The 1,119,698-nt window shown below is 44.0% G+C and overlaps 15 protein-coding genes, 1 long non-coding RNA gene, 1 other non-coding gene and 1 pseudogene across 32 annotated transcripts; 5 read left to right on the top strand and 13 right to left on the bottom strand.

Annotated features, from left to right (window-relative positions):
- Window positions 1-23,888: 23,888 nt before the first annotated feature.
- On the bottom strand, window positions 23,889-27,698 carry rnf26 (ring finger protein 26). The gene has a single exon (XM_041873694.2). It carries the CDS (start codon window positions 27,098-27,100, stop codon window positions 25,751-25,753), a length of 1,350 nt encoding a protein of 449 aa, XP_041729628.1. The 5' UTR covers window positions 27,101-27,698; the 3' UTR covers window positions 23,889-25,750.
- Window positions 27,699-44,607: 16,909 nt separating this feature from the next.
- On the top strand, window positions 44,608-105,984 carry LOC121560795 (cell surface glycoprotein MUC18). Of its 3 annotated transcripts, none has more exons than XM_041873695.2 (17): window positions 44,608-45,023; window positions 93,330-93,457; window positions 93,890-94,121; window positions 94,270-94,340; window positions 94,588-94,675; window positions 95,216-95,395; window positions 95,762-95,889; window positions 96,134-96,269; window positions 96,712-96,827; window positions 100,056-100,197; window positions 100,313-100,443; window positions 100,837-100,975; window positions 101,213-101,248; window positions 102,385-102,474; window positions 103,482-103,608; window positions 104,056-104,161; window positions 104,401-105,984. In XM_041873695.2, exons 1-17 carry the CDS (start codon window positions 44,960-44,962, stop codon window positions 104,428-104,430), a joined length of 1,944 nt encoding a protein of 647 aa, XP_041729629.1. In that variant the 5' UTR covers window positions 44,608-44,959; the 3' UTR covers window positions 104,431-105,984. The 3 variants fall into 3 exon arrangements, with proteins under 3 accessions (XP_041729629.1, XP_041729630.1, XP_041729632.1); XM_041873696.2 differs by having other exon boundaries at window positions 44,610-45,023; window positions 104,396-105,984; XM_041873698.2 differs by lacking the exon at window positions 101,213-101,248 and having other exon boundaries at window positions 44,612-45,023.
- Window positions 105,985-114,753: 8,769 nt separating this feature from the next.
- On the bottom strand, window positions 114,754-158,859 carry LOC121560841 (E3 ubiquitin-protein ligase CBL-like). The gene is made up of 16 exons (XM_041873700.2): window positions 158,075-158,859; window positions 151,634-151,881; window positions 130,914-131,060; window positions 130,199-130,355; window positions 124,211-124,332; window positions 121,409-121,546; window positions 120,691-120,778; window positions 119,885-120,016; window positions 119,484-119,705; window positions 118,654-118,785; window positions 117,950-118,327; window positions 117,695-117,789; window positions 117,307-117,477; window positions 116,958-117,064; window positions 116,279-116,536; window positions 114,754-115,748 (listed from the first exon to the last, which is right to left on the bottom strand). Exons 1-16 carry the CDS (start codon window positions 158,216-158,218, stop codon window positions 115,432-115,434), a joined length of 2,856 nt encoding a protein of 951 aa, XP_041729634.2. The 5' UTR covers window positions 158,219-158,859; the 3' UTR covers window positions 114,754-115,431.
- Window positions 158,860-196,693: 37,834 nt separating this feature from the next.
- Window positions 196,694-203,038, top strand: ccdc153 (coiled-coil domain containing 153). The gene is made up of 6 exons (XM_041877006.2): window positions 196,694-196,883; window positions 197,046-197,114; window positions 197,602-197,721; window positions 200,315-200,407; window positions 200,550-200,680; window positions 202,644-203,038. Exons 1-6 carry the CDS (start codon window positions 196,784-196,786, stop codon window positions 202,770-202,772), a joined length of 642 nt encoding a protein of 213 aa, XP_041732940.2. The 5' UTR covers window positions 196,694-196,783; the 3' UTR covers window positions 202,773-203,038.
- An 18,407-nt stretch (window positions 203,039-221,445) lies between these two features.
- LOC121560857 (glutamate receptor ionotropic, kainate 4-like) lies at window positions 221,446-699,697 on the bottom strand. Its single transcript, XM_041873701.2, has 21 exons — window positions 698,905-699,697; window positions 559,718-559,880; window positions 466,714-466,847; window positions 382,266-382,430; window positions 372,443-372,540; window positions 338,999-339,164; window positions 333,093-333,271; window positions 326,372-326,425; window positions 297,919-298,080; window positions 295,270-295,422; window positions 294,578-294,682; window positions 255,428-255,535; window positions 244,294-244,497; window positions 240,035-240,148; window positions 229,989-230,098; window positions 228,685-228,858; window positions 226,230-226,395; window positions 225,499-225,724; window positions 224,791-224,919; window positions 224,392-224,510; window positions 221,446-223,077 (listed from the first exon to the last, which is right to left on the bottom strand). Exons 3-21 carry the CDS (start codon window positions 466,793-466,795, stop codon window positions 222,676-222,678), a joined length of 2,916 nt encoding a protein of 971 aa, XP_041729635.2. The 5' UTR covers window positions 466,796-466,847; window positions 559,718-559,880; window positions 698,905-699,697; the 3' UTR covers window positions 221,446-222,675.
- On the bottom strand, window positions 249,033-249,085 carry LOC121567236. The gene has a single exon (XR_006001086.2). It is a non-coding gene; the product is annotated as a U7 small nuclear RNA (small nuclear RNA).
- On the top strand, window positions 360,154-362,303 carry LOC123483021. The gene is made up of 3 exons (XR_006658036.1): window positions 360,154-360,937; window positions 361,551-361,778; window positions 361,987-362,303. It is a non-coding gene; the product is annotated as an uncharacterized LOC123483021 (long non-coding RNA).
- Window positions 699,698-733,366: 33,669 nt separating the features above from the next.
- On the bottom strand, window positions 733,367-821,824 carry LOC121560873 (rho guanine nucleotide exchange factor 12). 3 transcript variants are annotated; one of them, XM_041873702.2, is made up of 40 exons: window positions 820,083-821,824; window positions 780,274-780,294; window positions 779,419-779,513; window positions 775,080-775,136; window positions 772,095-772,193; window positions 770,972-771,021; window positions 769,518-769,575; window positions 768,570-768,772; window positions 768,258-768,335; window positions 767,365-767,484; window positions 766,866-766,982; window positions 766,372-766,509; window positions 765,963-766,061; window positions 765,559-765,669; window positions 765,278-765,376; window positions 760,116-760,158; window positions 759,654-759,759; window positions 759,190-759,327; window positions 758,953-758,985; window positions 757,871-757,985; window positions 757,652-757,760; window positions 757,110-757,328; window positions 754,428-754,572; window positions 750,266-750,420; window positions 746,856-747,002; window positions 744,404-744,489; window positions 743,585-743,710; window positions 743,072-743,186; window positions 742,197-742,297; window positions 741,739-741,816; window positions 741,373-741,448; window positions 740,885-741,052; window positions 739,506-739,593; window positions 739,212-739,289; window positions 738,993-739,087; window positions 738,452-738,676; window positions 737,951-738,199; window positions 737,286-737,512; window positions 735,791-735,866; window positions 733,367-735,641 (listed from the first exon to the last, which is right to left on the bottom strand). In XM_041873702.2, the coding sequence occupies exons 1-40, from the start codon at window positions 820,112-820,114 to the stop codon at window positions 735,631-735,633; spliced, it is 4,386 nt and encodes a 1,461-aa protein (XP_041729636.1). In that variant the 5' UTR covers window positions 820,115-821,824; the 3' UTR covers window positions 733,367-735,630. The 3 variants fall into 3 exon arrangements, with proteins under 3 accessions (XP_041729636.1, XP_041729637.1, XP_041729638.1); XM_041873703.2 differs by having other exon boundaries at window positions 779,419-779,510; XM_041873704.2 differs by lacking the exon at window positions 775,080-775,136.
- Window positions 821,825-823,696: 1,872 nt separating this feature from the next.
- On the bottom strand, window positions 823,697-839,330 carry LOC121560925 (TLC domain-containing protein 5). Of its 3 annotated transcripts, none has more exons than XM_041873709.2 (3): window positions 839,270-839,330; window positions 832,457-832,659; window positions 823,697-825,735 (listed from the first exon to the last, which is right to left on the bottom strand). In XM_041873709.2, exons 2-3 carry the CDS (start codon window positions 832,650-832,652, stop codon window positions 825,203-825,205), a joined length of 729 nt encoding a protein of 242 aa, XP_041729643.1. In that variant the 5' UTR covers window positions 832,653-832,659; window positions 839,270-839,330; the 3' UTR covers window positions 823,697-825,202. The 3 variants fall into 3 exon arrangements, with proteins under 3 accessions (XP_041729643.1, XP_041729642.1, XP_041729641.1); XM_041873708.2 differs by lacking the exon at window positions 839,270-839,330 and adding an exon at window positions 837,562-837,684; XM_041873707.1 differs by lacking the exon at window positions 839,270-839,330 and adding an exon at window positions 836,391-836,477.
- Window positions 836,606-839,332, bottom strand: LOC121560909 (TLC domain-containing protein 5). Of its 2 annotated transcripts, XM_041873705.2 has the most exons (4): window positions 839,305-839,332; window positions 838,994-839,201; window positions 837,317-837,519; window positions 836,606-837,138 (listed from the first exon to the last, which is right to left on the bottom strand). In XM_041873705.2, the coding sequence occupies exons 3-4, from the start codon at window positions 837,510-837,512 to the stop codon at window positions 836,606-836,608; spliced, it is 729 nt and encodes a 242-aa protein (XP_041729639.1). In that variant the 5' UTR covers window positions 837,513-837,519; window positions 838,994-839,201; window positions 839,305-839,332. The 2 variants fall into 2 exon arrangements, with proteins under 2 accessions (XP_041729639.1, XP_045068297.1); XM_045212362.1 differs by having other exon boundaries at window positions 838,994-839,326.
- A 3,680-nt stretch (window positions 839,333-843,012) lies between these two features.
- Window positions 843,013-875,399, bottom strand: LOC121560957 (out at first protein homolog). Its single transcript, XM_041873715.2, has 4 exons — window positions 874,637-875,399; window positions 846,286-846,420; window positions 845,634-845,814; window positions 843,013-843,967 (listed from the first exon to the last, which is right to left on the bottom strand). The coding sequence occupies exons 1-4, from the start codon at window positions 874,865-874,867 to the stop codon at window positions 843,690-843,692; spliced, it is 825 nt and encodes a 274-aa protein (XP_041729649.2). The 5' UTR covers window positions 874,868-875,399; the 3' UTR covers window positions 843,013-843,689.
- A 15,271-nt stretch (window positions 875,400-890,670) lies between these two features.
- LOC121560968 (high affinity cGMP-specific 3',5'-cyclic phosphodiesterase 9A) lies at window positions 890,671-907,101 on the bottom strand. 3 transcript variants are annotated; one of them, XM_041873728.2, is made up of 20 exons: window positions 906,956-907,101; window positions 906,269-906,485; window positions 899,252-899,322; window positions 898,814-898,891; window positions 898,571-898,614; window positions 898,288-898,342; window positions 898,093-898,163; window positions 897,866-897,953; window positions 897,610-897,694; window positions 897,403-897,477; window positions 897,044-897,130; window positions 896,803-896,907; window positions 896,548-896,630; window positions 896,047-896,203; window positions 895,762-895,875; window positions 895,043-895,147; window positions 894,633-894,761; window positions 894,287-894,382; window positions 893,957-894,040; window positions 892,967-893,052 (listed from the first exon to the last, which is right to left on the bottom strand). In XM_041873728.2, the coding sequence occupies exons 2-19, from the start codon at window positions 906,335-906,337 to the stop codon at window positions 893,990-893,992; spliced, it is 1,563 nt and encodes a 520-aa protein (XP_041729662.1). In that variant the 5' UTR covers window positions 906,338-906,485; window positions 906,956-907,101; the 3' UTR covers window positions 892,967-893,052; window positions 893,957-893,989. The 3 variants fall into 3 exon arrangements, with proteins under 3 accessions (XP_041729655.1, XP_041729662.1, XP_041729669.1); XM_041873735.2 differs by having other exon boundaries at window positions 893,957-894,034; XM_041873721.2 differs by lacking the exon at window positions 893,957-894,040 and having other exon boundaries at window positions 890,671-893,052.
- Window positions 907,102-914,564: 7,463 nt separating this feature from the next.
- On the bottom strand, window positions 914,565-921,931 carry LOC121560991 (hepatocyte cell adhesion molecule). Of its 2 annotated transcripts, none has more exons than XM_041873746.2 (8): window positions 921,855-921,931; window positions 921,363-921,537; window positions 919,418-919,765; window positions 918,616-918,897; window positions 917,499-917,592; window positions 916,968-917,047; window positions 916,483-916,562; window positions 914,565-916,372 (listed from the first exon to the last, which is right to left on the bottom strand). In XM_041873746.2, the coding sequence occupies exons 2-8, from the start codon at window positions 921,454-921,456 to the stop codon at window positions 916,037-916,039; spliced, it is 1,314 nt and encodes a 437-aa protein (XP_041729680.1). In that variant the 5' UTR covers window positions 921,457-921,537; window positions 921,855-921,931; the 3' UTR covers window positions 914,565-916,036. The 2 variants fall into 2 exon arrangements, with proteins under 2 accessions (XP_041729680.1, XP_045071145.1); XM_045215210.1 differs by having other exon boundaries at window positions 916,271-916,367.
- A 24,254-nt stretch (window positions 921,932-946,185) lies between these two features.
- Window positions 946,186-950,379, bottom strand: LOC121567064 (neurogranin). Its single transcript, XM_041877007.2, has 3 exons — window positions 950,188-950,379; window positions 948,450-948,663; window positions 946,186-946,803 (listed from the first exon to the last, which is right to left on the bottom strand). Exons 1-3 carry the CDS (start codon window positions 950,200-950,202, stop codon window positions 946,748-946,750), a joined length of 285 nt encoding a protein of 94 aa, XP_041732941.1. The 5' UTR covers window positions 950,203-950,379; the 3' UTR covers window positions 946,186-946,747.
- Window positions 950,380-963,439: 13,060 nt separating this feature from the next.
- Window positions 963,440-964,182, bottom strand: LOC121567066. Its single transcript, XM_041877008.1, has 2 exons — window positions 964,073-964,182; window positions 963,440-963,718 (listed from the first exon to the last, which is right to left on the bottom strand). Exons 1-2 carry the CDS (start codon window positions 964,145-964,147, stop codon window positions 963,560-963,562), a joined length of 234 nt encoding a protein of 77 aa, XP_041732942.1. The 5' UTR covers window positions 964,148-964,182; the 3' UTR covers window positions 963,440-963,559.
- Window positions 964,183-1,033,225: 69,043 nt separating this feature from the next.
- Window positions 1,033,226-1,062,314, top strand: si:ch211-286b4.4. Its single transcript, XM_041870787.2, has 34 exons — window positions 1,033,226-1,033,439; window positions 1,033,675-1,033,821; window positions 1,036,009-1,036,201; window positions 1,037,924-1,038,075; window positions 1,039,354-1,039,522; window positions 1,039,907-1,040,015; window positions 1,041,491-1,041,627; window positions 1,041,853-1,041,978; window positions 1,042,276-1,042,455; window positions 1,043,331-1,043,555; window positions 1,043,780-1,043,906; window positions 1,044,073-1,044,272; window positions 1,044,807-1,045,019; window positions 1,046,250-1,046,395; window positions 1,046,573-1,046,700; window positions 1,047,214-1,047,400; window positions 1,047,965-1,048,097; window positions 1,048,200-1,048,361; window positions 1,048,668-1,048,794; window positions 1,050,953-1,051,164; window positions 1,052,385-1,052,547; window positions 1,053,018-1,053,100; window positions 1,053,514-1,053,674; window positions 1,053,988-1,054,117; window positions 1,054,262-1,054,413; window positions 1,058,041-1,058,107; window positions 1,058,474-1,058,602; window positions 1,059,006-1,059,329; window positions 1,059,477-1,059,574; window positions 1,059,670-1,059,785; window positions 1,059,870-1,059,949; window positions 1,061,277-1,061,311; window positions 1,061,459-1,061,539; window positions 1,061,780-1,062,314. Exons 1-34 carry the CDS (start codon window positions 1,033,260-1,033,262, stop codon window positions 1,062,158-1,062,160), a joined length of 5,253 nt encoding a protein of 1,750 aa, XP_041726721.2. The 5' UTR covers window positions 1,033,226-1,033,259; the 3' UTR covers window positions 1,062,161-1,062,314.
- Window positions 1,062,315-1,069,511: 7,197 nt separating this feature from the next.
- scn3b (sodium channel, voltage-gated, type III, beta) lies at window positions 1,069,512-1,080,892 on the top strand. Of its 6 annotated transcripts, none has more exons than XM_041873757.1 (7): window positions 1,069,512-1,069,786; window positions 1,070,229-1,070,324; window positions 1,074,485-1,074,648; window positions 1,075,020-1,075,245; window positions 1,078,038-1,078,176; window positions 1,079,942-1,080,007; window positions 1,080,685-1,080,892. In XM_041873757.1, the coding sequence occupies exons 2-6, from the start codon at window positions 1,070,270-1,070,272 to the stop codon at window positions 1,080,003-1,080,005; spliced, it is 648 nt and encodes a 215-aa protein (XP_041729691.1). In that variant the 5' UTR covers window positions 1,069,512-1,069,786; window positions 1,070,229-1,070,269; the 3' UTR covers window positions 1,080,006-1,080,007; window positions 1,080,685-1,080,892. The 6 variants fall into 6 exon arrangements, 5 of the variants coding, with proteins under 5 accessions (XP_041729691.1, XP_041729689.1, XP_041729690.1 ...); XM_041873755.1 differs by having other exon boundaries at window positions 1,079,942-1,080,029; XM_041873756.1 differs by having other exon boundaries at window positions 1,069,512-1,069,794; window positions 1,079,942-1,080,029.
- A 23,937-nt stretch (window positions 1,080,893-1,104,829) lies between these two features.
- Window positions 1,104,830-1,105,581, bottom strand: LOC121556911 (annotated as a pseudogene).
- Window positions 1,105,582-1,119,698: the final 14,117 nt, after the last annotated feature.

The raw sequence follows: 1,119,698 nt of genomic DNA, 5'->3' as shown, positions 1-1,119,698 counted from the left end.
GTGCTTTGATTTCAGTAACTTCTTTGTTGTTGTAATATTGCAAATGGAGGTGGCTGTTTCACCATTGGAGATCTAAACTTTAAAGTACATTGACAGACTCTTACCTACAGGCAGACACTATTTACCTTGCGCTGCCAAAACCAGTGGAATGCTTCTCTGGCTGTTAAATATTCTCACTCTGAGACAAGGAACTCACATTATCCCCTTTGCCTCAAACTCTTGGGCAAAATGATGTTCCCAAAATACACTTGAATGGTTTTTGCCCGTTAGAGATGAGGGGACAGATTTAATCAATCTTCCTCTCACTATTCACGTCACTCTTTTCCATTAGTTCAGACCATATAAATCTCTCCGTCTCTCTCTCTCTGACAGCAAGACTGCCAAACAGTGATGAATGAGACAGTGATGTCATTCATTGACATAGCAAGCATGGGTGAGTGTCTAGAGGAGGGAAGTCAGAGAACAAGATGAGCAAAGGAACAGCCTTTGAAACTCTTTGCCTGAGGTTCATCCCTTTCTTAAGAAAATAAAAAATACAAAGATACTGTATTACAACACATTCAGATATTGTGTCTTAAAAACCTTTATGAACCTGAATCTATTGCTTGACTGAGGTTACTGATAGAGCCTGGTAAAAGTAACTTGCTCCTACGGTGAGAAGGAGAGCCACTTTGTCCACATGATGGCAGAGTTGTATTACCACAGCACAGCAGTCCCTCATTCAAAATGAATTTTGCCCATTCCTTGGTCATTGGAGGGAACATCTGTTACCAAGTTCCTCAAATAAAAAAATTCACAAGTAATTTGTGAGCCAATATATCTTGGTAGAATATGTAAGATAACAGTCTTTAGGGGTTGAAGTGCCCAGCTGGTTATAACAACAGTAGCTAAATGTTTCAATTAATAACAAAGACAAGAACTTATGGTCCACTTCCATTTCCCTCATCTGGCCCAGGTGGTAAGGTAAGATAAACTGAAGCAGAGGTTTACACACACTTCATTTTAGAACTAGGCCCTGGGCCAATTGTGAACGCCTGTCCCCAGCGTGAGTAAGATGACCACGTAGTACAGGTCATGTCCATTGGTGCTGCACTCAGAAACGGGAATGAGTAGGGAACTATTCAATGAGATTAAACTATTTCTATTTTCAAATACCTACCCTCACCAAAGACTTGGCCAATGTCATCAACACTGAACACTGGTCCGATGTGGTCCTACAATCATCAAAACATCTTTGATTATTCCACACACATCTAAATCTCTCTCGTAATGTGCTCATCTTTGATAATTATTTTTACAGAATTGACAGTATAGCACTTCTACTGGTATGTACTATTAAAGGAATAGTAGAACTCACGTCTGAGGCGTAAAATCAGCTTAAAACACGCTCTTCTTCCAGTCCTGGTCATTGAGGAGGAAGACTTCTAGAATGATAGCTGCCATGCTAGGTTCCAAGGGCACCGAGCCTTCAGGTAGGACATCCACTTCCTCTGTAGGGTCCTCTGGCCGCCCATGTCCTCATACACACCAACCAACCACATGGAGGTAGACATGCTTGGTGTCAGTTGAGCCAACACATTTATATTACATTCAAATGGCATATCAGATGATGACTTTAGAGCATATTATACAAGTTTACCTTGCAGACCTGTGCCACTCAAGAAACCCTGAGCTAGTTTGGCAGGTCAAACTCCATGGCCTCTACGCTATAGAACAGACTTCATTGTCATCCCCATTAAGGCTGTTAATGCTCTCGGGTTCTGAAATAAGACACAGTTCAGTTTTCTCAAGGAGATTGAAAACACAGAAATAATGCCACTTGGGTTTCATTATTGAAGGCATATTGAATAAAGAAAACGTTAAATTCAAAACTGCAATATTTTCTCTGTTGAGGTGTCTGTTAGCTATACATTGTTGACAATGCGCCTTTTAAAGGGAATGTTCCCGCGCTGGTGGTGATCATATTCACGGCAAATGCTGCATATGTCGGCTGAATAGAAAATGACCTCTATATATCAAGCACGCTATAACGCATGCTCGGATTGAATCCCGGCCTTAGACATGTATGGAGACACGGTCATAGTATTCTGTAGTAGTGAATTAATAGAGGCGGTAGGGCGTACTCTTAAAGGGACATGTTATAGTTGAATATGTTCAACTTCATATTCATCATTCCCAGCACCACCCCAACATCAACATAGTGAAAATGGCATGTTTCTATGTTTTGTGGGAAAAAAGACAGAGGAAGATGTGTTTCCAATGACATCATCTGTGATTTTAACCAATTATGAGTAGGCATTGCCTACTAATTGTCTACTAACTGGTTGATGATGTCATTGGAAACACTTATCTTCCTCTATCTTTTTTTCCACAAAACATAGAAACTCGCCATTTTCACATATGTTGATGTTGGGGTGGTGCTGGAGATTATGAATATTTGAATAATTGAAATTTCCCTTTAAGCCAGGACTGTCTGTATTCAGTCCTGATAGCTGGGGAGGAGTGATATTGGAACACCTGCTCAGTGCCCAGGAAGTTGAATGCTGTGGCTGAATAAAAGGTCCGTCCCTGATAGATGAGGAACAATAACAATCAGAACTAGAAATAATGAGTCTCTAAAGAATTTAAAGAAGTTTATCAGTAATGTATTTTAGACCACATTCGGTGTGCACTAGTCTAACACTCCGTCCTTGTGTGAAGGTACTGTAGACATCATAAAGTAACAGTACTCACCAACCATGACCGAGGTTGATCTCTGGAAGGAGTCAAAGGGAACTTTCCCTCGTCCCGCTTCCCTTCCAGGGTCAACTTTCCATTTGAGTAGGCATGTTGGAGAACACATCTATGTTTGGTTGTGATGTGGAGGTGTACATTATTGTACAGTTAGTTCAGTGTTAATATCCAGAGTATGACAACTGCTTGCAGTCACATGATAGTGTCAAACAAGAATAGAGATGTTCTGTCCTCACCAGGTTATATTTACCACATGTGATATTGTAGGCATGGGTCCCACAAACAAACATCCAAATTGTCCAGAGTCTTAAGGGTCTTGATATAGTTTTGGCATTCCAACTGGAATAGGATAAGGTTTGTATAATTATGTGGTTTGTTTCTAAAACATCTGTCAGTATATTGCTTCAGAGTTGTCTGTGAGGAGAGATGCAGCATCATATAATCCACTTGCTTCTGAGTCTTTTCCCTTGGTCTTGCATGCCCTTTTCTGCTGCTCAGAGTCCTGCCAGTAGACCTGCAACAACAGAGAGCTTCACATCAACACACAGTAGGAGCGCTCTGGAGAGCAGACAATACCGTATGTACTGGTAACTGCCAAAATAAAGGAAACACCAACATAAAGTGTCTTAATAGGGCGTTGGGGCCCCACGAGCCGCCAGAACAGCTTCAGTACGCCTTGGCATAGATTCTACAAGTGTCTGGAACTCTATTGGAGGGATGCGACACCATTCTTCCACAAGAAATTCCATAATTTTGTGTTTTGTTGATGGTGGTAGAAAACACTGTCTCAGGCACCGTTCCAGAATCTCCCATAAGTGTTCAATTGGGTTGAGATCTGATGACAAAGACAGCCATGGCATGTGGTTTACATTGTTTTCATGCTCATCAAACTATTCAGTGACCACTCGTGCCCTGTGGATGGGGGCATTGTCATCCTGCAGGAGACCACTCCCATCAGGATATAAATTATTCACCATGCAGTGTAGGTTGAAGGTGATCACTCAGAATGGCTGTGTATTTATTGCCATTTACCTTGCCCTCTAGTTGAGTGGACCTAAACCATGCCAGGAAAATGCACCCCACACCATAACAGAGCCACCAGAACCCTCATTTACTCAAGTGGTTATTTTCTTTTGGCAGTTACCTGTATGTATTGAGATACAAGAGCTTTATTAGACTAAGTTTCATACCCCAGCCTTTTTCGAGGGGATGTCCATTTGGTCTAGGGCAGGGGTGTCAAACGTCCGGCCCGCGGGCCGGATCAGGCCCGCAAACGGGTTTAATCCGGCCCGCGAGATGATTTTGTAAAGTATAAAAATGAGCTGCAATTTTTCAATAAAAGAAACTGCTGTTCCAATTGTGCCCACTGGATGGCGCAATAGCAATTGTGTTAAGCAAGCAAACTGTTTATACCGGGGCAGAGCAAATAGGTCAAGCAAGTGCAGCCAGTCCGGATGAGCTACTTTGTTTTGCCCGCGATATTTATTACGGCTTCTACTTTTAACATTATGTGCTTTGGCACCCTCATTGCCCTAATATGTCTCTGTCAAAAAAGAGAAAAGTGGACGCAGAGTGTTCCAAGAAAAATTGTCATCCTTCTATTTATTCACGGAATTGAATGGGAAAGCTGTATGTTGCAGTGCTGAAAGAATATAACCTTCGTCGCCACTATGTGAGTCTTCATGCCGACAAATATGACAACTTTCAAGGACAGCGGAGAAGAGCGAAGGTGAATGAACTGTTGGTGGGTCTGAAGAAACAGCAGTCTGTGTTTACTCACAGCCGAGACATCAGTGACGCTGCAGTGAAAGCTAGCTACCTCATTGCTAATGAAATCGCAGTGGCTTCAAAACCATTTCGTGAGGGTGAATTTGTAAAAACATGCATGATGAAGGCAGCAGAGATTGTGTGCCCTGAAAAGCACCAGGCTTTTGCAAATATCAGCCTGACAAGAAACACAGTTGCAGACAGGATTTCCGATCTTTCAGTGGATTTGGACAGCCAGTTCAAGCAAAAAGTAAAGTCATTTATTGCGTTTTCGGTTGCAAATGATGAAAGCACGGACATTACAGATGTTGCACAACTGGCCATTTTCATCCGCGGAGTTGATGACACATTGACCGTCACCGAGGAGTTCGTGGAGTTGGTGCCGATGACAGATACAACGACAGCAGCTGATATTTTCACTGCACTCGTCGGCGCGCTGGACAGGGTCGGAGTGGACTGGTCCCGCGCTGTCAGCCTGGCTACAGATGGTGCGCCCTCAATGATCGGGAAAAAAGCAGGCGTTGTGACAAAGTTCAGAGAGAAAGTGCAATCTGCAAATGGAGGACGTGATTTTTTTATTTTCACTGTATTTTGCACCAGGAGGCTTTGTGTTGCAAGTCATTAAAGATGGATAACGTCATGAAGGTGGTCATCCAAACTGTTAATTTCATCCGATCCAGAAGCCTGAATCACCATCAGTTTGACAGCCTTCTCAGAGAGAAAGACCACATCTATGGCCTGCCATACCACACTGAGGTAAGATGGTTAAGCCGAGGTGCTGTGCTGAGGCGTTTCTTTGATTTACGAGAAGAAATTGAACAGTTCATGGAAGAAAAGGGCAAACCAGTGTTAGAATTTCATTCCGCAGAATGGATGCAGGACCTTGCATTTATGGTGGATGTTACAGAGCACCTGAATAACTTGAACAAACAGCTGCAAGGGCGCAACAAAGTTGCCACGCAGTATTATGACAGCATACGTTCTTTCAAGTTGAAGCTGTCATTGTGGGAGACGCAACTCGCCGGTGGTGATGCAGCTCACTTCCCCTGTCTGAAAAATGTGTGCGCGACCCAACATGTGGCAGACATGAAGCGGTTCAAAGATAAAATAACGGGACTGTTAAGGGAGTTTGAGCAACGCTTTCAGATTTTTGGTGAACTGGAGAAAGACTTCAAAGTTTTTTGTTCGCCATTCACCGTGAATCCCTCTGATCTGCACGTCAGCATCCAACTTGAAATAATAGACTTGCAGTGTGACTCGGATTTGAAGGGCAAATTTGCCGCAGCTGGCTTGGACACATTTTATCAGAATCTCTTGCCAGGTTACCCCAACTTGACAGCCCTTGCTGCAAAACTGTTGTGCATGTTTGGAACCACATATATTTGTGAGCAAGTTCTCTGTAATGAGCATAAATAAAACAAAGCTGCGCTCAAGGCTCACGCACAAGCACTTGAATCACATCTTGAAGTTGGCTGCCACTCAGGATGTGACGCCTGATATTGATGCGCTGGTGAAAGCTAAAAGATGCCAGGTATCAGGAGTCAAATAAACTATGCAACCCCACTTAAAGTGCTGCATGAGACACCCTGATATAGTTCTGTGATCTGTGATATACTTCTGTGAATCACTGAGGCATTGTGTGTTTGTGTGTTGTTTGTCCTCAGAATTTCAAATAACTTGAGGTGTTTTATGATTAATAGTGATGTTGTGCTTTTGGACACACTGTCCTCAGGCTCCAGCTTTATGTTTATATGTTTTTATGTTGATGTGCTATTGTTTTTAATTGTTTTTATTTTATTTGTATATTTAACCTATTCTTGACTCTGTGGTTCTTGCACTTGTTTGGGGAACAGGATTTCATTATTTGTATCTACATTTCTGCCTGAGAAATGACACCCTGATATAGTTCTGTGATCTGTGAAACAGTTCTGTGAATCACTGAGGCATTGTGTGTTTGTGTGTTCTTTTTCTTTAGAATTTTCAAATAAACTTGAGGTGTTTTATGATTAATAGTGATGTTGTGCTTGTACTATTTTGGACACACTGTCCTCAGGCTCCAGTTTTATGTTTTATGTTGATAAAACAAAGAAAACAATCTGAAGTTGTTGTTTTTAAGTTATATATACCATGATTTTACCGGTCCGGCCCACTTGGGAATATATTTTCCTCCATGTGGCCCCTGAGCTAAAATGAGTTTGACACCCCTGCTCTTGGGTGTACACTGCCTCTCGAGCCCCAATGAACAGGAGACCCAGATCCTCTCTCAAAGTCATGGTAGAATATTTAAAAATACCCAACTCTCTGAAACTTAACATCTAAACAGAAAAACAATATTACAGAAAATAGCTTTGTATCATATTAGAGTAGGGGTATACTGTATATCAAGCAAAAGCACTAAACTGCCATGTAGGCCTAATCTAGTTGAGAGAAAAGATGCACTTCTCTACATACAATGATATAAACATTGAATGGAGACTGGTAAGAGATAATGCTTACCCCAAGATGAACCTCAGGGCAGTGGGAGAAGCTATGATGGCCCTCTTGTCTGCGGCTGTCAATGCTCAATACAACACAGTACACATCAAAGCAACTTGCAGGTTCCAAAATCAAAACACTTATCCAAGATAGTGTCACTCGTGGTCTCAAGAAATGGATCCAACGGTATCTCCAGTGTCTCTACACAGTGGACATTTGTGTTAGACTGCGGTTTATATAGGTTTGATGTCATAATGCGGATCATGACATGCTGTTTATGACATCAAACTGTACACTGTAGTGGATGATGCAATGGAAACAGTTAGAGCATCAAAAAACTGTACTGGGATCGCACGGTTTTCCTTTTGAATTGTCTCAACTAGATCATGCTCATACACACAAAACTGTGAAATGTGCTCCACTGGGCACAGACGTCAGTTCAACGTCTAGTTTTGATTTACATTTACTGTTGGTCACAGATACCTTTTTAAAAATGTAATGGGGTGGATCAGAAAACCAGTCAGTATCTGGTGTAACCACCATTTGCCTCACGCAGCATGACACATCTCCTTCGCATAGAGTTGATCAGGCTGTTAATTGTGGCCTGTGGAATGTTGTCTCACTCCTCTTCAATGGCTGTGCGAAGTTGCTGTATATTGGCGTAAACTGGAACACGCTGTTGTACACGTCGGTCCAGAGCATCCCAAACATGCTCAGTGGGTGACATGTCTGGTGAGTATGCAGGCCATGGAAGAACTGGGACATTTTCAGCTTCCAGGAATAGTATACAGATCCTTGAGACATGGGGCCGTGCATTATCATGCTGAAACATGAGGTGATGGCGGCGGATGAATGTCACGACAATGGACCTCTGCATTTAACACATTTACGAACGTCGTCATTTTTTTCCCCCCTTTCTCAACCTTTTCACGCCGGACGCTTTATCTGGACATGGTTCTACAGGACCTCCACCAGATGAAAAAGCTAAGTAGAAACATTAACACTATGCCATCTAATTGCAGTCGCTGTACTCATAATATACAGGAGAACTATCGCCTTATGGTGAGGATAGCCATGTTGCAAGCCCAGCTTCAGATGCAATCCTTAGGCAAGGGCAATTTAAGTGTAGGAAAGGATGAAACGGCATCTGTGCCACCAGTAAGTACAGATAGTAGTATAAATCACATCTCAAAATAGGGCTACTTAATGTTAGATCCCTCACTTCCAAAGTAGTCATAGTCAATTAACTAATCACTGATCATAATCTTGATGTGATTGGCCTGACTGAACCATGGTTCAAGACTGATTAATGTACTGTGTTAAATGAGGCCTCTCCTCCTGGTTACACTAGTGACCATATCTCCTGCGAACCCGCAAAGGTGGAGGTGTTGCTAACATTTACGACAGCAAATAAAATAAAAATTTTAAAAAGACTGCATTTTCGTCTTTTGAGCTTCTAGTCATGAAATCTATGCAGCCTACTCAATCACTTTTTATAGCTACTGTTTACAGGCCTCCTGGGTCGTATTCAGCATTCCTCACTGAGTTCCCTGAATTCCTATCGGACCTTGTAGTCATGGCAGCTATTTGGTGACTTCAATATTCACATGGAAAAGTCCACAGACTCACTCCAAAAGGCTTTCGGAGCCATCATCAACTCAGTGGGTTTTGTCGAACATGTCTCCGGACCTACTCATTGCCACAGTCATACCGTGGATCTAGTTTTGTCCCATGGAATAAATATTGTGGATCTAAATGTTTTTCCTCATAATCCTGGACTATCGGACCCATCTTATTATTTTTGCAATCGCAGCAAATAATCTGCTCAGACCCCAACCAAGGATCATCAAAAGCTGTGCTATAAATTCTCGGACAACCCAAAGATTCCTAAATGCCCTTCTAGACTCCCTCCACATACCCAAGGACGATGGAGTACAAAAATTGGTTAACCACCTAACTGAGGATCTAAATTTAACCTTGCGTAATACCCTAGATGCAGTCGCACCCCTAAAAACAAAAAACATTTGTCACAAGAAATGTGCTCCCTGGTACATAGAAAATACCAGAGCCCTGAAGCAAGCTTCCAGAAAATTGGAACGGAAATGGCGCTCCACCAAACTGGAAGTCTTCCGACTAGCTTGGAAAGACAATACCTTGCAATATCGAATATTTTTCCAACCTAATTGAGGAGAGTAAGAACAATCCCCCCCAAAATGTGATACTATATCGAATCTCCCATTCCTCTCAAAAAAAAAAAAAAAAAGCTGTTGTGCAGCAACTCACAGCCTTCATGAAGACAAATAATGTATATGAAACGCTTCAGTCTGGTTTTAGACTCCATCATTGCACTAAGACTGCACTCGTGAAGGTGGTAAATTACCTTTTAATGGCGTCAGACCAAGGCTCTGCATATGTCCTCGTGCTCCTAGACCTTAGTGCTGCTTTTTGACACCATCAATCATCACATTCTTTTGGAGAGATTGAAAACCCAAATTGGTCTACAAGGACAAGTTCTTGCCTGGTTTAGGTCTTATCTGTCAGAAATATATCAGTTAGTCTCTGTGGATGGTTTGTCCACTGACAAATCAATTGTAAGTTTCGGCGTTCCTCAAGGTTTAGTTGTAGGACCACTATTGTTTTCACTATATATTCTACCTCTGGTGATGTCATTCGGAAACACAATGTCAACATTTACTGCTATGCGGACGATACACAGCTGTACATTTCGATGAAACATGGTGAATCCTTTTTTTAAAAAGCTTAATATTGCAGATAGATTGTATCTTCTATCAATGTAATTGTCTGCATCACTTCCAATCCCCCATGTTTTTTATATATATACTCCCCTTTATTACTTTTCAACCCCGCCATCCTTTCCCTACTTGGAGTAAATTAGTGAACAACAATGCCCAGGCCTCTACTTCCGGCCTATACTTACTATCTACACCTTATGGACACAGTTAACTTTACAATAATTCTATTATATATATATATATATATTTTTTTTTTTTTTTGCTCCTGAACTTCTTCTACTCTCAACCTCTCCGATCATTTTCATGATGTCCATCCGGTTTGCTTCTATATGCCATATCTTTCTAACTGTGCTCTTTTCCAAAAGCTCCCAACATACAACCTAAATACTTATTATGGACACAGTATGCTTACATTATTAGCTATCTTTGTAATTATTTGTTGTTATTTGTTATTAGTCCCATCCTTCAACTCTATTCAATACCTCCCATCTATCTCTCAACACCATCCATATAGGACTTATATTTGCCATATATAAAGTGGGGAGAACAAGTATTTGATACACTGCCGATTTTGCAGGTTTTCCTACTTACAAAGCATGTAGAGGTCTGTAATCTTTATCATAGGTACACTTCAACTGTGAGAGACGGAATCTAAAACAAAAATCCAGAAAATCACATTGTATGATTTTTAAGTAATTAATTTGCATTTTATTGCATGACATAAGTATTTGATACATCAGAAAAGCAGAACTTAATATTTGGTACAGAAACCTTTGTTTGCAATTACAGAGATCATACGTTTCCTGTAGGTCTTGACCAGGTTTACACACACTGCAGCAGGGATTTTGGCCCACTCCTCCATACAGACCTTCTCCAGATCCTTCAGGTTTTGGGGCTGTCGCTGGGCAATACGGACTTTCAGCTCCCTCCAAAGATTTTCTATTGGGTTCAGGTCTGGAGACTGGCTAGGCCACTCCTGTCACGATCGTCGTATCGAGTAGACCAAGGCGCAGCGTGTTGAGCGAACCTACTTTATTTAATTAAAGTGCACACACGAATAACAAAACAACAAACGATACCGTGACGTCCTAAGTCTAAACACAACCAACTGGAACAAGATCCCACAAACACAAAAGGGAAAACAGACAGTTTAAATATGGCTCCCAATCAGAGACAACCAGCCACAGCTGACACTCGTTGCCTCTGATTGGGAGTCACTCAGGCCAACAAAGAAATAAACAAACTAGAACTCCCAACAAAGAAATACAACACATAGAATGAACACACCCTGGCTCAACATATAGAGTCCCAGAGCCAGGGTGTGACAGTACCCCCCCCTAAAGGCGCGGACTGTGACCGCGCCTCAACTAGAACAAAACAGGGGAGGGCTGGGTGGGCATTCCTCCTCGGCGGCGGTTCTGGCTCCGGGCTTGCCCACCACCCTCCAATAAACCCCCCATAGCGCCCCTGGTCCGGTCTGGCCCCACTGGCTGGAGCTGAACTGGACGTAGCAGGAGCGGTTAGCTTCAGCTCCGTTGTGGAGCAGTTGACCGGTACCTGATTAGGCACCGGTGACCCAGGCACGGGTTGTGCCGGACTGACGACGCGCACCCCTGGCTTGGTGCGTGAGGCAGGAAAGGACCGGACCGGGCTGACGATGCGCACCCCTGGCTTGGTGCGTGGAGCCGGAACGGGCCTCACCGGACTGACGATGCGCACCCCTGGCTTGGTGCGTGGAGCAGCAACGGGCCGGACTGGGCTGACGATGCGCACCCCTGGCTTGGTGCGTGGAGCCGGAACGGGCCTCACCGGACTGACGACTCGCACCCCTGGCTTGGTGCGTGGAGCAGCAACGGGCTTTACCAGGCTGACGACTCGCACCCCTGGCTTGGTGCGAGTAGCAGGAACGGGCTGGACCAGGCTGACGACTCGCACCGCTGGCTTGGTGCGAGTAGCAGGAACGGGCTGGACCAGGCTGACGACTCGCACCCCTGGCTTGGTGCGAGTGGCAGGAACAGGCCGGGCCGGGCTGGCGACGCGCACCGTAGGCTTGGTGCGAGTGGCAGGAACAGGCCGGGCCGGGCTGGCGACGCGCACCGTAGGCTTGGTGCGAGTGGCAGGAACAGGCCGGGCCGGGCTGGCGACACGCACCGTAGGCTTGGTGCGAGTGGCAGGAACAGGCCGGGCCGGGCTGGCGACGCGCACCGTAGGCTTGGTGCGAGTGGCAGGAACAGGCCGGGCCGGGCTGGCGACGCGCACCGTAGGCTTGGTGCGAGTGGCAGGAACAGGCCGGGCCGGGCTGGCGACGCACACCGTAGGCTTGGTGCGAGGGGCAGGAACAGGCCGGGCCGGGCTGGCGACGCACACCGTAGGCTTGGTGCGAGGGGCAGGAACAGGCCGGACCGGGCTGTGGAGACGGATAGGAGACCTGGAGTGAAGAGCGGCCACAACCCGTCCTGGCTGAATGCCTACCCTCACACACTCGGTGTGAGGCATCCGCACAGGACGCACAGGGCTGTGTACCCGTACTGGCATAACAGCACGTGACACTGGCGCAGGATATCCGGGACCGTGGAGAGGCATTGGAGACCACGAGCGTTGAGCCGGCACACTCCGTCCTGGCTGCATACCCACCTTCGCACGACACGTGCGGGGTGCTCGCACAGGACGTACCGGACTATGCCGGACCACTCGTGGCACAGTACGCCGCTCCGCATACCGCGGAACCTGCCCCGTCCCATGCTGCCATGCCTGAGTACGGGAAGTTGGTTCCGCTCTCCATCCAGGCTCCGCCAACCTGCCTTCTGGCCCCCCAAACCCGGTGGCCTCCTCTCCAAATCGCCCTGTGGCAGCCTCCTGCTGCCCAGTCGCCCATGCCGTGTGCCCCCCCTAAAACATTTTTTGGGTTGCCTCTCGTCCGTCCGACGACGACACTGTTGACGCCGTTGCTCCTCTCTCGCCAGGGCCTTAATCCTAGCCCATGACCCTTTGCCCCCGAGCATGTCCTCCCAGGACCACACTTTGCCCACCTGGGCCATCGCCAACCTCTCCATCTCCTTTCCCGGCGCTTCCTCCCATGTCCAGTCTGCCTGCTCCTGGACACGCTGCTTGGTCCTTGTATGGTGGGATCTTCTGTCACGATCGTCGTATCGAGTAGACCAAGGCGCAGCGTGTTGAGCGAACCTACTTTATTTAATTAAAGTGCACACACGAATAACAAAACAACAAACGATACCGTGACGTCCTAAGTCTAAACACAACCAACTGGAACAAGATCCCACAAACACAAAAGGGAAAACAGACAGTTTAAATATGGCTCCCAATCAGAGACAACCAGCCACAGCTGACACTCGTTGCCTCTGATTGGGAGTCACTCAGGCCAACAAAGAAATAAACAAACTAGAACTCCCAACAAAGAAATACAACACATAGAATGAACACACCCTGGCTCAACATATAGAGTCCCAGAGCCAGGGTGTGACAACTCCAGGACCTTGAGATGCTTCTTACGGAGCCACTCCTTAGTTGCCCTGGCTGTGTGTTTCGGGTCGTTGTCATGCTGGAAGACCCAGCCACGACCCATCTTCAATGCTCTTACTGAGGGAAGGAGGTTGTTGGCCAAGATCTCACGATACATGGCCCCATCCATCCTCCCCTCAATACGGTGCAGTCGTCCTGTCCCCTTTGCAGAAAAGCATCCCCAAAGAATGATGTTTCCACCTCCATGCTTCACGGTTGGGATGGTTTTCTTGGGGTTGTACTCATCCTTCTTCTTCCTCCAAACACGGCGAGTGGAGTTTAGACAAAAAAGCTCTATTTATGTCTAATCAGACCACATGACCTTCTCCCATTCCTCCTCTGGATCATCCAGATGGTCATTGGCAAACTTCAGACGGGCCTGGACATGCGCTGGCTTGAGCAGGGGGACCTTGCGTGCGCTGCAGGATTTTAATCCATGACGGCGTAGTGTGTTACTAATGGTTTTCTTTGAGACTGTGGTCCCAGCTCTCTTCAGGTCATTGACCAGGTCCTGCCGTGTAGTTCTGGGCTGATCCCTCACCTTCCTCATGATCATTGATGCCCCAAGAGGTGAGATCTTGCATGGAGCCCCAGACCGAGGATGATTGACCGTCATCTTGAAGTTCTTCCATTTTCTAATAATTGCGCCAACAGTTGTTGCCTTCTCACCAAGCTGTTTGCCTATTGTCCTGTAGCCCATCCCAGCCTTGTGCAGGTCTACAATTTTATCCCTGATGTCCTTACACAGCTCTCTGGTCTTGGTCATTGTGGAGAGGTTGGAGTCTGTTTGATTGAGTGTGTGGACAGGTGTCTTTTATACAGGTAACAAGTTCAAACAGGTGCAGTTAATACAGGTAATGAGTGGAGAACAGGAGGGCTTCTTAAAGACAAACTAACAGGTCTGTGAGAGCCGGAATTCTTACTTGTTGGTAGGTGATAAAATACTTATGTCATGCAATAAAATGCAAATTAATTACTTAAAAATCATACAATGTGATTTTCTGGATTTTTGTTTTAGATTCCGTCTCTCACAGTTGAAGTGTACCTACAGTGGGGGAAAAAAAGTATTTAGTCAGCCACCAATTGTGCAAGTTCTCCACTTAAAAAGATGAGAGAGGCCTGTAATTTTCATCATAGGTACACGTCAACTATGACAGACAAATTGAGAAGAAAAAAATCCAGAAAATCACATTGTAGGATTTTTAATGAATTTATTTACAAATTATGGTGGAAAATAAGTATTTGGTCACCTACAAACAAGCAAGATTTCTGGCTCTCACAGACCTGTAACTTCTTCTTTAAGAGGCTCCTCTGTCCTCCACTCGTTACCTGTATTAATGGCACCTGTTTGAACTTGTTATCAGTATAAAAGATACCTGTCCACAACCTCAAACAGTCACACTCCAAACTCCACTATGGCCAAGACCAAAGAGCCTTCAAAGGACACCAGAAACAAAATTGTAGACCTGCACCAGGCTGGGAAGACTGAATCTGCAATAGGTAAGCAGCTTGGTTTGAAGAAATCAACTGTGGGAGCAATTATTAGGAAATGGAAGACATACAAGACCACTGATAATCTCCCTCGATCTGGGGCTCCACGCAAGATCTCACCCCCGTGGGGTCAAAATGATCACAAGAACGGTGAGCAAAAATCCCAGAACCACACGGGGGGACCTAGTGAATGACCTGCAGAGAGCTGGGACCAAAGTAACAAAGCCTACCATCAGTAACACACAACGCCGCCAGGGACTCAAATCCTGCAGTGCGAGACGTGTCCCCCTGCTTAAGCCAGTACATGTCCAGGCCCGTCTGAAGTTTGCTAGAGTGCATTTGGATGATCCAGAAGAGGATTGGGAGAATGTCATATGGTCAGATGAAACCAAAATATAACTTTTTGGTAAAAACTCAACTCGTCGTGTTTGGAGGACAAAGAATGCTGAGTTGCATCCAAAGAACACCATACCTACTGTGAAGCATGGGGGTGGAAACATCATGCTTTGGGGCTGTTTTTCTGCAAAAGGACCAGGACGACGGATCCGTAAAGGAAAGAATGAATGGGGCCATGTATCGTGAGATTTTGAGTGAAAACCTCCTTCCATCAGCAAGGGCATTGAAGATGAAACGTGGCTGGGTCTTTCAGCATGACAATGATCCCAAACACACCGCCCGGGCAACGAAGGAGTGGCTTCGTAAGAAGCATGTCAAGGTCCTGGAGTGGCCTAGCCAGTCTCCAGATCTCAACCCCATAGAAAATCTTTGGAGGGAGTTGAAAGTCCTTGTTGCCCAGCGACAGCCCCAAAACATCACTGCTCTAGAGGAGATCTGCATGGAGGAATGGGCCAAAATACCAGCAACAGTGTGTGAAAACCTTGTGAAGACTTACAGAAAACGTTTGACCTGTGTCATTGCCAACAAAGGGTATATAACAAAGTATTGAGAAACTTTTGTTATTGACCAAATACTTATTTTCCACCATAATTTGCAAATAAATTCATTAAAAATCCTACAATGTGATTTTCTGGATTTTTTTTTCTTATTTTGTCTGTCATAGTTGACGTGTACCTATGATGAAAATTACAGGCCTCTCTCATCTTTTTAAGTGGGAGAACTTGCACAATTGGTGGCTGACTAAATACTTTTTTCCCCCACTGTAATTGATTCTTAAACATAACAGGTCCATTTTCTGAAATAACAATTAGTCCTCAAAAATCCCTGAGCCATTTCCTGGCTCTGTTTCACAATTCCCTGAGCCATTTCCTGGCTCTGTTTCAGGCCTCTTCTTGTCATGTTGTGATTAACTATTTAACCATTAGCTTGTCATGGTGATTCAACCATACATTGTTAGCTTATAATATAATAATAATAATATGCCATTTAGCAGACGCTTTTATCCAAAGCGACTTACAGTCATGCGTGCATACATTTTTTTTGTGTATGGGTGGTCCCGGGGATCGAACCCACTACCTTGGCGTTACAAGCGCCGTGCTCTACCAGCTGAGCTACAGAGGACCACCCATACAGAGGACCACCCAGCTTGTCATGATGTGATTAACTATGCTTACTATGCTTAACTGAAAAATCCTCATCAGAGGCAGGGATTTCTCCTATAGGGCTACATTTTTATGGAATGGTCTGTCTATCCATGTGAGAGACGCAGACTCAGTCTCGACCTTTAAGTCTTTACCGAAGACTCATCTCTTCAGTAGGTCCGGCACTGGAGCGACGAACCGCCCTTGCTGTCTCCCCTCTCTCTCCTGGGATTCTCTTCCTCTGACCATATTACGGGGGCTGAGTCCAGCCTGTGCCATTAAACCCCTACAACTTATCCAGAACGCTGCAGCCCGTCTGGTGTTCAACCTTCCCAAGTTCTCTCATGTCACCCCGCTCCTCCGCACACTCCACTGGCTTCCAGTTGAAGCTTGCATCTACTACAAAACCATGGTGCTTGCCTACGGAGCTGTGAGGGGAACGGCACCTCCTTACCTTCAGGCTCTGATCAGACCCTACACCCAAACGAGGGCACTATGTTCATCCACCTCTGGCCTACTAGCCCCCCTACCTCTACGGAAGCACAGTTCCCGCTTAGCCCAGTCAAAGCTATTCGCTGCTCTGGCACCCCAATGGTGGAACAAACTCCCCCACGACGCCAGGACAGCGGAGTCACTGACCACCTTCCGGAGACACTTGAAACCCTACCTCTTTAAGGAATACCTGGAATAGTATAACAGTAATCCTTCTACCCCCCCCACCTCCCCTACCCCCCCAATTTTATTTTATTTTAATTAAAGAAGAACAAAAAAAAGGGAGTTGTCCCACTGGCTATCCTAAGTTTAATGCACCAATTTGTAAGTCGCTCTGGATAAGAGTGTCTGCTAAATGACTTAAATGTAAATGAGTCCCTGGCTTACTAGTGCTCTTCCATGCCGTCCCTAGGAGGGGTGCGTCACTTGTGTGGGTTGAGTCACTGACGTGATTTTCCTCTCTGGTTTTGCACCCCCTCTGGCTTGTGCGATGGAAGAGATCTTCGTGGGCTATACTAAGCCTTGTCTCAGGGTAGTAAGTTGGTGGTCTGTTGATATCCCTCTAGTGGTGTGGGGGCTGTGCTTTGGCAAAGTGGGTGAGGTTATATCCTGCCTGGTTGGCCCTGTCCGGGGGTATTGTCGGACGGGGACATAGTATCCCACGACCCCCCCTGTCTCAGCCTCCAGTATCTATGCTGCAAAAGTCTATGTGCCGAGGGACTAGGGTCAGTCTGTTATATCTGGTGTAAATCTCCTGTCTTATCTGTTGTCCTGTGTGAATTTAAGTATGCTCCCTCTAATTCTCTCTCTCTCCCTCTCCTCCCGGAGGACCTGAGCCCTAGGACCATGCCTCAGGATGTCACGACTTCCGCTGAGGCTGCCTCCCCTCCTTGTTAGGGCAGGTTTCGGCGTTCAGCGTCACCGGCTTACTAGCTACTGCCGATCCATTTATCATCACTCCATTTGTCTTGTCTTCAATCACACACACCTGGTCCTTGTTTCCTCATTAGTCATTGTATAAGTGTTCCCTCTGCTTCCTTGTCTGTGTGGGTGATTGTTTATTGTGGAGGTTAGTTAAGCTCGGTGGAGTTCGTGTATTTTGTATCGACGGGAATATTTCCCAGGGGCCTTGTATTTTCCAGTGCGCCTGTTTTGTGCCCTGGAGTGTGTTTGACGCATTTCTGCGTAAACCTGTATTTTGCGGATTAAAGCCTGTTATTCTGTGATTTACCCTCCTGCGCCTGACTCCTTCAACACCACCTCATCACACAGGACTACCTGGCCTGATGAATCCTGGCTGTCCCCAGTCCAACTGGTCGTGTTGCTGCTCCAGTTTCAACTGTTCTGCCTGCGGCTATGGAACCCTGACCTGTTCACCGGATGTGCTACCTTGACCCAGACCTGCTGTTTTCCTCTCTTTCTCTCTCTGTCTCTGTGTGTCTCTGTCTCTGTCTCTGCCGTCTCGACCTCTGAATGCTCGGCTATGAAAAGCCAACTGACATTTCCTCCTGAGGTACTGACCTGTTGCACCCTCTACAACAGGGGTGTCAAACGTCCGGCCCGCGGGCCGGATCAGGCCCGCAAACGGGTTTAATCCGGCCCGCAAGATGATTTTGTAAAGTATAAAAATGAGCTGCAATTTTTCAATAAAAGAAACTGCTGTTCCAATTGTGTTAAGCAAGCAAACTGTTTATACCGGGGCAGAGCAAATAGGTCAAGCAAGTGCAGCCAGTCCGGATGAGCTACTTTGTTTTGCCCGCGATATTTATTACGGCTTCTACTTTTAACATTATGTGCTTTGGCACTCTCATTGCCCCAATATGTCTCTGTCAAAAAAGAGAAAAGTGGACGCAGAGTGCAGAGTGTTCCAAGAAAAATTATTCTATTTATTCACGGAATTGAATGGGAAAGCTGTATGTTTGGTGTGTTCACAGCATGTTGCAGTGCTGAAAGAATATAACCTTCGTCGCCACTATGTGAGTCTTCATGCCGACAAATATGACAACTTTCAAGGACAGCGGAGAAGAGAGACGGTGAATGAACTGTTGGTGGGTCTGAAGAAACAGCAGTCTGTGTTTACTCACAGCCGAGACATCAGTGACGCTGCAGTGAAAGCTAGCTACCTCATTGCTAATGAAATCGCAGTGGCTTCAAAACCATTTCGTGAGGGTGAATTTGTAAAAACATGCATGATGACGGCAGCAGAGATTGTGTGCCCTGAAAAGCACCAGGCTTTTGCAAATATCAGCCTGACAAGAAACACAGTTGCAGACAGGATTTCCGATCTTTCAGTGGATTTGGACAGCCAGTTGAAGCAAAAAGTAAAGTCATTTATTGCGTTTTCGGTTGCAATTGATGAAAGCACGGACATTACAGATGTTGCACAACTGGCCATTTTCATCCGCGGAGTTGATGACACATTGACCGTCACCGAGGAGTTCGTGGAGTTGGTGCCGATGACAGATACAACGACAGCAGCTGATATTTTCACTGCACTCGTCGGCGCGCTGGACAGGGTCGGAGTGGGCTGGTCCCGCGCTGTCAGCCTGGCTACAGATGGTGCGCCCTCAATTATCGGGGAAAAAAGCAGGCATTGTGACAAAGTTCAGAGAGAAAGTGCAATCTGCAAATGGAGGATGTGATTTTTGGACTTTTCACTGTATTTTGCACCAGGAGGCTTTGTGTTGCAAGTCATTAAAGATGGATAACGTCATGAATAAAACAAAGCTGCGCTCAAGGCTCACGCACAAGCACTTGAATCACATCCTGAAGTTGGCTGCCACTCAGGATGTGACGCCTGATATTGATGCGCTGGTGAAAGCTAAAAGATGCCAGGTATCAGGAGTCAAATAAACTATGCAACCCCACTTAAAGTGCTGCATGAGACACCCTGATATAGTTCTGTGATATACTTCTGTGAATCACTGAGGCATTGTGTGTTTGTGTGTTTGTCCTCAGAATTTCAAATAACTTGAGGTGTTTTATGATTAATAGTGATGTTGTGCTTTTGGGGACACTGTCCTCAGGCTCCAGCTTTATGTTTATATGTTTTTATGTTGATGTGTTATTGTTTTTAATTGATTTTATTTTATTTGTATATTTAACCTATTCTTGACTCTGTGGTTCTTGCACTTGTTTGGGGAACAGGATTTCATTATTTGTATCTACATTTCTGCCTGAGAAATGACACCCTGATATAGTTCTGTGATCTGTGAAACAGTTATGTGAATCACTGAGGCATTGTGTGTTTGTGTGTTCTTTTTCTTTAGAATTTTCAAATAAACTTCAGGTGTTTTATGATTAATAGTGATGTTGTGCTTGTACTATTTTGGACACACTGTCCTCAGGCTCCAGCTTTATGTTTTATGTTGATAGTATTAAAACAAAGAAAACAATCTGAAGTTGTTGTTTTTAAGTTATATATACCATGATTTTACCGGTCCGGCCCACTTGGGAATAGATTTTCCTCCATGTGGCCCCTGAGCTAAAATGAGTTTGACACCCCTGCTCTACAACCACTGTGATTATTATTTGACCCTGCTGGTCATCTATGAACGTTTGAACATCTTGAAGAACAATCTGGCCTGGATGGCCATGTACTCTTATAATCTCCACCCAGCACAGCCAGTTGAGGACTAGTCACCCCTCAGAGCCTGGTTCCTTTCTAGGTTTCTTCCTAGGGAGTTTTTCCTTGCCACAATGCTTCTACATGTGCATTACTTGCTGTTTGGGGTTTTAGGCTGGGTTTCTGTATAGGACTTTGTGACATCTGCTGATGTAAAAAGGGCTTTATAAATACATTTGATCTCGTCACGGTATCTCTGTGCATTCAGATTGCCATCAATAAAATGCAGTTGTGTTCCTTGTCCATAGCTTATGCCTGCCCATACTATAACCCCACCGCCACCATTGGGCACTCTGTTCACAACATTGACGTCAGCAAACCGCTCGCCCACACAACGCCATCTGCCCGATACAATTGAAACCGAGATTTATCCGTGAAGAGCACACTTGTACAGCGTACCAGTGGCCATTGAAGGTGAGCTTTTCCCCACTGAAGTCGGTTACAACGCCGAACTGCAATCAGGTCAAGACCCTGGTGAGGACGACGAGCACGTAGATGAGACCTGAGACGGTTTCTGACAGTTTGTGCAGAAATTATTTTGTTGTGCAAACCCACAGTTTCATCAGCTGTCCGGGTGGCTGGTCTCAGACAATCCCTCAGGGGAAGAAGCCGGATGTGGAGGTCATGGGCTTTTGTGATTACACATGGTCTGCGGTAGTGAGGCCGGTTGGATGTTCTGCCAAATTCTCTAAAATGATGTTGGAGGGGGCTTATGGTAGAGAAATGAACATTAAATTCTCTGGCAACAGCTCTGGTGGATATTCCCGCAGTCCGCATGCCAATTGCACTCTCCCTCAAAACTTGAGACATCTGTGGCATTGTGTAGTCTCCAGCACAAGGTGCACTTGTATAATGATCATGCTGTTTAATCATGTTCTTGATATGCCACACCGGTCAGGTGGATGGATTATCTTGGCAAATGAGAAATGCTCACTAATAGGGATGTAATCGAATGTGCGCATAACATTTTAGAAAAATACGCTTTTTGTGCGTATGGAAAATGTCTGGGATCTTTTATTTCAGCTCATGAAATATGGGACCAACACTTAACATTTTGAGTTTATACACGCCCGATGGGATATATTTAGAAGGGTCTTTGGGAATTAAGTCCCAGAAGTTATAAACCACAAAACTCTAGTGAATAACTAGTTCCTGGAGGAAGTGGTCCCCGATATCCAGTAGAGCCCCCTTTCCTGACCCCCTCCTACACCCATCACCCCCAGCTGCTGCTCTTCACTGGTTCCCTCTCCTCAGATGGGGAAGTCTGGTGCAGGGGAAGGCTACTTTCTCACATTCAGAGATACTATCACCAGGGTTAGCATAATGGCTACATTTATATGGAATCTTCAACATCTCCACCCTACTTGGTTTTCAAGACAATCTAGCAGTTTAGTGAACTTCAGTGGTGGATCAAAATATACATATTGGCAATGGTGGCATAGCAATGGTAGGAAATATGGGTTTTAACTAATCCAAGTTCAAAATGTATGTTGGAAACATTGCCCTATCAGTTCGGAATTTGACTCAAGACAATACCAATGTCTGGTGCATGTAATGTGAAACACTTATTTGGGGATCATTGGTCAAGCGGACCGGAATCAATTATACAGTGGGGAAAAAAAGTATTTAGTCAGCCACCAATTGTGCAAGTTCTCCCGCTTAAAAAGATGAGAGAGGCCTGTAATTTTCATCATAGGTACACGTCAACTATGACAGACAAATTGAGGGAAAAAAATCCAGAAAATCACATTGTAGGATTTTTAATGAATTTATTTGCAAATTATGGTGGAAAATAAGTATTTGGTCACCTACAAACAAGCAAGATTTCTGGCTCTCACAGACCTGTAACTTCTTCTTTAAGAGGCTCCTCTGTCCTCTACTCGTTATCTGTATTAATGGCATCTCTTTGAACTTGTTATCAGTATAAAAGACATCTGTCCACAACCTCAAACAGTCACACTCCAAACTCCACTATGGCCAAGACCAAAGAGCTGTCAAAGGACACCAGAAACAAAATTGTAGACCTGCACCAGGCTGGGAATACTGCATCTGCAATAGGTAAGCAGCTTGGTTTGAAGAAATCAACTGTGGGAGCAATTATTAGGAAATGGAAGACTTACAAGACCACTAATAATCTCCCTCGATCTGGGGCTCCACGCAAGATCTCACCCCGTGGGGTCAAAATGATCACAAGAACGGTGAGCAAAAATCCCAGAACCACACGGGGGGACCTAGTGAATGACCTGCAGAGAGCTGGGACCAAAGTAACAAAGCCTACCATCAGTAACACACTACGCCGCCAGGGACTCAAATCCTGCAGTGCGAGACGTGTCCCCCTGCTTAAGCCAGTACATGTCCAGGCCCATCTGAAGTTTGCTAGAGTGCATTTGGATGATCCAGAAGAGGATTGGGAGAATGTCATATGGTCAGATGAAACCAAAATAGAACTTTTTGGTAAAAACTCAACTCGTCGTGTTTGGAGGACAAAGAATGCTGAGTTGCATCCAAAGAACACCATACCTACTGTGAAGCATGGGGGGTGGAAACATCATGCTTTGGGGCTGTTTTTCTGCAAAGGGACCAGGGACGACTGATCCGTGTAAAGGAAAGAATGAATGGGGCCATGTATCGTGAGATTTTGAGTGAAAACCTCCTTCCATCAGCAAGGGCATTGAAGATGAAACGTGGCTGGGTCTTTCAGCATGACAATGATCCCAAACACACCGCCCGGGCAACGAAGGAGTGGCTTCGTAAGAAGCATTTCAAGGTCCTGGAGTGGCCTAGCCAGTCTCCAGATCTCAACCCCATAGAAAATCTTTGGAGGGAGTTGAAAGTCCGTGTTGCCCAGCGACAGCCCCACACATCACTGCTCTAGAGGAGATCTGCATGGAGGAATGGGCCAAAATGCCAGCAACAGTGTGTGAAAACCTTGTGAAGACTTACAGAAAACGTTTGACCTGTCTCATTGCCAACAAAGGGTATATAACAAAGTATTGAGAAACTTTTGTTATTGACCAAATACTTATTTTCCACCATAATTTTCAAATAAATTCATTAAAAATCCTACAATGTGATTTTCTGGATTTTTTTTCCTCATTTTGTCTGTCATAGTTGACGTGTACCTATGATGAAAATTACAGGCCTCTCTCATCTTTTTAAGTGGGAGAACTTGCACAATTGGTGGCTGACTAAATACTTTTTTCCCCCACTGTACATGAAACATTGGTTTATCAACAAGGAAATAATAGCCTTGATTATCTCAAAGATGCTGACACATCTAGTGCTGATATGATCTAGCATGATAAGGAAAGCATCCTGTGAAACAGAACTGGCTGTGGTGCTGTTCTCTTTCTGGTGGGCCTAGGTTTGTTCACACAAGCTGGTAAACCCAATCTGTAACAAAAACCCAGTCTATAGACTGCTCTGAACAGTGATGCGAAGTAAATAGTGAAAATAAATCAAATACATTTTTTTCACAACAGAAAAAGACAGAAAAACAGTACCAAAAGATTGTTCGTTTATTGTCTCACAGACATTTGTCATTATCATTCGTGAGTATGGCCATATTCATAAACCTTTATAAAACAAAATAAATGTGTACATTTAACAGACGCACTTATCCAGAGAGACTTACAGGCGCAATTAGGGTTAAGTGCCTTGCTCAAGGGCACAGACAGAGTAGTCAGCTTTGGGATTCAAACCAGCAAACTTTCAGTTACTGGCCCAACACTCTTAACTGCTTGGCTACCTGCTACCCCACTCACGGTTTATTGCAATGTCCATCACTTTGTGCCATGTCCCCCGGATACACAGGTCAGTCTTCCTAGACAAAATAAGCCATGTGAATGGCTACGTGTGGTCTGTGATAAGAGTCTACTGTATCTGTAGACAGGAATGTCACACAATGATTAAAGGGCTTTGGGGAAACCTGAGAGCAAAAGAGGTAAACTCAGAATATAACCTAGGATTTACTCTTTACATGGGGTGTTAAGGAAATGGTAGGCCTTTTGGAAAATGTTGGTTTGGCACTAGATAAAAGGGATAAAGGGCAAATTATTGAATGAGTGATTACAGCATCTGTTGAAATAACAGACAAATGTTAAGACTTCTGAATGGAACAAAGACAGTGGGAAATGATTATAGGCTACACAATATCAATGAGACTAAGACAATAGGACATCAGTGACACTGTGCTTCACGTTCTAGCTCCTCTGTCAAAATATTGAAGCCACTCCATCGTGTTCGACCCAAAAATATCTTACGGGCCGAGCCTATCCAACAACGCTTATTTATGAAACCTTGGCCCAAAAATAGGCATATCAAATATGACTCACCAGCCTTTTGCTTTTATTGTCACTTAACCGGCCTTTCGCCAACACTTGCAATCTAATTCAATAACCATTGCAGTTTGTGCTGTAAATCTCCAACATGGCATTTCACAGAGCTTTGATGAAAACTTATTTTGAGCAAAAAGACAAAATAGAAACAAGGAATTATGAAGCCATTACTGACTAATGGTGGTCATTTTGAACAACAAGTCAATGTTTGATCACAAGATAAAAACATTACAATAACTATAAAGGTGAATAAACCTTGTGTGGAGCATAAATTAGGTAGTGTTCATATGTAAGCATAGTGGAAAGAATTGGCTATAGTGCTCCAAGTGATGGAATAATCACTACAATAAAACAAAAGTTTATAATATGACACAAGAGAGATAGATCTGGTAAATAATTTCTCTGACACTGACATTTTCAGACAACCATAGCTTATGAAATTAACCCCCTTTCCCACAATACAAAACAATTTCACCCTTTTAATGGGTCTCTGGATGTGAACTGCTTGGAACAATATTTGCTATTGACAAATGGCATTTGAGAGGTTATCACCATTTAAACCTATGCATAAGCTACAAAATGTCTCCTGTGTTTTAAACTTCCAATGGAATGCTTTCAAACTGAACCTATACTGAATAAAGGAAATGAACTGCTACACAGCAAACATTCCTTATTAGGTTCACACACCACATACAGTTTGGAATGACATGAAGTGTTTAGCACATGAAGTGTTAATAATAATTAGTAATATGTTCAGTAATATGAATGTAGGCAAGCACTGTCATGGTTGTCTGAACAAAACCCAGGCATCATTGTAGACATCAGCCATGGGCGACAAGCAATTTCAGCACAGTGCACTGGACTTGGATAGCTGTGTGTCTGAGCTGCAATGTACTGTAATATAATAATAATACTGCAGGTGTAGATGTAGCCTATAGTCTCTGCACATCCTAAACCTGAGATTCAACATGTTAACAATGCAGCGCTCTGGGCAACACGCCCCTCCCCCGTTAGGTCCCCTCAGAGATACACATCCATGGTATTAAGGATCATATGGCGGCAGAGCGGACAGTTCTGCTGGTAGATGGGCTGGCGCAGCAGTATGTTGGTACAGTCCCGACACAGACACAGGTGGCGGCAGGGCAGCAGCACCACTGTCTTGGTGCTGTCCTGGCAGATGACGCACTTCTTCCTCTCCTCCTGCTCCTTGAGCAGAGTCAGTAGGCTGTCGGTCGGGGGACCCTTGGAGCTGGAGCCCCCCTCCCCCGAGGATAGTTTCTGTAAAGGCCTGTTTGTGCTGCTGGAGCTGGGGAACGCTAGGTCCCACAGGTCGTCTATTAGCTGGCGTTGCCGAGCGGCGTGTTCAGGGTGTGGTGCTGCGTCTCCTGCCCTACCGTCCGTAAGAGCCCCCTGCTCTCTGTTACTGGGCTCAGGTTGCCTGGCGTGGCCGTCACCCCTCACTCTGATGTTCCTGTAGACTGGTGTTATCGTTTGATGTAGGCGGCTGCCCTGCTGCTGAAGCCTCTGCCACACGCCCCTCTCCAGCATGTAGAGGCGATTGAGCGCTCTCTGTAGGAGATGCAGGGTGGGGACAGAGTTGACATAACCGACGGCGCGTCGGGCTCCAAGACGGGTCAGCTCAGGGTTCATGTAGATCGTGGCAGTGACAAAAATGGTCGCCGTGAGAATGAGGCCATAGATGTTCAGGAGGAAGACGCTGCCGAAGATGTGTCCGAGCGAGCCCAGGAACTCCAGGGCCAGCCTGATGGGAGTCCAGAGAACGACTGAGGTGCCGACCAGGCTGCTGTACAGGAAGGTGAAGAGTGTGAGGGTGAGCTCCACAGCCTTCTGCAGGGGGCAGGAGACTGCCTCCCACATGCTGACTACAACAGAGTAGACGTTCTGTGTCCCGATGAGCAGCAGGTTGACCACCGTGTTGACCAGGTAGAACACCAGGCTGACTGCAATGCCACAGCCCTCCCACACCTGCTGCAGCAAGCAGTGGCCACACAGCAGCCCACGGTGGAACAGATCCCTGACACGCAGGAGAACATGTGAGGACAAGTAGCCCACCATTTTGAAACTCTCCAGAACACCTCCCACGAGGTGCAGCCAGCGCCCTAACATGTTGACTGTGCCCTTGGCCAAAAGTGATACACTGTCCATCATGGCGACCATGCAGAACACAGTGAAGTTCCAGCACTTCACCATTGAGTGGGTCAGTAACATGGGTAGGTTATTCACAAAGGTGATACATGCCGTCAGGAGCCATATCACTGAATGGACTATTAAGAAATTTAGGTCCAGGAGGAAGGATATGAAATTGAAACATTTCCCAATGGTGCAAAAGACAAGGTTCACCAGACCCATGATAAAGGTCTTACTCGACTTGCTTCACTGTCTTGATAAAATCACTTTTTTTTTGTCTGGCCAGCAAAGGTTACATAGCTAGCTAGCTAGATAAAGTTAGCTACCTCGGATGCGTTGTCCTCTCGTTCGTTTCACTCAGCCAGTTAGTTAGCTAAACTAGTTAGCTATCTAGCATAACAATGCTAGCTCTACTAGCTAGCTAGCATAGCTACTTGCCAACCACGTTGGTCGGGCACATTCCACTTGCAATTTGAAATAAACAGCGGTGCAACCGCGTTTGATTTGGCTAAAGGGCGAACATATGCACGCACTGTAATCAGCGGATGTTTCCTTTCAAACTCGAGCTGGCTAGCTATAGTACCAGTAACTAGCTAGATCTTCAGTTAGTCGACTGGCTAGCATGAACTTTTCTAGCTAAATAAATTTCCGTTTTGCGCTCACAAAATATTCCATATCCGCATGACCCGTCATCAATAACGTATATCCTTCTTCAAAGTCCACCATAATCCAATGCAAGATAAAGGAAATTGACGACGAAAAGTGTGTTATTTACATATTTACATGGTGGCCGCCATAATGGTTTCGGTTTGGTCACATGATCTTCTCCTCCAATACGTCCACGAGCTTTTTGCGCCTGTCCGCATCATGAGCGTCAAAAGCAGTACGTACGTTGAATGCGACATTATCACAATTCATTTCCTGAATTGAAGTCAATGCAGCTGGAAAAAATATTTGATGAAACTACATTCAATACATTTCTTTTAATTTACAGTTTAATTTTCATCATTCATTAAATGAAAGTACATTTAGAGGGCTATGTCTTTGACTATGCAACTTTTCTGTAGCTTAGTGTTTTTTTGTTTTTTTTACAGGGCTTTAATCATACACTACAACCATCCTCGTTTCATGCTTGCTATAAGGGTGACTATTCCCTTCCCACTGTGTGTTAAGCTTCCCATTACCTCACCTGATATAGGATCAGTGGCGACCTGTCATTCAGTGAAGGTGGGGCATTAATACTTGTCACATATCAGTTTGCAAACAATGTACAAACTATAAATATATCATTGTGTTAATAAAGCCGCATACAAACATGGTCTCTTTTTTGTTTTCTTGAGTAAGGCAGCTCCAAAATGCAGGTGTTTCAGCCTAGCTCAGTGCTTTATGTGGTGGTGGGGCAAGCCAGTAGAAAATACGGAGCGCTGCGCCGTGATTGGCTCAGTGTTCTGTCACTCATGGGGACACTACGTCACCACCAAGTCTAAGGGTAGAGCTAGAAAATTCAAGCCCCTTGGGTGCTGCCATAGAGTTACATTAGAAGTGCCCATCCAAGAAGGCTCAAGGTCATTGGCCACAGATAAAATGACGTCAAATCACGTTAATGTACAGTAGCTTTGATTGGACTAATCATGTCAACATCATACGTTCAAAATCTTAGCTAGCAGTCATCATCATAAATCAAGTCGACAATCTACTGGCAAATCCTTTTAAATCATTGTCATATGAAGAGAAATAATGAAGAGAAATTACAGATAAAACGTATCGGTGCTCAACGGCCATTGGACGTAAACATTACACATCAAGTTGGAAATCGCAAATTCAACAATGAGTGGTTTGGAAGGAATCGGTGACAGTGGCTAACTGCAAGCATTGCAAAGCAATCACTAGCCTGCTATTCAGTGGAGTGGCTGTGTGGTCCCAGATCTGGGATTAGGGGGCTCTTTTCCAAGTTTAAAATGATAAACATTCAACATTGGCCATGCTGTCAATGAAGCATGATTTGTGCCGCGCACAAAACAACTGTTAACTCGGAACTGTGAAAACTTGACTTCAGTGAGTTCAAGACAACTGGGAAGTCGGGAATAAACGAGCTCCGACTAGGAAAATACGTTTTGAATGGTCATCCAACTCGGCATTGTAAATCCGGCCTCTTTCTCTTTCTTTGAAGACAAAATTTTCCCACGAAGGACCGCCACGCCACCTTCCTGTTCAAGTGAGCACAGCACAACAAGGTGAGTCCAAAAATGTATTGTATGCTGCTGCATAAATGATGCAATATGCCAGGGAGATATGTATACTGTAGCTAAGGAAGTAATACTAAGTGTATGTTGTGTAGTAAAATGTTAGTAGCCCTTGTGCCTCACCCTAATAATTAGGTATATTTAACCCTCTTAATTTCGCCTACTGTTCTGACTTTGTGGTGCACATGTAGCCTATAACCTGTTTTAGAGAAATGTAATCATCGAATATTGTAAGAACTTTCAGTGTCTGCTTATATGCCCCCTTTATTTATCCTACGGTTCTGACTTGTTGTACAAGGAGAACACTGTAAGAACGGCCCATGTTCTGAATTCTGTCGCTGTACATTTCAAAAGTGCTAAACAAATAGTTATATTGACTACGTCCGTCCTAGCTCACTCATTAATGTCTTAATCGAAATTAGGGATTGCCTCTTATCTGATTGTCGTCCCCTTATGCCATAGTTTGTACATCTCAATTGTCATTAGAAACCACATTTTGTTAAAGCAAGTCAGCCATATCAGCTATGTTTTTTTAAAAGGCAGTAAATGAGGCTGAATGAACTGATTCGCTGCCAGACAATAATTTGCTGATAGCCAGGTGTAGTAGTGGTAAGGTGTTGGGACTCTGCTGTTGGGACAGCTTTATCTAGGCCCTAACAGTTTGTGGCACCGTTTGCCACAATAGTGCAATTAATGTATTGTTTAGTGTTGTGTTGTGTAGTGTAGTGGCTTTGCTGGCATGCATCCCACTTTCTTTTTTATTTGCCCTACCAAGATTTACATGCTAAAATCGCCACTGTATAGGATGACAATAAAAGCTCTGTTTTTTTCAGAACAATAACTTCAACCAAGTGTCCTTCCTTGCCTGATGATCATCCTCTCCAGCTGAGGGTATGGAAGTGTGGAAGGAGAGCAGATGCCAAAAATGAACTGTGATATGATCATGGGAAACAGATTGAATCGTTGGAACCAATAAAGACACCATTTGTTTAAGCATTTATTGTCACAGTATGCAGGATGACTAGTTGCAGGAGTTCAGTTACTTGTTTAGCCTATTAAGAGTCCGGTGTGTTTCTTTTTAGTCTATGCCTTTTATGGTAACATTTTGTCTTGGTGCAGGACTCAGCTTCCCATGTTTGTTTTACTGCTGGACCAAAGCTTCATTTGCAGTACCATCCGTAACATTCAATTGTTACGTCTGTTGAGGGGCTGTGGGATATCAGGCTTATGAGGAACAATTCTACCGGTGCGCTGTTCTTTGCCTCATGTGTTTTTGGACGACTCATAATTTCACGTGCACCTATTAGGCTACCTGGCGAGACTTGGTTCTGGGTTGCCGAGATTACTATGCGACCACCAAACTATTTGAGATGACGATTAGGCCTACATGTCATGCAATTTTGCATGCCTTTGATAATGTTATCCGCAAATAACTAAGTAATAAACTTCCCATCATTGAGGTGAACAAAAAAAATCTAAATTGGGCCTTGGGAGTTTTATGATGGCCTCAGTATACTTACAAATTAATCTCTTTAATTATTGCTTAGACTTTACACAGTAGGTACACCCCTCCAGCAAGCTCACATCTGGGATTTATTCCACTAGGGATAAGTGTGACACTCAATCACAACCCCAAGGCACAGGGCTACTTACTTCAGCTCCAAAGGGGCATTCACAATGAGGAGGAGTGTATGGTTCTAGATTTTCATCTTAACCAAGAAAAATATGTTTTATTTTCGATACTTTTACAAAACCTAGTCAGAGGGTTATCAGTAGTATGGAGGTACAGTTGAAGTCGGAAGTTTACATACACTTAGGTTGGAGTCATTAAAACTCGTTTTTCAACCACTCCACAAATTTCTTGTTAACAAACTATAGTTTAGGCAAGTCGGTTAGGACATCTACTTTGTGCATGACACAAGTAATTTTTCCAACAATTGTTTACAGACAGATTATTTCACTTATAATTCACTGTATCACAATTCCAGTGGGTCAGAAGTTTACATACAGTAAGTTGACTGTGCCTTTAAACAGATGTCAAGCCTCTTTGCTTGACATCGTGGGAAAATCAAAAGAAATCAGCCAAGACCTCAGAAAAAAAATTGTAGACCTCCACAAGTCTGGTTCATCCTTGGGAGCAATTTCCAAACGTCTGAAGGTACCATGTTCATCTGTACAAACAATAGTACGCAAGTATAAACACCATGGGACCATGCAGCCGTCATACCACTCAGGAATGAGACGAGTTCTGTAGAGATGAACGTACGTTGGTGCGAAAAGTGCAAATCAATCCCAGAACAACAGCAAAGGACCTTGTGAAGATGCTGGAGGAAACAGGTACAAAAGTATCTATATCCACAGTAAAATGAGTCCTATATCGACATAACCTGAAAGGCCGCTCAGCAAGGAAGAAGCCACTGCTCCAAAACCGCCGTAAAAAAGCCAGACTACGGTTTGCAACTGCACATGGGGACAAAGATCATACTTTTTGGAGAAATGTCCTCTGGTCTGATGAAACAAAAATAGAACTGTTTGGCCATAATGACCACTGTTATGTTTGGAGGAAAAAGGTGGATGCTTGCAAGCCGAAGAACACCATCCCAACCATGAAGCACGGGGGTCGCAGCATCATGCTGTGGGGGTGCTTTGCTGCAGGAGTGATTGGTGCACTTCACAAAATAGATGGCATCATGAGGAAGGAAAATTATGTGGATATATTGAAGCAACATCTCAAGACATCAGTCAGGAAGTTAAAGCTTGGTCGCAAATGGGTCTTCCAAATGGACAATGACCCCAAGCATACTTCCAAAGTTGTGGCAAACTGGCTTAAGGACAACAAAGTAAAGGTATTGGAGTGGCCATCACAAAGCCCTGACCTCAATCCTATAGAAAATGTGTGGGCAGAACTGAAAAAGCGTGTGCGAGCAAGGAGGCCTACAAACCTGACTCAGTTACACCAGCTCTGTCAGGAGGAATGGGCCAAAATTCACCCAATTTATTGTGGGAAGCTTGTGGAAGGCTACCCAAAACGTTTGACCCAAGTTAAACAATTTAAAGGCAATGCTAGCAAATACTAATTGAGTGTATGTAAACTTCTGACCCACTGGGAATGTGATGAAAAGCTGAAATAAATCATTCTCTCTACTATTATTCTGACATTTCACATTCTTAAAATAAAGTGGTGATCCTAACTGACCTAAGACAGGGAATTTGTACTAGGATTAAATGTCAGGAATTGTGAAAAACAGAGTTTAAATGTATTTGGCTAAGGTGTATGTAAACTTCCGACGTCAACTGTACGTGTCCCTATATTCACCATACAATCAGCAAAAATACCCCCCCTCTACTACAAAGACAAACAGCCGATGACCGACAGGAGCATTTTTCCCCCAACATCGAACATTTGTCAGTGACGACAGTCCCACAATCTAGAACCTCATTCTCTAGGGCAGGGATGGCCAACTTTGATGGAGGTGGGGGCCACAAAAAAACACAACTCATCATGAGGGGCCGTAGTGGCTTGTGGGTCTGCGTACCCACATCCGGGCCAAACTGGAAACAGTCTCGTCAGAGGCCCTTGGGAAAATAAACAAACAATATTGAAATGCGTCCCAAATTGGAGAACAACAGAAGCCAGCAGTATGGGTCCCAGGGTAAAATAAACAAACCCCTTGACGCATTTCCTACAAGGCAAGGGGACCCGCCAAGGACTCATTTTCAACAATTGATTTTTTTTTTCTTTTTTTCTTTTTTTCTCACCCGCCAGGTCATTTCCATGCTATAGAGAATGTGACCGGCTGACCCGCTCTTGCATCCTTCTACATGATCGGCAGGCCTGATTGTAGTGTGGGCTGAAAAAAAGAGGGTCACCCCTTTTAACAAAGGAAGTGATCTGGTCATGGGTGGAGTCCCCTGGTCTGTGTTAAATGGCTGTTTAACAACTGGGTGTTGTGATGATCTTGTCAACTCTTTGTTTCTCCATGCAGGGAAAAGATAACTAGAATTAATGGTAATTTATTCATATTTTACTGTCCAATGTCTGCAATCAAATAAGCTTGAACTCTTTTCAATAACTCACTCATAAGAATTTAACTGTAACAAGGTGAGTAGGACGGAGTCAGGCGCAGGAGGTGGGAATCAAATAATAGGGTTTATTAGGCCAATACAGCAGTCCGCAGCAATGTGTAAACCAAATACAGTGCGACTTAAATGTGTACTGGGAAAACAAAACACACGGGTGAATATCCCGGCGATAAAAGTAACATAATGCTCAACACGAGCTATCGACACCTCCACATGGAACAATAACACACAAAGACATGGGGGAGCAGAGGGAATACTTATACAGGTACTGATGCGGGGATATGAACCAGGTGTGGGTAAAAACAAGACAAAACAAATGGAATGATGAAAAGAGGAGTGGCAGTGGCTAGAAGGCTGGTGACGACGAACGTCGAAACCTGCCAGAACAAGGAGATGAGGCAGCCGTGACATTAACATTGTCAACTAAGTAATATGTCGCTTTTATATTTGTCATGTGGCAAATCACTATAGTTTCATGACATAATGTGAAAGGAAAGGACCCCAAATACTTTATTTAACTTTCCTCTTTTTACCATCTCTGAGATGTGTGACAGGATTTTTTGTAATCTGTCCAGTCATTTCATTTAGGACTTTGTGGTTAGTTTTCGGGTAGCTGTCACGACTTCCTTCAAAGCTGCCTCTTCTCCTTGTTCGGGCAGGCTTCGGCGCTCGTCGACACCGCCCTTCTAGCCACTGCCACTCCTCATCTCATCATTCCATTTGTTTTGTCTTGTTTTTACACACACCTGGTTCATATCCCCGCATCAGTACCTGTATAAGTATTCCCTCTGCCCCCCATGTCTTTGTGTGTGATTGTTTATTGTGGAGGTGACAATAGCTTGGTGGAGCTTTATACATATTTGTTTCGCCAGGAAATTCACCTGTGTGCTTTGTTTTCTCCAGTGCGCCGTTATACCGCACTGTAGTGTTTTACGCATTGCTGCGTGCCACTGTGTTTGCAGAATAAACCATTTATTCTGTGATTTACCCTCCTGCGCCTGACTCCGTTCAAATCACCCGCTACAGTAGCTTTGCATTGCGACCATCTAATCCTCTGTTGACTTTAGCAGCCTGCCAGTGTAACTGGAGGAGAGTACTATTAATATTCACAGACTGGGAGAGAGTGTGACAGCGAGCAGAGGGTAATCAGCAGACCAGAAGCTTCTATGGGAAAACACAAACTCCAAACAGAAGAAATCACTGGCGAGCAGACAGGTCACAACCCAGGCTAAGACCCTGCATACCACAGCAGCCCACAGGGGTAAGAAAGAGCCATACATATGCAGAGGGAGAGCGAGAAAGAGAGAATTAGAGAAAGAGAGACACACAGAAAACTGACTGTTGAATGTAGAAGTCCACCAGGACAACATTCTTGGTCTGTGAATATTTTTGTTCCCAGGACCATGGGGATGGCTCTACTTGGTCGACATGGTCCTCACTTGTTAGCTCAATTTAATTTATAATGTTAGAAAGCCATGCTCAATGTTATGCTTCTTTTAAAGAGTTCAGAGATTTGCAAATTTTCTTGTAAATACCCCTTTGACATTCCAAAAATAGGCATCACAGATGTAATAAACTGAGTTAGAACTCAGTTAGAACTGGATGGACTTTGGATAAAGAACAACCTAAATCACACTCTCACTCTTCATGGCGTTGGGTAGGACTGGACATGCCTTGAAACCCTGTTTGTGGGATGTATAATGGTTAATAGCCTCTAATTACATATGATTACCATGGAGACAGGGATTTGCAAAAGCTTGTGTCTCTTATTAAAGTGTCCCTTTGTCACAATCCAAGTTATTGTGACGGAGTTTAGCAGGAACAAGACTCCAAATATCTCTCCCACTCTTCCCCCAAGCCCCTTAGCCCCCTGTGCACACTCCGTGCTCCCACCCCTGTGCGCACTGGACAATGGCCCTCTCTCATTTGAGCAGACAACCCCAAAACAACTTGCTCTTGGGTCTGGCCTGGAAAGAATGACATCTTTTCCTCTTTCCTTCCTCTAGGCTCTCCTTAGAGCATGAGCTATAGAGTCTCTTTCCACCACAGAGAGCGAGTGCGATAACAAACAGGAGTTCTGTCCAATCATCAATCACACTCATGCAGGGACCAGGGTGCACTGGGGGTATATGCTAAGGGTGCTAGGCTAGAGAATGCGTCAAAGGGGAAATGCCAGGGCAACCGGATTCAAGGACAAAATGTAAGTGTCTTTATTCCCAACAAACATAGATTAAGATTCTCATGGGTCTAAAGTTTAATGTAAAGGGACACAAAGACAACCATCAAGAAAACACTTCCAATACGTCACCTAAAATACTCAAAGTAAGTAAGATATGCAGATCTCAAGTTGTGAAGATCCTGATATTTGCCTGAATAAAAGCAGGGTGTTTGTTTGGAACACCCTAGGTGGGTTTTTCTGTGTCCCCTCACAACATTCCAGAATGTCCTGACTTTCTGTCCCTCTCTGTCAGCCAAGTTAAAAGTTTACTCTCTTGGGTCTTCTAGGGTCTTTGCAGTCCCTGGGAACTCTACGGGGGAGAGGCATCCAGGCACTTTTTTTGTGTTGTCTTTTCCTTACTCAGTCCCAGTCTATTTTATTTCCCAAACGAAATGCTCCCAATCTTCCCAAACCATCTGCCTAGGATGTATCCTGTTACAAGTAAAGAGCACTCATTCTTAAGATGAATCCTGATATGACTGTGTGAAAAAAAGATAACACCGGCAGCTTCTCTGTTTATACTGTACATCATTATCACATATATACAGCAAATCTACTGAGTATTTACTTGTATCATTTGCATATTTACATATATATTTTAAATTAATGGTCAAGGGAAGAGCTGATGACAGCTATAATGTCAGCGTAAACCCACTTACTATCAATAACTTCGGAGGAATATGGCTGACACAATCTAGCATAACAAAGTGGTAGTGACGGTAAGACTTCTATTGTTCCAAAACCCACAACATGGAAGTCATGATGAATGCAGTTAAGACCAATGTTGCTGCGATATAGTAAATGACTGCCATGTAATAAATTACTATGCTATGACATATCGTTTCAATATAAGCTTCTTGTCTTCCAGGTATTTCAGGAATGGTCTAATATACAGTAAACATATGTCACATGACCTAATAGTAAAACAATGAGTGATTGGCAGAAAAGGCTGGATTGTTTTTCAATTTCTTCTCCTCTACATGTCAACTATAAAACTCCATCCTTCCTTATGTGTGCATGCTCTGACACAATGATGAGAATTGTCCATCCACCCAATGATTGTGAAACCTAACCTACTATAACCTACATACCACTGCTAGACTAGTCTGTGCTGGGCTGAAAGAAATGTAGGAACAAATTCCCAAGCTAATCACATTATTGACAGCTGTGTCTTAGGTTGGCCTTTCACCTCACTACTATCAGACTGTCCATTGACCATACGGCTCTACCGTATTTAGATCAATGTCTTTGTCTCACAAGAATACTGCACATTGTATTCTATAATGTGAAAGCCAACGAGGCAAGGCATGGTCCACTGCTGCTTCACTCTGTAGTAGCAGAATAAATGCTCATATTCAGGGGTTGAAATTGAGCAAAAAAATCCCTCTGGTGATGCGCCAATGTAAAATCCTTGGAATCAGTTTTACAAAATACAAGTTCCGTTTTTTTTACAAGCTCAGTTTTACAAAATATTACAAATTATTTCACATCCCCCCCATTTCCACCCCTGCCTGTATTCATGGATGTTGTTGCAATACATTTAGGATACAAAAGGTATTTCCTTCACTTTTGTCATTATCTTCATAACAGAACAATCTAATATGATACATTCTGTTGACATTAGAATTGTTACTTTGCCTAAACTGAATGTGTGTTATATTTCACTGGCCTTGAATGGTTCGTCTGAACAATGAGATTGTTTTGGAAACAGGGGCCCCTTCATCTGCTAACCTATCACTACACAGTGTAAGGATTCTGCCAGGCCATACAGGAAGTGGAAACGTCAACAGCCTCTTTGTTTACGTCCCCTTTTCATCCAGAGGTGTTGTGATCTCCCTGTTTGACCTCTGGTAAACTTCTGAAGGTCATCCACACACCAGCCACCACTCGGTTGGCCCCTGTCTTACCTAAGGTCACACCACTATTATTCCTATAATAAAGTATACATTTTCACACACAAAAACTGAACCAAGATACTCTAGATAATCTACATCAAAGTTTCACCTGCAACATGAAGAAATATTGCCTTGAAGTCTTTTCAAATAATGTCAACCATATTTATGTATTGTGTGTGATGATTAGCATTGCTCAGAGACAGACCTGTATCCCTCCCTAGGAGTGCTCTATGAGTGAGTGGAGCGTTTACCGAACCAGACAAAATGGATTTGCTGTAAACACAGATGGAGAGAGGAGGAGGAGGAGGAGAAGGAGGAGGAGGAGGAGGAGGAGGAGGAGGAGGAGGAGGAGAAGGCAGTTGTGGTCCTTTATCTGCGTTTCAATTATTTTTCCATCAAAACAGAGCAACGTCGCCACAAACAGATCGTCTTCTGATATCGGGGGGGAAAGAAAAACAGAGCGCAATGAAGTCTACTGAGCATGAAAGGAGATGTCTGGTCTGTTGAATGGCCTTCATTATGGTTTTAGAAAGCTTGATCCCCCAGACGGTAACACACCTGCCCTGCACAGGACTACACAGGACTACACAGGACTACACAGGACTACACAGGACTCCACAGGACTACACAGGACTACACAGGACTCCACAGGACTACACAGGACTCCACAGGACTACACAGGACTACACAGGACTACACAGGACTACACAGGACTCCACAGGACTACACAGGACTACACAGGACTCCACAGGACTACACAGGACTACACAGGACTACACAGGACTACACAGGACTACACAGGACTACACAGGACTCCACAGGACTCCACAGGACTACACAGCAGATAAGGGGAAGCAACGATGAAGACTAAAAGCTTTTGTCTCAAAGGAAGCGTGAAAATCTCTTCCACCTTTAATCATGGTATTATTATTGATGCCCCCCGCATGTACCTCACCTCAAAGGCTTTTATGTTCACACTAGTCTGATCAGGGGTGTGCTTGGCAAAGTGCAGCTAGCTGAGAAAATAGCTCCACAGAGGCCTCTCCCATGGCCTCCATTAGGTCATCACAACAGAAATAAATAAAATACATATCTTAAAGAACACAGGCTTGAAATAGAGCCTATGTATGGCAGAGTAAGAAATATTCAAAACAAAGCCATAAACGTATCCAAACTAATGATAAAAGATTCAAATCGTAACAATGATAGTTCATCATAATATATCATATCCCAATTTAATTGTAATATACTCATTGTATAACTCTTTATAATGCAGTGGGGGAAAAAAGTATTTAGTCAGCCACCAATTGTGCAAGTTCTCCCACTTAAAAAGATGAGAGAGGCCTGTAATTTTCATCATAGGTGCACGTCAACTATGACAGACAAATTGAGATTTTTTTCCCCAGAAAATCACATTGTAGGATTTTCAATGAATTTATTTGCAAATTATGGTGGAAAATAAGTATTTGGTCACCTACAAACAAGCAAGATTTCTGGCTCTCACAGACCTGTAACTTCTTCTTTAAGAGGCTCCTCTGTCCTCCACTCGTTACCTGTATTAATGGCACCTGTTTGAACTTGTTATCAGTATAAAAGACACCTGTCTACAACCTCAAACAGTCACACTCCAAACTCCACTATGGCCAAGATCAAAGAGCTGTCAAAGGACACCAGAAACAAAATTGTAGACCTGCACCAGGCTGGGAAGACTGAATATGCAATAGATAAGCTGCTTGGTTTGAAGAAATCAACTGTGGGAGCAATTATTAGGAAATGGAAGACATACAAGACCACTGATAATCTCCCTCGATCTGGGGCTCCACGCAAGATCTCACCCCGTGGGGTCAAAATGATCACAAGAACGGTGAGCAAAAATCCCAGAACCACACAGGGGGACCTAGTGAATGACCTGCAGAGAGCTGGGACCAAAGTAACAAAGCCTACCATCAGTAACACACTACGCCGCCAGGGACTCAAATCCTGCAGTGCCAGACGTGTCCCCCTGCTTAAGTCAGTACATGTCCAGGCCCGTCTGAAGTTTGCTAGAGTGCATTTGGATGATCCAGAAGAGGATTGGGAGAATGTCATATGGTCAGATGAAACCAAAATAGAACTTTTTGGTAAAAACTCAACTCGTCGTGTTTGGAGGACAAAGAATGCTGAGTTGCATCCAAAGAACACCATACCTACTGTGAAGCATGGGGGTGGAAACATCATGCTTTGGGGCTGTTTTTCTGCAAAGGGACAAGGACGACTGATCCGTGTAAAGGAAAGAATGAATGGGGCCATATATCGTGAGATTTTGAGTGAAAACCTCCTTCCATCAGCAAGGGCATTGAAGATGAAACGTGGCTGGGTCTTTCAGCATGACAATGATCCCAAACACACGGCCCGGGCAACGAAGGAGTGGCTTCGTAAGAAGCATTTCAAGGTCCTGGAGTGGCCTAGCCAGTCTCCAGATCTCAGCCCCATAGAAAATCTTTGGAGGGAGTTGAAAGTCCATGTTGCCCAGCGACAGCCCCAAAACATCACTGCTCTAGAGGAGATCTGCATGGAGGAATGGGCCAAAATACCAGCAACAGTGTGTGAAAACCTTGTGAAGACTTACAGAAAACGTTTGACCTGTGTCATTGCCAACAAAGGGTATGTAACAAAGTATTGAGAAACTTTTGTTATTGACCAAATACTTATTTTCCACCATAATTTGCAAATAAATTCATTAAAAATCCTACAATGTGATTTTCTGGATTTTTTTTTCTCATTTTGTCTGTCATAGTTGACGTGTACCTATGATGAAAATTACAGGCCTCTCTCATCTTTTTAAGTGGGAGAACTTGCACAATTGGTGGCTGACTAAATACATTTTTTCCCCACTGTAAATAAAGAGTTTCATTCCAAAATCCTATACACTGAGTGTACAAAACCTTAGGAACACCTTCCTAATAGTTGCACCTGCTTTTGCCCTCAGAGCAGCCTCAATTCATCGGGGCATGGACTCTACAAGGTTTAGAAAGCGTTCTACAGTGATGCTGGCCCATGTGACCCCAATGCTTCCCACAGTTGTGTCAAGTTGGCTGGATGTTCTTTGGGTGGTGGACTATTCTTGATACACACGGGAAACTGTTGAGTGTGAAAAACCAGCAGCGTTGCAGTTCTTGACACATTGAAAACGGTGCACCTGGCACCTACTACCATACCCCGTTCAAAGGCACTAAAATACAATCCATGTCTCAATTGTCTCCAGGCTTTAAAATCCTTCTTTAACCTGTCTCCTCCCCTTCATCTACACTGATTGAAGTGGATTTAACATCAATATGGGATCATAGCTTTCACCTGAATTCAGCTATGTCGTGGAAAGGTGTTCCTAATGTTTTGTACACTCAGTGTATCTGCATTTTCAGAAATGTTGGTAAATTATGAAAGAGATTGGTGTGTTTTTCATGATCTAATCATGGCCTGGTTGTTCAGTGACAGACATGTATTTGTTTAAAATCTATCACTTGATGGTTTTATTTCAGAGAGACAAATAATCATGTTAATGTTTTTTTAACTAAATGCTATATATCTGCCTCACTCTCAGAGAAATAAATAGTACTGCTAGGTTTTACACAGTCAAATGTAACAGATAGACAGACAAAGAGCAATCTGATCAAACAAATCAAATCTTAGTTCATAACAATCCACTTCTGTTAAACTCAAAGTCCCACAAATGCAGAGGAGACAAATCGCAGCAGAAATGCCAATGTCTATTGCATTTCCCTACTGCTGCCAGCGCCTAATGGTCGGAAGGAACCTTTTATTACTCGACAGTAGTGACTTGTGTGTGCTCTCCCCCAGGTGTACAAACACACAGTGTCTGTGTACTCAAACACACTGTATACTGAGACTGTCCACCAGTCGACTCGGATACAGTCGGTCTCACACCACAGGAGGAGCTCCAATGCTGATGATATGAAAACTCCAGGCTCTAGTGCAGCGAGCACACTGTGCTTTTTGTACAGGAGCTAGCCTGTTTTTGGACTCCCTAAAAATACTTCTGTCTACCGGATGTTTGCTTTCAGCACAGAGTAGTAGTTCCTTCTTCTTGAGTTCTCAAGTTCTTTATCATGTGGCAAATGTATTGAGGCTTGGAGTTGAATCCATGATTTCCGAAGGCACAGATATAGCACAGTTTGAGTACAGAGGAATCAGCAGAGCAATCTAAGTTTTCTAATAGGCTTTGATTTATCAATTAGAACAGCTGTTGGTCAAGCAATTGAATGTTCAAGAATGTTCTGGAACTAACTGAAATGTAATTCAATGCCATGTATGCGTTACGTATCCAGCGAGAGAACAGGCCCATGTATCATTTCGACACAATTACATTTTAAGGGACCCCCAATCCGATCATACACTATACAGTGGGGAAAAAAAGTATTTAGTCAGCCACCAATTGTGCAAGTTCTCCCACTTAAAAAGATGAGAGAGGCCTGTAATTTTCATCATAGGTACACGTCAACTATGACAGACAAAATGAAGAAATTTTTTCCAGAAAATCACATTGTAGGATTTTTTATGAATTTATTTGCAAATTATGGTGGAAAATAAGTATTTGGTCAATAACAAAAGTTTCTCAATACTTTGTTATATACCCTTTGTTGGCAATGACACAGGTCAAACGTTTTCTGTAAGTCTTCACAAGGTTTTCACACACTGTTTCTGTTTTTTTGGCCCATTCCTCCATGCAGATCTCCTCTAGAGCAGTGATGTTTTGGGGCTGTCGCTGGGCAACACGGACTTTCAACTCCCTCCAAAGATTTTCTATGGGGTTGAGATCTGGAGACTGGCTAGGCCACTCCAGGACCTTGAAATGCTTCTTACGAAGCCACTCCTTCGTTGCCCGGGCGGTGTGTTTGGGATCATTGTCATGCTGAAAGACCCAGCCACGTTTCATCTTCAATGCCCTTGCTGATGGAAGGAGGTTTTCACTCAAAATCTCACGATACATGGCCCCATTCATTCTTTCCTTTACACGGATCAGTCGTCCTGGTCCCTTTGCAGAAAAACAGCCCCAAAGCATGATGTTTCCACCCCCATGCTTCACAGTAGGTATGGTGTTCTTGGGATGCAACTCAGCATTCTTTGTCCTCCAAACACAACGAGTTGAGTTTTTACCAAAAGGTTCTATTTTGGTTTCATCTGACCATATGACATTCTCCCAATCCTCTTCTGGATCATCCAAATGCACTCTAGCAAACTTCAGATGGGCCTGGACATGTCCTGGCTTAAGCAGGGGGACACGTCTGGCACTGCATGATTTGAGTCCCTGGCGGCGTAGTGTGTTACTGATGGTAGGCTTTGTTACTTTGGTCCCAGCTCTCTGCAGGTCATTCACTAGGTCCCCCCGTGTGGTTCTGGGATTTTTGCTCACCGTTCTTGTGATCATTTTGACCCCACGGGGTGAGATCTTGCGTGGAGCCCCAGATCGAGGGAGATTATCAGTGGTCTTGTATGTCTTCCATTTCCTAATAATTGCTCCCACAGTTGATTTCTTCAAACCAAGCTGCTTACCTATTGCAGATTCAGTCTTCCCAGCCTGGTGCAGGTCTACAATTTTGTTTCTGGTGTCCTTTGACAGCTCTTTGGTCTTGGCCATAGTGGAGTTTGGAGTGTGACTGTTTGAGGTTGTGGACAGGTGTCTTTTATACTGATAACAAGTTCAAACAGGTGCCATTAATACAGGTAACGAGTGGAGGACAGAGGAGCCTCTTAAAGAAGAAGTTACAGGTCTGTGAGAGCCAGAAATCTTGCTTGTTTGTAGGTGACCAAATACTTATTTTCCACCATAATTTGCAAATAAATTCATAAAAAATACTACAATGTGATTTTCTGGATTTTTTTTCCTCAATTTGTCTGTCATAGTTGACGTGTACATATGATGAAAATTACAGGCCTTTCTCATCTTTTTAAATGGGAGAACTTGCACAATTGGTGGCTGACTAAATACTTTTTTTCCCCACTGTATATACAAAAGGCTATTTCAGCCACACATGTTACTGACAAGTGTATAAAATCGAGCACACAGCCATGCAATCTCAATAGACAAACATTAGCAGTGGAATGGCCTTACTGAACAGCTAAGTGACAGTCAACGTAGCACCGTCATAGGATGCAACCTTTACAACAAGTCAGTTTGTCAAATTTCTGCCCTGCTAGAGCTGCCCTTGTCAACTGTAAGTGCTGTTATTGTGAATTGGAAATGTCTAGGAGCAACAACGGCTCAGTCGCAAAGTGGTACAAGCTCACAGAACGGGACCGCCGAGTACTGAAACGTGTAGTGCATAAAAATCGTCTGCCCTCGGCTGTAACACTCACTACCGAGTTCCAAACTGCCTCTGGAAGCAACATCAGCACAATAACTATTTGTCGTGAGCTTCATGAAATGGGTTTCCATGGCCGAGCCGCCGCACACAAGCCTAAGATCACCATGAGCAATGCCTATTGCCGGCTGGAGTGGTGTAAAGCTCGCCGCCATTGGACTCTGGAGCAGTGGAAACACGTCCACTGGAGTGATGAATCACGCTTCACCATCTGGCAGTCCGACGGACAAATCTGGGTTTGACGGATATCAGGAGAACGCTACCTGCCCGAATGCATAGTGCCAACTGTAAAGTTTGGTGGAGTAGGAATAATGGTCTGGGGCTGTTTTTCATGGTTGGGCTAGGCACCTTAGTTCCAGTGAAGGGAAATCTTAACGCTACAGCGTAAAATGACATTCTAGACGATTCTGTGGTTCCAACTTTGTGGCAACAGTTTGAGGAAGGCCCTTCCTTGTTTCAGCATGACAATGCCCCCATGCACAAAGCGAGGTCCATACAGAAATGATTTGTCGAGATCGGTGTGGAAGAACTTGACTGGCCACACACAGAGCCCTGACCTCAACCCTATCGAACACCTTTGGGATGAATTGGAACACCGACTGCGAGCCACGCCTAATCGCCCTACTTCAGTGTCCGACCTCACTAATGCTCTTGCGGCTGAATGGAAGCAAGTCCCCGCAGCAATGTTCCAACATCCAGAGGAAAGCCTTCCCAGAAGAGTGGCTGTTATAGCAGCAAAGGGGGGACCAACTCCATATTAATGGCCATGATTTTGGAATGAGATGTTCGACAAGCAGGTGTCCACATACTTTTGTTCATGTAGTGTATCTTTCACACATACATGTCAAATGTCTTTTCCCACCATTTAAATGTTATGTAAATCCGTGCTCACTGGTCAGTATTGTGGTCACCAAGGAGGTATTCATCAGGGACCTGAGATCTGATAGGACAGCCATGACTGCAGGGGCCCCTGGAGGCTCAGCCTGTGTACCATTGCTGCTCACAGCTACATGTTATATTCTATTCTATTCCATTCTAAACAATCGAGGAACCCTTGTTCCAAACCATGTTATCATTTAGACTACCTGTTCAGAAAGATTAGGCTACTTACTGTACTGAGCTCTCTCCCCTATAAGTTCCTCCTACCAAATGCACAGTCGCTCTCGACCAAATCTGCCCCCACATCTCTTGCTTCTCTCGCACCCTGAGTCTGTCTCGCAGTTTGCCAGGATCGGCCAGCGGTCACACTCACTCTCGGGACGACACTGGGCAGAAGCAACAACATGGCTTTACGAATGAAGGCTTCCATGTTCGTGGGACTTTTACTGCTTTCTCTGGCCTGGAAAGGTATGTGACCTAATACAGATCTAACCTCTTGAAAACACTGCATAGGACGCGGTTCGTTTTGTGACTACTGTACTGTACATTGGAAACATTGCGGGGTTGCTTGTCTACTGAAGGCTGGCTACTTGATGGAGCGCTAGTCTGCTCCGCTCCGAATAAGGCTGCATAGACCCAGAAAACTGTAAACATGTGATGTTGCTACCTTGTTCGGTCGTTTTTCTGGTCAATTGTTTAAGAAAGCTGAAAAGCAAATGGTAGCTTATTATCACAAATGACGAATATAGCTGCCTAGGATGTATAAAGTTCTGTTTTCTACTATCAGTTATAGGTAGAGGATACTGTAGGTAACCTAGTTACAATAATTCGAGTAATTTAAGTCTTTGAGAATTACATCAGAACACATGTGTATGTCTAATGTTATTTATTTGTCATCATATAAATAGTAGTAGTAAGTGGATAGAATAAGTGGATTGAATTAGTCACCCCTATACAGCAACTTATGTCTTGAAAGATGGTCATTAGATTGTGTCACTTAGCCTATGCATATGAACAAAAAGGTAAGCTCTTCTTTCATGTTGTATGCATGCCCTCACTATTACTGTATATGATTCATTATTCTGTTTTGACTGAATACCCAGAGACTGTAATTTTGGTATGTGTGACTCTTGTGGAATGCAATCTGTAACTGGCTATGAAAAAGATGAAAGCTGTCTCAAAGAGACCACTTTTCTAGTCTGTTCTGTAGCCTACTTCTCTTAGATCAAAACTATATTAGACTATTTATTCACATAACTGCAATTGTGAAAAGCATTCCACTGATGCGATTGTGTTTTTGACCATAATGAAATAGCTAAATGATTTATCATTTTATGGAGCCTACTCCAAGGTCTGTTGTGGAAATTCTACCCAATAAGGAGAGACTTTGTTATTTCTTCAAACAATTATACTTTATTTATCTATTCATTATTGCAATAATGGAGCTGGTCGGACATGCACTTCTAAGGTGTACGCCAGAGAGCTCAAATGACACTAGGAGTACAGAAACCTTATATAGGCATGTCATCTTATGCAAGAATGTACAAAACTCGTGATCTTGGCGTGTGTATGTGCTGGACAATGAGACAAAACTGGGGTACAGGGTGCAGACTAACTGTGAAAAAGGTTGTCTCATTCTGAGGACAATACAGTGCCTTGCAAAGTATTAATCCCCCTTGGCGTTTTTCCTATTTTGTTGCATTACAACCTATAATTTAAATTGATTTTTATTTGGATTTCATGTAATGGACATACACAAAATAGTCCAAATTGGTGAAGTGGAATGAAAAAAATTACTTGTTTAAAAAAAATCTACAAAATAAATAACGGAAAAGTGGTGCGTGCACATGTATTCAACCCCTTGGCTATGAAGCCCCTAAATAAGATCTGGTGCAACCAATTACCTTCAGAAGTCACATAATTAGTTAAATAAAGTCCACCTGTGTGCAATCTAAGTGTCACATGATCTGTCACATGATCTCAGTGTACAGTTGAAGTCGGAAGTTTACATACACCTTAGCCAAATACATTTAAACTCAGTTTTTCACAATTCCTGACATTTAATCCTAGTAAGAATTCCCTGTCTTAGGTCAGTTAGGATCACCACTTTATTTTAAGAATGTGAAATGTCAGAATAATAGTAGAGAGAATGATTTATTTCAGCTTTTATTTATTTCATTACATTTACATTTTAGTCATTTAGCAGACGCTCTTATCCAGAGCGACTTACAGTTAGTGAGTGCATACATTTTTATTTTTTTATACTGGAATCGAACCCACAACCCTGGCATTACAAATGCCATGCTCTACCAACTGAGCTACATCCCTGCCGGCCATTCCCTCCCCTACCCTGGACGACACTGGGCCAATTGTGCGCCGCCCCATGGGTCTCCCGGTCGCGGCCGGCTACGACAGAGCCTGGATTTGAACCAGGATCTCTAGTGGCACAGTTAGCACTGCAATGCAGTGCCTTAGACCACTGCGCCACTCGGGAGGACCATCACATTCCCAGTGGGTCAGAAGTTTACATACACTCAATTAGTATTTGGTAGCATTGCCTTTAAATTGTTTAACTTGGGTCAAACGTTTCGGGTAGCCTTCCACAAGCTTCCCACAATAAGTTGGGTGAATTTTGGCCCATTCCTTCTGACAGAGCTGGTGTAACTGAGTCAGGTTTGTAGGCCTCCTTGCTCGCACAAGCTTTTTCAGTTCTGCCCACACATTTTCTATAGGATTGAGGTCAGGGCTTTGTGATGGCCACTCCAATACCTTGACTTTGTTGTCCTTAAGCCATTTTGCCACAACTATAGACGTATGCTTGGGGTCATTGTCCATTTGGAAGACCCATTTACGACCAAGCTTTAACTTCCTGACTGATGTCTTGAGATGTTGCTTCAATATATCCACATCATTTTCCTTCCTCATGATGCCATCTATTTTGTGAAGTGCACCAGTCCCTCCTGCAGCAAAGCACCCCCACAGCATGATGCTGCCACCCCCGTGCTTCATGGTTGGGATGGTGTTCTTCGGCTTGCAAGATACCCCCTTTTTCCTCCAAACATAACAATGGTCATTATGGCCAAACAGTTCTATTTTTGTTTCATCAGACCAGAGGACATTTCTCCAAAAAGTACGATCTTTGTCCCCATGTGCAGATGCAAACCGTAGTATGGCTTTTTTATGGCGGTTTTGGAGCAGTGGCTTCTTCCTTGCTGAGCAGCCTTTCAGGTTATGTCGATATAGGACTCGTTTTACTGTGGATATAGATAATTTTGTACCTGTTTCCTCCAGCATCTTCACAAGGTCCTTTGCTGTTGTTCTGGGATTGATTTGCACTTCTCACACCATGATGTCAAGCAAAGACGCACTGAGTTTGAAGGTAGGCCTTGAAATACATCCACAGGTACACCTCCAATTGACTCAAATTGTGATAGGTGATTTGAAGGAGTCAGGCGCAGGAGGGTAAATCACAGAATACAGAGTTTATTCCGTAGTACAGAGTTACGCTGGATAGCGTCAAACAGTCCAGTGTGCAAACACGTTTGGTGTTCGCCAAAAGGCATGTGGGAGACTCCCCAAACATATGGAAGAAGGTACTCTGGTCAGATGAGACTAAAACTGAGCTTTTTGGCCATCAAGGAAAACGCTATGTCTGGTGCAAACCCAACACCTCTCATCACCCTGAGAACACCATCCCCACAGTGAAGCATGGTGGTGGCAGCATCATGCTGTGGGGATGTTTAGTCATGCACGCGCAAGTTTTCTGTTTTTTTGTCTTATTACTTGTTTGTATCACAATTTTTTTTATTTTGCATCTTCAAAGTGGTAGGCATGTTGTGTAAATCAAATTATACAACCCCCCCAAAAAATCAATTTAAATTCCAGGTTGTAAGGCAACAAAATAGGAAAAATGCCAAGGGGGGTGAATACTTTCGCAAGCCACTGTAGGTGATAAAACAACAGGAAATCTCTCCAGACATAGTTCCTCAAAAGTAGATTAATGGCCCCTTGACCCGAGCAAGCAAGCATCTTCCGCTGTCTGCCTAGATGATGTGGGGCTTAACACCACCCACCCCTCCCACACACACACACACCAAGTTTGAACCTTTTGCCCAGCAACAGGCCTTAGCCAGGACAACAGCTTTATCATTAGTGCTTAGGATTTAACACTTTGCTCTGGTTTCAGTAGATAGAGAAGGAACAGGTTCTTTCCCTTCTGACTAGCAGGAAACCAGAGGTCTCGCCTGTCAGCTCTTGGCTGTGCGCCCAGATATCATGTACACTACCAGTCAAAAGTTTGGACACGCTTACTCATTCAAAGGTTTTTCTTTATTTTTACAATTTTTTACATTGTAGAATAATAGTGAAGACATCAAAACTATGAAATAACACATATGGAATCATGTAGTAACCAGAAAAGTGTTAAACAAATTGGCATTCTCTCAACCAGCTTCACCTGGAATGCTTTTGTTGTGACAAGGTAGGGGGGTATACAGAAGATAGCCCTATTTAGTAAAAGACCAAGTCCATATTATGGCAACAACAGCTCAAATAAGCAAAGAGAAACGACAGTCCATCATTACTTTCAGTCAATACGGAACATTTCAAGAACTTTGAAAGTTTCTTCAAGTGCAATCGCAAAAACCATCAAGTGCTATGATGAAACTGGCTCTCATGAGCACCGCCACAGGAATGGAAGACCCAGAGTTACCTCTGCTGCAGAGGATTTCACAGAGTTTAAGTCACAGACACATCGCAACATCAACTGTTCAGAGGGGACTGTGAATCAGGCCTTCATGGTCGAATTGCTGCAAAGAAACTGCTACTAAAGGACACCAATAAGAAGAAGAGACTTGCTTGGGCAAAGAAACACGAGCAATGGACATTAGACCGGTGGAAATGTGTCCTTTTTGGAGATTTTTGGTTCCATCCGCCGTGTCTTTGTGAAACGCGGTGTGGGTGAATGGATGATCTCTGCATGTGTAGTTCCCACCGTAAAGCATGGACGAGGAGGTGTGATGGTGTGGGGGTGCTTTGCTGGTGACACTATCTGTGATTTATTTAGAATTTAAGGCACACTTAACCAGCATGGCGACCACAGCATTCTGCAGCGATACGCCATCCCATCTGGTTTGGGCTTAGTGGGACTATCATTTTGTTTTTCAACAGGACAATGTTCCAACACACCTCCAGGCTGTGTAAGGGCTATTTGACCAAGAAGGAGAGTGATGGAGTGCTGCATCAGATGACCTGGCCTCCACAATCCCCTGACCTCAGCCCAATTGAGATGGTTTGGGATGAGTTGGACGGCAGAGTGAAGGACAAGCAGCCAGCAAGTGGTCAGCAACTCCTTCAAGACTGTTGGAAAAGCAATCCAGGTGAAGCTTGTTGAGAGAATGCCAAGAGTGTGCAAAGCTGTCATCAAGGCAAAGGGTGGCTATTTGAAGAATCTCAAATATAAAATATATTTTATTTGTTTAACACTTTTTTTGGTTACTACTTGATTCCATATGTGTTATTCATTGTTTTGATGTCTTCACTATTATTCTACAATTCAGAAAAGAGTAAAAATAAAGAAAAACCCTTGAATGAGTAGGTGTGTCCAAACTTTTTACTGGTACTATACATACTTCCCTAAAACCAGGTTCCTATGCTACACATCCACAGAACGGTTAGAAACAGGCCCATAGCCATGCACGCACAATCCCATTTCATATGATCTAGTTATATCAATAAACTAAAAGTTAATGCCTAAGCAACTAGGCTTAAAGAAAGAGCTTCTAGTACACAATCATGATAAAGGTTTAACAGAAATTTCCATCACAGGTCTATGAATGTTTGTGCAGTAAGCCCATCAAAATAAAGCTATGCTTTTGTTAAATGCTTCGCAGATACTGGTTGTTACAAATGTTTTTTGGTCATTTGGTTGAATATGAATGCTCTACAACATTCGGAGAGTACGACCCTGCCTTACACAGGAAGCGGCACAGGTCCTAATCCAGGCACTTGTCATCTCCCGTCTGGATTACTGCAACTCGCTGTTGGCTGGGCTCCCTGCCTGTGCCATTAAACCCCTACAACTCATCCAGAATGCCGCAGCCCGTCTGGTGTTCAACCTTCCCAAGTTCTCTCATGTCACCCCGCTCCTCCGCACACTCCACTGGCTTCCAGTTGAAGCTCGTATCTGCTACAAGACCATGGTGCTTGCCTACGGAGCTGTGAGGGGAACGGCACCTCCGTACCTTCAGGCTCTGATCAGTCCCTACACCCAAACGAGGGCACTGCGTTCATCCACCTCTGGCCTGCTGGCTCCCCTACCTCTGCGGAAGCATAGTTCCCGCTCAGCCCAGTCAAAACTGTTCGCTGCTCTGGCACCCCAATGGTGGAACAAGCTCCCTCACGACGCCAGGACAGCGGAGTCACTCACCACCTTCCGGAGACATTTGAAACCCCACCTCTTTAAGGAATACCTGGGATAGGATAAAGTAATCCTTCTACCCCCCCCTTTGCTCCAACCCACCCCCACCCCCCCCCAAAAAAACAAAAAAACAATTGTAAAGTGGTTATCCCACTGGCTATAAGGTGAATGCACCTATTTGTAAGTCGCTCTGGATAAGAGCGTCTGCTAAATGACGTAAATGTAAATGTAATATGTTGTTGAGAGGGGAAAATCAGCTGCCTAGCTGCTTACCGTCAGGTCATGTCTTCCTACCAGGGTTAGTCTTGTTCAGTCATGTTACAGTAGTGAATAGCATATCACCAGACAACATTTGCATTTACATTTACGTCATTTATCAGACTCTCTTATCCAGAGCGACATACAAATCAAATCTAATCTAATCTAATTTTATTGGCCACATGCGCAGAATACAACAGGTGCAGACATTACAGTGAAATGCTTACTTACATCCCTTAACCAACAGTGCATTTATTTTTAATAAAAATAGTAAAATAAAACAACAACAAAAAAGTGTTGAGAAAAAAAGAGCAAAGTAAAATAAAATAACAGTAGGGAGGCTATATATACAGGGGGGTACCGGTGCAGAGTCAATGTGTGGGGGCACCGGCTAGTTGAGGTAGTTGAAGTAATATGTACATGTGGGTAGAGTTAAAGTGACTATGTATAAATAATTAACAGAGTAGCAGCAGCGTAAAAAGATGGGGTGGGGGGCAGTGCAAATAGTCTGGGTAGCCATGAGTAGCTGTTCAGGAGTCTTATGGCTTGGGGGTAGAAGCTGTTGAGAAGTCTTTTGGACCTAGACTTGGCACTCTGGTACCGCTTGCCGTGCGGTAGCAGAGAGAAGAGTCTATGACTATGGTGGCTGGAGTCTTTGACAATTTCGAGGGCCTTCCTCTGACACCGCCTGGTATAGAGGTCCTGGATGGCAGGAAGCTTGGCCCCAGTGATGTACTGGGCCGTACGCACTACCCTCTGTAGTGCCTTGCGGTCGGAGGCCAAGCAGTTGCCATACCAGGCGGTGATGCAACCAGTCAGGATGCTCTCGATGGTGCAGCTGTAGAATTTTTTGAGGATCTGAGGACCCATGCCAAATCTTTTCAGTCTCCTGAGGGGGAATAGGCTTTGACGTGCCCTCTTCACGACTGTCTTGTTTGGACCATGATAGTTCGTTGGTTATGTGAACACCAAGGAACTTGAAGCTCTCAACCTGTTCCACTACAGCCCCGTCGATGAGAATGGGTGCGTGCTCAGTCCTCTTTTTTTTCCTGTAGTCCACAATCATCTCCTTTGTCTTGGTCACGTTGAGGGAGAGGTTGTTATCCTGGCACCACACGGTGCTGTCTCATCGTTGTTGGTGATCAGGCCTACCACTGTTGTGTCGTCGGCAAACTTAATGATGGTGTTGGAGTCGTGCCTGGCCATGCAGTCATGGGTGAACAGGGAGTACAGGAGGGGACTGAGCACGCACCCCCGAGGGGCCCCTGTGTTGAGGATCAGTGTGGCAGATGTGTTGTTACCTACCCTTACCACCTGGGGGCGGCCCGTCAGGAAGTCCAGGATCCAGTTGCAGAGGGAGGTGTTTAGTCCCAGGATCCTTAGCTTAGTGATGAGCTTTGAGGGCACTATGGTGTTACATGGCCTCCCGAGTGGCGCAGTGGTCTAAGGCACTGCATCGCAGTGCTAGCTGTGCCACTAGAAATCCTGGTTCGAATCCAGGCTCTGTCGTAGCTGGCCGCGACCGGGAGACCCATGGGGTGGCGCACAGTTCTCCAGGGTAGGGGAGGGAATGGCCGGCGGGGATGTAGCTCAGTTGGTAGAGCATGGTGTTTACAACGCCATGGTTGTGGGTTCGATTCCCACGGGGGGTATGAAAAAAAATAATGTATGCACTCACTAACTGTAAGTCGCTCTGGATAAGAGCGTCTGCTAAATTATGTAAATGTGTTGAATGCTGAGCTGTAGTCAATGAATAGCATTCTCACGTAGGTGTTCCTCTTGTCCAGGTGGGAAAGGGCACTGTGGAGTGCAATAGAGATTGCATCATCTGTGGATCTGTTGGGGCGGTATGCAAATTGGAGTGGGTCTAGGGTTTCTGGGATAGTGGTGTTTATGTGAGCCATGACCAGCCTTTCAAAACACTTCATGGCTACAGACATCAGTGCTACGGATCGGTAGTCATTTAGGCAGGTTATCTTAGTGTCCTTGGGCACGGGGACTATGGTGGTCTGCTTGAAACATGTTGGTATTACAGACTCAGTCAGGGACATGTTGAAAATGTCAGTGAAGACACTTGCCAGTTGGTCAGCACATGCTCGGAGTACACGTCCTGGTAATCCGTCTGGCCCTGCGCCTTGTGAATGTTGACCTGCTTAAAAGTCTTATTCACATCGGCTACGGAGAGCGTGATCACATAGTCATCCAGAACAGCTGGTGCTCTCATGCATGCTTCAGTGTTGCTTGGCTCGAAGCGAGCATAGAAGTGGTTTAGCTCGTCTGGAAGTCTTGTGTCACTGGGCAGCTCGCGGCTGTGCTTCCCTTTGTAGTCTGTAATAGTTTTCAAGCCCTGCCACATCCGACTAGCGTCAGAGCCGGTGTAGTACGATTCAATCTTAGTCCTGTATTGACTCTTTGCCTGTTTGATGGTTCGTCGGAGGGCATAGCGGGATTTCTTATAAGCGTCCGGGTTAGAGTCCCGCTCCTTGAAAGCGGCAGCTCTACCCTTTAGCTCAGTGCGGATGTTTCCTGTAATCCATGGCTTCTGGTTGGTGTATGTACGTACGGTCTCTGTGGGGACGACATCATCGATGCACTTATTGATGAAGCCAGTGACTGACGTGGTGTACTCCTCAATGCTATCTGAAAAATCCCGGAACATGTTCCAGTCTATGCTAGCAAAACAGTCCTGTAGCTTAGCATCTGCGTCATCTGACCACTTTTTTATTAACCTAGTCACTGGTGCTTCCTGCTTTAGTTTTTGATTATAAGCAGGAATCAGGAGGATAGAGTTATGGTCAGATTTGCCAAATGGAGGGCGAGGGAGAGCTTTGTATGCGTCTCTGTGTGTGGAGTAAAGGTGGTCTATAGTTTTTTTTCCCCTGGTTGCACATTTAACATGCTGGTAGAAATTAGGTAGAACAGATTTAAGTTTCCCTGCATTAAAGTCCCCGGCCACTAGGAGCGCTGCCTCTGGATGAGCGTTTTCCTGTTGACTTATGGCCTTATACAGCTCATTCAGTGCAATCTTAATGCCAGCATTGGTTTGTGGTGGTAAATAGACAGCTATGAAAAATATAGATGAAAACTCTCTTGGTAAATAGTGTGGTCTACAGCTTATCATAAGATACTCTACCTCAGGCGAGCAAAACCTCGAGACTTCCTTAGTATTTGATTTTGTGCACCAGCTGTTGTTTACAAATATACACAGACCGCCACCCCTTGTCTTACCGGAGTCAGCCGTTCTATCCTGCCGATGTAGCGTATAGCCCGCTAGCTGTATGTTGTCCATGTCGTCGTTCAGCCACGACTCGGTGACACATAAGATACAGTTTTTAATGTCCCGTTGGTAGGATAACCGTAATCTTAGGTCATCCCATTTATTCTCAAATGATTGAAGATTGGCTAATAGGATTGATGGGAGAGGCAGTTTACTCGCTCGCCGTCGGATCCTTACAAGGCATCCCGACCTACGTCCACGATATCTCCGTCTCTTCCTCATGCGAATGACGGGGATTTGGGCCTTGTCGGGTGTGATTAGGATATCCTTCACGGCCGCCTCGTTGAAGAAAAAATCTTCGTCCAATACGAGGTGAGTAATCGCTGTCCTGATATCCAGAAGCTCTTTTTGGTTATAAGAGATGATGGCAGAAACATTATGTACAAAATAAATTACAAATAACGCGGAAAAACACACATAATAGTACAATTGGTTAGAGGGCTGTAAAACGGCAGCCATCTTCTCCGGCGCCATTATTAGAATGGCATACATTTTCATTTTCATACTGAGTCAAATATGATCACTGTGTGATGGGTGCAGTATGCCTGCTCTTACCAAATCTACACAGAACGATTCCTAGGGGAAAAGGTAAGGGGAAATGAAGGAAAAAATGTTTGCTTATGGATGGAAACAAGACACATGAGTGAATAGGTCCCTCTGCTAGGCTATACCTTACTGACATCTGAGATCATAACGTATATTTTTTAATGGACTATCTCAATCTGTGATACACAAGGAGCACCAGTGTCATTTTAAGGAATTATAGTTTACAAGTGTATTTTAGGGCGGGCTGCCTGGGTGGGGTGGGAGGATTGCGTGGTGGGGGGGGCGCATGTCGTAGGAAGGGTGCGGCGGCCTGGTGGTGCCTTTTACAGCTCGGTCATTTCAAAGCATTTTTTCATCATGTTTGTCTGTTTTTGTTTGTTTAGACAGATGGCTCCTGTCTTTCCCTTATAACCCTTCCTTTGCGTGTCTGACTTCCCTTCCCTCTTACTCCTTTACATCCCTGGTTGTCTTCTCTCCCCCCCGTTTGGACCCTCGCCTCGCTAACTCCCTCTCTTTATTGTACTTGTCTCCTGTTTGAACTCACGCTCGGCTATTGTTCCTCATCTCATTCTTTCCTTGACCTCCCTGCTTCTGGTGAGCTTACTTCTCAGCCATCTCAGGACCAATTGCGGTCTCTTCCCACCGCCCCTCTTATTCTACACTCCTTGTCCCTCAAGAAGGAGATGCTCGTTTTGGACTACTGTGGGAATGTAATAGCTATCATGTTGAACATACACTACCAGTCAAAAGTTTGGACACACCTACTAATTCAAGAGTAAAAAAAAAAAAATATGTTTTACATTGTAGAATAATAGTGAAGATGTCAAAACTATGAAATAACACACATGGAATCATGTAGTAACCAAAAAAGTTTTAAACAAATCAAAATATATTTTATATTTAAGATTCTTCAAATAGCCACCCTTTGCCTTGATGACAGCTTTGCACACTCTTGGCATTCTCTCAACCAGCTTCATGAGGTAGTCACCTGGAATGCATTTCAATTAACAGGTGTGCCTTCTTAAAAGTTAATTTGTGGAATTTCTTTCCTTAATGCGTTTGAGCCAATCAGTTGTGTTGTGACAAGGTAGGGGAGGTATACAGAAGATAGCCTTATTTGGTAAAAGACCAAGTCCATATTATGGCAACAACAGCTCGAATAAGCAAAGAATAAGCAAATCACTTTAAGAAATGAAGGTCAGTCAATACGGAACATTTCAAGAACTTTGAAAGTTTCTTCAAGCGCGGTCGCAAAAACCATCAAGCGCTATGATGAAACTGGCTCTCATGAGGACCGCCACAAGAATGGAAGACCCAGAGTTACCTCTGCTGCAGAGGATACGTTCATTAGAGTTACCAGCCTCAGAAATTGCAGCCCAAATAAATGCTTCACCGATTTCAAGTAACAGACACATGTCAACATCAACAGTTCAGAGGGGATTGTGTGAATCAGGCCTTCATGGTCCAATTTCTGCAAAGAAACCAATACTAAAGGACACCAATAATAAGAAGAGACCTGCTTGGGCTAAGAAACACGAGCAATGGACATTAGATCGGTGGAAATGTGTCCTTTGGTCTGGGGTCCAAATTTGAGATTTTTAGTTCAAACCGCCGTGTCTTTGTAAGACACAGAGTAGGTGAACGGATGATCTCCGCATGTGTGGTTCCCACCGTGAAGCATGGAGGAGGAGGTGTGATGGTGTGGGGGTGCTTTGCTGGTGACACTGTCACATGACTTATTTAGAATTTAAGGCACATTTAACCAGCATGGCTACCACAGCATTCTGCAGTGATACACCATCCCATCTGGTTTGCGCTTAGTGGGACTATCATTTGTTTTTCAACAGGACAATGACCCAACACACCTCCAGGCTGTTTAAGGGCTATTTTACCAAGAAGGAGAGTGATGGAGTGCTGCATCAGATGACCTGGCCTCCACAATCCCCTGACCTCAACCCAATTGAGATGGCTTGGGATGAGTCGGACGGCAGCGTGAAGGAAAAGCAACCAACAAGTGCTCAGCATATGTGGGAACTCCTTCAAGATTGTTGGAAAACCATTCCAGGTGAAGCTGGTTGAGAGAATGCCAAGAGTCTGCAAATCTATCATCAAGGCAAAGGGTGGCTATTTGAAGAATCTCAAATATAAAATATATTTTTATTTGTTTAACACTTTTTTGGTTACTGCATGATTCCATATATGTTATTTCATAGTTTTGATGTCTTCACTATTATTCTACAATGTAGAAAATAGTAAAAAGAAAAGAAAAACCCTTGAATGAGTAGGTGTGTCCAAACTTTTGACTGGTACTGTACATACAGTTGAAGTCGGAAGTTAACATACACTTAGGTTGGACTCATTAAAACTAGTTTTTCAACCACTCCACACATTTCTTGTTAACAAACTATAGTTTTGGCAAGTCGGATAGGACATCTACTTTGTGCATGACACAAGTCATTTTTCCAACAATTGTTTACAGACAGATTATTTAACTTATAATTCACTGTATCACAATTCAAGTGGGTTAGAAGTTTACACTAAGTTGACTGTGCCTTTAAACATCTTTGAAAATTCCATAAAATGATGTCATGGCTTTAGAAGTTTCTGATAGGCTAATTGACATCATTTGAGTCAATTGGAGGTGTACCTGTGGATGTATTTCAAGGCCTACCTTCAAACTCAGTGCCTCTTTGCTTGACATCATGGGAAAATCAAAAGAAAATCAGCCAAGACCTCAGAAAAAATGGTAGACCTCCACAAGTCTGGTTCATCCTTGGGAGTAATTTCCAAACGCCTGAAGGTACCACATTCATCTTTACAAACAATAGTACGAAAGTATAAACACCATGGGACCAAGCAGCCGTCATACCGCTCAGGAAGGAGACGCGTTCTGTCTCTTAGAGATGAACGTACTTTGGTGCGAAAAGTGCAAATCAATATATTGAAGCAACATCTCAAGACATCAGTCAGGAAGTTAAAGCTTGGTCATAAATAGTTCTTCCAAATGGACAATGACCCCAAGCATACTTCCAAAGTTATGGCAAAATGGCTTAAGGACAACAAAGTCAAGGTATTGGACTGGCCATCACAAAGCCCTGACCTCAATCCTATTGAACATTTGTGGGCAGAACTGAAAAAGCTTGTGCGAGCAAGGAGGCCTACAAACCCAACTCAGTTACACCAGCTCTGTCAGGAGGAATGGGCCAAAATTCACCCAACTTATTGTGGGAAGCTTGTGGAAGGCTACCCGAAACGTTTGACCCAAGTTAAACAATTGAAAGGCAATGCTACCAAATACTAATTGAGTGTATGTAAATTTCTGACCCACCGGGAATGTGATGAAAGAATAAAAGCTGAAATAAATCACTCTCTACAATTATTCTGACATTTGACATTCTTAAAATAAAGTGGTGATCCTAACTGACCTAAGACAGGGAATTCTTACTAGGATTTAATGTCAGGAATTGTGAAAAACTCAGTTTAAATGTATTTGGCTAAGGTTAATGTAAACTTCCCACTTCAACTGTATGGCAGGGGTTGATAGAGCAGGTTACATAATATGACCTTATAGGCTGTTGGTCATGTTCTTGATTTCATACAATGGATTTGGATTAACAACATTCAATCCAGTGCTTTCAAGATTAATTACAAACATTTAAACACAGATGATTTCTGATGTCCATATGTTGTCTGTCTGGTCTATTCTTTGATGGGCATCATTCACATTCACATTTGACAGCCATATGAAAAGTCAGATGCGTTCATTCTGAAAAGAACGGGTCTAGACTGGTCTTGCTGTGTTGGAATTAATATCAGCCTCAATTGATTACCATGCCAGATTGATCAAATGTTATTGCCCTCATCTGGTTGCTATCCAGTTCAAGTGTCGTATTGGACACAGATTTCAAAGCTATCTTTGTGCCTGAATGCCAGCATGCCAGCTTGTTATTGGCCACGAGGCCTCAGCAAATACTTTGACATTTATCTTCAAAAGAGCAACATCACTTTAATAACTTATCTAAATACATGAATGAAGCTGCTAACAGTAATACCTAAATAAACCTGGGAAATGTATTGAGGGCTCTTTTCTGTCTCAAATAAGCTTTTCACGATAGTGAAGGCATCAAAGGACTGATGGATGGTATCATCAGGGATTCCAATAACGACACTTTGATAATGATCTCCCTTTAACACCAGCCAAATACAGGGGCAAAGGGCATGCTCATCACAAAGACCTCCCATTAAAAGGCCATATTTTTCACCATGGCTGAGGGATGCTGGTGAGGGGCTGGGTGCCCCATTCCAGACAACTGCTGTTAAGAGGGGCTGCCAGTCAATGTACACAACAAAAGTCCTTGTGCCCAGCCTCACAACTTTGACATAATGAAATGCAGATCTGGGCAGAGAATTAACGGAGAGTTGTGCTTGAATCGGAAGTCCTTCAATTCAGGCCTCTGGCAAAGGGGATAGAGCGTGGAATGCCACTGTTTCACTTCCAAGCCCCACTTAAATTTTCACAGTGAGTTCTTATAATAAGAATAATATGCCATTTAGCAGATGCTTTTATCCAAAGCAGTAATGCATGCATACATTTTTACGTATGGGTGGTCCCGGGGATTGAACCCACTACCCTGGTGTAACAAATGTCATGCTCTACCAATCTTACATTGTAAAGCCTTGTTCATCTTAGCCTTCTGATAAGAGCAACCAGTAACAGCCAGTGGCACGCATTCTCTATCCCCATCCTGTTTATGTAACAATTAAGTGTTTAGGTAGAATCCTCCTACAGTCAAATGTATCCAGGAATTCAAAGTAGTAGCCTGGGACGTGATCCTGCATAGTTAACTATCTTTCTTCACACTCTGCTTGGAATCATTGTGAATGAAACCTCACCACAGACACATGCCTGATGTCTTTAATTACACAGTACTATCAGATATGGTGGTTGGGGAGCGTATACTGTATGTAGCTAGGTGCAATAATGAACATTTAGTGATAGATCAGTGGACTCCATCATACATTTTTCACAAAATCTCAATATTCCACATATTTATCGTTAACTCTTTTATAAATCATTAATGGATGTGTAATGACAACATATACTGTACATCATCAATCAAATGTGTGACATAACAAATGTAACAGCTCACGTTACATAATTTGGAAGACGTTAGATATTTGTCATATCATGTTTAAGTTATGCAGGTCTAACCCTATACAAATGCTTTATAATTTTACATTTGAAAAGCAAGCCATAACCAATGCTTTTGAGAACAGTGTGGTAGGTTTATATGTTTGATGAATAGCATCTGGCAAGCCACCCTGCTCAGTAATTTAGCTGTGGTTGTTTTTTTATACCGTAATGTCCTGTGCTGTACACAGATTAGGCCACACTGCCCCTTATCTTCAGAGTCCAGAAATAAACTTTAGCTCTCCAACCTGTGTTTACATATTCCCATTCAACACAAAGTCAAGAAACAGGCCACCACCGCTTTTTGATATTGTTCGTTGTTACTGTGCAACATCCATCAGAAATGCTTGTGTAATGTAAATTCACACAATGGTCATTCTTCACACAATGGTCATTCATCGGTTGTAGACCTGTGTGACAATGTTCAGATCTCTGTGCGAAATCTACAGGAAAAGTTATAAACTCAAAGGATGAGCCTTTCCGATGTATGCTTGAAGAGAAAGTTAGTATCAGACCCCAAGCAATGCCAAGCAAAGTTTCTTCATGCGCAGTCACAAAAACCAACAAGCGCTATGCTGAAACTGGCTCTCATGAGGACCGCCACAGGAAAGGAAGACACAGAGTTACCTCTGCTGCAGAGTATAAGTTCATTAGAGTTAACTGCACCTCAGATTGCAGCCCAAATAAATGCTTCACAGAGTTCATGTAACAGACACATCTCTACATCAACTGTTCAGAGGAGACTGCGTGAATCAGGCCATCATGGTCGAATTGCTGCAAAGAAACCACTACCAAAGGACACCAATAATAAGAAGAGACTTGCTTGGGCCAAGAAACACAAGCAATGGACATTAGTCTGGTGGAAATCTGTCCTTTGGTCTAATGAGTCCAAATTTGAGATTTTTGGTTCCAACCGCTGTGTCTTTGTGAGACGCAGAGTAGGTGAACGGATGATCTCTGCATGTGTGGTTCCCACTGTGAAGCATGGAGGAGGAGGTGTGATGGTGTGGGGTGCTTTGCTGGTGACACTGTCATTGACTTATTTAGAATTTAAGGCAAACTTAACCAGCATGGCTACCACAGCAATCTGCAGTGATACACCATCCCATCTGGTTTCCACTTAGGACAATGACCCAAAGCACACTCCAGGCTGTGTAAGGGCTATTTGACCAAGAAGGAGAGTGATGGAGTGCTGCATCAGATGACCTGGCCTCCACAACCACCCAACCTCAACCCAATTGAGATGGTTTGGGATGAGTTGGACCGCAGAGTGAAGGAAAAGCAGTCAACAAGTGCTCAACATATGTGGAAACTCCTTCAAGACTGTTGGAAAATTATTCCTCATGAAGCTGGTTGAGAGAATGCCAAGAGTGTGCAAATCTGTCATCAAGGCAAAGAAAGGGTGGCCACTTTGAAGAATCAAAAATATAAAATATATTTTGATTTGTTTAACACTTTTTTGGTTACTACATGATTCCATATGTGTTATTTCATAGTTTTGATGTCTTCACTATTATTCTACAATGTAGAAAATAGTAAAAAATTAAGAAAAACCCTTGAATGAGTAGGTGTGTCCAAACTTTTGACTGGTACTGTACATCAGCACACTTACTAAAATTAATAATTTCTAAGATTTAGCAGGATGGTCAGGAACAGAAACATGAATATAGGACACTTCATGTGATTTCTCTTTCAGCATTTAGCGTCTTGCACCATCTTGCATCCTACTTGTAATCTGACTCAAAAAGAGGACAGTGAGGCTGAGTTGTGATGATGTTGCTTGGTTACTAGGATGGTGCTCTGAAGTCTGAAGACACATCAAAGCTAACTGGGAAACTACCCAATTGATCAGATAGTCACGATGTTGTAAAAACATGTTGTCCTCAGCTCTAAACGGCTAGAGGCAGTTGTCAGGGGTCTGGTTTTGAGGGAAGTTATGGGTCATTAAGGAAACTTGGGGGCTTTTCCAAATCGCCCCTATGATTGGATTAGGTTAGAACAACAACCAGTCAGTTAGGGATCTGCTAGCATAATGTTAGTTTAATTGGACCCCAAAGGATTTCTCCTGCAACTGTATTTCTGCTGTATCTGGTTAGCTAGAAAGAAGCACATTTTCTTTACCTTGAGCAGCCTGTCAAAGCTATTGAACAAAGCCAGGCTTCCTGAATGAATTACCCTCTCTCAGTAGTCTGCAGCCCTACTGGTATAAGGATTCAGGAAAGTTCCACAAGCCAAGCTTAGTGATTGATTCTATTTAAAATTATATTTACAGTCTTCCAAACCATTCACTTTTTATTGTTGCTCTCTCTTACTCTCTCCATTATGTTGTTGATGACACCATCTGAAGTGTGAAACAAGTTAAAGAGTATAGCAACGGCTACCAGGGCATTCTCTGTAGTCAGGATGAAATGGCCTAATGGGTTTTAAGCTGTAGTGAATTACTTTCAATACTAGAGATGGCGAGTAGAGACAATGGACAGAAGCCAGGAAGGGAAATGTCCTGTGTAAAGTACAGATCAGAGGGTATGAATCTGCCCCCACAGACAGGCATTACCACAATCAATACACTGTATGCTGGATCAGAATGGGGAAATTAAAGGAGCAGGTGTTTGTTTGTGTGGAGGCTCCCTCCATGGAGAATAAGAGCACCTCCTCCCAGCTGCCCACTGCACTGAGGCTAGGAAACACTGTCACTACCGATAAATCTACGATAATCGAACATTTCAACATGGTAGCTTTCCACCTGGCTACCCCTACCCCGGCCACCAGCTCTGCACCCTCCGCTGCAACTTGCCGCGGTCATCCCCCTGCCGCGGTCATCCCCCTCTTCAAAGGGGGTGACACTCTAGATCCAAACTGTTACAGATCTATATCCATCCTGCCCTGCCTTTCGAAAGTATTTGAAAGCCAAGTTAACAAACAGATCACCGACTATTTCGAATCCCACCATACCTTCTCCGCCATGCCATCTGGTTTCCGAGTTGGTCATGGGTGCACCTCAACCACGCTCAAGGTCCTAAACGATATTATAACCGCGATCGATAAAAGACAGTACTGTGCAGCCATCTTCATCGACCTGGCCAAGGCTTTCGACTCCGTCAATCACCGCATTCTTATTGGCAGACTAAATAGCCTTGGTTTCTCAAATGACTGCCTCGCCTGGTTCACCAACTACTTCTCAGATAGAGTTCAATGTGTCAAATCGGAGGGCCTGTTGTCTGGACCTCTGGCAGTCTCAATTCTCGGGCCGACTCTATTCTCTGTGTATATCAATGATGTCGCTCTTGCTGCTGGTGACTCTCAGATCCACCGTTACGCAGACGACACCATTTTGTATACATCTGGCCCTTCATTGGACACTGTGTTAACAAACCTCCAAACGAGCTTCAATGCCATACAGCACTCCTTCTGTAGCCTCTAACTGCTCTTAATCGCTAGTAAAACTAAATGCATTCTCTTCAATCGAACGCTGCTTGCACCCGCCCGCCCGACTAGAATCACTACTCTCGGCGGGTCTGACTTAGAATATGTGGACAGCTACAAATACCTAGGTGTCTGGTTAGACCGTAAACTCTCCTTCCAGACTCACATTGAGCATCTCCAATCCAAAGTTAAATCTAGAATCAGCTTCCTATTTTAGCAACAAAGCCTCCTTCACTCATGCTGCCAAACATGCCCTCGTAAAACTGACTATCCTACCGATCCTTGACTTCAGCGATGTCATTTACAAAATAACCTCCAACACTCTACTCAGAAATTGGATGTAGTCTATCACAGTGCCATCCGTTTTGTCACCAAAGCCCCATATAATAATTATAATAGGTCATTTAGCAGACGCTCTTATCCAGAGCGACTTACAGGAGCAATTAGGGTTAAGTGCCTTGCTCAAGGGCACATCGACAGATTTTTCACCTAGTGGGCTCGGGGATTAGAACCAGTGACCTTTCGGTTACTGGCACAACCCTCTTAACCACTAAGCTACCTGCCGCCCATCTATATACTACCCACCATTGTGACCTGTACGCTCTCGTTGGCTGGCCCCCACTACATATTCGTCACCAAACCCACTGGCTCCAGGCCATCTATAAATCACTGCTAGGCAAATCCCAGTCTTATTTTAGCTCATTGGTCACCATAGCAACACCCACCCGTAGTCTGCGCTCCAGCAGGTATATCTCACTGGTCATCCCCAAAGCCAACACCTCCTTTGGCCGCCATTCCTTCCAGTTCTCTGCTGCCAATGACTGGAACGAACTGCAAAAATCGCTGAAGCTGGAGACTCTTATCTCCCTCACTAACTTTAAGCATCAGTTGTCAGAGCAGCTTACCGATCACTGCACCTGTACACAGCCCATCTGTAATTAGCCCACCCAACTACCTCATCCCCATATTGTTATTTATTTTGCTCATTTGCACCCCAGTATCTCTATTTGCACATCATCTTTTGCACATCTATCATTCCAGTGTTAATATGAAATTGTAACTATTTTGCACTATGGCCTATTTATTGCCTTACCTCCTTAACTTACTACATTCGCACACACTGTATATATATTTTCTGTTTGTATTTTTGACTTTATGTTTTGTTTACCCCATATGTAACTCTGTGTTGTTGTTTTTATCGCACTGCTTTGCTTTATCTTGGCCAGGTCACAGTTGTAAATGAGAACTTGTTCTCAACTGGCTTACCTGGTTAAATAAAGGTTAAATAAAAAAATAAAAAATAAAAATAAAGGCCCCTCTGTTGACGTCAGGGCAATGCTGATACGTTGTTACCACTGGCTATCTCGCTTAAGCTAATTGGTTGTACACAACCACTGCTCGATCAATTAAGCAATTAGGCTTGTTGAATGAAATCTCTGTCATCAACTAATGTTTTAAACAGCAATACAAATGTTTTGTATGATAAAGAAAGACAATTCTTGTGTATTTTTTGTATTATATCCAGGTGTAAAGGATCTGGTTCAGATATGGTTTTGATTTTGATTGGTTCAACGCTGCATTCAGTTATGCATTTACAGATTGGCTTGATGTGGTATTGTCATTACAGTCTTTCAATGTCTGCAGATGTGCAATGAGACAGCCCATATATAACACACCTGCCACATGTTGCATTAATATATGTTCTCCATTGGGGCTGTCGGACAGTCCATTGATCCATGAATGTTTAGTGTGTTTGAAATCACTTCAGATGTTGCTTTGAAATGCCACCACTATCTTGCCAACTCTACCCTTATACCTTAGCTATTTTGATTTCCTTTGAACTGATCTCTAGACAGATGCACACACAGCTGCATACACCTGGCGCCCAAACTGTCTGAGACGGATGTTCAGGTTACTGAAGTCTTCATTATCCAGTAGCCCGTCTGTCCGCATCCCCCTGGGGTCACTTCTCAAGCACTGCTGCTACTTGATTCCTCTAAAGTCCTCCAGCCTCTGGAGTTCCCCTTTATTGGCAACCCACTCCCACTCCTCCTTCTACCTCATGATCTCTTGTCGTTTGCTTCGATACAGACCAAGGGTTCTGTCATTGGAGCTGAATAAGTGTCAGACTGGTGTCATTGACATAATGATTGACTGCATTGGATGTAATTACATGCCTTGAAATGCCACCAGTCTCATCTAGCCCAGATGAGGCTGGTGGGAGGAGCTATATGAGGACGGGCTCTTTGTAATGGATGGACTGGAATTCATGGAATGGAGTCAAACATGTGGTTTCCACGTGTGTGATGTGTTTGATACCGTTCCATTAATTCCATAGCAACCATTACAATGAGCCCGTCCTCCTATAGCTCCTCCCACCAGCCTCCTCTGATGTAGCCTAACAATTTCACGGAAAATGCTAAATATATTACTACGAGAATTACTGCACTGCCCATACACGTTACAGACTTGGGCCTTCTTGGTTCTGTCTATTGATGCCTGTTGATGATGTGATCTTGCCATCACAACCACAGTCATGTAAAGCCCCCTTCATCAAACTCTCAGAACAAGAGATTACAGAGACATTTGATTCACTGTTTCGATCACTGTACGTTGTGTCGTCTTGGACGATTAAACTGCAGGAATAACAAATAGCTAGCCTGCTTTGTAAGAGAGGGGGGACATGTATTAGGTTACACATCCTTTAATTGGTTATTAGTAGCTTTTCACACAGAATACACATTTACCCTGAGAAATTGTCTGGGTGGTCCACATCACTTTTAAATTCATCATCAACGCTCTGATTGGCTGTTGCTGCTATGCTCTTGAACAGTGTAAACAAAGCCGCCTCCATTCAACCCCTCCCCAGCTTTACCAGAGCACTTTTCGCATTGCGTTTATCTCAATGGAGACTGCCCCCACTGAGGCCCCTTAGGGCTTCCCATGGAGGAGATAAGATGGACATTAAGGGACTAACCACCTCTTCACCTCTTGCTCTTCTTCTCCTGTCACTGAGGGACGTTGGCTAGTTGATCTCAATCATTCACTTTCCCTCAACAAAAAAGCAAACACTCAGTGACTTACTGCTGTGTCATCAGCACTTTAATATGATGCTTCCTACACTCTCTCTTTTCTCCTGAGCTCCTGAGAAAAAACCTAGTTCCTAGGAAATGTTGTTCCTTTTGGTGTCTGAGGTAGCTAGGTGTTTCTGTTGTGAGGTCAGAGAAAGTGTTATTGCAGTTGAGAAATTTTACTCCCCTGAATAGCTTGCGTGCTTGCTAAGCCAGTCTTGGGTCTGGGTTAAAGCAACAAACCAAACCAAGTCAAACTCTGTATGCCACGACTGGTCAGCCATAAACTGATGCTTTGTCCACTGAGGAAAAGTAATTTTGGTTTTTCTTTGACAAATAGAGAGCTCTCTTCATGGCCAAAAACATCAGCGGTCACTTAAAATATTGCTCTGCTCTGTAACAAGACGTAATATTGGTGAACTGAAGTTGGTCATTCTTAAACATAAGAATGAAATTGAACTTAATTTCTGTTCAATTTCTACAGTTGTGGCAGTAACTTGCATTGGGTATGCTCACAAAGTTGGTTTTGGATTGTTGTTGTCCTCTAGTAAACCTTGATTCTCAAAACTAACAATAACTGAGAATGTTTGACTATGCACAAAAAATTGTCACTTTTATGGGCCTTGTGAAAAACTACAGCCCATAGCTCAGTCTGAGAGTGACAAGGGAGAGACAGAGCTTTGAGTTGAAACTCAAAGGTAATCAGCATTCAACAACCCATTGGGGCCAGCCAGCAGTGTTAATCATATACCCCACACGAGGCAGCTGCCAGCTAGGCTATCCAAACAAACATCAGGAGGTACAACCGTTTATAGGGCCAAGGCCTGATTTCCACCCTGGAGGTGGAAGACAGCTCTACCAGAAATTATTCCTAGACTGGTGCCTTAATTTACTGACTGTCAAAGGATTTAAACACACTACACTAAACAAAATGAAAGCACTGCAATAACAGTAGGTCTCAATTTCATTGCTCTTTTAGGTTGACGGTTTTTATTGTCTCCACCTTACATAAATTGAGATGTTTGAAATCTAAATCAAGTGAAGTCTGATGTTGAATATGCCTCCTGTTCATAGAGAGCCCTGGGTCATGTTCCTGTGGGCACACCGTAGCAAAACACTTTGCAGTGGAAGACAGCGTTTTCTTCTGTTTACTGCTTACTGAACATAGCGCTCCTAGAGCACCCTGGCTCTCTGGCTCCGTGCCCGACTCCTGCTGCTACTGACTGTCATCAACCCCCTACAGTTTACCTTGCCACATGTTTACTAATGCAAATGATACATCGGATTCATGGGACACAGTAAATACCCACATGTACAGCATATAGGACTGTACTATACAGAGAGGTTACTCACAGAGTATGAAAATACATTATTTCACTCCCAGAGAAAGACCTCCTTTCTCCCAGATATTGTATCCTGAGTTTAACCTCTTCTTCTAATCTATAGGTTATTTATTTGAGTAAGTGCAAGGCCAACCAGTTGCCTGTTTCTGTCACTCTCCCTCAGATAAATGCCATGATATGGTTTACTTATGGTACCTGGGGCATAGGTATCTAGGGCATAGTGAAAATGTTTACATTTGTAGACTGGAATTTTGGCAATAATAGGTTGAAACCAACACCATTCACACACTAACTAGTGGGATGTACAGGATGTGTGGTACTGATGTAGGATATTTTGTTGCTGAGAATTTTCCTGCACAGCAGGAAATGCAACCTTGTAGTATATTCAAGGTTTAAAATGACTTCTACAGTTTGTAATTTCCATTTAAAATGTCAGACTTGATTTGCCCTAACAAAAAATGCATCAACCCCTACAAAAAAATGTCAATAATTATAATCCACATAATAATTCACATTTCCTGTTGCTGCAGGATTATTTTCCTGCTGTAGCAAACGGTCTCAAATTAAGATCTGTACATGGGTCAGCTATGGAGGAATGCGCTCAATTCCAGCACATTATAACTGAAACCACTTCTTTGTGAAGCGATGCTTGTCCCTTATAACACTAATAGTGCACAGTTTACAGTGTCTATATCAGTCATTCATGATTGACAGAAATTCAAGGCACACACAAAATTAATGAAAGTGAAAATGTCTTCATTTTGGCATATCCAAAGGGTAATTAAGCAATAAGGCCCGAGGGGGTGTGGTATATTTAAGCAATAAGGCACAAGGGGGTGTGGTATATGGCCAATATACCACGACTAAGGGCTGTTCTTATGCACATTTACATTATATTTACGTCATTTAGCAGACGCTCTTATCCAGAGTGACTTACAAATAGGTGCATTGACCTTATAGCCAGTGGGATAACCACTTTACAATGTTTTTTTTAATTTTTTTTAATTATTATTTATTTAAATTTTTTACTTTTTTTGTATTTTCTTTTTTGTATTTTCTTTTTTTCTTTTTTTCTTTTTTTTTAGGGTGGGTTGGAGTAAAGGGGGGGTAGAAGGATTACTTTATCCTATCCCAGGTATTCCTTAAAGAGGTGGGGTTTCAAATGTCTCCGGAAGGTGGTGAGTGACTCCGCTGTCCTGGCGTCGTGAGGGAGCTTGTTCCACCATTGGGGTGCAAGAGCAGCGAACAGTTTTGACTGGGCTGAGCGGGAACTATGCTTCCGCAGAGATAGGGGAGCCAGCAGGCCAGAGGTGGATGAACGCAGTGCCCTCGTTTGGGTGTAGGGACTGATCCGAGCCTGAAGGTACGGAGGTGCCGTTCCCCTCACAGCTCCGTAGGCAAGCACCATGGTCTTGTAGCAGATGCGAGCTTCAACTGGAAGCCAGTGGAGTGTGCGGAGGAGCGGGGTGACGTGAGAGAACTTGGGAAGGTTGAAAACCAGACGGGCTGCGGCATTCTGGATGAGATGTAGGGGTTTAATGGCACAGGCAGGGAGCCCAGCCAACAGCGAGTTGCAGTAATCCAGACGGGAGATGACAAGTGCCTGGATTAGGACCTGTGCCGCTTCCTGTGTAAGGCAGGGTCGTACTCTCCGAATGTTGTAGAGCATGAACCTACAGGATCGGGTCACCGCCTTGATGTTAGCGGAGAACGACAGGGTGTTGTCCAGGGTCATGCCAAGGCTCTTCGCACTCTGGGAGGAGGACACAACGGAGTTGTCAACCGTGATGGCGAGGTCATGGAACGGGCAGTCCTTCCCCGGGAGGAAGAGCAGCTCCGTCTTGCCGAGGTTCAGCTTGAGGTGGTGATCCGTCATCCATACTGATATGTCTGCCAGACATGCAGAGATGCGATTCGCCACCTGGTTATCAGAAGGGGGAAAGGAGAAGATTAGTTGTGTGTCGTCAGCGTAGCAATGATAGGAGAGGCCATGTGAGGATATGACAGAGCCAAGTGACTTGGTGTATAGCGAGAATAGGAGAGGGCCTAGAACTGAGCCCTGGGGGACACCAGTGGTGAGAGCACGTGGTGCGGAGACAGCTTCTCGCCACGCCACTTGGTAGGAGCGACCGGTCAGGTAGGACGCAATCCAAGAGTGAGCCGCGCCGGAGATGCCCAGCTCGGAGAGGGTGGAGAGGAGGATCTGATGGTTCACAGTATCAAAGGCAGCAGACAGGTCTAGAAGGACAAGAGCAGAGGAGAGAGAGTTAGCTTTAGCAGTGCGGAGAGCCTCTGTGTCACAGAGAATAGCAGTCTCAGTTGAATGACCAGTCTTGAAACCTGACTGGTTTGGATCAAGAAGGTCATTCTGAGAGAGATAGCAAGAGAGTTGGCTAAAGACGGCACGCTCAATAGTTTTGGAGAGAAAAGAAAGAAGGGATACTGGTCTGTAGTTGTTGACATCAGAGGGATCGAGTGTTGGTTTTTTGAGAAGGGGTGAAACTCTCGCTCTCTTGAAGACGGAAGGGACATAGCCAGCGGTCAAGGATGAGTTGATCAGCGAGGTGAGGTAAGGGAGAAGGTCACCGGAGATGGTCTGGAGAAGAGAGGAGGGGATAGGGTCAAGCGGGCAGGTTGTTGGGCGGCCTGCCGTCACAAGTCGCAAGATTTTATCTGGAGAGAGAGGGGAGAAAGAAGTCAAAGCATAGGGTAGGGCAGTGTGAGCAGGACCAGCAGTGTCATTTGACTTAACAAACGAGGATCGGATGTCGTCAACCTTCTTTTCAAAATGGTTGACGAAGTCATCCACAGAGAGGGAGGAGGGGGGGGGGGGGGAGGAGGATTCAGCAGGGAGGAGAATGTGGCAAAGAGCTTCCTAGGGTTAGAGGCGGATGCTTGGAATTTAGAGTGGTAGAAAGTGGCCTTAGCAGCAGAAACAGATGAAGAAAATGTAGAGAGGAGGGAGTGAAAAGATGCCAGGTCTGCAGGGAGTCTAGTTTTCTTCCATTTCCGCTCAGCTGCCCGGAGCTCTGTTCTGTGAGCTCGCAATGAGTCATCAAGCCACGGAGCTGGAGGGGAGGACCGAGCCGGCCGGGAGGATAGGGGACATAGAGAGTCAAAGGATGCAGAAATGCACGACGCAACGCGGAGTGCCTGGATACAGCCCTTAGCCGTGGTATATTGACAATATTCCACAAACCCCCGAGGTGCCTTATTGCTATTATAAAATGGTTACCAATGTAATTAGAGCATTAATAAATGTTTTGTCATACCCGTGGTATATGGTCTGATACCATAGCTTTCAGCCAATCAGCTGATTGGTTGACATTTCTTTTTACTGCACTAATTACATTGGTAACCATTTTATAATAGCAATAAGGCATCTCGGGGCTTTGTGGTATATGGCCAATATACACTATTTATTCAAAAGTATGTGGACACCCCTTCAAATTACTGGATTCAGCTATTTCAGCTCAACTGTAAGTACTGTTATTGTGAAGTGGAAACGTATAGGAGCAACAACGGCTCAGCCGCAAAGTGGTAGGCCACACAAGCTCACAGAATGGGACCGCCGAGTACTGAAGCGCATAGCGCGTACAAATCGTCTGTCCTCGGTTGCAACATTGACATACACTATCGAGTTCCAAACTGCTTCTGGAAGCAACGTCAGCACAAGAACTGTTCGTCGGGAGCTTCATGAAATGGGTTTCAATGGCCGAGCAGCCACACGCGATATATATATATGTATATTTTCTTAAATTCCATTTCTTACTAGTTTTGTGTGTATTAGGTATATGTTGTGAAATTGTTAGACATTACTTGTGAGATATTACTGCACTGTCGGAGCTAGAAGCACAAGCATTTCGCGAAACACCTGCTGTAACATTTGCTAAACACGTGTATGTGACAAATAACATTTGATTTGATTTGAAGCCTAAGATCACCATGCGCAATGCCGAGCGCCGCCATTGGAAATGCGTTCTCTGGAGTGATGAATCACGCTTCAACGTCTGGCAGTCCGACGGACGAATCTGGGTTTGGCGGATGCCAGGAGAACGCTACCTGCCTGAATACATAGTGCTAACTGTAAAGTTTGGTGGTGGAGGAATAATGGTCTGGGGCTGTTTTTCATGGTTCGGACTAGCCCCTTAGTTCCATTGAAGGGAAATCTTAACACTACAGCATACAATGACATTCTAGACGATTCTGTGCTTCCAACTTTGTGGCAACAGTTTGGGAAAGGCCCTTTCCTGTTTCAGCATGACAATGCCCCCGTGCACAAAGACAGGTCCATACAGAAATGATTTGTCGAGATCGGTGTGGAAGAACTTGATTGGCCTGCCCTAACCCCATTGAACACCTTTGGGATGAATTGGAATGCTGACTGTGAGCCAGGCCTAATCCCACAACATCAGTGCCCTACCTCACTAATGCTCTTGTGGCTGAATGGAAGCAAGTCCCCGCAGCAATGTTCCAACTTCTAGTGGAAAGCCTTCCCAGAAGAGTGGAGGCTGTTATAGCAGCAAAGGGGGGACCAACTCCATATTAATCCCCATGATTTAGGAATGAGATTTTGAAGCAGGTGTCCACATAATTTTGGTCTGGTACCACGGCTAAAGGCTGTATCCAGGCACGCCGCATTGCGTCATTGGCCATGTACCATAACCCCTCTGGCATCCAGGACTACCCTGTTTATAATTAACATTATTGCACACTAGCCTGTTATGGCTGCACCTTCATCAGACTGTCTATCTGTATCAGTCTATGATTCTATTTCACACAATTAGTGTTGACTCTCAGTTTGTTTTGCTGTCTGGCGTTTTCTCAAGAGGACAAGGCATGATACCATAGAAGGACATTATTTAATGTTTGTAGGCCTTTGGATACAATAACCAAACACATTTTTCTTGACAAAACCCAGTCGGCATGTTGCTTTAATACTCGATTCATCATCTGGTTGTGAAAGAGTATTGTTGTTTTCTCCAGATTTCTCATTTAGTAAGATGTTATACGTGCCAATTCTTGCTGTCTGCCTATTTTAGGAATAAAATGTGGGGAGACAAACGCTGAGAGCTAAATTAAATCAGGCTAGCTATTATTTCCTCTTTGCCTCTCTGGAGCAGTTGAGGTCATTTGTTTCAGTAATTGGCATATTTTTGTGGCTAAGCACCTCTCAATGTGTTCATGCGGTTATTAGATAATGTAGCTCTACTCATTACAGTAGTATCATGATAAAGGATTGGAGAGAGTCAGGGATGACAGCTGTGCTGTGTGAGTCTGTGTGAACCAATGGAGTGACATCGGTTTCAACTTTTCACCCCCTCAGCTGACAACACACAGACACACACACACACACACACAGGCAGGCAGAAAGGTACGCATGCACACACACTTTGATCTTGTAGACGACTAAATGAAATTAGTAAACATTCCATGCAACCGTCCAAACGTATGAACCTTTTTGATCATGGATAGAGATACATATTAAGTGCTAACATACCTAAGGTAGCTCTAACACCCTGCTTGTGCCATGAATGAAAGAGGCCTGTTCTGTTCTGTGTTCTTCACTGTCCGGTGTCCACTGTCACATGAATTGTGTTGTGTGGAAGCCACATCTAAAGCCCGGAGATCATTACTCGATTTGCAGGAATCTGAGTCCACTCAACGGCTTTGTGTTTGGTAAAATGGTCCTTCTGCAATGTCTCTGTCTAACCATTTAGCTCCTGGTGCCAGATCAAATAGAATAATGCTCTTACATAGAGTAGACGATGGGCGTTTATTTTTTAGACCATAATTGTCCTTTTATGTGTTTGTTTGAGTCTGGGACTTTTCAGGAATCACCGTACAAAGTGGTGTAGAAAATGTAGGCCACCCGCTGATAGGATAAGTGATATTGCTGAGTATCAACTGAGGGTATTGCAAACACAAACACAGCGGGATCATCCCAGCTAACAACAAACGTTCCCACAACTTTAGAGAACGTTCCCTTAAGAGTCTCTTTAGGTCATTAACTAACATTTTCATAGGAATGTTCCCGTGATGTGCAAGGAATGTTTCCAAGAGACCATTCTGTTAATGTCAAATATAACTTACCCAGAATGTGGTTACCATGTTCTCAGGACTTAAGATATGAATGTTCTAGACACATTTCATGGGAACGTTGCAAGAACATTCATGTGTCCGATTGTCAGTGGGTTAGGAGAATATTCTATCAACGTTCCACCAAACATACACAGAACATGGTTGCCATGTTCTCAGAATATAATATATTAATGTCCTAGACATGTTTCATGGGAACGTTGCAAGAACATTTGTGTCCAGTTTTCTGTGGGTTAGAAGAATATTCCATCAACGTCCCACCAAACATACACAGAACATGGTTGCCATGTTCTCAGAAAACAAGATATTAATGTCCTAGACACGTTTCATGGGAACGTTGCAAGAACATTTATGTGTCCAAAGAAAAATTCATTACACATCAGGTCTTGTTACTGAGCCAATCAAAGCCCTGATTGGTGAACCACCGATCCATTTATAGCTCTTTGTCTGTTGGCAAGGTTAGGGATACTCACCAGTGGAGGCTCCGCAGAGAAGGAAATTCAGTGAATTTCATGAAAATAAAAATAGTGCAACATTTAAAAAGTTATCCTTTTTAGATAAAACTATTGTAAATATATTCATGTCACCAGATAATTGAGTAAAACACACTGTTTTGCAATGAATGTCTACAGTAGCCTCAACAGCACTCTGTAGGGTAGCACCATGGTGTAGCCGGAGGACAGCTAGCTTCCGTCCTCCTCTGGGTACATTGACTTCAATACAAAACCTAGGAGGCTCGTGGTTCTCATCCCCTTCCAGAGACTTACACAGTAATTATGACAACTTCCGGAAGCCACTCCTCAGTAAAAGGCACATGACAGCCCACTTGGAGTTTGCCAAAAGGCACCTAAAGGACTCTCAGACCAGGAGAAACAAGATTCTCTGGTCTGATGAAACCAAGATTGAAATTTTTGGCCTGAATGCCAAGCGTCACGTCTGGAGGAAACCTGGCACCATCCCTACGGTGAAGCATGGTGGTGGCAGCATCATGCTGTGGGGATGTTTTTCAGCGGCCGGGACTGGGCGACTAGTCAGGATCGTAGGAAAGATGAACAGATCAAACTACAGAGAGATCCTTAATGAAAACCTGCTCCAGAGCGCTCAGGACCTCAGAATGGCGCGAAGGTTCACCTTCCAACAGGACAACAACCCTAAGCACACAGCCAAGACAATGCAGGAGTGGCTTCGGGACAAGTCTCTCCTTGAGTCGCCCAGCCAGAGCCTGGACTTTGAACCTGATCGAACATCTCTGGAGAGACCTGAAAATAGCTGTGCAGCGATGCTCCCCATCCAACCTGATAGAGCATGAGAGGATCTGCAAAGAAGAATGGGAGACACTCCCCAAATACAGGTGTGCCAAGCTTGTAGCGTCATATCCAAGAAGACTCAAGGCTGTAATCGCTGCCAAAGGTGCTTCAACAAAGTACTGAGTAAAGGGTCTGATTACATATGTAAATGTGATATTTCAGTGTTCTATTTTAATACATTTGCAAAGATTTCTAAAAACCTCTTTTTGCTTTGTCATTATGGGGTATTGTGTGTAGATTGATGAGGGGGAAAAATATTAACTCAATTTTAGAATAAGGCTGTAATGTAACAAAACAAGGGGTCTGAATACTTTCCGAATGCACTGTATTTAACACATGATTACATTGTGCATGTTCATTTATACAGTAATTATTATTATGTCCTCACCTGGGATCTTCCTGCTACGCCACCATGTCCGTGTCAGGTGGCAGTTAATCTGACTATTCTCATCATTGATTTTATTGACTTATTTCAGCAATTTAGGGGCTTCCTGAATAGTTGCCTAATGTTGGTGGGGCATATTAACCTGTTTTAATGTTACTCCTGAATCATTATGATCAATAAAATGTTTTTTGGCACAATTACTGGAAGTCTACGGAATCTACTAGCATGCTAGCAGTTATCATAGACTTCCAGTCGTTGCGTTAACGCTAGTTAGCAATTGTGCTAACGCTAGTTAGCAACTTCTTTCAGACTGCACGTAGAGACATACATTTTTTTATCCACGGGTTCATCTGGGGAATTAGATAAATGGCTTCATTGCCAAAATCCTGAAGTATCCCTTTAAAACTTGGAGATGGAATTGTTTGTGCATCTCAATGTGAGGGCAGAAAGTTATTTTAGACCATGTGAGTTTAGAATGCTGTTTTGGTTGTAGATCATATGCTCCAGTGAAGATTTTCTTTTCCAGGAAGAAGCTAAGATATACTATTTGTGTGGATTTTCATCATTGTGTGGAGAATAACTGGCATCATCATTGCTTAAATGTCAAATGTGAGAAAGTAAAGACTGTAAATATACACTTTTCTGATATTCTGAGAATATGGCAACCATGTTCTGAGTATGTTTCTATCAGAAGCAACACTACCACCTGGGCCATGTTTCAGAAACAACTTAGTAATGTTACAGATAGAAATGCAATGATGAGAGCTGATGTGATTCCTTATCAGAGACACATGTTTGATCTACATGTTGTATTTGCTGTGGATTTAAAAAATACGATACAGTTCTCTTTGAGATGCTCAGCTATCTAGAATTCTACAGAGTCCCATCTTTCAATGAGAAACACATTTAAATTAGATCAGATAAGTGTGTTGTAACTGTTGCCAAATAATGACATTAACATATATTGTTAAGAATGTGAGAGTAGGGTGACTCCCCTTGCGGGTCTCAAACCCAGGCCACCAGCACCAATGACGAACACCCTCACTACTGTCCCAAAAACGGATATCTCTAGGGCATGTACTTATTGGGCCAGTACCGCTAGGCCCTGTCCAGAAGAAACCCTATCCCCTCCTACCTACGCACAAATCTCTGCTCTGTTAAAAGTACACTCAAGAAAAAACTTTTATTGATCATAGTGATTCAGGAGTATCATTAAAACAGGTTAATATGCCCCGCCAACATTAGATACCTATACAGAAAGCCCCTCAATTGTTGAAATAAGTAAATCAAATCATTGATAGTCAAATTAGCTGATAACTGACACAGACATGGTGGCGTAGCAGGAAGATCTGAATGCCGTGAACCAAGAGGATGTGAGTTCAAGTCCCAGGTGAGAACATACTGAATAATAATTACTGTATACATTAACATGCACCATGTAGTCAAAGTGTGTCAAATATGTACGTTGAAAACACAATGTTAAAAGCAGTGTGTGTGAGTATCCCTAACCTTGCCAACAGACAAAAACAGCTGTGAAAGGATCAGTGGTTCACCAATCAGGGTCTTGATGGGCTTGACAACAGTAACAACGTGTGATGTGTAATGAAACAATTTTTTCTTTGGAACCAACAGGTGACGTCCTGACAAATGATACACAGAAATGTTACTGCCATTTTCCCATGAAACGTGTCTAGAACATTAATATTTTACATTATGAGAACATGGCAACCATGTTCTGTGTATGTTTGGTGGAACGTTGATGGAAAATTCTCCTAACCCTCATAAAACTGGACACATTAATGCAACATCCCATAAAACGCGTCTTGATCATTAATGTTGTATATTCTGAGAACATTGTAACCACGTTCTAGATAAGTTCTGCTTGACATTTAGGGAATGTTCTGCTAACTTTAACACCAAAACTTGCTAAAAAGTGTTCTCAGAAGGTTTGCTAACAGATAGAATGTTCTCCTAACTAACGGAAACCTGGACACTCAAAAATTAGGAGAACATTATGGGTAACATTACAAAAACGTTCTCTCTCCCTAGAATTGTTAGCTGGGATATGACTGATGCTCAGACTGAGCTGAAGCTAGGAGCCTAGGATTATTAGGAAACACCTTGGGATGTGTTCACAACGTCAAAAGCCCATTTGTACCTGCCGCTTACATGCATCCTGGTCTGTGCCCATGTTTTGATGACCATGTGTAGACACGACAAACCTTGATCAGATAGTAATTGGATCATCTCGGGTCACGAAAACCCCATGCTAATGCAAGGTGAAACCAGGGATAGAGATTCCCTCGATTCACTAAATGTACTTTATGCTGCACAAAAGACATACAGTACCAGTCAAAAGTTTGGACACATATGGAAACATGTAGTAACCAAAAAAGTGTTAAACAAATCAAAATATATGTTATATTTTAGATTGTTCAAAGTAGCCACCCTTTGCCTTGATGACAGCTTTGCACACTCTCTCTTCTCTCAACCAGCTTCATGAGGAATGCTTGAAGGAGTCTTGAAGGAGTTCCCACATATGCTTCTTGGTAAAATAGCCCTTAAACAGCCTGGAGGTGTGTTGGGTCATTGTCCTGTTGAAAAACAAATGATAGTCCCATTAAGCCCAAACCAGATGGGATGGTGTATCACTGCATAATGCTGTGGTAGCCATGCTGGTTAAGTGTGTCTTGAATTCTAAATAAATCACTGACAGTGTCACTAGCAAAGCACCCCCACACCATCACACCTCCTCCTCCATGCTTCACGGTGGGAACCACACATGTGGAGATCATCCGTTCACCTATTCTGCGTCTCACAAAGACATGACGGTAGGAAACAAAAATCTCAAATTTGGACTCATCAGACCAATGGACAGATTTCCACCGGTCTAATGTCCATTGCTCGTGTTTCTTGGCCCAAGCAAGTCTCTTCTTCTTATTGGTGACCTTTAGTAGTGGTTTCTTTGCAGCAATTCGACCATGAAGGCCTGATTCACGCAGTCTCCTCTGAACAGTTGATGTTGAGATTTGTCTGTTACTTGAACTCTGTGAAGCATTTATTTGGGCTGCAATTTTTGAGGCTGGTAACTCTAATGAACTTATCCTCTGCAGCAGAGGTAACTCTGGGTCTTCCTTTCCTGTGGCGGTCCTCATGAGAGACAGTTTCATCATAGCACTTGATGGTTTTTGCGACTGCACTTGAAGAAACGTTAAAAGTTCTTGAAATTTTCCGGATTGACTGACCTTCATGTCTTAAAGTAATGATGGACTATCATTTCTCTTTGCTTATTTGAGCTGTTCTTGCCATAATATGGACATTGTCTTTTACCAAATAGGGCTAACTTCTGTATACCTCCCCTACCTTGTCACAACACAACTGATTGGCTCAAACGCATTAAGAAGGAAATAAATTCCATAAATTAACTTTTAACATTTTACATTTACATTTTAGTCATTTAGCAGACGCTCTTATCCAGAGCGACTTACAGTTAGTAACAACGCACACCTGTTAATTGAAATGCATTCCAGGTGACTAGCTCATGAAGCTGGTTGAGAGAATGCCAAGAGTGTGCAAAGCTGTCATCGAGGCAAAGGGTGGCTACTTTGAATAATCTCAAATATAAAATATGTTTTGATTTGTTTTTTGGTTACTACATGATTCCATATGTGTTATTTCATAGTTTTGATGTCTTCACTATTATTCTACAATGTAGAAAATAGTAATAAAGAAAGAAAAACCCTGGAATGAGGAGGTGTGTCCAAACTTTTGACTGGTACTGTATGCTAATATAATTGCTTGAATAGCAGCATATGTCAGATGTCTTCCAATTTCCAACTCTATCAGCTGGAGAGGGCTGTGGGAGACTCTTGTGGCGGCCAGATTCTCAGATGGTGGAATGCATTAGAGAAGTAGCTTCTGACGCTCTGCTTATCTGACACACAGGCCATCACTCACACAGTACAGCACAACACAGCAGTTATGTGGACATGAGCACAGCTGGTTTATTGAAGCAGAAAAAAGGCATGTGCTTCTGATTTGCGAGGTGAAACAAACTACAGCATCTCAATGTGAAGGCAGAAAATGATAGAATGCTGTTTTGGTTCTAGATCATATGTTCCAGTGAAGATTTTCTTTTCCAGGAAGAAGCTAAGATAGACTATTTGTTTGGATTTTCATCATTGTGTGGAGAATCTGTTGAATCTTCTATGTGGAGAATATTGTAGATCAGTAATAGTATATCATGAACTTACTGTGTACTACAGAAAGCTAACATGACTCTTACTGAACTTTGGTATTTCATATCATGACTGCAGGGTGCATTGGTCATTTCTATAGCTATCTCTCGCGCTCTAGCTAGGCCTATGCGATAGTGGTTCTCAACCCCTTGACTTCTGCTCTGGGGTCAAACACACACTGCTCTCTGTTCCTGTGGTGAGCATTAATGACCTGAGAGAAAACACTCAACACCAGCCAGTCACCATAGAGGATGAGGAGGATAAGGAAGTACTACAACTCCCTATGTTCTCTCCTTGACTCCTGTAGACATCGTGGCCAATTGCTGTGGAGTGCTCGCCCCTGTCTCACTGTCAAGTAGCTAGACACTTCTGGACAGTGGTCCATGAACTGGGTTCGGTACTGTGAGTTTTCTGAGAGGGTGTGTGTGTGTGTGTGTGTGCACATGTGGTTGGGCCCTTCCATAATGGCCACCTTATCCCGGAGGCAGCCATGATGGACTGAGATGCCGAGCATTCCTCAGAGATTTCTCCCCCCTGCCTGCTTGCTTCTCTTCTCTCTTCTCTCTTCTTTTCTGTTCCCCCGCCAGATTCAGGGGCAGAGGGCCTCCGACCCCTCAGACCAGCCCTGGATTCCTGCCACGGTTCTCAATTCAACCCCAGTCTTGAATAGTGGTTGGAATCCTACTAAATAGTTATTTAAACACACAAGTCGTCATCCACTTATCTCTCATCCATCTACAGTACATCTGCTCATATGTGGCTCATCTGTGGTATTCAGAAACCCCAGTGTTTTATTAGCTTATAACTTTACTGAACAAAAATATAAACGCAACATGCAACAATTTAAACGATTTTACTGAGTTACAGTTCATATAAGGGAATCAGTCAATTGAAATAAATTCATTAGGCCCTAATCTATGGATTTCATGACTGGGCAGGGGTGCAGCCATGGGTGGGCCTGGGAGGGCATAGGCCCACCCACTGGGGAGCCAGGCCCAGCCAATCAGAATGAGTTTTTCCCCACATGGCAGGTCTCAGACGATCCCACAAGTGAAGAAGCCGGATGTGAAGGTCCTGGGCTGGCATGGTTACATGAGGCCGGTTGGACGTTCTGCCAAATTCTCTAAAACGACGTTGGTAGAGGCTTATGGTAGAGAAATTAACATTACATTCTCTGGCAGCAGCTCTGGTGGCCATTCCTGCAGTCAACAGGCCAATTGCACACTCCCTCAAAACTGTGGCATTGTGTTGTGTGACAAAACTGCACATTTTAGAGTGGCCTTTTATTGTCCCCAGCACAAGGTGCACCTGTGTAATGATCATGCTGTTTAATCAGCTTCTCGATATGCCACAACTGTCAGGTGGATAGATTATCTTGGCAAAGGGGAACTGCTCACTAATGTAAACAAGTTTGTGCACAAACTTTTAGAGAAATAAGCTTTTTGTGCGTATGGAACATTTCAGGGATATTTTATTTCAGATCATAAAACATGGGACCAACAATTTACATGTTGCGTTTATATTTTTGTTTGGTATATTTGATACAGCAGATGTGATTGAATGCCGTTATAGATGAACCACAGAGCCAGACTAGCCAGACTAGCCAGACAAGGAGAGAAGCTCCATTTCTGTAGTTGCTGGTGAACATGACACATTGAATTTGACAGTTAAACCAAGTTCCATATTTAGACATAATATTTTATAGAGGGCTACATTTGAGAAAACTCAGATGTACAATATTTACTGTTTTATATCAAACAATCGTATATGTTTTGATTTGCTCTCTGGGAGATAAGACCCATATGGTAGGCCTGCTAAACTGGCGCTGGCTGTGAGAGATGTAAAAGGCTGATGGGACAGCAGTGTCAAATATTGTCTTTGGCCTCAGCCACGTCCATTTGCATCTCGGATCTCAGATCAAAACACTGGAGTCCCTCTTGCAGAGCCTCAAAGAGCCCTTCTTGTAGCTGATGGCCTGTATAGGTATTGGAGAGTACTGGAGTGGCCCTCGGGAGCTCATTTGATTGGTTGAAATGGGGGAGTGTGGGAGATCGCTCAGCCCCTGTCAGAAGCAGTGTCTCATCCACTGCCATCAGTACACACTGCTGCTTAATAATGGATGTTGTTTTTGTAAACATCATCTGATCTAAGGCACATTAGGAGCCTTTTAACCCTAATGCGTAATGCTGGCTCCACCTGAGTGTTTGTGTGTTTGTGTGTATGTGCGCGTGTGTGTGTGTGTTTGTGCTGTTTCATGGAACAGACAGTAGAGCACTCTGCTATTGTCAGTGTCTGTTTACATTCCAGGCAATGTTCTTTTCTCTGGCCTTACTGTACTGTAGCCATTAGCCTACTGTAACTCTGTTCAGACAGTGTGCAAATGTACAAGATCCTATCACGATTAAATCCTATTACCTTTCATGAAGAAGCACATGAAATGATACACAGTGGACACTACATTATTTTCATCTATCTTTGCAGTAGCTCTTCATTATAGCTACTGTATGCTTTGGAGGATGTGACACCATTTAGCTAAGCTAAGATGCTTTCAAGCGTAAAATGTTAAATCCTTAAGAGTTTATTGACGAATCCATGCGTCAATCGACCGCATCCGCCTATGTCGGACCTCCCCATCTGCGGTGGAAGGTGGCAGATCTACAGCCGTGTTTGTCAGACCATGAGACCCCCACAAGTGTCACGGGACTCGTCTGAAGGTAACCCATACAAAAACTAATGGAAGTATGAAGGTAGTTTTGTGTCAACAAAAATAAAGCGTTAAGTATGTGTATCAAAAAAACTAAAATATTTCCTGAGCTTTCTTATATATTTTAGATATAGGACAGACACTTCAAAACCTTATTCATTATGATTAATATTTTGACCGTTTTTTTTGCAATTCATGAATGTGTTATTCAATGCGTTTCTATGGGCTTTAGTAGTAAAGGCCAAATTCGATATTTTATCAAATAATTTGTGTATATATTTTTTTATACCTAAAGGTGTCCTAAAATTCACAATCAAATAGCTAAATAATCCATGGTATGACCATCTTAAAACAATTCCATATGTTAGCTTTGTACCTTCTTTAGAATAACATTTAGATTGCTTCTATTTGCAGGACTAGCATACTAAGATAAAACCCTTGTTAAAGATGCTACATTTGTTTTTCGATGTCACCATACTGTACCAATTCATTGCTCTGCATGAAGTTGAAGTAAAACTATTTCGACCCATACTTTTTAATAGGGAACAGCTCCTTCGGTAAAATTGGCTCCAAACCAAAGGTGATTTTGTTTTATCTCCACATAAAGGCTTTTTTTCACGAATGTCTTTAAAACAGGGATCATCAACTAGATTCAGCCGCGGGCCGATTTCTTCTTGAGCGGATGGTCTGGGGGCCGGAACATAATTACAAATAATTTGTAGATTGCAAATTGAGAGCAAGAAGCCCAAACAGATATAATATTTGACTAAAACATAATAATTGAATACCTTGCTTACATTTGTATACAATCTATTATGCGTAGGAATACTTTGAAACGGGGGGGGGGTTGGGGAAACCTGCTTTAAAAGATTACTTATAGGGGCCTTCTGTATCCCAAAGGGTTAACAGTTGCTTCTCTGGCACACTCAACCCCTTGTATAGTACTGTGTACTACCTGGCATTGATTCATGCCACTTTCAGGGTACACCAAAAAAGGAGAGAGCCGCTCTCGAATACATCATCACGTTGGCTCGGCCTGCATGGGCCAATTGCTTCCAGAGGTGGCTATCTTTAGACCTGCCCCTGCCACTGAGAGTGAGACGGAGTGAGAGAGAGTCCCAGCATACATCCCATACTTCTGAAGGCATGTCATGGGGTTTGCTCTGTCGTCACAATCAATGCTGCAGGAAAATAATATTGTCCCTATGGGCCTTTCCCATCTGTGCTTCAGTGTTATTTTAGCCTTTTCCTGAGTACACAAATCCTTTTGGAGGCCACTTTTTCTCCGAAATGTGGGAAAGAGGATGGAAGGGGAAATTTGTACCACCATGGGACAAGGAAAAAGGCGGGAACCCACGGAGTTTGCAGTTAAATTGCAGCTATGAGATTGCGTCCATTTTGTAATGATTTCACTTGTATTTTTTTGTTGTGGTAGTCAGAGCTAGACATGGGAAGCTGACCGCATCCCACATAATGTCAGAAGTCAAGTACAGCACATACTTTTATGCAGAGGTTATCCAAACAGTGAGTGTTGGAGAGTGTGCGTGGAAGAGAGCAATAGGTTCCCAAGTTATCAAAGCAGGAGAACACAGTGAACTCTCTTTGGTGTTCATCTTTTGAGGCAATGAAAGACATAACCAATATTTAAAGAGCGATTAGGACAGTGAACCTGCTGAATCTGCAGTAGTAGTCTTCAGTCTCTTCACAGTGGTAGCCGGAGAATGTTCTAGACTGGGTCGTGTTCAGTAGGGTAAACCGTAGAAAAAACGGTGCAACAGAAAACCAAAAACCTGTAACATTATTGGACAGGTTCAGGTAGTACCTCCCTGTTTCACAACATTTTCTCCCCATGGAACATGTCATTCAAGACAACATCCAGATGGACCAATAGAAGAGTGTTGAGTTTTAAAAAATCCACCCCTGAGGCGATTTTTGGAACAGTGGTGCTGCTGAACGAGTAAGAAAGGATTGCTGTTGCGTGTGTGGTCCCATTTCTCCATCTTATGTTTACTCCCTCTCCTCTATCTTATAAATCACTGGACTGTAATGGTATGTTGACCCCCAGAGTAGGCATTAGATGACAGCCCAGGGGAAAGGATTTGGGTCATGGTGACCAAGCAGCCGTCGTTTGCATGTCAGTACTATCTCTCAGCATGTAAAGTATCACCTGAGTCACAGCTTCTTCCAGCGCTAGCTAACTCAGCACAGTGAAGTTGGAGTCAGCCTTCTAATGCTAGCTGGCTAACAGCTTACTCAGCACAGTGAAGTTGGATCCATAGCAGGTCTGGTGAGTTGGAGCTCAGCCATAACACTAGCATTGTCCCAAGGTTACGCCACTACCGTAGCTAGCACAGTGTCATTAAATGATGGCTGGATTTGGGACCCGTACACATTGTAATGAGGTCTCAAGAGATTTCAGAATTGGCCCAATGTTACTGTGAAGACATATAAAAATAGTTATGTGATGTCTTTGCCCCTCTGTGTCTCCCTGTTTTGTTTTAATTATTAAAGGTTTCTGCTGGTATTTATTCTGTAGCCAATGTGTATCAAGTTTATTGAGAAAGCATGTCTTATTCATGGTCCTTTATATTGAGTCCATTACGCCCAAGGCCAAGGGCTTTGCTTGTTCGCCACGCCTATTCAGACAGGGGCTACTGTATTGTTGAACACATCATTTAACACTTTTGTTGGAACTTGTTGGAATTTAATGCAAACTACAGACATTTACAGAACTACTGCCATTACAATAATTGTTCACGTGGTATTTCAGTTTTGATATGTCACAATGTACACTAACGTAATGTGAACGTGTATTTCGTGCACTGATGCTGATTTCTGTAGTTGTTTTTTACATTAAAAGTAGCATGTTATACGGTACTGCATATGTATCTAAGGGAGCCTTGTCGTCCCACCAGTGAAATATGGGTTGTTATTCTTCGCTACAATGCTAATGATATACAGTATGTGTTTTTAAGTTCTCACTGTTCTCTATAGCAGGGTTTCCCAAATTCGGTCCTGGGGCCCCCCCTGGGTGCACGTTTGGTTTTTTGCCTTAGCACTACACAACTGATTCAAATAATCAAAGCTTGATGATGAGTTGGTTATTTGAATCAGCTGTGTAGTGCTAGGACAAAAACCAAAATGTGCCCACAGGGGGGGGCCAGGAACGAGTTTGGGAAACCCTGGGCTATAGCTAGTAGTGATACATGTTTTTCAGGTAATAAGTGTTGTCACCCTGCTGTTGCTATTCAAAACCTAGCAGGAAGTTGTAGGAACCCCAACCCTAATAAAATGCTCTGGGGTGAAGTTTCCGCTAGGTACATATCAAGGATCAGCTACCCCTCCCCCAATCTTAACCTTACCCATTAGTGGGAAAAATCCCAAATTGACTCAAGGTCAGTGTCAAGGGGGCAACTTCACTCTCCCAAAAGAGGATATTGAAAGTTAATGAGCCAGGCAATAATTAGGGGACGGCCAGAGCCCTAGAGTCTGATACTTCATAGTGGGCCTCTTCTCATTCGCTCTGAAGTATGCACACCTGTGATCACTTTGCCATTCTCTTTGAAGGTCTAGGCCCAAAGCATATTTGATGATATTACTTTTAACATGTTCTGTGTATGCAGACGTGCTTGACTGCAAATTGTACGCCTGTGCAGCGTAACCTGTGAGGATCAGTGTTTTTGACAGATAAAAGGGCATTTGATGGTTCTGATGATAAAAGGGGAGCTCTTTCTTTGGTTACTGTTAGAACAGACAGAGGGTAAAGCAGCAGAACTAATTTGATTGATGAGCTCTTGACAAGGCCCTATATTTACATATTTGGGAATGCCTCAAAGAGAGACCTACCCTCTTAAGGATTTTAAGACCTCTAGTAAGGCAACCGGGGAACAAGAAGGTACAAGAAGGTACAAGAAGGCAGTTATGTGTTGGGTTGACACGGTCTTGAACTTTGTTGCCCTCTCAGTAGGTTACTCCACCGCTTGCCAAATATTTCTCCTGTCGGAGGTTTATCCACAAATGCCAACTCTCAATGCCAAGTCCAGTGCCAACTCTCTCCTGGTCTAGAGCCAGACAGGCCAGACAAACCCAGCCATGTTGTTCCTAGGTTCTCACAAACACTGACACGGCACTAAAGTAGGGGGTCTATTTATGAAGCTTAGGGGGTCAACGCATTGTACAGTGTCTACTGTATCGTGTAAGCAAACACATGATATGGTGTTGTTATTCTTAGAGGTGACAGAGATGTCATTGAACTGTCATTATGAACAATGAGTGGTGTATATGAGTATGGAAACATATGTCGTGCAGTGAACAGATTCTATAACAAACATGCATGGGGAAAATGATCAGGAAGCATGGAATAGCTGCTTTCTATCCTCCTGGTTCCTAAACTGTACTGTTCATCCTAGCTAATCATTTTAGATTTGTGAAATTTCAGTTTACAGAAGACCATGGTAGAGCCCACTATAAATAAAGAATGGATTTATTTTTAGGGGGGAGAATCCACAGCTGATATCAAAATATTATAAAGAATATTTAGATGTAGCCCTAGTCTTGTTTAGAATAGATTAATCTAGCCAGATTTTACAGTTTCACACTATTCAGAGACACACTCGCCTGACTGTGAGATCAAGAGTAGATGAAATACATTGTAGGCATTATATATGAACATTCCGTTATGTAAACAAACTTTGTGGTACTATATGCAGTTTATATGAAGAGTTTTCAAATACAAATTCTTCACTGCACAACTGCCTCGAGAGTAATACTCAATTACTTATTGAAACATAAACAGATGTAAAGTAATGGGAAGAATGACTCTCCAATGGATGTGCAGAAAGATTCCTTACCATTTATATACGTACTACAATGTGGTGTGTGTGTGTGTGTGTGTGTGTGTGTGTGTGTGTGTGTGTGTGTGTGTGTGTGTGTGTGTGTAGATGTGTGTCGATCTCAAATGCTGTTAGATCTGGTAGGTTGCCTTTAAAGTGTGTAATCTTCTTACTGGTGGAATCATGTCTTCAGGTCAAAGTTCACTGGCCCCCAGAGCATAAACTTCCTTGAGTCTAATGTTACACGGTTGATTGGTAAGGTGATGCTTTATTTAGGGGTGGAGGGTGGTTGTTGGGGGGGTCTCAGCACAGATGTGAATCCACCACCCCACCCTCCCCCTCGCAGGGATTTGTGCCACTCCATAGCCCCCCAAGTCAGATGACAGGGATGAGCAGTCTTGTCAAAGAACCAGACAGTGCTTTGATCTCCGGTCTCTCAGTTAGGAAATCACATGGACATCCTCCATAATGATTTCTTTAAAATCATCAGTAGCCTCAGTGGAGAGAATTAAATCCAAAGATGACTGCTGAGACTCTGATAGTATGTCATTAACAATGCAGGTCGTTGGCTAGTGTGGTTGAAACCCAGATATCCTGTGGAGGTCCAGTAGTTATGCTAGTTGAAAGGTGAGACCTTGAAGCGGATGAGGTGGGGAGATACAGTATATGAAGAGATAAGAGGTGGTGTGTGTGTTAGCGCCCCACACCTGCTTCCCTTCTCACCAGCAGCTGCTGGCTTGGCCTACAGCCAGGCTGGCTAGACAGACAGACAGAGGGAGGGAGGGAGGCAGGTAGGGCACAGTGTGCCAAGTGTCTTTCCATCCAAACACATTCCAGGCTTTGAAAAGCCAGTGCCTATCTCATCTACCTGTCTGTCTGTCTTCTGTTTTTCTGCGCTGCAGGGTAGGGAAAGAAAAAAAAGAACGCTTTATAGTATGTGAAATCTCGAAAATAGTACTCCGAATGCATCATCTAATGCGTGATTGCGTTGACTCCCGCCATTAGTTCATTTTGGTACTGCGCATCAATAATCAGCTGTTGTCAAACACGTGATTTGGAAAAGACGAGTGAATTCTACTAGATCAAACGCCGAAATTAGTATGCAGTTTGTATGTAGTATGTAGTACGCTAGTATGGGTATTCGGACATGACCAGTGAGTGCGCACGAGCGTGCGTGCGTGTGTGTTGTTTGTGCGTATGTGTGGGTGCTTACGTGTGTGTGTTTGTGTGTGTGTGCATAGAGCAGATGGTGGCTGATTGGGTTCAGCTGGGCCAGAGAGAGAGCGAGAGAGCAAGAAACATTGTTACGGTGTAAACATTAAATCCACTATGCATTATGTGGGTTGCATGCTATAACAACACAAAATAAAACAATTAATAAAAGTCCCATGATGGTAGTGACTGCCCATTACTGCTTATTACTTATTAACTGTCATTTATTCACATTACTTTACTTTAATAAAATATTTCAGTTGTGTATATTTGTTTTATTTGATAACTATTATTTCATTCTAAGTCATCATCTCATCTCTATAGAGCTGCTGCCTATGCTGTCTGACAAAATCACTCTTTCGTAGTTCTTCAAAGTAAATAAGGCATACTTTTATGACTGCTGAGTACCATCTATCAATCATTTAGATAATGTATTTTCAGGTAGAGATATCTCGCGAAGCAACCGCTGATCTCTGTATCACCTCACGATCGCGCATTTTTCTCTCTTCTGTAGCAGGTGTAAAATAAACACATACCGGACAAGTGATGCGCAATAGATTATGGTCATTGTAGTTAATTACCACGTTTTATGCACTAAACTATGTAGAATATTGGCCTGTTGGAAACCACAACTCCCTACTATATCGCACAGTTCAGGTTGGATCTGATTTATCTCTAGAGAAACTGTACGATGTGCGCATTGAGCTCACAGAAAAAACCCGAACCAAATGGAATTCAAATAATTGAACCTATGTCATCAATTAGTTGTTTAAAAACCGAAAATTAACCTACAATTCAGTTAATCGCTCAGCACAAGGTGTTTGCAGGCAGGAGTTATGTCTTCAAATACGTCAAGGTCAAAATGTTTGATATAATATGGCCTGAAAAAGAGGGCTCTGCCTTTACATGTCTTTGAAAGGAGTAACAATAATGAAGAGTTAACCTGAAAATGCTTGTTTGTGTTATCTGGTGTAAGTACGCCAAGCTTTGTTGGCAAGCCCACGGATCTCACATGATTGAGCATGGACAGCTGGAACACTTCTGGTCCTCACTTGAACTATCAACAGTGACTTCCTTGTTAGTGTGCTGTAATGACACACCTTTTAATCTCTTGTCTTCTGTCAGAGAGCATGTCAACACCTAGAAATAGTCAGAGTTGTTGTCAGCCCACTCCAGACATGTCTCAGACTCATTTGTGTTAATTAGACTCAATTCTGATGTTCAAGGTGGTTGATTCATAGGTATGCTGGCAACGGTCTCCAGCCACAGTCTGACTGCAGCTAACAATGCTGTGTTTGAAACCACGTTTTTACTTTGAAAACATTAATGAAACCTTTTTTAAGACATTCTTAATGTGTCCAGTCTAGTCTACTAGGTAAGCACATTTAAAAACCTGCACATTCTGGCCTCCCGACCATCATATATTTTATGGTACAGGCAGTGTCTTTGAGGTTTTTGTCAGTAACTGTAAATACAACTATGTGGAAAACTTTGGCTTAAACCATCAACAGATTGCATGACAACCATTTTCAAACGTCTTCGGTTGAGAATGAAAGCATCAATCTGCAATTAGACAAGGTTCTCATGACACAGGACAAAAGTGACACATGCAACACATGCTGCTACAAAACAAAGCTGGACATCCGTCTATGTAGAGAGGATAGCTTCAGAATCGGAGCATGATGACTGACTACCTGACCCCTCGTCACTCTGAGAGCCTGTTCAGAGTGAGTCAGCATTGGCCTGTTGTTACGTTGCTAATGCACAGGAAATGTTTTTTTGGGGATGCCTAATTGAATCACTGTAATAAGACAACATCCTTCTTCCTCCATTAGCCTCTGGTGGGCCCAGAGAAGTGTGTGTGTGTGTGTGTAATGTGGGTTTACTGTGGGTGCAGGATGGAGATATAATAACCTGGCTGTCACTGTGGTGTTGAGGTCAAAAGTGCTCAGTGAGTGTTAATGTGAACTGTCTCACCTATTAAAGTGAAAATGAAGACTCTCATACATACAGTGCATCCAATAAGGCACACGCACGCTGTCCACATTAACAAACCACACGTGATTGAGTTGCCACATTTCTTTCTTAACTCTTAACTCACAGCATGCTACTGAAACTGGCTAATTAACGCTGGATCTGGGCAGAAAAGTCTATAGGCACAGCAAGGGGTCATTGCCAACGTAGAGGCTATAGGAAGGAGTATGCTTTCATATTGTGTGTAAAGTGCATACAGTGAGGGAAAAAAGTATTTGATCCTCTGCTGATTTTGTTCGTTTGCCCGCTGACAAAGAAATGATCAGTCTATAATTTTAATGGTAGGTTTATTTGAACAGTGAGAGACAGAATAACAACAACAAAATCCAGAAAAATGCATGTCAAAAATGTTATAAATTGATTTGCATTTTAATGAGGGAAATAAGTATTTGACCCCCTCTCAATCAGAAAGATTTCTGGCTCCCAGGTGTCTTTTATACACGTAACAAGCTGAGATTAGGAGCACACTCTTAAAGGGAGTGCTCCTAATCTCAGTTTGTTACCTGTATAAAAGACACCTGTCCACAGAAGCAATCAATCAATCAGATTCCAAACTCTCCATCATGGCCAAGACCAAAGAGCTCTCCAAGGATGTCAGGGACAAGATTGTAGACCTACACAAGGCTGGAATGGGCTACAAGACCATCGCCAAGCAGCTTGGTGAGAAGGTGACAACAGTTGGTGCGATTATTCGCAAATGGAAGAAACACAAAATAACTGTCAATCTCCCTCAGCCTGGGGCTCCATGCAAGATCTCACCTCGTGGAGTAGCAATGATCATGAGAATGGTGAGGAATCAGCCCAGAACTACACGGGAGGATCTTGTCAATGATCTCAAGGCAGCTGGGACCATAGTCACCAAGAAAACAATTGGTAACACACTACGCCGTGAAGGACTGAAATCCTGCAGCGCCCGCAAGGTCCCCCTACTCAAGAAAGCACATATACAGGCCCGTCTGAAGTTTGCCAATGAACATCTGAATGATTCAGAGGAGAACTGGGTGAAAGTGTTGTGGTCAGATGAGACCAAAATCGAGCTCTCTGGCATCAACTCAACTCGCCGTGTTTGGAGGAGGAGGAATGCTGCCTATGACCCCAAGAACACCATCCCCACCGTCAAACATGGAGGTGGAAACATTATGCTTTGGGGGTGTTTTTCTGCTAAGGGGACAGGACAACTTCACCACATCAAAGGGACGATGGACGGGGCCATGTACCGTCAAATCTTGGGTGAGAACCTCCTTCCCTCAGCCAGGGCATTGAAAATGGGTCGTGGATGGGTATTCCAGCATGACAATGACCCTAAACACACAGCCAAGGCAACAAAGAAGTGGCTCAAGAACAAGCACATTAAGGTCCTGGAGTGGCCTAGCCAGTCTCCAGACCTTAATCCCATAGAAAATCTGTGGAGGGAGCTGAAGATTCGAGTTGCCTTGAAACCTTAATGACTTGGAGAAGATCTGCAAAGAGGAGTGGGACAAACTCCCTCCTGAGATGTGTGCAAACCTGGTGGCCAACTACAAGAAACATCTGACCTCTGTGATTGCCAACAAGGGTTTTGCCACCAAGTACTAAGTCATGTTTTGCAGAGGGGTCAAATACTTATTTCCCTCATTAAAATGCAAATCAATTTATAACATTTTTTACATGCGTTTTTCTGGATTTTGTTGTTATTATTCTGTCTCTCACTGTTCAAATAAACCTACCATTAAAATTATAGACTAATCATTTCTTTGTCAGTGGGCAAACGTACAAAATCAGCAGAGGATCAAATACTTTTTTCCCTCACTGTAATGGCCCTTCTGGCCTGTGTGTCCTCCTACGATGCCTCACGCTGTGACACGCTTGGAGGGAAAAACCTCTCATTCCTCTGTGAGAGAGCCGAACACTGGCTCACTATGCTGTCTGTAAATTGAGTCTTTCTTCCTTCCTAAACAGTGACACACTGGAATGCAGCACATTAATATGGACACGGGTGGGCTCTCAGAATTCCTGTCATAGCCTCTTTTTTCTTTGACAATTCTGAGCTTTTCAGCTCCCACCATGTCAGGCCAAGCAGTTGTGTGTGTGCGTGTGCATGCGTGTCTGTGTGTGTGTGTGTGCATGCATGCTTTAAAGCTGGAATCCTTAATGGTGAAACAGCCTCATCCATTTGTGATATTACAACAACAAAGAAGTTACTGCAAACAACCAACACTGTTTTTCCCCCTCTGACATCATTGATAGAAGACGGTGGTGGGGCGGCCATTGGCGCTGTTTCCCCCTACTGCGGATTCCATCTTTAATGTTGGTACAGAAATGATTACTAAAGTATAATCAAAGCTACAAACTTTCACGTCATTGTGAAAAGTGTCTTTAAACGTGACTGATTCTACACAGTCTGCCTGCAATGTAAATGATCTCATACATGTGCCTTGTCTCTCTGTGTCTCTACAGCAACCTGGGCCAAGGTGGAGGTGAACATGGAGGACAGAGTGGAGGTGTTCCTGAGGGACACGGCCCAGATCACCTGCATGTTCACGGTCTCAGACAGCCCCGACGACGTCATTATCCAGTGGTACATGGTGAGTAGTCCCACACACAAATGCATGCGCATGGACACACGCGCACACACACATGCACATGCACGCACACGCACACACACACACACACACACACACACACACACACACACACACACACACACACACACACACACACACACACTGTTAGTGCTTTAGCTAACTCTGTTAGCAGTTGGCTAAAGACCAACAGATCTGACAACCAGGCTAACACATCCCTTACATCTCAGATCCCTGTTTCACAAATGAACTCATGCTCTCTGGGCTGAGTCCTAACTTGAGATCCATTGTGCATTTATGCGTCAGCTAACATTGATGTAAATGGGAGATTTACATGGGCACAAAGATTTACTTTACGCCCATGGATCTCAGGGATTCGTCCCTCTGCCCTGTTTTCCAATTGACTTTGACAATGACCTTCGGCTTGGATCGTAGATCACAAAGACCAATGTCCGCTTGAGGATCTACTACGGAGACAGCACCATACAGGTAGTCGACCGGGGCGGGCAGTTCACAGACAAGATCAGTGTGATTGGGAATGGGAAGAGCAGCGAGGTGGTGCTGACCATCAGGGACGTGGCGCTGGAGGATGAGCTAGAGTTCATCTGCCAGGTCAACGGGCTGTCAGCGGGTAACGAGGAGGGACGCACCATGCTCAAGGTGTTCGGTAAGAGTGTGATGCACCCATTTCTAGGGCCAGTTTCCTGGACCCAGATTTAGCTTAGTCCTGGAATAAAAAGCATGTGGCATGCTTATAAAGCTGCAGTATTCTAGCTATTGCTCCCAATGTGGTGTCATCCATTGTTCCACTCTAGAGTCACCTGATCGTCCAATCATCGAGGGGGTGCACTCTGGGATCTCTGTCAGCAATAAGAACCCATCTAAGGTAAAAACAAACAAACAAACAACACATTGTTAGCGATAGCTACGGTCAGTGAGGACTTCAGGGGATAGCATAGGGATAAGGTAAGGGCTTGTAACTTTTGAGGGCTTGTAACGCTGACCTTTAGCGAAATGCAAAGTATGTCGGTTTTATTGTAAAAAACATTTAAAATGAAGCGTTTTATATAGAGTACATGGTTTTCAGGAGAAAAGGGTTTACACTGACCGTGTAACGTCATCTTTCTCCACAGATAGGGAGCTGTGAGGCTAAGAACGGCTACCCCAGGCCCAACATCACTTGGTACCGTGACCAGATCTCACTGCAGAACACGCCAGGCGGTGAGTAACACCAAGGTTTGGACCACAGTGTCCATGGACACATTAGTATCTACGCTATGTGAAACAGAGTTGATAATAACAGCTAGCAATTCCACATCTGCTTCATGCTCTTCCTGCTTTTTGTGTGGGCAAATTGACAATAACAAACACATTATAAACACATTTAGAATGTTGTAAACATGCCTCAGATCTCACAAGGAAGAACATATTTTATCTGCTATCAAAGACGAAAAGGAGATTGATGTCGGTCAAGAATTTGACAGTGACCTTGAAGAACAAAGATCAGTGATTAATATGACACGGATCATGCCTGTTGGAAAAATAGATGTCTGTTTCATGTGCCTGAGATGTGGATTTGAGCTGAAATATTAATTTTTAAAAACGGTATTTAAAAATAGAAAATGAAAGGAAGTGATAGTAAACTACCCCATGTATTCTCTCCCCAACCTGGCCACTGGGGATACATCAACATGTGCAAGCAGCTACACTTCTACAGTAACTCAAGTTCTCTGTTTTCCATATGTGCTGCTTGTCTCAAAGTGGTCAGTGTGGTGACCCTGGTCACTAAGGAGTCCAGTGGTCTGTACACTGTCCAGAGTGACCTTCACCTGAATGTGGTCAAGGAAGACAAGGATTCGTTCTTCTACTGCGAAGTCAGCTACCTTGTCCCTGGTGGAACCAAGATGACAGAGACCAACAAGATCAACATCACTGTCCACTGTGAGTCTACTGTGCACCCTCTTAATGTGTCCCCCTCATATGGAGACAGTAGAAAACTATACACATGCACAGTCACAGACTTACACAAGTACAGTGCCGTCTCAAATCTTGTTCAGTCTCAACGAGAAGTATGAATCATAAATACAAGCAACTATGCTACAGTGCAACGTTTTTATTTTCTGATTGTTTGTGCTGTCGCCACGTGTTTCTGTCAAGTTGTGAAGTCTCTCTTGTCCCGTACTGTACTTTATATGGCCACACTTGCCACTTTTCAGGTCATCTTTGTTAACACGAATTAGGTCTTACATCTCGCTGACTTGCCTGGATAAATAAAGGTTCAATTAAATAAATGTAAAATCTCTTCAGATCCAACCACTTCTCTTGATGTGTGGGTGGAGTCACCGAAGGGGCGTGTCAAAGAAGGGGACACAGTTGAGATTCATTGCCGTGCCGACGGGAATCCTCAACCACCCTTTACATTCATGCACAATATGGTAAGAAACCCATGCCTATCTCCTAGTCCCATGTAAAAATACAAAATAAAATGCTTTCTGTGTCTCCAACCATAAACAAAACTATATACATTTATGCATGTATTTACTGTAAGTGATTGGATGTGCCTATACCTGTGGATGTGGATTGTGTGTGTGTCACTGTGTGTATGTGTGTGTACGTGCATGTCTGTGTTCATACACATCACTGTTGATGTGTGGTATAAATGCCACTCCCTCTCTGTAGGAGGAGCTGAAATCTGAGCTGAACGTATTGGTCCTGAAAGACGTGACGCGGCTAAGCAACGGCAACATCACGTGTGGCGCACTGGACCTGGACACATATGAAGAAACCCTAGCACACACAGAGCTCTTTGTCGACTGTGAGTGAGACGTTCCTCTGGTACAACTGTCCTGTACTGCCCGGTAGACATTTCTGGGACTTATCCCCCCACCACCACTTATTAGTAATTATTTACATTTTACATTTTACATTTTAGTCATTTAGCAGACGCTCTTATCCAGAGTGACTTTACAGTTTTAGTGAGTGCATACATTTTTCATATTAGTAGCATCAGGAGTTGGACCCTCGTTATGATCTATTACAAGGGCCTAGAGTTATTCACTGACTCCTGGCCTAATTATTGCATTAGTAGTGAAATGTAGTGTAATGTAGTGCACTGGTTCTCAAACTGTGGGTCGCGACTGTGAAACTGAATGGGAACAATGTATACCATTGCCCCTTCGATCTGGTTACTAACATTGGCCTACTGTATATAGAGTAGTGTAGCAGTGTTCTTAACAGTGGATGTTGTGTGTCTATAGATCTCGACCCGGCTGTGTTGATTCCCAAAGACACCCATGTCATGGCCAAGGGAGAGGAGCTGATTGCCACCTGCAACGCCCTGTCCTCCCTGCCCACACACACTGAATGGTTCAAGGTAAATTACAGTAGGCCACTGAGCCAAACGCTATACTCCTACACAGTTATATTACATTATGTTACTGTATATTTCATTTTTAGAGGCAATCTAGCTATGCTGATATGTAGTATTTAGTATTTATTAGGATCCCCATACTCTTCCTGGGGTCCAAACAGGGTTAAATCAATTACCTCACAACAAAACACAACAACAGCCTACATCTTAAATAAAACAGTACATCATACAATATATATTATTACTCTCTTAATACAAATGTACAATATAAAATCCACAATACCTCAACATTACAATTTGTGTGTGTGTAGAGTGTGTTTTAGAGTGTGTGTGTATGTGTGTGTGTTTGTGTGTGTGTGTCTCTTCACATTCTGTGTTGTGCCATGAGGTGTTGTTTTATCCGTTTTTTTATCTGATTTTACTGCTCGCTTGAGTTACTTGATGTGGAAGACAGTTCCATGTAGTCATGGCTATATATAGTACTGCACGTTTCCCAGAGTCTGTTCTGGACTTGGAGACTGTGAAGAGACCCCTGGTGGCATGTCTTGTGGGGTATGTATGGGTGTCTGAGCTGTGTATTAGCTGCTTTCAACATGGCAATACCTCTCACAAAGACAAGGAGTGATGCAGTCAATTTGCCACTGTTCTTCTTTGTGGCACTTGACCATATAACTGGGCAGTAGTCCAGCTGTGATAAAACTAAGGCCTTAGGACTATTTTGTTGATTGTGATGTCAAGAAATCAAAGCAGCACTTTATCATAGACAGACCTCTCCCCATTTACCTACCGTTGCATCAATATGTTTTGACCATGTCAGTTTACAATCTAGGGTTACACCAAGCAGTTTAGTTTCCTCAACTTGCTCAATTGCCCCATTATTCATTACAAGATTTAGAATAGGTTTAGTGTTTAGCTAATGTTTGGTCCCAAATACAACTCTTTTAGTTTTTGTTATATTTAGGACTAGCTTATTACTTGCCACCCATTCCAGAACTGACTGCAGCTCTTTGTTCAGTGTTGCAGTGATTTCGCTTGCTGTGGTAGCTGATGTGTATAATGTTGAGTCATCAGCGTACATAGACACATAGGCTTTACTCTAATGACTGCCTCGCCTGGTTCACCAACTACTTCTCAGATAGAGTTCAATGTGTCAAATCGGAGGGCCTGTTGTCTGGACCTCTGGCCGTCTCTATGGGGGTGCCACAGGGTTCAATTCTCGGGCCGACTCTATTCTCTGTGTATATCAATGATGTCGCTCTTGCTGCTGGTGACGCTCGGATCCACCGCTATGCGGACGACACCATTTTGTATACATCTGGCCCTTCATTGGACACTGTGTTAACAAACCTCCAAACGAGCTTCAACGCCATACAACACTCCTTCCGTAGCCGTAGTAAAACTAAATGCATGCTCTTCAACCGAACGCTGCTTGCACCCGCCCACCCGACTAGAATCACTACTCTCGGCGGGTCTGACCTAGAGTATGTGGACAACTACAAATACCTAGGTGTCTGGTTAGACTGTAAACTCTCCTTCCAGACTCACATTAAGCATCTCCAATCAAAAGTTAGATCTAGAATCGGCTTCCTATTTCGCAACAAAGCCTCCTTCACTCATGCTGCCAAACATGCCCTCGTAAAACTGACTATCCTACCGATCCTTGACTTTGGCGATGTCATTTACAAAATAGCCTCCAACACTCTACTCAGCAAATTGGATGTAGTCTATCAGAGTGCCATCCGTTTTGTCACCAAAGCCCCATATACTACCTACCATTGTGACCTGTACGCTCTTGTTGGCTGGCCCTCACTACATACAGTGAGGGAAAAAAGTATTTGATCCCCTGCTGATTCTGTGAAATCTGTGGAGGGAGCTGAAGGTTCGAGTTGCCAAACATCAGCCTCGAAACCTTAATGACTTGGAGAAGATCTGCAAAGAGGAGTGGGACAAAATCCCTCCTGAGATGTGTGCAAACCTGGTGGCCAACTACAAGAAACGTCTGACCTCTGTGATTGCCAACAAGGGTTTTGCCACCAAGTACTAAGTCATGTTTTGCAGAGGGGCAAATACTTATTTCCCTCATTAAAATGCAAATCAATTTATAACATTTTTGACATGCGTTTTTCAGGATTTTGTTGTTGTTATTCTGTCTCTCACTGTTCAAATAAACCTACCATTAAAATTATAGACTGATCATGTCTTTGTCAGTGGGCAAACGTACAAAATCAGCATAGCAACACCCACCCGTAGTCTGCGCTCCAGCAGGTATATCTCACTGGTCATCCCCAAAGCCAACACCTCCTTTGGCCGCCATTCCTTCCAGTTCTCTGCTGCCAATGACTGGAACGAACTGCAAAAATCTCTGAAGCTGGAGACTCTTATCTCCCTCACTAACTTCAAGCGTCAGTTGTCAGAGCAGCTTACCGATCACTGCACCTGTACACAGCCATTCTGAAATTAGCCCACCCAACTACCTCATCCCCATATTGTTATTTATTTTGCTAATTTGCACCCCAGTATCTCTATTTGCACATCATCTTTTGCACATCTATCATTCCAGTGTTAATTACGAAATTGTAAATATTTTTGCACTATGGCCTATTTTTTTATTGCCTTACCTCCATAACTTACTACATTCGCACACACTGTATATATATTTTCTGTTGTATTTTTGACTTTATGTTTTGTTTACCCCATATGTAACTCTGTGTTGTTGTTTTTATCGCACTGCTTTGCTTTATCTTGGCCAGGTCACAGTTGTAAATGAGAACTTGTTCTCAACTGGCTTACCTGGTTAAATAAAGGTTAAATAAATAAAAATACTCGTACTAGTGGTAGGCATTAGTAAAAAAATGAATAAAGTAAGGTGCCAAGACAGCTACCTTGACATATACCAAACTCTACCTGGTTTACATTAGAGGCTTCCATTAAATAACTCCCACTGTGTTCTGTTAGATAGGTAAATCTCGATCCATGATATGGCAGAGGAAGGAAAGCCATAACATATATGTTTTTCAGCAGCAGACTATGATCAATAATGTCTAACTAAACAGCTCCCACAACCCCCTGATATCTGTCTCGAGTATTAGTCTTTCGAATCTCCCTGTGTCTTTCAAATCTCCTAAATGTTCTTTAAGAGGTGTGGCTGTGCTTGATTTCTATTGTGTGCGCGCGTGTGTGTGTGTGTGTGTGTGTGTGTGTGTGTGTGTGTGTGTGTGTGTGTGTGTCTAGAAAGGAGAAAAAGTTGCAGAGGGCCACACACTGACCCTGAAGGACGCTGTGTTTGACATGGCGGGGACGTATGTGTGTGTGGTGAAGGTGCCTTCACTGAAAGGACTGGAGACCAGTGGCTCTTTACATGTCCTCGTACAGGGTGAGCCCACACACACACACACACACACACACACACACACACACACACACACACACACACACAAACACACACATATACACACACACACAACTAACCCTCCCCCTCTCCCGTGCAGGACCCCCAGAGATCAAGGAGTCAGCAGACACAGTCCTGGAGGAGAGCACAGAGAAGTCCCTGAAGCTGAGCTGCCACGCTAGAGGATACCCAACCCCTGTTATCACCTGGAGCTCCTCTGACCAATCACAGGTAGACAGGTAGACAGACAGACAGACCAGCAGGAAAAGAGGGCTTCTCTGGGTCAGTTCATACAGACAATGCTTAGACTTCTTCTTTTGATCTATTTATGCACAGATCTGTTCCGATCCTGGCTACCTGGGTCATTTCCTGTAACAATGTTAATAGACAAAGCAACTCACGTTCAACATTCCTTTCTGAACCGACATATCTGCATTTGTCAATAATGTTTATTGTTTGTCCCAAATGACCACCTTTTCCCATTGTAGTGCACTACTTTTGACCAGGGCCCATAGGGCTCTGGGCAAAAGTAGTGCGCTTTATAGGGAATATGATGTCATTTGGGACACAGTCAATGTTTCGGTTTCTGGTCTTACCTGTGCTTTATTTCCCTGTTTGTGCTAGATCCTGAAGGTGTCCCACAGACAGACAGAGGATGAGGTTCTCAGTGTGGTGAGCGTCAAGGTGACCTCTGATATCACAGCCTACTGCAACGCCTCCAACAACCATGGCACAGACTCCATCTCCTTCAGCATCAAAGCCAGTAAGTTCTGTCTGTCCACTGTCTTATTTGTCATGTCTTGTATATTTTATGTCAACATGTCCGGTTTGACTGTTAAGAGAAAATTAACAGGCAGAATATACTAACGACCGACAGAAACTAAATGACAGAAAACTTGAACCTGAGCTTCAAATCATCTTTAGTAAAGCTGCTCCTAGTTTTCCTCAAACTGTCAGTGCGCTAACAGGAGAGTGTCACTCTCCCTTTGCCTGTTTTCAGTGGTCCAAACGACCTCGTCAGCTCCCAGTACTACAGGCAAGTGTACCACTCTTTTAGTAGATAACACTCACTGTCATCACTGCTATGGCATTGGTTGAGTTCCACATCGTCTTCACTGCAGTTGTGCTGCACATTCCTGAAGATCATTATATCACATCAATGGGATGTTTAACATTTGCCAAGCATTGTGAGATCTGATTACCTATGCAGCGTGACTGCAATAAAAACGACCATGGTATTGCAACAAGGAACTTCATTTATCAATCAAGCGCACACCCTGTGCTCAATCAGATTTTCCCAATTTTGTGGTTGAGCGGTTTATTGTCTAGTTTAGCTTTCTGTGTGAGTCAGGCAGATTTTTTTTTAAAGAAAATGAAAAATGTGACGGGTGCTTTTAGAAATTACCAAAATCTTAATTAAAATCTATAATGAAATGGTCTTTATGGGTGCATTAAGGTTTCTACTGATGAGGACGGTCATGGTTGAGAAATGTATTTTCCATGTGTTGATCCATCTTTATGTGCCGGCTTCCCGGACACAGATAGATTAAGCCTAGTCCTGAGCTGGACTAAAAATCTATTTCAATGGAGATTCTGGGCTGTCATTGAGCATGCTTTTTAGTCCAGGATTAGGCTAAATTTGGGTCCAGGAAACCAGCCATAGAACTCTTACTACGCTGTCATCCTATTTCGGACTATGTTCACTAAATGGCTGCATATCGCCCTATTGCATAAAGATAGCCTACAGCTGTCTTGTTTGCACACAGATCAGGAGCGAGGCTGAAACTGTAGCTGTGCGCTGATGGTTAAAGTGCACTCAACACAGTCTCCTGACTCCCATTGCCTCAGCGGACCGCTCACGTCATGCCAGGAAATCTTTGCCTTCATCCCTCTGAGGGAAAATCCTGTTTGCTGTTGTTTTATTTGCAGACAAAATTTGATTAAATGGCCAGTGCTGCCGCTCCTGGAAATGATAATGGTATTTTTTGGGGGGTGCAGACTGTAGAGCCTTTCCTGGTTCCTGTCTCCTGCCTATCTGTGTTTGTAACGAGGAGCTAAGTGATTAGGGCCATGCTAAGTAGACAAGGCGGTTGTTACACAATGGTTAACAGTGTTAGGTTGCCATAGAGCTGCTGTATTATCGTGATAACTGTGTCCGTGTGGTTTGTCTAGTAAAAACTCCATCAGCGCCAATAACAGTGGGAGCTCCAGTGCCGGTAACAACAGTAACCCCAGTAACTCCTCCGAAGAGAGTCAAGAAAGGTTTGTGACTTCCTGGTCCTGGGTCTTGATGTTGACACCCACCTAACACGCTTAGAAGGCTGCCCTGCCCACCCCTCGCTCCATCTAGTTCACACTGCCTAGACTGATCCCCCCCACCACCACCATCACCCTCCACAGCCTGCACACTCTCTCTTTCGCGCCACAGCACCCTCGTTCTCTATGCAGGGGAGGGCTTTGTACTCACTACTCAACACCTGTGACATATGGAATAATTAATAATTTAATAGGATCTCTCTGTTTGTGACTTTGTAATACTGTATGAAAATGTACCGTATTACACAACTTTATCTATGTGGAGAGATACTTATAAATGATCAAGTGGAAAATTATGAAATCTATAATTATTTTATTTTTGATCATCATACATTGTTAGTTACAATTGTATCATTTTAATATTTTCTCTGTATGATGCTTCATGAATCATCGAAAAACATAATTAGAAAAAACAAAGTTAAACCAGGCTGAAAAGTTTAATTTACATCTTGTGCATTTTGAGTACAAACCCCCTCCTGAGAGAATGGAGTGGTATCACCCATTCTCTCCCTTGATGGAAATGGATCCACCCATCTACATCTGCATCTATCTACAGGTCCATCCCCAAGTGCACCCATCCACCTCTTTACCTTCCCTTACTCTTTCTCTCTCCCTTTGTCATGCTGCCTCTTTCTGTAGTTCTGGTTGGTATTCTCTGACAGAGAAACCAAGCAGCCCAACTCTGGAAAGTGTTTCTTCTGACTGATCTTTAGTCCTCAATAAAGAACTTCTTCCATGATGAACAACCTGGTCAGAGACTGCACGCCTGTTCATCACCACCACCACCTGTGCATGCTGTCTCTGAATGATGCAAGCGACCCCCCACGCACGCATGCACACACACACACTGCACAAGCATCATCAGAAACTCCTTAAGAGGACAATGTTATCATAAAGCAATTACCGGACAGGAAATGACCCGTGGTTCCGCCTCTTCTTCTTTGTCCCACCAGAGGGCAGCGGTGTGATCATCGCTGTCATCATCATCTGTATTCTCCTGCTGGCTATCCTTGGCAGTGTGCTGTACTTCCTGCACATGAAGGGCAAGATCCCATGTGGGCGTTCGGGCAAGCAGGATCTGTAAGCGTTTTCCACATTTTTTTCTTTATTTCAGGTTTGCAAAATTCCAGAAGCATTCTCAAAATTCCCAGGTTTTCCAGGAATCCTCCAACCAGAATTGCTGGAAGAGCTGTGGATTTTGGGAAAGTTTTTGTAATTTTGCAACCTTATTTGGAATCAAATAATTTGTTGGATATGCCTCAGAGGTACCTCTAAAATAGCTCATTGCCATTGATGTGTTTTTTTCTTCCTGATTTTACCTGATGTGTCATTATCGTTGCTATCAGATACCCTTTTCACACTATCGTGCTGACCCGAACCGTACTGTGCTGACTGGGATAGTTTATTGTCCTTTTTAGTATCGCAACTATGGTGGAGTCATAAACAGGCCAGCTCGGGTTGTCTTGGCATAGTAGTGTGAAAAGGTAATACATTGGTCATGCCGGTGACTCTGAGCTGTCCCTCTAGTACCAAACCGAATAAGGGCAGCATCGTGGTGGAGATGAAGAGTGACAACACAGAGGAGGCCGTGCTTTTAGGTGTCAACGGAGACAAGAAGCCCCCTAGTGACCAGGTAACTATGGACACTGGCTATTTTTTTACCATCCTTATAAATTGTACAACTACTCATCAAAATGATAGTTAAAATTGTATCTTTTAGTATCTGAACTTTAGTGGTTAATACAATGCGATGTTGTGTTGAAGGTGTTGAATGTTCCTTACCAGCTGTCCTATGATACAATCCATTAGCACAGTTACACATTGTTTCGCTTCTGTGTGTGTGTGTGTGTGTGTTTGTCCTCTGGAGTAAAGGGTGATAAGTATATGGACGTGCAGAAGTGAGCGTGGCTGTGTGAGGGGGCGACTGCTGCAGCTGCTCCCAGTCCAGTTCACTCTCTCAGGGTGGGATGGATCCTTTGATGCCTTGTAGCCTACAACTCCCAGGACAACTCATATGATATATGCTGCAGTTCTCTAACCTGTTCCCAGATTCATAGTTCTTTAGCATGGCAGTGGCTATGTTATCTTAAGTCATGCTATTTCATACTTTGTCATGTTTTTCATATGCATAACAAACAACATGACAGAGAAGCTGGCCTAAGCACATACAGATCTGGGATCAGCCTAGCAATTTTCATGAATGTGGTTATTCTATGCACCCATAAAATCCAGTTAGAGCACAAAATAAGAAGGACTGTTTGTTATATATGTTCCTTAATCCAAATGACAACTCGGGCAACCAATCACTGAAGATCAGCCTGGCACTGCTCTTTATTTCTTTATTTAAAATAACCTGAGAAAAACCTTTTAAAAAGACATGGCTAGGAGTTTGTTTGTTTTGGGTTTGTTGCTTTTTGCTGGAGAGAAGCTCTGCAGCTTTCCTCTAGAGGTCCACCTGCTGTTGTTCTGCACGTGATTGGCTGCCTTTACTTCCTACTTTGCTAAAGTCTGTACACTGAAACCATGGGTGCATGTTGACAGGCTTACCTACCATGTCTACATGTATACAGCCTGCTTAATCTACCAATGTAAACCAACATCCAACCTTTAGAGCTATGTTCTGAAGGTGAACTCCAGTATCGGTTGTGAATCGTTGATATGTTATTATTATTTTTTTTAGTAGCTTTTACTTAACACTGAAACTAACCTTAGACTTGTTTTCCCTTTGTTTTGGGCTTTGTGAATGAACATGTAAGGCCTTGTCTCATCCTCTGTTATCTTATGCGAGATGGGCCCTGTTTGAATACATCCCTCCTTCTTTCCTTCATTGGAGTAATCACTGAGCTGACATGACTTGGAATAGGTGAAGGCCTATCCAATCAGGTCAAATCAGTGATAACTTCATGGAAGGAAGGATACGTGGTGAAATATCCATGGATAAGGGGTCCCCATTCCTATCAGTTCAGGATTGGGTTCTTTTGTACTACAAAAGCCAATAGCAGAGCTCCGATGAAGCCAAAGTGTCATTGGTTACTTTTTCTTCTTCCATAAACTGCTGTTTAGTTCTCGTACTGTTTGTAAATAAGAGGTTAGAATCACACGGATATGTTTCCAGTTTCTGTTCGTAAACGTCTGTCTGCCTTATACATTCAGCCTCTTATTCTACAGCTAGCGGTATAGCTTACTTTCTTTCACACTTGTTTTATCGTTATTTGTGAGAATGTCCAGTGCACTGATTTTGTTGTGTTTATGATTTTTTGTCATATTTTGTTGGTTTTGTCTGTGAATCTCTGGTTTAAGTTGGGTGAAGGGGTGTTTGCGTGTGTAATGCGAGTGAAATGTTAGCTAGTTTTTTATGAAGGTAAAATAGCTCTTTGACCTAGGGGAGAGTGGGGTGTAAGTTGAGCCACCCTTGTTTCTAGGAAACCATTCACAAAATGAATATTTTGACCAAATATTTAGGAAGAGGTCATCATTTCAAGTCTGTGAAGGAAGAAACCACATGGAAAAAGTGGTAAGCAAGTTTGGTCCAAAAAACAGATTTTCACCAAGTCAAATTAATTTGTTAGAGGTTTCATGATGCTTGGATCTAAACCAAAGTAGATAATTGTAAGATTGTTCTATACATCGGTTGGGGTCTCTATAAGCTTCAATATGAGGTCCTAAACATCCTTGTAGCTCTGTGGGCTAATATAGTCAAAATGTTTGCCTTGGGGTAAGTTGAGCCAATGGTCAATGGCAAGTTGAGCAAATTTAAGTGTTTTCTTCCCAGGCGTAATGCAAGGCATTATCGCTGGGATATGAGGTAACAACAGGGCCCATGTACAAAGTGTTTGTTAGGTTTTAAGCCGGTGTTAAAAGATGCTTAACATTATTTAAAATAAAAATAAATGATTGCGATTATGTTGATTTGTGTTTGGGAAATAAAGATTGACATGGTTTTTAAAAAGGTAGTGGTCATATTTCATTGAGTAAAGACATTTGTAGGTGGCTCAACTTACCCCATATGTAAGTTGTGCCAAGACACCACTTTCTTTGGACAAGCTGTGTTTTCAAAACTGTAAAATGTACATTAATTCTGATTATTTCCAGGGATACACAACATCCTGACATATATGTAGATATCTTTGTTAGAAAGAATACTATATTTCCCTTGATGGCGTGATACTGAAAGTAAAAAATGTTTCAATTTACCCCACTCTCCCCTATGGCAAATATAAACTATATGAAAGTCATCTGAACAGGGACTAAATGTTAAAACTCTGATGGTGTTTTACACAGAACCCCTCTGAAATGTTATGCTTATATGTGTATATATACAGTGGGGGAAAAAAGTATTTAGTCAGCCACCAATTGTGCAAGTTCTCCCACTTAAGATGAGAGAGGCCTGTAATTTCCATCATAGGTACACATCAACTATGACAGACAAAATGAGAAAAAAAATCCTGAAAATCACATTGTAGGATTTTTAATGAATTTATTTGCAAATTATGGTGGAAAATAAGTATTTGGTCAATAACAAAAGTTTCTCAATACTTTGTTATATACCCTTTGTTGGCAATGACACAGGTCAAACGTTTTCTGTAAGTCTTCACAAGGTTTTCACACACTGTTGCTGGTATTTTGGCCCATTCCTCCATGCAGATCTCCTCTAGAGCAGTGATGTTTTGGGGCTGTCACTCAAAATCTCACGATACATGGCCCCCACGGATCAGTCGTCCTGGTCCCTTTGTAGAAAAACAGCCCCAAAGCATGATGTTTCCACCCCCATGCTTCACAGTAGGTATGGTGTTCTTTGGATGCAACTCAGCATTCTTTGTCCTCCAAACACGACGAGTTGAGTTTTTACCAAAAAGTTCTATTTTGGTTTCATCTGACCATATGACATTCTCCCAATCCTCTTCTGGATCATCCAAATGCACTCTAGCAAACTTCAGACGGGCCTGGACATGTACTGGCTTAAGCAGGGGGACACGTCTGGCACTGCAGGATTTGAGTCCCTGGCGGCGTAGTGTGTTACTGATGGTAGGCTTTGTTACTTTGGTCCCAGCTCTCTGCAGGTCATTCACTAGGTCCCCCCGTGTGGTTCTGGGATTTTTGCTCACCGTTCTTGTGATCATTTTGACCCCACGGGTGAGATCTTGCGTGGAGCCCCAGATCGAGGGAGATTATCAGTGGTCTTGTATGTCTTCCATTTCCTAATAATTGCTACCACAGTTGATTTCTTCAAACCAAGCTGCTTACCTATTGCAGATTCAGTCTTCCCAGCCTGGTGCAGGTCTACAATTTTGTTTCTGGTGTCCTTTGACAGCTCTTTGGTCTTGGCCATAGTGGAGTTTGGAGAGTGACTGTTTGAGGTTGTGGACAGGTGTCTTTTATACTGATAACAAGTTCAAACAGGTGCCATTAATACAGGTACCGAGTGGAGGACAGAGGAGCCTCTTAAAGAAGAAGTTACAGGTCTGTGAGAGCCAGAAATCTTGCTTGTTTGTAGGTGACCAAATACTTATTTTCCACCATAATTTGCAAATAAATTCATTAAAAATCCTACAATGTGATTTTCTGGATTTTTTTCTCATTTTGTCTGTCATAGTTGACGTGTACCTATGATGAAAATTACAGGCCTCTCTCATCTTTTTAAGTGGGAGAACTTGCACAATTGGTGGCTGACTAAATACTTTTTTCCCCCACTGTATGTATATACACATACCTAGTGGTTTTCATTCTACAAACAAAATGGCAAGAATGTGTTTTATCTGTTGGTCAGACTACTAACATTTCTACAGGAGAGAATGGCTTGATAACGATACACTCCTTAGTTTGAGCTTTCTTAATCACAACAGGTAAGATTCCAAGAGCTCGCTCATGGCCATGTTAAAACACATACCCCAGAAGGTCCTCGTATTAATCATTCATGACACTACAGGTTAAAAGCTGGTTTGCTTAAGTGAGCGCCAGACTTAAGTCTGCATCAATCATTAGGGCCACCATGTTATTTTTTACTCATGGTCCTCCCAGTCATATGTTCACTGTGCAGTCAGAGGAAAAAAGTATGACAATCAATGATCAATCTTTGATAGTATGAAGTAAAATATATGTTTGGTTCTTTTTACTTACACCCTTCAATATCTCCCTTAAAGATATTTTTTGTTGATGTTTTTTAATGATTTGTAATGTATAGGACTTGCAAAAACAGATTAACTTCAGGACAGGTGAACGGATTCCTTTTGTTTGTAATTTATTTTGATTAAGTAAAACGCCAAATAAAAATGACTGTTCAATGAAAAACGTGTCTCTCTTTAAACCTGAAATTTTTTTACATCTTGACAACCTTCAACTTTCTGTTTTTGACAGGACTAGCTATCCATTGATTGAAAACTGTTTAGTATATACTCCAAATATAAACACCGGTGGAAGATAAGATCGTTTGGCTTGTGAAGACAGGAATGTATACTGTACTACAGTAGCTGAGGCCGTGTTTTGGTCACCTCCCATGTTTCCCACATTGCTTCCCAAAAGTACTAAAACATATTTAGATAAGTAAATGGGGATTTGGAAGTTTTATCCAATTTTTTATTGATGTCAAGATGAAGGGAACAGGAGTGAGTTTGTACTGGGCCTATATGCATAAAGAATCTTAGACCTTTCTTAAGAACACTAAAATGGTGCTAACAATTCTTACCAAGGAGTTTTAGTTAAGATTCAGATAAAGGCACAAACGACAAGTAAGACCAAGATCGCCCCCTAGTGATCACTGCAGGGATGATTGTTGTAGTTGGACAGCAAGGTGGACTGGCAGAGCATCCGCTTATCACTGGGAGATGAAATGGAGGACAAGTGCACCCCAATGTGGATAACGGAATCATGTTCAAGTTCACTGTAGAAACTAAAGTCCAAGGTTGCGTTCAGATTTTCCACCCTTCTCCCAAAGCATGCATGTGCAGTGCACACTCTCCATCAAGGACTTAAAAGCATTGAGTGTAAGCGTTTGAGGTAGTTTCCACCATTGTTAAATCCATGACTGCATGCTTCTGGACTCAGGAGAAGGGTGGAGAATCAGCCCAACTAGGGTTTTCTTGGTCTTTTGTGATTCAAGTGACAAGACATGATTGCATCACAGTGATTAATGTCTATGATAATGGATAGTGTAAATAAAGAAACAGGATAAATGATTATGGACAAAATAAATGCAGCAATGTATATTTTAAAGAAAATAAAAATGCTTCAAATTCCATAAAAGAAAAACATGATTTTATGAAGTTTTGAGAGAGGAGTAAAGCATTAAATTAACAAATAACAGTTTATAATGAAAAATGCATAACCAAAGACAATGGACTCTGAAAGGTCCCCATTATCAGACCATCCACATGCATTGACTTCCAGACAGATGGTCTAAACCAAAGTGGACGTGGTGGCACTGATTGCAGTTTAGACCTTGGTAGTGAGAAAAACTGAAGCAGTAAGGCAGCGAGAGAGAGGTGGACACTTGCCCAATCCCAAATCGACCCTATGCACTTACGGAGGTCTCAGGGAATTCCATAAATACAATATGCAGAAAATTCCTCCTAGCCTATCAGAGGGCGAGATGGAGCAATTACCATATTACTTCTAAAGGTGCATAGGGGGCAAGGGCTAAGGTTTGAATTGGGATTGGACAAGTGTCTTCCAAAAGCCCAAGCCAACAGGAAGCATGGGGCACAATCAGCAGCCAATAACATGTTATGTATGAAACATGGGTTTTAAAAACTAGATAGCTGAAGAAAATGTATTTTGCTGCGGCACAAGTGTGAACCAGAGTAGAGAGAGAGCTAAACACAGTCCTTGCGCAATGGATAAGTACCATTAAAAACAGAGACAGAGTCTTTTACAATTAATTTAATCAACAGTATAGCACTGTGCATCCTTCCAAAGTGATATGAGCATTAAAAACCATCAAAAAGTTAAAGAAACGCCTTGACTGTTGAAGAAAAACATGGCAATGAGGACAGACAGCTCCCTCTTCTGGTAAAAAGTTGAACAATTCCAACTGAGGAAAGGAGTTTGATGTGTAATGTGGTGACGTCATCCAATAGGCAGAGAGGGTATATAGGTACTGTAAGAAGCAATACTGGACTATCTTAGATTGTTAGACCAAAGGGCTGAAACCATGTTCTCTCTCGTCAGACAACGCCTTATTCTAGTCATCAGTAGGACATTACCGACACTTCTAAACATATGGCACTGCTCACAGAATTATTCACAAAAGTAAACAAAAACCTTTGGAGGAAAAACAACAATAGAATTCTGACATATACAGGAATGCTAAATAAATAAAAAAATATAGCAATTTCTGCATATTATTTTAAATCAGTAAGCATACACTTCATTTCTAAAGTGACAGTATCATCGCACAAATTGGTATAGTATGCAGAAAATCAATATACAATTACATTGCCTTCAGAAAGTTCACACCCCTTTACTGTTTCCACATTGTTGCCTGAAGTTAAAATTGATACAAAATATATATATACCCCATAATGTCAAAGTGGAAAATGTCTTTCAATTTTTTTAAACAAATTCAATCAAAATGAAAAGCTGAAATGTCGTGAGTCAATAAGTATTCAACCCTTTTGTTATGGCAAGCCTAAATAAGTTCAGGAGTAAAAATGTGCTTAACAAGTCACAAATTGCATGGATTCTGTGTGCAATAATAGTGTTTAACATTAATTTTGAATGACTACCTCATCGTTGTACCCCAGACATACAATTATCTGCAAGGTCCTTAAGTTGAGCAGTGAATTTCAAAGACAGATTCAACCACAAAGGCCAAGGTTTTCCAATGCCTCGCAAAGAAGGGCCCCTATTGGTAGATTAAATGAAACAAAAGCAGACATTGAATATCCCTTTGAGCATGGTGAAGTTATAAATTACACTTTGGATGGGGTATCAATACACTCAGTTATTACAAAGATACAGGTGTCCTTCCCTAACTCAGTTGCCGGAGAGGAAGGAAACCGCTCAGTGATTTCAACATGAGGCCAAGCCAATGGTGACTTTAAAACAGTTCCAGAGTTTAATGGCTGTGACAGGAGAAAACAACAATGTAGTTACCCCACAATACTAACTAATTAACAGAGTGAAAACAAGGAAGCCTGTATTCCAAAACATGCATCCTGTTTGCAACAAGGCACTAAAGTAATACCACAAAAGATGGGCAAAGCTATTCATTTTTTGTCCTAAATACAAAGTGTTATATTTGGGGCAAATCCAGTACAACACATTACTGAGTACAACTCTCCATATTTTCAAGCATAGTGATGGCTGCATCATGTTATGAGTATGCTTGTAATCGTTAAGGACTGGGGAGTTTTTCAGGATAAAAAATAAATGCACAGGCAAAATCCTAGAGGAAAACCTGGTTTCGTCTGTTTTACACCAGACACTAGGAGATGGATTCACTTTTCAGCAGGACAATTACCTAAAACATAATGTAAAATCTACAACTGGAGTTGCTTACCAAGACAGTGAATGTTCTGGAGTGGCCGAGTTACAGTTTTGACTTAAATCTGCTTGAAAATCTATGGCAAGACTTGAAAATGGCTGTCTAGCAATGATCAACAACCAACTTGACAGAGCTTGAAGAATAAAACATTAAATATGCAAATATTGTACAATACAGGAGTGCAAAGCTCTTAGAGACGTACACAGAAAGACTCACATCTGTAATCGCTGTCAAAGGTGATTCTAACATGTATTGACTCAGGGGTGTGAATACTTATGTAAATTTGATATTTCTGAATTTAATTTTTCAATACATTTGTAAACATTTTTAAACACGTTTTCACTTTGCCATTATGGGGTATTGTGTGTAGATGGGTGAGAAAAAAAAATGTAATCCATTTAGAATTCAGGCTGTAACAACAAAACATGGAATAAGTCAAGGGGTATGAATACTTTCTGAAGGCACTGTACATACATACATACATGTTCATACATAGACAAGAATCAGTACAGTAATCAAGATTAAAGGATAAGCGATTCCGTTCTGAAACGTCACAATCCCTATTGAACGTGGTGCATTCAAAAGTTACGTCACCGTTTCTCTCAAGGCAACTAGGAACAGAAGAAAAATTAACGAAGGACACCACAAACCTCTTCCAGTCTGGAGACCGTGAGATACAGTTGAGAAGCTAGCCTATACAATGATTGTACAGCCCATGGCGGCAATCCCATTAACAGAGCTTCTCCACCTTTAGGAGTGAAGCCAATGTACCTCAATAGTACCTGTGTCCTGGAGAGAAAAATCAGGGAATATGAGCCAGTGCAATTTTTACATTTTAACCAACAATGTAATAGAAGTCAGCATAAGATGATGTGCAAGTTATGATGACAATTAGTAATAGGCTACTTTTGTCAATAAAATACGTGTGGATATTCATCAGTATGGCCTCCCTAAAAATAGAAGTTTGTGGATTGCGTTCAAACTCTGAAGGCCCTATAACCACTGAATCTGAAAACACAGGAAAACTCAAAGTGAATGAAGACCTGTCATGTAGACATACAGGAACAAGATGCACCTCCTGTATTCAATGAGTGCATTGGTTAGTTTAACAACTCGTTGCCAACTCATTATTGAGTCAAGACTAATCAGAACAGTCCATGTGAAGTCACTTGTCTGGTTAGGGTACATATGGTATTCCTGAGTTACAGATAGGATTGCAAAATTCTAGAAATGTTCCCACAATTCCCAGGTTTTCCTGGAATCAGGAGGAAATAAGCAGGGAGTAAGTAATCCTAAAACTCGGGAATCCTCCAACCGGGATTTCAGGGAAACCTGGGAATTTTGGGAACGTTTCAGTAATTTTGTAACCCTAGTTACAGATGAAGTTGTTTGTCCTACTTCAACCACGGAGTGTTTAACAATCGAAAACAGAGATCAACATATCCACATTCCCATCTGGTCCACAAACCCTGATGTTGCGTTGACCCAAACACTGTAATATCGCTATAGGAAAAAGAAAGTCATACACTCTTTATAACCCCGTCACTGTGTGACCGAAAAGGTTTACGGAAATAAATACGAGTTATATAGAATGTGCAACTAACTTTCCCTTTTTGGGCTGCAACTCGTCAACATTTTGGGTGTGCGTCTCAACATGTTCTTGTTCACTAAGCTACTGGGCTTTTTGCAGCTGTGCAATTAAGTAAATCCTTAATGACAAAGCTCGCACAAATGTAATCTCCCCTTTAAAGTGAAGGCATCTACAATACAGACTTCTGAATGAGTTATGACAATCATCATTCACATTGTTTGTTTTGCTGATGCTACCACTTAGGTCAGTATGCTGACAGTGCCATTTACGATGTCATCATAATTCCTCTAAAGGTTATCCAGTTCAACACTATCCTAAATATGGGAAAACAACTGAAGTCAGCTTGAATTGCACAACCCAAGCTGCTTGCATTTTCAAGTATGCTACCTCACCAAATAAAGACTACAAATGAGATACTGTCACTTTAAAAAAAGAGAGGTTAAACAATATTCACAAATGTACATTTAAGGCTTAATTGTATAGCACTAACAATAGTAGCAGCAGTAAACCACTTCTGAATTAATAATAACAATAATGATCATAATAATAATATATTATTAAAGCAAATCGATGACATTTTTTTCCCACAATGCTGAACAGCTTCGGTGTACATCTTGGACGAATCTCTCCTCATGTCTGAGCAGTTTTCAATGTATCATAGAATCTTGGCCCGGGACTGGGCCTTTAACAGAATCCGTCAATCCTTTTTCTCTCACCATTAGATTTAAGTACACTTCGCCTCTCCCATTCAGACTATTGTTAGAGAGAAGTACGTTTAGAAAGAGCACTACATTTGAGGAAGAAGAACGAAAATGTCTGAGCAATATATTAATTCCACATTCATTTTGCACAGGAATAGAAGGGGATTGGGACATGGGCCAACCGGGACCTCCCAGATGGCCCTTGATTTATCAGATCTGACAGAATGGGAGTGAGAGAGTGCGAGATTGTCAACCGTGAGCTAGGTCAGCCATCACACTTCCCTCCCTACTATCCTAGTCAATGGCCCGACACACCTAACACACCACCCAGACAAAGACACACACCCTGTGGGTTAACCTTTCCCATAGCTGTAGATCACTTGCACACACACACCCTCAGCTGGAGACGACATTCCAGACATCTAACACTAACAACCCCCCCCCCCCCCCAACACACACATTAATTTCCCCCCTCAAAAGTACCGGAGCAATATCATTAAAGGCCATATTTGCCATGTTGCCAGATGTTCTGCTGTTAGACTAGGAAACGCCTGCTTCTGAATGCTAAACCAAGTCCGTCTCTCTCCTCAAAGTGAGGGCTGGGTACAATAGAAGGGTGCTCTCTCCCTCAGAGCGGTCTCAAATAACCACTCTCTTTGTCCTCTGCAATCGATCCTTAACATGAACATGAAAAAAAAACTCATTGGAAATATATATGTATACATTATACACATTTAATATATATTTTTGTTTTATATTAAATTCTTATATAGACAAACACGTTTTTTTTTGCGAGGTGTCGATTACATTTCGGTAGAAGCCTCGAGAGGACACAAATATGACTGAGAAAGACCGTCGAAGCTTCGGTTGCGCGATGAGCCATCATCATCATCATCATCACTTCACCCCATGGGATATGGAGCGTGGCCCTGCAGAACATTACAAAAGGCGTCCAGACATTCTTGAGAAAGCGCGTGGAGTGCAGGGCTCGAAGTCACACACAGTTAGCAGTGAGAGTTTTGAGAGGGCGCGGGACAGGAGACTGCAGGGGCTCCAGTTATCACTGAAGCGTTAGTACTGCAGGCGATGGCCTTTGGGCTGAGCTGCGCAGAGCTGGAGCAGAGGAGATACTATGTAAGAATGTGAGCCGTGGAGTGAATGGAGACAAACTCGCGCAGGATATTCTTGGCCATCTCCATATTGTTCTGTGCAATCATCAGGGCTTTCTGGATGTCTTGGTAGGTGTAGCCTTGGCTCATGAGATGCTCGATCTCGCTGGTGATCTTGGGGTTGGCTACTCCTCCACCGCCTTCTGACCCTCCTCCACCATATCCACCTCCTCCGGTGCCTAATCCAGGAGGTATGGGGCTGGGCCGGTGCTCTGAGTTGATGCGGCGGGGGAGGGGCTTGGGAGGCCGCTCTGGGGCGTCGCTGGACTCTGAGAAGGCTAGAAGAACAGGGAGGAGAATAGAACAGCATTCACACCACAAACCACAGAACAACAAGCAGCATCCACATTACAATCCAGTACTCCTGCCCAAATCTTGATTCGCAATCGTAAGTCTTGAAGACAGCATAAGGGTGCTCTTTGAGATAACATTTATAAATATAGGAATACAATACCAGGGACAATCTTGTTAAATACCCAGGGTTGTTCAACCGTTCGAGACTGGGCCGGAAAAACTCTGGGCTCTAGTAACAGCCTATATCTTACAACTGCAGATGAGAATTAGTTATTTATTTAACTCAAATCTGGTGCACCGTTTGTCGTACATGTTCTCTATCAAATAAACGACCTTGGGCCCAGTGTTCCCTGGTCAGATCAGGTCAGGAAAACCTCCCCGCCCTACAAATTAACTATAGGGTTCTGAAACACGTGCCTCTGAAGCCACATGCGGCTGTTTAACTACCCCCTTTTCAAACTTTTGACCCTACAAATTAACTATATCACCGGCTCTGAGTTGTTGGGGGCCTTACAGGCGGACGCTCCGGGCTCGCTGTCCATGAAGAGATGGCTTAAGGCGGCGGCCCCCAGCTCGGACAGGGTGTGTCGGGCCGGGGCCACGGGCAACACTGGTTTGGGGATGTCGTAGCCATTCTCCTCTTCTACCTCCTCAGGGGGCTCCCGGACTGGGCATGGGGGCTCCCGGACTGGGCAGGGGGGCTCCCGGACTGGGCAGGGGACCTCCCAGATGGGGCCATTGGTACTGGCCAGGGGGGGCAGCTCAGAGTAATCTGGGGAACGGAGGGATTGACAGTGGGGTCAGAAGGGTGAATTGAAACAATGGCATTTGAATCTCTCCGAATAGAATGGAATCGAATAGTGTGGGCTATAATAGAATACAGTGGGATAGAATAGAATAGAGTGGGATAGAATAGAGTGGGCTATAATAGAATACAGTGGGATAGAATAGAGTGGGCTATAATAGAATACAGTGGGATAGAATAGTGGGCTAGATGGTGGGCTAAAATGAGAATAGAGCTGGAGTGCTGAACTAGCAAAGATGGGGTATACTGCATGTGTGTTTATAATAAGCAGAAGCAGATAGGGTTGAGAACAGAGAGTTGGCCACAAAGTACTGGTCAAAAGCAGTGAACTACGTAGTGAACAGGGTGCCATTTGGCACGCAGACATAGTGTCGTGGTAGGGCAGTACCCGAGTCTCTGGCCAGGTGAGACAAGGAGGCTGTGAGGGCCTGGGCCTGGATGTTATACATGGCTTCATACATTTGAGGTCCTTCATCCAGGTCATTCAGCATGGGCCTACCAAACACAGGAAGGGGAGAGAGACTAATAGGACATGACCAGATTTTTAAAATGATTTTTCTACTTGTGTTTTTTACTATTGACATGCAATCAATTGTCAGAATAAGAAAATACATCATTGAAGATGTACATAGTACCCCTACAATATAATCAACATCATCAATTCACTTACAGTGACACTTTTCAATGAAGTGTTTCTCAATTAGAGGGTATTCTGCCTTATAGCAGAGGGTGCTTACCATGAGTTGAGAGAGGTAGGCTGGGGGGGTTTGGGGACTGGGGTCTCTGCCACCACAAGGGGGGCTGCCATGGGGGCCAGGACAGGCCGAGAGGTGGGGATCATGTAGTCGGACTCGTCGTCACTCTCATAAGCCTCCTCCCCAGCCACAGGCTTCAGACCTGGATGGGGTCTGACAACGCAGCGAGAGAGAGGGGGACAGTTAATATAACCAGGGCCAGGAGATTTTGGTACCTGATCAGGGAAAACGCTGGGTTCTGAGTATAGGCTATACCTAGGACAGAGTTTTTCTGGGTATAGTCACTTGGTCCGAAGAAACTCCTGGCCCTATACATCATAAAACACATTCACACAGCAGGGAGAGGAGTGTGTACTGTACTGTACTGTACCTTGTTGCCAGAGCATAGATGGCATTGGCCGAGACTGAAGGCTTCACTTTGGGGTTGTCGTACTCCTGACTGCCAGAAGCCGTGCCTCCAAAACTCTGGGGAGGAACATAGAAGACAGACAATACACACAAAGTCCTATTTCTGTAAATACCCATTTGTGATCCCCATACAATTGTATGCAGTCTTGGTATAGGTTAAATCCATGTCTGTGAAAGCACATTTCATCAACTGCTCTAATAGAAGCTAGTATTAGACCTTGGCTCCCGTCACCAGCTGATGGTCCAGACTGAGCGAGCTGTTGTTCCTCTGTCCGTCTGTGCATCTGTCTAGGGCTGAGGGTAGGGCCAGGGGGAGCGAGTGTCTGTTAGAGAGCTCCCGGACCCCCCGCGTGTCTCCCACACTGGGTGGCTGTCCGGGGGCCTTGGGCACTGGCCTGGGGTTCCAGTCGGCCAGGTTGCGGTTGGGCGGGGCCGGGGGCAGCTTGGGCTCCCCCAGGGGGGTGCAAGGTAGGGGCCGTCTGCCGAGCCATCCGTCAGGCCCGGCAGAGAGAGGTCTGTCTGTGGGAGGAGGGGGCGGCAGGTTCCTCAGGGCTGGAGGCAGGGGGAGAGGCTTGTCCTTGTGGTGGGAGGACGCCTATGGGAAAGGAGAGCACAATTACAGACCATGAGGACAATCAATTTAATCTGTTTTCAAAGGAGGAAGTAGCCTACTTCATAGGAGTATTTGTCAACTTATCACGGAAGCACATTAATTAACAGCAGTAATGCCAAAAATACTTTGGTTTTTAAACAAAGGTTTTTGGTTTCTGCTATACAAAACATGAATTATTATTTTTGTGTTTCTATTCAACCTCCACTGTCCTCCAACAGCGGCTAAATAGGCCCCTCTCTCACACATTTCAACTTATGACATTCCCATTTGTCTATTGCTGTTAGACTGTGAATGAGCAGAGAGCTTGCCTTGGATGCGGCCCCTGGGCTGGATGCTCCTGGGGGGTTGGTGGGTCGGTGCTGCAGGAGGTCAAGGCGGGGGGGCACGGGGGGCAGGGAGGACTGGGGTGCCAGGGACATGGGCGATGGGGGCCGCTCCACCTGCAACGCACCAACATCACCCCACAGCTCAGGAAGAGAGTTCTGGAAACGTTTCACTGCACACTTACTCTTCAATACCAGAGAAAACATTTCCCATCACATCAAAACTGTGTGTAGTCTCACTCTCAAAGTATTCATCTATTCAAGCTTACTCCACTGGCTGAGTTCTGACGCGTTACAAACAGACAGCTGAAAGATGTTGGCTCACAACAGGAGAAAAATGGTCCTGCACATCAAACACCTGGAAGAAGCCAAGCTAACCCTGACCTTAGAAGTCAAAGATGAAAGCTATGTGATCTTACACTCTGAAGGTGCGATAAAGAGAGAGGAAGAGTTCCTCAGAACAGTTCAGTTTACAGCAGGGGTGCACAACTATAGTCCACAAGGATTACAGTAGGCTATATGCCCACATTCAGTAGGCAAACCTTGAGAAAAAAACATTATTTGTGACTGAATCTATCTGAACGTTCCACAATGTTGTGCCTTGCTGAGCGTGGCCCAGGGATCGAGGAAGAGTAATGTAAAGTTGTCCCTAGACACTGATCTTGGGTCAGTTTTGCATTTTCCCCACTAATGTTAAGGTTAAGATTGGGGGAGGGGAAGCTGATCCTAGACCTGTACCTAGAGGAAACTTCACCCCGGAGCTATAGAGAAGAGGGCTCCATATCAGCTTTAGGCCCCATCTAGACGGCGTTCACCTTGGAACAGGCCAGCTTGCTCATCATGAGGTGGGGGTCTTCCAGCCGGTCGTCGTCGTCATCGTCGTAGCTGGGCGAGGGGGCGCCCTCCGCACCGAACAGGCCCCTGCAGCCCCCGTAGGAGCCCCCTATGGGGTCCTTGGGGTCAAAGGGGTCAACTACGATGGGCTCCGTGCCCTTGATCTCACAGCGGCAGAACGGGCAGCCCTGACCCTCCGACTCCTGAAGGAGAAGAAAATAAGAGAGAGAGAGAGAGAGAGAGAGAGAGAGAGAGAGATATTATGGAAATTCATGTCTATATGAGGATGCACATGCATGCACCCACATACACACTTCTGCCCACTGACCCACCCACACACCCGCCCTACCCAGCAGTGTGAGAGAGACTAGGTGTACAGTACCTGCCAGGCGGTGAGACAGAAGGTACACATGAGGTGACCGCAGGGCTCGATCTTCACGTCCTTGTCGTTCTCCGCACAGATCTTACACAGCTGGAAGGTGGAGCCCATCTCACAGTACAGCTCATATTGCTCCTGAGGACATACACACAGAGATACATACAGTCAGCCATGGGACTTCAGCAGACCTCCATGAGCGCAGGATAACACACAAATAGAGCACATTAAAGCACCCTTAGTTGAGTTTGGTTCTTACTGTATATGGCAAATAAAAGGAACCAGGGTCATGTTCAGTAGGGCACACCATAGCAAAACATTTTGAAACAGAAAATGAATGATAATTTCCTACTGGACAAGTTCAGATAGTACCCCGTTTCACTCAGTTTCAAAACTTTTTCTCTACTGAACAGGACCCAAAATTCAGGAAGTGCAGTGTGTGTGTGTGTGTGTGTGTGTGAGAGTGAGAGAGTGAGTGAGTGAGTGAGTGAGTGAGTGAGTGAGTGAGTGAGTGAGTGAGTGAGAGAGAGAGTGAGTGAGTGAGTGAGTGAGAGAGTGAGTGAGTGAGTGAGTGAGTGAGTGAGTGAGTGGTGGTGAGTGGTGAGTGGTGGTGAGTGAGTGAGTGAGTGGTGAGTGGTGAGTGAGTGGTAGTGAGTGAGTGAGTGAGTGGTGGTGAGTGGTGAGTGAGTGAGTGAGTGAGTGAGTGAGTGAGTGAGAGAGTGAGTGAGTGAGTGAGTGAGAGAGAGAGAGAGAGAGAGAGAGAGAGAGAGAGAGAGAGAGAGAGAGAGAGAGAGAGAGAGAGAGAGACCCACCTGTGTGACTTTGATATGGTCTTGTGGCGAGGGTTCACACAGTCCTGTGAGGTCTGGGTTCTGGGTGCGCCCGTCAGGGAACAGGTAGCTGGACAGAGGAGATGGAACTCTGGTCACTCACAAGGGTCAACCAACACACATAGGTTGTGTCTGAAATGACACCCTATTCCCCATATAAAGCGCACTACTACTGACTACAGCCACACAGGGCTGCCACATAGGATCAACAGCACGGCACTATATGGGGAATAGGGTGTAATTTGAGTCGCAGCCATACTGTATGTTTTTGACTCTGTCTTTCATGTAACCTTGAGACCTAAGTGATACTTTTCAGTGGCTTTATAGAACACATGTATCAGGCTCTTTGCAAAGCAAACCTTTCACGGACTAATTCAGCATTTGATTACAGGTTTGAAGACGCTTACCACAGCGTTTATAAAACAAAACAGAAGTTTGAACACTGGCATACTCTAGGACAGTTGTTCTCAACTCTGGTCTTCGAGTACCCCCAGCAGTAGACATTGTTGTTGAAACCCCAGACAAACACACCTCATTCACCTTGTCAAGAAGTTGATAAGTAGAATCAGGTGTGCCACATTGTTTTTAGAAATATCAACTCTTGGGTTGAGACTGGAGAGAGAGACACGGACAGACAGAAAGACAGACAGAGAGAGAGACTGAGAGAGACACACAGATAGAGAGAGGTTGGTGAACTCACAATCCTTCCCGGAAGCCGTCGATGAGGGCCTGGAAGAGGGGCTTGTTGTGGGGGATGGTCTGCAGGATGTTCCCATCTGCAGTGACGTAGCCGATGGCCCACTGGCCCAGCCGCGTGCAGCTCAACCTGAAGATGTAGCTGTGGAACACACACACACACACACACACACACACACACACCAAGGACTAATGACAACAGGGAAAACACCCTAAATAAAATGCCCAATCACAGTTCATCCCCACCCTAAGCAAACTCCTGGTGAGCTTCTCTGTCCTGAGTTCAATACTAAAGGATATATTTTCATTAACAAGCCTTTTATAAAGCAATTGTAGGCATTACAAGCTTTGTAAACAATATACTGTATGCTTATAAATTGTTTTGCTTATAGTGTGAGTGTTTGTGTGTATACACACCCCCATCAATCCACCGCTTACAATGCAGTATATATGCTTGCAATGCTTGTAAATCTTTATACATCACAGAATCCTCAAGTATTATTAGTATGAATATACACTATCCATAAATAGTTAAGTAATGCTTATTCATTAAAATCATTATAAAGCGTCACCAATTTTGTCATCTAGGCCTAAGAGGTGAATGAAGGCTAAATACTTGCTGCGTTGTGACACACACTTGCTCTCTGTTGGAGCAAGTATTGACATCAGCCCAGTCTCTACAATACACCTATTGATGCTTGGTACCATGCTGTTCCATGTGCCACAGGGGGCACGTGACACCGGGGTTGAGGGCGGACTGGCGCCTTCTGTGTCATTGTGTAAGTGTGCGTTAGACAGCCAAGCTGGTGGTGCTCGCCAGTGTGTGTAAGGTCCAGTTCGTTAGTGTGTGTAAGCTCATGACAGACAGACTGCGTAAGAATGCAGTGTGCTTAACAGTAGTCTAAGTAGCTGTATTGGAGTGTGAGAGTATGTCAAGTCAGTGACTAACATAATGTAAAAAAAAAAATATATATACATATATATATACACACACAGTGAGGGAAAAAAAGTATTTGATCCCCTGCTGATTTTGTACATTTGCCCACTGACAAAGACATGATCAGTCTATAATTTTAATGGTAGGTTTATTTGAACAGTGAGAGACAGAATAACAACAAAAAAATCCAGAAAAACGCATGTCAAAAATTGTATAAATTGATTTGCATTTTAATGAGGGAAATAAGTATTTGACCCCTCTGCAAAACATGACTTAGTACTTGGTGGCAAAACCCTTGTTGGCAATCACAGAGGTCAGACATTTCTTGTAGTTGGCCACCAGGTTTGCACACATCTCAGGAGGGATTTTGTCCCACTCCTCTTTGCAGATCTTCTCCAAGTCATTAAGGTTTTGAGGCTGACGTTTGGCAACTCGAACCTTCAGCTCCCTCCACAGATTTTCTATGGGATTAAGGTCTGGAGACTGGCTAGGCCACTCCAGGACCTTAATGTGCCTCTTCTTGAGCCACTCCTTTGTTGCCTTGACCGTGTGTTTTGGGTCATTTTCATGCTGGAATACCCATCCACGACCCATTTTCAGTGCCCTGGCTGAGGGAAGGAGGTTCTCACCCAAGATTTGACGGTACATGGCCCCGTCCATCGTCCCTTTGATGCGGTGAAGTTGTCCTGTCCCCTTAGCAGAAAAACACCCCTAAAGCATAATGTTTCCACCTCCATGTTTGACGGTGGGGATGGTGTTCTTGGGGTCATAGGCAGCATTCCTTCTCCTCCAAACACGGCGAGTTGAGTTGATGCCAAAGAGCTCGATTTTGGTCTCATCTGACCACAACACTTTCACCCAGTTCTCCTCTGAATCATTCAGATGTTCATTGGCAAACTTCAGACGGGCCTGTATATGTGCTTTCTTGAGCAGGGGGACCTTGTGGGCGCTGCAGGATTTCAGTCCTTCACGGCGTAGTGTGTTACCAATTGTTTTCTTGGTGACTATGCCTTGAGATCATTGACAAGATCCTCCCGTGTAGTTCTGGGCTGATTCCTCACCGTTTTCATGATCATTGCAACTCCACGAGGTGAGATCTTGCATGGAGCCCCAGGTCGAGGGAGATTGACAGTTCTTTTGTGTTTCTTCCATTTGCGAATAATCGCACCAACTGTTGTTGGTCTTGTAGCCCATTCCAGCCTTGTGTAGGTCTACAATCTTGTCCCTGACATCCTTGGAGAGCTCTTTGGTCTTGGCCATGGTGGAGAGTTTGGAATCTGATTGATTGATTGCTTCTGTGGACAGGTGTCTTTTATAAAGGTAACAAGCTGAGATTAGGAGCACTCCCTTTAAGAGTGTGCTCCTAATCTCAGCTCGTTACTTGTATAAAAGACACCTGGGAGCCAGAAATCTTTCTGATTTAGAGGGGGTCAAATACTTATTTCCCTCATTAAAATGCAAATAAATGTATAACATTTTTGACATGTGTTTTTATGGATTTTTTTGTTGTTATTCTGTCTTTCACTGTTCAAATAAACCTACCATTAAAATTATAGACTGATAATTTCTTTGTCAGTGGGCAAACGTACAAAATCAGCAGGGGATCAAATACTTTTTTTCCCCCTCACTGTATAGTCATGGTTATAATGAGATGGTAACTTCAATGAAAGTGTATAATAAACATCACCATCTCTCACTGTGTTAGTGCTTTGACAATAGCGGAGAAAGTGTATTTGGCTGAGGTGTGTGTGTGTGCTCCTGTCAGTGTGCATATGCTATGTGTGTTTGTGCGCGCGTGTGCTGATGTGTGCATGTCAGTGTTGCATATGTCTGTTGTGCATGTGTACATATGTAGTCTCGCTCACTGACCTGCCAGGTTTGTGGATGAACTTCTGCAGCCGGGCCTTGACCTCATCGTAGGTGAGGAAGGCCATGTAGCCAGGGTGAGTCACCGCCAGACTGTTCCAGTTCCTCAGCAGAGACGACCAAGGCTGTATACACACACACGGGCACACAGAGCAGAGGGTGAGTCACGTCGTCTCAGGAGTGGTACAACACGGTGGTACAACGTGGAGAGTAATGCAACAAATCGAATGAACCATGATTTCCAGCTCCCTTTACTTTCTCCAGGGATGCAACCCTATCTCCATATCAGAGCTGCCCCCAGGGAATGGTAACGTGGTAACGATAGTGAGAAGTTACTGTACGAAGAGTAAATCACCCTGTGATGCACTACGCCTGCCTGGACTCAAATTAGTGTTACTCTGTCAGAGTACACTGACACACCATGAGGAACTATTTTCAGCTGGCTGGTCTTGTGACAAGAGGAAAGAGGAAATAGAGTTAGTCCAGTGTTCTACTGCTAGCAATGGCAGCTAATGTGCTACAACAAACTCCTTTAAAATGTACTTAGCAATTAAAATCAAATCAAATTTTATTGGCCACATGCGCCGAATACAACAGGTGCAGACATTACAGTGAAATGCTTACTTACAGCCCTTAACCAACAGTGCATTTATTTTTAACAAAACAGTAAAAATAAAACAACAACAAAAAAAGTGTTGAAAAAAAAAAGAGCAGAAGTAAAATAAAATAACAGTAGGGAGGCTATATATACAGGGGGGTACCGGTGCAGAGTCAATGTGCGGGGGCACCGGCTAGTTGAGGTAGTTGAAGTAATATGTACATGTGGGCAGAGTTAAAGTGACTATGCATAAATAATTAACAGAGTAGCAGCAGCGTAAAAGGATGGGGTGGGGGGGCAGTGCAAATAGTCTGGGTAGCCATGATTAGCTATTCAGGAGTCTTATGGCTTGAGGGTAGAAGCTGTTGAGAAGTCTTTTGGACCTAGACTTGGCACTCCGGTACCGCTTGCCGTGCGGTAGCAGAGAGAACAGTCTATGACTAGGGTGGCTGGAGTCTTTGACAATTTTGAGGGCTTTCCTCTGACAAATTAGCTAGCATACGTAGTGGTACAAAGGGGGATCCACACCAGTGCGTTTGTGAGGTCTCTTGACACTTCAAAAACTGTGAAATAAATTGTGAAGTGAACTCATGCTGATGGTTTAGAGGCAAAATAAAAGCAGAACCACAATGACCAAAGACCTAGCCTTCTACAACACAGTTAACCAATGGGCTATGCATGTATGGTGACCCAACAGACCCCAAAATGGCGTCCTGTCACTTCCTCTTCTAAAGATGTATTTTCAGATATCATTTTTTAAATTTGTGGCTGTAACTGTGAAAGTAATTACATTTGGACACTTTTCTTAGCACAGTCTATGCCAAATGTACACAACCCTAGCACACAGTCCTTGAGTCAAGGCTAGGCTATATCAGACGGTTGTTTTAGCTTTTACTTCAGCTTCAGTCACAATATGACCAGAAAGAACGTTACCTCACACCTATTGTCATACGTGTTCCTCTTTACCTCAAGCACTACCAGGTGCTAAATGTCATGCATGCAGCATCACCGATATGAGCCATTGGCAAATCTACTACTGCACTGAACCTAACCATCAGATAGCATAGGAGCCATAGTCATAGATAAGACATCCCTGACAGACAAGTCATAATTATACATTTACTCCTACCAGTATCTTTATCATCAGTTTGGCTATCGTACAAAGGAAGCTAGCTAGTAGCAAATGGATATGTCACAAATGGCACCCTATTCCATATAGTGCACTACTTTTAACCAGACCACCCTGTCTTGTGTTACTAACTGGAAATGATGCTTCCATCCGATTGTGCCCTTGCAGTCGATATTTATTACAGCTGAGAGAAGCAGATTGATGTGCAGGGGCTTCAAAAGAACATGAATGCTCTCTGAAACGGCTATTTAGGGATCCCAAAACCCAAATAAAGAGTCTGTATAGCGTAGAGAGAGCAGAGCACCTAGGTTGCACTGCATCCATTCCACTCACTCTCACACAAGCCATGGAGCTAGCTAGGGCCTAATGAAATAAAGAAACCATCAAATCAGACTGAAGAACACTTCCTCTCAGGAAACAAATATTAGTCATCCCTTAGAAACAACTAAAGAAACAGATGACTAAAAGGGGGAACATTTATAAAAACCTTCACTTTCACGTTTTGAAATTGGCATGCAAGTGGCGTGGGTTATATTCATTAGGCACCAAACGGAAGAAAATGGACTGAAACAAGGAGCAACTACTTGGACTTGTCCAATAAGAAACACTAATTTCCGTTGTAAAACTTTTTACAATATTTTCCGGTGCGTGCCCTAATTAATACGACCTTGTGCTTTGTGCATCTTAGAGCTCTCTATAATGAGACAATTACTTAGGGGGACATTGGTTGTTGGTCTTTTGGCATTTAGGCTACTGCACACAGGCGTAGCAGCACTAAACATTATGTATGTGAAGAAGAGCAGTGGGTGGGGTGGGGGGGTGGTTTCCCGGACACAGATTAATCTCCATTGAAAGTAGTCCAAGATTAGACTTAATCTGTGTCCGGGAAACCGGCCCTAGAACTTGTTTCAATGCAACTAAATTAGAGATTTGTCACTTATGGATCAAAATGTCAAAAACGTCAATAAAGCAGACATATTTCCAATGAACTAGTCAGATTCCGAGGTCCTTTGTGACAGGACAGTTATGTTGTGGTACAGTTTGTGCCTCACAGCTGACCAGCAGGCCCAGTAAGCGCTCTCTGTACAGTGGCCCCTTAACGACTTGATAGAATTAGCCCCAAAACGCCACTCCTCTCCTAGGCACTTACCAATTTCATCCAGTCCCCTGACTCCCTGTAAAGCAGCGATTCTCAACTGGTGGGTCGCAACCCAGGTTTTGAATGGGTCATGAGTGTTTTGTTTTTTATACTCCAGTCTGAACTTAAATGACTAAAACCAGGTAGAAAGTGTGTAGAAATAATAATGAACCTTTATATTTAAATAATTTAACATCTGAATTACTTTACTTCAATCATAGTATTTTCAATATATCATTATTTATTTAGAGGATTTAGTTGATTTTGTAGTCTCAAACCAACATTTATGCAAAATTGAATTATTGACAATGAAAAAGGTTCCCTTGTCATATAATTGGCACATTTACTATCAATATAGAATAAAAACACAGTATTCCAGATTGCATTTTAGCAAAAATAAATAAAATCACGAAGCGAATATTGGATTGCGACTAAGACAACCTGGTTCAATATGGGTCCAGAAGCAAAAAACTGTTGACAACCACTGATGTAAAGTGCAAGAGTTCTTTAAGAGTTGGAGACTGCATTATGCCAACAACAAGGGGCAGCAAGATGCCTCTATTCAGCCTGGAGACACGCAAAGCAGCAACTCAACTCAAAACACTTGCCCCCTCTCTCTCTCTCAGCAGGCAGGCAGGCAGGCAGGGATGCAGGCAACTGCCACGCAATACCAAATAGCAGAGAAACACACATGGCCACAATAGTCTCGCTTTGCCAAACTCATTTATAGTTAGAAAGGATGGCTACGGTACAGTTGAAGTCGGAAGTTTACATACACCTTAGCCTAATACATTTAAACTCAGTTTTTCACACTTTTAATCCTAGTCAAAATTCCCTGTCTTAGGTCAGTTAGGATCACCACTATATTTTAAGAATGTGAAATGTCAGAATAATTGTAGAGAGAATTATTTATTTCAGCTTTTATTTCTTTCATCACATTCCCAGTGGGTCAGAAGTTTACATACACTCAATTAGTATTTGGTAGCATTGCCTTTAAATTGTTTAACTTGGGTCAAACGTTTTGGGTAGCCTTCCACAAGCTTCCCACAATAAGTTGGGTGAATTTTGGCCCATTCCTCCTGACAGAGCTGGTGTAACTGAGTCAGGTTTGTAGGCCTCCTTGCTCGCACACACTTTTTCAGTTCTGCCCACAAATGTTCTATAGGATTGAGGTCAGGGCTTTGTGATGGCCACTCCAATACCTTGACTTTGTTGTCCTTAAGCCATTTTGCCACAACTTTAGACGTATGCTTGGGGTCATTGTCCATTTGGAAGACCCATTTGCGACCAAGCTTTATCTTCCTGACTGATGTCTTGAGATGTTGCTTCAATATATCCACATAATTTTCCTTCCTCATGATGCCATCTATTTTGTGAAGTGCACCAGTCCCTCCTGCAGCAAAGCATCCCCACAACATGATGCTGCCCCCCCTGTGCTTCACGGTTGGGATGGTGTTCTTTGGCTTGCAAGGCACCCCATTTTTCCTCCAAACATAACAAAGGTCATTATGGCCGAAAAGTTATATTTTTGTTTCATCAGACCAGAGGACATTTCTCCAAAAAGTACGATCTTTGTGTTAGATTAATTTGTATTTTAAGAATAATGACTAAAGGATTTCACCCCAAATACAGTATACATGTGTGAACGGTGTTAAGAGTTATAATGTAGTGGCAACCCACTAACAGAGGGGGGCGGGACTAAACATTCCAGGGTGAAGGAGACTGCGGAAACTGTTTAAGAAAGCCTCCTAAAGGTGGGTGGAGCAAAGTGCCTTTGTGTGTCAAGGGGTATAAAACAGTAGTGTATGGGTTTTGGCGCCAGAGCTCTCCATGAATAAAAATACAGATCATTCTTGTTGGTTGTGGACCTTGAATCATTTATGATTAAAACCAGGGCCTTACAACCTCTGGTAATGATTCAAGCTTAGGTTGAATTAGAGATGGAAGTTCTCGTGACACTTTGTCACCATGTGCAGTTGCCAACCGTAGTCTGGCTTTTTTATGGCGGTTTTGGAGCAGGTGCTTCTTCCTTGCTGAGCAGCCTTTCAGGTTATGTTGATATAGGACTCGTTTTACTGTGGATATAGATACTTTTGTACTGGTTTCCTCCAGCATCTTCACAAGGTCCTTTGCTGTTGTTCTGGGATTGATTTGCACTTTTCGCACTAAAGTACGTTCATCTCTAGGAGACAGAAAGCGTCTCCTTCCTGAGCGGTATGACGGCTGCGTGGTCCCATGGTGTTTATACTTGCTTACTATTGTTTGTACAGATGAAAGTGGTACCTTCAGGCTTTTGGAAATTGCTCCCAAGGATGAACCAGACTTATGGAGGTCTACAGTTTTTTTTCTGAGGTCTTGGCTGATTTCTTTTGATTTTCCCATGATGTCAAGCAAAGAGGCACTGAGTTTGAAGGTAGGCCTTGAAATACATCCACAGGTACACCTCCAATTGACTCAAATTATGTCAATTAGCCTATCAGAAGCTTCTAAAGCCATGACATCATTTTCTGGAATTTTCCAAGCTGTTTAAAGGCACAGTCAACTTAGTGTATGTAAACTTCTGACCCACTGGAATTGTGATACAGTGAATTATAAGTGAAATAATCTGTCTGTAAACAATTGTTGGAAAATAACCGACCTTCCAAAACTATAGTTTGTTAACAAGAAATTTGTGGAGAGGTTGAAAAACAAGTTTTAATGACTCCAACCTAAGTGTAAGTAAACTTCCGATTTCAACTGTAAGAGGCTATTGGCTACAAAAATGGCCATTGTTTGGCCCATTCCCCCCGACTTTTAAACCGTAGATAGGAGTTAGTGTGTGATGGTACAATGGTGTGTGGTGGAACTATGGAGGACTATATCTGGGAGCTACAGTAGATACACAACACAGACACGTTCACAATAATGGCGTTATGTTAGACCCTTTTCTCAACTCATCTCTCAAGAGAAATGCTGTACATTGTCGCAGTGGTGTGTAGTACGAGGGGGGCTGTGTGTGTGTGTGTGTGTGTTTGACCATGCATTTGAGTGTGTTTGTATGTGCGTGCATCTATGCATGCAAGTGTGTGTGTGCATCCATGTGCATGTACATGTGTGTGTGCATGTGTGTGTGAGTGTAGGCCCGACCTGGAAGAGCCTGGTGAAGATGTCGAACTCGAAGACGGAGATGTAGTCATTGCAGGCGAGGTCGATGGTGGACTTGAGGGCCATGGCTTCCAGGCCCGAGCTGATGGGGTGGAACTCATGCAGGGCCTGCCGGAACACCTTCCAAGGCACTATAGTCCTGAAAACACATCATCAGGACAACATATTTACTATACTATACCCATTGAACAAGCAACGTTGATGCATTGTATTAAACCTTCCCTGATATTGCACTTACGATGTCCGATCCCTGAATATGGATGTTCCAAACATGTTATTCGCTACAGTGCAATAATAGTGTTTAGGGCAGGGGTCAACAATGACCTTAGGCCACGGGCCGATTTTGTTCTTTTTATGGAGACATTTTCGTCAGGCCATATGAAATCTTGTGGGCTTAATTTGGCCAGTTGCTTTTCCTGGTTCTGGGTGTTTTTGGTGACTGACAAAAATGTGACTAATAAAAAGAGTGGTTTAGGAAGATAGTAAAAAAAAGAAAGCTATTCAATTAACTACTTTCTATCTGCTTACCTAGGCTACCTCAAGTAGCTTGAAAGGTCAAAGCCATTTATTTCTTCCTGTTTCTATCATGTGGTGCATAAATATATCCAATCTTACCACTTAGATGTAAATACTTCCACTATGACTAGCTAGCTTGCAGTAAACGTCTACTTTTTGTAGAGAGCAAAGGTGGACTCACTTGTCCCCAAACGACCTTCTCCAGAACTCGGCAGCGTCAGCCTTGGTTATTCTGAAGTTATCCCCCTGGAACAGACCGTTGGGGAAGATGGCTTTGAGCTCGGCCAGCATGTGACTGAAGATCAGTGACAACTTGGTCAAGTTCCGTCTACAGAAGATGAACAGAGAGAGAGAGAGAGAGTATTATACAACTTCATGTTAGATGGTTCCTCACCCTGAAAGTAGTCTTATGGGCCAGAAGAAACTAATCCATGGTTCGGTTTTCTTTTAACAGCCACTACAAATTCCAGCTAACTTTAGCCACCTATAGCTAATATAACCTGGCTTTGTAATTTCCACACCACAACATATATAGAGGCCAGGGGCTGAGGTCCATGGTGGGACCAGACCCCCATCACGCTACACACGCTAGCCTGGGCCCTGGGTGTGCAGGCTGGGGTTTGAGGGGTATAAGGGAGGGGTGGTTGGAGGGAGGCGAGGCAATGACATGCCTGGTCAATTTTTCTGATTCCACCCGCCCCTGGGCACGAGCAGCGAGGTGGGGCAGGCGGGCGAGCGCAGTGGCGGCAGTGGGGAGAAAGTTGAAAAGAACGTGCGTGATTTATGGGATAGCACAGTGGGGGATTGTGCGAGGTTCTCGGGCCGGGAAAATGGACATGCACAAGAGAGTGCGAGAGTGTAGCGGCAGCGTCGTCGCAGCTGCCTCCAACCAGATTCTCCCTCACCTCTCTCTCGCTACTCTTCACAATGCCAGCACAGAGGAAGGGTGGGGAAGGGAGGGGGAGAGAGGGGGAGAGAGAGGAGAGGACAGAGACTTAAGATGAGCTCGAAAAGACAGAGTGAGGATAGAGACACCCTGCCAAATTGTGTGCTCTTGAGTGAGTGTGTGTGTGTGCGTGCCTGTGGGGGCATTTTTCACACTCAACCGTAAATGCGAGAAGAGAAATACTTTTTTTGTGAATGGCTTTCCAGCTAAGCCTTAAAGTGAGTGAGGCGAGGAATTCTATAGTAGCAGCCTGCTGCCCCGCTGGAAATCAGCCCTGCGCCGTTTCCCCTTGTCACCTTGACACAACCCTTGCAAAACTCAGCCTGTCTTACAATTCAATTCTCTAATCCCTCCTTTACACTTTCCAGTTTAATTTCAAATTCATCAACCAATGGGCTTCATTTATCTCAACGATTTACTTTCTGCTGGAAAAGTATGCCAATTATGAGTGCCCACATTTCTAGAAGGGGAAGTCCTGTGGGTGAGGTTGGCATTACTGCCCCTAGCTAACTGAGTGGGCAGTGATGGCAAACAGAAAGTGTCAATTGGAGTCACCTTCACATAAGCGCGTGCGCACGCACACACACATTGTTTCTGTGAGGGTAGTCTTGCGTTACCATACCGCCAAAATCACGTCGCTGTCACGCCTCCCTTAGAGATCTGGATCATTTTTTATTTCAAAAAATGGTTTGAATGGTCTGCTGAATCCCAGTGGCAAGATTTTGATTGGATGTTACATTTCAAGAACCCTCCCCCCAAATGCCCATTGGTGCTACATGTTATGTTCGTTTTCAGACCAGGAACGATACAGTTTGCGGAGTTGTTCCGTAAGCTAGTTTGCAACATCGTAGAAAATCGAAGAAAAATTGGAGGAAAAACGTAATTCTGTTTTGCCAGAAGTGTGCTCTATACACAACATCAACATATTTTGATGGGATTTTAAAATCGACGATTTCCCGGCCATCCTCACGCACTGTTGCACCTACGACACTAATCTAGTAAACACTATTGGAGTTCCGCCCAAGCAAGGCATTTGATTGGTTTGATATGTTGTGCGGCATCAATGATTTACACTGGGTGTCCACCTCATTTAGCTATTTTTCTGCCATGAATTTCCCCAGGCTTCCAGTTTTTGGGAAGACTGGTTCTCGACGAGACGTGAGGGCATTGCTCTGTAGGTGGCAAAGTGCCCTCGGTGAAGCACAGCCGTGCCCAGTCACGGGCCATGTGTGAGAGACTAGTGTGTGTGTCTCGTAACCATTAAGTGTCACATTCTATAAGACAGTGAGTTACACTGCCAATCCTGTGAGCGATGCTGTAGCTTTATGAGTTTACAATGTGCCTGCCTGCGTGTCTGTGATTCCTTTCCTCAAATCTCTGACTAGGGTAGGACGCTTGCTCTATATTTCTCTGTGCGACTGGGCATGGCTCCAATGCTACAAGGCTATGCCAAGAGAGAGAGGGGGCCCTAACCCTTTAATGTATCTCCTGTATGTTGATTGATACAGAGACCAGCCTAGTGGACAGTGGAGTCGACACACTGCTTAGTCAACACACTCCTATCCGATCAGAGGGCAAGGTGGTGCTATTAAAACATTGTTTAGGCTACATCTATGCATATAGGCTAGTCCTCTACTCTACTTGTCCTCTGTCTGTGTGCGCCATCTGCTTTAACTCAAAACCAGTGTTCACAGATACAACAGCACCGAACAAAAGTTAGAATGTTCAAAAAAACTACAACAACTCAAAAACACATCCATTTATTATTTATGCCCATTCATTTTCCTCTGAAAAACCCAAGGACATCGTTAGCCGGAGAGAGAGAGAAATAGAGAGTGTGTTCCTAAGTAAATGCAACCTCAGTGCGTGGGCAGCTGGGTGTTTTGCTAACCACAGCGTGGCGTTTCTTTTTCTACGTCCAAAATGGCACACTATTCCCTATATAGTGCACTATTTTTGACCAGCGCCCATGGGGTTCTGGTCAAAAGTAATGCACTATATAGGGAATAGGGTGCATTTGGGATGCAACCCTTTTCTTATTCTGCATGCGCAAGTTAACCCGCAGATACATATGCCCCCTCAATCCAGCGCTGCCTCGACAACAGAGCACAGAGCCTAGATCCTCACCGTTACCGCGGCGATGGGCCAAGCTCTCCCTGGATACGGCGCTCATAGCGATCACCTCCTCTAAGGCCCTTTGACCTACAGTTGGCTGCTCCCTTCCAGTGTCCTGTTTTCCGCGATAGAAGGCGAGAAAGTTAAAGCCGTGGACCACTTGAAGCCAATTACTGGACGGACGGACGGTCTGGGGGACTAAATGACAGTGGCTGGGGCACTACACACATTATCCCTACATGACATTCGGGGAGAGGGGGCTTGACATCTTGTAAGCCTGGTGGTAAGCCTACTCTCAATGCAATACAATGTAGCCGTCGGTCTGTGAACTAGGATCCTCTACACTCAGCGTGCAGCAGCAACACAAGCACACCACAATACCCATAGACACTTCTACAGAGGAAAGAAACACCGCTGCCACAAGATGGAAATACTGGGTTCCCCTTTCATCACAGTATAAATGTAACTCTCCGGAAGTTGTGTCGCACCGGATCTCCATCAGGAAACAGCAGACTAACGCACACACACACTTTGACTGACACATGCTGACGCACCAATGCAAAACATACCAGAGGTTCACCTTTTCTTTTTATGAACTGTTTAATTCCTCTGTCATCCACCCTGATAAAGACTCTGAGAGACACGAGTCGTCGCCTAACCCCTGAATTTCCCACTCGAAAAGTGCTATTACGTGCCAACAGTGTTAGAGAATGCAACCGATGCCTAATCTTCCTATTTCCTGTCTAAATAGCCTTTACCACACTTGCATAGCCTATTTGCTGTGTCCCCAGGCCAAATAGGAAACTGTTAATAGCCTAATGTTCCTCAAAATCTAGTGTGAGGACTAGATTATCTGTATTATTTTGAAACTGGCAGCAGTACGCCATAAATAAACATGATGGAGTGTTGCCTCTGTGTGTGTGCATATATATGTGTACATGCTTGTGCATACGTGCTTGTGTGTGCGTGCAGTGCGGTCGGGCTAGGGGTGATGTGCAGGCCAGTGTAACTGAAGCTGAAACGGCAACCCGGGAAGTGTCAACTGCATTTCCATTCACAGCAACGCTAACAGCTTGGCCTATATGTGGCATGATGGGTAAAGGCCAGACATTTGCATTTCACAGAGCCAAATGAAGTCCGACTCAGAGCACATAGGGGCCATGCCAGTTAATGGCCTCATGTGCAATAAAAAGTGTGTCCCCCAAATGGCACCCTATTCACTGCATAGCACACTTCTTTTGACCAGGGCCCATAGGGTTCTGGTCAAACGTAGTGACCTAAATAGTGAATAGGGTGCCATTTAAGGCGCACCCAAACATTCAGCGGCTCTCGTCGGCTTCAGTTCCATGGGGAACAATAAAGAATATGAAAGCTAGTCATAAACAGGGGTGTGAACGTTCAAACGAAATTGGGATCCTTAACGTTAAGAAAAATCCTTCACCAAAAAAAAAAATGTTTGTCCCCCCACCCACAAAATGTAAAATCAGAGTGCAGTTATCACAAAACATATTATTTTCTGTGTTTATAGCCCCCTAACTAGACGACAGGCTATAAAGGCCTGGGGAAAGTTGTGTAAATTAAATAAAACCAGAGAGGCGAACTTAAGGCTACTTTGGTGAATTTTTGAGGCATGCAAGACAAGACATTGCGAGATACAGATTACCAAGACATATGCGTCCGTTTCTTTCTGCCTGCCCCCTCGCGCTGGTTGGCCTGCTCTTTCTCTTATCTAATGATGCGCGTGTGTTCACTCTTCGGTCTGTTGGCTGTTGGATATCCTAGCCGCAAGACATTGTAAACCAAGAAATTGTGAGATACAGCATTCCATTGTGAGATACAGCTTTTGATTGCCGATAGATAGGCCTAGTGCACGGTTCTGACTGTCTGCCTGGTGGCCGACCTGCCTATACTGTGCCCCTCCCCTCGCTCTCCGTCCCTCGCTAGCTCGCTATGAAAGTTGCGAATGTTCTCGGAAGTACGGCAATTAATCAGTTTCCTCCGTTCCAAAAATACTGAAGGAGTCGATTCCTAGCGGAATGGAATCTTGACACTCAAATGAGAGTCGACACTACGTCATCGTCATTAACAGTTGGAAAATTGTCAGAGAAAGGAAAGCGACAGCAGCGAAGTCCTGTACGTAAGGTTGTCCCCGACTAAAAACAATCTTGGTCGACTTAGAGTAGTCTGTTCATTCGACCAATCGATTGTTCAACACTTTTAAACGTGTATTTTTCCCTATATATGTGTTTTAATAAAATCAACTATATGTAGGCTACTGAGCTTGTCTGATTGCTTTAAGCACACTGTGATTAAATAATGAAGAGACAAATGACTCGAGGGTGCCAGAGATCAAGATAGCCTAACCAGAAGAGAAAAAATAACTTCCTCCCGCTGCTGCTGGCCTTTGCAGATTGTGCTGTTACGCTCCTAATAGGCTACACCAGGGGTCGGCAACCTTTTCCATTTGGAGTGCCAACTTATCTTACCATTTCTACCGATCTGCGTGCCAGTTATGATTTTTATATGCAAATTTTATTTCATTTACAGTACCAGTCAAAAGTTTGGACACACCTACTCATTCAAGGGTTTTTCTTTATTTTTACTATTTTTTACATTGTAGAGTAATAGTGAAGACATCAAAACCATGAAATAACACATATGGAATCATGTAGTAACCAAAAAAGTGTTAAACAAATCAAAATATATTTTATATTTGAGATTCTTCAAATAGCCACCCTTTGCCTTGATGACAGCTTTGCACACTCTTGGCATTCTCTCAACCAGCTTCATGAGGTAGTCACCTGGAATGCATTTCAATTAACAGGTGTGCCTTCTTAAAAAGTGAATTTGTGGAATTTCTTTCCTTCTTAATGCGTTTGAGCCAATCAGTTGTGTTGTGACAAGGTAGATAGACCTAGTTGGTAAAAGACCAAGTCCATATTATGGCAAGAACAGCTCAAATAAGCAAAGAGAAACGACAGTCTATCATTACTTTAAGACATGAAGGTCAGTCAATAAGGAATATTTCAAGAACTTTAAGTTTCTTCAAGTGCAGTCACAAAAACCATCAAGCGCTATGATGAAACTGGCTCTCATGAGGAATGGAAGACCCAGAGTTACCTCTATTGCAGAGGATAAGTTCATTAGAGTTTCCAGCCTCAAAAATTGCAGCCCAAATAAATGCTTCACAGAGTTAAATTCAGACACATCTCAACATCAACTGTTCAGAGGGGACTGTGTGAATCAGGCCTTCATGAGTTTTTCCCCACAAAGGATTTATTACAGACAGGAATACGCCTCGACGATCCCTCAGGTGAGAAATTAACATTAAATTATTTGGCAACAGCTCTGGCGGACATTCCTGCAGTCAGCATGTCAATTGCATGCTCCCTCAAAACTTGGGCCATCTGTGGTATTGTGTTGTGTGACAAAACTGCACATTTTAGAGTGGCCTTTTATCGTCCCCAGCACAAGGTGCACCTGTGTAATGATCCTGCTGTTTAATCATCTTCTTGATATGCCACACCTGTCAGGTGGATGGATTATCTTGGCAAAGGAGAAATGCTCACTAACAGGGATGTAAACAAATTTGTTCAAAAAAGTTGAGAGAAATACGTCAATAACAAAAGTTTCTCAATACTTTGTTATATACCCTTTGTTGGCAATGACACAGGTCAAACGTTTTCTGTAAGTCTTCACAAGGTTTTCACACACTGTTGCTGGTATTTTGGCCCATTCCTCCATGCAGATCTCTTCTAGAGCAGTGATGTTTTGGGGCTGTCGCTGGGCAACACGGACTTTCAACTCCCTCCAAAGATTTTCTATGGGGTTGAGATCTGGAGACTGGCTAGGCCACTCCAGGACCTTGAAATGCTTCTTATGAAGCCACTCCTTCGTTGCCCGGGCGGTGTGTTTGGGATCATTGTCATGCTGAAAGACCCAGCCACGTTTCATCTTCAATGCCCTTGCTGATGGAAGGAGGTTTTCACTCAAAATCTCACGATACATGGCCCCATTCATTCTTTCCTTTACACGGATCAGTCGTCCTGGTCCCTTTGCAGAAAAACAGCCCCAAAGCATGATGTTTCCACCCCCATGCTTCACAGTAGGTATGGTGTTCTTTGGATGCAACTCAGCATTCTTTGTCCTCCAAACACGACGAGTTGAGTTTTTACCAAAAAGTTCTATTTTGGTTTCATCTGACCATATGACATTCTCCCAATCCTCTTCTGGATCATCCAAATGCACTCTAGCAAACTTCAGACGGGCCTGGACATGTACTGGCTTAAGCAGGGGGACACGTCTGGCACTGCAGGATTTGAGTCCCTGGCGGCGTAGTGTGTTACTGATGGTAGGCTTTGTTACTTTGGTCCCAGCTCTCTGCAGGTCATTCACTAGGTCCCCCCGTGTGGTTCTGGGATTTTTGCTCACCGTTCTTGTGATCATTTTGACCCCACGGGGTGAGATCTTGCGTGGAGCCCCAGATCGAGGGAGATTATCAGTGGTCTTGTATGTCTTCCATTTCCTAAAAATTGCTCCACAGTTGATTTCTTCAAACCAAGCTGCTTACCTATTGCAGATTCAGTCTTCCCAGCCTGGTGCAGGTCTACAATTTTGTTTCTGGTGTCCTTTGACAGCCTTTGGTCTTGGCCATAGTGGAGTTTGGAGTGTGACTGTTTGAGGTTGTGGACAGGTGTCTTTTATACTGATAACAAGTTCAAACAGGTGCCAATAATACAGGTAACGATGGAGGACAGAGGAGCCTCTTAAAGAAGAAGTTACAGGTCTGTGAGAGCCAGAAATCTTGCTTGTTTGTAGGTGACCAAATACTTATTTTCCACCATAATTTGCAAATAAATTCATTAAAAATCCTACAATGTGATTTTCTGGATTTTTTTCTCTCATTTTTGTCTGTCATAGTTGACGTGTACCTATGATGAAAATTACAGGCCTCTCTCATCTTTTTAAGTGGGAGAATTTGAACAATTGGTGGCTGACTAAATACTTATTTTCCCCACTGTAGCTGTAGGCTATTTGCGCAAGGGATAAGTAGTAATGAGGTAGGCCTATTTTATGACGTTTCCACCGGGTCAGAGCATGACTTTTCTTTCTCCCTTTCACGCTGAGTGGTTATCGAAAGAGAGCTGGAAAGATTTTTCAAATAGGCTACATTGAGGAACTATTCTCAATGGATGTAAAAACAGACTTTGTTTACTTGGCATTTGAGGTGAAGTAAAAATTACTTTGAAAAGTTCCACAGTGGTGGTCAGTTAAGACAATCAGAAATACTATCAGATCCCCAAATGGGCACATTTATAGGCTTACATTTGCACGCAGGCCAGGTAGGCTTACTTCTATGTATAATCAGGTGCGCGTCTTTACTCAACATTGACAGGAGCGCTACAAACAAACGATAATGAATAAATTGACAACTCCTAAATGGAGTGAAATAAACTAAAACTAGTTCCTCACAAGTGTAGCCTAGGTTGTGCGGTCCGCAAACAACATGTCCACTCCGACAATGAGAACAGTAAAAGACTAACAAAAATATATTTAATGCATTAACAGAAATCACCGTAACCAAACAAGCATTGTAGATTAGAAATTATGGGAATTAACGGTAAATGTACTACTGGTGATACTGGTGTGCTATCCCCGCGGCCTCTGCAATGGATTAGTCCATTGAGACAGGCGTCTCATGCGCCATAAAAAATATATACAGTGCCTTGCAAAAGTATTCATCCCCCTTGGCGTTTTGTTGCATTAAAACCTGTAATTTAAATTGATTTTTATTTGGATTTCATGTAATGGACATACACAAAATAGTCCAAATTGGTGAAGTGAAATGAAAAAGATAACTTGTTTAAAAAAATTCTCAAAAATAAATAACGGAAAAGTGGTGCGTGCATATGTATTCACCCCCTTTGCTATGAAGCCCCTAAATAAGATCTGGTGCAACCAATTACCTTCAGAAGTCACATAATTAGTATAATAAAGTCCACCTGTGTGCAATCTAAGTGTCACATGATCTCAGTATATATACACAAACACACACACACACACACACACACACCTGTTCTGAAAGGCCCCAGAGTCTGCAACACCACTAAGCAAGGGGAACCACTAAGCAAGGGGCACCACCAAGCAAGCGGCACCATGAAGACCAAGGAGATCTCCAAACAGGTCAGGGACAAAGTTGTGGAGAAGTACAGATCAGGGTTGGGTTATAAACAAATATCCGAAACTTTGAACATTCCACGGAGCACCATTAAATACATTATTAAGAAATGGAAAGAATATGGCACCACAACAAATCTGCCAAGAGAGGGCCGCCCACCAAAACTCACGGACCAGGCAAGGAGGGCATTAATCAGAGAGATAACCCTGAAGGAGCTGCAAAGCTCCACAGAGGAGATTGGAGTATCTGTCCATGGGACCACTTTAAGCCGTACACTCCACAGAGTTGGGCTTTACGGAAGAGTGGCCAGAAAAAAGCCATTGCTTAAAGAAAAAAATAAGCAAACACGTTTGGTGTTCCCCCAAAGGCATGTGGGAGACTCCCCAAACATATGGAAGAAGGTACTCTGGTCAGATGAGGCTAAAACCAACACCTCTCATCACCCTGAGAACACCATCCCCACAGTGAAGCATGGTGTTGGCAGCATCATGCTGTGGGGATGTTTTTCATCAGCAGGGACTGGGAAACTGGTCAGAATTGAAGGAATTATGGATGGCGCTAAATACAAATGGCTGTTTAAACATTAAAAATGTTTTCCATTCTTCACATCACTAGTCAGAAACCGTCTGTCTGATCTTACAGAACCCATCAATAAATAGCCAAACGTTTCAGACAGAACAGTATTGGAGTTATATAATAGTAACTGCTGGTGTATGAATGAAGTGTTAAAGAATATGTAGAATTCAGCAGCCTAAAACGCAGATAAGCAGACTCAATGAGTGACGCTACAGTAAAAAAAAATGAACACATCCTTTTGCATGATATTGTTTTCCGACAGTGCATTTCCCTATTGCTATAACTGATCCGTTCGCATAGACCTTTGCCACCAGATAAGGTGGGAGAGATAGTCAAAGCCAATAGCCTGCTCCTGAGAGAGAAACTATTGTCTAGTCAGGCACATTTATAGAAAATGGGAAGTCATACTTTCTTAGGCCAGAGCTTTGAGGGCCAAATTTAGCACAAGTGCCCTTTGCAAATGCAGGTATGTTGTGGTACTAATGCTGGAATGGATATGAACTTGGCATGATACCACAGAGTTCCGGCAGCACAGATAGGAGGCAGCGAAGCCATTTTTGACAGCAACTACATACTCTATGACAACCGTTTTGTCAACATTCGCGAAACTATCAAATTAAACCATTTGCAATCATTTCTTTGGCTTATTTAGAGAAGAGATTGAATACGTGAGAGTAAGGTGGTATTAGAAGAGATGGATACAGCAAAGGGGTTGTGTAAGCCACTGAGGCACTTTCAGGGGCGTGCAGACTAGCTTGAGACTGCCAGGTGCAATAAGATATGAGAGGCTCTCTCTTCCTCTGTCTGCAGCTAAAAAGGATGGCATAATAATAATAATAATATGCCATTTAGCAGACGCTTTTATCCAAAGCGACTTACAGTCATACGTGCATAAATTTTTTGTGTATGGGTGGTCCCGGGGATCGAACCCACTACCTTGGCGTTACAAGCGCCGTGCTCTACCAGCTGAGCTACAGAGGACCACATATAGAGACAGTGAGTTTCTGCAGTAGTGAGGAAGAAGGAGTACGAGGCCCAGGGCCAACCATGCAGATCCTTCTCCCAACGTCACTGAGGTACCACCATCTGCAATACCCTCAGCTGAAGCCAGCGGAGGCTGCAACAGGCAGCAGGAGGCTGTAAAGGGGATGCATGAATGTAGAGGGAATGTCCTTCCTTTTACGTTGATCTGAACACATTCAAATCCAACAAGGCCAGGATCATGGGCATGTGCCGGGGTGAAAGAAGGATGAGAGAGCCGGCCCTCTAAAAAGGAAAGCCGCACATTACCCCTTCCGCCCGGGACTACTCTCCTCTTGGGAGCGTCCCAAATGGCACCCCATTCCCTACATAGTGCACTACCTTTGACTAGAGCCCCATATGCCCTGGTCAAAAGTAGTGCACTATATAGGGAATAGGGTGCCATTTGGGAAGCAGCCCTCCTGTCCTTCCTCTCCCCTCAGGATATGTTAACTACCAGCAGTCATGATGGAGCGCTGGTCAGGGGCTTAGCCAAGGAAGCCAGCTCAAACAGCAAAGCTCAAGGATGTCAGAACAATATCTGGATATAGAGGAGGTAGGAAGTGCCCATTTCTGCACACATTGATCAACTCCATACTCAGCCTGGACTTTGCGGTTATAAACAGGCTAGCGTTTGCTGTGCTCCCTCTCCCTGTTGTGCACCCTCCCCCTCTCTCTCTGAGCAGGGTAGAAAATGGCACTAGCTGGCCTGTGAGAACCAGGAAAAGGAAAATTGCAGGCTACCAGGAAGAAACTGTGTGGCGCACACAGTGTGTGACTGTGTGTCACTGTTAATCATTAGGTCCCTTCTCACAGACAACACCTCGCCCCCTCACACAGCAGCGTTGCAGCTAGACTCTCATGTCAGGCCACCACCGCACAAAAAGCATGACTTAAATTAGCAAAAGGCTGGGCTTTCATCCTACTGTGGTTATGGTAATCAACCAGAAATACAGTAAAACGTTGAATGCAAAGATCACGCTCCTCAGAACTATGGGGGCTGTGTGTCTGTATGTCTGCGTACAAGACAAGCAAAAATGATTTGTACTGCTCAAGTCTAAAATATGGATGGTCAGACGCCAACATTAAAATAAAGAGAAGAGCAAATTTTGCGGGAGTAATATTGTGGAGAAATCCGCAGGGCTACTCAGCACCACATCCACCCACTCTATCGCTCTCTGTACTGCAATGGTCTGAGAAGAAACAACCATGTGTGACAACCACGTAGTCATCATATTCATAACTACCATCCATCATTTTTCACTAAATGGTGCTCAATCTTGATCAACAACGAGAGTAGTGGGAATAGCTAACATTTTGTCGATACAGGAAACCATTTTAGTCGAGTCTGAAGCTAACAGTGTTACAAAACTGTTTTTAACCATCTTCATCCTGTCCAGGAGGAAATAGTGGTACAGTGGGGAAAAAAAGTATTTAGTCAGCCACCAATTGTGCAAGTTCTCCCACTTAAAAAGATGAGAGGCCTGTAATTTTCATCATAGGTACACGTCAACTATGACAGACAAATTGAGATTTTTTTTCTCCAGAAAATCACATTGTAGGATTTTTTATGAATTTATTTGCAAATTATGGTGGAAAATAAGTATTTGGTCACCTACAAACAAGCAAGATTTCTGGCTCTCACAGACCTGTAACATCTTCTTTAAGAGGCTCCTCTGTCCTCCACTCGTTACCTGTATTAATGGCACCTGTTTGAACTTGTTATCAGTATAAAAGACACCTGTCCACAACCTCAAAAAGTCACACTCCAAACTCCACTATGGCCAAGACCAAAGAGCTGTCAAAGGACACCAGAAACAAAATTGTAGACCTGCACCAGGCTGGGAAGACTGCATCTGCAATAGGTAAGCAGCTTGGTTTGAAGAAATCAACTGTGGGAGCAATTATTAGGACATGGAAGACATACAAGACCACTGATAATCTCCCTCGATCTGGGGCTCCACGCAAGATCTCACCCCCGTGGGGTCAAATGATCACAAGAACGGTGAGCAAAAATCCCAGAACCACATGGGGGACCTAGTGAATGACCTGCAGAGAGCTGGGACCAAAGTAACAAAGCCTACCATCAGTAACACACTACGCCGCCAGGGACTCAAATCCTGCAGTGCCAGACGTGTCCCCCTGCTTAAGCCAGTACATGTCCAGGCCCGTCTGAAGTTTGCTAGAGTGCATTTGGATGATCCAGAAGAGGATTGGGAGAATGTCATATGGTCAGATGAAACCAAAATAGAACCTTTTGGTAAAAACTCAACTCATCGTGTTTGGAGGACAAAGAATGCTGAGTTGCATCCAAAGAACACCATACCTACTGTGAAGCATGGGGGTGGAAACATCATGCTTTGGGGCTGTTTTTCTGCAAAGGGACCAGGACGACTGATCCGTGTAAAGGAAAGAATGAATGGGGCCATGTATCGTGAGATTTTGAGTGAAAACCTCCTTCCATCAGCAAGGGCATTGAAGATGAAATGTGGCTGGGTCTTTCAGCATGACAATGATCCCAAACACACCGCCCGGGCAACGAAGGAGTGGCTTTGTAAGAAGCATTAAGGTCCTGGAGTGGCCTAGCCAGTCTCCAGATCTCAACCCCATAGAAAATCTTTGGAGGGAGTTGAAAGTCTGTGTTGCCCAGCGACAGCCCCAAAACATCATTGCTCTAGAGGAGATCTGCATGGAGGAATGGGCCAAAATACCAGCAACAGTGTGTGAAAACCTTGTGAAGACTTACAGAAAACGTTTGACCTGTGTCATTGCCAACAAAGGGTATATAACAAAGTATTGAGAAACTTTTGTTATTGACCAAATACTTATTTTCCACCATAATTTGCAAATAAATTCATTACAAATCCTACAATGTGATTTTCTGGAGAAAATAAATCTAATTTTGTCTGTCATAGTTGACGTGTACCTATGATGAAAATTACAGGCCTCTCTCATCTTTTTAAGTGGGAGAACTTGCACAATTGGTGGCTGACTAAATACTTTTTTCCCCCCACTGTATATACACTCCCCTTTATTACTTTTCAACCCCACCATCCTTTCCCTACTTGGGGTAAATTAGTGAACAACAATACCCAGGCCTCTACTTCCAGCCTATACTTACTATCTACACCTTATGGACACAGTCAATTTTACAAGAATTCTATTATATATATATATTTTTTTTTTTTGCTACTGAACTTCTTCTACTCTCAACCTCTCCGATCATTTTCATGATGTCCATCCGGTTTGCTTCTATATGCCATATCTTTCTAACTGTGCTCTTTCCCAAAAGCTCCCAACATACAACCTATATACTTATTATGGACACAGTATGCTTACATTATTAGTTATGTTGTTATTATTTGTTGTTATTTGTTATTAGTCCCATCCTTCAACTCCATTCAATACCTCCCATCTATCTCTTAACACCATCCATATAGGATTTCTATTTGCCATATACAGTGGGGAGAACAAGTATTTGATACACTGCTGATTTTGCAGGTTTTCCTACTTACAAAGCATGTAGAGGTCTGTAATTTTTATCATAGGTACACTTCAACTGTGAGAGACGGAATCTAAAACAAAACTACAGAAAATCACATTGTATGATTTTTAAGTAATTAATTTGCATTTTATTGCATGACAAGTATTTGATACATCAGAAAAGCAGAACTTAATATTTGGTACAGAAACCTTTGTTTGCAATTACAGAGATCATACGTTTCCTGTAGGTCTTGACCAGGTTTGCACACACTGCAGCAGGGATTTTGGTCCACTCCTCCATACAGACCTTCTCCAGATCCTTCAGGTTTCGGGGCTGTCGCTGGGCAATACGGACATTCAGCTCCCTCCAAAGATTTTCTATTGGGTTCAGGTCTGGAGACTGGCTAGGCCACTCCAGGACCTTGAGATGCTTCTTACGGAGCCACTCCTTAGTTGCCCTGGCTGTGTGTTTCGGGTCGTTGTCATGCTGGAAGACCCAACCACGACCCATCTTCAATGCTCTTACTGAGGGAAGGAGGTTGTGGGCCAAGATCTCGCGATACATGGCCCCATCCATCCTCCCCTCAATACGGTGCAGTCGTCCTGTCCCCTTTGCAGAAAAGCATCCCCAAAGAATGATGTTTCCACCTCCATGCTTCACGGTTGGGATGGTGTTCTTGGGGTTGTACTCATCCTTCTTCTTCCTCCAAACACGGCGAGTGGAGTTTTGACCAAAAAGCTCTATTTTTGTGTCATCAGACCACATGACCTTCTCCCATTCCTCCTCTGGATCATCCAGATGGTCATTGGCAAACTTCAGACGGGCCTGGACATGCGCTTGAGCAGAGGGACCTTGCGTGTGCTGCAGGATTTTAATCCATGACGGCGTAGTGCATTACTAATGGTTTTCTTTGAGACTGTGGTCCCAGCTCTCTTCAGGTCATTGACCAGGTCCTGCCGTGTAGTTCTGGGCTGATCCCTCACCTTCCTCATGATCATTGATGCCCCACGAGGTGAGATCTTGCATGGAGCCCCAGACCGAGGGTGATTGACCGTCATCTTGAACTTCTTAAATTTTCTAATAATTGCGCCAACAGTTGTTACATTCTCACCAAGCTGCTTGCCTATTGTCCTGTAGCCCATCCCAGCCTTGTGCAGGTCTACAATTTTATCCCTGATGTCCTTACACAGCTCTCTGGTCTTGGCCATTGTGGAGAGGTTGGAGTCTGTTTGATTGAGTGTGTGGACAGGTGTCTTTTATACAGGTAACGAGTTCAAACAGGTGCAGTTAATACAGGTAATGAGTGGAGAACAGGAGGGCTTCTTAAAGAAAAACTAACAGGTCTGTGAGAGCCGGAATTCTTACTGGTACGTAGGTGATCAAATACTTATGTCATGCATTAAAATGCAAATGTTTACTTACTTAAAAATCATATAATGTGATTTTCTGGATTTTTATTTTAGATTCCGTCTCTCACAGTTGAAGTGTACCTATAATAAAAATGACAGACCTCTACATGCTTTGTAAGTAGGAAAAGCTGCAAAATCGGCAGTGTATCAAATACTTGTTCTCCCCACTGTATATTTCAACCGTACTGTGATGTTTTACAAAAGTTCTGAACCTTTCTATTCTCATTGCTTCTACAGATGGTGAATTAATTATTTATTTTTTTGCTAAAAGTTTTATTATATTATTGATCGATTGACTATGACTTTTCAGATCACCCAGTAATGCTATCCGCAAGGTTAGCTCCAGGTAAATATTGCAATCCTTTAGCCATTCCTGGACCTGTGTCCAAAAACAAGCTACAAATGGACAGAACCAAAACAAATGATCTAATGATTCTGTCTCTTCACAGCAAAATCTGCAGAGCTGGGAAGATTGTATCCCCCATATAAATAACATTCTATTGGTAGCAAGAATTTTATATAATAATTTAAATTGAAAGATTCTAATTTTTGAATCCGGTGTCGTTTTGCGTGTCAGTTCATAAACACTATGCCATGGGATAGGTACGTCAAAAATCTCTTCCCAACTATTTTGCAATCTATATGGGACAGCTGTCAATCCTTTGGTCCTTAAATGAAACTAATATACTTTTTTATTTATCACAGTTTTCCTTAACCAATTATGTTCTTTAATGCAAGGCCGACAGACAAGTTCCTTACTTTCTCCTCCTTCCACTTTCCTCTTCCACTTTTGCGGTAAGGCTGCAATTATTTGGTTGTAATTTTGGGTAGAGCAGACATTTCCATATGTTTTTGTTAGCTGCATGTGCGACATAACTCCACCAGTCCTACCGATGATATCATTTACGAAGACTATACTTTTTTAAACATTCTGTCAAAAAATAAAGGTTTTTTGTCAATTAGTATATTTGAATTTAACCACAATATTTGTTGCATTATTTGTTCTGTCGTTTCTGGAGGATTAAATTGAAATTGCAACCAACTTTCTATGGCTTGTTTTAGAAATAGTGATATTTGGGAGATTATTTCCTTTTCAAATAACTGAAAATGAGTTGTTGTAATCTGAATAAAGGGAAAAAGGCCTTTCTTGAACATTGGGTGAGACAATCTTACTAATTTGCTTGAGAACCAGTTCGGATTTAAGTATAACTTTTGTATGACTGAAGCTTTTAGTGATAGGTCTAATGCTTTAATATTTAATAATTTCAGTCCTTCAAATTCATATTCATTATATAAATAGGCCCTTTTAATTTTGTCTGGCTTGCCGTTCCAAATAAAATTGAATATTTTTTTATCATATAATTTTAAAAACTGTTCGCTAGGCGTAGGCAAGACCATAAGCAAATAGGTAAACTGGGATAATACTAAAGAGTTAATCAGGGTAATTTTTCACAAATTGACAGGTATTTTCCATTCTGCTCCTTGCTCCTACATTTCTTTGTGTGCTCCTACATTTTTCAACTCAGGCACACACGTGCTCCTTGTAAAAAAGGTCACGTAGAGCTGGGAGGAGTGGCACTCAGCTAAAGCTATTTGCTGCTGGTAACACACTAACCATGCTACTGGGCAATAGCCTACTCATTTGAGCCCTTCTCTAGGTACAATAGGGCTCTTTGTCTCTGGTCCCTGTGTGGGGGAGCTTCATCGGTTTTACCAGCTCCGGCTCTAGAACCCACTCACTCTGTAATGAAGTGATGATGAAAATGTATTTCACAAAGAAGTGGTTAAGACAGTTCAAATGGGCCCATTACTTAATGCAAATTCAATTACATTTAAGTCATTTAGCAGACGCTCTTATCCAGAGCGATTTACAGTTAGTGAGTGCATAAATTTCTCTTCTTCATTGTTTCAAATTAGGGGGAAGAGAGAAGAGGAATGAATTTGTGAGCTGAGCCTCCCCCTCTCACTTAGTTTCAGCACAAGGAAACTCATTGTCCAAAAAAACAGAAGCCATGCAAAACTACAGGCAGACAGTCATCTCTACTCTGATTCATTGCATTAAGAAGGAAATTAACCACAGTTTTCATAAAGGTTTTTAAAAAGGGTCGTGTTTTGAGGAGATTGGAGATTGAATGAGCTCAGGGGTCTAACTTGTGTATCAGTTTATGGACAAAATATTTTGCCACATCCTGCCATTGATACTTGATACTTAACTCAAGCCATCATATTCATGCTCCACCTGCATGTAACTGATTGGGCTGGGAGAGGCTTGGAGTGTCCAGCAATAAGTTAGATACGGTGAGGGGAAAAAAGTATTTGATCCCCTGCTGATTTTGTACGTTTGCCCACTGACAAAGAAATGATCAGTCTATAATTGTAATGATAGGTTTATTTGAACAGTGAGAGACAGAATAACAACAACAAAATTCAGAAAAACGCATGTAAAAAATGTTATAAATTGAGTATTTGACCCCTCTGCAAAACATGACTTAGTACTTGGTGGCAAAACCCTTGTTGGCAATCACAGAGGTCAGACGTTTCTTGTAGTTGGCCACCAGGTTTGCACACATCTCAGGAGGGATTTTGTCCCACACCTCTTTGCAGATCTTCTCCAAGTCATTAAGGTTTCGAGGCTGACATTTGGCAACTCGAACCTTCAGCTCCCTCCACAGATTTTCTATGGGATTAAGGTCTGGAGACTGGCTAGGCCACTCCAGGACCTTAATGTGCTTCTTCTTAAGCTACTCCTTTGTTGCCTTGGCTGTGTGTTTTGGGTCATTGTCATGCTGGAATACCCATCCACGACCCATTTTCAATGCCCTGGCTGAGGGAAGGAGGTTCTCACCCAAGATTTGACGGTACATGGCCCCGCCCATCGTCCCTTTGATGCGGTGAAGTTGTCCTGTCCCCTTAGCAGAAAAACACCCCAAAAGCATAATGTTTCCACCTCCATGTTTGACGGTGGGGATGGTGTTCTTGGGGTCATAGGCAGCATTCCTACTCCTCCAAACATGGCAAGTTGAGTTGATGCCAAAGAGCTCCATTTTGGTCTCACCTGACCACAACACTTTCACCCAGTTCTCCTCTGAATCATTCAGATGTTCATTGGCAAACTTCAGACGGGCCTGTATATGTGCTTTCTTGAGCAGGGGGACCTTGCGGGCGCTGCAGGATTTCAGTCCTTCACGGCGTAGTGTGTTACCAATTGTTTTCTTGGTGACTATGGTCCCAGCTGCCTTGAGATCATTGACAAGATCCTCCCGTGTAGTTCTGGGCTGATTCCTCACCGTTCTCATGACCATTGCAACTCCACGAGGTGAGATCTTGCATGGAGCCCCAGGCCGAGGGAGATTGACAGTTATTTTGTGTTTCTTCCATTTGCGAATAATCGCACCAACTGTTGTCACCTTCTCACCAAGCTGCTTGGCGATGGTCTTGTAGCCCATTCCAGCCTTGTGTAAGTCTACAATCTTGTCCCTGACATCCTTGGAGAGCTCTTTGGTCTTGGCCATGGTGGAGAGTTTGGAATCGGATTGATTGATTGCTTCTGTGGACAGGTGTCTTTTATACAGGTAACAAGCTGAGATTAGGAGCATTCCCTTTAAGAGTGTGCTCCTAATCTCAGCTCGTTACCTGTATAAAAAGACACCTGGGAGCCAGAAAAATCTTTCTGCTTGAGAGGGGGTCAAATACTTATTACCCTCATTAAAATGCAAATCCATTTATAACATTTTTGACATGCGTTTTTCTGGATTTTTTTGTTGTTATTCTGTCTCTCACTGTTCAAATATACCTACCATTAAAATTATAGACTGATCATGTCTTTGTCAGTGGGCAAACGTACAAAATCAGCAGGGGATCAAATAGTTTTTCCCCCTCACTGTATGTGCAAATCAAGCTTAGTCTATTGTCATTTTTAACTGTATAACCTGGGGCCGTAGTTATCAAGCATCTCAGAGTAGGAATTATATGGGGTGCCGTTGGCAAAGTTGAAGGGACAGGCTATTACAGGCTATTTCCCACCAGATTTATGCAAAATCTTGCATTTCTGACGTGATTTATAAATGTGGTCAAAATTGTTGAACTTTGCTAATGGCAACGCATACAATTCCTCCTCCGAGTTGCTTGATTACTTTGGCCCCTGATCTACAAATCATGAAGGGAATGCATGGACAGCAAGGGCTGGAGCAAAATATGATCTCAGCCATCTAAAAAGATGTTAGACTACATTTGGTTTAACAGTTTAATCTAAAAAGGAGTCAGTTAAATTGATACAATTTAAGGACAAGTGGCAAACAATAATGCAGGCAGTAGGGATGGGGGTGTGAGCATGCTGGTCTCCGCAGATGAAATGTAGTCATTGTTTGTGTGCATCTGTAAGTTATTGTTCGTATGTATAAGTTTGTATATTGAGTGAATTTTGTTGTTGTTGATGTTATTAAAAAATAAGGTGTTAGACTACATTTTGCGTTTTTGCAATTTCTTTAGCTCCTTATAACCTTCAGGTCTGGGGGCTACTATCGACAAAGGCTGTGAACACAGAGACAGACAGTCACAGGCAAGTAGATCAGCGTCATCCTGACCACAACCGTTCAACTTGTGCAAACCACAGCACCCTTCTCTTTGGCTGTTACTCAGTACAAGCCTACATTGCTCCATTTTAAGAAGGTGCAGAAACGTACCCATTGATGAGATCTAACCTCTAACCCTACACCTGCATGCTATGACTGGGAGGGGTTCAACACAAAAATTACCCTCAACTTCAGACACAGTAGGAGAAACAAAATCGGAGCCTTTTCAGACTATTGTCTCAAACCGTACTGGCTCAGATAGTTCCTTCAATGACGGTTCCTGGACCTATGGTGGATGTGTAACCAAGGCCAGTACCGTACAGCTCGGCTTAACTCTGGGCTCATGAAAGGGTTCATATTCTGGTAGTGAATGAACTGAGTATCACCCAACACAGGTCAGGGTGCAGACCAACCTCACAGGAGCATTTCAGGAGGAGGATGAGGAGGTCCAATTCTCGCTCGTTGTACAAAAACAGAGGCACTTCTCTTGATGTCTCGTAAAAATCAGGAAATGGCAATTGTGAGATCAATCAAAGTACCTAGGTATTATAGGAAAAGTACCTATATTTCCACCTCAATCTCCAAAAACTTCATCCTCTCACCTGGGCTGCGAGTTCTCCTCGTACATGCGCTCCTTGCCCTCCTTGAACAGGCTGATGGTCTGCTTGGTCTTCTTGGTCAGGTTCTCCATGAAGACGCGGAAATACTCGTTGTCGCCGAGCGTCTCCATCTTGCCATCGTAGCGGGACAAGATGGTGCGGAGGTGCTGGTAGGTGTCTGGCAGCAGGTCCAAGATGTAAGGTGGGCTGTTCTTCAGGGCCAGCTTGGGGTTCTGGCACAGTCGCACCACCTGGATGGAGGGAGAGGAAAGGACACAGAGGGGAGATGAGTCAGCTTACTGAGACAAATGATAAGCCAGCAACAGCGGAGGAAGAGACTAAGTAGTATGCTAATACATACCAGGGTTGGGATCCATTCCTTTTTAATACAATTCAGGAAGTTAATAAAAATGCTAGGTCTTGAATTGAAAGTTGCACATTGTTTCCTTTGAAGATGTTTTCAATTCAGGAAGTAAATTGACCACAACCCTAACATTAACTGAACTAACTTCAAGAGTGTACAGTGTTTAGCCTAGCCTACATACACAAGCAGACCTCCTGCCCACAACATAAAACGGTCAGTGAAAAGGGACCATCGAAACTATCACTGAACACCATTTGACAAATACATGGGTATTATAATAGTGTGATGACGTGGATTATATTTATCATTCCACTTTTCGCCTAAATGTAAAATACTCTAGCTCTTTCTGACAAGTAATCATTTGTGCAGCAGTGTTGCCAGAGCATCAAGGCTGGTAAGGACTAGGTACTAAAGGGAAGTGAGAGAGATCTAGTAAAAGTGCATGCGAGAGCGAGTGAAAGATCAGTGCTGAGATCGTGACTCTAGGGGTTTGCTAAGTGAATCTATTTTAAGGCCTTCAACTCAGTGAAGAAAATGAAATACACTCATCTCAGGCTTACAGCTTCCTGTTGGTCTGGTAATAGACACACACATACCGCAGCCCACGCACACACACACACGCATGTGTTCACACACACAGACACGTCTGTTACATTACAGCCTTATTCTAAACGTTTTTTAACCCCCACCCCCCCCCCAATCTACACACAATACCCCATAATGACAAAGCAAAAACACGTTTTTAGAAATGTTTGCTAATTTATCTAAAATAAAAAACTGAAATATGACATTTACATTAGTATTCAGACCCTTTACTCAGTACTATGTTGAAGCACCTGTGGCAGCGATTACAGCCTCGAGTCTTCTTGGGTATGACGCTACAAGCTTGGCACACCTGTATTTGGAGAGTTTCTCCCATTCTTCTCTGCAGATCCTCTCAAGCTCTGTCAGGTTGGATGGGGAGCGTCGCTGCACAGCTATTTTCAGGTTTCTCCAGAGATGTTCGATCGGGTTCAAGTCTGGGCTTTGGCTGGGCCACTCACGGACATTCAGAGACTTGTCCTGAAGCCACTCCTGGTTTGTCTTGGCTGTGTGCTTAGGGTCGTTGTCCTGTTGGAAGGTGAACCTTGGCCCCAGTCTGAGGTCCTGAGAGCTCTGGAGCAGGTTTTCATCAAGGATCTCTCTGTACTTTGCTCTGTTCATCTTTCCCTCGATCCTGACTAGTCTCCCAGTCCATGCCGCTGAAAAACATCCCCCAACATGATGCTGCAACCACCATGCTTCACCGTAGGGATGGTATTGGCCAGGTGATGAGCGGTGCCTGGTTTCCTCCAGGCTTTGCATTCAGGCCAAAGACTTCAATCTTGGTTTCATCAAACCAGAGAATCTTGTTTCTTATGGTCTGAGAGTCCTTTAGGTGCCTTTTGGCAAACTCAAAGCAGGCGGTCACGTGCCTTTTACTGAGGAGTGGCTTCCGTCTGGCCACTATACCATAAAGGCCTGACTGGTGGAGTGCTGCAGAGATGGTTGTCCTGGAAAGTTCTCCCATCTCCACATAGAAACTCTGGAGCTCTGTGAGAGTGACCATCGGGTTCTTGGTCACCTCCCTTCTTTTAGGGTCTGAATACTTAGGTTTTTCAAATGTAAAAAAGTGTTTTCGCTTTGTCATTATGGGGTATTGTGTAGATTGAGGAGCATTTTTTATTTATTTAAACCATTTTAGAATAAGGCTGTAACGTAACAAAATGTGGGAAAAGTGAAGGGGTCTGAATACTTTCCAAATGCACTGTACAGCAGATGTTGATGCAAGGGGCTGACAGTATTTGTTTTTACAAGTATTTGACGGAGGCTGGCATCTTGGCTGTGTGTTGGTTTGCGTGTTGGTTTGCACTTCCCCATTGTCAATCCCCTCAAGCTACTAACACATCTGGTGGAAAATAATATAGCGAAGCATGGCATGGAGCTGAGACAACCATAAACACAATCATTGAACACCATAAACATGGGTAACGTTATCAGAGTGAAACAAGGAAGATGGGCCTATTTTGCCAAAATTAATAAATAAACTATCCTATCTACTTTTCATCACCTTCTTTGGGTACAGTATAAAAGCCCCATCTGAAAACAGTTGTCTACCTTAGACTTACTGGCTACATTAACGTTCAACTTGCATCGACAGTCACTCTCCTAGTGTAATATAAAGAGATGCAGGAGCAAACTGTCATGTAATAAAATGGAGAACTCCGATCCCGGGAGACCCATGAGGTGGCGCACAATTGGCCCAACATCGTCCGGGTTAGGGGAGGGTTTGGCCGGCTGGGATGTCCTTGTCACATCGCGCTCTAGCTGACTCCTTGTGGCGGCCGGGCGCATACATGGGTAAAAAGTACAAACAAACAAAATAATTTACAAAATAATAATAAAATAAATATAAAAATGGAGAACATGACTGTCGTCTCAATTCTGTATTTGAACCCATTACGTCTATTGAACTCAGTCATCATAAACACCACCCAAATTCACAATCTGATGTTGAATTGGCCAACCTTCAAATGAACCCACCATGTCTTGAGTAGCCTAGTCACAGAGCAACGCTGGTTGCATCTGCTTAGTGAGCTCCAGGCTGATCTTATCAGTGGAATAAGAGGGGCTCAAAGACAACACACAGAGAGAAGAGAGAGAGGAGAGAGAGCGAGAGGGGGTGAGAGAGAGATAGTGACAAACAGAGAGCGAGATAGACAGAAACAAAGAGAAACAGAACGATAGAGCGAGAAACAGAGAGAGAGAAACAGAACGATAGAGCGAGAGAGAAACAGAGAGAAAGAGAGAGAGAGAGAGAGAGAGAGAGAAACAGAGAGAGAAAGAGAAACAGAACGATAGAGCGAGAGAGAAACAGAGAGAGAAAGAGAGAGAGAGAGCGAGAGAGAGAGAAACAGAGAGAGAAAGAGTCCTGTTTGCTGATGATCTGGTGCTTCTGTCACCAACCAAGGAGGGCCTACAGCAGCACCTAGATCTTCTGCACAGATTCTGTCAGACCTGGGCCTTGACAGTAAATCTCAGTAAGACAAAAATAATGGTGTTCCAAAAAAGGTCCAGTTGCCAGGACCACAAATACAAAATTCCATCTAGACACCGTTACCCTAGAGCACACAAAAAAACTATACATACCTCGGCCTAAACATCAGCGCCACAGGAAACTTCCACAAAGCTGTGAATGATCTGAGAGACAAGGCAAGAAAGGGCCTTCTATGCCATCAAAAGGAAAAAAATTTGACATACCAATTAGGATCTGGCTAAAAATAATTGAATCAGTTATAGAACCCATTGCCCTTTATGGTTGTGAGGTCTGGGGTCTGCTCACCAACCAAGAATTCACAAAATGGGACAAACACCAAATTGAGACTCAGTGTACAACGAAAAACACCAAATAATGCATGCAGAGCAGAATTAGGCAGATACCCGCTAATTATCAAAATCCAGAAAAGAGCCGTTAAATTCTATAACCACTTAAAAGGAAGCGATTCCCAAACCTTCCATAACAAAGCCATCACCTACAAAGAGATTAACTTGGAGAAGAGTCCCCTAAGCAAGCTGGTCCTGGGGCTCTGTTCACAAACACAAACAGACCCCACGGACAACAAAAACAACACAATTAGACCCAACCAAATCATGAGAAAACAAAAAGAGAATTACTTGACACATTGCAAAGAATTAACACAAAAACAGAGCAAACTAGAATGCTATTTGGCTCTAAACAGAGTACACAGTGGCAGAATACCTGACCATTGTGACTGACCCAAACTTAAGGAAAGCTTTGACTATGTACAGACTCAGTGAGCATAGCCTTGCTATTGAGAAAGGCCGCCATAGGCAGACCTGGCTCTCAAGAGAAGACAAGCTATGTGCACACTGCCCACAAAATGAGGTGGAAACTGAGCTGCACTTCCTAACCTCCTGCCAAATGTATGACCATATTAGAGACACATATTTCCCTCAGATTACAGAGATCCACAAAGAATTCAAAAACAAACCCAATTTTGATCAACTCCCTTATCTACTGGGTGAAAAACCACAGTGTGCCATCACAGCAGCAAGATTTGTGACCTGTTGCCACAAGAAAAGGGCAACCTGTGAAGAACAAACACCATTGTAAATATAACCCATATTTAATGTTTATTTATTTTACCATTTGTACTTTAACTATTTGCACATTGTTACAACACTGTATATATACACACACATGACATTTTAAATGTCTTTATTCTTTTGGAACTTCTGAGTGTAATGTTTACTGTTAATATTTATTGTTTATGTCACTTTTGTTTACTATCTACTTCACTTGCTTTGGCAATGTTAACATATGTTTCCCATGCCAATAAAGCCCTTAAATTGAATTGAAATGTAATTGAGAGAGAGAGAGTTGAGTGTAGCCAGCTGAGATTGGGGGGCTGGCTGAGCAGCAGCACTGCTCATGTCAGTCAGAGGGGGTCACAGTAAACCCTAATGCGCTTCCAACTCAAGTATATGAGTCCTGTCAGAGAGCAGATAAGCCTGTAGCCAAGGAAGGGACGTCCTAGAGTTATCAGTAGGCTAAGCGTACACACACGCAGACACATCCAGTCGTGATGGCCTGGACTGAATGAAAAAACTATGAGAAGATTGCCTCTCAGCTGTGCTGCATTCCCCTCTGCTCTCTCGCTAAACTCAGGATTGTACACTGGGACTCTTCCATTTCAAAGGTCTTGTAGACACACACCTCTTCCTCAACTATGCCTCAGACAGACTATACTTTGTGCCATCGATTGGGAAGCACAGGTCACTTTCTGAAACAGAAAAGGAGAACTGACATTGCAGTGTCACTTCTGTTTTTCTGTTTGTTTTTAGTGACCTGTTCTTCATAATGAGTCAATGCAGATGTGCTTGTCTGGTGGAAAGAAATGCAAATTGGCCAAAAAGTGCTATTATGTCAAACTTCAGGGGCTTGGGATCTTACGGATAAGAGAACAGAGTGACAGCTGTGTAGACTACTCTGTAACTCTGTGGTCCTCTGTAGCTCAGCTGGTAGAGCACGGCGCTTGTAACGCCAAGGTAGTGGGTTCGATCCCCGGGACCACCCATACACAAAAATGTATGCACGCATGACTAAGTCGCTTTGGATAAAAGCATCTGCTAAATGGCATATTATTATTATTATTATTACTCCTAGAGAAACAAACACAAAAGGATGTCTTGTCCTCTGAATCACTGTGATAATTCAGTGTGAATCGCACAGGAAACGAGGGGTCAGCCAGCTACATTTTCCAAGAAGTGATGTTGTGAATTGCACCTTGTGAAGTAAATGTAGCTAATTCTTTATAATGATCACATGTATTCATTTCCATGCTGCACAATACTCTGGACTTCAGGGGCCACAGCTAAGTGTTGGAATCGAGCAGTTAGATTGTTGGCACAATGTTTAGACAATGATTGTGTTTAATATCTGGTCATACAATTGACAGATGAAAATCACATTTAGCTAGCTAAATCCCAAATTGTACAACCTTATTGCACACATTTGTCAATGGGATGGATCTTGTTCTGAACAGTAAAATATAGTTCGATGGGTATGATCAAAGCCCAAGCCTAGCACTGCTCACCTAGCTACTACTCAGCTAGTTAGCTACTAATTTTCAAGACCCTAATCTGGGATGATGATTGAGTCACCACCACACCATGCACGCGAGATTTTCTTGGTCAATGTTGCTAGCTAATGTTAATTGGCTAGGTAGCTGGCTAACGTAGCTAGCAATCCAGCCACCAGCATCAAGCTAACTAGCTACAACCATATAGCCAGTTCTAGTTAACTTCAACTAGCTACATCTTCTACAGATGAATACAATATATGATTAATGTTAGCTAGCTACCACCTTCTCTCCTAGTCAGTGTACCCCTAGCTAACTAGTTAGCTAATGTTATCTAGCTGTCTCGTTAGCTAGGGAGCTAGCCAGCAAATTAGCTAGTTATGCTAACTTCCTGGCCCACTGATCATCAACTGGGTTACGTTAGCTAGATAGATAGTTCTCTGACTGCTAGTCACCCACCTTGTCCATTAGTTTCCAGCATTTCTCCACCGTCTTTTTGTCCACGGCCCCAGGTTGGTGATGAGAATGGAGGTGGTGATGGGGCTGAAACGCGTCCTTCATCATCCCGATCAGTCCTCCGCCTTTCTTCAGATTTCCTGCCATATTAGGCTCCACTAGGGTCGGCCAGAGCGACAGTCAAGGCTGGGGGGACCGCCCTCCTTCCCCAGTCAGACTGAGCAAAAACCGGCACCCCACGGGGAAGACAGCGCCCAGGTCGGATTCGAGCGAGGGTCCGTTGGGGGGGGGGGGGTTCTATTTAAACAAGGCTCCCATTAAACCCCCCACCAGTGGTTGGCTCGAGCCTCGACGACAGTGGGGCAAACTGCAGCTGGGTGCTCAGCAAGGAATACAACGTAGGTTAGTATGCAAGCCAGTAGAGACCCGTCTAGTCGACTAAAAGAGGACAATGATATCGACTTGTCTATCCGTCTGGTCTCCGTGTAGATTGAACTGTATTCTCATTGACAACCCCTATGTTCCCTTTTCAACTGCTCGCTCTTTCCGTCTGCGTTCTTCTCAGTGACGGGAAGTTCAGGGGCAGGCTGGAGACAGTCAAAATAGCTTGATAATACGCTTACTGTTGAGGAAGAACTGATGGTGGCGCCAATAAACTAAAGGGACATTTACATGGATAACAAAAATCATTAACATGGGCGGAAGGGAGACGGGGTGCATATATACATTTAGAAAAATCAACACTGCCTTCAACTTCCCCCCACCCTCTATGTGCGCGGCCCTTGCCCTTCCTGTTCATCCCCTTCCGTTTGTAAAACCTCTCCCTGCCCTCGTCCCCCGCTTTGCACAAATGTTACCCCCAACACCTCCTACAACTACGCCCTCTTAATGCGCGATCTCGCGGTGAATATACATGCACGCGCGTCTGTTTTAACAGTATGTTCAAGAACTTCATCAATTATAGTCGGAAATTCCTTTCTACCAAAAACATTTGGCTGTGTAAATTCAGACGCATATTTTTTAGCATGTTTTTTTTGTTGAAAGTTCCTAACAACAACTGAAGTGATATTCACCTGTGCCCGCTCCTGTGGCATGAACCATTACATTATACTTAATGTTATAGCCTACATAGATGGGTACTACTTCATGATAAGTGTGCAATTGGCACTAAAACGCTTAAGGCTCTGTCTGTACCGTTGTCGTTTCATCAGCTCTCTCAGATGATAATTCAGATGTTATATAAAGGCAAAGGCTTCGGTTCCGAAGATAACTGCCCGTTCCGCCCCCTTGGAAGCCTCTTCCCCAGAGTTAATAACCGTATCACCTGCGCATGTGTGTCCTCCACATTATACACAATTTTTTTTGGTAAGCCTTCCTTCACATTTCTCAGGAGCGGAATTTTCGTTATAGAAGTGGGGGGGACATTATTATTATTATTATTTTTAAATCCAGTCGGATAAACACTCCAAACAACCTACATGTCTCCCCCCATCCCCAGTTGAAGTTGTGCCCCTGGGAATATTTACATTTTACATTTTAGTCATTTAGCAGACGCTCTTATCCAAAGTGCATACATTTTTTTATATGCATTTAGATCTTCTTGAGTTATGTAGTGTTGTTTCAAAGTAGCCTACCGTGTTGTTTCAAATTATGTACAGTGAGCACATTTTAGAGCAGATGGTCTTAAACTGTAGCATAGCCTATCTGTGTTTTATTTCAATATAGAGCCCCACAGTGGAGATGCCATAATACCCATAAAACCTAGTGGTCAAACAGGGAAATGGTACCATTCACTTTTCCCATAGGGGATTTTAGAAACACTTAAAGTAAAGGCTGTGTATCATGTAGGCTTACCTGGCGTGACGTTCTGATAACCATGTAAATGTCTCTCGACTACTTCTCAGAGAGTTTTGAGTTGCACCATATCTATTCATTATGGTCATCGAAATGCTAGCTATTAAAATCAGATCAAATAACAACATTAGAGGATTAGAAATCCAAGGCTTGAAAACAAAGGTTTCCATATATGCCGATGACTCAAGATTTAAAAGTCCGCAAGCTAGATCCCTGCAATGTCTTATTGAAGATAACTTTTCTGGACTCTGGACTAAAACCTAATTTAAATAAGTGTACAATATTGCGTATTGGATCTTTAAAAAATACAACTTTTACATTACCCTGGCGGTTGGGAGCTTGGGCCGGTGGCTGATAAGTCGCTGGTTCGGGTTCCCGTTTTTGACCTTGTGGGAGATCTGTCGACGTGCCCTTGAGCAGGGTGCTGACCCTGGTTGCTTCTGTGGGTTGCTCTGGATGGGAGTCTGTTAGGTGACTGAATGTAATGTAAATGGTAAGCGGCTTGTATGTTTTAATATTCAATAAAAATAAAATAAAAAATTAATGTCTCTCGGACAAGGTGACTTTTATCAATATACACTGCTCAAAAAAATAAAGGGAACACTAAAATAACACATCCTAGATCTGAATGAATGAAATAATCTTATTAAATACTTTTTTCTTTACATAGTTGAATGTGCTGACAACAAAATCACACAAAAATTATCAATGGAAATCAAATTTATCAACCCATGGAGGTCTGGATTTGGAAAACCACACTACAGGCTGATCCAACTTTGATGTAATGTCCTTAAAACAAGTCAAAATTAGGCTCAGTAGTGTGTGTGGCCTCCACGTGCCTGTATGACCTCCCTACAACGCCTGGGCATGCTCCTGATGAGGTGGCGGATGGTCTCCTGAGGGATCTCCTCCCAGACCTGGACTAAACTCCTGGCCAGTCTGTGGTGCAACGTGGCATTGGTGGATGGAGCGAGACATGATGTCCCAGATGTGCTCAATTGGATTCAGGTCTGGGGAACGGGCGGGCCAGTCCATAGCATCAATGCCTTCCTCTTGCAGGAACTGCTGACACACCCCAGCCACATGAGGTCTAGCATTGTCTTGCATTAGGAGGAACCCAGGGCCAACCGCACCAGCATATGGTCTCACAAGGGGTCTGAGGATCTCATCTCGGTACCTAATGGCAGTCAGGCTACCTCTGGCGAGCACATGGAGGGCTGTGCGGCCCCCCAAAGAAATGCCACCTCACACCATGACTGACCCACCGCCAAACCGGTCATGCTGGAGGATGTTGCAGGCAGCAGAACGTTCTCCACGGTGTCTCCAGACTCTGTCACGTCTGTCACGTGTGCTCAGTGTGAACCTGCTTTCATCTGTGAAGAGCACAGGGCGCCAGTGGCGAATTTGCCAATCTTGGTGTTCTCTGGCAAATGCCAAACGTCCTGCACGTTGTTGGGCTGTAAGCACAACCCCCCACCTGTGGACGTCGGGCCCTCATACCACCCTCATGGAGTCTGTTTCTGACCGTTTGAGCAGACACATGCACATTTGTGGCCTTCTGGAGGTCATTTTGCAGGGCTCTGGCAGTGCTCCTCCTGCTCCTCCTTGCACAAAGGCGGAGGTAGCGGTCCTGCTGCTGGGTTGTTGCCCTCCTACGGCCTCCTCCACGTCTCCTGATGTACTGGCCTGTCTCCTGGTAGCGCCTCCATGCTCTGGACACTACGCTGACAGACACAGCAAACCTTCTTGCCACAGCTCGCATTGATGTGCCATCCTGGATGAGCTGCACTACCTGAGCCACTTGTGTGGGTTGTAGACTCCGTCTCATGCTACCACTAGAGTGAAAGCACCGCCAGCATTCAAAAGTGACCAAAACATCAGCCAGGAAGCATAGGAACTGAGAAGTGGTCTGTGGTCACCACCTGCAGAACCACTCCTTTATTGGGGGTGTCTTGCTAATTGCCTATAATTTCCACCTGTTGTCTAACCCATTTGCATGTGACATTTATGTCAATCAGTGTTGCTTCCTAAGTGGAGAGTTTGATTTCACAGAAGTGTGATTGACTTGGAGTTACATTGTGTTGTTTAAGTGTTCCCTTTATTTTTTTGAGCAGTGTATTTGTCTCTATTTACTCTCAGATTGGAAAATCCTAATAAAAATAAAATGCAAATAATAACTGTCACAGCTCAGACACAGCTCAGACACCCATACATACCCCAAAGACATGCCACCAGGGGTCTCTTCACAGTCCCTAAGTCCAGAACAGAGGCTTGGAAATGCACAGTACTACATAGAGCCATGACCACATGGAACTCTCTTCCACATCAGAGAACTCAAACTAGTAGTAAAATCTGATTTAAAAAACAGATAAAACAACACCTCACAGCACAACACGGACTGTGAAGACACACACACACACTACACTGACCCACACATTATAATATTGCATTGTTGTAATATTGTACATTTTATATTGTACATTTGTAATAGTGGAGCAGTGTAAATGTGTATAGTGCACAATGTCTTGTGTGATGTATTGTTTTATTTATGATGTAGACTATTGTTTTGTTGTGATGTTTTGTTTTATTTCTGTTTGGGCCCGGTTGGCCTGGCAGCTGCTAATAGGGATCCTTTATTTGTTTATTGGCCCATCCTCTTCAGAGGACAAAAGTAACTTTGTTTTACATTTGAGTTTTTACAGCTTTTTTGTTACATATACATTTTATACACAATTTTACATACATTGTACTTTTTACACACAATTTACATGACAAAGATATCGTTATTTTATTTATATACACATTACATGTTGGATAGATAGTACTGAGACATCTCTGGTATAGATTATATATAGTGTTTTCAGTAATAACTATTACTGATCATGAGCTTTTTAATCCCACCCTTCAGCTACTCTCAGCCCATCCAACCTATCTCCGTAGACCACCCTCTTTTGATTTCCATGTGCCATATTTTTTTCAACTGTGCTGTGACGTCTTATATGAATTTTTAACCTTTTTAATCGCATAGTATCCACAGATTGTAAAATAAAGATGTATATTTTTCCTAAGAGTATTATTATATTGTTGATTGATTGACTATGGCTTTCCAAATCGCCCAACATTGGTATTTGTATTTATTTTAAATGAATGTTGTGATTTTTCAGCCATTCCTGAATCTGTGATCAGAAACTACATGGGGGCAATACCAAAATAAATGATTTAATGAGTTTGTCTCTTCACAGCAAAATCTGCAGAGCTGAGATTGTTGTATGCCCTATGTGTATATACAGTTGAAGTCGGAAGTTTACATACACCTTAGCCAAATACATTTAAACTCAGTTTATCACAATTCCTGACATTTAATCCTAGTAAAAATTCCCTGTTTTAGGTCAGTTAGGATCACCACTTTATTTTCAGAATGTGAAATGTCAGAATAATAGTAGAGAGAATGATTTATTTCAGCTTTTATTTCTTTCATCACATTCCCAGTGGGTCAGACGTTTACATACACTCATTTGGTATTTGGTAGCATTGCCTTTAAATTGTTTAACTTGGGTCAAACGTTTTGGGTAGCCTTCCACAAGCTTCCCACAATAAGTTGGGTGAATTTTCGGCCATTCCTCCAGACAGAGCTGGTGTAACTGAGTCAGGTTTGTAGGCCTCCTTGCTCGCACACGCTTTTTCAGTTCTGACCACACATTTTCTATAGGATTGAGGTCAGGGCTTTGTGATGGCCACTCCAATACCTTGACTTTGTTGTCCTTAAGCCATTTTGCCACAACTTTGGAAGTATGCTTGGGGTCATTGTCCATTTGGAAGACCCATTTGCGACCAAGCTTTAACTTCCTGACTGATGTCTTGAGATGTTGCTTCAATATATCCACATAATTGTCCTTCCTCATGATGCCATCTATTTTGTGCACCAGTACCTCCTGCAGCAAAGCACCCCCACAGCATGATGCTGCCACCCCCGTGCTTCACGGTTGGGATGGTGTTCTTTGGCTTGCAAGCCAACCCCCTTTTCCTCCAAACATAACGATGGTCATTATGGCCAAACAGTTCTATTTTTGTTTAATCAGACCAGAGGACATTTCTCCAAAAAGGACGATCTTTGTCCCCATGTGCAGTTGCAAACCGTAGTCTGGCTTTTTTATGGCGGTTCTGGGCACTTATATGCCATTTACATTAAAAATAGAGATTTGGTTAAAAAAAGTTAACTTTTGCTTTAACAAGTTAAATAGATTCATCATCCTGCAAGTAACCGAGTAAACAATACTCAATAGGAAATGTTTCCCATTGCTAACTGGATGGTAAATATACTGCAATTGTCTCTGAAGGGAGGCCCACTGTCTCAGACTTTGAAAACGCCTTCTATATGCAAAACAAATGTATAGCTGTGCCACTAGAGATCCTGGTTCGAATCCAGGCTCTGTCGTAGCCGGCCACGACCGGGAGACCCATGGGGCGGCGCACAATTGGTCCAGGGTAGGGGAGGGAATGGCCGGCAGGGATGTAGCTCAGTTGGTAGAGCATGGCGTTTGCAACGCCAGGGTTGTGGGTTAGATTCCCATGGGGGGCCAGTATGAAAAATAAAAAATAAAAAAATAATGTATGCACTCACTAACTGTAAGTCGCTCTGGATAATAGCGTCTGCTAAATGTAAAATATATATTTTTAAATGTGCCCAAGGCACAATGGTTGGTATAGTTTGTGTCATTCAATAATGTCAGAGATCCATGGGGCGGCGCACAATTGGCCCAGCGTCGTCCAGGGTAGGGGAGGGAATGGCCGGCAGGGGATGTTGGTAGAGCATGGCGTTTGCAACGCCAGGGTTGTGGGTTCGATTCCTACGGGGGGGGCCAGTATGAAAAAATAAAAAAATATAATGTATGCACTCACTAACTGTAAGTCGCTCTGGATAAGAGCGTCTGCTAAATGACTAAAATGTAAATGTCACCTAATTAATTTGCATTGTTGAGTGTGTGCCATACCTCTTCTCTGGAAAAGGTTCACCCAGTTCTTCAACCAAAAGGTATGTGTCAGCCCATTGAGTAAACTTAATATATTGTACTCAAAATGATATATGCAAAATTATGATGGGACAGTTGTCTTGATGTTCTCTGAAGGGAAGCCAACTGTCTCAGAATTTGAAAACATAGAAGTAGGGTGGACAAAATCCAACCTATAACTACAAACAGACAATAAGTCAAACCTCACTGTTTCAGCATGGACATTTGGTTAAGGGACTTCATGGACTTATTAACTATGGAGCGAGCGGCATTGGCCCTCCAAGATTATGACAATGAACTGGAGGGTCTATGGGACATATACTGTACCCCCCATCAGGCATCACTAAGGCCAGGTCACACAGGATGCCTGGCTTGCTTTGGCAGGGTTCGCTAGGTGTCCTGTGTGCCCCTTCTATTGTGTTGTTATAATGTTTTAATGTTTGTTGTTGTTGTCTTTGTAAATATAACTAGCACCCAAAAATAACCTGCTATATGCAAAAACTATTTTTTTTAATGTGCCAATGCACGTGGTTGGGATGTAAATCCTAGTTTGTGTCATTCAATGTCACCTAAACTATTTGCATGTTCACCAAGCTTCACCTGCATTCCTCGAAGTGGGGTATAGCGATAATGGTGAGTGTGAGAAAGGGAACTGGGTGGGCTTATTGTCTTTTAACGTTATCTTATCACGCATAATCATACATTGATGTCAATGGGAGACGTGGGTGAAAACTCAAGTCAAGTTTCACCCGTTACAATTTATTGATCAATTATTGTTATTGATCGTCCAAGCGGGAGTCCACACCCATGCTGACCTAGGAAGAGTTGCAAAGAAAAAGCCATATCTCAGACTGTCCAATAAAAAGAAAAGATTAAGATGGGCAAAAGAACACAGACACTGGACTTTTTCTTTGCAACTCTGCCTAGGTCAGCATCCCAGAGTCGCCTCTTCACTGTTGACATTGAGACTGGTGTTTTGCGGGTACTATTTAATGAAGCTGCCAGTTGAGAACCAGTGAGGCGTCTGTTTCTCAAACTAGACACTCTAATGTATTTGTCCTCTTGCTCAGTTGTGCACCGGGGCCTCCCACTCCTATTTCTATTCTGGTTAGAGCCAGTTTGCGCTGTTCTATGAAGGGAGTAGTACACAGCGTTGTACGAGATCTTCAGTTTCTTGACAATTTCTCGCATCAGAACAAGAATAGACTGACGAGTTTCAGAAGAAAGTTATTTGTTTCTGGCCATTTTGAGCCTGTAATCAGACCCAAAATTGCTGAGGCTCCAGATACTCTACTAGTCTCAAGAAGGCCAGTTTTCAGCTGTGCTAACATAATTGCAAAAGGGTTTTCTAATGATCAATTAGCCTTTTAAAATGATAAACTTGGATTACCAAACACAACGTGCCATTGGAACACAGGACTGATGGTTGCTGATAATGGGCCTCTGTACGCCTATGTAGATATTCCATTAAAAATCAGCCGTTTCCAGCTACAATAGCCATTTACAACATTAACAATGTCTACACTGTTTTTTTGATCAATTTGATGTTATTTTAATGGACAAAAAAATTGCTATTTTTTTCGAAAACAAGGATATTTCTAAGTGACCCCAAACTTTTGAACGGTAGTGTATATACAGTACCAGTCAAAGGTTTGGACACACCTACTCATTCAAGGGTGTTTCTTTATTTTTTACAATTTTCTACATTGAAGAATAATAGTGAAGACGTCAAAACTATGAAATAACACATATGGAATCATAACCTCCCGAGTGGCGCAGTGGTCTAAGGCACTGCATCGCAGTGCTAGCTGTGCCACTAGAGATCCTGGTTCGAATCCAGGCTCTGCTGTAGCCGGCCGCAACCGGGAGACCAATGGGGTGGCGCACAATTGGTCCAGGGTAGGGGAGGGAATGGCCAGCAGGGAGGTAGAAAAAATTATAAAAAATAGAATAATGTATGCACTAACTGTAAGTCGCTCTGGATAAGAGCGTCTGCTAAATAATGTAGTAACCAAAAAAAGTGTTAAAGAAATCAAAATATATTTGAGATTCTTCAAATAGCCACCCTTTTCCTTGATGACAGCTTTGCACACTCTTGGCATTCTCTCAACCAGCTTCACCTGGAATGCTTGTCCAACAGTCTTGAAGGAGTTCCCACATATGCTGAGCACTTGTTGGCTGCTTTTCCTTCACTCTGCCGTCCGACTCATCCCAAACTATCTCAATTGGGTTGAGGTCAGGGGATTGTGGAGGCCAGGTCATCTGACGCGGCACTCCATCACTCTCCTTCTTGGTAAAATAGCCCTTACACAGCCTGGAAGTGTGTTAGGTCATTGTCCTGTTGAAAAACAAATGATAGTCCCACTAAGCCCAAACCAGATGGGATGGCGTATCGCTGCAGAATGCTGTGGTAGCCATGCTGGTTAAGTGTTCCTTGAATTCTAAATAAATCACAGACAGTGTCACCAACAAAGCACCGCAACACCATAACACCTCCTCCTCCATGCTTTACGGTGGGAACTACACATGCGGAGATCATCCGTTCACCCACACCGCTTCTCACAAAGACACAGCGGTTGGAACCAAATATCTCAAATTTGGAATCTAGACCAAAGGACACATTTCCACCGGTCTAATGTCCATTGCTCGTGTTTCTTGGCCCAAGCAGGTCTGTTCTTCTTATTGGTGTCCTTGCAGCAATTCGACCATGAAGGCCTGATTCACACAGTCCCCTCTGAACAGTTGATGTTGAGATGTGTCTGTTACTTGAACTCTGTAAAGAATTTATTTGGGCTGCAATTTCTGAGGCTGGTAACTCTAATGAACTTATCCTCTGCAGCAGAGGTAACTCTGGGTCTTCCATTCCTGTGGCGGTCCTCATGAGAGCCAGTTTCATCATAGCGCTTGATGGTTTTTGCGACTGCACTTGAATAAACTTTCAAAGTTCTTGAAATGTTCCGTATTGACTGACCTTCATGTCTTAAAGTAATGATGGACTGTCATTTCTCTTTGCATATTTGAGCTGTTCTTGCCATAATGTGGACTTGGTCTTTTACCAAATAGCGCTATCTTCTGTATACCCCGCCTACCTTGTCACAACAAAACTGATTGGCTCAAACGCATTAAGAAGGAAAGAAATTCCACAAATTAACTTTTAAGAAGGCACACCTGTTAATTGAAATGCATTCCAGGTGACTACCTCATGAAGCTGGTTGAGAGAATGCCAAGCGTGTGCAACGCTGTCATCAAGGCAAAGGGTGGCTATTTGAAGAATCTCAAATATAAAATATATTTTGATTTGTTTAACACTTTTTTGGTTACTACATGATTCCACGTGTTATTTCATAGTTTTGATGTCTTCACTATTATTCTACAATGTACAAAAATAGTAAAAATAAAGAAGAACCCTTGAATGAGTAGGTGTGTCCAAACCTTTGACTGGTAGTGTATATAAAACAGTATGTGGACACCCCTTCAAATGAGTGGATTCGGCTATTTCAGCCACACCCACTGTTGACAGGTGTAATAATTCGAGCACACAGCCATGCAATCTCCATAGACAGACATTGGCAGTAGAATGGCCTTACTGAAGAGCTCAGTGACTTTCAACGTGGCACAGTCATAGGATGCCACCTTTCCAACAAGTCAGTTCGTCAAATTTCTGCCCTGCTAAAGCTGTCCTGGTCAACAAGCTCACAGAACGGGACAGTTGTTTGTCCTCAGTTGCAACACTCACTACCGAGTTCCAAACTGATTCCAAACTGCCTCTGGAAGCAACATCAGCACAAGAACTGTTCATCGGGAGCTTCATGAAATGGGTTTCCATGGCTGAGCAGCCGCACACTAGCCTAACGCCTTCATTACACCGACAGCATCATTGTGCAAAATGGTACGCAGCATCATCTGGATATGTGTGCAACAAAAGTTCAACATTCACCTTCTGCTACCATTTCTGTCAAGCCGTCTACGCATACAGTTTGACGCATACGTTCGATAAATCCAATGTATGCACCACATAGAACGCCCTGCAACTGCCTCTGCAACGCAATGCTGCAAGGGAAATGCAGCGTTCCATTGGAAATTAATGTACTTCTGGTGTACCAAAATGCTATGACGCTGTCGGTGTAATCGACGAGTAAGATCACCATGCGCAATGCCAAGCGTCGGCTGGAGTGGTGTAAAGCTCGCTGCCATTGGACTCTGGAGCAATGGAAACGCGTTCTCTGGAGTGATGAATCACGCTTCACCATCTGGCAGTCCGACGGACGAATATGGGTTTGGCGGATGCCAGGAGAACGCTACCTGCCCCAATGCATAGTGAAACTGTAGTTTGGTGGATGAGGAATAACTGTCTGGGGCTGTTTTTCATGGTTCGGGCTAGCCCCTTAGATCCCATGAAGGGAAATCTTAATGCTACAGCATACAATGACTTTCTGGACATTTCTGTGCTTCCAACTCTGTGGCAACAGTTTGGGGATGACCCTTTCCTGTTTCAGCATGACAATGCCCCCATGCACAAAGCGAGGTCCATACAGAAATTATTTGTCGAGATCGGTGTGGAAGAAGTTGACTGGCCTGCACAGAGCCCTGACCTCAACCCCATCGAACACCTTTGGGATGAATTGGAATGCCGACTGTGAGCCAGGCCTAATCGCACAACATCAGTGCCCGACCTCACTAATGGTCGTGGCTGAATGGAAGCAAGTCCCCGCAGCAATGTTCCAACATCTCGTAGAAAGCCTTCCCAGAAGAGTAGAGGCTGTTATAGCAGCAAAGGGGGGGACCAACACCATATTAATGGCCATGATTTTGGAATGAGATATTCGACGAGCAGGTGTCCACATACTTTTGATAATGTAGTGTACTTTGACACCTGTGGTTTGAGGATGTATCAAGGTCCTGAAGTATATCCACCATCATGTTAGCAAAAACATTTCCTATTGAGTATTGTTTACTCGGTTACTTGCAGGATAATGTATGCCTTGTCTCACAGTGTTGTCATGTGATGATGCCTCTCTTTACATAAAGGACTAAGTGAGCAGCCCTTTTGAGCAACCAGTTCATTCCTGGATGAAGCTCCAGCAACTTAATTCATTTCTGTATATCTAACTGGGAGATTTAAATATGGCCCATTGTTGATATGCCATTGGATCAGGGCTGCATTGAATGAGATTTAACTTTCTACCTTATATGGCCAGTTTTTGTAATGTTTTTAAAATTCTGATAGTGATTCGGTAATCTAATCTGATTTTTTCAAGATTAAAGGTAGTGACTAGGATAATTTTGTTCCCACTGGAAGGGTGGATTCAGAGGGATTTAGAAAGGTGAAAGGCACTACAACCAAGAAATGCCAATGTACTGTAACTAAGGTGGGGAGGTTTACATTTCTTTCTTACATCTGAAAACCAAAGGTTAATTATGTTAAATTGACTGCAGTATAGGTATGTGATCAGTTGTTATAAATGCATGCACTTATAAGTGATATGCAGGCTCTATTATTTTTAATCGTTAATTTAATTAATGTATACTGAAAAATATATAAAACGCAACATGCAACAATTTCAAATATTTTACTGAGTTCATATAAGTAAATCAATCAATTTAAATAAATTCGTTAGGCCCTAATCTATGGATTTCACATGACTGGGAATACAGATATGCATCTGTTGGTCACAGATACCTTAACAAAAGAGGTAGGGGGGTGGATCAGAAAACCAGTTAGTATCTGGTGTGACCACCATTTGCCTCACGCAGCGTGACACATCTCCTTCACATAGAGTTGATCAGGCTGTTGATTGTGGCCTGTGGAATGTTGTCCCACTCCTCTTCAACCGATGTGCGAAGTTGCTGGATGTTGGCGAGAACTGGAACACGCTGTCGTACACGTCGATCCAGGTCCTCCCAAACATGCTCAATGGGTGACATGTCTGGGACATTTTCAGCTTCCAGGAATTGTGTACAGTTCCTTGCGACATGGGACCGTGCATTATCATGCTGAAAGATGAGGTGATGGTGGCGGATGAATGGCACGACAATGGACCTCAGGACCTCGTCACGGTATCTCTGTGCATTGAAATTGCCAAAGATAAAATGCAATTGTGTTTGTTGTCTGTAGGTTATGCCTGCCCATACCATAACCCCACCGCCACCATGGGGCACTCTTTCCACACGACGCCATACACGTGGTCTGCGGTTGTGAGGCCGGTTTGACGTACTGTCAAATTCTCAAAAACGACGTTGGGGGCGGCTTATGGTAGAGAGATTAACATTAAATTATCTGGCAACAGCTCTGGAGGACATTCCTGCAGTCAGCATGCCTCCCTCAAAACTTGAGACATCTGTGGCATTGTGTTCTGTGACAAAACTGCACATTTTCGAGTGGCCTTTTATTGTCCCCAGCACAAGGTGCACCTGTGCAATGATCATGCTGTTTAATCAGCTTCTTGATATGCCACACCTGTCAGGTGGATGGATTATTTTGGCAATGGAGAAATGCTCACGAACAGGGATGAAAACAAATTTGTGCCCAAAATTTGAGCTGGATAATCATTTTGTGCGTATGGAACATTTCTGGGATATTTTATTTCAGCTCATGAAACATGGGTCTAACACTTTACATGTTGTGTTTATATTTTTGTTCAGTATAGTTTCGCATCTCTATTTCACTATGACAGTGTCGAAGTATTAACATAACCTGTCCAGTAGATGGCAAGGTGTAGGCCTATTCAAAGAACTGAAAATCCAGATACTTGATATTGTGGTATCTGGATCAGAATGATCCTATCCTATGCTTTTTTGAAAAACTGGCTCAAAATCGGTCAGATTGGATCCTGGATTGCAAAATAGTGGATTACAGAATCCGGATAATTCTTATCACGATTAAAAGTTGACAAAACAGCACAAAAACATAATTACAATGTTTTCATCAAATTTCTTATGATGTACTAAGAAATAATATTGTATAGGTCCACTGCATGGAATATTGTATAGGTACAGTACGGAAGATTGTATAGGTACAGTATGGAAGCCTTCACTGTCATTTGTGTTTAATGTATTAATTGTGTTTTTGTGTAAAAGAGATTCCTCAAACTGTCAATTTATCATTGTAACATTTCAGTTAAAGTTACTGTCCAGTGTTTCCAGATTTCTATGAAATATGACCTATAATTAATTACAATATGAGTAAAATAGTTTTCCTTCTCACAAATTGTAATTAAGTATGTTAAAAAGCAGCTTTTCTGTGTTTGAATGGTGTGCGCGTGCGTACCCCAACCACAGAATGGTGTGGGCGTATACTGGTCATTAAAAATATGAATGCGAGTGGACCGCTGATTGGCCAGCTCAGCCAATGAGACAACATGATGACATGTTCTATGAGCAAATAGCAAGCATTTTTAAAATGGTCTGCTTGAGATAGAAGTTTGAGTTGGGTTTTTTAAGTGTTTTTCGCTACAATTTATGCTTTGGCAACAAATATGAGTATAGAACATGTTAACAACATTCTTTACGTATGAGTTAAAGGCCCAGTGCAGTCAAAAACGTGATTTTTCTGTGTTTTATACACACTGAGTGTACAAACATTAGGAACACCTGCTCTTTCCATGACATAGACTGACCAGGTCAATCCAGGTGAAAGCTATTAGTGTTACTTGTTAAATCCACTTCAATCAATGTAGATGAAGAGGAGGAGATGGGTTAATGAAGGATTTTTAAGCCTTGAGACATGGATTGTGTATGTGTGCCATTCAGAGGGTGAATGGGCAAGACAAAATATTTAAGTGCCTTTGAACAGGGTATGGTAGTAGGTGCCAGGCGCACCGGTTTGAGTGTGCAACGCTGCTGGGTTTTTCATGCTCAACAGTTTCCCGTGTGCATCAAGAATGGTCCACCACCTAAAGGACATCCAGCCAACTTGACACGACTGTGGGAAGCATTGGAGTCAACATGGGCCAGCATCCCTGTGGAGTCCATGCTTTGACGAATTGAAACTGTTCTGAGGACAAAAGGGGATGCAACTCAATAGTAGGAAAGTGTTCCTAATGTTTTGTACACTCAGTGTATATTTCCACACTGAGGTTGGAATAATACTGAGAAATTGTGAAAATGATAATGGACATTTAGTATAAGAGCTGTTTGACAAGACCGCCTGAAATATCAGCCTATTGGTGGGAAGGAGTTTTGGCCTGCCCGGTGACACCACCAGGCGGTAAATTAGTTAATAGAACAATAAGAAACAGAGTTCCAAACCTCTCTGCCAATAACAGCTAGTTTTCAGGTTTCCTCTCCCCACTCAGACCACTCCCAGACAGTCCTAGCAAAAATCTTGCTTGAGAAATCGCTCTTTGCTAAGAAGCTATTTTTGCTTATTTTTTAGCATTTTAATTAAAAACAATCACATGAAGGTACTTAATTGTTACCCAGAAATTACTTGATATTGAGATAGAAACGGCTGCATTGGACCTTTAACAGAATATTAACTTTTAAAAGGGAGATTTTCACTGGACAGTTATTTTAATGGATATTTTTCCATCAACACAACCTTTACCTGTTTGTTTGAATGAAGAATGAGTGAAATGTCCCTTTCATTGTCAAACGGCTGTTTGCAAGCCTGCTCATTAGCTGATTGCTGGCACCTGTGGCCTCCTGCCTCAAGCTCTTCAGTTTGGTCGCATTCCACTGCTTAGACGTTGCATGCATCCAATGGTTGCGTGCGACATCGTCGACTGTGTCATCGACCGACAGATTGCTATTGGTGATTTCAAGACAACTGGGAACTCTGAAAAATCTAGGTCAAATCATGACGTCAGTGATCTTCAGGTCGGAAAGTCGGAGCTCTAGAAAGAAGTTAGAAGTCAGAGATTTCCAAGTTCCCAGTTGTTTTGAACGCGGCATATAACACATGGGTTACATTCCCCTGCTCAGACGTTGCATGCATCAACCAATGGTTGCGTGCCACGTCATCGACTGTGTCATCAACTGACAGATTGTTTTAACATATGATGTGGTTAGCTGATATGTAAAATACCTATCAAGGCATTGTAAGATCTGGCAACGTCTAAGCAGTGGAACGCGACCTTTGTTAAATTACTGCTGGTTACTGCTGGTCTGTCATTCATGTTTTTTTTTTATATTGTATATCTGGCAGAGTAACTCATGCCAATATCTTGGCTCATTACATCTTTAGTTGCATTCCCCTCACACAGGGAAGAGCAGGAATCCACTGAAGCTGTTGTGAAAGCCATTATCAATGAGCCTGTAGCCTTTTGGGAGCATCATGTAGACCGAGTTCCCCTGCTCCATCTTTAGAATTGCTCCACTGGTTAAATAATCCTGCCCTCCATGACTATTGCTCTGTTGCAATAACATTATGGGCCAGCGATTACGCATCAACCATGCGCCCACGTACAGAGATTTGCGGTTGTCCAAGCCAGTGAATCTGAAGTAGTAGACTCCTCTTACTGGTGCTGTGAAGGTATCTGCATCAGAGGAATTGCATGGAGTGATCAACAATGTCACTGGCGTTCTCCCATAGACAGCCTGTTAGTGACATTGGACTCAGTGCTTGTAGCTGGTCTCTTTGGAAATGATATGTACATACATGTAGAAAGGTGTGTAAATAGTACCTGTAACTGGGCTGTACGCGTTGTTGATGTTTGTGATGACTTTGGTGAAGACCATAGTGGTATCATCAGTGAAGGGTCCTACCTTCTCAAATGAATTCCTCAGATTGGGAGAGAATGCCACCTTTGGTCTGTCTGTGAACTGCACAGTTTTTTAACTACACTGTACAGTCGTGGTCAAAAGTTTTGAGAATGACACAAATATTAATTTTCACAAAGTCTGCTGCCTCAGTTTTTATGATGGCAATTTGCATATACTCCAGAATGTCATGAAGAGTGATCAGATGAATTGCAACTAATTGCAAAGTCCCCCTTAGCCCATGAAAATGAACTTAATCCCAAATAAACATTTCCACTGCATTTCAGCCCTGCCACAAAAGGACCAGCTGACATCATGTCAGTGATTCTCTCGTTAACACAGGTGAGAGTGTTGACGAGGACAAGGCTGGAGATCACTCTGTCATGCTGATTGAGTTAGAATAACAGACTGGAAGCTTTAAAAGGGTGGTGCTTGAAATCATTGTTCTTCCTCTGTTAACCATGGTTACCTGCAAGGAAACACGTGCCGTCATCATTGCTTTGCACAAAAAGAGCTTCACAGGCAAGGATATTGCTGCTAGTAAGATTGCACCTAAATCAACCATTTATCGGATCGTCAAGAACTTCAAGGAGAGAGGGTCAATTGTTGTGAAGAAGGCTTCAGGGCGCCCAAGAAAGTCCAGCAAGCGCCAGGACCGTCTCCTAAAGTTGATTCAGCTGCGGAATCGGGGCACCACCAGTGCAGAGCTTGCTCAGGAATGGCAGCAGGCAGGTGTGAGTGCATCTGCACACACAGTGAGGCAAATACTTTTGGAGCATGGCCTGGTGTCAAGAAGGGCAGCGAGGAAGCCACTTCTCTCCAGGAAAAACATCAGGGACAGACTGATATTCTGCAAAAGGTACAGGAATTGGACTGCTGAGGACTGTGGTAAAGTCATTTTCTCTGATGAATCCCCTTTCCGATTGTTTGGGGCATCCGGAAAAAAGCTTGTCCGGAGAAGTCAAGGTGAGCGCTACCATCAGTCCTGTGTCATGCCAACAGTAAAGCATCCTGAGACCATTCATGTGTGGGGTTGCTTCTCAGCCAAGGGTGTGGGCTCACTCACAATTTTGCCTAAGAACACAGCCATGAATAAAGAATGGTACCAACACATCCTCCGAGAGCAACTTCTCCCAACCATCCAAGAACAGTTTGGTGACGAACAATGCCTTTTCCAGCATGATGGAGCACTTTGCCATAAGGCAAAAGTGTTAACTAAGTGGCTTGGGGAACAAAACATTAACATTTTGGGTCTATGGCCAGGAAACTCCCCAGACCTTAATCCCATTGAAAACTTGTGGTCAATCCTCAAGAGGCGGGTGGACAAACAAAAACCCACAAATTCTGACAAACTCCAAGCATTGATTGTGCAAGAATGGGCTGCCATCAGTCAGGATTTGGCCCAGAAGTTAATTGACAGCATGCCAGGGCGGATTGCAGAGGTCTTGAAAAAGAAGGGTCAACACTGCAAATATTGACTCTTTGCATAAACTTAAAAGCCTTTGACACTTATGGAATGCTTGTAATTATACTTCAGTATACCATAGTAACATCTGACAAAAATATCTAAAAACACTGAAGCAGCAAACTTTCTGAAGACCATTACTTGTGTCATTCTCAAAACTTTTGACCACGACTGTACTTCAGTGTTACTGTAATGTGGTCTATGTCTGTCATGGTGTACCTGAGATTCCAACCAGCGCTCCCAACAACACAACATTCATATTGTTGACCTAAAGAGCCTAAGGCATTGATATGATACACTTTGAAAGATACATTCATAAAATGTTCCGACTTCTATAAGACTTTTATAAGAAGACTGGAAACAACACGTGTAACATACAGTATCATTAGATAATAGCTGAGGAGATTTTTTTATATTTTTGTATTTCACCTTTTTTAACCAGGTAAGCCAGTTGAGAACAAGTTCTCATTTACAACTGCGACCTGGCCAAGATAAAGCAAAGCAGTGCGATAAAAACAACAACACCGAGTTACATATGGGGTAAAACAAAACATAAAGTCAAAAATACAACAGAAAATATATATACAGTGTGTGCGAATGTAGTAAATTATGAAGGTAAGGCAATAAATAGGCCATAGTGCAAAATAGTTACCATTTCGTATTAACACTGGAATGATAGATGTGCAAAAGATGATGTGCAAATAGATACTGGGGTGCAAATTAGCAAAATAAATAACAATATTTGGATGAGGTAGTTGGGTGGGCTAATTTCAGAATGGCTGTGTACAGGTGCAGTGATCGGTAAGCTGCTCTGACAACTGACGCTTAAAGTTAGTGAGGGAGATAAGCGTCTCCAGCTTCAGAGATTTTTGCAGTTCGTTCCAGTCATTGGCAGCAGAGAACTGGAAGGAATGGCGGCCAAAGGAGGTGTTGGCTTTGGGGATGACCAGTGAGATATACCTGCTGGAGCGCAGACTACGGGTGGGTGTTGCTATGGTGACCAATGAGCTAAGATAAGACGGGGATTTGCCTAGCAGTGATTTATAGATGACCTGGAGCCAGTGGGTTTGGCGACGAATATGTAGTGAGGGCCAGCCAACAAGAGCGTACAGGTCACAATGGTGGGTAGAATATGGGGCTTTGGTGACAAAATGGATGGCACTGTGATAGACTACATCCAATTTGCTGAGTAGAGTGTTGGAGGCTATTTTGTAAATGACATCGCCGAAGTCAAGGATCGGTAGGATAGTCAGTTTAACGAGGGCATGTTTGGCAGCATGAGTGAAGGAGGCTTTGTTGCGAAGATAAATAGATAGTTGTCACCAACAACTTCTGGAAATGATAGATGCACAGTTTGTGAAAATGTTTCTGTTGCTGGTAGAATGAGTTGGCAATCAACACTGTCACCAAGGTGTCACAGTATAAAAGCCACTTACCTGCATTCTCTTTCTTCAGCTCCTCCACCTCTTTCTAGCTAGCTGTCACTTGGCCCCCATGGCGGCAATTACGGAGAGAACATTTTTGGAGCTCTTGATCTGATACAGACAACCAAATCATAAACAATTGTTTTTAGGGATAAATTAAATAAAATTAAATAATTAAATTAATATCTACACATTTCGCTGCATTCTTTTTCTTCAGCTCCTCTACCTCTTTCTGTGACTACCCACTGGGCAAAAAATGGTTGAATCAATGTTGTTTCCATGTCATTTCAACCCCAAAAAAATCAATGTGATGACGTTGAATCAACATGGAAAACTAATTGGATTTGTAAAAAGTCATCGTAAGGGCATTGTCTTTTTTTCACGCAACTTTTAACCTAAATCCAATGACATGGTGAAATGTTTTCTTTATTTCACGTTGAATTCACATTAGTTGCCAACTCAACCAAATGTAAATCAAAGCTAGACATTGAACTGAAGTCTGTGCCCAGTGGGTATGGCCCCCTGACAGTTCTGCTGCTTGGGCTGGAACTATGCAAACAAAACATATCACTGAACAAAACCAACTCTCAAATGAATTCATATCCAAATACTTACCTGCATTCTCTTTCTTCAGCTCTTCCACTTCATTCTCACTGGCTGCCACTTTGGCCCCAATGGCTGACAGTACTGCTGCTTGGGCTGGAATTAAGCAAACAAAACATGCATTCATTAATTCACCCCACCCCCCACTACATTGCAGAAAGGTAGGCCTCACTTGAAGCCTGACCTAGAGTTAATGTGCTTTTGAGTGACATCAGTAGAACGGTTGAGGTTAGAAAACAAATTCAGGAATGGGATCATTCAACAGACGCTCCAGATGAAAACAATAATTAATTCTGAAGAGGATATTGGTCACATTTATTTAGATCGACTTGAAATTTGAAATTGCCTGTGTCTGTCTGTCATTTTGTCTGTCTGCATCTGCTTGTCTATCTGTCTGTGTGTCTGCCTGTCTGTCTGCCTGTGTGTCTGTCTGTCTGTCTTTGTGTCTGTCTGTCTTTCACCAATTTACCCATTGCAGCTGTATCACCAACTTTTTTGCATTGAATGTCATTTTTGACTTATGCATAATTATGTAACAATATCCTGTCTGTGGAGGTGGGAGAGAGGAGGGAGAGAGAGGAGGGAGAGGGGAAGAAGAAGAGGGGGAGTGATGGAAAGAAGAAGGCAAAGAGAATGGGGTGGAGGAGGGAGAGAGAGAAGGGGAGAGTGAGGAGGGGGAGAGAGGGGAGAGAGAAAGGAAGAGGATGAAGGAGGGAGGTGGGAGAGAGAGTCAACAGACAGAGAGTGGAGGGAGAGGGACAGAGAGATGAGAGGAGGGGGAGGGAGGAGAGGGAGAGGGTGAAGGAGGGAGGGGGGAGAGAAAGGAGGAAGGGGAGAGAGAACGATAGGGAGGTAGGAGGGAGAAAGGGAGAGAGAAAAGAGAGAGGGGGAGGCAGAAAGGGAGAGAAGGAGGGAGAGAGAGGGGGAGAAGGGGGAGGGAGAGAGAAGAGGAGGGGGGATAAAGAGGAGGTAGAGAGAAAGAGACATGGGGCAAGAGAAGTGGAGTGAGGGAGGTAGAGAGAGAAGAGAGAGACGGGGCTAGGGTGGATAAGGGAACAGAGAGAGAGAGCGATGTCCCTATGCCTGTCTGTCTGTATGTCTGTCTGTCTGTAAGTCTCATCTTTTCATATTTTTCCATTGACTGGAATGTATTGACATAAGCTTCAATTGGTTGACGCTCATCTTTTCCCATTGGCACCGCAAAGATTGCTGGGAGCATGGCCAGTTGACATAAGTGTCAATCTTGTGACTCTCTTCTTTTCCCACTGACTGCCATGTGTTGACATAAGAATAAATTTTTTCACACTCATCTTTTCCCATTGAAGCACTGTATTGACGGGGGGCGCAAGTGAGCACCACATGGAGTAGACGCTTCTCTGACTACCTCCTCCTCACCCCTGCATAAATTTGATTTAAATTCTACTTTTGCCCGACCAAACTGCTACAATGAGCAACGTTATGGGGAAACTAATAAATCCAAAAACAACAGGGACGGCGTAGTCCCTACGGTCGTGTCTGAACCCACCACAGCACAAGACGAGGATGGCGATGCTTGCGTTAGCCTGGCCGTAATGGCTAGCATGGCTAACCCTGACGCGGATCCTTCACCGACTATCATATTAGCAGCTATCAAGAAAATGGAATAGGACATGAACGCTCGATTTAATCATCTGGACTCATCCTTTCAATCAGTGCAAACCTCCCTGGCTGACCACACAACCCACATTATTGACCTGGAAGGAAACGCAGGTGACCACGAGACATGCATCACCACCCTCGAGGGACAGTATGAAGAGCTACTAACAACAAACTTAAATCCGTTCTACCTCATTTCAGCATGTTAAATGTGCAACCAGAGGAAAAAAAACTCTAGACCACCTTTTCTCCAGACACAGAGACGCATACAAAGCTCTCCCTCGCCCTCCATTTGGCAAATCTGACCATAACTCTATCCTCGTGATTCCTGCTTATAAGCAAAAACTAAAGCAGGAAGCACCAGTGACTCTGTCAATAAAAAAGTGGTCAGATGACGCAGATGCTAAGCTACAGGACTGTTTTGCTAGTACAGACTGGAATATGTTCCGGGATTCTTCAGATAGCATTGAGGAGTACACCACATCAGTCACTGGCTTCATCAATAAGTGCATCGATGACGTCGTCCCCACAGTGACCGTACGTACATACCCCAACCAGAAGCCATGGATTACAGGCAACATCCGCACTGAGCTAAAGGGTAGAGCTTTCAAGGAGTGGGACTCTAACCCGGAAGCTTATAAGAAATCCCGCTCTGCCCGCCGACGAACCATCAAACAGGCAAAGAGTCAATACAGGACTAAGATTGAATCGTACTACACCGGCTCTGACGCTCGTCGGATGTGGCAGGGCTTGAAAACTATTACAGACTACAAAGGGAAGCACAGCCGCGAACTGCCCAGTGACACAAGCCTACCAGATGAGCTAAACCACTTCTATGCTCGCTTCGAGGAAAGCAACACTGAAGCATGCATGAGAGCACCAGCTGTTCCGGATGACTATGTGATTCTTCTACCCCCAAGCCATAAGACTCCTGAACAGCTAATCATGGCTACCCAGACTATTTGCACTGCCCCCCACCCCACCCAATCCCCTCTTTTACGCTGCTGCTACTCTGTTTACTATTTATGCATAGTCACTTTAACTCTACCCACATGTACATACAGTGGGGAAAAAAAGTATTTAGTCAGCCACCAATTGTGCAAGTTCTCCCACTTAAAAAGATGAGAGAGGCCTGTAATTTTCATCATAGGTACACGTCAACTATGACAGACAAATTGAGAGAAAAAAATTCAGAACATCACATTGTAGGATTTTTTATGAATTTATTTGCAAATTATGGTGGAAAATAAGTATTTGGTCACCTACAAACAAGCAAGATTTCTGGCTCTCACAGACCTGTAACTTCTTCTTTAAGAGGCTCCTCTGTCCTCCACTCGTTACCTGTATTAATGGCACCTGTTTGAACTTGTTATCAGTATAAAAGACACCTGTCCACAACCTCAAACAGTCACACTCCAAACTCCACTATGGCCAAGACCAAAGAGCTGTCAAAGGACACCAGAAACAAAATTGTAGACCTGCACCAGGCTGGGAAGACTGAATCTGCAATAGGTAAGCAGCTTGGTTTGAAGAAATCAACTGTGGGAGCAATTATTAGGAAATGGAAGACATACAAGACCACTGATAATCTCCCTCGATCTGGGGCTCCACGCAAGATCTCACCCCGTGGGGTCAAAATGATCACAAGAACGGTGAGCAAAAATCCCAGAACCACACAGGGGGACCTAGTGAATGACCTGCAGAGAGCTGGGACCAAAGTAACAAAGCCTACCATCAGTAACACACTACGCTGCCAGGGACTCAAATCCTGCAGTGCCAGACGTGTCCCCTGCTTAAGCCAGTACATGTCCAGGCCCGTCTGAAGTTTGCTAGAGTGCATTTGGATGATCCAGAAGAGGATTGGGAGAATGTCATATGGTCAGATGAAACCAAAATAGAACTTTTTGGTAAAACCTCAACTCGTCGTGTTTGGAGGACAAAGAATGCTGAGTTGCATCCAAAGAACACCATACCTACTGTGAAGCATGGGGGTGGAAACATCATGCTTTGGGGCTGTTTTTTCTGCAAAGGGACCAGGACGACTGATCCGTGTAAAGGAAAGAATGAATGGGGTCATGTATCGTGAGATTTTGAGTGGAAACCTCCTTCCATCAGCAAGGGCATTGAAGATGAAACGTGGCTGGGTCTTTCAGCATGACAATGATCCCAAACACACCGCCCGGGCAACGAAGGAGTGGCTTCGTAAGAAGCATTTCAAGGTCCTGGAGTGGCCTAGCCAGTCTCCAGATCTCAACCCCATAGAAAATCTTTGGAGGGAGTTGAAAGTCCGTGTTGCCCAGCGACAGCCCCAAAACATCACTGCTCTAGAGGAGATCTGCATGGAGGAATGGGCCAAAATACCAGCAACAATTTGTGAAAACCTTGTGAAGACTTACAGAAAACGTTTGACCTGTGTCATTGCCAACAAAGGGTATATAACAAAGTATTGAGAAACTTTTGTTATTGACCAAATACTTATTTTCCACCATAATTTGCAAATAAATTCATAAAAAATCCTACAATGTGATTTTCTGTAGTTTTTTTTCTTCATTTTGTCTGTCATAGTTGACGTGTACCTATGATGAAAATTACAGGCCTCTCTCATCTTTTTAAGTGGGAGAACTTGCACAATTGGTGGCTGACTAAATACTTTTTTTCCCCACTGTATGACCTCAATTACCTCGACTAGTCGGTGACCCCGCACATTGACTCTGTACCGGTACCCACCTGTATATAGCCTCCCTACTGTTGTTTTATTTTACTGCTGCTCTTTAGCTATTTGCTTTTATTTTCAATTTTTCTTTAATTAACACTTATTTATTTTACATTTTTATTTTAAAAAACTACATTTTTGGTTAAGGGTTTGTAAGTAAGCATTTCACTGTAATGTCTACACCTGCTGTATTCGGCGCATGTGGCAAATACATTTTTATTTGATTTGATTTTAAACACAGCTATGAAACTCAAGCTAATTGACCTCGAGGGACGTTCAAGGCGTTCAAATATCAAAATCACAGGCTTGGAAGAAAATATTTAGAAGGGCAGACCAGCACAGTTCGTGGCAGAACTCATACCAAAACTGTAAGGGATTGACAATTTCCACCATGCCCTAAAAGTGGAACAAGCGCACCGCATCAGTATGCTCTCTGCTACGCATGATTGCCAAAATCCACCATGACCCCGAGAAGGAAAAGATTCAGCGCCTGTCCCGCCAGCAATTCCCCCTGTCCTTCAACGAGGCTCGGATTAACATATACCCAGACTACACTGCTGAGGTAACCAAGCAGCGCCAGGCCTTCGATAGAGCTGTCACGCCCTGACATTGAGATCTCTAGTTGGGTTGGTCAGGGTGTGAAATCTAATTATATATTTCTATGTTGGCCGGGTGTGGTTCCCAATCAGAGGCAGCTGTCGGTCGTTGTCTCTGATTGGGGATCATACTTGGGCAGCCATGTTGCCTACCTTAGTTGTGGGATCTTGTTTCTGTTTGGCTTGTTTGATGTTTAGCCTCTTGAACTTCACGTTCTGTTGGATTTTGCTATTTTGTCTGTGTTTATTAAAATAAATGACTATGTACGCATACCATGCTGCACCCTGGTCCGATCCTTTACACAACGAACATGACAGAAGATCCCACCACCAACGGACCAAGCAGCGTGAACAGGAGGAGCAGACATCATGGACATGGGAGGAGATATTAGACGGAAAAGGATCATGGACGTGGGAAGAGATCCAGGCAGGTATGGATCGCAGCGAGGGAGAAAAAACGGCGACTCAAAAGGTCCCGATCACGAAGGAAACCCGAGAGGCAGCCCCCCCCAAAAAAATTGGGGGGCACACGTGGTGGTTGGCGACGCAGCAGGAGGCCCTGAAAGGGCTGACTGTGAAGGAGGAGAGAGCTATAGAGGGGGCCACTCTGAAGATGGAGGCCCTCCAAGCAGCTAAAGACCTGCAGCTCAGCACTCTGAGAGAGGAGGCCACCACCTTACAGGAGCTGTTAGTTAAGAGGGAGCAGGAGCCAGTGCCAGAGTAGTCCGCTCCACCGGTGCCTAGTCCAGCTCCGGTCAGCTGCTCCACTCCAGTGCCAGAGCAGTCCGCTCCACCGGTGCCTAGTCCAGCTCCGGTCAGCTGCTTCACTCCAGTGCCAGAGCAGTCCGCTCCACCGGTGCCTAGTCCAGCTCCGGTTATCTGCTCCCTACCAGAGCCGGGGCAGTCCGCTTCACCGGTGCCCAGTCCGGGTCCGGTCATCTACTTTTCCCCCATGCCGGAGCCATCCGCTCCACCGGGGTCCGAGCCGGAGCCAGACGTCAACCCCTCTCCAGGGTCGGGGTCTCCCACACCAGGGTCCAGACAGGACTTGGTGCATTGCGGGAGGACTGCTGGGCCGGGACCAGACGTCAGCCCCCCCCCCTCTCCAGGGTCGAGGGCTCCCACACCAGGGTCCAGACAGGGCTTGGTGCATTGTGGGAGGACTGAGAGGGGGAGCATCGTGCCGGGGTCCAGACCGGACCGGGCGTGCAAAGGGGAGGCAGGATGGGAAAGGAGTTTACTGCCTACGTCACGTCCGAAGCCGGAGCCGGAGCCGCCACCGCCACCGAGGCTTGATGCCCACCCGGACCCTCCCCTAATGAGTCAGGTTTTTGCGGCCGGAGTCTGTACCTTTGGGGGGGGGTACTGTCACGCCCTGACATTGAGATCTCTAGTTGGGTTGGTCAGGGTGTGAAATCTAATTATATATTTCTATGTTTGCAGGGTGTGGTTCCCAATCAGAGGCAGCTGTCGGTCATTGTCTCTGATTGGGGATCATACTTGGGCAGCCATGTTGCCTACCTTAGTTGTGGGATCTTGTTTCTGTTTGGCTTGTTTGATGTTTAGCCTCTTGAACTTCACGTTCTGTTGGATTTTGCTATTTTGTCGGTGTTTATTAAAATAAACGACTATGTACGCGTCCGATCCTTTACACAACGAACGTAACAAGAGCAAGGAAGAAACTCAGAGATGCGGGAATCAGACACGGCCTCCACGAAAATGTCTGATTTCCTCCATTCCCATTCCTGTCTCTGCAGTACTTTCCTTCCCTAACGGTAAAGCGGCTGGCCCTGACGGCTTTGGTATAGAGTTTTACAAAGCATATTCAGAAAAGGTTAAACCTCTTATGTTAAGGATGTTTAAACACTATTGAAACTCGCAGACTCCCGGAGTCTTCCTACTCAGCCAATATATCCCTAATATTAAAGAAAGATAAAGTTGAAACAGATCCATCTTCATATCGTCCTATTGCCCTCCTCGGATGCGACCTTAAGGTGTTTAATAAAATACTCGCAAACAGACTAAATAAATGCATTTCGACTATAATTAATCATGACCAAACTGATTTTATCCCAGGCAGATTCTAATTTTCCAGTGTTAGACGACTGATGAATATCATGTATCCCAAACATGACAAAGATTTTAAAGTTGCCATTCTTGCTCTTGACACTCAAAAAACATTTGACAAAGTGGAATGGAACTACATTCTGACTGTAATAAACTACATTCTGACAGTAATAAATGAGTTTGGTTTGGGCGAGAGTTTTGTCTCTTTAAATACTATATGCGTGCCCGATGGCTTCAGTTCTCACTAATTACAATAAATCACCTCCGTTTTCACTTCAACGTTCCTGCCACCAGGGGTGCCCCTTGAGTCTGTTGCTATTCGCCATTGCTATGGAACCCCTAGCTATTAGTATCAGAAGCCATCTTGTCATTGGGCAAGGTTGATCACCGCATTCCGCTCAATGTGGATGACATTTTATTCCTCTCGTGCCCCGAAGAGTCACTCCCACCGCTGTTGGAGCTCATCGAATCATTTGGAGAACTCTCTGGGTACACCATAAACTGGGAACCCAGAGTTTCTTAAACATATACATTTTTAAAAAACAGTAGACAAAATTAAATATTTAGGTGTTGTCATCCCCAAGGACCCTAAATTGATTTATAAATTGAACTATCTCGACATGATAGAGAAGTTGAAGCGCAACATTGAAATCTGGAGAGTGTTGCCTCTATCTATGATAGGCCATGTTAACGCTATTAAAATGGTTACACTCCCCAGATTCCTTTATCTCTTTCAGAATCTGCCTATATTTTTAACTAAAGCTTTTTTCAAATCCTTGGATTCTATCATCTTGCCTTTTGTGTGGGGATACAAAGTACACCGTATCTCTAAAAAACATAAAATCAAGCCCAAAGAATTAGGAGGCCTGAGCTTGCCAAATTTTCAGCATTATTATTGGGCAGCAAATGCTAGAGCACTTGTTTATTGGCAGGATGCATACCCTGGAATGGTAGATCCCTCCATCCCTTCATGGCTCGCTATTGAACAAGATATACACAACACCTCACTTACAGCACTTCTGTTTTCATAAACTAAATCCCCTACAGATATTACTGGCAATAACTTTATGCAAAAAATGCATAAAAAATTGGTATCAAATAAGGAAAACATTCCGTCTCCTGGAGACCTCTGCCTGTAGTCCTATTTGCCATAACTATGCTTCCCCCTCCTCACTAATTTACAATACTTTTTTATTCTGGAAGAGAAAGGGCATTACTACTATTGCAGACCTTTACATCAATAATACTTTTGCCACATTCGCACAGTTGAGGGAAGTGTACGATCTCCCCGCATCTAACTTCTTCCGATATCTTCCAATAAGAAATTAAGTTTGCTTAAATATACCACATTTTGAGGCAATTATAGTGGGGAAAAAAAGTATTTAGTCAGCCACCAATTGTGCAAGTTCTCCCACTTAAAAAGATGAGAGAGGCCTGTAATTTTCATCATAGGTACACGTCAACTATGACAGACAAATTGAGAATTTTTTTTCCAGAAAAGTCACATTGTAGGATTTTTTATGAATTTATTTGCAAATGATGGTGGAAAATAAGTATTTGGTCACCTACAAACAAGCAAGATTTCTGGCTCTCACAGACCTGTAACTTCTTCTTTAAGAGGCTCCTCTGTCCTCCACTCGTTACCTGTATTAATGGCACCTGTTTGAACTTGTTATCAGTATAAAAGACACCTGTGCACAACCTCAAACAGTCACACTCCAAACTGCACTATGGCCAAGACCAAAGAGCTGTCAAAGGACACCAGAAACAAAATTGTAGACCTGCACCAGGCTGGGAAGACTGAATCTGCAATAGGTAAGCAGCTTGGTTTGAAGAAATCAACTGTGGGAGCAATTATTAGGAAATGGAAGACATACAAGACCACTGATAATCTCCCTCGATCTGGGGCTCCACGCAAGATCTCACCCGTGGGGTCAAAATGATCACAAGAACGGTGAGCAAAAATCCCAGAACCACACGGGGGGGCCTAGTGAATGACCTGCAGAGAGCTGGGACCAAAGTAAAAAAAGCCTACCATCAGTAACACACTACGCCGCCAGGGACTCAAATCCTGCAGTGCCAGATGTGTCCCCCTGCTTAAGCCAGTACATGTCCAGGCCTGTCTGAAGTTTGCTAGAGTGCATTTGGATGATCCAGAAGAGGATTGGGAGAATGTCATATGGTCAGATGAAACCAAAATAGAACTTTTTGGTAAAAACTCAACTCGTCGTGTTTGGAGGACAAATAATGCTGAGTTGCATCCAAAGAACACCATACCTACTGTGAAGCATGGGGGTGGAAACATCATGCTTTGGGGCTGTTTTTCTGCAAAGGGACCAGGACGACTGATCCGTGTAAAGGAAAGAATGAATGGGGCCATGTATCGTGAGATTTTGAGTGAAAACCTCCTTCCATCAGCAAGGGCATTGAAGATGAAACATGGCTGGGTCTTTCAGCATGACAATGATCCCAAACACACCGCCCGGGCAATGAAGGAGTGGCTTCGTAAGAAGCATTTCAAGGTCCTGGAGTGGCCTAGCCAGTCTCCAGATCTCAACCCCATAGAAAATCTTTGGAGGGAGTTGAAAGTCCGTGTTGCCCAGCGACAGCCCCAAAACATCACTGCTCTAGAGGAGATATGCATGGAGGAATGGGCCAAAATACCAGCAACAGTATGTGAAAACCTTGTGAAGACTTACAGAAAACGTTTGACCTGTGTCATTGCCAACAAAGGGTATATAACAAAGTATTGAGAAACATTTGTTATTGACCAAATACTTATTTTCCACCATCATTTGCAAATAAATTCATAAAAAATCCTACAATGTGATTTTCTGGATTTTTTTTCCTCATTTTGTCTGTCATAGTTGACGTGTACCTATGATGAAAATTACAGGCCTCTCTCATCTTTTTAAGTGGGAGAACTTGCACAATTGGTGGCTGACTAAATACTTTTTTTCCCCACTGTACATCTGCCCGCGAACTGTATATTTTCATGAACCTCGCCCCTGACTCCAAGAGTTTGATCTCCAGACTTTACATCATATTACTCTGTATCCACACAACATTTGAAGGAGACCTGGGAGGAATACCTTGGTATGGAGATTACTGATGACAGTTGGGCTGATTGCCTTCAAGATATTCACTTGTGCTCGATAAACTCCAGACACCAACTTATTCAATACAAAGTGATTCACAGACTACACTATTCCTGTACCAAATTACACTCGTTCTACCCCTCGGTCTCGCCGATATGCCCTAAGTGCAAGTCTGCCGAGGGTACTCTGGGTCACCTCTTCTGGTCATGCCCCAAACTGCACACATTCTGGCAGGATATTTTTAAGTGTTACTCAGAAGTATACAGCTGTAACCTCATACCAGCCCGGACACTGCTGTTTTAGGCAGGTCACAGCACCTACTTTAACCCACTGGGAACAGAGGACTGTACAATATGGCATGGTTATTGCAAAAATAAACATTTTAAGCCTTTGGAATAGGGAGACTGTACCTGTTTTTAAAACCTGGTTAGCTGAAGTCACCAGTTTACTACATATAGAAATGATTCACCATGATATCTCTGGCAGATCTAATACATTCGTTAAGATATGGCAGCCATTTATAGCGTATCTTTCATGTGATGATGGGCAACACAACATACAACCTGCAACCCACCCTGATCCACAGTCATTATTTTTAATGCAGAACATAATCCTTATACTGTACAGTATGTCAAATATAAATGAAGCAAGGTGCCAATTCCCTAAGAGCAATGTTGTTGTCAAGCCTACTCCTGCTCCCTCCCTCCGGCGCTCAACGTTGCCGGTCTACTAACCACCGGTCCTGGTGTAACAGTGTTGCTTCCGTCCCTCTCCTCGCCCCTACCTGGGCTCGAACCAGGGACCCTCTGCACACCCTCGAAGCACCGTTACCCGTCGCTCCACAAAAGCCACGGCCCTTGCAGAGCAAGGAAACAACTACTTCAAGGTCACAGAGCGAGTGACGTCACCGATTGAAATGCTACTAGCGCGCACCGCTAACTAGCTAGCCATTTCACACCGGTTACATTCATCCCCCTTTTGACCTCCTCCTTTTCCGCAGCAACCAGGTTTCGGGTCAACAGCATCAATGTAACAGTGTTGCTTCCATCCCTCTCCTCGCCCCTACCTGGGCTCGAACCAGGGACCCGCACTGCTAACTAGCTAGCCAGTTAGCGCGCACCGCTAACTAGCTAGCCATTTCACACCAGTTACACTGGCAACCCACATTGCGCACACCTGGCAACCATCATTGCGCACACCTGCTCCCCAACGTTATGCACACCTTGACTTCATCACCACCCTGGTTACTCTCCCTTCATATAGCCTTCACCAACCTCAGTCATCAGGCAGTATTGGTTCTGTTTTCATGTCCAGACGGTTCTCTTGTTTGGTAACTCTCCATGTTCGTTATTATTAAACTCACCAGATGCACCTGCGTCCTGATTCCCTGCGTCTTCGTTACAGTTGTTCTGTTTTATCTTTCTGTTGAGTTTTTCTGTCTCTTGTTGTGACAGTCATCCTTTCCTATTAACTGCAATGCATTGACATAAGTGTCAATTGGTTGACACTCATCTTTTCCCATTGGCACCGCAAAGATTGCTGTGAGCATGGCCAGTTTACATAAAGGTCAATCGGTTGATGCCAAACTTTTTTCAAAAATGCGACAGGATGAGGTAATTTTTACATATAAGTCATTTAGCAGACGTTCTTATCCAGAGCGACTTACAAATTGATGCATTCAACTTTGGACAGCCAGGGGACAACCACCCCCTTTTTATTTTTTTATGGGGGTGGGGGAGGGGGGGTGGGGAGGGGGGGGTAGAATGATTACTGTTGTACTATTCCAGGTATTCCTTAAACAGGTAGGGTTTCAAGTGTCTCCGGAAGGTGGTCAGTGATTCCGCTGTCCTGGCGTCGTGGGGGAGCTTGTTCCACCATTGGGGTGCCAGAGCAGCGAATAGCTTTGACTGGGCTGAGCGGGAACTGTGCTTCCGTAGAGGTAGGGGGGCTAGCAGGCCAGAGGTGGATGAACGTAGTGCCCTCGTTTGGGTGTAGGGTCTGATCAGAGCCTGAAGGTAAGGAGGTGTCGTTCTCCTCACAGCTCCGTAGGCAAGCACCATGGTTTTGTAGTAAATGCGAGCTTCAACTGGAAGCCAGTGGAGTGTGCGGAGGAGCGGGGTGACATGAGAGAACTTGGGAAGGTTGAACACCAGACGGGCTGCAGCGTTCTGGATAAGTTGTAGGGGTTTAATGGCACAGGCAGGGAGCCCAGCCAACAGCGAGTTGCAGTAATCCAGACGGGAGATGACAAGTGCCTGGATTAGGACCTGTGCCACTTTCTGTGTAAGGTAGGGTCATACTCTGCGAATGTTGTAGAGCATGAACCTGCAGGATCGGGTCACCGCTTTGATGTTGGCGGAAAATGACAGGGTGTTGTCCAGGGTCACGCCAAGGTTCCTTGCACTCTGGGAGGAGGACACAATGGAGTTGTCAACCGTGATGGCGAGATCATGGAGATCTTCCCCGGGAGGAAGAGCAGCTCCGTCTTGCCAAGGTTCAGCTTGAGGTGGTGATCCGACATCCACACTGATATGTCCGCCAGACATGCAGAGATGCGATTTGCCACCTGGTTATCAGAAGGGGGAAAGGAGAATATTAATTGTGTGTCGTCTGCGTAGCAATGATAGGAGAGACCATGTGAGGATATGACAGAGGCAAGTGACTTGGTGTATAGAGAGAATAGGAGAGGGCCTAGAACTGAGCCCTGGGGGACACCAGTGGTGATAGCACGTGGTGCGGAGACAGATTCTCGCCACGCCACCTGGTAGGAGCGACCTGTCAGGTAGGACGCAATCCAAGAGTGAGCAGCACCGGAGATGCCCAACTCGGAGAGGGTGGAGAGGAGGATCTGATGGTTCACAGTATCAAAGGCAGCAGATAGGTCTAGAAGAATAAGAGCAGAGGAGAGAGAGTTAGCTTTAGCAGTGCGGAGAGCCTCCGTGACACAGAGAAGAGCAGTCTCAGTTGAATGACCAGTCTTGAAACCTGACTGGTTTGGATCAAGAAGGTCATTCTGAGAGAGATAGCAGGAGAGTTGGCTAGAGATGGCACGCTCAAGTTTTGGAGAGAAAAGAAAGAAGGGATACTGGTCTGTAGTTCTTGACATCGGAGGGATCGAGTGTAGGATCTCAAATCCAAAATCCAAAATGCTGGCGTAAAGACGAGTTAGCTGACAACATCACGAAAACAATGCTCACGCTTCAATGGGGCAGAAGGCTGTGTGTTGTTGTGATTCTGGATGGTCAGATTGCTAGCAACAATGACAAGATGCTTCCATGTGGGGAATCGTAGATAGGTCATTTAATCTTTTTCTTGATACTGTCACGATCGTCAGGGAGAGACCAATGCGCAGCGTGATGAACAAACATGACTTTAATTAGTTAAAGCGTCAAAATACAAAACAAAACACGACTCGTGACGTCCACGGTATCAATGACCGAACACGGAACAAAAACCCACAAACCCAAAGGGAAAAACATACAGTTTAAATATGGCTCCCAATCAGAGACAACCAGCCAACAGCTGACACTCGTTGCCTCTGATTGGGAGTCACTCAGGCAAACATAGAATTAAACACAACAGAATTACCAACATAGAAATACACACATAGAATGAACACACCCTGGCTCAACATAATGAGTCCCAGAGCCAGGGTGTGACAGTACCCCCCCTAAAGGCGCGGACTGCGACCGCGCCTCAACTAAACAAAACAGGGGAGGGCTGGGCGGGCATACCTCCTCGGCGGCGGTTCTGGCTCCGGCCTTGACCACCACCCTCCAATATACCCCCCATAGCGCCCCTGGTCCAGTCTGACCCCGCCGGCAGGAGCCGAACTGGACTTAGCAGGAGCGGTTAGCTTCAGCTCCATCGTGGAGCAGTTGACCGGTACCTTACCAGGCACCGGTGACCCAGGCACGGGTTGTGCTGGACTGACGACGCGCACCCCTGGCTTGGTGCGTGGAGGAGGAACGGGCCTTACCAGGCTGACGACGCGCACCCTGGCTTGGTGCGTGGAGGAGGGACGGGCCTTACCAGGCTGACGACTCGCACCCCTGGCTTGGTGCGTGGAGGAGGGACGGGCCTTACCAGGCTGACGACTCGCACCCCTGGCTTGGTGCGAGTGGCAGGAACAGGCCGGGCCGGGCTGGCGACGCGCACCGTAGACTTGGTGCGAGTGGCAGGAACAGGCCGGGCCGGGCTGGCGACGCGCACCGTATACTTGGTGCGAGTGGCAGGAACAGGCCGGGCCGGGCTGGCGACGCGCACCGTATACTTGGTGCGAGTGGCAGGAACAGGCCGGGCCGGGCTGGCGACGCGCACCGTATACTTGGTGCGAGTGGCAGGAACAGGCCGGGCCGGGCTGGCGACGCGCACCGTAGACTTGGTGCGTGGAGCAGGGACAGGCCGGACCGGGCTGGCGACGCACACCGTAGGCTTGGTGCGTGGAGCAGGGACAGGCCGGGCTGGGCTGTCGACGCACACCGTAGGCTTGGTGCGTGGAGCAGGGACTGGCCGGACTGGGCTGGCGACGCACACCGTAGGCTTGGTGCGTGGAGCAGGGACTGGCCGGACTGGGCTGGCGACGCACGCCGTAGGCTTGGTGCGTGGAGCAGGGACAGGCCGAACCGGGCTGTGGAGACGGATAGGAGCCCTGGAGTGAAGAGCGGCCACAAGCCGTCCTGGCTGAATGCCTACCCTCACACACTCTGTGTGAGGCATCCGCACAGGACGTACAGGGCGGTGTATCCGTAACCTGGTGGCCTCCAGAATCCGTCCCTCTTTTGCCTCCGTCAGCCCCGTCGTCCATGCCGTGTGCCCCCCCCTAAAAATTTTCTGGGGTTGCCTCTCGACCGCCCGACGACGACCCTGATCACGCCGTTGCTCCTCTCTACGGCGCGCCTCCACCGTCTCTTCTCCCGGCGCCTCCTCCCATGTCCAGCCCAAGAGCTGCCCCTGGACACGCTGCTTGGTCGTTGCATGGTGGGTTTTTCTGTCACGATCGTCACGATTGATGAACAAACATGACTTTAATTAGTTAAAGCGTCAAAATACAAAACAAAACACGACTCGTGACGTCCACGGTATCAATGACCGAACACGGAACAAAAACCCACAAACCCAAAGGGAAAAACATACAGTTTAAATATGGCTCCCAATCAGAGACAACCAGCCAACAGCTGACACTCGTAGCCTCTGATTGGGAGTCACTCAGGCAAACATAGAATTAAACACAACAGAATTACCAACATAGAAATACACACATAGAATGAACACACCCTGGCTCAACATAATGAGTCCCAGAGCCAGGGTGTGACAGATACCATGTCTTGTTTTGACTGTCTATGCTAATATGGCTAAAATTCACTAGCTATGTACCCAACAACTGTAACAATGTATTTGAGAGACAAGTGCACATTTGTTTTTAATAAACATTGGAGACTAAATATAGTTTACACATTGTCAACAATCTAATCCAACCCTGTCTGTCTTGCCCCATAGTTGCACACGTGTCGGTGTTGTTGCTAAACAACCAACCGGTCTATAGAGCCAAATTAAAAGTTTTAGCTTCACTGTCCAAATAAATATGGAGGAGAGTGTATTTAAAATTCACTTTTACCTTCATTCTCTCTCCTCAGCTCATCAACTTGTTCTTTCATGTGCCTCAGCTCCACTCTCTGTTCAACCACCATGTCTCGCAGCGCTCTCAGCTCATCCTAGATGTCAGAGTTGGTGGCAGTCTGGTCAATCGCCTGTGCGTGGGTCACCTACAGCTTTAGTCTTTGGGCTCCTGAGCTCAATTTCAATCCCCTCTCTCTCTCCCCATCCACTCTCTCCCTGAGCCCATGCCCCAAACAAACACAACAGCAACACCAGCAGAGCTACGGCACCCCTCATTCTAAAATGGCACCTCTTCAGAACTAATGTAAGCCTAGTCTAATCTGGGCACAGTCCCCACTTCTTATACAGACTGGTCTTGGTGAACCAATACTTGGGAACTGAATACTTGTCCACAGTAGTTTTTTGGGGAACATAGCCAAGGTGTTACGTAACACAGGTAATGATTACTTTATGACAAGTCCTCCAAATGTGGGCCGTGGGAGCATCTAAGCTGTTACTCAGTTCAAGGGCTCTCCTGTGCCGCAACACTGCGATGCAGTGCCTTAGACCGCTGCGCCACTCGGGAGGCCCCAGGAAACATTTTAAAGAGCATTAGTTTATTCCTTATTTTCCACAGGTTACCGCAGAAACAGTATAATTATATACAAAATATGGAATGTTGAATAAATGCATATCAATCATCTTACTGTAGCTGTTTCCAGAGAAACCTTTGAAATAGCTATACATTAAACGGGTTGCGTCTATATTGCAATTTATTGCTGCTTTTACAATTTCACGTATATGCCGAATATGCATATGTGAAATTGCATTGAATCAAATTAATCAGATCCATTGATTTCCCACCGTGGGCTAGAAGGGCCTCCAATCAGAATTATATCTCCTCCTCAGGCAGAAAGGCCTCCAGCTGGAGCTCTACAGCCAAAGTTGGAAGTCCTCCTTGGGTGGAAGGGCATCCAGCAGGAGCTACATCTTGTCCTTGGGTAGAAGGGCCTCCAGTCAGAGCTCTACAGAACCTTTCCTTAAGTGAAAGGTCCTCCAGGTGGAGCTCCACCTTGTCCTTGGGTGGAAAGGCATCCAGCCAGAGCTCCACCTTGTCCTTGGGTGGAAAGGCATCCAGCCAGAGCTCCACCTTGTCCTTGGGTGGAAAGGCATCCAGCCAGAGCTCCACCTCGTCCTTGGGTGGAAAGGCATCCAGCCAGAGCTCCACCTTGGGTAGAAGGGCCTCCAGTCCGATCTCTACAGCCAAAGCCCCATTTCCTCCTTGGGTGGAAGGGCCTCCAGCTAGAACTCCACCTTGTCCTTAGGTGGAAGGGGCCTCCAGCCGGAGCTCCATCTCGTTTTTGGGTCAAAGGGCCTCCAACTCAAGCTCTACAGACGGAGCTACACCTTCTACTTGAATGGAAGGGCCTCCAGCCAGGGATACATCTCGTCCTTGGGTGGAAAGGCCTCTAGCCCGAGCGTTACAGCCGGAGGTCCTCCTCATCCTTGGGTGGATGGGCCTCCAGCCAGAGCTCCACCTTGTCCTTGTGTGGAAGTGCCTCCAGCCGGAGCTCTACAGCCGGAGCTCCACCTCGTCTTTGGATAGAAGGGCCTCCAGCTAGAGGTCCTCATCCTTGGTTGGAAGTGCCTCCAGCAAGAACTCCAGCCGGAGCTCAACCTCCTCCTCAAGTGGAAGGGCCTCCAGTAAGAGCTCCACAATCATCATTTCTGTGTAGAATCTGTAAATGTACTGTAGATTTTGTTAATTGTTAGGCAATGAAAGGGTTTTACATTGTTAGGGACTCAAGGAGGGATGGAGGAGCTCTCTGCAACTGGTAGCTCAGTTGAGCTGTTTGGCTCACTGGTGGAAGAAGGTATACCAAGTTATAGGACATGGTTCGATAATGAAAAAAGCAGCAGGCCATCACTACTGAACCATATAGTGACTGAGTCCAATCTTGCTCCCCTTGGGATGTGGTCTGCCCTAATAGGCCAGTGGTCCTGCCATCCTGAATTACATAATCCTCTTTGTGCCTTGAGGCACATAAGGCATACACAAGAAAGCGCCACTGCTTCCATTTTGCTGCCTTCTTAGTTAGGGTTCCCCAAGTCAGACTACACTCCATCATTCTAATTGTTCTTCTGCATGTCAATTTTGGGAGGCCAGCCAGCCATTCTGACTACCTTAGTGGTAATAATGGTAGTATCCTCCGCTGTGCAGTCAATCATCTCTAAAATGAAGGCCACCACTTGCTCCCTTGACTCTATCCCTACATCCCTACTCAAAACCTGTTCATCTAGCCTGCTTATGTTTGTCCAGCCAGCGTCACTACCCTGATCAACAAGTCCCTGCTGACCGAAGAGGTACCATCGATCTTCAAAACAGCTGTAGTCACCCCCTTAATGAAGAAACCAAGTCTTGACCAGGCAATTGAATGCAAGTCTATTTATGAGTTGACATGTTATGCTTGACCTGCTCAGTTTTCCACCACAAAACACAAAAAATAGTAGAACCAGCTCATGATTGGACTATTAGATGTTTCTTTTGAAAAAATGTTTTGTAAATAAATACAACATGTATGCCCCTACACAGTTCTAATAAAATAAATCCTATAAAATAATTTTCTCTTACATTTCTCTGTACACTACACGAACTGAATTATCAGTTGACCAAATACATACTTCTCTGCTATTACATATTTGTTAATGAAGCTTATAAACAAATCAACCGAATAGAAAATATGGTAGGCTATTAACTTTACAAACTCCACCGTGAACGTTTTTGGAGCGTTCAACGTCCAAAGCATTCCTGAATAAGGATTCCGGAGTGTGTCTCGTTGTCACCACAGCAACAACGGGACGCCAAGCAATGCGCAATTGCCTGTAAACCGCCCGGATCTTTTTTCAGTCATATCCTAGTAGACTTTTTCCAAGTTGGCTTTGGCATATCGATGGTAGAGCAATTTTGCAGCAGAATAATGCCCCCAAAGAAGAATAAAGGGAAAAGTAATATCAATAAGTCAAAGACCAAAAAGATTAAAACAAATGAGGGTATGTTTTTTCGTCGTTCAGGGCTGCTTACTGTTACATTTTCGATTTAATATGTTTAATTTTCGTTATTTCATAAACCTTAGTTTGCCTGTTAGAAATAGAGCACACTTTTAACTGGGCTCTGCATATCTGAGGATTGTGTAATTCACTGTGTTCATGCAGGGGGAAATGAATTGGAGGAGAAGTACAGGCGAAGTGCATTGGATGTTACAGTTCTGAGGGACCATCTTGGTGAGAACACTACACTGCGTCCACTTCTCTAGAGCCCCTAAAATCCATCCATTAAAAGCAGAGCAGCTTCTCTAAAATGTAGGCTATTCTAGGGAAACCTTGGTATGTTTTTGCTCCAATCCTCAAATAAGTCAGTTAAATCAGCTCTACTCAAAATACATATATATTATTTTATCAATTCATGATAATCTGGAGATTAGAACAAATTAACTAGCCTGGGTGCCAGCCTGTTTCTGCTCTCTTGTCAACTTCTTATGAAATTGTGATGGCTTGACAATGACAGTGGAGAAGGCAAGAGCACAGACAGATCTTTTGACTAGGCTACCTATTGGGAGGTTAAAACACTAACTAAAATCTGTACATAGGGATCCCACAGCGCTTCTGATATTTACTGATTTCAGTATGAACAACTATGAATTGATTGAACAATAACTACTAAATGAATCTACACACTGATCAAATACATTCTCCATGTGTGACACGACAGCTCTGCGAGGGGATGTGGCACAGCAGGCCCAGTCCGTCAGTCATGACCTGAGATCTCGTATGCGGGACATGGAGCAGGAGCTCCACCATGAGAGACTGGACCGCAGAGACGTCAGTGCAGGTTGGTGGAAGGGAACAATCTCAAACACACACATTCACCTACGCGGATACGCACGCACACGCGCGCACACACACACACACACACACACACACACCAGGGAGTCCTTAAACAAGCATGTTTCAAAGGCCTACAATACCCATGCTGTCCATAAGTGCTCTATTATGATTCTATCCTTCTATCCTATTCGACAAGAACTGTTTGGGATCTTCAAACAGCTGCAAAGGAAGATTCTTTATTATGAACCTCTCGTCTTCTTTTGATATCATATTATCAAAGTTACTAAGGTTAAAGGGACTTTAGGGGTGTTTTTCAATATGCATACTACCGTGCTCCACACTCTCATGCTCCGAGTGCATTCTCCGACCAGAGTATGGAGAATGCATAAAACAATACATTTGAGAAGCACTCGCACTCCCCTTACTGTATTACCTCACGCTTCACCTCCCCATTCACTGAACCTTCTTCCAAGATGTACACAAAGCAAACGTTTTACTTCCTAATTATCAGCTAGATATGTGAATCGTAATAATCTAGCTAGTAATAATCTAACCTGTAATTTAAATGGATTTTTATTTGCATTTCATGTAATGGACATACACAAAATAGTCCAAATTAGTGAAGTGGAATTAAAAAAATTACTTGTTTCAAAAAATTCTAAAAAATAAATAACGGAAAAGTGGTGCGTGCATATGTATTCATCCCCTTTTCTGTGAAGCCCCTAAATAAGATCTGGTGCAACCAATTACCTTCAGAAGTCACATAATTAGTTAAATAAAGTCCACCTGTGTGCAATCTAAGTGTCACATGATCTGTCACATGATCTCAGTATATATACACACCTGTTCTGAAAGGCCCCAGAGTCTGCAACACCACTAAGCAAGGGGCACCACCAAGCAAGCGGCACCATGAAGACCAAGGAGCTCTCCAAACAGGTCAGGGACAAAGTTGTAGAGAAGTACAGATCAGGGTTGGGTTATAAACAACTATCAGAAACTTTGAACATCCCACGGAGCACCATTAAATCCATTATAAAAAAATTGAAAGAATATAGCACCACAACAAACCTGCCAAGAGAGGGCTTCCCACCTTAACTCACGGACCAGGCAAGGAGTGCATTATTCAGATAGGCAACAAAGAGACCAAAGATAACCCTGAAGGAGCTGCAAAGCTCCACAGCAGAGATTGGAGTATCTGTCCATAGGACCACTTTAAGCCGTACACTCCACAGAGCTAGGCTTTATGGAAGAGTGGCCAGAAAAAAGCCATTGCTTAAAGAAAGAAATAAGCAAACACGTTTGGTGTTTGCCAAAAGTAATGTGGGAGACTCCCCAAACATATGGAAGAAGGTACTCTGGTCAGATGAGACTAAAACTGAGCTTTTTGTCCATCAAGGAAAACGCTATGTCTGGCGCAAACCCAACACCTCCCATCCACGCTGTGGGGATGTTTTTCATCGGCAGGGACTGCAAAACTGGTCAGAATTGAAGGAATAATGGATGGCGCTAAATACAGGGAAATTCTTGAGGGAAACCTGTTTCAGTCTTCCAGAGATTTGAGACTGGGACGGAGGTTCACCTTCCAGCAGGACAATGACCCTAAACATACTGCTAAAGCAACACTCTAGTGGTTTAAGGGGAAATATTTAAATGTCTTGGAATGGCCTAGTCAAAGCCCAGACCTCAATCCAATTGAGAATCTGTGGTATGACTTAAAGATTGCTGTACACCAGCGGAACCCATCCAACTTGAAGGAGCTGGAGCAGTTTTGCTTTGAAGAATGGGCAAAATCCCAGTGGCTAGATGTGCCAAGCTTATAGAGACATACCCCAAGATACTTGCAGCTGTAATTGCTGCAAAAGGTGGCTCTACAAAGTATTGACTTTGGGGGGGTGAATAGTTATGCATGCTCAAGTTTTCTGTTTTTTTGTCTTATTTCTTGTTTGTTTCACAATAAAAAATATTTTGCATCTTCAAAGTGGTAGGCATGCTGTATAAATCAAATGATACAACCCCCCCAAAAATCCATTTTAATTCCAGGTTGTAAGGCAACAAAATAGGAAAAATGCCAAGGGGGGGATGAATACTTTCTCAAGTCACTGTAGCTAGCCAGTTAGCCCTATTGACTTGTTATGGGCTTGCGATCTACGGTACGTAGGCAGGTAAACATGCCAAAACTAACACAGCATGTATTTATTAAAGTATCAAGATAAAATATTGTAGTATTCAGTCAACATATGAGATGTGAATAGGCAACATTTCATTCCAAAGTCGGAGAGTATTTTCTCTCGCTTCAGCTCAAATAATGTCCGCCATTGATTTCAAGAAATGTTGCTTAATTTTTTATGTGGTTGCGTCATATTTCTTTGCATACTTTCTGTTGAAACTTGCATCGATATGTACAAACGTGCCCTCCGTGCTCCGTTTTCGCATACTTTGATTTGGACTCATACTCCGACCCTCCCGTGCTCCAATTTGCGAGCACGGTAGTATGCATTTTGAGAAACACCCTAGGTGTCTTGAAAAGCACTTAAAATAAAATGTAATTATTTATTATTATTAGGGTGCTCTTTAGGTAAAACTGTCATACCTTGCAGATCTCACCCGTCAGTATAAGACCATGCAAACAGACATGACAGTCAAAGTGAAAAAGCTGGGGGATGAGGCCATTTTGCTGCGAGAACAGCTTGGTAAGCTATTGCACACATGTAAGCTTCCTACAGTATATCCAGTTAATTCAAGCTGCAACAAGTGTTGTTTTAGTAAGAATCAGATACATTGTAAGTGATGACTGTTTGTGCGTAATGTGTGTGGGTGTCTGTCTGTGCTCAGCTCAGTGTCAGGAGGAGTTGAGGGCATTAAGGAAAGCGCATGAGCAGTTGCAGCAGGAGAAGGATGCCACAATAGCTGAATTACAAAACAAACTGGACAACATGGAGACCGACTATGAGAAGATTCTGCATGTGAGTGAACTGATTTCAGCTTATCAAAGAGGGCTTACGTTGTAACATCACAGGGAACGAGTATGAAAGGAATGCAAACACATTTGTCAGTTGCCTGAAGAAAATGAATGTCAGGCAATGATATTGATGCTGTGCATAACTTTTGCTACCACTGATTATATCTTCGATAACAATGTATGCTATATATGTGAAAACGTTTGAGAGAAAATAATATATGTACACTACCGGTCAAAAGTTTTAGAACACTTACTCATTCAAGGGTTTTTCTTTATTTTTTACTATTTTCTACATTGTAGAATAATAGTGAAGACATCAAAACTATGAAATAACACATATGGAATCATGTAGTAACCAAAAAAGTGTTAAACAAATCAACATATATTTTATATTTGAGATTCTTCAAATAGCCACCCTTTGCCTTGATGACAGCTTTGCACACTCTTGGCATTCTCTCAACCAGCTTCACCTGGAATGCTTTTCCAACAGTCTTGAAGGAGTTCCCACATATGCTGAGTTCCCACATATGTTGGCTGCTTTTCCTTCACTCTGCGATCCAACTCATCCCAAACCAACTACATTTGTTTGAGGTCGGGGGATTGTGGAGGCCAGGTCATCTGATGCAGCACTCCATCACTCTCCTTTTTGGTAAAATAGCCCTTACACAGCCTGGAGGTGTGTTGGGTCATTGTCCTATTGAAAAACAAATGATAGTCCCACCAAGCCCAAACAAGATGGGATGGCGTATCGCTGCAGAATGCTGTGGTAGCCATGCTGGTTAAGTGTGCCTTGAATTCTAAATAAATCACAGACAGTGTCACCAGCAAAGCACCCCCACACCATAACAACTCCTCCTCCATGCTTTACGGTGGGAAATACACATGCGGAGATTATCCGTTCACCCACACCGCGTCTCACAAAGACACAGCGGTTGGAACCAAAAGAGTCCAATTTGGACTCCAGACCAAAGGACACATTTCCACCAGTCTAATGTCCATTGCGCGTGTTTCTTGGCCCAAGCAAGTCTCTTCTTATTATTGGTGTCCTTTAGTAGTGGTTTCTTTGCAGCAATTCGACCATGAAGGCCTGATTCACACAGTCTTCTCTGAATAGTTGATGTTGAGATGTGTCTGTTACTTGAACTCTGTGAAGCATTTATTTGGGCTGCAATTTCTGAGGCTGGTAACTCTAATGAATTTATCCTCTGCAGCAGAGGAAACTCTGGGTCTTCCATTCCTGTGGTGGTCCTCATGAGAGCCAGTTTCATCATAGTGCTTGATGGTTTTTGCGACTGCACTTGAAGAAACTTTCAAAGTTCTTGAAATGTTAAATATTGATTGACCTTCATGTCTTAAAGTAATGATGGACTGTCGTTTCTCTTTGCTTATTTGAGCTGTTCTTGCCATAAAATGGACTTGGTCTTTTACCAAATAGGGCTATCTTCTGTATACCCCCCCCTACATTGTCAAAACACAACTGATTGGCTCAAATGCATTAAGAAGGAAATAAATTCCACAAATTAACTTTTAAGAAGGCACACCTGTTCATTGAAATGCATTCCAGGTGACTACCTCATGAAAATGGTTGAGAGAATGCCAAGAGTGTGCAAAGCTGTCATCAAGGCAAAGGGTGGCTATTTGAAGAATCTCAAATATAAAATATATTTTGATTTGTTGAAAATTTTTTGGGTTACTACATGATTCCATATGTGTTATTTCATAGTTTTGATGTCTTCACTATTATTCTACAATGTAAAAAATTGTAAAAATAAAGAAAAACCCTTGAATGAGTAGGTGTTCTAAAAGTTTTGACCGGTAGTGTATGTCTTGTTTTCTCTTCATGAGAATGATTCCCAGTGTGTTTCCCAAATGGCACTACTTGGCTCTGGTCAAAAGAAGGCAATATAATGCTATTTGGGACACACACCCTCTCTCTGATATAACAATTCTTGATTGACCCCTACCAGGACACTTTGGACAGTTTGACCTCCCACCTGGCTGATGCTCGACTGCGGTGGGAGGATGAGAGTACTGTTGTCCATCAGGAATACAAAGAGCTGCTCTCTGACTTTGGCTTGAACTCACTGGACATCTGAAAGGCTCTTATTATGTATCCAGGGCGCGTATGTGTCAAGCATCTCAGAGTTGGAGTGTTGATCTAGGATCAGTTTTCTATTTGAGATAATAACGAATAACATTACATGGACAGTGAGGACCTGATCCACATCAGCACTCCTACTCTGAGATGCTTGATACATATGGTAAAGTAAATAGATGGATTCCATGTGGATTTGTAGTCATACATACCGATAAGGAAAACCTCATTACAATAATGTAACAACCTGTGTATGAGAGTGTAATACCCAGTGTTTGGATTCATTTTGTTACTGTATCTTTCATGATGTATAATACTTCTTAAAATACATCTTAAATACATGCAGTTGTTTGATTTTCTTCCTATAGTTATTGTTGTATTGATGGTCATTCACAAAGATTACGTTTTTTATTCTTTGGGTGACACAAATTGTCATTTGAAACGATCCACAGTAACTTACATACTAACTCTCTAGCTAATGGCTATTTTTTGAGAGGGAAACAACTACTGTGCATTGATTGGCTTTTTTACTCTTACAACACATATTTATAGAAGTAAGGAAGTTAGTTAATGTATCGTACATTTCCACCATGGTGCATCTTCCAACTTTCCTGATAGTCATTCAGATATTTTATTGAGCACTACCTCTTCATGTCCACTAGATGTAGCCGGTCACTGCACAATTTAGCCTAGTTTTAGGCTCTTCCTGGTGAAAGATATGACTGCAGATTTGCTTCATAACTATTGCATTTGTGGCAATGCTGTTTAAAGCATTTACTTTTCAACCATGTTAAGACAAAACTAATTTCCAATTTTTCGAATCTCTGGTATGACTTGGAATCTAACCTCCAACATCAGGGCGGACACTAACCACAAGGCCATAGAGATGGTGTCAGTAGTTAGCCATACCCACTTAAAAGGTACTTGTAAAGGTTTGTGATGTTGTTTAGAATATAATAAGAATGCCATTACTTAAGCAGAGCTCTAGTGAAGATGATCCTAGTGTGAAGTAGGGATTTACTTACTGGCCATATGCTGAGTGGGCTAAAGGCCAAGTGGGACACAAGCAGGACAGCCAGAGGCCACAAAGGGAAATAAACAACAAGAAGCAAAAATACAGTAGATGCACATTACCTCTCTCGTACATTTCCATCACAGTTAAAAGGACACTGCGTATCATTGTCATTATGGGGTATTGTGTGTAGATTGATGAGGAAAAAATACTATTTAATCCATTTTAGAATAAGGCTGTAACGTAACAAAATGTGGAAAAAGTCAAGGGGTCTGAATACTTTCCGAAGGCACTGTATATATACAACAAAAATAAAACAATTAATCAAAAATAGGAAATGGGAAACCAAAAGGTACCAACAAATGATTAAAAGAGCCAAAAATCCATGGCCATTAAATATGATTTAGTGTAGCTAGATTAAACCTAATGTTCCCTGAGGGAGAAGGGATAAACATACTTAACTTCCAAGACTGTTAACTTGTGAGTCTTCTTCACAGACTAGTGCAGTTCTTTACTCTCATCTCTAATGTAATGAGTCATTTACTCTGGGATTAGGCTAATTTTGTGCTTACAACCAATGTAGTCTGAAATTCTGTCTGAGCTCCAACATTTGCTTCTTTAACCAGAAGTAGCACTTTCTCCACTGGAGCCTATAGGCGTCTCTGCTGCTTTATGCTTTTTTTCTTGTGCTTCCACGGCAGCTAATGATAAAACATACCCTAAATTCACTCCAATAAGAAGTATGAACCCAATTTAATTTGAGTAATGTGTATGTACACTCATTGCAATGAGTTTGTCGCTTTAGTGGTATAAAATCATACACAACTGAGACAATGTTTCTTGAGTGAATAGCAACTCCACAAGTAGACAGAAATCACCAGACTCTAGTCTTGGTCACATTCATGGGAAGGTTACATGAGCCCTATGACTTCACTGGTTCAAACAGTCAATTATCTGATTGTTGCAATACAGGATGTAATTCATGTCAATTAAGTGGCAGCCATATCTGCTGCAGACGCATAAAAATAACTGTTAGCGTCTGATGTAAACCTATGACGCAAACTTCAGCAAATAATACTGTGTGCTGATATTCCACTCCCATGATGATTTACTCCAATGGCTGTCAACAGTATGACATACAGGTTGCTGTCACTGTCTCACTATCTGAGATTACTAATCTGAGATTGTCTCCAGCTGATGAATCATAATACACCCCTGCTGTGATTGCCCATGAAAGCATCTCTGGGTTGTGTGTGTGTGTGTGCAAGCGTGCATATGTGTGTGTTTATGTGTGTGTGTACGTGTTTACACACGTGCATGTGCCCGTGTGTGTGTGTGTGTGTGTGTGTGTGTGTGTGTGTGTATGTCTCCCTGCTGAAATGTGCATATTTCTCCGGAGCAACATTTACGTGCAGGCTGATGTGTCTCACTGTCTCACACACAATCTGGCTGCTAGGCAATCAATGGTTCCCATTCGAGTGCCATCGATTATGGCAGGAATAAAGAGCAAGGGGACACAAGAAAGTAAATGAACCTCCATTTTATTTCTCTGAAAGATAAACAATGTCAAGATGTTTTGGTCAATATGTCCAACAACGTGTGTCTGGGAACAAAAGACAGCGATACAGACCCTGACAGCGTCTCACCTTGGTTAGAAACACTCATGAATACCACTCTTTATACACCACAATGGGTCATTGCATAGCATTGCCAGCAACTCAATAAACTCTTTACAATTTTTGTCGTATTTTGTGTCCCGCAAACCAGTTGCAAATGTTATTTGAATTTGCATTTGCACTTGCATCAATGAAATAAGAACCAAATCAGTGTCAATGACATCTGTTTTCATATATTATTTACCTTAAAAAAGCAGATGATCAGGAATGTACATAATAGGGATAAATTGCTATACAATAAGATATAACATGTACATTGGGGAGAACAAGTATTTGATACACTGCCGATTTTGCAGGTTTTCCTACTTACAAAGCATGTAGAGGTCTGTAATTTGTATCATAGGTACACTTCAACTGTGAGAGACGGAATCTAAAACAAAAAAACAGAAAATCACATTGTATGATTTTTAAGTAATTAATTTGCATTTTATTGCATGACATAAGTATTTGATCACCTACCAACCAGTAAGAATTCCAGCTCTCACAGACCTTTTAGTTTTTCTTTAAGAAGCCATCCTGTTCTCCACTCATTACCTGTATTAACTGCACCTGTTTGAACTCGTTACCTGTAAAAAAAGACACCTGTCCACACACTCAATCAAACAGACTCCAACCTCTCCACAATGGCCAAGACCAGAGAGCTGTGTAAGGACATCAGGGATAAAATTGTAGACCTGCACAAGGCTGGGATGGGCTACAGGACAATAGGCAAGCAGCTTGGTGAGAAGGCAACAACTGTTGGCGCAATTATTAGAAAATGGAAGAAGTTCAAGATGACGGTCAATCACCCTCGGTCTGGGGCTCCATGCAAGATCTCACCTCATGGGGCATCAATGATCATGAGGAAGGTGAGGGATCAGCCCAGAACTACACGGCAGGACCTGGTCAATGACCTGAAGAGAGCTGGGACCACAGTCTCAAAGAAAACCATTAGTAACACACTACACCGTCATGGATTAAAATCCTGCAGCGCACGCAAGGTCCCCCTGCTCAAGCCAGCGCATGTCCCGTCTGAAGTTTGCCAATGACCATCTGGATGATCCAGAGGAGGAATGGGAGAAGGTCATGTGGTCTGATGAGACAAAAATAGAGCTTTTTGGTCTAAACTCCATTCGCTGTGTTTGGAGGAAGAAGAAGGATGAGTACAACCCCAAGAACACCATCCCAACCGTGAAGCATGGAGGTGGAAACATCATTCTTTGGGGATGCTTTTCTGCAAAGGGGACAGGACGACTGCACCGTATTTAGGGGAGGATGGATGGGGCCATGTATCGTGAGATCTTGGCCAACAACCTCCTTCCCTCAGTAAGAGCATTGAAGATGGGTCATGGCTGGGTCTTCCAGCATGACAACGACCCGAAACACACAGCCAGGGCAACTAAGGAGTGGCTCTGTAAGAAGCATCTCAAGGTCCTGGAGTGGCCTAGCCAGTCTCCAGACCTGAACCCAATAGAAAATCTTTGGAGGGGAGCTGAAAGTCCGTATTGCCCAGCGAGACAGCCCCCGAAACCTGAAGGATCTGGAGAAGTTCTGTATGGAGGAGTGGGCCAAAATCCCTGCTGCGGTGTGTGCAAACCTGGTCAAGACCTACAGGAAACGTATGATCTCTGTAATTGCAAACAAAGGTTTCTGTACCAAATATTAAGTTCTGCTTTTCTGATGTATCAAATACTTATTAATTTATTTATTACTTATAAATTATTATAAATGTATTACTTAAAAATCATACAATGTGATTTTCTGGATTTCTGTTTTATATTCCGTATCTCACAGTTGAAGTGTACCTATGATAAAAATTACAGACCTCTACATGCTTTGTAAGTAGGAAAACCTGCAAAATCGGCAGTGTATCAAATACTTGTTCTCCCCACTGTATGTAGTTGGAGGATGAGACTTGATAGGCCTGATATTGTCTTCAATCAGATAATTGAAACTGAATGTTCTTATTTTGTGACAATCATTGGCCATATATTGTTGCTAAGATTGTGTAGCCTACTACGTTCTAAGCTTCGAACAGTCCTTTAGTTGGTTTCAAAATATATACTTACCGTACCCATACCTTGCCGTAATGCCCCTCCATTGCTACCCTGTCATCACACTCCATAGCCTCTCTTCCAATTCTCCCCTTCCCTATAACTACCAGACTGGGCATTTCACTGGTGCCTCCTATCTGACCTCGTCATTGATAAATACCCTGAAACCCAAGGCCGACCTGCTCATTAGGCAGCCACTTATGCCGGCAGATTGAAGAGGGCGGCATTTTCTGAGCTAAACTGACCAAGACGCACCTCCAACAACACATAAAACCTCAAATAATTCTGCCCCCAAATATTGACAATTTCTCTAAACCTGTCACGGTTCAGACAGACGACAAGAGGACCACAATTGCGTCACACCAGAAAGTTTATTTAAACTTAAGGGAAAAGGGGATGTAGGTGAGTGGAGGGCTCCAGGGGTTATCCCGTCCGATGTGCTGGGTCTGTGCCTCCCCCAGTGGCAGCGTGCGTCCGATGACGCCGGTGGTTGGTGGTCCAGAAGTCCTGGGGGAGGGAAACACAGACACAACGGGCGGAATGTAAAGGCAGCAGTACAGTTCAAGGGAAATCCAAAATACGTAGTAGCAAGGCAGAAGGCTGGTCAGAGTTACCGGGATTGAAGAGTAGTCAGGAGTCGTAATGGCAGAAGCAGGTCTGGATCTCCTGAGGCAGAAGAGTATCCAAAACCAGGCAGGTCCGGGGGTCACAAAACCAGGGTGAGCCAGAAGCGCGAGCAAACAGGTTCCGGGTGTGAGCTTTGCAGACGATCTGACACAGGAGAGCTGGAAAGACAGGGCTATAAATACTGGGAGAGGTTAGTGGGTAATGCAGCGCAGCTGGCAGAGTAATTAGAGCCGAGCAGAGCAGGGACAGGTGGAGCTAGTAGGCTGAGTGAGAGAGAGTGGTGAGCAGAGTGGAAACAACTTAAGGTGGTAACCCAGTGGAGTGAGAGGGCTCATGACAGAACCCCCAGGGACGGCCCCAGAAGTCCCAAGAGCAACACCACGCCGGGCGGGAGGAGGGGAGCCGGAGGAGGGCTAGAACTCCTCCGAACGGTCCGAGCGAACGTCTCATCCCCGGAGGAAGCCGGAGGGCCGTGGTCGGGAGATGGGACAGGGCCGAGACAGGATCAGGCACAGGACAGGAAGCCGGCGGGCAGGACGGTTAGGATCCCTCTGGGGCGGCCCCTCACATGGATTGCAGGTTGATCAGGATGCCGTTGGTGTGAAAGCGGTGATGAGAGTCCTATCCACAATCCGACTAGGGCACCCAGGTCCTTTCCTCAGGTCCATAGCCCTCCCAGTCAATGAGGTACTGGAGACCCCTACCCCCTCCGTCTGGACCGAAGCAGGCGGCGGAACGGTGTAAACCAGACCACCATCGACGAGCCGTGGAGGAGGAGGACAAGGCGCAGCAGGGACCAGCGGACTCCTGGGCACAGGCAGGGGGCTGCGCAATCCGGCTGGGGGCTGGCAGTGACATTGTGTTGGTTGCAGATGGGGGCAGGCTTGGACGAATTCCCAGGCATCCTTCCCTCAGAGAGGGCCACCAGAACCTCTGGGCGAGCAGGTTGTAAGTGCGGGTGGAGCCAGGGTGACAAGCTAGGCGGGAGTCATGTCCCCACTGAACGACCTGGGACCTCAGGTCTTCGGGGACAAAAAGGCGGTCAGCTGGGCAAGAGCTGGGACCTGGCTGGTTACGGAGAGCCTCCAGCACCTGTTCCTCAACAGCCCAGGTCAGAGCTGCAACGATGCAGGGACTTGGCAGAATCGACACAGGGTCCTTGGAGGGGTCAGGAGCGGAGTTAGTAGGTACTGGCCGAGGGGGTAGTGCGGCGGCAAGCAGGCAGGTTCGGTGGCAGTCCTCCCCCACTCCCTGATCACCCCGGTACAGTCGAGCTGAGGGTTGTGCCGGCGGAGCCATGGGTAACCCAGGATGAGGGGTTGGCCTGGAGAGGGGAGCAGGTGAAACTGGATAGTTTCTTGATGGTTTCCGGACAGACCCATCGAGACCGGGGCCGTGACATGAGTGACCGATCCGAGTAAGTGTCCGTCCAGTGCCCGGGCAGGAATAGGAGGTGTCAAACGGAGGTTCTCCAGTCCCAGTTGGCGTGCCAGCTTGATGTCCATTATGTTGGCTTCGGCGCCAGAATCCACCAGAGCAGCCAGGGTGTGAGTTGAGTCAGAGAGGCGGAGGTGAACTTGCAGCAGGGGTTTGCGGTCGGAGGACTGGATGGTCATTGAACTCAACCGGACTCCCCCTATGCCCGGTGAGCTTCGGCCCTTTAAAGGGCAGGTTACCACACGATGTCCGTACCTCCACAATAGAGACAGAGGTTTGAGGTGAAGCGTCGCTGGCGCTCTGCAGGAGTGAGAGAGGCTCGCCCAATCTCCATAGGCTCAGACTGATCAAGCTGACCTGGGTGAGTGGCAGTAGATGACAGGAGCCCAGTCGGATCTCTCCGAATGCCGGTAGTAGGTGGACCTTGGCGCCCCCTCTCACGGCCGGGTCTGTATCCCTCTGTCGATCCTGACAGTCAGTGCGATGGCTTCATCAAGAGTGGAAGGCAGTTCATGGGAGACCAACTCGTCCTTGATATGGTCAGCCAAACTATGGAAGAACGCGTCCACCAACGATGGTGTGTTCCAAGAACTTCTTTGCTAGCCAGGGTTCGGAAGTCGATGGAATGGTCTGCGACTGTAGTCTGCCTTGTCGAATACTGAACAGTTCACGAGACGCCTCTGCGGTTGGTGAATCCAGGTCAAACACCTTCAGCATCTCCTCAGCAAACAGGTCGAAGGTTGCACATGCGGGGGTTTGACGTTCGGAACTCTGCTGTTCCCCAGAGTCGAGCTCGGCCCGTCAGGTGAGTGATGGCATACCCAACTCTAGCCCCCTCCGTGGCGAAGGTCCTTGGCTGCAAGGAGAACTGAAGTCGAAGCTAGTCAGGAATGGCCGGACCTGGGTTGAATCGCCGTTGAACGCTCCGGGGTTTCCAATCTTGGGTTCCGGAGCAGCGGCTGCAATGCCGGGGCAGGTAACTCGGGGCAGGGCTGGGTGGGCAGACTGGCTGGGGTCAGGTTGGTGAGGAGTTGAATGATCATGGCGAGTTGTTGTTGCTGCTGCTGGGACTGCTGCTGGTGCTGCTGGAACTGCTGATGCTGTTGGTGGCCGACCACCTGAAGGAGAGGAGATGACGCCGCTCATGCGGCCTAGCTCTCTCTCAGTGTGTTCCCAGGCGTAGCATGGCGGGGTGGGTTGCTCAGGCTCTTCGGTTTCCATGTCGGGGAAGTGTCGCTGAGTCCATGATGGTCAGATCGTACTGTCACGGTTCAGACAGACGACAAGAGGACCACAATTGCGTCACACAGAAAGTTTATTTAAACTAAAGGGGAAAGGGATGTAGGGGAGTGAGTGAGGGCTCCAGGGGTTATCCCGTCCGATGTGCTGGGTCTGTGCCTCCCCCCAGTGGCAGCGATGCGTCCGATGACGCGTGGTTGGTGGTCCAGAAGTCCTGGGGGAGGAAACACAGACACAACGGGCGGAATGGAAACCAGGCAGCAGTACAGTTCAAGGGAAATCCAAAATACGTAGTAGCAAGGCAGAAGGCTGGTGAGTTACCGGGATTGAAGAGTAGTCAGGAGTCGTAATGGCAGAAGCAGGTCTGGATCTCCTGAGGCAGAAAGAGTATCCCAAAACCAGGCAGGTCCGGGGTCACAAAACCAGGGTGAGCCAGAAGCGCGAGCAAACAGGTTCCGGGTGTGAGCTTTGCAGACGATCTGACACAGGAGAGCTGAAAGACAGGGCTATAAATACTGGGAGAGGTTAGTGGGTAATGCAGCGCAGCTGGCAGAGTAATTAGAGCCGAGCAGAGCAGGGACAGGTGGAGCTAGTAGGCTGAGTAGAGAGAGAGTGGTGAGCAGAGTGGAAACAACTTAAGGTGGTAACCCAGTGGAGTGAGAGGGCTCATGACAAAACCAGTGGCATATGGGCTTTTTATGTGATCTCTGATGCCGCCCTGTGATAAGCAGTGCCCACTTTGTCAAAGGCAGGGGCCCAAAATATTTAGCTTGTCCATTCCCAGCGCACTTCTCCAGGGTGGTGTTGGAGAGACGCATCTCTGCCACGTTCCACCAATGTTCTGTCAAATAAATCATGTAACATAAATCATGTAGCAGATATACAGTGGGGGAAAAAGTATTTAGTCAGCCACTAATTGTGCAAGTTCTCCCACTTAAAAAGATGAGAGAGGCCTGTAATTTTCATCATAGGTACACGTCAACTATGACAGACAAATTGAGATTTTTTTTCTCCAGAAAATCACATTGTAGGATTTTTTATGAATTTATTTGCAAATGATGGTGGAAAATTAGTATTTGGTCACCTACAAACAAGCAAGATTTCTGGCTCTCACAGACCTGTAACTTCTTCTTTAAGAGGCTCCTCTGTCCTCCACTCGTTACCTGTATTAATGGCACCTGTTTGAACTTGTTATCAGTATAAAAGACACCTGTCCACAACCTCAAACAGTCACACTCCAAACTCCACTATGGCCAAGACCAAAGAGCTGTCAAAGGACACCAGAAACAAAATTGTAGACCTGCACCAGGCTGGGAAGACTGAATCTGCAATAGGTAAGCAGCTTGGTTTGAAGAAATCAACTGTGGGAGCAATTATTAGGAAATGGAAGACATACAAGACCACTGATAATCTCCCTCGATCTGGGGCTCCACGCAAGATCTCACCCCGTGGGGTCAAAATGATCACAAGAACAGTGAGCAAAAATCCCAGAACCACACGGGGGGACCTAGTGAATGACCTGCAGAGAGCTGGGACCAAAGTAACAAAGCCTACCATCAGTAACACACTACGCCGCCAGGGACTCAAATCCTGCAGTGCCAGACGTGTCCCCCTGCTTAAGCCAGTACATGTCCAGGCCCGTCTGAAGTTTGCTAGAATGCATTTGGATGATCCAATAGAGGATTGGGAGAATGTCATATGGTCAGATGAAACCAAAATAGAACTTTTTGGTAAAAACTCAACTCGTTATGTTTGGAGGACAAAGAATGCTGAGTTGCATCCAAAGAACACCATACCTACTGTGAAGCATGGGGGTGGAAACATCATGCTTTGGGGCTGTTTTTCTGCAAAGGGACCAGGACGACTGATCCGTGTAAAGGAAAGAATGAATGGGGCCATGTATCGTGAGATTTTGAGTGAAAACCTCCTTCCATCAGCAAGGGCATTGAAGATGAAACGTGGCTGGTTCTTTCAGCATGACAATGATCCCAAACACACCGCCCGGGCAACGAAGGAGTGGCTTCATAAGAAGCATTTCAAGGTCCTGGAGTGGCCTAGCCAGTCTCCAGATCTCAACCCCATAGAAAATCTTTGGAGGGAGTTGAAAGTCTGTGTTGCCCAGCGACAGCCCCAAAACATCACTGCTCTAGAGGAGATCTGCATGGAGGAATGGGCCAAAATACCAGCAACAGTGTGTGAAAACCTTGTGAAGACTTACAGAAAAATGTTTGACCTGTGTCATTGCCAACAAAGGGTATATAACAAAGTATTGAGAAACTTTTTGTTATTGACCAAATACTTATTTTCCACCATAATTTGCAAATAATTTCATAAAAAATCCTACAATGTGATTTTCTGGAAAAAAAATTCTCATTTTGTCTGTCATAGTTGACGTGTACCTATGATGAAAATTACAGGCCTCTCTCATCTTTTTAAGTGGGAGAACTTGCACAATTGGTGGCTGACTAAATACTTTTTTCCCCCACTGTATACTGAACAAAAATATAAATGTAGCATGTAAAAGATCTCAGAAATGTTCCATATCCACAAAAAGCTTATTTCTCTCAAATGTTGTGCACAATTTAGTTTACATACCTGTTAGTGAGCATTTCTCCTTTGCCAAGATAATCCATCCACCTGACAGGTGTGGCATATCAAGAAGCTGATTAAATAGCATGATCATTACACAGGTGCATCTTGTGCTGGGGACAATAAAAGGCCGAATAATTTCTGCACAAACTGTCAGAAACGATCTCAGGGAAGCTCATCTGCGTGCTCGTCGTTCTCACCAGGGTCTTGACCTGACTGCAGTTTGGCGTCGTAACCGACTTCAGTGGGGAAATGCTCACCTTCGATGGCCACTGGCACGCTGGAGAAGTGTGCTCTTCACGGACGAACCCCGGTTTCAACTGTACCGGGTAGATGGCAGTCGTATGGGTGAGCGGTTTGCTAATGTTAGCGTTGTGAACAGAGTACCCCATGGTGGCGGTGGGGTTATGGTATGGGCAGGCATAAGCTACGGACAATGAACACAATTGCATTTTATCGATGGCAAATTGAATGCACAGAGATACCGTGACGAGATCCTGAGGCCCATTGTCAGGCCATTCATCCGCCACCATCACCTCATGTTTCAGCATGATAATGTCACGACTGCCGAGGCTGCCTCCCCTCCTTGTTCGGGCAGGTTTCGGCGTTCGTCGTCACCGGCTTACTAGCCACTGCCGCTCCATATATCATCATTCCATTTGTCTTGTCTTGTCAATTACACACACCTGGTTCATATCCCCTCATTAGTCAGTGTATAAGTGTTATCTCTGCCCCTTTGTCCTTGTGGTTGATTGTTTTATGTGAAGATGAGTGTAGCTCGGTTGAGCTATTCGTACTTTGTATTGCCGGGGTTATTTCTCCCTGTGTGCCAGTATTGTGTTCCAGTGCGCCTTTATTACGCCCTGTGCTGTTGACGCTATCTAGCGTAACTGTGTACTACGGAATAAACTCTGTATTCTGTGATTTACCCTCCTGCGCCTGACTCCTTCAAATCACACTCTCACAGATAATGCATGGTCCCATGTGCCAAGGATCTGTACATAATTCCTGGAAGCTGAAAATGTCCCAGTTCTTTTTAGGTACCTGTAACCAACAGATGCATATCTGTATTCCCAGTCATGTGAAATCCATAGATTAGGGCCTAATTTATTTATTTCAATCGACTGATTTCCTTGTATGATCTGTAACTCAGTAAAGTCTTTGAAATTGTTGCATGTTGCATTTATAGTAGTATAAGGTAGAAAGAGTATGTGGCCTTTTCTGTAGCCTACAGGCTGGAGATAAAAATTATGACAATGTAATGAGACAGACACTCTTTACATCATGAAGGTTCCTCCGATCAAATAGCCTAACCTAAATGGCGCCCAATGAAATAAAAAATGTGCTGACATGTTAACAAGCAACATATCCTAAAAACAGGACAGGTCAAAGTAAAATGGAAAATATAGAATGGATAATCAGGCTACTCAGAACTGCTGTCCGGGAGTTTCACCCCGTGGGCTAAATTGTCATGATCAGCGGCTTCAAGTTTGAATCCGTAAATTTTTGACGGGCTGATCATAGTGAAAATGAAAATTCTTCTGCATTTCCTACTGTGTAAACACATAGCAGAGAGGCTCAGGATAACTCCTTATAAAGTTGGGAGGCTGATATTCAGAACTTAAATAGACAAATTGATTAGTCACAGGAATGTGGACTAATAAAGCGGTGGGCCTAACACATGGATGGGCATTCATAAAATGCCATTGCAGGCAGACGTCTTTTTCTGGTCCTATCTGGACCAGACTTATTTTTTTGGCGCAGTCCAGACCGGCCTTGATTTCCACATCCACGGACATTGGTTTTTGGTCCGGTCTGGACCAGCCTTGATTTGGCCCAAACATAGACGTCTATGTTTGGTTCAGATTTGGTGCGGTCCGGACCGACCTTGATTTCAACGTCCACGGACACTGATTTTTGGTCTCACTGATTTTTGGTCTGGTCCAAATCTGAACCAATCATAGACCTCTATGTTTTGTTCAGATTGGCCTTGATTTGGTCCAAACATAGATGCCTATAAATGATGTCTTTTCAACTTTAATTCAGAACCGAAAATGAACCTGATTTCAACGTACGGAAAAAACATATTTTCACCTTTCATTCAGAACCTAAATTGAACCAGTCTGGCCTAGGGCGGCAGAACGGTCAGCACTGGCCTTGCTGAAACCCTTATAATCATTCATACACATATTAAGCTTAAATAAACGAAATCCATCCAGATTCTATACAGTTCCCTAGATTAAGACTAAGAGCCAGACAATCTTCATTACAGGAAACAGTATTGAGTTTTTGGGCAAAACCCAGTATCATCCCCATCCTATCCAGAGAGAATTATATTGCCTCATTCAAATCAGAATGGGTTCCAACTTCCAAGGAGAGGCCAGGGGAGTCACACACAGACAGCAGGCCTTTAGTTTTCATCCATTTGATACATTTCTGCATCTCCGAGGCTGCTGGATGGTGATCTACTTTATTTAGGGTGTGCTAGCAGCAGAGATCGCAGGGGATTAGAAGTCTATCTCACGTGTTGGTAGGTTATGCAATGCCAACTTTAGTACAAATGGGGATCTGGGCCAGTCTTCATAAAGTGTATCAGAGTATGGGTGCTGATCTAGGATCAGATTTGCCTTTTAGATCATAATGAATAAGACTACATGGTGAGGGGGGCCCTGATCCTAGATCAGCACTCCTACTCTGAGACATCTTATGAATACAGGCCCTTATGAATACGCTAGACATGAAGATGTCTAGCGAGACATCTTCATGAAGAGAGAAGAGGAGAGGGAGAACTGGGGTTGGGTAACAGTATAAATAAGTTGTAGCCAGGTCTGAGGTGTCAGCTCTGCAGTCATGGATAGAGATAGAGATAGAAAAAACCCATTGAGGAAATGCAGACTGATTGAGTTGTGAATAGGGTTGCAAAGCTACCGGTAATTTGCCAAAGGTACCGGAATCTTCAATAATTTGGATAATTAACAGAAAATCTATGGCAATATATCGCAACTTTGGTAATTTATACTTGATAAATTATATATAGTATTATTTTTTATAGCTGTATTCATATTGTCCATGGGTTTCTAGTAGATAGACCATATGGTTCAAGAGAAAATAGCCTAATTAATGAAAAAAGAATCTAATCAACAATGGCATTATTTTCAATTACCTCTGCAACTCGTCCAACTATTTACTTTTTTCACAACTGCCACCAGTTTGACGCCAACAAATTGACAACAAATACATATTGACATATTTATTTTACTATGTGTGTAAAAAAATATAAAGGATATTTCATGCTGAAACCCTCATATTAAATAGTATTCAGTAAGTTGATGGTTTATATTTAGGATAATGTTTTACAGCTATATCATTCTGTGTTTTATTTTAAAATTCTTATTTAATTATTTCATATATTTTATATGTGATAAGGCCAGAGAGAGGGCCAGAGATAATTACAGACACCTGTGATAATCTGTAGTACCCAAAAGGGCCACTAGATGTTTTGTGATAGATTACATAAAATTCTTGAAAGATACCAACATTCTGGTAGTTTACTGGTAAACTTAGAAAGTTTCCAGTAATATTCCCTACCTTTGCAAGCCTAGTTGTTAACCTAATCTCATTAGCTTTAAGGAAGAGATCTATATTCACATGCCCCACACTATTTAGTGTAAGCTTGTACTTGAGAAGCTTGAGTAAGAAGCAGCGTGCCCCTTTTGTTGTAACATTTGCACTTGTAGAATCTTTACTTTGCCTTTTAGATCATAATTAACAAGATTATATCTTATCCTAGATTAGCACTACTATTCGCTTTGTGAATAGGGGCCCAGGTTTGACTTTGTCAGCCTTGGAAAATGCAATTAAGATGAAGATCTTAAGATCACTTTATTGGTCAATTGCACACAAGGTCCAACCGAAATTTGACTTCCGCTTTTAACCCAACCCCTCCGAAAGATACACATATATACATACAGTGGCTTGCGAAAGTGTTCACCCCCCTTGGCATTTTTCCTATTTTGTTGCCTTACAACCTGGAATTAAAATTGATTTTTGGGGGGGGGTTGTATCATTTGATTTACACAACATGCCTACTACTTTGAAGATGCAAAATATTTTCTATTGTGAAACAAACAAGAAATAAGACAAAAAAACAGAACTTGATCATGTATAACTATTCACCCCCTTCCCCCCCAAAGTCAATACTTTGTAGCAATTAGAGCTGCAAGTCTCTTGGGGTATGTCTATCAGCTTGGCACATCTAGCCACTGGGATTTTTGCCCATTCTTCAAGGCAAAACTGCTCCAGCTCCTTCAAGTTGGATGGGTTCCGCTGGTGTACAGCAATCTTTAAGTCATACCACAGATTCTCAGTTGGATTGAGGTCTGGGCTTTGACTAGGCCATTCCAAGACATTTAAATCGTTCCCCTTAAACCACTAGAGTGTTGCTTTAGCTGTATGCTTAGGGTCATTGTCCTGCTGGAAGGTGAACCTCCGTCCCAGTCTCTAATCTCTGGAAGACTGAAACAGGTTTCCCTCAAGAATTCCTTCAATTCTGACCAATTTCCCAGTCCCTGCTGATGAAAAACATCCCCACAGCATGATGCTGCCACCACCATGCTTCACTGTGGGGATGGTGTTCTCGGGGTGATGAGAGGTGTTGGGTTTGCGCCAGACATAGCATTTTCCTTGATGGTGCAAAAAGCGTAATTTTAGTCTCATCTGATCAGAGTACCTTCTTTCATATGTTTGGGGAGTCTCCCACATGCCTTTTGGCGAACACCAAACGTGTTTGCTTATTTTTTTCTTTAAGCAATGGCTTTTTTTCTGGCCACTCTTCCGTAAAGCCCAGTTCTGTGGAGTGTACGGCTTAAAGTGGTCCTATGGACAGATACACCAATCTCTGCTGTGGAGCTTTGCAGTTCCTTCAGGGTTATCTTTGGTCTCTTTGTTGCCTCTCTGATTAATGCCCTCCTTGCCTGGTCCGTGAGTTTTGGTGGGCGGCCCTCTCTTGGCAGGTTTGTTGTGGTGCTATATTCTTTTAAAAAATGTAATAATGGATTTAATGGTGCTCCGTGGGATGTTCAAAGTTTCTGATGTTTTTTTATAACCCAACCCTGATCTGTACTTCTCCACAACTTTGTCCCTGACCTGTTTGGAGAGCTCCTTGGTCTTCATGGTGCCACTTGCTTGGTGGTGCCCCTTGCTTAGTGGTGTTGCAGACTCAGGTGTATATATACTGAGATCATGTGACAGATCATGTGACACTTAGATTGCACACAGGTGGACTTTATTTAACTAATTATGTGACTTCTGAAGGTAATTGGTTGCACCAGATCTTAATTAGGGGCTTCATAGCAAAGGGGGTGAATACATATGCACACACCACTTTTCTGATGTTTATTTTTTCGAATTTTTTAAAACTAGTTATTTTTTTCATTCCACTTCACCAATTTGGACTATTTTGTGTATGTCTATTACATGAAATCCAAATAAAAATCCATTTAAATTACAGGTTGTAATGCAACAAAATAGGAAAAACGCCAAGGGGGATGAATACTTTTGCAAGGCACTGTATACAGGATTTGGAGCAGTGCGGGGGCTGCCACACTGGATGCCCGGGGAGCTGTTGTTGTGGGGGGTTAAGTGCCTTGCTCAAAGGCACAACGGCAGGCAATGGCATCTAGGATTTGATACCAGCAACCCTTCGGTTGCCAGCTCACTTCCCGCCAGATTTTTCCTGTCGGACCCGGGATTCGATCTGGCAACCCTCCGGCTGCTGGCTCGCCCCTCTAACCGCTAGGATACCTGCCTATATAACTGGGAATATTATTCACCATACGTGTAAACATTTTGCATGGCCTTACAATGTTGAATAAAGACAATAGGACTTACAGGAAACCCTCAGAACAGTGATTTATGTTTTAAGAAATGTATTTATAGTGGAATAAAAATGACAACATAAGAAAATAAAGCATATAAAATATAGCAGCCAAATCCTGCCATCCCACACAGGGTCTCCCAGTGAAAGTCTCAGAGTGCTACTTCTACGTGACGATGCCTCAGCATTCCAATTCAACTCCCTTTAGCCTTCAAGGTAATTGGCAATCTTATTCCAACTACACTTGATTTAACGTCTGTAAATGTTTTCAATGCATAAAAGTTGGGAGCACAGAATCCCACTATCCATTCCCTAAACTTGGGAGTTCATCCAGCTGACCCCACGTTGTCTCAGTGTGCATCCCAAATGGCACCCCATTCCCTATATAGCGCACACTACTTTTGACCAGAGCAGGGAATAGCAAAAGAGTACCATTTGGAATGCAACCTCTGTGACCTAGCAACTACATATCATCTCTTTATAATAAACCTGCTAATTGAATTTTTGAATGTATCATTACTCATCGTGCCTGTAGACTTGTGTGCAGTATGTGTGTGCTTGTATGTGGATGTGTGTGTGTTCACAAAAGTTCAATTTGATGTGGATACTGGTTAAGCTGAGGGCTTGTAGAAATCGAGAGCCCCTGGAACCTCCACTGGGAAACCCTGGTTGAGCATTCTGTATTTACACACCTATGACATTAATGTTCCATAAGAGGCTGACACTATACCCTCTGTATTAGATAAAAATGTGTGCTGTACAGCTTTTTCTTTACCCTCTCTCTCTGTATCTATAGGAGCTCGAAAACAAACACACTGTACAGCAAACACCTCTCAGAGAATAGTCACACAGCAAAACCAGGACGACTTCACTCACAGGGTAAAACCTCTTGTAGAGCATAAAACATAATTTATTGACATTGTATGGAAAAATGTCGGACTGGTCTCTAGAGGTAAAATGAACAGACATTTGAGAAGAAATCGAATCCTTTGAAAACAGATGATGATCCCAAGTCTATTTGTAAAATCAAACTAAGGAATAGTATGGCTGTGCATACCACAAGTAAAGGAATTATTAAGTTGCAACACCATATTTGGTTTAATTGAGGGACTTTTACTGGGGAATATGAACCTCATATTTGTTGAGTGTGGTGGCATTGGTTCCTGATTTTCTAGCATTGAAGCAAGAGAACGTTCTTAAAAAGTGGTATTCAAAGTTGTGGTCACTGCAGTGGGGTCGGTAAAATGTTTAATGTTTAGAGTCCTTTCAGATTTAAGGTCCAGGTTCTAGAGTAGATGTGACAAATACAAATGAAGCTGACATACCTGGATGGCTCCAATCGAATACTTCGTCAAGATGGCCTGGTTTCAGGCACTCTTAACATATGAGTGGCACACCCTTTGGGCATTGTCAAGGAGACGGATCCATCAAAGCCTAATGTTGAAAGACAGAACATAGTTGTTCACTGTCGCCCACTCATTTTAGTCAATTTAGTAGAAAAGCACAGCCAAAACAATGAACCCCAAGGACACCACCAGCAACGTATAAAAGGAAAATGAGTAACATTACATGCTACATCGATGAATTTGCGATATGGTGCATTGAATAAATCAGCGTAAATAAAAAAAATCTAAGGAAAATGAAAATGAGCGTTTCTTATTGGACAAGTTCAAGTCTTGTTTCAGTCCTTTTTGTTCCGTTTGGTGCCAAATTAATATGACCCAGATCTTGCACTGAGGGTCTCTGTTGATGGTTAGAGGGATAGCTCACCCCAAAATGGAGGTTTGTAAGCCTTGAGCAATCTGCAGGCCTATGTCCTAAATTAATGGGAATAATTGGCACCATATCATTTTTCGAAATGCATTTTGCAGAATTTTACAAAACAAATGGTGATCCAGGAATAAATGCCACATAAAAGACTTCAAACCCCTCAGACTTATGAAAACGTCAGACAATGTTTCATTTTGGGTGGAGTTTTTAATAATCAAAGTAAAATTCCTGTAAAAACATTTACTGGGAGCGTTCAGTTTTAATTTGTTCTGGAATGTGTTGAATTCTTCCCTAATGCCACCATCTCAGTATGACTACCTCTGCAGTGTGACTATCTGCATTGCCTGTGTGTATTGTGTGTGTGTATTGTGTCTGTGTGTGTGTGTGTGTGTGTGTGTGTGTGTGTGTGTGTGTGTGTGTGTGTGTGCGCATGCCTGTGTGCCTGCATGTGTGAGTGTGTGCGTTCCTGCGCGCGTGCATGAGTGTGTGTCTGGGTCATGTCGAGGCAATGGTGCAGTACGATGACAAAGAGAGCGAGTTGAATGGAGAGCACAAATTGGGAATAGTGAACCAATACCAATCTCTTACAGTATATGGGATTCATATGAGACTGTATCCCACAGTGGGCAATGGGAAGAAACTCAAAATGGTGGTATGATGTGGTACCTAGTGTTGGTTATGACTCGTGAACTAGGGGCAATATTAAGAGACAGGTACCACACATGAGCAAAGGGAATGAATGAGGACTATTCCTGATTATATTGGGGTTCTTTGTGTCTCTGGGCAAATCGTTTGAACGGGAAACTCATTCTCCCCTCCAATCATCAGCATCATACCTGCTGACATGCGTTGCTGTCTTTCAGAAATACGTTTAAAACATATTTTCGTATAGAATATAGTCACTATTATAAAACAAATCATTGTGTTTGTTTTTATGTTCAGTTCTCTTTGTCGGCGTCGTCTCAAGGCCGTGGTGCGTCCCCATCGCTCAAGATCATATTTTCTGGGGGCACTTTCAAAGAATGATGCTGAATTGGAAGTCTTTTTCTATGTGTTCTCTGTTTGTAGCTCTGAAAAGGCAATAATGTCCACGGTTCTCGAGAAAAGAAAACATCGTATCGTCTCAGAGAACAATAGAATAGTAACAATATGATCAATATCAAGACCACAACAAAAGGATAAATAATTTAAAAACAAATCAACAATTAGCACAATGAGTGACAGAAAATACTGCATAGTACAAATGCCCCATAACCTGTGTCCTTCACATCCTAGACAGGGCATATGGCCTTCGAGACAGACTGCCCATACAGAGAGGTCGTGTCCCCTCTCACGGACATTCTCTGGTAGTCGCTATTGACATGTCCAACAGGAGTTCCATCACTAAGCCCCGGGCATCATTCCAGAGCTCCACAACTCAAAGATCCCTTCCAGGGGGGACGTGCCCAAAATGTCCACAGCCAAAGCCAATGCCCCAGCCGCCGTCCTCCCAAATCAAAAGCACCAGGACCAAATTAGCTCCTGTCACAGTACCACATGCTCCCTGTTGCCCCCGTGGAGAGGTGCCTACTGGGTACAGTAGTACAGTGGGTGTGTGGTGGTCTAGGTAGGTAAAGGGGTTGTCTAGGTCAAAAGGGGGTTCATTGTTATTCGGGTTCGCTGCTGTTGGTAGTTTTCTCCCACTCTATGCTCTCCTCGCTGTGGGTGGGAGAGGCGCCGTGACTGGGGCCTCCCCCGGGACGCATGCCGCGCAGCCCCTGGAAGCGCCGGCACTCGGGGCAGATGCGGATGTGGCTGCAGCCCTGTGCCACTAAAGCCGCCTCCTGCGCCAGTCTGTGGGAGAGGGGCTCGGAGAGGGGCAGGCTGGCAGCAGCGCCACACAGCTTGCCATTGCTCAGGCTGACGGCGGCGGCCCGTGCCCGTCGCTCCTCCAGGGGCAGGGGGCGAGGACGGAGCATGGTCGTCCCCCGCCGACGCCTCAGCTGTAGGCTGTCCCGGCACAGGACGATCCCCTGGAGCTCCCGTAGCATCTCCTCACACACCGACAGCTGCAACACACACAGGGAGAGAGAGGGAAGAGAGAGAGACCGGGAGATCTCACTGACACACTGCAAGATCAGAGACTGATGGACAGACGGACTGACAGACAACAGCTTCACAAATAGGATAGAATAGGATGTACTGGACATTTAAATGTGACAATATCTAACAAAAGGAACTTAAGACGTAGATTGTTGAGAAAATACAACAACAACCTAGGGTCTTCAAAGAAAAACAGACAACTGTACAACATTCTATACGGTACTTGATGGTTAAGTATTGACATATTTCCTCTAAATTGTTTAACATTCTTATATATTATATGAAATGATTGTGAAATATTGGTTCCATTGTAAAATGAGCCATTCTCATCTCCATAACATAAGACTAATCCCTGCCCTGCATTGCCCATATTGCTCAAACTGCATTCAATGGGTGTTACTGTATCTGTGTGTGCTGGTGTCCCTGTCCTCCTCTCCCAATGAAATCACACAGTGTCAGTGTGGACTAGACTACGTCAGGGTGAGGAGAACAGAGAAAGACATGATAATCACACATCACAGTGAGCTGTAGTCAGACAGTATAACTTTCTAACTGTGTTGGCCAAGGCATCTCCCTTTGTGCAATGTAATAGAAGGGAACATGGGCTATGAGCCATGCCATTATAACTGACAAAAATCAAACAAGTCAATCCAAATACGCACTTAGATAGATAGACAGTTTGTATGCATACACACTAACTTGATTGTTTCCTAGTCCCCCCAAAAATAAGTCAGGTGGCATAGGCTTTTCTGTACACATGCTGGTTTATTTTGAAATATTTATCACAGTGTTGTATCGGGAACAAATCCAATTGAAAACACAATCATATTTCGTAAAGAAAAACATGACAGAAAAATACAGCAGAAACTGAAATTAAATCCATTTCAAACCACAAAACTACGTCTCATTCAAATGTTCATTCAAAGGGGGCGGATTTTAGGTTGTTCAAGAATAAAAGCACAGCATTTGAAGCCACATTCACTACCAGTGGAGACAGCTGAGGTCTCCTACATAAAGACCTGTAGATAGATAGTTAGATACTGTATGTGAGGTATTATCTTTGGCTTTGTGCTGTAAGGTCTCGGAGGCAAATAAAGGCATGGCGCTCACTCGGCAAGGGGCTGGCAGGGATAGGCAGCGGTGTGATCCCCCTGTATGAGGCAGCATAGTGGGGCTTGTGGGGCTTGCTGCTCCTGGAGTTGAGCTGGGTCTGGGAGAAGAGAGCATCAGGGAGGGGAGAGGGAGACAAAGCAGATGCAGGTAAAATAGCCCTCTCTCACCTCTGTTCCGGGCGTCTGCCGCAGAAACCACATAAACTCCAGCACCGCCATGAAGATGGCCACCAGGAGACCACACACCAGCACCACGAAGATACCGCCTATGTTTTCCATGCCTAGCCCTGAGAGGGAGGGAGAGAGGGAGAGAGACAGAGAGAGAGAAATAGAGAAAGAGAGAGTCACAAACGCACGTACAAATACAATGCACATATACTGTATACACACACATGCCCACGCCCCACCACCACAAACATACACACACACACACACACACCACAGTCGGCATCACAGTGACCCTGATACTACACCTGTCTAAATAGGGTGAGTAAGATGAGAGGGGAGGACAAGAGGGAAGGATGGATAGAGAGAGAGAGAGAATGACAGATGGAGGAGTAATGGCACCTTTGGCACGGTGATCCTCCTCCTTTGGACACTTGCCACCATCCCACCATTTCCTCTTCAAGATCTCTAGACGGTTGTCTTCTTGCAGCTTGAGGATGGCAAGGTCAAACTCATCCCGGTACAGTGACCCTGAGGAGGGAGGAGATGTACAGAGGGTCACAGCACTGCAAAGACCATCTTGTCAATGAGTGAGCATCTAGTTATATTCCTGTAAAGTTTCCTGTAGCATGTGTTTTTATGTATTATGATGAGTACAGTTTACAAGAAGTGCTAGTCTATATGTGTGTGCGTAAACGTAACCTTCCTATGACCTATGTATTTGTTGGTTTGACTTTGAACAATAAAATATAGATTTTTCAAGCAAACTCCATTCCATACCAAGAGTCGCTGAAAATAATTTCACTCATTCCAGTTTGCTCCACTGTTCATGGACTTTGGAAGTGATGCAGTGACAGCATTTCCTTTTCATAAACACTGCACTAAGGAGAGTGAGCAGAGAAAACCCATACATTTGCCAATAAAATGCCCGCTCCAGTTGGAGTCGTGTAAATTCTGTCTTTTCTCTTACCCACTGCAATGCCGATGTATCCAACAGGCCTATCTGGGTGAGGTTACAATTGGTACTCTCTCCTTCTCCTACCTACCCACCCCTCCTTCTCCTCCATCCCCTTCTCTCCTACCCATCTTCCCTCCACCCTCTACACTTACCCACTGGCATGCCGATGCCGTAGCCCTTGGTATCCAGCAGACCTCCTATCTGGGTGAGGTTACAGTTGCGCTGGCGGTAGTACTCATTCATGGTGCTCTCTAGTAGGTAGGCATAGTTGGAGTTGACCACGCGGGCGATGCCCTCCTCCGTGCTCTTCACAAACACACTGGGCTGCTTGGAGTGCATGAAGTTCCACATGCGTTGGTATGTCTGGTAGCGCGAGTTCTGTGATATAGGGGGACGTGACAAGAAGAGGGAGAAGCACGGTCAGATCTGGTCTGATCTGAGGGCATGCTTTGGGCTCTGGAGCACAAAAGAGGCCCCATAGGAATCTAAAGGAGAGAGAGGAGCTCCCTCTCTCTCTGACTGTCTCTCTTTCTGTCTTTGTCTCTGTCTTTCTCTCTTGGTCCCTCTCTCTGTCTTTCTATACCCCCCCCCCCTCTCTCTTTCTCTTTGACAGGTGAAAGCCTCCTTTGAGGCCTGCTACATAGATGGACAGGGAAAGTCAGCAGCTGACCCACACTGCCTATCTCTCCAGGTGCAGCACTGAGCTTTCCTTCAGGGGGAAGAGGATATTGACAATCAGACAGGAAACAGATAAGTCATGGAGGTGGAGGTGGAGAGGGGGACAGACAGTGAGGTGACAGGGTCTAAGATAAGATCAGTGACAGGTCATCTATTATAGTGGAAGGAGCCGTGTGGGTGGAATGTATGTGTGTGTGCCCTTCACCTGGAAGAAGGTCATGGTGGATCCCCCGTGCATGGTGCCGTACTCGATGGCCGTCTGGTCAGCCAGGTCGTCCACTGACTCGATGGGCACCTCCATCCTCTGGACGGTGAGGAAGGCAGCCAGGTTGGCCGTGTAGGACGAGATGATGATCAGGGTGAACGCCCACCTGGAGGAATAGCGGGAGCAGCAGTCAGACATACCGACAGGGACTACCTCAGAGGTACAGTATTATGTATAGACTCACACAGACTACCTCAGAGGTACAGTATCAGCTATAGACTCACACAGACTACCTCAGAGGTACAGTATCATGTATAGACTCACACAGACTACCTCAGAGGTACAGTATCATGTATAGACTCACACAGACTACCTCAGAGGTACAGTATCATGTATAGACTCACACAGACTACCTCAGAGGTACAGTTAAGGTACAGTAGAGGTTAATGGGTCACTGTCTCAGGCAAAACCAATGAGTTGTGGCGTTCCGCAGGGGAGCGTGCACGGGCCTCTATGGTTTTTACTGTATATAAACGATATGAAAGATGCTTGCTCTTGCAATCGTTCCTTTATGCGGATGACTCTACACTTCTGGTGTCTCACAAAAGTAAAACTATGTTGGAGAGCATACTTAGCACAAAGCTTACTAACATTAGCAAATGGCTTGGAGATAATAAGCTATCTCTGCACTTAGGTAAAACTGAGGCAATTATTTTTTTGTCCAGACCTAAATTGTGTAGGTCCTCTGAAATCAGAGTGGAGTTAGGGGGTGAGGTGCTGCCTACTGAAACCTATGTTAGCTACCTGGGATGCATCCTTGATGGAAGCTTGGGAGATGTGAGCATGGCCACTAAAGTGCTAGGGAAGGTTAATGCCAGGACTAAGTTTTTGGCTAGAAAGTCCAAGCTGCTTGATAAGGACTCCATGAGAGTGCTAGCCACTGCCCTCATTCAATGCCATTTTGACCACGCTAGTACTTCCTGGTTTGGGGGCTTATCAGGGTATTATTGAAGGTGAGTACACGTACTCACATAGGCAGGAGCTGCTTTCAGGAACTCAACTGGCTGCCTGTTGAGGCCAGGGTGTCCCAGATTAGACTGGGTTTGGTTTACAGGAGTATTTATGGTTCTGCGCCCAGATATCTAACTGATTACTTTCCCCATGTTAGGGACGCACACAATCACAGCACCAGATCAGGTGTTGCTAATGTGTGCATATACAGGTTCAGGAGTAATGCTGGGAAAGGTACTTTCTTGTATACTGGAGCCTCAGAGTGGAATGAGTTGCCTTTGCCCATAAAAATGGCAGCTTTAAAAATAAAGTTAAAAACTGTTTGATGTCTGCTGTGCCCATATGAATGTACCCTTCGATTTACCTGCAATGATGAGATAGATGTTCTTCTTCTTTGTTTTTATGTTTTAGTATCTCGCTGTCATACCGTGTTCAACCGTGTTCGATCTTGCCTAGTCATCTCGTTTCAAGAGGACCACAATGGAAATAAGTCCCAGACTTTATTGTGTGTTATCCTCGATGTTTTTACTCATGTGCATGTATGGCTTTTTCAAGTTTTATGTGTGCTTGTTTTTTTAAATGGTCGAATTAATAAACTAAACTATGTATCAGCTCTAGACTCACACAGACTACCTCAGTGTCTACCAGGTATAGACTCACACAGACTACCTCAGTGTCTACCAGGTATAGACTCAGACATACAGACTACCTCAGTGTCTACCAGGTATAGACTCAGACATACAGACTACCTCAGTGTCTACCAGGTATAGACTCAGACATACAGACTACCTCAGTGTCTACCAGGTATAGACTCAGACATACAGACTACCTCAGTGTCTACCAGGTATAGACTCAGACATACAGACTACCTCAGCGGTACAGTATCAGGTATAGTATCAGACTCTGCAATTTTCCATGACCACGTGACCTGAATTGGAAATATTCAGGGCCCAGATGGTAGGCTAATTGGAGCAGATATGATCATAGTGATATGATCATAGTGTCGTCTTAAGGGAAACATGGGAAAATGTTACTTTGATGTTCCTGAAGCTGCAGTAGAGAGGTCAAGGCCACAGGCAAAAGGTTAACCTCTAATTAGCAACCGCTGATAAACCCTTTTCACACTACTAAACTGAACCTGCTCTAGCCTGCCTGGTTATACATCCACCATAGAACCATGCTGGAAATGATATATCTGAGCGACATTACGGTTCAGGTCTGCAAGATAGTGTGGAAAGCTTCTAGACAGATACATGTGCCGTATGTGTACAAGTGTCTAAGTCAGGCAGTGTGATTTAGCAAGTACACTATTACCCTTTTCACACTACTGTGCCAAACCAAGCTGTGCCAAGCCAAGCTGTACTGGATGGGGTTACACATCCACCATAGTTGCTGGAACTGTGCTGGAAAGGACCATGCGAGAAAAAAACTAATTTGTACTCACCATACTCCACTGACGCAGCGTGTGGAGAGGGCGCGGGGGGCAATGGTGGACCCCTGCTGCATGAATCCCCCCACGGGGAACCAGAAGCTGTTGCCCAGTGAGTATTGGTTGATGAGGAGGTTACAGCGCCCCTTCAGGCAGGGGTGGGGATTGTACCACTCGTAGGGGGTGAGTCTAAAGAGGCACACAGACACACAGACACACAGACACACACGCCCGCACGCACACAGTGAGAGAAATTAGAGGGGAAAAACAACAATTTAAACAGTCAGCGAAGCACAAAGTCACCTTGAATCCCATGAGGTGGTGTAACGTGTTTTTCAGTCCACCTGGGTCAGCTGATGTACACTCCCATACACCTGCTGCTGTCTGCTGTGAGTGAAAGCAGTCTAATAAGCCACTAAATATGCTTTACGGAGCAGAACGTTGAGCTGCCATTACAGCTTCCGGTATATTACTGTGTTTGTAGGATGATGCAAGTTCTAGAAACCTATAATTCATTGAATGCATGCTTTGACTACTCAGGCAAATCTCCAAGGGGAAAGCGTAATACAGAGCGTAACACATTGTATTTAGCTTCCTTCAACATACAAACGAGTAAAGAATAATTGACTTCCAACAAATCAAATCACTTAAAACGTGATGTCAGCACACCTTTGGCAACCCCTCCTCTCAGAATGTCTCATTACAGCTGTTGTCGTTGTCACTAGTCAGTGGGAGGTTGTTTTCTTGTATTGTTGCTTTTTAAATGTACCTGATTTTTCTTTCAGGCACAGCCACATGACATCAACATTTAATCAAGATGGTTCCACTTCCATCAACTTTCAAAATCATCACCTTTCAAAATGAGAAAGGTGTCAACCCACCCCCTTTTTCCCCCACAGAAATAAAATAACTCCTCTGTAGCTCAATTGGTAGAGCATGGCGCTTGTACCACCAGGATAGTGGGTTCGATCCCCGGGACCACCCATACGTAAAAATGTATGCGCACATGACTGTAAGTCGCTTTGGATAAAAGAGTCTGCTAAATGGCATATTATTATTATTACACAATAAATACATACATTATTACATCAAGTGGTTGCTGCCTGCTACTAAATCATCTCTCCTTCCTCCTGAAGTGTGCACTCGTTCACTACTCTATAGGGAATTTCCTATCAAATCCATGAACAAGTGCACAATTCGGGAGAAAGGAGAGATTATTGGGACACAACACATGTATAATTGTACTTTATATGACATGTCAGTTCCTCCAAAGCACCAGTAGATGTCAATGTGGAGCTGAGAGGAGTTGGAGGACTTACCTGGCCACCAGAAAGAGCACACAGCTGACTGCCAGGTAGGCTAGCAGCATGAAGAGCCACACCCCAGGGGAGAAAGGGTCTAGGAAGGAGAAGTAGCCAGGTCTGCGCCCCTACAACACACACGCACACGCACACACACACACACACACACACACGCACACACACACACACACACACAGAGCGAGAGAGAGGTGGTTAGCTTCATTACATACACACAGATACACCCTAAGCCAATACATCTGTAACAGATTTATCCCTATGACCGAGCGTTCACCAAAACTACAATCCCCTTGATAATAAGCAATACAACAAGCATGCAATGCAAATGCTCCCTGCCCCCAAAATATATTGCATGTGCGGCGAGGGGAAAGGATTTAAAGGCATCTAAAAATTCTAAATGATGAATTAATCCATAATTAGGCCTGGTTGAGGCCGGATATTCATTAATGTGTCTGTAATCACTAAAGCATTATTGTAATTGAGCAACATAGGAGGGGAGCTGGAGATTTCTAATTACAGTAGAGAGAATTAGGACTGGCCTGTCTGAGGAGCCTGCAGGCTACCAGCTTGCCTTGTGAAAATGATCCATTTATGGTGCCAGCGTCCCTGTACTCTCTGATAGAGACTCTGTAATGGTACTCAAACTGGTCAGAGGCCATTCTAGTTTTAGAGAGAGTCTTGAAACGAGAAAGGGTAGTGTGTATATTTTTTTAGGATGTGACCACCGGGTTCAAACTCGGGTCTCCTGCATGCCACAATACAGTCTTAGGCCACTGAGTTAAAGGCATTCCAAACCACCTCAGCTACAAAGGCAGGACGTACAATTAAAAGGTAATGCCAATATCGGTATAATGCAGTGACAACTCCTGCAAGAGTATATATTTGAAAAGTAACTAGGTGAAGGTTGTGCTGACACGAGGTGTCTTGTGGTCATCCAATCTGGTGCCAAGTGAAGCGAGCGTTTTGTTTACAGCGCTACTCTATTTAATTCCCTGTTTAGTTGCCACTAACGGACCATTAAGGAAGAGCAGAGCTGTTGAGGAAACAGCACAACACTAGCAGATGGTGTAGTGAAAAGATCAGAGCGAGAGAAATGGAAAGAGAGGGATGGATGGAGGGAGATAGAGCCAGAGAGAGAGAGAGGAAGAGAAAGAGAGATGGGACATGCTGTTCACTAATCTTTACTGTGATGTGGTTGTTTAAGAGTTGGAGAGGACATTGGCCTGTGTGATATACAGCTCGACTTTCAAGAAGTAACAGCAGTACGTAGAACAAAAATGTAGGCACACCTGATGTAATGTACAGTGGGGGAAAAAAGTATTTAGTCAGCCACCAATTGTGCAAGTTCTCCCACTTAAAAAGATGAGAGAGGCCTGTAATTTTCATCATAGGTACACGTCAACTATGATTTTTTTTCTCCAGAAAATCACATTGTAGGATTTTTTATGAATTTATTTGCAAATTATGGTGGAAAATAAGTATTTGGTCAATAACAAAAGTTTCTCAATACTTTGTTATATACCCTTTGTTGGCAATGACACAGGTCAAACGTTTTCTGTAAGTCTTCACAAGGTTTTCACACACTGTTGCTGGTATTTTGGCCCATTCCTCCATGCAGATCTCCTCTAGAGCAGTGATGTTTTGGGGCTGTCGCTGGGCAACACAGACTTTCAACTCCCTCCAAAGATTTTCTATGGGGTTGAGATCTGGAGACTGGCTAGGCCACTCCAGGACCTTGAAATGCTTCTTACGAAGCCACTCCTTCGTTGCCCGGGCGGTGTGTTTGAGATCATTGTCATGCTGAAAGACCCAGCCACGTTTCATCTTCAATGCCCTTGCTGATGGAAGGAGGTTTTCACTCAAAATCTCACGATACATGGCCCCATTCATTCTTTCCTTTACACGGATCAGTCGTCCTGGTCCCTTTGCAGAAAAACAGCCCCAAAGCATGATGTTTCCACCCCCATGCTTCACAGTAGGTATGGTGTTCTTTGGATGCAACTCAGCATTCTTTGTCCTCCAAACACGACGAGTTGAGGTTTTACCAAAAAGTTCTATTTTGGTTTCATCTGACCATATGACATTCTCCCAATCCTCTTCTGGATCATCCAAATGCACTCTAGCAAACTTCAGACGGGCCTGGACATGTACTGGCTTAAGCAGGGGGGACACGTCTGGCACTGCAGGATTTGAGTCCCTGGCGGCGTAGTGTGTTACTGATGGTAGGCTTTGTTACTTTGGTCCCAGCTCTCTGCAGGTCATTCATTAGGTCCCCCCCGTGTGGTTCTGGGATTTTTGCTCACCGTTCTTGTGATCATTTTGACCCCACAGGGTGAGATCTTGCGTGGAGCCCCAGATCGAGGGAGATTATCAGTGGTCTTGTATGTCTTCCATTTCCTAATAATTGCTCCCACAGTTGATTTCTTCAAACCAAGCTGCTTACCTATTGCAGATTCAGTCTTCCCAGCCTGGTGCAGGTCTACAATTTTGTTTCTGGTGTCCTTTGACAGCTCTTTGGTCTTGGCCATAGTGGAGTTTGGAGTGGGACTGTTTGAGGTTGTGGACAGGTGTCTTTTATACTGATAACAAGTTCAAACAGGTGCCATTAATACAGGTAACGAGTGGAGGACAGAGGAGCCTCTTAAAGAAGAAGTTACAGGTCTGTGAGAGCCAGAAATCTTGCTTGTTTGTAGGTGACCAAATACTTATTTTCCACCATAATTTGCCAATAAATTCATTAAAAATCCTACAATGCGATTTTCTGGATTTTATTTTCTCAATTTGTCTGTCATAGTTGACGTGTACCTATGATGAAAATTACAGGCCTCTCTCATCTTTTTAAGTGGGAGAACTTGCACAATTGGTGGCTGACTAAATACTTTTTTTCCCCACTGTAAACAGTTGCCTAGGAGAATCAAAAATGAAAGTGCAGAGTGAAAGGGACTGACAAAGCGAAGGTCTGTGTGACCAAACTGTATTTTATCAGGTTAGACCTTGAAAGTCTTATAGTAGTATGTTTGTATTCTCTTTGCATTTCTATCAAGTATCACTCAGCCAACCATTCTATTTGCTTGTGTAAAGCCACTGAGCATTTTCTACTCTTGTCCTGTATTCAACAGTAGCTCATTCCCTGTGGCCCTCCAGGCATCTCAGCACAGCAGTGTTAAAATCCTTGAGCTAATGTGCGCTAATGTGATTAGCATGACTTTTGTAAGTAACAGCAAACTTTCCAGGACATTGACATGTCTTATATGGGCAGAAAGCTTAAATTCTTGTTAAAGTGCACTGTCCAATTTACAGTAGCTATTAAAGTGAAAAAATACCATGCTATTATTTGAGGAGAGTGCACAACAACAAAAAACTTATCACGGCAACTGGTTTGATACGTTCACCTCTGAAGGTAAATAATGTACTTACATTCAGTAATCTTGCTCTGATTTGTCATCCTAAGGGTCCCAGAGATAAAATGTAGCATAGTTTTGTTTGATAAAATCCATTTTTATATTCAAATGTAGGAACTGGGTTCTACAGTTTGAACCCCTGCTGTCTCTGGCTCAACACCCACCCCGCCCGGCCATCTAGATGTGTGAAAGTTAGTGTATAAGCTAATGATCCATCATGTATGACATTCCTGGGAGTGTGTAAACTTACATTTTGTATTACCATATCATTTTTGTATGTTCTCTATAGTTATGTACTTTAAAAAGTATCCATTGACCAATTCGGCATATTTGGGCAGACGACACAAAATAGTCCAGTATTGCAATGCTTCACTGGATCAATCTGAAACTTTGCACACACACTGCTGCCATCTAGTGGGCAAAATCTAAATTGCACTTAAACTGCAATATTATATTGCGGCCTTTCTCTTGCGTTTCAAAGATGATGGAACAAAAAAAACATTAGAAAACGCATGTTTTTTTGTTTGTATTATCTTTTACCAGATCTAATGTGTTATATTCTCCTACATTAATTTCACATTTCCACAAACGTCAAAGTGTTTCCTTTCAAATGGTATCAAGAATATGCATATCCTTGCTTCAGGTCCTAAGCTACAGGCAGTTAGATTTGGGTATGTCATTTTAGGGGAAAATGGGGAAAAAAGGATCCGATCCTTAAGAGGTTATGTATAAAATGGGAAATTACAAGGTTGTAAAATGTTGTTGACCTCTAAAACACCATTTAAGACTGATTAATTTACTAATATGTTGCTGTTTTACAATTTTAAGAATTCTTGAAAAATATGCTCTACCAGGCGATTGAGTTGCCCATTAAAGGAATGCTATTAAGCCAAAGCTAGTGATAATGGACAACAGAGAAATATTGTTCTGATATTTCTTTGTCTGTGCAAATACAAAAATCATTTCAAATCCATTATTTACTGTCTGCCTGCAAATAAACTGTAAATGCATTAATTTACATGCATTTTAATATTCATATTTTGACACACAAATGTATCATACTTTATTAATATTTGATATCAGTCCTCATTTAACTAGGCCTATCTTCCATTATAAGTAAATTAAGCAGATATACAGTGCCTTCAGAAGGTATTCAGACCCCTTGACTTTTTCTACATTTTGTTACTTTACAGCCTTATTCTAAAATGGATTAAATTGTTTCTTTTCCTCATAAATCTACACAAAATACCCCATAATGACAAAGCAAAAACAGGTTTTTAGAACATTTTGCTAATTTATTACAAATAAAACATTAAATAATTAAATTTACATAAGTATTCAGACCCTTTACTCAGTACTTGGTTGAAGCACCTTTGGCAGCGATTACAGCATCAATTCTTCTTGGGTATGACGCTACAAGCTTGGCACACCTGTATTTGGGGAGTTTCTCCCATTCTTCTCTACAGATCCTCTCAAGCTCTGTCAGGTTGGATGAGGAGCGTTAAAGCACAGCTATTTTCAGGTCTCTCCAGAGATGTTCGATCGGGTTCAAGTCCAGGCTCTGGCTGGGCCACTCAAGGACATTCAGAGACTTGTCCCGAAGCCACCCCTGCATTGTCTTGACTGTGTGCTTAGGATCGTTGTCCTGTTGGAGGGTGAACCTTCTCCCCAGTTTGAGGTCCTGAGGACACTGGAGCAGGTTTTCATCAAGGATCTCTCTGTACTTTGCTCCGTTCATCTTTCCCTCGATCCTGACTAGTCTCCCAGTCCCTGCTGCTGAAAAACATCCCCACAGCATGATGCTGCCACCACCATGCTTCACCGTAGGGATGGTGCCAGGTTTCCTTCAGACGTGACGCTTGGCATTCAGGCTAAAGAGTTCAATCTTGGTTTCATTAGACCAGAGAATCTTGTTTTTCATGGTCTGAGAGTCTTTAGGTGCCTTTTGGCAAACTCCAAGTGGGCTGTCATGTGCCTTTTACTGAGGAGTGGCTTCCGTCTGGCCACTCTACCATAAAGGCCAGATTGGTGGAGTGCTGCAGAGATGGTTGTCCTTCTGGAAGGTTCTCCCATCTCCACAGAGGAACTCTAGAGCTCTGTCAGAGTTACCATCGGGTTCTTGGTCACCTCCCTGACCAAGGCCCTTCTCCCCCGATTGCTCAGATTGGCCGGGCGGCCAGCTCTAGGAAGAGTCTTGGTGGTTTTAAACATCTTCCATTTAAGAATGATGGAGGCCACTGTGTTCTTGGGGACCTTAAATGCTGCAGAAATATTTTGGTATCCTTCCCCAGATCTGTGCCTCGACACAATCCTGTCTCGGAGCTGTACGGACAATTCCTTCGACCTCATGGCTTGGTTTTTGCTCTGCATGCACTGTCAACTGTGGGACCTTATATAGACAGGTGTTTGCCTTTGCAAACAATGTCCAATCAATTGAATTTACCACAGGTGGACTCCAATCAAGTTGTAGAAACATCTCAAGGTTGATCAATGGAAACAGGATGCACTTAAGCTCAATTTCGACTCTCATAGCAAAGGGTCTGAATACTTATGTATATAAGATATTTCTGTTTTTTATTTTTAATAAATGTGCAAACATTTCTAAACACCTGTTTGTGCTTTGTCATTCTGGGGTGATGTGTGTAGATTGCTGAGGATTTATATTCATTTAAATCAATTTTAGAATAAGGCTGTAACGTAACAAAATGTGGAAAAAGTCAAGGGATCTGAATACTTTCCGAAGGCACTGTAATTTAAATGAAAAAGTCTATGCAAATTCCAATACAAAATTAATTTACTCTAATTAGGCAACTCAAACGGCTGGTTGCGATGATTGCGATGCATTATTTATCAAAGTTTATGTCATGCAAACAAAACGTATCCATTAATGGCCTATATTGAGGCTAAATACACATATTTAGCAGAACAATACTTTTTTTGATATTTTTCTTTGGGGTGTGCCAGTTAAAGGGTTAAGTTGGTAACATGTAATTCTGTGTGTGTGTGTACTGGGCGATGGAGGGAGGGGAGGGAGGGATGGCAAGGTGTGATGGTACGTTTGTTTCTTCTCAAATAGGAGAGAGAGCCCCCTCAGGCTGTCAGGAAGACCTCTGAGGTGCCAGTCATCTGCACCTACTGTAGTCAAGGTGGGCATCACGACTGGCGAAGGCAGCTACGAGCACAACAGGTCTTTTTTTGGTAACATTTGATTTGAAGCCTGCAGGTATAATGGTTTGTTACTTGCAAGTATGCGCCTATGACTTATTATACAGTTTATAATATGTAATGACTCTATTTTTTAGGACTATTTAGACATTGCGGGAAAGCGGGAATTGAACCCTGGTCTCCCGGATCATGTGCCAAAAGTCAGGACTGTTACCACTCGACCACGGGCTCTGCACTGCACAACAGGTCTCTGACTGTACTCGACTGTATCCAGGCATGCATGGCGCTCTGACTGGATAGGGAGGTCTTTATTGGACATGGGCTTTATAGAGTGTAATCATCATCATCATCATCTCATCAAATGGAGAACCGGGGGAGAGGAAGAGAGGAGACGGGAGGCGCCGGTTGTGACAACTGCCTCATTGCCCGTGCTGATTTTACAAGCCAATCCAAACAATTGGAAATGAAGCGTTATACAAACTCCTCTCCCCGTAGGCTACTTTGTGTTAAGTGGCGGGATATAAGACCTTTAGCACAGAGTTTCTCAACCCAGAAGCGCAACATCGCGAGACTTCCGGGAACGCTTGCGAAGCAGACCAAGCAGACCAGGCCGGGGTTTGATGTTTGAGAAGTCAGTGAGAGAAGTGAAAACTTCTTCCTTAGTTGTTAATTTTCTCGAAATCTAAAGGCACAACCTAGATTCGAGCCAATGTCTGAAGTAGCTGAACTTGTTTTTAGTCCAACCTTGTGAAAGTGACAAATCAACACGTTTTCATTTTTGTCAAAAACAACTTCATATCAAAGGAGTGCCTTCGATTTGACGGCCTGCACATGCGCAGTTTGGAACGAAACGACTGTTAGACCGGATGACGTGTTTCTGCGCATGAGCTTAGCTAGCCAACGTCGCCATGACGTTGCCTAAAAGTGTGATCGGGGATTTCTATTGGAGAAGCAGTTTCTGCCTATCTTCATCCTGTACTGTCTTTGCCTTTAGTGAGTGGGGTCACGTTCAAGGATTTCACCAGCATATCCCTCCTCCCTCCCCTTATTGTCATTCCCCACGTATTCAACCTAGGTGGGAGGCATGACTGCTCTACAGAAACACACTGAGTGAAGGAGAGTAACCAGTTTTCTTTCAAACGCCAGCCACCTTGAGAGATGCGTCCCTATTTGTGGTCCGCCACTCGCCATTCGCATCCCTGCTATTATGGTCTCCATGACTACGGAGGTGGAGGAGTTCTGTTTATGTGGCGAGGGGTTGGGGGGGGGGCTGCTGATTAGCCGCAGTCCCAGATTCCATCAGTGCTCGCTCTCGTAGGATGTCTGGGACGGTTGGGAGGGAGAGGGGAAGCGGGGAAGGTTTGGCGAGGTTGGAGGGGGGCAGACACACTCAATCAGGATCGCAGTGCCACACTCCCACAGGGCAGCTCGTGAATGTGACACCGCTCCCCTCTCTACCAACCCCCTAATTAACTTGTGGGTCTAATTAGGTTTTTAATCTCTATACACACCCTCAATAGTCTCTCTTGCTCTCTCCATTCTCTCTCTCTGTCTCTCTCTGTCTCTTTCTGTCTTTACTACTACTACTAGGAGGGAGGGATTGGTGGAAAGATGTCCACAGAACATAGAAGTGGGGGGTGATGAGAAAGGGGGTTTGATGAAACAAGTGGACAGATTGGTGGAGTGGTCAAGAAGGATTTAGGGTAATCAAAAGAGGACCATCGCGCTCTCCCAAAACACTTTATAAAACAAACCAGTTAATCAAGATAAGCAAAAAGAGATTAAGAACGCACAGGTGCACACACACACACACAATTGGGGTGCACCATGGACAGAAATTAAACAGTAGTAGGCAGGGCCAGACTAACTCATTTGGGGCCCCAGGGCATCTACCTCTAAGGCCATACAGCAGGTAATTCAAAATCAACAGGCATCTCTATTTTATTCAGTTTTCCATTGTTATTGATCAGGCTGAGAATTTCAATTAAAGTCTGAAATAAGCAGCAGGCGCAATTGTAGAAATCACTGCGTCAGAGATCAATAGCTAGTGGATTAAACCTAAACAAGTGCAGTCACAGAAATTCTAATATTGAATGGTGGAGCTGGAGCCTTGTAGCTCTGTGTGAGACCTAAGAGATTGCCAAGGGGCGCTGGGAGGGAGGGAGTCCTGGGTAGAGAGATGAAGAGAGAAGAAGGAGACACCAGGGACAGGTACTGTGCAAAGACTCCAGACAGACAGACAGACAGACAGACAGACAGACAGACAGACAGACAGACAGACAGACAGACAGACAGACAGACAGACAGACAGACAGACAGACAGACAGACAGACAGACAGACAGACAGACAGACAGACAGAGAGAGAGATCAGTGCAGAGATATCAGTGCAGCAGACTCTCACACTTTGTAGTTAGTCTCTTCCGCCTTTCACTCCTGATCTTAAGCAGTGGAGGCTCCTCATCTCTCTCTGCCAGTTACCTTACGCTCCTCATCCCATCCCTCTATCCTTCCGCCTCCCTGTCTGTCTGTCTGTCTGTCTGTCTGTCTGTCTGTCTGTCTGTCTGTCTGTCTGTCTGTCTGTCTGTCTGTCTGTCTGTCTGTCTGTCTGTCTGTCTGTCTGTCTGTCTGTCTGTCTGTCTGTGCCGACATTGTTAGGGCAGTGGGAGTGTGTGTGTGTCAATCTTGCACTGCAGTGTGTGTGGGCTTCTCCTCTCCTCCCTCCCGCCACGTCAGCTCGCAGGAACACACAGATGAGCACGTTCCAACGCGTCAGCAGTAGCAGCAGCCTGCCGCAGAGGTGATACGGCAGCCCACTTACTGTGCACCTGCTGCTATCGATTCATTCAACCAACTGTTGGCCCAATGGAGCCTCTCTCCTGGCAGCTGCACCTATTAGCACCAGGAAAAGGGGAGGGACGCAGATGGGGGGACAGGGGAGACAGGGAGGACAGGGACGGCTGGAGTAAATGCCCTACTGGGACGCCATAATCATGTTTTTACACGCCGCCGCTCGGTCCAAAGCGGCTCCATCCGGCCGATGGCCAGCGGAGAGACCAGCGTGTCTCCTTGGATTTGGGAGAAGGCCTTTGATTAATGGTTGGCTGGTGTTAACATAGGGGTATTGGATTTCCACAACTGTTGCCTGGGTCTTGTTCTATACGCAGGGATCAGGGGTGTTATTGGTGCGAATTAGATCCCAGTCACAATCAGAGGAGAAGTGGGATTGGGAATGAAAGGTCGATTCACACCAGCATATCACAGAGCAGAGCACACCATCTGTTACTCTGGCGGAGGTAGAGAGAGGAGAGGGATGTAGTGAGAGGAGGAGAGGCGCTGAACGGGCTCCCAGACCGAGGCTGATGATTGGTCGCTAGGTCATTAGCATCGGTCCACTGACTGCCGTGGTGCGAGATGTTTGTAGGGGTCAGGGGTCAGCCAGGTTGTTTGTAGGGGTCGGAGAGGTCAGAGGTTAGTCTTACCAAGTGTACACGGTACATGATGCTGATTCCCAGGGTCATAAAAGGCTTGGAGAAATCGATGACCTTCTCCCTCTCTGCGGTTATGGTGAGCCCCGCTACAGCCAAATCCGCTTTCTGGAATAGACACACACACACACACACACACACACACACACACACCACACCAACCATTCAGATAAGCACAGATAGGTACATCTACAGTAGCAAAAGTTGGGTTGTGGTGGTGGAAAATGCATGGAAAGTTAAATGAAATAGTAAGTAGGCTACTAGTGTAATTCCACTCCTACTGTACTGCCATTGTTGTCTGTGATGCCTAGTCTGCCAGCAGTGTGTAGCATAATCCACCATTGGCTTTGTGTCCAAGACCTGACTCATGCAGGGCACCAGGGAGAACAGAGTGTAGAACAGAGGGGAGCGCTATGTCCCAAATGACACCCTATTCACTATGTAGTGCACTACATCTGAGCAGGACCCATAGGGCTTTGGTCAACATTTGTGCACTATATAGTGTGAGAGTTCAGTGACCAGCCGGAGGAAGACGGCACGACAGCACCCTCCTCAGGGGATAGGTACTCAGTGTAAAGCCAATTAGCACACAGCTGGGCCCACTAATTGCTTTGTGTCTTCCTCTATATAGGTGTGCCAGGAGAGGAGCTGGGAGAGATTTGGGAGTAGAGACAGGGACCTGTGAGGACGTCGTATTGTCCTACCTCAGAGAAAGCTTCTTCGTCTGGGGCCCCTTGTCTCTCTGTTAACCAAGGCAGACTATAGATAGAGAGAAGCGTTCCTCCTGTAACTGTATGTGTAGACGATCGTCTAAAGACAGGAGGAGCCATTTGTTGTTTTACTTTCCCTTTTTGGGCCACTGCCTTTTGGTCAACGGCTTAGTTTGTAAATTGTTTTGTTACGCTGTTGTTTCAGCGTTGGACGTTACCCTGTATTGGAATTATTTTGTCAGGCAAAAGAACCCGTTCAGTAACAATACAAAAGAAAAGGAACCACAACCACTGCCTCTGGTCTGTTCATTTCATGCCTCCCGCTTGTTTTAGGGAGCTTTGGACAAGCTGATCCGTTCACAATAGGGAATAGGGTGCCATTTGAGACACATATTAGAACAGAGTGCAATGTTTTTGCAAGCAGGCAAAGGGCAGATTGTTAGGACAAATCACTTGACACAGCAGCCAGTCAATCAGCCAGCCAGGCAGAGCCAGTCAGTAAGCAAGCCAGTCAGCCAGTGCTACTGGGCATGGTAGGGCTGTGGCGGTGGCTGGTCGATCCCACTAATCATCCGACGCTGCAAAGTACATCTGCCAGGGATTTTCATCTCCCCCGGGACCCTGTGAAACCCTACGCTGCTCTTTGTCCTTTGCATTCGGAAAATAAGAGGATTGTCAGAGCTCAACTCTAAATGAGAGGAGAGCCTGCCTGCCTACAGTGCTGGATCCGACCGTCAGCATTCATGACCCCATTGTTTTTTTCTTTTTTACCCATCAGCCCCTTTTCTGATTGTCGGTCCAAGTGAGTGTGCCCCCTGTTAACTTGGCTAGAAGGCTCTGTCCAAAAGAATCTGTGGAAATATTTTGCTCTGATAGCACACCCATCATCAGTTAGGGCGATGCCATCACGGTCACAGTGCACGTTGACACACTAAATAACTTAACTAGCAAACAAATTTGGACCAATCAAGAAGAACAACTTTGCTTGATTTACAGTATAGACAGTAGTGTAGTTGTAGGTAGAAATAAGCAGAAGGTTTAGTGTCAAGGCTAGCCCTGGGTCTTGTTATGTTGTAATGTACCCTGTCAAGTGGGTATCATACACCTTTCATTGTACAGTAGGTGGTCCTATGAGGGACTCTGGCTATCATATGCCTTTGCCTTGATCTGAGAGCAGCAGTTGAGAACACAGACAGAGAGAGAGCGGAGGTGTGCAGGGGAAGGCTTTTCACAGCTTCACTCTGTTTGAGTACACGCCCCTGGAGGAGTTGACCAGTCCTGTCCAGAATAACTTGAACAGCAAAAACAGAGCTCCGGGTGCTAACACAGTGGTGAAAAAGGTCTGGAAGGCTTTTTAGTGGTTGTTTGACAGTATTTTCACTGACAACAACTCTGAATGAACGAGCAAAACCAGGCATTTAGCCAACCCCCAGCCAGCCCAAAAGCAACAACAAAAAGTATCTAGGCAAAAAAAAATCAACAAAAGAAAGAATTCACTCCTCCTTTGAAAAATGAACACGGAACCGTAGCTGCTACTGAAATATTAATGCACCTATTGAATATTAATATTGATTACTGGACTCTAACAGCTATTCAAAGTGTGTGGGGGGAGAGAGAGAGATAGAGAAAACACACTGTATAAAGTCAGCTTTTAAATAATGCATCGTTGTATTCTTTCCCCATGCCACCACACTTGTTTCCAGTTTTGCTCTTTCATTAGATGGTGCCCCGGAAAAAAAAGAGATAGGAAAAAAAAATCAAAGCCGTCCCTACGGCTGCTGAATAATTCATTGAGTTAGAGGTTCCCCACTGTACGTGGCATTTCATCTCCCTGCTAGGGCTTTGTCTCCATCTCTATGGCTGCTTAAAGTAAAGCCCCCGTCCCCAGCTAGCAGACTGTAGCCTTGCATAGGAAGCTTGTGGAAAGCTGGGCCATACGTTCTCTTCTCTCAGCGTTCGCTCTACTTTTCTGTGTTAACCCTGTCAGCCGCTATAGGCTAGCTACAGTACAATCTCTCTCTTCTCCTCCCCTCCCAGCTCCTCTCCCCCTCCCTCTCAACTATAACCCAGTCATCCACTTACTCCCTCCTTTCCAGTCTGAGGGTCTCTCCAGAGAGTGGCAGGGACTCAGTGATCCCACACCTTCCTGCGCTGTCTCCCCTCGACCTTCACCCTCTCCGACGTTGCTTGGTACTCCGGCACTCCGTAGCAGTATCGTATGAGGCGCAATTAGACCGAGTGGAGACCGAGTACGCAATCCTTTCTTTATTTCCTTAAGGGCTTTGAATCTCCAGTTCCTGGTTAGCTGGGCCCATTTAAAGAAATGTCTGGGTTGTGTGTGTCTGCTAACGGGTGGCTGGGGCTAATTGAGATTCATTAGGACAGATGAGATGTTTCCGAGTGAGAAGGGTGAACAGAACACAGCCATGGCTGCGTCCCAAATGGCACCCTATTTGACCAGAGCACCTGGTCAAAAGTAGTGCACTATAAAGGGAATAAGGTGCCATTTGGGACGCAACCCAAGACTCTGTGTCATCTGAATCAGGCATTATCTGGACTAATTAACAGCCTTCCTCGTCCTCCTCATCATCCTCACATGTCTGTATGGTTACATCCCCTCACTGTAGGATGCTCTGAATGTGAAAACCTCAATCAATAGCTCTGGGCACTACTTTTCTAGATCACATCACTGGGGACATGTGTTACTACGAGACACTCAGCCTATCACGTATCAGATGGAATAATTTGACCCTGGAGTCCTCAGAGACACACTATGCCTGCACACATAACACCCACATTTAGGCCCCATACACACTAAAGTTATACAACTGATGTAACGCATTTGGCATAACGGTTGTAATACAACAGAGAGCTTTTCTACCAAAAATAATTACACAAGCATTGTGGTGACAGCACACATTTTTACATTTACGTCATTTAGCAGACGCTCTTATCCAGAGCGACTTAAAGGAGCAATTAGAGTTAAGTGCCTTGCTCAAGGGCACATCGACAGATTTTTCACCTAGTCGGCTCAGGGATTAGAACCAGCGACCTTTAGGTTACTGGCACAACGCTCTTAACCACTAAGCTACCTGCCGCACACAATGGTTGTGTACACATTTCTGTGACGACAAACTCTCCATTGTATCACGAACATAAAGTATCAGTTGTAGCACAACCATTGTGTCAAATCCGTTGTACATCAGTTGTACAACCTGTGCATACGGGTGCTGGATGTTTGTAGGATGTTAGGGATTTGTTAGGGGTGATTTGACAGTAATGGCTGTAAATAGTATTGATTACTATAAAGCACTTTGTGACATGTTTTTGTTAAAAAGGCTACATTAATAACATTTGATTGAAAGTTTGATGAATTGGTCTATAGTTTGAGTGGCATTATGCTGTGAAGTGGTAGAGGGGGGTAAATGGTAGGGAGATGGATGGCGATGGTAGGGCCCAGAGTTTTTCCTGGTCAAGTCAGTTGGTCGGGAAAAACTCCTGGCCCTATGAATAATGTTTACTATAGGAAGCTGTTGCTCTTACCCTGGAGATGAGCTCTCCCACCATGCCCGTCCAGGTACCGTTGGTCCCCGATACCCCGTAAACCCCGTCCCCCACCAGATTGATACGGTACTTGAACTTCAAGATGTCCGCCAGCTCCTTCAGCATGTCCACACAGAAGCCCTCATAGCGCTCATTCCCTTCCATCTCCTGGTGGTTCGGTCGCAGCATCACGTAAGGGTTCTCCTGCAGAGGGATACAGATGTAGCAGAGCACATGTAGAACCCCATGATAATGTGGCGACCTTAACCCAATACCTTGCAACCTCTGACCTATTTGCGTAACGTTTAAGGTGTTAGCTTGACAGTCACTGGACCCGAGTTTGAGTCCAGGTTGGGGCAGCCCCCCCGAATTCACAACAATAAACATAGCATAGTATAGCCTAACCTAGTGTAGCATAGCATAACATCATCTCAATCTTGACAACTTGATTTTAGCAAGTTGTCTGTCTGGACAGTGGACACTCTCTCACCAGAGGTCATTCGTTTTAAATAGGAGCCAATGAGCATATACAGTGGATATAGAAAGTCACCACCCCCATTCAAAATGTTCACCTTTTGTTGCCTTACAGCCTGAAATGAAAACACATAAAATTAAACTTTTTCCAGCTTTATTTACACACAGTAACCCACAATATCCAAGTGGGAGAAAAAAATAAAAAAAACTCTGAAAATTAATTAAAAGTAAAACAGTCAAATACCCTATTTGGATAAGTGAACCCCCTTAGAATTGCAATTGAAAACCTGCTGAGGTATAACCAACCACCTTCCAGATCACAAATCAAGCTAATTGGCTTCCATCTGTGATCAATTGTAGTGACTTTGATTAGTTCAGAATAAAAGCAGTTGTTCATAGAGGACTCCACTGCTTAGTAGTGCAATTCAATGCAAATAATCCACTATGGGCGGAAAGGTACTTTCAAAAGATCTACGAGATAAAGTTGTGGAAAGGCACAAGTCAGGGGATGGATATAAAAAGATTTCAAAGGTCTATCCCTCGGAGAACAGTTAAGACCATTATTAAGAAGTGGAAGGCGTATGGCACCACCCAGACCCTGCATAGATCAGGCCGTCCCTCCAAATGGGATGACCGGGCAAGGAGGGGACTGTTCAGAGAGGCTACCAAGAAGTCAATGCCGACTTTGAAGGAGCTTCAGGCCTTTATGGCAAAGACTGGTGAATGTGTGCATGTGACCACAATATCACAAGCGATCCACAAATCTGGCCTCTATGGGAGGGTGGCAAGAAAAAAACCACTCTCGTTTGAGCTTTGTCAAAAAGCTTTGCCAAAAAGCACATTGTCGATTCCGAGGCCAAGTGGCAAAAGGTGCTGTGGTCAGATGAGACCAAAATTGAACTTTTTGGCCTGAACGCAAAACGATATGTCTGGTGAAAACCCAATACATCTTTCCACCCAAAGAACACCATGCCTACAGTAAAGCACGTCGGTGGCAGCATCGTGTTGTGGGGGTGTTTCTCTTCAGCAGGAACTGGATCACTTGTCAGGATAGAAGGGAAAATGGACAGTGCAAAATACCGACAGATTCTTGAGGAGAACCTGCAGCCCTCTGCTAGGAAGTTGAAAATGGGAAGATGGTTCATGTCTCAACATGACAGTGACCCAAAGCACACCGCCAAAGCAACCGTACAGTGGCTGAATGTCCTTGAGTGGCCTGGTTAGAGCCCAGACCTAAATCCCATTGAGAATGAAGAGTGCAGTCCATGAGCGGTCACCATGCAATTTGACTGAGCTTGAACAAATCTGCAAGGAAGAATGGGCAAATATTGCACTGTCTAGGTGTGCAAAGTTAGAGACGTATTCAAAGAGACTCATGGCTGTAATTCAAGCAAAAGGTGGTTAAGTATTAACTCAGGGGGGTGTTCACTTATCCAAATAGGGTATTTGACTGTTTTAATTTGAAACAATTTTCAGAGTAAAAAAAAAGAAAATCCCACTTGGATATTGTGGGTTACTGTGTGTAAATAAACTGGAAAAAGTCACATTTTATGTGTTTTCATTTCAGGCTGTAAGGCAACAAAAGGTGAACATTTTGAAAGGGGGTGGTAACTTTCTAAAAAAAAGTATTTAGTGAGCCACCAATTGTGCAAGTTCTCCCACTTAAAAAGATGAGAGAGGCCTGTAATTTTCATCATAGGTACACGTCAACTATGACAGACAAAATGAGAAAAAAAAAATCCAGAAAATCACATTGTAGGATTTTTAATGAATGTATTTCCAAATTATGGTGGAAAATAAGTATTTGGTCATTAACAAAAGTTTCTCAATACTTTGTTATATACCCTTTGTTGGCAATGACACAGGTCAAACGTTTTCTGTAAGTCTTCACAAGGTTTTCACACACTGTTGCTGGTATTTTGGCCCATTCCTCCATGTAGATCTCCTCTAGAGCAGTGATGTCATGACTCCCGAGTGGCGCAGTGGTCTAAGGCACTGCATCGCAGTGCTAGCTGTGCCACTAGAGATCCTGGTTCAAATCCAGGCTCTGTCGTAGCCGGCGCGACCGGGAGATCCATGGGGCGGCGCGCAATTGGCCCAGGGTAGGGGAGGGAATGGCCGGCAGGGATGTAGCTCAGTTGATAGAGCATGGCGTTTGTAACGCCAGGGTTGTGGGTTCGATTCCCACAGGGGGTAGGAGTTTTTTTTTTTTTTTTATAAAAAAATTTAAAATAAAAAAATGTATGCATTCACTAACTGTAAGTCGCTCTGGATAAGAGCGTCTGCTAAATGACTAAAATGTAAATGTAAAAAATGTTTTGGGGCTGTCGCTGGGCAACACGGACTTTCAACTCCCTCCAAAGATTTTCTATGGGGTTGAGATCTGGAGACTGGCTAGGCCACTCCAGGACCTTGAAATGCTTCTTACGAAGCCACTCCTTCGTTGCCCGGGCGGTGTGTTTGGGATCATTGTCATGCTGAAAGACCCAGCCACGTTTCATCTTCAATGCCCTTGCTGATGGAAGGAGGTTTTCACTCAAAATCTCACGATACATGGCCCCATTCATTCTTTCCTTTACACGGATCAGTCGACCTGGTCCCTTTGCTGAAAAACAGCCCCAAATCATGATGTTTCCACCCCCATGCTTCACAGTAGGTATGGTGTTCTTTGGATGCAACTCAGCATTCTTTGTCCTCGAAACACGACAAGTTTTTACCAAAAAGTTCTATTTTGGTTTCATCTGACTATATGACATTCTCCCAATCCTCTTCTGGATCATCCAAATGCACTCTAGCAAACTTCAGATGGGCCTGGACATGTACTGGCTTAAGCAGGGCGACACGTCTGGCACTGCAGGATTTGAGTCCTTGGCGGCGTAGTGTGTTACTGATGGTAGGCTTTGTTACTTTGGTCCCAGCTCTCTGCAGGTCATTCACTAGGTCCCCCCGTGTGGTTCTGGGATTTTTGCTCACCGTTCTTGTGATCATTTTGACCCCACGGGGTGAGATCTTGCGTGGAGCCCCAGATCGAGGGAGATTATCAGTGGTCTTGTATGTCTTCCATTTCATAATAATTGCTCCCACAGTTGATTTCTTCAAACCAAGCTGCTTACCTATTGCAGATTCAGTCTTCCCAGCCTGGTGCAGGTCTACAATTTGGTTTCTGGTGTCCTTTGACAGCTCTTTGGTCTTGGCCATAGTGGAGTTTGGAGTGTGACTGTTTGAGGTTGTGGACAGGTGTCTTTTATACTGATAACAAGTTCAAACAGGTGCCATTAATACAGGTAACGAGTGGAGGACAGAGGAGCCTCTTAAAGAAGAAGTTACAGGTCTGTGAGAGCCAGAAATCTTGCTTGTTTGTAGGTGACCAAATACTTATTTTCCACCATAATCTGCAAATAAATTCATTAAAAATCCTACAATGCGATTTTCTGGATTTTATTTTCTTAATTTGTCTGTCATAGTTGACGTGTACCTATGATGAAAATTACAGGCCTCTCTCATATTTTTAAGTGGGAGAACTTGCACAATTGGTGGCTGACTAAATACTTTTTTCCCCCACTGTACATCAATTAATTTCACCACCGTACTTGGCGGGAGAACAAAAGCCTCTGTCTGGCACCTCCGCTGACTGTTTTACAACCCTGTCTTTGACTGACTCACTCTTTCTTATAGTTTGTTCCTAATTTACGATTAGTTTTTTCATAATGTTGAGCAAGCAGCTCAATGATTTAAATTTGGGGGGTTAAGAGAGATTTATCAACCAATCAGGGGTCCACATTTTACGCCAGACACCATAGCTAAAATACTAAATGCGCTTGCTTTTTTTGGAGAATACTTTAATAAAGCATGTATCAAATCTTGAATGCTGCAGCCCACATGGAAAAATACTATAGTGTATACTATTGTAGGAATACTATAGTATTCACTGTAATATTTCTGCGGACTTTACTGTAGTATTCACTGTAGTGTTTTTGCGGACTGAAGACTGAAGTCCACAAAAACACTACAGTGAATACTGTAATATTTACTGTAGTATACTGTAGTATTTACTGTTTACTTTAGTATAAATACTGTAGTAAAAAAGAGTAGTATATACTATAGTAATTACTGTAGTGTTTTTGCAGACTGTAGTATACTGTAGTATTTACTGTAGTGTTTTTGCGGACTGTAGTACAGTATACTGTATTATTTACTGTAGTGGTTTTGGGGACATTACCATAGTTTTTAGTAAAGTGTTTCTGTTTTATTATCTTTGACAAGTGGGGGGCTTTCTCCTTGAGGAAACCTACTGGAGAAATGCTAAAAGATCACATTTTCCATAACCTGTAGGTAGGTAGGACTGGGTTCTGAACAGAGAGTTCAGAGCATTTGCTATTTTCTATAACCTGTAAGGAACACAATATATGGTCTATATGTAGGTTTCTTACGGGTGGCACAAATTGGCATATGGGGGAGGGGAATGGGCAGGATATATGCAAATTAAATACTGCAATATTTACTATTGTTTTTTTTAAATGTGTTTTTGCAGACATTTCTGTAGTATTTACTACAGTGTTTTTTTAAATGGATAATATTGTAGTGTTTACTATAGTATTCTACAACATTCTATACTAAGTACTACACATGATCGAGGGATACTACAGTGTATAGTATTCTACAGTATCCTACAGTTTACTACAGAATTCTATAGTAAATACTGTAGTATTCTATAGTAAACTCTAGTATTTTTTTTATGTGGGAGCCTTCTAATGACATTGTTGGAGAGGACTTCATAAATTGAGCCGAACATTGTCACCTTCGCAACATGTCAGTTTTACAGAGTGAAGCCAGCCTTGTAACAGGCAGCCTTTTTAACCTGTTCCCTGTAACAGTGAGCTTTATACTTAAGTCGAGAGAGAGAAAAATCTCACTGTCTGATTTAGAGAAATATAGATGGAACACAAGGCAAACAGTGAAATTGCTCTGTCATACTTCTATTGGGGTGGCTTTTGTGTTGACTGGTGACCGGGAGATGGATTCGTCTCACAGTACGAAGCGGCGTCCCTCCATTATGACACAAAGTGGAAAACCGGAGACCTCAAAGAGGATGACACATCACACTGCCACCGACCATCCTGTCACCATGGCAACAACAGTTCTTCTACCTGTGGTACTACTGGATCGGTTTCCTTTACACTTGATTAGTCTTCTATGGCCTCTCCCCCCCCTCCACCTCGCTGGGGTTTTCAGTGCACACACTGCTTTGCGCTACACCGATAAGAGAATAGCAATAGAGAAACTAGAATAGGGTTTTCCTAGCCTTCTCTGCATCATATCAGAGGTCACTGAATCAGAGCACATTCTAAGTGTTGCTTTTAGTGGACATACTCATCAGTATCAGATGGAGGGAGAGACTGGCGGATGTTTTGAACGTATGCATGCAGGTGAGCCTTTCGGGCCCTGAGTCAGAGCCCAGTAACACTCTATAAATGCAAATCCTCTCCATTCATTAACTTATTAAACAGCCACGCATGTTCCCTTTCTGCCCCTGAGTTGACACCTCTGCTGTGGTTATGCGGCGCCATGCAGGAAGGCACAATATAAATGCTAATTATTTCATCGCTCGCAGCAGCGCTCAACCATTGCAGCCGGATGGACGCTTTCCCTTTCCCCTCCCAAACTAGGGCTTATTAAGGAGTAGCATTTCACGGGCCAGCATTTCACGGGCCAGTTGTACATTACACTGCGGGGGTTTCAAGGGAGAAAGCTTGGAAATGGATAAACAAACCTTCTGGATTCAATTAATAAGTCTCCACACCCCCGGCGACAGAGAGGAGTGGGCCGCTGCGCTTAATTAAATGCGGCCCATAATTTCTCGGCTAGCTCTCACTAGTTGATTGATGAGTGTGAAAGGGAGGCAAAGTAATTCTATATTTATCTCCCCAACAGCCCCCACTATTAGGAGACTCTATAGAGGTGGGGAAGAACATCCTCGGTTGGGGACCTGGTTAACTACCTCAGCTCATGTATTAATTGGAGATCCAGCAATTTTCAGACCCGCTCTCTGGATTGGCTGGTTCTGGAGGTCCCGCAGGTCTCCACTGAGCTGGGGTAAAATGCTTTTAGTTCTTATGCCACCAGCTCATGGAATAGCCTGAAGGCCCCCTTGAAGTTCAACTCGCTGGTCCCCATTGGACAGTTTAGATGGAGTTTAAGGGAAGTGATATGTGAGAGTTGTGTTTGTTTTGATTAATCTTGTTGTATTTATTGTATTGATATTGTTATTTTACATTATGTTGTATTCAATTGTATTGTGTATGTTCATGTTCACAGGGCTCCTTGTAAATGAGACCCTGGTCTCAATGATGACCCACCCTGTATAAATAAATAAATAAAAACCTGCAGAAAAATGTAATTAAGAGCTGGCTCTGACCCTTCAATCATGGGAGTAAAACCCAGACATTAATCAATAATGTGGGGGGGACTCTCTCTCTCTCTCTCTCTCTCTCTCTCTCTGTGTGGAATACATGACAGGGGATTTGGAATGTTGTCATGTCTAACTCCTAATGTTGCATAATTCACCACTGTTTGTGAATGCTTACCGATCTACCTACATACATCAATGTCAGAGGCATTCATTGAAATCACAGGGAAATTCTATCTACCTTTTGTAATATACCACAGACAATTCTATGAAATGGTGCATTTCAAGATATGAGGAAATGCAGCATTTCTGTATCTCTAAAAACATGCTCCCCTTTTTTCCATTGCCAGGAGTCTGGTTGGGTGCAGATAACTCCAGCTGAGTGATGCCAGTGTTCCATGCCCCCCCACACACACAAAACCTTACTCTACCCATGCCAGATGCATTTTGTCCAATAATGGTTACGGTTAGGATTGGGGAAGGGAAAGCTGATCATAGATCTGTCCCAGGGGGAAACATCACCCACGAGCTGAGCCTAGAAACCTAAACAAATCGACTACACACGACAGTCAGGAAATTCTCAATTTTTAAGGTGTACCAAGTCATACCTGGGTTCGAATAGTATTCACTATAGTTGAAACACTTTAGCTGCGCTTGATTGAGCTTCCTTGGCACAATGGAACCAATGGAATAGTCCCAAAAGTGCAAACATCACCCATCTGGCACTCCAGGCATGCTCAATCAAACGTGCAAAGTATTTGAAAGAAAACAAATACTGTTTGAACCCGGGTCTGGTTCAAGGAGCAGTCACAACCCCCTAGCCTCGCAATACCCCCCATCCTCCAGAAAATACAATTATGTGGTCTGGAGCCTATAGCGAACTGGCAGCTCAAATATACACTGAGTTTACAAAACAATAAGAACACCTGCTCTTTCCATGACATAGACTGACAAGGTGAATCCAGGTGAAAGCTATGATCCCTTATTGATGTCACTTGTTAAATCCACTTTAATCAGTGTAGATGAAGGGGAGGAGACAGGTTAAAGAAGGATCTTGAGACAATTGAGACATGGATTGTGTATGTGTGCTATTCAGAGGGTGAATGGGCAAGACCTAATATTTAAGTTCCTTTGAACGGGGTATGGTAGTAGGTGCCAGGTGCACCGGTTAGTGTGTCAAGAACTGCAAGGCTGCTGAATGACACTTCTCTCTCACAAGGTAATAATGTAAGTAAGACCCACAGTATATCTAAAAGCCACCGTCTTATAATCCGCTCTCAGGTATTGTTATTCTGTAACAAGGACATGTATTGGCGCTAACGCCCTGTATGCCTGAAATCTTTCAAATACTTTAGCTGTGCTTGATTGAGCTTGACTGCCACAATGGAACCAGTGAAATAGTCTCAAAAGTGAAAAGCCTGCCCATCTGGCACTCCAAGTAGACTCAAGCAAACGTTTAAAGATGGAATTCGCAGCAGGGGGAAACAATGTCCGCCCCACACCGTTGTTATTTCATTTCATTTATTGACGAAGCAGAGGTTGGGAGCTTCGAGCGTCATGGTAAAAAACATTGCAGTACATTCAGTTAACTGCCAAAATAAACCAACATACTAAGTGTCTTAATAGTGTCTGGAACTATTTTAGAGGAATGAAACAACATTCTTCCACATGAAATTCCATAATTTGGTGTTTTGTTGATGGTGGTGAAAAACGCTGTGTCAGGCGGCGCTCCAGAATCTCCTATAAGTGTTCAACAGGGTTGAGATCTGGTGACTGAGACGGCCATGGCATATGGTTTACATCGTTTTCATGCTCATTCAATCGTTCAGTGACCACTCATGCCCTGTGGATGGGGGCATTGTCATCCTATGGTGGCATAGCCATGGTAGCCATTTTTATACATGACCCTAAGCATGATGGGATGTTAATTGCTCAATTAACTCAGGAACCACACCTGTGTGGAAGCACCTGCTTTCAATGTACATTCTATCCCTCATTTACTCAAGTGATTCCATTATTTTGGTAGTTAACTGTATCCTGCTGTTTTATTGCGCTTGCAATGATGTCCGAGGGGGAAAATAACAGTGTTTGTTGTTTGCAGTAACTTCTTTGTTGTTGTAATATCGCAAATGGATGTGGCAGTTTCCCCATTAAGGGGTGGTCATTGACAGGTGGTCATCTTTGCTCACACTGACTGAGCAGAGAGGATGATGGGAATAATCAACCCTGACCCTCCTGAACAATCATAAACTAGGATTACACTACACTTCACTGACCATGTGACTGTGGTCTGAAGCCTGAAGGTGACATCGCTTCGGTGACACTCTCTCTCCTAAAGAGGCCTGAGCCAGCCAATCAAAAATGGCTTAAAAACAAATCAACTTAGAGCAAAGTCTCTATTATCTTCCCAGAGCAATCAGGAGTTCAGAAATACCACCTCTCCTAGTGGCGCAGCGGAAGAGCTATCGCAAGTATTTCTTTCACTAACATCCAAAGGATGGAAAAACTAAACATTGTTAACAAACAGAGAGATTACAACGTAATGTCTGGGGTCTGTGTAGGTGCAAAATCAATTTAAATGTATTTTTTTCCAGAGAGGTGGGGTCGGTGGGGGAGGTTGTTTTCTGTATTGCGTCGGCTCTCTGAGTCACAGAGGCCATGGTGACAGTGTGCGTAACTGTACTGGAACAGTCTGCAGGAGAGATGAATCCTCCTGGTGCCGCTCCGCACTGCAGCCGCTCAAGACTGCAGCGTCTAGCCCGCCCCCACCGGCAGAGATAAAGCGCGACAAAGCAATCACGCAGTGATGAGTGAGTTGTGATAGCGACAAAATTGCTCCTTGGTGGCTTTTGAAATTTGCCTGGACAACTCTATATATATAGCGAAATAAACAGGTAGCAGCCCCCTCTCTCTCTCTCTCAGCCACCGTTGTAACAGCTCCTCATTTGATAAAGAAGCCCCCGCGGTCGGTGAAACCAACGGAACCATTCCACCTCAATCCCAATAATTCTCAATGAGACCTTTTTCTTAAGTCGCGGGTTAACACAGACACACTTTATTCCACCTCTGCTCTTAACTGGTAAGCGTGACATTGCGAATAACATTGCGGACATTTGGGCTCTCCTTACAAGATACTTTGGGCTTATCTTTTGATTCATCAAGTAGTGGTAGAGGGAGGACGATGAGGATTTCTCTGGCTAACTTTCACGCATGCGCCCAATCAGCAGTAATGTAAGCGCTAGCAGGCCTGGGCTAGCCAGTAGTAGCATGGCTCTATTGAACCCCAGTGTAGCTAGAACACTGTTGCAGCCAATCAGAATATGTTGTATGAATGGCTATATTGAACCCCAGTGTTTTTCAGTCAAAAAAACTCCCACAGTCCTCAGCGGGCTGCAGAAAAGCAGTGTGACCTAGCTCAATGAAGAGAAAGGATCTCTCCGCAGGGTGTGCGAATGTGAGGAGAGGAGAAAAGCTCAATTTCCTCCTCAGACCGATACCCTCTTTCCTCCATGCCCTCGAAAATTGCTGCCAAATAACAGGCTGTCAACCACCACACGGATTACATCTTTAATTGCTAAGCGTATCGCCTTATAGATAGTATCTAAACAACTCGGCCCGCTAAGCACACCAGCAATACACCTTCCTGAGAGGATATATAGAGGATGAGACTGTATTTACATCAAGGAAGCCTTCAGAGTCAGGGCAGATCAACATTTACATTGTAGTCATTTAGCAGATGCTCTTATCCAGAGCGACTTACGGGAGCAATTAGGGTTAAGTGCCTTGCTCAAGGGCACATCGACTGATTTTTTTCTAGTCTACCTGCCGCCCTCAAGACAGAGATGTCAACTCTATGAATGACAGGCACTATACTTAAATAGGACAGGACAGCTTTAGGTGCCATGGTGAAATACCACCCCACTACACCTTATTGTCAACCACTCTCTATATCTAAACCAAGTGGGTGATCCAGCACATATCTGTCATTCGGAGTGTGCTGGTGTGACGGTGTGACAGGGTGACATGATTTACTACGGGCGAAATACTACGTCACTATACTTTAATATCTACCACTCTCTCCATCGTAAACCAAGTGGAGTGTACGCTTGCATGTCCTGTTCTGAGTGTGACGGTGTAACATGGAGAAATATTACCCCACTGCACTTTAATGTCTACCACTCTCTCCATTATGAACCAAGTGGAGTGTCCAGAACGTGTGTCATTGGGAGTGTGTTGCCGTGACGGTTCACTCACCAGAATAGTGGTGATGGTGAGGGTGGTGTTGAAGAGAGTGTCTGTCACGTTGATTGATTGAAGCTTCCTCTCCATGGACAGACCCTGCTCTGAATGCCACCGGCCAATCTGCCAGGGGGATATGGATACACACACATACATGCCAACACACACGCGGGTGTATGCGCGCACGCACACGCACACGCACACAGACACACACACACACACACACACACAGAGAGAGAAAACAACTGTTAGAGAGTTCATCGAAGAGTCCAACAGACAATCCTCTCTCTTCTGAGCTGAAACCAGTTAAAGAGGACACTCAGTCACCGTGCCCTTCACAAGGTCAGCCATAAGAGGGGGAGATAGCGAAAGAGAGAGGGAGAGAAAAGGGAGAGCGAGATAAAGGACAAAGACACATGTTGCTCCTTGAAGGAATACATTGGGGCACGTGTTCAATCAGGGACAACAGAATGCTTTCATTAGCTCAATTACACACAATTCTCTGAAGCGAGCCAATGTCCTCATTACCATTAGAGCTCGGCTGGCGCCCCTCCACCACTTCTCCTTGCACACCGCCAGCAGGGCCTTGTACGGTCATCCCATCCTGCCTGTCCCCACCCCAACACACATGTCGCCCAGTGGCGGTGCTACATCATGCCAAATGTTTCGTTTGGTATTGTAATTACAAAGCAGCATGGTTCGTTGGGCTCTCTGCTTAACGTCTTTTGTTGAGGTGTTGGTTAATTTATCATCCCCTACCAATCGATCCCTGGCCGGTGAGTGGCTGGCTGCATTAGAGTGGCTGTGTGTGTGTGTGTGTGTGTGTGTGTGTGTGTGTGTGTCAAGTTGTGCATGTGCATCAGTGGTCTAAATTGATTTTTTGACTATGTAGCTATTACATTTCACTGTCACTCAGTACAAAGCAATGAGAGGCCATTATCCTACCTATATTTGACTGACTGACACATAATAGCCTAGGCCTTTATATGTATGTCATGTAGAAAATCCTTGATACTGATTTATAGTATGTATCTTCAGTGACAGTAATTGTAGAAAAGCATTGACACTGACTGCTAAATGGCATATATGACTTACATAGTATATATTGCGTGCTCGAAATTGCTTCTTGAAAGCTGTGCGATAACAATGCCCTCCATATGCACTTAACCCATTCTTTCTAGAACACTGAACAAAAATACAAACGCAACATGTAAAGTCTTGGTCCCATGTTTCATGAGCTGAAATAAAAGATCCCAGAAATTTTCCAATTGCACAAAAAGCCTATGTCTCTCAAATGTTGTGAACAAATTTGTTTGCATCCCTGTTAGTGAGCATTTCTCCTTTGCCAAGACAATCCATCCACCTGACAGGTGTGGCATATCAAGAAGCTGATTAAACAGCCATGATCATTACACAGGTGCACCTTGTGCTGGGGACAATAAAAGGGCATTCTAAAATGCGTAGTTTTGTCACACAACACAATGCCACAGACGTCTCAAGTTTTGAGGGAGCGTGCAATTGGCATGCTGACTGCAGGAATGTCCACCAGAGCTGTTGACAGAGAATTGAATGCTCATTTCTCTACCATAAGTCGCTTCCAATGTCGTTTTAGAGAATTTGGCAGTACAACAGACCAGCGTGTATGGCGTCGTGTGGGTGGGCGGTTTGCTGATGTCAACGTTGAGAACAGCGTGCCCCATGGTGGCGGTGGGGTTATGGTATGGGCAGGCATAAGCTACGGACAACGAACACAATTGCATTTTATCTATGGCAATTTGAATGCACAGCGATACCGTGATGAGATCCTGAGGCCCATTGTCGTGCCATTCATCCGTCGCCATCACCTCATGTTTCAGTATGATAATTCACGGCCCTATGTCGCAAGGATCTGTACACAATTCCTGGTAGCTGAAAATGGCCTGCATACTCACCAGACATGTCACCAATTGAGCATGTTTGGGATGCTCTGAATCGACGTGTACGACAGTGTGTTACAGTCCCTGCCAATATCCAGCAACTTTGTACAGCCATTGAAGAGGAGTGGGACAACATTCCACAGGCCACAATCAACAGCCTGATGTGTTGTGCTGCATGAGGCAAATGCTGGTCACACCAGATACTGACTGGTATTCTGATCCATGCCCCTATCTTGTAAGGTATCTGTGACCAACAGATGCATATCTGTAGTCCCAGTCATGTGAAATCCATAGATTCGGGCCTAATGAATTCATTTCAATTGACTGTAACTCAGTAAAATCTTAGAAATTGTTGCGTGTTGTGTTTATATTTTTGTTCAGTATATATTATGAATAATCTAGAAGCAACTGGCATCTATTTGTGAAACACTGATTCATATCATACATAAACTGTGTAATCAAGTTGATTCATACAATACATGAAGATATTCAATGATTCATCTTTACACTTTTGGAGATTCACAATATTCTTGCTGATTTGCAGTTTTTTCAAGTCTTTGAGCTTCACTTGACTAAGAAAAATTTCCAAGGCTAAATTCCAGCCAATCCTTTCTACATGCTTAACATAATCAGAGACTCCATTTGAAAGTTTACAATTCTTCCCAGAGTGAACTCCTGATCCGGAATCAGATTTCTCCTCTGAGAATATGATGAAAAGATCTTACATTCCATTTCCTCTCTGCTGTACTCCTCCATGGTGCACGAGAACGAGAGAGATAGCATCTTGCACGCACAAATGGAATACAAAGAGGGGAGTAACAACGCTGCGCTAGCTGCCGATGACTTCCGGGAGTTCGGGCGGGGGATGGAGGGGAGGAGAATAACATTGCAGGGATCTTGCGGAGCATTGTTCAGAAATCAGCTTGTGCAATCAGTTGTCAAGTGCATCTCCCCTGTAGAGAGTCGTGGTGGAAGGCTGTGAAAGGCAAAAGCTCAGCAATGCACCACCAGGTACGGGCGGTCTGTGGTGGAGCAGAGGGGAGTGAGTAGAAGGGCAGACGGGTAAGGAAGGGTAACTGGGAGGCTCCACAGGCTGCCGGGACAGAAATAGTGTGTGTATGTGTGTGAGTGCGTGGATGTGTGGGAGGCTCAGAGGAGGAAGAGATCCCAGGCATCCGCCAACAGGGAGGAACTGCTCTGAGAGTGGCCCTCTGCTCAACTCAGCACACAACAGCTTGCACAAACACTGTAGAGATGAGACCTACCCATAAACACACACTTTAAACACACACAAGCCAGATCTGATCTGGCGTCGGAAGTTTACATACACCTTAGCCAAATACATTTAAACTCAGTTTTTCACAATTCCTGACATTTAATCCTAGTAAAAATTATCTGTTTTAGGTCAGTTACGATCACCACTGTCACGCCCTGGCTCTGGGGACTCTAGTATGTTGAGCCAGGGTGTGAGTTTTCATTTGTGTTTGTTCTAGTTGTTGTATATCTATGTTGGCCAGGGTGGCTCCCAATCAGAGACGGCTGTAGCTCGTTGTCTCTGATTGGGAGTCATACTTAGGTAGCCGTTAGGCATTCATTTAGTGTGGTTTCTTGTTCCGTGTTGGTTTGTGGATGTAACCAGGGACGTCACGTTTTCGTTTTGTTGTGTTGTTCGTGTGATACTTTATAATAATAAATATGTTCGCATTCCACGCTGCGCCTTGGTCCTCCTCTGTTCCCGACGATCGTGACGGAAGAAACCACCAAGACTGGACCAAGCAGCGTGTCCAGGAGCCATCGCCAGGGAGATCTCTAGCAGATCTCCTTCGCCTCCTCGACTGGGTCAAGCCGGGTGAGGAAGAGAAGGGCCGGACTTGGAAGCAGAAGGGCGAAAGTCTGGCGAGGGACATGGAGACCTGGTCCACGGGTAGGAGAGACGCCCAGAATTTTTTTAGGGGGGGGCTCACACCGTGGACGACGGGCAGCAGGGGGGCCGCGATGGAGCGGTTAGTAGAGGAGGCCGCCAGGTTACGGGGGCCACTGGTCACAAAAGGGGAGGAAAGTGTAGAGGCACGGCGAGAGGTACTGGGGTGTGTTACCAGTCCGGTCCGGCCCGTTCCTGATCCCCGCGTAGGGCCAGTGGTGTGTGTCCCCAGTACGGTCCGGCCTGTTCCTGTCCCTCGCACCGAGCCTGTGGTGTGCGTCGCCAGCCCGGTTCGGCCTGTTCCTGCTCCCCGCACCAAGCCAATGGTGCGCGTCGCCAGCCCGGCCCGGCCTGTTCCTGCTCCCCGCACCAAGCCAATGGTGCGTTTCGTCAGCCCAGCTCGGTCCGCTCCTGCTCCCCGCACCAAGTCAGTGGTGCGCTTCGTCAGCCCGGCTCGGCCCGCTCCTGCTCCCCGCACCAAGTCAGTGGTGCGTTTCGTCAGCCCAGCTCGGCCCGCTCCTGCTCCCCGCACCAAGTCAGTGGTGCGCTTCGTCAGCCCGGCTCGGCCCGTTCCTGCTCCCCGCACCAAGTCAGTGGTGCGCTTCGTCAGCCCGGCTCGGCCTGTACCTGCTCCCCGCACCAAGTCAGTGGTGCGCCCGTCAGCCTGGTCCGGCCCGCTCCTGCTCCCCGCACCAAGTCAGTGGTGCGCTCGTCAGCCCGGCTCGGCCCGTTCCTGCTCCCCGCACCAAGTCAGTGGTGCGCTTCGTCAGCCCGGTCCGGCCCGCTCCTGCTCCCCGCACCAAGTCAGGGGTGCGTTTCGTCAGCCTGGCTCGGCCCGTTCCTGCTCCCCACACCAAGCCAGTGGTGTGCGTCGTCAGTCCGGCACAGCCCGTGCCTGTTCCACTGGTGCCTGGTTCAGCACGGGTTAGCTGCTTCACGCCGGAGCTAGAGCAATCCGCTCCACCAGTGTGCAGTCCAGCTCCGGTCAGCAGGGCCAGACTGGACCAGGGGTACTTTGGGGGTTAGAGAGCGAGTGGGGATCATGCCCGAGCCGGATCCGCCGCCAAGGCGGAGAGCCCACCCGGTCCCTCCCCTGTGGTATTTGGTTGGCGCGGTCGGAGTCCGCGCCTTTAGGGGGGGGTACTGTCACGCCCTGGCTCTGGGGACTCTAATATGTTGAGCCAGGGTGTGAGTTTTCATTTGTGTTTGTTCTAGTTGTTGTATATCTATGTTGGCCAGGGTGGCTCCCAATCAGAGACGGCTGTAGCTCGTTGTCTCTGATTGGGAGTCATACTTAGGTAGCCGTTAGGCATTCATTCAGTGTGGTTTCTTGTTCCGTGTTGGTTTGTGTATGTAACCAGGGACGTCACGTTTTCGTTTTGTTGTGTTGTTCGTGTGATACTTTATAATAATAAATATGTTTGCATTCCACGCTGCGCCTTGGTCCTCCTCTGTTCCCGACGATCGTGACAACCACTTTATTTTAAGAATGTGAAATGTCAGAATAATAGTAGAGAGAATGATTTATTTCAGCTTTTATTTATTTCATCACATTCCCAGTGAGTCAGAAGTTTACATACACTCAATTAGTATTTGGTAGCATTGCCTTTAAATTGTTTAACTTGGGTCAAACGTTTCGGGTAGCCTTCCACAAGCTTCCCACAATAAGTTGGGTGAATTTTGGCCCATTCCTCCTGACAGAGCTGGTGTAACTGAGTAAGGTTTGTAGGCCTCCTTGCTCGCACACGCTTTTTCAGTTCTGCCCACAAATGTTCTATAGGATTGAGGTCAGGGCTTTGTGATGGCCACTCCAATACCTTGACTTTGTTGTCCTTAAGCCATTTTGCCACAACTTTGGAAGTATGCTTGGGGTCATTGGAAGACCCATTTGCGACCAAGCTTTAACTTCCTGATTGATGTCTTGAGATGTTGCTTCAGTATATCCACATAATTTTCCTTCCTCATGATGCCATCTATTTTGTGAAGTGCACCAGTCCCTCCTGCAGCAAAGCACCCCCACAGCATGATGTTGCCACCCCCGTGCTTCACGGTTGGGATAGTGTTCTTCGGCTTGCAAGCGACCCCCTTTTTCCTCCAAACATAACGATGGTCATTATGGCCAAACAGCTCTATTTTTGTTTCATCAGACCAGAGGACATTTCTCCAAAAAGTACGATCTTTGTCCCCATGTGCAGTTGCAAACTGGCTTGTTTATGGTGGTTTTGGAGCAGTGGCTTCTTCCTTGCTGAGCGGCCTTTCAGGTTATGTTGATATAGGACTCGTTTTACTGTGGATATAGATACTATTGTACCTGTTTCCTCCAGCATCTTCACAAGGTCCTTTGCTGTTGTTCTGGGATTGATTTGCACTTTTCGCACCAAAGTACGTTCATCTCTAGGAGACAGAACGCGTCTCCTTCCTGAGCGGTATGACGGCTGCGTGGTCCCATAGTGTTTATATTTGCGTACTATTGTTTGTACCTTCAGGCGTTTGGAAGGTCTACAATTAGCCTATCAGAAGCTTCTAAAGCCATGACATCATTTTCTGGAATTTTCCAAGCTGTTTAATTGCACAGTCAACTTAGTGTATGTAAACTTCTGACCCACTGGAATTGTGATACAGTGAAATAATCTGTCTGTAAACAATTGTTGGAAAAATTACTTGTGTCATGCACAAAGGAAATGTCCTTACTGACTTGCCAAAACTATAGTTTGTTAACAAGAAATGTGTGGAGTGGTTGAAAAACAAGTTTTAATGACTCTAACCTAAGTGTATGTAAACTTCAGACTTCAACTGTATACTGTACTGTATCTAGTGTGCCTATGTGACAGAAGTGTTTTGTGAACTACCTTATGCTTTTCTAATTAGATGCCTTGCCTGATACCTGAAGACTCATGTAAGCTCTCAGAGCTAATGCCTGGGCTTTAGCCCAGTGGGTTAACACAACCTGAAGTTATGGTTCTTTAGCTGTTCGGTCAAACTTTGACAATTTGATACATGTACATACAATTTATCTGCCAATCGAAACAGTTAAATGTCCTCACTCCTGTCTTACTTTAACAAAACATTTCAGTGGCAATAAAAACAGCCGTTTCAACAATCAAGAACATGACATGAGGACCGGCCATGGTAAATGGGAGTCATTTTCCTTGTAGCTCCTTTGTCACAAGGTGTTACAAGTGATCCTTTTGGCCTCGAGTGTTGCAAGAACATTTCCCCGAGGTGGAGAGAGACTGTCGATCATTACGTCGATCGATCTGGCAAAAGCACAATATGGTGGGCACTCAATCCCCGTTGTGCTTCTATACACCACACACTGAAGATCCAATGATGTGGAATCACAACCCTTTAAAAAAACCTACAATTAAAATACAGTGCTTCGGCAAAGCGTTCCAAATGGAGTTCTCTCAACCCTTTTTCCTATGTTCTGATATGTTGCACCTGTAGACAGTAGAATAGAGTCCTACTTCACAACTATACAACTTCTTCAAATGCTAATTGAGCTAACTGCCTCTCTACACCTGTATGTCTAATTCGGGTTGAGCTGTTTTCTCCACAGTGACTCCCCAGGAGAAGTGTGAGCTGAGAGAGAGAGCGAGAGCGAGAGGAGAGGAGGAGATTAGTGTCCTAGCCAGGAGTGGCAGTCATTTACTGAGGAACCAGAGCAGAGTGCAGAGAGAAAGGAAGAGAATAAATCAATGGAAAGGTGTGAGGAAGAGAGCAGGGAAGCGGAGTGGCGCGTGTGAGGGATTACCCCGGGCTCACTCTGGCACCTGAAATTACAGCGTATAGGCCCAAGATAAGGGCCATTGCTCAAGAGAAAGACACCGTTCCTAGATTTCCCTTTGAAAAACCCAGCATATCCATTAGGACATGGCAAGCAGGGCTGTGTTCTAACAAATGCGTATATCATGCTATGGTGCTACTGCTACGCTACCAGTATATTGTAGGGTAATGTAGACCCCAAGCCTTCACTCTGTAGCTAAAGGATTTGGGTTATGATGGTGGATAAGGACTGTGTGTGTGTGTGTGTGTGGGGGGGTGCGTGTGCACGCGTCAGATAGGTTGAGATGTGCACAATGTGGTTTTCCAGAGGAGCTGTGTGATGCTAGCTGTCTCACCTTCATTAAACAGGGTCATGTTCATTAGGCACGAAACAGAAAGAGAGGTTCTATGTGAACTTGTCCAGTAAGAAACGCTTGGTACGGTGTTCCCTATTGAACAGGTCCCAGGTGTGCCTATAGTACTGCATCTCTCCAGGAGCAGGATGATGGATCACTGCATAAATAAACGCTGCCTCAGGGCCTCCCGAGTGGCGCAGCGGTCTAAGGCACTGCATCGCAGTGCTTGAGGCGTCACTACAGACCCGGGTTCAATCCGCGACCGGGAGACCCATGAGGCGGTGCACAATTGGCCCAGTGTCATCCGGGTTAGGGGAGGGTTTTGCTGGCTGGGATGTCCTTGTTCCATCACGCTCTAGCGACTCCTGTGGCGGGGCCGGGCGCATGCACGCTGACGCGGTCGGCAGTTGTACGGTGTTTCCTCCGACACATTGGTGCGGCTGGATTCTGGGTTAAGCGAGCAGTGTGTCAAGAAGCAGTGCGGCTTGGCAGGGTCGTGTTTCGGAGGAAGCATGGCTCTCGACCTTCGCCTCTCCCGAATCCGTACGGGAGTTGCAGCGATGGGACAAGACTGTAAATACCAATTGGATATCACCAAAAAAAAGAATACTTTGAAAAAGACACGAACAAAGAAAAAGATACAGAAAAATAAGCTACCTCGCTAACACAGAGACGTGCACTTTGCTTCGCATAAGGAAGATGGCTCCATATTAAAATAGCGCAAGCCACACAACGACAATGTTATCTCAACAACCAATTGGGGAAATGTATGATATAGAGAATAAAGACGTTCTACGTGTGAGTGCAGCTGACTTGGCTTTGTTATATTTCCGCTCTAGTAATGACCACACCAGTCAAGGAAAGGCCAGCCCAAAAGGTCAGGCTCATTTATGTGCTTTCACGACGTGACCTTTCAATACAATCAACATTTCAATTTGTACAGCCTACCAGGCGAACAAAAACATTTGTTGTTAGTTCCACGATGAAAAGCCCGTTTTCCACATTCATTATTTGGCATTATCAGTGTGGTGGCCGTGGCGCCACCTTCTCTGTTGGTATCACGAGCACCAGTGTTGGTTTGAGAGAGGGAGCCGAGCTGCCGCCTGAGCACTTCAAAGCATACGTCTGAGCCGCAGGCCATTCCCCCTTCTACACACACACGCGGGCACATGCACACACACACAAACACACGGGCGTGCAGACACAAACACACAATGCCCACGCACGCGCACGCACACACACGATGCCCTCCCAACCACTGTCCCTTAAAAACCATGATTGTTCAGCAAATGTCTCTTTCTGTCTCTTTCTCTGGATTCGTTCTTGGGCCACACAGTAGCAGGGAATGAATAGGGACCAGGTCTTAGTTGGAGACAGAGGTTAAATAAAGTGCTACAGGATGCAGCAGACTGAGGGGATCAACATTGCTGATGGTCCCTGCCTCTCCTGGGAGCATGTTGTATGATCTTCTAGTGGAGGAAACACTAGTACCGGGCCACACACACACCTGTTACTGACATGTCTCTACTAGTGTGGCTCTGCTGCTAAGCCCTGGCTGCTAATAGGACTGCACAGTGTAGGGTGACAGACAGACAACAACAACACACCCCCACCCACACACATATATATACAAAGTCTCAGTCAGCCTTGAAATCCACTAAGGCTGGGGGATCTTACAAAACAGCTCATCCATTGTGCTTTTGATCTATTCCCCATCTCCAATCTGCCTGCAAACTGACAACAACAAAAGAGGAAAGAGCGTGACATCTCAGAGAGACTGAGCCAGAGAGGGAAAGAGGGAGAAATAGCCAGATATACACATAGGACACTGTGAGTGTGGTCCAAAACGTGCACTGTAATCTGCATTAAAACCATGTTCACTCAGAGACAGCTAGCAGAAAGCTTAATTACAGTTTGCAAAAAACACACAGGAAAATCACAAAGCTATAAAATCGGTTTGAATCTTTAATCTCTGAAATCATAATCAAAGGACGTGAATGAAAGCGTCTACAGAATCTATTTTCAAGAAACATATGCTGTTCTCAAAGCTAACACTGACCCCCAGGAAGCACTTTCAGCTCCATCACAATTACTCCAGGAAAGAGGAGCGAGAGAGAGAGAGGGATAGATAGAGAGACAGAGCAAGTGAGGATAGAAAGAAAGAGAGAGAGAGTGAGAGGGAGAGAGAGGGCTCTGCCCTCATGTCATGGGGGATAGATAGAGGAGAGGAAAGAAAGAGGAACTAGAGGATCAGGAGCAATCTCATTAGCTGGGCAAAGACCTTGTCAGGTGATGAAATTTAGCTGGGGGAAAGTGCCTTCTCTTTATTAGAGCTGGAAAGAAGTGAATGTGAGTGGGGTAAAGGATAACTTTCTGTAGTATGTGGTCGAACTGGGTGTGGAGACGGACTCCTCAGGGGCCAATGAGTGGCTGTGCCTGGGTACACATGCTCTCTGTCTCCTGCTAGGACTTACAGTATATGTCCAGTCTCACTCTGAGAAAAAGGTCTTTAGCTAATACTGTCTGGAGGCTAGTGCTTTTTGTTCCATTCTAAGAGCTGTCCTGCAGACTAGAGGTTGACACGGGAAAAGGACTCCCTTGTGGGTCCCGTGGGATTCCGGCAGGAATGGGAGTCAGGTTCTAGAGTCAAGTTCGGGATAGAACGGGACAGGATCGAAAGTCCACAGGAACGGGCAGTACAGGAATGGCTATAAATCAATGGATTTCACATGACTAGGCAGGGGTGCAGCCATGGGTGGGCCTGGGAGGGCATAGGCCCACCAACTTGGGAGCCAGGTTTTATTACAGACAGAAATACTCATCAGCTGTCCGGGTGGCTGGTCTCAGACGATCCTGGGCTGGCATGGTTACACGTGGTCTGCGGTTGTGAGGCCGGTTGGACATACTGCCAAATTCTCTAAAACGACGTTGGAGGCGGCTTATGGTAGAGAAATTAAACATTCAATTCTCTGGCAACAGCTCTGGTGGACATTTCTGCAGTCAGCATGCCAATTGCATGCTCCCTCAAAACTTGAGACATCTGTGGCATTGTGTTGTGTGACAAAACTGCACATTTTAGAGTGGCCTTTTATTGTCTACAGCACAAGGTGCACCTGTGTAATGATCATGCTGTTTAATCAGCTTCTTGATATGCCACACCTGTCAGGTGGATGGATTATCTTGGCAAAGAAGAAATGCTCACTAACAGGGAAGTAAACAAATGTGTGCATACACTTTGAGAGAAATAAGCTTTATGTGCGTATGCAACATTTCTGGGATCTTTTATTTCAGCTCATGAAACATGGGACCAACACTTTACATGTTGCGTTTATATTTTTGTTCAGTACATACACTACCATTCAAAAAAAAATTGTCCATTAAAATAACATTAAATTGATCAGATTTTTTACAGTGTAGACATTGTTCATGTTGTAAATGGCTATTGTAGCTGGAAACGGCTGATTTTTTATGGAATATCTACATAGGCGTACAGAGGCCCATTATCAGCAACCATCAGTCCTGTGTTTCAATGGCACATTGTGTTTGCTAATCCAAGTTTATAATTTTAAAAGGCTAATTGATCATTAGAAAACCCTTTTGCAATTATGTTAGCACAGCTGAAAACTGTTGTGCTGATTAAAGAAGCAATAAAACTGGCCTTCTTGAGACTAGTTGAGTATCTGGAGCATCAGCAATTGTGGGTTCGATTACAGGATCAAAATGGCCAGAAACAAATAACTTTATTCTGAAGAGGCGACTCCGGGATGCTGACCTAGGCAGAGTTGCAAAGAAAAAGTCCAGTGTCTGTGTTCTTTTGCCCATCTTAATCTTTTCTTTTTATTGGCCAGTCTGAGATATGGCTTTTTCTTTGCAACTCTGCCTAGGTCAGCATCCCGGAGTCGCCTCTTCACTGTTGACGTTGAGACTAGTGTTTTGCGGGTACTATTTAATGAAGCTACCAGTTGAGGACCTGTGAGGCGTCTGTTTCTCAAACTAGACACTCTAATGTATTTGTCCTCTTGCTCAGTTGTGCACCGGTGCCTCCCACTCCTCTTTCTATTCTGGTCAGAGCCAGTTTGCGCTGTTTTGTGAAGGGAGTAGTACACAGCGTTGTACGAGATCTTCAGTTTCTTGGCAATTTCTCGCATGGAATAGCCTTCATTTCTCAGAACAACAATAGACTGACAAGTTTGAGAAGAAAATTCTTTGTTTCTGGCCCTTTTGAGCCTGTAATCGAACCCACAATTGCTGATGCTCCAGATACTCAACTAGTCTCAAGAAGGCCAGTTGTATTGCTTCTTTAATCAGTACAACAGTTTTCAGCTGTGCTAACATAATTGCAAAAGGGTTTTCTAATGATCAATTAGCCTTTTAAAATGATAAACTTGGATTAGCAAACACAATGTGACATTGGAACACAGGACTGATGGTTGCTGATAATGGGCCTCTGTACGCCTATGTAGATATTCCATAAAAAATCAGCCATTTCCAGCTACAAAAGCCATTTACAACATTAACAATGTCTACACTGTATTTCTGATCAATTTGATGTTATTTTAATGGGCAAAAAAAATGCTTTTCTTTCGAAAACAAGGACATTACTAAGTGACCCCAAACCTTTGAACGGTAGTGTATACTGTATGTGTGGAGCATTTCATTAAAAAAGTGTGTAGGCCTAATGTAGTTTACTTAATAAAAATCTATACAAAATAAATGGTCATTTCCCCCGTCCCCCTTCCGTAGGCTCACTTTCTCGCCTCCCTCCATGTCACACCCTGGCTCTGGGACTCATTATGTTGAGCCAGGGTGTGTTCATTCTATGTGTTCTGTTTCTATGTTGGGTGTTCTTGGTTGTTTATTTCTATGTTTGACTGAGTGACTCCCAATCAGAGGCAACGAGTGTCAGCTGTGTGCTGGTTGTCTCTGATTGGGAGCCATATTTAACTGTCTGTGTTTCACTTTGTGTTTGTGGGTTTTTGTTCCGTGTTCGGTCATTGTCACTGAGGACTTCACGAGTCGTTTATTGTTTTGTTATTTCGTGTGTATGCTTTAATTAAATAAAGCAAGTATGTTCGCAACTAACGCTGCGCTTTGGTCCACTCCTTCATACGACGTTCGTGACACTCCAGTTGTAGCCACCAGTCACTACTTTACCTCAGATGCCTAACGAACGTCAGTCAATGATGAAGCCTTCAAGAGAGGAATTGCAACATCTCGTTGCAGCCAAGGACCCATCACTAACAGAGCCATTAAAAGGAAAGAGCGATGTTTTAGCTAAATTTGATAGAGTTGACTTTGACAACGAAGGAACCGAGTACACGGCTTGTAAAAAATGCTGCGGTTTAATCACATACCAACCGGAGAGCGGGACAAGCGGTCTGAAGTGGCATAGCTGCTCTACTACCAGCAACGTTACCAGTCAAGCCCAATTGTTCCTTCAAAATGCTCACGGAGACATACACAAGAACACATATCCTAGTTCATCCGACTCTGGGTAAGTAGAAGGGCGTGCCTTCATTGCCAAAATCTCGTAATGTGGTTGTTATCAGCTGTGTGTGCAGGCAACTGTCTCATGAGTGCTGAGCAGCAGGCAACGAAGCAGTTGCTATGCGTACTCACACACAGGGCGGTGGACAGGCAGACCAGCAGCTAACGGAGGAAGTTATTTATGATATCTGCACGTAAAAAATGAGCACGGAATGGGATGGGAGTCGGCGGGTTGCTGGTATCAAATCCTAGATGCCATTGCCTGCCATTGTGCCCTTGAGCAAGGCACTTAACCCCCCACAACAACAGCTCTTAGTGTGTGAGCCCCCCGCACCTCTCCAAACACCTGTTAATGTGTGTCTTTCGGAGGGGTTGGGTTAAAAGCAGAAGTCAAATTTCGGTTGGACCTTGTGTAATGCTACTCCATTCTCAATACTGTACAGGAGGCTAGTGCTACTTGTTCCATTCTCAATACTGTACAGGAGGCTAGAGTTACTTGTTCCATTCTCAATACTGTACAGGAGGCTAGTGCTACTTGTTCCATTCTCAATACTGTACAGGAGGCTAGTGCTACTTGTTCCATTCTTAATACTGTACAGGAGGCTAGAGTTACTTGTTCCATTCTCAATACTGTACAGGAGGCTAGTGCTACTTGTTCCATTCTCAATACTGTACAGGAGGCTAGTGCTACTTGTTCCATTCTTAATACTGTACAGGAGGCTAGAGTTACTTGTTCCATTCTCAATACTGTACAGGAGGCTAGTGCTACTTGTTCCATTCTCAATACTGTACAGGAGGCTAGTGCTACTTGTTCCATTCTCAATACTGTACAGGAGGCTAGTGCTACTTGTTCCATTCTCAATACTGTTCAGGAGGCTAGTGCTACTTGTTCCATTCTCAATACTATACAGGAGGCTAGTACTACTTGTTGAATTCTCAATACGGTTGCCTACTGTACTTGGTTCTCATACCAAGATAATTCTCAAGGGCACAGTATAAAATGACTATCCTTGGCTGCTATGCCAGTATCAATTAATGAAACCTAATACATAGCGACTGTGAAACCTTCATGTCATTCACCTCCACCTCTTCTCAAACTCAGGCTCTATCTGTGACTTTTTCAGCCCTGAACGCTGTGCAGGTGTGCACTTAGTGACTGGGGATAGCGGCAGCACACTAAAAAGGAACTGTACTTTCACATAAAGATATCACCCGGAGAGTACCTAATCGGGGGACTTGAATGGGAGCGGCTTAGCCCTCTGAGCACTATAGTGTCGAGCTAAGCTTCTGGTCCCTGACACTTTGTAAAGGTGTCAGCATCAACCCCAGCCACCACACTTACACATTAGGCCCAAGGTACGTCTGTCAGTCCTGCTCGAAGAGACGCTCATTTTCCAGTGGAGTCATGGGCGACTACGCCACATGGAGCCATCATGAGGCCGGAGCTTTTTAAAGTGTCAGACTGCCCTGCTGCTGTGCTGTCTGCCTGTGTGGAATGTTAAGCTCCCCTCTTCCATGTGCCACAGCAGCAGTCAGAGATAGAAATTTAATTGAGTGCCATTGCAAGCCACAGCTACAGCAGCTTATAGAGTTCTCAGACTCTCCAGTGATAAAGGAGAGCGGAGAATAAAGGTAGATTGGCGGAATAAACGGGGAACGCAAAATGGGGATATTTACTCTAGAAGTGCAGAAGCTCTGTAAATAACAGAACTCAAATCATTTGATGTAGATTAAAGTGGCCCACTGTGCAAAGTTCTTCTTCCCCGTGTTGACTCAGAGTGGGGGAGAGATAAAGACATGATGCCTTCCTCTTCTTTTCCATCTTCTCTTCTCCTCTGTTGGGTTTACTTCTGAATAACCTGGCTTGTGTGGATTACAAGTGCAAGCTGTGCCTTGAGATACATGCAGTCAACAAACTATATAGCAGCTAGCTAGAGTTGTTCCCCTTCAACCATTCTACTAGGCCTACAGGTACTGTTATCCTTTAACATACAGTTTGTCACGTAAGTTATACCCATAGAGATACTATTAAATTACTATAGCGGCTATTTCATATTCCCTTAAAGTTCTAGAATGGGGTGAAAATTGCAATATTTACGTCATAAGAAGGATTTGCCCTCGACCATGCCCAGAAATTGGGGAAAACAAACATTCTTTCCCATTGACCCCCATTGTAAAAGAGCAAATTACGTCGTCGATTTTTAGTTATACAGAAATGACAAAACATGCCGAAAAGCTGCTGTGTTGTCGAATGTATGTCACGAGTGTCAGTGTAATGCGGTGGATCAAAGTCAGGCGCAGGACACAGCACTCTATGAAACGTACTTTACTGAATAAGTAAAGAAATCAATACAAGATACCTCCACACAGGGAGGAACAAACCCGCTCACCAACGACACACAAAACGAAAAACAAACACGCACAAAACACATTGGGAGCCACCGGGTTAAATAGGGAAGGAATAATCACATAATGGGAAACAGGTGTGTAACAACCAGACAACAGGTAGAACATAGAAACATAGAACATAGATCGGCAGTAGCTAGTATTCCGGTGACGACGAACGCCGAAGCCTGCCCGAGCAAGGAGGAGGGGCAGCCTCGACAGAATCCGTGACAATGTAGTAACCAGGTCAAAAATCCCAACCTACGGTTCGGAATGATCCCACGTAGGGAAATAAAAGCCTGCGAGAAGAGCCCTGTGGCTTCAGGCTTTAGGCGTAGGAAAGTGGGAAATGTGGGGACCTGGTGTCCAAGTAGGCTACACGTAGCTAGTAGCTACACTATATACAAAACTATGTGGACACCCCTTCAAACTAGTGGATTCGGTTATTTCAGCCACAACCGTTGCTGTCAGGTGTATAAAATCAAGCACACTCCATAGACAAACATTGGCAGTAGAATGTCCTTACTGAAGAGCTGTGACTTTCAACGTGGCACCGTCATAGGATGCCACCTTTCCAACAAGTCAGTTCGTCAAATTTCTGCCCTGCTAGAGCTGCCCAGGTCAACTGTAAGTGCTGTTATTGTGAAGTGGAAATGTCTAACAATGGCTCAGCCGCGAAGTGGTAGGCCACACAAGCTCACAGAATGGGACCACGAGTGTTGAAGCACAAATCGTCTGTCCTCGGTTGCAACACTCACTACTGAGTTCCAAACTGCCTCTGGAAACAATGTCAGCACAATAACTGTTCACCGGGAGCTTCATGAAATGGGTTTCCATGGCCGAGCAGCCGCACACAAGCCTAAGATCACCATGCGCAATGCCAAGCGTCGGCTGGAGTTGTGTAAAGCTCACCGCCATTGGACTCTGGAGCAGTGGAAACGCGTTTTCTGAAGTGATGAATCACGTTTCACCATCTGACAGTCCGACGGACTAATCTGGGTTTGGAGGATGCCAGGAGAACGCTACCTGCCCCAATGCATAGTGCGAACTGTAAAGTTTGGTGGAGGAGGAATAATTGTCTGGGGCTGTTTTTCATGGTTCGGGCTAGGCCCCTTAGTTCCAGTGAAGGTAAATCTTAACGCTACAGCATACAATGACATTCTAGACGATTCTGTGCTTCCAACTTTATGGCAACAGTTTGGGGAAGGACCTTTCCTGTTTCAGCATGACAATGCCCCAGTGCACAAAGCGAGGTCCATACAGAAATGGTTTGTCGAAATCGGTGTGGAAGAACTTGACTGGCTTGCACAGAGCCCTGACCTCAACCCCATTGAACACCTTTGGGATGAATTGGAGCGCCGACTGCGAGCCTGGCCTAATCGCCCAACATCAGTGCCCGACCTCACTAATGCTCTTATGTCTGAACGGAAGCAAGTCCCCGCAGCAATGTTCCAACAGCTAGTGGAAAGCCTTCCCAGAAGAGTGAAGGCTGTTATAGCAGCAAAGGGGGGACCAACTCCATATTTGAAATGAGATGTTCGATGAGCAGGTGTCCACATACTCTTGGTCATGTAGTGTTAGTGTGGGGAAAACATTTCATCAAAGTCATTTAACTTGTTTAGTATAGTCTGTTTGTAACTCCACTCACTACTTGTAGCTGTATAGTCCGTTTGTTTGTGTTGTTGGTCTTGGCTAGCTTAACGTTCTGGTCGGTAGCTAGCTAGAACTCACGTGGCTGCTAGAACAGTCATTATGCTGTTTCTAAGTAGTATTATGCTTTATTATTATGATTTTCTAAGTAGTGGGAATGCTAGGGAGCAGAATATTTTAAAAAGTTATTGATAGATTAATTTGTATTTTGAAAATAATGACTAAAGGATTTCACCCCAAATACGGTATAAATGTGTGAACTGTGTTAGAGTTATAATGTAGTGTAAATCCACTAACAGAGGGGGTGAGTTAGAAACTGCTGAGACAAACATTCCAGGAGGAAGGAGACTTAGAAACTATTTAAACATTCTATACTGTGGAAATTTACAGACCGCCTAAAGGTGGGCGGAGCAAAGTTCCTTTGTGTGAAGTAATATATAAAAGCTGTATATGTGTTTTGCCGGCAGAGCTCTCCATGATTAAATAATAAGGATCATTCTTGCTGGTTGTGGACCTTGAATAATTCATGATTAAAACCAGAGCCTTACAACCTCTGGAAATTATTCAAGCTTGAGTTTAATTAGAGATAGAAATTCTCGTGACAAATCGTCCGTCGAGCCGGATCTAAAAATAAGTCTTTGTCGTTTCGGGGACACCGAAATCCGTGCACGGGCGGATGATAGCATCCGTATTAGAATAAGACCTGACCTTTGACGTTAAGGTTCATAAACAGGCCGGTGATGGAACTGAACGACAAAAACGTTGACGAGATCTGAAAAAAAATTACATCCAGCTACAAGAAGGAGGTCAGTAATTTTTATTCATGAGTTTTGGGGAAGAATGATCTGAACTTGTAATAACATAGACATACTGTTGTAATTCTTGTAAAGGGCGGAGAATGATTAACAAAATCCAGTAAGACTTGCCATCGCGTTTTTAGACATTTATCTAGAGAAAACCCAATGTGCCAGTATTCTAGATAGATATAAAATGCGAGTGGTATAGCAGTAAACTTAAGTAAAGGAAGGAAGTGGGTCCGCAATTGACTCAAGGTAATAGGCCAATACCAATATAAACTAGTTCATATTGAGATTGTACAAGATACAGTCTTTACAATATAAACAGGAAGGGAGATAATTATAATCGTGTGAGATAGATACATTAAACAAGTCAAGAGTCATAAACAACTGGATATTTGCTGTAACTCTGTCTGTTTCATGAAACTGGAGCTTTACGACCTCCGGGTTACCGATAGTGTTAACAAATAATCATATAAGGTTGTATACATGTGAGACCTAATGATCCATCGAAAGTCGCGATAATCAATTGTTTCAAGGAAGGGACTAAAATAGGTTGCGTGAGAAATGGTTGTCCCATCCATTTCATGAAACTGGGGTCTTAATACACTCTGGGTTACGGGTTGAATAATTTAAATGGTTAATTACAAAAGCTGATCATAACTTTTGCTCAAAAGTCGCACCTAATAATAGGTCCAAAGGAAAATAATTATTGAGTGAATTATTACTAGATTATAAGGAAAATGGGGGGATTTCTTCTTTTTCTACTATGGGAAGCAAATATTCAAAAGAGGTCCGAGAATTAACGGGGGATGAAAGATATATGGTGGGAAAAGATTAAAGGAATATTTATTATGGATCCATTTGGGGGAAGAAGTATGGGTTTATTGGGCATCTCGATGTAGATAAATTAGAGGCTATGATTCTAGTCAGAAAACTTTGAGAACGAGCAAGAAAAGAACAGAAGGGAGCGGAGTATTTGATGGCCACATTGGGAGAGATAGCCGAGAAGAGAGAGGGAGGCTACCAAGTGAGGAAGCAGTATAGGGAAGGAGATAAGAGAAAGTGCTTTAACTGTAACGAGGAAGGTCATTTTGCAAGACAGTGTGAGGCCCCGTGTAAATACTGTAACAAAACAGGCCATAACCATCGCGACTGCAGACATAAAGGAAAGGGCAGTGTCCGGGAAATTACAGTCTATTTTTTGGTTCTGCTGGTAAAAAGTTTGAAGAAGTGATTTGTGTCGATTAAGAATTGGTTAAAAACACCACGAAGGGATTATTTGATGTAGGTACCTATAAGTTTCTAACGTTATATATGTATTAACTTAACAAACGTAGACGTACGTCATGGGTGAGAAAGTACTTAATATGGGTTTTCTAAGGTTGTACCGTTGTTGGATCATGTGATAAGGTTTAATTAATAATCGGACCATAACTAATGTGATTATAGACGTAATGTATAACATAGTACAAAGCCAATATAGGGTTCCATTGAACTATTATGATTTATTTCTCATTTCAATGGCATAGAGTGAAATCTGTATTTATGGGTGTAATTCAACGGCTGGTATGGGTGGCTTGCCCGGATACTACTGAGTATTTGGTTTGGTGATGTTGAATGGAAGATTTGTAGCGTGTTTTGGGTCAAATAGAACGACTCACTTATTCAACAGGAATAGGGGCGGGGAGAGAGTTTTTGTGTTGCCGAATGAGGTGAGAGTTAAAAACTACTGAGAATAGAGAAGTATTATGGAAATACTATCGTAATAAATAAACTGAACAGAACATGACGGTACTACAGCAATTTAGGATGGTTAATGTTGTTACGTTATTTTTAAACCCTATGATAGAGGTAAATGCAGAACGCTGTTTGAGAGTGTGTTTTATTTTGGCTACTAGGGGGGAAGAAAATTGGAAGAAGTTCCATGTTTTGGTCTACGGATGTTAGCCATTGGGGTTGGCTGGAACGTGAGAGCGCTGTAAGGGATATTCTGTGGTTGCTGTGGAGAAGGAAGTCATAGGGGGTTGAATGTTATCGGTGTGAAATGGCTAACTAGTTAGCGGTGAGAGCTAGTGCAGTTTTCATTTGGTGACGTCACTTGCTCTATGAACTGGGAGTAGTTGCTTTGCAAGGATCGCAGATTTTGTGGAGTGACTGGTAATGGTGTTTCGATGGTAAATGTTGGCAATGTGTGTAGAGGGTCCCTGGTTCGAGCCCAGGTAGGGACAGTGGGTAAAGCTTTTACATTGAGGCTATGGACCTAGATCACTAAGTGGATTGGGAGAGGTGAAATGGTTAATTGAATTGGTTGAAGACGGTTAAGTAGGTTTATTGGGAGATGTGAAAGGTTGAATTGGATAACTTAAGTAGATGAGTATTCTAGAAAGGTCTATGAAAATATGTTATTAAGTAGTAATGGGTTGTGGTTACAAGTACTAATGACATGATTTCGTAAGAAGGAAGAGGATTAGGGCAGGTCCCCGCACCTCCCCCGTTGTGTAGGAAGGGGGGGGGGGGCATCTATTTTTAAATAGATGCCTGGGATAAAATATAATGTCTTACTTACACGGAGTATGTGATTGTATTGGCTAATGAATGAAATATGACATTTACAGGGGCGACAGGAACAATAGAAGGGGAAACAGATTTTCCTATGGTGTTGATCAAATAAACGATAATGGATCATTTGATATGGGATCATGGAGCAGATTTAGGGGTTCAATAATCATTGTGAGATTTAAAGAGGATATGATCTGAAGGGTAATCAATTAAACATAATCATTGTATACTCAAGGAATTTTGAGTGGTTTTCATCTTTTGAGAGATTTTATATAATATTTTTATGGATTAGTTATGAGGAATTAGATTGATACAAACGATTATTGATGAGTTAGGACTGGGGATATCTGTATCATGTTTTGTGTGTACTTACTATTTTTAGATTACTGATGGTAATTGAATGTTAACAAAATGTATAATTTCTCTTCCAGGAGAAAGAGATTTGCTTATCTCATTGGAATGTTGCCCAGGGATAGGGGGTGCAGTTTAGTGGAGTTAGGCAGTATTAGGTCGTAAAAGGGAGATACCAAATTAAGTAGGGCCTGGCAATTTTTGTTTGTTGTTTTTCAATTGGGTTTTTCAAATAAAAAACAACACACCTAGTATGATGTTTATAAAGGGTTGTTATTTTGATTTTAGGGGTTTTTCAACAGGTCAAAGGTGATAAGTCTTAAAGGAGCACACACAGTGAATTTTATGAAGTTTTTCTGTTTTTACTGAGTTTAGGGTATACATGATTTCTTATGAGAATAAATGTCATGAGGACTTAATGAACACTTGGGATAAGTAACATTTATGAAATATTTAGAATGATGGTAATGTTTAGTATACTATGGGAGGGAACATTTCGTTGAATGATTTCAATGACCTCTGAACTTTGTTTTGACTTTCTGGTGTGAATTGATCATCCACACTGGTAATTCTAAAGGCATGAGAGGAGGACTTTAAGATAGTTTATTTTACCGAGTTGAGGGTAATTTATAATACTGGGAAAAGTGTGAAGAAGTTTATAATTTGGTAATAATATATATGATTCGAACCATAATATAACAAAAGAGAGAGAGAGCTTTCCCTGAATGAGGGATACCTGTTGCTAATCAATTGTACTAATCTTGGATTCCTTTACGGGATAGAAGTAAGTTGAGGAATTATCAAATGTTGTCATTTTAATTTCATTTTTATTATGGTTTAATAAACAACAAGTTGGTATTTGAAACGAAATTAATGCAATGAGCTGCAGTAATCAGAGAAAGGCACAATCTAATGTGAAACAGCTATTACCTAGGTCATGGATTCAGTAATGAGACCAGGATGATAATAATAATAGAAATCTAGATAGAAGAATTTAAGATAAGGACTAGCTGTCCAGATGCCACCCGAGTGGCGCAGTGGTCTAAGGCACTGCATCGCAGTGCTAGCTGTGCCACTAGAGATCCTGGTTCGAGTCCAGGCTCTGTTGCAGCCGGCCGCAACCAGGAGACCCATGGGCGGCGCACAATTGGTCCAGCGTCGTCCAAGGTAGGGGAGGGTTTGGCGGGCAGGGATGTGGGTTCGTTTCCCGTATGCATTCACTAACTGTAAGTCGCTCTGGATAAGAGCGTCTGCTAAATGACTGAAATGTAATGTAAATGTATATAGACAAAAAAATGATGAGTTAAGGAATAAATGTCAAGATGAAATACAGAACGGCATTGAGTCGTTTGTCTCTCCTTTGCTATCTTCTTAATTGATTATAGCATGATGGGGGGGATTTAAGATTTAAGTATGGACCTGTCATGTCCAACCATCAGTCTTCAGGTCGAGCCCGGAGGAGCTGGGGTAGAACAGAGTTTAAACTAAACATGAGTGTTTTTACAAGATAAGGGACTGATTGATTGGATTACTATTGATTCTGAACTGAATGAAAGTCGAATTTAGCCGCCATAATAGACAAAGGAAGTGGGAGGAGCAATAAAGAAGCAAGGGGCAATCTCAAAAGAAAAAGAGATGGCATAAGGATAATTTACCAATATTACCTAAGTGATTGTTTAGGTAGGTGGTCATATTGACACATGGGCAGACCCATGTGTCAACAGGGGGGATGATGGTAGATGGTAGGATTAAAGATAACTAGACGAGAGAGAGGACAAAATACTTAAATCATTTTTTAAATTGTTTAATTTTGGAAGAAGAAATTGGGTACAATGTCTACCGATAGTATTAATGACGATCAGGACAACTCCAGATAAAGAAGGGTTATTGCCATTGGAGAAGGGATTTGGTAGACCATACAGAATGCCCGAGTTAGGAGGACCGGAGCAGGCAGAAATAGAAATTGAGAGCACCCTAGCAGAACACGTGAGAAGGTTATTTATTAACCACACCTGTATGTCAGAGGTTTTGTGCCCCACAGGTGAACTAAAGGAGAAGGTGACCCACTCTATCCAACCTGGTGACTGGTGTGGATGTCCAGTCCCTAAAAAAGAAAGTCTGGAAGCAGGCCTGTTGGGAAGGGCCCTATCAGGTTATATTTGTCATTAGAATAGCAGAAAGAGCAACCTGGGTCCATGTTACCCACTGCAAAAAGGTAAGAACACATACAAGCACCACTGAACACACATAGAGTTAGAGAGAAGAACTGGACCAATAGGGTCTGGGGATCACCTCTGTTAACGAAGATCTCCTACCCCGACCTATCATCACTGTAGTGTGTTCTCACGGTGTGAGTATGGGGTGGTACCAAGCAGAAAGACTGAGGGCAGGAGAGGGTTGGCGGTTTTTGGGAATATGGGTAACCTGAGCTGCATCATAGTCTAGGCAATGGTCCTGATATGTCAAGATCCACCACCACACCGCACCAATTAAGCCCTTACCATCGTTAAAAAGTAAAAGGGAAGAGAAGCGACCCGACATACTGACCATCAAGGACGAGTGGCCTACAAAATAGGAGTCAGAGAAAGGCAGACTATAGGATTCAAAATAAGGTTTAGGGAGGTAGCCAACGGGTGGGGTACATGTCAATAAGCAATTTGGGATTATAGAATCCCATAATATTCGTGTTCGAGCCTCACGGCGGATTGTTCCTAGACTCAAGTGTTTAAACACACTTGGGGACGGGGATATGAGACCGAGCGGGACTGAACATCCAGATGGGGGGGTAAAGAGAAACAAAGACATCCCCAATTATCAATTGGAGATAGTAGTAATGTGACTGACTGAAGTTCGGAAGCACAGGAGAGAATTCTGAACCTTACAGCCCCTGTAACCGATGTGTGGTGGGCGTGTGCCAGTCAAGGCAGTATAAGGCAGAGAATGCCAAAAGGGTGGCTAGGTACGTGCGCCCCGGTTCTACTGGTTCAGCTAGTTAAAATGAGTCACCAGGAACCAAGGAAAGGGTTAAACAGATGTAGGAGGAGTTTTGACAAGAAGGAGAATAGCCCTATTTAGATGAATGCGATTGGGATACCAAGGGGAGTACCGGATGAATACAAAGCCTGAAACAAGTAGGGGAAGGGTTTAGTACAACGTTCTTCTGGTGGGTGACAATAAACAAAAATGTGGATTGGATTAATTATATCTATTACGACCAACAATGATTTGTTGGCCAGACTAGGGATGCAGTAAAGGGGATCTCTGAACAATTATCCGCCACCTCCCTCATGACTTGGGAAAATAGGTTGGCTCTAGATCAGGCAAAAAGGGGCGGTGTCAATAGAATGGTGGGCCATTGTTGCACATTTATCCCTAACAACACCGCACTGGATGGGACAGTCACCAGAGCTCTTGCAGGATTGACTGCTCTAAGTGAAGAATGGGCTGAGAACTCAGGAGTTAATACATCTTTGAAAGGGTGATTTGATGAAATGTTTAGTAAATGGAAAACCATAGCAGCCACCATCTTGGGGGCAGCCAGCGTTTGTATGGGTATTCTTGTATTATGTGGTTGTTGTCTTGTTCCCTGTGTCCGAGGGTTGGTGAGTAAGGCGTTGGAGCATGCAGTGTCTCAACAAATGATGATATATGGACCGACTCCGGACTCTGACCAGTGGAATGTGAAATACGATCCTCCAGGCTTGGTGGATAACGAGGACTTTGACCCTGAAAGACCGCAATTGGATGAAACATTTATTGGTTCTGACGTATGAAGGTCATAGGGAAAATCTTAAAAAGAAGGCCTATAGTTGGAAGGAGTTCAATAGAACTAATCTCTGAGAGTAATCATGCTTGTAAATACATTTATCCTGAGTGTGAAAAATGTAGTCAAAGGGTGGATTGATAGATTAATTTGTATTTTGAAAATAATGACTAAAGGATTTCACCCCAAATACGGTATAAATGTGTGAACTGTGTTAGAGTTATAATGTAGTGTAAACCCACTAACAGAGGGGGTGAGTTAGAAACTGCTGAGACAAACATTCCAGGAGGAAGGAGACTTAGAAACTATTTAAACATTCTATACTGTGGAAATGTACAGACCGCCTAAAGGTGGGCGGAGCAAAGTTCCTTTGTGTGAAGTAATATATAAAAGCTGTATATGTGTTTTGGCGGCAGAGCTCTCCATGATTAAATAATACAGCTCATTCTTGCTGGTTGTGGACCTTGAATAATTCATGATTAAAACCAGAGCCTTACAACCTCTGGAAATTATTCAAGCTTGAGTTTAATTAGAGATAGAAATTCTCGTGACAGTTATCTTTAGACATGTTGTACTTTTCTTAAATGTAGTTTTGTAATTGACTAAAACAAGCACACAACACGAAAATTGCATTTGAAAAAGGTGATGTTTTTGCTTTGAGCCAGTGGGGTAACCTAGGTAACCACAGGTTGATTTCCCCACAGGTGGGTGGGGCCACGACGTAAATTCACTCTGGAGTGCCAGAGTACGTTCAGAGTACGCTCTGAGCATTTGTAAATTCAGAGCGTTGTCAGATTGTCCATTCGTAAATTCAGATAATTTTGCTCTCGGAGCGTTCAGAGCACACACTGGACGCTCTGGCTAAAGTTGGCTAGCTTGCTAGCTACTTCCAGACTCAAATGAGAGAACACCTCACTCTGGCAATTTTATTCGCCCTAGTAGAGCTGGCTAGGCTGTTTTCATGTGATCTAGAGCGTTGGTGACTGTAACTGTGCTGCCGGCAACAATTTCATTATGTTTTTTTGCCAACGTTTACTGACACCAGTCATATTCAATAGGTGTTGTGTGTTCGTAAATTCAACAGTTATTCTGCGCTCTGGCACACTCAGACGAGAGTGCTCTGAAATCGGAGTAGACAGCCAGAGTGAATTTACGAACACACCCTCTATCTAATACCGACTGGGACTATTGGTCAGGGAGAAATCCAAACCAATCTAATTGGAATTAATAGCAGTAGAGGCATAATCCAGATTTTACTTATGCAAGAAAATAAAAGTAAGGCATATGATATATCAGAAATGGTGTAATAGCATTATTGTCAACTTAAAATATTGAACAGATTTCCAAACTTAAAATAACTTGGAGCTGATTTGCTGGTGTTTTACAGTCTTATGTCCAACAATAGAAAATAATAAATAATAAAACTTGGGGGGTCAAATAAAATCACCCACGGGCCAAATTCGGCTGGTAGCCCGCCAGTTGGGGAACCCTGCTCTATAGCCTCCCCACCAAGCCCTAACACACTATAGCCTCCCCACCAAGCCCTAACACACTATAGCCTCCCCACCAAGCCCTAACACACTATAGCCTCCCCACCAAGCCCTAACACACTATAGCCTCCCCACCAAGCCCTAACACACTATAGCCTCCCCACCAAGCCCTAACACACTATAGCCTCCCCACCAAGCCCTAACACACTATAGCCTCCCCACCAAGCCCTAACACACCATAGCCTCCCCACCAAGCCCTAACACACTCTATAGCAGGGTTCCCCAACTAGCGGTCCAAGGGCCGAATTCGGTCCACGGGTGGTTTTACTTAGTATGTTTTCTGAGCAAGAAAATCATTTATTTTTATTTTATTTTTATTGTTGGACATAAAAATACTGTAAAAACACCTCCCAACTATGCTGCCCTATCATTGTGTCTTTTTCCCTTTCCTCAGGTGCTTAATTCCAAGGCCTTGATCAACAGCCTCCATTACCAAATTTAATTAGCAAATCGCCCTTCGCCAGGAAGGGGCCTCACGCTTCTCTTCTCCTCTCACTCTCAGCCAACCAACCAACCAACCCCCCTGCAGGAGACAGAGACACAATAACAAATAAACCCGAGCGCTACACTAACAGCTTGTCGCTGCCTGCAATTAGTCCAGCACCCGCTCTCACTCTAATTAATAGCTGGCTAGCTGCTGTCTGTCGATGAGCACAATAAAGAAAATGGAGATCCAACCGTGGAGAGCCGGCATGGAGGACGGGAGGCATGGAGGTGTGAGGGGCAGGGGGCAAGGGAGCGGCTGGACTGGGTCGACAGTGGTTGTGGTGGGGGTGAAGCCTGGCAGGCAGGTCTGTTCTTTGGCCCAGAGGTGTGCCCACTGCCCAGCCGGCTGTCAGACACATGCCAGCCTGGCAGAGAACTGGCATGAGGCGGGCAGAGGCAGACAGGATGCAGGCAGCCGTGGCCTTCAGTGGGGAGTAGATGCTGGTGTTAGGCCCTGACAAGCAAGGCCTGTGGCTCACTCACACCGTCTGAAGGGCACTTGCATTGGTCCACACGCAGGCAAATGCACGCACGTGCAGGCACACAAACACATGCACACATGCACACAAACACACGCACACATGCACACGCACACACAGGGCTCCGCTGTGGACCAATGCCAATTAGATAATTCAACAGGCACCTAGCTGCCAGCCGAACAAAGCACCCCATTAAAGTGATGTTATTGTTCTCATATTTCTACCTCCCAAACTACACTATGTTGTAATTTGTTAGAAATAAGGGTTTCGAAAAATCCTCGCTCTCTCCCTCTGTACTCATAGGAAAGGTTGTCTGAGTTACGTCTGCATTAACAGAGCAGGTTGAATTTTATTGCCCACTTATATAAATCTGGAAAAATAGTGTTAACAGCTTAATCATACTGAAGATCTGTGTAGGGCTCCACAGAGCTAAATCTTTTTTATACTGTACAGCTCAATACACACACACACACACACACAAACACACACACATAAATGGATCAAACAAAGGGTGCCCAGGATTACAGCCAATTCCCCCCAACATAAATGTTGGCTAAAACAATTGAATTCAGGAATTAATTCAACTGTTTTTAATCTTGTCTGTACTAGAGACTTTAAAACCTTTTTTGTTAGAACAGACTATATGGGATTGATTATAATTTGTTTGTAAATTATTATTGTATTTGTTGTGTTGTGCTGTTTGAAATGGTCAGAGAAAAGACTAATCACACATACTGTAATAAGCTTGTCACGATCGTTATGAGATGAAGCGGACCAAGGTGCAGCGTGATAAACGTACATATTTTATTGAAGTACACCACACGAACAAAACAACAAACGAAACGTGAAGTCCTAGGTTAACACAAACCTTTCGGAACAAGATCCCACAATGACTAGTGAAAACAGCCTGCCTAAGTATGGTTCCCAATCAGAGACAACGAGCTACAGCTGCCTCTGATTGGGAACCACCCTGGCCAACATAGATCTAACCGATCTAGAACGAAAACCATAGCAAACAAAACATAGAAAATCCACACCCTGGCTCAACCATTAAGAGTCCCCAGAGCCAGGGCGTGACAGTACCCCCCCCCCCAAAGGCGCGGACTGCGACCGCGCCAACCAAACACAAGAGGGTAGGGGCCGGGTGGGCATTCCGCCTCGGAGGAGGATCCGGCTCCGGGCGTGACCACCACACTCTCTCTACCCCCCCGTTGCGCCCCTGGTCTGGTCTGGCCCCGCTGGCCGGAGCTGGACTGAACACCGGTGGAGCGGATTGCTCTGGCACCGGTGGAACAGGCACGGACCGTGCCGGACTGACGACGCGCACCACTGGCTTGGTGCGGGGAGCAGGAACGGGCCGGACCGGGCTGGCGACGCAAACACCACTGGCTTGGTGCGGGGAGCAGGAACGGGCCGGACCGGGCTGACGACGTCCACCACTGGCTTGGTGCGGGGAGCAGGAACAGGCCGGACCGGGCTGACGACGCGCACCATTGGCTTGGTGCGGGGAGCAGGAACAGGCCGGACCGGGCTGGCGACGCAAACACCACTGGCTTGGTGCGGGGAGCAGGAACGGGCCGGACCGGGCTGACGACGCGCACCACTGGCTTGGTGCGGGGAGCAGGAACGGGCCGGACCGGGCTGACGACGCGCACCATTGGCTTGGTGCGGGGAGCAGGAATAGGCCGGACCGGGCTGGCGACGCGCACCACTGGCTGGTGCGGGGGAGCAGGAACGGGCCGGACCGGGCTGACGACGCGCACCACTGGCTTGGTGCGGGGAGCAGGATCGGGCCGGACCGGGCTGACGACGCGCACCACTGGCTTGGTGCGGGGAGCAGGAACGGGCCGGACCGGGCTGACGACGCGCACCATTGGCTTGGTGCGGGGAGCAGGAATAGGCCGGACCGGGCTGGCGACGCGCACCACTGGCTTGGTGCGGGGAGCAGGAACGGGCCGGACCGGGCTGACGACGCGCACCACTGGCTTGGTGCGGGGAGCAGGAACGGGCCGGACCGGGCTGACGACGCGCACCATTGGCTTGGTGCGGGGAGCAGGAACAGGCCGGACCGGGCTGGCGACGCGCACCACAGGCTTAGTGCGGGGAGCAGGAACGGGCCTGACCGTACTGGGAACACACACCACTGGCCTTGTGCGGGAATCAGGAACGGGCCGGATCTGACTGGTGACACACACCACTTGCTTGGTGCGAGGAGCGGGACTGGGTTTCCTCATAAACCTCCGCTCCCTCTGCTGCCTAACCAGTTCCTCTCGCCGTGCCTCCACACTCTCCTTCTCCCTCGTGACCAATAGCCCCCGTAACCTGGCGGCCTCCTCTGCTAACCGGCTGAACCGCTCTATCGCGGCCTCCTGCTGCCTCGTCGTCCACGGCGTGAGCCCCCCCCTAAAATTTTTTGGGGCTTGTCTCTCCCCCGTGAACATGGCCTCCATGCCTCTCGCCAGACTCTCTCTCCTCTCCTCCCAAGTCCATCCTCTTCACGCTGCTTGATCCAGTCGTGGTGGGATCTTCTGTCACGATCGTTATGAGATGAAGCGGACCAAGGCGCAGCGTGATAAACGTACATATTTTATTGAAGTACACCACACGAACAAAACAACAAACGAAACGTGAAGTCCTAGGTTAACACAAACCTTTCGGAACAAGATCCCACAATGACTAGTGAAAACAGGCTGCCTAAGTATGGTTCCTAATCAGAGACAACGAGCTACAGCTGCCTCTGATTGGGAACCACCCTGGCCAACATAGATCTAACCGATCTAGAACGAAAACCATAGCAAACAAAACATAGAAAATCCACACCCTGGCTCAACAATTAAGAGTCCCCAGAGCCAGGGCGTGACAAAGCTCGCAGAGCACGCTCCTCCTACCCTCCTTGATCTCCTTCATGTCATTATAATTAGTAGGCAAACATCCATTAAACATCCATTATTACATTTCAAGTCCCTAAAAATAGAAATCAACTTAGCAAGAGTCTATTGTCCTGCTAATAGCCCATCATGGGTGGATGGCTTCTTTTGTATTCCAATGTATTGAATGAATGTATAAATTACAGTCATTTACCATTCTCATTCTCGGAGTGGAAAAGTTGTTTGCAGAGTTCACAACCTGCTACACTTGTGAAAAACAAGTGTTTGAAAACACGTTTTCAAAATGCCTCCTGCTCACATTGTGAAGTGATGGGTGATGCGCTGATAGCCTGTTGCCTGCACTTTAATGGTGAATGGGAGACGCGCTTCAATTACCAGTTGAGAAATAAAAAGAGACACAATTCCACTAAATTATGCAAATTATTCTATAGACCGTTAAGCATGACGGTCAAATGTATTCACATCCAGAAATTAGAGCCAGAAATTGGATTATAATAAATTGACATATTTGTAGGGGTTGTTGCATTTGTCATTGTATCTGGATGGCCGGATACAAAGTAGTTTCGTTCACCAATTAGCTATTATAAGATTATTCTGGCTATTGTCCAATTTAATGGCTGATCAATGCGTGAACTGTGACCATGGTCCATCACTAATGTAAGCCGAGAACTGTAATCTAAAAATAAAAACACAGCATCTACAGTAGAAGAAATATATTATTGAATTAGATAAAAAATTAATAAACTGTTTCAAAATGCATATGTTTATTAGGCTACTGTGCAGTGTGACAAAAACCAACAGGACAATGAGATGTTTACTGTAGTCTACATATACTGTATGCCTTATTCCTTAGATAAGGGAGAGCAGGCCATGTCCAGACTTTCTCGGTGACCTCACATACTCATTAACTCTGTCTTTAATGCTTTTTCAGGTTGCATCACTCATGGACAGAAACTTCTGAGACACAGCATTCATGATGAACACTCGGAGGTTCAATGGTAAGCCAAATTTGCCTCTGGAGCCATCCCAGTTGGTATTCTGTGTCCACTCGTGGTATTTCTTGTCGGTTACACATCCTTGGAACAGCAGAACACATTACGGTCTGGACGGCCCTTGCTGTGCCTCGTGAGCAGTTCATCAAGTTCTGGTGTCAGATGAAGAATGGAAATGTCAGGGTGAACCGACGACCTGACGAACACGCCACGATTGTTGCCTCTGCCTGTCGGAGGTGGAGTTCCAGAGCTCACAGGTGTGCCTGGCATGGATTGTGACTCCCTCGCCTAATAATGGCCTAATAATGCTAGAAATAATGCTTAAATAAATATACTGCTGGTCTTTACTGTCTGCTGGACATTTTTACATTGTATTCCATTTCTAGCGAGACTATTCAAGCCATCGACTCACTTATGGATGAAGATGATGAGCGATCGGCAAAGGCCTTTTGGAATCTGCTGGCATCACGGCACAACATCAATATAGCTCTAATCACAGTCAGAAGACAGTTGAATAAACTTGACTGGACTTTACGCTAATATTGTAGTAGGCCACCTATTATATGTATATATTAATATATACTGTATATATATATATATAAAATTTTTACAGAACATTAACCATGTGTGTTCTCTTGTTTTGTACCGTTCTGTAGTTTCGACCCAATGATTCATCTGTCAAACAAAGAACTTTGTGTGCTGCAGGCCCATGCATGGATCGAAGCTGGCAAGACATTCAATGACGTCATCTTCACGGACAAATCAACCGTGTCAACTGTAACACAATATTTCACAAAATTCCTTTGAAATTGTACGTCTTAGCAAGGGCTTTCCTCAAAAACGACCATCGCTATCACTCTTCATCAGCTATAAAGGCTCTAACTTGGGGTAAAGGCAAATTACATCTAAACTGAAGATGCCTGTCAAGCTGCCATAGCTCCCCATGATAAACAGGTCCTGACAGAGCAGTAACTGATGTGTTTTTCTGAGAAGTGCACAGTTCAGATATGTGAAATGCCTTCCAGAGAAATTCACTTTGGGTCGTGATGTGGCTCTGGAGCCGTGCCTCTCATGTTGTCCCCCGAGCTCCCGAGCGTGTGGGACGATCAGAGCAGCCACAGGACTGCATGGAACATGGATGCCAATAGCTGTGGGGGTCTGTGGAATCCAGCCAGTTAAACAGAGAAAGTGAGGAAGAGAGAGAGGGGCAGTGTTCACTACGCATTCTCTTCCTGGTCTTCTTTCATACCAGGTTCCATCTCTCTCTCAGCTGTACATTCATATCATGGGCTGGAGAAACAGCGTGGGTGGAGCTACTGTATGTTTCCAAAACTGAACGGTCTGCAGCATTCTGTCAATGTATGATGTGGATACAGTATGTAAGTAAAGAGCTGCATGTGTGTGTGTGTGTGCAATGTGCATGCAGGTGTGTCTGTTTGTGTGTGTGTGTGTGTGTATGCGTGCATGTGCCTACATCAAATCAAATCAAATGTTATTTGTCACATGCTTCGTAAACAACAGGTGTAGACTAACTGTGAAATGCTTACTTACGGAGCTTTCCCAACAATGCAAAGAGAGAAAAAAGAAAAAATAGTCAATAGAAAAATCACAAGGAATGGATGCGTGTGTGTGTGTGCATGCATATGTGTGTGGGCCAGGCAGCCAGCTACCTCTGGCATCACCTTCCCAGTTCCTGCCAAGGCATTCACACCTCTGACTGGTGCCAGGCTGAAACAGACCCATCACAGCAGCATGTGGGAGGTGTTCTAGAACTAAACAAACAACCCCCCTCCCCAGTCCTCCATCCAGCATCTAACGCCTTGTCTCATCCAATGACCATTACTGGCGGGGAGCGATTATACATTCACTACATGGCCCACAGTATGTGGACAACCCTTCAAGTTAGTGGATTTGTCCATTTCAGCCACACCCGTTGCTGACAGGTGTATTAAATCGAGCACACAACCATGCAATCTTCATAGACAAACATTGCCAGTAGAATGGCCCATACTAAAGAGCTCAGTGACTTTCAACGTGGCACCGTCCTATGAATTTCTGCCCTGCTAGAGCTGCCCCAGTCAACTGTAAGTGCTGTTATTGTGAAGTGGAAACATCTAGGAGCAACAACGGCTCAGCCGCAAAGTCGTAGGCCACAGAAGCTCACAGAACGGGACTGGCAAGTGATGAAGCGCGCAGCGCATAAAAATCGGCTTGTCCTCGGTTGCAACACTCAGTACCGAGTTCCAAACTGCCTCTGGAAGCAACGTCAGCACAATAACTGTTTGTCAGGAGCTTCATGAAATGGGTTTCTATGGCCGAGCAGCCACACACAAGCCTAAGATCACCATGCGCAATGCCAAGCGTCGGCTGGAGTGGTGTAAAGATCGCCGCCATTGGACTCTGGAGCAGTGGAAACGTGTTCTCTGGAGTGATGAATCACGCTTCACCATCTGGCAGTCCGACGGTTGAATCTGGGATTGGCGGATGCCAGGAGAACGCTACTTGCCCCACTGCATAGTGCCAACTGTAACGTTTGGTGGAGGAGGAATAATGGTCTGTGTAAGGGTTGGTGTGAGGTGTGACCCAGGTGCGGTGCAGGATAGACAGTAGGCAAGGATGGTGAAAAAAGGATCTTTACTGGTGGTCCAAAAGCCAGGATACAAAACAACAGACTATACACGAAAACAAATGAGGAGCACATAGGTCTCCAAAAAACAGGCTGACAGCAAACAATACGAAATACCTACGAAATACTAACACAATGACACAGGGAGAACACTTCTCAAGTACCTGTAACTCCGTCACGTGATCCGACACTGATACACACTGCTTGATATTAAGGAACTAGCAGAGAAAACTGAGCAAGGGAACACAGTGAAGTGATAGACACAGTTGACACCAATAGGAAGATTAGTCCCGACTGTGAGTGAGGAGATGCATAAGGTTGTTGGAGGATGACACCTAGTGGGTCGCTCCGGATCTGCGACCCACTCCTATAACAGGTCTGGGGCTTTTTTTCATGGTTTGGGCTAGGCCCCTTAGGTCCAGAGAAGGTCAATCTTAACGCTACAGCATACAATGACATTCTAGACGATTCTGTGCTTCCAACTTTATGGCAACAGTTTGGGGAAGGCCCTTTCCTGTTTCAGCATGACAATGCCCCCGTGCACAAAGCGATGTCCATACAGAAATGGTTTGTCGAGATCGGTGTGGAAGAACTTGACTGGCCTCACAGAGCCTTGACCTCAACCCCATCGAGCACCTTTCGGATGAATTGGAACACCAACTGCGAGCCAGGCCTAATCACCCAACATTAGTGCCCAACCTCACTAACGTTGCTGAATGGAGGCAAGTCCCTGCAGTAATGTTACAACATTTAGTGGAAATCCTTCCCAGAAGAGTGGAGGCTGTTATAACAGCCCTTATTGTCTCTGCCTGGCCAGTTCCTGTCTCTTCATTGGGATTCTCTGCCTCTGACCCTATTACGGAGGCTGAGTCACTGGCTTACTGGTGCTTTCCATGCTGTCCCTAGGAGGGGTGCATCACTTGAGTGGGTTGAGTCACTGACGTGATCTTCCTGTCCGGTTTGTCGCCCCCTCAGGCTCATGCAGTGGAGGATATCTTCGTGGGCTATACTCAGCCTTGTCTCAGGGTAGAAGGTTGGTGGTCTGTTGATATCTCTTTCCTGCCTGGTTGGCCCTGTCCGGGGGTATCGTTGGATGGGGCCACAGTGTCTCCCGACCCCCCCCTGTCTCAGCCTCCAGTATCTATGCTGCAATAGTCTATGTGCCGGGGGGCTAGGGTCTGTCTGTTATATTGTGTGTTATTCTCCTGTCTTATCCGGGGTACTGTGTGGATTTAAGTATGCTCTCTCTAATTCTCTCTCTCCCTCTCTCCCTCCCATCCCGGAGGACCTGAGCCCTAAGACCTTGCCTCAGGACTACCTGGCCTGATGACTCCTTGCTGTCCCCAGTCCACCTGGTCGTGCTGCTGCTCCAGTTTCCACTCTTCTGCCTGCGGCTATGGAACCCTGACCTGTTCACCGGACATACTACCTTGTCCCAGACCTGCTGTTTTCAACTCTCTCTCTCTACCGCACCTGCTATTTCAACCTCTAAATGCCCGGCTATGAAAAGCCAAGTGATATTTACTCTTGATGTACTGACCTGTTGCAACCTCTACAACCACTGTGAATATTATTTGACCCTGCTGGTCATCTATGAACATTTGAACATCTTGGAGAAAAATCTGGCCATGTACTGTTAGAATCTCCACCCGGCACAGCCAGAAGGGGACTGGCCACCCCTCAGAGCCTGGATCCTCTCTAGATTTATTCCTAGGTTTCTGCCTTTCTAGGGAGTTTTTCCTAGCCACCATGCTTCTACATCTGCATTGCTTTCTGTTTGGGGTTTTAGGCTGGGTTTCTGTATAGCACTTTGTGACATCTGCTGATGTAAAAAGGGCTTCATAAATAACATTTGATTGACCAACTCCATATTAATGCCCATGATTTCTGGAATGAGATGTTCGACGAGCAGGTGTCCACATACTTTTGGCCATGTAGTGTACCTCTGATTGAAATCATCACATTAGACTAGTTATCATTATCTGTCTGAATGACTGGTGGGAGGCGGATTCCTATGTGGCTCAGTTGGTAGAGTATGGTGCTTGCAACATCAGTGTCGTGGGTTCGATTCCTGTTGGGGCCACATAGGAAGATGTATGCTGGCACTAAAGTAAGTTGCATTGGATAAACATGTCTGCTAAAAGGCATATTATTATACAGTATGTTATTATATTATTATTCCAGACGGTTTGGAATCCAGTACCTTGCATTTAGAAAGTTATTATGGCTGGATGGAGCTCTGTTTGCCTACGAAGACTCATGAACCAAGGTATTTGCTGCAGCAGGTATGAGGTGATTTATAAAATGTGTCAAATAATAATATATTCAAATAATAATGTATGTTACTGGTATATATATATATAGTCATAATTCTCTGAACCGCATGAACATTTCTGAGTGGCAGGTGATGGGAATTTTCAACATGTTCTGGGGATAACTATTACTGTATAGAGAAGCTTCAAGTGGAGACATAAGATATATCGAGAGACGTGACCTTTAAGAGATACAGTAAGACAGAGGTTTAAGTCAACATTCAATAAAGCCTACATCCTGTCAGCTACAATATATCTAGAATTCATGTCTAACATTCAGAGTAGTTCACCCTCTCGACTCCCGAGACAACCAGTAACCCACAAACACTGTTACGTGTGATGCAAAGAAAGTTGGAGTAGGAGTGTGACTAATGCTTTAGGACATTCTGTGGAGTAAAGTACCATAGGTGCCATGGTGAATAGACAGTAATAGGGGGAGAGACGTGATGCTGTTACAGTATAGCCTGGTCCCAGATCTGTTTATGTTGTATAACCAACTCCTATTGGATTACATATAGCCCTTTCCAATTGGCATAACACCAACCTTAGGAGTTGGCGATACAGCACAAACAGATCTGGGATCAGGCTAGTAATAGTGCTTTATTAATTTATGTGTAGTAAGGTGCCATAGGTGCAGTCAATGGAGAATTGATAATAGTGGAGTTGTGGGAGGGAGGAGGGGGGGAGCTACGGGGAGTGGGGGGGAGAGGTCATACAAGGACAGGTGCTCCGGGACATGCTACGAACTTGTAGAGACTAAAGTACTACCTGCTATAAGAGAGCTGTGTCTCAGCCCACTTCTCCCTCCGCCGCAAGGCCGGACAACACACAGAACACAAAGATACAATATCAATGCCGGCATTTATCTCAAAGAGAGCCGTCGCAGGGATAAAAGCAATCTTAATGTGCAGCCAACAAAATCTGGGGCCAAAATAAGAAGAAACCTCACCATTAAAGGAAAGGTTCACCCATTTTGAATGTTACATTGTTTTTGTGCATCTCTGAGTGATGTTCTATCAATTCCCTGGGTCATTTAATGTTTTAATGTGTTGAGTTATTGGTGTTCAAGCAGGCAGAAATCCGGCCGGTATGACATAGCACTGTGATAAAGTCGCTCTCATTACACTGGAAGTTAATAGGAACACGACTTTTAGATCACGAAAATGTCTATCATACATGCCAGATTTCAATACTTGCAGATGTCATAACTCAGTCTTCTCTCAAATGAGCCATTGATCATATTTTTCGATATTCCTACTTCGAAATTTTTTTTATTTAACGGAAGGCATATTTTTCCTATTTGTCTGCCTCTTTAGTCCAGGGTGCATTGCATGGTGCCGTTGCCACAGATATTCGACAAAGGAGATAGGAAGAAATCCAATGAATTAAGGAATGTATAACGCACCAAACAGCAGACTGTCGACCAATCGCGTTTACGTTGTCATGCTGCGTCACGCGGTTGCTAAGCTAATCATCACTCAATCCCTTCTCAAAGTCAGTGTATATGTCGAGAAAAGTGCCTATTGTCCTCAAAATAACGTAATGTCACGATTCCAAAGCTATATGATATTACAGATAGCAAGTAAATTATCTCACATCTCAGAAAAGGTTTGTAATGTTGTACTTCTTGTTGACGAAATTCATGCTAATGTTGGGTTTTTGAGCAAGCGCCCAATAGACTCCTTGAAGGAGAGCACTCCTTTTCCCAGAATCACCCAGAATGCATCGCATGGCCCATTGACGTAGCATGGGCAACGTTTGCCATTACCTCAAAAGTATATCTGCTGTTGCGAATGTCAGACTCCACTCTGTGAGGCACATTGATCTGCAGGTTGAACATGGTGAGATTGTAGACTACTAAATTGATAGTGCAGTTTGTTTAGGCGATTTTACAGCTAACAAGCTACTTTACATGCTGATATTGTCTTTGGTATTATTGTGTGTAGCTACGTTTGCTAGCTACCTAGCTATCTAGCCAGCCAACCCATAGAGAGAGCATTGCGTTGTGGATTTTGTAGTCGACTTGAGCTGCAACAGATTTCCACAATGATTTTCCATGTAGCTACCAACCTTTTTATAACGGCAAAATGCAACATTAGTTCACAAAAAATATTGCTCTAACATATTAGTGTTATTTAACACTATGAATTAAAGGAATGAGTGGTTTTGGGTAGATTTTTCCTTTAAGTAGCTACAGTGCAGCATGTTTAGTAGGCGATATCCATTGTAAGAGCACTGGAACGATTGTGAGATTTCCAGATTCAAGCAATGTGGCAAGGCCAAAAGATGTTTGACTTTGATCTTGCACAGTGCCAGGACAGAATCAGTCTTTACAGATGTCTAGCCAAATGTATACTGGAGCTAAGCAATGTAAGTCTCAACATGGAACCAACATCGAAGTCCTACTGTGAAATTAATTTATGCAGGTTTGTGAATTGAGGTGAAGTCCCGGAAGGCAACAATACAATATATTAACACATTTTCCTTATTAACTCTTCCAAACTCACCACCACTGCTGAAAACGCTATACTGATTTAGAGTAAGATACTCAGTAAAGGAGACCAAAAACAGTCATTGAAAAACATGATTAAAACCCTCCTTTCTTTCCCTTTTCCTTCAAATTCAGCCATCCCTCCTGCTCCAGTCCAAATGGCATTCTAAATATTTAATGGTGCACATGGAGGGGTTTTGGACACCTCAGCACTGAAAACCATGCGGGCCAAGGGGATATTTCTACGACCAAACATCAATTGAATACGTTATCATGGCTCCCCGCTGCACCGTAGAGCTCTATTACGTAAGGGAGTGCTTCACACAGCAGTGCTTGGGTAGTGGTCAAAAGAATAGCCCTGCGACCGGGTGAAACATTGTTACTTTACCTGCCTTAGGCCGTCTCTACTGTTCTGCATGATCCGCAGGGCGTAGTTGGACCGCTGGCCTTTGCTGTTGAATTCAATGTGGCCCGTTAGTCCTTCCAATTCTACCTATCCCAGAGAGAGAGAACAAGAGAGAAAAGCTCCCATGTTATTAAGGCGTTTCACTTGGTCTGCGACCGCTGAGTCAGTAATCTGGGTTGAAATAGTGTTAGTTTGCTTTCAAATCCTTCAACTGCGCTGGATTGAGCTTGCCTTGAGCGACAGAACCAATGGAGTAGTTCCAAAAGGGCAAACTACAAAGCCTGCCGATCTGGCACTGCAGGCAAGGCTCAATCCGATGCTCCCAAGTATTTGAAAGAAAACAAATACTGTTTGAACCCAGGTATGTCAGTAACGTCACAGGCATGTCTGGGTTCGGTCGGCTTTAGTTCCTTATTGACTAACTGAAATCATTCAATGGATGGAGTTTAGATTAAATTATCCAGATGGGAAGCGGGCTGACAATTAATAACCACTGCAAAAAGATACACACACCTAATGGCTTTTAGTATAACATTAACTAACCCACTTGGGAGCATACTGTATATCACAGTGTGCACTGCAGTCTATCTAGCTCCACAAAATATTAATCTAATCTTAATAATAACCAACAACAGAATGCCATTCCCCTCCAATCCAGAGTGGGGTGCCCTTACCATCCTCAGGTAGTTCATGAGGCTGGTGCCATGCTCCCAGATCTTGGAGGACTTGCAAGAGAGCTGCGTGGCGCCCACGTTCTGGCTACGGTTGAGCTCCTGGACCGCCGCCACCACCGCATGCACTGCGTCAAACAGCAGCGCCGACGAGAGCTGAGAGAGGGTGGGGGGAGATAGAGAGAGAAGAAGTAAAAGAAAGAAAGAAAGAAAGGAGAAGGAAGAAAAGGGGGATATGCTGTGACAAACACACACCGATCTTCCATCCTCCCTTACGCCTGGGGCCCGCTCTGGTCGGTCAGCGATGGGTTAAAACAAGCGATCCCCAGAATGCCATCCATGCAGCAGTCAGATATTCCATTAGATCGTTAGGATCCTCTGATGTGCTGACAGAGTGAAAAAAAAAAGCCCCACCACTTTCACCCCTACTGGAGCTGGCAAGCCCTGGCCGTTCCAATTACCACACATCCGTCGGAGTGGAGGCGGAAGTGCAGGAAGAGGGATTTGTCCTGTAGACTGTTTACATACAGGCCCCATCCGTGTATGTAATAACAATTAAAATGCATGATGGCATAGATTATACGCGGGAGAGAGGACTATTTCACTGTTATATGTCTGTGTAATAAACCAATAAGGCCCTGATCTGTTGTGTATATTGATATGTGACTATATCGATGACTGTGATGCACAGTAAACAGTGAGCACTATATGAGGCCCATAGCCGTTATAATATCCTCCTTGCATAAGCCAATGTTGAATTGGACCACGCTACAGGCAACAAAGTATAAACAACAGCTTGGAAAACAGTAGTTAGAGTGAGTGTGTACAGTGGTTCAGTGTCATTTGGATTCTAGGAGGGAAAGTCGATGACAGCAACTTCCTTATCATAAGTCACGATTATGCACCATTTGACCTTAAAGGGAGATGTCACTTCGATATCAAAGTTGGTCAGATGTTTTCAGACATCAAAAGTAGTCTAATATCAAAATGAATCCACATCTTACGCCATCGGTTGTCATGCATTGAGGCATATAGATGGATCTACAAAACAAATGGCCTGGAATGTGGACCTATCTCAATAATTAAACACATTTTTAGGTCTGAAAATATCTGACACTGATTTTGGAGTGAAATGTCTCTTTAACATTGAACAGCATGTCTACTTTGGTTGCAAGTCACTGTAATGCCCCCCACCCCTCTCAATTCCTCCTCACCTCGCTCTCTTCCGTCCCTCCACCTCTCTCATTCCCATGACACTGTACAGCTGAGAGAGATGGGGTCTTTAAAAATGGAACCTGATATGAAAGAGCTCCCTGGAACACTGCAGATGAATAGCAGGGAGAGAAGGGCTCTCTCTCTCTCTCTCTCTCTCTCTCTCTCTCTCTCTCTCTCTCTCTCTCTCTCTCTCTCTCTCTCTCTCTCTCTCTCTCTCTCTCTCTCTCTCTCTCTCTCTCTCTCTCTCTCTCTCTCTCTCTCTCTCTCTCTCTCTCTCTCTCTCTCTCATTTTATTAGGGGCTCAGAGCTGTTATCCCTCCACTGCTCTTAGTGCTCTATCTGATCTGACTACAAAACAACCTGTGATTAATTAAAGATAACTCCTAATTAAGAGGGAAAATAACAACTAGAGAAAAACAGCTGGTTTCTAAAACAGCAGCCATTGATTTTTCAAAATCTTTCTTGAGGGCTTAATTAAGAAACCAAACTTCAATAAACCCAATTAATGAATTACTCGTCACTCTCTGTTTGATGTGAGAAAACTTCTCGTTTACACAAGTATGATAAATTGTGTTAAAATTTTCCAAATACAGCATGGAACAATGTTATGTTAATGTTATGTACTGCACTACCAGTAACGTAACTAACGAATTAGATCTTTAAAAATGACTAATTAACGACTACACAGACAACAGTATGGGTGGTCCTCTGTAGCTCAGCTGGTAGAGCACAGCGCTTGTAACTCCAAGGTAGTGGGTTCGATCCCCGGGACCACCCATACACAAAAATGTATGCACGCATGACTGTAAGTTGCTTTGGATAAAAGCGTCTGCTAAATGGCATATTATTATTATTATTATTACAACTGTATTAAAGGCACAGAAAGACTTCAAGCCTTAACATTCTTAAACATCTAATGGCTTGTAATGAAGCGGAGTCTCGCAGACACACGTGTGGGGATAATGTATAATTTGGGAAAAGAGCTAGGGTGTATTCAGGAGGATGAAACTTTCAGAAGGTTGCAGATAGATATTTAACAAATGAAGCAGATCATTTCCCCAAATCTAAATTCTACTAATCAACTCATAATCAAATTGTGATGAATGGAATCAGGTTTTTAGTACTATTCCAAAAACTAAAATGTGCACCCCTTTGGGTTCCCAGGAACAGGATTAAGAAACACTGTGCTAGATAATAATATATTTTCTGCATAGATATCTGAACACTCTGTTTGGTTGCAGATAGAAATGTAACTAGCAGAGCTGAATTTCCAATTGTACATGCTAGAGTAGGATTGGGAATCATCAGGTCTATTTGTTACATTTCTATCTGCAACATTACAGAACCTTCAGATATAAATATATTATGGAGACCAGATATGATTGTCTAGCTGCTGTCATCATCTCTGTCCTACATAAATCTGAACCCTGGTCTCACCGGTGTGCCGGCGAAGGGGGCGTGGTCACAGTTTTCCTGCCAGGAACGGTTGAGGCTGAGGAGGAAATCCTGGAAGAAGGGATGTGTTCGGTTGAAGACAGAAAAGCCCAGAATGTTGACCAGCTCACTGGGCACGTCGTCCAATCGCAGCAGAGAGAATTCCTGCAGAGGGAGGAGTCAGAGGGTCAAAGGTATAATGGTATTAGGTATGTACAGTATATGACAAGGGCTTGGACATGTCCAACATAAATCACGTTTAGTTGCCTCGATATATGGAGATATGTGATTGAATGTAGCTCCCATGTAGCTCAGTTGGTAGAGCATGGCGCTTGCAACGCCAGGGTTGTGGGTTCGATTCCCACGGGGGGCCAGTATGAAAATGTATGCACTCACTAACTGTAAGTCACTCGGGATAAGAGCGTCTGCTAAATGACTAAAATGTAATGGAATATTTAAGTCAGGGAAAAGGGCACATGCTAATCTAATACGTTTAGCCCCAATTTCATTTATTTACTTGAAGTTTCATTATATTAAGTTCATTATTCCAGATGATTAAGATTCCTAACATATACACAACCCACGTAATTCCTTCAGAGTGTGTGTGTGTGTGTGGTGTGTGTATGTATGTGTGTGTGTGTGTGTGTGCATTAATGTGGGCATGTGTTCCTTTAGTACAGTGAGGGGAAAAAAGTATTTGATCCCCTGCTGATTTTGTACGTTTGCCCACTGACAAAGACATGATCAGTCTATAATTTTAATGGTAGGTTTATTTGAACAGTGAGAGACAGAATAACAACAACAAAAAAATGTTATAAATTGATTTGCATTTTAATGAGGGAAATAAGTATTTGATGGCAAAACCCTTGTTGGCAATCACAGAGGTCAGAGGTTTGCACACAACTCAGGAGGGATTTTGTCCCACTCCTCTTTGCAGATCTTCTCCAAGTCATTAAGGTTTCGAGCCTGACATTTGGCAACTCGAACCTTCAGCTCCCTCCACAGATTTTCTATGGGATTAAGGTCTGGAGACTGGCTAGGTCACTACAGGACCTTAATGTGCTTCTTCTTGAGCCACTCCTTTGTTGCCTTGGCCGTGTGTTTTGGGTCATTGTCATGCTGGAATACCCATCCACGACCCATTTTCAATGCCCTGGCTGAGGGAAGGAGGTTCTCACCCAAGATTTGACGGTACATGGCCCCGTCCATCATCCCTTTGATGCGGTGAAGTTGTCCTGTCCCCTTAGCAGAAAAACACCCCCATAGCACAATGTTTCCACCTACTTGTTTGACGGTGGGGATGATGTTCTTGGGGTCATAGGCAGCATTCCTCCTCCTCCAAACACGGCGAGTTGAGTTGATGCCAAAGAGCTCGATTTTGGTCTCATCTGACCACAACACTTTCACCCAGTTCTCCTCTGAATCATTCAGATGTTCATTGGCAAACTTCAGACGGGCCTGTATATGTGCTTTCTTGAGCAGGGGGACCTTGCGGGCGCTGCAGGATTTCAGTCCTTCACGGCGTAGTGTGTTACCAATTGTTTTCTTGGTGACTATGGTCCCAGCTGCCTTGAGATCATTGACAAGATCCTCCCGTGTAGTTCTGGGCTGATTCCTCACTGTTCTCATGATCATTGCAACTCCACGAGGTGAGATCTTGCATGGAGCCCCAGGCCAAGGGAGATTGACAGTTATTTTGTGTTTCTTCCATTTGCGAATAATCGCACCAACTGTTGTCACCTTCTCACCAAGCTGTTTGGCGATGGTCTTGTAGCCCATTCCAGCCTTGTGTAGGTCTACAATCTTGTCCCTGACATCCTTGGAGAGCTCTTTGGTCTTGGCCATGGTGGAGAGTTTGGAATCTGATTGAATGATTGCTTCTGTGGACAGGTGTCTTTTATACAGGTAACAAGCTGAGATTAGGAGCACTCCCTTTAAGAGTGTGCTCCTAATTTCAGCTCGTTACCTGTATAAAAGACACCTGGGAGCCAGAAATCTTTCTGAATGAGAGGGGTTCAAATACTTATTTCCCTCATTAAAATGCTAATGAATTTATACAAATGTTTGTTGTTATTCTCTCTCTCACTGTTCAAATAAACGTACCATATAAATGAAAGACTGATCATTTCTTTGTCAGTGGGCAAACGTACAAAATCAGCAGGGGATCAAATACTTTTTTCCCTCACTGTAGTTTAATGCATGTTCATACATGCGTGAGCATGTGCGTACAGCCTGGAACAAGCACATGGAAATGAAGATTGATGATGAAAAACAACTTCTACTCTGATGTCCCTAAGTTCAGTCTGGTGGCTCCCGAGCGTTGGGGAGGACGTCACCAGAAGGTTAATAGAGATATCAGCCTAGTCACCCTCAGGTGTCAGTGCCAGTGCTATAGTCTATAACAGTGACACCACCTGTCACCTCGCTGAGCCCGGGGACAGATATGATACATATAGAGGGGAAGGAGGTGGAAAAGCAGAGGAGGAGGAGGAACGGTGCCCAGGCTTCAGACAGTTTAGTCAGAGACAGACTACTTTACTGTGGAAGACAGGAGAGAGGATGGGGTTAGAGGGCAGGGGTGTGTGTGTGTGTGTCTGTGCTGAGTCTGTGTCTGTGTGCTTGCGCGTCCAATCCTCAATAATAGGGGTTGGGGCTGGTGAGTTGAGTGGGAAGAGAATCCCTCTGAGAACAAGAACCTCACAAGACACCAGCAGTAGCCTTTCAAATCCCAGGGATTAGATAAGGTAGCGTGTTAGCGGGTTCCTCTGCAGCACTGGATCAAAGCCCAATTAGATTCTGGTGCTTTTACAACAAACACTAGAAGAGTAGGAGAAAGTGAGCAGGCCACGGTGGAACAAAGTCTTTTTCATCAGAGCCCCTGAGGGAGAACAGAACAGGCGAAAGCCCCTGGTGAATTCCCTTAGCATCACTAGCTACAGACCGCAATGCAAACTGGCAGCCTTACGTCTTCCCTATCTAGACCAACAACACCATCCCGTTTAGTGATAACACAGCTCTTTTTGATTGACTCTCTCTTAGGCATATTGTCTCTGTATCTGATTTAAATTAGTGCCTTTCTGTCCATGCCTGGTGATGAAAAGCAATCTGAAAACAAAATGAAGTTTAAGGCGACTCGCTGCACATCAATCGAAGTTGAAGCACTAGCTTCCGATGTTTTGATGTTTTCGAGGAACACTCTTGGCAGATTGTTTTTGCACTTTCTGCCAGGTGCATTCAGGACATTGAGAACTTGAGATAAATAGATATTGAGGAGTGAAACACACAGCACTTGATGAAAGGAAAGCTGAGTTTTCGCCGTGCTTAATTCTTTATGAATGAGTATTAATATAAACATGCCGAAATATTAATTTATTCATTCATTAATTCATGAGAACATTTCCAACATGGATTGTGGTGTTGTTCACAGCCCTGAGTACAATTGGAACTACCCCCCTCATCTTAAAACATTTAATTACATTCAATATTTATAATCAGTATATTTAATTATGAATATAGCATAATATATGGGCGCTGACCCTTCTTATCCGGCAACTATAAAAAAAACTACATGAGTGGATACATTTTACACACACACACACACACACACACACACACACACTTCAATTCACTTCGCTTTACTTTAACAATTTACACTTGTGGGAATTGGACTATATGGATAGAGCTGAATTGAAATGTTTCTTACAGAAGAAATATGGAAAGCATATGCATAACCATGGTAGCAATTCAAAGGGAACAGTTAGGAGATTATGGGAAAATTATTAGACTAAAGGTGAGGACAACAGTTCACCTGAGACAACATTACACTGTTGATTTTAGGTGTGTATTACATTTATTGTTCTTTTGTTGATAATTAAATCTGAAAATACTCTGGATACATTCATTAACATGATAAGAATATTCTTGGAAAATGTGGGCTAGGTTCAACATAAGACAAAACAATGACAAGGGTTTGAGTGAGAGTTCTAACTGGTGTCTCCAAGTGGCCACACACCTCTCCAAAGTGTGCACAGTTCCTATGTCATTTCAATGCACCTTTATGACTCAAAGAAGTCAACTATAAGGTGTCTCTCCTAGCTGTTGCCGTTGAGGAACTAGAGCAAACACACTTGTAGTTTTATTTGGAACACAGGCCTGCCTTCCTGCCATCACACAATTACTGTTGTTGTTTAAAAATGGTCCATTATTAAAATGCAATCTGGGTCAGGTGGGCATCATTTGAATGTTTGTTCTACTGCCAACATGACTAGCTAAATGATAAAATATGATCTTACAGTGTTCGGCTTTCAAAAGGCAATTCAGAGAAGCAGATCATCATTTTGGTGCGTATAGAATGGAGTCATGAGTGCATTCAGATGCGTGGTACACTACAATTGTCTTCACAATACAACAAACATAGGCTAATTCTGTTCAGGACAACCTAGGGTATGACACCATGTGATCTTGTAACTGTACATCAAACATAGTGATCATAAATGTTGACGCCGTATTACATGAGTTATATGGTATGGAAATATGAAGTGCACATTTGGACTCACGGGTGTTTGGCTTGCTTGTATGACATCAAAGCGGTATTTATTATAATCCTCAACATGTCATATTTCAAAATACATCGAGTACTCTTAATTTACAACATTTCCCTCACTCAGACAATTAGCGGGAGGGATGGGGGGCAAATTCTTGTCTCCCGGGGTGCTCAAGTTCAGAAAGGCTCTCCGTCAAAACCCATACATAGCTGTGAAGCGGAGACCCTGAGCTCTGACGTCATGTATAGCATGTTACTGTACAGCCACTGCTGTTCCAATTTAGGCGCTTATCAGTGTCCAAATCTGCCATTTTCAACCCCGTATACGGTTACAAGTGTAAAGGGCTACAACATTGGAACAGTTGAGTTAAAGTCCCCACCACACCTTTATTGACTACCATCTGTGCGCTGGTGACAGTTTCATGGTCTTCCCATCACCTGTCCCCAGTGTACCCTGACAAGCCCAACGGGAGTGGCACCATAATTACTCTTTAAGTGCACTTTAATAGATCATTAGGAGAGGAGCCCGTGCAAATGAGATGGTCATTAAGTATGCCCCTCCTGGGTGCAGTCAAACACATGAAACACAAGGCCACCAAATATCCACCAGCGGCGTCTGGAGAAACCTAGCTAACAAAATTGATACTTACTTTATTTTTTAAAATAAGGTTATGCAACACTCAACTCCCCTGTGTGGAAAAGTAATTGCCCCCTTACACTCAATAACTGGTTGTGCCACCTTTAGCTGCAATGACTGCAACCAAATTACATTTACGTCATTTAGCAGACGCTCTTATCCAGAGCGACTTACAGGAGTAATTAGGATTAAGTGCCTTGCTTAAGGGCACATCGACAGATTTTTCACCTAGTCAGCTCGGGGATTAGAACCAGCGACCTTTCGGTTAATGGCACAACGCTCTTACCCACTAAGCTACCTGCCACCCCAGACCAAAACAATTGGAACTTAAACTGTTACAGTGAATGCATGGAAGGATGTGGGTTTGAGAGTGAAAAGAAACACAGATTTGTTAAAAAGAAATTATGAAAATAAAGAGTAAAGCGGAGTGGTTTGTAATATGGCAGATCATATGAAGAGGGTGGACTTGAAGGGAAAGGTTGAGAGAAGGGGGAAGTCCTTGAGCTGTCTGTGTGGGCTAGATCACCGGTCCATCATGCTGAGGATCATCTCAGGGGTGAGATCTCCGTTGGACGCAACCTCTGCTACAGGCAGCGCCACCCCTGCCTCTGCCTCCTCTGACTGCTCAACCACCACCTCTATGGCAGCCTGCTTAGCCTCTGGCTCATTCTTCACTATGATGTTCTCTATGGCACCTGTATTCTCATCCTCCACCTGGATGATGGCTGCTGCTGCAGCAGCCTTGCCCTTAGGGGTAGCCTTGCTAGCTTTGGCAGGTGAGGCGGGTTTGGGCGCATTCTTGGGGGGTCTACCGCGTTTCCTCTTCACGGGAGGCTCCACAGGGGCAGGGATAGGCTTGGTGGGTGGAGCCTGCTCCAACTCCATCTACTCCTCCTCCTCTTCTTCGTCCTCCAGCAGTGCCGCCTCAGCCTCCTCATCCTCTTCATCAATGTCATCCAGCTCAGGATCAGCATTGTCCTCACTGTCGTCGTCATCATCGTCCTTCCTTGAGCGCATCTTCCTCTTCCTCCCACCTCGTCCTCTCTTGGGTGGGGTTCCATTCTCTCCTTCACCAGGATCCCCGTTACAGTTCTCTGCATGTCTGGCCATGGTGTTCCTGCGGGTGAAGGTCTTGCCACACTTTGTGCACACAAAGGCAGTCGGCACAAAGTTGGGGTCATGGTAGCGCCGGAAGTGCATGTCGAGGAGCTGCTTCTGACGGAAGGTCTTCTCGCACTGGCTACAGGAGTAAGGCTTCTCTCCTGTGTGCGTGCGCCTGTGCATCAGCATGTGGCGCTCTTGTCTGCAGCAGTAGTCACACTGGTCACTCTTGAAGCGTTTCTCATTCTTGTGGGACTTCTGGTGCTGGATGAGATCAGTCTCTCACATCGCTGTGGAGGAATTTTGGCCCACTCTTGCATGCAGAACTGCTTTAACTCAGCGACATTTGTGGGTTTTCAAGCATGATCTACTCGATTCAAGTCCTGCCACAACATCTCAATTAAAATTAGGTCTGGACTTTGACTAGACCATTCCAAAACTTCACATTTGTTGCTTTTTAGCCATTTTCATGTAGAATTGATTGTGTGTTTTGGATCATTGTCTTGCTGCATGACCCAGCTGCACTTCAGCTTCAGCTCACAGACGGATGTCAATTAATGGTTCCTTCTATTCAGGCAAGTCGTCTAGGTCCTGAGGCAGCAAAGCATCACCAAACCATTACACTACCACCACCATGCTTGAACGTTGGTATGAGGTTCTTACTGTGGAATGCAATGTTTGGTTTTTGGCAGACATAATGGGACCCATCTCGTTCAAAACGTTGACTTAAGTTTTTCCAAAAAGCACCTGGAAGCACGTGGATGATCATCAAGACTCTTGGAAGAATGTTCTATGGACAAATGAGTCAAAAGTATAACTTTTTGGACGACATGGGTCCCATTATGCCTGCCGAAAACCAAACACTGCAATCCACAGTAAGAACCTTATACCAATGGTCAAGCATAGTGGTGGTAATGTGATGGTTTGGGGAGCGATCCATTTTCGTGTACCTAATAAAAGCTAAAGTGCATTCAGAAAGTATTCACACCCATTGACTTTTTCCACATTTTGTTGTGTTACAGCCTGAATATAAAATTGATTAAATTGAGATTTTGTGTTACTAGCCTACACACAACAGCCCATAATGTCAAAGTGGAATTATGTTTTTAGAAATACAAAGTAATTACAAATGAAAAGCTAAAATGTCTTGAGTATTTAACATGATTTTTGAATGGCTACCTCATCTTTGTACCCCATATATACAATTATCTGTAATGTCCCACAGTCGAGCAGTGAATTTCAAACAGATTCAACCACAAAGACCAGGAAGATTTTCCAATGCCTCGCAAAGAAGGGCACCTATTGATAGATGGGCCAAAATAAAAAAAGCAGACATTGAATATCCCTTTGAGCATGGTGAAGTTATTCATTACTCTTTGGATGGTGTATCAATACACCTAATCACGACAAAGATACCGGCGTCCTTCCTAACTCAGTTGCTGGAAAGGAAGGAAACCACTCAGGGATTTCACCATGAGGCCAATGGTGACTTTAAAACAGTTACAGAGTTTAATGGCTGTGATAGGAGAAAACTGAGGATGGATGAACAACATTGTAGATACTACACAATACTAACCTAAATGACAAGAGCATCCAAGCATACTCCAAGGTAGAATTAGCCTGTACCGAATAAAAAATATTCCAAAACATGCACCCTGTTTGCAATAAGACACTAAAGTAAAACTGCAAAAAATTAATTTTATGTCCTGAATACAAAGTGTTATGTTTGGGGCAAATCCAAAACAAATCACTGAGTACCACTCTTCATATTTTCAAGCATAGTGGTGGATGTGTCATGTTATGGGTATGCTTGTCATCAAACTGGGGAGTTTTTTTTTAGGATAAAAATAAATGGAATAGAACTAAGCACAGGCAAAATCCTATAGGAAAACCTGGTTCAGTCTGCTTTCCAACAGAAACTGGGAGACAAATTCACCTTTCAGCAGGACAATAACATAAACACAAGGCCAAATATACACTGGAGTAGCTTACCACGACAACATTGAATGTTCCTGAGTGGCCTAGTTACAGTTTTGACTTAAATCGGCTTTAAAGTCTATGGCAAGACTTGAAAATGACTGTCTAGCAATGATCAACAACCAACTTGACAGAGCTTGAAGAAAAAAAGTAAAACAATTGAATCCATTTTGAATTCAGGCTGTGGTCCTCTGTAGCTCAGCTGGTAGAGCACGGCGCTTGTAACGCCAAGGTAGTGGGTTCGATCCCCGGGACCACCCATACACAAAAAAAAAAATGTATGCACGCACGACTGTAAGTCGCTTTGGATAAAAGCGTCTGCTAAATGGCATATTATTATTATATATATTATATTATATATATATATATTATAACACAACAAAATGTGGAATAAGTCAAGGGGTATGAATACTTTCTGAAGGAACTGTACACACGTGTACATGCACGCACACACAACCCCCACCCACCCACCCTTCCTTACCTGACCCACAACCCCCTACGACCCCCTCACCCTCACACACACATTCCTGCACACATCCCTGCTTGCATAAAGAGCAGCAGAAAAGACAGAGATAAGTGTGAGAGGGGGGCCAGGTAGGCTGGCCCCGGTGGCCTCCAGCTGACAGCTTGGCGATGGGCCCCCTGACACAGCCTGTCACCTGGAGATCAATCAGAAACGAGGAGTTGGGCCAACCCGCTGTTCCCCTGCTGGCACCTCCTGGACCCTCTTAATAGCATATTCTGAAAAACACAGGCAGACTAACAGACACACACATGCGCGTCGCAGACAGGCAGGCACATGCACACAAACATAAAAAGACTCTCCCACATTCTGTTTGTTGTGGTGTATCCAAGGTGAGAGCTGAATAATGAGCTCCCCGGAGACCTGGCTGTTACCTTACTGTTGTGCACTGTCAGGGACCACACACACACACACACACACATTCAAACAGCTGCTGGGGGCCCAACCAACAGGGGCCACACAGCTAGACTCCTTCTCCTGCTATCTTTCAAAAACTATTTGTTTTGTAATGCTGAGCATACTTGCTAACAAACACATTATTTAGCAAATACATAGAATCTAACACAATTTTAATGCCTGTCAGGTAATCTTCCATTAGTAAGGACCCTTTGTGTAACATACTTGCTAAGCTATGTTTGCTAATAAGCAAACACACAAAATCCAACCATATTTTGAAGGGTATTCTCTAACCCAAGCATGACCCACGGAGTATGTATGTGATGTCGAAACCCTATGGAAACTCAGACTTGTCCCTGTTTCCATCGATCTCAAATAGGATGGAAGTGCCAAGATTATAGTGAGCTTGCATACTCTCTAAGTTCCAGGAGCATCCAAACATACTCGAAGATAGAATTAGACTACATTTCAGCATGCACATAGGATTGTGTTCTACAAACTGTATATCTTGAGAGGCGAATTGTATAACAGCAGCAATGTCAAGAAGCTAACATAAAAAAGCATGTTAGCATTAACAAGCCGTATAGCTCAATGTCAAGAAGCTAATGCAGAGTAACAAGCATGTTAACATTAGAAAGAAAAGCATGCTAGCATTAGCAAGCTGTACAGCTGCGAATGCCTACCATGAGCAAAGGTGGACATGCATTGTTTTCAAGGCCGCTTTAATAAACGTCAGAGACATTTGACTAAAGAGAAATTTACTCCAAGCGGTTAAATACACATCTTCTACAGGTACATGATAACTGACTGAAACCAATATTACCTCATCTTTTGCTTTCTGTGAGTTACGTTCAATGTGAAAGAAAAGTCACAGCTTATGTTAATTTTGAGAAATGTCGCTGAATGTTCGTGTTAAGTGTAATATTAAGTGGAGGAGAGCAGCAAAAGGGTCTTTTGTAGTAGCCTACTGAACAAGGGAGTTATAAGAGGGTTATGTTTGCAGAGTAGCTATTGTCCTTGAGTACCAAAACACTTGAAAAAGCCTTGTTGGTGTTGTAGCTGCATGTTATGCGATTTCAAGGCCCCATACACAAGAGAGAGCACTGAGGCATTCCATCAGGGATTCATGAAACGTGCATACTGTACAACAGAAAGGCACTGCATGGGAAGAAAGATAAGTGGCTTCAACCACTTAAAACTGCAAACGTTGCTGGTGATTGAAGCTACTGGAAGAAGTTTATGGTCAACAGATCTGGAGTTTGAGGATGGTGATGATGATGGTCCCTCATGGAACATCCTACGTAATACCAAGGGCTCCATTACCTACTGATTGAGTATCATATCTTTAAATTGGCATATTTATTTTACAATATCAATTAATGATATCCTTTTGTACGGTGGAAGAAGACAGTAATACCTTCTCAGCCCAGGCAGCTCTGTCTGTGTGCAATAATGAAATCCAATTCTAGTGGCACAGTGATTACACTAATAGCTGGAATGTTAACGCAGTGTTTTAGGCAATAAGTCATTTCATGCTCATATCAATTGCCATGTAAATTCAGTCGGAGGCTCCAAACCGTCCTGCTGCCTTAATTACAGAGACTGGGGAGTAAGGAGAATTACTAAATGTCAGCACAGCTCTCACGCTCATTATATAGAGAGGTAATACTGAAAGTTGATGAATTAATATTTAATTTCCTCTGTCTTAGTCAACAGTAAATATTGGTCCCAAATGACACCCTATTCCCTGTGTGCCCCATGGTCAAAAGTTGTGTACTATTAAGGGAATAGGGTGCCATTTGGGACGTAACCTATGAAAGTAATACAGTATCATATTCCTATGGGTTCATAAGAGATGATGGCAATAATGCATGCAATGCTTTTATTACTGTACATCTCAGCGCGGCATGGTGGAAGTGGAAGATGCATTACCTTTATTTGAAATTGTTTAATAGGGGCATTTATCAAAAACTAGTTCGCTTTTCTGCTGAATGTTAAAAATAAATGACCGCTTTCGGATCCATTATTCAGAGAATTATGGCTGAGCCTGCAACAATAATAGCCCATTTATAAGGTGGAAGAGACATGATCTCCTGAATAAACTAGTAGTGGACAAGGCCGCAAACTCCATGAATTTCGCAGAGTACAGCATATGCTGAGAATATGAACTGACATTTTTACACTATCTCCATTCTCTCTCTAATCCCAGTGGAACAAGGCAATAGAAACAGAAAACCCAATGATGTTACACCTGAAAAATACTATTAAAAAGGAACTATTCCACTTCAATTACAAATGAATGCTGCTCTCTGTATGAAGGGCTCCGAGGTAAGGAATCCTGAACACAGAGGCAATTTGCGGAGAGACAGAAAACACTGAAATATGGATGACAAATCTTGTACTTTTGCAGCAGTGGGTTCACGCCAAAGTTTGCCTGGGGTTGTCTCATCTCGTGGTATGTGAGAGATGAGCCTCACAGCCTGTGAGTTGGACTCAGACGAGACAAGACTGCAGGGTTTATCTCACACAGCCGATGGAAACTCTCATTTTGGTGAGCCCTGAGCGCTTGCTATCGATCTCTGGAGGCCAAGTGACTCCCCTGATACTCTGGACCGAGCCCCGTACCACTTTATCACCTACAGTATGGACAAGACAGGCTGATGAATATTGAGGAGAGAAGATTATTTCACCCTGGCCAAGGAAATGGCTGCTGCTGAAGCCAGGTATTCAACAGTTTCAGATGAAACTGATACAATATGGTGCAATACAACTTTATTTGTCCATTTGATCAAACGGAAATTAGTCTTCTGCTCTCATCCCATCCCTCCTCAGACAACACAAACACACACACCTTTTGATTTCAGATAGATCCAATACAGACAGAGACCTAAACAAGGTCACATTGCCAGTACCTTCATCTCTATTATCAGTTAAAGCCAATCCTTTATCGACCACATTGTTCGCCTTGGCAGAGGCGAGTGATAATTACAATACAATATGGTAATATGTCAAAATGAGAGCTCCATTATGCCAATTAATGTAAGCCAAGTAGCCAAGAGATTGGAGACGCTAGCATAAACATTGTTATGGTTCTGAAGTAAATGCTGAAGGTGCGAGAACACAAAAGCAAGCGCTTGGCATAAGACAAACAATTGAATAGAGAGACTCTATTTCATAGAGCATGAAATATGGGAAGAAAGGTCACGCAACAATGGCCGCCGCTGATTTAGAGGGAGTTTGATTTACAAAGCAAAAGAAAAGTAAGAAGTTAAAAGTTTCCAGATTTTCCACAGTTTTCAATACTGAATGTCACAATCAGCTCAATTGGATAAGTGAATACACACGCATGCAGGCACATGCACGCACGCGCACTCTCGGGGGACGGAGCTGATTAAACTAATTGCATTTTATGATTAGTTGATTATTGGAGTCAGCTGGAGCAAAAGTGTGACACCACCGAGGACTGGAGTTTCCCATCCTTGCTCTAGGGCATTTACAGGCCTTAAATATGGAGAATTACGGTCTCAACAGAACATAACTGTATGTTAAGGGCATAAAGTAAATGCCTCTGACAGGGGTAATGAGATGCTATAGCAGGCAATGCAATTGCCAAAACTGAGCCATGAAGACATTCGCACAGGGTGAGAGAAAGAGAGCTGCAAAGAGGGTGACACACAGTAATCTAACTAAAAGTGTTGATAGGGGACAGAATGCGGTCGGACCATCATATAATTGGCATATACATTACTCTTACTGAATTTCCACGTGGGCGAGGATATTGGAAATTTAATCAAAGCCTATTGGATGAAAATTTATTTTTAATTAGGACAAAGGAATTTATAACTGACTTTTTCCGACATAACATAGGTACAGCACATCCCCTTATTGTATGGGACACCTTTAAATGTGCCTTTAGAGGCCATGCAATTCAGTACTCATCTCGAAAACAAAAGCTATTTAGGTCAAAAGAGTTTATACTAACAAAGGAAATAGAAAGCCTAACAGAACAGATAGATGGCAATAAAAACTGTAACATAGAGGCTCAGAATAAATTAGAGGAAAAACAAAAAGAAATGAAAGAAACTTATTCAAGAAATATCAAGTGTAATATATTATAAAAATAAAGCAATGGATGGAATATGGGGAAAAATGCACACAATTCTTATTTAATCTTCAACATAGGAATGCTACCAAAAATAATTTAATGAAACTGGTTACAATTGACGGAGTCAAATGATATTTTGAAGGAGGAAACAAAGTACTTTAAGCATATGTTTTATTTTCAGTCACCTCCATCTCCTCTAACTGAAGCTAATTGTAGAGCTTTTTTTTCTATTGATAATGTAAAATTAACAGCCATACAGAAAGACTAATTTGAAGGTGAAATTACAGAGGAGGATCTTCTGGATGCAATTAAAGACTTTAAGTCCGGGAAAACTCCAGGGTTGGATGGCATACCAGTCGAGGTATACCAAACCTTTTTTGATATACTAAGAGGACCGTTATTAGCATGTTTTAACCACTCCTATGTAAATGGTAGATTATCTGACACTCAAGAAGAAGGTCTGATCTCATTATTACTGAAACAGGATACAAGTGGAAAATATAAAGATCCAGTCCATTAAAAAAATTGGAGGCCCCTTACACTTCAGTGTTGTGATGCAAAATGTATAGCGCATAGAATTAAAAAGGTATTGTCGGATATTATTCATTCTAATCAGACAGGTTTTTTACATGGAAGATACATTGGAGATAATATAAGGCTAGTATTGGAAACAATAGAACACTATGGAAAATCTGGGAAACCAGGCCTGCTATTCATAGCAGACTTCGAAAAGGCATTTGATAAAGTACGACTGGGGTTTATATATAAATGCCTGGAGCATTTCAATTTTGGAGAATCTCTTATAAAATGGGTGAAAATCATGTATAGTAACCCTAGGTGTAAAATAATGGCTATTTCTCAGAAAGTTTTAAACTGTCAAGAGGAGTGAAACAAGGTTCTCCACTATCGGCATATCTATTTATTGTGGCCATCGAGATGTTAGCTATTAAAATCAGATCCAATAAGAATATCAGAGGATTAGAAATCCAGGGCTTAAAAACAAAGGTATCATTGTACGCTGATGATTCATGTTTTCTTTTAAATCCACAACTAGAATCCCTCCACAGCCTCATAGAGGATCTAGATACATTTTCTAACCTCTCTGAATTACAACCAAATTATGACAAATGTACTATATTACGTATTGGATCACAATTTTTTTTTTTTTTTTACATTACCATGTAGTTGACCAATAAAATGGTCTGATGGTGATGTGGATATACTCGGAATACATATCCCAAAGGAAATAAATGATCTCACTTCAATAAATTTTAATAGAAAGTTAGCAAAAATAGATAAGATCTTGCTACCATGGAAAGGTAAATACCTGTCAATTTGTGGAAAAATCACCCTGATTAACTCTTTAGTATTATCCCAGTTTACCTATTTGCTTATTGTCTTGCCTACGCCTAGCGAACAGTTTTTTAAATTATATGAGAAAAAAATATTCCATTTTATTTGGAACGGCAAGCCAGACAAAATTAAACGGGCCTATTTAAATAATAAATATGAATTCGGAGGACAGAAATTAGTAAATATTAAAGCATTAGACCTATCACTAAAAGCTTCAGTCATACAAAAGTTATTGTCACGGTTTCGGCCGAGGCTGCTCCTCCTCCTGGTTCGGGCAGGCTTCGGCGGTCGTCGTCCTCGGAGTACTAGCTGCCACCGATCAATGTTTCATGTTCGTTTGGTTTGGTCTTAATGGTGTACACCTGTGTCTAGTTAGTCCTCGTTAGTGTTCTATTTAGTTCTCGTTGTGTGTGTCTGTGTTTGTGTGTGATTGCGCTTCTGTTTCGTGTTTGGAGCTACATTTTCCCTCCAGTGGTTTGGAGAGGGTTGTTTGCACATGTTTGTGCGTCATTTGTTTTGTCGCCTGTGTGCGTCGTGCATTTTGCCTTCGGGCTTATTGTGCTTCTGTTGTATATATATAATATACAGTGGGGGAAAAAAGTATTTAGTCAGCCACCAATTGTGCAAGTTCTCCCACTTAAAAAGATGAGAGAGGCCTGTAATTTTCATCATAGGTACACGTCAACTATGGCAGACAAATTGAGAAAAAAAATTCCAGAAAATTACATTGTAGGAATTTTAATGAATTTATTTGCAAATTATGGTGGAAAATAAGTATTTGGTCACCTACAAACAAGCAAGATTTCTGGCTCTCACAGACCTGTAACTTCTTCTTTAAGAGGCTCCTCTGTCCTCCACTCGTTACCTGTATTAATGGCACCTGTTTGAACTTGTTATCAGTATAAAAGACACCTGTCCACAACCTCAAACAGTCACACTCCAAACTCCACTATGGCCAAGACCAAAGAGCTGTCAAAGCACACCAGAAACAAAACTGTAGACCTACCAGGCTGGGAAGACTGAATCTGCAATAGGTAAGCAGCTTGGTTTGAAGAAATCAACTGTGGGAGCAATTATTAGGAAATGGAAGACATACAAGACCACTGACAATCTCCCTCGATCTGAGGCTCCACGCAAGATCTCACCCCGTGGGGTCAAAATGATCACAAGAACGGTGAGCAAAAATCCCAGAACCACACGGGGGGACCTAGTGAATGACCTGCAGAGAGCTGGGACCAAAGTAACAAAGCCTACCATCAGTAACACACTACGCCGCCAGGGACTCAAATCATGCAGTGCCAGACGTGTCCCCCTGCTTAAGCCAGTACATGTCCAGGCCCGTCTGAAGTTTGCTAGAGTGCATTTGGATGATCCAGAAGAGGATTGGGGAGAATGTCATATGGTCAGATGAAACCAAAATATAACTTTTTGGTAAAAACTCAACTCGTCGTGTTTGGAGGACAAAGAATGCTGAGTTGCATCCAAAGAACACCATACCTACTGTGAAGCATGGGGGTGGAAACATGCTTTGGGGCTGTTTTTTCTGCAAAGGGACCAGGACGACTGATCCGTGTAAAGGAAAGAATGAATGGGGCCATGTATTGTGAGATTTTAAGTGAAAATCTCCTTCCATCAGCAAGGGCATTGAAGATGAAACGTGGCTGGGTCTTTCAGCATGACAATGATCCCAAACACACCGCCCTGGCAACGAAGGAGTGGCTTCGTAAGAAGCATTTCAAGGTCCTGGAGTGGCCTAGCCAGTCTCCAGATCTCAACCCCATAGAAAATCTTTGGAGGGAGTTGAAAGTCCGTGTTGCCCAGCGACAGCCCCAAAACATCACTGCTCTAGAGGAGATCTGCATGGAGGAATGGGCCAAAATACCAGCAACAGTGTGTGAAAACCTTGTGAAGACTTACAGAAAACGTTTGACCTGTGTCATTGCCAACAAAGGGTATATAACAAAGTATTGAGAAACTTTTGTTATTGACCAAATACTTATTTTCCACCATAATTTGCAAATAAATTCATTAAAAAATCCTACAATGTGTTTTTCTGGATTTTTTTTCTCATTTTGTCTGTCATAGTTGACGTGTACCTATGATGAAAATTACAGGCCTCTCTCATCTTTTTAAGTGGGAGAACTTGCACAATTGGTGGCTGACTAAATACTTTTTTTCCCCACTGTATATTGCACTAAAGCCTTTGGACTGAGCCTCTGCGTCCTGCGCATGATTCCTACACCACACCCACCTTCAGCACGCCTTGACAGTTATACTTAAATCCGAACTGGTTCTCAAGCAAATTAGTAAGATTGTCTCACCCAATGTTCAAGAATGGCCATTTTACCTTAATTCAGATTACAACCACTCATTTTCAGTTATTTGAAAATGAAATAATCTCCCAAATATCACTATTTCTAAAACAAGCCATAGAAAGTTGGTTGCAATTTTAATTTAATCCTCCAGAAACGACAGAACAAATAATGCAACAAATATTGTGGTTAAATTCTAAATATACTAATTGACAAAAAACCTTTATTTTTTGACAAAATGTTTAAAAAAGGTATAATCTTCGTAAATGATATCATCGGTAGGACTGGTGGAGTTATGTCGCACATGCAGTTAACAAAAACATACGGAAATGTCTGCTCTACCCAAAATTACAACCAAATAACTGCAGCCTTACCGCAAAAACGGAAGAGGAAAGTGGAAGGGGGAGAAAGTAAGGAACTTGTCTGTCGGCCTTGCATTAAAGAACATAATTGGTTAAGGAAAACTGTGATAAATAAAAAAGTATATTAGTTTCATTTAAGGACCAAAGGATTGACAGCTGTCCCATATAGATTGCAAAATAGTTGGGAAGAGATTTTTGACGTACCGATCCCATGGCATAGTGTTTATGAACTGACACGCAAAACGACACCGGATTCAAAAATTAGAATCTTTCAATTTAAATTATTATATACAATTCTTGCTACCAATAGAATGTTATTTATATGGGGGATACAATCTTCCCAGCTCTGCAGATTTTGCTGTGAAGAGACAGAATCATTAGATCATTTGTTTTGGTTGTGTCCATTTGTAGCTTGTTTTTGGACACAGGTCCAGGAATGGCTAAAGGATTGCAATATTTACCTGGAGCTAACCTTGCAGATAGCATTACTGGGTGATCTGAAAAGTCATAATCAATCGATCAATAATATAATAATACTTTTAGCAAAAATGTTTATTTTTAATTCACAATCTGTAGAAAAAAATAAAATAGAAAGGTTCAGAACTTTTGTAAAACATCACAGTACAGTTGAAATATATATGGCAAATAGAAATCCTATATGGATGGTGTTAAGAGATAGATGGGAGGTGTTGAATGGAGTTGAAGGATAGGACTAATAACAACTAACAACAAATAATAACAAGATAACTAATAATGTAAGCACACTGTGTCCATAATAAGTATATAGGTTGTATGTTGGGAGCTTTTGGGAAAGAGCACAGTTAGAAAGATATGGCGTGTAGAGGCAGGCCGGATGGACATCATGAAAATGATCGGAGAGGTTGAGAGTAGAAGAAGTTCAGGAGAAAAAAACAAACAAAATATAATTATTGTAAAATTGACTGTGTCCATAAAATGTAGATAGTAAGTATAAGCTGGAAGTAGAGGCCTAAGCATTGTTGTTCACTAATTTACCCCAAGTAGGCAAAGGATGGCGGGGTTGAAAAGTAATAAAGGGGAGTATATATATAAAAAACATGGGGGATTGGAAGTGATGCAGACAATTACATTGATGGAAGTTACAATCTATCTGCAATATTAAGCTGATCCCATCGCTGGAATTTATCTGCACTGGCAAAAATGCAGAGTAATCTTCCCCCTCGAGTACAAGGAAGCAATGCTTAAGTGAACACATCAATGCAGCATTAGCGTAGGACAAAATAATGACATACTTTATATTCTGACGAGAGGCTCCTCCCTCTGTTGTCACTTTTCCATGTAGCCTTTTACCTTTTCTATTACTCAGTTGATTGATTCTCAAACTCTGTGTCTAAACACGGAAATATTAACTTTACATAAGCAGGAATTAATTAAATCCCAAATCATTTTGGGTGTCACAGTGGAATGACTTTTAAAGCATTTTGAATGGCGAGGTTTGGGAGTTGTAAATGGCGTGTAGTCATAGAGACAACAGAGACATGGGATGTTGTGTTTTTTTTTTGTAATCCACCGTTCAGTCAAGCTGGTGTCAGAGAATTGCTAAACGGGTGACATTTTCCTCTCACAAACACACTGTGCTGTGAGCAAACACAGTAACATTTCAAATAGACGGGATGAGCCAAATTAAAATATGCAGCGCAATTTATGTTGTAACTTCTCAGACAATTTCCGTGAAGAGGAAGTTCAGTTTCACCAGTTTTATTACATATTTTTATATAATGTCTGTCATATTGTAATGATCAGTACCACCTCTTATAACCGCTTGCTAACCACAGTACAGGTTTCAAAGACCACCAAGCTGATACACATGTGAGTGTATTTGTACAAACTATGTGAGTGTATGAGTTAGAGGGGAAGATAGGGAGTGTGTGTGTGTGCGTGCTTGCGTGAGAGAGAGAGAGAGAGAGAGAGTGGTGAGTGTGTGTGTGTGTGTCTGCATGTGCACGTGTGTGTGCACATTGTGTCACAGCACTATGTGACTGACTGATATATTTTGCCTTCTTACCGGCATTAACTAAGCAGGCTGCAAGGCCACCCTGCTATCTCCCTCCTCTGTGTGCGCGTGTGCACGTGTGCGCGTGTGCATGCGTGTGTGTGACAGCGAGAGACACCGGCAGCTCTTCCTCAAGCATAGATGCATGAAAATGACGGCTTTGACAAGAGAGATCATGGGTGTGTGGCGAGGAAACGAAACATGAAGAACAAAACAAACAGGAGGAAAATGGCCCCCGCTAGGCGACGGCCATAATATGTCAACCAAGCCATGTGCGCTGGGGCCTCAAAGTGACGCAATCTTCTGCTCGCCTAACCTTCAAATGACATTAGGCATCTTGCTGACGGACGACGAGGCGCTGTGCATAACCGGATGTGATTTATTCCATCCTGCCGAGTAGTTTGGATCGGACGGCAAAAAAATCACTCTGATGCACACGCATGCACAACACACACTACTCTGATGGAATCCGAAGGAGGAGGGGAGGGAAGAGGGGAGGGTTTTCCAAGTGAATATGGACGATTCTCTCTACGTATAGGTGACAAAGCTCTATCAGGTCTGCCATCGTATAGGCTATGAAGAAATCTGCAAAGGGAGCGCTGCTTAAAATGCTGTGACTCTCCTCCTATGCAGCTACTCAAAGCCACTTACTTGAAAAGCAACTGAATTCAAAATCAAAAATGTATTTTAATGTCTTTTCACTTTGGATGACAGTGCCGAGTTTACATTAAAGCTCAAACTGTTGTCAGCTAACGCTAAGTAGACAACGCCACTGTAATGCCTTGTAAACAGCAAACAGCAGAGATAGGTGCTCATCAACGCAGCCTGTTTGCAACTCCGTTCTTCACGACCTTGCCGGACTAATTCAGACTGCATCATTAACTGAAGTGATTGTTTCTTGATTATTCATTACTTGCCGGACGGCGAGGCCCCTATCCTTCGGAGGCAGGAAAGCTAAATTAATGTTGCGAGGGAACACATGGTCCGGCTCATAATAAGCTGGCTATCTGAGCTGATGTGTTAATGAAGGAATTCACAGTGAAAGAATTCATCGCTCTTCCCTGGGCGACATACATTTAAGCGCATTACCCGTAATGATTGCTCATTGATGATCATTCTCCCTCATCCATCTCCCTCGCCCCGGGGACAGTAATACCTCATTGACTGGCCTGTCATTAAGTGAAAAAATCTATACACTGACTGAATGTACAAAACATTAGGAACACCTGCTCTTTCCATGACATAGACTTACCAGGTGAATCCAGGTGAAACCTATGATCCGTTATTCATGTCACCTATTAAATCCACTTCAATCAGTGTAGATGAAGGGGGGGAGACAGGTTAAAGAAGGATTTTTAAGCCTTGAGACAATTGAGACATGGATTGTGCATGTGTGCCATTTAGAGGGTGAATGGTGCAGACAAAATATTTAAGTGCCTATGAACGGGGTATGGTAGTAGGTGCCAGGCACACCGGTTTGAGTGTGTCAAGAACTGCAATGCTGCTGTGTTTTTCACACTCAACAGTTTCCTGAGTGTTTCAAGAATGGTCCACCACCCAAAGGACATCCAGCCAACTTGACACAACTGTGGGAAGCATTGGAGTCAACATGGACCAGCATACCTGTGGAATGCTTTCGACACCTTGTAGTTCATGCCCCGATGAATTGAGACTGGTTTAAGGGCAAAAGGGGGTGCAAGTCAATAGGAAGGTGTACCTAATGTTTTGTACACACAGTGTACACATATACACCAAGAAGTTAGACTCGCCCCATGTAGCTCAGTTGGTAGAGCATGGCGCTTGCAACGCCAGGGTTGTGGGTTTGATTCCCACGGTGGGCCAGTATGAAAATGTATGCACTCACTAACTGTAAGTCGCTCTGGATAAGAGCGTCTGCTAAAATGACTAAAATGTAAACTGTATAAGAGAACAAGGGAGTGATGGTAAAATTGTTTTTGTGTGTGTGAGCATCATGTCTACTGACTGAACCGATTCCACTGGATTAACCTTCTCCATGGCTCCTTTCCTATAACCTTACCTAAGCCTCTCTCAATAAGTGACCCCATGGAGGAAAATGTGATGAGTCAATGTAGAAAACTCAGGTTGATGTTATTTGAGTGGACATGGATTCCTCTCCAACAGTTTCAGCTGCCCTTTTTCATTTCCACAATATTAGCTGCTACTCACTGCACTGCCACTCAATGACCCTGGGTTGCACACACACACACGCACACACGCACGCACACTCACTCACACATGCCCACACACACACACACGAAAAAAAGGCTGTTGATTAGTTCATTTGCAACATTTTGGGGATTGAGGTACTTGACTTGTATACAAACACACACATTGTACACAAACACACGCACACACAACCCCATCCACACACACACCCAAAGACACAGACAAATATGATGTTCAACAAGATGACGCTGCTCATTGGGTTTCTCTCAATGGGTTGTAAGTTATGTTGCATTGTCCTATGAGGAGCTAATCTGTAATTCTCTATAACATCATGGCTGTGACAGACAGAGACAGGAAGAACAAGAGGAATGGCTGCAATCTCCTTCAAGCGCACTCCTTAATCAATCAGCCTGCATCGCATCTCTGAATGACTGCACTCAGGAAACAAACACCCAAGGCAAACAAAGCAAAACAAACACCAAGATAAATATTATACCCTGATTCCCAGACAAGCGACACCAGAATCCTGTTTAGAAGTCATTTGCCGAGTGCCCCCATTTCTTTATGAGCCATATCTTGAGATGATTTGAGGAAACAAATTAGGCACGCAAATGGCGTGGCAGGTCGTTTGTCATAGTGTGTGTCAGAGGGCTAGCGCTCCGGCTACAGATGTATGGGGATGTCAGAGGAGGAGAGGAGCATGCTGGGTAAAGCAGGGGGAGCTTGGATGATACCTGATGGGAATAGAGCCCCACAGTGGAGGTGTCATAATACCCATAAAACCTAGCGGTCAAACAGGGAAATGGTTCCAATCGTTTTTCCACCATTCACTTTTCCCATAGGGGATTTTAGAAACACTTAAAAAAGGGTTGTGTTTTGTGTAGGCTTACCCTGGCGTGAAGTTTTGATAACCAAGTTAATCTCTCTCGGACAAGGTGACTTTTATCAATATATTCGGCTCTATTTACTCTCAGATTCGAAAATGCTTATTAGCATCAAAGTAGACATCATGAAAAACTACAAATCCCTGCAAGCTCCTGCACGTCATCTCTAGCTGACACCTTTGCTAACAGGTATTGTGTCAATTTAAAACTTGCACAAAACAGTTCACAGAATTGTCCATTTAAAGAAATGTTGCCAATATATTCATTACTACATTTAGCTAACGTAAGATAAAATATATATATATATAGTTAATCCAGAGATTCTTACCTTTGCCTCGATTCAACAGTCTCGTCCAGATCATCATGGCATTTGTCGTTCTTTATGATAGACACATTAGCAGCTAATTACAGGCAAATATATTGATAAAAGTCAACTTGTCCTAGAGAGATTTACACGGTTATCAGAACATCACTCCAGGGTAAGCTTATGGCTATTATGACTCATACTGTGGTACTCTATACACAGGCTCATGGGAGGGGGACTGATTTCAGTGTTACACGCCTACTGTGTTACATAGATAAATGTTCGGCATGATCCTTCTTAAGATTATGAATGCGAATGAGTAGGTGAATGAAAATGATCATTGCTAGAAGTATATACATGTGTTGGCTGTGTAACATCATGGATGGTTGATTCATGTTCTGCATGGTTGCTCGTAATATTAAAACCGAGGTGAATGAAAATTCCTTATAATTTTTTTATTGTACAATGTGATTCCCTGCCACCTCACATTGGCATTTCGATGCACAATGTCAACAAAAACACATTCTAATGGACAAATAAATGAGTCATCGTCCGAGGTCACATATTGCCAATAAACATGAGTACTGTACATGAAAATACATTACATTAAACCTAATCTGTATCTCTCTCCTGAAAACGAGCCGTATCTCTACGACTCAGCGTTGTGCTCGGAGACGAATCAGACAATACAAAAAGTCACTTCCCAGGTTAACCTTCAGCAACTGCCGCGAGGCTTAACGAGATGATCTCAGAGCAGATACAACCATCCCTTTATAGCTCCCATGGATGGCGTTTCATGCCGGGAAACCACATTGGGCAATTAGAGACAAGAACAGCTGTTCTCTGTTCACTTACCATTAAAACTAGTCAACTGAACTCCATTTAACTGTAACTCCACTTCTGTAAGGAGCTGATTCATATATGCATATGTATATACAGTGCTATGAAAAAGTATTTGCCCCCTTTCTAATTTTCTCTACTTTTGCATATTTGTGATATTGAATGTTATCAGATCTTCAACCAAAACTTAATATTAGATAAAGGGAACATAAGTGAATAAATAACACAACAATTACATATTTATTTCATAAACAAAGTTATGCAACACCCAATTCCACTGTGTGAAAAAGTAATTGCCCCCTTACATTCAATCAGTGGCGGCTCCTGAAAAAATTCTCAGGAGGGGCAATTTTTCTGATGATTTAGGTGACCTACACACATTTTAAAAAAGATATGTCCAGCAACAACATGAAGACAGGGGCAGCATATAAGTCAATACCAGAAGCATTTATTGACTGATCTGGGGAGATGGATTCCAGTTTCTGTGACAGATTATAAATAATCTCTGATGCCTTTGTTATATTAGCTTTTGGTTGAATGTACTGTCGTAGTAAATATATAATGTTATAGCTTGGTCTGACTAAAATCTTGTGCATATCCACCCTGTCCAAAGTCTCTACTTGGTCTCAGTTCTCCAGTAAACTTGTGATTATCAACAGTACACAACGGTAACAAACAATTGGGGGAACTCACGGGGCAGATAGTAAGGTCACAGTGACACAGAAAGCAGTTCAATGTCGGGGCTCGGGGGTACAGAGTCGCTCTCTTACCAGGATCGATTTTCCCTGTGACTGTCAGATCGAGGTCCGCTCCGACCAGGGTGAAGCCGGCCGGCTCCACTTCTCTGTCCGGGACTCTGTCATCCAGCCAAGTCTCCCAGCTGTATTGGATTCCGCTGCCAGCAACGTTTTCATTATTTAGTCCGTTCGTAGCGGGTATGTACACGATATATAATAATAATAAATAATATAATATGCCATTTAGCAGACGCTTTTATCCAAAGCGACTTACAGTCATGTGCGCATACATTTTTACGTATGGGTGGTCCCGGGGATCGAACACACTACCCTGGCGTTACAAGCGCCATGCTCTACCAATTGAGCTACAGAGGACCATCAGTCCAAAACCCACCACTCGAAATCCATGGTTGGCAGAATGTTTGTAAACTAAGTGTACAAATTAAAAACATAAAATAACGCCACTAAGTGTACAAATTAAAAACATAAAATAACGCCACACTGCAGGTCGCAAAGAGACGCTGCTAGCCGCTATTTGCTTAGTTACGTTCATGGTTACGTCACGTATGACGAAAGCGCGTAAGTGCAAGCCCACAGACACCCATAGAGAATGTATTGAAAGCTTTGAAATTTGAAAAAAATAGATTTTACATGACAGGCTATGAGAGACTTCTGGGCGATTTTCAACCTGACTGAAATCGCCCAAAAACGGGCGGGGCCATTTGAAGCACGACTTTAGCCTGATTTGACATTTAGTGGCAGTCAGATCAGATTACAACACTGATAACTACTGTTGCCGTGATATAATTGATTAGAAAAAAAATCCCTTCCTTTTCCCGTTTGGCAGTGCGTCGCCCATATCGCCCTATTGAACAGGCCGTCCCTGCATTCAATAACTGGTTGTGCCACCTTTAGCTGCAATGACTCCAACCAAATGCTTCCTGCAGTTGTTGATCAGTCTCTCACGACATGGTTCCAGTAATGCCTGGCGAAAACCAAACTCTGCATTCCACAGTAAGAACATCGTACCAAAGGCCAAGCATGGTGGTGGTGGTGTGATGGTTTGGGGATGCTTTGCTGCCTCAGGACCTGGACGACTTGCCTTAATAGAAGGAACCATGAATCCTGCTCTGTATCAGAGAGTTCTACAGGAGAATGTCAGACCATCCATCTGTGAGCTGAAGCTGAAGCGCAGCTGGGTCATGCAGCAAGACAATGATCCAAAACACACAATCAAGTCTACATGAAAATTGCTAAAAAGCAACAAATTGAAAGTTTTGGAATGGCCTAGTCAAAGTCCAGACCTAATCCCAATTGAGATGTTGTGGCAGGACTTGAAACGAGCAGTTCATGCTTGAAAACCCACACATCACTGACTTAAAGCAGTTCTGCATGGAAGAGTGGGCCAAAATTCCTCCACAGCGACGTGAGAGACTGATCAACAACTACAGGAAGCATTTGGTTGGAGTCATTGCAGCTAAAGGTGGCACAACCTGTTTTTGAGTGTAAGGGGGCAATTACTTTTTCACACAGGGGAATTGGGTGTTGCATAACTTTGTTTATGAAATAAATGAAATAAATATGTAATTGTTGTGTTATTTGTTCACTTATGTTCCCTTTATCCAATATTAGGTTTTGGTTGAAGATCTGATAACATTCAGTATCACAAATATGCAAAAGTAGAGAAAATTTGAAAGGGGGCAAATACTTTTTCATAGCACTGTATATATATGTATATAAATATATATATATATATATATATGTATATATATGTATATATATATATGTATATATATATATATATATATATATATATATATATATATATATATATATATATATATATATATATATATGTACACTACCAGTCAAAAGTTTGGGCACACCTACTCATTCAAGGGTTTTTCTTTATTTTTACTATTTTTTACATTGTAGAATAATAGTGAAGACATCAAAACTATGAAATAACACATATGGAATCATGTAGTAACCAAAAAAGTTAAACAAATAAAACATATTTTATATTTGAGATTCTTCAAATAGCCACCATTTAACAAGTAGGGCTATCTTCTGTATACACCCCCCTACCTTGTCACAACACAACTGATTGGCTCAAACGCATTAAGAAGGAAAGAAATTCCACAAATTAACTTTTAAGAAGGCACACCTGTTAATTGAAATGCATTCCAGGTGACTACCTCATGAAGCTGGTTGAGAGAATGCCAAGAGTGTGCAAAGCTGTCATCAAGGCAAAGGGTGGCTATTTGAAGAATCTCAAATATAAAATATATTTTGATTTGTTTAACACTTTTTTGGTTACTACATGATTCCATATGTGTTATTTCATAGATTTGATGTCTTCACTATTATTCTACAATGTAAAAAATAGTAAAAATAAAGAAAAACCCTTGAATCAGTAGATGTGTCCAAACTTTTGACTGGTAGTGTATATATCTATCAGATTACTCAGACACAGATTGCTCATTGTGCTATTTTCAGTACTTTATTACTTTTTAATTAGGAGTAAATGTTAACTATGTTTCAAGGCATTATGACAATTATAGTCTGATTGTTAGTGAGACAAAAACAGTGTGGATTACGGTCAAATTCAAGTAAAAATGTGGATGACTGCATTCCAGGATTTGATCATACCTACGATATAATGTTACTTTTTGAATACCTTGGACGAAAAATAAAAACTATTCGCAGCTTGTGTAATTTCCACACACGAATGTGTTGCATCCAAACAAGGCCCACTGTATCTGGATCTCTGGATTACCTACCACACAAACAATTTAAATACGTTTCAACTTCCCAGACAGATCAATGCAGGTGGAGGTGACAGTCAGGGATGCGAGAGAGAGAGAGACAGACAGACAGACAGACAAACAGACAGAGAGAGAGAGAGAGAGAGAGAGAGAGAGAGAGAGAGAGAGAGAGAGAGAGAGAGAGAGAGAGAGAGACAGACGGACAGAGAGAGAGAGAGAGAGAGAGAGAGAGAGAGAGAGAGACAGACAGACAGAGAGAAAGAGAGATAGATGATACTGTATAAAGAGAGATATAACACAGAGGATGTGAGGAGTGACTATCTCTCATCCTCTGGAGCTGCTGATCACAAAATTGTCCTATCACTACATCTGACAGCTAGCGACAAATGACAAATGTTTACTCCCCCAGCCGAAGCACAAATTGGGCTGTTGCACTATTGGGGACATGGGATTTAATTTCTTTCAGTGCCCCACAGCCATTCTGCCTGCCATCACAGGCACCGGCATTGACACCTATGTTACACACCAGGGTTGTGTTTATTAGGCACCAACCTGAAGATAACTGACTGAAAAAACTACCTGGACTTTTCTGTTTTGGGCCAGGCAACATTTATTTTAAAAGCACATATAAAAAAAAAGTACTTAAGCACTATTGTAATGTCAAAAACATAGTGCTCAAGAGAGTGGGGAATGATTTTTCATGAAGCATGGTAGGCATTGCTAAGGGGGGCATCTCCCCCCTCATCCATTCTCCCCACCCCCAACATGAACGAAATGGGTAATTACTCACTCTACCTGCCGACGAAAGACCCTCCATTACACTCTGTGTGTGAGCAGAATAAAGTGATCTGACTCCCTTCCCTGAATACTTGGAAGTATAGCGAACAGTATTCTTTACATGTTGAAAATAGGCATAATCAAAAGTTGCCATTCGTGGAGGAGGATCAGCCGAGCAGTGTGTGTGTGTGTGTGTGTGTGTGTGTGTGTCATTTCGAGGGAATATTGCGACGTTGGGGACGAGGCACGGGCAGGGGTGATTAACTGAACGTGGAAAGAGCATTACATAAATAATGAGTGGTCTCTTCTTCCTGTGGGGATGGTGCTGTATGATGCTTCGTTGAGCGATCGCTCTCTCTCTTTAGGAAATTAAGGGCGTGGGTCATCACTCTCCACGATGATCCCCCCTTTCTTGCCCCCCAGCACCCAGTGGCACAAAAAGACATGGGGATCCGAGCAACTGGGTGAGAGGAGGAGGAAAACATGGGCTCCAGCAGCCCATTAATGAGTCATCAATCAGGCCGATATGAATCATCTCTACAGGACCATTAGTGCAAAGTGTTACCAACATCATCAATTTCCATTAGCGAGTAGCAGCAGCAGGCACCATCTCCTTACCAGCGAGGTGAAGATGTAGGTGTAGTAGACGGAAAGCATGCCCAGCTCCGACGCCTGGAAGAAAGAGAGAGAGAGAGAGAGAGAGAGAGAGAGAGAGAGCGAGAGAGAGAGAGAAAGTGAGAGAGGTCAGAGATTCTCTGCAGTCTCCTGCTCGATTACACAGCGGGAGATCAAATCCATCACATCTTGATAACACCTGACATATTCTTATCTAATGACGGGCTCTCTTTGGAGCAATTAATAATACAATATTTTAGTATGCTGCTCAATACTTTAGGATTTGATTAAATCAGGCAGCAAGCACTGGTTGTGAAGGACAAGGTGAACTTTCTACAGTGGAGTTTATTTTAGAATATTTATTTTGGTATACTGTTCCACCCAATTCGTTGAATGTTTCAACCAATGTGAACTGTGGAATAAAGAGATAAGGAGAAAAATAGGTATATATATATTGAAAAGGAGGAAAACATTAGGACCCTCTTTTGCCCTCAGAACAGCCTCAATTCGTTGGGGCATGGACTCTACAAGGTGTCGAATGCTTCCCACAGTTGTGTCAAGTTGGCTGGATGTCCTTTGGGTGGTGGACCATTCTTGATACACACGGGAAACTGTTGAGCGTGAAAAACCCAGCAGCGTTGCAGTTCTTGACACAAACCGGTGCGCCTGGCACCTACTACCATACCCCGTTCAAAGGCACTTACATATTTTGTCTTGCCCATTCACCCTCTTAATGGCGCACATACACAATCCATGTCTCAATTGTCTCAAGGCTTAAAAATCCTTCTTTAACCTGTCTCCTCCCCTTCAACTACACTGATTGAAGTGGATTTAACAAGTGACATCAATAAGGGATCATAGCTTTTACCTGGAATCACCTGGTCAGTCTATGTTATGGAAAGAGCAGGTGTTCTTAATGTTTTCTATATACTCAGCGTTTATATATATATATATATAGAGAGAGAGAGAGAGAGAGAGAGAGAGAGAGAGAGAGAGAGAGAGAGAGAGAGAGAGAGAGAGAGAGAGAGAGAGAGAGAGAGAGAGAGAGAGAGAGAGAGAGAGAGAGAGAGAGAGAGAGATATGAGAGAAGTGAGAGAGGTCAGAGATTCTCTGCAGTCTCCTGCTCGATTACACAGCGGGAGATCAAATCCATCACATCTTGATAACACCTGACATATTCTTATCTAATGACGGGCTCTCTTTGGAGCAATTAATAATACAATATTTTAGTATGCTGCTCAATACTTTAGGATTTGATTAAATCAGACTCAGCAGCAAGCACTGGTTGTGAAGGACAAGATTAATTTTCTACAGTGGAGTTTCTTTTAGAATATTTATTTTGGTATACTGTTCCACCCAATTCGTTGAATGTTTCAACCAATGTGAACTGTGGAATAAAGGTGCAACGCAAAGCTTTTTACAAACGTGTTTTCCAATCAGCCTAGTCTGACTTGCATTTGAGATACATCAAAAAAGAAAAACATATTTCATAGAGTACAGTATATCAAGGGAAAACTGTTCAACAAGGCTTGACTTGTTGACTCCTGGATCTCACTTGATGGAAGTTACAGTAGGTCTCTGTTCAACCACCCACACACATTTCACCTCTCAGCCAGGTCACCCGTGATACAAGTCAATATTTGATGTCCATTCGTGTCTGAGGACGTTGGGATATGTGGATGGGGATGATGGATGTGCGTCTTGCACCTGCCTCTTATTCCAAAGGTTGCAAGTTCAAATCCAGCGATAGAAAGTTGTTTTGTTTTAAGCCTATCCCAAACCTTAGGAATTTGGAGTTAATGCCTAAATTTGGAGTTAATACCTAAACCATGGTGGTGGTTGCAGTCATTGCAGCTAAAGGTGGCACAACCAGTTATTGAGTGTATGGGGGCAATTACTTTTTCACAAAGGGGCATTGGGTGTTGCATAACTTTGTTTATGAAATAAGTATGTAATTGTTGTGTTATTTGTTCATTCAGGTTCCCTTTATCGAATATTCAATTTTGGTTGAAGATCTGATAACATTCAGTATAAGAAATATGCAAAAGTAGAGAAAATTAGAAATTGGGCAAATACTTTTTCACGACACTGTATATGTGCACACTTCCATGACACTGAGTCATTATCTTTTGATTGTATGGTAATTATTATTTTAATAGTTGCTAATAAGAGGAAACCAACCATATGAAACTTACTTAATAGTTTGTTAACATTTGTTGAACTGTTTTATAGTATCAGATTGTCAGGTCAATGTAAGTCATATTACAGCATTTAGTGGAGCAGGACAGGTGGACACTGCACTGTAAAATGCACTTTGTTCTAAGTCTTGATCTTGAAGTGTTGAGAATGAAGATAGCCAATAGGACAACAGATGGAAGAGTTTACAAGCTTTTTTACCAGCATTTTAATCACAGTTAATATGTCTTTAAACTTGTAGTACAGGTCAGGGACTTCACCAAGTTTACAAATATAAATAATGGAAAGAAAGTGTGTTTCCTTTGGCTGGCACAAAGCCAAACGTCCTCAGCTTTCTATTGTTCTAAGCCCCCTTTTTTTCTGTTTCCCAGGTTTTTGTTTTGGGGCAACCATGCTGAGCACAATATCTGAGCAAATCCAACCGCAGCTTTGTATAGTAGGACAACACAGGGGGCTGACCTATCCACATTGACTGGACCGCAGTGGAGAAGGTGGAAAGCGTCAAGTTCCTCAGCGTACACATCACTGACAAACTGAAATGGACCACCACAAAGACAGTGTGGTGAAGAAGGCGCAACAGCGCCTCAGGAGGCTGAAGAAATTTGGCTCCTAAGACCCTCAGAAACTTTTACAGATGCACAATTGAGAGCATGCTGTCGGGCTGTATCACCGCCTGGTACGGCAACTGCACCGCCCGCAACCGCAGGGCTTTCCAGAGGGTGGTACGGTCTGCCCAACACATCACCGGGGGCACACTGCCTGCCTTCCAGGACACCTACAGCACCCGATGTCACAGGAAGGCCAAAAAGATCATCAAGGACATCAACCACCCGAGCCACGGCCTGTTCACCCCACTATCATCCAGAAGGCTAGGTCAGTACAGGTGCATCAAAGCTGGGACCGAAATACTGAAAAACTGCTTCTATCTCAAAGCCATCAGACTGTTAAATAGCCATCACTAGCCAGCTACCACCCGGCTACTCAACACTGCACCTTAGAGGCTGCTGCCCTATATACATAGACATGGAATCACTGGCCACTTTAATAATGGAACACTAGTCACTTTAATAATGTTTATATACTGCTTTACTCATCTCATATGTATATACTGTATTCCACTCTACTGTATTTAGTCAATGCCACTCCGACATTGCTCGTCCTAATATCTATATATTTCTTAATTCCATTTTTTACATTTTAAATTTGTGTATTGTTGTGTATTGTTAGATACTACTGCACTGTTGGAGCTATGAACACAAGCATTTCGCTATACCCGCAATAACATCTGCTAAATATGTGTATGTGATTTGATTTGATTACATTCAGTGATGCTAAAGCTAAACCCTCAGACCACAAACTCCCCTGCTGCAGAACACACAGCAAATACACTGATTTATTCAACTATTGGAGTGTTAAATGTAACACTTTTACAGAGCATATATGAGTCCCACTGATCCAGTGTTAAATTAACACTTTTGAGAGTATTGAAAAATAATCCCACTGTCTTCTGTGTAAGAAGTAGACCTCTGGCTGACCAGCATTCCAAAGGAAGATGTAAACAACCAGAAACAAAGAGGATAGAATGTCCTGCATGAAGAGAGGGTCATTTGGTGTCCCTGCATAATCATAGACTCTTTTATACAAAGTCCTTACAGTTTAGCATGTAATTAAATCCTCAGTTGGGCACAAAATGTTGGCAAAAAGCATTAATTTGCTCGGTCAACATCCTCTCCTCATGAACGGGATGCGTGCCAACAAACTATCCACTGCACCACTACACGCCTCCACCAGACAGAGAGATGGAGAAATGGAGGAGTAGAAGACAGAGGAGTGATAGTAGAGGTATGAAGTGACTGTAGGACAGAGGAGTGATAGTAGAGGTATGAAGCGACTGTAGGACAGAGGAATGATAGTAGAGGTATGAAGTGACTGTAGGACAGAGGAGTGATAGTAGAGGTATGGAGCGACTGTAGGACAGAGGAATGATAGTAGAGGTATGGAGCGACTGTAGGACAGAGGAATGATAGTAGAGGTATGGAGCGACTGTAGGACAGAGGAGTGATAGTAGAGGTATGGAGCGACTGTAGGACAGAGGAGTGATAGTAGAGGTATGGAGCGACTGTAGGACAGAGGAATGATAGTAGAGGTATGGAGCGACTGTAGGACAGAGGAGTGATAGTAGAGGTATGAAGCGACTGTAGGACAGAGGAGTGATAGTAGAGGTATGAAGCGACTGTAGGACAGAGGAATGATAGTAGAGGTATGAAGCGACTGTAGGACAGAGGAATGATAGTAGAGGTATGGAGCGACTGTAGGACAGAGGAATGATAGTAGAGGTATGGAGCGACTGTAGGACAGAGGAATGATAGTAGAGGTATGGAGCGACTGTAGGACAGAGGAATGATAGTAGAGGTATGGAGCGACTGTAGGACAGAGGCGGAGACATAGAAAGAAATCCCACTGCCAGCTCCTGTGGGTTGTTACTCTCTGCCCCGAGTTGCCAATGGCGACAGGATGCCAGCAACGGCCATCAGTATCTCTGATTGAGGGAAAGATTGAAACTGAAGAGGAGAGGGGCAGAGAAATAAAAGAGTAAGAATTCACTGGATGAACACAGAAATATGACAAAATAAAAACTAATGAGGGAGGGAGGGAGTGTGTGAGGGAGAGATAAATACTTTAGAGGGAGAGAAAGAAAAAAATGCAGAGAAAAAAAGATGTAGAGAAATATTCATTGGGGCATGGATATTAGCTTTGCCTGATGACTCATCCTGAATTTAATTTAGCTGCTCTATCAATCACGCCATACATCAGTCTGAACCTGCTGTCCTAGAAGTCGTTTGAGCTGATGTCAAAATGATGTGATACATGATTTGTGTAGGCCGGCTCTGGCCCAACCCAACCCATCGGTTTCTGGGACCAATCAAAATGGTTTGAATGTGTTTGCATTCGAGAAGTCACCGGGGAGGAAGCAAATCCAGATTTATCATGGAGAAGAAACGTTAGTGGGCGTGGCATTTGGCCGGAGCGATGTGGATGGGAAGCCAGTCAAATTTTTGCTTGTCTCCTCAGAGGTTAATGTGAGGGATTGGCTTTACAGTGCCAGTCCTGATATGGCACTGGCATGCACTAGGGTTGAATGGCTGGAACCCGGTTATCGAGATTTACCGAGATTTACCGCCCAAAACCACTCCCTTTTCCCGGGATAAATAACTGCGAGAAACCGGTAAATTATAATAAATTATTTATATCAACAGCATGACGTGAAATGGAACTGTTAAATTATATGCAATGTCAAAATAATGCTTCTCTACAGCCTTCTCTCTGCTCTCTGCATGATCAATCATCAACGCTCATGGTGGGGACAGTCAGCCCATCTCAGTATGGAGTGCAGATCACAATGCATGTAGACTCATCTCATCATGGTACCTTTTTTTCTTGTGACAGGTAGGCCTACATTTTCTGCAGCATAGCCTATAGACCGAATGCACGTCCAATTTACACAATTTTGTTATTGTAAAGATTTTTTTTTATTGCAGCTGCAGAGTTTTGAAAAAGCCTATCACTCAAATTTCATTGCTTTAAATCGGAGCATGCGCAAGCAGTCTTCCTCTCTCTCTCTCATCAATTCCATTCAGATTGCATCCAAAATAGATAATCCTGCTCAAGATTGATATACATTACCAGTCAAAAGTTTGGACACACCTACTCATTCAAGGGTTTTTCTTTATTTTTACTATTTTCTACATTGTAGAATAATAGTGAAGACATCAAAACTATGAACTAACACATATGGAATCATGTAGTAACCAAAAAAGTGTTAAACAAATCAAAATATATTTTATATTTGAGATTCTTCAAATAGCCACCCTTTGCCTTGATGACAGCTTTGCACACTCCTGTAAATTGTCAAAAAGAGAAAATTAAAATGATTATAAACCTAGGTCACTTCTATTTCCTTTATACTCAAACAATATTAATGAGTGTTTGTGATGTTTTGGATTGTATTTATTATCAAGATCAACCATTTAAACCTATTAGGGATGCATGGCTGCTTCTTACAAAAATGAATCAAGTCAGATAAATGTAGTTAGTTTTAATATTTCAATATTTCCCATCTCTAGCATTGGTTTTCATTTCTCAATATTTCCCATCTCTGCTGCTACTCTAGTGGTTTAAGTGCTAAGCCCAAGGGCACAACCTCCTCTAGTTGCATTTGCACACCATTCTACTCTCCAAATATGGAGTTACAGATATTCCATGATTTATTCATGGGGGTAGGCCTATGTACAGGAGAACTAGGTGTAGGATGTTTAAAGTTAACATTCATTCAGTCCAACCCTCATTCACCAGTAAGTGATTCAGCCTGTAGCTTGTTCAATTATTTTCAATATCAACCTTGATCCTGAACTTTATCTTGGCATCGACATATAGATCTTTTAAAAGTTGTATCATCATCAGCTACTGCTGAGATGTCTAAGAACATTGGGAAAGAGCTCACTGTAAATCGTATGACAGACAGACTCACCCTTTCCAAAATTATGTGGGACATTGTTGCGTTAGCGTCCACAATGATGGTGGCAGTCTTGTCATCGCGAATCTCCTTGAGAAGGGGTGTGGGATCCTGGCTGTCATCCAGCATGCGAACCGATAGGGTCTCCTTGGAGATGAGGAACTGGCGTAGCAGTCTCTCCAGATTTAATAAGCCTGTTGGGACAGGGATGAAGACGGTGATATTATTATGAGCTGGTACACAATTAATCTCCTAAAGGTAATCTGTGATGAATTTCTGGGTATTAAAGTCACATTTCTGAGAACAACCACTGAAAATAAAAAAATACAAAGACGTCATTTTGTGTGAGAAACACCATATTCATAAAAATAACAGTGAATCGCTATTTTGGACCCGTCCCCGATGAGACGTGAAAATGTTATTTTTTCGATCGATAAACAAAAAGTCAATTTTTATGCGTTGTTTGTCAATAACACCGTCATTAAAATCCTTCCCACCTAAAATAATTTAACTGATGACCTGTAATTACAGCTAATTGTAAAGTAAATTTTTTATTTATTTAAACACCACCTCCAGCATTTACTTCCCAGAACCGCTTCAAAGACATTGGATATGGGTTAATTATAAGTGACGTAATGAATATGTTTCCAGTGGCACTTTACTGAACTTGTAATACAATTACAATACAACAGAGACTAAGCCTTAATTTTGATAGAATTCCTTTGTTTCTTTTATCCCTTTTAGGTTTCCAGTGGCACTTTACTGAAACTATATATTCATAGGTGTCAGGACATACAGTAGAATACAATACAACTTAGACCAGCATTGATCATAGTAGAATCCATTTACATAAAATCATTGTTTTATTTCTTTGGTTACATGCAGTAGCAGCAACAGCTGTTCCTAAGGCACTACGTGTTCTAACTCATCGAATCCTAATGCCTTTAACGGTTTGTCTCTCCTAGAAACACACGTCATCAGCAATGATGCCTGTCCGCTCCGAGACTGTCAGCTCCGTTACCTGTTGAGTTACTCAGCATATCAGTGATGATGCTTAAAAACCTGCTCAGTCTCCATTGCCTGCTTGCAATTTCACATTTAGTACATTACATTAGACAGCACACTGCGCTGCTCAGTGTTCTCAGCAGGAGTTGGTTCTCCTGTCATTCCCTGGCATTCAACCAGTGGGGAAGAAATCTCAGGAGAGATCCATTTGGTGTCTAGGCTGTGCATGATTCAAAGCAACAGAAATAAAAATGGAGTATATACGTGACGTCTTCATTTCACAATCTCTTTTGAGCCCTGACATTTGTTGCATCTATTCTGGCAGCTATGTCGCTTCCACGTTTCAGGCTTTTGAACCCATGCTAATGAAAAATAACATCATTATGCTAAAACAGGGAGGCACTGTTTCTCGGTTAGCCGTGGAAAAGGGGAGACCGTTGAATGATAGAGATGTGTGAAGCCTGTTTTCTTTGTGGAGGCTGTGCTGCTGCTGCCTGCAGTAGTTGGTGTGTGATGCTGCAATGTTGTAGGTGCCTCATTGGCATGGGCCACACATACTGTAGCACTGCCTGATGCTGCCTTTCAGGCAGACAGATAAAGGTAGGGCCTGCCACTCAGTCTGGGCAGCCAGTCATTTCCCCCTTTCACAGACCGTCACATTTCACTGGGCTCTCACAAAGCCCCCACTCTCATTTACCTTCCTGCACACAGTGCCTCTATGCAAATACACTGCTCAGCCAGGACCAATGACAGGTCCATGCCAGTGTCAACACAGCACCCAACTTGGCTGCACACTAGTCTGTTGGACTGGGCTGCTGGACTCTGTACTGTACAACCAAATGGGTGCAGTCTACAGAATTTCATGGCATTTCAAAGTAAAAGATGGATATACTTTTTAAACAGGCCCGAACCTGAATGACCATGATAAATCGGGTGATTGAATCGATTGACGGGCAGATGGAAGAGAGTTAAATTACTTCAATGTAGTTTTCCCTCCAGACCAGCAGCATTCATTAACTGGAGTGCTTGGGATAGGACAGTTCCTAATGTCTAGGCATTCGTAGAGTGTCAGTACATTAACTTACCCTAACCTGAATATAACCACACAGATCAAAAAGTCGATAGTCTATCACTCTCTCTTATATAAACAGTTCAGCGTGTCACTAGAACTCGTTACTGGGCAAGGGCAGGGCATTTGGGACGTTGTGGGTCTGAGTGATCCTTTCTCATCTTTCCCTGTTGAAAGGGAACTTTCTTCCATATTTCATCCTGGTAGATGAGCAGACAGCTGACCATGGCTCTCCTCTGCTTTGTTCTCATTAGGCACCAAGGCGAGAACCAACCCACCCTCCCCCCCAGCACCACACATCAAAATCCCATTACGCCGCGTATCGCATCAAACTTAATGTCTTCGGTCAGGGGAAAGGAAGGGGAAACGTAGAAGGAAATCCAGGGAGAGCCAATGGAGGAAGCTCCCTCTCATCCCTCTTGTTAGAGCCTTTGGTGGAGCCATATTTCCTCCACAGTTTCCTCCCTCACTGCTGTCTTTCAGTAGGGAGGCAGTGCACCAGAACTGACGGCACAGCAACTATTCATTCTGATGGGGAGAATTACGGTGGGCTGATGTCTGCTGTTACTGGAGCTGTAAATATATCATAATCCGTATTGAAACTTTCTCTAAATGTCATCACGTCGGGAGGATTTCTCAGTTTGATCCCCAGACAACAAACAACAACAAGTCATCGCCGGTACTGGCTAAATCACTTCATCACCCCAGTTAACCGGTCCGTCTACCCACAGAGTTTATTCATCCAGCTCTCTCCGGAGACAGAGAGACATTATTTTACTTGATCAACTTTAATTACAGATTACTCATGACATTTTCAGAGCAGAGAGTCTAATCGTTGAGCAAGCATATCCTATAATTGTTCCGCTCCAAGGAGACATAAACGTCTACCTTGACAGGTGGAGAAAGCCCAGAATTTTGGCGTGTGTGTGTGTGCCTTTAAAACATTTGGATGAGTCTAACTTCTCTCAATAAAAAACTTAGGGAGTTGGTTGCTAAGGTGCATGTCATCAGAGAAGTCATTTAAGGGGTTTTACATTCGAAGGGTACTATTTGCCTTACTTCCAGCTCATTCAATTAAGACGATAAAATGCTACGTTAGGTGATAGCGGATTCATAACATAAGATGTTGGGTTGACCAGGATGCCCCCCACCCCCCGTCCCCACTGGTCTTGTCTGAGCCAGTCCCCCAGAAGTAGAGTGTGGGTGATCTGTCCCCTCCCACCCCCCTGCTGCCCGCCAGCTGACCTCCCATGCACTAATCTCCCTGTTAACAAAGCGCTCCACTCTCCCACACAGTCCTCCTCCACCCCTGTGGCTAGGTTCTCTATGTCCTACTGTACTACTCCATGAGTGCGGTGATTGCACACACAACCACACGGCCATCGATAGCGGTAGGCAGGTTAGCCAGATGAATGGGTGTCCTTCTTTGCGCTAACTCCACACTCCTTCCACTCCTGCCCCTCTCTCTCTTTCTCTCTCACTCTCTAAGCCAGGAAGCCAGGGGCAGGCTGGGAAATATTTATGACTCGGCCACGGTCTGTTAGACTGTCACCGGCCGCTGTGATTAATGAGGCCAGTGCCGACCGTCGTGGAGCCTCTGCCTGCCAGCCAGCTAACGCTACCGCGGATACTGCTACTGCTGCAACAGCCCAAGCCGTCACTGGTATTTTACCGTAGTGCTGCGGAAGGGGTCACATGGCAGGGCAATCACTACAACCCGTGTCATTTCCAGACAACCTCTCCCTCCGCTCCCATGTGCAATTCCAGTAGTAAGGTTAGATTCCCCTCCCTCAGTGACTGGCATCCTCCTCGCTGTCAAGGAAGGGAAGGGCCATGCTCCCCCTCAGCAGCCTTATCGATTCCCTTTGGCCCACATTGCCACAGACAGGAGCTCGTACAGAGCCATATAAAAAGGAAACTGCCATTATAAAGTTTGAGGTTTTTCTCTCACACAGCTTGTTGATGGTGAGATTGCGGCCCTTTTATGGATATGTCGATATTTCACAGCATTTCATAACTCTTGCGAGGCACGGAACTGTCATGTGTCTGTGGGCTAATTACCAAAATTGTTTGATGAGCTCTCCGCTAAACGATAGCAACACGCATAAACACCCAAGTGGAAAATAACAACTAATTAGCTAGTTTTGACGCTGGCAGTCATTGTCAAGAATCAGTCCAGGCAGTTCTGAGTCACTATGGTCTTTTTGCTGTTGATGGGCTTTTTTTCCCCTCCCACTTTTCTTCCTTGTTATCTCTGTTTCTCGGGTAACACCTCAGTCGAACTGGCTTGTCCGGATATTAATGTCAACCATTATTTTCTGAAGTTGGTTGGGAGAGTTGTGTGAGGGGTGGGGGTGATGGTGGGGAGAGGGTGGGTTGGGGGGGTTTGTGCCAGCTGAGAGCACCTCAGTTCTAATCGAGAGCTAAAATCCAGCCTGCCACACTTCAAAGCCCTAAGCTGATTAAGGGGAAAGTTGGCCTGTAGCAGATGGGGTCAATGTGACTTTGTACGGGTACTTGTAATTACTGATTCCTGTACAGAGAAGAGTGGAAACAGACTGGGATTTAATCTTCCATTATTTCATACTTTGTTTTGCTTTTTCTTTGACGTCTTTGAGTCTGGCAGTTTGATCATGGATCCATACTGGGTATTTTCATGAATTTCTCTTTTTAAGGTCAGAAACGACATTATCATCTCAGGGAGGGAGGTGTTTGATGATAAGTGTATGCGACATCACACAAGAATGTCAATGGAATAAAAGAGGAAGATGCATTAATGGCCTATGTGAAAAGCAAAGTCATTTGCCAACGTTTTACTAGATGATGATGCATTGTGGGGAGGAAGAATTACGCAAGAGTAAATGCATTTGGGTTATACATAGGCTTCTGTGTGGGTGTATCAACTGCAGGGTGATTCTGCATCTTCAAAAGGGTGTGTTTGTGTCAGTGGGTTAGCTGTTAGAATGCACTGTATCCCAAAACCACAGTGTGTGTGTGTGTATGTGCGTGTGCGTGTGCATGTGCGTGTGCATGTGCGTGTGTGCGTGTGTGCGTGTGTGTGTGTGCATGGAATGGAATGTGTGTACAGTACCAGTCAAAAGTTTGGACACCTACTCATTCCAGGGTTTTTCTTTATTTTTTTAAACTATTTTCTACATTGTAGAATAATAATGAAGACATCAAAACTATGAAATAACACATATGGAATCATGTAGTAATGAAAAAAGTGGCAATGGACATTAGACAGGTAGAAATCTGTCCTTTGGTCTGATGAGTCCAACAGAGTCCCATCTAGTTTACGCTTAGTGGGACTATCATTTGTTTTTCAACAGGACAATGACCCAACACACCTCCAGGCTGTGTAAGGGCTATTTGACCAAGAAGGAGAGTGATGGAGTGCTGCAACAGATGACCTGGCCTCCACAATCACCCGACCTCAACCCAATGGAGATGGTTTGGGATGAGTTGGACCGCAGAGTGAAGGAAAATCAGCCAACAAGTGCTCAGCATATGTGGGAACTTCTTCAAGACTGTTGGAAAAGCATTCCAGGTGAAGCTGGTTGAGAGAATGCCAAGAGTGTGCAAAGCTGTCATCAAGGCAAAGGGTGGCTAATTTGAAGAATCTCTAATATAAAATATATTATGATTTGTTTAACACTTTTTTCGGTTACTAAATTATTCCATTTGTGTTATTTCATAGTTTTAATATCGTAACTATTATTCTACAATGTAGAAAATAGTAAAAATAAAGAAAAACCGTTCAATGAGTAGGTGTGTCCAAACTTTTGACTGGTACTGTATATGGTACAAATGGCAACAAAGAGGAAGTGGTGCGTGAACCACTCACAGTCGGCCTGGGCACAGATGAGGCAGGCTGTGGTGCTGTTGAAAAAGGTGAGCAGGCCAGCCACAGCCAGGCTGATGTCTGTGTTGGTGGGGCGCAGGTCCAGGGTGGTGAAGCGGGGGAACTGAACCTTCAGAATGTCCTCAGGGGCCACTTTCACATAGGGAACCTACAGAGAGAGAGAGAGAGAGAGAGAGAGAGAGAGAGAGAGAGAGAGAGAGAGAGAGAGAGAGAGAGAGAGAGAGAGAGAGAGAGAGAGAGAGGAGAGAGAGAGAGAGAGAGAGAGAGAGAGAGAGAGAGAGAGAGAGAGAGAGAGAGAGAGAGAGAGAGAGAGAGAGAAGAGAAAGAGAAAGAGAAAGAGAGAGAGAGAGAGAGAGAGAGAGAGAGAGAGAGAGAGAGAGAGAGAGAGAGAGAGAGAGAGAGAGAGAGAGAGAGAGAGAGAGAGAGAGAGAAAGAGAGAGAGAGAGAGAGAGAGAGAGAGACATACGGTTCAGGATGAATGAATTAAGTAACAAAGACATGTCTACAAAGAGAGTTTTTGATGCACCGTTAGCTCTTGTTGTATGTGAATATGGTGTCAACAAACAGCATGATTCTGACAAAACCAAAGCATTGCTAGAGGAGATGTTCGTAGCACTGCTCGTTGAGCAGTTCCAAGTGCAATACTTTGGCGAAGAAGCGTGCAGAGTACAAAAAATCAAATGTTCATTATATTCTCACCAGGCTAATTAGAACCATCTTATATCTGAAACTAATAAAAACTCATTTGAATAATTGAAGAACTCCCTCACAGATGCCTACTAAATTAACTATAACTCCTTGATTAAATGAAGAACAGTTTATACACTGAATATAGAAAACATTATGAACACCTTCCTAATATTGAGTTGCACCTCCCCTTTTGCCCTCAGAACAGCCTCAATTTATCGGGGCATGGACTCCACAAGGTGTTGAAAGCGGTCCACAGGGGTGCTGATCCATGTTCTTAATGTTTTGTACACTAAGTGTGGAGAAATCCGATTAGAGTAAAAAAGGGAGAAAAAAAATAGACCTCTTCACAAGGCAGTGATGTCAAAGGAATCATAGAGGGGCTAGATGAGTCCCAAGCGTTAAGTTAAAAACACAAGAATCTATAAGAGACCAAACATCTCCCATCACAAAAATGTCCTGAAATGTTCAGGGATGTTCAGCAATGATTGGGCGTCTGTTTTCACAGCTGGGGTTTGATGTGCTGAATAAATCGCAGCCGTTCGTTCAGTGCCTCTGCTGTGGATCCAGTCATAACAAGTCCTCAGTTTCTCTAAGAGGATAAACACAAATGTGCAGAGAGTCTATGAAGATGTCCAACCCCCCTCGCTGCAAACACAAGTGCATCTCCTCCCCCTCTATCTCTGTCTCCCCTCGCTCCTGTCTTCCAGAAGCGATTGAATCCATCTCTCTTTTCATTCGCTATCCACTGAGGTGTGGATGGATGCACCAGGCTGATGGGCAGCAGGCTGTGGGGCCTCTGGGAACGCAATACACTGGGTGGGCAGTGGCTAGCGGCCAGCACAGTGGGGCTTGAAGGGGAACCCGGAAGGATGCGGTTTGGGCCACGAGAGAAGCCTCTTCATCACAGCAGATTGCCTGCCTGCGCAGTTCCGCGTGCCCATACATCGCTCTCCCTACGCCCCTGTATCTCCAATTCATGTTCAATCCCTGCCCATCAGGGTGTAATGGAGTCCCCGGGAAGCGTGGATGGATGGAGCGCGCTCTTTTCCTGGCAGGCGGTGGCAAAAATGTGATTCTCTCCTCCTCCGGTGTCACGCCCTGGCCTACATAACTCTAGCTAGTTTGGTCAGGGTGTGAATAATCTATGTTTGTAATTCTATGTTTGGCCAGGTGTGGTTCCCAATCAGAGGCAGCTGTCGCTCGTTGTCTCTGATTGGGGATCATACTTAGGCAGCCAGTTTTCCTGCCTGTGTTGTGGGTTTTTGTTTGTGTTTCGGTTAGTGTGGCTTGTTAGTGTTAGCCTTCCGACGTCACGTTTCGTTGTTTTGTATGTTTATTCAGTTCAATAAACATGGATGCATTTCACGCTGCGCCTTGGTCCGTCCCGTTCATCAACGAGCGTGACAGAAAAACCCACCACCAATGGACCAAGCAGCGTGCCCAGGAGGAGCAGACAGTATGGACTTGGAGGGAAATAAGAGAGGATCTGGCCAAGCAGATGGAGGCCCTGAAAGGGATCAGGGTGGAGAAGGAGAGACAGCCCCAATATTTTTTTTTTGGGGGGGCTAAAAGGGTGGTCGGGGAGCGACAGAGAGGAGCCCCGACCACTGCACTCGTGGGGGCTCAAAGAGGAGTCCTCACTGGAGGAGGACAGGGCGCGGAGTGTAAAGGACGGAGACAGTCATAGACCTCCAGCGCCGGTTCCCAGTCCGGTACGCCCCGTACCTGCTCTCCGCACCAAGCCAGTGGTGCGTGTTCCCAGTCTGGCCCGGCCTGTTCCTGCTCCCCGCACCAAGCCAGTGGTGCGTGTTCCCAGTCTGGCCCGGCCTGTTCCTGCTCCTCGCACCAAGCCAGTGGTGCCCGTCGCCAGTCCGGCCCGGCCCGGCCTGTTCCTGCTCCTCGCACCAAGCCAGTGGTGCGCGTCGCCAGTCTGGCCCGGCCTGTTCCTGCTCCTCGCACCAAGCCAGTGGTGCGCGTCGCCAGTCCGGCCCGGTCTGTTCCTGCTCCTCGCACCAAGCCAGTGGTGCACGTCGCCAGTCCGGCCCGGCCTGTTCCTGCTCCTCGTACCAAGCCAGTGGTGCGCGTCGCCAGTCCGGCCCGGTCTGTTCCTGCTCCTTGCACCAAGCCAGTGGTGCACGTCGCCAGTCCGGCCCGGCCTGTTCCTGCTCCTCGTACAAGCCAGTGGTGCGCTGCCGCCAGTCCGGCCCGGCCTGTTCCTGCTCGTCGCACCAAGCCAGTGGGGCGCGTCGCCAGTCCGGCACGGCCCGTGCCCGTTCCACCGCTGCCTGGTTCGGCTCCGGTCAGCGGCTCCACGCTGGAGCCAGAGCAGTCCGCTCCACCGGTGCCTGATCCAGCTCCGGTCAGCGGCTCCACTCCGGAGCCGCCACCGAGGCTGGAAGCCCACCCGGACCCTCCCCTATTCAGTCAAGTTTGTGCGGCCGGAGTCCGCACCATTGGGGGTACTGTCACGCCCTGGCCTATATAACTCTAGCTAGTTTGGTCAGGGTGTGAATAATCTATGTTTGTATTTCTATGTTTGGCCGGGTGTGGTTCCCAATTAGAGGCAGCTGTCGCTCGTTGTCTCTGATTGGGGATCATACTTAGGCAGCCAGTTTTCCTGCCTGTGTTTTGGGTTTTTGTTTGTGTTCGGTTAGTGTGGCTTGTTAGTGTTAGCCTTCCGACGTCACGTTTCGTTGTTTTTGTATGTTTATTCAGTTCAATAAACATGGATGCATTTCACGCTGCGCCTTGGTCCATCCCATTCATCAACGAGTGTGACATCCGGAGCCGTGAAACACGAATAACGGCCGAGCCACACTGGTGAAATTCCACCCCTCCCCACTCCTCCATCCCCTCTGCCCTCCCAGGATCACTTCTCGCTCTCGCAGCACGGATTGCAGAGTGTTATTGTCGTGCCCCTTTTGTTTGGAGAGCCTTTCCGCTCTGGTAGCTTTGCTGTGAAGCAGTGGGGTTTGGACAGAAGAGAGGAGACATCCATTGGCCCTTTGGTGAATACTTGTTGTGATATGTTGACTCAATTAAGGAATTATTTGTCTACCAAAACATGAGAACACAGCAAAGAGGCCTGCTAAAGTGACATACGGCCTAGCCCAGTAGCTCTACAGTGATCGGTATGAATAAAACAATACATCTGAGTAGAAACTATAAATGCATCAGGAAGGAAAAGGTTCATCTATGGTTTCAGTGAGCTCATAGAAGAAGTTTAACTCAGAACGAATTAAATGTTCAAACAGTACATTGAGAGGTGCTCATCGTCAGGAACATCAATGCAGACGCCTGGGCACCTGAAATAGAAGTTCTATAAAAAACAATGGCGACAACTGCCACCGAGACAAAGTTGTCAAGGGTTCGTGTCTGGGAGCTCATTCGGGGGGGAAGTGAATCATGATCACCCTAGTTTGATGAGTCATTTTCCTCGATGTAACCTCCTCCTCCAGTTGGCTCTGTGAAAACCTTTTAATGTCCCTCCATCATTGCGGGACTACTTCTTAAAACAGATTTCAGTAAAACAGATACATAGATAGCACACTTACTGCAGTCTTACTGACAAAGGTTTCATACGCAAATTAATCACATTGACCCATATAGATATATGACCGTTATGGGAATAATAGGATATTTTGCAGGGAAATAGCCAGCCCGTCTACAAGTACCATCCTCTGACAGATCATTTACTGCAATGCAATCGCATGACACTTAAATCACACTACCTCTCTTAGAGCGTGGTCTATGCGACAGTCAGATACAATATTGTATGGCGAGGTGGAGACCGACGGGAGGGTTGCTAGTGTATTAGAGATGCAATTTCTGGTTGTGTGTGTTGAGTGTGTGCTACTGCCGTGTGACAGAGTGGTTTAATGAGAGAGATCTGCACAGGACAATGAAGTGAGGCAGCGAGTCAGAGAGCAGGGCTAACTAGTAAACCAGGCGCTACCCACAGGTGTGATGAGAACACACTGGAACACCTGCAGTATGCACCATGAATACCTATATAATGCTACCGTATCACAAACATGACCTTGCCCCTGACTGGTTGGTGTCGCATTCACAACAGTACGTTTCGAACGCGACTCCTTTATTACGGTGGGGTCATTGTGGCATTCTCATAGACCAGGATTGTTATTCTCAATGGTTACGACAGGTGTCATTATGCTGGGAGGAGACGGTAGTGGCCACAATCCTTTGGGCTGTTTGAATGGACAGGCATGCCCTTTGGTTTGTGCAATGCACCAGTCATTTTCCAATATCTTATGGAAGTGGTGCTTAGTGACCTCACCCGCAATCATCTACTCATCTATCAAATCAAATCAAATCTTGATGGCATTTATTGTCTTTTCAAAAGACTTAGTGGTAATGGCATAGTGATAGTGGTAATGATAGTGGTAATGGTATACAAGCCTTATGATGCATTGTTCAAGTAAAGTATAACCACAGCCCCCTAACTCCTGAACCAAGCTACAGTAAAACACAGAGAATACCAATGCAACAAGCAAATGCATTATTCTGTATATTGTTTAATGTCTATTATGATGTTCTGAGAAGACTCAAGATTATTGTTGGGCTTCATCTACTTTGTTTCCACCTAAAACAATGCTCTTATTCTACAAAAAGGACTGAGGAAAACTATATTTTTGGTTGAGGTGATCTCCAAGACACAGCTTGAGGTTTCCTGCAATCAAGCACAGAGCTCTGACTGTAACCTTGTGTCAAATGATAAAAAATATAAATGTCTAATTTAGTGGAAATTAGCACGGTTTCTCGAAGCGCTTGGTCTGAAGGTGAAACCTAATTTACCAGCCCTGCTTCCGCTGAGGAGTTGACAAGTGCCCAACTCAATCCTACATGTAGACTGTGAAACAACATCAGTGAGCCCTTGGAGTCCCCAGAGGGGGACATGCAAATCTGACGCCATATGGTAAGCCAAAATATAATGACATCTTACATCTGTTACCTTGCCCCTTATGTGCCAGCCGAACAAAACTCATGTTTAATAAAATATCAGACATCTTTTATGGGGGGCAACGTGTCAGCCATAACTGATGGTGTCCTTTGTTGGGAAAATAAAACATTAGCCATGTGTCACAGCCCAGCACTGGCCCATTCACAATTAACAAACAACAGAGCCACTGTGGAGTGCCTGGGCTTAACAGCAGTGCTGAGCACCAAGAGGAGCATGCAGGTTGGCCACAGCCCATCAGAGAACAGATGCACAGGAGAACACAGTCCATCAGTCAACCTCAGAGCTGGCAGAGGTGGCTGTGGTGGAGAGAAGGGGAAGGGACGGGATGGGGCAGTTGTGGGTGATCATGTCTGTCTGATCATATGTGGCACTGAGAGACACAGAGTAGGAGCTCAGCTGCTGTGGGTGGGAGGGGGTCGGAGACAGAGAGGAGAGGGAGAGAGAGAGGAGACAGCCTTTGTTTAAAAGGAGCAGGTCCCCTTGGCTTGGTTTGTCCAAGGCGGGTGGCTGATGAAGATGGAGCGGTCTAAGGTCTGAGCCGTCACTGCAGACCCCCTGGTTCGATTCCAGGCTGTATCACAACCGGCCATCATTGGGAGTCCCATAGGGCGGCGCACAATTGGCCCAGCATCGTCCGGTTTTGGCCGGTGTAGGCTGTCATTGTAAATAATAATTTGTTCTTAACTGACTTGCCTAGTTAAATAAAGGATTTGTTTTTTTTTTACTGCTTTTTATGCAAGTGGAACATTGACCACCAGATCCCAATCTCATTGATTAACCGGCCGGGAGAAAAAAGCTATAGTTCTTCTTCACTCTCGTCTCTGTGCCTTAAAAAATTGTCAAAGACTCCAGCCACCCAAGTCATAGACGGTTCTCTCTGCTACCGCACGGCAAGCGGTACCGGAGCACCAAGTCTGGAACCAAAAGGCTCCTTAACAGCTTCTACCCACAAGCCATAAGACTGCTGAACGGTTAATCAAATGGCTACCCGGACTATTTGTATTGACCCCCTTATTTTATTATGATTTATTCTTATTTTTTGCACTGACTCTCTTGCACATGCTTGATGCACACTCACTGGACTCTAACCACACACTCACACATACTACACTGACACTCCAACACACACACACTGACACACACACAACACACACATACATTCACCTTCCTTCACACATGCTGCTGCTACTCTCTGTTTATTATCTATGCATAGTTACTTTATCCCTATGTACATGTAAATATTACCTGAATGAACTCGACTAACCCGTACCCCTGCACATTGACTCTGTGCCGCTATTCCTTGTATATATCCTCGTTATTGTTATTTTATTGTGTTACTATTATTTACTTACTTTTTGAAAACTCTGCATTGTTGGTTAAGGGCTCGTAAGTAAGAATTTCACGGTAAGGTTTACACCTGTTGTATTCTTTGTAAGGAATTGAAAGCTTTTTGAGACCACTCTTGGACCTTAAGCTCTTGAAGTTCCTGAGGGAGGTATTAGGTGGTCCAGATGTTAGACAAGTGAGACATAGCATAGAGAGTTTGTGGGACAATTAATTATGTTCAGTGGTTCTGAGAACCTCATCTGTGATGGGTTTGTTTGAATCTTATCACCTCACACCTAAACAAAAGGGCCAGCGCAATGACACAGAGGACTAGAAAACAAAAGGAACAATGGAATATGGAATACGCTTTTGCATATCTATAATGACAACAAACGGCCAAATTGAATTTGCATCGCCCATTCATCGCTGGCCACCAGAGAGCGGCCGTGCTCGCATTCATCTCCCTGATCAAATAAAAGCAGCTTCCTGAAGACAGAGGGAGTGAATTTGGACATGCACAGATCTCCTGGCAACCCTCGACAAGACAGATCAATGGCACAGTGAAGAAGGGGGTCAGGAGGGGTGTGTGAAACAGCTGTGGATCTCTAATTGCAATCCAGCAGCATTAGCAGGCGCACCTGTGTTTTGTTTGCAAGCAGGCGGAACAGAGGCACCCTGCACCGAGTGACACCGAACTTAACATCCGCAACATCACCGTCGGCAGACCTAGCATTCCATCCACCAGACAGGAGAGGATGTCTCCCATATCTTAATGTGCCTTCCCCCTGCAAATAGCCTCTGGGTATAGAGGGCCAATTACTGTACATTGAAAAGTGTCAGTCGACACCGCTAGCCAAAACTTAAATAACCAGAACTAATTATTGTCTGCCCTCAGAAAGAGGGATCCAGTATTACAGGCTGACCAGACCGCGAGCGCTGCAAAATAAATGTACACATACATGTTATTCAATCATTGCATCAACGAGCGTCTGCATAGCCAGGCGCTAAAGTAGAACTTGGTTCTATTTGTGATGCTCGACGCGTTGCAAGTCCTGCCTCTCCCATCCCCTCATTGGTTTTGAGGAGCATATACCAACGTTGGTGATCGAAATATGAACGGAGGTCCACACTCCAGTCCAGTTGGTGGTGGTAATGCACCTTAAAGTTGGTTGCCAACCGCCATATAAAGTCCAAAGAAGAAGAAGAAGCCTGAAGGAGGAGAGAACTAGGAACTCACACGGTTTACCCTTTTATCTGTGGATTAATTGTCGGAGTAGAGGACCTTGTGCATTTCAGGTAAAATAACAACCCAATGTTTATATCCCAGGACAAATTAGCTAGCAACAGCAAGCTAGCTAGCTAAATTGACATACATGTTTCATGGTTTTCGACCTGTCCCAATGTTAATATAGTCGGTTCAGAGTTCGTTTTGATATTTCAACCTGCGTGTCCTGATCGCGTCTGGTGTGGGTGGACAAAATCAACATGCGCGCGATGGCGCGTGCGTGAGTGCGGGCTGGTCAGCATGTTATAAGGATCTCTCAAGCGTTCTCATTGGGGGATCGCCATGGGCTGACCTCTACCTCTTTCGGCAATCAGCCAGAGATGCTGATTGTGGTGAAGTGAAGGAGGGGATGTACGAATGAGAGGAGACTTGCTTTGACAGATTTCCGTGCATCTCAAAGCACTACCAGGAAAATGTTAGGTGAGAGGATATTTCCTGGAAAATGGTCTCGGGGCATGGAGGATAGGAAGGAACGTGAACATACTGCAGTATAAAAGCAATTCCACACCGTGACCATACACACTGATATGTCCTGCAGGGCCAGGACATATCAGACTGAGCCAGCCGACACACACTACTCATACACAGTGGGTTTAGTCAACATACAGGTCAATGTCAGAGAAATATCAGAGAAATATAGGGCAGAAATTGAATATAATATGTTAATGACTGCTTCCACAATAATCATGTACATTTGATGAGCATTAGACCATAAAAAATGTGTTCAACTTCCATTCATGGCTGTTCAACTGTGTCTTCATCTTGTATAATGGTCAGAGTTGATGCCTCAGGCTTGGCCGAGTGGAATAATCCTGAATTAACATGCATTATCTATGAGAACCTGGGAGGGTAAACTGACCCAGGGTGGTTTGACACACTCATTTAATTAAATGCAACATTTCAGATTCAACTTGGGCCTGACAGAAAGGATTGTAGATATATTTTATTTTTTGATTAACATTAGATTTTTTTTACACAAGCACCGTGGCAGCCTCACCACTAAATACATGTATTTGAATATCTGCACATGAATGACATTCAGAAAACAAGCAATTTTCACAATGTATTCTCACAAAGAGAGGGAGAGTGTGTGTGGATGCGAGGGACCTCCTGTTAGTGTGCCTCTCCAGGGCTCTGGCTTTTGTGAAGTCCTCCAGAGGAGTGCTCTGCATACAGTCCTCATGTCTGTCAGGTTCAAAGGGCAGCCGTAAGCCCTGCCCCACTGAACTACTATAATCGTACTCTTCTCTCTTGGCCAGCTGGGATATTTAACAAGCATTCCGCACTCCCGGACCAGAAAAGTCATTAATATTTATAACAAATATTGAACCTTATTTCTATCATGAAGGAATGCATTTGAGTATGTTGGTAAGTGGATGGCAAATGCCAAAATAGTATTTTTAACTGGGGATTATGGCTAAGAAGGTTTGCTGAGCCAAAGATGTATAATATATATTTTACATCATAGCTCTAACACATTGAAATTGGCTATCTCACAGGATCCAAGTAAATCTGACACTGTCACTTAAGTATACTGTCTAAAATATGATTCTAAGGCACATGTTACATCTCTGATTCAATAGTATTGAAATTATTCACATAATGACGTCTGGTGAAACATTTAAATCACTATTCAATCCAATGAATCAATGGTCCTCTCTGAAATAATTTAAACTAAAGACAAAATATCGTTATATCGTCACAAATCATTATATCGTCACAAATGACAGGGGCCTTCCCATGAAAAGGTGGTCATCCAATGCAGCCCACCCACATGCACAGATTGTTTTCCAAAGCCACATCCATAGCTTTCACAGCTGACTGAGGTTGAAAATAACAAATGTTTAGCTAGCTAGCTAATGTTACTGCTAATGTTACTGGCGTGAGAATCTATGCTAGAAATTATATGTTTATTTTATAGGTATTGTATTTCTATGTTTGGCCGGGTGTGATTCCCAATCAGAGACAGCTGTCGCTCGTTGTCTCTGATTGGGGATCATACTTAAGTAGCCTGTTTGCCTACCTTAGTTGTGGGATCTTGTTCCGTGTCTAGGCTTGTATGTGTATAGCCTGAGGACTTCATGTTACGTTGTTTCTTGTTTTGTTTATGTTTATTGAGTTGAATAAATATGTACGCTTTTCACGCTGCACCTTGGTCTGACCCGTCTCTCAACGAGAGTGACAGTTACCATATTCGCTAGCTAGCACAACATAGCTAGCTAGCTAGCTAGCTAGCTAGCTAGTTAAGGACGCTGCACTAACTCAGCAGCTAACACAGGCAGCTGTTTCATGGAAACTAATTTAATTGTAATGTCAATTATAAGTATTTAGTGTTGTGTGCATTGCGTCTGTGCACGCTAGCTACCATGCCATAGCCTACATTGCATATGAAGTGTGACTGGCTCATGACATTTAACCTTGGATGTACAGTCGTGGTCAAAAGTTTTGAGAATGACACAAATACTAATTTTCACAAAGTCTGCTGCCTCAGTTTTGATGATGGCAATTTGCATATACTCCAGAATGTCATGAAGAGTGATCAGATGAATTGCAATTAATTGCAAAGTCCCTCTTTGCCATGAAAATGAACTTAATCCCCAAAAAACATTTCCACTGCATTTCAGCCCTGCCACAAAAGGACCAGCTGCCATCATGTCAGTGATTCTCTCGTCAACACAGGAGAGAATGCTGACGAGAACACGGCTGGAGATCACTCTGTCATGCTGATTGAGTTAGAATAACAGACTGGAAGCTTTAAAAGGAGGGTGGTGCTTAAAATCATTGTTCTTCCTCTGTTAACCATGGTTACCTGCAAGGAAACACGTGCCGTCATCATTGCTTTGCACAAAAAGGGCTTCACAGGCAAGGATATTGCTGCTAGTAAGATTGCACCTACATCAACCATTTATTGGATCATCAAGAACTTCAAGGAGAGAGGTTCAATTGTTGTGAAGAAGGCATCAGGGCACCCAAGAAAGTCCAGCAAGCATCAGCACCGTCTCCTAATGTTGATTCAGCTGCGGGATCGGGGCACCACCAGTGCAGAGCTTGCTCAGGAATGGCAGCAGGCAGGTGTGAGTGCATCTGCACGCACAGTGAGGCGAAGACTTTTGGAGGATGGCCTGGTGTCAAGAAGGGCAGCAAAGAAGCCATTTCTCTCCAGGAAAAACATCAGGGACAGACTGATATTCTGCAAAAGGTACAGGGATTGGACTGCTGAGGACTGGGGTAAAGTCATTTTCTCTGATGAATCACCTTTCCGATTGTTTGGAGCATTCGGAAAACACCTTGTCCGGAGAAGACAAGGTGAGCGCTACCATCAGTCCTATGTCATGCCAACAGTAAAGCATCCTGAGACCATTCATGTGTGGGATTGCTTCTCAGCCAAGGGAGTGGGCTCACTCACAATTTTGCCTAAGAACACAGCCATGAATAAAGAATGGTACCAACACATCCTCCGAGAGCAACTTCTCCCAACCATCCAAGAACAGTTTGGTGACGACCAATGCCTTTTCCAGCATGATTGAGCAACTTGCCATAAGGCAAAAGTGATAACTAAGTGGCTCTGGGAACAAAACATCGAAATTTTGGGTCCATGGCCAGGAAACTCCCCAGACCTTAATCCCATTGAGAACTTGTGGTTGATCCTCAAGAGGCGGGTGGACAAACAAAAACCCACAAATTCTGACAAACTCCAACCATTGATTATGCAAGAATGGGCTGCCATCAGTCAGGATGTGGCCCAGAAGTTAATTGACAGCATGCCAGGGCGGATTGCAGAGGTCTTGAAAAAGAAGGGTCAACACTGCAAATATTGAGTCTTTGCATAAACTTATCTTAGTCTTTGCACCCCGCCCGGCCATCTAGATGTGTGAAAGTTAGTGTATAATCTAATGATCCATCATGTATGACATTCCTGGGAGTGTGTAAACGTAAATGTTGTTTTACCATATCATTTTTGTATGTTCTCTATTGTTATGTAATTGAAAATGTATCAATTGACCAATTCGGCACATTTGGGCAGACTAGTCCAATATTGCAACGCTTCACTGGGTCAATCTGAAACTTTGTAAAAACACTGCTGCCATCTAGTGGCCAAAATCTAAATTGCGTCTAAACTGCAATATTATATTTTGGCCTTTTACTAAATCTAATGTGTTATATTCTCCTATATTAATTTCACATTTACACAAACTTCAAAGTGTTTCCTTTCAAATGGTATCAAGAATATGCATATCCTTGCTTCAGGTCCTGAGCTACAGGCAGTTAGATTTGGGTATGTCATTTTGGCGAACATTGAGAAAAAGGGTCTGATCCTTTAGAGTTTAAGAAGGAATATCGACGTAATTTCTGATAAAGTAGGCTAAGAAGCAACATTTTATTTTCTATCAAAATTATAATTCTTGCGAGCTTAAGAATATGTCCCAAGATAAAATATAATTTGCCCTTATTAAACTTGCCAGATCATTTTCCATCAATGGATGTCGATTTAACTTGTTTGACTGCAATGATTAAGCAATAAGGCCTGAGGAGGTGTGGTAGGCTATATGGCCAATATACTATGGCTAAGGGCTGTTCTTAGGACACAGCCCTTAGCCGTGGTATTTTAGCAAATATACCACAAACCCCTGAGGTGCCTTATTGCTATTTTTTGTCATACCTATAGTATACGGTCTGACATACCACGGCTTACAACCAATCAGCATTCAGTATTATCATTGTAAATAAATCCTGTTTGCAAAACTATAGATAAATCCAACAGAGTTTGAGTGATGAAAGAAATACTTGGACAAACTTTATTTGACCCCCTAATTATTTATTTTTATATAATAAAACAAACACTTAGACAAACTTCAAAAAACGATTGTTAGGCTATTATCTGGCAATTATGCAGTTATTATGTGCCAGATATTAAGACTACAAACAGTTATAAATGGCTGATTTGCGAGATTGGCTTGTTATTTCAATAGGCATAGGCTACTGATTAAAATCTGTGTTTATAATTGCAATTCAACTTTCCCATGGTTTGCTGAGCTAGATTCAGATAGCCTATAGCCCCTGATAGGTCAACATCTGATTTCAGGGAAAAGTCCACAATGAAACTGACATTAAATGTGGAGAATGATACATTTGCGATAGAGCTGTGACCATGATCACAATTGATAACTTCCAAATTAATTAACTAAACATGGCCGTTAATAATTGCATAATAACACAAGGCTACAACAACACCAATAAACTGAAGTTATAGGCTATTTATTAAACCCGTTTACCAGCTCCAGGTAGACTACACAAGTGGCACAAATTGATTTGCAATGACTTCAGCGATATCGTCATTTCAACATATTTATTGTATCAAATGGTAGGATACCGTAGTCTACAATGGCATATAAATCAATAGCCACTTGATGGCCAACAGATGCAAATGTTTCATTCTCCACATTTAATGTCCGTTTCATTGTGGACTTTTTCCCATAACAGAGGCATGCGAGGGAGTTCCATAACTTCCATTTCAAATTTTCACTCGTCCAGCGCTTGAGACCCAAGAACTGAACATGCGTAAAAAAAAACCTTCGTTTGATATGGTTTTCCATAAGAAATTAGAATGCAGTTTATTTTAAACAATTTTTGAGCTGATTTTTCTAAAGCTCTCTAGTGCGCCTAAAGTTATTTTCCAGTGCTTTGTCTCTGTTATATCAGTTCTAGCGTGTAATAATGTCATGTCATAGTATCGTGGGGAACAGGTTAGAGTTACTAGATAAGTGGTTAGGAGACAAAGTCTGCATTCCATTATGTCAAAGGAGATTACTGATGTTTAGCATAGCATGAGTGATGTTTAGGATAGTGACTTGGGGTAAAGAGTGATGAACATCAAAGACAGGGAGTGCCCATGGAGACTTGCCAGATGTATGCCAGGAAGAGGTTAACAGAAGGGTATATAAGGTAGAGTGTTTTCTTTGTTCAAGTTAGTTCGTAACACCAAGGGGTCAAAGCTCTGGTCATTGTTGTAACGAACCCGGTACTGATCATTAAACATTTGCATTAACTGTCTACAAAGTGTCTAAGTATATCCTTGCATCTACAAGGAGCTACAGCTCAACTAACAGGTAAGCAGACTTTCATTTTTTGAATTATGTCAAAATCTGCTTATCTGTGGTAAAGCTGAACTGTATGTCACGATCGTTATAAGAAGCGGACCAAGGCGCAGCGTGATATGCGTACATTCCATTTAATTAACGTACTTAACACACACGAACAAAAACAACAAAACAAACGATACGTGAAGTCCTGGGTTGAACACAAACCTTCCGGAACAAGATCCCACAAAACAAAAGTGCCAAAAGGCTGCCTAAGTATGGTCCCCAATCAGAGACAACGAGAATCAGCTGCCTCTGATTGGGAACGACCCTGGCCAACATAGAAAACACGAACTAGAACAAAACATAGAAAATCACACATAGAAAATCCACACCCTGGCTCAACATATAAGAGTCCCCAGAGCCAGGGCGTGACAGTACCCCCCCCCCCCCAAAGGCGCGGACTGCGACCGCGCCAACCAAACTCAAGAGGGTAGGGGCCGGGTGGGCATTCCGCCTCGGAGGCGGATCCGGATCCGGGCGTGACCACCACTCTCTCTCTAACCCCCCGTAGCGCCCCTGGTCTGGTCCCGCTGGCCGGAGCTGGACATCGGTGGAGCGGATTGCTCTGGCTCTGGTGTGGAGCAGCTGACCGGTGCCGGACCAGGCACCGGTGGAACAGACACGGACCGTGCCGGACTGACGACGCGCACCACTGGCCTGGTGCGGGGAGCAGGAACGGGCCGGACCGGGCTGACGACGCGCACCACTGGCCTGGTGCGGGGAGCAGGAACAGGCCGGACCGGGCTGGCGACGCGCACCACTGGCTTGGTGCGGGGAGCAGGAACGGGCCGGACCGGGCTGACGACACGCACCACTGGCTTGGTGCGGGAGCAGGAATGGGCCGGACCGGCTGACGACGCGCACCACTGGCTTGGTGCGGGGAGCAGGAACAGGCCGGACCGGCTGGCGACGCCCACCACTGGCTTGGTGCGGGGAGCAGGAACAGGCCGGACCCGGGCTGCGTGACGCGCACCACTGGCTTGGTGCGGGGAGCAGGAACAGGCCGGACTGGACTGTGGAGACGGACTGGAGGTCTGGAGCGAAGAGCTGACATAACCCGTCCTGGCTGAATGCCTATTTCTACACACTCTGTGTGAGGCATCAGCACAGGACGTACAGGGCTGTGCACTCGTACTGGCACTACAGCACGTGGCACTGGCGCAGGATATCTGGGACCGAGGAGGGGTACTGGAGGCCACGAGCGTTGAGCCGGCACACTCCGTCCTGGCTGCATGCCCACCTTAGCACGACACGTGCGTGGTGCTAGCACAGGACGTACAGGACTGTGCCGGACCACTCGCGGCACAGTACGCAGCTCCGCATAACTCGGAACCTGCCTAGTCTCACGCTGCCTAGCCTGAGTATGGGGAGTTGGCTCTGCTCTACCTCTAGGCTCCGCCAACCTCCCTTCCAGCCCCCCAAACCTGGTGGCCTCCTAATCCGCCGATACGTCCTGTAGCTGCCTCCAGCATCCCCGTCGTCCATGCCGTGTGCCCCCCCAAAAAAATTGATTGGGGTTGCCTCTCGCCTGTCCGACGACGGCACGGTTGGCGCCGTTTCTCCTCTCCTGCCTGGGCATCCTCCCTCATTGCCCTCCGGTAGCGGACGGCCTCCTCCTCCGTGATCTTCCCCCAACCGAGGAGGACATCCACTAGAGTAACCTCCTGTTCCTTACCTGGCGTTTGTTCCTGAACACGCTGCTTGGTCCTGTTGTTGGTGGGATCTTCTGTCACGATCGTTATAAGAAGCGGACCAAGGCGCAGCGTGATATGCGTACATTCCTTTTAATTAACGTACTTAACACACACGAACAAAAACAACAAAACAAACGATACGTGAAGTCCTGGGTTGAACACAAACCTTCCGGAACAAGATCCCACAAAACAAAAGTGCCAAAAGGCTGCCTAAGTATGGTCCCCAATCAGAGACAACGAGAATCAGCTGCCTCTGATTGGGAACCACCCTGGCCAACATAGAAAACACGAACTAGAACAAAACATCGAAAATCACACATAGAAAATCCACACCCTGGCTCAACATATAAGAGTCCCCAGAGCCAGGGCGTGACACTGTAACGAACTTAAAAATTCAATATTTTAAAATGGGGACAATGAGTGGTGTTGAATTATGTAAAGGGTTGTAAGGAGGAATATTACATTGCAAAATGACATGATGCTATGATTCAAAACAAGGTGTGTTAACAGTAATTAGCATAAATTGGTAAAGAGAGACTCTGATGTGTTGTATCATCATGGGAGTAAGTTAGGTTATGAAGCTCTGATGTGTTGTATCATAATAGGAGTAAAATAGATGAAGCTCTGATGTGTTGTATCATCATGGAATAATTTATGAAATAAGTATTCTGATGTGTTGTATCATCATGGAATAATTCATGAAATAAGTATTCTGATGTGTTGTATCATCATGGAATAATTCATGAAATAGAGAGATGTGTTGTATCATTATGAAAAGCGATAAACGTCTTTGGTAGACGAACATAGAAAGATGCGAGGTTCGCGTCCTCAACATGACGAGATTATGGAGTGTACGACATTATAAAATAGAATCAAAGGTTACAGTCCTTAGTGCAGAGTTGTGAGATTCAAGGCCCCAACAGAGCAGGAATTATTTATTGTGATGTTTAATTCATAATGGTTAAAAAAGAAAAACATTATGAATTATGAGTGGGTTTAAGGCCCTTTTGAATTAATATTTTAATGAATTACTCAAAATGGCTAGGAGAGGGAGCCAATGACAAGTAAGATATTGAATCATAGCACCAAAAACAACAAATAGGAACTACATGTTAATACATTATCAGAAGTGGATATTTGATGCAAGTGTTTAATTACTAACATTGAATGTTACTAACATTGCATGAAATAATAATAGTGATAGGTAAGCATAGAGGTGATAATGAATATCCTCAGGAGAGTAGTTAAAAGGGGTAAATAGAGCTTGATGTTATTTTAGAGAGTAGTGGAAAGTCTGTGTTTTCTGGGACAGGAACGGCAGTGTCCTTGGAAATTACAGTCTGTTTTTTTTTGGTTCCGCTGAGAGAATGAAGGAGAGGCTGATTTGGGTTGAATGAGGATTGTTAAACTAACTAAAGGATTATTTGATGTGAGTATCTATATGTTTCTAACGTTCTATTTGGAGTTGTGACGATGTGGAAATAGTAATGACAAAATCATAATTAGAGTGTCATGTTTGTATTAAACTTGCTCACCCGAACGTAGACGTATGTAATGGGTGGGAAAGTAATTAATATGGGTTTTCTAAGTTTATACCATTGTTGGATCATGTGATAGTGGAATAAACTGACCATAAGTAATGTTGTTTTAGACGTAATGTATAACATAGTACAAAGCCAATATAGGGTTCAATTGAACTAATTATCATGGTAGAGCTAACGTAGTAAAGTGATGGAACTTCATTTTGTATCAGAGGGTAAGATGAGAAATCATCATCTTGTGGAATTTATTTATCATTTCAATGGCATGGAGTAACAATCTGCATTTATGAGTGTAAATTCCACTGCTGATGTGTTGATTGAATGGGTATGACGGAGTATTTGGTTTGGTGATGTTGAATGTATGATTTGAAGCGTGTGTGGGTTAAATAGCAGGACTCTTGTAGCTCGTTTGGTGGAGAATGGTGCTTGCAACGCCAGGGTTGTGTGTTCGATTCCCAAGGGGGGCTAGTATAACTATACAAAATTTAGGAGCTCACTAATTGTGGGTCGCTCGGGATAGGAGCGTCAGCTAAATGACTAAAATGTAAAAATGTTAACGGGTATGGAGAGAAGAGTGCGTGCTAGTAATTATTTTGGGCATTGAATATGGTTTTGCTAGATTAAACGAGTGAGTGGTGGAATATGTCTATAAATAAATTGGATCGTGATAAATGGATGATTTCAATATATGATGGTAAACTACAGCAAGTGTTTGGTGTTACTTGTAGCCTACTTAGAAAGGATAGTTGACTAGATCTCATTCATTCTGATAATGGCGGAGTGATGGTTTCATTGTGTGGCTATGATCTTAGTTGATTACAGGGAAATTGAATATAGTTTACGACGCATGGAGAAGTGAATGTCTTATATACTCCCGAGTGGCGCAGTGGTATGAGGCGTCGTCCAGGGTAGGGTAGGGAATGGCCGGCAGGGATGTAGCTCAGTTGGTAGAGCATGGCGTTTGCAACGCCAGGGTTGTGGGTTCGATTCCCACGGGGGGCCAGTATGAAAAATATAAAAAAATAATGTATGCACTCACTAACTGTAAGTCGCTCTGGATAAGAGCGTCTGCTAAATGACTAAAATGTAAATGGTCATAGATAAACTGAACCAAACATGACGTTACTACGGCAATTTAGGATGGTTAATGTTGTTAAGTTTGTTTTTAAACCCTATGATAGAGGTAAATGCAGAACGCTGTTTGAAAGTGTGTTTTATTAGGTCTGCTAGTAAAAATGTGAGAGCACTGTAAGGGACATTATGGGTTACGTTAGGTGTACAAGGATCAATGATTGCTGAGGAGAAGGAAGTCATTGGGGGTTGAATACTATCGGCGTGAAATGGCTAGCTAGTTAGCGGTGAGAGCTAGTGCGGTTTTCATTAGGTGACGTCACTTGCTCTATGAACTGGAAGTAGTTGCTTTGCAATGATCGCAGATTTTGTATGGTGTGTCGATGGTGAATGTTGTCAATGTGTAGAGGGTCCCTGGTTCAAACCCAGAGAGGGATAGAAAGCAAAACTTTTACATTGTGGATAGTGCCATAGATTAATAGGTGACTTGATAAACATTTTGTGAAAGGGATTGTTTTACCGACACATAGTAAATAGTATAACATAGTAATTAAAGTTGAATAGCTTTGAATTGGATGTTTTATTTGTTTTGACTATAACTTCACAGTAATTTGTCATCTGTTGAGGTACCGTTATAAGGAAAATTAGCGGTAGAGTATGATAGATATTGTAGAGGGTTTAAAAAGTAAGTAAGTTAATTGGGGGATGAGACTGGTTGACTTGATGTTGAATGGGATTGTTTAATAGAAGTAATTATTTATATTTAGGAGAATGAGAATATGTTATTAGGTAGTATTGCTTTGTGGAGACGATTTACTAATGAAGAACATGTCTAGATAGTTGAATAAGGAACGATATTTGATCATTGATCATTTTATTATGACATTATAAAGTTTGTTTAAACAGCGGTGAGTTATGACGACGGTTCATTACTTCTGATAATGATAATTAGTTTATAGTACGTTGAAAGATGGGAGATAGTTGTTGCTGTTGGCCTGATGGATTAAGTAGACATCTTCTTGTGGGTTTTGGATTATGAAACAATTGGTTTATATTTTAAAAACATCAATGCAACAGTTTACGATGATTAAATTATTAGAAAGGGGTTATAGGTTTATAGTAGAAGGTGTAGTTAACTTAATAAACGTGGTATTATCCAGTGTTTTGTAAGTGGGAGTTTTTTTCCAGGATTGATGGAAGTCTCCTATAGCATTATGATAAGGGGAGAGTAGGAGACAACGTAACGAACACATTTTAAATAGATGCCTGGGATAAAATATCAAGTCTTACACAAAGTAAGTGAGGGTATTGGCTAATGAATGAAATATGACATTTAAAGGGGTGACAGGAACAATGGCAAAGGACATGGATTTTCTTTTGTTGTTGATTATGTAAAAGATAATGGATTAGTTGATATGGGATCAAAAGGAGCAGATGTAGGGGTTCAATAATAATGGTGAGATTTAAAGAGGATATGATCTGAAGGGCAATCAATTCAACATAATCATTGTAAACTCAGAGGAATTTTGAGTGGTTTGAATTTTTGAAAGGTTTTATATAATCTTTTTATGGAGTAGTTATGAGGAGTTAGATTGATACAAATGATTATTGATGAGATAGGACTGTGGATATATGTAGCAGGTTTTGTGTGTAATTACTATCTTTGAATTGTTTATTATATGTTAACGACATGTATACTTTCTATTCCAGGATAAAGGGGATTTCTTTATCTCATTGGAATATTGCCCAGGGCTAGGGTGGACTAGTTAGTAAAATTAAGTAGTATTATTTTTAGGTTGTCATAGGGAGCTACCAAATTAAATAAGGCCTGGTCATGTTTATTTTTTTTCTTTATGAGTTTTTCAAATAAACACACAACACACCTAGTATGATGTTATAAAATGTTGTTATATTGATTTAAGGGGGTTTTCAACAGGTCAAAGGTGATACGTCTTAAAGGAGCACACACAGTGAATTTTCTGGAATTTTAATTTTTTGACTGAGTTTTGGGTATACATGATTTTTTATGAGAATAAATGTCATGAGGATTTAATGTACACTTGGGGTACATAACATTTATGAAAGGTTTTGAATGTTGGTAATGATTAGTATACTATTTGATGGAACAATTCATTGAATGATTTCAATGACCTCTGCAATCTGTCCTGGCTTTATAGTGTGACTTGATCACCCGCACTGTAAATCCTTGAGGCATGTTGAATTGGGGGGTTAGTTATGATAAGGATAATCGTGAAGAAGATTATAATTTGGTAATAATATATATGATTCGAACCATAAAATAACTAAAGAGAGAGGGAGCTATCCTGAATGAGGGATACCTGTTGATAGTTAAGTGTACTAATCTTGGATTACTTTACGGGATAGAAGTAAGTTGAGGTATTATCCAATGTTGTCATTTTAATTTCATTTTTATTAGGGTTTAATAAACAATGTTGGTGTTTTGTTTTTGAAAGCATGAATCACGTTGTGACTCGTGTTCAAAAAAGGGGGTAGTATGGATGGTATGAGGATTTATTGGTAAATTTGCATATTGTATTAAGAATATGAGCAAAAGTAAGTAATGTGTTATGGGTTAGATTAAATGTTTTAAGGGAAAATGTATTTGTGGTATAAGGCAGAATTTAGAGGAGGCCTTTCTATGACATGAGTGGACTGCAACAAGCTGAAAGATTGTGCACTTCCTAATCTAAAAGGCTTATCAGGAATGATAAGAAGAAAGGATGAGGTAGCATGCAGTGTCTCAACTAACAATGTTATGCAGACTTTCCAGGAGAATGACAGACCTACCAGGAGAATCTGGACATTTTTATGCAACTTGGAGACTATGTGGTGGTAAAGGATTAATGAAGTAATTGATGGACAACACCCAAGTGGGAAGGTTAGTAATAGGTGTTGATGGCTACCTTGATGGAGGGCCAAGTAAGAGAGAGAAATTCCTAGATCTGTATGTACCATTGTAGGACTTTTCTAACGCAGAGGAGGAAGATGGCACCGCTTCGGCGGAGCATTGTTTTGTTTTGTTTGTGTGTTTTTTGAAGCAGGGAATATTGGTATGCTGATAGAAGGACACAACAACAGAGAGATGGTGATAAATGGAGAAGGACTCTGCATGATCATAGAACTAGTGAAGGAAGAAGGTTCATGCATCATCACACAGTCTACACCAACGGAGGTATGGATAGAGGGGAGATTGAACAGGTATCAGGTCAACCAATGCAACAGATGGATACAAGGAAACTGATGATTAGAGATGAGGATATTGTTGATGACAATTAACAAGGGATTCGAGGACGATGTCTGAGGAATGATACTGATGAGATGTGGGTTATGGCTGATTACCTCAGTGGAGGAACAGAGCTATAGACCTCCAATAATTTCAAGATCTTCCAGATTTTCAGGAATCAACTGGCTGTCATTCCATTCGGTTATATGTATTTAAAGGGTTTATCTAATAGAAATTGGGAAGTATATTAGGAATTGGTATTAGGAATAATTGTTAAAGCATGATAATTTGTCCTATGGTGAATGTTTGTATGGATTTAGTGGTTTAGAAATGAAATCAATTAAACTTGTGTTTTTGTCTTCTAGTGAGGTAAATACAGATGGTATCTTAATGCATAGTAGGGATAATTTGGCCTAGCATGGTGTGAACCTAAATAAGTAAAAGTAACAAACTATGAACCGGCTGAAGATGAATATCAGAGGCGTTGAAGACGTTTTTGTAAAATACAATTTCTACATGCAACCAATCGAAGATATCAAAGGATTTTCTCATGTTTTTATAGGAGTGGGAAAGGAGTTCACCATTGAGTGAGAATGGAGAAAGATCTGTTCAAATGCAACATTGCTTTTGTTGGTATGATGGTTGACAAATGGAAATGACATTGAAGTTGTGGAGTTGGTGGTGAATCGAATGAGACATTGTAGTTGTGACATTGTAATGGGCAAGTCATTTTGAAATATGAAGCTGTCTGAAGAACATAATGAAGAGACGCCAGAAGATTTATGTGCTGGTAGGAATAAAGTTGCTTGTTGATAATAAAATTTGATTTATCTAAATTTGATAATTTGGGTAGTAGGTATATACACTGGTAAATTAATAGTATTAAGAATGCATTGAGATAATGAGCTGTATTTATTATCAGGATGAGGAAGGTCATAATTGAATTATGGATGTTTATAATGTATGATAATGGGGACATCTCCTTCTACTCCTTCAAGGACTTCCAGATACCCACAGACGTGTCCTTCTGAGGGTCTGACCACAGCAAACAGTCACACAGCCCTGGTTTAACAACTGTACCCTGCCAAGACTGACTGGGGTGGATCTGCAACTGGAACTAATGCCAAAGAAATGAACAAAACTGAATTGTCTGAGTGAATTGATGAACTGCAGTCCTCACACTGCTTGATGCTGTAGTATGCCTTCCTCCTGTGTTGCAGACTTCTTTTAGTGGCATATGGTAGCTTAGTGGTTAAGAGCGTTGTGCCAGTAACCGAAAAGTCGCTGGTTCTAATCCCCAAGCCGACTAGGTGAAAAATCTGTCGATGTGCCCTTGAGCAAGGCACTTAACCCTAATTGCTCCTGTAAGTCGCTCTGGATAAGAGAGTCTGCTAAATGACTAAAATGTAATGTAAATGTAAATAATATAAGTATACATTCTGAAAGTTGTAATGGAAGTTAAGGTGAGGATTGTGAATGAAATCATGAAGATGTTGATTAATTTGGTTAAAGTATTAACATATTAGTAATGATATAGATTTGGAGTATTGGGTGATATTGATATGGATGTTTAGAGTGGTAAATATTTATGTTGATAGGCAAGTACTTAATTGGTTATTATCATGGGGTTATGATATTTTCATATGATCTGAATTTGGTTGAATTCTTAAAGCAGGAATAGTTGAGGGATGTAATGATTTAACAGGGAGCGATAATAGAGTGTTATAATGTGTATATCATATTAGGAATAATAGGAGGACAAAGTCGGAGATGAACAATGTATATTTTAACAATCATGGGTTTTTAAGAATTGGGTCTGAGATGTTAATCATTAGAATGGGTAATTGATAATCACATAGCATTGGATGCTATTATATTAAGATGAGGATGATATGGTAATTTCAATGCTGTTGAAGTTTTTTTCAAAGTTTTTAGTAGTAAGTCAATAGGAATTTGGATGGCAAGCATTCTAGGTCCTCTAGTGGCCATAGTCATTATTGTAGCAATAGTTATGGGGTGTTTTCAAATATTTTGGGGATTGATTTTAAGATCTGTACAAACGATTACTAACATGCCAGTTATTACAGTTAGACATGTATCAGTAATCAATAATTCTTCTTCTTTGTCATCTTGTTCCAGTTTAGATTCCATTGATAATGTTGATTGGGGAATGGGGATGTTAAGGTGGAAATGTATAACATGGAATTTAAGGTTTACAGGATCGTAGAGGTGGACAGATGAATATCTCAGTGGATCAGATAGAGCCCCTTGTGACCAGGGAAAAACTTGGGGTTCCTCGGACGGCGCAGAAATGATGAAGACGGACGTTTTTGTTATTTTTATATTAATGTGTATAGATTATAATATTCATGTAACTTAATAATGGTTATGTATAATTGTTGTGTATTGTTAATGTCATGATGGTCACCTTGGTTGCATGGCTCAGGAAAAGGGGTCATTTTAAAAGGGGGGATGTCTATGTGGGATTGGTCCTTATATATGAAAAATAAGGTTTTGACTACATAGATTATTAGTATGAATATATAGTAGTTAATTATGTGTTTATCTTTTACTCTGACTGAGTTTATAGAGGTTTGAGAGGTTTGATATCGCATAAGATAGATGACTGAGAATGTATACCTTTGTTGATGAAATAAACGGAGAATCAAGTTGGATTCAGGTATGAAAGGTTGAAGGGATCAATTCTCAGTTATCTAGCATAATTTAGGATCTAGTCAGAGATATATGTACTACTGATTGGAGAATATTGTATTTTATATAAAGTTATATGTGCATTGTTGGGGTTAAGTCATGTCACTTGGATTGTAATGATGTCATGTCATAGTATCGTGGGGAACAGGTTAGAGTTACTAGATAAGTGGTTAGGAGACAAAGTCTGCATTCCATTATGTCAAAGGAGATTACTGATGTTTAGGATAGTGACTTGGGGTAAAGAGTGATGAACATCAAAGACAGGGAGTGCCCATGGAGACTTGCGAGATGTATGCCAGGAAGAGGTTAACAGAAGGTTATATAAGGTAGAGTGTTTTCTTTGTTCAAGTTAGTTCGTAACACCAAGGGGGCAAAGCTCTGGTGATTGTTGTAACGAACCCGGTACCGATCATTAAACATTTGCATTAACTGTCTACAAAGTGTCTAAGTATATCCTTGATTCTTTGATACCCGAGAAACTCATCATAACAGCGTAAGCGCGTTAATATGTTTTATAGAGAAAGGGTTGGAAATAGGTGTCTCCATAATGACAATCTAAACAGCCTACAGACAACTGGTAAAAAGTTGTCACGACGTGCGGATGTGCTGCTCTGTCTCCGTGACTCAGCTGCAGCGCTCTCTCAACCAGTGCGCTCAACACATAAACACCCCTCCAGCCCTCCCTACCATTCACTCACTCACTCACAGCCTGCTCACTGCCTGATAGACAGCAGCAGCAGGTCACAGTGAAATATATATAGAAAAAAAGAGATAGATGCCATTGCGGCCGCGGCGCAATTTAGAAGTAGCCCAAAAACCCACAACCCGCTACCAATACATTTTCACCAGCAACATCCTCTTCAAAGTTACACAATTTGCTCGAAAACCGAAAACATGGCAACCCTAGATGTACGGAGAAAATACCCTATTTTTTTCCTATTTGTTGTCACTCTGATTGGCTCTAAGTGAAGTTGTCGACCACTGACAAGCATTGCGAATCTAAAAGTAGAATCGTCAGGTTTGTCGCTACCAGTCAGCATGCAGCAGGTACCGCTTTTATTCTAGCAATAGAAGGAACGGCCTCCCACCGTGATAGGTACCTATTGGCAGTCTATGGGCAGTGAGACTTTCTGTGTTTCATGCTTAAAACAGAGACATTTCCTTAATTTTCGAAGCCACTTCAGAGCTCCTTACAGTTTATGGAAATTATACTGAACAAAAATATCAACCCTACATGTAACAATTTCAAAGATTTTACTGATATACAGTTCATATAAGGAAATCAGCCAATTGAAATAAATTCATTAGGCCCTAATCTATGGATTTCACATGACTGGGAATACAGATATGCATCTGTTGGACACAGATACCTTTAAAAAAGGTAGGGGCGTGGATCAGCAAACCAGTCAGTATCTGGTGTGACCACCATTTTCCTCATGCAGTGTGACACATCTCCTTCGCATAGAGTTGATCAGGCTGTTGATTGTGGCCTGTGGAATTTTGTCCCACTCCTCTTCAATGGCTGTGCGTAGTTGCTGGATATTGGTGGGAACTGGAACACGTTGTCGTACAAGTCGATCCAGAGCATCCCAAACATGCTCAATGGGTGACATGTCTGGTGAGTATGCAGGCCATGGAAGAACTGGGACATTTTCAGCTTCCAGGAATTGTGTACAGATCCTTACGACATGGGGCAGTGCATTATCATGCTGAAACATGAGGTGATGACGGTGGATGAATGGCACAACAATGGACCTCAGGATCTCGTCACGGTTTCTCTGTGCATTAAAATTGCCCTTGAAAAAATGTAATTGTGTTCATTGTCCGTAGCTTATGCCTGCCCATACCATAACCCCATCTGCCACCATGGGGCATTCTGTTCACAACGTTGACATCAGCAAACCGCTCGCCCACAAGACGCCATACACGTGGTCTGCAGTTGTGAGGCCGGTTGGACGTACTGCCAAATTCTCTAAAACGACGTAGGCGGCTTATGGTAGAGAAATTAACATTCAATTATCTGGCAACAGCTCTGGTGGACATTTCTGCAGTCAGCACGCCAATTGCACGCTCCCTCCAAATTTGAAACATCTGTGGCATTGTGTTGTGTGACAAAACTGCACATTTTAGAGTGGCCTTTTATTGTCCCCAGCACAAGGCACACCTGTTTAATGAACATGCTGTTTAATCAGCTTCTTGATATGCCACACCTGTCAGGTGGATGGATTATCTTGGCAAAGGAGAAATGCTCACTAACAGGGATGTTAACAAATTTGTGCCCAACATTTGAGAGAAATAAGCTTTTTGTGCGTATGGAAAATGTAGGGATCTTTTATTTCAGCTCATGAAACATGGGATCAACACTTTACATGTTGCGTTTATATTTTTGTTCAGTGTAGAAGACCATTACTTAAAAGATGTTCTGCAGCATTCAACAGCAAAACATAAAAAATTATTAAATGTAATGTAAAAATTGTAGATTTCTGCCTAAATAGACATTTTTAAAAGTAATTATTTATCATAAGATGGCCATAAACAATGCCTAGTAATGCTTAAACTGCCAGAAGATTCAAATTTCAACTTTCTGGTAAAAATAGTTATAAATTGCTGAGGTGTAGTCTCTTTTGAGGACACAAGATCAAGTACACAGTACAAACATGATAAAAACATGAAAATATAACAAATCATATTTTTCAACAGTGGTGGAATAGGGCATGAAATTATTGAAATGCTTTCTAAAAATGGTAACAATCAAATTATAAATGACTTTAATATTTCATCTTTCTTATAACTGTAAAATAAATATGATCATACTTATTGACAGTACAAAATTGGCACCATTGCATAACTGACGACAGAGCATTTCCTGCCCAGCATCCTCTGAGCGACACAGACACCATTCAAATGCTTGCTGACTCGTTACAACTTCAGCTTTACGCACAAAGTGATTTTGTCTTGCTGTGACCAAGAGAAAGTGGTCTAAATCCATCTATGAAGACCACAGCGTGATGAGATTGCTTTTGCTGCAATAACTAGGGTCTCCCATTTCATATGCTGTGAGGTTCACAGCCAGAGGAAATCAAACCTTTATCTGCATAGGCCAGAAAATGTAACACGTCGCTCCCTATGCAAATGAGGTGTCCGATTTCACAGTGCACAGCAATTGATGTTGCACCGTTCACAGAGCACTCTGTACACAAAAATGTTGGTCGGAACTGGTCCAGAACCACTTAAAGTCCCCTAAATAGGGAACTTAACATTTAAGAGGTGTTAAAATGATTATACTGTACATGGACTGTGAGCTAGCTATTCTCGGCATCTGTGCTACGCAATTGCTTCCTGTGAAGAGATAAAAACCTATCCACAGAACAGGTACTATTTTTATTAGTTACCATTTTCTAAATCCAGATGGGTTACAGTATGGCTCTGTACAGCATCACTTAGAGCCTCCCAAATGGATATGGAGCTCTCCGAATGATAAATTGAGTGTGGGTAATGGGTTGATCACATAGCAGGGGCTGTCATGAGCCATATTTTCATGTGTACCCTATTTACTCGGCCTCCTGTCAGCTTGCCAGCATCTGTGCACTCTCCCAATAAAGAATTATGAACACAGACACAATCACTGAGCACAGACAGGATGTAATTGACTTCCCAACATCTTCGCAACAATTGCCACACACACACACACACCCATACCCAACATCATATAACACTATATAGGCTACTGTATATGCATGGTTGATATTTATAGAAAGTAAAATATACAGTGCCTTCAGAAAGTATTCATACCCCTTGACTTATTCCACATGTTGTTGTGTTACAGCCTGAATTCAAAATGGATGAAATATATGTTTTTCTCTCACCCATCTACACACAATACCCCATAATCAACAAAGTGAAAACATACTTTTAGAAATGTTTGCAAATGTATTGAAAATGAAATACAAAAATATCGAATTTACATAAGTATTCACACCCCTGAGTCAATACTTTGCAGAAGTACCTTTGGCAGCGATTACAGCTGTGAGTCTTTCTGGGTAAATCTCTAAGAGCTTTCCACACTTGGATTGTGCAACATTTGCCCATTATTCTTTTCAAAATTCTTCAAGCTCTGTCGAATTGGTTGTTGATCGTTGGTAGACAACAATTTTCAGGTCTTGCCATAGATTTTCAAGTAGATTTATGTCAAAACTGTAACTCACCACTCAGGAACGTTCACTGTCTTCTTGGTAAGCAACTCCAGTGTAGATGTGGCCTTGTGTTTTAGGTTATTGTCCTGCTGAAAGGTGAATTCATCTCCCAGTGTGTCACGCCCTGGCTCTGGGGACTCTTGTATGTTGAGCCAGGGTGTGAGTTTCTATGTTGTGATCTAGTTTTGTATTTCTATGTTGGCCAGGGTGGCTCCCAATCGGAGACGGCTGTAGCTCGTTGTCTCTGATTGGGAGCCATACTTAGGTAGCCGTTTGGCATTGTTTTGATTGTGGGATCTTGTTCCGTATGGTTTGTGTTGTAACCAAGGACTTCACGTTTCGTATCGTTTGTTGCTTTGTTCGGGTGATTATTCTAATAAATAAAAGTATGTTCGCCTTCCACGCTGCGCCTTGGTCCTCTGTATCCGACGATCGTGACAGAAGATCCCACCAAAACTGGACCAAGCAGCGTGTCCAGGAGCCATCGCCAGAGGTAACTCTAGCAGATATCCACCTCGACTGGGTCAAGCAGCCAACGCCAGAGGTATCTCTAGCGGATATCCACCTCGACTGGGTCAAGCCGCGGGAGGAGGAGAGAGGCTGGACTTTGGAGCAGATGGGCAAGAGTCTGGCGAGAGCCATGGAGGCCTGGCCCACGGGGAGGAGAGACGCCCAGAAATTTTTTAGGGGGGGGCTCACGCCGTGGACGACGGGGCAGCAGGAGGCCGCCAGGTTACGGGAGTCACTGGTCACCAGGGGGAAGGTGGATGTAGAGGCACGGCGAGAGGTACTGGGGTGTGTTGCCAGTCCGGTCCGGCCCGTTCCTGATCCCCGCGTAGGGCCAGTGGTGTGTGTCCCCAGCCCGGTCCGGCATGTTCCTGTCCCCCGCACCGAGCCTGTGGTGCGCGTCGCCAGCCCGGTCCGGCCTGTTCCTGCTCCCCGCACCAAACCAGTGGTGCGCTTCGTCAGCCCGGTTCGGCCCGTCCCTGCTCCCCGCACCAAGCCAATGGTGCGCGTCATCAGCCCGGTCCGGCCCGTCCCTGCTCCCCGCACCAAGCCAATGGTGCGCGTCGTCAGCCCGGTCCGGCCTGTTCCTGCTTCCCGCACCAAGCCAATGGTGCGCGTCGTCAGCCCGGTCCGGCCTGTTCCTGCTCCCCGCACCAAGCCTGTGGTGCGCATCGTCAGCCCAGTCCGGCCTGCACCTGCTCCCCGCACCAAGCCTGTGGTGCGCGTCGTCAGCCCAGTCCGGCCCGCTCCTGCTCCCCGCACCAAGTCAGTGGTGCGCGTCGCCAGCCCGGCCCGGCCCGTTCCTGCTCCCCGCACCAAGCCAGTGGTGCGCTTCGGCAGCCCGGTCCGGCCCATTCCTGCTCCCCGCACCAAGCCAGTGGTGCGCTTCGTCAGCCCAGTTCGGCCCGTTCCTGCTCCCCGCACCAAGCCAGTGGTGCGCGTCGTCAGTCCGGCACAGCCCGTGCCTGTTCCACCGGTGCCTGGTCCGGCACCGGTCAGCTGCTCCACTCCGGAGCTAGAGCAATCCGCTCCACCAGTGTTCAGTCCAGCTCCGGCCAGCAGGGCCAGACCGGACCAGGGGTACGTTGGGGGGTTAGAGAGGGAGTGGGGATCATGCCCGGAGCCGGATCCGCCGCCGAGGCGGAGTGCCCACCCGGCCCCTCCCCTGTTGTGTTGTGTTGGCGCGGTCGGAGTCCGCGCCTTTGGGGGGGGGGTACTGTCACGCCCTGGCTCTGGGGACTCTTGTATGTTGAGCCAGGGTGTGAGTTTCTATGTTGTGATCTAGTTTTGTATTTCTATGTTGGCCAGGGTGGCTCCCAATCGGAGACGGCTGTAGCTCGTTGTCTCTGATTGGGAGCCATACTTAGGTAGCCGTTTGGCATTGTTTTGATTGTGGGATCTTGTTCCGTATGGTTTGTGTTGTAACCAAGGACTTCACGTTTCGTATCGTTTGTTGCTTTTTTCGGGTGATTATTCTAATAAATAAAAGTATGTTCGCCTTCCACGCTGCGCCTTGGTCCTCTGTATCCGACAATCGTGACACAGTGTCTGGTGGAAAGCAGCCTAAACCAGGTTTTTCTCTAGGACTTTGACTGTGCTTAGCTCCATTCCATTTCTTTTTTATCCTGAAAAACTTTATCCTGTACAGGGTTCCTTCTTTTCACTCTGTCAATTAGGTTAGTATTGTGGAGTAACTACAATGTTGTTGATCCATCCTCAGTTTTCTATCACAGCCATTAAATTAGTAACTGTTCTAAAGTCACCATTGGCCTCATGGTGAAATCCCTGAGCAGTTTCCTTCCTCTATGGCAACTGAGTTAGGAAGGACGCCTGTATCTTTGTAGTGACTGGGTGCAATGATACACTATCCAAAGTGTAATTAATAACTTCACCATGCTCAAAGGGATATTGAATGTCTGCTTTTATTTTTACCCATCTACCTATAGGTGCCCTTCTTTGTGAGGCATTGGAAAACCTCCCTGGTTTTTGTGGTTGAATCTGTGTTTGAAATTCACTGGGACTGAGGGACCTTACAGATAATTGTATGTGTGGGGTATAGAGATGAGGTACTCTTTCAAAAATCATGTTAAATACTATTGTTGCACCCAGAGTGAGTCCATGCAACTTATTATGTGACTTGTTAAGCAATTATTTAGGCTTTCCATAACAAAGGGATTGAATACTTATTGACTCAAGACATTTCAGCTTTTCATTTTTAATTAATACCAGCTCAACTGGTAGAGCACGGCGCTTGTAACCCCAGGGTAGTGGGTTTGATCCCCGGGACCACCCATACACAAAAAAAATTATGCACGCATGACTGTAAGTCGCTTTGGATAAAAGCGTCTGCTAAATGGCATATTATTATTATTATTATTATTATTATTATATTATATTATTAAAAACATAATTCCACTTTGACATTATGGGGTATGGTGTGTAGGCCAGCAAAAAAAAAATCTACATTTAATCCATGTAAATTAAGGCTGTAACACAACAAAATGTGGAAAAAGTCAAGGGATGTGAATACTTTCTGAAGGCACTGTATACGACACATTGATTGCTCATTGATCTATTTGTCAGTGTTGGATGCACATTATACTAGCACATATGCAATATTAATAATCTAATAATCACCATTTATAATAACTGTTAATCAACGTTAGTACTATGTGGCTACTGCATTAAAAACACACCTCCAGCAATTATATTGGAAAACAATATTCTCCATCACACTCCACTCTCCCCTCAAACAGGTTGTAATAAAGTGGCCAAAGCACTCTCCCTCCCTCAGTCCCATATACCTTTTCCATCAGCCAGGGCCAGGCCTGTTGTCCCCTACTGAGAAAGACTACCGATATGCCCAGTTTGCAAAAGGAGACCATTACTGAGATATCACTTTCAGGGTAATAACAGCGCAATGTGACCTTTTTCCATTGTCAGAGTACACATCGGCAGCTTTTAGAGCAACTTCTCTAAACACTATCCTGTTGGCCTTTTTTTTAAAGCCAGGATGTGGCATCATCATGCTTACATGTCATCATTGTTTTAGACCTACAGAACTCACACAGCCTTGCTCATGCTTGGCCTTTTAGATGGTATTTGCTTGAAACATGTTAATGAATTTGTCTTAATTATTTAGCATTAAAGTTAAGATTAAGAACATCTTATGAAGGGATACTACGGGATTTTGGCAATGTGACCCTTTAATTACCTCCCCAGAGTCCGATGAACTGGTGGATACCATTGTTATGTCTCTGTGTCCAGTATGAAGGAAGTTAGAGGTAGTTTTACAAGCCAATGCTAACTAGCATTAGCACAGTGACTGGAAGTCTATGGGTATCTGCTAGCATGCTCTGACTCTGGGGAAGTAGATAAAGGGCCTCATTGCCAAAATCCCAAAGTATCCCTTTAGGGCAGCGTTTCCCTAACTCGGTCCTCGGGACCCCAAGAGGTGCACGTTTTGGTTTTTGCCCTAACACTACACAGCTGATTCAAATGATCAGAGCTTGATGATTAGTTGATTATTTGAATCAGCTGTGTAGGGCAAAAAACATTTACAACTGCAGGGAGTACAAACACCGTAGCCTAGGATCATCAACAAATCACTGGAGCTTGAGCAAAACTATTTAACATTACGACTCAATGGACCCTGAACTGAAAACGTATAAATTATGATTTTCTATGTTGTTCAAGGAGAGGTTGTCCTTCACAAAACTAACAAACACACGGCAGGACCAAGTCAATTACAATTCGTCTGAGAAGTGATTAGATTAGATTAATGTTGTACGCTGTTGAGCCCCTGACTCTTGGCCCCTGTTTTTTTTTTTTTCACCTTTATTTAACCAGGTAAGCCAGTTGAGAACAAGTTCTCATTTACAATAGCTTAGAACGTTATGAAAAAAATTCTGTCTCCTGTGGCATTGACATGAGTCATTGACAAGGGTCAAGCAAGGTCTCAAAACCACAGTAATAATAAAACATATTGTTCCATAATATGACAGGCAAAATAAAGCCAGCCAAAATGCGAGCCAGCACTCACCTCTTTCTCTCCACAGATATTGCTGATGATGGAATTGGAAGCAGGGCTGGCGGAGGGACCCAGGACTGCCACCACTCCCTTAGACAGGATCTGGCACACTGTCAACACACAGAGACAAGCATCCAGTCAGATAATATTGGACAGGACATGGTCAAAATACCACATTCAGCCTATTAAATAGGAGTTGCATGTTGCTTAGTGTGTAGTTTTATCCTGCACTAACAGTCTGAGCAAGCGGTTCCCAGTTAATCTTTAATAAGTAGGAGGTTTTGGGGTTTGCTGCCTATTAACTTGATCATGTTCTATTGCGGTATTAACTTACAGCTGCTCTGTATATGATTTCACCTCACCGATAGTAGATCTACGGCTGTAGATTACAATATGACCGATTTAATGGGGGTGCAATGATAGAACATAATTAGCAACAGGTTGGAATGAGATCTGGCCATGTGGAAGTTTTTGCTAACCATTTAGAATCTCTTGTCAAGTATCCTTCTTTTTAAGATAACAATTGGGGATGAAAGTAGTACTTAAAAGTGTCATGTTGTTAGGCCTACTGCTGCTAGGTAGCTCTCTCTCTGCTCTCTCCCTCCCCTCTGTCTGTCCTTGATTGCAGGAGTGAAGTCTGGTGTGCGGGAGTCAGGGTTCCAGCTGCAGCTCATTCACCATAATCACCTCAGCCTTTAAGACCCGGTCAAACTTTCCACTCATCGTCAGATCATAGTCAAGACGACCATGTTAGTCTCGCTGCCGACTCAACCTGTTTATTTTTGCTCTTTGTGTTTTGGCCTGTTCTATTTACTTTTTCTCCTGTGCCACAGATATTTGGAACCTGACTCCTGCCTCCGCTTCACTCCTGCCACCACCATCCTGCTCTCCACTACCGGACCTCTCTTTTGGACTCACCACGGACACTAGGACATTACGGTACCACACCTGCCCTGACCTGGATCTGTTACCCTCCCTGTAACCTGGACTTGCTCTTCCCCTATTATTGGAAACCTGGACTATTGAACATTTTAAATAAACCTGTTAAACCTTCTCTGGCTTGGTGTACTTGTCTGCATTTGGGTTCTAATACTGGTAAATCATAACAGTATGATCTGACCATCATGAACCCAGCAGACAGTAGCTTGGATACCACCCCAGAGTGCACTCAAATTTGGACTGCCATAGCCAATCAGGGCATTTTACTTGGCCAACATGATACCCTGTTTAAGACGATTGCTGAGGACAGTCAGGTGCTGCTTAATCAGGTTCAATTACTCACCAATCAAGTGTCTGCCCTTACTACCCCTTCAGCCCAGATCAGAGAGCCTTTTGTTCCTGCTCCAGAGCGCTATGACGGGAACATGGGAACCTGTGGCGATTTTTTTGACTCAATGCTCGTTAGTGTTTGAACAACAGCCCCTCACCTACGCCTCAGAAAGAGCCCGTATTGCCTACCTTATCAACTCTACTAGCGGTTCCGCTCGTGCCTGGGGATCCGCGGTCTGGGAGAGTCAGTCGGACATTTGCAACGCTTACGTTGCCTTCACCACTGAGATGAGGAAGGTTTTTGACCACCCCGTGCGAGGCAAGGAGGCTGCGAAACGGTTGTTTTCTCTTCGGCAGGGGGCTCGCAGTGTGGCGGAGATGGCAGTGGAGTTTCGGACTTTAGCAGCAGTGAGTGGTTGGAATGACGAGGCATTACAAGGAGTGTTCATCAATGCTTTGTCTGAGACTTTAAAAGATGAATTGGTGTCATATGATGAATCGCCTACGCTGGATAATCTTATTTCACTCACCATCAGGTTGGATAATCGGATTCGGGAGCGCCGCCGGGAGAGGAGTGTTAGTTCCAAGCAACCTGTCTGTCATCAACAAACTCCTCCCCGCATCTTCCCTACGGAGAAAGCCGTGTCTTCCCGAGTCGACACGAGGAGCACTGAACCCGAAGCCATGGAGGTGGGTCGTGCACGGTTGTCCTCAGAGGAGCGTGCACGTCGCATTCAGGCTCGGGTCTGCCTGTATTGTGGAGAAGCTGGTCATTTCGTTCCTTCCTGCCCAGTTCGTCCGGGGAAAAGGGCCGGCTCATCATTAATGGGAGAAGTTTTGGTGAGCCGAGCAGCGGATTCTTCCTCTTCTCCCCGCATTCTGCTCCAGGCATCCCTCCAGTGGCAGTTCCAGAATCTCTCTGTTAGTGCGCTGATTGACTCTGGTGCAGACGAAAGCTTTTTGGATAGAGAGTGGGCTCAACAAATGGATTTGGAGACTGTTCCTATGGACTGTCCGCTGCAGGCTAAGGGTCTGAATGGACAATTGTTGACCCATATTACCCATCAGACTGTTCCTGTTTGTCTTAGAGTGTCGGGAAATCATCAGGAGAACATTCAATTCCATATTATCGACTGCCCACAGACCCCTCTGGTCCTTGGTATCCCCTGGCTCATAAGACACAATCCACACATTGATTGGGTGACAGGTAGAATTGTTTCATGGAGCACATTTTGTCATGTGAATTGTTTGTGTTCTGCTCTGACTCCTGCCAGTACTGTGCCTCGACCTCCACTGGAGTCCATGGATCTTTCTAATGTTCCTGACGTGTATCATGACCTGGCATCCGTTTTCTGCAAACACAGAGCTACTTCTCTTCCTCCTCACCGGCCTTACGACTGTGCCATTGACCTCCAGCCAGGAGCCCCGCTCCCCAGCAGTCGCCCTGGAGTTTCGCGGACCCTTGACTTTGTGCGACGGAAGTTCTGGTGGGCCACGATGGAGGCGGACACTCGAGCCTTCATTGCTGCTTGTACGGTATGTGCACGAAGTAAGAACTCCACCCAGGCCAGCGCTGGTCATCTACGACCTCTACCTATACCCAGCCGGCCCTGGTCGCATATCGCTATGGATTTTGTCACTGGACTTCCCCCCTCGTCTGGAAAGACTGTAATTCTTACGGTGATTGATCGTTTTTCTAAGTTCGCTCATTTTTTGGCCCTACCTAAACTGCCCACTGCCAGAGAGACGGCTGATATTTTGGTTGAACATGTGTTCCGCTCTCATGGTCTACCCACGGATATTGTCTCTGACAGGGGTCCCCAGTTTGTCTCCCAGGTGTGGAAAGCTTTCTGTAAAGCTTTGGGCATTACATCCAGCCTGTCCTCTGGATATCACCCCCAGACCAACGGGCAAGCCGAGAGAGCGAACCAGGAGATGGAGACCGCTCTTCGCTGTGTCACAGGGTCTAACCCTGGGTCATGGAGCTCCATGCTCCCCTGGGTGGAATATGCTCATAACACCTTGACTAACGCTTCCTCTGGTTTGTCTCCTTTTCTGTGTGCTCTGGGTTATCAACCTCCCCTGTTCCCTTCTCAAGAGAGGGAACTGGCGGTACCCTCGGTGCAGTCCCACATGCGCCGCTGCTTCAAGGTCTGGAGGAAGGCCAGGGTAGCTCTGTCCCGAGCTTCGGCGTACATGCAGAGGCAAGCCAACCGTCACCGGTCCCAGGCTCCCGGTTACTCTCCTGGTCAAGAGGTATGGCTGAAGTCACGGGACCTTCCATTGAAGGTGGAGTCTAAGAAGATGGCGCCTCGTTTTATAGGACCGTTCAAGATACTGTCTATTGTTAACCCCTGCGCGGTTAAGCTACAGCTTCCTGCCTCCCTACGGGTTCATTCCACCTTTCATGTTTCCCAGATTAAGCCTGTGTCGGTTAGCCCTCTGTGCCCGCCCTCTCGTCCCCCTCCTCCGCCCAGGATCGTGGGTGGGGGTCCGGTCTACACTGTCCGGCGACTTCTGGATGTTCGCCGCCGGGGGTCGTGGTTTCCAGTACCTGGTGGATTGGGAGGGTTATGGTCCTGAGGAACGTTCCTGGGTGCCCAGGAGCTTCATTGTGGATCCTGCTCTGGTCCGAGAGTTTCATAGGTTACATCCCGATAAACCCCGTCGGCCGCCAGGTGGCGTCCGTAGAGGGGGGGTACTGTTAGGCCTACTGCTGCTAGGTAGCTCTCTCTCTGCTCTCTCCCTCCCCTCTGTCTGTCCTTGATTGCAGGAGTGAAGTCTGGTGTGCGGGAGTCAGGGTTCCAGCTGCAGCTCATTCACCATAATCACCTCAGCCTTTAAGACCCGGTCAAACTTTCCACTCATCGTCAGATCATAGTCAAGACGACCATGTTAGTCTCGCTGCCGACTCAACCTGTTTATTTTTGCTCTTTGTGTTTTGGCCTGTTCTATTTACTTTTTCTCCTGTGCCACAGATATTTGGAACCTGACTCCTGCCTCCGCTTCACTCCTGCCACCACCATCCTGCTCTCCACTACCGGACCTCTCTTTTGGACTCACCACGGACACTAGGACATTACGGTACCACACCTGCCCTGACCTGGATCTGTTACCCTCCCTGTAACCTGGACTTGCTCTTCCCCTATTATTGGAAACCTGGACTATTGAACATTTTAAATAAACCTGTTAAACCTTCTCTGGCTTGGTGTACTTGTCTGCATTTGGGTTCTAATACTGGTAAATCATAACACATGTAGGAGTTACTCCCAACCAAAATGTGCCGTCATGCAGGGGAACAATGACCTGGTTAAAATAATAGCTGAGAACTACATGAAATCTAAACCTATCAGATATTTTATCAGTCTTCAAAAATCAGTTGTGATCTGTCTTTTTTAGGGAAGAAGAAGAAATACAACATTCCCCTGCACACAAGTTTGGGTTTTAATCTTACTTGCAGGGGAAACAAAAAGCAATTTCAGGTGGGGCTTGATCCCTGTCTTTCATTAATGTTGTATGGTAGTGAGGAGGAGGCTGCTGTCTTAAGATGTGGGTAGCTGCCCAAATGGCACCATATTCCCTGTGTAGTGCAATTCTTTAGACCAGGGCCCTGGTCAAAAGTAGTGCACCATGTAGGGAATAGGGTGCCATTTGGGACAGACCCGTGGAGGGCGACAGACTGGCTGGGGTGGGGGATGGGCCATTAACAAACACCAAATGAGGGTAAAGATTTATAAAGGAAGAGTAAAGGGGGACCATTTTTGAGCCAGTGGAGCAAGGCTTGGGATCCTCGCCGAACGAGATAGAAAATTACAGGAGCAGTGAATCAAATGATTAATAAATAATCTCTTTGTTATCCAATGGAGTCTCCTGTACACTCCCCTCCTTCTCCTCTCCCACCCATCTGCCCCTCTCTCCTCCATTTAAAGCACATTTGCGCCTGTCTGCATGGCTTCACCGAATTACAAAGTGACCGGATTAGCCTGACAGGCAAGGTGCCACTGGCCCCATGAGGCTTTTTACAGGGGTGTTTTTCTATTTTACACAGGGAACAGAATGGCCTTTTCTTATTTGTTCGAAATTTGTTTTGATCACTTTATGCATTTATTTTGGGATTCCACCCTGTAAACTTAATTTGCCTGATGACGAGCGATTGGATAAGGACAGCCATTTCATTCAAGTACATTTTCATCCACTTTCCCTCTCCTCGCCACCTCTCCTCGATTACCTTTTTCAAAAGGAGGCCAGAGAGGTCAGATAGGAGAGAGGACACAGTAGTTGAGCAAATATAATTGAGAAAAGGCCAATGTGTCCGTTTGGGATTCTTTTCTCGCTCCTCCTCGGTCTATGGCCAAAGCAATTTACATCCGTGACAAGTGACAACTTTCCCAATATGAATGTGGATCATTATAAAGGAATTCTGCACCACTTCTGTCTAATCTTGGTCAGGTCAGTGGGTTGTCTGGAGTCCATTCTGTTCGTTTACAATGGATTCCCTCAAATCAATACATTCTTATTGAAAGCTACAGCAGCTGCAAATGAGATACAGCCAACATATGCACGGGAGCTGGAGTTCAGTTCTGTGAACCCACACTCATATACACATTCATATGCACACATGAATGCACACACACACACATCAAAATCACACAGACCCACCACTCACATGCAGTACACACCCTTACAAAAAATAAAATAAAAATCACGTGAAAAGAATGTGTAAAAACACGTGTGAACAAATCACGTGAACATTTTCACATGTAAATGTTAGTAAATTTTCACGAGGAAAACACGTGTTTTTCAGACACGTGTCACGTTTCACACAAATGTTTCACATGTGCACAAATCAGATGGGAAAAATGACACATGGATATTTTTCACATGACTCAGACACGTGGTTTCCCAACATTTCACATGTACTTTTGTAACTGCTGGGATTAGAACCCCGGTATCCCACAGGAGAAGTCAACACCTTGGACCATTCGACCAAGAAGGCCAACAGTTATTTTGAAGACACAGGCGGGGCTACCTCATCACGTGACCATGAGCAAACATGCCCGACTCATGTCTGCTACACTTTCACATGTGCATTTTCACACTTTAATGTCAACTAGAGCTGTTTACAAAAATGTATCGAGTTTATCGCAGGATTTGCTGTGATTAATCACGATTAATCGCAAATTCATAATTTGCTCAAATTGAGCTGTAATTTATGTTGGATGTTTTCAGTGTATGTTGAACGCTTTCAGACAATGCACCCAAAAAAATTTCTGCACTGAAATTACAAAAAGTTAACTTGAGTTAACTGATTAACTCCAGGGATGTAGCTCAGTTGGTAGAGCATGGCGTTTGCAACGCCAGGGTTGTGGGTTCGATTCCCACGGGGGGCCAGTATGAATAAAAATAATGTATGCACTCACTAACTGTAAGTCGCTCTGGATAAGAGCGTCTGCTAAATGACTAAAAATGTTTAAAAAAATGATTGACACCGCTAAGTTAAACACGATAAATAAGGAGACATGGAGCACTAGCTTCTGTTCTTTTCACTGGGATCTTTCCAATGGTGTCACGCCCTGGCCTTGAGAGGCCGGTTGTTTTTAGTTGGTTTGGTCAGGGCGTGAGAATCTATACTGGAAATTCTATGTTTGTGATCTAGGTATTGTATTTCTATGTTTGGCCGGGTGTGATTCCCAATCAGAAACAGCTGTCGCTCGTTGTCTCTGATTGGGGATCATACTTAAGTAGCCCGTTTGCCTACCTTAGTTGTGGGATCTTGTTCCGTGTTAGGCTTGTATGTGTATAGCCTGAGGACTTCACGTTACGTTGTTTCTTGTTTTGTTTATGTTTGAGTGAAATAACACTCTGAATGGATGGCTCAGAAATAAGAAATCATTATTTTTAACGCACTTGAATTACTATACTCAGGTAGGCTAAGTTACCTTTTTACAGAATTACATAATATGCAATTCCATATGTGGAAAAATTGCTACTGCAACATGTTAAGTTAGATTTTCACATGTGAATGTTTCTTACATTTTAAACTGCAAATGAGATTTTCACGTGAATAGTTTTCACGTGAACTTGCAATTCCACATGTGAACGTGAGAATTTCACGAGAAGGTTTTTCACATGTGAAACGGCATATCCGATTTTCACATGTAAACGTTTTTAACATGTGAAACCGCAAATTTCACGTACAACTGCAATTCACATGGGAGGTGAAAACACGTTTTTCTCACATGTGAAAAGGTGGTGTTAACATGTGAACTCTAAATTTCACATAAATTTGACAAGCATTTTTTTGTAAGGGCAATCACACACACCTCTACAAAGCTTGATGGTCTTGGCTGACTTCCCATCCATCCTACATGTCCCTAAACAGAGCCCTAATAAAAGGCAGGAAGAGCTCTGGTGTTGTGTGAAGGCACGCACGCACGCACACACACACACACACACACACTGGATTGGGCAGGTAGTGCTGGCTGTGTGACATTTCCCCCTTACTGGTGTCACTGATCCATCCCTAATCCAATTGCTACCTGGGCACAGCCACTACAGCACTAAATTAGGAAGGGGTTTGCAGGCAGCCAACCAAGCAAGGAGAGGAATACGGTTGGTTTTATGTATGAGGAGGAGCTACCACGGCCATTAAGCTCTACTGATTCTGAGAATTGCAAGGGGCTACTGTCCTCAATTTGGAAGCCCCAGTTCAATAAGGTTACTGACTGAATGATGGTATGAATCTAATGGGCATACCCCTACAGTACAATGTGCTTTAACCCCCTAGAGCACCAGTGCGTCAATCTAAGTAACATAAAAAAAATCCCCATCAAAATCTAGCAGTTTAAGCTAGAGATATCAGTTTTGCACCCGCCTAGTTTTGCACCCGCCTATGTTGCACTTCCACATCTGCGGTGAACGGTGGCAGAGCTAGAGTGGTGTTTGTCAGACCCGAAAATCGGTCTCCTCATGAAAACGTCTGTAGCGTCCAAACGGAAAGGGGAGCATGATGGTGGTCTCCATCTCCAACCCCCACAAGTGTCAGGGGACTCTTCTGAAGTCGGTACTGTCGATGTGACAACTTCTGTTTGTAGCGTCCGAAGTGTTTGGGGAAATTCTCATGAACTTGATGCTGTTTTGCTCTCTGTTTTGCTCTACAACCCCCACAAGTGTCACAGGACTCGTCTGAATGTAAAAAAGTACAGTTAAATATTTTTTTAATGGAAGTATGAAGGTAGTTTTGTGCCTACCCAAAACAGGGGTTAAACACAGTACGTGAAAAAAAAAAAATACTACAAATACTGAGCTTTCTTATATCTCCTAGATAAAGGACAAATACTTCTAAACCTTTTTGGGTATCTCAGATTGTTCTGGCAATTCTCACATAGAAACTTCATTGTGATTGGTTAATGACCTATAATGTCAATTTCTATGTATAAAATGGGTCATATCATTAAAAGTACCAGAGAGCCCACTCTGGAATTTGATATGTTTGAAGAGTATATTGTTCCAAACAATGTGTCTAAAAATAAGCAAAATCAAAAAGGGTAGTTTTGAGATATTAATATATTTTATGTTGAATAAATGAATGTTAAAATGTGTATTAATCAATGTAGACCTACTCCATATGTTAAAGCACACTGTAAGGAGTATAATGACACCTGTAGTGGAACAGGGAAACAGTAGCCTGGGTACCAATCTGTTTAGCTAACATTCCACTCCTTGTACTCCATGTACCAAAGGGAAGAAAGAAAAACATTATCCACTCTGCCAGAAGGGCTCTTTGGCAACCCAGTGTCACCATGGCCCACATTAGCAACACACAGTACGTATACTTCATGTTAGCTAAACAGACTGGTACCCAGGCTAGGGTATTCTATTCTCCTTTTTTTTCCTCCATCTAATCAAAGTAGCTGGTATAAAAATACCAGCACTAAAATCAACTTGTTGAAATGTTAACACATTGTTAATATTTAATTTCACTGTATCCATCCACAAGGTCATGGCGATAGGCTATTGACATTGTTATTAGGATTGTAGTATATTAGAGTTGTATTATTTACTGTATATCTTCAGGCTAGTCATTCAAACAGCTAGGTGTAACCAAGGAAACAAAACAAGGTATTTTGGCTCCTGAAACATCCAAATATGACTGCTCATTTTGCTCTTCCACACAGCTATTTTCCAATCATTTGTTTGCCACTATTCTCGCTACAACAAATATTCCTAAAGATGATAGACTTATCTCGCTGTACTCAAGGGATTTCTGAAAGCGGGGGATAACAAGGGGAGACAGGCACAGAATTGAAATGATTGACGGACAGAAGGACGGACGGACAGACAGACACTGACAGCCAGACAGCCAGCCAGCCAGACAGCCAGCCAGACAGACAGACAGACAGACAGACAGACACCGCTAGACAGACACTGACAGCCTGACAGTCAGAGACAGACAGACAGATGTTCTAATGTGACACTCCGTGACACACTGGTCTTTCACTTTTTGAAAATGATGACAGAGTCGAAAGCCACCTCGTTCTCCCATCCTCGCCCGCCCACTACTTACTGGTCTCTCCCATCTCATATTCACTGTCTCTCAGCAGCTCAAAGATGTCCACCTCCAGCTTGCCCGTTGTGGAGCGGTTACTGGACCGGTTGATGCTGTCCTTCGCCAGGGTGATGGCCAATCGCTCTCCCCGGCTGCACTCCATTGGGTCGTCAAGTATGGCGGCTGCAGAAGAGAATGGAAAGAAAGAAAAACATTATCCAATCTGGCAGAAGGGCTCTTTGGCAACCCAGTGTCACGATGGCCCACATTGGCAAGACACAGTACATATACACTACCAGTCAAACGTTTGGACACACCTACTCATTCAAGGGTTTTTCTTAATATTTACTATTTTCTACATTGTAGAATAATAGTGAAGACATCAAAACTATGAAATAACACATATGGAATGATGTAGTAACCAAAAAAGTGTTCAACAAATAAAAATATATTTGAGATTTGAGATTCTTCAAATAGCCACCCTTTGCCTTGACAGCTTTGCACACTCTTGGTATTCTCCCCCCCCCCACCTTGTCACAACACGACTGATTGGCTCAAATACATTAGGAAGGAAAGAAACTCCACAAATTAACTTTTAACAAGGCACATCTGTTAATTGACATGCATTTCAGGTGACTACCTTATGAAGCTGGTTGAGAGAATGCCAAGAGCGTGCAAAGCTGTCATCAAGTCAAAGGGTGGCTATTTGAACAATCTCAAATATAAAATATATTTTGATTTGTTTAAAAAAAAATTGGTTACTACATGATTCCATATATATATATATAATATAATATGCCATTTAGCAGACGCTTTTATCCAAAGCGACTTACAGTCGTGCTTGCATAAATATTTGTGTATGGGTGGTCCCGGGGATCGAACCCACTACCTTGGCGTTACAAGCGCCGTGCTCTACCAGCTGAGCTACAGAGGACCACGGGTCAGCTGTATTTTTGATGTCTTCACTATTATTCTACAATGTAGAAAATAGTAAAAATAAATAAAAACCCTGGAATGAGTAGGTGTGTCCAAACTTTTGACTGGTAGGGGGCGGCAGGTAGCTTAGTGGTTAAGAGCATTGTGCCAGTAACCGAAAGGTCGCTGGTTCTAATCCCCGAGCCGACTAGGTGAAAAATCTGTCAATGTTCCCTTGAGCAAGGCACTTAACCCTAATTGCTCCTGTAAGTCGCTCTGGATAAGAGCGTCTGCTAAATGACCTATTATTATTACTCTACTTCATGATTTCCTCAAACAAACTGTGCTGCAAGTAATGCAGAACTACAGAGATCGCCCATATGGTTCATGGGGTTGTTATATCATTACCAAATGTGAATAATTATGGTTTTCTGTCGGTATAAACAAGTGACTACTATATGCTACAGTGTGTAAAAAAAAAAGCCAAACACAACCGCTTTACAAATCATGTGATTCCTAATCCGGAGCAGCAGCAAGATCCTATCTAAGTCTGGAACTAAATCAAATGCGTGAGTGATGAGGGAACACATTTTAATAGGGATGTTCTGTTCACTCGTGATTTATCGCAACCATGTCGGAATTAACATATTTGTTTTACACATGATGCACACGCTTCCATCATTTGAATACAGCGAGACTTCATGTGTCATATGTGGGGGTGAAATGAATATGAATGACTCAAACAACCAGTTGAGAGATCGGGCCTCGCTGTGTCCTAGCAAGCAAATGAGCAACTCAGTCGGCGATTCACAACACAGTTTTAGGATACATTGTGCATAGGTTGCAATCCTGAGTGTGTCCCAAGATAGCAGGTTCAGGTTCAATGTAATAGCTTTCTTTCCATAGGAATGTTGCCTGACGGTGAGATCAATCAATGCATGTACAGACGAGTGTATAACTGACCTCTGCAGTTCTCTATGCTCAGCGTCAACCTGTAGAGCAACATGATAGGTTCCACTAAAGAGCAGGTCATTTGCCTGACATTTATGTTGAAAGATAATTGCAAAAACATCAAGTCCAACATCACAGTACAGGTTCCATTTTAACAGCAATCACAGCTATTACTGCTTTCCCTGAGTTGTCCAGCGAGTGAGATTAATAGCACTGTACTTAAATACAGGATCAGATCTAGATGGAGGGCAATGACAGAGTAATAATTACTGTAGCATTAGAGCTTATAAACCACAGCTACGGTGGGATAGAACTGGCCTTTTCCCATGCAGATCACACAGATAAAACTTACCCAAGAATACCTTGGTTAACGAGACAACCATTTATCTAGAGCACCATTTATCTTGGTGGTGGTCATAGCAATTAGGGACATTAACAAAGCTCCAGATGAAGGTATAGCAAAAGGTTGCCTGAGGTTTATTTATCCATTTATTTTTCAATTTATCCATTATTTTACTCTTAATTAAACTTTTGGTAAATAAGGGGATGCAAAGAGGGACATACTGGATTAGTCAGTGTGTACAGATTGTGCCTTGCCTTGTCTCTGCTAGTGCAAACAGAATGTAGCCTACAGAATATAATTAACATGATGGGGGAAAGTTTTTATCCAATTAAAAGGTATATGGATTTGATTGCAGGAAAAATGTGGACAGTTTGTCTCACACAGAGCTTAATTTGTAGATACATTTGCAAATTAACACTTTCAAAAGTAATGAACATGTTCCTGTATACATTATTTTTACCTGTCAAAATTGCGATTTTAGAGTCTCTATGAAGGGAGTTTGAATATGCAATTAACAGCCTTGGTATTACTTTCCTTTTACTTACTTTACTTTATTAGCTCAACATGGCAGTCAAATATAGTCAACTGGAATACAAATCATTTGGGTTTGTAAGATGGACAGACAGTGCATTCGGAAAGTATTCAGACCCCTTCACTTTTTCCACATTTTGTTACGTTACAGGCGTATTCTAAATGGATTAAATTGTTCTCCCCCTCATCAATCTACACACTATACCCCATAATGACAAAGCAAAAACACATTTTTAGTAATTTTTGCAAATGTAAAAAAAACAAACAGGAAACATCACAATTACATAAGTATTAATTTACATTACATTTAAGTCATTTAGCAGACACTCTTATCCAGAGCAACTTACATCAGCAATTAGGGTTAAGTGCCTTGCTTAAGGGCACATCGACAGATTTTTCACTTTATCGGCTCGGGGATTAGAACCAGCAACCTTTCGGTTACTGGCACAACACTCTTACCCACTAAGCTACCTGCCGCCCTACGTATTCCGACCCTTTACTCAGTACTTTGTTGAAGCATCTTTGGCAGCGATTACAGCCTTGAGTCTTCTTGGGTATGACACTACAAGCTTGGCACACCTGTATTTGGGGAGTTTCTCCCTTTCTTCTCTGCAGATCCTCTCAAGCTCTGTAAGGTTGGATGGGGAGTGTCGCTGCACAGCTATTTTCAGGTTCTCTCCAGAGATGTTCGATCGGGTTCAAATCCAAGCTCTGGCTGGGCAACTTAATGACATTCAGAGACTTGTCCCGAAGCCACTCCTTGGCTGTGTGCTTAGGGTCGTTGTCCTGTTGGAAGGTGAACCCAGTCTGAGGTCCTGAGCGCTCTGGAGCAGGTTTTCATCAAGGTTACTTTGCTCCGCTCATATTTCCCTCGATCCTGACTAGTCTCCCAGTCCCTGCCACTGAAAAACATCCCCACAACATGATGCTGCCACCACCATGCTTCACCGTAGGGATGGTGCCAGGTTTCCTCCAGACGTCACGCTTGGCATTCAGGCCAAAGAGTTCAATCTTGGTTTCATCAGACCAGAGAATCTTGTTTCTCATGGTCTGAGAGTCCTTTAGGTGCCTTTCGGCAAACTCCAAGCGGGCTGTCATGTGCATTTTACTGAGGAGTGGCTTCCGTCTGGCCACTCTACCATAAAGGCCTGATTGGTGGAGTGCTGCAGAGATGGTTGTCCTTCTGGAAGGTTCTCCCATCTCCACAGAGGAACTCTGGAGCTCTGTCAGAGTGACCATCGGGTTCTTGGTCACCTCCATGACCAAGGCCCTACTCCCCCGATTGCTCCGTTTGGCCGGGCGGCCAGCTCTAGGAAGAGTCTTGGTTGTTCCAAACTTCTTCCATTTAAGAATGATGCAGACCACTGTGTTCGTGGAGACCTTCAATGCTGCAGAAATTTTTTGGTACCCTTCCCCAGATATTTGCCTCGACACAATCCTGTCTCGGAGCTCTACGGACAATTACTTCGACCTCATGGCTTGGTTTGAATATAGACAGGTGAGTGCCTTTCCAAATCATGTCCAATCAATTGAATTTCCCACAGTTGGACTCCAATCAAGTTGTAGAAACATCTCAAGGATGATCAATGGAAACAGGATGCACCTGAGCTCAATGTCAAGTCTCATAGCAAAGGGTCTGAATATTTATGTAAATGAGGTATTTATGTAATTGATTTTTAATAAATGTGCAAAAATTTCAACAATCCCGTTTTTGCTTTGTCATTATGGGGTATTTTGTGTAGATTGATGATTATTTGTATTTATTTAATCAATTTTAGAATAAGGATGTAATGTAACAAAATGTGGAAAAAGGGAAAGGGTCTGAATACTTTCCGAATGCACTGTACTATAGCCTATATTTATACACAAAACATACTGCATTAAGACATGACCGACAGACAGTGTATGTAAAATACATGTTTTAATGTTTAAAAAGTAGCCTACAATGAATGTCTCCCTGCCTGTCCACATAGCATGTCGATCTGCCTGTTTGTCTGCCTGTCCACCGTCAGTTACACAGCCCAAATTGGTATCACTCCCTCTCTTGCTGCCTCTGGCAAGTTTTGTTCTGTTTCTATAGTGAGAGCAGGAATGGCCAGAGCTGGGCAATTCTCCCATACTTCGCCCCCCCAAAGCAGCTCACAACAAAGCCAGGGAGATGCAGACATTGGACCGTCACAGAGTTCTGTAGAATGTGGTCGCTTGGAATATGGTAGGGATAATCAATCAATTAAACAATGCATAAGCACCAATGCATGCATACAACCAACAGACTGGTGTTCTCAATCCCTGTGACATTCTAGAAACTAGACCAATCAACAGGAAGGTATCTTATGAAGAGGTGACATTTGTGAGTGGGCGATATGTAATGGTTGAGTAATAGGAATTGTTGCGGAGATACAGTAATGCTGCATTCAGTCTGGAAGACATGGATTAGCCCTTGAACCTTTTAAACCAATCAATGGGCAGCCCAGAGGTGTGCCGAGGCATTGCAGTAAAGTACAAGCAGAGCCAATTCCTGTCTTTCTCTCTACATGTCTGTAATACGCTTTCCATTTTCAAAGCTCTTAGGTGTGCCGAAGCCATTACCTGATATGGAGAAGAGGAAGGAACTGCAATGGGGAGGAACTGGGCTTTGGTCACATGGTGATTTTGAATCAATGCTATAGTGCACTATTATTACGGCCACATTCAGTATAGGCAAACATTGTTGAACGTTGCGGATAGAAATGTCATTAATATAGCTGACGGGAATCCGTATATCATCAGTAAATGTCAGAGATTTGTTTGTTCTACATTATATACACTGAACAAAAATATAAACACATGTAAAGTGTTGGTCCCATGTTTCATGAGATGAAATAAACAATCCCAGAATTCCATACGCACAAAAAGCTTATTTCTTTCAAATTTTGTGCACAAATTTGTTTACATCCCTGTTAGTGAGCATTTCTCCTTAGCCAAGAGAATCCATCCACCTGACAGGTGTAGCATATTAAGAAGATGATTAAACAGCATGATCATTACACAGGTGGGTGCACCTTGTGCTGGGGACAATAAAAGGCCACTTTAAAATGTGCAGTTTTTTCAAACAACACAATGCCACAGATGTCTCAAGTTTTGAGGGAGCGTGCAATTGGCATACTGACTGCAGGAATGTCCACCAGAGGAGTATTTCTGTCTGTAATAATGCCATTTTGTGGGGAAAAACTCATTCTGATTGGCTGGGCCTGGCTCCCCAGTGGGTGGGCCTGGCTGCCAAGTGGGTGGGCCCCTGCCCAGTCATGTGAAATCCATAGATTAGGGCCTAACAAATGTATTTCAATTGACTGACTTCTTTATATGAACTGTAACTCAGTAAAATCTTTGTTGCATGTTGCGTTTATATTTTTGTTCAGTATATTTCTATCTGGACATTCCAAATCATTGTGCCCTGCTGAACAGTCCCATGCCTATGGATAGGGAAAGTGGCAGAATGGCCAGACCGGAGATTCTCCATTGAAGATACATTGCTACACATTCATAACCTAAGAACATTGCTTATACAGTAGTAATTGCATATACTCCATGCATACTGTAGTACCTACAGAAAGTGATTCACATACTTCAGATGGCCTCCCAAACAACTGTTGAGTATCTCATGGGAATATGACATGGGATGTGGGATGTGTGAGCATCTGTACTGCATCTCAGTGACTTGAGGACATTAGACGATTGCTTGCTTTCTCGCTGCAGTGAATTATTATCCCACTGCAACATGTATTCACATGGAATCTTTCATGTTTATCCTAAGAACATGGCAACATTGAAACGAGAGAGAACACAAAGAGAGAACACCGCTAATGCCAGTCGATCCAAAACTTAATAGCACAACATTAAATATGACTGCGCTCTGGTCTGCACTGCACCAAAAGGTTTTTAAAACCATCAAGTGGCAAAGCACCTCATCAGGTGCTCTAACGGTCCTCTGAGGTGTCCTAATTCATCGCTGCAGTCTCTTACCAGAACAGCTCACTGCGTAAACACACCAGGTGACATAACAAGCGAAGCAGAGCCTAGAAACATAAAAAAGACCATCTATGTAAGATGTGTGAAAGTACAGTACAGAAAAGGAGCGTTTCACACATATTGCTTGAACATTCGTCAGCCTCCTAAACGTGATTGTGTTTAAAGATCTCAGGTATTATTAATATTCCTCTCATCAGACTTCTCTCCACTCCGTTACAAAAAAGGACCTGAGGGATATTTTGGGAGATTATTTAAATTCATCTGGTCTTCGCTACCAAGCCGAGACAAAAGTGCTTTCAAGGTGATATTAGCCAGTAATGTTGAATGTTGTTCGCTGGCTCTCATCTGAAGGACCCACTCCTGACTATAATTATAGGGTTTATACACTGGCACTGATTCAGACACGCTCTGAACTGTACGTACTCTCTCCTCTGCAACATGGATATCTCCTTCCTCTGAATGACTGAGAGGTTAATTTCAAACCCCAGTCAGATTCCTTCCTAATTTATTCATTTTATTAATGCAAATTGTCTCACTTGTAAATCAAATGTAATATTTCAGCCTGTCAATGAGCTTGGTATTTTGACCATGGGAATACAAATCTCATTTTTACATTTTACATTTTAGTCATTTAGCAGACGCTCTTATCCAGAGCGACTTACAGTTAGTGAGTGCATAAATGTTTCATACTGCCCCCCCGTGGGAAACGAACCCACAACCCTGGCGTTGCAAGCGCCATGCTCTACCAACTGAGCTACAGGTTTGTACAGCTCATACTCACTGCACTGACTACTTCAGATACTAATTAGCGTAGACAGTGGATAGGGGATTTTTGATCAGTGATTTTACTGTTGGACGAGGGTTGGGGGGGCTTGAAGGAGTGGCAGCGAGCAGCATAGCCAATAGGCTGTTTGTTATGCATGTCTGATAGATGTTTTATTCACTTTAGTGACAAGACAAAGTGTACTAAACTCAATCTTAACACAATTAGAAGCCTTCAGCAGATTAGCTGGAGCTCTGTTGATTTGTATTTTACAACTGTGAGTTGTAAATGTACAGTACATGTACATGTACAGTGCCTTCAGAAAGTATTCACACCAGAGGACGCCACTCAGAGGAGGAAGGGGAGGACCAACCTCCTCAGTGAATGTCATAAAAATAACAATAGTGAAACATTAAAAAAGTTATCCTTTTTAGATAAAACTATACCAAATATATTCACGTCACTAAATAATTGATTAAAACACACTGTTTTGCAATAAAGATCTACAGTAGCCTCAGCAGCACTCTGTTGGGTAGCACCATGGTGTAGTCGGAGGACAGCTACAGTTGAAGTCGGAAGTTTACATACACCTTAGCCAAATACATTTAAAACTCAGTTTTTCACAATTCCTGACATTTAATCCTAGTAAACATTCCCTGTCCTTGTCCTTAAGCCATTTTGCCACAACTTTGGAAGTATGCTTGGGGTCATTGTCCATTTGGAAGACCCATTTGCGACCAAGCTTTAACTTCCTGACTGATGTCTTGAGATGTTGCTTCAATATATCCACATAATTTTCCTTCCTCATGATGCCATCTATTTTGTGAAGTGCACCAGTCCCTCCTGGAGCGAAGCACCCCCACAGCATGATGCTGCCACCCCCGTGCTTCATGGTTGGGATGGTGATCTTCGGCTTGCAATTACCCCCTTTTTCCTCCAAACATAATGATGGTCATTATGGCCAAACAGTTCTATTTTTGTTTCATCAGACCAGAGGACATTTCTCCAAAAAATATGATCTTTATCCCCATGTGCAGTTGCAAACCGTAGTCTGGCTTTTTTATGGCGGTTTTGGAGCAGTGGCTTCTTCCTTGCTGAGCGGTCTTTCAGGTTATGTCGATATAGGACTCGTTTTACTGTACCTGTTTCCTCCAGCATCTTCACAAGGTCCTTTGCTGTTGTTCTGGGATTGATTTGCACTTTTCGCACGTTCATCTCTAGGAGACAGAACACGTCTCCTTCCTGAGCGGTATGACGGCTGCGTGGTCCCATGGTGTTTATACTTGAGTACTATTGTTTGTACAGATGAACATGGTACCTTCAGGCGTTTGGAAATTGCTCCCAAGGATGAACCAGACTTGTGGAGGTCTACCATTTTTTTCTGAGGTCTAGGCTGATTTCTTTTCATTTTCCCATGATGTCAAGCAAAGAGGAACTGAGTTTGAAGGTAGGCCTTAAAATACATCCACAGGTACACCTCCAATTCTCAAATGATGTCAATTAGCCTATCAGAAGCTTCTAAAGCAATTACATAATTTTCTGGAATTTTCCAAGCTGTTTAAATGCACAGTCAACTTAGTGTATGTAAACTTCTGACCCACTGGAATTGTGATACAGTGAATTATAAGTGAAATAATCTGTCTGTAAACAATTGTTGGAAAAATTACTTGTGTCATGCACAACGTAGATGTCCTAACAGACTTGCCAAAACTATAGTTTGTTAACAAGAAATGTGTGAAGTGGTTGAAAAACGAGTTTTAATGACAACCTAAGTGTATGTAAACTTCCGACTTCAACTGTAGCTTCTGTCCTCCTCTGGGTACATTGACTTCAATACAAATCCTAGGAGGCCCATGGTTCTCACCCCCTTCCATAGACTTACACAGTAATTATGACAACTTCCGGAGAACATCTTCCAACCTATCAGAGCTCTTGCAGCATGAACTGACATGTCATCCACCCAATCAAAGGATCAGAGAATTAATCTAGTCCTGAAAACATAAGCTACAGCTAGCTAGCACTACAGTGCATAAAATGAGAGCGAAAGACAATGGTTGAACAGTTTTGAACAAATTAATTTCTTCCAAAATGAAGGAGAAGCAAGAGAGAGAGAAAGAGAGAGAGAGAGCTATATTTGGTTGTATTTTCTTAAACTTTCACTTAGCTAACGAATGCAGCTAGCTAGTTTAACCTACTCAAACACAAGGCTCAAACAGAGAGGGATGATATTTTAGCTAGCTGGCTATGGCTATCCAACACTAGAACTCTTCCAAGTAAAGGTAAGCATTTGGTTTTATTAATTTATTGCCACCGGTTGTACACTGTACTGCATAAGTGTAGCGAGTTTACTAACGTGTTAGTTCTAGTAGCTATGTTGCTATGTTGACTATGACGTGACAATGATGTAGGCTGTGTGTAGCGGTTATCGGTCATGATATGAAGGTTTGGCTTGGAAAGGTTTTTTCGCCTGGTCACAGACAGCTGACGTCACAGACAGCACTGAAGTCCACAAGCAAAGGGAAAAGGTGAGAGGAGGAGAGCGCATAGATTGTTGCGAGAAGGAATTATATATACAACGAGCAAAGTGATCATGCTGTTTTTATGTGGCTGCTATGAAAGTGAACTGTGTTTGTGTTTGATCAGGGGTGTATTCATTCCAACGATTCTGTTGAAAAACTTTTCTTAAATGGAAGCAAACAGAACGAAATGGGGAGAAACATACCTGAATTTGTCCAATAGAAAGTCTAATTTGCAACTCTTGGACTAATGATTACACCCTAGACCAGCTAGATGCAGGCAAGAGTGTTCAAGCCGGTACTGAATGTGTCATTGTCTGTCACCTTGATTACTCAAAATTCTCTCGATCTGTGCACCTACGTTGTAAACTTTCATTCATAGGCTAGGTTGTAGCAACCTCATGATGGGTACAGGGAAAATTTGAGTATCATGTAGTAGCCTATATCGATGTTACATTGAGCTGGGTGAATAGAATATGAATTACAGTCATCGAATATGCTGTAATAGAAATAAGGCCATGCTCATAAAAACAATATATCATCCTTCCTCATCTTAAATGGCACCGACCGCCACTGATTCACACCCCTTGACTTTTTCCACATTTTGTGTGTTACAGCCTGAATTTCTAATTGATTAAATTTCGATTATGTGTCACTGGCCTACACACAATATCCCGTCATGTCAAAGTCGATATCTGTTTACAAATGAATTACAAATAAAAAGCTGAAATGTCTTGAGTCAATTAGTATTCAACCCTATGTTATGGCAAGCCTAAATAAGTTTAGGAGTAAAAAGTCAAATAATAATTTGCATGTGTGCAATAATAGTGTTTAACATGATTTTTGAATAAGTAACTGATCTCTGTAACTCACACATACATTTATCTGTAAGGTCCCTCAGTCGAGCAGTGCATTTCAAAGAAAGATTCAACCACAAAGATCAGGGAGGTTTTCCAATGGTTCGCAAAGAAGGACGCCTATCATTAGATGGGTAAAAATGAAAAAAGCTGAATATCCCTTTGAGCATGGTGAAGTTATTAATTACACTTTGGATGGTGTACCAATACACCCAGTCACTACACCGATACAGGCATTCTTCCTACAGTTTTTTACAATCACTTTGGCACTAATTTCAGAACCTTGACATCATTTTTCAAAACTCTAGACACAAAACTCAAAACGGTCATCACTTGTAACACAGGCTGTCCAATGTTCAAAACATTGCATTGTGCATTCATATCTTTAAAGAAATCCTGCACTTGCACAATCATTGGTTCAAAAAACAAATGTATTGTGAAATACCAATGAAACGTTAATTTAGATCACCCACACACAAGCAACCGATAGTTTCACTGTGTCATTGTTCGTACAATCATTAAATATTGGAGTACAAAATAGGTGATACATGTTTCATTATGGTACTACATGTAAATACATCCCTGTAAAAGTACTGCAGTAGTAGAGAGAATACTACAGACACAGTGGTATCATTGAACAAAATCTGAAATATATTGATGAAAAACAATACAGTACTGTAAAACATCAAATGCAGTGTTCCTCAACTTGCTTGCTTGTACTGTAAAAAGCAAAACATAGGAGTGATTACTGTACTTCTACATTTTCATCAACTCTGTCTTGTGGATTTGGCCACAGGTTCTCATCTACATCACAATGGATGTTTTCATTAGCCAAACATCTTGGAAAAAACCTTCGGGCATGGCGAATCCAGGCCTGACACTGGTCTGCCGTGATGTCATTGCATGCGTCATCCATGGCCTGGAGAAGAGTGACTTGTTCATGAGGGCGCCTATCATAAACCTTCCATCTCCATGTGGAGAAAGATTCCTTAATCGGGTTAAGGAAAGTATGGGGGTAAATACAGGGTGGTAAATTGTGCATGGGCCTGAAACCATGCTTGCACAATATGAGCATGGTGGAAACTGACATTATCCCACACAATGACATAGGTCACGCCATCAGCTCTACAGACCTGATCGAGCTCATCAAGGAAGGTTACAAGGAGAGCTGCATTATATGATCCAATACGAGGTCTGCGTCCCACCACACCATCTTCTGATATAGCCGCACACATGGTAATGTTGGCCCCACGTTGTCCAGGTACTTGGATGGTTGCCCGCTGGCCAATGAAATTCCGACCTCTCCTCCTTGTCTTGGCCAGGTTAAAGCCTGCCTCATCCAAATATATGAATTTGTGATGGTTGTCATCAGCATCCAGCTCCATCACCCTCTAAAAATACATTTTGGAAAGAGATTTACTCATTACTGTACAATGTAGAATTACAGTTTTTTACAATCACTTTGGCACTAATTTCAGAACCTTGACGTCATTTTTCAAAACTCTAGACACAAAACTCAAAACGGTCATCACTTGTAACACAGGCTGTCCAATGTTCAAAACATTGCATTGTGCATTCATATCTTTAAAGAAATATTGCACTTGCACAATCATTGGTTCAAAAAACAAATTTATTGTGAAATACCAATGAAACGTTAATTTATATCACCCACACACAAGCAACCGATAGTTTCACTGTGTCATTGTTCGTACAATCATTAAATATTGTAGTACAAAATAGGTGATACATGTTTCATTATGGTACTACATGTAAATACATCCCTGTAAAAGTACTGCTGTAGTAGAGAGAATACTACAGACACAGTGGAATCATTGAACAAAATCTGAAATATGTTGATTAAAAACGATACAGTACTCTAAAACATCAAATGCAGTGTTCCTCAACTTGCTTGCTTGTACTGTAAAAAGCAAAACATAGGAGTGATTACTGTACTTCTACATTTTCATCAACTCTGTCTTGTGGATTTGGCCACAGGTTCTCATCTACATCACAATGGATGTTTTCATTAGCCAAACATCTTGGAAAAAACCTTCGGGCATGGCGAATCCAGGCCTGACACTGGTCTGCCGTGATGTCATTGCATGTGTCATCCATGGCCTGGAGAAAAGTGACTTGTTCATGGGGGCGCCTATCATAAACCTTCCATCTCCATGTGGAGAAAAATTCCTCAATCGGGTTAAGGAAAGGAGAGTATGGGGGTAAATACAGGGTGGTAAATTGTGCATGGGCCTGAACCATGCTTGCTTGGATTTCATTGGACACTCTTTGCTGTTGCTGCCGCTGTCTTGGTCCGTGGCCTTGTCCTCTACCACGTTCCCCCACACCTCTCAAACGAGGCCCACGACCACCTCTCAGAAGGGGTGCTTGTCCCCTGCCATTCCTTTGACCAACACGTCTTCCTCGTCTTCCTCCCACCACTGCTTGACCTCTATTTTGACCTGGATCACCTGCCGGCTCCATAAAAAATAAAAAAATAAAGTACGGTACGTATTGCTATATTGTTGCAAGTGGATCCCAATCAATTCTTTATACACTCGTTCCATAATGTGAACTCAATCATCAGTAACAAGTTGGCAGAATTGGACAAGCAATTAGAAGGGCCTGCATCCATACAGTGCAGTACTGTCAATACTGTAAATAGTCTGAAAAGGTGGTACATGGGACCATAGAAACGGTGTCTGATAAAGAATGATGATGAAATATTACATCCATAGATAATGTAGTCTAATATGTTCATGCTCCACGCTAATTGGTGACAATGAATCTCGTTATCTTGAAACTTTCATGATCTAAACATGGAATATTGTTTGTCTGTTTCCATACAACTATGCATTAAGAGTAATGCAACAGTTACTTATCATTTTGAGCAGTTGTATCAATTGATAGTTGGATAATTGTAATGAAATGAATAGACACTCATCTGAAATGTAATGTGTGAATTGCCTTTTGAAATAGTAGTACTTTGATGTTAAGTTGTGTCATATTGAACAGGTGATTTTTGTTAAATGAACAAATGATCTTAGTTTTATGTGTATTGTATCCAAGCAATTGAAAAAAGTGTTAAGAGTTTTGAAAAATGTGCATTTTGATAATTGGTTGTGAGTTTTGTGTCTAGAGTTTTGAAAAATGACGTCAATGTTCTGAAATTAGTGCCAAAGTGATTGTAAAAAACTGTAACTCAGTTGTCGAAGAGGAAGGAAACTGTTCATTTCACCTTGAGACCAATGGTTACTTTAAAACAGTTACAGAGTTTATTGGCTGTGATAGGAGAAAACTGAGGTTGGATCAACAACATTGTAGTTACTCCACAATACTAACCTAATTGACAGAGTGAAAAGAAGGAAGCCTGTACAGAATACAAATATTCCAAAACATGCATCCTGTTTGCAACAAGGCACTAAATCAATTAACTTCTTGTCCTGAATACAAAGTGTTATGTTTGGGGGAAATGCAATACAACACATTACTGAGTACCAATAATAATAATAATATGCCATTTAGCAGACGCTTTTATCCAAAGCGACTTACAGTCATGCGTGCATACATTTTTTTTTTTGTGTATGGGTGGTCCCGGGGATCAAACCCACTACCTTGGCGTTACAAGCGCCGTGCTCTACCAGCTGAGCTACAGAGGACCACTCTCCATATTTTCAAACATAGTAGTGGCTGCATCATGTTATGGGTATGCTTGTAATCGTTAAGGACTGGGGAGTTTTCAGGATAAAAAAGGAATGGAATGGAGCTAAGCACAGGCAAAACCCAAGAGAAAAACCTGGTATAGTCTGCTTTCCACCAGACACTGGGAGATTAATTCATCTTTCAGCAGGACAATATCCTAAAACACAAGGCCAAATCTACATTGAAGTTGCTTACCAAGAAGACAGTGAATGTTCCTGAGTGGCCGAGTTACAGTTTTGACTTAAATCTACTTGAAAATCTATGGCAAGACCATAATGGTTGTCTACCAACGATCAACAACCAATTTGACAGAGCTTGAAGAATTTTGAAAATAATAATGGGCAAATGTTGCACAATCCAAGTGTGGAAAGCTCTTAGAGATTTCTCAGAAAGACTCACAGCTGTAATCGCTGCCAAAGGTACTTCTACAAAGCATTGACTCAGGGTTGTGAATACTTATGTAAATTCAATATTTTTTTATTTCATTTTCAATACATTTGCAAAAATGTCTAAAAGCATGTTTTCACTTTGTCATTATGGGGTATTGTGTGTAGATGGGTGAAAAACAACAACAATTTAATCAATTTTTAATTCAGGCTGTAACAAAAATGTAGAATAAGTCAAGGAGTATGAATACTTTCTGAAGGCACTGTAATTTAAAGAGGTGTCTAGCATTATATTCATTATTATATTCATATTATAAAATGTGTTAATTCACATCATTATACACTACCGGTGAAAGGTTTTAGAACACTTACTCAGTCAAGTGTTTTTCTTTATTTTTACTGTTTTCTACTTTGTAAAATGATAGCGAAGACATCAAAACTATGAAATAACACATATGGAATCATGTAGTAACCAAAAAGTTGTTAAACAAATCAAAATATATTTTATATTTGAGATACTTCAAATAGCCACCCTTTGCCTTGATGACAGCTTTGCACACTCTTTGCATTCTCTCAACCAGCTTCACCTGGAATGCTTTTCCAACAGTCTTGAAGGAGTTCCCACATATGCTGAGCACTTGTTGGCTGCTTTTCCTTCACTCTGCGGTCCGACTCATCCCAAACCATCTCAATTTGTTTGAGGTCGTGATTGTGGAGGTCAGGTCATCTGATGCAGCACGCCATCACTCTCCTTCTTGGTCAAATAGCCCTTAGAAATAAAATCAATTCAAATTTTATTTGCCACATTCGCCGAATACAACAGGTGTAGACCGTGAAATACTTACTTACAGCCCTTAACCAACAATGGAGGCCAAGCAGTTGCCATACCAGGCGGTGATGCAACCAGTCAGGATGCTCTCGATGGTGCAGCTGTATAACTTTTTGAGGATCTGAGGACCCATGCCAAATCTTTTCAGTCTCATGAGGAGGAATAGGCTTTGTTGTGCCCTCTTCACGACTGTCTTGGTGTGTTTGGACCATGATAGTTTGTTGGTGATGTGGACACCAAGGGACTTAAAGCTCTCAACCTGTTCCACTACATCCCCGTCGATGAGAATGGGGGCGTGTTCAGTCCTCTTTTTTTTCCTGTAGTCCAAAATCATCTCCTTTGTCTTTTTCATGTTGAGGGAGAGGTTGTTATCCTGGCACCACACGGCCAGGTCTCTGACCTCCTCCCTATAGGCTGTCTCATCGTTGTCTGTGATCAGGCCTACCACTGTTGTGTCGTCGGCAAACTTAATGATGGTGTTGGAGTCGTGCCTGGCCATGCAGTCATGGGTGAACAGGGAGTACAGGAGGGGACTGAGCCCGCACCCCTGAGGGGCCCCCATGTTGAGGATCAGCATGGCAGATGTGTTGCACAGACTGGAGGTGTGTTGGGTCATTGTCCTGTTGAAAAACAAATGATAGTCCCACTAAGCCCAAACCAGATTGGATGGCGTATCGCTGCAGAATGCTGTGGTAGCCATGCAGGTTAAATGTGCCTTGAATTCTAAATAAATCACAGACAGTGTCACCAGCAAAGCATCCCCACACCATAACTCCTCCTCCTCCATGCTTTACGGTGGGAACATCCGTTCACCCACACTGCGTCTCATAAAGACACGCCGGTTGGAATCAAAATTCTCCAATTTGGACTCCAGACCAAAGGACACATTTCCACCAGTCTAAAGTCCATTGCTCGTGTTTCTTGGCCCAAGCAAGTCTCTTCTTCTTATTGGTGTCCTTTAGTAGTGGTTTCTTTGCAGCAATTCGACCATGAAGGCCTGATTCACGCAGTGTCCTCTGAACAGTTGATGTTGAGATGTGTCTGTTACTTGAACTCTGTGAAGCATTTATTTGGGCTGCAATCTGAGGTGCAGTTAACTCTAATGAACTTATCCTCTGCAGCAGAGGTAACTCTGGGTCTTCCTTTCCTGTGGCGGTCCTCATGAGAGCCAGTTTCATCATAGCGCTTGTTGGTTTTTGCGACTGCACTTGAAGAAACGTTCAAAGTTCTTGAAATGTTCCGTATTGACTGACCTTCATGTCTTAAGGTAATGATGGACTATTGTTCCCCTTTGCTTATTTGAGCTGTTCTTGCCGTAATATTACATTTACATTTTAGCAGACGCTCTTATCCAGAGCGACTTACAGGTGCATACATTTTTGTATTTTGTATTTTTTTTCATACTGGCCCCCCGTGGGAATCTAACCCACAACGGAGAGATGCTTTATCAACTGAGCTACATCCCTGCCGGCCATTCCCTCCCCTACCCTGGACGAATTGTGCGCCGCCCCATGGGTCTCCCGGTCACAGCCGGCTACGACAGAGCCTGGATTCGAACCAGGATCTCTAGTGGCACAGCTAGCACTGCGATGCAGTGCCTTAGACCACTGCACCACTCAGGAGGACTTGAGTTGGTCTTTTACCAAATAGGGCTATAAATAAAATCCACAAATGAACTTTTTCACCTGTTAATTGAAATGTATCCAGGTGACTACCTCATGAAGCTGGTTGAGAGAATGCCAAGAGTGTGCAAAGCTGTCATCAAGGCAAAGGGTGGATATTTGAAGAATCTCAAATATGTAATATATTTTGTTTAATATATTTGTTTAACACTTTTGGTTACTACATGATTTCATATGTGTTATTTCATAGTTTTGATGTCTTCACTATTATTCTACAATGTGGAAAATAGTAAAAATAAAGAAAAACCCTTGAGTGAGTAGGTGTTCTAAAACCTTTGACCGGTAGTGTATAGTACTTTACATCCTAACATTTCAACGTGGCAGACCAAAGAGATGTATCTCTCCGTGGTTTAGCCAAATGTTCATGAGAGCTTATATTTCCCACCATCTATTGAAGCACAACCTGTGGCTTCATTACAATGGCAACATAGTGAAACATTTGCGATAAGAACATACGGATTGGTTGGAAACACAAGGGGATTCAAAATAACTTTGTCAGCAGTATTGTCCTCATCATGTCATTGTTTAGAGAGAGAGAGAGGGCCTATACTTCTGAGAATATATCGTTTACTGCCTTAGTGGAGCCCCAACAGGAAATTAATGACACAGTTGAGTATGAGGGGAGTATGAAGGAATTGTTGCCATGGCCTTGTTCAATTCTAACATTATTCATCTCAGAAATGGGCAGAGATGAAAAATAACAAAATACAACCTCTGGGATGTAACAACCATTGAGCATCTGAGCATATGGTTGATTGTGGAGGAAAGGGGTTGAGTGTGTAAGAGTATGTGCGTGTGTGTGTGTGTGTGTGTGTGTATCCCACATCTGTTGCAAGGGGTTGTAAGGATGTTAGGGAGAATATAGGATGAACCACAATCATTGTTTGCTAAAATAATAATTGCTTGACAAAAATGTAATGTAATACAATGGCAATCCAGGTTATAGGTAACAATCCTTCAAATGAACTGCCGACATTATTACGCATATTAATTCATAATAATGGAAATTAAGATATGCAAGATATTTTAATAGATATATATATTTTTAATAGCTATATATATATTGAGGTGAGAGCATTGGAAATGCTTTTGGCGGTTGAACTGCTTCTTTTTTGTGGGTGGCACTGTGTGCTGTTTTCGAAGGACGGGTCCTGGCCATTCGGGGGGCCTAGGTATCCGGGGGGACGGGGGTGGTATGCCGATCACTGGGATGACAACCCAACTTGGGATGGGGCGGGGCTTTAGCGGGGGGAATAGGGGAGAACAATTGGAGGGTTACTTAGTAGCAATGCAAATATCATGGTACAGCTATATGGACACTCAATCACTTAAGGTATTTTTTATTGATACATTTATTACAAACAAATATTATGATAAATAGATTTGAAACTTCTATCTCATTATGGTAAGTGGTGAAATAAGTATAGCCAGTTATAATTGTAATGGCTTAGCAGATAATAACAAAAGAAGAACAATATTTACATGACTCAAAAAGAAGGAATATAATATCTATTGTTTACAGGAAACTCATTCAACAATTCTAGATGAAGTTGTGTGGACAAAGGAATGGGGGGGCAAATATACTTCTCCCACAGGCAAAGAAACTCAAAAGGGGTGATGATATTAATTAACAGTAATTTCGATCCGAATGTGCAAATTGTCCAAACAGATCCGCAAGGTAGATGGATGATTTTAAATATGTTATTGGACCATAAACAGATATGGCTCATTAACCTTTCCGGACCAAATAATGATGATCCACACTTCTTTGACAATATACATAATAAATTATCAACCCTGCAAGCAATACAATACTCTATTATTATGGTGGGAGATTATAATACTGTTTTAAATAGCTCAATGGACCGTAAAGGAAATCACACTACAAACTATCACACTCATGCTCTTAAGGAAATCATGAATGTAATGGATACATTAGAACTAGTAGATATATGGAGGCTTAAATATCCTGACCTAGTGAGATATACATGGCGGAGACTCAAACAAGCTAGTCGTCTTGAATTTATAACTGATTCTTTCCGACATAACATAGGTACAGCAAATCCCCTTATTGTATAGGACACATTTAAAATGTGCCTTTAAAGGCCATGCAATTCAGTACTCATCTCGAAAACAAAAGCAATTTAGGTCAAAAGAGTCCATACTAACAAAGGAAATGGAAGGTCTAACAGAACAGATAGATAACAATAAAAACTGTAACATAGAGGCTCAGAATAAATTAGAGGAAAAACAAAAAGAAATGGAGAAACTTATTCAAGAAAGATCAAGTGTAATATATTATAAAAAATAAGGCAAACTGGATGGAATATGGGGATAAATGCACCAAATTATTTTTTAATCTTCAACATAGAAATGCTACCAAATTTTTTTTACTGAAACTGGTTACAAATGACAGAGTCACCCATGATTCACCAAATTATATTTTGAAGGAGGAAGCAAAGTACTTTAAGCATATGTTTTCGTTTCAGTCGCCTCCATCTCCTCTAACTGAAGCTAATTGTAGAGATTTTTTTTCTATTGATAATGTAAAATTAACAGCCATACAGAAAGGCTCATGTGAAGGTCAAATTACAGAGGAGGAACTTCTGGATGCAATTAAAGACTTTAAATCCGGGAAAAATCCAGGGTTGGATGGCAATCCAGTCGAGGTATACCAAACCTTTTTTGATACACTCAGAGGACCGTTTTTAGCCTGTTTTAACCACTCCTACAGTGAGGGAAAAAAGTATTTGATCCTCTGCTGATTTTGTACGTTTGCCCACTGACAAAGAAATTATCAGTCTCTAATTTTAATGGTAGGTTTATTTGAACAGTGAGAGACAGAATAACAACAAAAAAATCCAGAAAAACTCATGTCAAAAATGTTATAAATTGATTTGCATTTTAATGAGGGAAATAAGTATTTGACCCCCTCTCAATCAGAAAGATTTCTGGCTCCCAGGTGTCTTTTATACAGGTAACGAGCTGAGATTAGGAGCACACTCTTAAAGGGAGTGCTCCTAATCTCAGTTTGTTACCTGTATAAAAGACACCTGTCCACAGAAGCAATCAATCAATCAGATTCCAAACTCTCCACCATGGCCAAGACCAAAGAGCTCTCCAAGGATGTCAGGGACAAGATTGTAGACCTACACAAGGCTGGAATGGGCTACAAGACAATCACCAAGCAGCTTGGTGAGAAGGTGACAACAGTTGGTGCGATTATTCGCAAATGGAAGAAACACAAAAGAACTGTAAATCTCCCTCGGCCTAGGGCTCCATGCAAGATCTCACCTCGTGGAGTTGCAATAATCATGAGAACGGTGAGGAATCAGCCCAGAACTACACGGGAGGATCTTGTCAATGATCTCAAGGCAGCTGGGACCATAGTCACCAAGAAAACAATTGGTAACACACTACGCCGTGAAGGACTGAAATCCTGCAGCGCCCGCAAGGTCCCCCTGCTCAAGAAAGCACATATACAGGCCCGTCTGAAGTTTGCCAATGAACATCTGAATGATTCAGAGGACAACTGGGTGAAAGTGTTGTGGTCAAATGAGACCAAAATAGAGCTCTTTGGCATCAACTCAACTCGCCGTGTTTGGAGGAGGAGGAATGCTGCCTATAACCCCAAGAACACCATCCCCACCGTCAAACATGGAGGTGGAAACATTACGCTTTGGGGGTGTTTTTCTGCTAAGGGGACAGGACAACTTCACCGCATCAAAGGGACGATGGACGGGGCCATGTACCGTCAAATCTTGGGTGAGAACCTCCTTCCCTCAGCCAGGGCATTGAAAATGGGTCGTGGATGGGTATTCCAGCATGGCAATGACCCAAAACACACAGCTAAGGCAACAAAGGAGTGGCTCAAGAAGAAGCACATTCAGGTCCTGGAGTGGCCTAGCCAGTCTCCAGACCTTAATCCCATAGAAAATCTGTGGAGGGAGCTGAAGGTTTTAGTTGTCAAACGTCAGCCTCGATACCTTGATGACTTGGAGAAGATCTGCAAAGAGGAGTGGAACAAAATCCCTCCTGAGATGTGTGCAAACCTGGTGGCCAACTACAAGAAACGTCTGACTTCTGTGATTGCCAACAAGGGTTTTGCCACCAAGTACTAAGTCATGTTTTGCAGAGGGGTCAAATATTTATTTCCCTCATTAAAATGCAAATGAATTTATAAATTTTTTGACATGCATTTTTCTGGATTTTTTAGTCGTTATTCTGTCTCTCACTGTTCAAATAAACCTACCATTAAAATTATAGACTGATCATGTCTTTGTCAGTGGGCAAAGCACAAAATCAGCAGGGGATCAAATACTATTTTCCCTCACTGTATGTAAATGGTAGATTATCAGACACTCAAGAAGAAGGTCTGATTTCATTATTACTGAAACAGGATACAAGTGGGAAATATAAAGATCCAGTCCGTAAAAAAAAAGGCCCCTTACACTTCAGTGTTGTGATGCAAAAATTCTAGCAAAATGTATAGCGCATATAATTAAAAAGGTATTGTCGGACATTATTAATTCTAATCAGACAGGTTTTTTACATGGACAATACATTGGAGACAGTATAAGGCAAGTACTGGAAACAATAGAACACTATGAAAACTCAGGGAAACCAGGCCTGCTATTCATAGCAGACTTTGAAAAGGCATTTGATAAAGTATGACTGGAGTTTATATATAAATGCCTGGAGCATTTCAATTTTGGAGAATCTCTTATAAAATGCGTATAGTATAGTATATGTATAGTAACCATAGGTGTAAAATAGTAAATAATGTATATTTCTCCAAAAGTTTTAAACTGTCAAGAGGAGTAAAACAAGGTTGTCCACTATCGGCATATCTATTTATTATGGCCATCCAAATGTTAGCTATTAAAATCAGATCCAATAATAATATCAAGGGATTAGAAATCCAGGTCTTAAAAACAAAGGTGTCATTGTACGCTGATGATTCATGTTTTCTTTTAAATCCACAATTTGAATCCCTCCACAGCCTCATAGAGGATCTAGATACATTTTCTAAACTCTCTGGATTACAACCAAATTATGATCAATGTACTATATTAAGTATTGGATCACTAAAAAATACAATTTTTACATTACCATGTAGTTTACCAATAAAATGGTCTGATGGTGATGTGGATATTCTCGGAATACATATCACAAATGAAATAAATAATCTCACTCGAATACATTTTTATAGAAAGTTAGCAAAAATAGATAATATCTTGCTACCATGGAAAGGTAAATACCGGTCTATTTTTGGAAAAATCACCCTGATTCTCTTTAGTATTATCCCAGTTTACCTATTTGCTTATGGTCTTGCCTACGCCTAGCGAATGTAAAAAATATATATATATTAGAAAAAAATATTCCATTTTATTTTAAACTGCAAGCCAGACAAAATTAAATGGGCCTATTTATATAATGAATACGAATTCGGAGGACAGAAATGATTAAATATTAAAGCATTAGACCTATCACTAAAAGCTTCAGTCATCCATAAGTTAACTTAAATCCGAACTGGTTCTCTAGCAAATTAGTAAGATTGTCTCACCCCATATTCAAGAATGGCCTTTTCCCCTTTATTCAGATTACAACCTCTCACTTTCAGTTATTCCCAAATATCACTATTTCTAAAACAAGCCATAGAAAGTTGGTTGCAATTTCAATGTAATCCTCCAGAAACGACAGAACAAATAATGCAACCAATATTGAGGTTAAACTAATTGATAAAAAAACATTAAAAAAAAAAAAAATGTTTAAAAAATGTTTAATCTTCGTAAATGATATCATAGGTAGGGCTGGATTAAAGAACATAATTGGTTAAAGAAAATTGTGATAAATAAAAAAGTATACCAGTTTCATTTAAGGACCAAAGGATTGACAGCCGTCCCATATAGATTGCAAAATAGTTGGGAAGAGATTTTTGACGTACCAATTCCATGGCATAGTGTTTATGAACTGATACGCGAAACGATGCCGGATTCAAAACTTAGAATTTTAAATTATTATACAAAATTCTTGCTACCAATAACATTTTATTTATATGGGGGATACAATCTTCCCAGCTCTGCAGATTTTGCCTGGAAGAGACAGAATTATTAGATCATTTGTTTTGGTACTGTCCATTTGTAGCTTGTTTTTGGTCACAGGTCCAGGAATGGCTAAAGGTTGAGGGTAGAGGAATTTCAGGAGTACAAACAAACAAAATAGAATTATTGTAAAATTGACTGTGTCCATAAAATGTATATAGTATGTATAAGCTGGAAGTAAAATAGAAAATAAAAATAAATGACCATATCTAAGTGCGCGCTATTCTTCCTGGGGGTGTACAGTGGCTTGCAAAAGCATTCACCCCCTTGGCATTTTTTGGGGGGTTGTATCATTTGATTTACACAACATGCCTACCACTTTGAAGATGCAAAATATTTTTTGGGGTGAAACAAACAAGTAATAAGACAAAAAAACAGAAAACTTGAGCGTGCATTACTATTCCCCCAGAACAATTGGGTATCTCTATAGCTTTAAGCCCTAAAATAAAGGTGAGTACTTAAAGATTAGGCAAAAAATGTATTCATATAAAATATTCATTTTTTTAAATATCTGTGTCCATATTGTCCATGAGTTTCTAGTAGATAGACCATATGGTTCAAGAGAAAATAGCCTAATTAATGAAAAAAGCATCTAATCAACAATGGCATTATTTTCAATTAACTCTGCAACTCTTCCAACTATTTTACTTTTTTAAACTTCAACCAGTTTAGCCCCAAAACATTTACAACAAAGACATATTGACATAGTAAAATAAATAAAAGTGTGTAGAAATATAAAGGTTATTTTATGATGAAACACACCGATGGTATTCACTAAGTTGATGGGTTATATTTAGGATAATGTTTTACAGCTTTGTCGTTCCATTTTTTATTTTAAAATCATCTTATTTTATTATGTTATATATTTTACATGTGATGAAAATTCCATGTAGATAAATAGGCAGAATCTACCACACACCCAAAACCAAATAGTGAAGGTGCTGGAGACAAAATGCAAAACTGGAGAAACTTCCAGTCAGAGGCAAATGTTTTTTAATAGAGACTAAGCTTTCAGTCAGTCGACCTTCATCAGAGCATATCTCTACAAACAATAGTGGGACAGATACAGTGGCTTGCGAAAGTATTCACCACCCTTGGCATTTTTCCTATTTTGTTGCCATACAACCTGGAATGAAAATTGATTTTTGGGGGGTTTGTATCATTTGATTTACACAACATGCCTACCACTTTGAAGATGAAAAATATGTTTTATTGTGAAACAAACAAGAAATAATACAAAAAACAGAAAACGTGAGCGTGCATAACTATTCACCCCCCAAAGTCAATACTTTGTAGAGCCACCTTTTGCAGCAATTACAGCTGCAAGTCTCTTGGGGTATGTCTCTATAAGCTTGGCACATCTAGCCACTGGGATTTTTGCCCATTCTTCAAGGCAAAACTGCTCCAGCTCCTTCAAGATGGATGGGTTCTGCTGGTGTACAGCAATCTTTAAGTAATACCACAGATTCTCAATTGGATTGAGGTCTGGGCTTTGACTAGGCCATTCCAAGACATTAAAATGTTCCCCTTAAACCACTCAAGTGTTGCTTTAGCAGTATGCTTAGGGTCATTGTCCTGCTGGGAGGTGAACCTCCGTCCCAGTCTCAAATCTCTGGCAGACTGAAACAGGTTTCCCTCAAGAATTTCCCTGTATTTAGCGCCATCCATCATTCCTTCAATTCTGACCAGTTTCCCAGTCCCTGCCGATGAAAAACATCCCCACAGCATGATGGATGGTGTTCTCGGGGTGATGAGAGGTGTTGGGTTTGCGCCAGACATAGTGTTTTCCTTGATGGCCAAAAATCTAAATGTTTGTCTCATCTGACCAGAGTACCTTCTTCCATATGTTTGGGGAGACTCCCACATGCCTTTTTTCTTTAAGCAATGGCATTTTTTCTGGCCACTCTTCCGTAAAGCCCAGCTCTGTGGAGTGTCTGGCTTAAAGTGGTCCTATGGACAGATACTCCAATCTCCACTGTGGAGCTTTGCAGCTCCTTCAGGGTTATCTTTGGTCTCTTTGTTGCCTCTCTGATTAATGCCCTCCTTGCCTGGTCCGTGAGTTTTGGTGGGCGGCCCTCTCTTGGCAGGTTTGTTGTGGTGCCATATTCTTTCCATTTTTTTATAATGGATTTAATGGTGCTCTGTGGGATGTTCAAAGTTGCTGATATTTTTTTATAACCCAACCCTGATCTGTACTTCTCCAAAACTTTGTCCCTGACCTGTTTGGAGAGCTTCTTGGTCTTCATGGTGCCGCTTGCTTGGTGGTGCCCCTTGCTTAGTGGTGTTGCAGACTCTGGGGCCTTTCAGAACAGGTGTATATATACTGAGATCATGTGACAGATCATGTGACACTTAGATTGCACACAGGTGGACTTTATTTAACTAATTATGTGACTTCTGAAGGTAATTGGTTGCATCAGATCTTATTTAGGGGCTTCATAGCAAAGGGGGTGAATACATATGCACGCAGTACTTTTCCGTTATTTAATTTTTAGAATTTTTTGAAACAAGTTATTTATTTCATTTCACTTCACCAATTTGGACTATTTTGTGTATGTCCATTACATGAAATCCAAATAAAAAACAATTTAAATAACAGGTTGTAATGCAACAAAATAGGAAAAACGGCAAGGGGAATGAATACTTTTGCAAGGCACTATATATGAACAGATTTGAATAAGATTTCATGTTACTAAAATGCTGTCATTTCCACTTTAAGGGAGGCATTCCTCTCACAAACACACAAATGTAATGCTATGAGTAAATGAACCGTAACGTTTTAAATAAATTGGAGAGCTAATAATGCAGCTCCCGATTGCATTGAGTGTACTCTATGTAGGCTAGCTATAATGTATGTCACGTATGATTCTGAACATACAGTTCATGTAAACTGTTACTTAACTATCTCAGTGAGTGTCGTCTACCGTATTATAATACTGTTGTCGAAAAATGAAAATCTCCATCGCCTTTTAAAGACTTGATAATTGGTTAGTATTGTTGTGTGATTCAGATTTACACCATATAGCAGGGTAATCTATTATTGATTCATCCATTCTGTTCATCAGAAAACATAACTTCTATCGAAAATAACAAATAACCTCAGTGACAGTTCTTGGAAATGTGCTGCCGGCTCATTAAAGAAAAGGTGCCTTTATTTTTGGCCTTCAGCGAACAACAGTACTGACTGTTCATAGCGATCCACTCCAGTGCATTGGACGAGCACCCAGAGACTTTATCGAAGAAACTAGGCAAGAAATCCTCAGAGCATGATGGAGGATAGTGGGGGATGGAATTAAATTGGATTCACTTTCACACCAGTGTAACCTGCTAGCGTACAGTAATGGTCTGTCCTAAGACTTGTTCTGACCAAGAGTTTGTTATTTTCCCACCACCACCATCATGGCACATCACAGTTACACATCACATTTCACTGACGACAGTGCTGTTTAAACCTTTAGTGGGATGTAGACTGACATGCAGTTGTCCTCTCGTCTAGAATATAAACTAGGATTGTTGCTCAAGGTATAGCAAGACTAGATAATAGTAGTCGTAGGCAACGTGGTTCTCATTCAACATTGATTCCCCAGAAGGATCAGGGTCTTGTTAGAACAGTAATTTTATTTCAAAGCGGCTGGGTCAAGTAGGGCCACCCAGGTAACAACAAAAGGTGACCTTTTTTTTTGAGGACACGCATGCACATACACACACAGTAATAATGTTGTATTGAAAAACACCCAGTTGGTAGACCATTAGATATTACCAGATAGTGTATCGGTAATTAGCCTAGCATGGAGAGTATCAGTCAAGCAGGACTACAGCCCAGTGGAGCTGGCTGATAATGACCCCGAGCTGAGCTCCCGCCTTCCGCCATGGACCCCTGGGATCAGCCTCTCCATTTAGTCAGACAGCAGGAACATGGCTAGCAAAGCCTGTAATTCAGCCCTCACCTTTCTGCCCCTCTCTCTCTCTCTGGTTCATCGAGGCGGTGTGCATTTGGGACACAGCCTTTGAATCGCTGCCATGCAACAGGATTGCATTTTGAAAAATTTATACGATTTGACTGTAGTCCACAGTTTGGCTTTGTTACTATTCTAAGTGTTGCTATAGCTACATAACTACATAGGTACCTGGATCCTGAATTAATTTCTGATTCATGTAATCCCCTTGTTTTAATTGTCAAAGCAGGTGCTGAGATAAAGTGTTAAGGGTGATGACACCGGTGGCATGCAAAAGTAATGTTATGCAATTATGCACACATCTCCTGTGGTTTGCATGGTGAATTATTCAGTCAGGTTGATAAAGATAAACATGTATGCACACATTACACAAACACACACACACACACACACACATACAGTAACGCTCACACCTACACCTAACTAAGGACTTCAGCCACCCGAGTAACAGTCTTTTCACTCTGCCACCATCTAGCAGACAGAGACGGTACAAGTGCATCAAAGCTGGGACCGAGAGACTGAAAAACAGCTTCTATCTCCAGGCCATCAGACTGTTGAACAGCCATCACTAGCCAGCTACCTGCCCGGTACTCACCCCTGCAACTTAACACTAATGTACAGTATATAGAGTCATTGAATGCGGCCACCTCCTATTCTGTTCATATACTGTTGTTTACTCACTGTGTATGTATATGCTGTATTCTCGACATACAGTACTAGTCAAAAGTTTGGGCACACCTACTCATTCAAGGGGTTTTATTTATTTTTTACTCTTTTCTACATGAAATAACACATATGGAATCATGTAGTAACCAAAAAAGTGTTAAACAAATCAAAATATATTTTATATTTGAGATTCTTCAAAGTAGCCACCCTTTGCCTTGATGACAGCTTTGCACACTCTTGGCATTCTCTCAACCAGCTTCATGAGGAATGCTTTTCCAACAGTCTTGAAGGAGTTCCCACATATGCTGAGCACTTGTTGGCTGCTTTTCTTTCACTCTGCGGTCCAACTCATCCCAAACCATCTCAATTGGGTTGAGGTCGGGTGATTGTGGAGGCCAGGTCATCTGATGCAGCACTCCATCACTCTCCTTCTTGGTCAAATATCCCTTACACAGCCTGGAGGTGTGTTTTGGGTCATTGTCCTGTTGAAAAATAAATGATAGTCCCACTAAGTGCAAACCAGATGGGATGGTGTATCGCTGCAGAATGCTGTGGTAGCCATGCTGGTTAAGTGTGCCTTGAATTCTAAATAAATCACAGACAGTGTCACCAGCAAAGCACCCCCACACCATCACACCTCCTCCTCCATGCTTCACGGTGGGAACCACACATGCGGAGATCATCTGTTCACCTACTCTGAGTCTCACAAAGACACGGCGGTTGGAACCAAAAATCTCAAATTTGGACTCATCAGACCAAAGGACAGATTTCCACCGGTCTAATGTCCATTGCTCGTGTTTCTTGGCCCAAGCAAGTCTCTTCTTATTATTGGTGTCATTTAGTAGTGGTTTCATTGCAGCAATTTGACCATGAAGGCCTGATTCACGCAGTCTCCTCTGAACAGTTGATGTTGAGATGTGTCTGTTACTTGAACTCTGTGAAGCATTTATTTGGGCTGCAATCTGAGGTGCAGCTAACTCTAATGAACTTATCCTCTGCAGCAGAGTTAACTCTGGGTCTTCCTTTCCTGTGGCGGTCCTCATGAGAGCCAGTTTCATCATAGCGCTTGATGGTTTTTGCGACTGAACTTGAAGAACTTTCAAAGTTCTTGAAATGTTCCGGATTGAGTGACCTTCAATTCTTAAAGTAATGATGGACTGTTGTTTCTCTTTGCTTACTTGAGCTGTTCTTGCCATAATATGGACTTAGGGCTATCTTCTGTATACCACCCCTACCTTGTCACAACAAAACTGATTGGCTCAAACACATTAAAATCCACAAATTAACTTTTAACAAGGCACACCTGTTAAAATGCTTGGGTTGGGGTGTAGGGTTTGAGCATAGCCTGAAGGTAGGGAGGGGCAGTTTATCTTACTGTTCCGTAGGTAAGCACCACGGTCTTGTAGTGGATGCGAACTTCGACTGGAAGCCAGTGGACTGGAGAGGACAAGTGCCTGGATTAGGACCTGCGCCGCTTCCTGTGTAAGGTAGGGTCGTACTCTACGGATGTTATAGAGCATGAACCTGCAGGAGTGGGTCACTGTTTTGATGTTTGCAGAGAACGACAGGGTGTTGTCCAGGGTCACGCCAAGGTTCTTTGCACTCTGGGAGGGCGACACTGTGGAGTTGTCAACCGTGATGGAGAGGTCTTTCAGCGGGCAGGCCTTCCCCGGGAGGAAGAGCAGTTCCGTCAGAGAAGCGTGTCGCCACCTGGGTGTCAGAATGGGGGAAGGAGAAAAGTAGTTGAGTGTCATCCGCATAGAAATTATAGGACAGACCATGTGAGGATACAATGGAGTGACTTGGTGTATAGAGAGAAGAGGAGAGGGCCTAGAACCAAGCCCTGGCGGACACCAGTAGTGTGGTGCAGACACAGATCCTCTCCACGTCACCTGGTAGGAGCAGCCTGCCAGGTAGGAAGCACTCCAAGAGTGTGCAGCGCCTGAGACTCCCAGCCCTGAGAGGGTGGAGAGGAGGATCTAATGTTTCACAGTGTTGAAGGCAGCGAGTAGACCTGTGGGAGGGGAACAGAGGAGAGAAAGTCAGCTTTGGCAGTGCGGAGAGCCTCTGTGACACAGAGAAGAGCAGTCTTGGTTGAGTGACCCATCTTGAAGCCTGACTGGTTAGGGTCAAGAAGATCGTTCTGAGAGAGATAACAAGAAAGTTAATCAGAGACAGGACGCTCAAGACCTCTCTAGTCACAGGATGTCATCTGGCGAGAGAGGGGAGAAAGAGGTCAAGGCGTAGGGTAGTTCTGTGTGAGTGGGACCAGTGGACTCAATAGGCTGAGTGAATGAGTTTTATTTATATTCTGGATACTTATATTCTGGATTCTGACACATACTGACTCTAATATACACTATATATACAAAAGTTTCCCTGCCGAAAAGGAAACCTCAAGAGGGGGCCCACAGGGGCAGCATAGTCTAACCCCCCGTCCACCATCATGGCCCCCCTGCCACCACCGCTCTCGCAACAGGTTCCCAGGCAACAGCCACATGATAGCCCTCACAGACCCCGGGAGCTGACGCGCACGTGGTAAGAAAAATAGCCTTTTCCCTAGATGGAGGAAATGAGTATGAAACCCGTGAGAGGTTGAGGCCAGGTACCCCGCACCTGGGGGAATGGTACAGGGAGGAGTGAGAGTTGGGGGACGATAGTTGAGGGCAGAACACAGTTAGGTTTCAGCCTTTGAACTCACTTAGCATCAGTCCGTCTCGATCAGAGAGTGATTGTCAAGGGCTGACCCCGGATTGGGCTAGGCCTCTGATCGTATCCTACCCTGAGTCACCTAGATACAAGGAAGAGTACATAGAGGAACCCAGATGGGGACTTTCACCCAAAGAAAGCAACGACTGGTATGGGGAGGACAGAAATGGGCCTATCCCCCCGCTGAGACAAGTTCGGAGGGCATGCGGGAAACCATATCAGCCGCATAACCCGAGAACTGCATCAGAAATGGTGGCCTTGAACCCGAAGTACGGTCCCATAAAAGCCAGAGATGGAGAATGTCATGTGCCGGATGTGGGGCAAATAATACGGCCAATCCCAAGGGAGTGGGAGGAAAGAGAAGACTGGCCGTTACTTGGAAAACCAGGCTATACGTACGGTTATAACATCCGAATATCCCATATGCCACCGTCCCCGAAGGTGCAAAGAGCCCCCAGGCTGACAGACCCCTTCAAGAACAGCTATCTGGAAATAGCCCATGACTACTTGCTGGAAAAAGTCAAGTCAAGTCCCAGGTGCTGGCGGAGCACAGGAGAGAGCTGGACAAGGAGGAGGAGGATGTCGACTCCGGGGCCGAGGAGCTGAGTGAAGAGGATGATGAAGAGGAAGAAGTGGTCCGAAGAGGCATAGTAGTTACGGATAATGAGCCAGACGGGACAAACACCCAGGGAAGGACAAAGTGTAGAAGATCTTATCACTGAGCTGGTCATGGAAGATGAAGATGACAAGGGAGCCATGACTGACCAGGCGCTTGGCCTTTTAAAGGGAGGCGCCACACTGGGTGAAGTATGGAGGCAGAACTCAGAGAGAATACCCCAGGCCCACCAGGTGAAATTCATAAGGAGATTGATGGAAATTCAGCCGGGAGGCATTGAGTTTGTTAGATTGTGTCCCCGGACCTCCACCCCACGAGACCTCGCTAAGGTAATAAAGGGCCACGACCTTATGACTCAGGCCCTCATCAGAAAACGTAGGAAAGGTGCTGTCCAAGCACCAACTGGAGGAGGTGACCAAGCCGGAAGAGAATTGGAGCGTCAGACTAGAGCTAATGATAAGGCGCCTAGAGATGTCCCGAATAGCTGGATCACGTCACCCAAAGAGAAGTCGGACTTGGGGGTAAAAGGTCACACCACGGAGGGCGAGACGGCTAAGGAACCAGGGGCGAGTCGGTCTGAGCCTAGATACGATCAGGGGTGTAAAGTACTTAAGTAAAAATATTTTAAATTACTACTTAAGTAGTTTTTGGGGGTATCTGTACTTGACTTTACTATTTATATTTTTTACAACTTTTACTTTTATTTCACTACATTCCTAAAGAAAATAATGTACTTTTTACTCCATACATTTTCCCTGACACTCTAAAGTACTCGTTACATTTTGAATGCTTAGCAGGACAGGAAAATAGTTCAATTCACACACTTAACAAGAGAACATCCCTGGTCATCCCTACTGCCTCTGATCTGGCGGACTCACTAAACACAAATGCATAATTTGTAAATGATGTCTGAGTGTTGGAGTGTGCCGCTGGCTATCTGTAGATAAAAAAACAAGACATTGTGTCGTTTGGTTTGCTTAGTGTAAGCAATTTGAAATGATTTATACTTTTACTTTTGATACTTAAGTATATTTTTGCAGTTACATTTACTTTTGATACTTAAGTATATTTAAAACCAAATACTTTTAGACTTTTACTCAAGTAGTATCTTACCGGGTGACTTTCACTTTTATTTGAGTCATGTTCTATTAAGGTATCTTTTACTCATGTATGACAATTGGGTATTTTTTCCACCACTGGATACGATCGGGACCAGAAGGGCAGAGGAGTCGCCTCCCCTTACGCTATGCCGTACATACCAAAGGAACAATGGATAAAGATGACCCCCCAAAAAAGAAGGACTCATCAGGAGAAAAACAGAGGCGGGGACTAGGAAAGAGGCCTGGGCCTCAAGCGGACAATGTTGGAGAATGAGGAGTGGGAAGGTGACTAGCTGATAACTTATCTGAATGGAGAGAAGTACAGTGAGGGAAAAAAGTATTTGATCCCCTGCTGATTTTGTATGTTTGCCCACTGACAAAGACATGATCAGTCTATAATTTTAATGGTAGGTTTATTTGAACAGTGAGAGACAGAATAACAACAAAAAAATCCAGAAAAACGCATGTCAAAAACGTTATAAATGTATTTGCATTTTAATGAGGGAAATAAGTATTTGACCCCTCTGCAAAACATGACTTAGTACTTGGTGGCAAAACCCTTGTTGGCAATCACAGAGGTCAGACGTTTCTTGTAGTTGGCCACCAGGTTTGCACACATCTCAGGAGGGATTTTGTCCCACTCCTCTTTGCAGATCTTCTCCAAGTCATTAAGGTTTCGAGCCTGACATTTGGCAACTTGAACCTTCAGCTCCCTCCACAGATTTTCTATGGGATTAAGGTCTGGAGACTGGCTAGGCCACTCCAGGACCTTAATGTGCTTCTTCTTGAGCCACTCCTTTGTTGCCTTGGCCGTGTGTTTTGGGTCATTGTGATGCTGGAATACCCATCCACGACCATTTTCAATGCCCTGGCTGAGGGAAGGAGGTTCTCACCCAAGATTTGACGGTACATGGCCCGTCCATCGTCCCTTTGATGCGGTGAAGTTGTCCTGTCCCCTTAGCAGAAAAACACCCCCAAAGCATAATGTTTCCACCTCCATGTTTGACGGTGGGGATGGTGTTCTTGGGGTCATAGGCAGCATTCCTCCTTCTCCAAACACGGCGAGTTGAGTTGATGCCAAAGAGCTCCATTTTGGTCTCATCTGACCACAACACTTTCACCTAGTTCTCCTCTGAATCATTCAGATGTTCATTGGCAAGCTTCAGACGGGGCTGTATATGTGCTTTCTTGAGCAGAGGGACCTTGCGGGCGCTGCAGGATTTCAGTCCTATGGTCCCAGCTGCCTTGAGATCATTGACAAGATCCTCCCGTGTAGTTCTGGGCTGATTCCTCAACGTTCTCATGATCCTTGCAACTCCACAAGGTGAGATCTTGCATGGAGCCCCAGTGTAACGATCCCTGCAGTCTGAGTCGGTTTCTGTCTGGGTACTAGTTTTTTCTGCTCGGGATCTCCAGTTTCCCGAGGGTTCTGGAACGCTCCCTGCCTGGTTGCCGGGCAACGTTGCTAGGCGGGAGCTCTCTTGATTTCCGCACCTGCATCCCATCAGCAATCTGCACACCTGGTCCTGATCATCACCCTTCTTAGGCTCTGTCCTAACATCCATTCCCTGCCGGATCGTTAGCCATGAACAGTATGTTTATCAGTGGATCAGCCTTAGAGCATGTAGCGTTAGTTTTGTTGTTTTGCACCTTGTTTGCTTGTTTTGTACTTACCTCCGTTTTGTTCCATCTGCAGTCACTCATCCGGAACCTTCACCCAACCTCTGCCTGATGGTCGGCGGCTGCCGAGCCATTACTGGACCTACCACTGCACCCTCAACAACCCATCCACGCCACCCGCTCTGTTCCCTGGATTATTCAGCCTCACTCGTGGATCTATTAAATAAACACTCACCTTTGTTTCAACCTACCTTGTCCTGGTCTGCTTCTGGGTTCTGGCTTAGTAAACCGTGACAGAACGATCCGGCCAGTAATGAACCCAGCGGACCTGGACTCTGTTCGCCATGCCATTACCCATCAGGAGAAGATGTTGGGCCATCATAGCACGGAGCTACAGGAGATCGCGTTGGCAGTTCGGAACCTTTCTACCGGTCTGACGGAGGTCCAGAACCAGCGCAAGTTTCCGGTGGAGGATCCACTACCGGTTTCACCCATCTCGCCTGCCGCTTCTGGAGCTGTGTCCTTCCATGAGCCCAAGGTTCCGACGCCGGATAAATATGAGGGGAGCTGGGAAGATGCCGTTCTTTCCTTATGCAGTGTGGGTTAGTGTTCGATCTACAGCCCTACTCTTATGCCACAGACAAGGCTAGGATAGCCTTTGTGATTGAGTTGCTGCGTGGTCGAGCGCTGGAGTGGGCTTCAGCCGTTTGGGAACGACAAGACCCCTGCATGGCTTCATACCAGGGGTTCACGGCCGAGATGAGGAAGCTCTTCGACCATTCCGTCCGAGGGAGGGACGCAGCTAGGCGCCTGTTTCGCTTCGCCAAGGAACTCGCAGCGTGGCCGACTTCGTGATCGAGTTCAAGACGTTGGCTGTGGAGAGTGGGTGGAATGAGGAGTCTCTGCAAGCGGCCTTTTACCAGGGTCTGTCGGAGCAGCTCAAGGATGAGTTGATCTCCTATCCGGAGCCTAGTGACCTGGACAGCTTGGTAGCCTTGTCTATTCGGGTGGATAATCGAGTCCGAGGAGCGAAGGAGGGAGAAGCAATGGGTTCCGTCCAATCGATCAGCTTCTCAGGTTCCAGTCGGGTCGGGATTGGACCAGAATACGTCGATCATCGTCCACCACACAGGATTAGTGGAGAGGTCCTGTCTCCCGATTCTGAACCAATGCAAGTAGGGCGGCACGGGTTAACCAAGGAGGAACGCCAACTCAGACGTAGGACTAACTGTTGCCTCTACTGTGGTGGTTCGGGACATTACCTCGCCACCTGTTCCCGGCGGTCGTCAAACTGCGCGGCTCGCTAAAGTTGGGAGGACTTTTAGCGAGCCAGTTTCGACCTCTCAATACCTCTGTCAGACCCCGTTTCCCGGCTACCCTTATGAACAGGAATCAGAGCTTAGCGATTAACGCTTTTATCGATTCAGGTGCCGATGGAAGCTTTCTTGATGCCGAGTTGGTGGAACAGCTGGGGCTTTCCAAGGAGCAATTGCCGGAAGCCATTGAAGCGACCACTCTGAACGGCAGTAGTCTGGCACGTATCACGATGAGGACTGAACCGGTTAAGATGCTGTTGTCGGGGAATCATTCGGAGATGATTTCATTCTTCATTCTGCCGTCTTCCCATGTTCCTCTGGTCCTTGGATACCCCTGGCTGAAGGAACACAATCCCACGTTCGATTGGGTGACGGGCAAGGTAACGAGTTGGAGCCTTGATTGTCATGCTAACTGTCTCAAGACTGCCTGTCCCCATTCGGTTCCCAGTCAGGTGATTGAGGCTAAACCCCCAGATTTGTCCCTGGTTCCCGAGACATATCACGATTTGGGGGAAGTGTTCAGTAAGCAGAAGGCTCTGTCACTCCCTCCCCACCGACCATATGATTGTGCCATCAACCTGTTCCCTGGAGCTGTCTACCCCAAGGGAAGGTTATACAGTATCTCCCGACCTGAACGTGAGGCTTTGGAGACCTACATCAAGGAGTCCCTAGCTGCTGGTCTCGTTCGTCCCTCGTCATCACCCCTGGGGGCAGGATTCTTCTTTGTGGGTAAGAAGGATGGCTCTCTTCGACCGTGTATTGATTATCGGGGGTTGAATGACATCACGGTCAAGAACAAGTATCCCCTGCCCTTGATGAGTTCTGCCTTCGACTCCTTACAGGGTGCTACGGTGTTCACCAAGCTAGACCTACGCAATGCGTATCACATGGTCCGGATCAGAGAGGGGGACGAGTGGTTGACGGGTTTCAATACACCCGATGGGTCACTTCGAGTATCAGGTGATGCCGTTTGGACTGACCAATGCTCCAGCGGTATTCCAGAGTATGGTGAACGACGTCCTGAGAGATATGATCGGTCTCTTTGTGTTTGTTTACCTGGATGACATTCTGATCTTCTCGAAGGAACCTTCCGACCACGTCCAGCATGTCCGGCAGGTTCTGCAGCGATTGTTGGAGAATCGCCTGTTCGTGAAGGCCGAGAAGTGCGAGTTTCACGCCCACACGACATCCTTTCTCGGGTACATCATCTCCAGGGGAGAGATTAGGATGGACCAGGAGAAGGTTAGAGCGGTTCTGGAATGGGCCCAGCCCGGTACGAGATTGCAGCTCCAGAGATTTTTGGGGTTTGCGAATTTCTACCGCAGATTCATCCGGGATTACAGCCGTGTGGCCGCTCCGTTAACGGCCTTGACTTCCAGTATCAGGACCTTCAAGTGGAATCCGGAGGCGGATCGAGCGTTTCTGGATTTGAAGAGGCGATTCACCAACGCACCGATTCTCTCTCAACCGGACACGGCCCGTCAGTTCGTCGTTGAAGTGGGACGCGTCTGATGTGGGAGTTGGCGCCATCCTGTCGCAGCGATGCTCCACGGACAGTAAACTCCATCCCTGCGCCTACTACTCTCGTCGCCTTTCGCCTGCGGAGAGGAATTACGATGTGGGTAACCGGGAGCTTCTCGCGGTGAAACTTGCCTTGGAGGAGTGGCGCCACTGGTTGGAGGGGGCGGAGCAACCGTTTATTGTCTGGACTGACCACAAGAATCTTGCTTACGTGCAATCGGCTAGACGCCTCAACTCCCCGCCAGGCCAGGTGGGCGTTGTTTTTCGGACGATTCAATTTTTTCCCTGACGTTCCGACCTGGATCTAAGAACGGCAAGGCGGACGCCTTGTCCCGGATGTTCTCCAAGACGGAAGAGAGTGGGTCCAAAACCGAGACAATTCTCCCCCGGAACTGCGTCGTGGGAGCAGTTATGTGGAAGATTGAGGAGGAGGTGATGGCGGCCCTTCGGACGCAGCCCGGTCCCGTAACGGTCCACCCGGTCGGTTGTTTGTGCCTGAGTCGGTTCGTCCTGCTGTCCTCAAATGGTCCCACGCCAGCAAGATGGCTTGTCACCCTGGCGTGGCTCGGACGATGGCGTTTCTTCGCAGACGTTTTTGGTGGCCTGCCATGGCCGAGGATACTCGGGGGTTTTGTTGCTGCCTGTCCAGTGTGTGCGCAGAATAAGAGTACCAATCGGCCCAGCTCTGGACTACTTCACCCCCTTCCTATTCCCGGCGACCATGGTCGCATCTGGCCCTGGACTTTGTCACTGGGTTGCCCGCTTCTGAGGGGGAACACGGTTGTTCTGACTATCGTGGACAGATTCAGCAAGTTCGCCCACTTTGTGCCTATTGCCAAGCTTCCCTCTGCCTCGGAGACGTCCGAGATCCTGGTTAGGGAGGTTTTCAGGGTCCACGGTTTGCCCAGTGATATCGTTTCCGACCGTGGCCCTCAGTTTACCTCTGCGGTCTGGAAGTCCTTCTGTTTGGCCATTGGAGCTACAGTCAGCCTCACATCTGGTTTTCACCCCCAATCTAATGGTCAGGCGGAGAGAGCCAACCAGAAGATGGAATCCACGCTACGCTGCCTTGTCTCCTCCAACCCCACCTCCTGGGTCTCTCAGTTGCCTTGGGTTGAGTATGCCCACAATACTCTCCCCTACATCTGCCACTGGGATGTCTCCCTTCCAGTGCCTGTATGGCTACCAACCTCCCTTGTTCCCTTCTCAGGAGAAGGAGCTCTCAGTGCCCTCTGTTCAGGCCCATATTCGTCGTTGCCACCGGACCTGGCATCGGGCCAGAAAGGCACTCCTTAGAGTTTCGGACCGGTATCAGCTCCAGGCGAATCGTCGCCGGATCCCCGCTCCCACCTATACCATCGGAGATAGGGTCTGGTTGGCCACACGGGATCTTCCTTTACGGACTGAGTCTAGGAAGTTGTCACCGAAGTTCATTGGTCCGTTTGTGGTGGAGAAGGTGATCAATCCGGTGGCAGTTCGACTCAAACTACCGAGGACGCTCAGAGTCCATCCCACCTTTCATGTCTCCTGCCTCAAGCCTGTTCTCCTCAGTCCTCTGTTGCCTCCTCCGCCTCCTCCTCCTCCTCCTCGGATGATCGGAGGTGGTCCTGCCTACACGGTGCGACGCATCATGGATTCCAGACGGCGGGGCCGGGGTTTCCAGTATCTCGTGGACTGGGAGGGGTATGGTCCTGAAGAGAGGAGTTGGATTCCGCGGCGACAGATCCTAGATGCTGACCTCATTCGTGACTTCTACCGCCTCCATCCTGGCGCTCCGGGGAGTCCGCCCGGTGGCGTTCGTCGGAGGGGGGTACTGTAACGATCCCTGCAGTCTGAGTCGGTTTCTGTCTGGGTACTAGTTTTTCTGCTCGGGATCTCCAGTTTCCCGAGGGTTCTGGAACGCTCCCTGCCTGGTTGCCGGGCAACGTTGCTAGGCGGGAGCTCTCTTGATTTCCGCACCTGCATCCCATCAGCAATCTGCACACCTGGTCCTGATCATCACCCTTCTTAGGCTCTGTCCTAACATCCATTCCCTGCCGGATCGTTAGCCATGAACAGTATGTTTATCAGTGGATCAGCCTTAGAGCATGTAGCGTTAGTTTTGTTGTTTTGCACCTTGTTTGCTTGTTTTGTACTTACCTCCGTTTTGTTCCATCTGCAGTCACTCATCCGGAACCTTCACCCAACCTCTGCCTGATGGTCGGCGGCTGCCGAGCCATTACTGGACCTACCACTGCACCCTCAACAACCCATCCACGCCACCCGCTCTGTTCCCTGGATTATTCAGCCTCACTCGTGGATCTATTAAATAAACACTCACCTTTGTTTCAACCTACCTTGTCCTGGTCTGCTTCTGGGTTCTGGCTTAGTAAACCGTGACACCCAGGCCGAGGGAGATTGACAGTTCTTTTGTGTTTCTTCCATTTGCGAATAATCGCACCAACTGTTGTCACCTTCTCACCAAGCTGCTTGGCGATGGTCTTGTAGCCCATTCCAGCCTTGTGTAGGTCTACAATCTTGTCCCTGACATCCTTGGAGAGCTCTTTGGTCTTGGCCATGGTGGAGAGTTTGGAATCTGATTGATTGATTGCTTCTGTGGACAGGTGTCTTTTATAGAGGTAACAATCTGAGATTAGGAGCATTCCCTTTAAGAGTGTGCTCCTAATCTCAGCTCGTTACCTGTATAAAAGACACCTGGGAGCCAGAAATCTTTCTGATTGAGAGGGGGTCAAATACTTATTTCCCTCATTAAAATGCAAATCAATTTATAACATTTCTGACATGCGTTTTTCTGGAGTTTTGTGTTGTTATTCTGTCTCTCACTGTTCAAATAAACCTACCATTAAAATTATAGACTGATAATTTCTTTGTCAGTGGGCAAACGTACAAAATCAGCAGGGGATCAAATACTTTTTTCCCTTACTGTATATTGTTGACACCAGTGCCGAAAGACGCCTGAAGCCCTTAGGCCAGCTGTACATACTCCTCGCGGACGGGACTAAGAAGTTAGTTCCTGTAGGCAAGGCGGATGGCATACTCTGGGTGTTGGGTGGCTACGCTCAAAAACAATTGTTGAAGGTTGGGGAGAGAATACTTTCAGAACGCACTGTATATAGACAATGTGTATATGGCCCATGACACAGAGGAAGAGTCGTAAAAATCCTGTCAGGTGCCAGGTTGAAGTTAAACCTCAACAAGTGTCAGTTTGCAAGAACGGTGGTAGACTATTTGGGGTTCAAAGTAGGCACACAGGTGGGCTTATCAGAACCCTATATGGAAAAGATAGGAAAATCTACGGCCCCGAAAAGTTTCAGAGATCTACAAAGGGTCTCCGCAACTACGTCCGGGATCACGTAAAAGGGTTTGCAAAAATGGCAAAATCATTGTACAACAAGCTGTCAGACAAGGCATTTGTGTGGACAGAGGCTGATGAGTTAAGGTTAAGGGAGATTATCGAACATATACATAGAAACAAGGCTCTCGAACCTAGGGTCCAAGACAAAGATCTGGAAGTATGGATCCATGTGGATGGAATGGGTTCAGAAACTAAATTAGTAAGCAAAGGAGAAGGGCTAATAGCACTCTGGTTTGGAGCCTAGGGTCGATGGAGCAGAAATAACCTTGCGGGCGCTGCAGGATTTCAGTCCTATGGTCCCAGCTGCCTTGAGATCATTGACAAGATCCTCCCGTGTAGTTCTGGGCTGATTCCTCACCGTTCTCATGATCCTTGCAACTCCACAAGGTGAGATCTTGCATGGAGCCCCAGGCCGAGGGAGATTGACAGTTCTTTTGTGTTTCTTCCATTTGCGAATAATCGCACCAACTGTTGTCACCTTCTCACCAAGCTGCTTGGCGATGGTCTTGTAGCCCATTCCAGCCTTGTGTAGGTCTACAATCTTGTCCCTGACATCCTTGGAGAGCTCTTTGGTCTTGGCCATGGTGGAGAGTTTGGAATCTGATTGATTGATTGCTTCTGTGGACAGGTGTCTTTTATACAGGTAACAATCTGAGATTAGGAGCATTCCCTTTAAGAGTGTGCTCCTAATCTCAGCTCGTTACCTGTATAAAAGACACCTGGGAGCCAGAAATCTTTCTGATTGAGAGGGGGTCAAATACTTATTTCCCTCATTAAAATGCAAATCAATTTATAACATTCCTGACATGCGTTTTTCTGGAGTTTTTTGTTGTTATTCTGTCTCTCACTGTTCAAATAAACCTACCATTAAAATTATAGACTGATAATTTCTTTGTCAGTGGGCAAACGTACAAAATCAGCAGGGGATCAAATACTTTTTTCCCTTACTGTATATTGTTGACACCAGTGCCGAAAGACGCCTGAAGCCCTTAGGCCAGCTGTACATACTCCTCGCGGACGGGACTAAGAAGTTAGTTCCTGTAGGCAAGGCGGATGGCATACTCTGGGTGTTGGGTGGCTACGCTCAAAAACAATTGTTGAAGGTTGGGGAGAGAATACTTTCAGAACGCACTGTATATAGACAATGTGTATATGGCCCATGACTCAGAGGAAGAGTCGTAAAAATCCTGTCAGGTGCCAGGTTGAAGTTAAACCTCAACAAGTGTCAGTTTGCAAGAACGGTGGTAGACTATTTGGGGTTCAAAGTAGGCACACAGGTGGGCTTATCAGAACCATATATGGAAAAGATAGGAAAATCTACGGCCCCGAAAAGTTTCAGAGATCTACAAAGGGTCTCCGCAACTACGTCCGGGATCACGTAAAAGGGTTTGCAAAAATGGCACAATCATTGTACAACAAGCTGTCAGACAAGGCGTTTGTGTGGACAGAGGCTGATGAGTTAAGGTTAAGGGAGATTATCGAACATATACATACAGTGGGGAGAACAAGTATTTGATACACTGCCGATTTTGCAGGCTTTCCTACTTACAAAGCATGTAGAGGTCTGTAATTTTTATCATAGGTACACTTCAACTGTGAGAGATGGAATCTAAAACAAAAATCCAGAAAATCACATTGTATGATTTTTAAGTAATTAATTTGCATTTTATTGCATGACATAAGTATTTGATCACCTACCAACCAGTAAGAATTCCGGCTCTCACAGACCTGTTAGTTTTTCTTTAAGAAGCCCTCCTGTTCTCCCCTCATTACCTGTATTAACTGCACCTGTTTGAACTCGTTACCTGTATAAAAGACACCTGTCCACACACTCAATCAAACAGACTCCAACCTCTCCACAATGGCCAAGACCAGTGAGCTGTGTAAGGACATCAGGGATAAAATTGTAGACCTGCACAAGGCTGGGATGGGCTACAGGACAATAGGCAAGCAGCTTGGTGAGAAGGCAACAACTGTTGGCGCAAATATTAGAAAATGAAAGAAGTTCAAGATGACGGTCAATCACCCTCAATCTGGGGCTCCATGCAAGATCTCACCTTGTGGGGCATCAATGATCATGAGGAAGGTGAGGGATCAGCCCAGAACTACACGGCAGGACCTGGTCAATGACCTGAAGAGAGCTGGGACCACAGTCTCAAAGAAAACCATTAGTAACACACTACGCCGTCATGGGTTAAAATCCTGCAGCGCACGCAAGGTCCCCCTGCTCAAGCCAGCGCATGTACAGGCCCGTCTGAAGTTTGCCAATGACCATCTGGATAATCCAGAGGAGGAATGGGAGAAGGTCATGTGGTCTGATGAGACAAAAATAGAGCTTTTTAGTCTAAACTCCACTCGCCGAGTTTGGAGAAAGAAGAAGGATGAGTACAACCCCAAGAACACCATCCCAATCGTGAAGCATGTAGGTGGAAACATCATTCTTTGGGGATGCTTTTCTGCAAAGGGGACAGGATGACTGCACCGTATTGAGGGGAGGATGGATGGGGCCATGTATCGTGAGATCTTGGCCAACAACCTCCTTCCCTCAGTAAGAGCATTGAAGATGGGTCGTGGCTGGGTCTTCCAGCATGACAACGACCCGAAACACACAGCCAGGGAAACTAAGGAGTGGCTCCGTAAGAAGCATCTCAAGGTCCTGGAGTGGCCTAGCCAGTCTCCAGACCTGAACCCAATAGAAAATCTTTGGAGGGAGCTGATAGTCCGTATTGCCCAGCGACAGCCCCGAAACCTGAAGGATCTGGAGAAGGTCTGTATGGAGGAGTGGGCCAAAATCCCTGCTGCAGTGTGTGCAAACCTGGTCAAGACCTACAGGAAACATATGATCTCTGTAATTGCAAACAAAGGTTTCTGTACCAAATATTAAGTTCTGCTTTTCTGATGTATCAAATACGTATGTCATGCAATAAAATGCAAATTAATTACTTAAAAATCATACAATGTGATTTTCTGGATTTTTGTTTTAGATTCCTTCTCTCACAGTTGAAGTGTACCTATGATAAACATTACAGACCTCTACATGCTTTGTAAGTAGGAAAACCTGCAAAATCGTCAGTGTATCAAATACTTGTTCTCCCCACTGTAGATACAAGGCTCTCGAACCTAGGGTCCAAGACAAAGATCTGGAAGTATGGATCCATGTGGATGGAATGGGTTCAGAAACTAAATTAGTAAACAAAGGAGAAGGGCTAATAGCACTCTGGTTTGGAGCCTAGGGTCGATGGAGCAGAAATATGTTCTGCCGGAGCAGGAATTGGCAGTACTGGCTCATTACTGGAAAGGGATAATAGAGCTGGCGGGAGGTATGCCGATCATAGTACAACCTCAGAGCAGGGTACATAGGGAGTTGAACAAAAAAACGGTGGAGGGCACCAGGGTCACAAACGTGCATTGGGGTCGATGGGAGAATATCCTGTTGGACCCAAAATTGCAGTTGGTGTATGGTGATGGCCCGAAGAAGCAGGCTAAAAAGGTGAAGGAGCCTGAGATAGAGTGGGAACTGTACACTGATGGCTCCCGTAAGGGACCCGATACAGGAGCCTACTGGGTTTATGTATTAAAACACCAGGGGAAAACAGTGGCGGAAGGCGAGGTATCACCGTTGGCTCAGCCCAGGCAGGCGAGGTAGGAGCAATACTGGAAGGCCTACTAGAGGCAGAAAAGCATAGGAGAAAGCGGTTACGCTTGATAACGGATAGTGATTACTGTGCGAGGGCACTAAAGGAGGATATGGGGATTAGGGAAGAAAATGGTTACGAGGGTGCTAAGGGTAAATAAGAGGCCCACAGGGGGTCATGGGAGAAAATAGCAGAACTCATTACAAAAATGGAAATTGAGGTCGCTCACCAAAAAAGTCACACTACCGAAGGGAAATATTGGGAGGGTGATAGAGAGGTTGACATGTTGGCCCAAATGAGAGGTGTAAATGTTGTTGGGGGACAGAGCTGGGAAAATGGGGACAAAGGAATAAATGTCCCGGATAACTGTATGGAACAGTTGGTTACCGGGGTGCACACGGCGATTGGGCATGCCGGTATAAAAATAACTTGGAAACGACTGGTAAAGCTGGGGTACAGGGTTACCCGCACTGTAGTGGCCCGGATTTTGAGGAAGTGTAATCTCTGCAATATGTACAACGCAGGGAGGGTAGTGAAAAGACAAGAGGGTCAGACCATTAAATTAAAGGTACCGTGGGGTTCAATAACAACACTATCAACAAGGCAGGTCCTACAGGCCTTAGTTCTGTCGCACCTGGACTACTGTTCAGTAGCGTGGTCAGGTGCCACAAAGAGGGACTTGGGAAAATTACAACTGGCTCAGAACAGGGCAGCACGGCTGGCCCTCAAATGTACACGTAGAGCTAACATGAATAATATGCATGTCAATCTCTCATGGCTCAAAGTAGAGGAGAGATTGACTTCATCACTACTGTTTTTGTAAGAAGTCTTGACAAGCTGAATGTACCAAGCTGTCTGTTGAAACTACTAGCACACAGCTTGGACACCCATTTATATCCCACAAGACATGCCACCAGAGGTCTCTTCACAATACCCGTCCAGAACAGACTATGGGACTCTACATTGAGCCATGACTACATAGAGCCATGACTACATGGAACTCGATTCCACATCAGGTAACTGATACAAGCAGTAGAATCAGATTTTAAAAATAAAAGGTAAAAGTACACCTTATGGAACAGCGGGGACTGTGAAGAGACACACACAAAGGTACAGACACAAGCATACGCACACAAGCACTAGCACACGCACTCTACACACGCGTACATTGTAATATTGTTGTATGGTGGTATTATACATTTTGTATTCTAGATATGTTGTGGTGTAATAATGTTATGTTTTATCTTTTGTTTTATATGTAATGTAAGTGCCTTAATGTGTTTGGACCCCAGGAAGAGTAGCTAATGGGGATCCCTAATAAATACAAATATGCATGGATATGGCAGGTCCATTGCCGGTGAAGGGCCGCAAAGGGGAACAATATCTATATGTATTGGTGGATTCCTGTTCTGGGTACATGGTGACACGGGCTATCCATAGAGCCACGGGGCTGGAGGCCCTAAAAACCCTGGAACAGGCATGCAGCAGACTTGATATCGCACGGGAGCTCAGAACTGACAATGGCAGCCATTTCCGGAAACAAGAACGTAGATGACTGTGGTCCTCTGTAGCTCAGCTGGTAGAGCACAGCGCTTGTAACGCCAGGGTAGTGGGTTCGATCCCCGGGACCACCCATACACAAAAAATGTATGCACGCATGACTGTAAGTCGCTTTGGATAAAAGCGTCTGCTAAATGGCATATTATTATTATATTATTATGACTGGTGTGAAGAACACGGGGTGCAAAGGGTATTTTCTCCCCCGTACACGCCGGCTGCGAATGGAGTGGTAGAACAGACCATAGGGCTGAAAAGATTGCGAAAAATTGCAATAATTGGAGTGAACAGCTGCTGAGAATGGGAGCAGTGCTCAATGACAGGGAGTGAGATAACAGAGGCATTCCGGCTAGGGAACTCAACTCTTTGCAGTTCCAGTCTCTCGAGACTGGAAGGAGGGGAAGTGTGGAAGATGATAGTTCTAAACCGGTGTGCTCTCTGTTTGTAGGCCAGGAGGTCTGAGTGAAGACTCAAGGACACGGGCCAGCAGAAGGACCAATTAGGAAACGTTATCAGCACCAGGATCAGGTGATAGAAGTCTTGGATGCAAATGCTGTGAGGTGTAAAATAAAATCTGGGATAGAGTGTGTAAACCAGCTGAAACCAGTTCCAAGACAGCAAAAATCACATTAAAACCTGAAAGGCCATATGGCAGTAAAAGCTGTAGCACTACCTCCCTGGGACGGGGTGGCCAATGTACAGGGAATCGTAGTGTTGAGACAAGTGTATACCCAAGCATGGATTGGTAAGGGATTGGGACTTCTTAATATGGCTAAGAATGGCTTGATATCCAAGGAAAAGGATGTTATCAAGTGGGGTCCTTTGAAGGATTGGGCATGTTCCGTTTGTCTGGGATATACCCTTCGCAAGGTATGGAAAGGACCCGGGAATGAGAGGCCTCCAGTCGTGCCTGGTGTGGAGCGCGATGTAGCCTATGGGTTAGATGGGGTCTCACGAGGTCCGGTAAAAGTGATGGATCATATATTCTGTCACACTGCCATCTTCACTCTCTCCCACGGCTTAGGGTATACACCGAGTGAGTAGGCCGGGGTGGCACCAAGGGGCCGGAGAGAGGTCCCCAGGATTGCTCCTGTCAGTGGGACGGGGCCCAACTGGGGCGGTGTGAGGAGTGCAGTGATCTAAAGAGGGAAGGCCTGCTAATCTCAGCCTGGGTGGCTGATGGTTACCAGGTTAGGAAATTTACTAGACCCCTTTTGAGCACTGGAAGGGGCTTGAGGGAGATTCAATGGGAGGTGTACCATAGCGGGCCAGGGGATGTCAGAGTGGAATGCTTGGACACCCGCGCCAAGGGAGGGGACAACTCAACACCCAATTGACTGACTGGATGGAGGCCATTGACGGCTGCTGGCCAGTGGTGAGGAATGTGTTTAAGTTAAATCAGGTCCCCTTGGGATGGGAAAGGCCTGAGACCCAGTTCAGGGTCTATCGCCCAGAGGGGGCCTGGGAGGCTTCCCGGGGTTAATCAGGATATGGCCAAAGGTTGGACGGGCCTTTTCAAGCTATATAATTGGAACCAGTTGATAAATGAAATTAAGACGGATTCCCGAATCCCATGGGAGGAAATGGGAATCCAGATACCTGATGAGGAGGGGAAAATAGTAGTAGGCTGCGCTCTGTCCTGACCAGATTGGATGGCTGGGGAAGTAAGGAAGCTCCAATAAGGTGTAAGGAAGCGATTCTGATGGCAGTTGCCGAGGAGACAATCAGGCAGGGTGTGCTGCATGTCCCTGGGGGTCAGGCGGACGAGCGCCTGATCCACTGGCAGGGAAGCAGGCTATGCAGCTGGGGGTGAAACAGTCTATGTGCCGCAAACGGGTCTCTACTCTCTTTCGACAGAAGTAAGAGTGGTAGGGCCAGGAGTTGGAACTGACCTGGTAAGAAAGGATGCCCCCGAGCCAGCACCTAGGAAGGGTAAGAATGGGGGCAAAGGAAAGAATAGGAAATGGAGCCTTCCCACCATCTGGGCCCGCAGGAAAGCCAAGCAGGAAGTGGTGTAAACGAGGGTACGAAATTAGTATGAGCATGTTGTTTGGGGCTCTGCTCATGGTGGCTCTCTACATCCTCGGGGCACCTGGCTGGGAACGCTCACATGTTAGGGTAGGAATAAGGCCAACTAGGTGGTTTAACGGAACGGCGTATAACCTAGTGTTTGAAACCTACATGCTATCAATGATATGTGGATGGGGGCAAGATCAGGGCCCCAGAGATGGTAGTCATTTATTCAGGCACTGGAATGTAAGCAAAAAGTGGAAATGGTTCAACGAAGCAATGGGTAGGGAGTTGAACAATATGGTTGACAACTGTAGGGGTTGGATAATTGGGTCACTGATGGCAACTTGAATTTGAAGACTGGCTTTCGAGTTTTGGACGTGAACTGGGACCGTAGGTATTTGTACCTGGCCACGGTGTCATAGTCTGAACTTGTGGACAGATCTATGCAGGTGAACTGGATTAGAGAAATGGGTGGACCACCTCGGCAGTATGCTGATTGGTGCATTAAGAACCCTAAGGGAGATCCAGACACACCACTCTAGGAAAGGGGGTGCGTGGAAATGGTGGGTCAGGGGAGGTGGAATACATTGTAAGCATATACCGGGATGGCCGGGTTCTGGGGAGAACTGAATTTGACATGCCACGGGTCAAGGGAGGCAAGCACCGCCGTAAGACCTGAAAGTGACCCGAGGCCACGGACCCATAGGCAGGTAAATAAAGATCTTTGGCTCTATAAATACTATGAACAGTGTACAACGAAGATACTGGACATGGACCCAGGCTTGCGTGTGGATGGGAAGCCATGTCCAGAAGGGGGGTGTTGGGTCCCCATCACTCTCACGAGTTATGACTCAGGTAGTGGTTCATGCATGAAATGGCCCCACCGCAGTATAACCGAGGTGGGGCTAGATAGGGGGATTCATGTAACATTGCCTTGGGTGTGGAAGAGGCCAGTTACACTATACATATTAGGAGTAAACGACCCCCTGGAGAAGTGGCAAAAAGGTACAGGTATAAATGTGGGTACAGCGCCAGCCCACCGCTGGAGATTTAGAAGGGGTGAATCAAACTCAATTCGCGGCACTGGATAAGTGTGTGAGTGAGGCGATGGCTGAGGCCCTAGATGGCAAGGACTACACCTTGGATGGAGACAGGAATCCTTGGGGAACTCCTAGATGCTCTATACCCCAGGTGGGAGCCTGGGAGGAGGGCTATTAGAGGTATAATTGCACAGGGCTACGAGGATCGGGACTGGGCTGGAAGGGCAACGCCCGTAGGTAATAGGGGTAACCTAGGCTAGCTCATTAATCTCAAGGGAGAGGCATGAGTCGGGCAAGACAACACACACACACACACACACACACACACACACACACACACACACAGAGGCACATAAATAGTTACACATGCCAGCCTTCTTTAAAAGTAATGTATCTTCTCCCTGCATCCTTCTCTGCAGACAGTCTACGGATTGCTTCCTTAGGTGGGTTTGACAGTGAGTGGATTTGAGGAGCTTTTAACTACGCTTCTCCCGCAAAAATAACAGCTACTGAAAGAATAGTGACAAAACATTTGTATATGTATCTTTAAGTGTGCAGTCATAGTGGGATGTTTTTTGTTAAAGGCATGGTTTCGGATGTAGTTCAGGTTTTATTTGACCCTCTCTGCCTCTCTGAGCAAAAAGACATGGTATATAATAATACTCCCATTCACATGTCTGTGCTGCTATGTGGATGCAGGCAAAAAGCTCACTATATCAAAGGATAGAGTGAGGGAGTAATAGTAATGGGTGGATATCTCCAGAGGGGGGAGAAAAATAATCCCCATTAGAATTTATTTATGTTAGAGCATGTGGCTTACAACAACGAGGGTTGTGGGTTTGATTCCTGCTGGGGCCACTCGTACGAAAATGTATGCATGCAGAACTGTAAGTTGCTTTGGATAAAAGCATCTGCTAAATGGCATATATACAGTATAAGGCTCTGTTGTGACAGGTGTTATGCGAAATGATTTAGAATATGCTAAATGACAACAGGCAAAAGGTCAGAGTTCAATCCAGAGGACATGAACCGCCACTTGGTGGACCTGCCATCACTACCCATCAGCCTTGGCAGCCCTCTGACCCTGCTCTACAGTGTTGACAGTCTATACCAACTATTCCCCCATCTCTGTGCCTTGGAATCTCTATTCCAAACGCTCTTGTGACTTCATTGAGGGAAGGGTGTGTGTGTGTGTGTGTGTGTGTGTGTGTGTGTGTGTGTGTGTGTGTGTGTGTGTGTGTGTGTGTGTGTGTGTGTGTGTGTGTGTGTGTGTGTGTGTGTGTGTGTGTGTGTGTGTGTGTGTGAGAGAGAGAGAGAGAGAGAGAGAGAGAGAGATATATGTCACAGGAAACAAATTCCTTCCCCTCCCTCCAAATGGCTGCCATTTAGAGGGAAACTGTCCCTCTCCAATTGACTCAAGATAAGAAGCTCCAGTGAGAGGCTGCATTGTCTTCTCAATGTGAAAACCAGAAGTTGAGAGAGAGAGAGCGCTCTGTATGGCCACTGGTGTGGCCATACAACAGCCATTAGATTAGGTTCTTCCGGCTAAGCATGTTGTGGCAATCCAGGAGCTAATGTTAGCTTGGGTTCTTCCTACTAAGGATGGTGTAGCGAAAGGCTAACGTTAAGGCTTGGGTCCTTCATATTAGTCTGCATCACTTTATTACTGCAGTGAAACACTGCTGATGACTAAGATCATAACCCTGATATATCCCAATCAATCAGTCTATGCAGGGGTGAAAGTATATTTAATTTCTTCCCGGTACGGGACCTCCTGTGTATCGGCAGCAGAGCGGCCCTGTATGTTCTGCTACCCTAGACGAGACAAATATATGCCACCCCCTCCTATCCCCGCTAAAGTAGAATAGTGTACAGCAGGGGTCCGCAATAGGTTTGGCCTTGGGCCAATTTTTTTCTCAGATAATACTCGGCAGAACAGAACATAATAGTAGCCCAATTCATAGGCCTATGCTACAGATTAAACACACTTTTTAACCCATCTGGTTAGCAGGCTATATAATCAGTTAAATGTCAATAACATATCCTAATATTTTCAATCTGATTACAGTGATAAAATCATGTTTCTATTAAATTTGTTTTTTTATACTTTGTGCGAAGATTGGGAAAAACAGCTTGCAATTAAGAGAAAATGTTGCTCTGAAAAAGGTGAGTAATGAAAATAGAAGTTTCAGGGAGGAATGGAGAGAGAAATAGGCATTCTTGCCATATTTCTCCAATGTCTTGTTTGCAACGAAACAGTTGCTGCTTGCAAATTAAATATTAGACATCCTTGTGAATCTAAGCATGGCACTTTCAAAAGTTACCTTTCCACCCAGACAGAGGCTCGAACGATACAGGAAAATGTAAGCTTTAACTGCTGGCTACTCCTCTATTGTTCAACCCAACAACAGAAGTGATTCCATAAAAGCTGCCTGGGTTTAAACATCTCTCTTTTCACAAAGTGAAAAGCTCAGTTAATAGGGACATTATATCAAAGTCAATTTTTTGCCTCCTCGAATATTGAAGTCCCACAGCTCAGCGTCAGAATGTCATAGAGACTAATCAATATGTCCCCATATGCATAAGAGTCACGTCTTTTGTGGGCATTTTAAAGCTTGTTTCTAGCATAAGGCATCACAGAGTTAAGTATTGTTATAGAACACTTTATATTTCCTAGATACTTTAAATATAAAGCTAATAATATGGATCCTTTTTTAACTTTCTTTTAAGAAAGGTTATGGCAAACCCTCACTCAATTTGACTATACGGAGTGCATGGTGACAGTATCTGAGGATATGGCTATACTGAAAATCTATGGATAGCATAATTGCGTCTGTCAAAAAGGTAGGCCTACCTCTTTTTTTTTTTTATAGGAAGAAATAGGCTCCAACAAAGCACTCTTGTTGTTAGTGAAGTCGAATTAAAATGAAGAGAATTGTTTAAATTAATTTGCTGTCCACCTCTGTTTGATTACGCCGCAGACGCTCCAAAGCTGAAAGGACTTTCTCCTGCACTCTCTCTCCTCATTAATAAGTTAATGATTTAAAAAGTGTGTGTTTCATGACATTGTAATACATTTGGTCTCCAGTCGATGGGCTTCAGAAAAACCTCATTGGGTATTCTACCGTAGGCTACATCATTTATGTTAAATTAATTTGGTGGAGCGCCGCAGCGCTGCATCTCTCCAACAGCTCCCTGGAGAGGGCCGCTGGGCATGGACAAGCTAAATATTTTACACCCCTGGCTTTGGCAGAGTGGGCACTGCTTATCATGGGGCGGCATCAGCGCTCACCTAGTATATAGCCCTAATGCCACTGGGTGAGAGAAGTTATCATTGTTTGTAGCTAAGATGGCACATTATTTATCTCGACACCTTAGCCACACAGCCATGAGAGAGTCACTGTACTGTTCTGTCTGGGTTGTCGAGAAAAATAACATCCCACTACAAAGTTAGATTCCATTAACTAACCCCTGGTTGGTTTGGTCTGATTCTTGTCCCTTCAATCACCCTGCTAGCTAGCAAGAAACAATGATAACTGTACATGGGGCTAGATGTTAAGTGGGTTCAGTATCATACAGATCCTCTACCGTATGCCCCCTCATTATGGCTCATTGGCTGAGGGTCTAATGAAAAGATCGTCAGGTCAGCTATCACCATCTGCTGCCAGCCCTGGCCCCATTGTCACACCATTGTCACGCCCTGACTCTGGGGACTCTTATTTGTTGAGTCAGGGTGTGACTTTCTATGTTGTGATGTTCTATGTTGTATTTTCTAGGTTTAGATCTAGTACGTCTAGATCTATGTTGGCCGGTGTGGTTCCCAATCAGAGGCAGCTGTCGCTCGTTGTCTCTGATTGGGACCCATACTTAGGCAGCCTATTGGCACTAGTGGGTTGTGGGATCTTGTTCCGTGTTAGGTATGTTGTTTGTGTACCTTGGACTTCACGTTTCTTGTTTTGTCGTTGTGTTTATATGTCAAATAAACATGTATGCATATCACGCTGCGCCTTGGTCTGACCCGTTCATGAACGAACGTGACAACCATATTCTTTATGCAATGCATAAATGACAATTATTCTCTGGATCAGATTATTTAATTTAGCCTTTCGGTTACTGGCCCAACGCTCTTAACCGCTAGGCTACCTGCGATCAGTGTCAATTGTCTCTCACCCCACTGATCAGCCTTGTGAACGAGTCTGGGCAACGTACCACGCCTGCCACACCAACCCATCTACTCTAATTTAGGCTGGTCTTTAATCCTGGCTTAGAAAACAGCTCCCTGCGGAGACGCTGGGCTGGCGAGGCTTCCTGATGCACAACCCCCTGCAGATGTGCCAGGCCCCTGCCAACCCCTTTTGCAGCTCGCCTCGGGCATTGCTGGCTGGCACGGCTGGCACACCTTGCACCACACACATCAGCATGCAAGGCATGGGGGCTCGCCTCGCCTCGCCACGGTGGAGAGGTGGACAAACTGCTTTTATTTTCATTTCCCACTGCCTAATGGCGAACTTACTCAACACCCCATCAGGCAGTAGGAAGAAGCTGGTAGTTAATGAGGTTTATGTATGTGTGTGCGTGTGTACCTGCACGTGTACGTGTGTGTACGAATGCGTTTGCGCGCGATCAGTGAATTTCTGCTCCTGATGGCCTTTCTGTGTCAAAGGGAGAGGAGGAAGCAGAACTTTCCAATTATGATGCAGACATAGGGCGTCAGTCAGGCATGAGCAAGGCAGAGATACGTTGCATTCCCACAATGACCGGAGCGGTACTGTACCTAATAATTCAGTCATGCTGTGTACTGAGCCACGCCTTAGGAAATGCCATACATTAGTTGACAGATTTCATGGTACAGGACCAGAATGGACACAATTGATAAGATAAGCACTCACAAACACACACATACACACACACAAGCACCTATTATCACCCGCACACACACACGAGCGTGAATACACGCGCCACCTGTCGACACCCAGTGGCTGCCAATCAGAGTGCACTGCACAATGTTAATAACACACCTGAGTGCACAGTGGAAAATAACCTCCCTGGTCCACATAGAGTTAATCAAATGCATCAGCACACAGGGTCCTCCCTGTCTGACGTGATGGTGGCGCCACAGACTCCATCATCTAGCTGACTGTTCAGGGTCAGAACTTTATTGTCCTCCCAGTGTTCTGCTATCTGTCGAGCAGATTACACTCAGCGAGGCCCAGGGAGAAAGCCCTGAATTACAGCGCTCAGTTCTCACTCACCTGTGTCCTCCTGTCCCTGTTCTATCCCTGTACCGCTATTCCTCCTCCTTGTTGTCAACGCACCACAGTCCGGCGTCAGGGGTATAACCAGCTGTCCTATTAAAGAGACAATTTGTGGTCAGGGTCAGCCACTTGAAGCTGCTTTGTCTCCCAACGCACAGCTAGTGGGTTTGTACCAATCCGCACATCTGCAGTCTGTGACACCAAACAACATGAATTCGCAGGTTGAGCCAATGGGGCTCTAACTGTACTTGTACATTGTTAACCCTGATATGCTGCCGAATCACAATGACTCCTCTCGAGGACCCACAGCTACAGTACAGCAGCCCACGCCATTTCCATTCCTAACCTGCTCATTTGCTGAGTGTGGAGAACAGGGGAGCAGCGGAGAACAGCCTCCTGGGCCCAGTCACATGGATCAGAGACACAGAGAATCCAGCTCCAATGTTGCTCCTCCAATGTTGCTCCTCCCGTCTGCAGACGGCAGGCCCTGGGAGGCGGGCCCCTGGCTGGGGCCCCGTGAAGGATGAGTCACAGGCAACTGCTGCAGCCGCGAAGCTCCCCGGGGCTTCATTAGGGCCCTGCAGAAGAAGAGGCTCCAAGTGATGGGCACTTAGCCGTCAGAGAGAAGGATCACATTCCTCTATTGTCTCTCTCTTTCTCTTTCTCTGTCTCTGCCTGTCTTTCATTCTCTCTCTCTCTCTCTCTCTCTCTCTCTCTCTCTCTCTCTCTCTCTCTCTCTCTCTCTCTCTCTCTCTCTCTCTCTTCTCTCTCTCTCTCTCTCTCTCTCTCTCTCTCTCTCTCTCTCTCTCTCTCTCTCTCTCTCTCTCTCTCTCTCTCTCTCTCTCTCTCTCTCTCTCTCTCTCTCTCTCTCTCTCTCTCTCTCTCTCTCTCTCTCTCTCTCTCTCTCTCTCTCTCTCGCCATCCACAGGCACTAGTCTGGTGGCAACCTCCCAAACATCAAACACACTGGGCAAGCATCTCTCTCTCTCTCCCGAGGGCCACTTTAACTTTTACAGCAGTGTTAACAGTGGCATAAATATTAGCACACACTTCAATCTGTGGCTCGTAAACTCAACTTAAAACTGACTGTATCATCTCTCACTGAGGAACAACAGATGTAAGATGCATATAGTCAGTCTACGCACTTACTTAGCATTCTACACATTGTCTCATGTGGACACCCCTTCAAATTAGTGGATTCGGCTATTTCAGCCACATCCGTTGCTGACAGGTGTATAAAATCGAGCACACAGCCATGCAATCTCTATAGACAAACATTGGCAGTAGAATGGCCTGTACTGAAGAGCTCAGTGACTTTCAACCTGGCACCATCACAGGATACCCTGTGTGGCTCAGTTGGTACAGCATGGCGCTTGCAATGCCAGCGTTGTGGGTTCGATTCCCACGGAGGACCAGTACAGAAATGTATGGACTCACTACTGTAAGTCGCTCTGGATAAGAGTGTCTGCTAAATGACAAAAATTTAAAATGATGCCACCTTTCCAACAAGTCAGTTTGTCAAATTTCTGTCTTGCTAGAGCTGCCCTGGTCAACTGTAAGTGCTGTTATTGTGAAGTGGAAATGTCTAGGAGCAACAATGGCTCAGCTGCAAAGTGGTAGTCTGTCCTTGGTTGCAACACTTACTACCGAGTTCCAAACTGCCTTTGGAAGCAACGTCAGCACAAGAACTGTTCGTTGGGAGCTTCATGAAATTGGTTTCCATGGCCGGGCCTAAGAATACCATGCGCTATGCCAAGCGTCGGCTGGAGAAGTGTAAAGCTCACTGCCATTGGACTCTGAAGCAATGGAAACTCGTTCTCTGGAGTGATGAATCACGCTTCACCATCTGGCAGTCTGACGAATCTGGGTTTGGCGGATGCAAGGAGAACGCTACCTGCCCAAATGCATAGTGCCAACTGTAAAGTTTGGTGGAGGAGGAATAATGGTCTGGGGCTGTTTTACATGGTTCGGGCTAGGCCCCTTAGTTCCAGTGAAGGGAAGTCTTAACGCTACAGCATACAATTACATTGTATACGATTCTGTGCTTCCAACTTTGTGGCAACAGTTTGGGGAAGGCCCTTTCCTGTTTCAACATGATAATGCCCCCGTTCACAAAGCGAGGTCCATACAGAAATGGTTTGTTGAGATAGGTGTGGAATAACTTGAATGGCCTGCACAGAGCCCTGACCTCAACCCCATCGAACACCTTTGGGATGAATTGGAATGCAGACTGGCCAGGCCTAATCGCCCAACAACAGTGCCCGACCTCACTAATGCTCCTGTGGCTGAATGGAAGCAAGTCCCGACAGCAATGTTCCATCATCTAGTGGAAAGCCTTCCCAGAAGATTGGAGGCTGTTATAGCAGCAAAGGGGGGACCAACTCCATATTAATGCCCATGATTTTGGAATGAGATGTTCGACGAGCAGGGGTCCACAAACATTTGGTCATGTAGTGTACGTGTACTGTAATTGGCACCCATTTACTGTACGTAATAAAAGTAGAGAAATTGTGGTATCAAATGACTTCCAGCATTAGTAAGAATAGTTTATATTTATATCGTAAATATTTGATATACCGTCACATAATAACACATGGGGTCAGCGACTATTTCGCTAAAAGACATGGCAAATATTTGTCATTTTTATTCACAACGAAGTGCCCAGGTTAAATATACAGTATGATATATTTGGTCTGTGAAAAGCAGAAGCCGTTGCTCATCAGTGGTCGAGGTGACAGAGGACCTTTGCTGTTGTCCCTCTACATGATGGATACTGCCTGAGGCGGCAACTTTGGTCAAGCGTGTCCCAGTTGCACTCTTGGAGGGGTGATACAAAGTTGATATTGCACAAGGGCAGCCTTCACTCTCTCCTTGTGCTCGTGAGTGGAGGTGACTAATGCGTGTGGATTACGGACCTAACCTGGGCTGAAATGAGCCTGAACCTCAGGCAGCCAGATTTTTGTGGATGAATGGCGAGAATGACTGGCACTCAATTTCCAGACTGTCACTTCAATGGTGTCACAAACCCATCTGCAAGCTCGGGTAGAACACTGTATCAGAGAAAATAACCGAGATTGCCTCTGGTTCCCTTTTGAATATTTTGAATGGTTAAAGCGCATCCTATGTTGTTCGCAAACATTTAGTTATCTTGACTAATATTCCCAATGACACGCGTGTCAATCTAGTTCAGGTAAGCCAAATATTTTCTTTGTGCATAAAGAAATGTCAAGTATGATTCTTCTGTCAGTGCATGTGTGCATTAACACCAGCAGTAAAATATATTGCACATACATTAATAATGTAATTTATATGCTAAACTTTTTAAACAAACAATTATAATTCTACACACACTGTATTTGCAGTTTCCATTAAAAGTGTTGCACAAAATGAATGTCAACCATTTTAAATTCAAGCATTTCCTTAAACTATTGATTGTGTCCCTTACTCTCTCTGCACCAGTGGACATCTATAGCAGTTCTTCACAATGAGTCTCTCAGCTTGACCTGGATCAGCTCATAGCACAAAATCACCACTCCTCTGCCCCACATGGACTTACATTGGTCTATAACAATTGACTGATATTTCCAATAGACCAATGTTATCTTTTCTCCTCCAGCAGACCCCTTTCTGGAAGGCTTTGGGTGAACTTGACCTCAGTGACATGATCACACCCATCACTACTCATAGACAGGCGGCAGAACAACCGCTTTCAGTACCTTGGATTAAACCTTCATGAAGCCTGGCACTACTCTATCTGAGACTGCACCCTATTTCCTCCAAGAGTGCACTACGTTGGACCAGGGCCAATGGGGGCATAGAGGGCTCTTGTCAAAAGGTGAGGTCTTTTCTTGAATAATGAAAGTACATTTACAGCAGGTTAAACCACCTGTCAAGAAGTGCAGGCACTCTGTCAGAGCATGACTGGGTCAAAATGAAAACCAGCCTGCAGAACGTTCCATTTTGACAAAAAGCTAAGCTATGCTTACAAGCGCGTCTGCATGTCCGTGAGGATGGCATTGAGCACAAAGGAGAAAATCAACATTACATGTCCTCAGAGGATATACCAATTCCCATTCCTATTGAGAGACAAAAATCCATTCTGTTTAGTATACGTTTTACAATGCACACGTATGGCTTTGTATTTCCCATTTGAGTATAAGTCGTTTTCCAGTGCCATAGTAATCCGTGGTTCCCTTTCCTCTTCCATCCGAGAGCCTGTTTGTCAGCCCCACCGCCAATGTCTATCTGCTTCCTCAGTTAGCCTGAATGACAGGTAATGACATCCACTGAGAGATTGCCTCTCCCTCAGGGCGGAATACCGTCCACCAGAGGATGGCTGCATCATTGCAGTGCCACGGAAAAGACAGACATCTCTCTCTCTTTCCCCCCTCTCCTTTCTATCTCTTCCACTCTGTCTTTCTTTCATTTTGCCTCAACATCTCCATCCCCTTGCTCTATCTAGCCTATTGCTTTGACCGCCCGTCCCCCTCCATGTCTCCCATCCCCTTCTCCTAGGCTGCGGAGAATAGAGTGGTTTTGTGAGAAAAAAATCATCAGTTGACCACGAGGGAACCTGCTTGACAGTGTCAGGATCAATCGAGCCGAGCGTCCTGTGATCTGATGAGAAGTTAGACCACAGGCTGTGTACCAGCTGCTACCATTTGCTTCCCAAAGAGGTCGAGTTTAAAAGCTACAGTGTCATCATCACCGCAGACTGCAGATCCACTATAGAACATTTACTTTTTTAGATTTATTTTTCCTTGCACTTTCAAGTCATTGTTGTAGTCTGTGAACTCTTACTGTACTCCTGTGCCAGTGTGGTTGTATGTATCGCACAGCTACAGCCCTGATTGTAATGCTCTAAGGGGACAAGTAAAGTGTATGGAATTTAATAAAATGTTCTACAACAACATATAGAAGACACACTTCTCTTAACCGACACTACATTAGTTATTCAAGAGAACCTCTACTCCACTTTATTCAGATATGTGGCTAGAAACTGCCCAATGTGAGAGTGATAGAATGATTATCTTTGCTTCCTGGATAGATGTAATCAACACCTATTTCCACACTATCCATAGCACTCCAGTAGGATACAGGCTTTTACAAATTGGCATTAGGATAATGAGTCAGTGATTGAATTTACAGGAACAAAGGTTATTGGGATCCCATTTGTTTCAATACAGCATGCGGAATATAAATGCTATTAGTTTTGAAACCCAACAGATGACTAGCGACTACATTATCTGTGGTAGGAGTTTAATTCCAAACAAGAGGACACCAACCAGCATGTCCCGAAACTTCGCAAGTACTTGAATTGAAAGTTGAAGGCGCAATCTGGGATTGGTAGATCAGTTTCTGGACTTCCAAAACAAACAACTTTCGCTATCTTTGGAGCTGTCTGTTTTAAATACACATAGGCTAAGGTTGAAGAAAAAAACCATATGAAAAGTAATATGTCCCACCATGATAGCCCGACACTCTTCAACCAGCCTGCATGTGAAAAGCCATGAGTAAAATGCTAGCAGAAGATAGTCAATCACTATGACTTCTTTGCAAGGTGACGCAACTGCCAAGTAGCTGGCCATGTGAATAGAAAGCCAGAGCCACCCTGTGACCACACTGTCAGTGTCGTCGCAAACGTCAGGTACCATGAATCAAACACCTCTCACATGGGCGGGACCATCGGGCAATTCTGGCAAATGCCAGATGGGCCGAACCACCTTTTTGTTGGTTGCGCTGGTCGAAATGGACAAAATAAAATCATTTTAAAAAGAGACACGGCCGGCGGCACATGGGCCTGTTAAGATTTTTTAAAAGATTTTTGCGGAATTTCTCTGTTGAAAGATACACACTGACACAGATTTAGCCTACTGCTGCCAGCTAATATTTTGGATGTATATCGTATGAAATAGTAGGCTAATTAACACTTAGGCCTAATTAGGGAAGGGGGGATTCGGGGAAACACATATGACAGGCATTAACTTGCAATAGCCTAAAAAGTTGTTAGATTGGCTGTTATAACACATACAGTAAGCCAATAGCCATCTATTAGACATTAAATGCAGTGCTACTGCTTTTTATTAAATACAAGTCATGATGTATTACAATGAAACACTGAATTAATGCATACTAATTGCTAAATAATCCTCTGTTAAAGGTCAATTCGGGGACTGTCTGTGTATTTTACTTGTTTTATCAATGTTTATTCGCTTCTGAATGTCTTTTTAGCCAGTGAGTGGGTCTTAGTTTATGAGTTGTAGTAACGAGTGACTTTGGTCTTATGTGTTACATTACATAGCCACTGCCACTGGAGGCTGGAAAGTCCCGCCTTTTTCACGCCTATTTAATTAACTGAAAGGAACGTCACTTCTTGGCTGAACGATACGCCTCAACGAAGAACAACGCTGGAAATCTATCTGCATCCACATAAACTAGTCCCGGCATCGTTCTATGACAAACAACAGAAGGTTTAATATTGAGTTTAATAGAAGAAAACAGAGCGAGAGGGAGAGACTGTCAGTTCCTTAATGTATTATACAGCCAAAACATTAAGGAATTGTCAGTCTCTCTCTGTCCTTCTCTCTCTCTGTTTTCTTCTATTGAATTACATGTAGCCTTTAGCTAAGTGGGCTTGGGGGAACACATGACAGGCACTAATTTGAAATATGTAGTTAGGCTGTTATAAGGTATTTATTCAGTGATTTTATTTTTTGTCTAATATATGTGTTTATTCATTCACAGCTAGGATGGGTAACACTTTATTTTAAGGGTCCATAATAAACCATTTATACATTCTGTGTTCACCATTTATTAATAATTACTCCGACATTAATAAACCACCATTTTTGCAGCCCTTAATCTAAAGTGAGTGCTATTTATACTTTATAAATATTTTATAAAATGGGTTGTTCGCATCCTAGATCAGGGACGGCCGGTTCAATAGGGCGATATGGGCGACGCACTGCCAAACGGGAAAAGGAAGGGATTTTTTTTCTAATCAATTATATCACGGCAACAGTAGTTATCAGTGTTGTAATCTATACGTCTGATCTGCCACAGTGCCACACTGCCACTAAATGTCGAATCAGGCTAAAGTCGTGCTTCAAATGGCTCCACCCCCTTTTGGGGCGATTTCAGTCAGATTGAAAATCGCCCAGAACTTCTGTCATAGACTCCCATGTAAAATCTATTTTTTTCAAATTTCAGAGCCTTCAATACAATCTCAATGGGTGTCTGTGGGCTTGCACTTACGCTTTCGTCATACGTTACGTAACCATGAACGTAACTGAGAAAAGAGTGGATTGTTTGAAAGAAGTTCCTTTTTGTCGGCGAACAAATGAAGATAAATTGGCAACGAAACAATTAGGACCTCCCAGACCAAATTTAATAATTCAACAGGTTTCTACTAAAGGCGGAAAGTCCTACACCCGAGGATTTTCCAAAAATTGGTACTGAACGAAAAAAAGACATTGCCACTCACTCAACTGGATGACGAGGGATACAGGCTAGCTGTCCGCCGCCACAACGATGAGGTTAGTGTTGATAATCACAAGTTTACTGGATGTGGATATGGTGTAATAAAGGCAGTTTATTCAGAGGTAAATATATCTGGAATCGCGTTCACGGACCCGTTCGTCAAACTCTTAGGGAGCTATAAATTAAGCCCCATTACTTACCATATCAGATAAGAGAAATTGCTGCAGCTACATATATTTTACATCCTGGCCCTACATAGTTCACTATTTGCATCACTTACCAAAATATTACATGTGGTCATATATGCTTGGAAAGTGGAGATGCCATAGAACGTCAAAAAAGTTAACATTGCTGGAGACACATTGCCGTTTTGGAGAAGACATCGCGTTTGCTAGCGAAGAGATTTGTTGTGGCAAATGAACTTGGGCTGGGAATTGCCAGGAACCTCACGATAAGATATATGCATCAGCATTGCGAGTCTCATGATTCTATACGTATTGCGATTCGATACTGTGATTTTATTGCGCACCATATGTCTGTTGCAGAGGGATCAGAAAGCCATGAGAACGAGTTTTGATCAGTCATGGAAATAAAAGTGCTGAAAACAAATTGGCTCCCAATGTGAAAAGATTGAGAACAAGCTATGAAGGAACAATAATGGTGTTTTGGTGCAGGTACAGCCAACTAGCGCTAAAATATTGCGATATTGTCAATACAGTATATCGTAAAGTATCACTATGTAACTCGATTTCTTTCACCCCAATCCCTCAAATTAACGGTAAATAACTGAATTGTTTGCCCCACATTTAGCTAAGATGATTAGCTAGCCAGCTAAAATGTTTTAGTTAGTTAGCAGTCGCATCTACAATAGTTTACTGTCAATAACATGTCTCCAAAAATGACGTGGTGTCTCCAATTGTGTTGACATTTTACAATTGCAATGCGCATCCATGAGTATCCACTTTCTGTAGCTCAGCTGGTAGAGCATGGTGCTTGTAACGCCAAGGTAGTGGGTTCGATCCCCGGGACCACCCATACACAAAAATGTATGCACGCATGACTGTAAGTCGCTTTGGATAAAAGCGTCTGCTAAATGGCATATTATTATTATTATTATTATTATTATTATTATTATTATTATCTGAAGAGAGCCCCGAAACATTGTGTGCAGACATTTTATGCAATAAATGAAGTAGGTTCAATCTAGTAGTTCTGATCTTCTGATTGGTCCTGATGAGTTGGGCGAGGTCCCCTGCAGGCTACTGTCACTGTTGCATTGGCTCTGAGTCGGGTTCTCTGTCTTCAAATGTTCAGCCTAAGAGAGGGGATTTTTGTGTGTGTGTGTGTGTGTGTGTGTTTAACAGTGATGATGTGTGTGTGTGTGTGTGTGTTTAACAGTGATGATGTGTGTGTGTGTGTGTTTGTGTGTGTGTGTGTCCTCAGAGCAAGAACTCGTGAGTTGGAAGAACTGAGAGGCCTATGGCGTGGGTGTTGTCCTTGGCCACCTGCTGACAAGGCTGACAAGATAGGACCCTTTTGTCCATTGTTATTGGATAGGAACAGAACTTATAACCAGCTCCTGACCTAAATAGATCTTAGCACAACATTTTACTCAACATATCATATTCCATATTCACTATAACAAATATATTTACTACGACATTAGCAAGAACCGCCACATCCTCAGCCGGCTAATCCAGTGTGTGAAGTTTTGTGAGTGTTTGAGTTAGCTTTGCGAGGCAAAGATGAAACTGAGGGCTCCACCAACCCTGGTATGCCAACACTTTTGAGATCAGTCAATAAATGCTTCTGGTATTGACTTATATGCTGCCCCTGTCTTCATGTTGTTGCTGGACATATCTTTTTTTAAATGTGTGTAGGTCACCTAAATCATCAGAAAAATTGCCCCTCCTGAGAATTTTTTCAGGAGCCGCCACTGTCCTAGATGCTGATTGGTTGATAGCAGGGTGTTATATCACCACAATCCCCGCATTACACGGGTAATGCCTGTTAACAGTTCCATTAGAGTTATCAATGCGCATCCATTGTCCCACAGCCCAGCCTCCACTGTCCCACAGCACAGTCAGTCAATTTAAGTGGGGAAAAAGACAATATCTCCCCAGGTTACTAGCCTAGCATTTGGTACAGTGGGGGTTAATATAAGCCTCGCTGTGTGCCTATCTGACCTGTACAACATGTTGCAGTTTTTTATTTTGCGATCTCCACCGCGCTATGCATATGAACGTGACGAGACTGACAGCTTCTCTGAGCCAGGCAAATTCATTTATCAGGATCATTATAATGGATAATTCCAAAGAAATGACAATGTAGAAACAAAGGTAAAACAAACTAAAATGCACATAGTTTGCTGTCATTTCAGCTGTTAGATGTGATTGTGTGTTAGCTTGTATTTAATTGGCTAGCTAGCTGGCAAAGGAGAACGTTAGCCTAGCTATCCTCCATAACTATATTATTGACTTGACAAGCAGCAGTATTTTGACTGTTTATACATTATTTATCAAATCATTATTTGCTGAAGTTCTTCTTGCCTATTTATAAATTATTTATTTATATTTCTCTCATTCTCATTGAACCTCTGATATCTAGCCATCTAGCTACATGCCAATGATTTGTTTAGCATAGCAACGTGGAATGAATACAATTAATAACTGGGTCAAAATATCCCAAAACGAATGAACGATCAGCCTGTTTGGTTAACAACTTCAGAAACTCACAACTAACAACTGGCTTTTGTCCGGACTATATTGTCTGGTGGAAGTATGAAATAAAACAAATTTACTCATTCAAATAAAGTTTTTAATGAAAACATGTCGTTAATCCATTTTTAAGGATTATAAAAGCAATAAGGCCCTCGACCCGGGGATTATCGGCTTTCCCTCAGGCCTAAGAACAGCCCTTAGTCGGGAGTTATCACACAATAATCCCCGGGTTCTCATGCCTTATTGTTTAATTATTTATGTCTGAGTGACCAGTGAAATTTCTCTCAAAAAGATGGGCATGCCATTGGTAGACATTCCAAACAACGCAGGATGTTTAAGGATATACACGCAGTATACAAAACATTAAGAACACCTGCTCTTTCCATGACCTAGACTGACCAGGTGAATCCAGGTGAAAGCTATGATTCCTTATTGATGTCACTTGTTAAATCCACTTCAAAACAGTGTAGATGAAGGGGAGGAGACAGGTTAAATAATGATTTTTAAGCCTTGAGACAATTGAGACATGGATTGTGTATGTGTGCCAGTCAGAGGGTGAATGGGCAAGAAAAAATATTTAAGTACCTTTGAACGGGGTATGGTAGTAGGTGCCAGGTGCACCGGTTTGCATCAAGAACTGCAATGCTGCTGGGTTTTTCATGCTCAACAGTTTTCCATGTGTATCAAGAATGGTCCACCACCCAAAGGACATCCAGCCAACTTGACACAACAGTGGGAAGCATTGGAGTCAACATGTGCCAGAATTCCTGTGGAATTGAGGCTATTTTGAGGGCAAAAGGGTGCAGCTCAATATTAGGAAGGTGTTCCTAATGTTTAGTATACTCAGTGTATACAGTGGATTCGGAAAGTATTCAGACCCTTTGACTTTTTCCACATTTTGTTACGTTACATCCTTATTCTAAAATGGATTAAATTGTTTTTTTTTCCCCTGATCACAAAGCAATGACATAATACCCCATAATGACAAAGCAAAAACAGTTTATAAAATAAAAAAAACGGAAATATGACATTTACATAAGTATTCAGACCCTTTACTCAGTACTTTGTTGAAGCACGTTTGGCAGCAATTACAGCCTTGAGTCATTTACATTTTAGTCATTTAGCAGACGCTCTTATCCAGAGCGACTTACAGTTAGTGCATACATTATTTTATCGAACCCACAACCCTGGCGTTGCAAACGCCATGCTCTACCAACTGAGCTACATCCCCTGCCGGCCAAATCCCTCCCCTACCCTGGACGACGCTGGGCCAATTGTGCGCGCCGCCCCATGGGTCTCCCGGTCGCGGCCGGCTACGACAGAGCCTGGATTCGAACCAGGATCTCTAGTGGCACAGTTTAGCACTGCGATGCAGTGCCTTAGACCACTGCGCCACTCGGGAGTATTGGGTATGGGTATGACGCTACAAGCTTGGCACACCTGTATTTGGGAGTTTCTCCCATTTTTCTCTGCAGATCCTCTCAAGCTCTGTCAGGTTGGATGGGGAGCGTCGCTGCACAGCTATTTTCAGTTCTCTCCAGAGATGTTCAATTGGGTTCAAGTCCGAGCTCTGGCTGGGCAACTTAATGACATTCAGAGAATTGTCCTAAAGCCACTCCTGCGTTGTCTTGGCTGTGTGCTTAGGGTCGTTGTCCTGTTGGATGGTGAACCTTCGCCCCAGTCTGAGGTCTTGAGCGCTCTGGAGCAGGTTTTCATCAAGGATCTTTGCTCCGTTCATCTTTCGCTCGATCCTGACTAGTCTCCCAGTCCCTGCCACTGAAAAACATCCCCACAGCATGATGCTGCCACCACCATGCTTCACCGTAGGGATGCTATTGACCAGGTGATGAGCGGTGCCTGGTTACCTCCAGATGTGACGCTTGGCATTCAGGCCAAAGAGTTCAATCTTGGTTTCATCAGACCAGAGAATCTTGTTTCTCATGGTCTGAGAGTCCTTAGGTGCCTTTTGGCAAACTCTGTCATGTGCCTTTTATTAAGAAGTGGCTTCCGTCTGGCCACTCCACCATAAAAGCCTGATTGGTGGAGAGCTGCAGAGATGGTTATCCTTCTGGAAAGTTCTCCCATCTCCACAGAGGAACTCTGAAGCTCTGTCAGAGTGACCATCGGATTCTTGGTCACCTCCCTGACCAACGCCCTTCTCCCCCGATTGCTCAGTTTGGCCGGGCGGCCAGCTCTAGGAAGAGTCTTGGTGGTTCCAAACTTCTTCCATTGTGTTCTTGGGGACCTCAATGCTGCATAAATATTTTGGTAGCCTTCCCCAGATCTGTGCCTCGACACAATCCTGTCTCGGAGCTCTACGGATAATTCCTTCGACCTCATTGCTTGGTTTTTGCTCTGAAATGCACTGTCAACTGTGGGACCTTATATAGACAGATATGTGCCTTTCCAAATCATGTCCAATCAATTGAATTTACCACAGGTGGACTCCAATCAAGTTGTAGAAACATCTGAAGGATGATCAATGGAAACAGCATGCACCTGAGCTCAATTTCAAGTCTCATAGTAAAGGGTCTGAATACTTATGTAAATAAGGTATTTCTGTTTCTTATTTATAATACATTTGCAAAAATTTCTAAAAACCTACTTTCGCTTCGTCATTATGGGGTATTGTGTGTAGGTTGATGATGATTTTTATTTATTTAATCAATATTAGAATAAGGCTGTAACGTAGCAAAATGTTAAAAAAGGGAAGGGGTCTGAATACTTTCCAAATGTGCATTGGAGGTAGGAAGAAAACAGAGAGCGAGAGAGAGACACTGAAAAGGTGTACTGCCAGTAATAGTAATTAACCCTTAGGATGCATGAAAGCTAGGCACTTATATTTGCAATATAAGCAGTTAGGATTTTATAAGATATTATGAGCCAATAGTAATCTATTAGGCATGTATTCAGTAATTTTCTTCTTAATCATTCACAACTAGGATGTTGCTGGGCCCAGCACAGTCAGTGTGGTCCCCTAGTCTTCTGATATCAGAGCTGTGGGAAAGGATGCTAGGCTTAGCAGAGACAGTTTAGAGGTGACTGCAGTGGCGGTAGGAAGAAAACAGAGAGACACAGATGTACGGCCAGTTCCTTAATATGTTGGCTGAATATGTAATAGCAATTAACACTTTGGAGTGACAGACAGACAGACAGACAGACAGACAGACAGACAGACAGACAGACAGACAGACAGACAGACACACAGCGTGACAGCAGAGAAGATGCAGAGACAGACTGCACAACAGGGAGGCAACAGAGGCACCGTTATAGTGGTGAGTTGTATCTCCGGTGGTGCTTTTACATGTTATATTTTTCTTAAACATGAGCTAGTTAAAACGAGCTGGTTAAAAAAGGAGGAGGACTATGTTTCACCGGTCACTGGTACAGTAAAAGTAGAAAAACGCTGTACTATAGAGTACTGCCTATGTTATGTGTCAGTAGCATTACTGCCTGTGTGTGTAAGTAGCGTGGGGGCACACACGGTGATGTGGGATGATGTGGCTAAAATGCTAGTAGGATTTTTGTCCCAGTCCGCCCCTGACCTCTCACTTTCCATGACAACTACACTACATGACCAAAAGTATGTGGACACCTGCTTGTCGAACATCTCATTCCAAAATCATGGGCATTAATATGGAGTTGGTCCCCCCTTTGCTGCTATAACAGCCTCCACTCTTCTGGGAAGGCTCTTCAGTCAAGTTCTTCCACATCGATCTCAACAAACAATTTTTGTATGGACCTCACTTTGTCCACGGGGGCATTGTCATGCTGAAACAGGAAAATGGCCTTCCCCAAACTGTTGCCACAAAGTTGGAAACACAGAATCGTCTACAATGTCTGCTCCAGAGTCCAATGGCGGTGAGCTTTACACCACTCCAGCCGACCCTTGGCATTGCACATGGTGATCTTAGGCTTGTGTGCGGCTGCTCGGCCATGGAAACCCATTTCATGAAGCTCCAGACGAACAGTTCTTGTGCTGACGTTGCTTCTAGAGGCAGTTTGGTACTCAGTGAGTGTTGCAACCGAGGACAGACGATTTTTACACGCTCCACTCGCAGTCTTGTTCTGTGAGCTTGTGTGGCCTACCACTTCGCAGCTGAGCCGTTGTTGCTCCTAGACGTTTCCACTTCACAATAACAGCACTTACAGATGACCGGGGCAGCTCTAGCAGGGCAGAAATTTGACGAACTGATTTGTTGGAAAGGTGGCATCCTATGACGGTGCCACGTTGAAAGTCACTGAGCTCTTCAGTCAGGCCATTCTACTGCCAATGTTTTTCTAAGGAGATTGCATGGCTGTGTGCTCAATTTTATACACCTGTCAGCAACGGGTGTGGCTGAAATAGCCGAATCCACTAATACGCCCACATACTTTTGTATATGTAGTTTATTATTAATCTTGGGGAGTAAACGTGTCAAAATAACACACTTTATTTTGCCTTAATCGGACCGCCGGATCATTTTTTACTTGAAGTGTATAGTGTGACACTATCTAAAGTATGTCCGACCTTTCTCCCCTTAACAACACGAGAATGGATGTTTCCAACACGCCACCAAGACATTCATATGGGGGACCAAAAAAAAAGATGCAACAGATATAGGAGACAGTTAGGTCATTCTGCATTGATGTTCTCCTTGGAGAAATACAATTCTGAGGGGCAGAGCAATGTGAATAGCTGTCAAGGGTGTGCGAGAGGACGGGGTGAAATGCGCCGTTCGTTTAGACACATCCGTAATGGAACGTGTTAATGACAAACGGTCCGCTTGGCTTATTTGTGAATGCCTGTTGTCATTTCCCTTTGTTCCACTTATCACCAGAGCTTTACCTCTTTTCCGAGAGCAGGTCCTCTGTCAGGTTTTCGCAGGGTTTGATTATATGGTTAATGGATATAATGTGAAACATATCCAACATGCCCTGACAATAACACGTCAACAAGCCTAACTGGTTTGTTAAAAGCCATATTTCATGACAGAGAAATATGTCTTCCTCTCTTTTATCCAGATGACTTTTATCCAGATGACTTTCTATCCCATCCACATTCAGACAAGGCTTTTATTTTCATGTTCAAGGATATGTCACAGTTCCGCCATTTATCAACTTCTTATAATTAAAAGTATGAAGTTTAAATACTCAAATACCACTATTATGGTTATTGTCATCGATTTTATGACTAAATAACTAAAGCACGAAAAAACAGCGACCTTAAGACAGTGTTTTTGGTCGGTACCCAAACACTGTAACCAAGGCCATGGACAATAGTCTAATAACAATTCAGAAGTTCATGTGGGATTCTGTGGTTGGACTGATTGACTGTGTCCTATTGGACAGGACCCAGTGAAAAAAGGACAAGAACCAATAGAGGTATAAACACTGGATATAAAGACAACAAGAACCACATGGAATGATGTCAAGAAAAAGTTTTAAGACCAGGTTTCGCTTAGCCTAGTTTAGATCTGTTTGTGCCGTCTTGCGAATTCCCATGGTCATTGCAGACAACCCAGACAGATCTGGGACTTGGCTACTGTACTGTAGAGTAGTGATGCTCAAATGTTGGCCCCAGACCAAAACCTCCCTACCACCATTTACTGTGACCCTTGTCATGAATCATACTGTACGTAGTGCATTATGATTTATTGATGAGTGAGGGTACAATTTATTGAGTACTTTATTGAATTCATTTGTTGAATGATACATGATATGTATCGATACAGGGATGTTAGCATGATACATATGTATCATTTCCATCTATGAATCGATATATTGATACCCACCTGTGGTGATACAGGCCTAATAACCAAGATCATTCATTTTTAACCAGATCAGAACCCTGAGGAGTATCGCCAGCGGTGCAACATCAGCACCAACATAATTGATCAAAGCAATAAACTGTTGTCTTCGTTCTCATGGCCAAGGGCTGGAGTTGCTACTACAGTATTCCTCTCCTTCCTCCTCCCTCGTTTCTTCACTCCTCTTCTATGGGTGAGTCTACCTGGCAGTCCTCCCTGCAGGCTGACGACAGTACATCCCATCCGCTCGAACGGGCACAAATTTCACAACAGGCTACCTGTGCATGTCTTGAAATGAGACCATGTAGGCTAACGTCGCCCGCCATGCTATAACACTCATGCATCTGCTTGGCCGCCAGCGCAAGCCGCTGCTGCTCAACACATTTGTCCACATTAAAGCAGGGAGCCGACAGTTCGGTATGGAGGTAGGCCACCTCCAGCGTTCGTCTTTATACCGGTTAGATCTAGCTAGTTCCCCACGGAGCGGCTACATGTGGTGTGACGCCGCGCCGCTGCAGTGTGCAGCACAGGCAAATTGATATGAGGCACTGATGAGTGAGTCGCTGTCTGTATGCCTCTATTAGGGGAATAAGCAGGATGAGGGTCATCTGTCATTCATACTGCACTGAGTCTGTCACTCATACAGGGCATTTACCAGGGGACAGATCTCTAATAAACACTGCAGGGAGGTGTGTGTGTGTACGTGCATGTGTATGTGTATGTGTGTGTGTGTGTGTGTGTGTGGATGCTCGTGTGTATGCACTGGTTGTTGTCAACAGGTGTGTGTGTGTTTGTGTGTGCATGCGCCTGTGTGTGGTAACTTGATGCATATATTTCTAGTTTGGCCACCCTCCTTCAGTAGATTGAAAAGAATCAAACAAATTATATTAATAAATACACATTTTGTGTAGTGTTTACTCATTGTGTTGCTGAATATTATTGCTGTAAGTGAACATTAGGGGAGGTGTGAGGTAACAAATACATTTTGTTCTTAACTGTGAGAATGATAAACAGTTCAGACATTATATGTGTGAAAAGAAACACTGAAATGGTGCTGCACTCGCTTTTTCAAAATCGAATACAATTGTATTTGTCACATGCGCCGAATACAACACCTTATCATGAAATGCTTACTTACAAGCCCTTAACCAACAACGAAGACATTTTAAAAAAGTAAGTAAGAAAATATTTACAAAAAAAATAAATACAACATTAAATAATCTAAAGAAAGAAAAAAGTAACACAATAAAATAACAATAACGAGGCTATATACAGGGGGTACTGGTACTGACTCAATGTGCGGGGGTACAGGTTAGTTGAGGTAATTTAGGTAATATGTACATGTACAGTTGAAGTTGGAAGTTTACATACAATTAGGTTGGAGTCATTAAAACGTGTTTTTCAACCACTCCACAAATTCCTTGTTAACAAACTATAGTTCGGTTAGGACATCTACTTTGTGCATGACACAAGTAATTTTTCCAACAATTGTTTACAGAGAGATTATTTCACTTATAATTAATTGTATCACAATTCCAGTGGGTCAGAAGTTTACATACACTAAGTTGACTGTGCCTTTAAACAGATTGGACAATTCCAGAAAATGATGTCATGGCTTTAGAAGCTTCTGATAGGCTAATTGACATCATTTGAGTCAATTGGAGGTGTACCTGTGGATGTATTTCAAGGCCTACCTTCAAACTCAGTGCCTCTTTGCTTGACATCATGGGAAAATCAAAAGAAATCAACCAAAATCTGGTCCATCTGTACAAACAAGTCTGGTCCATCTGTACAAATAATAGTACGCAAGTATAAACACCATGGGACCACGCAGCCGTCATACCGCTGAGGAAGGAGACGAGTTCTGTCTCCTAGAGATGAACGTACTTTGGGGATAAAAGTGCAAATCAATCCCAGAACAACAGCAAATGACCTTGTGAAGATGCTGGAGGAAACAGGTACAAAAGTATCTATATCCACAGTAAAACGAGTCCTATATCGACATAACCTGAAAGGCCGCTCAGCAAGGAAAAAGCCACTGCTTCAAAACCGCCATAAAAAAGACAGACTACGGTTTGCAACTGCACATGGGGACAAAGATCATACTTTTTGGGGAAATATCCTCTGGTCTGATGAAACAAAAATAGAACTGTTTGGCCATAATTACCATCGTTATGTTTGGAGGAAAAAGGGGTGTTTGCAAGCCGAAGAACACCATCCCAACTGTGAAGCACGGGGGTGGCGCATCATGCTGTGGGGGTGCTTTGCTGCAGGAGGGACTGGTGCACTTCACAAAATAGATTGCATCATGAGGAAGGAAAATTATGTGGATATATTGAAGCAACATCTCAAGATATCAGTCAGGAAGTTAAAGCTTGGTCACAAATGGGTCTTCCAAATGGACAATGACCCCAAGCATACTTCCAAAGTTGTGGCAAAATGGCTTAAAGACAACAAAGTCAAGGTATTGGAGTGGCCATCACAAAGCCCTGACCTCAATCCTATAGAAAATGTGTGGGCAGAACTGAAAAAGCGTGTGCGAGCAAGGAGGCCTACAAACCTGACTCAGTTACACCAGCTCTGTCAGGAGGAATTGGCCAAAATTCACCCAACTTATTGTGGGAAGCTTGTGGAAGGCTACCCGAAACGTTTGACCCAAGTTAAACAATTTAAAGGCAATGCTACCAAATACTAATTGAGTGTATGTAAACTTCTGACCCACTGGGAATGTGATGAAAGAAATAAAAGCTGAAATAAATCATTCTCTCTACTATTATTCTGACATTTCACATTCTTAAAATAAAGTGGTGATCCTAACTGACCTAAAACAGGGAATTTTTACTAGGATTAAATGTCTGGAATTGTGAAAAACTGAGTTTAAATGTATTTGGCTAAGGTGTACGTAAACTTCTGACTTCAACTGTAGGTAGGGGTAAAGTGTGCATAGATAATAAACAGCGAGTAGCAGCAGCGTAAAAAAGTGGGTCAATGCAAACTCGTCTCCCGAGTGACACAGTGGTCTAAGGCACTGCATCGCAGTGATAGCTGTGTCACTAGAGATCCTGGTTCGAATCCAGTCTCTGTCGTAGCCGGCCGCGACCGCGAGACCCATGGGGCGGCGCACAATTGGCCCAGCGTCGTCCAGGGTAGGCGAGGGAATGGCCGGCAGGGATGTAGCTCAGTTGGTAGAGCATGGCTTTTGCAACGCCAGGGTTGTGGGTTCGATTCCCACGGGGGGCCAGTATGAAAAATATATATATTAAAAATAAAGAATGTATGCACTCACTAACTGTAAGTCGCTCTGGATAAGAGCGTCTGCTAAATGACTAAAATGTAAATGTTCTGGTTGGGATATGTACGCACGGTCACTGTGGGGACGACGTCGTCGATGCACTTATTGATGAAGCCGGTGACTGATGGGGTATACTCCTCAATGCCATCAGATGAATCCCTGAACATATTCCAGTCTGTGCTAGCAAAACAGTCCTGTAGCTTAGAATCCACATCATCAGACAACTTCCGTATTGAGCGAGTCACTGGTACTTCCTGCTTGAGTTTTTGCTTGTAAGCAGGAATCAGGAGGATAGAATTATGGTCAGATTTGTCAAATGGAGTGCGAAGGAGTCTCTGTGTGTGGAGTAAAGGTGGTCTAGAGTTTTTTGTCCTCTGGTTGCACATGTGACATGCTGGTAGAAATTAGGTAAAACGGATGTACGTTTTCCTGCATTAAAGTCCCCGGCTACTGGGAGCGCCGCTTCTGGGTGATAGCCTTATAGCCTTATACAGCTCGTTGAGTGCGGTCTTGGTGCCTGCATTGGTTTGTGGTGGCAAATAGTCAGCTATGTAAAAAATAGATGAAAACTCTCTTGGTAAATAGTGTGGTCTACAGCTTATCATTAGGTACTCTACCTCAGGCGAGCAAAACCTTGAGACTTCCTTAATATTAGAGATTGCGCACCAGCTGTTGTTGACAAATAGACACAGAACACCACCCCTCGTCTTACCAGAGGTTGCTGTTCTGTCTTGCCGATGCACGGAAAACCCAGCCAACTGTATTCTATCCATGTCCTCGTTCAGCCACGACTCGGTGAAACATAAGATATTACAGTTTTTAATGTCCTGTTGGTAGGATAGTCTCGAACAGAGCTCATCCAGTTTATTCTCCAGTGATTGCACGTTCGCCAGTAGGATGGATGTAAAGGCGGATTATTCACTCGCCAACGAATTCACACCAAGCACCCAGATCTCAGTATATCCATCAGACGTGTTGCTGTGCGTTTTGTTGCTGTGCGTTTTTGCTGCCAACTTTACTTTATTTTGTTTTGTTTTGTTATTAATTACCGTTTATATTTTTAGTTTTTCCATCGCAACTTTTTTCCCTCATTCAACTTTTTCACTCCGGACGCTTTATCTGGACATGGTTCGTCAACATCTTCAACAGCCGAAGCTAAGTAGTAACATTAACATGATGTCTTCTAATTGCAGTCGCTGTACTCATAATATACAGGAGAACGATCGCCTTACGGCGAGAATAGCTGTGCTACAAGCCCAGCTTCAGACGCAATCGTTAGGCAAGGGTAATTTCAGTGTAGGAAAGGAAGAAACAGCGTCTGTGCCACCAGTAAGTACAGATAGTAACGTTAGTATAAATCCCCCCGCACAGTCCCCGCAGCCGGACAACTTTCTCATGTCTTCTGGAGGGAAATACTGTTGGAATGCTCAACCGGTGTCGCTCATTCAGCCGACAGAAACTTTCAACCGGTTTTCCCCATTATGTAGCGAGTCGGAGTCTGAGTCTGAGTCTTCTCTTGTCTCTACTCCTCCCGTTACGGGGTCTGAGACGCCGAAGGCTCCCACCATTAGCTCTGACAAATTGAAAACCCTAGTCATTGGCGACTCCATTACCCGCAGTATTAGACTTAAAACGAATCACCCAGCGATCATACACTGTTTACCAGGGGGCAGGGCTACCGACGTTAAGGCTAATCTAAAGATGGTGCTGGCTAAAGCTAAAACTGGCGAGTGTAGAGAGTATAGAGATATTGTTATCCACGTCGGCACCAACGATGTTAGGATGAAACAGTCAGAGGTCACCAAGTGCAACATAGCTTCAGCGTGTAAATCAGCTAGAAAGATGTGTCGGCATCGAGTAATTGTCTCTGGCCCCCTCCCAGTTAGGGGGAGTGACGAGCTCTACAGCAGAGTCTCAGCACTCAATCGCTGGTTGAAAACTGTTTTCTGCCCCTCCCAAAAGATAGAATTTGTAGATAATTGGCCCTCTTTCTGGGACTCACCCACAAACAGGACCAAGCCTGACCTGCTGAGGAGTGACGGACTCCATCCTAGCTGGAGGGGTGCTCTCATCTTATCTACCAACATAGATAGGGCTCTAACTCCTCTAGCCCCACAGTGAAATAGGGTGCAGGCCAGGCAGCAGGCTGTTAGCCAACCTGCCAGCTTAGTGGAGTCTGCCAATAGCACAGTCAGTGTAGTCAGCTCAGCCATACCCATTGAGACTGTGTCTGTGCCTCGACCTAGGTTGGGCAAAACTAAACATGGCGGTGTTCGCCTTAGCAATCTTATTAGGATAAAGACCTCCTCCATTCCTGCCATTATTGAAAGAGATCGTGATACCTCACATCTCAAAATAGGGTTACTTAATGTTAGATCCCTCACTTCAAAGGCAGTCATAGTCAATGAACTAATCACTGATCATAATCTTGATGTGATTGGCCTGACTGAAACATGGCTTAAGCCTGATGAATTTACTGTGTTAAATGAGGCCTCACCTCCTGGTTACACTAGTGACCATATTCCCCGTGCATCCCGCAAAGGCGGAGGTGTTGCTAACATTTACGATAGCAAATTTCAATTTACAAAAAAAAATGGCGTTTGCGTCTTTTGAGCTTCTAGTCATGAAATCTATGCAGCCTACTCAATCACTTTTTATAGCTACTGTTTACAGGCCTCCTGGGCCATATACAGCGTTCCTCTCTGAGTTTCCTGAATTCCTATCAGACCTTGTAGTCATAGCAGATCATATTCTAATTTTTGGTGATTTTAATATTCACATGGAGAAGTCCACAGACCCACTCCAAAAGTCTTTCGGAGCCATCATCGACTCAGTGGGTTTTGTCCAACATGTCTCTGGACCTACTCACTGCCACAGTCATACTCTGGACCTAGTTTTGTCCCATGGAATAAATGTTGTAGATCTTAATGTTTTTCCACAAAATCCTGGACTATCGGACCACCATTTTATTACGTTTGCAATCGCAACAAATAATCTGCTCAGACCCCAACCAAGGAGCATCAAAAGTCGTGCTATAAATTCTCAGACAACACAAAAATTCCTTGATGCCCTTCCAGACTCCTTCTGCCTACCCAAGGACGTCAGAGGACAAAAATTAGTTAACCACTTAACTGAGGAACTCAATTTAACCTTGCGCAATACCCTAGATGCAGTTGCACCCCTAAAAACGAAAAACATTTGTCATAAGAAACTAGCTCCCTGGTATACAGAAAATACCCGAGCTTTGAAGCAAGCTTCCAGGAAATTGGAACGGAAATGGCGCCACACCAAACTGGAAGTCTTCCGACTAGCTTGGAAAGACAGTACCGTGCAGTACCGAAGAGCCCTCACTGCTGCTCGATCATCCTACTTTTCCAACTTAATCGAGGAAAATAAGAACAATCCAAAATTTCTTTTTGATACTGTTGCAAAGCTAACTAAAAAGCAGCATTCCCCAAGAGAGGATGGCTTTCACTTCAGCAGTAATAAATTCATGAACTTCTTTGAGGAAAAGATCATGACCATTAGAAAGCAAATTACGGACTCCTCTTTGAATCTGCGTATTCCTCCAGGGCTTAGCTGTCCTGGATCTGCACAGCTCTGCGAGGGCCTGGGATCGGGAGAGACACTTAAGTGTTTTAGTACTATATCTCTTGACACAATGATGAAAATAATCATGGCCTCTAAACCTTCAAGCTGCATACTGGATCCTATTCCTACTAAACTGCTGAAGGAGCTGCTTCCTGTGCTTGGCCCTCCTATGTTGAACATAATAAACAGCTCTCTATCCACCGGATGTGTACCAAACTCACTAAAAGTGGCAGTGATAAAGCCTCTCTTGAAAAAGCCAAACCTTGACCCGGAAAATATAAAAAACTATCGGCCTATATCGAATCTTCCATTCCTCTCAAAAATTTTAGAAAAAGCTGTTGCGCAGCAACTCACTGCCTTTCTGAAGACAAACAATGTATACGAAATGCTTCAGTCTGGTTTTAGACCCCATCATAGCACTGAGACTGCACTTGTGAAGGTGGTAAATGACCTTTTAATGGCGTCAGACCGAGGCTCTGCATCTGTCCTCGTGCTACTAGACCTTAGTGCTGCCTTTGACACCATCGATCACCACATTCTTTTGGAGAGACTGGAAACCCAAATTGGTCTACACGGACAAGTTCTGGCCTGGTTTAGATCTTACCTGTCGGAAAGATATCAGTTTGTCTCTGTGAATGGTCTGTCCTCCGACAAATCAACTGTACATTTCGGTGTTCCTCAAGGTTCCGTTTTAGGACCACTATTGTTTTCACTATATATTTTACCTCTTGGGGATGTTATTCGAAAACATAATGTTAACTTTCACTGCTATGCGGATGACACACAGCTGTACATTTCAATGAAACATGGTGAAGCCCCAAAATTGCCCTCGCTAGAAGCCTGTGTTTCAGACATAAGGAAGTGGATGGCTGAAAACTTTCTACTTTTAAACTCGGACAAAACAGAGATGCTTGTTCTAGGTCCCAAGAAACAAAGAGATCTTCTGTTAAATCTGACAATTCATCTTGATGGTTGTAAAGTCGTCTCAAATAAAACTGTGAAGGACCTCGGCGTTACTCTTGACCCTGATCTCTCTTTTGACGAACATATCAAGACTGTTTCAAGGACAGCTTTTTTCCATCTACGTAACATTGCAAAAATCAGAAATTTTCTGTCCAAAAATGATGCAGAAAAATTAATCCATGCATTTGTTACTTCTAGGTTAGACTACTGCAATGCTCTACTTTCCGGCTACCGGATAAAGCACTAAATAAACTTCAGTTAGTGCTAAATACGGCTGCTAGAATCCTGACTAGAACCAAGAAATTTGATCATATTACTCCAGTGCTAGCTTCCCTACACTGGCTTCCTGTTAAGGCAAGGGCTGATTTCAAGGTTTTACTGTTAACCTATAAAGCGTTACATGGGCTTGCTCCTACCTATCTTTCCGAGTTGGTCCTGCCGTACATACCAATACGTACGCTACGGTCACAAGACGCAGGCCTCCTAATTGTCCCTAGAATTTCTAAGCAAACAGCGGGAGGCAGGGCTTTCTCCTATAGATCTCCATTTTTATGGAACAGTCTGCCTACCCATGTGAGAGACGCAGACTCGGTCTCAACCTTTAAGTCTTTACTGAAGACTTATCTCTTCAGTAGGTCATATGATTGAGTGTAGTCTGGCCCAGGAGTGTGAAGGTGAACGGAAAGGCTCTGGAGCAACGAACAGCCCTTGCTGTCTCTGCCAGGCCGGTTCCCCTCTCTCCACTGGGGTTCTCTGCCTCTAACCCTGTTACAGGGGCTGAGTCACTGGCTTGCTGGTGCTCTTTCATGCCGTCCCTAGGAGGGGGTGCGTCACTTGAGTGGGTTGAGTTACTGACGTGATCTTCCTGTCTGGGTTGGCGCCCCCCTTGGTTTGTGCTGTGGTGGAGACCTCTGTGGGCTATACTCGGCCTTGTCTCAGGATTGTAAGTTGGTGGTTGAGGATATCCCTCTAGTGGTGCGGGGGCTGTGCTTTGGCAGAGTGGGTGGGGTTATATCCTTCCTGTTTGGCCCTGTCCGGGGTTTCTTCGGATGGGGCCACAGTGTCTCCGGACCGCTCCTGTCTCAGCCTCCAGTATTTATGCTGCAGTAGTTTATGTGTGGGGGGGCTGGGGTTAGTTGGTTATACCTGGAGTACTTCTCCTGTCTTATCCAGTGTCCTGTGTGAATTTAAGTATGCTCTCTCTAATTCTCTCGTTCTCTCTTTCTCTCTGAGAACCTGAGCCCTAGGACCATACGTCAGGACTACCGGGCATGCTGACACCTTGCTGTCCCCAGTCCGCCTGGCCTTGCTGCTATTCCAGTTTCAACTGTTCTGCCTGCGGTTACGAAACCCCTACCTGTCCCAGACCTGCTGTTTTCAACTCTTAATGATCGGCTATGAAAAGCCAACTGAGAGACCTGAGCCCTAGGACCATACGTCGGGACTACCGGCCGTGGTGACTCCTTGCTGTCCCCAGTCCGCCTGGCCTTGCTGCTATTCCAGTTTCAACTGTTCTGCCTGCGGTTATGGAACCCCTACCTGTCCCAGACCTGCTGTTTTCAACTCTTAATGATCGGCTATGAAAAGCCAACTGAGATTTATTCCTGATTATTATTTGACCATGCTTGTCACTTAAGAACATTTTTGAACATCTTGGTATGGTTCTGTTATAATCTCCACCCGGCACAGCCAGAAGAGGACTGGCCACCCCTCATAGCCTGGTTCCTCTCTAGGTTTCTTCCTAGGTTTTGGCCTTTCTAGGGAGTTTTTCCTAGCCACCGTGCTTCTACACCTGCATTACTAGCTGTTTGGGGTTTTAGGCTGGGTTTCTGTACAGCACTTCGAGATATTAGCTGATGTACGAAGGGCTATATAAAATAAAATTGATTGATTGATTGATTGATCTGCGCCCCCTGTATCGGGGTCTCCTCTTCATGCTAATGACGGGGATTTGGGCCTGGTCTGGGAGGATCCGTAAATCTTTCGCCTCCGATTCGTTAGAGGAAGTCTTCATCCAGTCCGAGGTGAGTAATCGCTGTTCTGATGTCCAGAAGCACTTTTCGGTCATAAGAGATGGTGGCAAAAACATTATGTAAAAAAAAAGTTACAAACGCGAAAAAACGGAATAGCACAATTGGTTAGGAGCGCGTAAAACGGCAGCCATCCCCGCCGTCGCCATAACAGTTTCATCTGACTAATTATGAGCTTTTTCTGCGGAACTGAAAAAAACTCATTGGAAACACGGTCAATGAATGTAACACAGCAAAGATGAGGCGAATTCAAACAGTGAGCTTTTTTTATAATGCTGTTCTGGCATCACATAGCAACATTGTTCTAGCAATTTAAGATTGCATATTGTACATTTAAATTAGATATACTGTATGTAGGCAATACGAATTTCAGCTAGTGAAATCAAGGAGGTTGGATGACACCTGTTCTAACAGAATTACAGTATATTTGTGACAGTTATACCTTTCCAACTTTCATGACATCATTAGCTGGATCTCTGGATGGACTTTTCTCATCTATCCCCAAATAAAGAGCATCATCAACAAAGTGCATGGTTTCTGGTTCATTGGTTCTGTCATGAGCCTCCTAGGTAAATTAAATATCACACCAGTCATGTCATCTCAATCATCTGACCATACTATACATCCTTGTCTCCTCATTTCACCTGTGCTCCCCTCCCAAACTATTGGCTGGCAGTGGGGTATGATGCTAGCGTAGAGATGCTATTTAGGCCTGTTGTAATGTATTCATTCCGTATGAAGGCCAGACAGTGACATTCCGGCAGTCAGGCAGGACTCGAGGGGGCTAGCGTTGTTAAATATCACCTCCTGGAGCGCGGCGGTGGGCGGCAGGCAAAGACATCCGGGAGTGAAATAACAGCCCCGATGCTAATGCCGGCGCCGCGGTGTGCCACTGACAGGCTTCAACGGCGGCTATCAGAGAGGGCGGAAAACACAGGCCCGACCGCCTAATTAACTATCAACTAAAACAAGATGGGAATAAAAATTAGCCCCGCTTTGGAGGTGCCTTTGTAGAGAGATGTGAGGTGGCGGAGGGAGGGAAGGTGGGAGGGCAGGAGAAAACAGAGGAGGTGGTAAAATACAACATTCACTAATTATCCAACAGAATTCTGGGACCCAGCTAGCACATAACGTTCTAAGGGCCATATGTTTCTTCGAGCTTGGTGAGAATGTGGTTGTCATATGGTTAATTTGCATACAACCTTCCCACAACATTCTGGGAATGGTGCAGGATACCCAGCACATAACATTCTAACAGCCATATGTTTCTTAGGTGGGAATTTCAGTATTTCAGCATAACGTTCCCTACAGGTTTCCTCATGGTTCTATTTAAAGTCATGCTCTCAGAACGTTCAGAGAACGTTAAAAACAACATTCTGTGGGAATTTCAGCACTTCAGCATAACGTTTTCTGCAGGTTTCCTTATGGTTCTATTTAAAGTCATGTTCTCAGAACGTTCAGAGAACGTTAAAAACAACATTCTTCTGTGGGAATTTCAGTACTTCAGCATAACGTTTTCTGCAGGTTTCCTCATGGTTCTATTTAAATTCATGTTCTCAGAAAAACATTACTAACAAAAACAAGAAAACATTACTAACATTCAAAGAACGTTCTAAGAATGTTATTTAAAAACATTAACATGTATTTCTCAGCGTCAACAAAACTCTATCCTCTATCTTGTTAAGTGTGTTCAGGTATGTAGGCCACACCTTATCTTAATGAGTGCTTGTTTCCTTTGAAATGGGGTCTGTTTGAATAGACTAAAATGAACAGCTTTATATGAGTAAAAAAAACACTTGCCATGCTAGCGCCATCCTTGTGGTGCAGTGGACTAATTCCATAGGTTTGAATCTCACTGACGCCGCGCCACAATAAAAAAACATATGTGTTTGCATGATTAATGCCTAAACTAATTCATTTCCATGTGTCCAATCTGTGCCTGGAGTTCAAAACAGTTAACCCAAACTAAGCAAGCAAAGGTATTAAAAGATTCAGTGAAAGTTTTAAGAAAGCCTCCAAATAACCTATAATTTCCGTTCTCAGAACATTTAAAAAACGTTCTGTCTTACCGGTCAGGAAACATATGGCTTCTTCCCAGAAGCAATGGGAAATCAAACACTTCCAAGGAACCAAATGTGCTAGCTGGGGAGCTGTGTGTTTGTTGTTCCCTGTCGTGATCGCATGGAGATGGCTAAAGCAAACTGAGAAGTTTCGCTTCGAGCATATTCGGCGCTTTAATAATTGATCGGCAAGGCACATTCACAGTGCCAGACCTTTCTCTGATCCCTGCACGGCTTGCAACCCAATATACATGTTGTTTTTAAAGATATGCCACTCTAGAAATCCATATAGACTGCTATTATGCTGCTGTTAGTCTGTCTGTCTGTCTGTCCACCTTCTGCTGTCACAGTGATTGCTGGGAGGAATCAGCCCATGTTGAGGTGGCCTCTGCAGCTGCGAGAGAGAGATGTCCTGGTCACTGCTGCCCCAGACCCAGCCCTACGGCTGGCGGATAGCCGGCTACGGATTGGCTAATTAACGTAATGATAGGAGGACCCCTGTCCTCCATCTCTACCCACCATCTCCTCCCTCTCATCTCTGTGTGAAAATGAGTACGGGCCTGTAAACACCATACACTCAAATGTGTCTAAACAGGAACGCAAAGCACTCTGGTAACTGGTTTTCACAGCTAACACTAAATTACGGCAAAGTATAATATCATGACTCGGCTCAGGAAATGGTAGCAGAAAATTTGATTTTCTAGCCGTTTGGTTAAGGTACTCGCTTGCACATAAGAAAGTACTCTCTGTACCTTTCTGATGCATCAGAAATAACAGACAGGCAGAAACAGATAGAATATAACATTCAGAAAATAGCGGCTCTTCTTGTTACAGTACAGTCGTGGTCAAAAGTTTTGGTCTTCACAAAGTTCGCTGCTTCAGTGTTATGAGATATTTTTGTCAGATGTTACTATGGTATACTGAAATATAATAACAAGCATTCCATAAGCGTCAAAGGCTTTTATTGACAATTACAATCAGTTTATGCAAAGACTCAATATTTGCAGTGTTGACCCTTCTTTTTCAAGACCTCTGCAATCCGCCCTGGCATGCTGTCAATTAACTTCTGGGCCACATCCTGACTGATGGCAGCCCATTCTTGCATAATCAATGCTTGGAGTTTGTCAGAATTTGTGGGTTTTTGTTTGTCCACCCGCCTCTTGAGGATCGACCACAAGTTCTCAATGGGATTAAGGTCTGGGGAGTTTCCTGGCCATGGACCCAAAATGTCGATGTTTTGTTCCCCGAGCCACTTAGTTATCACTTTTGCCTTATGGCAAGGTGCTCCATCATGCTGAAAAAGGCATTGGTCATCACCAAACTGTTCTTGGATGGTTGGGAGAAGTTGCTCTCGGAGGATGTGTTGGTACCAGTCTTTATTCATGGCTGTGTTCTTAGGCAAAATTGTGAGTGAGCCCACTCCCTTGGCTGAGAAGCAACCCCACACATGAATGGTCTCAGGATGCTTTACTGTTGGCATGACACAGGACTGATGGTAGCGCTCACCTTGTCTTCTCCGGACAAGGTGTTTTCCGGATGCCCCAAACAATCGGAAAGTGGATTCATCAGAGAAAATTACTTTACCCCAGTCCACAGCAGTCCAATCCCTGTACCTTTTGCAGAATATCAGTCTGTCCCTGATGTTTTTCCTGGAGAGAAGTGGCTTCTTTAATGCCCTTCTTGACACCAGGCCATCCTCCAAAAGTCTTTGCCTCACTGTGCGTGCAGATGCACTCACACCTGCCTGCTGCCATTCCTGAGTAAGCTCTGCACTGGTGGTGCCCCGATCCCGCAGCTGAATCAACTTTAGGAGACGGTCCTGGCGCATGCTGGACATTCTTGGGCGCCCTGATGCCTTCTTCACAACAATTGAACCTCTCTCCTTGAAGTTCTTGATGATCCGATAAATGGTTGATTTAGGTGCAATCTTACTAGCAGCAATATCCTTGCCTGTGAAGCCCATTTTTTGCAAAGCAACGATGATGGCACGTGTTTCCTTGCAGGTAACCATGGTTAACAGAGGAATAACAATGATTTCAACCACCACCCTCCTTTTAAAGCTTCCAGTCTGTTATTCTAACTCAATCAGCATGACAGAGTGATCTGTCCTCGTCAACACTCTCACCTGTGTTAACGAGAGTATCACTGACATTATGGCAGCTGGTCCTTTTGTGGCAGGGCTGAAATGCAGTGGAAATGTTTTTTGGGGATTAAGTTCATTTTCATGGCAAAGAGGGACTTTGCAATTAATTGCAATTCATCTGATCACTCTTCATAACATTCTGGAGTATATGCAAATTGCCATCATCAAAACTGAGGCAGCAGACTTTGTGAAAATTAGTATTTGTGTCATTCTCAAAACTTTTGACCACGACTATACAATTGGAGTGATACCGACCTCTCGTCAAAGTGCTGCTGAGATGCACTGAAGAAGCAATCAGTTGTCAGAGCAAGTCAACACTCTCAACCAGGCCTAGAATTACACGTAGAGGAGCTCTTGTGATGGCGTCTTTTGAATAGGGAGTGAGGAGAGGTGGGGGAGAGGTGAGTTGTGCTCTCCAGCCTTGCTGGGTCCAGGGTCAGAGGTCAAACGACTTACCTATTCTGAAGGAGAGCGGCCCAGCGGCGGTACATCTCACCCACATGGCTAAGAGGAGCAGAGGCACCCAGGCTGCGAGCATCTTCTATGACTCCTCATGGGTCCTGCACCGGGGGTCCCCCTGTCACAGCCACCTGGAGAACACAACACACGGATGTAGGGATTATATAGAAGGCTGGATCACATACACATGCAGACAGGCACACACACCATAGAACAATTATAGAAATAGAATCTATGACGCGCACACACACGCTCACAGGCATGTGAACACATACACGCAGGCACGCAGACACATTCACACGCACGTACAGACACACACACATTCGGATGCACAAACACGCACACTCGCCAGCAAACACACACACACTGTACGATCATCTATCTTCACCTCAGCCTCAATAAATGATAGGCCATTGTCATTTATCTGGTATGCTACATTATTGCACTTCCCTGTTGCTTTTCAGATTCCAAAAAGCATGATTAGCTTTCACAAGAACTGAAAATGTTTTAGTGCAGCACAAATCCCACACACTACCACATCATCCCAATACCTGGTACTCAGCCCTCCATTTGGGGTTAATCTCTCATGCACACACCAGAATGAATTTGGATCAGATGTAGTTTGTTTTCACACGAGTGACAGCATGTGGAACAGGTGCTAAGCTGATCCAGGATCAGAATCTGTCTGTGATCATGTGCAAAAACCCATAAACGACTGCATGTGTTAATCTTTAACTCTTTAAACCATTCATCACTCATGATAGTGAGTTTTATCTCTGCAAGTCCATTAAAGCACATATCCTTAAATAAATGGCAGAGTTTCTCTCCTATAGCCTTGTGATGAATGGTAATCTGTGTCATCAGCCCTGCAGCATCTTCTCTCTTATTATTGGAGGCTTTTATCAAATAAATATAATTGTTTAGAATTAGAAAGTAACTCATTATATACTCTTTATATTCTCTATATCTATATCCTGAGTTCCTGACATTTCTATTACTTGTTCTAGGGCCCAGCCTTTTCCAGAATCATGTGACCTGATCAGGGAAAACTCTGGGCCCTAGTTATAGACTATGGCTTACTCATCTATGGAGGTTATATAGCTGGATCAAACAGGAAATGACACAAGCTGAACTGTGTCAGTCTCTGTAATGAGGAGTTGGTCAAGCAGGCAAATACTGTACATATTTTTTACCCAATTTTTCTAATGGGTGCAATTGTGAAAAATAGAGAGAGAGAGAGAGAGAGAGAGAGAGAGAGATAATGGTTTATTTCACAATTTCGGCATTACAAAGTATCAATAGCAGCTAATGCTGAATTATTTGACACAATATACATAAATACACTATGCACAAGAAAACCATCAACACAATAAAAACAATAGCTATTTCAGACATCAGTATATCCAATTGGCACAATCACTGGTTCACTGCAGCCCAAGGACTCAATTATTTACAAGCTGTGTGTTGACATTATGATTTGACCGAATATCACATCCTTCACCTACAATAATACGTCAGCATGTGTGGTTGAGTATGATAACAGGCAAAGATACCAACTAGCTGCTCACTTTATTAGCTGATTAACATAGAGAGTATACATTTTGAAACATCACACCTGCCAGCATATTTCTCAAGGTGGACTGTCAGGGACAGAGAGGGATAGGGCTGTCAACAAATCACCACCATATCCTGAGAAGTTTCCGGAAAAACTGTATGCAAATAACAGCTGTCACACAGGTCCCCCAGTGAGTAGGGAGGGGGGAGAGAGAAGCATCACACAATGAGCCAGTTTCAAGGCTAATTCAATTTATTTATATGGCCTTGTTGCATGTCCTTATCCCTAGGATGTGTCCCAAATGGCATCCTATTCTCTACTATGGGACACAACCCTAGACTCTTGTCCAATGTTCCCTGCTCTCTGTTAGCTTACGTACAGTCTAGAAAAATAATGTGTCAAACACCAGGAAGGATCAGTAAACTAGACACTGTTTAGCCCCAGAGTTCATTACAGGCCAGGCTCCCTCTGACATGCTCCATAATTCCTTGATCGCAGCAGGAAGATTACAATTAGAAAAACATACACAAAGCTGAATCAATTTGCCTAAATGCAATTATACCCAATCAACTTGGGCAGCTTGTCATTGGTCGTGCACAGTGGCCTGCCCGTCCGAATATCGAATGAGAGGAGAGGGGGCCTCGGCGAGTTGCCGTGGAGCAGTTGATGGAATGGCACAAGTCTCTCTAGTCTAGTGCACACTGTGGAAACGACACAAACCTGATATTTTCAAACAGATAACTTCTGCTGATGGTGAGATGAAATCATGTGTTTACATCCATATAGGTGCAAAACAGGAGCAACAAACCATATGGTGACAGTGTGACACGTGTCACTTATTGCTCTCAATATGACTACGTGAAAGAGGTACAATGTAACTCTCCTGAAGTCCCATTCTACAGCTGTGATAATTGGAACAGAAGGAAACAATGGCCAGATTACCAAGTGTCGACTGCTCCCACGAAAACCCAGACAAGCAATTAAAAGTGTTGTAGCCACATTATTAACAGGGGGGTGACATAAGATGTAATGTATTGTTGAAATGTTCCCTTTTGTTTTCTCCACTTACAGAAATGTCATTATTCTCCAGGAGAAAGGGATGAAAAGGAGTTGAAACTCAAAATGTGATCATCATAACAGATCTGCAATGCATAATTATTCACAGTGCAACATGAAACCGGCATCAGAACAAGCTGCTAGTGCTGACTTGACTACCCAAATGGTATAATGAGTTAACTGGTGCCTCACACACATCCACACGCACACACGCACGCCTCCATGCGTGGATTAATTGCAAAGTGGTGTGAGGGTTTAATTTAATAGGGCACAAGGCTCCGAACCAAATGAAGAGGTGATAGACAGTTATATGAAAGGCTGATCTCTCTCTGTGGCGGAAGACTGAAAAGTAACATTCTCAGCAGTCTGAAACGTTTGCTGCACGTTGCATCAACGCTACAATGGAATCTGTAAAGAGATCTGGCAGATGTGTCTGGGATGTGGCGACCGTAAAGCATGCTGAAATACTGCCTGTGTTTCATTCCTGGGAGATAAATATATCAGCTGGGGAGTCAACTCATATCAAGAGGATGCAGCTTGGAGAGGGTACGTGAACAGCTGTAAATACAGGAGCCATTGACCCTGTCTCACACAGATACTGATTGGGGTAATTGGCCTACTGACTGACTGGTTGGGAAGACGTAGCTCATGACTGAACGCATAACCTCATATAGTCTATAGACAAGACCTCCAAGATGATTGACTCCAAAACTAGTCATCTTCTCACATTCAATGAACACTTTATGTCAAAATTTAAGTGTTGAATGGTGAAACAAGGTATATATATTTTTTTAAGATCAGCTTTAATATTGCAGATAGATTATAGCTTCCATCAATGTAATTGTCTGCATCATTTCCAATCCACCATATATCAGTTTTTTGTAAATATACACTACCGGTCAAAAGTTTTAGAACACCTACTCATTCAAGGGTTTTTCTTTATTTTAACTATTTTCTACATTGTAGAATAATAGTGAACACATCAAAACTATGAAATAATACATATGGAATCATGTAGTAACCAAAAAAGTGTTAAACAAATCAAAATATATTTGAGATTTGAGATTTTTCAAATAGCCACCCTTTGCCTTGATGACAGCTTTATATACTCTTGGCAGTCTCTCAACCAGCTTCACCTGGAATGCTTTTCCAACAGTCTTGAAGGAGTTCCCACATATGCTGAGTACTTGTTGGCTGCTTTTCCTTCACTCTGCAGTCCGACTCATCCCAAACCATCTCAATTTGGTTGAGGTCGGGGGATTGTGGGGGCCAGGTCATCTGATGCAGCACTCCACCACTCTCCTTCTTGGTAAAATAGCCCTTACACCGCCTGGAGGTGTGTTGGGTCATTGTCCTGTTGAAAAACAAATGATAGTCCCACTAAGCCCAAACCAGATGGGATGGCGTATCACTGCAGAATGCTGTGGTAGCCATGCTGGTTAAGTGTGCCTTGAATTCTAAATAAACACAGTGTCACCAGCAAAGCACCCCCACACCATAACACCTCCTCCTCAATGCTTTACGGTGGGAAATACACATGCTGAGATCATCCGTTCACCAACACTGCTTCTCACAAAGACACGGCGGTTGGAACCAAACATTTCCAATTTGGACTCCAGACCAAAGGACAGATTTCCACCGGTCTAATGTCCATTGCTCGTGTTTCTTGGCCCAAGCAAGTCTCTTCTTCTTATTGGTGTCCTTTAGTAGTGGTTTGTTTGCAGCAATTTGACCATGAAGGCCTAATTCACACAGTCTCCTCTGAACAGTTGATGTTGAGATGTGTCTGTTTCTTGAACTCTGTGAAGCATTTATTTGGGCTGCCATTTCTGAGGCTGGTAACTCTAATGAACTTATCCTCTGCAGCAGAGGTAACTCTGGGTCTTCCATTCCTGTGGCGGTCCTCATGATAGACAGTTTCATCATAGCGCTTGATGGTTTTGCAACTGCACTTGAAGAAAAAGTTCTTGGAATTTTCCGGATTGACTGACCTTCATGTCTTACAGTAATGATGGACTGTTATTTCTCTATGCTTATTTGAGCTGTTCTTGCCATAATATGGAATTGGTATTTTACCAAATAGGGCTATATTGTGTATACCTCCCCTACCTTGTCACAACACAACTGTTTGGCTCAAACACATTCAGAAGGAAAGAAATTCCACAAATTAACTTTTAAGAAGGCACACCTGTTAATTGAAATGCATTCCAGGTGAATATCTCATGAAGCTGGTTGAGAGAATGCCAAGAGTGTGTAAAGCTGTCATCAAAGCAAAGGGTGTCTATTTGAAGAATCTCAAATATAAAATATATTTTGATTTGTTTAACACTTTTTTGGTTACTACATGATTCCATATGTGTTATTTCATAGTTTTGATGTCTTCACTATTATTCTACAATGTAAAAAAGAGTTTACAAAAATAAAGAAAACCCCTTGAATGAGTAGGTGTGTCCAAACTTTTGACTGGTACTGTAAATAACATTCTATTGGTTGCAAGAATTTTGTATAATAATTTAAATTGAAAAATTCTAAGTTTTGAATCCGGCATGTTTTTGCAGTTCATAAACCATGTGCCATGGAATTGGTACCACGAAAATCTCTTCCCAACTATTTTGCAATCTGCATGGCACAGCTGTTAATATTTGGGTCCTTAAATAAAACTGGTATATTTTTTTATTAATCACAATTTGCTTTAATGCAGGGCCGACAGACAAGTTCCTTACTTTTTCCCCCTTCCACTTGCCACTTCCAATTTTGAGGTAAAGCTGCAATTAGTTGGTTGTAATTTTGAGTACAGCAGACATTTCCATATATTTTTGTTAGCTGCATGTGTGACATAACTCCAACAGTCCTATTTATGATATCATTTACAAAAGTTATACCTTTAAAAAATATATATATTAAAAAGTAATATTTTTTATCAATTAGTATATTTCAGTTTAACTACAATATTTGTTGTATTATTTGTTCTGTCTTTTCTGGTGGATTAAACTGAAATTGCAACCAACATTCTTGGCTTTCAAAATAAATAAAGATATTTTGCAGATGATTTCGTTTTCAAATAACCGAAAGTGAGATGTTGTAATCTGAATAAAGGGAAAAAGGCCATTCTTGAACATGGGATGAGACATTCTTACTAATTTGTTAGAGAACCAGTTAGGATTTAAGTACAGTGCCTTGCAAAAGTATTCATCCCCCTTGGCGTTTTTCCTATTTTGTTGCATTACAACCTCTAAATTAAATGGATTTTTATTTGGATTTCATGTAATGGATATACACAAAATAGTCCAAATTGGTGAAGTGAAATGAAAAAAATAACTTGTTTCAAAAAAGTCTAAAAAATGAATAACGGAAAAGAGGTGCGTGCATATGTATTCACCCCCTTTGCTATGAAGCTTCTAAATAAGATCTGGCGCAACCAATTACCTTCAGAAGTCACTTATGTTAAATAACCTCCACCTGTGTGCAACCTAAGTGTCACATGATCTGTCACATGATCTCTGTATATATACACCAGTTCTGAAAGGCCCCAGAGTCTGCAACACCACAAAGCAAGGGGCACCACCAAGCAAGCGGCACCATGAAGACCAAGGAGCTCTCTAAACAGGTCAGGGACAAAGTTGTGGAGAAGTACAGATCAGGGTTGGGTTATAAAAAAAAATCAGAAACTTTGAACCATCCCACAGAGCACCATTAAATCCATTATTAAAAAATGGAAAGAATATGGCACCACAACAAACCTGCCAAGAGAGGGCCGCCCACCAAAACTCACGGACCAGGCAAGGAGGGCATTAATCAGAGAGGCAACAAAGAGACCAAAGATAACCCTGAAGGAGCTGCAAAGCTCCACAGCGGAGATTGGAGTATCTGTCCATAGGACCACTTTAAGCCATACACTCCACAGAGCTGGGCATTATGGAAGAGTGGCCAGAAAAACGCCATTGCTTAAAGAAAAAAATAAGCAAACACGTTTGGTGTTCGCCAAAAGGCATGTGGGAGACTCCCCAAACATATGGAAGAAGGTACTCTGGTCAGATGAGACTAAAATTGAGCTTTTTGGCCAGCAAGGAAAACGCTATGTCTGGCGCAAACCCAACACCTCTCATCACCCCGAGAACACCATCCCCACAGTGAAGCATGGTGGTGGCAGCATCATGCTGTGGGGATGTTTTTCATCGGCAGGGACTGGGAAACTGGTCAGAATTGAAGGAATGATGGATGGCGCTAAATACAGGGAAATTCTTGAGGGAAACCTATTTTAGTCTTCCAGAGATTTGAGACTGGGACGGAGGTTCACCTTCCAGCAGGACAATGACCCTAAGCATACTGCTAAAGCAACACTTGAGTGGTTTAAGGGGAAACATTTAAATGTCTTGGAATGGCCTAGTCAAAGCCCAGACCTCAATCCAATTGAGAATCTGTGGTATGACTTAAAGATTGCTGTACACCAGCGGAACCCATCCAACCTGAAGGAGCTGGAGCAGTTTTGCCTTGAAGAATGGGCAAAAATCCCAGTGGCTAGATGTGCCAAGCTTATAGAGACATACCCTCTAATTGCTGCAAAAGGTTGCTCTACAAAGTATTGACTTTGGGGGGGTGAATAGTTATGCACGCTCAAGTTTTCAGTTTTTTTGTTTCACAATAAAAAATATTTTGCATCTTCAAAGTGGTAGGCATGTTGTGTAAATCAAATTATACAAACCCCCCAAAAATCCAATTTAATTCCAGGTTGGAAGGCAACAAAATAGGAAAATGCCAAGGGAGGTGAATACTTTTGCAAGCCACTGTATAACTTTTGTATGACTGACGCCTTTAGTGTGAGGTCTAATGCTTTAATATTTAATAATTCCTCCCCTCCAAATTCATATTCATTATATAAATAGGCCCTTTTCATTTTGTCTGGCTTGCCATTCCAAATAAAATGGAATATCTTTTGCTCATATAATTTTTAAAAAACAGGTCGCTAGGTGTAGGCAAGACCATAAGCAAATAGGTAAACTGGGATATGACTAAAGAGTTAATCAAGGTGATTTTTCCACAAATAGACAGGTATTTTCCTTTCCATGCAAGATCTTATCTATTTTTGCTAACTTTGATTGAGATCATTTATTTATTTCATGATATGTATACCGAGTATGTCCACATCCCCGTCAGACCATTTTAGTGATAAACTACATGGTAATGTAAAAGTTGTATTTTTTAGTGATCCAATACGTAATATAGTACACTTATCATAATTTGGTATAGAAAAAGTATCTAGATCCTCTATGAGGCTGTGGAGGGATTAAAATTGTGGATTTAAAAGAAAACATGAATCATCAGCGTACAATGACACCTTTGTTTTTAAGCCCTGGATTTCTAACCCCCTAATATTATTGTTGGATCTGATTTTAACAGCTAACATTTCGATGGCAATAATAAATAGATATGCCAATAGTGGACAACCTTGTTTTTACTCCTCTTGACAGTTCAAACTTTCTAAGAAGTAGCCATTATTTACTATTTTACACATAGGGTTACAATACATAACTTTAACCCATTTTATAAGAGATTATCCTAAATTGAAATATTCCAGTCATTTATAGATAAACTCCAGTCGTACTTTATCAAAGGCCTTTTCAAAGTCAGCTATGAATACCAGGCCTGGTTTCCCAGATTTTCCATAGTGTTCTATTGTTTCCAGTACTTGTCTTATATTATCTCCAATGTATCATCCATGTAAAAAACCTGTATGATTAGGATGAATAATATCTGACAATACCTTTTTAGCCAGACAACCAGACAACCATCTAACTTACAGTGGGGAAAAAAAGTATTTAGTCAGCCACCAATTGTGCAAGTTCTCCCACTTAAAAAGATGAGAGAGGCCTGTAATTTTCATCATAGGTACACGTCAACTATGACAGACAAATTGAGAAAAAAAATCCAGACAATCACATTGTAGGATTTTTTATGAATTTATTTGCAAATTATGGTGGAAAATAAGTATTTGGTCACCTACAAACAAGCAAGATTTCTGGCTCTCACAGACCTGTAACTTCTTCTTTAAGAGGCTCCTCTGTCCTCCACTCGTTACCTGTATTAATGGCACCTGTTTGAACTTGTTATCAGTATAAAAGACACCTGTCCACAACCTCAAACAGTCACACTCCAAACTCCACTATGGCCAAGACCAAAGAGCTGTCAAAGGACACCAGAAACAAAATTGTAGACCTGCACCAGGCTGGGAAGACTGAATCTGCAATAGATAAGCAGCTTGGTTTTAAGAAATCAACTGTGGGAGCAATTATTAGGAAATGGAAGACATACAAGACCACTGATAATCTCCCTCGATCTGGGGCTCCACGCAAGATCTCACCCCGTGGGGTCAAAATGATCACAAGAACGGTGAGCAAAAATCCCAGAACCACACGGGGGGGCCTAGTGAATGACCTGCAGAGAGCTGGGACCAAAGTAACAAAGCCTACCATCAGTAACACACTATGCCGCCAGGGACTCAAATCCTGCAGTGCCAGACGTGTCCCCCTGTTTAAGCCAGTACATGTCCAGGCCCGTCTGAAGTTTGCTAGAGTGCATTTGGATGATCCAGAAGAGGATTGGGAGAATGTCATATGGTCAGATCAAACCAAAATATAACTTTTTGGTAAAAACTCAACTTGTTGTGTTTGGAGGACAAAGAATGCTGAGTTGCATCCAAAGAACACCATACCTACTGTGAAGCATGGGGGTGGAAACATTATGCTTTGGGGCTGTTTTTCTGCAAAGGGACCAGGACGACTGATCCGTGTAAAGGAAAGAATGAATGGGGCCATGTATCGTGAGATTTTGAGTGAAAACCTCCTTCCATCAGCAAGGGCATTGAAGATGAAACGTGGCTGGGTCTTTCAGCATGACAATGATCCCAAACACACCGCCCGGGCAACGAAGGAGTGGCTTCGTAAGAAGCATTTCAAGGTCCTGGAGTGGCCTAGCCAGTCTCCAGATCTCAACCCCATAGAAAATCTTTGGAGGGAGTTGAAAGTCCGTGTTGCCCAGTGACAGCCCCAAAACATCACTGCTCTAGAGGAGATCTGCATGGAGGAATGGGCCAAAATACCAGCAACAGTGTGTGAAAACCTTGTGAAGACTTACAGAAAACGTTTGACCTGTGTCATTTCCAACAAAGGGTATATAACAAAGTATTGAGAAACTTTTGTTATTGACCAAATACTTATTTTCCACCAACATTTGCAAATAAATTCATAAAAAATCCTACAATGTGATTTTCTGGATTTTTTTTCTCATTTTGTCTGTCATAGTTGACGTGTACCTATGATGAAAATCACAGGCCTCTCTCATCTTTTTAAGTGGGAGAATTTGCACAATTGGTGGCTGACTAAATACTTTTTTTCCCCACTGTATATAATTAACATAGTGTTCCTTACTCAGAACTCACTGTATCCTATCATCTAAGGCAGGAAAAAAGTATTTGATCCCCTGCTGATTTTGTACGTTTGCCCACTGACAAAGACATGATCAGTCTATAATTTTAATGGTAGGTTTATTTGAACAGTGAGAGACAGAATAACAACAACAAAATCCAGAAAAACGCATGTCAAAAATTTTATAAATTGATTTGCATTTTAATGAGGGAAACAAGTATTTGACCCCTCTGCAAAACATGATTTAGTACTTGGTGGCAAAACCCTTGTTGGCAATCACAGAGGTCAGACGTTTCTTGTAGTTGGCCACAACGTTTGCACACATCTCAGGAGGGATTTTGTCCCACTCCTCTTTGCAGATCTTCTCCAAGTCATTAAGGTTTTGAGGCTGACGTTTGGCAACTCGAACCTTCAGCTCCCTCCACAGATTTTCTATGGGATTAAGGTCTGGAGACTGGCTAGGCCACTCCAGGACCTTAATGTGCTTCTTCTTGAGCCACTCCTTTGTTGCCTTGGCCGTGTGTTTTGGGTCATTGTCATGCTGGAATACACATCCACAACCCATTTTCAATGCCCTGGCTGAGGGAAGGAGGTTCTCACCCAAGATTTGACGATACATGGCCCCGTCTATCGTCCCTTTGATGCAGTGAAGTGGTCCTGTCCCCTTAGCAGAAAAACACCCCCAAAGCATAATGTTTCCACCTCCATGTTTGACGGTGGGGATGGTGTTCTTGGGGTCATAGGCAGCATTCCTCCTCCTCCAAACACGGCGAGTTGAGTTGATGCCAAAGAGCTCCATTTTGGTCTCATCTGACCACAACACTTTCACCCAGTTCTCCTCTGAATCATTCAGCTGTTCATTGGCAAACTTCAGACGGCCTGTATATGTGCTTTCTTGAGCAGGGGGACCTTGCGGGCGCTGCAGGATTTCAGTCCTTCACGGCGTAGTGTGTTACCAATTGTTTTCTTGGTGACTATGGTCCCAACTGCCTTGAGATCATTGACAAGATCCTCCCGTGTAGTTCTGGACTGATTCCTCACCGTTCTCATGATCATTGCAACTCCACGAGGTGAGATCTAGCATGGAGCCCCAGGCCGAGAGAGATTGACAGTACTTTTGTGTTTCTTCCATTTGCGAATAATCGCACCAACTGTTGTCACCTTCTCACCAAGCTGCTTGGCGATGGTCTTGTAGCCCATTCCAGCCTTGTGTAGGTCTACAATCTTGTCCCTGACATCCTTGGAGAGCTCTTTTGTCTTGGCCATGGTGGAGAGTTTGGAATCTGATTGATTGATTGCTTTTGTGGACATGTGTCTTTTATACAGGTAACAAGCTGAGATTAGGAGCACTCCCTTTAAGAGTGTGCTCCTAATCTCAGCTCGTTACCTGTATAAAAGACACCTGGGAGCAAGAAATCTTTCTGATTGAGACCTGAACCCAATAGAAAATCTTTGGAGGGAGCTGAAAGTCCGTATTGCCCAGCGACAGCCCCGAAACCTGAAGGATCTGGAGAAGGTCTGTATGGAGGAGTGGGCCAAAATCCCTGCTGCAGTGTGTGCAAACCTGGTCAAGACCTACAGGAAACGTATGATCTCTGTAATTGCAAACAAAGGTTTCTGTACCAAATATTAAGTTCTGCTTTTCTGATGTATCAAATACTTATGTCATGCAATAAAATGCAAATTAATTACTTAAAAATCATACAATGTGATTTTCTGGATTTTTGTTTTAGATTCCGTTTCTCACAGTTGAAGTATACCTATGATAAAAATTACAGACCTCTACATGCTTTGTAAGTAGGAAAAGCTGCATTAAAAAACTACATTAACACACAGAAACAGCAAATCCTCCATATAATTCATCTCGTAGGCCTAATAGTACTGTAGAGCTCTTTTTACTTGCACACAATATAGCTGGGTCGCCCCAAATACTTATATACGTATATATATATATATATATATATATATATATATATATATATATATATATATATATATATATATATATATATATATATATATTTGCGAAAAAAATTAACATATGGGGGATTGGAAGTTATCCAGACAATTACATTGATGGAAGTTACAATCTATCTGCAATATTAAAGCTTATCTACCCCCTAAAAAAATTTATAATAATAATAATGAAATCAGACCTTCTTGTTGAGTGTCTGATAATCAACCATTTATATAGGACTGGTTAAAACATGCTAATAACGGTCCTCTGAGTATATAAAAAAAGGTTTGGCATACCTTCACTGGTATGCCTTCCAGCCCTGGAGTTTTACCGGACTTAAAGGCTTTAATTGCATCAATAAGTTCCTCCTTTGTAATTTGGCCTTCACATGAGTCTTCCTGTACAGCTGTTAATTTTACATTATTAATAGAAAAAAAATCCATACAATTAGCTTCGGTTAGTGGAGATGGAGGAGACTGAAACGAAAACATATGCTTAAAGTACAAGGTTTTTAACAAAGGTGATCAGGTTCCCGACGTATTAGTCATATTGTTGTGAGGTAAAGTAGCCTGACATCTGACAGGCAGAGCAGGAAGAAGCCTTGTACAAATGTTGAATATCAGAGCGTTTTGACGGTAATCATGTTTGTAACAGCTGTCAGGAGCTGTGTAGCTCAGTTGGTAGAGCGTGGCGCTTGCAACACCAGGGTTGTAGGTTCGATTCCCACAGGGGGCCAGTATGAAAATTTATGCACTCACTAACTGTAAGTCGCTCTGGATAAGAGCGTCTGCTAAATGACTAAAAATGTACAAGAGAAAGATAAAAACAAACCTAAATATCAAAGCTGTCAGTCATGGATGTGTCAGGATGTCAGAAGCGCCCTCTGAATCCACGCCAAGTGCTCATTACAACTGTCAGTTCAACCAAACATGTCAAGGAGATTGTGTTTATTTGCACGCCACTGTAAAATTGACATGAGTTCAGACTGTTGAACCAAAAAAAGAACTGGGGTGTTTGAGAGGATATGCATCTTCATTTGTAGTTTCTTACTATGCAGATGGGATGCATGGTGTTGAGTTGAATATTTGTAGTAGTTTGAGTCCAAACTAGAGACCATTGGTTCTCAACCTGGGATACTAGTACCCCTGGGGATACCTGGCCTATCCACAGGGAGTAGTTGGGAAGACTCATGAGAACATTGGCCTAATAATCAGTTGCACCTGAGAGTGTACTTTAGGCAGAGCAAAATGTGATTGGTGGTTTAGTAACCACAGAACACTGACAACCACTGCTTTATCCAAATGGACAAATATGGCCAGACAAATGAAATGACTACGCGTCAGCAGGGCCAGCTAACCATTGATCCATGAGTTGGTGTGCTGTTTAGGTCTGATAAGAGAGTGCCCACTACATATTGATCCAGCATGCCAGCAAGGGAAAGTCGTGGACTTTTAAAAGTTAGGTTGCACCGCGATATTGGCAAAACAATTGCTGCAATGCATGGTACAGGTAAAAAAAAATATATATATATATATTTAGTGGCTGCAATTGTACCACTCTATGCTTTTTTAATACATTACATTTGAAAAAGTGAGAAAACAATGAAAAAGAAATGGCAGAGAAAAGAGCAACAAGAAAGGACTGACTTGTCTTGACACAACAGAACAAGAATTCCAGATGTTGGCGGTACAGATAACATTACTATCATACTTCCATTCATCCCCTGACAACATTGACTGTTGAGAGGCTTTGGGGAATTGACTCCATACCAAACAGAATGTTCTGCCTCAGAGTGCCTTGAGTCCCCTCCTGAAATACAGCAGAAATCTTCAGTGCTACAACTGAGATCTCAACCGGCCTTTGGCAGGTTGCAAACAGATGCATTATTAAAACAGCATCACTATTCAGAGAGTCAGAGGGCTTTTGCTGCTCCATTTGAAAGCAGTAGCAGCAGCTCCCATAAAAGAGAATGGCTGGTGAATCAGGATGCTCATGTAAACTGAATCACCGTGCTGCTATAGCCGCTAGCACAGGCCCGGGCCTGGGTCACCCTTGGGTCTGTCTTTAATGCACGGAGAATCCGCGATCTCGGCTGATGTCTTTGCTCCCCAAATCAATCCGCTGTGGCCTGGTGTGGTCTAGTGCAGTGGTCCTCAAACCTCTCCTCCGGGACCCCCAGGTGTTCCATGTATTTAAACTATTCCAGAATTGTGAAATGTCTGGGGGTCCCAGAGGAGAGGTTTGATGACCACTGCACTAGACCACACCAGGCCACAGCGGATTTTTATTTATTTTTATTGATTTATTAGAATGAAAGGCTAACCAGGACTGGAGAAGGCCTGCTAACCAGGACTGGAGAAGGCCTGCTAACCAGGACTGGAGAAGGCTTGCTAACCACGACTGGAGAAGGCTTGCTAACCACGACTGGAGGAGGCCTGCTAACCAGGACTGGAGAAGGCCTGCATCCCAAATGGCACCCTATTCTCTACAGTACACTACTGCACTAACTATACATGTATTTCCATTAATAAAATGATCCTATTCATGGAATGATTTCCAGCTTTCCAGCATGATACAGCAGATTCTTCCAATGGCTACATATTTACAGTACAACACATTATTTGTGTTCATGATTGTCATTGAACAGTAGGGTAATATGGATAAATGCCATTATTTACAAAGTTATCATAGTACACATACATTTATTTGTAGGCCTACCATAGTACACATCACGGTATACTATGGTAAACTATAACACGTACTATAGTACACTATGGTAAAATTTCTAACAGGACAGTCTATTGCAATGTAGCACAACATTTATAGTAAGTGCTACTACAGTTTTTCTCAATCGCGTACAAGCATTTAATGGAACTATGTTGTCGATTTTCAAAACAGAGTCCACAAGACACATAACTCTGTTGCTTTTGGCAAAACAGTAAATGCCTTTTCAAAATGTTGTTGCCTTCTCAAAACATAAATAGATTCATCAAAACTTTTTTAAACTGTCAAATTTGCAAATACATTCATCAAAAAAACACGACTGCCTGCAAAAAGATTAACACAGCCATACTTATCTCTTGAGTCCAAGCAGACAAAACAGAAAGTTATTCTTTGTTTTAAAAATCCAGAGTAGATCAATAGAATGGAATTGTATTTGCAGGCACTAAATCATGATGATCAAAATTGGAAGTACAACTATCCAAAGGTGCAGAATTATGGGCAATGAATCTCCTTTTATGCATATCTCACCAAACAATTTCATACACATCAAATAGAATATTATAGCACATTATGTGCAGGATTCATACATTGTTATCATCACAATCCAATTCCATGTATTCAATACAAAGGTTGGTTTGCTCATAGTTTTGTAGACTTTCCATTGGCGCACAGAAACACAATTGACATTAGAAATAAGGAAAGGTGAATACAATGGAGGAACAGAACTGATATGAATGTATAGGCCTAAATCCACACCAAAGCAATGCTTTAAAATGGAAGGTCCCAATGTTGGAGATGATGACCACAGTTAGAAGTAACCTAACTTCTCTGCATGTCCCCAATATTGTAAAAATCATAACATTTAGACAGTATCCATTACCTAGATCTTTCCATATGTACATGGTATGACACTGATGGGATGATTTAGAATTTTGTGCAGTAGTATTTACTGATTGCCGGATACAGTGAACACAAGTGCACAAATTTCTCTTCTGATGAAAACAATGTGTTAATATTCTGTGAACAAAACACAACGGTGAATGTTGTATTCACTGATGACATTTGTATTTAATGTTTTGCAAAAGGTGGTCTAATATATGCAAGTCAGGTACTAAGGCAAGAAAATGATCAGAAGTTCTGCACGTTTCAACACAGATCCAAAAATTGCTTGTACATGACTGAAAAACTGTAATGACTGAAAGGTACTACAGTGTGTAGTGTATTCTACAGAATAATACAACATTCTGTAGTAAGTACTACATGATCAAGGGATACTACAGTGTGTAGTATAGTATTCTACACTATACTACAAAATTCTATAGTAAGCACTAGACCAGGGATCATCCACTAGATTCAGCTGCAGGCTGATTTTTTCTTCAGCGGATGGTCAGGGGGCTGGAACATCATTACAAATAATTTGTAGACTGCAAATTGACCTTAAGAAACCCAAACAGATACAACATTTTTCTCAAACATAATCATTTCAAACCTGGCTATACGATCACATTTATCTCTCTATTATGCGTGGGAATACTTTGGAACAGATTTCCAAAATTAAAATCACTGGGAGCTGATTTGCTGGTGCTTATACAGTCTTTTATGTCCATCAAAAATCAGTAAGTACTACACATGATCGAGGGATACTACATTGTGCAGTATAATATTCTACAGTACACTGTAGTTTACAACAGAATACTATTCCATAATTATAGTCTTGTCTGGAGCTTTATATTTCTGCAACCCTATTGTCAATGGCAATGAACAGAGGACAGATTGTAAATGTAAAGACTTTGCTAATGAGGTCTGGAATGAGGTTGGAATAGATGTAATGACGATAACTTCTGAGAGATTAACATTGTCAACAATTAAGTCTAATTGAGTGGTGTCAGATGAATATGATTGTGCCATATGCTTACATTACCTGTGTATGCTCCATTTTGTTATATTCTGAAACAGAACCAAAAAGACTCATGAAATGAACTACTATAGTATTACATGTTAGAATACCTGTAAATGCTACAGTACATTACCCATCAATTCGCCTTACACGTCAATACGTCTTGTGTGAGCAGCTTTCAGTCTGGATGGGTAATATGTGAGTTGACTAGGGGTGAATGAGAACAGGGGACGCATGGGAGGGTGGAGGGGGGACAGACCGTGGGTGGGTGTTGAGCAGTGCAGGGCCGCTCATCCTCTCCATTGCTTTGCCATTAACAGCCTTTCGGGGACTAGCAGGGAGTGACAGAGGCACCGGCGGGTAACAAATGGCTAATCGATAGCCATCTCCTGGGGGAGAGATTCATGGGCGACCCACCCCCCGCTCGCCCGGCATCCTCTCTCTCTATTCCTCCCTTCCACTCCCTCGCTCTTTCTCTCCTCCACGTAGGCAAAGCTCAGGCCCCTGCATCGAGCACAGGGCAAAGCCAAGATTTAAGGCTGGCAAGCCTCCAACAGGGCCTGTATTAACTTGGCTTTTTAACAGAAGGTGTCACATCGTGTAGACTATAGAAGACAGACAGAGTGAAGACTCAATGTTTCTTCCAACCTAGTATTTCTATACAAGGATATGTACATTTTTGGGGATGAAACTTATTTATTTATTTTTTTTTTTTATTTTTTTTTTTTTTTGTCATTTAGCAGACGCTCTTATCCAGAGCGACTTACAGTTAGTGAATACATATATATATATATTTTTTTCAAACTGGTCCCCCGTGGGAATCAAACCCACAACCCTGGCGTTGCAAACGCCATGCTCTATCAACTGAGCTACATCCCTGCCGGCCATTCCCTCCCCTACCCTGGACAACGCTAGGCCAATTGTGCACCGCCCATGAGTCTCCCGGTCGCGGCCGGCTGCGACAGAGCCTGGATTCGAACCAGGATCTCTAGTGGCACAGCTAGCACTGCGATGCAGTGCCTTAGACCACTGCGCCACTCAGGAGACTTACACACTTGACTGCATATACATATAACTCAATATAGACTACAAAAAAAATGAGGCAGAGCTAAATGAGAAAATGAGGTGATTGCATTTGATTCCAATTAGTGGAGGATTCACTAAATCAACAAATAGTCAAGTCCAGTGTGAAATTCATTGAATGTCCGCTGAACTGGAAATCAATGTAATGGGAAAAATGATTGTGAATGAACATATTGGCATGTGAAGCTAGATGCCAATAAGCACACACCTGGTTCGTGATATACTGTATACAGACAGACAGCATTATAGTAAAGACAATGGATTTATAACAGCATGACTTTCAAAGGCTAATCTCCATAACCACATGACTCTGATCATAGCAGCCACTGCTGCTTTATGCTATTAGTCCAATTAAATTGAGTAAATAAATGAGAGAATAATGACATTGATCCTAATTACTCCAATGGCTGCTTGCTGCTATTTCTGAGCAAAGTGTCTGTATAATTTGTCTACATTATAAGTTCAGAGATAAATTACCAATAAAGCAGCTTCTTTCCACTCATTAGAAAGTGTGGGTGCTAGGTTCCTGTCTTAGATAATAGGATACAGTGAGTTCTGAGTAAGGAACACTATGTTAATTATATACAGTGGGGGAGAAAAGTATTTGGTCAGCCACCAATTGTGCAAGTTCTCCCACTTAAAAAGATGAGAGAGGCCTGTAATTTTAATCATAGGTACACGTCAACTATGACAGACAAAATGTGAGAAAAAATTTCCAGAAAATCACATTGTAGGATTTTTAATGAACTTATTTGCAAATTATGGTGGAAAATAAGTATTTGGTCAATAACAAAAGTTTCTCAATACTTTGTTATATACCCTTTGTTGGCAATGACACAGGTCAAACGTTTTCTGTAAGTCTTCACCAGGTTTTCACACACTGTTGCTGGTATTTTGGCCCATTCCTCCATGCAGATCTCCTCTAGAGCAGTGATGTTTTGGGGCTGTCGCTGGGCAACACGGACTTTCAACTCCCTCCAAAGATTTTCTATGGGGTTGAGATCTGGAGACTGGCTAGGCCACTCCAGGACCTTGAAATGCTTCTTACGAAGCCACTCCTTCGTTGCCCGGGTGGTGTGTTTGGGATCATTGTCATGCTGAAAGACCCAGCCACGTTTCATCTGTCACGGTTTACTATGCCAGAACCCAGAAGCAGACAAGGACAAGGTACGTTGAGAGAAAGGTGAGTGTTTATTTATTGATTCCGAGTGAGGCTGAATAATCCAGGGAACAGAGCGGGTGGCGTGGATGGGTTGTTGGGGGTGCAGTGGTTGGTCCGGTACTGGCTCGGCAGCCGCCCGACCATCAGGCAGAGGTAGGGTGAAGGTTCCGGGTGAGAGACTGCAGACAGAACAAAACGGAGGTCAGTACACAACAAGTCGAAAAGGTGCAAAACAACAAAACTAACACTACTGGCTCAGAGACTGATACGCTGACAAACATACTGTTCATGGCTAACGATCCGGCAGGAACTGGATGTTGGGCCAGAGCCTAAGAAGGGTGATGATCAGGACCAGGTGTGCAGATTGCTGATGGGATGCAGGTGCGGAAAACCAGAGCGCTCCCCGGAGCGTTCCCGAACCCTCGGGAAACTGGAGAATACGAGCAGGAACACTAGTCACCAGACAGGACCCGACTCAGACAGCCGGGATCGTCACAGTACCCCCCTCCGACGAACGCCACCGGGCGGACTTCCCGGAGCGCCAGGATGGAGGCGGTAGAAGTCACTGATGAGGTCTGCGTCTAGGACCTGTCGCCGCGGAATCCAACTCCTCTCTTCAGGGCCATACCCCTCCCAGTCCACGAGATACTGGAAACCCCGGCCCCGCCGTCTGGAATCCATGATGCGACGCACCGTGTAGGCAGGACCACCTCCGATCATCCGAGGAGGAGGAGGAGGAGGCGGAGGAGGCAACAGAGGACTGAGGAAGACAGGCTTGAGGCAGGAGACATGAAAGGTGGGATGGACTCTGAGCGTCCTCGGTAGTTTGAGTCGAACTGCCACTGGATTGATCACCTTCTCCACCACAAACGGACCAATGAACTTCGGCAACAACTTCCTAGACTCAGTCCGTAACGGAAGATCCCGTGTGGCCAACCAAACCCTATCTCCGATGGTATAGGTGGGAGCGGGGAATCCGGCGACGATTCGCCTGGAGCTGATACCGGTCCGAAACTCTAAGGAGTGCCTTTCTGGCCCGATGCCAGGTCCGGTGGCAACGCCGAATATGGGCCTGCACAGAAGGCACTGAGAGCTCCTTCTCCTGAGAAGGAAACAGGGGAGGTTGATAGCCATACAGGCACTGGAAGGGAGACATCCCAGTGGCAGATGTAGGAAGAGTATTGTGGGCATACTCAACCCAAGGCAACTGAGAGGCCCAGGAGGTGGGGTTGGAAGAGACCAGACAGCGTAGCGTTGATTCCATCTTCTGGTTGGCTCTCTCCGCCTGACCATTGGATTGGGGGTGAAAACCAGATGTGAGACTGACCGTAGCTCCAATGGCCAAACAGAAGGACTTCCAGACAGCAGAGGTAAACTGAGGGCCACGGTCGGAAACGATATCACTGGGCAAACCGTGGACCCTGAAAACCTCCCCTAACCAGGATCTCGGACGTCTCCGAGGCAGAGGGAAGCTTGGCAATTGGCACAAAGTGGGCGAACTTGCTGAATCTGTCCACGATAGTCAGAACGACCGTGTTCCCCTCAGAAGCGGGCAACCCCGTGACGAAGTCCAGGGCCAGATGCGACCATGGTCGCCGGGGAATAGGAAGGGGGTGAAGTAGTCCAGAGCTGGGCCGATTGGTACTCTTATTCTGCGCACACACTGGACAGGCAGCAACAAAACCCTGAGTATCCTCGGCCATGGCAGGCCACCAAAAACGTCTGCGAAGAAACGCCATAGTCCGAGCCACGCCAGGGTGACAAGCCATCTTGCTGGCGTGGGACCATTTGAGGACAGCAGGACGAACCGACTCAGGCACAAACAACCGACCCGGGTGGACCGTTACCGGGACCGGGCTGAGTCCGAAGGGCGCCAGCACCTCCTCCTCAATCTTCCACATAACTGCTCCCACGACGCAGTTCCGGGGAGGATTGTCTCGGTCTTGGACCCACTCTCCTCCGTCTTGGAGAACATCCGGGACAAGGCGTCCGCCTTGCCGTTCTTAGATCCAGGTCGGAACGTCAGAGCAAACTTGAATCGTCCGAAAAACAACGCCCACCTGGCCTGACGGGAGTTGAGACGTTTAGCCGATTGCACGTAAGCAAGATTCTTGTGGTCCGTCCAGACAATAAACGGTTGCTCCGCCCCCCTCCAACCAGTGGCGCCACTCCTCCAAGGCAAGTTTCACCGCGAGAAGCTCCCGGTTACCCACATCGTAATTCCTCTCCGCAGGCGAAAGGCGACGAGAGTAGTAGGCGCAGGGATGGAGTTTACTGTCCGTGGAGCATCGCTGCGACAGGATGGCGCCAACTCCCACATCAGACGCGTCCACTTCAACGACGAACTGACGGGCCGTGTCCGGTTGAGAGAGAATCGGTGCGTTGGTGAATCGCCTCTTCAAATCCAGAAACGCCGATCCGCCTCCGGATTCCACTTGAAGGTCCTGATGCTGGAAGTCAAGGCAGTTAACGGAGCGGCCACACGGCTGTAATCCCAGATGAATCTGCGGTAGAAATTCGCAAACCCCAAAAATCTCTGGAGCTGCAATCTCGTACCGGGCTGGGCCCATTCCAGAACCGCTCTAACCTTCTCCTGGTCCATCCTAATCTCTCCCCTGGAGATGATGTACCCGAGAAAGGATGTCGTGTGGGCGTGAAACTCGCACTTCTCGGCCTTCACAAACAGGCGATTCTCCAACAATCGCTGCAGAACCTGCCGGACATGCTGGACGTGGTCGGAAGGTTCCTTCGAGAAGATCAGAATGTCATCCAGGTAAACAAACACAAAGAGACCGATCATATCTCTCAGGACGTCGTTCACCATACTCTGGAATACCGCTGGAGCATTGGTCAGTCCAAACGGCATCACCTGATACTCGAAGTGACCCATCGGTGTATTGAAACCCCGTCAACCACTCGTCCCCCTCTCTGATCCGGACCAGGTGATACGCATTGCGTAGGTCTAGCTTGGTGAACACCGTAGCACCCTGTAAGGAGTCGAAGGCAGAACTCATCAAGGGCAGGGGATACTTGTTCTTGACCGTGATGTCATTCAACCCCCGATAATCAATACACGGTCGAAGAGAGCCATCCTTCTTACCCACAAAGAAGAATCCTGCCCCCAGGGGTGATGACGAGGGACGAACGAGACCAGCAGCTAGGGACTCCTTGATGTAGGTCTCCAACGCCTCACGTTCAGATCGGGAGATACTGTATAACCTTCCCTTGGGGTAGACAGCTCCAGGGACCAGGTTGATGGCACAATCATATGGTCGGTGGGGAGGGAGTGACAGAGCCTTCTGCTTACTGAAAACTTCCCCCAAATCGTGATATGTCTCGGGAACCAGGGACAAATCTGGGGGTTTAGCCTCAATCACCTGACTGGGAACCGAATGGGGGCAGGCAGTCTTGAGACAGTTAGCATGACAATCAAGGCTCCAACTCGTTACCTTGCCCGTCACCCAATCGAACGTGGGATTGTGTTCCTTCAGCCAGGGGTATCCAAGGACCAGAGGAACATGGGAAGACGGCAGAATGAAGAATGAAATCATCTCAGAATGATTCCCCGACAACCGCATCTTAACCGGTTCAGTCCTCATCGTGATACGTGCCAGACTACTGCCGTTCAGAGTGGTAGCTTCAATGGCTTCCGGCAATTGCTCCTTGGAAAGCCCCAGCTGTTCCACCAACTCGGCATCTAGAAAGCTTCCATCGGCACCTGAATCGATAAAAGCGTTAATCGCTAAGCTCTGATTCCTGTTCATAAGGGTAGCCGGGAAACGGGGTCTGACAGAGGTATTGAGAGGTCGAAACTGGCTCGCTAAAAGTCCTCCCAACTTTAGCGAGCCGCGCAGTTTGACGACCCGACTGGATCCTGAGAAGCTGATCGGTTGGACGGAACCCATTGCTTCTCCCTCCTTCGCTCTCGGACTCGATTATCCACCCGAATAGACAAAGCTACCAAGCTGTCCAGGTCACTAGGCTCCGGATAGGAGATCAACTCATCCTTGAGCTGCTCCGACAGACCCTGGTAAAAGGCCGCTTGCAGAGACTCCTCGTTCCACCCACTCTCCACAGCCAACGTCTTGAACTCGATCACGAAGTCGGCCACGCTGCGAGTTCCTTGGCGAAGCGAAAACAGGCGCCTAGCTGCGTCCCTCCCTCGGACGGAATGGTCGAAGAGCTTCCTCATCTCGGCCGTGAACCCCTGGTATGAAGCCATGCAGGGATCCTGTCGTTCCCAAACGGCTGAAGCCCACTCCAGCGCTCGACCACGCAGCAACTCAATCACAAAGGCTATCCTAGCCTTGTCTGTGGCATAAGAGTAGGGCTGTAGATCGAACACTAGTCCACACTGCATAAGGAAGGAACGGCATCTTCCCAGCTCTCCCTCATACTTCTCCGGCGTCGGAACCTTGGGCTCACGGATGGACACAGCTTCAGAAGCGGCAGGCGAGATGGGTGAAACCGGTAGTGGATCCTCCACCGGACACTTGCGTTGGTTCTGGACCTCCGTCAGACCGGTAGAAAGGTTCCGAACTGACAACGCGATCTCCTGTAGTACCATGCTATGATGGCCCAACATCTTCTCCTGCTGGGTAATAGCATGGCGAACAGAGTCCAGGTCCGCTGGGTTCATTACTGGCCGGATCGTTCTGTCACGGTTTACTATGCCAGAACCCAGAAGCAGACAAGGACAAGGTACGTTGAGAGAAAGGTGAGTGTTTATTTATTGATTCCGAGTGAGGCTGAATAATCCAGGGAACAGAGCGGGTGGCGTGGATGGGTTGTTGGGGGTGCAGTGGTTGGTCCGGTACTGGCTCGGCAGCCGCCGACCATCAGGCAGAGGTAGGGTGAAGGTTCCGGGTGAGAGACTGCAGACAGAACAAAACGGAGGTCAGTACACAACAAGTCGAAAAGGTGCAAAACAACAAAACTAACACTACTGGCTCAGAGACTGATACGCTGACAAACATACTGTTCATGGCTAACGATCCGGCAGGAACTGGATGTTGGGCCAGAGCCTAAGAAGGGTGATGATCAGGACCAGGTGTGCAGATTGCTGATGGGATGCAGGTGCGGAAAACCAGAGCGCTCCCCGGAGCGTTCCCGAACCCTCGGGAAACTGGAGAATACGAGCAGGAACACTAGTCACCAGACAGGACCCGACTCAGACAGCCGGGATCGTCACATCATCTTCAATGCCCTTGCTGATGGAAGGAGGTTTTCACTCAATCTCACGATACATGGCCCAATTCATTCTTTCCTTTACACGGATCAGTCGTCCTGAAAAACAGCCCCAAAGCATGATGTTTCCACCCCCATGCTTCACAGTAGGTATGGTGTTCTTTGGATGCAACTCAGCATTCTTTGTCCTCCAAACACGACGAGTTGAGTTTTTACCAAAAAGTTATATTTTGGTTTCATCTGACCATATGACATTCTCCCAATCCTCTTCTGGATCATCCAAATGCACTCTAGCAAACTTCAGACGGGCCTGGACATGTACTGGCTTAAGCAGGGGGACACGTCTGGCACTGCAGGATTTGAGTCCCTGGCGGCGTAGTGTGTTACTGATGGTAGGCTTTGTTACTTTGGTCCCAGCTCTCTGCAGGCCATTCACTAGGTCCCCCCGTGTGGTTCTGGGATTTTTGCTCACCGTTCTTGTGATCATTTTGACCCCACGGGGTGAGATCTTACGTGGAGCCCCAGATCGAGGGAGATTATCAGTGGTCGTGTATGTCTTCCATTTCCTAATAATTGCTCCCACAGTTGATTTCTTCAAACCAAGCTGCTTACCTATTGCAGATTCAGTCTTCCCAGCCTGGTGCAGGTCTACAAATTTGTTTCTGGTGTCCTTTGACAGCTCTTTGGTCTTGGCCATAGTGGAGTTTGGAGTGTGACTGTTTGAGGTTGTGGACAGGTGTCTTTTATACTGATAACAAGTTCAAACAGGTGCCATTAATACAGGTAACGAGTGGAGGACAGAGGAGCCTCTTAAAGAAGAAGTTACAGGTCTGTGAGAGCCAGAAATCTTGCTTGTTTGTAGGTGACCAAATACTTATTTTCCACCATAATTTGCAAATAAATTCATTAAAAATCCTACAATGTGATTTTCTGGAGAAAAAAAATCTCAATTTGTAATAAGGCAACGCGAACGCTTTCACCATAATACATTTGTTTCAGACCTACAATTATCCCCTGAATGCAGTACTGTTTAGAACTCTCGGGGGAAAGCGAAGATGGTGTGACCTCAGAGGAGGCCTAAATATCACTGGAGTGGAGGAAATCAGAGTCATTTTCATGTGGCTGAGGAACAGAGAGAACAGAAAAAGAACAGCGAGAAAAAGAGGGAGGGCTGCTGCATCAAAGGGAGTTTTAACAGAACAATGCGCCTGTAATGTATACACAGGGAGTCAGGAAGCAGGTGAGTTTAATAATAATCATCATCATCATCATCATCATGACGAAAATACAAAACAGGAGAAGCGTACTAAACGTAACCAAAACCAATATTGCCTGATGATTGAGGCTACTGGGGGCTATATGAAGGGAGAGTAATCAGGGTGGTGATGAAGTCCATCCAGGTGTGCTTAACGATGGGGAGCAGGTGTGCGCCATGATGGTTGCCAGGTGTGCGCAATGATGGTTGCCAGGTGTGCGCAATGATGGTTGCCAGGTGTGCGCAATGTGGGTTGCCAGGACCGGTGGTTAGTAGACCGGCAAAGTCGAGCGCTGGAGGGAGGGAGCAGGAGTAGGCGGGACAGCTCCTCTAATATTAAGATCACATTCTTGGGCACACAAGGTCCAACCGAAATGTCTGTACACAACAATTATTTAAATGTTATAAAAAAATAAAATTCACATCTCAGATTTGTTTTATTTATTTGTTTTCTTTTCACAACTTTTCAACAACCTTTAGCTCTTATTGTATTCAATAGTGCCCAATGGCTCTGATGTAGAAAATGTAACTCTATAACCTAGCAGACAGAACTGGTTGGCACTGCTGTTTTTTGTGACGTTATGTTCAGGTCTTATACAGAGTGTAAAAATACATTTTTGCACGTTTACCTGGTTGTAATCTGGATGTCTGACATCTCTTCGACCAGAAAACCATTATACAACCAGAAAATGAAGTCATACTGATTGTCACGATCGTTGTAAGAGGCAGACTAAGGCGCAGCGTGATAGGCGTACATCTTTTAATGAGTACTTTACACCAACAACAAAACAACAAAACGATACGTGAAGTCTAAAGGTTCACCAACACAAACCTATACAGAACAAGATCCCACAATCAACTGTGCAAAACAGGCTGCCTAAGTATGGTTCCCAATCAGAGACAACGAGCAACAGCTGCCTCTGATCGGGAACCACCCTGGCCAACATAGATCTAAACGATCTAGACAGAAAACAAGGAACAACTAAACATAGGAACTAACACCCTGGCTCAACATTAAAGAGTCCCCAGAGCCAGGGCGTGACACTGATGTCCCATGACACATTTTGGGAGGATGTCTGATTCCATATTACTGTATAAACTGGGTGGTTCGAGCCCTAAATGCTGATTGGCTGAATACAGTAAAGAGCGGCTACAGTTGGTCGTTAATCAATCAACAACCGGGGACTAGAACAGTCTGTTTTCAGATGAAACTTTTGGCACAGTTACGGTCATTAGATAATACACTGTATGAGTCGATCTGCACAGAATAGCCTATTGCAGTTCCTGCACTTATCTGGCAGTCATCTCATCCATACAAAACAGGTCCTAAAATCACGTCTGGCTTTATGCCACTACCCTGCATTAGAGAGCTCTGGCTCTACTAGTATAGAACTTGTATTAGAATCACAGTACTCTCTCCTCGTCATCCTCATTTCACCTCTACCTTTACTACCAGCATTAGACAGAGCTCTGAAGCTCTGACTGTTGCCCTGTGCCCAGACCAGAGTGATGCTTCTCCTGAGACAAATCACAGCCGCCTCTGCCTTAACATTCAGTGGGGAAGAGATGATGCCCTTCATGCCTCATGCTTAAATGACTGGGAGGACTAGAACAGCCCTGAGGGATCCAATCTCTCCGCCATACAGCCAGGGCCACATCACAGCACCAAGGAAAACACAGGTAGACAGAGGGTTTCCAGGTGTAATGGAACTTACTTACATAATGTTTAGCGTGAGTTCTGTTCTGTGTTGGTTGTTAAGATGAGATGCTCTGTGATGCTTCTTTGCTTTCTAAGTATTTGTGGCTATGCTGTTAGTGAAGGCTTACCGTCATTATCATAGAGTACATAACCACTATCATTAAAGGGATACTTCAGAATTCTGGCATTGAGGCCCTTTATCTACTTCCTCAGAGACAGATGAACTTGTGGATACCATTTTTATGTCTCTTCGGCCAGTATGAAGGAAGTTAGAGGTAGTTTCGTGAGCCAATGCTGACTAGCGTTAGCACAATGACTGCAAGTCTATGGGTATCTGCTAGCATGCTAGTAGATACCCATGACCTCCAGTCATTGCGCTAATGCTTGTTAGCAATTGCGCTAGCACTAGTTAGCAACTTCCTTCAAACTGCACGCAGCGACATAAAATGGTATCCATCTGACTCTGAGGAAGTAGATAAAGGGCCTCATTGCCAAAATCTCGAAGTGTCCCTTTAATGCTAATTAAGACACATGAGAAGTGAGAACCTCCTCACACACACTCGCACATAAACAGAGAGGGAGCGCGAGAAGCAACCGAAAGAGGGTTTATAACAGCAGAGCCTGTCCAAAATCCAAAGGTCCATAGGAAAACAAATTTAAAACTGTTTCTAGGAATTGAATCCTAAAAGGGAAACCAAAAACAAGTCCTATGCATTTTTCATCACCTCTAACTCCTCAGTGAGATATTCGATTTAGCCATTAATCAGCTGAGGGCTGAGCGTGTGTGCATGTGTGTGTGTTTTCACGTGACTGTGTGTGTGTGTCAAGTTGAATCGCACCATGCTCCTGTCTCCAGTGCTAATGAGCAGCTAGTGATGTGTTTTAACTGCCATCTGAGTTCCTGCAACAACGTGGGCCAGATCAAATACACTACTGTTCTGTCATCCTCCATTTTTCACCTACATCTGTGGCGCTGGTGGTGGCTGGCTGGGGCTCCGCCGATCTGGTCTGTGAGCATCCATACACACAAAGCTGTCTCTTCTTCTCCCCCAGGCCCCTCAGCTGTCTCCGCACTATGGCTAATGAGGCACCAGCCTGACCGCCTTCTAATGCCACAATTATAGGCGTGCCCGGCGGCCCCGAGGCTGTTTGTTTGTGCTGAGCAAAGCCTAGGTCATAAAAGCAACTCCTCTTATACCCCGGTGCTCTCCCATGACGCACACATCCAAATTGCACTCATTAATATCAGGTGGCAGACAAGGCAGCTCCTAACCGTTTGTCGCTGAGAGGCAGTGTGTGTGTGTGTGTGTGTGTGTGTGTGTGTGTGTGTGTGTGTGTGTGTGTGTGTGTGTGTGTGTGTGTGCGCTGTGTGTGTGTGTGTGTGTGTGTGTGTGTGTGTGTGTGTGTGTGTCTTTCCCTCTCTTTGGAGGCTAAGCAGAGTATCTGTGGTGGGTTGTAGTTGTGAAAAGGATAAAGTACCATCATCAAGTAATGAAAAGAAAAGCATGAAATCCATTTAGTAAATCTAGCATGAAAGTAACGAAAGTAGCCCTTCATTAATGCAATTTGCTTGCTTAGAGGATCAAGGACGCTCACAGTTTTTGTTGTTCATAAATTCATTTAAAACTTAATCATACAAAAACAGGTTCAGCTTGGCACTTGAACCTGTAACTAATGATGGATGCAGCAATGCCGTGCTACAGCGATCAAAAGAACATGTCAGCAAAAAGGATCACACTGTTGATGCATTCAAAAGTATCCAACAACTTCCATGACAGAATTAAAAAGCAATTTTGGACTGACCAATGTAGACATGTTCAAATATATGCAACTTAAGTTTTATATCACAACATTTCAACAAAATATTTTGGACATCAGAGCAATGTTGAGGGAATCCTATTTGAGTCAGAAAAATATACTCATGTGATAGGTAAGACATACAAAACCTCTTAGAAAAAAATATAAACTATTGGATCCAAGACTTAAAAATAACTGCTATTAACACAAGATGTAGGGAATGTTGGAACATAACGGATGAAATTACGGTTAACGAAAATGTACGCTTAATCCAGTATAAACTAATGTATAGAATTTATTATACAAGAGACAAAATTCACATTCTACAGCACAACGGAAAAGTCATGTCTTAAGTGTAAAATATAACAACCACTTATGATTCATGCCTTCTGGGAGTGCTATAAAGTCCTAAAGTTATGGGCAGTGTTTGAAAGCTAGCTGTCAGAAGTTGTACAATGTAAGTTGACTTTAAATCCATCTATATGCATATTTCAAGGCATATGGGGGTGCGGTGAGATACCCAATGGGTTGGACAATATTATTTTTGTCACTTATAACTTAGATTATTGAAGAAACTATTACTTAAATACTGGAAGTCAAATGATACTCCAACGTTAAGAGAATAGAAGAATCAAATGCTTTATTATTTAAATATTTAAAAAATCTGGCTACAGACAGAAACAACATAACACAATTTGAAGTCATATGGGGCCTTACAAGTATTAGAAACAACATTGGGTGTGGATACGGTGGGGAATATGTGGGTCTGAGAAAGTGTGATGTCATTAATGTTTGTCGGAAATGTATGTAAATGTTAAGTTGTTTATTGTTAAAAAAATATTTACAAAATATTTAAAAATCCAACTTTTAGAGTTGTGTTTCATTGTGTCATGGATGTACTGTCTGCCAAAGTCTTCTATGTGAGTCTACTATGGTTTGGCTTAGTTAGCAGAAATGACACACTCATCTGCTTCCGAGTCTGAATGGACTCTTAATTGGCTCAATTAATCATTTTGGATGAGAGCTAGGGGCAACAATCAAAGACAGAGCCGGCCAACATGTCCTACCGCTGGCAGAACAGAACAAACGATGGCGGAGTACACCAATGAACAAACAGGAAATGCCATAGTACGCTTCTGAAGCCAAAACAGTTTAAACCGAGGGCAAAATGATTAAGTGGTCTGTATAGCGCCCCATGCACTACATACAGTACTTGCCTTCCATTCATAATTTGATTAGCAGTGCTTGTAAGAAAATCAGTGCTTGTATGACCGATAATCAGTGAAAATAAGTGGACTTAGAGGCCCATTAGCGAAATGATACAATTGTCAACTTTACCTTTTAAAAGCCTGAATTTATGAAATTACATGTTATTTATCCTTTGAGGGTCAGGGTGTGATCACTAGGAGTGTAACGGTACACATATTCGTAACGAACCGTTTGGTACGGGGACCTCGGTTCGGTCTGCAGTGTGAACACGAATGAATACATAAAATAATTTTTTGCCAATAAAACACTAGGCCTATAGGCTATGTGAGTAAATCTGAGCTGAAAAAAACATTTCAGGCTGTTTTGTTAAAACAACTAGAGCCTATGTGCATGTTGTAATCAAAATTATAATCTTAATTGGTGCATTTCACACTGTCCTTTTGTGAGACGCAGCAGGGACTAAAATAGTTATGTACGATGGCGAGTGGTGGAGTCTATAAACCAAAATTGGAGGATCCTCCATCATCGTTTAAATTTCCCATTTGGCAAAATGTTGGCTTACCAGTAGATTACAACAGCGATGGACAGAGAGTTGTGGATAAAACGTTAACAGTACGTCACCACGCTCAACGAGAATAGCCTATGGAGCTGCCAACACCTCAAATACACTGCTCAAAAAAATAAAAGGAACACTTAAACAACACAATGTAACTCCAAGTCAATCACACTTCTGTGAAATCAAACTGTCCACTTAGGAAGCAACACTGATTGACAATAAATTGCACATGCTGTTGTGCAAATGGAATAGACAACAGGTGGAAATTATAGGCAATTAGCAGGACACCCCCAATAAAGGAGTGGTTCTGCAGGTGATGACCACAGACCACTTCTCAGTTCCTATGCTTCCTGGCTGATGTTTTGGTCACTTTTGAATGCTGGCGGTGCTTTCACTCCAGTGGTAGCATGAGACGGAGTCTACAACCCACACAAGTGGCTCAGGTAGTGCAGCTCATCCAGGATGGCACATCAATGCGAGCTGTGGCAAGAAGATTTGCTGTGTCTGTCAGCGTAGTGTCCAGAGCATGGAGGCGCTACCAGGAGACAGGCCAGTACATCAGGAGACGTGGAGGAGGCCGTAGGAGGGCAACAACCCAGCAGCAGGACCGCTAAATCCGCCTTTGTGCAAGGAGGAGCAGGAGGAGCACTGCCAGAGCCCTGCAAAATGACCTCCAGCAGGCCACAAATGTGCATGTGTCTGCTCAAACGGTCAGAAACAGACTCCATGAGGGTGGTATGAGGGCCCGACGTCCACAGGTGGGGGTTGTGCTTACAGCCCAATACCGTGCAGGACGTTTGGCATTTGCCAGAGAACACCAAGATTGGCAAATTCGCCACTGGCGCCCTGTGCTCTTCACAGATGAAAGCAGGTTCACACTGAGCACATGTGACAGACGTGACAGAGTCTGGAGACGCCGTGGAGAACGTTCTGCTGCCTGCAACATCCTCCAGCATGACCGGTTTGGCGGTGGGTCAGTCATGGTGTGGGGTGGCATTTCTTTGGGGGGCCGCACAGCCCTCCATGTGCTCGCCAGAGGTAGCCTGACTGCCATTAGGTACCGAGATGAGATCCTCAGACCCCTTGTGAGACCATATGCTGGTGCGGTTGGCCCTGGGTTCCTACTAATGCAAGACAATGCTAGACCTCATGTGGCTGGAGTGTGTCAGCAATTCCTGCAAGAGGAAGGCATTGATGCTATGGACTGGCCCGCCCATTCCCCAGACCTGAATCCAATTGAGCACATCTGGGACATCATGTCTCGCTCCATTCACCAACGGCACGTTGCACCACAGACTGTCCAGGAGTTGGCGGATGCTTTAGTCCAGGTCTGGGAGGAGATCCCTCAGGAGACCATCCGCCACCTCATCAGGAGCATGCCCAGGCGTTGTAGGGAGGTCATACAGGCACGTGGAGGCCACACACACTACTGAGCCTCATTTTGACTTGTTTTAAGGACATTACATCAAAGTTGGATCAGCATGTAGTGTGGTTTTCCACTTTAATTTTGAGTGTGATTCCAAATCCAGACCTCCATGGGTTGATACATTTGATTTCCATTGATAATTTTTGTGTGATTTTGTTGTCAGCACATTCAACTATGTAAAGAAAAACGTATTTAATAAGATTATTTCATTCATTCAGATCTAGGATGTGTTCTTTTAGTGTTCCCTTAATTTTTTTGAGCAGTGTATGTTGACACATTTATGCCGACATCACCCCAGCAAACAGTTTTTTGGCACTGAAGGAGGCAGTGTCATGGTGCGTTCAAACTGGTACTAGTGGAAAACTATCCTCCTGAGCACACACTTCTCACACATGGTGACCTCTTACGTCACCTACTAAGGAAATGTTCGTAACCAAGTGAGAAGTGGGAATTTGAACGGCCCTCAAACTAGTAATTACTAGTGGAAAACGATCATCCTGAGCACACACTTCTACCACATGGTGACCGCTGATGTCACCTACTAAGGAAATGGCCTCTATAACAGCATTTCTGGCAGTTAAATGCAACAATAAACCATTTTTATAAAAAAGCAATCTATTAAATGTGGTTTACAAGCATGATATCTGTACTTTGTTTATAGATGACACAGCTTTTTGGCCATTATCCAATTAGCGTTTCTCAACGAGTTCAAATCACATGAATTCATCAAACTGGTATTTACGACTTAACAACTGGTAAATTCCCATGTCCCACATGGTTAAGAATGCAGGATCAGAGTGGAAACTTGAGAGGCCTAACGTAACAATCCGGAATATCAGCTGGCTTGCAATCACTTCAATCACTTCCACTTAGAAGTTCAGCCCCACCTCAACCAATTAGTACTTAGTTGTAATTAGTCATTAATGACTTTAAATGCTTGGAAAATGTTTGAAAAATATTTTTGTGTATAACACCTGCATCTCCAGTACTAACTTTACATGCCGACAGGGGGTTTCAATCTTGTCATCTGAATTGTCTTTATAGAAATATACTGTATATAAATCCTGTAGAATTTTCCCCTTTACTTTACTAGTTAACAAGCTTCACTTCCCTAAAACGTGCCTTCAGACTCTGATCATGAATAAATATGGTGAACCTGGATGTTGACAGTCAGAAAAATGCATAATTCCACAGGCCCTTATATGGGGACAGATGGGGTAAACAATTGTCACATGCAAGCTCCAAAGTCTTTAATCATCAGGGTAAACAACTAGGAAAGCAGAAAGACATTCATCTGAAAACAGCATAGGCTGGCTGGGTCTGGGATACAGGGTATGCGTTCCAAATAGTACCCTATTCCCTTTATAGAGTATGACTATGTTTGACAAGGGCCCATAGGGCTCTGGTCAAGAATAGTGCACTATATAGGGAATATGGTGCAAATTGTGATGCGTCCAGGGTGATGTTAAACAGAGGTTTGGGAGGAGAGTTTACATGCATTACAGTGGATGGCTGTTTTAATGGAGAAGGAATCAATTTGAAAAGAAGTGAGTGGCAAACAAAGCTGGGTCTTATCAAACCCTTTCATCAGACTTTTCCTCACGAACACTAACGCAAATGTTTACTGAAAACAATACATGTTGAATACGGACACGTGATTGGTATATCCGCTTCGATTAGAGACTGTTCCAACACCTGTATGGGACTAATGATGTATTACAGATACGTGGAGTCCTCAATAAGCATGGAGAGAGTGACATTGTGTTATGGTGAAAGCAATAGGAACTGTACCTGGTCCCACAGACGAAAGCTTTGATAAAGATTACAATCAAAAGAGTGTAGTCCATACTTGGGTGAAGGTTAATGCCTTCGTCTCTCTTCTTTGGGATATTTCTAGTAGCTGCCTGTTCCCCTTATGGAGTAATCCAAACCATGTCATCTCAATCGACCACTGCTATGATGTCACCTGGATTTGCTCAGCCATAGGGCAGGTGCTGACCGCCAATTGGATTAGAACAAGATCCAATACAACCTGCCACAGCCTGGATAGGTTAACACACTCCACCACCACACCTGGAAGGAGAAGAGGCCTCACACAGGACACCAATATGGAAGTATAGTCATTCATCACTGTGCCTCGTTGGAAAACAATCTTTGTTTTAACAGAAGCTAGAAGCCCAAGAACAAATGGTCTCCGTCTGAAAGGTGCTCCAGCCCTGCAGAGGTGCCAAAAACAACTCTAACTCTTCATTGTCAAACCAACCAACTTTGAATCTATTCAAAGTGTATGATCAAACACACATAAACATCACCTTCCCACATTAAATAATACTATAGAATACTGTAGTATACATACTGTAATATTACTATATTTATATACTATCATATTTACTGTAGTGTTTTTGCGGACATTACTGTGTATACTGTAGTATTTACTATAGTTAAAAAATATATATTATCTTTGACATAGAAGTGGTGTCTTTATCCTTGAGGAAACCTACTGGACAAATACTAAAAGAGCACCTTTTCCATAACCTGTAGTAGGTTGGATTGAAGTCTGAACAGATAGTACAGAGCTTCTGCTCTTTTCTATGACCTGTAGGGCACAGAATATGTGTCTATATTTGGCATGTAGGTTTCTCACTCATAGGTGGTACAAATTGGGATATGGGGGAGGAGAATGGGTGGGGTATATGCAAATTAAATACTGTAGTATTACTACAGTTAAAAAACGGTAGTGTTTTTGTGGACACTAGTGTAGTATTTACAACAGTGTTTTTGTGGATTATATTGTCAAATTTACTATAGGTATTCTATAGTATGTACTACACATGATCAAGGGATACTACAGTGTGTAGTGTATTCTACTGTGTACTACAAAATTATATATTAAACACTACATGATTGAGGGATCCTACAGTGTGTATTATAGTATACTACTAAATTATAAAGTAAGTACTACCCATGAGCAAGGGATACTACAGTGTGGAGTATAGTATTGTACAGTATACTACAGTGTACTGCAGAATTTGATAGAATTCTATAGTAAACTGTAGTATTTTTTCATGTGGGTTTAAAGCTCTCTCTTGGTCTCTGTGGTAATTTCGAGAATGTACGTGGTCCCGGGTGGTATACATAATGGCACATGTACTTATGCAGGTTGAAATAAATGCTTTTGGATATCAGCAAGGTTATCTATGTAGAAGACATACAGTATGAGACAGAGTCTGTCCATTTGTATGTAATACCTTCTCTTATTCATGTTTAATTAAGATTTTCTTGACTACGGCCTCAGTCCCCAGGTGAAACCAGAATAATATATTTAATGTACAGAAAAACAGGTGACGACACAATGGTCCACCCACACATACTGTACAAACATTTCTACGCAAACAGATTTACTTGAGGGCAAGCAATCTATGTTTTAACATGCAAAGCCAACTTGTCCTTGAGAAGGCAATCATCCTGCCGGAATACTCTAAGCAGAGAAGAAGACTGAATATGAACCCCATCCAAAAAAATGTAAGACTAACTTTTTTTCTCCAAAAGCAGCGCAAGCGTCCTGTCGGTAGTCAAATGTAATTTCACAGGTATTGTGATGCTTTTCTCAATGCAGGGTTCTCGGCACACTAATTACGCAGTAATGCTTCTATACAGGAAATGAGCATGGAGATTAAGCATGCTGGGTTTTGTGGGGGGTTTTCATGTTCTTTCTGTGGTAATCCAAATATGATTCCCAACCTGTCTGTAAAAAAGCCTTTACAAAGATGATGTGTTAATATGCTGTTCCTCTCTGTGGGTTACATTGTAAATGAGAATGTAAAACATTCCTATATTGTTTCCAGAGTGCGTTTGCACAAGTCCTCCGTGGAAGGATATTCTTTCCTGAGGCTTGCATAACAAGCCATATTTTCGACCCACTCCTGCAGTGTATGTGTTTTCCCATTGTACTGTCCTTCCCCACAGTTGTAATGGTGCTGCACTTATCCATGGTTCCTCAATTTAATAGCACGACTAGTCTGACAGGAAATGTCTTAAACAACTCATAAGAACATGGGCTATTTCGCTCTCTGGGTTGACTGGTGAAAGCAGCATGCTGTTGATCCACAGGCGCAGAACAGAGCATAACAAACTAATGAGAATCCTGGGAGAACAGAGACAATTAGATTCACTAACCCTATGTCAAGAGATGTACATTTTCCTTACCTTGTCAGCACCCATGAACAGGCACAAACGTTCACAGACACACACACATTCCAACGTGCAAGACACGTTAGCACACACGCACACACATGTTCACACACGCGCACACACATGCACACGCACACTGCAACATGTGCACGTACATAGACACGCATACATACACCAAGACGTGCACAAATTCACGCACACACGTGTTTCTCTCCAACAGTTAGTCCTAGAATGTTTTCTGATTAATGGAGTATGTCATTGAAAATGTCTACAGCCTTTACAACTGCAATAGATTGAGGCTACACAATTTGTGTATAGTACATTGGTAGCTCTGTGATGCCTGTGTTGCTTCTCTGAATTTGGGAGGGAGGGGTCTATAACTGCATTAGTTTATTGTCACGGCAATAGGCTTAAAATTCTTAATAACTGTTTGTGTTCCGCATATGCCGCAGTCAATAATGCCTGTCAAAGGCAAAAGACCTAAAGTGCTTCAAGGCCTCATCCAGTTCCGAGAATCAAACTGAGAAGAAGAAATTAATAGAACCAAAAGCTGTCCATCTTTTAATTCCTTTATGATAGGCTTTTGAATGACTTGCACTGCCGCATTGACCTTGTCTACCGAGGTCCATAGAGAAAAAAAGGACCTTGGACAAAAGTAGTGCACTATATGGTGAATAGGTCGCCATTTGGGACGCGGTCCTTGACTGATTGCTGGCTATTGTGGCCCTCCCTGCCCTCCTTGGACATTTATTTCCCCAATGGACATATACAGTGAGGGAAAAAAGTATTTGTACATTTGCCCAACGTGGAACAAGCTCCCTCACGACGCTAGGACAGCGGAGTCACTCACCACCTTCCGGAGACATTTGAAACCCCACCTCTTTAAGGAATACCTGGGATAGGATAAAGTAATCCTTCTACCCCCACCAAAATAATAATAATAATAATTGTAAAGTGGTTATCCCACTGGCTATAGGGTGAATGCACCAATTTGTAAGTCGCTCTGGATAAGAGCGTCTGCTAAATGACGTAAATGTAAATGTGAATAAATGATCAGTCTATAATTTTAATGGTAGGTTTATTTGAACAGTGAGAGACAGAATAACAACAAAAAAATCCAGAAAAACGCATGTCAAAAATGTTATAAATTGATTTGCATTTTAAGTCAACTCTCCTGCTATCTCTCTCAGAATTACCTTCTTGATCTAAACCAGTCAGGTTTCAAGACTGGTCATTCAACTGAGACTGCTCTTCTCTGTGTCACGGAGGCTCTCCGCACTGCTAAAGCTAACTCTCTCTCCTCTGCTCTTATCCTTCTAGACCTATCTGCTGCCTTTGATACTGTAAAACATCAGATCCTCCTCTCCACCCTCTCCGAGTTGGGCATCTCCGGCGCTGCTCACTCTTGGATTGCGTCCTACCTGACAGGTCGCTCCTACCAGGTGGCGTGGCGAGAATCTGTCTCTGCACCACGTGCTCGCACCACTGGTTTCCCCCAGGGCTCAGTTCTAGGCCCTCTCCTATTCTGTCTATACACCAAGTCACTTGGCTCTGTCATATCCTCACATGGTCTCTCCTATCATTGCTACGCAGATGACACACAATTAATTTTCTCCTTTCCCCCTTCTGATAACCAGGTGGCGAAACGCATCTCTGTATGTCTGGCAGACATATCAGTGTGGATGTCGGATCACCACCTCAAGCTGAACCTCAGCAAGACGGAGCTGCACTTCCTCCCGGGGAAGGACTGCCCGCTCCATGATCTCGCCATCACGGTTGACAACTCCATTGTGTCCTCCTCCCATAGTGCAAAGAACCTTGGCGTGACCCTGGACAACACCCTGTCGTTCTCCGCTAACATCAAAGCGGTGAACCGATCCTGCAGGTTCATGCGCTACAACATTCACAGAGTACGATCCTACCTTACACAGAAAGCGGCACAGGTCCTAATCCAGGCACTTGTCATCTCCCGTCTGGATTACTGCAACTCGCTATTGGCTGTGCCATTAAACCCCTACAACTTATCCAGAACGCTGCAGCCCGTCTGGTGTTCAACCTTCCCAAGTTCTCTCATGTCACCCCGCTCCTCCGCACACTCCACTGGCTTCCAGTTGAAGCTCACATCTACTACAAAACCATGGTGCCTGCCTACGGAGCTGTGAGGGGAACGGCACCTCCTTACCTTCAGGCTCTGATCAGACCCTACACCCAAACGAGGGCACTACGTTCATCCACCTCTGTCCTGCTATCCCCCCTAACTCTACGGAAGCACAGTTCCCGCTCAGCCCAGTCAAAGCTATTCGCTGCTCTGGCATTAATTTGCATTTTATTGCATGACATAAGTATTTGATCACCTACCAACCAGTAAGAATTCCGGCTCTCACAGACCTGTTAGTTTTTCTTTAAGAAGCCCTCCTGTTCTCCACTCATTACCTGTATTAACTGCACCTGTTTGAACTCGTTACCTGTATAAAAGACACCTGTCCACACACTCTATCAAACAGACTCCAACCTCTCCACAATGGCCAAGACCAGAGAGCTGTGTAAGGACATCCGGGATAAAATTGTAGACCTGCACAAGGCTGGGATGGGCTACAGGACAATAGGCAAGCAGCTTGGTGAGAAGGCAACAACTGTTGGCGCAATTATTAGAAAATGGAAGAAGTTCAAGATGACGGTCAATCACCCTCGGTCTGGGGCTCCATGCAAGATCTCACCTCGTGGGGCATCAATGATCATGAGGAAGGTGAGGGATCAGCCCAGAACTACACGGCAGGACCTGGTCAATGACCTGAAGAGAGCTGGGACCACAGTCTCAAAAGAAAACCATTAGTAACACATTACGCCGTCATGGATTAAAATCCTGCAGCGCACGCAAGGTCCCCCTGCTCAAGCCAGCGCATGTCCAGGCCCATCTGAAGTTTGCCAATGACCATCTGGATGATCCAGAGGAGGAATGGGAGAAGGTCATGTGGTCTGATGAGACAAAAATAGAGCTTTGTTTGGAGGAAGAAGAAGGATGAGCACAACCCCAAGAACACCATCCCAACCGTGAAGCATGGAGGTGGAAACATCATTCTTTGGGGATGCTTTTCTGCAAAGGGGACAGGACGACTGCACCGTATTGAGGGGAGGATGGATGGGGCCATGTATCGCAAGATCTTGGCCAACAACCTCCTTCCCTCAGTAAGAGCACTGAAGATGGGTCGTGGCTGGGTCTTCCAGCATGACAACGACCCGAAACACACAGCCAGGGCAACTAAGGAGTGGCTCCGTAAGAAGCATCTCAAGGTCCTGGAGTGGCCTAGCCTAGCCTGAACCCAATAGAACATCTTTGGAGGGAGCTGAAAGTCTGTATTGCCCAGCGACAGCCCCGAAACCAGAAGGATCTGGAGATGGTCTGTATGCAGGAGTGGGCCAAAATCCCTGCTGCAGTGTGTGCAAACCTGGTCAAGACCTACAGGAAACTTATGATCTCTGTAATTGCAAACAAAGGTTTCTGTACCAAATATTAAGTTCTGCTTTTCTGATGTCTCAAATACTTATGTCATGCAATAAAATGCAAATTAATTACTTTAAAATCATACAATGTGATTTTCTGGATTTTTGTTTTAGATTCCGTCTCTCACAGTTGAAGTGTATCTATGATAAAAATTACAGACCTCTACATGCTTTGTAAGTAGGAAAACCTGCAAAATCGGCAGTGTATCAAATACTTGTTCTCCCCACTGTATACACTGAACAAATATATAAACGCAACATGAAACAGTTACAGTTCATATAAGGAAATCAGTCAATTGAAATAAACTCTATGGATTTCACATGACTCGGAATACAGACATGAATCTGTTGGTCAAAGATATATTTTAAAAAAGAGTAGGGGCGTGGATCAGAAAACCAGTCAGTATCTGGTTTGACCACCATTTGCCTCATGTAGCGCGACACATCTCCTTCACATAGAGTTGATCAGGCTGTTGATTGTGGCCTGTGGAATGTTGTCCCACTCCTCTTCAATGGCTGTGCTAAGTAGCTGGATATTGGTGGGAACTGGAACATGCTGTCGTACATGTAGATCCAGAGCATCACAAACATGCTCAATGGGTGACAAGTCTGGTGAGTATGCAGGTCATGGAAGAACTGGGAAATGTTAAGCTTCCAGGAATTGTGTACAGTTTGTATAGAAATTCTTCGGTTGTGTAAACCCACAGTTTCATCAGCTGTCCAGGTGGCTGGTCTCAGACGATGACACAGGTGAAGAAGCCGGATGTGGAGGTCCTGGGCTGGCGTAGTTACACGTGGTCTGCGGTTGTGAGGCCGGTTGGACGTACTGCCAAATTCTCTGAAATGACATTTGAGGCGGCTTATGGTAGAGAAATGAACATTCAGCTCTGGTTGACATTCCTGCAGTCATTATGCCAATTGCACACTCCCAAAATTTGAGAGAATTAAGCTTTATGTGCGTATGGAACATTTCTGGGATCTTTTATTTAAGTTCATGAAACATGGGACCAACACTTTTTGCGTTTATATTTTTGGTCAGTGTACTTACATACATTTTTTCAACTGGTACTAGTAGTCTTGTGAGGTCTGTGGGCGTCCTAGAGAAAAACAACCAACACCTACGTGTTTGTGAGAGCCTCATCTTTCCATAATAGTTTGTAGGCCAAACCGTTCGGACGCTACAGACTAGTGAGAAGGCCGATTTTTGTGAGAAGACCGATTTTCAGGATGTCTCATGGTCTGACAAACACCACTCTAGCTCTGTCACCTTTCACCGCAGATGCAGAAGTGTGACATCGGCGGATGTGGTGGATTGAGATGCATCCAATTCAAAAAAGAGATCTCTAGCTTAAACTGACAGATTTCTATGGGCATTTTTGCATTATGCTAATTTGATTTCCACTGAGGCACGGATATCGGCTCTAGGGGGTTTAACCACCCAGAATGCAACTCAGCTTTCCTCCTCCTCAGATCCCTATAAATAGACGCCTATACAATATACACTTGTGTAGAGGATCCTGGCACCCGCTCCAGGAAATTGAATCTGTTTTGGGTAGGGAGGGGTCAACCTCCCAGAATACAATTCAGTTCTCTATGAGAACCAGTGATTAATTTGTAAATTGGAAGGTTCAGGAACTAAATGTGAGCGTGAGAGGGGAGTGACCTCGGGAGGTACCGGAACGCATTAGAAGAAAAAATAACACTTTATAATAAAGCATTTCATCACATTTGCGTAATAGCATAGAGCAGTAGAGTAGAAGCACTTACAGAAGTTGCACACATTGGGAACATTTTTAGTAGTCTAGGGTCCATGAAAAATGTGGCCTTTTATAAACGTATTTCATGCAATTCTACATAATTTCACATGACTGGAGACTTTGGCATAATCTTTTTTAATACCACACAAATTATTGAAATGACAGGCTACTTTGACACTGACAAACTGAGAATCTGAGATCAATAAAAACGACCTTGTCTTGAATCCATCAATAGCCTAGGCCTACGTGTGTGGAGACATGTTGTAGGTACAATATGAGGATGAAATTATAGTCCTAAAAATGCTTTCCAATTTCACTGACTCACCCAATGATGCGCAGCTCACTCGCCGGTGATGGCCGATGCGTTCGTGCCAAAAGCCCATCATCTACTTTGTAAAACAATATTTGGAAGTTTATCAAATATTTGGGTATCCTACAGTCGGGAACGCGTTGCAAATCTGTCAGTGAAAAGCATGCAGACAAAACAGGCCTTTCGCAATATATTTCAAATACAATCGCGGGTAGTAGGCTATTCTGAATTATTTAATTTATTTCTGAACAGACAGCAGTAATTCAATAACTTTGGCAAATGTATTTCAATTTATCAGAGGTGCTGCAGCTCCTCCAGAACCCTTTGCTCGGCTATGATTCTATAAGGAAATCAATTATGAAGTGCAACGCTGGAGGGATAAGAGTGGCAGGCTCATGTCTATCTGAGCAGAGAGAGGGAGAGAGATCATATAAAGTGAATCTCATTCTAGTTCTGTGAGAGATACAGGCACGCTTCTCACAATGCCACGCGTTGGTCTCAAACATAGGTTACAATGTTGCGCAAACCATAAGCCCGGGCCGGCCCAACCCGAATCAACCCAAATCAACATTTTACAGGGTGGTCCTCTGTAGCTCAATTGGTAGAGCATGGCGCTTGTAACGCCAGGGTAGTGGGTTCGATCCCCGGGACCACCCATACGTAAAAACGTATGCGAACATGACTGTAAGTCGCTTTGGATAAAAGCATCTGCTAAATGGCTTATTATTACATTTTAGTCATTTAGCAGATGCTCTTATCTACTTTTTTACATAACGTTATTTTTTTTTTGGGGGGGGGGGAGAATTAACGAAGAGGCAACTCGCATGAACTTTGATCGCAAAAAGTGGATAAAAAAATTCATGCCACAAATAGGTTCCAGAATGAAACAGTCCAAAACGGAGAGGTGCCAAATCCTGTTCTGGCAGGATCCGGCTCAAATTAAGCACTGAAATCCCAATACACGATACACTATTCTGCCTGAGATCCATATACACTGTTGTGGAGATGAAACATGGCACCCACCCACACCAGGTGGTGAGGAAGAACACATGATGGATTATAGAGCACCCTTCGTAACTCTTCCTGCGTCGTTTAAACTGGAGTTTACACCACTCTGTGTTCACCTGTTGTTTTTATGGCCGATGTACAAACATGGCGCTAAACCTTACCAGGCATCCTCAATCAAAATGTTCTGCTATAGAATGGAAATACAACTCCCTGTGGTCGTTTCGCTGCCAACTCTGGCACCGCCTGTTTTTGTTGCTTTGTATCACATTTACTGAAGGTTGCTGTTTTCCTCTGGAGAGGATGGGTCTGCTCCAATGGACGCTGCGGGTTTTGGACAGTCAACCACTTTTTTTATGGGCACAATGGATGCTACTATACTGTGCTAAATGTAGTAGTAGTTGCAGTAGTAGTTGTAAGTAGCTTTGTCCGAACCAGATAGGCTCCTGCCCAATGGGCCAATATCCTGTTTCTGTAGCATGAGGCAGCTTCATGTACATGTAGACCCCCTGGACGCTAGTCTGTCGCAGGAACTGTGCTAAATGTACTGGAGATTAATCACTAACTGTAAGTCGCTCTGGATAAGACCATCTGCTAAATGACTCAAATGTAAAATAGAATTGGTAAAGTAAAGTATTCTGTAGTTTAACACCTTGTAGCTGAAATCTGGCCAGGTTCTAGCTAAGTACTTTGCCTACGCTCATACCAGTTTTAAAGGTAAATTGATGTAACAGCCCAAAAATATGAAAGTCAAATTTGTAATGGACCTAGGAGCCTTTTTAGAATATGTTCTAACATGGGTTGCGCATGCATTCATGAAAAATAATACACTGCCTGAAAGTAAATAAGTGTAGCAACCCTCTGGTATAGCACTCTCTCTTTTCAGCCTTTGGTTTATTGAATTTTGGAGATCATCCTAATCTGTGGGAGTTCATGAATGAACGCATGTTAATTACACAAGGGTTCCCTGCTGCTCCTCTGAGGAGAGGCGGAGAGGCCATGTGTGTGCGGATGGGAGTGGGGGAGTCTGTGGTGTGTGTGTGCCTGCATACAAAGCGTGTGTGTGCATGCGTGCCTACATAAAAGTCTGTGTGTGTGTGCTTGCATACGTGTCTGTCTGTGTGTGAGCGCCTGAGTATCATCACTCCCACTCCTCTGAGCAGCCTCATTCCAAGGTAAAGGGAGGGTGAGACTACCAACTACCAGAATGCTGTGACCGTGTCTCACAGTCTGAGAGACAATGGCTCGCGAGCAGGTAATGAGGAGGGCAGAGGCCAGCAGAGATTAGAGTGTAATTTGTGGTTCTGTGTGTGAGGGAACGAGACGTGCAGGTAGATCAGAGAGTCGGGGAAAGCCAGGCCTGTCAAAGAGGTGTGGGGAGGTTTTTCATGGCAGGAGAAGGAGAGCTGGTTGTTCTAGAAAGGCTTAAGGGTCGTCTTCCAGCTCCGGACCTCTGTAACGAGGGCTGTCTTTGAATCCCCTCTGGCCTCTCCCCAGTGGGGCCCTCTCTTCCAGGCCTTTGAGGGGATGTGCAGGGATAACACAAGACAACCCTGCCATGTTCTTGACTGTGTTCATGATTGGACCACTTCTTTCCTTTGATTCTCTCTATGGATGAGTCTCAAATGACAACCTATTCCCTATATAGTGCACTACTTTTGACCAGGGCCCATAGGGCACTGGTCAAAAGTACTGCAGTATATAGGGAATAGGGTGCCATTTGGGATGCAACTTCATTTTGTGATTATGTGGATGTGCTCTAGGCACTGTTATTTCAGAATAAATAACTAAAAAATGGACACAATATCCATACAAGATTCTGTGAAGTGATGAGAAAAAGTGAGAAAGCGAGGCCCAAGGCAAATGTTTATGGATACAAGAGAAACTATCGCTGCAGCAAAACACAACACATACAGCCTAAAGGGGAAGAGTCATTAGCAGAGAGCTAGTCCACACCATATCGAGCAGCAGTGGGCTCTTTGTCAAAGAAAAAGTGACGATGAGGCAGTCATTTTACAATGAGAGCCACGTCTTCTTATCTTCTCCACTGCGAACAAGAATATTGAGTCCCAAATGACATTCCATATATAGTGCACTACTTTTGACCAAGAACTGAGATTTCCCCTAAGGGCCCTGGTCAAAAGTAGTGCACTACATTTGGGATGCAGCATTGTTACAGCCTGAGCTATTCCCAATGGAAATCCCACTGCTATTGATTTGGGGGTCCTGTGTGGCTCAGTTGGTAGAGCATTATGCTTGCACCGTCAAGGGTTGTGAGTTCTATTCCTATTGGGGCCACATATATGAAAAATGTATGCACACATAACTAAGTCGCTTTGGATAAAAGCTAAATATCATAATAATTAGTTCTATATCGTGGAGCTCCGCCCCATTGGGGAGCTCTGCTCCTATTAGTTTACCCACTGCCCTAAGGCAGCATCAGCCTGAGACAAAATTATGCACACACCTGCAGCCAATAGGAGTACAGGTGTCCCTATAAGAGGGGATGCCTCCCCTCAATCAGCCACCCTTTATCTTCAGCGACTGGACTAGACTGAAGAGCCAAGAAGAGACGAAGAGAAGAAGACTCAGGACGAGATAAGCCGTCGGATTTGCCAGTCATCGACGTCGTCCTAGAATGAGCACACCAGGAGATTTTCCACCCCCAAAAGCTCTTTTCAGAGCTCAATGCTGATGCTCCTCCATGACGGCTGTGGACTCACACGACTTATGTTTCGTGTGTTTGGGCTCACAGCAAGCAAGGAGGGCATCAGCAATCCCCCTAATTGCACCAGCTGTGCCCTCCTTTCTTTAAAGGAGAGGAAGCAGCGCTGGGCGTTTTTTAGGGGAGGATATTCCTCTAGAGGACGTGCTGTCGGTGCTAGCCTCTGCTTCAGAGGCATCATCAGATGGCGCAGATTCAGGAGAACACTGGGATTATGGGGAAGAGACGGATATTCCAATGGAACAATCCGACCCTCTGACCCACACATTCAAGCCCCCCTTTCCCTTGGCGTTCCCTGGGCGATGACGACACGGGCTCTGAGAGATCAGTAGCCCTGTCCTTCGCTGCAGCCTCTCTGTGTTCGTATTTTCCTGGACTCATTGAGAGGGCTGCTCGACGCTTGGAGATAGCGCTGCCCCCCATTCCCTCTGCACCGGAAGTGGATATGATGGAGGGCGGCCCCTATTCTCGGCCAAGGAGGGCGGCAGAGCCTTTGGTTCCAGCAATGCCCTCACTGGCAAAGTACGTCGAGGGCTCATGGGAGGCACCTCTGGCGGCGCGTTCGCCGGCCAAGTCGTACCTCCCATTCACCAGAGTGGAAGGAAGGCAGCAGGGCTTCGCTAAGGGAATCCCGAGGCTAGAGTGCGCCCTGGCTGCGTATCTCGTGCCGGGTTTGAGTCCCTGGCCCTCTTCTAAAAAAGCCACCTTGCCGATGCAAAAGGACCGCCTCACAGCGCAGCTGGTAGAGAAGTCCTTTACGTTGGGAGCCCAAGCTGTAGCAGCAGCAAATAATATTGCCCTCCTAGCGGCCGCTCTGTCCCGTTTAACCACGGGTAAGACCGAGCTGGACAGGGAGGAGGTGGAGGAGGCGTCCAGAATTTCTGCCGCTATTCTCCACCTAACTCAGGCTTCGGCTGTCTGTGCGGGGAGGTCCATGGCCACTTCGGTGGTCACGGAAAGACATCTGTGGTTGTCACTGACAACCATGAAGGAAGCAGACAGAGCATCGCTTTTGAACGCCCCCCTGTCTGACGACGGACTCTTCGGAGTCGCCGTCAAGGAGGCGACGGAGCGTTTCTCTAAACTTGACGAGGAGAGGAAGCAGCTGGCCAGACACCTGCCACTGGCAGGGAGGTTAGGCCCTGTGACCAAGAAGCCGTCCACCTCCACCGCCCAGATTAGACCAGGTTCTACTGCGAGGCGTCGTGCCCGGCGCCAGACGGCGGCTACAAGCAGCAGGACAGTGGGCCCCGCCCCCCCAGCAGCTACGGTGGGATGACGCAGCCGGCGAGGGAAGTCGTCAGAACGTCAACCTAGCTGCCTAAGGGCGGCCACAAGAGACGGCGCACATGACGGGACGCGGGGGAGAGGATATAAGATGGCGCAACGACAGTGTCGAATGTGCCCGCTATTCCCCCCCACCCTTCGGTTGAGGGGATGGGTGAGAATGTTGTTGTTGATGTTATATGCAATAAAGAGTTGGCTCCACCTGACTTTGTCAAAAAATAGCCCCTTTTCCATAATACATCCGAGAGCGTTCGCCCTACCTCACTCCCTCTCTCTCTCTCTCCTACCACTCTGAGTGCCGCTCAGCCACCAGGGGTGCGTTGCTGAGCGCACACATAGGGTAGGTATAAGAAAGGTATCAAGGCTCCGCCTTGTATTACCTCATAAAGAACTCACTTCACAGACTCCTAGGAGTGCTGTAGTGAGTGTTTCACATAGCAGGCTGCAGTCTCAGTCAGATAATGGCAGGATGACTACCCAAGGACGTCAGAGGACAAAAATCAGTTAACCACTTAACTGAGGAACTCAATTTAACCTTGCGCAATACCCTAGATGCAGTTGCACCCCTAAAAACGAAAAACATTTGTCATAAGAAACTAGCTCCCTGGTATACAGAAAATACCCGAGCTTTGAAGCAAGCTTCCAGGAAATTGGAACGGAAATGGCGCCACACCAAACTGGAAGTCTTCCGACTAGCTTGGAAAGACAGTACCGTGCAGTACCGAAGAGCCCTCACTGCTGCTCGATCATCCTACTTTTCCAAATTAATCGAGGAAAATAAGAACAATCCAAAATTTCTTTTTGATACTGTTGCAAAGCTAACTAAAAAGCAGCATTCCCCAAGAGAGGATGGTTTTCACTTCAGCAGTGATAAATTCATGAACTTCTTTGAGGAAAAGATCATGACCATTAGAAAGCAAATTACGGACTCCTCTTTGAATCTGCGTATTCCTCCAGGGCTTAGCTGTCCTGGATCTGCACAGCTCTGCGAGGGCCTGGGATCGGGAGAGACACTTAAGTGTTTTAGTACTATATCTCTTGACACAATGATGAAAATAATCATGGCCTCTAAACCTTCAAGCTGCATACTGGATCCTATTCCTACTAAACTGCTGAAGGAGCTGCTTCCTGTGCTTGGCCCTCCTATGTTGAACATAATAAACAGCTCTCTATCCACCGGATGTGTACCAAACTCACTAAAAGTGGCAGTGATAAAGCCTCTCTTGAAAAAGCCAAACCTTGACCCGGAAAATATAAAAAACTATCGGCCTATATCGAATCTTCCATTCCTCTCAAAAATTTTAGAAAAAGCTGTTGCGCAGCAACTCACTGCCTTTCTGAAGACAAACAATGTATACGAAATGCTTCAGTCTGGTTTTAGACCCCATCATAGCACTGAGACTGCACTTGTGAAGGTGGTAAATGACCTTTTAATGGCGTCAGACCGAGGCTCTGCATCTGTCCTCGTGCTACTAGACCTTAGTGCTGCCTTTGACACCATCGATCACCACATTCTTTTGGAGAGACTGGAAACCCAAATTGGTCTACACGGACAAGTTCTGGCCTGGTTTAGATCCTACCTGTCGGAAAGATATCAGTTTGTCTCTGTGAATGGTCTGTCCTCCGACAAATCAACTGTACATTTCGGTGTTCCCCAAGGTTCCGTTTTAGGACCACTATTGTTTTCACTATATATTTTACCTCTTGGGGATGTTATTCGAAAACATAATGTTAACTTTCACTGCTATGCGGATGACACACAGCTGTACATTTCAATGAAGCATGGTGAAGCCCCAAAATTGCCCTCGCTAGAAGCCTGTGTTTCAGACATAAGGAAGTGGATGGCTGAAAACTTTTTACTTTTAAACTCGGACAAAACAGAGATGCTTGTTCTAGGTCCCAAGAAACAAAGAGATCTTCTGTTAAATCTGACAATTCATCTTGATGGTTGTAAAGTCGTCTCAAATAAAACTGTGAAGGACCTAGGCGTTACTCTTGACCCTGATCTCTCTTTTGACGAACATATCAAGACTGTTTCAAGGACAGCTTTTTTCCATCTACGTAACATTGCAAAAATCAGAAATGTTCTGTCCAAAAATGATGCAGAAAAATTAATCCATGCATTTGTTACTTCTAGATTAGACTACTGCAATGCTCTATTTTCCAAGCTACCGGATAAAGCACTAAATAAACTTCAGTTAGTGCTAAATACGGCTGCTAGAATCCTGACTAGAACCAAGAAATTTGATCATATTACTCCAGTGCTAGCTTCCCTACACTGGCTTCCTGTTAAGGCAAGGGCTGATTTCAAGGTTTTACTGTTAACCTATAAAGCGTTACATGGGCTTGCTCCTACCTATCTTTCCGAGTTGGTCCTGCCGTACATACCAATACGTACGCTACGGTCACAAGACGCAGGCCTCCTAATTGTCCCTAGAATTTCTAAGCAAACAGCGGGAGGCAGGGCTTTCTCCTATAGATCTCCATTTTTATGGAACAGTCTGCCTACCCATGTGAGAGACGCAGACTCGGTCTCAACCTTTAAGTCTTTACTGAAGACTTATCTCTTCAGTAGGTCATATGATTGAGTGTAGTCTGGCCCAGGAGTGTGAAGGTGAACGGAAAGGCTGGAGCAACGAACAGCCCTTGCTGTCTCTGCCGGGCCGGTTCCCCCTCCACTGGGGTTCTCTGCCTCTAACCCTGTTGCAGGGGCTGAGTCACTGGCTTGCTGGTGCTCTTTCATGCCGTCCCTGGGAGGGGTGCGTCACTTGAGTGGGTTGAGTTACTGACGTGATCTTCCTGTCTGGGTTGGCGCCCCCCTTGGTTTGTGCTGTGGTGGAGACCTCTGTGGGCTATACTCGGCCTTGTCTCAGGATTGTAAGTTGGTGGTTGGGGATATCCCTCTAGTGGTGCGGGGGCTGTGCTTTGGCGGAGTGGGTGGGGTTATATCCTTCCTGTTTGGCCCTGTCCGGGGGTTTCTTCGGATGGGGCCACAGTGTCTCGGACCGCTCCTGTCTCAGCCTCCAGTATTTATGCTGCAGTAGTTTATGTGTCGGGGGCTGGGGTTAGTTGGTTATACCTGGAGTACTTCTCCTGTCTTATCCAGTGTCCTGTGTGAATTTAAGTATGCTCTCTCTAATTCTCTCGTTCTCTCTTTCTCTCTGAGAACCTGAGCCCTAGGACCATACGTCAGGACTACCGGGCATGATGACACCTTGCTGTCCCCAGTCCGCCTGGCCTTGCTGCTATTCCAGTTTCAACTGTTCTGCCTGCGGCTACGAAACCCCTACCTGTCCCAGACCTGCTGTTTTCAACTCTAAATGATCGGCTATGAAAAGCCAACTGAGAGACCTGAGCCCTAGGACCATACGTCGGGACTACCGGCCGTGGTGACTCCTTGCTGTCCCCAGTCCGCCTGGCCTTGCTGCTATTCCAGTTTAAACTGTTCTGCCTGCGGTTATGGAACCCCTACCTGTCCCAGACCTGCTGTTTTAAACTCTAATGATCGGCTATGAAAAGCCAACTGAGATTTATTCCTGATTATTATTTGACCATGCTTGTCACTTATGAACATTTTTGAACATCTTGGCATGGTTCTGTTATAATCTCCACCCGGCACAGCCAGAAGAGGACTGGCCACCCCTCATAGCCTGGTTCCTCTCTAGGTTTCTTCCTAGGTTTTGCCTTTCTAGGGAGTTTTTCCTAGCCACCGTGCTTCTACACCTGCATTACTAGCTGTTTGGGGTTTTAGGCTGGGTTTCTGTACAGCACTTCGAGATATTAGCTGATGTAAGAAGGGCTATATAAAATAAAATTGATTGATTGATTGATTGATGACGCAACCACTTTTCGGGGATGGCGCACTGTCTCAGGCTAAGGCCTCTGTCAGTACAGTTCAGACCCGTGCTGCGTTCACGGAGGGCCGGAATACTACGGTTACGGGTTTAACCAACGTATCGGCGCCCCCGTTTCTCTCAGAACGCGCTGATGCTCACCACGCTGAGTGTAGCTCAGCCCACCAGGGGTGCAGAGCTGAGCACACACAGGAGGTGAATGTTAAAAAGGTATCAAGCACCACCTTGTGTTACCTTATAGAGACCTCACATTACAGACTCCTAGGAGTACTGTAGTGAAGGGCTCTCATAGCGGACTGCAGTCACAGCCAGATACTGGAATGATGACGCAACCGCTTTCTGGGGATGGTGCTCTGTCGCAGGCTATAGCCTCGGTCAGTGCAGTTCAGACCCGCACTGCGTTCACGGAGGGCCGGAATACTACGGTTACGGGTTTAACCAACGTATTGGCACTCCCGTTTCTCTCAGAACGCGCTGATGTTTCCTCTCCCTTTCATGGGAGGCCCGCCTTGGGTTGTTCCACCACCTCAGTGTTGGGGAACAGCGGCGGCAAGGGCAATCGAGGAATACAGGTCCTTCCTACTGAATGAACCACAGCTTCGCGCTCACCCGCTTTCTCTGCATTGCTGGGAGTGGCGGCGAAGCTGTACCCTCTCACGCTGGCTAGACCAGACATTGCAGAAGGGTTATGCCATCCAATTCCATCGGACCCCGCCCCCATTCAGGGGAGTGGTGGAGACGGTGATGAAAATGCCCGAAAAAGTGGCCGCTCTGGTATCAGAGATTACGGAACTTTTGGCGAAGGAGGCGGTCACAGTAGTTCCACAGGAGCAAAGGAACAAAGGGCTATATTCGCCCTATTTCCTGGTGCCCAAAAAGACGGGGGGAATGAGGCCGATATTGGATTTACGCATTCTCAACGAGAGCGTAACCAAACGGCCCTTCCGAATGCTCACAACAAAACATCTACTGGAATGTGTCCAGAAAGGAGACTTTTGTACAAGCATAGACCTAAAGGACGCGTACTTTCATGTGCCGGTGCAGCCGCGTCACAGAAAGTTTCTGCGATTAGCCTTTCAAGGGGTGGCGTATGAATACACGAGGATGCCATTCGGGTACGCCCTGGCACCTCGCACATTTTCCAAGTGTGTAGAGGCGGCATTGGAACCGTTGCGTCGTCAGGGAATAAGGCTACTAGCCTACCTAGACGACCTACTGGTTCTCGCCCCGTCAGCAGAGCTGGCGTTCACTCACAAGACACAGACAGTGATTCATCTCACACGTCTGGGGTTCGCTGTGAATTGGAAAAAGAGCGCGCCCTGGCCCAGTCATCAGATTGTCTACCTGGGGATACAGCTAGACACTGTAATGATGAGGGCTCAAATTTCGGACCCTCGAAGGGTAGCCTTGTTGCTAGCCCTGAGAAAGTGTAGTCCGAATCACACGGTAACGGCGCTGTCAGTCATGTCACTCTTGGGTCTCATGTCGTCAGCCCACGTCGTGGTTCCGCTGGGACTCCTGCACATGCGCAGGATGCAGCGATGGTTCGCCCAACTAAGACTAGACCCAGTGCGTCAACGTCATCGGTTGGTGGTGGTTCCCCTCTCGCTCAGTGCAGATCTGAACTATTGGAGAGACCCGCGTGTTCTCACGCACAGAGTCCCAATAGGCAAAGTGTCCTCCTACATTCCAGTGTTTACAGATGCCTCTCTGACTGGATGGGGAGGGACATGTCAGACCCAAGCGATAGGAGGGGTGTGGCCTCTTTCGAGTCGCCACATCAACCTCTTGGAGTTGGAAACAGTTCGACTGATTCTGACCCACTTCACGTCTACCATTCAGGGTCGCGATGTGCTGGTCTGGTCAGACAACCGGACCACAGTAGCCTACATAAATCGACAGGGAGGAGTCAGGTCTCCTGCTCTCCATCGGGCGGCAGAGGAATTGTGGCTGTGGGCTCACGAGCACCTTCGCTCATTGAGAGCAGCACACATTCCGGGCTACTTGAACGTAGGAGCACAACTCATGTCTCGAGGGGGTCCCCGAGACGACGAGTGGCGTCTGCATCCGGACATTGTTCTCCAAATTTGGGAACAGTTCAGGAGAGCCGAGGTGGACTTATTCGCGTCACGCGTGAACGCGCATTGTCCCCTATGGTTCTCTCAGAGGGAACAGGACGAACCGCCACTAGGAAGGGACGCGTTCGCGCACCATCCGTGGCCGAGAGTTCTTCTGTATGCATTCCCTCCGCTGTCCTGCATTCTCCCACTGTTAGCCAGGGTGAGATCAGGCGGGCTGTCAATAATATTGGTAGCCCCTGATCGCTCAGGGGCTCCATGGTTTGCGGAGATGAGTCAGATGTTGATTGCGCCACCTTGGCCAATTCCACATCGACGGGACGCGTTGTCTCAGGCGGGAGGCTCGATAGGGCGATTGCCCTTAATCGGCCAACCACTGAAGGCTGTCCTGAGAGGGACAGGCTAGAGCGCCGTGGGTTATCTGATTCAGTAATCAGGACCATACAGGGTTAAACGTGCCAGTTCCACTTTCAGGGTGTATGCCAGTAAATGGAATGTTTTTTCACAATGGTGCGTCACAGAGAATGTAGACCCCATGAGCTGTCAGGTTGAGAGTGTTCTCTCTTTCCTGCAGTTTATATTTGATAAGCAGCGATCGCCCGCCACCATTAAGGTGTTTGCAGCGGCGATTTCAGCTTGTCACAAGGGGTTCGGCAGAGACACTGTCTTCAGCCACCCTCTAGTGAAACGTTTCTTATTAGGAACGCGGCGGCTTAGGCCAATGCCTAGAGCCACGCTTCCTCAGTGGGATTTGGCTTTGGTACTCGAAGTGCTATGTAAATCGCCATTGAATCAAATACCCCTCTAGATGCTGTCCATGAAGACGGCACTGTTGCTCGCTTTGACTACTGCTTGTAGCGTGTTAGTGATTTGTGTGCTCTTTCGACGAGACCCGACTGCCTTGCCATTAATGGCGATCTGAGCAGAGCGGTGTTACGTCCTAACCCGGCATTTGTGCCGAAGGTTATTAAGAGCTCATATAGATCACAGACCGTGGAGCTGTGGGCTTTTTCTCCCCCTCTGTCACACCCTGGCTCTGGGACTCTATATGTTGAGCCAGGGTGTGTTCATTCTATGTGTTCTGTTTCTATGTTGGGAGGTCTAGGTTGTGTATTTCTATGTTGGCCTGAGTGACTCCCAATCAGAGGCAACGAGTGTCAGCTGTTGGCTGGTTGTCTCTGATTGGGAGCCATATTTAAACTGTCTGTTTTCCCTTTGTGTTTGTGGGTTCTTGTTCCGTGTTCGGTCATTGTTACCGTGGACTTCACGAGTCGTTTCTTGTTTTGTGTATTGTATCAATTATCACTAAAGATAATAAAGTTCACCATGTTCGTTCAACACGCTGCGCATTGGTCTCTCCCTGACGATCGTGACACCCTCCTCATGGGGAGAGGAGTGAGGAAAGGCTCCATCGCCTGTGCCCAGTGCGCGCTTTGGCGTGTTACGTTGAGCGCACAGCAGCGATTAGGTCATCGCCTCAGCTGTTTGTGTGTCACAGTGCAGCTGCACTAGGTAGACCACTTTCAAAACAGCGTCTGTCTCATTGGCTTTGTGCTGGCACCCGCCCACCCGACTAGAATCACCACTCTCGACGGGTCTGACCTAGAGTATGTGGACAACTACAAATACCTAGGTGTCTGGTTAGACTGTAAACTCTCCTTCCAGACTCACATTAAGAATCTCCAATCCAAAGTTACATCTAGAATCGGCTTCCTATTTCGCAACAAAGCCTCCTTCACTCATGCTGCCAAACATGCCCTTGTAAAACTGACTATCCTACCGATCCTTGACTTCGGCGATGTCATTTACAAAATAGCCTCCAACTCTCTACTCAGCAAATTGGATGTAGTCTATCACAGTGCCATCCGTTTTGTCTCCAAAGCCCCATACACTACCCACCACTGAGTCCTGTACGCTCTTGTTGGCTGGTCCCACTACATGTTCGTCGTCAAACCCACTGGCTCCAGGCCATCTATAAATCACTGCTAGGCAAATCCCTGCCTTATCTTAGCTCATTGGTCACCATAGCAGCACCCACCCGTAGTCTGCGCTCCAGCAGGTATATCTCACTGGTCATTCCCAAAGCCAACACCTCCTTTGGCCGCCATTCCTTCCAGTTCTCTGCTGCCAATGACTGGAACAAATTGCAAAAATCTCTGAAGCTGGAGACTCTTATCTCCCTCACTAACTTTAAGCATCAGTTGTCAGAGCACCTTACCGATCACTGCACATGTACACAGCCCATCTGAAATTAGCCCACCCAACTACCTCATCCCCATATTGTTATTTATTTTGACACCTGTACTCCTATTGGCTGCAGGTGTGTGCATAATTTTGTCTCAGGCTGATGCTGCCTTAGGGCAGTGGGTAAACCAATAGGAGCAGAGCTCCCCTATGGGGCTCCGCTCCACTCATAGAACTGGAGTTACACTCCGGTAACTATCGATTTTCTTGGTAAAAGTAATGATTGTGCTATTTAATTTAATGTTGAACACATAACTTATTCGCTGGTTGTCAATGTCCCGCTTGACTGACCACTCACCCATCATTACCTCTTCGGACAAAATTAATTGTCAATCAGCAATAACCAATGATTTCTATACCTCACAAAGAATAAAGCCTGATGGAAAGGATAGTAATGTCATGAGGATGTGTTAACCCTTTAGCAGGAAAGCTAGTGTTGTTTAGTTCCACATTATTGGCTAGGGCTTGTGAATATATCATTTTTCCATTATGTGCATGAGTGAGTAGATGTGCACGCACGCACACACGCAGGGACAGACGAACAGACACACGCGCTCACAAACACACACAGACACACACACACACACGCAGGGACAGACGAACAGACACACGCGCTCACAAACACACACAGACACACACACACACACACCAAGACTTACTATAACATTTCACTGCTCGGCTGTGTGGAAATTCCTTGAATTAAATTTCATTTACTGCAACTCCAGTTTCATCAACCAATAAATGGCAGGCAAGCTGGAGCGCTGATACCTGTTTGGTTTGGCCAGGAGCCAGGGGTATATCAAAACATGGCAGTCAACACCCACCGGTTCCCCCTCCCAGCCTTGCCACCACCACGCTGATGTCATGTCACCCCCACCACCACCGCCAGGCAGCCTGAAGATGAGCCAACATCTGCACTATAATGACACAGAAAATAGTCCTCAGTCCAGCTACACATGCCAAGGAATTAGGGTGACCACTGGTCCCAACCAAACGTAGGCTACACAGTAGACATACTAATAACCTTTTTTTTTTATATATATGTCTTCTTTCATTTTCTATGTTTTATTGGATAGATGAGTGTGAAAGACAGATAGAAGATAGATAAAGACTTGTGCTATAGGCTGCGGCACTGACCACTAGAATACCCAGGGCACATATGATACCGTCATCTTAATATTTATATCTCTTAAGAGTTACAGTCTTTCACAGAGGTATTTAAACAAACTCTGAAAATGGGATGATGAATATGGGAATGGGATGAACCCCATATGTAACTCTGTGTTGTTTTTATTGCACTGCTTTGCTTTATCTTGGCCAGGTCGCAGTTGTAAATGAGAACCTGTTCTCAACTGGCTTACCTGGTTAAATAAAGGTGAAAAAAAAAAAAAAAAAAAAAAAAAAATGAGATAAGTAAAAAAGGTGGTCATTAAATTGTGATTTCCACCAGGACAAAGTGTTTCTCTTTCCTCGCCCTGATTTCATTGAACATTGCTCTGGTTCTTCGCCTGGTCAGCAGTAGGCTAGTAGCACAACCACTATTGTATAGGTTTTAAAAGATTGACCTGGTAGCTAATATCTCTGGAGTTTACAGTTCAACAAAAGGTTTATCACACTGCCGGTTAAAATAATAAGAGATAAACCAGAGAAAAGAGATTAGAAATGAAACCAATTCCACATTGACTCAGTTAAAACAGAATCCATAACAGTGTCTCATGCAGCCGTGTAACCGCATTGAGATGCATTCTTTATAGGGCTGGTTATCACACCTATTTTCTTACAGGACCGTGAATACCTTTCTACGTCCCAAATGGCACCCTATTCCCTTCATAGTGCACTACTTTTACCAGGGCCCATTAGGCTCTACCCAAAAGTAGTGTATTGACCCTACTGCCCTGGTCAAAAGTAGGGCAATTTATAGTAAATAGGGTGCCATTTGGGACGCATACCTCACCTCTCCAGCAGTTTCCACAGGAGACCTACGAAGCTGCAGCCTAGCAGTATGTCATTGATGTCAGCCAGTGTGATAGCCCCAGTTTAACAAGCATTGCTGTTTCTGCATAGCCCTGAGAAGAGGGGATAGGAAAGCCTGCGTGTTCCAAATTATTGATGGCATTTTAAACTGACTGACATCGCAGCTACGAACAAACATTGATCATCCCACATCACTTTTCATACATGCCTGTAAATATGTGAATTACATTTTGAACGCAGCTCGATTTCCCTTAATGAGCGCAGCCTACCCGAGATATACCCTCACAGTGGCAGAAAAAGGTTTTAGTACTTTTGCATCACTAGGATAAATTATTTTTTTCTATATCTTTACGATATGATAATACAGCTGCATCACTATATACAGTATTATCACATTTGCATTTACACAGAGTCTGCAAAACATTAGGAACTGCTTTTTCCATGACCTAGACTGACCAGGTGAATCCAGGTGAAAGCTATTAGGTGCACCAGTTTGAGTGTGTCAAGAACTGCAACGCTGCTGGGTTTTTCAAAAGCAACAGTTTCCCGTGTGTATCAAGAATGATCCACCACCCCAAAGGACATCCAGCCAACTTGACACAACTGTGGGAAGCATTGGAGTCAACATGGGCCAGCATCCCTGTGGAACGCTTTTGACACCTTGTAGAGTCCATGCCATGACGAATTGACGCTGTTCGGAGGGCAAGAGCTGTTTTGTGCACTCAGTGTATGTTCTCGTAGCAATCAAAGGTCCTCTTTTGTCCATTTCCTCAGCAGCCAAATGCATTTGTTGCTAGCAAATCTAGAAAAGCTGCTACAGTGGATTACATTCATTGAAGTCATTGGAAGGCAGACTATTTTGTAGAAGAATAAACAGCAAAAGGCAAAAGTAGTTGCTAGGCAACACCAAAAGCCAACTCATAGCCCTACATTGTCTGCTAAAATAAATGTTTGTGTTTAGAGCAAAATCATTTTAAAAAATGAAATGAGAATCGTGTTAAGCTGTCTGCATAAAATCAAGAGTATTTTTTTCATAACTCGTTCAAGCTTAGAAGCTTCTGTGTAAATCCATACAAAACAATAAGGGAGATTATCTACAGTTACTGTGATAATAGGCATGGGAATGTTCATATATAGCTGTGATGATATCCCAGTAATAATTCATAGTAGGAGAAAATGTGAAAAATATGGTGTCGATCTCATCAGACAAGTTTTATGCATGCTTGTTTAAAATGCACAATGCAATCTGTATGAGCATGCTATCTCTAGGGTTTTGTCTAGTATAGTTTAATAGGTTTAGTATGCTATATCACTTACAGCATTAACCGTCAGTGACTATTTCTGTGACACATATCAGGGGTTCCTGGCTCAGTGGGTTAGAGCAAGGTGCTGGCAACACCAGGGTTGTGGGTTTAATTCCTGCATGGGTCATGTCTTTTTGACCAAACCAGGAGTAGGCAACACTGTTCCTAAAGTGCAGCAGGTACTGAAGAATTTGGTCCTAACTGGGCATCAGACCAACTGAGCTAATGGTAGATGCTAAGCGGGTTCATTCGGATGTCCCTTACCTTAACCATTTAACATTTTAACTTCAATGGGATGATGTCAGAGTTGCACATCCCAAAGATTCCACTTAGACTTTTCCCTTAGCTAATTGATCAGTTCAGTGTTTTACTAAATTAAACACACCTGGTTTTCCAGGTTGGTTAAATCAAAAACATGAAGCGCCTGCAGTAATTCAGGACTAGGGTTACCTACCCCTGGACTACACAATACACATTACATCATAATAATTTGGGGGTTGCTTATATTTGTCCTGTTACACACTTGTGGATGTTTAATGGAAATGTGTTTCTTGCATATCCCAACTCCCCCTGAGACACGCAGTCTCTGGGGTCACAGCCAGGGTCACCATTGCCCAACGCCCCTGGAGCAATTGGAGTTAATTGCATTACAGGTGACTACCTCATAAAGCTGGTTGAGAGAATGCCAAGAGTGTGCAAAGCTGTCATTAAGGCAAAGGGTGGCTATTTGAAGAATCTCAAATATAAAATATACACTTTTTTGGTTACTACATGATTCCATATGTGTTATTTCATCGTTTTGATGTCTCACTATTATTATACAATCTAGAAAATAGTAAAAATAAAGAAAAACCCTTGAATGAGTAGGAGTTCTAAAACTTTTGACCAGTAGTGTAGGTCTAGTTCAAAAGTAGGGCACTAAACAGTATAGGGAATAAGATGCCATTTGGGACGGAGCCATACAGGCACAGAGCATTAAGTTACACAACTAAGCAGATTCATAACGACAAAAACCATAAACAGAGGAAACAAACAAGCAAATAAAATAAAGGACTAAGATTAGAGGAATGGGGAATGCACAGCGACATTGTTTGTACAGATGATGCAATAAGAACATCCCCATGAAATTCCCATGGGGGGGAGAATTGACACCTCGTCTTGCTGTCGTCTTGTGTCATCCATTTTTCTTAATTTCCTGGGAGATCAAAGATCCAATCAGAGATGACACACGGAGAGACACACGGCTGTCATGTTAGGAAAAGGAATCAAATCAAATCAAATTGTATTTGCCACATGCGCCGAATACAACAGGTGTAGACATTACAGTGAAATGCTTACTTACAAGCCCTTAACCAACAATGCAGTTTAAGAAAAAAAATATATATATATATATATATATATATATATATATATATATATATATATATATATATATATCTATATATATATATATATATCTATATATATATATATATATATATTTAACCCTCCCGTTGTCCTAGGGGTCAAAATGACCCGCCTCTGTGTTGAACCAACTTTATTTAATTTTTATATTTTTTGGATCATTTGCGAGAAGGAGGCAGTGATACTTTCTTTAAAGTCTCACTGACTCCTTCTCACAAATGATCCCAAAAATATAACAATTAAATAAAGTTGGTTCAACACAGTGGCGGGTCATTTTGACCCTAGGACAACGGGAGGGTTAAAGAGCAGCAGTAAAATAAAAGAACAGTAGGGAGGTTATATACAGGGGGTACCGGTACAGAGTCAATGTGTGGGGGCACCGGCTAGTAGAGGTAGTTGAGGTAATATGTACATGTGGGTAGAGTTATTAAAGTGACTATGCATAAATAATAAACAGAGTAGCAGCAGCGTACAAGTGGGGGTTGGGGTGGGGTGGGGGGGCAATGCAAATAGTCTGGGTAGCCATGATTAGCTATTCAGGAGTCTTATGGCTTTGGGGTAGAAGCTGTTAAGAAGCCTTTTGGACCTAGACATGACGCTCCGGTACCGCTTGCCGTGCGGTAGCAGAGAAGACCGCCAAAGACAGGATATGATGGCATGACACTAATATATGCACAATATCAAGACTTTTCAAACAGCCTCAATAAAAAGCTAGGCTTGACATCAGCAGGCACTGCAGAGGAAAAATAGCCTAACAACACACACAATGGGCAATACCCTACACACTACAAAATGCCTTAGCGTTATTGTATAGCATACTGTCCTGGAGGCATGTGTGGACTTTTCAAACTACTCAAATGCTGCACCAGCAATGAAGACAGAAAGGGGTTTATTGCAGGCAGGCCTCTGCTGCAGCAAGAGAGAAGGATATAGGGAAGGATATAAATCAATAGAAGCAGAGGGGGCCAGTGTGCACTGCTTCAGAGAATGCTTGAGCTGTCATATGGCCCCCTGCCCTGCCTTTGATCAGTCCCTTCCTAAGAGACTTCAGACAAACATCATCGCCCAGCATACAGAGACAGAACAGGCAAGCTGAGGCAGAGCTGTGCTGTCCGCCACCTACACTGAGCAGCTATACGCAAGCCTGCCTGCCTGCTAGCTTTACTCCCAGCTTCCTTATTGTTTGACACTGCACAATGCCAGTACTTCTCCCTCCCTTCCTCAATCCCTCCCTTCCTCCCTCCACGTATGACCGACACATCCAATGATCCCACATTGAATCATGTGAAGAAGCCCAGGGGTGGCTGAGTTAAGCAGTGAGAGGCTGTCTTTTAAATCCCACATAGCAGTGTTAAGATGATCAGCGTAGGGTTGGTAGAATGAAACCCCTCCAGAGATTGAGATGGTTAATCCGTTACACTGGAATCATGTGATGACGATGATGACGGCATCGCATCTCAATGTATCTTGTATGAATCTATTTAGTCACAATAGTAGTTCACAGACAGTCAGAGGACACTCAAACAAGTGATTAATCAGACTGGAATAAATAATGACGTTGTAATTTGATTTGCTGGCTGCAGATCTAGGGAGGAGCTATAGGCCTAGGGCGTCTTGGTTTACATGTAATTGAGCGCAGGGAGGAATATCAAACATTTAGAAATAGTGGGCAAAGGAAGGAATTTTGAATCCAGGCACGTATGTTGCTAATAAGCAATGCTGATGCTATAACACGACAGCCATTGATTAAATGTGAATGTCTGACAAGGAACCATGGGGATTAAAACAGTCATTCTAAACATTTACCAGCTACTACTAGCGTTCTTCACGTCTGGTCCTTGGGTGGGTGTAGTGTGTGCAGGCTTTTGTCCCAGCCTAACACAAAGCCCACCTGAGTCAGCTAATGATAATAGGTTGATTAGTTCATTGGTTATGGCGCTAGCCAGAACACACTACAGCCTTCCAAGACAAGGAGAGAAGGACACTGAACTAATGCTTATTCTGAAGAGGAGAGTGAAAAAGAGGAGAGGAGAAAGAAAGAGAGGAGAGGGTAAAGAAGAAGAGATCAAGTATAGAGAGAAGGAGCTGGAGCAGTAAGTGAAATGGAGCTTAATTTACCCATAATTCACTGTGCCTTATTAACATCCTTTACATATTAATTGAGAGTAAGTGGAGCCGCTGATTTAAATCGCACTGGTCTCCCACCAAAAGGCACCCATGTGCAAACCACTTCAATCACTTCCACTTTAACATTCTGATTGTTGGGAATGATGGGTTTTCTACTGCGTCTGAGTAAATGTTGGGATCCCTTCCCCACACCTTCCATGGAGGCATTCTCTTTGTCTTGCCGTAGACTAGGAGCTCCCAGGAGGGGACTACACAGAATTCCCTTCAGAAAAAGAGGTATAGCTTAACATGGCAATTCCCTGCCGACGGTTTCCCTGCCTCAGAATAGAAAAGGTTCTCTCATCACTGTTAGGGACTGAGTTGGACAATCTTATAGAGATTCTGACAGTGATACTTTCCCTGGGCGATATTTTCCCTTTACACAGGGTTGATGTGAATATCACATCCATTCAGTAGCACACATCCTGTATAGTAGGATATCAGAGCATATGTAACTTCTATGGCAAACAAAAACAGCAGATATGTCAGATAGCCCTGGCAATGTACTGTTATATGAACATAGAGCTGTGGTGTGATATAGGATCATGTGTGGCCATGCAGTACAACACTGGCAAACGGCATTCGACGGCAGACTCATACTTAGGGGACGTGGTTATTTTGCTGGATATCTTTGGCAACGTTCTCCATGTGTATTACATTTTGTCAGTTACTTTGACAAACTGAAAAGAAGCGTGCTGTTCTGCCAATGGAAGACACAGCCAAGTCAAGAGTCATGAAATGTGTAATATTGGCTGTTGAGCTCTTCAGAAGAGCCCACTGATAGCAGGCCCTGTGGTCTGAGGACTTCAATGTTTGGGAAATGATCAATTTAAAGTACGGTTTGAGAGGCAGAAAACTGAGACAGAGAGAGAGAGAGAGAGAGAGAGAGAGAGAGAGAGAGAGAGAGAGAGAGAGAGAGAGAGAGAGAGAGAGAGAGAGAGAGAGAGAGAGAGAGAGAGAGAGAGAGAGAGAGAGAGAGAGAGAGAGAGAGAGAGAGAGAGAGAGAGAGAGAGAGAGAGAGAGAGAGAGAGAGAGAGAGAAATACACATACCACACACACACACACAATCTCAGTAACTCAGAATTGAGTCAACGTGAAAATCAGTGGGCTGTTGGGGAAAAGGCGTCTGCTTCCCTTTGAATATTTTTTCATTCTATCCAAATGGAAAAAATTGCAGCTGTGGCACTTTCTGGGTTATATCAGGGTTTATCTTTTTTTTTCTTCATGGAATCAGCACATTCAAAAGATACTCATCCAATTTTGCCAAGGATGAGCACTTGATATAGCCTTCACATATCTTTAATAACAGTTCACTATGATAACACAGTGAATAAACATGAATAAATAATATGCTTTCATTTCAAAGAACCGTGTGGGGGCACACAATCTAACAGATTCTGATTATGAGGTCATCTGTAATTCATTCAGTTGGGAAAGAAAATGGACAGCCGCTTACCAAATGTTGTAATCTTATGGAAATATAGTCTAGAGAAACAGAGGGGGACACTGCCCTGAGATTATCACTATGTTGCACAGTTACAAGTGAGAGCTGGATGGATTTCAGATGGATTTCAGAAATATATCTGTAATGTAAACCAACTACTATTCACTGAAGTTGGTTGCTAATTTCAGCACAATATACACTCAGTGGACAGTTTTTTAGGTACACCCATCTAGTACTGGGTATGACCCCCCTTTGCCTCCAGAACAGCCTGAATTCTTCGGGGCATGGATTCGACAAGGTGTGGCGTTCAAACGTTGCTCAACTGGTATCAAGGGACCTAACGTGTGCCAAGAAAACATTCTCCACACCATCACCACCAGCCTGTACCGTTGACACCAGGTAGGATGGGGCCATGGACTCATGCTGCTGGCACCGACAATCATACCACGCTCAAAGTTGCTTAGGTCACTCGTTTTGCCCATTCTAACGTTAGTCGAACAGTAACTGAATGCCTCGACGCCTATCTGCCTGCTTTATATAGCAAGCCACGGCCACATTGTCTGTAGGAGCGAATTATTTTCTGAATGGGGTGGTGTACCTAATAAACTACCCACTGAGTGTATATCAGACAAATTGGAACAATTGGGACTTGTAAAAGCATAAACAAACCCTGTGTAGCTTTCTAGCCTTGCACAAACCTTGGCTTGCGTGAACCAGAAAGGCACATAGGAGCAGTAACCTATCTCCTGTTTCTGTAGCGTGAAGCAGCTTGATGTACAAGTACACTGCCTGGACAGGATGCTAGTCTATCGCAGGGCCTTACCCCCAATATATCTCCTTAATCGGAGTGCCAAGCAGAGACACATCGGGTCCCATTTTTGCAGTTTTTGGTATGACTCTGCCAGGGATCGAACTCCAGACACTCTAACCACAAGGCCACTGCCCTGGTCAGCTATCTAGCATACCAACATACTATTTCCCATATTGTTTCTGTCAAAACCAAAACACGTAAATGCATGGAGCAAAATAAGATTGGATGTAGGCCCTGTGTAGCTCAGTTGGTAGAGCATGGCGCTTGCAACGCCAGGGTTGTGGGTTCGTTTCCCACGGGGGGCCAGTATGAAAAAAAAAAGGAAAAAAAAGAAACAAACAAAAAAATATATGTACTCACTAACTGTATGTCGCTCTGGATAAGAGCGTCTGCTAAAATGTAAAATGTAGCCAACTATGAAGACATTCATATTTGAGCAAGTACAATGAGCAATAGAGGTTATACAAATCATCAACAAGGTGGAATTTTCACCCCTCTTCGTTTGATTGATTTTCACAGCAGACAGCTTGGCTGACAGCTTGTCAACATTTCAACGAATTGCATCACCCATGGAGCGAGCGCCAGTTTTGACTCCACAAGCAGAGATGGACACTCCATAATAATACAGGGAGATGGCTTGTTTAATGCTTATGATTTAGAAAGTGTTATACTGTACATACAGGCTTAAAGTTTTACCGCAAATCCCTTAGAAAGTCAGGAATAAGACTAGCCTTTTCTTAAGGAAATGCTAGCTATTAACCAAACATTTCATGGGCAGTCAACCAATTTGTGAAGCACATACAGGAGTTCAATACTAAGATGCATAATGCCAGACTGCTTGAGTACACAATACTGAATCTAGTAATCAAAATGTCAAACAGAAATGAATTAGGCAATTAACTAATCAGTTGAAAAAGGTACATCTAAATCGCCGTCAGCCTTTCGTAGAAACAGGTGAGAAGATAATACAAAAAATTGTCTAATGTTGGATCCACAGAAGAGAAAAGAGCGTGAACTGACCAATTCAACTAGGCAAACCCATTCACAGAAAACCATTTTTTTCAGTGCTTCAATGAACGTTCCAAATCATATTTTCTAAATTACTACAATGGCAGTGTATGGATCTACATCAGGCTACTACTACGTTTTCAGACAATTATAGCATAAGTGAACATTCTGCAATATAAATAAGTCTTAATTTGTGAGTGAATGTTTTGACTGCACATCATCTTTATTTGTGGATTTCATTCATTATTATTCATTTGCAGCTCTTCACTTCGAGTTGTCTGGGAGTATGAGAGACCTTTTGCTGCAGGCACATCAAATCATCTAAACATATTTAATGAATCTCAAACAAATTAAAATGAAATGCATGTCAATGCACAATAGTATTAACAATAATATTCCAATATTTAGTTCTACTCAGTGCATGAATCCCTTGAGGTCACTAATATCCAGGGTCTCCGATACTGGACGCACTTTAGGCGTTGGCTATAACGTGTATGGACTTCTTTTTAAAAGCATTTGGCAGCATAAAGTCTACGCATTAAATCATATAAAAAAAAAAAAGATGTATTTTCTCCATTACATCCCTTGATCTGTATCTGCTAAAGGAATTTGGCTATATATCCATGGCTAAATGAGCAGGCATAGCTAGCCATACACGCAGTGTAGTGTGAAGGCCACCATACGAAAGATGGGAAGAGTCCAGCGAACGAGAACAAAGTAATGTTGCCCAGAGAGTAAAAACCTGGTTGGCACCGACACACAGCCTGACGGTATACCAAACAGAACAAAGTAATCTTCCCTCCATGGGAGCTACACTTCAGTAATAGCCTCTGCTGTTGGTGTGTGGTATACAATAACATTCACAAATTAATCAGGAAATTAAATCACCTGGTTATATCATTATATTTTTGGCTCCTTTTTGCATTGATTGAATTTAGCATGTCGGTTGGAACCTTAGTTGCCATAGAAGCACCTTAGTTGCCATAGAAGCAGATACACTTCTTGTTGCTATAGTAAATATTCAGCTATGGTCAAACGGCTTTCCACAATACCCCCTTTTCTCAAAAACCAATCATCTATCATTTAAAAGTGTGTGAGCGAGCGTGTGCGCGAGAGTGTGTGTGTAACTGTGTGTGTGTGTGTGCACGTGAGTGTGTGCGTGTTGGGGTCCTACACCCCTCTACCACCCTCTACTCTCCAACATCTTATTTCTCCTCAGTAAAAAAAAAAACTAAGACGATATGTGTAAAGGTATCCATCCAGCATAATGCCTCGAATCACCTTCGTATGATTTCTGCAATGGTTCTGGACAGAGTAAAAATCCATCGATCCATGTCTTTAATGGTCTCTCCTCTCAGTATTCAATCCTTTTTCTGGGATTGCTCCAGAACATTTTTATGCTGCATACAGCATGGGTGCTGCGTTCAATTATGAATACCTGAACAGCCAAACATTTCCTGCTTCGTTGCAAAGGCCTGGGGTCTAAGCCTTGGAGACAGATTAATTGAAGCCTTGCAGTGAAAGATGTTATCTACATTCTCCATGTGTTTATTTAAGTCCATGTTCCTTTGACTTTAATTGTAATTCAACATTTTATGGCATTGCAAAAAACATTACTTGAGGATTGTGGGTGGGAAATGCATTTGTAAATTCCTTTATATGAAACCGTTGGTATTATTCAACCTTGTATGTGTCCATTAACTCAGTACATTTGATTTCTATAGAGAGTCAAGAATTTAGATTTTTAGCACTGGCGCAATTACCGTATAACTGTATAACCAACAGTTATGAATGAAGATAACTGTCATAACCGATTATATATTCTTATTTTTGTGGAAAGAACAGCTGACTGAGGACAGGACAGCTGGGCATTTGTGCGGTTGAGTCTGTTTCTGCGCTAACATGGACTCTTAAAAGAGTAGTTCACTATTTTACAACTTGATGTTAGTTGGTTCCTCACCCTGAAAGTAGTCTACGGGCCAGGAGAAGCTGTAATCCATGGTTCAGATCTCTTTAAAACAGCCACTGCAAACAGCTAACTTTAGCCACCACAAGCTAACAATCAATGGAAGTGATGGGGGAATGTGTTTGCTCAGCTAGCTAGCTAGCTAAGCAAATAATGTGTGTAATTTAGCTCGCTTCATCAGAGATTAGGCTTTTAGAAAGAGCTTGACATCGGCAAATCCTCGTCCTATTAAAGTTCTCAGTCAGACTACTGTCATCACCACTATAGATGGGAAGCAAATATAGCCATCTAGTTTTATCCCCTGAATGTTAACTTGATAACTAGTCATATTGACATGATCTGTTATTAGCTATCTAGCCAATTTGACGTGGTCCATCAATCAATGTAGCCTATCATGTCTGTCAGCAGCAATAGTGATTAAACACTCTTAAAAACAATGTTGAAAAGCGGATAATGTTAGCTAATTTCACTAGGTAGGCCTACGTTGGTTGAAGAAAAAAGTGCATTAGGCCTACTTACTACTATGTTTAGCCAACTGTACAAAGTTTCTACCGGTAGCTTGCAAAGTAAACAATATCAGCTAACAATACATCAGAAAATGTGCCCTTCTGCTGCTTGACAGGCAGAGCCCACAAAGGATGGGAAATTAACCTAAACCACTCACAGGAGGTTGGTGGCACCTTAATTGGGGAGGACAGACTCGTGGTAATGACTGGAGAGGAATCAGTGGAACGGTATCAAATACATGGTTTCCAGGTGTTTGATGCCATTCCATTTGCTCCATTCCAGACATTATTATGATCTGTTCTCCCCTCAGCAGCCTCCTGTGAAACCACGCATACTTGTCAGGTGTAGTTCACTTTTATTTTATATCACTCAAATAACAAATTAATCGTGGTCAATATTGAGACATATCGTGAGGCTACCCTCACGTATCTGAAATTACATGATCAATTGATGTTTACTAATCATGAAAAGCATGCAGTTACTTGCTGTATAACTCTGATAGAGCTAATGTGCACAATTGTTTTACATGGCATAATCAGACATTTTTAGTGCTATGCTCTTCAAGAGGTGATGATATTACAACCAAATAGTTAACATTTATTTAACAATCCCTTGAAAACGGCACGCAATGGTTTTAGCGGAGCTGGGAGTCTCCTTGCCCCCCAGCAGGCAAATTGAACGTTCTGCACCTTATTGTGACATTTTATTGATAACGACCTATTTGACTGGTAAACTCATGGGTACACTCACTATGGCTGCCTGGTATTGTGATGCAATCATTTCCATGGTAATGTAGAATGTTCATCAGCAATGGAATAAATTTTTTGAAATGTCAGTTCAGTTGAATCAACAAATCACAGCACATATTGATGGGTACACTTCCTGCTTTTACTTCCTGTTTTGCTCTTATGGGTAAGCCCGCAATGGCAGCCAGTCCACCCATTATGCCATCACTGACTTGAATGGGGACGGCCATTCTATTTCTATGGCAGCACATGCAATCAGAGCTGAGAAAATGTGTCTTCGAACGGTTATTACAGTGACTGCGCTCATTTGGCTGGCCAATAACCGTAATCCAAAATTGCATGACTGTCACTGCCCTATTGATTGTTACTTATTCAGACTCTGTATGCATTGTCTGAACTCAATTATTTCCTTCCGAGTACAGGGGTATTTCTGCTGCTTGTGTGTAGCTAAAGACTACCAAGAAATGCCTACCGAGTCATTTCTTATATTGTTCAGAGAAAAGAGTTGGTGCTAAAACAACTGCTATTGCTGATGCCGTTGACAGCAATTATAGAAAAGACATTTCACAAATGACATATAACCCCAATGTTTTGGCTTTGTCCTTCAGAGTGCACTTTATCTACAAAAAGTATGCAACAGAGTAGGACTTCAATGTCGTAAATGTGAAACTGAAGGAATTGGAAAAATGAAATGCTCAAAAATGACATTTTTAGCATTTAACGGCCGTGCAGTCTTGGAAAAAAGAATGATAGCGGAGGTATGTTTCCTTTTGTTTGAGAGGTTCCAAATCAATGCACACAATGCTTTTACAAGGGTAGCTATAAGAAGTAGAAAGCTTTTTCTGAACATCACATTTGATGCACATACAAAATATCAAAAGAAAACAAATCAAGCTTACATTCCCTTCAAATCGATTGGGTTAATACATTGGGTCTAATCTTGCTATGACATTAAGACTGGCACTGTACTATTAATATTCAAAAAGTAAAGGGTCTTCAACGACATTTCATGAATGTCCCTACTATAGTTTTTCAGTCATGTTAATTAGAAACGTATGCAAACAAAGTACTTGCCTTTGTGCAAAGTAAATGCATCTGTGCTAAAGTAATTATTTCTTAGACCGTTAAATCAGACCTTAAGACCTCCACAATAATTTGTGCATGACAGTGTATTCTCATATGCATAATTAATTATACCATTGTTACATTCCCCAGCAAGAAAACCAAATAATGTCACTCAAACAGAAGGGGGAACTAACAAAGAGTCATTGACAACAACCAAAACAGGTGGGGTTTTAGGAGGGGTTCTGAAAGACACTCATGGGCGTGTCCACTGAAAGTTGACTAGCAACAACAACTGGAACCTAAAAGACACCCACAAAATTTGCCCACTAAGAGGCAAACAAAAGAAAAACCCTAACAAAACATAAAGAGAGGTAGCAAAACAAAAAGTGGAGCAAACGAAAACAGGGAAGATCAGATAAAGGAATGTTTTTTTTAGATATCAAACTAGGGAGTGCCAACTGAAGGTGTTGACCCTCCACCTCTCTCAAGACCAACTGGAGCACTGGGCCAGCCACACTTAAATAGCACCTGGGCCAGCACAGGTAAAATGCCTTCCCACTAACAAGATGGCAAACCAGCACTGGTGGAACACATACTGACTAATGAGATGACACCAATCGGTGCGCCCTACATGCTAACGAGCTATACGTGCTAAAGTCCAACCAAAGAAAAACCAAAACCTGTAACACCATGGAAAAACATATTTTCCTCTGACATACTTTCCATATATAGGATCCTTATGTAAGCCTGGGATGCATTTACAGTATCCATAAAAAAAAGCAAAAACCGAGGATTATATAAACATTTCAACTTCTGCACATTCACAAACGATCACCGAAATTCATAAAGGTGGAAAACTACAGTAAATGTCAAGGCAGGCAAGCTAGAACTGAAAATCATAGACTTGCACCTTTGCACAGATATCAGAGCGTATTTGCATTCCCCTTTTTGCATTTCTTCCAAGCCAACCCACTTGGGAAAACAATTGAATCCTGATCTGAGAGAGAAACCAACGTGATGTGTGGGAAACCATGTTGAGCGCAGTTCGGGTGGCCAATTGAAGTGCTGCTTCAAACAGTGTGCTACCACATTATGTGGGAGTGTTTGCACATACTCCTCTGCATGTAAGCAATTTGTTTGCCCATTTTACATGCCTTTTATCTTAACAAAGAAAAGGGTGCAAGAGCGAAACAAGGCAGTGTTTTTAGTATATGCGATACAGTGCAACTCAAGAAAAGGTAGCTCCAACTGGTAAAGAATCCTTGGCCTGACTTAATCTGAAACAGAGACACTACTGCAGGCTACAATCAGCTGCATCACCAGTGATACTGTGAAGGATACGGTGCTGATACTGTGTAAGACACTGTGCCCAGGGCTGCAGTGTTTTCTCTATCTGAATATTAGCTCTAGCCATTAGCAGCTGTATATTAGCGTTGATCATTAAAAACCAGTGCCTGACTCCATCTCAGTCAACAGACTGCCATGGTATTTTGCCCAAGTCAACAGACTCCGCCATGACATTTGAAGTGGGAGTGCATTCGCACTCCCTCCTCTGCCCTTCTCCCTCTTCGCTATTAATAACAACCATGGGGTTAAATGATCTTGCATCATTGCGGCGATCTAATTAATTGTTGACCTTTTTAACTTTGTAGCTCATCTCTTTAATGACTAGCTGTGAAGGACCTGTTTGAGCCAGCCCCTAGAAAATCATGATTCATGTTCATATTTCAAAATACACAAGTCCTCTCCTCTGCACAGGGCAGTCCATATAGGGTAGGAGTATACATGGTCGCGGTTAATATTTTACTTGGAGCCTTTTGCCATACTATATGAAACATGTTACCATTAGCATCAACCGCTTGGGATAAGAGTTTAAAGGTGTGAAAATAATGTAATCACACTCAAATATGAAGAGCATATATTGTGAAACATACCCTAGTGTGGAATTGTCACTATTGTACATTCCAGATGTCATACATGTACTACATATGCACAGGATTGATTTCTGAATACATTCAAACTGGGCTTCTACTAGGCTAATAAGACCAAGGGGGTATTGGTAAATTGTTGTCATGGGTGATACGATATGTCACTCTTTATTTCGTTCAGCAGCTGGCGTGTTACAGTCAACAAGAGATCTAAATGACGTGTAAATTAGTAAATACCAAAGTAGAGCAATGTTGTGGCTAAATGCATCTAGATATTATGCTAAGTAGCCACATCTACTTCAACTGCCACACATGGCGCTTCTCTTCACTGTTTAGTACTTCAATGCATTCCCACAGAGATGGAGACTAAAATTAGAGTCATCTCAGATTAGGTGAAAACTCAAATGTCCCCCTGGCACAAACTACTATTTTGTACTCAGTTATCTTGTAGACCCCTCATATTCAAATCTGGACCTCGAAGTCAGTTTCCACTGCTTTTTTATTTATTTTTCCTCTCTTATCAGGGACTGATTTAGACCTGGGACACCAGGTGGATGCAATTAATTATCAGGTAGAAACCAGCAGTACTCCAGACCTCTATGGTAGGATTTGAATAACCCCTGTTGTAGACTATCAAAGTCTGATTGTAAAACCTCTGACTATTTATCGCCATCTGTTTATGACGTTTTTGTTCAAATGTATGTTGTTTTCCTGTTGACATTTTCTATCCAAATATTGTAAACTGACTAGATGACTACATAGATCAAAAGTGCTGTTCCCTGGTTTCTACAGTATGGCTGGGGCATATCTGAGGTAAGTTACACCAAGTATGAGCTAAGTGGACTGAGACCGTTTGACTGTCCATATGAGGTCTTTTATATGGTTAGTAAAAGTTGAAGCTCTAAAAACACTAAAAAGTTCTACATGAAATTGTGCATTATAGTAAGATGAACGGAAATAGCTATATACAAGTCATATAGACAAGTAAATGCACAACACCCAACAGAATTCTATGCGGATACTATAAAGTTAGTGCATTTCATATTTAAGAGGACTAGAAAGTGCTGAGCTGTTAAGATGCCGCTGGATTCTGGCTGCCAGACAAACCAACTCATAAAAAGTGGCACCTCTTTGTGATGTGATATCCTTTAGTTTCTGTGAGGCTGTTAGGGTGTGAACCTTTATGTCGTTGCCAAGGGGGGAAGTTTCTGGTCGGACAAATCCATAAAAAATGCAGCGCACTACCTTATAAAATAAGAAAGAGGCGACAACACTGTGACCATCTAACCGCATCATAAAGTCTGGGAGGGGGATCATAAATCATGTTACACTCATTCCATTGAACATCCCTGATATGGTGTGGGGGGGGGGGATATACACTGTAGTGTAAATACTTTCCTTCGTTGACCCAAAAATGATGCCATAATGGGTATTATGGGACGTGGCTGATCAGAACAACCTTGCGGAGTATAGGGACTGGAACATGTCACTTTGTTCTGATATTGGTTGAACAATTTGCCAGTCCCACCATGACAAATGCTCTTTGAAATGTTTCCAAAAACAACATTGTGTGAATGGAAATTGAAAGAATATTTCAAAAACACTGCCTGAAAGCCTTGATAGCCTGGCACGCATTCAAAAAGAGTTGAGAAATGAATTGGAAGTCGCACCATTCATCATGAAGATGGGGAGAGGTCACTCTCTCTCTCTGTGCATGCAAAGCCCTGCCTGGGGAACAAAGTGGCCTTCGCTAAATGCACTCGGGACCTGTAAAATAACTTTCCATTTGCCCTGGCACTGGCAGATGTCTGATAGCATCTAAAGTCAATACTCCCATTATGCATTTGTGTTGATCTTTTTTTTTATTTTCTTGACCTGCTGAATCTACTGTTACCCAAAATAACACTGAATCTACTGTTATCCCAAATGACTGTACTTAGCTACTGTTACACCAAATGAAACTGAAACTACTGTTACCTCAAACGACTGCAGGCTTAGTGAATGATGGTGTAACAGAAGTTGTGTACGGAATCATAGCCTCATGTCCCCTTACCGGACACCTAAAAAGTCAACTGTTGTCTTGGATCACTAACACTAAGTGTTCAATACCAGTTTATTTTACAATATCATGGTTAAATCAATAACAATTTATACAGAGGATTGTAATAACAAATAAACTACTACAGCTACTTACAAATACTATAGCTGTTTCCAACATATTTCCTATAAAGTGCCTTCAGAAAGTATTCACACCCCTTGACCTTTCCACATTTTGTTGTGTTAAAGCCTGCATTTCAAATGGATTACATTGAGATTGTGTCACTGGCCTACACACAATACCCCATAATGCCAAAGTGGAATGATGTTTTTAGTATTTTTTACAAATTAATTATAAATGAAAAGCTGAAATGTCTTGAGTCAAGTATTCAAACCTCTTTCTTATGGCAAGCCTAAATAAGTTCAGGAGTAACAATTTGCTTAACAAGTCACATAATAAATTGCATGGACTCACTCTTGTGTGCAATAATAGTGTTTAACATGATTTGTTAATGAGTACCTTATCTCTGTACCCCACACATACAATTATCTGTAAGGTCCCTCAGTTGAGCAGTGAATTTCAAACACAGATTCAACCACAAAGACCAGGGAAGTTTTCCAAAGCCTTGCAAAGAAGGGCACCTATTGGTAGATGGTTAAAAAAAAGAGGAAAATAAGCAGACATTGAATATCTATTTGAGCATGGTGAAGTTATTAATTACAATATGGATGGTGTATCAATACACCCAGTCACTACAAAGATACAGGCGTCCTTCCTAACTCAGTTGCCGGAGAGGAAGGAAACCACTCAGGAATTTCACCTTGAGGCCAATGATGACTTTAAAACAGTTACAGAGTTTAATGGCTGTGATAGGAGAAAACTGAGGATGGATCAACAACATTGTAATTACTCCACAATACTAACCTATATGACAGAGCGAAAAGAAGGAAGCCTGTACAGAATACAAACATTCCAAAACATGCATCCTGTATGCAATAAGGCACTAAAGTAAAACTGCTGGCTAAGAAATAAACTTTATGTCCTGAATACATAATGTGTACATAAAGAATAATGGGCAAATATTGTACAATCCAGGTGTGCAAAGCTATTAGAGACTTACACAAAAAAAACATATTTTCACTTTGTTATTATGGGGTGTTCTGTGTAGATAAAAAGTAATAATAATAATTGAATCCATTTTGAATTCAGGCTGCTCCAACAAAATGTGGAATAAGTTGAGGGGTATGAATACTTTCTGAAGGCACTGTAGATCAGGGGATACGATGGTCTTTGACGCTGTGGGTAAGCTGCATCGTTATCTCTGCCTCTCAGAGTATTATAGTGACACAGCTGTACTCTGACAGTAAAGGCTCTGTTTGTAGTGTGTCTGCTAGTTAGCTAGCTCCACATAGCCCAAGCATGACTCCTCCGTTGTTCTGTCATGTATCCCCCTCACCACACCCCCCACCCCCCATTTCCCTAAACTAATCAACAGCAGTAGAGTAAACAGACGCACTGCGGGCCCAAGCACGCCCCATCCACTGGCCCAGCCCCTGCTTCCCTTTCCCTCCTGCTTCACTTCCATCTCATGTAATGTTAGTTCTCTGCTGACTCCCCGCTCCCTCTGCTGCAGCCCCGGTCCCTCTCCCCCTATCACAACTCCCCCCAATCTTCTCCTCCTCTATCATCACCCCCAAAAAAAGCGGAGCAGAGCAGATCGACTCTCCAGCCCCCACTGTGATTAATGCAGGTGCCACTTTGTGCGGCACGGGTAATGTGGAGCTGCGATAGTTTCCCCCGCAGTAGACTCTTGCTCAGACACGACCAGACGGATAGGACAGGAGGGAGGGTGGGAGGGGGAGGGAAGGGGCCATTTTCTGGCAATGCCAGTTCCGCGAGACTTATGGCCGGGATAAATCTTGCAGGCCTGTATGGGAGACATGGGTGCAATAACAGGGGGGATGGCAGTTTGTTCACCCCCGGCTTGGACGGCCATCGCTCAGTGAGGTTTGGGAATGGGAATCAGTTTCCTTCCTCTCTGGTGTCATAGTGATCTCATCACAGAGGGCCATATCTTCCCTGAGCTAATGGCTAGGCTACTGTACACTCTCTGTCTGAAGGTCAAAAGCGAGTTAGAAACAGAGATGGTTATTTCCATCAACGGGGGATAAGTGATGACGGCTTTCTGGCAAAATAAATAAATGAAATTGTATTTCCTTCAATTTAAAGATATGCATCACAATTGTGACCCAAGCCGCCAATAAAAGTCTCAAACCGGATTCATTTCTGACTATAAATAGCCCAAGTTATTTAACGGAAGACTAAATAAATTGTAACCCTCTCAAACAAATGCTAATGTCAAAGACAACTAATTTTAAAGAGTGCAGGCCAAGTTTGAATATTCTAGTCACACATCCACAGCGGGGTAGAAATGATTAATGTACAAGACAACACCACAGCCTCTGCGCTACTGCCTAATACAATTGAGAAATATTTCTCAGAGTTCCGATAGCGAGTGATCTAAAAATCGCAACAACAAAAAAAGGATTGCAATGCTAAATGAATCAAAAAGATCCAAAGCGTTTCACTTTTGTTCTCGATTGAGATACTTCACGCTCAAGGACACGGCGGCCATGTTGTCTGGCAGGGCCCACATTTAAGACGATGGAGAGGTCCCTTTAGCGATGCATTACTTGGGCCCCCAGAGCGATTCCACACAAAACAATGTTAGATTTCCTATTTGCAGAGCCTGGTGCCAGTGCTCTGATCTGATCGTGGTGTCACCAAGCAGCCTATTAGATTGACTTATTCAATTTGAAGATGCAAGCAAAACCTCTACAGAAGTCATAGGGAAGTGATCACTCTTGGTACGGAGTGCGGCGAGGGACACACGGCAGCTGGCAAATTGGGCATCCTCAAAGAGCATGTACGTTTATTAGTTCACTCTGAACCCAAACTCTTTGTAATACCTTATTGCTGAAAAGTAAATGGTGAATGTACAATGTCGTTTTAGTAGCTAGTGTGCTGTTAACGTCGTTATTCTAAATGATCACAAAGGATGATACAGTTGAGGTCATAGGAAAGCTGCTGTATCATTGTGTCTTGATCTCTTATCAACTATCCAATGCAGGGTCCAATGCAGATAAGAACCATTTCAAGGTTTCTTACAATGTTGATTTATACCGATACGGAAAAAAGATTGGAGTTGATAAATTCACGCTTTTACAATCCAAACGAAGGGGGCTCAGCGCTACTCATTAGCTACTAAAAGATATGGTGGCTGTTGTAGGCTGAGCGTTGAGAGATGAAAGGCCTAATAGTGTGCTTAAATCGTGAAACAAAAACGATGAGCGCCAGAAAGTGCTTTATGGAAGGCAATACATCAAACCCTGAGCAGAGACTGCCCTCAGAGCAGCCTTTTTTGGAGGCCTGTTTCTGAAAACTAAGAGTGTGGGGCTGGAGATGCATGCTAAGTGGACCGACCGACCGACCGTCCAAGGCAGGGAGGCAGGGCAGTAACATCAGGGCCCCCAGTAAACTAATTCATGGTGCCTTATTCTGTGGCTGTGTGGAGGAGGAATACTACTTTCATCTCCAGACTTCATGGATGTCCGGTTTGAGATTTTACACCTGCTGTTGCTCACCTACCCAGATCCACCCCTCTCAGGATCAGGGCCAAGCCAGGAGGCGACCAACCCAGCTCAGTTTAATGCTTCTCACAGGCCACCGGTGAGTAATTACACTTTAAGGTGGGACACACAAAGAAAATGAGTCATTCCATGATCAGGCTTGCTGCTTCCAAACTCCCCTCGCTATGCTTGATATTAAGTTATCAGCACACTAAGTTAAGAAGAAATACTAAAACGTGCCGAGCACAATCTAAATTCCCAGAATTCCAGATAATAGGCTCCCTTAATCTGTTTTAAACAGGGTCTTAGGCAACAGAGATAAGAGACTGGTTGGTATCTGCCAGGTTAACAGGGTAATTGACGTGCGCCTACACTTTGGGTCAATAGGTTGAGATTTTAAGTTGTAGAGCCTCTGCATTGATTTTTTTGACACTAAAAGCGGGGGAAGCATGGAATGGTTTTTGTGAGAATGTCATGGGTCATTTGGGTTAAGAGGGAATGACTTGTCTCTGTCTAAGCAGCGAGGCCGGATGCTGATGCTTCTTCTCTGGGCCATGGAGATTGCCTTCATCAATCTAAGCCTTTTCTCTCTGAGGTAATCATCTACCACATTTCATTAAGCACATTTACCTGCGGTGTCAATCTGGACAACGTTCTCCATCTACCCTGATTTACAATTCTATATTACGTGGCCCCAATCACAAAGATTAGAAGGGTTTAGCAATTTTGACATATCAAAAACATTCCATTGGGGTTGAAGAACGCTTCCAAAAATGGTGAACTACCCATTGGTGGATTTATGTAAGGCGCTCATGCACATCTTGAGTTCTGGGCTCATTGTGTTTTCAATAGTGGGGGTTGTCTTGTCTGCAAGCACAGCAGATGACAATGGAGATGAGACCTCAAGGCTCTTGATTCTTTTTTTCATGGCTCAGCATCCATCATTCATCATGTACAGTACAGTATAGTCAATATGTGCTTGTTTTGGGAAGTGTCACGGTGTAAAATGGCTTCCCCCCAGAGGAGAGTACTATAGCCAAGGGGACAGCCAGGCAGATCTAGTAACGGTGACCTTTTTCACACCCCACTGCTGCCTTCCCATCACCGCCAGCTCCTCTCAAGCAGCCTGTGAAAACAGCCATTTGGAAAAGGCCTTGACATAGCACACAGGAATAGCAGATGGACAGAAACATGGGAATAGTCTAGATTTAGCTCCTATTAGAGCCCCCCAGAACAGTGTTTTAAAAAAAGGAGATGAGGGAGAAGGGGAAAAAACATGAAGAGAGTTGAATGTTCTTGCTATCTGATGCTGTTGAACTTGGAAGTAATACTCAGACCCCCTTTTATTCTGTGGCCCGTATCTCCATCCGACTCTGCATGAGAAGATAAATGAAGCGCCGCTTCGCATGTAACCCGGACATTTTAATTAGCTGCTCTTAAATTCAGCCTAACCCTGTTTCAACTTTGATCAGCCGGCAGTAGCAGTGATAAGGAGCTGTCACTCAGCGTCGGGCCCATGCACAGAGTTATTCAGAGCAAATTGTCTCATCTTCACCCATTCCACAGCTCCACAATGCACTGTCTGCCAGTGGGAGAAATGTTCATGCCTCGGTGCAGGCTTAAAAGGTACAATGGAGAAAGGACATTTAGTGAGCTGTGTAAAATGTCACAATGTAGACCTATACGAAACCTTGTTCTGTACATTTTAAGGCTCTGACTAGTGGCTAGGCTACAGCCCAGATAGCAGATGACTGTGGGCCAGATCTGGCCATAGTAATTTTGCTATTTGGGAACTGCTTGCTCACATAAATGTGAGATATGGGCACTAAACCCCCCTTGCCCTACTCTCCTTCACAACCTCCACAGCCCCCATCTCATCAGACTGCAATAATAGAAATACACAACGAGGTGGTTCGATCAATCAGGCAAGCAGACATTGGCAGGAGCAACAGTCTTTTTACTGATGGTCCCCCCTCCTCCATCCTAAATGGTGTTTACCAAGCTCTAGCAATACCACCCTTCACCACACTCCACTGGAGCCAGATGCTACTGTAGCCTGGGCCGGCCAGGCTAGGCCTCTTCCCTCCACTCCACTCTGACTAGATCATTAAGACTGGCATGGTCTCTCTCTCTCCCTCCATTTCTCTCTATCTTTGTATTTTTCCCAACCCCATCCCATCTCTTCTCTCTTTATGCATCTCGAGACGGTTCATTTAATCTCTCTCTCTCTCTCACACTCTCTAAGTAAACAAACACAAGTTGCTGGAAGACTCATTTACAGTCAGCAACAAGCAGATCTGCAGAGATGCAGCACATGGCACCGGCAACATTTTTTTAAACATGCGGTCGAGACATACAGTGGGGAAAAAAAGTATTTAGTCAGCCACCAATTGTGCAAGTTCTCCCACTTAAAAAGATGAGAGAGGCCTGTAATTTTCATCATAGGTACACGTCAACTATGACAGACAAATAGAGAAAAAAAAATCCAGAAAATCCCATTGTAGGATTTTTAATGAATTTATTTGCAAATTATGGTGGAAAATAAGTATTTGGTCACCTACAAACAAGCAAGATTTCTGGCTCTCACAGACCTGTAACTTCTTCTTTAAGAGGCTCCTCTGTCCTCCACTCGTTACCTGTATTAATGGCACCTGTTTGAACGTGTTATCAGTATAAAAGACACCTGTCCACAACCTCAAACAGTCACACTCCAAACTTCACAATGGCCAAGACCAAAGAGCTGTCAAAGGACACCAAAAACAAAATTGTAGACCTGCACCAGGCTGGGAAGACTGAATCTGCAATAGGTAAGCAGCTTGGTTTGAAGAAATCAACTGTGGGAGCAATTATTAGGAAATGGAAGACATACAAGACCACTGATAATCTCCCTCGATCTGGGGCTCCACGCAAGATCTCACCCCGTGGGGTCAAAATGATCACAAGAACGGTGAGCAAAAATCCCAGAACCACACGGGGGGACCTAGTGAATGACCTGCAGAGAGCTGGGATCAAAGTAACAAAGCCAACCATCAGTAACACACTACGCCGCCAGGGACTCAAATCCTGCAGTGCAAGACGTGTCCCCCCTGCTTAAGCCAGTACATGTCCAGGCCCGTCTGAAGTGCATTTGGATGATCCAGAAGAGGATTGGGAGAATGTCATATGGTCAGATGAAACCAAAATATAACTTTTTGGTAAAAACTCAACTCGTCATGTTTGGAGGACAAAGAATGCTGAGTTGCATCCAAAGAACACCATACCTACTGTGAAGCATGGTGTTGGAAACATCATGCTTTGGGGCTGTTTTTCTGCAAAGGGACCAGGACGACTGATCCGTGTAAAGGAAAGAATGAATGGGGCCATGTATCGTGAGATTTTGAGTGAAACCCTCCTTCCATCAGCAAGGGCATTGAAGATGAAACGTGGCTGGGTCTTTCAGCATGACAATGATCCCAAACACACCGCCCGGGCAACGAAGGAGTGGCTTCGTAAGAAGCATTTCAAGGTCCTGGAGTGGCCTAGCCAGTCTCCAGATCTCAACCCCATAGAAAATCTTTGGAGGGGAGTTGAAAGTCTGTGTTGCCCAGCGACAGCCCCAAAACATCACTGCTCTAGAGGAGATCTGCATGGAGGAATGGGCCAAAATACCAGCAACAGTGTGTGAAAACCTTGTGAAGACTTACAGAAAACGTTTGACCTGTGTCATTGCCAACAAAGGGTATATAACAAAGTATTGAGAAACTTTTGTTATTGACCAAATACTTATTTTCCACCATCATATGCCAATAAATTCATTAAAAATCCTACAATGTGATTTTCTGGATTTTTTTTCTCATTTTGTCTGTCATAGTTGACGTGTACCTATGATGAAAATTACAGGCCTCTCTCATCTTTTTAAGTGGGAGAACTTGCACAATTGGTGGCTGACTAAATACTTTTTTTCCCCACTGTATGTTGGATATGTTGGAGAGTAGGCAATAGTACATGTTTTGTATTTACAGCCTCATTGAAAGGAATTGCAGTGGAGGTTCATAAATATAAACATGGCAGAGAAAAGTTGTGGACTTGAGTCACATGACTTGGACTCGAGTCTGACTTGAGTCACAAATGTTATGACTTAAGACTTGACTTCGAGACTCGCGACTCAAACTTGAAATTATCTGGCCAGGTTTTGCCAGTCATTTTGTGGTACAGAGTCCGTGGATTACTCTCCACACAGCTATAGACAGTAGCCGCAGCATCCCCCTTGCAAAAAAAAGTGCAACAGATTGCCTAGTGAAACGCTCTGCCCTCTGATTGGACCAGCAAACTGTCAATCAACACAGGTCAGGTGCACTAGCGAACAGATTACTGATTTGCTGTACAGCTATAGGATTGTGTGCAGCGCCAACGCCAAATTGTAGGGAGAGAGGATTATCGTAAATAAATATGCAGCTCCAAAAATGGTTTGGTGATCAAGAATATTAATTGTTTACTTTGCATGCTCACCAGCAATTGGGCATCAAGCAACAATTACTAGCATAGGCCTACTGGTCTTTCGGTATGTCAAAATAGTTTGAAATTGATCATTTACTTATGAAGCTTGCATTTGGAATTTGTTGTTAAAATTAATTATTAGCCTACTGTGGCGAAGACGCACCATAGGCACGTCTCTCTACTTGTGCTCTCCAAACTCTAGATAGTGGAGAGTGCCGTGTTCTCTTGTTGAAATGTTTGCTGTTGCTTTCACACGTTTAAATGCAAATGCTGCAAATCTATATTCCATCTACTCCTACAATAATTGCTAGCGTTTCATCATTCCATCCCCGTACCGTTTAATGCAACACTTAGACATTTCTGTTTCATGTGTGATTCGATACATTTTCATTTACAATTTCTTACCCTCTGAGTGGGCGCGATGTTTATGGTGTACATGAACATTCGCAAGAATCATGAGGTAGAAGTTCTGTTTATTTAATTAAATGTATGGTTTCCTTTGTTCCTATTTCCCGGGTTATGTCGGAGTTCCGAGTGTCTGTTGCCGCATTCAAAACAACTGGGAACTCGGAAATCTCCGACATCAGTGCACTCAAGACAACTTGGAACTCGGATAAAACGAGCTCCGACTGGGAAAAGTATTTTGAACAGTCATCTAATTAGGAATTCCAAGTCGGAAACTCTGGCATCTTTCTAGAGCTCCGACTTTCTGACCTGAAGATCACTGATGTCATTATTTGACTTTTTATTTGACTTTTTTTTCTTCAGTTCCCAGTTGTCTTGAAAGCACCATATGTCCAATGTTTGTCCTTCTGGTTGTGTGTTACGCTTTGAACACACCGACTGTGTCTCGGGTTTTGGTACACCAGAAGTACATTCATTTCCAATGGAACGCTGCGTTTGCCTTGCAGCATTGCGTTGCAGTGCGTTCTGTGTGGTGCATATGTTGGATTTATCAAACGTATGCGTCAAACTGTATGTGTAAACGGGTTGACAGAAATGGTAGCAGAAGGTGAATGTTGAACTTTTGTTGCACACATATCTAGATGATGCTGCATACTATTTTGCGTAATGACGCAGTCGGTGTGTTCAAAGCTTAAGAGACGCGTGCATGCCTCAGTGCGCATAGAAATAGGCTACGTGGCCTACGCGCTACGTTTTGGAGTTGAATAAGAGAAAATGATTGTTCCATGTATGAACGGTGATGAAATATCAATAGGCTAATAATCATTTGGTCTGGTTAAGACAAATGTACCAATGTAACAATGGATGTGGAAATTGCCTTCTACATTGTAGAACCAGTTTATTGGCGGCAGATACATTTACATGTATCTGGCGCTGACAAAAATGGCGGCCTCGCGACTAGCTCTTAGGAAACTTTGCAGTATTTTGTTTTTTTATGTATTATTTTTTACATTATTAGCTCAGAAAGTGTTTTGCATCATTACATACAGCCGGGAAAAACTATTGGATATCAGAGCGGCGGTAACTCACCAGCATTACGACAAGGAATACGACTTTCCCGAAGCAGATCCTTTGTTTGCTCTCCCCAGGGCAACTGAACTGATTCCAGCGGCTGACCCAAAACATCGCCGGCGGAGGAGAGGCACTCAGAGGGGCCTGCTGGTCCGACATAGGAGGTGCGCACACCACCCACCGCTTCCAAGTATTCTACTCGCTAATGTTCAATCTTTGGTTAACAAAGTTGACGAACTACGGGCAAGGATCTCTTTCCAGAGAGACATGAAGGCCTGTAACATACTCTGTTTCATGGAAACATGGCTCTCTTGGGATATTCTGTCAGAATCGGTACAGCCAGATGGGTTCTCAGTACATCGCGCAGACAGGAATAAATATCTCTCCGGGAAGCAGAAGGGCGGAGGTGTGTGTTTCATGATTAACGACTCGTGGTGTAATTGTAGTAACATAGAGGAACTCGAGTCCTTCTGTTCACCCGACCTAGAATATCTCACAATCAAATGCCGACCATATTATCTCCTAAGAGAATTTTCTTCGGTTATAGTCACAGCCATGTATATCCCCCCTCAAACCGATACCACGACGGCCCTCAAAGAAATTCACTGGACCTTATGCAAACTGGAAACCACATATCCTGAGGCTGCATTTATTGTAGCCGGGGATTTTAACAAAGCAAATTTGAGGGCTAGGCTGCCGAAGTTCTATCAACATATCGCACTGCTAAAATCCTCGACCACTGCTATTCAAACTTCCGGGATAGTTATAAGGCTCTCCCCCACCCTCCTTTCGGCAAATCTGACCACGACTCCATTTTGCTTCTCCCTTCCTATAGGCAGAAACTCAAACAGGAAGTACCCGTGCTAAGGACTATTCAACGCTGGTCTGACCAATCGGAATCCACGCTTCAAGAGTGTTTTGATCACGCGGACTGGGATATGTTCCGGGTAGCTTCCGAAAATAATTTAGACATAGTCACTGTTTCAGTGTATGAGTTATTCAGGAAGTGTATAGGTGATGTTGTGCCCACTGTGACTATTACAACCTACCCTAACCAGAAACCGTGGATAGACGGCAGCATTTGCGCAAATCTGAAAGCGCGAACAACCGCATTCAACCATGGCAAGTGACTGGGAATATGGCAGAATACAAACAGTGTAGCTACTCACTCCGCAAGGCAATTCAACTGGCAAAACATCAGTATAGAGACAAAGTGGAGTCGCAATTCAACAGCTCAGACACAAGACATATGTGGCAGGGTCTACAGACAATCATGGACTACAAAAAGAAAACCAGCCACGTCGCCGACACCGATGTCTCACTTCCAGACAAGCTAAACACCTTCGCCCGCTTTGAGGATAACACAGTGCCACTGACGAGGCCCACTACCAAGGACTGTGGCCTCTCCTTCTCCATGGCCAACGTGATTAAGACATTTAAGCATCTTAACCCCCGCAAGGCTGCCCGCCCAGCCGCGTAAGCATGGACATATTCAATCTCTCCCTTTCCCAGTCTGCTGTTCCCACATGCTTCAAGAGGGCCACCATTGTTCCTGTACCCAAGAAAGCAAAGGTAACTGAACTAAATGACTATCGCCCTGTAGCACTCACCTCTGTCATCATGAAGTGCTTTGAGAGACTAGTCAAGGATCATATCACCTCTACCTTACTTGTCACCCTAGACCCACTTCAATTTGCTAACCGCCCCAATAGATCCACAGACGATGCAATTGCCATCACACTGCACACTGCCCTATCCCATATGGACAATAGGAATACCTATGTAAGAATGCTGTTCATTGACTATAGCTCAGCATTCCACACCATAGTACCCTCCAAGCTCATCATTAAGCTTGAGGCCCTTGGTTTGAACCCCGCCCTGTGCAACTGGGTCCTGGACTTCCTGACGGGCCGCCCCCAGGTGGTGAAGGTAGGAAACAACATCTCCACTTCGCTGATCCTCAACACTGGGGCCCCACAAGGGTGCGTGCTCAGCCCCCTCCTGTACTCCCTGTTCACCCATGACTGCATGGCCAAGCACGCCTCCAACTCAATCATGAAGTTTGCAGACGACACAACAGTAGTAGGCTTGATTACCAACAATGACGAGACCACCTACATGGAAGAGGTGAGGGCTCTGGGAGTGTGGTGCCAGGAAAATAACCTCTCACTCAACATTAACAAAACAAAGGAGATGAACGTGGACTTCAGGAAACAGCAGAGGGTGCACCCCCCTATCCACATCGACGGGACTGCAGTGGAGAAGGTGGAAAGCTTCAAGTTCCTTGGCGTACACATCACCGACAAACTGAAATGGTCCACCCACGCAGACAGTGTGGTGAAGAAGACGCAACAGAGCCTCTTCAACCTCAGGAGGCTGAAGAAATGTGGCTTTTCACCTAAAACCCTTACAAACTTTTACAGATGCACAATTGAGAGCATCCTGTGGGGCTGTGTCACCGCCTGGTACAGCAACTGCACCGCCCACAACCGCAGGGCTCTCCAGAGGGTGGTGCGGTCTGCTGAACGCATTACCGGGCGCAAACTACCCGCCCTCCAAGACACATACAGCATCCGATGTCACAGGAAGGCCAAAAAGATCATCAAGGACATCAACCACCCGAGCCACTGCCTGTTCACCCCGCTATCATCCAGAAGGCGAGGTCAGTACAGGTGCATCAAAGCTGGGACCGAGAGAATGAAAAACAGCTTCCATATGAAGGCCATCAGACTGTTAAATAGCCATCACTAGCATATTAGAGGCTGCTGCTGCCTATTGAAATCACTGGCCACTTTAAGAAATGGAACACTAGTCACTTTAATAATGTTTACATATCTTGCACTACTCATCTCATATGTATATACTGCATTCTATTCTATAATATTCTTCTGTATCTTAGTCCATGTCGCTCTGTCATTGCTTGTCCATATATGTATATATTCTTAAATCCCATTCCTTACTTTTTTGTGTGTATTGGGTATATGTTGTGAAATTGTTAGATATTACTGCACTGTCGGAGCTAGAAGCACAAGCATTTCGCTACACCCGCTATAACATCTGCTAAACACGTGTATGTGGCAAATAAAATTTGATTTGATTTGATTTGATTGCCAATTGGGTAATTGTATGGTCTTGTGAGGTGCCAAGTGCTTCTATGTACCTGTTTGAGCTCCTGTTAGACATATTCGATTTGGTTTCTCAAGGGGAGGCTGTGCAGTCTTGCCCTCTACTTGTGTCCATTTAGATAGAACAGGTTAAAAGCCTGATACAGAGGCTATTTATTTTGGTCTATTGCCCATGTATTTGGACAATCTAATTGTATTTTTTGTATGATATGCCGCTTTTACCAAGACCTGTAAATAAATCAACACTGAGCACGTCAACTTGCCTTGCCTTCTGCTGATTTCATGCCCTTATGACTGCTACAAGGTCCCATTTTTACAATTACATAATTAAAATGTGTTGTAGACAAAATAATGAAAAGGGCTGTCAATGAATAGGCACAGATTTGTAGTTGAACAAGTCATTGCATGTATAGATTTTTTTTTAACGTTACTTGAAAAAATGTGTGAATGGACAACTTGGACTTGACTCGAGACTCGACCTGTTCAACTGGGGACTCGACGTGAGACTTGTGACTTGAGACTTGCTTGTGACTCGAATAATAGTGACTTGGTCCCACCTCTGTAGAAGAGACATCTCTGCTGTGGTCATGTTTTATGGATTTCTGTTTCCAGTCATGCAGTGCTCCTCGATGAAGCTCTCGTACGATTTGTAATGCTAAAAACAGGTTCCACTACTCTAGGCTTTACAGAGCATAACACTCTCACTTTCAGCAACCAAGGAATATTTCATGGCCAGCTCCATAGGATGTCTTGTGCAATGAGAGACCTGTAACACTCATATGGGGAGAGAGCTTCTTCAAGGCTTCGATGTGTTCTATTATCTACCCTTTCCCGAATCAAACAGCCTGCAGCATGCCTACCTGTTTGACTGCTTTCAACAACTTCAAGCTATGTCATTCACATGGTTTGACTTCGTTTTTCACCTTTAGCTCCTAGTGAAGCAAAGGACCTCAATGGTGCACCTCCAGTTCTGGGGCGTTTTGTTTACTTCACATTGTATACAGTCGCGGTCAAACGTTTTGAGAATGACACAAGTATTGGTCTTCAGAAAGTTCGCTGCTTCAGTGTTATGATATATTTTTGTCAGATGTTACTATGGTATACTGAAGTATAATTACAAGCATTCCATAAGTGTCAAAGGCTTTTATTGACAATTACATTAAGTTTATGCAAAGAGTCAATATTTGCAGTGTTGACCCTTCTTTTTCAAGACCTCTGCAATCCGCCCTAGCATGCTGTCAATTAACTTCTGGGCCACATCCTGACTGATGGCAGCCCATTCTTGCATAATCAATGCTTGGAGTTTGTCAGAATTTGTGGGTTTTTGTTGGTCCACCCGCCTCTTGAGGATCGACCAGAAGTTCTCAATGGGATTAAGGTCTGGGGAGTTTCCTGGCCATGGACCCAAAATATCGATGTTTTGTTCCCCGAGCCACTTAGTTATCACTTTTGCCTTATGGCAAGTTGCTCAATCATGCTGGAAAAGGCATTGGTCGTCACCAAACTGTTCTTGGATGGTTGGGAGAAGTTGCTCTCGGAGGATGTGTTGGTACCATTCTTTATTCATGGCTGTGTTCTTAGGCAAAATTGTGAGTGAGCCCACTCCCTTGGCTGAGAAGCAACTCCACGCATGAATGGTCTCAGAGTGCTTTACTATTGGCATGACACAGGACTGATGGTAGTGCTCACCTTGTCTTCTCCGAACAAGGTGTTTTCCGGATGCCCCAAACAATCGGAAAGGGAACTCATAAGAGAAAATGACTTTACCCCAGTCCTCAGCAGTCCAATCCCTGTACCTTTTGCAGAATATCAGTCTGTCCCTGATGTTTTTCCTGGAGAGAAGTGGTTTCTTTGCTGCCCTTCTTGACACCAGGCCATCCTCCAAAACTATTCGCCTCACTGTGCGTGCAGATGCACTCACACCTGCCTGCTGCCATTCCTGAGCAAGCTCTGCACTGGTGGTGCCCCGATCCCGCAGCTGAATCAACTTTAGGAGACGGTCCTGGCGCTTGCTGGACTTCCTTGGGTGCCCTGATGCCTTCTTCACAACAATTGAACCTCTCTCCTTGAAGTTCTTGTTGATCCGATAAATGGTTGATTTAGGTGCAATCTTACTAGCAGCAATATCCTTGCCTGTGAAGCCCTTTTTGTGCAAAGCAATGATGACGGCACGTGTTTCCTTGCAGGTAACCATGGTTAACAGAGGAATAACAATGATTTCAAGCACCACCCTCCTTTTAAAGCTTCCAGTCTGTTATTCTAACTCAATCAGCATGACAGACTGATCGCCAGCCTTCTCCTCGTCAACACTCTCACCTGTGTTAACGAGAGAATCACTGACATTATGGCAGCTGGTCCTTTTGTGACAGGGCTGAAATGCAGTGGAAATGTTTTTGGGGGATTAAGTTCATTTTCATGGCAAAGAGGGACTTTGCAATTAATTGCAATTCATCTGATCACTCTTCATGACATTCTGGAGTATATGCAAATTGCCATCATCAAAACTGAGGCAGCAGACTTTGTGAAAATTAATATTTGACCACGACTGTACATGAGAGACAGCAACAGCACAACAGTAACACAGGTCATATCATTTAAGTGGTTTTCTAACGAGTTACTCAAGGTCAACATCCCTTGAGTTCGTAAACGTTCATGACTCGTACCTTTCAGTGTGTGCATGTACGGTCATTGCATTACAATCGCTTCCACTTCACCCTGTACTGTATATTTAATGTACAACACAGGCAGAACTTGGCTAGCTGGGAATCATATATCAAACTGCTACTCCTCTCCTAATTTAATTTTCCGCTAGACTTGTCACAGTGTGGGAGGACCTGTCTACTACATGGGGAAAAAAGGAACACTTTATATTCCACTGATGAAGCCAAATAACCAGGCATCTTCACAATTGGCCCCACAAATATTGAGACAACTATTTAAACAACACTGATCAAACATAAGTGAATCAAACTGAATTTCAATGGGCAATAGGACAAGCGCCGGGAAGGTCAACAGAAAACTATCAGCACAGCCCTGAATGGCACACAGATGCACAATCTGGATCAGAAGCCATGTTATGTGGCACAAGCCGAGCATCTGTCTGAAAATATGATTTTTGCCTGATAAGAAAATTGACAGTGACATTTAGGGAAATGGCATGCTGGGTGGAAGCGAATCCGTGACATACTCAGTCCCCTTGACCCTCTCTGCTGCGCCCATTCCCACTCGCTCTCTTGATGAAGTGAGAGAACTTGCACTCTCGGTGACCCAAAAAACTGTGAAAAAGGTGTATAGCAGCAGTAAAAGCTGCTGATTACACAGCCTTACTCACAAGTCAATGACCTTATTCATTAATCCAAGCCTCTACAGGGGCCCAACTGGGATGATGACCATGCAGCCATTCTGGGGGGACACCACACACACTCATGCACACACACACACAAGTCCACTGTTTCTCATTCAAATGGTATTCTGAGGTAAAAAGTGTATCTCTCTCAAAATGCACAGTGCTCCTTTTGGCCAGCCCAGACTTCCCCTCCAGTGATTCCTGGGTCCTTGATGCCCGTCTCACAAAGTAATCTGTTACATAGCAGCAGACAAAAATCATTGCAGCTTATCTCCAGCTCTCAGGTGCATGGATAAAGGCAGGAGACCCAAGCGGCAGACTGGACCTGATGAGTTCAGTGAACACACACTGCTGGAGAGATTCAACTCCACCAGGCTCTGTATGGTGCACGACTCACACAGGAACTGTTGGTGGATGGAGCACCACAATGCTGTTTGGTTATTGGAGCATCACTAAGAGCGGTTAAATGGTAAACAATATGAAGTATGGCCATTTTAATGAAGATGATAAACTAGCTTGAGTAAAAATAAATCCACTCTGGTGATTTAGGATCTGGTATAAAAGCAGAGGTTTATGTACACTGGAGGGATATTTTGCAGAATTTGCAGCAGAGTCATATAAGTACACCTCATGCAAGAATGCATATGCTATGAAATTGAAAAATATCTGGGCCAAAGTCAGCTAAGTCAAATTCGGTCCCCAGTGAATTTCACAGGGCCAGTACCTCAGAGTGATGCCATGCTTTCTGAGCAGACTGTGTATTCTTACATTTGTATTCAGACCATACCAATGCAGCCTGTGGGAGGACTGGGGATACTTAAAACATATGAAAAGCATGTAATGCAGCACATTCATTTGTATTGAAATGTAATCCACAAATACCGTAAACAGTTTGTTCCATAAAAAAGGTTGAAGATATCCTTATTTTCTCCAATGCAAGTGAGCATGTGTGTGTGTATGTGTATGTGTGTGTGTGCGTCTGTATGAGAAAAGTACATAAAAACACAAGATATACCAGTCAATGCATGCTGGGTGAAAAGTTCACAGGTGAGGAAGCCAGCTCTGAAAGACTTAACACCTTTCACTGTGATCGACTCTACATAACCATTGTTTGCCATCTGGACAATACAGAATCTACAGGTATGGGGAAATTCAGATGGCATAAAATCCTGATCTCCTGTTATACTCAGCTATGTACTATATGTGATTATGGACAAAGTCCCTTTCCCTAAATAATACTTCAGAGGCAATTTTGGAACTGTCTCTTAAGACTCAAAAGGGCTTTTCACACTACTGAGTCAAACCGAGCCAAGCTGTACTGAGCTGGTTACATTGACATTTTACACATTTAGCAGACGCTCTTATCCAGAGCAACTTACAGGAGCAATTAGAGTTAAGTGCCTTGCTCAAGGGCACGTTGCAGATTTTTCACCTTGACGCTCAGGGATTCAAATCAACGACCTTTCGGTTACTGGCAAAACCTTCAAACCCACAGCGGATGGAACCATGCTGAAAAGGAGAATGTGCAAATAAGATGTGCGAGGCAGCACAGTTTGGTTTTAAGTCGGCACAACAGTGTGAAAAGGATAATGGCTTGTTTTGGCACTATGATAAAACAACAAACACATGCAGGAAGACTCCGACAGAAACAAATAAAGTGGGAAAAGTCCAGAGGGAGAGTATCTCCAGTGCATACTGATGGTACAGTATATCTCACCCATGTTTAAACTCTGTAAAAAAACTGTGCTTCACTAAAAACAAATCATTTCCTTCCCTCCGGCACTTCAGAGGTGGTGCTACAGTATATTCGTCCTCCCATCCCTCCCATGCAGCTTGCTTGCAAGTCTCACGTGAACAAGAGAGCTCCTTCTTCCTAAAACATCTTCAAAGAGTTTCCTGTGACCCCTTGACTTTTTCCACATTTTGTTACGTTACAGCCTTATTCTAAAATGGATTCAATTGTTTTTTACCCCCTCATCAATCTACACACAATACCCCATAACGACGAAGCAAAAACTGGTTTTTAGACATCTGAAACAAATAAAAAACGGAAATATAACATTTACATAAGTATTCAGACCCTTTACTCAGTACTATGTTGAAGCACCTTTGGCAGCGACTACAGCCTTGAGTCTTCTTGGGTATGACGCTACAAGCTTGGCACACCTGTATTTGGGGAGTTTCTCCCATTCTTCTCTGCAGATCCTCTCAACCTCTGTCAGGTTGGATGGGGAGCGTTGCTGCACAGGTATTTTCAGGTCTCTCCAGAGATGTTAGATCGGGTTGAAGTCCGGGCTCTGGCTGGGCCACTCAAGGACATTCAGAGATTGTCTCGAAGCCTCTCCTGCGTTGTCTTGGCTGTGTGCTTAGGGTTGTTGTCCTCTTGGAAGGTGAACCTTCACCCCAGTCTGAGGTCCTGAGTGCTCTGGAGCAGGTTTTCATCAAGGAACTCTCTGTACTTTGCTCCGTTCATCTTTCCCTTCATCCTGACTAGTCTCTCTGTCCCTTCTGCTGAAAAACATCCCCACTGCATGATGCTGCCACCACCATGCTTCACCGTAGGGATGGTGCCAGGTTTCCTCCAGACGTGACGCTTGGCATTCAGGCCAAAGAGTTCAATCTTGGTTTCATCAGACCAGAGAATCTTGTTTGTCATGGTCTGAGAGTCCTTTAGGTGCCTTTTGGCAAACTCCAAGTGGGCTGTCATGTGCCTTTTACTGAGGAGTGGCTTCCGTCTGGCCACTCTACCATAAAGGCTTGATTGGTGGAGTGCTGCAAAGATGGTTGTCCTTCTGAAAGGTTCTTCCATCTCCACAGAGGAACTCTGGAGCTCTGTCAGAGTGACCATCGGGTTCTTGGTCACCTCCCTGACCAAGGCCCTTCTACCCCGATTGCTCAGTTTGGCTGTGTGGCCAGGTCTAGGAAGAATCTTGGTGGTTCCAAACTTCTTCCATTTAAGAATGATGGAGGCCACTGTGTTCTTGGGGACCTTCAATGCTGCAGACATTGTTTGGTACCCTTCCCCAGATCTGTGCCTCGGCACAATCCTGTCTTGGAGCTCTACGGACAATTCCTTCCACCTCATGGCTTGGTTTTTGCTCTGACATGCACTGTCAACTGTGAGATCTTATATAGAGAGGTGTGTGCCTTTCCAAATCATGTCCAATTAATTGAATTTACCACAGGTGGATTCCAATCAAGTTGTAGAAACATCTCAAGGATGATCAATGGAAACAGGATGCGCCTGAGCTCAATTTCGAGTCTCATAGCAAAGGGTCTGAATGCTTATGTAAATAATGTTTTTCTGTTTTTAACTTTTTTTAAACATGCAAAAAATTCTAAAAACCTGTTTTTGCTTTGTCATTATAGGGTATAGTGTGTAGATTGATGAGGGAAAATTGATTTAATCCATTTTAGAATAAGGCTGTAACGTAACAAGATGTGGAAAAAGTGAAGGGGTCTGACTTTCCGAATGCACTGTATTCAATGGGGAGTAATGGCCGGCCACAATGTAGCCCACTGTACTACACTAGACAAACAACAGTGGGACTTGACACTCCCTCTGTTGCTCCTCTACACTCCTCTACTCCCGGGCCAAGGCCTTATTGAGGAGAGCAGATGAGTAGCGGCTGATTACGAGACTTCACATACCTTTGATCTCCGGAGGCGTAAAGGCTCTAATCCATCTTGAAGTGGCACAGGAAGTAGACGGCGTTGAGTTGAGGTGCCCACTTAGCTCCTATGCGGCTCTCCGCATCACCAAACACCACCCTCACCACTCTGCAGGCTGCTGGGTCTCACTGCTGCTGACACGCTGCAAGACACAGAGGACAACCCAGGGATAAACAGTCTGGCTCTGACTAAACATCACTTTAGAAGCGGTAGTCCTCCATGTTACAATATCAACTGTATGTAATGTCCCCATAATGTAATGTCCTTATATTATACAATGGGTGGGTCTAATCCTAAGTGCAGCTAGTTTGCAGTCTTTGCAGCTTCAGTTTGAAGTGATTGGGTTAGCTGTGTTGTTGGCTAGCTCCTCTGAATAACAGTGTCCTGACGAGAGAGCACATTTGCTATGCCAGGCGAAATCGTGCCTCATTAGCTCATTGTTATGGATGTATCCAAATAAATGTCACTAGAAAACAGCTTATGCAAATGCACTACTGTTGTTATTCTGGCTGCACTGTTGACGTGACTGTAAGTTAGCCGTAGTTGGCTAGCTAGCAAGCAAGGGATAAGAACGTTGCCAGCCAGTATGGCAATGGAACATTTAGAACAAACGACTGGGTCGCGTCCATAGATACAGAACAAAAAGACTGAACGACAGGGTCGCGTCTCTGGCAACCGAACCGATAGAATGAACGACCAGCCGGCTTGGGTAGCAACCCTAGATTTGTGTCGGTACTATATCTTGTGGAAGGATGAAATACTATGAATAAATTAATCCAAATAAAGTTTTTAATGAAAATATGTCTATCATTATTTGAATATGTTGGTAACCCGTTGTATAAAAGTGATAATGTCCTCGAAGTCTATGTTTGGCAGATACAGTGGGGAAAAAAAGTATTTAGTCAGCCACCAATTGTGCAAGTTCTCCCACTTAAAAAGATGAGAGAGGCCTGTAATTTTCATCATAGGTACACGTCAACTATGACAGACAAAATTAGAAAAAAAATTCCAGAAAATCACATTGTAGGATTTTTAATGAATTTATTGGCATATGATGGTGGAAAATAAGTATTTGGTCAATAACAAAAGTTTCTCAATACTTTGTTATATACCCTTTGTTGGCAATGACACAGGTCAAACGTTTTCTGTAAGTCTTCACAAGGTTTTCACACACTGTTGCTGGTATTTTGGCCCATTCCTCCATGCAGATCTCCTCTAGAGCAGTGATGTTTTGGGGCTGTCGCTGGGCAACACAGACTTTCAACTCCCTCCAAATATATTCTATGGGGTTGAGATCTGGAGACTGGCTAGGCCACTCCAGGACCTTGAAATGCTTCTTACGAAGCCACTCCTTCGTTGCCCGGGCGGTGTGTTTGGGATCATTGTCATGCTGAAAGACCCAGCCATGTTTCATCTTCAATGCCCTTGCTGATGGAAGGAGGTTTTCACTCAAAATCTCACGATACATGGCCCCATTCATTCTTTCCTTTACACGGATCAGTCGTCCTGGTCCCTTTGCAGAAAAACAGCCCCAAAGCATGATGTTTCCAACCCCCATGCTTCACAGTAGGTATGGTGTTCTTTGGATGCAACTCAGCATTCTTTGTCCTCCAAACATGACGAGTTGAGTTTTTACCAAAAAGTTATATTTTGGTTTCATCTGACCATATGACATTCTCCCAATCCTCTTCTGGATCATCCAAATGCACTTCAGACGGGCCTGGACATGTACTGGCTTAAGCAGGGGGACACGTCTCGCACTGCAGGATTTGAGTCCCTGGCGGCGTAGTGTGTTACTGATGGTTGGCTTTGTTACTTTGGTCCCAGCTCTCAGCAGGTCATTCACTAGGTCCCCCCGTGTGGTTCTGGGATTTTTGCTCACCGTTCTTGTGATCATTTTGACCCCACGGGGGTGAGATCTTGCATGGAGCCCCAGATCGAGGGAGATTATCAGTGGTCTTGTATGTCTTCCATTTCCTAATAATTGCTCCCACAGTTGATTTCTTCAAACCAAGCTGCTTACCTATTGCATATTCAGTCTTCCCAGCCTGGTGCAGGTCTACAATTTTGTTTTTGGTGTCCTTTGACAGCTCTTTGGTCTTGGCCATTGTGAAGTTTGGAGTGTGACTGTTTGAGGTTGTGGACAGGTGTCTTTTATACTGATAACAAGTTCAAACAGGTGCCATTAATACAGGTAACGAGTGGAGGACAGAGGAGCCTCTTAAAGAAGAAGTTACAGGTCTGTGAGAGCCAGAAATCTTGCTTGTTTGTAGGTGACCAAATACTTATTTTCCACCATAATTTGCAAATAAATTCATTAAAAATCCTACAATGGGATTTTCTGGAATTTTTTTTCTCAATTTGTCTGTCATAGTTGACGTGTACCTATGATGAAAATTACAGGCCTCTCTCATCTTTTTAAGTGGGAGAACTTGCACAATTGGTGGCTGACTAAATACTTTTTTGCCCCACTGTATATTGTCACGGTTTGCCGGCCCTCGACTTGTCTCGGGCCTAACAACACCCGTGCCAATATATCCTCCAAACACCGGCTTCTCTGGCATTATCACTTAAATACAGTATTATCATGATATGTCCTAATAATACAGTATTAGACACTATTCAGAAAGTATTAAATACTGTGTATTTAGGATATTCCACTGTTTCATACTGGTCTAGAATAGGTTATTTAAAAAAGGAGCTAATGTACCATTCAAACTAAGACTAGGCCTATGCCAGACCCAATAAGCCATGAAGGATAAAGGACAACCTATTGCACTCTTAGTGCTGAGCGATTAGGGCTTTTTTTGGTTCCGTTTTCATTTAATAAAAAAAAAACATTAAATGCATTATGAAATATGGCCTTAATTATTTTTGAGCTTTTTAATTGAAATTCCAAAGCCTAATATTGAGAACAGTCAAATGCCAAAATATTGACAAAAATTCCATTGTCTCTAACAACACAGAATAAAGCAATTGAAGGTGCAATATTCAGAAATTGCTCCTCCATTTCCTGGTTACAAAAATTCAAACAGTTTGCCTAATTTTAGTTTATGTGACAAAACAAGCAATACTTAGAGTAGAGAAATATATTTTCAATAACCAAAAATATTGTATTCTCATCTGTTTGAAGCTGGTATACAAAACCGAAAGTAAAAGACACAGAAAATGAAATTTAAGAACAGGAAGCATAGAAATAGCACACGTAGAACATATCTACTGCTTCTTAGAGTTGCTTTCAATGAGAATGACAGATCTATAACTGATATTTTTATGTGAATTTGGTTGGGTCACCCATTACTACTTATCATTTATTAACCATCATTTGTTCACGTTACTTTCAGTTGTGTATATTACTTTTTTTTAAACAATTATGACTTTTATTTCATTTCTTAGTCATCATCTCATCTCTGCTCAGGCAGTAGCAGCCAGACAGCCAGACAACCAGACAACCATCTAACTTATCTATGTGCTCCCCAACGAGCAAAACTCCCCAAGACTAGCGAAAAGGGTATCCCGTGATTATTGGGTTGCCACAGCTGCCCATGGTGCAGAGCTTTCTGACAAAATCACTATTTTAGTAGTTCTTCAAAGTATATAATGTATACTTTCAAGACTTCTACAACCAACTATCGGGTAGTAGAGCTATACCTCCCAAACTGTCTCTATCCTTCTCATCGCTGTGTTGTGTACATTCCTCTCTTATTTAGTCTGTGTATTGTGCCAGGAAGAACAGGCGCAATGGATTCTGGTCATCGTAGTTAATTACCACGTTTTCTGTGCTGAACTAGATAGAATATTTGCCTATTGAAATCTACAACTCCCTACAACGTCCCACAGTCAGTTCTTGATTTGATGTCTCTTGTGCTTGATAGGATTTCTCTAGAGAAATGGCGTGTTGAGTTCACAAAAAAATGAACTAAATAGAATTCAAGTAATTGAACCGAAATCAGAAATGTTGGTTAATTGCTCAGCACTGGCCTCTGTGCATTTCCTGGATAACTTTGAAACTCATCAGCATTCTAAAGAAAACTATGCCACAATATTGCGAGATAATTTTACGGTAAATGAGAAAGTAAATATAATTTACAAGACGATCATTAATCGAATGTCATTGCATTTTAAATAGTGCCTCTTTCTCTGAGGAGAATTATTCAAATTCCTTAGAGAGTGACCTAATCACTTAGCACTGTGACAATTGTTTTTAATCACTTGTGGAACCTCGACACAGTAACACCTGTGACTTCTTCCTTCATGCATCCTTGATTACCTCTAGACTCCACTGAGAAATTACATTCCCTAGTTTACTGATTACCCTCTTTCATTAGAAACATCAAAGCATGATCAGAAGGAAAGCGTGCACAGTAGGCCTTCAGTAGGACTATAGGAAACATGTCAAATGGACGGATAGTATATAGTTTAAGCCAGGGCTCTCCATCCCTGTTCCTGGAGAGTTACATTTCCTGTAGGTTTTCCCTTCAACCCCATTTTAACTAACCAGATTAAGTTTATCAACCAGCTAATTATTAGAATCAGGTGATTAAGGTTGAAGCGAAAACTTACAGGATGGTAGCTCTCCAGGAACAGGGTTGTAGAGCCCTGGGCTAAGCCAATGAAACATAAAGGCCAAAAGAAAACATAAAACACTGCTACTTCAAAAGCCTTGGCATGTATCCAGATCCTAAATACAAATCAAAGAAGGCCTGCCATTTGACTGGTATCATTTAAGACAGAGCATCCTAACCAGAGGTATTTTCAATTCTCCTAGGGTTTTCTCTGGGTTGGATAGTGGAGAAAACCACCCGAAAGATTGCGGCTTTCAACTTTTTTTTGTTTGGGCTGAAAGTGGTCAAATTTGTCTTTAAGTAAATGCTAAAAGATTAAAGGTATCCATCTATCAAGAGACGATGTACAGTAGGCATGGAGGAGATAGATCAAATGAATATTTGAAACGCTTTAATACGGTTCGAGGGGATGTAAGTAATAATAGGGAGAAAAAATTAAGTGCTGACGGACCCAAAGTCTCAGTGGAAATGATATATTGGTGATAAAATATCCTTCCAGTCTTCATAGACTGTGAAACATTGAGAGAGCCCTTACAAAAATGAATTGGTTGTGGAAAACTTAATAGTGTGCCACAAAATGTTGGCAGAAGTTTGCAAATGTTTGTCACTAGTGGTGAATCTGCGGCAAACCTTCAGCAACAACCATATTTATTGCCACTAGTGGCAAACAGTTTACCAGAAGCCGTTTCTGGTGAATATATGAGTTCCAAGACCAGCAACCGTTGACGACCAATCAGGGGGATTAGAAAAACCTGATGGAAAATGGAAACCTAGCTAGCTGTCTAGCTAAACTACCTACCAAAGTTGTCCAGTGAGTGTCTAACTTATTACTTAAACTTCCTAATAAACGTTAAAATTGTGTTAGCTAATTGATGCCTAGTTAGCAATGTCATGTTTTATGGGATAGAGTGAAACACATTTTGTTGATACCAGTTTCAATCTGTCAGCACCACTGACTGGCTAGCTAACATTAGGTATCATATTTTTGCACAATTAATGTAATAGCTAGCTAGCTAACTAATGACTTGCCTAAACATGTATTTTTAGGTGAATACATTGCTGTCTTTTAATACCAATGCTACTGTCACTGTTCAGTAGCATGTTAGCTAGCACAACAGCAATAATATGAGCTGACTTGACATCAAAGCAAGACTTAACTTTTACAGATGGATACCCTTCCCCTACCAGTGCTGTTGGAAGAGGCTGTATTGGGAGGAGGATGCATCAACACCCTGGGTGATAAATGAGACAAGATTGATAATGTAGGTAATTGCTCATAAATGTAGCCCATACATTGTCTTTGTAAAAATGAGATCGTTCATTGCTTTAAACTAGTAGCTAGCGTATCTTGATCATGTGTTGTTCCTTCTCTCTTTCTAGAAACAATCAGTTACAAGGCAAAAATACAGATTGAGGCCTTCAATCAAACTGAGGACAGAGGTGTGCACCAGGTCAAAACTTCTTGCATGCATGGCTTTGAGATGTATTGTAAGTTCACAATAATTCATTTTGGAAAAATAATATGAATTGCCATATTTGGTATAACTCAAATTATGTAGCTTTTCTTCCACCCAAGCCTTCCTGAGTCAGGAAGAAGAGACAACTAGTAGACAACTGGCTCTTGATGATGAAATCCCCAGTCTAGATTGAATATCATAATTAGTTTAGTTTGAATCAATTGTGTTGAGGCTTAGCTGGAGAAAATCTTTGTATACTGTGGCGCTAGGAATAGTTGGCCACACATTTTAAAGGTAGATTTAGTAAGTCCCTGTAACGTAATACGCTGGGAGTCAGGAAGCAGGTGCAGAAGGTGAGTTTAATAATGAAACGATACAAATGAACAAACATGAGAGGCATACAGAACGTGAGAGAAAACAATACTACCTACTGAGGGCTAATAAAGGGGGAGTAATCACTGAGAAAATGATGACCAGGTGTGTGTAATGACGGGGAGCAGGTGTGCGTAATAATAGTTGCCAGGGCCGGTGGTTAGTAGACCGGCGACGTCGAGCGCCGGAGGGAGGGAGCAGGAGTAGGCGGGACAGTCCCAGTTTATGCTAGCTACATCATTTGTTTCTATAGCATTTATACAAGGCAGAAACATTGTTTCCTTGCTGAAAAATAAGTTGAATGCCAATATCAGTGAGAAGCATAGCAACATCAAGTCAACTTTGTAACAGGTGACCCTGTTTTCCCAAAGCCAAACCCACACATTAGCTGCTGAATCTACCTTTTAAGATGACAATCTAGAAAATGTTTTCAGTGATTGTTTTCAGTATCCTAATTTTGTATTTGTTTTCTGATAGTTTCAGTGCATGCATTCAACAAGCTTTGGACAAAGGACTTCCACAGGGCCGCCTTCTCCAAAGATCACTCAAAAAGGCAATAGTTCTGAACTGGGTTTGATTTAGTTTTTGTTTTAATTATTAAAATTAGGTTAATTATCTTTTAAACTTCCATTGGTTGAAAGCTATTGCTCAGTTATCACTTGGCTCATGTAAATTCTGTAGTTGCCCCTTTAAACATCCTAAGGTCAACATCCCCATAGTTTTTTTCATTTCTCTCATGTAAATGTTGTAGTTGCATAAAAATATTAAATAAACAATTTATTTGGGAAATATCCAGTCTTAGGTATTTTTCTCATTAGCATGCTGATGATTTGAAGTTGTATTGGATTTATTTGTATCTGTTAAGACATTGAATACATGTTGTTTAGCATATTTAATACATTTTTATATACACTACCTGTCAAAAGTTTGGACACACCTACTCATTCAAGTGTTTTTCTTTATTTTTTACATTGTAGAATAATAGTGAAGACATCAAAACTATGAAATAACACATATGGAATCATGTAGGGGGGGTATACAGAAGATAGCCCTATTTGGTAAAAGACAAAGTCTACATTATGGCAAGAACAGCTCAAATAAGCAAAGAGAAACGACTGTCCATCATTACTTTAAGACATGAAGGTCAGTCAATACGGAACATTTTAAGAACTTTGAAAGTTTATTCAAGTGCAGTCGCAAAAACCATCAAGCGCTATGATGAAACTGGCTCTCATGAGGACCGCCACAGGAATGGAAGACCCAGAGTTACCTCTGCTGCAGAGGATACATTCAGAAATTGCAGCCCAAATAAATGCTTCACACAGTTCAAGTCACAGACACATCTCAACATCAACTGTTCAGAGGGGACTGTGTGAATCAGGCCTTCATGGTCGAATTGCTGCAAAGAAACCACTACTAAAGGACACCAATAAGAAGAAGAGACTTGCTTGGGCCAAGAAACACGAGCAATGGACATTAGACCGGTGGAAATGTGTCCTTTAGTCTGGAGTCCAAATTGGAAATTTTTGGTTCCAACCGCCGTATCTTTGTGAGACGTGGTGTGGGTGAACGGATTATCTCCGCATGTGTAGTTCCCACCGTAAAGCATGGAGGAGGATTTGTTATGGTGTGGAGGTGCTTTGCTGGTGACACTGTCTGTGATTTATTTAGAATTCAAGGCACACTTAACCAGCATGGCTACCACAGCATTCTGCAGCGATACGCCATCCCATCTGGTTTGGGTTTAGTGGGACTATCATTTGTTTTTCAATAGGACAATGACCCAACACACCTCCAGGCTGTTTAAGGGCTATTTTACCAAGACGGAGTGATGGAGTGCTACATCAGATGACCTGGCCTCCACAATCCCCCGACCTCAACCCAATTGAGATGGTTTGGGATGAGTCTGACGGCAGAGTGAAGGAAAATCAGCCAACAAGTGCTCAGCATATGTGGGAACTCCTTCAAGACTGTTGGAAAAGCATTCCAGGTGAAGCTGGTTGAGAGAATGTCAAGAGTGTGCAAAGCTGTCATCAAGGCAAAGGGTGGATATTTGAAGAATCTCAAATATAAAATATATTTTGATTTGTTTAACAATTTTTTGGTTACTACATGATTCCATATGTGTTATTTCATAGTTTTGATGTCTTCACTATTATTCTACAATGTAGAAAATAGTTAAAATAAAGAAAAACCCTTGAATGAGTAGGTGTGTCCAAACTTTTGACTGGTACAGTACATGTTTATTTAGTTTTCTCTGTGAGAAGCAAGTTCATTTAAAGTTGTGTGATTTGGTTTATGTAGATACAACATTTCAATGCTGTTAACATACAGTAACCGAACAGTAGAATGTTCGCCACAAATTGTTTGCCAGAAGTTCAGACGTCGCAAATTTCCCATAACAGTTAGCCACAAAACTAATTTGCATGTGAAAATATGAGCTTGCTGTAAATTTGTGGCAAATTGGCCAAAGGCTTTGCCACAACTGTTTGCCAGAAGCCAGTTTTTTTAGTAAGGGAGCTACAGAGACAAAGTTTAACCTTGTGTTTTTGTTGGCCCAACAGATACAGACACCATTCAGCCTTGTATCACTCGGCCCGAAGGACCCCTTCAGTCCTTTATCTATAGCTCACTCACCCATACTGTTGAAAAGTGTACTGTACAGCATGCTTTGAGCTCCACCCTTAGTAAGCCAAGTTTAGTATTACTAAATCTACCATAGCAAAAAAAAGGGATTACACTTCGCCTGCCAGTGGCTCAAAGCATAGTGTGACGAAACATAAAGAAAGGGGACACAAAGGACTGTAGATGTACAGGCCAAAAGCGTCAGGACTGCCTGAGTGGAGTACATTAAAGAGGTTAAACTTCTCTGCATTGCAACTCTACGTGACAAAAGGGTGTGTGAGTACAACACAAATGATAGGCAAAGCAGTAATCTGACTGGGGTTGGCTTGGGGGTTTAATGGGACATTGCACTCCAAAATCTAAATTTGTCTGATGTTTCAAGACCTCCAAAGCAGTCTAATGTCAATATGAGTCCACATCCCATGTCATTGGATGTGTAGATCCATGGCTACATGCCTCAACCCCAAATGAATGGAAAATATAAGCACCGTAACATTATATGGGGTTTACGTCTTCCATTCATTTTACATTGTGGCATAAAGCTGGATATAAAAACAGACAGCCTGTGTCGTGAACACATCATGACATTAGACTACTTTTGAGGTCTGAAAACATCTGATTTTGGACTGTATTGTCCCTTTAAGTTGTCATCTCAGTTCAAAGAAAACATTCTCTAGCCAAGCCATAAACTTCTTTCATAGTGAGCAAATGGTTGAGCAAACTTTACATTTGAAAAAGTTAGTGATGTTTGATTAGATGCAAGCTCCGTTTGATTTGGTGTTAACATTTGGGGTGTTTGAAGAGATTCAATCAAACTTGTTTCCACACTTCTGCCAATACACCAAGACGTATGCATGTAATTATGTTGTTGGGGAAATTCAGCAATAACTGATAAGATAACATTTACTGCCGTTTTCATTGACAAACATCTGCTGTTGTATCATTCCCTGGGTATCTGCAGGGCATGTTTTAAACTATACACAACTGGTGCAGTGTAAATGTCAGCAGAGACAAAAATGTCCTCTCTCGCTCTCTGTAAGGTCAGAGAAAACATAATGACAAAGACTAGACTCCCAGTTTTCTCACGGACAAGTGGACACGCAGGGGAATTATGAAGAATTCCGTGACACAAACTGCCAACCTACTAGATGTTCTTTTCCCTTTATAAAGTTAACTTTTTAATTTCCAGGATGACTTGACAACAATAGATCAGAAACAAATGTATCCATATTAATAGCAACACAGCGATATCAGCGACACATAAATGAACCTCGTGTCACAACAGGCTGTGACAGCTAAACATTTTTGGACACGCAGGAGTTAACATGTTCAAAGCTAATAAGGAATGCCTACAGAGGTTGATGTAATTTTGGAGATATTTCTGATATTTTGCTTTGCCATAGTTGCCAACGGTAATGTTGGCCTCAAACCACTCTCATGAGCATTACAGGTCTACCTTCCTACCTCACTATTCCTAAAAGTGTGTGTGTACAGGGGGAATTAAAGGCTAATTAAATGTGTTTTTACTGAGTGCCGTTGCGGGGATGATGGATTTTCATCAGGCCTTCAGTCCTTAATAGCTTCGCATAAAACCAGAAGTCTTTTCAGCCGGAAGAGTAAATTGCTCCTATAAAAATAGCTTTGAATTTTTTCTTTCTTTTTCGTTCTTTCTCAATATGTACAAATATGTATGCTATCTTACTACAGTGCATTCAGAAAGTATTCAGACCCCTTGACTTTTTCCACATTTTGTTACGTTACAGCCTTATTCTAAAATTGATTAAATAGTTATATTCCCTCATCAATCTACACACAATACCCCATAATGACAAAGCAAAAACAGGTTTTTAGACATTTTTGCATTTTTTTAAACAAATAAAAAACGGAAATATCATATTTACATAAGTATTCAGACCCTTTACTCAGTACTTTATTGAAGCACCTTTGGAAGCAATTACTGCCTCTAGTCTTTTTGGGTATGATGCTACTAGCTTGGTACACCTGTATTTGGGGAGTTTCTCACATTCTTCTCTGCAGATCCTCTCAAGCTCTGTCAGGTTGGATGGGGAGCGTTGCTGCACAGCTATTTTCAGGTCTCTCCAGAGATGTTAGATCGGGTTCAAGTCCGGGCTCTGGCTGGGCCACTCGAGGACATTCAGAGACTTGTCCCGAAGCCACTCCTGCGTTGTCTTGGATGTGTGCTTAGGGTCGTTGTCTTGTTGGAAGGTGAACCTTCGCCCCAGTCTGAGGTCCTGAGCGCTCTGGAGCAGGTTTTCATCAAGGATCTCTCTATACTTTGCTCCGTTCATCTTTCCCTCGAACCTGACTAGTCTCCCAGTCACTGCCACTGAAAAACATCCCCACAGCATGATGCTGCCACCACCATGCTTCACCATAGGGATGGTGCCAGGTTTCCTCCAGACGTGACGCTTGGCATTCAAGCCAAAGAGTTCAATCTTGGTTTCATCAGACCAGAGAATCTTGTTTCTCATGGTCTGAGAGTCTTTAGGTGCCTTTTGGCAAACTCCAAGTGGGCTGTCATGTGCCTTTTACTGAGGAGTGGCTTCGGTCTGACCACTCTACCATAAAGGCCTGATTGGTGGAGTGCTGCAGAGATGGTTGTCCTTCTGGAAGGTTCTCCCATCTCCACAGAGGAACTCTGGAGCTCTGTCAGAGTGACCATCGGGTTCTTGGTCACCTCCCTGACCAAGGCCCTACTCCCCCGATTGCTCAGTTTGGCCGGGTGGCCAGCTCTAGGAAGAGTCTTGGTGGTTCCAAACTTCTTCCATTTAAGAGTGATGGAGGCCACTGTGTTCTTGGGGACCTTCAATGCTGCAGACATTTTTTGGTACCCTTCGCCAAATCTGTGCCTCGACACAATCCTGTCTCGGAGCTCTAAGGACAATTCCTTCAACCTCATGGCTTGGGTTTTGCTCTGACATGCACTGTCAACTGTGTGACCTTATATAGACAGGTGTGTGCCGTTCCAAATCATGTCCAATCAATTGAATTTACCACAGGTGGACTCCAATCAAGTTGTAGAAACATCTCAAGGATGATCAATTGAAACAGGATGAAACTGAGCTGAATTTCAAGTCTCATATGAAAGGGTCTGAATACTTATGTAAATAAGGTATTTAAGTTTTTTATTTTTTATAAATTTACCAAAAAATCTAAAAACCAGTTTTTGCTTTGTCATTATGGGGTATTGCTGAGGATTATTTTTTTTAAAAATCCATTTTAAAATAAGGCTGTAATGTAACAAAATGTGGAAAAACTCAAGGGGTCTGAATACTTTCCGCAGTGCCTTCAGAAAGTATTTATACACCTTGACTTATTCCACATTGGCCTCATGGTGAAATCCATGAGCGGTTTTCTTCCACTACGTTAACTAAATTAGGAAGGACGCCTGTATCTTTGTAGTACCTGGGTGTATTGATACACCATCCAAAATGTAATTAATAACTTCACCATGCTCAAAGGGATATTTAATGTCTGCTTTCTTTTTAGCCATCTACCAATAGGTGCCCTTCTTTGCGAGGCATTGGAAAACCTCCCTGGTCTTTGTGGTTGAATCTGTGTTTGAAATTCACTGCTCGAGATGAAGCAGTCATTCAAAAATAATGTTAAACCTTATTACTGCACACAGAGTGAGTCTATCCAACTTATTATGTGACTTGATAAGCAACCTTTTTACTCCTGAACTTATTTACGCTTGCCATAACAAATGGGTTGCATACTTATTGACTCAAAACATTTCAGCTTTTCATTTTTAAATAATTTTTTAAAAAATCTAAAAACATCATTACATTTTGACATTATGGGGTATTGTGTGTACGCCAATGATACAAAATCTCAATTTAATCAATTTTAAATGCAGGCTGTAACACAACAAAATGTGGGAAAAGTCAAGGGGTGTGAATACGTTCTTAAGGCAGTGTACGCAAATTGATATTTCTGAACAAAATCAATGGCACATGAAAAGGGTAGGGAAACTAGAAAGATTTTTTTTAAAGATTCGGTTTAGGCATTGTCATCAATCTCCATTGTTAATCCATACATTGGGACAAATAAGGCAGGCTGCGGTAGGTTGCGAGCCACTTTGAGACCGCTGATACCGCCAGTCAATCTGGTCTGGTGGCCGCACGCCACCTTGCCGCTGGACTCCATAGCTCTACTCCTCCAGTCATGAAGGACTACAGTTTCCTATCAGTGTGAGCCGTGACCCCAAAGAGGCCTATTCAATGCAGTACACAGGATATGAAAACAGGCTTTGAGTCCAACCAAGCTGCGGGGGACCGATAAAGTTATTAGCATTCAACTCATTCCCCCCAACCCCTGATACCTACTCCCCAAGTGGAAGTAGTGACTGTATGAGTTACCATCTCATAAAATAATGTACACCATAACCAAATACACAGGCATGGACACACAGACTCACACATAGACCCAGAATAAACAGACAAATAGACTCACACAGACACATACTAGGCTTGGGCGGTGTACCGTATAGCAGGGTATTTGGAAATAGCCACATGATGGTTTTTCCAATACCGTCAATACCGTTGAAACTATTTATTCCCAAAAATGTTTTACATTTAACATTTTTTAGCTACTTTTTAATTAAATACCTGCAGTCAACTTGTGCAAGATGAGATAAAGCAGATTGCATTCTTAATTTCACCTGTCACATTATGAAGCTTACCGGTAGTCAACAGTCAAATGTTGTTTGTTTACAAGCATACAACGGCGAGAGACCGGAGCCTTGTGAGTCACTCACTGTTGTGCAGCACCCGCCAGGTGATCTAGTTACAGTATGGAAGTCACTACTAAATGTTTGCCAGCTAGATATCTTATAACTATTAAGTTAACTGTCTACATTTACATTTACATTTACGTCATTTAGCAGACGCTCTTATCCAGAGCGACTTACAGTTAGCGCATACATTATTTTATCGAACCCACAACCCTGCCGTTGCAAATGCCATGCTCTACCAACTGAGCTACATCCCCTGCCGGCCATTCCCTCTAAAATGTGCTAAATGTCCTGCAGTGCTAAGTTAGTAGCTAGTTATCTAGCTAAGTGGTTAGCTTCTTACAAAATCAAGCTTCTCTTTGTGAAAGCAGAGAATCCCCTCCTGGATCAAGAGCCTTGCTGTCTAATATTTGTTTTGTGCGTGCAACAAACTGTGAGTAGCATTTTTGAGTTACTTGTATAACTTTATGAGCTGGGATTTCTGTCCTGCAAATAGTTTGTCAGAGACTGTATAATATTTTCGCAAGCTAGCATTCGCTATGGGTATTTACATGTACTTGTTAGCATTGCTAACCTTCAGATTACAGAGGCTCAGTGGGGTTTAAAAACAGGGCCCCTTGTGTTCAGTGCCGGTATTACCGAATATCCCAGGATAGCAGAATGTCGGTATGAAGGTATGACAATCTGAAAACCGACCAAGTCTAACCAGACCCAAACATAGAAACATAGTACACAGAGAAATACACTCACATAGACACAGACCCACACAGACCCAGAATACACAGACAAATAGACTCACACCGTGCACAAACAAAGATACGCGCATACAGAGCAAACTAAAATTGTGAGGAATTAATGCATGTCCCTAGCTTGGGAACAGCAGCACAGCAAGACTCACAGGGAGACTTATTTCTTCAACACCTGTGCTGATCAAAGTAACAGGGAGGAACCTGGGTTGGCAACTTCAATCCCCAAACCCCATAGCTAAGCATCCATTGGTTTAGAAGCCCATCACTTCTACAAATGGTGCTATTAGACAACACATGGTTAGGTGGGCTCGTTTTGTTATCACAGATTATTATTAACTCAGTGATCTGTCAACTCAGTGGGGGGATATCTGTCTCTGGTTGTTTGCCTTAGCATGTATGCATGGCGCTGTGAAATCAAAAACGGTACACTGATTGAAGTTTAATGTTTGTGTGCTTGCGTGTGTGATAGCGTATGTGTGCACGTGTTTCTGTGTGTATCTGAACCATTTGGATAGTAAATGAAAAATGGGGTCTCTGGGTTTATTGGATGAAGCTATAGCGATTGTTTGGGTTTTCAGGGCTTGTAGGCTCGATTCTGTTAAAAACCAATAAAGCACAAAAAACATTCAGAGAGAGAGATCAAGAGGGTATTGCGAGTGAGAGGACTTAGAAGAAGAGGCATACAATGTATTGGAGAGAAGGGAACATTGGTTACTGGGCTTTCTAAAATAAAAGGACAGTCATTTATCACAGTTTAGTGGTGGGGCAGGAAGTGATTGCAATGAAGTGCCTCAGAAAAGGAAGTGTTGCGATCTGAGGAGTGAGAGGGAGAGAAAGAGGGCCCATTGCCAGGGTCCGTTGCAGGACAGAACAGACTCATTTAGGTGTCTGCAGAGCTGAATGGCAGTAGTGCTTCCTCTAGCCGTGGCTGAGGGGACGTGCCTGGCGTGTTGAGGAGTCCCTTCCTGTGGCTTGGGTCCTTAAATCAGCAGAGCCTGGCCAGGTCCAGCCAGCAGCTGCCTCACTCGCTGCCTCTCTCCCTCACTCTCTCCTCTCTGCCTCTCTCTCATCCACTATTTCTCTCTCTCTTACTAGGCTCATTATATCTCTTTCCCTGCTGTCCCTCTATTGATCTAATTTTGTCTGCTCTCTTTCCACCCTCTCTCTCTCTCTCTTTCCCTCCTCTCTGTCTCTCTCTTTATCCAATGTCCTCTCTCTCTCTCGCTCTAGGAGAGAGGCACCAGCACCATGATCAGCCCCAGCCCCCAAAGAGAGACCCCAGCCAGATACACTGACCCTGACCCTGGCTAGAGGATCTACACTAAGTGTGTCCTTGTGCGAATCCCAAAGGTATCCTACTAAGGTATATTAGGTAAGCAACATGACTCCATGATTTTGAATCCTCTTAGGCCAGTTCGAGAACACCACCAGGTATTCGTGTACTGTGCTTGTTCATGTACATTTACAATGTAGGACCTGGTGAATAATTGTGGTTCCAGGGGACATGAATGCATAAACCGTTTGAACCATGATGTGAATCGTAACTCAAACAATGTCAGTGGGTTTGGCAAACCACACCATCGCTGGTGGTTGGTTCTCAGCAGTGGAAAACATTTACCATGGTAAAATACCAACTTTTAAGAATTGCTTCCAAAGTATACTTCTGTAGCAACATTTCCATCGGTTGCAGTTTGATAACCCACTGTCCAGCGGACAAATCCATATCTCCATATCAAGCAACATATTTCAACATCAAATCAAATTGTATTGGTCACGTACAATTATTTAGCAGATGTTATTGCAGGTGTAGCGAAATGCTTGTGTTCCTAGCTCCAACAGTGCAGTAGTATCTAATGAGTATACAAAGCAAAAATCTCTTCATCCCATGAAGGGTGGAATGGAATTCTGATGTGTGCTTTGATCAAAGAACCCATAAACTCTATCCAGTAAGCTAAAGTCCATCTAAAAAATGCAGAAAGACACAGTACTATCTCTGTCCAACTCCCCCACCAAAGATAATTCAGTATTCAAAGAGAGTAGATATACCGTAATTAAATGGGTGCGCAAATTGAATTCAGTTCCCCATTTGGGTCATAGTCGTCCAATGGTACTTCTGAAAGTGGAGGCAGAAAGTACACTAAACGCCCACCTGAGTAATGACAGCCATTAGCACTACATCTCACACATTTACCAGCTAAGTGTGGACAGGCAGAGATTAATGTATAAATCGTATCTATAACTGTACATTCCTCCTCTTTCACCAAATTTCTGTATACCATACCAAGATATACAAATATTGAATATCATGAAACGGCAGCCTTTTGATGTATATGAGATATTACAATTTGAAATTCACATAAAGTTCAAATGACATCGTTGGCGGTTCTAGTGTTTAAAAAAAGTCAACTCCAGAAAAAGATGGTCACAGAACAGGCCTTTGGAGTTAGTTTCTGAAGTTTCCTCAGGGTGGCAGGTAGCTTAGTGGTTAAGAGCATAGTGCCAGTAACCGAAAGGTCGCTGGTTCTAATCCCTGAGCCGACTAGGTGAAAAATCTGTCGATGTGCCCTTGAACAAGGCACTTAACCGTAATTGCTCCTGTAAGTCGCTCTGGATAAGAGCGTCTGCAAAATGTAAATGTGAGGTGGCAAAAGGTTAGATAGAGAAGAGAGCAATAATCTCACTAAACTCAGTTTAGTTCAACCTTTGCCAGACTGATATTTCCAGGCTGTACCTTTAGCAGCTAAACCTTTTGGAACAATCCCTGGGGCAACAAGTTATAGTCTGTCAGGACATGAACCTCTGATGCAGTTCTCTTGCAATATTATGTTTCTAGATAAATGTCGAAGAAGAGTTTACTTGACATTTTTTCCATATGGCTGTCAAATACATGGGATATTTCCATAAAAGAAAATGCATAACAAGAATTGGGACAATGAAACAAGATAACTCAGGGGAATGTCTCTTGAGGTTAATTGCTACAGAAGGATATATACTGTATACTAATAGACCTTGTAGGAAGTTGACAGTTTGAAACGCATAATTACAGGACTTTATGATGGATAGCTTGTCAAAACAACTCTAACGTGAATATAATTCAAAATGCTGTGAAGTAGTAGTTTATGCTGTGTGGAGGTTAGAAGCCAGATTCCTAAATTGTAGCTTAGCAGACTAATGTTCTCCAGCAAGGGAACCAATCCCGGGAGTGTCAAGAAGAGACATCATTAACAACTGCAGAGGACACCCACAATTACAGTCCTAAGATAAATATCACAAGCTAGGGGTCGCCAACTGTGCGCAGCCGCCAAAGAGCTATGTGGATATCAAGTAAGCCCCGACAATAAATAGTGCTTCGATTAACATTGGAGTTCATTTTTATTGTTATGGGGGAAGATATTTCATCTTCCCCTACTTCAGCTTGTGTCATAACCACTCTTTCATTAGAAGCTCTCTGCGTGCCATAAACTAATTTATACAGTTCCTGATCATTATGAGCCAAATGCACCAGGGGATTCATAAAGCATCAATGTGTCTACTGATTCCAGCCTGTCTCTGGTTTCTGTCACCCTTCCCGGAGCTCGATTTCAGGTTTTTACATTCAGATCCCAAACCTGCTGTTCACCTCCTGGCTAATAAAAGGTAGCCTGGCTAAAGGGTGACAGCGATTGAACCAGACGCTTGACCGTGAGACACCTGACATTGAGGAGAGCGTTTGAGGCCTCGGTTAGCCCCTGGCCAGTGCCACCGACTGAATTTGAAGTAATTCAAGAATGCATCAAAATATTGCCAATGATGTCGGCGGACTCATTACATTGCACTGTGAAGATTGAAGAGCGGAACAGGAGAGAATGAGGAATCAGTGACACACACACCATGTACATTGACATGTCCACAAGCTGGGCAGCAGCTTTGTGCTCCAAATTAAACATTTCCATTCCATCTCTGTCGTTACGGAAAAATCTACATGGGAGAAATTGAAATCTTATAGCCTCTTGAAAGTGCTTGTTTCCATGTTCAACATATTTCTGGTCAAAAATTGCTTTTTGATTAATGTTATAATAACCATCTTAATTACAATTCAATTCTACAGACTCTAGTGAGCTTATATCATAATCTTAAATTGGAATAAATGTTTGTTAATTAAAGTGTTCCCTCAATGCAATCCTAATTTATTTTGTTCTCGTGTCTAGTATCCCTTAGCCTGCCCTCCTGCGAATGCTTTCATTGAGCGTATCGGATGTCTCCTTGATTTGTGTAGATGAAGACGTGCGACCTATCTGTGATCTCCATCTGACCTTGAGCTCCCTTGCTCCCCTGCTCCCCCGGTGGAAGGAGAAACATTTCTACCTGCTACTAATGGAATAATTAGATTGTCTCAATTGCATATAGGCCTGACAGTAATTGATTTTCCTCCACTCAAATGAAGACTGGACTGATGGAATACAGACAATGCTCTGCAACACTAGGGCTGGCACAACTACAGTACAACCGTGTAACCGACGGTTATGGATGAAGACCATCATGAAAATAAAATAACAGTAATAACTGGTTATTTTAGCTGACTGAAGACGGGATGGCAGGGCATTCGTGCAGTTGAGTCCGTTTCTGTGGTAACATGGACTCTTAACAACGTGATTAAACTTGGTTGCTCCTTGCTGAAATGTAGAATGTTCATTCAAATGATGTTAACCTATGTGGCTCATGCAATGGAATGTATTTTTGGTAATATCAGTTGAATCAACAAATCACAGCACATATTGATGGGTACACTTCTTGCTTTTACTTCCTGCTTGTACTTCCTGCTTTGCTCCTATAGGTAGACTCGCAAAGGCCGCCAGTCCACCACCTATGAGTTTCCACTAGCTTCTTTAGCCACAAAGTCAGATTCCACACCCACAAAGTCAAAATTGGCTACAAAAATGGTTAATTAATTTAAAGGCCCAGTGCAGTAAAAAATGTAATATATATATATATACACTGCTCAAAAAAATTAAGGGAACACTTAAACAACACAATGTAACTCCAAGTCAATCACACTTCTGTGAAATCATACACAAAAAAAAATGTATGCACGCATGACTGTAAGTCGCTTTGGATAAAAGCGTCTGCTAAATGGCATATTATTATTATTATTATTAAATCAAACTGTCCACTTAGGAAGCAACACTGATTGACAATAAATTGCACATGCTGTTGTGCAAATGGAATACATTTACATTTACATTTTAGTCATTTAGCAGACGCTCTTATCCAGAGCGACTTACAGGAGCAATTAGGGTTAAGTGCCTTGCTCAAGGGCACATCGGCAGATTTTTCACCTAGTCGGCTCGGGGATTAGAACCAGCGACCTTTCGGTTACTGGCACAACGCTCTTAACCACTAAGCTACCTGCCGCCCGAATAGACAACAGGTGGAAATTATAGGCAATTAGCAAGACACCCCCAATAAAGGACTGGTTTTGCAGGTGGTGACCACAGACCACTTCTCAGTTCCTATGCTTCCTGGCTGATGTTTTGGTCACTTTTGAATGCTGGCGGTGCTTTCACTCTAGTGGTAGCATGAGACGGAGTCTACAACCCACACAAGTGGCTCAGGTAGTGCAGCTCATCCAGGATGGCACATCAATGCGAGCTGTGGCAAGAAGGTTTGCTGTGTCTGTCAGCGTAGTGTCCAGAGCATGGAGGCACTACCAGGAGACAGGCCAGTACATCAGGAGACGTGGAGGAGGCCGTAGGAGGGCAACAACCCAGCAGCAGGACTGCTACCTCCGCCTTTGTGCAAGGAGGAGCAGGAGGAGCACTGCCAGAGCCCTGTAAAAGACCTCCAGCAGGCCACAAATGTGCATGTGTCTGCTCAAACGGTCAGAAACAGACTCCATGAGGGTGGTATGAGGGCCCGACGTCCACAGGTGGGGGTTGTGCTTACAGCCCAACACCGTGCAGGACGTTTGGCATTTGCCAGAGAACACCAAGATTGGCAAATTTGCCACTGGCGCCCTGTGCTCTTCACAGATGAAAGCAGGTTCACACTGAGCACGTGACAGACGTGACAGAGTCTGGAGACGCCGTGGAGAACGTTCTGCTGCCTGCAACATCCTCCAGCATGACCGGTTTGGCGGTGGGTCAGTCATGGTGTGGGGTGGCATTTCTTTGGGGGGCCGCACAGCCCTCCATGTGCTCGCCAGAGGTAGCCTGACTGCCATTAGGTACCGAGATGAGATCCTCAGACCCCCTGTGAGACCATATGCTGATGCGGTTGGCCTTGGGTTCCTCCTAATGCAAGACAATGCTAGACCTCATGTGGCTGGAGTGTGTCAGCAGTTCCTGCAAGAGGAAGGCATTGATGCTATGGACTGGCCCGCCCGTTCCCCAGACCTGAATCCAATTGAGCACATCTGGGACATCTTGTCTCGCTCCATCCACCAACGCCACGTTGCACCACAGACTGTCCAGGAGTTGGCGGATGCTTTAGTCCAGGTCTGGGAGGAGATCCCTCAGGAGACCATCCGTCACCTCATCAGGAGCATGCCCAGGCGTTGTAGGGAGGTCATACAGGCACATGGAGGCCACACACACTACTGAGCCTCATTTTGACTTGTTTTAAGGACATTACATCAAAGTTGGATCAGCCTGTAGTTTGGTTTTCCACTTTAATTTTGAGGGTGACTCCAAATCCAGACCTCCATGGGTTGATACATTTGATTTCCATTGATAATTTTTGTGTGATTTTGTTGTCAGCACATTCAACTATGTAAAGAAAAAAGTATTTAATAAGATTATTTTATTCATTCAGATCTAGGATGTGTTATTTTAGTGTTCCCTTTATTTTTTTGAGCAGTGTATATACACATACATACACACTACCGTTCAAAAGTTTGGGGTCACTTAGAAAAGCATTTTTTTTTGTCCATTAAAATAATGATCAGAAATACAGTGTAGACATTGTTAATGTTGTAAATGGCTATTGTAGCTGGAAACGGCAGATTTTTAATGGAATATCTACATAGGCGTACAGAGGCCCATTATCAGCAACCATCAGTCCTGTGTTTCAAAGGCATGTTGTGTTTTCTAATCCAAGTTTATCACTTCAAAAGGCTAATTGATCATTAGATCAGCTGAAAACTGTTGTGCTGATTAAAGAAGCAATACAACTGGCCTTCTTGAGACTAGTTGAGTATCTGGAGCATCAGTAATTGTGGTTTTGATTACAGGCTCAAAATGGCCAGAAACAAATAACTTTCTTCTGAAACTCGTCAGTCTATTCTTGTTCTGAGAAATGAAGGCTATTCCAGGCGAGAAATTGCCAAGAAACTGAAGATCTCGTACAACGCTGTGTCCTACTCCATTCACAGAACAGCGCAAACTGTCTCTAACCAGAATAGAAAGAGGAGTGGGACGCCCCGGTGCACAACTGAGCAAGAGGACAAATACATTAGTGTTTAGTTTGTGAAACAGGCGCCTCACAGGTCCTCAACTGGCAGCTTCATGAAATAGTACCCGCAAAACACCAGTCTCAACGTCAACAGTGAAGAGGTGACTCTGGGATGCTGACCTTCTAGGCAGAGTTGCAAAGAAAAAGCCATATCTCAGACTGCCCATCTTAATCTTTTATTTTTATTGGCCAGTCTGAGATAGGGCTTTTTCTTGGGTTTCGGAGGTTTGTGGTGCGCCCAACAGGAGGTGACGTAATTCACTGCATGGCTCACCTCGCTTCCGGAGCTCGCTGATGGCATCGACTTCTCTCGAGCCCGGGCAATTCCATGCAAGGTGCCCCCCCATGCAAGGTGCCCCCGGGCACCACACTCAAAACACCTCCTTTGGTCTCTATCTACCTGGGGTCGTCGGCGGCGGGTCGGCTCTCCCCCAGCTGTCTCTCCTCGGGTCTGCGGCCCTTTGGCCCCGCTGACTGTCGGTTCGGGGTTTACGGCGGTGGGGGTGTCCTTCCATCCCCTCGGACGGGTCCCCGACTCGGCCCGGCTCCCCTTCAGCAGGGCCTCGGTGTTCTGATGCATCTCCACTGCTCCCAGGAGGTCCTCCATGGTCTGAGGCGCGTGTAGACTCGCTGCCCTCTTCATGTCGTGGGGTAGAGCCTGTAAGACGCGATCCATGACCACTTTGTCTATGATGGAGAGGGTGGATATGTCGGTTAGGAGCCCTGGTGATGCGCAGTAGGTCACTCATCTGGGCTCGGGGGAGGCGTCGGCCATGAACCTCCAGTTGTGGACCAGTTTGGCCCAATGGGCCAGGCTGTACCCGTATTGGCTGAGTATCTCCCGTTTGAGACCGTCGTAGTTAGCCGCCTGTTTGTCGTTAAGGTCCCAATACGCCTTTTGGGCGTTCCCAGACAGCAGACTTGCCCACTTCGGCCTTGGCCATCCTTCCCGTTGCACTGTCTGTTCAAATGTGCAGAGGTACGTTTCGATGTTGTCATCCTCCGTTAGCTTGATTAAAAACTGGTTTGGATGCGATTCAGTAGGCGCTCCTCCGTGTAGCTTCCTGATTTTCTTAACGAGGCTGACATTTTGTAGCCGCTGTTCCTCCAGCGTTTGTTCCTGAACCACCTGTTGTGCTTCTTGGGCCCGGACGAACTGAGCTGTCAACTCGTCCATGCTGATGCTGCGTAAATGTCAACCCTGATCTGACCACATTATCAGAATGTCCGCATTCTCCACCACTTGTGGCAGACCAGGGGGTTTGGTCAAGACATTTACACAGATCAGACATGGAAAGAATTGTGTTAGCTCGGTTTCAATGGTGTTTATTTAAATAATAAACAATGAGAAAAGAATAGGTCTCCTCCAGGAGACCGTCATCTGGGCTCTGGGGTCTTTCTGTATCCTGTGGGGAACAAAACCGAGCTCCCTCCGTTATCTCTGGTACTGAGCACAACTATACAGAGTAACCTCTCTTCCCCAGTCCCCACTCCCGTGTGCTGCCCTTCTGGCAGCTTTATGGGACTCGTCCAGCTGGTGAGCAATCAGCCCCTTGATTACTCAGCAACCACAATCAGCCCCAATTAGTCCTGGCCGGAGAGCCCGTCAAGACCTGGCACATCCAGCAGAGGGAGCCATCGCCGCATGATGTAGACTACGTCTGTCACCATACCTCAACGAGTCTCCCCCTGGTGGCTAACCTGCTGTACGCCACAGTATGTATATTTTTACTGCTCTAGGGATATAATTATTGTTTGGATTACCATATTTACTATTATGTATTGATTTATTTTTAACTCTTTATGCGATGCGCACTGCAGAGAACACCAGAATAATTATCACTGAATTACCACAGCAAATTATTGTAATGTTTGTTGGAAGGGTTGCCAATTGGCGATTTGACAAAAAAATATAAATAAATGTCATCAAAAGTATACGTTTGCCTGTCTACCTACTTGATCATATTGATTTACTTCCTCAAAGCTTCCCTGGCTGGCACAGACAAACCACAAGTATAAATATGAGTAAATACAATCACAGCAAAACTTACAGTATCTAAACATGTTTTTTGGGCGTGAAATAAGCTCTGCCTTGGTTTCTACTTGACATTTTAAAGAGTAAATTTCATTGTTATTTTTCATGAGTGGTAGCCCTATGTGTGGCATTTTGCTGACTTATTCGAAATGACATTTCTTGGAATCTCAACTTCTGTGACGAGTACTGAGGATAAGAAGAGGCAGGACGCAGACACAGGAATCAACAATGTAAAGGTTTACTTAAGACTGAGCAAGAGAACAACAAAGAGCGAGTAGACAAGACACTAACAATCACACACACAACACAACACTGAACAGTACAGGGCTACATAGGGGTGCTAATGAGATGAGGTGCAGGTGCGCTGGAGGTGATTAGGGTGCGTTGGGTTTCCATTCCGGTGTTGCCGGTGTCCTCGTGCCGATTTTACCAGGCGTCCCACTATGTCCATGCCGATTCCTTCAAAGGGCACCCCGGTGGCTCAGTAGACCGGCGAATCAGAGCGCCGGAGGGGAGCAACGGGAGGAGACATGACAGTACTCTTTTTCGAGAAAAGGCACAGGGATACATTTTCTCTGGCTTACCTTGCTGCTGGGAGAGGACCCCACCCACACCCTCCTCAGATGCGTCTACCTCCAGGATGAAAGGACGAGCTGGATCTGGGTGTTTTAGGAGGGGCGATGTGGTGAACCTCTCCTTCAGGCTCTTGAAGGCAGCGTCAGCCTCAGGGTTCCAGGCCAGCTTCTGAGGCCCCTCCTTAAGGAGAGAGGTGAGCGGGGCGGCTATTCAGCTGAAGGACCTGATGAAATGCCGGTGGAAATGAGCGAAGCCCAGGAAGCTCTGTAAGCCCTTGATGGTGGTGGGGACTGGCCATGACCTGTCAGCGTCCATCTTCGCTCTTTCCATGAACACCATGTAAGGACGGATCCTGTATCCCAGGAAAGAGATGGCCTGTTGGTGGAATTTGCATTTCTCCCCCTTCACCAACAGGCTGTGTTCCTGGAGGTGGAGTAGGACCGCTCTGACGTTCCTGACGTGCTCCTTGAACGTAGCCGAGTAGATCAGGATATCGTCGATGTACACCACCACCTGTCTACTCAGCATGTCTCGGAACACGTCATTGACGAAGGACTGGAACACTGAAGGTGCGTTGGCGAGGCCGTAGGGCATGACGCAGTATTCATAGTGGCCTGAAGTAGTGCTGAATGCCGTCTTCTACTCGTCTCCTTCCCAGATTCGGATCAGGTTGTTGGCACTCCTCAGGTCCAACTTGGTAAAGTACCGGGGTCCTCGCAGCTGCTCGATGGCCGACGGAACCAGAGGAAGGAAGGGGGTACCGGTACTTGGTGGTGACTGTGTTCAGCCCCCGGCAGTCAATGCACGGCCTCAGTCCTCCGTCTTTTTTGGCCACGAAGAAGAAGCTGTTGGAGGCAGGAGAAGTAGAGCGCCTGATGAACCCCTGTTTCAGGGTCTCCGCCACATACTTCTCCATGGCCTCAGTCTCCACCAAGGAAAGGGGGTAAATGCGACTCTTCGGGGGGTGTTGTCCCTCCAGCAGGTCAATGGCGCAGTCCCAGGGCCTGTGAGGAGGGAAACACTTAGCATTGGAGGCAGAGAAAACATCGGAGAGATCTGCATACTCATGTGGAATGTTGAGCTGGAGGGCGGACTCCAGACTCTCCACTGACGTGGGACAACAAACCACCGGCAGGCAGGTCCTCTGGCATGAGGGGGACCAGGCTGTGATCCTCTTGGTGATCCGATTGATGGTGGGGTTATGTAGTCTGAGCCAGGGCAATCCCAAGACGATCCGGTGAAGGGGTGACGTGACGATGTGGAAGGACAGCTCCTCGTGGTGCTCCGGTAGTGTGGGAATGGTGATGGTAATGGGGAGAGTGACGTGCAGACCAGCTCCCTATCTATAAGGTTCCCCGCTGATCCGGAATGTATCATTGCCGTGGAAAGTGAAGAGAAGGAAGAACCATTCACCGTTAGGGGAACTAAAAACAATGGTTTGGTGACAGGTGATGACGGAACAGTCATGGAGTGGCGACGGGAGTCATACCGCCTAGATAGGGAGCCGCCAGGAGATCTGTGGTCCGTTGTGGTGTAGGGGGTGCTGCCCACCTCCATGGGTGAGGACTCGGAGGCAGGGCGGCTTCCATAGCTCAGATGGGGTGAGCGTCGAGGCTCCGGGAGGAGTTGGGAACGCCGTCGGTCTCTCAACATGTCGTCAAGACGAATGGACGTGGCGATGAGGGTATCAAGGTCCATCTCGTCGTCCCTACATGGAGTTCCGTTGTGATGTCCTCCCGTTAGCCTCTCCTGAAGGCCGTGCGCAGAGCACGCTCATTCCAGCCGGAAGACGCCGCCACCGTGCGAAAGCTCAGGGCGTACTCGAACGCGGCCCCCTCTCCCTGTTGTAGCCGGAGGAGACACTCACCCCCATCCTTTCCCTTACCGTGGGATGATCGAACACCGCCCTGAACCGAGCGAGGAAGGTGGAGTAGGGAAGCACCACGGCCTCACCTCCTTCCCAGACTGCCGTGGCCCAATCCAGCGCCTTTCCCTTCAGTGAAATCACCAGCGGTATCCTGGCTTGGTCCGATGGAGATGCCCCATGCTGACGCGCTAGATACAGTGAAACCTGTAGCAGGAAGCCTCTACATTTCGTTGTTTTCCCGTCATAACGACGAGGGGTCCCTCAGACATTGGTGATAGCACGGGAGGTGGTGGACTGGGTGCACTAGCACGGGAGGTGGTTGACTGGAGGCACTCGCCACTCCCTGAGGTGGAACCGGAGCGATGGTCAGTTTATGCAGCGTTTGGAGCACTTCCTGCATGGCGGCGTTCAGCTGGGCAATCTGCTGCTGGTGCTGGTCGAGACGCTGGGAAACTCCAGGAGGATTACCTGCTGCATCCATCTTCGTGATTGGTGTGTGATTCTGTGACGAGTACTGAGGATACGAAGAGGCAGGACGCAGACGCAGGAATCAACAATGTAAAGGTTTACTTAACACTGAGCAAGAGAACAACAAAGAGCGAGTACATGACAAGACACTAACAATCACACACAACACAACACTGAACAGTCCAGGGCTATATAGGGGTGGTGATGAGATGATGAGGTGCAGGTGCGCTGGAGGTGATTAGGGTGTGTTGGGTTTCCATTCCGGTGTTGCCAAGGTGGTGCACTCAGACCGGTGGCTCAGTAGACCGGCGAATCAGAGCGCCGGAGGGGAGCAATGGGAGGAGACGTGACAACTTCTCAAAGTCCTTCAGATCATCTCCATCACTTACTGGGATGAATTGTCCAGAAACAAATAATTATTTACAGAATCTCCCATGTTTAATTCCCCTAATTTGCATAAACTTAAAGTTGATGGATACCAGTATTTAAATCACTTTATCACAACTGTCATTATCAAAATAAAGGATGACAATGAACAACAACTTTCGTCATGATTCGACATACAGTATGCTACTCAACACTCCAAACCCTTTCCCTTTTCCCCTGCATTTTCTCCCCTTACAAGGACAAGACTGTCCGAGACAGATGGTCTTGTCTGCATCAGAACATGCATGGAGAAGCCATCTTTCTGAGGAGGACTGTGGTTAGGGACTTGCGTTTTCAGTCTAAAACACTGAGGCAAAGTCAGTCCTGAGATGGAACTGCAGGGTCAAACTAGGAGCCTTAGTGTCAACCAAACTCTCCAGCTAATAAGTGAAATGAAAAATACAGATAAAAAATTAAGTATTTAGTTCATGATATAATCAGTAATACTATGTTGAGACACTATCGCCTGTATTAAAATTTCAAGACCACTTGGAACGACATAGTTAAAATGTGAGTGGTGGTAATAAGCAATAAAAAGTAACTACAGAATATAGGAAAAAGAGTCTTCTTCGGGACATTCTTAGTAAAGGTCATTTGTAGCTATAGCCTGACAGATCCTCCATTTAATCCTTGCTCGGTGTAATGTGTGTGCTTCTCTTAGCTTAATGGAATTTTAATGAAGAACAGTAACAGTCTTTTCAGAAACCTCTCAAAGTGAGACAAGATAATGAAGTAATGTCTGCTGTCTACGTCTGCCATCTCACTGGAGGAAACGGGCCTAGCGCTATCCTGGGGTGATGCATGTACAGTGCCTTCAGAAAGTATTCACAACCCTTAACTTTTTCCACATTTTGTTGTGTTACAGCCTGAATTTAAAATGGATTAAATTGATATTTTGTGTCACTGATCTACACACAATACCCCGTAATGTCAAAGTGGAATTATGTTTTTAGAAATGTATACAAATTAATAAAAAATGCAAAGCTGAAGTGTCTTGAGTCAATCAGTATTCAAACCATTTGTTATGGCAAGCCTAAATAAGTTCAGGAGTAACAGATTCAACCACAGATTCAGGGATTTCACCATGAGGCCAATGGTGATTTTAAAACAGTTTTAGAGTTTAATGGCTGTGATAGGAGAAAACTGAGGATGGATCAACAACAATGTAGTTACTCTACAATACTAACATAAATGACAGAGTGAAAAGAAGGAAGCCTGTACAGATTTTTTTATTTATTCCCAAACATGCATCCTGTTTGCAATAAGGCAGTAAAGTAGTACTGAAAAACATGTGGCAAATAAATTAACTTTTTGTCCTGAATACAAAGCGTTATGTTTGGGGCAAATCCAACACAGCACTGAGTACCACTCTTCATATCTCCAAGCATGGTGGTGCCTATATCACGTTATGGGTATGACTGTCATCGGCAAGGACTAGGGAATGTTTTAGGATAAAAAGAAATGCAATAGAGCTAAGCACAGGCAAAATCCTAGGGAATTTAGTTCTTTCCAGCAGACACTGGTAGACAAATTCACTGTTCAGCAGGACAATTACCTAAAACACAAGGCCAAATATACACTGGAGTTGCTTACCAAGACGACATTGAATGTTCCTGAGTGGCCTAGTTACAGGTTTGACTTAAATCTGCTTGAAAATCTATAGCAAGACTTGAAAATGGCTGTCTAGCAATGATTAACAACCAGCTTGACAGAGCTTGAAGAATTTTAAAAGAATAATGGGCAAATATTGAACAATCAGGGTTTGCAAAGGTCTTACAGACTTAGCCAGAAAGACTCACAGCTGTAATCACTGCCAAATGTGATTCTAACATGTATAGATTTATGGGGTTGAATACTTATCTAATCAAGATATTAGTGTTTGATTTTCCATATCATTACTATTATTATTTCTTTTTTGAATTCTTCTTCCACTTTCACAGTACATAGTATTTTGTGTAGATATTTGACAAAAAAATACAATTAAATTCATTTTAATCCCACTTTGTAACAACAAAATATGGAAAAAGCCAAGGGGTGTGAATACTTTCTGAAAGCACTGTATCTACAGTATAGGTTCAAAGTTCTTGAACACTGACTACTGAATAGGTCTACTGAGACTTCCTCCTCAGTCCAAAGCTACATATGATATGTATCTATATGAGGAGCAAAATCTCAGACCCCTTCTTCACTACCAGAGAAGCATATATATATATATATATATACACTCCCCTCAGTATTTATTTGGACAGTGAAACTAAAATGTGTAAATTTGGCTTTATACTATAGCATTTTGGATTTGAGATCCAAAGTTTTATAGACAGTGCAGAGTGTCAGCTTGTATTTTAGGGTATTTTCATACATATCTGTTTTACCATTTAGAAATGAAAGCACTTTATGTATCTAGTCCCCCCATTTGAAGAAGTTTCTTTTTTTCATAAGTATTTTCAGACAAATTCACTTACAGTGTATTAAAGTAGTCAAAAATTTAGTATTTGGTCCGATATTCTTATCACGCATCGACTACGAGCTTGTGACTCTTCAAACTTCTTGGATGCCACAGTACCCTCCCCTGTTATTGGTAATGATGAAAGGTTAGCATGTTTTGGGAGGGATGATCTTTGTTCCTCTGTAACTTTCTCATTCATCATTATTCATGATTATCCATGAACAAGGTAGCATCCACATTAATGTAGAAGTGATCTGAAACATCTTCTATTCTTCTTTACAATAAAAGTGACTCCAAAATGACACAATATATTATTCACCATTCAGTTCCTATTGGGCAAAACATAATCCGAAACATATCCAAAACAAACTGCAAATGCATCCACAAAGTTTGTATAGTCACAAGGTTGATGTAGTCATTACGTGCTCGGAATATGGGACCAAATACTACTAATATTTTATATCTACTAAATAAATACGGAGGGAGTGTAGATATTAAGTAGTTAGACTTGAGTGCTGTCATAATTACACGTAAAATTGGGGTAATTTGACATCCTTTACGGCGTGATTTGCATTATGTCTGAACATTAAAAGTGTTAATTTTAAAAAGGGGTCGATGATAAATCCTTAATAGGGACAAGGTGGTCACAGGGGTGCTCTCTCTCTCTACTCTGATGACCACCATGCCTTTGAAGATGTCATTCTAGCCCCTCCATTAATAATAGAAGTTGGACAACATCCAATCCTCTGTATGACCATCGGATTTAATTGAAGTGGATAAAGCTGCTCATATTTCAGGGCACAACGTCAGATTTAAATCACACAATGACTTTCTCAGTGTCATCTACAGATTAAAAGTTATAGCGTCTGTTCTATATCCCTACTTTTGATGATAATGATCACATACAGTATGTTTGGCAATATAGGCTAGTTTAAAAAAGTATTATTGATTAATAATTGATTATCAATTTCACAAAGAATAACCCATTTGTAGCCTATCTTTTTAATAATGAATCAAGTAGGAATCAATAATGATGAGGTCACTCTCCTTTCACTCACAATAGTCCAGTAACAAACATCTTAGAGACCTCTTTGTTTGTCCAGCTCTTGACACCAATTCATCCCATGCCAATCCATCTCTGGGAAATTCCCAAAATATGTCAATTAAGTCAGGAGAATGCTAATGAGCTAATGACCACGTAAGATATATAGCGCCGGAGACGGATGATGATGACGGTATAGAAACGGACATTAATGAAAAAGAGAGAGCGACAAGTTGATTAAGGGGTGGGTAAGTGAGTAGCCTGTGGCACAATCTGTCACTGAGATGTCACTGTACCGCCAAACAAACACCTCCACACACATGGCAGGCACGCACTCACGCCACACACTGAGTGTACCAAACATTAGGAACACCTGCTCTTTCCATGACATTGACTGACCAAGTGAATCCAGGTGAAAGCTATGAGCCCTTATTGATGTCACTTGTTAAATCCACTTCAACCAGTGTAGAGGAAGGGGAGGAGACAGGTTAAATAACGATTTTTAAGTCTCGAGACAATTGAGACATGGATTGTGTGTGAGTGCCCTTCAGAGGGTGAATGGGCAAGACAAAATATTGAAGTGCCTTTGAACAGGGTATGGTAGTGGTTTGAGTGTGTCGAGAATTGCAATAATGTGGGGTTTTTCATGCTCAACTGTTTCCCGTGTGTATCATGAATGGTCCACCACTCAAAGGACATCCAGCCAACTTGACACAACTGTGGGAAGCATTTGAGTCAACATGGGCCAGCATCCCTGTGGAACGCTTTCGACACCTTCTAGAGTCCATGCCCCGACGAATTGAGGCTGTTCTGAGGGCAAAAGGGGGTGCAACTCAATATTAGGAAGGTGTCCAGTACTGTACGTGCACAAGCATGCAGACACACACACCTGAGCTTGTAGTCAGACAGCTCAGCACACTCTCCACCTACAACTAGCTTATGCCACAAGTCGACCACACCCCACCGCCCCCAAACACAAAATAAAAGGGCATAAAATACCAACCTATTCACATTTTAAAGCCTGTTTTAGCAAAGAAACTCTATGGAGACCAATCGATGACATCCGAGTACAACAAAAACAAGAGACGCACAAACTGCTCAATGATTGAACGTTGATTTCCGATGCAGGTGAGCAGCAGCCGTTTAGGAGACAACATCAAAGCTCTGTCTTACATACCACGGCAGGTAGGTTGCATCTTTGAGACACTGTGTGTGTGTCAGAGTGAGTGGAGCATAGTGCTGCTCTATACATCAGTGTGACACTGGAGAAACAGGGAGGATGAGAATGTTCAACAGGAAGCACTAGACCAGAGCCATATATTCAGACGGCTCTGGTCTAGACTAGATAGTCAATATACGTTTCAAACATGGAGTAATATAATGATGGATGGTTGGAGGAAATGTAGTGTTTCTTTGATGCAATATGATGATACCAGCATAAACCATGATAGACAAGCAAACGTACATACCCCAACCAGAAGCCATGGATTACAGGCAACATCCGCACTGAGCTAAAGGGTAGAGCTGCCGCTTTCAAGGAGCGGGACTCTAACCCGGACGCTTATAAGAAATCCTGCTATGCCCTCCGACGAACCATCAAACAGGCAAAGAGTCAGTACAGGACTAAGATTGAATCGTACTACACCGGCTCTGACGCTAGTCAGATGTGGCAGGGCTTGAAAACTATTACAGACTACAAGGGAAGCACAGCCGCAAGCAGCCCAGTGACACAAGACTTCCAGAGGAGCTAAACCACTTCTATGCTCGCTTTGAGGAAAGCAACACTGAAGCATGCATGAGTGCACCAGCTGTTCCGGATGACTATGTGATCACACTCTCCGTAGCCAATGTGAGTAAGAATTTTAAGCAGGTCAACATTCACAAGGCCGCAGGGCCAGACGGATTACCAGGACGTGTACTCCGAGCATGTGCTGACCAACTGGCAAGTTTCTTCACTGACATTTTCAACATGTCCCTGACTGAATCTGTAATACCAACATGTTTCAAGCAGACCACCATAGTCCCCGTGCCAAGGACACTAAGATAACCTGCCTAAATGACTACCGACCCATAGCACTGACGTCTTTAGCCATGAAGTGCTTTGAAAGGGTGGTCATGGCTCACATCAACACCATTATCCCAGAAACCCTAGACCCACTCCAATTTGCATACCGCGCCAACAGATCCACAGATGATGCAATCTCTATTGCACTCCACACTGCCCTTTCCCACCTGGACAAGAGGAACACCTATGTGAGAATGCTATTCATTGACTACAGCTCAGCATTCAACACCATAGTGCCCTCAAAGCTCATCACTAAGCTAAGGATCCTGGGACTAAACACCTCCCTCTGCAACTGGATCCTGGACTTCCTGACGGGCCACCCCCAGGTGGTAAGGGTAGGTAACAACACATCTGCCACACTGATCCTCAACACGGGGGCCCCTCAGGGGTGCGTGCTTAGTCCCCTCCTGTACTCCCTGTTCACCCATGACTGCATGGCCAGGCACGATTCCAACACCATCATTAAGTTTGCCGATGACACAACAGTGGTAGGCCTGATCACCGACAACGATGAGACAGCCTATAGGAAGGAGGTCAGAGACCTGGCCGTGTTGTGCCAGGATAACAACCTCTCCCTCAACGTGACCAAGACAAAGGAGATGGTTGTGGACTACAGGAAAAAAAAGAAGACTGAGCACGCCCCCATTCTCATCGACGGGCTGTAGTGGAACAGGTTGAGAGCTTCAAGTTCCTTGGTGTCCACATCACCATCGAACTATCATGGTCCAAACACACCAAGATAGTCGTGAAGAGGGCACGACAAAGCCTATTCCCCCTCAGGAGACTGAAAAGATTTGGCATGGGTCCTCAGATCCTCAAAAGATTCTACAGCTGCACCTTCGAGAGCATCCTGACTGGTTGCATCACTGCCTGGTATGACAACTGCTCGGCCTCCGACCGCAAGGCACTACAGAGGGTAGTGCTTACGGCCCAGTACATCACTGGGGCCAAGCTTCCTGCCATCCAGGACCTCTATACCAGGCGGTGTCAGAGGAAGGCCCTCAAAATTGTCAAAGACTCCAGCCACCCTAGTCATAGACTGTTCTCTCTGCTACCCCCAAGCCATAATACTCCTGAACAGCTAATCATGGCTACCCGGACTATTTGCACTCCCCCCCCCACCCTCACCCCATCTTTTTATGCTGCTGCTACTCTGTTAATTATTTATGCATAGTCACTTTAACTCTACCCACATGTACATATTACCTCAACTACCTCAACCAGCCGGTGCCCCCGCACATTGACTCTGCACCGGTACCCCCCTGTATATATAGCCTCACTACTGTTATTTTATTTTACTTCTGCTCTTTTTTTCTCAACACTTTTTTGTTGTTGTTTTATTTAACTTTTTTATTAAAAAATAAATGCATTGTTGGTTAAGGGCTGTAAGTAAGCATTTCACTGTAATGTCTACACCTGTTGTATTCGGCGCATGTGGCCAATAAAATTTGATTTGATTTGATTTACTAATCTGCAAATCTTTTGTGGTGCCGCTGGACAGCGACAAATAGGTAAGTTAACATTGATTTATTGTAGTTTAAATTAGATACTTGTTTAGCTACATTACCTATCTACCTCAATTGTTATTTCATATAAGATACAGTGCCTTGCAAAAGTATTCATCCCCCTTGGCGTTTTTCCTATTTTGTTGCATTACAACCTATAATTTAAATGGATTTTTATTTGGATTTCATGTAATGGACATACAGAAAATAGTCCAAATTGGTGAAGTGAATTGAAAAAAATAACTTGTTTCAAAAAATTCGAAAAAATAAATAACGGAAAAGTGGTGCGTGCATATGTATTCACCCCCTTTGCTATGAAGCCCCTAAATAAGATCTGGTGAAACCAATTACCTTCAGAAGTCACATAAATAGTTAAATAAAGTCCACCTGTGTGCAATCTAAGTGTCACATGATCTGTCACATGATCTCAGTATATATACACCTGTTCTGAAAGGCCCCAGAGACTGCAACACCACTAAGCAAGGGGCACCACCAAGCAAGCGGCACCATGAAGACAAAGGAGCTCTCCAAACAGGTCAGGGACAAAGTTGTGGAGAAGTACAGATCAGGGATGGGTTATACAAAATATCAGAAACTTTGAACATCCCACGGAGCACCATTAAATCCATTATTAAAAAATTGAAAGAATATGGCACCACAACAAACCTGCCAAGAGAGGGCCGCCCACCAAAACTCACGGACCAGGCACGGAGGGCATTAATCAAAGAGGCAACAAAGAGACCAAAGATAACATTTTTTTTCTTCCTGAAGGAGCTGCAAAGCTCCACAGCGGAGATTGGAGTATCTGTCCATAGGACCACTTTAAGCCGTACACGCCACAGAGCTGGGCTTTACGGAAGAGTGGGCAGAAAAAAGCCATTGTTTTTTTTTCTCTCACCTTTATTTAAGCAGGTAAGCCAGTTGTGAACAAGTTCTCATTTACAACTGCGACCTGGCCAAGATAAAGCAAAGCAGTGCGATAAAAACAACAACAACACAGAGTTACATATGGAATAAACAAAACGTACAGTCAATAACACAATAGAAAATCTATATACAGTGTGTGCAAATGTAATAAGTTATGGAGGTAAGGCAATAAATAGGCCATAGGGCAAAATAATTACAATTTAGTATTAACACTGGAGTGATAGATGTGCAGAAGATAATGTGCAAATAGAGATACTGGGGTGCAAATTAGCAAAATAAATAACAATGTAAATAACAATATGGGGATGAGGTAGTTGGGTGGGCTAATTACAGATGGGCTGTGTACAGGTGCAGTGATCAGTAAGCTGCTCTGACAACTGATGCTTAAAGTTAGTGAGGGAGATAAGTGTCTCCAGCTTCAGAGATTTTTGCAGTTAGTTCCAGTCATTTGCAGCAGAGAACTGGAAGGAATGGCGGCCAAAGGAGGTGTTGGCTTTGGGGATGACCAGTGAGATATACCTGCTGGAACGCATACTACGGGTGGGTGTTGCTATGGTGACCAATGAGCTAAGATAAGGCGGGGATTTGCCTAAAAGTGATTTATAGATGACCTGGAGCCAGTGGGTTTGGCAACGAATATGAGGGCCAGCCAACTTGATGGAGCTGGAGCAGTTTTGCCTTGAAGAATGGGCAAAAATCCCAGTGGCTAGATGTGCCAAGCTTATAGAGACATACCCCAAGAGACTTGCAGCTGTAATTGCTGCAAAAGGTGGCTCTACAAAGTATTGACTTTGGGATGGGGGTGAATAGTTATGCATGCTGAATCTTTTTTTTAATTATTATTTCTTGTTTGTTTGGCAAAAAAAAAAAAATTTGCATCTTCAAAGTGGTAGGCATGTTGTGTAAATCAAATGATACAAACCCCCCAAAAATCCATTTTAATTCCAGGTTGTAAGGCAACAAAATAGGAAAAATGCTTTCGCAAGCCACTGTAATAAGTTACATGGACTCACTCTGTGTGAAATAATAGGGGTTGACATCATTTTTGAATGACTAACTCTTCCTCTGTCCCCCATACATTAAAGGTCCCTCAGTCAAGTATTGAATTTCACACAAATTCAACTACAAAGACTTGAGAGCTTTTCAAAAGCCTCATAAAGAAGGGCAGTGATTGGTAGATGGGTAACAATAACACATCAGACATTGAATATATCTTTAAGCATGGTCAAGTTAATAATTATGCTGTGGATGATGTATTAAATCACCCAGACACATCAAATATACAGTCGTCCTTCTGAACTGAGCAGCAGGACATGAATGACACTGCTCAGGGATGTCACCATGAGGCCATTGGTGATTTTAAACCAGCTACAGAGTTCAATGGCTGTGATGGGAGAAAACTGAAGATGGATCAACAATGTAGTGACTCCACAATAATGACATAAATGACAGAGTGAAAAGAAGAATACAAATATACTGAATACAAATATTCCAAAACATGCATATTGTATGCAACAAGGCACTAAAGTAATACTGCAACAACAACAAACAAAAAATAGTAAAGGAATACACCTTTTGGCCAAAATGCAAAGCCTTCTGTTTCGGGCAAATCCAACACAATACATCACTGAGTAACTGCCTCCTTATTTTCAAGCATGGTGGTAACTGCAAAAAAAAGCCACATCTACACTGGAGTTGCTTACCAAGAAGACAGCAAAATAATTTTAAGACAGAATCATGGGGAAAATATATGGCAAATAGAGACCACCCATACACAAAAATGTATGCACGCATGACTGTAAGTCGCTTTGGATAAAAGCGTCTGCTAAATGGCATATTATTATTATTATTATTATTATATCAAAACTGGATGGTCTTCAGAGATAGATGGGAGGGGTTGAGGGTAGCTGAAGGATGGGACTAAAAACAAACAAAAGATAACTATTGTAAAATATACTGTGTCCGTAAAATATTTATAGTATGTATAAGCTGGAAGTAGAAGCGTTGTTAAAAAAAAATTAAAAAATGGGCAAATATTGCACAATCCATGTGTGCAAAGCTCTTATAGACTTACCCAAGAAGACTCGTAGCTGTAATTGACGCCAAAGGTGTTTCTATCATGTATTGAAGCAGGGAGCTAAATACATATGCAATGAATATCATTTAGTTATTTAATTTGTATTAATCTTTACAAATATATATAATTTTTCTTCCACTTTGACAGAGTATTTTGTGTAGATTGTTGACGAAAATTGGCAATTAAATCAATTTTACTCCCACTTTGTAAGACAATACAATTTGAATAAATACTTTTGAATACTTTTGCAAGGCACTGTATTGAAGATGAGTCTAGCTCAGAAACCAGATACAGTGGGGGAAAAAATTATTTAGTCAGCCACCAATTGTGCAAGTTCTCCCACTTAAAAAGATGAGAGAGGCCTGTAATTTTCATCATAGGTACACGTCAACTATGACAGACAAAATGAGAAAAAAAATATCAAGAAAATCACATTGTAGGATTTTTAATGAATTTATTTGCAAATTATGGTGGAAAATAAGTATTTGGTCAATAACAAAAGTTTCTCAATACTTTGTTATATACCCTTTGCTGGCAATGACACAGGTCAAACGTTTTCTGTAAGTCTTCACAAGGTTTTCACACACTGTTGCTGGTATTTTGGCCCATTCCTCCATGCAGATCTCCTCTAGAGTAGTGATGTTTTGGGGCTGTCACTGGGCAACACAGACTTTCAACTCCCTCCAAAGGTTTTCTATGGGGTTGAGATCTGGAGACTGGCTAGGCCACTCCAGGACCTTGAAATGCTTCTTACGAAGCCACTCCTTCGTTGCCCGGGCGGTGTGTTTGGGATCATTGTCATGCTGAAAGACCCAGCCAGCCATTTGCAAATTATGGTGGAAAATAAGTATTTGGTCACCTACAAACAAGCAAGATTTCTGGCTCTCACAGACCTGTAACTTCTTCTTTAAGAGGCTCCTCTGTCCTCCACTCGTTACCTGTATTAATGGCACCTGTTTGAACTTGTTATCAGTATAAAAGACACCTGTCCACAACCTCAAACAGTCACACTCCAAACTCCACTATGGCCAAGACCAAAGAGCTGTCAAAGGACACCAGAAACAAAATTGTAGACCTGCACCAGGCTGGGAAGACTGAATCTGCAATAGGTAAGCAGCTTGGTTTGAAGAAATCAACTGTGGGAGCAATTATTAGGAAATGGAAGTATACAAGACCACTGATAATCTCCCTCGATCTGGGGCTCCACGCAAGATCTCACCCCGTGGGGTCAAAATGATCACAAGAACGGTGAGCAAAAATCCCAGAACCACACGGGGGGACCTAGTGAATGACCTGTAGAGAGCTGGGACGAAAGTAACAAAGCCTACCATCAGTAACACACTATGCCGCCAGGGACTCAAATCCTGCAGTGCCAGACGTGTCCCCCTGCTTAAGCCAGTACATGTCCAGGCCCGTCTGAAGTTTGCTAGAGTGCATTTGGATGATCCAGAAGAGGTTTGGGAGAATGTCATATGGTCAGATGAAACCAAAATAGAACTTTTTGGTAAAAACTCAACTCGTCGTGTTTGGAGGACAAAGAATGCTGAGTTGCATCCAAAGAACACCATACCTACTGTGAAGCATGGGGGTGGAAACATCATGCTTTGGGGCCTGTTTTTCTGCAAAGGGACCAGGACAACTGATCCGTGTAAAGGAAAGAATGAATGGGACCATGTATCATGAGATTTTGAGTGAAAACCTCCTTCCATCAGCAAGGGCATTGAAGATGAAACGTGGCTGGGTCTTTCAGCATGACAATGATCCCAAACACACCGCCCGGGCAACGAAGGAGTGGCTTCGTAAGAAGCATTTCAAGGTCCTGGAGTGGCCTAGCCAGTCTCCAGATCTCAACCCCATAGAAAATCTTTGGCGGGAGTTGAAAGTCCGTGTTGCCCAGTGACAGCCCCAAAACATCACTGCTCTAGAGGAGATCTGCATGGAGGAATGGGCCAAAATACCAGCAACAGTGTGTGAAAACCTTGTGAAGACTTACAGAAAACGTTTGACCTGTGTCATTGCCAACAAAGGGTATATAACAAAGTATTGAGAAACTTTTGTTATTGACCAAATACTTATTTTCCACCATAATTTGCAAATAAATTCATTAAAAATCCTACAATGTGATTTTCTTGATATTTTTTTTCTCATTTTGTCTGTCATAGTTGACGTGTACCTATGATGAAAATTACAGGCCTCTCTCATCTTTTTAAGTGGGAGAACTTGCACAATTGGTGGCTGACTAAATACTTTTTTTCTCCACTGTATCCCGAAAGAAAGAAATGATCTCACTACAATACATTTTAATAGAAAGTTAGACAAAATAGATAAGATCTTGCTACCATGGACAGGACAATACAAAATACAAAAATCATCCTGATTAACTCTTTAGTCATATCCCAGTTTACCTATTTACTTATGGCCCTGCCTACACCTAACAACTTTTTTTAATTACAGTGCATTCGGAAAGTATTCAGACCCCTTGAATTTTTCCACATTTTGTTAGGTTACAGACTTATTCTAAAATGGATTACATTGATGAGGGGGAAAACAATCTACACACAATACCACATAATGACAAAGCAAAAACAGGTTCTTAGAATTTTTGCATTTTTGCATTATTACATTAACATAAGTATTCAGACCCTTCACTCAGTACTTTGTTGAAGCACCTTTGGCAGCGATTATAGCCTCGAGTCTTCTTGGGTATGACGCTACAAGCTTGGCACACCAATATTTGGGGAGTTTCTCCTATTCTTCTCTGCAGATCCTCTCAAGCTCTGTCAGGGTGAATGGGGAGTGTCACAGCACAGCTATTTTCAGGTCTCTCCAGAGATGTTCGATCGGGTTCAAGTCCAGGGTCGTTGTCCTGGTGGAAGGTGAACCTTAGCCCCAGTCTGAGGTCCTGAGTGCTCTAGAGCAGGTTTTCATCAAGGATCTCTCTGTACTTTGCTCTGTTCATCTTTCCCTCGATCCTCCCAGCATGATATGGCCACCACCATGCTTCACCGTAGGGATGGTGCCAGGTTTCCTCCAGACGTGATGCTTGGCATTCAGGCCAAAGAGTTCAATCTTGGTTTCATAGACCAGATCATCTTGTTTCTCATGGTCAGAGTCTATAGGTAGCTTTTGGCAAACTCCAAGAGGGCTGTCATGTGCCTTTTACTGAGGAGTGGCTTCCGTCTGGCCACTCTACCATAAAGGCCTGATTGGTGGAGTGCTGCAGAGATGGTTGTCCTTCTGGAAAGTTCTCCCATCTCCACAGAGGCACTCTCGAGCTCTGTCAGAGTGACCATCGGGTTCTTGGTCACCTCCCTGACCAAGGCCCTTCTCCACCGATTGCTCAGTTTGGCCAGGCGGCCAGCTCTAGGAAGAGATTTGGTGGTTCCAAAATTCTTCTATTTAAGAATGATGGAGGTCACTGTGTTCTTGGGGACCTTCAATGCTGTAGACATTTTTGGGTACCCTTTCCCAGATCTGTGCCTCAATCCTGTCTCGGAGCTCTACGGACAATGCCTTCGACCACTGTTGTTCATTTTGTATATCAACAACATTGTGGATCATATTGAAACAGCGGATGTTCATTTATATGCAGATGGTACAGTTCTTTATTCAAGTGGTAGTAGATTATCTTTAGCTTTTGAAAATGCCCAAAGAGCATTTAACATCATACAACAGAATCTGTATGATTTGAAGTTGGTTCTGAATTCGGGTAAAACAAAATGCATGGTATTTTCAAAATGCCAGGCATGTTACTAAACATGTCATTGCTACATTTGATGGACATACTATAGAGCAAGTCAAAGTGTACAAATATTTGGGATTGTGGGTGGAAGACAAGCTGAGCTTCACTGTTCATGTGGAGAACTTGATAAGGAAGCTCAAGCTGAGAATAGGTTTTTATTACCGACATAAGGTTTGTTTTTCTCTGGAGGCTAGGAAGGACCAGGTATGATGTACAGTAACAGTCAAAAGTTTGGACACACCTACTAATTCAAGGGTTTTTCTTTATTTTTACTATTTTCTACATTGTAGAATAATAGTGACGCAATCAAAACTATGAAATAGTAGTAACTAAAAAAGTGTTAAACAAATCAAAATATATTTGCCTTGATGACAGCTTTGCACACTCTTGGCATTCTCTCAACCAGCTTCATGAGGTAGTCACCTGGAATGCATTTCAATTAACAGGTGTGCCTTCTTAAAAGTGAATTTGTGGAATTTCTTTCCTTCTTAATGTGTTTGAGCCAATAAGTTGTGTTGTGACAAGGTAGGGTTGGTATACAGAAGACAGCCCTATTTGGTAAAAGACCAAGTCCATATTATGGCAAGAACAGCTCAAATAAGCAAAGAGAAACGAAAGTCCATCATTACTTTAACACATGAAGGTCAGTCAATCCGGAACATTTCAGTCAGTGCAGTCGCAAAAACCATCAAGCGCTATGATGAAACTGGCTCTCATGAGTAGAGGATAAGTTCATTAGAGTTACCAGCCTCAGAAATTGCAGCCCAAATAAATGCTTCACAGAGTTCAGGTAACAGACACATCTCAACATCAACATTATTTAGAATTCAAGTTACACTTAACCAGCATGGCTACCACAGCATTCTGCAGCGATACGCCATCCCATCTGGTTTGCGCTTAGTGGAACTATCATTTGTTTTTCAACAGGACAATGACCCAACACACCTCCAGGCTGTGTAAGGGCTATTTGACCAAGAAGGAAAGTGATGGAGTGTTGCATCAGATGACATGGCCTCCACAATCACCTGACCTCAACCCACTTGAGATGGTTTGGGATGAGTTGGACCGCAGAGTGACGGAGTGAAAAGCATATGTGGGAACTTGTAAGGGTTGGTGTGAGGTGTGACCCAGGTGCGGTGCAGGATAGACAGTAGGCAGTAGGCAAGGATGGTGAAACAAGGATCTTTACTAATGGTCCAAAAGTCAGGATACAAAACAACAGACTATACACGAAAACAAATGAGGAGCACATAGGTCTCCAAAAAACAGGCTGAAAGCAAACAATACGAAATACTAACTCTGACTGGAAAAACACAATGACAGATGGAGAACACTTCTCGAGTACCTGTAACTCCTTCTCTTGATCCGACACTGATACGTACTGCTTGACATTAAGGAACTAGCAGAGAAAACTGAGCAAGGGAACACAGGGAAGTGAGGGCATAAATACACAGGTGAATCAGATAGCCACATGTGACACCAATAGGCAGATAATTAGTGCCGACTGTGAGTGAGGTGGTGTCTATGGTTGTCGGAGGATGACACCTAGTGGGTCGCTCCGGAACTGTGACCTACTCCTGTAACAGGAACTCCTTCAAGAGTGTTGGAAAAGCATTCCAGTCTCAACGTCAACAGTGAAGAGGCGACTCCGGGATACTGACCTTCTAGGCAGAGTTGCAAAGAAAAAGCCATATCTCAGACTGCCCATCTTAATATTTTCTTTTTATTGGCCAGTCTGAGATATGGCTTTTTCTTTGCAACTCTGCCTTGGTCAGCATCCTGGAGTCGCCTCTTCACTGTTGGCGTTGAGACTGGTGTTTTGCGGGTACTATTTAATGAAGCTGCCAGTTGAGGACCTGTGAGGTGTCTGTTTCTCAAACTAGACACTAATGTATTTGTCCTCTTGCTCAGTTGTGCACCGGGGCCTCCCACTCCTCTTTCTATTCTGGTTAGAGACCGTTTGCGCTATTCTGTGAATGGAGTAGTACACAGCGTTGTACGAGATCTTCAGTTTCTTGGCAATTTCTCGCATGGAATAGCCTTCATTTCTCAGAACAAGAATAGACTGACGAGTTTCAGAAGAAAGTTATTTGTTTCTGGCCATTTTGAGCCTGTAATTGAACCCACAATTGATGATGCTCCAGATACTCAACTAGTCTCAAGAAGGCCAGTTTTATTGCTTCTTTAAATCAGCACAACAGTTTTCAGCTGTGGTAATATAATTGCAAAAGGGTTTTCTAATGATCAATTAGCCTTTTAAATGATAAACCTGGATTAGCAAACACAACGTGCCATTGGAACACAGGACTGATGGTTGCTGATAATGGGCCTCTGTACGCCTATGTAGATATTCCATTAAAAATCCAGCTTTCCAGCTACAATAGCCATTTATAACATGAACAATGTCTACACTGTATTTCTGATCAATTTGATATTTTAAATGGACAAAAAAATATATATATATTTCGAAAGCAAGAACATTTCAAAGTGATCCCAAACTTTTGAACGGTAGTGTATATATTGTTTTATAATCTCTGCTGTCTTACATTTGATGAGGTTTAATCACTTCTGACACCATGTTATGAACTTAGTCAGATATGACTGTACTGCGCAGCAGAGCATGAGCAAATGGCTCAGCTTCAAAATGTTAGTGATCAATTTAGTGATATCCGAGCCCTACCTGTACCCCAGTTATTGATGAAGAAACAGGCCCTACCCCGGCCCTAACCCGATGTACAACGTCGGGGCCCGTCGGGCTCGAGTCGTGTAGCAGAGCTCTAGAAAGACACCAATCTTTTTAGAATGACCTGTAGAGGCTTCTAGTCAACTCTGGGGATCAGTTTAAGCAGCACTCGAATACAGTCTTTTAGTGACTCTCTTTACTTCTTGGCAGAACTAGGTGACTGTATAAGAAATACACATCCATTGAATGGTTCTGCTTCTTTAAATCAGATCTTTCACTTTATATTCTGGCTGACACTGCCAGGACTGTGTCTTTGATACTCGGAGCTAGTGACTCAACGGTGTTACAGAGATACGGGCCTCCTGCAGACTGCAGAGCGTTCAAGCAATTAAAAAATATATATAATGAAGAAACAAGTTAACACAATTCTAGCTCTGTATGGTCACCCAGTGTGAAATTAGACATCCTGAATATTCATATCATATCAAGAAATACAGTAAGCACCGCTGTCCACCCTACTCAGCACGATCAAGCACAGACAAAAGACACGCACGCACACACACACTATAAACTTGAATGTTCATATTTCTAAAGAAATAACCCAAAGCCCTGTGTCAATGTACAGTGTACTTCAAAGCCTAGACTCTTTAATTGATCATGAAATTGAAAGGAAGGATTGCTATCATTATCAGTTGTCGCATGTGGCATGCCGATAATTTATCTTGCGATAATTTGCCTCCCCAGCTTTCTCTACTGTACATCTTCATGTGATGATTCGGGCTGTGAATAGTGGATGGAGGAGCAATCTTGCTCATATATTATAGGACAATGCATACTATTCCATCAGGATACAGTGAAGAGTTGTTAGATTTATCCGTTATGAATATTGATCATACCAATGGACGGCAACCCTCCTTCTGAGCTTCTGAATCGAAGATTGTGTTATTTGTTTATTCCTGCGATACTAATTCCTCCTGTTGGGCGGTCCTGAAAATGAACATTGTAAGGATCGATTCTTGGTACACCACTCTTAAATCTTTTTTTCCGAACAATCCCTCAGCGCCTCTCACAAACATCACTTTGATTGATGAATCTGCATTTTTTCCCCAAACATCAATACTCTCTCTCCCTTATTGTCCTCCAAGGAATTCTGGACTGAATGTACCCCATTGTTAATGACTGAGACAGAGACCCCCATTGGTGTAACATAAGAAGTCTGCCTATGTGCTAGTTTTGGAGTGCATCTGCAGTAAGTACACGATACATGCGGAAGGAATCTGTATGGTACCAGTCTCACACATCGCCTGGGGATGAGGTTAGTTTACCCTGGCCTCCAGTGAGCTATCCATGGCAAACAAATTGGACACCCTTTCTCATGTAGCTTTTAGCAACTAGTGTGATTTGTTTTGTGACAAAGGGACCTGGTTGGTCATGTTTCTTGTTTATTTGTTTATTTGGATTCCCATTAACTTTTGCAGAAGCAGCAGCTACTCTTCCTGGGGTCCACACAAAACACAAAACACTGATACACTGATAGACAAGAACAGTCACACAAATTTTAAATACCACGATATACAAACGATACAACTATAAAATAAAATAAACAACACAACAACAAAAATAATGAGTGTGTTTGTGTGCGTGTCTCGAGACCACATATTGAGTGTCTCTGTCTTGTCTCGGTGTCGGATACATTTGTACTCGGTCTTGAATTGGTCTCCGACAGTGAGGACTGTAATTTCTTCCCGAGACCAGCGGAGTAAAAAACTCAGAATTATCAGCTTACACTCCTTTCTTGAAACATTAATACAGTATCTTAACAGCCTTTATATCTTCCATAGACATGTTTGCGCAATGGCGAACCTTCAGTGTGTGACAGGTTCATGATTCTGAAAGGACAGCAACCGTAATACCAGCGCACTCATGTAGGAGAGCTCACTTTTTGTAAAACACAAAGAGCCAGTGGTGTAGTGGAGGGTATACGCAGGTATAAGCAGTACACTGACTTTTTTTTCAGTGGCCATTGCGTATACTCACTTCTTAATCCCTACTGATGCGTATCAAAGTAGTGTAGTGGAGGTATACGCCTGATCAATTATCATGTAGTACAATAGAGAAATCATGCACAAAGTAGCCTACACAATCGCAAAGCACGTGAAATATATTCACGTGCGCCGCACACATTTCAACTTATGTTTCTACCAGTAAATGCTAACTAAGGCAACAATGGGTATGCAAACCAGGTATTGAAAAAGTTAATTCCGAAGTGTTGGTTAGTAGGCACCTTACAAAAAAAAGAGTGCAGTATAACTACAGTATGCTGCAAATACTGTGTCCAAAATAAATAATTTTTTTACTGCAGTAATTGTGCAGTGTAGCTGTAATTACATTTTACATTTTAGTCATTTAGCAGACGCTCTTATCCAGAGCGACTTACAGTTAGTGAGTGCATACATTTCCATACTGGCCCCCCGTGGGAAACGAACCCACAACCCTGGCGTTGCAAGCACCATGCTCTACCAACTGAGCTACACGGGGCCTAGTTAGAGTGCAGTATAACTACAGTATGCTGCGATCACTGCGTCCAAAATACCACAGTCGACTGTAGTTACTGCACTTTTACTGCAATTTCAATTACTGCAATCTTTTTTTGTAAGGGATTTGTGATGCACAATTGTCATGATGCACTGTTTGCATCAGGGGCGTAGACATGGATGGGCCTGGGTGGACAGAGGCCCACCCACTGGGGAGCCAGGCCCTGACAGGCCCACCCAATCAGATTGATGTGGTTTAAGCATTGTTGTGGACTTAGACCATCACATTTTTGTATTTTGTCTATAAAAAAAAGAAAGAGTGAAAATCAGAAAAATCTATAGGAAAACTCAGAAATAAACATAGGAAACATAGGATTTTTCACACAGGGTGCCTTTCCTTCATTGGGCAGGCCATTTGGGAACTTTTTGGCAAAATTTGAGTATATCCACTTCTCCAGGTACCACTGCATAGGGCCGATGGAAAAACAGCAGTCACATACAGCATGATGTTAAAGTACAGTGGGGAAAAAAAAGTATTTAGTCAGCCACCAATTGTGCATGTTCTCCCACTTAAAAAGATGAGAGAGGCCTGTAATTTTCATCATAGGTACACGTCAACTATGACAGACAAATTGAGATTTTTTTTCTCCAGAAAATCACATTGTAGGATTTTTAATGAATTTATTTGCAAATTATGGTGGAAAATAAGTATTTGGTCACCTACAAACAAGATTTCTGGCTCTCACAGACCTGTAACTTCTTCTTTAAGAGGCTCCTCTGTCCTCCACTCGTTACCTGTATTAATGGCACCTGTTTGAACTTGTTATCAGTATAAAAGACACCTGTCCACAACCTCAAACAGTCACACTCCAAACTCCACTATGGCCAAGACCAAAGAGCTGTCAAAGGACACCAGAAACAAAATTGTAGACCTGCACCAGGCTGGGAAGACTGAATCTGCAATAGGTAAGCAGCTTGGTTTGAAGAAATCAACTGTGGGAGCAATTATTAGGAAATGGAAGACATACAAGACCACTGATAATCTCCCTCGATCTGGGGCTCCACGCAAGATCTCACCTCGTGGGGTCAAAATGATCACAAGAACGGTTAGCAAAAATCCCAGAACCACACGGGGGGACCTAGTGAATGACCTGCAGAGAGCTGGGACCAAAGTAACAAAGCCTACCATCAGTAACACACTACGCCGCCAGGGACTCAAATCCTGCAGTGCCAGACGTGTCCCCCTGCTTAAGCCAGTACATGTCCAGGCCCGTCTGAAGTTTGCTAGAGTGCATTTGGATGATCCAGAAGAGGATTGGGAGAATGTCATATGGTCAGATGAAACCAAAATATAACATCATACCTACCATGAAGCATGGGGGTGGAAACATCATGCTTTGGGGCTGTTTTTCTGCAAAGGGACCAGGACGACTGATCCGTGTAAAGGAAAGAATGAATGGGGCCATGTATCGTGAGATTTTGAGTGAAAACCTCCTTCCATCAGCAAGGGCATTGAAGATGAAACGTGGCTGGGTCTTTCAGCATGACAATGATCCCAAACACACCGCCCGGGCAACGAAGGAGTGGCTTCGTAAGAAGCATTTCAAGGTTCTGGAGTGGCCTAGCCAGTCTCCAGATCTCAACCCCATAGAAAATCTTTGGAGGGAGTTGAAAGTCCGTGTTGCCCAGCGACAGCCCCAAAACATCACTGCTCTAGAGGAGATCTGCATGGAGGAAAGGGCCAAAATACCAGCAACAGTGTGTGAAAACCTTGTGAAGACTTACAGAAAACGTTTGACCTGTGTCATTGCCAACAAATGGTATATAACAAAGTATTGAGAAACTTTTGTTATTGACCAAATACTTATTTTCCACCATATTTTGCAAATAAATTCCTAAAAAATCCTACAATGTGATTTTCTGGAGAAACAAATTCTCATTTTGTCTGTCATAGTTGACGTGTACCTATGATGAAAATTACAGGCCTCTCTCATCTTTTTAAGTGGGAGAACTTGCACAATTGGTGGCTGACTGAATACTTTTTTTCCCCACTGTATAAGCAGTCCATAAACGTACTTCTCATTGCAGAAAACATTTCACGTTTAGCACACAAAGTAACCAGTGACCTAAAGTTTAAAGTAGAACTGACAGCGTTTCAACTATTTTGCAGATATGAAACAAACAGACAATCATATCAGTCAAAAATATTAAATTCCCAGTTTATGCTACAAAGCCAACTTTATAAGAGGTTCTATTTGCCTCAACTTTCCATGACGTACAGTGAGGGAAAAAAGTATCTGATCCCTTGCTGATTTTGTACGTTTGCCCACTGACAAAGAAATGATCAGTCTATAATTTTAATGGTAGGTTTATTTGAACAGTGAGAGACAGAATAACAAAACAAAAATCCAGAAAAACACATGTCAAAAATGTTATAAATGTATTTGCATTTTAATGAGGGAAATAAGTATTTGACCCCCTCTCAATCAGAAAGATTTCTGGCTCCCATGTGTCTTTTATACAGGTAACGAGCTGAGATTAGGAGCACACTCTTAAAGGGAGTGCTCCTAATCTCAGCTTGTTACTTGTATAAAAGACACCTGTCCACAGAAGCAATCAATCAATCAGATTCCAAACTCTCCACCATGGCCAAGACCAAAGAGCTCTCCGAGGATGTCAGGGACAAGATTGTAGACCTACACAAGGCTGGAATGGGCTACAAGACCATCGCCAAGCAGCTTGGTGACAAGGTGACAACAGTTGGTGTGATTATTCGCAAATGGAAGAAACACAAAATAACTGTCAATCTCCCTTGGCCTGGGGCTCCATGCAAGATCTCACCTCGTGGAGTTGCAATGATCATGAGAACGGTGAGGAATCAGCCCAGAACTACACGAGAGGATCTTGTCAATGATCTCAAGGCAGCTGGGATCATAGTCACCAAGAAAACAATTGGTAACACACCTCGCCGTGAAGGACTGAAATCCTGCAGCGCCCGCAAGGTCCCCCTGCTCAAGAAAGCACATATACAGTGGGGAGAACAGGTATTTGATATACTGCCGATTTTGCAGGTTTTCCTACTTACAAAGCATGTAGAGGTCTGTCATATTTAGCATAGGTACACTTGAACTGTGAGAGACGGAATCTAAAACAAAAATCCAGAAAATCACATTGTATGATTTTTAAGTAATTAATTTTGCATTTTATTGCATGACATAAGTATTTGATACATCAGAAAAGCAGAACTTAATATTTGGTACAGAAACCTTTGTTTGCAATTACAGAGAACATACGTTTCCTGTAGGTCTTGACCAGGTTTGCACACACTGCAGCAGGGATTTTGGCCCACTCCTCCATACAGACCTTCTCCAGATCCTTCAGGTTTCGGGGCTGTCGCTGGGCAATACGGACTTTCAGCTCCCTCCAAAGATTTTCTATTGGGTTCAGGTCTGGAGACTGGCTAGGCCACTCCAGGACCTTGAGATGCTTCTTACGGAGCCACACCTTAGTTGCCCTGGCTGTGTGTTTCAGGTCGTTGTCATGCTGGAAGACCCAGCCACGACCCATCTTCAATGCTCTTACTGAGGGAAGGAGGTTGTTGGCCAAGATCTCACGATACATGGCCCCATCCATCCTCCCCTCAAAACGGTGTAGTCGTCCTGTCCCCTTTGCAGAAAAGCATCCCCAAAGAATGATGTTTCCACCTCCATGCTTCACGGTTGGGATGGTGTTCTTGGGGTTGTACTCATCCTTCTTCTTCCTCCAAACACGGCGAGTGGAGTTTAGACCAAAAAGCTTTATTTTTGTCTCATCAGACCACATGACCTTCTCCCATTCCTCCTCTGGATCATCCAGATGGTCATTGGCAAACTTAAGACGGGCCTGGACATGCGCTGGCTTGAGCAGGGGGACTTTGCGTGCGCTGCAGGATTTTAATCCATGACGGCGTAGTGTGTTACTAATGGTTTTCTTTGAGACTGTGGTCCCAGCTCTCTTCAGGTCATTGACCAGGTCCTGCCGTGTAGTTCTGGGCTGATCCCTCACCTTCCTCATGATCATTGATGCCCCACGAGGTGAGATCTTGCATGGAGCCTCAGACCGAGGGTGATTGACCGTCATCTTGAACTTCTTCCATTTTCTAATAATTGCGGCAACAGTTGTTGCCTTCTCACCAAGCTGCTTGCCTATTGTCCTGTAGCCCATCCCAGCCTTGTGCAGGTCTACAATTTTATCCCTGATGTCCTTACACAGCTCTCTGGTCTTGGCCATTGTGGAGAGGTTGGAGTCTGTTTGATTGAGTGTGTGGACAGGTGTTTTTTATACAGGTAACGAGTTCAAACAGGTGCAGTTAATACAGGTAATGAGTGGAGAACAGGAGGGCTTCTTAAAGAAAAACTAACAGGTCTGTGAGAGCCGGAATTCTTACTGGTTGGTAAGTGATCAAATACTTATGTCATGCAATAAAATGCAAATGAATTACTTAAAAATCATACAATGTGATTCCGTCTCTCACAGTTGAAGTGTACCTATGATAAAAATTACAGACCTATAATAATAATAATAATATGCCATTTAGCAGACGCTTTTATCCAAAGCGACTTACAGTCATGCGTGCATACATTTTTTTTTTGTGTATGGGTGGTCCCGGGGATCGAACCCACTACCTTAGCGTTACAAGCGCCGTGCTCTACCAGCTGAGCTACAGAGGACCACAATGAGTCCTCTACATGCTTTGTAAGTAGGAAAACCTGCAAAATCGGCAGTGTATCAAATACTTGTTCTCCCCACTGTACATGCCCGTCTGAATTTTGCCAATGAACATCTGAATGATTCAGAGGAGAACTGGGTGAAAGTGTTGTGGTCAGATGAGACCAAAATGGAGCTCTTTGGCATCAACTCAACTCGCCGTGTTTGGAGGAGGAGGAATGCTGCCTATGACCCCAAGAACACCATCCTCACCGTCAAAACATGGAGGTGGAAACATTATGCTTTGGACGTGTTTTTCTGCTAAGGGGACAGGACAACTTCACCGCATCAAAGGGACGATGGACTGGGTCATGTACCGTCAAATCTTGGGTGAGAACCTCCTTCCCTCAGCCAGGGCATTGAAAATGGGTCGTGGATGGGTATTACAACATGACAATGACCCAAAACACAAAGCCAAGGCAACAAAGGAGTTGCTCAAGAAGAAGCACATTAAGGTCCTGGAGTGGCCTAGCCAGTCTCCAGACCTTAATCCCATAGAAAATCTGTGGAGGGGAGCTGAAGGTTCGAGTTGCCAAACATCAGCCTCGAAACCTTAATGACTTGGAGAAGATCTGCAAAGAGGAGTGGGACAAAATCCCTCCTGAGATGTGTGCAAACCTGGTGGCAAACTACTAGAAACGTCTGACCTCTGTGATTTCCAACAAGGGTTTTGCCACCAAGTACTAAGTCATGTTTTGCAGAGGGGTCAAATACTTATTTCCCTCATTAAAATGTAAATCAATTTATAACATTTTTGACATGCGTTCTTCTGGATTTTTTTGTTGTTATTCTGTCTCTCACTGTTCAAATAAACCTACCATTAAAACTATAGACTGATAATTTCTTTGTCAGTGGGCAAACGTACAAAATCAGCAGGGGATCAAATACTTTTTTCCCTCACTGTACCATAAGGCGTTGTTGGCAGAATAGATGGATGCAGTTCAATGCATGACTAACATAATTCACCAATACATTTCTTGGTAGTCAAAAATATTGCTATCAGGTTGTAAATCACAGCTGGCCTGGTACATTGTTTGCTGCCTCCATTCGGGATGCACTGTTTCAGTTTCAATGACTCAATATTCTGGACAAAAACGGAAGAATGTAATTAAGGCTGGGAATGTCAATACAATCAAACTAGCAAGGGCAATGATCACAAGTCAGTCACAACGTGGCTAATAGGCTAGCGTATCTATTTATGTAATTTTGACGGCCAACTACCTGAAAAAGTTTGAGAGGGTTTATCTAATGTTCCTTCGTTAGATTTGAGCTCATCTTGCTCTGACTAGGATTAGTTGTTGATCTTTTTATTGTTGATGTGCATAACTGAGGGAGAGAGAGCCTACCTTTTCATGTTTGTTTGATCAATAGGACTGTAAAGTTCCCAAATGTATTCCTGTGGTGTTTACATATTTGCAGAAATCCATTCAGGTGTATTTTGTGGCTTTTGGCGAATGCGTTCTAATGATCTAAAGTTGCGCTGTTGCAACTTCCTGTAAACACACAGTCCAGTTCAAAGTGAATGATGGCAGGCCCTTGTGGCAAATGGCTTGTTTGTATAAAGGCCTACTGTAGGTCTGATTGGCTATAGCGCACCAGTCTGTGTAGACTCTGTTCCTGGACAAGACAGATGTTTTTATTCAGTTTTATTTACAGCAGTGTCTATTAATTGTCCAAACGCACGGCCGCTTTCCTACTCTATATTGCTATAGAATTTTCACAAATGCCTTAGTATACGTAATTCCCAAACATTCTAAGAATTTATGAAAATTGTGAAAATGACCATATCTAAGTGGTCGCTTGTCAGAAAATGTTTAAAGAAGTGTTATATTCTTCCTGGAGGTGTATATTAACAGATTTTAATAAGATGTCATATTGCTAATTTGCTGTGAGTTCCACTTTAAATGCAACAATGTTTCACACACAAGTGATTTTCATGGAGATTGCTAACAACAGCAAGCCTGCTGCAATAAAAAACACAGTTACACTCACCAGATGATGATTATTTGAAACTTAATTTGTTGTTGAAAGTTATTCTTGAAAAGGGAGAACCTAACAAATTAGCAAAAACATCCTCTTTGATAACACCTGCTGCAGCTGCTGCAAACTAGCCGACAACAAAAGCAAGCTAGCTAGACCGTGGGAAACCTACTGCTCCCTATTGCGCAGGGACCTGTTGGCGTTCAAGAAGGCAGACGTTTTTGTAAAAACAGTCCCACTCATTAAGTCAAAATGGGATTGGTTGATTCCACTGTCACTCAATTTTTTTGCCCTAATACAGCTGAATGGCAGATGCCTTTATCTAACTTCTGATGTCCTAGCCAATGGCTAACTTAGCTAGCTAGATGTATCACCCCAGAGACAGCAAAGAAAAATCCAGATTGGATCTTTTTTTCTCTTCAGTGTTAACCCTTTCCCTATCAACAAAAACTGATGAGATGAAATCAGAACATCATTGAATTATTACATAATTATAATCATTATTGCTCCGGTCTTGGTCTTGAATCGGTCTCGCTTTAGGTGGTCTCGAACACAACACTGCCCATTACAGTCCCTGCCGTTCCATTATATCTTGTTGCTGCTTCCAAGCATGGCACACCACACCTAACATGCTCCTCCTCCACCTCCACTACTGCAGTGACAATGGTCTCCAACCAACCAACCAACCCATTGTCCAACACAATCGCTGAGTCTGCTGCTCTCTATTTTAGTTCACTGCTTCATTGATTAACGAATGTTATGTGCATCCATGCGTGAATGTGTGGCTGCTCCTGGACTCATCCCTGTTGCTCCTATCCTGGTTTACTTGAGGTGGCTCTGTGTCTGAAATGAGAGGCTGAGCCTTTTAGTGCTGTGGGCTTTTGCAGTTTCTATGGCTCTTCACCAATGACCAAAATTGGAGACCTCTGCTATAACACCAGCGACTGCTCTCCCCTGCTCCTCGTCTCCTCCTTCATATCAGTGGTATCTGCCTGCTTAGCTTTTTCAATGACCCCTCATTTCCATACCCAGGGCTTAACAGGTCAAACCTAGGGATCTCTGGAGAGACCCCTTAAAGTGTAGCATAGCGGTAGTGAGTGATTGTCAGGCCGTTCTAATTGGACAGCACAGTCGTGACACGCCAGGCTCAGGTTTGATTGACAGGGAGCAAGAGGAGATCACGGGTGGAGAAGCTGGAGCGCCCGGTGCCACTTTTTAATAATGTCGTAGAGCAGTGCCGATAAGAGATGTTCCGCGATTACGGTTTAAGGAGTACGTCCTTGCACTGGGCCATGAGATTACTCTTCCCCTCTGTCAGAGGGAATGACAACATCAGTATTCATTCCACAGCAGCAGGGGGGTTAGAGAGTGGAGAGTGGTGGGAGCCAGGAACTTACCATGTCATGGTATACATTTAACAGCTTTTTAACTAAGTCTAATGTGAACAAGGTCCCTCTGATGTGTGGCAATTTCATTATGGGTTTTAGCATCATACCGTAGTAGTAGCACAATGTGTTGCATTGGCTGGGAATACTTGAAATTCCTTTGAAATAATGTATCCGTCTTTTAATTTGTCACATTTGGTGGCAGTAGTGGGATCTAGTACTCCTAGCCGTAAGGGGTGGTGCGTGGACATTCTGCCAAGCAGTCAAGTCCTCACTGGGTAATGTCCGAGGCTGAGGTCATCAGAGGACCCTCGGGGATAAAAACGGTATTTCCCATATCTAGTTGAAATGTGAGCGGAAGTGGACCAGTCCTCAACCTACTTGAATAAACATTTTGACAGGAATCCCATCTCCTCGACCAGTCATGCTCTGTCATCACTCAGTAACTCAGTGGCACTTTGGCTGGCAATGTGCCGCACTGAGAGAGAGTGATTATCAACTCAGCTCAACAAACCCTGAACCCTAGATTATTGCTCGACAGTTGGCCTTGAGGACAAGGACAAGGACAAGTAAGATGTATTCCCGATTTGAGTTCCTTTTCACACCACCTCTAATGACATGTTTGCGACTAAAGTGGCGAGGAGAAATGCTTTTCAATTCTGGCATGTAGGGGTGTTTCTACATTCTCACCCTCCCGGGTCTGAATTGGTATGCTCCATAGACATCAGCTCCGTAATGAAGGCAAACACAGGGTGAGGTAGAGAATATGTCAGTGGATTGACTGTCTATAATTTCAGATGTGCTCATGGTAATCTCAGTGTGTGTGATACAGAATACGACTCTTTAGTCTTTGTAGCTAATGTTCCCCCAACATCGGACACCCCCTAGTGATCAGTAAACTGTGTTCAGTTTCTAGAAGACACAGGGATTCACACCCCTAGTCTACAGGGATTCACACCCCTAGTCTACAGGGATTCACACCCCTAGTCTACAGGGATTCACACCCCTAGTCTACAGGGATTCACACCCCTAGTCTACAGGGATTCACACCCCTAGTCTACAGGGATTCACAACCCTAGTCTTTGCCACGGCTCCACAAGCTCTACACACAAAAGGCTTGAATGAGAATCGTTCATTAGATCCCTTTTTTTTTTTTTTTTTTTTACATTTTCTAGTGTGTCATTTATGAATGCATGGATGGTTTTTCTTTAGAGCTTACAGTATTTCATTAAGAATAATGATGCATGAAAGGCAATACTTTACATACTTGTTAGCTCAGCAGCTAATGGTGTCTCTTATTTGCAGTCAGTGCTATACGTGGGACATATTTTAAATAGTACATCACACACTGTAAAACAGTGGTGAGACAATGGATTAGTTCTGTGAATTATACATTTGAAGTCTTGTTCCTCTGACAAGAAAACCTTGGAGGAACAAAATATCAACAGGTGTAAATCAGGAGAAAGCGCTTATGTGTTCCTGAAACACAGCTGAAGTACACTTTGAAATGTCAAAGCTTTTGTTTGATGTATTCTACAGGTGTGCCTTACCTTGATGAATCTGATTGATTTGCTCTGCCAACTTCGAATTAGGAATAATCTTTTTAATTTGAGTCAGAAATGTATTTGTGTTTTGTTTTGTACATGATCCATAATCACCCCTAACTTATTTTCCCCTTTTTCCTGTTATGCAATGAAGTATCTGAGCCACACACTCACTGGCATTTGTTCACAAGCCGAACAACAAGTTTTCCCCAGCGAAATGAAATATCCGATCAAAGAAAATCACACTAGGGAACAAACAAACAACCAGAACAACTCAAACAGAGATTAAGGAAAGCATAAAGAAGAAACTGAAATTCCCAACATCCCCCCCTCTCCTCTCTCCCCCACCTTTTGTTTTCTCTCCTCGTTCCCTACCTGTCCATCATATCAGCTCCTTAAAATGGAGTGCTGCCAGCCAGACACCGGTGGCATAATTGGCTGATTTAGCTCCTGTGCATGGATGAGAGATCGTTCATTTTCCCTGAGACAAGGCCCCAGTAGCACATCCCATCCCAGCCCCAAATCTATTTGGTTTGCCGTAATGGCCCTATCTGTGTGCATAGTTGGTTATTTACGGTTTGAGTTTGGGCTGAGAGAGGAGTCGTCGAGGCAGTGTGTGTGAGGGGGAACGGCAGGAGGACACACACACTACCGACACTACTGTTCTGTTCTGTACTCAGTCAGAACTCTCACCGGAGTCGAGGAACTGCAGCAGACCTTCTACTCACTCAGCTTCATGCCTCACCAAGTCCATTTTACCCAGGCTTCGTGTCACTCACTGGTGCTAGAAGTGTCCTCAAACCCCAGCAACGTGCCTATCTGCATGTTTTACTATCTATTGTCTTACACACTTGGACATTTTACTATCTGATGCCCTTTGAGAATGAGAGTCGAGAAGGGCACCATGATAAATCAAGATGGATTCATTCATGTCGAGGGGGGCACCGAGCGAGCCTACGAAGATTGCCAGTTTTTTGTCATCCTTGGCCGAACCCGCTTAGTTATTATTCTCATTATGTCAGATTTACTGTCTCCATTTTCCCTGGGTGGAGTGAGTCAGAGATGGACCTGCTGCCTGCCGGCCGGACAAGTGATGGTGGTGTGGGTGGCTCCATGGGTGGCTTTACTGTCAGCCGATTGTCTTCTGACAGGTGGCATCACTCCTACGCAGTGCTAGTCCCTCGACTAAGTGCAGAAGAAAGTCTGATGTAAAACGTAAGTCTGACGTAAGACAATGTTGTCATCCTGCACCCGCCCACTCCATCCTAACAAACCACGGACAGGTATCCGACCATGGACACCGCCACCACTGTCAGTCAGCTTCTCCAGGCCTACTGATCCATGGAAGCGTCCCAGTTCTCTACCCTTCTGCCCGAAGTATGCATTTCTCTTGCACACGTCCTCGCATGGATTTAACAATGGTGGAAAGTCTCTCTAGCTAATGCTTACACCAATCCAATGCTTTTAAATCCATGATGGGGAGTGTGCGAGTCCACACTTCGGAAGAAGGGCAGATAATTGTGACACAACCACTGTCTGTTGGGGGGCCCTCTGGTGTACGATCCTGGGCCTGGAGGAGAGCGAGAAGGATAGAGGAGAAAGGAGAAGAATACAGAGGACAGTAGGCCTGTCATGGTTTCCTTAGCTCTTCTAAGCTTCTCATTAGAATCTTATTAAGCTTAATGAGTTGAGTGAGAATCAAGTTTGGTGGCGCTAGCAATTACCCGCCTTACGTCAGCATCGGCTTAATCTGCTAAAGGGCGGAGATAGGGATCTGTGGGCCGCCTCGCTGTGTGATCTTGTGTCTCCTATTGATCAGAGAGGGAGGGAAACTGCAGAGGGCGATTACTCAGCCGTGCTGCTTAAGTCTGAGCCTGTCTGCTGCTCTCCCTGACCTGCTCTGGCCACAAGACAACCCACACTCCCTAAAAATACACAACTGACATGACGTTTCTATATTACCTACGAAAGAAATACTGCAAGTGTGCTAGGTTTTTCCTTACTCCGTATTCAGTATTACCAAGGAGTTCTCTTCTCAGACCATCGTTTATTAGTGTGCTTTTTCTTCACTATGTTTAATTAATCATTAGCACTTCTTTTATAAAATTAAATGATATGCAATCTAAATACAATCTCATTGCTATTATGTACTTCAGCTGCACAGAAGCAGCATCTATAAGCACCTGGAGGCAATAATGTCTGATTGTTGAGAGATTGCCCACCCTTTAGTATGCTATGATGGAACACTGAAAAGACCTAATGCATGCATCTGTTGTGCTCTTCTCCCAAATCATGTAACTCTCTGGCCAAGGAAGTAGTTTACCTTAAGCTGAGATCAATTTATAGTTGGTGCTCTTCTCCCAACAGTGTATCAGGCCAAGGAAGTCGTTTACCTCAACTGAACTGTGATCAGTTTATAGAAGACACAGGGATTCACAAACCAGGATCAATACAGTAATATTGATTAACGTTGAATAATTCTCAATCCATTGGAGCTGTCTGGTGAGAAAGAGCACTGTTACAGCAGCGCAGACATACTGAACTCAGCATCACCAAGACAACAGCTTGTTGTTTGATCCACGGTGGTTTTAGAGCTTGACGTGCCTCACGGTTCTGTGTTCCAACGAGACATTCCCCACCTCGACTTAAAAATTGTTTTTGTAGTGCCATGGTGTCTAGAGTGCTGGCATCTGTTTGCAGAGGAATGGATAAAAAAAAACTCTTAACTAAATTGTGCTTACCAGGTCCTTGGGGGAAGAAGCCATTTCTATTTTTCATTACTGCTTTCTTGTCACAGTACAGGGATTTTTTAGTAATGCCGTAATGAATAAAATTTTGGTTTGATTTCCCTTTAATTCTCCTCTGAGATGCAATAGCTTAGGTTGAAAGGCTGCTAAGGCGGCAGGCGTTTAAACACAGAGCTGGGGCTAATGAAGACAGAGTGCATGCTGGGGAAGGAGCGGTCCTCCCCTCTCCGCCTCAGATAGACCCCTCACACACACATACCTCATGCACACACATGTACACACACACACACAAACACACTTGTTTTTCTCTCCTCGTGGGGCCCTAAAATGTATTTCCATCCTATTTTCCCTAACACTTACCCTAACGTTAACCCTAACCTTAACCCCTAAACCTAAATCCAAACCTAACACTAATTGTAACCCTAAACCTAACCCCTACATTTAAAATAGCCTTTGTCCTCATGGGGACCTGGGAAATGGCCCCAACGAGAGATAATTTTTCTTGTTTTACTTTTGGGGATTTCAGGTCAAGACACACACACACACACACACACACACACACACACACACACACACACACACACACCTCACATATACAGTCAGGGTGATAGATATAGCCATAGATAGAGCCATGCTGCAGAGATGATCTGCATATGCAATCAGCCATACACACGTGCAGTACACATGCTATACTATGGAAGCGTCTGCGTTGTTTCCTCTATTGGAAAAAGTGATTAAACCCCCCCCCAAATAAAGAATCATGGGAGTCTTTGTACTACTTTGTATGTGTGACCTCAAACCAACCATCTCACTCTGTTGACCCACAGTTCAATGCCACATTCATTTGTTACTCCCAGTCTGACCAATTAGGGAGGAGGATGATGAGGTGCCAGTCTGCAGTAAGAATCCTGGTCATTATCTGGGTACAGTCAGTCTGAGAGTGTTGTGGGATCTAAGGAAACATAATAACCTGACAAGACCACAGGCTGACTCCTCTCATTTGAGCAGTGTCAACTCTTAAAGCACAATGACACAATCATTAAAGCCCAAATAGGATGATAGGATGTTTCAGTGTCCAAAGAGGAAAATATGGTTAGTCTTCCCCAAGCCTTCCAATGGTGTTTGATATAGGATTAAAAATAGGTCCAGTGTTTGACGGATTAGTCCAATGGTGCATGTTATGCCTTGTTACGAGAGATAGAGGCTCCATTCAAGTTGGATTGTTATTTTAATATTGCAGATAGATTGTAACGTCCATCAATGTAATTGTCTGCATCACTTCCAATCCCCCATGTTTTTTTTCTTCTCGCAAATATATATATATTGTGATGTCACGAGAGGCTGTGTCCTGGAGGGACGTTACATCCCCCTGAGGTGGCTGCAAACCCAGACAGCTATGGCTCCATCTGCTGGTATGGTCGGGAACTCCACCCCTCTATGGCCAATCTTCCCACGCAGCTGAAACAAATGAGGAGCTGATGAGCTGAAGGTTTGGGAAGGGAAGAGACACACTGAGGGAGTGTGTGGGGGGTGAAGAGACACAGTCTCCAACCTGGGCTCTCTGGAGGACAAGAGTGCTGCACGTCCACTTCCATGAGGAATCTAAGGATTTGGAGATACTTACCTTTGGGAAATACTCACCTTTGGATATATGCACCTGTGGAAATACGTGAGAGACATTTGGAAGGACTTTTTTGCTGGGTTGGCCACTAGCTGCAACGTGGACTACAGTAAGGCTGGGGAAAAGTTATCTGAGCGAGTGAGAGTTATGACTTTGGATGTGGAAGAGACATCCCTGAACTGTTAACCCTTAAAGAGCCACAAGAGAACAGAATTTTGTTATATTTTCGTTAATTTCCCAAGACCTATAATAAAATCCTTGTTTTGTTTGAACCTTGTCTCCTTGCACTACTTGAGCAATCCCGCTGAAAGCTGTGTAGCCTCTCGTGACGTCACAGATGGTGGAGAATACGGGCACGCTCAAGCGTTAATAGTGCATGTCAGAGGAGGATACCGAAGGTTTGATCACCCAGTTTTCCAAGTTGGCCGTAGGCTCCCCGCCGACTGAAATGGAGGACATATTGAAAGCCCTTGTTGCTGGCCAGCAAGCCCAGATGCAAGCAAACGTGGCTCTCTTGGAGGAGCAAAAGAAAGCCAACCTTCTGAAGGCAGAGGAATTGCAGTTGCAGAGACAGAGGGTGGTCCAAAATACCCGCCCAATAAAGGCAAGTGACTTTATATCTAAGATGGGAGCTACCGATGACATTGAGGCATACCTGCATGCATTTGAGGCCACGGCCACTAGGGAAGCCTGGCCCAAGCAACAGTGGGTTGGTCTGTTAGCCCCCCTTTCTAACCGGGGAATCGCTGAATGCTGTCCGGGACCTGGGCCCTGACCAGGTTACTGACTATGATGCCCTGAAGTCTGAGATCCTCAGCAGATATGGACTCACAAAGTTTGGTATGGCCCAGCGCTTTCACGGCTGGACCTTCCAACCAGACCAACCTCCTCGGGCGCAGATGCATGAACTTGTCCGAATCGCAAGGAAATGGCTGGATCCGCAGAGGAATACAGCAGCGGCGGTGGTGGAGGCCGTTGTGGTGGATCGTTACCTCACGCGCCCCTGCCTTATGAGGCAAAAACGGTTCATCAGTCAACAGGCCTTGACCACGGCTGATCTGACCGTGGAAGCTGTGGAAAAGTACCAGGCCACAGCGGAGATGCTGAATGCTTCCCGAAAAGACCCCAGGAGTGCGGCCCCACCACAAATGGGAAGAACCCGTCCAAAGGACCCAAGGTCTCGAACCCAGCCACGTCAGGACTTATCCCGGCTCCAGGGGGAGCCAGAAACCAGGCGGGTCCAAGAAGAGTACACCAGGAGGGGGGAAACTCGACAGTGTTACCGGTGTGGGGAGATGGGACATATCTCCTGGCAGTGTGGGAAACCAGCCGATGAACCTATGCCCACTGCGGAGTCCTCCAGCTCAGCACCCACACACCGTTTTGCCTCGCTCTTGGGAGTCGTAGATGGCGGCCCAGATCGACCCCCACCTGCCCGGTAACTGTGAATCACCATGATGTGGAGGCCTTACTGGATTCTGGTAGCCGGGCCACCCTGGTGCGTAAGGATTTGGTGGGCCCAATGTGTCTGACCCCGGGGAAAGTCCTCCCAGTTTCCTGTGTCCATGGGGACACCAGAGAATACCCCATTACTGAACTTACAATGACCAGCACACGGGGAACCATACACACGACGGCGGGGGTGGTTGATTCCCTCCCCGTCCCTGTCCTAATTGGACGAGACTGCCCAGCCTTTTACCCACTCTGGAGAGAGTCTCAGGAGAGGATAACCCGAGTACCTCGGAAACGGAGAGGCAAGACTCATCCTGGGAAGGCTCCGGTGCAATCCTCCGAGTTACTCACTCCCGCCCGGGCTCTGATAGGGATGGCAGGTGCCCAGACCGACACAGAGACGGAGCTACAGAATCTGGACAAAGAACTGTCTGGTCTGAAGGGGACCGCTGAGAGGTATCGTTTGTTAAAGCAACAGTTAGACATGAAGACAGAAGAGTTAGATATCCTCCAGGCTAAACTCCAACAGAGCTCCTTCCATAAGCAACAGGAGGAGCTGGAGAGGCTGCGCAGGACCATCGAGGAGTGTGAGGAGACCCTGCGCAGTAGTAAGGAGGTCCAGAAGAAGGCAGAGAGAGAGAAGGAACTGAAAGCTGCTCAACAGAAGCTAAACTCTGCTAAAACCAAGGCTGATGCGTTCAGTAAGAAACTCAAGGAGAGACAACAGGAGGCTGAGTCCCTGGTCCTAGAGGTGGAGGAGTTGAAGAGAGAGCAGGCTGGCAAGCACCACGGCAATGCGGACGCCCTCTCCCGGCGTGATGCCTTCTTCGCTGCCTTTACCCGACGAGGACGTCGGTCCCGAGGGAGGGGGATGTGTGATGTCACGAGAGGCTGTGTCCTGGAGGGACGTTACATCCCCCTGAGGTGGCTGCAAACCCAGACAGCTATGGCTCCATCTGCTGGTATGGTCGGGAACTCCACCCCTCTATGGCCAATCTTCCCACGCAGCTGAAACAAATGAGGAGCTGATGAGCTGAAGGTTTGGGAAGGGAAGAGACACACTGAGGGAGTGTGTGGGGGTGAAGAGACACAGTCTCCAACCTGGGCTCTCTGGAGGACAAGAGTGCTGCACGTCCACTTCCATGAGGAATCTAAGGATTTGGAGATACTTACCTTTGGGAAATACTCACCTTTGGATATATGCACCTGTGGAAATACGTGAGAGACATTTGGAAGGACTTTTTGCTGGGTTGGCCACTAGCTGCAACGTGGACTACAGTAAGGCTGGGGAAAAGTTATCTGAGCGAGTGAGAGTTATGACTTTGGATGTGGAAGAGACATCCCTGAACTGTTAACCCTTAAAGAGCCACAAGAGAACAGAATTTTGTTATATTTTCGTTAATTTCCCAAGACCTATAATAAAATCCTTGTTTTGTTTGAACCTTGTCTCCTTGCACTACTTGAGCAATCCCGCTGAAAGCTGTGTAGCCTCTCGTGACGTCACAATATATATATATATATACACACACATACACACATACATACATACATACATACATACATACATACATACATACATATATATACACATACATACATACATATCCTTTTTAAAAATATATTTCCCTTTATTACTTTCCAACCCCACCACCCCTTCCCTAATTGGAGTAAACTACTGAACAACAATGATTAGGCCTCTACTTCCAGCTTATACATACTATATACATTTTATGGACACAGTCAATTTTACAATAATTATATTTTGTTTGTTTTTACTCCTGAGTTGGATTGTTAGGCACAATGAAAGGGTATGGAAATAGTAGTTATAGAAGATGTATGCCTACGCTTTTAAATCACCTAGATCTACACTCAACGTCTATTTTTAAAACATGGCACTGATTTACTTTGTCACAAAGCGGAAGCTCTAAATATACAGTGTAGGAAAATACCAAAAGTCATTACATTTCAAATGTTAAGACAATTTATTTAGTTCACACAGTTATGTAATAATAGTAATTATGGTCTAGTTCTTCAGTATTCAATATATGCAGAAGTGATCCTATATATGTTAGATTCTCATTTAGATTTTTTTTTATTACTGAGTGAAATTGTGTATTTTGGCTGCTCTCTTCTCTCTAATGGCTTTCTGAAATGCAATTTACTAGTTAATTTGAAATGTTCTCAATTAGCTTTTCCTTATCATATCCTGATCTGCAATTGACTCAATAGTGTTGGATTGTTTAATTCCTCTCCCTGGAAATGACCAAGGTACTTTCACTCCAATTCACAAAGTGAGAATTAATGGACTGAATAATCATATGGGGAATAATCACAGGGAATTTTAACTAAGTGGCTTAAAGACAGACAGTGTGTCACAGGTAGGATGTTTTATGAGCATCAACATCATGGACATATTTTGTTCAGGTTGAGTGTTCCTGTGCATTTATGATTCACCTGGTCTGCTCTCTGTGGTAGAGATCGTAGCCTGGACCAAACCCTGGCAATGCACTTTGTGGGATAATAGTCTTGAAGTGGGCTTTGACCCTAACCCTAATCCTACATACTACACATTTTAAGTTGCACATCACGGACAGGTCAGGTGTTATTAATGGGCGTGGCCTCTAACAAGATGTCCACCTCATGTCTTTGTGAATTGAGAGTTGGATATAGAATCCAGTAAATATACAATGAACAATACGCAACATGTAAAGTGTTTGACCCATGTTTCATGAGCTGAAATAAAAGATCCCAGCAATTTTCCATACGCACAAAATGTTTATTTCTCTCAAATTTTGTGCACAAATTTGTTTACATCCCTGTTAGTGAGCATTTCTCCTTTGCCAAGATAATCCATCCACCTGACAGGTGTGGCATATCAAGAAGCTAATTAAATAGCATGATCATTACACAGGTGCACCTTGTGCTGGGGACAATAAAAGGCAGTTTTGTCACACAACACAATACCACAGATGTCTCAAGTTTTGAGGGACTGTGCAATTGGCATGCTGATTGCAGGAATGTCCACCAGAGCTGTTGCCAGATAATTGAATTAATTTCTTGTTGTTTTAGAGAATTTGGCAGTATGTCCAACCGGCCTCACAACCGCAGACCACGTGTAACCATGCCAGCCCAGGACCTCCACATCCTTCTTCACCTGCGGGATCGTCTGAGACCAGCCACCTGGACAGCTGATAAAACTGTGGGTTTGGACAACTGAACAATTTCACAAACTGTCAGAAACTGTCAGGGAATCTCATCTGCGTGCTTGTCGTCCTCACCAGGGTCTTGACCTGACTGCAGTTTGGCATCGTCACCGACTTCAGTGTGCAAATGCTCACCTTCGATGGCCACTGGTAAGCAGGAGAAGTGTGCTCTTCACAGATAAATCCAGGTTTCAATTGAACCGGGCAGATGGCAGACAGAGTGTATGGCGTTATGTGGGCGAGCGGTTTGCTGATGTCAACGTTGTGAACAGAGTGCCCCATGGTGGCGGTGAGGTTATGGTATGGGCAGGCATGAGCTACGGACAATGAACACAATTGCAATTTATCGATGGCAATATGAATGCACAGAGATACCATGACGAGATCATGAGGCCCAATTGTTGTGCCATTCATCCACCACCATCACCTCATGTTTCAGCATGATAATGCACGGCCCCATGTTGCAAGGAACTGTACATCATTCCTGGGAGCTGAAAATGTCTCAGTTCTTCCATGGCCTGCATACTCAACAGACCATTGAGCATGTTTGGGATGCTCTGGATCGATGTGTACGACAGCGTGTTCCAGTTCCCACCAATATCAAGCAACTTCGCACAGCCATTGAAAAGGAGTGGGAAAACATTCCACAGGCTACAATCAACAGCCTGATCAACTCTATGCGAAGGAGATGTGTCGCGCTGCATGAGGCAAATGGTGGTCACACCAGATACTGACTGGTTTTCTGATCCACACCCCTACCCATACCTTTTTTAAAGGTATATGTGACCAACAGACGCATATCTGTATTCCCAGTCATGTGAAGTCCATAGATTAGGGCCTAATTTATTTATTTCAATTGACTGATTTCTTCATATGAACTGTAACTCAGTAAAATCTTGTTGCATTTATAATTTTGTTCAGTGTATATTTGTTAAGTCGCAATCTGCGTGCTATCTTTGGAGTGTTGTGTTCGTGACCTTGTTTGGCAGTTTTTTGACTGAAGTTTTGGCAAGAGTTTTCTGCCCTATTTTGTGAGATTTTAATTGACCCTACCAGAAATGCCCCCAGTCCTCAAGTACTCTTTGGAATTCCTCAAGAGCTTCCACCAATCTGCTCCTACAGCAACAGCTCAGCTGTTAAAGATCTTAAGCAATAAAGGGATGCAACCAACAGTCATTCAACAGAAGAAGAGGGGGTAAGACCATCTTGCATAAGATCAAGACTGTTGTTGGCAGAATATTTGACCTCACTAGGCCTCAACCTTCATCTAGGAGTTCTGATGGCAAATCACAATCAAACCTAATCAAAGTAAAGTTACTTAACAACAGACCAGCCAACCGTGCTATGTTACCAACTTTCCTGATGTCGAACCCCAGATCCCTTGTAAATAAGATTGATTAGTTCCAGGCCATTTTGACAAACCATGTACAGTACCATGTAGGCCCAGTTCTTTCCAGACACCCTATGGCAGTTAAACCTGACCAAACTAGTCGAGTTCCATCCATCCTATTTCATGCTGCTTAGCCTAGCCAGATGAAGGTTCCGTGTTTCATGGAACTAACTCTAAGTGGTGTAATAAAAGTAGTGGGGCTGTTTTACTGCTACAGCCAGTGTTGTGGATGTTAATATACTTAGCTGAAGATAAATGCCCTGGCCCTATGAATAGGCCAGTGCTTTAAGTCTTTGTGCCCTCTTTTACTGTCTCCTTCCCAGCGGTATTTCTTAAAGCTACGCTTTAACCCTCCGACAGCTCAAAGCCAAAGAAAACTGGTGTGCCTTTAATTAAAAGTGAGTGTCTGTATACAAAGATAATTGGGAGTAATGCATTTGTACCACCCAGGGGTGAATGAATGGGGGCTGTTCTCTAGCGGTTGGCTCTGTTTTGTTGTCGCAGGCGGGCGCCTTGGACTAATATTTTTAAACTGAAGGTTAAATATCATACAGATCATGTTGGACATAAACGGGGTGAGGATCGTCGTATCAGATTGACCTCGAAATTCATCATCCGCTGCAGACGTGTGATTTGTGTTGTGGTTTTTGCACAGTACGTACTGTATGTGGGCGCGCAAGGTGACCTGCACTGTAGATCAACTGCTGAACAACTGCTTGGGGAGAAAGTCCTGTCTGCCTGACTGGGTATCATTTTTCTCCATTTTTGGCCTTTCACACGTTTGCATTTTACTGCACTGTTAGGAGCTAGCAACACAAGCATTTCACTGCACCCGCTATAACACCTGCTAAACTGTGTATGCGACCAACTTTGATTTGATTTACTAGTCACATGGACACTTGCCGTGTCATGGGAACACTGGCTATCTCTCTCACGTTTCCGGCATTCACATGTAGATCCCTTCCCACTCTATGTTTGCAAGTACAATGCTCCAGGGCCCTATTTGCTATTGGTGGATGTCTCCACCATCTGCCTGTGTGTCTCTCCGCCCCTGTAATAGCTAGCAGCCACTGATCAGCCTTATTTTATGTAGAAAAGTCCATAGGCGCTATCAGTTCCATATTCCAGGCTAGTTGAATGCATAACTACTTTGATAAGCAGCTAACACTGATACATAGCACTGCTGGGTAGAGAGAAATACTCCTACCACTTGTTATAATCATGGCTGAGGAGAAGAGACAGGCCGGCAGGAAAACATGGCCACTAGAACAGCCAGGCTCAATCAGCCCTGAGAGTTGGTAGCTAGAGCTCCACCTCCACTGTGAGACTGTTCCCCTGTTAACCTGTCTCCTGTCTCCTAGACACAGTGACATTTCCACTGCACAGGCCCGTGTCTGACCTTCTCCTGCTGGCCAGCCTCAGGACGAATCAGAACCCTTAGCCGCAGCTCACCACTCAACCCCGTCTACCTGATTCCTGTTCTAATTCATTAAAGGCAATAGCAGGTCCCCCGGCTATATTTCAGTCTGCTTTGTATCATTGACAGGCAAAATAATCCCTTTTAATGGTTGATTAAAAAAATAGATTGGCCCTATTGTGTTTAACCTTTGGAGAAAAGAAGGGGTTGAAAGCCTCAATTTGTTCTGAGGGGATAATACCATACAAGTTGTTTGAAAGAAATACATCATACAGTCATGACACATTATTTAAAAAACTAGCACATACCTCTGCAACAGCATCTGCAGACATTTCATTGGACGCCATAAACAACAAACAGCACACCATCAATCAAACGACAGAACATACTCGACATGTGTGTTATGCAAATGTGTTTGGTCCTTGCATGATTTTAATGAATGATGTGTCCTTCATCAGCTCACTGGAGCGAATCAGAGCTGGCGAGCGTGCCTATACCCTTCATAAACACCAGTGTGTGAGAAGAAGTGAATCATGCCATTACTGTGTAGGCGATCCACTGTAGGCGGTCCAAGATGCAGGCTCAGTCTTGCTTAATCCTGCCAATGGTTTTCAGGGAAAGAATTCCATACCCAGTCTATGGAGCCATGGGAATATCAATAGAGTAGCGGGGAAGAGAATTCCGGAATGATAACTGGTAACGACTCAAGTCTGAGTCATCGGTGTGATTTGGACAAGTAGCCAGGCCAGAGCCTTTTTCTCCCCCCCATCCTCACATACACGCACATATGCACTCATGTGCATACACACACACCTTCCCCTGCAGCATTTTGACTACCCAGCTAATGAGCGTTGTACCCTTCCAAGTGGACGAGCTCCTGGTTAGGCTGCAGAACGTAGAAGAAGCAGATGACCACTTCAGTCTGAAACCTCACTAAACTACATCTGATTAATCCACCAGTCTTCTCTCTCCCACTGAAGGTCACATCATGCTAATAGACGTGACGAGGACCTCACAAAGAAGAGCCAAGGAAATAACAACACTTTGAAAAGCTCAGGCAACGAGACATACTGTTGCGAGCTCAGAACATATGACAATTATTCTAATGATCCAGATCTAGTTCAATCTTGACGTGATTAGCTGATTGTATCTAACCTTTCCTGCAGTTTACACGTCGTCGTGCCAGATGGCTTCTTCAAGTTTGACCAAAAGTCATTTAGAAGCGATTAGGCATATTTGTGACTTGTTAATGGCATGGCCGCTTTTAGTTGCTGTGATATTTACATCATTATCTGGCTGGGTCTGACGATGACCTTTTGCAGTTGCCACATGCAATTTCACACATTTTGAGGCAATCTTTCTGGCTGTTAAATGAAATGCAACGTGTTACATTTGCTTAATAAAATTTTTTTTTTGTATTATAATATTCTGCTCGGGATTCGCCTCAGTAAAGTTTCTGTTTGGGTAGCTTTACAATGCAATCGTCCTCCACATGGCCATCTACTATTGTTCCTAAATTGCAGTACAATCTTGCTGGCTCTGTCAGTCTCACTGAAAGCTGTGTTATCTTCTCTCCCATCACACCACCCATCCAACCCTCTCTTGTTTACCCCTCTATGGCTTTGCAGTTGGGGACATGTGCTCGGCTTTGTGGTCATATTGATTGACAGCATAACCAGACAATTCCAGTGGGGGCTGAGTGACTGAGTGCGTGTGCACCCTCCTAGTCACTGTACTGTATAGACCTCAGTGAGAATAGCTAAGATAACATAGGCCTACGTGTTTCAGATGCTATCAGCGTTCCCTGTTTGAGTGACATTTCAGAGTGGCTTTGATTGGAATGCTTGATACTATATCAAAAGGCTCAAAATGACTGGGTGGGTTGTGATTCTATTAAGGTGAATGGGAACCTCTTTTGTTCTTAGCCCATGAAGGTATGCTTAGTGTGATGTTAGCCTGTGGTAAATGTAGATTGTAGACACTACTCTCTGTTCTTAAATCAGTGCTCTCTCTCTTTCTTCTCCTCTACTGTTCCTCCTCTGTCTCTACCCCCTAGTCTTTACCCCTTCCCTATTCTCTTTATCCCTCGTCACTCGTTCCCTGACTACACCACTCCTTCATCCATCCATCCCTCTGTCCCCGTATCTCGCAGCCTCTTAGCTGAGACTTGAATTTCAATCGGCTCACAGGCTACGTTCAGAATTCAGAGTCGATCCTCACATAAGTTCATAACAGTAATTAAATGTTATTTCACTGTTGCTCTTTTCTCTTTCTCTGTCATTTGACATTCTGGCACCTGGATTGAGGCTCTCAGTGCTGGTCTATGGCTTTATAACATGTTTTTTATTTTTATTGATGTCTGATGTAGCATGTACACCATAGCATGAATGTCCGAATATGTACACCTTAGACTCTATTTCCTAATATGTATACCATACTCCCTAATATGTATACCTTACTACCTAATATAATACACTGTATCCTAATTATTTATTTAAAGAACTTGAGCAGCGATCAGATCCACATGTAAACAGTACATATTATTGCTGGACGTGTAATCTCTCGTGGACAGATTCTCATGGACAGATGTAACGATGAGAATCTGTCAAGGCTCACATAGAATGATGTGATTACGAGCAGCAGTAATTCCTGGTTTTGGGTTTTCGTCATTGATTATTTAGACAAATAAGGATTGGGCGAAGGCGGTGCTTAAACTGGTGCAGTGATTTTCAAGCCTGTGTGCCGATGACAAACGATTCCCACTAGATTCCACAGCCACAAAATCCAAATTGGCTCTATCGTAAAAATTATTACAAACTAAAATGTGCTTTTTGGCCATGATAAACACGGGTGAAATTAGCAGAAGGGAGGGGTTTTGCACAAAGGCAATCACAATTGTTAACGGCATCCCCCCCAGAAGTAAAAGAGGAAAAGACAAACTTTCCCTCCTTGGATCAAAACAACTCCTTGAATCAAGGTGAAGAGATGACGTGTATTGTAGGGAGGGAGGGGGGCTTAGTCAGCAAAGACACCCCAGACACACTCTCCTATACTAAACGCATGCACACGCAATCACAGGAGGCTGCTGAGGGGAGGACAGTTCATAATAATGGCTGGAATGGAGTGAATGTAAATGTAAAATGTAAAATATGTTTGATGTGTTCGATACCATTCCATTTATTCCGTTCCAGCCATTACTATGAGCCGGTCCTCCCCAATTAAGGTGCCACCTGCCGCCTGTGACACCCATACATGGACACCCACACTCTAGAAAATGACCAATATGTTTTTTGGGGGGCTGATGCCGATACTGATTTTTTGCGGCAAGAGAGGCAAATAGCCAATATTTTATGCTGATATTGAATATCATTACATTTGAAAATGTTAATGTGATAATTTCCCAGAGACAGCCACTGGAAAAAGATATGCGCATTTATCTGTAGGTCTATGCCAGCAGTGCGCAACGATGCATAATTTATCATAATCATTACAGATAACAAATCCTAATTGCTAAATTGCCCCATATACTGTATATTCAGTCAATAAAAAAGCCATATAAGATGAATTAATGAAACCGTATAATCAACTGGTTATATTATATTGTGGAACACAATCTTCAAAAAGGCACTAACCTCAGCAGTGGTGCTTGCTTGTAGAAGCCTATGGCTGTGCAATGGCATAGCCTTCCGTTGTTAATTTAGCAGACAAGACGGTATTATTTCCGGAGCTCTTATCACTGTCAAGGAACACCTATTTTATAGTAAGAAATAAATAATGATGTAATATTACAGAATAAAATAGAACAGAATATTTTTCCAAATGAAAAAAGTTGTCAGTGTGAAGTGATGTGCATCTCACGTCTGGAACAGTTGTTCTCAAAGGGTGATCATTTGAAACGGGCTCAATTTGGCGAGTTGAAAGACCATTTTTAAAGGGTTACAAACCAAAATCTGTCTTTTCGATATACAGATGTTCGATTTAGTTTATTCTGTCTGTTCTTTTGAATTTTCCAAATGGATTAACAATTCCACATTGAACACTGCATGGGGTGATGAATTACAGCCATGACATCTGTTTGTTGAGTAGGCCTATGCTTAATGATTCTGATGAAAATATGATTTTTGTTTTTATCAAACTAATGTTTTAACGTATTTTCAGTGTGGAACCTGTCTATGTTTAGGGGGGTTGTAGCCTAGGCTAACCAATTGGCACTAGCAGTTCGCAAAGTAGCCTAAGGGGAAAAGTATTTTAAAACTGCAGCTCGTTGTTGGAACACATATTTTCCTACTTCAATCAACCAGTCCATTTTGAATTTGTGATAAAACTGTCGTCATTTGGCAAGGAATGTAGCTTGTGTATCCCATCAGTTAGATATGTTTTTATTGGCACTTATTTCTGTAGGCCTAATGGGAGCTTGTGTGCGCACTCAGCACATAGGTGTGTAGGGAGCAGTCGGAACGCAATTGAGTGAATTTAGGGAGAACTGTACTCGATTACTCATGCCCATCCCTATGCATAATATGAATTATTCAATATGAGTTTGTGCATGCATTGGGCTATTGAGCTTGTTCTGCTGATTTCTTTGGATTCTATGGGACTTATAATTAGCCTCCTGATGAACAACATTTGCATAGAAGTAGCCTAATATTTTATTTTATAATAGTGTGCGCTGCCTCTTTAAGATGAACGGCACCAGTCACTACTGACGTCATGCACAGCTCAGTTCGCTAGTGATGGGAAGTTCAGCTCTTTTTACTGATTCAGATCTTTTCGACTCGTTCAGTTAAAAGAACGAATATTTCAGCTCATTTCGTTCATTTGAGTCAGTAATGCCCAGAGCACGCAGGACCCCCTACCAGCGAACGATGAACTGAAAACTCGAAAGAGTCATGAATCTACAAGCTTATGGGTTCACCATATGAGCCTTAATGGAGCTGTCATTTGTGACTGAGACATGTAAAAGTGTGCTTTAAACAATGTACATTTGTACAGGTCTAGTTGTGGCCACAACTGGACTAGATTGTGAACGACATTGGCGGAATGCATTGCTTGACTGCCGTGAGGGTGATAAGCACAATATCGTTCGCAAACTACAGCCCGCCAAACGATTTGTTCTGGAGTTCGAGTTTGTTGAGCAGAGGCCGTGTATGTTTTGGTTCTATAAAGCTGTGTTCCTCATAACATTCAATAATGAATTTATTGAATTTATTATTGCACCGTGCGATCAATTATCACTTCTAAACATGTATTTTTCTTCTCTATGCTGTCTGCAGCATGATCTATTTTCTTGTAATGATATATGACAGACAGTTGTTGGTCGGAGCTCGTCTCTGGAGCCGCTGAGCCGGAGGAGCTTGCATCAATCTTGCGGCCAGCAGCAGGTCAAACAAATGACTAAAATGAACGAGACACTCAGAAAAACGAATCATAATTTAACCCAAGCTCTTTGGGTGACAGTCAGCTTTAAAATCAGCATATTTTGTATTATGGTTGGCATATTATCACAAATAAAGGTACAGGCTAGTGAATTGATGTTAGCTTCAGCTGTAAGATCACTAGCAAAGTTAGATTTCAGTAAATGTTCTGAATGTTGTTTATTAGCTATTACCAAGCTACCGGTATCTTGTTTTGTAATGTGTTGTAGCCTGTATGGATATTGTTTTGCAGAACAGTAAATTAGCTAACAGTTTCGACTTGTACATGCTGTGTCGCATTATTCAAGTGTGCTACCTAAATTATGTGCAGCATGAGTTGGTAGCTAGCAAAAAGATGCTGCCCCTCAGAGTTCCCTCAGGACAAGCTAGCTAGGAACAATGAGCTAGTGACGCCGGCTGTAGCTACCTCAGCAGTTTGACAAAAGGCATGGTGCACACGCGTTATAAAGGGGACGATTATCGATCGTTCTCTAACACACACACACATTAACACTGTCACACAATCTCGCACGCCCTTTCACACACAAACTGGTGTGTGACAGTGCAGTAATCCAATTCAATCAAATGACTGCCTTTGTCATGTCCTCTTCAGTTTTATTTTTTCTTATACACAATTCTCACCAAGGAGATTCTAATTGCTTGATCATGATTTGGCAAACAGAGAACTAGAGCACTATTCATAGCTCCAGGCATTGAGAAGACTGGAGTTATGCAGCCTTTTCGGTACTGATAATGTGATACATTTAATTAAAGGTCCAATGCAGCCATTTTTATCTCAATATCAAATCATTTCTGGGTAACAATTAAGTACCTTTCACTGTGATTGTTTTCAATAAAAATGGTAAAATGAAACAATAATAGCTTCTTAGCAAAGAGCAATTTCTCAAGGAAGAATTTTGCTAGGACTGTCTGGGAGTGGGGAGAGAAACTGAAAACTAGGTGTTATTGGCAGAGAGTTTTGGGACTCTCTTTCTTATTGGTCTATTAACTAATTTACCGCATGGTGATGTCACCAGGCAGGCCAAAATAATTGTTCACAATTTCACAGTATTATTCCAACCTCATATTGTGGAAATATACATAAAACACAGGAAAATCAAGTTTTTGACTGCACTGGGCCTTTAATAATTTCGAGGTAGTGAATTTGAGTTATAATACTGTATGTTTGCAGCACAGAGTCATCAACATTGTGATTATAATCATACTGTAGTCATTTCTATGGAAATTGTTCAGGGCTTTTTGTATTAATTTCTTCTCAGTCATGAAGCTCCTTCTCACTGTTTGTGTACTCCAGGGGTAGAGAGAAGCTACTGTTAAGCCCTTCGTAATGATAAAGCAATGATCCACAATACTATGGTATTTTTCTCATTGCTGGATCACTTGTGTATGCTGCTTTATTTTACCAATTTTAGTCTTAATAGTGTATTCGTCACAGACAGTATCTTCTGAATTTATACAGTAGACGTTGTACAGACTACTTTACAAATGTTGGGATGAAACACATCTCCAAACCATTAGCAGTGGGTAAGAAATCCCATTAAAATGTTGTTTCTCCTATTTTAGCCTTATTAATCTCTTTCACTTCCTCATGAATCTATTGTAAATCCTTTTTTTGAGCTCCTGCTGCTAATGTAAGCACAGTAACAGAAGGAAGAGCTCCTTTGATTTCTCCTATTTATCAGCCTTTTTCTTCTTCTTCTTCCAACTGAGGATCCAAATAGGGATTAATGTTCCTGGAAAGCTTGTGCCTTTATGTTCATATCAAAGGGGAGGCATTAGAATAATCATGAATGACGCACAGATTTTAGCGTGTGTGAGATGGGAGCAGTGCGAATTAGGTAAAGTGTGTGGTGTGAGAGCAAGGCGACTGTGATACTAGGATGGGCTCGGGTGGGAAAGCATATGGACCAACAGGTACGAAACCAGGTTTCCTGGGTGCCATGAGTTTGTGTTGGCCTGTTGAGCTAAGGCCCTAGATGCATTAGTTCAGGGAGCCAACCTAAGTTTTCCGGTCTCAGGCAAGGTTACTCGTGATACGAGGGTGGTTCTGAACCACCTCGGTTTATTCTAACAGCAGTACATGTATGTAAAAACTCTCCCATAATGTATATGAAAGCCTGCGTGTGTACATGAGTATATACGTGTTTGTGTGTGCAGTGTTTGTGGCGTAGGGATGGGGAGTTGTTTAAGAGGTGGACTCAAGGGGATATCTCACCTGCCTAGCTGCCAGTCATTCAGGGCCAGCCAGATGGCTGATGGTGCGGAACCAGTCTGTCTGTCTGTCCGGCCGTCTGGGCTGTACCGGCCCGTAGCCTGTAGCCTGTGTGTCGCCCCGGCCTGGCCTGGCTGCACTGTGCTGCTCTCTCCACTTCTCCAGCCCCAGACACACTCAGACGATGTGTCTGAGATACATTCTGAACTCAATCAGTGTTTTTCCACTATAGTCCCTTTCTTTCTCTCACCAAACAAAATGTCCCTCATAATGGCAGCACATTCCATTTTCACAATTCACATCAACCTCGGTCAGTAATAATCAGCCTATTCACCACAGACTGGGGCTAATGCGAACCGTTTCATTCAGCGTCTCTGATTTCTGCCTTCATTTACGAGTCTGTCTTAATGAATGTAAACGGGAAGCTGAAATCAAAGCACTCAGTCTAGTCTGACTGAGGGAGAAGAGAGTAGGCCAGTGCCAATATCAGTGGGTTGATTCTCCTCACACATGCCAGTTTGGGTTGCAGTTTGTTTGCCTGTTTATTAAAGTGTCATTGTGTACAATGCCAAAGGACTAACGAGAATCATTTGGCATAGTATTTGGCAGAAAGACAGTTTAGTATCTCTCTGGATTAAAAACACACAATCATATAACCACGCCGATTTCTTGGGGAGAGAGAGCGAGAGAAAAAAAGTAAATAGAATAATTAGTCCTTGTTTAATTTAATTAGGAGTTATCCATGGAAGTTAGGGGGACGAGCTTGACTGAGTAGGCCATTTAAAAACGGTATGGAGTATAAGCAGCGGGAATTAATTCCAAGTTGCATGAATGAGCTCGATGTAGGTTTGTCCTGGGAAGGAACTATAGAAGGAGTGTTACATCGTGACTCTGCCCTTCAGAGCATTTCAGAGTTGCTATGGGCTCTGGTCAAAAGTAGTGCACTAAATAGGGAATAGGTTTCTTTTGGGACGCAGGCTCAGAGTGATTCACAATGGCCCAGTAACAGTATACTCTTTATCTTAACCCACACCACCCACATGAGCTGCTGCTGTTCTTGCTGTTCTTGCTGTGCTGGACAGCTAAGTGATTGATGATGAATCATGTGATTCACTATTATTCACTGTGAAGCGCAATGCTCTCTTCTTTAGCTCCTACTGTACAGCTGCTTCTGTGTGAAAACAGTCGCGATCCTTTCATAATATAATAGTTAAGATAGTCATATGATATCATTATATGACTAATTGTCCCCCACAATGAAATTGACTGTGTTCGTTACACAGACAGCACTGGCCAGATTTGGACAAAACTTCAGTGAATGATGCGTCTTGCCATAGAGATCCGGCATTTACAAAATTACACTGATTGGCCCAAGGTGAAATGTGTTAGTCACACGCAATATCTCAATTGGCCCAAGGGGGGCGCTGCATCATCCGTGGGGGATGACATGTTTACTGTTGCCTTGTTATTATTAGAGTAAGGAATTATTATTAGAATAATTGGACAGTAAATACAGAGTTACTACTGTACATAGATATATAACTTAATGTAAAGTTTTACTGATTATTTTATTTCTAAAGTAATACAGTTTATAATGGATGGCCTGGTCGGTTGTCTTGGAAGTCTATCTCCTCTGTTCTAAGAGAGTGGCCCTTCAATAACAAAAGGACAAACAAACAAAATTGGGATAATTTTTTCCATTCCTCCTGAGTAGCCGGTGCAATAAATCCATGTCACATCAAAAAAGCATCAGATTTTTGTTGAGGAAAAAAACCCAATCCATTTGATTTTCCTGTGGCTGCTGCTTGGTGAGCGATGAGATGAGCTCCTCTTCTCTTTTGTTTGATCCAGCAGAGCACTTACCCAACCCATCCTTCCCCTCCCTCCCACCCTGCCTACCCCCTAACTCTCCACTCTGTGACTAATTTACACAGGGCCTCTTACGGCTATCATCGCATTTCCAAAGTTGGATCCACAAAGCCTGATTTTCAAGATAAACTTCACATATGAAAATACTGTACACAAACATGGTGGTATGTTTTCCCCCTGATAGCACTGTATTGATTTAGCTGAGAGAGATGAGGGAGAGGCAGAAAGAGAGAGAGGGGGGGGGAGAAAGAGGGAGAGAAAGAGAGGGAGCGAGAGAAAGAGGGAGGGAGAGAAAAATAAGAGAAATTGAGAGAGGCAGAGAGAAAGGGTAGATCAAGAGAGAGGGAGACACAGAGAGGGAGTAAGAGACAAAATTATCAGCAGCCAGTCTGAGATGTAGGTTTTAGCTTTGCCACTTTTAATCCCCTCCGTCATGTCTGCCAATCGCAAGCTGATGCTTGATGATGCTTGATGGGAGTGACAGAACACTCGGAGGGGAGCTGCTCACAATTTGATTAATCCCCCTGCTAAAGTCGGTAACGATTTATTTTGAAATTACAGAACTCTCTGGGAGAGCGTGGGGAGGGTTGATAATGGATCCTGAGTCGAGGGCAGCAGGCAGGCAGACTTACATATCCTGCTACCTGTGATACCTTGCTTTAGTGGAGGCAGAGGTGGCCTGTTATTATCAGCCATCTCCTTGCCCCATGACAGGATGTGAACTGAATCTGAGTGTGTGTGTGTGTATTTGGGTACATGTGTGCATGGTTGTGGTTGTGTCTGTGTGTGTGCACATGCATAAGTGTGTGTGTGTGTGTGTGTCTGTGTGTGTGTGTGTGTGTGGATGTGAAGGACCCTGATCAGGTCTGTTTGCATGCTTAGCTTGTGGTGTGTGATGTGTGTGTGTGTGTGTGTGTGTGTGTGTGTGTGTGTGTGTGTCACGGTTTCGGCCGAGGCTGCTCCTCCTCCTTGTTCGGGCAGGCTTCGGCGGTCGGCGTCTCCGGAGTACTAGCTGCCACCGTTCTATGTTTCGATGTTCGTTTGGTTTGGTCTGTTTGTACACCTGTTCCTTGTTAGTGTTGATTATGTGCTCTATAAGTTCTCTTAGGTTTTGTCATGTGTTGTGTGTAATTGTTTCGTGTCAGCTAGGCGTCAGTTTGTTCTCTCTCGTTCTGTTTTGTTTTGAGAGTGTCCGCACTGTGTGCGCAGTTTGGGTTACGCACTGTTTCCTGTGTGCGTAATTGTTTCGCTTGCCCTCCGGCTGGGTTTTTGCCGTGAGTCCTTTTGTATTGTTTGATCCTCACTAAAGACTGTTGAAGAGCCTCTGTTGTCCTGCGCTTGATTTCTGCACCACATCTACGCTCAGCCCTTGACAGAATTACACACCACCATGGAATCAGCAGGAGCCGCCTCATCTGTCGAGGCAATCGAGGAGCGCCTTCGCGGACAGGATCAAAAGATCAGCTGGATTGGGAACTCTCTCGAGGGGGTGGTGGAGACCCTCCATAGATGGGAGACCGGCGGGGCTCCCACGCATCCACCCATCGCACCATCGCCAACAGCCAGTCCGCCTGTTCAACTTCCGGAACCCAGTGGGATTCGGCTCTCGCTCCCGAGGGCGTATGATGGTACCGCTGCCGGGTGTCAGGGTTTCCTTCTACAAGTCGAACTTTACCTAGCCACAGTACACCCGGTGCCCTCGGGATACGAGAGCGTTTCCGCCCTCATCTCCTGTCTCACCGGCAAGGCGTTGGAATGGGCCAACGCCGAATGGAGGAGGATAGACGCCGCTACTATCACATATGCAGAATTCTCCAGCCGCTTCCGGACTGTGTTCGACCATCCACCTGAGGGGAAAGCGGCTGGGGAGCGTCTGTTCTACCTCCGGCAGGGGATGAGGAGTACCCAAGATTTTGCACTGGAGTTCCGGACTCTAGCGGCTGATGCAGGGTGGAATGAGCGGGCCCTCATAGACCACTTTCGCTGCAGCCTCAGGGAGGACGTCCGTAGAGAGTTGGCCTGCAGGGACACCACTCTCACCTTTGACCAACTGGTGGACATGGCAATTCGCCTAGACACCCTGCTGGCCACCCGCGGACGCCCTGGGGGGGGGTCGCCCATTCCACCCTCAAGCACCTCCGAGTCGAGTCCCATGGAGCTCGGGGGGGCTGGCGCTAGAGAACGGAGGAGAGGGAGTTCGAGGGGGGCCGTCCCCTGCACCAACTGTGGCCGTGGAGGACACACTGCGGCCAGGTGCTGGGGAGGGTCTCCTGAGGGACGAGACGGCAGGCCACGCGCTGGGGAGTCCTTCCTGGTGAGTAGGCGCCCCACTTACCCAGAGCTCTCTGTCGTGCACATAACCATACCTGTTTGTTTATTACAGGTTGCACCTCGTTCCCAGCATAAGGCGCTAGTAGATTCAGGCGCGGCTGGGAATTTTGTAGATCGTAAGTTTTGTAAAGAGTTAGGGATTCCTCTCCTTCCTGTTAAAGATCCCTTCCCTGTACATGCCCTAGATAGCCGTCCGTTGGGGTCGGGGTTGATTAGGGAGGTCACAGTGCCACTTAGGATGGAGACGCAGGGGGGTCATGAGGAGACGATTCAGCTATATCTGATTGACTCTCCTGCGTATCCGGTGGTGCTGGGGCTTCCCTGGTTGATTACTCATGATCCCACTATATCGTAGCGAGAGAGGGCTCTTAAGGGGTGGTCTGCCCAGTGTGGGGGGAGATGTCTGGGTGTTTCCGTGGGGGCGACCTCGGTGGAGAGTCCAAACCAAGTGCCCGCATTGCACATTCCCCCCGAGTATGAGGATCTGGCAGTCGTGTTTAGCAAGGCGAGGGCGGCGCGATTGCCACCTCATAGACAGCGGGATTGTGCGATAGATCTCCAGGCAGGAGCTGCGCTCCCGCGGAGCCATGTGTATCCGTTGTCGCAAGAGGAGAAGAGAGCTATGGAGACATACATAGCTGAGTCTCTGAGACAGGGATACATACGACCCTCCATTTCCCCCGCGTCCTCGAGCTTCTTTTTGTGAAGAAGAAAGATGGAGGTTTGCGCCCGTGTATTGATTACCGTGGTCTCAATCAGATTACTGTAAAATACAGTTATCCACTCCCTCTGATTGCGACTATGACGGAGTCATTACACGGGGCAAGGTTCTTCACAAAATTGGACCTCAGGAGCGCCTACAACTTGGTGCGCATTAGGGAGGGCGATGAATGGAAGACAGCATTTAGTACCACCTCGGGTCATTACGAGTATCTCGTCATGCCATACGGTTTAATGAATGCTCCGTCAGTCTTCCAATCCTTTGTAGATGATATTTTCCGGGACATGCAGGGACAGGGGGTGGTCGTGTATATAGACGATATTCTGGTGTACAGTTCTACCCGAGCCGAGCATGTAGCCCTGGTGCGCAGAGTATTGAGGAGACTGTTGGAGCACGACCTGTATGTCAAGGCAGAGAAATGTCTGTTTTTCCAGGAGTCGGTCTCCTTTTTGGGTTATCAGTTGTCTGCGTCAGGGGTGAAGATGGAGGTTGACCGTGTGTCAGCCGTGCGTAATTGGCAAACCCCAACCACAGTTAAAGAGGTGCAGCAGTTCTTGGGCTTTGCGAATTACTACCGGAGGTTTATCCGGGGTTTTGGACAGGTGTCAGCTCCCATCACGTCCCTTCTGAAGGGGGGTCCGGTGCGCTTGCGGTGGTCAGTTGAAGCGGACAGGGCTTTTGGGAGACTGAAGGACCTGTTTACTTCGGCGCCGGTGCTGGCGCACCCAGATCCCGCTTTACCATTCCAAGTGGAGGTGGACGCGTCAGAAGCCGGTATCGGAGCCGTTCTCTCGCAACGGTCCGGCACGCCACCTAAACTCCGCCCCTGTGCCTTTTACTCGAAAAAGCTCAGTCCGCCGAAGCGAAATTATGACGTAGGGGACAGGGAGTTGTTAGCCGTGGTACAGGCCCTAAAGGTGTGGAGGCATTGGCTTGAGGGGGCTCAACACCCTTTTCTCATTTTGACTGACCACCGTAATCTGGAATACATTCGGGCAGCTAGGAGACTAAATCCTCGCCAGGCGCGGTGGACTATGTTTCTAGCCAGGTTCGTGTTTAAGATCACTTACATCCCTGGGTCCCAGAACGGAAAGGCAGACGCCCTGTCTCGGCGGTATGACACAGAGGAGAGGTCCGTTGAGCCCACTCCCATACTACCGAAGTCTTGTCTGGTGGCACCGGTGGTGTGGGAGGTCGATACTGAAATCGAGCGGGCGTTACGTACCGACCCTAGCCCTCCACAGTGTCCTGTGGGCCGGACGTACGTTCCGCTCGAGGTTCGGGATCGACTCATTTATTGGGCTCACACGTCACCCTCCTCTGGACATCCAGGTATTGGCCGGACAGTGCACTGCCTTAGCACAAAGTACTGGTGGCCAACGTTAGCCAGGGATGTGAGGGTTTATGTCTCCTCCTGCTCGGTGTGTGCCCAGTGTAAGGCGCCCAGACACTTGCCCAGGGGAAAGTTACAACCCCTGCCCGTTCCACAACGACCCTGGTCTCACCTCTCGGTGGATTTTGTTACAGACCTTCCCCCCTCACAGGGGAATACCACCATCCTGGTCGTTGTGGATCGGTTCTCGAAGGCCTGTCGTCTCCTTCCCATGCCGGGTCTCCCTACTGCCCTACAGACCGCTGAGGCACTATTCACCCACGTCTTCCGGCATTACGGGGTACCCGAGGATATAGTGTCTGATCGAGGCCCCCAATTTACCTCCAGAGTCTGGAGAGCTTTTATGGAGCGCTTGGGGGTTTCGGTTAGCCTTACCTCGGGGTACCACCCGGAGAGCAATGGGCAGGTCGAACGTGTGAACCAGGATGTGGGTAGGTTTCTGAGGTCATATTGCCAGGGCCGGCCGGAGGAGTGGGCGAGGTATGTTCCCTGGGCCGAGATGGCACAGAACTCTTTCCGCCACTCCTCCACCAAACTAACTCCGTTCCAGTGTGTTTTAGGATACCAGCCGGTTCTGGCACCTTGGCATCAGAGCCAGATCGAGGCCCCTGTGGTGGATGAGTGGGTGCGGCGCTCGGAGGAGACGTGGAACGCTGCTCACGTCCATCTGCAGCGGGCCATCCGTCAACAGAAGACGAGCGCTGATCTCCACCGCAGTGAGGGACCGGTGTACGCACCGGAAGATCGGGTCTGGCTCTCGACCAGAAACCTGCCCCTCCGCCTGCCCTGCCGGAAGCTGGGTCGGCGGTTTGTGGGGCCTTTTAAAGTCCTGAGGAGGTTGAACGAGGTGTGTTACAGGTTACAATTGCCTATTGATTACAAGAATATTAACCCCTCGTTCCATGTGTCTCTCCTCAGGCCGGTGGTAGCTGGTCCACTCCAGGACTTTGAGATAGAGGAGACTCCTCCGCCCCCGCTGGACATCGAGGGGGCTCCGGCGTACACTGTTCGGTCCATCCTGGATTCGAGACGCCGGATGGGGGGGCTCCAATATCTCGTGGAGTGGGAGGGGTACGGCCCGGAGGAGCGGTGCTGGGTGAAGAGGGGGCATCTTAGACCCGTCTCTTCTGACCGAGTTCCATCGTGGTCATCCTACGCGCCCTGCTCCGCGTCCGCCTGGTCGTCCTCGAGGCCGGGGTCGGCGCACGGCTGGAGCCGCGCATCAAGGGGGGGGTACTGTCACGGTTTCGGCCGAGGCTGCTCCTCCTCCTTGTTCGGGCAGGCTTCGGCGGTTGTCGTCTCCAGAGTACTAGCTGCCACCGTTCTATGTTTCGATGTTCGTTTGGTTTGGTCTGTTTGTACACCTGTTCCTTGTTAGTGTTGATTATGTGCCCTATAAGTTCTCTTAGGTTTTGTCATGTGTTGTGTGTAATTGTTTCGTGTCAGCTAGGCGTCAGTTTGTTCTCTCTTGTTCTGTTTTGTTTTGAGAGAGTGTCCGCACTGTGTGCGCAGTTTGGGTTACACACTGTTTCCTGTGCGCGTAATTGTTTCGCTTGCCCTCCGGCTGGGTTTTTGCCGTGAGTCCTTTTGTATTGTTTGATCCTCACTAAAGACTGTTGAAGAGCCTCTGTTGTCCTGCGCTTGATTTCCGCACCACATCTACGCTCAGCCCTTGACAGTGTGTGTGTGTGAATGTGAAGGACCCTGATCAGGCCTGTTTGCAGGGGGGCGAAGAAGGCTAATGCATGTATTGACGTCTGTGAAAATATTACAGTGAACACTGCCAGAGGCAATGCTTAGCAGCTGCATATGACTCCTGCTGTGATGATGTCTGATCACAGGGTGTCTCGCTCTCAAATTGGATGGATCTTTCTGCAAAGAATGTTATTCATTCCCATATTTATCCACAGAAGAAGTTACAGCTGAAATTAAAATCTTTATCATGCAGTTAGCAAAATATATATTTGATGTGTTCGATGTTAGTCAGCCCTCTCTTTGACTAAACCACGATGGCGCCCTGGGGTGAGCAGTCTGTGGGGACTGTCGTTTGACTCGTTACATCCTTTAAATCACACAAAATCACACAAAATGATATTAATCATGACGAATGCACATGGAATGGCATCCTCAAGAATCATTAATTACATTATGTATCATCATCGTTAACATGTCTGGCTGTGTGTGAACATGAACGTGAGGTTAGGGATGGGTCCTCCTTAGTGTAAGTCAGTGAATCAATTCAAATGAGCCCTGCTTACATGATTCATTCTACCTCATTATTGCTAATTGAGCTAGTGTTCCTCCTCTCCTCCCAAAATTCTTAAGTAACAAGCAATTGGATCAGGAAGTCAGGCAACAGAAATATACCCATTATGTAATTGTTTATTCGATCGTACCAGTTGGAGGTTAATTTCACTCACATCGCCCAACAGTCCCCCCACTCACTTCACTTCCCTCCATTGAAAATGAATGGGGCTCCATTGTTTCATTGCCCCCATCGAGCTATACACGGAGCCCCATGTGGCAGTGACCAACTTAGTCAGATTAATCTGCAGGCTTTGGCTATATCCCAGAAAACAGAGAACCAGAACAGTGCCACTGTGCAACTCGGCTCCTGCTAGAGATGTCACTCCACAGGATTAAAGGGGGGATCTTTTATGTAGAGTGTGTCTGGTTCCACAGGAGCTGCCAGTCACCACTACAGTCCTAGATACATGACAGAACTTTTATTGGGAACAGCGTCTGTTTGTGAGTGGTTGAAATACATATAGGTGTTTGGTTAGGATCCCTGCGTGGGTCCCCCTAGCTAGCTAGCTAGTCGTTGTTTCACTTTTCTGTTAGTTCCTGGTGAATTTTCAGAGTGTAACTTTAATCAAGTTAGTTTAAAGCTGTGCATAGATTTACTTTGATCAAGCAATATCTCTTCCTCCAGATCCCACTATTTGAGCGATTAAATTGCTCTCCTATCAGTTTACAAGTGTGGGTGTTATTCGCCTAACCGGGATGTGGGCGGGTCTTCGAGTCTTCCTGAGCAGAACATTATCCGACACCAAGTTATGCTTGTTTGACGATTTTTAATAACTGTGATCGTAACATTTCTACTCCTGATTTTGAACATGCCCTAATTTTTCTTTCCAGCATATTGAGCCCATTATTGGCACAGTTACTGGTTTAATCTCAATTCAATTAAAAACAGAGCCTAAACCATTTCATTCCCATGTCACGCCCTGACCTGGAGAGACTGTTATTCTCTAGGTAGTTTGGTCAGGGTGTGAAACTCTATGTTTTGTATTTCTATGTTTGGCCGGGAGTGGTTCCCAATCAGAGGCAGCTGTCGCTCGTTGTCTCTGATTGGGGATCATACTTAGGCAGCCAGTTTTCCTGCCTGGGTTGTGGGATCTTGTTTGTGTTTCGGTGTGTTTGGCTTGTTTGTGTATAGCCTTCCGACGTCACGTTTCCGTTTGTTGTTTTGTCAGTGTTTATTGTTTTAATAAACATGTATGCATTCCACGCTGCGCCTTGGTCTAATCCGTCTCTCAACGATCGTGACATCCCAACCCCCACACTAAACCCCAAAGTGTATACTTGGAATGGTGTTGTATCATCATCACGTATACTTGGAATGGTGTTGTTCCATCATCACGTATACTTGGAATGGTGTTGTACCATCATCACGTATACTTGGAATGGTGTTGTACCATCATCACGTATACTTGGAATGGTGTTGTACCATCATCACGTATACTTGGAATGGTGTTGTACCATCATCACGTATACTTGGAATGGTGTTGTACCATCATCACGTATACTTGGAATGGTGTTGTACCATCATCACGTATACTTGGAATGGTGTTGTACCATCATCACGTATACTTGGAATGGTGTTGGAATGGTGTTGTACCATCATCACGTATACTTGGAATGGTGTTGGAATGGTGTTGTACCATCATCACGTATACTTGGAATGGTGTTGGAATGGTGTTGTACCATCATCACGTATACTTGGAATGGTGTTGTACCATCATCACGTATACTTGGAATGGTGTTGTACCATCATCACGTATACTTGGAATGGTGTTGTACTATCATCACGTATACTTGGAATGGTGTTGGAATGGTGTTGTACCATCATCACGTATACTTGGAATGGTGTTGGAATGGTGTTGTACCATCATCACGTATACTTGGAATGGTGTTGTACCATCATCACGTATACTTGGAATGGTGTTGTACCATCATCACGTATACTTGGAATGGTGTTGTACCATCATCACGTATACTTGGAATGGTGTTGGAATGGTGTTGTACCATCATCACGTATACTTGGAATGGTGTTGGAATGGTGTTGTACCATCATTTCGGTGTGTTTGGCTTGTTTGTGTATAGCCTTCCGACGTCACGTTTCCGTTTGTTGTTTTGTCAGTGTTTATTGTTTTAATAAACATGTATGCATTCCACGCTGCGCCTTGGTCTAATCCGTCTCTCAACGATCGTGACATCCCAACCCCCACACTAAACCCCAAAGTGTATACTTGGAATGGTGTTGTACCATCATCACGTATACTTGGAATGGTGTTGTTCCATCATCACGTATACTTGGAATGGTGTTGTACCATCATCACGTATACTTGGAATGGTGTTGTACCATCATCACGTATACTTGGAATGGTGTTGTACCATCATCACGTATACTTGGAATGGTGTTGTACCATCATCACGTATACTTGGAATGGGTTGGAATGGTGTTGTACCATCATCACGTATACTTGGAATGGTGTTGGAATGGTGTTGTACCATCATCACGTATACTTGGAATGGTGTTGTACCATCATCACGTATACTTGGAATGGTGTTGTACCATCATCACGTATACTTGGAATGGTGTTGTACCATCATCACGTATACTTGGAATGGTGTTGGAATGGTGTTGTACCATCATCACGTATACTTGGAATGGTGTTGGAATGGTGTTGTACCATCATCACGTATACTTGGAATGGTGTTGTACCATCATCACGTATACTTGGAATGGTGTTGTACCATCATCACGTATACTTGGAATGGTGTTGGAATGGTGTTGTACCATCATCACGTATACTTGGAATGGTGTTGGAATGGTGTTGTACCATCATCACGTATACTTGGAATGGTGTTGTACCTGGGGCAGGGACAGGGAGGGTGGGTAAAACGGCACCAATGTTAATAGGGATGCCAGCAATTAGTATTTTGACCAATCAGATCAGATATTTTGCCAATAATTGGGCAAAAGATCAGAATTGGGCTGCCTGTGTAAAAGCAGCCTAATTGTTTGTGAACAGAGGAAGATTGAAGAGGGGGCCATCTGCTCTGTTCATTAGGTAATCTCTGATAGTTACTCTGTCATGGGAATTACTGTGGTGTTCATTAAATTGCTGTTTTCCTCCTGACGATAGAGTACATTTTTTGGAAAATACCCAAGGACCATTTGGTTCGAGCCAATCTGTCACACTTGATGACGGAGTTGTTACATCTCGTTAGTCGTAGGACAACAGTAAATAATGACAGTCTTGGCAATGGGAGAAAGGAACACAGACTTTGATATTATAGCAGTCTACATATCATCAGAATGGAAACTATAGCATCCTATATTTGATAGTAAGTTTGACTTGCCATCATATTGAAGGTGAATTTGGGATCAAGCCTGCGCTTGGAAAGAGTATATGATGTCAAAACCCATGAGAAATCCATAACAAGTAAAAATTACAGTTTTCCCTTGGCTGGGCTGTGTCGAATAATACGGCCATGGCACTTAACGGTTGTCAACACAGAGGAGGGACAAGTGCAGTGAGAGGACTTTGAATGTCTTGCAGGGGAGGGATACATTCAGTGACTCCAGAACAGATACAGTGCCTAGAAGGAAAAAGGCAGTGGTTGGTTGGGGAGGGGGAGCAGGCAGAATGGACAAGCCAGTCAGCCAGGCATAAGGGAGGGCTGTCATCTCCTTTCTCTATTTCTCCCTCTCTCTTTCTCCGACGGCTAGTAGCAGGCATCTGTGGTGGCTAGCTGAGCAACAGGCGTGGGCACACACCTGACAGGCCAGCTCCTTCACCGTGACACCTGGGGGATTCAATTTATCAGGCGCCTAGACTGCAGCCAGGCCCAGATCCCGGACAGACACGCCCCTTTGGAGGTCAGTCTAACGCGTGTCAGATGCTTTTGTAGCCGGGGCGTGGGGTGGGGTTGGGGGCAGCAGGCAGCGGGCATCGTAAATCTCGCATTGGTGGGGGGGTGGAAGTTGGAGGTTGGAGGGTAAAGGTGTAGGGGGGTGGTGAGGTAAAGGAAAGAGGGGGAAGAGATACGATGTTGGAATTTTCACTTGTGAACAGACTGGACTATCGCCGTTCCACGTTAGGAAGTGATTTATCGGCACGGTTTTCTTTTTTTGGGAGGGAGGATGGGGTTGTCCGCTAGTGGGTCATCATTATTTATCTCTTTGCTGTGGCGGTTTCAGCACCTTCATGTGAATGGTTACTCCTTGTCTCTTTGGTCCTCCTCCTACCTCCTCCCACAGGGAGTAAGAGTTAGTACGTCTTCTCCCACCCCCACCCACTTCTGTTGGTCTCACACGTCTTTCCATATGCAGCAGCTCGGTGGGAATCTGAAGAGATCTACGCAGGGAGCAGGCCATCAGGGCCACTCATTTGGGGGACTAATCGCACCCATCGCCAAAAGGGAGAGGACACTTAATTTAATTACACAACAATGATTAATGATGCTGTCTAAAGAGCAGAGAGGGGGTATTTTCTCCTGTGATTACTCAGGCTATGAAGGAAGAAGAAGGAAGCCAGCTCCTTGTTTCAGATTATTACAGAAGGCCATGAACAAAGATGGCCTCATCTATCAGCTGGGGATTAAGAGAACTGTGTATTTCCTTTTTTCTAACTGTGCTTCTTCTCATCTCAATGAGCCGAGCTGAAATTTGCTCCTAAATACCAGTCAGTAGTAGGCTTATCTTATCTTTATTAACTCGGCTTATGGGAAATTCTTGTTTGTGTAGTAGGCCTATCCCTAGGAAACAGTACTGGACTGTACAAGCATAGGGGTTGGAATGAAAGGTTTGACATTAACATGCTGTAATCATGGAACAGCTAACGCCAGCCTGTAAGCTTGAATTCTGCAAGAATCAATATGAGCTCTGCTGGTCTTGACCGGTATAAAACTCCACCACCCCCTCCCTCCCTCGCCCATAGAGCAGATTTCAAATGGATCTGGCAGACAGAACAAAACGTAATCTGTCAGACGAGGATTCACATAGACAGAAATGTCACTGTGTTTTTTTTAACCTAATATTTTTAAACCTTGTGTTAAATCAAATGAAAAGAGTATCGGTGAGGAGCTGTGGCTAGTCCCCGAGTGGTGCTGATGCACAGGGACACTAGACCACCGCCGACTGCAGACTTGAAGACTATGGCACCACACACCTACAGACTGCTGTAGTGGTAAAAAGCTCAACTCCATCTGATTCTTCACAGGTCATTGGCGACTCCTGCATGGAGCGATTTCACGGATGGGGGGGAGGGGTAAATTATTTGTCCTCCTTTCTCACTTGTTGAAAGTGCTATCCGGCACGGTAATTATTTCCCAACGGCTAATGACTACTTTGTGAGAAGAAATAAAACAGCTGGAGTTCACTCTGGTTAATGTATGATACAGACAGCGTTGCCTTGGTAAAGGGTAGTGTTTAAAGGGTAGTCTATTAACCCTTCACACACACACAGTCCCAAGGGAGACGTAGCTAATGTCAGATGGCATTCACTCAAAGTGAAGGGAACAAAGGGAAATGGGTAGTAAAGATGTAGTACTGTATGTACAGATACCATGCTGTGTGCATCAGCCAGACTGCTTCCGACAGCGTGGGTTTGGCGTAGTTGATATGTTGTGGAGGGGAGCAAGGCTGAGGAAGGCTAGTCCTGGAGCATCAAAGCTGACGAGCGGTTTGTGTTTAGAAAAACTCCTGGTCAAGTGGCAGATTGATAATGCTTTCAATAAAAGTTTAAACCACAGTTAGAGAGAGTAGAGATCAAAACTGACGATCCGGTTGTGTTCAGAAGATATTTTCATTTTTCAATGAAACCCCAGGTAGAGAGGGAAAACAAGGTTTGGATGTATTTTTTTGTTGAAATCTCGCTAGTTGAATTCTCGCTAGTTGAAATCTCGCTGTGTGGATAAAGCAAAAGACAAACAAGATTAACAAAAAGAAGAGCCTAAACCCTTAAGTCTGTATACATTTGATTATGATCCAATTCTTATTGAAAAGCTCGGCACAAATAAGTTCAAGGAAAGAGAGTAGAATCCAAATATTGCAATGTTTGGGAATCAATCTTTCATGGAACGTGCATGAACTCAATGAAACAAACAGTATAGAAATAGCCCATAGATCTAATTATCAGACGTCAAAAGGGCACACTTGGTATTGAAATTGTGGGTCAGTGATCTTGCAGCGTGGTGGCCTGATGTGCCACCTTGGTAATGAGATGCACAATTACAAAGACTTTTGCCTTTGTCTTCGGCGACATAATGGCATGCTGCCAGTACCTACCTAATTATTTGTGAGGGGTAGGCATTATTCACTAGTGGGTTCACAGTGTCAATCACCGTAATAAGAGGAATATAGATGTGTGTGTGTGTGTGTCTCTTATTGATATGCTGCCTTCCCATGGGAGTGATCAGCCAAATGAGGATGATTTAATCAGATAAATAGTCTTGTGCTCAACGGTGTACGCTGGGTCAAGTACATTCAGCCTGTATACATTATACATTGATTTGTAGATTAAGATGTATGGCACAGTGCATTCATAAAGTATTCACACCCCTTGACTTCTTCCACATTTTGTTGCGTTACAGCCTGAATTTAAAATGTATTAAATTGAGATTTTGTGTCACTGGCATACACACAATCCCCCATAATGTCAAAGTGGAATTATGTTTTTCAAATGTTGTACATATTAATAAAAAATTAAAAGCTGAAATGTCTTGAGTCAAGAAGTATTCAACCCCTTTGTTATGGCAAGCCTAAATAAGTTCAGGAGTAAAAAAGTCACATAATAGGTGCATGGACTCACTCTGTGTGCAATAATAGTGTTTAACAGGATTTTAAACGACTACCTCACCTCTGTACCACACACGTACAGTTATCTGTAAAGTCCCTCAGTCGAGCAGTGAATTCAATTGATTCAACCACAAAAGACCAGGGAGGTTTTCCAATGCCTTGCAGAGAAGGGCACTTATTGGTAGATGGGTAAAAATACAAAAAGTAGACATTGAATATCCTTTTGAGCATGGTGAAGTTATTAATAACACTTTGGATGGTGCATCAATAAACCCAGTCACTAAAAAGATACAGCCGACCTTCCTAACTCATTTGCCGGAGAGGAAGGAAACTGCTCAGGGATTTCACCATGAGGCCAATGGTGACTTTAGAACAGTTAGTTCAATGGCTGTGATAGGAGATAACTGAGGATAGATCAACAACATTGTAGTTACTCCACAATACTAACCTAAATGACAGAGTGAAAAAAAGGAAGCCTGTACAGAATGAAAATGTTAAAAAAAATACATCTTGTTTGCAATAAGGCACTAAAGTAAAACTGCAAAAAATATGGCAAAGAAATTATGTTTGGGGCAAATCCAACACCTCACTGAGTACCACTCTTCATATTTTCAAGCATGGTGGTGGCTGCATTATGTTATGGGTATGCTTGTCATCGGCAAGGTAAGCACAGGCAAAATCCTAGAGGGAAACCTGGTTCAGTCTACTTTCCAACAGACACTGGGAGACAAATTCACCTTTCAGCAGGACAATAACCTAAAACACAAGACCAAATATATACTGGAGTTGCTTACCAAGACGACATTGAATGTTCCTGAGTGACCTAGTTACAGTTTTGACTTAAATCGGCTTGAAAAGCTTTGGCAGGACTTGAAAATGGCTGTCTAGCTGGCATATTAGCCTAGTCCACTAGCTAGCGTTAATGTCCTAATTGTCACTACCGTGTAATTACAATGTCAGTGAGACCTAGACAGAGGGGAAGTTCAACATGGATCGATTAAGTGTAATTTAGCCCCATCGTTAACAGCATCTCAAACAAGATGCGGCACTCCTCTCCTGCCCTTCTTCTCCTTTTCCTGTAGGGAGGCAAGACAGGGGGTTAGAAGCAGGGCTCCCCCTCCTTTTCCTCTTTTATCCTCGTAGACCGCTTCTCTCCTCTCCTCTCCTTCCCTCTCCTCTACCTCTTTTATCCTCCTCTCCTCCCCTCTCCTCTATTTATAATCTTGGGAATGGGGCAGCACAGAGCAGTGACTACAGTACTACAGAAGGCCAGTGTTGTCCTGTCTGGCTGACACAGATGGGGGCTTGGCCTTCATTACCTGGACGAGGGACCTTCTAGTGTTCGAAGAGCGATCAGACAGACCAGGCCATGTTTATTTACTCTAGGAGAAGAATAAAGCATCATCTCGCTAGAGCAGCCTATGACTCATAGTCCCCCGTTTAGATCCGGGCTGTGTGTTAACCACAGGAGCACCGCACACACAGACACATTTATGAGCCTAGGGAACGGCCCACACGGCCCACACTCCATTTCGTCATGCTCCATATTTTATTTTGGTAAAATCAATACGTGACTATGTCCTGCAGAGATTTAGAGGGTCAGTTGCTTAACACAGTACTCCACCCTGTGTTGAATCTCCTGGGAGAGACGTTTGATTAGTACCTGTTACTGGTGGATGCTGGCTCAGTAGCGTCTTACAGTTGTTTAACCTGGGGGCCTGATACACTTGTGGCACTAAACAGAAGGTTCAGATTTTTGACTCAAAATGTATGCCAAACAAAAAACATTGATTTCAAAGTTTAACCAACCATACAACTCTATGCACAAGGAATGCTTTTAACAATTTACACTGAACATTTTACAAAAACACATTTACTGGAAGAACTGTGCAGATGCAAGTTTATCATTTTAAAAGGCTAATTGATCATTACAAAAAAGCCATATCTCAGACTGCCCATCTTAATCTTTTATTTTCATTGGCCAGTCTGAGATATGGCTTTTTCTTTGCAAGTCTGCCTTGAAGGTCAGCATCCCGGAGTCGCCTCTTCACTGTTGATGTTGAGACTGGTGTTTTGCGGGTACTATTTAATGAAGCTGCCAGTTGAGGACCTGTGTGGCGCCTGTTTCTCAAACTAGACACTCTAATGTATTTGTCCTCTTGCTCAGTTGTGCACCGGGGCCTCCCACTCCTCTTTCTATTCTGGTTAGAGACAGTTTGCGCTGTTCTGTGAAGGGAGTAGTACACAGCGTTGTACGAGATCTTCAGTTTCTTGGCAATTTCTTGCATGGAATAGCCTTCATTTCTCAGAACAAGAATAGACTGACGAGTTTCAGAAGAAAGTTATTTGTTTCTGGCCATTTTGAGCTTGTAATCAAACCCACAATTGCTGATGCTCCAGATACTCAACTAGTCTCAAGAAGGCCAGTATTATTGCTTCTTTAATCAGCACAACAGTTTTCAGCTGTGCTAACATAATTGCAAAAGGGTTTTCTAATGATCAATTAGCCTTTTAAAATGATAAACTTGGATTAGCAAACACAACGTGCCATTGGAACACAAGACTGATGGTTGCTGATAATGGGCCTCTGTACGCCTATGTAGATATTCCATTAAAAATCAGCCGTTTCCAGCTACAATAGCCATTTACAACATTAACAATGTCTACACTGTATTTCCGATCAATTTGATGTTATTTTAATGGACAAAAAAATTACTTTTCTTTCGAAAACAAGGACATTTCTAAGTGACCCCAAACTTTTGAACGGTAATGTAAGTATTCAGACCCTTTACTCAGTACTTTGTTGAAGCACCTTTGGCAGCGATTTCAGCCTCAAATCTCTTCTTGGGTATGACACTACAAGCTTGGCACACCTGTATTTGGGGAGTTTCTCCCATTCTTCTCTAAAGATCCACTCAAGCTTTGTCAGGTTGGATGGGGAGCGTCGCTGCACAGCTATTTTCAGGTCTCTCTAGAGATGACTGGGCCACTCAAGGACATTCAGAGACTTGTCCCGAAGCCACTCCTGCGTTGTCTTGGCTGTGTGCTTAGGGTCGTTGTCCTGTTGGAAGGTGAACCTTCGCCCCAGTCTGATGTTGTGAGCGCTCTGGAGCAGGTTTTCATCAAGGATATCTCTGTACTTTGCGCCATTCATCTTTGCCTCCATCCTGACTAGTCTCACAGTCCCTGACGCTGAAAAACATCACCACAGCATGATGCTGCCACCACCATGCTTCACCGTAGGGATGGTGCCAGGTTACCTCCGGGCGTGACGCTTGGCATTCAGGCCAAAGAGTTAAATCTTGGTTTCAGCAGACCAGAGAATCTTGTTTCTCATGATCTGAGAGTCTTTAGGTGCCTTTTGGCAAACTCTAGGCGGGCTGTCATGTGCCTTTTACTGAGGAGTGGCTTCCGTCTGGCCACTCTACCATAAAGGCCTGATTGGTGGAGTGCTGCAGAGATGGTTGTCCTTCTGGAATGTTCTCCCATCTCCACAGAGGAACACTGGAGCTCTGTCAGAGTGACTATCGGGTTCTTGGTCACCTCCCTGACCAAGGCCCTTCTCCCCCGTTTGCTCAGTTTGGCCGGGCGCCCAGCTCTAGGAAGAGTCTTGATGGTTCCAAACTACTTCCATTTAAGAATGATGGAGGCCACTGTGTTCTTGGGGACCTTCAATGCTGCAGAAATGTTTTTTACCCTTCCCCAGATCTGTGCCTCGACACAATCCTTTCTCGAAGCTCTACCGACATTATTGCTCTAACATGCACTGTCAACTGTGGGACTTTATATAGACATGTGTGTGCCTTTCCAATCAATTTAATTTACCACAGGTGGACTCCAATCAAGTTGTAGAAACATCTCAAGGATGATCAATGGAAACAGGATTCACCTGAGCTCAATTTCGTGTCTCATAGCAAAGGGTCTGAATACTTCTGTAAATAAGGTATTTCTGTTTTAAAATTTGTAATACATTTGCACAAATTCTAAAAACGTGTTTTTGCTTTGTCATTATAGGGTATCGTGTGTAGAATGACGAGGATTTATTTATTTATTTAATCCATTTTAGAATAAGACTGTAACATAACAAAATGTGGAAAAAGTCAAGGGGTCTGAATACTTTCCAAATGCACTGTATTTATTTTTTATAATATAGTCTTTGAGAACTAACAATCACCTAAATAAAAGCTAGACAGTCAAAGATAATTGAAAAAAGTATGGATTTTTTGGGGGTAGACGTTTTCTAAGACCCGTCTGTATTAACAGAAATGAAAGCCTTTGCTTATTCTTAACTTTTAGAATGGAAAATAGTTGAAAAATGTACACTGAACAAAAATACAAATGCAACATGTATAGTGTTGGTCCCATGTTTCATGAGCTGAAATAAAAGATCCCAGAAATGTTTCAAACGCACATAAAGCTTATTTCTCATTTGTGCACAAATTTGTTTACATCCCTGTTAGTGAGCATTTATCCTTTGCCAAGATAATTCATCCGCCTGACAGTTGTGGCATATCAATAAGCTGATTAAATAGCATGATCATTACACAGGTGCACCTTGTGCTGGGAACAATAAAAGGCCACTCTAAAATGTGCAGTTTTGTCACAACACAATGCCACAGATGTCTCAAGTTTTGAGGGAGCGTGCAATTGGCAAGCTGACTGCAGGAATGTCCACCAGAGCTGTTGCCAGAGAGTTGAATGTTAATTTCTCTACCATAAGCCGCCTCCAACGTTGTTTTAGAGAATTTGGCAGTACATCCAACCGGCCTCACAACCCCAGACCACGTGTATGGTGTCATGTGGGCGAGCGGTTTGCTGATGTCAACGTTGTGAACAGAGTGCTCCATGGTGGCGGTGGGATTATGGTATGGGCAGGCATAAGCTACAGACAACGAACACAATTGCATTTTATCGATGTCAATTTGAATGCACAGAGATACCGTGCCGAGATCCTGAGGCCCATTGTTGTGCCATTCATCCGCCGACATCACCTCATGTTTCAGCATGATAATGAACGGCCCCATGTTGCAAGGATCTGTACACAATTCCTGGAAGCTGAAAATGTCCCAGTTCTTCCATGGCCTGCATATTCACCAGACATGTCACCCATTGAGCATGTTTGGGATAATAATAATAATAATATAATATGCCATTTAGCAGACGCTTTTATCCAAAGCGACTTACAGTCATGCGTGCATACAATTTTTTGTGTATGGGTGGTCCCGGGGATTGAACCCACTACCTTGGCGTTACAAGCGCCGTGCTCTACCAGTGTACGACAGCGTGTTGCAGTTCCCGCCAATATCCAGAAACTTCACACAGCCATTGAAGAAGAGTGGGACAACATTCCACAGGCCACAATCAACAGCCTGATCAACTATATGCGAAGAAGATGTGTCCACACCCCTACCTTTTTTTAAAGGTTTCTGTGACCAACAGATGAATATCTTTATTCACAGTCATGTGAAATCCATAGATTAGGGCCTAATGAATTCATTTCAATGGACTGATTTCCTTATATGAACTGTAACTCAGTAAAATCTTAGAAATTGTTGAATGTTGCATTTATATTTTTGTTCAGTGTATATATATATGCCTTAATAATAACAAAAATGTACTCTTCGCTTTCACATGTTGGTGCTCATTGGTCCTTTTACATGGAAATTACCTCTTCTCGTCAAATCTGTAAGAGATGGATTTAGATATGTCAATGTTAGAAATGTGATGTTTTATGTGGTTCTCAGTGATTTGGACAGGTTGTGTTTTGTTATATTAGAAGCTTATAGATTCATGTGTGTGTCTACATGCACTTCAAATCAAAATGTATTTGTCACATGTGCCGAATGCTAACATATGAGCCCTTTCACAACAATGCAGAGTTAAAAAGTAAGTAACACAATAAAATAACAACAGTGCATTTGGAAAGTATTCAGACCCCTTCCCTTTTCCCAGATTTTGTTACGTTACAGCCTTATTCTAAAATTTATAAAATAAAAAATAAAATCTCATCAATCTGCATACAATACCCCATAATGACAAAGCAAAAATAGATTTTTCCAAATGTTTGCAAATGTATTACAAATAAAAAACTGAAATACCTTATTTACATAAGTATTCATACCCTTTGCTATGAGACTCGAAATTGAGATGAGGTGCATCCTGTTTCCATTCATCCATTGATGATCCTTGAGATGTTTCTACAACTTGATTGTAGTCCACCTGTGGTAAATTCAATTGATTGGACATGATTTGGAAAGGCACACACCTGTCTATATAAGGTCCCACAGTTGACAGTGCATGTCAGAGCAAAAACCAAGCCATGTGGTCGAAGGAATTGTCCGTAGAGCTCCGAGACAGGATTGTGTCGAGGCACAGATCTGGGGAAGGGTAACAACACATTCCTACAGCATTGAAGGTCCCCAAGAACACAGTGGCCTCCATCATTGTTAAATGGAAAAAGTTTGGAACCACCAAGACTCTTCCTAGAGCTGACTGCCCGGTCAAACTGAGCAATCGGGGTAGAAGTGCCTTGGTCAGGGAGGTGACCACGAACCCGATGGTCACTCTGACAGAGCTCTAGAGTTATTCTGTGGAGATGGGAGAACCTTCCAGGACAACCATCTCTGCAGCAATCCATCAATCAGGCCTTTATGGTAGAGTGGCCAGACGGAAGCTACAGTGGGGAAAAAAAGTATTTAGTCAGACACCAAGTGTGCAAGTTCTCCTACTTAAAAAGATGAGAGAGGCCTGTAATTTTCATCATAGGTACACGTCAACTATGACAGACAAAATGAGGAAAAAAAATCCAGAAAATCACATTGTAGGATTTTTAATGAATTTATTTGCAAATTATGGTGGAAAATAAGTATTTGGTCAATAACAAAAGTTTCTCAATACTTTGTTATATACCCTTTGTTGGCAATGACACAGGTCAAACGTTTTCTGTAAGTCTTCACAATGTTTTCACACACTGTTGCTGGTATTTTGGCCCATTCCTCCATGCAGATCTCCTCTAGAGCAGTGATGTTTTGGGGCTGTCGCTGGGCAACACGGACTTTCAACTCCCTCCAAAGATTTTCTATGGGGTTGAGATCTGGAGACTGGCTAGGCCACTCCAGGACCTTGAAATGCTTCTTACGAAGCCACTCCTTCGTTGCCCGGGCGGTGTGTTTGGGATCATTGTCATGCTGAAAGACCCAGCCACGTTTCATCTTCAATGCCCTTGCTGATGGAAGGAGGTTTTCACTCAAAATCTCACGATACATGGCCCCATTCATTCTTTCCTTTACACGGATCAGTCGTCCTGGTCCCTTTGCAGAAAAACAGCCCCAAAGCATGATGTTTCCACCCCATGCTTCACAGTAGGTATGGTGTTCTTTGGATGCAACTCAGCATTCTTTGTCCTCCAAACACAACGAGTTGAGTTTTTACCAAAAAGTTACATTTTGGTTTCATCTGACCATATGACATTCTCCCAATCCTCTTCTGGATCATCCAAATGCACTCTAGCAAACTTCAGACGGCCCTGGACATGTACTGGTTTAAGCAGGGGGACACGTCTGTCACTGCAGGATTTGAGTCCCTGGCGGCGTAGTGTGTTACTGATGGTAGGCTTTGTTACTTTGGTCCCAGCTCTCTGCAGGTCATTCACTAGGTCCCCCCGTGTGGTTCTGGGATTTTTGCTCACCGTTCTTGTGATCATTTTGACCCCACGGGGTGAGATCTTGTGTGGAGCCCCAGATCGAGGGAGATTATCAGTGGTCTTGTATGTCTTCCATTTCCTAATAATTGCTCCCACAGTTGATTTCTTCAAACCAAGCTGCTTACCTACTGTAGATTCAGTCTTCCCAGCCTGGTGCAGGTCTACAATTTTGTTTCTGGTGTCCTTTGACAGCTCTTTGGTCTTGGCCATAGTGGAGTTTGGAGTGTGACTGTTTGAGGTTGTGGACAGGTGTCTTTTATACTGATAACAAGTTCAAACAGGTGCCATTAATACAGGTAACGAGTGGAGGACAGAGGAGCCTCTTAAAGAAGAAGTTACAGGTCTGTGAGAGCCAGAAATCTTGCTTGTTTGTAGGTGACCAAATACTTATTTTCCACCATAATTTGCAAATAAATTCATTAAAAATCCTACAATGTGATTTTCCGGATTTTTTTTTCTCAATTTGTCTGTCATAGTTGACGTGTACCTATGATGAAAATTACAGGCCTCTCTCATCTTTTTAAGTGGGAGAACTTGCACAATTGGTGGCTGACTAAATACTTTTTTTCCCCACTGTACTCCTCAGTAAAAGGCACCTTTGGGAGTTTGCCAAAAGGCACATAAAGACTCTCAGACCAAGAGAAACAAGATTCTCTGGTCTGATGAAACCAAGATTATACTCTTTGGCCTGAATGCCAAGCGTCACGTCTGGAGGAAACCTGGTACCATCCCTACGGTGAAGAATGGTGGTGGCAGCATCATAGCTGTGCAGTGACGCTCCCCATTCAACCTGACAGAGGTTGAGAGGATCTGCAGAGAAGAATGGGAGAAACTTTCCAAATACAGGTGTGCCAAGCTTGTAGTGTCATACCCAAGAAGACTCAAGGCTGTAATTGCTGACAAAGGTGCTTCCACAAAGTACTGAGTAAAGGGTCTGAATACTTATGTAAATGTAATATTTCCGTTTTCTATTTTTTATTAATTTTGAAAAGATTCTATAAACCTGTTTTGCTTTGTCATTATGTGGTATTATGTGTAGATTGATGAGGGGGGAAAAACTATTTAATCCATTTTAGAATAAGGCTGTAACGTAACAAAATGTGGAGAAAGTCAAGGGGTCTGAATACTTTCTGAATGCACTGAACAAGCAGTACCGGTACCGGGTCAATGTGCAGGGGTCCGAGGTAGTTGAGGTAATTGAGATACAGTATTCACCCCCCTTGGCATTTTTCCTATTTTGTTGCCTTACAACCTGGAATAAAAATTGATTTTTGGGGAGTTTGTATCATTTGATTTACACAACATGCCTACCACTTTGAAGATGGAAAATATTTTTTATTGTGAAACAAACAAGAAATAAGACAAAAAAACAGAAAACTTCAGCATGCATAATCATTCCTTCAATTCTGACCAGTTTCACAGTCACTGCCGATGAAAAACATCCACACAGCATGATGCTGCCACAACCATGCTTCACTGTGGGGATGGTGTTCTCGGGGTGATGAGAGGTGTTGGGTTTGCGCCAGACATTTTCCTTGATGGCCAAAAAGCTCAATTTTAGTCTTATCTGACCAGAGTACCTTCTTCCATATGTTTGGGGAGTCTCCCACATGCCTTTTGGCGAACACCAAACGTGTTTGCTAATTTATTTCTTTAGCAATGGCTTTTTTCTGGCCACTCTTCCGTAAAGCCCAGCTCTGTGGAGTGTACGGCTTAAAGTGGTCCTATGGACAGATACTCCAATCTCCGCTGTGGAGCTTTGCAGCTCCTCCAGGGTTATCTTGGTCTCTTTGTTGCCTCTCTGATTAATGCCCTCCTTGCCTGGTCCGTGAGTTTTGGTGGGCGGCCCTCTTTTGGCAGGTTTGTTGTGGTGCCATATTCTTTCAATTTTTTTATAATGGATATAATGGTGCTCCGTGGGATGTTCAAAGTTTCTGATATTTTTTTATAACCCAACCCTGATCTGTACTTCTCCACAACTTTGTCCCTGACCTGTTTGGAGAGCTTCTTGGTCTTCATGGTGCCGCTTGCTTGGTGGTGCCCCTTGCTTAGTGGTGTTGCAGACTCTGGGGCCTTCCAGAACAGGTGTATATATACTGAGATCATGTGACAGATCATGTGACACTTAGATTGCACTTTATTTAACTAATTATGTGACTTCTGAAGGTAATTGGTTGCACCAGATCTTATTTAGGGGCTTCATAGCAAAGGGGGTGAATACATATGCACGCACCACTTTCCGTTATTTATTTTTTAGAATTTTTTTAACAAGTTCTTTTTTTCATTTCACTTCACCAATGTGGACTATTCTGTGTATGTCCATTACATGAAATACAAATAAAAATCCATTTAAATTACAGGTTGTAATGCAACAAAATAGGAAAAACGCCAAAGGGGATTAATACTTTTGCAAGGCACTGTAGGTAGGGGTAAAAGTGACTTGCCAATCAGGATAGATACTAAACGGCAGCAGCGTGTGTGAAAGTGTGTCTATGTGTGATTGTGTGTGTGTGTGTGGCGTCAATATGCATGTGTGTGTATGTTTTGTGTGTGTGAGCGTATGTAGGGTGTGTGTTTGTGTGTGTGTGTGTTGGAGTGTCAGTGTAATATATGTGAGTGTGTGGGTAAAGTCCAGTGAGTGTGCATAGAGCCAGTGCAAGAGAGTCAGTGCAAAACAAAAAGATGGTCAATGCAAATAGTCCGGGTAGCCATTTGATTAACTGTTCAGCAGTCTTATGGCTTGGGGGTAGAGTTAATTAGCTTTTTGGTCCCAGACTTGGCGCTCCGGTACCACTTGCCGTGCGGTAGCAGAGAGAACTGTCTATGACTTCGGTGGCTGGATTCTTTGACATTTATAAGGGCCTTCCTCTGACACGTTTGTGTGCGCGTGTTAGTGCCTATGCATGTATGTGTTCATTTTGGAACATGTTTACTGGGGGATGCATTTCTTTCTTGTTTTGGATTTATGGATTATTTGCATATTGGTTTTGTATTGATATTGTATTACTGCACTGTAGCAGCTAGAAACACAATCATTTTGCTGCACCAGCTGTAACATCTGTTAATCTGTGTATGCGACCAATAAACTTTGATTTGATTTGTGTGTTTGTGTGCACACGTGTGCTTGCGTGCATGCGTATGTGCGTGCATGCATGCGTGTGTCCCTCTCCGGGTATGTTGGGCTGCTCTACAACCCCCCCAGCTGGCAGGGTGATTGGCAGGATGATAGGAACAAGTAATGGCATGTCCTAGTGTCATGGATGGTATGAGGTGATGCTTTGAGTCTATTACACAAACAAGGTGCACCGTGAAATCTGAAATGCACAGGCTTGATATCTGTCTGAGTGTCGTCTCTCAGTAATGCTGATCTGTCGAATGCATCACTGTGACACATTGAATTTGAATGGTTTAGATTTCCCACCGTTGGCACTGTTTGATGACTGGCTGGCTGACTAACGCGGCTATGCAAATGTGTTTATGTGGTGTAGCCTCATTGAGTGCCTCACACCGATTCACGCTGCACTCAAACTGCCTTTAACGGTGTACCTAGAAAGCATAGTCAGCCAAGTTATGCTTAAATGCGTCACCCACAGCACTCACCGCTAAACACCCATCTCTCAAATGCTAGCCCTCATGAACACACCACCAAGTACTGCTTCACTCATTATAGAGTATTAGCCAGCCATGTTTTTTCAAATAATTGTCCATTTCCCTTTCCCTTTCCCCCCCATAACCTCGTTGCATACTGCTTGTTGCCTCAAGAGAGTCGTGATTTGCCAGTTTGTTCACCTCTCCATTGATAAGCTGAGGGGAATCTATCAACTGGAATGGGCTTAGCAACAAACTATTGATAATGAAAGCCCTTGACGCAAATAAGGTGGATAATGAAGGGAAGTAAACAGCCTCACAAACATAATTTATCCCTACCGAGATTCTGCTTAGTCGTGTAATAAGGCAATTTCAGTACAAATTGAATCCTGCATTTGGCATGACATGGTCAGCCAGATAGAAGCCATTAAGATGCAGGTCGTGGTCCGTGTGGGAGTTGAAAAGGAGGCGAACGAACGTGCGGGCCAGCTATCATCGCTAGGTACTTCACTCTATGTGACGCCTTCTTTCCCATTAAAAGGAGAGGAGGTAGGTCACGTATTTACTGTGTACCTGACATTTGGACTTGGTGTATATCAAATTAATTCAAATGTATGTTTTTGTGAGATATTACAAATGCCTGTATTGCAGAATCTAGGTTTTTTGTATTTTTCGTTTTTATGAGCGTTTATGTCCGCTTGTTCTCATGTTGTCTTTTGGGTCTCGTCTCGTTCGCTCCTTCTGTGCTGTGTGCACCTTCCCATTTACACCAGAGATCGGTATACAATGACGAGATGCTCATGTCTCCGCCCTAACAATGGGAGTAGTTGTCCCAAAGGTGGGAAGGCAGGCGACAATCTTAGGTTCAAAATAAGCACATAGAAATGCATTGGGCTTGTTTTGGACAGAAACCTCTCGCTTCGCCTCTTTCTCCCAAGCCCCTCTTCCTATCTGACAAATGGTTTCAACTCGCTATTTGCATTTGAGGTTTGGTCCAACAGAATCGGTCATATGGACACCGAAACACATGGAGACATTATTTTACTGTAATAGAGGATAAGTTAACCTTTTGAATCATACTCTGTTTGTTTCAACTCCTCAAATTTCGAGCAGAGCAGACACTACTAAAACGGATGTACCAATGAACATTCATTCTAAAAAATTAATGCTCAGTTTGTCACGCGCGCATTACGGTACCACGTATCGCTAGCAGCATTTTAGTCAAATAAAGATTGTTATACTTGCTGTTTGGATGACTGTGTTTTATAAATGTGCAATAAGCACAAAACAATTATATAAGGAATTGGCAACTCGTTCTCATTCTGAGAAATAAGGTAGGGCACTTGATTTCAACATCTGAACAAAGTGGACAGGCTAGCATGCTGTTCAAACAGTTGTAGATGGACAGAAGGTTGTGTTCATAATGATTCAACTGTTTTGCCTTGCTAACTGAATTAAGAGCTTGTGAAATTATTCCTAGATCCAAGTTGGCTAAACTTGAAAGATAAATATTAGCTGGCTACTCACTAGCACGTGGGCTTGTGTTTGAGAGATTGTTTATGAGACCAGTGTTCATTTACTAGAATGCCTGCTACATTATTAGGGAATGAGCATGATGCATGGTTCTGGTTAAATTTGTAACAAAAAGGCAATTTTTAAAGACAGACCTGAAAGCCAGATCAGTGATTATGTCACGCCCTGGCTCTGGGGACTCTTATATGTTGAGCCAGGGTGTGTAGGGTCTATGTTTTGTGTTCTATGTTCAGTTTCTAGTTCATGTGTTTTCTAGGTTGGCCGGGGTGGTTCTCAATCAGAGGCAACGCGTCGCCAGCCCGGCCCGGCCCGTTCCTGCCCCTCGCACCAAGCCAATGGTGCGCGTCGCCAGCCCGGCCCGGCCTGTTCCTGCTCCCCGCACCAAGCCTATGGTGCGCGTCGCCAGCCCGGCCCGGCCTGTTCCTGCCCCTCGCACCAAGCCAATGGTGCGCGTCGCCAGCCCGGCCCGGCCTGTTCCTGCCCCTCGCACCAAGCCAATGGTGCGCGTCGCCAGCCCGGCCCGGCCTGTTCCTGCTCCCCGCACCAAGCCTGTGGTGCGCGTCGCCAGCCCGGCCCGGCCTGTTCCTGCCCATCGCACCAAGCCAATGGTGCGCGTCGTCAGCCCGGTCCGGCCTGTTCCTGCTCCCCGCACCAAGTCAGTGGTGCGCTTCGTCAGCCCGGTCCGGCCCATTCCTGCTCCCCGCACCAAGCCAATGGTGCGCGTCGTCAGCCCGGTCCGGCCTGTTCCTGCTCCCCGCACCAAGCCAGTGGTGCGCTCCGTCAGCCCGGTTTGGCCTCGTCCCTGCTCCCGCGCACCAAGCCAATGGTGCGGCGTCGTCAGCCCGGTCCGGCCCGTCCCTGCTCCCCGCACCAAGCCTGTGGTGCGCGTCGTCAGTCCGGCACAGCCCGTGCCTGTTTCACCGGTGCCTGGTCAGGTACCGGTCAGCTGCTCCACACCGGAGCCTAAGCAATCCGCTCCACCAATGTCCAGGCCAGCTCCAGCCAGCGGGACCAGACCAGGGGCGCTACGGGGGGGGGTTGTTAGAGGGTGGTGGTCACGCCCGGAGCCGGATCCGCCTCCGAGGCGGAATGCCCACCCGGCCCCTCCCCTGTTGGGTTTATGTTGGCGTGGTCGCAGTCCGCGCCTTTGGGGGGGGGGGGGTACTGTCACGCCCTGGCTCTGGGGACTCTTATATGTTGAGCCAGGGTGTGTAGGGTCTATGTTTTGTGTTCTATGTTCAGTTTCTAGTTCATGTGTTTTCTAGGTTGGCCGGGGTGGTTCTCAATCAGAGGCAACGAGAATCAGCTGTTGCTTGTTGTCTCTGATTGGGTACCATACTTAGGCAGCCTGTTGTGCACTTGTGTTTTGTGGGATCTTGTTCCGTGTAGGTTTGTGTTTTGTTAACCGAGGACTTCACGTATCGTTTGTTGTTTTGTTATTGTATCGTGTTGGAAAAGTACACTATTAAAGAAGATGTACGCATATCACGCTGCGCCTTGGTCCGCTCATTATGACGATCATGACAGATTATTGGAAAAAATACGATTTTTTTATAAAATCATTAGATTATTAGTGGGTCTTATGGTTGTAGAAGGCATATATTCAGCCTAGGTATAATTTCACAAGCTCTGGATTCATTAGATTATTGCTGACTGTTTAAATGCAGTGTATTTGACCTTTATTTTACAACAAAATCGAGATATGAGTTTTAGGGCATATCGCCCAGCCCTACCTGACATATTCCGTACTCTGACATTCTGTTCCCCCACAGTGCATAAAACGTATTTATCGTCCACAGAGGTAAAAAATCTCCTGTGAACTTTTAATAAACATTAAACGCCCACACCAGTAGAAATCCACTTTTTCAAGCTGAAAGACGATGGCCAGAGCTTACCCATGAATGAAGAAAAACCCTTGAATGAGTAGGTGTGTCCAAATTTTTGACTGGTAGTGTAGGTGCACAGGACAAGAGAACAATTTGAGTAATCAAGGTGACAGACAGTGACACATTCAATACCACCTTGTACACTCTGGCCTGCATCTAGCTGATCTAGGGTGTAATCATTAGTCCAACAGTTGCAAATGAGAGTTTCTATTGGACAAATTCAGGTATGTTTATCCCCATTTTGCTTGGTTTGCTTCCGTTTAAGAAACATTTTTCAACAGAATTGGCAGAATGAATAAACCCCTAATCACCCGCAAACAAAGTTCACTTTCATAGCAGCCACATACAAACAGCATGATCACTCATTGTATAATTCCTTCTCGCATCTACTCGCTCTCCTCCTCGCACCTTTTCCCTTCGCTTGTGGACTTCATTGCACAACACAACAGCCGTCTGTGACCAGGCGAAAAACCTTTCCAAGCCAAACCTTCATACCATAACTGCTAACCGCTACACACAGCCTACACCATTGTCACCATATTAGCTAACATCATAGTCAACATAGCTACTAGAACTAACGCATTAGTAAACCTGCTACAATAATGTAGTACAGTGTACAGCAAGCAGTTTAGCAGTTACACTGGTGGGCCCCAGTGGAAATAAATTAATAAAACCAAAAGCTTACCTTGACTTGGAAGAGTTCCAGTGTTGGATTGCCATAGCCAGCTAGCTAACATAGCATCCTTCTCTGTTTGAGCCGGGTGTTTGAGTAGGCTAAACTAGCTAACTGCATTCACTAGCTAAGTAAGTGAAAGTGAAAAAAATACAATGAAATATGGCTAGCTCTCTCTCTCTAACTCGCTTCTCCTTCATTTTTGAAGAAATTAATTTGTTCAAAACTGTTAAACTATCGTCTTTCTCTTTGAGTCAGCTGCTCACCACATTTTATGCACTACAGTTCTAGCTAACTGTAGGTTATGCTTTCAGTACTAGATTAATTATCTGATCCTTCGATTGGGTGGATGACATGTCAATTCATGCTGCAAGAGCTCTGATAGGTTGGAGGACATCCTCCGGAAGTTGTCATAATTACTGTATAAGTCTATGAAAGGGGGTGAGAACCATGAGCCTCCTAGGTTTTGTATTGAAGTCAATGTACCCAGACGAGGATGGAAACTAGCTGTTCTCCGGCTACACCATGGTGCTACCCCAGAGAGTGCTGTGGAGGCTACTGTAGACCTTCATTGCAAAACAGTGTGTTTGAATTAATTATTTGGTGAGGTGAATATATTTAGTACAGTTTTCTCTAAAAAGTTTTAATGTTTCACTATTTATTTATTTATGAAATTCACTGAGGATGGTCCTCCCCTTCCTCCTCTGAGGAGCCTCCACTGATAAGTAGCCTTCGTCATTCTTCGGAGATGGAACCTAACTGTGCATTTCCTCTCTAGGACAGGAAATTACATCTAAATAGTGGCAGCAACTTCCTCTGGGGGGGTCCTTTAAAAGTGAAGGAGGGCAAATGATCAATAGCGCAGTGTGAGATATTACATGTGGCAGTGCAATTTCCATCTCAGAACAGAGAGCACCTATCCAGTCCGGCATTTAATTTTCACTCATGATTGAAAACTATTTCTCTGTGTGCAGTAGGCAGGGCCATTGCTGTCAGATTAGTTTAGTGAAATTGGCACCTCTTCCCAGCAATCTGGTAAATACGGAACAGTTCATATGATCACACTATCGCTCGGCAGATGCAGAAAGACAAAGGATTTTGTCATTTAAGCTGAGACAACTTCTGACATGTCCCCCATCTTTTGCATGACGCTAGCTCCTAGATTTCCAATATGCTCAGCTATTGTAAAAAAGGCTGGTAGGAGAGAGCAACATGAGAACGACAAACTAAATCGACTAAGAAGCCCATCTGGTCAGGCTTGGCTAGAGGCTTCCACTGACTTATCCTCAGGCTGTCACGATCGTCAGGGTAAGGAGTAGACCAAGGCGCAGCGTTGCAGGCAAACATACTCATTTATTAAGCGAAACGTGATCAAAACAACAAAAGACGGAAACGTGACAGTACACGGTATAACACAACCAACTCGAAACAAGAACCCACAAAACACAAAGGAAAAACCGACAGTTTAAATATGGCTCCCAATCAGAGACAACCAGCAAACAGCTGACACTCGTTGCCTCTGATTGGGAGTCACTCGTTGCCTCTGATTGGGAGTCACAACATAACATTGTCCCCAGAGCCAGGGCGTGACAGTACCCCCCCCTAAAGGCGCGGACTCCGACCGCGCCAACTAAATACCACAGGGGAGGGACCGGGTGGGCACTCCGCCTAGGCGGCGGATCCGGCTCTGGACCTGATCCCCACTCCCTCTCCAACCCCCCAAAGTACCCCTGGTCCGGTCTGGCCCCGCTGGCCGGAACCGGACTGACGACACGCACCCCTGGCTTGGTGCGTGGAGCAGGAACGGACCGGACCGGGCTGACGATGCGCACCCCTGGCTTGGTGCGTGGAGTAGCAACTGGCCGAACCGGGCTGACGATACACACCCCTGGCTTGGTGCGTGGAGCAGGAATGGACCGGACCGGGCTGACGATGCGCACCCCTGGCTGGTGCGTGAGTAGCAACTGGCCGGACCGGGCTGACGATACGCACCCTGGCTTTGTGCGTGGAGCAGCAACGGGCCGGGCCGGGCTGACGATGCGCACCCCTAACTTGGTGCGTGGAGCCGGAACGGGCCTCACTGGACTGACGACTCGCACCCCTGGCTTGGTGCGTGGAGCCGGAACGGGCCTCACCGGACTGACGACTCGCACCCCTGGCTTGGTGCGTGGAGCAGCAACGGGCTTTTTCCAGGCTGACGACTCGCACTCCCTGGCTTGATGCGAGTAGCAGGAACGTTCTGGACCAGGCTGACGGTTCGCACCCTGGCTTGGTGCGAGTGGCAGGAACAGACCGGGCCGGGCTGGCGACGCGCACCGTAGGTTTGGTGCGAGTGGCAGGAACAGGCCGGGCCGGGCTGGCGACGCACACCGTAGGCTTGGTGCAAGTGGCAGGAACAGGCCGGGCCGGGCTGGCGACGCACACCGTAGGTTTGGTGCGAGTGGCAGGAACAGGCCGGGCCGGGCTGGCGACGCACACCGTAGGCTTGGTGCGAGTAGCAGGAACAGGCCGGGCCGGGCTGGCGACGCACCCCGTAGGCTTGGTGCGTGGAGCAGAGACAGGCCGGGCTGGGCTGGTGACGCACCCCGTAGGCTTGGTGCGTGGAGCAGGGACAGGCCGGGCTGGCTGGCGACGCACCCCGTAGGCTTGGTGCGTGGAGCAGGGACAGGCCGGGCTGGGCTGGCGACGCACCCCGTGAGGCTTGGTGCGTGGAGCAGGGACAGGCCGGGCTGGGCTGGCGACGCACCCCGTAGGCTTGGTGCGTGGAGCAGGGACAGGCCGGGCTGGGCTGGCGACGCACACCGTAGGCTTGGTGCGTGGAGCAGGGACAGGCCGGACCGGGCTGGCGACGCACACCATAGGCTTGGTGCGTGAAGCAGGAACAGGCCGGACCGGGCTGGCGACGCATACCGTAGGTTTGGTGCGAGGAGCAGGAACAGGCCGGACCGGGCTGGCGACGCGCACCGTACACTTGGTGCGAGGGGCTGGAACAGGCCGGACCGTACTGGGGACACACACCACTGGCTCTACCTCGGGATCTGGAACGGGCCGGACCGGACTGGTAACACACCCCAGTACCTCTCGCCGTGCCTCTACACCTTCCCTCCCTGCTTTGACCAGTGGCCCCCGTAACCTGGTGGCCTTCTGAATCCGCCCCTTTTCTGCCTCCGTCAGCCCCGTCGTCCATGCCGTGTGCCCCCCCCTAAATTTTTTTTGGGGTTGCCTCTCGACCGTCCAACGCTGACACTGCTTACGCCGTTGCTCCTCTCTCCGTCGCATCTCAATTGTCTCACTCCATGGCCGGCGATCCATCCCGGCCAGGATCTCCTCCCAGGTCCAGGACCCCTGCCCGTCCAAAATCTGTTCCCACGTCCAGGCTGCCGATTCCTGGACACGCTGCTTGGTCCTGGTATGGTGGGTTCTTCTGTCACGATCGTCAGGGTAAGGAGTAGACCAAGGCGCAGCGTTGCAGGCAAACATACTCATTTATTAAGCGAAACGTGATCAAAACAACAAAAGACGGAAACGTGACAGTACACGGTATAACACAACCAACTCGAAACAAGAACCCACAAAACACAAAGGAAAAACCGACAGTTTAAATATGGCTCCCAATCAGAGACAACCAGCAAACAGCTGACACTCGTTGCCTCTGATTGGGAGTCACTCAGGCCAACATAGAAATAAAGAACATAGAACTACACACCCTGGCTCAACATAACATTGTCCCCAGAGCCAGGGCGTGACACAGGCACCTTAAATTCACTTCAGACATGGGGAAAAGAGTTGAAAAATTGAGCTAGCCACACAAAATATGACACAACAGCATCTCATTATCCACTAAATACCAGTAGATTAATTACAATGACAGTGACAGATGGCTCGTTACTGGATCATTGATGCTGGAGCTCGGGTGAGAAAAAACACACAGGTAGACAATTGTTTCTGCTGTAACCACATAGTAGTAGTGCAGTTAGTATGAGGCAGTTCATATCCAATTTGGTGAGTGACTTCATGTTGTTAGTCATATAGCAGCTCCATCATTGTATGGAGGTGTTACCTATTGTCTGTTATTGGTAGCTTTGCTCCTCATTGGTCGTTTCTGTCGAATCTTCATTGTTTTCATTTTCACTAAACACCTATTTTCCCAGTTTTTTTCTTCTTCAGTTTTACTCTTGGTGTAAAATTACTTGGCACCATAAACATCTGTGTAAAGTTTCACCACTTCTCACAGCTAAGGCTGTAGAATATAAAAATATGTTCAGGAGTGAGGCAGGTATGCAAATGATTTTTATCACCCCAAAAACACATAGACCTACAAAGGTCAGTTCACTTCACTCCCCCATGACATTTTGACCACACAGTGGAGTATTAGTAGTTTCCACGTCAATTCACCGAGCTGCCATGCATTTTATGTTCTCCACTCCACAACTATGTTTATCTGTCACTGTGGCCTATCCCATAACACAAGGGATTCTTTATAGTATTTATCTGTCATTAAATCATTTTTGCTCTACAAAGCCGCATATTTTAGCCATCTTTTTTCACCATCTGCTGTTGTCAACTTGCCAATCATCTAGTATGATCATCAAAAGGAGTGAGGTGTTTGTTTGCGTGTTCATGCATGCGTGCCTGCGTGTGTGACTGCCTGTGTGTGTGTATTTGTATTCTTACCTCTATTAGTCTAACGGTTAGAGCTTTGGACCAATACCTGAAAGGTCACTGGTTCAAATACCTGGGCCGACAAGGGGAAAAAACTGTTGATGTGCCCTTGAACAAGGCACTTAACCATTATTTGCTCCAGGGGCACCATACTACTATGGCTGACCTGTAAAACATTTCACTGCACCTATGTGACAATAAAACACACATACACACATTATTTATATACAGCATATATATATATTGTGACGTCACGAGAGGCTACACAGCTTTCAGCGGGATTGCTCAAGTAGTGCAAGGAGACAAGGTTCAAACAAAACAAGGATTTTATTATAGGTCTTGGGAAATTAACGAAAATATAACCAAATTCTGTTCTCTTGTGGCTCTTTAAGGGTTAACAGTTCAGGGATGTCTCTTCCACATCCAAAATCATAATTCTCACTCGCTCAGATAACTTTTCCCCAGCCTTACTGTAGTCCACGTTGCAGCTAGTGGCCAACCCAGCAAAAAGTCCTTCCAAATGTCTCTCACGTATTTCCACAGGTGCATATATCCAAAGGTGAGTATTTCCCAAAGGTAAGTATCTCCAAATCCTTATATTCCTCATGGAAGTGGACGTGCAGCACTCTTGTCCTCCAGAGAGCCCAGGTTGGAGACTGTGTCTTCCCTTTCCAAACCTTCAGCTCATCAGCTCCTCATTTGTTTCAGCTGCGTGGGAAGATTGGCCATAGAGGGGTGGAGTTCCCGACCATACCAGCAGATGGAGCCATAGCTGTCTGGGTTTGCAGCCACCTCAGGGGGATGTAACGTCCCTCCAGGACACAGCCTCTCGTGACATCACAATATATATATATATATATATATATATATATATATATATATATATATATATACAGTGGGGGAAAAAAGTATTTAGTCAGCCACCAATTGTGGAAGTTCTCCCACTTAAAAAGATGAGAGAGGCCTGTAATTTTCATCATAGGTACACGTCAACTATGACAGACAAATTGATAATTTTTTTTCCTGAAAATCACATTGTAGGATTTTTAATGAATTTATTTGCAAATTATGGTGGAAAATAAGTATTTGGTCACCTACAAACAAGCAAGATTTCTGGCTCACACAGACCTGTAACTTCTTCTTTAAGAGGCTCCTCTGTCCTCCACTCGTTACCTGCATTAATGGCACCTGTTTGAACTTGTTATCAGTATAAAAGACACCTGTCCACAACCTCAAACAGTCACACTCCAAACTCCGCTATGGCCAAGACCAAAGAGCTGACAAAGGACACCAGAAACAAAATTGTAGACCTGCACCAGGCTGGGAAGACTGAATCTGCAATAGGTATGCAGCTTGGTTTGAAGAAATCAACTGTGGGAGCAATTATTAGGAAATGGAAGACATACAAGACCACTGATAATCTCCCTCGATCTGGGGCTCCATGCAAGATCTAACCAAAATGATCACAAGAACGGTGAGCAAAAATCCCAGAACCACACGGGGGGACCTAGTGAATGACCTGCAGAGAGCTGGGACCAAAGTAACAAAGCCTACCATCAGTAACACACTACGCCGCCAGGGACTCAAAACCTGCAGGGCCAGACGTGTCCCCCTGCTTAAGCCAGTACATGTCCAGGCCCATCTGAAGTTTGCTAGAGTGCATTTGGATGATCCAGAAGAGGATTGGGAGAATGTCATATGGTCATATGAAACCAAAATATAACTTTTTGGTAAAAACTCAACTCTTCGTGTTTGGAGGACAAAGAATGCTGAGTTGCATCCAAAGAACACCATACCTACTGTGAAGCATGGGGGTGGAAACATCATGCTTTGGGGCTGTTTTTCTGCAAAGGGACCAGGACGACTGATCTGTGTAAAGGAAAGAATGAATGGGGCCATGTATCGTGAGATTTTGAGTGAAAACCTCCTTCCATCAGCAAGGGCATTGAAGATGAAACGTGGCTGGGTCTTTCAGCATGACAATGATCCCAAACACACCGCCAGGGCAACGAAGGAGTGGCTTCGTAAGAAGCATTTCAGGGTCCTGGAGTGGCCTAGCCAGTCTCAGATCTCAACCCCATAGAAAATCTTTGGAGGGGAGTTGAAAGTCTGTGTTGCCCAGTGACAGCCCCAAAACATCACTGCTCTAGAGGAGATCTGCATGGAGGAATGGGCCAAAATACCAGCAACAGTGTGTGAAAACCTTGTGAAGATTTACAGAAAACGTTTGACCTGTGTCATTGCCAACAAAGGGTATATAACAAAGTATTGAGAAACTTTTGTTATTGACCAAATACTTATTTTCCACCATCATTTGCAAATAAATTCATTAAAAATCCTACAATGTGATTTTCTGGATATTTTTTTCTCATTTTGTCTGTCATAGTTGACGTGTACCTATGATGAAAATTACAGGCCTCTCTCATCTTTTTAAGTGGGAGAACTTGCACAATTGGTGGCTGACTAAATAATTTTTTCCCCCACTGTATGTATATATATATACACAGTGCTCTTCGGAAAGTATTCAGACCCATTTACTTTTTACACATTTTGTTACGTTACAGCCTTATTCTAAAATGGATTAAAGAACAAAAAATTGCCAGCAATCTACACACAATACCCCATAATAACAAAGCGAAAACAGGTTTTCAATTTTGTTGCAAATTTATTTAAACTAAATATAAAAATACCTTCTTTAAATAAGTATTCAGACCCTTTGCTATGAGACTCAAAATGAAGCTCGTGCATCCTGTTTCCATTTATCATACTTGAGATGTTTCTACAACTTGATTGGAGTCAACCTGTGGTAAATTCAATTGATTGGACATGATTTGGAAAGGTACACACTTGTCTACAGTGGGGGAAAAAAGTATTTAGTCAGCCACCAATTGTGCAAGTTCTCCCACTTAAAAATATGAGAGAGGCCTGTAATTTTCATCATAGGTCCAAGTCAACTATGACAGACAAATTGAGATTTTTTTTCTCCAGAAAATCACATTGTAGGATTTTTTATGAATTTATTTGCAAATTATGGTGGAAAATAAGTATTTGGTCACCTACAAACAAGCAAGATTTCTGGCTCTCACAGACCTGTAATTTCTTCTTTAAGAGGCTCCTCTGTCCTCCACTCGTTACCTCTTTTCCCCACTGTATATAAGGTCACACAGTTGACAGCGCATGTCAGAGCAAAAACCAAGCCATGAGGTCGAAGGAAATGTCCGTAGAGCTTCGAGACAGGATTGTGTCGAGGCACAGATCTGGGGAAGGGTACCAAATAATTTCTGCAGCATTGAAGGTCGCCAGGAACACAGTGGCCTCCATCATTCTTAAATAGAATAAGTTTGGAACCACCAAGACTCTTCCTAGAGCTGGCCGCCCAGCCAAACTGAGCAATCGGGGGAGAAGGGCCTTGGTCAGGGAGGTGACCAATAAACAGATGGCCACTCTGACAGAGCTCTAGAGTTCCTCTGTGGAGATGGGAGAACCTTCCAGAAGGACAACCATCTCTGCAGCACTCCACCAATCAGGTCTTTATGGTAGAATGGCCAGACGAAAGCCAATCCTCAGTAAAAGGCACATTACAGCCCACTTGGAGTTTTCCAAAAGGCACGTAAAGACTCTCAGACCATGAGAAACAAGAATATCTGGTCTGATGAAACCAAGATTGAACACTTTGGCCTGAATGCCAAGCGTCACGTCTGGAGGAAACCTGGCACCATCCTTACCGTGAAGAATGGTGGTGGCAGCATCAATCTGTGGGGATGTTTTTCAGCGGCAGGGACTGGGAGACTAGTCAGGATCGAGGCAAAGATGAACGGAGCATAGTACAGAGAGATCCTTGATGAAAATCTGCTCCAGAGCGCTCAGGACCTCAGACTGGGGCGAAGGTTCACCTTCCAACAGGACAACAACCCTAAGCACACAGCCAAGACAACGCAGGAGTGACTTCGGGACAAGTCTCTGAATGTCCTTGAGTGGCCCAGCAAGAGCCCGGACTTGAACCCGATCTAATATCTCTGGAGGGACCTGAAAATAGCTGTGCAGCATCGCTCCCCATCCATCCTGACAGAACTTGAGAGGATCTGCAGAGAAGAATGGGAAAAACTCCCCAAATACAGGTGTGCCAAGCTTATAACGTCATAACCAAGAAGACTCGAGGCTGTAATCACTGCCAAAGGTGCTTCAACAAAGTACTGAGTAAAGGGTCTGAATACTTATGTAAATGTAATATTTCAATTTTTTTATTTTTAATAAATTAGCACACATTTCTAAAAACCTGTTTTTGCTTTGTCATTATGGGGTATTGTGTGTGGATTGATGAGGGGAAAAAAACTATGTAATCAATTTTAGAATAAGGCTGTAACGTAACAAAATGTGGAAAAAGTCAAGGGGTCTGAATACTTTCCAAATGTACTGTGTATGTATTATATACAGTACCAGTCAAAAGTTTGGACACACCGACTCATTCAAGGGTTTTTCTTTATTTTGACTATTTTCTACATTGTAGAACAATAGTGAAGACATCAAAACTATGAAATAACACATATGGAATCATGTAGTAACCAAAAAAATGTTAAACAAATGTTTTATATTTTAGATTCTTCAAATTAGCCACACTTTGCCTTGATGACAGCTTTGCAGACTCTTGGCATTCTCTCAACCAGCTTCATGAGGTAGTCACCTGGAATGCTTTTCCAACAGTTCCCAAATATGTTGAGCACTTGTTGGCTGCTTTTCCTTCGCTCTGCGGTCCAACTCATCCCAAACCATCTCTATTGGGTTGAGGTCGGGTGATTGTGGAGGCCAGGTCATCTGATGCAGCACTCCAGCGCTCTCGTTCTTGGTCAAATAGCCCTTATACAGCCTGGAGGTGTGTGATGGGTCATTGTCCTGTTGAAAAACAAACAAAGACACAGCGGTTGAAACCAAAAATCTCAAATTTGGACTCCAGACCAAAGGACAGATTTCCACCGATCTAATGTCCATTGCTCGTGTTTCTTGGCCCAAGCAAGTCTCTTCTTATTATTGGTGTCCTTTAGTAGTGGTTTCTTTGCAGCAATTCAACCATGAAGGCTTGATTCACACAGTCTCCTCTGAACAGTTGATGTTGAGATGTGTCTGTTACTTGTATTCTGTGAAGCATTTATTTGGGCTGCAATCTGAGGTGCAGTTAATTGCCGTATTCTGAACATATCCTCTGCAGCAGAGGTAACTCTGGGTCTTCCTTTCCTGCGGCGGTCCTCATGAGAGCCAGTTTCATCATAGCGCTTGATGGTTTTTGCGACTGCACTTGAAGAAACTTTCAAAGTTCTTGACATTTTCCGGATTGACTGACCTTCATGTCTTAAAGTAATGATGGACTGTCGCCTCTCATGAGGACAGCCACATGAATGGAAGCCCCAGAGTTACCTCTGCTGCAGAGGATAAGTTCATTAGAGTTACCAGCCTCAGAAACCAGCCCAAATAAATGCTTCACAGAGTTCAAGTAACAGACACATCTCAACATCAACTGCTCAGAGGAGACTGTGAATCAGGCCTTCATGGTCGAATTGCTGCAAAGAACCCACTACTAAAGGACACCAATGAGAAAAAAAGACTTGCTTGGGCCAAGAAACATGAGCATGACCGGTGGAAATGTGTCCTTTGGTCTGGAGTCCAAATTTGAGATTTTTGGTTCCAACCGCCGTGTCTTTGTGAGACGCGGTGTGGGTGAACGGATGATCTCCGCATGTGTATTTCCCACCGTAAAGCATGGAGGAGGAGGTGTTATGGTGTGGGGGTGCTTTGCTGGTGACACTGTCTGTGATTTATTTAACACTTAACCAGTATGGCTACCACAGCATTCTGCAGCGATACGCCATCACATCTGGTTTGGGCTTAGTGGGACTATAATTTGTTTTTCAACAGGACAATGACCCAACACACCTCCAGGCTGTGTAAGGGCTATTTGACCAAGAAGGAGAGTGATGGAGTGCTGCATCAGATGACCTGGCCTCCACAATCCCCCGACCTCAACCCAATTGAGATGGTTTGGGATGAGTCGGACTGCAGAGTGAAGGAAAAGCAGCCAACAAGTGCTCAGCATATGTGGGAACTCCTTCAAGTCTGTTGGAAAAGTATTCCAGGTGAATCTGGTTGAGAGAATGCCAAGAGTGTGCAAAGCTGTCATCAAGGCAAAGGGTGGCTATTTGAATAATTTGTTTAACAGTTTCTTGGTTACTACATGATTCCATATGTGTTATTTCATAGTTTTGATGTCTTCACTATTAGAGAAAAACCCTTGAATGAGTAGGTGTGTCCAAACTTTTGACTGGTAGTGTATATGCAGTTAGTCTGTTTTGTTTTATAGAGTACATATTATTATGTTAAGTAGCCTACTGAAGATAACTCCAAACGTACATTATTGCAGTGCAAGAACAATGTTGTTTTAACTGGTTCTGGAAATTTGCTTATCAGAGTTGATTGAATAGCACCCTCTGTATTTATTTTATTCATTAGAAAAATTTGAATGGATAAACATGACCATTGGAATGACTTTGTTGTTTACTCTGAGAGGAACATAACAGTATGATATCCTAACTCCTTCACACTTCATTGGCGCCTGTGTTTGGTAAATTAAAAATAAATACAACAATGTGAAAGCAAAAACATATTAAGGATACTTGGAAGGCAGCAGCAATAAAACAAACCAGAGAATGGCTATTTGAAGGCATAGTTGTCTATAATGACTTTGCAATGCTGTGCCCACCTGCTTGGCTGTAATGTATTTGATGTCCTTTTTTTCTCCCCACACACCGTCTGCTTTGGGGTGGAAAGCAGAGCAAGTTAATGAAAGCATTTATTGACTTTGATCAATTCTAGCAGTTAAAGCCATAGTGCTTTAATTATTCCTCTCTGGAGGTGAGAATGGTTTGCATATGATATAATGTGCTCACAGACAATCCTCTCAGATTTGTAGATTCCGATTAATCTGCAGGATACCAACTTGCTCAGCATCAGTCTCGGCCTTCTGTTTGCCTGGCATGCCAGGCTTTTAGACTCTCCTATTAGTGTTGAACCAGACTAGTCTTATTAACTATACTGAACAAAAATATAAACACAGCATGCAACAATTTCAAAGATTTTACAGTCCTGTTGAAGGAAATCAGTCAATTGAAATAAATTCATTAGGCCCTAATCTATGGATTTCACATGACTGGGCAGGGGCGCAGCCATGGGTGGGTCTGGGAGGGCATAGGCCCACCAACTTGGGAGCCAGGTCCACCCACTGGGGAGCCAGGCCCAGCCAATCAGAATGACTTTTTCCACTCAGACAATTCCGCAGGTGAAGAAGCCGGATGTGGATGTTCTGGGCTGGCGTGGTTACACGCGGTCTGTGGTTGTGAGGCCGGTTGGTACTGCCAAATTCTCTAAAACTATGTTGGAGGAGGCTTATGGTAGAGAAATTAACATTACATTATCTGGCAACAGCTCTGTTGGCATTGTGTTATGTGACAAAACTGCACATTTGTCACAGACCGACTCGTTCTTATGTAGCAAAATTTGAAATTGTGTTTTTTACATTGGATAAAAGTAGAGACTCAGAACTAGAAAATAGTATATCATACACTACAGTTGATGAACAATGGGAAAGTAATTCTGCTTTGAAAGTAGAAAATTGCCCTTGAATGTTTTGGTAAACCTACTGGAGAGCTCTTCTTTGTCTACACCCATTCAGCATCATTCACACCCTTAGGCCCACCCATCTCTTTAAGGATTCACATGTGCGGCCATGTACTAAACAACCAGCGATTTCAAGACTAAAGACTGGTTTATACTATGTCTATTGACAGTTGTCACAGTGACATCATGAACATTCTATTGTCGTCCGACATCAAATTTGTCATTGTCGTTATCAAACAGTATAAACACAAAAACTACAGGCTGCATGACATCAACAGCCTGGTGGTCCAAAATAGCATAACTAGTGTATTTGAACATCAATAAACGCACCCATTTAAAAATGAATTTAGTATATGTCAATCTAGCAGACCAGGCAACTAAAAGCAACTTTCAAAACAATGTTTTGGTTCGTTTCTAGCTTGTTAGCTAGCTAGCTAATGTTAAGTTAGCTGGCTAGCCAGTTCAAATAATGACCATATCATATAGCTGAAAACGTCTTCACTTTCCCTCATTTGTCTTCATTTTTACAGGAAAATAAACTCACAACAAGATCATTATTTACAAGTTAACGGCGAGCCAATTACAGAAAATAGCTTACTGTTGTGAGAGTGACTAATTAAAAGCAAGGCATTCTACCAGAGAATTCTTGAACTTGGACACTGTCACGCTGCCCTAATGTTATATCCTAATTTGACTTTGGTGCAGGTCATGTTCTTCACATTGCCATCTTTGGTAAACACATACTATATCAAATAAAATCAAAGTTTATTTGTCAAATGCACAAGATACAGAAGGTATAGTGATATGGTCACTTAGCTAGCTAGCTAGCTAAACAATTAACCATAATCCCAACTCATAACGTTACTACCCTGTATGAATCTGCATGTAGCTAACCAAACATGTTCAATGTTAGCTAGCTAGCTAACATTAGGCAATAACTAGCAATGCAAATGGCTCTGAGATACAAATAATATTACTACACAGATCATACATGGAACATTAGCTAGCGAGCCAGCCAGCTAACGTTAGCTAGCTAGCTAACAGTATGCTTTAACTTCAAATGAAAATGACTTTCTGACAAATTAGAAACTTATAATATCTGAAAATGTACAGTACCAGTCAATAGTTTGGACACACCTACTCATTCCAGGGTTTTCTTAATTTTTACTATTTTCTACATTGTACAACAATAGTGATGACATCAAAACTATGAAATAGCACATATGGAATCATGTAGTAACCAAAAAAGTGTTAAACAAAAAACAGATTCTTCAAATAGCCACCCTTTGCCTTGATGACAGCTTTGCACACTCTTGGCATTCTCTCAACCAGCTTCACCTGGAATGCTTTTCCAACAGTCTTGAAGGACTTCCCACATATGCTGAGCACTTGTTGGCTGCTTTTCCTTCACTCTGCCGTCCGACTCATCCCAAATCATCTCAATTGGGTTGAGGTCGGGGTCACCAGGTCATCTGATGCAGCACTCCATCACTCTCCTTCTTGGTGAAATAGCCCATACACAGCCTGGAGGTGTGTTGGGTCATTGTCCTGTTGAAAAATAAATGATAGTCCCACTAAGCCCAAACCAGATGGGATGGAGTATCGCTGCAGAATGCTGTGGTAGCCATGCTGGTTAAGTGTGCCTTGAATTCTAAATAAATCACATACAGTGTCACCAGCAAAGCACCCCTACACCATAACACCTCCTCCTCCATGCTTTACGGTGGGAACTACACATGCGGAGATCATCCGTTCACCCACACCTCGTCTCACAAAGACACGGCAGTTGGAACCAAAAATCTCCAATTTGGACTCCAGACCAAAGGACAAATTTCCATTATGTCCATTGCTCGTGTTTCTTGGCCCAAGCAGGTCTCTTCTTATTATTGGTGTCCTTTAGTAGTGGTTTCTTTGCAGCAATTCGACCATGAAGGCCTGATTCACAAAGTCCCCTCTGAACAGTTGATGTTGAGATGTGTCTGTGACTTGAACTCTGAGAAGCATTTATTTGGGCTGCAATTTCTGAGGCTGGTAACTCTAATGAACTTATCCTCTGCAGCAGAGGTAACTCTGGGTCTTCCATTCCTGTGGCGGTCCTCATGAGAGCCAGTTTCATCATAGCACTTGATGGTTTTTGCGACTGCACTTGAAGAAACTTTCAAAGTTCTTGAAATGTTCCGTATTGACTGAGCTTCATGTCTTAAAGTAATAATGGACTGTCGTTTCTCTTTGCTTATTTGAGCTGTTCTTTCCATAATATGGACTTGGTCTTTTACCAAATAGGGCTATCTTCTGTATACCCCCCTTACCTTGTCACAACACAACTGATTGGCTCAAACGCATTAAGGAGGAAAGAAATTCCACAAATTAACTTTTAACAAGGCACACCTGTTAATTGAAATGCATTCCAGGTGACTACCTCATGAAGCTGGTTGAGAGAATGACAAGAGTGTGCAAAGCTGTCATCAAGGCAAAGGGTGGCTATTTGAAGAATCTCAAATATAAAATATATATATCCATTTTAATTCCAGGTTGTAAGGCAACAAAATAGGAAAAATGCCAAGGGGGGTGAATACTTTTGCAAGCCACTGTACATGGATGGACGCTTCTCACTCTCTGTCATGGATGCTATGGTTGCCTTTAGTTTGAAGGTGTAATCCGGAGACAGGTGTTTAATACAACAGCCTTCTGTGTTCTCTTTTCGACTCCCTCTGCATATTTGCAATCAAACGCCAGAATTTTCTCCATCTTCTTAGCTATCATACTCTAATTCCACCGGGCATTCCACTGATTTCAAAACTCGGTCCTCCAGAAAGTGGAGAGCAACACTTTTGCAGTTCTACCACAGATAGAACAATAAAAGAAATTGGGTTCTACTACGTGATATTATTTTTTTTTACTGCGTTAGAAAGGATTACCTACACATACTGACAAGCTCATGTTATAGACAAAAGCATGCTAGATGGCAGACCAATCCGAACTCATCTCTCGGCATGTCCAGCTCATCCATTATCTCAGCCAATCATGGCTAGCAGGAAGGTTCCTGTCTTTTTCCGTGGCTAAACCAACTAGGCCCGTAATTTAACAATTTTATTTGTATTTACAGATGGCATACAAGTTTGTGATTAAGGCACATGAAAGTTCACATGTTCCAGAAGGCATTAATGCCAAAAAACGCATTTTGAGTTTAAAAAAAGTTTACGTTCAAATGGCTCTCCTTTGAAGTAGTGACGTGTGACATATGCCTAGTTTCCTGAAACGGACCACATACACTAATTGATTAAAAAAACATTATTTGGGGGATTTTCTTTTTTACAAATGGTATAATCTTTGTAAATGTTTTCATACATAGGACTGGTGGAATTATGTCACACATGCAGTTAACAAAAATATATGGAAATGTCTGCTCTATCCAAAATTACAACCAACTGATTGCAGCCTTACCGCAAAAATGGAGGAGGCAAGTGGAAGGGGGAGAAAGTAAGGTGTTCCAGTTCCCGCCAATATCCAGGAACTTCGCACAGCCATTGAAAAGGAGTAGGGCAACATTCCACAGGCCACAATCAACAGCCTGATCAATTCTATGCGAAGGAGATGTGTCGCGCTGCACTAGGCAAATGGTGGTTACACCAGAGACTGACGTGTTTTCTGATCCACGCCCCTACCAAGTCATGTGAAATCTATAGATTAGGGCCTAATGAATATATTTCAATTGACTGATTTCCTTATATGAACTGTAACTCAGTCAAATCTTTGAAGTTGTTGCATGTTGCGTTTTATATTTTTGTTCAGTATAGATAACCCAATGCGTTGGGTAAAAATAAATAAACTCAATGCGTTGGGTTAAAATACCCAATGCGAGGTAGGTGGTATAATGACCCATGGTTGGGTTACTGGTTGGGTTATTTTTTACCCATTTATTTTTCGTGAGGTATATTCAATGCTAGTATTGTTTGGATGTCATTAATCAAGGCTATAGCATAATCTTACAATAAAAGCCTCATAAGAACCATGCTATCCCCTTTTTCCTTGTTCTCCATCTTGACTGCCAACCACTCTAAAGTAATTTCTATTCGAGTCGTGTGTGCTCTTTCACAACGTCCTTGCCTTGCTTGCATTTTTCTAGATCTCTGTTGAAAGGCAACAAGTCTTGCCTTTTGAAAGAGAGGAAATACTTCTGAGGAGGAAGAGATGACAGCACATCACATCACCTCTGAAAGAGTAAAAAACTTGCCGACCTTGGGAGAGATCCCAGTGTGCTAAAGTAAGAGTCTTGTCGAACCATATCCTCACAGTTTTCTTTGCTATATCCTCCCCCATGGGACTAAAAGCCACAGAAATTACAAGGTGTAGCCTCTGACTTATTGAAGGTGTGCCCATCTATCTCTGGCTAGTCTCTGGCTTAGGGGAGTGGGCGGTAATGGGGGTAGAATCAAAGCTTGTGTTACTATCGGGCCAGTCTGGCACAGCTGTAAATCACTGTAATGCTACGTGACTGCTGGCAGAGTTGTCTGAGGAGCAGATACCTCCAGCTTTGGCTAGCTGGAGGGTCCTAACAGTCCCTGACTGTTTCCACATACCTGCCCACCACCATCACAACTAGGTGGTGTTCAGTAGGCAGAAAAAGTTTTGAAATTAAGTGAAACGGGGAGGTGCTACCTGACCTTGTCTAATATTAAACACAAATTCTCGTTTTCCATTGCCACATTTTTTATCTACAGTTTGCCTACTGAACATGACCCAGGTTTAGTGCAGGCAGGCATGTCGTAAGGGCTGACTGTGTCGACGCAAGGGAGTGAAATAAAGGCAGTAGGAAAGTACACAGAGACACATGAAAGAATGCCAGTGTTAGTTCTCCTAACAACCTTGCCCTATTGATCAGAGATCTATACTGAACAAAAATATAAATGCAACATGTTTAGTGTTGGTCCCATGTTTTATGAGCTGAAATAAAAGATCCCAGAAATTATCCATACGCACAAAAATGTTATTTATCTCAAATTTTGTGCACAAATGTCTTTACATCCATGTTCGTGAGCATTTAATCTTTGCCAAGATAATTCATCCACCTGACAGGTGTGGCATATCAAGAAGCTGATTAAACAGCGTGATCATTACACAGGTGCACCTGGTGCTGGGGACAATAAAAGGCCACTCTATTTGAGTTTAACCATAATATTTGTTGTAATATTTGTTCTTTCTTTTCTGGTGGATTAAACTGAAATTGCAACCAGCTTTCTATGACTTGTTTTACAAATAGCAATATTTTGGAGAGGATTTCATTTTCAAATAACCGAAAGTGAGAGGTTGTAATCTGAATAAATGGGAAAAGGCCATTCTTCAACACAGGGTGAACCATTCTTACTAATCTGCTAGAGAACCAGTTCAGATTTAAGTTTTTGTCTAACTGAAGCCTTTAGTGAGAGGTCCAATGCTATAATATTTAATCAGTTCTGCCCTCCGAATTCATATTCATTATATAAATAGGCCCCTTTAATTTTGTTTGGCTTGCCATTCCAAATAAATCTTTTTTGCTCATATACAGTGCATTCATTTTGTGACGTTACAGCCTTATTCTAAAATTGATCAATCTACACACAATACCCCAATAGTGACAAGTTTTTAGAAAACTTTGCACATTTATATTGTTTTTTAAAGTATTCAGACCCTTTGCTATGAGACTCGAAATAGAGCTCAGGTGCATCCTGTTTCCATTGATCATCCTTGAGATGTTTCTACAACTAGATTGGAGTCCACCTGTGGTAAATTCAATTGATTGGACATGATTTGGAAAGGTACACACCTGTCTATAAAAGGTCCCACAGTTGACAGTGCATGTCAGAGCAAAGACCAAGCCATTTATTTTTTATTTTATATTTAACCTTTATTTATACAGGTTTTTCTCATTGAGATACAATCTATTTTTCAAGAGAGACCTGGTCCAACAGCAGCAGGGGGAACAAAGTTTCAGACAAAACAACTTACATACACTAACACAACATTGAACAAAAACTATAGACACACATACAGTACAACAATTACATATTACGTAAAGAAACACAAATTACTAAAAAACAGCTGTCCTAAAGATAATTACACTCTTCTATGATATTTACATCAACCAAGTGTTTAAACTCCACCAACGTGACTAGATCATCAAATGTTAAAATGTTCAGGAGAGAATTCAAGGATCACGGAGCTAAGTAACTAAAACTATTTCTACCATGACCTGTTCTAATTCTTGGTACTGTTAAAAGCAAATGAGAATGGGACAGTAATTGATATTTATTTACTGACCTGATTAAAAAAGAACAGAGATAAAGTGGCATTTTACCCAGTATGGCCTTATAAATCAGTGTCTACAGTGGGGAGAACAAGTATTTGATACACTGCCGATTTTGCAGGTTTTCCTACTTACAAAGCATGTAGAGGTCTGTAATTTTTATCATAGGTACACTTCAACTGTGAGAGACGGAATCTAAAACAAAAATCCAGAAAATCACATTGTATGATTTTTAAGTAATTAATTTGCATTTTATTGCATGACATAAGTATTTGATCACCTACCAACCAGTAAGAATTCCGGCTCTCACAGACCTGTTAGTTTTTCTTTAAGAAGCCCTCCTGTTCTCCACTCATTACCTGTATTAACTGCACCTGTTTGAACTCGTTACCTGTATAAAAGACACCTGTCCACACACTCAATCAAACAGACTCCAACCTCTCCACAATGGCCAAGACCAGAAAGCTGTGTAAGGACATCAGGGATAAAATTGTAGACCTGCACAAGGCTGGGATGGGCTACAGGACAATAGGCAAGCAGCTTGGTGAGAAGGCAACAACTGTTGGCGCAATTATTAGAAAATGGAAGAAGTTCAAGATGACGGTCAATCACCCTCGGTCTGGGGCTCCATGCAAAATCTCACCTCGTGGGGCATCAATGATCATGAGGAAGGTGATGGATCAGCCCAGAAATACACGGCAGGACCTGGTCAATGACCTGAAGAGAGCTGGGACCACAGTCTCAAAGAAAATCATTAGTAACACACTACGCCGTCGAGGATTAAAATCCTGCAGCGCACGCAAGGTCCCCCTGCTCAAGCCAGCGCATGTCCAGGCCCGTCTGAAGTTTGCCAATGACCATCTGGATGATCCAGAGGAGGAATGGGAGAAGGTCATGTGGTCTGATGAGACAAAAATAGAGCTTTTGGTCTAAACTCCACTCGCCGTGTTTGGAGGAAGAAGAAGGATGAGTACAACCCCAAGAACACCATCCCAACCGTGAAGCATGGAGGTGGAAACATCATTCTTTGGGGATGCTTTTCTGCAAAGGGGACAGGACGACTGCACCGTATTGAGGGGAGGATGGATGGGGCCATGTATCGCGAGATCTTGGCCAACAACCTCCTTCCCTCAGTAAGAGCATTGAAGATGGGTCGTGGCTGGGTCTTCCAGCATGACAACGACCCGAAACACACAGCCAGGGCAACTAAGGAGTGGCTCCGTAAGAAGCATCTCAAGGTCCTGGAGTGGCCTAGCCAGTCTCCAGACCTGAACCCAATAGAAAATCTTTGGAGGGAGCTGAAAGTCCGTATTGCCCAGCGACAGCCCCGAAACCTGAAGGATCTGGAGAAGGTCTGTATGGAAGAGTGGGCCAAAATCCCTGCTGCAGTGTGTGCAAACCTGGTCAAGACCTACAGGAAAAGTATGATCTCTGTAATTGCAAACAAAGGTTTCTGTACCAAATATTAAGTTCTGCTTTTCTGATGTATCAAATACTTATGTCATGCAATAAAATGCAAATGAATCACTTAAAAATCATACAATGTGATTTTCTGGATTTTTGTTTTAGATTCCGTCTCTCACAGTTGAAGTGTACCTATGATAAAAAATTACTGACCTCTACATGCTTTGTAAGTAGGAAAACCTGCAAAATCGGCAGTGTATCAAATACTTGTTCTCCCCACTGTAACATTGTTTAAGCCTACGCAAGGTCAATGACGACCAGCCAACGGCGCTGTAGAGATCACAATGATGTGTTAGACGTTTTTAATTTGTAATGAACCTGAGGGCAGCATGATACACTAGTTGAGTATCTGGAGCATCATCAATTGTGGGTTCAATTACAGGCTCAAAATGGCCAGAAACAAATAACTTTCTTCTGAAACTCGTCAGTCTATTCTTGTTCTGAGAAATGAAGGCTATTCCATGCGATAAATTGCCAAGAAACTGAAGATCTCGTACAACGCTGTGTACTACTTTCTTCACAGAACAGCGCAAACTGGCTCTAACCAGAATAGAAAGAGGAGTACCCGCAAAACACCAGTCTCAACGTCAACAGTGAAGAGGCGACTCCGGGATGCTGACCTTCAAGGCAGACTTGCAAAGAAAAAGCCATATCTCAGACTGGCCAATAAAAATAAAAGATTAAGATGGGCAGTCTGAGATATGGCTTTTTCTTTGCAACTCTGCCTAGAAGGTTAGCATCCCGGAGTCGCCTCTTCACTGTTGAAGTTGAGACTGGTGTTTTGCGGGTACTATTTAATGAAGCTGCCAGTTGAGGACCTGTGAGGTGTCTGTTTCTCAAACTAGACACTCTAATGTATTTGTCCTCTTGCTCAGATGTGCACCGGGGCCTCCCACTTCTCTTTCTATTCTGGTTAGAGACAGTTTGCGCTGTTCTGTGAAGGGAGTAGTACACAGCGTTGTACGAGATCTTCAGTTTCTTGGCAATTTCTTGCATGGAATAGCCTTCATTTCTCAGAACAAGAATAGACTGACGAGTTTCAGAAGAAAGTTATTTGTTTCTGGCCATTTTGAGCCTGTAATCGAACCCACAATTGCTTATGCTCCAGATACTCAACTAGTCTCAAGAAGGCCAGTTGTATTGCTTCTTTAATCAGCACAACAGTTTTCAGCTGTGCTAACATAGTTGCAAAATGGTCTTCTAATGATCAATTAGCCTTTTAAAATGATAAACTTGGATTAGCAACACAATGTGCCATTGGAACACAGGACTGATAGTTGCTGATAATCGGTCTCTGTACGCCTATGTAGATATTCCATAAAATATCAGCTGTTTCCAGCTACAATAGCCATTTACAACATGAATAATGTCTACACTGTATTTCTGATCTATTTTATTTTATTTTAATGGACAAAAAAATATATATATATTTCGAAAAAAAGGAAATGTCTAAGTGACCCCAAACTTTTGAACGGTAGTGTATATAATGTTACTTGAGTTTTGTCAGAGTTTAGAATGACCAAAAGTAGCTCAAAGCTAACTGCTCTATCATGTCTCTTAGTTCGGGGAGCAGAGCCAGAGATACTTTTGAGGAGATGGGGAAACTCCATTGGAATCGTATTAATGCCCATTGTGTACATTGCCCATGCTACGCCAATGGACCGTGCAGTGCATTCTGGGCAATTCTGGGACAAGGAGAGCTCTCCTTCAAGGAGTGAATGGGTGTCAATTGGGCGCTAGCTCAAAAACCCAACATTAGCATGAATTTCGTCAACAAGAAGTACAACATTGCAAATATTTTCCAAGATGTGAGATAATTAACTTGCTATCTGTAATATTGTATAGCTTTGGAATCGTGACATTACGTACACTACTTTTTCAGCCACACCCGTTGCTGACAGGTGTATAAAATCGAGCACACAGCCATGCAATCTCCATAGACAAACATTGGCAGTAGAATGGCCCTTACTGACGAGCTCAGTGACTTTCAACCTGGCACAGTCACAGGACGCCACCTTTCCAACAAGTCAGTTCATTGCATTTCTGCCCTGCTAGAGCTGCCCCGGTCAACTGTAAGTGCTGTTATTGTGAAGTGGAAACATCTAGGAGCAACAATGGCTCAGCTGCGAAGTGGTAGGCCACACAGAATGAGACTGCTGAGTGCTGAAGAGCGTAGCGCGTAAAGGTTGTCCGCCTCATTTGCAACACTCACTATCAAGATCAAAACTGTCTCTGGAAGCAACGTCAGCACAAGAACTGTTCGTCGGGAGCTTCATGAAATGGGTTTCTATGGCCGAAGAGCCGCACAAAAGCCTAAGATCACCATGCGCAATGCCAAGCGTCGGCTGGAGTGCTGTAAAGCTCACCACCATTGGACTCTGGAGCAGTGGAAACGTGTTCTCTGGAGTGATGAATCACACTTCACCATCTGGCAGTCTGACGGACAAATCTGGGTCTGGAGGATGCCAGGAGAACGCTACCTGCCCCAATGCATAATGCCAACTGTACAGATTGGTGGAGGAGGAATAATGGTCTGGGGCTGTTTTACATGGTTCGGGCTAGGCCCCTTAGTTCCAGTGAAGGGAAATCTTAACGCTGCAGCATACAATGACATTCTAGACGATTCTGTGCTTCCAACTTTGTGGCAACAGTTTGGGGAAGGCCCTTTCCTGTTTCAGCATGACAATGCCCCCGTGCACAAAACGAGTTCCATACAGAAATGGTTTGTCGAGATCGTTGTGGAAGAACTTGACTGGCTTGCACAGAGCCCTGACCTCAGCCCCATCGAACACCTTTGGATGAATTAGAACGCCAACTGTGAGCCAGGCCTAATCGCCCAAAATCAGTGCCTGAACTCACTAATGCTCGTGGCTGAATGGAAGCAATTCCCCGCAACAATGTTCCAACATTTAGTGGAAAGCCTTCCCAGAAGAGTGGAGGCTGTTATAGCAGCAAAGGGGGGGACCAACTCCATATATTAATGCCCATTATTTTGGAATGAGATGTTTGACGAACAGGTGTCCATATACCCTTGGTCATGTAGTGACCACAGCTGGTGAACAAAATCCAATACTAAGGAAGTCTCGAGGTTTTGCTCGCCTGAGGTAGAGTATCTCATTATAAGCTGTAGACCACACTATTTACCAAGAGACTTTTCATCTATATTTTTCGTAGCTGTCTATCTACCACCACAAACCGATGCTGGCATTAAGATTGCACTCAATGAGCTGTATAAGGCCATAAGTAAACAGGAAAACGCTCATCCAGAGGCAGCGCTCCTAGTGGCCGGGGACTTTAATGCAGGGAAACTTAAATCCGTTCTACCTCATTTCTACCAGAATGTTAAATGTGCAACCAGAGGAAAAAATACTCTAGACCACCTTTACAACACACACAGAGACGCATACAAAGCTCTCCCTCGCCCTCCATTTGGCAAATCTGACCATAACTCTATCCTCCTGATTCCTGCTTATAAGCTAAAACTAAAGCAGGAAGCACCAGTGACTCAGATGATGCAGATGCTAAGCTACAGGACTGTTTTGCTAGCGCAGACTGGAATATTTTCCGGGATTCTTCAGATAGCATTGAGGAGTACACCACATCAGTCACTGGTTTCATCAATAAGTGCATTGATGACGTCGTCCCCACAGTGACCGTACGTACATACCCCAACCAGAAGCCATGGATTACAGGCAACATCCGCACTGAGCTAAAGGGTAGAGCTGCCGCTTTCAAGGAGCGGGACTCTAACCCGGACGCTTATAAGAAATCCAGCTATGCCCTCCAACGAACCATCAAACAGGTAAAGAGTCAATACCGGACTAAGATTGAATTGTACTACACCGGCTCTGACGCTCGTCGGATGTGGCTGGGCTTCAAAACTACTACAGACTACAAAGGGAAGCACAGCCACGAGCTGCCCAGTGACACAAGCCTACCAAACGAGCTAAATCACTTCTATGCTCGCTTCGAGGCAAGCAACACTGAAGCATGCATGAGAGCACCAGCTGTTCCAGATGACTATGTGATCGCGCTCTCCGTAGCCGATGTGAGTAAGACTTTTCAGCAGGTCAACATTCACAAGGCCGCAGGGCCAGACGGATTACCAGGACGTGTACTCCGAGCATGTGCTGATCAACTGGCAAGTGTCTTCACTGACATTTTCAACATGTCCCTGACTGAGTCTGTAATACCAACATGTTTCAAGCAGACCACCATAGTCCCTGTGCCCAAGGACACTAAGATAACCTGCCTAAATGACTACAGACACGTAGCACTCACGTCTGTAGCCATGAAGTGCTTTGAAAGGCTGGTCATGGCTCACATCAACACCATTATCCCAGAAACCCTAGATCCACTCCAATTTGCATATCGCCCCAACAGATCCACAGATGATGCAATCTCTATTGCACTCCACACTGCCCTTTCCCACCTGGAAAAGAGGAACACCTACGTGAGAATGCTATTCATTGACTACAGCTCAGCGTTCAACACCATAGTGCCCTCAAAGCTCATCAATAAGCTAAGGATCCTGGGACTAAACACCTCCCTCTGCAACTGGATCCTGGACTTCCTGACGGGCCGACCCCAAGTGATAAGGGTAGGTAACAACACATCTGCCACGCTGATCCTCAACACGGGGGCCCCTCAGGCCAGGCACGACTCCAACACCATCATTAAGTTTGCTGACGACACAACAGTGGTAGGCCTGATCACCGACAATGATGAGACAGCCTATAGGGAGGAGGTCAGAGACCTGGCCGTGTGGTACCAGGATAACAACCTCTCCCTCAACGTGATCAAGACAAAGGAGATGATTGTGGACTACAGGGAAAAAAAGAGGACTGAGCACGCCCCCATTCTCATCGACGGGGCTGTAGCGGAACAGGTTGAGAGCTTCAAGTTCCTTGTTATCCACATCACCAACGAACTATCATGGTCCAAACACACCAAGACAGTCGTGAAGAGGGCACGACAAAGCCTATTCCCCCTCAGGAGACTGAAAAGATTTGGCATGGGTCCTCAGATCCTCAAAAAGTTCTACAGCTGCACCATTGAGAGCATCCTGACTGGTTGCATCACCGCCTGGTATGGCAACTGCTCGGCCTCCGACCGCAAGGCACTGCGGAGGGTAGTGCGTATGGCCCAGTACATCACCGGGGCCAAGCTTCCTGCCATCCAGGACCTCTATACCAGGCGGTGTCAGAGGAAGGCCCTCAAAATTGTCAAAGACTCCAGCCACCCTAGTACCGCATGGCAAGCGGTACCAGAGCACCAAGTCTAGGTCCAAAAGGCTTCTCAACAGCTTCTACACCCAAGCCATAAGACTCCTGAACAGCTAATCATGGCTACCCGGACTATTTGCACTGCACCCCCACCCCATCCCCCTCTTTTACGCTGCTGTTACTCTGTTTATTATTTATGCATAGTCACTTTAACTCTACTCACATGTACCTCAATTACCTCGACTAGCCGGTGCCCCCACACATTGACTCTGCACCGGTACCCCCCTGTATATAGCCTCCCTACTGTTATTTTACTGCTGCTCTTTAGTTATTTGCTTTTATTCTTTAAAAAAAAAAATATATATATATATATACACACACACAGTGGGGGAAAAAAAGTATTTAGTCAGCCACCAATTGTGCAAGTTCTCCCACTTAAAAAGATGAGAGAGGCCTGTAATTTTCATCATAGGTACACGTCAACTATGACAGATAAATTGAGGGGAAAAAATCCAGAAAATCACATTGTAGGATTTTTTATGAATTTATTTGCAAATTATGGTGGAAAATAAGTATTTGGTCACCTACAAACAAGCAAGATTTCTGGCTCTCACAGACCTGTAACTTCTTCTTTAAGAGGCTCCTCTGTCCTCCACTCGTTACCTGTATTAATGGCACCTGTTTGAACTTGTTATCAGTATAAAAGACACCTGTCCACAACCTCAAACAGTCACACTCCAAACTCCACTATGGCCAAGACCAAAGAGCTGTCAAAGGACACCAGAAACAAAATTGTAGACCTGCACCAGGCTGGGAAGACTGAATCTGCAATAGGTAAGCAGCTTGGTTTGAAGAAATCAACTGTGGGAGCAATTATTAGGAAATGGAAGACATACAAGACCACTGATAATCTCCCTCGATCTGGGGCTCCACGCAAGATCTCACCCCGTGGGGTCAAAATGATCACAAGAACGGTGAGCAAAAATCCCAGAACCACACGGGGGGACCTAGTGAATGACCTGCAGAGAGCTGGGACCAAAGTAACAAAGCCTACCATCAGTAACACACTACGCCGCCAGGGACTCAAATCCTGCAGTGCAAGACGTGTCCCCCTGCTTAAGCCAGTACATGTCCAGGCCCATCTGAAGTTTGCTAGAGTGCATTTGGATGATCCAGAAGAGGATTGGGAGAATGTCATATGGTCAGATGAAACCAAAATAGAACTTTTTGGTAAAAACTCAACTCGTCGTGTTTGGAGGACAAAGAATGCTGAGTTGCATCCAAAGAACACCATACCTACTGTGAAGCATGGGGGTGGAAACATCATGCTTTGGGGCTGTTTTTCTGCAAAGGGACCAGGACGACTGATCCGTGTAAAGGAAAGAATGAATGGGGCCATGTATCGTGAGATTTTGAGTGAACCTCCTTCCATCAGCAAGGGCATTGAAGATGAAACGTGGCTGGGTCTTTCAGCATGACAATGATCCCAAACACACCGCCCGGGCAACGAAGGAGTGGCTTCGTAAGAAGCATTTCAAGGTCCTGGAGTGGCCTAGCCAGTCTCCAGATCTCAACCCCATAGAAAATCTTTGGAGGGAGTTGAAAGTTCGTGTTGCCCAGCGACAGCCCCAAAACATCACTGCTCTAGAGGAGATCTGCATGGAGGAATGGGCCAAAATACCAGCAACAGTGTGTGAAAACCTTGTGAAGACTTACAGAAAACGTTTGACCTGTGTCATTGCCAACAAAGGGTATATAACAAAGTATTGAAAAACTTTTTGTTATTGACCAAATACTTATTTTCTACCATAATTTGCAAATAAATTCATTAAAAATCCTACAATGTGATTTTCTGGAGAAAAAAATTCTCAATTTGTCTGTCATAGTTGACGTGTACCTATTATGAAAATTACAGGCCTCTCTCATCTTTTTAAGTGGGAGAACATGCACAATTGGTGGCTGACTAAATACTTTTTTCCCCCACTGTATATGCATTGTTGGTTAAGGGCTTGTAAGTAAGCATTTCACTGTAATGTCTACACCTGTTGTATTCGGTGCATGTGGCAAATACATTTTGATTTGATTTGATTTAGTGTACTTTGGAGTAAAATAGGCACGTTTCTTGACTCATACCCTAACTTTGAGAAGGGATTGCGTGACGATTAGCTTAGCAACCACGTGACGCAGCATGACAACGTGAACGCAATTGGTCGACAGTCTGCTGGGTGGGGCGTTATACGTTCCTCCATTCCACCCAATGGGATTCCTATCTCCTCCTTTCTCTAATATATCTGTCAGAGCAGCCCAAGCAGAGCAATCAAGTGACAGACAGAGAGGAGCAGTTAATGGATTTACTAACGGAGGAGGTCGGGCCGGGCCTTAAATTTGGCAGAAGCACTCGGGCCTGGGTAGTGTAAGGACTGAACGTTGCGGGTGTGGGTAGAGCTCGGCCTTAAAAAAGTAAAACTGACCCTTTTGAGTGGATGGTAGATGTCATCTTTAAACTGCCCCATTAGTTCATGGCAACAAGTTACAAATCAGGGATTGTTCTGCCATTGAAATCCTTAGGCGGGCCGCCTAAGCGTTTTTTCAGGCCACTTAAGTCCAAACAGTGTAAAATAATAATACATAAATAAAAAATATATGTATATAATAATAATTTTCGGGATGGTAAAATGCTTTCAGTGTTGACTTAAACGACTAATACCAGATATAAACTATGTAGAAAAGATAATGGACCTATATATATTTTTATAATATAATCTTTGAGAACTAACTATCACCAAAATAAAAGCTAGACAGTCAGGAAGAATTGAAAACGCCAAAACTATGAATTTAACATTATTTATTTTACCAGATTTTGTAGAATTGCAGGAAATTGGATTCAAAATTCAAAAAATGTCTCTACACCACCCAGATGGGGGGCTCTAAAATACTCAAAAATTCAGCCACACTGACGGACCAACCGCACCCTTTTGCAGGGGGTTTTCTATATCAAAAAGGGACTTAGGTGGTGGGCGTGGCAGGGGGCGTGGCAGGGGGCCATGCCACACCCACCACCTAAGTCTCTTTTTGATCCAGAAAAAAACCTGCAAATCTATTGTCTTTCATATATTCACAAAGAAACCTACTGACACAAGGAAACCAACCATAGACACCTGCCTTGGACATTCTAGGACCAGGAGTTTTCCTTGAGCATGAAGAAAAAACTATCATCCCTAGTTAGTTAAAGGCTATAACATGGGCCCAGAGATTTTCCTGCTCAGGTCACATGGTAAGGGAAAACTCCTGTCCATGCAAAACATGTATTATGTAATATTATGTATTATGTACATATGTATGACTGTCTGACAGAGAAGTCCTCAGACCACTGTCATAATCGACTACAGTATTTCACAGTCAAAAACGAAATCCATACTAATTGAACACCTCTGAAATAAAATGTTAATTATAGATTATTAGGACTGTGTGCTGCGGAATATGATTGCTTATTAGTTTGTTATTGATTGGTTGCAGAGGAAATGAAAATACATCGCTGAATAGTATTGAAGTTGAGGCTATGGCAAACACAGACAATTTACCTATGTCAATGTACAACAGGGAAGTTAAGCATCCCCATGTCTTGTGCGAAAGCCCAAGATTCAGGAGAGCCCACTTCAGAGCCAATTTGCATCAGACGCCGTTGAAATGTGATGCACAGCTCAGTAGGGCTTGGTGAGCTTGCCACTGGCTATCCAGTTCAATGCTACAGGACACAGAATCAATACATTTACATTACATTTACGTCATTTAGCAGACGCTCTTATCCAGAGCGACCCACATGTGAATGCATTCAGATGTTAATTTCATTGATCATAGCTTTTAAGTGGAAACATTGTAAGACATACCTGTGTACGTTAGATACGAGCACAATGTGCGTACGAGTGTTGCAAATAGGAACACAGAAACAACAAGATGAGATCCAGCCATGGTAACATATTTGTTACTATAACATAACATATGTAGATATGTTATAACTAGGCTATATAACATGTTTAAGTTCATTGTTCCACAGGTGTGACTGAGACCCAAGTCACCCAGTCTATATTCTCCTCCTATCCATCACTGTCATCAGTGGCTGACATGGACTTTTATCGATCGTCTTAGAAAGCCAGTCATCCTAGCTGAATCATTTCATAGAGCACACTCACAGCTTTCAGATCATTGCAAGTTAATGAATTAATATTTTAAATGTGTTCAAAGCCTGAAGCGGCCAATCCCAATTGCTAATATTGGAATGAGCTTTGGAAACAAACAGTAATTATGCAGCAGTAGAAATATCTATTGCTACAAACTCAAACTCCCTTTTATGTCCTCCATAATAACATTTCTATCACATGTATAAAGGGCCCAGAGTTTTCCTGACAACATAACCTGACCAGGTAAACTATAGGGCCCGAAGTTTTTCACTGGTCAGGTCATGTGGTCTGGAAAAACTCTTGGCTCTACACTCGCCACAAGTTCGCAGAGTTTTCCTGACTGACAAAGTTTTAAAGCATATTTCCATTAGCTGAGTCATAAGCTTCTCAAACAGAATTTGTCCCCTGTGTAATGTTCGGATTGTCAAATGCCCTGAAAGTGGCCCTTGAAGTTAAATGTGGTGAATGATAGTCCTTGTCTCAATTCTGTAGAGATCACTCTCCATCAGATGGTGAACGGTGGATGCAGCAGGCCTGTTAACCTTCCCTACACTAGGGAGTTGTGCCTCGGTGTCCAATCCATCAATTGATCAAGCATTCAATGAGATCATGCATCTTACTTCACTTTTCTGTCAGCCGATGCAAATTGCAACAACACACAGGTGTTTGATCAGGCAGACATTCAGCAGAGGAAGAGGTGAAAACTTCATTTGGATTTTGGGGGTGTAGCTGTTTACCTAACATCGTTATACTCTGAGCAATATTAGGGAATATTTCGGAAAAAACAATTTCCTGTGTGCAGCACTTTGGTAATGAAAGCTTATGCAGATAATCCAAGGATCCCCCATTCAACCTTGGAGAGTCTCCGCTAGTGCACAAATGGTGGTCAGAGAGTTGGACCTGGGGCCATTAAGATGCAGTGTCAAACACATGAGGGACAGTGTTAGTGTACCCTTGAGGAAATTACTCCACCTGAAATTCAACAGCAAACAAACCGGCGGAATGAATATGCTAAATGTGACCTATGGGAGGAGTCAGCTATGCAAATAGATAAATAATCTCAGGATAAAAATGGCCATATTTAATGCATACAGGATGCATGCATTGTGTGTGTGCTTGCTTGCATGTGGTGCGTACCTGCATGTGTGTGTGTGTGTGTGTGTCTGTGCACCTGCATGTGGGCACACGTGCCTGTATGTGCACGCCCATGTGTGTTTTCAGCAGGCTGCCTGAGAGAGGGGAATGCGGATGGCTGGCTAAATGAACTCAGACAGATGCTGAGCACGATAGAGCTGGCCCATGCCCACTTAGAGGAAATGGGACTTTGTTAAGGACTAGTGACTGTCACTCTGTCACTAACTGTGCAGGGGAGAGTGGGTGATGATAATTAACCTTCAACACAACCTGGGAGGAATGTCACGGCACCCCGTGTGGGCCTCACGTCCAGTCTACTGCACACACGCACACACACACACACACGCACACACACACACACTACACACACTACACACACACATATCCTGACAGTTGTAGGTTATCCATCTCAGTTTAACACTAAGAAAATCCCATGTTTTCAGAACTCAGATGTGGCTTTGGCGTGTGACCTACCTACCAACAAAAGATGTATTTTCTTCCCTGGCTGAATGCAGGTCTTAAGCCATGAAATAGTGTAGTAAGAAACCAAAGCCCTAATATGTCTAAATGGTAAGCACTAGTTGCTCAACAATTAGTTTGATGAAATGTAGAGCAGTGTTTTCAAAATGGTGGCTGGTGGGTCAAGGCTAAATCCAGGATTGTGGTTATGGTTAGGAACATGATTGTATCTCTTTGAGGGGAAGTAAGAACTCTTGAATGGCTTTAGGTGCACAAATGTAGTCCACAAGGGGGTGCCAAATAGCCTTCTGAATCACCAACTAACACACCTGAGCATCCACCCACCACTACATGTGCATGCCCTCTCTTTCTCTCTCTCACACACACACACACCTGTCAGAGGCCAATCAAGCAATTCAAACATATTAATTTGATTGACAATATCCTTCAACATATTTGTCTCCCTTATTCTAAACCTTCAATCATCAGATAAATGGATGGAATACATTATTTAAATGTGCAAGGGAATGTCATATACTGTATGAGGCTCTCAGCAACTGCAAAACACAAAAGTGTAAACTAATCAATTAATTAATCAGTGAACACCAATCAAATCAATCAATTACTCTAGCTAATTAATATCTTATTCTAACTCAGATGGAGTTGACATTCATCAGAACCTTGTGAGCATATAGGCTGTCACAGGTGAGGCTTCCTAATCAGATTTATGCCATCTGTGGTCAGGGCTGCTTTTTTTGGTCACTGACAGTCACTCATTTAGCCCATGTCACCAAACATTTTTAGATTGGTAAATTAGTCTAGCCGGCTATCTAAACCTTGTAGTAATCATGGCCAAATTACTGACTGGGCCCAGGGGCCCTGACCTCCAGGGGCCCCCATTGATTTTGTTAGACACTCTCACTCAGATATCATGTTAACATGGCACAAGTCATGGCAAAATGTGTAGAATTGCAGGAGATTAGCTTTTAAACTGCAAAAATGTCTCTCCACCCCATGGCAAAATGTGTAAAATTGCAGAACATTTGCTGAAAAAATGCTAATTTTTCTCTCTGCCCTATGACAAAATGAGTAAAATGCATGAAGTTAGTTATAATAAAACTGCAACATTTTCTCTACGCCCCATGACAAAGGGTGTAGAATTGCAGGAAATTAATTTTTAAACCAAATTTTTTTGGCCATGCAAGGTGGGGCCCCCAACCAAATCTCGCTTAGGGCCCCCAAAAGGCTAGGGCAGTCCTGTCCATGGTCTATGGAAATCGGCCCTGAATGACACTTACTGTACATCCCAAAGAAAGACAGTTAGTCTTCCAACCAATTTTGTGGCTGGAATTTTCCTTAGATGTTTTTTGTCAATGATATAGCAGATGTATGATATGCCTTCAAGTCCCAAACATCAAATAGGCTTAGCCTATCTCAATTTGAAACCCCATCTAGCCTACATTACAAAAGCACAAATGCAACAATTTACTTTTCAGAGAGGATAGCTGTGTGAGGCAATTCCTATTGGAAGACATTTGATGAACTTAACTCATCATAATTGAGATAGAAAAAAATATATAGGATAGGAATGAATGAGGGGGGGCAGATAAATCAGGTTATTCAAATGACGCAACGCAAACCCCAATGGCACATTTGAGGGACCGATAAGGCATCTTGTATAGGCTATTGACATGACGATGATGTGGCCTTATATTCTCAAATAATCCTATTAACCCTAAACAATACATAATGAAAGTCAATAGCCTACCATTTCTCAAAATTATTATCTCAGAAGAGCAGTGCACAAGCAGTCATTGTAGACTTGAACACTTTCTTACCTGGCTCTTCAACGTCAATCGTCGTTTTTGCTGTTTTTAGCAGTGCTTCTCCTTCTATCTCTTTTGGTATAATTTCTCTTTATGGAACAGGTGTAGCCTCGTTTGGCTTTATCGGGAAGGAATAAACCGCAGCCGTTTGTGCAATGCAAACCCCAGTTTTCTATTGCAATACGCTTTCGCGGGTAGCCCTTAATATGGGGTAGCCTCTTGCACGCTGGTATAGTGAGAAATAACCTGCTATATGCGCGTATCGACAAGGCTACTCACTCAAGAACCATTTACAAATCGGTTCCTCTTTCCGTATATCCTTGCGGTACCAGTTCTTTGGGGCATTGATTCGTTCTCTTTTATCCGCATCCAAACAGTTGGAAATTATCCTCTACTTTTCTTTGAAGAAAATTAGTGGTCCAATTTCTCCAAACGCTGAACAATTGCCGTTTCCTTAGAGTACTTACTTGTCTTGAAATTGACAAGTATCTTGAATTTATTTCAGCCTATCTAATTCAGCTTAATCTCAAGAAAAAAAATAGGTCTCTCTCTCTTCCCCTTTCTCCTCTGCCGCGGACCGGCCGTAGTTGAAAATGCTTTAGCACAGCTTGAGCATCAGGGAGGGTACGGAACGCAATGCATCCAAATGTCAACGGTTAATTCAATCTCTCGAAATCTAGATCATGCATTTACCGAATAAGCAATCTCAAATGGGCATCAATGCTGGAGAAAGACGCAGCTGGTGCCTCTGTGAAGTGAAGTCCCCCTCACAGACTAGCTTTTGGTGCCTTACTACACTACATCCAATGTTAAAGGAACCAGCACTTGTTTCTGTGCAGCGAGTTTACAGGTGCATCACTATCCAGTCAATGGAGTGTAATCCCAATAGCACATTTGTTTTTTTGGAAGTTGTGAGAACGTACGTTTTTGGGTTCCCATTGGTTCTGGGAACGAAGGAAGCCATACGTTTCCTGACTGTTGAAACGTTCTGAGAACATAAGTGAAAATGTAGTCTGTTTAGGTTGCAGGGAGGTTCTGAAAACGTTTTCCTGGGAGATTACAGGCTATCTGAAAATAATTATACAACTTTCTGAAAACCACCCTATGCCTTGATGACAGCTTTGCACACTCTTGGCATTCTCTCAACCAGCTTCATGAGATAGTCACCTGGAATGCATTTCAATTAACAGGTGTGCCTTGTTAAAAGTTAATTTGTGGAATTTCTTTCCTTCTTAATGCGTTTGAGCCATTCAGTTGTGTTGTGACAAGGTAGGGTTGGTATACAGAAGATAGCCCTATCTGGTAAAAGACAAAGTCCATATTATGGCAAGACCAGCTCAAATAAGCAAAGAGAAATGACAGTCCATCATTACTTTAAGACAAGAAGGTCAGTCAATCCGGAAAATTTCAAGAACTTTGAAAGTTTCTTCAAGTGTTTCTTCAAGTTACCTCTGCTGCAGAGGATAAGTTCATTAGAGTTAACTGCACCTCAGATTGCAGCCCAAATAAATGCTTCACACAGCTCAAGTAACAGACACATCTCAACATCAACTGTTCAGAGGAGACTGTGTGAATCAGGCCTTCATGGTCGAATTGCTGCAAAGAAACCACTACTAAAGGACACCAATAATAAGAAGAGACTTGCTTGGGCCAAGAAACACGAGCAATGGACATTAGACCGGTGGAAATGTGTTCTTTGGTCTGGAGTCCAAATTTGAGATTTTTGGTTCAAACCTCCATGTCTTTGTGAGATATGGTGTGGGTGAACGGATGATCTCTGCATGTGTAGTTCCCACCGTAAAGCATGGAGGAGGAGGTGTTATGGTATGGGGGTGCTTTGCTGGTGACACTGTCTGTGATTTATTTAGAATTCAAGGCACACTTAACCAGCATGGCTACAACAGCATTCTGCAGAGATACACCGTCCCATCTGGTTTGCGCTTAGTGGGACTATCATTTGTTTTTCAACAGGACAATGACCCAACACACCTCCAGGCTGTGTAAGGGCTATTTTACCAAGAAGGAGAGTGATGGAGTGCTGCATCAGATAACCTGGCCTCCACAATCCCCCGACCTCAACCCAATTGAGATGGTTTGGGATGAGTCGGACGGCAGAGTGAAAGAAAAGCAGCCAACAAGTGCTCAGCATATGTGGGAAGTCCTTCAAGACTGTTGGAAAAGCATTCCAGGTGAAGCTGGTTGAGAGAATGCCAAGAGTCTGCAAAGCTGTCATCAAGGCAAAGGGTGGCTATTTGAAGAATCTCAAATTGATTTGTTTAACACTTTTTTGGTTACTACATGATTCCATATGTGTTATTTCATAGTTTTGATGTCTTCACTATTATTCTACAATGTAAAAAATAGTAAAAAATAAAGAAAACCCCTTGAATGAGTAGGTGTGTCCAAACTTTCGACTGGTAGTGTATATAAAAATTGTGCATATCTTAATTTATTCCCACAATTGACAAATAATATGCATAATAATATAAGCACTTCTACACAGGATTGTTACCCAAAACAACCGCAAGTAGTAGGAATTATACAGTAGGTCTATAAAACGGATCAGAACTTCTCCTTAGTGGGTGGGTCGCTCAGGTCGGTGTCTAGGATATAGGGTTGGCACCGTTCCATCATGACAAAAATAAAAACATGATTTTTAAAAACATGATTTTAATTTTAAAATGTATATCCCATATCTGCGCAAGGGTGAATACTCTCGCTCTGTCACAACTCTTGCTCGCAGACACACATGGGCTCTGGCATTTGCAACCATTTTCCTTACTCACTCACTTAACTCATCACACTTTTCCAATCACACAAAACACATCACCCATGGCACCCCATCTTCTTACACACCCGCACTCCCCTCTATTATACACCCGTACATACCCACATACTGTGCCTTTTATGTCCTCTGTGGTGTTTTTATTTCACCCTTGTTGATTCCAGCCTAATTTCGGGCTTTGGGTACTTTTGTGTTCCAGCTCCTTGTATTTGGGGATTATTATTATTTCATGAATTGTCCTATCTTTTATCTATTTATAAATACTATACATAAAAAATAGAATACGAATTATTTTACAACATTCCCTAATTTGAATAGTATGGTGTATTTATAGTTTCTTTATTAATTGTTGTATTTTATTATTTCAGTTTACTATATTTTATTACATTTTATTTAGAATAGCCACGGAGTGGTTTTGGTGTCTCGGAACAGTTGGTTATCAATGTTTAACTTGTCGACGACGAGAGCTATACGTCTCCCTTTTAGTCCATTGTCTTTGAAGAGTAGATAAAGTACTTTGTGTCGTTCTGCAATTTACTTTGGGAACTGATCATTCATTCCTATTTTCGTGCCAGCGAGTCTTTTTCCCAGGCTTTTAACCATTATTTTATCGTTAAAGGATGCGAATTTGGCAACGATTGGGCGCTCGTATCGCTGTCCTCTCTGTCCGAAATGATGTACGCGTTCGAGTATAATTTGGTCGACAGTGTCGCCTGTGATCTGTAACGCTTTAACCATTAATTATTTCACCACACTCACCTTCATCCTCTTTAATTCCAGTAAACACCAGATGTTCGCGCATTGATCTAGTCTGTATATCAAGTAGGGATGATTTTAACAACTTTTCTCTCTTTTATGTTCATTAAGGTCAGCTTCGATTACATTGACTGTACCCTTCAGCTTTTTTGTTGTTTTTTCTGTGTCGCGGCTTTCTCATCACTCATTTCAAAGCTCGCCTTCATCTCATATGTATACAGTGCCTTCGGAAAGTATTCAGACCCCTTCACTTTTTCCACATTTTGTTACGTTACAGCCTTATTCTAAAAGGTATTACATCGTTTTTTCCCCTCATCAATCTACACACAATACCCCATAATGACAAAGCAAAATAGGTTTTTAGAATTTGGGCAAATTTATTACAAATAAAAAATAGAAATATCACATTTACATAAGTATTCAGACCCTTTACTCAGTACTTTGTTGAAGCACCTTTGGCAGCGATTACAGCATCGAGTCTTCTTGGGTATGACACTACAAGCTTGGCACACCTGTATTTGGGGAGTTTCTCCCATTCTTCTCTGCAGATCTTCTCAAGCTCTGTAAGGTTGGATTGGGAGCGTTAAAGCACAGCTATTTTCAGGTCTCTCCAGAGATGTTAGATCGGGTTCAAGTCCGGGCTCTGGCTGGGCCACTCAAGGACATTCAGAGACTTGTCCCGAAGCCACTCCTGCCTTGTCTTGGCTGTGTGCTTAGGGTCGTTGTCCTGTTGGAAGGTGAACCTTCGCCCCAGTCTGAGGTCCTGAGCGCTCTGGAGCAGGTTTTCATCAAGGATCTCTCTGTACTTTGCTCCAGTCATCTTTGCCTCGATCCTGACTAGTCTCCCAGTCCCTGCCGCTAAAAAACATTCCCACAGCATGATGCTACCACCACCATGCTTCACTGTAGGGATGGTGCCAGGTTTCCTCCAGACGTGACACTTGGCATTCAGACCAGAGTTCAATCTTGGTTTCATCAGACCAGAGAATCTTGTTTCTCATGGTCTGAGAGTCTTATGGTGCCTTTTGGCAAACTCCAAGCGGGCTGTCATGTGCCTTTTACTGAGGAGTGGCTTCCGTCTGGCCACTCTACCATAAAGGCCAGATTGGTGGAGTGCTGCAGAGATGGTTGCCCTTCTGGAAGTTTCTCCCATCTCCACAGAGGAACTCTAGAGCTCTGTCAGAGTGACCATCGGGTTTTTGGTCACCTCCCTGACCAAGGCCCTTCTCCCCCGATTGCTCAGTTATGCCGGGTGGCCAGCTGTTCTTGGGGACCTTCAATGCTGCAGAAATGTTTTGGTACCCTTCCCCAGATCTGTGCCTCGATACAATCCTGTCTCAGAGCTCTACGGACAATTCCTTCGACCTCATGGCTTGGTTTTTGCTCTGACATGCACTGTCAACTGTGGGACCTTATATAGACAGGTGTGTGCCTTTCCAAATCATGTCCAATCAATTGAATTTACCACAGGTGGATTCCAATCAAGTTGTAGAAACATCTCCAGGATGATCAATGGAAACAAGATGCACCTGAGCTCAATTTCGAGTCTCATAGCAAAGGGTATGAATATCTATGTAAATAAGGTATTTCTGTTTTTTTATTATTTTCTATACATTTGCTAATGAAAAAAACAAAACTGTTTTCGCTTTGTGATTATGGGGTATTGTGTGTAGATTGCTGAGGATTTTTATTTATTTAATCCATTTTAGAATAAGGCTGTAACGTAACAAAATGTGGAAAAAGTCAAGGGGTCTGAATACTTTCCGAAGGCACTGTATCTTTACCGACTAACTCAAGCATGCCTAATTTATCAGATTCTAGCAGTTCTGTTTCCACACTTACCATACATGGTGGTGAAAATAGGTAATCCGTGTCAGTCAAAGAGTCACTTAGTTTACTTTCAGAGTTTGGTTCTCCATTCTTTCCATGTTTACTCTCCGCCATGTTTTTGTTTTCACTGCGTTGGTAGTGTTTGTCAATACATTTTTCTAGATTTACAAATTGTTTTGAGTTATCAATTTTGAATGTTGTTGCCCATGAGTGAACAGATCAGTGTAAAATTACTATTATTTGGTCAGTTTAAGTGACATTAATTTCTAAGCTTTTTCACAAGGCATTTTGCACCGCCATCTTCAGTCCGCCATCCAATTACACTTTTAATAACACTGCTAGCTTAAGTTAACTGTTTTGACTTCCAAGCACAGCTTAGGCATGCAAACCCATTTCTTTTTTATCGTGTCATGATGTCAGTGAGATTCAAAGCTATGATCTTCTGTTCTCTATCCATAGAATTAGTCCACTGCGCCACCAGGATAGAGCTAGCATACCATGTTTTTGTTTTTTACTCATAAAAGCTGTTCAATTTAGTCTATTCAAACAGACCCCATTTCAAAGGAAACAAGCACTCATTAAGATCAGGTGTGGCCAATTAGTGGGTGAGGCCAACACTCCTGAACACACTTAGATAGAGGATAGAGAGAGTTTTGTTGACCCTGAGAACGGAATGTACACTACCGTTCAACATTTTGGGGTCACTTAGAAATGTCCTTGTTTTCCATGAAAACATACATGAAATGAGTTTGAATAGGAAATATAGCAAAATGCATAGGAAATGTAGTCATTGACAAGGTTAGAAATAATGATTTTTAATATAAATAATAATTGTGTCCTTCAAACTTTGCTTTCGTCAAATAATCCTCCATTTGCAGCAATTACAGCCTTGCAGACCTTTGGCATTCTAGTTGACAATTTGTTGAGGTAATCTGAAGAGATTTCACCCCATGCTTCCTGAAGCAGCTCCCACAAATTGGATTGGCTTGATGGGCACTTCTTACGTACCATACGGTCAAGCTGCTCCCACAACAGTTCAATAGGGTTGAGATCCGGTGACTATGCTGGCCACTCCACTATAGACAGAATACCAGCTGACTGCTTCTTCCCTAAATAGTTCTTGCATAGTTTGGAGCTGTGCTTTGGGTCATTGTCCTGTTCTAGGAGGAAATTGGCTCCAATCAAGCACTGTCCACAGGGTATGACATGGCGTTGCAAAATGGAGTGATAGCCTTCCTTCTTCAAGATCCCTTTTACCCTGTAGAAATCTCCCACTTTACCACCACCAAAGCACCCCCAGACCATCACATTGCCTCCACCATGCTTGACAGATGGCATCAAGCACTCCTCCAGCATCTTTTCATTTGGTCTGCGTCTCACAAATGTTCTTCTTTGTGATCCGAACACCTCAAACTTTGAATCGTCTGTCCATAACACTTTTTTCTAATCTTCCTCTGTCCAGTATCTGTGTTCTTTTGCCCATCTTAATCTTTTATTTTTATTGGCCAGTCTGAGATATGGCTTTTTCTTTGCAACTCTGCCTAGAAGGTCAGCATCCCGGAGTCGCCTCTTCACTGTTGACGTTGAGACTGTGTTTTGCGAGTACTATTTAATGAAGCTGCAAGTTGAGGACCTGTGAAGCGTCTGTTTCTCAAACTAGACACTCTAATGTATTTGTCCTCCTGCTCAGTTGTGCACCGGGGCCTCCCACTCCTCTTTCTATTCTGGTTAGAGCCAGTTTGCACTGTTCTGTGAAGGGAATAGTACACAGCGTTGTACGAGATCTTCAGTTTCTTGCCAATTTCTCGCATGGAATAGCCTTCATTTCTCAGAACAAGAATAGACTTACGAGTTTCAGAAGAAAGTTATTTGTTTCTGGCCATTTTGATCCTATAATCGAACCAACAATTGCTGATGCTCCAGATACTCAACTAGTCTCAAGAAGGCCAGTTGTATTGCTTCTTTAATCAGCACAACAGTTTTCAGCTGTCCTAACATAATTGCAAAAGGGGTTTCTAATGATCAATTAGCCTTTTAAAATGATAAACTTAGCAAACACAACATGCCATTGGAACACAGGACATTAAAAAATCTGCCGTTTCCAGCTACAATAGCCATTTACAACATGAACAATGTCTACTGTATTTCTGATCAATTTGATGTTATTTTAATGGACAACAAAATTGCTTTTCTTTCGAAAACAAGGACATTTCTAAGTGACCCCAAACTTTTGAACGGTAGTGTATATGTTTTAAAATAACATTCTTAGAACGTTCTAATGTTTTCTTATGGTTTTTATGGAAAGTCTTCTTAATGTTCTGAGAACATGACTTTAAGTAAAACCATGAGGAAATTTGCAGAAAACGTTACGCTGAAGTACTGAAATTCCCACAGAAGTACATTGTTTCTTAACGTTCTTGGAACAATTTGAGAACATGACTTTGAATAGAACCATGAGGAAACCTGTAGGAAACATTATGCTGAAGTACTGAAATTCACATTGAAAAAAGTTGTTTCTTAACGTTCTCTGAACGTTCTGGGAACATGACTTTAAAAATAACCATAAGGGGGCCTCCCGAGTGGCACAGCGGTCTAAGGCACTAGAGGCGTCACTACAGACCCGGGTTCGATCCTGGGCTGTATCACAACCGGCCGTGATCGGGAGTCCCATAGGGCGGCACACAATTGGCCCAGCGTCGTCCGGGTTAGGTGAGGGTTTGGCCGGGGTGGGGGGCTTTACTTGGCTAATCGCACTCTAGCAACTCCTTGTGGTGGGCCGGGTGCCTGCAGGCTGACCTCGGTCATCAGGTGAACAGTGTTTCCTCTGACACATTTGTGTGGCTGGCATCCGGGTTAAGCGGGCGGGTGTTAAGAAGTGTGGTTTGGCGGGTCATGTTTCGGAGGACGCGTGACTTGACCTTCGCCTCCCGAGCCAGTTGGGGAGTTGCAGTGATGAGACAAGATTTTAAATGGGGAGAAAAAGGAGGTAAAATCCACAAAAAAATTACCATAACAGAATAACCATGAGGAAACCTGTAGGAAACGTTGGACTGAAATTCCCACCAAATGATGTTGTTTCTTAAGGTTTTTGGAACAACTTGAGAACATGACTTTAAAGGGGAATTTCACCCTTGGGGAATCTAGGCTTGTTTTCATCATGTCCGAGGCATTTCTAGGACAGTGAGATGTGTTTCACACATAATTGCCCAGGAGGAAGGCAGGTCTGGGCTTCGCGCGCTGAATGATACACCCTATGAAGGGGGGGGGGTTGAGATCTAAAAATAAATGTAGTCCTGCTTTGTGGCATATCGCAAACACTCTGTGTTATACTGATCGCACTATACATTTTTGTGTTTGTAGATATGGTTGTCCTTGTTCGATAGAGCCATCGGACATCTTTCAGCAATGTTCCTATCAGCAGATTAATTGCTAAATATACAAGAGAACACATTTTTTCCAGTCTCTGAAAGGAGGCGGCTAGTAACAACACAATCCTTTGGGCAAAACTGAAAGAACTGGCCAAGTGATTCCTCTCACCAACACGAATGTGCCACGTCTCGCGTTTGTAACTTGTAATTTTACTAGCTAGCTATGTAACATAATTGATGAGGGTTGACAGCGGTTATGATTATAAACGTGGATGCATTTCAATCTCACAAAATTATAGGCATGACGCAAGATAGGATTTCGAACGGATCTAAATAACAAATATTGTATATCCAGCAAGCTAGCTGGCTAAGTTTACTAGCAAACAGTGAGTAGAAACAATAATACAACAATTTACTGTTGTAAATCTCTAAAACTGAAGCTGGTTTTACTATACTGATAGACATGGTTGTCGGTAGATATTGTCTGCTTACCTACCTAGATACATTTGTACGGTCTGGTCACTGTGCAAAGGTTGAGGGTTATGCCATATTTATTTATAATAGGCTAGATATGGTTGGAAATGTAATCTCTTTTGCCTGTGCACATGTATGCATGTTCAATTAGTCTACCCTAATGTTAATGTTATGCTGGCACAGTTCAACTGTCGTTCAAACTGTACAATAGTGTATATTTGTTTCTTTTTTTGTCTTATTGTTGTAGTCTTGATTTTATACCTTTCAGTGTCCCGATGTTATCGCATTACTTCTGAGCTGTCGTCGAAATTGATTCCTCATCAGGGTAAATCTCTGGTAGCTAGAATGGTGAAAGATAACTCATTTTTGTGCTTGTTTGTAATTAGCACAGCCAGGCACAGAACACCAAACAGGCATGATGACAAACGTTAGTGAAAAACAAACATTGTCAAAAAAAATCTTGCCTACAGAAGTTCTGAGATTGCTGTGTGTTGTTCGTTCGAAGTACACAATGCCATCATCCAAGTTTGTGGGCACACCCCATCTACCTTAGTGGGCGGTATCTGCATTCACTACGAATGCCGGACTTTGTGGGTCACTATGAGCAGACAAATACACAGGAAGTCAAAACTTCCTGATTCTACCAGTGAAATGAAAATGTGCTAGTTCTAGATTGTGGTTTGGATAATTGTGATGTTTATGACAACAACAACAAAAAATCCCCTTTAAATATAACCATGAGGAAACCTTTAGGAAACGTCACGCTGAAGTACTGATATTCCCACAAAAGAACGTTGTTTCTTAACGTTCTCTGAACTATTTGAGAACATTCCCAATGTCAAACCAGTTGGAAAATGTTCTTAGTGTCACGGTTCAGACAGACGACAAGAGGACCACAATTGCGTCACACCAGAAAGTTTATTAAAACTTAAGGGAAAAGGGAAGTAGGGGAGTGAGTGAAGGCTCCAGGGGTTATCCCGTCCAATGTGCTGGGTCTGTGCCCCCCAGTGGCAGCGATGCGTCCGATGACGCCGGTGGTTGGTGGTCCAGAAGTCCTGGGGGGAGGAAACACAGACACAACGGGGCGGATGAAACAAGGCAGAAGTACAGTTCAAGGGAAATCCAAATACGTTGTAGCAAGGCAGAAGGCTGGTCAGAGTTACCGGGGTCGAAGAGTAGTCAGGAGTCGTGATGGCAGAGAGCAGGTCTGGTTTTCCTGGGGCAGAAGAGTATCCAAGAATCAGGCAGGTCCGGGGTCACAAAACAAGGGTGAGCCAGAAGCGCGAGCACACAGGTTCCGGGTGTGAGCTTTGCAGACGATCTGACAAAGGAGAGCTGAAAGACGGGACTTTAAATACTGGGAGAGGTTAGTGGGTAATGCAGCGCAGCTGGCAGAGTAATTCGAGCCGAGCAGAGCAGGAACAGGTGGAGCTCGTTAGGCTGAGTAGAGAGAGAGAGATGAGCAGAGTGGAAGATAGTGGAAACACATTAAGGTGGTAACCCGGTGGAGTGAGAGGGCTCATGACAGAACCCCCCAAGGGGACGGCCCCAGAAGTCCCAAGAGCAACACCACGCCGGGCGGGAGGAGGGGAGCCGGAGGAGGGCTAGAACTCCTCCGAACGGTCCCGAGCGAACGCCCTCATCCTCGGAGGAAGCCGGAGGGCCGTGGTCGGGGAGATGGGACAGGTCCCGAGACAGGATCAGGCACAGGACAGGAAGCCGAGCGGGCAGGACGGTTAGGGATCCCTCTGGGGCGGCCCCTACGGATTGCAGGTTGATCAGGATGCCGTTGGTGGAAGGCGGTGATGAGAGTCCTATCCACAATCCGACTAGCTGGCACCCAGGTCCTTTCCTCAGGTCCATAGCCCTCCCAGTCAATGAGGTACTGGAGACCCCTACCCCTCCGTCTGGACCGAAGCAGGCGGCGGACGGTGTAAACCAGACCACCATCGACGAGCCGTGGAGGAGGAGGACAAGGCGCAGCAGGGACCAGCGGACTCTCATGAATGGGCTTAATCTTAGACACATGGAAAGTGGGGTGCACCCTCATGGAATTAGGCAGTTGGAGCCGGACAGCAGTTGGGCTAATCACTCTTATGATAGGGAATGGGCCAATGAACCGAGGTGCCAACTTCTGCGACTCCACCCTGAGTGGCAGGTTCCTTGATGACAACCACACCCTTTGACCAACATGGTAGGTGGGAGCAGGGATTCTCCGACGGTTGGCCCCGGTAGTGTAGCTGGCAACGGATCTGAGAAGTGTGGCTCGGGCCTGTGACCAGGTGCGGCGACATCGACGGGCAAACGCAAGTGCAGATGGGCAAGTAACCTCCCCTTCCTGACTGGCAAATAGAGGAGGCTGGTATCCATAAACACATTGGAAAGGGGACATACCGATGGCAGAGCAGGTCAGAGAATTGTGTGCGTACTCCACCCATGTCAATTGCTGCGACCAGGAGTGGGGGTTGCGTGAAGTCATGCATCGCAGTGCCTTCTCGAGCTCCTGATTTGCCCGCTCTGACTGCCCATTGGATTGGGGATGGAATCCGGAAGTCAGACTGACTGTGGCTCCCAGCAGGTGACAGAACTCCTTCCAAAAGCGGAGGAGAATTGTGGACCACGGTCAGAAACTACATCCTTTGGCAGTCCGTGGATCCGGAAGACGTGTTCCAGGACCACCTGGGCGGTCTCCTTGGCGGTTGGGAGCTTGGGGAGGGGAATGAAGTGTGCCATCTTGCTGAATCGGTCAACTATGGTGAGAATGACGGTCTTGCCCCTTGAAGGGGGCAGCCCCGTGACAAAGTCAAGGGCGATGTGAGACCAGGGACGTCTGGGCACAGGCAGGGGCTGCAGCAACCCGGCTGGGGGGCTGGCAGGACGACTTGTGTTGGTTGCAGATGGGGCAGGCTTGGACGAATTCCCGTACATCCTTTCTCAGAGCGGGCCACCAGAACCTCTGGGCGAGCAGGTTGTAAGTGCGGGTGGAGCCCGGGTGACAAGCTAGGCGGGAGTCATGTCCCCACTGAACGACCTGGGACCTTAGGTTTTCGGGGACAAAAAGGCGGTCAGCAGGGCAAGTGCTGGGACCGGGCTGGTTACGGAGAGCTTCCAGCACCTGTTCCTCAACAGCCCAGGTCAGAGCTGCTACGATGCAGGGACTTGGCAGAATCGACACAGGATCCTTGGAGGGGTTGTCATCCTTCTGGAATTGACGGGAGAGGGCGTCTGGCTTGGTGTTGCGTGATCCAGGCCGGTATGACAGAGTGAAATTAAACCTGGTGAAGAACAGGGCCCAGCGGGACTGCCTGGGAGTTCAACCATTTGGCCGTGCGGATGTACTCCAAGTTCTTATGATCGGTCCAAACGAGAAATGGAATGGTGGACCCCTCCAGCCAGTGACGCCACTCCTCCAAGGCAAGCTTCACAGCCAGCAGCTCTCGGTTCCCTATGTCGTAATTGCACTCAGAGGGGGACAACCGACGTGAGAAAAAGGCACAGGGATGGAGCTTCCTATCCTCCGCAGCCCACTGAGAAATCACAGCACCAACTCCCACATCCGAGGCGTCCACCTCCACAATGAATTGCCGGTCCACGTCAGGCATCTGGAGGATGGGAGCGGAGGTGAACCTTACTTGAGGGTACTGAAGGCCTTGTCGGCTGCTGGGGTCCAGGTGAAGGGTTGCTTGGTGCTGGTTAGAGCAGTGAGAGGGGCAGCAACGGTACTGTAGTTCCGGATAAACTTTCTATAGAAGTTAGCAAACCCCAGAAACTGTTGCAGCTTCTTTCTGTTCTCCGGAACTGGCCATGACGTGACTGCTGATACTTTGGCAGGATCCATTTGGATACTTCCCTCTGCCACTATGTACCCCAGGAAGGCCACTGTCTTGACGTGAAACTCACATTTCTCTGCCTTGGCGTAGAGGAATTCTCCAGAAGACGATGAAGGACTTGCTGGACATGGCGGGTGTGTTCAGACAGGTTTCTGGAGTAGATTAAGATGTCATCCAGGTAAACGAAGACAAACTTGTTTAACATGTCCCGCAGTACATCATTCACTAGAGCCTGGAACACAGCAGGAGCATTGGTGAGGCCAAAAGGCATAACCAGATACTCGTAGTGGCCTGTTGGTGTATTGAATGCGGTCTTCCATTCATCTCCCTCCCGGATCCGCACTAGGTGGTAAGCGTTTCTGAGATCCAACTTGGTAAAAACAGTGGCTCCCTGGAGCAACTCAAAAGCAGAGGTGAGCAGAGGGAGAGGGTAACGGTTTTTCACTGTGATGTCGTTGAGTCCCCTGTAGTCGATGCAGGGGCGAAGAGATCCGTCCCTCTTCCCCCACAAAGAAGAAGCCAGCACCAGCCGGAGATGAAGATGAACGGATCAATCCTGTGGACAGAGAGTCATTGATGTAGTCCTCCATGGACCTTCTTTCAGGAGCAGACAACGAATAAAGACGGCCCCTTGGAGGGGCTGTTCCAGGGAGGAGGTCGATGGCACAGTCGTACGGTCGGTGAGGGGGCAGAGATGTGGCTCTTGCTTTGTTAAACACTTCTCTGAGACCATGGTAGCATTCTGGGACATGGGAGAGGTCAGGGGCGGAGTTAGTAGGTACTGGCCGAGGGGGTAGTGCGGCAGCAAGCAGGCAGGTTCGGTGGCAGTCCTCTCCCCACTCCCTGATCACCCCGGTCACCCAGTCGAGCTGAGGGTTGTGCCGGCGGAGCCATGGGTAACCCAGGATGAGGGGTTGGCCTGGAGAGGGGAGCAGGTGAAACTGGATAGTCTCTTGATGGTTTCGGACAGACCCATCAAGACCGGGGGCCGTGACATGAGTGACCGATCCGAGTAAGTGTCCGTCCAGTGCCCGGGCAGGAATAGGAGGTGTCAAACGGAGGTTCTCCAGTCCCAGTTGGCGTGCCAGCTTGATGTCCATTATGTTGGCTTCGGCGCCAGAATCCACCAGAGCAGCCAGGGTGTGAGTAGAGTCAGAGAGGCGGAGGTGAACTTGCAGCAAGGGTTTGCGGTCGGAGGACTGGATGGTCATTGAGCTCAACCGGACTCCCCCTATGCCCGGTGAGCTTCGGCTTTAAAGGGCAGGTTACCACACGATGTCCATCACCTCCACAATAGAGGCAGAGGTTTGAGGTGAAGCGGCGCTGGCGCTCTGCAGGAGTGAGAGAGGCTCGCCCAATCTCCATAGGCTCAGACTGATCAAGCTGACTTGGGTGAGTGGCAGTAGCTGACAGGAGCCCAGTCGGATCTCTCCGAATGCCGGTAGTTGGTGGACCTTGGCGCCCCCTCTCACGACGACGGGTCTGTATCCTTCTGTCGATCCGGACAGTCAGTGCGATGGCTTCATCAAGAGTGGAAGGCAGTTCATGGGAGACCAACTCGTCCTTGATATAGTCAGCCAAGCTATGGAAGAACGCGTCCACCAACGATGGTGTGTTCCAAGAACTTCGTCTTGCCAGGGTTCGGAAGTCGATGGAATGGTCTGCGACTGTACGTCTGCCTTGTCGAATACTGAACAGTTCACGAGACGCCTCTGCGGTTGGTGAATCCAGGTCAAACACCTTCAGCATCTCCTCAGCAAACAGGTCGAAGGTTGCACATGCGGGGGTTTGACGTTCGAACTCTGCTGTTCCCCAGAGTCGAGCTCGGCCCGTCAGGTGAGTGATGGCATACCCGACCCTAGCCCCCTCCGTGGCGAAGGTCCTTGGCTGCAAGGAGAACTGAAGTCGGCAGCTAGTCAGGAATGGCCGGACCTGGGTAGAATCGCCGTTGAACCGCTCGGGGTTTCCAATCTTGGGTTCCCGGGGCAGCGGCTGAAATGACCGGGGCAGGTAACTCGGAGGCAGGGCTGGTGGGCAGACTGGCTGGGGTAAGGTTGGTGAGGAGTTGGATGATCCTGGCGAGTTGTTGTTGCTGCTGCTGGGACTGCTGCTGGTGCTGCTGGAACTGCTGATGCTGTTGGTGGCCGACCTGAAGCAGAGAGGTGATGTCGCCGCTCATGCGACCTAGCTCTCTCTCAGTGTGTTCCAGGCGTAGCATGGCGGTGGGTTGCTCAGGTTCTTCGGTTTCCATGTCGGGGAAGTGTGCGCTGAGTCCATGATGGTCAGATCGTACTGTCACGGTTCAGACAGACGACAAGAGGACCACAATTGCGTCACACCAGAAAGTTTATTAAAACTTAAGGGAAAAGGGAAGTAGGGAGTGAGTGAAGGCTCCAGGGGTTATCCCGTCCAATGTGCTGGGTCTGTGCCCCCCAGTGGCAGCGATGCGTCCGATGACGCCGGTGGTTGGTGGTCCAGAAGTCCTGGGGGAGGAAACACAGACACAACGGGGCGGATGAAACAAGGCAGAAGTACAGTTCAAGGGAAATCCAAATACGTTGTAGCAAGGCAGAAGGCTGGTCAGAGTTACCGGGGTCGAAGAGTAGTCAGGAGTCGTGATGGCAGAGAGCAGGTCTGGTTTTCCTGGGGCAGAAGAGTATCCAAGAATCAGGCAGGTCCGGGGTCACAAAACAAGGGTGAGCCAGAGAGCGAGCACACAGGTTCGGGTGTGAGCTTTGCAGACGATCTGACAAAGGAGAGCTGAAAGACGGGACTTTAAATACTGGGAGAGGTTAGTGGGTAATGCAGCGCAGCTGGCAGAGTAATTCGAGCCGAGCAGAGCAGGAACAGGTGGAGCTCGTTAGGCTGAGTAGAGAGAGAGAGATGAGCAGAGTGGAAGATAGTGGAAACACATTAAGGTGGTAACCCGGTGGAGTGAGAGGGCTCATGACACTTAGAACATTACCAAAAATGTAATTAAATGTAACCATGTATGGGTATGGGTTACCTTCAGACGAGTACCATGACACTTGTGGGAGTCGTTTGGGCTACAAACTAATATGACCACACTTTGGAAAGGGGAGACTCTCACAAACACGAGTGTTCTCCGTTTTAGTCCAAAGATAATGTGTCAGCACCGTGGTGGAATAGTCAATGAATCAGCAGAAGTGCAGCTCTCCACTCTGAATGAGTGGAATGGGCTTAACAGATCTAACATCTAGAGAAGAGGTCATCAACTTCTCCATTTTACAGTATCAACTTAATCTGGAAATGAACAATTACCGACCAACACATTTGGTATTTGGTATTTTATTAGGATCCCCCAAAAAAGCAGCAGCTACTCTTCCACAAAACATGAAACATAACATATTACAGAACATAAATAGACAAGAACAGTTCAAGGACAGAACGGGGTACATTTTAAAATGGCGTACATAGCCTACATATCAATACATACACCAAAAATGTCTAGGTCAAATAGTTCAAATCTACATTGTTTACAAACAATGGAGTAAAACAAATGTATTTACTGATCGCAGATTGTCCCTTTAATCAATCGAGCAAGTGGCATTTGATTTGCATTGAGCTTTTTATTAACAAAGGCATACAGTTTTGCAAATAAATAATTGTTGACATCAGTGGAGGCTGGTGGGAGGAACTATAGGAGGATGGGCTCATTGTATTGGCTAGAATGGAATAAATGGAACGAAGTCAAACATTTGGTTTCTATATGTTTGATGTGTTTGATACCATTCCATTCAAGCCATAACAATGAGCCCATCCTCCTATAGCTCCTCCCACCAGCCGCCTCTGGTTGACATGTATCATCTCACCCTTCATGTTGGCTATAGTCCATGACTAGACCAATGGAGGCTGGTGACTATAGGCTCGGACCACACGGCTACAACAAACCGTGTTAAAAAAATTGTCAAAGACAAATTGCTTTAACCTACAACATTTAATAAAGACATTTATAGTAAAATATTATGGGGAATGAAATTGAGAGGGCTACTGGTGTTGGGAAAGGATCACAGCAGTGATTGAATGAGGGTATGAGTCATGAGTTGAGGTGTTCAGAGGATAGGCTTCAGTGCATGGATGGATGGTGTTGGAGAAGAGCTCAACTCTTCCACTGAGGGCAGGACAGAATTTGACTGGGAAGAAGAAGAAGAAAAAATAAGACAAAACAGTTAGACAAAAGAGCTAAGAATGAGTTAGTCCAAGCAAGGATTACTCACGGTGCTTAGATGCATTGGGGTAATGCATTGGGGTCATGCAGGGCCGATAGGTTGGCATGCTTTCTCTCTATTTGCAGCTTAATAGGCTACATTTGGTTATTATAATATGTATTATTTTTTATTTTTTATTTTATTAAAAAGCTGTTTAATATAATTTAGCAATGTAATTCATTACCCTATTCTTTAGAATTGCCTTCTATTAATTGCATGAATTTTTGATTCTAAAGTACAGTATGTCAATTTTTACTTTTGTAAATCACTTTCCCTAAAATAAATAAGCTCAGCGAGAAGAATGATGGGAGCTTCTTTTTGCTCAGGACAGCTCGCGTGTGCTGTGTGAACGTAGCTATTAACTTCTGTACTGCTTGAGTGCTCGAGAAGTTGTGACTCGCGGGAGTGTAGTGGTGCTTCAATGAAAGGCCAATCATGTTGCTCAAATACAAATAGCGTGACTTTTCTGTGTGTAGTCTTCAATTCTTTTCAATGGTAGACTGTGACTGAGCAGATAAATGTTGAACTGGAACGCAAAAGTGCGCTGAGAAGTTACTGGCATGGTCGGTGCTGATGCTTTGAACGTGGTATGGCGGCGCCACACCAGATTGAAAAGTACTGGGGCAAATGCTGTATTGCCACACGTTTTTTGGCGGCTCTGGTTGCTGTTCTACTATGGTATTTATCCAAACATGAGAGGACTACTTACACAGTGTTGGGAAGGGATCACAGCAGTGACTGAATGAGTGTATGCGGCATGAATTGAGGTGTTCAGAGGCGTGACTTCAGTGCAGGACAGGGGTTGAGTTTTTCAGAGGCTTCAGTGTAGGACAGGCTTATCATGGATGGATGGTATTGGAGAAGAGCTCAACTCTTCCACTGCTAATGACAAGACACTTCCCCATCCTCATCGATGGGGGCCGCAGTGGAGAGGCTCAAAAGCTTCAAGTTCCTCAGCATGCACATCACTGAGGACCTGAAATGGTCCCTTCACACCGACAGCGTGGTGAAGAAGGCGCAACAGGCTTGGCCCCTAAGACCTTCACGAACTTCTACAGATGCACCATTGAGAGCATTCTGTCGGGCTGTATCACCGCCTGGTACGGCAACTGCACCACCCGCAACCGCCGGGCTTTCCAGAGGGTCGTGCAGTCAGCCCAACACATCATCGGGGGCACACTGCCTGCCCTCCAGGACATCTACAGCACTCGGTGTCACAGGAATGCCAAGAAGATCATCAAGGCCCTCAGCCACCCGAGCCACGACCTGTTCGCTCCGCTACCATCTAGAATGCGGAGACAGTACAGGTGCAACAAAGCTGGTACCGAGAGACTATTAAACAGCTTCTATCTCAAGGCCATCAGACTGTTAAATAGTCATCACTAGCCGGCCTCCACCGAGTACCCTGCCCTGAACCTCAGACACTGTCACTAGCGAGCTACCGGCAGGTAGCCTAGCTGTTAAGAGCGTTGGCCCAGTAACCGAAAGGTTGCTGGTTTGGAGCCAATGGTGACTTTTAAACAGTCACAGAGTTTAATGGCTGTGATAGGAGAAACCAGAGGAGAAAACTGAGGATGGATCAACAACATTGTAGTTACTCCACAATACTAACCTAAATGACAGTGTATACTAAATATCTTCACAAATACTGTATTCTCAACATAGCTCATTCCATATTTCTACTACTGTACATTGCATTTTAGTTACACTGTTTATACACACCGCATATTTATTTATATACTGGATTCTTGACATAGCCCACTCTATCTACTGCTGAACATATCATTCTTAGTCAATCTTGAGCAAATTCATCCGACGTATATACATATCGATTGCATTTGGATTACTGTTACAGTGTTATTTCTTTATAAAAAATATTTGTGTAGGCCTACTTGTTTGACCTTTTACTCCACTGTTAGGAGCTAGTAACAAAAGCATTTCGCTTCACCCACTATAACACCTGCTAAACTGTGTACGTGACCAATAAACTTTGATTTGATAACTCAACAAAAAATAAAGTTCTAAAACCAAGAAAACAATATATAATCTACCTCCTCTGTCTCCCGTAGTTTAAATAAACTAATTTGAATTTAACAATATCCAACCATCTCAACTACTACTATTCACGATCTCTATCTATCCAACAATGTCACCAACTCACCAAGCTTCTAAATCACACACGCGTGGTATTAGGTTCATTCTCTGATCCCTTGATTGGATGGACAACATGTCAGTTCATACTGCAAAAGCTTTGATTGGTTGGAGGACATCCTCCAGAAGTCGTCGTCATCATTACTATGTAGGTCTATGGAAGGTATGAGGAGCGCGAGCCTCCTAGGTTTTGTATTGAAGTCAATGTAGCCAGAGGAGGACGGAAAATAGTTGTCATCTGGCTACACCATGGTGCTACCCTAGAGGATGCTGTTGAAACTATTGTAGATCTTCATTGCAAAACAGTGTGTTTTAATCAGGTATTTGGTGATGTTAATATATTTAGTATTGATTTATCTTAAAAGTATAACTTTTTTAATTTCATAATTTATTTTCTGAAATTCACTGAGTAAGATGGTCCTCCCGTTCCTCCTCTGAGGAGCCTCCTGTCACGTTCGTTCATCGACGGGTCAGACCAAGGCGCAGCGTGATATGCGTACATGTTTATTAAATATTAAACACAACGACAAAACAACAAACAAAACGAAGTCCAAGGCAACACAACATACCTTAACTGGAACAAGATCCCACAACCCACTAGTGCCAATAGGCTACCTAAGTATGGGCCCCAATCAGAGACAACGAGCGACAGCTGCTTCTGATTGGGAACCACACCGGCCAACATAGATCTAGACGATCTAGATCTAAACCTAGAAAATACAACATACCACACAGAAAATACACACCCTGACTCAACAAATACGAGTCCCCAGAGTCAGGGCGTGACAGTACCCCCCCAAAGGTGCGGACTCCGACCGCACCACATATACATAACAGGGTAGGGGCCGGGTGGGCATTCCGCCTCGGAGGCGGATCCGGCTCAGGGCATGACGACCTCTCACTCTTCGCCTCCCTGTTGCGCCCCTGGTCTGGTCTGGTCTAAACCTCGGCGCGTTGCTTCCCCTCTCCTTCCTCCCACTATATTCCAAGCCCTGTCTGGACCCTGGTGTGGGAGACCCCAAACCTGGAGAGGGGCTGACGTCTGGGTCTGGACTTGAGCCGCTGACCGGAGCTGGACCGGGCACCGGTGGAGCGGACTGCTCAGGCTCCGGACTGGAGCAGCTGACCGGAGCTGGGTCCGGCACCGGTGGAGCGGACTGCTCTGGCTCTGGAGTGGAGCCGCTGACCGGAGCTGGACTGAACCCCAGTGAAGCGGATTGCTCTGGCTCCGGAGTGGAGCAGCTGACCGGAGCTGAACTGGGCACCGGTGGAGCGGACTGCTCTGGCTCCAGAGTAGAGCAGCTGACCGGTGCCGGACCAGGCACGGGCCGTACCGGGCTGGCGACGCGCACCACTGGCTTGGTGCGAGGGGCAGGAACAGGCCGGGCCGGGCTGGCGACGCGCACCACTGGCTTGGTGCGAGGGGCAGGAACGGGCCGGGCCGTACTGGGAACACGCACCACTGGCTTAGTGCGGGGAGCAGGAACGGGCCGGACCGGACTGGCGACACGCACACCTATGATTCTACTTCTTTGAGGGTCAGGTGTGTATCACTCTAGTCAATATTAAGTGTCAGGTGTGTGTACCAATCCATTGTAAAGACAGGAAGCATGATTGGTGCGAGGAGCGGGACTGGGTTCCTTTATTAACCCCCCCTCCTTCTGCTGCCTAACCAGCTCCTCTCGCCGTGCCTCTACACCTTCCTTCTGCTCCCTCTGAACCAATGGCCCCCGTAATCTGGTGGCCTCCTCTCCTAACCAGCAGATCCGCCCTGTCGCGGCCTCCTGCTGCCTCGTCGTCCACACCGTGTGCCCCCCCAAATTTTTTGGGGGGGGATTGCCTCTCCACCCTGATCAGGGCCTCCCTCTTTCTTGCCAGATCCTCTCTCATCTCCTGCCAAGTCCATCCTCTCTGCTCCACTTTGGCACACTGCTTGGTCCAGGTCTGGTGGGATCTTCTGTCACGTTCGTTCATCGACGGGTCAGACCAAGGCGCAGCGTGATATGCGTACATGTTTATTAAATATTAAACACAACGACAAAACAACAAACAAAAAGAAACGTGAAGTCCAAGGCAGCACAACACAACATACCTTAACTGGAACAAGATCCCACAACCCACTAGTGCCAATAGGCTACCTAAGTATGGTCCCCAATCAGAGACAATGAGCGACAGCTGCCTCTGATTGGGAACCACACCGGCCAACATAGATCTAGACGATCTCAACAAATACGAGTCCCCAGAGTCAGGGCGTGACACCTCCACTGGACTAGACCTTGAGACAATTGCCTGTACTGCCATACAGTACACAGAGATTTAAAAAAACACACACCTTACAATGTAATAAATATTCAGATCAATAAACACAAACAAAATCAGTGACTATCATTTTCAAGTCCACTCAAGCTTTCCTTTTAAATCCTATAGGCTACTAGTAACAAGGAGCATGTTGTGTGACTTTTCACAGCTAAAGTTTTGGATATCTGTGATCTAATCCATGTTTTCTTGACATTTGCCTCCTGAGCCAATTTGCACTGCTGGAGATTAAAGAGAATGGAGTGAATGTCAGAGACACTGACCTTTTCCCCTCACACACACCAATCATGCTTCCTGTCTTTACAATGGATTGGTACACACACCTGACACTTAATATTGACTAGAGTGATACACACCTGACCCTCAAAGAAGTAGAATCATATGAAATATATCGGTATCGGTACACACACCTCAAAGATCTAGAATTATATTGAATTGATCGGTATCTGTACACACACCTGACCCTCAAAGATCTAAAATGATATTGAAAAGATTGGTAGGCACAACTGACCCTAAAAGAAGTAGAATTATATTTAATAGATTGGTACACACACCTGTAGAATTAGGCTGTTAAATAGAATGGTACACACACCTGACCTTCAAATAGGTCGAATTACATTGAAGAGCATCACATCCACTTTGAATAAGGTGAGATTCATGGCATTATTACTCCACTGAGATTAAGCGGATGGGACATTTCACATACAAGTGAATAGGATGAAGCTTGTGTATATATTTTTCATGGTGGTACTGCATCTGGGTATTTTCGATGCATTATTCTCAAACCAATAGCACCTTCATGGGCTGTATTCGTCTGCCATGCTCCAAGCATAAAAGTACTGACAAGCTGAAATAATACACAACAGGCATGTTTATTATATATGTATTACTTATTTAATGATGAAATCTATATACTGGTATTTACTTATGCAATTCATATAAATTATTGACATAAAATGAAATCAACATTCTCCCAGCCAGTTGGGAATTTAGAGGTGGTTTCCTGGACATAGATTAAGCCTAGTCCTGGACTTAAAAGCAAGCTCAATGGAGAATCGCCATTAAAAAATGCTTTTTAGTCCAGGACAAGGCTAAATTTGTGTCTGGGAAACCGGCCCCTAGTGTCTTACCTTATCATTCTTAATTCTGTTCAAATGAGCCTGCTGATGGCGTTACAGTTAATGGGGTATTTGGACCAAGACAATGAAACAAGAACAGTACTTTTAATATGGGGTCTTAACTTCACATACTGGCCTGAGGGACAAATAAACACACAATGAGGTTTGCTGAATATATTTGGACATCATAACATTATTTTTCCCTAATATCTTCCTCAGGACACATCACCAAACTGCAGCTCTTCCATAACACAAACTCTTAATGTCATACAGAATGAATGTGGGTTAGGGAAGTTCCATATACTATGAGCCAGGTAATTAAATTAAGCAATATACAGGCACTACGTTGAATACATTAATTAAAGGGGCAATCTGCGATTCAAACAACAACAAAGTGTTAAACCCAACCATTTTATTGGTAAACAGTTGAGGGATGGGGATGGAGAAATGTATGTAACCATTCTTAAATTCATAGACCGAGCTATGGACGCAAGGATGGACCATCCATGAGATCGAAGTTACCATGTTTTGAAGCTACTGGCTATAGTGATTGTTTACAAACAATGGAGTTAAACAAGCTTACATTCTGGGTTCTGATGGGGTAAGACAGTTGAAGTAAGCTCATGAGGCATTTACAAGTTATATTCTTCAAGAAGCTATATATATTGTTCATTCAAAAGTCCCAAAATTAATGTACCAATCACAGATTGCCCCTTTAGAACCAGGCTCTCCTTATGGAAGAGATAGGTTAGCTCGACATGAGATAGAAACCCAGTTACCAGTTTTGATTCAATAGGATCTGGAGCCAAATCCTCTCACAAGCAACAGTACATAGCCATACTACAGTATACTGTGCAGTAGAATTACAACTGGCCAGGTGTTACGTACGTTATAGATGTTGAGTAGAACTATGATTGCCCTTTGCCATATTGTGCCAGATCTCTTGGCAATGTAATTTAAAGAGAAGAGATGTCACAGACTCGTCACACTGTCTGAGTGTCTACCATCTCCTTTAAACATCTGCTACATCATATCTAACATTTTACAATCCGCTAAAGGAATATTTTTTAAATGTTGAAATGTGAATCAGGTTGAGAGAGAAAATCTCTGTGACCAGTCTCTCTCAGTCAAAGGAGTGAGATTTGAAACGGTGTGTTATCTATGGGAATTTACACATTGGAATTTAATACAGACAGGGTCTGAAGTCGAGAGAGAGAGAGAGAGAGAGACAAAGGCAGAGGTGTGTGGGTAGGGATGTCAATAGAAGAGTGCTGACGTGAAATTGCATGAAAAGACCATAGTCGGGAGGCGCCATCACCTCGAAAAGATGTGATGTGAACAAGAGAGCGTGAACCAACTTATAATAGATGACACATTAATGCTGAAGCCGGTGTGTCCACATTGACGAATTGATTGAAAGTGCTGGCAAAGGAAAGGTGCATTGGGGTAAAATTGACTAGCGCATATCAGAACATGTATTGTCAGCAATATGCCTCCTTTGCATTCAGAGCATATTCTATTGACAATTCAACTAACTGTGAAATGGACAAGCCTCCACGACATAGTGTACCCTTGTTAGTGGCAACACCTCTCTGAACTGCACAACACATGATTGCAGAATCTAAGACCATTCGATAAAGGTAAAATGGACATGGCTGGTGGCTAAAACAATGGCTTGCTTCCCTTCACACACTGTATTCATCTACATATCACTTACAACATAATGTTTGGGATGCACTGATCAATACAATTTCTGTGTATATAAAACATGATTTCAAAGCTGATTTCAAACACTTGATTATACCACCAGGGGATTCTGACTGAGCTGAACATACTGTACGCATCCGAGCGTAATCAATGTGTCAGTGCAGGCTCTAGCGCACACACGTAGCCCAATGACCACCATGACCCATGGAACCGCATAATAACTGGGCTCTCCATTCACACACCTGGAGCCTGCTTTATAAGTAACCGAGCAACCAACTAGACACCAGCCCTGTGAACCTCCTTAGCACAAAGTATCCCCTTGGGTGATGGTCTCGCCCCCTCTGCACCAATCAGAGAGCACACTGCCACCACACACAGGAAGAATGAGGCGCGGGGCTTCACCTGAAAACATATGTTGGGAGAGGGATTTACAACTCACAGTCACCCAGTGGTTCAATACCTCCCTTGCCTTCTCTCTGTATTCTGGAGCCTGGGCCTGGGTAGCAAGGTATAAGGATGGACCGGCTGGTAAATATTCATTAGGCATGAATCAGACTCGACTGCACAGGCACTGTGTGGTCTTCAGAGTCCCAATGCACTGCTGCTGTGGTGGTATTCCATTTGCAACAACTAACAGTATAGATTTCTGTCCTCCTACAGACAGACAGTTGGCTAATGGCTCTCCTCCAGCGTTGAGAGAGAGAGAGAATGTGTTTTGGAGCAGCAAACTGAGCGCTTCCCCATGTTATTATCGCAGCCCCGCAATCGAGATGCAAATGATATGTGACAATGCTTAAAACAATTACACCATTAAGTGGAGTAAGCCGTCTGGGTTTGAATTACCTTTACTGCATTGGGGATCTGCCTCCGCTCAAATTTTCCAACAAGAGAGGGTGGGAGGAGGAGGGGAGGGGATGGGAAATCAGTGTTATGCCAAGACGCCTTATGGAGCAATCTTATGTTATTTGTCAAACTCATCTGTGGAAACAAACCTGACGTGAGTGAGTGAGAAGTTCAAAGATTGGCTATGGGTTAGGATCTGTTGTAGCCCGCATTACTACCCATAAGCCAATGTGTCTATCCTTCACACTGTATGTAAAACAAGATCAAATGATTGTACCTGCATTCCCTCTTGAACCCTGAACAAAGAATAGTGAGCTCCATCATTAAAACACCACAGGGGAACCGGTTCTGTGACCCTCTTATTACTGACACAAACCTCTGATAAGGGAATTCAATCTCTCTCCCCTCCTCTTGTTTCTTCATTTCCACCATAAGTCCTTTGGAGGAGGTATCAATCACTCGGCCCTGACTTTATTAGGGGTTAACTGGAGTAAACAGGCACTTTCCCTCTCCCGGGATTGAATTCACGTTGAGAGTATTTGTAATCAGACCACCGCATCTTGGCTGCTGGCGGGCAGGCAGTGGAGGAGCTATCAGTGCGTATCCTTTCAAACAGGTGGTGATTTAAACCATTCCAGATCAGCAACTACCTAAATAAGATGTTTCAAAAAGAACCGGGATGGATCTCATGCTGGTGCTATGAAAAAATATATGGAAAGCATTTTCATGGGCAATATTTGTGACAAGTTCGACTGATACCGAAATACGCTTGGCAATTGCTCATACATGCAGTACTGGAGAGACTTAGAATGGGACTTAAAATGGCACAAAAGGCAATACAGATGGAGTGATAGGCTTCTACTACCAGTGGATGGATGTCCATAAGACAGAGTCCAACAACAACAATAAGCTAAAAGCAAGCATTTATCAACGCACACACAGATCACAGCACACACAGATCACAGCACACACAGATCACAGATCACAGCACACACAGATCACAGCAAACAATCTAACTAAAACGATACTAAAAGCTTCCCTACTCCCCTAGGCCCTATCTCAATGTACAACACATGAGAGGAAATCAGATGAATAGGCCTATATAATATGGATATGTGTGAGAATGGAACCCTCTCAGTCAATATTTATTAACCCCTAACAATACAAAAACCAGGGCATGGCATTGGTGAAAGTGTTAATGTGTCTACAAGTTGAAGTCGGAAGTTTACATACACTTAGGTTGGAGTCATTAAAACTCGTTTTTCAACCACTCCACAAATTTCTTGTTAACAAACTATAGTTTTGGCAAGTCGGTTAGGACATCTACTTTGTGCATGACACAAGTAATTTTTTCAACAATTGTTTACAGACAGATTATTTCACTTAATCACGATTCTAGTGTGTCAGAAGTGTACATACACTAAGTTGACTGTGCCTTTAAACAGCTTTGAAAATTCCAGAAAATGATGTCATGGCTTTAGAAGCTTCTGATAGGCTAATTGATATCATTTGAGTCAATTGGAGGTGTACCTGTGGATGTATTTCAAGGCCTGCCTTCAAACTCAGTGCCTGTTTGCTTGACATCATGGGAAAATCAAAAGAAATCAGCCAAGACCTCAGAAATAAAATGGTAGACCTCCACAAGTCTGGTTCATCCTTGGGAGCAATTTCCAAACGCCTGAAGGTACCACGTTCATCTGTACAAACAATAGTACGCAAGTATAAACACCATGGGACCACGCAGCCATCATACCGCTCAGGAAGGAGACACGTTCTGTCTCCTAGAGATGAACGTACTTTGGTGCGAAAAGTGCAAATCAATCCCAGAATAACAGCAAAGGACCTTGTGAAGATGCTGGAGGAAACAGGTACAAAAGTATCTATAGCCACAGTAAAACGAGTCCTATAATCGACATAACCTGAAAGGCCGCTCAGCAAGGAAGAAGCCACTGCTCCAAAACCGCCATAAAAAATCCAGACTACGGTTTGCAACTGCACATAGGGACAAAGATTGTACTTTTTGGAGAAATGTCCTCTGGTCTGATGAAACAAAAATAGAACTGTTTGGCCATAATGACCATCGTAATGTTTGGAGGAAAAAGGGGGTACTTGCAAGCAGAAGAACACCATCCCAACCGTGAAGCACGGAGGTGGCAGCATCATGCTGTGGGTGTGCTTTGCTGCAGGATGGACTGGTGCACTTCACAAAATAGATGGCATCATGAGGAAGGAAAATTATGTGGATATATTGAAGCAACATCTCAAGACATCAGTCAGGAAGTTAAAGCTTGGTCGAAAAATGGGTCTTCCAAATGGACAATGACCCCAAGCATACTTCCAAAGTTGTGGCAAAATGGCTTAAGGACAACAAAGTCAAGGTATTGGAGTGGCCATCACAAAGCCCTGACCTCAATCCTATAGAAAATGTGTGGGCAGAACTGAAAAAGCGTGTGCGAGCAAGGAGGCCTACAAACCTGACTCAGTTACACCAGCTCTGTCAGGAGGAATGGGCCAAAATTCACCCAACTTATTGTGGGAAGCTTGTGGAAGGCTACCCGAAACATTTGACCCAAGTTAAACAATTTAAAGGCAATGCTACCAAATACTAATTGAGTGTATGTAAACTTCTGACCCTCTGGGAATGTGATGAAATAAATAAAAGCTGAAATAAATCATTCTCTCTACTATTATTCTGACATTTCACATTCTTAAAATAAAGTGTTGATCCTAACTGACCTAAAACAGGGAATTTTTACTAGGATTAAATGTCAGGAATTGTGAAAAACTGAGTTTAAATGTATTTGGCTAAGGTGTATGTAAACTTCCGACTTCAACTGTACATATACATACACTGTAGGCCTTCCACATTCTCAGACAGGCCTTGCATTCTCACTCCCCGACAGGGACGGCCTGTTCAATAGGGCGATATGGGCGACGCACTGCCAAACGGGAAAAGGAAGGGATTTTTTTTCTAATCAATTATATCACGGCAACAGTAGTTATCAGTGTTGTAATCTATACGTCTGATCTGCCACAGTGCCACACTGCCACTAAATGTCGAATCAGGCTAAAGTCGTGCTTCAAATGGCTCCACCCCCTTTTGGGGCGATTTCAGTCAGATTGAAAATCGCCCAGAACTTCTGTCATAGACTCCCATGTAAAATCTATTTTTTTCAAATTTCAGAGCCTTCAATACAATCTCAATGGGTGTCTGTGGGCTTGCACTTACGCACTTTCGTCACATGAACGTAACTAAGAAAAGAGAGGGTAGCAGCGTCAATCAATTCACTACTACTATCAACATGGCTAGGCTTCAGTGCAACTCGATTGTGTCTTTGAAAGAATTTCCTTTTTGTCGGCGAACAAATGAAGATAAATTGGCAACGAAACAATTAGGACCTCCCAGACCAAATTTAATAATTCAACAGGTTTCTACTAAAGGGGGAAGTCCTACACCCGAGGATTTTCCAAAAAAATGGTACGAACGAAAAAAATAACATTGCCACTCAACTGGATGAGGGATACAGGCTAGCTGTCCGCCGCCACAACGATGAGGTTAGTGTTGATAATCACAAGTTTACTGGAGAACTGAGACCAAGTAGAGACTTTGGACAGGGTGGATATGGTTATATTGCGATATTGTCAATACAGTATATCGTAAAGTATCACTATGTAACTCGATTTCTTTCACCCCAATCCCTCAAATTAACGGTAAATAACTGAATTGTTTGCCCCACATTTAGCTAAGATGATTAGCTAGCCAGCTAAAATGTTTTATTTAGTTAGCAGTCGCATCTACAATAGTTTACTGTCAATAACATGTCTCCAAAAATGACGTGGTGTCTCCAATTGTGTTGACATTTTACAATTGCGATGCGCATCCATGAGTATCCACTTTCTGTAGCTCAGCTGGTAGAGCACGGCGCTTGTAACGCCAAGGTAGTGGGTTCGATCCCCGGGACCACCCATACACAAAAATGTATGCACGCATGACTGTAAGTCGCTTTGGATAAAAGCGTCTGCTAAATGGCATATTATTATTATTATTATTATTATTCCAGCCTTGTGTAGGTCTCCAATTTTGTCCCTGACATCCTTGGAGAGCTCTTTGGTCTTGGCCATGGTGGAGAGTTTGGAATCTGATTGATTGATTGCTTCTGTGGACAGGTGTCTTTTATACAGGTAACAAGCTGAGATTAGGAGCACTCCCTGAGATCAGTCAATAAATGATTCTGGTATTGACTTATATGCTGCCCCTGTCTTCATGTTGTTGCTGGACATATCTTTTTAAAAATGTGTGTAGGTCACCTAAATCATCAGAAAAATTGCCCCTCCTGAGAATTTTTTCAGGAGCCGCCACTGCTCCCCGATACAAGTGAGACGGTTTAGCTTTAGTGTGGGATTATCACAACCCTTGACCAGGATAATTTCCTCCTGAACCAAAATGGTTGAACTTTAGGTAAGTGGTGGTGGTAGTGCCTGAGGCACCTTTAACCTCCAACGTTAGCCCAGAGGATTATTTGCACCGCTGGATCGGCTGCCTTTTCTGGCTCCAGCAGGACACTGTCAGATGTGCTAAACCAGTCAGCAGGAGATCCTCTTGAATGTTCCAAATGACTAGTTAAATGTCTGACCTGCAGGGGGGTTGTGGAGAATGCGGACAAGCTAACAAAATAGAGATTTTTTGGCTTTGTTATTCTCCCAGCCTCTTTTTCTCTGGACGGATTCTTGACCAAGTCGACATTAGCATCTGACCGTTATTGATCACAGCTCGGTGGGAGCAGAGCAGAGTGAAACAAGGCGCTCCAGGTAGATTAAATAACCTGACCTGCGCCAGGTCTCCCCCAGTAATTCATGAGATTCTAGACCTGCATTAACGCTCCTTTATTTACAGCTAAGCCCTGGAACCTTTGAGGTGGGAGAGAGGGGACAGGCTTGCCCTCTTCTCTACATAGGGACACCAGGACACGTCCACCTGACTGGGCCACAGTCAAGTGTTTTCTTTCCCTCCTTCGGAGTGTGTTAGCTAAATACCAAGAGTGATAAACAGCCAATCAATCACAAACTCTAGCGGCACCACCATGGAGTCCTCCTGACCCCTGTCACATGACTGAGGAGCGAGGAGAAGTCAATTGAATGGGAGAATTTAATTAGACAGCCAAAGCACTGTTTAACTCAATGTGTAACAACGCAACAGAAATCGCTCACGGAGGAAGCTGACTCCACCAATATGCCCGGCTGCTTAATTATATCCCCAAACACACACGCAGGCACGATCGCACACATTATTGATTTGTTGTGCCATAGCTAAGAGTATCCAAGGCTGAGCTGGCTTGACGACACAGCCTCCTTCTTATAACCAAATACACATACACACGCATTCAGGCGCGCACCCACACCGGCATGTATGCACCTCAACACCTCCTTGTCCACTGTAATCACCAAAGTCAGGAAGCGTCATTGATTTCTATACTGCCTCAGTGGCGTGAGAAGCCACACTTGAAAAAGGGAGGGCCTGAAGGTTATGTCCTCCTAGACCTGCTTTAGTCTTCCTTACAAAGCAAATTGAACCTAGGGGCCTCATGGCATACATCCTACCCACAGCCCTGGAAGAGCTATCCGCCTGTACTGTTCATCACTATGTTGTGTGGTAACAAGACAAGGGCTCAATCTCAATTTGTGTTTCTGCGATTCCTCGCATCCTCCTCCACCTTATTGGAGGAGGAAGTCCAAGGTCCAATGTACTTTGAGAAGGAGATGAGGATGCGAGGAAATCAGAATTGAGCTAGAGCTAAGGGCTCATGCGGCGTTCAAAACAACTGGGAACTGGGAACTGAGAAAATCTCTGACTTCCGACTTCAGTGCATTCAAGACAACTGGGAACTCGGCGAAAAAAACATCCCTCCCACTCACCAGACAACGAGAACATTGATGTCATCTCCACCCCACAGGAAACGCATGGGGATTCGCCACCTGATATCCACTGGGCCACGCCCACTCAGGGGACTGAGAGGGAGGCAAAGCAAGAGCCCTATTTCTGCCCAAAATCTGTCCACGTTACGCAGATCCTAAATTATTATTAAGCAGGTGAGTTTTTGTATGGAGGGCAATGAGTGTCAAATTTAGTCAAGATAAACATTATTTATTTACTTTAAAAAAAATATATATATATATTTTATCTAATAGAAGTTTCGTAATGCTTAGGTTGTTACAAGTGTACTGATATAATTTTGATGCACATGATATCCCGGCAACATTGAGATAAAACTTCATATCAGCTGTCCCTGTTGAAATTCGAGACGGTCTATACATATTCATGAGGCTAGCACAGCATCTTACTCCCCATTATACAGGCGGTTGACGTCAACATCCCCTCATCGATTATTTAAAAAAAGTATTTAAATAACGAGATGTATCCACGAATCCAAAGAGAGGAACAGGTGGGAGCTTGACACCCACCGTTCCACTCTGTGGACAATGAATCCCATTGTTAGGGGAGATATAATGACGAGAAACCTCTGACTGAGCTGTCACGGCAACAGTGACAGACTGATCGATGTGTGATTACTCCAAGGTGCAGAATAAAGATTAATCAATCTTTGGGGCGTATTGATCCTCAGTGTGATCAATCTGACATTGGTTTCTTTGGGGTATTGAGCTACTCTTTTTTTTCCATTTAGCAGACGCGCTATCCAGAGTGACTTACAGGAGCAATTAGGGTTAAGTGCCTTGCTCAACATACAGTACCAGTCAACATTTTTGACACACCTACTCATTCAAGGGTATTTCTTTATTTTGACTATTTTCTATATTGTAGAATAATAGTGAAGACATCAAAACTATGAAATAACACATATGGAATCATGTAGTAACCAAAAAATGTTAATGCTATTTTAGATTATTTTAAGTAGCCACCCTTTGCCTTGATGACAGCTTTGTACACTCTTGGCATTCTCTTTTCCAACAGTCTTGAAGGAGTTCCCACATATGCTGAGCACTTGTTGGCTGCTTTTCCTTCACTCTGCGGTCCAACTCATCCCAAACCTTCTCAATTGGGTTGAGGTCGGGTGATAGTGGAGGCTATGTCATCTGCTGCAGCATTCCATCACTCTCCTTGGTCAAATAACCCTTACACAACCTGGAGGTGTGTTTTGGATCATTGTCCTGTTGGAAAAAGAAATGAAAGTCCCACTAAGCGCAAACCAGATGAGATGGCGTATCGCTGCAGAATGCTGTGGTAGCCATGCTGGTTAAATGTGCCTTGAATTCTAAATAAATCACAGACAGTGTCACCAGCAAAGCACCCCCACACCATCACACCTCCTCCATGCTTCACAGTGGGAACCACACATGCGGAGATCATCCGTTCACCTACTCTGCGTCTCACAAAGACATGGTGGTTGGATCCAAAAATCTCAAATTTGGACTCATCAGACTAAAGGACATATTTCCACTGGACTAATGTCCATTGCTCGTGTTTCTTGGCCCAAGCAAGTCTCTTCTTATTATTGGTGTCCTTTAGTAGTGGTTTCTTTGCAGCTATTCAACCATGAAGGCCTGATTCACACAGTCTCCTCTGAACAGTTGATGTTGAGATGTACAGTGGGGAAAAAAAAGTATTTAGTCAGCCACAAATTGTGCAAGTTCTCCCACTTAAAAAGATGAGAGGCCTGTAATTTTCATCATAGGTACATGTCAACTATGACAGACAAATTGAGGAAAAAAAATCCAGAAAATCACATTGTAGGATTTTTTATGAATTTATTTGCAAATTATGGTGGAAAATAAGTATTTGGTCACCTACAAACAAGCAAGATTTCTGTCTCTCACAGACCTGTAACTTCTTCTTTAAGAGGCTCCTCTGTCCTCCACTCGTTACCTGTATTAATGGCACCTGTTTGAACTTGTTATCAGTATAAAAGACACCTGTCCACAACCTCAAACAGTCACACTCCAAACTCCACTATAGCCAAGACCAAAGAGTTGTCAAAGGACACCATACCTACTGTGAAGCATGGGGGTGGAAACATCATGCTTTGGGGCTGTTTTTCTGCAAAGGGACCAGGACGACTGATCCGTGTAAAGGAAAGAATGAAAGGGGCCATGTATTGTGAGATTTTGAGTGAAAAGCTCCTTCCATCAGCAAGGGCATTGAATATGAAACGTGGCTGGGTCTTTCAGCATGACAATGATCCCAAACACACCGCCCGGGAAATGAAGGAGTGGCTTCGTAAGAAGCATTTCAAGGTCCTGGAGTGGCCTAGCCAGTCTCCAGATCTCAACCCCATAGAAAATCTTTGGAGGGAGTTGAAAGTCCGTGTTGCCCAGCGACAGCCCCAAAACATCACTGCTCTAGAGGAGATCTGCATGGAGGAATGGGCCAAAATACCAGCAACAGTGTGTGAAAACCTTGTGAAGACTTACGTTTGACCTGTGTCATTGCCAACAAAGGGTATATAACAAAGTATTGAGAAACTTTTGTTATTGACCAAATACTTATTTTCCACCATAATTTGCAAATAAATTCATTAAAAATCCTACAATGTGATTATCTGGATTTTTTTTCTCATTTTGTCTGTCATAGTTGACGTGTACCTATGATGAAAATTACAGGCCTCTCTCATCTTTTTAAGTGGGAGAACTTGCACAATTGGTGGCTGACTAAATACTTGTTTCCCCCACTGTATTTGGCTAAGGTGTATGTAAACTTCCGACTTCAACTGTATCTATAATATTCACACAGTTGCCGGAGTGAAAATTGAGCACGCGCACACAAGTCTCGTCAAATGAGTCATATCGTCAAACATACTTATCTTAGAATTAAGCCACACTTAAAGCACCACAATTGCCTGCATGTCACAAACAGACAACACTTCTAGGTGACATTGAGTAACAGAAAATTGCCTGATATCGTCAAGATGTGACTCGAGACACAAATCTCCTTGTAATACACCTTGCAGGAAACTTTTTCACACTCTGTTGTAAAATAACTGATGCAGAAAAGGTGGCGAATGGAAATGACAGACGATATAATTTTATATTTATGGCTAGAAGAAACAGTCACTCGTAGACATCAACACACCTTTACTCATAGATCAGTCATTGATCCTATTTCCATCTTATCTTATACATTTGGCACAAGGGATATATCTTATACATTGGCACAATAACTTAATATTATGCCAAGAGGCAGAATAAGAAAAACTATGGGCTTGTCGATATGTCAAACAGATGTGACAGCGCACACCTGTCTAGAACTTCAATTAGGTAATTGACAGATGCATGTGGAAAGTGTGACAATCAATTACCATCCCTCTCTCTTCTCGGTCTCCATTTCGGTGCAGAATGTCTTCAGGAGGAGAGGCAGAGGCAGGAGATGTGTCACTCAAAGGAGAAGTAATTAGAGGTTAACCCTTTGTAGAGGCTTCGGTCTTTCCTCTCCAGCAAGAGATGTAAAATCATCAAGTAATGTGCACACACTGTCAGGCAGTCTAGATCTAACTCAAAACCCTTGATAACTACATAAGTCAAACTCCAAAGCAGATTTAGTTCTTCAGACATTACATTGCTTTGCAGTAACAGGGTACAATAGCATTTTCTCTCAGGGATATCTAGCTATCAACCTTTCAGACAGTAGCTGAGCTTTCAGACAGATGCCTGAAGAAAATCTTTAATTTGATACTTTGAGCTGAATCATACAATGATAGACTAGATACAAATTTAGCAGCAAAAGAACACAGGTTTCAGGGTGGGTCCTCCTTCTGTCTATCTGGTAGATGGTAAAAGCCTGCCCCCTACTGGCGTATGTCAAGTGACTGCATCTTCATATAGGAGAACAAGGACAACCTGATAGCCTTTTTCTTGATTAATTAAGTAATGGTATTCCATGTAATAGTAAATAAAAAAAATAAAAAAAAAGAGGATTCGAAATCTGAGAAATATAAAACTACTGTTAATGGGTCAAACCAAATGTAGTTACCTAACAAAAGCTTAGCAACATGTTCCTACATGGTCAAACTCATAGGCTGCACTATTTTGTTCACTACCTACCTGATTGGTCAGTATTGAGCAAAACTGTAGTGAAAAGGGCTGTACATTTACTATGATGGTTACATTTCATGAGTAGGCTAACTCCATTGTCCTCCAATAGTTACCTCACTTTGGCGGAAAATTCTGCTGCTGAAAAAACTCCCACTGCCACAGGGCAGTACGTCCTGCAGTCCAAGTAACTTGGTGTTTCTTTCTGACCCATCTTGTCTCCTTGTTTATCAAATAGTTTTAGTGATTTATCTACAGGGTCAGAAGTAAGGGAAGGTGAGAACGTTTGAAGTCTATCCCCATTTCTGACCACAAAGCCATATTGGGAATAAAACTAAGCAAAGAGAACAGGACTAAAGGAATAAACCGTGTTTAGGTTAAGAAATGTGTCATGGCATTTTTTATTAAAGTTATGCGTAACCTTCCAACTTGATAGTTTATAAATGTGTGAACTTTGTGACATTATCAGATCACTGGCACATCAGCAGTAGCATGGACAGAACAGAGAGGGAAACCAGGAATTACTACCAACAGGAGTGGGAGGGATGAGTTTTAGCTAGGTGTAAAAATGCACTGAGGACCAGGACAGAGCCCCTGACTTTGCCATGCTGCTTAAACACCATCCTATGGGGGCTCCACACAAAGTGCAACTCTATGCCCACTATGCCCTCTCAGTCCAATCATATTCTTCCTGTGTTCATTAAGGATAGGATAGTGTGCGCACTAACGCAGGTGGAGCAGCCTAAAAGGAGGTCGAAATTGCCCAAAAAAGCATGCAAGCAACACGGGAAAACACAAAAAATAAAATAAATACATCTTGAGATAAAAAAAAACATAATACATAATCTTAAAATGTTCCTTTTTCTTCTCGCTTCTGTTTTTAATATATATCCTAAACACACAGCTTTGTACATTTTGGTATAGTTCTCTTTCTTGCAGGGATGACTAGGAGTAGAGAGAAATGGGAGGGGAGGCACTGGGCGACCCACAGCAATTGGAGTGGGGACACGCAGCAGTGGATTCGGGACAGTCCCTCTTCCCTGATTGCCTTGTGCTGACGGAGGGGGCGGGGGGAGAAATCCAGAGAAATCCCCCCTTCCTCCAACTGTCTCTCGCTCAAGCTCAGTCTCTCGGGGAGAACCACGGTGGGAGGAGGGGGGTACTCAGCAGTTGAGTGGACAAGCTAATAGAGGACATCCAGAACAACAAGACAGCAGGGAGGCAGAAATCAACTCTTCCATCTTCACTGCATGATGCAGAGGCCTGGGAAGGGAGGGGCTTGGAGTTCCGCGGCTATCTCTTATCTAGGAACAAGATAATAACAGAAAGGGCCAGGGCAGTCAGACCATAAACAATAACTCAGCTGTCACGCCTCACATGCTCATGGGTTTTCTAATAAATACTGAAACACTGAAAGAGAGAAAAGGAATCGGTAAGACTAGAGCCATATTACCTTTGTTATCTTCCACGTCTGTCGATGACCTGGCCGGCCTTAGGCGTAGTAGACTGTGATACTTGGCCTCTACCTCCTGAGAGAAAACAGACAAGCAGGGAACAGTCCGCAATCAGATTTCATACGCATTAACGTAAAATGTACAATCAACGTTACTAATTAACCTAATTAACAATTTCGCTACCCTGTGGGAATCTAATTAACATAATACAAACATCTCCACCAAAACCTGTATGTTTAAGCTAGAGATATCTGTTTCATGGGCTGCATCTCAATCCACCGCATCCGCCGATATCGCCCTTCTGCATCTGCAGAGCTAGAGGGGTGTTTGTTAGACCATGAGACATCCCGAAAATCGGTCTTCTCACAAAAATGTCTGTAGCGTCCGAACAGTTTGGTCTAAAAACTATTATGACCACTCTATTGAGAACAGGATGGCGTTCACCATTTTGATCTAGGATGCCCACAAGTCTCACAAGACTCGGCTGAAGGACCCCGGTACCAGTTTTAAAAAATGAATGGAAGTGTATATGGAGATAGTTTAGTGCCTAAAATAAGGGGATAAATACATGTAAAAAAAAACAAACATTTAAATAGTTTCCTGATCTTCCTTATATCTCTCAGATATAGGACGAACACTTCAGAACAAACTTCCTTTAGATGTTTTGTACTACCTGTTGTTCCATGTAGTGAATCTGTTATTCAATGAGTTTCTAACGGCCAATAGCAGGAACGCCAAATTCAATGTTTAATTTTTTTTGGGTTATACCTTAAGGGGTCTTAAAACTTAAAATCAAATAGCCAAATGATCCTTGGTATGACCATTTTAAAACAATTCCATGTTCGCATAGAATCCCCCCGGCTTAGACTCTAGAGGGTTAATCAACCAACCAACCAATCACGTAGTCAACCAACCAACCAACCAGTCACGTAGTCAACCAACCAGTCACGTAGGCAACCAACCAGTCACGTAGTCAGTCACCCACCCAATCAACCAACCAACCAACCAACCAACCAGCAGTCAGTCAGTCAACCAACCAGTCACGTAGGCAACCAACCAGTCACCTAGTCAGTCACCAACCCAGTCAACCAACCAACCAGCAGTCAGTCAGTCAGTCAGTCAGTCAGTCAGTCAGTCAGTCAGTCAGTCAGTCAGTCAGTCAGTCAGTCAGTCAGTCAGTCAGTCAACCAACCAGTCACCTAGTCAGTCAACCACCCAGTCAACCAACCAACCAACCAGTCAGTCAACCAACCAGTCAGTCAACCAACCAGTCAGTCAATCTGTCAACCAACCAACCTGTCAGTCAGTCAGTCAGTCAGTCAGTCAACCAACCAACCAGTCACCCACCCAAGTTAGTCAACCAACCAACCAACTATTCAATAAGCAAATCAACCAGTCAGTCAGTCAACCAATCAACCAGTCAGTCAACCAATCAACCAACCAGTCAGTCAGTGATTCACAAACCAGCCAACCCACCCACCAACGTGTGCATACCTTGAGGTGGTTGAGGTTGGTCTGCAGGTTGCGGAGGTGGGACAGGACCTGTCGGCTGAAGCTGCAGATGCTACCTGCCTGTGAGGCGGAGGAAAACCTCAGGCTGATCCCAGAGTCTCCTGCCCCGCAGCCCCGTGAGGCGCTCAGCTGCTTCCCCGTGGACTGGAGGTCGTCGTCCGTGCTGCTCTCCCCCAAGCCCCCGTAGCCCTCCAGGACCAGGTACCCTGCTGGGAGACGCAAAAACAGGTCCCAACTTATTAGGCACCAAAGGGATGAAAACGGATTGAAACAGCGAGGGACTATCTGAACTTGTCCATAGAAAGAAAATTCTCGTTTTTGTTTTTCGTCGCAAAATGTTTTGCTACGAGGTGCCCTAATGAACACGACCAAGCTGAGTCCCTGCTGTTCAGCACACCTACACACTGGAAGTTATATAGCACAGGGTTCTTTAATACTGGGAAACCTAAAGGTGACCGGGGTGCACATTTTTGTTCTTCTCCAGCACTAACACTCTCCTTATTCAACGCAAGGATTGGGAGATTGGTTGGTTGAATCAGGTGTGTTGGTGCTGAGCTAGAACAAAAATGTGCACCCCCATGGGTCCCCAAGACCAGGATAAAAAACACTGATATCTCTCTCTCACACACACACGACTGCAAGCTCACCATAATCCTCAGGGGACTCAAAGAAGCCCGTGTCCCCAGACACCAGGTCCTGAGCCGGGTCCTCGGGGTGGCTGGCCTGGGTGCACCTCCCTGAGCCGTTCTGCACCGCCACCCGGGCACGGCTGTCCACGGGGGTCCTCAGGGACGTGGTCCTGAGAAGACGGCCGCCCCCCGAGGAGGTGCGCCCAGCACGCTCACACTCCTCCTGCGACATCAGCTGGGTCACCAGGACCTGCTTCAGCGCCGACACTAGAGGAGACAGATACGGTTAGACCAATGGAGGAGTGTCCGTGTGTGATTTTAGATGAATTGATTCTCCACCACATAAAATCGATATATGTAATGTATGTTTAGGGCAGAGAGCTATCCCTGACCAACCGACCTGACAAGGTTCATATAACTCTAACTAGAGTTTTTCCTGGTCAGAAAAGTCTTGACTCCCTAAATATCACACTCCAGACTTGAGACCTTGGCGATTGAGGCAGATGTCCTTTCACTCACATGTCTTTAAGGCATCGTCAGCTCTAGAAGTACTGAAGCCCAGCCCTTCCGATTCGCTGAGCCCGTCTACGGCCATGCGGAAGGGGAGACTATTTGCACGATCCGGGTCCCCATAAAGCCCCTCTTCCCGACTGGGCTCCTCCTCGGCCTTGAGTCCTACAAAGAGGTTGGCATCTGGGAGAGGGGTCTGCATCACGCCACAAGGGGCAGCGCTGCACTCTTTATCTGGGGAGAGAACAAGGACACCTTGACCTGCATTCAGTCAATCTAGATGGATACTACTGGAGCATGTTACCAGTGGAGGCTGGTGGAGGGTGGAATGTAATAGCTGGAATGGAATATACGGAAAGGTATCAAAAACATCGACTCCATTTCATACATTCCATTCCAGCCATTGAAATAAGCCTGTCCTCGGTTTTAAAGTGATATCAGCCTCCACTGCACATTACGCAATGTCACTAACTGCTACTGAAGAAGTTCTCAAATACACTGATCACTATAGACGGGGGAACATGGAGCGATGGGGTGCTAGTTTAGATACCTATAGACTGGCTGCTTCCAGAGGAGATGCGGTCCGGGTCCTTACTGAGTCGGGCTACGCCTGCAGTGATGATCTCAACACCGTCTCTCTCTCCACTGACACGGTAGGAGAGAACACAGAGTCAGTATCAGGAGAAGCAAGGTCATCATAAAATACATTTGCTGATGAACAAAACCAAAAAGACACCAAATAAGTTTTATACTGAGAGGAAGCACGTACTCCGTTTGAGGTAAGTGGATGATGCTGTGCGGCTTCACTTTCATGGCGTCCGCTCTCTGGGTGATCTGCCGCTGCCACCTGGTGGAGGGAGGATGACAACACACAGACAAGACAGAGGTGAGTAGACTGTGGATAAAAGGTGTCCCTTACCTCAGACCTAGGACCAGATAACATCTGACCCTGTATCAGTGGTTAGGGGCAACTTCTACCTACTCCAGTGAATTAAGCTAAACTTAAAAAGGGATTTTCAAGTTGTGGCTATAATGACTAAACCACAGTGTCAGGAGGACTCACATTCTCTGCTCTGATACGGTCTGGGCCATCAGCTCGTAGATCTGGGCCCCGTTGTCCGACATTGAGAGAACAAAGAACGACTTGTTGTCTGTTGGGAGAGGGAATAGCAGGAAAACAGGGTCAGACTCCTGGTTGTGTCTCAAATACCACCATATTCCCCATTTAGTACACTACTTTTGACCACAGTCACATAGGGCTGCAACATAGGGCTCTGGTCAATAAATCACATTTTATTTGTCACATGCACCGAATACAACAGGTGTAGACCTTACAGTGAAATGCTTACTTACAAGCCCTTAACCAACAATGCAGTTTTAAGAAATAATACCCTAAATAAATATAATAAATAAAAGTAACAAATAATTAAAGAGCAGCAGTAAAAAAACAATAGTAAAATAACAATAGCAAGGCTATATACAGGGGGTACCGTCGATGTTATTGAGGTAATATGTACATATAGGTAGAGTTATTAAAGTGAATATGCATAGATAATAAACAGAGAGTAGCAGCAGCGGGGATGTTCAGGAGTCTTATGGCTTGGGGGTAGAAGCTATTAAGAAGCCTTTTGGACCTAGACTTGGCGCTCCGGTACTGCTTGCGGTGCGGTAGCAGAGAGAACAGTCTATGACTAGGGTGGCTGGAGTCTTTGGCCATTTTGAGGACCTTCCTCTGACACCGCCTGGTATAGAGGTCCTGGATGGCAGGAAGCTTGGCCCCAGTGATGTACTGGGCCGTACGCACTACCCTCTGTAGTGCCTTGCGGTCGGAGGCCAAGCAGTTGCCATACCAGGCAGTGATGCAACCAGTCAGGATGCTCTCAATGGTGCAGCTGTAGAACCTTTTGAGGATCTGGGGACCCATGCCAATAGGTTTTGTCGTGGAATAGGTTTTGTCGTGCCCTCTTCATGACTGTCTTGGTGTGTTTGGGCCATGATGGTGATGTGTACACCAAGGAACTTGAAGTTCTCAACCTGCTCCACTACAGCCCTGTCGATGAGAATGGGGGCGTGCTCAGTCCTCTTTTTTTACCTGTAGTCCACAATCATCTCTTTTGTCTTGATCTCGTTGAGGGAGAGGTTGTTATCCTGGCACCACACGGCCAGGTCTCTGACCTCCTCCCTATAGGCTGTCTCGTCGTTGTCGGTGATCAGGCCTACCACTGTTGTGTCATCGGCAAACTTAATGATGGTGTTGGAGTCGTGTTGGGGGATAGGGTGTCATTTGAGCTGGGAGTCATTGTGTTAACAATGTTGGATCTAACTCAAACAGATTTTAATAGAACACTAGAATGGACATTGCCATTCCAGGTAGCATGACTACAGGGCGGCCATCTTGGTCAGGGAAACTAATGGTATGACTGTATCTCTATGGTAACTTACCTGTGGCCACAGAGCGCACCAGCACCGCGTTGAGCTTGATGATGGGGCTGAAGATGTGCTTTGTGTCAGCGGTGCCCGACAGGTTTTTGCTGTGGCACTTGAGGATGAGGCGCTCGTCTTGCTTCTGCAGCAGTACCAAGATGTCCTCCAGGAGCAAGGTGTACAGCTCTGAGTCCAGAAGAAGAGGGATTTAACCACAGAATTACATAGAACACTTGGACATAGACATCGCAATTATATTAGTATTATATGTCATTAGGCAACAATCGTGTCTCTTTTATGATTTCTCCCATTACATCATATGGTTTGTCTTAGGGGCCATGAGTTTTTCCTGACCACATGACCTGACATGGAATTAGTTCGGGCTCGGTTTGCAGTTGTAGTCTACAACTAGGGCCAAGAGTTTTCCCTGGTTGGATCACATTGGTCAGGAAAATCCTCCTGGCCCTACTTATCCACATAAACGCCTTATAAAGGCGAAAGCGTACCAATAGTCTTGTCCTTGTTGACCTTCCATGACAGTGGTCCCTCGTGGACCATCTTCTTCTTGGTCAGGTCCAGGTTCTGAGTGTGGAGGGAGTTAAGGTCAGATTAGCTGCGTTTATTTGTTTAGTCAGATCCCTATTAGCTTTCACTTTGGAAACAGGTAATCTTCCACCCCAAAGAATGGAGCTGCATGACCTAGTCCAATTTCGAGCACTATCAGCTGACATTTAAACAAAAACTGCAGTGGCTCCACCGCAGAAACCAAAACAAACTAAAATGTTGCTTCAAGTCAATTGTGGGTAGACTGCAGACTAAAAGAGCAGCACTGTGATAAGTCTTTTTGAGAAACGCTTTATCGATCGCCTCACCTTGAGCTCTGAAATCATGGGGTTCTCCGTCTGCTTCAGAGACGAGAGGTCTAGCCTCCTCTGGTAGTCCTCCAGCCTCTGTGGAAAGAAAGAGAGAGAGAGAGAAAGAGGGAGAAAGAGAGAGAGAGGGAGAAAGAGGGAGAGAGAGAAAGAAAGAAAGAAAGAGGGAGAAAGAAAGAGGGAGAAAGAGAGAAAGAAAGCGAGAGAGGCACAGAAAAACTGCCGTAAGCTGCTGCTACAGACAGGATTACACTCTAACCAAGAGACACAAACCCCATATTCTCCCTGCAATCAATCACCTGCCATCATCACTGTTTGCTCTAAGAGGAACAGTGGGAGAAAAGAGAGGACAGATTTCCGAGTGGCTGAGAAGCCTTCTAGGCAGAGCAGGGGAGATGTGGGAGATGGGCTGTGCTTCCGTACCCGCCGTTCCCAGATGACGCTAAAATCACACCTACCTGTTTGTTTTCAGACTCCTTCACAGCTTGGTTGACGTGGTTGAGAATCTTCCTGCAGCAGTCACCCGCCTTCTTTACCTTTTCTTTCTCCACGGTGTCATCTGAAATGAAATTATGAGAGAGAGAGAGAAATGGGGATGTAGATTTTGTGGAGAAAAACTGAAGAAACTGCCTCTGTGGGGTACTGCCCAGCAAATTGATATTGTCCTGCACCGATTAGCAGCTGATCATCCTCGGAAATTAAGACCAAGTAGAGCACATTAACATTCCTTAATAGCTGGTTTTACTTTATTTTTAGTGCATTTTATTTCCGCGAGGGAGAACTAAACCAGAGCCTAGATTAAAAATGATGGGACCCAAATAATGCGAGAACATCTCCCAAAATGTGCATTACAGGCTTTGGAAAATGCCAAAATAATCATCTCAGTTTAACCGAGAGCACAGCTGTAATTTGTTCATGGCTGACGCGATGCCAGCTCGCCCGGGTCACTGAAAATACCCTACTTTAGACATGATGTGCATGTATCCATTACCATTGTATACACAGTGATGAGCCGGGCTGGCAGCTCCTCACACACAGGCGTGCATACACAGGCCCACACACACACACACAGAGAGAGAGAGGGTGGTCACTGGGGCACCACAGCAGGACACTGCTATCATTAACACTGCTGTAAGAGCGCTGCCCTGCATCACTGTGATGGCCTGGTCTGCTTCGAGCCCAGTGCCATCACCTCATTGTCACAGAGTCTAGTCACCTTTTTACATTATTGAACTAGCACGGTTCCAGCAACTATGGTGGGTGTGTAGCCAGCCCAGTACAGTACAGCTTGGCTTAGTAGAGTGAAAGAGGTATAAGAGTGTGTGTGGCCCACCTGTGTACTTGGCGATGTTCTCCAGTAGGAGAGGGTACTTGGTGAGCCTCTGCATCTCCACAGGAATGATGTCCTTCAGTTGGAGTCTTCGACACAGTCGGTTACTCTCAGCCTCCTGCAAACGCACAGTGGAGTTAGGAGCAACAAAACAGGGACGATGCATCCTTTTCGCTCATGTATATACTTCGCCCACTAGTGACTGTAGCTTTGACAGACCTACATCGTGAATGGTTACTTTCTACAACTTTTTTTAAATGTTTCATTTACTTAAAATGAATTTGAACTTAACTTAAAATGAACAAATCATTTTCAAATGCTATCATTGAACTACACGTACTTCCCTCAAACATCCCATTCCCTGTCATATACAATGTACTGTACAGTCTGCAGAAGTTGATTACACAGTCAAATACCGGACCTAAACCTCAAGTAACAGGGAGTGCCCAATAGCCCCATGTGTGTACTCCAGTCCTTACGCTCTCCTCCTCCTCTCTCCTCCATTCCTCCACTTACCTGCATGAAGGAGGTGAAGCGCGAGTCCTTCTTCTGCCTGCTCTTGATGAGCTCCAGAGCAAAGGGCTGGTTGCTGCAGAACGTGCCCACCGCCTGCTTGATCTTCTCCTCCTCGCCCCCGCTGAACTGGAAAACACAGGCAAGCCAGGCGAATTGGGGTCAGTCACCATGGCAACTCCCTGTCGCCAAGCCAACCCCCTGGTCCTTGCGTGTGTGTGTGGTGGCACAGTGTGCCAGATCGGGGGGGGGGCAATTCCCTCCGACTATCATTGTTGTTATGATTCTGTCATAGCTATATTGTGGTTATCATGGTTGTCTCCGCCGTGATAGCTGATGTGTGGTGAGCGTTCTGGCAAAAATGGTTGCCGTGCATCACCTGAGTGGGTGCTTCACATTGGCGGTGGATAAAGTGAGTTTCCGCATTCTATGTAAGCACTTGGAAAAGCGCTATATAAATCCAATGAATTGTTATTATACATGTATAGACAGAGGGGTTTGATAAAGCACGTATAGATCTGGGACCAGGTTAGTGGATGGGTTCCGCCAGTCCATCTGTGCCACACTATCATTTCACAATTTGACTTCCATTCCTCAAAACACAGCAACCATCTATACCCTCCAGCTCATTGCCAATTAAAAAGATAAGCAATCCCTTAAAAAAAAGTGGATGTTTATGCCGCAGTGAAAAGCAATTTCAGGCAACAGCACAGCTTTTGTGGATTGTGAGAATGAAAGAAAGACTTCTCTCCAACAACACAATTATTACATAAATCATATTCCGTTGGGGAAAAGGCTTCAAAAGAAAAAAGCTGTACTCACCCAGGACAGCAAGTCGTCTCCTATTTGGTCGATTACGGATGTCTCATTCCTTTTCCGAATTGTTGCCATTTGCTCAGATATCAAAACTGAAATTCAAAATGAAAGGGAATGTAAGAGGGTCATTCTGACATTGTGTGTGTGTGTGTGTGTGTGGGGAAGGGGGTGTGTACGTGTGCGTGTGTGTACATGCTTGTGGTTGTGCATGTACGTGCCTGTTCGTGTGTGTGTGTGTGGGGAAGGGGGTGTGTACGTGTGCGTGTGTGTACATGCTTGTGGTTGTGCATGTACGTGCCTGTGTGTGTGTGTGTGTGTGGGGAAGGGGGTGTGTACGTGTGCGTGTGTGTACATGCTTGTGGTTGTGCATGTACGTGCCTGTGTGTGTGTGTGTGTGTGGGGAAGGGGGTGTGTACGTGTGCGTGTGTGTACATGCTTGTGGTTGTGCATGTACGTGCCTGTTCGTGTGTGTGTGTGTGGGGAAGGGGGTGTGTACGTGTGCGTGTGTGTACATGCTTGTGGTTGTGCATGTACGTGCCTGTGTGTGTGTGTGTGTGTGGGGAAGGGGGTGTGTACGTGTGCGTGTGTGTACATGCTTGTGGTTGTGCATGTACGTGCCTGTTCGTGTGTGTGTGTGTGGGGAAGGGGTGTGTATACGTGTGCGTGTGTGTACATGCTTGTGGTTGTGCATGTACGTGCCTGTTCGTGTGTGTGTGTGTGGGGAAGGGGGTGTGTACGTGTGCGTGTGTGTACATGCTTGTGGTTGTGCATGTACGTGCCTGTTCGTGTGTGTGTGTGTGGTGAAGGGGGTGTATGCGTGTGCGTGTGTGTACATGCTTGTGGTTGTGCATGTACGTGCCTGTTCGTGTGTGTGTGTGTGGGGAAGGGGGTGTGTACGTGTGCGTGTGTGTACATGCTTGTGGTTGTGCATGTACGTGCCTGTTCGTGTGTGTGTGTGGGGAAGGGGGTGTGTACGTGTGCGTGTGTGTACATGCTTGTGGTTGTGCATGTACGTGCCTGTTCGTGTGTGTGTGTGTGGGGAAGGGGGTGTGTACGTGTGCGTGTGTGTACATGCTTGTGGTTGTGCATGTACGTGCCTGTTCGTGTGTGTGTGTGTGGGGAAGGGGGTGTGTACGTGTGCGTGTGTGTACATGCTTGTGGTTGTGCATGTACGTGCCTGTTCGTGTGTGTGTGTGTGGGGAAGGGGGTGTGTACGTGTGCGTGTGTGTACATGCTTGTGGTTGTGCATGTACGTGCCTGTTCGTGTGTGTGTGTGGGGAAGGGGGTGTATGCGTGTGCGTGTGTGTACATGCTTGTGGTTGTGCATGTACGTGCCTGTTCGTGTGTGTGTGTGTGGGGAAGGGGGTGTGTACATGCTTGTGGTTGTGCATGTACGTGCCTGTTCGTGTGTGTGTGTGTGGGGAAGGGGGGTGTGTACGTGTGCGTGTGTGTACATGCTTGTGGTTGTGCATGTACGTGCCTGTTCGTGTGTGTGTGTGTGGGGAAGGGGGTGTTGTGCGTGTGCGTGTGTGTACATGCTTGTGGTTGTGCATGTACGTGCCTGTTCGTGTGTGTGTGTGTGGGGAAGGGGTGTGTACGTGTGCGTGTGTACATGCTTGTGGTTGTGCATGTACGTGCCTGTTCGTGTGTGTGTGTGGGGAAGGGGGTGTGTACGTGTGCGTGTGTGTACATGCTTGTGGTTGTGCATGTACGTGCCTGTTCGTGTGTGTGTGTGTGGGGAAGGGGGTGTGTACGTGTGCGTGTGTGTACATGCTTGTGGTTGTGCATGTACGTGCCTGTTCGTGTGTGTGTGTGTGTGGGGAAGGGGGTGTGTACGTGTGCGTGTGTGTACATGCTTGTGGTTGTGCATGTACGTGCCTGTTCGTGTGTGTGTGTGTGGGGGAAGGGGGTGTGTACGTGTGCGTGTGTGTACATGCTTGTGGTTGTGCATGTACGTGCCTGTTCGTGTGTGTGTGTGTGGGGAAGGGGGTGTGTACGTGTGCGTGTGTGTACATGCTTGTGGTTGTGCATGTACGTGCCTGTTCGTGTGTGTGTGTGTGGGGAAGGGGGTGTGTACGTGTGCGTGTGTGTACATGCTTGTGGTTGTGCATGTACGTGCGTGTGTGTGTGGGGAAGGGGGTGTGTACGTGTGCGTGTGTGTACATGCTTGTGGTTGTGCATGTACGTGCCTGTTCGTGTGTGTGTGTGTGGGGAAGGGGGTGTGTACGTGTGCGTGTGTGTACATGCTTGTGGTTGTGCATGTACGTGCCTGTTCGTGTGTGTGTGTGGGGAAGGGGTGTGTACGTGTGCGTGTGTGTACATGCTTGTGGTTGTGCATGTACGTGTGTGTGTGTGTGGGGAAGGGGGTGTGTACGTGTGTGTGTGTGTACATGCTTGTGGTTGTGCATGTACGTGCCTGTTCGTGTGTGTGCGAGCTTATGTCCATGCGTGCACGTACCATGCAGTTGAACAATGTCCTCCAGGTTGGTGAAGATGGTCTGGACGTCGGCAGGAGGCAGTATGGCCTCTCTGGTGAGCTTCTGGTAGAAGATGTTGTCCAGCACCTTGAGCATCCGCAGGTGGGCCCTCTCAGTGTAGAACAGCTCTGTAGACACAGGCAGACAAGCTCTCATCACTATTGCAGACTGATAAATGACTACATTAGGCAACCATAAATAAGCGATAAAGAGTGATAATGAGAACGGTTATTTCAGCTTGTTCTTTGGGGGTTTTGGCACAGGTTCCTACTAGGAAAGATGCATTTGAAAAAAGTGATATACGAAAAAAGTTTGTTTGATTGAGTTTGCCGTGGTTACCACACTCTACACTGTTCATTGCACTCTTAACTCCTTACACTCGTACCCGTATACGGGTTAAAAAGAGCAGATTTGGACACTGATAAGTGGCTAAATTGGAACGCAGTGGCTGTACAGTAACATGCTCTTCAGGACTTCAGGGCTCAAGGTCTCTGCTTCACAGCGCAGTATTGGTTTTTACTGACAGCGGTTCTGCACTTGAACGCCGATCGCGACAAGAAGTTGCCGCCATCCCTCCCGCTAATTGGGAAACTTTAGCACATTTTTTGTTGTCAGAGTGAGGGAAATATTGGAAATAAAGAGGACTTGATGTATTTTGAAAGATGAGATGTTGAGGATTATAATAAATACCACTTTGATGTCATACAAGCAAGCCAAAACACACGTTAGTCCAAATGTGCACTTCATATTTCCATAATATAAAACTAATTTACCAACGTTTATGATCACTATGCTTGATGTAGTTACACGATGACATGGCGTTATACCCTGGGTTGTTCTGAACAGAATGAGCCTATGTTGTATTGTGAAGAAATTTGGACAGGGAAAACGCATCTGAATACACTCTATTCTATGCGCAACAAAATGACGATCCGCTTCTCTGAATTGCCTCGTGAAAGCCTAACACTGTAAGATCGTATGTTGTAACTTAGCTAGCCATGTTGGCAATAGAACATGCTTTCAAATGATGCCCACCTGACCAGATTGCGATTTCTAATGGACCGTTTTTGGAATGAGTAAACAACAGTCATTATGTTAAGGCGGGGATGCAGGGCTGTGTTCTAAAGAAAACAGCTACAAATCTGCTTACTCTAGTTCCTCAATGGCACAGCTAGGAGAGCTCAGAATAGCACCTTATAGTTGAAGACTATTCATTGAGTTGAAATGACATAGGACCTGTTCACACTTCGGAGAGGTGTGTGGCCACTTGGAGACACCAGTTAGACCTCTCACTTGTCATTTTTTTGTCTTATGTTGAACCTAGCCCAAATGTTTTCATGAATATTCTTATGTTACTGACTGTATCCAGATTATTTTCAGATTTAATTATCAACAAGATGCAGCGAAAAGTACAGTAAATGTCAAATTCACATAAAATCAACAGTGTAACGTTTGGATTCAGTCTTGTGTCAGATTATCTGTTTTGTCCTCACATTTTGTCTAATAATTTTTTCCATAATCTCCAAACTGTTCCCTTTTGATAGCTACCATGGTTATGCATTTCCATATTTCTTCTGTAAGAAACATTTCAATTAAGCCCTATCCATATACAGTGGGGGAAAAAAGAATTTAGTCAGCCATCAATTGTGCAAGTTCTCCCACTTAAAAAGATGATAGAGGCCTGTAATTTTCATCATAGGTACACGTCAACTATGACAGACAAAATGAGATTTTTTTTCTCCAGAAAATCACATTGTAGGATTTTTTATGAATTTATTTGCAAATTATGGTGGAAAATAAGTATTTGGTCAATAACAAAAGTTTCTCAATACTTTGTTATATACCCTTTGTTGGCAATGACACAGGTCAAACGTTTTCTGTAAGTCTTCACAAGGTTTTCACACACTGTTGCTGGTATATTGGCCCATTCCTCCATGCAGATCTCCTATAGAGCAGTGATGTTTTGGGGCTGTCGCTGGGCAACACGGACTTTCAACTCCCTCCAAAGATTTTCTATGGGGTTGAGATCTGGAGACTGGCTAGGCCACTCTTTCGTTGCCCGGGCGGTGTGTTTGGGATCATTGTCATGCTGAAAGACCCAGCCACGATTCATCTTCAATGCCCTTGCTGATGGAAGGAGGTTTTCACTCAAAATCTCACAATACATGGCCCCATTCATTCTTTCCTTTACACGGATCAGTCGTCCTGGTCCCTTTGCAGAAAAACAGCCCCAAAGCATGATGTTTCCACCCCCACGCTTCACAGTAGGTATGGTGTTCTTTGGATGCAACTCAGCATTCTTTGTCCTCCAAACACGACGAGTTGAGTTTTTACCAAAAAGTTATATTTTGGTTTCATCTGACCATATGACATTCTCCCAATCCTCTTCTGGATCATCCAAATGCACTCTAGCAAACTTCAGACGGGCCTGGACATGTACTGGCTTAAGCAGGGGGACACGTCTGGCACTGCAGGATTTGAGTCCCTGGCGGCGTAGTGTGTTACTGATGGTAGGCTTTGTTACTTTGGTCCCAGCTCTCTGCAGGTTATTCACTAGGTCCCCCCGTGTGGTTCTGGGATTTTTGCTCATCGTTCTTGTGATCATTTTGACCCCACGGGTGAGATCTTGCGTGGAGCCCCAGATCGAGGGAGATTATCAGTGGTCTTGTATGTCTTCCATTTCATAATAATGGCTCCCACAGTTGATTTCTTCAAACCAAGCTGCTTACCTATTGCAGATTCAGTCTTCCCAGCCTGGTGCAGGTCTACAATTTTGTTTCTGGTGTCCTTTGACAGCTCTTTGGTCTTGGCCATAGTGGAGTTTGGAGTGTGACTGTTTGAGGTTGTGGACAGGTGTCTTTTATACTGATAACAAGTTCAAACAGGTGCCATTAATACAGGTAGCAGTGGAGGACAGAGGAGCCTCTTAAAGAAGAAGTTACAGGTCTGTGAGAGCCAGAAATCTTGCTTGTTTGTAGGTGACCAAATACTTATTTCCACCATAATTTGCAAATAAATTCATAAAAAATCCTACAATGTGATTTTCTGGATTTTTTTCTCTCAATTTGTCTGTCATAGTTGACGTGTATCTAGGATGAAAATTACAGGCCTCTCTCATCTTTTTAAGTGGGAGAACTTGCACAATTGGTGGCTGACTAAATACTTTTTTCCCCCACTGTAGGCCAATTCCCACGAGTGTAAGGGGTTTACACAGTGATTATTCCTTTTGAACAATAAACGACCTACTAAAAGAGTGAACAGACATACAGCAGCTGGGTTTTTCCTAATCATGCAAAACCAATCACTAGGGTCCAGAGTTTTTCCTGGTTGGGTAACAGGCCCTATTTATTTATATTATGGTGACTGGGTTACAGTTCGAACAGGAAGCTACCGTTAATGACTTCCTGTCTCTTGATCTCGTGGGGCCTGAGTCCGGCCAGGACCTCTCGTCCCACTAGCTGCTGCCAGTTGAGGGGGTCGTGCTCAGAGTCCGTTCCTCCTTGGTCGTCTTCACTCTGCACCTCTGTAGAGCCAAGGCCATCCAACCTGGGAGATAGGCAGCAGCAGTTAGACGCTGGTTACAACCTTAAATACACTATCTGACTAAGATAAATGCAGTCACAAAATATAACAGAAGATGTTAAGAAATATCTAAAAACTCATACTGTTTCTAACCATAGCTAGCCTACAGCACTTCTGATAAAGGTAGTCCACAATTGGACCGAAGAGGTTTAAGACACTGACTAAAAACTCAAATAAACTATCTGACCATTGCCTTTATCAGAAATAGTAGCAGGCCAAGTCAAAAAATAGGACAGAAAATACTCACCTTCTGATAACCTTGGGTGTCACAATGTTAGACGCGGACACAAATGATCTGTTTGGCGTGTTAACACACTGGTGGTTTGTTGTAACCGGGTATTGGTGCTAAACCGTGTTATTGGAGCCTGGCATGCTAGTTGGCTATGGCGTCATAGGATTCGGTGCCCTGGACGGTTTTCACGGAAGAATACTGTACCAAGTTAGCTAGCTGAATAAACTAAGTTAGAGTATATTCCTAGAAAACATTGAACCGCTGTAGTTTACAACAATTATAATTTCTAAAGTGGATGTTGGGAGAGTTATATTTGAGTGTTTCAGTGAAACGTAATTGAGGGAGGCCCCGCTCTCTCGCTTTCCCAGATGTTTAGTTAATTTCATTCCGATCTCCTTTGCATTATTGTAGCCTTTTCTGTAGCCTGTCAACTATGTGTCTGTCTATCCCTGTTCTCTCCTCTCTGCACAGGCCATACAAACGCTTCACACCGCGTGGCTGCTGCCACTCTAATCTGGTGGTCCCTGCGCGCACGACCCACGTGGAGTTCCAGGTCTCCAGCAGCCTCTGAAACTGCCGTTCAGCGGCCAACAAGGCAGAGTTCATCTCAGCCTATGCTACCCTCCAGTCCCTCGACTTCTTGGCGCTGACGGAAACATGGATTACCACAGAAAACACTGCTACTCCTACTGCTCTTTCCTCGTCTGACCATGTGTTCTCGCATATCCCGAGAGCATCTGGTCAGCGCGGCGGTGGCACAGGAATCCTCATCTCTCCCAAGTGGACATTCTCTCTTTTCCCCCTGACCCATCTGTCTATCTCCTCATTTGAATTCCATGCTGTCACAGTCACTAGCCCATTCAAGCTTAACATCCTTGTCATTTATCGCCCTCCAGGTTCCCTTGGAGAGTTCATCAATGAGCTTGACGCCTTGATAAGTTCCTTTCCTGAGGATGGCTCACCCTTCCCAGTTCTGGGTGACATTAACCTCCCTTCGTCTGCTTTTGACTCATTTCTCTCTGCCTCCTTCTTTCCACTCCTTTCCTCTTTTGACCTCACCCTCTCACCGTCCCCCCCTACTCACAAGGCAGGCAATACACTTGACCTCGTCTTTACTAGATGCTGTTCTTCTACTAATCTCACTGCAACTCCCCTCCAAATCTCCGACCACTACTTTGTATCCTTTTCTCTCTCGCTCTCCTCCAACACTACTCACTCTGCCCCTACTCAGATGGAAATGTGCCATCGCAACCTTCGCTCTCTCTCTCCCGCTACTCTCTCCTCTTCCATCCTATCATCTCTTCCCTCTGCTAAATCCTTCTCCTTCCAATCTCCTGATTCTGCCTCCTCAACCCTCCTCTCCTCCCTTTCTGCATCTTTTGACTATGTCCCCTATCCTCCCGGCCGGCTCGGTCCTCCCCTCCTGCTCCGTGGCTTGACAACTCATTGCGAGCTCACAGAAGAGGGCTCTGGGCAGCCAAGCAGAAATGGAGGAAAACTATACTCCCTGCGGACCTGTCATCTTTTCACTCCCTCCTCTCTACATTCTCTTCCTCTGTTTCTGCTGCTAAAGCCACTTTCTACCACTCTAAATTTCAAGCCTCTGCCTCTAACCCTAGGAAGCTCTTTGCCACCTTCTCCTCCCTGCTGAATCCTCCTCCTCCTCCTCCCTCTCTGTGGATGACATCGTCAACCATTTTGAAAAGAAGGTTGACGACATCCGATCCTCATTTATTAAGTCAAATGACACCATTGGTCCTGCTCACACTGCCCTACCCTATGCTTTGACTTCTTTCTCCCCTCTCTCTCCAGATGAAATCTTGCGACTTGTGACGGCCGGCCGCCCAACAACCTGCCCGCTTGACCCTATCCCCTCCTCTCTTCTCCAGACCATTTCCGGAGACCTTCTCCCTTACCTCACCTCGCTCATCAACTCATCCTTGACCGCTGGCCATGTCCCTTCCGTCTTCAAGAGAGCGAGAGTTGTACCCCTCCTCAAAAAACCTACACTCGATCCCTCCGATGTCAACAACTACAGACCTGTATCCCTTCTTTCTTTTCTCTCCAAAACTCTTGAGCGTGCCGTCTCTAGCCAACTCTCCTGCTATCTCTCTCAGAATTACCTTCTTGATCCAAACCAGTCAGCTTTCAAGACTGGTCATTCAACTGAGACTGCTCTTCTCTGTGTCACGGAGGCTCTCCACACTGCTAAAGCTAACTCTCTCTCCTCTGCTCTTATCCTTCTAGACCTATCCGCTGCCTTTGATACTGTGAACCATCAGGTCCTCCTCTCCACCCTCTCCGAGTTGGGCATCTCCGGCGCTGCTCACTCTTGGATTGTGTCCTACCTGACAGGTCGCGTGGCAAGAATCTGTCTCCTCACCACTGGTGTCCCCCAGGGCTCAGTTCTAGGCCCTCTCCTATTCTCTCTATACACCAAGTCACTTGGCTCTGTCCTATCCTCACATGGTCTATCCTATCATTGCTACACAGATGACACACCATTTTCTCCTTTCCCCCTTCTGATAACCAGGTGGCGAATCGCATCTCTGCATGTCTGGCAGACATATCAGTGTGGATGTCGGATCACCACCTCAAGCTGAACCTCGGCAAGACGGAGTTGCTCTTCCTCCCGGGGAAGGACTGCCCACTCCATGATCTCGCCATCACGGTTGACAACTCCATTGTGTCCTCCTCCCAGAGTGCAAAGAACCTTGGCGTGACCTTGGACAACACCCTGTCGTTCTCCGCTAACATCAAAGCGGTGACCCGATCCTGCAGGTTCATGCTCTACAACATTTGCAGAGTACGACCCTACCTTACACAGAAAGCGGCACAGGTCCTAATCCAGGCACTTGTCATCTCCCGTCTGGATTACTGCAACTCGCTGTTGGCTGGGCTCCCTGCCTGTGCCATTAAACCCCTACAACTCATCCAGAACGCTGCAGCCCGTCTGGTGTTCAACCTTCCCAAGTTCTCTCATGTCACCCCGCTCCTCTGCACACTCCACTGGCTTCCAGTTGAGGCTCACATCTACTACAAAACCATGGTGCTTGCCTACAGAGCTGTGAGGGGAACGGCCCCTCATTACCTTCAGGCTCTGATCAGACCCTACACCCAAACGAGGGCACTACATTCATCCACCTCTGGCCTGCTAGCTCCCCTACCTCTACGGAAGCACAGTTCCCGCTCAGCCCAGTCAAAGCTATTCGCTGCTCTGGCACCCCAATGGTGGAACAAGCTCCCCCACGACAGCGGAGTCACTGACCACCTTCCGGAGACACTTGAAACCCTACCTCTTTAAGGAATACCTGGAATAGTATAAAGTAATCCTTCTTCCCCCACCCCCCATAAAAAAAAAAAGGTGGTTGTCCCACTGGCTATCATAAATTGAATGCACCAATTTGTAAGTCGCTCTGGATAAGAGAGTCTGCTAAATGATGTAAATGTAAATGTGTTCCTTCAAGGATTCTGTAACAAGAGGATACTACTAACTACGAAACCTGAATGACAAAGCTCCACATACTCGTCAAGATGTACTCTGCCTGCATGAAACAACTACTAAAACAACTGTGCACAATAGGGGTAAAGACAAAAAGGTCAAGGGCTGACTGGAATTGCATGTTATATACAGAGGGTAGATAAAACATGTCTAATGCCACCCTATTCCCTATTTAGTGCACTCCTTTTGACTGGGCCCATAGGCCCTATGCTTTCCCCTGTTTGGGATCCATCTTACCCGCTCTCCCGGTCCTCCTCCTGCAGCTGGTCCAGGCTGTAGGGGCTCAGGCTGTAGTCAAAGTGTGTGTTTGGAGTGTTCTGTAGACTGTCCAGGTCTCCAAGACCCTCGCTCAGTTTGGGGAAGGCAGAGTTAGAGGTCACAACTGAGGAGAGGAGAGAGACAGAGAAGAGATCAGTTACCCTGTACAACTACGACCGTTGCTCAAAATGCTATTGCGGGGAAAATACAGTTTTCAAAGCAAATTACTGTTCTAGTTACAGAGAGGAGTCATAATTTCCGGTGAATATATTATGTATTTCTCTTAATATAGAGTTCATGGCACCACTTTACAACCAGATCAGGCTGTAGTGTAGTAAAGTTTTGATGCGGTGCGGAGTGGAGCAGAGCGCGCCATTTGCAGTGATTAGGCCTACATCAAGTAGCCTAGGCCTAGCACTGGAATGTTTTTGTCAGACATTAGCCTACATTTACTGATTCCCACTTCCTCAGGTGGTGAATAATATACTGTAGCTTATAGGCCAATATGCACAAAGATGTCAGAAGATTCTCTGAAGAGCCAAAAATAAATCAGATAATTCTGGATCCTATTTTGACAGGTTGCACATCAAAATATAAATCATGCATTTCCTGGATATGTTAGATCAAATAGCTTACTTTTTCATAATCATATGCTACCATTTCAGATCTTTTACTTGGCACTGGAAAAAGAACTGCCACTAATGTAAAGTATCTGTCCATAAAAATAAAAAAACATTGTTGATTTGTTATTATCGAGCAAAATACCGTGATATTACTTTTTGTCCATATCCAGCACCTCCCCCCAATGTTTTTATTTATGTTTTAATCCGAGTTTATCGCTGATTTATCGTCATCACAAAAAATGGGTGAATTAATCGCGATTTTGGTACATACAGTGCATTCGGAAAGTATTCAGACCCCTTGACTTTTTCCACATTTTGTTACGTTACAGCTAAAATTGATTAAATCGTTTTTTTCCCCTCATCAATCTACACACAATACCCCATAATGACAAAGCAAAAACTGGTTTCTATAATCTTTTGCAAATGTATTAAAAATAAAAAGCTGAAATATCACATTTACATAAGTATTCAGACCCTTTACTCAGTACTTTGTTGAAGCACCTTTGGCTGCGATTACAGCCTCGAGTCTTCTTGGGTATGATGCTACAAGCTTGGCACACCTGTATTTGCAGAGTTTCTCCCATTCTTCTCTGCAGATCCTCTCAAGCTCTGTCAGGTTGGATGGGGAGCGTCGCTGCACAGCTATTTTCAGGTCTCTCCAGAGATGTTTGATCTGGTTCAAGTCCGGGCTCTGGCTGGCCACTTAAGGACATTCAGAGACTTGTCCTGAAGCCACTCCTGCGTTGTCTTGGCTGTGTGCTTAGGGTCGGTGTCCTGTTGGAAGGTAAACCTCAACCCCAGTCTGAGGTCCTGAGCGCTCTGGAGCAGGTTTTCATCAAGGATCTCTCTGTACTTTGCTCCGTTCATGACTAGTCTCCCAGTCCATGCCGCTGAAAAACATCCCCACAGTATGATGCTGCCACCACCATGCTTCACCGCAGGGATGGTGCCAGGTTTCCTCCAGACGTGATGCTTGGCATTCAGGCCAAAGAGTTCAATCTTGGTTTTATCAGACCAGAGAATCTTGTTTCTCACGGTCTGAGTCCTTTTGGCAAACTCCAAGTGGACTGTCATGTGCCTTTAATGAGGAGTGGCTCCCATCTGGCCCCTCTACCATAAAGGCCTGATTGGTAGAGTACTGCAGAGATGGTTGTTCTTCTGGAAGGTTCTCCCATCTCCACAGAGGAACTCTAGAGCTCTGTCAGAGTGACCATCGTGTTTTTGGTCACCTCCCTGACCAAGGATCTTCTCTACCGATTGCTCAGTTTGGCCGGGCGGCCAGCTCTAGGAAGAGTTTTGGTGGTTCCAAACTTCTTCCATTTAAGAATGATGGAGGCCACTGTGTTATTGGGGACCTTCAATGCTGCAGAAATGTGTTGGTACCCTTCCACAGATCTGTACCTCGACACAATCCTGTCTCTGAGCTCTATGGACAATTTCTTTGACCTCACGGCTTGGTTTTTGCTCTGACATGCACTGTCAACTGTGGGACCTTATATAGACAGTTGTGTGCCTTTCCAAATCATGTCCAATCAATTTAATTTACCACAGGTGTACTCCAAGTTGTAGAAACATCAAGGATGATCGATGGAAACAGGACGCACCTGAGCTCAATTTCGGGTCTGAATACTTATGTAAATAAGCTATTTCTGTTTTTTATTTTCAATACATTAAAAAAAAAATCTGTTTTCGCTTTGAATTATGGGGTATTGTGTGTAGATTGATAAGGGAAAAACATTATTTCATCCATTTTAGAATAAGTCTGTAACGTCACAAAATGTGGAAAAAGTCAATGCGTCTGAATACTTTCTGAATGTGCATTCGGGATTCAGGAATTTAGTTTAAGAGGAGAGCTCCGCAGACAAACACTATGGGGAGCATAATTGCTCTTCTGTTGTTTGCGCTTGATTTAGTATGTGGTCTAGAGACTAGGGTACTTGGTTTAGAATTGAGTATGTGGGGATTGTGCTAGCTAGAGAGTTTAGTAGTTGTGTACTAGCTAGAGTCTAGTACACTATGTGGTAGTCCAGGGTCGTACCAAACTCAGAGTCTCTGCTGCCTCCGTCAGAGACTTGGCTGTTGGTGGTGCTGTTGGGTGGCGAGGTGGCGTTGGTAGAGGAGGAATGTGTGAGATCTGAGCCCTCGCTGGACTGACTGGCCCTCAGGCGACCCGCCTCCAGGTGCTCCAGGGCCCCCAGGCAGGGCTGGGACAGCTGCTTCTGTGGCCGCGGCTTGTTGAGGTCCATGGCCTTGCCGACTGCTCACACAGACAGACAGGCACACAATCAGTCAGAGACACAGGTAGGCAGCACACATACAGACATATACAAAGACACACAAAGAGGTAGCAGGAGTCAATACTATAGGATCAATTTACTTTCCTGTCGGTCCTCCTTTTCTCCATAGTAACAAGATGATTTGTTTTGAATGTGGGTGATGATGACCATCTACCAATACAAAGTGCCTCTCCAGGGGTTCAGTAAATTGGGAGACCTATAGTATAGTAGTGTTGGTCACTGTTGGTTATCTTAAATGACAAAATGAAAGCCAGTTTGCTTTATAACACACAGACAGACTCACCGGACGTGGGGTCGACGCGGCTCGGCCGGCGTGGAGGCCCGAGGATGCTGGGAAACCTGGTTCGTTTCACCTTCTCCTCCCCTCCCTCCTTCTCGGTCTTGATGCTCTTCTGTTGATCACAGACATCACATCATCAGTCAGTAAGAGAGATATAGTTGAGGTGACAGTTAATAACCGAGCTGGGTTAGCGGAGGGTTCAGCGTAAGGGTAGGCTCGTACCTTGATCTTGGGGAGGAAGTTGATGCGGACCCATTTGGACTCAAGGCCGCGTGGTTCTTTGACTTTCACGCCAAGGTGCTTCATGTACGTGAGGATGACGTACTGCATAGTAGTGCTGCAACAACAGACCAACGAGGATTCAGGATTTAGAGACCAAAATTATATTGCCATACTCTCTGTTTTATATAAATGGAACAGATTGGGATTCATTTGAAGTGAACAACGAGTCTTTAGTGTGGCTTTGACCATATGCTGTGAAAACAAGTGACGGCGGCAAGATGTCGTGTCCATTCATTAATCATCTGGGATATGCCGGGACCATATGGCATTTGAAATAAGGTTGTTATACAACGTCGGAAATAGTCCCTTATGAATCTAGACAAACTAGAGAAATGTCATTTGTTATTAAAGAGGTTGGCCAATAGCTCATGTTGCTAGATTGCCCCCTGGCAAAGAGATACTCTACATATAGAACTTGACTTCTGTTGTAATGTCAACTGCTCAACCTCAAAATCATCTAATATGATGTTCTTGTCCTCTTTCATGGCAGTGAACTTAAACTAGGTGGTTTGTCTCCAGTGTGACATTGAGTAGAAATGACACAGATAGTTGTTAGAAAGGCCAAGAGTCTGTAAGGCCCCAAAGTGTCTTAAACCCCTCAAGGAGTGCAGTGCACTTTACCATATCCTTCCAAAAGCTCAACAGCCTGTGCTCCCAACTCAAGCTTTAGAGGATGGAGTGCTCTGTGGGGGCGTGCAGTAAAAAACAAAAAACACATTGAGCACTGAGTATGTTGTGTGTTCACAGCCACAAGTAGATATGGGTTGTGTTCAGTGTGACAGGGAGGTTCTACCTGAATTTGTCCATTAACAATGCTTTTTGTTTTGTTTTCTAGCTGCAAAATGTTTCGCTAAATTGTGCCCTACTGAACACGATCACGGTCTCCAGTCTGAGCCTGTGACCATAACATCTTATATTGACAATCCCCAAACATCACACTGATTAAAGTCAATGGATAGTGTGAAATGCGTAGGGCCCATATCGGTTCATTCCTATGGATAAACAAAAGAGAATCCCCTCACCATTTCTCCTCCTCTGTGGATTGAGTTGTCAACCTAAAATATGTCAAGACATTCCGTTAGAACAAATTATATTACACAGAAAACGTCAGAGTACAAAAAGAAGTCCAAACAATTAGACATTAGAAGTAGTAGATTTCCAATCAGTATATTATCAGCCTAATTTAAAATGTATCAGCAAGTGAAACTAATGTTAAAGAATCTACATCAAGAAACAAAGCTGTGAGTGTTGCTACTAACAGGACATCCTCTATCTTGGTGATGATGTTTTCAGCACAGGAGCGTTCTCTCTCCAGTGCTACCCGGTCTCTGACGCGCTCCGTGTCCAGCCGGGCCAGTTCCCCCTCTGCCAGGGTTAGGCCCATACTGCGCTTCTGCCTGCACACCCCACAAACCACAGTGTCAGATCCCACTTATAGTACGTTTATAATAACTTCTATCATACTTATAACTTCTATCATGCTTACATCAACTTATAGCATACTTATAACATGATTTTAATAACTTACAGCAGGCTTATGCCAACTTATAGTGTAAACTTATAAGCCCAGCATCGTATAAGACCAGCAATGAGTGTTTATAAAGACAAAAAGCTACACTATCTACAAGTAAGACTCACTTGCATCTATCTTTACATTTGACCAATACATAGGCACCAATGGGAAAGGCGGCCATTTTGGAAGAATGAGAGCAAGGTGACTGACCTGAAGTCCTCCAGGTTCCGCTGGATGTCAGGGAGCAGGGTGTCCTGCACCATCTGGACGTACTGTCTGTTCAGCTCCTCAGGGATCAGCTCCGTCCTCCGCCGGTCTGCACAGCCACCACACAACACATTAACACAGTTAGGTAGTGGGTTGGCACCAAATACAGCTTATCAAGGTGAGAATTCAAATGTGCACTTGTCATATAATCACTTTGTTTAATTTCTTAACACCTGATGTGGGATAGTAGTATTAGGAAGATGGGTTAAACAATCTACCACACACTTAGAGGCACATTGTGATAATGCTGATAGTACACGGTTGAAGTAAGGAAACTTGAGTCGGCTATATTTGGCATTCCATCAGATAACAACAGTCATTCCTCAAAATACCCAGAAATGAATTGGCATTGATTTGTCACCAAGAGAAACTAATGGAAATGAAAGCAAAGCCACAAATACTCACCAAGGTCAGAGGAGATGGACTCGGGAACAACTACTTTTAAATTCTGTATGAAAATAAAACACATTTAGACGGGCATTGACAAAGACAGACTTGTTTATATGTGGCTAACCGAAACGCCAGAGTAAATATACTTGACATTTAACAAAAAGAGTAAAACGCCAGGCACGTGCAGAACAATTCCTAAATGTGTGTTAGTAGTGTACACTACCGTTCAAAAGTTTGGGGTCACTTAGAAATGTCCTTGTTTTCGAAAGAAAAGCAATATTTTTCTCCTTTAAAATAACATCAAATTGATCAGAAATACAGTGTAGACATTGTTCATGTTGAAAATGGCTATCGTAGCTGGAAACGGCTGATTTTTTATGGAATATCTACATAGGCGTACAGAGGCCCATTATCAGCAACCATCAGTCCTGTGTTCCAATGGCACGTTGTGTTTGCTAATAGTACCCGCAAAACACCAGTCTCAACGTCAACAGTGAAGAGGCGACTCCGGGATACTGACCTTCTAGGCAGAGTTGCAAAGAAAAAGCCATATCTCAAACTGCCCATCTTAATCTTTTGTTTTTATTGGCCAGTCTGAGATATGGCTTTTTCTTTGCAACTCTGCCTAGAAGGTCAGCATCCTGGAGTCGCCTCTTCACTGTTAACGTTGAGACTGGTGTTTTGCGGGTACTATTTAATGAAGCTGCCAGTTGAGGACCTGTGAGGCGTCTGTTTCTCAAACTAGACATTCTAATGTATTTGTCCTCTTGCTCAGTTGTGCACTGGGGCCTCCCACTCCTCTTTCTATTCTGGTTAGAGTCAGTTTGCACTGTTCTGTGAAGGGAGTAGTACACAGCGTTGTACGAGATCTTCAGTTTCTTGGCAATTTCTTGCATGCAATAGCCTTCATTTCTCAGAACAAGAATAGACTGACGAGTTTCAGAAGAAAGTTCTTTGTTTCTGGCCATTTTGAGCCTGTAATCGAACCCACAATTGCTGATGCTCCAGATACTCAACTAGTCTCAAGAAGGCCAGTTTTATTACTTCTTTAGTAAGCACAACAGTTTTCAGCTGTGCTAACATAATTGCAAAATAGTTTTCTAATGATCAATTAGCCTTTTAAAATGATAAACTTGGATTAGCAAACACAACGTGCCATTGGAACACAGGACTGATGGTTGCTGATAATGGGCCTCTGTACGCCTATGTAGATATTCCATTACAAATCAGCCGTTTCCAGCTACAATAGCCATTTACAACATTAACAATGTCTACACTGTATTTCTGATCAATTTGATGTTATTTTAATGGACAATAAAATCACTTTTCTTTCAAAAACAAGGACATTTCTAAGTGACCCCAAACTATTGAACGGTAGTGTATGTGAAAACAAACTACAGAAGAAAATCTCTGGGTCCTTCAAGTAGTCTTGTTGGTCTTAGGCAGCATGATATATTGTATTGGGAGTCAACAGAACAGTGGATCAGAGAAATTACGGTTTAAGCTGAGGAGAAATGTATTACTGCAGAGAGAAGGGACTCCTGATAGAATAAACCAATAACACAAACACACCGCTGTATAGCAACACTAGTGTTGCATTTCATATCAACACTGTCAGGGGATGTACTGTCTGGAGAACAAGTATTTGATACAATGCCGATTTTGCCGGTTTTCCTACTTACAAAGCATGTAGAGGTCTGTAATTTTTATCATAGGTACACTTCAACTGTGAGAGACGGAATCTAAAACAAAAATCCAGAAAATCACATTGTATGATTTTTAAGTAATTAATTTGCATTTTATTGCATGACATAAGTATTTGATCACCTACCAACCAGTAAGAATTCCGGCTCTCACAGACCTGTTAGTTTTTCTTTAAGAAGCCCTCCTGTTCTCCACCCATTACCTGTATTAACTGCACCTGTTTGAACTCGTTACCTGTTTAAAAGACACCTGTCCACACACTCAATCAAACAGACTCCAACCTCTCCACAAGACCAGAGAGCTGTGTAAGGACATCAGGGATAGAATTGTAGACCTGCACAAGGCTGGGATGGGCTACAGGACAATAGGCAAGCAGCTTGGTGAGAAGGCAACAACTGTTGGCGCAATTATAAGAAAATGGAAGAAGTTCAAGATGACGGTCAATCATCCTCAGTCTGGGGCTCCATGCAAGATCTCACCTCGTGGGGCATCAATGATCATGAGGAAGGTGAGGGATCAGCCCAGAACTACACGGCAGGACCTGGTCAATGACCTGAAGAGTGCTGGGACCACAGTCTCAAAGAAAACCATTAGTAACACACTACGCCGTCATGGATTAAAATCCTGCAGCGCACGCAAGGTCCCCCTGCTCAAGCCAGCGCATGTCCAGGCCCGTCTGAAGTTTGCCAATGACCATCTGGATGATCCAGAGGAGGAATGGGGAGAAGGTCATGTGGTCTGATGAGACAAAAATAGAGCTTTTTTGGTCTAAACTCCACTCGGCTGTGTTTGGAGGAAGAAGAAGGATGAGTACAACCCCAAGAACACCATCCCAACCGTGAAGCATGGAGGTGGAAACATCATTCTTTGGGGATGCTTTTCTGCAAAGGGGACAGGATGACTGCACCGTATTGAGGGGAGGATGGATGGGGCCATGTATCGCGAGATCTTGGCCAACAACCTCCTTCCCTCAGTAAGAGCATTGAAGATGGGTCGTGGCTGGGTCTTCCAGCATGACAACGACCCGAAACACACAGCCAGGGCAACTAAGGAGTGGCTCCGTAAGAAGCATCTCAAGGTCCTGGAGTGGCCTAGCCAGTCTCCAGACCTGAACCCAATAGAAAATCTTTGGAGGGAGCTGAAAGTCCGTATTGCCCAGCGACAGCCCCGAAACCTGAAGGATCTGGAGAAGGTCTGTATGGAGGAGTGGGCCAAAATCCCTGCTGCAGTGTGTGCAAACCTGGTGAAGACCTACAGGAAACGTATGATCTCTGTAATTGCAAACAAAGGTTTCTGTACCAAATATTAAGTTCTGCTTTTCTGATGTATCAAATACTTATGTCATGCAATAAAATTCAAATTAATTACTTAAAAATCATACAATGTGATTTTCTGGATTTTTGTTTTAGATTCCGTCTCTCACAGTTGAAGTGTACCTATGATAAAAATTACAGACCTCTACATGCTTTGTAAGTAGAAAACCTGCAAAATCGGCAGTGTATCAAATACTTGTTCTCCCCACTGTAGGTGTTTTATCACAACTGATGTGGGGGAGACCATGACTTCTGCCACAGCTCTGTGGGGTGGAAAATAAGTATTTGGTCACCTACAAACAAGCAAGATTTCTGGCTCTCACAGACCTGTAACTTCTTCTTTAAGAGGCTCCTCTGTCCTCCACTCGTTACCTGTATTAATGGCACCTGTTTGAACTTATCAGTATAAAAGACACCTGTCCACAACCTCAAACAGTCACACTCCAAACTCCACTATGGCCAAGACCAAAGAGCTGTCAAAGGACACCAGAAACAAAATTGTAGACCTGCTGTTAAGATAATTTATTTCTATCTCTAATTCAACCTAAGCTTGAATCATTACCAGAGGTTGTAAGGCTCTGGTTTTAATCATAAATGATTCAAGGTCCACAACCAGCAAGAATGATCTGTATTTTTATTCATGGAGAGCTCTGGCGCCAAAACCCATACACTCCTGTTTTATACCCCTTGACACACAAAGGCACTTTGCTCCGCCCACCTTTAGGAGGCTTTCTTAAACAGTTTCCACCTTTCTCCTTCACCCTGGAATGTTTAGTCCCGCCCCCCCTCTGTTAGTGGGTTGATAATTCTAACACAGTTTACACATTTATACTGTATTTGGGGTGAAATCCTTTAGTCATTATTCTTAAAATACAAATTAATCTAACACCTGCACCAGGCTGGGAAGACTGAATCTGCAATAGGTAAGCAGCTTGGTTTGAAGAAATCAACTGTGGGAGCAATTATTAGGAAATGGAAGACATACAAGACCACTGATAATCTCCCTCGATCTGGGGCTCCACGCAAGATCTCACCCCGTGGGGTCAAAATGATCACAAGAATGGTGAGCAAAAATCCCAGAACCACACGGGGGGACCTAGTGAATGACCTGCAGAGAGCTGGGACCAAAGTAACAAAGCCTACCATCAGTAACACACTACGCCGCCAGGGACTCAAATCCTGCAGTGCAAGACGTGTCCCCCTGCTTATGTCCAGGCCCGTCTGAAGTTTGCTAGAGTGCATTTGGATGATCCAGAAGAGGATTGGGAGAATGTCATATGGTCAGATGAAACCAAAATAGAACTTTTTGGTAAAAACTCAACTCGTCGTGTTTGGAGGACAAAGAATGCTGAGTTGCATCCAAAGAACACCATACCTACTGTGAAGCATGGGGGTGGAAACATCATGCTTTGGGGCTGTTTTTCTGCAAAGGGACCAGGACGACTGATCCGTGTAAAGGAAAGAATGAATGGGGCCATGTATTGTGAGATTTTGAGTGAAAACCTCCTTCCATCAGCAAGGGCATTGAAGATGAAACGTGGCTGGGTCTTTCAGCATGACAATGATCCCAAACACACCGCCCGGGCAACGAAGGAGTGGCTTCGTAAGAAGCATTTCAAGGTCCTGGAGTGGCCTAGCCAGTCTCCAGATCTCAACCCCATAGAAAATCTTTGGAGGGAGTTGAAAGCCTGTGTTGCCCAGCGACAGCCCCAAAACATCACTGCTCTAGAGGAGATCTGCATGGAGGAATGGGCCAAAATACCAGCAACAGTGTGTGAAAACCTTGTGAAGATTACAGAAAACGTTTGACCTGTGTCATTGCCAACAAAGGGTACATAACAAAGTATTGAGAAACTTTTGTTATTGACCAAATACTTATTTTCCACCATAATTTGCAAATAAATTCATAACAAATCCTACAATGTGATTTTCTGGAAAAAAAAATCTCATTTTGTCTGTCATAGTTGACGTGTACCTATGATGAAAATTACAGGCCTCTCTCATATTTTTAAGTGGGAGAACTTGCACAATTGGTGGCTGACTAAATAATTTCCCCCCCCCACTGTATGGACAGGGGGTACATGATCTTAGATCAGCATTCCTACTCTGAGACTCTTAGTGAATCCGGGCCCAGATGTAGGCTAGTTTAACTCTACTCACAGCTCCCCGGTCGATGAAGAAGTTGTGGAAGTCCATGAACACCCGTCTGGTTTCTTTGGAGTTGGTCTGCTTGCACAGGTCAGCGTAGAGGTAGCAGAGCTGAAGAGAAACATTTCACATGAACAATGTGAGTTGACACAAACACATTGTACACCATCATGTCTTTGTGTCAGCACTAAACTGACATCCCATTATTTTTTTTTATAAACTTCTATTGTCTGTAACTGGTCACAACACAAACATGGTCAGGTGAGTGTGTGTGTGCGTGTAGGGACTCTTACCAGCGGTGCAGGGTCAAACTGTGAGACGACATGATGCAGGAATGCTGCCAGGTGGGCAGGTCTGGACTTGAGCAGCTCCATGCTCTGGAAACAGCTGCACTGGCCATTGACCTGAGATAAACACAGTGTGTGTGTCAGAGTGTGTGTGTGTGTGTGTGTCAGAGTGTGTGTGTGTTACGAGCTAGCTTGACCTTGTTAGAAAATCCTCTCAGTGAAGCTTGTCAGTCTGTCACCCTTTTAGGGGGAGAAAAAATTGGACAAAAAAACTCCAGCACCCTGGCATGCTCCTCAGTGTTTGTAAAGAATGTTAAAAACCAAACGTCTGGGTCAATAGGCCATAATCTGGGCCTTCAATCTTGCAAAATGCACAGTTTTCCCTTATTTTTGATGTATTTAGGGCCTACCTGTTCCTGATCAGAGTCAAAGTAGTCGTCCTCAGCTCCGATGATCTGGGAGACGAAGCGTGAGAAGGGGCTGCTAACAGTGGAGGGGGACAGGGAGTCCTGGAGGAGTGGGGGAAAGAGGAGGAACACAGCACTTAGATCTCTCACTCATTGAGCGTTGACTGCTCCTTTCACTGAGTAGCTTACAAACTCATCTACCATAAAAGGGGTGTTTAATGAAGGTGGCTCCACATCTGCAGGGCATGGGTCATGTTCATTAGACACCAAATGGAAGAAAATTGACTGAAACAGGGAGGGACTACCTGGACTTGTCCAATAAGAAATGCTCATTTTGGTTTTACGTTGCAAAACGTTTTGAAATGTTTTCAGTTGCATGCCCTAATGAATATGAGCCAGGTCTCGGTCTCACCAGGTCTGGAGTGTCTTCTGGGTCGGGGGAGTGGCAAGAGTTGAAGCGGTCTTGGGGCGTGCTCTTTGGGCTGTGGTAGGACAACAAGTCTCTTTGGTACAGGCTCTCCGGGGAGGCAGGTGCAAAACCGCGGAGATCCTGCAAATGGAGAACATTGGGTAAGCTATCAAACATTCCTCTAGCTAGACCTGGGCCGTGTTCATTAGGCACCAAATGGAAGAAACTGGACTGAAACAGGGAGGAATTACCACCTGGACCTGTCTAATAACAAACACTAATTTTCGTTTTCGGCTGCATGTCCTGTTGAACAGAACCCAGGTTTGGGACACAGAAGTGGGTTGCGGGTTTGGGTTGTGGTTGTGGTGTACTGTCTGCTAGGTGCGAGACTCCCCCGTGAGATTAAGTTCACAGTTGACTAATTGACTGTCCCTACTAATGCATTCACTCCACAGCTATACCCACACACACCAGCAGAAGTTGAAAGTAACACTTACAGGGGACATGGTACTGCTGCTCCACGAGAGGTCGTTGCTACTGTCCCCCCTGGAGGAAGGTGTGTGGTCCATGTCCACCATGCTGCCGTCATCTCCGTCGCCCAATTGCATGGCATCCTTAGAATGAAATCACACAGTAAGACACACGCAGAAAATATAACTATTCCCCATAATCTAAAGAGAAAACCAACAAGTATTTTGTCTGACTGTAAGCATTGAGCATACATCTATATTGTCATGGTTTCAACACACACAGTCTACAGAAATTGAGCAGAACATGCACAGACCAGCTACCTTGGTGAAATAAATATCATGGCTTAGGGCCAGGCTAAAACTCAGGCACAGAGTTGTTCCTGGTAAGGTTACATAGTCAGGGAAAACTCATCGGCCTGATCATGGCGCTCACAGAAAACCACAGATTCTCACACTAATATACAATATTAAAACTTAAGATACAGTATGATTTTTTTTATTCAGGGAGGGGGGTGAAGCGAGTTACCTGTGTTCCCCCAGTGGCCTTACTCAGCTGCCCCTGCAGCTGTGGAATGTGCTTCTTGGCTTCCTGGATGTCCTTCAGTAGTTTGGGCGTTGGATTCCTGCTGTACTCCTCCTTCATTGCCTGTTGTGAGAGAGAGAGAGAGAGGGAGGGAGGGCAGCAGAGACACTCAGTCAGACAGTCATTGGAATCCAAAGTAGCCAAGTCCATTAAAGTATTTTTGACTTTGAGCGGTATAGACTTGCACTTCTTTTCAAACGTTTTTTTTCTTCTCAACACACTTGCTGAGGCTATACTATGCTGGCCCTGTCGTGTTTACACACGTAGCAGCAGCAGTGCAGTATAGTGTGCTTAGTGGAGTGGGTAACGTGTCTCTGTGAAGCAATAGAGATAATTCTTGGAGGGGAGGTGGTGGGGTTGACTGGTTCGCTCTGAGTGGCTGCCTGCTAGTGTGACTGTTCTAGTCCAAAACCACAGGAAAAGCCATGTTCTTATCAACACAAGCCACACACTCCAGTGTTGTTTTGAACGTCTCAAAACCTATTAGAATACAATTCTAGGACAAAGACCATGACTTCCCATGCTTAAAAATGTCACCTCATCCAACGACAAAACATTACTTTTCTTGACAGTCGCTCAGTATTTGACCTCATATGTCCAGAGTGAGCAGTCTCTGAAAAACACTTCATAGACTAGGACCCATATTTATAAACCATCTCGAGTAGGAGTGCTGATCTAGGATCAGGTCTCCATGAATTCTTATTCATTATGATCTAAAAGGCTAAACTAAAATCAGCACTCGTACTCTGAGACGCTTCATTAATACGGGCCCAGAATTTTGCATATGTCCAAATACTAGCAGAGACAGTTTCTCTTGCACCAGATAGAACGCTAACCTGCAAATCTTGTTGCTCCTTGGACAACATCTTCTGCAGGATGTCCACCTTTTGGTTGTGTACGCTGTTGTTCTCTTCCTGTACAATGGGAAGGAGACACACAGGGCTTTTTCAGGACATGGAACCAAACACACAGTAGAAGAAATTAAGTGAAGAAGCAATGGAGGACAGAGTTTGAATGAACAGCCAAACGTTAACAATGTAAACAAACACTGAAGACAGACAGGCAAAAAGGGATGACATGGAGAAGATGGAGCACAAAGGAGGAATGCAGCTCAGAAGATGGTAAGAGGCGAGAGGAGGCGGTCATACCCATCTCAGTAGAGGAGAGGTGATGCGGTCATGGGGGCTGTATGGGCGCTCCCCCGTTGGCTGTCCCGGGGAGTTTGGAGAGGTGACAGAGGATGACCTTGTCTGGGCCCCCGGGAACCCCAACTTAGCCTCGCCCTCCGACAGGGGGATCTGGGGCAACCCAGGAGGTCGCCCCAACACTGTGAGGGCCACATAGGAGCCCGCTGAACAAATAAGATAGATACGGAGGTATGGTTACAAAAAGGTATATTCGGAATAATAGGCCTAATTTTGACTATTGCATGACTTTCTTAGCCTGGTCCCAGATCTGTTTGTTCTGTATTGCCAACTTTTATGGTTTTTGGCACAACATTTTTACATTACATTTTAGTCATTTAGCAGACGCTCTTATCCAGAGCGACTTACAGGAGCAATTAGGGTTAAGTGCCTTGCTCAAGGGCACATTTACGTCATTTAGCAGACGCTCTTATCCAGAGCGACTACAAATTGGTGCATTCACCCTATAGCCAGTGGGATAACCACTTTACAATTATACTTGTTTTTTTTTTGTTTTTTTGGTGGGGGGGGAGGGGTAGAAGGATTACTTTATCCTATCCCAGGTGTTCCTTAAAGAGGTGGGGTTTCAAATGTCTCCGGAAGGTGGTGAGTGACTCCGCTGTCCTGGCGTCGTGAGGGAGCTTGTTCCACCATTGGGGTGCCAGAGCAGCGAACAGTTTTGACTGGGCTGAGCGGGAACTATGCTTCCGCAGAGGAAGGGGAGCCAGCAGGCCAGAGGTGGATGAACGCAATGCCCTCGTTTGGGTGTAGGGACTGATCAGAGCCTGAAGGTACGGAGGTGCCGTTCCCAACGACCATATTAGCTGGAAATACAGCACAAACAGGAACCAGGCTACGACTTTCCGGTGTCAATTACAAACAATAAAACTAAAGTAATTCTACAATGCTTACATTTTATGAGCTGTACTACTTCCACGTGGTTTGAATGTGTTACTAGGGTCCCGTTCACCTGGAAGAAAAGAAAACAGTCATAATGTGAAAATCCATTCAACGCTGCCTGGAAATCAAATGAGTTAATTTCCTGTCCAGCCTAATGTCAATTCAGTAATTCATTAATCCACCCCTCTTCCCACACACCCCGGTGACTGACGCAATGTTTAGGTTTTGGTGTTTTTTGATGGGATCTAATCCAACCAGCAGGTGGCATTGTGGAGCTGGTGTTTTGGCTAGAAGCCTCGGTTCACAAAACAAGTTGTGACTGGAGAATATAAGGAGATGGCAACAAGGCACCTGGGACGTGATCAGTAGGCACGAAACGTATCCAATAAGAGCACCAATTTTCACTTCTCCATTTCAAAACATTTTCAGTTTGGTGCCAATTGAACAGGTCCCTGCAACTACTATGAAAGGGGTATATATACAGTTGCGACCAAAACTATTGGCACCCTTGTACTTTTCTTAAATAATTCCCTATTTCTTCTCAAATAACAATAACATCTTGTTATTGGTTTTTCAACATTGCAGAACCAATTAAAAAAAAATTTACTTAAAAAGGGCAACTCCACCAATTTTCTACCTAATTTTTATTCTCTCCAGCACAATATTACCACTGTCCACATATGTGGAAACGTCACATTTCTAAGTTGAGTAGAAAGAAATATACATTTTTAAAACAGTGATATTCAAATACAATGAGATTTGCAGTGACGTGAGGAGGAAAAACCCCTCCCTTGGGTTGGAAACTCGTTGCAGCTTTTGAAAATCACAGATTTTTTACTTTTAATCCTACCCTGTGATGTCATGAAATGAGCTGATTATCAAAGTGTTTTGGAGTGCAATGTTCAACCCTGTGTCCAACAAACGTGTCTCTGTTGAAGGTTGTGGGTCTTCCAGCAGGACAACAACCCCAAACACACATCAAAAGCACTCTGGAATGGTTCAAGAAGAAACACTGGACTATTCTGGAGTGGCCAGTGAAGAGTCCAGTTCTAAATCACATCTATACCAATGGCAAGAGCTGAAACAGCAGTTGGTGTAGGGTACCACTATAACATTGAAGAATTAGAGTAGTTTGCTACTGAAAAGTGGGCAAAATTGCCAGTAAAAAGGTGCAGCAAGCTCACTGATGGCTACAAGTTGTTTTGGCCAAAGGCTGTGCAACCAAGTACTAGCTCCGGGGTGCCAATAGTGTTGTCCATGCCATGTGTCTTTCTTTTCTCAAATTAAAATTACAAACTCAAAGTTAGCGAAAATAAAATTGGTTCTGCAATGTTGAAAATCCAACAACAAGGTGTGGAGACCAAAATGTTTCTTCAATTTGAACTTATTTGAGAAGAAATAGGAGTTATTTAAGAAAAGTGCATGGGTGCCAATATATTTGGCCGCAACTGTATAGATTAGTGTACCTTGATGATCCGGTCACCCGTCTGTACACCCGCACGCTCTGCAGCGCCATCTTGGAATCAGAGTGGACAAGAGTCAGGAAAACACATAACATCCCATTAGGAGAGAAAAAGAACAGTGTATAAGATTAACAACGTCCAATATACCCATTACAATACCACTGTTTGCACTATAAAAGTAATGTTGAAGTACATCATATATCGTAACATATCATACACCATAACTAGGGGCCTGAGTTTTTCCAGACCTGATCAGGAGAAACTCCGGGCCCCTAACCATAACAGTGGTTGTGTTGCTGAAGGGGCCCATTAGGCCGCTCCTCCCCAGACATAGGGCTTTAGGAGCCAGAGAGAGGGTTCATTATGGGATAGGATTCAGAGGAATATTATAGAGTCAGGAGACAACTGAGACATAGGTGGAACCAGTGCTGTCACAACATAAACACCATTGTGGCTTTATACACGTCAGTCTGGAGCTTAGGCAACCAGGCAGAAATTCCTCACCGTGTCACGCTACTGCTTTATATGTGTACTGTAATATCACCCTGTCGCAAAGAGTATACAGGTCTTTTATATCCGACATTTGTCCGAAATTTGACTGAAAGGAGTGATATACCATAAACTTGTATCAATAAAGTAAGTATATAAATGCATTACTGTATGTTAGCACCTTTGGGCTGTGTAAGGGATACTGAGAAGTAGTCTACACCACTTGTATCCACAGCATAGACAATAACTTAAACTGGGAGAAACATGACCAAGCACATCCATAAGAGTACACACAAATTGAGACCCCGAACTCTTCCCTTTTCTCTTCTCTCTCTTCACACTGCTCTACATTCAGACTAGTCCCTAATGTGTGCAGCTCTCTATGCATCAGCTCTAACTGCTGACAACACACATCAGCCTCTATAAAGGGCCTTGGATTCAGGGCCTGCTAGAATTCCCATCTCTCACACATGATATGGTAGTACACCAGAGCCTCAAACTAACTTCCTGGTTAGTTCCTGACTTTTTACGAGTATTTGGCTGATGGTCTGATGCTGAAGTTTGGCCCGGAGACTACTGAGAATGAAAAGTAGTGAAGGCAAAGACAACGGCTATTTCCATTGTGGGTCGACCTTACCTTCCTTGACGAGCTGCACAAACACTGGGTTGTCTCCGCTCACAGTCAGCCCAAAGCCATTCTCATCTTTCTGAATGATCACACATCGCTGGACAAGCCCTTCGCAGGACAGAGAGAGAACAATGATGTCACAAACAGGGCCTCAGATTCAGTTCAACGCAGGCCAGTGTCATGACTGTCCTGTGTGAGGATCCAATGGCTCAGATCAGCTTGCCAATGGTTGACAGTAACCAGGCCTCTCCCACCCACAGAAGAGGGGAGGAGGGAACTGATGTGGGTTTTTTTGACACCTCACACCATGTCATAGGAGAGGCCTCTCTCTCTTTACACTCCAGTATTGGCTAAAGGAATGTCCTTTGTACCCAGAGACTTTTGCCGCCCAAAAATCGACCGTCCAAAAAGTGAATACTGGAACAATATTTAAGAATGTGGGGAATGGTCAGTGGGGATCTAAAGAATATTGTTTATTATTTTGTGATGTCATTAAGAATGATATCAAGAAAATACTGTAACTTGGAAAGTATATCGCCTTCATCTGTCAAGTTTTTATCCAATACGTTGTGTATATAATATGAAAAATGATTAAAGTATCTTTGTTAATATAGGAATGTGATATTGTTTTTCATATAAAGCTGTGCACAGTAAGTAGCCACGCCTGAGGGAGCTCAGGGAGCGTGTTAGCATCACGGAACATCCTTTTAACCAGTGTATAAAAGATATGTTAAGAATTAACATATCAGACCAGAAAGACGCGAGGCGGTCGCTACACGTCTGAAAATGGTTGGAACGTTGAACCTCAACACAAGGTGAAGAAGACTAACTCCCAGACTAGACCTGAACATTGCCAGACTGCAGCTGTGCGTGTAAAGTGGCTCAAACTCTGACTAACCACACGAGGTGGGAAGAAGAAAGCTCCCCTCTCAGACAATCACTGGTACAGGTGAGTAACTGTTCTGAAGAAACACTCCACTACAGACCAAACAACTAAGAAGGACATTGTGACCTCTGGTGGACAATCAGAGTCTTACACCCACAGGAGACCCAACCAAACCCTTCCCAAGAAGGTTTGGTCCGACAGAGATAGACGACGAACAAAGACATCCACAAGTAAATACATTCATGATTTCTTACTCCAAACGGGCGGTGGTTGTTGTGCAAAGTAAATTATTACTGTGAGCGTAGTTTCCAAATGTACGATAAGTGTTTCTCTCTCTCTACCACTCCCTCTTTTGGTAACCAAGCAGTCATGTTGTTGTTAGTCCGCTAGGGACCTTTTTCTCATGTATTAAGTGTGTATGTTATTCTGTGTTATTATTTAGTTAGCTAGTAAATAAATAATTAAGCCAATTTGTGTAGTGCTGAATCATAAGTAAAGCTGGGGTTTTTGCAGATACAAGAAGGTTACGACCGTTCAGAATGATATGATAAGAGGTTATGAATTAATAGTTAGTTGATTCGATAAATCAGTCATCAGATTAATGAAAGTCACGACACCAGTTTGTAGGTGAACACAGACACCCAGTGGTGTCCTGTGAAGGAGAGGTAGCAGGCCTAAAGAACAACACTGTGAACCGAGGGTGAAGGTGAAGGATTCAAATTATGACTACTACTGCACTCATTGGTCACTATAAATGTTATGGTCAAATAAGTGCAAGAGTTATTGAAATCTGTAGGCTAATGTACACACACCAGTTAGCGGGTGGAGAGTTAGTAGAACAGTGTATGTAGAGTGTGTTGAGAGGTCAAGGCACTGCAATCAAAACCACACAAAAATAATTGAAACAGAAGGGCACGCACACGCAAGAACGGACACAAACACGTGCACGCTTGATGCACACACACACACACACACACCAAGACCTCTTGTACTGGGAGATAAGGGCAGACAGGTGTTTGGAGAGCAAAGAGTTAGTAATTGACTGGGCTGGACAGGGTCAGTGAGTGAAAACTAGTACTGTGCACTCCTTGAGCTCTTCCAACAGGCAGGATGTGGAACTGCTGAGTGCTGCCTGGGTCGTGTAGGGGAGAGCAATGCCCATGACATTCAGACACCACACCCAAACTGCTGATTCACTGTCATACATGATTTCATGAGATTTAAGTCTTAGTTAGTCCTACACCTTCCACTTTTGTGCCGTCCGTGAAGTCCGCTCAAACAAAAGTATACAATATTGAAGTCCGCTCCCATCCGCACGGACTCCCAAATCTCTGGAACCCTGTGCGGAAGGGAGTGGACGTTCGATTGAAGTGGAAGGTATAGGCTAAACTAGGCATTACTATGAGGGCTTCTACTGATGGTCAATGAACACATTCCTAGTCTATTCAGTGCTGTTTACAATTTTTTTAATTAAAATCTCCATTTGTTATTGAGGTCGTTTCAATAGATTCTGCACAGAGGAGATTGAATTTCATCCAAGGAGCGAGAGACATCGGTAAAATCTAATCTGGCAGATAATTGAACATGACCCAACTCTGGTAGGATAGTCTCTCCAGTCTAGAAGCTCACACTCATACTGTTTGGCCACGACGGACTAACTGCATGCATCTCTGCTGGCATATTATCATGCTATCTTTGTCCTGATATACATAAGACTTTCCTCCATAAAACAACAACATGACCTCCACAAACCTGAGCGCTTTACATCAAAACATCCTAGCTGGCCTTTAAAACTTGCTTTACTATTGTTGTGACAAAGGCATCGCATCCAATGCAGTGTGTGTATACACCCATATAGGGGGGCTGTGCTCGGAGTTGTTTGGGTGGGACGTTTGGTCGGGGGTGTAGCTTACACGGATGGGAGGGGGGGAGCAAAACAAAAGAGAGGCTGGGCCAGGCGAGATTTGAGCTCCAGGCTGGGGAAGGGTTGTGGGTCGGAAGGAGCATATGGGTTGAGCGAGTGAGTGATAGAGAGAGAGAAACAGCACCAGCAGTTACAGCCAGCAGGCAGCTAGCTAGCCTAGCGACACCAACCAAGAGCAGCTTACCACAGGACTCGGGCTTCCCCTCCGCTAGAAGAAAGTCACTCTTCTGCACCAGAACATCTGGCCCACCAGAATGCAGGCGGGCAGGGGGGAGGCAGAGCAACACAACATCCAACAGAACAACAACCAGCGCAAAAAGAGACAAATAAAAATAAATACAATTATGAGAAAACATGGGGACAGAGAAATCTAATAAAACATTAGTTAATAAACAATGGGATGGAATGACAGGAGTGTAGCTGTCTGAGTATGAATGAAGAAGGCATATTGTTTGACTACACCTATATAGTGCATTTGGAAAGTATTCAGACCCCTTGACCTTTTCCACATTTTATTACGTTACAGCCTTATTCTATAATGGATTAAATTGTTTTTTCCCTTCAACAATCTACACACAATACCCCATAATGACAAAGTGAAAACAGGTTTTTAGAAATGTTTGCAAATGTATTAAAAATAAAAAACAGAGCTTGAGAGGATCTGCAGAGAAGAATGGGAGAAACTCCCCAAATACAGGTGTGCTAAGCTTGTAGCGTCATACCCAAGAAGACTTGAAGCTGTAATCGCTGCCAAAGGTTATTCAACAAAGTACTCAGTAAAGGGTCTGAATACTTATGTAAATGTGATATTCCAGTTTTTATTTTTTTATACATTTACAAAGATTTAAGAACCTGTATTTGCTTTGTCATTATGGGGTATTGTGTGTAGATTGGTGAGGGAAAAAAGCAATTTAATCAATTTTAGAATAAGGCTGTAATGTAACAAAATGTGGAAAAAGTGAAGGGGTCTGAATACTTTATGAATGCACTGTACATCACCATGAAGAGAATTATATTCATATCCATAATTATGCATCACTGTACAGTACAGATCAGGGGCCGATTATGAAATTCTGTAACCGTAATTCCGTTACTGGATGTAAATCCACTTCACCTACTGTAGTTCAATAACCATAATAATGTTTGTTTTTTCAAATTCAAGGTGTCATGTCATGGCTGACACGCCATTCTTTCTGCAGACATCTTGAATCTTAATTGGAGCAGATATTGAACAAAACTTTTGGAAAACAAAAAAACGGAGGGAGTTTTTACCGTAATTCTTTTAACAAACTTGGCATCTGCACAGTTCTTCCAGTAAATGTGTTTTTGTGAAATGTTCTGTGTAAATTGTTCAAAGTAGTCCTTGTGCATAGAGTTGTATGGTTTGTTAAACTTTGAAATCAATGCTTTTTGTTTGGCATACATTTTAAAGAGTCAAAGCATAATTCCGTTACTCTGGAAATGCCCATCTAGACTCATTCCAACTTGTGATCAGAGACATACGGTGCCTTGCAAAAGTATTCATACCCCCATGGATTTCTTCACATTTTATTGTGTTACAAAGAGCTGAATACATATGCAATGACTATATTTTAGTTATTTAATTCCTTTGTTTGTTTGTTATTAAATACATTTTTATCCCACTTTTTAACAATAAAATGTGAAGAAATCCAAGGGGTACGAATACTTTTGCAAGACACTGTATAGAGCTTGCCAGGGTATCTTTATAGGCTACTTTTCGTAGTGCAAAATAATTGTAAAAAGTGCAAAACTCAATCTGGCAGCGTGATAAAAAAAAAAATATATATTCTACAATGTGTGTTACAAAGAGCCGACTATTTATGTATTGCTCAGTTTACTCAACTCTAGTTAAATAATCACCTCCTTATAGCACATTGAAGAAAAATGTTAAATGTACAGTATTGTTTTTTCACTTTGCAAAATTATTTTGCACTACGAAAAATATACAGTTGAAGTCAGAAGTTTACATACACTTACGTTGGAGTCATTAAAACTCGTTTTTCAACCACTCCACACATTTCTTTTTAACAAACTATAGTTTGTTAAAAGTCGGTTAGGACATCTACTTTGTGCATGACAACTAATTTCTCCAACAATTGTTTACAGACAGATTATTTCACTTATAATTCACTGTATCACAATTCCAGTGGGTCAGAAGTTTACATACACTAAGTTGACTATGCCTTTAAACAGCTTGTAAAATTCCAGAAAATGATGTCATGGCTTTAGAAGTTTCCGATAGGCTAATTTATATAATTTGAGTCAATTGGAGGTGTACCTGTGGATGTATTTCAAGGCCTACCTTCAAACTCAGTGCCCCTTTGCTTGACATCATAGAGAAAATCAAAAGAAATCAGCCAAGAAAAATAACTGTAGACCTCCACACGCCTGGTTCATCCTTGGGAGCAATTTCCAAACGCCTGAAGGTACCACGTTCATCTGTACAAACAATAGTACGCAAGTATAAACACCATGGGACCATGCAGCCGTCATACCGCTCAGGAAGGAGATGCGTTCTGTCTCCTAGAGATTAATGTACTTTGGTGTGAAAAGTGCAAATCAATCTACGGTTTGCAACTGCACATGGGGACAAAGATTGTACTTTTTGGAGAAATGTCCTCTGGTCTGATGAAACAAAAATAGAACTGTTTGACCATAATGACTATCGTTATGTTTGGAGGAAAAATGGGGTGGCTTGCAAGCCGAAGAACACCATCCCAACCGTGAAGCACGGGGGTGGCAGCATCATGCTGTGGGGGTGCTTTGCTGCAGGATAGATGGCACTTCACAAAATAGATGGCATCATGAGGAAGGAAGATTATGTGGATATATTGAAGCAACATCTCAAGACATCAGTCAGGAAGTTAAAGCTTGGTCGCAAATGGGTCTTCCAAATGGACAATGACCCCAAGCATACTTCCAGAGTTGTGGCACAATGGCTTAAGGACAACAAAGTCAAGGTATTGGAGTGGCCATCACAAAGTCCAGACCTCAATCCTATAGAACATTTGTGGGCAGAACTGAAAAAGCGTGTGCGAGCAAGGAGGCCTACAAACCTGACTCAGTTACACCAGCTCTGTCAGGAGGAATGGGCCAAAATTCACCCAACTTATTGTGGGAAGCTTGTGGAAGGCTACCCGAAATGTTTGACCCAAGTTAAACAATTTAAAGGCAATGCTACAAAATACTAATGGAGTGTATGTAAACTTCTGACCCACTGGGAATGTGATGAAAGAAATAAAAGCTGAAATAAATCACTCTCTCTACTATTGTTCTGACATTTCACATTCTCAAAATAAAGTGGTGATCCTAACTGACCTAAAACAGGGAATATTTACTAGGATTGAATGTCAGGAATTGTGAAAAACTGAGTTTAAATGTATTTGGCTAAGGTGTATGTAAACTTCCGACTTCAACTGTGAGGTCAGTCTGTGACAATAGAGTGTTAAAATTGTAGTATTCCATCCAAACCCAAGTCCAATCTAAAGTACACTCTGTTGTTATTGTTAACCATTAACATGCCAGTGAAAGATCATGTCTTGAGACGAGCACTGAGACAATTGACTTGAACCCCAAAAAACAGCAACTCCATTTAGAAATCATGATCATGTTAAAGAAAGATGATGGTGCTTGAAAACTATTTGGGGATATGATTGTTAGGAAATAGGAATCATGCAACACAAAAAGGCAAGCCAAAAGGTGAAATAGAGAGTAAGAAACGTGGACATGCAACAGGGGTAAAGAAAAGTCTATCTGAATGAAACCTCATCCAATCTCTCATCTTTCAACCGGAATAATTATTTGATAATATTACTCCACTAAAGATTGGAAGACATCGCTTGCTGCTTCTCTACGTAACTGTGCTTTAGGCTGACGGAATGAGACTAGAGTGTGGGCCTAAACACCAGAAGAAAGTGAACTGAAGTGATACAGACAATCACTCCGAGACTTGTCTTGCGTAACCTCATGCCGAACACGTCTTGTCCATGTTCGTTGTGTCACTCTGAGATGAGCTGGAGGGCATGAGGATTCTATCTTTAAATTTGATGAGAATAAAGAGAGCTAGTGACGAGTCATCATACCCAAACATAATCTGTGCCTTTTCTCTTATACGCCCATTTTTCAATAGTGTGAATGAACTAAAAAGTAGGCTGCTGTTTCTTCACTGGGCATTAAGGCCACCAAACAGCTTTGAGCGTGTTAAATTAATAATGCATTTATTTGTGTACAATAACACTGAAGAGGATGTGATTGTGCACAACAAAGATCTGCTATTAATCAAATAGAGCGAGACTCCGCAAGACCTAATAAAGACATGGTGGCCTTAAAGATTCAGAAATTCAGGTGCAGATCAGAGTGGGAAAAAACAGTGCATATACTTTGCACACAGTGAACATGAAGCATAGTGCATAGCATACACCATCGATTCACACCAGCCCATCACGCCAACTGCAAACCATTCATCTGTGCATGTGTATGTGTGCGTGTGTCAGAAAGTTTACCTGTAGGGTCAAACTCATGTGAAGCGGAGACTGCCGGTTTATCACTTTTGGGTTTCTTGTCAGGGGGGTGGTCTTTACTGAAAATGCTACTGCTTCTGAAAAGAGAGAGCTTTGTAAAAACAACGAAACATCGGAAAAACCTAAACCATAAGAGTTAACCTGATGAGAATTGAGGAGCACAGCCACTGTGCCATCGAAGAACACAAGCTGCTATTTGTGAGCAGCTACTAACCCTACAGCACTGACAACCGTCCATTTTCTATAGGAAACATAACATACAATTTAAATGTCGTGGAGTGCCACCAATAACTGCAATACTGATGAGAATATCTACAAGTCCAAAACAAAGAAACTAAATTGTTCACGCAATGGCCACCCCATCAACGACGAGGTGAAGAGGACATCTTATGAATCATGATAACAACTATATATTGACAGATGATCTGGACTGGAGTGGCAGTGCTGCTGAGTGGGTCTGTATGAGCTGGAGGAGCGAGTGAATGGGCCCTCGTCAGAGGAATGTCGTAAGGCCAGACCCCGGGCCCTGCTCTGCATACATGTGGCTGTGAAAGGCCTCTGTTTTCTCTCCGGACTAGGCAGAGATGGGCCGTGCTAGAAGAGGGACCCCTTTGTCCCCCTCCCCTGTCTGACGCTGAACTCTTGAGTGAGGAGGACCACTGTGTGTGTGTGTAGCAGGCAGGCTTCTCCTAAAGACCGCTTCATTTCCTTCATCTGGCCTGTGTGTTCTGTTGGTGGTTAGGCCTACAACATTACTTCTGTGTTGGGTAGAAACGTCAGAAACACGCATACAAAACAGCTGACCACTTGGTTGTATGAAATTAGGAGGTTTCTTACCTGTTTGCTTTATTGGGAAACCTGCAGGGCAAAAGAGGGGAGAGCGTCATAATCATCATCATAATCAGATACGAGCAGCATCACCGAGTGACGATAACATCAGCAGACAGCAGATTCAAACAAGAACATGTGAGCCTGTACAGTACACTGCCGGTACTTTGCAAGGGGTCTTGGGAGCAGGAAAAAAAAGAAGTCTACTGAAGCGTCTCCCGAGACTGATGCTCGTAAACATCATAATCCTGATGAAACTACACCAGCTTTCTTCAGCACAGACAGCAGTAGCTCAAAGATTAAAGGCTTTGCCAGTTCAAACTCGCCCTCCTTTTCAGATCTTATCCAATTGTAATTGTGTCCTTTACAGTTCAAAAACAGACCACTGTCATGATCATAAAACCTGAGTCATGCTCTGCTCAGTCTGTTGACTGGGATGCTGACTGGCTGGCTGCCTGTAGTGCCTTGCAGGGATTAGTGTCCATAAGTGGGGTAGGGGGTAAAGTAGGGTATTGATATATTGAAATAGGGAACTTTTCTAGAAAAGCATTGCTTGCTTGATTGGAAGGGCTAAGACCATTAATCACAATGACTGACCTTAGAAGAAAAAAATAAGCAGATTCTATGCTGTTCATTTCAGCTCCATCACATCAATAATGAGGCACGTTACAGCAGTTTGAGTCTTCTCATGGGGAACCAATTGACGGAGGAACTGTCATTGATATTTGCTGGCCAATGTATGGATTAGGCTAGTTCTTCAGAAGTTCATTTCCTGTGGCTGAGAAGTAATGACAGTGAACAAGCCGGTCAAACACATGCAGAAGGCCGAATAGGAGCTTCAGCAAGCCATTATATCTATTTAGGTTAGCATTGGTAACTATGTAATAATAATATGCCATTTAAGCAGACGCTTTTATCCAAAGCGACTTACAGTCATGCGTGCATACATTTTTGTGTATGGGTGGTCCCGGGGATCGAACCCACTACCTTGGCGTCACAAGCGCCGTGCTCTACCAGCTGAGCTACAGAGGACCAATGCGAACAATTTTTATGTTCCATTTTTATAACCCAAATGAATAAATAGGCTAGCCCATGAAGGATAAAAAAAATTAAACAGGCTAGAGAACAGATGCAGCCATATCATGTCATTTCCCCCCCTTTTATTTTCCTTAAACAAGGGCCCTGACCCAGACTTGGGGGAAAGCTAACCTCACCAGCCCCAGCACCAAGGCTGAAAACAGGGACAGATTCCCAGAAACAATGAGCACTCCTGGCAGAGCTCCCGTTTCCTGAGTTAGAAACGTCCAGGCTGCAGAGGTAGCAGGCATCACTGCGGCTCCGAGGAGAAAAGCAGCACCCGTCAGGATTTGGAAAATCTCACTCATTCCCTATTAACTTTTTAAGCTTGCTTCAGTTGTCAGCAAACAGTGCTGAGCCCACATTATCACAGGGTCCAGGAAGTGAAAGAGATAACTGGATCATAACGGCTAATCCTCCAAGTGAAGTAGGGCCCTATAAAATCTGTTGAATGTTTTGCCTGATTCCGTTTTTTTCTCCCCAAATTCTGTTTTCTCCGTTTTGTTTTTCCAGGTTTCCGTTTCCCAGTTTTTTCAGGTTTTCGCTCTCAAAAATAACAAGTTTTTAATAGAAAAACAATTAGCCAGCTAGACCAGGATCATTTAGTTACCAAGCTGACCACCACAAAGTCATTATTTATAAGCTATTATCATAAGGTTTTGGCTATAATGTTACATTCATTCTTGCAATCAACAGCCAGAAGGCTTAATATTTTATATGAATCATATCACAGATAAACAGACAACTAATGAGATCTAGCCATGTTTCCATCTATCTAGGGGATATGACTAGCTAGTAAAATATAGCTAGCCACTAAATTTTCCTTCACAGCACCCCTCTCTCTTTAGGCTGGTTAGCTAGGGACAAAATATAAATCACTGGCCAGTTCGTCTTTAGCTCTAATACCTAATGACAAATGCTTAAACCACATCAGGAGACACTTTTGAGGTCTGGGAAAAAATGTATTTAGCAGTGTTTTCGTAGTGCAAGTGATGGTAGAGTTTGCAAAACAAATACCCACTGGATTGATGCAAATAATCATGATATAATTCTGCCAGGTAAGCATAGGCTACCTTGTAGTTAACATTTAACCCTTTCCAGCCCGTCCATTAAAAAAAATCAGAAACATTACAATCATTAATCTTTTCATAAAACCCCTCTTTTGATAGGTTACAATGTCTATTAACCCATCAGTCTAAGCCCTGTCTTAGCCGAGGGAGGGGGGTTTCTACTAAGCTGCATGGAATTGTTTTAAGAAGGTCATACCAAGGATCATTTAGCTATTTGATTTAGAATTTTAAGACCGCTTTAAGTATAAAAAATAAAAATAAATAAAAATATTTGATAAAAAATTATTTTGGGCCTAACTCCTATTAGCCCATAAAAACGCATTGAATAACAGATTCATTACATGGAACAGAAAGTCTCCCCAAAAATATCAAAAGGAAGTTTGTTCTGAAGTGTCTCTCCTATATCTGAGAGATATAAGAAAGATCAGACATTTTTATTTATTATTATTTTATGTTTAATACGTATTTAACCCCATATTTTTGGCATTAAACAGTCTCCATATGAACTTCCATTCATTTTTTAAACTGGTACCGGGGGACCTTCAGACAAGTCTTGTGAGGCCTGTGGTCGTCCTAAAGCGAAACAAAACAATCTCACCTTTGCACAGAGGGGTCATATTAGTGTTTAGCCCAAACGGTCCGGAAGCTGGCAGATCGGCTGTACCTTCAGATGAGTCTTCTGACACTTGTGGATTTGTAGAGCAAAACGGAGAACACCATCGTGTTTGTGAGAGTCTCATCTTTCCATAATAGTTGGTAGGCCAAATCAGACACTACAGACAATTTTGTGAGAAGACCGATTTTCGGGTTGTCTCATGGTCTGACAAACACTGCTCTAGCTCACCTTTCTCCGCAGATGCGGAACTGTTACATACGTCAATGTGGTGCATTGAGACGCATCCAATGCAAAAAAAACAGATACTTACCTTAAACTGACAGATTTTTTATGGGGATTTTTGTATTATGCTAATTAGATTGTGAAATGAACTTTGGAAGCCTGGTGAGCTAACTAGCTATCAAGCCCAGCAGACTTGAAAGGTAGAATCAGCTTGAAAGTGAGTCGTCAATTGCTGAGGAAAAAAAATCTCCTCAGATAATGTAAGCTATCAAGCTATGGTCCTCTGTAGCTCAGCTGGTAGAGCACGGCGCTTGTAACGCCAAGGTAGTGGGTTCGATCCCCGGGACCACCCATACACAAAAAAATAATAATGATGCACGCATGACTGTAAGTCGCTTTGGATAAAAGTGTCTGCTAAATGGCATATTATATTACATAACCTAGAATGCTAGCTAGCTAGATGACCAACACAAGCTAACGGTAGCCAACTCCGTTCCGTACATATGTGGGCAACAGCGGCATTCAAACGAGGCTGCAATGAAAACTAATGGGACTGTAGCGACTGTGTTGGCATCAAAATCCGGGGTGTGAACTAAGTTTCGATTCAGCGTTGATTGACATGGTAACGGACCAAAAGTTTTGGAGAAAAGTTTAAAAAAACTGACCCCGCTGACGATGTACGTTAAAGTATGACATGTCACGAAGTTATTCAACTCATTCTGTGCTGTACAGCCTCTTTCCACCAGGTGTACCGCTTCTCTCGCAGATTAAAAACAAGAAATGATCAATGGTGAGTGTAAAGTTAATTACTCATGAGTTCATCAATAGTTAATTCAATCAATTGTTAATTTTTCGCGTAATCACCGCAAGCCATCATGACTCTTAAAAACTGTGACACCCACAGTTTAATTGTGAAGATAAATTTAGCGCCGCCCTAAAAACCCTATTATAATTCAACACAAACCTTCAAATAGGTACAGTGAGGGAAAAAAGTATTTGATCCCCTGCTGATTTCTTTGTATGACAAAGAAATTATCAGTCTATAATTTTAATGGTAGGTTTATTTGAACAGTGAGAGACAGAATAACAACAACAAAATCCAGAAAAACGCATGTCAGAAATGTTATAAATTGATTTGCATTTTAATGAGGGAAATAAGTATTTGACCCCCTCTCAATCAGAAAGATTTCTGGCTCCCAGGTGTCTTTTATACAGGTAACGAGCTGAGATTAGGAGCACACTCTTAAAGGGAGTGCTCCTAATCTCAGCTTGTTACCTGTATAAAAGACACCTGTCCACAGAAGCAATCAATCAATCAGATTCCAAACCCTCCACCATGGCCAAGACCAAAGAGTTCTCCAAGGATGTCAGGGACAAGATTGTAGACCTACACAAGGCTGGAATGGGCTACAAGACCATCGCCAAGCAGATTGGTGAGAAGGTGACAACAGTTGGTGCGATTATTCGCAAATGGAAGAAACACAAAATAACTGTCAATCTCCCTCGGCCTGGGGCTCCATGCAAGATCTCACCTCATGGAGTTGCAAGGATCATGAGAACGGTGAGGAATCAGCCCAGAACTACACGGGAGGATCTTGTCAATGATCTCAAGGCAGCTGGGACCATAGTCACCAAGAAAACAATTGGTAACACACTACGCCGTGAAGGACTGAAATCCTGCAGCGCCTGCAAGGTCCCCCTGCTCAAGAAAGCACATATACATGCCCGTCTGAAGTTTGCCAATGAACATCTGAATGATTCAGAGGAGAACTGGGTGAAAGTGTTGTGGTCAGATGAGACCAAAATCGAGCTCTTTGGCATCAACTCAACTCGCCGTGTTTGGAGGAGGAGGAATGCTGCCTATGACCCCAAGAACACCATCCCCACCATCAAACATGGAGGTGGAAACATTATGCTTTGGGGGTGTTTTTCTGCTAAGGGGACAGGACAACTTCACCGCATCAAAGGGACGATGGACGGGGCCATGTACCGTCAAATCTTGGGTGAGAACCTCCTTCCCTCAGCCAGGGCATTGAAAATGGGTCGTGGATGGGTATTCCAGCATGACAATGACCCAAAACACACGGCCAAGGCAACAAAGGAGTGGCTCAAGAAGAAGCACATTAAGGTCCTGGAGTGGCCTAGCCAGTCTCCAGACCTTAATCCCATAGAAAATCTGTGGAGGGGAGCTGAAGGTTCGAGTTGCCAAACGTCAGCCTCGAAACCTTAATGACTTGGAGAAGATCTGCAAAGAGGAGTGGGACAAAATCCCTCCTGAGATGTGTGCAAACCTGGTGGCCAACTACAAGAAACGTCTGACCTCTGTGATTGCCAACAAGGGTTTTGCCACAAAGTACTAAGTCATGTTTTGCAGAGGGGTCAAATACTTATTTCCCTCATTAAAATGCAAATCAATTCATAAAATTTGAATTTTTTTTGTTGTTATTCTGTCTCTCACTGTTCAAATAAACCTACCATTAAAATTATTGACTGATCATTTCTTTGTCAGTGGGCAACCGTACAAAATCAGCAGGGAATCAAATACTTTTTTCCCTCACTGTATGTAATGAGACATTATATAAACTCTATTTTATAGTGTTTTATTTACATTTTAGAGGTGATAAATTGGACAAATTGGGTGAAAAAAGCCGGTTCCCCACACAACATATCTCCCCCTTTCACTATGACGCAGTAGCTTTCGCTTCCCCACCCGCCATTTTTTAAACGACCCGGCGGAGCTCCATTGCTTTCTTCAATCATGCAGAGACAGGCAGCATGTAGGTCTCGTCATTGACTTTTCTGGAAAGGGGAGAAATTGTGCTTTACAATGGTATTCATATTACAGTTGACCTGGAAGGATTACGTTTTTGGGGCGCTAATATAAGGTCAAATGTACAGAACAGCGCGATGTACAAAAGTGAATTAGCTACCGTTATGTCAGACACCCAAAACGAAGCAAGATAGCCTACTTAAATTAGATCTTGTCTTTTTGATGTTAATGTTTTCTTTGATAACTGTACAAAATAAAATGCATTTGTCATTAGGTATTAGAGCTAAAAACGAACTGGCCAGTGATTTATATTTTGTCCCTAGCTAACCAGCCAAAAGAGAGAAAAGGGAGTGCTGTGAAGGAAAACTGAGTGGCAAGCTATATTTTACTAGCTAGTCATATCCCCTAGATAGATGGAAACATGGCTATATCTCATTAGTTGTCTGTTTATCTGTGATATGATTCATATAAAATATTAAGCCTTCTGGCTGTTGATTGCAAGAATGAATGTAACGTTATAGCCTAAACCTTATGATAATAGCTTATAAATAATTACTTTGTGGTCGTCAGCTTGGTAACTAAATGATCCTGGTCTAGCTGGTTTGTGTCTTTGCTCCTTACAGGCACACATTATCATATGATTTCAGTTATGGACTATCAGATATGCATTGATGATTCCTTTTTTATGTACTTAAATGTATTAACTTTTTGTCAATCTTAGGCTATTCTTTGGAGGGGTTGTCACTGATTTACATTAGAAATGTTCATTTTCATTGTTTGTCTTTATGTTTGAGTTTTAGAAATGGACAGAGGAAACCAGGTACCAGCAGATAATGCAGTTCCCGTCCTTGAGGAGGAGGACACTGACGGCAGATGAGCAGCGGGTCAATGCTGCGGAAGACCTGCAGGATGAGGAGGACCATGAAGGCCTTCTTAGAGGAAGATGGCCTTAAGGCGGAGCTACTCGGAGAAGACGAGAATGAAGAGAATGAGATCAAGGAGCCAGAGGAAGTTGAGAAGCCACCACCTGAGGCATCTCAGCCAAGTTCTTCCACTGGAAGGTAACTATAAAATGATGCGTTATTGTTATGCATCATCAGGCCTTTATAAATTGGATAAGTACTATGTTTGTTATAAATATATTATTGAGTATACTAACAATTATCTATTTTCTCTCGTCTTGTTTTTGTCTATATGTTCGTACTCCAAGTCACTGTAAGTGTAAACGCTCTGTCTTGCCCAATAGCATGTTTCAGTTCTATGATCATGTTGATACACAGGCACCGGAATCCATCCCGTTCAGGCCAGAATGTTCAGTTGGTTTAGATCAAGGCAGTCTGACCTTCATCGATACTGGGGTACAAAGTCTCTTCAGCGTTCTAGGGCTAGAGCATTCATGTCGCGTAATAGCTTCAAAGCTCTGTTGGCTACTTTATACATTGTGGATCCTGCCTCTGAGGTTAATGCAGATGGGCTTAGAAAACTGCAGTACTTACTGGACCACCTGAAAAAGATTTGTAAAAAGCTATATCAGCAAACCAAAATGTTGCCATAGATGAGCGCATGGTCAAATCAAAAGGGGCGATCAGGATTCAAGCAGTATTTGAAAGGGACGCCAACTAGGTGGGGATTTAAATGATGGGTCATTGCTTCTTCTGACACAGGCTACATTTTAAATGTCAATGTTTACACCGGCAGTTGGGATGGTCGTGTGGTTGACCTAGCCAGGAAAGTGGTTGAGGAATTAGTTGGGCCATATGCAAACCACAGATACAACGTTTGGTACGACAACTTTTATACATCACCCCCGCTCGTAAGTAGTCTGAGAGAACACGGTGTCAATGCATGTGGGACTTGTAGGGTCAACTGGAAACAGTTTCCTGACGCTTTTAAGGACTTTCAAAAGTGGGGGCATCAAACCGAGTGTGGGGATATGAGTTGGTGTAGGATAGGTGGCAATGTGTTGGCCATACAGTGGAGAGAGACACGTACTGTTACTTGCCTTTCCAATTTTCAAAATGCAAATGATTCCACTCAAGTAAAGAGGCTAGTCAGACAGGATGGTGTTTGGAATAGGAAAGCGGTCTGCCAGCCTGCTGTAATCCACGATTTAAATAGACAGATGGGTGGGGTTGACAAGTCTGATCAATTGATCAACTCCTACAATGTTTTGCAGAAGACCCAGAAGTGGTGGGAAACACTTTTTACACTGTGTTGACATTGCAGTTGTCAAACTGGTTACTGCCAGATTACATTCTGAGAGAACCTCGCTCGTCAGTTAGGAGGTATTGATGTTAATGACAGGTATTCATCTTTCGACAGACCTTTTGTCTGTGAAAACTGTAAGCTTATCTTTTCACACACAGCACATGCACAGTCTACAGGCCCCCTCTAGAAATTGTTGGCTGTGTTACAGGAAAGATAAAGGAGAACAGGACCTGGTTTGTTTGTGTGGCACTTGAATATGAGGGCAAACGGTGAGGACCTAAATTGTTTTAGATTGTGGCATTCCAGTGAGTGTGACTCATTGCGGAACAAGGCACTAGAGTAAAGGGACTCCAATGTACCTCAGATGTTCAGTAGTCATTTTACCTGTCTTGCATGTTTCCCCTTTCCTGCATGTCCCCTCTCCATTGCATATTTTCCCTTTCTTATCCAAGACATCCTTCATGCCAACCTCCCTTTATGTTTGATTCATGATTAACGGCCTTGGGGATGTAAAGGACGTGTAAATGTAATTAATGTAAAATAAATGTTGTGCTTTTGGAATGGTTCCCGTTCTGACTTTGTGTAAATAGACAATATGCTAGTTGAATGTAGAAATTGAAGTTGTAAAAACCAATTGTTGTTTTGCCTTATTTGTTTAGATATTTTGTAATTACAGTTACATTTAGATTAAATTAGCCCTGAAATGAATTCTGTATCATATTATGGTTATGATAGCGATATAAATTGGTCTTCATTTTCAGGTTTGAATGAGAAAATGTATTCCCCCTAATATTATTATTTTATCACTTGTTTGTCTTTCCTTATCATATGTAAAACGAAATGCTATTTTTATTCTTTGGGGGTGCAGATATGTTTCTAATATACTATCCAGATAAGATAAGTGTCCGATCACAGAACAATCCATAGAATTTTAGAAAAATATAACCGGTCACTAAATCGTCTAACTCATTCACAGTAAAAGGTATTTCTATTCTGATTTCAGATTATCAGCCTTACAAAATAAGGAAGACTCAATATTCTCTAAGTTTTTCTCTATCGTCATTAGAAAAATGGGTAAATGACAGTTGTTGGAGAAAAGCATTGATATTCGTATAAGATACACATTTTCACAGGTGTTATTTCTTGATGGATTACAATTTGATTGATGTGGTGCTATTGTATGTCAAATCATTTGAAAGAGCTGTTTCTCAGCTTTCAAAATATGTATCATGTTTTCATATAAGGTTTGACACTAGCAAAGTATTCTCATTTATGAACACAGAAGTCATGATCCAGTAAAAAATTGAACATTTGGGAAAGTTTTCCATCTACCAGAAGACTCTTCATTAGCATCATCGCTAACTGCTACACAAAGTGGTAGACGCGCGCACAACACATACGCAGACAGGGATAATTCTCGTTGCCTCAGAAAGTTGCAGGAAATACTAAACACTGATGCATTCTGTTCCTGTCTTATGATAACATGGGAAAATTAATTACTTTTCAAAACATTTAGTTAATTCCCTAAGTTCCACTTTTATTTACAGTGCATTCGGAAATTATTCAGATCCTTTCCCTTTTTCCACATTTTGTTACGTTACAGCCTTATTCTAAAATCGATTAAATTAAATGTTTTACTCACCAATCTACACACAATACCCCATAATGACAAAGCAAAAACAGGTTTTTAGAAATGTTGCTAATTTATTAAAAATAAAAAACTGAAATACCTTATTTACATAAGTACTCAGACCCTTTGCTATGAGATTCGAAATTGAGCTCAGGTGCATCCTGTTTCCATTGATCATCCTTGAGATGTTTCTACAACTTGATTGGAGTCCACCTGTGGTAAATTCAATTCATTGGACATGATTTGGAAAGGCACACACCTGTCTATATGAGGTCCCAAAGTTGACAGTGCTTGTCAGAGCACAAACCAAGCCATGAGGTCGAAGGAATTGTCTGTATAGCTCAGAGACAGGATTGTGTCGAGGCACAGATCTGGGGAAGGGTACCAAAACATTTCTCCAGCAGTGAAGGTCCCCAGGAGCACAGTGACCTCCATCATTCTTAAATGGAAGAAGTTTGGAACCACCAAGACTCTTCCTAGAGCTAGCCGCCCGGCCAAACTGAGCAATCAGGGGAGACCCGATGGTCACTCTGACAAAGCTCCAGAGTACCTCTGTGGAGATGGGAGAACCTTCCAGAAGGACAACCATCTCTGCAGCACTCCACCAATCAGGTCTTTATGGTAGAGTGGCCAGATGGAAGCCACTCCTCAGTAAAAGGCATATGACAGCCCGCTTGGAGTTTGCCAAAAGGCACCTAAAGGACTCTCAGACCTTGAGAAACAAGATCCTCTGGTCTGATGAAACCAAGATTGAACTCTTTGGCCTGAATGCCAAGCGTCACGTCTGGGGGAAACATGGCACCATCCCTACGGTGAAGCATGGTGGTGGCAGCATCATACTGTGAGGATGTTTTTCAGCGGCAGGGACTGGGAGACTAGTCAGGATCTAGGGAAAGACGAACGAAGGAAAGTACAGAGAGATTATTGATGAAGACCTGCTCCAGCGCGCTCAGGACCTCAGACTGGGGCGAAGGTTCACCTTCCAACAGGACAACAACCCTAAGCACACAGCCAAGACAACACATGAGTGGCTTCGGGACAAGTCTCTGAATGTCCTTGAGTGGCCCAGCAAGAGCCCGGACTTGAACCCAATCGAACATCTCTGGAGGGACCTGAAAATAGCTGTGCAGCATCGCTCCCCATCCATCCTGACAGAGCTTGAGAGGATCTGCAAAGAAGAATGGGAAAAACTCCCCAAATACAGGTGTGCAAAGCTTGTAACGTCATAACCAAGAAGACTCGAGGCTGTAATCACTGCCAAAGGTGCTTCAACAAAGTACTGAGTAAAGGGTCTGAATACTTATGTTAATTTTATTTCCGTTTTAAATTTTTCATGAATTTGCAAAAATGTCTAAAAACCTGTTTTTGCTTTGTCATTATGGGGTATTTTGTGTAGATTGATGAGGGGAAAACAACTACTTAATCAATTTTAGAATAAGGCCATAAGGTAACAAAATGTGGAAAAAGTGCACTGTATTTTTTATTTTACCCTTATTTTCCCAGATAGGTTGACTGAGAACACTCATTTACAGCAACGGCCTGGGGAATAGTTACAGGGGAGAGGGGGGGTGAATAAGACAATTGGAAGCTGGGGATGATTAGGTGGCCATGATGGTATGAGGGCCAGATTGTAGCCAGGACACCCCTACTCTTATGATAAGTGCCATGGGATCTTTAGTGACCACAGAGAGTTAGGACACCCGTTTAACGTCCCATCCGAAAGACGGCACCCTACACAGGGCAATGTCCCCAATCACTGCCCTGGGGCATTGGGATCTTCTTCTTTTTTTTTGACCAGAGGAAAGAGTGCCTCCTACTGGCCTTCCAACACCACTTCCAGCAGCATCTGGTCTCCCATCCAGGGACAGACCCTGCTTAGCTTCAGTGGCAAGCCAGTAGTGTGATGCAGGGTGGTACGTTGATGAATTCCTTTTTAATGTCTGGAAACGACTTAGGAATGACTTAGGTAAGCTGCAGCCGCCTTAGGCATGACTCAATATAATAATGAGGCTACCTCTTGACTCAGACCTATAAGCAAGTCCAGGCTGATTAAGTAAGCTAAATCGTTGGTAATATCTCATAAAAAGGGTGATGGGGTACAAATATGCAAGGGTAAATCCATTTGAATTCAAGCACCTTTTGACAGCATGCCTTTTGATTTAAAACAAAAAACTTTCCATACATGTATGGCCATGGAACAAGTGGTCAGAAAGTGACTTGAGGAAAAAAAAAATATCAGTTTTTACATAATTTACATTTAAGGTATAAAACAATTTTTTTTACTTTTTATTAAAACACATTTTTTCAATAAATTATTAAATAGTTTGACAATCCTGTTTGTTAACTTTTAAATGATATAAATCTCAACCTTTTAACTTTTCCAGTGATTTGGACATGATGTTCCATAGTATGGTGGGGTATGCAAAATAGGTGAACTTTGAGCACCTTTATCTCTTGATTGTTTTGGCATTCAAGTCCAAAAAGTTACTTTTTGAGCATTTCTACAATGGGAAAATATGTATGGAAGATTTTGTTCAAATCAAAAGGGGTGCCGTCAAAAAGAGATCGAATTCAAATTAATTTGAGCACTAAGCTGACGACTGATGGTGAAATAGTAGGCTAAACACCAACTAGTAAGCTAAAGTTCCAGTTCCTCGCCATTAATACTGAAGTGAGACCACATTTTGTATTGTGGTTTGTAACAGTGAATGTCGACCGTATGGGACATCTGTCTCACCAACTACCCATATTAAATCTATTTTCTAGCGACACTGAATCCCATTCAGCAAGGCAATGACGAGCTGAATGGCCCATTTATGAAATGTTTTCAGACTAATAAGTTCCAGAGACGGCTGCCTGCAACTCCCTCAAAACGCCATAGAGAAGAAATGGAAAAGTAAGCACAAACAACCTCATTGAGGTTAAACCCAGGGACTTATAATCATAGCTTGAAGATGTGTTGTTCTCTCCCTCAGTGAATCATAGGAGAAATGAAAAGAAAACGAAGTGCCAGTCGCTCTCAAAATGAAATGATTCATTATGGAAATCAGGTAGCCTATGTGCTGCCAATATCTGTGGACTTTCAAAACCAACATTCATCATCATTGAGCAAAAGCATTTGCTAGAAGACGTCCTGAATGCTATATAAAGATATTGGGCCGTATTTCAAGAAAGCAGGGCTCTACAGTGTGACCATTTTACTCACATATGCACCTAAATATTTAGCTGTGTGACCTGGGATTTGAAATGTAGGAGCACCAGTGCACCTATAAAAAAATTAAAACAATCACCCTGATGATTGTTGTTGCAATGATTACTTCACTGTACCGCAGCCCCTGGGTCCCATGGAGAATACACTGACGCAGATTCATGACCGTCATGCTTGCACCATTACTACAAAAAAACGCGTTGTTGGATAAAATATTTTTAATTGTGCTCCTACATTTCTTTGTGTGCTCCTACATTTTTCAACGTAGGCACACACGTGCTCTTTGTAAAAAAAGGGTCAGTGTAGAGCCCTGGAAAGGTTCAGAAAAAAATATTCCAAAGACAAATGTCTGTTGTGAACTCATGGTCCTTCTGCCTGAATGTCCCTGGATGTTTTTGCCAGGTTTCTCACTGCACTGTGAGGCCGGCGGGGCAGAGTCCTCACAAAACACCCAGCTATATGGCGCCCAGACTAGGACTCGCATTGGAAGAAGATGTGGAGAAGGGGGGAGTTAGCAGGAAGAGGCGAGGGCAAATTGGGAGGAACTAGAGGGAGTAGCAGAGGACGCGGTGGGGAATGGGAGGGGCAGTAAAGGTGGGGCCAGGCTTGAATACTCAATTGAGGTTTTGTGTTTTCTAGGAAAACTGTGGCAGAATGGACCAAGAGGGCCTGGATCAGAGACACCCCAAACAGAGGAGGACGCCGAAAAACAGAGCTCGTCTGTGAGGGACTTTCGACAAGAGAGGAGGGGCTGGAGGGATAGAAAACTGTGAACTGTGAGAGGAACTAGCAATGCTGTTACCCTGGTTCAGAGGAAAAGGAAAACTCCAGGTTTTCGCTTGTCCCTCGATGTAGCTACAGTCAGAGAGGAAGAGGCGAAGCAAGACGTTTTAATCCGCCCAAAAGCTATCCAGGAAGTGAGGAATTTTTGTATGGAGGGCAATGAAAGTGTGTCAAAATTTTGTGAACCAAAAATGTAATAGCTGATTTGCAACGTGAGGCTTATTTGATCGAATAGAAGTTTCGCAATGTTTAGGTTGTTATGAATGCACTGATATAAATAGACGCACGTGACATTTCGGCAACTTACCCAAAAACAATTTTATTTGGAGTTGTGCCTGATGTCATGGACATTGCCATTGAGGGCTTCCACCATTTTAAAGTAATCAAATGGGCGGGGATTACTATGAGTTTGGTGCAATCAGCCAATTGGCGCTGCCCATGCTGTCACATACGCTATAATTGTACATATACAAAGATTAGTCTTCTATCTATCTCGATGGCATGTTCACACGCGTATCTGCCCTCTCATTGGCTAGAATGGTCCCACATGGTCTTGCCTCCTCCCGACTCCCTTCCACCTTGGAAGATATGTATTTCCATTATTAGAGCGATCACTCAAATATCTTGTCAATATAATAGACAATCTTTGCTACAGTCTAACCAATAGATAATGACTTAGATTACAACTAGGTGTAGTAATGGAGTTAAGCTACAAACACAAACATCTCCAGTTTTGAACCTTTCAGCGTAACACACTGGGCACTAGAGGTGTAACGGTACACATATTCGTACCGAACCATTTGGTACAGGGACCTCGGTTCAGTCAGCACTGTGAATCCGAATGAATATATATATTTTTAAATCTAAAATAAAAACACTAGGCCTATAAGCTATGCCTACGCTGTGTTCTATGCCATTGATTCTTGAGTAAATCTGAGCTGGGGAAAAAACCCGTAGGCTATTCCGTTAAAACAACTAAAGCCTATACACACATTATAATCAACATTTTCCTCTTAACTGGCGCATTTCAAACTATCCTTTTGTGAGGCGCAGCAAGGAACTAGTTCTGTACGATGGCGAGTGGTGGGGTCAATAAACCAGAATTGGAGGATCCTCCCCCATTGTTTAAATCTTGAGTTTGGGAACATTGTGGCTTCACAGTAGATTACAACGGCACTGGACAGAGAGTTGTGGATAAAACAATAACAGTATGTCGCCATTGCTCAATGAGAATAGCCTATGCAGAGTCGCGCTTATTGTTGTTGTCGGCCAATCACAAGTCATCAAAGCGGCACTACAGTCATAGAGCCTCCGTGTGGCAAAGCAGGTTTGGACATTATCTAATCAATGGAAAATTGAATTAAAAAAGGTGCAATTTGCAGAAATCACTCTGCCATTTCCTGGTTGCAAAAATGTTAATGGTTTGCCTAATTTCAGTTTGTGTGACAAAACAAGAAAGGTATAGTGTATACAATCATTGTACAATCTAAACTGCTGTGAAATATATTTTCAATAACCAAAAATATTGTATTTTCAGCTGCTTGAAGCTGGTGTACAAAACTGAAAATAAAAGACGCAAAAACTAAATTTAAGAACGGGAAGCATAGAAATAGTGAACATAGAAAATATCTACCGCTTCCTAGACTTGCTTTGAATGAGAATGACATTGGTCTCCCAAAAAGTTACATATTGCAGCTTAAAAAAGTTAAATGAGGAGGATTTGCTACAACGACCAAGTGCCAACAGGTAGGCTGCTACTTAATAATCTGAATGGAGGTGTTGTTATTTGTAACTGTAGGACACGGAGAAAGCGCATGCAGCCTCAATTAGCCAAGCTATCTAGCTAACATGGCTAGCTTAGCTAACTAACTTCTCTTGGTTTGATGCAGTCAAGACAGGTACTACGTCATCATATCACGCAGAGCAAAAATATAAACGCAACATGCAACAATTTCAAAGATTTTACTGAGATACACCTCATATAGGGAAATCAGTCAATTGAAATAAATTCATTAGGCCCTAACCTATGGATTTCACATGACTGGGAATACAGATATGCATTTGTTGTTCACAGAAACCTTTTTTTTTTTAAAGGAGGGGCGTGGATCAGAAAACCAGTCAGTATCTGGTGTGACCAACATTTGCCTCATGCAGCGTGCCACATCTCCTTCGCATAGAGTTTATCAGGCTGTTGGTTGTGGCCTGTAGAATGTTGTTCCACTCCTCTTAATGGCTTTGTGAAGTTGCTGGATATTGGCGGGAATTGGACCACGCTGTCGTACACAGATCCAGAGCATCCCAAACAAGCTCAATGGGTGGCATGTCTAGTGAGTTTCCAGGCCATGGAAGAACTGGGACATTTTCCGCTTCCAGGAATTGTATACAGATCCTTGCGACATGGGGCCGTGCATTATCATGCTGAAACATGATGGCAGCGGATGAATGGCACGACAACGGGCCACAGGATCTCGCCATGGTATCTTTGAGCATTCAAATTGCCATCGATAAAATGCAATTGTGTTCGTTGTCCGTAGCTTATGCCTGCCCATACCATAACCCCACCGCCACCATGGGGCACGCTGTTCACAACGTTGACAGAAGCAAACCTCTCACCCACACGACTGCCATCTACCCGGTACAGTTGAAACTGGGATTAATCCGTGAAGAGCTCACTTCTCCAGCGTGCCAGTGGCCATCGAAGGTGAGGATTTGCCAACTGAAGTCGGTTACGACGCTGAACTGTAGTCAGGTCAAGACCCTGGTGAGGACGACGAGAACACAGATGCGCTATCGGTTTCAGACAGTTTGTGCAGAATTTATTTGGTTGTGCAAACCCCCAGTTTCATCAGCTGTCCGGGTGGTTGGGCTCAGGCTATCCTGCAGGTGAAAAAGCCGGATGTGGAGGTCCTGGGCTGGCATGGTAACACGTGGTCTGCGTTTGGACGTACTGCTAAATTCTCTAAAACGACGTTGGAGGCGGCTTATGGTAGAGAAATGAACATTCAATTCTCTGGCAACAGCTCTGGTGGACATTCCTGCAGTCAGCATGCCAATTGCACGCACCCTCAAAACTTGAGACATCTGTGGCATTGTTTTGTGTGACAAGACTGCACATTTTAGTGGCTTTTTATTGTCCCCAGCTCAAGGTGCACCTGTGTAATGATCATGTTGTTTAATCAGATTCTTGATATGCCACACCTCTCAGGTGGATGGATTATATTGGCAAAGGTGAAATGCTCACTAACAGGGATGTAAACAAATGTGCACAGAATTTGAGAGAATATTTATCTGCGTATGGAACATTTCTGGGATCTTTTATTTCAGCTCATGAAACATGGGACTAACACTTTACATGTTGCGTTTATATTCTTGTTCAGTATAGATGGAAAATAACCTAGCTATGACAAGCTAGAAGTTAGTCTACTAGAGCGAGTCGGCTTGGTATGGTTGGTTGCTGTCTCTACATCTCTCCCTTTCTCCTCCTTGCTCCCTGTGTCACTCACACACACTGCAAGGCCCTTCCTCCGCCTGCTACAGCGTTTCTCCCTCATGCTTTATCAGCTCTGGGCCCGGTTTCCCAAAGGCATCTTAAGGCTAAATTCATTGTTAGAAGAACCATAGGATGCTGCTTCCCTCACTCAGATTGGACCGGGTCTGGATCCGACCAGGTCTATACGAAACTGGTCTAGTTGTCCTCGGGTCCGTTAGGAACATGTCTCTATATGAAAAAAATGATTTATGCATATCGGGTCCGGGTAGGAAAGTCCCAGGTCCATTTCGGAACGGATCCGTGAAGACCTCTTCTTGAGAGGCCCAACATAACAATCCCTGTCACAACAGACAATTCCAGGAACATCGTAAATGCGGTCACGGAAGCTGGACTTGGGCGGTATACCGTATTTTATGATATACTGGTATTGATGCACGGATTGTTTTGGGTTTTTACTTTACCTTCTATAACGGTATTTGAATGTTTGGTTTGTTAAATGTGATACGCAGTGTGTAACATCCATCTTTATAGTTCGCTGCTTGAGTCATTTCTCTCCGCGCTTGCTCTCTCGCCATGCCGCTTTCCATACAGATCTAGCCCCGTCCCGTCACTCAAGGAGCGCATTTGTTGTTCCTCAACCACTAGACACTTGCGTATAGTCTGCATGGTCAATGCAGCAATGTTGATGACAACGATGCCGTTTTCACTTTGCTTCTTAATATAAATTCACTAGCGTTCTATAATTACACGATTAGTTTGTGTTTCTTACATCTGCAAACAGCTAGTTTGTCTTTTCTTAGCAAGTTGGGCCTAAATCTTGTTGCCACTAATAGTTAGTCGCTAATGCTAATTGCTAGCTAGATAATAAATGTACTCAGTCAGCGCAAACGTAATTAGCTACAGTGGGGAGAACAAGTATTTGATACACTGCCGATTTTGCAGGTTTTCCAACTTACAAAGCATGTAGAGGTCTGTAATTTTTATCATAGGTCCACTTCAACTGTGAGAGACGGAATCTAAAATCCAGAAAATCACATTGTATGCTTTTTAAGTAATTAATTTGCATTTTATTGCATGACATAAGTATTTGATACATCAGAAAAGCAGAACTTAATATTTGGTACAGAAACCTTTGTTTGCAATTACAGAGATCATACGTTTCCTGTAGGTCTTGCCCAGGTTTGCACACACTGCAGCAGGGATTTTGGCCCACTCCTCCATACAGACCTTCTCCAGATCCTTCAGGTTTCGGGGCTGTCGCTGGGCAATACGGACTTTCAGCTCCCTCCAAAGATTTTCTATTGGGATCAGGTCTGGAGACTGGCTAGGCCACTCCAAGACCTTGAGATGCTTCTTACGGAGCCACTCCTTAGTTGCCCTGGCTGTGTGTTTTGGGTCGTTGTCATGCTGGAACACCCAGCCATGACCCATCTTCAATGCTCTTACTGAAGGAAGGAGGTTGTTGGCCAAGATCTCGCGATACATGGCCCCATCCATCCTCCCCTCAATACGGTGCAGTCGTCCTGTCCCCTTTGCAGAAAAGCATCCTCAAAGAATGATGTTTCCACCTCCATGCTTCACGGTTGGGATGGTGTTCTTGGGGTTGTACTCATCCTTCTTCTTCCTCCAAACACGGCGAGTGGAGTTTAGACCAAAAAGCTCTATTTTTGTCTCATCAGACCACATGACCTTCTCCCATTCCTCCTCTGGATCATCCAGATGTACATTGGCAAACTTCAGACATGCCTGGACATGCGCTGGCTTGAGCAGGGGGACCTTGCGTGCGCTGCAGGATTTTAATCCATGATTCGTAGTGTGTTACTAATGGTTTTCTTTGAGACTGTGGTCCCAGCTCTCTTCAGGTCATTGACCAGGTCCTGCCGTGTAGTTCTGGGCTGATCCCTCACCTTCCTCATGATCATTGATGCCCCACGAGGTGAGATCTTGCATGGAGCCCCAGACCGAGGGTGATTGACCGTCATCTTTAACTTCTTCCATTTTCTAATAATTGCGCCAACAGTGGTTGCCTTCTCACCAAGCTGCTTGCCTATTGTCCTGTAGCCCATCCCAGCCTTGTGCAGGTCTACAATTTATCCCTGATGTCCTTACACAGCTCTCTGGTCTTGGCCATTGTGGAGAGGTTGGAGTCTGTTTGATAGAGTGTGTGGACAGGTGTCTTTTATACAGGTAACGAGTTCAAACAGGTGCAGTTAATACAGGTAATGAGTGGAGAACAGGAGGGCTTCTTAAAGAAAAATTAACAGAGAGCCGGAATTCTTACTGGTTGGTAGGTGATCAAATACTTATGTCATGCAATAAAATGCAAATTAATTACTTAAAAATCATACAATGTGATTTTCTGGATTTTTGTTTTAGATTCCGTCTCTCACAGTTGAAGTGTACCTATGATAATAATTACAGACATCTACATGCTTTGTAAGTAGGAAAACCTGCAAAATCGGCAGTGTATCAAATACTTGTTCTCCCCACTGTATACAGCCTGATAAGACCAGTGATGGTGTAGACCTAAAATCAGCATTTTGTTTGTGCAACAGTATCATCGAAATCAAAGACGAATACGTAAAACAAGAATATGTTAGCTACATGAAGTAGCTAAGAGAAAACAATAATTGTAGCCAAAGATTATAGGGTACGGTGTTTCCTCCGACACATTGGTGCGGCTGTATTCCAGGTTAAGCGGGCACTGTGTCAAGAAGCAGTGCGGCTCGGTTGGGTTGTGTTTCGGAGGACTCACGACTCTCGACCTTCGCCTCTCCCGTGTCCGTATGGGAGTTGCAGCTATGGGACAAGACTGTAACTACCAATTGGATACCACGAAATTGGGGAGAAAAAGAGGGTAAAATACCACCCCCAAAAAATTAAAAATAAACTGTTGGCATTTAATTTTTCCGCTGTACCGTAACCAAACAGAGACCCCAAAAGCGCAATACGTTCCGAACTGTGGGTTTGGTGAACCGTTACTACTGGGTACATGACTGAAACAACTAGGGCTTAGCAGCACAAAGGTTGCTGCAATACATACCTAGGACTACTTTACAGTCTCGCTGATCTGAGAGCTGTGAATGGATGATCTCAGGGCTGCTGGCCCAAGGGGCTGGGAGACAAGTGACTCATGTTTGCAGAGCCAATGTGGGGGAGAGAGAACAAATGCTGTTTACATCTTGTTGCAGACTACACACACCACCATCACACTCACTCACAACTATGACATCACCTCTCTTTCCACTGACTGAGGAGTAGTCCTCCAGCAAACACACACGGCTCATGTTTTTAAAAACTCTTGGAGGATTCAGGTTGATAATGCCATGTCTGACTGACCAGACAGGAGACAAGATTATATTCTATATGGTTATGGTTGATATACGTTACATACAATACTGTGCAAAGAAATGTTACCTTCATGTGAACATAATCACAATGCCAATAAGCCACGTGTAAAACTCATTCCACGGAGGGCCGAGTGTCTGCAGGTTTTTGATTGATGAATTAAGGTCACTAATTAGTAAAGAACTCCGCTTAACTAGTTGTCTAGGTCTTAATTGAAAGGAAAAAACAAAAACCTGCAGACATTAGGCCCTCCATGGAATGAGTTTGTCACCCCTGCAATAAGCCAATTAATCAATGTGACCTATGGGCATTTAGGCTAAAGCAATTGGTTGACTTGTGACGTCTGAGAGAGGAGTCAAAGTGCAACTTTCAAAGAGATATAGTGCCATATAATAGGCTACAACCTGTCCTGCATGGCTAAAAGATATGTGCTACAAGATCCAAGCGCTTCAGTGAATAGGTCAAGATACAAGCGAAAAGTGAAATTGCCAGTCAAGTGTCTTTGGAACATGTGACCCTTGTCTTCTGCATGCAAGATCCCATGTTGATTACCGAGGAGAGAGAGAGAGGGAAAAGAGAGCCAGTGGATTGACTACTAGGTTGAAGTGGCAGGGTCAAAGCTAAGGCACTGTCAGGCACAGCCCCTCCCCTTTCGTAACATCAAAGCATTGCCTTGGTGAGAAGAAAAGGGAGCTCCCACAGCCTGAGGGGGAAGGCACCCTTTCCGCCCCAAAAAACCCAATCAGGATTTCTGACAGGGCTTGGGGACAGACATTTCTTCACCCTAGACTGTCTGGAGCTATCCTTAAATATTGCATGGCAGGGTGCGAGAAACTGGCTTTACCTTTTGGGCCAGACAGAACCGTCTGAGGGCGAGGTCGAACCTGCAGTGAAAACAGGAAACTCCATATGGCACTAGTATCAGTCTGATCCAAAATACAAGGACTTGAGATCAGGGCCATAACACTTATGTTTTGCCCGAGGAGCCAGATCATAAAGCCAAGGGCCAGTGATAAGATCTTGGACCACCTTTCACCATCATAGTGCAACCGTGACTCTATGTCAGTCACAGAGCAGCGACACTGGGGGAATAGCGTTCGAGTGGCGCAGCGGTCTAAGGCACTGCATCTCAGTGCTAGAGGCGTCACTACAGACCCTGGTTCGATTCCAGGCTGTATCACAACCCGGCCGTTATTGGGAGTCCCATAGGGCGGCGCACAATTGGCCCAGCGTCGTCCGGGTTTTGCCGGGGTTGGCCGTCTTTGTAAATAAGAATTTGTTCTTAACTGACTTGCCTAGTTAAATAAAGGTTAAATAAATGAATAAAAATATAATAAGTAACGAAAGCAGCCCGTCATTGTAGGTTTTTAACTTTAACACTGGAAGCATATCCCGGAGGAAGTGCGAGCCACTAGGCTACATCAAATGTTTACCTTCATGAGCTGTGCGTCGATTTGGAGGAAATATAGGCTAGTTGAAGCGCATCCAGCGAGTCCAGTGTAACAGGTCTGTTATGCACCTGCATAGAGCTTTAAAGATGTTTGTAATTTAACAGTTTCTTCAAGGAAAATTTCACAGCTAGACACTTTGGGGTGTTTTTCCAGTCTCCCTACATAATTCTGATTGATGAGAGGTGTTTCAGACATAATTATGCACTATAGCTGTATTTTTGAATTTTCACGCCGGGAGAGTTCAACCAATGATGTCATCGGTTGATTGAGCCTGCAGTCTGATCTAAAAATTAATGGAGTCATTGTTATGTAGCAATTATTGTGGCCTTTGTGTTTCGCCGATCACACTAGCATCAAGTCGATATGGTTGTCCTTGTCTCAACAACCTATCTGCCAGGACATTGCAGGATATCTAGGTTGACACAAATGTTCTCTGCCTTTGTAAAGACTACAGCATGACGGGAGCCCTACCTCCTTATCCAACTGTGTTCCCACCCTTGAAGGCGTCCTCAAATTGCTATGAATTCTGGATATTGTGGTTTGCTTACAACCAGGAAATGTAGATGACCCATTTCTACTGGTGAGATGCAGAAACGCTTGTATTTGCATGTGGAAATTCTTGACTTTCATGGCACATTATATGTTAATAACATATTAATGTCCATATACAGTGAAAGAGTAGAGGTGAAATGTCCCTTTAAGTGTATTTTGCACATCTAGCCTAATGCACTTCCTCAACTGACACGCATGGGGGGGCTCACGACAGCATCTGTGCCGCCGGAGAATGTGGAATTGTTTTATTATGTTTTCTAATGTTCTGCTTTGGTGAGTTAATCTTTGAGGCTACAGGAATTCAAGGCTCCGGTTGGTCATTAAATCACAGTGCAGCCCCTGATAGTCTCCGCTCTGTTCCACACTACCCACACATGTTTTGAGGCTATATAGTGTTTGTTTACATTTACTTTGTTTATAAACATTGGAGTTAAAACAAGCTTGTATTTTGGGTTCTGATGGAGTACGACAGTTGAACTAAAGCTCATGAGGCATTTATAAGTTATATTCTTCAAGAATCAATGTGTACATATCATTCATTTATAAATAAATAAAATGAATGTAACAACTGCAGATTGCCCCTTTAACTTATCTAGGCCTAAAGCATGAAACACACACAGAATCTCACTTCCGATAGACACTTATCACAGTGGGAGGCCGTTTCTTCTCTTGCTAGAAAGAAAGCTGCGCGCCGACCCGGTATCGACGAACCTACCGATTCCGCAATACTCGTCTGTTGCCAACGACTTGACTTGAGCAAATCAAAGAGCACGAACCCCCAAGTGGGGGACTAAAAATTAAAAAGAAAGATATAATTTTCCCTGTACATCCACAGATGAGCCTGTCACACTTCATATGCAATGTAGGCTATGGGATGGTGGCTAAGCTAAGTGCACAGATGCAATGCACACAGCACTAAATACTTCCTCCAAGCTAGCTAACCACTGTAGCTAGTATTGACATAATTAAATCACAATGGATTAGCTAGTTTCCATGAAACAGTTGCCTGTATTAGCTGCCGATTTAGTGAAGTGTCCTTAGCTAGCTAGTTAGCTATGTTGTGCTAGCTAGCAAATATGCTAACTTTAGCTAGCTAGCTAAACATTTGGCTATGGGCTGGCACTGGCTGTATGGGATTATGGATAGTGCATTATATTGTTTCTTAGTCATCATGCTAGGTAGTCATCTAGCTGTGGCCATCTGGCTAGTATCAACAAGGGCTTTCTACAAAATAGCAACATTAGCTCAGATAGCTTGGAATCTAGACCATATATGCATTTCCAAACAACGCTACTGCCACCTTCTGGTTTGGAGTATTTTAACAATGATGAATGGCAGACGACTTCCAAGGTCTTTGCTGTATGAACACAAAAGAGATTGATTGCCAGCACTGTTCAGAGGTGGTCAGTACTGTCACCAGGCAAACATTTGACAAACCTATCGGTGTGTGAGCTTTAACTGGCAAGACTGCTTCCCTGGTTTTAGTTAGTTTTGCTGTCTTTTGAGCATCCAAGGTCAGGAAAAGAGTCTTCCACTGAAGTAAGAAAATAAATGTTATCTGTCCATGCAGCTCTCATTTAAAATGAAAGTTCCAAAAACCTTTAGGTAAAAACAGAGAGCTGACAGTCCTGAGTGGCAAAAACAACAATTACATGCAGAGTCATGAGGGAGTACAATGCCTTGAGTGGGACTACTTTTTCTTGGTCTCTGAAATCACAGCACAGACAAGTGAAAACTTGACACATTGGCAACGCTGCCTTCCTCCGTGTCCTTCTCTCCATTGTTGCGATCCTGTTTTTTGTGAAGTGAAAGTAATGTTGGGCCCTGCAGCACTTCTTTGCAAATAAGAGATTGCAATATGTCCACTAGCATCAGCATCACAAAGCGAGATGCGTGGTGGTGGACCCACACCCCTTAGCCTGGGCTCCTAGCCCACCCCTTTTCCACCACCAGCCCTGGGGCCTTGCCTGGATTTATCTGAATCTCCCAGTATCTCTCTCACTCCTCTCACTATGCTGGCCCAACCACTCCCAACTACCCACTGCTGAGAAAATACTGGGCTACATAATTACAGAAAATACTGGGAGCAGATGGTATACTATTTTCTCCACTCCTTACTTTCAATTGTTCCACAAACTTGTTGATGGATAAAGCTGTTGTTTTGTCAGTGCAGTAGGCTCTAGGCAGCAGCAGCATTTCTTTTTCCTGTGGCATAAATATTAGCTCCACTAACCTAACGCTAGGTAACAAAGTGATCTAACTAAAAGGATGGGCAACCAACCAGGGCTGGGATTTAAAAAAAAACTGGGCTCTGACTTGAAGAGAATGACTCACCAACGTCTGACAAAACATAATTCCATCAGGTGGCTTTTGAGTTACCAGGTATGTCTTTAGACTGTCAAAGAAAGGGCCGGAGCTAACAACACCTGCATATTGCATTCAATGTTCCGTCTAAACTGCACGCAGTCGTGCAGCTCCCCTCGGACTGCCATGCAGAAGAAATATCAGCCTGCACAGAGAAGCACTAGATTGAACTTCACTCAACCTTCTAGAGCTTTACATTTTAATTAACACTATCACCATTTCGCTCTACTGTGGGAATTGTGATTGAATCAACGCAATATTAGCCACTTCAAATGTAATATGCCATAACAAAACAAACTATGCAAGACCTAACTTTGCAAGAGATTATTTCTACCAGCATGTCATACATGCAACCAGAGGAGAGAAAAAAAAAACTCTAGACCACCTTTACTCCACACACAGAGCTCTCCCTCGCCCTCCATTTGGCAAAGCCGACCATAATTCTATCCTCCTGATTACAAGCAAAACCTAAATGCAGGAAGTACCAGTGACACGCTCAATACGGAAGTGTTCAGATGATCCGGATGCTACGCTACAGGACTGTTTTGCTAGCACAGACTGAAATATGTTCCAGGATTCATCCAATGGCATTGAGGAGTATACAACCTCAGTTACCAGCTTCATCAATAAGTGTATCGACAACGTCGTCCCCACAGTGACCGTGCGTACATATCCCAACCAGAAGCCATGGATTACAGGAAACATCCGCACCGAGCTTAAGGCTAGAGCTGCCGCTTTCAAGGAGCGGGACACTAATAAAGACACTTATAAGAAATCCCGCTCTGCCCTCAGACGAACCATCAAACATGCAAAGCATCAATACAGGACTAAGATTGAATCCTACTACACTGGCTCTGACGCTCGTAGGAGGTGGCAGGGCTTTCAAACTATTACAGACTACAAAGGGAAACCCAGCCGCGAGCTGCCCAGTGACGCGAGCCTACCAGATGGGCTAAATGCCTAAGAGCACCAGCTGTTCCAGAAAACTGTGTGATCACGCTCTCCGTAGCAGATGTGAGCAAGACCTTTAAACAGGTCAACATTCACAAGGCCGCGGGGCCAGAAGGACTACCGGGACGTGTACTCAGCGCATGGAAAACGTACTCACTGACATTTTCAACCTCTTCCTGACCGAGTCTGTAATAGCTACATGTTTCAAGCAGACCACCATAGTCCCTATGCCCAAGAAAGCGAAGGGAACCTGCCTAAATGACTACCGCCCCGTAGCACTCACGTCGGTAGCCATGAAATGCTTTGAAAGGCTGGTCATGGCTCACATCAACACCATCATTCCGAAAACCCTAGACCAACTCCAATTCGCATACTGCCCCAATAGATCCACAGATGACACAATCTCAATAACACTCCACACTGCATTTTCCCACCTGGACAAAGGGAACACCTATGTGAGAATGCTGTTCATTGACTACAGCTCAGCGTTCAACACCATAGTGCCCTGTTGTGCTGATTAAAGAAGCCTTCTTGAGACTAGTTGAGTATCTGGAGCATAAGCAATTGTCGGTTTGATTACAGGCTCAAAATGGCCAGAAACAAATAACTTTCTTCTGGAACTCGTCAGTCTATTCTTGTTCTGAGAAATGAAGGCTATTCCATGCGAGAAATTGCCAAGAAACTGAAGATCTCGTACAACGCTCTGTACTACTCCCTTCACAGAACAGCGCAAACTGTCTCTAACCGGAATAGAAAGAGGCGTGGGAGGCCCCGGTGCACATCTGAGCAAGAGGACAAATACAATAGAGTGTCTAGTTTGAGAAACAGACGCTTCACAGGTCCTCAACTGGCAGCTTCATTAAATAGTACCCGCAAAACACCAGTCTCAACGTCAACAGTGAAGAGGCGACTCCGGGATGCTGACCTTCTAGGCAGAGTTGCAAAGAAAAAGCCATATCTCAGACTGCCCATCTTAATCTTTAATTTTTATTGGCCAGTCTGAGATATGGCTTTTTCTTTGCAACTCTGCCTAGAAGGTCAGCATCCCGGAGTCGCCTCTTCACTGTTGACGTTGAGACTGGTGTTAATCAGCACAACAGTTTTCAGCTGTGCTAACATAATTGCAAAAGGGTTTTCTAATAATCAATTTTCCTTTTAAATTGATAAACTTGGATTTAAAAATCTGCCGTTTCGAGCTACAATACCATTTACAACATTAACAATGTCTACACTGTATTTCTGATCAATTTGATGTTATTTTAATGGACACATTTTTTTCTTTCAAAAACAAGGACATTTCTAAGTGACCCCAAACTTTTGAACGGTAGTGTATGTATATATTCTTAATTCATTCCTTACTTAGATTTGTGTGTATTGGGTATATGTTGTGAAACTGTTAGATATTACTTGTTAGATATTACTGCACTGTTGGAGCTAGAAGCTCAAGCATTTCGCTACACCCGCAATAACATCTGCTAAACACGTGTATGTGACCAATCAAATTTGATTTGATATAGCCTCATTATTGTTATGTTATTGTGTAACTTTTTTATTAAATGTTTTACTTTATTCAGTATATATTTTCTTAAAACTGCTTTGTTGGTTAAGGGCTTGTAAGTAAGCATTTCACGGAAAGGTCTACACCTGTTGTATTCGGCATATGTGACAAATAACATTTGTCACATGGAGTATGATTCTATTGCATTGACAGGCATGACTCAGGCCCGTACTCTACACAGACCTGTGCACCACTAACCATGCATAGCTGCAATAGGCCTACATGCAAATAGTCATTGCCATATATGGATCTGTGCCATTCACTTTGAACTGGACTGTATTTAGGCTACAATATGACCGGTCGCGAGTAGATGCGCTTGTTTTGAGATCAAAGCGAGTGCAGCATGTAGCCACGTGCACATTTGTTCATATTATTTGCTACTTAGTGAGTTAATAGCCCAGTTATAGATAATTTCTAGTCAACAATGGGGGAGTGGTTGCTTCCAACAAGAGCACAAAATGTGTCCATTTCTAGCCATCTTTGAAAAGCGAGTCAGCTAAATAGCTATTTTTCTGTCTTAAAAGGGGCAGTGTTGTATTTTGAGACGTCTTGAAAAAGCTAAGTAGCCAATAGGCAGAGCGTAGCATAATTTGTCTGATTCTCTGTAATAATGGTATGCGAATAATAATGCATTTTATTTTGTAAAGTGGTTTCTTGTATCAAACACAACATTTTCAGTCACCTCCTTCTCTGAAAGACAAGTGGATAAACAGGTTAATGTCCAGCCCTGCATGTTTTGTTTCAAAAGTCTCATGGAATGGAGGCCTATATTGAACACCACACATTGGCTGCTACTGTAGGCTGAATGATAGAACAGCTATTTCCATGTTAAAATGTTACGGGATGCATTTTCTCCATTGTTTTTGATGGTAGGCCACTCTGGTAGGACTACATCATTATGATCAAATAGCCAAAGTAGCCTACTTGACCACTGTTAAAACTGTAACTTAAAGCGGGTACAGCCTCAATGTTCACAGTAAACGCGAACCAGAAGTTGCACAGAATTTTCACAACGTTCCAAGTTTGCGCTCAGCACACATGAAATTTGCTCAGTGCTGAACATTTTTTGAGGGAACATTGATTGCATTTATAGGTTTGGCCCGCCTGGCCTGTCATTCTTCAACATTACAGTAATCTTTTGTAATGCACTTGTTCCCTCTAGAGCTGCTGGGCCTGGTGATAGGGACTGGGAGTTTGCAGTGGTAGGGGAGCTTGTGTGTGCCTGCCAAAGTGGCAGCAAGGTGTGAGGCAAGCCCTCCACAGCTCCTCATTTACACCCCAGTGAGAGACTGAATCGATCTACAATCAGCCTCCAAGGTAATTAAACCCACTGGAAATCAGGTGCCCAACCCAACATTAGGGAAGAGCAGTGAGAGAGCAGACTGGATTATTAGGATTTTTAATTAAACTCAAGTAACAGTAGATTCACTACGAGGTTTAGAGGCACCCTGAGAACCATGACAGAGGAAGAGGATTAGGAAGCAACGGAGTAAAAGAACGATGTAGGAGTTGAGAGTGAACGGGTGGGACCACTGGGACGGCCATGTTGCGTCACCGGCCATCGCCATAACAATCCATCAGGAGAATGAAAGGCCCCATGATGAGGCATCTTTAGTGAGACGGCACACACCAGACTGTCTGTCCAGTAATTCCATCTGACTCAGCACCTATTACAGGGCCAAACTCTGAGCACTAGGCCTAACTCTTGAAACTCAGAAACCCCTTAATAATCTATCATGTATTCATTGTTTTCAAAGGGAGAAATATACACATTCATGTTTTGTTGTCATCTTATAGGCTTACACGGTGTTCAAAAATAAACCTGGTGGAGCGAACCTTAGGCAGACCCCAACTCACAGGGTCTCTGATTGTGTCCTAGTCCTTCAACAGCCAGGTAGAACAACAGACCACTCCAGCCTCCATTCCACTGACAGACATGCATACCTATGGGAGAGGGCCGGGAGGGAGTGTGGTCCCACCAGGCCTTGAATTTCCCGGCCATGGCTGTCGATGCACCCTTCTGTGGATGTAATGGCCCCTAAAAAAAACCTATGCCCTGTGCCCTTAGTTTAAATATATAATACTTATTCTCCCGGCTACCAATAGCCGTGCTCCGAAGCGCTTCTCACTCACATAGGAATGTGCAGCTCTCCTTTAATGAACAAATCGATACGCATCTAGATACATGGGCTCTGATACGATACAGGAACGATGCGTTTTAGTTTGATACGATTCGGGGAACTAAATGATGTGATTCAATAAGATTTTTTGTTATTGCATGAACACATTCATTTTCCAATTTAAATGAAAATCTGCTGCTGATGGGAGCTCAGGAGCTGGGCCTCTGAGCTGGATCTGTCAGATTACTTCTCAAAGCTGAGTGGCTCTTTGTGTGTGTGTGTGTGTGTGTGTGAGGGATGGGCTATATATTGAATTATTTCAAATATATGTTTTTGCGCGATATTCCAAGTGCCTTTATCGTAAGAATCAAGGTTATTTCTTTCTTCCGTTTTTATGAGCGTTTATGTCCGCTTGTTTATGTATTTTTGGTCTCCTTCACTTCTTCTGTGCTGTGTGCACCTTCCCATTTATGCCAGAGATCTGTATATAATGACGAGATTCTCATGTCTCCACCCTAACAATGGGAGTCATTGTCCAAAAGGCAGGCGACAAGGTTAGGTCCAAAATAAGCCCATAGAAACCCACTGGGCTTATTTTGGACTGATTATGGCAAGTGGAACTTCTCGCTTCGCCCTTTTCCTCTCTGTTTACACACACCAAACCCCTCCCCCTACCAATAACAACAACAAAGATGAGAGATCACTTCTTCCTCTCTGACAACTCGCCATTTGCATTTGAGGTTAGGTCCAACAGAAATCGGTCATACGGACACCGAAACACATTACAGTAAAATAATGTCTCAGAGGAGAAGTGACCCTTTTTATGTCTAAACTCTTCAAATTGCACACAGAGCAGACACTTAAAACGGGAGTATCAATTAATATTGATTCGGGGAAATTCATGTTCAGTTTGTGCCCTCAGCTTGTGCCTTCGAGTATGTTGACAGAATACAGGCCTAGACGTTAATATTAATTATCCTACATTACATATGTCAAACATGACTGGCGTTTAGCCTATATACACTACATGACCAAAAGTATGAACGTCTCATTCCAAAATCATGTGTATTAATATGGAGTTGGTCCCCCCTTTGCTGCTATAACAGCCTCCACTCTTCTGGGAAGGCTTTCCACTAGATATTGGAAGATTACATCCATTCAGCCACAAGAGCATTAGTGAGGTCGGACACTGATGTTGGGTGATTAGGCCTGGCTCGCAGTCGGCGTTCCAATTCATCTCAAAGGTGTTCGATGGGGTTGAGGTCAGGGCTCTGTGCAGGCCAGTCAAGTTCTTCCACACCGCTCTCCACAAACCATTTCTGTATGGACCTCGCTTTGTGCACAGGGGCATTGTCATGCTGAAACAGGAAAAGGCCTTCTCCAAACTGTTGCCACAAAGTTGGAAGCACAGAATCGTCTAGAATGTCATTGTATGCTATAGCGTTAAGATGTCCCTTCACTGGAACTAAGGGGCCTCGCCCGAACTATGTAAAACAGCCCCAGACCATTATTCCTTCTCCACCAAAACTTTACAATTGGTACTATGCAGTCGTGCAGGTAGCGTTCTTCTGGCATCCGCCAAACCCAGATTTGTCCATCAGACTGCCAGATGGTGAAGCGTGATTCATCACTCCAGAGAACGCGTTTCCACTGCTCCAGAGTCCAACGGCGGCGAGCTTTACACCACTTCAGCTGATGCTTGGCATTGCGCATGGTGATCTTAGGCTTACGTGTGGCTGTTCGGCCTGTTCAGCTCCCGATGAACAGTTCTTGTGCTGACGTGGAAAATCGGTAGTGAGTGTTGCAACCGAGGACAGATGATATTTACCAGCTGCAGCACTCAGCGGTCCCATTCTGTGAGCTTGTGTGGCCTACCACTTCTCGGCTGAGCCGTTGTTGCTCCTAGACGTTTCCACTTCACAATAACAGCACTTACAGTTGACCAGGGCAACTCTAGCAGGGCAGAAATTTGACGAATTGACTTGTTGGAAAGTTGGCATCCTATGACGGTGCCACGTTGAATGGCCTTCAGTAAGGCCATTCTACTGCCAATGTTTGTCTATGGAGATTGCATGGCGGTGTGGTCGATTTTATACACCTGTCAGCAACAAGTGTGGCTGAAATAGCCAAATCCACTAATTTGAAGGGTTGTCCACATAATTTTGAACATGTAGTGTATATGTAATTAAAAGTCTCAAATTTGGCTAGATTTTCTGGGGCCTCCCTCATCATGTCAGCATCGGTGTGGACATGAGAGGCTGTAGCCAATATGCATAGGCTATCACCTACACTTTGACATACACTTATGTTTTTCTTAACAGAATACCTAGTGTTTTTCCATTTTCAAATCAATTTAAATTGTCTATTTTGGTTAATGGCTTTGGTGCCCTGGCAGATGGCCTTGGTGCCTTGGCAGACTGGGCACCACTTGAAGGCCAAATGGCTTTGCCCCTAAAATCACAAAATTCCAGGCCTGGGTCCCACTGACAGGCATTGTTTATCAGTGATGTCACCACTTCCCGGGAGGGCCTCAGGGGGGTGGGAAAAAACGTGGAGATCAGCAAAACTATATGACAAAGAGCTAACTGCACACACTGACAACACAGTCCCAAGCTGTGCAATGCATACAACTAAAGCCGGTAGGACACCACAGGTTTTCAGCCCGATCTACGGACTCCCGATCAGCCCCCGGAGCATTTTTCCAAATTGTAGGAAATCGGAGCCCACCTGGAGTAAAATGTAACGCAGCAGCCCGTAAAGTGTAAGCACATACCCGGTTTGCGGTTGATGGCTCCAACGGGCTCCCGGGGGCACTCTACAGGCACCCCGATAATTTTCAATCATGTTGAATATACTCTGCGTCAAATCGGCCATTATCGGCAAGTATGAGCAGTGCTCAGAGCAGATGCTAAGTATGTCCCACCATCAGCCAATCAGCTACTCAGAAATATAAAGGTTCTCTTCAACTACCTCACAAGTTCATCACAACAATAGGACCAAAGGTATGACATACCCTCACATACCCCCTCAATTTGAGGGCTGGTTTAAACTTAACACACCAAGCCCTTCACTGACACAGATATTTAAGAAGTGCATGGTGAATGAAGGAATTGGCCAACAACATCTATGGATAGTAGCCTATAATTTAGTCTGTCAAACAGGTAGGCCTACCTAGGGCTGTTGCAGTGACCGTATTACCTCCACACCGGCATTCATGACCGCAGTAAAATTCCACGTGACCGCTGAGTCACGGTAATCTCCTCTTATGCACTCAGGACATGCGTTGGTAGTACCCAACTCGCTAACAACTATCAGGTTGCTAATGGCCTGGTACGCAGAGCTCTATTATCCCTCTAACCACTGACAATGCAAATGTAATCGAAAATTACAAACACTTATCATCAAAACAGTATCATGCTTTTATGGCTCTATTTGTCATTAGCAGCTGGTGCGAGATGTCTAATATTAAAGAAGTCTTCAGGTATTGCTCGCCTGAGGTAGAGTATCTCATGATAAGCTGTAGACCACACTATCTACCAAGAGAGTTCTCATCTATATTATTCGTAGCTGTCTATTTACCACCACAAACCGATGGTGGCACTAAGACCACACTCAACGAGCTGTATAAGGCCATAAGCAAACAGGAAAACGCTCATCCAGAGGCGGCGCTCCTACTGGCCAGGGACTTCAATGCAGGCAAACTTAAATCCGTTTTACCTAATTTCTACCAGCATGTCACATGTGCAACCAGAGGAGCAAACTTAAATCCGTTTTACCTAATTTCTACCAGCATGTCACATGTGCAACCAGAGGAAAAAAACTCTAGACCACCTTTACTCCACAAACAGAGATGCAAACAAAGCTCTCCCTTCATTTGGCAGATCTGACCATAATTATATCCTCCTGATTCCTGCTTACAAGCAAAAACTAAACCAAGAAGTACCAGTGACTCGCTCAATACGGAAGTGGTCAGATGACGCGGATGCTACGCTACAGGACTGTTTTGCTAGCACAGACTGGAATATGTTCCGGGATTCATCCAATGACATTGAAGAGTACACCACCTCTGTCACCGGCTTCATCAATAAGTGCATCGACGACGTCATCCCCACAGTGACTGTGCGTACATATCTCAACCAGAAGCCATGGATTACAGGCAAAATCCACACCGAGCTAAAGGCTAGAGCTGCTGCTTTCAAGGAGCGGGACACTAATCCAGACGCTTATAAGAAATCTCACTATGCCCTCAGACGAACCATCAAACAGGCAAAGCATCAATACAGGACTAAGATTGAATCCTACTACACTGGCTCTGATGCTCGTCGGATGTGGCAGGGCCTGCAAACTATTACGGACTACAAAGGGAAACCCAGCACCAAGCTGCCCAGTGATGCGAGCCTACCAGACGAGCTAAATGCCTTTTATGCTCGCTTCGAGGCAAGCAACAATGAAGCATGCATGAGAGCACCAGCTGTTCTGGACGACTGTGTGATCACACTCTCCGTAGCCGATGTGAGCAAGACCTTTAAACAGGTCAACATTCACAACGCCGCGGGGCCAGACAGATTACCAGGATGTGTACTCAGAGCATGCGTGGACCAACTGGCAACTGTCTTCACTGACATTTTCAACCTCTCCCTAACCGAGTCTGTAATACCTACATGTTTCAAGCAGACCACCATAGCCCCTGTGCCCAAGAATGCGAAATGACTACCTCCCGTATCACCTCCCGTAGCCATGAAGTGCTTTGAAAGGCTGGTCAGGACTCACATCAACACCATGATCCCGGAAACCCTAGACCAACTCCAATTCACATACCAGTCCAACAGATCCACAGATTATGCAATCTCAATCACAATCCACACTGCCCTTTCCCACCTGGACAAAAGGAACACCTATGTGAGAATGCTGTTCATTGCCTACAGCTCAGCGTTCAACACCATAGTGCCCACAAAGCTCAACACTAAGCTAAGGACCCTGGGACTAAACACCTCCCTCTGCAACTGGATCCTAGACTTCCTGACGGGCCGCCCCCAGGTAGTTAGGGTAGGCAACAACAAATCTGCCACGCTGATCCTCAACACTGGGGCCCCTCAGGGGTGCGTGCTTAGTCCCCTCCTGTACTCCCTGTTCACCCACGACTGCGTGGCCAAACGACTCCAACACCATCATTAAGTTTGCTGATGACACAATAGTGGTGGGCCTGATCACCGACAAGACAGTCTATAGGGAGGAGGTCAGAGACCTGGCAGTGTGGTAAAGGACAACAACCTCTCCCTCAATGTGAGCAAGACAAAGGAGATGATCGTGGACTACAGGAAAAGGAGGGCCGAACACGCCCCCATTCACATCGACAGGGCTGTAGTGGAGTGGGTCGAGAGGTCCAAGTTCCTTGGTGTCCACATCACCAACAAACTATCATGGTCCAAACACACCAAGATAGGTGTGAAGAGGGCACGACAACACCTTTTCCCCCTCAGGAGACTGAAAAGATTTGGCATGGGTCCCCAGATCCTCAAAAAGTTATATAGCTGCACCATCGAGATCATCCTGACAGGTTGCATCACCGCCTGGGTATGGCAACTGCTCGGCATCCGACCGTAAGGCGTTACAGAGGGTAGTGCGTACGGCCCAGAACATCACTGGGGCCAAGCTTCCTGCCATCCAGGACCTATATACTAGGCGGTGTCAGAGGAAGGCCCAAAAAATGGTCAAAGACTCCAGTCACCCAAGTCATAGACTGTTCTCTCTGCTACGGAAAGCAGTACCGGAGCACCAAATCTAGGTCCAAAAGGCTCCTTAACAGCTTCTACCCCCAAGCCTTAAGACTGCTGAACAATTAATAAACTGGCCACCCGGACTATACTATACTGTCCTCTGGAGCAGTGGAAACGCGTTCTCTGGAGTGATGAATCACGCGTCACCATCTGGCAGTCCCACAGATGAATCTGGGTTTAGCAGATGCAAGGAGATCGCTGCATAGTGCCAACTGTAAAGTCTGGTGGAGGAGGAATAATGGTCTGGGGCGGTTTTCCATGGTTCGGGCTAGGCCCCTTAGTTCCAATGAAGGGAAATCTTAACGCTACAGCATACAATGACATTCTAGATGATTATGTGCTTCCAACTTTGTGGCAACAGTTTGGGGAAGGCCCTTTCCTGTTTCAGCATGACAATGCCCCTGTGCATAAAGCGAGGTCCAAACAGAAATGGTTTGTCGAGATCGGTGTGGAAGAACTTGACTGGCCTGCAAAGAGCCCTGACCTAAATCCCATCGAACACCTTTCGGATTAATTAGATAGCCGACTGCGAGCCAGGCCTAATCGCCCAACCTCACTAATGCTCGTGGCTGAATGGAAGTAAGTCCCCACAGCAATGTTCTAATATCTATTGGAAAGCCTTCACAAAAGAATGGAGGCTGTTATAGCAGCAACGGGGGGACCAACTCCATATTAATGGCCATGATTTTGGAATGAGATGTTCGACGAGCAGATGTCCACATTCTTTTGGTCATGTAGTGTATGTTTTGATTTCTAAGACATTCTAAAGCTTGTATCACTTACAACTGAAGTTGCCAAATAACTCTAAATCTAGCATATACAGTGGGGAAAAAAGTATTTAGTCAGCCACCAATTGTGCAAGTTCTCCCACTTAAAAAGATGAGAGAGGCCTGTAATTTTCATCATAGGTACATGTCAACTATGACAGACAAAATGAGAGAAAAAATCCAGAAAATCACATTGTAGGATTTTTTATTAATTTATTTGCAAATTATGGTGGAAAATAAGTATTTGGTCAATAACAAAAGTTTCTCAATACTTTGTTGTATACCGTTTGTTGGCAATGACACAGGTCAAACGTTTTCTGTAAGTCTTCACAAGGTTTTCACACACTGTTGCTGGTATTTTGGCCCATTCCTCCATGCAGATCTCCTCTAGAGCAGTGATGTTTTGGGGCTGTCGCTGGGCAACACAGACTTTCAACTCCCTCCAAAGATTTTCTATGGGGTTGAGATCTGGAGACTGGCTAGGCCACTCCAGGACCTTGAAATGCTTCTTACGAAGCCACTCCTTCGTTGCCCGGGCGGTGTGTTTGGGATCATTGTCATGCTGAAAGACCCAGCCACGTTTCAACTTCAATGCCCTTGCTGATGGAATCTCACGATACATGGCCCCATTCATTCTTTCCTTTACGCGGATCAGTCGTCCTGGTCCCTTTGCAGAAAAACAGCCCCAAAGCATGATGTTTCCACCCCCATGCTTCACAGTAGGTATGGTGTTCTTTGGATGCAACTCAGCATTCTTTGTCCTCCAAACACGACGAGTTGAGTTTTTACCAAAAAGTTATATTTTGGTTTCATCTGACCATAGGACATTCTCCCAATCCTCTTCTGGATCATCCAAATGCACTCTAGCAAACTTCAGACGGGCCTGGACATGTACTGACCCCGGGACCACCCAAACACAAAAATGTATGCACGCTTGACTGTAAGTCGCTTTGGTTAAAAGCGTCTGCTAAATGGCATATTATTATTATTACTGGCTTAAGCAGGGGGACACGTCTGGCACTGCAGGATTTGAGTCCCTGGCGGCGTAGTGTGTTACTGATGGTAGGCTTTGTTACTTTGGTCCCAGCTCTCTGCAGGTCATTCACTAGGTCCCCCCGTGTGGTTCTGGGATTTTTGCTCACCGTTCTTGTGATCATTTTGACCCCACGGGGTGAGATCTTGCGTGGAGCCCCAGATCGAGGGAGATTATCAGTGGTCTTGTATGTCTTCCATTTCCTAATAATTGCTCCCACAGTTGATTTCTTCAAACCAAGCTGCTTACCTATTGCAGATTCAGTCTTCCCAGCCTGGTGCAGGTCTACAATTTTGTTTCTGGTGTCCTTTGACAGCTCTTTGGTCTTGGCCATAGTGGAGTTTGGAGTGTGACTGTTTGAGGTTGTGGACAGGTGTCTTTTATACTGATAACAAGTTCAAACAGGTGCCATTAATACAGGTAACGAGTGGAGGACAGAGGAGCCTCTTAAAGAAGAAGTTACAGGTCTGTGAGAGCCAGAAATCTTGCTTGTTTGTAGGTGACCAAATACTTATTTTCCACCATAATTTGCAAATAAATTCATTAAAAATCCTACAATGTGATTTTCTGGAGAGAAAAAAATTCTCATTTTGTCTGTCATAGTTGACGTGTACCTATGATGAAAATTACAGGCCTCTCATCTTTTTAAGTGGGAGAACTTGCACAATTGGTGGCTGACTAAATACTTTTTTTCCCCACTGTAGGACCTGTTTCAAATGATCACTTTTACGCTCAACATAGCCACTTCATATGTGCACTCCCTCCGGAATGGGAAAAATATCCTTTCCATTTTATTCAGCTAAGTTCAATTATATTCTTCTTACTATAAAATAACATAAAATAATGGCAGGGGACTTATAAGCATATCTTGTGTGCTAAATGAACAAGCCTACAGCCTATGGGATGGCACATAGCCAGATAACATACAGTAAGCAAAGTAACTCATATTCTGTACTTCTGAAATACATTCTTCATATCATAATGTTTCTTTAGACCAGCCTAAAATAAATAATGGATTTATTTTGATGGTGTATATTAAATGTATTCATTATACTTTTTTTTAATGTAGATGTTCCAAAGGCATGCATCACCGGCTTATATTCGTGGAGGCCTGGAGATGCAAAATGTGTTTATGTTAATTAACGGTCAATTACTGTGACAATTACTCAATTGCATGACAATAACCGGCTGACAAAATGTAATGACCGCCACAGCCCTAGCTCTTATTTCTTAAATAACAAGAAATAGGTTTCAACACAAAGCCCTAGTTGTTAGTAAAGTCAAATTAAAATGAAGCCTACTTTCAGCACGCATGCGCTGTCCATCTCCGATGTATTGTGCCGCGGCTGCCGCTTCAATGTAATGCAAGTTAAGGAAGTTACTGGAATCTGACTTATTGTGAGGGCAACAACTCTGATAAATAGCTTCAAATCAATTATAGCAGCAGCAAGCTATCAACGTTTACCTCCGGTCCTCATCTTCGCGCTCTCCCTCTCAAACTGAACAGGACATCAGTAGTCCATGTGCACAGATGTTGCGTTCCTTGTATGTGCATTGTTATCAGTTGCTATGATGATTTCCTTACTAGGCCATGCGCAAACCTGCCCAGCAAATATAGCCTGATTCTGGCCCAATTGACCAATCGTACTGCCACGGAGGTGCGGCCAGGTGTGTGTACTATACCGATTACTAGGTCACTACCATTTGGCTTGACTGAATCGTTAAATGTTAGGTTCTCCGATGGTTAGAGCCTGTAGAACGCGAAATCGGGTAGTGTATCAGAGAGAGAGAATAGTGCTGTACCACAGCGGCACAGCCACTGATTGATAACGCCAACCATTAAAACAACAATTTAGTTGCATTACATTGTTATCATTATTTTTACTAGGCTATAGGCCTAGTTTGACCAAGTAGCATCCTATTAATTCAAAACACCCCTAAAGAATACTCATGTTGGAAATGTAATATCTCTATTTTGGATAAGATGAATGAAACAGCTTCCAGTACAGGCTAAAGGGTTAGCATACACGCTGAATTTCTGGTCTGTTAATTTCCTTGCAGGAAAGTGCAATTCAGGTGCAGAGGACACAATTGCACCATTCCTTCATTTGGCTGTCAGGCCTCTTCAGCTCTACACACACTATTGCCATGATTGTGGCTGATGCTCTCGGAACAGCTCAAATTCCATTTTCACTATTTGGTGGTGCAACAACAACCTGCTCCAGACCTTTTTGTAAATTAAATGGTTGTTGGTGCTAAAATCATGGTAAATGGTCAGAGGTCTGCCCCTACCAAAAAGGGCAATTTCAGTGGTGCGACAAATTGGAGAATTGAGTACAGTGCTTAGTTGAGAAAATATATGGGGGGTTACTGTACTACTTAAAAACAACACCGCAATGGAAAATAAATCCCCATATAGGCCTCCCTTTTGGTTTATCATTTTGAAATGGGGCAACGCTACTTGCCTGGGTTGTTGGAATACATATTGAGTAACATTCAGTACTAATACACATGACTTACATACAGCTTAGGCTATACCATATGGGAGATAGTAAAAGTATATAGCTGACTCCAGAAACTGTAACAATTGGCCATAACATAACATGAGAAGAATTGCCACTTGCATGCAGCCAGTGGAACATTCTCATAGTGGCCATAACAATCCTTGCAGGTGTTTACAAGACTTGAGATCAAACATATCATGTCGCCTATACTATCTGATAAAGCAAAGGGTGCATAAGTACAGGAGCCAAGAGGCATGCTGTCTTCAATGACATTGTGAAGTGGATTGTTTACGTAATGCCTGGAATAGGTCGTACTTACCTATCAGTGATACTGGACTGTGTGTCGCTCATTGGGCTTCCGTTTCTAGATTTGCTGTGATTTACATCCAATTATCATTTTCCAAAGTATGATAAGACAGACTCTTTGAGGAGTCCTTCCCTAACATCCGTCTACGTTGATGAGATGAATGAAAAAGGTGATGACATAAAAATCAACAACATTGAGAGCTGAATCTCCAAATAACAACGTTATGAAAACACCTTCATTGTCGGCGATAGACTCCCAGTGAAAAATAATGTCTGGGTATGTCCTAATACTGATTTCAAGACCTAAATGTAATAGTTTTGCAATCCTTTGCAATGAAATGGTACGTATTCAGTGAAGCCACTGATAATGCAATTTTCGCTGCTGTAGCAATTTCTTGAGATAAATTAGGACCTCTAATCAGCCCTCGTCTTACGTCGTGCAGCTCTCCACTTTTTCGCACAAGACACCAGGGTCAGGGATGATGTTCCTATTGACAATGATGTGTTCCCTTGGAAAATATCGATACAGGCTCCACTTTCACTCTTTCTGCATCTATCTTCATGTACGAATCCTTTGACGTCAATCAAAATGGTTCGCATCACACTTATTTTTCTAAATGTAAAACCCTATAGAAAATACAACCAGTTAACCTGGCCTGGTGTAATAACAGTCAGCGTATCTTTTTTTAAAGATGTTGAAAATCGAGTCAGTCCCATTTGCAGTTCCCAGCCTCCAGATTTGCCTTTATCCGTGGACGAACAGCCAGCCCCTCGTGACCATGAGAATTTCTAAAAACTGACAAGTCTGAGTTGAAACCCGTGTTGTGAATTAGCTAACTAGTTAGTAATTATTGCATAAAAATAACAACTAGGTAATATTCTTAGCTTGATTCGCTAGCTTTAGCAAATGCATTAGTTGTTTCCAGCTAGCTATTACACTATTTAGCTTGCTAGCCAATGTGCCCCTCTAAATTTGTTAGGAGCTTCAGTTCAGTTAGCTTGAAGCTAGCCAGACTCTAACATTAGCTAGCGGTTATTTAACTCCAGGGAGTGGAAAAGGGGACGCCTTGTCCCACAGTAGACTCGAAACGTGTCCAATAATATACGTTTTCCTTAAAAGTTACGAGTGATAGCTAGCTACGAAACAAAGTAAATAATTGAAATTCAGCCGACTGAATACATTAGCTAACTACTGTACCTTGCTGCTGAGTCTCGGCCAACCGTGGCTAGCTAGCTATCTACAGTACCAACAAAAACGGGATCTCTTTCAGTAGAAAACTTTGCTTCGTATGCTCCGACAATCCTGAATGTCATTCCCAAAAACGAAATCGCCAAAACAAGCTCCCCAACAAATATAAAACGTGTCCCGTCGAATATATATGAAGTCCTAACGAGCTAATGAACCGTTTCAAATGTTTATTGTAAATCTCCTTCGGGGTTGCAAACATCCACAAAACTTAACGGAGCGCAGTTTTCATTGACTCCATGTTTCCAGAATTCAGACAATTTGAGTTGTTTCTCTGCAGAATTCCCTTGGATGTCTATGCTATGCTAACAAGAATAGCTAGCTAGCAAACGAATTCTCTCATTTACAAAAAAAAAAATAATAATAACACTGAGCCGGTTATCACTTTAGAATAATGTGATTATTATCATGTGTTTCCAGATATGTTATTGAGGAGAAAATACACGACTTTCTACAATTTCCCAAAATATCAGGATAACTACGCCCTCGCCGTGGCCAACAGCTTACCATTTGCGTCTGTCTACTTCCGGCGGGAGAATACATTTTTTTTCCTTGCCAGGCTATCATAAATAATAATAATAGTAATACATTCGTCTTTTGCCTTTTTCATTATGGTGTCTGATTGGATGTCCTTGGCAGATGGGATAAAAGTGAAAACCTTGCCAGACTTTCATAAATAATAATAATAATTATTATTATCCATTCGTCTTTTTCCTTTTTCATTAGCGTCTGATTGGATGTCCTTGGCAGATGGGATTACAAATATATATTTTACTGTAGGCCAAATGTATTTTGAATATAGCTTCTGTGAAAACCTAAAATTATCATTGTTATTTATTGGCCTAATGATTATGACATTGGTATTCTACAACACCAACATATTCCTCTCATTGTATCTACTTATTTATTTGTGTTAGACCACTTCTAAAACTTGAAAACATCTGACACTCCAAAATCAAAGTTTGTCAGATGTTTTCAGGTCTCAGAAAGTGGTCTAATGTCAAGAGGAGTCCATGTTTCATGTTAACTGTTGTATGCCTCCAACCCAAATGAATGGAAACAAGGCACAGAATAAAATTAGATCCCTATACCGCACCCATTCATGTGGGATTCAAGTATACTGTATAACTGGATTTATACAGCAGATGGTTTAGGATATGGACTCATCAGGACTCACCTTTTGGGGTCTGACAACTTCTGACAAACTTTAATTTGTGGGTGAACTATCCCATTAAAATGACCAGTTAATAGAGTACAATAATTTCCTGCTGTGACAATCATAACTCATAAATCATAACACTTTACAGGGTTAAATGGTAATGGCATTTAACAGCAAAACGTGTTCAAATTTTTTTTGTTGAGGACTCTACTACAGTATAATGGAGGATTGTTGATTTACATATGCCACCATGTGGACAATTTGAATACTTCAAGCACAGAGCACTCTGATGGCTATAGCACAATACGCCTACCCTACAGTATGGACAAGGCTACACGCCTACCCTACAGTATGGACAAGGCTACACGCCTACCCTACAGTATGGACAAGGCTACACGCCTACCCTACAGTATGGACAAGGCTACACGCCTACCCTACAGTATGGACAAGGCTACACGCCTACCCTACAGTATGGACAAGGCTACACGCCTACCCTACAGTATGGACAAGGCTACACGCCTACCCTACAGTATGGACAAGGCTACACGCCTACCCTACAGTATGGACAAGGCTACACGCCTACCCTACAGTATGGACAAGGCTACACGCCTACCCTACAGTATGGACAAGGCTACACGCCTACCCTACAGTATGGACAAGGCTACACGCCTACCCTACAGTATGGACAAGGCTACACGCCTACCCTACAGTATGGACAAGGCTACACGCCTACCCTACAGTATGGACAAGGCTACACGCCTACCCTACAGTATGGACAAGGCTACACGCCTACCCTACAGTATGGACAAGGCTACACGCCTACCCTACAGTATGGACAAGGCTACACGCCTACCCTACAGTATGGACAAGGCTACACGCCTACCCTACAGTATGGACAAGGCTACACGCCTACCCTACAGTATGGACAAGGCTACACGCCTACCCTACAGTATGGACAAGGCTACACGCCTACCCTACAGTATGGACAAGGCTACTTCTCTGAATGCAACGTAGACTAGTATCTCTTACATTTTTTTGTAATAACAAATAAATACATGTAAAAGTTAATTTTAACAAATGCCAAAGTAGTAGTTCCCTGAGTAAAAAAAAAAACTGTTCAAATTGTTAAAAAACGTTGTTATACTATATAGGGATACTATACTGGGATGCAATCATTTTGGAATATTTTACTTGATATTACAGCACATATTTCTAAACCAGCTCTGTATTCAGGGTATTTATTGAACACACAACAAAAATAAACATTGCATTTGAACACGTATAAAGTCACGAAGGCACACTTGTATGATTCTACCTTGTCGCAGGGGTGGTGAATGTTGACATACCATTCCACATATCTAACTATTTAGGCACCAGATTTAAATATTTAATATAAAAGTAGTGAATTTCAAATATGAATGCATACAATAATGGGAAATGTGACCTTCTAGCGTCCTACTGGAAGATTTTCAGCAATACAGTGCACAAACATTTAGCACAAATCATTGTTTATCCATTGGTATTTTTAAACTAAGACACAGGGGTGGTGAATGTTGACATACAAATCCACATATCTAACTACTTAAGCACCAGATTAAAATATTTAATATAAAAGTAGTGAATTTCAAATATGAATGCATACAATATTGGGAAATATGACCTTCTAGCATCATACTGGAACATTTTAAGCAATACAGTGCACAAACATTTAGCACAAATCATTGTTTACCAATTGGTATTTTAAACTAATTTACAATGACTAATATACACCCAATCAAGCAATGGAATGCCACTAAACATATTATTACATATGTTACACAATTACTTTATTTCAAATTTGTTGTTGCTGTGAGCTTAAACGAAAAAGCCTTGTGCAAAGCATTATTGTAGCTAAATGGAAAGACAGTTATCATAAGAAACATGTAGCTTTTTACTGAGTTTTATGTTATATAAAAGCCAGTGTCATGTACTCCATATGAATATGCATACAATACACAATCTATAACACTGCAATCTCAGCCAGCGTTCACAAACATATTCCTAAAAACTAAATGGAATGGAACATGGGATATTCCATGGAATATTATGAAATGGCTTATAAGGAGTACCACTTTTCAAATTAGACAAATTAGACTCAAATTAGAAAAATTACACAACACATTGCAAAATATTTATAAAAGTAGAATTTCTGCAGGAAAACTACTGCATACAATAACAAAATACTGCAAAAGTAAGGAAACAGTCAGTTTTGGTTCAATTGTACTGCCTCAAAACAGGTGTGGCCTAACCTATGATGATTAGGGAATGTTATGTAATCTAGATGGAGGGAATCAATGGATGGATATCAAAAGTGTCTGTTTCCCAAAGGTTTGGAAAACATACTATTAGGTTACAGTTCATTGCATTATGTTTGTGAAATACATCTGTTCATCATATTGGCACTACATCCTTTGGTTTCAAAGACTAACTATGTCTCAATTGTTTTTGCTACAGTTGTACATTTTTCAAGACGCTTTTGCACATTCTCTTGCACTTGTTTTTAATAAAAAAGCAAACAAAAAATGTACAAGTGTTAGCTGAATACCAAAAAATATTCCCCAATAATCATACAGGCCCAAAGAATGGCTTGACTTTGACCCCATGCTTACAGTATGCACAACCATTTGTATACTGTTGGTCTATTAGTATAAACATTGGATGTTTTCATTCATCATGATAAGGAAGTCTTTCAGTCTGTTTTTCCATCTTGTTCTTTAACTGCTGCCAGTCTGTGTTGGTCTCTCCAGCGTCTGTATTTGGATTGACTCTTGCGGTAGGCGAAACGACCAATGTCCACCATGAACACCCAGGACAGCACATACATGGCAACTCCTTCACACTTTATAATGAACCTGGGCCATGGGGAGATGAGCTCGCAGTACAACATCCTTCCGCCAACCACTATGCGCATAAACACAAATAGCACTACAAACAGAACATCCACCGCCTCCCCTGTCAGGCTCTCATAGCGTCCCAACTGTCTCAGGAACCAGCGAGCTTGCAGAAGGGGGTTAGTGATCTCGCTGGCGAAGATTACGGCGCAGGACTCCATGCCTGATTCCCCCAAGCTCAGGGTCAGCAAGATACCCAGGATGCTCATGGTGTGGTGGACCAGCATCACCGGGCCCTCTGTGCGGAAGTAAACACACCAGCCCATGTCGAAGATGAAGTAACCCAGGCTAATGACCATAGCACTGATCTGAAGGGGGGTGTTCTTTGTGCCTAAAATCAAGATCACAACGTTATTGTAAACACTCTTCATAATTAGTAACATCGTCATACACACATCAAATTAACGGGTCACCAAACGACCTATGGGAACTCCTTCCCCTTCACGCGATGAGATGCTTAATATCAAAGGTGTTGACAGTCACACCACTCCCTTACTGTACCCATGTGACCTGTCAATATAAAAGGCGGTGTGACGTGACATACTGTCTATGACTTCACTTGAATTCCACAGAGGTGGAGGAACGACATGAAAGCTTGGCGATCCGTTACTCTACTCAGAGAACCAGGGCTAAATCCGTAATGTTCTCTTTCGTTTTCGTGAAGGGGTTGCTGTACCAAACAGGTGGTTCAGGCAACAGAATGGGATACCTCACCATTAAACCTTAGTCTAAATGAATCCCTGGGAAGTCCTTGTATCCACCACAGCAGGGCTTCCCAAACCTCTCCTCGGGTTTGGGGTGCAAAAGCTTGCCGTTCGCTTGTGACAGGAGGTCCGCTTGAAGAGGGAGTTCCCATGTTTGGAAGGTTGTCAGCTGTACAAGGTCTGAAAACCAGTGACTCTGTGGCCAATGTGGAGCCACAAGTAGAACTGACTCATTCTCAAGGCTGATCTTCCTCAAGAACTGAGGGAGCGAGGGAATTGGTGGAAACACATAGAGCAGCCCCCTCGGGCCATCAGCGTGATAGGGCGTTGGCCCTGAGTGGGCCTGCTGGACCCTTTATGGAGAACCACATAGGACAATAGGTTGAGTCTCGCAATGCGAACAGATTGGCCCCAGCAGGTGTATTGCTCTGAGGGATGTAATGTGTTTGTTTGCCCAAAGCAGTAGCTCCCTTGCTACCTTGTGTAGTGCCATTGACCTCAGTCCACCCTGGCAGTTGATGTACGCAACCACTGTCGTGTTGTCTGTCCGTATCGGTACATGTTGGGAGGAAGTGCTGGAGTGCAAGGTGGACGCCTTGAGCTCCGCTCCAGTACATTGATGTGAGCTGTTGTCCATGGCGCTGACTATACACCATGAACCCCTTACTGGTTCAAGACTGCTCCCCATCCCTGTAGGGATGTGTCTGTAATCAAATCTGGTTGTGAACTGCGCCTAGGAGAACTCCACTGGGAGTTTGAAGTGCTATTCACCACCATTGTATTTCTCTCTAGCAACTCATTGTTAGAAATGAAATGAAATTTGTCCATTCTAGGACATAGATTGTGTCTGTATTGGCCTCATGTGGAGCAAGCCCAACAGAACAATGTGGCCTAGGAGCCTCCGACTCTCTAGCACTGTCACCTATTTCCTCAGTTTGAATGTTGAAAGAGATTTTTTAAATGATACCACTCTTTCCGGCTAGTGTTTTGCTCCAGTGTACAGTGTCAAACCCAGGAAGTGCACACACTGAGTAGGGACCAGAGAACTCTTTTCCAAGTTCATTGTTAGTCCCAACTCGGAGAGGTGATGTGAGACAATGGATGTGTGTGCCAAGGCTTTGTGACCCTACACATACTAGCCAATCATCTAAGTAATTCAGGACCCTGACTCCTGCTTGGCGAAAGGGGTGTTGATGCTGCGCTTATGCAATTTGTGAAAGTTGGAGGGGCAAGCGAGAAACTTCCGCTAGAGAGTCGGTTCCATCAGAGTGGAACTTTCCCTTTGTCAGGGAGCTTGGACTGTGCTAACCATAGGTGGTGCTGTGCAACACGCAGTCTGGTCAAAGTTTCCCCAACCATCTGAGCATTGCCCTGAAGGCACTGGATGAGCAGATCTGTCACTCTAGACAGTTCTTTCATGGTCTTAGTATTGTAGTTTGCGGAGAGGCGTGCCTGCAGCTACTTCTGATAGAAGGCCAGTATCGCTGCTGAATTGCCATGCCTTGCAGCTGAAAAAAGGTGCTGTCATGTGTCCTGCGTAGGAAGCAATCAAATGCCCTGCATCGTTTGTAAGCCAGCTCTTGGTCTGAACTGTGACAGAGAGAAGCAGGCAGAACAAGTGAAGCAAATTATTTGTCCATACGGGGGAAATGGCCAAAACCATTCTTGTCTGCACCATGAACTATAGCTAAGCGAGTGCATTTGCTTGGCATGGCAGGGGTTCTTTGATTTGGCGTGTTTCATGTGCATTGGAGCTCACGCACAAAGTCTTTGAACAACAGGAGGCATGTCTCAGTCTTTGAAGAACTGAATTCATCAAACCTGAATGTGGACATCGTGGCAGAAGGGGCGTGCTCCACATTGAGGTTCCTGCTTGCCCTCTCAAAGATTTCAAAGGATATTTTCTGGTCGAGTGTCACTGCCAGTAGCAACAGTCATCAAAATTGTTAAAACGTTTTAAAAACAATTCTAATAAATGCAACAGTTGGACAATGGATGAAGATACTCCAAACTGTTTGAATCCATCAGGTATTGACTAAATTATAGCACATAAAACACGGACAAATAATGAATGGAGTTCAGGGATTTTGGTGGGAATTCAGGTATTCAATTTGTCAAATCTTTCTTATTTTTTCTTAGAATGCACTCATATATACATTTTCTAATGGTATCAGGTATTTATTTTATATTTTGTATTAAAATAAATAAAATTATATATACACAACTGGGTGTATTTGCATATATTAATACATTAAGATAAAGGGGTGGAACAGGGCTGCAACCACAACAATGTCCTCTGTCTAGGCCTACCTGCAATCACCTGTGCTGTCTACACTACCTCATTAATTACTGTTGTTGTCACGTTCTGTAGCATAATTCAACAAGTGTGTAAATAGCAGAATACACTCGGATAAAAAAAAACAACACGCTTGGCTCTAGGTTACACCTATCTATAATCTATACATACTTCACATTGTTTGCGAGATCAGACATCATATCACTCACTATAAGTGTTCATTTTCGGAAGTTGCTTTCATTTCAGTGCATCTAATTTGTAGTAAATTATCACTTTTTTCCATTCCACCAAAAATTAACACCAATCAAAATAAAGTTATCTTTCTTCTCTGTCTTGTGATGTAAGTGTCGAGATGATGTGTTAAATCCCAGATGAAGCTTTAGCATTCTTATAGATGCAACGGAAAGAGAATGTGTTCCATTGAGCCCATTTCAGTGTTTGACAGGTCATTACAAACATTTCCACGTTGTACCATTAACGGGAAACAACGACAGGCACAAGCAAGAGTATGAAAGAGTCACAGGAGTAAAATGAAAGCAATCAATCCAGTGAGATTTAAGTGACAAGTGGATTTTGCACCCCTCACACAAAGTAAATAGATGGCTGAAAAAGACAGATCCTCAGGTGGGCGGGGCATGAGCGTTGCTGCCGACAGGCTGGGACTGGACGATGCTAGAGCCATGGTGCATACCAATCATCATCATCATCATCATCATCAGAGTGATCATAGTCTGTGGCATAAGAGTTGGAAGCTCACTCATCTGATGACAGTCCGGAGGTTCCGCCCACAAAGCTCTCAAGTCGAGATTTCAATGCTCTCGGTTTGAATTTCTGACAGTGAGAACAACAGCTGCTACCCTGTGAGCCACATGAGCATGTTCAGCTCCCAAGCAAAGAATGCAAAGAGTCTGAGGCTGGGGGTTGTTTCTCACACTGTTGACACGGGTGGAATGACATCCTGAGTACAGCACTGAATCTGTGTGCAATGAACAGATTTTCACTCAATTGGATACACAAGAGAAGTGTGTTTCAAGAAAAAGTAACTATAATAAAAATAAATATGCTAAATAGCTTTGTGTCTCGATGTGCCTCAGTGTCTGCTTTGAGGCCTCGAGCTGGTGCCACGGTGTCAGCTTCGGATGCTTCGAGAGAATAGCTAGCAACACTAAGCATCAGCTCTGATCTGTAGAGCTTCGGGTTCGAGACTCCCGCCTAAATATGTAGCAAAGTCCGGGCTCGAGACTCCCACCTATGTAGATGAACTCAATACATTTTATGCACGCTTCGAACAAAAACAACACAGAGCACTGCACGAGGGCCCCCGCCATCCCAGACTACTGGGTGATCTCGCTCCCCGAGGCCGACGTGAATAAGGTTTTTAATCTGGTCAACATTCGCTCGCAGGCATCTCCACGGTCATTTTCAACCTCTCCTTGTCCCAGTCTGTAATCCCCATGTCTCAAGCTGACCACCATCATTCCTGTTCCCAAGAACTCTAAGGCTTCATGCCACAATGACTACCACCCTGTAGCACTAACATCTGTAGTCATGAAGTGCTTTGAAAGGCTGGTCATGGCACATATCATCCCAGACACCCTAGACCCACTTCAGTTTGCATACCGCCCCAACAGATCTACAGACAATACAATCTCAATTGTACTCCACACTGCCCTCTCCTACCTGGACAAGAGGAATACCTATTTGAGAATGCTGTTCATCGACTACAGCTCAGCATTCAACACCCATAGTGCCCTCCAAGCTCGGGACCCTGGGACTGAACACTTCCCTCTGCAACTGGATCCTGGACTTCCTGACGGGCTGACCCCAGGTGGTTAGAGTAGGCAACAAATCCTCCGCCACGCTGACTCTCAACACGGGGCCCCCCACAGGGGTGTGTGCTTAGCCCCCTCCTGTACTCCATGTTTATCCATGACTGTGTGGCCACGCACATCTCCAACTCAATCATCAAGTTTGCTGATGACACGGCGGTGGTAGGCCTGATCACCAACGGAGATGAGACAGCCTACAGGAAGGAGGTCAGAGAACTGGCAGTGTTTTGCCAGGAAAACAGCCTCCCCCTCAATGTCAGCAAGACCAAGGAGCTGATCATGGACTACAGGAAACGGGAGGGGGGGTAGGGGGGGGGTCAAAAGCTTCAAGTTCCTCAGTGTCCACATCACTGAGGACTTAACATGGTCCTACACACACCCTTAGAAGCCCTTAGGAGACTGAAACGATTTGGCATGGCCCCTCAGATCCTCAGGAACTTGTACAGCTGCTCCATTGAGAGCATCCTGACTGGTTGTATCACTCTCTGGTGTGGCAACTGCCCCGCCCGTGACTGGAAGGCCCTACAGAGGTAGTTGAGGATGGTCCAGGCGGTGTCTGAGAAAGGGCCGAAAAACTGCCAAAGATTTTAGCCACCCGAGACATAGACTGTTCTCCATGCTCCAGTCCAGCAGGTGGTACCGGTGCGTCAAGGCTCAGACCAACAGACTCCTAAACAGCTTCTATCCCCTGGCCATAATACTCTTGAATGGCTAACAACTACTGCTCTCCCTCTCCCACAGACTATCCACACTGATTCCATCTATGCCCATCCACAGGTCTCTACCAACTCAGACACAATCTACGCTGCTGTCAAAAGTATTATTGATTTGATTTATTACTCTATTACGCTGCTGTCCATTGATTATTGATTGCCATTACTATTAGTTTTTATCCTGTTACTGGTCACTGTTACTCCTGTGAATTCAGGTGAAAACTATAATCCCTTATTGATGTCACCTGTTAAATCCACTTCAATCAGTGTAAATGACAGGGAGGAGACAGGTTAAAGAAGGATTTTTAAGCCTTGAAACAATTGAGACATGGATTGTGTATGTGTGCCATTCACAGGGTGAATAGCCAAGACAAAGGATTTAAGTGCCTTTGAACGGGGTATGGTAGTAGGTGCCAGGCGGTTTGAGTGTGTTAAGAACAGCAGCCCTGCTGGGTTTTTCACGCTCAACAGTTTTTCGTGTGTATCAAGAATGGTCCACCACCCAAAGGACATCCAGCCAACTTAACACAACTGCGGGAAGCATTGGAGTCAACGTGGGCCAGCATCCCTGTGGAACGCTTTCGACACATTGTAGAGTCCATGTCCTGACGAATTGAGGGCAAAAGGAGATGCAACTCAATATTAGGAAGGTGTTCCTAATGTTTTGTACACTCAGTGTATATTACCATTAGCATATTACCATAAGTATTTATATAGTCCTGGAACAGCACCATCTAGTGGTCTCAACCAGGTAATATCAGGATGTTGGATGTGACATAAACCTAACAACTTAAAATGACATATTTCTGAGAATACATTACATAGGATGAAGAAACAATATTCTGAGCCGCAGCTCCATACTACTTGTCAGACATAGAGAACTGATATTGTATACTCGTTGGGTTGGGATTGGCGTGGAGGTCCCTGGGTGGCTTTTAACCATTTCTTTGGATTCCTAATGTCTTACTCATTGTTACAAAAAAAGTTTGGTCCAAATCGGATGTAAGGTACTATATTTATAGAATATTATATGAAGCCTACACATTAAAATGGCCAATTTGGGTAAAATCAATTAGCTTAATTTCTCACAGATCAAATTATATCTAAACAAGATAATGTTGCAAAAATGCTAATCTTGATTAATGATTTCAGAACAATATGAGATAGTGGGTGTCATGGGTGTCGAGGCGGCAGGTAGCTTAGTGGTTAAGAGCGTTGTGCCAGTAACCGAAAGGTCGCTGGTTCTAATCCCCGAGCTGACTAGGTGAAAAATCTGTCGATGTGCCCTTGAGCAAGGCACTTAACCCTAATTACTCCTGTAAGTTGCTCTGGATAAGAGCGTCTGCTAAAAAATGACTAAAAAAATATATAATAAATAATGGCTTGCTGAAATGACATGGAATGACCCCTATACCAACTTAACCACCTTTAGAGAAAGGTGGTATAGAAGCAGCACTCTACATGGAAACGATTACTCTGTTTCAGTGTAATTAGATGGCGAGCATCTTACCTGGATGTGTGAAGGGCCATGGACCTTCCACATAGCCTATGTATGCTGTTATGCAGACCGCCAGGATGCCATGGAGCAGTGTGACCAGCCTACAGTTCCACTCAGAGCCACGGCTTCCATTGGTGTTACACAGTAGTGTGTAGAGAGTGATCCAGCCTGTAAGGCAGAGGACCACGCCAACAGACAGTGATGTCATCCCTCAGCTAAATACACAAAAACAAAACAAAAAACACTTAAATGATCAACACACACACAAACACATATAGAAGTTCCAAAAGACTGCATGACGCACTTCACTTTCTACCATCACCAAAAATATCAGCAATGCTTAATATTTGTGCGAGCAAGTCAGATTAACCTACATTTTATGTTCAGTAAATGTTCTGTAAAATGCAGCATAATTGCAATGTGGAAAAACAGTGCCTTCAAAAGGTATTCACACCCCTCGACTTTTCCTCGACTTTTTCCACATTTTGTTCTGTTACAAAGTGGGATTAAAATGGATTTAATTGTAAACAAATAAATTGTCAATGATCTACACAAAATACTCTGTAATGTCAAAGTGGATGAAAAATTCTAACATTTGTAAAACATTTATGAAAAATAAAACACTAATATATCTTGATTATATAAGTATTCAACCCCCTGAGTCAATACATTTTACATTTACATTTTAGTCATTTAGCAGACGCTCTTATCCAGAGCGACTTACAGTTAGTGAGTGCATCCATTATAATTTTTTTATTTTAATTTTTTAGTAGAATTATTATTATTATTTTATTTTTTTATACTGGCCCCCCGTGGGAATCGAACCCACAACCCTGGCGTTGCAAACGCCATGCTCTACCAACTGAGCTACCTCCCTGCCAGCCATTCCCTCCCCTACCCTGGACGACACTGGGCCAATTGTGCGCCGCCCCATGGGTCTCCCGGTCGCGGCCGACTACGACAGAGCCTGGATTCGAACCAGGATCTCTAGTGGCACAGCTAGCACTGCGATGCAGTGCCTTAGACCACTGCGCCACACGGGAGATGCATGTTAGAATACATACATGTTAGAATCACCTTTGGCAGCGATTACAGCGGTCAGTCTTCTGGGTAAGTCTCTAAGAGCTTTCCACACCTGGATTGTGCAACATTTGCCCATTATTCTTTTCAGAATTCTTCAAGCTCTGTTGATCATTGCTAGACAACCATTTTCAGGTTTTACCATAGATTTAAAAATCATGTTAAAAACTATTATTGCACACAGAGTGAGTCCATGCAACTTACAGTTGAAGTCGGAAGTTTACATACACTTAGGTCATTAAAACTTGTTTTTCAACCACTCTACACATTTCTTGTTAACAAACTATAGTTTTGGCATGACACAAGTATTTTTTCCAACAATTGTTTACAGACAGATTATTTCACTTATAATTCACTGTATCACAATTCCAGTGGGTCAAAAGTTTACATACACTAAGTTGACTGTGCCTTTAAACAGCTTGGAAAATTCCAGAAAATGATGTCATGGCTTTAGAAGCTTCTGATAGGCTAATTGACATAATTTGAGTAAATTGGAGGTGTACCTGTGGATGTATTTCAAGGCCTACCTTCAAACTCAGTGCCTCTTTGCTTGACATCATTGGAAAATCAAAAGAAATCAGCCAAGACCTCAGAAAAATAATTGTAGACCTCCACAAGTCTGGTTCATCCTTGGGAGCAATTTCCAAACGCCTGAAGGTACCACGTTCATCTGTACAAACAATAGTACGCAAGTATAAACACCATTGGACCACGCAGCCGTCATACCGCTCAGGAAGGAGAGGCGTTCTGTCTCCTAGAGATGAACGTACTTTGGTGCGAAAAGTGCAAATCAATCCCAGAACAACAGCAAAGGACCTTGTGAAGATGCTGGAGGAAACAGGAACAAAAGTATCTATATCCACAGTAAAACGAGTCCTATATCGACATAACCTGAAAGGCCGCTCAGCAAGGAAAAAGCCACTGCTTCAAAACCGCCATAAAAAAGACAGACTACGGTTTGCAACTGCACATGGGGACAAAGATCATACTTTTTGGAGAAATGTCCTCTGGTCTGATGAAACAAAAATAGAACTGTTTGGCCATAATGACCATTGTTATGTTTGGAGGAAAAGGGGGGTGGCTTGCAAGCCGCAGAACACCATCCCAAACGTGAAGCATCATGAGGAAGGAAAATTATGTAGATATATTGAAGCAACATCTCAAGACATCAGTCAGGAAGTTAAAGCTTGAGTTTAAACTGAGTTTAAATGTATTTGGCTAAGGTGCATGTAAACTTCCGACTTCAACTGTATGTGACTTGTTATGCAAATGTTTACTTCTGAACTTATTCAGGCTTGCCATACCAAAGGGGTCAAATACTTACTGACTCAAGACCAGTGGTGTAAAGTACTTAAGTAAAAATAAAATACTACTTAAGTAGTTTTTTGGGGTATCTATACTTTACTATTTATATTTTTCGCAACTTTTACTTCACTACATTCCTATAGAAAATAATGTACTTTTTAGTCAATACATTTCCCTGACACCCAAAAGTACTCGCTACATTTTGAATGCTTAGCAGGACAGGAAAATGGTCCAATTCACACACTTGTCAAGAGTACATCCCTGGTCATCCCTACTGCCTCTGATCTGGCGGACTCACTAAACACAAATGCTTTGTTTGTAAATTATGTCTGAGTGTTGGAGTGTGCCCCTGGCTATCCCTAAATAAATAAATACAAATAAAATTGTGCCGTCTGGTTTGCTTAATATAAGCAATTTTGATACTTAAGTATATTTTTGCAATTACATTTACTTTTGATCCTTAACTATATTTAAAACCAAATACTTTTAGACTTTTGCTCAACTAGTATTTTACTGGGTGACTTTCACTTTTACTTTAGTCATTTTCAATGAAGGTATCTTTACTTTTACTCAAGTATGACAATTGGGTACTTTTTCCACCACTGCTCAAGGCATTTCAGCTTTTCATTTGTAATTAATCTGTCAAAATTTCAAACAACAATTCTACTTTGACATTATGGAGTATTGTGTGTAGGCCAGTGACCAAAAATCTAAATGTAATCAATTTTAAATTCAGGCTGTAACACAACACAATCACCACATACGCTGCTGCTACTGTCTATTATCTATCCTGTTGCCTAGTCACTTTACCCCTACCTACACTATCGGTCAAAAGTTTTAGAACACCTACTCATTCAAGGGTTTTTCTTTATTTTTACTACTTTCTACATTGTAGAATAATAGTGAAAACATCAAAACTATGAAATAACACATATGGAATCATGTAGTATCCAACAAAGTGTTAAACAAATCAAATATATTTTATATTTAAGATTGTTCAAATAGCCACCCTTTGCCTTGATGACAGCTTTGCACACTCTTGGCAGTTGCATGGACTCTGTGTGCAATAATTTGTTTAACACTTTTTTGGTTACTACATGATTCCATATGTGTTATTTCATAGTTTTGATGTCTTCACTATTATTCTACAATGTAGAAAATAGTAAAAATAAAGACAAATCCTTGAATGAGTAGGTGTTCTAAAACTTTTGACCGGTAGTGTATATGTACAGTGCATAGCTACCTCAATTACCTCGTACCCCTGCACATCGACTCCGTACTGGTACTCCCTGTATATAGCCATGTTATGTTCTGCTCCCTATATATAGCCATGTTATTTTTACTCATTTTTATTCACTGTGTATTATTTATTCCTTGTGTCAATATTTATATATATTTTTATTAAATGTTGTATCTTAACTCTGCATTGTTGGAAATGGACCAGTAAGCATTTCACTGTTAGTCTACACCTGTTGTCTACGAAGCATGTGACAAATTTAATTTGATTTGAACAAAATGTGGAAAAAGGATGTGAATACTTTCTGAAGGCACTGTACATTACCTTCAAATGAACCTGTGTTATAATCCAAAGTGACTGATGAACAGTGTATGTCTAAACTGAGCAGCTTGTTTTTTCTGAACTGAGCACAAACATGTACAAGTGTAAGCTGAATAACAAATAATTGCTTGACTTTGACCCCTTGCTTACACACAACCATTTGTTAGTTAATCATTTGTTAAAGGTATATTAGTATAAACTAAAGATCAGGAAGTCTTTCAGTCTGTCTTTCCATCATGTCTGTTAACTGTTGCCAATCTGTGTTGGTCATTCCAGCATCTGTATTTGGATTGACTCTTGCGGTAGGCAAAACGACCAATGTCCACCATGAACACCCAGGACAGCACATACATGGCAACTCCCCCACACTTTATAATGAACATGGGCCGTGGGGAGATGAGCTCGCAGTACAACATCCTTCCGCCAACCACTATGCGCATAAACACAAATAGCACTACAAACAGAACATCCACCGCCTCCCCTGTCAGGCTCTCATAGCGTCCCAACTGTCTCAGAAACCAGCGAGCTTGCAGCAGGGGGTTTGTGATCTCACTGCCAAAGAGCACGGCGCAGGACTCGATGCCTGATTCCCCCAAGCTCAGGGTCAGCAAGATACCCAGGATGCTCATGGTGTGGTGGGCCAGCATCACCGGGCCCTCGGTGCTGAAGTAAACACACCAGCCCATGTCGAAGATGAAGTAACCCAGGCTAATGACCATAGCACTGATCTGAAGGGGGGTGTTCTTTGTGCCTGGAAACAAGATCACAACGTTATTGTAAACACTATTCATAGTTAGTAACATACAAACACACATCAAAGTATACTGATCAAGAAACGACATTAAAAAAAACATGTTGCTCCTATACCAACTTTACAGAAAGGTGGTGTAGGAGCAGCACTACATGGGATTAGATATTAAGCATCTTACCTGGATGTGTGAAGGGCCAAGGTCCATCCACATAGCCTATGTATGCTGTTATACAGACTGCCAGGATTCCATGGAGCAGTGTGACCAGCCTACAGTTCCACTCAGAGCCATGGCTGCCATTGGTGTTACACAGTAGGGTGTAGAGAGTGATCCAGCCTGTTAGGCATAGGACCACGCCAACAGCCAGTGATGTCATCCCTCAGCTAAATACACAAAAATATAATTGCAATATGGACATACATTACCTTTCAATGAACCCTTGTTATAATCCAAAGTGACTGATAAACAGTGTATATCTAAACTGAGCAGCTGTAGTGCTCTGGCCAGTCTGAGTTGTGAGGATCTGGTGAGGGGGACGTCTCATGTCGTTGTATTGGGAAATGAGACCATGATAAACCCTCGTTGGTAAGGGGAAATTTCATGCTAGCTCACTTCAGGGAGTTTCAAAACTAGTCCAAAAGTAATTGTGTCTGGGGTTAGTGGGGCAGCACAGCCTGGTCTCAGACTAGATGTAACATAGTAAACTCAAATCCGAGACACTCAAATTAGTATGATACTGTATGTTACGTTTGGTATGGTTACATAAGACAGAAAGATATTTAAGGCAAAAACAAGAGAGGTTGGTAGGTATGGATGGATGGATGGATGGGTGGGCGTATAATGCAAATTTCTTGCAACCCAAAGGTTGCGTGTTCAAATCTCATCATGGACAACCTTAACCCTTTTAGCTAACCCTTCCCCTAACTCCTAACCTTAACCCTAACCCCTTGCCTAGCTAATGTTAGCGACCTAGCTAACGTTAGCCACAACAAATTGGAATTTGTAACATATATGTTTAGCAAATTCGTAACATTGTACGTTTAGCTAATTCGTAACCTACGTTTTTCAAATTCGTACCATATCATACGAAATGGATGGACATTCACAAATGAATACATAACATACGAAACGTAACATTTCATACTGAATGGAGTGTCTCGGTTTTACGTACTGAATAACACAAAATGCTCTGAGACCAGGTTGTGCTGCTGTGCAGACAGTAGCCATATCTGCCAGTAAACTGTCATAAAGCAAGCTAGAGTATCCATTTATTATTTATACATGCACCTTTATTATGTACATTATGTTCAGTTGTTTTGACATCAGTGCAGAAGGGGAGAGAGCAGCTAGTTTGCTAATATAGAGTACCACAGTATGAGTCATAATACCCATAAAACCTAGCTGTCAAACAGGGAAATGTCCGAGAGAGATTTACATGGTTATCAAAACGTCCCGCCAGGGTAAGCCTACACGAAACACAGACCTTATTTTAAGTGTTTCTAAAATCCCCTATGTGAAAAATTAATGGTGGAAAAACGATTGGAAACATTTCCCTGTTTGACCGCTAGGCTTTATGGGTATTATGGCACCTCAACTGTGGGGCTCTATAGCAAAGAGAGAAAATAACACTGCCAAGATGTCTTCAGACCGAGCCATTTATAAAAAAGCGAATATTTGAGCTAAAAACACATTAAAAGTGAATAAAAATGAATCCAGATGAGCTGTATAGACTATACAATATCAGTTTGCTAAGGCAGGCTTAGTGGACAGCAAGCGAGATAGAAGGAGAGCTTGGCTCCTCAAGCTATCAAATGTTGGCAAACAGAACAATGCAAAATAACTACTTTGTAACATCACCTTATTTCTGCACGGCTTGCACGTTCATATCGGTGACGTCTCGTCTTCAGTCCTTTTGTGGCCAGCATGGTCCCTCGGGTGACAGTCACATCTTTGCTTCTTTGTGTCCATGTTACTTGGCTCGTCAACAAAAAATTGCGTCTCGAGCATCTAATCTCAATATCCAACTCCCTCACCTTGCCGTGTCAGCAAATGGTGCTGCAGATAGCTGCCCAACCCAAAACGAAATTAGTGAGTTAGTTTCCAACACTCAATAGATACACAAAATATAATTACTGCTAGCCTGGTTCCGAATGTAGCAGTAGCTTTACCGTGGTCGGGTGGTGTCTAGTTGTTAACTCGTCATCTAGAATGGGGTTGTGGCGCCATCCGCTGGTCATATTTCGGTATTTTTCCATCAGTACATGGAGGTGAAAAGGTGAGATGCATGCATAAGCCTTGTGTATAAATGTTCTCTCTGGTACAGGTGAGGAACATGAAAGCTACATGAAAATGTATACTGTACCTGGAGCAAGATAGGTGTCAGTGAATTTTCCATCTTGTTCTGAAGTCTTAGAATCTGCTCAGATTTTTGCTTAATAAAACCACCCACAAAAGTGCAGTGCAAAAGAGGTGCCTTTATTGAATGTAAATTACTTCATTATCTGTGGTATTGCTCTTCGCAAACGTACACAACTCTTACATAGAAAAATATGTTTGAGATAGCAAAAATATCATTAAGTGTTAAGGCACATAGGTTACCATAGAATGGCCACAGTTTGAAGGGTTTTTACAAATAAAGGACATTTGGTTTGTCAGTTAGGAAGAGGACATCCACAAACAAAGTGAACAAAGACATCGCATTAGCATAATGTGACAGAATAATCAGGAGAATTAAACAAAACAATTAGGTACCAGTTTTCTACTGAATATGATTAAACATAGGCTAATCAATGTGTAAAATGACGTAATGAGGTATAGGAATCGGATAGCAGACTTTTTTCCTACAGATTGCTGATTATTTTAGCCCTACTTGAACAAAGTGTTCCGTGTGGAATGGAATCACATATCGAAGTGATAATCAGGAAGGCCTACATGTACATTTATAACAAATTGTGATGTTAATGAAATGGACTGACATAAGAAATGTAATAATGGTTGTAAAAGGGTTCCACTGACTATGGTTAGACATTTTTTTCAATAATGAAGTCTGAATGGAATGCATTAGCTACACATTGCATCAACAGGAGGTGAAAGTATTGCGTAGAAAGTTTTTCATCAGATCCATTGCATGATAAGTTAAAGTGGCAAGGCAGTTGAGTAAGCACTAGATCCAACACAGCCTGGCCAGAAATCAAATCAAATCTGATAAATTGCTAATTTAGCCCTTCCTTGGAGAATATTTCCTTTGTGAATCTTTACTTTGGTTTAGCTTCAAACTTGGAAAGAATAATGAAATATAAGCAAATCAACTTGGAGACCTTTGTCAAAATTATACATTATCTATGTAAAAGAAAAAATCATGGCCATCAGTGATTGAGCTGTGAATGATGATGTTCAAGTGAGTGGCATACTCTCTCAAACCCACTGTTTACAAATACTCAGAGGTGATAGCAGTGATCTTCCATTGTGAATTGGGATTCATGAAATTTGGTCCCAGGAAAATCACATTGACAGAAGAAATACAACATTGAGGCTACAGTAATAGAATAGATAGAAGTAACTTGCTCTTCAACAACATACTTTAAATTAGCATCAATATCTATACTGTTATCTAAATACAATGCCCACACATTTTCACAATATACTCCGAGGGTACAAAACATTAGGAACACCTGCTTTTTCCATGACAGACTGACCAGGTGAAACCAGGTGAAAGCTATTATCCCTTATCACTTGTTGAATCCACAATATTCAGTTTAGATGCAGGGGAGAAGACAGGTTAACGAAGGATTTTTAAGCATAGAGACAATTGAGACATGGATTGTGTATGTGTGCCATTCAGAGGGTGAGATTTAAGTGCCTTGAAAACGGGGTATGGTAGTAGGTGCCAAGCACACCGGTTTGAGTGTTCAAGAACTGCAACGCTGCTGGGTTTTTCACGCTCAACAGATTCTCGTGTGTATCAAGAATGGTCCACCACCCAAAGGACATCCAGCTAACTTCACACAACTGTGGGAAGCATTGGGGTCAACATGGGCCAGTATCCCTGTGGAACGCTTTTGACATCTTGTAGAGTCCATTGCCCAACGAATTGAGGCTGTTCTGAGGGCAAAAGAGGGCCCTAATGTTTTGTACACTGTGTACAGTTGAAGTCGGAAGTTTACATACACTTAGGTTGGAGTCATTAAAACTCGTTTTTCAACCACTCCACAAATTCCTTGTTAACAAACTATAGTTTTGGCAAGTCGGTTAGGACATCTATTTTGTGCATGACACAAGTAATGTTTCCAACAATTGTTTACAGACAGATTATTTCACTTATAATTCACTGTATCACAATTCCAGTGGGTCAGACGTTACATACACTAAGTTGACTGTGCCTTAAAACAGCTTGGAAAATTCCAGAAAATGATGTCATGGCTTTAGAAGCTTCTGATAGGCTAATTGACATCATTTGAGTCAATTGGAGGTGTACCTGTGGATGTATTTCAAGGCCTACCTTCAAAGTCAGTGTCTCTCTGCTTGACATCATTGGAAAATCAAAAGAAATAAGCCAAGACCTCAGAAAAAGAAATGTAGACCTCCACAAGTCTGGGTCATCCTTGGGAGCAATTTCCAAACGCCTGAAGGTACCACGTTCATCTGTACAAACAATAGTACGCAAGTATAAACACCATGGGACCACGTAGCCGTCATACCGCTCAAGAAGGAGACGCGTTCTTTCTCCTAGAGATGAACGTACATTGGTGCGAAAAGTGCAAATCAATCCCAGAACAACAGCAAAGGACCTTGTGAAGATGCTGGAGAAAACAGGTACAAAAGTATCTACATCCACAGCAAAACTAGTCCTATATCGACATAACCTTAAAGGCCGCTCAGTAAGGAAGAAGCCACTGTTCCAAAACCGCCATAAAAAAGCCACACTACGGTTTGCAACTGCACATGGGGACAAAGATCGTACTTTTTGGAGAAATGTCCTCTGGTCTGATGAAACAAAAATAGAACTGTTTGGCCATAATGACCATGGTTATGTTTGGAGGAAAAAGGGGGTTACTTGCAAGCCGAAGAACACCATCCCAACCGTGAAGCACGGGGGTGGCATCATCATGCTGTGGTGGTGCTATGCTGCAGGAGGGACTGGTGCACTTCACAAAATAGATGGCATCATGAGGAAGGAAAATTATGTGGATATATTGAAGCAACATCTCAAGACATCAGTCAGGAAGTTAAAGCTTGGTCGCAAATGGGTCTTCCAAATGGACAATGACCCCAAGCATACTTCCAAAGTTGTGGCAAAATGGCTTAAGGACAACAAAGTCAAGGTATTGGAGTGGCCATCACAAAGCCCTGACCTTAATCCTACAGAAAATGTGTAAGCAGAACTGAAAAAGCGTGTGCGAGCAAGGAGGCCTACAAACCTGACTCAGTTACACCAGCTCTGTCAGGAGGAATGGGCCAAAATTCACCCAACTTATTGTGGGAAGCTTGTGGAAGGCTACCCGAAACGTTTCACCCAAGTTAAACAATTTAAAGGCAATGCTACCCAATACTAAGTGAGTGTATGTAAACTTCTGACCCACTGGGAATGTGATGAAAGAAATAAAAGCTGAAATAAATAATTCTCTCTACTATTATTCTGACATTTCACTTTCTTAAAATAAAGTGGTGATCCTAACTGACCTAAAACAGGGAATTTGTACTAGGATTAAATGTCGGGAATTGTGAAAAACAGAGTTTAAATGTATTTGGCTAAGGTGTATGTAAACCTCCGACTTCAACTGTATATCTATCCCGTTTTGCTACAATTCTGCAATTCTACAGATGAGAATTGGAGGAAATTAAGCTTGTAATTGACACAAATCAAAGACAAAATGGGATGAAGTTAAGATAAGAAATGTTTTAAGATTAGTCATTTTATACATAAGAATCTTCAACAATTTCACTTTGCAACCAAATAAATAATCCCAGCATCAGAGAAACATTGTCGATTGCAACCTGAGTTGCCATCGACCAGGAAGAGAGCTGGCTAAAGCTGTGTTATTGATGTCATAAGTCATTGTCTAACAGACCGTTCCGATCCAGCATCCCACGGTTTCCTGTGACAACATAATGGCACCGTTGTTCCTTCACCAGTCATCCCACTGGGCAAGAAATGTAGAAAATAAGCTGCACTGTCCAGCCGTATGCATGTCCTTATGAGAGGAGGTTCTTGTAGTAATTTTTTATTAGCTGGGCACAAACGTGTGAGAGTAACTTAAGGTCACACAGTAGGTACCTGGAAACTTCGGCGGCATCATATCCCAACTATAGGAAAGGTCCCCTATGGACATGTGTCAAAGGAGTCATTGAGAGGGTATAGCTCCTGTCGCAAAAAAAGGTTTTGGGTCTCAATTTCAACCTAAATTGTCCCATTTAAGGCATCAAACTACTATAATCTCACGACAGGATGCAACCCAATAGCTTTGGGATGAACTGAACTCCAACGTGATATCCAAATTAAATAAGAGAGGAAAAGACAAGGGGGGGGGGGGGGTCTGACCGCACCAGTGTGCTGCTAAGTCTCCTCATCCCAGAGACAGAGCTGTTTGTGGGGGACATAATAGGTGAATTGGTAGCCTTTGCTGCAGCTCTTGATGCCACACTTGTAGGGGATGCCTTTGCCCGTGGTGTCGTGGTTGCGGCAGTACTTGAGCAGGCAGGGGTACCACTCCAGACGCAGGCTGTAGCTGCAGGAGCAGGCCTGCCACAGGTCTCTCGTAGAGCGGCACGACAGCAGGACCGGGACCACGTCCACCGACTGGGGCAGGATCTCAAACATGGAGCCCTCCACTCCTACAGGTGCAGCAAACAACATACGTGAGTCAATGCACTAATAAGGTAGCCTGGTCCCAGATCTGTTTGTGCTGTCTTGCCAACGCCCACTGTGACAATGACCATAGGATTTGGCAAGACAGCACAAACAGATCTGGGACCAGGCTAGTAATAAGGAGCTTTTTCATGCAAAAGAGTGCTGCTATCGCCATTCACTCACAGATGGTTCACCATGCACTGTACTATGACCATCAGGCTACATTGTTTACAGTACAATAGCATTGTACATTATCTACGCCTAGACACTGTGACCTTCATATAAACTAAAGACACAGGGCTCTTTTCTGTCAGCTCTCATAATAAAACTAATCAACAATCACGAAACGTGATACAGCCTACAGTTGAGCCAAGTATACACTCATATAGAGCAAGAGAGCTATAGGAGCAAAACACTCTTTCAGGGAGAGAGTGTTTGACTTTACAGTAGATTACATAATCTTTTTTTACTTTGTCAAAGACTAATAGTGTTTTTGAAGTAGAACTGGGCTAGTTTGGTATGGTAGTGTACATATAGAGCTAAAATGTATTGGATTCATTTACATTAGAGCGAGTGTGTGATTAAGGTCTAGACCAAGGGTGGGCAACTGCGTTCCTGGAGGCCAGTGTGTGCAGGCTTTTATTCCAGCCCAGCACTCCAGTAAATCATACTTCACTGAGAGAGAGGGGGCTGACCTCTCCAACTGAAAAAGAGAAGCTGGGAGGACAAAAATGAAAATGTGATCTATATATTTTATTCCACGTCCACACAATGGTGGACAAATGTGTATCTTGTCTTGAGAAAGGCCACAACATTGACTGTGAAAGATACAGATCACCAGTGGTGGAAAAAGTACCCAATTGAGTAAAAGTAAAGATACCTTAATAGAAAATGACTCAAATAAAAGTGAAAGTCACCCAGTAAAATACTACTTGAGTAAAAGTCTAAAAGTATTTGGTTTTAAATATACTTAAGTATCAAAAGTAAAAGTATAAATCATTTCAAATTCCTTATATTAAGCAAACCAGCCGGCACCATTGTTGTTTATTTATTTATTTACGGATAGCCAGGGTCACACTCCAACACTCAGACATAATTTACAAACAAAGCATTTGTGTTTAGTGAGTCCACCTAATCAGAGGCAGTAGGGATGACCATGGATGTTCTCTTGATAAGTGCGTGAATTGGACAATTTTCCTGACCTGCTAAGCATTCAAAATGTAATGAGTACTTTTGGGTCTTAAGGAAAATGTATGGAGTAAAAAGTACATTATTTTCTTCAGGAATGTAGTGAAGTAAAAGTAGTCCAAAATATAAATAGTAAAGTACTACTTATGTAGTACTTTCAAGTAGTCCTCTGTGGTCCTCTGTAGCTCAGCTGGTAGAGCACGGCGCTTGTAACGCCAAGGTAGTGGGTTTGAACCCCGGGACCACCCATACACAAAAAAATGTATGCACGCATGACTGTAAGTCGCTTTGGATAAAAGCGTCTGCTAAATGGCATATTATTATTATTAAGTATTTTTACTTAAGTACTTTACACCACTGCAGATCACCTTTTATTTTTGCCTCCCAGACTCTTTTTATTTATTTGCCCTTTGAGACTACATTATCTGTGAGACGACGTGCCCACATGTTCATTCTATTGACCTCTTTCCAGCCAATGTTTGACGTCCCTCTCCCGGGTGTAGATGGCCTCCCGGGCCTCGCTGCACATGTTGTGGATGTGGCTGCTGAGCTGCCACGCCCGGCTCAGGTTCACCGCCACGTTCATGGTCAGCTGGTCCAGGCCCCGCCTCTCCTCCGCCGTGCGGATGGCGTGAGGGTTTTTCTGGAGGACCGCAGGACAAAGTCAGTCATGTCACCATGGTCACTTTATCAAATGGGATAATGCTCATTCACTTCCCCCACTCCCAGCAAGGACACTCACTGGCCTTATTATTTGTTATTCCCTGTACCCTTCCTTTGGAGTTATCACTGATCTGACATAGCAGTAATAGGTGGAAGCTACATAGTGGAACTACATAGGAACCTTTTGCTTGCAAGTATCATGTTGTGTTAGATCAGTGGATCAAAGGATACACTTTGAACATATTCAAACTGGGCCACTCAGTAAGTTCATTTCCCTGTACTACTAGTGCATATGTAGCGGAGGAGGTTTGGAACCACTCTCGTGCGATAACTAAACTTGCCTGAGACCTGAATACTTCCGTTAGCTCCCTGAGCTAATGCCTTTAACTCAGCGACTAACAGTCTTGAAGCGCCTGAGACCCGGGTTAGAACCCTGGTCGGTGACACATACCTGTCTGAGTCGGGCCATGGACTCGCTGGGGATGAACTCGTTGTGGTTGAGGCGCGAGATGAAGCACAGGGCCTGGTATTGGCTCTGGCCTCTCTCCAGCTCCCCAAGGATGAGTGCCCGGAAGATCTTCACATGCTGAAGGGGAGGGAAGGAGGGAGGGAGGGAGACAGATTGTGAGGCAGGGTGACTGCAACTGCATAGGATCTGGGTCATGTTCATTGCTGTTTCAACAATTGAAACAGCAAGGGACTTCCTGGACTTGTCCAATAAGAAAGAAAGATTTTAATTTACAGTTTTTAAAAACATTTTGCTAGGGTGTTTTGAACCAGTACAGTAGGCTTGAAACAAGGTTGGAATGCAAGTTAAGCAACTGAATCCTTCATTCTGCATCTGCACTGTTACACCCTAAACCCACATTCGAATGAGAGATTTGGAAATAAATTAGAATTTACAGTCTCCTTTCACTAGCACTGCTTATTTACAGTCAAATCGGTGCCCAAAGAGTTATTCTTAACACAAACTATATCAACACCCATAACTTCAAAAGAGGAATCATCTCGTTACACTCTTCATGTAGACAAAGCAGAAAAATGAAAGATGTTGGAAGGAAGGTTTTACCACGACTTTGTTGCTGTTGGCAACCAAACGAGAGATCTGGCTGCGGCCCCAAGGCCATAAAGAGAAGCTCCAGCCGAGGACAGCAAAGCCACAGACCTGTCTCCCCCATTCATCAGCTCTCCCTTCCCTTCCCTTCCCTGACGTCGCACGCGCGCACACACACACACACACACACACACACACACACACACACACACACACACACACACACACACACACACACACACACACACACACACCTCTGCTTTTCACACACACATCCCAAGCAGACAGCCCACGGAGGAGAACCAGACAGCCCGCCGAGGGACTGCTCCAGGCACACTCAGGGTAATTACAGGAAAGCAGCACTGCTCCTCTCCTCTGAAACCACCTCAGACCTCAGCCACAGTCAGAGGGGAGAAACTCAGGCAGAGAGCAGCAGATGGGGTAGTACAAGGGAAGGACATGGTAATGCAGCCAAGGCTTCTCCAACCCCGGCGTTGTGTCGTTATGGCAGGTGTTAAGACTGGGTGACATCTATACGTTACATTTAACATCCTGCTGTAAACTATGTTGGAGACCTACTGTGTGTGAATTTCAAAAGCAAAAACTGAGAAGTGTTTTTTTTTTTTTTCATACAATAAAATTACGTTTTAAAATAAGTGCTAAGAAAACATTTGATTCATTTGATTCACTAACCCGGTAAATGGGTATAATTTCTTAAAACAAAGATGACGACACCCTCTGTTCTATAACTACAACAGCACGAGTAGGATCATGGAGTAGTCCTAACTTCTGGCTGCAACAGAAGCTCTGTGCCAAGTCACACTAGGATGGCACCCTCCCAGTCCCAGGCCTAACTACCACAGCAACCCTGTGCCCTCGAGAAAATAAAGAAATTAGGTTACAGGATAAAAGTGAGATAAAATGTGCAACCAATGATGGGCAGTGTCAGAAAATGGCAGAAAAGCAGTACATCTGCTCAAATAATGACAGAATGTAAATAAGCCATGTCAAGAGCAAGGCACTGTGCGAGGGAGTATTAAAGCCTAAGCGATCAAAAGATGGATCCTACTTAAAAATCTGCCAAGTGGGTTGGTAATGTTTTTTTTAAATCAGTGCATTATGCAAATTCCTTGTGGGCAAAGGCAAATGTCTTTAGCAGCAGATGGTGACTGAGTACAAGCTACTGGCCACCTCAGATCTATGTGCATAGATAGTCGGTCCCAATTCACTCCCTACCACTTCCCTCTGGCCCTAACCCTTTGATGTTAGTACATCTGCAAGGTGGAAACAATATGATGGAAGCTCCACCACTAGTCTGATTTAGTTATCCAGATTCTTCAGATCCGCAAACAGCTAAGGGGTTAGGGCCAAATAGCTCATCAATAAATAGAAGCTGTGTCCCAAATGGCACCCTATTCCATATATATATCAAATCAAATGTATTGGTCACATACACATGCTTAGCAGATGTTATTGTGAGTGTAGCAAAATGCTTGTGCTTCTAGTTCCGACAGTGCAGCAATATCTAGCAAGTAATATCTAACAGTTCCACAACTAAAACTCAGTTCCACAACTAAAACTCTGCAACGGTACCCCCCTGTATATATAGCCTCCCTACTGTCACTTTATTTTACTGTATATATAGCCTCCCTACTGTCACTTTATTTTACGTCTGCTCTTTTTTTCTCAACACTTTTTTTGTTGTTGTTTTATTCTTACTTTTTTTGTTTAAAATAAATGCACTGTTGGTTAAGGGCTGTAAGTAAGCATTTCACTGTAATGTCTGCACCTGTTGTATTCGGCGCATGTGACCAATAAAATTTGATTTGATTTGATTTGATTAATACAAACAAATCTAAGTAAAGGAATGGAATAAGAATATATCAATATAGTGGCATGATGTATAGTGAACAGAGTGCCTATATATTGAAGTGCACTACTTTTGACCAGGGCCCACAGGGCACTATATAGGGAACAGGAATGCTAATGGTGTGAGGAGTGTGTGTAACCCTTCCTGTTGGCCCACTCTACTTCCCTTGCACTTCAGAGACTGGCACTGGTTGTATCCACAGCTGCCCAAACCAAAAGACTGACACTTAAAAAGGACAAAGATCACACAAATGTGTCAACGAGTTGAGTTATAAGCTGCACAGTAGTTGTTAATCTTATGATGTAATTTTTATTCAAGCATTTTCATGTTTAAATATGTCCCTAAACTGAAGTGTGTATTGTACACTAGTCAGGAGAATCTGATGTAATAACATTAGGGGCTTTGTTCTATCCAAACCAGTAAATGGGTTTCTGTGAAAAATTATAAAGGGGCAATCTGTGATTGGTACATTCATTTTTTGACTTTTGAATTAATGACTTATACCCGTTGATTATTGAAATATATTATTTATGCCTTATGGTACCTCATCAGAGCCCAAAATATAAGATTGATTGACTCCAATATATAAGTTATAAATGACTTATCATGGATGGTCTGTCCATGCATCCATAGCTCTGTCTATGAATTTGAGAGTGGTTACATTTACATCCTTCAGCTTTTTACCAAAACAGTGACCACTTTGTTAATATTTGAACTACAGATTTGCGCTTTAAATGAAATGCTCCAAGTGCTCTGAGAAAACATGATGATAGAATAAGTCCATCTGCTAAAAGCAGAAATATATGGCCACATAATTATATAGAATTATGTTTTTTACCCAACATTCAGAAACATCCCTGACAAAATGAGTGTATTGCATTGATATCTAAAATTAAGAAACATGGCTTCTCATTTGACATTCAGAAAATTGACCTTTCATTTACTGGGAGTCCTAGCCTATTTGTTATCTAGTGTTTTAAAAAGTCAGTGCACTGATAAATAGGCTACACCAACTAAGTGTGCCAAAGATAGTCAGTTTGGATACAAACCACTATCTGCATTGGGGCGAAAAGCCAAAAGCTAGTGTACCCACACAACTCCACTTCCAGGCTCAACGTATGATCTACAACATAGGAGAGGGTTAGGGCCTATTTCACAGGTGGTTACTTTTTGTGGGAGGCTTATTTAAGGAGGTATATACAAGTATTTTCAAACACTCAAAAAGGTCCTATTTACAGTGAACATTCTCCGTAGCTACAGTGGGGGAAAAAGTATTTAGTCAGCCACCAATTGTGCAAGTTCTCCCACTTAAAAAGATGAGAGAGGCCTGTAATTTTCATCATAGGTAGACATCAACTATGACAGACAAAATGAGAAAGAAAAATCCAGAAAATCACATGGTAGGATTTTATGAATTTATTTGCAAATTATGGTGGTAAATAAGTATTTGGTCAATAACAAAAGTTTCTCAATACTTTGTTATATACCCTTTGTTGGCAATGACACAGGTCAAACGTTTTCTGTAAGTCTTCACAAGGTTTTCACACACTGTTGCTGGTATTTTGGCCCATTCCTCCATGCAGATCTCCTCTAGAGCAGTGATGTTTTGGGGCTGTCGCTGGGCAACACAGACTTTCAACTCCCTCCAAAGATGTTCTATGGGGTTGAGATCTGGAGACTGGCTAGGCCACTCCAGGACCTTGAAATGCTTCTTACGAAGCCACTCCTTCGTTGCCCGGGCGGTGTGTTTGGGATCATTGTCATGCTGAAAGACCCAGCCACGTTTCATCTTCAATGCCCATGCTGATGGAAGGAGGTTTTCACTCAAAATCTCACGATACATGGCCCCATTCATTCTTTCCTTTACATGGATCAGTCGTCCTGGTCCCTTTGCAGAAAAACAGCCCCAAAGCATGATGTTTCCACCCCCATGCTTCACAGTAGGTATGGTGTTCTTTGGATGCAACTCAGCATTCTTTGTCCTCCAAACACGACGAGTTGAGTTTTTACCAAAAAGTTCTATTTTGGTTTCATCTGACCATATGACATTCTCCCAATCCTCTTCTGGATCATCCAAATGCACTCTAGCAAACTTCAGACGGGCCTGGACATGTACTGGCTTAAGCAGGGGGACACGTCTGGCGGCATAGTGTGTTACTGATGGTAGGCTTTGTTACTTTGGTCCCAGCTCTCTGCAGGTCATTCACTAGGTCCGCCCGTGTGGTTCTGGGATTTTTGCTCACCGTTCTTGTGATCATTTTTACCCCACGGGGTGAGATCTTGTGTGGAGTCCCAGATCGAGGGAGATTATCAGTGGTCTTGTATGTCTTCCATTTCATAATAATTGCTCCCACAGTTGATTTCTTCAAACCAAGCTGCTTACCTATTGCAGATTCAGTCTTCCCAGCCTGGTGCAGGTCTACAATTTTGTTTCTGGTGTCCTTTGACAGCTCTTTGGTCTTGGCCATAGTGGAGTTTGGAGTGTGACTGTTTGAGGTTGTGGACAGGTGTCTTTTATACTGATAACAAGTTCAAACAGGTGCCATTAATACAGGTAACGAGTGGAGGACAGAGGAGCCTCTTAAAGAAGAAGTTACAGGTCTGTGAGAGACAGAAATCTTGCTTGTTTGTAGGTGACCAAATACTTATTTTCCACCATCATTTGCAAATAAATTCATTAAAAATCCTACAATGTGATTTTCTGGAAAGTTTTTTGGTCTGTCATAGTTGACGTGTACCTATGATGAAAATTACAGGCCTCTCTCATCTTTTTAAGTGGGAGAACTTGCACAATTGGTGGCTGACTAAATACTTTTTTCCCCCCTGTAGGCTGTGGCCATGCTACCCCGACACCTTGAGAGAGAATATCCTGTTCATGGCTGTGAAAATTAGATTAGTACATTCTGTAGACCCGTAACGTAGAACGAACCCATTGAAATCAGTCTGGTCACTATGACAGCTAGCTGTTGTTAATGGCAGCCACTGAACTTTGACGGCAGTAAATTATTATTTCTAACCTTGTCAATGACTAGATTTCCTATTCAAAGTCATTTCATGTATGTTTTCATGAAAAACAAGGACATTTCTAAGTGACCCCAAACTTTTGAACGGTAGTGTACATCTGTGAGAAAGCCAATGGTGGACTTTCTTACCAATTACTCAAGCTGCCAAAATGCAGGTATACTGTTGATCACAAAAATTATAAAATTACCCCAAAGATGGAAACATTAACAGTTAAGATGTTGCTTATCCAATACAACGTTTTTACTACGTTGAGCACACATAGGGCAGTCAATTTAAGAGCGAACTCCAAAGCCAAATGCAGTGCAAACAAACTTCTTGAAAAGCAAACTAGCCCCGCCTGGGGGGGGGATCTTGCAACAAGCCAGCTCAGATACCCACAGCTCATCTTTGTGGAAGGAATAAAGAACTAATATCGAAAAAGTTCCCCCTTTAAGCAACATAAGGGTTTACCACTTGTTTTTGTGATGGTAAAGATATTTGCATTGGTGTCTCGGAAACCTGGGTGAAAAGGCACAGGTGTACATGGAGAATTAAGTCCCTCCTGCTCGGAAGAAAGACAAACAAACAAACAAAGGACAGGAAGAAAAGGAGCTTGGCTGAGAAATGCTTGAGTTGAGACTAATTACGGAGCACTAAGAGAAGGAATGTGAAGTCAGATTTGGGGGCCGGTCACACCTGGCTGTTCTATCAAGAAAATTAGCAAATGCTGGCTGGAGGTGTCCTAGTGTGATATTTCAACAGACAATAAAAAGGTATGTTTGAATTAAATGGCTATGTAGGTGAGAATGAGAACACACTTAAAGGCATTGACAAAACACACACGAATGTAGAGATGGTATACTCGTATTCACAATCTACATTTTAGTCATTTAGCAGACGCTCTTATCCAGAGCGACTTACAGTTAGTGAGTGCATACATTTTTCATACTTTTTTCAACCATGCATAGCCATCAAATGTAGGTTTAGATCATTCAAATTAAATGGCAATTCACAATAACATTTTTCTACATTATTACAGTATTTGAAAAGGCCAGTTTCTCCACACTAGCAGAAGAATGCCGGTTTATTCACATGCAATTCAGATCAATATCAGTAGATTGATAAGTGATGACCTACAGCTACAGTGCCCTCTACTAATATTGGCACACTTGGTAAATATGAGCAAAACAGGCTGTGAAAAAAATATATATATTTGCCGTTTATCCTCTTGGTCTTTCATTCAAAATATTAAGAAAAATCAAACCTTTAAATAAATTAAATAAATGTTTTTCTCCGAAACATGTGCCACAATTATTGACACCCCTAGAAATTCTTATGAGTAAAATCTATTATTTATTTCCATTCATATTTTACGTTAAATTCACCTGAGTGATTAGGAACACTTAAATGGTAAGCCATGACTTCCTGTTTCACTAGGGTATAAATATATGAGGTGACACACAGGCCAAGTTCCCATAGTCATCCATCACTATGGGAAAGACCCAAGAATACAGTAATGATGTGCGACAAAAGGTTCTTGAGCTGCACAAATCTGGAAATGGCTATAAGAAAATGCACATTTCCACTATCAGGGCAATAATTAAGAAGTTTAAAGCAACTGGAGATGTTAACAATCGGCCTGGAAAAGGACGTGTGTCTATATTGACCCCACGCACAGTGAGGAGGATGGTTCGAGTGGCCAAAAAATCTCCAAGGATCACAGCCGGAGAATTGCAGACGTTAGTTGGGTCTTGGGGTCAGAAAGTCTCAAACTACGATCAGACGCCACCTACATAACCACAAGTTGTTTGTCATAAAAAAGCTGTTATCAAACAAATTCAAGCGCCTATAGTTTGCCAAATGTTACTGGAACTTTCAATGGGACCGGGTTCTATGGTCAGATGAGACCAAAATAAAGCTTTTTGGAAACAAACACCAGTGGTGGGTTTGGCGTAGACAGAAAGATAGCAGATATTAGATCAAAACCTGACTGCCTCTGCTAGGAAGCTTAAACTGGGCCGTAGTTGGATCTTCCAGCAGGACAATGCAAAGCACACCTCAAAATCAACACAAAAATGGTTCACTGACCACAGAATCAAGGTTTTGCCATGGCCATCCCAGTCCCCTGACCTAAACCTCATACAAAACCTGTGGGATGAGCTGAAGAGGAGAGTCCACAAGCGTGGACCTCGGAATCTGAAGGATCTGGAGAGATTCTGTATGGAGGAATGGTCTTAGATCCCTTGCCATGTGTTCTCCAACCTCATTACACATTATAGGAGAAGACTCAAAGCTGTTATCTTGGCAAAGGGAGGTTGCACAAAGTACTGAATGAAGGGGTGCCAATAATCGTGGCACACATGTGAAAAATTATATGTTTTACGATAAGAATGTATTTTTTCATTCAATTATTTTACTTTAATTAAAAGGTTAGATTTTTGTGAATATTTTGAATGAAAGACCAAGAGGATAAACAATAAAGAAAAACAATTCACAGCCCGTTTTGCTCATATTTACCAAGGGTGCCAATATTAGTGGAGGGCACTGTATCGCTTCAGTCCCATACAGCTCCAGCCCCAACCTTTGTCCCACAGACTTCATATCCTGCAACAGGCAGCGGACATCAAGATCCATAGCAACCTCTTCAGAATCCAAATTGCTCAGGCATTGAGCAAATACTTACTGATAATAACCATGGTGTAACTGTTCTACCATGTATTCCTTCCCCTTATGCCAAACTTTAGCACTGTAAATGGTGCAACGCAGATAAGACAAGCTGTATGAATTAATATTTTTATGACCCAAAGAAATGGTAACATGAATTTAGTTATGGACCGTCATAAGTTCCGTAGCTCAAATCAAATCAAATTTATTGAGGAGGGGATCGTGTTTGGGAGGCCACAACAGTGACAAACCAAGGTAACCTCACAGGACAGGTAGCTCAACAAGATCCTGAATATAAACATAGCAAACTTCAATTTGAGATTGAGTTGGTTATCTCTTGAAAAAGGAAGACGCATTAAAGTTGAAAAATTACACCATCAAAATAGGTCTTATCGACGAGCTCATCTACAATGTCTAGGAATGGCCATTTCCATATTATCTTTTACTTGAGAAGTATAAAAACACACCGAGTGCAGGCCCCTTTGACATGTTTTAATTTCAACTGAAAATTGGCCAAATCTGAAAGAAAGTATCTCTTAGTGTTGATTTTACACAGTGGCTTGCATCCTTGTTGAGCTGCAGTCCAAAAAATCCGCAAAGGAGTACAGATGGGCCAAACCAAGCAGAAACCATATCCATTATCAAAAAAAAGATATAAAAAAAAGTCCTTAAAAAAAAGGTGTTGTGGAGAATTTGATTGTGGAAAGTTCAAAGGTATTCGGTGTTACTGTGTCTGCCCTTTTCCCCTCCTGCCTGTCTCCGACTGTGGGAACGACAGAAGACCTTTTTATTATTAGCAGTGATCAAAGCCCAACATCTGCCTGGCGACTCGGAACAGAATAAAGTCATCAGCTAGTGGACGAGAGGTCAGGAGGCAGTCCTCAGGGAGAGCAGCCCAGACGAGAGGACAATGAGTATTGGAGAAAGGCTCTGTTCATGCTTTGTAGCCAACAACCACAGGAGTGAGTTGGCTACAGCAAAAAAAAAATATGGGAACAGGCTATCTGAAAACAGCAGGATAAATCACCAAAACAGCAAACTTGGCCTAGAGTGAACTACTAAATAACAATGCAGCGCAAATTATTTTTCACACCAAAACAACAAGGCTACCATCTGAAAACCACTTGTCTTAAGAGAAAGACAAACTAGACACCATTCTTCCTCCACACCTCCCTCTTTAGTGTGCATGCTGACTGTCTGCTAAACTTAAAAGATATTCTGAGGAAATGCCCTGCAGGTCCTGTGCATTGCTCACTTCACCGTGTTGAGCAACTACCCCTTTGTTATCTGTGGAGAAGATCTCCCACACAGGGATCAATACATGGTGGGAGATGGAGTCCATATCTTTCCCACATAACTCAGTGCAGTAGAGGGACCTTACACAACTGCAGTGGATGGATTCACTGGATGGCCCCTGAAGTCCAAGAGTTCTAACCTATATGGCCTCCACTCCTAAAACCACAACATTTCCTGGAAAAGTTGACACTGCCTGCCTGTAAAAAAAGGCTGACAAGTTTGTGCAAGTGACAAAGTGGGATGGCCTCAGGTAGAATCCTGAAGGCGAGGCAGTTAAAAAGAATAAAATCTGGTAAATGAGTCAACTTCAACAGATGCATTGCACACCGGACCCCACTTCATGTTCACGAGGAAATGCTGAGAGAAATTTCCCAGAATTCCCACACATATAACGTGTAAGCCACCCAGATAATAATGAAAAGTCGGAAAAAGGTGCGATGGTAATTGTGCTGCAACGGGGTCCAAGTTCTTGTTCAAGTTTCCAACTACTTGCCCAAGGTTACTGGGAGATATGCGATGGCTGTGAAAGGATAAAAAGGGATGGGAAGCTGCCAAACCGGTCAGAGATATATCCCAATGAGAGTCGGCTCATAAAGGCCAACCGCTGTGCTCGCTGCTCTTTACAAACAAGTGGGTGTGTGAGAGAAACAATCAATTCATCCCAAGAGTTGCTTACTGTTTGGGCGTATTCATAAATACCCTTTCTTTGAAGAGAGAAAATCTAGACATACGACAGCCTGAGGGCTAAGCGAGTCGTGAAACACGATGCATTTATAACACAGATAAAAAGGTAGATTTAAGAGAGAGCTAATGTGCTCGTTCACACGACCGTGGCGTTGTTGGTAGAGAGGCCCAGTAATTTAGAGTGATAGCGTGTGTCAGGTAGATTCCCAACATCTGTTGCTCATCTCAGCCAGTGTGTGTGTGTGTGGGTGTGGTTGTGTATGACAAATAAGCTGCAAGTATAGTATCGGTCACACATACAGTGCATTCAGAAAGTATTCAGACCCCTTGACTTTTTCCACATTTTATTACGTTACAGCATTATTCTAAAATGGATGAAATTGTTTTTTCCCCTCAATCTACACACAATACCACATAATGACAAAACAAAAACAGGTTAAGTAATTTTTACAAATATACATTTACATAAGTATTCAGACCATTTACTCAGTACTTTGTTGAAGCACCTTTGGCATAGATTACAGCCTCGAGTCTTCTTGGGTATGACGCTACAAGCTTGACACACCTGTATTTGGGGAGTTTCTCCCATTCTTCTCTGCATATCCTCTCAAGCTCTGTCAGGTTGGATGGGAAGCATAACTACACAGCTATTTTCAGGTCTCTCCAGAGATGTTTGATTGCGTTCAAGTCCAGGTTCTGGCTGGGCCACTCAAGGACATTCAGAGACTTGTCCCGAAGCCACTCCTGCATTGTCTTGGCTGTGTGCTTAGGGTCGTTGTCCTGTTGGAAGGTGAACCTTTGCCCCAGTCTGAGGTCCTGAGCGCTCTGGAGCAGGTTTTCATCAAGGATCTCTGTACTTTGCTACGTTCATCTTTCCCTTGATCTCCCAGTCCCTGCCGCTGAAAAACATCCCCACAGCATGATGCTGCCACCACCATGCTTCACCGTAGGGATGGTGCCAGGTTTTCTCCAGATGTGACGCTTGGCATTCAGGCTAGAGTTCAATCTTGGTTTCATCACACCAGAGAATGTTGTTTCTCATGGTCTGACAGTCCTTTAGGTGCCGCCAAGCGGGCTGTCATGTGCCTTTTACTGAGGAGTGGCTTCCGTCTGGCCAATCAGGCCTTTGTGGTAGAGATGGTGCAGAGATGGTTGTCCTTCTGTAAGGTTCTCCCATCTCCACAGATTAACTCTAGAGCTCTGTCAGAGTGACCATCGGGTTCTTGGTCACCTCCCTGACCAAGGCCCTTCTCCCCCGATTGCTCAGTTTGGCCGGGCGGCCAGCTCTAGGAAGAGTCTTGGTGGTTCCAAACTTCTTCCATTTAAGAATGATGGAGGCCACTGTGTTCTTGGGGGACCTTCAATGCTGCAGAAATTTTTTGGTACCCGTCACCAGATCTGTGCCTCAACACAATCCTGTCTCGGAGCTCTACAGACAATTACTTCGACCTCATGGCTTGGTTATTGATCTGACATGCACTGTCAACTGTGGGACCTTATATAGACAGGGGTGTGCCTTTCCAAATCATGTCCAATCAATTGAATTTACCACATGTGGACTCCAATCTAGTTGTAGAAACACCTGAAGGATGATCAATGGAAATAGGATGCACCTGAGCTCAATTTCAAGTCTTATAGCAAAGGGTCTGAATACTTACGTAAATAAACAAACATTTCTAAAAACCTGCTTTCACTTTGTCATTATGGGGTATTGTGTGTAGATTGATAAAAATATTTAATCAATCTTAGAATAAGGCTGTAACGTAACAGATTGTGGAAAAAGTCAAGGAGTCTGAATACATTCCGAATGCACTGTAGGGGTGGTATCAGGGCAGAGAGAATGTGTAGAACATACACATCCAATGGCTTTGAGAAAGTGCTGGATATTAAGTAAATATTTACCAGCAAAAAAGCACAATATACACTACCGGTCAAAAGTTTTAGAACACCTACTCATTCATGGGTAATGTAACAAACACTCCCCAGTGTCACGGATTCTGCCGAGGCTGCTCCTCCTCCTTGTACGAGCAGGCGTCGGCGGTCGCCGTCCCCGGAGTACTAGCTGCCACCGATCTTTGTTCTGTGTGTGATTGCTTTTGTCTGTCTGTCACACCTGTGTCCAATTGTTTATTGATCACCTGTCCTATAAGTTCTGTCTGTTTGCTTAGTAGGATTGTGTGTTGTTGTTCGCCTGTCGTAGTGCTGCGTGTTTCGTTTCTTGTTTTCTGTTTTAGTGTTTTACGCATTGTTGCGTAATGCTCGCCTCTGTGTTTTTCGAGGCAGTTTGTTTACCGTTTCCTTGTTGGATTATTTGAGTAAACTCTGTTGGACTGAGCCTCGGTGTCCTGCGCCTGACTTCCACCCCACATACACCTCACCTCTTGACAGAACAACACACCATTATGGAGTCAGCAGGAGCAGTAGCGGCACCCAGGTTGCCGGAGGAGCAGTTACGCTCTCAAGACATCTTGTTCCAGCAACTTGAGGCCGCCCTTGACGAGGTGTCCAACAAGATGAGTCGCTTGGTGACGAGGGAAGTGCCCACGCCATCACCCACGATCCCATCACCAACGACCAGTCCTCCTCTCTCAGCACCGGAACCCAGTGGCATTCGGCTCTCGCTCCCGAGGGCATATGACGGTTCTGCAGCCGGGTGTCAGGGTTTCCTCCTGCAGATAGAACTATACCTGGCTACTATACACCCAGCGCCCTCGGGATACGAGAGCGTCGCTGCCCTCATCTCCTGTCTATCCGGTAAGGGCGTTGGAATGGGCCAACGCCGAATGGAGGAGAATAGACGCAGCTACCATCACCTACGCTGAGTTCTCCCGCCGCTTCCGGGCAGTCTTCGATCACCCACCTGAAGGGAAGGCGGCGGGGGAGCGTCTGTTCTACCTCCGACAGGAGAAGAGGAGCGCACAGGAGTTCGCACTGGAGTTCCGGACGTTAGCTGCGGATGCGGGATGGAATGAGAGGGCCCTCATCGACCAGTATCGGTGTAGCCTGCGAGAGGGACGTTCGTCGTGAGCTGGCCTGCAGGGACACCAACCTATGCTTCGACCAGCTGGTGGACATCTCCATCAGGCTTGACACCCTGCTGGCCGCCCGCGGACGTCCCCGAGTGGGGGTCGTCCCATTCCATCCTCCAGCACCTCTGAGCCAATTCCTATGGAGCTCGGGGTGCTGGCGCTAGAGAGAGGAGGAGGGAGAACCCGAGGAGGGCCAATCCCTGCACCAACTGTGGCCGTGGAGGACACACCGCGGCCAGGTGCTGGGGAGGGTCTTCTGAGAGAGGGGACAACAGGTCACGCACTGGGGAGTCATTTCAGGTGAGTAGGCGCCCCACTTACCCAGAGCTCTCTGTTGGTCACATGAGCATTCCTGTGCGTTTTCCACAGGTGGCACCTCATTCCCAGCATAAGGCGCTAGTAGATTCAGGCGCAGCTGGGAACTTTATTGATCGGGCATTTTGTGCTAGGTTAGGAATTCCCCTTCGGCCGGTAGAAGTTCCATTCCCTGTCCATGCGTTAGACAGCCGGCCGTTGGGGTCGGGTCTAATCAGGGATGTCACGGCACCGCTGACGATGACTACGCAGGGGGTCATGAGGAAATCATTCAGTTCTATCTGATTGACTCTCCTGCGTACCCAGTGGTGTTGGGGCTTCCTGGTTAAGCACCCACGATCCTACCATAGCGTGGCAACAGAGGGCTCTTATGGAGTGGTCTGCCCAGTGTGTAGGGAGATGTCTAGGTGTTTCCATAGGGGCGACCTCGGTAGAGAGTCCGAACCAAGTGCCCGCACTGCGCATTCCCCCGAGTATGAGGATTTAGCACTAGCGTTTAGCAAATCGAGAGCAGCACGGCTACCTCCTCATAGACAGGTGGACTGTGCGATAAATCTCCAGACCGGAGCAGCTTTTCCCAGGAGTCGTGTGTATCCCCTGTCTCAAGAGGAGACTGCGGCTATGGAGACTTACATAGCCGAGTCCTTGGCACAGGGATACATACGGCCCTCTACTTCTCCGGTTTCCTCGAGTTTCTTCTTTGTGAAGAAGAAGGACGGGGGATTGCGCCCGTGTATTGATTACCGTAGTCTCAATCAGATCACAGTAAAATACAGTTACCCACTTCCACTGATTGCGACGATGACGGAGTCATTACGCGGAGCGCGTTTCTTCACAAAGTTGGATCTCAGGAGCGCGTACAATTTGGTGCGCATTAAGGGGGGATGAATGGAAAACAGCATTTAGCACCACCTCGGGTCATTACGAGTATCTCGTCATGCCGTATGGGTTAATGAATGCTCCTTCAGTCTTCCAATCCTTTGTTGATGAGATTTTCCGGGACATGCATGGGCAGGGTGTAGTGGTGTACATTGACGACATTCTAGTGTATTCTTCTACACGAGCCGAGCATGTAGCCCAGGTGCGCCGAGTATTGAGACGACTGTTGGAGCATGACTTGTATGTCAAGGCAGAGAAATGCCTGTTCTTCCAGGAGTCCGTCTCCTTTTTGGGTTATCGGTTGTCCGCGTCTGGCGTGGAGATAGAGGTAGATCGGGTATCAGCTGTGCGTAATTGGCAAACTCCAACCACCGTAAAAGAGGTGCAGCGGTTCTTGGGTTTTGCTAATTACTACCGGAGGTTTATCCGGGGGTTTTGGACAGGTTGCAGTTCCCATTACGTCCCTGCTAAAGGGGGGTCCGGTGCGCTTGCGGTGGTCAGCTGAGGCGGACAGGGCATTTGTCAAGCTGAAGAACCTGTTCGCTTCGGCCCCCGGTGCTGGCACATCCGGATCCCTCTTTGCCTTTCCAAGTAGAGGTGGACGCGTCCGAGACCGGTATAGGGGCAGTCCTGTCACAACGGTCCGGCACGCCACCTAAGCTCCGCCCCTGTGCGTTCTACTCAGAAGCTCAGCTCGGCGGAGCGCAATTATGACGTTGGGGACAGGGAGCTGTTAGCTGTAGTCCAGGCCCTAAAGGTGTGGAGGCATTGGCTTGAGGGGGCTCAACACCCTTTTCTCATTCTGACTGATCACCGCAACCTGGAGTACATCCGGGCAGCTAGGAGATTGAACCCTCGTCAGGCTAGGTGGAACATGTTCCTAACCCGGTTTGTGTTTAAGATCACATACATCCCTGGGTCCCAGAACGGTAAGGGCAGACGCACTGTCCCGACAGTATGACACGGAGGAGAGGTCCATTGAGCCTACTTCCATACTGCCGAAGTCTTGTCTGGTGGCTCCGGTAGTATGGGAGGTCGATGCGGAAATCGAGCGGGCGCTGCGTACCCGACCCTACTCCCCCGAGTGTCCTGTGGGGCGGACGTACGTTCCGCTCGAGGTTCGTGATCGGCTTATTTCGTGGGCTCATACATCACCCTCCTCTGGACATCCTGGTATTGGTGGGACGGTGCACTGCCTTAGCGTGAAATACTGGTGGCCAACGTTAGCCAGGGATGTGAGGGTTTATGTCTCCTCCTGCTCGGTGTGTGCCCAGTGTAAGGCACCTAGACATTTGCCCAGGGGTAAGTTACATCCTCTGCCCGTTCCACAACGACCATGGTCCCACCTATCTGTAGATTTTGTGACCGATCTACCCCCTTCCCAGGGTAATACTACCATTTTGGTCGTTGTGGATCGGTTTTCTAAGGCCTGTCGTCTCCTCCCACTGCCGGGTCTCCCTACTGCCCTACAGACCGCCGAGGCCCTCTTTACCCACGTGTTCCGGCACTATGGGGTCCCCGAGGATATTGTGTCCGACCGAGGTCCCCAGTTCACCTCCAGAGTCTGGGGGGGCTTTTATGGAACGCCTGGGGGTCTCGGTTAGCCTTACCTCGGGGTACCACCCAGAGAGCAATGGGCAGGTTGAACGTGTTAACCAGGATGTGGGTAGGTTTTTGAGGTCCTATTGCCGGGACCGGCCGGAGGAGTGGTCGAGGTATATCCCCTGGGCAGAGATGGCCCGGAACTCTCTCCGCCACTCCTCCACCGGATTAACACCTTTCCAGTGTATTTTAGGGTATCAGCCGGTCCTGGCACCGTGGCACAGAGCCAGACCGAGGCCCCTGCGGTGGGACGAGTGGATTCGGCGCTCAGAAGAGACGTGGGACGCTGCCCATGTCCATCTGCAGCGTGCCATCCGTCAACAGAAGGCGAGCGCCGATCGCCACCGCAGTGAGGGGCCGGTGTACGCACCGGGAGATCGAGTCTGGCTCGACTCGAAACCTGCCCCTCCGCCTGCCCTGCCGGAAGCTGGGTCGGCGGTTTGTGGGGGCCCTTCAAAGTCCTGAGAAGATTGAACGAGGTGTGTTACAGATTACAACTGCCTATTGAGTACAAAAATATTAACCCCTCGTTCCATGTGTCTCTTCTCAGGCCGGTGGTAGCTGGTCCACTCCAAGAGGAGGAGATAGGAGAGACCCCTCCACCCCCTTTGGACATCGAGGGCACCGGCGTACAGGGTCCGGACTATATTGGACTCGAGGCGCCGGAGGAGTGGTCTCCAGTATCTCGTGGAGTGGGAGGGGTACGGTCCGGAGGAACGGTCCCTAGGTGCCCAGGAGGGACATCCTCGATCCATCCCTCCTGACTGAGTTCCACCGTGGGCATCCCACGCGCCCGGGTCCGCGTCCTCCTGGCCGTCCCCGAGGCCGGGGGTCGGTGCACGGCTGGAGCCGCGCGTCAAGGGGGTACTGTCACGGATTCTGCCGAGGCTGCTCCTCCTCCTTGTACGAGCAGGCGTCGGCGGTCGCCGTCCCCGGAGTACTAGCTGCCACCGATCTTTGTTCTGTGTGTGATTGCTTTTGTCTGTCTGTCACACCTGTGTCCAATTGTTTATTGATCACCTGTCCTATAAGTTCTGTCTGTTTGCTTAGTAGGATTGTGTGTTGTTGTTCGCCTGTCGTAGTGCTGCGTGTTTCGTTTCTTGTTTTCTGTTTTAGTGTTTTACGCATTGTTGCGTAATGCTCGCCTCTGTGTTTTTCGAGGCAGTTTGTTTACCGTTTCCTTGTTGGATTATTTGAGTAAACTCTGTTGGACTGAGCCTCGGTGTCCTGCGCCTGACTTCCACCCCACATACACCTCACCTCTTGACACCCAGTGTATTTAAGTGTGTTTATATGACAGAAGAGCACTGAATGTGTGAGGGATGATGCCAGACACACTGAAAAGTGTTGATTTATTCCTAAACAAGTATGTGGTACCCTATTTCCTACATATAATCCATGAGCCAGACCCCAAAATGTGGGTCCGTTGGGCTCACTTGGTACGACGATGTCTCAGTGATTTTTTGAAAGTTTTGAAAGTCCCTAGAGTTGGAAAATGTGTGATAGCAGTGCAGCAATTGTAGCTTTCTGTGTGTTGTCGCTCTCTTTCAACCGTCTATTCCATTCATTTTACCCCATGACAAACAATGTCAGTACACAACAAGTTATTGCTCACGTATACCCATTAGAAAGAATGAAAACCCCTTAACTTTTTCCACATTTTGTTGTGTTACAGCATGAATTTGAAATGGGTTACATGTTGATTGTCACTGGCCTACACACACACACACACACAATACCCCATAATGTCAAAGTGGAATTATGTTTTTCGAAATGTTTACAAATTAATAAAAAAATAAAAGCTGAAATGTCTTGAGTCAATAAGTATTCAACCCCTTTGTTATGGCAAGCCTAAATAAGTTCAAAAGTAAAAATGTGCTTAACAAGTCACATAGTAAGTTGCATGGACTCACCCTGTGTGCAATAATTGTTTAACATGATTTTTGAATGATTACCTAATCTCTGTACCACACACATACAATTATTTTTAAAGGTGCCTCAGTCAAGCAGTGAATTTCAAACACAGATTCAACCACAAAGACCAGGGAGGTTTTCCAATGCCTCGCAAATAAATATCCCTTTGAGCATGGTAGTTATTAATTCCACTTATTCAATGTCTGCTATTTTTATTTTTACCCAGTCATTACAAAGATACAGGTGTCCTTCCTAACTCAGTTTCCGGAGAGGAAGGAAACCGCTCAGGGATTTCACCATGAGGCCAATGGTGACTTTAAAACAGTTAGAGTTTAATGGCTGTGATAGGAGAAAACTGAGGATGGACAACATTGTAGTTACTCCACAATACTAACCTAATTGACAGAGAGAAAAGAAGGAAGCCTGTACAGAATAAAAATATTGCAAATCATGCATCCTGTTTTCAACAAGGCACTAAAGTACTACTGCAAAAAATGTGGCAAAGCAATTCACTTTTTGTCCTGAATACAAAGTGTTATGTTTGGGCCAAATCCAATTCAACTTTCAGCAGGACAATAACATAAAACACAAGGCCAAATCTACACTGGAGTTGCTTACCAAGAAGACTGAATGTTCCCGAGTGGCCGAGTTACAGTTTTGACTTCAATCTACGGCAAGACCTGAAAATGGTTGTCTAGCTATGATCAACAACCAATTTGACAGAGCTTGAAGAAGAGTTTTAAAGAATAATGGGCAAATGTTCCACAATCCTGGTATGGGAAGCTACTAGAGAATTACCCGGAAAGACTCACATCTGTAATCGCTGCCAAAGGTGCTTCTACAAAGTATTGACCCAGGGGTGTGAATACTTTCAGTGGGGAGAACAAGTATTTGATACACTGCAGGTTTTCCTACTTACAAAGCATGTAGAGGTCTGTAATTGTTTATCATAGGTACACGTCAACTGTGAGAGACGGAATCTAAAACAAAAATCCAGAAAATCACATTGTATGATTTTCAAGTAATTAATTTGCATTTTATTCAGCAGAATGTTCTTTTATTTATTTTTTACTGGTTGAATTGCTATTTTTACTTACCACAGGTGAGAAATTACACAGTAAACGAGGACTTGCCTCACAACCAAATTAATTAGAATGTTGAATAAGTTAATGCAGGCCATTTGACTTTGAAGTGAAAAATATCAGTTCCTTTTTCATTTTTTTTGTCCTGTGCAAATACACGTGAAGAACACTAGACCAGGGTTTTAAAAAGATTTGTAGATACAGGGCCATCCCAGAATTCACGCATTAACCCCACAGAAGCCTTTTTCCAACATGACCGCCCTATGGCCGGGAAAAAAATAATATTACGATACATACTCGTTAGTATCGTTGCAAGTAAACAAAACAAGAAGTGGATTTCACGGAAAACAGCCCTAATGTTGGACACAAACATCATTATGTTGTCATCAACAGTCCCATTTATTTATTTTCCAAGCTACAGCACCCAATATTTTACATACAGCAAGGTTAAAGGACTAAAAGGAGTTGTCTGCTTCGCAGACATAGTGCATGTATTGTGATACTGGTATTGTCCCGGCCATACAAACAACTCAATGGGGACTTATTGGACAATTTCGCATGACCACACCTGTATGAAATGTAATTGTAGCATGCCCAGTAATATCTCATAGTGATGTAGAATACACAACCAAATTAGCCAGGTGTGCCAGATATGAAGATGTTAAATTATTATGGCTGTCAAACGATTAAAATAATTAAATGAAGTTAATGGCATTAGTTAATCATGATTACATTTAAAAAGCAGTGCATTGAGTTACAGGCATACTTCGCTTTCATTGTAAGCGACGGAAACACGGCCTCTCGAGTGGCGCAGCGATCTAAGGCACTGCTTCGCAGTGCTTGAGGCATCACTACAGACCCGGGTTCGATACCAGGCTGTGTCACAGCCGGCCGTGACCAGGAGACCCATGAGGCGGCGCACAATTGGCCGGGGTTAGGGGAGGGTTTGGCCGGCCGGAATTTCCTTGTCCCATAGCGCTCTAACGACTCCTTGTGGCGGGCAGGGCGCTTGCAAGCTGACTTCGGTCGCCAGCAGGACAGTGTTTCCTCCGACACATTGGTGCGGCTGGCTTCCGGGTTAAGCGACCAGTGTGTCAAGAAGCAGTGCGGCTTGGCAGGGTCTCGACCGTCACCTCTCCCGAGTCCGTAGGGGAGTTGCAGCGATGGGACAAGACTATAACTACAAATTGGGTAGAAAAAGGATGTACAAAAAAAAGGTTAAAACAAAATAACCAAAAAAAAGCGACAGAAACACCAAATTATCTACATCTGAATGTTTTAATAGTTTTTTCACCATAAACTACAAAAGTCACTAAAATACAGCTAGCTATTAATGCTCCCAATGTTGAAGTAGGCCTTTAAGTAGGTTTAAGTACTCCCTTTTATCAATGTTCTTGAAGTTTAACACTTGTGCACAGCACACACACACACACACACACACACACACACACACACACACACACACACACACACATCTCTTTCTCACTCACACACACACACACACAGCTTTAACTACTGTTAAATCTTCAGGCATTATAAATGAGTGTGAATATAGGAAAAAAATAACTGGCTCTATGAATATAAAGAACGATGAGCTTTTAAACTTGTCCAACAACATTATGAAAACACTGTCCGTGTCCGAATACTCATATTTGAGTCCTAAATAGTAGGTCGTTTGAGTATGCGAAAAAATAAAGTTTAATAGTATGCGACATTTCGAAAATATTGTATGGTTTAAATGCCAGGATCTAATAAAAATTTTGGCTCTTCATCTAGTAGAATTAGATGCACACTTTTCCACAATGCATTGGAAGAGGTGGACTGCAAGTTATAGGCCCTAGTTCTTTTCAAGTAGCCAAACAAAACTAGGCTACTTAAATTGGGAAGATCCCAGAAGCTTCTGTGGTGTTCAAATCAAATTGTATTTGTCACATGCGCCGAATACAACAGGTGTAGACCTTACAGTGAAATGCTTACTTACAAGCCCTTAACCAACAATTCAGTTAAGAAAAATAAGTGTTAAGTAAAAATTAAAACATTTAAAAAACAAATAGTTAAACAGCAGTAAAATAACAGTAGCGAGGCTATATACAGGGGGTACCGGTACAGAGTCAATGTGCGGGGGCACAGGTTAGTCGAGGTAAGTGAGGTAATATGTACATGTGGGTAGAAGTAAAGTGACTATGCATAGATAATAAACAGAGAGTAGCAGCAGCTTACTGGGGGGGGGCAATGCAAATAGTCCGGGTAGCCATTTGATTAGCTGTTCCGGTCTTATGACTTGGGGTTAGAAGCTGTTAAGAAGCCTTTTGGACCTAGACTTGGCGCTCTGGTACCACTTGCCTTGCGTTAGCAGAGAGAACAGTCTATGACTAGGGTGGCTGGAGTCTTTGGCCATTTTTAGGGCCTTCCTCTGACACCGCTTGGTATAGAGGTCCTGGATGGCAGGAAGCTTGGCCCCAGTGATGTACTGGGCCGTACGCACTACCCTCTGTAGTGCCTTGCGGTCGGAGGCCGAGCAGTTGCCATACCAGGCGGTGATGGAACCAGTCAGGATGCTCTCGATGGTGCAGCTGTAGAACTTTGAGGATCTGTGTACCCATACCTCAGATGAGGGTATGGCTCCCGAGTGGCGCAGTGGTCTAAGGCACTGCATCTCAGTGCTTGAGGCGTCACTACAGACCCCCTGGTTCGATTCCAGGCTGTATCACAACCGGCCGTGATTGGGAGTCCCATAGGGTGGTGCACAATTGGCCTAGCGTCATCCGGGTTTGGCCGGTGTAGGCCGTCATTGTAAATAAGAAATTGTTCTTAACTGACTTGCCTCGTTAAATAAAGGTAAAACAATACCAAATCTTTTCAGTCTCCTGAGGGGGAATAGGCTTTGTCGTGCCCTCTTCACGACGGTCTTGGTGTGTTTGGACCATGATAGTTTGTTTGTGATGTGGACACCAAGGACGCTCTCAATCTGCTCCACTACAGCCCCGTCGATGAGAATGGGGGCGTGCTCGGTCCTCATTTTCCTGTAGTCCACAATCATCTCCTTTGTCTTGATCACGTTGAGGGAGAGGTTGTTGTATGTAGGCTAAGTAGTTTTTGTTATCCTTAAAATCATCACGAGTATTGCATCGTAGGCTACATCTTTGAAAATATAAGTCTTATGGTTTTTTTACCCAAAGTGGATTTCTGTTTTCTCACTGAAAAGTGTATATCTTGTTCTCTTGGCTGTCGTCAGAGCTTTTAAACAAAATACTAAACCATCTTTTGATTTCTGAATGTGTCTGCACCGGGGACACGGGATGTGGCTGCATTATTGATGTCATTAAAATCAGGCCTTTTGATTTTAACATATGGATTGTTTTAGTTTTGTAAGCTATGCTACCTATTTCATTATTTAATTTACATTTACGTCATTTAGCAGACGCTCTTATCCAGAGCGACTTACAGTTAGTGAATACATCTTTTTTTTATACTGGCCCCCCGTGGGAATCAAACCCACAACCCTGGCGTTGCAAACGCCATGCTCTATCAACTGAGCTACATCCCTGCCCGGCCATTCCCTCCCTACCCTGGACGACGCTGGGCCAATTGTGCGCCGCCCATGAGTCTCCCGGTCGCGGCCGGCTGCGACAGAGCCTGGATTCGAACCAGGATCTCTAGTGGCACAGTTAACACTGCGATGCAGTGCCTTAGACCACTGCGCCATTTAAGGATCAAGCCTTTATTATTTTACCTTTATTTAACTAGGCAGGTCAGTTAAGAACAAATTCTTATTTACAATGACGGCCTACACCGGCCAAACCCGGACGACGCTGGGCCAATTGTGCGCCGCCCTATGGCCTTAGCAGTCATTCTGATCTCATTCCCAATTATCAGCGCTTCAGTTTATTATGTTGCTGTCCAGCGGTTCTGAATTTGTGATGCTCCCAACTGTCCACGTTTTTCTGTGCAATAGCCTTTTGATTTGAACATTTGAAAAGTTTTGGTATGTGTACTAGGTCATTTGATTTAATTGATATATGTTCCAGCAATTTGGTTTCACTAATAAATATATTGGAATGGAATAATATGCTTCTCGTCTTTTACTTTCGGTTTTGTACACCAGCTTCAAACAGCTGAAAATACAATATTTTTGGTTATGGAAAATATATTTCTTAGCGGTTTAGGTGGTACAATGATTCTCTACACTATACTTGTTTGTTTTGTCACATACACTGAAATTAAGCAAACTATTAGAATTTTAGCAACCAGGAAATGGCAGAGAGATTTCTGCATAGTGCATCTTTAAGTACAGTATGTAGTACGGGTATTCGGACACGGCCAGTGTAACCATCTGTACTGTTCAGATAACTTCATACTTATACGCCTACACACTCTCCCTCCCACACCCGCGCTCTCACACGTATCCTCTCACACACACCCCACTCTTGCATATGCAGCCAACCTTTGTAGCTGCCTTGGGCTGTTCCTCTTCTCTATTTTTACAAATGATTTAGCTAATTGTCTTACAAGAAGCTAAAATTACTATGTATTTTGATGATTACACCCTCTACACATTAGCACCTACAGCCAGTGATATCGCGGAGACTCTTAGCAAACAGTTACAGTCAGAATGGGTAATTAACAATAAACTGGTCTTAAATACATCTAAAACCAAAAGCATTGTATTGGGTTGAAAGTATTCTCATAGACCGAAACATCAACATGCATGTATAATCTATTTGCATCCACTTCTAACAGACATACACTACATGACCAAAAGTATGGGGACACCTGCTCGTCGAACATCTCATTCCAAAATCATGGGCATTAATATGGAGTTGGTCCCCCCTTTGCTGCTATAACAGCCCTGCACTCTTATGGGAAGGCTTTCCACTCGATGTTGGAACATTGCTGCAGGGACTTGCTTCCATTCAGCCACAAGAGCATTAGTGAGATCGGGCACAGATGTTGGGCGATTAGGCCTGGCTCGCAGTCGGCGTTCCGATTCATCCCAAAAGTGTTCGATGGTGTTGAGGTCAGGGTTCTGTGCTGGCCAGTCAAGTTCTTCCACACCGATCTCAACAAACCATTTCTGTATTGAACTCGCTTTGTGCATTGCTGAAACAGGAAAAAGGGCCTTCACCAAACTGTTGCCACCAAAGTTGGAAGCACAGAATCGTCTAGAATGTCATTTTATGATGTAGTGTTAAGATTTCCCTTCACTGGAACTAAGGGCCATGAAAAACAGCCCCAGACCATTATTCCTCCTCCACCAAACTTTAGAGTTGGCATTATGAATTGGGGCAGGTAGCGTTCTCCTGGCATCCGCCAAACCCAGATTCATCCGTCGGACTGCCAGATGGTCCAGATTCCAATGGTGGCAAGCTTTACACCACTCCAGCTGACGCTTGGCATTGCGCATGGTGATCTTAGGCTTGTGTGCGGCCGCTCGGCCGTGGAAACCCATTTCATAAAGCTCCCGACGAACAGTTATTGTGCTGACGTTGCTTCCAGAGGCAGTTTGGAACTCAGTAGTGAGTGTTGCAACAGAGGCCAGACGCGGTACACGCTTCAGCACTCGGCGGTCCAGTTCTGTGTGGCCTACCACTTCGCCGCTGAGCTGTTGTTGCTCCTAGACGTTTCCACTTCACAATAACAGCACTTACAGTTGACCGGGGCAGCTCTAGCATGGCAGAAATGTGACAAACTGACTTGCTGGAAAGGTGGCATCCTATGACGGTGCCACATTGAAAGTCACTGAGCTCTTCAGTAAGGCCATTCTAGTGCCAATGTTTGTCTATGGAGATTGTATGGCTGTGTGCTCGATTTTATACACCTGTCAGTAACGGGTGTGGCTGAAATAGCCGAATCGACTAATTTGAAGGGGTGTCCACATACTTTTGTATATATAGTGTGCATACCCCACCACGTCACTATGGCTTTCTTTACGGTACCCAAAACAAAAACAGATTTAATGCGTTGCTCAGTTATGTATAGAGCCATGTCATCGTGGAATGCTCTGCCACCAGAGGTTACTCAGGCAAAAAGCAAAGTTTAGCTTTAAAAAACATATTGTATCACAGTGCCTCTCCTCTTTCTAAAGATCTAATTTAACTGTACTGTATATAATATTATGCACATAATATAGTGTGCAAATAGTATTTTTGTTGTCTCTTGGTGTTTTTCCTATAATACAAAACATTATGAACTCCTGCTCTTTCCATGAAATAGACTGACCAGGTGAAAGCTATGATTCACTTCAATCAGTGTAGGTGAAGTGGAGGAGACAGGTTAAAGAAGGATGTTTAAGCCTTGAGACAATTGAGACATGGATTGTGTATGTGTGCCATTCAGGGGGTGAATAGGCAAGACAAAATATTTAAGTGCCTTTGAACGAGGGTATGATAGTAGGTGCCAGGCGCACCGGTTTGTGTCAAGAACTGCAACCCTGATAGGTTTTTCCACACTCAACAGTTTCCCCATGTCAAGAATGGTCCACCACCCAAAGGACATCCAGCCAACTTGGCACAACTGTGGGACGCATTAGAGCCAACATGGGCCAGCATCCCTGTGGAACGCTTTCAACACCTTGTTGAGTCCAAGGCCCCGACAAATTAAAGCTATTCTGAGGGGAAAGGGTATACTCAGTGTTTGGTATACTCAGTGTAAAGGGAATAAGGTGCCCTTTGAGACATAGCAAAGCTAGTTTTGTGTTTCACATTCAAGCTGTTGGGAAAGACCACATAAACATTCTCTCACTGATGAGTGTGTGCAGGCCTGCATCATCGTGAACGATCCCAGATATTTCTCCCACTCAAAAATGTTACACATTCCCAGTTGATTGTCTTCAAAAGGAAAGACTGATACTCTATTTTATTCCACCAGCATCGTGGGGTGGGAGTGAGGTTGTGCCCTGAAGTGAAACTCTGGGGAGGTTTCCCTTTTCATTCAAGGTAACATTAGACTTTTTTGGGGTTTTTTCCCCGCATTAGGTAGTTTTAGACTAGAGACTTAAAAATACAAGAATTAGAATATGATGCCCTACTTCAGGGATCATCAACTAGATTCAGCCACTGGCCGATTCTTTTGTTGAGCTGATGGTCAGGGGGCCGGAACATAATTACAAAGAATTTGTCAACTGCAAATTGACTGCAAGAAGCCCAAACTGATATATTATTTAACTTAATCAGAATCATTTCAAACCTTGCTTACATCTGTATACCTCTCTATGCGTGGGAATACTTTGGAACAGATTTCCAAAATTAAAATAACTTAAGAGCTGATTTGCTGGTGTTTTTACAGTATTTTATGTCCAACAACAACACACACACACATAAAAATTATCACCCGCGGGCCGCCAGCTAGGGAACCCTGCCGTACTTGTTTTAATGTAATCATTACCTTATCAGGTTGGTCAAAGCTCTCATTAAGGCACTTATGATGGCGCTAGTTCTGTTATCGTAACTGCTACGTCTGGGTAATTCTGAATGTGCCACAACATTGGATAAAAAAAAAAAAATGTATTCATTTATTTTATTTAACCTTTATTTAACTAGGCAAGTCAGTTAAGAACAAATTATTATTTACAATGACGGCCTACACCGGCCAAACCCGGACGACGCTGGGCCAATTGTGCGTCGCCCTATGGGACTCCCAATAACGGCCGGTTGTAGTGTGTAGTCTGTAGTGATGCCTCAAGCACTGAGATGCAGTGCCTTAGACCGCTGCGCCATTCAGGAGTTCAATGTAAAGCAGTGGTCTTTTGATTTTAGTATAGAGACTTTGACAATTGCATCTCCCTTTTTTGTCAAATTGTATTTTGGGGAATCAGGCGCTACATTTTGGGGTCAAGCGCTTGCTTGAACATGGTAAATGAATCCCCAGTATACACATTCCAGCTGTTTTCAGGCAAATGGAGAATAAAAATAATCCCTTCCTACAGATTAAGGTGTGGTTTGTTAGGTAGCCATATCATTTCACCACACGTCCATGTTCTTTTAAATGTTCAGTTCATCCCCCTCTTCTTATCACGGAATGACTCATTCCGATTCTCATAGTTGTACTGATCCCATAGATTACAGTACTCCTGTTCCCACAACCCATGCCAACTCATGGGGATTTTGGCATGAGGCTATGACTGATAATAACAGCATCTACACACCTACCTGGCTGGTCCCGTGAACACACTCATTACAGCAACAAATCCATTCATATATCTACTCTGTCCGTTTACTGCTACCCATTGTTTGATATCCCCTGTTTAAGAGCTTTCCTTTCCAGATGTGGCTCTGAGCAGTAAATTCTGCATGGCAGCTTGAAGCCACAGTTGATCCAACCTTCCATAAATCCTTGAGATAGAGAGTTAGATGAGAACCACATGTAAACGGAATGGAGAGGCAGGCGTCTGAGTGGAACTGATCAGAGAGGAAACCAAGAGGAAAAAGAGCCCTGTGCCTTTAGCGAATTTAGCTAAACAGGCTTCACCACCATGGTGTGATGTGCTCAGAGATGTGGCATCACCGATTTGGCAACGTAGCGGCCTCTCTCTTCATCACAAAATGTGCCATTTGGTTTGTGAACCAGACCACAGATCAAAAATGCCCACTTAATCCTAGAAAATCTCCCCCTTCACTTCTTGCCAGGCTGTCCGTTTCTGTGGGACTGCAACAATCACAGACGCATGCCTTTGGTCTGTGTCTGAGAGTATCGTGCACAGTGACACCCGGGGAACAGGTTGCATGTTGTTTGCTGGTTCACATGTCACACTGCAACAGTGAGTAGAGCAGTGGTTCACAACCACTAGCCCATGGACCAACACCGGCCCCGGAGATGTTGCTGACCGGTCCCTTATGGTTAGCTGACACTGGTTTAGGCTTAGTCAGTTATTTTGTGCTAGTTTTAATGTAGCCATTGTTTAATGTAACTGGTACTGCAAGAAAGAAGGACCATTGCTTTCCAGTCCCTGGTACAACAAAGTTAGTGAACCACTGGAGTAGATAGATGCCCTTACTCTCAGACTAGGCCCCTCTGTGTTGATAGGACTGAGCAGGCTCCGAGTAAAGACGAGTTGTATTGCAGAAAAGTAAGCATAGCATTCCTAAACCGATCCTTACAAGTGAGAACCTAATTCAATGATCAGTTTGTTGTGCCACCTCACATTATTCACTCATGCATGCTGAGGAATTTACCAGCATGAGGAGAGGAGGGCCCATGGCCAGAGTCAACTCATCAGCACTGAAATGACACAGACTAACACTGTTAGGCTATGGTGTACTGTTTTCTAAATTAGTTGCATGGAGGTATAATAGTCTGCATTCAACATCTGCATTACCTCTGATCAGCCTGGCAACATAGGTGGTCATTGGGCAATAACCTAACCCTACACAAAACAGTGAAGGTGTGGGGAAAACACATTTGAAGACACTCACCTGTTTGAAGTCAGCGACAAATGTGATGAGAGTTCCATCTCCCTGTTTGAACTCAAGTGTGATGGAGTCTTTTTCACTGTCTGCTTCTAGAACTTCCTCTGTGATTTGTCCATCAGCTAAACGAACTCGAACCTTCAGCTCTGAACAATATCCGAACGTTGTTAAAAATATTAGTGCCCAGAGAAATAAATTTACCCGAGCTGAAACCGGTGGAACACAACTCCCAAACATTCCAGAAGACGCAGAACTGAACTTGACAGAGGAAAAATACTAAAGTCCAGGTGAAATCCAACCGTCTCTATTCAATATCAGCAGCTAATTATTTAGTTGCATTTCAGAGTTAACAGATAGCCCTTTTGCTATCTATTCTTTGTAAAATAATAATAATAATGAAATCCAAGCAATTGTTCGTCTTCCATACTTTGAAACTAGAATTCATGCCGTGATTGATTGATTTTGTACGAACATTAACGCGACTCGGTGAATTATCAAACGCATACAGTAGGTAAACCCACCTCCATCAAGACCTCAATCTCGGCTTTTCATTTCACAGCTACTTTGCAACCATTAAACAACTTTGCCCATTGCGACTTGAATGTATATCAGAATCATGCAAGATGTAGTATCCCACACTCTCTCTTAATCGTAACACAGCACGTTGCTTCGTATTCTGCTTTCTGTTTTTATCCTCGTCTTTTTTTCTCATTCAGTCCCGTCACTTCCTTCGGTATCCAAACTACTGCAGAGTAGGCTACTTGCATGGCATCAAAACTTTCAGCGACGGCGCTGTGAATTCAATGAGCGTTGTAAACTCTTAAAGGCACAGCACCCTCGAAATGTAGCACAAGGGCATTTGATGATTTGGTTGTGATCCAACAAGAAAATCCAAGCTTGCACAATAATGATAGAATATGGTATGGTTTAGGCCACAAGACAAGGTAAATTGAATATTTGTAATACCCATTTTGTTATTATGAAGCATTGTTGCCACTACTGCACAAGAAGATAAGGCTACTGCAGTTGTTATAAAAGGTTGTGTGAAAATGATTGTGTAAATATGATTATGGATTCTAATTCACCTAATCAAAATAGTCCCTCTTCTTTTCTGAATTTAGTTAATTGAGTTATATAAAAGTTGTGGCTAAAAACTTCTTATGATTTCAAAAAATACAGAGGCATTGTTTTTATTTGCGCTTATAAGCTCTGTAACCCAATGTCATACATTATTTATGAGACCATTGAATCATAGCTTGTGAGCTTCAGATAATTACTAGTTGTGTCAAGCCACATGGGGTGTTCACTGATTTCCTTGTTGGAAAAAGTCACTCCTCTTTCCTACTCACTCGTGTTATTATACTTTTATGATGTCCTTAAGGGGGAACTTTGACAATACCGAGGTGTGTAAAGGAAGTGCCACACAGAGAGCAACATCTGGAGATCTGTGGCTCGATCAAAGTGCCACATTAAATGGTAGATTACCTCTGAAGGCAGTGATGTTCCACCTCATCATCAGATCTCTTATCTCCAGGTGACGCACTGCCTGCTGGGTGGCCCCCAGGTTGGTGTCCCCGTGGAGGAGCACTTACACACTGCTGCAACCAAGTGGTCGTGCGCTCCACTGAAGGGGAAAACAAATAGCCAGGGCTCTAAACCTGAACAAACAGTGTCAGCTGGTAAGGCACATTGGGCCGCATTCATTATGAATTGGAGGAGCTAAGGAGGTCAAGCAAACAGATCCTTTGTGGTGTGTGCAAACCTCAAACATTTATGGGCTTAGCTCAGAGCCTTGTTGATCATGCTGATTTGTCATAAAATCTAATTGCCTTGAATCTAATTATGATCTGAGCTCTGTATGTGTTTAGCATGTGATATTCACTTTTGGCGACTATGGTTAAAGGTGCACTTTGCAGAAATCGCTCTACTATTTCCTGGTTGCAAAAATGCTAATAGTTTGCCTAATTTCAGTTTATGTGACAAGACAAAACAAGCATAGAGATTTAGAGAATCATTGTACCATCTAAACCGCTGTGAAATATATTTTCAATAACCAAAAATATAGTATTTTCAGCTGTTTGAAGCTGGTGTACAAAACTGAAAGTAAAAGATGCAATAACGAAACTTAAGAACGGGAAGCATAGATTTTTATTTTTATAGATTTTTTATTTAACCTTTATTCAACTAGGCAAGTCAGTTAAGAAAAAAATATTATTTACAATGACGGCCTACACCGGCCAAACCCGGACAACGCTGGGCCAATTGTGCGCCGCCCTATTGGACTCCCAATCATAGCCAGATTGTGATACAGCCTGGAATCGAACCAGGGTCTGTAGTGATGCCTCTAGCACTGAGATGCAGTGCCTTAGACCGCTGCGACACTCGGGAGCCTGGCTATAGAAATAGCGCACATAAAACAGATATACCGCTTCTTAGACTTGCTTTCAATGATAATGACAGATCTACAACTCACATTTCTAAAGTTACATATTGCAGCTTTAATGTTCTTACTTGCTTAAGAGTGTAACACCTGTGACTCCGCAGATACACAGCAAAATGACACTCATTCCAAGTCACATTAGACAAAGGTTTTGTAACAAGCTCTTGACCTAGGTGTTGATAATACCAATATAGCCCATTATGAATCAATGATACAAATCTATAGGCTTACAATTGGGCAAGCCACAGAGTAAACAAAGGTGATGCCGGAATTAGAACCCTTCACTTCCCCTGAAAGAAGCTTGAGCGATACAACTTTATGCTGTATTTTCAGCATCAGACTTTGTTTGTTTGCTTGCCTTGCATGGCATGTTGTTCCCATTTACTTATTAATTTCCGTATTGTAGATCCAAACATCTCAGTCCAAAGTGCAGGACCGTTTGACTTGCCAGTGCACAGTACACAGGTTAGTCACAGCCGTGTACAAAAGGTGTTCATGATTAACTAAGCATTTAGTGATCCGGCTATCAAAAGAGCACAAAGGTCTATGGATGGCGTTCGCCTTGTCTTATGTATAATTTCCTCTCTACATCAAAGGACCTCTTTGACCAATAAAAACACATACAGACCCATAAAAGTGTTGAAATATTATTCTGTGGTCTGACAAAGAGTGGATGTCAGGGACCAACTGTGACGGGACACTCAGGTCATTCAACCTCCCTCACCTGCATGACTGGGGAGAACCAAAACAACAGCCTTTCAAATATTGGGTTGCAAAATCACTAGCTATTATGTCTCAGTTGATTTAAGCATCCTACATAATAAGTAATGACATTGAAATGAAGCTCTGTGATCATCATGTTGTTCTTACAACTGAGAGCTACAGTTCGTTTATAATTAATTTGACAAATGGAAGCAAATCACCCAAGCTGTGTCTCTTGTGGCACAATGCACAGTTTCACGTAAACAGATCAAAATTGTTTTCACAAGCAATGTCTCATTCCAACATTGCTTCTGACATTGTTGAGCGGAGGTTTGTGTAGAATTGGTTGGCCAAGAGACGTAGATGGAGGAAAGGTGTCTGCATTCCTGAGGCAGGACCTGTATAATTGACATTATGGTTGTCTATCTGGCCTGTGAACTCATCAATGTTTTGCATGTTGTTATTGTCACAGCACAGCTACAGAGGTTTCCCATCCTAGACATCACACTTTAACCACACCAGTTCAGAGAAGAAATGATCACACCCAACTTTCTACTCTACTCTACTCTATACGTACATGCATATTGTATCTCTCTGTCTAAACAGGGCAGAGGTCTACAGGTATTGTGTGGTATCTGGGAGTTCAAAATTATGAGCGCATTACAATGGGCAGAACAAGCAGTAACTAGCACCAAGACTGTTTGGGTTCTATCATTGGTTCTATCTTTACAGCCTCAGGGGGAGTGTTTGTACCCCACATTCTCTGCCCTACACACACACACATGCACAAACATACACACTCATGCACGCAAGCGCACACACTGACAGACACATACACACAAACATGTGCATGCATGCACGCACACACACAGTCACATAAGGAGCTCATATTTATGTAATGAGGGGTCTTTTCCAAAATGTCTCCCAAAACAATTGGCCAGGAACTGTTTACCTCTGGCCCCAATGAGTCAGTCCGTCGTCTTCCGCTCCAACATGAGAGAGCAGGAGGAGAGGGAGAGCCGGTGGTGGTTGAGAGAGCTATGTAGCTTGATCTCTATCCCAGACAGATGTGAGAGGAGTGGGGGGCTGAGGCTGACTGGCTGTCTAATTTATAGAATAATTGTAGGGGCTCCGATTAAGTTGCTTTCCAGTCTCCCAGGTCCCTGGCTCGGCTACTTGGAGTCTGCCGTGGCACTGCGGGCTGTGGGGGGATATCCTCTTACACATGTGCCTCTGATAGTAGAGCTGTACTCTTAGCTACAGTAGCTCACCTCCAGGAGCACAGGCTTGCATGGTGGAGAGGAGAACAGCAACATGGCAAAAGCAGCATTAGAAATATATGGAAAAGAGTGGAGAAGTGAGTGTAGTCTGCAGCAAACAGTGATAATTGGAATACAGTTTGACTTGTATATCATGGAGAAAACTAGATGGTCATCTCAGATGGTGACGTCTCCTGACCTCATTAAGATGTGTTCAGGGCAAAGAAGGTGATTGGTAGAACGGTAAATGAAAGTTAAATGGCAACGTTGTAAAAGTACTCCAACATAATGTTAGCATTAAACTCTAAAAGTCCCCTTGGGAATGAAACTACAAGAAGAGGAATAGACTTCCAGTTTCAAATAACTTTTTTCAACTCAAGTTTTGACTTATTATCTGCTCCTACATGTCACAGTGATGACAGTAGATAATGACACAGACAAGGCCATTCATGAACTGTTATGAAGGGAATAAGGTCGCTCAGAAAGTGGAACCATAATAGCCTTGATGTCTGCTCTGCACCATTAACTTTGCCAAACATTGACTAAATGCCTGGCAATTCCATTGTCAAGAAGTTGTTTACAGATAAATTAAATGGTTCAACTCTTGGGATGCTCAATTGCCTGTCTGTTGTTTACCCAACAGCCCAGACAAGTGGCGTCCAGATGGGATCCTTCCAGCAGCAGCTCGTCCAGGGGGAACAGCTCAAAGCAAAGACAGAATGAAGAAGAGAAAAGACAGAGCGAGAATCAAACTCTCGTTCCAAGGGATACACACACACGCACACACACAGCTCTACAGCAGGAATCCTTAACACAATTCCATGGGAATTCCCGGAGTCGAAGGGAGAGAAGAGAGAGAAAAAAAGTTTTTAGAATTATAAAAATAAACTAACATGTTTGGACTCATTGAGGGAGCATTAAACCCCAGGGAAGACCTTTTCTGCCAGACCCCAATGCATGATGAAAGACTATACCACTTTAAATACGGCCGGTGAAGGTATCACGCTTGTAACGCCAGGGTAGTGGGTTCGATCCCCGGGACCACCAATACGTAAAAATCATGAGTCGCTTTGGATAAAAGCGTCTGCTAAATGGCATATTATTTATTATATTATTCACCTGCTAGGTCTCCTCTTATGGCCTATCTTTAGACTGCTGCCGTACGTAAGAAGACTTTGTCTTTAGTTTCTTCCATCTACAAGTTCCTAATTGGATAGAGCTGCCGCTTTCAAGGAGCGGGACTCTAACCCGGAAGCTTATAAGAAATCCCGCTATGCCCTCCGATGAACCATCAAACAGGCAAAGAGTCAATACAGGACTAAGATTGAATCATACTACACCGGCTCTGACGCTCGTCGGATGTGGCAGGTCTTGAAAACTATTACAGACTACAAAGGGAAGCACAGCCGCAAACTGCCCAGTGACACAAGCCTACCAGACGAGCTAAATCGCTTCTAGGCAAGCAACACTGAAGCATGCATGAGAGCATCAGCTGTTCCGGATGACTATGTGATCACGCTCTCCGTAGCCGATGTGAGTAAGACTTTTAAGCAGGTCAACATTCACAAGGCCGCAGGGCCAGACGGATTACCAGGACATGTACTCCGAGCATGTGCTGACCAACTGGTAAGTGTCTTCACTGACATTTTCAACATGTCCCTGACTGAGTCTGTAATACCAACATGTTTCAAGCAGACCACCATAGTCCCTGTGCCCAAGGACACTAAGATAACCTGCCTAAATGACTACCGACCCGTAGCACTCACGTCTGTAGCCATGAAGTGCTTTGAAAGGCTGGTCTTGGCTCACATCAACACCATTATCCCAGAAACCCTAGACCCACTCCAATTTGCATACCGCCCCAAAGGATCCACAGATGATGCAATCTCTATTGCACTCCACACTGCCCTTTCCCACCTGGACAAGAGGAACACCTATGTGAAAATGCTATTCATTGAGTACAGCTCAGCGTTCAACACCATAGTGCCCTCAAAGCTCATCACTAAGCTAAGGACCCTGGGACTAAACACCTCCCTCTGCAACTGGATCCTGGACTTCCTGACGGGCCGCCCCCAGGTGGTAAGGGTAGGTAACAACACGTCTGCCACGCTGATCCTCAACACGGGGGCCCCTCAGGGGTGCGTGCTCAGTCCCCTCCTGTACTCCCTGTTCACCCATGACTGCATGGCCAGGCACGACTCCAACACCATCATTAAGTTTTCCGACGACACAACAGTGGTAGGACTGATCACCGACAACGATGAGACAACCTATAGGGAGGAGGTCAGAGACCTGGCCGTGTGGTGCCAGGATAACAACCTCTCCCTCAACGTGATCAAGACAAAGGAGATGATTGTGGACTACAGGAAAAAAAAGAGGACTGCACACGCCCCCATTCTCATCGACGGGGCTGTAGTGGAACAGGTTGAGAGCTTCAAGTTCCTTGGTGTCCACATCACCAACGAACTATCATGGTCCAAACACACCAAGACAGTCGTGAAGAGGGCACGACAAAACCTATTCCCACTCAGGAGACTGAAAAGATTTGGCATGGGTCCTCAGATCCTCAAAAAGTTATACAGCTGCACCATTGAGAGCATCCTGACTGGTTGCATCACCGCCTGGTATGGTAATTGCTCGGCCTCCGACCGCAAGGCACTACAGAGGGTAGTGCGTATGGCCCAGTACATCACTGGGGTCAAGCTTCCTGCCATCCAGGACCTCTATACCAGGCGGTGTCAGAGGAAGGCCCTAAAAATTGTCAAAGACTCAAGCCACCCTAGTCATAGACTGTTCTCTCTGCTACCGCACGGCAAGCGGTACCGGAGCGCCAAGTCTAGGTCCAAAAGGCTTCTCAACAGCTTCTACCCCCAAGTCATAAGACTCCTGAACAGCTAATCATGGCTACCCGGACTATTTGCACTGCCCCCCCCATCCCCATCTTTTACGCTGCTGCTACTCTGTTTACTATTTATGCATAGTCACTTTAACTCTACCCACATGTACATATGACCTCAATTACCTCGACTAGCCGGTGACCCCGCACATTGACTCTGTACCGGTACCCCCCTGTATATAGCCTCCCTACTGCTATTTTATTTTACTGCTGCTCTTTAGCTATTTTTTTTTTTTTTTTTTTCTTAATTAACACTATTTTACATTTTTCTTTAAAAAACTGCATTGTTGGTTAAGGGCTTGTAAGTAAGCATTTCACTGTAATGTCTGCACCTGTTGTATTCGGCGCATGTGGCAAATAAGATTTTATTTTATTTTATTTGGAATTACATAACAGGGAGAGCCTGTCATATACTTGTGTGTACACATCAGATGGGCCTTGATCCGTCAGTCCTCAGAATGATTATATCTACTGACACCCAAAATTATAAGAGTTCACCGTGAGGGTTGAACGAACAGGGTTGCACGTGAGGTTGGCTGGACAGAACCCGGTAATTTTCTAACCAGAGGAAAATATCTGCAATACAGCGGTGCAGAGCTGCATGCAGGACTGGTCTGCCAAGAATATCCTGCAAACTATCAGGTGCTGTTGATTAAATTAGGGTGCTGTGGAACTGAAGCACATGATCCCGACCAATCTGCTGTGGATGTTAGGATAAGCAGCATTTAATCAAACTCATGGAACAGTTACCACAAATGGCATTAAGAATCAAAAGGTCAAAGGAACAATTATGTACTGGGGGAGGTTGATCTGGAAGATGTTACGGCTGTGTTGGGGTCATTCTAAGAGGAACTTTTGACACACTTGTCTTTGCTCAACCGTTTCTTCTCATTTAGGATAGTTGTATATACGTTTGGTTTTTCTGTCTTTTCTGTTGTTTGTTTTTCAGAACTAGTTATATAAAAATATATGCAATGACTGAGGATAAGAAGATTGTGTACTGAAATAAACTTCTCCAACTGCTATCCTATAGTCTCCACTGCATCCCAAAATAGCTCTGGTCAGCGAATGTCCCCATAAGTATGAGAGAGGTCATGAGTGGCTGGTGACAGGAATGACGGCGTGCAAGGCGAGAGGTCTGCAATAAGTGTGCATGCATGACCTGAGAGAGAGAGAGAAAGAGAGAGACAGAAACAGACAGACCGGAAGAGAGAGAGAGAGAGATAGAGAGATAGAGAGATAGATACAGTAGATAGACAACAGGCCTGCTATTCATTCAGATAAGAGCACAGTGTAATTGCCGTGTGGGCCAATGGTCGCTGTGCCGCTGCTGATGTTTTGCCAACACACAATCAAGATGCCTGCAGGAGATTATCGCGGCGTAAAACCATTCCGTCTGGTCCTTTTCTTTAGCAACCAGATTTCTGCTCTGAGCAGGACTAAGCTGAATCTTTTAGCTTTTGGAGTCTTCTGGCATTCTAATTTGGATGAAATAACCACTAATTTAACTGTCTACAGCAGCAGACGTTGTAAAATGTCTGTTTTTAGACTGTCGGAAATGAGGGCAACCACTGACGTATGCTTTTGAATGTAGATACTGTAAGTCTTGCTATTGTTAGTTGTAGGCCTAATAGAGTTTCATAGCAGGCTGAACTAATACAAGCACATAATATGTGGATGACTAAAGATAAAAATAAAGATGCTATTTGACAAATGCAAGGGAGTTACTCTTCATGGTCATCGGCCATGTATACAGTATGACACTAATAGACTGTTGTGTGATGTGAACTGGTCATTTCCCTCACATTTTTCAGTGATGATGCAAATTAAGATATGATGAGGTATTTCAGAACCATCCACTACATGACATGTATGTCAGCTCTCGAAAAATAAACCTTTTCCATGTTGTTTTTCCAATGCCCTAGGTGTCTGTTTCAAGTCAATCAACTGGTTCCAATATCCCTTCCTAAAATGAATGAGTACCGTATGAACGTCCTACAACATTTTACAGTTACGTTTCATAAGACCCTTCACAGAGTCTAAAAATAGAGGTTAGAGAAGAGGAACATTCAATTACAGTACTACTGTAAATAACATTTAGTTACAGCTCTTCTCCTACTAACTAAAGAAATACGTTTGAGAAGAGGAACAAAAAAAGAGAAGTTCGTCCAAGATAAGACCATTCTCTGAAAACGTCTATTGCCGAAAAAGAAAGGACTCCCTTCTTGAAAATCAGTGTTGTTTGACCTGCATGTGGGATGTTATGCTATCACATTTTGTGGATACAGCACTGGTAAATGCTGGCATGCAGGACTTGTATACTTTAAGATGGGTTAGCCTCCATAGCCACCAGAGCTCTTTTGGAAACAAGACCTCTCAATATTTTCATAAAAGAATGTTGCCTTTGAGAGATTGCCTTATTGATGAAAAACAGAGATTTTATAGTCAAGGGATAACTCACACGCTGAATAAACTGCTCTCATATGTTGTAAGAAGCTGTGATAAATTAAATGTTGAATGAGAATATGAGAATGGACCTGGTTTAATAAAAATGTTATATGCTCTCTGTTTAGCAGAATCCTACACTTCGTCCTGACATCCTGTAAAGTTAACGACCTGGAGCTGATACAGGTGTCCTCGTGAAGTACTCTGCCTCCGATGTGTGAGGTCTTCCAATCTTGTCAAACATGTAGAAAGTGTAACATTTCAATAAGTTGCGATGCTGCCATAAATAGCCCAAAGAATGGCCCTCACAGGAAGAGGGGCGTGCTACTTTTATCTGTGTTTGTCTTGTCTCCCTAGCCCCTACTCAGAGATCAGTTGGAATCTGACATTCTCATGCATGTGGGAGTCAAGAACGGAACATCCGTGAGTTTAACAGCTGTTCTCATGAAAAAACATACCTTTGCCTCTCATCTGAGCACTTGAAATGGTCTGTGTCTGGACTGGTCAGCACTGAGTCGTGGTAACTGTCTGCATGGTCAGCAATGAAAAGAACGAGAGTGACTCACAAGACCGTATAACCATTATGCCTGGTCTGAAGAAGACAAACAACCACTTTTTAGCTTAAATGCGGAGAATCTTAAATGCGATCTTCACTGATCGTTCTCCGAGAAAGTAGTTGGTTAGTACAAGGCATGTAAGGTTGAAATGTTGCTGCTCTGTAAATGTGAAGAATTTTGGTATGAAGGCTATAGGTTCATGGGTCATGATAGGGCCTGCAGCTGCAGCATAAATTCCCCTGGAAGAAGGCCTGCTGATGGAGGGGTTTAAAGCAACAGCGCTGTCCTCCAGCCCACGCACTGACCTTTTACCCTAGTAATTTACAGAAAAGCAGCCAGGGAAGAGTCTCTGTGCCTAGGGGGCGCTCTGTGCAGAGAGAGAAAGAAAGACAGAGAGAGAGAGAGAGAGAGCATGGGTAGGAGAGATACATGTACTGGGCAGTCCAAAACGGCTCTGCAACTTCAAATCATTTTGCCAGCTGCTACACATTGCCAGCTGCTACCTATCATGGTTGTCTCTAAATGCACATGGAGGAAAGAATGTCCATACTTCCCTTTTCCAATTTTTTTGGTTTTTGTTACATGATTCTTTTGGATGAAAAGAGAACTCCAGGCTACACTTGAACTTCTTAAACCTGATAGACAGTATGTATAAATCATAATCGAGCTATATTGAAATAACTTCCCTTTTTTCGGCCTGCAAATTGATTTGGAAGTACAAATCGGTAAAGAAAAAAAATGTGGCCCATCCCTGACCTATCCTTGATGGACAAATCAAATAAAATTCTATTGGTCACATACACGTGTTTAGCAGATGTTATTGCGGGTGTAGCGAAATGCTTGTGTTTCTAGCTCCAACAGTGCAGTAATATCTAACAAGTAATATCTAACAAATTCACAACAATACACACAATACACACTAATCTAAAGTAAAGGAATGGAATTAGACTAAGATACAGTAGAATAGAATAGAATAGAATAGAATAGAATACAGTATATACATATGAGATGAGTAACGCAAAATATGTAAACATTATTAAAGTGACTAGTGTTCCATTATTAAAGTGGTCAGTGATTTCAAGTCTATGTATATGGGGCAGCAGCCTCTAATGTGTTAGTGATGGCTATATAACAGTCTGATGGCTTTGAGATAGAAGCAGTTTTTCCGTCTCTCAGTCCCAGCTTTGATGCACCTGTACTGACCTCACCTTCTGGATGATAGCGGGGTGAACAGGCAGTGGCTCGGGTGGTTGTTGTCCTTGATTATCCTTTTGGCCTTCCTATGACATCGGGTGCTGTAGGTGTCCTGGAGGGCAGGTAGTTTGCCACTGGTGATGCGTTGGGCAGACTGCACCACCCTCTGGAGAGCCTGACAGGATGCTCTCAATTGTGCATCTGGGTTTTAGGTGCCAAGCCGCTGTTGCGCCTTCTTCACCACACTGTCTGTGTGGGTGAGTCAAAGTAATCCATTTGAATTTGCGGTTTAAAGAAAAACTAAAACACGTAGACATAACTATCTGGCAGTCTCACTTGATGCGTTTCGTTCCTCTATGAGTTTCAACCATTGTGGTGAGTGCAGATTTAATCTCTTATGATTAACATTCCAGAGAACATATCTTCAACACACTTTCACTGACAAATTCAGTTTAAAGAACAAAGTTTACTTGATAAGGGCCTGAACAGAGCTTTTAGATTACCACAGGTCCCTTTTTACTGAGAAGTATTGCGTCACTTCCTGGGTCACTGTTGCTAGGGAAGGCATTTCACACCTATCACACATCCACTTCTTGGAGTTTACAATTCTCTGACAATTGTTTGAGAAGAGTTTCTGGTAACAAGTCTCGAATGACGTTGAATAAATGTCTCTCGAGTGGCGCAGTAGTCTAAGTGCTAGCTGTGCCACTAGAGATCCTGGTTCGAATAAAGGCTCTGTCGTAGCCGGCCGCGACCGGGAGACCCATGTGGCGGCGCACAATTGGCCCAGCCCAGCGTTGTCCAGGGTAGGGGAGGGAATGGCCGGCGGGGATGTAGCTCAGTTGGTAGAGCATGGCGTTTGCAACGCGAGGGATGTGGGTTCGATTCCCACGGGGGGCCAGTATGAAAAAATAAATAATAATAATAATAATAAATAATGTATGCACTCACTGTAAAGTGTTATGAAGATTGTTATGAATGATACTGCAACACTCATGAAGGTGACGACTGGTTTTATAAAGGTGAATGCCTGTGTTACCAAGTCACTTTGTCCATTGTTTTGTCCTGTATACCATAGGGTGCACATGGGCACGTGCCCACTCAGATTTATCCTGTTTAAAAATGTAAAAAACATACACTACCAGTCAAAAGTTTGGACACACCTACTCATTCAAGGGTTTTTCTTTATTTTTACTATTTTCTACAATGTAGAATAATAGTGAAGACATCAAAACTATGGAATCATGTAGTAACCAAAAAAGTGTTAAACAAATCAAAATATATTTTATATTTGAGATTCTTCAAATAGCCACCCTTTGCCTTGATGACAGCTTTGCACACTCTTGGCATTCTCTCATCCAGCTTCATGAGCTAGTCACCTGGAATGCATTTCAATGAACAGGTGTGCCTTCTTAAAAGTTAATTTCTGGAATTTATTTCTGTCTTACTGCGTTTGAGCCAAGCAGTTGTGTTGTGACAAGGTAGGGGGGGTTTAGAGAAGATAGCCCTATTTGGTAAAAGACCAAGTCCATATTATGGCAAGAACAGGTCAAATAAGCAAAGAAAAATGACAGTCCATCATTATTTTAAGACATGAAGGTCAGTCAATACGGAAAATGTCAAGAACTTTGAAAGTTTCTTCAAGTGCAGCCGAAAACACCATCAAGCGCTATGATGAAACTGGCTCTCACCAAAGGAATGGAAGACCCATAGTTACCTCTGCTGCAGAGGATAAGTTCATTAGAGTTACCAACCTCAGAAATTGCATCCCAAATAAATGCTTCACAGAGTTCAAGTAGCAGACACATCTCAACATCAACTGTTCAGAGGGGACTGTGTGAATCAGGCCTTCATGGTCGAATTGCTGCAAAGAACCCACTACTAAAGGACACCAATAAGAAGAGACCTGCTTAGAAGAGACCTGCTTGGGTCAAGAAACACGAGCAATGGACATTAGACCGGTGGAAATTTGTCCTTTGGTCTGGAGTCCAAATTTGAGATTTTGTGAGATGCGGTGTGGATGAACAGATGATCTCCGCATGTGTAGTTCCCACCGTAAAGCATGGAGGAGGAGGTGTTATGGTGTGGGGGTTCTTTGCTGGTGACACTGTCTGTGATTTATTTAGAATTTAAGGCACACTTAACCAGCATGGCTACCACAGCATTCTGCAGTGATACGCCATCCCATCTGGTTTGGGCTTAGTGGGACTATCATTTATTTTTCAACAGGACAATGACCCAACACACCTCCAGGCTGTTTAAGGGCTATTTTACCAAGAATGAGAGTGATGGAGTGCTGCATCAGATGACCTGGCCTCCACAATCCCCCGACCTCAACCCAATTGAGATGGTTTGGGATGAGTCGGACGGCAGAGTGAAGGAAAAGCAGCCAACAAGTGCTCAGCATATGTGGGAACTCCTTCAAGACTGTTGGAAAAGCATTCCAGGTGAAGCTGGTTGAGAGAATGCCAAGAGTGTGCAAAGCTGTCATCAAGGCAAAGGGTGGCTATTTGAAGAATCTCAAATATCCAACATATTTTGATTTGTTTAACACTTTTTTGGTTACTACATGACTCCATATGTTTTATTTCATAGTTTTGATGTCTTTGCTATTATTCTACAATGTAAAAAAAATAGTAAAAATAAAGAAAACCCCTTGAATGAGTGTAAGGGTTGGTGTGAGGTGTGACCCAGGTGCGGTGCAGGTTAGACAGTAGGCAGTAGGCAGAGATGGTGAAACAAGGATCTTTACTGATGGTCCCGAAGCCAGGATACAAAATAACGGAAAAGAAAGGTGGAGCAAATAAGACTCCAAAAAACAGGCAGACAACCTAAAATACGAAATACAAACTATGATTGAAATAGTAAATAAACAGGGCGAACACTTCTCACGTACCTGTCCATACGTCCCGCGATCAGACACTGATTAGTACTGCTGAGCAAGGGAACACAGGGAAGTGAGGGCAGAAATACACAGGTGAATCAGATAGACACAGGTGACACCAATAGGAAGATGATTAGTCCCGACTGTGAGTGAGGAGGTGCCTAAGGATGTCGGAGGACGACACCTAGTGGGTCGCTCCGGAACTGCGACCCCCTCCTGTAACAAATGAGTAGGTGTGTCCAAACCTTTGACTGGTACTGTATATTTTTTTGTAAAATGTTTTGTTGTTGTTTCTCTGTAATACTACTAGCCACCTACCAATTTTATGAAAATGTCTTTAGCTAGCCCAGATATGTTCCCAATATCCCAACCTCATAACTAGCTACCAAGAAGCCATTTCAAGCTATCAATAAAGTTAGAGTAGCTAGCTTGTCTAACTATTTTAGCTGGCATGCCTGCTGGCAAGGTTAGTAGACTTTAGAAAAGCAAGCAATTACTAAATGTACTTAATAAGACTCAAATTCCTTTCAATCTTTTACCAAGATTTTAGCAGAGATGCAGAGAAGCATATTTAGTTTCTTTAAAAAAAGAACCACCAGTCAGGAGGATACAGACAGCTCAAGAGGTATGCTTAGATAATTAAGCATAATGAGTATGCCTCTAGATTGCAGGAAAAATGTGTTTCAGGTGTTTGAAAATGCAAAATCCTCCGACTTACATACAGGGGGCCTAGCCCCCTCCGGACCACCCCCAATACTTTGTGCCCACTCAGATGTTTAGGGTGTATGACACCTCTGCCTGTATGACAACATAGATGCACCAGGTCTACTTATCAAGTTCTAACAGGTTTAATGTGAAACCTCAGACTTCTGGCCTTACCTAGTGTAACAGTTTTGCTTCCTTCCCTCTCCTCGCCCCAACCTGGGCTTGAACCAGGGACTCTCTGAACATAGTGACAACAGTCACCTCAAAGCATCATTACCTATCGCTCCACAAAACCCTGAAGCCCTTGCAGAGCAAGGGAAACAACTACTTCAAGGTCTCAAAGCAAGTGACATCACCGATTGAAATGCTACTAGCGCGCACCGCTAACTAGCTAGCCATTTCAGATCGGTAACATTAGCATGTTAGAATGAAACTTTTTGGAAAACCTTTGGAAGGTCTTGTTGTTTTTACCACAGAATGTCAAGGTTTCTTTGAAAGTGATACAGTAGTTACCCTTTTTTAGATCCACAAAAATACCTTTAAAGCCCTTTGGCAAGAGAATATAAGATGTGACACTTGCCCAAGGCACTTATAATAGATTGATTACTTTTTAGTTATCAATTATTTAATTAAAATTGCGTTCATAAAAACAACTTCAGTAATGGGTTGTTGTTCAATTGAATGGGTGTTAGAAGTGCTAAAGAAAATAAATGGCATGAATTAACCCCCTATAGTCGATGTCCGCGTCTCCGCGGCAATCTCATTAGCATAATACATAAAAAAACATAGAAATCTGTCAGTTTAAGACAAAAAACGAATTAGTTGTGTCCAATGGTCTTTATCAGTTCAGGGAAAAGAATCACAATATCCAAAAGCTGTGGTGACATTTTCTGTCTTCAATGTCTACTGTACATCTTCATCCCTTTGTAATAGTAATAAAAGGTAGCAGTGAAATACACATTGTTGATTACATTTATTAGGTAATCTGATACAAGGTATTTAAAGGGTGCATACAGTATATTAAACTAAATCAATATGTCTCCTTCGTGATAAGAGTATGTCATAGCTAATTAAAGCATTCCTTCTGGTTAATGTAAATACTGTGTGTCTTGATGTCTTGCACGCAAGTGAGAGTAGCGCGAAGGAGGGAGGGAGAGAGGGAGAGGGGGCTGGGGGGTGATTACTCTCATTCAAAGGCTTCAGACGTGTCTCTTAGTGTCAACTGAGAGTTGTCCTTTCTTTGAAGAAACTTGAGTGATGAAAAAGGTTATAATTGTCTTGGGAGTCATCTCAGTCTCTTGCTGCTGCATCATCAACAGAGTAGGACATGTCTAAGGGGTGTTTATGAGTAATTGAAATGAGAGAAAAGGGCAAAATGATACTGCAGTGAGAATCAAACAAAGAACTAAAACAAATAGTTTACACGCAAAGTATAATTTATCAGAAAGATACAATGTTGGGGGGAGAGTGAGTAAGCAAGGACTAGTGGTTACTTTCATGCAACATGGAGTATAGAGATAGTTCCCTCTAAACAAAATGACTAGGCTATACTCAGGACCTAAGTTCAACCCCATCAAACAGAAGCAGAAAAGAGGTGAAAAGGTCTTATACGTGAAGCCAACTAGCAAAGAAAACGTACAGAAGAAAGTTATTTTCATCCCTGTTTGTCCCTCTGGAATTTTCCAAAAGTCATTAGTATCTAGCAGCAGACCTGCTAAAAACATTAAAGTCAGTATTTACATCCTATCTCTTTGGATTCTTCTGGGCCATATAAATTACTTTATCATCCAAATGTCATCAGAATCATGTAGGTCATAAAAAGTGTAATCATATGTAAGTAACGTCTTACAGATGGACAATTATCACGCTTGGAAATGTGAAACAGGTTGCAATAAACAAAGGTTATAAAACTGGCAATAGAAAATCTACTGTAGCTGTTGAATACCACCCACTTATTTTTGTGGAGGGACACTATAGAGAGATGTCGGTTAAGTGGTAGCTTGGGGTTGTACAACAAAACTGGCAAAGAAGTCTTGTTTCAACACATACCCCCTCAAAGCCTGAAGCTACAGACTACTACGCTTCCTAAACGACAATGAGCAGGAAATCCAAGCGTAAGCATGGGACATCCATATTGTGCATAAAGCATACACAATAGAATACAGATATCAAGTAAAGTACACAAGCTTTCAAAGACTCCCGAGCTTGACCTCCCATTGGTTCATTCATGGCTGCACCAATCGGAGAAGGGTCAATGGCATGACTCATGAACCTTCGATGAGAATTACTTTCTGAGATGAAAATCAGATACTACTGTACATATTGATTTCTTCTTAATAACCTGCAACTTTCCAAAATACTGGTGGAGTTTATTACCAGGTGACACATTTAGTATAAAAGGATGTTATATGTTTTACAACTGTGCTGTATTTTGCACAGTTTATGTAGGATGTACTATGCAAAAAGAAATGGAATACAAGAATAACATTTTAGATTGTATTTAAATACTTTTGTAATAACTTACAACATGTATCTAAGACTGAATATATTGCACAACAATAGATGTGCTATTACACAAACCTCAAAATATGAATTTATGTAAATTCATTCAGTGCACACACTACGGGATAATTAGTTGAATTTGTTTAAACTCATAATAAGAATTATGTTAATTATGTTAAAATATGCTGTGTACTTGACATGGTTAAATTAAGAGTCAATTTATTCAAACTGTTTCAGAAACAGTTTTGCATTTGAATAGGAGAATTGAAAAAGGAAACGTGAATGTTCTAGTAAACAACTTAGTTGTTATTCATTATACCGTAATATCAACATCAACAAGTGTGACTAAAAACAGAAAGCAGAAAATATGGCATGTTAATACCTACAATGACCAATTGTCACTCAGAAATTATGATAGGCTGCATATACATAGACAGACCAATTATGATATTCTGCCCAAATATTGGTATTTTGACCAATCAGATCAGATATTTTGCCAATAATTGGGCAAAAAGATCAGAATTGGGCTGCCTGTGTAAACACAGCCGTTGATACCTGCAATGACCAATTAGCTTTCAGATTAGCTATATTCCAATGTGCCTGGTACATTAATTCCTCCTAAGTAGTATGCTAGTGTGGACATTGAAACAGAGCCATTGTCCTTCTGTAATGTCCATAACAAAACAGTGGAGATCAACCAGGAGGTTTCATGTAGTCTAAGGTTGGTTCAGTGTGTAGAAGACAAGCCTTTTCACCCTCCATCTTGTCTTCAAAGACGCAGATCAGGACGACCCATGACCTTTTTGAATTTTTGGATCATAAAACGAGAGCCAGAGCCCTAAAATGAAACAAGCACTTCAGGATATCAGATGGGATTCTCCAGAGAGAGGATTCTGATTAAGTGGCACACACACATGCACACCCCCACGCACACACACACCCTCACGCACACATGCCTACACACACACACACCTACACACCTACACACACACACCTACACACCTACACACACACACACACACACACAGTGCTTTGAGTAGGACAAAGCATTCTTGATTGTGATTTGGCTCCATCAGTATCCATATCCTTCACAATGCTCTTCGCTGTGGAAAATCCTGCACACTATGAACTTGCAATACCACACACAGCAAAGGGAAAGAAAAACTGTAAAATCATAGACGGGGAAGACAGTATCTGGTCGTCAAAACGTTATCAATGAGGTTGTAAAGAATCCAACGACCCACATTGATGACGTTTAGACAGCACAACGTTTTCACCACTTTGCTTTTGCCACTGGGCTGTAGGTCTATGTAATTGACCAGCTTCGTTTTTGGTGTTGAGGTGAGTGCCCTCCCTCCCAAGGGCCAGGACTGATTGGTGCAAATTGGAGGGGAATACTATCGAACTGAATACTTCAACTATAAACCTCATCTTCAATGGAAGAGCCTCATCTTGCTAGTGGTTCCAAATACTCAACAGAGTCTGTTGTTTTTTTTGTGAAAACAAAAATTTGTAATGCGGTAGAGTTGAGCTGTTTCTTTTTGTGAATTCAGTTCTTTTTTCGAAAGCAAATTCAGAGTGATGAAAATATTGTGCGGTCGTAGTAAAAAAAAAAGCCTTGTGCTCCTACTATAGCTAGCTCACTAGCTTGCAGCAGTGTTGTTGTCGGCAGACTAGAGAGAGGCAGAAGAGAGAGGGCACTCAGGGCTAACACTACAGGCCAATCAGAGTCAGTTACTTACACAGCACCACTGCACTCGTAGCAGCAGCAAAGCTTACTTCTTCTTCCCTCCTAATGACATATTTTCTGTTTTTTTCTTCTGCGCCTCATTGAACAAAAGACACACTTTTATGTTAGAAAGTGGTTGGACATGGACATGTAATCCCACCCCACCACCGATACAAATACCCTGGTTGATCGTGAGTAATAACAAATTCCAATGTTTTTTCAATTAGGAAAATTGGGAATTGGAATTGGAATTTGGTTTACTTTCTGAGTTGACTGGAATTCAAATGGAATTCACCCCAACCCTGAAGGACAGTGTAACATTAAGTGAGAACAGATGTCCTACCTCTGTCATGGCGTCATCGATCTGCTTCAGCTCCTCATAGTGGTCTCTAGAGTCTCTCAGAGGCTGCACCATGATCTCCTCAATCTGGGGGAAGAGCTGCAACACACACAGGGGAGGATGGTGGGTAGGTATTCAGGACAGCAGCCTTTTCTAGTCTGGAATTGTTTTCAAGAGGTCATGAAATATAAGAGATGTGTTCAAACAGAAGCACACGCAAACACTCGCAGACGGGTACAGATGCGCACACGCTCATGTGCACAAACACCAACACCGACACACACATACTTACACACTATGTAAATCTAATATTGTGACATTGCTTTGTAGTTCAAACACACACGCATACCTTCATGACTGTCTCAAACATTGGGATGAGGACAAACTTGATGAATCCGATCTGGGCAGTGGGCTTGGTCACTTTGTCTCTGTCCATGAACGGAGCCACCGGCAGCCCTTCAGTCTTCTCCCTGTCACTCTGTCCATTCCCGAGACAGGAGGGTTTGAACATGTCACTCCACTCTTTAATGACATCATTCTAATTAATAGACTCATTCTGATGAAGGCCAAGATGGCTAAAACATACATTATTTTTACCCTTCTAATAAAAGCATGCGCAACTTCAAGAGTGACAGCTGAGCCTGTTTTCACCCCATACTTCCAATCAACACATTACTAGACTCATTATTATTAGACTTTATAATTATACATTATTATACATTATTATTCTTAGACATGATTAGACTTGATTGAGATCACCTGCATGAAATACTCCTCCAGCAGACAGTCCACCCAGGGTTCAGCCACCTCCGTAGGCCGAACCTCGTTGGAGATGTCACAGCATTTGATCAAAACCATCTTCAGCTGCACACATACGGACAAGGCATAAAGAGACCTTTTCACCATGCATTATGTCAACACAACCATAGTTTTTATCATTGGCTAGACTTTTTGTGGTAAAAGGCTTTGGAGCACTTAAGATTAACACAGGCACTTTATCTTCGAACCCTCTGGCTTTATTCCATAGGATGGACAGGACTGACATCATGAAACGGACATCAGTGTGCTGCTAACAGTTTAGCTTCCTCCACCGTCCATGTCCCCATATCGGGCTTGAACCAGTGATCCTCTGCTCGCAGACCCACGTGACCCCCTCCTTGACAACGTACCAACCGCTTGAGCTATCGAAAAAGATCTAATTCGATAGCTCCATTGGCGGCATTTCAAGATAGCTGTGGAGTGAGCTTACAGTACGATCTTAACTCCATTACAATCACGTGATATCTCCAGTCCCCTATTCAAAGTCTTTCTTGGGTATGCCCTATTTTTCCATCCCTGTCTTTGTTATTGACCACCCCTCCTACCTTTTGTTGTTTGCTGAAGTGCTGAGGCTATACCTGAACAAAGTTATGCCTATTGGCACCCCTTGATGTACAGTATTCATAGACAGTTGATGTCATGTGATGTACGATACGTACGCATGTGACGTGCTCCTCGTTGGTGAAGTCAAAGCTGTCCACTTTATGTTTGAAGGAGTCTAATATTTCTCCGTGCCGGGCCATGTCTGTGGCCAAGATCAGGGTAATGATGGCCTGTAAAGGGAGATGGAATCATCCTACCTTAGGCCAACTCAAAACATCTCCTGGTTAGTTGGAGAGTGGCACCCTATTCCCTATATAGTGCACTACTTCTGTCAATAGTGGTGCACTATGCCATTTGGGATGCAGAAGAATCACTGTGCATTAGCCTAGGACACCACCTACCTGTCTGATCTGCTTGTAGGCCTCCAATTCGACATTGGCGAATATGTTGCACTCGGGCAGCGAGAGGATCTGGAAGGCCACGGCGCAGTGATGGTTCTCCAGGGGAGATATATCGTTGTAACGCACGGCCAGCTCTGTGCGAGCGTTGATCTGGTACCTGACGAGCAAAATACACCTCTGTGACAGTTTGATTTATGCCTAAAACCAGGAGCGTTCCTTGACAACATGTCCTGACCAGGGAAGCCTATAATCACTAGGGCCCAGAGTTTTACCCTGGTCATGTCACATGGTTAGGAAGGAACTTCTGACCTTACATCAAACCTGGAAGCATACATTGGACCATTTCCACAATGTAATAACATAATTGAAGAAGTTCCAAAAGATCTCTTTGTGAATGAACACCTCAGTATTGTGTCTATCATCAACATCTATTCAGAGATCTAGTCAAGGCTATAGAGCAGGGGGAACTGAGGCGCAGAGTAGGAACCTTTGGGCGCTTACGTGTTGTTGTACCCGGGGTGGTCCAGGTCGTGGCACACTGCAGCTGTCATGAGAATGCCCATGTCCGTCAGAGTCATCTTCTCCTGAGGAACACACATAGCACATGTTAGTCTACTATAAATCTCTAATACAAGGTGCCAGGAGATTTTCCTGACCACCTGACCTGACCAGGAAAAAACTCTGGACCCTAGTTATAGACCATTTGTGTCTGGTAAATGGCATGTATTATATTATATTAGTACAGTCGTTTCTTACCGGCAGGTTACACAGGTTAATCATGCCATACATCATCTGACTGACACAGAAGCAGTGGCGGAAGTTGTGGAACGGGTTGCTGCGATAGTTCTCCTGAATGCCCAGCTGTGAGAAAGAAAGCTGTCAATCAAACTATCCTAGTCATCAATACTCTTTGGTTCTCTTCTTTTGAAGTTGTTCCATATCAGTTGCATATCACTTGCATATGGAGGTAATTGCTTTTCTACAGTTATACTTTTACCAGCCAGCGTTTGAGAGTGATGGGGTTCATGTTGAATTCCTTCACCAGTCCCAGGTCGTGATACATATACTCCAAGCAGCTTAGCATCTAAACCACCGATCAAAGACACAGTTAAAGGAATACTACACACATCATCATAAGGCACAACAAGTGCTCTATCTTAAACTTGATTGCTGCCATGCAAAAACATTTGGGATTGGACTAATGAACAAAATACCAAAATATCGTTTTTGAGTGTAGTATTCCTTTAAGTTCACAATTTTAGAAAATACTTCAAAATGTTTTACTACAAAAATGTGATTATAAAGGCCTGGTTGGAAATATAATAGATATTAGATCTGAATCTCAAGAGAACTAACCTCATTGTGTTCCCAATGCCAGACATCGAATGTTGGCTTCTTCAGTGCTTCAATAGTCTCCTGGGATAAGGTGTACTGTAGAAATGAGAGAGAAGGCACTGCGTCATTCCTAGGATTAATTATGTAAAAGTGATGAATATCTTTAGATATGACTCAGAAAAAAACATGTAGCCTGCTGTATATTACTAGAATCTCCTAATTCCGTACCTTTGGATAACTTGGGACGTCACGTCTGGGATTAAGCTTCTTCCCGTCGTCTGAGAAGTTGTATTTGCAGGGACAGTTCCCAACTCTGAAGAGATGCGAGCAAATACATAATATTTGTATCATCAATCTACTAGCTGTATGATTTCTCTGAATCACAACAACATTTTAAAACCATCATAAAAGTCTTACTATAGAATATCCTAAGAACTCTGGAGCATGGCTTGATGAGTGTAATTTATGTCAAAGGTCATCGTACCTCCCTCCTCCTCTGGATGTCATCTCATCTCGTAGTTTCTTTAGGTCATTTTTGCACTTCTCAATCTCCACAACCTTCAGTCCCTCCACTGTAACAACAACATGACTGTTAGTACATAAAGGCGTGAATTCAGTAACAGTGAAACACACAGGCACACAGGCACACACACACACACACACAAAGAGAGAAACACACATCGAAAGTTAAAGAATAAACCCTGCACATACACTCCACTCTTTTCTCCAACATGGCCAGTCTGTTGGTCACCTCAGTTTTCAGCTCGTTGATTCGGAAAGCCCTGCAAAAATATGTGAAAGGGGTTTGTTTGAAAGGTCCTGGTGTCATGGAGGTATTTCTGTGGAAAGGGAAAAGACTAAAGTGGAAAACTTCTGTCTGCAGTGGAACATAAACACACCAATTACCTGCTGAACTGCTCTGCCACCTGAGATAACACGTTTTGAAACATGTCTTCTTTATCTGTGGGCGCAAACAAGCAAGAAATAAATCACTCTTGTGATCAAAAAGCTACCGGTAAACATGAAGAAATGTTTAGTACCCAGATCTGTTTTAACATTGTTTTTACATTGTTTTTAAGTTTTGTTGTCATAGCTTTATGTGAGTTATGTGAGTAAGAATTAATTAAGGACTAAAAGGTCAAAGGTTAAAAAGTGTTGCTGAATTTGAAATATCACTTTGGTACTTCACCTCCTAGCTGACCGGTGGACAAAGAAATGACTTTGTACAAGGAGCTGTAAAACATGTCAGTGACATTCTAACATCATTCATCAAGTCATAGTTTACATCACATTTGAAAAGTATTTTTACTCAGAGTATAAAGGCTATGTAGTCTTTGGATTAACAACGGTCAGGAAGGCTTTTCTATGACTGAGATCAATAAATATACTGTATCATTGAGATTAGGCGATTAGGGTAAAGGTGACGTGTTACTTGGGAGAGTTGGTAGGCATAGTCGGGTCTATGGACACCAGGGCCCCTTCAGGATCCACCATCATGATGGCAGTATTCCTATGGAGGGGGAGCAACAATAATAAATAATAAGGATGCATTCCAAATAGCACCCTATTCCCAAACTGCACTACTTTTGACAAGGGCACAACATTAGTGCTCTATATAGTGTTCCATTAAGAATGCAACCTCCATTTCTTCTTAATATGCTCTAAAACACACGCTAAGCTTGTCATTTGGTGTTTACTTGTAGTTTACTTATCATTCATGAAGCTCTGTCAGGATAGGGGGTCGATAAGTTTGTAGTGAACTTGAAACAAATGTGTTGTGTGTAATGCATACTTTAGACTGACGTGTGACTGTGAGGGAGTGGTGAGAGAGACGAGAGAAGGTGATGGCTGCAGCTGAAATGTCACTGACCTGGGGATGTTGGATGAGGAACAAAGAAGCTCCTTGATGTCACATGGGCTGCAGTGCCGACTGAAAACCACCTGAAAAAAGGCAGACGCATGGTGAGTGTCGTCTGTGTCTCCCTATGCATCTCAAGCCATCTGAAAACAATCAGCTCTCTGTGAGACCTGAGTCTGTTGTAAAAGAAAAGGCTGCAGTGTCCAAAGTGGAAAGAGTGGGGGAAGAAAACAATTATATTTTTTAAATGTTATTTACCCTTTATTTAAACGGGGAAGTCACATCAAGATTCACATCTCTTTTTCAAGTGAGCCCTGTATGTTGAGAGTTAAAATGTTGAGGACTAAATCACAAAGGCATGCAGTTGAAAATATGTTTGAACTAAACACATTGTAGCCTACCCTTATCAGGGACCAACCCAATCTCGCAGATAATACGACACTCTAACAACATACTAGCAACAAATTATTGCGTCATCAACCCAGTGAGAGAGTTTGTATCATTCTCTGTAAATCACAGCAATATACACAGAAATGCCAAAACAGATTATACAATGTCAGTTACAGTGGGGAGAACAAGTATTTGATACACTGCCGATTTTGCAGGTTTTCCTACTTACAAAGCATGTAGAGGTCTGTAATTTTTATCATAGGTACACTTCTACTGTGAGAGACGGAATCTAAAACAAAAATCCAGAAAATCACATTGTATGATTTTTAAGTAATTAATTTGCATTTTATTGCATGACATAAGTATTTGATCACCTACCAACCAGTAAGAATTCCGGCTCTCACAGACCTGTTAGTTTTTCTTTAAGAAGCCCTCCTGTTCTCCACTCATTACCTGTATTAACTGCACCTGTTTGAACCTGCATAAAAGACACCTGTCCAAACACTCAATCAAACAGACTCCAACCTCTGCACAATGGCCAAGACCAGAGAGCTGTGTAAGGACATCAGGGATAAAATTGTAGACCTGCACAAGGCTGGGATGGGCTACAGGACAATAGGCAAGCAGCTTGGTGAGAAGGCAACAACTGTTGGCGCAATTATCAGAAAATGGAAGAAGTTCAAGATGACGGTCAATCACCCTCGGTCTGGGGCTCCATGCAAGATCTCACCTCGTGGGGCATCAATGATCATGAGGAAGGTGAGGGATCAGCCCAGAACTACACGGCAGGACCTGGTCAATGACCTGAAGAGAGCTGGGACCACAGTCTCAAAGAAAACCATTAGTAACACACTACGCCGTCATGGATTAAAATCCTGCAGCGCACGCAAGGTCCCCCTGCTCAAGCCAGCGCATGTCCAGGCCTGTCTGAAGTTTGCCAATGACCATCTGGATGATCCAGAGGAGGAATGGGAGAAGGTCATGTGGTCTGATGAGACAAAAATATAGCTTTTTGGTCTAAACTCCACTCGCCGTGTTAGGAAGAAGAAGAAGGATGAGTACAACCCCAAGAACACCATCCCAACCGTGAAGCATAGAGGTGGAAACATCATTCTTTGGGGATGCTTTTCTGCAAAGGGGACAGGACAACTGCACCGTATTGAGGGGAGGATGGATGGGGCCATGTATCGCGAGATCTTGGCCAACAACCTCCTTCCCTCAGTAAGAGCATTGAAGATGGGTCGTGGCTGGGTCTTCCAGCATGACAACGACCCGAAACACACAGCCAGGGCAACTAAGGAGTGGCTCCGTAAGAAGCATCTCAAGGTCCTGGAGTGAAGGATCTGGAGAAGGTCTGTATGGAGGAGTGGGCCAAAATCCCTGCTGCAGTGTGTGCAAACCTGGTCAAGACCTACAGGAAACGTATGATCTCTGTAATTGCAAACAAAGGTTTCTGTACCAAATATTAAGTTCTGCTTTTCTGATGTATCAAATACTTATGTAATGCAATAAAATGCAAATTAATTACTTAAAAATCATACAATGTGATTTTCTGGAATGAGTTCAAACAGGTGCAGTTAATACAGGTAATGAGTGGAGAACAGGAGGGCTTCTTAAAGAAAAACTAACAGGTCTGTGAGAGCCGGAATTCTTACTGGTTGGTAGGTGATCAAATACTTATGTCATGCAATAAAATGCAAATTAATTACTTAAAAATCATACAATGTGATTTTCTGGATTTTTGTTTTAGATTCCGTCTCTCACAGTTGAAGTGTACCTATGATAAAAATTACAAACCTCTACATGCTTTGTAAGTAGGAAAACCTGCAAAATCGGCAGTGTATCAAATACTTGTTCTCCCCACTGTATATAGTGGTATGCTGATGGCACACATATTCGTTGTATACTGTGTCTGTCTGAAATTCATTGTCAAGTAAAGTGTATCTAAGCTTGTTGTTGGCTAGCCTCCAACAACACGAAGACCTTTTACACAAGCAGGTGTAGTAGACAATCCCTCAAACTCTCGAGCCCTTGAATGGCCATGTGTCACTTTCAGGTCTCTACTTGAAAAAGCTCTATGCCACCATAACAACAGGGGTTTGTGCCATCACAACTATACTGGGTTTACTAAGTGCCTGGCCCTATGTATCCAAAATCAAAGCAGACTTGAATACATAGGCTAGTCGGTGTTCAAAGGTAACCAAATCTGGTATATTCACTTGTGCTAAGTGGATTAAATATGCAGAAGGCATTGACCATTTTTATCCCTGAATGCATTCAAGATTTAATGAGCCAAAGAAATTGGAGGCCATATCCATTGGAGAAGCAGTTGCTATTTGAAATGCTACCAAATGCAACATTGCAATAGACACCAGCTGGAATGGGTTTTAACCAATCAGCATCCAGGATTAAACCCACACGTTGTATAATTTGCAACATTCTATAAGAGAAGTTTTAATGTCACATGCACAAGTACAGTGAAAGGCCTTTCTTGCAAGATCTAACCCCAACAATGCAGTAATCAATAACAATGTAATGCTAAAAATAACAAGGTAGAACAAAATAATAAATAAGAAGAACACGATAAAGTAAGTAAGCATAAGTAAGTCAGTTCCAGTACCATATTTACAATGTGCAGAGATACTGGATTGATAGAGGTAGAAATGTATAGGGGTAAGGTGACTAGTCATCATGATATATGATAAACAGAGTAGCAGCAGCGTATATGATGATTGTATGTGAGTGGGTGTGCATGTGTGGGGAGTCAGTATAATTAGTATGTGTGTGTGTGTTGGAGTGTCAGTGTGGTAAGTGTGTAGGGCCCTGTGAGTGTGCATAGAGACTGTGCAAAAATAAGGATAAAATACAAGGGTCAACTCAGATAGTCTGAGGAGCCATTTTGTCAGCTATTTAGTAAGCTATTTAGCAGTCTTATGGCATGGGATTGAAGCTGTTGTTGGTGTCAGACCGTGCGGAAGCAAAAGAACAGTAGTGCTGAGCGATTAGTGCTTTTTGAGGTCGTTTCGGTTTCTGTTCGATTATATAAAAAATCCATTTTGGTTTAGATTACTTTTTTTAAACATTACATGCACTATGCATTATGTGGGTTGAATGCTGTAACAACACAGAATAAAACAATTAGTCCCATGATGGTAGTGTCTGCCCATTTCTGCTTATCACTTATTAACAATAATTTATTCACATTACTTTACTTCAATAAAATATTTCAGTTGTTGTGCATATTACATTTGTTTTACTTGATGACTTCATTATTTCCTTCCAAGTCATCATTTCATCTCTATAGAGCTGCTGCCTATGCTGTCTGAATAAAATCACTATTTTAGTAGTTCTTCAAAGTAAACAAAACATACTTTTTTGACTGCTGAATACTATCAATCACTTAGATCATGTATTTTCAGGTAGAGATACCTCTTGAAGAAGCTGCTCTCTATGTACCCCCTCTCCTACATAGCAAGCGTAAAAGAAACACAGACTGGACAAGTTTAGACCTGCAATGGATTATGGTCATTGTAGTTAATTATCAAGTTTTCTGCACTAAACTATGTACAAAATTGGCCTGTTGGAAACTATAACTCCCTACTACGTAGCACCGTTCGGGCATATGATTTATGTGCGCATTGAGCTCACAAAAAAAAGAATGAAATGAAATTCAAGTAATTTAACCGACATCGGTCAAGTTTTTTTGACTTTATGTTTTGTTTTACCCCATATGTAACCTGTGTTGTTGTTTTTATCGCACTGCTTTGCTTTATCTTGGCCAGATCGCAGTTGTAAATGAGAACTTGTTCTCAACTGGCTTACGTGGTTAAATAAAGGTGAAAAAAAAGATTCCGGGCCTTCCTTTCACACCGCCTGATATAGAGGTCCTGGATGGCAGGGAGCTTGGTCCCAATGATGTACTGGGCTGTCCGCACCACCCTCTGTACCGCCATGCGATCAAGGGCGGTACTATTGCCATACCAAGCAGTGATGCAACCAGTCAAGATGCTCTCGATGCTACAGCTGTATAACTTTTTGAGGATTTGAGGGCCCATGCCATTTTAAGTTCTTAGTGATGTGGACACCGAGGAACTTGTAGCTCTCGACCCGCTCCACTGCAGCCCCATCGATGTGGATGATTGCCCCCCCCGTTTCCACAATCAGCTCCTTACTGATGTTGAGGGGGAGGTTGTTGTTCCGGCCCCACACTAACAGGTCAATGCCCTCCTTCATTCTGTAGGCTGTCTCATCGTCGCCAGTGATCAGGCCTACCATTGTCGCATCGTCAGCAAACTTGGTGATGGTGTTGGAGTCGTGTGTGGCCACGCAGTTGTGGTTGAACAGGGAGTACAGGAGGGGACTAAGCACACACCCCTGTGGGCCCCTGTGTTAAGGGTCAGCGTGGGGGAGGTGATGTTGCCTACCCTCACCACCTGGGGTCGGCCCGTCAGGAAGTCCAGGATCCAGTTGCAAAGGGAGGTGTTTAGTCCCAGGGTCCTAAGCTTGGTGACGAGCTTGGAGGGGACAATGGTGTTGAACGCTGAGCTGTAGTCAATGAACAGCATTCTCACATTGGTATTCCTCTTACGTATCTAGGTGGGTGAGGGCATTGTGGAGTGCAATTGAGATTGTATCGTCTATGGATCTGTTGGGGCGGTATTCAAATTTGAGTTGGTCTAGGGTGGCTGGGTTGGTGGAGTTAATGTGTGCCATAACCAGCCTCTCAAAGCACTTCATGATTACAGAAGTGAGTGCTACAGGGCGGTAGTCATTGTGGCATGAAGCCTTAGAGTTCTTAGGAACAGGGATGGTGGTGGTCAGCTTGAGACATGGGGATTACAGACTGGGACAAGGAGAGGTTGAAAATGACCATGAATATGCCTGCCAGCTGTTCTGCGCATTCTCTGAGAACGTGCCCTGGAATACCATTGGGCCCTGCGGCCTTGCGGGTGTTGACCTGATTAAAGACTTTACTCACAACGGCCTCAGAGAGCGAGATCACCCAATCTTCTGAGTCAGTGGCTACCCTCACACCACAATGTTGAAGCTTATATGATGAGAGCAAATATGAGACACAGTAGCCTATATCAAATCAAATCAAATCAAATGGTATTTGTCACATGCGCTGAATACCACAGGTGTAGACCTTACAGTGAAATGCTTCCTTACAAGCCCTTAACCAACAATGCAGTTTTAAGAAAAATAAGTGTTAAGTAAAAAATAGATAAGTAAGAAAGTAAAAAATGTAAATAAAAAGAAATAACAAATAATTAAAGAGCAGCAGTAAAATAACAATAGTAAAATAACAGTAACGAGGCTATATACAGGGGGTACCGGTACAGAGTCAATGTGCGGGGGCACAGGTTAGTCGAGGTAATTGAGGTAATATGAACATGTAGGTAGAGTTAAAGTGACGATGCACAGATAATAAACAGAGAGTGGCAGCAGCGTGTTATCTATCTGCATTATATGCTTACAGTGCAATGGCCCGGGAGCTGTGATAACAAGAACATACTGGGTAGGCTAGTAATGTTTCTACCCTCACAAATATCATGTTCTGTTTCTTCCCCCTTTGATATTGAATTAGTCCACCACACAATTCTGGTTTTCCTTACAGTACAGTGAGTGCATGCGTTTTCTGTATGTGATCCTTGCGGGAATTTAACCTTGGAAGCAACGTGCTTTCACCAACTGAGCCACACAGGACCATCTATAGTTTTCCTCAGACTCAGAGGGAGTAGAAAACAATGGAGGCATAGAACATGTTAGCAACAGGTGGCACTGTCTGTGTTTGTTTAAAGTACGCCACAAACACCTGTGAACCACACTGTTACACCACCTCTTGGTCTATTTTTACCACAACTTGAAAACACAGCTATCTCAGAGGCCTCTCACCTGACTCATGTTTTGAGGAGTATTCACAACTTATTCACCACGAATATGGAAATGAAACAGAGCATATAGGCAACAAGGGGCACAGAATGACTGGTGCATGAGATTAGGTGTGTGGTTGTGGAGCCATAATGAACCCACATTGCGTCAATATCATTAGCCACCTGTAGAGATTATATGACTTTGGCAAGCTTTTGGTTTGGTCACCTGATTCATACAGTAGTCAAACCATACTGTAGCCTACAATTAGTAGAAAAATGACACCATTTCACCATCTGTCTGTCTATTGGTTGACTCCCTCATTGCAGCCAGGGACCTCAATGATTGAAGAGATGTAATCACACAAGATCATTTGGATGCTGTCTATGATAAGAGTCTAACTCTGATACGGGAGTGACCCCAGAGCTCCCACTGACTAGCTCAGAGGGCATCTCCTCTCACACAGAAGAGAAGAAGAAGAGAATAGCATGGTTCCTGTGTCTGTGGCTTTCATTTTGTGGTCAACCAGGATATTTGCTAATGAAAACGGATGGAACTCATGGATAGGTAATCAAATATTCATTCTTGGTGTTCGCTATTTGATTTCAAGTACGCTGACTAGCTACGGTAGAGAAAATAGCTGACGGCGCAATCTGTTAACTCAGCTGATCCGGATAATAATATCAGATAGAATTCAAGAATACAAATAAAATAAAAAAATGGGGGGGGGGGAAAGAGACAATATAAACCTCATAGAGGTGGACCCACCTTCTGAACCTTGCCATCCACGTCCAGATAGATGGTTTTGGGGGCATAGGAAGAGGAGCTGGAACCCATGCTGATTCCTCTATGTTTCTCTCTCTCTCTCTCTCTCTCTCTCTCTCTCTCTCTCTTGTTCTCTCTCTCGCTCTCACTAATTCAGCAGGAGGAAGGTTTGGAGCCCCCGTCCTCCTGCAGAGGAGTCTATATGGCTAGGATCAGAGCCCTGGGAAACACAGGAAGACGCTAAGACTGCAGCACAGGAGCCACTATTGAAATACTGCAATAAACAACTTAATTGGAACTGAGACTTGAAATGATAAATCATTACATTTACTGATTTTACTGTTGCAATTCATCTATAATCCAGAAAACAATAAAAAAAAAGCACCATGAACATCTTTTCACTTATAAAGCAGTATTGCATTATCATTTTCAACTGCACACTAAAACCACTGATCAAATATGACCAATCAATTGCTTTCATCTTATAATTGCTGCAACATTTCCATCTACCTCCATCAACACATATGAAATATTATCACAATTCTGACTCATGATAACACAAATATGAAAAACAGCATTGTAAGGACAATACACATAAATAAAATAAAATCACAAATGTACTCTGAAGCTCTATCTTGGAATCTAATCTTTCATGGTAAAATAATAATTAAACACATCCCAATGACTTACTGTGTCAGCGATGGCGTTTTCCCCTGACGCTAGAAGCTTCTAAACTTTCCCGGCGCTGCTGATGATACTGATACTAGAGTGAGATGGGAGAACCTGGGGGACTTTGGTGATAATTGGCACTCTGGTCCGTTGCCAGGGGACTGTTACTACGGTGAGATTAAAAGAGGCTGCCCTCCTCCTATCTCCATAATGTCTTTAGTATAGAAGCTGTGAAAGCTCCTGGTCACTACTACACACTCATTTCCATATGTCTTATCAATGAGATATATGCATGTATGCACGGAATGATTCAAGTGTCTTTATTACTTCATGCTTTATTTTTTATTTTTGTTATTTTATATTTTTTACCTTTATTTAACCAGGTAGGCCAGTTGAGAACAAGTTCTCATTTACAACTGCGACCTGGCCAAGATAAAGCAAAGCAGTGCGATAAAAACAACAACAACACAGAGTTACACATTGGATAAACAAAACATACAGTCAATAACACAATAGAAAATCTATATACAGTGTGTGCAAATGTAGTAAGTTATGGAGGTAAGGCAATAAATAGGCCATAGTGCAAAATAATTACAATTTAGTATTAACACTGGAGTGATAGATGTGCAGAAGATTATGTGCAAATAGAGATACTGGGGTGCAAATGAGCAAAACAAATAACAATATGGGGATGAGGTAGTTGGGTGGGCTAATTACAGATGGGCTGTGTACGAGATCGGTAAGCTGCTCTGACAACTGATGCTTAAAGTTAGTGAGGGAGATAAGAGTCTCCAGCTTCAGAGATTTTTGCAGTTCGTTCCAGTCATTAGCAGCAGAGAACTGGAAGGAATGGCGGCCAAAGGAGGTGTTGGCTTTGGGGATGACCAGTGAGATATACCTGCTGGAGCGCATACTACAGGTGGGTGTTGCTATGGTGACCAATGAGCTAAGATAAGGCGGGGATTTGCCTAGCAGAGATTTATAGATGACCTGGAGCCAGTGGGATTGGCGACGAATATGTAGTGAGGGCCAGCCAACGAGAGCGTACAGGTCACAATGGTGGGTAGTATATGGGGCTTTGGTGACAAAACGGATGGCACTGTGATAGACTTGTGTGCTTTGTCAGTAAGTTAATTGTCTGGAGGTCAATATACAATAGGTGGTGGATTAGTAGCTTGGTGGACATTAGTTAGGCAATTAATACATGTCAAACATCAAATACAATACATTGATTTGAAGGGCATGTGATAAGGATGAGAACATGGGTGAAGTGAGACTGCTTTCTCTTAATATCGAGAGAGCAGAAAATACGGTATTTAACCATTCGGAAGTACGCATAGAAATACATTCAAGCTATTTACATTTACGTCATTTAGCAGACGCTCTTATCCAGAGCGACTTACAAAGTGGTGCATTCAGCTTATTGCCAGTGGGATAACCACTTTACAATGTTTTTTTTTACTTTATCCTATCCCAGGTATTCCTTAAAGAGGTGGGGTTTCAAATGTCTCCGGAAGGTGGTGAGTGACTCCGCTGTCCTGGCGTCGTGAGGGAGCTTGTTCCACCATTGGGGTGCCAGAGCAGCGAACTGTTTTGACTGGGCTGAGCAGGAACTGTGCTTCCGCAGAGGTAGGGGAGCCAGCAGGCCAGAGGTGGATGAACGCAATGCCCTCGTTTGGGTGTAGGGACTGATCAGAGCCTGAAGGTATGGAGGTGCCGTTCCCCTCACAGCTCCGTAGGCAAGCTATGTTATAGCAACACAATTCACGTTCACAAATAAACTTGCCTCTATTTCATTTGCAGGCAGCATCCACTTCACGTTAATGGATTTTAGATCTAAAAGGGGGTTTTGACGTCAAGTGGGACCTTATCGTCTACCTGTGGGGTCATCCAACAGCTCCTCACACACACACACAAACACACACGCACGTGCGCACACACCCACACGTCTCTCTCTCCTCAACCCCTCTTTGAGAATTAGACTAGCAGATGGTTTAGTCAGACAAGTTCAGCAGCAGACAACTTGAAGTGATCTACCAGTCTTCCCATATTCCTTTAACTCTGCTTTTCAACATCATATTTTCTGCTGTAAATCTATGTAGGCCTACAGTAAGTAGATATTGTGATAAAAGTCAATATCAATCAATATTCACTCTGGATTAAGAAATACGTTTATGGCAAAACCAATGGGCTATTATACCATATCAAAATCAAAAACACTTTGCGGTCTAAAAATTAAATCAAATCAAATGTTATTTGTCACATGCGCCGAATACAACAGGTAAGTGAAATGCTTACTTACAAGCCCTTATCCAACAATGCAGTTTTAAGAAAGAATAGCTAAGGCTATATACAGGGGGTACCGGCACAGAGTCAATATGCGGGGGCACCGGTTAGTCGAGGTAATTGAGGTAATATGTACATATAGATAGAGTTATTAAGCCCCCTATTCTCATTCGGTATCAACAACCTTCAAAATTCAACAGAGCCAACTGAGTTCAATCAAGGTTAAGGCTAGCATTAGAGCCAACGATCCACAACACAGACTCACAAAGATGTCTTTCATAAAACTATTTGGGCTACTATTTGGCAATGCTCATGCTGTCACTGTCATTCCTCCCTCTCTCTCTATCTATCCCGCAGTTTGAGAGTAGTGTGTGTTTGTGTGTGTGTGTATGTGCGTGCGTGCGCGTGTACGTGCGTGTGTGTGGCGCGCTCACACTAGGCAAGAGTAAGCCTATTCCAACCATACAGGTCTGCTATAATTAATTGGGGAGGAATAACAGCCTCCTTTAACCTTGATTCACAGGGCCTGAAATGCCACTGACTGACTGACTCCTCAACACAACACAAGCCAGATAGAGCCACACAAACATAGCTGCTGTGGCCAACCTATCCCTAAGGTATAAGTACAGGCCTGGAGTACACATCACCTGAGTGGGAGAGACAGAGAAGGCAGAAAGGCAGATTGAGAGCTCAGACAAATGCGAGAGATGAGAGATGGCTGCGTAGATCAAAGATCATTTTCCAAAACATTAAACTCAATCAAACAGATCCACTCTTCTGTATTTTCTTACAATATTATATTGTGCCAGTCCAGTTCAGTCGCCTCAAGTGTTGTGTGGCTGGAGCCAAATTATCTTTAAAAATGGAATAGGAACAATGGAGCTGAGAACAAAATCAGATATATTTTCAATGCTTATGTAACTTGAGAGAAAGGAGCATCACACCTTTTTTGGGTAATCAAGGAGGCAGAATCAACAGGGCAAAGGCGACAACGTGCAACGTGCGGTCCGATTTTCATGATAAAAGACGTACAGCTAGAGATCTGAGTAGAAGCCATTAACCTGATAATAAGGATGGAACATGGGCACCAACCTCTCTCTCTCTTTCTCTCTCTCTCTCTCTCTCTCTCTCTCTCTCTCTCTCTCTCTCTCTCTCTCGCTCTCTCTCGCTCTCTCTCTCTCTCTCTCTCTCTCTCTCTCTCTCTCTCAATTCAATTCAATTTAAGGGCTTTATTGGCATGGGAAACGTATGTTAACATTGCCAAAGCAAGTGAAGTAGACAGTAAACAAAAGTTAAATAAACAATACAAATTAACAGTAAATATTACACTCAGAAGTTCCAAAAGAATAAAGACATTTCAAATGTCATATTATGTATATATACAGTGTTGTACCAATGTGCAAATAGTTAAAATACAAATGGGAAAATAAATAAACATAAATATGGGTTGTATTTACAATGGTGTTTGTTCTTCACTGGTTGCCCTATTCTAGTGGCAACAGGTCACAAATCTTGCTGCTGTGATGGCACACTGTGGTATTTCACCTAGTAGATAAGGGAGTTTATCAAAATTGTGTTTGTTTTCAAATTCTTTGTGGATCTGTGCAATCTGAGGGAAATATGTGTCTCTAATACGGTCATACATTTGGCAGGAGGTTAGGAAGTGCAGCTCAGTTTCCACCTCATTTTGTGGAAAGTGTGCACATAGCCTGTCTTCTCTTGCGAGCCAGGTCTGCCTACGGCGGCCTTTCTCAATAGCAAGGCTATGCTCACTGAGTCTGAACATGGTGGTGGACTATGGTGGTATGAAGGACTATGGTGGTCTGCTTGAAACATGTTGGTATTACAGACTCAGTCAGGGACATGTTAAAAATGTCAGTGAAGACACTTGCCAGTTGGTCAGCACATGCTCGGAGTACACGTCCTGGTAATCCATCTGGCCCTGCGGCCTTGTGAATGTTGACCTGCTTAAAAGTCTTACTCACATCGGCTATGGAGAGCGTGATCACATAGTCATCCGGAACAGCTGGTGCTCTCATGCATGCTTCAGTGTTGCTTGCCTCGAAGCGAGCATAGAAGTGGTTTAGCTCGTCTGGAAGTCTTGTGTCACTGGGCAGCTCGCGGCTGTGCTTCCCTTTGTAGTCTGTAATAGTTTTCAAGCCCTGCCACATCCAACGAGTGTCAGAGCCGGTGTAGTACGATTCAATCTTAGTCCTGTATTGACTCTTTACCTGTTTAATGGTTCGTCGGAGGGCATAGCGGGATTTCTTATAAGCGTCCATGTTAGAGTCCCGCTCCTTGAAAGCGGCAGCTCTACCCTTTCGCTCAGTGCGGCTGTTGCCTGTAATCCATGGCTTCTGGTTGGGGTATGTACGTACGGTCACTGTGGGGACGACATCATCGATGCACTTATTGATGAAGCCAGTGACTGATGTGGTGTACTCCTCAATGCTATCTGAAGAATCCAGGAACATGTTCCAGTCTGTGCTAGCAAAACAGTCCTGTAGCTTAGCATCTGCGTCATCTGACAACTTTTTTATTAACCGAGTCACTGGTTCCCAAGGACACTAAGATAACCTGCCTAAATGACTACTGACTCGTAGCACTGACGTCTGTAGCCATGAAGTGCTTTGAAAGGTTCGTCATGGCTCACATCAACACCATTATCCCAGAAACCCTAGACCCACTCCAATTTGCATACCGCCCCAACAGATCCACAGATGATGCAATCTCTATTGCACTCCACACTGCCCTTTCCCACCTGGACAAGAGGAACACCTAAGTGAGAATGCTATTCATTGACTACAGCTCAGCGTTCAACACCATAGTGCCCTCAAAGATCATCACTAAGCTAAGGATCCTGGGACTAAACACCTCCCTCTGCTACTGGATCCTGGACTTCCTGACGGGCCGCCCCCAGGTGGTAAGGGTAGGTAACAACACATCTGCCACGCTGATCCTCAACACGGGGGCCCCTCAGGGGTGCGTGCTCAGTCCCCTCCTGTACTCCCTGTTCACCCATGACTGCATGGCCAAGCATGACTCCAACACCATCATTAAGTTTGCCGACAACACAACAGTGGTAGGACTGATCACCGACAACGATGAGACAGCCTATAGGGATGGAGGTCAGAGACCTGGCCGTGTGGTGCCAGGATAACAACCTCTCCCCCAACGTGACCAAGACAAAGGAGATGATTGTGGACTACAGGAAAAGAAAGAGGACTGAGCACGCCCCCATTCTCATCGACGGGGCGGTAGTGGAACAGGTTGAGAGCTTCAAGTTCCTTGGTGTCCACATCACCAACAAACTATCATGGTCCAAACACACCAAGACAGTCGTGAAGAGGGCACGACAAAGCCTATTCCCCCTCAGGAGACTGAAAAGATTTGGAATGGGTCCTCAGGTCCTCAAAAAGTTATACAGCTGCACCATCGAGAGCATCCTGACTGGTTGCATCACCGCCTGGTATGGCAACTGCTCGGCCTCCGACCGCAAGGCACTACAGAGGGTAGTGCGTACGGCCCAGTACATCACTGGGGCCAAGCTTCCTGCCATCTAGGACCTCTATACCAGGTGGTGTCAGCCTAGACATAAACTGTTCTCTCTGCTACCGCACGGCAAGCGGTACCGGAGCGCCAAGTCTAGGTCCAAAAGGCTTCTCAACAGCTTCTACCCCCAAGCCATAAAACTCCTGAACAGCTAATCATGGCTACCTAGACTACTTGCACTGCCCCCCCACCCCCACCCCTTATTTTTACGCTGCTGCTACTCTGTTAATTATTTATGCAAAGTCACTTTAACTCTACCCACATGTACATATTACCTCAACTACCTCAACTAGCCAGTGCCCCCGCACATTGACTCTGCACCGGTACCCCCCTGTATATATAGCCTCCCTATGTTATTTTATTTTACTTCTGCTCTTTTTTTCTCAACACTTTTTGGTTGTTGTTGTTTTATTTTACTTTTTTATTAAAAAAGAAATGCATTGTTGGTTAAGGGTTGTAAGTAAGCATTTCACGGTAATGTCTACACCTGTTGTATTCGGCGCATGTGGCAAATAACATTTTATTTGATGTGGCTGGTGGTGCTGTGGTCTGGATGTAGGTCCTCTCAGCATTGGTCCTCTATGTGTAGGTCCGGTGGGGGGTCCTGCTGGTCTGGGAGAGTGTCTTGCTGGTCTGGGCGGGGTGTCTGTTGATCTGTTGCTCCTGTGTGAGGTGTTGGGTCTGCGGTTGAGGGCGATATCCTTTAGAGTCCGGGACGAAGGTGGGCTCTCTCACTCTCTCTCTCTCTCTCTTGCTCCCCCTCTCTCTCCCTCTATCTCCTTCTCCCCATCCCTCTCTCTTTATCCCCCCCACTCTCTCTCCCTTGAACCCCCCTCTCTCTCTCTCCTTTCTCTCTCCTTTCTCTCTTCTTTCTCCACATCCTTCATAATTTTGTGTCCTCATGTCTGGAGGGTGAAAGACTCTTATTTATCTTCCTCTTTGTCCTCCTCTGTAGCTATCGGATACATCAAGCACAGATACTGTCCTGTAGGTAATTCAGGAGTATCGTTTTGCCAAGGGGCCATTTCTATAAAGAGGAGGGACACTGGTCAAAATTACAATAGCAACATCAACGGCAACAACAATTCACGTTAATGACACATTGCATAAAGACTATTAACTGTTAAGTCACAATTTTTCTCTGAATTGTTATTTGCCCAGAATCTTTGTCGATAATCAGTTGCTAGTGTAAAGAGCGTTGTAATGGTCTGTTCCTGGGCATTACGGAGCCATTGACCGCATGTCTGTGCAATTGTGTGTTGTGAAGTTCTGAAGGTTAGTCAGGGCCCACTCAACAAGCGGGCAAACATTTTTAGTGGCCCCCCTCTTGACGGCAGAGAGAAAAATGTACTTTTTAAATAAAATGTCCTGCAATTCTACACATTTTGCCATGAGGTGGAGAGAAAATGTTGCAATTTTATAAAACATTTCATGCAATTCTATTTATTTTGCCATGGAGCAGAGAGACATTTTTGTAGTTTTAAAGCAAGTTTTCTGCAGTTCTAAAAAAAAATTAATGGGGTAGAGAGAACCTTTCCCAATTTTATAACAAATTTCATGCAATTCTACTCATTTTTGCCATGGGGCAGAGAGGCATTTTTTCAGTTTTAAAGCTAATTTCCTGCAAATCTACACATTTTGCAATGACTTATGCCATGTTAATGATACAGTATCTGAGTGAGAGTGAATAACGGTATTCCGGAATAAATCCTGTTATTCTGTGATTTACCCTCCTGTGCCTGACTCCTTCAAATCACCACATTACAGTGACTGACAAAACAAGATAACATTTCGATAGTATTCTACTATTCTAACTCTCAACAGTAACTTGTAATATGTAAAGGTATTAGGGATTTGTATCTGTGTTTGTGTGTATTGTGTTTTTACTTAGATTGTTGTTTTTCAAATGTTCTGTATATATTTTTGTACATTTCTTAAGGACTATTGGAAGACTAGCCCTTTGTGGGCTGAAAGAGATCCTAATAAAATAAAATCCATCAAACATTCAGCTGTTGCTTGGGCATCACCTACTGGACACAAGAAGGACTTGCAGTCTGGCATGCAGCTCCTGGCCACATACTGTATGCTTCTGTAAATCTGTGGGGTTGTAGGTCTTGCAGTTGAAGAAACTGACACAATGTGCTATCATCATGGTATTAGACTGCAAACTTAATGATGGGACTCTTAGTGCATTAGACTGCAAACTTAATGTTGAGACTGCATAACTTATCAGGTGAAATAAATGAATAAAAAGGGGAGAGGGGAATAGCAACACGCCCACACACTACATCATGACAACTGAATATTCTACCCAGAAGCCCTTACAGGAGGAACCAATTAGAATACAGGTATTAATACATTTCAAAATAAAAGTCTTACATATTACACGTCTCACAGTATTGAATAGAGTAACAGTTTTTATGCTGGTATACAGGTAAAAGTAAAACTATTTTATGGTAGAGGCATTTTCCAACATAACATTTATTGTTCCATTTTTTAGGTTATAAAATGTCATACTTCATTTTGAAACATGGAATAGAAACACAGTTTTAGGATTAAATGTTATTTGAAAAAATGTATTTGGAGGTAAAAGGTCCCAAAAACAATTCTAAGAACATTACATACACTATTGACATATGTACATAATGAGTCCAAGGCTTAGGACGGCAGTTTCTGTGAACCCCACTTCCCCATTATCTTTACTGGAAGTAGAAAATCAAACAAATTGCACTCCTCAAATGTCCACACATTATCATTACCCTAATTTTAAAGTAATACTGTAACATATCAAGATCCCAGTGTAAATTGACTGTGGCTACTTACATCCCCCTTGCCCCTTACCATGTGGCAACTGCCATACATTGACTTCCCAAAGACCTCAGTAGGAGAAACAAAATCATTGGTGGATACTGTACTAGAAATGTGTGTCGCATGAGTTCATCAGAATAGCCATGGGGGTTAGCCTGGTCCCAGATTTGTATGTGTTGTAGTTCACTCCTCTGACTATCATTGTCACCACAGCAGAGAGGAGTTGTGCAGTATGGATGATGTTGCATGTTTTTAAACCTTGGTGGGAAAAAATAGCAACGTACCATTTCTCCAGGGGTATAGGGAAGCCATGATCAGAGCAGTTGATCCTGGTGTAACAAATATCTTTACACCAAAACCCAACTAAACAGACAAGATAAGCGACACACATGTCCATGGTTAGATGTGGATGAATTCTACAGTGGAAGCAGTGATAGGTGAGTGGTCATTCAGACATTAATCCTGGTTGTCGGCCTTTGGGGTGGCCGGGGGCTCATCTGTCTGTTGATTGGTGGGGATGCCCACAGGAGGGTGGAGTTTACGCCCTGAGCTCTGGACATGTGGAGGTGAACCAGGGGGTGGAGCTGAGGATATGACAAGTGGCTGGCCAGGGGGCTTGAGTGGGGTGGCAGGGGGTGAGGGCACAGGGGTACGAGGATATTTGCGGACGGTCCGGGTGGGTGCCTCGGGTGAGTGGGAGGACGGTGGGAGGGGGCTGGGGTAACCGGGCAGGGCGAGGTCTGAGGGGCTGATGGAGTTGGCTGAACACTCGTCCTCACCTTCGAGACTGTCCTGGAACAACAACAATGAAGGAATAGAGTTAAGCAGAAAAAAATAAGGGAAAACTAGCAACATTCTTGAAAATAAACTAGTCTTTAGTAATTGAAAAATCAGTGACTTACATCTTCATTGACAACGTAAAGAGCCATTGGGCTCCTACGGCCATGTGTTCCATGGGCTATTGTTTTTGGCACCATATCAACTGCAAATGAAAGAATGTGTGAACAACTGTACAAACTGAGCAATGTGTGTAGGCCACAGGTGGCTGGTGGCACCTTAATTGGGGAGGACCAGCTCATAGTAATGGCTGGAACGGAATAAATTGAATGGTATCGAACACATCAAACACGTGGTTTCCATGGTTACCATGTGTCTGATACCATTCCATTTACTCCATTCCAGCCATTACTATGAGCCATCCTCCCCTTAGCAGCTTCCTGTGGTGTAGACCTACTCTGCAAAAACTTTGCCGTGAAATCTATCCATCTAAAAAGGTTTGCATTCAAATATCTGAAATAGAAACAATAAATAAACGTAATAATTAGTGTGGGGAACAAATAATATCACACATTAACAAAACACAGCTCACATCCCTCTCTCCCCTTACCGTCGTGACTGATGTCACTCCTCTCTACATATATTGGAGATCTCTGCAACATGGCTGCCATGTCAGCCCGCCGCTTCTTTCTTAACCCCAATGATAGACAGATAGGAGATGAGTGTTACACATGTATACTCATGCAGTGCCCATTTACATTCTGTCTCCTCGAGAACAAAAATACTGCAATACTGCAGTGTAATTCTAGCCTGGTCCCAGATCTGTTTGTGCTGTATAGCCACAACATTGACAACAACCATAGGAGTAGGCTATACAGCACAAATAGTTCTGGCACCAGGCTAGTGGGATACCATTATCATTGCATTGTAAACAACAGACATAGAATCCCTCCCACATGATGCTATCAGTGTCAGAACGTTAGTGTAACATTGGACATGCGCCTGCAGGACTGCAGAGCAGTAGAGAGCTAGGCCAGGGCATTAAAAATCTAGCCGCCTGCTCCTTGCCCAGTGCTTAGTTCTGGTCCTTGAGACATATCAAAGCAAATAGGGAGATGGAGGCACAATGTGGAGCTCTTACTTTTTGGAGGGCTTCCAGCAGGCGCACACAGTCACCAGGGTGATGAGGAGGAAAATGCCCCCGGTGGAAAGAATGATATACAGGGAACTCCGTCCTAGCAAAGGAATGAAGCCTATGGTCAACAGAGTAGCCCGTTCTTACACACCGCAAACACTTCACCACTGTACAAGCAAAGAGTCCACTCGGACTGGACAAAGATGTCACCTCTCGGGCTCTGGAAATTAGCTACACTCTCCTCTTTCTCTACTATAGGCCTAACTTTACACACTCCACTGTAGAACTTTTAGTGGAGGCCCCAATAACATCTAATAAAATGGAACCGTTCCAGAATGCGTAAAAATGCTAGGTTCTCCTAGCCTGGTACTGGATCTATTTGTGCTGTTTTGCCAACTTTTGGCGCAACAATGACGATAGGAGTTGGCAAGACAGCACAAACAGATCTGCAACCAGGCTTTCCAGCACTAGCTGTGCCAGCCAGGTCTGTGTGTGAAAGCTACGATTGAAAGGGTCTGCTTTGAGACTTTGTACAGGGCTGTATGTACGGAGAGAATACAGGACCCTTACTGGGCTAGCTGATCTCTCGTCGCTCTGTGGCAGCGTCCCAAATGGCACCACATTCCCTATATAGTGCACTACCTTTGACCAGAGCCCTATGGATCATGGTCAATAGTAGTGCACTATAAAGGGAATAGAGTGTCATTTGGTACACAGCCCTTGTCTCAGTAGGGGAATAATGAAGTAAGGATTAGTGTGCTCCACTGAGGCAAGACCTCAGCTCCACCGGCTTCCTTTATCTACTGGCCCTCATAAATAACTCATGCTTTTCACTGGATTATTCTCTCTCTCTCTCTCTCTCTCTCTCTCTCTCTCTCTCTCTCTCTCTCTCTCTCTCTCTCTCTCTCTCTCTCTCTCTCTCTCTCTCTCTCTCTCTCTCTCTCTCTCTCTCTCTCTCTCTCTCTCTCTCTCGCTGCAGTCTGCATGTTCCACGGCTGTCCCTCTAAGCTTGTATCAATTAGGTTTCTTGATAATGAACTTGTATCTCAACCTTTCTCTGACAGGTACATGTTGAAGCAATCAAGATAAATATGCTTACTAAGGAGCAAGTAGTTCTACTTACTGTAGACAGTGAGTTTGACAGGCACACTCCTCATGCTACTGATTGGGTTATCCACTGTACAGCTGTAGATATCATCATCTGACATCAGCACCCGGGCGATGGTCAGATACTTCTGGTCATGTGACAGGCGCAGGCGCGAGTCATTGGTCAGCACCTTGCCCCCTTTCAGCCAGCCATAGGTGGGCTTGGTGCCATCGCCGTGGGAACAGTGTAAGGTGAAGAGTTCACTCAACTCCAGCACAGAGGAGGCTATCATTTGGACGTGGGGTCTGGACACAGGTACTGTGGGGACAATACACAATATGTCAAATAGATTCACTACAGGTGACTATATAAACCCGTATTCCACTGTTTACATAGTATGCTTATACCAGTAAACGATTTGTGAAGAAATAACAAGCTAGGTACTTTTTAAAGTAGGCCTTAGAAATAACTTCTAAAGGCTGCTATAAGATAAACTTTGTTTAAAGTGTGACCACACTTTTTAGCCTTACACCTCTGTCTGGAATAGCATTGTGTGATGTAAATTCACTAAGGTCACTACGGTCAATAGTTGGTCAGTTGTTGGACTGTTCATTTTATATGGTAGCCTGAGCCGTTTTGTAAATACAATATCAATCACTGAAATAGTAACTAAATATGCCATTTAGCAGACGCTTTTATCCAAAGCGACTTACAGTCATGCGTGCCTAAATATTCTACATACAGTGTATGTATGGGTGGTCCTGGGAATAGAAGCCACTATCCTGGCGTTGCAAGCGCCATGCTCTATGAAAATGAGCTACAGAGGAAACCTTCCTACCATCTACGGTGAGGTTGATGTTGCGCTCCGCAGTGAAGGCATCATCCGTTATGGAGATCTCCACTTCATAGGCCCCCTCGTCAGACAGCTGCAGGTTGTGGAGGAGCAAGGTCCCGTTCTCAAACACCATGATACGGTCCCTGTACTCGGTCCTCAGGTTCCCGATGATGCTGGTGCCTATGGACTGGACTACGGTGACGGGCTGCTGCTTGTCCCTCTTCAGCTGCCACTTGATGACCGGTTGGTCGGAGCTGGTGCTGGTGTAGCTGACGGAGAGGAGGGCCTCGCCACCCAACGTGCCTCGGACCAGATGAGCCTGACTGGTGATGTTGACGCCGGCTACTCTGACTACACGGACACAGCCCAACACATGACGTTCAGTGAACACTGTGGCAGACTATACAGTGCAGGATATAGTGATCGCATGCGTGCAGGATAATTTGATGGCTGTAAGTGGTTGATTACCGTAACCACGTTCACTACAAGCAGAGTGATCTGCTCTAGTATAAGGTCCTAATGTCTTTATAAGGTATTTTGTCTTTATATGCGTTCAGAGATATACAGTATGAAATAAAGTCAGATATGGGCCTATATTTTTCACTCCATTCCCTAAATGAGTCCAGGAGTAGATCTAACTTTTATTCTTGAAAGCAGACTTTTGAAATCAAGACTACTCAAAATCCAGTTAAATCTACAAGTGAAAATGGCACCCTCGAACCTCCTCATTATTACCACAGTCAATCATTCAGTGGAAATGCAATAACAGGACAGGACCTCTCCAAATAAGGCCAACATATTACATCTGTTTTGATTTGTGTACCATTAATGGATCCCCCTTGAGCATACAGGAGGATGGTTTACAACATAACCCACATATAATCCTTTAGAGTCTCGTTCTGCCCTGGAAACCACACACAGTAACGCCATTATACTCACAGTGGAGTTTCCATTAAGTCACCACATCCTCGACCACATGTAGCCATTGGCTAGAGCCACTGATGGGCGCAGTACCTAACGGATGGGCTGTTGCATGTCATGCTGGAGCAATAGAGAGAGAGAGAGAGCGTCTGGCACCGACCCTCCTCGGCCACAGCTCTGCTCCCTGTAGCGTGTATGCATGGCATCGCTTGATCGTCGTGGCAACGGAGGTTGTCGGGGGGGACAAAGGCCAGGATTGTTGGACTGATTTCCTCCCTCCCATGGTATAAAAAGCCACTGGGAGAGACATGCTCTTTGTGATTGTAGAAGCAGGAGACACAAGGGTTCAGTGATTCTGCTAGTAGTGGATGGTCACAATGACACAACACACAGCCACACAGCAGAAGCAGGCTGAGCCAGGCTCCTAATGCAGAGAAACCCCAACCACTGCCTCGCCTGGGCTCCAACTCCAACTCCCCCAAAACCTCTTCTCGTAATATCATAATGCTTAACCTATGCTTTCCCCATTTACATCCCAACAACAGCTCAGCTCACCCAGGCTCTTTTCACTACAGCTGTATGGCTGAATAGACCTGTGCCTTGGAGCTAATCCACACAGAGGGTACTCCAGGACAAAACAATGTACACTGCCTGGGCCAATTAAATATGTTGTACAGCACTTAGCTTACTTTAACATAGTATTTAATTAATTGATCAAGTACATAAAGGAACAATGGTCACAACCAAATGATGTATTATAAACCAAATACATTTTCAAATGAATTTGCTAACAAAACAATGTAAAAATAATTTGTGAATTGAAATAGGACAGCTGTGTAAATCTCAAATATCTCTACTTGATCGCCTTATCACATATTACCTGACTACTATGTGATAAACATATTTGCCAATATAGTCACATATCTATTCATTCAAACGATCTATTCATTCCTGATTCAGCCACTAGTTCTTTACCACATTGTGTTTCCCAAAAAGTAAGTCATGAAGTTTGAAAGGGTTCACTTACCTGCCTGGAAAAGAAGGAGGAGGCCGAAGAGTGAAAATAGCGAAGGAATGGCTGTGTCTTCTTTCAAGGAAGTCTTCCTCCTCTCCTCCTTCATCTTGGGTACAGCGCTGAGTCCCTCTCCCACCCAATGAGCATGATTTGTCCACTCCAGGCACGTCCCTGAGAATGCACAAGACTGCAAGACTGGGCTCAGCTGCCTGCCTGCTCTGAACCCCAGCACTCAGGACCCCAGCATGAACAAAAGCACTGTGTATGTGTGTCCTCAGCTTTGTTAGACAGAGACATAGATAGATAAGCACAGTTTGTTTTATTATGGTGGGAGGCCAAAGAAGATAGCTACATTTAAATGTTGTTGTTTTCTGCACTGCAATTGTATGGCTGTAAAATTTGCTATTACCAATGACAAGTTCATATCTTTCAAGCATATGTATGTGGTTTCAATACATTTCAAAATATTGTTTAATTGAAAACAAGTGTATTCAGTAACAGTACCTTAATTGTGATTCCTACAGTGCTGCTCAGAATTGTTTCATAAACCAAAGGCTTTATAAAAGGACCCCACTCAGAGAAACATGACTGCTCTTGAAAAACAACTAACCCCTCTCCCCAACTACTGTCCCCACCCCCTGCCCAACCCCCCTCCAGACTCACACTCTAAATAAGAGTAACAGCGATTATGTATTAGTCCACACCGTAACAAACTGTTTTGCAACAAAAACAAGCAATTCTTTTTGGACAAATTCAGGTTAGTCCCTCCCTGTTACGACCCGTTTGCTTCCGTTTGGTTCTTAGTGAATACACCCCAGATGTAAGAGGATGGGAAGAGAAGTATGGGAAGTACTCAAAAACAGTCAGTGTTCCCAATGTGGCCACTAAGTGGTGCAATAAACTCAGAAAATCAATGAGTTTTACAGAAATAATTCACTGGAGACATGAACAATAAAGGACACAATGATAGATGTTATAACATGTTTTGATATTTCTGATAATTGTATCATTGTAACAATACCTGCAATTCAGCTTCTTGTTGCAGCAACACTGCAGTTCAGACAAATAAAAAGTATGTTCTCTCTCTGGCACTCTCAGGCGCAGTGCCTTCAGAAAGTATTAACACCCCTTGACTTTTTCCAAATTTTGTTGCATTACAGACGGAATTTAAATGGATTAAATTGAGATGTTTTGTCACTGGCCTACACACAATACCCCATAAAATCAAAGTGGAATTATGTTTTTCGAAATAGTTACAAATCAATAAAAAATGAAAAGCTGTGTGATGCGTGATTTGAAGGAGTCAGGCACAGGAGGGTAAATCACAGTATACAGAGTTTATTCCGTAATCCAGCGTAACCAGTCCAGTCCAGGCGCACTGGAACAAACATGCACACGGGGAAAATACCCCGGCAATACAAAATACTGAGCTCAACTGAGCTACTAATCCTCACAATGAACAATCACCCACAAGGACAAGGGGGGCAGAGGGAACACTTAAAAACGTACTAATGAGGGGAATATGAACCAGGTGTGTGTAATTGACAAGACAAGACAAATGGAACGATGAGATATGGAGCGGCAGTGGCTAGAAGGCCGGTGACGACGAACGCCGAAGCCTGCCCGAACATGAAGGGGAGGCAGCTTCGGAGGAAGTCGTGACAGTACCCCCCCTTGACGCGCAGCTCCAGCAGCGAGCAGACCCCGGCAACGGCCAGGAGGACGCGGAGCAGGGCGAGCCGGATAGCGATGGTGGAAATCCCGCAACAGGGAGGGATCCCTCACCGGGACCCAGCACCGTTCATCCGGACCGTACCCCTCACACTCCACGAGGTACTGAAGGCCCCCAACCTGACGCCTAGAATCCAGGATGGAACGGACGGAGTACGCCGGGGCCCCCTCCAGGCGGAGGGACCTCCCGCACCTCAGACTCCTGGAGTGGACCAGCCACCACCGGCCTGAGGAGAGACACATGAAACGAGGGGTTAATACGGTAATCATGGGGGAGTAATAACCTATAGGTAACCTCGTTGATTCTCCTCAGGACTTTGAACGGCCCCACAAACCGCGGGCTCAGCTTCCGACAGGGCAGGCGGAGGGGCAGATTCCGGGTCGAGAGCCAGACCCGATCACCCGGTACGAAGACCGGGGACTCACAGCGGTGGCGGTCAGCGTTGGCCTTCTGACGACGCACGGCGCGCTGAAACCAGTCATCCACCACAGGAGCCTCAGTCTGGCTCTGGTGCCACGGTTTGGTAACCTAAAACACATTGGAATGGCGTTAGTGGAGGAGTGATGGAGAGAGTTCTGGGCATATTCGGCCCATGGCAAGAACACCGACCACTCCCCCGGCCGGTCCTGGCAGTAGGACCGCAGGAACCTACCTACATCCTGATTTACCCGTTCCACCTGCCCATTAGACTCGGGGTGGAAACCAGAGGTCAGGCTGACCGAGACCCCCAAACGTTCCATGAACGCCTTCCAGACCTTGAATGTGAACTGGGGACCCCGGTCAGACACTATATCTTCTGGTACCCCGTAGTGCCGGAAGACGTGTGTAAACAGGGCCTCTGCAGTTTGCAGGGCCGTGGAGAGACTGGGCTGAGGAAGGAGGCGACAGGACTTGGAAAAACGGTCCACAACGACCAGGATGGTGGTGTTACCTTGGGAGAGGGGAAGACCGGTAAGGAAATCAACACTCAGGTGAGACCATGGTCATTGTGGAATTGGTAAAGGTTGTAACTTACCCGCTGGGAGGTGCCTAGATGCCTTACTCTGGGCGCACACCGAGCAGGAGGAGACATACACCCTCACGTCCTTAGCCAAGGTAGGCCACCAGTACTTTCCGGTCAGGCAGCGCACTGTACAACCGATACCTGGGTGACCAGAGGAGGGTGACGTGTGTGCCCAGTAGGCACGTACAGCAGCCCAGCTGGACACTGAGGTGGAGATGGTTCTGTGCGTAACGCCTGCTCTATATCCATGTCCATCGCCCATACTACCGGCACCACAATGCAGGAGGCCGGGAGTATAGGGGTGTTGTCTCTGGGCCTCTCCTCTGTGTCATACAGCTGTGACAATGCGTCTGCCTTCACGTTCTTCGTACCCGGGATGTATGATAGTGTGAAATCAAACCAGGTGAAGAATAGGGCCCACCTGGCCTGGCGAGGATTCAGCATCCTCGCTGCTCGGATGAACTCCAGGTTACAGTGGTCCGTCCAGACGAGGAAAGGGTGTTTCGCCCCTTCGAGCCAATGCCTCCACACGGTCAGGGCTCGGACAACAGCCAACAGCTCCCGATCACCAACGTCGTAGTTCTGCTCCGCCGGGCTGAGCTTCTTAGAGAAGAAGGCACAGGGGCGGAGCTTGGGTGGCGTGCCCGAGCGTTGAGATAGGACAGCGCCTATCCCTACCTCGGACGCATCCACCTCCACTACGAACGATAGAGATGGATCGGGGTGGGCCAGTACCGGGGCTGAGGTGAACAGACCCCTCAGGTTACTGAAGGCCCTGTCAGCCTCAGCAGACCAGCGGAGCCGGGACGGCCCACCCTTCAACAGAGATGTAATGGGAGCTGCGACCTTGCCAAAGCCCCGGATAATCCTCCGATAGTAGTTGGCGAAGCCAATAAAGCGCTGCACCTCCTTAACCGTGGTTGGAGTCGGCCAATTACGCACGGCTGAAATGCGATCTCCCTCCATCTCCACACCTGAGGTGGTAATGCGGTATCCGAGGAAGGAGACGGACTGCTGGAAAAAAAACATACACTTTTCTGCCTTGGCATAAAGGTCATTTTCCAACGGTCGGGCCAACACTTTGCGAACCAGGGACACATGCTCGGCGCGCGTAGTGGAATACACCAAAATGTAATCGATGTAGATCACTACACCGCAACCAAGCATGTCCCGAAACACCTCGTTCACAAAGGACTGGAAGACGGATGGAGCATTCATCAAACCGTAGGGCATCACCAGGTATTCATAATGCCCCGTTGTTGTGCTGAATGCTGTCTTCCACTCATCCCCCTCTCGGACACGCACCAGGTTGTACGCACTCTGGAAATCTAATTTGGTGAAGAAGCGCGCCCCAAGCATTGACTCGATCACTGAAGGAATGAGGGGGAGAGGATAACTAAATCGTTTTGTCTCCTTGTTCAGTGATCGATAATCAATGCAAGGATGCAGACCGCCGTCTTTCTTCTTCACAAAAAATAAACTAGAGAAGGCGGTTGAAGTGGAGGGACGTGTAAACCCCTGGCGCAGGGACTCGGTGACGTATGTTTCCATAGCCTCCGTTTCAGCCTGTGACAGGGGATACACATGACTCCTGGGAGGCACAGCGTCTACCCTGAGGTTTATCGCGCAATCCCCCGCCCGATGAGGTGGTAACTTGGTTGCCTGTGTTTTGGAAAGCGCGTGCGCCAAATAGAGGTATTCAGGGGGAATGCGCACGGTGGAGGTACTGTCTGGACTTTCCACCGTGGTTGCACAAACGGAAACACCGAGACACCTACCCTGACACTCTCACGACCACCCCGTGAGAACCCTGTGCGGCCATGAGAATGTGGGGTTGTGGAGTGCTAACCAAGGGATACCTAGTACCACAGGGAAAGCAGGAGACTTAATTATAAAAAACATGACTTGCTCGCAATGAGTCTCGTGGGTAATCATGGTGATTGGTGCGGTAACTTCCCTAACAAACCTGGACCCTAATGGTCGACTGTCAAGTGCTCTGATGGGGAGTGGAATAGATAGGGGAACCAATGAAATGCCTAGACTGTGTGAGAATGCCCTGTCCATAAAGTTCCCAGCTGTGCCTGAATCGACTAACGCCTTACACTGGGGAACTACAATGTGATCAGGAAAGTGGATGGGTAGGGTACAGTACACAGCAGAGGGCTCTGAACAAGTGTGGGTGTTCGATACCTGGGTTGATGCAAGAGTGCCCTGCCTGCCACCTCCAGACCCAAAAGAACGCTGACGACATTGTGCGGTGTAATGTCCCTTCGTGCCACCAGAGTTACACTGGCGCTGTCGTCCTCCACTCTCTCAGATCGCGGCTCCACCCAGCTCCATCAGTTCGTGATCCGAGTCGGCCAGGGTTGGAACGGGCAGACCCCCTCCAGGACGTCCTCTGGCCGCCAACAGGTTGTCCAAACGGATGGCCATGTCCACCAGCTGCGTGAAGGACAACATGGTGTCCCGGCAGGCTAGCTCCCTTCGGACGTCTTTCCGCAGATGGCAATAGAAGTGGTCGATAAGGGCCCGCTCATTCCACCTGGACCCAGCTGCTAAAGTCCAAAACTCTAAGGTGAAGTCCTGCGCAGTCCTCGTCCCCTGCCTCAGGTGGACCAGCCGCTAGCCCGCCTCTCGACCTTCGGGTGGGTGATCGAAGACAGCCCGAAAGAGGCGAGCGAACTCCCCGTAGTTGTCCAACGCGGCTCCTCCTTCGTTCCAGACCGCGTTGGCCCACTCCAGGGCTTTCCACGAGAGGCAGGAGACGAGGGCGGACACCTTCTCCCGCTCCGCTGGGGCCGGGCTGATGCTGGAGAAGTAGAGCTCCAGTTGGAGGAGGAATCCCTGGCAGAGTGCAGCTGTCCCGTCGAACTCCCGTGGTCAGGATATATGGATCCCTCTGGGTGCTGGGGTGTGGGTGGCTGGATCCGGTTGCCCAGCTGGTCTTGACAGATTGGGTCCTCTCCTCTCCAGGCATTGGACGACCTGGAGAACCCGATCCATCACTTCTCCCAAGCTGGTTAGCATTGTTGAATGCTCCTGGACCCGTGCCACAACTCCAGGCATGCGCTCCACTCCATAGCGGGTGGGTGATTCTGTGATGCGTGATTTGAAGGAGTCAGGCGCAGGAGGGTAAATCACAGTATGCAGAGTTTATTCCGTAATCCAGCATAACCAGTCCAGTGCGCAAAACAGGCGCACTGGAACAAACATGCACACAGGGAAAATACCCTGGCAATACAAAATACTGAGCTCAACCGAGCTACTAATCGTCACAATGAACAATCACCCACAAGGACAAGGGGGCAGAGGGAACACTTAAACATGTACCAATGAGGGGAATATGAACCAGGTGTGTGTAATTGACAAGACAAGACAAATGGAACGATGAGAAATGGAGTGGCAGTGGCTAGAAGGCCTGCCCGAACAAGGAGGGGAGGCAGCTTTGGAGGATGTCGTGACAAGCTGGAATGTCTTGAGTCAATAAGTATTCAACCACTTTATTATGGCAAGCCTAAATAAGTTCATGAGTAAAAGTTGTATTAACAAGTCACATAATAAGTTGCATGGACTCACTCTGTGTGCAATAACAGTGTTTAACATAATTTTTTAATAACTACCTCATCTCTGTACCCCACACATACAATTATCTGTAAGGTCCCTCAGTCGAGCAGTGAATTTCAAACACAGATTGAACCACAAAGACCAGGGAGATTTTCCAATGACTTGCAAATGGCACCTATTGGTAGATGGGTAAAAAAAATAAAAAAGCAGACATGGAAGATCCCTTTGAGAATGGTGAAGTTATTAATTACACTATGGATGGTGAATCAATACACCCAGTCACTACAAAGATACAGGTGTCCTCTATAACTCAGTTGCTGGAGAGGAAGGAAACTGCTCAGGGATTTCCCTATGGTAACACGACTCAGGATATGACCCAGATGCAGACACAGGAGATGGAAGGTTCAATACACAGAGTCGTTTATTAAACCACAAGAGGTAGGCAAAGGGCAGGTCGAGGACAGGCAGAGGTTCGTAACCAGGTCCGAGTCCAACAGGTACATGGCGGCAGGCAGGCTCAGGGTCAGGGCAGGCAGGAGTTTGTAAACCAGGTCAGAGTCAGATAGGTACAGGATGGCAGGCAAGCTCAGGGTCAGGGCAGGCAGAACTGGTCAGAACCGGGAGGACTAGAAAACAGGGACTAGAGAAACAGGAGTATGGAAAAAACCACAATGATAGACTTGACGTGACAAGACGAACTGGCAACAGACAAACGTTGAATCCAAGATGGCATAGCAGTGCGGTCGTGTTCTTTGTTGTGTGTCTGTGTAAATAGCCAGTTTTTTGTATTTTTTGTATTTTTCGTACATATTTCCCTATCACACTTTTCATCCTTCTACAAAATATACTTTCCTGCAACCCGCCTCACTCAATGTGGAACGGATTCTATTATTGACTTACCTTTTATCTAGAATCTCCAGTTGATACCAGCTAGCCAGCTAATTAGCTACTTGCTATTAGCCACCGTTAGCGGTTTTCACCCAGAACATCGGATTTTCTGGACCTTTTCACTGGACCTTTAACACCAGATCATCGTAGCTAGATAGCTGCAATCAAATGGACGTTGTTGTTGGCTAATCAGCCTCGAGCTAGCCGCGAGCCAGGCGTTCTCCCGGCTATCTACCTCTCTGTCAACCGGACGGGACCTCCTAGTGTTGACACAGAGCCCCGCCGATCCAACACGACTGGTCTGCCGACGAAATCGTCTGATGTGATTACAACAGGTTTCCCGTTACGACGTCGACCACGAAGATCCATCTGCTAGCCCCGGCCCGCTAGCACACGCTAGCCGTGGCCTCTTGCTCGCCAGTGCTATAGCAGCCCCCGAACAACCTCCGAACTCTCCTATTGCTGTTCACCGGACCTTATGATAACTCAGCTATACAGCTGATGCCTGCTGGACTGTTCCTTTATACGGTACCGCATCCTGTTTATGTTTAGCCTCAGCCCAAACTTTGTCGCCATTGCCAGCTGTTGTCTTAGCTCTCGAATAACACCTGTGATTGCTTTATGCCTCTCTCCCATTTCAATATGCCTTGCTTATTGCTGTTTCGGTTATTTCTTATTGTACTATTTCACTGTAGATCCCCCAGCCCAGCTCAACCTGCCATATATAGCTCCTTTGTCCCACCCCCCATACACGCGGTGTCATGAGCCCTCTCACTCCACCGGGTTACCACCTTAATTGGTTTCCACTATCTTCCACTCTGCTCACCTCCCTCTCTCTACTCAGCCTAACTAGCTCCACCTGTCCCTGCTCTGCTCGGCTCTAATTACTCTGCCAGCTGCGCTGCATTACCCACTAACCTCTCCCAGTATTTAAGGCCCTGTCTTTCAGCTCTCCGGTGTCAGATCGTCTGCAAAGCTCACACCCGGAACCTGTTTGCTCGCGCTTCTGGCTCACCCTGGTTTTGTGACCCCCGGACCTGCCTGTTTTTTTGGATACTCTTCTGCCTCAGGAGATCCAGACCTGCTTCTGCCATTACGACTCCTGACTACTCTTCAATCCCGGTAACTCTGACCAGCCTTCTGCCTTGCTACTACGTATTTTGGATTTCCCTTGAACTGTACTGCTGCCTGGTTTCATTCCGCCCTGTTGTGTCTGTGTCTCCCCCCAGGACTTCTGGACCACCCACCACCGGCTTCATAGGACGCATCGCTGCCACTGGGGGGGGCACAGACCCAGCGCATTGGACGGGATCCCTGTTACCCTTGGAGCCTTCATTCACTCCCTACTTCCCTTTTCCCTTAAGTTTAATAACTTTCTGGTGTGACGCAATTGTGGTCCTCTGGTCGTCTGTCTGAATCGTGACAGTACGATCTGACCATTATGGACTCAGCGCACACTTTCCCCGACATGGAAACCGATGAGCATGAGCAGCAGTTCCAGCAGCAGCAACAACAACTCGCCATGATCATTCAACTCCTCACCAACCTTACCCCAGCCAGTCTGCCCACCAGCCCAGCCCCCGAGTTACCTGCCCCGGTCATTGCAGCCGCTGCTCCGGAACCCAAGATTGGAAACCCCGAGCGGTTCAACGGCGATTCAACCCAGGTCCGGCCATTCCTGACTAGCTGCCGACTTCAGTTCTCCTTGCAGCCAAGGACCTTCGCCACGGAGGGGGCTAAAGTTGGGTATGCCATCACTCACCTGACGGGCCGAGCTCGACTCTGGGGAACAGCAGAGTTCGAACGTCAAACCCCCGCATGTGCAACCTTCGACCTGTTTGCTGAGGAGATGCTGAAGGTGTTTGACCTGGATTCACCCACCGCAGAGGCGTCTCGTGAACTGTTCAGTATTCGACAAGGCAGACGTACAGTCGCAGACCATTCCATCGACTTCCGAACCCTGGCTAGACGAAGTTCTTGGAACACACCATCGTTGGTGGACGCGTTCTTCCATAGTTTGGCTGACTATATCAAGGACGAGTTGGTCTCCCATGAACTGCCTTCCACTCTTGATGAAGCCATCGCACTGACTGTCAGGATCGACAGAAGGATACAGACCCGTCGTCGTGAGAGGGGGGCGCCAAGGTCCACCTACTACCGGCATTCGGAGAGATCCGACTGGGCTCCTGTCATCTACTGCCACTCACCCAGGTCAGCTTGATCAGCCTGAGCCTATGGAGATTGGGCGAGCCTCCCTCACTCCTGCAGAGCGCCAGCGCCGCTTCACCTCAAACCTCTGCCTCTATTGTGGAGGTGATGGACATCGTGTGGTAACCTGCCCTTTAAAGGGCCGAAGCTCACCGGGCGTAGGGGGAGTCCGGTTGAGTTCAATGACCATCCAGTCCTCCGACCGCAAACCCCCTGCTGCAAGTTCACCTCCGCCTCTCTGACTCAACTCACACCCTGGCTGCTCTGGTGGATTCTGGCGCCGAAGCCAACATAATGGACATCAAGCTGGCACGCCAACTGGGACTGGAGAACCTCCGTTTGACACCTCCTATTCCTGCCCGGGCACTGGACGGACACTTACTCGGATCGGTCACTCATGTCACGGCCCCGGTCTCGATGGGTCTGTCCGAAACCATCAAGAAACTATCCAGTTTCACCTGCTCCCCTCTCCAGGCCAACCCCTCATCCTGGGTTACCCATGGCTCCGCCGGCACAACCCTCAGCTCGACTGGGTGACCGGGGTGATCAGGGAGTGGGGAGAGGACTGCCACCGAACCTGCCTGCTTGCTGCCGCACTACCCCCTCGGCCAGTACCTACTAACTCCGCTCCTGACCTCTCCAATGTCCCAGAATGCTACCATGGTCTCAGAGAGGTGTTTAACAAAGCAAGAGCCACATCTCTGCCCCCTCACCGACCGTATCGACTGTGCCATCGACCTCCTCCCTGGAACAGCTCCTCCAAGGGGTCGTCTTTATTCGTTGTCTGCTCCTGAAAGAAAGTCCATGGAGGACTACATCAATGGCTCTCTGTCCGCAGGATTAATCCGTTCATCTTCATCTCCTGCTGGTGCTGGCTTCTTCTTTGTGGGGAAGAAGGACGGATCTCTTCGCCCCTGCATCGACTACAGGGGACTCAACGACATCACAGTGAAAGACCGTTACCCTCTGCCTCTGCTCACCTCTGCTTTTGAGTTGCTCCAGGGAGCCACTGTTTTTACCAAGTTGGATCTCAGAAACGCTTACCACCTAGTGCGGATCCGGGAGGGAGATGAATGGAAAACCGCATTCAATACACCAACAGGCCACTACGAGTATCTGGTTATGCCTTTTGGCCTCACCAATGCTCCTGCTGTGTTCCAGGCTCTAGTGAATGATGTACTGCGGGACATGTTAAACAAGTTTGTCTTCGTTTACCTGGATGACATCTTAATTTACTCCAGAAACCTGTCTGAACACACCCGCCATGTCCAGCAAGTCCTTCATCGTCTTCTGGAGAATTCCCTCTACGCCAAGGCAGAGAAATGTGAGTTTCACGTCAAGACAGTGGCCTTCCTGGGGTACATAGTGGCAGAAGGAAGTATCCAAATGGATCCTGCCAAAGTATCAGCAGTCACTTCATGGCCAGTTCCGGAGAACAGAAAGAAGCTGCAACAGTTTCTGGGGTTTGCTAACTTCTATAGGAAGTTTATCCGGAACTACAGTACCGTTGCTGCCCCTCTCACTGCTCTAACCAGCACCAAGCAACCCTTCACCTGGACCCCAGCAGCCGACAAAGCCTTCAGTACCCTCAAGGTGAGGTTCACCTCCGCTCCCATCCTCCAGATGCCTGATGTGGACCGGCAATTCATTGTGGAGGTGGACGCCTCGGATGTGGGAGTTGGTGCTGTGATTTCTCAGTGGGCTGCGGAGGATAGGAAGCTCCATCCCTGTGCCTTTTTCTCACGTCGGTTGTCCCCCTCTGAGTGCAATTACGACATAGGGAACCGTGAGCTGCTGGCTGTGAAGCTTGCCTTGGAGGAGTGGCGTCACTGGCTGGAGGGGTCCACCATTCCATTTCTCGTTTGGACCGATCATAAGAACTTGGAGTACATCCGCACGGCCAAACGGTTGAACTCCAGGCAGTCCCGCTGGGCCCTGTTCTTCACCAGGTTTAATTTCACTCTGTCATACCGGCCTGGATCACGCAACACCAAGCCAGACGCCCTCTCCCGTCAATTCCAGAAGGATGACACCCCCTCCAAGGACCCTGTGTCGATTCTGCCAAGTCCCTGCATCGTTGCAGCTCTGACCTGGGCTGTTGAGGAACAGGTGCTGGAGGCTCTCCGTAACCAGCCAGGTCCCAGCACTTGCCCAGCTGACCGCCTTTTTGTCCCCGAAGACCTGAGGTCCCAGGTCATTCAGTGGGGACATGACTCCCGCCTAGCTTGTCACCCTGGCTCCACCCGCACTTACAACCTGCTCGCCCAGAGGTTCTGGTGGCCCTCTCTGAGGAAGGATGTACGGGAATTCGTCCAAGCCTGCCCCATCTGCAACCAACACAAGTCGTCCTGCCAGCCCCCAGCCGGATTGCTGCAGCCCCTGCCTGTGCCCAGACGTCCCTGGTCTCACATCGCCCTTGACTTTGTCACGGGGCTGCCCCCTTCAAGTGGCATGACCGTCATTCTCACCATCGTTGACCGTTTCAGCAAGATGGCACACTTCATTCCCCTCCCCAAGCTCCCAACCGCCAAGGAGACCGCCCAGGTGGTCCTGGAACACGTCTTCCGGATCCACGGACTGCCAAGGGATGTTGTTTCTGACCGTGGTCCACAATTCTCCTCCGCTTTTTGGAAGGAGTTCTGTCACCTGCTGGGAGCCACAGTCAGTCTGACTTCCGGATTCCATCCCCAATCCAATGGGCAGTCAGAGCGGGCTAATCAGGAGCTCGAGAAGGCACTGCGATGCATGACTTCACGCAACCCCCACTCCTGGTCGCAGCAATTGACATGGGTGGAGTACGCACACAATTCTCTGACCTGCTCTGCCATCGGTATGACCCCACTTTCCATGTGTCTAAGATTAAGCCCATCCATGAGAGTCCGCTGGTCCCTGCTGCGCCTGGTCCTCCTCCTCCACGGCTCGTCGATGGTGGTCTGGTTTACACCGTCCGCCGCCTGCTTCGGTCCAGACGGAGGGGTAGGGGTCTCCAGTACCTCATTGACTGGGAGGGCTATGGACCTGAGGAAAGGACCTGGGTGCCAGCTAGTCGGATTGTGGATAGGACTCTCATCACCGCTTTCCACCAACGGCATCCTGATCAACCTGCAATCCGTAGGGGCCGCCCCAGAGGGGTCCCTAACCGTCCGGCCCGCTCGGCTTCCTGTCCTGTGCCTGATCCTGTCTCGGGACCTGTCCCATCTCCCCGACCACGGCCCTCCGGCTTCCTCCGAGGATGAGGACGTTCACTCGGACCGTTCGGAGGAGTTCTAGCCCTCCTCCGGCTCCCCTCCTCCCGCCCGGCGTGGTGTTGCTCTTGGGACTTCTGGGGCCGTCCCTTGGGGGGGGTTCTGTCATGAGCCCTCTCACTCCACCGGGTTACCACCTTAATTGGTTTCCACTATCTTCCACTCTGCTCACCTCCCTCTCTCTACTCAGCCTAACTAGCTCCACCTGTCCCTGCTCTGCTCGGCTCTAATTACTCTGCCAGCTGCGCTGCATTACCCACTAACCTCTCCCAGTATTTAAGGCCCTGTCTTTCAGCTCTCCGGTGTCAGATCGTCTGCAAAGCTCACACCCGGAACCTGTTTGCTCGCGCTTCTGGCTCACCCTGGTTTTGTGACCCCGGACCTGCCTGTTTTTTGGATACTCTTCTGCCTCAGGAGATCCAGACCTGCTTCTGCCATTACGACTCCTGACTACTCTTCAATCCCGGTAACTCTGACCAGCCTTCTGCCTTGCTACTACGTATTTTGGATTTCCCTTGAACTGTACTGCTGCCTGGTTTCATTCCCGCCCTGTTGTGTCTGTGTCTCCCCCCAGGACTTCTGGACCACCCACCACCGGCTTCATAGGACGCATCGCTGCCACTGGGGGGCACAGACCCAGCGCATTGGACGGGATCCCTGTTACCCCTGGAGCCTTCATTCACTCCCTACTTCCCTTTTCCCTTAAGTTTAATAACTTTCTGGTGTGACGCAATTGTGGTCCTCTGGTCGTCTGTCTGAATCGTGACACGCGGAGACCGACTCAATCGGTGCCTCCAGTGATGCTATCTCTTTCATCGTTACCCAACACTTAGGTTTACCTCCACTGTACTCATATCCTTCCATATCCTTTTCTGTACATAATGCCCTGAATCTATTCTACAACGCCCGGAAACCAGCCCCTTTTTTTCTCTGTACCCAACGCACTAGAAGACCAGTCCTTAAAGCCTTTAGCCGTATCCTTATTCTACTCCTCCTCTGTTCCTCTGGTTATGTAGAGGTTAACCCAGGCCCTGTAGCCCCCAGTATCACTCCTACTCCCCAGGCGTTATCATTTGTTGACTTCTGTAACCGTAAAAGCATTGGTTTCTTGGACGTTAACATCCGAAGCCTCCTCCCTAAGTTTGAGTTATTCACTGCGTTAGCACACTCCGCCAACCCTGATGTCCTAGCAGTGTCTGAATCCTGGCTTAGGAAGGCCACCAAAAATTCAGAAATTTCCATCCCCAACTACAACATTTTCCATCTCGATAGAACTGCCAATGGGGGTGGGGTTGCAATCTACTGTAGAGATAGCCTGCAGAGCTCTATCGAACTATCCAGGTCTGTGCCCAAACAGTTTGAGCTCCTACTTCTAAAAATCCACCTTTCCAGAAATAAGTCTCTCACTGTTGCCGCTTGCTACAGACCCCCCTCAGCCCCGAGCTGTGACCTGGACACCATATGTGAACTGATTGCCCCCCATCTATCCTCAGAGTTCGTACTGCTTGGTGACATAAACTGGGATATGCTTAACACCCCGGCCAACCTACAATCTAAACTAGATGCCCTCAATCTCACACAAATTATCAACGAACCTACTAGGTACAACCCTAAATCTGTAAACATGGGCACCCTCATAGATATTATCCTGACAAATTTACCCTCTAAATACACCTCCGCTTTCTTCAACCAGGATCTCAGCGATCACTGCCTTATTGCCTGCATCCGTAATGGGTCCGCGGTCAAACGACCACCCCTCATCACTGTCAAACGCTCCCTAAAACACTTTAGCGAGCAGGCCTTTCTAATTGAGCTGGCCCGGGTATCCTGGATGGATATTGACCTCATTCCGTCAGTAGAGGATGCCTGGTTGTTCTTTAAAAGTGCTTTCCTCTCAATCTTAAATAAGCATGCCCCGTTCAAAAAATTCAGAACTAAGAACAGATATAGCCCCTGGTTCTCCTCAAACTTGACTGCCCTTGACCAGCACAAAAACATCCTGTGGCGTACTGCATTAGCATCGAACAGCCCCCACGATATGCAACTTTTCAGGGAAGTCAGGAACCAATATACATAATCAGTTAGGAAAGCAAAGGCTAGCTTTTTCAAACAGAAATTTGCATCATGTAGCACTAACTCCAAAACGTTTTGGGACACTGTAAAGTCCATGGAAAATAAGAACACCTCCTCCCAACTGCCCACTGCACTGAGGCTAGGAAACACTGTCACCACCGATAAATCTACAATAATCGAGAATTTTAACAAGCATTTTGCTACAGCTGCCAATGCTTTCCACCTGGCTACCACTACCCCGGCCACCAGCTCTGCACCCTCCGCTGCAACTTGCCCATGCCCCCCCGCTTCTCCTTCACACAAATTCAGACAGCTGATATTCTGAAAGAGCTGCAAAATCTGGACCCCTACAAATCAGCTGGGCTAGACAATCTGGACCCTTTCTTTCTAAAATTAGCCGCCGAAATTGTCGCAACCCCTATTTCTAGCCTGTTTAACCTCTCTTTCATAACGTCTGAGATCCCCAGAGATTGGAAAACTGCCGCGGTCATCCCCCTCTTCAAAGGGGGTGACACTCTAGATCCAAACTGTTACAGACCTATATCCATCCTGCCCTGCCTTTCTAAAGTATTTGAAAGCCAAGTTAACAAACAGATCACCGACCATTTTGAATCCCACCGTACCTTCTCCGCTATGCAATCCGGTTTCCGAGCTGGTCATGGGTGCACCTCAGTCACGCTCAAGGTCCTAAACGATATTATAACCGCGATTGATAAAAGACAGTACTGCACAGCCGTCTTCATCGACCTGGCCAAGGCTTTCGACTCTGTCAACCACCGCATTCTTATTGGCAGACTAAATAGCCTTGGTTTCTCTAATGACTGCCTCACCTGGTTCACCAACTACTTCTCAGATAGAGTTCAATGTGTCAAATCGGAGGGCCTGTTGTCTGGACCTCTGGCCGTCTCTATGGGGGTGCCACAGTGTTCAATTCTCGGGCCGACTCTATTCTTTGGACACTGTGTTAACAAACCTCCAAACAAGCTTCAACGCCATACAACACTCATTCCGTAGCCTCCAACTGCTCTTAAACACTATTAAAACTAAATGCATGCTCTTCAACCGAACGCTGCTTGCACCCGCCCACCCGACTAGAATCACTACTCTCGGTGGGTCTGACCTAGAGTATGTGGACAACTACAAATACCTAGGTATCTGGTTAGACTGTAAACTCTCCTTCCAGACTCACATTAAGCATCTCCAATCAAAAATGTGATCTAGAATCGGCTTCCTATTTCGCAACAAAGCCTCCACTCATGCTGCCAAACATGCCCTCGTAAAACGGACTATTCTACCGATCCTTGACTTCGGCGATGTCATTTACAAAATAGCTTCCAACACTCTACTCAGCAAATTGGATGTAGTCTATCACAGTGCCATCCTTTTTGTCACCAAAGCCCTATATACTACCCACCATTGTAGTCTGCGCTCCAGCAGGTATATCTCACTGGTCATCCCCAAAGCCAACACCTCCTTTGGCCGCCATTCCTTCCAGTTCTCTGCTGCCAATGACTGGAAAAGAACTGCAAAAATCTCTGAAGCTGGAGACTCTTATCTCCCTCACTAACTTTAAGCGTCAGTTGTCAGAGCAGCTTACCGATCACTGCACCTGTACACAGCCCATCTGAAATTAGCCCACCCAACTACCTCATCCCCATATTGTTATTTATTTTGCTAATTTGCACCCCAGTATCTCTATTTGCACATCATCTTTTGCACATCTATCATTCCAGTGTTAATATGAAATTGTAACTATTTTGCACTATGGCCTATTTATTGCCTTACCTCCATAACCTACTACATTCGCACACACTGTATATATATTTTCTGTTTGTATTTTTGACTTTATGTTTTGTTTACGCCATATGTAACTCTGTGTTGTTGTTTTTATCGCACTGCTTTGCTTTATCTCGGCCAGGTCGCAGTTGTAAATGAGAACTTGTTCTCAACTGGCTTACCTGGTTAAATAAAGGTGAAAAAAAAGAAAAAGCAGGTATAAATACACAGGGGATAATGGTGGGAGACACCTGGTGGAGACAAGAATAAAGACAGGTGAAATAGATCATTGTGTGACACATGAGGCCAATGATGACTTTAAAACAGCTACAGAGTTTAATGGCTGTGATAAGAGAAAACTGAGGTTGGATCAACAACATTGTAGTTACTCCACCTAACTAACCAAATTGACAGAGTGAAAAGAAGGAAGCCTGTACAGAATAAAAATATTCTTAAACGTGCATCCTGTTTGCAACAAGGCACTAAAGTAATACTGCAAAAAATGTGGCAAAGCAATTCACTTTTTGTCCTGAATGCAAAAGGTTATGTTTGGGGCAAATCCAATACAACACATTACTGAGTACCACTCTCCATATTTTCAAGCATGGTGGTGGCTGCATCATATGGGTATGCTTGTAATCGTTAAGGACCGGGGAGTTTTTCAGGATAAAAAAGAAACAGAATGAAGCTAAGCACAGGCAAAATCCTAGAGGAAAACCTGGTTCAGTCTGATTTCCATGAGAAACTGGAAGATTAATTTACCTTTCAGCAGGACAATAACCTAAAACACAAGGCCAAATCTACACTGGAGTTGCTTACCAAGAAGAGAGTGAATGTTCCTGAGTGGCCGAGTTATAGTTTTGACTTAAATATGCTTAAAAATCTATGGCAAGACCTGAAAATGGTTGTAGCAATAATCAACCACAAATTTGACAGAACTTGGAAGAGTTTTGAAAAGAATAAGGGGCAAATGTTGCACAATCCAGGTGTGGAAATGTTCTTAGAGACTTATCCAGAAAGACTCACAGCTGTAATCGGTGGCAAAGGTGATTCTAACATGTATTGACTCAGGGGGTTGAATACTTATCTAATCAAGATATATTAGTGTTTATTTTTCATTAATATTTTAGAAATGTTAGAATTTTTCTTCCACTTTGACATTACAGAGTATTTTGTGTAGATCGTTGACAAAAAAATTACAATTAAATCAATTTTAATCTCACTTTGTAACACAACAAAATGTGGGAAAAGTCAAGGGGTGTGTATACTTTCTGAAGGCAAACAACAGATACAGTGGGGGAAAAAAGTATTTAGTCAGCCACCAATTGTGCAAGTTCTCCCACTTAAAAAGATGAGAGAGGCCTGTAATTTTCGTCATAGGTACACGTCAACTATGACAGACAAATTGAGAAAAAAAAATGCAGAAAATCACATTGTAGGATTTTTAATGAATTTATTTGCAAATTATGGTGGAAAATAAGTATTTGGTCACCTACAAACAAGCAAGATTTCTGGCTCTCACAGACCTGTAACTTCTTCTTTAAGAGGCTCCTCTGTCCTCCACTCGCTACCTGTATTAATGGCACCTGTTTGAACTTGTTATCAGTATAAAAGACACCTGTCCACAACCTCAAACAGTCACACTCCAAACTCCACTATGGCCAAGACCAAAGAGCTGTCAAAGGACACCAGAAACAAAATTGTAGACCTGCACCAGGCTGGGAAGACTGAATCTGCAATAGGTAAGCAGCTTGGTTTGAAGAAATCAACTGTGGGAGCAATTATTAGGAAATGGAAGACATACAAGACCACTGATAATCTCCCTCGATCTGGGGCTCCACGCAAGATCTCACCCCGTGGGGTCAAAATGATCACAAGAACGGTGAGCAAAAATCCCAGAACCACACGGGGGACCTAGTGAATGACCTGCAGAGAGCTGTGACCAAAGTAACAAAGCCTACCATCAGTAACACACTATGCCGCCAGGGACTCAAATCCTGCAGTGCCAGACGTGTCCCCCTGCTTAAGCCAGTACATGTCCAGGCCCGTCTGAAGTTAGCTAGAGTGCATTTGGATGATCCAGAAGAGGATTGGGAGAATGTCATATGGTCAGATGAAACCAAAATAGAACTTTTTAGTAAAAACTCAACTCGTCGTGTTTGGAGGACAAAGAATGCTGAGTTGCATCCAAAGAACACCATACCTACTGTGAAGCATGGGGGTGGAAACATCATGCTTTGGGGCTGTTTTTCTGCAAAGGGACCAGGACGACTGATCCGTGTAAAGGAAAGAATGAATGGGGCCATGTATCGTGAGATTTTGAAGGGCATTGAAGATGAAACGTGGCTGGGTCTTTCAGCATGACAATGATCCCAAACACACCGCCCGGGCAACGAAGGAGTGGCTTCGTAAGAAGCATTTCAAGGTCCTGGAGTGGCTAGCCAGTCTCCAGATCTCAACCCCATAGAAAATCTTTGGAGGGAGTTGAAAGTCTGTGTTGCCCAGCGACAGCTCCAAAACATCACTGCTCTAGAGGAGATCTGCATAGAGGAATGGGCCAAAATACCAGCAACAGTGTGTGAAAACCTTGTGAAGACTTACAGAAAACGTTTGACCTGTGTCATTGCCAACAAAGGGTATATAACAAAGTATTGAGAAACGTTTGTTATTGACCAAATACTTATTTTCCACCATAATTTGCAAATAAATTCATAAAAAATCCTACAATGTGATTTTCTGGATTTTTTTTTCTCATTTTGTCTGTCATAGTTGACGTGTACCTATGATGAAAATTACAGGCCTCTCTCATCTTTTTAAGTGGGAGAAGTTGCACAATTGGTGGCTGACTAAATACTTTTTTCCCCACTGTATCAATATCACTGATAAGCAAAACAGTGTAAGGCTAAATATCTTACCATAAAGGGTGTCACCATCATCACGACTGTATTCCTCCTGCCACTCAATGCTCAGTCTCACAATTTATACACCTGCAATAAGCACATGTCACAGTGGATTGTCTGATTCCAGACTTACACTTACACTAAATCGATTCACGTTTAGATTGAGTATTTGGCTGTTTTGGCTTCCAGAGCCAATTCGCCTTTAAACAGAGCATGTAATGTCCTTGGACTATAAGGAGTAACGTTAACATGTGCTAGTTAACATGCTATAACCTCTCAGCCTTCTACCTGTCCATCAGACAATATTGACAAAACTTCAATGTCAGTTTGAATTGATGCAGAGACCATCAGTGATGTACTGTACATTGCACCATAAGTCATGTCCATAGGGGAAAGCCCTAAGGTTACATTCTGCCTTACTGTTAATTTTCTAAATGTGGTTTTGCATCTGCAGTTTTTCTCTTGTTTTGTCAGTCACTGACAGTCACTCAATTAGCCATGTCAGCTAAAATGTTTTTGATTAGTGAGTTAGTCTAGCCAGTTATCTAATCATGGCCGAATACCAACCGAATGCCCTGACCTCCAGGGGTCCCCAATTGATTGTGTTATTCACTCTCACTCAGATATCATTAACATGGCACGTCATTACAAAAATTTGTAGAATTGCAAGAAATTAACTTTAAAACTGAAAAAAATTCTCTCTGCCCCATGGCAAAATGTGTAGAATTGCAGAAAATGAACTTTAAAACATGCATTTTTCTCTCCACCGTCAAGAGAGGGGCCACTAAATTGTTTTACCTGCTTGGTGTGGGGGTCCCCAACCAAATCTCGCTTAGGGCCCCCAAAAGGCCAGAGCCAGCCCTAAGTAGAACTCTCCCAGAGTCCCTGTATTTAAACTCCTCTGTAGTAAGCCATCAAAGCCTGGAGGGCTGAAACACACAATCAGACACTCTCTGACTGACTCTGTCGTCTGAGCCCTGGGTAAGAGCACCCCTCCCTCTCCCTCTCATCTTCTAACGGCTCCTAAATCAAGGGAAACACTGGCTGTCAATATAAAACAGAGAGTATGACACTGTCACGATATCAGAGAGAAGACACACAGCAAGTCTCTGTCGACCAGACTATAATTAAGTCAGAGAGACTGGATGTGGACATGGAATCCTTTTCCAAGGCTGCTTTTACACAAACAGGTAAATTCTGATATTTTGGCAAAAGAGCTGATCTGTTTGGTCAAACGACCAATTAGTGGAAAAGATCAGAATTAGGCTGCCTGTGTACACTACACACAGCCTTATAGATGCAGTGTGTATGACTCTTGTGATGACAGCAAGGAAGAACTTTAGCCCAATGGTATATGTAGGTTAGGCCTATTCCTAACCCTGATATGGCTAGCCTCTATTAGGTCTAATTTGATCAAATCGACCAATTAATTTAGCTCTTCAGTATTCATGAGCTAGTGTGCATCATGCAGTATTGCAACCTTTTCAGTATGGGCTGAGCGATCCTGTAATCAGTGAAATTCATATTGTGTTCAATCGTACCCCCAATGACCCACAGTTTGGATAACCTAGAAATCTGGAGCCGAATGTACCAAGCGTCTCAGAGTAGGAATGCTGATCTAGGATCAGTTTATCCCTTTAGATCATAATGGGCTCCCGAGTGGCGCAGTGGTCTAAGGCACTGCATCTCAGTGCTTGCGGCGTCACTACAGACTCCCTCGTTCGATTCCAGGCTGTATCACAACCGGCCGTGGTTGGGAGTCCCATAGGGCGGTGCACAATTGGCCCAGCATCGTCCGGGTTTGGCCGATGTAGGCCGTCATTGTAAATCATATTTTTTTCTTAACTGACTTGCCTAGTTAAATAAAGGTAAAATTAAATAAAAATGAATACGATTACATGGGCATGAGGGACCTGATCCTAGTTCAGCACTCTTCCTCTGAGACGCTTTATAAATACGAGCCCTGTCCTTAAAGAGTGAGGTCGTAGACATGATGATGATGATGACTGTGATGACCAATAGAACATAGAAGTGCCCTCTGCTGTTGAGTTTGGCTCACTTCCACCACTAATTGCTGCCCAGGAGAATACAGTGATTGCACGGACAAGCTGTGTGAGGGAACCAAGAGAGCGAATCAATCCAGATGAACATTTAAAAAATAGACTATCAGACTTTAATATTATGCGAGTTTCAAACACACCGACTGATTGTTTTTCCCCACAACATTCACCAGCCCTTAAAGGACTAAACACAACCACATATCTGTTTTTAAAAATCTATTTTACATTCAAAATGAGATCAAAATAGATTACAAATTACAGAGATTGCATTCTGTCTCAGCTGAAGTATTTTATTTCTGGAACAGTTTGTTTCTGCATTGAAAAACATTGATTAACAAATTGTTGTATTTGGATGCTGTTAATCTTTCCATGGTGAAATACACAACATAACTAAGAGATTTTGAACTCTTTTGGACTAAGCTTTCCATCAAACTTTTTAGAAATTAATTTACCGTTCCTTGCTGCTGAAGTGCTATGTTTGGAGGTGTCTGTCTGGCATATTGATTCTACACTCAGCGTCATTACATAGCTGTGTCTGGATACCTGTGGGAACACTGGGAGAAGTGGTGAGGCGCTGTGTCAAGCTGAGAAACTAGTGCTGTCTTCTGTGGCTTTGTGTTGCCATGGAAAACCAGTAGAATGTCTCTTTAATGCCTTATCATTCAGCAGCTGGAGACAGAACCCATTCGGAGTGGGAGAGATTCCTTCAGTGCCTCTGTGTGGCTGGGCTGAGCTCAGATGTGTGTGGGAGTGAGCGTGGGTGAGCTGTGAGTGAGTCTTATGCTTCCTCCTTCCATATCTCAACCCTGCTTTTCTCATATGGAGAAAAAAGGCAACAGAAAGAGCACCTCAGCCAATGAAACAACACTGACTATGAAAGTAATCTTTTCGACTAAAGGAGTATCCAGATTCACTGTAAAGGACATCGCTGACACAACCTGTCATTTGTTGTTTTGAGATTGTTATGAAAAGCACTATATAAATGTAATCAATTATTATTAATTATTACTATTATTTGTAAGATGATAAGATATTTGGCAGCAGTCTAACAGTTGATGCACCTGTTGAAATGTGAGACACAATGACAATATTTTTCTGAGAAAAATCATTATATGTATTGTATTCAAAGCTGCAACTTGAATGGAAACTGGGGAAAGATGAGATTCTGTTCAACCATCAGTCACAAAACCAGTATGTGCAACTAATCAAACAATCAAGCAAGTCTACTACTTGTCATGTGATATGAGTTATTCCTGGTGTTCCCCTACAGAGAAAACTTTTGGAAGACCAGTCACCATTTGTTTCAGTTTAGTGGTGGGAAGACTTTCCAATTAACAGCTATGCTTATGCTGCATTACGGTTGAGTGAAAAAAAAAAACAGGTTGAGTAAAAAAAAACAGTTCTGTCTTGAGATTGCATTCCCTACATTACTTTTGGAATTCATTTAACTCTTAAAGGGGAAGTTCAGATTACAATTGTTCCTGGACCATAGGCTACTTTCAGGGTGAGTAACCATCTAACATCAAATCGTAAAATCCTGAACTTTCCCTTTAAAACTAGGGTTGATGCATTCTATGAAACACCATTCAATTTCAGGTGATAGATCATGTTCTGTAATAACTTGTAGTCAGCGTGATCATGTTTGTAATCATGTTGATAGAGCTTGAAGACGCTGCTGTTATTTTTGATTCATTCCATAATCCTAGCTCAATAACCTTGGATACAGTCATTTGCGGGTCAAGTGTTAATCACTGCTTCTACATATAAATGACTCATCTTTTTCAAACACCCATCACCATATCCCTGAGTGGGTAAGGGTCAAGACTTGTTTTTGTTATGAATTATATATTCCTCATATATGGTGCTCTGAACAGCTGAAAATGATTTCCTACACAAACATTTTTATAGATTTATTGATTTACATTTACATTTTAGTCATTTAGCAGACGCTCTTATCCAGAGCGACTTACAGTTAGTGAGTGCATACATTTTTCATACTGGCCCCCCGTGGGAAACAAACCCACAACCCTGGCGTTGCAAGCGCCATGCTCTACCAACTGAGCTACAGGGGAAATGTTATTCCTTTACAATGATTTAATTAAATCTGTTCATGAAGCATGATGATAATCAGGGGTTGGTACCGGTTCAGGGAACAGAATCGAAAACCAGAAAATAACTACATCTTTTGAGAAACAGAATCAGAACCGGGAACGAAAGTGATCTATATTGTTCTGGAACAGAACCGTTATTTTAAAAGCATGGGAACCGATTAATAACGTTATTTTACGTTCCAGGCATTTTTTCAGTCCCATAAAAAATGCAAGAAGGTGCCTATGCAAAGCCCTCATTCTGTCACTCAAAAACGTATTCCAGTGTCTGCCTGCCAGCTGAAAATCTTTCCCAGTGTGTGTGCATGTGTAGGCTACCTGCCCCTCTCCCTCCGAATCTTAGTCTACTGTAGCCTACTGAAGTTGCAAGCATGATTCAGAAATTAAGATTTTTTATTAGAGAAGAATGGATTCACTTTTTCAATGCTATCACGTTTCACATTGGATTTATTACCTACAAAAAGGTAAGATGCGTTTTTAACTCTGGTGCCGCTCTGCACACACAAGCTTGTTAGATAGCTAGCTAGCTAGCTCTGGTCCAACTTTAAGCCAACTCTCTGAAGTTCAAAGACATTCAAAGTTCCTCCATAGAAACCGCTCCTCCGTAGGTATAATTATGTGGGCCTAATTCAGATAATGCATGTCATAACAATGCCCAGCGCTTCAAGCCAAGCCTCCTCCTCCAGCATCTCTCGCTCTCTCCCCACCTGCAAAATTTCAGTTGCATCTCATGCCCTACACTTGCCCGTCCATCGCGCATGTAAACAACTGTAGCCTAGGCAACCGTTAGCGCCCATGCACTATCGGCTGCCTAGACTAAAACAACTATTGCTTGCCCGCTCCGTAGCAAGCTCTATCCGCACTGATTGGTGAAGTTATTTAATGTCGAGCTAATGTAAAAAAAAAGATATATTTCAGAGGTTTATAAAGGAACAGAAATGAAAGATATATACTGGTACTTTTTGGGGGTAAGAACCGGTTCAGAACTTTGCAGGTCGGAACAGTGGAACGGAAAGAAAAAAATGAATGGTTCTGTTCAGAACGAAACAATTGGTTCCAACCCCTGATAAAACATACACCTGATTTAGGTCAATATTTAATATAAAACACCAATTCTGTACCCATAAACATACTGTTGGAGCAGAGGATATGACTCCATCTCCAGGATAAAGCTGTATGTGAGTACTACTATCTGCAAATAAACTATAGTACATTGTACTGCATGCTTACTGTGTTGGAAGATCTGATTTGGAGAAAATGGTGACGCTGACCAATATGTGAAAGTAATTCCATTATTCATTACAGTGCACAACACTTAAAAGACTGCAAATCTAGATAACAATAAATTAATTATCAACTTAAATAGTATGCCTTCCAATAACCATTAAGGGTCTCTACCTCCCTTTTAGCGATATTGTGTACACCAAAAATAATGAAATTGTAATTATACAAGCACTTGAAACAACGCAGAAACAAGCATTCCAGCGGTTGACGTGTATTCATAATGCATAATTGTACACAAACTTTATAATCAACTCAAATTAGCCCTGTTTAGCATGAGAAAACAATTATTATCAGCCTCACATATCTTCTGGACTAGCACACTACCAGAAGTTTCACAAGTACATGCAGTGAGGGATGCAAATGTGGGTCAAAGACGATCCACACGAATTGGGACTGGAAGCAGGAAAGTGTTAAAGAGTTCACAAATCAGATGACGCAACCCAAAATCTGGATAATATACTACTATTTTGTGTTACATAGAAAGTTGCTCCCATGGAGAAAAAAAAAGGTACAGCCATGCTTTTTCTTCTTCTTATCTTCATCGAGGTCAGAGGCTTCACTGTTCCGGCACTGATGTGTCATCTCTCTCTACTCCTTCTGATCCTCCCGATTCTAAAACAGACGAAGAAGAAGCAGATTTTAGCACTGCAGATGGAATGATGCATTCATGTTGCCATTACTCGCTCACACGCCATAGTGATGTTGACCCCCAACAGTAGCGAGGCTATAATGACAGGTGCAAGAATGAGATTTCTCACAAAAGGTTGTGATAAGCATGATAGTACTGAAAACATACTGTAATGATTTGATTGGTATTATTAATCCTGGTGAAACACTTCCTATGAATACCCTCCTTATAATGCATTAGGTGTTATAAATGACCTTATAATGCATTATAAAGACTGTATTCATTGGAAGCGTTACCAATAACCCAAGTGAAAAGCAGAGGCTACTCCAAGAGGGAGAGATTTCGCGGGCCCATGCCTCTACGACAAGGAACATTAATTCTACTGTGTCTCAGCGGTATAAGGCACCTGGTGTTAAAAATAACACTGCTACATAAAGATGCTTGGCAACCAAGAACTGGGCTGGGGGTTGGTGAGGCTCAGAGAAGGCTTACATTGGAAAGTAGTTTCTCTGTCTTTCTCAAGGATGGGGCTAAACCCAATTCAAATACTGTTGAGGTGAATCAACTGGACCTGGATAATATTCTAACCCCTGTCCCATTTTTTCACACACTCAACACAAAAATGAACACACACTAATGTTGTATACTCTGCCCCTGGAATCAGAACTTGAAATAAGCTGCAATGTACACTTTCTGATTCCTGGAAGTATATTCGAGGCTTTAGTCACCCACCAAAAAAGTTACATTTCAGTAGCTGATATGTTTAAATAAATACTGACAAAAAATGTACTGGAGCTCAACTATAAAAATATTGTGGCAAACCACTTTCAACATTTATTTGGCAAACTGTACAGTTTTACCATGAATATATTTCACCCCAAAAGATGTTGATTAGATAGAAAGGCATGTTATTCACTTTATATTTGAACACTATCTCAGAACATCTAGATAAGATTTGCCATGGTTCTGGGCACCGACACCCTCTCACACGTCTGAGTTGTTATCAACATTTCTCATTAGAATGTATCCATCTATTTGACAATATAACTAGTGGAGTATTCATTAATAATCACCTCAAAGGCATTCATTGTAGATTTCAATCAGGCACTGCAGCCTTTATGGAGTGATTAAAGAATTGGATGGTGTGTCACATTACATACATTGAAATAACTCATTAGGTACCTTTAATAGACCTAGTTAATAATGCATGGCTTTTAAATTGGTTTCAAGCAGTGTTCAATGATGGTCCTTTATGACTCCCTGCATTATTATGCATACAATGTATGCATTTGATGTTGAAATCAGATCAATAAATGCATTTAATATAGTTATGGACACAAAATGGTTGTCCTGTTACGTTGTTAATAGTGTGCAAATCTGGATGTACAAGATGTAGGGGATGTCAGGGACACAAGCATCAGATCCATAACTGGTTTGTCAGCCAATGTCCAAAGTGAAAGTTACGGTACTAGATGAAAATACACTGCAATAATTTGTCTATAACTGTTACTGATGACATAGGCCTACACCAGATTAGTCCTGATAGTCCTGAGGGTGATATTAATGCTAATACCAGTCTAAACCGGTTTGGGTCTACGTGTGTGTGTCAGCGGACACTAGAGTCACTGACCTGTTTCCCCCTGGTTGCCGTTGAGAGCCTCACCACTGCTGCTCACCTCCTCATCCTCCTCCTCCCCCTCAGGCTTGTCAGCAGGCTTAATCTTCTTCCTGGTCATGTGACCGCGGAAGCCAGCCTGGATCTTGGCAGCTGCCTTGTTGGCCTCAGGGTCGTCCAGAGGTATGTCCATGATGTCCTCCTCTTCCTGGGGTGGGCTGCATTCCTCCTATAAGAGGACAAGTATATCTGAGAAGTTAGGTGATTTAGAGGGGGCTTGGTTGAGGTAATGTAACATGAGGAAGGGCCCCAGATTAACTTCTGCCTAGGGGCCCAAAATGACTAAAACCGCCTGAGAACAACACCAGTGGATATCAGGCTCTCTGTGGTTGTCAGTGATAGTGAAATATCCTCCTCAATTGCATCCTCAGGGTCCTAAAAGGTCCAAGGGCTTAAAAGTCTACAAGGCCCTTAAATCACATTGTAACTCTACGGACAGAAGCTCTATCTTCTCTGGAGTTTTTCCTCACACCTATTGCTTGAACTTCTGCCATTGCTAAACTGGAACGGGTTAACGGCTATGTAAACGATGTTCCCAAACTGCTTAACCTGACACTCAACACTATGCACAGAAAGGAAATACGTTTCTCTGTTCCTGTGTGTTTCAAAGTGATTCACAATTTCAAAAGTTGACAGTCAGCCAGACTGTCCATCAAGAGTGAGAAGAACATGAAGGGAATTCAACTTTAGATCTCTCAGACTCTCTCTCTCTCTGACACTCTCATAACACAAAGACAGCACCATTGTATACCATGTAGCTTATTACTGGCAGAATACACAAAGCTGGGTTGGTGAGTGGTGGGTAGGTGGCTGAGGTAGAAATCTCCTTATTCACAAGTGGTTACAGAACAGTGACATGGTTGTCAGCAATCATCCAAACGCATCCGCTTCACCCCACCAGTTGCTCATCCCCTCTTTAAAATGTGGTGCATAAGCGAAACAAAGAAAGCCCACTGCACTGTAAGGAGATGCATTTGAATGTGTCCTCAGTGAAACCCCTTAGTGTGGGAGTGTGACCACCCACTATTACAGATAGCATTACAGCTAGCAGTCATTAGCTTAGGTCTAACGGCTGAGTAGGATGCCAACATTCGCATATCTTACAGCAGCAGAAAGACAGGAGTGTTTTTCGTTACGTCGTGAGATTTTTCTAATTCTTCAAGGGGTTCATCTACAGTAGGCTCTAAATGTGTCATCTCAATAAGCTCAAATGACTTGCAATCAATGAAAAAAAAGAAACATACTCATACTTTTAACAACCTATACTCATTATGGCTATCAATATCATCCTACCATAGATATTCATAAAGTATTAATTTAAAGCATTTCAACCAATCCATACGCAAATAATATAGTACCAATTTGGCAGAAAGTTGCCTTGTGAAGAAAGCTGAAGCAGGTGGACATCTGTTAGATCAGACAGCTGGAGTTTTCAGGGCTGATAGTCTGAGTCTCAATGAAACAAGCAAGCCAAAAGACCATAACAAGGAAACAAATGATTTTCTGAGGGTTCCTAAAATATAAAGCTCTGTCAACACATTTATAAAAGCCTTTTAATAAATCCAATTAGAATAATATAAAAAAGCTGTAATTCTGTTAAAAAGCTGTAACAAAGGAATAGTTTTGTGTGGTTACTTGTTAGATATTAGTTCAATATATTACACAATACATTTAATTTCAAGCATGTACTCACAACGTGGCAGTCCATGATGAGCAATCTGAGAGATGACAGTCTTCGGATGAACTGACTTAAAATGCCTTTTGCCTGTACTCAGTGTTGACCGAGAAAGATTTATCTTGTGTCTCCACTAGAGACGTCTCGTTCCCACTAACAGACACTTTATGCTCACTAGTATACGCTTGCATAGAGTGTGTGAGAGAGAGGGTGGGAGAGAGAAAGAGAGAGTGTGATACAACCTCCTGCAAGCACACAAACCATGTGGTCTATCTTCCCAGTCTCATTAAGGTTGATAACCTGCTGTGCTCCCACAGACCTACTGTCCTCCTCACTTCAAAGACTTACCTGACCTCAAAGTACAGTATATGACAAAGACAATAACTAAGGGTCTCACACATTGCAAAAATCTTTTAAGTGATAATTGTACGTTATGACACGCTAAAGTCCACTTTAACACATTGTGTCTGGTCATTTGGCACATGCCACATACTGGACCATTTGGCACATGCCACATACTGTACCATTTGGCACATGCCACCTACTGTACCATTTGGCACATGCCACATACTGTACCATTTGGCACATGCCACCTACTGTACCATTTGGCACATGCCACCTACTGTACCATTTGGCACATGCCACCTACTGTACCATTTGGCACATGCCACCTACTGGACCATTTGGCACATGCCACATACTGTACCATTTGGCACATGCCACATACTGTACCATTTGGCACATGCCACATACTGTACCATTTGGCACATGCCACTTACAGTACATGCCACATACTGTACCACATACATACTTATTTCACATAACCTTCAAGTAAAGTGTAACCGGAAAACCCAAGAGAAACCACGAACACAATGTACAGACATGAACATGTAGTACTGGTTTTGTTGAGAAAAACAAATGGAAATAATTGCTCAGTTGTACACAGTTAGAGGGAGAAGAAAAAAAACCTTTCCATCGTTCAGATCCCAGCTGCCACCACCGCCCTCGCTCATTGCCTCTGAGACAGGGAGGAGAGGGAGAAACAGCAAACACATCCATTTGTCTGTGTTCCTCTCTTACATGACTGCCACCCCTGTTTCATCCCATTATGTCAATATATTACCTTTCAAAAACCCATCTGGTCATGCTTTGTTTCAGCTTTGAGTTAACGATCTGAATGTACAACCAATATATTTTCTTATGGTCTGATCTTCTCACTAGATGTACAGTACCAGTCAAAAGTTTGGACACACCTATTCATTCAAGGGGTTTTCTTTATTTGTACTATTTTCTACATTGTAGAATAATAGTGAAGACATCAAAACTATGAAATAACACATATGGAATCATGTAGTAACCAACAAAGTGTTAAACAAATCAAAATAGATGTTATATTTTATATTCTTCAAATAGCCACCCTTTGCCTTGATGACACTAGGCCCCGTGTAGCTCAGTTGGTAGAGCATGGCGCTTGCAACGCCAGGGTTGTGGGTTTGTTACCCACGGGGGGCCAGTGTGAGAAAAAAAAAATGTATGCACAAACTGTAAGTCGCTCTGGATAAGAGCGTCTGCTAAATGACTTAAATGTAAAATTAAAGCTTTGCACAGTCTTGGCATTCTCTCAACCAGCTTCACCTGGAATGCTTTTCCAACAGTCTTGAAGGAGTTCCCACATATGCTGAGCACTTGTTGGCTGCTTTTCCTTCACTCTGCCGTCCGACTCATCCCAAACCATTTAAATTGGGTTGAGGTCGGGGGATTGTGGAGGCCAGGTCATCTGATGCAGCACGCCATCACTCTCCTTCTTGGTAAAATAGCCCTTACACAGCCTGGAGGTGTGTTGGGTCGTTGTCCTATTGAAAAACAAATGACAGTCCCACTAAGCCCAAACCAGACGGGATGGCGTATCGCTGCAGAATGCTGTGGTAGCCATGCTGGTTAAGTGTGCCTTGAATTCCAAATAAATCACAGACAGTGTCACCAGCAAAGCACTTCCACACCATAACTCCTCCTCCTCCATGCTTTATGGTGGGAACTACACATGTGGAGATCATTTGTTCACCCACACCGCGTTTCACAAAAACACGGCGGTTGGAACCAAAAATCTCAAATTTGGACTCCAGACCAAAGGACACATTTCCACTGGTCTAATGTCCATTGCTTGTGTTTATTGGCCCAAGCAGGTCTCTTCTTATTATTGTTGTCCTTTAGTAGTGGTTTCTTTGCAGCAATTCGACCATGAAGGCCTAAATCACACAGTCTCCTCTGAACAGTTGATGTTGAGATGTGTCTGTGACTTGAACTCTGTGAAGCATTTATTTGGGCTGCAATTTCTGAGGCTGGTAACTCTAATGAACTTATCCTCTGCAGCAGAGGTAACTCTGGGTCTTCCATTCCTGTGGCGGTCCACATGAGAGCCAGTTTCATCATAACGCTTGATGGTTTTTGCGACTGCACTTGGAGACACTTTCAAAGTAATGATGGACTGTCGTTTCTCTTTGCTTATTTGAGCTGTTCTTGCCATGATATGGACTTGGTCTTTTACCAAATAGGGCTATCTTCTGTATACCCCCCCCACACACACACACCTTGTCACAACACAACTGATTGGCTCAAACGCATTAAGAAGGAAAGAAATTCCACACATTAACTTTTAAGAAGGCACACCTGTTAATGGAAAAGCATTCCAGGTGACTACCTCATGAAGCTGGTTGAGAGAATGCAGAGTGTGTAAAGCTGTCATCAAGGCAAAGGGTGGCTATTTGATTTGTTTAACACTTTTTTGGTTACTACATGATTCCATATGTGTTATTTCATAGTTTTGATGTCTTCACTATTATTCTACAATGTAAAAATAAAGAAAGACCCTTGAATGAGTAGGTGTCCAAACTTTTGACTGGTAGTGTATGTTAGAAATGTATGAAACTGTTTGGTTTGGGTTGTGACGTGTGTGTGTATTTGTGTGATATGTGTGTGACATGTGATAAGTGTATATTTGACTTTCCCTATGTGTGAGTCATTAATTGTCACCTTGTTAATCTATCAAAACCAACTTAAGGATGAGTACAGTACAAAGTGACTAAACTGCACTTTGCCTACTGTGATGTCACGAGAGGCTGTGTCCTGGAGGGACGTTACATCCCCCTGAGGTGGCTGCAAAACCCAGACAGCTATGGCTCCATCTGCTGGTATGGTCGGGAACTCCACCCCTCTATGGCCAATCTTCCCACGCAGCTGAAACAAATGAGGAGCTGATGAGCTGAAGGTTTTGGGAAGGGAAGAGACACAGTCTCCAAGCTGGGCTCTCTGGAGGACAAGAGTGCTGCACGTCCACTTCCATGAGGAATATAAGGATTTGGAGATACTTACCTTTGGGAAATACTCACCTTTGGATATATGCACCTGTGGAAATACGTGAGAGACATTTGGAAGGACTTTTTGCTGGGTTGGCCACTAGCTGCAACGTGGACTACAGTAAGGCTGGGGAAAAGTTATCTGAGCGAGTGAGAATTATGACTTTGGATGTGGAAGAGACATCCCTGAACTGTTAACCCTTAAAGAGCCACAAGAGAACAGAATTTTGTTATATTTTCGTTAATTTCCCAAGACCTATAATAAAATCCTTGTTTTGTTTGAACCTTGTCTCCTTGCACTACTTGAGCAATCCCGCTGAAAGCTGTGTAGCCTCTCGTGACGTCACAGGTGGTGGAGAATACGGGCACGCTCAAGCGTTAATAGTGCATGTCAGAGGAGGATACCGAAGGTTTGATCACCCAGTTTTCCAAGTTGGCCGTAGGCTCCCCGCCGACTGAAATGGAGGACATATTGAAAGCCCTTGTTGCTGGCCAGCAAGCCCAGATGCAAGCAAACGTGGCTCTCTTGGAGGAGCAAAATAAAGCCAACCTTCTGAAGGCAGAGGAATTGCAGTTGCAGAGACAGAGGGTGGTCCAAAATACCCGCCCAATAAAGGCAAGTGACTTTATATCTAAGATGGGAGCTACCGATGACATTGAGGCATACCTGCATGCATTTGAGGCCACGGCCACTAGGGAAGCCTGGCCCAAGCAACAGTGGGTTGGTCTGTTAGCCCCCTTTCTAACCGGGGAATCGCTGAATGCTGTCCGGGACCTGGGCCCTGACCAGGGTACTGACTATGATGCCCTGAAGTCTGAGATCCTCAGCAGATATGGACTCACAAAGTTTGGTATGGCCCAGCGCTTTCACAGCTGGACCTTCCAACCAGACCAACCTCCTCGGGCGCAGATGCATGAACTTGTCCGAATCGCAAGGAAATGGCTGGATCCGCAGAGGAATACAGCAGCGGCGGTGGTGGAGGCCGTTGTGGTGGATCGTTACCTACGCGCCCTGCCTTATGAGGCAAAACGGTTCATCAGTCAACAGGCCTTGACCACGGCTGATCTGACCGTGGAAGCTGTGGAAAAGTACCAGGCCACAGCGGAGATGCTGAATGCTTCCCGAAAAGACCCCAGGAGTGCGGCCCCACCACAAATGGGAAGAACCCGTCCAAAGGACCCCAAGGTCTCGAACCCAGCCACGTCAGGACTTATCCCGGCTCCAGGGGGAGCCAGAAACCAGGCGGGTCCAAGAAGAGTACACCAGGAGGGGGGAAACTTCGACAGTGTTACCGGTGTGGGGAGATGGGACATATCTCCTGGCAGTGTGGGAAACCAGCCGATGAACCTATGCCCACTGCGGAGTCCTCCAGCTCAGCACCCACACACCGTTTTGCCTCGCTCTTGGGAGTCGTAGATGGCGGCCCAGATCGACCCCCCCACCTGCCCGGTAACGGTGAATCACCATGATGTGGAGGCCTTACTGGATTCTGGTAGCCGGGCCACCCTGGTGCGTAAGGATTTGGTGGGCCCAACGTGTCTGACCCCGGGAAAGTCCTCCCAGTTTCCTGTGTCCATGGGGACACCAGAGAATACCCCATTACTGAACTTACAATGACCAGCACACGGGGAACCATACACACGACGGCGGGGGTGGTTGATTCCCTCCCGTCCCTGTCCTAATTGGACGAGACTGCCCAGCCTTTTACCCACTCTGGAGAGAGTCTCAGGAGAGGATAACCCGAGTACCTCGGAAACGGAGAGGCAAGACTCATCCTGGGAAGGCTCCGGTGCAATCCTCCGAGTTACTCACTCCCGCCCGGGCTCTGATAGGGATGGCAGGTGCCCAGACCGACACAGAGACGGAGCTACAGAATCTGGACAAAGAACTGTCTGGTCTGAAGGGGACCGCGGAGAGGTATCGTTTGTTAAAGCAACAGTTAGACATGAAGACAGAAGAGTTAGATAGCCTCCAGGCTAAACTCCAACAGAGCTCCTTCCCTAAGCAACAGGAGGAGCTGGAGAGGCTGCGCAGGACCATCGAGGAGTGTGAGGAGACCCTGCGCAGTAGTAAGGAGGTCCAGAAGAAGGCAGAGGAGAAGTACAAGGTGTTGGAGTACAAGATGAAGAATGCGGGGAGCGAGAGAGAGAAGGAACTGAAAGCTGCTCAACAGAAGCTAAACTCTGCTAAAACCAAGGCTGATGCGTTCAGTAAGAAACTCAAGGAGAGACAGCAGGAGGCTGAGTCCCTGGTCCTAGAGTTGGAGGAGTTGAAGAGAGAGCAGTCTGGCAAGCACCACGGCAATGCGGACGCCCTCTCCCGGCGTGATGCCTTCTTTGCTGCCTTTACCCCGACGAGGACGTCGGTCCCGAGGAGGGGGATGTGTGATGTCACGAGAGGCTGTGTCCTGGAGGGACGTTACATCCCCCTGAGGTGGCTGCAAAACCCAGACAGCTATGGCTCCATCTGCTGGTATGGTCGGGAACTCCACCCCTCTATGGCCAATCTTCCCACGCAGCTGAAACAAATGAGGAGCTGATGAGCTGAAGGTTTTGGGAAGGGAAGAGACACAGTCTCCAAGCTGGGCTCTCTGGAGGACAAGAGTGCTGCACGTCCACTTCCATGAGGAATATAAGGATTTGGAGATACTTACCTTTGGGAAATACTCACCTTTGGATATATGCACCTGTGGAAATACGTGAGAGACATTTGGAAGGACTTTTTGCTGGGTTGGCCACTAGCTGCAACGTGGACTACAGTAAGGCTGGGGAAAAGTTATCTGAGCGAGTGAGAATTATGACTTTGGATGTGGAAGAGACATCCCTGAACTGTTAACCCTTAAAGAGCCACAAGAGAACAGAATTTTGTTATATTTTCGTTAATTTCCCAAGACCTATAATAAAATCCTTGTTTTGTTTGAACCTTGTCTCCTTGCACTACTTGAGCAATCCCGCTGAAAGCTGTGTAGCCTCTCGTGACGTCACACTACAGATAGAGATCAGTCATAATGTCCCTGGGAATAAAGAAGAGTAAAAAAGTAGACAAAGTCACTGGACAAGACATTTGGTATAGGTGAGAGTAGATGGCCTACATTTAAAGGCGAGAAAGAGAGAGGGGATGGATATGCTGCAGATAAGTAAAGTTGCAAAATACAGTGTTCTAATGAATAAAAACTAACCGGTCTCCCTTTTCTCAGTTTTTTGCCACAAACCCACAAGCCATATGCACAAATTCGCATTGTCTAGCAAACTATCTACTGGTAGTTCATCATGTGCATCTTCCAGACTTTCCCTGATAAGACTAAGAGGGGGAAAGGATGGTGCAAGTTGCCATGGTAACATCCCTCTAAATCCTACTCTCCCTACCTCCCAGCCTAAGACCACATCGGCCCAAAGATATCAAATGGGTTATTGGTGACAACCCACTCGGCACACATTGGTTGATTCAACGTTGTTTCCATGTCATTTCAATGAAATTAAGTTGAACCAAAGTGGAATAGACATTGAATTGACGTCTGTGCCCAGTGGTAATAGTCTAAATCATGCAATTCACATTAGCTCAGAAATCTTGTTTAGGGCTCATTGATCGTTTAGACTGGAAAACAAACATGGCACTGAAAATTCTGATCAAATATATTAGGCTATGCACAAACAAACACACGCACTAGGGTTGGATGATGTCAAACCACCGTTGGGCTATCGAAATAAATTGCATGCTAAAACTGGACGAATCATGACGAAAGATAGGCCTAATGTTGTTGGCCTGGGATGAGGCTGGGTTGAGGCTAAGTGCAGGCAAATCTTTTCTAATATTCCTTTCGGGTGAAGATTCAGCATGGAACAGGTTTGTGTGTGTCTGCCTGTGTCTGTGTGGCGCGCACATGACAGAGCAAAGTGACAGCTGCAACTGATGAGGAACGGGCTGTCTTGCCGTTAGGTTATAAATCATGGGCTGGATAGAAGCAAAGTCTATATTCTTGTTTTATTTGCCTCATCCTCCTCTCTTAATATCGTTGGTTTAATCTGACATAAAGCTGTGATTGAGAATATCCAACTTTCATTATTGTTCTTTCTGAAAGTGGCAACTTTAGGACAACACCTTCTTAGGCTATTATAATATTTGGGAAATAGGCTACTGTTCATAATTTTAACTTGTCTTAAAGCTTTCATGATATGCCTAGTAGGAGGATAGATTATTGGCCATTTGGTTTTCAACCTCGCATGAAGGGATTTTCCCGCCCCCGCAAGGATAATTTCTTTCTTAATAAGCTTAAACTTGATTAAACTTGCCTTTAACGGTAGCTAACACACTTTTGTACATCGCGCTGTTCCGTACATTTGACCTTATATTAGCGCCCCAAAAACGTAATACTTCCAGGTCAACTGTAATATGAATACCATTGTAAAGCACAATTTCTCCCCTTTCCAGCAAAGTCAATGACGAGACATTCATGCTGCCCGTCTCTGCATGATTGAAGAAAGCAATGGAGCTCCGCCGTGGGGAAGCGAAAGCTACTGCGTCATAGTGAAAGGGGGAGATATGTTGTGTGGAGAACCGGCTTTTTTCACCCAATTTGTCCAACTTATCACCTCTAAAATGTAAATAAAACACTATAAAGAGTTTATATAATGTCTCATTACATACCTATTTGAAGGTTTGTGTTGAATTTGAATAGGGTTTTTAGGGCAGCGTTAAATTTATCTTCACAATTAAACTGTGGTTGTCACGGTTTTTGAGAGTCATGATGGCTCGAGTAATTAACTTTACACTCACTATTACATTCACCATTGATCATTTCTTGTTTTTAATCTGCGAGAGAAGCGCTACACCTGGTGGAAAGAGGCTGTACGGCACAGAATGAGTTGAATAATGTGTGCCATACGTTACGTCGTGACATGTCAAACTTTAACGTACAGCGTCAGCGGAGTCCGTTTTTTTCAACTTTTCTCCAATACTTCTGGTCCATGACCATGTCAATCAACGCTGAATCGAAACTTAGTTCACATCCCGGATTTTGATGCCAACACAGTCGCTACAGTCCCATTAGTTTTCATTGCAGCCTCGTTTGAATGCCACGGTTGCCCACATACAGTGGGGAGAACAAGTATTTGATACACTGCCAATTTTGCAGGTTTTCCTACTTACAAAGGATGTAGAGGTCTGTAATTTTGATCATAGGTACACTTCAACTGTGAGAGACGGAATTTAAAACAAAAATCCTGAAAATCACATTGTATGATTTTTAAGTAATTAATTTGCATTTTATTGCATGACATTAGTATTTGATACATCAGAAAAGCAGAACTTAATATTTGGTACAGAAACCTTTGTTTGCAATTACAGAGATCATACGTTTCCTGTAGGTCTTGACCAGGTTTGCACACACTGCAGCAGGGATTTTGGCCCACTCCTCCATACAGACCTTCTCCAGATCCTTCAGGTTTCGGGGCTGTCGCTGGGCAATACGGACTTTCAGCTCCCTCCAAAGATTTTCTATTGGGTTCAGGTCTGGAGACTGGCTAGGCCACTCCAGGACCTTGAGATGCTTCTTACGGAGCCACTCCTTAGTTGCCCTGGCTGTGTGTTTCGGGTCGTTGTCATGCTGGAAGACCCAGCCACGACCCATCTTCAATGCTCTTACTGAGGGAAGGAGGTTGTTGGCCAAGATCTCACGATACATGGCCCCATCCATCCTCCCCTCAATACGGTGCAGTCGTCCTGTCCCCTTTGCAGAAAAGCATCCCCAAAGAATAATGTTTCCACCTCCATGCTTCACGGTTGGGATGGTGTTCTTGGGGTTGTACACATCCTTCTTCTTCCTCCAAACACGCCGAGTGGAGTTTAGACCAAAAAGCTCTATTTTTGTCTCATCAGACCACATGACCTTCTCCCATTCCTCCTCTGGATCATCCAGATGGTCATTGGCAAACTTCAGACGGGCCTGGACATGCGCTGGCTTGAGCAGGGGGACCTTGCGTGCGCTGCAGGATTTTAATCCATGACGGCGTAGTGTGTTATTAATGGTTTTCTTTGGGACTGTGGTCCCAGCTCTCTTCAGGTCATTGACCAGGTCCTGCCGTGTAGTTCTGGGCTGATCACTCACCTTCCTCATGATCATTGATGCCCCACAAGGTGAGATCTTGCATGGAGCCCCAGACCGAGGGTGATTGACCGTCATCTTGAACTTCTTCCATTTTCTAATAATTGCGCCAACAGTTGTTGCCTTCTCACCAAGCTGCTTGCCTATTGTCCTGTAGCCCATCCCAGCCTTGTGCAGGTCTACAATTTTATCCCTGATGTCCTTACACAGCTCTCTGGTCTTGGCCATTGTGGAGAGGTTGGAGTCTGTTTGATTGAGTGTGTGGACAGGTGTCTTTTATACAGGTAATGAGTTCAAACAGGTGCAGTTAATACAGGTAATGAGTGGAGAACAGGAGGGCTTCTTAAAGAAAAACTAACAGGTCTGTGAGAGCCGGAATTCTTACTGGTTGGTAGGTGATCAAATACTTATGTCATGCAATAAAATGCAAATTAATTACTTAAAAATCATACAATGTGATTTTCTGGATTTTTGTTTTAGATTCCGTCTCTCACAGTTGAAGTGTACCTATGATAAAAATGACAGACCTCTACATGCTTTGTAAGTTAGAAAACCTGCAAAATCGGCAGTGTATCAAATACTTGTTCTCCCCACTGTATGTACAAAACTGAGTTAGCTACCTTAAGATTTTTCTATATGCTATTGATATGGTTTGTTCATCCCTCATTATTAGTCGCCTGGCTACCTTACGTTTAAAGGCTATTCATTTTTTTGGGGGATGGAACTCCGTTAGATTAATTCATTGTTTGATCGGGAGAAAGCCATGCATGCATAAAATGATGAAAGCGTAGCCTAGCCCAAAATCATATTCATAGCCTATCAAATGGAAAGAGAAGGGAATATAGCCTGTTTTTTAAAACAGCTAGACACAAGATAGTTAAGGCGTGTCCGTGATATACACAGTGTACAAACATTAGGAACACCTACTCTTCCCATGACATTAGACAGATGGTTACTTAAGGCAAAAACAAAAGTAGGGTGGTTGGTCGGGGTGGATGGTATAAGGCGAACGTCTAGCAACCCAAAGTTACGAGTTCGAATCTCATCACAGACAACTTTAGCATTTTAGCTAATTTGCAACTTTTTAACTACTTACTATTTTTTAGCTACTTAGCATGTTAGCTAACCCTTCCCCTAGCCTTAACCCTTTTAGCGAACCTTTCCCCTAACCCTAAACCTAATCTTAACCCTTTAACCTACCTTGTAAACTTAACCCTAAACTTAACCTCTAACCCCTAGCCTAGCTAACGTTAGCCAGCTAGCTAACGTTAGCCACCTAGCTAGAATTCGTAACAAATCATACATTTTGCAACATATCGTACGTTTTGAAAATTCGTAACATTTACATTTTAGTCATTTAGCAGACGCTCTTATCCAGAGCGACTTACATTATTTTATCGAACCCACAACCCTGGCGTTGCAAACGCCATGCTCTACCAACTGAGCTACATCCCCTGCCGGCCAAATCCCTCCCCTACCCTGGACGACGCTGGGCCAATTGTGCGCGCCGCCCCATGGGTCTCCCGGTCGCGGCCGGCTACGACAGAGCCTGGATTCGAACCAGGAGCTCTAGTGGCACAGCTAGCACTGCGATGCAGTGCCTTAGACCACTGCGCCACTCGGGAGACGTGTTGTATGTTTTGCAAATTCGTAACATATAATACAAATTGTAATTTGTAACATATCATACGAAATGGGCGATGGACATCCACAAATTAATATATACCATACAAAACATAACATATCATACTAAATGTGTGTCTCGGATTTATGTACAGAATAAAACAAAATGCTCTGAGACCAGGTTGATGACCTAGACTGACCAGGTGAACCCAGGTGAAAGCTATGATCCCTTATAGATGTCACTTGTTAAATCCACTTCAATCAGTGTAGATGAAGGGGAGGAGACAGGTTAAAGAAGGATTTTTAAGCCTTGAGACAATTGAGACATGGATTGTGTATGTGTGCCATTCAGAGGGTGAATGGGCAAGACAAAAGATTTAAGTGCCTTTGAACGGGGTATGTTAGTAGGTGCCAGGCGCACCGGTTTGAGTGTGTCAAGAACTGCAACGCTGCTGGGTTTTTCACACTCAACAGTTTCCCGTGTGTATCAAGAATGGTCCACCACCCAAAAGACATCCAGCCAACTTGACACAACTGTGGGAAGCAAAGGAGTCAACATGGGCCAGCATGCCTGTGGAACGCTTTTGACACGTTGTAGAGTCCATGCCCAAAAAAATTGAGGCTGTTCTGGGGGCATAAAGGGGTGCCATGCAATATTAGGAAGGTATTCCTAATATTTTGTACACTCAGTGTATATGTAATAATTGTCGATAGACAATAATATCATTATATGGCCCAACCATAACACGCACACACAGTGATGTGTCTGAAAAGACTGCTACTGGAAATGTGTCGGCTTAAGGCGAATGGTAGATAATGTACCTCAAGATGACATTCAAACTCCCTACACGTCATCATGAGGAAGCTGAACTATTTTGGGGGCATTTCAATCACCTCTCGCTGGAGACCCTGAGTGGAGAGGTACAGAGCGATGTTGTAAAACAGAGATGTCCTTGAAGGGTTTATTTTTTAATACAGGCTACTTGGGACAGGAATGGGAGCAGTCTGCAAAGGACACATTTCATTAGAGTTAATCTCTGAACCAGGTGAATAGTCTGCATAAACTGTAACTACTAGCATACGGCCTATACTGTCTGTTAGGGAAGATGTTTCCAATAAAAGTGTGGTTATACTGTAGGCCAAACTTATACGTACACTGTATAACCGAAGTGATATATTTTGCAATAATAAAATGTCTGCTTGCTACATGGATTTTCCCAATGACAATCAGATGTAGCTGACACCCAGCTTTTCTAGCCGTTATGACCACTCCAAACTGACCTGTGTCATTATATAAAACCTGCAGTGGATAAATGAAATACTGAACGACAGTGGGTAAATGACTGTACTGTACATAAACGTTTCTAAAAAAATCATCAAAACATTTAACTTTGCCTTGTCATAAGTCTTGTCCACGCTGTCCTTTATTTCTCTGGCGTGTGCTCTGGGTTGTCATCAGCTTGCTCTGTGTCCTGAGAATGGGTCACTGTGTCCTCTTTGCCAAGTTTTTTTAGTTCAGATTCCCTGTACTCCACTGCGTCTGTATCATCCTGTTGCTCAGCTGTGTCCCCTGTCTCTTTCTCAGCGTCCTTTTGCTGCAGCTCTACAGGTCTAACCTTGTTCTTGTGCTTGAGGCGTCACTACAGACCCCCTGGTTCGATTCCAGGCTGTATCACAACCGGCCGTGATTGGGAGTCGCATAGGGCGGCGCACAATTGGCCCAGCGTCGTCCGGGTTTGGCCGGTGTAGGCCGTCATTGTAAATAAGAATTTGTTCTTAACTGACTTGCCTAGTTAAATAAACGAAAAAAAAAAAAAACTAATGTTGTGAAATTAACGTTAGTTAGCTACGTTAGCTAACTTTATGCAGTGCAAGATTGGATGCAATGCTAGCAGGAGGCTGCTGCATGGAGAAATAAATAACATTGAACATTACATTACGTTTAGCTAATGTTTTTTTTTGCCTCAAACAGCTTCGCAAAACTTTTGTTTTGCATCAGCAACAGTTGATGCCAGAGTGTTGATGCTTGTTGCTAGGCAACAAGGCTCTAACTACGGTAACTAAAGAGGTTCAAACTGAGTGAGTGAGATACCAAATGACACATGAAACCACATCATGTCACAAAAGTACGACTTTATTGGATAATAGTCACAGTAAAAAAAAAATATACAGTTATAGATACAACTTGCTATAGTAAAAAAAATGCTAACAAAACAGCCAAGGAGTAATAATATGAGTACAGTGACAGTCATTTCTCACTTGCTCTCTCTGATTCCCTATTTTATCCTCTCCATCCCTCTCCAGCCCCACTGGTTAAGAGTAGGTGATGACAGCATACTCAGAGTTTGTGCTCATCTTCCTGGAGACCTCTCGGGGCTGGACATGCAGTCTGTCAGCTGAGCGGGAGGCCTGCAGGTGGGACCTAGCTTCAGGGCCGGTGCTGGGGCCATGGCCTGCGTCTTCTCTCCACCTCTGCAGGGGGGACATGAAACACACAGGTTTCCATTTCAGGTGAGGTTCATATAAAGTCTCAGCCTGTGACTGTGGCTGCATTAGCCAATAATAGCCATTATGCAACCTCCACTGACATATTACGTTGAATATAGTGAATGTCAGTAATAGGGTCACATATGGTGACATATGGTGACATATGGTGGTGTTGATGTAAAATAATGTGGTGTGGTGTCGATGAAGTTATAATAATAATAATAATAATAATAATAATAATAATAATAATAATAATAATAATAATAGATAATACATTTTAATTGTAGAGCGCTTTCCATTTCATACAGAAATCACTAAGCGATAGTTTCCCATCCTCACCTCTCTATGGTCCCCCGGAGCCAGGTAGGAGATCTTTGTGAGCTCAGGTGTGCTGGCCCCTCGCATAGTAATCATGATGTCAGCATAAGGAACCTCATGATCACTCTGGCAATCTGGGTCAAAACAGGAAATGCAATGTTTTGGACTGTAGATTTTCTTAGCATACACCCAGTTTAGTAACTAAAATGAATGGTACATTCCATTAACTTACCAGCCAGACTTATTCTCAGTGCCACCCTCTCACAATTAGTTAAGAATAAGATAAGTAAGTATCTTATATTATATTAAGTAACCTATTAGAATGACAAGTTACGACATTGAGTGAACTGGTTGTATCAGCAATTTCGTAAAATTAAACAAATATTTACCTGTTGTCGGCCTACCAACACCAGATTCTTCTCTTGATGTTGTGCTGATAAAACAAATTCCACATAGGAAGTCCACATAATAATTGCCAATGAAAAGTGTGTTAAAATGCCTTAGCAAACATGCCACATTGTATGAAAAAAACATACCCTGTACAGATAAGAGCAGGTTTTCCTGAAATACAAAATAAATTGCGTTAATGAAATATACTGTAGTTATTAATTAAATAACAACTTTGGAAAGTAGTATATTTTACAACATTCTGATTCAGAAATTGGGCGTTCGTAATTGATTTTACAACATGTATACGCACCTTTGCTATATCGATTGCGGCTCATACATAAGTAGGCAGCCACGGCTACCAACACCGCAGCCACAATAACTGTCACTGTTGCCAACACCTTGACGCCTGTGAATTCCTCTGTATTGAAGACAGCACAGAGACAATTTTATTATTGAAACTCAATTTGCAACTCATTCATCATTGCCTCAAACAGGTGGTTACTTTTGTTGTTTGCAATACATTTAAACATGTTTCACCATGATCTATTATTGAGTCCTCATGGTTACCCAACGCTGTCACAGATTCATCTAAAACACAGAAAATGGTAGACATCAGGATCAAGTAAGCTAGTGAAATATGATGGGTTTATATTATTTTGTGCCTATGTCATTCAACAGCCTCAGAGCAATTCAGTTAGACTACTACGGAAAATGAGACTTAGGTTGAATCTCAAATGGCACCCTATTCCATATATAGTGAACTTCTTTTGACCAGAGCCTTATAAAGTCTCAGTAACAGATTCTCCTGTGAGACTTACCAGTAGTGACCGTTGTGGCCGGGGCACTAGGTCGAGCTGGCAAAAGAAAATACAATATAATTTAAAACAATTATCCAGTAATTACTCATGTATAAATGTACTATAAATGTATCCTCTTTTTGAACATAATTAAGATAATACATTTTAACACAATTTGTTTTTAGAGGTAAAATGCACATTACATTTTACATTTTAGTCATTTAGCAGACACTCTTATCCAGAGTGACTTACAGTTAGTGAGTGCATTCATTTTCATACTGCTGTTAGAACTACAGTGTAGGTCCTTTCAACCAGTTTTTGCCTACCTTGTGCCTGCAGTGATACCAGAACCTCTATCTTGCGTGGTAACTGTTCGCTTTCGTGATCTTCAGAAAAGCAGATATAGTTGTACTGAAAATCTTCCGTGGACAGATGTGGAAAATACAATGGTAGTGTGCAGAGGTCCCCATTCTTTGTGAATTTTTTTGTTTCCCTTGGCCTAGGGCAATGACGACAGTCTGGGAATTTGATCCAGTGGCCATGGACAAATCCAGAGGAGCAGTTGTAGGTGCAGTTCAATACTAGAGGTTCTCCAACTGCTGCATGGATGACTTCATGCTGTTTCTCCAGGTCGATACAGGTTACTGAATCTGTAATGAAAAAGGCATAAATTGAGGCAACGATTCTTCAGTCAGTAGGCCTTGGATATAAATATCTAGCTTGAGGACATTTGATTATCATCCATGTGCCAGAAACCGAAAACACATCAAGTAAAAAGTAGAGGAATTTATTTTACCTTGGTTTCCCAAAAGAAGAAGCAATGGCAAGTGGGCTAAGATTAGCATCCTGTCCAAATGTTTAAACTATATGAATAGGTTAGCTCTCGGAATTTGCTTGATTGAAAAATACACTTGCACCACTGGTGTCACAGTGGGTTGTGCCTTCATATTACAGTATGTACCAGGTAGAAGGTACAGGAAGTGGTGTTCAACAGGATGCCTGATAAAAGTGTTCTTAACTTTCCATTCAAACATCTGCTTTTGTAGATTTGGGTAATGGAAAGATCCATAGGAAACATTTAAAAAAACGTACTGAAATGCAATGACATTCGTGTGGTGTTTTACGGTATACCCATGTTATTTTCTTCATTTTAATGGTAATTCGTTGATAGAGAATTTTTACAACTTTTTCTTTGGAGTATAATACTTAATGTAATGCTAATGTATAAATTCCACATTATATCCAATTACTGTTTTGTTTGGGTACTGTCTGTACTGTATGTAGCTGTCAACACAGATATTTAAATGTAAAGTAAATGTACAATATGATTAAATATCCAAAGTATTTTTGTAGGCTTTAATACCACCTAAAATAATATGACTAAATTAGACTATTTTTTAAATAATTATTGGAGGCCTATAGTACTGTGACTTACAATGTCCACTTTTTGATACTAACAAACAACAGTAGGCTTTGTGTTAACGCCTGCAGCTAGATCTTTGCACAGCAATTCACCCACTGCTGGAGGGTGAGACACAAACAGGAAACATCCAACATTCACTTTACCACAAGAAATAGAAGAATGCTTCATGTAACAAAATGTTGAATAATTATATTTTGTCAGTCTAACGTTGTTGTCTTCTGACTTAATGTTTTGTACTTTGCACATAATGTAGGTTATACAGTATACAGTGCATTCGGAAAGTATTCAGACCCCTTGGCTTTTTCCAAATTTTGTTACGTTACAGCCTTATTCTAAAATTGATTAAATAGTTTTTTCTTCCCTCACCAGTCTACACACAATACCCCATAATGACAAAGCAAAAACAGGTTTGTAGACATTTTTGCAAATGTATAAAAAATAAATAATGGAAATATCACATTTACCTAAGTATTCAGACCCTTTACTCATTACTTTGTTGAAGCACCTTTGGCAGTGATTACAGCGTCGAGTCTTCTTGGGTATGACGCTACAAGCTTGGCACACCTGTATTTGGGAAGTTTCTCTCATTCTTCTCTGCAGGGCCCCGTGTAGCTCAGTTGGTAGAGCATGGCGCTTGCAACGCCAGGGTTGTGGGTTTGATTCCCACGGGGGGCCAGTATGAAAATGTATGCACTCACTAACTGTAAGTCGCTCTGGATAAGAGCGTCAGCTAAATGACTAAAATGTAAATGTAATCCTCTCAAGCTCTGTCAGGTTGGATGGGGAGCGTCGCTGCACAGCTATTTTCAGGTCTCTCCAGAGATGTTAGATCGGGTTCAAGTCCGGGCTCTGGCTGGGCCACTCAAGGACATTCAGAGACTTGTCCCGAAGCCACTCCTGCGCTGTCTTGGCTGTGTGCTTAGGCTTGTTGTCCTGTTGGAAGGTGAACCTTCACCCCAGTCTGAGGTCCTGAGCGCTCTGGAGCAGGTTTTCATAAGGATATCTCTGTACTTTGCTCCGTTCATCTTTCCCTCGATCCTGACTAGTCTCACAGTCCCTGCCACTGAAAAACATCCCCACAGGATGGTGCCAGGTTTCCTCCAGACGTGACGTTTGGCATTCAGGCCAAAGAGTTCAAGCTTGGTTTCATCAGACCAGAGAATCTTGTTTCTGATGGTCTGAGAGTCCTTTAGATGCCTTTTGACAAACTCCAAGCGGGCTGTCATGTGCCTTTTACTGAGGAGTGGCTTCCGTCTGGCCACTCTACCATAAAGGCCTGATTGGTGGAGTGCTGCAGAGATGGTTGTCCTTCTGGAAGGTTCTCCCATCTCCACAGAGGAACTCTGGAGCTCTGTTAGAGTGACCATCGGGTTCTTGGTCACCTCCCTGACCATGGCCCTTCTCCCCCGATTGCTCAGTTTGGCCGTTCGGCCAGCTTTAGGAAGAGTCTTGGTGGTTCCAAACTTCTTCCATTCATGAATTATGGAGGCCACTGTGTTCTTGGGGACCTTCAATGCTGCAGACATTTTTAAGTACCCTTCCCCAGATCTGTGCCTCGACACAATCCTGTTTCGGTGCTCTACGTACATTTCCTTCGACCTCATTGCTTGGATTTTGCCCTGACATCAAGTTGTAGAAACATCTCCAGGATGACCAATGGAAACAGGATGCACCTGAACTCAATTTCAAGTCTCATAGCAAAGGGTCTGAATACTTATGTAAATAAGTTATTTCTGTTTTAAATTTTTTATAAATTTGCAAAAATGTCTAAAAACGTGTTTTCGCTATGGGGTATTGTGTGTAGATTGATGAGGAAATAAATGAATTTAATCCATTTTAGAATAAGGCTGTAAAGTTACAAAATGTGGAAAAAGGGAAGGGGTCTGAATACTTTCCGAATGAGTGGTATTTAGGGTTGTTCTGTTGTAAACAAACTCAACTCAAATCACCTTTCAAAGGTACACCAGCATTATATCAAAAAGATCAAACCCATGCATACAGTATTTTAACAGTATTTTATTGAGTATGTTGGGGACAAAAGACGAAAACTATAGACACACTACATTTGCTGCTGCATTAGGCTGATAGTATCACTCAAATGTCTATTAAAATGTTCAGCCCAGGACTGATTCGATCCTTTCATTTAAGTGTTACTGTGTAGGTTGTCTTTTGGCTCTGTGTTTGTTTGTGCTGTTGGAAAGTAGGGATAGTGAAAACAAGGCTTTTCGAAGCACCGAAACAAATGAAACATTGTGCCCAAGTCTCCCGGCTTGCTGCATCAACTATTGATAAACCTATTGCAGTTTTGTCACCGCATTTGTTCCAAAGCTTGGTGAGGATGAGGATGATTGCATGTCTGAGTCTGACCTGCGTTAATAAACAGTAATTAGTCACCAACTTTTCACTTCACCTTTACACTTAAGCTGTGTTTCATTTTAAGAACATCCTGAGTGTCTAGGTTACCGGGGTGTCACGGATGATATTCCACACTGTGACAGGTGTTGCATAATATCAGCAAAAACCTGAGCTTAATTTGATTGATTAGTGGCATCAACTTTCTTGAAACATCTTTTTAGTTTTCATATAGTGTCATCATGATCAGGAATCCTTGATTACCTCCTCAAGAAGAATCAGTCCAGATCGAAAAGAGGCCTTGACTGGCATAGCTTTCTAGATGCATTGCATTCACTTTGAAAGTGCAAGGTAACAGGAGAGCACATTGAATACCATTATATGACTGAGCAGGAGGCCTCTTGGAATCAGGTTGCATCATGGTTCACATTTCACTTTCAGTGACTGAGGTCTCAGTTTCATCCTTTGGATCAAACGGCCTCATACCATTTGACTACACTGGGCAAACTGAGATACAGATTAACGGCGCAATGTGGAATTTATTTTACAATTTTTAAGAATGTATGAGTGGTATAGTGTTGGGTCTCTTCTGTTGGGTCTCTCAGCATTATGGATCAATCCTCTACTGAAACAACCTGCCCTTGCTTCAGGTATTTTCTCAAGTTGTTTTATATACCGCAGTACTTTACATGTAATACTTGTGTTCACTAAAAGGCATACAGGATACTGTGCAATACATTTGTTATCACTTAAAAATAATAATACAGTAACAGAACTTTGTAAAGAGACAAACTTATGAGTGAATTATGTTTTACCTCTTTTTTTGTCCCTGACATTCATTCATGTAGGTCTTGTGGAAGTGAATCCTGATCTGGGCCTTAGTGTTGAGCAACACCGTAGCCCATGTCCTGAGGGAACCTACTTTTCAGCAGAACTCTGTGTGGAGTGTCCCTCAGGATATTTGTGAGTACCAGACAATCTTTATTCTTTCAGTAACTCAATGTGTCGGCTTCCATTGTACTGTTCTGTTCATAAGGCATAAGCAGATACTTATTATTTAAGTGTCAAAAAAGTCAATAAGTTAAGTGAAAGGTTAGAAAATTCTACGTTTTTCTTTGTAGCTGTCTTGGAAATGTGTCTGCACCAAGGAGATGCCCGGCAGGACAGTACAACCACTACACAGGAAGAAGTAGCATTGAAGACTGCAAGGTATTATATGACTTTTTACTATTTATCCACCATATCTAATATGCACGTACTTATATTCATACTATATCTATGATATTCCTCTGTCTGCTTTAGCCCTGTTTGCTAGGTTTAGTTAGCACAGAGGACAGGGTAGACTGCAGACTTTGTCCTGCCGGGTTCCGTTGTGATCCAGCCACTGGGACACTAGAACCATGCCCACCAGGACAGCACTCTTCAGAGGGACTCCTTCAGTGCCTGCCCTGTCCCTTTGGGTCTGTCTGCCCCAATGGATACCCTCAAAAGGTATAGGTTGTGGTATTTAGTTTTTCACTGCAATTGAGAATCCAACCAACACCTACAGTATATACACTACCGGTCAAAAGTTTTAGAACACCTACTCATTCAAGGGTTTTTCTTTCTTTTTTTTCTTTTTTTTACATTGTAGAATAATAGTGAAGACATTAAAACTATGAAATAACACATATGGAATCATATAGTAACCAAAAAAGTGTTAAATAAATCAAAATATATTTTATATTTGAGATTCTTCCTTGATGACAGCTTTGCACACTCTTGGCATACCTCTCAACCAGCTTCATGAGGTAACCTGGAATGCATTACAATTAACAGGTGTGCCTTGTTAAAAGTTAATTTGTGGAATTTCTTTCCTTCTTAATGCGTTTGAGCCAATCAATTGTGTTGTGACAAGATAGGGTGGGAATACAGAAGACAGCCCAATTTGGTAAAAGACCAAGTTCATATTATGGCAAGAACAGCTCAAATAAGCAAAGAGAAATTACAGTCCATCATTACTTTAAGACATGAAGGTCAGACAATTCTTCAAGTGCAGTCGCAAAAACCATCATGCGCTATGATGAAACTGGCTCTCATGAGGACTGCCACAGGAAAGGAAGACCCAGAGTTACCTCTGCTGCAGATGATAAGTTCATTAGAATAACTGCACCTCAGATTGCAGCCCAAATAAATGCTTCACAGAGTTCAAGTCACAGACACATCTCAACATCAACTGTTCAGAGGGGACTGTGTGAATCAGGCCTTCATGGTCGAATTTCTGCAAAGAATCCGCTACTGAAGGACACCAATTATAAGAAGAGACCTGCTTGGGCCAAGAAACACAAGCAATGGACATTAGACCAATGGAAATTTGTCCAAATTTGAGATTTTTGGTTCAAACCGCCATGTCTTTGTGAGACGTGGTGTGGGTGAAAGGATGATCTCCGCATGTGTAGTTCACACCGTAAAGCATGAAGGAGGAGATGTTATGGTGTAGGGGTGCTTTGCTGGTGACACTGTCTGTGATTTATTTAGAATTCAAGGCACACTTAACCAGCATGGCTACCACAGCAGTCTGCAGCGATACGCAATCCAATCTGGTTTGGGCTTAGTGGGACAATAGTTTGTTTTTCAACAGGACAATGACCCAACAAACCTCCAGGCTGTGTAAGGGCTATTTTACCAAGAAGGAGAGTGATGGAGTGCTGCATCAGATGACCTGGCCTCCACAATCCCCCGGCCTCAACCCAATTGAGATGGTTTGGGATGAGTCGGACGGCAGAGAGAAGGAAAAGCAGCCATCAAGTGCTCAGCATGTGGGAACTTCTTCAAGACTGTTGGAAAAGCATTCCAGGAGAAGCTGATTGAGAGAATGTCAAGAGTGTACAATGCTGTCATCAAGGCAAAGGGTGGCTATTTGAAGAATCTCAAATATAAAATATATTTTGATTTGTTTAACACTTTGTTGGTTACTACATGATTCCATGTGTTATTTCATAGTTTTGATGTCTTCAGTATTATTCTACAATGTAGAAAATAGTAAAAATAAAGAAAAACCTTTGAATGAGTAGGTGTTCTAAAACTTTTGACTGGTACTGTATATATCACTAAATACATTATACAATAAGATATTCAAATCAAATCAAATCAAATTTTCTTGGCCACATGCGCCAAATACAACAGGTGCAGACATTACAGTGAAATGCTTACTTACAGCCCTTAACCAACAGTGCATTTATTTTTAACAAAAAAAGTAAGTGTTGAGAAAAAAAGAGCAGAAGTAAAATAAAATAACAGTAGGGAGGGTATATATACAGGGGGGTACCGGTGCAGAGTCAATGTGCGGGGGCACCGGCTAGTTGAGGTAGTTGAAGCAATATGTACATGTGGGTAGAGTTAAAGTGACTATGCATAAATAATTAACAGAGTAGCAGCAGCGTAAAAGGATGGGGTGGGGAGGCAGTGCAAATAGTCCGGGTAGCCATGATTAGCTGTTCAGGAGTCTTATGGCTTGGGGGTAGAAGCTGTTGAGAAGTCTTTTGGACCTAGACTTGGCACTCCGGTACCGCTTGCCGTGTGGTAGCAGAGAGAACAGTCTATGACTAGGGTGGCTGGAGTCTTTGACAATTTTGAGGGCCTTCCTCTGACACCGCCTGGTATAGAGGTCCTGGATGGCAGGAAGCTTGGCCCCAGTGATGTATTGGGCCATACGCACTACCCTCTGTAGTGCCTTGCGGTCGGAGGCCAAGCAGTTGCCATACCAGGCGGTGATGCAACCAGTCAGGATGCTCTCGATGGTGCAGCTGTAGAATTTTTTGAGGATCTGAGGACCCATGCCAAATCTTTTCAGTCTCCTGAGGGGGAATAGGCTTTGTCGTGCCCTCTTCACGACTGTCTTGGTGTGTTTGGACCATGATAGTTCGTTGGTGATGTGGACACCAAGGAACTTGAAGCTCTCAACCTGTTCCACTACAGCCCCGTCGATGAGAATGGGGGCGTGCTCAGTCCTCTTTTTTTTCCTGTAGTCCACAGGAGGGGACTGAGCACGCACCCCTGAGGGGCCCCCGTGTTGAGGATCAGTGTGGCAGATGTGTTGTTACCTACCCTTACCACCTGGGGGCGGCCCGTCAGGAAGTCCAGGATCCAGTTGCAGAGGGAGGTATTTAGTCCCAGGATCCTTAGCTTAGTGATGAGCTTTGAGGGCACTATGGTGTTGAATGCTGAGCTGTAGTCAATGAATAGCATTCTCACGTAGGTGTTCCTCTTGTCCAGGTGGGAAAGGGCAGTGTGGAGTGCAATAGAGATTGCATCATCTGTGGATCTGTTGGGGCGGTATGCAAATTGGAGTGGGTCTAGGGTTTCTGGGATAATGCTGTTGATGTGAACCATGACCAGCATTTCAAAGCACTTCATGGCTACAGACGTCAGTGCTACGGGTCGGTAGTCATTTAGGCAGGTTATCTTAGAGTCCTTGGGCACGGGGACTATGGTGGTCTGCTTGAAACATGTTGGTATTACAGACTCAGTCAGGGACATGTTGAAAATATCAGTGAAGACACTTGCCAGTTGGTCAGCACATGCTCGGAGTACACGTCCTGGTAATCCGTCTGGCCCTGCGGCCTTGTGAATGTTGACATGCTTAAAAGTCTTACTCACATCGGCTACGGAGAGCGTGATCACATAGTCATCCGGAACAGCTGGTGCTCTCATGCATGCTTCAGTGTTGCTTGCCTCGAAGCGAGCATAGAAGTGGTTTCGCTCGTCTGGAAGTCTTGTGTCACTGGGCAGCTCGCGGCTGTGCGATCAGTGTGGTGTGATCTTTAATACACAAGGATGAGTAGGATAAAGAAAAATCTGTGATTCTGTTTTCTTACCACTTTAGTGTGGACCTGGAGAGGAGCCCAACCCGAGCCAGACGGAATGCACATACTGCCCAGCAGGATTCTTCTCCAATCTGTGCATTGCCCAGTGTCATCCGTGTCCAGCAGGCAAGTCACCAAGACTGTCCGTTATGGAAAAATTATTAAGTTATAAGTAGAAGCACAGAGTTTTCCCTGGTCAGGTCAGGAAAAACTCCTGGCCCTGTTCAAAAGTGTATACTGGTAAAATCCTCTGCCTTTCCCTCAATTAATTGGTTTTAATGCAGACACCAGATTAGTGATCCAGTTATTACCTTCTGGGCTAAGTTTTTCAAAATATTTAATCCAGATGTGGTCCCTCCTTTCTAAATGAAGGGGGAACAAATTCAGATGGGGTGGAACATGATTGAGACAACACATTATCACTTTGATCTGGATTAAATGTTTAGAAAAAGCAGCCCCAGATATTTTAGCGGAAGGATTGTTCAAAGCCGGATGGAACAGTTAAACCTGATTAACTGAAAGTCATTTCTCCCAATTCCAGGGAGCTACTGCCCACACAAAAGGACCTCCCAGCCTTTGGCCTGTCTCCTTGGACAGTACTCAATGCCTGGCCAAACACAGTGCAAGAGCTGCAATAGGACCTCTCTATGTGGAGACACTAGGACAGGGGCACAGCTAGCTCAGCGGTCAAGACAGCCTGTTCCCCCTTGCCCTCCTGGGACACACAGGGACAGTGAGGAGGGAGCAGCCTGCATCGTTTGTCCTTTAGGTGACGTCATTCGATTTCCATAAAATTCTGTAATGAAATACATTACAGTTAGACTCCACTAATACTCTTCGATTTTAATATTTTGATTGACAGTGATTGGTATAAATGTAAATCTATAAAATGTATTCTCACAGGTCATTACTGTGTTGGAGGTGTTGCTTTGCCGTGCCCAGCAGGAACCTATGGACCCAAAGAGGCCCTACAGAGGGTGAGGGACTGCCCCCCCTGTCCAGCAGGTAATCAGACCATCCTCAGGTCATCTCCACAGTGGGGATTCAGTAAAGCTACAATACCAACATAAATGTATAGTCAATGAATATAAAAGTTGTACCAGCGGCTGAAAAAAACTACAAAAAACACATGTAGAACATACAGTAGAAAAATGTACATTTCCTGCTTCTAGTTTGATCTGCAGAGATCTGCAACGTTTGTGGTTTATGTTATCTTATGTGATGTTATGCCAATGGTATGTTTTGTGATGTTACGTGTGCTCTGCTGTGCTATGCTTTGTTATGTCATGTCATGTCATGTCATCTTATGTTATTTCTATCGGCTGGAATGGATGAGTAATTGTGACACTTATAATAATACACTTTATCAGGGTTTTACTGTCTGGAAGGCAGCTCACGTAGACCGGGCTCCCAATTCATGTGCCCACAAGGGTATTACTGTGAGGAGGGCACAGAGACGCCCCACGGGTCACCTTGCCCTGCTGGCACTGCAGGAGAACAACTGGGCCAAACAAGTAGAACAGCTTGCCGGAGATGTTCAGAGGGACGATTCTGTCCTGCAGGTAACGAACACACTGCACTTAGCAAACTGCACAGTACAAACACACTGCACGTAGCTACTGGAATGGAGCATTCAATATATTGCAGAAATATATCTGTATCTATTTATTACAAGAGATGTTTATAACAAAAAGTTTAAAATGTAGTGTAGTGTACCGATGTCTGAGAGATTTTTTTACTTAAACAGTACATAAAACTATGTTGTCGGCTGTTCTTTGAAGGGTTATTACCATCCTTTTGTTTATGTGGCAGGCTCTGCAGGCCATGGCTTGCCCTGTGCCCGTGGGAGGTTCTGCCCAGCTGGCACACTGGAGGAAGTGATGTGCCCAAGGGGCACCTTTACTCCTCACCAAGGGGCTCTAAGTAAGGCATCACTTGCTTCATCTCTTTAACTATACTGAACAAAAATATAAAGCAACATGTAAGTGTTGTTCCCATGTTTCAGACATTTTCCATTCGCACAAAAAGCTTATTGCTCTCAAATTCTGTGCACAAATTAGTTTACATCCCTGTTAGTGAGCATTTCTCCTTTGCCAAGATAATCCATGCACCTGACAGGTGTGGCATATCAAGAAGCTGATTAAACAGCATGATCATTACACAGGTGCACCTTGTGCTGGGGACAATAAAAGGCCACTCTAAAATTTGCAGTTTTGTCCCACAACACAATGCCACAGATGTCTCAAGTTTTGAGGGAGCGTGCAATTGGCATGCTGACTGCAAGAATGTCCACCAGAGCTTTTGCCAGAGAATTGAATGTTAGTTTCTCTACCATAAGCCGCCTCCAACGTCGTTTTAGAGAATTTGGCAGTACGTCCAACCGGCCTTACAACCGCAGACCACGTGTAACCACGTCAGCCAAGGATCTCCACATCGGGCTTCTTCACCTGTGGGAGAGTCTGAAACCGGCCACCCGGACAGCTGTTGAAACTGTGGGTTTGCACAACTGAAGAATTTCTGCACGAACTGTCATTAACCGTCTCAGGGAAGCTCATCTGCGTGCTCGTCATCCTTACCAGGGTCTTGACCTGACTGCAGTTTGGCGTCATAACCGACTTCAGTGGATAAATGCTCACCTTCGATGGCCACTGGCACGCTGGAGAAGTGTGCTCTTCATGGATGAATCCCGGTTTCAACTGTACCAGGCAGATGGCAGACAGCGTGTATGGCATCGTGTGGGAGAGTGGTTTGCTGATGTCAACGTTGAGAACTGAGTGCCCCATGGTGGCGGTGGGGTTACATTTTTGTTCAATATATAACTACAACACAATTATAGATGATAACAGGTATTTATTATGATTCCTCATATAACTATGTGATGCCCTACTCATGACAACATGATCAGGAAAAACTCAGGTCCCTAGAACAACAAGTCTTTAACATCTTTAGGTGTGAAGGACTGTTTAAGATGCCCAGCTGGCTTCTACTGCCCAGAGGGTATCCGTGACCCCATGCCTTGTCAGCCGGGCACATTCAACCCCCTGGAAGGGCAAGATGAGGCTACTGACTGCAGGGAGTGCTACCCGGGCAAGGCCTGCACACAAATAGCCCTGAAGGCTCCGGATGTAGACTGCATGCAAGGGTAACTCCTTCTGACAGACTCTTACTGGCTGAAAAGTTAATGTTGTCTAGCAGCTATCCTTCTGACAATACTGTACATCTGTTCTTACTTAGGTTCTGTTTCTTATGTTTTTGGAATCCTGGTAGATTTGTCTTGGAAATGTGAATCCCTTGAATTGTGTAAAATAATAATATGACTATAATATATTAAAATGTTCAACATACTAGCCCAACTTACTTTTTTGTCTCTTTTAGATTTGTCTGTCCTCCTGGTTCTTCCAGACCCAATGCTCTGACAAATGCCTGTCCACCTGGGACCCTTAGCAACCGCACTGACCTAATTGACCCCGCTCAGTGCCAGCGGTGTCCTGCGCGATACGCATGTCTACGAGGTGCCACTCAGTCAATTAGCTAGCTTGTTAGCTTGCTTATTTCTTTGCTCCAGCTTCAAATACGTTATGCTAAATACAGTACATTGACCAATAGCTACATTTGGCATTAGAAAATGTGTCACCAGCTGCATACTTTTGTATTGTCCTACACAGGTACAGGTGGTTCTCAGAGACCTCCTCTCTCCTGCTTTCCCGGGCATTACTGCCCACCTGGAACCATGTTCCCTACCCAGCACAAGTGCCCAGAGGGCACGTGGAGTGAGCGCAGTGGGCTGGAGGCAGAGGGTGAGTGCCGCCCATGTCCACGTGGCTGGTACTGCCTGGCTGGGGTGTGGGGGCCGACTGGGAGGTGCAGCTCTGGACATTACTGCCCTGAAGGTAAGGACTGAAACACATCCATAGGAGAATAGAGTAGGATATAGTATAATAGAATAGAAGCCCATTTTCTGAGTAGATATTTTGGATAGAAATATACAGTATAACGATAATGAGGAAGCCATGTCTTTTATATATGAAAATATATGCACTCACTAACTGTAAGTTGCTCTGGATAAGAGCGTCTGCTAAATGACTAAAATGTAAATGTAAATATATATATAAACACTACCGTTCAAAAGTTTGGGGTCACTTAGAAATGTCAAAGAGGCACTGAGTTTGAAGGTAGGCCTTGAAATACATCCACAGGTACACCTCCAATTTACTCAAATTTTCTGGACTTTTCCAAGCTGTTTAAAGGCACAGTCAACTTAGTGTATGTAAACTTCTGACCCACTGGAATTGTGGTAATGTGAATTATAAGTGAAATAATCTGTCTGTAAACAACTGTTGGAAAAATTACTTGTGTCATGCACAAAGTAGATGTCCTAACCGACTTGCCAAAACTATAGTTTGTTAACAAGAAATTTGTGGAGTGGTTGAAAAACAAGTTTTAATGACTCCAACCTAAGTGAATGTAAACTTCCGACTTCAACTGTGTGTATATATATATATATATATATATATATATATATATATATATATATATATATATATATATATATATATATATATATATATATATATATTATACAGTACCAGTCAAAAGTTTGGACACACGTACTCATTGAAGGGTTTTTCTTTATTTTTTATATTTTTTACATTGTAGAATAATAGTGAAGACATCAAAACTATGAAATAACACATATGGAATCATGTAGTAACCAAAAAAGTGTTAAACAAATCAAAATATATTTTATATTTGAGATTCTTCAAATAACCACCATTTGCCTTTATGACAGCTTTGCACACTTGGCATTCTCTCAAACAGCTTGAAGGAGTTCCCACATATGCTGAGCACTTGTTGGCTGCTTTTCCTTCACTCTGCCGTCCGACTCATCCCAAACCATCTCAATTGGTTTGAGGTCGTGGGATTGTGGAGGCCAGTTCATCTGATGCAGCACTCCATCCACTCTCCTTCTTGGTCAGATAGCCCTTACATAGCCTGGAGATGTGTTGGGTCATTGTCCTGTTGGAAAACAAATGATAGTCCCACTAAGCCCAAACCAGATGGGATGGCGTATCGCTGCAGAATGCTGTGGTAGCCATGCTGGTTAAGTGTGCCTTGAATTCCAAATAAATCACAGACAGTGTCACCAGCAAAGCACCCCCACACCATAACGCCTCCTCCTCCATGCTTTATGGTGGGAACTAGACATGCAGAGATAATTCGTTCACCCGCACCGCGTCTCACAAAGACACGGCGGTTGGAACCAAAAATCTCAAATTTGGACTCCAGACCAAAGGACACATTTCCACCGGTCTAATGTCCATTGCTCGTGTTTCTTGGCCCAAGCAGGTCTCTTCTTATTATTGGTGTCCTTTAGTAGTGGTTTCTTTGCAGCAATTCGACCATGAAGGCCTGATTCACACAGTCCCCTTTGAACAGTTGATGTTGAGATGTGTCTGTGACTTGAACTCTGTGGAGCATTTATTTGGGCTGCAATTTCTGAGGCTGATAACTCTAATGAACTTATCCTCTGCAGCAGAGGTAACTCTGGGTCTTCCATATCTGTGGCGGTCCTCATGAGAGCCAGTTTCATCATAGCACTTGATGGTTTTTGCGACTGCACTTGAAGAAACTTTCAAAGTTCTTGACATTTTCCGTATTGACCGACCGTCATGTCTTAAAGTAATGATGGACTGTCGTTTCTCTTTGCTTATTTGAGCTGTTCTTGCCATAATATGGACTTGGTCTTTTACCAAATAGGGCTGTCTTCTGTATACCCCCCCCCTACCTTGTCACAACACAACTGATTGGCTCAAATGTATTAAGAAGGAAATAAATTCCACAAATTAACTTTTAAGAAGGCACACCTGTTAATTGAAATACATTCCAGGTGACTACCTCATGAAGCTGGTTGAGAGAATGCCAAGAGTGTGCAAAGCTGTCATCAAGGCAAAGGATGGCTATTTGAATAATCTCAAATATAAAATATATTTTGATTTGTTTCACACTTTTTGGGTTATTACATGATTCTATATGTGTTATTTCATCGTGTTGATGTCTTCACTATTATTCAACAATGTAAAAAATTGTAAAAATAAAGAAAAACCCTTGAATGAGTAGGTGTGTCCAAACTTTTGACTGGTACTGTATTTTTTGTAAACTTACCATCAAAAAGTACCATAATGATTGAGTGTCCATACTATGATATTTGCACGTACTAAGTAAACCTCCAATTGTTCTCCACTATTCCACCCGCTAAAACCTCCCCCCATCCCATGTTGGGTTGTCGTCCCCAGTGACTGGCAGACCACCCCTGTTCACCTGGATCCTAGGGCCTTTGAGAGATTGGGACCCATCTTTTAAAAAGAGCACACAGTGGCACCCACAGAACTGAAGCAGATTAACTGCCAAAAGCATTTCCAACACCCTCACCTCGATTGTGTACAGTTTGTGTACGATTGTGTACAGTTATTTAAAAATATTATATATAAAAAAATCTTGCATATCTTAATTTATTTTCACATTTAACTAATAATATGCGTAATAATGTAGGCAGTTCATACAAAGGATTGTTACCTATAACCAGGATTGCCATTACAAAAATTACATTTTTGGCAAGCAATAATTAATTTGGCAAACAATTATTGTGATTCATCCTATATTGTCCGGAACATCATTACCCCATAGCAACAGATGTGGTATACACCCACACACACACACACACTCATACACACTCCCCATCCTTCCCCCACAAACAACCACAAACTCAGATGTTCAACAGTAGATCCATCCCCGAGCCCAACTCAAGAGAAGACTTGATGTGCGAATGCATATGCAGTTGTAGCTGTTTGAGAAGGCGTGCAAAATTGAGCAAGAATGGGGAGATTTGATGAATCAATGGCAAGTCCTAGCTGATGGAGCACAGATACACCCCTTTCCCATGAAACACACACGCTGGTCCCCCGTTGAGACCATTTTCCCAAGCATCTCTGTGCAGTCAGACCTTTCGATTATTTTGTGCAACCAGGGCCACAATAATTTGCCCCATCTGATTGTCCGAGTGTGACCCCCTCCCCATGGGTTACTGCAGCTAGTGTTGGAAGCCATGTCTTTCATCTGTACTCTTGTCCCCAGGAACAACGTATGGCACACAATTTCCCTGCCCCCCTGGCACCTACAGCACCAAGATGGGCAACGGACAAAGAGAGGACTGCCACTTCTGTCCTGGAGGGTCGTACTGTCCAGAGGGCACCTCCAAGCCTACACCCTGCCCACCGTAAGAGATGGTGATGATGAATGATTTGAAGGACAAGAAGGAAGATAATGGGGATGATGCTACAAGTCATTTACTGCTGTTTCCGGTCTCTTCTAGCTCTACATTTCGCCGTCTGAAAGGAGGGCAGAGCCTGGAGGATTGCTCTGTGTGCCCAGCAGGCTATTTTTGTCCCCTCCGAGCCACCATCAGCCCCAGAGTGTGTGGAGCTGGCAGTTACTCTGTAAGGCCCAGTTCACAACATGACGTCCCCTTTGAGTGGTGGACCGACTGCAAGACAAACAGAAATATACATGTTTTTCAGGCTTTTTCTCATAAGCCACTCTGATTGCCCTATTTCAATACAAAGGTAGACATGTTCATTTTCTAATTGCTGGGGTACTAAGTATCTTAAAAAGTAGCTCTTATCAGTAAAACTATATTTTTAGTCTTGGTTCTGTTTTAAGGGCTAGCGATATCTGATCTTTCACTTTCATTGTGTGTGAATTCTATGAGCCAAGGTTACAAATGTGTGTAACCCTAGGGTACCTGCTGCCACTCAGACTCAACCCTGAACATGCTTAACGTATACATTTCCTCTTTTCTCTTCTCTTCTCACTCTCTTTTCTTTCTTTTCTTTTATTCAGGACAAGGGCTCGGTGGAGTGCTTCCCCTGTCTGCAGGGCCACTACTGCAGTAACGAGACGACCAGCGAGGAGGCCATGCTGAGTGTCATGGTCTGCCCTCCAGGCTTCCTGTGTTCCCAGGGCCTGGCCAGAGAGCCCCAGAGATCTGCCATCCTCTGCCCCCGAGGCTTCTACTGCCCTGGGGGAGGCATCGTGAGTCAGTCTCTGTCAGATTCAGATTCAGGTTTAAAAGCTCTTTATTGTCACATTAATGGGCAATTTGGTTACAACAGAATAAAAACATCTAACATCATTAAAAACAACAAAACAGAGAAAACATAACATCAATGCAGATAAGACTAAAAGGTGCAAAAGTGCTTAAGGCAAGTCAAAAGTGTGAGTCAATTAAAGTTTTTTACAGGTAGAATACAGGGTCATGGTTATTCAACGGTTTGTTCAGATTTTGACGTTTGCCCTCTGTGTTATTGAAGGACCCAAACCCCATTCCGTGTCCAAACGGAACCTTCAGCAGGCAGCCTGGTCTGCGTGACCTCACAGAGTGCGCAGAGTGTCCGGTGGGAAAATACTGCTACTCCCAGCAGCCACAGGAGCAGCCTATTATTGAGCCAGTAAGTTGTTGTTATGTTCAGTGACAATTCTTTCACTTTTGGCCCTCTCTCTCACAATGCCCATCTCTTGTTGAGACTTGTACTGTATATGCCCCAAGGCACCAATAGGAAAAGGTATAAGTAATTATTCTGTTGGGGCTTTTTTCCCCTTTATGTTTTTGTCTTTTTCCTGGTATTTTTTGCCACCCTTTCATTCAACATGGTTGTGTTTCAGACAGGGAGCTGCCCTAATGGCCATTACTGCCCTCTGGGTACTGGGTATCCATACACGTCCCCCTGCCAGTCTGGCTTCTACAGGAACAACTCTCACGGTCACCATGGGGATGTGTGTGTACCATGTCCAGCCAGGTACTACTGTGCCAGTCCAGGAACATCCACACCCACTGTCTGCCCACAGGTAGGACTACCGCTCACTGTATTCATTCATAATTGAATCCAAACACTTTCCTCCAAACAGTTTTTAGGTTGACAGCGACACATATACTTCATTGTACAGTATGTTCTATTTCTACATTTTATATGATAAGTTACATCTATATTTTGATATTTTATATTATTATAGGGTTTCTATTGTTCTGAGGGAAGCACTGTTCCAAGGCCTTGTGAAGAGGGCACCTACAGTTCCCGTCCTGCTCTCAGTGATGTGTCAGAGTGCGCTCCCTGTGGCGGGGGCCGGTACTGCAGTGGAGTAGGAAGGACTGGGCCCTCAGGGGACTGTGGAGAGGGCTTCTACTGCAGGGAGAGAGCCTCGTCAGCAGTAAGAAAATGTTTTCTATCATTAACTTGGCTTCACTGGCCTTACACGTAACTCGTCCTACTGTAAAGACAAGTGTTTGATTTGGCTAGGATCTAAACATGAAGAAATCCTTAAAAAAATAACATTCTGACAATATCCTTTACCAGAAATGATGCATTTTGAAGATTTTCTGTCTTCTGCAGACCCCATCTGATGGGCCAACTGGTGGCTTGTGTCCAGCAGGAAGTTACTGCCCCCCAGGCTCTCCCTACCCCTCCCCCTGCCCCGCAGGCACCTTTAGCAACAGCACTGGCCTCCGCAACTCCCAGCAGTGTGTTGACTGCCCACCTGGGTAAGAACTCATAGTTAGGGCCTGGTGTTTTTTCCCAGTCAGGTCACATGGTCAGAAAAACTCCTAGCCCCATCTATTTTCGAGATCTGATTCAGCTATACCTTTTAATGTTGTCATATGAAAATTATAGAAAAGCACCCACTGTATATATCATCATCAATGTGTTTCTTTGTGTTAGGTCCTATTGTTTAGGTTCGAATAACACCTCTCCAACTGGCCTGTGCTCTGCTGGTTTCTACTGTACGGGTGGCTCTGCATCGCCTGCTCAGAATGAGGCTGAGGAGGGTCATTATACCCTGGAAGGGGCCGTGAGACCTGAGCCCTGTCCCCTTGGCACCTTCCAACCGGTACAGTACATATATAATCATGTAGTGCACGATGTAGGGAGTGCGTGCCGTTTAGGATGCCACGCAGTCTACTGACAAACAGGGAAATGTACTATTTCACATGGACAGTATTTCCATGTATTTTTTCTCCTTCAGGGTAGAGGCTGTTCATCATGTTTGGAGTGCCAGAGAGGCAGGCTGTGTAACCAGAAAGGCATGTCACAGCCTGGACTCTGTCCCACAGGACACTACTGTCCCCTCGGATATGCTGGGGCTCACCCCTGTCCTCCAGTGAGTAGCCTATGACTTGACCTCTGGTGATAAAAAGTGACACCCGCTCTGACATTTTAATGGATTTTATTTTGGTGTGTGTGTATTTGCGCATGTGTGTGTGTATACGATTGTGTATGTGTGATGTGTGTGTGTGTGTAGGGCTCCTATGCAGATCAACCAGGGAGAGAGGAGGTGCAGCACTGCAGCCCCTGTGATGCAGGCTGGTTCTGCAGGAGGGCTGGTCTCTCTGCCCCTCAGGGTCTCTGTGACCCTGGCTTCTACTGTACCTCAGGGGCCACCACCGCCACCCCGGTAACTAGTATACATATCTAATACATGTCACCGAGTTGGATGTCGTTTGAATGTCGTCAAGAGGTCAGTTGGCTTTTCATAGCCGAGCATTCAGAGGTCGAGACAGCAAGTGCGGTAGAGAGAGAGGGAGAGAGCGAGAGAGCGAGAGAAAGACAAAAACAGCAGGTCCGGGACAAGGTAGCACATCTGGTGAACAGGTCAGCATAGCTGAAAACTGTTGTGCTGATTAAAGAAGCAATAAAACTGGCCTTCTTGAGACTAGTTGAGTATCTGGAGCATCAGCAATTGTGGGTTCGATTACATGCTCAAAATGGCCAGAAACAAAGAACTTTCTTCTGAAACTCGTCAGTCTATTCTTGTTCTGAGAAATGAAGGCTATTCCATGTGAGAAATTGCCAAGAAACTGAAGATCTCGTACAACGCTGTGTACTACTCCCTTCACAGAACAGCGCAAACTGGCTCTAACCAGAATAGAAAGAGGAGTGGGAGGCCCCGGTGCACAACTGAGCAAGAGGACAAATACATTAGAGTGTCTAGTTTGAGAAACAGACGCCTCACAGGTCCTCAACTGGCAGCTTCATTAAATAGTACTCGTAAAACCAGTCTCAACGTCAACAGTGAAGAGGCAACTCCGGGATGCTCACCTTCTAGGCAGAGTTGCAAAGAAAAAGCCATATCTCAGACTGGCCAATAAAAATAAAAGATTAAGATGGGCAAAAGAACACAGACACTGGACTTCTTTGCAACTCTGCCTAGAAGGTCAGCATCCCGGAGTCGCCTCTTCACTGTTGTTTTGCGGGTACTATTACATTTTCCAGGTCAAGGTTTGGCTTTTTCAGGAGAGGCTTTATTACTGCCATTTCTGGTGAGTTTGGTACACATCCGGAGGATAGGGAGCTGTTTATTAAGTTCAACATAGGAGGGCCAAGCACAGGAAGTAGCTCTTTCAGTAGTTTAGTTGGAATAGGGTCCAGTAGGAGGCTGGAAGGTTTCGAGGCCATGACTATTTTCGTGAATGTGTGGATAGATACAGGATTAAAATACTTGAGTGTCTTCATTGATCCTAGGTCCTGGCAGTTCTGTTCAGACTCAGAACAACTGAGTTTTGGAGAAATAGGCAGATTCAAAAAGGAGTCCGTAATTTTCTTTCTAATGATCATGATCTTTTCGGCGAAAAAGTTCAAGAATTCATCACGGCTGAAGTGAAGGCCATCCTCTCTTGGGGAATGCTGCTTTTTAGTTAGCTTGGCGACAGTATCAAAAATACATTTTGGATTGTTTTTATTCTCCTCAATTAACTTGGTAAAGTAGGCTGATCGAGCAGCAGTGATGGCACGGTACTGTCTTTCCAAGCTAGTTGGAAGACTTCCAGTTTGGTGGAGCGCCATTTCCGTTCCAAGTTTCTGGAAGATTGCTTCAGGGCTCAGGTATTTTCTGTATACCAGGGAGCTAATTTCTTGTGACAAATGTTTTTTGTTTTTAGAGGTGCGACTGCAAGGTTAAATGTAGATCCTCGGTTAGGTGGTTAAATTATTTTTGTACTCTGACGTCCTTGGGTAGGTGGAGGGAGTATTGAAGGGCATCTAGGAATCTTTAGGTTGTCTGAGAATTTATAGTGCGGCTTTTGATTATTCTTTTTTGGGGTCCTGATCAGATTATTTTGTTGCGATTGCAAACTTAATAAGATTGTGGTCCGATAGTCCAGGATTTTGAGGAAAAACATTTAGATACACAATATCTATTACATGGGACAAAACTAGATCCAGGGTATGACTGTGGCAATGCGTAGGTCCAGAGACATGTTGGACAAAACTCACTGAGTCGATGAGGGCTTCGAAAGCCTTTTGAAGTGGGTCTGTGGACTTTTCCATGTGGATATTGAAGTCACCAAAAATGGGAATATTATCTGCCATGACTACAAGGTCCGATAGGAATTCAGGGAACTCCGTGAGGAACGCTGTATACAGCCCAGGAGACCTGTAGCTATACAAAGTGATTGAGTAAGCTGCATAGATTTCATGACTAGAAGCTCAAAACATGAAAAAGCAGTCATATATTTTGGGGGGTAAATTGAAATTTGCTGTCCTAAATGTTAGCATCACTTTCGCCTTTGCGGGATGCACGGGGGATATGGTCACTAGTGTAACCAGGAGGAGAGCCCTCATTTAACACAGTAAATTCATCAGGTTTGAGCCATGTTTCAGTCAGGCTAATCACATCAAGATAATGATCAGTGATTAGTTCATTGACTATGACTGCCTTAGAAGTGAGGGATCTAACATTAAGTAGTCCTATTTTTAGATTATTATTATTATTATTATTATTATTATTATTATTATTATTATTATTATCAATCTCTTTCAATAATGACAGGAATGGATGAGGTCTTTATTCCAGTGAGATTGCTAAAGCGAACACCGCCATGTTTAGTTTTGCCCGACCTAGATCGAGGCACAGACACGGTCTCAATGGGGAAAGCTGAGCTGACTACACTGACTGTGCTATTGGCAGACTCCACTAAGATGGCTGGCTGGCTAACAGCCTGCTGCCTGGCCTGCACCCTATCTCATTGTGGAGCTAGAGCCCTGTCTATGTTGATAGATAAGATGAGAGCACCCCTCTAGCTTGGATACTCGATGCGCACATCTTTCTAGCAAAGTAACAGGCTTAAGTTCTATATCGTGGAGCTCCGCCCCATAGGGGAGCTCTGCTCTTATTGGTTTACCCACTGCCCTAAGGCAGCATCAGCCTGAGACAAAATTATGCACACACCTGCAGCCAATAGGAGTACAGGTGTCCCTACAAGAGGGGATGCCTCCCCTCAATCAGCCTCCCTTTATCTTCAGCGACTGGACTAGACTGAAGAAGCCAAGAAAAGACAAAGAAAATAAGAGAAGACTCAGGACGAGAACGCCGTCGAATTTCCAGTCATCGACGTCGTCCTAAAATGAGCACACCAGGAGATTTTCCACCCCCAAAAGCTCTTTTCAGAGCTCAATGCAGATGCTCCTCCATGGCGGCCGGCGACTCCCACGACTTATGTTTCGTGTGTCTAGGGTCCCAGCATGCCAAAGAGGGCGTCTGCAGTCCCCCTAACTGCGCCTTCTGCGCCCTCCTTTCTAAAAAGGAGAGGAAGCAGTGTTGGGCGTTTTTTTAGGGAGGATATCCCCCTAGAGGACGTGCTGTCGATACTAGCCTCTGCTTCAGAGGCGTCATCCAACGGCGCAGACTCAGGGGATGATGGGGACTATGAGGAGGAGGCTGACATTCCAATGGAACAGTCAGTCCCCGTCCCTCATACATTCAAGCCCCCCCTATCCTTTGGTTAGAGAGAGGGCTTGTAGTTCCTATGGTGATGACGACACGGGCTCTGAGAAGTCAGAAGCCCTGTCCTTCACCGCAGCGTCTCTGAGAACGGACTTTCCGGGTCTCATTGAGAGAGCTGCTAGACGGCTGGAAATACCGCTGCCCCCTATTCCCTCCGCACCGGAGGTTGACTTAATGGAGGGCGGCCCCTATTCCAGGCCAAGAAGAGCGGCAGAGCCTTTAGCTCCTGCCATGCCTTCATTGGCGAAATACGTCGAGGGCTCATGGGAGGCACCTTTAGCGGCGCGTTCACCGGCTAAAACGTACCTCCCATTCACTAGAGTGGAGGGAAGGTTCCAGGGCCAAGCTAAGGGAATCCCCAGGTTAGAGAGCGCCATGGCGGCGTATCTCGTACCGGGTTCGAGTCCCTGGCCCTCTTCCAAGAAAGCCACGTTGCCATCTCAGAAGGACCGTCTCACAGCACAGCTGTTAGAGAAGTCCTTCAATTTGGGAGCCCAAGCTGTAGCAGCAGCTAACAACATTGCCCTCTTGGCAGCCGCTCTGTCCCGTTTAACCACGGGTTAGACAGAGCTGGAGCCAGAGGAGGTGGAGGAGGCGTCTAGAATTTCTGGCGCCATCCTACACCTAACACAGGCATCGGCCGTCTGCTCGGGGAGGTCCATGGCCACCTCAGTGGTCGCGGAGCGACACCTCTGGTTGTCACTGACAACCATGAAGGAAGCAGACAGAACGTCCCTGTTGAACTCCCCCCTCTCTGACGACGGGCTCTTTGGAGTCGCCGTCAAAGAGGCGACTGAGAGGTTTTCCAAACTGGACGAGGAAAAGAAGCAGCTGGCCAGACACCTGCCACTGGCAGGGAGGTTAGGCCCTGCACCGTCTCGTAAACCATCCACTTCCGCCCCCCAGAGTAGACAGGGATCTACAGCGAGGCGGCGTATCCGGCGTCAGTCGGCGGCCACAGGAGGCAGGAGAGCAGGCCCAGCCCCCCCAGCAGCCACAGTGGCCCCATTGCAGCCGGCGAGGGAGGTGGTGAGAGCGCCGACCTGGGCCCCTAAGGGAGGCCACAAGAGGAGGCGCACATGACGGGACGCGGGGGAGCGAATGGAGGACACGCCATCCTTGAACGTGACCACTGTTCCCCCCCACCCTTCGGTTGAAGGGATGGGTGATGATGTAAATGCTTTTGTTGATGTGTTTAATAAAGAGTTGGCTCCACCTGACTTTGTCAAAAAAGAGCCCCTTTTCCATAATACGTCCGAGAGCGTTCAAATCTCACCCTCTCTCCCTTACCACTCTAAGCGCTGTTCAGCCCACCAAGGGTGTGTTGCTGAACAGGCATTCAGAGTAGGTTCACATAACACTTCAGGTATAAGAAGTGCTTCACATAGCAGACGGCAGTCTCTGTCAGACTCTGACATGATGACGCAGTCGCTATTTGGGGATGGCGCACTATCACAGACTAAGGTCTCTGTTAGTACGACCCAGACCCATGCTGCGTTCAAGGAGGGCCCGATTACCACGGTCACGAAGGTGCCCAGTGTATCGGCGCCCCCACTTTTTTCTGAGCGCGCCAAGGCTCACCACACTGAGTGTAGTTCAGCCCACCAGAGGTGCAGAGCTGAACGCACACAGGAGGTGAAAGGAGGTGTCACGATCGTCCAATGAGGGGGACCAAAGCGCAGCGCGTTGAGCGTACATGACTTTATTAAATTAAAGTACTCAATACCAAAACAACAAACAATGACGATACGTGAAGTCCTCTGTAACACTGACAGAACATGGAACAAAAACCCACAAACACAAGGTGAACACAGACAGTTTAAATATGGCTCCCAATCAGAGATAACGAGCCGACAGCTGACACTCGTTACCTCTGATTGGGAGTCACTCGATCAACCAAGAAAACACAACCAAAGACAACCAACCAAAACACAACAAAACGAACACACCCTGGCTCAAAATACAAAGTCCCGGAGCCAGAGCGTGACAGTACCCCCCCCTAAAGGCGCGGACTGCGACCGCGCCTCAAAAACCCCAAACAGGGGAGGGCTGGGTGGGCATTACTCCTCGGAGCCGGCTCCGGCTCCGGGCTTGACCACCACCCTTCTTCAATCCCCCCGTAGCGCCCCCGGTCCGATCTGACCCAGCTGGTAGGATCTGGACTGACGACCTGCACCCCTGGCTTGGCGCGTGAGGCAGGAATGGACCGGACCTGGCCGACGATACGCACCCTAGGCTTGATGCGTGGATTCGGAACGGGCCTCACCAGGCTGACGACTCGCATCCCTGGCTTGGTGCGAGTAGCAGGAATGGGCTGGATCAGGCTGACGGCTCGCACCCTTGGCTTGGTGCGAGTAGCAGGGACGAGCTGAACCAGGCTGATGACTCGCACCCTTGGCTTGGTGCGAGTAGCAGGAACGGGCCGGACCAGGCCGACGACTCGTACCCCTGGCTTGGTGCGAGTAGCAGGAACGGGCTGAACCAGGCTGACGACTCGCACCCTTGGCTTGATGCGAGTAGCAGGAACGGGCTGAACCAGGCTGACGACTCGCACCCTTGGCTTGGTGCGAGTAGCAGGAACGGGCTGGACCAGGCTGACGACTCGCACCCTTGGCTTGGTGCGAGTAGCAGGAACAGGCCGGGCTGGGCTGGCGACGCACACCGTAGGCTCTGTGCGTGGAGCAGGAACAGGCCGGGCTGGGCTGGCGACGCACACCGTAGGCCTTGTGCGTGGAGCAGGAACAGGCCGGGCTGGGCTGGCGACGCACACCGTAGGCTTTGGGCGTAGAGCAGGGACAGGCCGGGCTGGGCTGGCAACGCACACCGTAGGCTTTGTGCGTAGAGCAGGAACAGGCCGGGCAGGGCTGGCGACGCACACCGTAGGCTTTGTGCGTAGAGCAGGGACAGGCCGGGCTGGGCTGGCAACGCACCCCGTAGGCTTTGTGCGTGGAGCAGGAACAGGCCGGGCAGGGCTGGCGACGCACACCGTAGGCTTTGTGCGTGGAGCAGGAACAGGCCGGGCTGGGCTGGCGAAGCACACCGTAGGCTTTGTGCGTGGAGCAGGAACAGGCCGGGCTGGGCTGGCGACGCACACCGTAGGCTTTGTGCGTAGAGCAGGGACAGGCCGGGCTGGGCTGGCAACGCACCCCCGTAGGCTTTGTGCGTGGAGCAGGAACAGGCCGGGCAGGGCTGGCGACGCACACCGTAGGCTTTGTGCGTGGAGCAGGAACAGGCCGGGCTGGGCTGGCGACGCACACCGTAGGCTTTGTGCGTGGAGCAGGAACAGGCCGGGCTGGGCTGGCGACGCACACCGTAAACCTAGTGCGTGGAGCAGGAACAGGCCGGGCTGGGCTGGCGACGCACACCGTAAACCTAGTGCGTGGAGCAGGAACCGGCCGGGCAGGGCTGGCGACGCACACCGCAGGCTTAGTGCGTGGAACAGGAACCGGCCGGGCTGGACTGGCGACGCACACCGTGGGCTTGGTGCGTGGAGTAGGAACAGGCCGGTCCGTACTGGGAACACACACCACTGGCCTTAACCGAGGATCAGGAACGGGCCGGACCGGACTGGTAACACACCTCAGTCTCTCACGCCGTGCCTCAACTACTTCCCTCCCTCTACTCGCCAATGGCTCCCGTAATCCGGTAGCCTTCTCTCCACGTCTCCCTGTGGCAGCCTCCTGCTGCCCAGCCGCCTAAGCCATGTGCCCCCCAAAAACTTTTTGGGGTTGCCTCTCGTCCTTCCGACGATGGCCCTGCTGACGCCGTTGCTCCTCTCTCAGTCGCCTCTCCACTGTTTTACTCCATGGCCGGCGATCCATCCCATCCAGGATTTCCTCCCAAGTCCAAGACCCTTTTCCATCCAAAATCTCCTCCCATGTCCAGACCCTTGGCTCCTGGACACGCTGCTTGGTCCTGGTACGGTGGGTTTTTCTGTCACGATCGTCCAATGAGGGAGACCAAAGCGCAGCGCGTTGAGCGTACATGACTTTATTAAATTAAAGTACTCAATACCAAAACAACAAACAATGACGATACGTGAAGTCCTCTGTAACACTGACAGAACATGGAACAAAAACCCACAAACACAAGGTGAACACAGACAGTTTAAATATGGCTCCCAATCAGAGATAACGAGCCGACAGCTGACACTCGTTACCTCTGATTGGGAGTCACTCGATCAACCAAGAAAACACAACCAAAGACAACCAACCAAAACACAACAAAACGAACACACCCTGGCTCAAAATACAAAGTCCCGGAGCCAGAGCGTGACAGGAGGAATAATACCTAGACGCCGTCTTGGTTTATCTCAAAGAGACCTCACATTACAGACTCCAAGGAGTACTGTAGTGAGTGCCTCTCATAGCAGGCTGCAGTCTCAGTCAGGAGACATGATGACGCAGCCGCTATTTGGGGATGGCGCACTATCGCAGACTAAGGTCTCGGTTAGTGCGATTCAGACCCATGCTGCGTTCACGGAGGGCCTGATTACCACGGTCACGAAGGTGCCCAGTGTATCGGCGCCCCCACTTCTTTCTGAACGCGCTAATACTCACCACACTGAGCGTAGTTCAGCCCACCAGAGGTGCAGAGCTGAACGCACACAGGAGGTGAAAGGAGGAATAATACCTAGACGCCGTCTTGGTTTATCTCAAAGAGACCTCACATTACAGACCCCAAGGAGTACTGTAGTGAGTGTCTCTCATAGCAGGCTGCAGTCTCAGTCAGGAGACATGATGACGCAGCCGCTATTTGGGGATGGCGCACTATCGCAGACTAAGGTCTCGGTTAGTGCGATTCAGACCCATGCTGCGTTCACGGAGGGCCCGATTACCACGGTCACGAAGGTGCCCAGTGTATCGGCGCCCCCACTTTCCTTTGAACGCGCTAATACTCACCACACTGAGCGTGACTCAACCCACCAGAGGTGCAGAGTTGAACACACACAGAAGGTGAAGGGTAAGACGGTATCAAGGCGCCGCCTTGTGTTACCTCATAGAGACCTCATATTACAGACTTCGAGGAGTATTGTAGTGAGTGGCTCTAATAGCGGTTTGCAGTCACCTACGATGACGCAATCGCTTGCGGGGGATGGTGCCCTGTCGCAGGTTGTGGCCTCGGTCAGTGCAATTCAGACCCGCGCTGCGTTCACGGAGGGCAGGAATACGACGGTTACGGGTTTAACTGACGTTTCTGACCCCCCTTTTGGTTCAGAACGCACTAATGTTTCCTCTCCCTTTCTTGGGAGGCCCGCCTTGGGCTGTTCCACCACCTCAGTGTTGGGGAACAGCGGCGGCAAGGGCCATAGAGGAATACAGGTCCTTCCTACTGAATGTACCACAGCTTCGCGCTCGGCCGCTTTCTCTGTATTGCTGGCAGTGGCAGCGAAGCTGCACCCTCTCACGCTGGCTACAACAGACGTTGCAGAAGGGTTATGCTCTCCAATTCCATCGGACCCCACCCCCATTCAGGGGAGTGGTGGAGACGGTGATGAAAACGCCCGAAAAAGGGGCCGCTCTGGTTTCAGAGATTACGGAACTTTTGGCGAAGGAGGCGGTCACAGTGGTTCCCCAGGAGCAAAGGAACAAGGGGCTATATTCGCCCTACTTCCTAGTGCCCAAAAAGACGGGGGGAATGAGGCCAATATTGGATTTATGCATTCCCAATGAGAGCGTAACCAAACGGCCCTTTCGAATGCTAACGACAAAACGTCTGCTGGAATGTGTCCAGAAAGGAGACTTTTGTACGAGCATAGACCTAAAGGACGCGTACTTTCATGTGTCGGTACAGCCGCGTCACAGGAAGTTTCTGCGATTTGCCTTTCAAGGGGTGGCGTACGAATACACGAGAATGCCATTCGGGTACGCCCTGGCACCTCGCATGTTTTCCAAGTGTGTGGAGGCGGCATTGGAACCGTTGCGTCGTCAGGGAATACGGCTACTAGCCTACCTAGACGACCTACTGGTTCTCGCCCCGTCAGCAGAGCTGGCGATCACTCACACAACACAGACAGTGATTCATCTCACACGTCTGGGGTTCGCTGTGAATTGGAAAAAGAGCACGCCCTGGCCCAGTCATCAGATTGTCTACCTGGGGATACAGCTAGACACTGTAATGATGAGGGCTCGAATTTCGGACCCCCGAAGGGTAGCCTTGTTGCTAGCCCTGAGGAAGTGTCGTCCGAATCACACGGTGACGGCGCTGTCGATCATGTCACTCTTGGGTCTCATGTCGTCAGCCCACTCTGTGGTTCCGCTGGGACTCCTGCACATGCACAGGATGCAGTGATAGTTCGCCCAACTGAGACTATACCCGTTGCGTCAACGGTGCACAACGGTGCGTCAACGGTGGTGGTTCCCCTCTCGCTCAGTGCAGATCTGAACTATTGGAGAAACCCGCGCGTTCTCACGCACGGAGTCCCGATAGGCAAAGTGTCCTCTTACATCCCAGTGTTCACAGATGCGTCTCTGACGAGATGGGGAGGGACATGTCAGACCCAAGCGATAGGAGGTGTGTGGCCTCCTTCGAGTCGCCACATCAACCTCTTGGAGTTGGAAACGGTTCGACTGGTTTTGACCCACTTCGCGTCTACCCTTCGGGGTCACGATGTGCTGGTCTGGTCAGACAACCGGACCACAGTAGCCCACATAAATCGCCAGGGAGGAGTCAGGTCTCCTGCTCTCCATCGGGCGGCAGAGGAATTGTGGCTGTGGGCTCACGAGCACCTTCGCTCATTGAGAGCAGCACACATTCCGGGCTACTTGAACGTAGGAGCAGACCTCATGTCAAGAGGGGGTCCTCGAGACGACGAGTGGTGTCTGCATCCGGACATTGTTCTCCAAATTTGGGAACAGTTTGGGAGAGCCGAGGTGGATCTATTCGCGTCACGTGTGAACGCGCAATGTCCCCTATGGTTCTCTCTAAGGGAACAGGAAGAACCGCCACTAGGAAGAGACGCCTTTGCGCATCACCCGTGGCCGAGAGTTCTTCTGTATGCATTCCCTCCGCTGTCCTGCATTCTCCCACTGTTAGCCAGGGTGAGATCAGGAGGGCTGTCAGTGATACTGGCAGCCCCCGATCGCCCAGGGGCTCCTTGGTTTGCGGAGATGAGTCAGATGTTGATTGCGCCACCTTGGCCAATTCCACATCGACGGGACGCGTTGTCTCAGGCGGGGGGCACGATAGGGCGGTTGCCCATAATCGGCCAACCACTGAAGGCCTGGCTGCTGAGAGGGACAGGCTAGAGCGCCGTGGGTTATCTGATGCGGTGATCAGGACCATACAGGGTTCACGTGCCAGTTCCACTTCTAATATGTACGCCAGTAGATGGAACGTGTTTTCACAATGGTGCGTCACACAAGGTGTAGACCCCATGAGCTGTCATGTTGAGAGTATTCTCTCTTTCCTACAGCTTATGTTTGACAAGCAGCGATCGCCCACCACCATTAAGGTGTTTGCAGCGGCGATTTCAGCTTGTCATGAGGGGTTTGGCAGAGACAATGTCTTTAGCCACCCTCTAGTGAAACGTTTCCTATTAGGAACGCGGCGGCTTAGGCCAACACCTAGAGCCACGCTTCCTCAGTGGGATTTGGCTTTGGTACTCGAAGCGCTATGTAAGTCGCCGTTCGAGCCATTGAATCAAACACCCCTCAAGATGCTGTCTTTGAAGACAGCGCTGTTCCTCGCTTTGACTACGGCTAAGCGTGTTAGTGATTTGTGTGCTCTTTCGACGAGACCCGACTGCCTGGCCATTAATGGCGATCTGAGCAGAGCGGTGTTACGTCCTAACCCGGCATTTGTGCCGAAGGTTATTAGGAGTTCATATAGATCACAGACCGTGGAGCTGTGGGCTTTTTCTCCTCCTCCTCATAGAGAGAGGAGTGAAGAAAGGCTCCATCGCCTGTGCCCAGAACGCGCTTTGGCGTGTTACGTTGAGCGCACAGCAGCGATTAGGTCATCGCCTCAGCTGTTTGTGTGTTTGTACGGCTGCACTAAGTAGACCACTTTCGAAACAGCATCTGTCTCATTGGCTCTGTGAGAGCATTGAGACAGCTTATGAGGCAGCAGGGCGACAGTTACCTCAGAGTATCAGAGCTCACTCCACTCGTGGAGTAGCATCTTCTACTGCCCTTTTCAGAGGAACAGGGGTAGAGGATATATGTAGAGCGGCGTCATGGTCAACACCGTCTCCATTTATCCGTTTCTATCTCTTGGATATGTCTTCTAACTCTTTGGCTCAGTCTGTACTCAGCGTGGCTGAAGGGAGACTTTGAGCTAGGAGGAGAGGAATGCAGGACTGTGGAGACAGGGTCTCTATCAGGTCCGCTTCCGATAGAAGGACATATTTTTGGCATGACTCCTGACTGACAGGTTCAGTACAGTAGAGGTCATGTATTGATCTGCCCACCAGTGTTTCACTGGAGTGAGGCGGGATGATGAGGGATAATAGTAGTAACCTGGGTTACGATACTATTAGACCGGTCATGACAATTGGACGGAATGTGACGTCATCTATCTGCTTGTTCAGATTAGTATGAATCATGTTCTGGGATCTGCCCACTAATCTCTGGGGTCCATTGATTGAGTGAGGCGGCCTACCGTGTACACAATGTAGAGTGACACTTTGTGTCATTCCATTAGTGGTCGGTAGTATTGTAACAGGATACTGAGGTACCATCTATCTGCTAGTTCAGATTAGTATGGCCTGTATTCTGGTGATCTGCCCACTAGTCATTGGTGTTGCCATTGGACTAGGTGGGGCGGGTCTTTAACCGATGACGCGGTATATTGTGACGCCCGTATGGGTACAGTGGTTACAGTACTGCGGGAATTGGTTGCAGCCATTGCTAGGCCTGACCTTTTCATTTTGATGGGAAGTGTTGGGCTTGGCAGGGAGTACATTTTGGAGCGCTACGCTCCGCCTTAAACCAATAGGAGCAGAGCTCCCCTATGGGGCGGAGCGCCACGATATAGAACGATTAGTTACCGGAGTGTAACTCCAGTTCTATGAGTGGAGCGGAGCCCCATAGGACTTAAGGCCCTGCTGACCCTCTCTAGTCTCGCTGAAGATAAATATCTCGGGAGGCTGATTGAGGGGAGGCATCCCCTCTTCTAGGGACACCTGTACTCCTATTGGCTGCAGGTGTGTGCATAATTTTGTCTCAGGCTGATGCTGCCTTAGGGCAGTGGGTAAACCAATAGGAGCAGAGCTCCCCTATGGGGCTCCGCTCCACTCATAGAACTGGAGTTACACTCCGGTAACTAATCGTTATGTTGCGCTTGGTGACCTCTGACTGTTTCATCCTAACATCGTTGGTGCCGACGTGGATAACAATATCCCTATACCATCTACACTCCGCAGTTTTAGCCTCAGCCAGCACCATCTTCAAATTAGCCTTAACGTCGGTAGCCCTGCCCCCTGTTAAACAATGTATGATCGCTGGATGATTATTTTTAAGTTTAATATTGCGGGTAATTGAGTCGTCAATTCGCCAATGACTAGAGTTTTCAATTTGTCAGAGCTAATGGTGGGAGGCTTCGGCAGCTCAGACCCCGTAACGGGTGTAGGGGAGACTTGAGAAGCCTCGGGCTCTGACTCCGACTCGTTGCTTAGTGGGGAAAACCGGTTTTAAGTTTCTATCGGCTGAATGAGTGACACCAGTTGACCATGCCGAAAGCATTTCTTTCCTGAAGCCATGAGAAAATGGTCCGGCTGCTGGGACTGTGCAGGGGGATTAACACTACTACCTGTATTTACTGGTGGCACAGATGCTGTTTCATCCTTTCCTACACTTAAATTGCCCTTGCCTAACGATTTCGTCTGAAGCCAAGCTTGCAACTCGGCTATCCTCACCATAAGGCGATAGTTCTCCTGTATATTAAGAGTACAGCGACTGCAATGAGAAGGCATCATGTTACGTAGCTTATTGTTTTTGGCCTGAGGAGGTCCTGCAGATCGATGTCCAGAGAAAGCGTCCGTGGTGAAAAAGTTGAATTAAAAAAGTTGTGTGAGGACAAAACTAAGACCTTAGTAAATTTGTTAAATACAGAGTTTGATTAAATAGTTATTAAGAGTAAAAAGCAAAGAAGTTAAATCATAGTCTGACATGATGAATGGTTGTACTTTGAACAGATTGCGTTAGGTAAACGTTTTATGTAAATGTGAATGTGTATTATCTGATCTCTCCAGGTGGGTGTAGACTCTGGTGATGTGTGTCCAGTGGGCTATTTCTGCCCACTAGGCACCAGGTTTCCCCATGAACACCCCTGTCCTGCTGGGACCTGGAGTAATGCAGTGGGGACCCAGGGCCTGTCCTCCTGCTGGCCGTGTCCTCCAGGCCTCTACTGTAACACCACAGCCCTCACACAGCCCTCTGGGATTTGTGCTGCAGGTATATATTATTATGAGGGTATTAAATGGACATTTCAAGCGATGCCGTAGGACGCGGTTTTATCCTGTCATTAGACTACTTTAGAGGTCTGAAAACATCTGACACATTTTTTACCTATGTCTTAACCAGGCCAGCGCCAGGGCCAGTGCCATATAATGGAATTGGGACAGCACTGCATTTAGTATGGCTAGGATATTGACGCTTTATGTTATAGCATACTGTATGTTTTTAGCTATCAGTGTTTCATGAACTCTGTGAATTACAGGGTTTTACTGTTCAGGTGGAGCAAAATCCCCAAAGCCGATAGATGGAGTGACAGGGGACACTTGTCCTATTGGACATTACTGTCCTAAGGGCTCAACGTCCCCCTTACACTGCCCTGATGGCTCCTACTCAAACACTACAGGTATAGTATTGCCAGATTCCATGGCATCCCTTCCATACTGTACGCATACATGCGCTTGACCCTTTTTTTTTTTTCTGTTTTGATCTGAATAATATCTGTCACCCTACTAAACCTCCACCTTGTGAAATCAATACAGAAGACCAGTGTATTTTAGGCATTTTTCCCTTTTGAATGTCCTGTATACTGTAGGTGCTACAGAATGTCTGGAGTGCCCTCCTGGGAGATACTGCCTAGAGGGGGAAGGTGTTCAGCTCTGCCCCAAGGGTTTCTACTGTCTGGGGGGCACGGTGGAGGACGTATTGCCCTGTCCACCAGGCACATACAGCCAACAACCAGGACAGAGCCAACTGGAGCAGTGCCTGCTTTGTCCAGCAGGTGAGAGCATTGTCTATTGAATTCAATGAAAACCCTGCCTCGGCTGCAGTCACTATTTCTACTGCAGTTACTACTTCTGCTGTCACCATCCCACTAACGGCAACTATCCCACACTATTTATAATACAGTCACTACTTCTACTACTACACTAGCCTCACTATTTCAACACTAGCCTCTAAAACCCTTCTAAACTTCTTCCACAACCATACAAATGATCTTAAGGCCAATCTTGTGTGGGATGCCACTTCTCACTTTTTGCTTGTTTCTCTCAACGACAGGAATGTACTGTGAGGACTGGGGTTTGGCTGAACCAACTGGGCCTTGTCAGGCAGGTTACTTCTGTTTAGCAGGTAACGTACCCTACCACTAACACTGCTACAGTGCAAGGTATCTCTTTAAGGACAGTATGCCGTGTATTGGTTTAATACGTTTCAATAATACATTTTACAGTGTAATACGTTTCACTCAGTACTCAAAAAAATAACTACAAATAACATTTAATGTCCCCAGGTCTAAACTTCAGGAACCCAGATGGGAACATCAGTACAGGAGTGGGGGGAGCCTGTCCAAAGGGTCATTACTGTCCAGAGGGCACCAGTCTACCTCTACCCTGTCCTCTGGGGACCTTTTCTAATAGGTTATAAACTGTTTATTTATGGTCTTTGTATATGGACACATAAAGGCACACACCTAGATGGGCTTGAACACTTATAAACCATTTGTATAATGATAATCAATATTCATGAATAGATGTATGTGACTAGGATTTAAACCAGCGTGTTTGTGTGTGTGATTGACTGAATTGAAATGGAATTGACCCCAACCCTGTAAGTTTGGAGCTTACACAATAACCAGCTGTCTACAATTGATAAGCATTGCTCAGGAGAGGAGATGTCCTCAGTAAATAGTCCATGTGTGTGTGTCTGTGTGTCTGTGTGTAGTCTCCATGTGACAGAGGTCTCCGGCTGCAGCCCGTGTACTCCAGGACAGTTCTGTGGTTCCGAGGGGCTAACCCGTCCATCTGGAGCCTGCCAGGAGGGATTCTACTGCCCAGGGGGGGACCGCTTAGCCACGGGTACATTATAATCAGAGCACATTCATTATCATAGGCCCTGCGATACACTAGCGTCCTGTTCAGGGGGTGTTTGTGTGCGTCAAGCTGCTTCACGCTACAGAATCAGGAGATAGGCTCCTGCCCTATGGGCCGTTCTGGCTCGGACAAGGCTTACTTGTCCAAGGCTTGCTTGCTTACTTACTTACATTCATTATCACAGTCAATCTAGTCTCTTCCCACAGCCTCTGTGTCTAGACCCAAGAGTTTGGCAAAGCGAGACTACAGTCAATGATATAATCAGATCAGTTAGAGTTTTAGATGATAGTCAATGAATACATCCCAATTACACATTGATTTGATCAATATTAGCAGCTCTAATCACTGTTTCTAATTGAAATCTCCTGTGCAGGGTTTGAGGGAAGAGGAGGAAGAGAGGGAGGAGGAAGATGGGGAGGGCTCTGCCCCCCAGCCCATTACTGCTCCCCTGGCAGTGCCATCCCAGTGCCCTGCCCAGCTGGCACGTATGCCAGCCTGACAGGCCAGACGCAGTGCCCCCGCTGCCACGCTGGTTACTACTGCCCTGAGAGGACCAGTAACTACACCCTGTTCCCCTGTCCCCCTGGCTTCTACTGTCCTGATGGTAGGAAACCATATCCTCATGTCTTATTAAGGTTTTCCAGCACATGGTTGGTTGAAAAGGTTTGAGTCCTAAGCAAGTTGACCAGTGGGTGAGTCCATGTTGTTTGAAGTGATTACCAACCCAACAACAGTACTCTAGCGCTGTGTTTCTGAACCCTTTTTTGTACGAGGGACTGACAAGTTGAGTGTGTTGGGACCAGCCAGAGTTAAGCAAGTGTCAAAGCTGAGTGTGTTGGGATACCTTGTTAGTGTGACTGCACATAGGTCAGGATTAAGGTTGTGGTGCTTATTTTGGGGATTTCATTAAATAACTGCAAAATCTGTCTATTCCACACAGTATGGCCATTATCAGTGGTGTTGTGTTGTGTGTTACAGTGTGTTGTGTGTTACAGTATGTTGTGTGTTACAGTGTGTTGTGTGTTGTGTGTTACAGTATGTTGTGTGTTATAGTATGTTGTGTTGTGTTCCAGGCACGCGGCATGCCACCCAGTTCCCCTGTCCCCGTGGCTACTACAACCCTGAGCCCATGACCCAGAGCCTGGACAGCTGTCTGCCCTGTCCCCCTGGACACTACTGTGAGAAGGAGAGACTGACCGCTGTCTCAGGGGAATGCAAAGCCGGTCAGTTGATAGGCCTCTATTATCTGAAAGACTCTCTCTAGGGCCAGGGGTTCTCCCATACCATGTGATCTGACCAGAAATAACTCGCAGCTGTATTCGTAAATATAACTAGGGCAGGAAAACCTGCTGGCCTTATGCCCTTCATATGAGTGATTCAGGATACTGTGTCTTGTATGGCTCTCTCTCTCTCTCTCTCTCTCTCTCTCTCTCTCTCTCTCTCTTACACTCGCTCTCTCTCTCTCACACTCTCTCTGCCCCTTTCTCCATCACCCCCAGGTTGGTTCTGTGTGTCCGCTGCCTGGAACTCCCAGCCCTTTGACCTGGACAACTACACTAACGCCAACTGCCTGTGTCCTGCCACCTCCACCGGGGGGCGCTGTCAGGAGGGCTTCTACTGCCCCCAAGGAAGCCCTGAGCCTCTGCCCTGCCCTCCAGGGGCCTTCTGCAACATCTCTGGTAGTGTGTGTGTCACACCCTATTGTGTCACCCCAATCAAGATTCCTTTTTCAGCTTGTTGCTCATTAGAGTAGAACACCACATGCGGGCCTTATGTCTGACACCCCTGCGGGTGGTTTGAGTACATTTTATTCTGAGAGAAAATATCTCAATTGACATGACTAAAACCAAATTGAAACTGTGTAGAAATGATAATGGACCTACATTTAAAGTCTCTTCACTCTGTCCAGCTTGCTAACAGTCATCGAAACGAAAGATAGAGGGTCAGCGAGCATTGAAAATTCCAACAGCGATATAGGATGTTTTTTTTGCTAATTTTGACAGCAAGAAATATAACACATTTTAAGTGCGGCCCTTCGGGCCTCGGTGAAGACCGAATGCGACCCGTGGTGTAAAATTAGTTTTACACCCCGGCGTAGAATTTAGAATACCGTACTGAATTGAAATGGAATTGACACCAACCCTGGGAGTCAATTTGGAACTGAAACGGTAACTCAGTATACAATTCTTCAGTAAATAGTTAATAGATGATTGTAATCTGATGAAGCAGAGCTTTCAATTGCATACACACTCATACAGTTAGTTATATACTCATTCCTCATGTTGTCCAATAGGTCTGGCCCTGCCCATGGGACCATGCTCCCCTGGCTTCTATTGCACAGAGGGAGCCACTCGGGCCAAACCCACTGACGGAGAGACTGGCAACATCTGCCCTCCTGGAACTTACTGTGGTAATTGATACAGCAGCACTCACCCTGGTTCTTAATTAGTCAAAACACATCTGTGTTCTTATTGGACACTTTAAGGTAGTAACCCCACATTTCCCTCGATTTCAAAACGTTTTCCACCTACTGAAGTGTGGTGAGCTTGATGTGTGGAGAGCTTTCTGGCACAAAATGTCTGCTACGCGTTGGCAATGGAAGAATTTAGTCTCTCTCCCCCCCATACACTGCAAAGGGCTTTGAACACCTGGAAAAGTCCCTTGCAAATCAAATGTATTATCATTTTTTAATTGCCTCTCCATCTTGATGACAACTGTGAATCATGTTGATAGCCATTATCTGTCTTTGCTAGCAGTGGAGTGAAGTTGTCTTTTCCTCTCAGGTGAAGGTTCTGGGGAGCCAGAGCTGTGTCCTGCTGGTACTTTCTCCCAAGTCTCAGGCCTCTCCAATGTGTCTCAGTGTCAGGCTTGTACTGCAGGGTTTTACTGCGCTGCTGCAGGCCTGAGGGATCCTACTGGGCTATGTAGCGAGGGTGAGTTCATTTTGGCTCAATCCTAAATCGACCCCCAGACCCTATGCACTTGTGAAAATCAGGTGTAAGCAATATGGTAATAGCTCCACTTGCTCACTGATATGCTAGGGGGAATTTTCATCATATTGCTTATACAAATCAAATTCTCTCGGATCTCCACAAGTGCATCTCCACAAGAGCGTATAGTCTATGGGTAAATTTGGAATTGGGCCATAAACTGTACTTGTGTGGCTTAACTCTGTCCTCCTTGCTAGACGTGCCTTCAGGTCTCCCATCAGTGGTAGAAATCCTTTCACGCTACTTCCTATTGTTACGTTATATTTTATTGATCCTTTGTACCAGGTATTCTCATGCCTTATTGCTTAATTATTTATCCATGTGGGTCCATTGAGATGGTTACTGTATCTCTAGCCAAGAGGTAGTGTCACAATATAAAGGCTGTCACTCTAACCAGAGGAAAGAGAGACTGTCGTATTGTAACTCTGTCTCTATCGCGGTGTTTTAGGTTACTGGTGCCCTCCAGGTCAGGGGGTGGCCACAGCCCTGGCTTGCCCAGCAGCCCACTACTGTCCCCATGGAAGTGCAGTTCCTGAGCCCTGCCCCTCTGGAACCTTCCAAGACAGAGAGAAACAGGCCACCTGCAATATCTGTGAAGAGGGTATGTACTGTAATTGTATGAGCTCTCTCTCTCTGTTAACAGTACACTGTTCTGTGTTCTGGATCATTCCACATACTTAGGGCACAGAGTTTTTCCTTACTATGTGACCTGACCAGGAAAAACTCTGGACGCTAGTTATAACCTATATAACTCTGGACCCTAGTTATAGCCAATTACAAGGACCCAGAGTCAGGTCACATGGTCAGAAAAAGCCCAGGACAGATATTGGCAAGCTAATTATTGATCAAAGTTGTGCACTAAAATACACAAACAACACCGTATCTTTCCATCTAGGTTATTACTGTGACCTGAGGTTGGGCCTGGAGAATGCCTCGGTGCTTCGGCCCTGCCCTAAAGGACATTACTGCCCCCGGGGCACCGCCTTGGCCACCCAGAACCCCTGCCCCCCAGGCTCATTCAACCCCAGAGAGCGAATAGACCGCCTGACAGGCTGCATGCTCTGTCCTCCAGGACAGTTCTGTCCTACCATGGGACTCGCTGAACCTGCAGGTGAGATAGATCTCCTTTCTCCTGAAGTGTGCAGTCGTTCACTGCTTCCCACCAATCTAAAAGCATTGGATTGGGGGAGGCATGGGCTAGTGGGAGTTTTCACTACATTTCTTATACCAGTCATTTCCTGGTATAATCAGTAAAGGGAAGTGGACAAGTGCACACTTTGGGAGGAGAGATAATTGGGATATAGCCAGAGGTTATTGATGTATCACCTATTTTTGTGACTCTTCTCTTTTTCTCACCCAGTTTCTCGTCAACTATACAATCAGGTCCATAATTATTGGCACCCTTGATAATGAATAGCTAAAAATTCTGTATAAAATAAATAATACAAATACTGAGCTATATTGTATGCAAAAAAAAAAAAGTTAACTCATCGTGACATAACCAGAGCTTGGCTCCTATGCTTGGTAATGCAATGCAGTGTGACAGATACTGTACAGTAGGAAGAAGCAAACACTGATGATATGTTTTGTAACATTGTACGTAGGTTACTGCAACGCTGGCTTCTGGTGCAGGGAGGGGGCGTACTCCCCCAGTCCTGTGGACGGCCTCTCAGGCTTTCTGTGTCCTGCTGGACAATACTGCCCTTCAGGTAGCTCTCTGTTCCTTCTCCTACTGTGTAGCTCTCAAATACTTGTTATTTTGCTTTGAGTAGCCAGAGACTATGTATAATATACTCAGTATTAATACTGCATCTGACCAGTTTGATCATTACAGTACTGTTATAAACTGAGTGGAGGTTTCGGACTAGTAATCTCGCTGCATGGTGTATACTGCTGCATCAATCAATCAATTGATTTGCGTATACAGTTTATGATGGGATTTTACAACACACCAGTTGCTAAGGCATTGTAGGCATTGAGATTTCTCTGGACCTGCTCTGCAGGTACCCCTGCCCCTGTGCCCTGTCCTTTGGGCACCTGGTCCAACAGTACAGGCCTGGCGAACCAGGAAGAGTGCCAACCATGCCCTGGAGGACTCTATTGTGACTCTAACAGCCTCACCGCTCCCACTGGGCCCTGCACTGGAGGGTATACAGTAAATACTATCTCACTTATACACAGGCTGAGTTCCAATTCCCTTACTCCCCCTTGTGGATTTAAAGGGATAGTTAAAAAATTTAGTTTGACCTTTTTTTCCTAACTACACCAAGCATTTGGTTGATGTAAGAAGGGGAGTCATATTTCTTACACCATCCTTCCATGGGGAGTAGACAAGGGCACACTCAGGGGGAAAAGGGTAGATAATCTGACAAAAGCTATAGTGTTTTTTTTTTTTATTCAGTAGTTCAGTTATCATGTATTCTTCCTTTTCTGTGCAGATATTATTGTCTTGAGAGAGCAGTGACACCCACTCCCACTGATGGCTCCACAGGCGGACCCTGTCTAGAGGGTCACTATTGTCCCGTAGGAACCACTCAGCCGTTGCCCTGTGATCCAGGGACATACATGATTGGAACGCATGCAACTGAATGTGAGCCCTGTACCCCTGGCTGGTACTGTGTTTCAGGCACCCTGCAACTGTGTCCTGCAGGTCAGTAGAGCAATTCTTACATCTTTGAACTTTCGTTGAAATACTAATATAAGGTATCATTGATAAAACCCTCGACAACAATACGGCTGAATGTCTCTCATTACGACACTACATTGATAAGGATATGAAAATCTGCAACTATCTATATAATCACAGCACCCCACAGATGGGAAAAAGTGGAACTTTTGATTGAGTGGAACATTGGTTCGTACTCTTGCACCAAGAAAAGTCCAATCTTTTTTTCTTTCTTTCTTTACCCTCTAGGTTTTTACTGTCACGAGGGAACGGGATATGACTTGAGAGCTTGTCCAGAGGGCACGTACAGCCCTGAGCTGGGCCTGACGTCCATCAGCCAGTGCAGGCAGTGTGACGGTGGCCATTACTGTCCACTTAGGAATGGCACCTCGGTCACAGGACAGTGCCTGGAGGGGTATTACTGCTCCTACGGAAACACCTCTCCACAGCCTCCCTCTCACTCTGCAGGTGACAATGTCGATCTAATAATGGTTCTGGTCACACATTAAATTGACTGCAACTTATAAAGGATTCATAGAATGTTCATAAAGTCTTCATGAGAACTATATACAGTGCTATGAAAAAGTATTTGCCCCCTTTCTCATTTTCTCTACTTTTGCATATTTGTGATACTGCATGTTATCAGATCTTCAACCAAAACCTAATATTAGATAAAGGGAACATAAGTGAACAAATAACACAACAATTACATACTTATTTCATTTATTTCATAAACAAAGTTATGCAACACCCAATTCCCCTGTGTGAAAAAATAATTGCCCCCATACACTCAATAACTGGTTGTGCCATCTTTAGCTGCAATGACTCCAACCAAATGCTTCCTGTAGTTGTTGATCAGTCTCTCACGTCGCTGTGGAGGAATTTTGGCCCCCTCTTCCATGCAGAACTGCTTTAACTCAGTGACATGTAGGTTTTCAAGCATGAACTGCTCGTTTCAAGTCCTGCCACAACATCTCAATTGGGATTAGGTCTGGACTTTGACTAGGCCATTCCAAAACTTCCAATTTGTTGCTTTTTAGCAATTCTCATGTAGACTTGATTGTGTGTTTTGGATCATTGTCTTGCTGCATGACCCAGCTGCGCTTCAACTTCAGCTCACAGACGGATGGTCTGACATTCTCCTGTAGAATTCTCTGATACAGAGCAGAATTCATGGTTCCTTCTATTAAGGCAAGTCGTCCAGGTCCTGAGGCAGCAAAGCATCCCCAAACCATCACACCACCACCACCATGCTTGACCTTTGGTATGATGTTCTTACTGTGGAATGAAGAGTTTGGTTTTCGCCAGGCATTACTGGAACCATGTCGTCCAAAAAGTTATACTTTTGAATCATCTGTCCATAGAACGTTCTTCCAAGAGTCTTGATGATCATCCAGGTGCTTTTTGGCAAACTTGAGTCAACTTTTTGGACGAGATGGGTCCCATTATGCCTGGCGAAAACCAAACACTGCATTCCACAGTAAGAACATCATACCAAAGGTCAAGCATGGTGGTGGTGGTGTGATGGTTTGGGGATGCTTTGCTGCCTCAGGACCTGGACGACTTGCCTTAATAGAAGGAACCATGAATACTGCTCTGTATCAGAGAATTCTACAGGAGAATGTCAGACCATCCGTCTGTGAGCTGAAGCTGAAGCGCAGCTGGGTCATGCAGCAAGACAATGATCCAAAACACACAATCAAGTCTACATGAAAATTGCTAAAAAGCAACAAATTGGAAGTTTTGGAATGGCCTAGTCAAAGTCCAGATTTAATCCCAATTGAGATGTTGTGGCAGGACTTGAAACAAGCAGTTCATGCTTGAAAACCCACACGTCACTGAGTTAAAGCAGTTCTGCTTAGAAGAGTGGGCCAAAATTTCTCCACAGCGACGTGAGAGACTGATCAACAACAACAAGAAGCATTTGGTTGGAGTCATTGCAGCTAAAGGTGGCACAACCAGTTATTGAGTGTAAGGGGGCAATTACTTTTTCACACAGGGGAATTGGGTGTTGCATAACTTTGTTTATGAAATAAATGAAATAAGTATGTAATTGTTGTGTTATTTGTTGGATCTCCCGAGTGGCGCAGTGGTCTAAGGCACTGCATCGCAGTGCTAGCTGTGCCACTAGAGATCCTGGTTCGAATCCAGGCTCTGCTGTAGCCGGCCGCAACCGGGAGACCAATGGGGCGGTGCACAATTGGCCCAGCGTCGTCCAGGGTAGGGGAGGGAATGTCCGGCAGGGAGGTAGCTCAGTTGGTAGAGCATGGAGTTTGCAACGCCAGGGTTGTGGGTTCGATTCCCACGGGGGGCCAGTATGAAAAAAATAAAAAAAATAGAATAATGTATGCACTAACTGTAAGTCGCTCTGGATAAGAGCGACTGCTAAATAATGTAAATGTTATGTTCCCTTTATCTAATATTAGGTTTTGGTTGAAGATCTGATAACATTCAGTATCACAAATATGCAAAAGTAGAGAAAATTAGAAAGGGGGCAAATACTTTTTCATAGCACTGTAAATGCTTTATAAATATTTGATAAGCAAATGTCTTTACGTCTGGTGATATGCCAAATGTGGCATAACCCTTTTGCCATCCATTATAATGAAATCTGCTTATGAATGGTTTCTAAAGCATCTAAGGCCTTACAAATGGTCTATGAATGGTTCACTATACTGTCTTTGCTTCAGGTGGAGGGCCATGCCCTGCAGGTCACTACTGCCCTAGGGGCACCATCAATCCTCAACCTTGCCCCATTGGCACATTCAGCAACCTGACCAAACTAGTCTCCCAGGTATGTTAGTTTCCCAAGGCTCAATACGCTCAATATTCCTGACATTTCATCCCAAGACCACAGCACAGTGACTGCAGCCTGAGCGGTTGTTGCTATGCTCTACCTTCTCCCATAGAACGGCTGCCAGCCCTGCTCCCCGGGTTATTACTGTGACGCGTCTGGGCTAACAGCGCCTACAGAGGAATGCTGGGAAGGTTTTTACTGCCGCCGTGGAGCAGTTGTCCCCAACAGCCCTATCAGAGACAGCCGAGGAGGGCCGTGTCCACGAGGTAACTAACCAATCCACACCTCCTCCTCTGGGTTCGCAAATATAAAGGGCTCCCCAGAATGTTGTCTCCGTCTCTCTTCTCTTTTCTCTCTCTCTTTCTCTCTCTCCCTATTATCTCTGTCTCTCTCTGTCTCTGTGTCTCTTTCTCTACCTCTCGCTCTCTCTCTCTCTGTCTTTCTCTCTCCACTCATTGTTTTCTGTTTCTCACACACAGGTTCTTTTTGCTCTAACGGTTCTGCAGCTCCGCAAGAGTGTCCCCAGGGAGCCGTCAGTGTGGAGGAGGGCCGATCCAGCTGCAGCCCCTGTCCCCAGGGGTACGGTTACACACACACACTGCTCTCTCAGGGCTACCTCTCTCTAATACTGCTCTAACAGGGTCACACACTCACTGTGCACACACATGCCCATAGGCCCCATGGGATTAAAGCTGTGAAGATAATATTATTGAATCATGTTGTTATATCTATGATGTAATATCTACAGCTTCGAGCCTGTTCCTCTTTCTAAGATCTGCTTTTATGGAGTACATCATGAAATCTGACAAATTGTTATGCCCACATGTTTTATTCCCGAAGAGTGTATGTGTGTGTGTGTGTGTGTCGCGTGCGTGTGTGCGAGTTCTCTTTTGGGTGTGTGTGCATACACTATTATGATCAATCAGATCACAGGTTCTTACATACAGTATTTATTTCCTTTTCTCCAGTTATTACTGTCCTGGCAACAGCTCCCTCTATGAAACTAATGAGTGCCCTGTGGGTCATTACTGCCCAACTGGCACCTCCTCCCAGTACCAGTACCCATGCCCTGCTGGGACTACCAACCCACACACTCGGATGGGCAGTCCACAGGACTGCCTGCCATGCCCCCCAGGTGATACACATATCTATCTGGTTGTTATTGTCTATTTCATCTTATTTCTAATTCTTTTAATATATCAAACAGTATTAGATATAAAAAAGTTACTTTTCAAGATGCCTGTGCTGCGATAATGCACACCATTAATTTCACAAACTCACCCAGGGTGACGCCAAGCGTCAAATTCATTAGCAATCATCTAACAACATTGTACAATAACCATTATAATGAAATACTTTCTTAAATAGGCCCATGGCAGTGCAGTGACTTCCATTTTGAAACCCAGGTTATTTTTGCTGGACTGTATAAATTAATTTTTTTATGCCCCCAACTGTACATCATCTGAACAGGTATAGTAACTGATAGAATTACACAAGTCTTTTATTTAAACATTTCTTAACATTTAACATGTTTGAGGTGCAAGTGGATGTCACATTCACCCATTGCCCCGTTTATAGCTATTTTAAAAGGAGATCTATCTAGTGATCCTGGTCTAAGATCAGTTTGCCTAGATTATAATGAATAAGATTAAATGGAAAGGGAGGACCTGATCCAAGATTCGATGAAAACAGGCCCTGGTCTGATTGGTCCGACCTCCTTTTCTCAGGGTTTTTCTGTGGCTTTCCTGGACTGAGTGCCGTATCGGGCCAGTGCATCGCTGGCTATCTTTGCCACTCCGGAGCAGTGTCGCCGACACCTGAAGACGGTGTGACCGGTGACAGGTGTCCCCAAGGTCACTACTGTCCAGAGGGCTTGGCTGCAGCGCCACGTCCCTGTCCTCTAGGATATTACAGCAACACTACCAGGAACACACAACTCTCTGACTGCCTGCCCTGCCCTGCAGGTTGGTGCTGATCAAACACATTTTATTTTAAGTACGGACCACTATTCTTTATCTTATGAGGAAACATTTTCTGATGGATATTTGACTGATATACTGCACATGAAGTTTCTTCATGGAAGAAAAGTTATTTGAATAGCAATTTATATTTGACTGGCATCAAATTGACTTTTGTTAGGCTACTTTTTGATTGTGCATCAGTGAAGTCTTCTCTCTCAAATGCAGGGTTCATTTGTGCCAGCAGAGGGCTCTCCCTCCCTTCTCATCTCTGCCAGGCTGGCTCCTACTGCCCTTACCGACACAACTCCAGCCTCCCTGGCTCTATCACCTGCTCAGCTGGGCATATGTGCCCACTTGGCAGTGCCATCCAGGTTCCCTGTGTCCCAGGGACTTACCAGGACCAACCTGGGCAGGTAGGGAGGAGGACATTCATAGCAGTATATTTCATCTTGACCACCATTCTAGTAAAGCTGAACAGTTTGTAGGGCCAGGAGTTTTTCTTGACCATGTAATCTGACCAGGAAACACTCAGGGCCCTAGTTGTAGGTTTTAACTGTGCTTAAAATAAATCCTGGTCTGGTCAGAAAAAACTCCAGACCCTACATACACTGCATACTGAGTGTTAATGATATTCTATGTCATCCCTTTCACAGGCAGAGTGTTTTACCTGTCCAGCAGGGTTTTACTGTGAAGGCTCAATACATCCTAACACAGGAGAGGTGACGGGAACACACACACCGACCCCTTGTCTAAAGGGACACTACTGCCCCCCAGGTAGTGTATATAGGGCACTATACTATTTGTCTGTATTGAAATAAGTGCCACACATATCATAGTGGCAAAGACACATTGCTGAGAATGACACTAGTCCTATATGGCATCTGTGTGTGATTTCTTTGTTCTCCAGGCACACAGTCTGGTGTGGAGTACCCATGCCCAGCTGGCACGTTTAGTGGGCAGACCAGCACGTCTAATAAGAGGGGGTGTGTACCCTGCCCTCCAGGGAAGTACTGCAGCTCTGCAGGGTTGGCAGTGCCTACTGGGCAATGCTCTCCTGGGTGGGTGGCAGCATTATAAATCATTTTTTCATGTTGAATCGTATCTCTGGTTCAGCATGTATGGTCCTTGAGATTTATGTTGCGTTGTCTCTCCAATTGTGTTCCCATTTCTTCCTCTAAATTCACTCTCTCCCTCTATACCTTTCTCTCTTGTTTCTATCTCATTCTTTCTCTCTCTCTCTTTTCTCTCTTCTTTTCTCTCTCTCTTTCCCTCTATCTCCCTCCCTCCTTCCCTCATCCAGGTACCTTTGTATCCAAGGTTCTGTTACTTCTCAGCCAGCTGGAGATCCTACAGGTGGGAAATGCACCGCTGGGTCCTACTGCCCACTGGGTACCAGTCACATGCTTCTCTGCCCGCCTGGCACTTTCAGCTCTTTTGAAGGTGACATTTAAACTGGGGACATTTACACATGAAGGTCTTTTTTTATATATCCTGTACTGTATGTATCACATTTATGTAAGCGTGGTTGCTGTATATGGCCCTTATAAATGATAGGTTTGTCATTATCTTTCATATAAAATGAAGACATTCATATTGATTACATATGACTCAATGGAAGCCCTGAATTATATGAAAATTATGACAATTAATTAATGTCATATATACAATTATTATGAAAATGAGCTCCATGTGTTCTGGTGTGTTTGCTGTGCAGGGGCAGTATCTGTGGCTGCGTGCCAGCCCTGTGTGCCTGGGCAGTACTGTGCAGACTTTGGACTTGCCTCCCCATCTGGTCCCTGCAGCGCCGGGTTCTACTGCCCAATAGGATCCAGAACCCCCACGCCAAATCATAATGTGACAAGTAATAATGAGACAATTAATAATGCGACAAGTACTTGAATCAGGTGTGCTAGTTCATGGCTCCAACAAAATTGTGAAATGTCTGGCGGTCCCCAAGAAGAGGTTTGAAAAAGGCAGATTTATACAATATGAGTAGAGCCAGGAGTTTTTCTTGACTATGTGTGACCTAACCAGGAAAAACTCTGGTCCAAAGTAATAGGCTAGATCTAGCATCCTGGCTTTTTCTTTGACGGGTCATGGGGTCAGGTAAAACTCCAGGCCCCACTAATGATAATGACATAACATGTTGTCCCGGTTACAGGAAATGCAACTTCTGTATATCCTCCTCGTGATGGAGAGGTCTTGGGACAGATCAATGGAGACATTTGTCCAGGAGGCCACTACTGTCCGATTGGGACAGCTCAGCCAATACCCTGCCCCCCAGGTACACTATAATAAAGACATAATGCATTCAGACAAGTTCCAAGGGCAATGAAATCTAATAGGTGTACCAATAAAGATGTCTTTAAGGCAGCTCATTAGAAAATTACATCTGTCACTCGTGATCGATGTGGCAATGTTATGCTATTTCTATTTAGTGTGTGTGTGTGTGAGTGTGTGTCACTTTAGATAACACGTGATGTGGTCCTTTAACAAGATTAGACAATGCTACACCAAAAATAGATATTCTTTTTTTGGCAGCATGATTTATGTTAAGTGTCTACGACTGTCCCTAGATTGAATGAACTGTCCATTTAGTGCTCCAAGTTGTGTCAGATACAAGACAGACTCTTGGCAGGCTACATTATGTCTCTCGTTGGTAAAAGGATAGTCTTTCTGTAGAACAATAATCAAATTAGACGCAATTACTAGATATACTAGAACATTTCCCCCCTCGAAACTCTCGTGGACAGATTATGCAAGATTTTAGTTCAGAGTTAACCGAGATTACCCTCTCTCCATTTCTTCTATTCCAGGCACCTTTCTGGGTAGATATGGTGGTCAATCAGAGGCAGACTGTGAGGCTTGTCCGTCTGGATTCTACTGCCCTGTGTGGGGGCAGACCACCACAGACCTCCGCTGTCCCCAGGGTTGGTTCTGTCCAGTAGGCTCTGTATCAGGGCATCAACCAGGTAAACTGGGTACAGCCAGAAGAGGATGGCCTGGTTCCTCCCTAGATTCCTCCCTTCTTTTAGTTTTTACTGGCCACTGTGCTTTTGCTTTGCTTGCTCTTTGGGGTCTGAGCAGGGTAATTGTAAAGCACTTTGTGTCATCTGCAAATGTTAAAAGGGCTTTATAAAACAAACTTGATTGTTTGCTCCATGCTGGTTATTATGTGCGGTCTCATTCCTCTCACAGTACTCATCAACCAGGGAGAGAAAGAGAAAGCCAGGGATGGGTGAATTACTGTAGATAAATGGGGATAATGTCCACTCATTGTTTGTATGGCATGACAATGAACAAATTAAGAGTTGGATGCAGCACCTACAGTATAGCTCTGTGCTAGCCAAAAGTGTTCTTTTTTGTCTATTTCCTCCATTAGTGAGGTGCTGACTAACGGAAAATAATCTATACAAATGAAAAATAAAGTTGCACGCTCAAGAACAGATGAGTGTGACTTTCTTTTTCATTTGTCTAGTTTCTGTGTCAAATTGAATGTGCATAAACACTCTCGATTTCCTTGGATGCATTTCCTCATCAGCAAGGTTCGTAAATAGCCTGATGCAACTCCTCCATGCTGCCACAGTCATTACACCCACTTCTCCCTGCAGTCCACAGGGTCTCCCAGCAGGGGCTAAAAAAATCCAATAGCATTGCCATGACACCTAATTTAATATTTATAACGTTTGATTCTGTTTCCTGTTTTGTTGCACTGTGTTTAGAATGTCAGTGCCCGTCTGGTCATTCGTGCCCGTATGGAAGTGCCGAGCCTGTCATCTGTGCCCCTGGCACCTATCAGTCTTTGACTGGTCAGTCTACATGCAAGACCTGCCCACCAGGTGCCTACCATGTATGCCTGTATGATTCAAGGACACTTTTCTAACACACAGTCTTATTTTCTATGCTATTCGGGCCAAATCCTAACTTGGAGATCCACCCTTTTTAGCTAGCCCAGCTAGCCCATTCAGATAGCCTGGTCTCAGATCTGGTCATTGTCACGGTGTTGGCAAGATGGCACAAACTCATCTGGACCAGGCTAGGATTCCACACTACGTGAAATTTGTCATCCATTTAGCATAGCGGTTAGGTCTTAATTGGTAAAAAAATACTTATTGATAATAAAGAACATTCTATTCTAGTCAGCTTTACTGTTTACTTTTCTGTTCCAGGTTTTTACTGTGTGGAGGGAACCTCTGTCCCAGCACAATGCCCAGCTGGCAGTGTGAGTCAGGCTGAGGGGAGGGCATCTCAGAGGGACTGTACTCCATGCCCTCCTGGGCTCTACTGCAACAGCACCTCTCCCTCAGGTCCCTGCTCTCCAGGTCAACACAGGAAAATAACATATCAATAATGTTTTAATAACGTTTTAATATCATCATTTCAGACTTCTGAAGCTCTCCAGGTTAGATACACTGTACAGTTATAACATATGAAGAACATTTTTAATATATATTATTGCCCATGTGCTTGGGGGACCCCATTTTTTCAGGCAGAATTTCTCGTGACCCCACCCCAAATCTAATGACACAACCTTAAAGTCTGTAAATTTACATTTTTACATCGACAAATAACCTTAAATTCATTGCACTTACATCTCTAATCAAAATGAAAAGAAACCAATGAATACAATAATCTTTCTCAAAAACGTTTATATATTGTCACATACAATAATCTGTTCTCTTAATTTTTTATTTGTTTTAAAATTTTGGCGACCCCACTGTCGTGACCCTGACTTTGAATATCACTGTCTTAGGTGATGGCAATCTTGGTTTCTGTTTTTATTGACTAGCTGTTCATTGTCTTTACTCCTGTATGTCTGAAAGGCCACTTCTGTTCCCGTGGAGCTACTATTCCTGCCCCAGTCTCCCAGACCTTTGGGGATGTCTGCCCTCTAGGACACTACTGCCCAGAGGGTAGTGGGTCGCCCAGGCCCTGTTCTGTGGGTAGCTACCTTCCAGAGAGGGGTGCTTCATCCCCCTCCCACTGCTACCCTTGTCCCCCAGGAAGATACTGCCTCAACCCAGGCTCCTCACAATCCACAGGTGTGGAAAAACTCTCAACATTGCCTGTCTCATATCAACTAATGACTAAATGTAAACTAGTGCTTGGAGTTTTTCCTGGTCAGGTCACCAGGGGTGTAATCATTACGCCGATTCTCTTTCAAAATGTTTCGTATGTTGTAAAATGTTTTCCAACAGAAACCGTTTACTCCAAACGGAAAAAGCAAATGAGAGTTTCTATTGGACAAATGTAGCTATGTCCTTCCATGTTTTGTTCTGTTTGCTCTGTCTGCTTCCGTTTGGTTCTTAAACGGTAAACGGTTTCCGTCAAACCAGGGCCCCAACTTTTTCATGTTCATATCATGTGGTCATGTGACCAGAAATAAAAACCTGTGGCTACATATCATACAATTAGGTTAATTTGCACATTTGCAATATCATGTTTTATGTTCACGTTAATGCCACACTCCTCTATAGGTCCTTGCTCCCCTGGTTTCTACTGTAGTGGGGGTGCAGACAGTGCTACACCCCAGGCTAACTCCTCCCAGCTCAGCTGCCTGTGTGGCATGATAGAGCTCCATCCTACTAACCAAGACCTTTGTTCCTGGTTACACAACACTTCCTGCTCACCTAACAGTAAAGATACAGGTAAGGCAATGTATATTTGACCGGCAGAAAAAAAATGGTGGCGGACGGTGGTACGCTAACCCAATGTTAAAGGCCCAAAGCAGACGTTTTTATGTCAATATCAAATTGTTTCTGGGTAACAATTAAGTACCTTACTGTAATACTTTTTATCAATAAAAGTCTGTGTGTTTTAGCTAGAGACTTCCAGTGCAATGTCTGGGAGCGGCGGTTTTAGTGAGATGAGTGAGGATCTTCTGAGCAGTTTCGTCGCAAAAAACATCTGTAAAGATCGGATGGTTTGAGTTACAAACTATTTAACCTAACCCTCATTCCCAAACCTAACCTTAACCATTAATTAATTTTGACCGCTGTGCCTAAATTAAGTTTTTCTTCTGCTGGTCGACTATCCACTTCCGACAGGTAAACCAATGTCATGGACTCTATAGTCTCTACTAACAGACTGTCTAAAAGCTGTCCAGCACGCACCCAAAATGTGGTTCTCGGTTCTTCTGAAATGATGGACTGTAGAGCTTGGAGGTGAATGTAATTGAGTTACAGTTGGAGGCTATAGCCTAAACATATTTTTATTTCATTTTTAGATGTAGATGGGAGCTGGAAGGATGTCGTAGCTAGGCCATGGTCAGGTCAGGCCTTGGCCGACTCTACACCTCATCTCAAGAGCCCACTTTATAAATGTGCTAACTTCAAAGGCGATGTATGTCCCAAAGGTATGCATTGCCTGCTATGTGAACTCTTGCACTCTAGTGGTTGCTTCTATTTCTGCCAATAGCCTTAGAAACTGTGCAACATAAAAACAGATAGCTTTTTTATTTAGTAGATAGTCAGGCTTGCTGTTTAACCGTGTTGGATTAAAGTGTGTTTTCTCGTACTGGATTTATATAGTGTTTTTCCAGGTTTTCAAAGTGCTTTACATTGTATGAGGGTGAAACTCACCTCATCCACTACCAATGTATAGCATCAACCACAATATGTGTATGTCTGTCCTATAGGTTTCTACTGTCCTGTAGGATCGGCCTACCCTCAGCCCTGTGACACTGGGTCCTACTGTGGTCAGACTGGTCTGGATGCCCCCAGTGGCCTCTGTACCCCAGGCTACTTCTGCTCCAGGGGTTCCACGGCCCCTCACGCCTCACTCTGCCCCCCTGGACACTACTGCCCCCAGGGCACACCTCTCCCTCTACCCTGCCCCCCTGGAACCTTGATGGGTAAGAAACAAAAACACAAGCCTGGTCCGAGATCTGTTTATGCTGTATAGCCAACAACAAGCTTAGGAGTTGGATACAGCACAAACAGATCTGGGACCAGGCTACAACAACACTGTTGCTTTACTGTTAATGAATCCCTGGTTAAAATATTGACTATGATGATCATTGCAGGATATTTATAGATCTTTGAATATCCTGCAAGGATCCTATAGGTCAAGATACTGTGAAAGATTAGAGGATAGGCCACCGTTTTAGAAATAAGTTGCAAACGCAATCAGGAAGTACTGTACTAATCCTCATCAGTGTTCAGTGACATCACTCTGTTGTTGTTGTCGATGCTGATGTCCTCACATACCCTGCTATCGAGCATTTCTTATTGTGAAAATTCAGATAGAACCTCCCCATTTCGGACCATTTTCCTCCCTTTCGTGCCTACTGAACGTGACCCTGATGCCCTTATGTACGCCACTGGCTGTCACCCTGCTAGCTGTTTACTGGTACTGTGGAATATGAAAACATAGTTAATTTAAAAACATTCTCACCCTGGCTACTATGACAGAGAGGTTGGTCACAATTTAATCTGTGTTTTGGAATGGGGCAATTCAAATCCTATTATAATCAATGTTCTATAACGCTCAGAAAATGTTACGTCAGTCTGATGTGATTTTCTGATGCTGACTGACTGATCGGTGCCACTGCGTGTTGTTAGGTCGATCCGGCGGGTCCACAGTGGACGACTGCCAGCCTTGCCCCCCTGGTCATTACTGCGATCAGACCGGCTTGGCCGAGCCTAGCGGTCAGTGTGCTGCTGGCTACTACTGTCCAGGGGGACAGAGCACTGATAGACCGTCGCAACATGTGTGTGGAGTTGGTCATTTCTGCGAGGAGGTTAGTGTAAATGTCCTCAGGGCTTGTGTAGTATACAGTATGTCTAATTTACTATATCCATACTGTACTAGCATACCACTTAGAATGCATGTCCAGTACATTGCTTCTTGGAAAATCTCATTCCACAGATAACAGTGGCAACTTATATCATACTAATATTAGACTATGTAATATGTCATATTACAAATTAAATGTGTGTGTTGCTGGTCTTTCAGGGTAGTGTGAGAGAGAGAGCCTGTGTCCCAGGCAGCTACCAGCCTAGTGAGGGTCAGCACCAATGTGAGGTGTGTCCTTCTGGCTTCTACTGTCTTGAAGAAGGTAAGAAGGTGCATCCTATTCAAAAGAAGATATACAGTACCAGTCAAAAGTTTGGACACACCTACTCATTCAAGGGTTTTTCTTTATTTGTACTATTTTTTACATTGTAGAATAATAGTGAAGACATCAAAACTATGAAATAACACATATGGAATAATGTAGTGACCAAAAAAGTGTTAAACAAATCAAAATATATTTTGATGGGATGGCGTATCGCTGCAGAATGCTGTGGTAGCCATGCTGGTTAAGAGTGCCTTGAATTTTTAATAAATCACAGACAGTGTCACCAGTAAAGCACCCCCACACCATAACACCTCCTCCTCCATAAACTCCCCAGACCTTAATCCTATTGAGAACTTGTGAGGGAGGCGGGTGGACAAACAAAAATCACAAATTCTGACAAACTCCAAGCATTGATTATGCAAGAATGGGCTGCCATCAGTCAGGATGTGGCCCAGAAGTTAATTGACAGCATGCCAGGGCGGATTGCAGAGGTCTTGAAAAAGATGGGTCAACACTGCAAATATTGACTCTTTGCATAAACTTAATGTAATTGTCAATAAAAGCCTTTGACACTTATGGAATGCTTGTAATTATACTTCGGTATACCATAGTAACATCTGACAAAAATATCTCATAAAACTGAAGCAGCGATCTTTGTGAAGACCAATACTTGTGTCATTCTCAAAACTTTTGACGACGACTGTATATTGAAAATATCTTAATTCAAAGGATATTGTCTTTATTTCTCTTTTTGTTTAAAAATACTTTAAAGTTTAAAATAGTAAATACTTTCCTTCAGATTGGGATAGACTACAAAATAAAGTCTGAGAAAAGCATTTAAACTGTAATGAATCAACGAACATTAAAACTCTAACTGTTTAACTGACAGGTGTGATGACCAATGCAATGGGGCTGCGTTTTTACCATTATCATGAAGGCAGTGACAGAATAATGGATAGAGTTTCTTAGTGAAGGTCTGACCAGTGAAGGATTAGATATGAGACCTGTTGTCCACATCATAGGAGACCTGACCCATGACATAATCCACAAACACCCCCACCTTCTTGGGATTCTGACTGAGAGAGAGGAGGACCCGAGAGCCTTATAATCATCTCCATTCCTCAGCCACACTGTCCAGTATCCATTGTCAGGGCTCAGTGAGATTTCCCCTTTCCTGTTGATGGACTCTCTGGCCACTCCTAGATCCCATTCGGTATTACCCTCCACCTGCACCTCATAGTAGAATCTAGGAGAAGCCCTCCTTTCCTAGGACATTGACAACCTCGTCAAACTGCACTGGGTTGTCAGGGAGATTCTTTCCTGTCTCTAAGTCTCACCTGTTTCCCATCTTTAGACAGAATGAGGTAGGGGTGTGCTGTATCAGGGTCTAGTGTCACATCCGCTGAATCTTCTTAAACTCATGTTGAGTTCCACTGAGTGTTGGACTTCCATAACCTTCTTCAGGTGCTCCTTATCCACTACCTACGACACCATGAACCACCAGATCCTCTTCTCCATCCTCTCAGGGCTGGGCATCTACAGGCTCTGCACATTTTTGGATTGCATCCTACCTGGCATGTCGTTCCTACCAGATGACGTGGGGAGGATCTGTGTCTGCACCACGTGTTCTCACTACTGGTGTCCCCCAGGGCTCGGTTCTAGGCTCTCTCCTCTTCTCTCTGTACACCCAGTCACTTAGCTCCGTCATATCCTCACATGGACTCTCCTGTCATTGCTATGCGGATGACACTCAGCTCCTTTTTTCCTTCCCTCCTTCTGACACCCAGGTGGCGACACATATCTCTGCATGCCTGGCAGACATCTCAGCTTGGATGTCAGTTCACCACCTCAAGCTCAACCTTGACAAGACAGAGGTGCTCTTCCTTCTGGGGAAGGCCTGCCCGCTCCAAGACCTCTCCATCACAGTTGGCAACTCTATTGTGTCCCAATCCCAGAGTGCAAAGAACCTTGACGTGATCCTGGACAACACCCTGTTGTTCTCTGCAAACATAGAAGCAATGCCTTGCTTCTGCAGGTTCATGCTCTACAGCAGGGGTGTCAAACTCTTTTTCCCTGCGGGCCAAATTCGGTCTTCACCGAGGTCCGGAGGTCCAAACTTAAAATGTATTATATTTCCTTGCTGTCAACATTTGCTACAAATAGTCCTCTATCCATCACATTTAGAATTTTCGATTGGTCCTGACTGTCTAGCTTTCGTTTCAATGACTTTTAGCAAGCTGGACAGAGTGAATAGACTATAAATGTAGGTCCATTATCATTTCTACACAGTTTCGATTCGGTTTTAGTCATGTCAATATCGATTGAGATAAACTTTCACCTAATTTTACCCCCCCAAATAAAAAATGAATTATTCCATGCACTTGTCATCTCCCATTTGGACTACTGCAACTCTCTGCTGGCTGGGCTCCCGCTTGTGCCGTCAAACCCATTAAACTCTTCCAGAATGCCTTAGCCCGCCAGGTGTTCCACTTTCCCAAGTTCTCCAACATCAGCCCGCATCTCATTTTAAGACCATGTCAGGACAGCTGGGTCCCTGCCCATTTTACTGAAACATCTGAAAACCAATTTTCTTTCAGAAAAAAGATGACAGTAAAGACAAAAACCTTGCCTTTCTTGCACTTGTCTGTTCTCACTAGCACTGACTTTACTGATAGTTGCTTTATTGAGGAAAACATTGACTTAATATGACTGTGATATGTGGTTGTCTCTAGCTACCTTAAGGTGAATGCACTAACTACCGAAATGTAAAATAAGTAATGAATCATTTTTTAATTTTGGTAATATAGACTGAGTGTACAAAACGTTCCATGACATGGACTGATCAGGTGAATCCAGGTGAAAGCTATGATCCCTTATTGATGTCACTTGTTAAATCAACTTCAATAAGTGTTGATGAATGAGAGGAGACAGGTTAAAGAAGGATTTTTAAGCCTTGAGACAATTGAGACATGGATTGAGTATGTGTGCCATTCAGAGGGTGAATGGGCAAGACAAAATATTTAAGTGCCTTTGGACGTGGTATGTAGTAGGTGCCAGGTCACCAGTTTGAACTGCATCGCTGCTGGGTTTCCGCTTAACAGTTTCCATGTGTATCAAGAATGGTCCACCACCCAAAGGACATCCAGCCAACTTGACACAACTGTGTGAAGCATTGGAGTCAACATGGGCCAGTATCCCTGACGCTTTCGACACCTTGTAGAGTCCATGTTTTGTAAACTTAGTGTATACATGTAAACAGGAATAACAGTGACCAGTAGCAGGATAAATAGATAGATACTAATAGTAATGGCAATCAATAATCAATGGACAGCAGAGTAATGGAGTAATACATCTAATCATTCATAATTTTAGCAGAAGCGTAGGTTGTGTCTGAGTGGGTAGAGACCTGTGGATGGGCATAGAGTCAGTGTGGATAGTCTGTGGGAGAGGGAGAGCACTAGTTGCTAGCCATTTAACAGTCTTATGGCCAGGGGATAGAAATGTAGAGGTAGAAGCAATGCAGAGGTAGAAGCACAGTGGCTAGGAAGAAGGCAGGAACCTAGGAAGAAACCTAGAGAGCGACCAGGCTCTGAGGGGTGGCCAGTCCTCTTCTGGCTGTACCGGGTTGAAATGTAAGAGTACATGTGGCCATTAAGGCCAGAACGTTTTCAAGATGTTCAAACATTCATACAGTGCTATGAAAAAGTATTTGCCCCCTTTCTAATTTTCTCTACTTTTGCATATTTGTGATACTGAATGTTATCAGATCTTCAACCAAAGCCTAATATTAGATAAAGGGAACATAAGTGAACAAATAACACAACAATTACATATTTATTTCATAAACAAAGTTATGCAACTATAAATTCCCCTGTGTGAAAAAGTAATTGCCCCCTTACACTCAATAACTGGTTGTGCCACCTTTAGCTGCAATGACTCCAACCAAATGCTTCCTGTAGTTGTTGATCAGTCTCTCACGTCGCTGTGGAGGAATTTTGGCCCACTCTTTCATGCAGAACTGCTTTAACTCCAGGTCCTGAGGCAGCAAAGCATCTCGTCCAAAAAGTTGACTCAAGTTTGCCAAAAAGCACCTGGATGATCATCAAGACTCTTGTAAGAACGTTTTATGGACAGATGATTCAAAAGTATAACTTTTTGGACTACATGGTTCCAGTAATGCCTGGCGAAAACCAAACTCTTCATTCCACAGTAAGAACATCATACCAAAGGTCAAGCATGGTGGTGGTGGTGTGATGGTTTGGGGATGCTTTGCTGCCTCAGGACCTGGATGACTTGCCTTAATAGAAGGAACCATGAATTCTGCTCTGTATCAGAGAATTCTACAGGAGAATGTCAGACCATCCGTCTGTGAGCTGAAGCTGAAGCGCAGCTGGGTCATGCAGCAAGACAATGATCCAAAACACACAATCAAGTCTACATGCTAATTGCTAAAAAGCAACAAATTGGAAGTTTTGGAATGGCCTAGTCAAAGTCCAGACTTAATCCCAATTGAGATGTTGTGGCAGGACTTGAAACGAGCAGCTCATGCTTGAAAACCCACACGTCACTGAGTTAAAGCAGTTCTGCATGGAAGAGTGGGCCAAAATTCCTCCACAGCGATGTGAGAGACTGATCAACAACTACAGGAAGCATTTGGTTGGAGTCATTGCAGCTAAAGGTGGCACAACCAGTTATTGAGTGTAAGGGGGCAATTACTTTTTCACACAGGGGAATTGGGTGTTGCATAACTTTGTTTATGATATAAATGAAAAAAATATGTAATTGTTATGTTATTTGTTCACTTACAGTAGGGAGAACAAGTATTTGATACACTGCCGATTTTGCAGGTTTTCCTACTTACAAAGCATGTAAATCCAGAAAATCACATTGTATGATTTTTAAGTAATTCATTTGCATTTTATTGCATGACATAAGTATTTGATACATCAGAAAAGCAGAACTTAATATTTGGTACAGAAACCTTTGTTAGCAATTTACAGAGATCATACGTTTCCTGTAGGTCTTGACCAGGTTTGCACACACTGCAGCAGGGATTTTGGCCCACTCCTCCATACAGACCTTCTCCAGATCCTTCAGGTTTCGGGGCTGTCGCTGGGCAATACGGACTTTCAGCTCCCTCCAAAGATTTTCTATTGGGTTCAGGTCTGAGACTGGCTAGGCCACTCCAGGACCTTGAGATGCTTCTTACGGAGCCACTCCTTAGTTGCCCTGGCTGTGTGTTTCAGGTCGTTGTCATGCTGGAAGACCCAGCCACGACCCATCTTCAATGCTCTTACTGAGGGAAGGAGGTTGTTGGCCAAGATCTCGCGATACATGGCCCCATCCATCCTCCCCCTCAATACGGTGCAGTCGTCCTGTCCCCTTTGCAGAAAAGCATCCCCAAAGAATGATGTTTCCACCTCCATGCTTCACGGTTGGGATGGTGTTCTTGGGGTTGTACTCATCCTTCTTCTTCATCCAAACACGGCGAGTGGAGTTCAGACCAAAAAGCTCTATTTTTGTCTCATCAGACCACATGACCTTCTCCCATTCCTCCTCTGGATCATCCAGATGGTCATTGGAAAACTTCAGACGGGCCTGGACATGCGCTGGCTTGAGCAGGGGGACCTTGCGTGCGCTGCAGGATTTTAATCCATGACGGCGTAGTGTGTTACTAATGGTTTTCTTTGAGACTGTGGTCCAAGCTCTCTTCAGGTCATTGACCAGGTCCTGCCGTGTAGTTCTGGGCTGATCCCTCACCTTCCTCATGATCATTGATGCCCCACGAGGTGAGATCTTGCATGGAGCCCCAGACCGAGGGTGATTGACCATCATCTTGAACTTCTTCCATTTTCTAATAATTGCGCCAACAGTTGTTGCCTTCTCACCAAGCTGCTTGCCTATTGTCCTGTAGCCCATCCCAGCCTTGTGCAGGTCTACAATTTGATCCCTGATGTCCTTACACAGCTCTCTGGTCTTGGCCATTGTGGAGAGGTTGGAGTCTGTTTGATTGAGTGTGTGGACAGGTGTCTTTTATACAGGTAACGAGTTCAAACAGGTGCAGTTAATACAGGTAATGAGTGGAGAACAGGAGGGCTTCTTAAAGAAAAACTAACAGGTCTGTGAGAGCCGGAATTCTTACTGGTTGGTAGGTGATCAAATACTTATGTCATGCAATAAAATGCAAATGAATTACTTAAAAATCATACAATGTGATTTTCTGGATTTTTGTTTTAGATTCCGTCTCTCACAGTTTAAGTGTACCTATGATAAATATTACAGACCTCTACATGATTTGTAAGTAGGAGAACCTGCAACATCGGCAGTGTATCAAATACTTGTTCTCCCCACTGTATGTTCCCTTTATCTAATATTAGGTTTTGGTTGAAGATCTGATAACATTCAGTATCACAAATATGCAAAAGTAGAGAAAATTAGAAAGGGGGCAAATACTTTTTCATAGCACTGTAGATGACCAACAGGATCAGATATTAACCATGATGACTATAGAGGGCGCAACACTATCACGCTTCCAAATTCAAAGTCAGTTGGCTATTCATAGTCAGGTATTCAACGTTTCAAAGTAGAGTTTCAAAGTAAATAGAAACCTAGACCTGACCATCTACTTTCTAAGAAGAACATTGTCACGCCCTGGCTCTGGGGACTCTAGTATGTTGAGCCAGGGTGTGAGTTTTCATGTGTGTTGGTTCTAGTTGTTGTAATTCTATGTTGGCCAGGGTGGCTCCCAATCAGAGACGGCTGTAGCTCGTTGTCTCTGATTGGGAGTCATACTTAGGTAGCCGTTAGGCATTCATTCATTGTGGTTTCTTGTTCGTATTGGTTTGTGTTTGACCATTGACTGTCACGTCATCGTTTTGTTGTTTTTGATCATTATATTAATAAATATGTTCGCATTCAACGCTGCGCCTTGGTCCTCCTCTCTCACCGACGATCGTGACAGAAGAAACCACCAAGACTGGACCAAGCAGCGTGTCCAGGAGCCATCGCCAGGGAGATCTCTAGCAGATCTCCTTCGCCTCCTCGACTGGGTCAAGCCGGGTGAGGAAGAGAAGGGCTTGACATGGAAGCAGAAGGGCGAAAGGCTGGCGAGGGACATGGAGACCTGGTCCACGGGTAGGAGAGACGCCCAGACATTTTTTAGGGGGGGGCTAACGCCGTGGACGACGGGCCAGCAGGAGACCGCGGCAGAGCGGCCCAGCGGGTTGGCAGAGGAGGCCGCCAGGTTACGGGGGCCACTTGTCGAAGAGGGGATGGAAGGTGTAGAGGCACGGCGAGAGGTACTGGGGTGTGTTACCAGTCCGGTCCGGCCCATTCCAGATCCCTGCGTAGGACCAGTGGTGTGTGTCCCCAGTACGGTCCGGCCTGTTCCTGCTCCCCGCACCAGGCCAATGGTGCGCGTCGTCAGCCCGGCTCGGCCCGTTCCTGCTCCCCGCACCAAGTCAGTGGTGCGCTCGTCAGCCCGGCTCGGCCCGTTCCTGCTCCCCGCACCAAGTCAGTGGTGCGCTTCGTCAGCCCGGCTCGGCCCGTTCCTGCTCCCCGCACCAAGTCAGTGGTGCGCCCGTCAGCCCGGCTCGGCCCGTTCCTGCTCCCCGCACCAAGTCAGTGGTGCACTCCGGTCAGCCCGGCTCGGCCCGTTCCTGCTCCTCGCACCAAGTCAGTGGTGCGCTCGTCAGCCCGGCTCGGCCCGTTCCTGCTCCCCGCACCAAGTAAGTGGTGCGTTTGCGTCAGCCCGGTTCGGCCCGCTCCTGCTCCCCGCACCAAGTCAGGGGTGCGTTTCGTCAGCCGGCTCGGGCCGTTCCTGCTCCCCACACCAAGCCAGTGGTGTGCGTCGTCAGTCCGGCACAGCCCGTGCCTGTTCCACTGGTGCCTGGTTCAGCACGGGTCAGCTGCTTCACGCCGGAGCTAGAGCAATCCGCTCCACCAGTGTGCAGTCCAGCTCCGGTCAGCAGGGCCAGACCGGACCAGGGGTACTTTGGGGGGTTAGAGAGCGAGTGGGGATCATGCCTGGAGCCGGATCCGCCGCCAAGGCGGAGTGCCCACCCGGTCCCTCCCCTTTGGTATTTGGTTGGCGCGGTCGGAGTCCGCGCCTTTAGGGGGGGGTACTGTCACGCCCTGGCTCTGGGGACTCTAGTATGTTGAGCCAGGGTGTGAGTTTTCATGTGTGTTGGTTCTAGTTGTTGTAATTCTATGTTGGCCAGGGTGGCTCCCAATCAGAGACGGCTGTAGCTCGTTGTCTCTGATTGGGAGTCATACTTAGGTAGCCGTTAGGCATTCATTCATTGTGGTTTCTTGTTCGTATTGGTTTGTGTTTGACCATTGACTGTCACGTCATCGTTTTGTTGTTTTTGATCGTGTGATCATTATATTAATAAATATGTTCGCATTCAACGCTGCGCCTTGGTCCTCCTCTCTCACCGACGATCGTGACAAACATGTACTCTGTACGTGGCGAATAAACTTTGAATAAATGTTGAACTTGCTCTTTGGGGTGTTAGGATGGGTATCTATAAAGCCCTTTGTGAAAACTGCTGATGTAAAAAAAGGGCTTTATAAAATAATTTGTATTAATTGATTGATTTCATCCATCCTGAATCCAGGAAGGACACACATGGTTCCATGCGGAAGAGGATTCTATTGTCCCCGTGGAACAGCCAATCAGCATCCTTGTCCATCCGGGACCTATGGAAGCTTATCAGGAATGGCTGACGAATCGGAATGCTCTTTGTGTGATCCGGGGATGTACTGTAAAGGAATAGGTATATATTAGCCTCATCCCATACTGTGTCCCTAGTCTGCATCCCAAATGGCACCCTATTCCCTATGTACTGCACTACATTTGACCAGGGCCCATAGGGAATAGGGTTCCATTAGTGCAGGGTATAGCAGGCTATCATTTGGTACACAAACTGTATGTGCTCTAGCCAACTCTTCTGTCGTCCATTGTCATGCCATACAATATCATAGGAGTTAGGCTACAGCACATGTAGGGAACGATGCTTGATACAGTATATGACACTAACAGTTTATTTGAGTTCACAATCATATTTTACTTAAAACCACATCGTTTTTCTGAATATCTGTCTTTGAAGGGAGAATTTCCCCCAGTGGTCCGTGCAGTGCAGGGTTTGTGTGTTTTGGGGCCGCCTCTCAACCATCCCCCTCAGACAACATCACAGGAGCTCCATGTCCTCCTGGATTCTACTGTCCTGTTGGGAGCTCCGTACCATTGCCCTGCCCTAAAGGCACATTCAGGTACCCACTGTGTGTGATATCTACACAAAATAAAGGCAGCTATAAAAATATTGTCAGATTATATTTCATATTTACATTTTGTGTTACATTTTAATAGATTTCAGATTGTATTATTATTTCCAATATTATTGTCACTAAAACATGTATTTATAATATACATATAGTGTAAAACAGTTCTAAGTATTCCGTAACAATGTGTACCCACCTGCCAATGTAGTTAGTGCCATGATGGTAAAACTTTCCAGATCTGTAGCCTTGTTAGTTAATGTTCAGGGCGTATTTTTTCTTGCAGTGAGCAAAGTGGACTAACGGAGCCCTCCCAGTGTCGTAGATGTATTCCAGGGTTATATTGTGCAGAGCCAGGCCTTAAAGCAGTCACTGGAGCCTGTCTGCCAGGTGAGAGATTAACACCTATTTAGCATTAAGTATTGGTATTGTAGCGAATTCGGGGGGAAGCCTCGCCTGGGACTCATACCCGGGTCTAGCCAACACCTTAACCGTTAAGCCATGAGGTCCGAACCTTCATTGTGTTGCTTGATATTGCAACCGTGATATGGCATGTTCAGTGTGAGAGGTACCTACATAAGGTCGGACCTCATAACACGTTCAATTGCTTATGTAGTGCTTATGAATGCAGTATGCATGTATGAATGCATTATGCATGAGTTATGACGTTTTCATGTAGGTACCGTTCAATTGAAGTGTTACCATATATTTGTAGGTTTCTACTGTTTGGAAGGGTCCCAGAGTGCTGCCCCCATGTCAGGTGTATTTGGAGGTGTTTGCAACCCAGGCCACTACTGTGAGAGTGGTAGCAGTGTGCCTGCATCCTGCCCTGCTGGCACCCACCACAATGACACTGGAGGGAAGAAGAGAGATGACTGCAAGCCATGTCCTGATGGTAACTTAATGATCTTCAGAGAAATGTGAGCTGATGAAATGTTTAAAATTGTACGGATGCCCAATCACTCTACTACTACTACTAGTTTGTAGTGTCTGTTTAAGAAATCTGTGTCTCCTGGCTCATAGACTACTTTCAGGATAAGGAACCATCTAACATTCAGTTGTAAAATACTGAACTTATCCGTTTCGATCAGCAAATTATGACATTCGGATGTAAGTTACATAGTATAGAAAGATTTCTCTGTGAAATGTCCATACATTGTATCTCATCTGTTCACAAAAACCAAACGGCATACAGTATGTGACGTTGTTTGTGACATTGTAGGTTGGTTCCAGGACTTGGAGGGCCAGAGGGAGTGTAAGCCCTGTCCCCCTGGCTTTCACTGCCTGACCACCAACACCACTGGCAGCACCAGTGGCCCCACCACCCCTCTGCTCTGCCCAGCTGGCTATGTCTGCCCCAGAGAAAGCTCATTCAGCCAACCCTACCCCTGCCCCAAAGGCACCTACAACCCTACTATGGGTCTCACATCCCCTGGTGAGAAATAACATACTATAGTTAGGGACAGGAGTTTTTCCGGACCTAATGAGGTAGATGGTATATGTTTTTCATCACAGTCAACAACTGACCAGGAAAGACTCTTAGCCCTAGCTTTAGTCTATAACAAGTGCCCAACGGGCCCAGAGGTTTTCCTGGTCAGGTAATGCAGCAGCCAGGACAAGACTACTGGCCGTACATGTACTATCTACCTTATTTGAAATGGTAATCAGCCATAACCCTTGGAATGACTGCTTTTTTTCTTCTTTCTTTTTTACAAATAAAACAATTATGATAAAATTGCATTTTGTTGTGTCAGAGCCAATGCACACGTTTGTCTCACTGCGGTTGCAGGGGAGTGCTTGGTTTGTCCGGCGGGCCAGTTCTGTGGATCAGAGGGTCTGGTTGAGCCCACTGGACCCTGTGCTCCTGGGTTCCTCTGTGTTACCAGGGCCACAGTGCCAAACCCCGCTGACAACAGGACAGGGTCACCCTGCCCCCCTGGGGCATACTGCCAGCTAGGACTCAGAGCAGGTACAGTACAGAGGAACTCGCTTATTGTCTCTACACTCTGAGGGCCCGATTCAGACTTGAGTGAAGTAGACTTAACATGGACTTAAGTCAATTAAACATGGACTTAAGTCAACAAAAAGTCCATGGTAAGTCAACTTATCTCAAGTGTGAGTAGGACCCATAGGGCATTTGCCTTAAGATGTTTGTTGTTGTTGTTACGATAAGTACAAATGGTTACTTGCTATGTGTACATTTGTTATATGTATGGTACCAGTCAAAAGTTTGGACACACCTACTCATTCAAGTTTTTATTATTATTATTTTTTTACTATTTTCTACATTGTAGAATAATAGTGAAGACATCAAAGCTATGAAATAACACATATGGAATCATGTAGTAACCAAAAAAGTGTTAAACAAATCAAAATATATTTTAGATTTTAAATTCTTCAAAGTAGCCACCCTTTGCCTTGATGACAGCTTTGCACACTCTTGGTATTCCCTCAACCAGCTTCACCTGGAATGCTTTTCCAACAGTCTTGAAGGAGTTCCCACATATGCTGAGTGCTTGTTGGCTGCTTTTCCTTCACTCTGCCGTCCAACTCATCCCAAACCATCTCAATTGGGTTGAGGTTGGGTGATTGTGGAGGCCAGGTCATCTGATGCAGCACCCATCACTCTCCTTCTTGGTCAAATATCCTTTACACAGCCTGAAGGTGTGTTGGGTCATTGTCCTGTTGAAAAACAAATGATAGTCCCAGTAAGCCCAAACCAGATGGGATGGCGTATCGCTGCAGAATGCTGTGGTAGCCATGCTGGTTAAGTGTGCCTTGAATTCTAAATAAATCACAGACAGTGTCACCAGCAAAGCACCCCCACACCATAACGCCTCCTCCTCCATGCTTCACGGTGGGAACCACACATGTGGAGATCATCCGTTCACCTACTCTGCGTCTCACAAAGACACGGCGGTTGGAACCAAAAATCTCACATTTGGACTCATCAGACCATAGGACAGATTTCCACCAGTCTAATGTCCATTGCTCATGTTTCTTGGCCCAAGCAAGTCTCTTCTTCTTATTGGTGCCCTTTAGTAGTGGTTTCTTTGCAGCAATTCGACCATGAAGGCCTGATTCATGCAGTCTCCTCTGAACAGTTGATGTTGAGATGTGTCTGTTACTTGAACTCTGTGAAGCATTTATTTGGGCTGCAATTTCTGAGGCTGGTAACTCTAATGAACTTATCCTCTGCAGCAGAGGTAACTCTGGGTAATAAATGATTCCATGTGTGTTATTTCATAGTTTTGATGTCTTCACTATTATTCTACAATGTAGAAAATAGTAAAAATAAAGAAAAACCCTTGAATGAGTAGGTGTGTCCAAACTTTTGACTGGTACTGTATATATAAATTAGTTGGCGAGCAGAGGTGGTTCCAATTTTTCCACGATTGAAAATTATGTCCATTTGTTTGAATAAATACCAATGAAACAAACAAGTAACTCATAGGTTGGGCTCCCGAGTGGCGCAGCGGTCTAAGGCACTGCATCTCAGTGCACTATAGACCCCTGGTTCGATTCCAGGCTGTATCACAACCAGCCGTGATTGGGAGTCACATAGGGCGGCGCACAATTGGCCCAGCGTCGTCCGGGTTTGGCCGGTGTAGGCCGACATTGTAAATAAGAATTTGTTCTTAATTGACTTGCCTAGTTAAATAAAGGAAAAATAAATAAATAGGTTATCATTGTGTAATTATCATTTTACCAAGTAAAAAACTAGTCATGTCTGTACCGCTTAAATAATGTTCAACCTCATGTTAATGGTGGGAAACCCTTGTAGGTGCTTGCTCCCCTGGGTTCTTCTGTGACTGGGGCTCCAGTATTCCTGAGGAGGCCCTGTGTCCAGCAGGCTGCTTCTGTCCAGGAGGAACTAGGACCCCCCTGGCCTGTCCTGCAGGGACACACAGCTCAGTGACAGGCAACAGTCACCAGAACAACTGTACAACATGTCCTGATGGCTACTACTGTCAGGGTGGGTGAGATGGTTGGATTTCTACTTCAAACATGATTATCAGTGTCATTTTAAAACCTTAAGATCAGTAATTAGTTTAACATTTAATTATATCTGATGATTTATTTCATGTCAGTTAAATTATTTTGATAAACAATATATTACATAATTCCTATTAACTGTGGTATTTCCACCAGGTTTGGGGCCATGTAATTCCAGTTTAAATACTATATTTTGCATTGGACATAGAATTTTGGTTGAAATTGACCCCAACTCTTCCACTCTGTGGTGGAATTCCCAAACACTTCCACTCCATACATTAGCAAGATTCTGTGTAATGTTTCTCATGTCATGTGTGGAGCAGGAGAAGGGGTGGTGCATCCAGTGCTCTGTCCTCTTGGTCACTACTGTCCTCCTGGGTTGGCCGTGGGTGTGAGGTTCCCTTGTCCCCCTGGCACAGTGCAGAGCAAGCCTGGAGCCTCCAGCCTGGACCACTGTCTGCCATGCCCTGCAGGTCAGGCTTACACAGATATACAGTATGCATTATCACCGATTAGGGTTTCAACATTCCGGTAAAACATATTTTTCGCGTTTCAAATGACATAATCTTATACCCTATCTAATGCACTTCTTTTGACCAGAGCCAACGTAGTGCACTATATGGGGGAATAGGGTATCATTTGAAATGTACTGTCGTATGTCCACAGGGATGTTCTGTGCCCTCCCTGGGCTCTCCCATACAACGGGGCCTTGCCAGGCAGGATACCACTGTCCTCCTGGTGCCATCACACCCAATGCTACTGAATACGAGGTACCTTTGTAGTAATATTGAATGAGGATGCACAAACAGCGGTCGTTATCTTTTGATATGTTTACTCTTTCTGTGCATGTCATACACAAGTACCCTACAAGGGACATTTTACCACACCTTTACCATAAAACATCACAACTCCCCACAATGTGATGGAGTTTATCAAAATCAAACCGTACACAAGGAATTCATGTTTCTTCATTGTGTTGTTTTCCAGCGGAATTCCACCAGTAATAATCTGTGCCCCCGTGGCCACTACTGTCCAGCTGGCACTGGCTACCCTCTTCCGTGCCCACTGGGCTCTCTCTCCAGCTCCCTGGGACTGAGGGGCGTAGAGGAGTGCCAGCCTTGCCCCCCTGGGCACTTCTGTGACAGGCCTGCGCTGGCGCTGACCTCGGACGCCGTCCCGTGTAGCGCTGGGTAATATAAACACATGCTGCTCGTCTCCTAATGAGGAGCCCTCGGCTAATGCCTGACCAAAATGCATCTAAAACTGATACAATTTATGTAGTTCATCTGGCAGTATCTCTCTATCTCAACTGACCTGGAAACAGCGGAAAGGAAACGACTTAGAAAATGCTCACTGACTTTCTGTTCCTCTTGTGCTCATTGCTGTTAGAGAAATGAACAAAACAGACTCAAATCAGCCAATCAAGAGATACAGATTGAGATAAGCATTTCCTGTCTATCTATTGTATATATCTACACTGTACAGTTTGTGGTTGACTCTTTCTCTCCTTATCTAGGTATGTGTGTCTAGGGGGTAGCTCCAGTGCCCACCCCTCTGATGGTCTCCATGGTTACCTGTGCCCCACAGGGCATCGCTGTCCTGTTGGCACAGCTTCAGAGGTACCCTGTGAGCCTGGCACCTACAGTCCTGCCCCTGGCGCTGCACACTGCCTCACCTGCCCTAATGGCACCATGTGTCCCTCCTCTGCCACCCAAGAGCCCTCTCTCTGCCCTGCTGGTGATTATAAAAATTATATCATAATATTATAGAATGTAATATAACTATTACTTCTCAAATTAAATGTAGAAATTGCGTCTTAATGGGAATTAATGAATTTCAATACATTTCAATATAATTCATATTATATACAACACATTTTATTGCCAGTTACTTTATAGATTCACTAGTATACTGTAAGTGAATGCACTTATTCACAGCAGGCATTTTCCGCTTCTCTCCTTTTCCCACCCAGGTCATTTCTGTCCTGCCGGGTGTGTGTTACCTCTGCCCTGTCCTGTTGGGACCCTCAGTGAACAGACAGGAGCCCCCTCCCCCTCTGCATGCAGGCCCTGCCCCTCTGGGCTCTACTGCAGCTTGCCTGGCACCTCACTACCACAAGGTCTAGTCAGAGAATACAATAGCAAAGAATAGATCTGTAGTAACAGTACTACACTCTTAGAAAAAAAGGTACTATCTAGAACCTAAAAGGGTTCTTTGGCTTTCTCCATTAGAGAACCCTATTTTGGTTCCAGATAGAATCATTTTTGGTTCCAGGTAGAACCCTTTTCGGTTCCATGTAGAACCCTTTCCACAGAGTGTTCTACATGGAACCCAAAAGGGTTCTGCCTGTAACCAAAAAGGATTCTATCTGGAACCAAAAAGGGTTCTCCTATGGGGACAGCTGAAGAACCCTTTTGGAATCCTTTTTTGTTAGTGTGTATATACTGCGCAGGGTTCAATTCCTGACTCTACTGTCTGTTGTGGATGAAACATCTGACCGATTGCTTGGCTGATAGTTATTGTCACCCACAATGAAATTGGGGGGTACTATGGATCTGTCTCCACCGCCCGTTCGTACGTACGTACGTTAATACGTACAGTGCATTCGGAAAGTATTCAGACCCCTTCCCCTTTTCCACATTTTGTTACATTACAGCCTTATTCTAAAATGGATTAAATCGTTTTTTTTCACTCATCAATCTATACACAATTACCCCATAATGACAAAACACAAACATACCTTATTTTTTGTTTGTTTTTGCTTTGTCATTATGGGGTATTATGTGTAGATTGATGAGGCAAAAAAACAATTTAATACATTTTAGAATAAGGCCGTAACATAACAAAATGTGGAATAAGTCTAGGGGTCTGAATATTTTCCAAATGCACTGTACGCTATATTTCAGACATCACTGGCCCGATTTTGACAAACAAATTGAGGCTGTTCTGAGGGCAAAAGGGGGTGCAACTCAATATTAGGAAGGTATTCCTAATGTTTTGTACACTCAGTGTATATACATCTCCTCATGAGCAACAAGTTTCCCATGAGGACCTATAAGCTCAACCCATTACATTTTCCCCAATCAGAATTTGAACAAACATATCTCCTGTTTGAGCTACGGTCATGAAAATGTGTAGCTATATGCATCTCCTCACGAGAAACCAGTTTCCCATAAGGATCTATAAGCTCCGCCCATTCACAAAAGGTGAACATTTTGGCACTGTAATTCTGTATGGAATCTGTCTCCGTATGTTCGTACATACACTACGTGACCAAAGGTATGTGGACACCTGCTCGTCGAACATCCAAAATCATGTGCTTTAATATGGAGTTGGACCCCCCTTTTCTGCTATAACTGCCCCCACTCTTCTGGGAAGGCTTTCCACTAGATGTTGGAACATTGCTGCGATCAGGCAATGATGTTGGGCGATTAGGCCTGGCTTGCAGTCTGCGTTCCAATTCATCCCTAAGGTGTTCGATGGGGTTGAGGATAGGGCTCTGTGCAGGCCAGTCAAGTTCTTCCACACCGATCTCGACAAACCATTCTGTATGGACCTCGCTTTGTGCATGGGGGCATTGTCATGCTGAAACAGGAAAGGGCCTTCCCCAAACTGTTGCCATCAAAGTTGGAAGCACAGAATCGTCTAGAATGCCATTGTATGCTGTAGCGTTAAGATTTCCCTTCACTGGAACGAAGGTGCCTAGCCCGAATCATGAAAAACAGCCCCAGACCATTATTCCTCCTCCACCAAACTTTAAAACCGGCGAGCTTTACACCACTCCAGCCGACGCTTGGCATTGCTCATGGTGATCTTAGGCTTATGTTCAGCTGCTCGGCCATGGAAACCCATATCATGAAGCTCCTGATGAACAGTTGCTTCCAGAGGCAGTTTGGAACTTGGTAGTGAGTGTTGCAACCGACTGTCAGCAACGGTATGGCTGAAATAGCCAAATCCACTAATTTGAAGGGGTGTCCACATACTTCTGTATATATACAGTAGTGTACTTTTGTAAGTTAGTCACTCGCGATATTTCAGACACCACTGGGCCAATTTTGACGAAACTTGGGTGAATGATGCGTCTTGCCATGGAGATCCGACATTTTACAAAATTATAGTGATTGGCCCAAGGGGGGGACGACGACATCTTTACTGTTGCCTTGTTTAATATTAAATCTGAATTTCTTGCACCGATTACCATTGACTAGATGTTATGCAAGGAACCAAGCAGGAGAAGCAGATTGGATAGAGTATAAAAGCAAACAGGTTGGTGTGATTGTGATGTGTGTTTGGTTGTTGTTACCAGGCCAGTGCCAGCAGGGCTACTTCTGCCAGCGTGGAGCACCAGGTCCAGCTCCCCAGAGCTCAGCCATCTTTCCCAGGAATGGGCCCTGCCCTGTGGGCCACTATTGCCTGTCTGGGACCCTCTCCCCACTGCCGTGTCCTGCAGGCAGCATCCGAAACCACACTGGTACTTAGAGATACACTACCAGTCAAAAGTTTGGACACACTTAATCATTCAAGGGCTTTTCTTTATTTTTACTATTTTTTACATTGTAGAATAATAGTGAAGACATCAAAACTATGAAATAACACATATGTACTCATGTAGTAACCAAAAAAGTATTAAACAAATCAAAATATATTTTATATTTGCGATTCTTCAAATAGCAACCTTTTGCCTTGATGACAGCTTTGCACACTCTTGGCATTCTCTCAACCAGCTTCATGAGGTAGTCACCTGGAATGCATTTCAATTAACAGGTGTGCCTTCTTAAAAGTTAATTTGTGGAATTTATTTCCTTCTTAATGCGTTTGAGCCAATCAGTTGTGTTGTGACAAGGTAGTCGGGGTATACAGAAGATAGCCCTATTTGGTAAAAGACCAAGTCCATATTTGAGCAAGAACAGCTCAAATAAGCAAAGAGAAATGACAGTCCATCATTACTTTAAGACATGAAGGTCAGTCAATAAGGAACATTTCAAGAACTTTGAAAGTTTCTTGAAGTGCAGTCGCAAAAACCATCAAGCCCTATGATGAAACTGTCTCTCATGAGGACCACCACAGGAATGGGAGACCCAGAGTTACCTCTGCTGTAGAGATAAGTTCATTACAGTTACCAGCCTCAGAAATTGCAGCCCAAATAAATGCTTCACAGAGTTCAAGTCACAGACACATCTCAAGATCAACTGTTCAGAGGGAATTGTGTGAATCAGGCCTTCATGGTCAATTGCTTAAAAAAAAAACACTACTAAAGGACACCAACACCTCCAGGCTGAGTAAGGGCTATTTTACCAAGAAGGAGAGTGATGGAGTGCTGCATCAGATGACCTGGCCTCCACAATCCCCTGACCTCCACAATCCCCTGACCTCAACCCAATTGAGATGGTTTGGGATGAGTCGAACGGCAGAGTGAAGGAAAAGCAGCCAAAAAGTGCTCAGCATATGTAGGAACACCTTCACGACTGTTGGAAAAGCATTCCAGGTGAAGCTGGTTGAGAGAATGCCAAGAGTGTGCAAAGCTGTCATCAAGGCAAAGGGTGGCTATTTGAAGAATCTCAAATATAAAATATATTTTGATTTGTTTAACACTTTTTTGGTTACTACATGATTCCATATGTTATTTCATAGTTGTGATGTCTTCACTATTATTCTACAATGTAGAAAATAGTAAAAATAAAGAAAAACCCTTGAATGAGTAGGTGTGTCCAAACTTTTGACTGGTACTGTACATCAACATGATAAGGATACTTGCTGAGATTCAAGCCAACACAGATTAACGACCTGTGTACTACGATTGACTTTTAAAGGTGATTTATGCTTGAGCTGACATCCACGGTGACACAATCTCGGGGATCATCTGGGAATTGCCTTTAAAGGTTAATCGCAGTGTGCAGGTTGTTAATCTGCGTTGGTTTGAATCCTGGCCTTAGTGTTGTTTTTCTTGTATTAGATACAGTCGACTCCTGATAACTGCATATTGGTTTAGTGTAAACTACGAAGTGCCGTTACAAATCAGATACATACCTTTTTTTTGTTACTCACTCCTGATATCGGCATGTTCTGCTTTAGTGCTAAATGGCATGCATTTATCAGGAGTCAACAGTGTTCTGAATGCTCATTAGCTCATGGCAGCACAATGCCTTGATTCAAAGATGTGATCTGAATAATGCTAAATTAATGTAAGAGTCTGAATTTCTTTTGTTACTGTTATCCAACAGGTGGGTTATCCATAGACAGCTGCTCCCCCTGTCCCCCCGGACACTACTGTTCCATTGAGGGCCTGGCCTCCCCCAGTGGCCTGTGTGCTGCTGGCTTCTACTGCCCATTTGACTTCTCCTCCACCACGCCCTATGCCTTCCTCTGCCCTAAGGTGAGCCCTGTCCTGCTCGCCTCACTCCTGTCCAATTGGACTACAGTAGAACATCAAAGTTTTGAACCTCGAAATGTACGGACTGACTGGTCAAAGGAATGGTCAATATCAAACCGGGACATGTATAACATATTTTCTATTATGGTTTGATGTGATTTTTGACATTGCAGTGTTCTGAACGACTACAATTCCCGACGTGTTTGTATCTCTGAGGTCCTATAGTAATGAATAATAATGGTAATCGATAGGATTTATTTATGACTTTTCCAAGGGATCAAATGAATTTTTTGTAGACAGTTCTAGAAACAGGGGTAGATGGATGAGGAGGAGAGAGTAAGAGTGATGGACGCGGGGGCAACCCCAGTCTCCGGGTTCGATTGTGCTACCACTCAATCACATCCTCTGCACCAAATCAATTTGATGAACTTAGCTCATCCGTTTAAAATGTACAACACCCACCAGAGAGAATCCCAAATTGCTCCCTAATCCTCCATTTGGCCTAACCCTTCAATGTTTATAAATCTGTAAGGAACAATATGGTGATTCGCAGATTAAAACCCCATCAAAATACACTGAGTGTATAAAATATTAGGAACTTCCCAATATTGAGTTGCACCCCCTTTTGCCCTCAGAACAGCCTCAATTTGTCTGAATGGCATACATACACAATCCATGTCTCAATTGTCACAATGCTTAAAAATCCTTCTTTAACCTGTCGCATCTACACTAATTGAAGTGGATTCAACAAGTGACATCAATAAGGGATCATAGCTTTCACCTGGATTCACCTGGTCAGTCTATATCATGGATAGAGCAGGTGTTCCTAATGTTTTGTACACTCAGTGTATGTTGATGAATGCCGTGTTTGTGGTGACTTACAATTTCAATAAATGGCAGACTGTCGGCCACACTCGATACACTAAACTTTTTTCATAACCTGTAGTTAGACAGATAGAGAGTTGTTTTGCCTTCATCTACTTGATTGGTAGGAAAACAGTGACGAACATAACACTGCTGGGAGGAATGTACTTGAAATGTAACATCCAATCAAAATGTAGCCACTGGAAGCCAGCGTGCCATTCTAGCCATTTCGGCTATTACAAAATTCTCCAGACCTCCAAAGGAGTGGCGTGACAACAATGTGATTTGAAGGTATGGCTACGTGAGACTATACCTTTCCAGATCCTTCAGATCTGCAAACACTGAAGGGTTAGGGCTAAGAGAAGGTTTAGGGAGCGATTTGGGACCGGCTCTGAGACTACTGAAATGTCTACCCAGGGTCACTACTGTCCAGAGGGCTCTCCCCTGGCCCTGCCCTGTCCTACAGGAGAGTACCAGCCCAACCCAGGCTCTGACTCCTGCATCCCCTGCCGCCCTGGCTTCTACTGTGAGGAGGCTATTGTTGGAGACCCCTGGCCCTGCCCCCCTCACTCCTTCTGCCCTGCAGGTACACAGATATTGGTTATATGTAGGGCCAGGAGTTTTTCCTGACTATATGATCATACCAGGAAAAACTCTTGGACCTAGATATGAACCCAAGGACTCTGAATTAACTTTGGCAAGGGTTCAATATTACAAGAGTTCAGTTTTTCCTTGTCAGGTCTCAGGATCAGGAGGGACTCTAGGAATTAGTTATACACACCAATATTAAGTTAACTCATCTGGCCCATATCTACCAGATTCCAAATCCGAAAACGTTATTACCATGCAACAAGTGTTACTAGGAATTGATTTAGGTGTGTAGGCCTACACAGAACAAAAACATCAACATCAGCTGCAAAAATGCAACCTTATCATACTGTCATACTGTTTGCACCTTTGTCTTTACCAGCCACAATGGTTCCCCAGCCGTGCCCCAACGGTACGTTCACCCCTGCTGACCTAGAGGGGTTACAGGAAGAGCGGGAGTGTCTGCCCTGCCTCCCAGGGAGGTTCTGCAGGTACGGTAACAGAACACTCTCTTCTCATTAACACCTCACTCTACAGTCACACACTAAACTCTCAGTTACGTACCAAATAAGAAAGGCCCTCAAGCATGTGTGGTTCAGGGATTATGGTTCAAGAGGGCCAATTAGCATATTATTATATTCTAACTGTCTAATAAATACATTTCATATACAGTATGCTATCGGCAGTGGTGGAAAAAGTACTCAATTGTCATACTTAAGTAAAAGTAAGGATACCTTAATAGAAAATGACTTAAGTGAAAGTCACCCAGTAAAATAATACTTGAGTAAAAGTCTAAAAGCATCTGGTTTTAAATATACTTAAGTGCAGTGGTGGGAAATATACTAAATTGTCATACTTGAGTACAAGTAAAAAGTAAATGCTATACATCAAATTCCTTACATTAAGTAAATCAGATGGCATGATTGTTTTTTATTTTATTTTTTATTTACGGATAGCCAAGGGCACATTCAGACATAATTGACAAATGCAGTATTTGTGTTTAGTAAGTCCGCCAGATCAGAGGCAGTAGGTATGATAACGCGTTATATTAATAGGTGCGTAAATTGGACCATAATTCTGTCCTGCCTGAGCATTCGAAATGTAACTAATACTTTTGGGTGTACGGGAAAATGTATGGGAGTAAAAAATACAGATTTTCTTTAGGAATGTAGTAAAAGTAAAAGTAGACAAAAATATAAATAGTAAAGTACAGATACCCCAAAACACTACTTAAGTAGTACTTCAAAGTATTTTTACTTAGTTACTTTACACCACTGGCTATCAGTAGAATACTCATTTGGTGGTGTTTATGAAGGTCTTAGGTAACATTAGAATACAAAAAAACATACAAAACCAACTAATAGCATTTTCATTAATTTATGTTACTGAAGGCTATATGTAAAAAAAAAACACTAAAACACCACAATCACAAAGAAATCCATTAGTATTTTGTTTTGGTAGGTCTTAAGAAACATTATGGAAATAAGAAAATGTATTTAAAAATAACAGAATAGCATATTTTAAGTTGTATTATGTTACTAGTCTTTGCTTAGTAGCCTGAGCAATGTTGCCACGAGTGCTTACGTGGAACGCATCGACAGCACGGTTATTCTTGGAAAAGGGTATATTTTGAAATAGAGCTGAATTTTGAGTTATTTGACTGTGTTTGGGAAACCGGCCCTTCATGTATAGTAATGAACTGCTTGTTTGACGGCAGACGCAAAGCATATTTTCCCCAAAGGGATTCAATTAACTTAATTCAAAGTCATAGGTAAGGTTGTGGGAAGATCCTCTGTGCCACAAAGCGTCTCAGAGTAGGAGCGCTGATCTAGGATTAGTTTAGCCTTTTAGATCATAATGAATAAGATTTATATGGACAGATCCTAGATCAGCATTCCTACTCTGAGATGCTTTGTGGATACGGACCCTAGTCATTAATAATGTACTGTAACTATTCTAACTGTAGGGCTGGTAAGATACAGGGCCGTTGTGCAGCAGGGTATCTGTGTATGTCCGGCAGCTCTGAGTTCACACCACAGGGTCCTCACTCCAACTGGAGCCAGTGTGAATGGGGGATGCAGTGTGCCGGCCCCTGTCCAGCAGGTGGGTCACTTTTTATGAGTCGTTCAAAAACAGGATAACATACAATGTTTTATTTCAAAGTCCAAGATTACAGGGGCGACATTTATTGGCCGTTTATTGGATATGAGAGATTTTGGATTATGATTTTGGAGTTCCTGTGTTCGATGTTTGTTGTTACATTACTTGGTCATACAGGTCTGAGTATCGATTTTAATGTGTAATGATTGGGAGTCTTTGTTGTCTCAGGATTCTACTGCCCAGAAGGTTCAGAGAAGCCTGAAATCTGCCCTGAAAACACTATCAGAGTTTCACCTGGAGCAGCCAATATCCACGATTGTCTGCCATGTCCACCACAGCACTGGTGCAAAAAAGGTAATTATAACACCTAATAATAATGATGCCTTATGATGCTTATTCCTTCTTCCCATTTTAATCAAAACATTGGAATTCAAAGACATGAGACTATGAGACACTAGACCTAGGTTCAAATAATATTTGAGATCTTTCAACTACTTTTGGGACTTTTATATTGGTTCCATTGCAACATGCAGCTCAATCTAGCACAGTTAAATAATTTTAAATGATTTCAAATAGTATTTGAACCCACATCTGTGAGACACCATTAGTATTTAGTCCACATTTTTAGAATTCCATTGAACTCTTCTACAGGTGACCCTGTCCTGCATCTGTGTCCTTCTGGTCACTACTGTGATGGGGTGGCTGGTGGTGACTACGAGGGAGGGACTGGACCCAGGGAATGTCCATTATTCACCTACAGATCCACCCCCGGGGCAGCCAGCAAGGGGGACTGCCACCCCTGTCCTCCTGGATCCTATTGTAACTCTACAGGTCAGACTGAAACCCCTTAGACTTCAATATCTTACAATACTATTACTGTGCCATTGGGGCGGCAGGAAGCCTACATTTACATTTTAGTCTTTTATCTTATCCAGAGCGACTTACAGGAGCAATTAGGGTTAAGTGCCTTGCTCAAGGGCACATCGACAGATTTTTCACCTAGTCGGCGCGGGGATTAGAACCAGCGACCTTTCGGTTACTGGGACAATGCTCTTAACCACTAAGCTACCTGCCGCCTAGAGGTTAGAAAAGCGGGCTAGCATCCGGAGGGTTGCCGGTTGGACAGGGAAAAAATGTCTGAGCGGGAAAGAATGTCTAACAAGGAAAACATTTGTCAGGGCAAATGTCTGACAGGGGAAAAAATCTGGTCCTACATGGCATCTCCTGCCATTTTGCCTTGAGCAAGCCACTGAAACCCTAAACTGCTCAATGGGCGCCATAGTGTGGTTGCCCTGCTCCAACCTCACCAACCTCTGCATGTGTATGTATTTCGGAGGGGTTGGAGTAAAGCAGAAGACAAGTTTCTGTTAGACACAATAATGCATTCTTATTTCATTGATTCTGAAGTTCCTTCGTGAAAGACAACATTCGTTTATGTCCTGAAATAGGAGAGCAGAGGTGGGTAATGAGCTATAATAAGGGGAATCTGAAACACATTTTCCTGAGGCAAGACAAATGAGTACCCTGTGGATTTACACATAACTAAAGTAATCCATTAACTTTCCTTGACAAACCGCATACTATTAGAACTACAATTATCTTCCAACCCCATTGATTTGCATTTTAATAAAGCTGTAATGTAATCATTAGGCTCAAATCACCAGCAGACTTTTACAGTGCTTGCTCTCCCTGGGTTGTTTTTTCAGGTATTACAGATTACTCTGGCTACCCCTGTCCCCCGGGCTACTGGTGCAGTGGCACTGGTCTACCCATCCTATGCCCGGCGGGTACCATGAGGCCCCTGCCAGGGGCAGCAGCTGCCAGTCAGTGTGAGCCGTGTGCAGGGGGCACCTACTGCCCAGACCCCATGTCCACAGGGCAGCCCAACATTGCTGGAATCTCCTGTAGAGCCTCGTACCAGTGTCCCCCTGGTAGGTGAGGATGTATGGAGGAATAGTATGTCTTAGGGCCAGGAGTTTTTCCTGACCATGTGGGACCTGACTTGGAAAAACTCCAGGCCAAACAACCTGACAAAGGAAAAACCTAGGCCCTAATAATTATGAGGGCTCCGAGTTTTTCCTGATCTAGTAATTGTGTGTGTGTGTGTGTGTGTGTGTGTGTTGTGCGTGTGTGTGCGTGCATGTATGTTGGTCAGGTGCGGTCTCAGAGAGGCTGTGTAAGGCTGGCTCCTACTGTGGGCCCCAGACTGCAGAGCCTGAAATTTGTCCTGAAGGCTACCTCTGTCCAGAGGGATCTCACACTTACAACACACCAAACCAAGTGTGAGTAGGCCTAACTCAAAAGTGATACTTACCCCAGTTCATAGGCATATTCATTATGGTCCTTAACATGACAAGAAACAGTAACATTTATATTAAATCTAAGCTATGACATCATAGATTTACTTTGAAGATAACATTGAAAATATGATCATTGGTCATTCCACAGTTGCACGTTTCCCTACTACTGTCCTGCCAACAGCTCTGCCATGCTGTCATGTGAGGGGGGCTCCGTGCCCCTTAACACCAGTGGCCCCAGAGCCTTCCAGGACAGCAGCTGTGGGCTGTGTGAGGCAGGGACCTACCGACCTCGGCTGTCCCCCCAACCTCACTGCCTCACCTGCCCACCAGGGTACCACTGCCCTCCAGGTTAGCTGTTTGTGCTACTTTTAGTTTAGTGTGATTGCTTTAGCAAGATTTAGCTATCCTTTCCACAATATATCCATCTTTCCAACCCTCTTTTATCCATTCGTTCATTCTTCCAATCTTCATTCATGCATCCTTCCAATTTTCACCGATCCACCCATCTTTCAAAGTTTTATCGATCCATCTATACCTTCTTAGCCTCGTACGAACCATCCCTAGCTACCGTGTAGCGAAACAGAATGTAAGCTTGTGAGATCAGGATGGTTCGTACGAGACTAATACCTTCTTGCCTACTTAAATGAATCCAACCAACCACCATCATCCATCCATCATACCGTCGTCCTCCTTCCATCCATACATCTATCCAATCTTCAAGCCTAACATTTAGTTATCCATCCATTCTTCTTTCTTCATCCATTCATTCATCCATCCATCCATCCATCCATCCATCCATCCATCCATCCATCACACTTTTCATCTTTCTTGATTTCAAATGCTTCCTAACCATAAAGCTGTCCGATATTTTCTGTCCATCAGGGACAGAGCACTACCACAGCAACCCCTGTCCCCTGGGCTATGTGTGTCCACTGGGCTCACCCAGTCCTGTCCCTTGCCCCCCTGGTTCTTTTGGTAATCTCTCCAACGCTGAACAGCTGGAGGACTGCTACCCATGTCCGCCTGATACCTTCAACCATCTGGCTGCCCAGAGAGCCTGTTTCCCCTGCGGAAGCTCCTCTACTGCACCCCAAGGTCTGATCAATCACATGACCAGACCAAGAACAACTCCTGACCCTTTTTCTGTTTGTGTTTGTGTGTACGTGTGCATTTTTTGTGTAACATAATTAAGGCCATGCGTTTCCACTGCTCCAGAGTCCAATGGCGGCGAGCTTTACACCACTCTTGCCGACGCTTGGCATTGCGCATGGTGATCTTAGGCTTGTGTTCTGCTGCTCGGCCATAGAAACCCATTTCATGAGGCTCCCAACAAACAGTTATTGTGCTGACGTTGCTTCCAGAGGCAGTTTGGAACTTGGTAGTGAGTGTTGCAACTGAGGACAGACGAGTTTTACACGCTACACACTTCAGCACTCTGCGGTCCCGTTCTGTGAGCTTGTGTGGCCTACCACTTCGCGGCTGAGCCATTGTTGCTCCTATACGTTTCCACTTCACAATAACAGTACTTACAGTTGACCGGGGCAGCTCTAGCAGGGCAGAAATTTGACGAACTGACTTGTTGGAATGGTGGCATTGTATGACGGTGCCACGTTGAAAGTCACTGAGCTCTTCAATAAGGCCATTCTACTATCAATGTTTGTCTATGGAGATTGCATGGCTGTGTATTCGATTATATACACCTGTCAGCAACAGGTGGGGCTGAAATAGCCGAATCCACAAATTTGTCCACATACTTTTAAATATACTGTATAATGTAATATGCTTTTCATGTCCTCTGTTACTAATTATGAAAGGGAGGACTGGAACACTATCGGTCTCTAAAACAGTTTGCTGGAAATAATTCTGGAACCCCTGCGTTTAGGGTGAATCCTGTCTCTTTTAAAAAGTGCTGGTTGCTCCCACATCAAATAAAAATTGTAACAAAAGGAGATATGTCGTATCAAAGTTTCTTCAGGTACTTGTTTAGGGCAACGAGGCAACAGAAACTTTTCGAACCCCTTCGATAACCTTTATTTGAGGATAATGCTGCACCATCTTACATAAAAAGAAAAGGGGACAGTTTGATAAAGCTTTAAATAAAGGTAATGTGACATGATTGTCCAAAACACATGGCTCTAAATATAATAAATGACTTACATTTGATGTCGCCTCATCTCAGTTTGAAAGTGTGCTTCGGTTACACAGACAGCCCAATTCTGATCTTTTTTTTACCACTAATTACCAATAATTGGACAAAATATCAGAATTGGGCTGCCTGTGTAAATGCAGCCTAAGTATCACAGCTTGACTTTTACTATACCACAGGGGCCTCTTCCTGCACCTGCGTTGGGAAGAACCGTGCTTTCCAGCACTCAGACGGCTCCTGTCTGTGTCGAACTGGCTTTATTTTCTACAACGATCTGGATTTCAAGAGCTCCAGCTCTGACAGTGAACTGGACTGCCAGCCTGAGGTTAGATTCAGCAATCAGTGTAGTCGGATGCATCTGTGTTTGGCTGCTCGGATACAGATGTAACCATACATGACACTTGTCATATTTTAGAACTGTTCCTTGTGAGTGCATGTTTGTCTCCTACTGCACTAATGCAGGGAATACGAGTAGAAACCCTCTCTGGTCTCTGGACTGTAGGTTAACAAGCGCTGCAGTGCGGGACAGGTGCGTCTGGCTGCGTCCAGAGAGTGTGTCTCCCCCTCTCACCACTCCTGTAACGTCACCTGTGGACCGCAGGGAGGGAGTCTGGATGTGGAGATGGGCATGTGAGTACTCTGTCAACACAACAGTCAATGTAATATAATATAATATATGCCAATTAGCAGACACTTTCAGTCATGTGTGCATACATGTTTATGTATGGGTGGTCCTGGGAATCGAACCCACCATCCTGGCATTGCGAGCGCCATCACCAACTGAGCTACAGAGGACCACATGTCCAATTTGTACCGTTCAATATTTCTGTTGTATTTACTGTTAGCTTATTCAAAACTATCTCTGGTCTATTGAATTAACTGGAATATTGTTCAATGTTACAAGTTGGTAAGAGTGTGGCGCTCGCAACACAAGGTCGTTGGTTCAATTCCCGCAGCGATCACATATACTTACTATGTATGCCCTCCCTGTAAGTCACGTTGGATAAAAGGGTCTGTTCGCTCGTATTTGTTTATAAGCAGATCTATTTCATATTAATCTATGCCATGATATATAGTAGCCTATATACTATAAATCCCTCCTACTTCCAACTCAGTAGCTTAAAGTCTCTCTCTCCTCATCAGCTGCCACTGTGAGCGCTACGTATCAGCAGAGGAGCTGTGCAACACCTCGTGTCTGTCCCGACTGCCCCACATCTCTGCCAGGCTCTCCCCAGATGGACAGCTGCTGCTGGGGATCAAAGAGCCAGATGAAAGCCGAGCGTGGAGCAGAGTGAGCACCACCACCACCAGCCACCACCGCATGCTTACTGTACAGCCTTAAGGCCCTATCCATCTGGAACTTTCTGAGAAGTCACACACTCAGGGGACCTGACCTCCATCACATGACTGTGCCCAAGATGGCTTCAGGAGCTTCGAAGCCATACTGTATGTGCTATAGCCAACTCTGCTGTTGTTGTGATGGCATGACATGTATGGCACGTGGTAATGTTTGAAAACTAGAGTTAGCCTCAGCACATACAGTATGGATACAGAGATAGCTGCAGTGTGATGACTTGACTATTAAAGCTTGTGGTGAAGAAACATAGTATGGATCAGAGTTGGGGTCAATTCCTTTTCAATTCAGTCAATTCAGGAAGTAGACTAAAATTCCAATTCCAAATGTTTCCTCATAGAAGAGCATTGGGGAAAATTGGAATAGGAAATTGAATTTCAGTTTACTTCCTGAATTTACATGGAATTGACCCCAATGCCGGTATGGATTCACATCCATTATTTACACAGTAATATAGCAGACAAATACAATAATAATAATTATCCATTTACTCCTATTATCATTAGATCCTTAATGACATGTATCCTTTCTTTCCTGTAGAAAATGATGGATATTTTGGGACCAGACGTCCATGTGAAGAACATTGGAAACATCCACTTTGTTCAATTTGATTCTGAAGGTGTATTCGGTTGGATTCTGATGGACCGAAATGTTATTGAAATGGCCCTGACAGGTAATTGGGTTTGATTGAATTACATCAGTTTCTGTTATATGTCTCTAAGCCATTTCTTAAAGTAAAACTGTATATTTTCAATAGTTCCTTATTTGCCTGCAGCAGAGCCAATCGAATTTATTGACAGGCGATCAAGGAAGAGGAGGGATCTAGAATCCAAGGCAGAACTTCTACACTCCAATGTCCTCCCTCGTATCCCCAACCCCATAGCATGCCTCTCCTCCAATGACATGCTCATCTTCCAGCTCACCATCAACTACACTGGTATGTCATTCTTTCAACCTGTATTTCAAACCTTCCCTTGGGCTCTAACTTAAAGGGATAGTTCACTTGTTTGAAGTTTTGGCTTATTTTTTTAGGATGTAGTTGTTTCATCCAATCCGCTTTTGAGTTTGTTTGCTGGGTATTTAGCAACGTCCATAATCTCCTGGCTAGCATTTTTGGAGCATGTAACAATGCTAGTGGAAACGAATTGTATCATCTTACGGTAAACTTCAAGAAAGTGAACTATCCCTTTAACTATTTTGTTTTGAGACATTCATATTTTATTACAATTCATTTTGAACCCAGACCGTCACCTCAGCCACTTCCCAGTGTATCAGAAAGACCATCTCTTCAATAGCAACCCTAGCTGGGATTTTGGGGCGTTCCGGCGGCTAGAGCGACTCATGAAGCATACTCAGTTCAACTCTACCAGGTATGAAGGTACCTTATGGTCTTTAGTCTTCAGTTAGGTCACATTAGATTCACATTACCAATCTAAAGCATCTGTTCTCTCATTGTGGTTGCGACCAAAATGGCACCTATTCCCTATATAGCCCAAAGTAGTGCACTATATAGGGAATACATAGGGAATAAGATGCCATTTTCTTAGTGACTCTTCTTTTACCATATACAGTGGGGAGAACAAGTATTTGATACACTGCCGATTTTGCAGGTTTTCCTACTTACAAAGCATGTAGAGGTCTGTAATTTTTATCATAGGTACACTTCAACTGTGTGAGACGCAATCTAAAACAAAAATCCAGAAAATCACATTGTATGATTTTTAAGAAATTGATTTGCATTTTATTGCATGGCATAAGTATTTGATCACCTACCAACCAGTAAGAATTATGGCTCTCACAGACCTGTTAGTTTTTCTTTAAGAAGCCCTCCTGTTCTCCACTCATTACCTGTATTAACTGCACCTGTTTGAACTCGTTATCTGTATAAAAGACACCTGTCCACACACTCAATCAAACAGACTCCAACCTCTCCACAATGGCCAAGACCAGAGAGCTGTGTAAGGACATCAGGGATAAAATTGTAGACCTGCACAAGGCTGGGATGGGCTACAGGACAATAGGCAAGCAGCTTGGTGAGAAGGCAACAACTGTTGGTGCAATTATTAGAAAATGGAAGAAGTTCAAGATGACGGTCAATCACCCTCGGTCTGGGGCTCCATGCAAGATCTCACCTCGTGGGGCATCAATGATCATGAGGAAGGTGAGGGATCAGCCCAGAACTACACGGCAGGACCTGGTCAATGACCTGAAGAGAGCTGGAACCACAGTCTCAAAGAAAACCATTAGTAACACACTACGCCGTCATGGATTAAAATCCTGCAGCGCACGCAAGGTCCCCCTGCTCAAGCCAGCGCATGTCCAGGCCCATCTGAAGTTTGCCAATGACCATCTGGATGATCCAGAGGAGGAATGGGAGAAGGTCATGTGGTCTGATGAGACAAAAATAGAGCTTTTGGTCTAAACTCCACTCGTCGTGTTTGGAGGAAGAAGAAGGATGAGTACAACCCCAAGAACACCATCCCAACCGTGAAGCATGGAGGTGGAAACATCATTCTTTGGGGATGCTTTTCTGCAAAGGGGACAGGACGACTGCACCGTATTGAGGGGAGGATGGATGGGGCCATGTATCGCGAGATCTTGGCCAACAACCTCCTTCCCTCAGTAAGAGCATTGAAGATGGGTCGTGGCTGGGTCTTCCAGCATGACAACGACCCGAAACACAAAGCCAGGGCAACTAAGTACTGGCTCCGTAAGAAGCCTCTCAAGGTCCTGGAGTGGCCTAGCCAGTCTCCAGACCTGAATCCAATAGAAAATCTTTGGAGGGAGCTGAAAGTCTGTATTGCCCAGCGACAGCCCCGAAACCTGAAGGATCTGGAGAAGGTCTGTATGGAGGAGTGTGCCAAAATCCCTGCTGCAGTGTGTGCAAACCTGGTCAAGACCTACAGGTAACGTATGATCTCTGTAATTGCAAACAAAAGTTTCTGTACCAAATATTAAGTTCTTCTTTTCTGATGTATCAAATACTTATGTCATGCAATAAAATGCAAATTAATTACTTAAAAATCATACAATGTGATTTTCTGGATTTTTATTTTAGATTCCGTCTCTCACAGTTGAAGTGTACCTACGATAAAAATTACAGACCTCTACATGCTTTGTAAGTAGGAAAACCTGCAAAATCGGCAGTGCATCAAATACTTGTTCTCCCCACTGTATATGCCCACATGTTCTCTGAGACAGGGAAGTATGTGATTGGGCTCTGGGCAAAAGTAGAGCACTATATACACTCATAGAAAAAAAGGTGCTATCTAGAACCTTGAAAGGTTCTTCGGCTGTCCCCATAGGAGAACCCTTTGAAGAACACCTTTTGGTTCCAGGTAGAACCCCTTTGGTTCCATGAAGAACCATTTTGGGTTAAATGTATAACCCTTTCCACAGAGGGTTCTACATGGAACCCAAAAGGGTTCTACCTGGAACCAAAAAGGGTTATCCTATGGGGACAGCCGAAGAACCCTTTTGAAACCTTTTTTCTATGAGTGTAAGTAATTTTTCTTCTTTTCGCATTAGATTTGCACACGTGTTCTCGGAGACAGGGAAGTATGTGTTCCTGGACAACGCCATTCCAGAGTGGAGTCTAGTGGTAGTGGTCAGTGAGAGAGGGACAGAGTGTGACCCCACTGTAGCCGTTTTCCAGCCCATGACCCCCGCCCAACTGGTCAAGCACGGGGTCATCAAACAACACCGGCTCAACCTGCTGCCTGACTGGGGCGCCATCGTAGGTGAGGTACATTCTGTGTGTATTTCAAATGGCACCCTATTCCCTAGTTAAGGTGCCTTTCTTCAATGGTAAACACCTTCTCACAATGCAACTGTTTTGAATATTCAGAGGTTGTAGACACGTCGCTTTTCAAGTACCAATAATCACCCTGGGTGATGGAAACACAGTTCCCAAAATATCACTAGTGCTTGAACCCCAAAAGGACTGGAGTGACACCTATGGAAAAACACCATTAGGACACTACTTAGGGCCCAAAGGGCTCTGGTCAAAAGTAGTGCTCTATATAGGGAATAGGGTGCCATTTGGGATGCAGCCACTGACCATTCACATCTGAAAGGGTATGTAATCAATAACAATACTTAAACACAGAGAGAGAAATCAAGGCACAGTACAATAGTAGAGAATCACAGACTGATTCTTAGGTGTGAATCGATGTGCATATAACCCTCCTGTTTTTCTTTGAATTAATTGGTTAACAATTTATTTTCCTCTCTGTGTTCCACTTCTCCATGTCATTGAGAACCAATTCATGAGCAGTTTGTCATACAGCAAGAGAGAACTAGGTATCAAAAAGATGTTCAATCGATCCAAGGGTCTGAATAGACTAAGAACAAGTTAAGTTGTGCCTTGTCTCTTAAAACCAGTAAACCTGAACGCCAACAACACAAAAAGGTTCTATAGAGCAGGGTTTCCCAAACTCGGTCCTGGGGCCCCTCCTGGGTGCACATTTTGTTTTTTGCCCTAGCACTACACAGCTGATTCAAGTAACCAACTCATCATCAATCGTTTTATTATTTGAATCAGCTGTGTAGTGGTGGGGCAAAAACCAAAATGTGTACCCAGGGGGGGCCCAAGACCGAGTTTGGGAAACCCTGCTATAAAGCACAACTGGTTACCAATCTCTGTGCACCTCTCTGTCATATGTCACGACACACTTTACACTACATATTGTAGCTATGTGTATGTCAGTTCCTCCACAGGAAAATACAGTTATTTGAATTGAATTTGAATTTAGGGTCGTTTCACTTCAAACGAGCACAAGAAAGAGAATTTCGATGCCAACCATCTCAGATTGTTCCAATTCGGGTGCAATCAAGTAGCTTAATTTCTCAGAGATCAAATAATTTTTCAACAAAAACCTTTAGAACAATCTGAAATAGTGTGTGTCATGGCTTGCTGAATTGACATGGAATGAGTGACTATTGAATCTCCTCACTGTAGGTGTCCTGAGTCTCCTGCTTGTGCTGATCCTGGTGCTCACCACCACAGCTCTGGTTCTGAAGCCCAGTCGGGCCAAGTTGGTGTGCCATGGCAAACTGAGGCCTAAGTGGCGGAGCCTGGGAGAGCCCATCCTTCCAGTGGAATACGTCTACAGTGGAGAAAGGTCAGCCAGACGCAACCAAACGATCAATACTGGTTTATTTTATTAGCTTGGCTAATAGCTTTCAAGAAGTGTGCCAGCCATTTATCTGATATCTGATCTTACCACAGTTATGATTGAGAGTTGGTAGATAGCAGGTAATGGCTCTACTAACAGCTCTCTTCTCAGAAGTCAATCATGGCAGATAATGGGTTCTCTGAATTGTATTTTCAGAGGTTTATTTGATTTGCACTGCAGCATGTCCCTTAGAAATCAGCAGTCCTGTGGCATGACCCATTCAATTCTGATGGTGAGCATGGCTGAGAAGTCCTCAGGTGCTTCATGCAACAGGACTGTTGTTTTTCCAAATCAAGTTAACTCCATCCATCTGACCAGGGACACCTTGCTGTGCAAGTGAAACTCCCCTCTGAAAACCTCCTTCTGAAAAGCCACTATCTACAATGATTGACTTCTATCTTTTGTTTGTGTCTCAGCCTGAATGGCCAGGGGGTGCTGGGTTGCAGGGGAGTGGGAGAGGGGGCCGAGGCTGAGGAGCCTTCAGTCTGCCGTGGAGGAGGTGACCAACTCAGATTACCCACTGCATTAATGATGATAGGTTCATAGTCATGATGGGTTAATGGCCATCTGCACTGCAATTTCACAACCACTCTTGATACATATACAGTCACGTACAAGGTTATTTACCCCACTAGATGAATAGTTGAAGTTGTTGATTGTACCCACATATCATAGACACTGAAATACCATGGGTAATGGGTTCAGGAGTATTTTGCTCTGCCATTTCCATTCTGAATCGATTATACATTTTATACCAAAATCCAACTCCTTGGGTGACAACATAGCTAAACCATGATAATGTAGAAGTGAGGCTATGTCCCTCTAGATCAATGAAATGATCAGTAGTCTTGCGCTGGAATTTCAAGTTATTATTGTTATTATTATCCACTGTTTCCACAAATGCTACCCAAGGATACATGACTGGGAAGTTTGAGCTGGAGGAATTCAATGTGAAAACTCTCTACGACAAGCTGGAGGATCAGAACCTGCATTTGGCGTCTCAGCTGGCCAGGCACCGCAAGGACACCCAAGAGTTCTACCGAAATATCTGCCAACAGACAGATGCCCTGAGGGTACGAAAGATATAGGAGGGGAGAAAGTAGCAGACCTGGGTTCAACTACTATTTGAAATCTTTCAAATACTTTAGCCTGCCTGAAGGGCCAGGTGGGCAAGGTTAGCACTTTTGGGACTTTTCTATTGGTTCCATTGCAACAGCCATGCTCAATTAAACACAGATGAAGTATTTTAAATTATTTCAAGTAGTATTTCAACCCAGGTCTAGAAATAGTCCTCAAAGAATCTGTAAAGTAACAGAACATATACATACAGACATCAGACCTATCAGTCCTTTGAACGGCATAACTAGTGTTTTTATGTTGTATTAGGATGTTCTGGAGAACATGGAACCCAAAAAGTTGAGTCTGTTGAAAGAGCTATTGGAACGTGAGGCCTTGCAGAATGATCCATACACCAATACGGATGCAGACGGGGATGGACATATCCAATCAACAAAAAGTACGACTTAATGATGTCAATCAGTGGCCAATAAGACATGTATTCACTGTTGTACTGTAAAATCATCTGCCTACACAATGCTATGTCTCAGAGATAACGATGTCTCAGAGATGATCTGAATCCCAACCTTTGACCTGTCATCAGAGCCGTCAGTGGTGCTGATGGGAACTGTAGTCAGAGCTTTGGAGGCAGTCCTGTACAGACTGAGTGGAGAGGGCTGGCAGCAGCAGGACATGACCGCAGCACACTGCCACACAGACACCAGGGAGTGTGAGCTGCACACTGGCTACACACAGGTAAATGGTTATCACTTCCAGAGGTTATATATACACTCGGTGGCCAGTTTATTAGGTACACCACCCAGTTCACGTGGCCGTGGCTTGCTATATAAAGCAGGTAGACAGGCATTGAGACATTCAGTTACTGTTTGATTGAACGTTAGAATGGGCAAAACGAGTGACCTAAAGCGACTGAGTGTGGTATGATCGTCGGTGCCAGGTGCACCGGATCCAGTATCTCAGAAACGGCTGGCCTCCTGGGCTTTTCACTCATGAGTGTCTAGGGTTTACAGAGAATGGTGCGACAAACAAAAAACATTCAGTCAGAGTCAGTCCTGTGGGCGAAAACAGTTTGTTGATGAGAGGTTGAAGGAGAATGGCAAGAATCGCGCAAGCTAACAGGCGGGCCACAAACAGGCAAATAACAGTGCAGTACAACAGTGGTGTGCAGAACGGTATCTCGGAACGCACAACTCGTCGGTCCTTGTCACGGATAGGTTATTGCAACAGAAGACCACACCGGGTTCCACTCCTATCAGCTAGAAACAAGAAGAAGCAGCTCCAGTGGGCAGTTGGTAGAGCATGGCGCTTGCAACGCCAGGGTTGGGGGTTCGTTTCCCACGGGGGTCCAGTATGAAAATGTATGCACTCACTAACTGTAAGTCGCTCTGGATAAGAGTGTCTGCTAAATGACTAAAATGTAAAAATGTAAATGATCACCAACACTGGACAATTTAGGAGTGGAAAAACATTGGTCTGACAAATCCTGGTTCCTGTTGCGTCATGCTGATGGCAGAGTCAGGATTTGGCGTAAGCAGCATGTCACGGTCGTTGACTGAAGACACGGACCAAGGCGCAGCGTGATAAGCGTACATACTTTTATTTAACGTACTTAACGACAAAAACAACAAACAAACGATACGTGAAGTCCTGAGGTTATAACACAACAAACCTTTACGGATCAAGATCCCACAAAGACTAGTGCAAAACAGGCTGCCTAAGTATGGGCCCCAATCAGAGACAACGAGCTACAGCTGCCTCTGATTGGGAACCACCCTGGCCAACATAGATCAAACGATCTAGAACAAGAACATAGAAAAACTAAACATAGCAAATCCACACCCTGGCTCAACATTAAAGAGTCCCCAGAGCCAGGGCGTGACAGTACCCCCCCCCCCCAAAGGCGCGGACTGCGACCGCGCCACACAAACACAAGAGGGTAGGGGCCGGGTGGGTATTCCGCCTCGGAGGCGGATCCGGCTCCGGGCGTGACCACCACTCTATCTCCACCCCCCCGTTGCGCCCCTGATCTGGTCTGGCCCCGCTGGCCGGAGCTGGACTGGACACCGGTGGAGCGGATTGCTCTGGCTCCGGAGTGGATCCGCTGACTGGAGTTGGACCGGACCCCTGTGGAGCGGATTACTCTGGCTCCGGAGTGGAGCAGCTGACCGGTGCCGGACCAGGCACCGGTGGAACAGGCACGGGCCGTGCCGGACTGGACACACGCACCACTGGCTTGGTGCGGGGAGCAGGAACAGGCCGGACCGGGCTGACGACGCGCACCACTGCCTTGGCGCTGGGAGCAGGAACGGGCCGGACCGGGCTGACGACGCGCACCACTGGCTTGGCGCGGGGAGCAGGAACAGGCCGGACCGGGCTGACGACGCGCACCACTGGCTTGGTGCGGGGAGCAGGAACGGGCCGGACCGGGCTGACGACGCGCACCACAGGCTTGGTGCGGGGAGCAGGAACAGGCCGGACCGGGCTGGCGACGCGCACCACTGGCTTGGTGCGGGGAGCAGGAACAGGCCGGACCGGGCTGACGACGCGCACCACTGGCTTGGTGCGGGGAGCAGGAACGGGCCAGACCGGGCTGGCGACGCGCACCACTGGCTTGGTGCGGGGAGCAGGAATGGGCCAGACCGGGCTGGCGACGCGCACCACTGGCTTGGTGCGGGGAGCAGGAACGGGCCGGACCGGGCTGACGACGCGCACCACTGGCTTGGCGCGGGGAGCAGGAACAGGCCGGACCGGGCTGGCGACGCGCACCACTGGCTTGGTGCGGGGAGAAGGAACAGGCCGGGCTGGACTGGGAACACGCACCACTGGCTTGGTGCGGGGAGCAGGAACAGGCCGGGCTGGACTGGGAACACGCACCATTGGCTTGGTGCGGGGAGCCCGGAACGGGCCGTGCCGGACTGTGGAGGCGGACTGGAGGTCTGGAGCGGAGAGCTGACACAACCCGTCCTGGCTGAATGCCTATTTCCACACAATATGTGTGAGGCATCAGCACAGGACGTACAGGGCTGTGCACTCGTACTGGCGCTACAGCACGTGGCACTGGCGCAGGATATACGGGACCGAGGAGGGGTACTGGAGGCCACGAGCGTTGAGCCGGCACACCCCGTCCTGGCTGCATGCCCACCTTAGCACGACACGTGCGTGGTGCTAGCACAGGACGTACAGGACTGTGCCGCGAGTGTTCCGGCACAGTACGTGGCTCCGCCAACCACCCTTTTAGCCCCCCCCAAAAACATTATTGGAGCTGTCTCTCGGGCTTCCTCCCCGGCCGGTACCCTCTGCGTTGCCGCTGCTCCTCTCTGTAGCGCGCCTCCACAGTCTCCTCTCCTGCCTGGGCATTCACCTTTGCCCATGGCCCTTTCCCCGCGAATATCTCCTCCCAAGACCACCATTTGCCCACCTGCGACATCGCCATCTTCTCCTCCTGGGCACGCTGCTTGGTCCTCTTATGGTGGGATCTTCTGTCACGATCGTTGACTGAAAACACGAACCAAGGCGCAGCGTGATAAGCGTACATACTTTTATTTAACGTACTTAACGACAAAAACAACAAACAAACGATATGTGAAGTCCTGAGGTTATAACACAACAAACCTTTACGGATCAAGATCCCACAAAGACTAGTGCAAAACAGGCTGCCTAAGTATGGTACCCAATCAGAGACAACGAGCTACAGCTGCCTCTGATTGGGAACCACCCTGGCCAAAATAGATCAAACGATCTAGAACAAAAACATAGAAAAACTAAACATAGCAAATCCACACCCTGGCTCAACATGTAAGAGTCCCCAGAGCCAGGGCGTGACACAGCATGAGTCCATGGCCCCATCCTGCCTGGTGTCAACGATACAGGCTGGTGGTGTAATGGTGTGGGGAATGTTTTCCAGGCACACGTTAGGTCCCTTGATACCAGTTGAGCAATGTTTCCATGCCCAAAGAATTCAGGGTGTTCTGGAGGCAAAGGGGGGTCCGACCCGGTACTAGATGGGTGTACCTAATAAACTGGCCACTGAGTGTAGCAACTAAGGCTTAGTATCAGACAAGCACCCCATTATAATGTCATAATAATATACGCCATTTAGCAGACGCTTTTATCCAAAGCGTGCATACGTTTTTAATGTATGGGTGGTCCAGGGAATCGAACCAACTATCCTGGCAATGCAGGCGCCATGCTCTACCAACTGAGCTACAGAGGACCACTACCATTCACAAGCATACCTGTATTTACATCCAAAGGTTGTCTTTGACAATCTAATGGAATATGGGATGTGGATATTGTGAATAGTAAACCCAGATGATTTCTAACTCATCGACTAATAACTCATCATATTATTTCTGTTTTTAGTTTTCCTCAGCCAACATGACCAAACCTGCATCAGGCCATGAGATAGGACTACCACCTCATGATCTAGGTAGGATATAGACACTGTTCAAATGTTTTCCCTCATCTACACCTGTGGTCTCATTCACCAGCTGTGAATGATTAGAAGAGCCAGATATATTGCGAGAATATGTAACCTCGGTCCACTGTAAATTCAGCATATAGTGTTAAGTTATGAAGTGAGGAGACACAGACACCGTAGTCGGGTCACGTCTAGGAACAGCGGTTTTGTTTATTCAACCTGAATTACTTTAATGCTTGTCAACACAGTATTTCTTTAACTCGGTCAACTTGCGTCGCCCTATGAAGTGGGACATGCAACTACTCCCACACAAATATAGGACTTTGCAGTGTTGTGTATTAACTTCCGACTTATCTTCTGATTTCTTTGTACCAGTACACCTACAGAGCACAGCCCCCTGTCTGAGTGAGCAGGACCTGTCCAAACTAGTGGCCATGACCCCTCTGTCCAGGACCCTGCAGGAGATACAGGAGTCCCTCCAGAACCTACCCGGTGTAGACAGAGGTTAGGGACAGCTTGAACCTCTCTAATGCTCCATGGTTTCTCTTCTCTGAGATAAGAGATAATTCTCTGTAACTGTTGATTGAAATGTTGGAGATAACAACTGTGACTCGAGACAGACTAGAGTCCAAGGCAATATTGACTAGAGTGCCCATCACGGGCTATGGTCAATTATACTGTAAATCAATAAATGCTGCATATTACTTTTATTCACAGTATAAATTCTATAAAAACTGAAAGAAGTATTGGTATACGAATCAATTAAAATGTCATTGCCCTCATAATACAGAAATTGTTCAGTAAGACAAGTAGGCCACAAAAAGACTCCTATTACTCTGTGTTTTATCTGCTTAACTGACTAGTACAGTACACTAATGATGTTCTGACACTTCAGTTTGTATTCCAGCCAGTACTGACAAGACCACAGACGACCCAGCAGTGCACCTGATCCCCGTTGCCCTGGACAACCTCTCTCCACAGCACTTTGCCATCTTCCTGTTCGGCTGTCATGTTGTGAAACTGCTGTGCAACACCCAAATCTTCCCCCCAGTCACACTGCTTCTGGCCAAAACGGTTCCTGTCTCAGCCTACGAGGGCCTGGTGTCACACTGCAATGGGGACTTTTATTTTGACACCACCAACCAGATTCTGTATCTCTGTGAGGCAAAGCTTGAGAGTGTGGGACAGTTTATTGCCACTCTCCTACAGTCTATGGCCTATATTGCTTCAGGTAAATAGATAGGAAATAATGTTGTGAAGCATGGTCACATTTTAAGTGGTATGAATCTTTGATATTACTTTGGATTTTTTTGTACTACTTTGTTGTTGATGTTCTCCCACAGTAGGTTTATCATGTCAAATTAATTTCCTGTATTAGGTTCCAAGCCTGAAAGCTTCATGCAAGCCCTCCATCATGCCATCTCTGCTTTGAGCCTTCAGTTGTTCATCGCCTCTTTCAGATATGAAGCAAACAAGGTAAGAAGCCTTGAAGTTTCTGGAGCCCATTGATTCACAGTTAAATATACTGTAATGATGAGTGCAGCAAGCAGACTTGTGCTTTACTTTTACAGGCAAAGAGGGACACCTCACTGACCTCAGACCAGTCTCCTGGGAAGTTAGTGGAGGACTTTCTCAATGTCCGTGTCCCCACTGAAAGCCAGTTCACAGAGCACCTCTTGTCAGACAGGTTTGTGTTGCACCTTTGAGAATGACTTCATAAAAACAATTACAAAATGTTTACAATCCTTTGTCTTCTTAATTTTATTTTAAGACTCCAGCGATATAAGTATTTCAAAGTGGAGCAAATAATGCGGGATCTTAAGCAATTTCCAGCCGAGGACACTGAAAAGGGTAACCTGTTTTGTTCATATTAGGTCTATTTCATGTGCATGTACTGTGAATACAGTAAGAATGTGTTGTTCTGTATTGAACTATATAGAAATATGTATTCCAAAAATATATTTAGGTACGTATTGTATATTGCAAAGCCCATGTACAGTACCAGTCAAAAGTTTGGACACACCTACTCATTCAAGGATTTTTCTTTATTTTTACTATTTTCTACATTGTAGAATAATAGTGAAGACATCAAAACTATGAAATAACACATATGGAATCATAGTGTGCCTTGAAATCTAAATATTCACAGACAGTGTCACCAGCAAAGCACCCCCACACCATAACACCTCCTCCTCCATGCTTTATGGTGAGAACTACACATGCAGAGATCATCCGTTCACCCACACCGCGTCTCACAAAGACACGACAGTTGGAACCAAAAATCTCCAATTTGGACTCCAGACCAAAGGACACATTTCCATCGGTCTAATGTCCATTGCTCGTGTTTCTTTGCCCAAGCAGGTCTCTTCTTCTTATTGGTGTCCTTTAGTAGCAGTTTCTTTGCAGCAATTCGACCATGAAGGCCTGATTCACGCAGTCCCCTCTGAACAGTTGATGTTGAGATGTGTCTGTTACCTGAACTCTGTGAAGCATTTATTTGGGCTGCCATTTCTGAGGCTGGTAACTCTAATGAACTTATCCTCTGCAGCAGAGGTAACTCTGGGTCTTCCATTCCTTTGGTGGTCCTCATGAGAGCCAGTTTCATCATAGCGCTTGATAGTTTTTGCGACTGCACTTGAAGAAACTTTCAAAGTTCTTGAAATGTTCCGTATTGACTGACCTTCATGTCTTAAAGTAAAGATGGACTTTCGTTTCTCTTTGCTTATTTGAGCTGTTCTTGCCATAATATAGATTTGGTCTTTTACCAAATAGGGCTATCTTCTGTATACCCCCCCTACCTTGTCACAACACATCTGATTGGCTGAAACGCATTAAGAAGGAAAGACATTTCACAAATTAACTTTTAAGAAGGCACACCTGTTAATTGAAATGCATCCCAGGTGACTACCTCATGAAGCTGGTTGAGAGAATGCCAAGAGTGTGCAAAGCTGTCATCAAGGCAAAGGGTGGCTATTTGAAGAATCTCAAATATAAAATATATTTTGATTTGTTTAACACTTTTTTGGATACTACATTATTCCATATGTGTTATTTCATAGTTTTGATGTCTTCACTATTATTCTACAATGTAAAAAATAGTCAAAATAAAGAAACCCTTGAATGAGTAGGTGTGTCCAAACTTTTGACTGGTACTGTATGTTCTCAATCTTTTTTGCAGGACCTTCAGGACAATGTTTAAGAACACCCATTCAAGTAAGTCTTGCTGACAGTTCCACCATGTTTTCCTGCAGTGAATTTCCACATGCAGCCATTGTACTGTACATATTGTTTAACTTACTTCATAGTCCCCTCAGTCGGATTATTGAGTTGATGGTTGCTTGACCCTTCTCTCTATTGAAGGCTCACTTTTTGGAGAAGGAGATGGACCATCTAAATGAGGTTTTCCTGCAGCTCACCCTTAAACTCCAGAAGAGAACCCAGGTGAAGATGTGGCTAAAGGAGAGACACCAAAGCTTTGACCAAACCTCAAAGGCAATGTTACAGAATGTTATGACCACCATTTATCACAGTGACAACTAATGCTATATAAATTGCATATATTACCAACCTCATATAGATTAGCATCTGGTTTGCATCATTAGCCTTTATTTAATTGAACATTTGAAATTCTGATGCTGTGGTGATTCTCTCTCTCTCTTTCTCTCCCTCTGTCCCTTCCAGTGTGCAACACCCGAGAAGGCCCTGAGTCGTAATGGAACAATGATGTTAGAGCTGAAGAGACGGTACATATCCCAGAGGCTCGACGAGCTGCAAATCATATTAAACGGGATGAGCCGGCGCCAGCTAGATAACCACAGTCCAGAGGAAGAGGAGCAGACCCGAGATCACCCACACCCAGAGCCAGACAACCATAGATCAGACGGTCAGGAGGAACACAGTCATTCTCCAGACCATGAGGACCTAGACAGCAGGGTACCAAAGAACCATAAACTAGAAGATAACCAGAGCCCATACAATCAGGAAGTAGAAAGCCAGGGACCAAGCAGTCAGATGACAAGCATGGATAAAACAGGCTTCAGAGAACTAGATGTATGGGAATAAGCCAGTCAGAAAGCATGTGAAAATGGGGTATTGCTGAAGTGTGTGTTTTTGCTGTGATTTGTCTTCTCATGATTTTGTAGATTACATGTACGGTTTAGTGTATAGATGTATAATAGGTTTATCACATCTGATTTAATCAAACTGGTCATTTTCATTGGAGTGATATTTATTAAAGATATGAATTATGCTTGTGCACTATAGCTTTTATCACAATGTCGCCAAGGAGAAATACTATCCAGGTCAACGCCCTCCATATCTTTCAGGCTTCAGCCACCATTGTCAAATCAAAACATCACTGTTTCGTTGGATGACCAGTCTGCTCTGGCGCCTGATTCTCTTTGTTTCAACCCAACATCTTTGTACGAGTGACCCAGAACCTTTCAAGAGTATTTGTTAATATTTTGTTACACAATATCCTTTTTTCCATTTATGGTCAGTTCCCTCTCTCTCTGAGCAGCGGACCAACCCCTGGAGTAATCTAGACAAAATAAGTGCTGCATGATAGTTCATCCACAGGGCACTCTGCTAATAGAAAGGGAGTATTCCTACAGGGGGGCGGGCAGATTTGAGGAGGTTAGCTGGACCAATCTTCAAAGGCTATCAGTGCCCACGACTTGGTGCCAAGTCCCGGGTTAAAGTTGGGTGATTCCCCATAGAAAGTTCCATTGCCTGACATCCCCTATCGTGGAGATTAGAAACAATGTCTCACTGAATATCATATGTCATACCACCCACTATCTGACTACTTGTCATACCTCTCTCAGCTGGCGCTGGCACTGTACTCTTAGAAAAAGGGTTGCCAAAGGGTTCTTTGTGGAGGGGTAAGCCGACGAAGCCTTTATGGTTGTAGGTAGCACCTTTTCTTCTAAGAGTAAACCAGCATACGTCTTTCTCATGCAATGTTTCAATATTATTTCTGCTCTAGTTGCTTAAACAACGACTACAGTGTTATTTATAGAAAGGAAAGCCCTGTGTATGATTTGTCCTCAGGTTGGCATGATGTTACCTTTCACCAGCTGCTAGTGGAGCCCACAACTGTTCCTGTCCCATCACTGTCTGTCCATAACAAATGGACAGCTGCAATACATAGTCCATGATACAAACACAAAATACTAATGTTATTTGAACTCGTTTGGTCATTACAGTTTTGTTTGGAGCAGCACACATTTTTGAGGAAATGCGTTTGATAAGGAAGATTTTTCAGGATCCCATGTTGCTATTTGATTTATTTTGGGGACGGGATATAATGCTGTGTTACGAACAATTAAAACGTTGTATTTGTTGCAGTTCTAAAATCTCTAATTGTGGTACATCAATATTGGAATTGATGAGTATATCAGTAATGCCACAAAAAAGATGCTCAATAACAATGATCAGACCCCTCAAAATCTAGCCTCCTCTTCAAATAGGATTGTTTAACCCCCATATTCATGTTTGTATTGAACATCTGAAGTACACCACTGGGGATAAGCATATAGTCTACTTTTCATTAATTCAGCCCAGAGTTTCATTAATTAAAACGTTTCTATAGTTGCTGGCCAGATTTCACGGTTAAGTTCCAACATTTCCCATCAGTTTCCACATGCTGTAATCATGTTGTAATCTTGAAATCCCTCCAAATCCCTGGAAATCTGTTCACTTGCCCTGGACACCAGGCAGTAGTAAACACAGGCAAATAGTAATGTTTTTTAAATGTTTGACTAAATCCTTTTTTAAACATTTGAAAGAGAAACACTGTCTATTTCATTGAAATTACGTGGAATCAACGTTGATTCAACCAGTTTGTTCCCAGTGGGTAGGAACAAATCTATTTGTTTTGTTCTTGGAAATGAGCATGATAAACAAACCAGTTTGGTTCCTCTTTCTCAGAGCTGAGCTCCTCCTGTGTTAGTCTAAGGGGGTTTCCTTTTCTCTGCCTTGTTCTGGTCCTTTTGCATCACTGTTGCCATGGTTTCCTTATCTGTGAGATGTGGCAGTGGCAACCACCAGACCTGCCATATTTAGTCTGTCTGAGACTCACCCAGCCTGCTGGCAACAACACACTGCTTCTGTTCCACTGCCATTTTCATTGTTATTTATGTGCTTTCATTAGAAATAATATGCAGTGGAATTAGTCATTCAAATGATGATTGCTGCCTACTTGCTTGATGGCATGGATATAATGATTTGGGTTAATCAGCCATGTGCTCTGATATATAAACATTGAAAAAATGTATCACATACAACATCCATAGAAAGAGAATGACAACATACTCAAAATTAAATGTGTAATCCATGGTAGAAAGCCTAAATCCTTTAATCTACAGTATACTTTGAGGTAAGCCTTTCTTGTTCCTCCATGGACATACTGTACATCGGCCACTGGATTAAACACAGTGATCTCATTGTTAGATTACACAGAATCTTCAAATCTGAGAACTACATCTGTATCTGCTTTATGAAGCTGAATGGAGCTTTAAGATGGATAAACCTTTGAATTCTTTCCTGATTAGGAACATTGACGAAAATTCGAGAATTTAAGAGGTTGAAGTACCACAGAGAAATGTAACAATACTGGTAAGAATATTTTGGAATGCATATCAATATCACAATAGCTTTACTTTAGATGCTGGGTTTAGAATGTACTGTATTTCTGCAATGTATGGAACACACACACACACACAGTACCATCCATTACAGTAAAAATCTGATTGATCTTATTCCATATGTCAATGCCTCACAATTCATTAAACATCTTAGTCTTTCCTAAATAAATGTAATTGGAAGGCAAACATAATTCATACTCAATGTGACTCATAATGGGTATACTTGAAATCATGCCGATCCTTGATCAGTACTTTAGAGGTACGCTATTCCCTAAATAGGGTGACATTTGAGATGCAGCCCAGGCATGGGGTGGGATAATGACTGCTCTCAGAGGTAATAGCAGAGAGAAGCAGTGAAGCAGAATGGAATAAAATGGCATCGAACAGCTTATCGTTTTGTGTCAAATGCAGATTACGTTCTATGTAGATGAAAGGTCATTGCATCATCCTATAAGCACCAAATATGAGAGAGAGTCATGGAGATTTTAAGGTTGCATTAGAAGCTCTGTAGGCTCATGGCTTTTCTTGGTGTGCTCAGAATGATGTGTTTTTCAATGCCCTACACACGTCCTAGTTTAATGCTCTACACATACTGTACACACCGAGTATACAGTGCATTCGGAAAGTATTCAGACCAAATGACTTTTTCCACATTTTGTTACGTTACAGCCGTATTCTAAAATGGATTAAATTGTTTTTCCCCCTCATCAATCTACACACAATACCCCATAATGACAAAGCAAAACTGGTTTTTATAAATTTTTGCAAATGTATAAAATACAAAAACTGAAATATTACATTTACATAAGTATTCAGACAAAGTACTCAGTACTTTGTTGAAGCACCTTTGGCAGTGATTACAGCCTCAAGTCTTCTTGGGTATGATGCTACAAGCTTGGCACACCTATATTTGTGGAGTTTCTCCCATTCTTCTCTGCAGATCTTCTCAAGCTCTGTCAGGTTGGATGGGGAGTGTCGCTACACAGCTATTTTCAGGTCTCCCCAGAGATGTTAGATCGGGTACAAGTCCGGGCTCTAGCTGGGCCACTCAAGGACATTCAGAGACTTGTCCCGAAGCCACTCCTGCTTTGTCTTGGCTGTGTGCTTAGGGTCGTTGTCCTGTTGGAAGGTGAACCTTCACCCCAATTTGAGGTCCTGAGCGCTCCGGAGCAGGTTTTCATCAAGGCTCTCTCTGTACTTTGCTCCGTTCATCTTTCCCTCGATCCTGACTAGTCACCCAGTCCCTGCCGCTGAAAAACATCCCCACAGCATGATGCTGCCACCACCATGCTTCACCGTAGGGATGCTGCCAGGTTTCCTCCAGACGTGACTCTTGGCATTAAGGCCAAAGAGTTCAATCTTGGTTTCATCAAACCAGAGAATCTTGTTTCTCATGGTCTGAGAGTCCTTAGGTGCCTTTTAGCAAACTCCAAGCGGGCTGTCATGTGTCTTTTACTGAGGAGTGGCTTCCGTCTGGCCACTCTACTATAAAGGCCCGATTGGTGAAGGTCTGCAGTGATGGTTGTCCTTCTAGAAGTTTCTCCAATCGCTACAGAGGAACTCTGAAGCTCTGTCAGGTTCTTAGTCACCTCCCTGACCAAGTCCCTTCTCCCCCGATTGCTCAGTTTGGAAGGGTTTTGGTGGTTCCAAACTTCTTCCATTTAAGAATAATGGAGGCCACTGTGTTCTTGGGAACCTTCAATGCTGCAGACATTTTTTCGTACCCTTCCCCAGATCAGTGCCTCGACACAATCTGGTCTCGGAGCTCTACGGACAATTCCTTCAACCTCATGGCTTGGTTTTTGCTCTGACATGCACTGTCAACTGTGGAACCTTATATAGAAAGGTGTGCCTTTCTAAATCATGTCCAACCAATTGAATTTACCACAGGTGGACTCCAATCAAGTTGTAGAAACATCTCAAGGATGATCAATGGAAACAGGATGCACCTGAGCTCAATTTCGAGTCTCATAGCAAAGGGTCTGAATACTTATGTAAATAAGGTATTTCTGTTTCTTATTTTTAATACATTTGCAAAAATGTATTTCAACCTGTTTTCGCTTTGTCATAATGGGGTATTGTGTGTAGACTGATGAGGGGAAAAAACAATGTAATCCATTTTAGAAAAAGTCTGTAACGTAACAAAATGTGAAAAAAGTCAAGGGGTCTGAATACATTTTACTTACTTTATACTCTAGCTATCTACTGTATATCCCCTCATCTAGAAGCCCACAAAAGTGACCAGTTCATTGATCATCCTTATTGATAATATCTTCACTGATTCATTGAATAATGTGGCAAAAACAGGTATACTTTATACTGGCATTTATGAACACTTTCAAATATTCCACTTCTCTTTGTCAGCTGGAAATGAACAGGTGGGAATGGATAGTAGCTTTAAATGTAGAATATTTAACAAAAGTAATATTGAGCACTTTAAGATGTTGATTGATGATATTTCATGGGGAAATGTTTCTAATCAGGCCGATGTGGAGTCTACTTACCAGACTTTTCTCACATCCTTCAATTCTGTATTTCACCACTGCTTTCCCTTATTCAGACCTCATAAGAGAGCAGCAAATGGGTTATGGAAACCAGGGTTTACAACTGGTCTCTAAAGATCCTCAGTAAAAAAAAAAATCAGAAGTCCCACCCCCCTTGAATTCTGCCAATTACAAATATACTGAACAAAAATATAAACGCAACATGTAAAGTGTTGGTCCCATGTTTCATGAGCTGAAATAAAACATCCCAGAAATGTTCCATACACACAAAAAGCAAAAATGTTGTGCAGAAATGTGTTTACATCCCTGTTAGTGAGCATTTCTCCTTTGCTAAAATAATCCATCCACCTGACAGGTGTGGCATATCAAGAAGCTGATTAAACAGCATGATCATTACACAGGTGCACCTTGTCCTAGGGACAATAAAAGGCCACTCTAAAATGTGCAGTTTTGTCACACAACACAATGCCACAGATGTCTCAAGTTTTGAGGGCGCATGCAATTGGCATGCTGACTGCAGGAATGTCCACCAGAGCTGTTGCCAGATAATTCAATGTACATTTTTCTACCATAAGCCGCCTCCAATCTTGTTTTAGATAATTTGGCAGTACGTCCAACTGGTCACAACCGCAGACCAGGTGTAACCATGCAAGCCCAGAACCTGCACATCGGGCTTCTTCACCTGCGGGATCATCTGAGACCAGCCACCCGGACAGCAGAAGAAACTGAGGATTATTTCTGTCTATAATAAAGCCCATTTGTGGGGAAAAACTCATTTTGATTGGGCCTGCCTCCCAAGTGGGTGAGCCTATGCCCTCCCTGGCCCACCCATGGCTGCGCCCCTGCCCAGTCATGTGAAATCCATAGATTAGGGCCTATTGAATTTATTTCAACTGACTGATTTCTTTATATGAACTGTAACTCAGTAAAATCATTGAAATTGTTGCATGTTGCATTTATATTTTTGTTCAGTATAGTATAAGCACACATTTACCCATCTACTTCGGATATCCCCCAAAATATACTTTACTAGTAAATTACAAGAATCTTCAAACAATATAAAGTAAACTTGGAAAATCATCAATCATCTGTTGAACAAGAAAAAGGCTTATACAACTCTCCGATCTCAATGCAATGTTGAAAGTAAGACCTATAGTGAACCTTGTGTTATTTCATGTGGATTTAATTATTTTTTGTGAACTGCACAGTAGTCTCCTCCATGTAGCCTAACTCTCACACTATCATGAACACACATGCACACACACAAAAACAAACATGTTTTTTTGTACACTGAATCTATCATGTTCAATTGTAAGTCGCTCTGGATAAGAGCGTCTGCTAAATGACTAAAATGCAATGTAAATGTTATTAGTATGCTTTGTTTCATTGATTGAACAAACTGTATTGTACACACACACACACACACATATATTGTTTTTCTTTTGATGTGGTTTTCATATAAGTCCTCTTGGGTTTCAAACCTCATCTGCACACTTTTACCTTGTTTTTATCTGCATTGTTTTGTCTTTTACGTGTCTTCCTTTGTGAAAATAAATAAGACTAAAACTAACTTTAAAGAAATGTAAGAAGATTGAGGAACAACCTGCACTGAACTCTCTTTGTATATCATAATAAACAGTCCTCCATATTTATCTTTTTTGTAGCCCAGTTCTGTGTGAACTAAAGAGCAGTGATATTAGTATTGTATTCATTCAAATCCCCTTACCTAGGCGAACAATGAATTGGATTACTTGTTGGAATACTTAAAAAAATAAAAACATTATATACATTTGAAGATAATTGTAATAGCCTATAAGTATAATTGATTAGCGTGCACAATTTAAGGGCACTAATGTTTCATGTAAATAGCCATTTTGAAATGTGTTATTTATTTAGAGTGAAAGGTCAAATGGTTAAAAATAGGAAAGCAAATTGTTTAATGGTCGGAGTTCAGGTAGGCCTTTGCACTTCAGCAAACAAAGGAAAGGAGAGCTGCTCAACAACAATGACATAAAATCATGAGAATGGCTTACCAAGAAAAACTTCCAAAAGGACTAATTCGCGGTAAAAAAAAAAAAAAAGAATTAGCCAACTCCTTTTTTTCCGCGAATTAGTCCTTTTAGAAGTTTTTCTTGGTAAACCATTCTCATAGTTTAATGGTCGATTTACTTGTTGTTGTCGATGTGCCTGTGAACAACAAGAGCCTACTGTATATAGGGAGTGACTTTTACGCATGCGCATCAACGAAAATATTCTCGGAGCGCTAAGTGGCAGTTTATTGTGAAAAACAAAGGCAGTGGACAGCAGAACAAGAAACGTCATTTTCGGATTGCTCCTCCTTTTATGAAGATTCTGACAAAGGAGTGGCCTTTTTTCATATTAAACTTTTTACAATCCATTGTCATTGTATGATTGAGGATTTCTAGACGCTCACCCAGATCCCTCAATAGAAAGTGGCCTAACCGGAGCGTGGAATCTACAGGTCTCTTTTGGGTTTTATTCATGCCGAAGCTGTGAGGAATATCGAGTGAATGACTGTGAGTGTGTGAGTTATTTTATTTTCTCACCACTAAATTACTACTACTGGAATAATGTGGGAGTAGTTTACAAAAATATAAATTATGACTCTTAGCCAACATGCCATTGATAATGATAATATTTAATTAATGTTCTCTTCAGACACTGGAAAATAACCAACCGTTGCCTTTTGTGTAACCTATTCGACTTTAAAACTTTACGCAAAATCGATAGACCAGCGAGATTTTTTTCACTCTTTGTGAAATCTCTACAGAGAATGTGTTATAATTATCGAGGACTGATCTCCTGGATAGCGGTGCGCTGTCCATTGTCCTGAAATTACGCTCCTCAAATAGCCTAATCAAACTAGGGTAATCCGCCACCACGCCATAGAAATAATGTAGATTAAATATGAGATTATTCGAGGCTGAAAGTGTGTTTTCTTTCTTTGATTGTGAACAGGGAGAGAGTGCCCAAGACAGCTATCCCAGAGAACACCGAATATGAGAACTCGAACCAGGGTTATATTGTATTCCCTATTACTTTTGGTTTTAGTAGGTAAGTGTTTGCACTTATATTATGTACTTGTCTCGAATGGTTGAAAATCACACCTAACTTAGACTTGTGATGCGACGGTTATTGACATAAATTAAATATTGACATAAACATAAATCACGATCAAACAAGTTGAAATCCCAACACTTAGCTAGGCCTTTATGTTCCGTTATCATTTCCGTTACTTTTTTGGTGGGGATTCAACTGACCACTTTGAGAGGTCTGACTAAGGCTAGTATGGCATGATTTGACAGGGTCAAGTGACATAGAAAGCCTATAGTATCATTCACTTGGCTTTTGCATAAAATAAAATGAAGGTATAAGTATAATATTATCATTACATGTAGAAGCCTACAGACAGGACATGATTTGGGTATTCACTCTCTAAAGTAAAATAAAATAGAATTTGGTAACACTTCTATATAAAATATTTTAAATACACTACATGACCAAAAGTATGTGGACATCTCATTCCAAAATCATGGGTATTAATATGGAGTTGGTCCCTCCTTTTCTGTGATAACAGCCTCCACTCTTCTGGGAAGGCTTTCCACTAGATGTTGGAACATTGCTGCGGGGACTTGCTTCCATTCAGCCACAAGAGCATTAGTGAGGTCGGGAACTGATGTTGGGCGATTAGGCCTGACTCGCAGTCGGCGTTCCAATTCATCCCATAGGTGTTTGATGGGGTTGAGGTCAGGGCTCTGTGCAGGCCAGTCAAGTTCTTCCACACCGATCTCGACAAACCATTTCTGTATGGACTTCGCTTTGTGCACGGGGGCATTGTCATGCTGAAACAGGAAAGGGCCTTCCTCAAACTGCACAGAATCGTCTAGAATGTCAATGTATGCTGTAGGTTTAAGATTTCCCTTCACTGGAACTAAGGGTTAAGCCCGAACCATGAAAAACAGCCCCAGACCATTATTCCTCCTCCACAGTTGGCACTATGCATTGGGCAGGTAGCGTTCTCCTGGCATCTGCCAAACCCAGAAACCCATTTCATGATGCTCCTGACGAACAGTTCTTATGGTGACATTGCTTCCATAGGCAGTTTGGAACTCGGTAGTGAGTGTTGCAACTGAGAACAGACAAGCTGAAATAGCAGAATCCACTAATTTGAAGGGGTGTCCACATACTTTTGTATATGTGGTGTATTATTGCAACATTTAAAAACATGAACAAACTAATAGAGGTACTTAAATAGAGAGCAGACAGTAGATCCTCTTCTCACTTGTCAGTGAGTTAAAGCCTCAGATGAGCCCTGTCTGTGCTGCCCTTCAGAAATAAGAAATAAATGAATTCATACATAACATTAGGCTACTGACACATATCATTTAGAGTGGGTTTCTACTTGGTCCTCTTTCCCAGTACGTTTCTGTGTCACTTTCACTACTGTGACTGTCCCGGTTTCCATGTGGCTGCATGTATGACCCTTCAGAATGAGCTGGAGATGTGATCGATGTTGACAGACAGCCTGGGGCTCTGGGTTACATAATACTAACCCTGCGTTTCATCAGCCAGTCACACAAAGACTCCATGCAGAAAGCCACACATTTTCATCCCTCAGTCACTATAGCAGCCTGGCTGGGTTTGACAGGGTTTGGTCGCATCCCAAATGGCACCCAATTCCCTATATAGTGCACTACTTTGACCATATAGTGCACTACTTTTGACCTGGGCCCTGGTCTAAAGTAGTGCACTATATATGGAATACGGTGCTGTTTGAGATTCAGCTGTTATGTAGTGGGGTGGATGATGTTACGCTCACTGCATGTGTCCACAGTTGTCAGTCTAGTGTGAAATGTATTTTGTTCAAGGGTGTGAGGGTGTATTATGTGGTGAGTGAGTTGTGATTTGAGAACAGTGGTGTTTATGGCACTGCATTATCGTAGTCTGACTGGCACAACAGGGAGCTCATCCAAGCCTGGCGCAAAATTAGGTCACAGGGTTATCAGATAGAACGCTCTGACAACAGACCAGAGGGGGATGGGTGGAGGGTGTGATTTAATTGAATAGAATAATACATTTATGTTTTTGCAGTCTTTTATTCCCGCCAGCTCTCACACGCAGGTTGACGTTTAATGTCATGAGTCTTGTCCTGGAGGCAGAACTGAACGATTTTCCCTTAGGCCAGCTGCAAAGTCAAAATTGTCTATATTGTAAAACTTCATGAAAACAATCATTTGCTTTTCGGTATTCATTTAAGGTTAGGGTTATGTATTAGGTTTAGCAGTGTGGTTAAGGTCAGGGTTAAGGTTAGGGTTGGGTTTTAAAAATTTTGATTGTATGACTTTGTGGCTGTGCCAGCTAGTGACCACTCTGCAGAGCTGCTTCCAGAACAATATTCATGACAAAAAACGCTAACCTGCCTCTCTCACACAAAAACACACACACACACACACACACACACACACACACACACACACACACACACAATTACAGTTGAAGTCGGAAGTTTACATACACTTAGGTTGGAGTCATTAAAACTCGTTTTTCAACCACTCCACAAATTTCTTGTTAACAAACTATAGTTTTGGCAAGTCAGTTAGGACATCTACTTTGTGCATGACACAAGTAATTTTTCCAACAATTGTTTACAGACAGATTATTTCACTTATAATTCACTGTATCACAATTCCAGTGGGTCAGACGTTTACATACACTAAGTTGACTGTGCCTTTAAACAGCTTGGAAAATTCCAGAAAATTATGTCATGCTTTAGAAGCTTCTGATAGGCTAATTGACATAATTTGAGTCAATTAGAGGTGTACCTGTGGATGTATTTCAAGGCCTGACTTCAAACTCAGTCCCTCTTTGCTTGACATCATGGGAAAATCAAAAGAAACCAGCCAAGACCTCATAAAAGAAATTGTAGACCTCCACAAGTCTGGTTCATCCTTGGGAGCAATTTCCAAATGCCTGAAGGTACCACATTCATCTGTACAAACAATAGTACGCAAGTATAAACACCATGGGACCACGCAGCCGTAATACCGCTCAGGAAGGAGACGCGTTCTGTCTCCTAGAGATTAACGTACTTTGGTGTGAACAGTGCAAATCAATCCCAGAACAACAGCAAAGGACCTTATGAAGATCCTGGAGGAAACAGGTACAAAAGTATCTATATCCACAGTAAAACAAGTCCTATATCGACATAACCTGAAAGGCCGCTCAGCAAGGAAGAAGCCACTGCTCCAAAACCGCCATAAAAAAGCCAGACTACGGTTTGCAACTGCACATAGGGACAAAGATCGTCATTTTTGGAGAAATGTCCTCTGGTCTGATGAAACAAAAATATAACTGTTTGGCCATAATGACCATCGTTATGTTTGGAGGAAAAAGGGGGTAGCTTGCATGCCGAAGAACTCCATCCCAACCGTGAAGCACGGGGGTGGCAGCATCATGCTGTGGGCGTGCTTTGCTGCAGGAGGGACTGGTGCACTTCACAGAAATAGATGGCATCATGAGGAAGGAAAATTATGTGGATATATTGAAGCAACATCTCAAGACTGACATCAGTCAGGAAGTTAAAGCTTGGTCGCAAATGGGTCTTCCAAATGGACAATGACCCCAAGCATACTTCCAAAGTTGTGGCAAAATGGCTTAAGGACAACAAAGTCAAGGTATTGGAGTGGCCATCACAAAGCCCTGACCTCAATCCTATAGCAAATTTGTGGAAAGAACTGAAAAGGCGTGTGCAATCAAGGAGGCCTACAAACCTGACTCAGTTACACCAGCTCTGTCAGGAGGAATGGGCCAAAATTCACCCAACTTATTGTGGGAAGCTTGTGGAAGGCTACCCGAAACGTTTGACCCAAGTTAAACAATTTAAAGGCAATGCTACCAAATACTAATTGAGTATATGTAAACTTCTGACCCACTGGGAATGTGATGAAATAAATAAAAGCTGAAATAAATCATTCTCTCTACTATTATTCTGACATTTCACATTCTTAAAATAAAGTGGTGATCCTAACTGACCTAAAACAGGGAATTTTTGCTAGGATTAAATGTCAGGAATTGTGAAAAACAGAGTTTGAATGTATTTGGCTAAGATGTATGTAAACTTCCGACTTCAACTGTATGTTTCTCTGGGTGATGTGTACTGTACATGCTACAGTGTGGTGCTGGTGTGATGCCGCTCTGTTTGTTACGATCTCCAGTGCAGGTGAGCAGGCCAGTATGTGTAGATGTGCCCTCGGAAACAGAGGCGGTCGTTGGGAACCCCATGAAACTGACCTGCATCTCCTGTATGAAGAGAGAGGAGGTCAGCGCAGAGACACGCGTGGACTGGTACTACATCCCACCTGGCGAAGAACCCATCCCTGTAGGTCTCCTCCATCTAACATCCATTCGCACAAACAATATCATTACAATTATTTCACCTGATGAGAGGACCAGCCATTTTTCCTGACCATGTGACCTGACCAGGAATTATTGCCTATAACTAGGGCATGGAGGTTTTTCCTGGTCAGGCTGAATGGTCTACAAGTACTTTGAACTATGAGGGAAAAATCTGGTGAAGTTAGCTAACAACGATTACAGTGTGTGTGTGTGTGTGTGTGTGTGTGTGTGTGTGTGTGTGTGTGTGTGTGTGTGTGTGTGTGTGTGTGTGTGTGTGTGTGTGTGTGTGTGTGTGTGTGTGTGTGTGTGTGTGTGTGTGTGCGTGTGTGTGTGCCTGCTACATTGCCCCCTCAGATCTACCTGTTTGATGGGCACCCCAGGGAGCTGGATGGGCCTTGGCAGGGTCGCTTGGTGTGGAATGGAAGTAGAGACCTGCAGGAACTCTCCATCAGTATCCTCAACGTCACAATGAACGACACGGGCACCTACAAGTGTGTGGTGTTCCGGCAGTTTGAGTTTGAGTCCTACTCCCCCTCGGTTATCAAAACCCTGGTAATCAACCTGGTGGTCAGACAGGAAGGTGAGAGTACTTCCTGTTCCTTCCTATTTTGTAATTTTACTTCCTGTTCTTTCAAGCTCCTTGCTGGAGGCTTAACTGTCTGTGGTTTGCTGTGTGTGATTTACGTATTTATATGTGCTTTTCCCCTTAAACCCTCTTCTTCTTGGTTGTTGCCATGTGTTTTGACAAAACTTAAAAGTAAAGTGTATTATTTTTCTTAGGTGCTATTAGGTATGTTAATCGTATTTACAATTTGCATTAAAGAAAAGGGTTATTGCATGAGTAATGAGTGTGTTTTTGTTCAGTTTTGATTATTATCAAAGCTCAATTGAAGGCCTCTTATAGTAAGGGAAGGTTTTTTTTAACCAACTACTTTACTATCTATTATAAGGGGTAATGTACATCATTTGGTTTCTATTTACTGTATGCTTACTGGATGTTCACCTTACTCAAATATACTATTTAATATGTATATTTGTATATCATTATTCCTACATTCACTTTACTCTATCTGCCTATCTATTGTGGACTGCTGGGGTTCATATAGATAGACTTAGTTGTATCAAAGTTGCTAGTTCATATCTGCATACATCTACATTTGATAATAGTCATTACCAACTATATTTTAGTTTGCCCTTGTATACATTACATGAAACGTACAACTTTTATTTTGCAACTCATACCATAGTAGTGTCCAATTGCAAAAAGCTGCGGGTCAGCAGGCAATTTTTCATTCCCATATAAGAAGGGATTATGATAAGTTTATCTTTCTGCAGCTATTTGGAAGTTTCACACAGAAAATGCTGTGCCTCAGGCTTCGTGGAGTTTGGCACCAATTCATTGACACAGTGGTTCTCATCAGATCCAACTCTCACGTGTAGGGAGGAAGACAACCTTATTTAAATATAAGGAAAATCTTTCCGCTTATAAACGGTAAAAAAAAAAACGTATCAATCTAATCTGCTCTATTCATTTGATAATATTGTACCAATATCTTGTAGTATAGTGGCACAGCAGTGATACAGCCCGAGTGGCGCAGCGGTCTAAGGCACTGCATCTCAGTGCTAGAGGCGTCACTACAGACCCTGGTTCGATTCCAGGCTGTATCACAACCGGACGTGATTGGGAGTCCCATAGGGCGGCGCACAATTGGCCCAGCGTCGTCCGGGTTTGGCCGGTGTAGGCCGTCATTGTAAATAAGAATTTGTTCTTAACAAACTTGCCTAGTTAAATAAAGGTTAAAAATAAAGAGTGGACTTCCTTATTTGCCAGTATTATTTTTTAAATGAGAAAAACACAAAATTAACATTGAGAACCGCTATTATCATACATGTTTCTGCTGATTTCTTTCTCTATGTATTATAGCAAGACGTTTTGCTATAGCATGGTTTAACCTTTTATGTTACAAATATGAAGCCTAAACGCTCCAGTTTAAGGCTGGTAGTACTTGTGCAAGAGGGATGACAATGGGTCAATTAAATGCATAGTTAAATTAAGACCTTGTGTGTGTACGAAAACGAGGGGAAGAGATGATCGTTGTTTAATACACTGTTGGGTTTGCAGTGTTGCAAGACAGTATGACAATTTTTTTAACTGAGGGAACTTGACCTATCAATATGTGCTACATACAATATCTAACGTGTTTTGCATAGAGCTACGCTAACTATCTCATCAGCTGGCAATAAATTGCCTGGTCAAGAGTGGTAGAGAATGTATTATGCATGCAGGAAAACACTAAAGCATCATGAGAGGACTTTTTGGTTATTCCCAATAAGGTTACGTGAAACACTATCCTGTATACTTTACACATGTGATTATACTAGCAATAATTGGATCTTACCATCTTTATCATTGGACCATTATCCAATCAAATTTGTATTCTCAATATGTTCCAAAAAAAACTCTCATATGTACAGACTAAGCATGCTTAACTGCCTCCTATACAGAATGAGATTGACTTCACCTGGCTAACAGAACAAGCTGTAATGCCCACATATGGGACTGTTTTGTAGTTTTGATTGTGAGTGAATGGATACATCAGAAATAGATTGCTACATACTGTTTTAATTAGAATTGTCACTTTACTGCTAGTGGCGACAGGACAGTTATTTATTCTGGCTGATATGCTGGGTCTCAAAACACATTGAGAATCTGTTTACCGTCCCATATAAGAAAATAGGCCTACACAGTTATCTAACTAACAAATAGTCATCCTTACTACTCTATGCCTTAATTCACAAAAACTTGTAGAACAGTCTGTGCAGGATTTACAGTAAGTCCCTATCAAACCAATGCAGTTTATAACATTGTCTATTTCTGTTGTCTTGCAGTGTTCTATCCAAGCAGATGCGGTGTGGGTTTTGTCATAGAGATGGAAAGAGGGCACACCTATCTTTGCCATTCATCACTTCTGTGACAGCATGGGCAGAACCATTGAGGGCTATATCAATTTCAAAGTAGTCAGTGTCTTCTTCTTCTACTTCTGTGAGTTTTATGGCGGTTTGTAATCAAACTAAAAAGGTGTATACCTCCACCTACTGTGTTAGTGTGTATAGTCTGAACAGGCATAAAGCAAAAGTTAATGATTTAACTGCCACCTGTGGTGCTTGAATCTTTACTCAGGAGTATTTGGCTGATCCCTTCTGCTGACTTGGAAGGAATTCTATGATCCTTCCTTAACCCATAGGTAGTCTCACCCAGTTGATTACTTTAAAATGGTGAAAACCTTTAATGGCGCTGCCAATGCTAAAACCGACTTTGTATCAAGTGTACCCTATATCCATCTCTATGGGTTGTGTGTGTCTGTCTGGCAGCCAGTGACGACACCACTGCCCTGTACTCAGAGATCATGATGTACGTCCTGCTGGTCTTCCTCACCTGCTGGCTCCTGGTGGAGATGGTCTACTGCTACAGGAAGATCTCCAGGTCAGACGAGCAGGCCCAGGACACCGCGTGAGTATCTCTTAGCCATGTGTCTCGTAGGTTTTTATCTCATAGGCTTGTCTTGTACCTCGTAGGCTTGTATCGCTTAGCATTAGATCTCATAGCCTCATATCTTGTAGTCGCGTCTTGTATCTCGTAGCCTTGTATATCATAGCCTGTATGTACTAAGGGCAACTCTGGTCTTCTTTTGTTGCTTTGCACCATGTATCTAGATGTATGGTGCAGGGCAATGATAGACGACTAGAGTTGGCTTCAGCACGTACAGTATGGATACGATGCTAAGTATCTCATACTGCATATGGAGTTTGGGCCTTACCCACAGTAGGCATTACTGACAATGTGGCGTAACATTACCCCTGCTGATTTTATGACCCCTTCAATAAATTGGGGTTAGTGAATAGTTTACATTTACTGTTAGGCCATGCAGTATCCAATGTATAGGTTGTGCGATCTGCGAAAGAGTGTAATGGAGGTGTAATGGTCTGAGGGATTTTGCGGTCAGTAGTCGGTTAGCTGTTTCAGTAAGTCGTCTTTCTGCTGAGGTCCCTGGATTGTTTGGAGCGCTCTGCTGACTCCTGTTCCACCATTTTCAAACAACCAATTTAGTGCTCTGTGGCCAAGGCTTAAATATATTCATGTGGTGTCAGCTCCCAATGATTGGTGATGGTGCTGGGCGGTAGATGGAAGTCGGTACAGTGGATTGTGGCCATCACATTTCGACCTTACAATACGATATTGGGTAATATACAGTGCATGTTTGAATCCAATTACACTATTTCCTGTACCTTACACTGAAAGTACCAATAGTGCAGGATAGATGTACACAGAACCTACTTGGGAAATTGAGAGAATGCCTGAAGGAATCAATTGAGAAATAGGTTAAAATAATGCACTTCTGAACAGATGAAGAGAGTATACACTGCTACATTATATGGGTTGTGACAGTTGTTCCACAAATGCTTTTTAAATAGACAACACTTTGCACTTTGCACTCAGTCTAGAGACAACACCTAATGACCCAATGCCCAGGAATACCACATTAAGTTTAACCACCAGTGGTGTGTTGCGAGGAGTGACCTCCATCCGTTCTAGTGCTGACAGGACTTAGGGCTCATAGGGCTCTGGTCAAAAGTAGTACACTATATAGGGAATAGGGTGCCATTTGGGACGCAGCCATGGTATTGAGCTGTTTGAGCAGATAAACTACATTAGAGGCACACCGATGGCAGGCAGCCAGCCATAATATGTGACTGGCTGTTGAACAGTACAGGATAATGCAGCCATTTTAAAGGATCTTAGGATACATTAGTGATCCTAAATCACATCAATCATGGACTGTTGGCTAGGAGACAGGATGATCTCCACCAGTTGCACCTGTGATTAATCGATTTCCTACTGTTTTACCACTTTCATTTGACATGGTCCTCTTATTTGGATACTTTTTTCTTATAGAATAATGGCTAGGAAATAGGCTAACTCATGGGTTGTGGGAATCCTATTAGCAAAGTTGAACGAAATCGGCGTCATAGTTTCTAAGTCAGTATCCAGGCTTATGGTCGATATTGCTTTTGGCATATTGTCATGAATAAACTGGAACATTCCCAATGATAACATATCCCAATTGTCTCAATTGTTTTGCATTGTTTTGCAATTGTCTCAATTGTTTTGCATTGACGGAGTTCAATAAGAAAGGCCCAATGAAATGCACACAGTATGGTTCTACATGAATGCACTACAGGGTCTCAGATTTACCTCTCTTTCTACCCATCTACAGAACAAACTACCTAGCCATTCCCTCAGAAAATAAAGAGAACCTGGGTGTTCCAGTTACAGAATAAAAGTGATTGTCTCACACCAATACGGTATTTTGAATGTGCCTCTCAATCTGATCTCGATCAGAAAATCACTCTCCCCTTCAACTCATTGTCTGTAACTAACCGAGTCTCTTTCTGTTGCACCCGCATCCGCCATTTTCTTCCACAAGACATTACTCACTCACATCATAGTAAAAACGTTCCCTTCCTCAACCACTCATCTCTCTGCTTTATCTTCATTTACCATCAGCTCTTTCTCACTCTTAGTACTAGTACCAATATTAAAAGTCTACCTAATTGTGAAAATAATGAGTGAAAACAATAGTTTTATATAAGAAATCCTCTCTCCACATGGGATTCCGTGGTACTTGATTTAAGTGTCGTTTTCAAAGGGAGAGTGGCTCGATCGCAACAGTGAAAGAAATGAGGCCTTTGAACACTCTGAACATACCCCCTGCTGAGTTCTCAGAACAGTGAACGAAGACACGTTTTCTTAGTATTGCTAAGGGGCTGTGTGAGGCACAGTACATGTTTTTAGAGTGCTACTTTCTGTTTTTTAAATGGAAGAAAGTTTCTCGCAAGTTATTGTTTTACATTTCTGAATCTGCATTAGAATATGTGTTATTGTTGTACCTAATCGGTATAGCTAGAGACTTGTGCATTTTTCAACACATCAAGCAGCTTAGTCTGTCCTCTGTTTCAGGTACTGACCAATGGTGTATCAAGCAGTTCATGGTCACCTGACGATACAGACTGAACTCCTTGAAGGGAACATTCAGTGAAGATGTCACAACGCCTATCAACAACTTTGTCTTGGTCTTGTGGTGTGAGCTAGCCAAATCCTCGAATGCTCAAGTATACTGTGGTCCTCTGTAGCTCAGCTGGTAGAGCACGGCGCTTATAACGCCAAGGTAGTGGGTTCGATCCCCGGGACCACCCATACACAAAACATTTATGCACGCATGACTGTAAGTCGCTTTGGATAAAAGCGTCTGCTAAATGGCTTATTATTATTACTCTCCTTTCTTATTTCACTCTGTACCACTCTGTGCCAGACAGCAGTTATTTGATGATTAATAAGTTGTTTATGCCATTTGAATGTCACCCACAGAAAAGAAACTGAACCTACTGTTGCAGAGGACCAAGGAATTACTTCAAAGTAAATTACTCATACTTTTAAATGCGTGAAATGTTATTCAAATGTTAATAATTATGCTGTATTGCACATAATTGGGTGCCCATAAAAATGTCTGGTACATTATTTTCAATTCATTTTTACTCTACTGATAGAATATGACTAGATTACGGCTCAAGGTTTTGAGGTGCCTCGTCATTATCTTTTTACAGAAATTGGATTGCATAGCCTTTCAAGTTTACTTCACTTAAGTTGTTTAGTGAAAGAAAATGTTTCATGCACAGTATGACTGTGGTTTATGGTATGAACACGGAGTCCTCTCGCTGGTTCTTAGTGTGACTCAAAGGCCAACTATGTCAGAAGCTCCTCTTTAAGTTCAATTCTCTTCCACAGAAAGAGCCTGGTATGAGAAGATGTGGTGTATTTGGATCTTAGAGAGTGACTAGGCTATTTTACAAAAGAAGAAGGAAAAAGATGGCACATACATAGTCACAGTAATTGGTCAATATGGCTTTTTTACTCAGCGTTTTGTAAGCTATAATGTTTATTCAATGGCATCTTAAGACATTCAAAACAATGATGCTGCAGAATACAACTACTGTACGCCCCAATAGCCAAAAACTTGATCATGCTATACTATGCTAAACCATATGCTGGCTTTTGAGGTTGTTGTTTTTTCATCTACAGTAGCATTGCTATTGAGACTCAAATATGTGCCTACTTCTATAGTTACAATTAATGTATATACTGTATTGTGTACAATCATACTATATACAGTGGGGGAAAAAAGTATTTAGTCAGCCACCAATTGTGCAAGTTCTCCCACTTAAAAAGATGAGAGAGGCCTGTAATTTTCATCATAGACATGACAGACAAAATAAGAAAATCACATTGTAGGATTTTTAATGAATTTATTTGCAAATTATGGTGGAAAATAAATATTTGGTCAATAACAAAAGTTTCTCAATACTTTGTTATATACCCTTTGTTGGCAATGACACAGGTCAAACGTTTTCTGTAAGTCTTCACAAGGTTTTCACACACTGTTGCTGGTATTTTGGCCCATTCCTCCATGCAGATCTCCTCTAGAGCAGTGATGTTTTGGGGCTGTTGCTGGGCAACAGGGACTTTCAACTCCCTCCAAAGATTTTATATGGGGTTGAGATCTGGAGACTGGCTAGGCCACTCCAGGACCTTGAAATGCTTCTTACGAAGCCACTCCTTCGTTGCCCGGGCGGTGTGTTTGGGATCATTGTCATGCTGAAAGACCCAGCCACGTTTCATCTTCAATGCCCTTGCTGATGGAAGGAGGTTTTCACTCAAAATCTCACGATACATGGCCCCATTCATTCTTTCATTTACACGGATCAGTCGTCCTGGTCCCTTTGCAGAAAAACAGCCCCAAAGCATGATGTTTCCACCCCCATGCTTCACAGTAGGTATGGTGTTCTTTGGATGCAACTCAGCATTCTTTGTCCTCCAAACACGACGAGTTGAGTTTTTACCAAAAAGTTATATTTTGGTTTATCTGACCATATGACATTCTCCCAATCCTCTTCTGGATCATCCAAATGCACTCTAGCAAACTTCAGACAGGCCTGGACATGTACTGGCTTAAGCAGGGGGACACATCTGTCACTGCAGGATTTGAGTCCCTGGCGGCGTAGTGTGTTACTGATGGTAGGCTTTGTTACTTTGGTCCCAGCTCTCTGCAGGTCATTCACTAGGTCCCCCCGTGTGGTTCTGGGATTTTTGCTCACCGTTCTTGTGATCATTTTGACCCCACGGGGTGAGATCTTGCGTGGAGCCCCAGATCGAGGGAGATTATCAGTGGTCTTGTATGTCTTCCATTTCCTATTAATTGCTCCCACAGTTGATTTCTTCAAACCAAGCTGCTTACCTATTGCAGATTCAGTCTTCCCAGCCTGGTGCAGGTCTACAATTTTGTTTCTGGTGTCCTTTGACAGCTCTTTGGTCTTGGCCATAGTGGAGTTTGGAGTGTGACTGTTTGAGGTTGTGGACAGGTGTCTTTTATACTGATAACAAGTTCAAACAGGTGCCATTAATACAGGTAACGAGTGGAGGACAGAGGAGCCTCTTAAAGAAGAAGTTACAGGTCTGTGAGAGCCAGAAATCTTGCTTGTTTTTAGGTGACCAAATACTTATTTTCCACCATAATTTGCAAATAAATTCATTAAAAATCCTACAATGTGATTTTCTGGATTTTTTTTCCTCAATTTGTCTGTCATAGTTGACGTGTACCTATGATGAAAATTACAGGCCTCTCACATCTTTTTAAGTGGGAGAACATGCACAATTGGTGGCTGACTAAATACTTTTTTTCCCCACTGTATGCCACTGTTTATCTTACTCACTGTATCTCTGTATTGAGCTATTAAAGGACAATGCTTTCCAAATGTATCCGAACCCTTCTCTATACTTATCTAATTTGTAAAGTCTTTCTACATTGATCTTGAAAATCAATATAATTACACAGTTGGCACAGAGACGAGACAAGCAGGTCGGGTTTCATTGAAATGCTAAAAAGAAATCAACACTCGATAAGATTTGCGCAAAGCTGTCTGTCAGCCTACTCACTGATTGACTAATAACAGAAGAAGGCATTGTAACGGTTTTTAAATAACTAAAAAAGATAACAGATAACTATTTTGTTATTGCCTGATTAGCGAATACCACAGGGAAAAGGAGCATCATCCCATTTGCATAAATGCAATGTGACTAGTCCACCCACAAGGTTTCGATTACATGTCTTGAATGGGGACTGGGGGTGGTGACGGACTGGGGGGTGGTCGCACCAAGCTGATTGAGACTGAGGAGGTAGACTGTGAATGAATTAGGCCATGTCTAGGTAGGTTCAACCATCCATCTACACCATCCATCCACCTCCACACTGCACAGCTGGTGTAAAGCACCTTAGGATGGGGGGCAGTCCTCGGAGAGCAATCTCACCACAGCTATGTTCTTGTTCTGTGGCTGCCGGTGACAGATATAGCATCTGTCGTTATAGCAACCCAGGCAAGCCCCGAGCAGGGAGCAGATTGGTTGGCTTCGAAGTAACTATGCCATAATGCACGTTTTGTGCGGGTCATGCGCTAGCTGATAATGACTACACAGTACAGGGCACAAGGGTTATCACAACCCTAGCTAGTAATGCACCCTAAAGCATAGGCCAACACCATTGATATGAAAATGTAACATTTAATTATGTGTGTGCTGCTACTGATTCAGCCAGTAATGCGGTTTCCTCCTCTTCTGTATTACAAGCGTATCTATGGAGTTCGGTAAGTGTCCTATCTCCCAAAGGGTACGACCCACTATTGTGACTCACATTCAATACTTTATAATTATACCAGGCTGTTACTGCTCTGAAATAAGTTCATTTATCACAGAAATTAATTCAACAATGCTAGATGTTCTATTGGAGCTGGAATATTGCCAATCCCTCACAGCAATTCATTAACATTTTACACAACGACATATTCAATCTCTCCCTATCCCAGTCTGTTGTCCCCACTTGCTTCAAGATGTCCACCATTGTTCCTGTACCCAAGATATCTGAACTAAATGACTATCGCCCCGTAGCACTCACTTCTGTCATCATGAAGTGCTTTGAGAGGCTAGTTAAGGAGCATATCACCTCCACCTTACCCGACACCCTAGGCCCACTACAATTTGCATGCCGCCCCAACAGATCCATGGATGATGCAATCGCCATTGCACTGCACACTGTCCTTTTCCACCAGATCAAAAGGAACACTTACGTGAGAATGCTGTTCAATGACTACAGCTCAGCCTTCAACACCATAGTGCCTTCCAAGCTCATCACTAAGCTAAGGACCCTGGAACTGAACACCTCCTGTACTTCCTGATGGGCCGCCCCAGGTGGAGAGGGAAGGTAACAACACAACCGCCATGCTATCCCTCAACACAGGGGCCTCTCAGGGGTGCAGGCTTAGTCCCCTCCTATACTCCCTGTTCACCCACTCCCTCGCACAACTCCAACACCTTTATTAAGTTTGCTGACAACACGACGATGGTAGGCCTGATCACCGACGAAGATGAGACAGCCTGTAGATGAGAGACCTGGCAGTGTGGTGCCAGGACAACAACCTCTCCCTCAATGTGATCAAGACAAGGAACTGATCGTGGACTACAGGAAACGGAGGGCCGATCACGCCCCCATTCACATCGACGGGCTGTAGTCGAGCGTGTCGAGAGCTTCAAGTTCCTCGGTGTCCACATCACTAAGGACCTATCATGGTCCAGACATACCAACACAGTCGTGAAGAGGGCACGACAATGCCTCTTCGAGGCTGAAATGGTTTGTCATAGGCCCTCAGATCAAAGACTCCAGCCACCCAAGTCATAGACTGTTCTTTACTGCACGGCAAGCGGTACCAGAGCGCCAAGTCTGGGACCAAAAGGCTCTTGAACAGCTTCTACCCCCAAGCCATAAGACTGCTTAATAGTTAATCAAATGGCTACCTGGACTATTTACATCAACCCCTGTTAATTATCTATCCTGATTGCCTAGTCACTTTTACCCCTACCTACATGTACATATTACCTCAATTACATAAACTGCCTCGTACCCCTGCACATTGACTCGGCACCAGTACTCCTTGCATATAGCCGGGTGGCAGGTAGCTTAGTGGTTAAGAGCGTTGTGCCAGTATCCGAAATACCAAATACCAAATTTGATTTGATAACAATAACAGAAGAACTTAGCAATAACATAACAAATGTGTCATTATGTGCTCTGTCAATGCTACTTCCTTTCACTTTTACTCTCAATTTAGTTACAGAATGGGACATAACAACATCTAAGAAAACAAGATAGGTAATGTCAATTATAACATCTACAAAGGGTCTTTGTCTCCCTCTAGTGTAGAACAAATATATATATAATAAAACACCAAGTTATTCAACCTGACATAACACAGTTAGGATGGGCCTTAGGCCTATAGCATTATAAAATACTATTTATGGTAATCAAACAATTAAAAAGGGTAAGTAGAGCTGTGGTTATAGTATCTTCCGAGTGGCACAGTGGTCTAAGGCACTGCATTGCTGTTCTAGCTGTGCCACTAGAGATCCTGGTTCGAATCCAGGCTCTGCCGTAGCCGCCGCGACCGGGAGACCCATGGGGCGGCACACAAATTGGTCCAGGGTAGGGCAGGGATGTAGTTCAGTTGGTAGAGCATGATGTTTGCAACGCCAGGGTTGTGGGTTCGTTTCCCACGGGGGGCCAGTATAAAAAAAAGAATGTATGCACTCAGTAACTGTAAGTCGCTCTGGATAAGAGCGTCTGCTAAAATGTAAATGTTTCATCACTATTGTAGTAGCCTACTTGAGTAAAACTGTTTATTTAGTCAACTTTTTACAAGAATATAAAGTATCCTATTTCACGCTGGATTAAGTTGTTAAATCCCTTAATGATCCAAACTTCGCACGAATCCTCACATCTGACTAAGCTCAGAGACTGCATGGACAATCCCTCGTTCCTTCTCCCCCAAAATGCATTTATTGATCTATATTCAATAAGCACCTCCATGACTCTGAAAAATCCCTTTTGGAGAAGAAACGTCATGATGGATCATCAACAAAAACCGGGACCCCTAGGGTCTCCATTCAGGCCTAGAATATTTGAGTGCATTAGTTCTGTCTGAGTTGATGTTAGTTATAGGATGAGACAGTGCAATATGGTTCTAGGGCCATAGGAGGGCAGTGTACCTGTTTACTGAAGGAGCTGTGATTTTGTATGGGTGGCAGGGTGAGAGAAGATAACTGGTTTAAACCTTACTCTACCTTATTATCTCTTTATCCTGTTTGCTGATTTGATGTTATTGATTGGAGTACACACCCCACCCTGTGTGTGTGTGTGTGTGTGTGTGTGTGTGTGTGTGTGTGTGTGTGTGTGTGTGTGTGTGTGTGTGTGTGTGTGTGTGTGTGTGTGTGTGTGTGTGTGTGTGTGTGTGTGTGTCCATTTACAACCCACACACTGTATCCCTATCTAAGCCAAAGTGTGATACAGGCTAAACAATTACACTCTGCTTAAAGGTTTGATAAAAATCTACCTTTTAGAAATATACAGTATGTGAAGGGAATTTCAAGCCTAGTGAGAATTAGGATTACATCTGAGAGCAAGAGATCCACAAGCAGTAATCCATTCACATTTTTAAAATGTTAATTGAAGATAAATAATGTATGCAACTGCAACAAAAATTATATAATCTAAAGTGAATTAACTATTGCCTGAAGTTGGGAGGGAACGTTTGTAAAAAATGTAAGCAAAAGGACATTGTAGCCTAGAAAGAATTTGCAGCCTCTCATTTCATGGTGACATTAGTTTTTAAGTCTCTCTTTTACATCTTGCTTCAGTAAATAAGAAATCACATTCCTCCCTCAAATCATATCAGCAGATGTGGGCTTTCAACTAGGAATGCTTTCAACTCCATTTTGATACTTGAAAATGTTTTCATGAATCTCCTTGACTCTCCCAGACTGCCATTACTCCATAAAAGAGACAACAGACACGTTGATGTTCTTCCTCTTCACATCTCCCCTGGCCTGGACATCTTCAAAGTGTCAGCGTGAGAAAATAAACCCACAGGCAAAATGCCAGCATGTTCAAGTATGCACTGTCTGCAGCGCAACACTAAATTATGCTTAAGTAGTCAACAGAGCACCCACAGAAGCTCTTCTCAAATCCACACAAAGTTAATCTGATTTGAAAGAATGCAAATGATTGCATTTTCAGAGGTGAGTCAGGTGAGGGCTTAAGTTAATTTGATCAAACTTGTCATTGCCATAATTTGATCAAACTTGTCATTGCCGTGTACTGACCAATAAGTCACAAGGGCGTCTTAAGCAGTTCTCAGTGTGAGTGTGTCCATTGTTTTGACAGGTATGAAGTAAGTGAATTAGGTCTGGGACACCTTTGGAATAGCCAGGACTTATTATGAGTTCTTATGAGTCAAAGCCACTAGGTACTATACTCTACAAGTACTGTATAAGCAAACGTGAGGGAAAATGAGTGAATATGAGTGAAAATGAGCAAAAACCCAAATGAAGACTAAGGGCCGAAATCCATGTTTTACTTTTAAAGGCCCAGTGCAGTCAGAAACGTGATTTTCCAGTGTTTTATCTATATTTCCACACTATGAGATTGGAATAATACTGTGAAATTGTGAAAATTATGATAATGCCCTTTTAGTGTAAGACCTGTTTGAAAAGACCGCCTGAAATTTCAGCCTGTTTTGGTCGGATGGAGTTTTGGCGTGCCTGGTGACATCACCAGGTGGTAAGTTATTTAATAGACCAATAACAGCTATTTTTCCGTTTTCCCTCCCTACTCAGACTACTCAGTCCTAGCAAAATTCTTTGCTTGAGAATAGTTTTTTGCTTTTTTTTGTCTTTTTCTGTCTTTTTTTATCCTAGTAAGGTACTTAATTGTTACCCAGAAATGATTTGATATTGAGATAGAAACGGCTGCATTGGATAATAATGAAACGGTTTTAGCAAAGACATGAGTTAAAAAGATTCCTGTTCAAAGAGCAAGATTGAGCATGAAATGAATGTTGTAAGTTCAAACATTTGATTTGGTCTATTCTGATATTTTGACTGATTAATTTCAAGAAGTTATAATCAAAAGAGGGATGGATAGCTTCCTATCATTTAAAAATCTGGTTTGCCTCTTACGGCCACCATACTATGCTTTCATCTCTCCCCATACAAAAATTTTAGATATGAATTAACCAAAAGGCTGTCCACCCATATTTACTTTCTACTAGCACCCTCTCCCTCCCCAACATTTCATTCATATGCACTTCAAACACAAGGCATCTTTGATTATGCGCACAAAGGGATGCCTTAAATAAAAAGAACATTAACAAGTCAGAATCCACAGTGAATCAATGGCTGCTTTATCATGCGTGATTAGAGAACCGAGCTGATGTCGGCTCTGAGTGACGTCGTAGCTCCATTGTTAGTGAAATGAACACCTGGCTGTTAGCGACGTGCTAAATCACTGGGATATGTTTAGCCCCACCTGGATACCACATTCTTGAATTACTCTAACTGTCACTGTGCTCAATCTGCTGGTGCTTTCCTGTAGGCCTTCTGATTATTTATTTATTGATAAAATGTATATACATAAAATTATAATTCGTCATGAACCAATTACTTAAAATATGCAATGAATTAAATTGCCCAAAGCATTCTTTTTAGACATATACAGTAATTAAATAATAATAAGATGCATAATATTATGAATATACATTAAACATTAACGAGATATACATTAATGTGTAGGCTATGAGTCCTAATACAACGTTTAGAAGCTTTCTTTGAGTACGAATTCACTCTTATACTTTTGCATAAAGCAGTCATGAGGACAGTTGCCCAAGGTGAGGCTAGACGCAATCAGACGCAATCACTGACGTGATTTTACCTTCGGGTAACCACATTTCAAAAAGTTGCCTATCTCTGGTTCCTCTTGAATATAACTTAAATAATTCATAAATCCAGAATTTAATTAGGGACCATGATGAGAAATAACAAGTCATGCTTCAACATTAAAGACACACTGCCCGTAGGCCTATCCCCAGTTCTCACCACTGAAGATCAAAATTCTATTAATTAAAACCCAAGGATCATCTGCATGTTCAATGTGATGAGAATAATGTTAATAATAATTACATTAAGATAATGACCACACAATTTTAGTCTTCCACTTTACTTCAAGCAGGTCCTTGTTTGTGAAAAGTACATCGTTAAGTGATTGCTTAAACAGTGTTAAAACAATTTTCTTCAAACCTTAAGGGGCTAATTAGTTTGGAAATACATAAAGCTAAATAACTACAGCCTCTACTACTGTAGTCTAGAGCTGCACAGCCAATTCTTCTACATGTTTGCATTATTCAAATATTTTCACAACTGTATCTCAGATTTGTTCTACGCCTCAAGCTTATCTGGCAAAGATACAGTACCAGTCAAAAGTTTGGACACACCTACTCATTCAAGGGATTTTCTTTATTTTTTACTATTGTCTACATTGTAGAATAATAGTGAAGACATCAAAACTATGAAATAACACATATGGAATCATGTAGTAACCAAAAAGTGTAAAACTAATCAAAATGTATTTTATATTTGAGATTATTTTAAGTAGCCACACTTTGCCTTGATTACAGCTTTGCTCACTCTTGGCATTCTCTCAACCAGTTTCATGAGGTAGTCACCTGGGATGCATTTCTATTAACAGGTGTGCCTTGTTAAAAGTTAATCTGTGGAATTTCTTTCCTTCTTAATGCATTTGAGCCACTCAGTTGTGTTGTGACAAGGTAGGGTTAGTATACAGAATATAGCCCTATTTGGTAAAAGACCAAGTCCATATTATGACAAGAACAGCTGTAATAAGCAAAGAGAAACAACAGTCCATCATTACTTTAAGACATGAAGGTCAGTCAATCCGGAACATTTCAAGAACTTTGAACGTTTCTTCAAGTGCAGTCACAAACACCATTGAGCGCTATGATGAAACTGGCTCTCATGAGGACCCCCACAGGAAAGGAAGATCCAGAGTTACCTCTGCTGCAGAGAATAAGTTCATTAGAGTTACCAGCCTCAGAAATTGCAGCCCAAATAATAAATGCTCACGCCTCACAGTTCTGGGTGACTTTAACCGCCCTACATCTGCCTTTGACTCATTTCTCTCTGCCTCCTTCTTTCCACTCCTTTCCTCTTTTGACCTCACCCTCTCACCGTCCCCCCCTACTCACAAGGCAGGCAATACGCTTGACCTCATCTTTACTAGATGCTGTTCTTCTACTAATCTCACTGCAACTCCCCTCCAAGTCTCCGACCACTACTTTGTATCCTTTTCTCTCTCTCTCTCTCGCTCTCCTCCAACATTACTCACTCTACCGTCGCAACCTTCGGTCTCTCTCTATCATCTCTTCCCTCTGCTAAATCCTTCTCCCTCCAATCTCCTGATTCTGCCTCCTCAACCCTCCTCTCCTCCCTTTCTGCATCGTTTGACTCTCTATGTCCCCTATCCTCCCGGCCGGCTCGGTCCTCCCCTCCTGCTCCATGGCTTGACGACTCATTGCGAGCTCACAGAACAGGGCTCTGGGCAGCCGAGCGGAAATGGAGGAAAACTAGACTCCCTGCGGACCTGTCATCTTTTCACTCCCTCCTCTCTACATTTTCTTCCTCTGTTTCTGCTGCTAAAGTCACTTTCTACCACTCTAAATTTCAAGTCTCTGCCTCTAACCATAGGAAGCTCTTTGCCACCTTCTCCTCCCTTCTGCATCCTCCTCCTCCAACCCCTCCCTCCTCCCTCTCTGTGGATGACTTCGTCAACCATTTTGAAAAGAAGGTTGACAACATCCAATCCTCATGTATTAAGTCAAATGACACCACTGGTCCTGCTCACACTGCCCTACCCTATGCTTTGACTTCTTTCTCCCCTCTCTCTCCAGATGAAATCTTGCGACTTGTGACGGCCGGCCGCCCAACAACCTGCCCACTTGACCCTATCCCCTCCTCTCTTCTCCAGACCATTTCCGGAGACCTTCTCCCTTATCTCACCTCGCTCATCAACTCATCCTTGACCGCTGGCTATGTCCCTTCCGTTTTCAAGAGAGCGAGAGTTGCATCCCTCCTCAAAAAACCTACACTCGATCCCTCCGATGTCAACAACTACAGACCAGTATCCCTTTTCCTCCAAATCTCTTGAGCATGCCGTCTCTAGCCAACTCTCCTGCTATCTCTCTCAGAATTACCTTCTTGATCCAAACCAGTCAGGTTTCAAGACTGGTCATTCAACTGAGACTGCTCTTCTCTGTGTCACGGAGGCTCTCCGCACTGCTAAAGCTAACTCTCTCTCCTCTGCTCTTATCCTTCTAGACCTATCTGCTGCCTTTGATACTGTGAACCATCAGATCCTCCTCTCCACCCTCTCCGAGATGGGCATCTCCGGCGCTGCTCACTCTTGGATTGCGTCCTACCTGACAGGTCGCTCCTACCAGTTGGCGTGGCGAGAATCTGTCTCTGCACCATGCGCTCTCACCACTGGTGTCCCCCAGGGCTCAGTTCTAGGCCCTCTCCTATTCTCTCTATACACCAAGTCACTTGGCTCTGTCATATCCTCACATGGTCTCTCCTATCATTACTACGCAGACGACACACAATTCATTTTCTCCTTTCCCCCTTCTGATAACCAGGTGGCGAATCGCATCTCTGCATTGTCTGGCAGACATATCAGTGTGGATGTCGGATCACCACCTCAAGCTGAACCTCGGCAAGACGGAGCTGCTCTTCCTCCCGGGGAAGGACTGCCCGCTCCATGATCTCGCCATCACGGTTGACAACTCCATTGTGTCCTCCTCCCAGAGTGCAAAGAACCTTGGTGTGACCCTGGACAACACCCTGACCCGATCCTGCAGGTTCATGCTCTACAACATTCGCAGAGTACGACCCTACCTTACACAGAAAGCGGCACAGGTCCTAATCCAGGCACTTGTCATCTCCCTTCTGGATTACTGCAACTCGCTGTTGGCTGGGCTCCCTGCCTGTGCCATTAAACCTCTACAACTTATCCAGAACGCTGCAGCCCGTCTGGTGTTCAACCTTCCCAAGTTCTCTCATGTCACCCCCCTCCTCCGCACACTCCACTGGCTTCCAGTTGAAGCTCGCATCTACTACAAAACCATGTTGCTTGCCTACGGAGCTGTGAGGGGAACGGCACCTCCTTACCTTCAGGCTCTGATCAGACCCTACACCCAAACGAGGGCACTACGTTCATCCACCTCTGGCCTGCTAGCCCCCCTACCTCTACGGAAGCACAGTTCCCGCTCAGCCCAGTCAAAGCTATTCGCTGCTCTGGCACCCCAATGGTGGAACAAGCTCCCCCACGACGCCAGGACAGCGGAGTCACTGACCACCTTCCGGAGACACTTGAAACCCTACCTCTTTAAGGAATACCTGGAATAGTATAACAGCAATCCTTCTACCCCCCCCATTAAAAAAAATGAAAAAGGGTGGTTGTCCCACTGGCTATCAAAAGTTGAATGCACCAATTTGTAAGTCGCTCTGGATAAGAGTGTCTGCTAAATGACTTAAATGTTCAATGTTAAATGTGGCTACTTTGAAGAATCTAAAATCAAAAATATATTTTGATTTGTTTAACACTTTTTTGGTTACTACATGATTCCAAATGTGTTATTTCATGGTTTTGATGTCTTCACTATTATTCTACAATGTAGACAATATTAAAAATAAAGAAAATCCCTTGAATGAGTAGGTGTGTCCAAACTTTTGACCGGTACTGTATATACAGTTGAAGTCGGAAGTTTACATACACTTAGGTTGGAGTCATTAAAACTTGTTTTTCAACCACTCCACAAAGTTCTTGTTAACAAACTATAGTTTTGGCAAGTCGGTTAGGACATCTACTTTGTGCATGACACAAGTAATTTTTCCAACAATTGTTTACAGACAGATTATTTCACTTATAATTCCCTGTATCACAATTCCACTGGGTTAGAAGTTTACATACAGTAAGTTGACTGTGCCTTTAAACAGCTTGGAAAAGTCCAGAAAATTATGTCATGGCTTTAGAAGCTTCTGATAGGCTAATCGACATCATTTGAGTCAATTGGAGGTGTACCTGTGGATGTATTTCAAGGCCTACCTTCAAACTTAGTGCCTCTTTGCTTGACATCATGGGAAAATCAAAAGAAATCAACCAAGACCTCAGAAAGAAAATTGTAGACCTCCACAAGTCTGGTTCATCCTTGGGAGCAATTTCCAAACGCCTGAAGGTACCACGTTCATCTGTACAAACAATAGTACACAAGTATGAACACCATGGGAACACGCAGCCGTCATACCGCTCCTAGAGATGAACGTACTTTGGTGCGAAAAGTGCAAATAAATCCCAGAACAACAGCCAAGGACCTTGTGAAGATGCTAGAGGAAACAGGTACAAAAGTTTCTATATCACAGTAAAATGAGTCCTATATCGACATAACCTGAAAGGCCGCTCAGCAAGGAAGAAGCCACTGCTCCAAAACCGCCATAAAAAGCCAGACTACGGTTTGCAACTGCACATGGGGACAAAGATTGTACTTTTTGGAGAAATGTCCTCTGGTCTGATGAAACAAAAATATAACTGTTTGGTCATAATGACCATCGTTATGTTTGGAGGAAAAGGGGGGGATTGCAAGCAGAGGAACACCATCCCAACCGTGAAGCACAGGTGTGGCAGCATCATGCTGTGGGGGTGCTTTTCTGCAGGAGGGACTGGTGCACTTCACAAAATAGATTGATAAATTATGTGGATATATTGAAGCAACATCTCAAGACATCAGTCAGGAAGTTAAAGCTTGGTCGCAAATGGGTCTTCCAAATGGACAATGACCCCAAGCATACTTCCAAAGTTGTGGCAAAATGGCTTAAGGACAACAAAGTCAAGGTATTGGAGTGGCCATCACAAAGCCCTGACCTCAATCCTATAGAACATTTGTGGGCAGAACTGAAAAATTGTGTGCGAGCAAGGAGGCCTACAAAACTGACTCAGTTACACCAGCTCTGTCAGGAGGAATGGGCCAAAAATGCACCCAACTTATTGTGGGAAGCTTGTGGAAGGCTACCCGAAAAGTTTGACCCAAGTTAAACAATTTAAAGGCAATGCTACCAAATACTAATTGAGTGTATGTAAAATTCTGACCCACTGAGAATGTGATGAAAGAAATAAAAGCTGAAATAAATCATTTTGTTATTCTGATTATTATTATTTCACATTCTTAAAATAAATTGGTGATCCTAACTGACCTAAGACAGGGAATTTTTACTAGGAATAAATGTCAGGAGTTGTGAAAAACTGATTTTAAATGTATTGGGCTAATGTGTATGTAAACTTCCGACTTCAACTGTACGACCATTTTCCTTTGTTTTAAGTGATCATTTGGAAAGCCTGCTAATGAACACATTGAATCATTGGCCACTATTGCTTTCAGATTCCAGAAGCAATACCAGTGGCAAAAGCTGACCTTACCTGTCTTGGCTTAGGGCAAGAGACAGGATAAGCTAAGATAACCTTTTGGTGCATTGAAGTTGCATCCACCACTATAAACACAACCTGCCTATGCCCTTGAATTAGAAGATTAGGCCAAAGTTCAATATGGAGCAAAGCAACCCACCCAACAGTGCAGTACTTTGTTTGCTGGAGATTCTTCTTGCTTTGATATTGTGTATTTCGATAGCCTGCCTAAATGATACAGTGGGGGAAAAAGTATTTAGTCAGCCACCAATTGTGTAATTTTCATCATAGGTACACGTCAACTATGACAGACAAATTGAGATTTTTTTTCTCCAGAAAATCACATTGTAGGATTTTTTATGAATTTATTTGCAAATTATGGTGGAAAATAAGTATTTGGTCAATAACAAAAGTTTCTCAATACTTTGTTATATACCCTTTGTTGGCAATGACACAGGTCAAACGTTTTCTGTAAGTCTTCACAAGGTTTTCACACACTGTTGCTGGTATTTTGGCCCATTCCTCCATGCAGATCTCCTCTAGAGCAGTGATGTTTTGGGGCTGTCGCTGGGCAACACAGACTTTCAACTCCCTCCAAAGATTTTCTATGGGGTTGAGATCTGGAGACTGGCTAGGCCACTCCAGGACCTTGAAATGCTTCTTACGAAGCCACTCCTTCGTTGACCGGGCGGTGTGTTTGGGATCATTGTCATGCTGAAAGACCCAGCCACGTTTCATCTTCAATGCCCTTGCTGATGGAAGGAGGTTTTCACTCAAAATCTCACGATACATGGCCCCATTCATTCTTTCCTTTACACGGATCAGTCGTCCTGGTCCCTTTGCAGAAAAACAGCCCCAAAGCATGATGTTTCCACCCCCATGCTTCACAGTAGGTATGGTGTTCTTTGGATGTAACTCAGCATTCTTTGTCCTCCAAACACGACGAGTTGAGTTTTTACCAAAAAGTTATATTTTGGTTTCATCTGACCATATGACATTCTCCCAATCCTCTTCTGGATCATCCAAATGCACTCTAGCAAACTTCAGACGGGCCTGGACATGTACTGGCTTAAGCAGGGGGACACGTCTAGCACTGCAGGATTTGAGTCCCTGGCAGCGTAGTGTGTTACTGATGGTAGGCTTTGTTACTTTGGTCCCAGCTCTCTGCAGGTCATTCACTAGGTCCCCCCGTGTGGTTCTGGGATTTTTGCTCACCGTTCTTGTGATCATTTTGACCCCACGGGGTGAGATCTTGCGTGGAGCCCCAGATCGAGGGAGATTATCAGTGGTCTTGTATGTCTTCCATTTCCTAATAATTGCTCCCACAGTTGATTTCTTCAAACCAAGCTGCTTACCTATTGCAGATTCAGTCTTCCCAGCCTGGTGCAGGTCTACAATTTTGTTTCTGGTGTCCTTTGACAGCTCTTTGGTCTTGGCCATAGTGGAGTTTGGAGTGTGACTGTTTGAGGTTGTGGACAGGTGTCTTTTATACTGATAACAAGTTCAAACAGGTGCCATTAATACAGGTAACGAGTGGAGAACAGAGGAGCCTCTTAAAGAAGAAGTTACAGGTCTGTGAGAGCCAGAAATCGTGCTTGTTTGTAGGTGACCAAATACTTATTTTCCACCATAATTTGCAAATAAATTCATTAAAAATCCTACAATGTGATTTTGTCTGTCATAGTTGACGTGTACCTATGATGAAAATTACAGGCCTCTCTCATCTTTTTAAGTGGGAGAACTTGCACAATTGGTGGCTGACTAAATACTTTTTCCCCCCACTGTAGATGGATAGACTAAACTCGAATTATTGCACTTCAATAGAGGCCATAATCCAATTAATCTTAAAATATCTTGGCTTTGGATGCAAACACTCAAATGTCTATTTGATCATTAAATTAAACAGTCAAATCTTTTTATTCCCCCAAACAAGTTAAAGCTTATCAGAATCCAGCTGAGTGTGTGTTTGTGTGTGTGTGTCTCTGTCTGTCTGTATGTCTGTACGTGCATGCCTATATGTGAGTGTGTGTGTGTGTGTCCAGGCCATGGAGACAGATAATGTGATTCTATAGACCTTTACCGTTCTGTAATAATAGGAGGAAAAAACTAATTTCCTCGCAAATTGTTCCTGAATACTGGCTTGATGAAAGACAAAGTGTTTCCTTGTTCGGAATACATTTTGTATTGAGGGTAGAAGTCAGGAGTCATAGAGCATTTTTTGTTTTTTTTTATCGCCGCTTGGCAGGCACCAAACCCATTACTCATTCCAGTCACATAATGAATTATACTGTGTCCTTTTACTTCTGCACAGAAAGCCCAAGGATAAACTAACATGTTCAAAGCTATAATGGAGTACCAGAAGGATATTTCTCATTTGAGCTGAATACCGAATGGATACTTCTTGGCACCATCTTGTTATGACCCAAAGGTACACAACCAAACCCAAATAAATATAAGAATTAAGTACGAATTTCAGCAAAATCAACATAATGGAATATGAAATATAGACAAGGTCACCCTGTTCATGGCTCCTTAGCAACTTTGCAGTATTATAGATTTTTTGTTATTGTGTTATTTCTCACATTTTTTGCTCCTTTGCACTATTACATACAGCCGGAAAATACTTTTGGATACTAGAGCAGCGGTAATTCATCAGCATTCCGACCAGAAATACAGTGCCTTGCAAAAGTATTCATCCCTGTGACGCGTACTGAGTATACGAAGAGGCAGGACGCAGATGCAGGAATTAACAAGGTCAAGGTTTACTTAACAATGAGCAACAGAAATAACAAACAGAGTAAACGACACGAAGCTAAACAATAACACATAGCATCATCCAAAACAGTCCAGGGCTAAATAGGGGTGGTGATGAGATGAGGTGCAGGTGCGCTGGAGGTGATTAGGGTGCGTTGGTTTTCCATTCCGGTGTAGCCGAGGTGGTGCGCTCAGACCGGTGGCTCAGTAGATCGGTGAATCAGAGCGCCGGAATGGAGTAATGGGAGGAGACGTGACAGTACTCCCACCCCCCCCCCCGGATGCGCGGCTCCAGCCGCTGGACATCACTGGCCAGGAGGACGAACCTGAGGACGAGGAGCGGGCCGGTCAAGGCGGTGTCGGTGGAAGTCCCGAATTAGATTGGGGTTCAGAACGTCCCCAGCCGGAACCCAGCGCCTCTCCTCAGGACCATACCCCTCCCAGTCCACCAGGTAATGGAGCCGTCCCCCACGGAACCTGGAGTCCAGCAGGTCCCTCACCGCATACACCGGACCCCGGGGGATGGCATCCGCCAGAGGACCAGGAACCACCGGCCTGAGGAGAGACACATGAAAAGTGGGTCAGACACGGTAGTGAGGGGGAAGAAGCAGCCGGTATGATACCTAATTTATCCGTTGTAGGACCTTAAACGGCCCCACAAACCGGGGGCTCAGTTTCTTGCAGGGCAGGTGGGGAGGGAGTTTTTTTGTGGACAGCCAGACACGATCCCCAGGCTGGAATATAGTGGCCTCACTGCAGATGGACATGGGCGGTGTCCCAGACCTGTCTGGCCCTGTGGAACCATTTGTCGACAGTGGGCACATCGGTCTGGCTGGGTGTCCAAGGGGCCAGGGCCGGCTGGTACCCCAGGACGCACTGGAAGGAAGTGAGCCCCGTGGAAGAGTGAATGAGGGAGTTCTGGGCATATTCTGCCTAGGGAACAAACCTCGCCCACTCACCCTGCCGGTCCTGACAGTGGCAACGAAGAAACCTCCCCAGCTCCTGGTTCATAAGCTACACCTGCACTTCCTATACCCGGAAGTGAGGCTGGCCGTGGACCCAATCTTCTCCAGGAAAGCCTTCCACACTCGGGAGGTGAATTGGGGGCCATGGTCCGAGACGATGTCCTCCGGAAGTCCATAATGCTGGAAGACCTGTTGGAACAGGACCTCAGCGACCTGGAGAGCAAAAAGAAGACCAGTTAGTGGCAAAAAACAGCATGATTCGGAGAACCGATCTACGACCACCATGACTGTTGTGAAGCCGTCTGAACGTGGAAGGTCGGTGACAAAGTCTATGGACAGGTGTGACCAAGGTCGCTGAGGCACTGGGAGAGGAACTAGTTTGCCTGCCGGGGCGTTCCGAGGTGTCTTCATTTGGGCACATACGGAACAGGAGTTGACATAGCGGGAGACATCAGAAGACAAGGTGGGCCACCAGTATTTTTGGGCTAGAGAATGTAGGGTGCACGTAATACCAGAGTGCCCTGCCGTAAGGGTGGTGTGCGTCCAGATCAGCAGGTGGTCACGGACACTGGTGGGTACATACACGCGCCCCGGAGGGGCGTTGGCAAGTGCTGGGCCCTCCTGCACCACCAGGTGGATGTCTTTGTTCACATCCCAAACGACAGGAGCAACGATGAGAGACGAGGGCAGGATAGGACCCCCAGATCCATCCTTTCTCCGGTATGGTGCATCCTGGAGAGTGCGTCGGCCTTCACATTCCTGGGATCCTGGGCGGTAGGACAGAATGAATTGGAAGTGAGTGAGAAATTGGTCCCACCTGGCTTGACGAGAGTTTGTCCGTTTCGCTGCCCGTATGTGCTCCAAATTCCAGTGGTCAGTAAGAATCCGGAATGGATGGACTGCGCCCTCCAGCCAGTGTCTCCATTCCTCCAGAGTGAGGACCACCACCAACAGCTCCCAGTCTCCAACTCCATAGTTCCTCTCTGCGGGGGTAAGCTTTTTAGAGAAAAAGGCACAGGGATACATTTTCTCTGGCGTACCGTGCCGCTGGGAGAGGACCACACCCACGCCCTCCTCCGATGCGTCCACCTCCAGGATGAAAGGATGAGATGGATCTGGATGCTTTAGGATGGGCGCTGTGGTGAACCTCTCCTTCAGCCTCTTGAAAGCAGCGTCAGCCTCAGGGTTCCAGGCCAGCTTCTGAGGCCCACCCTTAAGTGAGCGGAGCGGCTATTCAGCTGAAGGACCTGATGAAATGCCGGTAGAAATGAGCGAAGCCCAGGAAGCTCTGTAGGCCCTTGATGGTGGTGGGAACTGGCCATGACCAGACGGCGTCCGTCTTCACTCCTTCCATGAACACCCCCTGAGGACTAATCTGGTATCCCAGAAAGGAGATGGCCTGTTGGTGGAATTCGCACTCCCCCTTCACCAACAGGCTGTGTTCCCGGAGGCGGAGTAGGACAGCTCGGACGTCCATGAGGTACTCCTCGAACGTAGCCGAGTAGATCAGGATATTGTCGATGTACACCACCACCAGTCTACTCAGCATGTCCCGGAACACGTCATTGACAAAGAACTGGAACACAGAAGGTGCGTTAGCGAGGCCGTAGGGCATGACGCAGTATTCATAGTGGCCTGAGGTAGTGCTGAATACCATCTTCCACTCGTCTCCTTCCCGGATTCAGATCAGGTTGTAGGCACTCCTCAGGTCCAACTTGGTAAAGTACCGGGCTCCTCGTAGCTGCTCGATGGCCGATGGAACCAGAGGGAGGGGCTACCGGTACTTGGTGGAGACTGCGTTCAGCCCCCTGTAGTCAATGCACGGTCTCAGTCCTCCGTCTTTTTTGGCCACGAAGAAGAAGCTGGCGAAAGCAGGAGAGGTAGAGCGTCTGATTAACCCCTGTTTCAGGGTCTCCGCCACATACTTTTCCATGGCCTCAGTCTCCACCATGGAAAGGGGGTAAATGCAACTCTTCGGGGGGGGGGGTTGACCCTCCAGCAGGTCAATGGCACAGTCCCAGGGCCTGTGAGGAGGGAGACACATAGCCTTGAATGAAGAAAAGACGTCGGAGAGATCTGCATACTCATGTGGAATGTTGGGCTGGAGGGCGGACTCCGGACTCTCCACTGGCGTGGAACAACAAACCACCGGCAGGCAGGTCTTCCGGCATGAGGTGGACCAGGCTGTGATCCTCTTGGTGCTCCAATTGATGGTGGGGTTGTGTAGTCTGAGCCAAGGCAATCCCAAGACGATCCGGTGAAGGGGTGACGTGACGATGTGGAATGACAGCTCCTTGTTGTGCTACGGTAGTGTGGGAATGGTGATGGTGAAAGGGAGAGTAACGTGCATAATGGTGCCTGATCCAAGGGGTTTATTGTCCAGTGAGGTGACGTGTAGCGGAGATGGCGTTGGCACGGTGGGCAACCCCCATTCAGAGACCAGCTCCCTATTTATGAGGTTCCCCGCTGATCCAGAATCTATCATTGCGTTAGAAATGGAAGAGAAGGAATAACCAGTCACCGTTATGGGAACTAAAATCAATGGTTTTGTGATAGGAGCTGACGTAACACTCACGGAGCGGCGACGGAATCATACCGCCTAGATAGGGAGCCGCCAGGAGAGCTGTGGTCTGTGGTGGTGTAGGGGGTGCTGCCCACCTCCATGGGTGAGGACTCGGAAGCAGGGCTGCTTCCATAGCTCAGATGGAGTGAGCGTCGAGGCTCCGGGAGGTGTTGGGAACGCCGTCAAGACGGATGAATGTGGTGATGAGGGTATCAAGGTCCATCTCGTCGACCCGACACGCGAGTTCTGTCTTGATGTCCTCCCGTAAGCCTCTCCTGAAGGCCGTGCTTAGAGCACGCTCGTTTCAGCCGCAAGACGCCGCCACCGTGCAAAAGCTCAGAGCGTACTCGGACGCGGGCCCCTCTCTCTGTTGTAGATGGAGGAGACGCTCACCCCCGTCCTTTCCCTCCATGGGATGATCAAACACCGCCCTGAACCTAGCGAGGATGGGGTAGGGAAGTGCCACTGCCACCTCTCTTTCACAGACTGCCATGGCCCAATCCAGTGCCTTTCCTTTAAGAAGCGAAATCACCAGCACTATCCTGGCTTGGTCAGATGGATATGCACCAAGCTGACGCGCCAGATAAAGGGAAACCTGTAGCAGGAAGCCGCTACATTTAGTAGTTTTACCGTCATAGCGCTCCGGTAGGGCGAGGGTTCCCGCAGGAGTGGGTAATAGCACGGGAACAGGTGTTGGGGGCACTCGCTGCTCCCTGAGGTGGAACCGGAGCGCTGGGCAGATTATGCAGAGTTTGGAGCACTTCCTACATGGCGGCGTTCAACTGCCATTTTCGTTTGGTGTGTGATTCTGTGACACGTATACGAAGAGGCAGGATGCAGACGCAGGAATTAACAAGGTCAAGGTTTACTTAACAATGAGCAAGAGAAATAACAAACATAGAGTAAACGACACGAAGCTAAACAATCACACACACCATCATCCAAAACAGTCCAGGCTAAATAGGGGTAGTGATGAGATGATGAGGTGCAGGTGCGCTGGAGGTGATTAGGGCGCGTTGGGTTTCCATTCCGGTGTAGCCAAGGTGGTGCGCTCAGACCGGTGGCTCAGTAGACCGTCGAATCAGAGCGCCGGAGGGGAGCAACGGGAGGAGACGTGACAATCCCCCTTGGCGTTTTTCCTATTTTGTTGCATTACAACCTGTAATTTAAATTGATTTTTTATTTGGATTTCATGTAATGGACATACACAAAGTAAAAATTGGTGAAGTGAAATGAAAATAATAACTTGTTTCAAAAAATTATAAGAAATAAATAACGGAAAAGTGGTGCGTGCATATGTACTAACCCCCTTTGCTATGAAGCCCCTAAATAAGATCTGGTGCAACCAATTACCTTCAGAAGTCACATAATTAGTTAAATAAAGTCCACCTGTGTGCAATCTAAGTGTCCCATGATCTGTCACATGATCTCAGTATATATACACCTGTTCTGAACGGCCCCAGAGTCTGCAACACCACTAAGCAAGGGGCACCACCAAGCAAGCGGCACCATGAAGTGCAAGGAGCTCTCCAAACAGGTCAGGGACAAAGTTGTGGAGAAGTACAGATCAGGGTTGGGTTATAAAAAAATATCTGAACATCCCATGGAGCACCATTAAATCCATTATTAAAAAATGGAAAGAATATGGCACCACATCAAACCTGCCAAAAGAGGACCGCCCACGTTAACTCACGGACCAGGCAAAGAGGGCATTTATCAGAGAGGCAACAAAGAGACCAAAGATAACCCTGAAGGAGCTGCAAAGCTCCACAGCGGAGATTGGAGTATCTGTCCATAGGACCACTTTAAGCCGTACACTCCACAGAGCTGGGCTTTACGGAAGAGTGGCTAGAAAAAAGCTGTTGCTTAAAGAAAAAAATAAGCAAACACGTTTGGTGTTCGCCAAAAGGCATGTGGGAGACTCCCCAAACATATGGAAGAAGGTACTCTGGTCAGATGAGTCTAAAATTGAGCTTTTTGGCCATCAAAGAAAACGCTATGTCTGGCGCAAACCCAACACCTCTCATCACCCGAGAACACCATCCCCACAGTGAAGCATGGTGGTGGCAGCATCATGCTGTGGGATGTTTTTCATCGGCAGGGACTTGGAAACTGGTCCGAATTGAAGGAATGATGGATGGCACTAAATACAGGGAAATTCTTGAGGGAAAACTGTTTCCGTCTTCCAGAGATTTGAGACTGGGATGGAGGGTCACCTTCCAGCAGGGCAATGACCCTAAGCATACTGGTAAAGCAACACTCAAGTGATTTAAGAGGAAATATTGAAATGTATTGGAATGGCCTAGTCAAAGCCCAGACCTCAATCCAATTGAGATTCTGTGGTATGACTTAAAGATTGCTGTACACCAGCGGAACCCATCCAACTTGAAGGAGCTGGAGCAGTTTTGCCTTGAAGAATGGGCAAAAATCCCAGTGGCTAGATGTGCCAAGCTTATAGAGACATACCCCAAGAGACTTGCAGCTGTAATTGCTGCAAAAGGTGGCTCTACAATGTATTGACTTGGGGGTGGGGGTGAATAGTTATGCACGCTCAAGTTTTCTGTTTTTTTGTCTTATTTCTTGTTTGTTTCACCCCAAAAAATATTTTGCATCTTCAAAGTGGTAGGCATGTTGTGTTAATGAAATGATACAAACCCCCCAAAAATCCATTTTAATTCCAGGTTGTAAGGCAACAAAATAGGAAAAATGCGAAGGGGGTGAATACTTTCGCAAGCCACGGTACGACTTTCATGAATTGGACCCTTTGTTCGTACCACCCAAGGCAATTCCACTTATCCCAGAGACTGCTCCAAGTACAATCATTTCACTACACCAGCAATAACATTTGCAAAAACAGTGTATACTGTACAACCAATTTTTTTTTTTATTCTAATTTGATTTGAATAAAATGTTATTTCATTTTTATCTACACGCAACATTCTTGACATCTATCCTGCCTACATCTTAGTGTATAGGTTGGTCGGCCAATCTACAAAACCCTACATCAGAGACTCTGTCCTTGAAACAAACTGTCCTGTAGTAGCAGCACGTTGAAAGAGACAGTAATGAATTGTGATGACAGCTAAGTGACAGTCCATCATATCAGCTAAGTATTTTTTTACATTACATTTTAGTCATTTTGCAGACGCTCTTATCCAGAGCGACTTACAGGAGCAATTAGGGTTAAGTGCCTTGCTCAAGAGCACATTGACAGATTTTTCACCTAGTCGGCTCGGGGGTTCAAACCAGCGACATTTCAGTTACTGGCCCAACGCTCTTAACTGCTAGGCTACCTGCTGCCCTCTAGGTTAGAAATAGTGAGTACCCAGAGGCTCCTTTCAAACACATATTTAGAAGAGATATCCTAATCTAATAGGAATTGGACAGATGGGTTTTCACAATTTCTCTCAAATCTTAAGAATTGAGACACCTAGGACTCATGACCCGCTCAGAAGACCTCAGCTCAGACTCCCCTGGGGTAAGTGTGATGGTGAAATGCATGGCACAGTTAAAGACAGACTGTGAGAAGGAGGCAATTCAGTCTTATTTGCGCTCTAGCATCAGGCCTTCTGAGCTTTGGCGAGTCTGGAGCGTCTGCTGGACCATATCCTTCCACTGGTCGTCAGAGATCTCCTGAGCCCAGGTCGGGATAGCCAGAGAGGGCAAGGCCACTGCTGCCATGGTCCTCTTCACCAGCTCCACGTGGTCTTCATCCATGGGGATGGAAGCTGCGCTGCGCTGCGCTGGGCAGCAGCGCCTTCTGGCTCCTCCTCATCACTGTCTAAGGGAGGGGGCTGGGGAAGATGTAAGCCCATTGACTCTATTCTCTCCTGGACTTCTTGCAGTTGCTCTGCTACTGGGAGCATATCCGCAGGCTGGTACCTGGGTGCAGCATTTAGTCCATCAGGGTCCTGGTTTAGTGGCTGGTAATAGTAACCTCCATCATCCTCCTCCTCCTCGTCTCCCACACCGCCCTCGTAATAATGACTTCTGTCAGTTCTGTCCCTCAGCACCTTTAAATAAATTAGGATTAGAGTATAATACACACCTGTCAAGAAATTATGTTTGACAGGGAGAACATACAAGAACGTAGAAGACATTAAGGACACCTTCATAATATTGAGTTGCACCCATCATCGGGGCATGGACTCTACAAGGTGTTGAAAGCATTCCACAGGGATGCTGGCCCATGTTGACTCCAATGCTTCCCACAGTTGTGTCAAGTTGGCTGGATGTCCTTTGGATGGTGGACCATTCTTGATACACACGGTGTGAAAAATCCATCAGCATTGCAGATCTTGACACACTCAAACTGGTGTGCCTGGACCCTACTACCATACCCCATTCAAAGGCACTTAAATATTTTGTCTTGCACATTCACCCTCTGAATGGCACACTTACACAATCCATGTATCAATTGTCTCAAGACTTAAAAATCCTTCTTTAACCTGTCTCCTCCCCTTCATATATACTGATTGAAGTGAATTTAACAAGGGATCATAGCTTTCACCTGGATTCAGCTGGTCAGTCTATGTCATGGAAAGAGCAAGTGTCCTTAATGTTTTGTACACTCAGTGTATATGAAGCCTACTGTTGCAGTCCGATACAATGCCGCGGGCAATGCTGTTGGGTATTGGACCTTGAAGGGGAATTACACCCTATGAATCTGGGCTTGTTTTCATCATTTCTGAGGCATTTGTAGAACAGTGAGATGTGTTTCACACATAATTGCCCAGGAGGAAGGCAGGTAAGGGCTTCGCGCGCTGAATGATACACCCTATGACGTCTTCCGGTGTATTGATGGCGGGGCAAGACCTAAAAATATATGTGGTCCTGCTTTGTAACATTTCGCTATATGTTTTTGTGGGTGTAGATATGGTTGTCCTTGTTCTATAGAGCCTTTCAGCGATGTTCCTATTGGCAGATTCATTGCTAAATATACAAGCAGATACATTTTTTCCAGTCTCTGAAAGACTATAACTTATGTTGGTGCGTCGGGCTCTGGCCCCCGCTTTATTTTAAAGGAGGCGGACACTAACAACAATCCTTTGGACAAAACTGAAAGAACTGAGCAGTGATTCGTCTCATCCACATGCATTCGACAATGGAGCATCTATTAGCTACATGATGACATTCAACCATACATGTTTCAACCGGAATATAGCGAAGAGGATTTGAAACAAAGAGTTGGATTTAGCTAAAGTTAGAAGTTCAGCTACAGCCGATGCCAGCACCAAGAGGGCAGATGACAAATACGGTGCCTAGCTAAGCAAGTTATTTTTCCTGCAAGCCACCTAGCTACTTAGCTAACTTTAGTTTATCTACTGAAACCCATATTGTGTATTCCTGGCTAACATACTACTATGTTACAGTTGGGGGAAATCAAATTATTTTTCTGTTTGTTAACTTAGCTAGCTAGGTAGCTAGCGAACTAGCTAAGTTCGCTAGCTAAACAACTACCACTAGCCATATCTATGACAAAAAATAGAAGAGGTTTTACAATCGATTGTCTTTTAGTCTTAGATATGGCTAGCTACTAAAGAGCAAGCTACAACTTTACAACCAGCGACCTAAAGCTAGGTATACCAGCAAACATTAGCACATGACTGGAGTTGGCTAGCTAGTTAGTCTGGTGCCTGCTAACTTGTATGCGCCATGCCTCACATTTGTAACTTATGAGCAATGATGTGTAACATCAGCAACTGTAAATAATTTTACTAACTAGCTGTGTAACATAATTGACAAGGGTTGACATTGGTTATGATTATGACATTGGATTCATGTCAATCTCACAAAATTATAGGCAAGACACAAGATAGGATTCCAAACGTATGTAAATAATACAGTGGGGGAAAAAAGTATTTAGTCAGCCACCAATTGTGCAAGTTCTCCCACTTAAAAAGATGAGAGAGGCCTGTAATTTTCATCATAGGTACACATCAACTGTGACAGACAAATTGAGAAAAAAAAATCCAGAAAATCACATTGTAGGATTTTTAATGATTTTATTTGCAAATTATGGTGGAAAATAAGTATTTGGTCACCTACAAACAAGCAAGATTTCTGGCTCTCACAGACCTGTAACTTCTTCTTTAAGAGGCTCCTCTGTCCTCCACTCGTTACCTGTATTAATGGCACCTGTTTGAACTTGTTATCAGTATAAAAGACAACTGTCCACAACCTCAAACAGTCACACTCCAAACTCCACTATGGCCAAGACCAAAGAGCTGTCAAAGGACACCAGAAACAAAATTGTAGACCTGCACCAGGCTGGGAAGACTGAATCTGCAATAGGTAAGCAGCTTGGTTTGAAGAAATCAACTGTGGGAGCAATTATTAGGAAATGGAAGACATACAATACCACTGATAATCTCCCTCGATCTGGGGCTCCACGCAAGATCTCACCCCGTGGGGTCAAAATGATCACGTGAACGGTGAGCAAAAATCCCAGAACCACACGGGGGGACCTAGTAAATGACCTGCAGAGAGCTGGGACCAAAGTAACAAAGCCTACCATCAGTGGCTGATTGGTAGCTTAGTGGGTAAGAGCATTGTGCCAGTAACCGAAAGGTCGCTGGTTCTAATCCCCGAGCCGACTAGGTGAAAAATCTGTCAATGTGCCCTTGAGCAAGGCACTTAACCCTAATTGCTCCTGTAAGTCGCTCTGGATAAGAGCGTCTGCTAAATGACAAAAAAATAAAAAAATTTAAAAAAAATCAGTAACACACTACGCCGCCAGGGACTCAAATCCTGCAGTGTGAGACGTGTCCCCCTGCTTAAGCCAGTACATGTCCAGGCCCGTCTGAAGTTTGCTAGAGTGCATTTGGATGATCCAGAAGAGGATTGGGAGAATGTCATATGGTCAGATGAAACCAAAATATAACTTTTTGGTAAAAACTCAACTCGTCGTGTTTGGAGGACAAAGAATGCTGAGTTGCATCCAAAGAACACCATACCTACTGTGAAGCATGGGGGTGGAAACATCATGCTTTGGGGCTGTTTTTCTGCAAAGGGACCAGGACGACTGATCCGTGTAAAGGAAAGAATGAATGGGGCCATGTATCGTGAGATTTTGAGTGAAAACCTCCTTCCATCAGCAAGGGCATTGAAGATGAAACGTGGCTGGGTCTTTCAGCATGACAATGATCCCAAACACACCGCCCGGGCAACGAAGGAGTGGCTTCGTAAGAAGCATTTCAAGGTCCTGGAGTGGCCTAGCCAGTCTCCAGATCTCAACCCCATAGAAAATCTTTGGAGGGAGTTGAAAGTCTGTGTTGCCCAGCGACAGCCCCAAAACATCACTGCTCTAGAGGAGATCTGCATGGAGGAATGGGCCAAAATACCAGCAACAGTGTGTGAAAACCTTGTGAAGACTTACAGAAAACGTTTGACCTGTGTCATTGCCAACAAAGGGTATATAACAAAGTATTGAGAAACTTTTGTTATTGACCAAATACTTATTTTCCACCATAATTTGCAAATAAATTCATTAAAAATCCTACAATGTGATTTTCTGGATTTATTTTTCTCATTTTGTCTGTCATAGTTGACGTGTACCTATGATGAAAATTACAGGCCTCTCTCATCTTTTTAAGTGGGAGAACTTGCACAATTGGTGGCTGACTAAATGCTGGTAGAGCACGGCGCTTGTAACGCTAAGGTAGTGGGTTCGATCCCCGGGACCACCCATACACAAAAATGTATGCACGCATGACTGTAAGTCGCTTTGGATAAAAGCGTCTGCTAAATGGCATATTATTATTATTATTATTACTTTTTTCCCCCACTGTAAGTATTGCATATCTAGCAAGCTAGCTAGCTAAGTTTACTAGAAAACAGTGAGGAGAAACAATAATACAACTATTTACTGTTGTAAATCTCTAAAATTTAAGCTGGTTTTACTATAAAAATATTTGCCTAAGCATGCCTGATAGACATGGCTGTAGGTAGATACTGCCTGCCTACCTACCTAGGCTCATTTTTACGGTCTGGTCACTGCAAAGGTTGAGGGTTATGCCATATTGATTTATATTAGGCAGTGGTGGAAAAAGTATGCAATCGTCATACTTGAGTAAAAGTAAAAGTCACCCAGTAAAATCCTACTTGAGTAAAAGTCTAAAAGTATTTGGTTTTTAAATATACTTAAGTGTCAAAAGTAAATGTAATTGCTAAAATATACTTAAGTATCAAAAGTATATATAATTTTTAAATCCTTATATTAAGTAAACCAGATGGCACCATTCTTGTTTTTTAAATTTATGGATAGCCAGGGGCATGCTCCAACACCCAGACTTCATTTACATAGTCAGTAGAGATGACCAGGGATGTTCTCTTGATAAGTGTGTGAATTAGACCATTTTCTTGTCCTGCTAAGCATTCAAAATGTAACGAGTACTTTTGGGTGTCAGGGAAAATGTATGAACTGTTGTTCAAACTGTACAATAGAGTATAATTTTTGTTATTTTGTCTTACAGACAATAACGTGTGGTTCCTGGGCTTCTTCTTGAAGTGGATTCTAGATACAGAAACAGAATTCCTTTGCCTGCGTGTGTAATTGTAGCAGAACTGTATCCCTCTGGAGGGATTAGACATTATCCTGGATTTCAAGCAGATGACTCATGAGGACCTGAATGGCAGTTTGGTCATGACAACACTCCTCCCACAGCTTTACAAGTATTCCCTGAACTTACTGTATGTTTATTTGGAATGGCAATTTCAACATGACCACCTCTCCCATCAACTGCTGATCACCAGTTCTCTTAGCTACATATTGTGCTCTAACCAAATATGTTTGGAATCCATTACTGGGAGTTTCAGGATAGGTACTGTTTGGTGTAGCACAGAGAATCTTTGACTAACCTTAGCGATGCCGTCTTCGTCCTCGATTCGGGGAAACAGGAGTCTGATAAAATGTCTGTGTCCAGTTGCAGGGGGTCAGTTTGAATTTAGAAAATGCTCTGTTATACTTTTATAATTGTTATAATCCAACAATTTGTGCGTCGCCATCGCGTCTATTTCAAGTCTTCTCACTCTTTAATTGAGACAGGTCTATGTCATCATGACATGCAGCACTTTGGGGTGGACACCCACCTGACTCGATCAATGAGAGAAGACTTGAAATAGACAAGATGTCCGCAAAAGCTTTGGGTAAATCACATTATCTTGTGTAACAATCTGTAACAACAGTTCTCTGCAATTGTGTGTCTCTACACCTGTGACACACTCGGACACACTGAACTGTACTACACTGTTCATACAATTTTTTGGTATGTTACTTTTACCATATAACATTGTTGTTGAATACCCAGTTCTCTTGTTACCATTTAATAGTGTACACTCTCCTGTATTTTAGATTTAGACAAATAAACAAACATTCTTTGGATATCTGAATGTATAGCATCTGTTTGATGCTACAGAGCCCTGTACAGCTTATATAAATATCTTCTGTGAATCTATAAGGCAGACAAATTTAGAAGATTGATAGAAAATATCCATATTTATTTTAAGGTGGTTCTACATCAGGGCTCTCCAACCCTGTTCCTGGAGAGCTACCGTCTTGTAGGTTTTCACTCCAACCCCAATCTAGCACACCTGATTCTAATAATTAGCTGGTTGATAAGGTGAACCAGGTTAGTTACAACTGGGGTTGGATCGAAAACCTACAAGAGGGTAGCTCTCCAGGAACAGGGTTGGAGACCCCTGTTATACATAGTCTTATGCTGGGCCACACTGGCTGCGTTTACACAGGCAGCCCAATTCTGATATTTTTTCCACTTATTGGTCTTAATCACATCAGATCTTTTTCAGAACTGATCTGATTGGTCAAAAGACCAATTAGTGAAAAAAAAAGATCAGAATTAGCCTGCCTGTGTAAACACAGCCATAGTCCTTTATCCGACTTCGGTATACTGGCAATGGTGGGCTGGGGAGGCTGAGACTCTTTGTGCTTATGGCAATGGGCTTGTCCTGTCTGCGGTGAAGGGCCAGCTGGATAAGACTCTGCCAAAAGTGGTGGCACCAATTGTTTGGTGCTCATGCAGAAGATTTGCTGGTACTGCACGTCTCCTGGAAAGACATGGTTGTGGTGTTAGCGTTTTACACTTTTTGTGGAATTTTTACGTCATTTAGCAGACGCTCTTATCCAGAGCGACTTACAGTTAGTGAGTGCATACATTATATACACTGCTCAAAAAAATAAAGGGAACACTAAAATAACACATCCTAGATCTGAATGAATGAAATAATCTTATTAAATACTGTCTTCTTTACATAGTTGAATGTGCTGACAACAAAATCACACAAAAATTATCAATGGAAATCAAATTTATCAACCCATGGAGGTCTGGATTTGGAGTCACCCTCAAAATTAAAGTAGAAAACCACACTACAGGCTGATCCAAATTTGATGTAATGTCCTTAAAACAAGTCAAAATGAGGCTCATTGGTGTGTGTGGCCTCCACGTGCCTGTATGACCTCCCTACAACGCCTGGGCATGCTCCTGATGAGGTGGCGGATGGTCTCCTGAGGGATCTCCTCCCAGACCTGGACTAAAGCATCCGCCAACTCCTGGACAGTCTGTGGTGCAACGTGGCGTTGGTGGATGGAGCGAGACATGATGTCCCAGATGTGCTCAATTGGATTCAGGTCTGGGGAATGGGCGGTCCATAGCATCAATGCCTTCCTCTTGCAGGAACTGCTGACACACTTCAGCCACATGAGGTCTAACACTGTCTTGCATTAAGAGGAACCCAGGGCCAACCGCACCAGCATAGGGTCTCACAAGGGGTCTGAGGATCTCATCTCGGTACCTAATGGCAGTCAGGCTACCTCTGGCATGCACATGGAGGGCTGTGCGGCCCCCCAAAGAAATGCCACCCCACACCATGACTGACCCACCGCCAAACCGGTCATGCTGGAGGATGTTGCAGGCAGCAGAACGTTCTCCACGGCGTCTCCAGACTCTGTCATGTCTGTCACATGTGCTCAGTGTGAACCTGCTTTCATCTGTGAAGAGCACAGGGCGCCAATGGCGAATTTGCCAATCTTGGTGTTCTCTGGCAAATGCCAAACGTCCTGCACGGTGTTGGGCTGTAAGCACACCTGTGGACGTCGGGCCCTCATACCACCCTCATGGAGTCTGTTTCTGACCGTTTGAGCAGACACATGCACATTTGTGGCCTGCTGGAGGTCATTTTGCAGGGCTCTGGCAGTGCTCCTCCTGCTCCTACTTGCACAAAGGCGGAGGTAGCAGTCCTGCTGCTGGGTTGTTGCCCTCCTACGGCCTCCTCCACGTCTCCTGATGTACTGGCCTGTCTCCTGGTAGCGCCTCCATGCTCTGGACACTACTCTGACAGACACAGCAAACCTTCTTGCCACAGCTCGCATTGATGTGCCATCCTGGATGAGCTGCACTACCTGAGCCACTTGTGTGGATTGTAGACTCCGTCTCATGCTACCACTAGAGTGAAAGCACCGGCAGCATTCAAAAGTGACCAAAACATCAGCCAGGAAGCATAGGAACTGAGAAGTGGTCTGTGGTCACCACCTGCAAAACCAGTCCTTTATTGGGGGTGTCTTGCTAATTGCCTATAATTTCCACCTGTTGTCTATTCCAATTGCACAACAGCATGTGAAATGTATTGTCAATCAGTGTTGCTTCCTAAGTGGACAGTTTGATTTCACAGAAGTGTGATTGACTTGGAGTTACATTGTGTTGTTTGCCATGAATGCCGGACTTTGTGGTTCACTATGAGCAGACGAATACACAAGAAGTCAAAACTTCCCGATTCTACCAGTGAAATGAAAATGTGCTAGTTCTAGATTGTGGTTTGGATAAATGTGATGTTTATGATAAAAACGTAATGTTGTTAATATAATAGTAATAATAATAGTAATGACTATATGCTGTGGCAGAGACAGGGTGAAATTCCCCTTTAAAGATTTCACTTTAAAGACCACATCGCTGAGAGGTTCAAAAGAGCACAGAATCTACTGAATGTATTGAACCTGCTTTGCCACACATGCACTCTAATATACAGAGTTTAAGGGAAGCATAGCTTGTCATCTTCTGGCTCTTGAAGATGACAGCTAGGAAACAACCTGCCAACTTTGCCCTAATGGGAGGTCATACTGAAAGTTCCCCTCTGCTGTCACCACCGATGACATTCCTCACACTGACATCAGTGACTCCTGACACTGAGCTGCAGATGTGTGAAGAGACATGGGACACAATGCTCAACACAACAGTGACATCGGAACAGTACTGAGTCAAGGAGAAAGTGGTGGTTTGTCAGGCCATGCTTTGATCTAAACCATAAGGTGACAGGTTACACAAGCACTGTGCACTGCATTAGCTGCCTGCCAGCATGTATTCTAGAGATATGTGGAGTTATAAGGTAAAATTGTGTGAAGATACCAACTGCCAGGCCTTGGGCAAGGAGAGCCCGTGCCTGAACCACACTTATTATGCAAATGTATATCACAACTCCCTCCCTGCATTTTGGAGTCAAGTGAATGACCTCAAAAATATATCTTTGGTCTGAAGTCTGACAAAACACCATCCATGAATCATAGAGGAATAGAATACAATATAAATAAAACGGAAAGGATCAAAGTTGTGCTCTAAGCGTGAGAAACTGAGAGTCCAAACAGGAGAGTGCTGTTGCTGTCAGGAAAAATCTATGCATGGCCCCTTGACTTGAACGGTGGATGTTTCAGTACCTTTTCACTCCCAGGGACAGAGATAGAGTGTATGTGGTTTATGTACTCTATGGAAGGGTCTCTGTGGGATCAGGCTGTTTAGACATGGATCCTTTTGGCGTCGCTGTGTTTTCTACGTTTAATGCAGGGGCTAGCTCCTGCTATGTCAGCAGAGGAATCCATTACATTGGGAGTCTCAATTGCATACTCCTCATGTCCTCTGCCTTCGTCTCCTTCTCAAAACCCATTAGAGGAAAAGGTCAGAGGGGAGGGACCTCTGGCTTTCTTATCTAATGGGTTTTGAGAAGGAGACGAGGAGAGAGGACGCGAGGAGTATGCAATTGAGATCTTCCCAGTGGCTGCGTTCCAATCGTCTGTTTTCATCGGTGTGTTTTTGTTCCCCTTGCACATTTCAATTCCTAATGGGATCCGGATCCCATTGAAAAGAATGGGGACAACAACAACAACAAATCTGCTTTCTCAGAAAAAACATATCACAATAACCTGGTTATATGCAGTCATGGAACATCAAATCAAATCAAATTGTATTTGTCACATGCGCCGAATACAACAAGTGTAAACCTTACAGTGAAATGCTTACTTACAAGCCCTTAACCAACAATGCAGTTTTAAGAAAGAATACCAAATAAAATCATACAAAAAAATAAAAAATAAAAGTAACATATAATTAAAGAGCAGCAGCAAAAATAACAATAGCGAGGCTATATACAGGGGGTACTGGTACCGAGTCAATGTGCGGGGGCACCGGTTAGTCGAGGTAATTGAGGTAATATGTACATGTAGGTAGAGTTATTAAAGTGACTATGCATAGATCATAGTAGTACCCTGTAACTCAGTTGGTAGAGCATGGCGTTTGCAACGCCAGGGTTGTGGGTTCGTTTCCCACAGGGGACCAGTATGAAAAATGTATGCAATTTTTAGGGCCTTCCTCTGACACCGCCTGGTATAGAGGTCCTGGATGGCAGGAAGCTAGGCCCCAGTGATGTACTGGGCCGTACGCACTACCCTCTGTAGTGCCTTGCGGTCGGAGGCCGAGCAGTTGCCATACCAGGCGGTGATGCAACCAGTCAGGATGCTCTTGATGATGTAGAACTGTTTGAGGATCTGAGGACCCATGCCAAATATTTTCAGTCTCCTTAGGGGGAATAGGTTTTGTCGTGCCCTCTTTACGACTGTCTTGATGTGCTTGGACCATGTTAGTTTGTTGGTGATGTGGACACCAAGGAACTTGAAGCTCCCAACCTGCTCCACTACAGCCCTGTTGATGAGAATGGGTGCATGCTCGGTCCTCTTCTTTTTCCTGTAGTCCACAATCATTTCCTTTGTCTTGATCACGTTGAGGGAGAGGTTGTTGTCCTGGCACCACACGGCCAGGTCTCTGACCTCCTCCCTATATGCTGTCTCGTCGTTGTCGGTGATCAGGCCTACCACTGTTGTGTCATCGGCAAACTTAATGATGGTGTTGGAGTCGTGTCTGGCCATGCAGTCATGAGTGAACAGGGAGTACAGGAGGGGACTGAGCACGCACCCCTGAGGGGCCCCCGTGTTGAGGATCAGCGTAGCAGATATGTTGTTACCTACCCTTACCACCTGGGGGAGGCCCATCAGGAAGTCCAGGATCCAGTTGCAGAGGGAGGTGTTTAGTCCCATGGTCCTTAGCTTAGTGATGAGCTTTGAGGGCACTCTGGTGTTGAACGCTGAGCTGTAGTCAATGAATAGCATTCTCACATAGGTGTTCCTTTATCCAGGTGTGAAAGGCAGTGTGGAGCGCAATAGAGATTGCATCATCTGTGGATCTGTTGGGGCGGTATGCAAATTGGAGTGGGTCTAGGTTTTCTGGGATAATGGTGTTGATGTGAGCCATGACCAGCCTTTCAAAGCACGTCATGGCTACAGATGTGAGTGCCATGGGTCAGTAGTCATTTAGGCAGGTTACCTTAGTGTTCTTGGGCACAGGGACTATGTTGATCTCCTTGAAACATGTTGGTATTACAGACTCAGACAGGGAGAGGTTGAAAATGTCAGTGAAGACACTTGCCAGTTGGTCAGTGCATGCTCGGAGTACACGTCCTGGTAATCCGTTTGGCCCTGCGGCCTTGTGAATTTTGACCTCACATCGGCTACGGAGAGCGTGATCACACAAAGAGTGCAGTATATTATCAGTGATATTCACCTCCTGTTAGACAGCATCCATTGCCCCTGAAAGTCACTTCTGAATTCTCAGAGATTCTGATTCATGTCTGTAGGCAATGATTAATGTGTCACAGGGTCCATCCTTCACATGAGCTTGGTTCCGTGGCTCGTTTAGAACATAAAATGTTGTCCGCCTTCTCCTTCTGTGGAAAAGTCTGTTTTGGTCACAGTCCCAGACTCCAGTACTTGCAGGAGCAAAGCATTATGCAACACCATCCTGAGAGAAGCGGTGACCTTCAATTCCCAATGAAATATTTAAAGGTTGGCAGACTTCATATGTACAGAAATACCTTATTTACATGAGTATTCAGACCCTTTGCTATCTGACTCGAAATTGAGCTCAGGTGCATCCTGTTTCCATTGATCATCCTTGAGATGTTTCTACAACTTGATTGGAGTCCACCTGTGATAAATTCAATTTATTGGACATGATTTGGAAAGGCACACACCTGTCTATATAAGGTCCCACAGTTGACAGTGCATGTCAGAGCAAAAACCAAGCCATGAGGTCGAAGGAATTGTCCTTAGAGCTCCGAGACAGGATTTTGTTGAGGCACAGATCTGTGGATGGGTAACAAAAATGTCTGCAGCATTGAATGTCCCCAAGAACACAGTGGCCTCCATCATTCTTAAATGGAAGACGTTTGGAACCACCAAGACTCTTCCTAGAGTTGGATGCCGGGCCAACCTGAGAAATTGGGGGAGATGGGCCTTGGTCAGGGAGGTGACCAAGAACCTGATGGTCACTCTGAAAGAGCTCTAGAGTTCCTCTGTGGAGATGGGAGAACCTTCCAGAAAGACAACCATCTCTACAGCACTCCACCAATCAGGCCTTTATGGTAGCGTGGTCAGACGGAAGCCACTCTTCAGTAAAAGTCACATGACAGCCTGCTTGGAGTTTGCCAAAATGCTCCTAAAGACTCTCAGTTCATGAGAAACAAGATTCTCTGGTCTGATGAAACCAAGATTGAACTCTTTGGCCTGAATGCCAAGCGTCACATCTGGAGGAAACCTGGTACCATCCCTACGGTGAAGCATGGTGGTGGCAGCATCATGCTGCGGGGATGTTTTTCAGTGGCAGGGACTGGGAGACTAGTCAGGATCGAGGGAAATATGAACAGAGCAAAGTACAGAGAGATCCTTGATGAAAACCTGCTCCAGAGCGCTCAGGACCTTAGACTGGGGTGAAGGTTCACCTCTGGAGAGACCTGAAAATAGCTCTGCAGCAACGCTCCCCATCCAACCTGACAGAGCTTGAGAGGATCGGCAGAGAAGAATGGGAGAAACTCCCCAAATAAAGATGTGCCAAGCATGTAGCGTCATACCCAAGAAGACTCGAGGCTGTAATCGCTGCTAAAGGTGCTTCAACAAAGTACTGAGTAAAGGGTCTGAATAGTTATATAAATGTAATTTTTCCTTTAAGAAAAAGCATAAATTAGCAAACATTTATAAAAAGCTGCTTTTGATTTGTCATTATGAGGTATTGTGTGTAGACTGATGAGGGGAAAAAAATGTATAAGGCTATAACGTAACAAAATGTGGAAAAAGTCAAGGGGTCTGAATACCTTCTGAATGCACTGTAACTAGTTAGAGCAAAGCATGCATATTTATCATCATATCGGGTGCTGGTCTGTCAGGGTATGTGGCCCCGTTCATCTGTTAGAGTTATGATAGCTTGCTCATTAAAGTAGCACTCCACTTTCTCCCGGAACCAAGAGATAGAAGTCAAATAAGAAGATTTTAAGCCCATAATTACAGGTAGTTATTGCTTGATTATGTCTTAAAGTGTTTAATGCAATGTTCTGTTTTCTGGGGAACACTGAAGAGATATGATACAAAACAGATAAAACACTGTCAGTAATAAAGCTACAAACATTTTACCAGGAAAAGGATAGCACATGTTGGCAAGACAGTAGTAGCCAATCGTCATCTCCACACCGTGCCAGATTAGAAGATGTTCATGAAAATTCTGAAAATATTAATATATGTAGCCTTAGAAATAAGGTTAATAAAATCAATAACTTGCTTACATCAGCTAACATTAATATATTAGCCATTTCTGGGACTCACTTAGATAATTCATTTGATGATACAGCAGTAGCAATACAAGGATATAACATCTATAGAAGATACATTATTAATCAACCTACCAGGGTGTTTACAAACTGTAAGGGATCGGGGGTTGGCTGGGTCTAGACAGAGTCTGACACTTCCCCGATCTACTGAGAGGGGGAGTCATCAGACTCGATCTGGTTCACCTGAGTTCTGAGCACACCTGTCCGTAATTAGGGTAGGATAATAGGTGTGCTCAGAAGTTCAGTCGGTGCGAGGTATTGTTCCATTGTGACTTGCTAAGCGTTTTGTTCCGAGAGAGAGAGAGAGTTTGTTGTTTTTGTTTACCCATGTATCCGACCTGTGCCTTGTTGTTTGACTCCCCGAATTGCTTAATCCTCTGCTTGTCTACCCCAGTGATTACCTCTGCCTGTCTATGCCTGGCCCGGTTTTGACCACAGCCCGCCCGACCACGATTAAGCTATTCCCTTGTCTGTACTCTAATAAAGCATCGCTATTCTGCGATTGGATCTTACCACTCTGTCCGAGTATTCATTACAGAATACCTCGCCATTACCATGGATCCAGCGGAATTACAGAGGCGATGGGAGATACAGGAGAAACGGATGGATGAACTCCTGCAGCTATTCAACGCTGGTGCGGCTGAAGGCACCACCCCGAGCACGGTCAGTCCTCGTCCTACACCTCCGATTTCTCTACCGACTAGGTACGACGGGGAACCTGGCAAATGTCAGGGGTTTCTACTTCAGACGTCCCTGTATATGTCGTATAATCGTACTATGTTTTCCGAACACTACAGGAACAAGATCATCCACATGTATCGATCACATTTTTACTAATACTTTAGAACTTTGTTCTAAAGCTGTATTCGTACCCATTGGATGCAGTGATCACAATATAGTGGCTATATCCAGGAAAGCCAAAATTCCAAAAGCTGGGCCTAAAATAGTGTATAAGAGATCATACAAAATATTTTGCTGTTACTGTCACACCCTGGCTCTGGGACTCTATATGTTGAGCCAGGGTGTGTTCATTCTATGTGGTTTATTTCTATGTTGGGGGTTCTGGTTTGTTGTTTTCTATGTTTGCCTTAGTGACTCCCAATCAGAGGCAACGAGTGTCAGCTGTTGGCTGGTTGTCTCTGATTGGGAGCCATATTTAACTGTCTGTTTTTCACTTTGTGTTTGTGGGTTTTTGTTCCGTGTTCGGTCTTTGTCACCGTGGACGTTACGAGTCGTTTGTTGT

The sequence above is a fragment of the Coregonus clupeaformis genome, chromosome 5, assembly GCF_020615455.1.
Source record: "Coregonus clupeaformis isolate EN_2021a chromosome 5, ASM2061545v1, whole genome shotgun sequence".
Lineage (NCBI taxonomy): Eukaryota > Metazoa > Chordata > Actinopteri > Salmoniformes > Salmonidae > Coregonus > Coregonus clupeaformis.
The sequence above is the reverse complement of the archived record's forward strand: the minus strand, read 5'-3'. Positions and strand labels throughout refer to the sequence as shown.

Excerpts from the sequence above, each read along its gene's own strand:
- LOC121567064 (XM_041877007.2), bottom strand. Across the intron at positions 946,804-948,449 it reads CGGCAACCAGGGGGAAACAG|AATCGGGAGGATCAGAAGGA; the intron begins GTCAGTGACTCT and ends CGTCTGTTTTAG.
- LOC121560957 (XM_041873715.2), bottom strand. The coding sequence starts at position 874,867 with ATGTTTGGGAGTTGTGTTCCACCGGTTTCAGCTCGGGTAAATTTATTT. Across the intron at positions 845,815-846,285 it reads CCATGGCCCGACTCAGACAG|AAAAACCCTCACGCCATCCG; the intron begins GTATGTGTCACC and ends GCGGTCCTCCAG. Across the intron at positions 843,968-845,633 it reads CAAACATTGGCTGGAAAGAG|GAGTGGAGGGCTCCATGTTT; the intron begins GTCAATAGAATG and ends CTGCACCTGTAG.
- LOC121560991 (XM_041873746.2), bottom strand. The coding sequence starts at position 921,456 with ATGAAGGAGGAGAGGAGGAAGACTTCCTTGAAAGAAGACACAGCCATT. Across the intron at positions 917,048-917,498 it reads TGCTGGAAGCCCTCCAAAAA|AAAGAAGCGGCGGGCTGACA; the intron begins GTAAGAGCTCCA and ends ATTGGGGTTAAG. Across the intron at positions 916,373-916,482 it reads TTTACGTTGTCAATGAAGAT|GACAGTCTCGAAGGTGAGGA; the intron begins GTAAGTCACTGA and ends TTGTTGTTCCAG.
- LOC121560873 (XM_041873702.2), bottom strand. The coding sequence starts at position 820,114 with ATGAGCGACACACAGTCCAGTATCACTGATAG. Across the intron at positions 767,485-768,257 it reads AGGAGCAACAAGATTTGCAG|GCAATGAAGGAGGAGTACAG; the intron begins GTTAGCGTTCTA and ends CTCTCACAACAG. Across the intron at positions 741,817-742,196 it reads AGGAGTCTGAAAACAAACAG|AGGCTGGAGGACTACCAGAG; the intron begins GTAGGTGTGATT and ends TTCTTTCCACAG.
- LOC121560925 (XM_041873709.2), bottom strand. The coding sequence starts at position 832,652 with ATGACATCACTGTCTGTTGGCGTGGTCCTCTGCCTTACAGGCTGGATC. Across the intron at positions 825,736-832,456 it reads ATGGCCCTTCACACATCCAG|GCACAAAGAACACCCCCCTT; the intron begins GTAAGATGCTCG and ends TCTTGATTTTAG.
- LOC121567066 (XM_041877008.1), bottom strand. The coding sequence starts at position 964,147 with ATGATTACTATGCGAGGGGCCAGCACACCTGAGCTCACAAAGATCTCC. Across the intron at positions 963,719-964,072 it reads CTCCGGGGGACCATAGAGAG|AGGTGGAGAGAAGACGCAGG; the intron begins GTGAGGATGGGA and ends TCCCCCCTGCAG.
- si:ch211-286b4.4 (XM_041870787.2), top strand. The coding sequence starts at position 1,033,260 with ATGGTCTCCATGGTTACCTGTGCCCCACAGGGCATCGCTGTCCTGTTG. Across the intron at positions 1,047,401-1,047,964 it reads GCCACCACCGCATGCTTACT|AAAATGATGGATATTTTGGG; the intron begins GTACAGCCTTAA and ends TCTTTCCTGTAG. Across the intron at positions 1,061,540-1,061,779 it reads AACTCCAGAAGAGAACCCAG|TGTGCAACACCCGAGAAGGC; the intron begins GTGAAGATGTGG and ends TGTCCCTTCCAG.
- ccdc153 (XM_041877006.2), top strand. The coding sequence starts at position 196,784 with ATGGTAGAGCAATTTTGCAGCAGAATAATGCCCCCAAAGAAGAATAAA. Across the intron at positions 197,722-200,314 it reads CCGCAGAGACGTCAGTGCAG|ATCTCACCCGTCAGTATAAG; the intron begins GTTGGTGGAAGG and ends CATACCTTGCAG. Across the intron at positions 200,681-202,643 it reads ACTATGAGAAGATTCTGCAT|GACACTTTGGACAGTTTGAC; the intron begins GTGAGTGAACTG and ends GACCCCTACCAG.
- scn3b (XM_041873757.1), top strand. The coding sequence starts at position 1,070,270 with ATGAGAACTCGAACCAGGGTTATATTGTATTCCCTATTACTTTTGGTT. Across the intron at positions 1,074,649-1,075,019 it reads CTGGCGAAGAACCCATCCCT|ATCTACCTGTTTGATGGGCA; the intron begins GTAGGTCTCCTC and ends TTGCCCCCTCAG. Across the intron at positions 1,078,177-1,079,941 it reads GAGCAGGCCCAGGACACCGC|AACAAACTACCTAGCCATTC; the intron begins GTGAGTATCTCT and ends ACCCATCTACAG.
- rnf26 (XM_041873694.2), bottom strand. The coding sequence starts at position 27,100 with ATGGGTCTGGTGAACCTTGTCTTTTGCACCATTGGGAAATGTTTCAAT.
- LOC121560857 (XM_041873701.2), bottom strand. The coding sequence starts at position 466,795 with ATGCTCGCAGCCTGGGTGCCTCTGCTCCTCTTAGCCATGTGGGTGAGA. Across the intron at positions 372,541-382,265 it reads ATATGAGATGGGAGAGACCA|TGTGCCAGATCCTGTCTAAG; the intron begins GTAAGTAGTGGG and ends GTGTGTTGACAG. Across the intron at positions 224,920-225,498 it reads CGGCATCGGCATGCCAGTGG|GGTCACTGTACCGGGATGAG; the intron begins GTAAGTGTAGAG and ends CTCCCTCCTCAG.
- LOC121560841 (XM_041873700.2), bottom strand. The coding sequence starts at position 158,218 with ATGGCAGGAAATCTGAAGAAAGGCGGAGGACTGATCGGGATGATGAAG. Across the intron at positions 151,882-158,074 it reads GCTGGAAACTAATGGACAAG|GTGGTGCGACTGTGCCAGAA; the intron begins GTGGGTGACTAG and ends CCCTCCATCCAG. Across the intron at positions 117,790-117,949 it reads AGCTGGTGACGGGAGCCAAG|AGTTTTGGAGGCACGGCTTC; the intron begins GTCTAATACTAG and ends GTTCCTCCCCAG.
- LOC121560968 (XM_041873721.2), bottom strand. The coding sequence starts at position 906,337 with ATGGGTTCCAGCTCCTCTTCCTATGCCCCCAAAACCATCTATCTGGAC. Across the intron at positions 898,892-899,251 it reads TCCTCATCCAACATCCCCAG|GAATACTGCCATCATGATGG; the intron begins GTCAGTGACATT and ends CCCCCTCCATAG. Across the intron at positions 894,383-894,632 it reads TGTTTGAGACAGTCATGAAG|CTCTTCCCCCAGATTGAGGA; the intron begins GTATGCGTGTGT and ends TGTGTGTTGCAG.
- LOC121560909 (XM_041873705.2), bottom strand. The coding sequence starts at position 837,512 with ATGACATCACTGGCTGTTGGCGTGGTCCTATGCCTAACAGGCTGGATC. Across the intron at positions 837,139-837,316 it reads TTGGCCCTTCACACATCCAG|GCACAAAGAACACCCCCCTT; the intron begins GTAAGATGCTTA and ends TCTTGTTTCCAG.
- LOC121560795 (XM_041873695.2), top strand. The coding sequence starts at position 44,960 with ATGGCTTTACGAATGAAGGCTTCCATGTTCGTGGGACTTTTACTGCTT. Across the intron at positions 45,024-93,329 it reads GCTTTCTCTGGCCTGGAAAG|CAACCTGGGCCAAGGTGGAG; the intron begins GTATGTGACCTA and ends GTGTCTCTACAG. Across the intron at positions 95,890-96,133 it reads TTACATTCATGCACAATATG|GAGGAGCTGAAATCTGAGCT; the intron begins GTAAGAAACCCA and ends CCCTCTCTGTAG.